Genomic DNA, 1,153,433 nt, shown 5'->3' on the forward strand with positions numbered 1-1,153,433 from the left:
TTGTGTAGAACCTTCTTTAGAATTTGATGGGCAAACAGAAATATGATCACCAACATTAACATCTTGACTAGAAGACCTGTTTGTATTTGAAGAAACACTATTGTCATTTCCTGATTGTATAACATTGTGATTTCCAGATTGCATAACATTGTAATTTCCAGATTGCATAACGTCATCCCACATCCAATTTATAGAGGGCGTGGAAACTGTAAAGTTATCTTGTTTGCTTTGTTTATAAAATGACATCCTGTTATAATGCCAAGTTTTTCCATCACTCAATTCAGCAGATTTAGAGTAAGGTGACACAACTTGTAAAGGTTCTGAATATTTACTGCAACATTTCCTAACTTTATTTGGTAATTTTACTTTGACCCAATCTCCCTTATTTAGCTTAATTTCATTGGTATTGTGAGTTTTATCAAATTGAATTTTGTACGAATCATGCATTCTCCTTAAATTTGATCTTACCAATACAGGAGACCACTTACTATAGCTTTTATTTATGTTCCAAGCCACATTATCCTTACAGAATGGTTCTCTACCTCTCAAAATTCTAAAAGGAATGTATCCAGTACCTGTGGGAGTAATTCTATATACCCACAATGTGCATAACAATTCTTTGCCCCAATCCTTCCCTGCACTAATTGCTGCTTGAATACTGCCCATTATCACTCTGTTGAATCTTTCAACACAACCATTTCCAGCGGCATTATAAATTGGAGTGCACTTTTTAGAAATACCATTCCTTTCCAAGAATTTTATGTATTTTTCCGAAGAAAATTGAGGACCATTATCACTTAAAATTTCCTTAGGAATACCTTCACAAATAAACAAATTCTGTAAGAAATTCACAACATGTTTTGAATCAAAATATTCTGTAACGTCAACCTCAGGCCATTTAGAATATTCATCAATAATCACAAGAATATATTTGACATTTCCTTCCATATCTTCAATGGGACCCAACCAGTCTATACAAAGATTCATCCAAGGGTTTTCCGGAACTAACCTCAAACCTAGAGACGGTATAAGAGTTTTTAAAGATTTATCTGAGTTAGAACAGATAGAGAAGTCTTTGACTAAATTTTCAGCCTCTTTATCTAGTTCAGGCCACCAATATTGCATTTTAATACTTGATTCCAGTTTTGAGATACATAAGTGACCTTCATGGTTGATCTTTAAAATGTTCAGCCTCAAAGAGGTGGGAACAACAATTCTAACACCTCTACAAATGTAACCATTGTCATCAATGGATAATTCATCTTGAATCTCCCACATAGCCTTTAAGTCACCATGTAAGCTATTTTTGCTTGGCAAACCACTCAAAATGAAGTCTTTGCTCTTTGATACATTTGCCAACTCACTTTTGAATCTTAGAAAGTCTTGTTCAAGAACCTCATTCCATGTGAATTCATTCTTAACTTTTAGTAATTGCCTTAAATTATAAGTCTTTGTTGCAAAGTTACTTATAAATTTTGAATAAAACTCAGATAACCCAAGAAATGATCTAACATCGTCTCTGGATGAAGGTGAAGGAGCTTTCTCAATAGCCTCCATCAAAGTCTTCTTTGGGGAGATACCTTTGCTACTTACTTGATGACCAAGATAAGTGACGGAGTTCAATCTGAATTTACATTTTTTCAATTCAGCTGTTAATCTTCTCTCCATTAATTTCTCCAAAACCATTCTCAGCTTTTCATCATGTTCTTTTATATCACGACCCATTATCAGAATATCATCCTGAAAATATGTTATACCACATATCCCTTTAAACAATTTGTGCATCAACCGTTGAAACACAGCAGCAGCCGAAGCCAGACCGAATGGCATTCTTATAAATCTGTAACAACCAAAAGGTGTTATGAACGCCGTCAGTCTTCTGCTGCTTTCGTGTAACTCAACCTGATGATAGGCTGAAGTCAGGTCAATTGTGCTGAACCATTTTACACCCTTAGTTTGTGACAAGAGTTCATCAATTTTAGGGAGTGGAAATTTGTCAATTATTATGTTTTTATTTAGATCTCTCAGATCAATGCATAGGCGCAGACTATTATCTGGTTTGTGCGCTATCACTAAGAGAGCCAACCATTCGGCACTTTCCACTGGTTCCAAAAATACCTTTTTGTTCCAACTTATCTAAATCCTTTATAACATCCTCCCTAATACTCAAAGGAATATTCCTTGCTTTGTGACAAATTGGACGTGCATCTCGTTTAAGTATGATTTTATGTTTGAATCCTTTCAATTTCCCTACCTCACCAGTAAATACTTTAGGGAACTGTTTAGTGATGTCTTCTGTGAACTCCTTGTTCATATCATCAATCAGCATAACTTGATCAACAGCCTTAGGATTCAACATGATGCCCAACTCACCTTGATCTATCCAACCCAATACGGAAGGGCCCTTTTCTGCAACATACAATTTTCCCATGGTGGATCTGTCTTTGAATTTAAATAATTCCTCTACATAACCCACCATGGGAATTTTTTCTCCAGTGTACGTGACTGGATGAATGTCGGATTGTTTCAATTTCTTTGTAATGATATGAGCAAATTCTTTGTCCCATACGACCCTATGTACAATGGTGTAGGGTGATCCAGAATCGGCTACTACTTGTATGTCAACAGATCCTATGTTAATATTACAAACAAGTCTTTTTTTTTCCTATTGCATCAATATTTAATACAACATTACTAGTATCATCACCATCTAGAATGCATAGTATATCATCGTCTAAAGATCAGTCATTATTACCATTATCATCTTCTTTATCCTCTATGCAATTTTCATGTTTTTTCTTACTTTTATTTACTCTCCTTCTACAAACTTTCAAGAAATGACCCATGACACCACAATATGTGCATTTTGACTTGATAGCAGGACATGTTTTTTCAAATGCATTATGGCCACTATAACCACATCTGAAACAGATATTCTTGTTTTCAAAACTTTTCCCTTCTTTAAATGAATTTCTCTTATAGTCACTTTTAAGATATTGGTTGCCAGATTTTCTACTATCAAATCTTTTTTTGTTTTGTACAACTGCGACTACATTGTTATCATCATTCTTCTTTAGGGCAACTTGTGCACATCTTTTGACATTTCGCCCTTTTTATTAATGGCGGTGATTTCAGACAAGGGTGAATCACCACATACCCAAAGCTTTTCCTGGATTGAAGAGTTATTGCAATGCATCACTAATTGGTCCCTGATAAAACCATCATGTAACTCTCCAAATTGGCAATTTATTGAGAGTTTCTTTACGGCGGAAATGTAATCTTCCACGGATTCAGTTTTCTGCTGTTTTCTTTGGAAGAACTCATATCTACTGATTCCCACACACACTGTAGGTTGATAATATCGGTCTAAGTCTGATAGAGTGTCGAGAAATACATTGGAACTGTTATCTGTGCTTACTTTCTTTTCCATTTGTAAATAGATCCCTATACCTTTAGGGCCCAAATTATGTAAAAGCATTTTCTTTTTTCTTGATGGAGTAAATGCCACATCATTTTCTTCTTCAAGTGCTTCAATATAATTTAAAAAATATTCTTTCCAGTCAACCCATTTGATTGTAGGTTCACCTGGACGAAGAAGAAAGGGTACTGGAGCAACTAACCCTGTATTTTTAGTAGCCATAGTGTTGATTTACTTTTTCCCTTAAGTCAATAATAATAAATGTAGAATTCAATTACCGTGTCAAATCCTGGAGCTTTCAAACTCCGATGCACAAATGCGCCCGTTATGTTGCAGTAATTATCGAAGAATGTGGTTCTGTGTTACTCGTGTTCAATAAAAAAGCGTTGCTAGGTTGCACAATAAACAAAATGGCTGTGTCGTAACGTCACGTCTTTGACGTCAGTGACGATGCGTGTGACGATGCTCTTTACCAATGGCAGCGCTCTATTGTTAGCGCTGCTCTTGACATCAGAGCGGAGCGTAAGACAGGCAGCTCAGAACGCAATGCGTGCAGGAAGAAGAACGTTGTCTACCAGTTGAAAGACACGACTGTAAAACTGTAAGTTCAATTCCTTATCTAATTTTGAACTTTACATTTAATGAATGAGAAATAGTTCTTGTATGTTTTTTTTTTTACTCACACAATATCGCCAGAAGATTGCTGATTACACATTTTAAGTTGAATGTTGAATGTTGATTCTTCATTCCACATCGGATTGCTGATTCTTCATTCCACATCGGATTGCTCTCAATAAAGTCCCGGTTTATGTTTTCTCCAAATAAAAATCGGAACGATGATATGATGAGCAGTATACTCTGCTTGTCATCTACTGCTCATTCTTAAAAAGACGGAGAATTCCCCAAAAAATCGTGCAGACAATTCTAACAAGGTTCTTCAGGAGGAGTAGTAAAGTTATCCCATCATGTCGCCATTGTAATAATGTATCTGCACCATCTCAGGATTTCTTCAAGGTAGGTTTAATAGCAAGCAGGTTCACAACACATCCACTTTCAAGTGAAGCTATCAGGCAACTGTCCTATTATCATTCTGGAACATAGTGACATGCATAGAACCGTGGCATTGTATCTAGATACCAAGATGCCACAATTTCCTGTCCATTTAACGCTAAGAAAACAACTACAATAATAGTGGTATAATTTAAATAATGGTTTTAATTAAGGCCTACTTTATTAGATGTGTTTTTTAAGCAACGCAGTAGCAAATGCAGGCCACTGAAAGCTGGCATTTTCTCTGAATTTGCGTTATCGGTGCTTCCTTGCTGTAATACTTTTTTTTTTTTTAAATATGTATACTACAGTTTACAGTTACAGTTATGAGAGCAATGGTGTAATACGAGACCGAAAGACAAACTAAGTAATGGCGTATGGAAGCATTATGTGATGTACAAGCTAACCCATCCTCCACCCACTACTATTTCATGATATTATATAACATTCCTCACATAACATCTCTTGTTTTTATCACAGGCAAGAATTGCTAACAGGCAAATATATTTTATAGGTGCACCCTATATACCTAAGACATTAATGGGCTTCTGAATTGCACTCTACGAACAAACAAGAATGTTATTTTAAAAGTTTAACATTCTACAATATCAGTGGTAACATAAACTCTTTACTACACTGTCCGGGGGCTTGAATAAATGCTTTATCTGTTTTGTTACTAAAAGTACTACTTTCCTTCAAGTACTCCCTGGAAAGTCTCCGCTTTCTTTAACATTTTAAACAGCCGCGGTCCGTGCAAGTAAGAGCAGTGGGGTAGTAGGGCAGGGTGGGTGGGGGGGGATTTCGACAGATGACGACAAGGGACAATTATTTATTTAATTTTCCCTCGTGGTCGTCTGTCAAAACCCCCCTCCCACCCGTCCCTACCACTCCACCGCTCTGACCTACATGGGCCGCTGCTGGTTTTAAAACAAATCTCCTCGGCCCTCATTATGAATAGCCTGGTAAGTTTCACGTAGTTCCGGACACTGTTTGTACTGTTATCAAGTGGAACAGTATGTCCGAGTCCGATACGCTGGCCTTGCGAATCCATGCAGGAATGAGGATAACCTGGGGTAATCAGGTTTAATATAACAGCTTCTATTAGTTATATTGTCGCCTGGATTTTCACCTGAAGATTTTACCTGCTTTGAGCAGCCGGAAATGACATTACTCGTAATCCCGATGGGCAGCAGATGGGAAACATGTTGGTGTGTTTTGTGGCGTAGCTAGAGGGGGTGGGTGGTTGGTCTGGCCCAGAGGGCACTGTTTTTGGGGGCAGTGGAGGTGAGAAAGTTGTGTCTGTCGACTACCACCATCTCCCCACCCCGAGAACAAGTCAACTATCCGCAACCAGACCCCCGCATCCTGGAACAAGTCATCTGTTGCCCGCCACCCACCTCTTACCTGCACCGAGCGGGAAACTTAGGGTCCTCCCTGGGTGGCAGTAGGTCTAGCTACGCCACTATGTAGGGGCCAGTGATCTTCTAGCAAATCTGGGTTTGTGCCAGGTTTGCAAAATGATGATATATCGGATGCAAGTTTAGAGTAATTTAGGCTCAAATGATTACTCCAATCTCTTTATTTTATGTGTGCATAAGGATGCTTCATTGGGAACAAGATGGACAACCCTAACTTCGGCTGAGCCACACATGCTAAATTGCCCTACATAACTTAATAAAATCTCCTTACTAACTCATCATTTGCCCCTAGTAGTCCCTTCCCAACTCCTCGATTTCCACAAAACTATGGCAATCCTCAACGCTATGTCCTAAAATTTTAATTTGTCCTTTTGTTCATCTTTTGAAAATTCATTATCTAGTGTCTGCCGCCTGCATACCCTTGGACCAGCCTACCTCCCTGACTCCTTTTTCCTCCTCATAGGCAGATTTAAACTGCAATTTTCGCCCGGAATAATACATCTTTTGCCAGGCCCAAAGCTTAATTTTTAATACATATAAGTCTGCCCCAAGGTAGGCCCTACACAGCCCAAAGAGAAGGGTGCAGTGTATCTAAAAGTTGGACATATACTCCTACGTTTTACATATCTTGATATTGAAAAACTAAATCTGTTATTCACTACTGCAAGGCCTCTCCCATAGGATAACATTGAGTTACCTTATTACAAAGTCAAAGTCAAAGTCAAAAGGCTTTATTTCGATAAGAAAAATTATCATAAAAGCAGCACAAAAAATCACAATGATACAGTTTTAAAAACAGACATAAACTTGAAACAAAAATTTGACCTATTTAGAAAGAATTGCTTTACAAAAAAAGGACAGTACATTTTACAATAAATATTTAAAAAGGATTAACACAAATGATACTAGCCTATTATTTCATTAAATTTTTACAGATTAGCAAATCAGGTCAAAAGGCAGTACATTGGATTAATACATTGTAAAATGGGATTTAACAGTCAATTTTAGCCTTTTGGCTCGAATGGAACAAGCCCATGATAAAAATTTGGCTAAAGCACAAACATAGGACACACGGCTGTCAGATATAAGTATCCTAATTGCTGCCTCATGACTCCTAGTACCCAACTGTCGACATAAATTTTTAAGCCAGACCCTCCTTGGTGTTGCATACTCGCTGCACTCAAACATAAAATGTGCCAATGACTCTGGTTTGGCGAGGCATGCTGGGCAGAGCTCTGTCATTTCCATACGAGATTTCCATCGTGAGGTGAAAGAATTAAGAGGAAGGGTTCCTATTCTGAATCTGAAGTACAGGGCCCTATCAAAAGGTTTTCCAATGATATCGAGATACAATTCCCGTATAGGTCGATCTTTGAACCTCAGAAAGTCCTCCGTGAGCCTACCCAAGGTGGTGCTAGTGTTCCTCTGAGAAAGGATCCAGTCCCAATAGAGCTTTTTAAGGACTAGCTTCGAGGGTGAAGTTCTATTCGACCATGCTTCGTTTAGGCCCAGTTTTGTTAGCAAGATCTTCATGTCTCTCAACCATTTGATTTTATGCCAACTTGGTGATGACATAATTTCTGCTAGTCCTTGGGCATATCCGCTAAGTTCTTCCACACGCCAAATACGTGCCCATAACAATAATGGACGGAATTTTGCAACATCATCAATTTGGCGGCAGCCTAGGTCCAGCATTAGGGGGAGTGTAGGGGTGCCCTGCGGAAGGGACATAATTGCTCTACAAACTTTATTTTCTGATCTCGGCAAAGCGTCAGTAATGGATGAGCCCCAAAGTTCGGCCCCATAAAGGGCAGAGCTAACACCTTTAGCTGAGTAAATCTCCAGGACTGTAGCTATTGGTCTTATTGTACAGGATCGTTGCTCTTTCAGAAGGGCTCCTGTAATCCTCTTGTGAGTTAGCAACATTTTGTCCAAGTGTGGGTCCATTCCATTTTGTGCGAGAGGCGTATCCCAAGATAGTCGAAAACCTCTACCCTTTCCAGGAGCACGGCATTCAGAGTGGGAGAGCGAACTTGTTGTTTAGGAGGATTCAGCACAAGGTACTTAGTTTTACTTGTGTTTATTACCAGACCTCGTTTGGTGCAAAAGGATTGAAAATTGTCCAAAAGTCTCTGGAGGCCCATCGGGGATTTAGAAATTAAAAGCGTATCATCCGCGAAGAGGAGGGTTGGTATACGTTCGCCTGCCAGGGATGGTTCATCTGAAGGATGTTTCCGAAGGTGCTCAACCACCCCATTGATGTAAAGAGAGAAAAGGGTGGGGGCTAGGACACATCCCTGGCGGACACCTCTCTCAACCGGGATACTACCCGTTTTCTCCCCCCCAGGGCCCCACCTAACTTGGGCAAAACTATTGTGGTGCAGCCTGACAAGTAGGGATAGCAAATAGTGGGGCAACCCCATATCGGCCAGTACACTCCATAAAGATTCCCTAGGTACAAGGTCAAAGGCAGTCTTTAAATCGATAAACGCGAGATAAAGACTGCCCTTGCCTATGACCACGACCTTCCAGTACACCATCATGAGTCTGAAGGCTTGCTCAATTGTCCCAGTGCCCACTCTGAAACCTGCCTGATAGTCAGAAAGAATTTTGTTTTCTTCTACCCAATTTAAAATTCTGACCAGCAGGACCTTGCCGACTACTTTTTGGCTAATATCTAACAAGCTGATCGGCCTGTAGTTTGATGGATCGTCCCTAGAGCCTTTTTTATGGATAGGGACCACCTCAGCCCCTTTCCACGATGAGGGAATAGGGGCACCTTTGCAGATAGCAGCAAGTAGAGAATGAATCAGTTTCCCCCATTTTACGCTGTCAGACTTTAAAAGGTCGCCAGGAATGCCATCCAGGCCAGCCGCTTTTTGTTGAATAATAGTGTTTATTGCATATTCCACTTCCTTGATCGTGAAATCAAAGTCAGTAGGCCGGATATCATAGATTTGAGGGAGAAATGGTAAGACCACCCCTCCCCCATCAGAATCACCATGACGGGTGTAAAGTTTGGAGAAGTGTTTGACCCACGCCTGACTTGGGATATTGCAGGTTATCAGGTCGCTATCTGGCCTATTGCGAGCTCTTATGGTGTCCCAAAACCATTTCGAGTCTTTTTTAGAGCTAGCTTCTTTAAGAGTTGACCAATAAGCATCTTCCCACTCCCTTTTTGCTAGCCCCAATGATCTCTTATGTTCTTGCCTGGCTATCTGTATTAGGGGTTGGAACTTGCCCTTGACAGCCTCAATTAGCCTTGTCTTGGCTTTCCTGCATGATGCAGAGTACCAATCATGTTTCCCTTTAGTTTTATTCTGGGGCATGGTTTTCCCTGCAGTCCCCTTTACCCCAAAAACTTCCCCTATAGCTTTTATGGCTGCTTCATATATAGATGTTACCCTATCTACTGTCATGGGTGGGTCTATAGAACTAATCTCCGCTTGTGAGGCTTTGAGAACCTCTTCAATAGTGGAGAGTTTATCAACATTGCTCGAGATTTTATTCCACTTAAGGCGTCTTCCACAGGAGGAAACAGTGACCCCATGTGGACAGTTAGATGGTACTGATAGCACTCCAGTAGACCAAGGATTCATAATAGATAAAGAAAGTGAGTTGTGGTCACTCTCTATGGTCGGTATAATAACCATATAGATGACCGAACTCCAGAGCCCCCGGTCCAACAGAATATAGTCGATCCTCGAGGTATGACCAACTCTGTTGAACGTTGGGGCACCCATCCGGTCAGAAGATGTGCGGCCATTAGTGGCTCTTAGTCCAAACTCCAGAGTCAATGCATTTAACTGTATTGCACTACGAGTCCAGCGCTTGATAGGAGGGATAGAGAGTGTAGGAATACCCCATCTACTATCTTCTTCTCCTAGGTCAGGGATTCCATCCAGGGGAAGTGGCTCGTATGTGCAGTTAAAATCTCCTGCTATTAGGATATGATCAGGTTCTTTATAGTCCCTAAGTTGGGCCACAAGGTCGGATATTACAGGTGAGTTGCACCCATTTTTGGTGCCTCTAGCATAGACATCGTAGAGATCTAAGGTCAGACCACCACGATGACCAGACAGAGAGATGCCAAGGATATCTGGGTTATCTATCCGCTTAAGAGTTATTCGGCAGTTAAGTGAGATGCTTGCCCAAATGATGAGCCCCCCTGAGGGACGCCCCTTCCCTTGCTTGGGTTTTTCAGCTGGGACAAAAAAAGTGACAAACCCAACCCGGTACATTGGCTCAGTGCTCCAGGTCTCCTGGAATACACAGATCTTATGAGCTTCGACCAGATCGTTCCACTCGGGCAAACCTAATTTCCTAGTGATCCCCGCAAGGTTCCAACTAAGAATTTTTATTTCACCCCTAGTTGGTTCACCTCTAGATTTGATAGGAATTTTGGGGGTGATCGAACATGCACAGTCCCTGTCTGGGGCATGAGGTATTGGTTTGATAGCTGCCACAATTGAAAGGTTGGGACAGGGAAGATGAGAGATGGCTGAGGAAGCCTCCTCCTCACCCCTATTGGTATCAAGGTTTAAGGGGGAAGCTTCCATGGAATTGAGTCAGTCAACCTCATCTAACGCACAAAATCTATTTCGATGGGCAAACTGTGAAACAAAGGGGTCAAAAGGAGGGGACAGTCCCAAGGTTGCTGCCACTGATGAGTGATATGTTGTGAGGGTTGTAGAGGTTGCTGCCACTGATGGGTAATATGTTGTGGGGGTTGTGGAGGTTGTAGAGGTTGTTGCCACTGGTAAGTAATATGTTGCGGAGGTTGTGGAGGTTGCTGCCACTGATAAGTAGTATGTTGTGGAGCGTGTATATACCCTCTATTAATTGGGAAAGTAGACCTGGGGAGATTTTGTCTTGGGGGCATGGGTAAGAAGTAGGACAAGGGAAGTGGATTGATTTGAGTGGCAGGTCCGCTGCTAGGTGTGTTGCATATATAATTCGCTGCCCCTGTGTCCCTGAAGTTAACAGTAATGACATCTCCTGCTATAGTCTTGGTATTCCTGCCCACCCAATCACCTCTACGTACAGAAAGAATTTCACCGCTCATATGGCTGGGTAGGGGTTTGTGCAGCTGGAGCCACTGGGCACATTTGTTTCTTAATTCGACAAAGGTTTCTCTTGCTCCCTCCTTCAGTGGCGGAACACCCGTCAGGACAACCACAAAGGGAGAAACTTCCGGCGGCAGGCTAATTGTCTTGAAGCGAGCCTGCTTTGTCTTAGGTTCTTGAGGCTTGTTTGAGGAAGAAGATAGTGTCGAATTGGTGGCCAACCCGTTGGGACCCTTAGCTTGTTGATTGCCCGCTTTAGTTAGGCCAGCGGATGTTTGTGTAGCTGAAGCGGAACCGACCGCGCTAGGGGTAGGTGAGGGTGCAACAGATTTACTCCCTGTTTGGATCGAATGCTGTATTGCTGATGCCTTACTAACTAATGGAATATTAACCTTGATAGAAGGGTCTTTTGAGGGCTTGGTACAGGGTACATTTTTGGGAGGTACTTCTTTGGGAGGTACTTCTTTTGGTGCCCCATGCGTCTGTATAGACCCATTCCCACTTGCCTTATTGGCCCATTTTGAGTTAATTAGCGACGTCAGTCTATCAAGTTTAGATATTAAGGGCTTGATTTGAGCCGCTATTGTAGCTTCAAGATCCGATTTTAGGTCTATTACCATATTTTCGACCCAACAGGGTATGCCTGATACAGAGTTAGGGGTGGGTGAAACCAGGTTATGATTCCTAACTTTGACTTTGGGTTTTTCCTTAATCTTAGGCACATCCTTAGTAGTAATAGTAGCCCTATTCCCTGGGTCAGACAATACAGGAACCGCTCCTGTATCTGGTGCGTAGGGATGACTGTCTACACTCAACTCTAACTTATCAGATGGTTGGCAGGCTTCTAAGTCTGGAGTGGCCTCAAGATCAACATATGACGGATCGGAATCTGATTGAGTCACTGATAAATCGACAGCGTTCGGGACTGTGAACGTACCAGCAGTAGTTAGGGGTAAAGGTAGGGAACAGTTAGTTGAGAGTTGCTGGGCAGGTGAGCTTGCAGTTGCAAGAGAGCCCAAAGACGAGCGTTTGGCGTTCGTGAGATCCAAGGAAACTCTTTTTTCCAACAGGATGATGCTTTGGTCGATGGTTTCATTGACCCGTGAAATGAAGTGGTCTATTGGCCCAGTCACTTGTGCCACGGCCGTAGCTTTTTTGGTGTTACTTCTGGTTCTGTTGCGCATGGTGGACATCTGCTGTGTGAGGCCAAATACGGCGAAATGGCCCTCACATAAAATATATAATAATTCTTGTGGCCGGCCACTCTAAGCTGAGGAATAAGTTGAGATTCACAAGTCCGCCTACCTTGCGTAAAATGGAAATCAATGCAGGGGTTATGGGCCAGGGCCGTCCTCTGCCGTCCTCGAACGGCCTCAAACGGCCCGCTCTTAGCCCGGTCTTCGCCCCGGGCTGCGTCCCGCGCTGCGGGAGAACAAGTACTGTTTATAGTGGTTGGAAAGGGCGGGGGGGTGGAGCTGCAGGGAGAGCGGACCGGAAGCTGGACGCGGTCTCGCAGGGACACCTGGGTCAGGTAGTCCCTGCACGCTCGCAGCCCTGCAGCGTTGCTGTCCCTGAGATCCGAACAGGGGTTCCCCCACAAGAAGCAGGCAAAGATGGAGCAGGTCCCTCGACGAAGCGGCACCCGCGGAGCGGGTGCGGCAAGATTCAGAAGTGCTGGCTCAAAAGGTGAGCGCAAAACCAGCGGAGCGCTTTTCAGAAAACAAAGTGTCCCAATGGCAAGGGCTGGCCAGGTGCTTTAAGTGATCCTCTGATGGGCGGGGGGTGGAGCTGCAGGGAGAGCGGACCGGAAGCTGGACGCGGTCTCGCAGGGACACCTGGGTCAGGTAGTCCCTGCACGCTCGCAGCCCTGCAGCATTGCTGTCCCTGAGATCCGAACAGGGGTTCCCCCACAAGAAGCAGGCAAAGATGGAGCAGGTCCCTCGACGAAGCGGCACCCGCGGAGCGGGTGCGGCAAGATTCAGAAGTGCTGGCTCAAAAGGTGAGCGCAAAACCAGCGGAGCGCTTTTCAGAAAACAAAGTGTCCCAATGGCAAGGGCTGGCCAGGTGCTGTAAGTGATCCTCTGATGGGCGGGGGGTGGAGCTGCAGGGAGAGCGGACCGGAAGCTGGACGCGGTCTCGCAGGGACACGTGGGTCAGGTAGTCCCTGCACGCTCGCAGCCCTGCAGCGTTGCTGTCCCTGAGATCCGAACAGGGGTTCCCTCACAAGAAGCAGGCAAAGATGGAGCAGGTCCCTCGACGAAGCGGCACCCGCGGAGCGGGTGCGGCAAGATTCAGAAGTGCTGGCTCAAAAGGTGAGCGCAAAACCAGCGGAGCGCTTTTCAGAAAACAAAGTGTCCCAATGGCAAGGGCTGGCCAGGTGCTTTAAGTGATCCTCTGATGGGCGGGGGGTGGAGCTGCAGGGAGAGCGGACCGGAAGCTGGACGCGGTCTCGCAGGGACACCTGGGTCAGGTAGTCCCTGCACGCTCGCAGCCCTGCAGCGTTGCTGTCCCTGAGATCCGAACAGGGGTTCCCCCACAAGAAGCAGGCAAAGATGGAGCAGGTCCCTCGACGAAGCGGCACCCGCGGAGCGGGTGCGGCAAGATTCAGAAGTGCTGGCTCAAAAGGTGAGCGCAAAACCAGCGGAGCGCTTTTCAGAAAACAAAGTGTCCCAATGGCAAGGGCTGGCCAGGTGCTTTAAGTGATCCTCTGATGTGCGGGGGGTGGAGCTGCAGGGAGAGCGGACCGGAAGCTGGACGCGGTCTCGCAGGGACACCTGGGTCAGGTAGTCCCTGCACGCTCGCAGCCCTGCAGCGTTGCTGTCCCTGAGATCCGAACAGGGGTTCCCCCACAAGAAGCAGGCAAAGATGGAGCAGGTCCCTCGACGAAGCGGCACCCGCGGAGCGGGTGCGGCAAGATTCAGAAGTGCTGGCTCAAAAGGTGAGCGCAAAACCAGCGGAGCGCTTTTCAGAAAACAAAGTGTTACCTTATTACATATTAGTGATAATTTTAAATTGGGAGTAGGTGGACAGGTCGAAATTGGGGTTTATGGAATTGGGAAGTAACACTCTCTTTTATGGTACATTTGGATTTTAAGTCACAATTCTTTTAGAAAGTTGGCATTTCTTGTCCCAACCATTTGGTGACTGTAGCCTAAATCCTTGGTCACATGAATTGGTGTCGGTGGCATTTGGTCTGTTTGTATTGCTCCCAGACAGTGAGACAAATGAAAGCTAGTTGTCGGCAGGATGGGCCAATTTACTTATTGAATGGGAGAAGCGGTCACCTAGCACACTTGCACATATCAAAGGCCCTGCCTGAGCACTCTCACAAAGTGTTTTGACACTGGTCTTTTGTGACCTCAGACAAGCTGGGGTCAGGGCATTGAGACAGGAAATTCCAAGCACCCCTGGGGGAATGGGGGCCTCTAGGAGCTTCTCCCACTTTAAAGTGGGAACGATGTATAAATATTGAACCCCTAGCCCCAACTCTTCAGTACATGTCTTGACTCAGAAGGACTGCTCTGCTGTTTTGCATCAAGAAGGACTGCCACTCTGCTGCCCTTCTGTTTTGCCCTGTGGCCTGGCTGCCCTCCTGCCTGAGTGAGAGCGACTGGACCTGCATCTTGAATCTGGGACCACCATAGGGACTTCAAGGGCTATTTAGCTGGCCTCCTGATAAGTAGCCTCAGCGACAGAACACAGGCCTCCTCCATCTTCATCCCAGCACCTGGACTCTGTCAGCTCTGAATCTTGCCATTCCAAGTGGTGCCACCCCAGTCCTGGACCATTGGAAGTGGGCCTGAAGGTGCTCTGCCAGCCCAGCTGGGGTAGTCATCTGAACCAGCATGAAGTGACATGAAGCCCCACAAGGTCTCGCCCCACAGCTGCCAGCTCCATCTAAATCAATGCAAAGGCTTGCCAAGCTACACCGCACAGCTCATTGGAGCTCACGCAGAGCTACGCAAAGCCCCACAACGTCTTGCCACACAGTTTTATTAGAACCGATGCCATATAATGATATTCCTCGCAAAGAAATGCTGCATAGACTGCACACCAGAATTTAAGGTAGTTTGTACAGTAGCCCTAACTGGTTCCCTGTAGCCGGCCCCTGCTAAATCGCAGTCAGCCTGAATTTGTGACTTTGTCCCAATCCAGCGTGACCAGATAACCACAGTTGCCGCTTTGTACATCTATGTGCTACTTTCACTTAAATCTTTATTGTATATCTCCTATTTTACTAATTGCATTTTTGTTGTTTTGGTCTTAATGTATTAATTTTTACTCTAGTTATCTAAATTAATGTGGGATTTTTCTTGTGTGGTATTTCACTTTATTACTGTCTCAAGTGGTGAAAAAGTAATTTACACATTGCCTCTAAGTTAAGCCTCACTGCTCTGTGCCAAGCTACTAGAGGGTTGAGCTCAGGTAATTTGGGTTTGCTTGTTTTCAATCCAAACAGAGATTGCGGTTGCTGCTCGAGTAGGTTTTCACCTCCTCTCCGCCACCACCAGAAAAACATCCCCCTGAGGTGTTATTCCTGTCCCCCTAACTTCACAAACCTCAGTTTCCCATCTTACCAATTTTACCATAAGCATTTCCTAATACAATTTTTGTTACCCAGCATAGAAAGGTAAACCCCGTCATGCTATAAAAATGCAGGACATTCATAAACAATGTTGCTTTGGCCGATGGCCCTGATCTCCCTGGGTCTGCAAAGCCCTGTCATTTCTTGATTTACATCCTCCCTCACCATATTATCTGATGCTCGTTTCTTGACCCCTCTCTATACTCACTGAGGCAGTGAGACCAGCAAAACAAGGTTCCCTTCTACCTGTCATTCGAAATCCCCAATCCTTCTTCATCAGCTTAATATGTTTGAGACCTCTCAACTGGACTAGGTCACTTTCCCTGAGGTGCTCTGATTTCCCACAGGGATTGCCCTATCTCATCCCCCCAGGCCATGCTAATTCACTGTCAACCCTTTATCCTCGAAACCCAGCTGGTTGCCATAGAATTGTTTTCTGGCCTGTTACCCAGCGTTCTTCACAACCGAATGCCCACAAATCCATTGTTCAGTTACTTTACCTGACTTCACCACCACAACTGTGGGATGACAGCAGAACTATTAGGCTTGATCCACACCCTGTCACTCCCTTGCCGTATGTAACCCTACATGCAGTCACTCCTCCGTCTCCCTAACTATTTCAGCCTGCTGCCGCTCATCCCCAACCTGAAGTCCAACTCTTTGTATCTCTTCTGACGCAGTCTTTTTCTCATGATCCCAAAAACTGACTGGCCAATGCTTGTGCCCCATCCTAACACCAAAAACACCGGCCATACCTCCTAGTCTTGAATTCCCAAAAATGTGCTCAGCCTGTTACCCAGGCAAGCGCCTTCTTACTACCTGACATCCCCAGCCATAAATACACTCTTTACCTTTCTGACCCGTATTAGCCATCCGCAGCCAAAGGCCCAGCCCTTGGGCATTCCTCATGAACTCCTCTATCCCCCAAACCCCCAACCCATCTCAATATCACCAGATCTACCTCCCAAAATGACCCCCAAAACATCGATGAGAATTTTGCCCCAAAACATCGCTGTTTCCCAGTGGATGGGAACGTACTCTCAGCCAGGCCATGAGTCCCTTCAGTACCTATACTGTCACAGGTTGCCTCCTCCTCCACATCTGACCTATTTCCTTGGCCCATCTGTACCGTATTCTCTTAGCCAACCCACGCCCGCAAGGATGTACCCCATTGTATCTTCCATGAATGTGATCGCAGCCAACCTTACCCCAATCGTAACCGCTTTCTGGCCTTTCTCTATTTGGCCCAGCAAAAAGTTAATCATAATGTTCTGCTTCTTTTCCTATTCCCTCTAACCATCTCTCTTTCTTATTATACCCCACTACAAAAACTTTTTCCAGCTCTTCTTGTCAATTCAATCAAAGAGTGTTGCACAAGGTGCCTTGCTCTCACAGCCGATCTCCCACCAGTCGTCTGGGACTCTCAGGCCTTTTACTGCAGCTCCTGGGACTAAACCACGGAATCTCGCCCACGGCCTAAAGAGAATATAGCAATTCAGACACAGCAAGACCAGCAATCTCAATAGTCTCAGCACATGCTCATGTTATGCTGTGTGTCTTTCCATACTAACAGTCCACCATTGACCTTCTCGATACTCTCCAAATTCATCAGCACCAGATGCATCAAAAATGATGTCAATTGTCCATGTCATTGGGTCGTCTTGGTGCCACAATATAACCTCATTGTAGGGGTCAAGAAGTTTTTTGACACTCTTCATGTGAGGCATATCCAGTGGTGGGGTTTCGTTGCAAAAGCCACCGGCTGCAAAATACCCCCCACGGGTCACTACCTTACCGACAAAGTTTAAGTGCCCTAATACCTTTTGTATCTTTCTCAATTTACATTTTCATTCCTGTCACCTCTCTTTGCAGGTGTCTCAGTTCAGTCAATTTATCCTCCTGTGTCTGTGACACCATTTCAATGAAGTTGATCTCTTTGCCCAGAAATGTCAATCAGGTGGCCTGCCACTTTGACTTTTCAGCTGCCAAAGAAGTGCCAAATGACTTGTCCACACTGTATCCCCCATAGTTGGAAATCAGAAGGGTGGATTTGCAGAAGAAGGAAATAAGATTTAATGTCTGCCTGTTTTTTCTATCCTCTCACATTTCCCCATCTACTCTATTGCTGTGTCAACTCTGGCATATGACAGAGAGCAGTCTGTTTGGTCAATACAATCCTTCACTGAATCCCCTTTAGGACAAGTGAAGTGATGAATTAAGCACAATTCCCACCATTTCTTCAATGGTACAACTCCCAGTGGTGACACTATGAGGTTATGTATAGGAGGAAGCATATGGTCTTGATGTCCTTGAATTATTACCTCCTCGTCCTATTTGTCCACCACCAGTCCAGAGTCTTCCCAGAAGGAATATAAATTATCTGCCAATCTGCCCTTGGGTGGCCCTTTTTATGGTATTCTGAACCCATGTCTAAACCTAGCCCACAATAACCTGCCATGCACTCCATATGGCTATTTTAACAGCCATGGGCGTATGCCCTCTGACTTAACCTGCTGTAGCTGTTCTTCTTCACCATCCCTCTTGTCCTGCCCCTCCCTCATCCCGCAGGGTGCCTGTGGATTGCAGCATTGCAAGTCTGCAAATGCATAGCATGTATGCCTTTACGTGCATGGGTACCTAGAGTAGGCCCCTTTGGTAAAATTCCAGCATGCTCCAGTTGGGCCTTTTCTGGCTGTACCACCAACTCACTCCCGACCCCTTGGTGGAATGTCCATGAAAAGGTGTATAAGGTAGGGGCAGGCATCGTGATGTGTGGGTTTATGGCAATGGCTTGGTAGGAGTAATATATTGAAACCACAAATGATTATCCATCTGCCCCAAAGATTTTGTGAGCGACACACTCTTTCTGGCTTGAAAGTGCTTGTCATAACAGGGCACATCTAAATCTCCAAAACTAATGCTGGGCATTCTAATGATGTTGTATATTTTCAAAATGCCACATTGCATTCTGGGGTTTATTTACACCCAGTGTTCTCATACATTGCGAATGCCACCATCCACCTATAAGTATTGATCGGTACCATGGGACACTTGAAGTAACGGCTGCTACTGATTCTCATAGATTGAAAATACCACCATCCATCTTGAAAATATTGATCGGTATCCTGGGACACTTGCAGTAAGGGCTGCTAATGATTGGAAGTGCTAGGACCGGTTTGGGGGGGAAGTGAAATTTAAAAAAAATACTTACCAGGGCCGACCAGCCAACACCTCTCTTTCTTCCTCTTCTTCTCATCTCCACTGGCAGAAGGAAGTAGCAGGAGGCTACTGTAGGAGAGTAGGGTCTGCTTCCTATGGTTACCCACACTTTTTGCTGCCAGTGCTTGTTGGAACAGGGTGGTCACTACTTGACCACAAGGGAGATGTCTTCCGTCTTCCAGTCGAAATGGAATGTCGAAGGTTCAGGATTTATGTTTCAGAGTTTCGTCCAGGGTAATCTAAAGTCCTAGGCACTGGGATCCTATTCGTATACTAAGTTTAGGGGCTGGACTACCTTTAAGGTCCCTCCTATGGGTGACCTGGGAAGGGGGTGGTTACACCCCTTTCCCTTTGTCCAGTTTCATGCCAGAGCTGGAGCAGAGTGCCCCAGCAACCGGTTTGAACTGGGAAATGCATGGAGCACCTAGTGTGCCCCAGGCAGTGTCTGGAAAGCATTCACTGAATGCAGCCCTCCATGCCCCAATACACAAACGCCTGTCTGGGGAGGTGCCAGCACCTCCCTGGACAGGAAACCTATTGTCTAGGCCTCCCCTGCCGGAGTTTTGTCCGGCAGCAGGAGGGCAGACTCGTGTCTGTGGCAGCAGCATCCATTTTGTGATGCTGAGGCTCCCTTTAACTTTAACCGGGTTTACCAGTAACTACATGTCTTCTCCCTTTAGAAGGGTAGAATGCTACCCCCTCCGCCATGACTGACTTGGGGTTAGTATTCCAAAGTGTTTGACACCTTACACGACATGTTTTGATAAAGGCAAACCAAAGTTAGCATTAACCGAGAGGATTATAATGCACTTAAGAGTATATGGTATGGCTATATCATAGAACAGCTATAAGGAGATGGTTCCGAAAGCTGCAGAGGGGCTCATCTCATGCTAGGGCACCCTCTCACATAAAACCAAGCACTCTGCCTCCAGGATTGTCAAGGCCTGCCGTAGGAGTGACTTATAGGTGTATATGTGTCTATATAGGTATGTAGATATAAGTATACTATATCTAAGTAAGGGGTGATTACATCACCTTACCCAGGCTGTAAGGACAGACCTGTGGTGTCAGTTTGGAAGGCAAACCAGGGGTGGCACAATATATGCTGCAGCCCCTGGTAGGCCTAGGGTGCACCTAGGCTACACTATACAGTGGCTCATAAGGGTGACCCAGTAACCAATCTGGTTTGTACCTAAAGTACATGGTATCAATTTAGAGAGAGAAGAGCTAAGCTGTGGGCCTGATTAGCAGGGCCACAGCCAGACTAAAGTTGAAAAACCAGAGAATCATAGCAAAAAGTGGGAGGAACCATAGGAAGCAGACCCTACCCTCCTACAACCCCCCCCCTAAACACAGGGACATTAAACTAACCTTGACCAGTTGAGTCTTCATGTTCTAAGTGGAAATATCTGGAGAGTCCATCTGCATTGGCATGGTTACTCCCAGGTCTATGTTCCACTTTAAAGTCCATCCCCTGTGGGGAAATGGACCTCCTGACCAGTTTGGGATTTTTACCCTTCATCTGTTTTAGCCACAAGAGGGGCTTTTGGTCCGTCTGAACTTTGAAGTGAGTACCAAACAAGTATGGCCTCAGCTTCTTCAGGGCCCAAACCACAGCAAAGGCCTCCCTCTCATTAGCTGACCAACGTTTCTCTCTAGGGGTCAGCCTTCTGCTAATAAAAGCTTCTGGCTGGTCTTGACCATCTTTATTCAATTGTGATAGCATAGCCCCTACCCCCAACTCAGAAGCATCTGTTTGAACAATGAATTCTTTGGAGTAGTCTGGACTCTGCAGAATTGGTGCAGTGCACATGGCCTGCTTCAGGTCATCAAATGCCTTTTGACAGCTGACTGTCCACTGAACTTTCTTAGGCATTTTCTTGGAAGTTAAGTCAGTAAGGGGTGTCACAATGGAACCATACCCCTTGATATATTTCCTGTAATACCTAGTCAGGCCCAAGAAAGCTCTGACCTGAGTATGGGTGGTTGGAGCAGTCCAGTCCATTATGGTCTGGATTTTGCTCTGCAATGGTTGAACCTGGCCTCCACCTACAAGGTGGCCCAGGTATACAACCTGACTCTGCCCTATCTAGCACTTGGTATCCTTGATAGTTTTGGGGTTCTTTAAGCCCCAGCACAGAGCACCATTTGCAACGAAGCTCAGAGGCCCACACTCCACAAGTGTCCCGTGGGCCCTGATTTTGCATTTCAGTTAGACGCGTCTTCCTGGTTCCTAGTCTGCTGGCTATTGAGCCCCCCGAAGACTTACTTTTGAATCTAACTCGCTTTCCTGGTTGCTCCAGACTTGCTCCAGCTTCTCTACAGAGGAGAAGCACCCCAGACCTTGCTGGTCTGCAACAAAGCCAATCTCGACATCCTGCGTGGATTGCATTTGCTAAGGCTTGTTGGGTCCAATCTGGATACAGACACCGCAGTCAACTAGATCCTTCATGGGGCAGTTCGAATTCAGCTCCTGGTCATTGTCGACACCTCCTGGACCTCGAGGCTGAAGAGACAAACTTCCCCTTTTCACCTGAAATCACCTGACATTGGCTGGCAGCTTTCCATCGCCATTCTGGTCACTGGCAAGTGACCCAGACTCTGACCCTTCTGCTTTCAGGTTTTTCAGATCTTCGATCCACCCGTGGATCAACCCAGACACTTTTCGCCTGCAGCACTTCTTTGCAGATCTCCATTAAAATCGACGACAAAGCCCGACACCAAAAGACACCTATGCACCCGGCTTTCGTGGGTGGGGTAACACGAGTACTCTGGTAGTCTCGAGGGTATTGGCCCTTCTAGTGTCTAAGTCTAAAAGGGTCTCATCGTAGTCCATCCGGAAGTAACCTTAAATTGTAAATTTGTAACTTGTTCGTTTCCCATGGAAAGTCAATGGTAACCCGCGGCTGTGTTTAGACACTGCACGCGTATCTCGTGGGCCTCCTACTTCCTAACCCTTGGTTGTTCCTAGAAGCCCCAGCGATTCCATAGGCCGTAGGCCTGCTTTCTATCTCAGACGTGGTTCTTATAATACAATTTTAGTATATGGTTTGTGAGGCCCCTAGGGCAAAATGTATACTGTGCAATTTATCGTATGCTAATTAAGTTCCTTGTATTGTACTTTTACCTCTGACCTCATAAAGAGTGCAGAGGGGTTGTGTTTAGAATAAATACATATATTATGATATATACCTTCTGTGGTGTGTACTTTCATTTGGTACTCAAGGGATTATAATTGGTAAAACTACTAGCTTAATTCGCTCTCTGAAGTCTTAACCTGAAGACTGCTCGTCACAGCTACCCCTAGGATAGCTTTCTATAAGGTTGACTTTACAACCACCATCAATAAGGGTCGATTAGACTGGTGCAGGGTACCTACTCTAACTAGTGGACATTATATGCCAGGCTAACTTCTCACATTGGTGGCAGCGTTGGGATAAGAGCTTGCATTGTTTTACCAAATAATCTTGAGAATATATTTTGAAAAATCCCACCAAGCTACCTGTAGGCACATGTGAATCAAGTCTTATAATACATAAGTTCTACTGAACTTAGCAGTTGTAGGTGGTAAGGGCTTAGCACACCCTGACTACAACTTCTAAGAAAGGGTGTAGTAGGAAAAGAAGTGGTGTAGGTAGGTGCACACACCACACCACACTAGTCATGTCTTCAAGGGCAGGAGGTAGAGCCTTTCTGCCAGATGTCAGCCATGTGCAGACAACTAAGTATGACACCTTCACTTTTCAAGATTTGAGAAGCTTGTGTGTTGTCAGAAAATTAAGACAAGGACAGAGTCCAACCACCCAGCGACTAGTACATCTTTTAGTGACAGATGACTTAGAAAAAGCATCAGACCCAGAGGCACATGGTAGCAGGGAGGGGGCCATCCTTCATCAGAGGAAGATCCTAGTGGGGCACCCAACCAGGATGAAGATGATGATGATGCAGATGCAGGCCAGGATGAGGTAATGAACCTGAGCTGGAAAACACAGGACTACATGAGGATGGAGAGGGCCTAAGAAAGCCTCCCTCTATCCCTCAACGTAGGCCTAATGGCAAGCACAGAAGACACAGATCTCTTTCAGATGAATCTGAACATTCTGACTCATCAGTAGGATCCTCTGCCTCAGCTCAAAGGAGAATGACTTCCCCTCAGAGAAGAGAGCACAACGCTAGAATGAAAGAAGTCAAGCTTAGGATCAAGAGGCAAGAAGTTGCCCTGGCCAAAGAGACCCTAGCTCTTGAAAGAGTGAAGAAATTGTATGGGCTAGATCCCACTGGTGGCAGCAACAACCCTAGTGGTAGGGAAAGGTCTCATGACCATAGAAACCAGAACAAAATTGTCCCTCCCTATCAGATTGGGGATGACAACCACAAGTGGATAACTGCTTTGGAGAGGGCCTGCAAAGTGCAGCAGGTACCCTAAAGTCAGTGGGCAGCAATTTTGTGGCTCTCCTTTGCAGACAAAGGCAGAGACAAGCTCCTCAGTGTTAGACAAGAGGATGCTGACAACTACAATGTCCTGAAGAGTGCTCTGATAGATGGGGTTGGCCTAACCACTGAGCAGTACAGGTAGCTGTTCAGAGACACGCAGAAGACACAGACTAAGGACTGGACAGATTTTGTAGATTGTGCTACTAAGGCTCTGGAAGGCTGGTTACTGGTCAGTAAAGTAGGTGACTATACAGGACTGTATAACCTTATAATGAGAGAACAGATTCTTAATAATTGTCAGAACCAGTTATTGCATCAAAACCTGGTTGACTCTGATTTGACCTCTCCCCAAGAATTGGGTAAGAAGGCAGACAAATGGGTCAGAACCAGGGTGGAGCAGAAGGTACAGAACGAAGGTGGTGACCAGAAGAAGCAAGACCAAAAGGGTGGGGAGAAAGCAAAAGACCAGAAGTCTTCTCAAGGTCCCCAAAAAGCTTCTAATGGTGGGGGTTCCCAACAATCCAAAAAGAAAGAAGGTCCAAAGAAACATTGGTGCAAAGTGTGTAAAGGAAATACTCACTGGACCAGTGATTGTGCCAAGAAGGAGACATCTCCAGCCACCATTGCCCCTAAGGCAACTGGTTCCCCTAGTTCAGCTCCAAGTGGTGGTTCTCAACAGAAGGGTGTAGTAGGCCTAACCCTGGGAACTGAGATGGATTCTGGCCTAGTCAGAATACTAACTCAAGCTGTTTTGATCTGTGATGGGGACATAGCCATAACCTCTACTGTGAGTCCCACAACCTTGGGCAAGTACAGACAAACTCCTTTAATCAATGATAAAGTGGCTCAAGCCTATAGGGACACATGTGCTAGTGTCACAATGGTGACACCCAGCTTTGTGAATCATGGACAGATCATACTAGATGAAAATTATCCAGTGACCAATGCTAGCAATGTCACTACCACACACATTATGGCAGTTGTTAATTTCTCCTGGGTAGGGGTAACTGGCCTTAAGAAGGTTGTTGTTAGCTCAGACCTCCCTGTAGAATGTTTGCTTGGTAATGACCTAGAGACTTCAGTCTGGTCTGAAGTGGAGTATAGGACACATGCAGACATGTTAGGCATCTCAGCACATGTTCTTGCTGTGACTAGGTCACAGGTACAAAATTGCAACACTGAACAGGCACTGGATTCTGGAATAATGGACCAGTTGCCTACCAGGAAAAGGAGCAGTAGGGAGCAAGGCCTTGCCTTCCCCCTGCCTCAGGATGAGGATCAGCCTTCTGAGGAAGCTGACTGTGAGCCTGAAGAAGGAACTGTCCTAGAAGAGCTTGAGCCTGATCAGGTTGAGTTTCTTGGGACAGGGCATATCTAAGGCAGGAGCAGTTGCGCTGCCCTTCTCTTGAACCCCTCATACAGCAAGCTGCGTCTGAGGCTGCAAGGAATGCTAGTGGAACCCACAGAGTCCATTGGGATGAAGGGCTCCTGTATTCAGAGGCTAGATACCCCAAGCCTGGAGCTTCCAGGAGGTTGGTCATACATTTGGCACTCTTCCTTTTGACACTAGCCCATGATATTCCCCTTGCAGGACATCTTGGCCAGAACAAGACTTGAGACAGGTTTGTCCCTCACTTTCACTGGCCCCACAATTCAGAAGACACCAAGGAGTTTTGTCACCTGCCAAGCCAGTGGCTAATCAGGGGGCACTACAAAGGCCCACCTTATACCACTACCTGTGATGGTGGTTCCCTTTGAACATGTAGGGATTGACATTGTTAGACCAATGGATCCCCAAACAGCCTCTGGGCACAGGTTTATTCTGGTGGTAGTGGATCATGCCACCAGATACCCAGAAGCTATTCCACTTAGGACCACTACAGCACCTGTTGTGGCAAGAGCCCTCTTGGGAGTTTTCTCAAGGGTGGGTTTCCCTAAGGAGGTTGTATCAGACAGAGGTACAAACTTCATGTCTAGGTACCTGACTGCAATGTGGAAGGAGTGTGGAGTGAGCTATAAGTTCACCACACCCTATCACCCACATTGCAATGGTCTAGTTGAAAGATTCAACAAGACCTTAAAGGGCATGATTAAGGGTCTCCCTGAAAAGCTCAGGCGGAGATGGGACATCCTACTGCCCTGCCTTGTATTTGCTTACAGAGAGGTCCCACAAAAGGGGGTTGTCTACAGCCCTTTTGAACTTTTGTTTGGGCATCCTGTAAGAGGATCCCTTTGTCTGGTGAAGGAAGGATAGGAGTAACCTCTCACACTTCCCAAACAAGACATTGTGGACTGTGCACTTGGTCTCCACTCCCGGATGGCAGAGTACATGAAAAAGGCATCCAATAACCTTGAGGCTAGTCAGGAATTGCAAAAGGCCTGGCATGACCAAAAGGCTGTGCTGACTGTTTAGCAGCCAGGACAGAAAGTATGGGTGTTGGAGCCTGTGGCCCCAGCAGCTCTCCAAGACAAGTGGAGTGGACCCCACACTATTGTTGAACAGAAGGGAGAAGTCACATATCTGGTTTACCTTGGAAGTCCCAGGAGCTCCCACAGGGTGCTTCATGTCAACAGACTGAAACCATATGTTGACAGGGCAGACATGGGCTTGCTCATGGCTACTGATGAAGGACAGGAGGAACAGAGTGACCCTCTCCCAGACCTGCTCTCTCAAAACCCTGACGATGGTCAGTTGATGGTGTAGCCTTGGCAGGCAGCCTCACTGATCAGCAGCTGAGTGACTGTAGACAAGTTCTGCATGGCTACAGACATATGTCTTCACCGACTCCAAGGCAGACTACCTGGTGCATTATTGAAGTGGACACTGTGCACAGTCTGTCTGTTAAAAGTAAGATTTACAGGCAACCTGATCATGTCAGGGACTGTATCAGGACAGAAGTCCAGACCAGAAGATGTTGTATTTGGGAGTCATTGAACCCTCAGAGAGCCCTTGGGCCAGTCCAGTAGTCCTTGTGCCTAAACCTCATACCCAAGATGGTAAGGGAGAGGAGGTTTTGTGTGGACTACAGAGGTCTCAATGCTGCACTAGGACAGATGCCCACCCAATACCCAGGGCAGATGAGCTCATAGACAGGTTGGCATCTGCCAAATTTCTGAGCACATTTGACCTGAAAGCTGGCTACTGGCAGATCCAACTAGCTAATGATGCAAAGCCAAAGACAGCATTTTCAACCCCTGGTGAACATTATCAATTTGTGGTAATACCATTTGGTCTGAAAAATGCACCTGCCACATTTGTCAGGCCTGGATGACTACTGTGCAGCTTATCTAGGTGATAATGCTGTCTTTTGCTCCACCTGGGAGGATCACCTGATCCACCTGAAAAATGTTTTGGAGGCCCTGCAAAAGGTATACTGTGCAACTTATCGTATGCTAATTAAGTTCCTTGTATTGTACTTTTACCTCTGACCTCAAAAAGAGTGCAGAGGGGTTGTGTTTAGAATAAAATACATATATATTTGATATATACCTTGTGTGGTGTGCTTTCATTTGGTACTCAAGGGATTACAATTGGTAAAACAACTAGCTTAATTCGCTCTCTGAAGTCTTAGCCTGAAGACTGCTCATCACAGCTACCCCTAGGATAGCTTTCTATAAGGTTGACTTTACAACCACCATCAATAAGGGTCGATTATACTGGTGCAAGGTACCCACTAGAACTAGTGGACATCATATGCCAGGCTAACTTCTCACAACTACCAGGCTCCCCACATCCAATCACAAAGCTGCAATGCAGTGTTATGATTGGTCTGATCATCATGTTTCGGGTCTCAGACAGGGACTGGGAGGCTTTGCATGTTAATCACCAGACTGGGTAAAGCAAACCTGGTGGGGAAGATGCAAAGTGGGCAGGACTGTTTGGCCGGCCTGAGAGGAACGGGCAAGCAATCATGCACACTTAAGGAGAGCAAACTACTCCTCTTCCTGCTCTGTGCAGCTCGCCCCCACCCTAAAGCCACTGACTTCAATAGGAAAAATAACATGATAATTACAATACATTATTATAATTTTATTTTTCCTTTTAAGCAGTGGGGCGTTCGCTTATTGGAGGAGCCGACACTGGCCAACACTCTCTCTCCACTGCGTTGAACCCCTCGTTGCACTTTGTCTCTAAATGCAAGAGTTTGAAAACAGACACGTATTCGGGCACCCAAATACTTTCTTGGTACTCAGCAACAGGTGTCCTCCAAGTGGATCTATTAGGCCAATGTATGGGATTTTCCTCTGTTGTTCTGCGCTGTTTGTATGCTGTTTTGTAGACCTCTCACTCCCTCCCTGTGTCTCCATGCCTGCAGTGTTCTTGTACCCTGTCGGTTTGCTCTCCTCTGTCATCTTTTCCTCTCCTCCAACCTCTTCTGTACTTAGAACTACCCCTTTTGTGTCAACCCCTCCCCAGTGGCTGGCACTCTGTGATCTCCAACCCCTGTGTTGGTACTGCCGCCACCCTCTGGCAGTGCAGCTGTGCTAGAAATTTGTCACCATTCTCTTTTTATGCTCTAAAACTTACTTGCACCCCTTCCCCACCTGCATTCATATCATCTCCCAAATCTCATCCTCTCACCATCTCACCTTCTTTTCTCCATACATATTGACCCAATCCTTCTCATACTTATGTCCAAACTCCTCATCTCCACATCACAAACTCTCATCTCTCTTTGTGAGCTTTTCACAGTCACTCCTACCATCATAAGACCTGTGCGACTACGTTGTCTGCATAGCTCTCCCTCTCAGACCTAGGCTGCCACAGTCAATGGAATCCTTGTTCTGACATTTCTCAACTGTGGCCTGGTCTTAGGCCGGCAGCAACTGTTCCTCTGCCACCTCACTTCCCTTCGAGGCAACCAGTCCTCCATGCCCCCCCTCACATTCTTCATCACTTGAACTTCGTTTCTAGATGTCCATGCCACTTTACTATGCCACACATCCTTACTTCTCCCTGCTCCTTCGCTTTTACCAGTGCCAATCACCCTCCCCACCACTGATCTGGGAGCAGCCTAATGCTTCACCGCCACACATTGGCACACCCCCGCTAACCCTCCTACCCCTTTAGCTGCTCCCCATATCATGGCCCATTTCATCAGTCTCCTCAACAAAGTCTAATGTAATGCTAGTGGTCCAAATAAGACCGTGGTCCTGTGATCATTGCCATCCTGCCACTGAGCTTGTGTCTGGTTGGTCGCCCAAGGCCGCCAACCCCTTAAGGATCCTGCACCGTGCATCTTGTAGTAGGTGCCTCACTTCACTGCCTCTGGAACCAGACTCCTCATATTTTGGTATGGGCTGCTACCGTTCCATTGCAATGCATCCTGTCCTGCAGCTTCTGACTGCCCCTGGTCGCTCCATCCAATTGCCCAGACGCCTTCTGCACCCCATGTCCCAGTGTATTCCTTTTAGAGGGCCAGAAAGGGAGGTATGCCTCCACCACCACCTTCTTGGAATTTGCCTGCCTCACTGCCCCAGTGCTCCACTGACCATCAGACTGGCCAGCAGCATCTACTTTCCTGGTATTTGTTGTGCCCACCATCAAGTCAGCCCCAGCTTTCCTGGGAAGCCCCCACTCCTATTAGGAGTGCCCGTCGATGTAGTCTTACCTTCTCTACTCCTTGTTGCATCTCCTGAATTGTTTCTGCGACCACCATGCTGGCAGGTCTAGCAGTTAATATGAGATAGAGGGGGCTTCTGCTGGCTCCTTACTTTCATAGCTTTGACTCCATGCAGGCCTGGTTTTCAGCAGCCTCTCTGTTTTCCAAGAAGGAGTCTGCCCGGTCTGCCCAGCCCCATGTTCGGTGGTAGGTCATTTTCCCTCTGCCCTACTTTGCTCGTCCCCCACCTTCGGATGCAGCCACATACCAAAACAAAAGCTGTAACTCGAAATGATGTAGCCCTGCACTTTTTCCCCACCTAGAGGGGAGAGCAGCGGTGGTAAGTGGCCTGCAGCTTACAGGTCTGCCATTTCCTGCTCTATCACTTTCTCTGAAGGTGTCCTACTCACCTGCATCCTGTTATCATGGGGACGAGAGGAAAGTGATTTCCCTGTGATCCAAATGCAGTGGCACCATCCTGCGGATCTTCCTGCTCCTTCCAAATTGCCAAGGCAGGGAGCAAGATGCACGCTCCCACATTTAGAGCTCTCCTTCGACCATGTGTTTGATATTCTGAAATGTACATTAGCAGTAGGTGCTTCATAGGCGGGTGGTTTTCCTTGCAACCATTCTATGATCTAAATTTACATCTATGGGTCATATGGAAAAGTGAGGGTACTCAAATGTCTCATGAGTGTCTGCATTTTGTGTGGACATGTGTCTGTGTGTGGTATTGGACTGGGTGGTGAGCTCTCTTGTTCTTTTCTGTATATACAGTTACTCATATATTTTGCACATTGCTTTCATGAGGAGGCTGATGTGGTGCAGTTGTTGTCCGGCCATGAGGCATGTTGTGAGATCTAAAACTGTGTAATATAAAGTGAGCACTGGAAGTCCTCAGGAAAGACCTACGGGGAGATTTACTAAGATTGTGCTCCGTGTTTGTGTGACAAAAGTGCCGCAAATTGGCGCAAAATCTTTTTTTCATATTTACTTTCCAGTGCTATACTTTTTTAGTGCTGGAAATAATTACTTTGCGCCATGGGGGCAAGCCAAGTTGGAGCATGAGTTTTCCCATGAACCGTCCAAGGGTTCTCACACCAAACTCAATTTACTAAATACAGTAGATTATGTTTAGGGTGAGAAAACTGCACCCTTTTTATGAAGGCACACAGGAGAAATGCTTTAATTTATCCTTCCCTTTCCTACTTTGCATGCGTGCTGCACTGTGTAGCATGCATACAAAATGGTAAAAACGTTGCATTATGTCTGGGCATCATATTTTGTACAGGAAGGGTGCCATTCCTGTACAAAACCTATGCTAGACTACTGCACACACCCTAGAGCTATGGCGCTAATGTTTGGGCTTGGTGCACGGCTGCTGTAATCAGCACCGGCACAAGTGACAGGGGAGGAGATAGCCATGTCGCTGAAGATGTGGAGCTCCCCTGCTCCCTACCAGTCGTGCAATGCAGCGCAGCCTGGCGGGGGCTGCGCAGCATGATTTTTTTGTAAATCTCTCCCTTTGTCTCTGCCACAGTTGTGAGTTGAGAGGTGTTCTTAAATAAGTTGAAGGGCTGTAGCAGTGCAATTTCACCACCTTTACTGAGGTAAAATGTTGCTTGTCAAAGAAGCTTTCAAGGCATATGCCAATTTTAGCTGAAAATATAGCAGCATAGATTGGCATATCTAAAGTAAGCATCAGAATATAACAAAAAAATGCTCACAGTAACATAACACAATTAAACATACCATAGCATATCATAATCAAAACAGAAAGCTACACAACAACTGCACTATAATACAACAAACTAACAAAGCATTAATGCAGACAAAAGGACAACAGCCCAAAAACATCTGAACGCATCACCACTACAAAAAAATTCCACACATTAAATGTACATGGATATTCTTACTTGCAGTATCCTGTTTTTATAATACATTGGTTTATGAGTTTGGAGTAAGCAATGCCTTAACTTACCACCACAACATGAAATAGTGTCAGTCAAAAATGTTTTGTGATCTGGCCCCCTGTGTCGAGCTGCAGGGTTTTATGTAGTGGAGGTGTTTGTTGTAAGTGGAGGAGTATGGATTCATTTGGAGAAGGCATTGTGCAAGCATGCCCGAGTGGTGTTTTATGAAGTGTATAAAGTTATTTGGGAAGAGTGTGGTGTGCTGTAGTATGTGGTAGAGGCGTGGAATCTGAGACTCATCATGATTAGGTGCAGTATGTCTGGTATGATAAGGAACATGATGATGCATGGAGTGCTGAGGAGTGATGTGTTAGGTGTAGTGGGTCAGTGGTCTTGTGCTCCGGCCGGTAAGCCGGATATTAAGTGCACGTCTTCCACAGGCCAGGCATGGCCTGCGGGGTTAAATAAAAGGGGAGGAACCGCATGTGGTTCATCTCCCGATCCATATCACCAGTGTGTGCCTGCATCAGTTATTACCCCCAATAAGGTATATAGATTTATTATTTAGGTCTACCTCATCTGACCCCATAGTACTAATCGTGGGTCACAACACTGCTGACAAGGGGAGCCGAGATCCATGATCCGCGACACTGGCCCTGCGTCTATTCCGCTGCCGGCACTGCTCCAGTTGCTGCGAGTGACGTCGGAAGGCCCGCCGCTGCACCCGCAGTGCCACAGGAGTGGTGTGCGCATCGGCTGCCCGGGTGAGTGCCGCCTCAGTCTTGGCGCTCCTGCCGCCACACAACGCCACACTGCACACCGATGCATCCTCTCCTTGCCCAGGCGAGAGAGGCCCTGCACACGCATATAGGTGCACCACCATTCAGACATCTCTGTCACAGCGTAAGAGGGGCAGCCCAGCAGAGGGCACCTCCCAAGAAGAGTGAATGGGAGTCACACGCTCGTGCCCTGCTCCAAGGAGAGGTGTGTGTGTGCTGGATACCGGGGAAAGGAGGGTCAGTGCAAGCCGCAAGTGCATCTTGGGCAGGTGTTCTGGACGCCCCCCCCCAGAGAGCACTAGACAGCTAATGCAAGGGGAAAAAAAACATAGTGACACAGACAAGAAGAAGGAAAGGTGCAAGTGGAGAGGGAAGAGACGCCACAACAAAGGAATAACAAAGAGGACACACAAGAAAAGAGGAAAAAGATAGACGAAAGAGGAAAAAAACAACAACATAAAAGGGCAGTGACACCTTACAGAAGACAAACGCAGCGGAAGAAATAAAAGGGCAAGGACAACAAGCAGAGACTACCACAATCAAAGATGTTGGTGGTGTAGCTGCCTCACGTAATGTTACCATACATCAGGAACATTGTTGATGAAGATCAGGCCCAACTACAGCACAGAGCCCCAGTGCAGCACGCTCTCACCGGAGTACTACCACCCTTCAGTGAGCATGAAGACGAGGCAACAGCATCCCGAGGTGGAAGATCTGGATAGAACGCCAAAAGGTCTACTTTGTGGCCATGAGGAAGACCAACGGAGCGGTGAAAAGTTTGCTACTCCTCTACTATGCATGAGATGAGATATTCAAGTTGTTCAAACACCTGCCAAACACAGGTATCGCCACGGATTACGACGCTGCAGTAGCAGCCTTAAAGGCTCATTTTGACCCCCAACTCAACCCCAGTTTCGAACGATTCAAGTTGTGGCAAGCACACCAACGAGAAGGGGAGTCGATCAATGCATTCTACACCCGACTGCGGTAGCTGGCCAGTATGTGCATGGCAGATTACCAGCAGAAGGAAATAAGGGCCCAGACTATTCAAGGATGCAAGAACAACCCCTGGGAGGCCTCATCTTTGCGCCAGCACGGATCGCCTTGGAAGACATACTCAAATTGGCGCAGACCCACGACCTGTCCGCTGTGAGGGCAACTGTGAAGGACCAGGCCCTTACGAAGACCCAGAAAAAATCACACTGCGGAGCAACTAGGATTAGTATAATTTGCAAGGAGTGTCCAAGCACATCAAGTGGACGAGATACTGGACCAGTTTCCGGAGCTCTTCCAAGGGCTAAGGCACATCAAGTGTACCCACATCAAACTGCACATCGACAAGACCACCAACCAAGTGTCACTACGACATCGGCAAGCCCCCTTATACCTGAGGTTACTGGTAGAAATGGGACTTGAAAAACTCACAAAACAGGGGGTAATCGAGATGGTCTCGGGGCCGACTCTATGGGTGTCCCTGATGGTGATCGTGGAAAAGCCCAAGCCACCGGGGTCCATACGCCTTTGCACTGACATGCGGCTACCCAGTCGGGCTATTAAGAGAGAACGCCACATCACACCCACCATGGATGACATATTTGCAGATGTCAATGGGTGGAGGTGGTTTTCCAAATTAGACCTCAATGCCTGGTACCACCAACTGCCCTTGGCGAAAGAGAGCCAATACATTACAACTTTCAGTACCCACCTTGGGTTGCGATGTTACAAACGGCTACATTTTGGAATCTCCTCGGCTGCAGAGGTGTTCCAAAGCACCATCCGCTAACTTCTGTCTGGGTTGTCTGGAGTTCTCAATGTCAGAGATGACATTTTGATCCACTCTGCCACTGCCGCTGACCATCACAGACACCTGAAGTACATAACGCCCCACCGGGAAAAGTGTTTGTTCTTCTAATGCTCTCTGGAGTTCTTCGGATACGTCTTCAACCAAAAATGCGTCCAAGTGGATCCGTGGAAGTCGCAGGCCATCCATAATGCCCCAGTCCTACAACACCGACCAAAGTAAGGAGTTTTCTTGGCATGGCCACCTACTGCGGTAGATTCATTCTAGACCTTGCAACCCGAGCTGAGCTGCTGAGGACTCTCACGAAGGCAGAAGGCAAAGAGAAGGTGTTTCAGAGCATCAAGGATGCATTGTTGGGAGAAGACACGCTCGCCTATTTTTATCCGGCAAAGAACACAGTACTACTGGTAGATGCCAGTTAGGTAGGGCTAGGATCACTGCTCGCTCAAAAACAGGAGCCAGGGCAGTGGGCGGCTCTCTCATTTGCCAGCAAATCTCTGACCCCACAAAAGCAAGGTATGCCCAGGTCGAGCAGGCGGCGCTCGCGAATAAATGGGCCTGCAACCATTTCCACCTGTACCTGACGGGCCAGCGGTTCACCGTGGTGACTGATCATCAACCACTGGTTCCTCTCTTCAAAGGGTCGGCTCCTCACCCACCTCTCTGAATCGAACAATGGGCCATACAACTGCCACCCTACCAGATGGAGGTGGTCTACCGACCCGGGGCAAATAATCCAGCTGATTTCCTGTCCTGACACCCGTTCGCGGGAGAAGAGGCTGGCTATATAGAGGAATCAGAACAGTACATCAAGATAATGTCTGTCGCTGCATGCTCTCATGCGATGACACTCTAAGACATTAAGAAAGCTGCTAGCAAGACTCAATATACACCCAGGCTCTCCAAGTGGTCCAAAAAGGGTCCTTGAAGGTGTCCCTTTAGCAGGCCAATGCATGCGCGCCAGTAGACCAGGACGAGCTGACGGAGATATGGAGGGTGAGGAGCGAGCTGAGTGCCACATCAGACGGAGTACTCCTGCAAGGCCAGAGGTTGGTAATACCTCAAACATTAAGACAACAAGCAAACCAACTAGCCTATGGGGGTCACCAAGGCGTTACCAAAATGAAGGCAAGAATGAGGGAAAAGGTCTGGTTCCCAGAACTCGAGGCAATGGTGGAAGACCTAGTGCAGCGTTGCCATGTCTATCAGATGACATGCACACCCGAGTAACCGGCCCTGGTAATCACAGAAGATGCATGCAGTGTCTCTTGATCAAAAGTAAGCATACACTTTGAGAGTTTCCCAGGAGGGAAGAACACGCTTGTCTTGGTAGACGCTCATTCCAAGTACCCCATAGTGGAACCAGTCCCCTCGATGCCATTCGCTCACGTAGCACCCGTCCTGGAGAAAATGTTTGCAACATTTGGGTTTCCTACTGAGATTAAGAGCGACAATGGCCTACTGTTCCAGGGGGCTGAATTTGTTGCATTCCTCAATCAGTGTGGGATTCATCACTGGCGGATCACCCCCCCAATGGCCCAAGGCCAAGGGGAATGTGGAACAGTTCATGAGGACATTCAATAAAGACGTACGCATTGCAAGTATGGAGCAGGCGGACCCCGAAAAATACCTCCATGAATTCCTCAGGGAATACAGGAGTACACCACACTGCACAACACTCCAAACTCCCTGGGCTCTCATGCTCAGAGGGCCTCGAAGAGACCTGATCCCTACGCCCGGAGTGGTATGCCCCCACCTCACAACATCAAAGAAACCCAGGCCAGGCAGCAATAGCAGAACCACTGAGCCGTGCCCCGGTCCCATTGTCCAGGAGCGACAGTCATACTAAAAGATTGTTGACCCGGGGGGAAGTTCCGAGCTGCCAATGAGTCAGGTACCTGGACGGTAGTAACCAGCAACTGCACCATGGTAACTGCCTGGGAAGGGGATGAGGAACTATCCCGAAACATCTCATGGTTCAAAGAGGTTCCCCCAGCGTCCTCCCAATTAGACTCTCAGAACCCACCAAAGCCCGCCAGGGATACCCCGTGCCAAGGGAAGGAAGATGCCAGTACCTCTGAACTCGCTCCATCTAGGTTGGCACTTCTAGATCCCCCACCAACTCCACCTCAGCAAGGGGCACCATCCATCAGAGGTCAGTAACATTGCTACAGTCTCTGACCCAATCCCTGACCCAACCAGCACCTTCAGGACTTCGCCTGTAGAACTCTTAAGGACTGATATCTGGGCATCACTGTCAAGTCAAGTCAAATTTTATTGTTTAAAATTATTAAAAATTATTACAACATGCATTTAAAATCATCGTTAAAAATTAGTAAATAGTGTACTGAATTGTTCACAAGGTAAATGAATAAACTATACCATCAATAAAATCTCAAATAATTCATTTTGTTTGTACACTTCTTACTTGGCTAAGCTTTTCAGTATACACTTTCCTATTCACTGTTTTCATGGGTCCACTTGTTGTAGGAGAGATTGAACTTTCCTCATGTATTTGACCCCCCTGGGCATCACTGGTGTTTGTCGAACTTTATGAACTGAGTTCAAAGATCCAAGTTGGGGTGGGATGTAGAGGGTCAGTGGACCTGTGCTCCGGCCGGCAGGCCAGGTATACAGTGCATGTTAACTACAAGCCAGGCATGGCCTGCAGGGTTAAATAAAAGGGGATTTGTGGTTCATCTCCCGAACCATACCACCAGTGTGTGCCTGCGTCAGTTATTACCCCCAATAAGGTATATAGATTTATAATTTAAACCTACCTCATCTGACCCCACAGTACTAACCGTGGGTCACGACATTAGGGACAGATGACTGACAGATTGATGGATGAGGTTGTGCAAAATGGAAAAGCCTTTTTGGTAGAGTAAAATCAGAGTGTATTTAGAATTCATATATTTGTGGAGGAGAGATGGCAAGGAGTGTTCATTGTTGGTGTTGTATGAAGATGCAGTGACCATACAATTTAGTGCAGGGAGTGTGGAGTGGCGGGCAATACTGTGGTGCATTGTGGTGATCGCCTAGAGCATTATTTTAGATAAAGTCATGGTGAGGTGTGTGCTACATATGTAGTTTGCACAAATACAGTGAGACAAAAGTTTGAACGCTTGGAAAAGTGTAAAGAGAGAGGATGGAAAGGAGCAGAAGAAAAATAATACAGCGAAAAAGTTGTTGATTGTGAGGACAGAGGAGAGGAAAATGAAAAGAGCTGAAGAGCTGAAGAGCTGAAGTGATTTTTAGAACAGAGAGAAGAGAAGAGAAGAGGAGAGAAGAGAAGAGAAGAGAAGAGAAGAGAAGAGAAGAGAGAAGAGAAGAGAAGAGAAGAGAAGAGAAGAGAAGAGAAGAGAAGAGAAGAGAGTGGGGATGAAGAGACAGTAAACAACATGTGGCTATGGTGGTGGTGTTGGTGGGGAACAGTGGATTTCTGTGGTGTGATCGAGTAGGTAGCATTGTTAATAGAAAATGTGCCAGTCAAAGGGGTTTAGTCATTTATACAGTTCATTAGCATGCAGGACCAGCAGAGAGGACAAACAATCTCTTTTCCCAGCAATCTCTTTTTCATAACCTAATCCGGGGCATATGTTTACTTTAATACACTGACGCTGTGAACCAGCTCATGTGGTTAGGATGGATTTAGCAATGTTTGCAAAGAGATACCCAGATATATAGGTAGTAAGGCTTATTATGAATACAGGTCACTGTACTGACGATTGTTTAGGTTTGACTGTTCAATAATGCAATTAATAGTGCACTGTGTAATAAAAAAAATGCATAAAATATAATTAAACTGCTCTTTGCCTCGTTATGCATGCATGACAATATAGTATATTAAATGCATGCATTGCCGCTGTTGCTTAGACAGCCTATTATATTTTCTATTGAAATAATCTAGGCCATGTTTAATCAAATAAAAACCTCTCCACACATACACCTACACACAAATTAACATTTGACTAGTGAAGAACGAGGCAGGAATTTAGAGACATTACAATCATATGGCCTAATTCAGAAAACATTGGCTTTGAAAATTGGAAATACGATCAGCAATAGTTCTAGATTTGGAATAAATGTATGAATTTGATTGGATTTACAGACGATCCCTTTACTATCCAAGCAATTTAGCTACAATTATGGATTTCGTTCATGATTCAAAAGACAGAAATTTGCACATGTAAACGTTCTGCCAAGAGGACAGTTGTGAGTGCACAAATCAAATGAAAATGAGCATGTACACGATTTCGGCCTGAATTACATTTTGGCTGATGGGTTACTGTTAGGAATTGGGGTGGCTGGGTTGTTAGACATGTTCAAGTAGCTATCACACTCCTAGGGTAAGGTACAAACAACCCCCAAATGAACTTGTGTTCACCTTCTGTTAGCTTGGCACAGGGCAGTCAGGCTTAACTTCAGAGGCAGTGTGTAAAGTATTTGTGCAACACTACAGTAAAACAGTGGAAACACCACAAAAAAAGATTCCACACCAAGTTTGAAAATAGAACTTAATTTAATAAATAAAGCAAGACCAAAACGATACAAAAACTACTTAGTAGAAACTGAGATATTGAATTTTAAAGTTTACTCTGAAAAATATTGCCAAAAAGCTGGTTATTTGGTTGCGCTAGAGCAGGACAAAGTCACATATTCAGACTGACCACGATGGAGCACAGGAAGGATACAGGGACGCAGCTAGGCCCATTGAACAGAGCACCTTAAATCCTGGTTGTGGAGCATTGTGTGGATCCGCGTCAAAGATGAATAAGTTCTGAGATGTGGCGATGCTGCGTTGCGAGGTCCTGGTGCGTCAACGTTCGAGGATCCCATCAACAGGGCTTGTGATATGAAGTCTGGTGTCAGCGGGCACCAATGCAATGAGCAGTTGCGGTAATGTGTCAGTTCCAATGAGCCGTGAAGCTGCGATGCAGAGTTTTGCTGTCATTGTCAAGGCTGCTGTCGATAAGAGCATGGGACCAGGGCATGAGTCACGCAGTGGAAGTTTTGTAGGCAATGTGTTGGTCCCAAGAAGCAAATTGTAGTGGTGATGCATGTCTTTTGTGACAGGTACAATTTTACCTGTACTTATACACAGTGGTGCCTTTGAAGTGGGGGAGGCTGCAAAGACATGCCTTTGAAGTGCAAATATGCCCTCTCTTCCTGCCCTGGCTCCAGGCTCCTTACAGTCAATTCAGCTGTCATGTCGAGCCATCACCTTTTGGAAAATAGCAGCCAAAGAACTGGACAAAAAAGACAATAGACCACACGGCAAAGGCATATGACTGACTGGTCACTCCCTTTCTGTACAGGTATCAAATACTGCTCTTTTCATATCGAACCACAATGAACTTCTTACATTGCTATCGTTTTAACTGTTGCAGTGACCAAAGCTTACGAAAGGACATTGGTTTTTCTCGTCTATATTTCATAGATTGTAACCTTAGCTAATTATTATGTAATATGGGTTTTTCTCATGCTTTTACGATTTTTAACGAAATCAAATAAAAGTAATACTTACACATACACTCCTTACAGTAGGATATGCAGCCCTTTGTGTGTGGAGGCAGGACACAGCCTATTCAGGTGTAAGTGTGGCTGTGCCCTGCTCCTTCCTCCCATCCTGCCAGAGATGGCCCATTGAGACATTCACCGGCTCCCATTGTGTGTGGCTGTCTAAGAGGAACACACAAAGCCCAACTGCCAACTACACCCAGTCATGTGATCAGAGACAGGCTACAGTCACCAAATATCTAAAGCAAGAAAATTCCACCTTTCTAAAAGTGGCGTTTTCAGAATTGCAATTTAAAATCCGACTTAAATTTGGATTTTAAATAGTAGTTCCAGAGATACCAGACTTGAAGAGTTTATCTCTTCCCAAGTGGGAATTACTCTCATAAAATGTAATAAGGGAAACCAAATGTTATCCTATGGGAGAGATAGGTCTTGCAGTAGTGAAAAATGAATTTGAGAGTTTTTCACTACCTGGACATATAAAATGAAAACGTACATGTCCAGCCTCTTAACAACATTGTATCCTGCCCTCGTGGTTGTCCCAGGCCTACCTTAGGGATGACATCAGTTTAAAAAGGGAATATTTTGGCCTGTTTTAGATGCATTCTGTAGAGAATAAGATACTTATGTGTTCTTCTTCTTCTTCTTGCATCTAGAAACCAGTTTTTCTATTCCTTTCCTTTTTCTTTTCCTTTTCATCAGAATGGGGTTAGTCATGTATAATGATGTCTTGGAAATCTGGAAGCGCCTGGTGATGATCTAACTGTGGGTTGCAATTAATGGTTGGATACAAATCCCATGTCCTCCCTATGTGCCGCTTTGGTACTCATTATGTAAATTGGCCAGATTTTACCCCTGCCCTGAAGTTACCCAAACAGGGGGCAGGGATATTACTGGTTTCTCCTGGGGTGCGGAAAATTCATGCAATTACAAGTTGGACCCTGGAAATCCACTAAGAAATTATAAATTTCTGCGGCAATTGGTAATTCCTTGTCCAATTCCCCTGGGAAGCCTTAATGTTGGGCCATGCTTTCACCCTAAGATTTCGACTGCTCTTCGCTGCTGACCTCCCTGAGGAAAGGTTAAACAAACTGTGGTCTTTCTGCAGCCCTCATAATCCTGATAGGATTGGTAACTGCTGGTTGGAGTTAAGAGGCACTTCGAAACAAGGTCCAGTTTGTTGGCTGTGTTTAAATGACTAGCGCACTCATGGCCCTTGCCCTCCGCCCTTTTCCCTAATTGTCCCATAAGGGAAAGAATGGACCATAATAGAACGTGTACATTAAGCTCATTTTACTAGTTTACAAGGCTATGCATTTGTTTTAAATACCTTGGGATCCATAAATCAGCTGTGAAATTTCCATTTTTCTCTTCCCTTCTGCCATGGTTACAGCCCCACTTTTCATGTCTGTTGAACGCTTCAAAGTTTATAACATGAATGGGGAGTTTTCTGTACATATCCTCCTACTGCTTCAACTGTTTACATCATGATGAATTTGATGTTGAATATATGGATGAATAGTGTTGTTTATGGATCCTTCATTTGTTCTGTGGCATTTAAGATCCTCATTGTTTTTTATGAACATGGCCGCAGATCTACAGGCATTATAACAGCATAATTTTCTTGTTTCAATGTCTACTCTTACTTATACGGTTTCTACAAATGTAGCAGGACTGTGTATTAGGCCAACACAAACTTCGCAATATAGAGACTCAGTCAACATATAACATCAGTAAGTGTTAGTGTGTTTTCAGCTAGCTCACAGTATCACATCTAACCCCTAAACAGACAAGGATAAGGGATGTTATTGGCAACCTCAAACATGGCACTCCGATTCCTAAGGAATCCGTTGAAATGGATCTAAACCTTTAGTTTGGTTACTTTTGTATGCCCAACGTAAACACAAGAAAGATACGACAAAGCTTTTTGAAACATTCTTTGAAAGATCGTATTCTTGCAAAGAAAGAATGAGCTGCAATTATTAGAAAGATGAGACATGTTACTGTAGTCAGAATCATTAGAATGACAAACAATATGAACAATTAAAATCATGTTAATTGTTACTAATGCATGCTTACTCCTATCTGTATCTAATGCTACGCTAAAGAGAGCATAGAGCCCTTCTGCCAGATCAGTTGGGTTAATCTAACCCCTATACCTTGGTACTAGGTGTCAGAAATCTAGTTGCAGTGTACAGGCTATCTTCCTTTGCAGAATGGAGTTCAGAGTCAGCAGGACTGCATCTCATTCACAGTCCACAGTGGTTCTGTGATAATCTCAGAAGGGAAGTACTTCTCTCCCTGAGCTTTATCACCAAGACTGTTTATGTAACAAAGCACTGTTCTTATCCACCTGTGGCAGAGGTGCAAAGAAGCTTATTTGATTTCATTTAGCTTAAATGAGGTGCCTCCTAACAAGCACAGCAAAAAAGGGAAACAATGGCATTGTATTCTGAATGTACAACCCTGGAACTAACTGTACAGACTACATGGAGTCACTGCCTACAAGAGATGCACATACAGCACATTCACACATTAGCAGTAAAGTATCACCATGAGTAAGAGATGTCAACCTAAAGAGTTGAATCTGCATTGGATGCTACCCGTGAGCCATGCAACACCCTCCCCTTGGTCGGACGGAGACTCCCCAAATAAAAGCTAGCCATTCTAAAAATACTTAAAAAGGCATAACATATATATTATAACATTTTACCAATATAAGCGCAATAGAAAGCTATTAAAACTCAAATAAAAACTGTCAGAAGACTAAAAAAGCAGTAAAATCATTTTAAAAACAGAATGGCGCATTAAATAGGTCTATGAGGCAACACCTTTTACCAAGCAGTGTAAACCACATAGTACCTTTACAGCACAGGCACTACATCAAACGCTTCCTTACCACATGTTCCTTTAGCACAGACGTCGTTTCCACAACTTGCTCTAGGGAACGCAGTGTTGCACTGGTGTTGGGTTTAAAGTCCAACACCTTTCCTACTGATACACTGACTGGAGTTGGAATAGTAAACTGTAGTAACATCCAGCACCCCCTAAGGCAAGTCATTGTAATGACTCATGTGCTAAAGGAATGTTTGGTAGCAACGCAGTCATGGTACTGACTGTGTTGTTAATCCACACACGGTCTAGGCATGCATGACCCTGTCATACAATTGTCTTTGAGACATCTGTGCATCAGGACAGTAGCCTGGAACGGTCCCCCAAGTCCAGAATGTCCTTTTGATCCTGGAGAGAACCTGCATCTGCAGATGACAGATCCACAGTAGCCTGAAGAGCAAATTCAAGCAAAAAAGCTTAACCAGTACCAGTCCCATCAGCAGAAGCAGAGGGCAGAGGTGTTAGAAGTGTAGCCTCAGACGAGGAGCCAGACACCATAGATCAAGGAGTAGAAGCATACATCTAATCTGGCACTGACAACTCATAATACGCATCCTGCAGCAATGGTAACAACATAGGACAACACTGAAGGTACACCCTCAACGGAAACACTATTAATGTTAATGTTATTGCAATTATAGAGCGCAACTGATACCCAAAGGTGTCCTGGCGCTGTGTGAAGTCCTATAGAGGCCTAAAGACTTAGAGACTATCAACGGGAGTGTAAGCAGAGAATAGCCAAGTTTCTAAAGCCTTCCTAAAAGTAAGGAAATTTGTCATGTATCTAAGACTAGCAGCCCATCCCGACATTGTTCGGGGATGAAATCGAATGTCTGCAATGCTTTCAGTTTGCAAGGCAATTTATTTTCAAAACTTACTCTGAATTGCCCCATCACCGGGCTCAGGCCCCGTGTTTTTTAAAAAACTTACACTGAATCGCCCCATCACCGGGCTCAGGCCCCGCATTTTTTTTAAAACGTACTCAGAATCGCCCCATCACCCGGCTAAGGCCCCGCGTTTAAAAAAAAAACTTACTCTGAATCCCCCATCACCCGGCTCAGGCCCGCGTTTTTTCAAAAAATTACTCTGAATTGCCCATCACCCGGCTCAGGCCCCGCGACTCAGGATAGCCTCATCACCCGGCTCAGCCCCCACCGAAGAATGCGTCCACTATGAAGCCGTGTCCTCAATGCAATATGGGAACGTTTGTGTCCGCTGCAGACGCGAAGGTGTTTGTGCGCCCCACCTGACGCTCCGCTCCAGCCGATGGCAATTAGACGCCCCACATTGTGTCAACATGCAACGCCCACAACAATGGTAAATGCAACACCCACTTGTATTGGGACGACGCCCACTCGTATTGGGACGGCTCGGCTCCATCCGACGGAAATTACACGCCCCACATCGCGTCAACGGCCAACGCCTACAACAATGGTAAATGCAACGCCCCTCGTAGTCCCAGCAGGCCGCGCCCATCGCTCTATGCACATGCACATGCCCAAATGGTAAATGCAACTCCCCCTCATTTCGGGACGGCAGTCCCAGCATGCTGCGCCCATCGCTCTATGCACACGCCCATGGCTTTCCAGCAGAACGCCCACGCCCACAACGGACTACTTTTCCCCTAACGTTCTTTCTTTGGCCCACTGTTGCGGTAAATGCCACCCCCCTCTCACTTAGCGCGGGGACACGCCGAGATGGCGTAACTATGCGCTTTATAAAAAAGAAAAATAATGTATATGGTGGCCAGCTGTATAGCCTATGTCCATCTGCTGCAACTGTCCTTGTGTTGTGATTGGTGCTGTGGTCCCTGAGATTACCCACCTCAAAGGTTTGGGCTCTGTTTTTAATATATTAGTATAGATGTAGTGGAAGGCCATTCAAGGCCTTCGCTGCGCAGGCCACAAAACTTCTGCCCCCCCAGCCGGCTTTTCGTACCCTGTGTACCAATATCAGTTTTGCCACTGCTGAGCGTAAAGATCTTTTTGGTACATACCAATGAATATTTGTTTGAGTAACTCGAGGCTAGCACCTTGGATGGTTTTATAGACCAGGGCATTAAACTGAACCCTTTTTCTTATTGGCAACCAATGAAGCCTTATGATCTCAGCCGAGATAGAGGCATATTTTGGTATACCGGTGAGCAGTCTAGCCGCTGCATTCTGTAGGAGTTGCAGTTTATTCATAAGCCCCTCCTGCAGGCTGATGTAGAGACCATTACAATAATCTAGCCTAGACATGTATAGGGCAGTGATAACTGTTTTTATACTGTCTTTGATCAGGTGTGGCACTATTTTTTTGCATGATCTAAGGATGTAAGAGGTAGAAAAAACCACCACATTCACCTGGTCTTTAAAGCTGAGTTTGTTATCTATCCATACCCCAAGCTTTTTTGCCTTCTTATTGGGGGTGGGAAGGGGACCCTGTGTGTCCGACCACCAGGCAGGAGTAAAAAAGCTGGGGTGATTGCCAAAAAACACAAATTCCGTTTTACCGGAATTAAGTTTAAGGCAATTTTGAGCCACCCAAACTCCCACGGCTGACATGCAGTCAAGAAGCCGTGACACTGTTCCCAGCACGGACCATGGCATCAGCAATACCACAATTTGGGTGTTGTCTGCGTAGGAAGTCAGACTAAAGCCATATGATTTAATCAGTAGAGCCAGCGATAAAATATAAGTGTTAAAAAGTGTTGGGCTCAAGAAAGAACCCTGGGGGACTCCACAAGGCAAGGAGAATGGTTTGGAAGAGAATTTCCCAAGTGCGACCGTTTGAATTCTATTAGAGAGAAAGGATTCAAGTAGTTTCCAGGCAGTACCCTGGATTCCAATCTCCCGCAGTCTGTCCATCAGTAAGCACGGTCCTGATCTCTTCTGTGGACTTAATGAGGGCTGACTCAGAGTTGTGCCCTCCTCTGAAGCCATACTGGGAAGGGTCCAGCGCTTGCGATTCTAGCAGGAACATACTAAGTTGTGTTTTTATGAATTTCTTTGCCACTTTCGCAGGGAGAGGGAGCCTAGAGGTCGGTCTAAAGTTATTTGGATATTTGGGATTCAGATTAGATTTCTTGAGCGGAGGCAATATTGAGGCACTATTCCAGACTTTAGGAAAGTATCCTTCAGAAAACATAGTATTTATGACGGAGGTCAGTGCCAGTATAACTGGCTCCAATGCCGGTTTCAGTATAGAAATAGGGCATGGGTCATAGGGGGAGCCTGATTTGGCTGGCATAATGAGATTTAGAGTTTCTATGGGTGTTACTGGGACAAATTTATCAAAATGTGCCTTAGAGCACTGTCCTGACTTACAGACATCAGTCTGGGCAGAGATAGATTTGGTCGTTACATTCGTAAACATGGAAAACATTGACTCAACTTTGACCGGGAAAACTGGGTGTGCCAAGGATGTTACTGTTTTAAACAGTTATTTAGTTGAGTTTTTTGCAAGGTTAATTCGTTTAGCTAAGAACTCTTGTTTACTTTCTTTAAGCAACTGTTTGTAGTGAGCTAAGCTGAGTTTATATTCGTTCTTATCTCTATCACTGTATTCCTTCCTCCAATTTCTTTCTAAGTGCTTGCAGACCAATTTTCGGTCTCTCAGTTCTTGGGAGTACCAAGGGGAGGATGGACGTGCCCTATTGGGGTGGAGGAGCTTTTTGGGAGCAAGCTTAATACCAGCTGCCTCTAACCAATTAGTATATGATAAAGTAGCCTCATCCAGATCTCTAGGGAAGGACGGATATGTCATATTTAATAGCTCCTAAAGTTCTTCGGCTTTTACCTTGTTCCAGGCTCTGCTCACCAGTTGTTTTTTGCTGGTTTCAGAGTATGTTGGTCAGGAGCGGTGAGCTCAAGTAGGACCGCCTTGTGGTCTGACCAAACTACCTGGAGATATCTGAAGTCTGTGACAGTTGTGTAGAAAGGCATATGTCTAGTACACACTCAAAAGAGCACCAGAGGCAGCTAAACACAGTCTGTACACTCTGAAACCACAGGGGCCAGAAAGAAAAAAACATGTTCTTGTTCAATTCCACTAGTAAAGGTAATCCAAAATACTGCACCATATGTTTACAGCACAAAAGGACAAGTGTCAATTTGTCATGTATTCCTATAGGTTCTGAATCGATCCCCCTATTCCTGACCCTATTCTAGTTAAACAAACCAACAAGTTAACTAGCAGTCAGCCCATGAGGCAGAAAACCCCCATGATGCAGATACCGTTATCTGACGCAGTCACACTACGGCACAGGAACGTGTTATCTGATTAGGTCATAACGCTTGCGATCTAATTAGACAAGCGATATTCCTCCAGCCCCTGATAAGGCATACGGAGTTCTCATAACAAATCAAACCTATGACAACCTGGGCAAAACCCTGCGGCCATTGTTTTGATTTCACAGAGAACTTCAGTAAAAGAATGTGCTAACGAGCAAGTCGTATGACATCCTTATTGACGTATCTATGTCCATCCTTACGTCAATCTCGGCACCTTAAAGGTATAAATATTACCGATCTTGCCCTATGCAAACACACGCGTGGTGACGAGACGGAGCAGCCATACTTGCCGAAGCCCAGAGCAGACCCCGCTGGCAGCAGCCCCGCCTTCCTGACGCGCTGAGAGACGCTCTGCTTTCTCCTGCCGAGAATCCAGCACCGGCGTTTCTGGGTAGCCCTCGCAGGCAGCCTGGAATATCGAGACCAGAGAGAGAGATACCATTCCTCATTCATCCTAACTTCCAGGTACAGAACTGAATGACCCCTCACAGAGAATTCTTTAGTTATTCACTTGGCAAAAACAAACTTAACTTAAACTGTAACTTTCTATTCCCGCCCACGTATTAGACTTAGGTCAGGTACACGGGGTAGGCGTATCTAGAAACACCAGTTGAGCACGTTTAGTCAAATGTATATGTGTATGTAATATATTTTATTCATTTTAAAACATCTTATGGCTTAGAAACCATATCAATGTTTTTACAGTATTATTTTATACTATTGCTTTTAATGTATGCACTTTACTTAGCTATAAGTATTGCAATAATATCGATCCATTTCTCTTGTATGAGAAAAGAGACTGATCAATAAATAACACCTTTTTATTGAACACGCCCGTCTCTTCCTTTTCTCTACATTCTGATGAGACTAAGAATGCACGCACTGACTGAGTAAAATAAATTGCCTTTTGTTCACACGACTCTCGAGATTTACTCTTGATTAGGGGAGAGCAAAGTTGTCATGTTCCATGGTTGTCAGAAACTAAATCCCTTCTTGTCTAATCAGGGAAGTTAAGTCCTCCTTGAACATTCGAGAAAGTTTCTAGTGAACTCTGAGCTAAGCTGGCAAACCCAAAACTTTAAGTCTAGTATCGACAGTAGTAGACCTAGTTAACGTCTGGCCTAGGCCTTTACTGCTGTAGGTATTATTCCAATGCGCAGAGCCTATTGGGATGATAGGAACTACACTACATGGCGCCCAACGCGTTTGGAAAGGGCGATAAAACTAACGTAAGACATTTAGAGTAACTCAGTCGTGCTTTCTCACTCAGACCCCTTTTCCCAAATACTCCAAAGACGTCTGGAGTGGGTGAAAGGTTATATCCGCCAGACCTCGCAGGAGGGAACTCCTATGTATGGTTCTTGGTATAGTCAACGTTGAAGGATACACTGTTCCAAAATATTGTGCATCTAATCTTTGTTTCCATAAGAAACCTGATCTGCAAACAAAAGAAATAACCTTCAGGGCAGTAAAATGTCAGACAATGAAGAAGAAAGAGAGGCAGTTAGATTAGCAGCTGAACTCGCAGCGGCTGATGCTGCAGCACTAGATGCGGACGGGGATATAATACTCATCCCGGTCATCAAAAGGAGATCTATAACCCTGAAACTTATAGAAAATGGACTGACACCTAGAGGTGGCACAGTCATATTCGTAATTGAGGCACACGAATATCGGCAGACAGAGGTATACTATTCATGGATACATTTTCCAGCAGCAAATGCTGTAACAAAGTACTTCCACTATTACAAAATAGAGGAACCTCCTAATGAGTACACTCCTTTCGAGGAGGTGGAAGTACCACTCAAATTTCAAGAGCATTTGCTCTTATTTGATGGCGCCCTAAAACATAACAATCACATCACCAGGCTCGGTCCTTTAGGTAGACCAGGAGCAACGTGGCAGGTCCTAGCCGGATACACACCACATCCAGACATCAATGGGATGTCTGTAGCAGAGCTGTTAACACAGCTAAAACAATTAATAAAAATTCATAGACAATTAGTTCAGTATGTGATGCGGACATCAACAATTCAGCCAGCGATTAAACTTCCACAGCTGACCCCTCACCAGGGGAACACAAATAAAATTACACCACAGAACATCCAATCCTGCCTAGGTAAATTACCGGCTAAACGGGAACAAATACCATTCTGGTTGGCACAGAAAATTACCCAAATAGAGGCGGTGTTTCCTGACACCACCCCGCTAGAAAAGCACAGGATTCTAACTATCTGTCTCCCAATGGGAATAACACCACACATAGAGGACTGTGACACTTGGGGTACAGTCTTTGCTTCCATCTACACAAAAACGCACGGTGTTCCATCCATTTCGGTAATACCAGATGTGCTAAAACAAATTCAAGATGAATATGGTCCTGAACCCGCTTTAACTCTTGGTATGAAATTACTAAAAGACTTCAAGCAGGTCTCGGCTATATTATTAGCCAACATAAAGGGAGAAGCAGCAAACGTGGCGATCCGCCAGAGGTTAAAAGAGACAGATATAGCAGACCAACCAGCTGAAATTGCCAGAATCATAGAAAAATCCTATGAGGAACTAGGTAGAGATAGTTTAGGTGGAATACCAGTAAAACCACAACTGACTGAAAGTCCAGAAAAAATATTTTTTAATAATAATTCACCAAAAAAGAACTGGGATGGAAACAAACAATCCAATCCTAAAGAAAAGATATTCCAGTCCAGAGGAAGGTCTCCTAGGCGAAGAGAGAAATCTCCGAACCAAAGACACAGGTCACCCCAGAGTGACCCCTCTGGGAAAAGATATAACCTTAGAAATAGGGATAATATAAAAAAGCCTGATAGATATCAAGACATTGATACACGTCCCTCTCAATCTTTTCAGACTTCCTCGCAGAAATCGGAAAGAAGAGGACGATCAGAACAAAGAGAAGAGCACACCAAGTCCAAAGACAAGGAACCTGCTCAGCTAAAAAAGAAATTACAATTTCCAAAAAAGAAGGTAGCCAGTATCAAGGTAGTTAACAATGCCGAGAATACTGAGGACACAACTGAAAAACGGAGAGTGGGCTCAGACAATGCTAGACAGTGCAGCAGAAGTGAGCATAGCTCGCAAAGTCCTTATGAATCATCTGGAGACAGTGGACACGAATAAATATCTTCAAGTGGAAACTGCGGACACCAGAGTTAGCAAACCTCACAAGATATACGAGATAACATTACGTATAGAGGGAGATAAGACTAGGAAAATAAGGGGACTATTTTGGGATAACCTATCCGAGGGCTATGACATCCTTCTAGCTGAAAAAGACTGGCCACCAGAGTTTGTTAGGGAGTGCCCTCATGGCGAAGAAATAATTATGCCTGCCTTCTCGAATCATATCCCGATTCATAAAAAATACACACTTGCCAGAAAATGGGCAGTGGCTTTAGCGCCTGCCTTATATAAAAATCATGTAGGATGGGATGAGGACTCTCCTCCTCACAAAATCCAGTTAAAATCACAACCAACTGCACAAAGGCAGTACCCAATTAAGCAAGAAGCTAAAAAACAGGTAAATGAAATACTAGATCAGCTAGAATACCAGGGGGTGATTGAAACTTGCACCTCACAAATGAACAACCCTTTGTTTCCGGTCTCCAAACCAGACAATTCATATCGTCTAGTTTTGGATTACCGACACCTTAACACATGTTGCAAAACTTTTGCAGTGCAAAACTCACACAGTGCTGCACTAATGAATAACATAGTGCGCAAAAAATACAAAACAACCTTGGACATCTCTAATGGATTCTTTTGTCAAAACATAGCACCAGAGAGCAGATATTTAACTGCATTCTCAATAAATGGCACTCAAAAACAATTCTGTCGGTTAGCCCAGGGGTACAAGAACAGCCCGGGGGTATTCTCAGCGAGAGTAACAGAATTACTACAACTATATGATGATGAAGCATTATCTTATGTCGATGACATTTACTTAACAGATGATGACTTGGAGACTCACTTGAAGAGAGTGAACACCATAATACTTGGGTTCGCAGCAGAGGGTTACAAATTCAACTTTAAAAAATCCAGAATTGCCCATCTGACAGTCCTATTCTTAGGATATGAGTTATCAAGTGAAGGCAAAAGCCTGGCTGACAATTTCCTAGAGAAATGTGCCGTACTCCAAGCACCTAGAACACTAAAAAACTTACAGTCGATTCTAGGCTTCCTAAATTTCGGAAGAACATACATTGCAAATTACGCAGAAAGGGTCAAACCCCTTTATGATCTGATAAAACCTGATTTTAAAAGATCCAATTGGACTCAAATACACACAGAAATTTTGAGATCCCTACAAACAGACATGCTAATTAAAACAAAATTAGAAACACGTGATAACACACGCAATCTTGTGATTCGAGTCATCCCAGGGAGATGCGGATTCACATACCTGACCTCTAATGAGGGAGAAAAGGTACCAATTGCATTCAAATCACACTTGTACACAGAGGCTGAACAGAAATTCAGCAACAAAGAAAAAATTGTTCATGCAGTTCAAACCGCAATAGCTAGAGAAAAAGATCAAGCGGACGGTAGACATATCACAGTCAGAACAGCGGAATCAGCCTTTGAGGCATTAACAACACCGTGTAATTTACCAACAACAACATTGAATCCGGAATGGATACAATGGGTGAATTCAATTACAACGGACAAAGTACACTACTACTTTGATCCAGAACTAAAGGAATTGGAAAATCTAGAATATGAAAGGACATTCCCTCTGCCAATCGACATTCTGCCTTTACGACATTACGCCTGTGTAATCTATACAGACGGACATGCTCAACCCCCCGTTTGGGGAGAACAGGCATACAACCCCACATGTGAGATTACAAAAGAAGTGTGGCGCGGAGGTAAACTAAAACCTCTATTAACAAAATCACACTCAGTAGAAACTAATTCAGAAAAACAAACTGAAATAATAGCATTGAAAATGGCGCTAGATAATGCGGATCGCGAATTCCCGACACTTATAGTGTCAGATTCATATTACTGCGTCAAATCATATAACAAGGATTTGCAGACATGGATTCAAAACGGTTACAAAGATGACACAGATGCACCAATAAAGCAGAAACTGCTCTGGGAACAAATAGCTCTTTTACAAAAAGAACTACCAAAGACTCACGTGACACACTCACTGAGTCATCAGCGTGATGGCGTTCACGTTGCAGGGAATTCATTGGCTGAGACAGCCACAGCGGCAGCCACTAAATCGGCTCCCGTAGATCGAAAAAAGCGTACATTAAAATACATTGACGGTAAAACAGTGCTGGCAGTGAAAACGTCATCAAAAGGCGACTGCTCAGCATTACCGATCAACTATCCACTCAATTATACATACATAATCGATGCAAACTCCGTCCCTTTTGCTCAAATCCCTGGAGTGGGGGATAGAGTGATTCCAAACATGGACAGGAGAAACTTGTTAATCGCAGACGCACATATGGGCGAGGGTCTCAGACACCTCAAACTAAAAGATTCTCTGGAAGAATTACAATCACGGTACTGGTGGCCAGGCATGAGTCTGCGTCACACCATGTTTGTAAAAAACTGCCCAAACTGCAACAGAGATCGCAGTGGGGAGAGAAACAGTTTAATACCTCGTCGGTTCACTCCAGGAAAAATCAGGAGTAAAAAGGAAGGGTTGCGATTAACTTATACAGGCTAGTTCCACTTATAATGTAGATCACCAGCACTCGGCTGACTTCCGGACTGTTATACAAAGATTTGCGAGTCTAAATGGCATATACGCTAAGAGCATGCTATGTTTGACCATTGTCTCCACTCTAGCCCTCAAGCCTGGGGGGAAACATGGCCAAATGAGCATAGCCCAGCGGGAATCTTCTCACTTCCTTCCTGAGGGTACGGGATGGTGTAAAGAAAAAACCAAGGCATAAAGCAATCTATAACGGAAAGGATATTAGGTACGGGAGCTGGGTGGGTCAAACATCTAATAAGTGTCCAACGTAGTCTCAATAACTTGCCAAGAAATTCTCTGAAGGGATTCAGTCCGTACGAATTATTATTCGGAACTAGGATGATTATCTCTGACCTTGACAGTCAGACTTCAGTGGTGAAAGAAAAAAGCTTTGATATCAAAGACCGTTTGGCTATTTTGCAGGACTTAAACAAAACAAGAAAAGACCTGAGCAACATAAAGTTGAAACAACAGCCAACAACCACTGAAGAACCACCACCTGTCCCAGCAAGACCTGTCTGGATTCCTAAAGTCGGGGATCTAGTCAGGGAGAAGATCGCGGTAAAGAAGGAATTTGGGCCTTCTTACAGAAAAGCAGTTCCTGTCTTGTCTGTCAACGGGACAAGATCAGTTGTACTACCGCCACTTGCTGGTAAAAAGGAGAACCGAGTTGTATCCATCGACCTGGTAAAACCACAACATGTGGCCGATAACAAACAGTAGGCCAAGTGGACTCCCAATAAGTAGCAGAACACCAAGGTTTGCTACCAGTACAGAGGTTCTTACGAAGAGGCTCATCACATTCGAAACGCCTACAGAAGAACAACAAGGACTATGCAGCAATGCAATAGAACTCAGACCTCTGAAATCCCAAATAAAAACATTTAGCAGAGACACACCAATCTATAATGAGGTACCAAGTGAAAATGCAACCAATGAACCAATTGGAACAATTGACAGAACTGCTTCCGGCTACTTCATAAACTTCGATGATTCCTCTGAAGGCTTCACTGAATCAAAGACACAGCCATCATCAAAAACCTTTAAAGATAAAGCTAAAGAACTTTTGAAACAACTGAAAGAAACATATCTGATTTCTCCATGGATTGAATTTTGGGTGGGTTTTGGTGCATTTATCCTCATACTTTGGCTCATCATGGTACTTACTTTGGGACGCTTCATTGAGGGAAAATATGCTAAAATGGACACAGCAAGTCAGAAAATCAACTTGATCCTCAAACCACACACATCTTCACACGTCGAGAAAAGAGAACTTTCTTCAGCCAACTTCACAGCCAATCCGATACCTGGTGGGGTAGCCTGGGACAACACTGACTATGAAATTTATGGTCCGGTCGAGATCCTGAAATATCCACACCAAATTAAGATCTCCTTGAGTGACTTTGTAAAACCAAACTCATTTGCTGATGATTGGGACTTCGAAAGCATTAATAATATGATGTCTGATTTAGTAATGTCTGCTAAATTTACCAAACATGATTATTTGCAGGGTTCTACCAATTATGATAGTATGTACTGTTATAACCACTATGGTAACCATTTTTTACATAGATCTGCACAACCTAGAAATGTTTTAAATTATAATCAATGGGAACATTGTGCAACACCTCCAAAAGGGAGCTCAAGAACCGTTTACGACAAATATTCATATTTTTCAGGTTTTAACACAAGTAATGCTGAAGCATTTTATTTTAAATTGTCAAATAAGACAGGGACCAAGACCATGATAACCAACACAAAATTGTTATATTCAGACTCATTCTTTGAAAAAATGAATACCTTTGGATTTGATTATTGGGACAAAAATGTTGAGTTGAAAAGTGTTTGGGGTACAAAAGAATGGCAAGTACAGGGTATAGAAGCTTTGTTTAGAGCCTGCATGATCCCAGAACAAATGATATTTTTAAATGACACTGTTCAACAGACCACCTGTCTTGGCTTAGCCAAAATCAAAGATTTAATTAAACCGTCTATTCCAAAGCCAACAATGTTTAGCAATAACTCTGATACAGATGTAGAGATAGACGTAAACCATATATTAAACCAAAACAGAACACATCCTGATTGGAAACAGTGGTTGATCTGGCCCACAGATACTAATAACTGTCAAGACAGATTCCTGAACAAAACGCAGGGGTTCAAAATGACCAGGCCAGACCCTAGATATCCCCAAAGACATCACCCAGGGATAATAACCACCTACAGTGTGGGCAAATTATGCCTTCAGTGGCTACAAACTTCCACACTGGCAGAAATTAAGCAACACCTAACTTTACTTACTGATGGTGCTGACTTGCGTGATTTCACTTTGGGACCACGCAAACAGCGTCAAAAGCGTTTCATAGCAGCCTCTGTATATGCAGCATACAATGAGGCCTGGAAGGTTACTCAAATTGAAACAGCAGAGAGAATACGGGAAATTGACCGTATTAATTTGGAAAAATCACTTTCTGTAGTGGACAATGGGTTAATGACTCTGTCCTCCAGAATTTTTTCTTTGGACAGCATTGTGTCTTCAGCAATCGATATATTATCGCAAGACTTACTGTTATTACAACACGATCAGTCACAATTGCGTTCTATTGTACAGCTTGGCTGGACGTTACAAAATCTGCGTTCAGGCTATGTGCCTTGGCGTCTAATCAACACAACGTCATTATTCCAAATCTTTAACCTTACTGATAGACAAATCAGTATGGCACAAAAGGGTGCTGATTATACAATCTTGAGCATTGAAAAACTCGAAAGATTACCAGTGACAATGTCAGAACGACCTGTCAGTGAATGGATAATACATGGGATAATAAATATTCCAATCTCAACCTTCAGGTTTCAATACTGCCAAAAATATATACAGGCTGGCATGTACGAGAAATTGGGAAAGGGGTACCTTAAAACAACATGGAACCTGCCCTATTCACATGCATGTGTCAGTAATAAAGGACAGAAAGTGTTTCTTAGTGGCAACAATTGTGCGATGTCACTAAGTGGCACACTTCTGTGTAACGGAATTAGTTTGCATGGAGCCTGTGAAGGGAATTCATACAACCTTTCATGTCACCAGCAAGGCGCACCTGCAACAGAAATAGAACCATTCTTTCAAAGACTCTATAATGGGAGTTACATTCTTATTGTAGACCGCAGATGTTGTAGTCTTATGCCCGGGACTCCTTATCTAGTAACTACTACTGCGAAGGTCAAGTGCTGTGGACGCTCATTGTTCCCCAGCTCCTTCCCAGACAGGAAGGCAAGGGCATGGCCCGATTTGAAAATTACTTCTATTCGAATAGATACTTTAAGCAGAATGAAAACAGTGCTTCTTCAGACGCCTACCAGGCTCTCGTCATCAAAAGAAACGTATGATCTACAAGTCGCAAGGACGACTGCAGAGATACATACATTATTATCAACTAATTCCCCCGTACATTTCGCGGAAATCCTGAATGAAATCTTAAATATTTCTGATACCAATGGGGTCTCAAAGGTATTTAAGACAGTATTTTCGATGGCATTAACACCATTCAAAGCCATACTGGGTATTTTTCCAGATTTCGTCCATTCGATTTTTGGCGGACTTCCCCTGATCTTGGGACTAATTGCAGGAATCCTATTCTTAGTCCTTATTTTTCGTTATGGCAACCCATGTCACAGACAAAACTCTTGCGACAAGGGAAGAAACAATCCTAGCCATTGGATACCGGGACCGGATATCAAAAATCCTGGGACTCTCCCGGCTTAGAGACCTGAACATGACTTGGTTTCTATCATTTCGACCAATGTGGCAAAGATGTGTTTTACCTGTATTAAGGTGTCTGCTATGCGGAGAAGAATGCGTGTTAGACACCTGTCTGACGCTACAATCGGATGCGCCGATGGATGCAGAAACATTGTTGAGCCCGATCAAGGTTCATGCTTTGTGCTGCCCTCAAAGGCTACCAATCCTGATGACGGCATTCGTGGAAGCTTCACCACTACGATTGATGGGTAGTGAAGTTCAAGATGAAAGCAGCATCGAACAGGTACGACCTTCTGTCAGCAATGCGAATCAGAATGTCAATGGAGACAATCATGCACAAGAATGCATGATTACACCTATTTCCGAGTTAGTGGAACTTTCCCAGGAAGCTGTTGACAGTTTTTTCGAAAGCCTAAATGATATGATGTTCTCACCCGAACGGAAAGAGAGACTTTTGAGCAAGCTCGCACACGGCGTTCCCTGAATTCGGCCTTCAACTTTAAATAATAAAGTCACATGAACTATTTTTCACTCCAGTTCACGGACAGCAACTCTTTCAGAAGCCCCAATTCATTTTTTCGGTTTTTCGGGACACTTATCTTCTGCTTAAAGTAAGAAACTATTCCTAAAGAACTAAGATTTCTATTTTTAGATACTTTATAGACTTTAGCTGCTGGTATGTTCACAAATATTTTATTCTGTGATGGAATGGTCTCGAAACTTTTTTCTGTATTTAAGAAACCATTTCATGTGTAATTCTCATATACCAAATAAGCAATAATGTATACAAATGCGTGATTACTTTAGCATTATTCCATAGCTTGAGTGCATACAATATATATGTCTGCAAATTTTCCGTATATTTGAAGACTTTCAAAATGCATTTATGTATTTTGGGGTGGTAAGGTATACACACTACTCTATAGTATGTTGTACTATGTTATACTATGCCTAGATTAGTAAATATGTCCATAGTTAGCGTGGAGTGGGTGTCATGTATTCCTATAGGTTCTGAATCGATCCCCCTATTCCTGACCCTATTCTAGTTAAACAAACCAACAAGTTAACTAGCAGTCAGCCCATGAGGCAGAAAACCCCCATGATGCAGATACCGTTATCTGACGCAGTCACACTACGGCACAGGAACGTGTTATCTGATTAAGTCATAACGCTTGCGATCTAATTAGACAAGCGATATTCCTCCAGCCCCTGATAAGGCATACGGAGTTCTCATAACAAATCAAACCTATGACAACCTGGGCAAAACCCTGCGGCCATTGTTTTGATTTCACAGAGAACTTCAGTAAAAGAATGTGCTAACGAGCAAGTCGTATGACATCCTTATTGACGTATCTATGTCCATCCTTACGTCAATCTCGGCACCTTAAAGGTATAAATATTACCGATCTTGCCCTATGCAAACACACGCGTGGTGACGAGACGGAGCAGCCATACTTGCCGAAGCCAAGAGCAGAGCAGACCCCGCTGGCAGCAGCCCCGCCTTCCTGACGCGCTGAGAGACGCGCTGCTTTCTCCTGCCGAGAATCCAGCACCGGCGTTTCTGGGTAGCCCTCGCAGGCAGCCTGGAATATCGAGACCAGAGAGAGAGATACCATTCCTCATTCATCCTAACTTCCAGGTACAGAACTGAATGACCCCTCACAGAGAATTCTTTAGTTATTCACTTGGCAAAAACAAACTTAACTTAAACTGTAACTTTCTATTCCCGCCCACGTATTAGACTTAGGTCAGGTACACGGGGTAGGCGTATCTAGAAACACCAGTTGAGTACGTTTAGTCAAATGTATATGTGTATGTAATATATTTTATTCATTTTAAAACATCTTATGGCTTAGAAACCATATCAATGTTTTTACAGTATTATTTTATACTATTGCTTTTAATGTATGCACTTTACTTAGCTATAAGTATTGCAATAATATCGATCCATTTCTCTTGTATGAGAAAAGAGACTGATCAATAAATAACACCTTTTTATTGAACACGCCCGTCTCTTCCTTTTCTCTACATTCTGATGAGACTAAGAATGCACGCACTGACTGAGTAAAATAAATTGCCTTTTGTTCACACGATTCTCGAGATTTACTCTTGATTAGGGGAGAGCAAAGTTGTCATGTTCTATGGTTGTCAGAAACTAAATCCCTTCTTGTCTAATCAGGGAAGTTAAGTCCTCCTTGAACATTCGAGAAAGTTTCTAGTGAACTCTGAGCTAAGCTGGCAAACCCAAAACTTTAAGTCTAGTATCGACAGTAGTAGACCTAGTTAACGTCTGGCCTAGGCCTTTACTGCTGTAGGTATTATTCCAATGCGCAGAGCCTATTGGGATGATAGGAACTACACTACAAATTCCGTTCACCATTTCGCCTTGTTGTGGAACATCCATTGCGCAGCAACAACAATAGGACCAAAACAGCAATCACCAGCACTAATACTAATGGAATGCCTACAAAACACTCAAAAATAGAGAGTGTAGGAAGGACAGAATCACTCAAAGTACAGTCCAAAAGGTAGAAAAAAATCCAGAACCAAGCACTTTAAAAAGGTGTACTACTCCAGCGGTGTTTGAAGCCTTAAAAATGTGGTGCACCAGTTCACCAAAGTGTAGTGGCAAATTAGTGCACAGGTGCAATTGTACTTCTGAGGAATACCAGGAAACCTTGAGATCAATACTTTCTAGTTTACCCAACACCTAGAGAACACTAATCTACTCAACCCACACCAATCAGGGTTCAGAAAGGGCTGCAGCACGGAAACCGCAATACTAAATGTCCTAGATGATCTGCACAGGTCACTCGACTCCAACCAATGTAGCCTTCTCATCCTCTTAGACCTCTCGGCTGCGTTCGACACAGTGGATCATACCCTGCTACTCAATGTCCTCCAGGAGAGAGCGGGCATTGAAAAGACGGTTCTAAAATAGTTCTCCTCCTTTCTCAACAACCGCACACAAAAAATAAAAATCAACAGCTTTGAATCAGACCTCCTCCCCATTATTAGAGGAGTTCCACAAGGGTCAGTACTCTCCCCGCAACTTTTCAACATCTACATGGAACCCCTCACTGCACTTCTAAGGAACTCCAACATCCCCTTCCACCTCTACGCAGACGACACACAACTCTACCTGGAAACCACATCGATCGTTGACATTAACAGACTAAATAGTACACTCACGGAGGTTCAACACTGGCTCTCGACCAATCACCTCAAACTCAACAAAGAAAACACAGAAGCGCTCCTCATCTCGAATAAAGATGAAAACCCCCAAATAACTGAATGGCTCAAAGCCTTAAACACCCTTAATGTTCCTCTTGTGCCGATAGACTCTGTAAAATCCCTCGGGATTACGCTCGACCCCAAACTGGACATGAAAAAACACATCTCAAAAACTGCCAAAAGTGCGTTCCTTAACCTGAAACTTCTCTACAAACTAAAACCCTTCCTCCCCCCGAAAGATCTGAAACAGGCCACTCAGGCACTGGTGCTCTCCAGAATTGACTATGGCATCGCAGCTCTGACTGGTACAGCCAAATCTCACCTGGGACCTCTGACCACTACCCTCAACGCCGCAGCAAGAATGGTCACAGGAACAAAGAAATACGAACACATCTCACCGGCACTCAAAGACCTGAAGTGGCTCCCTATTGACCAAAGAGCTTGCTTTCGCACAGCTTGCCTCACACAAAAAGCCCTGCATACAGGCAAACCTGAATATCTGGCCGCCAAACTCAAAAGTGCCGGTCAGTCTAGGAACCTCAGAAGCTCCTACACGCTCCTTCTCATCCCTCTGAAAACACAGAAACATAAAACCGCAAATAAATTCTTTGCGGGCAATGCTCCTAGGATCTGGAACTCCACCCCCCCCCCATATCAGAATGACCGCCTCCTTCCTGAAATTCAAGAAGCTACTCAAAGCCCCCTTCCTTGAGCGCTCTGGAGCGCAACAAGAACCTCACGTTGGATTGTGAAAGACTTCTATCTCTATGATCCGCGCCTGATCTCCGTACTGGAATGCGCCCATGGTGTCATTGTTCAGACTTTTATTTCCCACCTGGGCTCCTTACTCCTGTTTACCGTCCACACTGTCTATCTGATGCATATCTGTATTTGTCTATGTGGTGCATATTTGTATTTGATGTGAAGCGCTCTGATACCCTTGGGTCCAGCTAGCGCTATACAAAACTTCAATAAATAAATAAATGAAGGTGTTAGTGCCTTGTATTTTAGAAACAATAAGGCTTTCAGTCAGCTTAACTTATCAAAGTTAATGTTAGAAATAGGGACTGTTGGGCGCAAAATAATTTCCCCAGCCATTTGTGTGGGAGAATGTAAGACATTCATACAGCAATAAAGGATACAGGAACTCCCATCAAATAACACGACAAGTTGGCCATGGACACACTGAATGCTCCATGCATTAATATTACTTTACAGGATAATGAATGTTCCAAGGAAACACTGCATTCATTACCACTAGGAAAACCCTCTTGTTCACCACTCACAATCTTATAATCGAAGGAACCATGATTCCTGCAAGAAATTTCCAGCCATCAGTTCATATTTGCATACTTAAACAGTGTTTCAGACAAGACATGAAATGTAATGTAAAGATAGGTAAGGAAATAAAATTATATATTAACCATATACCTGAAGGTGTTTCATCTATAGAAAAGGGCACTTTCTCAAATTGCTCTATATTAAGCTTAGTGTATGTTGCATCTTTCCTTGCTATGACCTGTTAAATACGCAACAAGGTGTAAGGCAAAAACAATTTTATTGAATTCAAATATTTACATGGCACTCTGTTTGATTTTAAAATGTTCAATGTCCTACTCAAATGCAAAAACAATCTTAATTGACTTTGAAAATGGGAAAGTACAGGCATGTCATATTGTATGATATTAAATGCAGATGACAGCATATTATTCAATGAATAAATACGAGTAGTTAATGTGGTCATGGCATTATTGATAGCAGCTAATGTTTTTTCTAAATTGTCTTTATCAAATTTGTAGCACCCTTTGAGCAGCTTCTTGATGTGAAATCTTCCAAATCTCATCATAAGTTGCATATATTAAGCGTTTAGAACGGGGAGATCTGCAACCTAATAAAAAATGTTGCAAATCAATGTTGTCAGAAAGAAGATAAAAAATGTTGCTTAACAGCGGACAAAGTGGATTGGTTTAGCCATTGCTAGCTTAACCTACCTATACTATAGGTAGTTACTACACCCAAGTTTTGTGACAGGACATATCTGGAGGTCTGGTCTGCCAGCACTAAAACTCTTAGAGCAGTCCAAAAAATGTGAATTGCATCCATTAGTGTTAAGAGTCCATACCAGCCACCCATCCGAAACCTCAAGGGAAGAGTTGTATGTTCCATTCTGCACCATTTCATTGAGCTGGTCTTCTGTAATATCAATATACTGTTGCCATTTGTCAAATTGTGCAACAGAGGGAATGCTAGATGTATTTAAGTTCCTATCTTAACATTAACTAGTACAGGACACGCAGTCTGTTGTACCGTAGTGTTTAAAGATATCATTTATTGAGCTATCAAGCAAGCGCTAAATAAAACATTAATGGCCTGGACCTGGCAGTGTGTTTACCCCAAATAGATTTTAAATCAATGTTATTTTTCCAATAATCATAATCCTACATGGTCAATTTAGAAAAAAAGAAATGAAAATAAATTAGTTTAGTTTGTGTCTGCATATTGTTCTGTGCTGGGGAAGGCGTAAGAATATAATAAAACTAAAGGACCAATTCCAATGCGGTTTGGAAATCTTCCAGACAAAATGGGTTTGGGAATGGTTCCGACTGACTCGGATTGGGAGAGTTCGACGACTGAGTACGATGCATCCAGATGGTTCCAGATACGATTCGGTCAGACTCCCATTGACTACAATGGGAGCCTATGTTCAGACTAAATGCAGAGGCTTCCATTGATAAAGGGGTGGCTTGGGCAAATCAGGCACCCTGTGGCGGCCACCCCCTGGTGCCAGCTGCACTGTACATGGCTGGTAAGGGAGGACCCATGGGTACCCCTATGGGCCTGATTGGAAAGGCTCTGAGTGCAGGGGTGCTCGCTACAGGCCCCCAAAGTCTGATTCTGACTGCCAATTTGAGTCAGACGGCATGATTTGGAAAGGCTGTCCGAATCCAGCATCGTAGTTGGTCTTTGAGAAACGCGGTCCATAGAGACGTATAATACTGCTCCGTACAATTCAGTCATTCCAAATGCCATCGGGTTCGGATTGGGATATTCTTAACTGCTAACTCACATCTTACTTAGTCCTTCGGAAACCTTTTCTGAGTCATTTGGAAAGACAAGCTTCTGATCCGATTCGGACGGAGCAAATACTTTTAGGAGGCCTTCCTAACTGCATGGAAATCGGGCCCTATGCCAGATCTGTGGGGACATGACCAGAAAAGAAAAGAAACATTTTCAAATTTGTTAGGGACTCCCAAAAGGTGGTGTTAGGCAATGTTCCCACTGTGTATAGTTAAAAACAGCATGTGGTGTACTTACTCTATGTAAATAATGATGAACATAATAAAGGTAACAAACATTTCACCATAGGTTGAAGAATTTAAATACAAATCCTCATTTTCCAATAATGTATAGGATTCCAATTCAGGTAACATATTTTAAACAGTCGCAACATCCCATTCATCTGAGATGGAACCTGAGGTAATGACATTGTCCATTGAAATATTAAAAACATACAGAATTTGTAAAGTTTCTGTGGGGCCAAAAACACCATATTGGATCTTATACCAAACAGTACCATCATGGACGGAAATGCAGGAATGTTCTCAAGGGGCAAGTCTCAATGGACCTTATTTGAGGAAGAATGGGGCATAGGCACCTTAGCTACCAGTTCTGGAGAAGAATGTTCTGGGAGATAGTGTCCATTCAACAGCAGAAAAAGTATTGTAACAAATCCAATCCAGATAAAAAGAAAAAACAAGGAAGCAAAATCCAAAGGTAATACCACGGTGAAATCAGATTTTTTTTTTTAACAAAAACCATACCGCACGTACACCATGCAATGAAGAATGTGGAGAATATGAAAAAAAGTCATCAATGTTGGCAAAGTAACCAAAGGCATTCTGTGCAAAAACAGGCTCATTATGAGACAAAGGAGAACTAATAGATACCACTAAAGGTGGTTGATAATATACAATTTTATTGCCAAAGGCAGTAGTAGAACTCCGTAAACTGACATCAGAAATGTATCCTGCGTTGACCGTGGAGACAGGCACAAATGTATGTTCAGCATATGGGGACAAGAAATATTATTACTGCTTAACGCATGTAGAGGGATCGCTTGCAGTGTAGAGAGAGCAGATAAGGAAGTAACCCGATATCCTCGTGGCTTACTGTGTAGGACTGGCCACATGATGGGGATATATTAAACTAATGGAAACTTGCCATTTCTGTTTACAACCAGCAAGCAGTGGCAAAATCACAGTTTTAGTAGTTTGAACAGCAAGAACAGGCACCTGGACATGGTAGGATAGGCCAAATTATTTTTTGTCTGTAATATTCTCCCGGACCATATCCTCAACTTCAGGAATCCAGCCAAAAGTTGATGGTTGCTCCTTCACTTCGTCAGTGACAAAACATTTAGGGGAAGATGTACAAGAAAGTAACGCATCTGTAGAGATGCATCATTTTCTGTGCCCCACCCTGAGAAACCCTTGTGCCACCATGGATGCCATGGTGCAAGGATTGACAGATGCATCAGAAATTCTGACGCAATACATCACAATGGCTAGATAGCAATCCTCCAACATTTTTCAATTGGCAAACTAGGCTGCTCTCGACATACCGCTTGGAGATGGCGCTCTACAGAACAAAGGGCATTCGGAAAAAAAGGCAAGGGAGACAGTTATGGGAGCTGATTGCTAATTGGCTAGGATCTTAGGGTTAGTCAATATGATTATCTGTATAAATACGCAACAAGATTTTGTGATTACACTGATTTGTATCATTTAGGACTCTATATGTCTATTTGAACTGGTTGCTTTGGTTTGTTATGCTCATATAGCTTTTTATTTATTGCAGCCGATGTACCTAAACTGTACTTTGTGTCTTCTGTGTGCTGACAAAAAAATCTCAATAAAAAAAAAAAAAATCTGACGCATCTGTTGGTGCAAAAGTCACGCATTGCTGAAGTTGTGTCGTAAGCACGACGCAACTTCAGCAATGCATAGGAAAGCCTATCCTCATTGTGCTGCATCGCTCCTTACACCTGCTCCAAGCAAGCATAAGGATTTTTCATAGTTGCATCCTAGAAGTGGCACACTAAGAAGCTTTTTTGCTGGCATTACAACCTGACGCATCTCCCTAGATGCGTCACATTGTATATGTGCTGCACAAAAAGTGACGCAACGTCAGTGCAAAAATTACGCAGGGACTCCCTTAGAATTCACATTCACATACGAGCACTCATTGCAGAAGTCGTGCAATTCCTGTAAGACAGCGACATTTTCATTGATGTTGAAGTGTGCCTCAACCACCACTTTGCCAGGGCTATCAAGATCTGGAACATACATCTGGACCAAGAACAGGACCTCATATGGGGTCCAACCACCCAACGGTTGTCTAGGCAGATTTTTTAAAGCTCTCTGGACTCCATACAGGTGATGGATCCAACTAGGACCTGAACCTAATAATCTAGCTGTTAAAAACTGCTTTAAGTCACAGTTCTTCCTTTCTACTATCAAATTTCTATCAGGATGATAGGGGAAGGAATAATGCACAACAACGCCCAGGGTTCCGATCGTGTCAAGGTAAGCCTTAGAGGCAAGCGCTGGTCCCTAGTCAGAGTGGGATGCCACTAATGCATGTGTACCAATAAAGACGTGCAAATCTTTAATAACAGTTCAAGCAGCAGCCCATTGCTATGACCAAATCTATAGAAATCAGGAACATGAATCAACGACCAATAAAATAAATGTAGAAACCCCATCCAAACGGAGTGGTCTACAATGATCCAAATAGATGATTTGTTAGAAACTATAATGGGTGTCTGCAGTGGGTGGGCAACATTTGAACTTCTAATCTGTTGGTAAACATAACAACAAAGGACATGTTGTTTAATCTGTTTATAGAAACTATGCCACAAGTAGTATTTCTGTAATAAGGAAACTGTAGCTGCAACACCAGCATGGGCAGATAAAAATTCTTAATGTGTAGCAATTATTATCTCTAACCTGCGGTCCTGGTCAGGTATTACTCGATCACCCACCCCTGGAATGCGGGCAAAAGGAATTTTTGGGGCACTCAACAGATAGGTGTATTTTGCTGGGTAGCTTTTAGGTAGGGGCGTGCCACCAGACAAAACAGTGACTGTAGCCATAATGTCATCATCTATTTTCGTATGAGAATGAGTAATCGCAGCTACTACAGCTGTTTGAACTGCCGCTTTGGCAGCTTCGTCAGCCAATGAATTTCCTACAACATGTATTCCAACACATTGATGGCTCAATGTGCGGATGACATGAGCCTGTAGCACAGCATGTTTAAGAGCTGCCACTTTTCCCGAAGGCAACTAATGTTTGATAGTATTTCCTTTAGAGTGTCAGAATCCGTTCAAGCGCAATAATGTAGATTATCATTATAGGACTGGACTCAGTAATAGGAATCACACACAATAAGAGTCAGGAATTCTGGTTCCGTATTCTGCAGTGATAGAACCAACATTGTCAGTTCAACCAGAAGAGCGGTACAGTCACCTCGAGCTTATGTGCATATTTTTGTACCTGAAATTCACCATCTTTCATGACACCCTTCACTGCAGCACATGCTGCAGAGAACTTATGCTTAATACAAACCACGGTCTGGGCTTAACTACCAGTACATATTATGAAATCATACTGATTGAGAGGCAATATTTCATTTGCCATGTGGTATTCTTATTCATACCAGAGAAATTCCTGTCAAAAACATAATCTACATCAGTAGCTGTCAAGGAAATGGCCCACATGATCCATTGTGGATGTAAGGTTTTGGCATCAGAAATGCTTGCCTTTTTAACAACCTTTAAGGTTGCAATGGGAGATTCAACAGTTATGCATTTTACCTTGAGCCAATTAACTTTCCTTTAGAACAGCTGTTAGAACTGCAGTCAGATTTTTGTATCAAAGAAAAATGCATTTCTGCACTACAATATAAATGCAATTTATATGCTATCAGTACTGCTTCACCTGCATTAAAGGTGACGTCTGTTTAGCCAGTAGAACCCACAATTATGTGGATAACTAAATTAGTGGCAGTAACACAAATGTGTAAATGTTTGAATGCAAGAATGTCCATTTGCAATGTTCTGAGAGCCATAGAATGTTCTGTACTCAAATGTTCGTCTGAAACATCAGGACAAATGAAATTGTACAACGACTTAACCCATTGTGCATAATATGGTATGTATGTAAGTAGAATTGAAAGCCTAAAAAGTGATTTTTTAATATGTTTGGTGGTTGTAGAAGTGCACACTTCCCTAAGAAGTGAGGGGCAAGGCTTCTGCCTTCATTTTGATATCCATAAACAGCGAATCCCAAAATTATGCGATCCATTCGGGTCAAGTGTGTGTTTAAATCATCATCTGTGAGGCAAATGTCATCAATGCATCAGAGTCAATTTCTTGTAACATGGACTTTACTCGGGCAGCAAACAGACCTGGACCATTCTTATACACTTGTGGTAGTCTGCAAAATCTTCCCTGAGTCCCAAAAGTGGTAAACACTGTCAATTCCCTGCTTTCAAGCACTATCATTTAACAGAAAAAGCTATTGGTATCAGAAATGCCCAATGTGGTTTTATATTTTTTACAAACAATGATGTTCAATAAAGCAGTGCTATTGAAATTTTGTACAGCGAAAGTGTGTGTGTGGCTCTTTCAATGTATATAGTCTAAGATTATACAATAGGAATGATCAGGCTAGTCTACAGGAAATAAAGGGTTAGTCCTAGGAGAAATACAATGCCCAATCACGCTTTGATATTCGAATTGTGATAGAATTTCCCTAACAGGGTGTTTAGCTTCATGTTTAATGGGTATTGTGGTTGCACTTTATAGGCTGTACCTTATAGGTATAATGTGCTAAGGAGAGCCCTTATCCCAGTCTGCTTGGTTGCTATACAATGCAGGGGCTTGTGAAATAGCCGATTCTGTGCATACCCTTCTTTAAATTCCTGAACAAGTTCTGCCAGAATATTACTTTAATAGTACGAGGTGTATCACCCTCACTTTGGATGTCCAAGTCATAAAGTGAATCAGGAGGGCTGAGCCTTTGAACTGGACTTTCAACTTAAATATAGTCATTAGTCGGTCTCACCACCATAAACTCTTGCAGAGTCTGCTGAACTATCGTGAGCTCTGCTGAGCTGTCAAGCTGTGTTTTCGTCCATGTCTTGTTCAGAAGAAGCGTCCTGAGTGTTTATGGCATATTGAGCAGAAATTTCAGGACATTTTTTCTTTTTAAAATGTGTTGTTGTTGTGGAAGTTTCTCTTCCTTTTCTACGATGAGATCGGAAGAGCATTGTGAGTCCTTTTTTGGTTTCACATACTCTTCCTGTTTGTGGTTGCCTATTACCACTCTCTGTGACATTGTGCCCGAGGAGTCCTGAAAGGAACAAGAGGACATGTATCAGAATATTGATAATTATCAGGCTGTTTAATTGGATAACGGATACATAAATTATACAATTTTTTAGTGGACTCCTATTGTGGAGATCCACTCCATGTTTACAGGTTATATTTTTTGTTGTTTTTATCCCAGCATTTTTTAGAAGACTCCGGTATCTGCTTGGTGGTATCTGAATCGCACTTTGTTTTAAGTTGTGCCTTTCCAGGACTGGTTCCCAAATTATCATGACCTATAGGAGCATAGGTCTCGGTAATAATTTTAGGTAGCTGGTGTTCCTAATCTGCAGTGGGAATCGACATAAGCAGCTGGCAAATTGCCAATGATGCTGCCTCCCCTTTAATGTTACTTAAACTCGTTGAGGATACTATAGAAAATTGACTATTAATTTGATCTACAAATCGAGGGCAGGGCCTCCCCATGTGCTTTTTTACTTTGCTGTAGCACTTCAGGCAAAACAGCAATTGATGAGATACCATGCAGTACCCCATGCCACACAATATGAAACTGGGGGAACCAGTGTAGTAAGAATTTTAACTTTATCTTGGGGTCCTATATGGGGAAACAGTGCTTCAAGCTGATTTGCTTTTGTGCTATCCCAAATGGAATTTCCTCCTGTTTGGTGGGTGTTTTATTGGAGGCATGGCTAAGTGTGGCTGCTCAGCTTGAATATACCTTTCTGGGGCAGTTGTTATTTTATGAATTAGATTTCATTACAGTCTAACTAGGTGTGTATCTAAACCATACCTGTCCAAATTGCCCTGTCATTACTGAGGCAATTCAGTCTTTCATGTTACAATGTGTGTTGGAGGTTGCCTTGAAAGCAATGTTGATGTTCCTGGTATGTTAATGGTATTTCTGAAAATACATATGGTCTATGTGGAGCTAGAACTGCTACCGCAGTGTATGTATGAAATGTTTGTGTGTAAGCATCAACTGCAGGAGTTCTAACCCAGGAATAGTAAACTTTGCACCTAAAAGTTTTGTGTGCCTCAATCACAAAGGTAACTTCTCTCCTGTTAGTGAAGATCCATGTGCAGTTAAACGTACAGTTATTGTCTGTCTACAGTTCACAGGAATAAACACTGGTTGTGTCATGTTTAGAGAAGGAAATTTAAAGTAAGGTAAAACTACAGTGGGGTGACCCTTTTTAAAGGTTCAAGCTTGAGCATAATACAGACATAAATAGTAAGCATGGGCGTAAAATCCGCTCCGCTCGCGGATTTTTCGGATTTTCGGCAAATCCGCAATCCGCGAACGCTCGCGAATTTGTCGAAAATCCGTGAATCCGCTCGCGGCGGATTTTTTGCTTGGTTGCGGCGCGCGGCGTGGTGCACGGCGTTCACTTTCCGTCATTTTAGCGTTTGCCGAGTTGTTTTTCTTTGCGAGTGACGCGCCATTTTAGATCTTGCTGCGTGTTCCCGCGGGAGTTTGTCGCCCGCGAATACGTACTCGCGGCTTGCCACCTTGCACAGCACACCTCGCGAGAGTTCGCAATTGCGAACATGTAGTTGCGGCGGAAAGGAACAATCTCGCACTTGCGAAATAGAGATTTTGCAATTTCGCACAAGAAAATCACCAGCAAACAGGATAAACCTTCAGAAAATTATGATTTTTATCAGAATCACTCCTCAGGTTGACATTTGCATGGCCTTTTTTTTTGCAAGGAGTCCATTTTGGGGGGGGGGGGAGGAAGGAAGTGCCCCACAGTCTCCAACTTCCTGTTCCTGTCCAGCAGGCTCCTCCCAGTGCTTTGTCCATCTCCTGGTCACTTTCATTTGGATCTGGAGCTGGAAGGATTACTTTTTGTGGGTGCTGCTGGATATTTGGATTTGAGGCCTTTTTGACTGTCTTTGGATCACTTTTGGATTAGAAATCAACTTTCACAAGTAAGTTTGTTTGGGGCATTACAGTTGCTGCAAGTACAATTTTGGAACTTTTTCAGAAAATTAAATAAATTATATTGTGGGTAGCCACAGTATCCAGTAGGACCAGGGTTGGTTATGGGTGCATGATACAACTGTTTTGTTGAATTTAAACACCATTGAGGCCATGGATGGGCTGGGATTGTGCAGATTTTATTGTTTTTTGTCGTTTTTTTGGGCCTGCTGGTGTGGCCCTTTGCCCAGGGGTGGTGAGTGTTGCATGGGCCTAGTCTTTCTGTGGGGTGTCTTCTTGAATTTAAACATAATTGAGGCCATGGATGGGCTGGGATTGTGCTTATTTTATTGTTTTTTGTCGTTTTTGGGGGGCTGCTGGTGTGGCCTTTTGCTTGCCCAGGGGTGGTGGTGGTGCATGGACTGAGTGTGCCTGTGGTGTTGTCTCTTTGATGTAAACATCATGGATGGCATTGGATTGTGGTGATTTCTGGCTGTTTTTCTGTTTTTTGGGGGTGTACTGTTGATGTGGTCTGGCCATGTGGGTGGTGGTGGTGGCCATCTTGAGTGCTGGCTGGTACAGGCAACATGTGCTTGGGGTGTAAGGGGGCCATTTTGAGGAGAGGCAGTGTCTGAGGCCTGCACTTATTTTGCCTACTTTTCATCCCTTATGCCCAGGGGTAGTGAGTGTTGCATGGGCCTAGTGTTTCTGAGGGGTGTCTTCTTGAATTTAAACACCATTGAGGCCATGGATGGGCTGGGATTGTGCAGATTTTATTGTTTTTTGTCGTTTTTTTGGGCCTGCTGGTGTGGCCCTTTGCCCAGGGGTGGTGAGTGTTGCATGGGCCTAGTCTTTCTGTGGGGTGTCTTCTTGAATTTAAACACCATTGAGGCCATGGATGGGCTGGGATTGTGCAGATTTTATTGTTTTTTGTCGTTTTTTTGGGCCTGCTGGTGTGGCCCTTTGCCCAGGGGTGGTGAGTGTTGCATGGGCCTAGTCTTTCTGTGGGGTGTCTTCTTGAATTTAAACACCATTGAGGCCATGGATGGGCTGGGATTGTGCTTATTTTATTGTTTTTTGTCGTTTTTGGGGGGCTGCTGGTGTGGCCTTTTGCTTGCCCAGGGGTGGTGGTGGTGCATGGACTGAGTGTGCCTGTGGTGTTGTCTCACTCTCTTTGATGTAAACATCATGGATGGCATTGGATTGTGGTGATTTCTGGCTGTTTTTCTGTTTTTTGGGGGTGTACTGTTGATGTGGACTGGCCATGTGGGTGGTGGTGGTGGCCATCTTGAGTGCTGGCTGGTACAGGCAACATGTGCTTGGGGTGTAAGGGGGCCATTTTGAGGAGAGGCAGTGTCTGAGGCCTGCACTTATTTTGCCTACTTTTCATCCCTTATGCCCAGGGGTAGTGAGTGTTGCATGGGCCTAGTGTTTCTGAGGGGTGTCTTCTTGAATTTAAACACCATTGAGGCCATGGATGGGCTGGGATTGTGCAGATTTTATTGTTTTTTGTCGTTTTTTTGGGCCTGCTGGTGTGGCCCTTTGCCCAGGGGTGGTGAGTGTTGCATGGGCCTAGTCTTTCTGTGGGGTGTCTTCTTGAATTTAAACACCATTGAGGCCATGGATGGGCTGGGATTGTGCAGATTTTATTGTTTTTTGTCGTTTTTTTGGGCCTGCTGGTGTGGCCCTTTGCCCAGGGGTGGTGAGTGTTGCATGGGCCTAGTCTTTCTGTGGGGTGTCTTCTTGAATTTAAACACCATTGAGGCCATGGATGGGCTGGGATTGTGCAGATTTTATTGTTTTTTGTCGTTTTTTTGGGCCTGCTGGTGTGGCCCTTTGCCCAGGGGTGGTGAGTGTTGCATGGGCCTAGTCTTTCTGTGGGGTGTCTTCTTGAATTTAAACACCATTGAGGCCATGGATGGGCTGGGATTGTGCAGATTTTATTGTTTTTTGTCGTTTTTTTGGGCCTGCTGGTGTGGCCCTTTGCCCAGGGGTGGTGAGTGTTGCATGGGCCTAGTCTTTCTGTGGGGTGTCTTCTTGAATTTAAACACCATTGAGGCCATGGATGGGCTGGGATTGTGCTTATTTTATTGTTTTTTGTCGTTTTTGGGGGGCTGCTGGTGTGGCCTTTTGCTTGCCCAGGGGTGGTGGTGGTGCATGGACTGAGTGTGCCTGTGGTGTTGTCTCACTCTCTTTGATGTAAACATCATGGATGGCATTGGATTGTGGTGATTTCTGGCTGTTTTTCTGTTTTTTGGGGGTGTACTGTTGATGTGGACTGGCCATGTGGGTGGTGGTGGTGGCCATCTTGAGTGCTGGCTGGTACAGGCAACATGTGCTTGGGGTGTAAGGGGGCCATTTTGAGGAGAGGCAGTGTCTGAGGCCTGCACTTATTTTGCCTACTTTTCATCCCTTATGCCCAGGGGTAGTGAGTGTTGCATACTTGCATGTCCCTAGTCTTTCTGTGGGGTGTCTTCAATGTAAACATCATGGATGGCATGGGATTGTGCTCATTTTTCTGTGTTTTGTCGATTTTTTGGGGTGTATAACTGAACTGATGTTCCTCTGTCTTCCATTGCTTTTAGGTGCACAAGAAGACTCAATAGAACCACCAGTGCCAGGAAGAAGTCCTGCAGCGGTGTGTGCAGCATAACGTCACGCGACGTCAGGTCTGGACACAGAACCCTCTGCAACTCGTGCAACTGCTGCCTGCTGACCTGCTCTGAAGAAGATGGCCCCAAAAAAAGTAACCCGTAGCTCCTCTAGCAAGAAAGGTGCCAGTAAGGAGCAGAAGAAGCAAGTTACCAAGGACACTGGTGTGCCGCCCGCCCCTTTATTTGTGAGTAAAAAAAAAAGTATGCCTGCAGCAGCTGCAGCGGGATCTGCTGGGGACCAAGCTGGCAGCAGCACCCCCGCTCCATTGGGCTCAGTGCCACCACCACCACCACGCCAACTTAAGTCCAAGCCCTTGAGTGCTGCAGAGGCAGCCAGTATACTTCTTCAATCACCATCGACCAGTGATGTTGGCTCATCGCAAGAAAGCAGCAGCAATGTCCCTCAATCAACACAGGTTGTTGTAGCTCATCTGACGAGTGTTGAACAACCACAGCGGCAACAACAATCACATGTGCAAGTACAAGCCCAAGTACATGTGGAAGGAGAGGCAGCGCAAGGAGATGCGCATGCAGAGGTGCATGGAGGGTCACAACAAGTGCCCACAATAGTTGTTCCTCCCGAAGTAGGGGCACATCAGGAAATCGACAATCAAGGCGAGGTATCATTTGAGGAAGCCACTCCTCCTGATGATCCTTCATTGTCTTCCACAACCCTAGCAAGGAAGAGATCAAGGGTGGTGTCTACATCCTCTTCAAGCACACCTCCTTCTGATGATACGGATCAAACTTGGGAACCAGCACCACAGCCGTCTGAGAGTGAGGCACACCATGATCCAACAAAGGTACTTAAGCGTAAAAGGAAGCTCGTCCAAAGTCTCAGACTTATGGAGTGTGATGAGGCTCAACAAGAAGTGGCGGATACTGCTGCTGATGAAGACTCTGCCAACGACGACCCAGTCATCATAAAGGTCACTGCAGCCCCAGCGGGCATGCAGCAAACAGACATTTTGACCCTAGCCCGAAGAGCTGCTGCGCGTGATGATGATGATGATGATGTTGTCGATGAGGAGGCAGTGGAAACACCACAATCATTGGAGTTAAGTAGTACACCAACTCGTCCCGCTTCCATATTTCTTTCTGGCAAGAAGAGACCTGCGTCAACCTCGACCTTAATTAGTGGCGGTGAAAGTGGAAAACGTACAAAAGTTGGCCAATCCAGATCCTCCACTTCATCTGGCATTAGCTTCATGACCACCACCACCACCAGTATCGCCGCCTCCTCCAGGTCCCACAGACACTTCAAGTCCCCAGTTTGGGACTTCTTTACTGTTTGTCCCAAAAATCCAAGGTTTGCCATTTGTACCCTTTGTAAGCTTGCAGTTAGTCGTGGTAAGCCAGGTAGCAACTATGGTACCGGCGGCCAGAGTGGTCATCTTGACAGAAAGCACGGTGTCCAATGGTTTGCGCACCTAGCTGCGATCAAGAAAGGCCAAAATCAAGGAAACGTTGATGTTTCATCTGATGTTGACGAGCAGGAAGAAGACGTGTCAAACACTTCCCTTACACCCAGTACCCCTCTCAGCAGCACACCCAATGTGAGGCACACTAAGAGTGTTGGAGCGAGTGAGACACCAACGCACAAAAGTTCACCAGCGAGCAAAATTGGGTCAACGAAGTCATTATCAGCCCGTAAATGCTTGGTCCAGGCCAACATTAGAACAATGCTTACTTCAGACGTGCCATATGAACGCAACCACCCACTGACGCGTCTGTATAACACTAAGCTGGCTAAAATGCTAGCTGTGGACCTTCTACCTTTTTCTTTTGTAGAAGCGGTAGGTTTTCTTGAATTAGTTGCAACGCTCTGCCCTAAATGGAAGGTTCCGAGCCGGTTCTATTTTGCCAGAGTTGCGGTTCCAGCACTACATGAAGATGTGCTGCAGGCGATTGGGGCAGCTTTGCAGAAGAGTGCTGTTCACACAATACATCTGACAACAGACATGTGGACCAGTGGCCCAGGCGATGATTACATGTGCATCACTGCACACTGGGTCTCTTTTTCAGGTGTTATAGCAAAGCTAAACGCAGGTGTTGACCCGGACCAAGTTTTCAAAGCTGCTCGGAAACATGCAACACTAGCCATGTTTGCCTTGGAGAAAAGTCACACAGCAGAAAACCTTTTGGAAGAGTTTGACAAAAAGGTGTTGTCAATGCTATCCCCCCTAAAACGCAAGATTGGTTATGTTTCCACGGATAATGGCGCCAATGTAGTTAAGGCCATGTCACAGGGTCACCATGTTAGAGTGCCGTGTTTGGCGCACTGTATCAACCTGGTAGTTCAAAAATTCTTGAGTGATAAAGAGAGTCCAGCGTTCGAGGTAATGGCCACCTGCCGCAAAATGTGCAACCATTTCAGCCATTCTTTTAAGGCCCGGAAGCATCTGCGGAGACTGCTACTTCAACGTGGAATGCCAGTGAAAGCACTCATCCAGGAGGTGGCAACACGTTGGAACTCAACCTTCTACATGCTTGAGCGTCTGCATGAGCAGTATACGGTACTCGATCACTATTTCTTGACAGAGGCTACATCTCAGAAGGAGGACCTGCGGATGAGTAAGGCGCAATGGGCCATAGTTAAAAGCCTGACAGACATGCTTCGTCCTTTTGAGTTCTTCACGCGTGCAGTCAGCCAGGAGGACTGTAATTTGGGAAAAGCTATCCCATTGTTGTGCATACTGGAGCACCAACTGATGGCGGTTTCTTCTGAGTTTGAAAAAGATGAAAAAAAAAAAACCCATTTCATTTTGTCTGAGAAATTATTACATCGCCTACGTGGTGATGAACGTCTTAAAAACATCAACTCAGATCAGCATTACATTTGTGCTACTATTCTGGATCCACGCTACAAAAAGGCGCTGGCAGACAACGCATTCTTTCCTTTCGCTGATGCAGATGTTCAAAAGTACAAACATTGGTTAGCCTGGTCAGCCAAGAGGTTTGAAAAAGAACGGCAGGTTATTGAAGGAGAAGCCAGTACATCAGCATCAGCATCAGCAGGCCATCCGCAGTCACAAGAATCCACTTCTGCACCTGTGGCTGGGGCAAAAGTGACCTCTCAGCCGTTAAAGACACCGGCAACTGGATCATCTGCACCACACACAATGACAACACTAACAGTGGCTGGGGAGGAGGATTGGCTAAGTTTGATGGGGTATGGTTCTCTAAAAAATGTCACAGGCACAGCAAAAAGTAAGCAAAGTGGAGGAACAGTTGATGACCTTGAGTCGATGGTGCAGGACTATCTGAATGACTCAACAGTGGTCTTTCTTAATGAGGAGCCATTGCAGTATTGGCATGGCAAAAAACAATTGTGGCCACAGCTCTACAACCTGGCTATAAACTATTTGTCTTGCCCACTCGCAAGTGTGTCTTCTGAACGTGTTTTCAGTGCTGCTGGTGGCATTGTAACTGCCAAACGGAGCCGCCTATCGCCCAAAAATGTGGAGCGGCTGACAATGATCAAGATGAATCAGCACCTCATACCACCAGATTACAAAGTGCGAGAAAGCACGCCACATGAAGACGATGAGGACAGCAACGTAGATGAGGGGATTTTTTCTCTGTTCGGTGCCACTGACCTCATCCAGCCTGAATTCGCAGAGTATGATGACGAAATCTTGTTCTTATTCCCTGACACCGAGCCCTGAAAATGAGACAATCAATCAAGAACTTTCTTTTTCGTCCTTATTCACTTTTATTCCTGTGTGCTTTGTGTCTCTCTTTCTTTGTTTTGCACAGTTAATTTAATTCAAACTTTAATCACCTAATCCCAAAAACAAGACCATCATCAGAACTGTCTTCACTTGTTTGCTTATTGATTTGAAGGTGCCGCAGTCTACATTCCTCAGGTTCACAAGTTCTGAAGAACATGCTCCTCTATCCTCCTCCTCCAGACTGCGATTTCCCTCCAAGCAGAGTGCTGGATTACGCACAATGAAGAAAGACTCAGCACTTGTGGGGGTGTTGTACTTCTTTGCGGGTGAGTTGACGGTTTTGGGCCCATTGCTGTGAAGCTCTAATAATGGACAAAAGTGTTTTGGACCAAATATGAGGTGGAAATTTCTTGCCGTTTTTGCTGACTTGCTTGCCTTTGAGGTGCTCTTTGGCGGGGTTCCGGGGGTTTGTGTGTAATTTTTGGTGTCTGTCGAAGCACTGCTGCGACAGTCTAATCTTGATTGCATTTGCTTTTCAGGAAATCCGTGGTGGAAAACAGGAGTTATGATGATTGATGATGACCTAGCTGCACAGCGCGTTACTTTGGACCGAAGGCCGAGAGATATTGTAAGTATGAGATTTAGCTTTTTCGCTGTTTGGGGGTGTTGTCGGGTGTTTTTTTGCGGGTGGGTTGGCGCCGGCGGGTCTTGCCTGGGGCATTCCTGGGAAGGTCTAATACCGGATACAAGTGTTTTGGACAAAATCCATAAGGAACAGCCTTTTTTTTGCCATTTCTTCAGACATCTTGCTCAATGTAGCGTTTTGGGGGGCTTCCTGCTGTTCGTGGGTGGGTTGCGGCCGGGGTCTCTGTCGAAGCACTGCTGCGACAGTCTAATCTTGATTGCATTTGCTTTTCAGGAAATCCGTGGTGGAAAACAGAAGTTATGATGATTGATGATGATGACGACCTAGCTGCACAGCGCCGCGTTTGGACCGAAGGCCGAGAGACATTGTAAGTATGAGATTTAGCTTTTTCGCTGTTTGGTGGTGTTGTGTCGCGTGTTTTTTTGCGGGTGGGTTGGCGCCGGCGGGTCTTGCCTGGGGCATTCCTGGGAAGGTCTAATACCGGATACAAGTGTTTTGGACAAAATCCATAAGGAACAGCCTTTTTTTTGCCATTTCTTCAGACATCTTGCTCAATGTAGCGTTTTGGGGGGCTTCCTGCTGTTCGTGGGTGGGTTGCGGCCGGGGTCTCTGTCGAAGCACTGCTGCGACAGTCTAATCTTGATTGCATTTGCTTTTCAGGAAATCCGTGGTGGAAAACAGGAGTTATGATGATTGATGATGATGATGACGACCTAGCTGCACAGCGCCGCGTTTGGACCGAAGGCCGAGAGACATTGTAAGTATGAGATTTAGCTTTTTCGCTGTTTGGTGGTGTTGTGTCGCGTGTTTTTTTGCGGGTGGGTTGGCGCCGGCGGGTCTTGCCTGGGGCATTCCTGGGAAGGTCTAATACCGGATACAAGTGTTTTGGACAAAATCCATAAGGAACAGCCTTTTTTTTGCCATTTCTTCAGACATCTTGCTCAATGTAGCGTTTTGGGGGGCTTCCTGCTGTTCGTGGGTGGGTTGCGGCCGGGGTCTCTGTCGAAGCACTGCTGCGACAGTCTAATCTTGATTGCATTTGCTTTTCAGGAAATCCGTGGTGGAAAACAGGAGTTATGATGATTGATGATGATGATGACGACCTAGCTGCACAGCGCCGCGTTTGGACCGAAGGCCGAGAGACATTGTAAGTATGAGATTTAGCTTTTTCGCTGTTTGGTGGTGTTGTGTCGGGTGTTTTTTTGCGGGTGGGTTGGCGGGTCTTGCCTGGGGCATTCCTGGGAAGGTCTAATACCGGCTAGAAGTTAGTTGGACAAAATCCATAAGGAAACACCAGTTTTGGCACTTTGTAAGTTAGGGTTCGTTAGGGTTAGCCCTAGCAGCAGGATTGCATGTGTTTAGGGGGGTTCTATTGCAACGCGGTTCTGTTGTTGTAGAGCACTGTTGGAGCGATGCTGGCTATGGATACTTTTGCTTGCAGGCAAGTGGTTTGAATACAATCCACGGTCTGTATTTGGGTCTACTGTTACTTTCAAAGTACGTTTTGTAACCATTTTTCTGCTAGGCATCGTTTTTGGAGATATGATTGGGTTCTTCTACATTTTTGCGACTGGCTTTAGTAAGGGTCTTGGTGGGAGCATTGCTGGGAAGGTCAAATTTTGTTCTAAAACACAGTAGTACAGCCACCTTGAGGGGAAAGATCCGCTATAATATTTTGGCCATACTTATTGATCCTTAAAAAGGTGACTCAGACAGAGCACGCAATTTCAAAAATATTGTACTGTCTATTAGGGAAATCAAAGTGTGACTTTTTGAACCACACAGCGTACATACCTTTTATTTATTTATCAGTGGTATTGTAATAGCACTTCCTGTTTTCCGTTCAATAATTACAGGCCGGGTTTCAGTCAACATCCGCCAGGCAGGCAGTGGACAGGGTGTCTCTTCTGTCAGTGGTCACCACCACATTGATGGACGAAGCGTCAGCTGGAATGGAGGAGTGCCGCCAATAAGAGGAATTGTTTGCTGCATGCAACTTACTTACCAATTTCAACAGGACAACTCCAACAACATACGCAATACAGATACAGTATCCATTGTTGTCTTTTATTCTATGAGTGTGACTGCATGTGCTTACCTTTACTTTGTAACCAAAGATTGTCTGTAAACTCTGTATCTTCAATTATTGTTTGTCCATGCTCTGCTTTTTTTTTCTTCTCTCAACAAAACCTACCCAAAAAGAAACCCCCATTCCCATCCATTTTACAAACCCTAACCCTCTTCCCCCGGGCTGTGTTGTTTTGCTTGATGTCTGACTAAAATGACATCAATAATTCCACACACTTGCTGGGGAGGATAAGGTGATAGCAGCAACAGGCTGGTGAAGGAATACGAGGATATCTTCTAGACTTACTCAGCTTCAGTACTATATCTTCTAGTAGTAGTAGCCAATGTCAAATAAATTCAACGCAAGTACTAGTTATACTTGCAATACTTTACCATTTGTTAGGCTACATTATGGCACTGTTCTAGTGTACTGTCACCTGCTATTTTCTCGATCGTACCGTAACCGTTGTAATGCTACAGTAAGGAGTACAAACAAGGTTTCGTTTTCTTTTTTTCCATAGGCATGCAACTGCCACTGTGTCACACCACTAGTAACACCGCAATGAGGAAATGTCACCCGCCCAGGAATGACAACGTTAATCCCCATTTCACCTGGAGCCAGCCCTGGGCCTAGCCCTAATTTCTAACACAAATTACAGGTAAGATAAGCGTTTGGTGGGAGGTAGTATAATGGAGTATTATTTCGGAGTAGACAAGAGTTTGACGGTTGTACTACTAAAGTCCTACGACTGTTCAGGAAAACAAAGTTACTGTTACACCCCCGCCCCCCACCCACCAGACTGAAAAGCAGTAAAAAACAGGTATGGTCAGATAAAGTAGTTGAAAAATATATTTATTTATCCCTAACAAAATAATCTCCCTCACCCACCCTAACCCCAACGATTGTCTCTGAAACGTCCCAAAACGATCCCAACTCCCAAATCCCACCCCCCAAAAGTCTATAAAAAAAGGGCAAGGGACACTCCACTACTGGAGGGTGCTGGTGCTGGTGCATGATGCGGCATGGGCATCATACTCCTTGCGGAGGATGGCAAGCTCGGAGCGGAGGCCCTTAACCAAGGTCTTATACCTCAGGACCTCCTGCTCCAGGTTGGACATGCGGACTCGTAGGCGGTGTTGGCGTTCCTTGCAGCTCCTGTGGGGGGCAGCTGGTGTTTCGGGTGCTTGGCGGTGGCGGTCGGCTTTCTTAGCCCGGCTCGGTCCCGCTGGTTTAGTCACGGAGGAGGATGCAGTCGAAGATGTTGCCCCGCTCGACTGCGTGTCCTCCTCCTCCTCCAGGGCCACCAGCCGCCGATACTCGGCGACTGTGGCCTCCAGCCTCCGTTGCCGGGCCAATCTAGCCTGCTCCCTCCTTGTTGTTGATTTGGAAGGAGCAACTATATGAAGAAAGAAAGACATAGTCTGTAACCAATGCTCCTTATTAATAACACAAAGTGATTGAGCCGAAAGTTGGGTCACAGAGTACAAGTAGGAAATTGAATGCACAGTACATTACTATTGAGGACAGTATCTATGTAACCCTCCCACTTCTGCATCCTTGCTCTAACAGTAGTGGTAGTTTAATGAACTAATTCTACGACCACTATGGACTTCCATTACAGTCGACTATGACAGTACACCAGTCTTATTCTTCTTCTTCTCTCTTGTTTAGGGAAATGGGTACGTTATCTTATGCAAGCCGGCAGAATGACATGGACACAGCACAGTGAAGTTGCACCCGAGAAAAAAAGTTGCACACCATGATGATGGAGACAGACTTGCGTTACTGTACCGGTCCAGTACATGCAGGTGGTGAAGCTATTACTTTTCTATTACGGGTGGCACTGAGAATACTCTGTTACAAGGGCTACTGCTTAATTAATTTACCTTTCACCCTACAGTGCAAATGAGTACTAGAAAAGGAAACTGAAGAAGCTAACTAATTTGATTATCTATCACTTCACATGGGACGTATTTAATGACAGATGAGATGACTTTAGGTGCTTTGCTTAATATTGAGTGAACACAGTGATACACCCACACATGAATGACGTACTACAAGTAAACTAAAGTTATTAAGAGAGGTACGGAGTGTCCACCGTAATAACCAGATATATGCTGTGAATGCAAACGCAATACAAAGTACTGCTACTATTCATGGTAGTATTGGACACATTTACAATTTCTTTTCCTTGCCTTCCCTGCACTGGGACGGACGTGCGGGTGCGGTGGTACATGCTCTTCAAGGTAACACTTACTTCACCTGGCGACCATCTACTCTCTCTAGATACACATTTGCTATGTAAGAGTCAGAGAATACCATGCTCCAGGCATCCATTCATTCAAAGTATACGCACACATACAGTTTCTGTTTCACCCACCCAGGCTGCTGTCCTTCCACCCATCCTTGCTTCATCATTGACCCAGCCATGCACCATACCATATTCTTTCCTTCCCAGCCACCTCTGGGTCCAAGCAAACACATATCGTTCTTCTTTGCCAGCCATCATACAAGTTCGCGTCCCACTTACTTACACCCTTCTTTCGCTTTTCGTTCATCCCATCCATCACGTTCGTCTAAGAACTTATTGGGATTCTTCTCACCAAAAACTTCACAGCTAAGTCGAAGTACATTTCGAGGAGGCTACTACCTGGTTGATTTGTAATTGTAATACACCCGTGCAGAAAGCACACTATGCAGTCTTCAATCTCAATAAGTAAGGAATATATAGCTTACCTGTTTCCGCCACCACCGTTTGATCCCCCACAGGAACGGCCACCAGCTCTTCTACCGCCGCATCCTCCCCAGAGGCCTCCGAGTCCAAGTCCAACACATCAGCCACCTCCGCGCTGGCCCCGTCACCAGATGTTACACCTACAAAGTACATTTAAGAAAGTTAGAATACACCACTCACTACTATATAATATTTGGTCTAGGAGAAATGTTAAAAAAACAGAATACAATGTAATAATTTGTGACTGTCTACTCCATAGTAAAAATGTCCCATTTTCCAGGGAAGGCTGTTGTCTTGCTGCACTTTTATGCACAACTGATGAATGCTTGCTTTTGATTTTTAACACGCACCACTTTTTCTCCTAACAGACAGAAGCTTGACTCCTGAGTCCTAAGAACACGACCAGGATCAAGTTCAAAGTAGGTGAGAGTTCGGCTCGACCACAAGAAATGTGTCCAATTAATCGTCAGCACTAACCACTTTTCCGTTTACAGTTAAATAGTTTTATGACAAAGTAGATTTCAATAAATGTGTTTACTTTTAATAAAGCTTTTACACTTAAATAGACTCTGTGGTTTTTGTTCCTCTAGACTAGAGTGGATGAGCTAAAGGTTTTGGAATTTTTGCAAGCATGAGTGCCTCTGACACTTCTTGACTGTGCTGTGACTCCGTACTACTCTCTTGTCCTGCGTACGATAATCTAGAGATCATTGGGGATCTATAATCGGTGACTTCGGGAGCTGAATGACTCTGCCACACTATCTAGTCAGTAAGGAGACAGTGCATAGAGGTATTGCTGAATATAATGGGAGTCCAATGGAATTGCCAAATGTCCAATCTTAGTTAGCTACACAGACAGACTAATAAGAATAGTCTAGTAATACCACAGGGAGTCATCATATTCGAGGCAGGATAAGAATTTATATCCAGTCTACAAGAAGATCAAAGACAATTTAGAAAAAATCGAATGAGGAACGCTAGGAAAAAATAGGTACTGTTTAGTAAAATGTAAACTTACTGGGGCCAGCAAAGGAGCCCTCGCCTGCCCGATCCTGGCCTGCATCCTCAGCACCCTCCTCCTGTGCCCTCTTGCCCTTGGGGGGAGCTGATGTACAACATGAAAGAAAGAAAAACCATAAAACATGGATGAGATTTTTCAACCAAATCAAACATTTCAAAAGAACAATAACAACATATTTTGGAAAAATAGCAAATAGATAGACAACTATTCCACGGGATCTATCTCATGTGGTATACTACGTTATTCGTATTGCCTGATTTGCGGAACGTTGACTTAGAAAGTTCCTATGTAACTCAATAAACAGACTACTAAAGAGGTTTGCCTAGGCCTGGCACTGCAGGCAGTAGTGCACAACACGTGACAGACAAAGTCCATCCTGCTTGCAGATCAGTGAATACTCAAACTATCAATCCACCCGCCACCACCGCCACTATTTCTTCTGATAGCCATGTGACTGTCTAAAGGAAGGACACTGGACTTCAGTCTGTTGGGGCTGATTTATAAGTCCCTTGCGGAAGTTGCGGCTGATTTTCCTCCATTGTTGCGTGCCTTTTCTGACGCAGCGGCAGAACAAAAGACTCGCCATGGTGTTGGTGCGGCGTATATATTAAAAAAAAAAACACATATGGGCATATGGGCGATGCATCACGTTGTAAAGCCCTGCGCCATCAGGGGGCGTTCCGGCGCAAGGGAGGGCGTACCTGCGCAGGAACGAATCCTAAAAGTGGCTGAGGGAAATCTACAAGATGTCAATCAGTCATTTTTATGACAATGATGCATGACTCAAACCCTGCGCGCTTGAAGCCGACGTACGGCTTGATGCAGCATTGGGGAGATAGGGTACCCCAGAGCATTGCTGGAGCTGCGCCATCGTTGGCACGCAACTCCAGCAATGCGCTGCCTTTACGGCACAGATGCGTAAGGCTTCTGTGACGTTTTGGGCCAATGGGTGGTGGTGGCATGGCACACAATTACTGCCGCATCCCTGCTACTTTGCAGGGATGCGCCGGTAATTGAAAATATGACCCTTACTGTCTAGCATTACGCAGTTCTTTTCTTTACAGTACACTGATACATAATTTCTCAGGCCAATGAAATGCTTCTGAACACAACATACAAAACAAAGAAGCATAGTAGCAAGCAAGGCTACTGAGAAGGAGAGCAGTGCACCTGAAAATGAAATGCATAGAAGATTTTGAAATATAATTTACCTCAATGTAATCGGCAGCATTATTGCTCTTGGTAAAGAACAAAGATTTGCAAATAACAGAGCAGGATAAAACAGAGTAGTAAATGTACTACTACTACTACTCACCAAGCCCGGGGACCTCTACGCCGAGCGCGTCCAGCAAGTCCCGCTCCCGGTCCATGACATCGGTCCAGCGGTGGGTGGCCTGGTTATATGTGCGCCGGACCCCAGAGATCTTGTACATGGCCCGGCACACCTTCTCCCACCGCTGGCGGCGCTCCCGGATGCCATAGCCGGTCGCGATCTTGCCGCCTCCCAGGATCGTCTTGGGGAGGCGGCGCTGGACATGGAAGATCAGTGCCGCCACTTCCTCCGCGCTAAAGATCTCCCTCGGGACCACTTGCTCCCCCCTTAAACGCCCGCACGGGAGCCGGGCACGGGGTGCGGGACCCTTCCCCTTCTCAGGGTGCTTCCCGGCTCCCTTTACCATGGTCTGGGCAGAAATAAACTTAAATGATAAAGAAGAAATAGAATAGTGAAGAAGAAAATAAAAGAGTTTAAAAAAGTAGTTTAAAAGTAACTAAAAGCTGCAGAAAACACAAAAATATAGAGCTAGAAAAATAGAGGGTTAGATAATAAGTAAAATTAGATCAAAAAAACTTCAAACAAGCAAAGGATGGCAGAGATTGAGAGAGGATAGAGAAAGCATGCCCAGAACCATAGCAATGAATGAGAAACAAGATGGCCGCGCCCGTTCACGACCGCGTGGGTAAGTTCGCGCGAGATTTTCCTTGCGAGTACGCGCGAACTTGTACTCGCGAGCAGCACACTTTGCGAGATAACACATAGCGGGCGGAAACGGAATTACGTCACGCCAACAAGATGGCCGCGCCCGTGTACGACCGATAGGGTAACTTGGCAAACGAATAGCTAGAAGCGCCTCGCGAACACGCGCAAGATCACGCGAACATACACGTCGCAACAAAAACAATTTTGTATTCGCACGTATTCGCGGCTTCCGAAATCGATCTCGCACGGATTCGCGCCCCAAATAACGCGCGAAATTGCAAAAAAAACGATTTTAGCTAAAATGAAAGCAATGAGCAGGTGCAAAAGTTCAAACTTAACATTAGTAACATTCAAGGTAGTGCTTCCTGATGGGCCCCTCCAGAGTTTGCAACAATTCTATGACCCTGCTATGACCCAAACAGCAGGCTCATAGAATAGCACCATAAAGGTCCTGTAAAAAAAAAATTTCACTGCAACAAAAAGCAAATTACAGATAAGGAAGGAAGCAGGTGCCAGCCAGACTGGAACTTTCAAAATTACTGACACATTAATGAAACACAAATTAATTGATGGCAGTTGAAGAAGGGCAGGTGTGCTAGCTTTTTTCAACCACCATAATCTACAGTAATAAATAAACCTAATAGGTGCCTGTGAGGATGTACTAGAGGGTGGCATGGGTGTCCCAGAGGGTGGCAGTGGTGAAACAGAGGGTGCTGTGAACCTGTGATGATAAACCAGACGTAGAAACAACATAGTCGCGGCCGTTGCAAGCCGAAAAGTAAGTTCGCAATTGCGAACTTGTCCCAAAATCGGCGCGAACACGCGCCAACACAAAAAACGGAAAAATCCGCAAGTCCGCTAGAGTTCGCGGATCTTCGCGGATTGCGAATCCGTAAATACGCAAGTTCGCGGATTGCCAATCCGCAAAATCCGCCCATGCTTAATAAATAGGTGTTCCCTATTAAGCTGTGCAGGATGAATCCTTTCCACCACATACGTCTCCATGTACAGGTGAAAAAGGAGCCTTGGGCACATGCTAAAAAACTACTCAGAAGACCCGCTAAATGAGTACCTGACCTAATAATGTTAGTGGTGCCGTGTTATAAGGTTCTTACACATATAGCAGGACTGTGTATTAGACAGACACAAACTTTACAATATAATGACTCAGTCCACATATACCGTCAGTAAGCATTGGTGTGTTTTCGGCTAGCTCACAGTACCACATCCAACCCCTAAAGGACCAGGTTACAGGATGTTGTTGCAGCCTTGAACATGACACTTTGATTCCCAAGAATCAGTGGAAGCAGATCTAACCCTTTTGTTTGGCTACTCTTGCAAGCCCAAGCTAAACACAAGAACAATACAACAGTGCATTTTTAAACATTTGTTAAAATTATCGTATTCTTGCAAAGAAAGCATGAGCTGTGATTATTAGAAATATGAGATGCTACAGTAATCACCTTTATTAGAATGGTAAACAATACAACTAATTCATTTCATTTTCATCTTTATTTTGGCACAACTTGGCCAGGAAAGATTTGCAAAACAACAATACATTCATAAAATACGTATCATAAACCATTTTTGATACAAAGTGGATAAACATGGTTAAAATAAGTACAGTGCTAATAAGGGATAAACATTTGGATTAAGAGTTACAGAACTAATCCCAGGAAGACATTTAGACGGGGAACTAAGAGATTAAAAAAGTCGTATGTATACAAATAAAATAAGCCTATCTATCAGTCTTCCGTTTAACATACAGAATAGGAAACACTTAAGATCAAGTTTAAAAAAATATATATAGGGTTACAGTGTGGATTAGATCATTTGAAGGTTTTCCTTATAATTTTAAGCCTTTCTTCATGCGTAAAAAGTAGATAGAAAGCAGAAATATAATGACACTGAATACTATTGTTCTAGTTGTGTCAGATTTAATAATTGTCAATGCCTCCTTACATGATCTTATGCCCAAAAGAATGCAAAGGGGTTTGACCCACTTTCTTCTAGCCTTCACATAGGCCGTACAGAAGAAAAGGATATGCTGGTCGTCATCTTTAAAATTTCCCTGGCACATAGTGCAAATTTCGCTTGTCATTTGGTCATCTCTGACCCTCCTGGACCAGCATGCCAAGGTTGAGTTAGTCACAAGATTGCCATACCTTAGTTTCATAAATAATGTTTTGGCTAGGGAAGGCTCGACTTCATCGAGGAAGTTCTCAAAACTGGGCTCATCCTTGAAGGTAAAGAAGTTATTTGTTAAAGTTCCACCTCTATTTTCATTGGTCAATGTACTTTTAATGTAGCCCCAGAAAGCGAGCTTCACCAGATTTTTTGAGTTATGCGGTAGAGATTCCGGGTTATCCCAAAACTGGGGCAAGCCTATTTTGGTTAACCAGAATCAAACATGTTTTAACCGTAAGTTGGATTTTAATACGTCAAGACACATTACTTCTTTTAGCCCATTCTTATAGTCTAGCAATTCTGGTGTTAGCCAAAGTCTCACCCAAAACATTAGGGGCCGCAAGCTGGTGTAGTGGTCTGTTCTTTTAACATTTAAGTCCAGCAATAGTGGTACTAAAGGAGTGCCTTTTGGAGCCCTTACAAGACTTCTCAGAACTTTGTTCTCACTAATTGAGAAAGCATTCTTGGTCATGGGCCCCCAAATTTCCACGCCATACAATTCTGTGGACTGAACCTTGAACTTAAATAACTCTAACGCTGGTGACACAGCTTTACTAGTATTTGCACCATGCTTTTTTAGAATCGGTATAGTATTCTGTGTAAATATTAACTTACTCTTCTATATTTGGGGCTTTCCTCCTACAACTTTCTTGGAGTCTGGACCGAGCACTGGTCCCCTACTCTATTAACTTTCAACATCGTTCTCGCCCTTGTTAGCGTACACTTAAGCGACCCACTTAAATGGGCTAATTAATTCTTTTTTAATTTTTCTTTGTATTGGTTAATTTTGCAGCCCACATATAGTTCTCTTTGTCCTATTTAATTTGGTATTACGGCAGCGGCCTCAGTTCACTACGACACCATTAGCCACTACTGCACGTGATAACTGATGACGCGGCGGAGCTCACAGACGAGCCCCCGCATCTTCGCCTTTCTATTGGTCACTGTCCTCAGTGACGCATGCAAGGAAGCCACGCCCCACCCGGAAATGGGAGACTCCTCATTACTGAGACGAACGGTCTGTTCAGTAACACCACGGAGCCCCCGCCAGGACGGCATAGGCACGAAAGTCGCCCGTCTCTTCCTTCACAAGTAAGACTGTTGCTTTGGGGCAGATGACGCCCCACGATCCGTTACGAATCCACTCTGACCCTGCTTTTCCTCCCAATAGATCGTAGCGAGGATTTTGCCAGTCCGGGGTTGCTCATGGAGCCGTAATCTTTAGCGCTCCTAGTAAGATTGGTCTATTTTTGCCACTCTTTTCTCGCATGCCCTATAGACTTTAATCTTGTGCTCATGACTTTCACTCAATAGTGCGTTACGCTGAGATACAGTGCAGTTTTAATCACGCATGGTTCACCACCACGAGCACGGTGACCATGCTTTTACCTCGACGTCGATGTATGACACCCATAGTGCCTAAGACCATGTGGTACGGCCCTTCCCACGAGTGAGGACCTACCACCGGGTGAAGGCAGATACGATATCTTTGAGACTGTGGGTTGATCCCCACATTTATGCGGCTATTCCTTACCCACCAGCACGCATATTTTAGGTTCCAACGGCCTTTTACCCATGGGCCATCACTACACGAGCCCGACCCCATTCTATTGTCACTGGGTCAGCCCGGATAACATGAGGTGCACTCGTCACGGAGTGACATATTATTGTTATGTGTTGTACATGTATGTATGTTACCCACAACCCTTTTTCCCCTATTTTCTTTCACAGGTTTTTTCCCGGAATACAGGAGAATACACCTTTTTAATTGTGAGACTCATTTTGAGACTCCACTTCAACTACCGACGTGGATAGGGTGCGCCTTAGCGTGCGCATACCGTCCCGCTGGTTATACATTGGTCCTGACGAAAACCTGTTAATTGACACATAGGTTGAAACATGTAGACCTGTTTTTTATTCACTATACGACTCCGTTTCATACACCGACAGCCCACCTAACAGGGCAGCAGGTGTCCCACATTTTAATAGTATCCGAGACACTCCAGAATAAACTCTTTTAGTGGGTAAGATCGGATACTTTTTAAACACACTATTACCTGTCTTGCACATATAAAAAGAAAACCAGCTCCACTGTAATCAGGTGTCGCAGCACACCTGGATGGCACTCGGCTATCCAGGTGGGACCCCAATGATGAAGTATGTCACCAACTAGGTTGGTGAGTGAGGGGTCTTCTCAAGGACAAAGGATGTCCTTATCTGGGTTGTGATTTACGCACCTTTCCCTCCCTCTACTGAGGCTGGTACTTACTCATAGGGTCTAACTCCCTTATTGTTGTTGAACTATTGATCTAGGGGACTGGGAGTCCCAACCCTGCCTTCACTGGCTAACACCCTTCCTCTCCTCATTGTTTACGAAGGTAATGGACGGTTGACATTAAGCCAATAGGATACTTTATTTTAAGTGCCCAAAAGGTTTCCTCGGTTTGATTACCCAACTCTGGGACCCCCGTCAAGACAGCTACATAAGGACTGGCTTCTGGTGGTAAGTGGATATTGCCGCCCTTTGGTGTCCTCCCCGTTCGATGCTCATTTAAACTATGCTGAGTGGGCTTAGTGCCCATAATGGTTGGCCTAGGGAGATCTTCGGCTACTGTATGGTTGCCTACTGGATTCATCCTGGGTACATTTGTTGAGTTCAAGCTTGGTCTTTGGGTCAAAACCTGGGGTTTATCTGCAACTGGAACTGGAGCTGGGGCTGTTGGGGCTGTTGGGGAAGTACTCAAAGTTGTTTTAGATGGTAGTTTGTCTATGCTGAGACTTGACAGTGTAATTATGCTTTTTTCTACCTCAAGGAGCTGGTTTTCTATGCGTGACAGTCTGATTTCCAGGGGTGTTAAAAGATTTTTAAGCATTTTTCCCATATTTGTCAACAAGAGGGCTGCCCCCTCATCTGGTATGCCTGTATTAATAATTACTACATCATCTCCAGCTCTGGAGTCTTGGGACCCATTTAATAGATCCGTATTTAAGTCAGTTTGTGAAGCGACCTGCCCAAGCTGGGCTACCTGCAGTACAGGCCCCTGCTTTTCTCCATGCTTACTTAGTAAGTCACTATTGGCCTGTACTTTGGCTACCTTAGCTTTCTTGCCACCAGGGGCAGAGGGAGTACGTCGTTTCCGCTTTGATATAGCGCCCTCCCGCCTTCCACGTAATTGTCTAGAACTAATTTCTGCGTAGCCCTCAACCTCTGTAGTGTCAATGGTGGTGGCATCTAATGCTTCTACTCCAGTCGAACCTGTGGTAACATTTAGAGATTGTGTAGGAGCTTGTAAATGTGTGTTAGACATGCTGTGTACATCTGCTTGTATCTCGATGAGATTAAGTCTACCAGTGTGCTCTGGGGCTCGTGCAGATGTGATATGGCCCATAGATGATCTTTTGGCCATTGCAAGATCCTGGGACACTCTACGTTCCATCAGGCTTATACCTTGATCTATTACTGAGTTTGCCCTGATTATAAAATTATCAAGGGTGCCTGTCAACTGGTTCCCCCCCAATGCGGCCTTACCCCTACTTTCACGGGTAGCCATCTTTTATGGATATACAACGAGTCAAAGATCGGCAAATTTAGAAGAATTGTTTAAATGTTATACATACAGTTTATAGGCCCACGGGGAAGCACAATAAAGAGGGATGGCCCGGTCCGGTCTTATACGGCCTTGAACGGGCTTAAACGGGCCCGCCCTTGGCCCGGCGCACACCCGTGCGCGTCGCGCGTGCGCGTGAGTGGGTGTGGCTAAAATAGGCAGGCGGGGCGGGAAGATGACCCAGGTGCAGTGTTAGGTCCGGTGTTCTGCCCTCAGTTGGTGTTGGGACCTCTCTCCTCGGATGTATGACGTTACAACGCAACATCCATTACAACGCACACCATTACAACGCATGCCATTACAACGAATTCTTTGAAACTACCTTTACAACGCATACTACATTTACAATGCATACCATTACAATGCATTACATTACATTGCATGTTCGGTAAGTGTTGGATAGTGTAGGGGTACAAATTACTATTCTAACTCCAGGGGGTGCAACAGTAGGGTAAGTGTTGGATAGTGTAGGGGTAAAAATTACTATTCTAACTCCAGGGGGTGCAACAGTAGGGTAAGTGTTGGATGGTAAGTTATGCGTTGTATTGGTATGCGTTGTAATGACTGCATTGTAATGACATGCGTTGTAGTGGTGTGCGTTGTAGTGCCATGCGTTGTAATGACTACGTTGTAAATGCATGCGTTGTAATGGATTTTACGTTGTTAAAGTTTCGTTGTAATGGTAGTGCGTTGTAAAAGTTGCGTTGTAAAGGATGTTCCCCCTCTCCTCTCTCCGCGATGTCAGTTCTGGTGAAGAGCCCCACGGTGTCAAGCAGGCAAGGATTATGGCAGCAATTAAGTCTTTACCCTCGAGTGGCTCCCGCGAAGCGGGGGCCGCGAGGCGCTATGTAGTGCAGGGAGGCGGGGCAGGAAGAGGACCCAGGTGCAGCCGGTCTCTCGCCGCAAAGCAACCTGGTCCTCGTAGCCCCGCTGTTAGGTCCGGTGTTCTGGCCTCAGTCGGCGTTGGGACCTCTCTCCTCTCTCCGCGATGTCAGTTCTGGTGAAGAGCCCCACGGAGTCAAGCAGGCAAGGATTATAGCAGCAATTAAGTCTTTAGCCTCGAGCGGCACCCAATTCAATCATGTTAACTGTTACTAATGTTTGCTTTCTCTAATCTAGTACTGCACTAAAGAGAGCATAGTGGGAGTGCCTTTCTGCCAGATCAGTTGGGACAGTCCAAACCCCATACCTTAGTCTTAGGTGTCAGGAAGCCAGTAATAGTATAGGGGTTATCTTCCATAGAATGATGGAGATTGGAGTCAGCAGGCCTGCATCTCAGTCGGAGTGGTTCCATGATATCTTGGCAGGTAAGTGCTCTTCTCCCCAAGCTTTAGCATGCAGGCTGTTTACATAGCAAAGCACTGTTCTCAGACTGTGGCAGAGGTGCATAGCTACTCATTTGGTTTCGTCTAGCTAAAATGAAGTGTCTCCTAATGAGCATAGTATGAAAGGAAAACAATGGTATTGTTTTCTGTAGGTATGACCCTGGAACTAACTGTACAAACTACAGAGTTTCAGTGTCTATCAGAGATGCGCATACAGCACATTCACGTGTTAGCAGAAAAGTATGGAAAAGTCACCACAAGGAAGAGATGTCAACTTAAAGAATTGAATCTTGAATGGATACTACTCGCGGGCCATGCAACACCTTGTTTAGAAAGTACTGGCAGTACTGTTTTATGGTCTAAAATCTTCATGGGTTAGATGCAAAGAGTTTGGTGTCTTGCTGTCAGGGCCATATACATTTTCCACATCCAACAGATGCTAAATTCTCAAATGGATACATTTGCAAGATTCTGTTTCTTGTGATAATTAAAATTCAATTTCTCTTCGATTCTCATTTCAGGTCTTCATAAAATATGTCTTCTTCATGTGCCTTTATCCAAAGAGATTCCATGTAGTCTCAGGTTAGATTTAACTTAGGTTTAAAATAAATCGACGGGAAGACTGTTGAATATCCGTTGAATGTCGAAACAATAAATAGCCCTGTTGAAGTAACAGTATTAACAATGAAAAATATGTTGGCTCCTTAAAAAATTATACTTTTGAAATTGTGGTTTTCTTTACTGATTATCAAAAGACAATATTGCACAATAAGGAAAAGTTTTGAAAATGGTAAGGCCCCTGGTGTATTTTCAAAGGTACAATACACTTTTGAAGCAGGCTGTATTAATATTATAAACAGATGACATATCAATTGGCCGGAATAAACATCAAAAGTGTTCTGCTCAATCATTAGAGTGGTGTACCAGTATGTTCCATTTTAGAAAAAAATCAATATGGGAAACCCACTTGTGTGCTGAAGGAAATACATGGCACCATGATTTACTAACTCTGTGCACTTTGAAACTTTTGTAACACAAACCCAACACAAAGCATTGTGGTGGTATTTACTTCCCAAACCAAACCATGATTTACTTTGGAAAGTTGCAGTATGTAATGCAAAGTCGCAGTACGAGCTTGTCTGAGCTACTTTGAGTCAATGGGGAGTTCCATGGGTAGAGCATTAGCCTTCCCATGCATTCAGTCAATGGTTTTGGCACAAATTCCTTCTATTAACAATTGTACAAAGGGATTTGCATAACCAAGCCAGAATTTTTCCCAAATTGACCTCATATCTATGAAATATCTGGTAAAAGGACAAATGTAAATCTTCAATGGATCTGGAATGTTGTTGTCTCGACTTGTAATTCTATCTGACAACTAGTAGACAATTTCTTAGAATCTGCATAGTTTCATGCTCTAGTTATGGAACTTTTCTCTTGTACTCTATAATTTCTCTCTATAACTGTAGAACTAATTCATAGACATCACTTTGAGAGGCTCATCTTTTCACAAAATTCTTCGCCTCCCATTCATTTGTCTTGTTGAGGACAAGACCCAGCTAGTATATTATATATTCTGCTAACGGATCTTTTACTGTTGATTAAATACTAAATACTTTGGGCCTGATTTAGATCTTGGCGGAGGGGAATACTCCGTCACAAATGTGCTGGATATCCCGTCCGCCTTACTGCGATCCTATTATCCTATGGTGAACGTAATATAGCGTACGGGATATCTGTCACGTTTGTGACAAAATAGTCCATCCACGAGATCTAAATAAGGCCCTCTGTCCTGTAGTGCCTCCACTCCAAGGCTCTCTGAAGGAATATGGATCTACATCAGACTACACTGTATGCACTTCACTGAAAAAAAAAAAAGAAGCAGTAAGTCCAGCACCACAAATGGCCAATTGTTGGTACTGCAACACCCTCCTGTGGAAAATAATGGGGAGAAGAATCAACAAAAACCCCATATATTTAAATAGTTAAAATATAATTAAATATAAATTAGCATCAATAAATATACAGAACAGTATGTATTGTTTATTTAAATATAACATATTTAAATACCCTATTTAAAAAACTAGTGTAACAATATTTGTTAACATGTGGCTAAATAATTGTAATTAATCTTATACATCACGTTTTTTAAGTGTTACTGCAAAATAAAAAACATATTGAATTTTATTTTTAAAATTCTACTTTCGAAAAAATAATTTTACTTTCATTTCATATATTTCCATTGATTAAATATTTATTTCAAAAGTAAGTTAATAGTGCTGTAGAATTCTCTTTTTGTTACGCTTTTAAAATAAATGCATGAAATTAATTTACATTAACATTTAATATAAAAATATTTGACAATTTTTTTTTCAAATTAAATAAAAAAAATGAAATGGTGCTATTCTTTACCTAAGGGAGATTTTACAGTGGGGGTGGAGATCTGCACATGGTAAAGTGTAGAGAAAAATACATAAGTTTATTTAACTCGAAAATAAATATAAAAATACGCCATTCATATGTTATTTTTTGTGTGTTTATCTGGCCTGCAAATCACAGATTATAAATGTGTCATTAGCAAGATCATTGAATTTATTGTTTTAATAATTTACATATTCAGATGAAACGGCAAAAGAATGTGAAAATAATGCATTTGTGAGATTTGTGTATAGAGAATATATATGAATATGTGCAAAGCTCTAAAAGCACGTCACATTTTGATATAGTTTTTCAACTTTTGAAAGTCCATTATTATTCTATTTTAAGGAAGACATCTTGGCAATTCCTATCTTAATGAGCCTTGCAAGGATCCTACTGAGATATGTGAGGGGAAGCAAAATGATGCATGATTAATCGTGTGCTACATCAAGGGCCACGCCAAAACTCCAAAGCTAGGCGCCACACATGATCTATTGAACGAATGGTCAAAACGTGTAAACAGGGTAGGACCCCGCAACCTTAATAAAACTTTGGGGCTTATTTACAAGCCCATTGCACCGCTGGTGCATCACTTTTTCCGATGCACCGGCGGCACAATGGGCTTACCCATATTTACAAGGCCACTTAAAGTCACCCGCATTACTTTTCTTGGCCTTGTAAATATGGGCCCTTTTCACACATTACGTGAAAGGGGCGTTCCATGGGTGTTGCTGTGGGTGTTCCCATGCGACATCCAAGGAACTTGACGCATTCCAAGACTTACAACATGCTGTAAAACTGGTAATGCGTCAGAATCGGGGAGGCATAGGAATGGCGTGAATAAATGCTTTTATTTCCTCTTTCCAAAAACAATAATCCCTGCAGTGCGGGCACCCTTGCAAAATGATGCAAGGGTGCCTGCGCTGGCAGGGCTGGACGGGGAACAGAAACCGGCCCTGGCACACTGCTCGGCGGGCCCCCCTGGGGTGAGGGGGAGTGCAGCCGAGCAGTTTGCGAGGGCCGGTTTCAGCTGATTTTGTTACCAGGGGCCGATATTGCAGACCCCCGGTAATAAAAACGGCCCCTCACCCTAGCAGCCTACCGGGGAAGCGCCCGGTGCCCACTATGGCCAGTCCGGCCCTGTGCACTGGCGCATGGCAGCCAATTGTGCGCCAGTGCAGGGGAAATCACAGGGATGTGTCGTATTGTTGTTAATACGACGCATCCCTTTGCTTTTAAAATGATGCAGCATCATTGTTTTGTGGGTGAGGCTCTTTGAGTCTTAGCTGCAACACATTTCAGAGGAAGCTCTAAATTTTGGTATTCTTGTGTTTTTTACGTTTCGTGAGGCATTAGTATACATCTGGGTCCACAATTTTGCCCAATTCCTCTGTGCACATATCGGATTGAGGATAGCTGGCTAATGCTGTATGTTTTCTGGTGTGGAAACCGAGAGTGTGTGCTATTTGCCGTCACAATTTGCAGGGTCTTACCTGACAAAAAACAACAGGGCTAAACACCCAGGGCCTCATTTATGAAAAGTGACACATCGCTGCGTGAAAACAGCGATGCGTCACTTTTCACTGCGTCCTTCTTGCGACACCAATGATGCATCATATTTACAGTATGACGCATCATGTCGCAAGGAGTTACAGATACGTCAGTATTTCTGACGTATCTGTAAGCGCAATAGTCACGCATTGCTGGGGTGTGTCACAAAAGCAATGCGTCCTTTCACATGGGGAAAGCCCCATGTGAAAGGGCTTGCGTCAGTCTTACGCCTGCTGTGAGGCAGGCGCAAGATTTTGACGCCACAGCGTTCTAAAAGTGACACAGTGAAATCTCATAGATTTCACTGCGTCGCTATTACGAGGCTTTTTGCGAGAGAACGCCCCCTCTACATACATTATACCTGACGCAGGTATAATGTAGCGCAGGGGGTTACAAAGTGACGCATCTGCTTAGATGCGTCACTTTGTAAATAGTGCGCAACATGAGGGATGTTTTACGCCGCCGATGCATCACAAAAAGTGACGCATCGGAAGCGCAAAACTGACGCAAGGCCTCATAAATGAGACCCACAGAAATTAGCAATTGGTGCCTGAGGTCGTATGCAATTTCTACATCGGCCTGGACCAGGAACAACATAGCTCTTATTTGATCTGCGTGTGGACATTGTGTTGTCTTTAATCTTGGAGGAACAAAAATGTTGTTTTACATTACATATATTTTACAAGTAGATCATTTTTAGAAATGTGTAAAAAAAACATAATGAAAATAGCCTTCCTGCTCAGTTTTTAAATAAATAGGTAAGGAAATGTATATAAACTGGCTGTTCTAAAGAAAATTATATTCCAAGAATTGGGTTGGAAACGAAGGAAGAGAAGGCACACACGCAGTGGACTAGTGCTGCAAGGCTGCCATCAGCACGTGAACAAATAAATGGTCAGTTTAATTTCAAGTAATAGACAAGAGAAATCACCAATCACGCCAAGGCCTTTCAGCACAGTTTTAAGACAAAACAACAGCGTTTGGTAAAATACGAGCTCTTAAACCTGTCCACCTATAAAGCCACGCTTAATTGTACTTACGTTTCAGCAGATTCGTTCAGCTAATAAAAAATAGGTGACAGTCAGCAATTGAAGCTAACGCCAGGCCATAGAAACGCCCCATTACGCCAGTAAATCACGGTACACGTAGATTGAAGACTGAACTCGAGGCCAAAAGCACACTGGGTACCTCAGTGATGTGGACCGTAAAGCTCCCAGAATAAATGGATTGCTGGAACTGGGGGAGTATGTGAAGAAGCCAAGGCAATAGTGCCCACACCGCCAGCGCTCGCTCCCTCTGCGCACATTAACACTTATATACCAAGGAAACTCACGAGACATATTTGTGGGAAAGCACTGTTGCAGGTTTATTTCGTACAACAGGTAGCATAAGGTGGGTCATCTTACAGGCGATCCAATGCGGCAGCCCCTCGCTGACCCGCATGCCTAAGGAGCCATCTTGCACGGTGAGTCGATGCTCAGACGGTGCAGTAAATTACCATTTTATTTCGTTACACCCCGCCCTCCCTGTCAGGGCGGAGCGATGAGGCACACCCCCGGTCGGTTCAGGCCCCCCGACCGCCCAAAGGACTAACGGGGCGCCGACGCTGTTTCCTGGAACCCCTTCGGCTCCAGGTTCTTGGCTCAGGCACCCTTACTGTGCCAGGCAGAGGTATTTAGACTGTATCCTTCTGCCGCAGAGGTACCCCTACTGTCCATCTGCTTCCAGATCGCCCTGTACTCCGCCACAGCTCTGGAGGAGGCCCCCGTCGATGACAGAGCCCCCCCACCCACCTAGCTACTTTCTGATGCTGTTTCGTGCACCTCTATCATAGTCCCCCTTGCCACACCACTATGGAGATATCTTAACCGTTCTTAGGACACGCCCTTAGTTACATAAGCCGCACCTCTAATGAGGATTGCGTAGACACGCCCTTAGTTACACAAGCCGCACCTTTATTGGGGATTGCGTAGATACTGTTCTTAGGCCACGCCCTTAGGTAAAACACACCTTTGTACACAGGGTGCTGTTCTGGTTTTAGCCTCACAGTGCTTTATTACATAATGGATACCCGGTTATCGTATGGTAACGCCCCATCTGAACCTGCCCGCACTTAATTGTGCTACAAGGGCAGGTCTCACTCTCACAGGACTAGTTACCTCAACATTGATCTTGCCACCTTGGGACCTGGATAACCCATAATTCACTGACTCGGGGCGCCCTCTTAATAGTGTACCTGGCCCAGGGCCCTCCACCTCTTGTGAATCCTGCAGTTTGATTAGGCTGTTTACCTGCCAATATCTACAAGAGGAGCAGCACATCCTTGCTTAGCCCTGCTTCCCTGTTGCATTCTGCATGTCATTTGCAATATTTTATGGATGCTAATGGAAGACCGGTGATATTGGTCCCCGGAACCAAAGAGATGGGTATGGCAGGTATAACGTTAATGCCTGCAGTGAAAAGCCCTCATGTATCATGCAGAAGACTGATTAGTAATTGTTGTAGCTTGTTACTTGCAGCTCATAAAACTAGAATCCTTCTAACGTCCCACCGTGGACTGTGAAGGATATGGGACTCCTGTACCTTGTGACCCTCGCCGTCCCATGAACACTATGTATACTGCTGTCATTACCCACTTATGCAATGTATTGTACATGTAATGTGTATGTTACTAAAAGCGCTCTACCAGCCTGAAATGGGAGAGTAGTGCTATAGGGAATGAATAGTGCGGACAGAGAAGGACATCTGGCATTCTTACAGTGCCTGTACTTATATGTCGGTTGAACAAAGTCAAGGCATGTCTCTCCTAAGTCCCTGCCGTTTTGCTGCAGTATTATCCTTGTACTTGTGTTTAGTACTCTTTTGTAACACGTAACCGTAATGCGGGCACGGCATGGTAGTCTTTATGACAGAATTTACCGTAAATCGTCCTTCCCGTTTAATGTTGTAAATACGGTATAATTGCTAAAAGGCCTTCAGTGCCATGACATCTCTTCCAGGCTCTATCCTTCCCCTCAGTGAACTTAAGGGTGTTATTACAAAATGTCCTATTAGTACATCTTTCTTACTAACTGCTTAATGAGCAAGCGTATGCTGTCCTTGGCCAAATTAAATTGTGATATTAGTACACCTTTCTTACTATCTGCTTGATGAGCCAGCGTATGCTGTTTTATGTGACCAAGCAAAGCAAAAGCATTATGGACATCACCCTGTGATCAGTATTAATTACTTGCTGCGTGAACATAGTAGCCGCAACAATTATGACAGTGTCTGTCCTGGCTAAACACTGCAAGGTCATTACCAGGAATGGTTATAGCATGGCCTGGCAGATACACCTAACAGGTGGTGGTACTCCTATCCCTTGTAACCCTCGCCAACTCATGTAACCTCTCATGTATACCGCTGCATTACCCACTTACGCAATGTATGCCCATCAATCGTGTGCATGCTACCTCCAAGCGCTCCCATCCTGCTTTGGAAGGGTAGTGGTCCCTGTGAAGTATTTGCCATTTATAGCAGTATTATCCTTGCACCGGTGTGTGGTACTCTTTTGTATTTGCCCACGTCACTTTCCACTTGTAACACTGCATGCTACTTCTCAATGCTGTTTGCCTTTGCTACTTGAACAAGTGCCTATTATGTTTGTTCACAATTGTCGCTTTGCCTCATGAACTTCACGTCTGCCTTTATCAGTTTTTCACCTGTCGTCTACTGTTCCTATTGTGGAGCGCTCTCACGCCTTCGGGTAGAGTCTGCGCTATATAAAAACGCCTAGATAAATAATGAACGCCGGTGACCTCCAGAATTTGAAAGACTGCCCCATTAGGGTGCATGTTCGCCGACCCTGCGCGCAAGTGGCTGTGACTCCTGCTGGAGCCCTTAGTGTTCAGGACCTAAACTAACTATCATCGTTGGCGGGTGTGTTTCCGCTTGCGAGAGGACCTTCGTGTCCCTGCTCCAGAGGTGCAGCTGCAATCCTTGCGATTATGGACAAGCATGTCAGAAGTTCCTGAGAGGGGACTGGAAGGGACCAGGGAGAAACAGTAAAGAGCAAACCAGTTGAGATATCAGATAAAGCAGTCTAAAATTATTCCTCCTACACTTGCAATACGCTTACCACTCTGTCTTCATTTGGTGAGGGAGAGGGATAAAAATGGAGCAAAGCAGCTTTGCAGGACTGGGGCTGAATTAAGAAAAACGTTGACTGGTAAACCCTTCCACTGCCTTTCGGAGGCTAAAAGTACCGCCGCTGCTAAGGCTGGCGTTTGCTGCTAAGGCTGGGGTTCCAGCCTCTGATACTAAACATGGGCCGGTTATGACCTTCTTGACAATGTCTTTCAGAAACAACACCCACCATGCGTAAGCTGTAGCTCGGCTTCATTTAAACGTAAAAGGACACATTCACCTTACCCTCGAAAAGACACTGTACATTAAACAGCATGTCAAACATGTAGATTGTAAACGCAACGGTCTGCTCTACCCTCATAAGTTGCTACAACTACACTGCACTTACACAGTCAATTGTGCAGTCTTCCACTTTGTGGTTTGTGAGGAAAATACTACAGTGGATATTCTTTTGTTGATTATCATGATAAAGCCCTCTTTCTACAATAAAGGTTGACATCTTGCATGGGCTTCTTGAAGGATATGATCTTCAAATCTCTGTTGAATGGAGGCCAGTCATGTATGAACTTAAAATTTTATTCTTTTTCAGTGTGACTGGGTGCTAAGACATGGGCCTTTGACATCAGTCAAGCACATCCTGCTTAAATATAAGTCAATGAAGAACAGGACAACTTGAGGGTCAATATCACTTTTTATGAGTTGAAGGTGTGTGAAAAGGTGATTGGTTGTTCAATGGGCAACATAATGACATGACACTTGAATGTATTCACATTTAAGGGAAACCAAAAGTATGAGACAACGGCTCACTGAGTAATATTGATTAGTAAGGATATTTCAGTGCTCAATAGCTGTTCACAAGTGCAACACATTAGATGTTGCGCTCATCGAGACTCCACTAGTTTGCATCGCCTCATCCTTTCATGAGCAGGATGGGTATTTATTACTGCGCTTTTATCAAAGGCCTTATGCGATTTTTTAAAGGGCTTCCCTACCTATTTAACAACATCCTGCACATTCACTTCATGAGCAGGGTGGAAGTCATACATAAAAATATAGGACAACAGAGCATTCAATTAGATCATAATAAGGATACTGTTCTAATGAAAAATCAAGCAATTGAGTACTGGGGAAGCGTTGTTGCTGCTTTTAATTATATAAACGTGCTAAAGATCAGCTTAAAGTTAGATTATATTGCAATGAATGAAGCTTTGTGAGTCACGGGCAAAGAGTAAATCACAACTCAGTCAAAAAAAAAAAAAACGGGTTTGATGGAACCAAGTTTAGAAATTCAGGTGTTGTTAACCGGATCGACTTCAACTTTATAATATTAAGTGCCTGCTGTCCGTGAATGACCCATCGACACACAATAGTTCCCCTTTCCTATCAATGGCTGGTATGACAATGTGTGTTGTTTGAGAGCATGAAACATCGTTTTAGTGTTGCGCGTGCTAGTAACTACCAAGTAAGTTCAGAAATTTCATGAGCGACTCACTAAACGGCATCAATATCTGGGCGCCTAGTGGCGTATCCAACATACATTCCACACTACAAAAGGCTACGCCTCGTGTTCGCTGTTATATACTAATACTTATATACTACTTCCAGCTGGCTCAAGATAGCTCCCAACACATGACGCAGGTAGGGCACCGGTGTACCCAGCCTACCTGACTGATCGGCACCGATACTAAGGAAAGCTACCTTCCCGAGCAGAAGAGAGACCCAAGCCGAACCCGGCGCGCGAGCATCCCACCGATACGGTCCCACCAACCGATGAAATCCCGGACCCTGAAAATGGAGCCTCGCACCCACCTCTTTCGGACTGCCCGACTATCTCTGATCTATCCGCTGCAGCCGCTCTGACCACTGCGCCCACAAGGGTGGCAAGCTCAGATTGTCCCAGCCCAATGTATAAGCCTCCACCCCACAATGCGCACTGTTCACCTGTACAGGTAAGAACGCAATGACGTAGTAGTACCTTATGATAAGTCTGCCCTAGAGATGACCCAGGAAGCTGCAAGGCTTTGAAGTCATGTTACTCAACCAGACAGTACCCAAATTGCATACAAAACACGTGAACGACCATGACTTGCATTCTCCCCCGCCGCCCCCGAGAACCGAATATACATAAGCGGCCTTGACAATGGGTGACCACATGACTAGGTCTCAGTTCATGCTGGGCTCAGTAAACTCCATTCCCTGCCCGTATCAGTGAATTCTATGCTGCGCGATCGGATCAAACGAACCACTGTATCGCTGCTTGCCGGGACATGGTATACAAGTAGCAGCAAAGCCGAGTTTATAGAATATAATTGGTCATTCCAAAACTTTGGCTAGGACTTTCCACAAATTCTAAATCTAGCCGAGGAAACGAAAGAGCTCATAGACAAATTTGTTGTTTGGCTGGTAGAATTGGTTGTCAAATGCTTAATTGATATTATAGCACATCAGACTGGTGCCCCTATATTTGTCAAAGCGCAGAACCCACTGGGCTCTTGTGCCAGCAGTGCAACCCTTGGAGGCGAAATTACGGGCACATGAGATCCTACATGTTTGCGCACCCGATCTAATTGGGGAGGGGTCCGCAAAATTGTGCAGTAATGCGTCGGAGAAATTTTGAGAAACGCACGCTGAATCAGCCAGTCCGAGCTCGACCTAAGGTACAATCTGGAATCTGGTAGTAACAGGAGGTCTGCCAAAGTATACATAATTCTGTCAGAAAGAAAACCACTAATTCAGAGCTGTAAAATTGATGGGAAAACGTGCTGACAAATCCGCTGGTCTGAGAGCCGGAAGGAACTCTTATGTATAAACTATGCAAAATAAATGTATTCTCGCATTTTCTTGTAAAGCACTTCATATTGTTTCTTGGCAGATTCAGCCAATTCGCTCTATTGTGGCCGCAGAGGGAGCTACGTGAGTAAATAACAACGATACAGGAAAATGTAACCCTCCTCTGTACACAAAGCCAGCTACTGCACTCTAAGTAAAGTTAATAGAGTTACTACCAACACTCTACCCCCGAACACACCTCGGTTCCACTGCGGGACCTAACCCTTGCCAACAGCAGAGGGAGCTACGTGAGTAAATAACAACAATAAAGTGAGAAACGCACACTGAAATCTGCCAGTCCGAGCTCGACCTAACCCTTGCTACGTGAGTAAATAACAACGATACAGGAAAATGTAACCCTCCTCTGTACACAAAGCCAGCTACTGCACTCTAAGTAAAGTTAATAGAGTTACTACCAACACGCTACCCCCGAACACACCTCTGTTCCACTGCGGGCATTATTTAAAATTGGGCGCCATATATAAACTACTCGTGGCCCCGAGGGTGGTGGCGGGGCCTCGTACATGTGGGCGCCATATTCGAAGTTGCTAGTGTCCCCCGTAATGGGGTGCCCTGGCACATCAAGCCAACCCTCAATGGCTTGCCAAATGGGCCCAGTGACCCAGAGCTAACGCGACTATCTTGAAGCACAAAGCAGGACTCGATGTGTACAAAAGCCTGGGCATGATCGATACCAGGAAGTCAGGAAGGCAGCTGCACAAACTTGACAACGCCAACACTTACTTCATGCCCCCCAAGAAACCCCTGTATAGAAAGCCCAAAAACAAACTCATCCCGCCTCGAGGGGAGAAAATCAGCCTCCGGACGGAGTAGATGTCTTAAAGATTAAGACCTAGCGCAACAAGAAAACTCAGTCCGTCGCCTGCCCATACTGTCCATACCCCCCGCGCTCCGGCATAAGATAGCAGTAGCTGAACTACCAGGAGAAGGGGGAGGGGCGTGCCGAGAGCTAGGAAGAGAAAGAGGCCCCGCTCCAACTCCCGTTCCCGACCCGCGCCACCATACACACGCCAGACACTACCAGCATACAAAGCACTACAATCTTAGCGCAACTCGTAGCGCCCTCCGCGCCTACCCCGCTGTTCCAAAACATTATTTCTCCCTTCTGTTTGATTCCCGAGCCCCGCCGGGAGGCAGTGCCCCAAAAGGCAGCTCACAGCCCCCGTGCATGCAGGCTCGGGGACAGAAATAAACAAACATTCACCGGAGACTCAGGATCGACACCCGCCGCAAGACCACGACGAGCAAAACACCGCTAGAGCCGCGCCGGGATCTCAGGATACGAAACCCGCCGCGAGACATCAGCGCAGAGCCTGAGGACCCAGGCGCGGGAAAAGAGGCTGAGCATAGTTGCTGGGCCTGATTTATACTTGAAGGAACGCCCCTTTCCCCAGGCGAGCCCTCCCTATTGGCTGTTGGCGAGGAGGGCGGCTCAAAGGGGATGACGCGCTACGAGCTCTGCTCGCCCGTCGTGTGGGACTAGGGCGCTGTCCCGCCCATGCTCCCCTGAGTGTCGGGCGGCAGCGGCAGAACACACCTAGTTTATACAGTGTTATAAGGAACTCCAAGAAAAAAATTGTGAAGATTGTTGTCTTAAGGTCAAAATTCACTATGATTTGATGGACTCTCTCCTAATTTATGCCCACCTGTAAAAAACGTTATTGACCTGGCTTTCCACAAACTGTGTAATGTTACTCATCCTGACTGAAGCATGCCATATTATGGACATGTGGCACATCATGAACCACCAACAAATAACATTGATTTCCACGGTTATCCTTAAAGTTTACCGTATGTTCTGTTTATTCATTCAGCATGTAATTTCTCTTTTGTGCTCGTACACTTATGTTTGCCGTTTGCTCCGCTCAACGTCGATAGCTGCTAAATAACGTGGTCGGTCTTGAGGCATCTGAATAAAATAAACCGGAAACAGACATTTCACTCCAGTCTTGTCCCTAAACATATAACATTACCAAAAGGCACAAAGAGACATATGGTTGAAAACGAGTGAATACGTCAGGAGCTACGCCATGGAATTAGGGGGCATATTACCAAGAAATAGCGATAATTATCGCTATTGCTTGGTTAGAGACAAAATTTTACCGCTTAGCAGCGTCGATTTTTACCGCAGATAAACCTTGGTATTACCAAGGTTTATCGCAAATGCGATAAAAAACGGCCGCAATGCATGAATATTGCTGAAAAGTCAGCGATATTCATGCATTACCGAGCTAATGCTCTTAGCCATGTTATCCACCTCCCATTGGATAACATGGCTAAGAACTGCTCAGGGCAGGTGTTAGCTTTTGGAGATATTCGCGCTTAGCGCGAATATCTCCAAAAGTTGGTAATAGGAGATAGCGATGTTAGCGACTGTTTCCAGTCGCTAACATCTTGGCACACCCACTTTGCATGTCATTAGTGATAAATATCACTGACATGCAAAGTGGGGCCCAAGATGGTCACTATCTCCTACTAGCTGTCGCTAACTGGTGTTAGCGACAGCTAGGTAATAGGGAGATAATTTTATCTCCGCTTTCTTGGCTTTTAAAGCCAAAAAAGCGGAGATAAACCCTCTTGATAATATGCCCCTTGGTCCCCAGGTCTTGCAGAGTACCTCCAAATTAATCAACTTCAATATGTCACTGAAAAAGCACATCCCACTTATTCGATGTAAGCTGGCTGCATCACCACATCATAACTTGTCTCAGGATAAACTGATCAGCACCACAGATGCACTGGGATAGAAAATAGCCCCGGTCATCAAAATAAAAGTATCTCAGATTAGCGGATTGGATATATAAAAAAGTGTCCCACATTGTGCAAGTTTCGAACTTATAAACACATGCTCAATAGGTGTTTTTAAAGATATGGGAGGCTGCATGCATTTGTTTTTTATTTCAACATGTTTTATTAAAATGTTTACAAGAACACATTCGCAATTCTGTTACAGGGTTTGCATCGATTAATTCACTCGCTTTTAGACTATATAATTCTTTGCATGCCCTACCTGCCGTAACAGTGAAGAAAGGAAACCTGAAAGGTGCATGAAAGCAAGGGGTGAAAGAAGAGATAGAGGGTAGGCACCAGGGCCTGACTGGCTACCAGGCGTTTTGGCATGCTGCCGAGCTGGATGCTGATTTCCTTGATTGGGACCTGCGTGTGCTAAACAAAATTTGTTTTGCTTTGTTTATTTCGAAGCACACGCAGGTCCCCATCAATTAAATTAGCCCCCACCACAGTGACATCAACCCCCAGCTCGGCAGCATGCCAAAACTCCCGGTAGCCAGTCCGGCCCTGGTAGGCACCTAAGATTTACATTGCTTATGTGTTTTCTGAGGACAATGCCCTTATTAACTTCTGGTTATCTTCATTACTCTCAGCCCAACATGTCCATGACCCAATCATCACTAATGAGAATTGCAACCAATCACAGCAAACATAAACAGGAAACACTAACTAACCCCACCCACCTTCTTGCAGGTCTATAAACACATAGCCTTACCAACGCATGTCCTGAAATACCAAGCCCCACAAAGGCCTGATACCTGTGAAGAATGACTAGGTCGAGGAAGAGTAGGACTTGAAGAAATGAAATTACTGAAGTAATGAGGGTATTATCTCCACGTCCCTCGTCCTCAGCCTAGTCATCACTAATGAGGTATACTAAAGCAGACATAAATCAGATGAAGGCCTTTGACATAACCTGCACCTGAAAAATAAATACACAACTGATGTAACATATTTTATGCTCATCCAAGTGATTTAATGCCATATCAGGAAAGTCAAAATAAAGAAATCATGACACAGATGGTTCTGGATCCACAGCCTGTAAAACACTAGAACCAAAATTCTTACAAACAGAATGGCCACAATTCAGTCTGTAATAGTGAATGAACGTGTGTTTAGAAGCCCATGAGCTGGCCCCGTGTATCTCCTGCAAGGGAACACCATCAAGTTCAGCCGAAGAGGCAGACAATCCTCTTTTGGACAGCAGTCAAGCTGCAACAGGAACAGGGATATCAGAAGTCTGATCGGCCAACTTAATGGTCTCCTTTATCTATCAGCTGAGGGTAACTTTAGGTGCCTTCTTCCCATGGCCATGCAAAGTAAAAGACACTGTAGTTCTGAAGACAGCAGACCTGTCAATGTAAATAGATAAAGCATGCTTAAACTCATGCAGTGGGAAGTCTAAAGCACACACTGCATCCATTGAAGCAAAAGCCAAAGCAGTGACACATGCCCTCTGCAAACTGAATTCCAAATTAAGCAGTTTCACAACGGGACCCATTAGAAAGGTTATAAGAGCTAAGTTACTCCCCTCGATTACATACGGCCAACTAGCATTTCCCGTGGCATCAATCAACATCATGGAACGCGCCAATTGCCGGGTATTTAAATAGATCTTCCATATACCTGCCCATGCCCTGAACACCTTGGTACGCCTTGAATTTGGGCTAAACAAGCAGCGCTATGACCATTGGGCATAGTTCGTTCGGTACTACCGAGGGATTTGTGCTGCCCCCCAAACACAATGAAGGCAATCTTGAAGGAAATCTTTGCGAAAAGTAACAACTCGTGGGCCAACGTCCTTCTAACTGCTTGCACTGAATTGCACCTAGACTTGTCCAACTGCCAGGATTTTATTTATCAACCTGGAACCTTAAAAAACATTTTAAAGAAACAAGTTAGATTGCTATCCAAGGAAGAGGACCTGAAGGAACTGGAGTCCTCAGCAGCACCATCGGCTATTAGCCAGTTCCTTCCATGATAAACTGAGCCAGCCATACCTTGCCTCTGCCCTGAATAAGTCAATTTTAAAGCAAATTCTGTCAGTGAGATTGATGGTACTACCGATAAAAGACATCAACAGCCATTGGAAAACATTAGAGGGTGTTACTACTTGCAGATTGTGTCACCAGTATGAGGAATCCATGGCCCACATGGTCTGTATATGTCACCGTTTGAATTATGCACGTCACACCCTTGTTTTTAAAATATGGGATACGCACCTGTTTAGATGCCATGAAACTTCTCTTTAAGCTGGAGATCCCAATGGAACTAGCAAGGATAGCGAAATTTACCCACAAGGTGAACGAACTATTACATAATGACTCAGTCAAAGTCTAGAGACAAACTGTAGTTTTAAACTTGCCGTTCCCTTTTTTCTTCTTTTTTCCTAAATTAGTAACTACCAGAATGTTTTAAAGAAATGATTATGTCTTATATATTACTAACAGTTTCGTTAAATGAAATGATCATGTTTTATTTATGCTCAAAAAATGTCTGGATGGAGTGTTCTCCAACCAGCCTTTTTTCTTTTGTTAACAATTTTTATGAATTGAAACAATAAACAAATACAATACATAGATGGAACTCATGCAATAACTCATCCTCAGCAGGAGGAGCAGTATAGAAAGAAAGGAATATTAATTCCTGAGAGGAATGAAACTCAGACCGTACTTTAGGAAGGAAACCAAGATTCACCATTAACACCATAGCATCATCTAGAAAACAAAGAAAAGCAGGAAAGCAGGGTAAAGAAGAAAGTTCCCTTAAATATCTAGTTGAGGTAATGGCAACCAAGAACGTTACTTTAAAAGTAAGACAACTCAAAACAACACTTTATAAATTGGCTCAAAAAGTGGAAGCTTGAGCTTGAGAGCTCTGAAAATCAAAGCAAGGTCACAGGAAGGAACCAAAGGAGGTGCTGGAGAAATAGACAGGGACAGACTCCAAACCAAATAAGAAACAAGTAGATGAGCATCAGCAGAGACGTTGACAGAGTCTCTAAAAGCTCTAATTGCCGCCCATTGCCCCTTCAAGGTGGAAAGAGAATACTCCTACTGTGAACCATCCAAGAAAAATTGAAGAAACACAGAAGTAGAACATGTAACAGAAGACAGGTCATGGGAAACACACCACTTGACAAAATGTACCCAGTGCTTTGAATAGGACAGTAAGGTGGAAATTGTTCTTGACCCCTGGACCACAGCAACTACATGGGATGGCAAACCTTGCCTCTTCTAATGTTCTCTGCTCAACCTCCTAACCGCTAGGGTTAGCAGAAATGGAAAAAGAAGCTGCTGAGACTCCAAAGGAGACAGCATCTTCTGCATTATCCATCGAGGACAAACTATCAACTTCTTAAAAAGAGGAAACCACAAGCTCCATATCCTAAATGGAATGGCTGCCTCCACTTGTGCCTTCTTCTGTTGAACCTTCCTGAGAAAACCTTGAACTAGTGAAAATGGAGAGAAGGCATACCGAAGCCGTGGCGGCCATGGCAGGGTAAATGCCTCCATTCCCCAGCCACCCTCTTAGCTTACTCTTGACCAGAACAGCGGGAGAAGGGCATCCTCCCTAGATGCAAAGAGGTCCATGGCAGGAAGACTGAACCTCTTGCTGATTAAAAGAAAGGTTCTCCTGGACAGATGACGAGAAGAAAATGAGCGGAAATTGCAGCTGAGCAAATCAGAAATGAGACAAACTTGTGTAGGTGCCATAGCAAGGGACATAAGTGGAGTCTCGCTCTAGGCCCTGTAAACACTGTGGCCACCATATGCCTCTGAACCTCCATCGACTGAGTCAGGCTGGCAGAAGACTGGTCCCGTTAGAGACAGAGAAGGTTATGAAGGTGAAAGATTCCGTCCTGTGCAAGAAAAATCATACCCTGAACTGAGTATAATAGGACTGCGATGAATTGAATTCAGCTGGAAGGAAACAGCTGACACTTTGGAAAATTGAGAATAAATCTGTTGTCATTTAGCACAGATATGGTTAGACACAGATGATGTTCCGGGACCTGGTACAATGGGGCATGCACAAACCAATCATCCAGGTATGACAACAGGGGCACACTTAGAATATGGAAATTAACCACCAAAAGCACAACAAATTTAGTAAATACTCATGGTGAGGAGCAGAGGCCAAAGGGGAGAACATAGTACTGCTAGTGATGACCCTCCACACAAAACCAGAGATACTGCTGTGACCTAGATGCCATGGGGATGATGAGATCCAACATCTTTATCACAGACGTATCCTGTATCAGTGGAACAATGTGCTGCAATGTGTCCATCTTGAATGGGATCTTGCATACATGCTTGTTGAAGGTTTTCAACTTTATTACAATCCAAAACCCCCCAGTCAGTTTTGGCACCTGGAAGATGATGGAGTACACTCCCTTCCCCAGTTGGTCAAGGTACCAAAATAATTGCCTTCGTCAAGAAGAGGAAATTAATGCCTTACAGCCATGTCATCCTCTTGAGTGGATTTTTGGGAGCAGGAGAGGAGATGATCTCTGAACTTTATGGGATCATTGAGAACTCGATCTGGTACCCGTTGACAACAATCCCCAGGACCCATTGGTCTGTTGTTGTGCCTTGCCAAGATGTCTGAAACTGTGTCAATCTGCCACCAACATCCAATAGCACTCCATATCCCTCCTGGAATCCGGCAGTCAGGATCGCGGATTCAAAGTATTAGACAACTGTCTATGCCTCCTCTGGAATCTTGACTGAAATGGTTTCCCCTGAAATTTCTGACACCCTTCGTGATCTACTTGCATCCTGAGGGTTGACGAAAAAACTTGGATGGTAAGAAGGAAGTCTTATTTCGATGTTGATGTGGTTTCTGAAAAGAAAAAGAGTGGTTCCTTTCTTTATATATCTTAAGCATTTTATCCCATAGCTCTTTACTAAGAGACAGGGTCCCACAAATGGCATTTTGAGAGCAGCTGTATGTTGAGCCAAATCAGTATTCCATCCTTTCAAATACATATTACAGGAAGCTGCAACAGAAGCACCACATCACAAGCTTGAAGTTCGCACAGAGTCAAAAGAAATATGTGATAAAAACTCTGCTTGTTTTGCCATAGGCTCCAGAAGGTCGGGGCATTGAACCCCTCTTGCATGGTACAAAATAGCTCCTTAAAATCCAGGGGCGCGGATTGAGCTGCATATGTTCTGTAGATATCAGATCTCAAAGCCAAATGTGACCCAGAATATACCTTTCTCAAAGACATATCAATATTTTTGTCAGCCGCATCCTTCAGGATATTGTCCTTGGACATAGATGAACGGTCCAGCATACTCGCGACCACCGAATCAACGCGAACAGACTCAGGCAACAATTCCTCCATCTTTCCCAGCAGGTATAACTTGGCTATAAAAGGTGGAATAGAAATCCTTTCCGGATCTTTCCATTCACTCAGAATTACGTTCTGAACAAACTGATGAATGGGTAGCGAAGCACAAGAAGGTCACATAAACTGAGGCAAAATTGTGTCTTGGGAAGATGAAGGAACCTCCTCCTGAGGGAATCCCATATTCTCCCTTACTTGGGACAAACGTTCAGGCAACACATCGTTAACAATATATTTTGCTTTATGTTCCAGCTCACCGTACACCAAAACCTCTGAATCTGAAATATCGGAGTGAAGGCTCTTCTGGTCAGCAACAGGATGTGAGCTGGGTTTCTTCTTCCTTAATGAACTCTAAGTTTCACCCCCTGAATTTGCCTTCTAAAGAGAGGGGAAAGGAGAAAAAGACTGACTTGTAGAAGAAGAAGGCAACCATTGCTGGATCACTGACAGAATATCGACAGTCAGAATATCGAGGTACAAAAATAACAACAAAAAAATAACGATTCCCATAGTATCGAAGTCGTATCTACATAATGGTAAGTACAAAAATATTGATAAAAAAATATCGTTGTTAAAAATATTGTTTTTTATGTTTAAAAAGTAATGTAAAATAAAGTAAATAATACATATAATTAAAAAAAATTACTTAAAATTATTAGACAATGTTTGAAATTATAAGTAATACATATAATGTAAAAATAAATTAAACATATATATGTATAAAATATAATATATATATACTTACTTAATATTTATAAATAATTATTTTAATAACGTATACATTGCTAAAAACATATTAAACATTTTAAACCCATATATAAACACACATACCAATAATATAAATTAAAAACAAAAAACATATACAACAAATTAAAATATTACATTTTCTAAAATCTTTTTAAAATAAATTTGACACTACATTAACTAAAACAGTAAATATTGGATAGCGGATGGGATACAATTACTATTTCTACTCCAGAGAGTGCAACAGTAGGGAAAGTATTGTATAGTGGAGATGTACACATTACCATTCCCACTCCAGAGAGTGCAAAAGTAGGGAAAGAGTTGGATAGCGTAGGGTTCAAAATTACTATTCCCACTCCAGAAAATGCAACAGTAGGGAAAGTGTTGGATAGCGGAGGGGTGAACATTACTATTCAACTCCAATGAGTACAACAGTGAGTGCAACAGTAGGGAAAGTGTTGATAGCGTAGGTGTAAAAATTTCTACTCCCACTACAGAGAATACAACAGTAGTAAAAGTGTTGGATAGCGTAGGGGTCATAATTACTATTCCCACTCCAGTGAGTGCATAGGGGTAAAATGAATATTCCCACTCTAGTGAGTGCAACTGTAGGTAACGTGTTGGATAGCGTAGGGGTCAAAATTACTATTCCCACTCCAGTGAGTGCAACAGTAGGGAAAGTGTGGATAGAGAAGGGGTAAAATAACTATTCCCACTCCAGTGAGTGCAACAGTAGAGAAAATGTTAGATAGCGGAGTGTTAAAATTACTATTCCCAATCCAGTGTGTGGAATAGTAGGGAAAGTGTTGGATAGTGTAAGGGTCAATATTACTATGCCCACTCCAGAGAGTGCAACAGTAGGGAAAGTGTTGGATAGCAAAAGGTTAAAAATTACTATTCCCACTCCAGTGAGTGCAACAGGAGGGTAAGTGTTGGATAGCGTGGGGGTCAAAATGACTATTCCCACTCCAGAGAGTGCAACAGTAGGGAAAGTGTTGGATAGCGGAGGGGTAAAAATTTGATTCCCACTCCAGTGAGTGCAACAGTAGGGAAAGTTTTGGATAGCGGTGGGGTAAAAATTACTATTCCCATTCCACTGAGTGCAACAGGAGGGAAAGTATTGTATAGCGGAGATGTACAAATTACCATTCCCACTCCTGAGAGTGCAAGAATAGGGAAAGAGTTGGATAGCGTAGGGGTAAAAATTATTATTCCCACTCTAGAGAGTGCAACAGTAAGGAAAGTGTTGGAAAGCGGAGGGGTAAAAATTACTATTCCCACTCCAGTGAGTGTAACAGTAGGGAAAGTGTTGGATTGCCGAGGGGTAAAAATTAACAATCTTATCAAATTCATTATTAAAATTATTAACATTAAATAACCAATTTATAATTAATTAATAATAAATTACTAATACATTATTTATAAATACTAATAAATAAATATTTATAATAACTTTATTATAATTAAATTACTTCCCACCCTAGTCCCCTATAAACCAACAACCTGCTCTTAAAAAACACATTGAATATAATTATCAAATAATTAATTAGTAAAAAACCAATAACTAATTAATAATTAATTATTAATACATTAATTATATATACTAATACATAAAACTTATTATTGACCTTTTTTATAATTAAATTACTATCCAGGCTATTCCACTATCAACCAACAACAAGCTCTTTAAAAACAACACAATTAACATAAATTTCTATTGATTAATTTAAATAAATGAATTACCATTTTTTAAATTAATTTATACAAAATTAAATATTAATAATATTAAATAAAAATTGATAAATATTTTATATAATTAAATTACTTCCCACCCTATTCCCCTATAAACCCACAACCTGTTCCTAAACAAATAACACATTTAATGTAATTAGCTATTAATTAATTTATAGCAATTAATGACCAATTAATCATTAATAAATAATAAACTATTATAAATAATAATAAATACAAATTAATAATGTCTTTATTATAATTAAATTACTTCCCACCCTATTCCCCTATAAACCCACAACCGGCTACAGAACTAAAGTACACAAAAATTAATTTCCAGAAAAATAATTACAGCTAAAAATGTAACATATACATAAAAAAAATACACTTATACCAAAAAATTACATCACATACTTTTAACAAACATACTAAAATATAAAACACTAATAGAAATATTGCCATTAATAACAACAATATTTTTACAAACGATAATACTGTCTTCTATATAAAAAAAACAATATTTCTTCCCTTACTGTCGATATTCTGTACAACGATATACTTGCTGTCGATATTCTTGTACCTTGATATTTCAAACTCGATATTATTGTAGATCGAAATAAAAAAGTTGATATTCTGTCTGTACACCAACAGTGCCTCCTCCCTGCAGAATCTTCCCCATCATAATCACCACACCGTACTCCTCACTAAGAAAACAGTAAACGCAGCCAATCTCCTTAACCGCTACCGCGCTACCGCGTTTTCCCGGGGTACGCGGGAATTTCAAAAATGGCTTGATCGTGACAAAGACAGCTCATCATCCGCGCACCGCAAGTAACGTTGATGACGAGCTGGCTTTGTCATCAGCATCGAATGGGTTAAATACTCAGATATCAAACACTCCTGAACAAACCCCATCAAACTTGTTTGAAGCTGGCCTGACTCTCCCGATATTAGGACCGGCTAAAATTCCATGCATGTCTTAGAGACATCCTCAGAATGCATGCTTAAGAAATACCAAATATGGAAGCTTAGTGTAAGCACTCCATAACGCCTTGCTTGGCGACAGCAAACAGAACAGGACCTACTGTGCTGGCTCTCAATAAGCCGGCCACCAGCACAGTTGAAGAACCATGTTGCACATATTACTGAAATACTGCTCAGCAGGATTCAAGCACATCCAAAGGTAAAAAAAGGATCTGGGGAGTCGTAACGGCCCTATCCTTTATCTTAAACAGGGCTCCTCAGAAGTAAGTCCTTCCTCTTGGAGGTTATTCTTCAAACACCTTTTTCTTAACAAATTGTCCCACTACAACCCTGCCTTTACAAGAATAATAATATAAGGCCCAGCCATTGAGATGACTTTTCGATTCACATATTTGTACTGACTGAAACAGTTGCCCTCCTGTTGGCCAATATATTTTTGAAAACTGGCCTTAAATATTTGGCAACAGCAGCAAACAGTTAAACATTTTAGAAATGGTAAATGGTAAATAATAGTATAATGATTAAAGTCATTGATACAAATAAGGCAGGGAGCCAAACAGACTTGCCCCCATATTAGGAGGACACACAGATGATTTCTATATAATTGGTGTGATAAATTAACAGACTATTGGAGTATGCAAATAATACAAGGCTTACAGATAGACTAGATAGAACAAGAATCCCAAATTTCTACATTGAGTCTCAAGCTTGCAATGGGTTATAACACTCTTTTAAAGGTTTACAATATCCATTGTTGGTGCTGGACATAAAGGAATAGGTAGAAACATGAATTCACCAGATATCAGGGATGCTCTGCAATGGCAATTTGTAACATTGAAACTCTGTTATAATACAAAAAGCCAACTAAATTGTGGGACTCTGAAAATGCACATCAACACAACCAGTAATCATTGGGGTAATTGTTCACCATGTCCATACGAATGTGCATGTAATCTATTTTAGATTTCTCCTTTGTACTGATTTTATCAATGAGAACATAGAAGAGGGCACATATAAAATTGGCAATACAAAGTGCCTGGTTTACAGTTTGGCGGACATGGTACATGTGCCAAGTTCAGCAAGTTCTCAAACTGCCTGCCCAACTGTAAGTTTTGTGGACCTTCGGCTTTCTGTTGGCGGGTGCCATCATTGCCTCTGTCAACAGAAAGCTTACTCCAACAGCCTGCTAGAGTGCTGGAGGTTGGAGTAAGGGCATCATACTGCCTGCCTTATTTAGGGCGGATGATTTGATGTCCTTTTTTCCATCTGTCATGTTCAGGGAAAACCCGTTAGTGACAAATAAAAAGTTTAAAACAATGATTGCCACACCCAGGGAAAATGTTTCCTGAGTGGAGTTGGGTCATTTGTGGGAGTTTGTTTTTTGAAAACAAAAATGTTGATGGACAGTGGTGAAAATCAATGGTGGGCATCCACCAAATCTTTATACTTTCAGTGGAGGAACCGTCATGATAGTGGTTCCTCCAAACATATAAAGATCACAGCGGACAGGCAGTCATCACCAAATATAGCTGCCTTCTGACCATATGACCTGAGAGGTGAGTAAAATGTCACCGCCACCCTGGTGGGCAGAGTAGAAACTACCAATACTTAAATCAGGCTCGAAGTACTTTATGTGAAAAAATAGACAAAACAAACACCTTTAACCCCTTCGGTGCTGATGACGGCCCCCAGCCGTCATGCATCACAGTGCTGGGGGCCGTCATGAACCCGCCCACTCATTAAAAGCGCCGCACAGGCCCAAGGGGTTAAGTTAAGTTCTGATTGCTTCTCATTTTCATGATGCAGTGGCCAAAGAATATTCATGAGTATTGTTTGTGGCAAATCATTTAGGAATAAGTAGGCCAGCAGTTCCCGACTTTGTATGAAAACTCCTCTTTTGAACCGAAACAGGGTTACCAGTGGGACAGTATTTCTAGGCACATACCGCCCAGCAAAAAACAGGTAGAAATTTGCCTGGAATAAGACTGGAATTAGTGGAAAATATGTCAAAATACATGGTCTAATACAGATTTCAACTTAATTTGCCCTTTGGATATTTTTAAATGACTAACATGTTTGAAGAATGTTATTTTATGCGGATGAGTATTTCATTTTATGTGGATGATTATATAATGTTATTTTTGTAATAAGAATAAATACATGGACGTCCCTGTGTTTTTCTAAATTCATTCAGAGTCTCTCTCGCCGCTGGTGTATATTCAGTCAATTAATTTGCACTAGGACCCCTGTTATTCTCTTGTAACAGTGCTGGTGACAAGTATGCCTTCCCTGGGTCCCTGTAGATGGCTACACTTTCAGACACCTCTCTAATGGGCTGTCTGTCGCTGTTGAGTAGACAGCAGAAAGAGCTGTTGTTTTCCATATCATATACAGATGCAATTTTGTAGTTCAGTCCCAAAGGGAGAAACCAAAGCCCCAGCTTATTTACGGCTTTCAGCACTGAATTGCTTTACACATCCACGGGGGAACATAGATGGAATAAGCCTACATTGCAGTGGATACCCACTGTACCTATTACCTATTCAGTCAAAACTAGTACTTCAACGCTTCACCGATGCATTAGCTTCAGATTAGATGGTATATGTATAGTGCAGTGTTATTGTATCTGTATCATACACATATTATATGGTACATTACTGTCCTATCCTTGTGCTGATGCACTATGCGTTGCCCAGTGCCATTGTAGGCACCCTTGCACTATGGTGCAAGGGTGCCTGCATTGCAGACAAGATTGTTTTTGTGCAGTAGGGGCCACCTTCCTGCATAAAACCATTCATGTGAGGCTTTTTTCTTTTTCTATGTGTGCTGCAGAATGCAGCACAAGTAGAAAGAGGAAACATACGAAAAGAAATAAATATATTTCTCCTCATTATGCCTCCCCTGGGTAGGCGTAGCATTTCGACACATCCCCAGGTCTACCACTTATGGTAAATCTAGAATTGCACCAAAATTCATCAGTGGATGCTTCAGTACACTCATGCGCACCATGGAACACCTTCCTGGGGCAGAGTAATACAAGTGCGTTACTCCAGATTTACCAAGCACTGTAGGGTCACGCAAGGTGACCTTGCGCAGCTTGTTAGTTCCCATCTAGGTTTTGCATCACCCTTTCGTTACATTGTATGGGGCAAGGGCGATTCAAAATTTTGAGAAATATGGCCCTGTATATAATAGTCATAACTGCTGACAACACAACGTTGAGCATGCATGTGGAAGTCAGTATTTACCTTCTAACATCAGCTGACCTCTGTTCAGTCCTTGTTGAATAAAGGTATGCTGACATAGTGTAATACATCAGATTTATTGAAATTCATGCCATACTAATAGGAGATTGTGCAGTGTAGCGCTAATAAACGCTAATATAAAACATAAGTCAGACAGATTTATCTTGTAGAATTTAAATCTTCAAATCATGTTTTTCTCATAGTAAAATTATGGAAATAAAATATATATGAAATAAACATTGCTCAATCTTCTGAAAGAGGTGTCTTTTACAAGCAACCTAATTGAAAACGGTGCCTAATAAAGAATAATTTACTCTTTGCTATTAAGATAACAATATGCAAAAAACAGCTCCTTCCAAATTGCTCATCACCTGATCACCCTCCAAACACTGAACTCCTTTTCATTTGAAAAACAAAAAAACTGAACGCCAGAATGCACATTTGCTTCAAACATGTCAACCAACACAGGCCTCATGAATCACTGGGTAGGTCGCAAACCATGATGTGCAAAATGCACACGGATTTGTTGCAACAAACATTTTGCGTTGAGACTGATACAGTAATCAGTCACATCAAAATACGTACTTTCATAGGGACTCACACAACCTCCTGCCTCGTGACTAATAGTGAGAAAAGGAACGTTTTTTGTCCTTCTACGGATGGGTGCCTTGACAGCGATGGGGAGATGTGAGCAGGCCTCAATCTCCATGCTTGCATTGCTTGGAGTGTTGGTAGTTAACAAATGGTCCTCAACCCCACTTCTAGTCGCAAACGATTGGTACATACAATAGTGATTCTAGAATAGGAGTAGGCCTTCCTTTCTTTCCCCCTCCTGTTTGCAATTCGCAATGTATGGAAAGGGGCCTTTTATTAGTCATAAGGATTTTTTCAACTGACAAAAGGGCTTTTGTATATTGCACAAAGCTGGTCTGCACTTGCAAAGCCCAGAACTTTGCGAGTTGCAGGCTTTGCAACTGTGAACACCTTTCTTAACCCCATCCGCGCTAAGCGTTTTACCGCTGTGCGCTAAAGATTTGTAAATACCGCGTTACATGACGAGCTCAGCTCGTCATGAGCGTACGACAGGCGTACCTCATGACGAGCTGAGCTCGTCATGAGCGTGAAAGGGGTTAATCAGACCCACAAAGTTCTTAACAATTAAATGAGCATCTCTCCCGGAAGAAAGAGACACCAAGCTCACCATATGCAAAGAAAACAGTAATAATATTCAAGTGGCAAACAAGCCCTACACAACTCAACTGGTTCATACCCAGCAGTAAAATAATCACACCAGAAAACTAAAACAGAATGCTAAAGGAAATGTGAAATCCATAAAAAATAAACAAAAGGCCATACCTATCAGACAATCATCCCATCAAGTACAACATGGAATAAAAGAAACGGTCCAGCCACCATGCTCAAAAAAGTGAAAGCATGACACATGCAAAAAGCAATAGCCACTGAGAAGAGTACAAAACAATTTTATTTTTATTTTTAGTTTTTAGTTTTTTTAAATCTTTATTTCGACAAAAAAATTGTCATAAAAGAGCACAACAATAAAACAGTTAAAATAGTACAATGACATGTTGAAAAGCAAGTAGTAAAATACCCATCAATAGCAGTGGCTATTTCCAATACATAGCAGTTGTCCCTCCTACCCTGCTGAGTTATAGTGCCAGCCCTAATAGGATTCTATAGTGTGCCTTCTTTGTCCTAATTTATAAATTAGCCACAAGTGCCCTTCTAATATTCCACATCGCTGCTATGAACTTTGTAACAGCCAAGACCACAGCCGGTGAAAGATCCGTCTTTAAAATTCTGAACGCATGGAGGCAGTGGCTTATCCCCAGGTTTTTACATATTGGGATGATCCACCTCCGTCTCGGCTTTAAGTAAGCAGGACAAAAGAAAACAACATGGACCTCATTTTCTAAATCTGCGGTACACCCTGGGTAGTTCTTCGGTGATAGTGCGCACCAATCAGATGTGAATGATCTGATGGGTAACGAACCATGCCGCCATTGGAGAAAGAGCTTCCTCGAAACAGCAGGGCTAATATCATCCAAAACAAATTTACATAACAACCTCATCTTTCCCACAATATATTCACCTTCAAGATACGTGGATGTAAAGTCAAGAATAGTAAGTCTATACACGTACCTTCACAAGATGTTGTTGTGTGATATTTAAGCCACAATATTTTTATATAGCAAAATGTTTACCTATGATATTCTAACATACAACCATATTCAGTGTTTCCCTACATGACCAACATTTCTAAGCAATCAATTTCAACTCCTTGTCTCCCCAGCCCAATTATTTCTCTAAATTCCCAGACCTGTGCATGACTTGGAGATAGCTAAGCACATAGACCTAAAATAACCCACATTTGACCACTCCGATTCCCAGCGACCACCCCAGCACTTGTTTCTACACGATTATTGCACCAGTGTTCTTTGAAAACTTCCATAGTGGAAAACCACTTTCCTGTTTTTGTCACTGATCTATGAATATAGATGTGGATTTGAATATATGTACATTTCAGTTCGTTGTCAAACCTTCTTTGATGCCAAGGTCTATCTGTGAGCTCATACACAACCTCTGTCTAGTGTCTAAGAACTAATATGGGTCTACTGGCATTTGTATGCATACATATGTTAATCCTCTATCATAATACGATAGCTATTCTGTATAACACATGATTATGCTTTGTATTTTATTGTGATGCACACAATACTCAACTCAATGATATTCTCACTCAAGGACAAGATGAAGAAGGCAGAAGCTTGATAGAAAGCACACCAGGGTAGAGACTATTAATCTGCCTGTGGTCCAGAATACATGGTGGTCTATGGATGAATAGGTTTCTGTTTTTTAATATGGATTAATAGGTATTGTTTCTAACATAGGTGGCCTATGATTGCTTATGTAGGGTGTAAGTATTATATCCTTTCATATTCCACATGAAATATCAGTTCACTCCCTTTCGGATTGCTGTCTATGTGTGTATGTCATCCTCATCATCATCATCATCATCAAGGCCTGCCATCGTAATGAGCCCCTAAGTTTTAACTTATGGACGATCTTCTTGGAGATGCCTAAAAACAGGGAGTACAATACTCCTTTTTAGTTCTAACAATTGTCCTGGCAATTGAGGCTCTGTGGGAGTCAGACAAGAGTGGATGGATACCAAAAGGACAAATAATTATGTGAGGAGGCGACCACGGTATGCAAATACATTGATAAATTGGTGTCCATGGTAGCTCCAATAGTCTTAATCTTTTTGAAGTTTTGTTCGAAGAAAAACCTACTTGGATAGTCTGATATTTATCCTTTATTAATTCATACTTGGCTTTGGAGGGAGTGGAAACTCACTCTTACTTTCGGCTGAATGTCAGCCAATTTGCATTCATCTAGTCTTGGATGGAAATGTATGCAAGCCCGCCTGAGGGTTATTTGAAAGATGAAACTCCATTTACACATCAGCTGCCTAATCCAGGAAGTTATCTTCCAGATAAAGTAGCCATCTGTGGAGAGGCTGACCATATAAGTCATATAATGATGATTGAAATGACATCTTCTCAAACACTATCTTAGAGTGTCTTCTGGACGAGAAAGAAGTAAACAATTTCAAAAACCCAACCATTTCCCTAATGCTAGGCAGAAGAATAGGATGGTCCAGAGCATTAAAGGCTGTGGAGAAATCCAGCAACGTGAGCAAGGTAGGATTGTGTTAATCTAAGACATTTTAAATAGGTGATTGATTGTCTACAAATGCTGTGTCTACCTTGATGAAATTCTGGCTGCTGGGTGCTGAGATTCTTATGCTCCTCTCAATAGGCCCAAATGTAGAAACATCAGCCTTTCCCCTATTATCAGCAGCAGTGTCACCCACAAGATTATTAGAGACTCCTTAATTACACAGATACTAAATTAACTGCTATGAATGTGGTAATCATTGCCAGAAGTCGATCACTTCTGTTATGTGTTAGAGAGACGCAAGTTATCATTGATTTGTATCATATTCAGTGTCTAGTTAATTTATATCTTTTTAGCGTCTCATAACTATCGTGGGCATCTACAAATTTTACATACATGAACTGTTGCCCCAATTTCATTTAATAATAAAATGATTATTTAATGAACAAACATGTTATTATTTTAGTAGGTATGTATAGTTTGCAAATACATTTTATTTTTTACAATATAGGTTCTTAATATGTAGATGTCCTTTGGTAAGTGATTAGGGGCCAGATGTAGGTAAATACTATTTACCGATTCTTAAAAACCGAATTTTACTGATTCGGTACTTAAGAATAGGTAAATAGTATGTTGGTAATTTTTCACTTAATGTTATTGAATCGGTAAAATTCTGTATTTACCGATTTAGTATTTACCGAATTGGTAATTCCCATTCATTCCTATGGGCCTGGAGGCCCATAGGAATGAATGGGAATTACCGAATCGGTAAATACCGATTCGGTAAAATGGGGAACACATTCAAGGGTGGCAGGGTGTCACATTGACACCCTGTTGCACCCCTGAATAGTGCATGGGTGCACATGTGGCACACATAGTATGTCTGCAACATTGCAATGTTAGAAAAGCAAAATATTGCTTTTTCAAAGGTTTTCGTTATTTACCACCAACTTGTAGTTGGTGGTAAATAATGAATCCTTAACTGAGGAATGCACTCACTTGAGTGCCCTCTACATTACGGATTCGGTAATTTACCGAACTGGTATGTTAAGAATTCGGTAATTTACAGATTCCTTAAGTTACCGATTCGGTAAAATACCGAATCCTACAAAAAGGCCACCTACATTCCAAATGCCAAATACAGGTCGGTAACGGCCGAAATTCGGTAATTTCGGCCGTTACCGACCGGTATTGGGCATACTACATCTGGCCCTAGAGGTTGTAAATGTATACGTGCACTTTCACCAATTTTAATAGCACCAAAATGGTATTACTAAATCTGCCCGCCCCAACAAATGCACTTTTTCCAATATTTGCTCAGTTGGAATTAGAGTAATATATATATGCCACCCAAAAATGTGAATTTATTCTACAGTGTTATTTGGATTAGAGTTAGAGTAGGAAATCTGGCCCCCTAAATAGGGAAACATTTGCCAAAGTTTGTTGGATTGGAGTTCAAATAGTAAACATCCCTACTCTCTCCAAATATATGCTTTTTCTTCAGTGTTTCTTGGCCTCTGGCTAGGAAAGTAAAACTGTCAGCTCTCCTCCAAATAATTGCAATTTCCTCCATGTTAGTAGATCTAGATTTAGATTAGTAATTTGACCCTTTACCCTATATATATTTCCTTTCAGGAGTGTTTGTTTGACTGCCGTTATAATAGTAAATATATCCAATCCCCTCAAATATATGCACTTTCTCCAATGTTGGTTGGATTGCAATTAGAAAAATATAGATGCACACCACATAAATGCACTTTCCCAAACAGTGTGCAATAACCTAAAAGTCTGATGGAATAGTTAGGATAGTAAATCTAACTCCCTAAACGGATGTACTTTGCCAAATGTTTTTGGAATGTAACAGGAGTAGCAATGCCTTCCACCGAATGCATACATTTTGAATATTTGTTGAATTTGAGTTGGACAAGTAGATTGGCAATCTTTTAATTAATACCGTTTTTAATCTAAATATTTTACATTGAGCTTACATTGAAGGATTTTCGAATTAGACTTTATGTTAATATATTTTTCATATATTTTTTGCATGTAACATTTAAATGGACATTTGTTATTAGCTCATTTTGATATTTTGTTTCTTTAAAAGAATGTCTATAGTGTGTAATATTTTGATTATCTTTTAAAATTTTCAAACAATGTACATGGTTTATTACATTATGAATGTGTGCATCTATTGTGTTAATAAAAGGGTTACTAATTATACATGTATACATTAATGTTTAGAAATAATTTTTACATGTATTCATATTATATGAAAAACTAATGTGATTAGCATATTAAGATTTTCTTTTCAATATTTCATTATAGAAAATTGAGTTATGTGTACTTTTAGCAATAATATTTTAAAATATTTAAATTATTAACTATATTTTAAAATGTATTTACTTTAAAACATAATTAACATTTATTTTAAACTCACATAATTTTATTTACAAGTAAATATATTTACAAATGCACTTCTGATATTTTGGGCCTCAATATTTTGGGCCTCAATATTTTAGTATTTTACATTATATTTTTAGTTTAAAAGGAAACTTTATTAAAAAATACAACATGCATAGGGGCCGATTCCGATTCGGTAAAATCCCGTACGAATAGCCGTACGGAGCATATTTCCCATACGAATCGTATCCTCGAACATCCCCGTACGTACGATGTAGTACGATACGTACCCAAAGCAGTTCTCCGTCCGAATCGTACCAAAGCCCGTATGACTCAATAATCCGTACGAATTGCATTCAGAAAGCGCAGTACGCAATGTCCGTACGGATCGAAGCATAATTTTCCGATCCAGCAAGTACGATTCGTTCAGTCAACACTCCGTACGACTCTTTTTTTACCAGAGCTCAAAACGTCCGGAAAAGCAGAATTCGACAAAAAATGCATGCAAAATGGACCCCCGGTACGGTTCGTACACCCCATGATCGTAGGGGTACGGTTTGTACACTCCATGATCATAGGGGTACGGTTCATACACCCCATGATCGTAGGGGTATGGTTCGTACACCCCATGATGGTAGGGGTATGGTTCGTACCCCTACGATCATGGGGTGTACGAACCGTACCCCATGATCGTAGGTGTACGAACCGCACCCCTACGATCATGGGGTGTACGAACCGCACCCCTACGATCATGGGGTGTACGAACCATACCCCATGATCGTAGGTGTACGAACCGTACCCCTACGATCATGGGGTGTACGAACCGTACCCTATGTGATTGTGTGGCTCTCCATACAAATTGCTCATATGCGACGTTTACCGTTCAAATTGGGTACTCATTCCCCAGTCCGGATCATACTTGTCGGGTCGTACGGCATGTTTACGATTTGTACGGTTCACTTTCAGGGTCCGTATCGTACGGATTTTCCCTTGCTTTTCGTACAGTTTGCAGCGATTCGGATGTTTTTTTTTACTACGGATCGTACTATGCGATTCGGACGGATTTGTACGATTCGTACAGAAACGGCTACGAATTCGAATCGTCGTACGGATTTGTTTCCCGAATCGGAATCGACCCCATAATATCTATAAATGGAGCAAATGACATAGAATTAAATATATATATGTATGCATATAATATATAATTAAATAGAATACTGATACTGTAATATGTCAGTAATAAATATGTCACAGCAAATAGAAAAGAGAAGGGAAGAAAAGCAGAGGGGAGAGAAGGAAAGGTGTAAGAGCAAGACAGTAAGAGAATGATGTAGTATGTTTGGTCAGAAGAAGAGGAAACACGAAAGAACCTAAAGTAATACATTAGGTATAAAAGGAGAAGAATATTCATTATAATTTCCACTTTTCTATAAATATGTGCAGAATATTTGCAAGTAAAATAGTTGTAAAGAAAATATAATGATATAACAATATTAACAAGTGTAAAATGTTCATAGAGGTTTGGGAATTTCTTAAAAAATTTGCTGGTGAGCTTCGGAAAGCTGGGTTGATGTATTACGAAATTGCTACCAAAAACAGCGTTTATATGGTGCCACACTCACAACCAAAATGCATAAGGACAGGTTAATAAAATAGGTTTCAAATGAGGAATATTAGCATTGTAACACCAGCAGGAAGAGTGAAATTTGAGATTCATTTTGTTCAGGGATTATGGAGTAATCATAAATCTATCATATTTAAAGAGTAAACTTTGAGTTATATTAGCTGTTAGAAAAGATATGCTAAGCTTGAGCCATAACTTATTCCTCAAATCAATGGGCCATGAAATATTTAAATTATATTTCCATTGTGATGTAATAGTTGTTTTAGGTCTAGGACTTTAAGAAGCCTGTAGGATATTACAGATGTAAGACTCTTCAAGAAAATGATAAAGTATATAAAAGAGCGGAGTTTTGCACAGTGATGATATTATTAGGCTGTAATGAGTTGAAAGATCAAAAAATAGTTTAAAAAATTGAAAAACAAAGTCACATGTTATGCCATATTGAGGAATTAAAATAATTGTTCCTTTTCACTTAAGTGAGAAAAAAGTTAAAGCCAGAGTAAACTAGAGGAATTTTTGAAAATTGGAAGAGATAAAAAAGACTGTTATTTGTGTGAAAACAAATTTTTTTTAAGGTATTTTACATTGATGTTTTTGATGTCTATATTTTGACATCAATTCTTTGGCATCACAAAATGTTTGTGCTCAATATTCTAACATACAACCCGTGGAATATATTTCCACTTCCCATTTTCCAGCTACTGAATGATTTGTTTTTTTAAGAAGTAAGTTATGACATTTTTATTTCAATAGGGTACACTCTGCAAAATTCTGTGTGAACGCTCATGTTCCCTTTGTATACCTGGCTAAAAGAAATCAGTGTTCATGATGATAGTCAGCAAGTTGCATTTAAACCTTGCATAAAAATATAGAAAAAGAGATCAATTGCAGCTACATATGAAATTGAAACATAATTTATAAGGCTCCACTTATGCCCCAGACAGAGCTTTACGGTGCTAAAAATGCAAGATGGCCAAGAAATATGAGTGATTCTAAAAAATTAGCTCTCGCAAACAGCCAGGTTTTAAGATTCTTGAACAACAAATCCTTATTGGCTTGAGAGAGGAAGCACACAAGGACAGAATTCCAGAGTTTTGCTCCTACAACTGTTGCAGAACAACGTCCAAGTTGCAAGGAATAGAATCTAGGGGGAAGGATCAGGAAAGCATTAGAAGATATTAGAGATTTTGATATAACCTTCGTTGTAAACAACTTTTGTGGACTGAGGGGACCGTATTTATTAATGGCCCTATGCATAGGAGTTAAAAGTTTAAATTGGATCCTCTTATGAATGGAAAGCTAATGGAGGTCACTTAATGCAGATGACATAGACCACTGTCTAGGAAGATGAGGAAGGAGCCCGGTGGCAGCGTTTTCAGCCTGTTGAACTCTTCTGAGTTGTTTGGTAAGACCCAAATATAATACTTTCTCTCTCTTGCTCTTAAGAAATGCCTGCTCAGGAAAAATAAATGTTGGACCCTAAAAAATGAATGCCGGTAGCCCCCTGTGGCAACGACAGGCTCAAAATAAATACTCTGTCATCCAATCAGTGTCCCATCCTCTCAATGAGATTAGCTCCAGGTAATACTGGCAGCATACACAAGGCAAATGTTTAAGTACTGTTTTTTCATGCTGGTAAAATCAGATTATACAGCAAACAAAAACTAAGGGCATCATTAGGATGGCGGGATGTAGAATGGGACTGCCCGCCATTAGTGAGCGCTCCCGTGGGGGTCATTAGGATACGCTCGCCACATTGTGGGGCGCATCCTGCCCTCATGACATTGCGGCGGGCGGTGCGTTCAGCACTGCCCGCCACATTCCAAAAAAGCATGTTGTGCATAAAACTGCAGGGGGGTACCATAGGTTCCCCCATGTGCACCCACACAAACACCCTGGGGGTCCGCAACGGGCCCCCAGAGACAAAACTGCATGCCTTTCCATGGCGGAGTCTCCGCCATGGAAAGGCATTCCACCGCCATGATGATAATATGGATGGCACGGCCACTATATTCCTGGACTTTTCTGCCCAGTAGGCAATTGGGCAGATTGCCTACCAGCAGAAAACTGACGGACGGTCTTCCCCTCCGCCGGGCTCTCTCCCGCCATCATAATGTGGTGGGGGGGAAAGTCATGCATGCAGTGCATTTTGGCAGGCGGATCGCCACCGCCATACGGGTGGTGGCGATCCGCCCCCTATCATAATGACCCCCTAAGTATTTAAAAACAATATAAGACTCTTAAAAATATCATAGCAATTACTTATTGTGGTTGTGTGATTGGAACATACTGAATTTTTCTTATTTTTTTAAACTATGGCAACACAGAGAACAAGAGTAGCCGGACAGGGGACACTTTCTTTAAAATGGATCCCCATTTACAAAGCCTTGGAAATTCTCCAGTGGCCTTTTCTAGGGGTCAAAAACCCTGAGATACAAAACCTGTAATGTGCTATTATTTGCAGACACATTCTCATTGCTAAGGGCCTGAATATGAGTCTGCGGTCCGCAAACCACCAGACTCGTGTGGGCGTGGTGGTCTTCCGACAGTCCTTTTAAAATTAGGGCGGTTGGACTGCCATTGCCACGCTGCAGCTGCCTGGGAACCGCAAAAACTGGTGGTGTTGCGGAAGTCAGGAGGCAGCAAACTCTGAATCAGGCCCTTAGTGTTCTTGCCATAGAGAAGTGGTAAAACATCTTATCTGGACGGCTTAACATTTCACCAGTCAAAGAAGATTGTGTTGTACTGGAAGTTAATGACAGCATTGAATTGAACAATGAATATTAAAACCATCCAAAGGTCTCTCTGCCATTGATAAATATGTGTACAAGACACAGACAGGGCTAGCTACTCAGTAAATACGTTAATGACAATCATTGCTCAATGTGTAAAAACCTTAGAAAGGTGGTATTTGGACCTGAACATATGATATTAGTTGAAAATTCCATTAATTATGCCAGTCAGGCGATTACAAACAAAATCCTGGTTAACATGACTGGTAAGAGTACTGGACATTTATTTGACAAGAGAGCTGAAAATGTACAGTAGTAAATTTCACATCAGGATCAGAAGCGAGATTGAAACTGAAATATGAGTCTGGAAATGGTCAGTTATCTACTCCAGCAATTCCCCTGCCAGGATGGACTGGAGATGTGATCACCGCTATTTTGCTGTTAAGAAAGTCTTTCTCCACGTGAAAGTGTTTTCCCTTCAGGGCAAAATATATGTTTTTGCACATTTGGCTGCAATTCCTGCTGTGCAGATTTGTACGCTGCATAGAATTACACACAACGGAAATAAGGATCCTTCAAAAAGTCAAATGACAAGTGCAACAGCACATCTGCAGTGACTTTCAGGCATTAGTACTTCTGTTTCATGAATTGTAAAAAAGTTTTAAAGTACGTTCAGGCGGATTTGTAGAAGTTCGCCCATACTCTATTCTTAACGTGTCAACCCTAAGTGTAGGGGACCAATATTTCAATTAGAAGCCCGCTACTGGTGCTGTCGAAAGTTGGCATTGTCAAATATACTAAGGCTGCCCAGCTTTGATACCACTTCAAGAAGCTTTCTCCCCCCACGTTCACATATTTTTTTCCACTCTTTATTTCACTCTTGGAGATTCATTTTCAGGTTCTCTTTTTAAAACTTCTCATATTTAATATCCAGCAGGAGGAGATAAAGGGATTTTTCCTACACTCTGAATGGGGAAACATCCTTTACAACGCACTACCATTACGACGCAACTTTTACAACGCAAGTCATTCCAACGAATTGCGCTGGAGGGCGCTCTAGGATAGGGAATAGTTTAATTACTATCCAACACCTTCCCTACTATCCACGGGGGCTGGAGTTGGAATAGTAAATTAAACTATTCACTATCCAGCACCCCCCAACGCAAGTCGTTGTAACGACTTGCGTTAAAAAACCGGCGTCGTAATGGCATGCGTTGTAAAAGCATGCGTTGTAATGACATACATCCCTCTGAATGTCACAGTTGTGGGGCAGCCCTCTCTAGAACCTTATATATTTCATGCTTTAGCTGCTTGAGTTGCTCAAGTGCAGCAACAGTAAAGTGCCTGGCCATGGCAGCTAGGACTCTGGCCCCCTAGAGTGTGGTGCTCTATTTCTTTTTTATACACATTATTCTACCACTAGCTAAAGCTGAAAGATTAATAAAACAGGTGATATTTTTGGATATGTACAATTCCTTGATGTTGATAGATTACCTACTTTGCCAGCTTTGTGGTGTTGTTTTTATTTGGTGTGCATTTCTCTACTGCTAAAGTGCTCATGTGTAGCCTCTAATTGGAATGCTTCTCATGCCGTGACATTCACAAGCTGGAGAAGAGTGAAACCATTGAGCAGCCTGACTGCATCATCCAAAACTGCTCAAACACCCAAGAGCTGACCCTTGCAGTCTTTAAGTGGAAAGAGTCAGGCCCATACTGATATTATCCTGAGTGGATTTCTGTGCAAAACATTCTTGGACCCCTAAGGCACCCTGATCTGACACCAGACTGGGAAAGGTACCCAGTTGTGATCATCAGGCTGCCTATCAGAAATTCAAAGAAATGCCTAAACTGCCAAGGCACTTTTTCCGTAGTGAGCCGTCCTCTGTAGGACAATATCTGACTTTCCATGCTTCCAACCTGGGAGCTCCTAACCACCTGTTTCTACGACTAAGAAAATGTGATTGAAAGGTCACAGATCAACTCCAAAGCAACTCCTAACTGTCAGGGGACGGAAACTGCTCATTGTCTTTCTCAAAAAGGATATCACCACCATCTAGAACTCTCTTCCTAAAATGTGCTTAAACCAGGTAAGGTAACACATTTTAGGAAAAGCATAGAGGATTCCAGAGAGCTCAGAGCACAGAATAGGTTCTAATGCATACCCCCCTCTGATTAAAAACCTGAAAGCATTGCATCCTCTTAGAACATGTAGGATTCTAGAATTGATGACCAGAAATTCTTACATATTTCTGAACGAAATTCTGGAAATAGAAAGAAACCAAGTGAAAAGGGGCCTGACATGCTTAGTTTTTCTGCTGCCATTATGCCCTCACCCTGGTGTGGGTAGGCCACAGGTTTAAAAGCTGCCTCCTCATTCATAATGTGCCTTACACGTCCTAGGATGAGTCACAATTATTGCTGATTTAGATATTCATTTGTTCTTATGCTGTAGGTATGAACCCCACATCTCTAACCTGATACCTTGATTCAAGCCATTATCCGAGTGAACAAACTCCAGACCACTGCATTTGCAATCTGATCTTGCCCTTAGATGTGTATATGCTGTTCAGACAGCTATGGCTGAGGTTCCCAACACTGATAAATACAATCTATTAGAGATTCTTCCTGAAGTTTCACTGAGGGATCAGAAATACCATCATCAAAAGCAAGGGAATGAAAAGATAGAATTAACAATGATATCAATTGCCTGCTAAGTGCAAAAATATCTCAGAATTTCCCACCACAGACACCAAAATATATGCATATCAGTTTATGTTATCCCCTTGGACTTGAAATCAGACGATTGCATGGGTCATTCAATCATTTGGAGTTCGTAATGGAGATGATTGAACTTTTCCACATTCATTTCTGAGTACTCCAGAGGTTATTCTTGAATCTAGCAGTAAGGAAGTAGTGATCTTGCCAAGGTTATATTTTTGAATCTACTTAGTTTATCAGAACTACACAGAACAAAGGCCTGACACATCAAAAGCCCCTAATGCTAATCTCAAATGTCTTCCTGGACCAGTTAATTCACCAGATATTGGTGGAGTATAATATCCTCATCACGGATACAGCTAACCACAACTTTTATTATCTTGAAAAATTGCTACGGAGCATTAGGAATTCTTTAGACTGGAAATGAAAATGAAGGGGAAAGTACTGCAATAGCTGGCGTTCATGGGGAAGGGCGACATATAGCAGTGTACAAAGTCCATGATAAGGGATGATATATCTCCAAAACAGTATGGTGATAATTCACTGAAAAGTCTGAATCTTGAAATAGATTGCCTCTCCAAAGATTTACATGCTTCAGACCAATGAGGTCGTAGGTCTGTAACAATTTTCTCCGAGAAGTAGTTTTCAGTAAATACCTTACTCCAGATCCTTTGTTAGAATCTAGAAGATAGCTTTCCTGATTACCCTCCTAAAGGGTTAGTTTCTCTACCAATTGAAAATGAAAGGAATAACTAGAAAATCAGACGGTACTGAAAAGTACAATTTTGTAGTCCAGATATACCCATATGTCCAGCTACCATTTGTCAGAAATGTTCTCCATCCAAGTCAAGAGAGAGGCAAAGCTAGCCTACCTTCAATTGTTAGACCTGCATGATCTATGGCATTGTCTGTATCTGTATGACAATACTTGAAGGAAGTGGGCTTTATTGCTGTGGCCATGCCTCCTAACTTGAATACCTGATTTGAAATGAAATAGCCTACACTTGCACTGGCAAGAGACACTTGACTCACAGTGCAATTTCAAATTCTTTCTCACTGCCAATAAATGCACCATACATGTGTCCAGAATGTGAAATGCATGTTTAATATCTTGAAACCCCATATAAACTATATCCTGAAGATTCTTGTTCAGTAACAGAGCTCTCATTACACTATTTTTCTGCATATAGTTCTTGTTGCTTCACCTTGTCCATGTATGCTACCCATTCACTACAGAAATCCCTGCAGTTGACCCCAGCACCAATGATGGTCCAGGGACCACTGCCCACTATAAAAACATTGTTATCAACATTCTCAAAGAGCAAGTAGTGTCCTTGGGATATTTGCACATTTGTGAATGGCTTGATATCTATTTTGAATTGGTGGTGAAATATTAATGTTTTGAAACTGGAATTTGAGAGCAAAATATTAGTGCATACTTAAGGAATCAGTAATTGAAAGGTGCACCCTTAACAAGCCCTTTTCAAATAGAGATTCCTTAATGTTTACTTAACCTATTTAACAATTCAAAAAGCCTTTTCTGAACCGTTAATTGTGGATAGTACATTACAAAAAGTGACCCTCAGGCCTGACCACTAAAGAACATATCAAGGTTCTTGTGGTGGAATTTTGCAAGGACATGACAGCCTGGCACCAGGTTATTAATAGCACCATCAAAGGCCTGGATCACTCCCTACAGGAGACAGAATCGCACATACACCATGTAGAAAATAAAGTTGTCATAACCTCTCACAAGCACAACAAGCGGGACCAAAGGGTGACTCGGATAGAAACTCCGCAGAAGGATATAATCAACACAGTGACCAATGGAACAACATCTGAATCTATGGGGTGTCCAAAGACATCCCCAATAAAGAACTGTAGGAATAAATATAGGTCATCTTTCAGCACCTTTTACAGAACCAAATGACGGATCTGCCTCACCACAACTGCATGCATAGAGTGTTATACAATTGCCAGCTGTAAAAGAATCTAACGCCACATATACTCGCAAGAGTTTACTTCTTCAAAGACAAAAAGGCTCTTGTACGAGGTCGCCAGGCAACAAAAAACTGTTTGTTTCTGAAACACCACACTATCGCTCTTACCGGATGACTCACCGCTCTCACTGGCGAGGTGCAAAGAATTCACAGCGATCACTACTCATCTGTGCAGCGAGAACATCTCTCACAGATGGAGGTTTCCTTTCTAACTACTCTTCATCCACAAAGGCACACAACACTGTCTTGGAGACTGCGTAGGTAAAACATATCCTGGACTATAAAGCGGCACCCCCAGAAAAGACAATTGAGGAGCCTGGCGTACACCTAACACAAATAAAGCCAACAGGGAATGGAGAAGACTATGACCACTGAGGGGCAAAGAGACCAGACTAGCCACCTCTGAGGGGGATTGAGGACAGTCACCATTTTGAGCTATTACATTGAAGGGGGCTAGACCTTATTGAACCCTGGACTGAACCATGCCTGCAGATACAGACATCCCTGTTGCATCCCTTGGCCTGTTGCAAGTCTCTCTGGACCTGAACTCATTCACCACGCCACATTTGCTGGCTTCAGAGACAGGCAAGGGCTCCCAAACTTGACCCTGTAGCTAGCTCCACCCTTTTGTGAGCTGCACCCAAAGTGGCGGCCTACGGACATTTTTGTATGCTTATTTTCAATATTTTGACATAGCTACATTCACAGCCATGTGTTGGTTATTATCTGTTTTCATGTTTTTTTAGTCACTACCCACTGCTACAGCGCAAACAGTGTTACACAAATAACAGCATAAGTAGCATTACAGTACATTGTCACTCCCCACTGAGACCCTTTCTCGGAAAGACATGGGTTTCAGTATTAGAAGGGGGCCGACCCGCGACGCACTGTTATCTACAGGGGAATCATCTGTCCATTCCATGACACAATTCCCCAGTTAAAAGGAGAGCTCACTTACGATGGATTCATGCCAAAGAGGTGGATATAGCCCTCCTCCAAAAGACTCAACTCATCCAAACAGACATTCCCAGACTACGGTCCTACTGGTTCCCCACCCAATATCATGCATTCGGCAATTCTAAAACTAGAGGAGTAGCCATATTGTTGTAACATGGCCTGATTTCAAGCTCGGCTCTAAATAGCAAGACAAGGGGGGCAGCTGGTTGGGTATCCAGGATAAACTGGGTGGCTTCACACTCGCCATTTTCTTTATGTACCCAATGATGAAAAAGAACAGTTCTATACAAACATGATGCAGTTCACACACTCATCCAAAGGAAACATTTATGTGTCACCACTCTTCATGCAAAACAGGACAGATCTCCTACACGAACAGGCCAAACAAGAGCACCACCCTCACTGCTCCAGAGTGTAAAGGACTTGAATCTAAAGGATATCTGGAGAATAGAGCAACCCCAGGACAGGGACTTCACTTTTCACTGCAACTTTTATAGATTATGTAGATGCATTGACTTTTTTTCTGACATCCACAGCCCTCTGACCTAAGATAGTCGCCACATACATAGATCGCAAAGTGCTTTCAGACTACGCAACAGTGTGGTTGAAACTAGCCACAACACTACCATATATCCACCTACATCACCTGTGACTCCCCAATGAATAAATACCATGAATGTAAAACAACCATTCAACACTTGATAAAAAAATTATTAACATGAAAAGTATATACATGTATTAAAAAAGAAATACAATCAATTTACATAATTACTATTCAATAAAATAATAATCAATTAATAAATAATTACTACAAAATTACTAATTAATTAACTTCCCACCCTATACCCCTACAAATCTAGCAGACCACATCTAAAATATAATTCAAAAGAAAATATTTTTCAAATGTACATATTTAATATAAATAGTTAATTAATTGATAAATAATTGTTTTTTAATTAACTTCCCCCCTATACCCCTACAAACCTAGCATCCTGCTACTAAAATATAAGTAAACAAATCAATATTTCATATTTTATATAATTAAACATCAATTAAATCTTTAAATATTAATACATTGTTAATTGTTAATTACGTAACTAACTTCCCACATTAGACTTCTACAAACATAGCAGCCCAAAACTAAAATATCAGTAAAATAAAAAGTAACCATTAAAACACAGAATTAAAAAACAATTACATAGATAATTCTAAATTAATAATGAAATGTTAGTTATCATCCCACCCTATACCTCTACAAACCTATCTGCAAATAATATAGAACAAAAAGAAATCAGTGTTAAATAATTTACATAATAAATATCAATCATATAATTGAATAAAATGTATTAATTAATTCATAATTAATTATTACGTAATTAACTTCCCACCCTATCCTTCCACAAAGCGAACACCCCACTACAACACTGTAAATTAATATTAAGAGTTAAAAAAAAATCTATATAACTTAAAACAACAAGCTATATTTAAAAAAAAATAACATTTACAATAAGCAAAAGTAACATATAACATTAATATAGCAATTAAAACTCATTTAAATAATTAACAACCAATATTTTTAACCATTATGTTAAATGTCGTATACTTGTAAAGCGCACAGCTGCCCCAGCAAAGGGGCGTCCCGGCGCTGTATACCGCTGGGGAACCCGTCCTGGCTTTCCCTGTGGGATGGTCCCTACTGGGAATCCCCAAGGTGGAGCCAGGCATCCCCGGCGTTGATGGGGCCGTTGTGGAGATTAGGCAAGCTAATGCCCAGAGTTGCCGAGTGGGACCCCAAGTTAGAGTAGGCACCGAGGTGAGAATTGTCGAGTCCGCTGACCCTGGTCCACGACCCTGCCGCGTCGGGAATTGAACCCTGGTCCCGGGCCGACTTCTGCTCCCGGGTCTGCCGCCTCTAACCAGTGAGCCACACCACTCCACTCCACTCCACATTATCACATTGAAAATGATATTAAAAAAGAAATATTATCTAAACAATATTACTTACCTCCTTCCTGTCAATGATGTTTGAGCATTGTGATATTTGTGTGTCACAATACTCAATTTCTGACTTCCAATATTTTTAAGTCGATATTTTGCACAATCACTCCAACAAACAGGGTCCATGTTCAATGGACATGCTAGAGACAATAACAGGTTAGCTACCACCCTTATTGAAGTGGCTGAAAGAGTCAAGACACCGATGATTGTTCTCTCACTGGATGCAGAGAAGGCCTTTGATAGGGTCAATTGGAGTTATATATCTAAGCTGCTAGATAAAACTGCATGGGCCCAAGGCTGAAACAAATAATAAAGACTAACTACCAAAACCCAATGGCAAAAACAAAGGTGAATGGTGAGCTCTTATCATCGATAAACATAACAAGGGGCACAAGGTAAGGATGTCCACTTTTACCATTAATATTTGCCTTGTTGATTGAACCCTTTGTTCAGAGAGTGCAGAACAATCCCAGCATTAAAAGCCCCTGAGTGGGTGCCAACGAATTTGGCACTTTATGCAGACGATGGGCTTTGCTTCCTCCCGGCCCGCCAACTCAATCCATATGCACAGCAGGAATTGGCAGGATTTACAGACGTCTTGCTATTCTCTGTTAACTATTCCAAATCCAGTGACTGAAAAGTCCATCCCGTGCAAGAACTGGTATGCATGCGCACAGGTGGGCACATGTTGCGCCCCCCTGTGTGCATCCACATGTGGAGGAGGCACAGGTGTCCCTGTGGCCCACTTTGTTTCCTCTCTGACACGATGTTCCTGGAGTAAGAACCTCCATGACACCATCGGTGGAGAGGAAACTTGTAATATGCTTGGTGGGACCATGGCGGTCCCGCCAAGCATATTGCGGCACCCTGACCGCCGCAACACCGCCAGGTTCCCTGGCAGCGGGCTGTGGCAGTCCGACTGCCCGAAATGTAATAGGGCGGTTGGGATACCACCACAGCCGCGCCCCCACAAGTCTGGCGGTCCCAGGACCACCAGATTTGGAATCGTGCCCCAAGTGTCAAGCAAATATAAAATGGTGGGATGGACGTCACTCATTAGGCAGGCAAACCTAGCTGAAGCTTGCTCTTTTGTACTCTTAGCACTGTCATGCTTTTACCCCTTAGCTCAGGCATAAAAAAGCATGTGGCTGGAACAGATAGTGAAGAGGAATCTAAGGCCCTCATTATGAGTAGCCTAGAAAATGGGCCACCTTACCCCACCCCTGCTGTAACCAATACCAGGGGTACCGGTAACTCCAGAGGTGGGCAAAATTCAGCTCATTCGTTGTTGCACCATGAGGGTCCAATAAAAATTAGACATTGAAGTAAAATTCAAGTCAGATTCCTGCCAGTAATTCCTCATTGCTCCACAGAATTTCCCATGCAGATTTTGGCTGTTTCAAACAACCAACATCTCTGGGTGATGTAAAAAGTTGTAATTCCAGTCGGGTGGGGTAACAGTTGTAACCGTTCCCAGCCCCATAGTAACTTAACAGAACACTCGTAACGAGGGTCTAGGAGGCATCTTTACTTTCTGTCGTTCCCACGTATTGCCCTTTCCCCTAAACTCTCAGTAGCAAAATATACTAATAAGCGAATTTTCTAATGCAACATACAGGGAACTATTTTCTTTCAGGTGTTAAACAGCATATCTGCTTGTTAAGTATGGGAGAGCTTTCTGCCAAGTGCAATTACAGATACCTAGCAAAGATTTATTTGGAGACTTTGCTGGTAGAGATTAATGTACTTATATTGTGCTTGGCTGGTTTCTCCGACATATGAGCTCCTAACCAAGCATTATATACATAATAAAGTGCAGCTATTGCTACAGGCACAGTGAATTTTCTTTTTCTTTTGTAGCCTTTACCCGTGTGTGTTATCTTGTTTGTAGTGACTTTTTATTCTTGCACAACGGAGTTGCATTCTCCGTAATATGAGCATGCAATTTACTTCTTATCCTAATCCTTTGGAAATTTTAAGATTGCCAAAATGCAAGTAGGGTCATATCTGTGAAGATTTCTCACAGTTTTTATTTTTGCTGTAGAAAATCTCGGAATTCCCTGACAATTTTATTTATGGTTTTAAACTGTGGATGGTGACAAGGAGTGAAGTGCTGAATAACTTCCCGACACTAGTAATCACCTTACTACAGAAGTCCTGGTGCACATTGTATTATGGGATTCACTTCTGGCAGTGCCCACCTTATTTAGGGCATTTAACCTTCAAAATCTTATAAGTGATGGATGGAATACTTGAATTAATCTCATCCACTAAAAATTACTCTGTGTGACATCCCAGTCCAACATTTTGTCCATATCTTGCCACTACAAACAGGGGCAGTCATAAGCAAATCAGCTTTATTCCTTCTCTCTTAGCCAGGTGCCTACTCCAAGCAGGCCAAGACGATTCCGTCCTCCAGCCACGGCACCAATAACTTTTTTGTTTTTCCTTGTTGTACATTGGAGCTTCTATTATGTGTAGGCCCTGATTATGAGTGGGTGCTATTTTCCGACCCAAGCACAACACCTGCTTGTGCAGGGGTCTGAATTGCGGGTAGACTGGTATTTAGTTACCCAGAAATCAATCTATGGGCCTCATTTATGAAAAGTGATGCATCGCTGCGTGAAAACAGCGATGCGTCACTTTTCACTGCGCCCTCCTTGCACCACCAATGATGCGTCATATTTACAGTATGACGCATCATTGCGCAAGGAGTTACAGATACGTCAGTATTTCTGACGTATCTGTATGGCGCAAAAGTGGCGCATTGCTGGAGTGTGTCACAAAAGTGGCGCAGCTCCAGCAATGTATCCTTTCACATGGGGCAAGCCCCATGTGAAAGGGCATGCATCAGTCTTACGACTGCTGTGAGGCAGGTGTAAGAAATTGACGCATTTGTGTCCTAGAAGTGAAGCAGTGAAATCACATAGATTTCACTGCGTCACTTCTACGACCCTTTCTTGCGTCAATACGCCCCCTTGCATACATTATAGCTGGCGCAGGTATAATGTGGCGCTGGGGTTTACAATGTGACGCATCTACCTAGATGCGTCACTTTGTAAATATGGCGCAACAAGGCACATTTTTTACGCCACTGGTGCGTCAAAAAAAGTGACGCACCAGCGGCGTAAAAGTGACGCATAGCCTCATAAATGAGGCCCTATCTATTTAATACCTCATCATTTGTTACATTTTGACGGGTTAAGTCTGTCGAAATTTAACAGGTTAAAAGTGTAAAGGATTTATCATGCCCAGTGGTGTAACATAGGCCCCAGCAGCACCCGCGATGCGGGGAGCCCAAGAACTACAGGGGGTCCCCTCAGCATAGTACTCCTGCCTGAGAGCTACGGATTGAATTGGGGGCTCCATGTAACTTGCGAGGGAAGGCCCTCAAATTTCGTTACACCACTGACCATATCATGTGGATTTTGGGTCATTGAGCACCCAAATCCTCATGTTATTCTCCAAAAGCTTAAAAAAGGCACTATTTATAACACTCGACAAATAAGGTACCCACCTGGTCTCATAATGTATTTATTTATTGATGAGATGCGAAAAACAGCACCTTGGTTCCAGCGAACTCGGAGTCAGGACCACAGTGTACGTTATGGAAAACCTTGTAACACTTCTCTTTGTAAAACACTCCAGTGCCCTGTTTTATGAAGGATCACTCATTGAAAACAGGAATTCCATCCCCACTTGACTCACTCTGTACTTGTACAACAGCATGCTGCAGGCGGCCAGCTCTTTCCACAGCACTAAATCAACTAATGGTATCTTGTTGACCTTCCGGGCAGCACCAACTGTATTATCTGGCTGTGTACCCACTGTACTATCAAGAAAGCTGGTAAAAACATGTCTTTAAGGAAGTGAGTACAAATATGCTGGTATAATATCCCTTATGCATCCAGAAGAATAGCTGTACCACACTAAATACAAACTGTGTTCTACAATGACTAAATAACACTATTTTTGATAGGTCTAATTGCCAACCAGGTGTAAAGCATCCATTCAAGGAGCCAATTAGCGCACGTTCATTCTTGTTCTGTACAAAATCCTAAAACAAAACGCCTGCTTTTCTGTTTTCTAACAGAGTGCGCTACCTCACATTCCTATCAATAGTCGTGCAGACTCTCTTTAACTTGATGTGGACATCCATCTCATTTGCCAGTGTCACACGGATGTCCTTCTTCAAACTGACAACAGAGCATCCTTGGGTGCACGTGGAACTGACGCCTGCTGGCTTACTTGTCGTTGACTAACTCTTAAATGTAAATTGACTTTTAAACAACAATATCAGCGGTTTAGAGTCTGGACCTGCCCTTTAAAAAAGAAAAAAAATATGCATGAGACACATCCTGTGATGGTGACAAAAAAAATATAATGGAGTAAATAACCATCCCTTTTTTTGGGTCTGGTAGGGCAAGTTAATATAATTAAAATGTTAATCTCCAAAGGATTTTGGAATGTAATACCATTATTGGTTCAGCTCAAAATACTGAATTCACTTGTGCATCCTTATTTATAACTTCAGTTTGCAATGACTTCTAGAGATGTATGCTTTAACATTGCCTAAATTAGGAAACATGCCCTCTTGCTTTCTAGTTACAGCAACGGACCAGGGAGTAGAAGGCAAATAGATAGATAGATAGATAGATAGATAGATAGATAGATAGATAGATAGATAGATAGATAGATAGATAGATAGATAGATAGATAGATAGATAGATAGATAGATAGATAGATAGATAGATAGATAGATAGATAGATAGATAGATAGATAGATAGATAGATAGATAGATAGGTAGAATACCCACTACTTTGAACCATATGAATGAGTGATTAAGGTGATTCTTCGCTGATTTTTCCAAGAAGGTCCACTGGAATACTTCATTTGGAAAAAATGTGACAAATTAGTGGTGCAAAATGATACGTTTCACTGGTTGTCAAAGTCATTGGTCGAAAGAGCTACACGCCTACCAGATACCTATTAAAGGACACTACTGAAATAAATATTCCAAAATATCAAGGACTTCAGGAAGTGTCTTAGGACGTCTACCCGAGAAATTTGTGAAAACCTGAGGCCGAATTGTAGATTTTACACCTCGAAGTTCAAAAACATTGGTCACAAAACTCATACGTTTTACAGCCAGATCTGAGGAGGGAGATATTCATGAAATAGTCCTACATTTAATTGTGCTCCAAACAAAGCAGGCCCTCCCAGGTATATCAGGGGTTAACTTCTCACCCCCACTCCCAGAAAATGCTTTGAAGTTGTGAGAACACGGATCATTTTCCACTCCGGTATTCCTAAACAATAGCTAGAAACCCATAGTTAACCATAAATTAACATAATCTGGGTATGCAATTTGACATGGCCTCCTGTCATTTTTAGGCCTGGCATAAGTCGAAGACCTCTTGTACAGAGAAAGGCTTTGGGTCAGGCTCATTCAGTCATTTCCTTGCTTGAGTCAGTCCCCTACCGGCAGTGCTTCTCTAACGTGTCCATCTCGTCCACAGCACTACATATGCATTGGTAATAAAGTAGTACTTCTCTCTGCTGTTTTACAGTGACTGTCGGCCAGCTGCATTCCTGCTGAGGCTCATTCTAATCTGCCTGGGTCCACATGCTCGTCCACCTGTAACCGGTGGGGAAATCGCACAGCAGGGGGCTTGTGTTTATTACAAGGCAGTACAGTTTATCAATCATTCGCCCTATTTGTGCGCACTGGAGAAATGAGCAGGGGAGCAGTCACTGCGATTAGCAACCGTCTTTTCTGCTGAGTTGCAGGCAGTGCTTAATTTGAGCAGGTTGTTGCAGGTGGGACCCGCACTCATTGCTGGTGACTGGCCTTTATTTTTCATCAGTAGACGTTGACCCAGAGCAAGAGAGGGACAAACATACAAAGTTGAAAGGAGGAGGAAGAGAAAAATGTAAAACATGGGACAAAGATGGAAAGCTAGATCCTCCCATAGTGAGACAAAGTGGCAAGGAGTGTCTGGTGTGGAATAAATAGGTGTGAGGTAGAATTAAGACTATGCAGCCTTAGCATTTGGCACACCAACATTAAATAGCACAACCAGCGGGCTTCGGAATAAAACTTTGAGGCCCGGTACTTTTACAAACCTTAACCCACTATATCCCCTGCTCAGCATGCAGTGTTTCCTTGCATGACCTATCACTGCAGGCCCTCCGGCTTCTCTTGAACGGTATGCTTCGCCTTTAATACTCTGGGCCATATATACAATAAAATGTCAGAGCACGGAGCTGCGTGAAATTTGGCAGCGCCGCACTCTGACATTTCTAAAATGCAGGGATGCACTGTATTTACAACAATACGGAGCCCCCTTGTGTTTTACATAGCGCTGGCGCTAAAATTAGCTGCCTAGCGCCAACGCAGGCACCTTTGCAGCATAGTGCAAGTGTGCCTGCATTGCAGGTAATGATTATGTGCAGCAATGTGACCCTTCCTGCACATAAACAATCATTCATGGCGATTTGCTCTTTTTATATATGTGCTGCAGAATGCAGCACACTTAAAAAAAAGCAAAAATGAGGCGAAATAAAGGTATTTCTCCTCGTTGTGCCATTCTAACACCTGCTCTTGCATGTCATTAGTTTTTGTCACTGCCACAGATTTACACTTCCTTGTAAATCTGGGGCAGCGTCAAAAAGCAATGGGTGTTGCGATGGAGCACCCACAGCAACACCCATTGCATGCCCCTTACATGGAGATACGTGTGTGAAAGAGTACCATAATTACAAAGCAGAGATAAGTCTCAAAAACTGGCTTAACGCTACTTTGTAGCTATGGAGCAGGGCATTGTGCTGCAGGAATGTCATCAAAAGTGCCATTCTTGCGGCGCAATACCCTTGAAAATATGCCCCTCTGTTTCTACTTTTAATTGCAGCTTCAGGTGACAACAAATTCCAGTTAGAAAGGTGTTCTCTTGCATTCTAGCTTTCGGAAAGCTGTTGAAACGCTTATATTTTGTTCATGTTTGTGGCATCTTTACCCAGAACTCAACCCTCTGTTAAAATTGTGTAGTGCCAACCTTCCCTGGTGGATGTATGTTTACGCTTTTAAGTGCATATTCATGTATTCTCATGTGGGGGTGTTGTCTGAGTTTTGTCGGTACAGTAACCATTCCACCATCAGTTCACCTCTGCTCTGATACAAAGTATCCGCCCTGATATCCACCAACTCAGTTTTCCATTTAGTTCATGCTTACGGCACCTCACACACCTCTACTTTCTAAAAACAGTAATATCACTGACTGTAGAACTTTTGCAACATCAGTGTGGTTGCCTATCCTTTTTGACTCTCAGTATATACCCATCTGTTTACTTTTTTGCAGTTTTACATGGAGCAAAAGTGGATTACTCAACATGACCATCAGTTGCATTACACAAGGTCTTAATACTTTTTGTTGTAGTTGGTTCTTAGGTACTGGGAGATTAAGTGAATTGGACAGAATCACAGGATGTTGAGCCGACGCAGAGACTCGAGCTTGGTTCCCAGTTCCAAAGTTGGCAGCTTTACCCCCAACGCTACCTTCTCTTGCATGGTGCCAACATATTGAGGCTCAGTTTGACACCACTATATATATATGTTTTGTGGTCACAAAAAGAATATCAAGATGAAGCTCTGGGTGAGCTTAACAGCAGAGAATGTTATGAGCGAACCAGCATAACTACACTGAAAGCAATGTACCAAACATACTATAGCAAATTGCAACAATGGTGGAAAAAGGAACTTATCAGTGAAGATGAGTACAAGTTCCTACGTAAAGAAAATCCTACTATTCCGACCATTTATTTCATTCCTAAAATCCACAAAAATGCCAAACATCCTCCAGGCCGACCCATTATCATGGCTAGAAACAGTCTGTTGGAGAATACCTCCATTTATGTTGATTATTTTCTTCAGGGATGTGTTAAGGCACTTCCTTCCTATGTTCTGGATACCACAGACTTTATAAACAAAATCAAGGACATTGTGTGGGGAGAAAACCAGTTACTCATAGCACTTGATGTGACATCGTTGTACACAAGTATACTACACAAGGATGTATCAACGCCATACAATTTTACCTGACAGAAAGACCAGTTGCACACTCTGAGCACAGTACCATGTTGATAAAAAGGATTGAGTTTTGTCTATATAACAATGTATTTATGTTCGACAATCTCCTATACCAGCAGATCCAGGGGGTGGCTGTGGGGGCCAGCTTCTCCCCCAGCTATGCGTGCTTGCACCTTGACTGGTGGGAGGAGCTGGTCCTCAGAACCCACTATGCAGAGACTATGAAGAATAATGTCATGGTCTGGCTGAGATTTATAGATGATCTGTTTATAGTGTGGCGCGGTACCAGAGAACAGGCAGAGGAGTTCATTAGTAACATTAACATCAATTTACTCAACTTAAACTTCACAGCAACCATTAGCGACACGACTGTGAATTTCTTAGATACTCAGGTATTTGTACATAATCACAAACTGGAAACCCGTCTTCACCGCAAGGAAACAGCAGGAAATTCCATCCTGCATGCCACCAGTGCGCATCCGCGCCATTTAATCCGGAGCATCCCCTCTGGGGAGATGCTCAGATTGAAACGCATATCCAGCACTGAGCATGACTTAAAGTTAGCACAGGAACAGAGCATGCAGCGTGTTAAAAAGTATGACACTCCGTTTCTTGTGAATAAAGTGTCTTTTATTGTAGACAGCATCAACGTCCAGCTGGTCAGTTTCCAAGCTAACACGAACTGTCCTGCCTCAGGCTCACATTCTAAATGACATCATATGGTTCCTTAAAGTAAACTAACATCAGATTACAACACATCCTCTTCCCAATAAATCAAAAGAAAAAACAAAAACCAAAAAAGAAAAGACCAATAAAACAAAGAAGGTCGTCAATTAAATACAGTGAAAGCAACTCGCAGAGATCTAAAAATCACAACCTTAAGACATAAGATAATCTCTATATTTCAGGGGCAATTGATGTTGCCTCTTGGAAGGTTGGTTAGAACTAGGACCAGCAGATGTTAAATCAGAACAAGAAGTTCCAGCATCTTGGTCATGAGAAAATGATCCTGCATCATCAACATCACTGTGGGAACAGTTTTGAGAATCAGAAGAGTTAGGACCATTTTTTAAACATTTGACCAATCTTGACATGCTCCAAACACTACCATTGTTAACCCTGACAACATTTTTTTTTATATAGACAATGATAAAGGAACCCATGAAGGTACTCTTGCCCTTAAGTGTGTGTCTGGGATTCTTTATTAAAACTTTGTCTCCAACATTCCACTTCTTCCCTTTCACACACATTTTGGAATCATATCTCGTTTTGTAAAGACTCTGGTATTTTAAGATCCTACTTTTTTTTTATCAGTTGATAAAGCTCCTCCGTCCATTATTGGCATCCAAACAGGATTTAACTTTGAGGTCGCCTTCCTACCCCTCAAGGCTTCAAAAGGAGACGTCAAAGTAACAACATTGGGTGTGGTTCTATGTGCCCACAAGGTATCTCTTAATATCTCTTTAAGAGATATTTTAGTATCCAATGCCTGTTGAAGGCAAGTTTTGACCAATCGGTTCATCCTCTCCGCCAAGCCATTTGCTTGAGGAGAATATAATGCAGTTTTTTGATGGATCACACCACAACTTTTAAGAAAATCATTCATCTCACCAGAGATGAACTGTACCCCATTATCTGTTATCAGAAATGTTGGTAGGCCTTCAAAAGTAAATATTCCCTTTAAAAACTCAATAATAGTTTTGGCATTCACAGAAGAGGTGCACTTTGTTATTACCCATTTAGATGTGTAATCTACCAATAAAATGATAAAGCGTTCACTAGGTGGTAGCAGATCGAACGGCCCCATGATGTCTAAACCCAATTTTGTCCAGACAACCTCAGGTACCTTCACTGGTGACAACGGTGTGTGAGTGGTTGTATAAGATTTATCATTAGATGCACACAAAGTACAGTCTTTGACAACATTCTCAATCATACGGTCCATCATTGGCCACCAGTATCTTTCCCTCACTCTAGCTTTGGTGAGACTCCTTCCAAGGTGACCCTCGTGAGCTGTGTTAATAATTTTGTCTCTAAAGTCAACTGGAGGAATAACCCTCATGCCTCTCAGTAAATTGTCTCCCACAAAGGAAATTTCATCCTTGACAGACCAATACGTTTTCATCTCTTGATCTAGAGATTTATAATCCGGCCAACCTTGACTTATCCAGGTTTTAAGCTTAGATAGAATTCTATCATTAGTCACACCATTTCTCCACTCATCTTGTGTCAAAGCATTTTCAGCAACCCAAAATACATATTCTTCCTTGTCATTATCACAGCTTTCTTCCAGTGGCAATCGCGACAAGCAGTCAGCAGATTTGTTTTTCGACCCAGGTATATATTGTACAACAAAATTGTACTCTTGTAGCTCTTCACTCCAGCGTTTGATTCTAGGTGTTAAATGTTCACTATGCCTGCAAGAAAAAATTTGGACCAGGGGCCTATGGTCGGTTCTTACTAAGAATGGAATACCCCACAAGTAAAATTTAAAGTGTTGTACTGCCCAAAAAACACTGAGTGCTTATCTTTCAATGCAAGAATAGTTTACTTCAGCCTGTTTAAGTGCCCTAGAAGCAAATGCAACTGTGCATGGTTCACCATTTATTACTTGAGAAAGTACAGCGCCCAAACCTTTGAGACTAGCATCAGTGGTTAAAATGTTTTTTTTTTTACATCGAAATGCCCAAGGGTAGGCATCTTTCCAATTTCTTCCTTGATCTTCCCAAAAGCTTCTTGGCAATCTTCTGACCACTCAAAACGTACACCTTTTCTAAGTAATATTCTCATGGGTTCAGTCAGACTAGCAAATCCTTGAACAAATTTCGCGTAAAACTCCGCAAGTCCAAGGAATGACCTCACTTGATCTTTATCTCTAGGTACTGGAGCTTTTTTAACACATTCAGCTATTTCTAGCTTAGGTTGTATACCCTTACCAGAAATTATATGACCAAGGTACGTAACAGTTTCCACACCAATTCGACACTTGTCCTTCTTCACAGTCAATCCTTTTTCCTTCAACCTCATCAAAACCTCGAGCAATGTCTTATTATGTTCAATCTCTCCCTTCCCGTAAATTAGAATGTCGTCTTGAAAAAACATGATATTCCCAATTCCGTTTAAAACCCTCTTCATGACCCTCTGAAAACATGCAGCTGCCGAAGCTAATCCGAAAGGCATTCTCTTAAAACAATACGCACCCAAAGGTGTCACAAACGATGTAAGATGTCTTGATTCTTTGTGCAAAACGATCTGGTGATATGCGGACGATAAGTCCAAAACGCTGAAAACACTCGCATCTCTGAGAGTGCTAAGTGACTCCGAAATATTGGGTAACGGTTGCCTGTCAACCCAAATCCACTGATTTAACCCCCTCAAATCCACACACATCCTAATTTTGGCCCCCCCATCTTAGGGGCCAAAACAATGGGGGCCAACCATTCTGATGCCTCTATCTCTTCAATTACATCCAGCTTCAGTAATCTGTCCAACTCTTGTCTCAAGGGATCTATCATCATGTTTGGAACTTTTCTCACATTTTCTAAACACAAGGTATGGCCTTATTTTTCAAAATAATCTTGTGCTCAAAACCCTTAAGACACCCTAATTCTTCAGAAAAAACTTCTGGAAATTTTTTGAAATATATACACTTCTGATCGTCAACAGTACAGACATTACTATCACCATCAATCAACATAACTTGGTTTCTGGGATCTTCAGCAGAAGGATTAAGTCTGATTCCCAAATCACGTTGATGTCTCCAACCCAACAAGTTATCACCCCTCATAGCTACATAAACCTTCCCAAGTGTTCTTCTGTTTTTAAATTTAATACAAGCTTCTATATAACCAAGAACATTTATCTTAGCTTTGGCATAGCCAACTGGATTTATATCAGATGGAATTAAAGTGGTTTCATTTAATCCTACTACTTCATCCCTTTCTTTGTTGCCTATCATGGTGTAAGGAGACCCTGAGCCAGCTAAGACAACAAATTTGAATTTATCCACCATGATATCACATTCAGGCATAAAGATTTTGTCGGCATCAATCATCCCATCTTCCTCCCTGATGCTAGACACTACAACACATACTGCATCAGAACTTTTTTTTTCTGGAGCCTTGTTGACTTACAGACTCGAGCGTAATGTCCTTTAATACCACATTTCATGCATACAGCATCCTTTGCATAGCACTGTGGATAACTCGAATATTGTGTGAAACTCCCGCATCTCATACACTTAGATTTAAGTGAATCTTTACTCCCTTTATCCTCACTATTTGTTTGAGACTTTACAAGGTTGCGCGTTGCCATATCCTTGTCATTCTTTTTAAATTTGTCATTAGCAACAACCTTACTCACACTCACACGTTGTTCGAAACTGTGCTCATCATTGACAACATGAATTTCACTTTCTAATTCTCTCTTCTCTTCATGACCTCTCTTAATTTCTTTTACCCAAGATGAGGTATTTTCCATTCCTTCAACAATTTTAATAGCCTCATCAAGAGTAGGATTTTTCGATAAAAGTTTTTCCTGCACCCGAGAACTATTAGTGCATCGCACCAATTGATCTCTGACTAATGAATCAGATAACTCTTCAAGCTCACAGGTGCGTGATAATGTTTTAAGAGAAGCTACATAACCTTTGACTCGTTCAGTAGAACCTTGTGTCCTTGTAAAAAATCTGTGTCGTTCCAAAACTATATTTATGCGAGGACCAAAGTATGTTTGTAACATTATCATTGACATTTCATATACATCGCATGGCTCACCCTCACCACTCCCAATCGTAAGTAAATCCATGCTATCATATATGTTACGTCCTTCTACGCCTAAATTATGTAACAGAATAGCCTGTTTTCTGACTGCGGAATTTGTTTTTTTCACCAATAGCTAAAATATAAGAGTCAAAAAGATTCCTCCATCGCTTCCAAGGTAATATTGGATCTCCTTTTTCCGAAAGAAAAGGAGGGGGTTGTGACATTGAAGTAGAAGAGGCCATACCGGAGAAATTGTGCAGATATAACAGTCAGGAATAGTAAAAGGCAAAATTAAAATAAAGTGAAGAGCAGCCCTAAAATGAAGGTTAATGACAAAAAGTGTGATGAAGACCCAAATGATGTTTAAATACTGCTTTTGTGGTAATCCTGGTAAACAGCCTTATATCCTTGTGAATCTGGCAAGCAGTCTTATATCTTGGTAAACAGTCTCCGTTAAACTCAAAGTAAATCCCAAAATTGAAAATAAAAATACCGTAAAATAATGTGATGAATTGTCAAGATCCGAGTTAAGGATCGGAAAGTGGCACGATCTGTATTTGGTAGTCAGCTTGTAGTAATGCAGTGATGACAGGTTCAGTCAGCCGATCGTCGTACCTGGAAATGCACAGCTTTACCTTAGGAGGTTTGTGAACACAAGATGGCGCTCACGTTCAGCGTAGGGTTACGTCGAGTTCAATCCAAACGCAGTGACGTAGGCTCTTTCACCCTTCACATTCTAAGAAGAATCACTGTGACGCACGCAGGGAATGCCTTTGAGCTCTCGAGGGAAAGTCAGGGTTCACGAGGCATGGAACCTTTCTCAGAGTCAAAAATTGCGGGGCAGTTACAGGCACTACGAAGCACGCAAAGTATGGAAAAGGTAATAAATTACCTCCAAATTGTTGTAACGTTGAACGCGACGTCCAGGCTGTAAAGCTGTGATTATAATAGTACAAAGTTCCGGTCTTCTCTTCCTTTTCCGTTCTTTTTTTTTGTTGAAAAAATGACTAAGTCCAATTAAAATTGGAGGGGAATTGATGCTGTTTCACCACTTGTCCCCAATCAAGTTAGGTCGTCCTCGTCGCCATTGTTAAAAAGTATGAGACTCCGTTTCTTGTGAATAACGTGTCTTTTATTGTAGACAGCATCAACGTCCAGCTGGTCAGTTTCCAAGCTAACACGAACTGTCCTGCCTCAGGCTCACATTCTAAATGACATCATATGGTTCCTTAAAGCAAACTAACATCAGATTACAACACAGCGCTTCCTAGAGAGAGGCTATACATCTAAAATTTTGAAGCAAGCAATTAATAAAACCAATTTGCTTGATGGAAACCTCCTCCTAGCAGACAAAATCACCAGTGAGAGCGGTGATGAGGTTGTTTCGGATTTAACAGTATCAACGATACCTGAATTTAGATTAATCATGAACTACAGCAACCAACACAAAGAAATCAACAGGATAATTCAATCGTGTTGGCCGTTGGTTCTCAATGATCCTGTAATAGGACCCCTTCTCCCGCAGAGGGCGTCCATTACTTTTAGTCGTGCACCGTCTATGCGAGACAATCTGGTAGCCACTAACCCAGAAATCATTGAGAAAACCGCATGGTTGAAAACTCACAAGGGATTCATACGTTGCAAAACATGCAAAGCATGCACACATGGAGTGAATACCACCACGTATTTAACCCTGTTTAGTGATCGTTTACATAAGTTGACTAAGCTCCTTACCTGTAAGACAGAATACTGTATATACATGCTATCCTGCCCTTGTGGCTTGCGCTACATAGGTAGCACGAAATTACAGGCACACAAGAGAATCCTCCAACACCTCCGGGCTATAACAAACGCTGACAACACCTATCCGGTAGCAAGACACTTTAAAGATTTCCATAAATCAAACAATAAGGGCCTTAGCTACTTTTTGATTGATGCAATACCAGCTAGCAGAAGAGGAGGTGACCGTGAAAGCAAGTTTAGGAGGTTGGAAACAAGGTACATTTTACAACTTGATACTAAACGACCCGACGGTCTTAACATTACGGAGGACCTCTACACATGCTTGTAAAGGTAGTCCATTACAGTATTCACTGAACCCACTGTCCAACTTATTTTAGAATTTCCATACTGTATCTCTTTCCTCGTTTACCGCTCATTTGTATATATTCCTGTACGGGGCGATTTTAGTAACTGCCTATCTGTATGTAAGATAATCTGGTATAGCTCCAAGTTTTATAGACGTTTTAACCCCCCACGTCCAGATAACTTAGGTCTTCTGTCCGTAGGTTATATCTGGTGTAAGTGATGGTATCAACATCTTTAGTAATTTTATTCTCTAATTAGGTAGGATAATTTCCAGGTTCAATAGAGCAAGTGCAATCGTAATTTGTATATATATTAACTCATATATAAATGGATTCGGACAGAGTATTTATGTATATATATATATATATATATATATATATATATATATAAATATATTTTTATACAGATTTATATGCATTTTAGGATATATGTCTTTATATTTGAACTTTGTATTACATATATTTATTCATTTATTTATTGATTCACTGACTCTTGCATATGAAATGTTACAAATCCTGCCTTGAACCTGAATATTAATTTACGTATTTATTGGAGCTTAGCAGAATATCATGTATTTTACGGTTAGTTGTTGAGCAGCTCTAAATACCCCGATGATAATTTGGAATCATTAGTACGGTTATTTACTTATGCCTTGGTTACACCAAATTTTATTTCATGTGGGGTTTGGTACTATTTCCAGTATTATCAGAATGATTTATTGTATTTTAACACAGATTTTTGCACATAGCACTTTATGGGTTTAGCACAAATTGGAGTAAGTTAGTTTTGTTTTCCACGTGAGAAAAGCATTAGAAATAACTGACTAAGAAGAGTGCATACCGAGTAAGGACACATAAATCTTTACATCAATTCCTTTGTCAAGCACATTTATGTAGTGGACTTATTATACAGAATCTCTTATTTATATTTGTCCAATGTAATAAGTGAGTACAAATCAAGAATGTGTATTCAAGCAAATGTATTCACTACATGTATTTTACATTTATTGTTTACTGTGGTGCTATCACTTCGGTAGTATTTCTTCCAGTTTTATTGTATCGAGATGTCACGTGGTATCATTCACCAATATGTTTGTCACTTTAAATTTGATTCATGGTTCTGTGCAAATTGTCGAGTGAACAAGCGGCTGAGGCTGCGAAACGCGTCTTGACTTTGCCAGTTAAATAAAATACCTTTGAGCACTGAAACTGGGTCCGTGTCCAACTCTGCAGCAGGTGGCGCTGGGAGAGGAGCGAGCGCTTGCTGCATTTGGCAACTTTTCATTTATATATATATATATATATATATATATATATATATATATATATATATATATATATATATATATATATATATATATATATATATATATACCTGTTCATTAATAAAATGGTGGTGCATAGAATATTACTCTCTTAAGGCAATCGATTTCAATTGCAGACAAGTACCTCTCAGTTAAAATTAAAACCAATTAATTTTAACATGCCAGTCTTGAAGGAAAAATATCAGCAGAAGACACTGGTCAGTGGTTCATGGCTGACTGGAAATGTTCTTGACTGGCAAATCCTATGTCAACAACTAACTGCAGGAATGGTAGCACTGTTGCTGTGTAGAGACCCTCACAGGGCGCAGAGAGGCCAGCTCAGTAGTGGGCTGAAAAGTGGGGCGGAGGGGGGTATTCCATATGCTGCTGTAGAGCTGTAAACAGTGCATGTGCCAGCTGCTGGGCTAGATGCTAGGAATACCTGAATGTTCTCCTTTTAAGGGCAGGTTTTGATTCTCTGGATGGCTGTTGTGTACATCCATCAAAGGAACTCTAGTGTGTGGATGGTTTTGGTGTTTGATGTAAATTCTTCTTCATGAAGGGCAGTGGAAATTCCCATTCATGGCCTGCTAAGTGTGGGCTCCTCATACGGGCTAACAATGTATCCTCATTGAGAATGCAAGTTATGTTATGTTAAATTAATTTCTAGAGCGCATGAATACCCAGGTGTGTCTTGGCGATAGCTCATACTGAAACCATAATAACTTAATGTACATAGATTAAAAAAATATACGTATTAATAGCTTTCCTGAAAAGGAGAAGATTGTCCATGCATTTTAGGTGCAGAGGTAATGCATTCCACGCTTTGGAGGCAATGTTCACAAAACTTCGAAAAGGGTCCAAATGTTTAGGAGTGAAGCTCATGCAAGTTAGGGAGAAGCGCTCAATAGATTGGATGTCTGGAGACAAAGCCTGGAACATTGGTTTGAGAGTGGCCTAAACGAAGAGCCATGCCCAAGAGGGACGCTGAGATCTTGAGCTCTTGCACGACTTTGTTCACTTGTGACTCCCATGAGGTGCCTGAGTGGCTACTAGACTTTGGACCCAGGAGGCTCTCAGGAAAGGGGAGAGAGAACTGATGGCGATGGGGGCCTAGAAGGTGTTGATACAGTGAGGCAGAAGCAGAGCATGGTGGGGCTCCAGGGCAGATGGGGTTCAGACAACTTGCTCTCTAAGTGACTTTTCTCCTGCCTCCTTCCATACTACTTCCCTGCTCCACTTGGATTGTCTCTGCTGCTCAATTATTAGCAACTCCACAGGACCATCACCGTGCCACCTTCACTGATCATGGGTGACTATCCTTTGATGATAAGCCTTGGCTGGGACGTCTGGGAGACCGTTATGTAATGTTTCTCCAGGTCATCTTCCACCTTTACTCCTAGGCATTTTCAATTCACTGCTGTTCAGTATTGTTGCCACAGTTATCGCTATGGTCGGATCCCTCTTTTCTTCTAACAGATTTCTTATGTAAAGTGCTGGAAAATTTGGGGAATGCAACAATGGCGCTCGCATAAAAACTGAAGTCGTGAGTGAGAATATTAACGGTGTTTGGAGCCTGCGCAGGAACTCTGCTGGGCTTTTGTGAATGTGTCTTTTACACCAGAGTTTTTGTACAAAGATGAAAAGCCCACGTGCCGCAAAATAATACCCAACGCAGGAACCAAATACACACATCACATACGGTGTGGTCTTGGCTTCAGGCGGCAGAGCGGACAAGGCTGAGGCAACTCACAATTCAGTTTCAAAACACAACTAGTGCTAAAATATTTAGTCTGTACTTCAAGCTTTCTACTACTAAGTAGGCTGTTTTTTAATACTGTTACTTCAAGGTGCTTGAGCACAGTCCTGCCAAGCGTCACGCAACAGGTGTGACGCTCACGCATTTCAGTGCGGTGATCCGCATTACCGCACTGAAATGCTTTGTCACGCATTTTGCCACCTGTGCCAGGGCCCCAGCGGCGCCTGTTGCCGGGCTCTCTGTGCTGTCAATGGACTGACACTGACTCTTGCGGGCCTGTGTCTCGCTGTGGGTGGTGCAGAGCTGTTACTGTTCACACAGTTGCAGTTGCGATGCCTGGCGGGGTAGCGCACTTGGACGATCAACGCGGCTGTCCCGTGACAGATCCGGAGTCAGCCACCAGAGATTGCTGGGGCCCCGTGAAGTGACGAGGCATCTCACACACTGCAGAGGAGGTACGGGGTCACGGCATCTACTGGCTGGGGACAATCGGACCCGTGGGGCACTCCCCCTGGGGCTTCCTTGGGATTTGGGAGCTCCTACAAGTTATAACATAAATTTGCTTCTGCCCTCCCTGATTACTCGCTGAGCCGCCCAACTCATCATAAGACGTGCGGCCCTGCTGAGGCCCAATGAAGCAGTGCTCTGGTTGTTGAGGCTCATTGGGTGCATTCCAGAGAGTGCAGGCTGCGCTGCCCACTAGACGCTGCAGTCTCTCTAATGCCCTGGCTGCCAGCCGCGGCCGCAGGGGGCCACATGAATCTTTTACGGCGGCCGCCTGCGCACCCCGCGGCGACCCTGCTACAAAATACAGGCTGCACCTTGACCACCTCCTGGCAGCTCAGCTGAGCCGGCGATAGTCAGCTCTGGCCACCAGGAGGACTGCGAGCGCGGCCGCGCCGGGGGGGGGGGGGGGGGTAGGGGCCCCCGGCGGCAGCTGAGGAGTCACCGTGTCTGTCGACGCGACTGGAATGGATTGCAGAGAGCAGCTGCCTGGATTAAGACAATCAGGATCGGGCAGAGTGGCAGTGCACATCGTGGCTGGGCAGCAGCATGTCACTCAGCTATAGAGTCAGTGTCAGTCCACGCTGAATGCGCACGCGACGCCGGTCTTACTTATGGTAATAGTTTTTTATTTATTTATTTTATGCGTTACTTTTTATAAAGCGCGCACTTTACCCGAAGGTCAGAGCGCTTCACAATAGGAACAGTAATGATACAACATGAGGAGAAAATTACATGACACACAACAATTACACAAAAGCAAACGTTAAGTTAGATGAGGCAAGGTGACGATTGTGAGCAAACAAAATACAAGAGGTAGCAAACGGTGCAATACTGGAGGAAAAAGTGGCACATGTGTGCAAGTTATAAAAGCGTGCAAAGTACAAGTAGATGTATAATACTGCAATAAATGCAGACACTCAAGCACAAGAATAAACGTTACTTAGGCAATGGTGGCACTCGTGCAAGTATCTAAAGCAAACAAAATGTAGGAGGTAGCAATCAGTATGTTACAAGAGGAAAGTGACGTGTGCATGTTACAAAAGAGTACCGAACACAGGTAGAAGGGTAATACTGCAATAAATGGCAGACACTCAAACCGCAAGAACACACTAGGAAGGCATTTCCATAGTCAAAGGACAATACAATTTTCTATAATGGAAGTTCTTCCATCAGATAATAGAGGGCGTGAATTAACTTTGGAAGTGTCTTTGAAAGATGAGAACTTTGCACATTGATGCACCGCCACAGCACCTCGTGCATCAATGCTTGCAAAACTTTTTGGTACAACAGGTAGTAGCATAACTAAGCAAGATTAAAATAAGTGGCAACTAACTGTGGAAACGAAACCCTTGTGTTTAATCAGGTAGCACTGTTGATTGACTCGGAGATGCTGTATGTATCTAGGTTAGGTAGCAATCAAATCCAGACTATTATGTAGCCATTATGAGCGCTGCAAGGCTGGCTGACACTAGATGGTACAAAAAGTAAAACCTCACTGAAACTGCATGTTACTACAGACTTTGAAACCGGAGATGCTGATGCAGTATAAGACTACAGGAAGATGTCTAAGCAACATCTCATCACTTTCCATTCTTGGCGTTAAGTTCTTTGACAATTTTATTTCCATCGTGAGTTTTGAAACTGCCATCAAAAAACATTGCAGTTGTTAATGTTGCCTGCAACTCGGACTGGCTATACGGCTTTCACTGTGCTGACATCACATTGGCCTGTTGTCAGCAGTCATTACACTCAGCAAGAGCTCAGAGCTGTTAACTCTTTGTAGCCGCTTACCTCCATTGACATGCGTTTATTAAAGAAAAAGGCAGAATGAGAAAGCCTAGGCTGTGAATGTAGGAACAGTAGTTCTCAAAGAAATTGGGTACCGGTAGGCCAGCCAGAAGGTGAAACACTGTCACACAGCACCTACGCAGAGAGGTAAGAACTGAGGAACCCTTCAGCATTATTACAGCCCATTCCCCTTAGTCCTTCTACAAAGCACAGCGTCAGGTATTCACATCTACTTGCCCCGCCTTAGCACCACCGTGACCTTTACTAACATGAGTCATGATGTGAAACAAAATCATTTCACATAATAAAAAGCATCGATCTGCAGGGCTGCTCTGTCTGATCATCCTTCCGGAGTCAGAGAGCCTGCTGCCTTAGTCCTGGTTTAGTTTTACCTAATACAGAGTACTGCTGCTGGAAAACTTAACTTGTGTAATTTCATGGTTATGCATTAGTTTACAGTACAGTCCGTTTACAGGAGGGAGCAATAGGTTTTTTTTTTTGTTTTTTTTGTTTTTAGGTTAGTCTCCATCCATTGCTGGTGCTCTGCAACAGTTTCAAGAAGTTCTTGGAGTTTCTTGTTGCTCAATTGGCTGTAATTTCTGATACTTAGATGTTTCCCTCGTCTTAATTGCATGATTTTTGCTCGCGAGAAAGTGTCACTCATAGTCGTTGAAATGTCACTCATAATTTCACTCAAATTTTTAAAATGTCACACATGGCAATCTGAAACCTTGGCAGCTATGTGAGCAGTGAGCGAGAAAGTCCGCAGACTGTGAAACGTTTGGTAGCTTATATACTGTTCCTTGAAAAAATGTCATATTTTGCATAAGGTTTTATAAAATAAACACAGAGACCGTTATTAATTTAAATCGTGCATCTGCTAAAAGAAAAAGAAGTGCAGATCCAGCATACGTGAGTCTTTGATAACTAGAAAATGGCCCGTGGCATCCTTTGAGGAAGAATGCGAGACAGGAGCTCTGAGCCTAGACAGAGATGCTCCCAGTGGAACAAAAAAGTGGCAGGTTTCTTTGCAGGTGTTAAACAATGCATACGTTTGTTATGAATGGGAGAGCCTCTGATTAAACATGGATCCCTCTGATGGAATACACTGGAGAATATTTCTTTCCAGGTGTTAGGTAACACCTCTGCTTGTAAGTAATGTAGAGTGTTTTGTTAAGTAACATGTCAGACACAAGGTAGATATGTATTTTGAGCTCAGAAAAGGACTTTTAATATGTTCCAAAACTCGTGGGAGATCCAACTTTGAATAATTTTAATTTTTGCTCCCCTAATGGAGGAGGGAGGGATGTTTAGTCACTCCACTGTCTGGTGTTACCTCTTTTAAACAGCGCGCTCCTTGAAGAAATGAAGGAACAGCATAAATACTTACAGTTCATTATATTTTTATTTGAATGTCACATTAGTTGTCCTTCTGAGGCCCACATTACAAGTCAGGCAGAATAGGTGAGATATATACCACATGTGCTAAATACCATTAGACTGGAGTGAGGCATTAAACAAGTGCGGTAAAAAACCTCATATTCGGATGTTTTGAAGCATAAAGCGGAATCACTATTTAACACACCAAATTCTGCATGTTTTGCCTTTTTTACAGGCCTTTTCCTCCTATAAATTGAAATAATTATCACATAACTTGTAATTCCAGTCCCTGTGTAAACACCTGTTTGGACAGGGATCGGAATTTAGCCAGGCACTTGCAATCAGGTTATTAGTGAATGGATCAACAAATGTGGGTGTAAACGGAATTTTAACCCAAAAATTGCATCAGAGACTTACCAATTTACCACATACGTTATTATCTCACATGAGGTTTTCTGACTGCATGTTTCATATGGGGAAATCAGAAGCAATGTCCAAAAATGTGGAAATTGCATGTGATATTCGGTACAGAATCATTTATCCCATTGTAATTTCAGATTTCTTCAAAGATGTCTCATAATGTTAATATATCACACCCAAAAATTACTCTCAGTGTTGGGAATTCTGTATGACGTCTACTACATTGGGAGACCAACTCACAAAGTACTTTATGAGCATGCAAAAGAGTACCCCTATGGTACCACTTGACATACGATTAAATATCTTGATGAATAGGGACCAAAACATCTGAAATAGCAAACAGAATGTGATCATTCAGGGAATATACACAATTATTAAAAATAGAAAGGATTGGACGTCTTTGCACTTTTACTAATAGAGAGTTGGACATTTTAGGCCAATTCACAAAGGGATTTATGAGTACATGGAGTAATACTTCTTTGGCACTATTTTATCTATTCATAAATGCCTTAGTGATTCAAACCCCTGACATCCAGCAAACACAGCAATGAGGGTGCTGTAAGTCAGAGTTAGGAAAAACACTAACCAGCAACTGTTCACCGAGAGATGTTCAGCTGGCAATCTCAATAACAATATGAGCGAAGTCATGGGGCAGTGAGCGAGCTAATTGCATCAACTTAAATCCAATCTATCCAATGAGTAGAAGGTGGTTTAGTGTGGTCTCTTTATGATCAAAAAACTGAGGATTGGTTTTAGAATTACAAAAAAAGGAAAAGAACAATGAGCCACAGGGAAGGTAAGGACAACTGATCGACAACCATGGAGTCGATTGCCACTGAGGTTCTTAGTCCTGTCCTACTCTGGCTCTGCAAACTAGGCTAAGTACACCCCTTTGGCTCTGAGTCTCTGGATAGCGAGGACAGACAATCAAAGGGTTCTCATAGAGACAGTGAGGGAGTTAGAGACAAAGAACATGAAAAGTCAAACAACAGGCACAATAACTTGCTGTCTCTTAGTACTTTAATACCACAGTAAAACAAGATACTACACCTAGCCATAGTCGTTCAAGAGCAGGGTTCTACTAAATACAACCACGTGGCTGTAGTAAATGTCTATGATTCCCATACCAAATAAAAGGTTCTAAATCATTAGATACAAGCCCTACAGTACGTGTTCTAGCACAATTGATACAGTTCCTGTGCCACTACATTGTACTTGCAGCAAAGAAAAGATCGTGGGCAGGAATCAGGCATAGTGTAAGTATACTCATAGGTTGTGTTAGCAATTACTAAGGGGGTGATTACTATAGCAGGCGGATCGCCACCGCCTGCAAAAAGTCACCGCCTGCAACCCATTTCCCCCCTGCCATATTACTATGGCGGGGGGACCACAGCAGACGGAAAGTCCGTCCGCCGGTAGGCAATCCGCCCGATTGCCTACAGGGCGGAAAAGCACAGCAATCACCGCATCCATATTACTATAATGGCGGAGATGTGCCTTTCCATGGCGGAGGCTGCGCCATGGAAAGGCGTACAGTTTTTTATTTGGGGGCCCGTTGGGGGCCTCCAGGGTGTTGGGGTGGTGGGGGGTGCACATGAGGGGTACTAATTTGCATGCACAAGGTGGTAGGCGCCGCGCAGTGCCTGCCACCTTGTGCATGCAAATGCACAACATGCATTTCTGACATTGCAGAGGGTGCTGCTGAAACCACCGCTCGCCGCAATGTCAGGAATGCAGGATCCGCCTGCCAGTATGGCTGGGACATCCTAATGCCAAATGCGGGACCGCCGCATACATAGCGGGCAGTCCCATTTCCTGGGCCTATGGCGGGCGGACAAAGTCCGCCATCCATACTAATGAGCCCCTTAGTTTGGTAACCTGTAGGTAATTTCATTTTGTATCTCGCAAAAGAGTTAACACTGGCAATTGTTCACCATTATATTGAGCAGATGTATCTTTTGAATTCAAGTCAGTCTCTGAGCCTTTCCTTACAGGCCTTGTTCTGTGGGATGCAGTCTGGCATGGAGGGTGGTGGTGTGCCTTTCCCAGTCACACAATCAGCACCCCAGGCAGCAGATGCAGGATTGCCTGCAGCAGCCTCATCTCATCTCTGGGATAAAAGTATAGCAGCCCTCATTGCGGTTGCTCGTATTTGACAATTGTGGCCTCCAGGCTGGTAGCACAGGTCCTTTCTTACAGTGGTGTTTATCATGTATCCCAGAAATTGCAGCACCTGAAGGCAATGGCAGAACAGGCCCCTTTAGTCACATCATCATGATGCCAAACGAAATGTTGTTGTATAGGAGACTGTTTTTTCTTCACATAGTTTACCACGTTACCACACAGGGAGGCTGGGTAACCCCTCACAGCTTAGGTTGGCGCTAGTTAAACTTCCAGTAACACGTTAGCTCTTCTGGGTGCTCACCATAGCTCAGCTTCTCCTCTTGCATAGTCGTTCTTCCTCCAGTGCTAGTCCTATTCCTTCCCTCTCTGAGCAGGTAGGCAGGTGTCCACAGAGAAGGCAGAGGCATAGCTCTATAGCAAATTGTGCGATGTCTCTTCACCTCTGAAAGACTAACTGTCATGCAACAGCAGCCCTAGACCAAAACAGTTCTTGAAGTACATTGTGGAGCTCTCCCTTACTTGGTGAATAAAAACTTGAAACTGGAACAATGTAGGGTGGTTTGGATTCCACATTTATAATGATCTGTCATAAAGGGGATGTTGAGCCACAGTACTGAGTCCAGGAAATGGTTTGGGGTGGCTCCCCGTGAAGATAGTCCCGGGGCCCTGAACCCCCAACTCCAGGCCCCCACGGGCGTTGAAGTCAGGGAATGCAAGCAATTCCCTGGGGCCTGGGACCTCCAACTCCGGGCCCTGGTGTGAGCAGGGAGAAGGGGGGAGTGCAGCCGCACTCCCCCGTGACATGAAGAAGGAGGGGGGAGTGTCACCACACTCCCCCGGAGCCCCGTCCATCCGGCTGCCTTGTCCGTGTCTGCCCGCCAAAGCGCGCAGAGCAGAATGGAGAGCCGGCTCCCGCTGGCAGCACGCAAAGGTGCTGGCCAGTCGGGGAGCCAGCAGGAGCAGCCAGGGCTGGGCTCCCTGAGCGGCTCCCCCACTTACCTGAACATGTGGGGGCCTGAGTGGGACAGGGCCCCCCAGGAGTTAAGCACATGGTATGAGGCTGTCCACAAAGGCAGCGTGGCTCCACCCGGAGCAGCAGGGGAACAGCTGCTTAGCTATGAACGAGCTGAACGGGAAGCACCCTATAATGCCTAGCATGGCAGGAGCAGGATATCATGGAAACCTGTTAGTTTTGAGCACGTGGGGAGCCCAGGAGGACAGGGTCACCACCAGTTGGTGGAAAAAGGTGCAGGGAGAGCTGCAGGAGAAACACAGTCTCTCCCAGCACAAATGAGGAATGTCCCTCCCTAAGTCTCTGGTGACTTAAAGGAAAAAACCCCCAAGGACCATCCACATTTGTTAAAGGTTACCCAATGCTGGAACATTTGTTCTGTAGCTGATGCTTAGGACTGCACTGGAAGGTATGAGGTTAAACATGGATTGTCATTGAGGTGACTCCCCCTTGGGGTGGACAGGTGTAATTGCACTGGGGTTTGCTTTTACATACGGTTGTTTCTTTGTGGGACTTGAAGTCAAATGTAATATGTGAAATGATAAGTAAATTGGAAATTGGTTGCTAGGCATTGCTGCCAGGGTGCCTGATTGTAACTGCATAATTCTGTCATTATAAATGTGATTCATTTTAGGGGCTGTGATTGACTTGCATTATACCTGTTACCAGATATGATAAGTACTGTCATTCTAAGTGATGCTAAGACATGTATTCTTGCTACTGCGTTAGTTGAACACCCCAACTGTCAGCCACTGTTATTTAAGTGGATATACTGTAAGGTCAGTATGAGATGCTCAATCAAAGCTATGTGTCACTATGGCAGGTGCTCCATGATAAATGCTTGTTGAGATAAAGGGGTGGGCCACCACCAGGATGGTGCCAGTGGAAAGAGCCCTCGCTCCAGGTTATGGCCCACCCACTATATTTGGGGCCAAGATGATGTACATACATGTGAGTGGTGTCACTAGACCCCCTCCCTTTGGGAGGGGTGGGGATGTCATGCAATGTCAAGAAATATTTCCAACAGCTCATGTATATTTTTAAATTGGTGCATAGTATTGAGTAGTGTTTGTGAGTGTGTGTAGTAAATGTGCTCTTCCTTTTTTTATAAAGCAAAGTACAGACTGGATAATCAATTATTGAGTGTTATTCCTGCGTACCTGTAAATGGTGATTACTAGCCTACACCACCTCCCTTGAGTAAGCCTTAGACTGCTCTGCAAAGCTACCCTCTGATAGTCAAGTGCTAAAATGGGGTGTTTAGTTCCCAGTGAAGGACAAATTTAGACATATTGTTTGTGCAGGCCTCACAAATAATGCCGTGTTTTCCAACAGAAAGACAAAACAATAGGACATGTCTAGAAACGTCCCTCCCCTTACAACATAAAATGCTGACCCACACCCATAGTCCTATCATTAACAAGATGGCAGTGCTCAGGAAGAACTAATCAGTGATCTCCTGCTTAAATGTCCTCATAGGAGTTCTAAGGTAGCCTTGTCTTTATTGACCCACACTTCATGGTCTGGGGCTCCTCCTTCAACCTTCAGAAATGCAGGCAATATATTTCACTGTCTTTGGAAGCTGAACTTCATTCTCCAGCTTTTGCTAAGTGAACCAGCAATTCAAAATGTATACAACAACATGGAGCCTTTCTATGATACATGTCACACACTTGACACACACAAGGGAAGCCAGAGCAAGAGTCTGGGTGTCACATATATGACGAAATGTACATGTGTGGGCCAAGTAAGGGCGGCACACAATCTGACCCAGGAAAAAGTTATGTTTATTACTACACAAACTGGTATGCTGCACGACCACTTCATGTTAACATCTTAGGGTATGGAAACCAGCCCCTTGTATAATTGAGAGCATGCAGGACCTCAGAGTCAACATGTACAGCACTGGTCTTCAGTGTGCACACTAGATTAGCCTGTTGTCTCGGCCAAAGATAAGTCAGGATACCAGTTTCACATGCCGTTGAGTCACTCATGGCAGGGGTAAGTGCCACTTACCTTCACAATGCAGGGGACATTGAATGTAATGCTTAACAGCATGGTAAACAGAACCAAATTCTAAGACTAGTGTATTTTATTATTCCTCAAGCTTACTATATATACTAGTGTGGCACAGAAATTGTTCTGAATACCTAGTGCATAAACTGTTAGGTCATCCTTCACTTTCCTCAAGGAACATCCAAGCTTTCTTGATTACACAGTGTTCTGAACAGTCTAGTAAACAAGATAATATTAGCAGATTAAGACCTGTGGAATTGGGTGTTTCCTTGTAGCATGCTGGGGTAAGTCTGGAGTTATGTGTATTCTTTTCTAAAGGGTGGTGGACAATGTTCCTTCTAAGTTTTTTTCCCCTGTGTGTGGCAGTGTAAGATCTCTGTGTGCTGCAGACAGGTCTATGTGCACCACGAAACTGATCATGCATGTAAGTGCTACGCTCAGCTATAAAAATCTGTAGCAATAGTACAACGACAATAGTAAAAACAGGTGCAGTTCACAGGTACAGCTGCAATTAATAAGGTCTAGAGACAGTTTTGTAATGTCGATACACTCCATCGTGACATGTATTGTTTACTCTAGTGGTGCTCCACAGGTTTAGAAAAGGATGGAATTCAGAAAGCTGTACATTACAAGACATTGCTGAAGGTAAAGTGGTGTCCTGGCGACAATGACCTGGAAGGGTTAGAGCTAGATGATGCAGCCTTTATGGCCCCAGAAGAGGGGGTGGGGTTGGTGGTATTTGCTACAGGATATGATTAGAAAACATACCCCAAAGCAATCCAAATTGTGAACAAGTCATAAGTGACGGATGTATGACGTTACAACGCACACTTTTACAACGCATACCTTTACAACGCATTTTTTACAACGCAACATCCATTACAACGCATTCCATTACAACGCATGCCATTACAACAACATTTTAAAAACTACATTTACAACGCATTCCATTACAACGCATAATACCTTCACAACGCATACCATTACAACGCATAACATTGCATTGCATGTTTTGGTAAGTATTGGATAGTGTAGGGGTAAAATTACTATTCTAACTCCAGGGGGTGCAACAGTAGGGTAAGTGTTGGATAGTGTAGGGGTAAAATTCCTATTCTAACTCCAGGGGGTGCAACAGTAGGGTAAGTGTTGGATAGTGTAGGGGTAAAATTACTATTCTAACTCCAAGGGGTGCAACAGTAGGGTAAGTGTTGGATGGTAATGTTACGCGTTGTAATGGTATGCGTTGTAATGACTGAGTTGTAATTACATGCGTTGTGCGTTGTAGTGTCATGCGATGTAATGGTTGCGTTGTAATTGCATGCGTTGTAATGGATGTTGCGTTGTAAAAGTTTCATTGTAATGGTAGTGCGTTGTTAAAGTTGCGTTGTAAAGGTTGTTCCCCTAAGTGACTAATACAGTGGTGGTCATCTTACCTGCAAGAGTGTGAGCCACTTCTCCTTGGAGTTCTGAATCATCAGGATGATCATGACCCAGTAGGAGTATGGGGTCTTGGCATGACATCTGTAGATTTTCTTCTGCTTTACTTTCTCCTTCTTGCCTTGCTACCCCCAAGTCTCTTTCCCTTCAGCCCCTGAGCCTCCTCATCCCAGGCTCTCCTTCACGGAATCCAGGACCTCCACAGGTGTTAGGTCTGTGGATCTTAAACTTAACATTATTTACTTAATAAATCTGTCCAGCAACATTATCAGCATCCTCTCACTCTTGGAAAGATGCACTATACCACTCTCCTCAGTGGCATTGCTATCTGCTGATCCAATATGAAGCTGATACCACAGGTTAAAGTGTTTTCCTCATCATACTGGTGAGAACCAAGATGGGCAAAGCATATCTGTGATTTTTAACAACTTTGAGTACTGCTTGACTTTGGCATTCAAAGTCGAGCACAAATAGGTACTGGCCTCGACTGTGACATTGATAACCATTGCTTGGAATTCTTGAATCTTAAAATTTTGTGTCTCTAATTCACAGTCTGCATAAAACACTGCCTCTTCTTGTGAATTGATTTTGGGGTGAAATCCTACAAGATGATGAGTAGGGGCAAACGTTGCTCTGCAAAGCTTAGATAGTCATGAGAAGTGTCATTTTATAACCAACATGAATCTGTTGTATTCACCATCTCATTGGGGTTAATACGAAACAAAATAAATTGTGATTCTAGCACCCAATACAAAAAAAAAGGTTTATTATCTCACTTTTAACAATATCAGCTCCAGTCACATGGTCACCCAGTGAGGAAATTGATATCACAGGGTGGCAGGGAAAACGAGCTGAAAACCACTGTAAACAGTGGATTTTCAGCTCATTTTTTGAGGCTTTTCATTGCTGACGTCCATTAAGCGGAGTGAAAACACCCTAGAACATCGGCACCAACCTCAGCAACCCTTTTATTTTTTTGAGGTGGGGTTGGGGTCAAGGCTGTGGCTAAAGTACCTCTTAGGTATTTCTAAACATAAGGACTCAATACCCCCCTCCCAAGGACCTGCTCCCCTCTTCACAGGGTGAAAATGTTGTTTTAGTTGACAGGACTTACAGTGTAAGAATATTGAACTAATACAGACCTAGTTGTCATGTGTCATTTGCAAAACTCCGAGCCAGCACTCTATATGTTTGTAATTTAATTTTAATTGCTAGGACTTTTTCACCCCTGGTAGGTGGGTGTTTATAATGAGCCACAATGGAGAGTTCCGGAGTTGAGGCTGATAGAAGTGTGAGATTCCCACAATGTCTGTAAATGTGTCCATGGTGTTCAAAATGCTGTGCATCCTTTTGTTGGTCTCTCTGCCTCTGCAGAGTGCACAAAGCAATGGTGCCCTTTTAACTGTGAATATATGCAAAAGCATGTGCATGATATAAAGTGGCTTACCGGATACTGACCTATATGCTGGTAAAGCGGCACCACCTTGGACGCTAGGCCAAGTACAGAGACTTGAGCACGATGGCCCGTCCCCATTCTGTTGTGTCGCCCTTGGGCAATTGTTCTGGCTACCCCCTGCGTGGGCTGAAGTGCGGGATTGTCGCATGTTTATTTCTTCTGGTTTATTTCTACTAAAAGATCAATAACAAAATTTTTGACAAAAAAAGCACCTTAAACAGGGTGAAAGTAATTGAAAAAGCAGGACCAGTAGGCCTTCAACAACCCCCATAACAATTACACTTCTTTGTGCTGTGCCCCTTTTAGAGACTTCCCGCTTTTTCTTCCCACTTAAAGCCATGGTGACAAGTATGCTCTCTCCTTTCGCTGCAAGCATGCTTGACACATGAAATAGACTAAGTAGCGGATGCTCTGTGCCATAGAAGGGGATGGAGAACAAATGAACAATTGTCTGCAGTGCAATGCAGAGCAGGGAGTGACTAGAGGTTGGCGGGCCAACAAATTAACAGGATAGCTGAGACAAGGATCGGCTCTGGCTCTAAGAGCCGCTGTACGAGCCGAGCGCTGAAAATAGTTTTTCATCTAAATCATGCAACAAACATTACATTAGACTATGATAAGTTGTCTGAAAGATTCAAGAAAGTGTATTTCTTTATCACGCAGAAGCATTTCACCGTAGCACATCAGTTTACTTGCAAAGTTTTTCTAAAAAGTGGGAGTTTTTTAACATGAACTGAAAAACCTTCCTACCTGGGCCCTGATGACATGCTATAAGTGAACAAAGAGGCAAGTCAGTTTTATATGCAGAATATGAGGCCTAGATTCTCAATTTAGATGGAGGTAATTTACAAGCTATTATATCAAACACAAGACAACCTTTTTTGTACAGCACACACCCTGAAAACATTTATTTGAAGATGGTCTTATACGCGATCACGAACACAAAAGTTGCTCAGTGAAAAAATGTATTTACCTAGGAACACACAATTTGGTCAAGCAGAAACTGATTCCAGGTTTCCAGTTTCGCACTGTGCACTTCAGCCACTAGATTGGTATCTCTTACTGCCATCAAAGGTTAATGCTTTGGGCTTAATTCATAAAAGTTCTGATTTGATTTTGGTTACAGGCAGAATCCACCTTTTATTTTGCGCAGCTTTACCCAGCGATTTATAACAGATAACATATTAAGTTTTATCAGCGCCACTGCCAACAATACATCCATCCATTCCTGCATCAGGCACCCAGAGGCCGCTGTCACTGCTGAATCCTTGCAGGCCCCCACTCCACAATAATAAGGAAAACAGCATATTAGTAACTGCCTGCTCTGAGCTGTCATTTACTTATGTACTAATCAGCAATTGAGCATGTTATGAATGTAAACAACACATTAAATCCGGACATGTTGGTGTTGCTTATCATTTTTCTCAATGAGGTGCCTAAGTGTGATGCACATGAACACATGTGGGTCCTTTAGTTCACCGTGTCTTAGGAAGTAGGCTGCACCTCATTGATGAGGTCCAACATGGACGGCGCTCATCTTACTTGCTTTGCTTTTATTTTTGTTTCAAGAGGACACAGCTTATCAATTTGAGCTCGTCTACTTCTATTGGAGCAGAGCACATACTGATTTCTATATGGTTAGCCCCTGTCTGTAGTGGCATATTGTGGATATATGGTGGACTGGAATACATCCTGTTAGACCTGTCAGGCTTAGGGTGGTCTTCCCCATTGTTTTTCCGCTTTTGCCTCATTTTTCCCACCTACTTTTTGTTGGCCTTAGGTCTCTGGGCACCTTCCCATTGCTTATCAATGCTAAGGTGCAGGTGCTCACTTCCCCCAACATGGCTGCTACTGACCCCTGCTACTGCAGCGTACCAGCCTGCCAGCCTGCCCGTAGCTAGAGTAAGGAAGCTCCTGGAACCTTTCAGAATGGGGGAGTGCACACCAACTGCCACTGCCAACTGCCAACTGATGGTACCAAAGGAAAGGGAGGGAAACTTTCTAGTCAGTTGTGGCATCACTGACCTGGAGGACCCTACGCAGGAGACTTAGGCGGTAGGGCCTAGTCAGGAACCTATGCCACTGGGGGTGACAGGGTTTAGGCGCTGCCCACCAAGCTGTGTGAGGAACACTGAACTAGCCCACTGATCTGGCCCAGCGGGAGGGGAACCCAGGGACCACCTGAAGTGATCTGCTGAGGAAACTTGACAAGCCTTCAACTCAACCCCCCCCTCTCTTCAAGTAACTTCTAACAAGGGCGTAGGAAATAGCTAGCCCCAAAAAGACCTTCTCACTGCCCACCGGACTGGTGGGGAATCAAGCAGGTATTAGCGCTGTGTCACCCCCTGCGCTCCCTGACTTCACCTGGGTCCCCTCTGCTGTTTTGCCACTGTCGTGTGGCCTGTCCGGGGCTATCTGACCTGCAACTCTGTCTGATTCCCCTATCCAGCGCTTTCCTACGGTCCCCCTGAGAAGCGCTGTGAACTGTTGACTGGCAAGCGCTGTGCCCCCCTGAGAAGCGCTACTGCGTGGAGACCCTCTGTGGGCCCAAAGAGAGCTGCCTGAGGCGCGATCGTGAATTGCCCCCAAAGTGCTACGAGGACCAAGTGCTTTAGCTACTAGACGCTTCTCAGCTGTGCCCCCCACCTCTTTTCGCGCTTTCCACCGAGTGCGCCCGTGAACTTACTGCTTCAGCCCAGGGGCCCTCTGAGCCTCAACAACATTGTCCCGGTGCCTTCCCTGAGACGCCAACGCCGCCTTCTGCATCCCCTCGGGCGGCCCCCGGGAGCCAGGAGAGGGCCGCCGTGAAATCTTGTCAGGCCGCAGTAGGCCTCGCTAGGCCTGAAGCCTGGATCTGGCATCACGTGACGGGGGCGCCCGTGTTGACTCCGCCCCGCCGTTTGCTGATTGAGTCCCTGTGCTGTGCCCCTCGAGCTGCTCTGCTATTGGAGGTTGCTGGGCGCCTGGGCCTCCCATTGGTTCCCGGTCCCTGCAAGCACTGAGGGAGGACCGGGACCGGCTCTGACACCTGCGCGGGGGGCTCGCGAAGAGTACCGGAGCCCCCACCTGTCCCCGACTTCACCGGAGAACGCAGTAGTGAGAGCGTGCCTCCGGGTATCAACACCAGCGTGCTGAACCTCCGCAAGGCCCCGAGAAGGGGCCGAAGAAGTAAGGTAAACCCCCGGGGAGGCTCCAAGACCACCCTCCCCGCGGGAGACTGCAGTTAGGCCCCGTTGGCCCCGATAAGTTCTGTGGACTGGGCAGGAGCCCTGTGTCATTTGAGGAGCCCTCCAGGGGGCTTTTGTGACTATTCCTAGGGACAAGTTAACCCCTTAATAGGGGAAAGGTTATTCTGTGATAGTGACCTGATTGTTATTGGAATTGTTATGCTTAGCTCCTGAGAGTAATGTCCTGCCTATTCTGACCAAAAGAAATGCTCATTTGGCCGGCAGGAAAGGTTATTAGTGCCTGTTGTCCATCTAATGAACTGTTTGAGTTTACCTAAAAGAAACGCTTATTTCTAATTATTGAACTGCTTTATTCCAGCCTTGTGAGATGCACTACATTTGCTGATAACTGGCTTATCTTTGCAGCTAGGAAATGTTTACCCCCGCCCCATTTATTGACATGCCGATTCCTGCAGCGACAAAGTGATTGTTGCTGAGTAATGAAATGTTATTTAAATGTTTTAAAAGGGAAATCCTTGCAGGTGCTGACTAGGAGCAAGGCTGTTACCAGGCCTACCGTTATTTAATATTTAATATTTATTTATTTAAGTATTTATGGCCAAGAAATGGAAAGCATGTGTTTTTAAGGGAAAGCAATGAGTTAATGACTGACCTGATTTTGAACCCAGATAAAACTTATTTATTTGAAACACGCATTCTGGTGTGGACTCAGTCTTTGCATGCACTTATTGTCTCAGTGGATGTGTGTGTTGTATGGTCACTTAACACCTAAGCTTCGGGTGCCTGCCTGCTCGGTCCATGTTACCCCCCGGGGACCTTGCGAACCCAGTTCCTACATATCCTAGAGTAACAGGTTAATTCACACATTTAATTCATACTTTTTATATTTGTTAAGCACTTTTTAAGCACTGACTCACTTTTATGTTTTTCTCTGCGATATACACTCAAGAGTCAGTAATGTAAACGTTATGCAAGACATTTTACCTGCTAATTCAAAATGCTATCACCCTAAGATATTTGTCAAAGAGGACCATAGGTCTCTTTCAGGTTTACAATTCAATAGGAGCTTTATCTTAAGGATGTAGAAGGATAACGTGGTCAAATCAAGTGTAATCAGTTATATGTTATAACTCACAAAAGGAAGACATCATTTTGAGACTGCAGAGGTAAAGGAAAAAGTAAAGTAAGGAGCTTTTTTTCTAAAACATTCATTCACTCTTGTTATCTTAGCACTAAAAGAAAAATACTGAATGTTATTAATTTCATCCCTATACAGGCAGAGTTCCATTGATGTTAAAGAGACATATGGTTAGCAGTGGTGCGCAGCGCTGGAAGAAAAGCATTCTGAAAAATCTGGGGCCACAACAACAGTGGTCTCCAGTTTCAAGAGGATGAACTGGTGAGAAAAAAGTTTCACAACAGGTATGAACCAAGATGTCGAATCTTCTTCCTTCTCAGATTAGGGGCTTGCTCACCCTAGTATAATTCAGAAAGGAGCTGAAAGTATGGCTTTTTAATAACTTGTGGTATGATCCTTTTTTTCTTGAGCAGAGTTAGCGCCAATACACCTCCGTGGAATCGAGCGCTCAATAAATCACAACGTAGCAGAACATAACATCAAAGTGGTGATACGAAACGCAGAAAGTGACAACTTCATTGGAACAGCTTGAGAGAGGGCTCGAGAAATTTCTGCGTAGAGCTGGACTGGGCTAGTTTAATTCTTGAACAGAAACTAACCAGAGGTTGTTGCATTGACCAGTACTCCAAACACCATCTTACATCATTACTCTTACAAACTCCGTATGACCTAGGAAGATATGAAAGAGCTGTCTGCACAGTTGACACGTCTGCATTTCGGAATTGACAATGTTATGAAAGGACTGGGGGTGGTGTCAGCAATAAGGTTTTTCCTGCAGAGAGAGGCAAGATGGATTTTGATTTTAGAGTCATCAAGTCTGCTTGGAATGAATAATGGAACTGACCTGGTCCATTTCTTGTAAACAGATATATTTTTAACATAATCTATTCAGCTTCTTCCTTCAAGAGAACAATTCAATATCTACTTCACTTAAATGCCTTTATTATTTTGCCTTGTATTTGCTGAAATGTATATTATATTGCACAGTAATGGTATATGTCATAACCTAATAAAATAAATACCTGAGAATCATCTGAAGATGAGAAGACAGACAACAGACTGTGTGGAAGTTGCTAGGAACTGAAGAGGGTGGGGCGGTAAAAAGAGAAATGGGGGGCTGGAAGGGATTGACTAATTACTGCTTCCCTTTGTTTGGCAATAATTGGGCATACCATGCAATCGAGAACCAAATAAGGACAACTTCAATCCACTGGCATTTATAGGAAAGTGCACTGAGCAGCCTGTAATACCCCATGGAGGGTATATTTGCATCACTCCCCCCTCCCCTTGGCTCACTTCTAACTCTGCCAACCGAGTAGCATAGTCAGAGTGACCTGTGCCTTAGTGCAAGGAAGGGAATGGGCCCCCAGCTCCTGTATGAATGATAAATATAACAATAATCTGGGTTCAGTAGGCCCCTCAGACATATGGATACCGGTAACTCTGCCCCAACTGCACCAAGAAAGCCACATCCCTGTAGCAACCAGTTCACTTGCCATTGGTGCAGAGCGCGACAAAGTTCACAACTGAGAATGTGTGTATCACCGCCGGAAACAAAATAAGAACCAAATAGATCAGGTGATGTGGTAATATATTTACACTGCCTTTAAACAATGTTCAACTTTTGCCATGCAGAATAATGTACATGCAACCATACTTCTGTGAGGAATATTTAACACCGAAATTAATCATACATATATAAACACTTTTTTAACTGACGTCAAAGAGCAATTTAATATTAATATGTATGTATTTAGTGCCCTAAATATGTAAATGATATACAGAAAGTGTCCTATAATTTTATATTAAAGAATCAGTCATAAACTTCTATGATTCATTTCCCTCGTAGCTTGCAATTTCATTTATGCTTTTTAGGGTGTCTTCCAGAAGTCCAACAAAAAATTTCCACATATGACTTACATCCTGGACATTATTTTATTCTAGCAACCAGTTGTTACTGTTCTAGTTAATGAAAGGCAGGCTGCTGTTGGTTTTAAAATGATTAAACATGCTAAGCCATAAAATCATTTAGTAATGAAAAATGACATATGTAGGTTTTTGGCTTAACAATCTACACATTTGAACTATTTGATGTTAGCATGCACTTTCAAACGGCTCATTTGTGCCCCCAAGGTTGACGCAAATAATATAACATACTAAAAAGAGCTGAGATTTTGATCAATAATGTTTAGCATAATTACTTCAGTCCAAACAAATACCCTTCCTTACTCGTCAGCAATTTTCTCTCGATTCGTTCAATGTTCTTTATCACTCCCTTTCTTCGCCATTGTTTTTTTTGCCACCTGATGTGTCTGAACTCCCAAATGCCCTTGAGATGGTGTGCTTTATCGACATAAGATGAAATATAAATTGGCATGTTGACAGCATCCATTGTCATAGGCAGGTCAACTGTTCACTATGTCCAAAAAAGCCTTGCAAAGCGAATGTGTTTGATCGTTCAACACGGGCCACACAATGTCTCATTGATCTCTGGATTGTGCACCTCCCTTTGGTCTAACTGGAAACAAAACCTGCTTCTATTGCTAGTGCCACAGTCCTCATTCTTTGGGATGGCTGGTCAAAAGCAAGCAACAATCATTGGCAATCCTTGCAGGTAAGAATTATTTTGGAAAGTGCCTCTTTAGTCACAGATCAGTTTAGGCACTCAATAGCTCGAAGGGCATTGCATCCATTACTCATTCACTCATTCTTGCCTCATACATCCATTCATCTTTCCACTGACGCGTTGTTGAAATCACCCACTTAACCATCCACACTAAAAACCACAACTAAACATGCACGTGCTAAATAAATTTAAAGACTCAATGTAGAAAAAAGGATAAATGCACTGCCTAAATGAGACGGGCAAATGCTTGCAATAAAAAAAGTTAAAAGTTAAATATAGCAGTAGCTGGCCAACTAGAATGGATACGGTATCATTGTTCCAAGGTCCACCATGGCTGTCACGTTAAGAAGCAGTGTCAATCATCTTGGAAGGGTATAGCAATCATACACTAAGCACATTCCAAAATGAACTTTCTGAAAACATCACATTGATTGGTTATCTTGTAATGATATTGCGAATTTTATGATATATTATGCAACTTTGTAGAGCGTACTTTCCTGGTGCAGCATATTGCATCAATATTGGCACAATATGCATAGTATGATGCACAAGATGGCTGACATGTAGCTTTTAAGTATGACAGTATCTTGGAACTGTAAAACAATACTTAACAATGTAAATCTCAGGTTTAGAAGAAGTAGTCGTGGGGAATGCTGCATGCTCCAGATGAAGTGAGCACCGAGCGAGTAGTCACATAGCACTGTCTGGGTAGCGGGGGAGTTGGCGGGTGTTTTAAAAAAAGGTAAAAAATGAGAAGGAAGGAAAGGCAAAAGGGCTTATGGATGGAGATAATGGGAAAGTAAACGACGAGCCCACAAACCCTGCCATCAAAATGCACTTATTTCAAGGCGACTGTACATATGTAATCAGGAGAAAGGCTGTTACTCGCAGAGCAACAGACTCTAATGGCCCAAGTGGACTGATTCATTGCCCCATGCTGTGTTCTGTCGTTAACGGAAGAAGAATGTGAATGTCACTCATACAGACTAATGGCGGAAGAGGACTGACCCAAAGTTCTACTATGTATATATGTATATATCTTAATTGTTGAATTTGTTTTTTTTTCCAAGGCCTGTCTTAGAGCTAAAATGTTAACACACACATCTATACACTACACATACAATTACAAATATGAACAAATTGACTAATGGCTAAACAATGTATTACCTCTCCTAGGAGGGACTAGCAAAGATGTTTACAGGGAACATTTTCTACCCTCCATATTTCATAAGAGGGAAAATCAATACTAATAGTAATCTGAGAGATTGTGTGTAACAAAATAACTTTTACCAATGAACCAATGAACCAATAAAGACAGTAGCATTTATTATTTGCTTGCTGCTATAATCAACCCAGACTTCCTCTTCTGTGAGTTTGCATTCCTATTCAGTGGAAGTACAACTATTCTGCCCAATAAAAATCTGGTAGAAAGGAAGATCAACACATGGGTGGAGCCAAAGCCCGGCTAAGTACTTCTTTTTGGAACTTCGTTTCTGGTGATCACATAAGGTCTGACGACAGTTGCACTGTCAAGACAAACCTAAAAATCCATCCCCTTATGAAATATATCAAATTATAATTGATGATTGTATCCACACAAAACTACAGTCACATTTCACTTCCAAATAACATTTTAGCAATGGTTTTGCTACTTTAGGTTATTTTAAGTAAATATCTTTAAATATGCCTTCATGATGAGATGTTGCGTCATTCCTGCAGCAATAACTCTGGTGTATATGTTGCTGTACCATTATAGGTGGCCCAGTGACTCAAGACCTGATATTTCTAGGTCAATGGAGAATGGGCCCAGTTTCACTGGGTGTGAATCCGCACCAGGTGAAACAGCTGCAGGGGCGGCAGACAGGAGCACGGGTCAGCCTCTGTCTGGCTCATGCAGCACTACAGGAGTACGGACAGCACTCTCCCAGCCTAACAAACCCCATCCTTGCCTGCTCTGAATCTTCTACCTCCCTATCCCTAATCCAGACCCACTAATCCTCCTACTGAAATCTTCAACATGCTTTGAGCATGAGGAAAAGGTCAGTGGATTAATCTCCAGAAATAGGGGGAAACAGATTAAAAGGACATTGCAACCATGAATGCATGCAAAAATTGATAAAATAATGAGAATGTGTGTATAATTTTAGGTGTGATGGTGCTTTCACCGGTATTAGTTTTGGCATGTAATGGTGCTCGCACCATTTTGGCAAATATATTGTGTTCAATACATACTCCATAAATATGGAAAGGGATTTCAGGTGAGACTTCTTCTACTGTCAGCACTTTTTCAAACACATCTTAGATCATCCATAGTATGATTTTATTGTAAGATCTTGCTAGTAGCTTAGATGTATCCTTTTGCATTTTGTGGAATGCATGAGGAACTATTTTATATCTGAAGAGCAAACTCTGTCATAATACATGTCATTCTTTAACTCATTCATGGGTTGTATATACAAAGCCTATTTGTTTGGCACTACAGAAGGAATTTATTTACTGTAAGATTAAATAGGAAGATCACTCCTTTTGAACTAAATGGGTTTGTGAGGAAACTAGCACTCTATGCGGATGATTTAATTGTATTATCCTCTAATGTCGACACTAGACTCCCGGAGCTTCTTGTTGAAGCCCAGACTTTCGGAACATTTTCTGACTATGAAATAAACAACGACAAAACTGAGATTATGGCATGGAACATCATTGATCAGGAGAGGATTTTTGCTAGGGAGCTCAGATATCTTGGAGGGTAGGTGGCCAAAATATTGAAATTAAAATATCGATATACAATAATATCGATGTTTTAATTTCGATGGTATAGAATATCGATGTGCAATAATATCGATGGACAGAATATCGATTTTAAGGTATCTGTTATTAATATCAAAATTTTGTTTAGTGTTATGTATTTTATTATGTATTTTATATGTTTGTTAAACATGTTTTTTAATGTATGTTTAGAAATTGGTAATTTTGTTTACATTTCGCGTTTTAGTATCAGAGCAGGTTGTGGGTTTATAGGGGAATAGGGTGGGAAGTAATTTAATTATAATAATTAATTATTATGTTTTTTAAATATTTTTGATTAATAATTAATTGTTCATTAATAATTAATTGGTAAGTAATTATTATTAATTAGTTAATTAAATTAATTAGAGTTAATGTAGTAATATTTTATATTTTTTGTTATTGTTATTTAATAAATAATTGGTAATTAATTATTATTAAGTGATTAAATGATAATTACATTTTTATGTGATGTATTTATGTGTAGTGGATTGTGTGTTTATATGGGAATAAGGTGTAAAATAATTAAATTAAGTTAAAGAGATTGTATTTATTTATTGGTATTTATTATTAATTAATTGTTAATTCATTAATGTATAATATTAATTATAATACTGTATTAATAAATATTGTTTATTCTTTTAAATGTCTTGTTAATTAATTATTAATTGGTCAATAATTATTAATTGGTCATTTATATTTGTCAATTAGTTAATTTATAATTACATCAATTTAATAATATTAATTGTTATTAATTGATTAATTGATATTTAGATTAATTGTGTTTTTTTGTATGTGTAGTGTGTTGTGTGTTAAAGGGGGAGTAGCGTGGGAAGTAATTTTTTGTTATTTTAGTAAATATTATTATAAATATTTGGTATTTAGTAATATATTTTTGTAAATAAAATATTACATCTTTTTTTCTTTACAAAAATATGTAATTGATAAGTATGTTAATATAACGCCTACGCTATTCTGCTCTTTCGCTATTATTGCACCCTCTGGAGTGGGAATAGTAATTTTTACCCCCACGCTATCCAACGCTTTCCCTACTGTTGCACTCTCTGGAGTGGGAATAGTAATTTTTACCCCCATGCTATCCAATGCTTTCCCTACTGTTGCACCCTTTGGAGTGGGAATAGTCATTTTTACCCCTACGCTATCCAACGCTTTCCCTACTGTTGCACCCTCTGGAGTGGGAATAGTAATTTTTACCCCTACGCTTTCCAGCGCTTTTCCCACTGTTGGACTCACTGGAGTGGGAATAGTAATTTTTACCCCTACGCTATCCAACGCTTTCCCTACTGATGCAATATGTGGAGTAAGTATATATATATATATATATATATATATATATATTAATTTATATGTAGAGTTTTTAATTTATTTTAAATGTATATGTATTAGTTATTATTTTTTAAATATATTTTAATGTTTATATCTATAATTTGTTAAATTATATGTATTTTTTAATTATTTTTACATTATTAATACATTTAAAAAAATAATATTTTTTACTTCGATAGTTTTGTACTACGATATTTTTTTTCGCTATTTTTGTACTTACATTTATGTAGATAGAACTTCGATATTTTTGATGTCGAAATTTTTACTTCGATATTTTTGTATGTCTATATTCTGTCTGTCGATATTATGTCATAGATCCATCTCAGAGTTATAATAACCCAGAACCTCAGAGAAATTCCAAAAACTAATCTAGATAGAGTATTGAAGGAGGTCGATGTTCTATTAAAAAGATGGCAGAATATTCCACTCTCCCATTATGGTCGGGTTAACTTGATTAAAATGTGTGTCCTTCCAAAATACACCTATCTTTTTAATAATATCCCAATAGAATTTGCAAAAGCTGACATTCTTAAAATGCAGGGCAAGATATCCTCCTTTATCTGGGCAGATAAAGGGATAAGGCTGTCTTGGACAAAACTCAGGCATAAATTAATGCAAGGGGGCATGGGCTTACCAGACCTTCAGCTCCATTGTTGGGCTTACCAATTAAACAACTCGAGGATGTTGTTGCTTGCCCCAGATGACTCGTTGTATGTTTAGAGTTGTTAGACGGTGTAGTGGAGTTAGGCTTCATGTATAAATTGACTTGCCTATGTTTTAAAAAAAAATCCGTCTGAAGAAGTTGTGTATGGCAGCCAAGCTGTGGTCTGATTGTCGCGACTGCTGAGGACTTTCCTATTAGAGCAATTGGGCACCTGTGTGAGACTCTCCTGAAACACCGTAGTGTCTTTTGGACACTCTAGCCCAGCCACTAAAAGAGGCTGGAGTCTCACACTGGAAGGACGTCATAATGGGTAATAAAAGTCTTCCTTGGGACTTTTGGAGTCATATTACGAGTGGGAACTCTGTCTAGATTCAAGTTTTATCAGCTCTCATCTTGGTGTAAGAGTCAACTCTGGTCCCTTTTGGAAGATAATCCCATGGAAAACGAACTACAAAATCTGGCCTGAGGAAGAAAGAAGTGGCTCAATGGTATAGCCATCTTCTGGCTGCAGTAGATCGAAAGAGGGAAAAGCCGTACCGGGTCTGGGAGAATTACTTGCTGAGTGAAGAGCGGAAAGATTTATGGCAAGTATCTATAGACATTCTTTACCCTCTGATTAAATCTGCTGCACTCAGAAGAAACCACGTTTTCACACTCCAGAGGATATACTGGTCCCCTCTTAAAATATCCAGAATAAAGGGTGGTGGACAAGCTAGTTGTCTGAGATTTGGTTTCCACAATGCAGATGAAGTCCACTCATTTGCCTCCTGCCCCAATACAAGAATTTGGAGAGATGTGGGTAAGACTATCTCTAGGGCCCTGGGTACTGACGTGGAGGTAAGCCCATCTCTTATTTTATTTGGCATTGTATCTATGTCGGGTGGGCTGCAAGACCCGATTGGTTTGCAGCATAAATTGGTGTTTTATTTGATTTTGTTGGCCAGGAGAGAGATTTGTAAATTGTGGCGCTAGATGGTTTCTCCTACCTGGAATGCCTGGTGGAATTCTGTAGAATATTTCAGAGCTTTAGATCAGAGGGTAAGTGTATATAAAGAAAGGCCTGATACTGGGTTGTTTTGGAACTTGTTGGATGATCCATTGTTTGATTAGATCAGATCTGAAGGTATAGGATAAGTTCCAATGATTAAAACCTCTGGGTCAGCTCAGGTTGTGTATAAACAGGCGTTCCCCATAAAGAATACCAGCTGAGATTAGAACGACCAAGTTATATGCACCAGAGGTAGACCAGGTCGAGAGGTTGCTATAGCTATGGAGGTCATATGAGGGAAAAAATAAATAAATTTAAAAAAGCAGGAATTTATTTACTTTTTTCACTGGCGGACTAGGAGACATGAGTCTCAGCAGAATGCAAAGATGTAGAAGGTTAGTCCTTGTTTTAGACAGAAATCTAAGAATGGCACCCAAGCTAGGGGCAGGAAAGATGCAGTTTTACTATACAGCTCACAGATGCCCCCTAAGGATGCCACATTTACCTGAAATCTTAATTTGCATGATAAGGCCAAAATATTTCCTCACAGAAGAATACAATGGAGATGGAAAGCTGTTGTTGTTCAATCTGCCACTAGAGGCTCTCAAGGAAGACTACAGTGGGGATAGTGATGGAAAGCTGTAGTTGCACCATACTACCAACAGAGGTCCTCACAGAAGAGTACAATGGAGAAGGTGATGGAAAGCTGCAGTTGTGCTATACTGCCAATAGAGGTCCTCACAGAAGAATGCAATGAAGATGGTAAGTGAAAGGGGTGTGGCTTCAAGCTAGAAAATTGTTACACTCTTGCTTGTAATGACTTGTACTATTTTTTTCTTAAAGATAAATAAACAGACCAAAGCTGGCTGATAGTGATGAATCAACATTGCAATTCACAAGAAATGTCTTCAGTGTTATGAAAATAGTTGATGGCACCATACTATACATAGGCATTACCACTCACTGTAGAGTACAAGTGTCTAAAAACATTTTACTGATTGGAAATTATTGTTAGGTCCAGTTATACATGTGCAAGGGCACAATGCAGTCACTCACAGCCAAGTTATCCAGTGGCCGAAGTGGACTGGTCTATTGATCTCTATTTTGTGGTGATGGAGTGTTGACTGAGAGTCTCAATGTTTTTTTTTGTATGATTATCTTGGGAAAGATGAGACTGTCAAGCAAGCGAAATCTACCTTTAGGTGAGACCTAAAAATGTAAGGACTGAATACTAAACCTTCATTTAGGAGGAAAGAAATGTAAGCTTGACACATTTTGAAAATAAGTCCAGCTGAGCATCAACCATTTATCTTAGTTCAACTGAAAGAAATTTGAAGGACACAAGGCAAAAACATTACATTGTTTAGTGATGTACAGTTTCAACTAAGTATTCCTTAGGCTATGCTATCTCATGATGCATTTGTCAAAGAAGACATTTTGTTGCTGGCTAGGAGGGTATAAATATTAAAGATAGTGGGGCAGATTTATCAAGACTTTATGCTGGGGGAAAAGTCAAAGTGACACAATTTGGCACAAAGTCCTGGTAAAGTACCTGCTCCTAAAATATGCCCTGAAAGTAATGGACATAGTGCTTGCTCTCCTTTGTTTTATTTTGCATCAAGGGGGAATCCCTTGGGTGATAAATGAAGGCCCCATGCTATGATACTTGGTTTAAAGCAAAGCACTATCTACTAATTTTGGTGCACAGGACTCTGTGCAAAAAATAATGCCTTCTTGGGGCGCACGTTAACAAGGAGAAATATTTTTATTTCACCTAGACTTTCGCAAATTGCATTTGTGCTGCACTGTACATCACAAATCTAAAGTTTGTTTAGGCATACTATGCTGTACTGGAAGGTCACGCTTTCAGAACTAAACCTACGGTAGACACCATGCATGCACCTTTGCATTATGGTGCTAATGTGTTTGCATGGTGTTAGGCAGCCTTCTTGTGTGCAATGCTACGAAAGAGAGCAGTACTGACATATTGTTGTAGACATGGCTCTGCAATACTCTCTCCTCCAATGCAATACAGCACACACCATTGGTTGCTGTGTTGCATATGCTATATTTTAATATATCTGCCCAGGTATCCTTTAAAAAGTGTAAGAGAGCGTTCACGCCTCATTGTTATGAAAGGTGCAAGGATCACTAAAGAGTCCTCTTGTTAGAAATGGGATTTCTGGTTGGCTATGGCATGAGCCTAAGCCAGGCAGAAACCACCACTCTAGTCAGGGCAAGGGAGTTACACGCTGACGGTAACCCCTGTTCATCTCCTTTGTTAGCTTGGCACGAGGAGTCAGGCTTTTCCCGGAGGCAATATGTAAAGTGTTTACGCAACACACACACAGTAGCAACACACTAGGCACACCACAAAAGGAACTCTACACAAGGTTATATAAAAAATAGCCTTTGTATTATCATAAACACATTAGAAACATAATCACACATTTACACTGTGCCTACTGGCACTGGCAATATTCACAGGGGATTATATACAGGACCAGGCCAATCGTGTCACGGTCAGAACCATCAGAATGCAGGTAGTAAATATAAAACACAACCAGTAACTACTGGTACCATAATGACCTCAGCATCTTCACATTCGTATTATTACTGTAGGCATTAAACACATTATGCATAAACATCAGCAGAACTCCACAGAACACGCATCAGGGGCTAACATCACCTTCCCCTAGGGGTTTGCGCCATTCTGGTACATACAGATAGCCAAATGACCTCCAGGCCAACTGGCCTTACACAGGGGCTTAAATGCCCTACATCCAAAATGTCAGGGCTCTAGGTGGGACCTCTCAAATGACCCCCCTGGCTACCTTGGTAGCAAACACAAAGTGAGCAAATGCGCTGGGGCATGGGGTGCAACTCACCCTTTCCTTACTCACAAAGAACTGGCCCCCAAACTGTGCAGCTGCCCGCAACTGCGGTGCAGCTGTGGAGCAAAAAGAACACTGGCCCGGCTGGGCCTCTCACGTCCGACTGGGACTCCAGGGACCAGACTTGTCCCTACGTTGCAGCTGTGGAGATTTAGCAGGGCCAATCACAGTGCCTAGGGAGCAAGCACAGGGGGAGGGCACCGACAATGTGCCCCTACACCCCCACCAGGCTCCCAACTAAGCCCCACTCACCGGGCTCTCTCTTGGGACACCTCCGATCTCCTCTGGTGCTGCTTCTGGCGCCCGCAATGCTTTGTGGAGCCCCCCTTCACCGAGGCTCCTCTGGGCAATGACGTTGTGGCAATGGGAGGGCACAGGCAGTGTGCCTTGGTCGGCCCCGCCTCTCAGGGCCTCTCTTCCGTTCTCCCTGTCTTCTCTCTCCGGCAGATTCACTGCAGGGTCACACAAAGGAGGGGTAGACTCCCGCCTCGATCCAGCCTCAACACTTCTGGCACCCGGAAGGCTTTGTGAAGTCCCCATTCACCTGGGCTCCTATGGACAACACCGTGGGGCTTTCTCTCTGGCACGGGAGCACCACCCACCTTCAGGGAGGAGGTTTGCCTGACTTCCTTTGCCGGCCGTGCTATGATGGACTTCCAGTTTTTGGCCCCGCCTAAGGCCAGGCTTTCAGAACACCTGACTTCTGGTTCTTGGCACTCCTCTCCTTCTCTCTCCAGTGCAGAAGTGTGAGGTAGGCTCCGCCGTTTTAAATGAGAACAAGTGCTGGGTGGGGTCCCACCGTGCTGAAATTAAAAAATGTGGCAGAAATGCGGGGTGGCTCCCACTTCTTGTCTGAGCATGGGGGAATTTTCCCTCTCCACGATGTGCAGCACAGTGCTTCGGAGCACACATGCTCCTCTTCTTCTTGGCAACAAAAGTAAAATGCTCACGAGGTGCTAGGAGCTCCAGCTCCAGCAGCAAAGTCCTTAGGGGCACAACGCTGGGCCCAGGCAGGCCAGCTCACAGGGCCCTCCAGCAGGGAGGCAGTCCCTTGTGGTGGTTCCTCCTGGAGCCCAGCAGCAGCAGCCCCCAGCACAGGGACAAGCACACTTTTCATAGGGTCACAGCCCCTATATTTATATCACAATTTTCTTTGTCTGTTGTACAGAGCTTTGGGGGAACCAGCCAAAACTGGTTCTGGGGTACTGGAGCACTCCGTTTACCAGGCTCCTCTTCCCCTTTGTCAGTGTGGGTCTCGTCATCAGACACACCACATGGGGGGCGGGGCCAGCATTGTACAGGCTAGGCACTGACCTATTCAGGGACCAGGGACTTCTCCTCCCACTACTCCAAATGCAGATGTCCCATTCAACCTAGCGCTGACTCACCCTGCCCCTCCTGGAGCCACACACACACCTCACCAGCCCCTGTCATTCAACAGCCAGACATGCAATCCACATCAGGCCGGCAGACACCTAGCACACAGAAATGCCAACTTCTAAAAGTGGCATTTCTAAAATAGTTATAATAAATCTGCGCACACCATTGGGCAGCATTTATTATTACCATTCCAAATATACCAGACTTGACCATGCTGCGCCTTTCATATCAGGAATTACCACTGAAAAACTTATCAGGGAATCCCCAATGCATTCCTATGGGAGGGCAGCCTCCCATAGGAATGCATGCATTTTGGTAGTGAGAAACCAAAATGGCTGTTTGTCACTACCAGGACATGTCACACACTTAAGGGACATGTCCTATCTTTACCCTACAATGCACCCTGCCAATACGGCTATCTAGGGCCTACCTTAGGGGTGACTGACATGTAGTAAAAGGGGGGTCACAGACATGCACACACTTTAGGTGCCACGTCACAGTGGCAGTAACACTGCGTGCACATGCCCTGCAATGGCAGGGGACTGAGAAAGGTTTGCAAGGCTACTTTAGTGGGTGGGGCAATCAGCTCTACAAGCCCACCAGTAGCATTTAAGTTACCAGCCCTGGGTATATGAGATACCACTTTACAAGGTACTGACAGGTAATTTAAATAGGCCAAACAGGTGCAGACCAATCTTACCATATTTAACACAGAGAGCACACTCACTTTACACTGGACAGAAGTGCTAAAGTGTCCAGAGTCCTAAAACCACCAACACCATGTCAGAAAAAAGGCTGGAGAAAGGCAAAATATTTAGGGAGGACCCTGCAAAAAGGGCCAAGTCCAACACCTCTAAATCTACGAGGAAGACAAAAGGAATGCTTGGTGAAGAAATAATGTATATGGATTAATATCGTAATTTACCAATTGCTTCTTAGCATCTGCTAAATAGATCTAACTAAAAGATGATTAGAAGATAACTTGAGATCCAGTACAAGAAGGAATCCTTTCTTGTAATAATGTTTTTAGTTGCACTCAATCTGACTTCTGGAATACCATACCTCACATATCAGCAGCCCTTTATATTTCACTATATTTGATCAGGTGGTAAGGTCGTTTGTTTTTTTAAGCACCCTTTACACTAAATATGGCTGAAGGGGCATCATTCATTATTTGTAAGAACTCTGACTTGCAAACAGACATTTTCAAATACGTTTGCACAACGGACAAAATAATCACAAAGCTATTTTATATGTATAGGAGTCACTTTTGCGTGCCGAAATCTCACAACAGATGAAAATTTCTCAGCATGTTCACTAACATTTGCATTGCCTTTCGTACACTTCTCAGCATGTCTAAGGCCTTCATGAGAGGCTCTGCTTGAAAAGTGTTGCAACAACCCAGCTCTGAGAAATACCAATACCGGTGCTGTACAGTAATTTTCATGTTTGGTATTACCACAGCTTTTATAAGTTTTCAAATACTGAATGGTATATAAGCAGGGGCATTGAAGTTTGCAAACAAATATCTGCATTGTCTTCCGCATTGTGAGACCTTTGCTAAAATGATGCCTAGCTCGTTACCACTGGTGTAAGATAGGGTGAACAACCTTTACAACGAAACTTTTACAACGCACTACCTTTACAACGCAACTTTTACAACGCAAACTATTACAACACATTGCTCTGGGGGGCGCTCTAGGATAGGGAATAGGTTAATTTACTATCCAATAACCTTCCCTAGTGTCCACGGGGACTGGAGTTGGAATAGTAAATTAAACTATTCACTATCCAGCACCCCAAAGCACTATGCGTTGTAATGGACTGCGTTGTAATACTTACGTTGTAAAGGCATGCGATTTAAATGCATGCGTTGTAATGTCATACATCCGTAAGATAGCCATAGAAAAATCAGAAAGTTCAGGTTTTACAAAGCTACTTCAAATTCCAAATCTGGCAGGGACATCATTGTCCATCCACACTGAAATGACATGTAGTGTTGTAATGAGGGCCTCATTTGTACACTTGAAAGAAGAACTAATAAGTGGCCCAATGAGTAGGTTGAAAGTGCATAGAGCACACCTACATTTCCCCAGTATAGGGAATTTTCCAGTTGGACAAATATTTTCCTGGAGAAGAGGAATAAAATAAGGCATGGTACAGTAAAATTTAACAAGTTCTCAAATCTTACATATAACGATTTTCTGTAAAATAGAGAACATTTTACACATATAGTTTTTTTTAATTAAATTGAATTTAAAAAAGGAATGTACACAAATTACTGAACATGGCTGACATGTAGCTTCCACCGAGCTACAGACAGAAGAAGTTACGTCCCCCCCTCCCCGTCATAACGATTGTGAGGCAGGCGGTGTTTATTTAAACACAATACTTGAGATTTTGCCTTCAACCTGCTGGTGGAGACCCAAGGAATTTTTTTCTACGTTGTCCCAGACCACAACCTTGCTGTGTGTCTATTAGTGCTGAATTCATCCAGATCCTACACTATTCATTCCTCTACGATTAATTTGGGCTGTCAACTATTGCTCTTCTATCCTTTGTCTTGATAAAGACCCGCTCTTGATGCATGTTAAACTGCGCTTGTTCCTAGGGTCAAAACATCGACGTTGTAGTCACGCTAGTCCACGCAGTTGCACAGGCCCCAACACAAAGTCATTCTTGAGTCGTGTATTCATGCATTGAGAACATTGGACAGTATTACATTACTATTGTTGCTTTTACGTGTTGCCTATTTGTATAATATATATATAGCACATTTTCCACGCATTGTCACAAAGTCACTTTTTGCACTTTAATCACTTTATTATCCTACCTTGTATTGTTTTATTGACAGCCATGTTCAATAATTTGTGTACAATACAAATTCCTTTTTCTGACAAAAAAATAATCGTCTTTGTGGTGTGTTAAAACAGTACAGTTTGGTTCTCCAGTGGAGACGTTGAACCTTTCAAAATATCATAGTTACTTCACAAAAAGTCAAATGTTGTGGATACAGTGAATTCACTTTTACAAAGCAATTGACACCTGCCCAACTGAACCATTTCTTTATATATCATACATACCCAGGTTCTGAGGGACACAAGTTCACCCCATTTCTGTAAATGGGATAATTTTCTAAAAGAGGCATTTTCAGAATTGCAATTTAAAATCCGACTTCACCTTAAGTTATGATTTGAAATTGTGATTCTAGCGATACCAAAATTGAAGGGTCATCTGTTCCTATTTGGAAATTCCACTTATTAAATGCAATAAGTTAACTCCAATGTTATCCTATGGGAGAGATATGCTTTGCAGAAGTGAAAAAACAAATTAAGAGTTTTTCACTACCAAGACATGTAAAACTGAAAAGTACATGTCTTACTTTTTATATACATTGCACCCTGCCATCTAGGCTGTACAGTGCCTACTCTAGGAGTTACATATATGTATTAAAAAGTAAGTTTTGAGCCTGGCAAAGGTTTTTTTTTGTCAGGTCGACATGGCATGGTAAAACTGCACACACAGGCTCTGCAATGGCAGGCTTGATACATGTTTAAAGGGCTACATAATGGGGTGGCACAATCAGTGCCGCAGGCACCCTAGTAACATTTAATTTGCAGGCCCTGTACGCATCTAGTGCCACTTTACTAGGGCCCTACAAGTAAATTAAATGTGCCAATTGGGTCTAAGTCAATGTTCCCATGTATTAAGGAGAGTTCACAAGCACTTTAGCGCTGGTTAGCAGTGGTAAAGTGAGCAGAACAAAGTAAGCTAAAACAGTAAGTCTAAAGGCAAAAGGTTAGGGAGAAACCACAGGAAGGATTTTAGGTCTAACAGTACGTTCCCATGTGGTTTGTGTCTCCATGTGAAAATATATGTGCAGAATACTTAAATTGTCAAGTAATGCAGTGCAGCAACTAAAGGTGGGGTGCTGCATTTTGTGAGAGGGACAGAGAAGGGTAGTGCAATATCTACTCAGATACAGCACTCCTGCTCTTTTCCCTAGCATTAGAGCACGATGAGGCTGCTTACCTGCCAGGCATGCACCTTTGCACTATAGTTTTGAGCTGACAATTAAATTTTAAATAAACATTTTCCCTAGTTTGCATCAATTTTGTGATGCAAACTCTTTGCAAAATGTTAGTAAATCTGTCCGCAGAGTCTTCAAAAAATGAATAATCCAAATATTGATTTGAACAAATGATGCATTATACAATATGTTGTTAAGGGGGTAACTATATTGTTTTGTTGGAATTTGAATATTTGTAATATACATTTTCTTTTAGCAATGTAATGCTACTTTTAATGACTGTTCCCTTGATTCACCACTTGTATTGCCTGTGTTTATTTATACAACCATATGAAGCCATATCTATCCCCACTCAATCTGTACCTGCACTTTGTATATCAATATATTATGTAGCTACACTAGCCAAGCTGTAATTTTCTTGGATCCTCTCCTAGTTAAAATGTGCGTGACTCAATACATTTTAGTGAGAATAATGATAATTAGCTATTCGTTTTTTAGCAATAAATATCTTATGTGTTCAACGTTTTAAATTTCCCATTTCAGCATTACTGATATCAAAATAGTTTCTTTATCCAGTACCGTGTTTTGCATGGTGTGAAACGTGTTTGATTAACCACTGTAGCATCTGAGGCTGACAGTTATATCTGAGCAAACTTTAGCAACGTATTCGTCTCTTATTAAACATTAGATAATTGCTTGTGCGATTAGAGGCACTGCCAGGCAAACCTCAGATAATTAATGAGTCATATTTATTGTAAAGTTCTACTACATTCAGTGGAGTTAATGTTTAATCTGTAAGCATTCCAAATCCATGTAAACCATGAACCGAAATGTGAAACACTTGACTACTAGTATGCTTTAATATACTGTAGTTCTTTTGCATACTATTCAGAAAAGGAGTAGAATATCATGCAATAACTGGAAAGTTATGACCAATATACAGCCGCAGCCCGTGCAGGTAAGAGTGGTGGGGGGTTGGGCCGGGTTGGGGGGATTCGACAGATAACCACAAAGGGAAATTAAATAAATAATTAATGTTCCCTCGTCATCATCTGTGAAAATCCCCCCCCTCCCCCCGCTCACTGAGCCCCACCTCTCTTACCTGTATGGGCCACGGCTGCCAATATAACCGGACATGGTGTGCATTTGACAACATGTTCTCGTGTTCCTTTGTACACTTAAACCCAGTTTTACTAATACTTAGCACTGGGTTTTGTCTCACAACTGATACAACCCTGTGCACAGTGCTGTGGTGAGATTTACTTTCAAAGGCAAATTATGATTTGCGCTGGAAAATTTAAGAAAATAATACAAAGTAGCGTTACTTAGCATCAAGGGGGTATACCATAGGTGCTAAAAGGGTGTTCCTATGCAACCACCCATGGGTTTTGAGGCAGATCTCTAAGTACTAACATTGGTGAGAGGGATTTTCACCAACAACAACCATTGTGCCTCCTTGAGGCAGGTGTAACCGTGGACTAACTTTTATAAGTCTTCACATTTTTCCAACTTTGTAAGTGTGCTCTGCTGTACAGCATACACACAAAGTGGGGAAAGTATTCAAGCACAGTAGGCTTCTATTCCAGACCAAAATGCTATGCTTGACAGAACATGCAGGCTTGCAGTGTGGTGCAAGAGTGTATGCACTAATGAATGGCAGCCTATATTGCATGACAATGTGGGAGAGTAAAACAGAGCAAGATATGTTTGCTTTTTCTCTCAACCTTTGACACAATGCAGACATCAACCTTGTTTGCTGCTTTGTGCCTACATTTAGTAAATATGTCCCTAAAGTTCCTGATCCATTTATATAAGCAGGAGATTGCTGAGTGTTTTATGGGAACAAGGATTGTGAAAAACAGAAAGATTTCCACAGCGGATCAGAGCGAAAGCACCTCAAATTTCAAAAGTCCCATAAAATAGTCCAAATTCTTTTGTGCTGTCCAACCTCCAAGACCTGCTGCGGTTCGGTCCCACTGGAATCCCAGATAGATAATTTGAAGAAAAAGTGGAGGCAGCACCAAATCGCAAAGTAAATTGCAGGAGACCAGAATTTTGCAAAATTAGATTTATCTTTTATTTTATTTTTTTCAAAGTGCACAGGACAGCCAACGCGTTTCGCTCCCCAACCATGGGAGCTTCGTCAGAACGAGTTCGAAAACAGACAGTCCGTGATAAGCCGCTGTTACGAGTAACTCGAACAGAGTTCAACGTGGATAGAGGCCCCCGACGGAATCAATCAAAGGATCCACGTTGAACTCTGTTTGAGTTACTCGTAACAGCGGCTTATCACGGACTGTCTGTTTTCGAACTCGTTCTGTGAAATCGCAATGGAATTTAAAATATATCTACGGAAGTCAATTTGACATTACTCGATTCAAGATACCTTACGGCCCCCTAAGTAGCTGCGTTATGCAATCTTGATTAGTATCTGTACCATCATTTGGTACTATTCATCTTCGTTATTCATACCCTACATTGTACTGACATTGGACAAAATAACTATTGAATTTTGCCCTAACGAAGCTCCCATGGTTGGGGAGCGAAACGCGTTGGCTGTCCTGTGCACTTTAAAAAAAGAAAATAAAAGATAAATCTATTTTTGCAAAATTCTGGTCTCCTGCAATTTACTTTGCGATTTGGAACAAGGATTGTGCTATCCCTGCTATTTTCCTTAAAACCAAACTGATTCCCCCGGACATTGCAAGTCTGGTACTTCTTCTATCATACTTGGTCGGCTCTGAGAATGGAACAAACCTCTATTGGTTCCCTCTTGTACCCTCAAGGGAATAGTCTCCCTTTTCCCCTGATTCAATTCTTGGTCAGTGGCAGCTGATGATTTTTGGAGTTCTTAGTTGCACTCAGGGAAGTTGTTCTGATTAATGTAAGCAGAGAGGCTTGAGGAAGATAAGATAATAATGGAATGCTAACAACATTAAATTCAGGAATCATTGATATAACCCGTCATTCACTTTAGCGTATATGAATTGTAAAAGGACTCACAATCATTACCAGTGTACCTGCTTGTATCGTTACCCATAACATCACAAACATTTACTTTAAAGTCAGAATGGTGTTGACAGGTGGAGGTTAAGAGGAACCAAAAGAGCACAACCCTACCCTGACATCTTCCTCCTCGGTCTTTCAGTAGGTTTTAGGACAGAATACACATATTACCCTTACAGAGACAGTCGTAAATAGAGTCTCCAAGAATACTGTACTCCTCTCTGAGGCACAAACCTGACCACAGCCTGAATTGGCGGGCCTGTACAATTGAGAGATGCACTTAACATTATTGGAAGTGTGGCTTCAGCCCAATTTTGTTAATAAAACCAAGAGCTACCCAAAAGCTCACCATTACAGAACTACATGAAATGTTAATGATAATGTTCATCTAGGTTTGGGAGCTGTATTGATAAATGTATGCTCCAAGCTAGGAGTAAGCCAGTGAACCCACAGATGCTCTGCTGTAGCTGACTTGCCCTTTATGGAAGCCCCGCACCCACTGTGCCCCTCCTCATTAGATGGAGTCCTGAGGCTGTAGATTTATAATCATTGGGCACAGATATCTGAGAACATCTACTCATTTACTCACATCCTAACCAGCAATGGACACAGGCTTTGCAGTAGATCAACCATGAAAATAAAGATGAGAAGGTGTTGCCAAATGGAATGAGCACACACCACTTTGAACCATCTTTTATTTGATTTGAATTTCTTCATTGCTCCTATGACTTTGTTGTGCGTGGTGGAACAAGACCCAGTAAGTTATCCAGCTAGCCAGACCCAGGACACTTTGTGGTTCACTTTAAAGCTAATACTTTCCCATACTGCCTTATGGCAACCAAAAGCTCAGTGTACCCCAACATACCCCTGCGTATATGTATGAACTCAGAGATGCTGCCATCTTGCTTTGCAGGAACACTTGATGTCGCTGAATACAAGCATCTAACAGTTGGTGGGAAGCTATAATCCTCCATTTCAATTGCATTCTCCTTATATGTAATACTTCATGAAGATTAGCTATTTGTAGGCCTGGGTATGAAATTCTAATCTACATGCGGAGTTTGCTGACTTTCTGCCACTTTGAGTTCTGAATGGAGTTTTTCCCCAGTTGGTGCTCACCAGCGTTAAGCTGGCGAACGCAAAGGAAGAAACTTTCACCCCAGACCACCCCCTGTGAGATTTCTCAATGCGGGCAGTCGCGGATGGCTTCTACAGGTCGCGTTGAGAATCCTTCAGTTTGCAATGAGGAAGATGCCGCTCAGGTAGAACATCTACTCAAGTGGCAGAAAGAAGCAGTACCCACTTGTGCAACGCACTCTGATTTTCCAGCACAGGACAAACACCCAGTGCTAAAAATCAGCACAAACAACGACACCTAATGCACTCTGCCACTTGTGGACAGTGCAAAGCGCGCAAGAGTTTTTTACGCCCAGGCCTAGCTATCTGGGACTCTTGTAATACTATAACCATACTGCTTGCTATTTTTCTAGGGGGCATATTTACAATGCCCCTGCTGCAGCTTTTCAACTCCCTGTGATGCTCCACAGGCACAGTGTGCCGGCCCATATTTACAAGGCCAGGCAAAGCCACTCTGTGTGACTTTTTATGACCTTGTAAATATGGTGTAAGGCAGTCTACTCTGTGTTGAAGGGGCGTTCCATGGGTGTTGCTATTGGTGTTCCCACATAATAGGCTGCTCTGTGTTGCTTTGCATCAAGAAGGTATGCCATGAGCGCCATGCCATGAGAGTTATATGGGTGTTTCTTTCCAGCTATCCATGTTTTTTCAGACAAAACCATGGGGGTCATTAGTATAGCGGGCGGACTTTGTCTGCCTGCCATACCCCCGGAAACGGGTCTGGCCGCAATGATTGAGGCGGTCCTGCACCTACAATTAGGATGCACTCGCTACACTGGCAGGCGCATCCCACATTTGTAACATTGCGGTGGGCGGTGCTAAAAGCACAGCCCGCCGCAATGCCACAAAAGCAAGTTGTGCCTTTAAATGCACAATGTGACAGGCACTGCGCGGTACCTGCCACATTGTACATTGAAATACAGGGGGTACCATAGGTACCCCCAATGTGCACCCCCAACCCCCAGAATCCCTGGGGGCCCACTACGAGCCCCCAATGTCGAAGACTGCATGCCTTTCCAGAAAGGCATATCTCCGCCTGCATACTAATATGGATGGCAGTGTCTACCAGACACCGCCACCATATTAACAGCTTTTCCGCCAGGTAGGCAATCGGGCGGATTGCCTACCAGCGGAAAACCGGCCGACGGTCTTTCCGTCCGTCGGTCTCCCCCCGCCATAGTAATTTGGTGGGGGGGGAATTGGCATGCGGGCGGGCACAAATGTCGGGCAGATCGCCACCGCGATGCGGATGGTGGCGATCCGCCCGACATACTAATGGGCCCCCATATTTGCTAACATTTGTAGGCAGAGGAGATTTGCACCATAAAAAATGCCCCTTGGGGCTGGCATTAACTTGGAGAAATATTTTTATTACTGCAAACTTACCAATTTTGTATGTGGTCAACCATGAACAGCACAGATACTCCACAGAAGCGGAAAACATGTTACCTAAGCCCAAACACAGTACTTTTACAGAAAGGGTGCCCTTACAGTACAAAACCTGTGCTTGATGTCATGCACACACCCTTGCAGGGTGTGTTTGTTGGTGAATGGCAGCCTTAAGTATGCTAGTGCAGAGAGAAAGAAAAACCATGCCATGTCTTAGTAGATATGGTGATGTTCGTCTCTCAGACAATTTCATGCAAAGCAGTGCAGCAACTTCCATAGCTGTGCTGCGTTCCATGAACAGTTAGTACATCTGACGCATGCTCTCTTCAGTGCTGGCCATTTACAGTCCCTTGTAGCAAGCTCAGTAGTACCTGTAAATTCACGCTCTGGAGATATTATCTTCAAATTTATTTTTGCGTACATACACATCTGATTTATTTTAAAACGTTCCACTGATTTTTTAGGTATCTTTGTTCTTGCTCTTTCTTCATGCTACTTTTTCCTTTTACTGTTCTTTCCAGGCACGGCTGGCTCTGGTAAGAGTGGTGGGCTGAGCAGGGGCGGGGCAGAGGGGGAGTGGACAGGCGACGGGTCACAGAAAATAAAATGAAGAAAAAAACATAAAACCACTTACCTTGCTCTCACTACATCGCTGACTGCAAGGTAAGCGGATTTATTTTTTTCACATGTTACTTTCCCTAATTCATCACCTGTAGACTACCTCCCTCCGCCCCACCCCACCACTCTTACTTGTACCGACCGCGTCTGGTTTTTCGTACTCCTCTCTCTATCAATAGCTCTGTCTTGTTTGCTTCCTCTGCATCCCATTCTCTCTTGTTCTTTCTTTCATTTTTTTTTTTACCCTGTCTAGATTGTTTGCTTTTTTATCTTTTAATTTCTCTCTCCCCTGCCCCACTCCCTTTCTATCATTGGGTGTCTCTGCTATGCTCTCATCTGGTCTCAACTCATATAGTGTAAAAAAAACAACCACATTTAACCTTCTACTCTACTGTAAATAAACACCATTGTGAATACGCAATCCGGAGTGGCTAGTTCTTCTCTTACTAAGATTGAGTAAGAATTATCACTATATATATATTTAGTAAGAATTATCACTATATATATATATGATGGGTGACTGACTTCACTGGTACCTGAGCTGCTGCAGTTCGTTTAATTTGCCAACGTTTGTTGGATGGTCAGGAGCCCGCTGCGGATGCTTGGAGGAAGGACGGCAGTTTTGGGATTAATTAATCGCAATCTTGGGTAGTGTGCACTGTCACGCAGCCCCTGCTAAATGGACTCCTTGACTTCGTGGCTGAGGTGGTACGGAGGACCGGAGGAAGCAGTTTGCAATTCCGACACCAAAGCAGGATAATTCATTTTCCTTTCCTTTGGGCACACACTGTTCCCTACATCACCGCAATGACATTTTTCACCTTGTTTTTTTCCCCCCTTGCACCTTGGTTCCGGGTGTCTATCACGCTGGATTATGGGACTTGGAGTCCTTTCCTACTCATGGGACTCCACACAGGTGCGCATTCAAGCTGCAGAGGGCGGAGCGGACTTGCAATTGCAAGACATAAAGAGAAGGGACTTACCGACAGTGTGTGGCAATACCAATCGGACGCTTTGGGCGCTGAGGAAGGCGGAAGTGCCGCCGAAATGCATTCGCCATTGTCTGAATGAATAAAGGCTTCCAACCGGTTCCTCCAGGGTCTCTGTCTCGTTTCTTCGGAGGGAGTCGGTGTTGCATATATATATATATATATATATATATATATATATATATATATATATATATATATATATATATATATATATATATATATATGCTTAAAGGATCGTTCCCCAAAGGAATAACGAACAGCAGACCCAGCCGTTAGGCCAACTCCTCTCCCTTATTGCACACATGTGTGCAATAAGTTATATAAATATATAAATACATATGCAAATTCAATTAACAAAGTCACAGAGAAATATATTACAATGATATAAATAACATTGTTTTTGATTCCCTAATTAGGCAATGCTAGAACATTACATAAAACCGGCAAGTTCACAAAAACCTTCTCGGTCATACGTTCCTTAACGTGATAGCAATGGGGTACCATGGGTTGATCAATACCTAATGTAAAGTGCATATAAAGATGGTTGGAATCACACCTTGAATTAAAAAATTATTAATGCCGAGCTAATGTCTACCAATCAAAGTTTTAAAAAGTTTTTGTGACACGATATACTGTGCTAGGTGCAAGTATATACACACACACACACACTCACACACACAGTGCCTTTCTTTGAGGAACACTCAAATATTACACATGATATACTTGTTTCTACAAACTGTGGGATATCCAAATTCGTCATTGCACAAAAAAGTAAAAAAGCATTCCTTTACATGCTTCCTACAATCATTTTTATTACCCTCAATCCAATTTGGTTTTTAATGAAATGTCTCACCATTTGGGTTCTAATAAAGAGCAAGCAATTTTATCAGTCAGCAAAATCAGCAACAAAAGATATGTCTACTGCAGTGTTTTCTATCATTTGTTTATTTTGATGTCAGATATTGTTCTGTTTGAATGTGGAAAAAACTGCACAATTGAGATTTAGAAAGTCAATTGATGGTTTTAATGATGATTCAACTATATTTGTTGTTGATGGAAAATGGAAAGGTAGCCATTGCGGGACTATGATAGTGGCTGCTCAATGTCTGACCTCCACTCTGACAGTGGTGCTTTCCCCAAGGCAACATACCTGGGGGAGCAGCAGAGGGCAGAATCACACAGAGCCTAGCAATACCAACAGTATAGTATAAGTTCAGTTTGAATTCCCTCTGGAACACTTCTTTTTTCCTTAATAACTTTGTTGCCCTTTGACGAATCTGCATAAAACTTTCCCCCAAAAAGTGTAGCCACGTTGACTCCTTCATGGAAAGTTTTGAGGTGAGCAGGGGCCAAGAAAGAAAAAGGGTGCCCCATAAGTCAAATTCCCCATTTTAGTTTCCACGGGAAACAGAATTATAAAATAATTGACATTAGATTAGAACTTGACTCAGAAAATAGGTTTAAATATAAAGCAAAATGTTTCTGTCAAAGGAACTGCAGTTACAACCGCTGGACACAAGGTATACAGTGAAGCTCACCTCAGTGGTACCAAGGGTCCAACTCAATATGGCGGTTCCAAAAGGTCAATGTGATCATTGTTGACTCCATGATGACAAGAAACATGCTGACCGTTTAACTCTTTTTTGGCCACTAGAGTTCATTGTCTCCACTGGTGGTGACCTTCTTATTAAATGGATAAGCATACTCAACAATCAAAATTATTTTCAGAGATTTGCTTAGTCTAATTTAAATAACTGCTTTTATACACTGACACCTATTTTCATCAATCTACACCTTGGGCCCTAAACATGCACCTCACATCCGGCATTGGGACAAAACATCTTCAATAATCAGACCCTTTGAGAGTGCCCATCAGGCACTGCAGCACTGGCCCGAATAGGAGCAAGCTTTATGATGAAGCATGACACCCATATGGGTGTGTGAGGGCCCAGGTTCCAAAACTGACCATCCCCTACCTCTGGGTTCTGTGTGTCTGACCTGATACCCTCCTACCCAGGAACTGCATTCCTAAAACAGTCATTTTCAATTCAACTTCACCAGTAAGGAAGATTTATCATTACCATTCCAAAGATATAAAACTTGAAGTAACTACTTCTTTCTGATCAGGAATTACCACTTAAAAGTGTATAAGGGAATTACAAATGCTAACCTATGAAAGGAGTAGGCCTCACAGTACTGAAAAGTTACTTTAGCTGTTTGTCACTACTAGGACATGCAAAACACAAAAGTGCATGTCCTACCTTTTCCTTACACAAGACCCTGCTCTTAGGGCTACCTAGTGCCTACCTTAGGGTGAGTTAGGTGCAATAAAAAGGAAATTTCAGAGTTGGCAAGTGAGTTGAAAAGCCATTTCGAAGTAGCTGTAAACTGCACATACAGGCCATGCAATGGCAAGCCTGACACAGGTTTGAAAAGCTACTTGAATGGGAGGCACAATCAGTGCTGCAGGCCCACACGTAGCATTTAACTTGCAGGCACTTTACAAGGGACTTACATTAAATATGCCAATTAGGTATATATCAATTACACACATGCTTAAGGAAGAAGCACATTCACTTTAGCACTGGTGGGCAGTGGTGACATGCTCGGAGTCCTATGGTCAAAAAGAATCAGGAAAATGTAGATGCCAAAAGCAAACATTTTGAGGGAAAACCACCCTAAGAATTACAGGTCTAACAGTAATGTTTCATTTAAAAAATTTCAAGTAAAAAATGTCTGTGGTTTTCTTATCTGTTTTCAACATCTAACTATAATGCTACTTTAACCTTTATTTTTTCAGTGAATTTCTGGATTTTCTTTTAACACATGTTAAAATCTTACCTTACTTAACCTTGGTGTGACTAGCACTTGTTAATCCTATGCATGAAGACTTTGCTGCAAAAATGGCAAAGGACTTTGTCACTTTTCTAGCTCACCATGGATGACGCTATGCTAATCCTATGCTTAAAAACTCTGCTAGAAAAACAGATATTTGAGGCATGCAGTTTTAGAGTGTAGGTGGTGCTGTCGAGTGTTCCATATGAAGGAGGTGCTCTCCACCTAAAACTTGGACAATCTATGCAGCACGCTAAACCTGAAAGGGTACTGCTATGACTTGTGTGTTCTCCCTTGTGTCTTGGCAAAGCTATGTCCCACTGACAAACTACAATAAAAGTGTCACACAAGTGTCAAGAACTAATTTTATTAATTCCAGGATGACTTCGAGGGTATTTTACAAATCCAAAGCAGTAATACTGCACCTGGAGTGTAAAAGGCTATTGTAAGTGTTCAGCTCTGCGTAGATGGCACCTTCTAATCCTATGCTTACAAACTCTGCTAGAAAAAGACATTTGAGGTGTGCAATTATAGAGTGGCGGTTGTGTTATAACTGTTCCTTATGAAGGAGCAACTCTCCACCTAAAACTTGGGAACCACCCAGATTCCCCTACTTCCTTTTTGCAATACTTTATGTCTCTGACCCTACCTTCAAGAATTTCTCCCCGTGAAGCACTCAGCTAAAAGGACATTGCACGTAATGTCAATTCAAAAGTATAATTGATTTGCCTGGGTTTTTCTTCTATTCTGTCCAACTAATCCATGTGAATGTATTTTTTATAATTCATACTAAATGTGGAATCAATACAGCTTTGTAATGAAATAAAATACCTCAGATATTCAAAATGTTAGCATTAACAGCATTTAAGGTATTTTGGTGACCCAATGGGTGCTTGAAAAACTGCAAAAACTTAGGGACCCATTAGGATGGTGGACAGATCACCCCCGCTGGGCCGGCGGTAGTCACTGCCGGCGCGGCGGGGGTAATCCCCCCGCCATCCTCGCAGAAAAGATCCCCCGCCATATTACAATGGCTGGGGGGTCCGCAGTGGATGGAAAGACTGTTCGCCGCTTTGCAAAAGGGTTCAATATGGTGGTGGTGTCTGTTAGACACCGCCAGCCATATTAGAATGTGGGCTGGAACATGCCTTTCCGTGAAGGCATGCAGAGTCTGCTTGCGGGGGGCGTTGCGGGCCCCCAGGGACTCCGGGGGCATGGGGGTGCACATGGGGGGGGTACCTATGGTACCCCTGCTGTTCCATGCACAACATGGCAGGCACCGCGTGGTGCCTGCCATGATGCGCATGATAGTGAATGACATGCCTTCCTGGCATTGTGGTGGGAGGTGCTGAGTGAACCGCCCGCTGCAATGTCAGGAATGCAGGATACGCCTGCCAGTGTGGCGGGCTCATCCTAATGTCTGCAACGGGACCCCTGCACCAATGGCGGGCGGTCCCATTCAATGAGAGGATGGCGGGCGGACATACATAATGACCCCCTTGGTATTGAATGTTTTGATTAACGGCCTTGTCAAAGTACACTCTTGCAATAACAGCAGTCAGTGAAGTGCCTAGTGAGGTGCAAAAAATCACTATTGTCTGGATAAAGAAATCTCTTAGGTGGATGAATTCAGCAGAAACATCGCTAGACATAGGTGCCCTATAATGTTGAGATGTCATCACCCTTGCAACCAAATCTCTTCTTGGGGAGCAAATGTACTCTTTTTGCTTGTGCTGCACTCTGGCACAGGCCAAGGAGAAGCTTTTGAGAGGTATGTGACACAAGCTTCATGCAAGTCTCTCTCTGGTTCCCTACAGCATGAACACCTCATTTAAAATAAGAGTAATAGTCAATTAAATATTTGGAGGATGCTCCGGCATTTCCCACCACATGGGGGTGGCTTTCATTACCTGATTCACCTTAACTACACCAGAAAAGGAAGCAAATCCTACTCTTGTGATATATAAATATACAATTAATTGCAGTGCAGGACCTTCAAAAGTCCGGGCCCAGGGCAAACAGTCCCAGAAACACACCCTTTGTCCAATGTGACCGCAGTGCACTGGTAAACACTCTCCAGCATGAGACACACCATGCCGAGAAATGTTCTTCCCTTCTAAACCTCCATCCACTAAGGTCTTCTTTAAAGCTCAGTGAATTAATTAATAGTCTGTGCACTTCTTATGAAGCCTGTAATCCAATTTCAACTCATGCTTCTGTAACATTCTTGTCTTAGGAAATCCAATTAAATGCTATCCAGCTTTTTGTAAGGCCTCTTAAGATCGAACAATAGACTCTTCACATGCTTCCAACTTTAGAAGATCAGCTCGTTTGTATGTATATATTCGGTATTTCTATAGCGCAAACCTAGCCAAAAGTCAGCGGAGCTTCGTTCTTTTACCAACAAAGCCCTTCGTAATAAATACTGAACTTCGGCCAGTACCATGCGGTTTGATGATGTAAGAAGACAGAATTACTGAACAATTGTATGTTTTCTCAAAGGATAGTGGTCTGCACCGACTTCTGTACGTAATGCCGAAATTCTTTCTGATATACTTTTCCAAGCTTTTCTTATTGAACGGTTCCAAGAAAGTCCCCAAGGTTGTGGTTTTCCCACAATTCTTGAAATGCGGAATCAGTACTACAACAAAACCTGTAATGAGGGCAATCAGGTGCCATAAAGCACTGTAAAAGTAAAGAAATAATTGAGAAACACAAATTGTCACTTACATTACTTCCGAAAATTACTCAAGTCGACCATACTTTCCCAACTCAGTGTCACTGCCAGGACTATGATCTACACTCATTTTATGCTCCTGTCTGCAGCACTGTTCACCTGACTACATGCTCACTCACACTCCATACTCAGTATAATGATAAATCACTGCTGCATACATTATTTGGGAAATAATGTAATTCAGAGGTGCAACGGAGGCTCTGCCAGCCACTGCGGCATGATGGGGGCCTCAACCCTGTAGACCTCCCCAGCCCGTAACACCCCCCACTCAAATGGAGCTTAAGAAATAGTTGTGGGATATGGGAGACTCAGGAGCCCCTCTTTATATTCTGAAAGGGGGGGTGGGGTCATTTTGTAAACTGTAAATTGCGATTGCATTTATATAGCGCTTCCTACCCCTGATGAGGCGTTGAAGTACTTTTCTGCAAGAAGCATGCTACTCCGGAACCCAAACAAGATTAGTAGCGAATTAATATAGGGAAATATAAAATTAACTTGAGCGGTGGACATATGAGTCTGTTAATTGGATTGAAAATGGTAATGGTGGGATGGAAGTGGGAAGGGTCTAGAAAGGGCTTATTTGGAGATCACAGTGGTAGGAGGAGGCTTGGGATGACTAAAGGAGAGATGGAGTGGGAAGATTCTCTAAAAGTAGATCAGGGAGAAAGATGCGGTATCAAATGATTTTAGGAGGGATACATGAATGATGAGATTAGAAAGGCATGTTTGGGAGATCTGGACAGTAAAAGAGGTTTGAGATGATGCAAGAAGGGGTACAGGATGAAAAAGTCTAGGAAAAGTTATTTTGGGGATCATAGTAGTAGAATGGGGTTTGGAATGTGCCCGAGAATGGGGGTAGAGGATATATTGAGCCTTTTTTAGCCCTACAGAGTCCAGTGAACCAACAACAGAGAAGGTGCAGCCGCACCAAAGCTTACCCTCGTCTCCGGCAGTGTCGGAACTCTCACTCCACAATAATGTTATAAATAATCACAGACACACAAGTAACTAGGAACTGAAGTCAAATAAAGGCTGTCAGTCCCAGTGAAAGTGCACATCCCTCTTTAAAGTCATGGGTCATATATCCCTCTCCAGGTCAGTTTATGGCCTCATAGGCTGCTTTCTTTTTTGAGTCAGTTTGCACTTTCACTTCCATCACAAACAACAAGCCCTGCTTGTTAATATCCAGGCGCTGGTTCATGCCTTTATTGTCATTGTCGATATGATTTAGCAGGAGATGTATGATAACGTGTGCACACTAGTTCACTAGTCACATGACAGTATAAGTGTATTATTGCATTCGTTCACTGTTGCGGCCGATATTGTTAAAGGAGAAGTTACATTATATTATGTGTGCTTTGGTTCACTAGTTTCATGATGTATGTGTGTGCATTGGTTCACTAGTTTCATGATGTGTGTGTATTCATTAGTTCAATAGTTGAATGATATGTATGTATGCACTGATTCAGTGTTTTTACATGATAGTATAAGTGTTTTAATGCACGGCTTCACTCTCATGGCTGCAGAGGCTAATTTGTAAAATAAGACGTGCAGGTGCACACATTTTTTCGTAGGAGACCACTACCCTGGCTCCACCCATATCCTCCATTGGCTCCACCCACTTTTGCCATTGGCTCCAGTGACATGTACCCCATAATGTGGCCGAAATAATGACTGATGGAACAACATATGCTAATAAGGCTAATAAGTCAAAGGTAAGAGAGATTTTTGTGCAGCGCACATCCTGAACTCATTTTTTAAGGTGCTCTGAAAGTGAAAGTGAACAAAAAGGCGATTCATTTGGTGAAATAAAGTATTTGCCTATGATCACTCTGTTGGTCAAGCATGAAAGCCAGGATTGATCACTGAATCTCCACTTTCACATTGTGCAGTTTACCGATTATAATTAGATGTGTATTTTTTCTGACATCAAAGGTTATCACTTTGTCCTTAATTTATGGGGCATAAGATTAGTGCAGGGGTGACAAGCAGAATCCACATTTTATTTTTTACACTTTTACATGGTGGGAACCCTGACGTGGACAGACAGAGGAGCACTTCGCAACAGGTAGATTCAGACTACGTTAAGCTTTTTTCCAGGCACACACAGATTTGACAGAATTCAAAGAGTGCTGCTGAGCCCAGGGATTCGAACCTGCTTCCCTATGTCTCTCCCTTGCCTTAGCCTCCGGTGCAAGCTCCACTGACTTTCATCACCTAACCCAGTTCTATCGCAATCACACACACAACAATAAGAGGCAGACAATGGTCTCCTGATCTGGTCGTCACGCATCTTTTAATGTTTGCAATTAAAATAAATGGCAGGAAATAACCCACTTTAGATTTCATTTGTTGGGTATGCACCGGAGGCACACTGCAGTGTCTGGCAGTGATAATGACTGCACTAGAGTTCCAGCCAGGCACTAACAAAACAAGCGTGCACATGAACAAAAAGCTTTTTTTAATGGTTACACTACATTTTCTGAAGAACAAGCATCTGAAGAACAAGCAGCTGCAGAACGCAAATGAAGGCTACAGATATAATCCTCAATTTACATATAGAGGTGCACAAGTGTGTCACATTTTTCAGGCCCTGAAAATGATAAGCAAGCCATAGCTCCAAACGCACAAACCCTCAGAATGAAGACTCAACGTGGTCAAACCTGCAACTCGACTCTGCGGCCTCCGAGCAGCACACGCAGAGGCTGTCAGATGCATTAATTTTGCCCTAGGCCACTGTTTTGATTTCTCCTTGTGCTAAATTATCATGTACTGCCTCTTGAAGCAGTGCTTAATTTGAGCCAGTTGTTTCTGGTGCTCGGCACCGGCAGTTAATTGTCAACACCGGCTGTTGTGACAGTCTGCCACTAGGTGGCCCTGATCTGGCTAATTTAGAAAGTTGTGTGAAACAAGGAGAGAGCAAGGGAATTGCAGGGGTGCGTCCTTGTGCCCAATTTGATACTAAGCTAAACAATGTGTACAAACCCCCTGAAAAAGAGGGGAGAAGACTTTATACAACCTCACTGTTGTGGCAAGATGTCTACGGGACCCATTAGGGTTTCTGAAAAGACTCCTCACACACCAACCTAGTTGGTGTCATGCTTCATCATTGGGGTCCCAACCGGGTGGCCAAATGCCCCCCGGTTGTATTACGATGCCTGATTATAGCCGAGCAGGTTTTGTGTGTAATGTGATAGGTGTGGATTAAAAAATATCTCTGGGAATCCTTGTCTGATAAGTTTATTATTGACATACCAGGATATTGATTAAAAACAAGAGTGGCAACCAGTGGAGGGATTTGCTCCTAATTGTCAAGTAAAGGTCTACATGTTTCAGCCTACCTAAAACAAAATGGAGGGGCTTTCTTCAGGACCAGGTGGGTGGTTGTGAGTGGCAAAAAAATCACGCCACGTGAATATACTAACCAACACACGCGCTAAGGTGTGTGGTACTGTGCGAAGGTGTCGGTATACTTACGGACACTGAATAAAAACACTAAGGTGTAGTGCTAGGCAGAAGTACGGGGCTCGGGAGGGGTCTCATCTGAAGTCACACTTTTGTTAAGACGCAGACCCGCAATGAACCTGTGGCGGTCTCCGGTAGTCCCGGCTGCAGTGGGGTTGTATAAAGTCTTCTCCCCTCTTTTTCAGTGGGTTCGTCCACATTGTTTAGCTTAATGTAGAAAGACTAAAACAACAGTTAATATCAATTCAATTTACATTAATAATGACTATTACCTGCCGCCCAATCCATTCTTATAGCTCTGGGGGCCTGAAACAGTTTGAATTGTCGCACTTGTGGGTTTGTGATGGTTAGTAGTTGTGTTGTTGCTATCATTGGCAGCATAGCAGGGGCAATGTGTGGTGCAAGCTGCAGTGGCCTCCCGACGAGGGCCCTAGCACTGATATACATATATTTTTTTACAAATTAAGCACTGTCTTGAAGTAATTGGTTCTATAGCCTTTACATAAAATACTCCTTTACACATCCATTATCTGGCTTCTTGCTTAGCCCCTGTCTCAGACCTAACACCATGCACGTACAGCCTCTTGCTTACACACTGTTTAGTCAAGCTATAATTGTGTTCATTATTCTGGCTGTGCTGTATATGAATATTTTTTGTCCACATCCCATGCATTGCTGATCTGCAAACACTGAACTAACGATAATGCTTTACAGCGTTCCTAAAGAGTTGTAATACCGTTTTCAGTGTGGCAATGCACAAAACACGTGTTTATATAAACACGTCATCAAGACCTGCTAGACTTCTGGAAAGTTCTTTTCTGAGCAGTAAAAACTGTCAAAGGTATCTAAAAAAAATCCAAGTAATGCATTACTATGTGAAGATAGCACATTTACATAATCAAAAACTGCCAAATGCCAAAGAAAAACACACACCACTCAGTGCCTTGCGGGCTGAAAGACAAAAGGTAGAAGAATTGCACTCCTTAAACTCGTCTGCGGCAGTTTTCACACAAGTTACTGTATCACTTTCATTGTATTTCTACGACGAATGAGCTGGGGCACTTCCTATGAAGGAATGCCTATAAAGAGTGCATTTAATGACAGGACAAACTGCAGCGCCTTATTGCCTCGCAAATATCCATTAAAGCGCTGTGCACAGCTTTAAATCGTTATCTTACTTCACCTAAAGACAGACCACATGGTCAAGTGAACACGGGTACAGAATAGCACCTTAAAATGAAAACAGCTGAACAGCTCACCTTACATCCTGTAAAGTTCCTATTGTGCAAACAAAAAGTTAACTTCATTTTCAGTTGCTTGAAAATTAACTGTTATAACAATTCTAACTATGACTTTTTGTGACCACGGTTCAAAGTGCAGTACATATAATTTGCAATCATTTGAACACAATAACATCTCGAAATGGTGAAAGGCCACTCACCTACTCCGCTCGTTAGCTCAGCTGTCTATTTGACGAGAAGTAGCTCAACTTTCCCTGCGTGAAAAGCTCAACGTGGGGAAGTTCCCAAATTCCCCCATTTTCTAAGATTCCCGGTGTCGATGAACTCCTGTTCGTTTAATCCGTGTCTGACATAAGGCGTAAAAAAGGCGATTAGTGATGTATCCAGGGACTGGAAAAAGACAACGCAGGGTAGGCGACCAAAAGAGCCAAAGAGGGAAAACAAACAGGGTGAGTGAGTTTCAATATTGTCGCTCATGAGCCAGGCTGGGAAATGAACTGAAATAAAGGGCACGATAATCTGCTGTCTGCTCCTGTTGAAAGAATGAGCGTCTGCGTGTGTCTGACTAAGCTCACTGCTGCCATCTTCCGTACAAACATCAAAGTCTGGCACGATTCTGCATTAATATTCAATCAGCGCTTTGCTGCACGCGAGAACCAGTTTGGTTTGATGATGACATGTTAAAACATTTTGTGCGACGATTGCCTCGATAAAGGCAACGCATTTGTTGCTGAAAGATTCTCTTTCCTATATGCCTTTTGATTTTTTTTTCTGTTTTGGCATCTAGGTATGTACCATTTATTTTCTAAGCTTGGCGTGCCTACAGGAATATTCCGGGAAAAGTCCACAAGAGAAGTTTTAAGCAAGGGAATTCCCCTTCATAACTCTTCATAACTACATAGGTGAGTTTAGGCACTGGAGGAAACCGAGTAGCTTATTTACAAACCCCTTGCCCGCCGGCGCGTCACTTTTATTATGGGAAAAAGTGACGCACCGGCGGCGCAAGGGGCTTGTAAATAAGACCCTAGTTAATCTTCACCTATAGAAAGTCAAAATAATACTATTTCAGGTAGAGCAAATAACAAATATTTTTGAAGAAGCGAAACATTTATTTAACCAGATCCAGAGCAAAAGGTTTTAAATTGAATCAAGCGAGATACATTTACAACTCGACCTTTTGAGCACGGCCCCTTGTTTTCTTCTGTAAAACACAGAATTAAAATAGAGAATCATTAAGCAGTGTTTCCGCAAGCCTGTTAAACTGTGCTGTGGTTTGACGTTCGTGCTGTAACCATACATGGCATTTTACTCTCTGTGCACCTGCCTATACTGTTTTTGCCATGGCATTATTTCGTTTGCACGAGTTATGAAAACAGTGCACAGTTTGTATAGGACCCCAGCAGGAAGGAGTGAAGATTCACAAGAGACGCAGCCAGAAGAATCTGCTTTCTACTGCAGTAAAAAAACGCGAACGCAAACACAAACACTTACACACAGATAGATAGCAGGGGGGCAACTAGAACCAAGCTTCGTGGGTTGGGGGGCGGGGCAAGACTCCCACCAAGGGCCATCTCGAGCGCTGGTGGCGGCCTTGAAGACAGTCTTTTTTGGTGCTCTTCTCTCCATAACCTCCTTCTCCACCATGAATTCCCTCATTACCACTCTCCAACAGTGCACCTCATCTTTCTATAGCCTCTCTCTGACGAACATTTCATTTTTAGGTCAAGTCTGGGCAGCGCATGCAATGCACTGCCAGGCATGCAGTATTAAGAGACTTGAAACTCCGCCCACCTTTTTCATTGGTTGGTGTCATTGTCCACTGTAAATTGTGGCTGTTCATTGGCCAATAGGCTTAGTAGTCCCTCCTTCATACTGCCTTGTCTCATTTTGGAACCTCCCATGAATTAACCCCCTGTTACTGTGCTGTTGCTCGGTAGGCTTTAATTACGGCATCTGAGCACTATTTTCTTAAATAGCGTAGTCCTGCCTGCTGTTGCAGGCAGGACATGCTTTCTCCTAGCACTTTTTTCGATTTTAATAGCACACATTTGCAAAGCAATAGGTCTTGCATTTGCGAGAATTCAAGTTATTAGAATTGTAAATGACAATTCCTTTTATTTATCTGTTTAAAAAACAACACATAAATAAATGGCATTGCCATTTACAATGCTAATAGCTCAAACTCTCAGAAATGCGAGACCGATTGCATTGCAAATGCTTGTTTATAGTGCTAAACATAGATCACTCACATTCAGTTATGTGATCTGCATGGTAAACATTCTTACCAGCATGAGCATTAACCCTACGCTCCACTTTATGATGAGCCAAAACTGTCACTAGATAACATTTCAAACTCTCACCAGTAGGAACATTAATCACCAGAGTTATCTTGACATTTTTATTGTTGCCTGACAACTGCCTGAAGCACAAGTAAGTTCATGTGCCTTTAAACCAAAAATTATTTGGAAACACAGCACACACCCCCACCACAAATGTCAACACCAGGTGTGGCTGCACTGGTCGCACTGCCCTAAAGCCAGTCCCGCTCCCAGCAATGGAGCAGGACAAGCATTTCCAGAAATTTGTCAGAGCTAACTTCTTAGCCATTATATGAGGAAAAGTGTTTATGTAAGTGTTGAGTTGTGATACTTCCCCCAAATTCCATCAAGCAAAGGAAGTTAATAGATGTCTTGCAGATGATTTAATGGCGAATAGACTTCTACCCTGAGAATGTTTTTAAACTTTTGTGATAACATTTGTTAAAACGCCACAGATCCTATAGGGCATTAATGAAATATTCCAGTATTTTCATGGTGCCCCAAGGAAGCCTGGGCTTTCCCAGGAATAGGTCTCATTTTTTTTCAAATGTCTTAAGTCAAAAAAAAATTCCACTATACCAAGGTCATCATATTTTCATGGATGTGCCCCTATGCCAAGGAGTACATTCAATAGGACAGTGCCAGAAATCTATCATGGATACTTCAGCCACAGTCATAGGTACCTCTAAAATTTCACTCTGGTGTAAAAGGGTCAGCATTTTTCCCTTGACGGCCCCAATCAAATCAGTACAGGAAATCCTATGACAAGACTCACCTCAAATATCAGTTCCAGCATTTTGCTATTGATCCACCCATATGCTAAGAATTAAGTGTAACATGACCGGGACTGCCGCCAGGTGTGGTGGTGTGTGTTCTGTGTCCCAGCAACTTTGAATGACTGGGTTAGCGGCCTTCTCAATAAGACAGCTTGAGTACCAACAGCCAATGATGGTGCCTTAAGAGAAGCATATCAGAGTCTGCAGTTCACCATAGGTAACACCTTCCCATCCATATACTATTAGTGTCCTTGTCCGTAAGGGAAGAGTAACCTCCAGTATGCCAGACCAGCAGCACACTTGCACAGAAAACACACATACAAACACATATTCTTTCATACATACATTCTCACTATGGGCCACATGTACGACCATTCAATTTAGTGAGTCGCAAATTGCGTCGAATTTTGACTCGCAAAAGTGAATGTACTCAACAGTGTCTCAGACACTGTTTGCGATTCCCAATGGGGTTGGAAATTGCACGCTCATTAATATTTATGAGTGTTAGACCTGGGGGTCTCTAGTTGGCAGAGGTAGGTACCTTTGTTCAAATAGGGACTCTTGCATCTAGTCAGGGTAAGGGGGCTACACTCCTAAATTACCCCTGCTCACCCCCTTGGTAGGTTGGCACGAGCAGACAGGCTTATCTCAGAGGCAGTGTGTAAAGCATTTGTAAACACATACAGTAATACAGTGAAAACACTAAAAATGAACACCACACCAGTTTAGAAAAATAAGTAATCTTTACTAGACTTATCACAAGACCAAACGACAAAACTCCACAATACTGTAGTAAACATATGACTTAAAAATGGTAGAAATAGCTTAGTTCAATTTAGATGGTAAAAGCGACACTTTACTCTGAAAGTACCTTGGATGCGGAACGCAAAACAAACAAAAGTGTTGCAGGGAAGGTGATGCGTTGGTTCCTTGCTTCGGGGGAGGTGATGAGGCGATTCCTTACTGAAGTGCAGGGGAGGTGATGCGTCGGTTCCTTACCGGAGAGGAGGTGATGCGTCGGTTTCTTACTGTGATCCAGTGCGATGCGACAAGATGGCGCCTTGATGCGACGATCCAGCATGATGCGACAAAATGGTTCTTTGATGCGATGAGACAAAAGGGAGTCTTTGATGCGATGCGACAACGTGGATGGAATGCGTGCACCCCCGACGGCCGTGCGGCAAAATTGATAATCTTCGGAGCCGCGACAGGCCATGCGACATGCTTCTCCAGTGATGCAATGGCGACTTCTGCGGCAGCGGCACGCTTCTCCGGAGATGCAACACATTTCGTCTGCGATGCAACGGCGAACAGCTGCTCGTTGGCACGCTTCTTCGGTGATGCAACGGCACCTGCTGCGGCGGCGACACGCTTCTCCTTGTTACATCGAGCTTCCAGCTTCCAGCAACAAACAGTCTCTAGAGGTCCTAAACAACTGCAGGCACCTCTCTGTAGGTTAGAATTCCCAGCAAGGAAATTCAGTGGGAGCTGTTGGTGAAGTCTTTGTGTCCCTGAGACTTCAGAAAGGAGGCAAGCTCAGTTCAAGCCTTTGGAGATCTTCCTCATGATGACAAAGCAAACAGCAAAGTCCTTTTCTCCTTTCCTTGGCAGCAAATAACCACTGCAGGCCAACCCCCAGAGAGCAAACAGCACAGGGGCAGTAATCCTCCTTCAGCTTCTCCGGGTTCTTCCCCCTTTTTATACACACAAATCCTTTGTCTCTGAAGGCAGAGAGTGTCTGTACCTAGTCCAAACCAGTTCTGGGTGCATTCTGCCAGTGCACAGCTTCTTCCTTTGTCAGTGTGGGCCAGGGTCATCAGATGCACCACAGGAGGTGGAGCCATCATTGTGGAAGGCAGGCACTGCCCTATTCAGGCCCAGGTGCAACTCCTCCCACCACTCCCAATGCAGATTGTTCTTTTCAGCCTAGTGCTGACTCACCCTGCCTCCTGGAGTCACCCCAGCCCCTGTCACTCACAAACCAGACATGGAATACACAATCTAGCAGAGGCAGGCTGGATGGTTAGGCAAGAAAATACCTACTTTCTAAAAGTGGTATTTTCAAACGCAGAATGTTAAAAACAACTTCACTAAAAGATGTATTTTCTTATTCTGAGTTCAGGCATACTAAATTCGAATTTCTACCTAGTTCTCTGAGTCAGTTAGGATTATAAGATTTTATAATCAAACTGCCTATTCTGGAATATGGGAACAGGTAGCCTTGCAGTACTGAAAAACGAAATTTGCTGTAATTCACTATCAGGACATGCCACACACATCAGGGCATGTCCTACCTCTTACATACAATGCACCCTCCCCATTGTGGTACCTTGGGCCTACCTTAGGGGTGACTAACATGTAGAAAAAGGGTAGGTTTAGGGACTGGCAAGTGTGTGCACTTTCCAAGTCGACATGGCAGTCCCAGACTGCACACAGGCTCTGCAGTGGCAGGCCTGAGCCACATTTTAAAAGCTGCTTCTGTGGGTGGCATAATTAGTGCTGCAAGCCCACCAGCAGCATTTGATTTACAGGCCCTGGGCACACATGGTGCACTGTACTAGGGTCTGACAAGTAAATCAAATAGCCAATCATGGAATCACTAATCCATTACATCATTTTACAATAGGGAACACTTGCACTTTGGCACTGATCAGCAGTGGCAACGTGCCCAAAGCATCTAGATCAACAAAAACAGATGAGGCAACAGCAAAAAGTGGAAGGGAGACCCACTCACGCCTATGGGGCTGAGTCTAACAATGAGATAAGCGCAATTTGCGATACCATTTTGAATGGCTGTCACTCTCAGGGATTGTGGCATGCTGGGATCAGCAAACTACCATGTCTGTGACTGCTTTTTTTTTTTAATAAAGAAGTTTTATTTTTAAATGCTGCCTGTTTTCCTTAAAGGAAAACAGGATGCATTTAAAAAAGAAAAATGAAACTTTTCAGTTTCTTTTTTTAAGGACAGGCAATGGTCCTTGGGACCACTGCCTGCTCTTAAAAAATATTACTGCACACACTCACACAGAGGAAGGGCCCCCCTGGGGACCCCTTCTCATTTGCTAGTAGTTTACCACCTCCTTGAAGTAGGTGGTAAACTGCAAGTGTTTTGCGGCCGCAAATGTTGTCGCAAAACAATTGTACATTGCATTAAGACTCACTATTAGGAAGGGACGCACCTTCCTAATAGCGAGAGTCGCAAATCCTATTTTGCGAGTTGGTGACTCGCAAAATTGCATTGGTACATGCCAGGACCCTCTTGTTTTCGCAAACGGGCAGTTCTTCGATTGCGACTGCAAAAAATGGTCGTACATCTGGCCCTAAATCACTTGCACTCTTTTGTGAATTTGTTCTCTGTCACACTCACACACAGACACACCGCCACTCACACATCCATTAGTCAATATATTTTAATGTGTTAGAAATCTTGCCCTGCTGCTTCTTCTATACTCTCCTTGCCTTTTAGTGAAGCTTAATAAGAACATATTCTCTATACGCACTTCAAACATATTAATATATTGCCCTGTCAATGTTTTTTAAGGTACGATGGTTGAATGAGAAGTGCACTTCCTTAAAATAGCTGTACGGGCTAATATTTGGTTTCACATGTGGATCAAGCAGTTACAGTATTGGAAAATAACTAATCCACCTACTAACATGTAATATCACAGTATCCAACTGATCTTATGAAAGGTTTGGTTTCTTCAACAACCATGGATTCTATTCAGAAAACCTTTTTCGGTCTTTGAGACCCAACTTACAATGTAAAAAAAAAAGTAATGACTTGGAATGAAGCAATGTGGTGAATTCTCAGTCCAGCACCACACCCCAAAGCCTCACCCTAGTCTCCCTCCTTGTGCATCCCCCATTCTCAGTCCCTCTCCACTCTTGCACCAGTCCCGTTGTTGTAGATCGATGTAAGTAGACATCTTTCAGGCAGGATTTCATGCAAAAGTTTGTACTTTAGATCAGGTTTTTAAATTTGCCCTCCTTTATTGGAAATATGTCCTGTTGGGCAACCAGAAACTTTAAGTGCCATTTGTTGATCTTCGTGCTGCATGTGATCTGATATCCTGGGAGAGCCTATAGAGAGTACTGGCAGGCATGGGAGTTGGATGTAGGTTAATTGAGCTACTAACTAGGTTGCATGAAACAAACTACACGTAGGTTAGGTGGAGTAATTGAGGTGAGTTGACAGGGCCCATCCCAGTCGCAAGAGGGGTAAGTCAGGGGTTGTTTTAGCTCCTACTTTGTTCACCCTTATATAAATGATGTTGTCTGGGATCTGACAAAGTGTTTATATGACTCCCCGACCCTTAATGGGGCTAAAACACCTATACTTTTGTTTGCAGATGATTGATTATTCATTTCTAGTCTCCGATGGGATTACAGAACTGGCAAAATAAATTCTTGGAGTTCTGTGGCCACAGAGGCTTAAAATGAATGGATGCAAAAATCAAATTCATGAACTTTGGCAAGACTGTTAGCAAGAGCAGTCCGGTTATGGCAGGTAGTGACCAGGTGGAAAGGGTCTTTAGCTTCAAATATTTGGGGCTGACTTTGTCAGACGAATTTAAGTGGGCCCAACAAATAAATACAGGAGCCCTCACGATATCACATACATCAAAGGCCATTCTACGCTTTCAGAAAAATACATATTCACGTTATATCTCCCAGGCCTTGGAAGTCTATCAAGCGAAGGCCCAATGCGCTGCAAAGTATGGCGCTGAAGTTTGGGGTTACACTGACACCTCGAGGCTAGCAGTGATAGAGAACTCACATGTGGGAACTATGGGCCTGATTCACAGAACTAACTTAAGGCAAAATCCTAAACTTACTACCATTTTCGTATTCACAGAAGGCACTTACTCATTTTGGTATTCACAGAAGACACATACTCATTTCGGTATTCACAGAAGTTAGGAGTCCTAACTTTAGGACTCCTAAATGCCTTCTGTGAATACCGAAAGTCTTAAAATTAGGATTTTCCTCAGTTTACGAGTCCTAAAGTGAGGAGTCCTAACTTTACTACTGCTAAATTGAGAAAAATCCTAATTTTAAGACTTTCAGTATTCACAGAAGACATTTAGGAGTCCTAAAGTTAGAAGTCCTAACTTTACTACTACTAAATTTAGAAAAATCCTAATTTTAAGACTTTCGGTATTCACAGAAGGCATTTAGGAGTCCTAAAGTTAGGAGTCCTAACTTTACTACTACTAAACTAAGAAAAATCTAATTTTAAGACTTTTGGTATTCACAGATGGCATTTAGGTGTCCTAAAGTTAGGACTTCTAACTTCTGTGAATACCGAAATGAGTAAGCCGCTTCTACCTCAAGGGATTTCAGGACTGTGCTTGAGGGCGAACTCCGTGCTTGCAGGGCTGCGAGCGCTTGGGGACCGGACTTCGTTTCCCAGAAGTCCCGGTATCCCGCGCCTCCTGTCACCTGGCCGCTCTCCCTGCTAGCCTGGCCCCGCCTTTACCGCCTTTACCTTGAAAAGGAACTCGGAACCTGGGATCAGCGGGACACTTGACCGACTGTGCTGATTGCTGCAGTGGGCTCTTCTAGCCGTTTCTTGCCACCACAACTTGCGGTACCCGCTCCGCGGGTCCCGCTGCGCCGCTTCTACCTCAAGGGATTTCAGGACTGTGCTTGAGGGCGAACTCCGTGCTTGCAGGGCTGCGAGCGCTTGGGGACCGGACTTCGTTTCCCCGAAGTCCCGGTATCCCGCGCCTCCTGTCACCTGGCCGCTCTCCCTGCTAGCCTGGCCTCGCCTTTACCGCCTTTACCTTGAAAAGGAACTCGGAACCTGGGATCAGCGGGACACTTGACCGACTGTGCTGATTGCTGCAGTGGGCTCTTCTAGCCGTTTCTTGCCACCACAACTTGCGGTACCCGCTCCGCGGGTCCCGCTGCACCGCTTCTACCTCAAGGGATTTCAGGACTGTGCTTGAGGGCGAACTCCGTGCTTGCAGGGCTGCGAGCGCTTGGGGACCGGACTTCGTTTCCCAGAAGTCCCGGTATCCCGCGCCTCCTGTCACCTGGCCGCTCTCCCTGCTAGCCTCGCCCCTCCTTTCCTTGTATATCCCACGTATTTAAGTCAAGTGGTAATCCCGCGGCGCGGGAGCGTCCCGGGAGAAGCCCGGGACAAGGGCGGGACCGTCTGTGGCCGTCAGGGGCCGAAGGAGGCTGGGCTGGGCCACCCCCCTAAATAGTTCTGATTTTAGTAGTATTTTTAATATTTATGTTCTATATACGGGCTTATACTTACCTTTTATTATTGTTTACCTTTGGGATTAATTTATGGGAAAGCGTATTGAATTGTTTACTGAGTGTAGTAACCTGGTGCCTTCCTCCCTATTCCCTGGGAGAGCAAAGGGTGGACTTGTTACAGCTATTTCTGTAAAACATAATCTAATACATGTGACCCGAGTGGTGGAATCACCTTGGTATTAATTGCTTATGATCAAAGACTTATTCCCAGTAACCATTCTTCTTATAAATTGGTATTACAATATATTCGATTCTCAAGTAACCGTGGTTATTGAAAATTTACAGGAAGAAATTACTAAGGTTACAAACAGGGTTTTCCCTCTTTTTATTATATGGTTAGGTGATTTTAATTGTGAGCTATGTAAATTCAGTGGATCTAGAGTATGCGGTCTGATGGATCTAACTGACCAACCTATGTCTCATTTTACCCATTCAAAACAGGGGGAGGCTCTAAATAGTATTGTTGTGAATAATGATTTATGTATTTTTGATATGCCTAGTTTTTCTGGTGCACAGAATTTACCCACTTTCCAAGGTACGGGGGGCAGAATGAGTATAATTGATTTTGCCATGTATCTATGGGTTTCTCTCATTTTCTAAAAGATTTTAAAATTGAGGCGAACCCTGCTAGTGACCACAATCCCTTGATTTTGAGCTTTAACTGGGTTTTTAAAAAGACCCAAACTGTGGAACAACCGATAGTATATAGCCAAAATCAGGGTGTGACCATAAGGTGGGAGAAAGTAGATGTGGGGAAACTGGAGATAGATGTTTATAAGGATAATAAGGACAAGATAGAATCTTGTCTGATGCCTATATCTGACCCAGATTGTACCATTAAGAATTTCGAATTATTACTGGGAAATGTTGCTTCACATCTTGTAAAGTTAGGAGGGAGGAAACAAGATAGGGGACCTAAATGGTTTGATGAGGAATGTTCCTCTGCCCACACACGTCTATTAAAGGCTTTACGCCAAGTCCCACGTGATAGGGATTTGGTTAAATCGGCTAGGAAAAGGTATAGAGATGCAGTCAGTAAAAGGAAAAATGATTTACGGACTAAGGCATGGGAAGACCTGGAAAAAGCGGCTGATTTAAGGGATAATAGGGTTTTCTGGGAGGTAATAAACCGGCCTTTTTTGAAAACAGGTGAAGAAAGTACTATCCGAGTGCATATATCTGAAGACTCCTGAGTAGCTCATTATACCAAAATCTTTAATCCAAATGAGATATTGCTGATCGCTACCACGGGAGCAGGCGATTTTAATATGGCATCAGCAAAATCACTTAGTGACTCCTTAACGCTTTCAGAGGTAAAAATAGCCTTAACCAAGGGGGCTGCTTTAAAGGCCCCAGGCCCAGATGCAGTACCCTTGGATCTTTTTAAACATAATTCGGAGGTTTGGACCTCATTACTTTTGAATGTTTTTAAGGCAATAATTCTGGGGCCCATCCCGACTTCTTGGAAAGAAGCAGTGGTGGTACCCATTTTTAAGAAGGGTGACAAGTCTGACCCACGCTGCTACAGGCCAATATCACTAATAGACGCATCATGCAAACTAATGGGTAGGGTGATATTGGCTCGCCTTGAAACATGGGCGGAGACACAGGGGGTTATTGTGGACTCCCAATATGGATTTAGAAGAGGGAAAGGAACCACCGAGCAGTGCCTAAATTTAGCATTAATTATGGGCAAGTACATGGGTGCCAGGAGTAGTTCTATTCACTTGGCATTTATGGACTTGTCCAGTGCTTTTGACACTGTGTGTAGGGACAAGCTATGGCGGATGATGGAGGCTATGGGGTTTGAGGAGCCCTTGGTTACCTTGCTTCGTAGGCTCCACGCCACTACAATGGTGAGAGTTAGATATGGCCCTGGTGGGGAGAAGACTAGACCCATATTGTCCACTGAAGGTGTCCGTCAGGGATGCATTTTAGCTCCCTTTTTATTTCTAGTCTATACTAATGGATTAGAATGTTTTCTTTTAGAAACCTGTGCTGATTTTCCACAGATCAATGGCAAAAGAATCCCAATGTTGTCATATGCAGATGATACTGTTTTAATGACCCTCACCCCCAATAGCATGCAGATTTGCTTAAATGCTTTTCATAATTTTATGGGAAATTTGGATCTTGGGGTCAATTTCACTAAATCATTTGCCATGACTTGCGGTTCAAGAAGTGTTAAAACCCGCAAGTATATAGTGAGGGATTCACTTATAGAAAAAGTTGATAACTTTAATTACTTGGGTAACCTTTTTAACAAAAAATTGAATTGGGAACCCGTGATATTAGTTCGGGTCCAAAAGGTTACACAGGTAATTGAAGCTCTTTTTCGTTTTGCCAGTAAATTAGGACAGCGGCGAATAGCAGAAATAATATCCTTGTATAAAGCTAAGTGTGATTCTGTTATAACTTATGGTGCTGGAGTTTGGGGGTCACAAAATTGTGAAAAGCTCCAGATTATGGAGAATAAATTTATAAAACGTCTCCTATCAGTCCCATTGGGTTCCTCAAACAGTTTTTGCCATGGGGAGGTTGGAATGGAGTTTGTGACCGACACCATACATGTAGTTCCATTATTATTATGGGCTAAAGTTTGGCAATCGGAGGAATTGAAACTGACAAAAGAGATCCTCCAAGATTGCCTTAAACTTGACCACTATAGGGAGATTCCATGGCTTCGATATGTTGGGGATACCCTTTATAAGATTGGGTTAGGAAACATGTTTAAAAACCCTGACGTGATCAAAAAGGATGCTAAGTTAATTATAAAAAATGTTTATGGTTCTAAATTGGGTACCTTAAGGAATAGTGAACATGCTTTATGTGTCAGGGGCAAACTGGTGCGACCCTTTTATCTGTCATGTATTACTAATACACAATGGCGTTTCTATCTAACAAGGTTTCACCTTAACACTCTACACTTCCTTTTTGCTTATCCAAAGCAAGGGGGGTGGTGTGAGAAACTACCTTTCTGCCCCTGTAATAATAAGGTATCGCAAATACTCTGCACCTTATTCTTTTTTGTGCTCTGTATAAGGTCCCAAGAAACACTTTTATTAGACCTTTACTATTATCCTTTGGATCATGTTATTACAAAGAGGGATATGAATATTTATTATCTTTGTCAACCCCAAACATTTGTAATGCTGTACTTAGTTTTATTAGATCCGCACTTGCTATTAGAAATCAATATTGAATGTATTGGAATCCAGAAATATGTAAAAATGTATTGTGGTTTTATATTGTGTTTTTTATATTGATGTATACTTTTATGATTCCTTTGTGGAACCGAAATAAAGTTATTTGACTGACTGAATACCAAAATCAGTAAGTGCCTTCTTTGAATACCAAAATGGTAGCAAGTTTAGGATTTTGTCTTAAGTTAGTTCTGTGAATCGGACCCATAGCTTTTGGCCCCTCAAGCACCCCTTTGGTCCTGCTCTATTTTGACACAGGGTTGAAAAGAGTATGTTACCAGATGCATTTAAAACCATTACTGTTCTGGATTTGTCTGTGCATTACTACGGAATTAGGCAAATACAGAGATTCTGTGAGCGATGTAATGAATTTGGATCGCGCCATAGAGATCCCTTGGTTAAGGTTTATGTGACTGGTGCACAAAATTGGGTTTGATTAGTATGTGGGATTCGCCTGAAGTACTTTGTAGGGCTGATAAGCAGATTTTAAAATCAGCCTATTGGCCCCAAGTGTGGCAAGAGACAAGTAGGGGCTTTCTGGGCAGCCTTACCGAGCAGTTGTTGGCATTTAAACCTACTCCAGTTTTTGAAAACTACATGGACATTATTACGCCACCACTGGCCAAAAGCTTGTTTATCAGATTTATAATAGTTTGCTTGGCCCTTCGATCATCCAGCACATATTGAAATAATAACTCCTCCCCTGATTCATGCCTAGTTTGTATGTGATGTTTGTATGTCCTGAATATCATAGTGCGAGCAGATAATGGGTGCAACCAATCTGTCTGTCCTTGGGGGTACTTAATTTTAGAGAGGCAAAAAAGAATATTAATGACTGATAGATTTTGTCTGGTTGTTTTTTCTGTGAGACGGTTCTTGTTTAACGTCTGCCTTAAGTGGGAGAATATTTTGAAAGTATTGTAAATTCAAGTATCCTCAGTGTATAGGTTGTCTTGAGAATTTTTTTAAAGTATTTATGCATCATGTATATATGTTTTAGATTTTTTTCTTATTGGCTGTTTCTCTCTAAAACCCTTTTTTGAACATTACACTTTTCAGTACTTAACACATGTTATCCATTAGGAACTATGGAGAATTAAAATTAAATTTTTTTGCGGAAATAAATTATAGCGTGATGGATTATTTTGAGAGTTTGAGAGCAACATCTGTAATGAAATCATATTTAGGGTGGCTCTAGGGGCCAAGTTTTATTGATTGCATTTTATTGTTTTATTCATTATATTATATTTATATATGAAGGTTTTGAATTAAGCAAAATTTGTGGTATGCATTATTTGTTCTTTTGTTCCTTTTATGGTTTGCAGCCGAATAAAGTATCCTTTGTGTGTAGTTGAGCTTATATAGCGCACAGCTACCCACAGTGGGTTTCCCGGCGCTTGCTTAGGGAACCCTTCCTGATATTCCCCTGTGAGATAGCAGGGTATCCACAAGGTGAAAGTCAGGCATCCCGCCGCGAGGGGCCGTTGTGGAGATTAAGCAAGCTATTGCCCAGAGTCGCAGAGTGTGAACCCGTGAGTCGAGGAGGCACTGGGGCGAGAATTATCGAGTCCGTGGAATTTTTAGCCCAAGACCCGCCGAGGCGGGGAATTGAACCCTGGTCCAGGACCGATCTCAGCTTCCGGGTCTGCCGCCTCTAACCCCTGAGCCACACTTCTCCACTATGATGATGAAAGTAGTGATGAAAGTAGGCTTCTAGTACTATGGAAAGAACAGGTATTCTGTGGGTGTCTTTGTAGCAATAAGTGTATATTCACGAGAGTCGTGTAATTGTTATATGTGCAGAGTAAGAGGTGAATTGTGTGATTGAGTGCAGCGTAATTGGTGCGAGTGTAAGGTGAAACGTGATGATGTGAGTGTCAGGAAAGCTGCATGAATGCAATGTGAGAGGAGGGCTCATGTGAGTGTCGGGTGAGAGGAGTGTGTGCAGAGTGAGATGAGTGAGTGCAGTGTGGTAAATAAATAAATAATACCCTATTTTTGACTAGACATATATCATAACAGATAGCTCAATAAATAAGAGTCAAGATTCGAGGTAGTAGGAGTTTTGCAGGTTTAATACAGCATAAGGACAGGAACAGGACAACCTGCATAGGAATAGGCTGACAGGGCCCAGCAGCTGCTGGGGCTGGATCTGGGATGAGCGCGCTGGCTTTTAATAACAATACATGAGCATATATACATAACGCAAACACATAGCATTACATTGCAGTAGGCGTAGCAGTGGGTGGAGCAGAAGGCGTGACGCGTAGCAGTCGCGAAAGATAAGGGCGAAAGTAGGTGTAACTGGGCGTATACATAGACATGTGATGCAGACGTAACAGAATATGTCATGAATGGGGCGGAAACCATGGAGGGGGCTACCTGAGGAGCCGGGACCTCTCAATCAATCAATCAATCAATCAATCAGGTCATTTGTATAGCGCACTACTCACCCGTAGGGTCTCAAGGCGCTGGGAGGGGGGGGGTGCCGCTACTGATGGTGCGCGCAAACTAGCAATGACGTATCACTAGGAGAAGCTGGGGGCTATGAACTCTGTGCTAGGAGCAGAGACTAAAGTCTGGAGGGTCGGAGCGACATGTACCTAAACCCTATCTAGTATCTGATGTTTAGGGAACATGTTGATATAAACTAGAAGTTAGGAGGGGAAAGGCTAACTTGATTCTAAGACTGGACCATGCATTATTCTACAGGTAGTGCGTGATGAAGAATATTAAATGACCATTAAATGCAGTATTTCTCTAACGTGGAGACGAGAAGGCTAGACAATGACGGAAACTATTGATGCAATTCAGTAGTTTAGGAATGCAGAGAAGGAGGGCTGAACTGATAACTGGACTCATAACATATTCTTGGCAGACTCAGAGACTGAGCCATGCTGGGCCGGGCACTGCAAGGCAGGAAGTAAGTGAAGGGTCGAGGATACAGGTGGGGGCTGTATCGCTCCTCAGCGAGGCTTCAGGAGACAGGAGCTGAATCTGATGTCCAGGCCCTTTTGAGGCCTAGAAACGGGGACTTTATAATAGAATAACGTGCACACTGAGAAACGTGGCAACGTAGCTTTACATAGGCCTGATATTCGTAGTATTCACGAGGACTGGAAACTGGCATACTAGAGGTGGACACAACTGTAATTGCGTCATTAATCAGACATGGGGAATAACATATGCATATTTATCATGCACACATAACATATGACGGATGACACGTAGGGACACAGAACATGGCAAAATTTACTTTTCCACATTCCCTCCTTGTCACTACGTTTCCATCAGGAAATATCAATATTCATGATACCGTCTATCATTTCATACAGTATCATTTGCTCGTCTTGAATTCTCTTAGAACGGGATTTAGGACGGGACTTGGGACTAGGAGTTATACTAGGAATACAGGATGTAGCACACATGCCGCAAATCGCAGGGCCACATTGTATACAGAGGCAGCAGCTGAATATGATCGCTACTGCAATACCTAGAAAGGACAAGACTTTCCATCCCCATGCGGAAATTATATTCCAGAACCAACCGGACCATGTCCAGGTGCCTGGATTTTGGTGTAACAGATGGGCAATTTTATGGAGTCTGGTTATAGCTGAATAAACAGACGGCGCGTTATTTGGAATGAAAATGCAGCAACTAGATCCGATGACTCTACAGGCCCCGCCCCTATCGGCCAGTATGACGTCAAGGACGAGACGATTTTGCAAAACGACAAATCTCATAGCAGATTGCTCTTCGGTTAAGTTACCTAGAGCAGAGGCAGTCTCATTTATTACAGCTTCAAGGGTTCTTGTTAATCTACGGATTAGTTTACTATTCTGGATAGGTCCTATAAAGAAAAAGAAACCTCTATTGAAATCTGTATACTGTTCTAGAGCAGTTTCAGTATAATCGACAATTGGGGACTCCCTTCTATGTCTAATGTGTACTAGATGTGTATTTCTATGATAATCAGGTGGGGCTAGGAAAACTGGTGGCAGTAGGAAGGCAATGTAACAGGTTCCCTCCCAATCGAGGGGCAGACGAACATATGCGGTCTGACCACAAATAAAATATGAATGACGTGAAGCTTTGAAAATAGATTTCCCACTGTCACTATACTTGACAATAGTAGTACAATCACTATGTCCTACATGTACGGAACCATTATTTCGGACACATAATTCGCCTTTGACTGGTAGTACTGAAATAGCAGGTAAGTCTGGAGTAGTAACAGACTGAACATTCAGGACCATAAAATTCGACGAATAATTACCTAAATTATACACTTCATTTTCTAGATCTAAACCTGTTCGGTGAGGGAGACCTTGCTTGTCTGGGAAACATGTACTGTTAAGAAAAGACATATCTGTTGAGGATGACGTTAACGTGGACCATGCTCCACACGAACCATTATGTGAAAATGGATAAGGAAAAAGTGGCAGAACTCCCTTCGGCATCTGGAAAGGGGGGAGTCGACCACATACCCAACAATTAGTGGCATTGCTGGTCTGGTGTGAGTAATGTAACATGCGGATAAATGAGTTATTACGCATAGCGAGGCGGTAGGACAGTTCATGAGGGGGCAGATCACTAGACGTGTGCTCTACTGTAGCATTAGCAGACTTATTTACATGTGAAACTGGGAAACATAGGTAGAATGCATAACTGGTGCAGGAAATCATAAGGCTGGAAAACAATATGAAACATAGAAAAACGATACATCGGATTGAGTTTTGACTAACTCTCTCACTATGGGGGTCTATTTCATACATGTCAGAAACAGTCTAACCGTTTCACCTAGGGGAGGACTTAGACAATCAAACTGGCTGACTCAATTTACTAGACCGTAGTTTTTGTTTATACTCCTGCTGCGGAGTTTTCTCTAACAGGGGGGGTTTTGAATCAATGTCATTTGCGGGACAGTCCTTGAGAACAATATTTTGGCAATCCTTCAAATCCTGGGAAATGTTCTTTAAGGCGGGTTTTAGTCCATTAAAAAGTTTGATATGAGAAAGGTGCACCCAGCCTTTGCGTCCTTCCAACTTCACGGCTGTACAGGTGGTGAGGAGGACCTGTCGGGGCTCTTTCCAACGAGGCTCCAGCGGACTTGATCTGTCAAAGTTGCGGACCATCACCATGGATCCTGGAACGATTTCATGCGGTGCCACCTCGGTATTGTCTGGAAATGCGGCGGCAACCTGTGAACGACATGAGTTGAGGGCAGACATCAAGGAAGCTAGGTAATCTGTCAGCATATTACTTGAAACATCGGTAATACTTCGGGGTCTAGGAGTACCCCACATATTTGGGGGGCGGCCGAAAACGACCTCATACGGGGACAGACCTGATCTGGAATGTGCGACCATGCGCATATAAAATAAAGCGACTGGTAGGGCTACTAGCCAGTCCACACCTTTTTCTTTACATATTTTGGCGATGCGGATTTTCAGAGTCTGATTATGTCTCTCAACGAGACCGGCTGCTTCAGGATGGCGTACACAATGGAACTTCCACTGGTACCCTAACAAAAGGGAAACGTGCTTCATTAATTCTGAGGAGAATGGCTGGCCGTTATCAGAATATACGACTCTAGGGAGTCCATAACGGGGGAAGAACTCACGAACCAACTGCTTGGCAGTGGTCGCGGCTGTGTAATCTGGGACTGGATATGCTTCTGTCCACCTGGACAAAGCGCATACAACTACAAGGACATACTTGAAACCTCGACATCGCTCCATCTGAATATAATCCATCTGGAGGACTTCAAAAGGGTGGTCAGGGGGCTGGAATCCACCTTGTTCCACCGGGACACTTTTACCTGGATTAAACTGACAACATATCATACAGGTACGGACTTTCTGCTTAGCTGCAGCTCGTAAATGCTTGTTGAACCAAATGTTCTGGATACTGTCTAACATAGCTTTTTCCCCTAAATGTGCTGGACTATGTGCGGTATTAATAATGACTTGAACCATAGAGTCGGGGAGAAACCATGTGGCTCTACCCTTTGTTAACCATCCTTGATCTGTCTGGACCCCTCCTTGTTCGGACCATTTCTTGATTTCTTCGGGAGTAGCATGTAACTGGATATCTATGACATCTTGTGTAGGGTCCTTAACTGTCATGCATGTAGTCGGATCTGGAGTATGTGTCTGATTAACTTGAATGTCTGGAGTCTGTGCTGTAAGCTTGGCTGTGCGATCTGCTAGATCGTTACCCTGGGAAATAATGTCAGTGACCTTCGTATGTGCTTTGCATTTCATGATAGCAATGGATGTCGGTAAATGTATGGCATCTAACAGAGCTTGAATAAGGAGACCATGCTGAATCTTGGTTCCATGAGAAGTCATGAAACCTCTCTCCTGCCAGAGCACTCCGAAGTCGTGTACAACTCCAAATGCGTAGCGTGAATCTGTGTAAACATTAACTTTCAGGTTCTTGGCGTGTATACAGGCTTGTGTCAGAGCAACTAGCTCTGCTGCTTGAGCGGACAGAGTATCAATACGGTGTGTTTCAATAACTTCAGTGTCAGTAGTCACTGCATACGCGGCGACTAGTTCTCCTGTACTTGTTCTCATACATGAACCATCCACATAAAGTGTCAGGTCGGGGTCTGGTAACGGAGTATCTGTCAGATCTTGTCTTGGCTTTGTCATAATGTTAACTACTTCCACACAATCATGTGCGGCAGAATTTGAATTAGCTGATGGTAACAATGTAGCAGGGTTCAGGATGTTGCAGCGTCTGATTTCTATGTGTGGCTGGAACAGTGTCAATTCATAACCTGTTAAACGTGCAATTGTCAAGTGCTGAGTTTGTGTTCGGTTCAGAAGAACTTCCACAGAATGTGGAACTTGTACTGTCAGAGAGTGTCCTAAAACTATGGAATCACTTTGTCTGATAGCTAGTGCTGTGGCTGCAACTGACTTGAGGCACGCAGGCAGAGCCTGGGCTACAGGATCTAGTGTGCTCGAAAAATAAGCACAGGGCTTGTTTTGTCCTGCTTGATCTTGTGTGAGAACAGATAATGCTGTACCTTCACGTTCAGTAACGAAAAGTGTAAAAGGCTTACTGTAGTTCGGTGTAGCTAGAACTGGAGCTTGGCATAAAGCTTTCTTTAACTCATTGAAACTAAGTGTATGTTCAGATGTCCAAGGGAGGACAGTCGATGCGGCTGCCTCCTGTGTCGTTAACTGTATCAGTGGCTTGGCTAGAAATGCATACTGAGGAATCCATTGTCTGCAGTAAGAAGTGAGGCCGATAAAAGCACGTACCTCCTTCTGGGTCTTGGGCTGAGGAAGACTCGCTATTAACTGGATACGGTCAGGTGTCAACTGCCTACCCCTCTTGGACAGTAAGTGTCCTAAGTAGACCACTTGCTGGACACAGAATTGAAGCTTAGAAGGGGACACCTTGTGCCCCATCTCGGCTAGGAAATACAAGACTGTAAGGGATGCTCGCTCGCAGTCACGTTCGGAACGGGCTGTGATCAGTAGATCATCGACATACTGGAGCAGGGCAGTGTCAGTTGGCATGTGAACATTATCAAGTTGTCTCTTAAGTGCTTGACTGTAAATACTAGGACTTTCTGTGAAACCTTGAGGAGCGCGTGTGAACATATAGCTCCTTCCATTTAAACAGAATCCGAAAAGAAACTGGCTGTCTGGATGAATAGGGACACTGAAAAATGCGTTCTTGAGGTCGATTACTGTAAAGAACATGGCTTCGGAATCAATGGCTGTCAATAGGGAAGAGATGTCTGGGACAACTGGGTACTGCGGAATAATACATTTATTAAGCTCTCATAGGTCGATCACTAATCGATATACTGGGGGTGCATTTGGATCTGTACGTTTCATGACTGGAATGATCGGAGAATTGCATACGTTGGAGTCAGTTTCTACAACCACTCCTTGAGTGATGAGCTCGTCAATAATTTTGGATAAGGCTGCTACAGCCTCGGGTGGCAATCTGTACTGTCTGATTCGTGGTAACACTACACCTGGTTTGAGAGTCACACGATAAGGTGTGATTTGCATATAACCTACATCAGTTGGACCTTGCGCCCATAAATGCTGTGGAACATTAGACAGTCTTGGATCAAAATCTCGTAACACATAGTGACCCTTAAAGTCACGCAGGAACAGTCGTATTCCCTCTGGGGAACAGCATATAACTGCACCCAACTCTTTCAGTGTCTTAATGCCTAATAGGTTTTCTGGACATGACTTAGTAAGTAACAGATCAGTAGTGCGGGACAATGGACCTACTTCTAGAGTAACTGGCTTTGAAATCTCATTTACGATAGGTTTTCCTGAAAATCCAAGGGAAACATTTCTTGAGCCTGAGAGCGGAGCCCCTGGAACTTCGGCGTGACTAATTGTGGTCCTACTTGCCCCTGTATCGATCAAAAACTTCCTGTCTTTCCCTAATACTTGACTATGAACATAGGGACCTTCTTGATCTACAGGTATCTCGATGAGAGGCAAGCCTACCTCCCTCTCTAGGCTGTTTCATGAATACTGCTGGTACTCTGGATACTCAGACTGTGCATACTGGTACATCTGCTGTGTGACATGCTGGGTTGCAGCAATAGGCTGCGGTACTGTAACTGTCTGTTGTGCATTCTGTGGCTGAGGAGTCTGTGAAACTTGCTCTTGTCTAGGCGGATGTGGTCTTTCTTTAGTCTTACCAGTAGCTATGTTGTGTTTCAGAACTGCACACTCGTTTATAAAATGACCTGGCTGTTTACAATAATTGCAGTTCCCTTTAACGGGAGCTGCAGGATGACTGGCTGGATTCGGACCCCTCTTCTGACTGTCTTGAGGAACAGATTGTGCAACTAGTACTTTCATTTTCGTGTCTTTCATACGTTTTCTCTCGTGTTCTTGCTCTTCCCTGATTCTATTCTGGTGGTACTGGAGCATCTGGAGCATCTGGGACGGAGTATTAGCTTGCCAGGTACTTTCGACTTTCAAAACTCGATTTTTAACTTGTGGGCTTGAATTCTCGACTAATTTAGTAACAAAAAGGTGAGGGTATGACTCACTACTTGTCTTGAGGCCACTATTGATGCTAAAGCATTTTTCAAACCTAGAATAAAAATCACTAATATCCTCGTCTTGCTTCTGTTTACAGGCTGAGATTGCATCCCAGTCTTCTTTTCTAGTTGTCAATAATCTGGGTAAAACTTGAATCAATAATTCTGGTAATTCTTTACATTTCTCTCCTAGACCGGTACCTGGTACTCGTGCCTTGTCTTCAGCTTCTAGAACTGCCCAATCGATCTTTTTCTCTCCCACCTCCCATTCTTTTTCCTTGAGCTTTTCATACACCCCTGCGGGCAACAGGACCTTTAACATTTTAATGATATCTGGGTAAGTGTATTCTCCCATACGGAGCATGTCTTTTAATTCTCTATGGAACCCTGCTGGATCTTTATCATGACAGGGAATTAATTTCTTCATTTCGAGGAGTTCCATCTTTGTAATCGGGGTGTAAACAAACACTCGTTGCATTTCACCGTCCTCTGTCTTAACTGGATGCACTTCTCGTAACGGGTTCTGTCTTTCCATGTAAAATGGTTTACTTTCTGGGGGTGAGACATGAACAAAATGCGGGTTCAGAAACGTTCTATATTTGTGACGCTGTTCTAGAATGACACTAATTAAATCAGTACCTAAACCTTTCCATTTATACTGGAGTAACTCGTTCAGGACATCGTGTAACGGACCTGGATCGGAATGCTGACCCTCATACAGAGTAATGAGGTGCTGAATCATATACATACCCACCAGTCGTTGCTCGACTGGGGCAATTTCAGAAACATTTGTGCCACTATTTCGTCTGGAAAAGTGGTAGAATCAGTAATCCATCGGACTGCTGATCGGACTATTTCCTGTTCATGCATGGTACTTAACTCACTGTAACCGATTCGTGATTTCAGAATGTAATCGGTAGCTTGGAACACTTGTTCTAGGGAACCTTGATCTGGTGCTAAATGATGGAAAATTGACTTGTGTTCTAGGCGTAAATGGCGATCTGGAAATCTAGATTTTCCTACATACGCTATTCTGGCGGGATTCTCGTCCTCTTCCTCTTCAGGATCAGAGTTACTTTCTTTCTCGCTTACTTGTGCTGCTTTACGTTGTTCGTGTATCTTTATTATTTCTCTACGGATTTTCTTGTACATACTCTCCATGGCACTAATGGTATTGTGCTTACCCTCGGCTATATTATCACTCCACTTTGTCAGGGTTTTCATTTCGGCCGGATCTTTAGACGGGTAATCTTGTTCTCTTATTAGACAGTTAATTAAAAACTTTAATATCATACGCTGGATCTCAGCTTTCCTTTGAGACATGGCATCACTAATACTTTCTGGATCATCCCCTGTACGGATGAAACGATATATTCTGTCTAGATCTTCTTTCATATTGGGTAGGGTGACTAGATACTCGGTCACCCTCCTTACGCGTACTGAATATAAAACCATATTATTCTCGCCTGGGACTGGGTCATAGGCACATTCGCCAAGGGCTTGCCTGATTTCTGCAACAGACTTATTACTCTTGGGAGTACGCTGTGATGCTTGAGCATGTAATTCGAGTGCTGATAAACGCTTGCGTGGCGGCGGGGTTTGAGGAGGACCTCCTCCTGCGGCCCCTAGACTAGAATCATCGACTGATATTCTTCGTGGCGGAGCGGGAAATTGAAATGCTGACTGGACCGGGGGTACCGTAGCAGGTACTGCATGGGGTGCCCCGGTGTCTGGAGGAGCGGGGTGTGCCTGATTTACTGGGACTGGCGGAGCGCGAACAGGATCTGCATATTCAGGGATTGTGTCGTCCAGATAGGACGAAATAAAAATATCAGCTGCGGTCGGTTTGTGACGTAGCTTGGTCGGAACTAATGGTGGCGGGAAATTACTGGATGCCTCCGGGGTCGCTTTTGGCAAACCCTCGGCAAGAAGAGGATACATACCCTTAATAAGGGCATTCCTCTGTCTGTCTCTCTGTTCAGCTTTGACTTGTTCACCTATCTCGATTAGTTCTTTTTCTTGGGCTCGTTCTTGGGATTCTCTACTTAATTCTGACTTTCTGATTTCTTTTTCAGTTCTTTTATGAGCTTCTTTGCGCCATAACTCGATGGCATCTTTCTGTGACTGTCTGGCTTTCTTTTTCCATAATGCTTCTTCTACTCGCATGATGCATTCGGCATCCCATGTACCCGATACGGGCCATCTATACTTTTCTTCTAACTGTTTGGTATACTCTACCCATAAATCTAGATATAATATGGCGCTAATGCCATGTTTCTGATACATAAAGTGACCTGGACTGTCCCTAGGTGGGACGGGAACTGCTGCTTCCAGCAGACCCTTTCTAGTTTTTAACTGACGTAACTTGGAAAATATGGGCATGACTGAACTGTAATCTAGACACAATACAATACACAATGAACACGATACTTAATCCCCATTCATACCACGACATTGAAATACATGAAAAACATTTAAAATAACAGTTCGAACAGAATACTACCTGGAAATACTGAGAACAGAACACATGAATTTTCTCCAGAACAGAAACTGACTAGAACAGAAACTAGATGCACTGCTGAAACAGTACGAAACTTACCGGTCTCATAAAGAGACACGTCAGGACCCGCATCCACCGAAGTGGACACTTCGTTTGTGGGACTGTGTACCACCAACCCACAGACCAGAGTCAATTAAATTGACCCTGTCTAGATACCACCCCAGTAACGGTACTCACCGGGCAGCAAGAACGGAAGGCCTCGGACTGGACTGGACTGCTACGACGACGGACGACGAACTTCAGACTTCGGACTTCAGTTACGGGTGGACCTCCGGATACCTCGGACCTTGGACTCTTGGCTTGGGCTCTGGTCGGGACTCGCCGCGTTTCTCCACCGTCTCGTCTGGATGCTGGACCGCCTCCTCCGTCTCCTCCGTGGGCCTGAGGGATACTTGAGCAGAAATATCTGCCACTGCGCAGGAGAGTTCCGTCACGACTGCAGAGGGTCAGGGGGTCGGCGTGGCTTCACCGACGCGTGGGGAAAGGGCAAGTCCCTATTCGGGCGCCATTATGTGGTAAATAAATAAATAATACCCTATTTTTGACTAGACATATATCATAACAGATAGCTCAATAAATAAGAGTCAAGATTCGAGGTAGTAGGAGTTTTGCAGGTTTAATACAGCATAAGGACAGGAACAGGACAACCTGCATAGGAATAGGCTGACAGGGCCCAGCAGCTGCTGGGGCTGGATCTGGGATGAGCGCGCTGGCTTTTAATAACAATACATGAGCATATATACATAACGCAAACACATAGCATTACATTGCAGTAGGCGTAGGCGTAGCAGTGGGTGGAGCAGAAGGCGTGACGCGTAGCAGTCGCGAAAGATAAGGGCGAAAGTAGGTGTAACTGGGCGTATACATAGACATGTGATGCAGACGTAACAGAATATGTCATGAATGGGGCGGAAACCATGGAGGGGGCTACCTGAGGAGCCGGGACCTCTAACCTGATGGTGCGCGCAAACTAGCAATGACGTATCACTAGGAGAAGCTGGGGGCTATGAACTCTGTGCTAGGAGCAGAGACTAAAGTCTGGAGGGTCGGAGCGACATGTACCTAAACCCTATCTAGTATCTGATGTTTAGGGAACATGTTGATATAAACTAGAAGTTAGGAGGGGAAAGGCTAACTTGATTCTAAGACTGGACCATGCATTATTCTACAGGTAGTGCGTGATGAAGAATATTAAATGACCATTAAATGCAGTATTTCTCTAACGTGGAGACGAGAAGGCTAGACAATGACGGAAACTATTGATGCAATTCAGTAGTTTAGGAATGCAGAGAAGGAGGGCTGAACTGATAACTGGACTCATAACATATTCTTGGCAGACTCAGAGACTGAGCCATGCTGGGCCGGGCACTGCGAGGCAGGAAGTAAGTGAAGGGTCGAGGATACAGGTGGGGGCTGTATCGCTCCTCAGCGAGGCTTCAGGAGACAGGAGCTGAATCTGATGTCCAGGCCCTTTTGAGGCCTAGAAACGGGGACTTTATAATAGAATAACGTGCACACTGAGAAACGTGGCAACGTAGCTTTACATAGGCCTGATATTCGTAGTATTCACGAGGACTGGAAACTGGCATACTAGAGGTGGACACAACTGTAATTGCGTCATTAATCAGACATGGGGAATAACATATGCATATTTATCATGCACACATAACATATGACGGATGACACGTAGGGACACAGAACATGGCAAAATTTACTTTTCCACAGCAGGGTGGTGTGAGCATTTTAAATGCAGGGTGAGTGGGGTGCCTGTGTATGGTGCAGGGTGACCATTATCTCTGTGTGCAGGCAGGATGAACAGAATACCGGTTTGAAGGCAGGCTGAGAGGTTTGTCTCTCTGAGTGCAGGGTGAGAGGAGGATGTTCAGGATGAGTGGTGTGACTCCACAGTGAGTGCTGTGCTTGTTGGTGCGAATGCAGAGGGAGTGCTGTGCCCATGTGAGTGAAGGGTGAGCAGTGCGAGTGACAGGAGTGCCTATGTGAGTGAACAATGAGCAATGTGACACTGTGAGAGTTGGATAAGAGGAATGACTGCAGGGTGAGTGATTTGACCTATGAGTTAGGGTGTGTGTGAAAGTTCAGAGTGGGCAGAATGAATGCATGATGGGTAATTTACTTGTTTGAGTGAGATTGCAGATTGAGCAGTGAGAATGACAGGTGAACGATGTGTCACAGGAGCGCAGGCTGAGTAGTGTGCTTGTGTAAGTGCAACGTGAAAAGCGTTAGTGCATGGTGAGCGGTGTGAGTGCAGTGTGATCACTGTGAGTGTAGGGTGAGCGGTGTGCTTATGTGACTGTAGGGTAAGTGGAGGGAGAATGGCATGAGTTCATGGCAAGGGGCATGAGTGCAGTGTGGTCACTGTGAGTGTAGGGTGAGCAGTGTCCTCATGTAAGTACAGGGTAAGAGGAGGATGAACGGTATGAGTACAGGGTAACAGTGTGAATGTAGTGTGTTTGCTGTGAGTGTGGGAGGAGTTGGGAAGGTGACAAGTGAGTGGAGCGTCATGTGTCTGCATGGTGAGCAAGGTGGTCATTTGTGTGCAGGGTAGGAGAAGGGTGAATGGCGTGAGTGCATAGTGAGCAGTGTAAGTGCAGTGTAATCACTGTGAATGCCTGGTGAGCATAAAAGTGAAGCGTGAGCAGAGAGAAAGAAGAGAGAGTTGTCTGAATGCAGTATGTATTCCGGTGCACTAGGAATAATTCAGCTTTGTATTGACAGCTGGCGTGGCGTTTCAGATACAAGCGTAACTATTGCTATCATGGCATTAATCAGGGATGGAGGGTGGAGGAAATAAATAATTAGCTGACCCTGCAACAAATTTTCAGTCGCCTGATTAGGGTTGCCAGATGTTTGGATTTCTACCAGCACCACCGGTATTTGATGTCCTAGCCAGTACAAAAATAAAAATACCTAACCCCAGTATTTTTAACACTTATCTGTGCGTACGTCAAACAGCAAATATAAATAGAAAACACTTTTATATGTGTTCCAGGGCTGCATTATTGGTCCAGGACTGAGCCTAACCATAACATCCCTCTAACCTTAGTTTTTTTCAGTGCATCTCTAAAAAATATTTAAATTCCATTTCCTAACAATAATGATCCTGTACCTTTTGTTTTTTTAACGGATTTTCTAAGATTTTTTTAAATTTTAGTTCCTAACTATAACGTACCTCTAACCTTTGGTTTTTTAAGGGAATCTCTATGCGGTGGGGTATCCAACCAGCTCTCAGGAATCCTTCTGTGTCGGAGTTACCGGACATACCAGGAGGACTTCTTGGCCCCCAAGAACCCTCAGCATCTAAGAGGACTCCATACCCCAACCAGCAGTTTTTCCAGGAGGCGTGTTTGCAGAGTGGTGGAGAAAGGGGGCATGGTTTCCAAAGAACTCTCAGCAATTCCACTGTGTGGGACTTACTGGAGGTAACAGGAGGGCTTGTTGGCCCCCAAGAACCCTATGTGGCAAAGGAGACTTCATCCCCCAACCAGCAGTGCTTCAGGAGGTGCGTTTTCAGAGTGGTGGAGAAAGGGGGCATGGCCTCCAAGGTCCTCTCAGCAATTCCGCTGTGTGGGACTTACTGGAGGGAACAGGAGGGCTTGTTATCTCCCAAGGACACTCTAGAGCCAGGGGGCTTCACCCCCCCAACCAGTTGTATGCCAGGAGGCATGTTTGCAGAGTGGTGGTGACAGGGAGCAGGGCCTCTGGCAGTTTGCCGGTCTTTTTAAAAAATGATTTATTCAGGGAAGGGGCTGTGTGGCCCCTCCCTTCCTTGGACCAATTTCAGCCCCGGGAACCATATCCCCTGGGGCCAGGACTTTTATTTTTTTATGCTAAAAGGGAGGGGGGCAAGCAGCCCCACCTCCTGGGCCGATTTAGGCCCTGGGGACCGCATACCTCGGGTTCTGCATCTTTTTTAAATATTAAAAAAATATATATAAATATATATATATATATATATATATATATATTCACTGAAAAAACCATAGGTTATAGACCATATATAGTTAGGAATTAGCATTTACAAAACCTTATTTTACTCACACAAAACCATTGAAATTCCATATATAGTTAGTTGCACTAACTATATATCGCGCACCCGCAATCCACTGCTGATGATGTCACATATTACATCATTCATGACATGGTCAGTGACATCACTGATGACATCACTGATGACATCTCAAATGACATCACTGATGACAACATCCAGTGACTGTATGTTTCTGTAAAGTTAAAATATGTCTTACATATTGAAGAATGAGTGGAAGTATAAGTGTCTGGACGAAGGATTTAGTAGGTGCATGACTGAATGTATGAGTGAGTGATTAAATGTGTCTCACTGAGTGCATGGGTTAGTGACTAAACTGTCTTAATTTGTGCATCATTATGTCTGTTGTTCTGTAAACTGCTGCATGTGTTGATCAGTAGCTATATGAGTAACTATATGGGTTATTGATTGATTGTCCAAGTATTTGTATGGGAGACTGAGTGTGTGTGTGGCTGGCTGGGAGGTGTGTGACTCTGTGCAGATCAATGTGTACTTGTATCAATGATTGTATAAGAGAGTAAGTATGTGTTAGTATATGTTTGAAAATGTAAGGTGCTCTATGTTTAACTGTATAGATTAGAAAATGGAAGTGTGATTGATTCTTTACAGGACTGACTAGGTGTGTGAGTAACTCCATGGATGAGTGGCAGAGTGTGAGTGTCTGTATAGGTGTATGAGTGCATATGATAGTGTTGTAAAGATGAGTGATTGTATGTATGAATGATTGTATGGGTGAATGAGTGAATGTGTGTGTAGACATAGGAATCAGTGAGTGTGTATGTAGTAACTAGTATTGGTGTGTCAATGGTTTCAAAAATTATACTCTGTATTTAACACTGGGTGTAACAGAGGTTATATTAAAATGTGAGGAGATGCATTGTATTGTCACATGAATGATATCATCAGTGATGTGGTCATTGATGTCAAATGAGATGTCATCAGTATTGTCATCAGTGATGTCATTTGAGATGTCATCAGTGATGTCACTGACCATGTCATGAATGATGTAATATGTGACATCATCAGCAGTGGATTGCGGGTGCGCGATATATAGTTAGTGCAACTAACTATATATGGAATTTCAATGGTTTTGTGTGAGTAAAATAAGGTTTTGTAAATGCTAATTCCTAACTATATATGGTCTATAACCTATGGTTTTTTCAGTGAATTTTCAAGGTTTTGTAAATGCTAATTCCTAACTATATATGGTCTATAACCTATGGTTTTTTCAGTGAATTTCATTGGTTTTTTAAAAGCTAATATCTATACCTGTAAAATGTATTCTTCTTTAAATCCAAAAATATATTTTATATGTTTATTAATAACTTTTTTTTTTAATATTTTTTTTTTCTTCGTTCCCGCTTCGCGAATCGGGAAGCTTCCCGTTAGCTGACCTTGATGCCGCGAAATAGACCGCGAGCATATAAACGTTTCTTTACCGCAACTGCCGCGTTAGAAAACAACATCATCACGCCTCCCGTCCGCATGACGTTTCGCGTTGTCGTGTGATACGTCATATGACGTGCTACGTTAGCGAACTGGTACGCTTACCGAGTCGCAAAGCACAGGTTTCTGGAAGCAAACCGGGAGGCCCTGCAAAGCGCGTAACGTAAACACAGCAGGTCATGTGACTTGGTAATAACACTTTTCATTGGTTCATTTCACTTTTGGTTTCCTAATGATGTAAGAAGCTTCCCGTTAGCTCAATTTGATGCCGCGACCCGGTCCGCGAACCGGTAAACGTTCCGTTAGCGCAACTGCCACGTTAGAAATCATTATCGTGACGCGTCGCGGAAGCGTGACGTATCACGTTGTCGTGTAATGCGTCTTATGACGTGCCGCGTTAGCGCACCCGGAAGTGCTCCTGGGCGCGGACCGATGCGCGAAACGCAGCTCCCCGGAAGCGATCCACGGCGCGTCGCGTAAGCGCGACGTATCGCGTTACCGCGTAATGCGTCTTATGACGTACCGCGTTAGCGCACCCGGAAGTGCTCCGGGGCGCGGACCAAGGCGCGAAGCGCAGCGACCCGGAAGCTATCCGGGGCGTGTTCCGCAGCGCGTAACATAAGCGTGAGAGGTCATGTGACTTGTTAATAACACTTTTCATTGGTTCATTTCACTTTTGGTTTCATAATGTTGTTAGGCTTGGTCATGTGACCTAAAAATAACACTTTTCATTGGTTTAGAACTATTTTTTTTTCTCAAATGATGAAAACCCCTCCTTCTTTTTACCTCATTCTTACTTTCTATTTCCAGAGAGCAAGACCTATTTTTCACAATGGCTTCTGTAATAGCTGCAGCTGGTGCTTCTCAGCAACCACCACCACCACCACCACCAAAAGGACCACCACCAACACTGGACTTTGGTAGAGAGGAAGATAATGAGGACGAAGAGGAGGAGGAGGAGGAAGAGCAAGTAAGGCAGTTCCTGCCAGAAACACCAAGGCAGAGCCATATTAAAGACCACTACATATGGCAATTCTTTAAAATTCCACCTGGACAAAAGAAGGTCAATGCACCCCAGGTGTCTTGTTTGATTTGCAAAAATATACTTTCTCGTGGCAACCCCAACAAGAAATACAGCTTTGGCAATCATACAATGATTCGCCACATGGAGCGATGGCATCCCAATAATCTTTCCCAAGCACAAGTAAGGGATCTTGCTGCCAACCCCCCAGATGTCATCCCCAGCACCAACAGGGGTCAAAGCTCATTCGCCGGACCAGAAGGCCGAGAAATAATCCCCAATATTCAAGCTCCTTTTGCACACTACAAAATAGTTTGTATATATTGTGGAGGAACTATTGCTTATGGAGAGAAGAGTATTACTTTGATTAACCGAGCTGGAGAAAATCATAAATGCTACAAGATGAGAAAACAATGAATCCTTTTTATTTTTTTTTGCTCCTGTTGAGACATGTTCTAACCCTGCTTTTTTGTTATTTCCCCCTTACAAAACACAAAAAAAACACAAAATAGTTTTCAAAAATCCCAAAAAAAATCAAAAAATTGTTCAGAAAATTCATAAAAAAAATAAAAAAAAAGAAAAAGAATAAAAAAACAGTTCTTTTCAGAACTACCTTCCATTTATAACAAAATTGCCAAAATGTTTATACCCTGTCTTTCTTTTCTCCTCATAGTACGCTCCTCCGACCGCTTCCCGGTACGCGTACCGGGCGCTACCCACGCAAAAAAAACAAAAAATATTTTTGTTTTTTTGCCCCGCGGGGCCCTTTTAAAGCCTCCACATTGACGCCGCCTCACGTACCAACGTATTTTCTCCGCATTTTACACCCTATGCCGCATAACAGGTCATGTGACTTGTTTATAAAACTTTTCATTGGTTCATTTTACTTTTGGTTTCCTAATGATGGAAGGCATGATCATGTGACCTAAAAACAACACTTTTCATAGGATGAAAACTTTTTTTTTTCCCCAAACGATGAAAGCCCCACCTTGTTTCTGGATGTTTCAGACTGAAGCTGGCGTCAGCATGAAAGCACCACCATCTCGTAGCTCAGTCGTGGTCATTCCGCGAGCAATCATGGCAGCCGCTCCCCACCAGAAGCCTGCAGGAGTCGGAGCCCCCAAAACTTTTGATGAATTCTCAAGGCGGAGGGGACGCTTTCGAGAATGGGGTCCAAGACCTAGCAGACAAGCGTCCGATTTCCAAGGTCTCCCAGGGCCATTTCAGTGGACCAGGCCCAAAAAGGAAACAGCCTGCCGCCATTTTGAGAGTCCTGTGACAGCCGCCTATCGCTGCACCGCAAGAGTGGGCGCAACTCAGCTGAATTGCGGCTTTTGACACAGTGGACCAAAAACGGACGGAATGGCAACTGAAACGGTAAAGGGGCGCCCCACTACAACAGATGACACTCCACCTGGACAGGCCCGTTCACCGCCTCCCCCGGGGCGCCCCGCGCCGTTATTCGGAGCAGCATTGTAGGATACCAAAACCAGTGCGGCAACTTACTGGACATCACCTTGGTGCCATCGTTCTGCTGCCTTGGAACTATTCGCGCAACAGTTTGCTACTGATGACCCACCCCCCGCGACGCCCCATGCCGTTATTTGCTGGGTGGCAACTTACTAGACATCACTTTAGTGTCATCTAGATTTCAGCGCGTTCTGCTGCCTTGGAACTATTCGCACAACAGTTTGCTACTGATGACCCACCCCCCGCGACGCCCCACGCCGGAAATCTGGACGTTGTGCTGCGTTGGGACTATTCGCACAGCCGACCGCTACTTCGTTGTTTTTCCCTAAAAATGTTTATATGTTATTACTATTTTTGTTTTCTTGTATATATTTATAAATTATTAAAGTTTTATAATCTTACTACTTTGTCGGAGTGCTATATATTTTTAATGTGACACATAATTGTAAAAACTTTGATGTACAAAGAGTCATCCCTGGAATCTTCCGCTTCACGCTCGGTCCCCTCCCCAATCACAATACAGGATGGTTTTCAGATAATAGCAACGCTTCTGCTGTGACGGATCTCATCGAGTGTGGGCCTTGATCTACTATAACTCCTTTGAAGAGGGGTGATTCTTTACAGCTGTGGCCATAAACTACATCTGCAGGGCTAGCTGATACCCTAGGACCAGCCTGGACAATCGGACACAGAGGAAAAGGAGTATCAGAGGGTGCGGTAGTGAATAGGGCGAAAGGGAGGTGTCGGGCGGGCACAGGGTGTGATTCTCAGGGAAGAGCAGCGCAGATGGGGGAGGTTTATTACCCATGCATAAGACAGAGAGCGGGGGTGACCACTGCCTGGGGGAGATGCTTGCGAGGGTGGGGAGCCATGCTAAGGATCGACAGCGTGCACAGAGTGGGTCTGGTCAAGGCATCTAAAATGGCTGCCGTGCACGACAAAAGTGTGGCATTTGAAAAAAGACAAGATGGCGCAGACAATGTTTTTCAACACTTCCTGATTTCCTTCGAATCGAACGTTAACAGACGTTGGGGCATATTACCAAAGTTAAGCGATATTTATCCCTAACGATGCTTAGCAACGATTTTTTTACCGTCAGAAATTATCGCAGATAAACCTTGCTATTATCAAGGTTTATCGGAAATACGATAAAAAACGACCGCAATGCATTAATATCGCTGAAAACTCAGCGATATTCATGCATTACCGAGCTAATGCTCTTAGCCATGTTATCCACCTCCCATTGGATAACATGGCTAAGAACTGCTCAGGGCAGGTGGTAGCTTTTGGAGATATTCGCGCTTATCTCGAATATTTCCAAAAGTTGATAATAGGAGATAGCGATGTTAGCGACTGTTTCCAGTCGCTAACATCTTGGCATGCCCACTTTGCATGTCATTAGTGATAAATATCACTCACATGCAAAGTGGGGCCCAAGATGGTCGCTATCTTCTACTAGCCGTCGCTAACTGCTGTTAGCAACAGCTAGGTAATACACATATAATTTTATCTTGTTTCTGAACGTTAATTTCTCAAAATGCACTGAAGCACATATATTGAGACCTAGCAAAGGCACATCGGGCTACCAGTCCCTACAATTTTGCCAAGTTTCGTGCAAATCCATTCAGCTGTTCGATCCTACCGAGAGACAAGATGGCGGCCGCTACTGACTGTTTGGAATGTTTACAGACACCGGAGAGCCAATCAGCTTCGCTTCGCAAAGCTCCGTAACGCGAAAAGTACGCGGTGCGCTGTTACAGATATATATCTTTTTTTGAACGTTAATTTCTCAAAATCCACTGGAGCACATATATTGAGATCTAGCAAAGGCACATCGGGCTACCAGTCCCTACAATTTTGCCAAGTTTCGTGCAAATCCATTCAGCTGTTCGATTATTATTATTTTTATTTTTTTTTGCCCCGCGGGGCCCTTTTAAAACCTCCACATCAAACCTAGGGGGTGAGCGACAATGTACTATGCCCCCTTATGGTCATTTGCCCCTTCGCTTTGGCCTCCTCTTGTCTCTCGATCCTACCGAGAGACAAGATGGCGGCCGCTACGGACTGTTTGGAATGTTGACAGACGCCGGAGAACCAATCAGCTTCGCTTCACAAAGCTCCGTTGCGCGAAAAGTACGCGTACTGGAGCGCTGCCCGGTCCGCTGTTACAGATATATATCTTTTTTTAAACGTTAATTTCTCAAAATCCACTGCAGCACATATATTGAGACCTACAAAAGGCACATCGGGCTACCAGTCCCTACAATTTTGCCAAGTTTCGTGCAAATCCATTCAGCCGTTCGGGCTAAAAGTGAGGCCAACCGCCCTATGGAAAACTCAATGTTAAAAACACGTTTTGGGACCCCCCTTTTTTCTCGGCCCCCCCTTGACGACCCCCCCCCAAATTTTCAAGGGATGCCCAGAAACAAAATGTGCCATTTTCCTGAAAATTTCAGCCAATTCCGTCCACAAACGCCAAAGTTATTAGACATAGAATTTTCAAAAAACCCATAGAGAAAAAATCCTAACTATATATACCTACTGGCGACCGCCAGTAGGTAATATATATATATATATATATATATTTTTTTTTTAATTTTTTTTTTTTTCAACCAAACACTCTCCTCCGTAAAAGAAAGAAGTCCGGGCCACTTTAGAGTTGCATAGCGAATTTAATTCAAAAGGCTTTTTCTCAACGCGTTTTGCAGGTGAAACCTGCTTTCTCACGAGAACGAGTGAACTGCATTGCATTCAATATATACATAGTCACCTGGTATTGGCGTCATACCTATGGTAATCAACAACAGACTCGCCAATGATCAAGTGGGCTGAGTTCATTTTGGAGCACTGCTTTTTACGTTTGAAAACAGAGATACTTTTTCAAATACTAAAAACAAAATTACTTTTCAAGTTAGAACACAACATGCAATAGTGTAATTATATATTATATTTGCATTACGTTTCAAATTGCTATATACACGTTAACATGAGACCATTCTTGAGTGGAAGGACACCGGTATGTTCCGTGCCTGCCCTCATTGTTCGTGTTGGGAGAAACAGTAAAGTGCATCAGGTAGCTACAAAAAATGAAGGAGAGCCGTCTAGCGTGCTATGTTATGTTGTACACAGCGAGTTACGTTGTTGCAATGTCACATTATAGAGTAAGCAAGACTTATACTGCCTATGTGGGCTAAATACCAAAGTCTATCATCATTTCATGTTCATGCATCATATATCTATAAACGTTTTACTGATGAATCAAAGTCCAATGAGTCCTGCCCCAGCGGGTACAAAATAGACACATCATATAGTAGGGCACCCCCACTGAAAGCGGCAGGGATCCGAAGCGACTGTGTTTGGCTTGATATATATATATATATATATATATTACCTACTGGCGGTCGCCAGTAGGTAGTTATAGTTAGGATTGTTTTCCATAGGGAAATCGCAACATTCTATTGGGAATAACTTTGGCGCCGGTTGAGGAATCTGCCTGAAATTTTCTTCAAATTTGCCTCGCGGCTCTCCGCTCCTTCCCTGAAAGTTTGGGGGGCATTCGTCAAGCGGGGGCCGAGATAAAAGGGGGGTCCCAAAACGTGTTTTCCCCTGGTTAATTTCCATAGGGCGGTTGGACTCACTTTTAGCACGAACGGCTGAAAGGTTTTCCACCAAACTTGGCAAAGTTGTAGGGACTGGTAGCCCGATGTGCCTTTGCTATGTCTCAAGATATGTGCTCCAGTGGATTTTGAGTAATTTAGGTTCAAAAAAATATATATATCTATAGCCGCGCACCGGGGAGCGCACCGGGAAGCGCTCCGGGCGCGCCACGCGACTTGCGCACAGAAAGCTGATTGGCTCTCGGGTGTCTGTAAACATTCCAAACAGTCCGGAGTGGCCGCCATCTTGTGTCTCGGTAGGATCGAGACACAGGAGGTGGCAAAAACAAAGGGGGAAATAACCAAAAGGGGGCAGGGTAGACCCCCCCTGACCCCTAGGTTTGATGTGGGGGCTATAAAAGGGTCCCGCGGGTGTAAAATTTGTAAAAAAAGAATTTCGATTTTCGCGCGGGGAGCGCCCGGTACGCACACTGGGGAGCGTACCGGGGAGCGTACTTTGGGGAAAAATAGTGAAAATAGTAGTGTAAAAAAATCATTTTGAGTGATTAGAGGTAGGGTAGCTCTGAAAAGAGCTTTTGGGTTCTGTGGCTGTTTTAGGTACCTACAAGTACGTCGCATACACACCCACACGCACACAACCCCACACCACCACAGCCACACACTCCCCACACATACCTCACACACGCACACCTCCACCCACACCCAAACACCCCACCCCCACACCGACACCTTACACATCCACACCCACATCCAAACACCCCACACACCCACACACACACCTCACCCCCCAACACACACACACACACGCACACACAGATACCTCACAGACACACCCCACACATCCCACACACACACCTCCCTCCCCCCCCCACACACACACACACACACCTCACAGACACACCCACACATCCCACACATACACACATCCTACACACATACCCCCCACACCCACACACCTCCCACACACACCTCACACACCCATACCTCCACCTACACTCAAACACCCCACACACCCACACCCACCCACACACCTTACACACCCACACCCCCACCCACACCCACATATCAAATAAGGTGGGCTCGCACACCGCTCACTCATCAGCGGGATCGCCCCAAAGGATCATGGTAATTGTAGTTACCTTTGTTCAGAACATCGTATCTTCTATTGAATTTAAATATCATCATCTTCGCCATCCCTGGACAGGTGTTTCGTGGTATTTGCCACTCGTCAGCAGGGAGCAGGTCAGCTTCTGGGGTAGCCGATGGCTGCCGCATATCACCAGGTATAGTACCAATACACAGGCGCGCAGGTGCAGAGTCCCATGCTCGTCAGCCAAAGAACTGAATATCAAATAAGGTGTGCTCGCACACCGCTCACTCATCAGCGGGATCGCCACAAAGGATCATGGTAATTGTAGTTACCTTTGTTCAGAACATCGTATCTTCTATTGAATTTAAATATCATCATCTTCGCCATCCCTGGACACGTGTTTCGTGGTATTTGCCACTCGTCAGCAGGGAGCAGGTCAGCTTCTGGGGTTGCCGATGGCTGCCCCATATCACCAGGTATAGTACCAATACAGAGGCGCGCAGGTGCAGAGTCCCATGCTCGTCAGCCAAAGAACCAAATATCAAATTAGGTGGGCTCGCACACCGCTCACTCATCAGCGGGATCGCCCCAAAGGATCATGGTAATTTTAGTTACCTTTGTTCAGAACATCGTATCTTCTATTGAATTTAAATATCATCATCTTCACCATCCCTGGACACGTGTTTTGTGGTATTTGCCACTCGTCAGCAGGGAGCAGGTCAGCTTCTGGGGTTGCCGATGGCTGCCGCATATCACCAGGTATAGTACCAATACAGAGGCGCACAGGTGCAGAGTCCCATGCTCGTTAGCCAAAGAACCGAATATCAAATAAGGTGGGCTCGCACACCGCTCACTCATCAGCGGGATCACCCCAAAGGATCATGGTAATTTGTAGTTACCTTTGTTCAGAACATCGTATCTTTTATTGAATTTAAATATCATCATCTTCGCCATCCCTGGACACGTGTTTCGTGGTATTTGCCACTCGTCAGCAGGGAGCAGGACTGCTTCTGGGGTTGCCGATGGCTGCCGCATATCACCAGGTATGGTACCAATACAGAGGCGCGCAGGTGCAGAGTCCCATGCTCGTCAGCCAAAGAACCGAATATCAAATAGGGTGGGCTCGCACACCGCTCACTCATCAGCGGGATCGCCCCAAATGATCATGGTAATTGCAGTTACCTTTGTTCAGAACATCGTATCTTCTATTGAATTTAAATATCATCATCTTCGCCATCCCTGGACACGTGTTTCATGGTATTTGCCACTCATCAGCAGGGAGCAGGTCAGCTACTGGGGTTGCCGATGGCTGCCGCATATCACCAGGTATAGTACCAATACAGAGGCGCGCAGGTGCAGAGTCCCATGCTCGTCAGCCAAAGAACCGAATATCAAATAAGGTGGGCTCGAACACAGGACACTCATCAGCGGGATCGCCCCAAAGGATCATGGTAATTGTAGTTACCTTTGTTCAGAACATCGTATCTTCTATTGAATTTAAATATCATCATCTTCTCCATCCCTGGACACGTGTTTCGTGGTATTTGCCACTCGTCAGCAGGGAGCAGGTCAGCTTCTGGGGTTGCCGATGGCTGCCGCATATCACCAGGTATAGTACCAATACAGAGGTGCGCAGGTGCAGAGTCCCATGCTCGTCAGCCAAAGAACCGAATATAAAATAAGGTGGGCTCGCACACCGCTCACTCATCAGCGGGATCGCCCCAAAGGATCATGGTAATTGTAGTTACCTTTGTTCAGAACATCGTATCTTCTATCGTATCTTCTATTGACATACCCCACACACCTACACACACCTATACACCTCACTACCCCAGACACACATACACACACACCTCACAGACACACCCCACCATCCCCCACACACACCTCCCCCCCACACACATGGGGAAAACTCAGTGAAACAGTAAAATAATAATTTGAAGTGCTTAGAGGTAGGGTAGCTCTGAATAGAGTTGTTGTGTATTGTGGGTGATTTAAGTACCAACATGTAGGTACCAATGCAGAGTCTTAAATTCAATGTACACCTTTTTTTCTGTAGATATTTTGCATGTTGTTACAGAAGTTATTGTGGTATATGGAATCTATACCATAGTCTGTCAGGAAAGCAGAAACAGATCCTTTAAGTACTCCCTGAGAAGACCTAGGGGATCATGGGTAGTCTACCCTGCTCCCTTATGATGTTTTAAAATTGCACAGTATACTGTAAGTTTCACTTTATACTATAATATAAACATAATCATTTTGGTAGTACTTCATGAATTAGATATAAAAATGAATAATGTCTCAAACAATTTTTAATTATTAAATAAAAATTTATTGGTTAGAATTTTCATAGTTCAATAAAACTTCCAGCATTAGATCATCTGGAATCTCCTCAAAAATGCATGTTTCTATATCTTGTAAACATTCAATAAATTGTTGATCCAAAGACTGATCCATAAAATCTTCTTCAACAAAATCTTCATTAAGAATCTCCTCATATGTAATCTCGAAGGAAACATTGATGTTTTCTTGCTCCCCTTCCATTTTTTTGCTGTAAATTGCATAAAAAATAACTATATCAGTAGAGTTAGGGCACTGTTGGGTTTAAGTTCAGACAGGTAGTTCTGATTTTTTAACAGTGAAGTTAACTTTGGGCAGTGTATGGTAACAGGCAGGAAGTAGAAATATAAAAAAGTGCCTGTGAAGAAGTGTAAGTAAATTCATAATTATAGCAGAGAAGCCTAAGTCAATCCATAAATATAACAGAGGAACCTATCTCCATGTATAACTATAGCAGAGGGACAGTAAATAACTATCAAATTAACTTAAAGTGCCCCTTACAAATTATCAACTTACTTTACAGAGAGGTGAAGAAGACAAAATGCGAAAATCCTTTCAAGATGTACCTCAGGTAGTTGTAGTCAAAATGGCCGTGTTTCCCTCTCATTTTTCATTTATATTCATGTACATAACCAATCAAATGTCAGGAAAAAAAAGTAGAAAATGAAAGTAACATTTTAATTGGTTGTAAATTCTAACACTTCAGATGTGTTTTTGTCATGTAATTTACCTCAGGATATTTAGACAATGCTACAGCTGAAATGGCTCAATGGAATTCCACCAAATTTGGGAAAATGGTAGGGATTGGTATGTAGTAGGGCCTATTCTATATTTGGTGAAAGTGTCTCCAGTGGTTTTTATGTAAAATAACTTTAAAAATTTTTTGGGAGCGCTTCTCGGTGCGCGCCCGGTACGAGTACCGGCAGCGCTACTGGAGTCCTCCATCTTGTGTTTCGGTAGATTTGAGACACAAGATGGAGGACAAACAACGTTGGGAATGGGTAAAAGGGGGCACGGTAGACACTTCCTGACCCCCTAGGTTTTCTGAGGGGGGCATAGGAGGCCCATATAGGCCCAAAAAAAACAATTTTTGTAAAAATTTTCGCGGGGGGCAAATATGCGACAGGCAAAGGATGTAGATTATAAAAATATTCTGCAAGATGTAGGAATCGGAAAAGTAAGTGAGCATGGGAAAGAAGCATTACATGCACGATTAATTTCAAATTTGTATCCAAATGAAAACATTCTTCCAGAGAATATTTTTAAGAAAATTACTGAAAAGAAATCTGGGATCTGTTTGATGCCAACTCTGCAAGAATGTTCCATCTTCAACCACAAAATGTTAAAGTTAGAAAATGAAGAGATTGTGAAACTGGAAGCTATAGATAAAATAGAGCATATGGGAGCAACAATTATTTTGAAATCAAAATTGGATTAATTAGAGAAGACTATATCTAAAACTGCTGGTTTTGAAAAGACTGAATGTGTGTTTAAATTGCGTATCATTTTGAGAAGGAATTTAAATGTGGAAAGAGGTCTGGTAAATGGAGCAATGGGTCATGTTGTTGGTTTTGTGAATTACAAAAATAGAGATGGAATCGAAATTTTAAAAATTAAATTTGATGGCATTGATGAAATAGAACAAATTTGTCGTTGTTCAGCTAGATTTTTGCTTGTGAAAGACTTATATGTTCGCCGAAAACAGTTTCCTCTTTGTTTGGCATATGCAGTGACAATTCATAAATCTCAAGGTTTAAGTGTAGATAGTGCTTTGGTGAACATTGGAAGTTCTGTGTTTTAAGAGGGTATGGCATATGTGGCATTATCACGAGTCAGAACTTTATCAGGATTGTACTTGATTGAGTGTGATGAAACAAAGATTTGTGCTGATCTAGATTGTGTTAAAGAATACAATAGGTTAAGAAGAGAGTATGCTCCACATTTGCCTCAATATCCTCTGTTTGAAAAATGTGTGGTAGGCCGAAAAAGAAGAAATGAGAATAATTGCAGTGAGGTACTAGCAAAAGACAAAAAGTAGATGAAACTGTAATTGTAAGCAGAAAGAAAAAGGATTCTGTGGAAGATATTGTTGGATTTCAGTTTGAAAACAGTTCTGGTGTCAACTGCTATGCTAATGTAGTAGTTAATGTTGTTTTTTTTCTTCAAAATTTACAAGAACAGATTGTTGAAAATCGGGATCAAACATTCTGCTGTTTATTGAATTCTGTGTTTGAGAAATGTAGCAGTGATAGAGCAAAAATAGAAAGTGTTTCAGAAATTAGAAATCTTCTAGACATATGTTCTGGTCAAAATCAATTTTCACAGATAATTCAGCAGGATTGTCAGGAATTTTTAATGTATATGTTTGATGTATTGGAAGATGAAGGAGTAGATATAAAAAATCTTTTTAACCTTTCTTATCAATGGCAGCATGACTGTGATAACTGTACTTTATCAATTAGTACTAGAATAGACACTGAAAGATTTATATATTTGAGTTTACCAGACTGCAAATCAGTGCCTTTTAATAATCTCGTTAAAGCAGCTGATCACAATATGGTGTGTACCCAATGTAAGTCTGCAATGCTGTCCACATTATTTCTACGAAGATATGGTCACTATGTCATTTTAATGTTCCAACGATGTAGACCTGATGGAACGAAATTGACAACTTCTATTAAAAATTTTGTGGCTTCTCAATTATCAATTTCAGGAAGAACGTTTGCAACTGTAGCTATTATTTATCATGACGGTCCTTCAACACCATCAGGGCATTACACATGCTATTTAAAAAGTTGTAAAGGTTGGACCCTTTGTAATGACACTCATTTGACTTTAAAACAACGTTTGCCTTTTGACTTAAAAAATTCATATCTAGTGTTTTTACAACCAAAAATTAAGTAAAGGTAATTGGCCTATGAAGACGGGAGCAGTTAATAAAGGTTAGTTTGCTGTTTAAAAATATATTCTGAGTAAAAATAATCAAGATAATATAAAAAATTGAGTTGTCATATAGGTACTGTAAGTGGATCTCATAGTAAGTGATATCAGTATTATAGGAAATGATGAACATGAGTGAGTCAGAGATAGAATTACGAAAATTTAAATATTGTGAAAATGTTGTTTGAGTCTTTCTTTCAGAAAGTCGGAAAAACGGTAATTTTAGAGTTTGTTTTAAGTAATTTGAAAATATACTGATACATCTGACACTATTTGGCCTTAAGGAATGGTGAAGGAATGAGTAAAGAGTCATGACTGAAAAAAGGAGTATTTGAAAATAATGAAAATATTTCAGATGTTCTTGGAGCTTTTCTTCTAGAAAGTTGATGAAATTGATTTTTTAGTGAACAGCAGAGTACTTTCCAACGACAAAAGGACCTTCATGATATACTATTTGGCCTAAAGGAAAAGTAAGTGAATCAATGATTAGTGTACATTTGTCATTTGTCAGTATCTAAGTTTTTTTAAAAAACACAATCTTTTAGATTGTGTTTGTTTTTTTCACGCTGTCATATGATGAGTAATTTGAACTCACTGTTTTAAGTGAAATTCAATATATTCTGAGAACAGCAAAAATAAACTATGTAACATGTTGTACAAGTTATTCTATACTTTGGATTGTGTAAATTAAATTGTATTCCCATTGTCTGACACTCACTTTCCTTTTTCTATCCTCTTTCAGCTCTTTTTACTCACTTATAATGTCTTTCTCTCACTTTTTGTAACCCCCGTTCGTTTACTCCACTTCTTTCACAACCCCTCATTCTCATTTCAACTGTCTGTATCCCCTCTCTCCCTTGCATAACTTTTCAGCTTTCAGTCTCTCTGCTTTACTTCCCTTTTCCGTATTTTCCTCCTTTGCACTTTTAGTAATTCCTCTTTACTCACTCAGCAGTATTGTCGCACTCTATCACTATAAATCACCCACTCTCCCTCGCTTATCTTTGTTTGCTCTTTTCTTTTGACCTCTTCTCTCTATTTTTCATTCACTACCTCTATGTCCTCAGTGCCTCACTCTCCTTGTGTTATGTTCACTTGTGTTTATCTACCTTCTATCATTTCTTTTATAACAACTTCACTGCTCCTCTCTCATCGTTCTTCATCCCATTTCTTTTAGTCTGGTTCCATTACTATCCCTCATTTCCTTTCTTTCAATGTCCTTCTCTTTACTTTCATCACCAAATTATTTTCTCTCAGTACCACTGTTTTAGTCGTCTTCTCCTCTGTTTCCTTTTTTTGCTCCCTTACTCATTTCCTTTGCTTACTCATTGTACTCCACCTCACTCAGTTTTTCTCTTAGTGTGTCTGTCTACTAACTTCCTCACTCCATTTGCCTTCATCCCTTCACTCTGTGACTGTTCTTCACTTACTCTCAGTTATCTTCTATTCCTCATTCTTCTAAATGCATCCTTAATTAGACTCTTTTCCGTCTCTGTCATTATCTTTTTACTTACTACTGTTTCCTGACTTAGTTTTGCTACCTCACATTGTTTTAGTATCTTTCTTACCTACAGTTCATTTCTCTGTTCTTCTCTTCCTCTCTGTCCGTGAATCTATATGCCTTACTCTTACTAATTTGCTCTCCTTCTATTTCTTTTTCTCTCTTTTTGTCCTTCTACCTTATTTTATTTCCCTTTCTATGTCCTTCACTCTTACTTTATTTCTAAATACACTGTTATGCTTTTTAACCTCTTCATTTGTATCTTTTAATTTAAAATACATATTTTACTAATGATAACTTATTTTTTCTTCTCTCTTTCACAGATACAAAGTGTAGTAAAAAAATGTAATTAAAGTTACATGTATTATATGGTAAGTGTGACTAAAAAAATGTAGTTTGTCATCACCCTTTGCTTTAAGCTCACTAATATTTTCTCAACCAACCTTACTCCTGTTTCTTTACTCTGCTTCCCTCACTTATTCTTATTCTCCATGTTTACTCCAATTTCCCTATTTCCCCTCTCATATTCAACTTCTTTCAGTCCCTATTCTTTACTTCACTTACCCTCTGTTCCCTTCCTTTGCTTCTTCACTCATTCTGTTTTTCTTAATTATTTGCCTTACTCCTACACACACACCTCATCCCCCTCCCAACACATACACACACCTCTGACATACACCCCACACACACACCACATACACACACACACACCCCACACACACTCACACACACACACACATTCCATACACACACATACATCCCACACATATACCCCCACACCCACACACCCCTCACACATATCTCACACACCCTCACCTCCACCCACACCGAAACACCCCACACACCCACACCCACAGACACACCTTACACACCCACACCCCAACCTACACCCACTGACTCCCTATAAGTCACACACACTGCATTACTTACCTTTCTTTGCTGTTTCACTCAGACCCATTCAGGCACTGTTTCCTTTACTCTCTCTGTCCTTTCTCTTTGTCACTCCCCATGTCTTATCCTAATTCAATTTTTCACCCTCTTTCACCCCTCTTTTCTTACACTCACTGCTCTTTTCTCACCCTCCCTCACCGTTGTTCATTTATCCCGGTTCCGTCACTACCCTTCATTCCCCATTTTTTACTGTCCTTTCTTTTTCTTTCAACACCCACTCACATTCTCCCACTATTTCTACTTTAGTCTTCTTCCTCTCTCTTCCCTTCTTTCGCTCCCTTATTCATTTGACTTTTCTCACTTTCACCCTATTACACCTTCTCTGTTTTTTACTATGTAATAAACAATCCCTCTGTGTTTCTCCCTCTAGCTCTCTTTCTCTTAACATTACTCTCTTTGTGTTCTTCTCTCATGCTAACTCCTTCATTATTTTTTTTTTCTTTTTTTGGGTGCGCGCCCCGGTGCGCGCCCCGGTGCGCGTACCCTGAGGAAAAAAAATTGACAGAGATTCTTTAAAAATATAGGTTTATTTTTATAAATTAAAGGTAGTTCTAAAAAGAACTGTTTTTTTTCTTCTTTTTGTTGTTTTATATTTTTTTAATGTTTTTTTGAACATTATGTACTTTTTTTGGCTTTTCTGAACAGTTTTATATATTTTTTGTATTTTTTATGGGGAGAAACAAAAAAAAGGAAATTGAAAATTGCTCAACTGGAGCAAAAAACAAAAAACGGAAAAAAATAGGGTTTTTGGGGCAATTGTGGTTGTCACCAGCAAGGACGATGAGCTTTACGCTCTTTTCACCATAGGAGATGAGCTTATCACAATAAATACATGTTACTCTAAAATCTTCAAATCGTTGTTGAATGCAAGGCATCGTCTCCGTTGTTTCTGGTCCCGATGGAGTGGGCTGCTTTCTTTTGGAGGTGGTCCTTGAAGACTGGGGGAGGTTTCTGGCCAGTTCCCTCAACTCTCCAGCAGCATAGTTGTTTGGATGCGTGTGGGTCATATGTCTAATCATGGTATTATTACCAAAAGAATATTTTTTGTTTGGGTTGCCCCTTGAGAGTTCCATGCCACAGATTAGGCAAGTTACCTTGGCCGCATTGACTTTTTTCTTGCCCTCTGGGATTGAAAAAAACTCCCATACAATGTGTGGCCTTGGCTGGTATGGGGTATTGTCTTCAGCCAGCCATCTTCTCCTCTCCTCCTCTTCCTCTTCCTCCTCCTCCTCTTCTTGACCACCAATGTACTGTTGTGGTGGTCCTCTTGGTGGTGGTGGTGGTGGTGGTGGTGGTGCAGATGCTCCAGCTGCTGCTGCTACTGTAGCCATTTTAAAGTACAAAATAATTCTCTTTGTTGTTGAAACAGGTCTTCCTCAGTCAAAGGACAAAGTCAGAATAAGGAAAAAAGGTGGAGTCTTTCATCATTTGGAAAACAGAACTGTTCTTGACCAATGAAAAGTGTTATTTTCAAGTCACATGATCTGGGCTTTAATCATTTGGAAACCAAAACTGATGTGCACCAATGAAAAGTGTTATTTTCAGATCACATGACCCGACGCGCTTACGCTACACGCCCCGGGGCGCGCCCGGGGGCGCGTAGCGTAAGCGCGTCAGGACGTTTCGCGATCGTATGCGCTCGCGTGCTTCCGGGTGCGCTAACGCAGTGCGTCATATGACGCATCACGCTGTTACGCGAAACGTCACGATGTTGATTTCGTTTGCGAGAATAACGCTAACAGGACGCTCCCCGGTACGCCCCCCGGGCGCACCGTAACATTGCGCTTACCCGTGCGTTCACCAGTACGCGCCCAGGGAGCGCCCCAGGGCAACAAATAAAAATAAATAAAAAACATAATTATACAATATAAAATTTGTTATAACATTTTTTACTTTTTATACCTATAGAGATTTGCTATTAAAAAACCATTGAAATTCACTGAAAAAAACATAGGTTTCACACCAGTTGTAGTTAGGAATTAGCATTTAAAAAACCTATTAAATTCACTGAAAAAACCATAGGTTTCACACCAGTTATAGTTAGCTGGAAATGTCATGAGTGATGTCACTGACCATGTCATGAGTGATGTAATATGTGATGTCATCAGCAGTGCATTGCAGGCGCGCAAGTTATAGTGAGACCAACTAACTATAACGTGGGAATTTCAATGGTTTTATGCGAGTAAAATTTCCAGCTACCTATAACTGGTGTGAAACCTATGGTTTTTTCAGTGAATTTATATATAAATATATATATATATATATATATATATATATATATATTAGATGTGATCAAGGGCAGTCCCTGCCCGAAACGCCTCATGCCTACCTGAACTGCTGCAAAATGGATAATAAAAGTTCGCTGTGACACTCTGCAAGCCGTGTGGTGGTCCGTTACTTCTGTGGTTTCAACTGGGAACAGAAATTGATCCATATATATATATATATATATATATATATATATATATATATATATATATATATATATATGTATTATGCTGCAAAGTTCCTAGGGTATGCCCACCACAATGAAGAACGACAGCACATGCGGGTAGAGCCCTTGAGTTGTTTATTTCATGCTCGGACTCTGGACAGGCAGACGTGTTTCGGAGCTAAGCCTTCATCAATGTATGCACAAAAACGCCGTCGCAGCCATGGATTTTTATATGTATTACAAAACATTCAAAGCTTCCGGGCACATGATCTTTGCGCAGCCAAACAAAATACACATGGTTCTGTTGGTAAAAGAAGCTGCCATCTTATAATATATAAGATTATCAAACAATCAATATTGTATAAATAAGGGCTAGCACGGAAACATTATTTAAAATAATAAATGTCACCCGTGGTTTACTATGACAAAAAATCTTATGATTACATCCATATCAAGAAGTGTGGCAGCGAGTGATGCGCCATATTGCAAACACTGCTCCTCACTCCTCCCGCAATCCTCGATATCGATTTCCATTTATTTGCATATACAGCTATAACATTCCCGGATTGTGCAAACCTAAAAGAATAGGAACATTTCTCACCTGTACCACTCCCTATGCCATCTATTGCCTAGTGGGCCCGTGCGGCCTGAAATATATCGGGAGCACTATTCATCCAGTGAAGATAAGAATATTGGAGCACATGAGAGCGATTGCAAATGTGGACGAGGCCTACATGGTGGGAAGGCATTTTAGCAAAGTACACAACTGTAATAGAGATCTTATGTAATTTTGTCTTGACCACGTTCCAGTAAATCCCAAGGGAGGGGACAGGATACAAAGGTTGAGACGCCTTGAATCAAGATACATCATTGACTTACAGAGTAAGACTCTGTTAGGCCTCAACAGTAGTGAAGAATTTGCCATACACTTAGGATGAAACCACTTTCCTAGAGACTGCATTTCCCAGATCTCTCAGTGAGAGTATAATTTTTGATATGTTTGATCCTTGAACAGATATGTGTTGAATTTATGAATTCCTTTGAGTGTTAAGATGTTATGGTAAATAACAGTATATTGTGATGAATTTGTACGAGTCTTTGAACGTAGCAATCTCCATTCATGTGTATTTTTATAAAATAACAATTGTTTCCGGGGTAATGCTGCTTTTATGCCCATACAGGGCAAGATAAATCTTTGCATGTGCAACCAGAATACTGTTATGTTGGTAGCCCATCTATGGGCATTATACATTTCCGTATGTCTCTTGATATCGAATGTTATAAAAGAGAGTACGTTTGCTTATTTTACAAGCTTTACATTTGCCACATGGATAAAATCCATATAGCGTTTTCAACATGGCTGTGCTTGAATCTGCCTCATGATTACTGTGTACAAGATTATCTCTCAGGGACCTGGCTTTCTTAAAAGTTACTAAAGGATTTGGTGTCAAATCACCTCCAATGACATTGTCTGCAGGTAGAATATTCCAATTCTTGTGCATGATTCTTTTAAGTTGATTGGCATTATTAGAGAATGTTGTGATCATCCTAAAGGAACCATTGTCTTTTCTGTTCCCCTTGTTCTCAATCAATAAAGTTTTACGATCAATTTTAGCAACTCTCGACAAAGTCTGAGTCAGAACTTTACCACTATACCCTCTGACTTTGAAAGGTTTTATACTGGATTGAGCTGCCTCTTGAAAATCCACCTCAGTGGTGTTGTTTCTTTTTAGTCTTAACAGTTCCCCATAGGGGATACTGTTAATGAGTTTCTGCGGATGACTACTGGTAGCAAACAATGTAGAGTTCCCTGCAGTGGGATTCCTAAAAAGTTTGGTCTTGAGGAGTCCCTCTGATATGTACACAGTTAAATCCAGATAATTTACCTCTTTAGTGCTGATGTCTCCTGAAAATTTCAAGTTAACATTATTGTAAGCATGGGCGAAATCTGCGAAATCGCGGTCCGTGAAATCAAGCGAAAGCGAATTCGCGATCCGCATAATTCGCGAATTCATGTGAAATTGTGAATTTTGGCTTTTTTGCGTGTTCGCTGGGCTTTTTGCGTGTTCGCGGGGCTTTGTGCGTGTTCGCTAGCACGGCGAAGTTACCCATGCGGTTGTGTATGGGCACAGCACCCTCTGGTTCACCACTGCCACCCTCTGGCTTAGCACTGTCACCCTCTGGTTCACCACTGCCACTCTCTGGTTCACCCCTGCCATCCTCTGGTTCAGCACTGTCACCCTCTGGTTCAGCACCGTCACCCTCTGGTTCAGCACTGTCACCCTCTGGTTCACCCCAGTCACCCTCTGGTTCACCACTGCCACCCTCTGGTTCATCACTGCCACCCTCTGGTTCATCACAGCACCCTCTGGTTCACCACTGACACCCTCTGGTTCACCCATGCCACCCTCAGGTTCAGCACTCACCACTGCCACCCTCTGGTTCATCACAGCACCCTCTGGTTCACCCCTGCTGCCACCCTCTGGTTCAGCACTCACCACTGCCACCCTCTGGTTCATCACAGCACCCTCTGGTTCACCACTGTCACCTCTGGTTCACCACTACCATCCTCTTGTTCACCACTGCCACCCTCTGGTTCATCACTGCCACCCTCTGGTTCATCACTGCCACCCTCTGGTTTGCCACTGCTACCCCTTGTAGAGAAGTGTGGCTCAATGGTTAGAGCGGCAGACCCTGATGCAGTAGTCTGTCCAGGACCAGGGTTCAATCCTCGCCTCGGCGGGTCTCGGGCTCAATTTCCTCGGACCTGATAATTCTCGCCTCGGTGCCTATTCTAATCATGAGTCCCAATCTGCACCTCTGGGCAATAGCTTGCTTAATCTCTACAACGGCCCCAACAACGCTGAGGATGCCTGACTTCACCTTGGGGGTGCCCAGAAGTGGGCTCCTCACAGGGAAAGGCCAGGAAGGGTTCCTCGGCGGTATTCGTACAAGCGCCGAAATGTCTACGGGTAGTCGTGCGCTATATAAGTGCGTAATCATCATCATCATCTCTGGATCATCACTGTTCCCCTCTGGTTCATCACTGCCACCCTCTGGTTCATCACAGCACCCTCTGGTTCACCAGTACCACTCTTTGGATCATCACTGTCCCCCTCTGGTTCATCACTGCCACCCTCTGGTTCATCACAGCACCCTCTGGTTCACCAGTGCCACCCTCTGGTTCATCACTGCCACCCTCTGGTTCACCTCTGCCAACCTCTGGTTCATCACTGCCACCCTCTGGTTCATCACAGCACCCTCAGGTTCAGCACTCACCACTGCCACCCTCTGCTTCATCACAGCACCCTCTGGTTCACCCCTGCTGCCACCCTCTGGTTCAGCACTCACCACTGCCACCCTCTGGTTCATCACAGCACCCTCTGGTTCACCCCTGCCACCCTCTGGTTCAGCACTCACCACTGCCACCCTCTGGTTCATCACAGCACCCTCTGGTTCACCTCTGTCACCCTCTGGTTCAGCACTACTACCCTCTTGTTCACCACTGTAGATTATGGTGGGGAAAGCACACCTTCCCAGCCTCAACTGAGATGAATGAATTTGGGGCTGGTTAATGTGTCACTGAATTTGAGCTTCAAGTCTGGAATCTGCTTCCTTAGCTGTAAGTGCTTCCTGTTGCAGTTTAATTTTTTTTTACAGGAGCATTGTGCCATACTTGTAACTACTCTCTGACCCTGCTTTGAGGGTCAGAGCAGGGTCAGAGAATAGTTGCAAGTAGGCAACTGAACTCTGGAGGGGCCCCTCAGGAAGCACTATAGGGAATGGTTACAAATTAGCTTTAACTTTTGCACCTGCTAAGTGCTTTCAGTTTTCCAAAATTAATTTTTCTGCCATTTCGCTAGATTCGCAGGGCGCGAATTCGTGCAAAATCTAACTTAAAATTCGTGCGAATTTGCGGATTTTTTTTTTTGCGTGTTTGCGCGTTTTTTGCTTATTCGCGGACCGCTTGCAGCGCACCGACCCCGAGGTTGCCCATGCGGTCGTGTATGGGCGCAGCCATCTTGTTTGCGTCAAGTGTTTCCGGGCGCTAGTTGCATGCTCGCGTCGTATGCGGCGCGCGATTACGTGTTCTCGGGCGTTTTCACGTGCTCGCAAGGGAAATATCGCGCAAACTTACCCGCGCGGTCCTCAATGGGCGCGGCCATCTTGTTTTTCATTCATTGCTATAGTTCTGTGCATGCTTTCTAATCTTCCTTTCATCTGTGCAATCCTTTGTTTCTTTGGACTTTTTTTGATCTTTTTTACTCTATATCTATCCCTCTTTTTTTCTAGATCTATATTTTGTGTTTTTTTCAACTTTTCGTTACTTTTAAAGCTACTTAAAAAAAAAAATTACTTTACTTTTTCCCTATTCTTTCCTTTTTTTTCTTTCTGCTGTACAGGACCATGGCAAAGGGAGCCAGGAAGGAGAAGGGGAAGGGTCTCGCACCCCGTACCCGGCTCCCATGCGGGCGATTGCGGGGGGAGAACGTCACAGTCCGGGAGATCTTTAGCGCAGAGGAGGTGGCCGCACTGATTTTTTATGTCCAGCGCCGCCTCCCCAAGACCATCGCGGCAGACAGCAGGATCGCTGGCGGGTATGGGCTCCGGGAGCGTCGGAAGCTGTGGGAGAAGGTGTGCCGGGCCATGTACAAACACTCTCGGGTCCATCGCACCTACAACCAGGCCATGCACCGGTGGTCCGACCTCCTGGACCGTGAACGCGACCTGCTCGACCTGCTAGGCGTCGAGATCCCCGGGCTTGGTGAGTAGTAGTAGCTATTTAATCACTACTCTGTTTTCTCCTGCTCTATGTGTTATCATATTGCAAATTGTTTTTGTTTCCGAAGAGCAATAATGCTGCCGATTACATTGTAGGTAAATTATGTTTCAAAATGTTCTGTGATTGCATTTCAGGTGTACTGCTCTCCTGCTCAGTGGCGGTGCTACTATGCTTATTTGTTTTCGATTTTTTGTGTTCATTTCATTGGCCTGAGTAATTATGTATGAGTGTACTTTACAGAACTGCGTAATGCTAGACACCAAGGAGCAGATTTGCAATTACTGGCGCATCCCTGCAAATTAGCAGGGATGCGCCAGTAATTGTGCGCCACGCCTCCAACACCCATGGTGGGCCGCATTGTAAATGGGGTAAAAACGACACAGAAGCGTCACGCATCTGTGCCCTAAAGTCAGCGCATTGCTGGAGTTGCGTTGCAACCACGACGCAGCTCCAGCAATGCTCTTGGGTGCCCTATCTCCCCAATGCTGCGTCAAGCCGTACGTCTGCTTCAAGCAGCCGCAGGGTTTAGAGTGACGCAGCATTGGCCTAAAAGTGACTTAGTGAAATCTTGTAGATTTCACTCTGCCACTTTTAGGATGCATTCCTGCGCAGGAACGCCCTCCCTTGCGCCAGAACTCCCCCTGATGGCGCAGGGTTTTACATCGTGATGCATCTCCCAGATGCGTCACGTTGTTAATATACCCCGCACCATGGCGCCTCTTTTGCGCTGCCGCTGCGTCACAAAAGTCACGCAACGACGGAGCAAAAGAGACGCAAGGGACTTGTAAATCTGCCCCTAGAGACTCAAGTCCAGTCCTTCCTTTGTACACCTGCCACTAATAAGAGTGGTGGTGAATTGATAGTTTGAGTCTTTTAATGACTGGTTATGTAGTAGGAAACTTACTTTTTAGTGTTCTCACTGGTCTGCAATCATGATGGACTTTGTCTGTCACTTCGCGTGCTGCGGAGTGCTGCCTGCCAGTCCTAGTCGAACCTTTTTGTAGTTGGTTTAGTGAGTTACATAACTTTCCAAGTCGACGGTCCGCGAATCCAGCAATACTATTATCCTAGTAGACCACACCAGATAGGTCAATAAATGTAGTGCAATTGTTGTCTATTTGCTATTTCCCTGAAATAATTTGTAATTTTTCTTTTGAAATGTTTGATTTGGTTGACAACAATCATCCATGTTTGGGTCTTTCTTTCATGTTGTACATCAGCTCCCCCCATGGGCAAGAGGACAGAGGAGGAGGAGGTAGCGGCGCCGGCGTACGAGGACCAGGAAGGTCAGGATCGGTCCGGCGAGGGCTCCTCTGCTGGCCCCAGTAAGTTTTCATGGTAATATTAATAATTATACTTCCCTACCTTTTAGAGTACCTATTTTCTACTAACGTTCCTCATTCGATTTTTCCTACATCGTCTTTGATCTTCTTGTAGACTGTTTCTAAATTCTTATCCTGCCTCTACTATGACTCCTTGTGGTACTACTAGGTTATTATTATTAGTCTGTCTGTGTAGCTAGCTAAGCTTGCACAGTTGGCAAAAGGTGTTAAACAAAACTCCCATTCTATTCATCAATAGCTCTATGCACTGAGTGCAGTCCTCTGGGTTGTCCATAATGTCTTTTGAAGTCTTCTAAATGTTTATGCTTTGACAATTCCCAACAAGAAACTGTCAATGACCACCAAGAAAGAATAAGATACTAGTTTACTTTTTGATTGGATAGGAGGACAATCCATACTACTATTGTTGCAGGGACAATTCTGTACAAACAGAACTATGGACACTAAATAGTGCATTGTTTATCAATTATAATAGGTGCAGTTAGACTTTCCACATACCTCAGTCATAACAGAATTTGAACCCCCATCTCCTTACTGACTAGCTAGTGTGACAGAGTCATTTAGCTCCCTAATTCATCGATAATTGATCCCCAATGATGATTATCCAACCCAGGACATAAGACTACGGAGTCAGAGTCCAGAACTGTCAGAGCCCCGGACTCATGCTTGCAAATTGCAAACCCTTTTGCTCACTCACTCATGACTGAAAACCACAGCGTCTATGTAATTTTTAAAGCTTTATTAAAAGTAAAAACATTTATTAAAATCAAGTTTATCATACAACATAAACGGTGAATTGAAAATGGAAAAGTGCTTAGTGATTTCACACATTCATTGTGGGTGAGCCCTCACCTGGTTGGAACTTCAAATCTTCTTTGTGGTGCTGAATCGTTGCTGACTCCGTCCTAGTGATGATGATCTGATGTTGCTCTTGTTCTTAGAAGGGAAGCTTCTGTATGTTATGAGAAAAACGGTGCATGTTAAAAAGCAAGCATTCATCAGCTGTGCCAAAAACTGTAGCAAGACAAGCAACACCCTTCCCTGAAAAAAAGTGCAATTTTTAGTTTTGACTAGACAGTCACAAATTATTACATGTGTTTGTGTAGTCGTAGTGACATTTTTTCATTCCTAGACAAAATACTAGGGAGTGGTATATATGGCATCTAAGAATCTGAAATGTATTTTCTAGGCGGAACATCGGCACAACCATCCACCGGTGCCGGGGCCAGCGCGGAGGTGGGCACTCTTGGGGCGGAGGCGGTGCAACAGCCAGCGGAAGCTGCTGTGGGGGATGCCACGGTAGTGGCGGACAGTGGTAAGCTATTATATTCCTTACTTATTGAGATAGCAGACTGCAGAGTGTGCTCTCTGCACGGGTGTATATGTTGTACAGTAAAAGTATACTATACTGTTAAGAAGACTTACAAATTTAGAACTAAGTTTTTATTAACCAGGTAGTAGCCTCCTCTAATTTGACTTCAACTCAGCTGTGAAAGTTTTTTCGAGAATCCAAGTCAGATCAGAGATTAACTTAATGGATGGGATGAACGAAAAGGGAAAGAAGGGTGTAAGTAAGTGTGGAAGGACGAGTGAGTTAAAAGTAATGATGACTGGCAAAGAATGATACGTGTTTTTCAATGCTGCCCGAGGTGGCTGGGAATATGATGCATGGCCGGTTGAAGGATGAAGCAAGGATGGGTGGAAGGAGAAAGGAAAGAGGACTGCCTGGGTGGGTGAAACAGAAACTATATGTGTGCGCAATCTATCCTTTGGTAGAAATTCAAATGCAAGTCAAGCACGGATGCATGGCTTGCGGTTTCCAAAATAAAATGAAAATGTTGTTTTCCCGTGAGAAAAAGTAAGGTTTGTCCACTTGAGACATTAAGAAGAATGATTGACATTTACTTTGAATGGATGGATGCCTGGATCATGGTACTATCTGACTCATAGATAGCATATGTGTATGTAGAGAGAGTAGACGGTCACTGGATGAACTAAGTGTTACTTTGAAGACCATGTAACACCGCACCCGCACGTCCGTTCCAGTGTAGGAAAGGCAAGGAAAAGAAGTTGTAATTTTTCCGAATACTACCATGAATAGTAGCAGCACTTTGTATTGCAAGCACAGCATATATCCGGCGATTACGGGGGCCACTCACTACCTCTGTTAATAATTTTAGTACAACTCTGTCATTCATGTGTGGCCTATCAGTGTTCACTCAATAAAATACAAAGCACCTAAAGTCATCCCATATGTAATCAAATACATATCCTGTGAAGGGATAGATAATCATATTATTTATCTTCTTCATTTTCCTTTTCTAGTAGTCATTGGCACTGTAGGGTGAAAGTTAAATTAATTAAGCAGTAGCCCTTGTAACAGAGTATTCTCAGTGCCACCCGTAATAGAAAAGTAAGAGCTTCACCACCTGCATGTACTGGACTGGTACAGTAACGCAAGCCCGTGTCATCATGGCGTGCGTCTGTTTTTCTCGGGTGCAAGTTAACTGCGCTGGCATTATGCCGGCTTCCAGAAGTTTACGTACCAATTTCGCTAAACAAGAGAGAAGAAGAAGAATAAGACTGGTGTACAGTCATAGTCGACTCTAATGTAGTGAGTCCATAGTGCTCATAGAATTGATTCCTGAAACTCCCACTAATGTTAGAGCAAGGCTGAAGAAGTGGGAGGTTAGATAGATACAGGCCACAAATGTTATGTATTGTGCTTGCAAGTTGCTAGTTCTACTGTGACACAACTTTCGGCTGAATTATTTTGTGTTAATCTTAAAGAGCATTGGTTACAGACTATGTTTTTCTTTCTTCATATAGATGCTCCTTCCAAACTGTCACGGAAGGAGCTGGCTAGACGGGCCCGGCAACGGAAACTGGAGGCGACTGTCACCAAATATCGGTGGCTGGTGGCCCAGGAGGAGGAGGAAACGCAGTCTCAGACCACCACAACATCCACAGGGACAGCTGCATCCTCCTCCGCGCTCCCTGGGTCAGCCAGTCAGCGCAGGCCTCCAGCGGTACGGAGCCGTGGTACCTGCAGCCACCCGCCATCGCCAAGCAGCCAAGAAATCAGCTGCCCCCCACAGCAGGTGCAAGGCACGCGTGCCCCGCCTAACACTCAGGGTGTCCTACCTTGAGCAGGAGCAGAAGAAACTGAGAATCCTGCTCAAGAACCTCCGCAAGGAGCATGACCACCTGGCCCAAAAAGTACGCCGCCGGCTGCATTAGAGAAGGAGAGACTGTCCCTTGCCCCTTTTTTAAAGACTTTTGGGGGGTGGGAATTGGGAGTTGGGTTTTTGGGACTTTGGGGACTTTTTATTACACGGACATTCTTTGGGGTTAGGGAGGGGTGGTGGGTCGGGTCTTGCGGATAGTTTATTTTTGTTAGGGATATAAATAATTATTACTTTCTACTTAAACATAGCATACGTGTTTTTACTGCAGTTGAGGCTGGAGGGGGGGGTTAACTGTAAGTTTGTTTTCCTGAAACTTAAGTAGCTTCTTTATTCAAATTGTGTAAGTAATTGGCCAAATGTTTACAAAAGTAAGTGCCTCTCACAGAGTTAGTGAATTCAATTCTCCTAGGACTTTACTAGTACTACCGCCAGTCTCTGGTCTCTCATACTACTCCATTATTCTTCCTCCCCCCAAACGCTTATCTTACCTGTAATTCCTGTTTGAAATTAGAGCTAGGCACAGGGCTGGCTGAATGGCAAATGGCGATTAAGGTTGGCAATCCTTGGCGGTTGAAATGGCATCATTGCGGTGGTACTAGTGGTGGTACACAGTGGCAGTTGCAGCATATGAAAAAAAAGAAATTGAAACCTTGATTGGCCTTAGCGGAGCATTAGAACGGTACGATAGATACTATAGCACGTGACAGTACACTAGAACAGTGCCAAAATGTAGCCTTACAAATGCTAAAGTATTGAAAGTATAACTACTACTTGCGTGGAATTTGACATTGGCTACTACTACAAGAAATAGTACTGAAGGTGAAGGACACAGCAGCGTAATCATTTGCCACGTGTAGGAGGAGGATGTTCTTCATAATCAATCCATTTCATGCCGCCCATGAAAATCTGCTTTGATTTGCCAGTAGTCAAGCTGAGTAAGAATATGGCTCGATTCCTTCACCAGCCTTGAAATGTAATTCATTTTCAGTTGCTATGACCCTATCTTCCCCAGCAAGTGTGTGGAATTATTGCTGTCATTTACTCACACATCAATGAAAACCACACAGCCCAGGGTAAGAGGGTTAGGGTTTGGGAATTGGATGGGAATGGGGTTTTTTGGGAACGTTTTGTTGAGAGAGGAAAAAAAAACACAGCATGGACAAACAGCAAATGAAGATAAACAAATCTTTGGATACGAAGATATCCATAAATATTTTAAGGGAAATAAAGGAAGTGCATGCACTTCTGCAGGCATGAAGTTGATTGCTAAATGGATGGTTAGGTTACTTTAACTAAGTAGTACTTTCTAATGAATGAAAGAATGCGACAGTACAGGGCTGCAGTAATTATGCGTTTTCACTTGCTTATCTCCGCACTCGAAGAAACACTTTGTTCATTAAATTAGTTTGAAAAATAGCAAAGTAAAACTATACAATGGCTGGAGGGATGAATTTAGAAGCAGAGAGCAAAGAAATGCAGAGTCGCACTCATAGAAGTTCACAGCAATAACATTACTTAAAAGATAAGTAGAAATGAATGGATACTGTTGGTGTATGTTGTTGTACTTGTCCTGTTGAATTTGGGAAGTTGCATGCATCAAGCCATTCCTCTTTATTTGCGGTACTCCTCCGTTCCATCTGATGCTCCGTCGATCAATGTTGGTGACCAGAAGACACCCTGTCCACTGCCTGCCTGGTGGATGCTGAATTGAACGTCGCTAATGTGAAGCCTGACTTCATCCTTTGTTCCATTGCACAGGGTGAAAGCCGCCCTGTAAATGTTGATGGAAAAACAGGAAGTGATATTAAAACACCACCGAGAAAATAATATAAGGTACGTACGCTGTGTAGTGCAAAAAGTCACACTTTCAGTTTCAGAATCAACAGTATAATAGTTTCGAAAGGGCGTACTCTGAGTCTACTTTTGAAGGATAAATAAGTATGGGTGAATTTTGCGGATCTTTTCCCTCAAGCTAGGTGTAGTGTAAACTACGATTTTAGAACAAAATTAGACCTTCCCAGCAGGGCTCCCAGACCCTTAAACACAGACGCTAAAATGTAGAATACCCCCAATCAGACCCCAAAAACGTGCGATACTGCTACCTGTCTGAGACCTAGTGGAAAATGGTGACAAAACGTACTTTGAAAGTAAAGTAGGCCCAAATCCCCCCTTTCCCACCATGGATGTTCTTCAAACCACTTGCAACCAAAATTAGACATTTCTCGACAAGTGCTCCAAGAGTAGACCCCAGAACCCAGTTGCCAAAATCTCTAACACCCCCAAACACATGCAATACTGCTAACCCTAACGAGCCCTAAGTTAAAAATAGTGTCAAACGCTTTCTTCAACTAGGCCCCAACTCCCCTTTGCCACCATGGATTTTCTTCAAACCTCTTGCAATCAAAAGTATCCATACCCAGCATTGCTCCAAGACCCCAAAACCCACCCACAAACACCAGGAACCCCCCAAACAGCCCCCCGAAAACGCTAAAGTGAGCAAAATGCCTGAAAATGGAAATACTTTTTCACCTCCGATTTTCTCCAAACCACTTTTATCTGGTATTAGACCTTCACAGCAATGCCCCCAGACCCGTCAACCCAGGCGAAAATAGGTTTAACCCCCCAAACAGCCAAAAAGCAAAAATGAAAAAATGGGCACTTTGACAAATTTCTGCATAGTTCCCAGATCACTCCGTGCGCGCTCTGCAGCTAGGCCCCAACTCCCCTTTGCCACCATGGATTTTCTTCAAACCTCTTGCAATCAAAAGTATCCATACCCAGCATTGCTCCAAGACCCCAAAACCCACCCACAAACACCAGGAACCCCCCCAAGCAGGTCCCCAAAAACACGAAAGTGAGCAAAAACTCTGAAAAGTTAAAAACTTTTTCTCCATGGATTTTATCCAAAACACTTTTATCCGGTATTAGACCTTCCTAGCAGGCCCCCAGACCCGTCAACCTAGGCGAAAACAAGTTTAACCCCCCCAAACAGCCAAAAAGCAAAAATGGAAAAATGGGCACTTTGACAAATTTCTGCATAGTTCCCAGATCACTCCGTGCGCGCTCTGCAGCTAGGCCCCAACTCCCCTTTGCCACCATGGATTTTCTTCAAACCTCTTGCAATCAAAAGTATCCATACCCAGCATTGCTCCAAGACCCCAAAACCTACCCACAAACACCAGGAATCCCCCCAAACAGCCCCCTGAAAACGCTAAAGTGAGCGAAATGCCAGAAAATGGAAATAAATGTCACCTCCGATTTTCTCCAAACCACTTTTATCCGGTATTAGACCTTCACAGCAATGCCCCCAGACCCGTCAACCCAGGCGGAAACAAGTTTAACACCCCCAAACAGCCAAAAAGCAAAACCACAAAAAGTGAGACAGCAAATTTCGGGACTACCTGGAATTCAGTCCAAATGCGCTGTGCAGCTAGGCCCTAACTCCCGTTTTCCACCATGGATTTCCTGAAAAACAAATGCAATCAACATTAGACTGTGCCAGCAGTGCTCCCAGATCCCAAAACCAACCCACAAAAACCTAGAAGACCCCCAAACAGCACCCCAAAGACAGGCAAGTGAGCAAAAACGCAAAATCTTTTTCACCATGGATTTTATCCAAAACACTTTTATCCGATATTAGACCTTCCGAGCTATGCCCCCAGACCCCTGCAGCCACCCGCCAAGAAGCAGAACACCCCCAAACAGGCAAAAAGAAAAATGGGCCTACCTTCAATTCAGTCCACATACGCTCTGCAGCTAGGCCCTAACTCCCCTTTTCCACCATGGATTTCCTGAAAAACAAATGCAATCAACATTAGACTGTGCCAGCAGTGCTCCCAGACCCCAAAACCCACCCACAGAAACCTAGAAGCCCCCAAAACAGCCCCCCAAAACATGCAAGACTGGTATATTCAAAACATGGCATATTGCGCTGTTCACAAAACATTGCTGTTTTCAGCACTTCCACTACTTCGATCCTCTTGAAACACACCTGGACAGTCACTTGTTCCAGCGATTCACAAGAATCTCAGCAAGGCAGAGCAAAATCGAACCACTGCGCTCTTTGAAGAAGAAGAAGAAGAAGAAGAAGGTCTACGACTAGTTTTCACTTAGTTTTCACCCAAACACACGCGCCCGCAAAACACCCAAAAAGGCCAAAATTCTGCCAATTCTGGACCAAAGAACACCAAACCCCCCTAAAACATTGCCAACATCATTATGAACTAGCCAATGTTAGAAATGGGATCCCTGGCCGGCCAGGGCTTGCGCCAAAGTCAGTCAAAGACCACCACTTCCACGTCAGGGCAAGGGAGTTACGCGCCAAGATAACCCCTGCTCACCCCCTTGGTAACGTAGCACGAGCAGTAAGGCTAAACTCGGAGGCAATGTGAGTTAAGTGTTTGCGCATTCACCCCCAGCAACAACACCCAAGGCCCACCAGAAAGGAAACTCCACACAAGGTTATGTATAAAAATAGCCTTTGTATTACACCAAAACACATTAGATATAAACACACACTTTACAATGTGCCAACAGGCACGGGCAGAATTTACAGGGGATATGTACAAGACAGGGCCACCTGGACCACTGTCAGGAAACAGCACTTTTATAACTAGAAATACTGTTAGAAATTAGCACTTAGAACATAGAGTATAAATCACTTTAGCACACAACCAGTAACTACTGGTAACCGGTGAGTACCACCTACGCAACCCTAACCACCTTAGGAGCATATTACGCAGGGAACCAGGACCTCACAGGGAACACCTGTACTAGGAGAAAACAACCAACTAAATATCACCGTACATTTAGGGGTATAGGCCTGGGAACAAAACACATGATGCATAAACATACATTCAGCGGTGTAAGAACAAGGCACATGATGCATCAAGACACATTCAGAGGTGCAGCACAGGAGAACACATGATGCATAAACAACACATTCAGAGGTGTAAGTGCAAGGCACATGATGCATCAAAACACATTCAGAGGTGCAGCACAGGAGAATTCGCAGAAATTACCGTAGCACAGAACTTACATCAAAGTCCAGGTTGCGCCACTGCACCAAAACCTAAACGTAGCAGCTGTCCACTACTTGCTGGGCAGCTGAGGACAGGGACAGAACAGGGCCTAAAGGGTGAGGGAAATGGATAGGGGGAGTCTGGAGGAGGAGTATAAAGGAGCATGATTGAGTTGTGAACTTGTGAACCTCAGGAATGCAACCTGAGGCAACTTCAAATCAATAAGGAATATAAGATGAAGACAGTGCTGCTGATGGACTTGTTGTGATTAGGTGATTAGAGTTTTGTTGTGGTAAAAGTTGCAAAACAAAGAAAGACACACAGGAATAAAAGTGAATAAGGACGAAAAAAAATTTCAGGGCTCGGTGTCAGGGAAGTAGAGCTCGTCCTTAAACTCCATGAATTGAGACAGGAGTAGGTCAGGTAACAGAGAAGAACTTCCGTCACCTAAGTCGGTGTCCTCTTCTTCCTGTGTTCCATTCACGTACTTTGTAATCTGGTGGTATCAAGTGCTGATTCATCTTGATCAGTGTTAACCTCTCCACATTTTTGGCCGAGGGGCGGGTCCTTTTTGAAATTACAATGGCACCAGCAGCACTGAAAAACGTTCAGAAGACACGCTTGCGAGTGGGCAAGACAAATAATTTATAGTCAGGTTGGTGATCTGTGGCCATAGATCCATTTTCCTGTACCAATACAGCAATGGGTTCGTATTAGCAAAGACCTGTGTTGGCTCATCCAGATAAGCCTGCACCATCAACTCAAGGTTCTCCACGGTTGCTCCACTTTGCGTACCATCTGTGGCCTTCTCAGCACTGGAACAAAGAAACCCTTTATGAGTTAGCCAATCCTCTTCCGACAATATTATGGCTGGGCCTGGTGTAGGTGAGGATGATGATACGGTTGCTGCTGGTGTCATTAACGGCTGTGAGGGAAAGTGACTCCCTTCGCCCACAGATTCAGAAGTGGAACTTGACGCTGGATGGCCTGCTGATTCAGTTGGACTTCTGACGGCTCCTTGAATTTTCTGCCACTCTTTTTCGAACCGACTGGCTGACACAGCTAGCCAATGTTTGTACTTTGAAACATCTGCTTCATCAAAAGGAATGAATGCTTTGCTGGCCACTGCCTTTTTGTACCGTGGATCCAGAATAGTGGCACAAATGTAATGTGGTTCAGTATGTATGTTTTGAAGCCTTTCATTGGCAGCTAGGCGGCTTAATAAGTTCTCCGCCAACCGATATGCATCTTGCTTTCCAACATCATCTCTCAACGTTGAAGATCCCGCCTTCAGTTGGTGCTCTAGCATGACCAACAATGGGATAGCTTTGCTCAAAGAACAGTCCTCCCTGCTGACTTCACGCGTGAAGACCTCAAAAGGACGAAGCATGTCTGTCAGGCTCTTAACTAGCTTCCATTCCTCCAACTCTAGCCTCTTGTCATTATGATCAGAACCTAGTTGAAAGACATAGTCATTGATTACCATGCACTGCTCAGACAGACGCTCAAGCATGTAAAAGGTTGAGTTCCAACGTGTTGCCACCTCCTGGATGAGTCCTTTGACTGGCACTTTACGTTCATGTTGAATGCTCCTCAGCTCCTTCCGGGCCTTAAAAGAATGGCTGAAATGTGTGCAGATTCTTCGGCAGGTGGTCAGTAACTTCTTGCCTGTGTTTTCAGTTTTCAAGAAATCTTGCACAACGAGGTTTATACAGTGCGCCAAACACGGCACTCTGAAATATTCAACTTGACGCATGGCCTTAACTATATTACTGCCATTATCCATGGAAACATAACCAACTATGCAATTTCTTGGTTACAGCCATTCAGAGACCTTACTGTTAAACTCCTCCAAAATGTTTTTTGCAGTATGAGTTTTCTCCATGGCAAACATGGCTAATGTTGCATGTTTCCGAGTAGCTTGAAAAACTGTGTCCAGGTCAACAACTGCACTTGACTTGTCTCTAACACCTGCAAAAGACCCTGCAAAAGAGACCCAGTGTGCAGTGATGCACATGTAATGAAGGGCTTCGCAACTGGTCCACATGTCTGTTGTCAAGTGGATAGTGTGAACAGCACTCTTCTGCAAAGCTGACCCAATCACCTCCAGCACATCTTGATGTAGTGCTGGAACCGCAACTCTGGCAAAATAGGACCGGCTAGGAACCTTCCATTTAGGGCAGACTGTTGCCACTAATTCTAGAAACCCCACCCCTTCCACGAAAGAAAAAGGGAGAAGGTCCAGCGCTAGCATTTTAGCCAGCTTTGCGTTATACAGACATACCGTTGGGTGGTGGAGTTCAAATGGTGCCTCCGACCACAACATTTGGCGAATGGTGGGCTGGATCATTTTACGTGATGATGATGATGATGACGTCTTCAAACCAGTTAGGCCCATTGATGTAGTTTTTCGCATAGGTGTCTCTCCCACACTCTTAGTGTGCCTCGTAGATGTTGCAGGGGTAGAGGGTGTGGGCGATAGCACTGCAGTGCTGCTGCCAGCAGAACTGGGCGTACCAGAAAAAATGTCTGTCGCTTCTTCACTTCCCCCCTGAACGATCAGCCTCTCGTCATCATCAGATGCAATATCAAGGGATACATTTGGATTTGTTTTTCTTTTGCCTTTCTCGATCTTCCTCATGTGTGCTTCCCAAATGATAGTGTGGTGTTGCTTGAGATGACCTCTCTGGCCTCCGGTACCATAGTTGGTACCAAGCTTACCCCGACTAACTAATACTTTACAAATCGAACAAACAACCATGTTTTCCGTCCTTTGGCTAACAGTAAAGAAGTCCCAAACTGGGGACTGGTGATGTCTGCTGAAGGTGGAGGTGCTACTTTGACTTTCAATGCTAGATGAAGTGGAGGATGGGCGTGGCTGAACTCGTTTCTGTTGTTTACTTACAGCACCACTACTTGAGGTCGAGCTGGATGGAGGTCCATGCCGGCCCTTCTGACTAAAAAAGGTGGGAGCTGTAGGTCGTGTTGGTGTTGTAGTTAACGGTGGTGGTACCAGTGCCACGTCGCCCATATCCCGCTCAGCAGCCATTCGGGCTAGGGTGAAAATGTGTGTCTGCTGCATGCCTGCTGGGGCTGGAGTGATGACTGTGATAACTGGGTCATCGTCAGACTGTTCATCAACAGCAGAAGACACCACTTCTTGTTCGTCGTCATCACCCATAAGTGGAAGCATTGCGGGAGCCTTCCTTTTAGGCTTAGCTACCTTTGTCGGGCTCATGACGTGACTCACTCTCAGACTGCATGGCTGGGTTCCAATCATGATCAAGGTCATCAGAAGGAAGGGAGCTTGAAGAAGAACTTGTAGTAGTAGTAGTATCCCTCCTTGACCTTTTTCTTGCTGGGGATCTGGAAGACAATGGATAATCATCATCAGAATGAGTGGCTTCCTCGGATGATACCTCCTCTTGAATATCATTTCCTGATGTGCCCCTACTTCTGGAGGAACAAGCGTTGTAGGCAGTTTTGCCGCTCCATGAACCTCTAGTTGCACTTCTCCATGCACCTGTCCATGTGCCTCTCCTTGCGCCTCTACCTGAGCCTCTCCTTGCGGCTCTACTTGCGCCTCTCCTTGCGCCTCTCCTGGCGCCTCTCCTTGCGGCTCTACTTGCGCCCCTCCTTGCCCATGTACTTGCGCTTGTACTAGTTGCACGCGTGGTTGTCTTTGCGGCTGTGGTTGTTGAACACTGGTCAGCTGAGTTACACCCGGCGTTGATTGGATGGTATTTTCTTGTGATGAGCCAACATCACTGGTCGATGGTGATTGAACAACCAAAGTGGCTGCCGCAGCAGCACTCATGGTCTTCGACCTAAGTTTGCGTGGTGGCACTGAGCCCAATGAAGCAGAGGTGCTGCTTCCAGCTTGGTCCCCGGCGGACACCGCTGCTGCAGCAGGCTTATTTTGTTTTTCCCAAAATAGGTGTCGGTGGGTACACCAGTCTCCTTGGTAGGTGGTGCCAACTGCTTCTTCTGCTCCTTCTTACTGGCAGTGGCACTGGAAACTTTTTTCGCTGAGGGGCTACGGCCAACTTTCTTTGGGGCCATCTTCTTGAGATGTCAGAACAGCAGGCCGCAGTTGCACGAGTTGCAGAGTTGTCTTGTCTGTGGCCACACGTGACGTCACATGACGTTGTGCTGCACACACCGCTGCAGGACTTCTTCCTGGCACTGGTGGTTCTCTTGTGCACCTAAAAGCAATGGAAGCCAGAGGAACATCAGTTATACACCCCAAAAAGTCGAAAAACACTCACAAAACACCACAATCCCATTCCATCCATGCCCTCAATGATGTTTAAATTCAAGACATCCCACAGAAAGACTAGGCCCATGCACCACTGAGTATCCCTGGGCATAATGGTTGAAAGCAAGGCAAACTGGGTGCAAACCTGAGCACACTGCCTGGCTTCAAAATGGCCCCTTGACTCCCACCACATGGCCAGGCCCTGCCTGTACCAGCCCTCAAAATGGCCCCCACCCACATGGCCATGCCCCAACAACACCCCAAAAAATCGAAAAACACATATAAATCACCACAAGCCAATGCCATCCATGCCCTCAATGATGTTTACATTCAAGACACCACACAGAAAGACTTGGTCCATGCACCACTGAGTAACCCTTGGCATAATGGATGAAAGCAAGGCAAAATGGGTGCAGGCCTGAGCACACTGCCTGCCTTCAAAATGGCCCCTGACCCCCACCACATGGCCTGGCCCTGCCTGTACCAGCCCTCAAAATGGCCCAGACCCACATGGCCATGCCCCAACAACACCCCAAAAAATCGAAAAACACATTAAAATCACCACAATCCAATGCCATCCATGCCCTCAATGATGTTTACATTCAAGACACCCCACAGAAAGACTTGGTCCATGCACCACTGAGTACCCCTGGGCATAATGAATGAAAGCAAGGCAAAATGGGTGCAGGCCTGAGCACACTGCCTGCCTTCAAAATGGCCCCTTGACCCCCACCACATGGCCAGGCCCTGCCTGTACCAGCCCTCAAAATGGCCCCCACCCACATGGCCATGCCCCAACAACACCCCAAAAAATCGAAAAACACATAAAAATCACCACAATCCAATGCCATCCATGCCCTCAATGATGTTTACATTCAAGACACCCCACAGAAAGACTTGGTCCATACACCACTCACTACCCCTAGGCCTACTGGCTAGTGAGGCTTTACAGGCAACCCAAAATAAATAAAAAAACATAATAGTGAGCTAAAATTCCATGACATAAATGAGAATTAAGTAAAAAAAACAAAATCACAGAAACAGTTGTATTATGCACCCATGACTAACCATGGGCCTACTGAATACTGTGGCTAGCTACCCACCACAATATATATTTTGTTGTGAAAAAAGTTTTAGAACTAGAGTTGACTCAACTGCAATGCCCCAAACAAACAACACCAACTTACTTGTAAAATCTCAAGTCCAAAAGTGATCCAAACTCCAAACTCCAAAAAGTCCTCAAATACAAATATCCAGCAGCAGCCACAAAAAGTAGTCCTTCCAGCTCCACAGCCAAATGAAAAGTGACCAGGACATGGACAAAGCACTGGGAGGAGCCTGGTGGACAGGAACAGGAAGTTGGAGACTCTGGGGCACTTCCTTCCTCCCAGCCCACGCCAAAAAATGGACTCCTGCACCAAAAAGTGCAGCCAAATGTCAATCTGAGGAGTTATTCTGTTCAAAATTATCATTTTCAGAAGGTTTATGCTTCCTGCGGTGGATTTCTTGTGCAGAATTGCAATTTTTGCAATTTCGGGAACACGAGCTGTTCAAACCTCCTGCCGGAAGTCAGCTGTGCGCCGTCGCGGGCCTTTATGACGTACTCGCGTTGTCAAACTCTCGCCGTGCAAGATGGCAAGCCGCGATAAGGTAATTGCGTTAGAAAAACTCTCGCGCGATCACGCAGCAAGATCGAAAATGACGCAGCATACGCAAAAATCGGGAGAAAAACAACTCGGCGGACTCAGAATCACGGTAAGTCAGCGCCGCGCGCGCGATATTGTATTTTTAAAGCGCGACCAAGCAAAATAATTCGTAGGTTGCGAATTTGCGAATTATTGGGTAAATTCGAGCGATTCGCGGATCATGAAATTGTCAAAAATCCGCAAATCCGCCTGCGAAACGGATTTTACGCCCATGCTTACATTATTGCTATTCAGGACCTCAATGTATGAGCTATCCAGATCAACCGAACCATCAAACACAATAAACAAGTCGTCAATATAACGATACCATGCAATAATAGACTTGTTCCAGTTTTGGTTGCACGGCTACCTGCTCCTCCCACCAGCCAGCGAAAAGATTTGCATAGCTGGGGGCGAAGCAGGTGCCCATTGCCGTGCTGGATACTTGTCTAAAGAGATATATCGGGAGCACTATTCATCCAGTGAACATAAGAATATTGAAGCACATGAGAGGGATTGCGAATGTGGACGAGGCCTACCCGGTGGTAAGGCATTTTAGCAAAACACACAACTGTAATAGAGATATTCTTATGTACTTTTGACTTGACTACGTTCCGGTAAATCCCAGGGGAGGGGACAGGATACAAAGGTTGAGACGCCTTGAATCAAGGTACATCATTGACTTACAGAGTAAGACTCCATTAGGCCTCAACAGTAGTGAAGAATTGGCCATACACTTAGGATGAAACCAATTTCCTAGAGACTGCATTTCCCAGATCTCTCAGTGAGAGTATCATTTTTGATCTTTTTGATCCTTGAAAATATATTGTGTTGAATTTATGAATTCCTTTGATTGTTAAGATGTCCAGAGTCCGAGCATGAAATAAACAACTCAAGGACTCTACCCGCATGTGCTGTCGTTCTTCATTGGGTGGGCATACCCTAGGAACTTTGCAGCGGTATAATATGGGCGGGAACACCCCCGTCGGACAAGCACCCGCTTGGGAGTGCAACCAGCTGGTGTTCCAGAGAGCGGCAATATATATATATATATATATATATATATATATATATATATATATATATATATATATATATATATTCACTGAAAAAACCATAGGTTATAGACCATATATAGTTAGGAATTAGCCTTTACAAAACCTTATTTTACTCACACAAAACCAATGAAATTCCATATATAGTTAGTTGTACTAACTATATATCGCGCACCCGCAATCCACTGCTGATCATGTCATGTCATGTCATGTGATGTCATCAGTGATGTCATTTGAGATGTCATCAGTGATGTCATCAGTGATGTCATTTGAGATGTCATCAGTGATGTCATCAGTGATGTCACTGACCATGTCATGAATGATGTAATATGTGACATGATCAGCAGTGGATTGCGGGTGCGCGATATATAGTTAGTACAACTAACTATATATGGAATTTCATTGGTTTTGTGTGAGTAAAATAAGGTTTTGTAAATGCTAATTCCTAACTATATATGGTCTATAACCTATGGTTTTTTCAGTGAATTTTCAAGGTTTTGTAAATGCTAATTCCTAACTATATATGGTCTATAACCTATGGTTTTTTCAGTGAATTTCATTGGTTTTTTAAAAGCTAATATCTATAGCTGTAAAATGTATTCTTCTTTAAATCCAAAAATATATTTTATATGTTTATTAATAATTTTTTTTAAATATTTTTTTTGTTTCGCTCCCGGTCCGCGAACCGGGAAGCTTTCCGTTAGCTCAAATTGATGCCGCGACCCGGTCCGCGAACCGGTAAGAAATCAACATAGTGACGGTATCGCGTTGCCGCGTAATGCGTCTTATGACGTACTGCGTTAGCGCACCCGGAAGTGCCCCGGGGCGCGGACCGAGGCGCGAAACGCAGCTCTCCGGAAGCGATCCGCGGCGCGTCGCGAAAGCGCGATGTATCGCGTTGCCGCGTAATGCGTCTTGTGACGTACCGCGTTAGCGCACCCGGAAGTGTCCCGGGGCGCGGACCGAGGCGCGAAGCTCAGCGACCCGGAAGCTAACCGGGGCGCGTTCCGCAGCGCGTAACATGAGCGTGAGAGGTCATGTGACTTGTTAATAAAACTTTTCATTGGTTCATTTCACTTTTGGTTTCATAATGATGTAAGGCTAGGTCAGGTGACCTAAAAATAACACTTTTCATTGGTTGAGAAGTATTGTTTTTCCCAAATGATGAAAACCCCTCCTTCTTTCCTCACTCTGACTTTCATCATTGTGAGAGGAAGACCTTTATTACTATATCAGAAATGGCTTCAGTAGTTGCTTCAGCTGGTGGACCCCCACCACCACCTCCACCTCCTCATGGGAAGAGAGGACCACCTCCCCAGGCGATGACCAACACTGAGGAGGAAGAGGAAGAAATGGATGAAGAGGAGGGAGAAGAACCACAGTTCTTAGAAGAAGTGCCCCGGGTTTCCCATAAGAAAGCCAGTTTCATCTGGCAGTTTTATTCGATCCCTCGTGGCCAAAAAAAAGTGAATGCGAGGTATGTCACCTGCCTCATCTGTAAAGAAAAATTATCCAGAGGGACGGATAAGAAATATAGTTATGGCAACCATACTCTGCACAGGCACATGACAAGGAAGCATCCACTGAATTATAGCCGGGCGGAAATACGGGATTTGCAGGAAAATCCAAGATCAACTCCTGTGGCCAGATCAAGAATATCCATTTCATTGACACCAGCAGAGGCACGGGAAACTGTGCCAAACATACAAGAAAATTTTGGCCACATGATCCACACTTGTATGCACTGTCGTGCGTTGTTAGCATGTGGCAATATGAGCATAAATGCTATCAACCTGGCGTATGAACACCATAATTGCCCTAACCGCCCCCAGTAATTTTTTTTTTGCTCCTGTTGAGCCCTTTTCAATGCCTGTTTTTTGTTGTTTCCCCCCCCAAAAAAACCAAAAAAAATATAAAATCGTTCAAAAAATACAAAAAAAACTAAAAATGTTCAAAAAAAAAAAAAATATATAAAACAACAAAAATATTTAAAAAAAAGTTCTTTTCAGAACTACCTTCCCTTTCAAAAAAAATTGCTAGAATGTTTAGCACTCTGGCAAGCTCTATTTCTTTTGGTTCGCTTCCCGGTTAGCTTCCCGGTACGCGGACCGGGAGCTAACCAAAAATTTTTTTTTTTTTTAAAAAGAGTAAGTATAAGGAAAGTAAACAGAGAGTGATGTTAAAAGAAAGACAGCTATAGGGAGTAAAGAAGAGATACTGTTTAATAGATCTATTTACCGAAGAAAAGACGGAAGAGGGTATAATTGTGAAAAACAAAATAGATAACGAAGTGAAAGAAAAAAAAAGAGAGTATAACATTAACAAAGAAGAGTTTCTTGGAGAATGTGAGTGAATGTTCAAAATAAGATTAAAACATGAGGAATAACAGAGAGAAAAAATAGAAAACAGAAAACAAAAAATAACAGAAAAAGATTAATTGAAATAGCAAAGAAATGTAAGTAACATAGAGCCATATCATCAACATAGGCAATAAAAGTTTTGCAGCTTTTATTGGCAGAAATGTGTCGCTAAAGCTGCTTTTGCGGCAGAAAACTGCCGCTAAAACCACTTTTGCACCAGTTTTCTGCCAATAAAAAGAGCAATAATTTTATTGGCTGTGTTCATAATATGCCCCTTAGTGTGCTTCAACTACACAGAGAAAGCATTATGAACAAATAGTGATAGAGTGATCAGTCAAAGACACTAAGAGTAATAGAGACGGAGTGAGTGAACAAGAGTGAGGAACTATGAGAAGAGAGGGACTGAGAAAAAGAGTGGAAGGAGTTGAGTAAGTAGGTAATAGAGAAAGGAATGAGGGAAGTAGCAAAGGCAGGAAACTGAGGGTTAAAGAAATGAAGCAGTGGAACTAATAGAAGTTAAATGTGATAGAAATGTAACGAAAAGAGTACAAAACATTTACCTTATAATTGTCGTTAAATTACTCACTTTTTGTTTTTATACTTTCAATCTGTGAAAGAGAGAACAAACATTTGAAAAATATTAAAACATGTATTTAAAAATTACAAAATAGCGTACCGGGTCGCTCCCTGGGAAGCGCACCATCAAAAAAGGTGGGAAAGTAGTTTACAGAAAAGCCACTGGAGACAATTTCACCAAATATAGATTAGCTCATACTACATACCAATCCCTACCATTTTCACAAATTTGATTGGAATTCCATTTAGCCATTTAGCCTGTAGACCTCTCTAAATACCCTGAGGTAAATTACTTCTCAAAACACATCTGAAGTGTTGGAATTGACAACCAATTAAAATGTTACTTTCATTTTCTACTTTTTTTACCTGACATTTGATTGGTTATGTACCTGAATATATATAAAAGAAGAGAATGAAACACAGCCATTTTGACTACTACTTCCTGGTGTACATTTCAATTGGATTTTCACTAATCACTTCAACTTCTTTCTAAAGGTAAGTTGTTATTTTAAAAACTGAACTATATTGTGCACTATAAGTTAATATGGTAAACTTTTTCTGATAGTTATATACTATCCCTCTGTAGTAGTTATAGATTTAGATAGACTTCTCTGTTATAGTTATGGATGGAGTTAGGCTTCTCTTTTATAATTATGAATTTACTTACGTTAAATCACATACACTTTTTATATTCCTACTTCCACTCTGATACTATACACTGCCCAAAGATAAATTCTCTGTTAAAAAATGCCTATCTAAAATTAATCCCAACAGTGCCCTATCTCTACTAATATATATTTTTTTATCCAAATTTCAGGCAACATGGAAGGCGAACAGAAAGTTTCATTTCAAATTGTCCTGCAAGAGAGCAGCCAAGAATTAATTGATCCAAATTATATAGAATTTATGGATGAAACTTGGGACCAAGAACTACTGCAATGTGTGCAAGCAGTGGATGACCTCCTTCAAAATGAGGACATTTTACACCCTCATAGATTACAAGCTATGTTCAATGAAAATGACGACATTTCAGACAGTGAAATGTTAGAAATGTTATTAAATTTTGAAACACAATCACAATAATAAATAATTACTTAAAAAATAAAAAAAAATAAAAAATAATCAACAAAACCAACAATCAATTAACATACAGTATTTGAAAAGTCTATCATTCATTTTTCATTACAGTACGCTGCCCAGAACGCTTCCCGGTTCGCGGACCGGGCGCTACCCACGCAAAAAAAACAAAATTTTTTTTTTGTTTTTTTTGCCCCGCGGGGCCCTTTTAAAACCTCCACATTAAACCTAGGGGGTCAGGGAGGATCTAGTATGCCCCCTTATGGTTATTTCCCCCTTTGTTTTGGCCTCCTCTTGTCTCTCAATCCTACCGAGAGACAAGATGGCGGCCGCTCCTGACTGTTTAGAATGTTGACAGACACCGGAGAGCCAATCAGCTTCGCTACGCGAAGTTCCGGTACGCTTAAGGTCCGCGGACCGGAGCGCTGCCCAGAGCGCGCTTACAGATATATATCTTTTTTTAAACGTTAATTTCTCAAAATCCACTGGAGCACATATATTGAGACCTACAAAAGGCACATCGGGCTACCAGTCCCTACAATTTTGCCAAGTTTCATGCAAATCCATTCAGCCGTTCGGGCTAAAAGTGAGGCCAACCGCCCTATGGAAAACTCAATGTTAAAAACACGTTTTGGGACCTCCCTTTTTTCTCGACCCCCCCTGGACGAACCCCCCCCAAATTTCCAGGGGCTGCTCAGAAACAAAATGTTCCATTTTCCAGAAAATTTCAGCTAATTCCGTCCACAAACGCCAAAGTTATTAGACATAGAATTTTCAAAAATCCCATAGAGAAAAAATCCTAACTATATATACCTACTGGCGACCGCCAGTAGGTAATATATATATATATCTTTCAGCAAAAGAATCTTTACACGTTTCGAAATGCGTAGGTGGAGGAGAAGGATGTCTGAATAAATTAATTATAATCACACCAAGGAGAGTGCAGTGTAAAGATTCTTTTGCTGAAAGATAATTCTGCGAGAGGTGGGCCTGTTTCGCCATGAGCACCAGCTGGAGGGTGCTCCCCCTAAAAGGACCTTGTTTGTTGAACATATATATAAATATATATATATATATATATATATATATATATATATATATATATATATATATATATATATATATATTACCTACTGGCAATAGCCAGTAGGTATATATAGTTAGGATTTTTTTCCTATGGGATTTTTGAAAATTCTATGTCGAATAACTTTGGCGTTTGAGGACAGAATTGGCTGAAATTTTCAGGAAAATGGAACATTTTGTTTCGGAGCAGCCCCTTAAAATTTGGGGGGGTTTCGTCAAGGGGGGGCCGAGAAAAAAGGGGGGTCCCAAAACGTGTTTTTCCCATGCAATTTTCCATAGGGCGGTTGGCCTCACTTTTAGCCTGAACGGCTGAATGGATTTACACCAAACTTGGCAAAATTGTAGGGACTGGTAGCCCGATGTGCCTTTGCTATGTCTCAAGATATAGGCTCCAGTGGTTTTTACGAAAATTAACTTTGAAAAATATATATTGGGCTACATTGGGCTATATATATGTTGGAGCCCAAATGTAGCCCAATGTAGCCCAATGTAGCCCAATGTAGCCCAAAGATGGCCACCAGAGACAAAAAAAACAAATGTAGCCCAAATATCAGCCAGATGTAGCCCAACTATAGCCCAATGACAGAATGTCCCAGAGTGTTCTAAAGAACAACTAGAGTGCTAACAGTCCTACTTATTACAAAGGTATGGCACACCTGAAGCCATCTTGATTGGAATAAAGTGGTAACTCTTAAAACATTTAATTTAAAAAGGAACAAAATGAGGGGGTTCATTTTGCCATAGAAAGTATGATTAGCGAATACATGACGAAATCCCGCATACCATCAGTCCGCAAAAAAAATCCCGCATGTACTATTAGGCCGCAAATTAAAATAACAAAAACTTTTAGAACGAATATGCCTTTAGCATACACTAAACAACTAAACTACCCTAAACCCTAAAACACTACCCCCAGCATGACCCTACACTACACAAACAGTACAACACTACCCTAAACCCTAAAACACTACCCCCAGCATGACCCTACACTACACAAACACTACAACACTACCCTAAACTCTAAAACACTAACCCCAGCATGACCCTACACTACGCAAACACTACAACACTACCCAAAACCCTAAAACACTACACCCCAGCATGACCCTACACTACGCAAACACTACAACACTACCCTAAACCCTAAAACACTACCCCCAGCATGACCCTACACTACACAAACACTACAACACAACCCTAAACCCTAAAACACTACCCCCAGCATGACCCTACACTACGCAAACACTACAACACTACCCTAAACCCTAAAACACTACCCCCAGCATGACCCTACACTACGCAAACACTACAACACTACCCAAAACCCTAAAACACTACACCCCAGCATGACCCTACACTACGCAAACACTACAACACTACCCTAAACCCTAAAACACTACCCCCAGCATGACCCTACACTACGCAAACACTACAACACTACCCTAAACCCTAAAACACTACCCCCAGCATGACCCTACACTACGCAAACACTACAACACTACCCTAAACCCTAAAACACTACCCCCAGCATGACCCTACACTACGCAAACACTACAACACTACCCTAAACCCTAAAACACTACCCCCAGCATGACCCTACACTACGCAAACACTACAACACTACCCAAAACCCTAAAACACTACCCCCAGCATGACCCTACACTACGCAAAAACTACAACACTACCCAAAACCCTAAAACACTACCCCCCAGCATGACCCTACACTACGCAAACACTACAACACTACCCAAAACCCTAAAACACTACCCCCAGCATGACCCTTCACTACGCAAACACTACAACACTACCCAAAACCCTAAAACACTACCCCCAGCATGACCCTACACTACGCAAACACTACAACACTACCCAAAACCCTAAAACACTACACCCCAGCATGACCCTACACTACGCAAACACTACAACACTACCCAAAACCCTAAAACACTACACCCCAGCATGACCCTACACTACGCAAACACTACAACACTACCCAAAACCCTAAAACACTACCCCCAGCATGACCCTACACTACGCAAACACTACAACACTACCCAAAACCCTAAAACACTACCCCCAGCATGATCCTACACTACGCAAACACTACAACACTACCCTAAACCCTAAAATACTTTCCCCCAGCATGACCCTACACTACGCAAACACTACAACACTACTCAAAACCCTAAAACACTACCCCCAGCATGACCCTACACTACGCAAACACTACAACACTATCCTAAACCCTAAAACACTACGCCCAGCATGACCCTACACTACGCAAACACTACAACACTACCCTAAACCCTAAAACACTAGCCCCAGCATGACCCTACACTACGCAAACACTACAACACAACCCAAACCCTAAAACACTACCCCCAGCATGACCCTACACTACGCAAACACTACAACACTACCCTAAACCCTAAAACACTACCCCCAGCATGACCCTACACTACGCAAACACTACAACACAACCCTAAACCCTAAAACACTACCCCCAGCATGACCCTACACTAAACAACCACCACAACTCTACACTACACTAACACAACACTACACTACACAACACTACACTACACTACACAATCACTAACCCATGAAAAAATTAACACAAACCCACTTACCTCTCTCGTCATCGTGGTTTTCACAACGCAAATGCATTTACCATACATGCTTTTAAAACGTAATTCTTTGTAAAGGCATGCGCGATAAATGCACATGTGTTTTGAAAAAATGCGGGATAATGGTATGCGAGGTCAATGACCTTGCGGGATAATGGTATGCGGACTGAAAGTCTGCGGGATAAAAAATGCGGGAAAATGGCTGCAAACCATGATTAGCAGCAGACTTCCCTGGTGAGCACTAGCTTTACTACAGTGATCTAATGAGCAACTAGAGTGCTAACATTCAGAATTTATGGCAAATGTGTGACACATCTGAATGCCTTCTTGATAGAACCAAAGTAAACAAGCATTGAAAATGCAATAGATCTCGCCCTCGTTTAAGTTAAAGCCATTCTGTTTGTAATGAGGTGGCTTTTTAGCTTTGCTTTTATTAGTGTTTTTAAAACTTTCATGTAAATAACATGCATATGTATGCATATATGTATATGTATGCATGCATTTATATTTATATAGATATGCAGATTATATATGTTTATATATGTATATTACCTACTGGCGATAGCCAGTGGGTATATATAGTTAGGATTTTTTCTCTATGGGATTTCTGAAAATTCTATGTCTAATAACTTTGGCGTTTGTGGACGGAATTGGCTGAAATGTTCAGGAAAATGGCACATTTTGTTTCTGAGCAGCCCCTGAAAATATGGGGGGGTTTCGTCAAGGGGGGGCCGAGAAAAAAGGGGGGTCCCAAAACGCGTTTTTCCCATTAATTTTTCCATAGGGCGGTTGGACTCACTTTTAGCTCGAACGGCTGAATAGATTTACATGAAACTTGGCAAAATTGTAGATATGGTTTGCCCGACGTGCCTTTGCTATGTCTCAATATATGTGCTCCAGTGGATTTCGAGAAATTAACGTTTAAAAAAATATATATATCTGTGACAGCGCTCCGGTTAGCGCCCCGGTTCGCGTACTTGACGCGTAACGGAACTTCGCGAAGCGAAGCTGATTGGCTCTCCGGTGTCTGTCAACATTCTAAACAGTCCGGAGCGGCCGCCATCTTGTCTCTCGGTAGGTTCGAGAGACAAGATGTGGTGAAAAACGAAGGGGGAAATGAAGGAAAGGGGGCAAGGTAGACCACTCCTGACCCCCTAGGATTGATGAGGGGGATATTAAAGTCCCCCGCGATTTTTCGCGGTAGAGGCGCTTCCCGGTACGCGAACCGGGCAGCTAACCGGCAGCGTAACGGGAGTCCGCCATCTTGTGTTTTTGGAGCGTCCGGTTCGCGTACCGGGTAGCGTCCCGGTAAGCGTAACAAGGGGAAAACCAAGAGAAACAGTAAAAAAAAAATTAAGGGAATAGATTTACAGCAAACTTGGCAAAATTGTAGGGACTGTTTGTTTGATGTGCCTTTGCAAGGCCTCAAGATATGTGCACGTGTGGATTTTGTCTAATTAAGGTTAAAAAAAAATATATATATCTGTAAGCGTGCTCCGGCACGCTTACGTTACGGGTTTTGTTTGCGCTGCAGAGCCGATACGTCACGGTTATGCGACGCGTCATGAGGCGTCTCACGTGGCTATGTGATACGTCACGTAATAAAGAATATATTTTACAGCTATAGATATTAGCTTTTAAAAAACCAATGAAATTCACTGAAAAAACCATAGGTTATAGACCATATATAGTTAGGAATTTGCATTTACAAAACCTTGAAAATTCACTGAAAAAACCATAGGTTAGAGACCATATATAGTTAGCTGGACATTTTATTGACATAAAACCAATGAAATTCCATATATAGTTAGTTGCACTAACTATATATCGCGCACCCGCAATCCACTGCTGATGATGTCACATATTACATCATTCATGACATGGTCAGTGACATCACTGATGACATCACTGATGACATCTCAAATGACATCACTGATGACATCACTGATGACATCTCAAATGACATCACTGATGACATCATGACACACCAATACCAGTTACTACATACGCACTCACTGATTCCTACGTCTACACACACATTCACTCATTCACCCATACAATCACTCATACATACAGTCACTCATTATTACAACACTATCATATGCACTCATACACCTATGCAGACACTCACACACTGCCACTCATCCATGGAGTTACTCACACACCTAGTCAGTCCTGTAAAGAATCAATCACACTTCCATTTCCTCATCTATACAGTTAAACACAGAACACCATACTTCAGTGACATCACTGATGACATCACTGATGACATCTCAAATGACATCACTGATGACATCTCAAATGACATCACTGATGACATCATGACACACCAATACCAGTTACTACATACACACTCACTGATTCCTACGTCTACACACACATTCACTCATTCACCCATACAATCACTCATACATACAGTCACTCATTATTACAACACTATCATATGCACTCATACACCTAGTCAGTCCTGTGAAGAATCAATCACACTTCGATTTCCTCATCTATACAGTTAAACACAGAACACCATACTTTTCACACATATACTAACACATACTTACTCTCTTATACAATCACTGATACAAGTACACATTGATATGCACAGAGTCACACACCTCCCAGCCAGCCACACACACACTCAGTCTTCCATACATCCACTCATTCTTCAATATGTAAAACATATTTAAACTTTACAAAAACACACAGACACTAGATGATGTCATCAGTGATGTCATTTGAGATGTCATCAGTGATGTCATCAGTGATGTCATTTGAGATGTCATCAGTGATGTCACTGACCATGTCATGAATGATGTAATATGTGACATCATCAGCAGTGGATTGCGGGTGCGCGATATATAGTTAGTGCAACTAACTATATATGGAATTTCATTGGTTTTATGTCAATAAAATGTCCAGCTAACTATATATGGTCTCTAACCTATGGTTTTTTCAGTGAATTTTCAAGGTTTTGTAAATGCAAATTCCTAACTATATATGGTCTATAACCTATGGTTTTTTCAGTGAATTTCATATATATATATATATACTGGAACACAGTCTGACTTTCTATCGTCAGAGAAACGGCAAGCACTCAGGAATTCCGGTATATAGAATATTTTATTTGCAAACCCCCCTCACCCCAGACAGACGCGTTTCGCTGTAAAAAGCTTTGTCAGTGTCAGTTTGTGTTTGTGTTTCAAAGCCATTTTAAAGCCCGCCTGCTCCTAATGCTTACATCAACATCAAAGATGGACAATACATGCAGAAGGGGGCGGCCATCTTAGAGTGTACATCTCCACTTACATTTCTATAACTTTTCAATGGCAAAGAGTATAAAGTGCATAAAGTGCATAATAAAAACTACATAACATTACCACAATGATCTCATATATGTACATACTTAGGTTTTTCATAAAGTGGAATTTGATATTTAACAGTGACCTTTTTCATACTTTCATCAACATGATGTTACATTCCGGGGTGAATCCCCCAAGTCAACTGTTCCAGTTTTCCCACTTTATTTGGATTATTTTTTATCTTTGTCTTTTTGCCCTGTATGGGCTGTATTTTATATTTCTCATATTACTAGCAAGCTGCAGCATAATAATGGACTTCAATACAATGGGACCTATATTATCTCTATTAACGTTTCTTAAAGATGTAATTACAGTTCATAGCACAGACCATGTTACATTATTCTGCGTTTCCCTTTTGCGTTACTTTACAGATGAACCCACATCTCCTCATCATTATTAAGACCCCAAGGTGTTATTGTTTTGAGATCTATAATATATTTTGACTCGAGAATTCGAAGTGCCTTTTCTCTGTTCCCTCCTCTTTCTGCTCTAGAGACTTGATCCATGCAATAGAAGCTGAGAAGGTCCCTGTTGCTCTGATGGTATATGGCAAAGTGGCGAGCGACCGGATAGTTCTTATCCTTATTAGTTATCGCTCGCATGTGTTCTAAAATTCTCAGCTTTGTGGCATTTATGGTGGTGCCAATGTACATTCTAGGCAATAGATCGTGTGGTCAGAGTTGCAATTGAGGAGGTGTTTAATTTTTCGTTAGGTCTGTCTTCACCTGTTCTTCCTGGGAATTCTAGAACGACAATGTAAGAATGATCACTACTTTTAATAACAAATCGGGTGATCTAGTACGCAGCTTTCAAAAGAACTGGCACATCTTGACCACTGACAGTACTTTAAGGAAACATTTGACAGACAGGCCTTCTGCATGTATTGTCCGTCTTTGATGTTGATGTAAGCATTAGGAGCAGGCGGGCTTTAAAATGGCTTTGAAACACAAACACAAACTGACACTGACGAAGCTTTTTACAGCGAAACGCATCTGTCTGGGGTGAGGGGGGTTTGCAAATTAAATATTCTATATACCGGAATACCTGAGTGCTTGCCGTTTCTCTGACGATAGAAAGTCAGACTGTGTTCCAGTATTACGAGCGTTTTCACCAGCGCTGGCTTTAAGCACCCGGGTGAAGGAGGAGCGACGGCGGTGAGGTACCTGTGCTCTGAATATATATATATATATATATATATATATATATATATATATATATATATATATATATATTTCCTCAGCACTCGCAGTATTGGAAAAGTTCACTCCAACTCGCTTTCCGATGCTTTATTCACAGCATACTAGCTACCCTACGCATTTCAAGGCTACAAGCCTCTTGATCACGGGCATCAACAAACACCATTAGCGGTGATACGATCTCATATTTAAACATAATGACATCATTTCCTCTGATCTGCCATTTGGCATTCTGGTAATTGTAGTTTTTGCTTTTATATCAAACATTCCAAAATCATTTTCAAATTCATATTAAACGTCACATATTCTTTTCCTATTATTGTTTTCATCATTATAATTTGCTGTACTTGTTATATTTTCACAATTATACTTATAATTTTAGCAATTTCATTGAATTTATTACATCTCATATATTTACAAGAAATTTACAATTCTGACCCTCCAGTGGGCACTGAAGTGACCATATCTCTCATTACTTTACAGACTGCTGTATTTGTGTAACAAGTACAGCAAATTATAATGATGAAAAGCACACATTGGAAACGAATAAGTGACTTTTAAAATTAATTTGAAAATGATTTTGGAAGGTTTTATATAAAAGCAAAAACTACAATTACCAGAATGCCAAGCGGCATATCAGAGGAAATGATGTCATTATGTTTAAATACGAGATTGTCTTGCCGCTAATGGTGTTTGTTTGATCCCCATGATCAAGAGGCTTGTAGCCTTGAAACGCGTAGGGTAGCTTGTATGCTGTGAATGACGAATCAGAAAGCGAAAGCGATTTTGGAGTGAATTTTTCCAATACTGCGAGTACGAGAGAAATCTTTCCTTGACAAGGAGTGCTGGGAAATTATTATCAGCGAGGCTCTGCCGCATCTCTACCGTACCACCTGAGAGCACCCAGAGGCCGGAACCTGGGGCCACGCTTTGGATATAATTATTATACCAGTTGGGTGAACGCCAACTGAAAAGAAGCAGCTTAGAAACAAAGCGGACTCACGGAACGCTGAAAAATGGAGGGACGCGGAGGGGACGACCGGAGGGCGGTTTTCTCCGCCGAAGAACCACAAAGTAGGTGGGTGAGCAACTGGATGGTATACATTTGCTGTAACTATTACGGAGGTTGGCTGGTGTCAGTCATGTAAGACACTGAATGTTGGGACATTGAACTGGGATATTGTGAAAACCCGGGGAACTTCTCTCAGAATTAAAACCCAGACGTTGTTTGGTTGAGGCAGTATTTGCACTAACAAACAAGTGATTAATAAAGCTATTATTGAACCAGCGGGATGGATAAAAGGGAAGCGAAAAGAACGGAACTCTTAAATTTTGAACATGAAAGCAGTACAGGCTTAAATAAAGGAAATGAAACTGGAGCAAGTAAAAAAACTATAAGGACATAAAAACGAAATTGAGGAGTTGGGAAAAATTATCAAAAAAGGAGATAAATAAGTGGTGGGAGATCACATCAGTAAAGAAATATTTAGAAGTCAAACGAGTGCCACAAGGTTTACATATTAACATTATGCCTAACCATCAAGAGACAAGCAGTGAATTATTGCAAGAATGGGGTGAAAACATATTAAAATCATCAATGGGCTTAATGGAGATTCTTGTAAAACATATTGAAATAGCCCTGGAAAAGATCAAAACCCAATTAACGGAGATGGAAAGTGAATTAACCACAATTCAATTAAATAGTGAACAAACCAAATTCAAAGAAGAACTAGAGGAATACATTGACAGACATGAGGATACAGTGCGTACGAGAAAATTTAATCAATTTCAACGTGATGGGGATGACTACTCGGAAGGGGGCATTGTTACATACGCTCGAAAATACGACAGATTAAAACAACAAGACAAACTAGACCGAGTGGCATATATGACGGATAGCCTATCATCATTGACATTTACTGAGGCCAGTGAGGAGGAGCCTGAAAATGTTGAAAAACGTCCCAGGTTAAATTTTTTGGAAGAAATGAGGTTGGCCCTACAACAAAAAAGACTGGGAGAAACATATGGTAACACAACATGCTGAAGGTCGAGGAAGACGCAGGGGAAGTGGCCGCCCCGCAGAAAAAACAAGAAGAGGCAGGCGCCTCCGGCGAAGACGACCGAATTGGAACAAGAACTAGGAGTATGAAGCAAAAATGGAATTAGACGCCTTTTCAGATATAGCTAATGAAGATTTACGAATAATAAACCTTTCAAAAAGAGAACTCTCAGTTGCAGAAATTGGCCTGTTAAAACGAGATTTAAACTTTTGCCCCACTAACAGTATGAAGCTGGTGTAAGTAAGAGTGGATCTCTATAAATATATAAGAACAATTAAATTGGCTAAAATCTTCTCAGAAAATTCCAAAATGGCTGGATATAAAAACAAATCGATCAACCGGAAATGAATTTGGCAGTAAAATACTCTGAAGACTTTATAGCACTAATGGAGATGTATTGTGATCCAAATTCACAAGATTCTGAAATAGATACGCTTTGTACGCAATTGGGAGCAGGAACATGTGGCCAAAAGGCCAAATCAAAATTCTATCCCCAATTACCACATGGCAAAAGAATTGACTTGTTTCATGAAGCAACGATTAAAGATCTATATCGAATAAAGCACACAAAGTATAAAGACAACCTAACTAAGGAGGAGAGAACAGCATTGCAAATGCTTGAAACGGATGATACCATCGAAATAAAGATGGCGGACAAGGGGGGAAACATAATGTTATATTCTATGTACAATGTTTATAGTGGCAGTATGTTTATATTCACTGGCTTGGTCAATCAGGCCTTTTACCTGTGCAGTCGCTGTGTTTATGAGGTCATTACATCTAGAATGTTATGATTCAATGCTGGAGGGTTAACTGCACTGGAGGACTGAGAGAGCAGGACTAGCAGATGATTAGCTGTGTAGAGATCTATTATCTCAATAAATCAATATACTCAACGTCACCTGCTTCCAGTTATTATTGAGATTACTACAAAAATTTGGCGACTAGGACTCTACACAGCAGAATCCACGCAAATTAATATCAACCTTCAAGATTTTGATCATCATCTGCTTTCAAAATCTATCACAAGGACAGAAGACTTCAAATGCTTCAAACCTTCATCTAGTGGACTTTACGACAATTACCTACTTGTTGACGTATCAGTGACTATTTTACCTTAACTTCAAATTTTCGTGTTTATTTCAATTTTTTTTAAAGTAAAAAACAGGCACAAGCTTATCTGCACGAAGTGACTATCTCAAATAACATTGGCACTAGTGACTATCTCAAATAACATTGGCACGAATAATTTTCGGCAACTCAATTAATTTCTTTATAACGCGGCTGTCAAGATTCTCTTTTCTCAATGCAGTGCTATTCAGCCCAAAATTCTCTATTAGTCACAATTTTTCAGTGCAGAATTTTATTTAAAAGACGCCCGCAAAGACTGTATCATTTATTGTTCATTGAATTTTATTTAAAAATGTCTTGAAAGACTTGTTTGTTTTTGAAAAGTTGCTTACCTGCTGGTATTCTTCACGCGCTCTTTCCCTCGCACTCTTTGCACCGATCCTCTGTGAGAACAATCTGTGGTCATCATCGCGAGATTTGAAGAGCAAAGTATTGCGCATGTGCGTTACACAGGGATTTGTGTTCTGCCAACCAGCGTCGATGTTGCCAACCACGTTTGGGGCTCTACTCTGTGATGCGATGTTTGCCAACCAGCGTTAACGTTTCCAACCACGTTTAACACGTTTTGAAGCTGGCCTTGCGTGGCGTGACATCACAATAGCTCTTTGTTACTGGGAGATTCATTCTTTACATTCCTTCAGTTTTTCAAGGGAACTTTATGACATCACAAGGCTGCTTTATTCATTCACTAAAAGGAAACCATTATATTCTACAAAAATATTGTGAATTACAGTGATTCACACACTTTACTGCGGATTCAATGAAGTGCATTTTACTAGCGGATCGCAGTGATTCGCACACTATTCAATACAACACAGATTTACAAGCGGATCGCAGTGATTCGCACACTATTCAATGGAGTGCATTTTACTAGCGAATCGCAGTAATTCGCACACTATTCAATACAACACAGTTTTATGAAGTCTTATGCTCTTTATTACAGTCATTTTATTTACAAGCGAATTGCAGTTATTCGCACACTTTTCTATATTCAACACTATATACTTTGGTCACCCCATACATTTTTGTTATTGATATTTCAACAAGTAATGAATTACAATTTTTGTTGTTGACATAAATTAATTGTACAATGCTTTCGTTACAATCTATCAATGCTCTTCCTTCTTTCCTTGAGATTCCTGGAGAGCCTCCTGTTAAGTGGGACGTTTGGTTTGATGCCTTTGAAACCTATTTAGGTGCAATTGGTGCTCTAAGATATCGTCCAGAGAGAAAAAAGTGGTTATTATTACACTCCTTAGGATTTGAGGGGAGATCAATTTTCAAGCATTTACCGGATTTACCTGACAATGTAGACATATTAGATGAATATCAATCTACTGTGGCAAAACTTGAAGTACGTTTTGATAAACAACCTAATTTGATTGTATTGAGTCACAAGTTTTTTAAGAGAAAACAGTCTGAGAATGAAGATGTTGATGCATATGTCTCTGTCCTCAGGAAACTTGCTTCTGTGTGTCTTTTTGAGAATTTCACTAATCAGTTGATCCGTGACCAATTTGTAGGCAATTGTAAAGATAAACAGATTAGACAAAAGTTGTTATCTATGGACAATCCACTTCTTGACGAAACCATCATGGTTGCAAAAAGTATCGAAACTTCCCACATATCTCTCAAGGAACTAGAAGATAAACCAATGGAGACTGTCAATTTTGTTGGCCCTGTAAAAAAGTCAAAGAACAAAATTACTAAAAAAGGGAACAACCATTTTTCAAAAGGAAAAATCTGAAAATTCTATTCCAAGCAATTTGTGCTTACGATGTGGACGTTTTTCTCATGGGAAGGGATCTAAATGTCCAGCCATGAACTCAACATGTAATTACTGCAAAAAAGTTGGACATTATGCTGCTGTGTTTTTGAAAAAGAAGTTTCCAAAGAAATCCATTGTTGTGTATTAGAATCTGATGAGTATGATTCCAGATGAAGAAATTGTTTCTGTAGTACAAGATCAATCTGTTCCAAATGAATCTATTATACCACTTACTGGGGATCTTTCATCTTGTATTGATCTTATTGTTGAGATGACAGTGGGAGATAAGAAATGAAAGTTACTAGTCGACTCTGGTGCTAGAATCACCATGATAACGCAGAAACTTTTCTATGAGACATGGGGTGAAAGAGTACTTTTTCCTCCTGATCGATCACCAGTCTCTTACGAGGGGCGTAGAATAGAATTACTTGGGTTTATTGAAGATTTTCTTATTTTCAAAGGAAGGAGAATCAGAGGCAAGATCTATGTAGCTGTCAAGGGACTAAATATTTTAGGCTGGTTCCACCAAGGTATGTTTGGCATGCAACTAAAACCGGGCACAAAAGAACAAGTCATGCTGGTCACGTGTGAAGAAGGAGGGACAAAGTGGATTAGTGAATTTCCAACTGTCTTTGGGAATGGTTTGCGGAAAATCATCGGGTTCTAGCACAAAATTATTGTAAAAAAAGGGGCTACTCCGATCAAACATAAACTAAGAGGTGTCCCATTTAGTGTTAGGGAAGTTCTTAATAGAGAATTTACCTCTTTATGTGAGAAGGGTATCATCGAAACAACTGATTCTTCTCTTTAGTTGTCACCTTTAGTGGTTGCACGTAAACGGGATGGAAAGTTGAGGGTGTTTGTTGACCTCAGATCACTCAACAAGGAGATCTGGGTTGACTCTCACCCCTTACCTAAAATTACAGATTTATTTTCTAACATCAAAGGTGCTAAGGTCTTCTCAAAGTTGGATTTGGCTAGCGCCTATCACCAGATAGAACTTCATCGTGATTCACGCTCTTTGACTGCTTTTGTATCGCCCCTCAGAACCTTCCGTTATAAGAGGATGCCTTTTGGGTTAGCCTCTGCAGCGTCGGTGTTCCAGAGGGTTATGCAGAATATGTTGAGGAGTGTGGAGGGTGTTCTAGTGTTTCAGGATGACATCCTTATATATGCCAAAGACAATGATTCTCACAACAACATTATCAGAAAGGTTCTAGAAATATTCAAGAGAAATGGTGTTGTTTTGAAGAATGAAAAATGCAATGAATATCTAGGTCATCTTTTATCCCCTGATGGAATCAAACCCAGGCAAGGCCTTATTGATGCTATTATGAATGTGCCTATACCCAAAGACAACACTGGTGTTAAGTCACTATTGGGGTTGCTTGAATACTACTCTCGTTTTGTTCATAATTATGGGAAACCCCCGCTACAACGAAAGTATTACAGCGCGCTTCCATCTCAACGCGACTAGGACATCGCGGCAGGCTTCAGAACGCATGCAATTACGACGCATGCTATAACATCGCATGGACCATTACGTCGCTAGCGATTACATAGCATCTACATCTGGAGGCTGTTTGGGGGCTGATTTGGATGGCGCTCTTCTGATTTAACATTATAACATTGTTCCGGCGACATGGGGGTAATTCATGCTGCTGTGTTGGTAATAACATTGCACCGGTGATTGGTAAATAAGACATAAGTGAAAGACGGGCAACATGCATGGCCCGCACAGAGGGAGAGGATGTGGCCAGACAGAGACAACAGGGGAATAAGTGAAAGGCGTGCAAAATGCAGGCCCCGCACAGAGGGAGAGAAGGTGGCAACACGGATAGCGCTGCCGACTTTGGTGCTGGGAACCAAGGATCGAGACTCGCCTGAGCCACATAAAAAAATTGAAACTTACAAGTGCTTCTTTTTTATGTTTCAGATTTATGATAGGATTGTTTTTATGTTTCAGATTTATGATAGGATTGTGCCTCAGAATGCCTGGATGCTCACAATATTCAACCAATTTCAACAATGTTGTCAGGACAGCGTTGCAGAAAAGCAACGCTGTTGTGTGCGCGTTGGGTGTGCATTCAGACACATGGATGCATAATGGATGGGTGGGTGGATGGATGGATGCATGAAGGATGGGTGGGGGGTTAGATGGATGGATGCATGATGGATGGGTGGGTGGGTGGATGGATGGATGCATGATGGGTGGATGGATGCATCATGGATGGGGGTGGATTAATGGGTGGACAGGTGCATGATGGGTGGATGGATGCATGATGGGTGGGTGGGTGTATGGATGGATGCATGATGGATGGGTGGGTGGATGGGTGGATGGATGCATGATGTTTGGGTGGATGGATGCATGGATGGATGCATGATGGGTGGATGGATGGATGGATGGATGGATTCATGATGGATGGGTGGGTGGATGGTGGATACATGATGGATGGGTGGGGAGTTGGATGGATGCATGATGGGTGGATGGATGCATCATGGATGGGTGGGTGGATGAATGGGTGGACGGGTGCATGATGGGTGGATGGATGCATGATGGGTGGGTGGATGGATGGATGGATGCATGATGGATGGGTGGGTGGATGGCTGGAAGGATGCATGATGGGTGGGTGGAAGGATGGATGGATGCATGATGGATGGGTGGGTGGATGGATGGGTGGTTGGGTGGGTGGATGGATGCAGGATGGATGGGTGGGTGGATGAATGGGTGGATGGATGCATGATGGGTGGGTGGATGGATGAATGTGTGGGTGGATGCATGATGGGTGGGTGGATGGATGCATGGATGGATGCATGATGGGTGGGTGGATGGATGGATGGATGCATGATGGATGGGTGGGTGGATGGGTGGATGGATGCATGATGGGTGGGTGGATGGATGGATAGATGGATGGATGCATGATGGGTGGGTGGATGGATGGATGGATGCAGGATGGATGAGTGGGTGGATGAATGGGTGGATGGATGCATGATGGGTGGGTGGATGGATTGATGGATGGATGCATGATGGGTGGGTGGATGGATGGATGGATGCAGGATGGATGGGTGGGTGGATGGATGCATGATGGGTGGGTAAATAGAAATGGGTAAATAAGAAATAAGTGAAAGATGGCCAAAATGCATGGCCCGCGCAGAGGAAGAGGATGTGGCCAGACAGAGACAACAGGGGAATAAGTGAAAGGTGTGCAAAATGCAGGCCCTGCACAGAGGGAGAGGAGGTGGCAACACGGATAGCGCTGCCGACTTTGATGCTGGGAACCAAGGATCGAGACTCGCCTGAGCCACATCAAAAAATGGACACTTACAAGTGCTTCTTTTTTTTGTTTCAGATTTATGATTACCTGCAGTTTATTCAGATTGTACCCCAGAATGCCTGGATGCTCACAATATTCAAACAATTTCAACAATGTTGTCAGGACAGCGTTACAGGAAAGCAGCGCTGTTGTGTGCGTGTTGTGTGTGCATTCAGACACATGGATGCATGATCGGTGGGTGGATGGATGGATGGATGCATGATGGATGGGTGGGTGGATGAATGGGTGGATGGATGCATGATGGGTTGGTGGATGGATGCATGGATGGATGCATGATGGTTGGGTGGATGGATGGATGGATGCATGATGGATGGGTGGGTGGATGGGTGGATGGGTGGATGGATGCATGATGGGTGGGTGGATGGATGGATGGATGCAGGATGGATGGGTGGGTGGATGAATGGGTGGATGGGTGCATGATGGGTGGATGGATGCATGATGGGTGGGTGGATGGATGGATGCATGATGGATGGATGGATGCATGATGGATGGGTGGGGGGTTGGGTGGATGGATGCATGATGGATGGGTGGATGGATGGATGCATGATGGGTGGATGGATGTATCATAGATTGGTGGGTGGATGAAAGGGTGGACGGGTTCATGATGGGTGGATGGATGCATGATGGGTGGGTAGATGAATGGATGGATGCATGATGTATGGGTGGGTGGATGGGTGGGTGGATGAATGGGTGGATGGATGCATGATGGGTGGGTGGATGGATGCATGGATGGATGCATGAATGGTGGGTGGATGGATGGATGGATGCATGATGGGTGGGTGGATGGATGCGTGATGGATGGGTGGGTGGATGGATGGGTGGTTGGGTGGGTGGATGGGTGGGACTGCGCACGCACACCGGGGAAACAAAACGTACTGCGCTCATCACCTAGCAAACGTTCATTTCACTAGCTGTTGCAGTTTGGTCCAAAGTAATAACAACACACGCAAATAAGGGGGAATCCGTAAATTTTTATTCGCATAGCATTGGATTGGTATCACAGAAATAGATACAAAGTTAGAACAACACACGAGAATAAGGGAAAATCCCTCAATTTTTATTCACATTAGATTGGATTGCTATCACATACATAGATACTTTGGATATATGGCATTAATGACTTTATTCAACTTGTATTTACACAGACGAAAAAGACTCCATGATTTTGCATTTTGCATTCTTGTTTGATGTTAAACAGAAACTTCAACAGGAACATTTGCATCTAACATTGGCAGAATTTGTTATTATAGAAATTAGCTGTGATAAGCAGAAACGTACACACATTGTTAGTGAAAGGAATTCAATATATGTGCAACGGAAGCTAGGTAGTCACTAACCACAGACAAGGGGAAAAGTTTTAGTGCTGCCAATAGTCGAGCCGACATTTCCTTTGTGCGCTGTGAAAGCCGTGGGTTTAAAGTACATGCTAACGATTGTGACATGCGCATTTCCTGGTAGCTTTGCTCCTTTCGCAAAATCTCTACAAAATTGTAGAAATTAGGGTGCGGTTTGCCAATACTCGTGTTTAAAGAGTTGTGCCAACCCTCTATGGCATTGTTTGTCTTTGCTCCTCCCTCTAAGCAGGTCGAGTAGCAGTTCCACCAGTCCACAAGAAAACGTGGTTTCCTCCGGTGACCTGACCTGCTTAGATGGCCAATCCATGTGTCTTCGAAATAATTTAAAATTGGTGCCAATTTGTCTTCGTTTGCTATAAAGTACTCAGACTCAGAAATTGATTTATAGTACTGGTCCACAATGTGAGGAGGAACAAAGCAAAGGACAGTTAGTTTTTTAAGCTCAAACTGTAGTTTGCTGTCAGACCCATAATCCTCAATTAGGGATGTTTTTTGGATTTTATGGCAAAACGCCTGAGAAAAGTGGAAAAAACATCCTTGAATTTGGGTATCCAGGTACAATTTAGTTATAGTATTGAGCATTGGTAATTCAAAGTCCATGATGACTTTTCTCTGACTTTTGTTTGGAATTTTTAATTTTAGGACTGACAAAAATTCAGAATATGTTGAGGATTGTTTGTCTGGCAGTAAACTGTACACTAAAGGAACTACTGTGCTGTTAACATAGCCGTGAATAGTGTAAATTTGGGTGAAAGGGGTGGGCGTACTTTTAAAGGTACCATCCATCATCCAAACATCACTATTCTCCAACCTACTTAGATTACGGGGGGTACTAAATATTAAAATACGCTTTAGAGCATTTTCATTGTCATATAATATAAACGGTTAATTCGCAAATGTCAGAGAAAGCTCACGAGAAATTGTTATGTATGAAAATGTTCGTGGTGTAATGCGCTTAGGATTATTAGCCTATTTCTTACGTTGGATTATTCGCCGCAAGTTTGGAATAGCGCGGCAGACTACTAGCAACATGTTCAGGAATGTTTTGGGATACCTCCCTTAAAATAGCAGCACACGGGTCATTGGAGTTGCCTGCAATCACTTTCATTTCATTTATCGATTCTCTCACTTCAATTGCAGTTGCAGAGTAACCCTGGGCGTAGTGGGCGTAGTGGGGCTCCGCGGAGCTACGCAGAGTGGGCGAGAAGCTACGCCCACTCCCGCACTCCGCGTAGCCCCACTACGCACCTCCCTCCCGCTCTCCCCTACATACATTATTTAAGCAACTAGCCTTAATAAAAACAATTTTAAAGCACTTACCGTGTCCGGGGCTCGTCCGGGGCTCCCTCTTGGAATAGCGTCCTTTCCTGGATACCAATGCGCATGCGCGGCCGCCCGCGCATGCGCATTTCTCCCGAAAAATGCGCGTGCGCGGGCGGCCGCGCATGCGCATTGGTATCCAGGAAAGGACGCTATTCCAAGAGGGAGCCCCGGACGAGCCCCGGACACGGTAAGTGCTTCAAAATTGTTTTTATTAAGGCTAGTTGCTTAAATAATGTATGTAGGAGGTCGGGAGGGAGGCGGGTGGCGGCCGACTCGGCTACGCACACGGAGTGGGCGTAGTGTTGCCGGCTACGCTGTCTACGCAAAATGCGTAGGAGGCAACACTACGCCTACTCCGTGGGCGTAGCCGATTCGGACGCCCAGGGTTATTGCAGAGGCAGAGTGGGTATGGTCGGTGCCTCTTAAAACAGAGTCACCCAAAGTAACCGCTCGGCCTCTGCAATGGCTGGAGTAATATTGGACACACCTCCAATGACCCTGTGGCTCCGATTGTCTCTCCTTACAATATATATAACCAGTGTGCTTGAGTAGACGGTTTCCTCTGCTGGAAGTGATGTATTTGGCCATCTTCGGATCCGACATTTCCTGTTAAAGGGAAAAAAAGGGAATCATTTCCAAGACACAAACAGGAACATTAATTGATGTTGAAAGTCGCAAAAGGACAACACGGTGAATTTGCTCTGTAGACAGGACTCATTGCTTTCTGCACTATCTTGTTTGAATTTTCACAATGTATGTTGCTCCTTGGGGCATGTCTTTATTATAAAATGCGTCATAATTGGATACAATTTTAGACCTTCTTACACTGTGAATAGGGAAAAATGCTATTAATAATTGCAAAGCATTCTAACTGTTGCTGTAAGGAAGGGTCACCACTACAAGGCTGTGGAATGAGAATGTATGGCTGAGAACAGGAGACTTGTACCAGTAAATAATACACTGCTGTATGCATACTTGTCCATGCTAATAGAGCCAATTCAGACTCTCTCCCTCTTCAAATTGCCTCTGATTAGAAAGGCGTTTTTACAAAGATATTGAAATTGTACAAATTGCTTGGGGGTCCCCGGCTTCCTATAGTGATTCAGTGGGGGTCCTCAGGAGTCAAAATTTTGGCAACCACTGTTGTAGAGCAATGTGGCTACTGTGCATTATGTTTCAAACTTATAATAAAAAGTGTTACACATTACAGTTCAAATATACAAACAAAGGCCACAATATATGCAAAAGAAAAAGAAGATGACTAATTTATTTGACCAGACAACTTGACTTCTACTTTTTGGGTGCTTGCACTGCTGGCAACTACCCCTTGTTCTCCTGCTTGTTTGTTATAAGTTTTTGGTTATGGGGTGCGGGACTTAGAACACGGGTTAGTGGATGCAATGTATAATATAATTATGTGGCACTACGTGGTATAGGTGTGTCTGGTGCTTTGAGTCTTGTGTAATTATGTGGCGGATAATTATGTAGCACAAAGTGCTATAGGTGTGTGGAATGGTGGTGTAACAAGAGTGAGAGGTGGTGTGCAAATGTGTTTGGAGAAGCAAAAAAAACAGGAATTCTCTACTAACAGGATCTTGAGGGGGCTGAAACCATGCACGTGCGGAAGCTAAGTGTTTAAATACTACCAGAGCAATACTCCTCACATACACTGTAGGCAATCCGCCTGGAAAAGCCTTTGGTTCACTCACAAATTATCAACGTAAGCTATTTTACCTTTTTGAACACTGTGCTCTGGCACTGTGCTCTGGCACTTTGCGCTGACACACACAAATGTTGCTTGCCTTGCAACTCCGTTACCTTTGAGAGTCTGTAACAGAAAATAAAAAGCTCAATGGTTGCAAGGTACCATATAATTATGCACGCTTGCATAATGCGTGCTAAATAGGCTGTCCGACGTGCTGTCTGGCCACTACAGCGTCACTGAATATGGCGCACAGTTATGTTCCAACCTACCCCCAATATGGCGATGAAGGAGCAGATTGTCTGGCCCTAGTGACTGCAAAACTGCAGAATAAACATCATTTAGAGTGTGGGTAAGTGGACTGCTAACAATGTGCCCTGGAAACGAATCTAAAACACTTTTATTAAATTGTACATAAAAGCACAGTTAAAAGTAATTATAACCGTGCAAATACACACTTTCAGTCAGTTCCAGTAGAACATAGCAGCAGCAACAGCAAAGTTCTACAATTCACGATCTATCTAAACGCAAGCAGCGCGTGGCAGCAATATGTAAAATCTTCCTGTTCTCCCATGCTTGTTTGTTATTATTTTTGAGTTATGGGGGAGAGGAACATATCCACCTGTAAATACCTTTGGGATCTTTTTGGGAAGCCACTACTTAGCATCTCGACAAAGCATCGCTAACGCAATGGATTAGGCATGACCTAAAAACGATCATTGGGATAGCAACAAGACCCCAAAACATGTTGGTATACAATACAATTGATTACGCGCATCAGCACCTATAACATTGTGCTACAAAAATAATTGGTTCACTCAAATGTTTTTCATGGTTCGCTCTCTTACCTTTTAGTACACTGGGCACTGGGACTTCGCAATGACACCCAAAAAAGTTGCTTCCCTTGCAAATCCGTTAGCTTTCAGACTCTGTAACAGCAACAACAAAAAAATGTGTTGGTGGTGGTAGTAGTAGTGAGTAGTACTGAGTGCGTAGTAGTGAGCAGTAGCGAGTGAATTCTGGAGAGTAGTAGAGAATGAATAGTGAGTAGGTGTAAGTAGTAGTGAGCAGTAGAGAGCGAGAAGTTGTGAATAGTAGTGAGTAGTGGTGAGTGAGTAGTAGAGAGTAGTAGAGAGGGAGCAATTTGTCAATGTGCGCTCTTTTACCTTTTAGGAGACAGTGCTCTGGCACTTCGCGATGACACCCAGAAATGTTGCTTGCCTTGCAAATCCGCTACCTTTCACACTCTGTAACAGCAAAAAGAAACATGTGTTGGTGGTGGTAGTAGTTCATCCATCCACCCATCCATCCACCCATCATGCATCCATCCATCCATCCACCCATCCATCCACCCAACCATCCACCCATCATGCATCCATCCATCCACCCATCATGCATCTATCCACCCATCCATCCACCCAACCATCCACCCATCATGCAGCCACCCATCCACCCATCCAACTACTGCAATTCTCTCTCCTTGATATATACACAATAAAGTACTTTGTATCATACTTTCCTCTACGGTGATGTTTCCTAGTTTCACCCTCACTCACACCCTCACCCTTACACCACCTCACTCATCCTCTTCAGCCTAGCATAACAAAACATAGCATAGCAAAACAAAGCATAGCATTATAAAACACAACAAAACATAGCATAGCATAAAAAAAGCATAGCAAAACAAAACATAGCATAGCTTACAGCATCACTCACCACCACCACAGCATCACTCAGGGGCACCACACCATCACTATGCGCTGCCACAGCATCACGGAACGCCACAACATCACTCGTTCACCATCACAACATCACTCAGTGCCACCACAGCATCAATCTGTGCACCCATTCAACAACACCTGGTTCAAATGTGTTCTCTCAATGTTCCATGCATTATTGCAAATGTAACAAAAAGATGTTAATATTGCACTTCTGTTCGTGGATTGTAGTCACAATAAAATACACTGAACAATCTTCACAAAAGCTACTTACAAAAGTTTAAACTATTGCCATTATAAATTACAAGAAATGTACTGGGGTAAAAAAAGAATTATTAAGTGTCTTATTTATTCGGGGGCTCACGGTTCTTTCCCACAGTATGAACTCAGCAGCTCCCCAATTTACAATGGTCACTGACAACTTGTAAGCCCCAAATTATAACCATGCCAGAGCCAACCCAAACATTCAATCCTCCCGGTACCCTTTGGAAGTTGTACCTGTGCAGCAAGGTCACCTCTAGTCCCCTGGCGCAGGTACACCTCTCACACATCCCCAGGGCAGTGTTGTGAACTACCCAAGATGTGCCTAAGTCAGTCACAGTAGCACCCACCGAAATTCTTTGTCAACCATGAAATCTCAAGCATGAGGAGCTGAGAGGCACACCCTGAGCTGTATATGTGTGTGTGCGTGTGTGACATGCTTGTATGTGCACATATATGAGTGAGTTACTGCTCCTGCGTTTGCACAATAACACCATCAGAGAGATTGGATTAGTTGAAGTTTATAAAATGTTTTGTTGACTGTCTGCTGCCTACTTCAAATCCAGAAATGAAACCAGAAACCAAGATGACTTGAACATTTCAGGGTGCCTAGGAACTAGTTGGTGCAGTTCATGACAGCCACTAAGATCGTGTTTGCATGCTTTCATTTCGGGCACCTGGGGTGGGTGGAAGCACAATAATGAACTAAGCATCCGGGAAGCAGGCATGCTGGATTAGAAAGTTTGTGTACCCAACTTTTTAGGACCAGTAGCTCCAACTCAACCCAAATATACTGAATTGTTCTTTTGAGAGACATGAGGCTTACATGTTACGGTTGTTTCCTTTGTAAAGGATAATAATTAGCATTGAAAGAGGTATAATGCCCCACCTGCAGTGTGGTTACCTCCAATGGCTAGGTTGAATTAGACGTAATTTTCACACTTGTGAAAAGAGGTAGGGCCTAGTATTGTTTAATATGTTTAGGCTTTACTACCACAAATGTACACAAATAGTGCCCTAAACCATTGAACAATCTTGCATGCTGTGGCCTGTGTAGTGAGCCTGTTCCAATGAACCCACTTAATGCATGATCCCCCCTCCCCCTTTCCCCCACCAAGAATAAATACAGGCCTTTTCGCATTTCGGATGTATGTCATGACCCAGTAGCAGCCTTCTTGCATCTTAGTGCCTAGGAAAGGCGGTGGAGATTGCATCCCCTCCACAGTGCATCTCTCGTAAAATTCTGTGATGGCTCGGAATATAGGTGAGCCAGGTGGGGAGTGAAGTCACCTTTGATACTTTTCATTTCCTTAATGGGGGTGATCCAGTTTACATTACTCAGCGGTAATATTTATTTACAGAGAACATAGGGTCACATTACTTCATAAAGGATGTGTTGTGGCCAGTCCAATACTTTATTTGTTCTTATTTACAAGCATATCGTACGACTATAGAATTGAGAACCAAACGTGACTCCGCTGCCACCAAGTGGACGATACTATAAACGTCCTGTGGCCCGTAACTCCCTTTAGCTGCACAACTCAGACTTGACTGATTTTCATTGTTTAAGGCCAAATGTGGAGGAGGGCATATTTTGGGAGTTTGGCATAGGATACAACTCCAGAACGGACACCACTGTGGCACTTAACTCCCTTTAAACGCTGCTTCTTCCACATTTAAGTTTTGTGCTATAGCATACAACACTCCACACAGACTTTAAATCTTTGGCTTGTTGACCCCATTACAGTATATCGAGCGTACCTCTTACTGCTATGGCCCCAATACCGCGACACAAACTTCACTTATTTCAGTTGTTGATGCCATAATACACAGGGCAAAACCAAAGGTGATGATGGACGGAGCGTTGACAATACAAACACTCACCCCCAGTCAACTGATCTGGGTTTAATCCATCACCGTTCTTTAGCTCACTCCGCCACCCCAGTTCAGACATGGCCATATGCAAATCAGTCTCACCCTGTGCCTCATTGGAACAGTCCAGCCCGAACTGCCAAGCCATGTCTTCCCTGAACTGGAATCAAGCTTCCCAGGACCGGTTTCTGGCATTACAGCCGTCTTCAGCCGGGCTTGCTTGACTCCAGTGGCAAAGTGAGCTAGGGACTCACATCTGAGCATACCCTGCCAACTTAGGGCGAACAAAGAAAAACCAAAGGTGATGATGGATGGAGCGTTGACAATACAAACACTCACCCCCAGTCAACTTATCTGGGTTTAATCCATCACCGTTCTTTAGCTCACTCCGCCACCCCAGTTCAGACATGGCCATATGCAAATCAGTCTGACCCTGTGCCTCATAGGAACAGTCCAGCCCGAACTGCCAAGCCATGTCTTCCCTGGACCGGAATCAAGCTCCCCTGGACCGTCCATCATCACCTTTGGTGGACAAATACCTATGGTTAATATATTGAACGAATCAATAGGCTGATTCCCACAAATGATATACACAATGTAAAATTGTTATAAAATCATTCCAACCTAAAATTTCAATAAATTAACTAAAATCCTCCCATTGTACAGTCATTCTCAACAAAGTTAATTGTGAAATAAATACAAGCTATCTGAGACCTCTATTCATATGTCCTGTTTTTATATATTATGTAAGGTGTTATTTGGCCCAGTTGTTGTTGTTGGATTTGAAGGGTTTTTATACATTTTAATTGGTTAAGTAGGTAATTAATTCTGTAAATAATTTGTCTTTAGGTATTTATTAGATATTTTAACAATACAGATTTTTTATTTGTTAATTGGTCAGTTATATCATTCATTATGTTAATGATTTAACTGTATTTAATGAGATGAATAATGAGTAATAATATTATATTTAATGTTTTTGTATAATAATGTATTGTATTATTTTATGTTAATATAGTGGGAAATATTTAAAGTCCAGTTTCTTATTTTTTTAATTGATTTAATTTTCAATTATAATCTTTAGTTTTAATAATCTATTGAATTAGTAATAAAAAGTAATTGAGCATATTTGGCATGGAAACAATTAAACTCTAAAATCTTTTACCAACTGTTGATTATGCTGGAGTGAGAATAGTAATTTGTAACCCCTCAAAAAGCCAACACTTTCCCTACTGCTTATACTGGAGTGGGAAAAGTAGATCTAACCAAAGCAATACTAGCCGTACCAGGCTTCACGTTTTTCCCTGGGAGACTGAAAGGGTGGGAGGCCAGTTTTGTCCATAGGGGCTGATTTTGTAGCAGTCCAGCAGTTTTAAAAGCACTACCAGGTTCTTTGCCTATCCAGTAGTTTGCAGGCAACAATAAAAGTGTCAAGATAACTCTGGTGGGTGGCTTACCATGCACTGAAGATGGCCACGTCCGTGTGAAGCTCCGGAGGGTGGCGCAGATGTCGGCGGTGAGGCAGCGCTCCCCCCCTGCTGTGTTTCTCGCTTTGTGGCTCATTTTTGATAGGGTATGCACAGCGGTTATAATTCTTACACTTTTTATGATGCATGGGACCTGTGAGACAAGATAAAAGCAAGCTGCTGCTCTCCCTCAGCGGTGGCCGCCATTTTAGCTGTAGGAGGAGTCAGCTTACTCCTCCTGGGAAATGACACAGGCTCCTCCTTTAAAGGCAGTCCATAGCTTTAAAGGCATTTTCTGTCTCTGACTTGCCTCTACACATAAAGGTATTTTTGTCTTTTTTTTCTCTCTCCTGTAAGACGTGTTTCTTCATTTTATTGGCTTTCTACTGATTGTTGGGAACATTTTGTGGAGAATTTTAGTTTATGCTCTGCATCTCCTTTTTACTCTCATGCTTGCTTTGGAACTTCTAACTGCTGCATCAGTTTTAGGAGTATATGTGTGTAGTGACCTGATAATTCTGCCAATCCTCAGGGCATACTTTCCTTATCCCCTCTCTGGACTCAAAAGGATATAACACTTCACAATACTTACCCAAGAAAGGAATAATACTAACGATTATCTATACATATATGGCATTTGCCGGGGGGGGGGGGGCTTGCAAACAGCAACAACAACACAAGAATCAATACCAGTGACGACAACAACAACCTGGGAAAACAACGCCACTCGGTAAAACAACGCAAGAAACCAAGGGCCACAAGGTAACAACGTACCCCAGAGTATGAAAACACAACACAATACCAAGGGCCACAGGGTAACAACAATGCGAAACAAAGCCCACCCTGGTGGAACTGAATAAACACTCCACGCTCCTCCTAACAATGCCTCGGGTGGATTACTTACCAGTTTTGGCTTCCCTGGATGAGAGAGGGGACATCCCCCATTCTATAACTACCTGCAGGAAGGGAAACTTACCACCCTTCCGATGCTACAGCATTTGGAACAGAAGGGCCCTGACCTCCCATCCCAAGGAACACTGACAAAATGATATACTCTGGGGTTTCTTTATTACATAATGATAGAAGGACAAAAGAAAGAGCAAGTGGATGAAGTGGTTTCTGAGGCAGGGGGGCATGGCGGCAATGCCATCCGGCGTATATTTTTCTACAGAAACTGGACAGTGCATATTGCATTATGATTATGACTGGTCTACTAAAGAGCATCCTGAAGCGACGAAATGGAATTACGTATTTATAATCTGGATAGATATATATGCTTTTTACATGGAACGCCCATCAATATTTTAGATACAGATGTACTGTTTGCATGGTAACTATGTATGAATTGGACTATTTTATTCTTTTTAACTGTTGCTTTTATGATTTTATATTGTTGCTAAAATCGAATAAAGCATTCTTTGACATTGACAAAAGAAAGAAATTACTACTATGTCACGATAGGCCTTCCTCACATCAATACCTAAGCAATTGCTAAATGCAATTATAATGTACATATACAGAACTTATATGTAAATCAGTATATAACCTGAAAATAGGAGACGATAGTTAGATGAGAACAGTTAGGAAATAAGAGTTAGTGGAACACCTCACCAAGTTTCTACACATCCCGCTTCCACTTCGCCAGAGGGGAGCCCGTTTCTCCAGCCGAATCAGGTTCTCTGCTCCACTGTCACAGCTGCACATCTGCAACGTGATGGGCTACCAGTGGTTGAGACCCGAACACCCCCTTTAGTACCAGTGGAAACGTTGGTCGAAGCTTCTAGCAAGCCTCGCCCCCTTTTCCCATCAGATTCCGTACCACTCTGCGCCAAATCCACAGCATCAGCTAGCTAGGCATTTGTTATGACTCCGGGGCAGAGCGGGCACATTCCTCTGACAAGAACCGGTTCCTACCAGCATACAAAGTGCGGAAAACAAGTGAGAAGTAAAACATGACTCCTCACCCAGAAAAGCTTAGAAGATGGCGACAGCTTAGAAAATGGAGTCGCTTAAGCATAGGTCACTATTCCCGCAAAGAGCCCGAATTAGTATACAAGATGGCATTAGAGTATGCCAAAGCCAATAGGTAAGCCCTGTTAAGCAAGATACAGTCAGACACAGAAACAATATTAGCGAGTCTTACTTCACAGCTAGTTCTTATTATGCAGGCCTACACAGCATTATATTAGAGCAAAATATACTGAGATGGTAGTGGGCAACGGTCATAATCGAGCCGTTTCCATACAAAATGGCTCAATCACTACATTCCACCCATGACAATTGTCCAATTCCAGCAAATGTATATAAACATTAAACAGATCGCAAATCATTACTAGAATAATAAGAAACATAACTAACAGACCTTGATATAGTACCAGGTCGAAACATATTTAAAAGATTTGGTACACATTGGATGCAGCAACATATAGCAATGAGAACAGAAACTACTAAGAGTGCACCACCCAAAATAGAACGAAGGAAATTAAAGTCAGGCAGCCACCCAAAAAGCCAATTGAACCACCCTTGATCCAAATTTTGATGAACTTCCATGGACAAATTATGCAAGGCATTAATGTGAGACTGAATGGAGCTCGAATGGTCTGACAGATTAAAGCAACACAGACCCTCGAAATCAGAGCACTCGTGATCATTTTTTAACAAAAGACAGTCAATGGCAGCCCTATTTTGTAAAATAGCTCGGCGCTCACCCTGTGCATCTAATACAAATTCTGACAAAGCAGTTGAAGTGTGATTGATACATTTGACCATGAGACATGCCAGATTACTAATGGCACTGGAATTGTAAATTGAGAGCCAAGGAATTCCTACAATTGAAGCAGCAAGGCTAATATATTCTTACTTAGAGAGCAAATGCAGCTCACATTCACAATGTTCATCCAATGGAAGTGCCTCACGTACAGTTCGAGTATGCATAGAGGGAAACAAAGGAAACATGGCTAGACTAACTCTGGCTAAGGCACACGGTCCACCGGAAATGTTCGCAGGAATAAAGGACCAGGACATATTCCCACAAGAAAATAGCCATCCTATTGGTAATAGGACATTTTTGCAATAACTAACTGAACGAACAGTCGTTCTACAGGACATAGAGTTACGAACTGAAAGGCACATATGGGGTTTATGACTATAACACAAAATCTGTACATGTCGGGGAATCGTGGAAACATTGTCTAATTTAGTTTGAATACATTTGCCAATCAATCGTGGATCACACGTGAAATCAAAGCAAACATCGCCGTCTGTAATGTTATAAGTGGTAACGGCAAAAGTCTGCGGTGGATCAAGATCAGGTAACACTGTGCAGGAGGCACAATAGTCATACACTGACAGCCGACTTTTCACAGTGTCGATGTCAACACTGCTATCGATATTTGTAACGTTGAAAGTTTTAATTGAAATAGCCGTAGGAGTTGGAACCGAAACGAGGCATGTGGACAAAATGTCAGGGACGCTTCTCATGTTGGACATGCAGAAATAAGAATGGTTCAGTACTCGACTGGAAAGATACAGTCAGACACAGAAAGAATATATTGAGTCTTACTTTACAACTAGTTCGTATTATGCTGGCCTACACAGCATTGTATCAGAGCAAAATATACTGGAGTGGTAGTGGGCAACGGTCATAATCGAGCCGTTTGCAGACAAAATGGCTCAATCACTACAAAGTGGTAGAGGAATAATTACCTTACACTGGCTGCACTGCTATGCTAATTTTGTGTGATACTAATACATGGGCAGGTCAAAAGCTCTTCACTTTGTATTTCAATTTCCAGTAGGTAAATCACAAAGGTGTTTCCCGGCATCGACTGTTTCTGCCACAATGGAAAACACAAGTTAAGAGTCATAAAAAAGACCCACCCTACCCTACAAAATCTGTACTTAAAGCTTCTCTTGACCTTTTATTGGGAGAAATTAGAGCTCCGTGCCTTTTTATGCAGGACACTAATGCTAAATTGCAAACTCTCAATCAATAAACTTTATTCGATCTAAAAGGCATAGATCGTCAAAGTATACATAAAAAATGTAATATCATACTTCTTAATAAACTAAGAGTTTACGAAAATTCCCAATTAAAATACCACAATTCAAATCACATGCCTCCAAACAAAAGAGGTATAATATATTTAGAACTCTGTTGCCTATAAAAATGACAAACGAAAAGGAGGTGAAGGTTAGACTGGGCGGATACATTATTGCATGGGCAAGTAGTCAGGTCGCTGAACACATACTTTTTCAAGGTAAGTCCAACATGAGAGGGATCAGATTTACACAGAACCTTAAAAGAATAAACCTATGCTGCCGGTTCCTTACCGCCTCCAAATACAAATATTCACCCTTTTTCAGACTCATGGAGGAAGGTTTGTCTTCGGCGGAGCAGCAAATCACGCACTCTTTTGACCCATCTCTTAAAGGGAACTTCTTACAGCTACAGGTTTCTTCTTTACAGAGACAGGCCGAAAACCTTGAAAATCGTGATAAAAGGAATAACCTTTGCATCTATCTCTGTTTTCAAATCTTTTTTTACCTCAGGTCTTGCAGTTACCGAAAAGTCTGCAACTTAACATCCAGAGAGCTCACAGATTGAGTCACCTTCCTTCAACTCCTTAAAAGACCAAGAGGTGTCATTCTTTAATTCTTATAGTATACAGACTTTGGGGTCGATTAGGATCGCGGACGGACTTGAGTCCGTCCGCGACCCCTGAGGAGGAGGGAACGTCCGCATGGGCTGCGGCGTTCCCTCCTATCTGATTAGGATGTGACCGCCAGGGTGGCGGTCACATCCTCTATCTCTAACATTGCGGCGGGTGCAGCTTCAAGCTGCACCCGCCCCAATGTAAAAAATGCATGCACAGCATTTGCGTGCACAAAGCGGCAGGCACCGCGCGGTGCCTGCTGCATTGTGCACGCAAATGCAGGGGGGTACCATAGGTGCCCCCCATGTGCACCCCCCACCACCCCTTCACCCAGGGGGCCCGCAACGGGCCCCCGAAGTGAAGGTCCGTATGCTTTTTCACGGCAGAAAAGCCGCCGTGGAAAAGCATAGAATTGCAGACATCCTAATATGCCTGGCGGTGTCTGATAGACACCACCAGACATGTTAGTGCTTTTCCGCCGCGGTCGCCTTCCGACCGCGGCGGAAAAGCTGCGGACAGATTATCAGACCCACCAGCCATCCTAATTTGGTGGTGGGTCTGTGGAGGCTCCGCTGCTGTTTTCCCGCATCCTCCGGGCCGGCGGTGGCTTCCGCCGGCCCGGAGGATGCGGGAATTCCGCAATCATAATGACCCCCTTAATGCATGTTATATCTGCTACACAGCAACTTAATAGTATCTCCTGGTCAGGAAATGCTTTATATTTTTCTCAGGACTATGCCAAAGATGAGACAGGAAGGAGAAGAGACATTCTGAGTATGAGCCTTGCCCTTCGTTCAATAGGAACCCAGTTTGGTGTTTTCTATCCCTGCTTTTTCAAAGTCACTGATAATAATAAAACAACAACATATAAAGATCCATCTCATTTGAGGAATTGTCTAACGTCATGGACGCTGTACCCTCACCTCTACAAAGTGTCTGCCTTCTGTTGCTGATTTTACTTATTTCTTCTGTAATTTTTAAAATTATACTATGCTATTCTAGTTGATGAGCTTTATTGTTCTAGTATAACAATCTGGTGTATGTTTTTCGATTTAACTTTTTATATTGTTCTCTTTTACCCTACAGATGCTTTTTCTATGTTATCGATGTCTTCATTCCTCATTACTTGTCGCACAGCCCCCTCGCACGTCATGCAACTCTCTCTGGATCGGGTGTGATGCCTTCTTCCTGTGGTCCCTTCCCTACCTTCATCAGCTTGTTGTTAGGTATGTCATTCTTTCTGCTTGTATTTTTACCACGTCTATGCTATATTAATGCCAGATGTATTTTTTTTCCCGCTACAGGTTTCTTTTTCTTCCTTTCTTTTTTCTTTTCTCCTTTCTGTCTTTACTTTTCTCTCTATTTAACATTTTTTACCCTGTCCTATTTCTTGCAGACTATTCCTTCTTGTACAACTTCTGTGGCTTTGCTGTATTCTCTCTGAATTATTGTCTGATTGTTTACTTCATTCGCTTTGTCTTTAATAGTTTTGACAATGATTTCCTGGAATGTCAGGGGTCTGAATTCTCCAATTAAAAGACGTGTTCTCCTCAATTTGTCAAAATGTAATGCTTATTTGGAGGAATCTCAACTCTCGGATATAGAATGTATGAAATTGATGAAGAGATGGGTGGGTGGGTAAAGCTTTCTTTTTGCCTGCTTTGGGAAAAAACAGAGTTGTAATAATGTTTTAAAAGTCTTTGAAAGTTCAATTGATTTCTCAGGAAAAGGATGAGGAGGGGAGATGGCTAATACCTAAAGTGTATTGTGATAAGATTCCAATTGCTCCGTTCAGCATAGATGGACCTAATGCACCTGTCAATTTTGGTCTTTAATTTCTCAGAAGCTTTTGCAATATCCTGATGATAATCTAGTTCTAGCTGTGGATTGTAACTTACCTGCTGATCCTTTTTTAGATAGACACTCCTCATTTCACTACATCCCAAACAAATCACAAAAAGCTTTCACGCAACCTTTTCAGAGATGCAACCTTACTGATGCCTGGCAATTATGCACTCCAAACTTAAGGGAGTACACATTGTTTTCCCCAGTACATCATACACAATCTCAAATTGATTATGTTTTTGTTTCACATCACCTAACTCAATCCTTACTTTCAGCAGATATTGGTTCCATTTTGATCTCTGATCATGCACCGGTATCTGTGCATTTAGACATCATGCCCAAATCTACTCTTCCTAAGAGATGGAGATTCAATAATTCCCTATTATTGGATCCTCTTTCACCTCTTCTTTTATCACTTTTGAGAAATATTTTTTCCTTTCATATTGAATGGGATGCATTTAAAGCCTCAGCTCATGATTTTATAATTAATTTAGTTTGAAAAAAGGTGACTATCTTAATCACAGTCTAAACTAATTCTTAATGAAATTAAACTTTTAGAGCATTCTAACTCTATGTCCCATACTCCATGAGCACTAAATCAGCGATTTAAAGCCAAACTTAATTTTAATAAAGTATTTATTTATTTTTTATTTATTTTATATTCTTATAAAGCGCCAGACTAGACTCCCAAAGGGGTATCTCTGCGCTATTGCTGTACCACGAGATTGTGCTAGTTACGAGAGCATGATTAATAAAAAGTACAGAAACTGAAAAGTAATTTATTTATCGGGATATAGGTACGTCTTTAAATTCTTCCGGAAACACAGATGACTGGAAATTGATCTGAGTTCTGGGGGCAAGGAATTCCAGAGTGTTGGGCCGGCATAGGCTAATGCACGGCCACCTTGTCTGTTTTTTTTTACTCTTGGTGTCTGTAGGAGCTGCTGATGACTGGAGCGCAGAGAACGCCCCGGGATGTAGGGCTGAAAGATCTTAGTCATGTACTTCGGGCCCTCCCCTATCCTGCTCTTATGAATTGTGCATAGAGTCTTAAATTGGACTCGCTTCCTCACTGGAAGCCAGTGGAGTCTCTTCAGCAGGGGGCTAGAAGGAGTCCTAGCTGGAACATTCAGGACAATCCTTGCTGCTGTGTTTTGGATTACTTGCAATTTGCTAAGCTGCTCCTCGTTTGCTCCGAGGAGCAGCCCATTGCAGTAATCCACCCTGCTGATGACCAGAGCCTGCACGAGCGTTTTTCTATGATGGTCTGGTATATAGGGGAAGACTCGTCTCAGTATCCCGATAGCCCGGAAGCAGGTGCCAGCCACCTGATTGACATGTCCCTTGAATCCACTGATAACGCTGCTTCCTATCTTCTCAAATCTAGTGCTAAGTATTATGGAGGCCAAAATAAGTCTGAAAAGTTACTACCTGATTATTTTAAGATGAAAGAAAAAAAATTATTAATTGAATCAATTATTGACTGGAAGAAAGGTGGCGCCTGAGTAGTTAACCGCCCCTCCGTTGCCCGCACCGTGTCTCTTCGTTATTCGGCCATCAACTATGTGCGCTGGAGACTGGCCTCTGATCAGTAAGCTGCTGCTCTTTGCGCTGGGCAGACACCGGGGTTTCCCTCGTGGATTTGGATCTCAGCATATGTGCGGCAACCAGCTGTCTCTGGACTGCCTCCTGACTGCCGCCGCAATTTCTTTTCTTCACTCTGCAGCTCCCGCTGAGCCCAGGCAGGCTACATAAAAAGAGTACACTGCAGAGGTGCAACATGGCAGCTCGTGGCATCAGGGGAACCAAGACGAGAATTTTGCCAACAAATACTGGAGCTACAGGTACAGCCTCAACGGCGCTAGACTCCGTAAACAACATCAAAGGTAAAAGGGACACTGGCGGGGGGAGCAAGAAAGCGACTCTGCGGGTGACTGGGATGACCATGCTTGAAGACTTGGTGACTCTGAGGAAACAAACAGCTTGATAGCTCCAGTTAAAGGTGGGACAACCAACCCTTTTGCCCAAGTTGTGAGGCCCCCTGCTGCACCAGAACAGGGAGAAAGTATTCCTACTGCTGCGGTCATTGAAAAGGGTATGTCAACTCGAGGGCAGTATCTACGTCCTATTTCTTCCTCAGAGCTGGCGGGCGCACACTTCTTTTCCGTAACCGATGGATCGGATTCCTCGGTTGGTGGGAACTCCTCTTCAAGTGATGATACACAGTCAGACTCACACTGCAGCCGCAACACAAATGAGGTAGGCACTTCACAGCGCCGGAAGACCACCTCTAACATCCATCACTCAGGCAAGTCCTGATTACTCAGCCTTTTGGGAAGGGGGTAGGGTGCAGTGGGGTGCAGGGGGACAGGGAGGTTCGGGTGGCAAGAGGGGCAGGCTTAGGGTCCCACACATTGAAGCATGGTTGTAAATGTGCAAAAATTATGCTTTCTTGTTGCTGTAGAGTGCTTGGGGACTGGCTTATTGTGAGCCTCTGGTTTTTGACTAGCGGTCTGTTGTTTCTGGGGGAGCGTTCACCTTTTTTTGTTCTTTCTTTGCTTTTTCCTTCTCTTTTTATCCCTATGCTGCTTCTGGTATCTTTATCCGTCAAAGTGTAATGGAAATCTCAGATATTATATGTCAAATTTAGTGCATTTTAGAATCATCACTCTTAGTGTCTGTGGACTAAACGATTGCTGAAGAGGAAGAAGGTTTCCCAAGGTTTACGATTATTGGGGGAAGATCTTGTCTGCCTCCAAGAAAAAGAAACACACATTGAAGGGACACTGGTTGGCCTTTTAAACACACTGGGATATACTCAGATTGGTGGGACCTCACAGTGCGCTTGTGTTAGAAGGGTAGCTATTCTAGCCCATCATAGCAACCTTTTCCAAATTATTCAAACTAAAGTAGACGCCCATGGGAGATGGGTTTTAACAGAGTGTAGATGTCATTTAAGACTTTTTTCACCTTATGCCTGATATGGTTGCACAGCAGACGACCCCAGGGTAATCAATTGGCTTTCCGGGTAGTTGGCTCACTGGCCTCTCCCCATTATAATATGCTGGGACATGATTATTAACCTACCCTGCAATTGGGTTATGGATAACCAACTTCTTTATACAGGTCAAAAACCTAAAGTCTAAAGGCTTTGAGGAATCTATTCCATGTTCACTGGCTTATTGATGTTTGGTCTCATTGTAGACCAAACCACTTTGAGTATACTTATTATTCTGCCCCTCATCAATCACTGATCCAGGCTGTCAGCATTGAGCTTATCCCACAATTTATGTCAGATCATAACCCCTTACTTTTAGGGGTCAAGCGAACATCTCTCAGTAAAGACATTTTGGCTTGGAGCTTTGAGAGGGTCTTATTATTTAACAAGGAAATTTGCGAGTATATGAAAGGCTGGATTCGGGGTTTCTTGGAAAGAAATAATGGTTCCACTCAAACCGGGGTGGTCTGGGATGCCCTAAAGGTGTTTATACGAGGGAAACTCTCCAGTTCTCATTAAGGAAGAATAAAATGGAAAAAAACAGATACAATAGCTCCAAAAGAAATTAGCAAGTGCTGAAGAAAAACTTATTGGAACAGTTCAGCAAAAGAGGGAAATGGAGCCAGCACACTTGCAGCAGGTTTCAGCAATTAGAACATCAATTGGCAAAATTTAAGCCGAAAAAGCCGCTTACAAGTGGCCGCTGCTCGGGAAAAGGTCTATGAATTTAGCAAGCAAACTGGCCACCAGTTAGCCTTGAGAACTAGACAGCACACCACGAATAATGGTATACATTCAAAGAGACCCAGCTGTTGGCATAATCTCTGAACCAGATAAAATTAGAACTGCTTTGCCCCAGTTTTACCAAGTTTTGGACACTGAGGAAGGTGCCGGCACAGTAGCAACTAGACAAAAAGTTATCGATAACATTTTAGACACAATTTTAATATCAAGTCTGAGTCCCGAGGGCCACACATTTTTAGAAGGTTCCCCTTCTTGGGAGGAGATTGCTACCGCTATAACCAGTTTACCGGATGGCAAGGCTGTGGGCACTGATATTATTCCGGTGGAATTTTTTAAAGTACTTATCGCCAGATGAAAGACGTATTTAAAACCCTGCTGGAACAAATTTTTAATGGGCTCGGCCCCTCCTTCTTCTTGGTTACTGGCAAAAATAATGTTTTTCCCCAAAAAGGATACGCCTCCCCAGGAAATGGGCTCTTATCGTCCAATAACCCCTTAATCAACGGAGACCCTAAAATATATTCTAAATCCTAGCTTCCAGACTATCAGTAGTTATTGAAAGACTAGTCTCAAGATGGCAACTTGGATTCATTCCTAGAAAAAGGACTGCTGACCACATAAGGAGATCTATTACACTGTTTGATGCCACACAGATTACAGGAGACCCGATGGCTCTAATATGTCTTGATGCCGAAAAGGCTTTTGATCAGGTCTCCTGGCTTTTCTTGTGATCCATTATGCAGAGGATGGGGCTATGGCCCAGTTTTATTCAGGCTATTAAAGCCTTATGTATAAATCCCATGGCTAGGGTCATGATAAAGGGGGTGCAGACAGAACAATTTACAATTACACTGGAGACCCATCAAAGCTGCCCCTGTTCCTCGTTGCTTTTTGCAATGTACATTGATCCTTTCATCAAGAAGTTAGAAAATAACCAGGAGATTCCCTCAATACACAGACATGTATTTGACAGCAGAAACATGGCTGATGCCAACGATTTAGTGCTTGTGACACCAGATCTCGCAAAGGCAATTGAGTCAATAGAACGTGAGGCTCAACATTTTGGGGAGGTCTCAGGCTATGCATTAAATAAGGAAATAACTTGTATAATCATAAATGAGAAAATCAAATAGATAGACCACAGAGTGATTACCAAGGGTAGATATCTGGGGGTGAATATTTTGGCCAATACTAATACAATTTTTGAGGAAAATCTATCACCTTTAGCCTCAGAGATGAAGAAGTCATTGCACCTGCTAAATAATCTACATCTCTCTTTAGTGGGCGGTGAAATCTTTTTAAAATGATTTTCTTCCTGAAGATTTTTTATTTGTTTAGAGCTATCCCCCTCGAATTTACAAACTTACTGATAAACAAATTTGATAAACTTTTTTCACAGTTTTTTTGTGCCGATTCCCAGCCTAGAAGGTCTTTAAAGTATTGTTCACTCCCCAGGGAGAGAGGTGGATGGGGGCTCCCAAATCTAAAGCCACATTATTGGGCCACCATCATGCAGATATGTCCCGTATTGCTGCAGGACCACCCCCAAGCACGAACGACGGAGCCTCCCTCCCTGTTCGAGCTTTTAATCGGCCCAGAAGCTTAGGGATGTTTGTGGCGCCAACTCGAATGCAGATATTTTAAGAGAGTAAGGTTCAAGACCCTTATGGGGACCTACAAGGCTTTCACTGCCATCCGTAAATTATTAGGGATTGGGAGACTGAATTATTATACTGCCACAAGAATCAACGAGAAGCTGCTGGATATATTTGGGGGCTACTACTTCCCAACTTGGCTCAAAGCAGGAGTTAATAAACTGGGGGATTTCTACTCCTCTGATGGGGTTTTCAAAGACCTTAAAATAAAATTTGGTATTAGTCAAAAAGATTTTTTTAAATACTTATCAATTAGGTACGTTTACAACGAAAGGCAGAAGGGCTGCGGGGTTTGTCAAATGCAAGCTAATGGAAAAAGTATCTGAGCCAAATGCATTACAAATTGAGACTATCTATGGCATTCTTAATAGCTTAATGCCTGATGACTTGATTAGGATTTCTGGAAAATGGCAGCTGAAATTAGGCATTACGAATAATGTTATCCTGTCAAATCTTTGCTTTGCACAAAGTGATTTGCTTTTGGCTAACTTGCAAGCCCAGTTTTAGAAAACATGTTTTTTTGTATTATTCCTCAAGTAAGATTGCGAAATGGGGGATTGGCAAAGGTACTAAGTGCCCCGGTGTTTTAGAACAGGGTGCAGACTCTGTACATATGTTTGCAACATGCTTGAAGCTCGGTCCCTTGCTGGAAGATATAATGGGCTTTCTTAAGGTAGTTTTATCCAGAGAAGTTCTGTTAACACATTCTACTATTTTATTGGGAGTACAGGATACTATAGAAAGAGATAAGGGAGGGGCCCTGATTTTTACTGCTATGGTTATACATAGGTTATGTATTGCCTCAGCATGGCTGGATCTCAATCCCCCTTCTTTTCAGCAGTGGTTGTCTAATTTACTCCTAATTTATAACTTGGAAAAAGCAATATATACCAAAAAGGGCATTTGTGCCATAAAAAAGAGATTAGTAATCTGGGAACCACTGTCTAAATGGTCTCGCCAGGTGTAATCGCAATGAAGGAGGTGGGGAGAAATCACTGCTGCCAAATCAGGTGCCCTGGCAAACAAACCTTTAAGAATTGTATATGTTTAGAAATTATTATTACATTTGTGCATAATAGTTTGTTTACATGTGTGAGATTCAAAGATTGTAAGGTGCCGCATTTGCACTTCATGCTTTGCACTTCTGCACAGGGCACTTTATACACTGCTAGTTGCATATTGAGCTGGTTATTAACACTCAGAACTTTAGGACTCTGGATGTTTTATGAACTGTTTTTGGAAAACTATTTCTATTATTCTGAATTGCTATGAATTCAGTGGTTTATGTAAGATGGAACAATCTAAATAAAAGGACTTCCTCCAGACTGTTGTTTATCCCTGTTGACATGTGTGGGGTGGGAGGGTCATGTGCGAAGTAGGTGCTTTGTTGATTAATCATGTCTATGCATTGAAAAAAGACAATACGTATTTTTTAAAGAATCATTTATTGATGAGAGTGGCTCTTCTCATCACGAGACCAGGATATTCTAGCTCAATTCCAACAATTTTATGAAAATCTATACACGCCGGATTGTCTACAATCAGATCCTGTAATTTTAAGTTATCTATCCTCTATTTGAAAGCCAGCTTATTCTCAAGTCAACATTTCTTCCCTAGAGATAGATATTACTGAAGCAGAACTTCACCTTGCATTGCTTTCCCTTAAAAAAGGCAAAGCTCCAGGGCCGGATGGTTTTACAGCTGAGTTCTATATACACTTTTCCAAATTGCTTCTTCCTAAACTTTGTCTGTTAATTCATTATTTTATTAATTCTGCTACCTCTTCTGGCTCGTTTCTGGATGCCTTCATCTGTTTAATCTCAAAAGTGGGTAAAGATCCACACTTTTGTAAAACTATCGACCCATCTCTTTAATACATTACTTACATTATAACATTTTCTCTAAAACATTGGCTTTACACTGGAAGTGCTTCTTCCTGATCTCTCAGGCAAGGAATAATCCGGATTTGTTAAGGGCAGATATCTTTCGGACAGTCATCGTTTTTTATTTTTTAATATTTCTAGATCTGTTAGCTTACCCGACACTTTAGCAGCCATTGCATTGGATGACGAAAAAGCTTTTGATCATGTTATTTGGTCTTTTTTATTTCAATCTTCGACATGGTTTGGTTTTGGACCAACATTTATGGCTTTCATTTTTCTCCTTTATACTTCCCTTAAGGCAGCCATTTGTGCTAATGACCTGCCATCTTTTTTTTAAAACATACACAGAGGGGTTCATCAAGGTTTTCCCCCTTTCTCCTTCCTTTTTATTTTAGCATTAATACCATTTTTATCTTGGATCTGCCAGAATGTTAATATTCATGGTTTCATCCATGACTCACAAGAGGTTAAATTGGCTGCTTATAACAGTGACATTTTACTATGTATATCTATACCTCATTCTTCACTTCCTGCTTTCGCATCAGAAGTTGATTCTTACTCATCTGTCTCGGGCTATAAGCTGAATACTGCAAATGTGAAATTTTACCCCTTAATAAATTCCCTTTTAGTCGTGATTATTCTTCTTTCCATTTTATGTGGCAATCTAAACAACTTAAATATCTCTTCCTCTCTCACCTCTTCTATTTCAATTAATATGGAGAATTGCACTCAGACAATCTTTTCTCTAACTAGTAAATGGCATCCTCTTTACTTGTCTTGGTGGGGCCGTTTCGGCACCACTAAGCTGATGCTGGTTCCTATTAATCTTTTTACTCTTTCTAATATTCCCCTACATGTCCCTCTCAAGCATTACAAGAAACAGAGGTGCTCATTAGTATGGCGGGCGGACTTTGTCCGCCCGCCATAGCCCTGGGAAATGGGACCACCCGCAATGCATGCGGCGGTCCCGCAACTACAATTTGGATGCGCCCGCCACACTGGCGGGCGCATCCCACATTTTTGACATTGCGCCGCAATGCCAAAAATGCAAGTTGTGCATTTCAATGCACAACGTGACAGGCACCGCACAGTGCCTGCCACGTTGCACATTGAAATGCAGGGGGGGACCATAGGTACCCCCATGTGCACCCCCCCATCCCTCAGAATCCCTGGAGGCCAGCTATGGGCCCCCAATGTTGAAGACCGCGTGCCTTTCCGTGGCACCATTGCAGCCTTGGAAAGACAAAAGCCCGCAGGCATCTTAATATGGATGGTGGTGTCTACCAGACACTGCCACCATATTAACATCTTTTCCGCCTGGTCGACTCATCGACTGGGCGGAAAACCGGCATATGGTCTTTCCATCCGCTGGGGTCCTCCCATCGTAGTAATATGGCAGGGGGAATTTGCATGCGGGCGGGAAGAAATGTCGGGTGGATCGCCACCGCCATGCGGTCGGTGGCGATTCACCCGACATACTAATGGGCCCCTAAATCTATTTCGTCCTCTGATACTATCATCCACACACATAGCTGTTATTCTACGCACATGTCCAAATGCTTCCCTTATTTATTCCCATGTACTTAAAGCTCCCACTTTGAGATCCAAGTCTAAGACTGAACTTACATGGAAAGAAAATCTTTCCATACCTTTACCTAAACCCACCTGGAAATGAATCTAGACTAAAATCAGTAAGTCCTCTCGTGCATCTAGCAGTACACAAACACTTTTTTTTATTTACAACAGACTTTGCATGACATCTAACACCCTTCATAGGATTAATCAAGATATTCCAGACACCTGTTGGACTTGTTCTGTACCACAAGCTGACTTGAAACACTTTCCATTTACTGTCCCCTAGTCTCTACATTCTAGTTACACGTTTGGAGTCAAATTAATCTTATTATCCAGAGTAATGTCTCTTTCTCTATTTCAAATGTATTTTTGGGTAGTGTATCCAAGGTATGGGTTAATGCTGCTTTTAACATGCAGATACTAGATTTGCCATAGGATTTACACAATTGTCTTTTAATGCATGGTGGTATGCAGTTGGTCACAACCACAGATTGGATACTGCATATCTGCACCCATTATCTTTTGTTTTAAAACAAAAGGGCCTTTGGAAACCGGTTACTCAATTTCTTAATTATTCCGCTATCACAGCTTGTGCCACCCACCTCATCTCCAGGTGGTTCTGCAACCTGCCTGACTTCTCTTTCAAGATTTTAAGACTCATTTATATCAAATATTCCCTTATATTTCCTCTAATATGTATAGTTGAAAATAATCGGACTGTAATTGTTTATGCATTGTATACCTCTTCTTTTGGTTTTCTTATTTTATTTTCCTTTTCTGTATCTCTTGATTAATTGCTTTGTATTATTCTACTGTATGTTATCTTAAGCCGAATAAATATTCTTTTTAAAACTTAAAAGATAAATCTAGTGATTAATGTACTTGCTGGAGAGAGATGGGAGCTTTTTCTAGTGGTAGTTTCAACTCATCTAAGGTTGCGCAGAGGGTTAATATGTCTGCTGCAAAGAATGTGGCCCCATCATATCAAAGAACAATATTCTATGTGCATAGCTCAGGGGGTTACTGTTTTTGTCACAGAGATTCTTTTGTTACTGTGAAGTTCATAAATTACAATTGTAATCTAGCAGTGAGCTATGAACTGCCATCAAAGAGTTAATGGTACAGGTTAGAAAGTTTTTTTCCCAGTTTTTCTTTGCTCTGATGTTGCTAAAAAAGTTTGTTTGCGGTGAAAAAAATTCTCATTATGAATGCCAACCCTAACTATAGTGTTATGTTCTGAATCCTGAGATTGTGCTTCTCCAACCAAACTACTCTTAAAAAATGCCTACCAGCATGGATGTCACATTAAGCCTACACTTTGTAGTCCCCTTTGTCGTATGTAATACTTTCTATACATTGATTTACACAGTATGATTTATAGTCTCTGTATGTTTGTGTGGTGTAAAGTGCTTCGAACACCCTACACATGTATTAGAGGCGCTACAAAAACATGAAATACATGACAGACAGAGGCTATGGAGAGATGGAGGCACTGTTGGTGATACCGTGGAAATCGTGCCCCAACAAAGATTGTTGTGTTCTTGTACAAAGTAAGGTCATCATATACTATAGTTTAAAAGCTAATTCAACTGAATATTCAATGACAAATGTGTTGTAGAATTCACAATTTCTTTCCAAATTTTCTTGAGGGTAGAACCCCAAAGCTTCCCTTTGTAGTGGTCAGGTTTGATTGCTGCACTCACTATGTACTGCACGGGGGCTGGTATGACAACATTTGCCAGGGCTAATTTGGGTTCCCACTCCAGCCCTGGATCTAACCCCTTCAAGTCCAAAACTTTCTCTACTGTTGTTTATGTTGCAGTGGGAATAGTAAGCGGCTGATTATGACTACGGCAGTCCTATGGACTGCCCTAGCCATGGTGGCAGTGCAGGCTCTACACCGGCGGGTCGACCGCCTTATTATGAATTGGCGGTCTGACCACCATAGGACTGTTGCTTTATGAAAAGCGTGTTACCTCAGGGCGAGGGGATGCATGCAGGTGGGCACATAGTGTGAACCCTTGTGTGCATGCACCCCTAGCTCCTGCACGGCATGGACTTAACTGTCCATGCCATGCAGAATCATGCTGTGGCAGTCCCACAGCGCTGCCTTTCTAATATACACATACAAGCCTTTGAAAGTCACCATCATGTGCCAGCATCTGTAGCACCAGCCGACCTGTGTTCCAATTGGAATACAATGGGTGGTCTTCATTTTATCAAACAAAAACCATATACAGGTATAAATTAGCAATAGATAGAGACAGACAACAGATAGATGGATAGATAGATAGATAGATAGATAGATAGATAGATAGATAGATAGATAGATAGATAGATAGATAGATAGATGGATGGATGGATGGATGGGTGGATGGATGGATGGATGGATGGATGGATGGATGGGTGGGTGGGTGGGTGGGTGGGTGGGTGGGTGGATGGATGGATGGGTGGGTGGGTGGGTGGGTGGGTGGGTGGATGGATGGATGGATGGATGGATGGATGGATGGATGGGTGGGTGGGTGGGTGGGTGGGTGGATGGATGGATGGATGGATGGATGGATAGATAGATAGATAGATAGATAGATAGACAGACAGACAGACAGACAGACAGACAGACAGACAGACAGACAGACAGACAGACAGACAGACAGACAGACAGACAGACAGACAGATAGATAGATAGATAGATAGATAGATAGATAGATAGATAGATAGATAGATAGATAGATAGATAGATAGATAGATAGATAGATAGATAGATAGATAGATAGATAGATAGATAGATAGATGAGGGGGGAATTTTCTCGTATGTATGCCAACCGATAATAGCTAGCTGTGTGACCATAACAGCCAATCGTTTGCAGATGAGACAAAGTAGGGCAACAACTGATGCATATGTCTGGTCGTGCACTTCTGTTTTGTACATTGAAACCTTGATAGTACATATGCTTTATGACATGTAAAAGGCAATAAAAATGTGTTTACATAGATAGATAGATAGATAGATAGATAGATAGATAGATAGATAGATAGACAGACAGACGGATAGATATATGTCTAAAAGGACATATATTTGATATAATTGGTCCTTGGAACTGGATTCATCTGATATAAGTCAACACAGGGATTTATAATTTGCCTACAGATCACTTACCCCGAAAATGGGGGACTAACATGTGGAGATCAGCTCTGAAGCACTGAATTCAACATGTTTAGGAGGAATCTTCAAATGGGGCCGCAAGAAATTAGGCCTCTAAATTGCAGTAATCCCGCCCCAGCATAACCTAGTTAATTGTTTATAGGCAAATACACTAAAGCACACAGTTTTATTTAACGTAATTCTTTATTTTTGGATTCTAAATTCCTTGTAAGTTTGCCAAGCATCTCAAATTATCTGATAACATTTATAAACGTATCATTCCTTGGGGCTTGTTTTGTTGTCGGGAGGACTTGTGTCCGCCCTACACCGTTGTGGAAACAGGGCTGACCGCCTAATCACGATGCGACTGCATATGGTGTGGTGGTATACTCCCATTCCTCTATGGGAGTCTGTGTTCAACCCTGCACCCCGTGGCAGGCACCTCAAGGCGCAGGGATCAACATGGGGGGACCTATTGCATCCCCTCAGCCCCCCAAAAAACAGAAGGGGGCTTTGCTAGGGGCCTCCGAACACGCTTTCCAACAAGGTTTCCATGTTGGAAAGGCTGGCATGGAAACCCTGCCGGAAACCATGCATCGTAGTCCAAAAGGCGGGAAAGCCTTCCATTTGGATTATGGGCAGACGGGCTCCTGGAGCCCGTCGGTAGCCAGCCAGAATCACCGACCAATATAAATTCTGACTGGCTGTATTGTATTCAGCCGGTCAGAAGTGAAACCGACGATCTTGGTCTTAAGGCCTCCAACCTAAGGTCGGAAGCCCTACGACAAGATCATAATCGGGCCCCAAATGTTTATGTTTATGATAGACTATACCTACAATGCAAATAAATCTTTCACAACACACTCAATATTTTGTCACACTTCCGCAGGCCAAGGCAATCAAAATTGTAATTTCGTCACACTTTTGTTTCACATTAAAATATTGCAATAGCTTTGCATAGTATCATCTGGACTTCTGTTAATTTTATAGTACTGGTCTAACTATCAGAAGTGATGGGTATAATTGAGCTAGAGCTAGGAATATCACATAGTAACTATAATAACACACCTAAATGTAACATACCCATGTACCAGTAAGCTTGTGAATGGCCTCTATGTGATCGGCAACACACTATGGGGCCGATTAGGATGGCGGACGGACTTGCGTCCGTCCGCCATCCCAGAGGTGGAGTGACCGTCCGCATGGGCTGCGGCGGTCCCTCCGTGCAAATTAGGATGTGACCGCCACCCTGGCGGTCACATCCTGGATATTTAACATTGCGGCGGGTGCTGCTTCAAGCAGCACCCGCCGCAATGTTAAAAGTGCATGTTTTACATTTACATGCACAAAGCGGCAGGCACCGCGCGGTGCCTGCCGCTTTCTGCATTTAAATACTGGGGGGTACCATAGGTACCCCCCATGTGCACCCCCCACCCGCCTACACCCTGGGGGCCCGCAACGGGCCCCCAAAATCAAAAGTACACATGCTTTTCCACGGCGGAAAAACCGCCGCGGAAAAGCATGTTTAAAAATGCATCCTAATTTGGCTGGCGGTGTCTGATAGACACTGCCAGCCAAATGAGAGCTTTTCCGCCGCGGTTGTAATCGGACCGCGGCGGAAAAGCAGCGGACAGAAACCAAGACCCACCAGCCATCGTAATGCGGCGGTGGGTCTTTGGTGACTCCGCAGAGGATTTTCCGCCTCCTCCGGGCCGGAGGTGGCTTCCACCGGCCCGGAGGAGGCGGAAAATCCTCCATCCTAATCGGCCCCCAAGTCTTTAAAACATTAAAAAATATATATATATATATTTTTTTTTTTTTCCTCCAAACAACTCCTCATGAAGAAGCAAAATGGGCACTCCCGGTAAGCAGAATTTCTTTATTTAGGTCCCAGCATGAAATGAAAAAAAGATTTGTAGTGGGCAAAACATTCACCTGAAGGTATCACGGCGCTAGCTCAGCATGCGACCAGTAAGAATGATAGAGACCTCAACGATTGAACAACTACGCGGCCTGTTCTGCTGCATTGCGGCTAATCCCAGCCTTTCTCAAAGTCATGTTGCATTTTTTTACATTTAAAGTTACAGTGCATATAGACAAAGAAGAAACAAAATCCTTTGTTCCTATATCCACATCTCTATGCATACTTCATATTGAGCTGGTGAAGTTACTCATTTCATTTTTATAATTTTCATAAGTAATATTTTTGTGGGTTTTTTTCTCCCATAAATACAATGTTATTAATTAAAGTAAAAATAAAAATTAAAGAAACAAACCGGCTCAACATTATGTCAACCCATAATTCTTGATCCGGTTCAAGAAATCCTTAAAGAGGGAACCTCTTGGGTCAGTGCCCTAATCTAATTAGATATCCAAAGAGGAGTTTGGCCCAAAGGGACAAGAAACAGGCAGGGCCCTATAAATACAAAACACAAATTTTGCCTGAATCTCTACTTTTTTAGAAAGAGCGTTTATAATTTATGCTCATTAGCCAAACACATTTCTTTATGTTTGTACCTCTTATTTACTTAGGCCATTTTCATTATTCTTATTTTTGTTTTTCATTGAACTATTCTTTGTGAAAAGGAAAAATTTTGCAAAATGTACATATATTTCAAAAAACACTTAAGACAAATCTATCTACATTCAAATACAAACTGTACATATTACATCACAATACACACAATAATATACATAACATCATTAAACCAATTGTGGCAATAAAAATATGACTCATACATTGAAAAAAATCAATCTCATATATTTTTGAAAAAATCTCTATATAACCATAAGAGCATGTACTTATTAAACGAATATTTCATCAATATAGGACAAAATCCCTTTTTCTTCTATGCTCTTTCCGATATGCCGACGCCTTCCGAATCTTAGGTTATGGTTGCTTGGATTCTCATCAGGGCTCTCTGATTTTCTGTACAAGATGTAAAAAAGAAATATTTTTAAGTGAAATAAAAGGGAGGTTCTTTTTATTCTGCACACTTTTCAACTAGCTCTCAAATCTGTTCTCTTAATACCTTGTGAGATGATAGTGTTCTTCATCTGTTATATCTCATATATCTCTTTATTTTCTGATGGTGAATTTCTTTGTAGACTGGGGATTTTCTGTCAAAAAAGACACAGTGATTTAGTCTCAGTGATATTACCAGAAGAAGCTTATCTGTATTCAGATAAATTAGTGTGTCATACCTTAAGCATTCCCTTGCTCGTTGTTATCTCAATTATTACTGTGCCAAAGTCATCGAATACCTTTTCCTTCAATACTGGTATTCAAGCATTTCTATTGGCAAGTGGAAAAAGTATGTTTAGTTTCTATTGTTACAAAAGGGGGTGGTGATGGACGGAGCATCTGAACCAAGCAAACACTCACACCCAGTCAACAGATCTGGGTTTAATCCATCACCGTTCTTTAGCCCACTCTGCCATCCCAGTTCAGACATGGCCATATGCAAATCAGTCTGACCCTGTGCCTCATGGGTACAGTCCAGCCCGAACTGCCAAGCCATGCCTTCCCTGGACCGGAAACAAGCTTCCTTGGACCGGTTTCTGGCATTACAGCCGTCTTTAGCCAGGCTTGCTTGAATCCAGTGGCAAAGTGAGCAAGGGACTCACGTCTGAGCATGCCCTGCCAATTTATGGCGAACAAAGCAGTACAAAAGGGGGTGGTGATGGACGGAGCATCTGAACCAATCAAACACTCACACCCTGTCAACAGATCTGGTTTTAATCCATCAACGTTCTTTAGCCCACTCTGCCACCCCAGTTCAGACATGGCCATATGCAAATCAGTCTGACCCTGTGCCTCATGGGAACAGTCCAGCCCGAACTGCCATGCTATGCCTTCCCTGGACCGGAAACAAGCTTCCCAGGACAGGTTTCTGGCATTACAGCCGTCTTCAGCCAGGCTTGCTTGAATCCAGTGGCAAAGTGAGCAAGGGACTCACGTCTGAGCATGCCCTGCCAACTTATGGCGAACAAAGCAGTACAAAAGGGGGTGGTGATGGACGGAGCATCTGAACCAATCAAACACTCACACCCTGTCAACAGATCTGGGTTTAATCCATCAGCGTTCTTTAGCCCACTCTGCCACCCCAGTTCAGACATGGCCATATGCAAATCAGTCTGACCCTGTGCCTCATGGGAACAGTCCAGCCCGAACTGCCAAGCCATGCCTTCCCTGGACTGGAAGCAAGCTTCCTAGGACCGGTTTCTGGCATTTCAGCCGTCTTCAGCCAGGCTTGCTTGAATCCAGTGGCAAAGTGAGCAAGGGACTCACGTCTGAGGCATGGCTTGGCAGTTCTTTCTGCAATTAAACAGAAAGACGGCGTTTAGTGAAGGAAGCCTTGCTACTTTGTTTCCAAAGGGTAAATCAGGCACCTAATTGCAGCGCGTACCTCGATCTTTGTCGGAGTCGGGTCGCGTCGCCCTCACTCGCTTCGCTGGTTAATAATTTACGCTTCCTGCAACAATTGTAAGGTATTTTGAGTTATTCCACTCATGTATTCGCCGTGTTTGGGTTATACGCCTGGTTTAAAAGCTTGTAGCCTCACCTCCTAGTCGCATTCTCTGTTACTCAAGAACTCCTCAATGTCGTGGCAGACATTTTGCAGGGATGAGTTTACTTTCTTTATAGTCTCATGGACCTCTCTTATTGTCCATTAGTTTACACTGCATACTGGGACATGTAGTGTATGTTACTTGGCTTTATATTTCATTAATTCTCACCCTTGCATTCAATCAATATCATTGGACACTCTTTGCTTTGTATTGTTAGGGCATTTAACTGCGTTCAGGTTATATTTGTTGATTAGTTCATGATGATCTCTTTTTAAGTATCGTCTCTTATTAAAAGTAACTCACTTTGCATTGTGGGTCATGTATTTCTAGTGTTTTGGATCATAGACCCTTAAACTTTTAGATGCAATTTTAATGCAAGGGAGATTTTTTTGTGATCATGTTTTCAAAAGTCTCATCATAGTCTTGTAATTTCCGACATATTATTTAATCCAATTAAAGCGCTATTAAATTTAAGTATTAAATATGCCTCTTTCTGGAGCAGTGCTATTTCAATATCTATTGGACGCTTTGCTGTGCTTATAGTGGCCAGGACTGTCCACTTAAAGTCATTCTCTGCATGTTTTCTTTCACAAAAATGTTCGACCATTGGGGCGTTAGAGACGTTCTTTTTTAACCTGGACCTGTGTTGTGTGTTCCCTATGTTAACCTGTTGATTGGTTTTCCCTGTATACAGCTTTGGGCAAGGACAAGTTATGGTGTATACTACATTCTTGGTTTTACAATTTGTAAAACTAGAATGCTTCCACACCACTCCTTCATGATTAAATTATGTGCCTTCGATCGTATTAGTACATGACACACAATTGCTGCATCTATGGTGGCCTTCTACTGGCTTCAGGTTCCATTGGGATATCAAGTTGCTTTTAGGGGCAGGCACAGAAATATCAGCTCCTACTATATGCTGGCCTATGCACTGACTTTTTCTCATTATAAATATTTGTTTAGGGAAAGGACCCTCAAGGTTCTCAAGGAGATGCCAATTTTTTAACACAATTTGTTTGAATTTTTTGGTGTCAGGCTCAAAAGTTGTTACACACACTAATCTAACTAGTGCTTTTTTCTCTTTGACTTGTAGCAACGTTTCTCTTGGTGTAAATTTGGCTCTTTTATAGGAGTGTTTGAAAAGTTTTTTGAGGTACCCCCTTTGAATCATTTCATTGCAAAATTCCATGGCATGCTTTTCAAAATCATTTGACTCTGTGCAATTTCTCCTTATCCTAAGGAGTTGGCCATATGGGAGGTTTTCCTTCAAATTCTTAGGGTGGGAGCTCTTGTGGTGTAGAATTGTATTTGTATCCGTCTCTTTTTTATAGAGAGTTGTTTTTAACTGGTTTCCTACACTTGGAACTTCAACATCAAGGAAGGTAATTTTAGTTTTATTCCATTGAATGGAGAACTTAATATCCTCATGTCTATTGTTAAGCCACTCATGGAACACTACTAACTCCATATGGCTCCCCTGCCACAGGAGCCAGATGTTGTCAATGTAATAAACCCATTGTTTGATGTTATCCTTAAAGGAGTTGTTGCTTTCTAAAAATCTTTACTCATATAGTGCCATATAGAGCACTGCCATTTCCGGTGCATAAGGACATCCCATGGTAGTGCCCTTTACCTGAATGAAGAATTGATCATTGAATTTAAAATAGGTTTTTTTAGAGCTATTTCTGGCAATTTTATGATAAATGAAGTTGGGACCCTGTGTGGCCGTTCTCTGTTATTTAAGTGCAACTTCATTACTTCTAGTGCCTCATCTTGGGGAATCTGTGTGTACAATGATGTCACATCTAATGTTACCATCATTTGTGTATCTTCATCGAAGGGCATACCTTCTACTCTGTTGAGGAAATCAGTTGTGTCTATCAAGTATGAATGTACATCTTTCAAGAAAGGTTTCAAAACCCAATCTACATACTTTGAGATGGGCTCTAATACGGAGTCACAACCCGAGATGATTGGTCTCCCCGGGGGATCCTCTAAGTTTTTGTGAATCTTAGGCAAAAAATATAAAATCGGGGTTAGGGGAAATTTCTTAACCAAAAATTCATGTTCCTTTGTACCCAGAAATCCCTCTTCTATACCTAGTTGTAGAATCTCATGAATTAGATTTTGTATTGACTTTTTTGGATCTTCATTAACCTGCCGATACCATGTTTCCTTATTCACCTGTTTCTTACCTTCCTTAAGAAACATGTCGCGGGGCCAGATAACTACCGACCCACCCTTGTCCACCTGTTTAATAATTACTGAGGTATCTGATTTCAAGCTTTGGATTGCTGTCTGTTGGTTTTTGCTGATGTACCTTTGAACATATTTTTTGTTTTTCTTTAATTTACTTATTGATGACATTAATGTTTGTTCAAATGCGATTATCTGCTTTTGAATACTTTCCATTGGGACACATTTGGATTTGTTCCTCAATCCAGTAACCTCTCTATTTATAGGTGGTTTTTTGATTAGCAAAAAATGTTTTAATCTAATCTTCTTGCAAAATTCGATTGCTTCCACTTTAAGTTTGGTTTAATCCATTTGTTTGCACGGCACAACTTTTAATCCCAAGTTTAAAACAGATTCCTCATTTTTAGAAAGTGCCTTTGTGGATAAATTCACTACAGTTGATAGTCCTAAGATTTGTAAAACCAGTTCCTGGTCCTCGTTTCCCATGGTGGTTTGAACCGTATTTTTTGTTGCTGCCCTTGTCCAAAAAAGACACCTGTTTTTTAGAAATGTTCCCTCTAGATTCTGACCTAGAGGACACTGAAGATGATGTTTCAGAGAAGGTTGAGAATCGATTTTTTGACCTTCCCTTATAGCTAGTAAGAGCTTTACGAGATTCTAATAAGGTGTAATAATCTTCTTTCAGAAAAGGATACACTATCTCTATATTGAGTGTTTTAGAATCTTTATCAAATTAAGCACTCTTGTTGTTGATTGTGGTGTCCTTGTACACCTGAATATCCTTCTCAATTTTATCTAAAATAGCCTTTGCCTCTGTCACTGATTGATTTGCTCTAATGGCTTGTGTAAGTTCTTCTAGTTCTTCCAGTTCTTTCTTACAAATCCTTTGGGCCGTCTCTTTCGTATGTACCATGAGATCACGGCTGCATTTTGTGTTGATATAACTGAATCCCTTCTTATATTCTGCGTCTTCTGTAAATATCACCGGTGTATTCTTCACCTGGAGTCCCCAAGGAATAGTACCTGCTTTTAAGTGTTGAAAAAGAAAATATCCATGGAGCTCTGTTCTAATATGCTTCTTATGGAGACGTAATAATTTCTCCGTTTCATTCTGCTGTTTAGCAGATGAACTAAGTGAGATTGTAGAAAAGGGAGCAGAAGCAATAAAACCTTGAATATGATCCTCTGTGAATGACAAAGTTTCCTTTTCAGACATTCTATGCAGGAAGGACCTTGGCCTTCCTAAAAAAATCTTTTTAATTGAATTTAATGCACTGCAGGTAGGTATTAACCTACAAACTCCCAACTCTCGCGGGTAATCACCCGCTCAACAATCTATATCCAAAGAGGAGTTTGGCCCAAAGGGACAAGAAACAGGCTGAGCTCTATAAATACAAAACACAATTTTGCCTGAATCTCTACTTTTTTAGAAAGGGCGTTTATAATTTATGCTCATTAGCCAAACACATTTCTTTATGTTTGTACCTCTTATTTATTTAGACCATTTTCATTAAACTATTCTTTGTGAAAAGGAAAAAATAGTGAAAAATTTACATATATTTAAAAAAACACTTAAGACAAATCTATTTACATTCAAATACAAACTGTACATATTACATCACAATACACACAATTATATACAAAACACATTAAACCAATTGTGGCCATAAATATGACTCATACATTGAAAACAATCAATCTCATAGATTTAAAAAAAAATCTCTATATAACCATAGAGCATATACTTTTTAAACAAATATTTTATCAATATAGGACAAAATCACTTTTTCATCTATGCTCTTTCTGACATGCCGATGCGTTTCGAATCTTAGGTTATGGTTGCCTAGATTCTCATCAGGACTCTCTGATTTTCTGTACGAGATGTAAAAAAGAAATAGTTTTAAGTGAAATAAAAGAGGGGTTCTTTTTATTCTGCACGCTTTTCAACTAGCTCTAAAATCTCTTCTCGTAATACCTTGTGAGATGATAGTGTACTTCATCTGTTATATCTCATATATCTCTGTATTTTCTGATGGTAAATTTCTTTCTAGACTGGGGATTTTCTGTCAAAAAGACACAGTGATTTAGTCTCAGTGATATTACCAGAAGACACTTTTCTGCATTTAGATAAATTAGTATGTCATACCTTAAGCATTCCCTTGCTCGTTGTTATCTCAATTATTACTGTGGCAAAGTCATCGAATATCTTTTCCTTCAATACTGGTATTCAAGCATTTCTATTGGCAAGTGGAAAAACTATGTTTAGTTTCTATTGTTAAGCACAAGATCACCGTTTTTATCAAATTATCTCGGTTCCAATTAAATTTTAAGGACATTACCTGTATTCTGAAAATACTAAAGATTTCCCTCATTGACCTATACCAGTTTATCAATTGACTTAGTTCATATGCATTACATTAATTATACAAACTTGTGAACATTAAGAAAACAATAGTGACAATACAGTTGATTTAATTATTTATTTAGTATTCATTTTTTTCATTTCATTCTTTTAAGTATCATTTTCGTTTTTTTCAAAAACACTTCATTTTTCAATTATTTCATCTTCATATACATTCAATTGGTTTTGCAATCTTAAGCTACAAATTTCTAAACAATTTACAAAAAAAGATTTTCTATACATACCCCCTGGTAGACAATAAATACACAAATACACACACTGCCACATTCACACACTATCTGTATATAGTTGAGTAACTCTTGGTAGGATAATGCTCCTGCCAGTTTATAAGTCTCAGAAGAACCAAGAGACCCCGCACCTGGTGAGGAGTCCCCTGGTAAGATTGTCTACCATGGGGTATGTATAGAAACTCTTTTTTGTAAATTGTTTAGAAATAACAAAACACTCGCCGTTTACCACCTACTTCAAGTAGGTGGTAAGCCACTCGCAAACAGGATGGGGTTCTCAGGGGATCCCTCTCCTTTGTGACTGGCATTCTGCCTACTGTTAAAAAATTCAACAGTAACGTTCCATTATTTTTTTTTTTTAAATGCATCCCGTTTTCCTTTAAGGAAAACGGACTGCATTTAAAAAAAACTTGCTTTACTTAAAAAGCAGTCACAGACCTGGTCGTCTGCTGACCCCAGCAGGCCACCATCCCTGGGAGTGCTAACCATTCCTAATAGGGTCACAAATAGCACCTGCCTCATAAATATTAATGGGGCAGGCAATTTGCGACCCCAATAGGAATTGCAAACAGTGCCAGTGACACTGTTGAACATTCCTATTTGCGAGTCACAAATTGAGAGTCGCAAAACGACGCAATTTGCGACTCCCAAATTGAAAGGGTCGTACATCTGCCCCCAATATGCATTTTCTATAACTCAGATTTCGGACTCTCTCACTCCTGCGACCTATTTGCCTTCTTCACTGCCCTTCCTGCTAGGCTCCCAGACGTGGTGATCTCTAGCTGTTCCTCTTGAAGGATACAAGGGAGAACGTCAGCTATCACCAAGGAGGAGACTATTCTCTTAAGTCCTGCAATTATTATGTGGTTGTGTTGGAGAGTTGTTGGCTGTTTTATTGTTGCATTAAAAGTTCTCATGCTATGGCAGTGTAATTTATTTGGCTCCATGGGGCCTAAACAACCTCTATGTAGCTGAGGGTTGTTACTCAAGGCACTGTTGTCAGAGTTCACCCCTCTTATGGCTGTCTTTGCCAAGCTTCGCTAATGTTCAAGGTCCACCTGTTCCAATTAATTGAATCTTCTCTGTATGCCAGCAGGACTCTATGCTATCTCCGTCAGTATTCCAGTGATTGAAGCATTATAGAACCAATCTAATGCCCTGGGTCATGTGCACACCTGTTTTCATTTGAACCGTACCCACCTTAGGCCTGCCATTACCACTCACCAGTAAACCTCAACCACAGTGGATCTAGGATTGCTTGATACCAGCCTCCCATGTTGGCGTCTTCATCTACCGGTCTCCTCACTGCAGTCACAGGTATCCCAAGCTGTAGCACCACTGATTCACGGTGGATCTATCAAGTTGAGCTGGGAACCCGGCCGGCTGAGAGCTCCTCTCCTCCACTGCACATGCCTTCAGTTGCTTAAAATGTTGCTCTTCGGCCAGTATCTTTAGACACAGGACTATTTGCTGTTGCAAGGCATGACTTCACACTTTCTCCTTGTTCTCATGGGGATCAGGGGGGTTCTTAAACAAGCCTGGCAGACCCGAGAACACCAGGCAGAGGAGACTCACCACATGCTCACTCAGTCAGTCAGTGAAATTTACTTTATTCGGTTCATGTGCAAACCATAAAAGCATACTAAAAGACAGTTAATGTCAGCAAATATAAAACCATGATATATAAGAAACAATTAATGCTCAGATATATACATATAAAAACAATGGATAAAACAGTTTGTGCTGATTACATCTTAACACAGCAATGAGAGACATACATAGTTTTATAGTGTTAGGTTATTCTCCTTAGAGTTCTTACGGCTGCGGCAAGAAAATTAGCAATGTTAAAAATTTCTCATTCATTTGTCAACATTTGCAGATAGAGTAAGGCTGGCCTAGCTTGCATGAAGCCTTTGTTAGCTAAAATTGGGGAAATAAAACGCTACCTGATGTCAGTAAGGTGCTCACAGAAAAACATAAAGTGCATAGTGTCCTGCCCAGAGAAGTTGTCACAGGTACAAGCCCCAAGATCTTCAACCCTCTTCCAGCCTGACTGATCACTGAGAAGGAAATTAAATTGATTTAGTCTAAATCTAATCAATAAGAATCGGTGATTAAGGTTTGTGACAATACCCAAATATGGTTCTATGGACAGTGTAGTTTTCCGCAACTGATGAGCCCTTACTGTTGCCTTTTCCAGCTCCTTCTCTTCTCTGGCCATGGTAGCTATACGCAGGTATGTTTCCTTGGCCCCTTTTATATCTCCACTCAGTAAATTTTCCGGAGAGTTACATAGTTCTGGTCTACCCAGCTTATCTGACAACTTCTGAACATATTTAAGCCAGGGAATACAATGACCACGATCAAGTGCCACACAGTCTTTCAGGATGTCATGATTTAACACTAAATCAGGGTTTAGCCAGGTCAATATCCATTTCAGCAGTGGTGCCACTGCGATTACATCTTCAACAAAGCCAATTCCACATTCCTGATGGACTATGTAATTGGCTGTTGATTGCGGGACGGATAGAATGTTCTTAAGAAACCTATCTTCAACCATCTGAATGGCCTTTGTGTTTTTGATGCCCCACAAGTCAGCCCCATACATTGCAAGCAATATACACTTAGCTCTATATATTTGAAAATGGGCCTTCATTGGCCTAGCACCTAATTTCCTAGCAAAACCTAGGACAGCTGATGTGGCTCTGCTCAGGACGTTTTTTTTTGCTAAAATTTGGGTTCCCCATGTACCCTGGTCATCAAATAAGACTCCTAGATATGGGAACGTCAAGACCCTGGTAAGCATATTCCCCTCACAATAAAGAGTTGTGACTTTTAAGGTTCTCTGTCCAATGGCCATTACGTGTGATTTGGAGAAGTTTACACTCAAATCCAATGATCTCATAAAAGACGCAAAGGAGTTTAAAAGTAGCTGGAGTCCTACCGCCGTTCTGGCTAAAAGTGCGGCATCGTCCGCATATAGCAGTGCGGGGATCATGCGTTTCCCTGCACAGGGAATATCTTTGCAAGAGGCAATTAGGGTGGAATCTAAATTGTTAATATATAATGTAAAGAGCAGTGGCGGCAGGATGCACCCCTGCCTAACGCCATTGGCAATGGGTATTCCTTCAGTGCAATTACCCTGCTGATCATACCTCACGGTGGCGGATAAATCTCTATGCAAGTCCGCTAGAAAGTGGACGATGTTTCTATCTACTCCTAGGGTCAGGAGAATGGACCACAGTTTTGACCTATTCACTCGGTCAAAGGCCGAGGACAGTTCCATAAAGCCCAGAAAGAGTGCTCCCTTCTTCGCCACTGTATATTTCCCTATTAATATCTGCAGGTTTAGGCATTGATCTATCGTGCCCATCCCTTTTCTAAAGCCATACTGCGCTACGGAAAGTGTTCCCGTCTCCTCCAGCCATCCCGTTAGTTGGCTTAGCACCACCCTTCCTAGTACCTTTACAGAAGAGTCAATAAGTGATATCGGACAATAGCAACTCGGGTCCCCTCTATTACCTTTTTTTGAATATTGGTACTATAACGGATTTTGCCCATGTGGTTGGCTGGCCCAATTGACAGGCATTGACAAAAACATTATTCAGTATCTTTGTCCATGTCTTGATATCTAATTTAAAAAGGTCTGCCGGCACTCCGTCTGGTCCCGGGGCCTTGTTACTCGTCATTTGGGTTATTGCTTCTGATACCTCTGACTCTGTGAAGGACAGGGTGTATTCTTCAATATTGAGATCTAAGTTTACGGGCTTCCCTTCCCCATCATAAACCTGCTTAAAATGACTATGCCAGCCTTCTTCCTGTACACCACAATCAAGCTGACTATTACTGGTATCCTGGAAAAAGGGCCTATTGACCACTGCCCAGAATTTGGCGCTGTTATTAACCACGTCAATAGATAAGAGCTCATTCCAGGCATCCGACCTAATTTATTTTTTCTGGTTCCATAGTTCCATTTTGTATGATTTCCTAAGGGTGGCTATCCTCGCTTTATCGGGGGCGTAGATTTCAATGCTACCATCAGCTTCCGGTGGGCTGTTGAACAATTATAGTCAAACCATTTCTCCCTGGTCCTTTTCTGGCCCTTGCCTAACTTTTTAAGATCTCTATTAATCTGGGTACAAATTTTAGTATAGGCCACCAGGACCTCCTCATCCACTTTGCCATCTGTTAAACAGATAGACATTTCATGACCAACTTTAGCCAGCAAGTTGTCGTGAAACTCATGGGGCACCACCCGGCACCATTTCAATCGTCAAGCTTGGTCAGTGGGTCTAATATCTAACATACCAGCTGTCATGTTAGTTTTTTCTTTTTTCTTTAGATCATCTACCAAGGTCAACGTTTCCGGATTATGATCACTATAAGTGGACCAGGAGACGCTATACTGGCTTACCCTGATTGCCACAGCAGAGCTGACAAAGATGTAGTCAATGATTGATCCAGAGCCCTTGCCTCTAAAAGTAGGGACTTCCCACTTAGCTTGTTTTGGATAAATCAGGTCATTTTCTGCCACCGATTCTTCTAGATAGGAACCCTGTATGGAATGCTCGAAGTGTATGTTCTCTTGGTCAGCTGGTCCTAAGCTGTCACAAACAAAGCAATTTTTATCACAACAGTGAACATTAAAATCACCCAGCACTATAACCGAATAACAGTTTGTATTATTTTTACTATACAGTTCCAAAAATTCATATAGACTGACTAAGTGTTCATTAAAAAAAGCCTTATCAAAGGAATTATAAAAATTGACAATAAGCCAAATACCAGCGAGCTTAGTTGAAATTTGGACAGCCAGACAGTAAGGTGTACCTGTCTCCACCTTAGTGTAGATACTCTCAATTCTTAGCGAGATAAGGGTTAAAAGCCCTCCCTTAGCCCTCCCCATAAGGGAAGCAACTGCTGGTGACCAGAATGCTGCATACCCATCCAAGAGGAAAGTATTTTTAATGTCCCAGGTTTCCTGGAGCCCGATAATATCACACTCAGTGAGACAGACCCTCCACTTTGATCGTTTACCTTGGTGTTTAGCCCGGCGATGTTCCAACTAAGGATCCTGGTCCCTACATGGGTGACCCTAGCTGGGGGACTTGATACAGGGGGCCCCTTGTTTGCTACTGTCCCACTAGACATAGTGAGCTCATCTGTTACTGGATGATCCAGTCAGTCGATCTCCTCGAGGTTGGTAAGTGATTCATATCTATTTTGTGTTGGAATGCTAAATTCATTTGTAACCTGTGCATTAGTCTCTCTCCTGGTCAATCCTGGTACATTCGTAGGGGGAAAGAAAAAGCCTAATGGGAGAACATTATTAGAGTCGTTGTGTATCCTATAGGATCCTGCCTGTCTCAGTATGTGATCCACCAGTAAAGGGGAAGAAAAGTTCACCACAACACAATCCCCATCCAAATTTTCCTGGTTTTCCCCACCCAGGCCACCCTTCTTGCCATCTTAAAGTTCTTAAAGAGATGTTGTCCCAGAACTGTTTTAGTGTTCAAGAAGTGGAGGGCTTTGTTTTTGAGTGACGTCCAGTGCTCTACCGCACCATTGGATATTTTTGGAACATTAGCCAGTATAATGGTGTACGGGCATGCCTCAGGTGGGAGATGGAGAGGTCGTTCATTGATAGAACCGCTAGTCAAGGGATCAAGTCTCCCAACTGGACCCCTGGCCCTTGACATTGCTCCTATTTTATTTGCTGTGACCGGGGCCGTGGTGTTAGTAGTTAAGACAGCTTGAGGCGCTGGTGCTTTACTGGGGCCTGTCCTTGTTGGTATTATATCGTGACTTGGACCGTCATTCGGGATTTGTATAACAGTGTGAGAGGATCGATCTTTAAGTAAAAACTCCTCAAGAGCCCCAAGTCTATGGTCAATCAGAACCAACTTTTCCATAACAGGAGAGATTAAAGCTCTCAGCCTATCCGCCAGTTGGTTGAGTAGCACTGAATTGAGGACCCCCCTGGTATCATCTAGGTCAGAAGTAATGGGATTACTCCCACCTGAAATAACGGGGGCAATCGCTTGGCTTGCTACTGTCTTGTATTGTAAGCCCAACCCAGATGTGGAGTTCCCTTTCTTTGCCTGTTTTGCACTGCATCTAATTCCTTTGGGGTGCTATTCGCCTTCCTTTTCCCTGGGGGATCCCGACTCTTGGAGCCTAGTGTAGCCCTTAGTTGCCTGGTACGGGTGATAGGAGGGGAAGGTGGGGGACTCACTATGGGGGGACATGTTGAATTAGTTAAATTAGTGACCAGTACAGTATTGTTATCCGAAGGGGGTAAGTGAGCCAGCAGGGAACCCTGCGGTGCATTACAGCCTCTGTTTACGGAATTTAAACACGGATTTAAAAGTGAGCAGAGAGGGTCGATTGAGATTTTCTACAAGCTGAATCTCTTTACCCACTGCTATTTCTGCCCGATGGAGATAGACATCAAGTGTCCCCGCTCCCCCTACCCCTGCCCCCCCTTTATGACTGGATTTGCTCATAATGTGAATCAGCTGTCTTCAATTGGAGAGGATTCCCAGTCGTCCCAGTACTGAAACCGGAGCTAGAATGAAAAATTATATGTGCAAAAGTCAATAAGGGCAACAGTTTCACTTAGCTTATCTATAGTCCCGGTCCGTAGTTACAGTTTCAGGGAGCTAGCCCAGCCCGGCCTCGTCCAGCACCGGATGGCCACAGACGGCCCCGTCCTTGTCCCGGGCTTCTCCCGGGCTTGTTCCGCGCGCGGTCCCGCGACGTGGGAGAAGCGCTGGTGGTTTTAGCGCCTTCCGGGCGCGGAAGCTGGCGTAGGCGGGCGAGGCTGCAGGGCACAGCAAAGGGTCCTGGGGGCTCTAGTCCCCCCGCTCGGTGAACCAAGTGCGGCAGCAGGGGGGACCAGCCGACGCGGACCTCAGGAGCAGGCATCTGGCCCCAAAGTAAGTGAGCTAGCAAAGTTTTATCGGAGCTCCACGTGCTCACTCAAAGACCGCTGACAGCCTCCCTACAAGAACATAGTTTAAACATAAGTGCACAACACAACAAATACATTACACATTAAAAACTTTACCCAAAAGAAATAGAGTTGTGCCTTTCCAACTGAATTAGAACAATGTAGTCTGGACTCTATCGGGCACAATGCTACCTCTGTGCAGAAGCCAGGCTGATTCAGACAGCATTGTTTCTCACTCAGTCTTCATCTGTACACATTGTTTTAACACATGTCAAACATAACCTGCTCAAAGTCCCGGATTCCAGCAATACACAGCAGCATGCTTAATTTTATAAGCTTGGCACAGATGATTGCAGTACAAGTTCATTTTTAAACAGAGCATTAGTGTGTGAAACTCCATTAGTTCCACACCTCATCAGAAGTACAAACAAACAAGGGTCAGAGTATGAAAAAACTAGAGGTATTCACTGGTAGAACCCACATTTCTGACAATCAGTATAGTATGTTTTTAAGCTAATTAAAAGCCATGAATGAACAATGTCCTAACACCACGGCCCTCACTTAAACAGGTCTTGGGGAAAAGCAAACCAAAACTGCCTCTTTTAATGCTCATTCACCCATGTGGCACGCTATGTGGCAAGTAGTCATTGTTGTGATATATACTGTAAGTAAGCTACACTTCTTTAAACTGAAGGACACACAGAGGCTAGCCATTTTGTCACTAAAGGTTTAATTGGCTCACCTCTAATAAAGTGGACTTACCAGGAAAGTAGTCAGTGAATCGAGCACGAGATAGGAGGTGTAACAAGGAACACAACTGAACCAACATTAATTTAGAGAATGCTTCCAGTGCAAATTTTGTGCTAGACAGTGCAAACTGACATTTGCAAAGATGTGCAAGTGACTAGTGAAAGTAATAAGATGGTGCACAGCACGTGAACTGTGTAGAGCAAGGCAGCAGTGTTTTGGTTATACAACTCAAATGTATCAGTGGGCAAAGGAAACTTTACTGCATTGTGCGCTGCTAGTGACTCTAATCTTTCAGAAAACCAAAAACACTTGAATTTGGGAATGTTTTAACTGCTAAAAACATTGATATTCAAATGGGTCTTCCTCATGACCAGAAATAATTGCCCCATAGGAAAGGTAAAAAAAGGTAGAGATGATTGCAGTCCCAACCCCAACCAACTACTGGTGGGCACCACTTACCTCATAAAATAGACTCTACTTCTTACCTATATGTTCTTCTATAAAGATACAATGGAGTTTAACAATCTGTGTTGTGTTAGGTTATGTTATGTGTATTTCTATGGAATGCAGCTCACCCATGAAGGATTCCTTGCACCTAAAGAAGGATGGTTGGGCCCTCAATGAGGCCTGATGGAAAGGCCAGGTTTTCAGTGTCATAAAAAATGTAAAGGCTTTGTTTACAGAGACAATGGTCCCTAAAATAACTGAATAAATTTAATACAACATAGACTAAATAGTTCTATATTGGTGTCCAGCCGGACAGTTTAATTGCATTTAATAAAAGATCGTATCAAAATTTCAGTAAAAAGATATAAGTGGGACACCAGCCGGTGCCCGACTCAACAACCTTCAACAAGGAAAACAACATACAACATAAATTGTGTAGGCAAAACAAAAAGGCAGTCTGGTTTGTATAAAATATATACAGACTATACATACACTACACATATGCACACACAATTACTAAATAGAATAGTGACATTTGTGTATTAAGTCGACGACGTTTCGAACTACCATTGATTACGAGTTCATCTTCAGGACAATTAATCCTTTGCCTATTTCCAGATACTAACATGAGTACCCATATTAGTGACACAATTGAACAATAACATACAAAATGAACATACAGTTACGAAAATAGGAAAAAAAGGGGGAGAAGAATAAGAACAGAATGATTAAGGGTTTTTTTAAAAAGTTAAAGAAATTGGCATGTAAGTAATTCACAACTTAGATTTCATTACAGAGGGTCACATTTAAACAGACAGCCTACATTGGCTCAATTATAAGTGAATGATTGCACCAACCCATGCAGCCCATGTGACATGGTTCTCATCTGTATAGAATTAATTTTAACTACATAGGCTCGAGAGCTATCAAGTAAGGAACCTATGCAACCAGCATTTTAAAAGCATAGGGGCTAATTAATTTACCTCTGACGTTTGGTTGTATACAGGAGTTGGTAGACAAAATTTAAGGACTGGCAAGCCCGTCGATTGGGCAGAAAGAGCACCACTTGGCTATGGATGCAGGGGGCTATCTATAAATCAAAGAAACCGAATGTTACAACCCTTGTCACGTTTTTGTAAAAACGAGGGTCAGTGAAATAATTACAGAGGCTTACCGAATTCCCTCTGACGCGTTCCGTCTTTTACTTAGTAGTTTTTTTTTTGCCAGGTAATGCAGTCCTTGATAGAAGCAACATTCTAGGGAGACATTAAATATAAACCAAAATGAACTACCCTCTCCTTATCGTATGGACCAACGCGTACTAGCCCACCAGCAACCAGACGCTTACCGGTAATCTCATAGGAAACCTCCACGATGGGGATCCGATTTCCAAGGGGTCGAGGCCCTATGTTAAAAGTGGATTTCAAATCATGAGTCCTTATCTCGATATAATCTGGGTCAGCAAGTTAATATGTAAGCCGGGCTAACACTCACCCAGGCTAGATCAGACGCGAGTCCTCAATGGGGATCAGTGCTTCCTGCAACTGACGGCGCGCTGATGCAAAAACGCCGCGCATGCTCTTTAATGTTAGTGGTGGAAAGGGGTTTGGTGATAGCGCGTTTGGGGGCCATTTTGAAGTGGTGTCAAGCGGTAGAGGGGACAGTGGAACTGGAGGGATTACGTGTTTCACTAGCGAGTGAAATAAGTGCTTAATATTAAAGCACAATATTTGGCACATTTTAGTGCGTACGGCTTACATTTCTAAAGGCCAATGTATAATACATGAAATTTTAACCATGAATTACAAAAACCAAAGCATTATATCTGATTATTCAACCATGCGAGTTATCCAGGGATTTTTTAGGGGTTTGTTGGTCCAGCAGCCCTGTGAAAAGTGCATAATTCGTAAATACAAATTATTCCCAATATTAATCACGATACACATATCCCAATTTACAAAAGACAATATTCTTCACATATGGCAATGTATGGACCAGACCTTACATTTGGCCATGATTGCTACCAGATACCATTCCATAAACATTTCATCACAGTGTGATTAGGCACTATCCATATATCATGAACAACAAGAGACGATCTTATTCTCAATTGTCAGTAGGTAGCCACTGAATTAGGCCTCAATTCCCATCGGATTATATTCAACCACAGTTTACAGCAACGAGGTCCAGTCCTCCAATTTATTTAGTCCTTCATGTAGACTTCGTGTCTTCAAAATCCAGTGTAGCTCCTCCTTATTCAGAAGTTGCTGAAGATTGGCACCTCGGGGGGGCACCTTGACCAATGTAATGACGGTCCACAGGAAGTCAAATTCTGTGTGTCCCAGTTCTACGAAATGATCAACCAAAGGAGCGTTTGGGGTCTTACATCGAATGCGGCTCCTATGCTGGCACATCCTTAGCTTGACTTTTTGTGTAGTTTGACCGATGTAAATCTTAGGGCAACTGCACATAATAGCGTAAATGACATTATGACTGTTACAAAAAATGTAAAGGCTGACGTAGCGGCTCTGATGTGCAGGTTGAGGTTGTTCCAGGCTTTGGGAGCCAACTATGGGAAAGTGTGCCCGCCGTCTCTGATTCTTTGAATGTGGGGGATGTGGTCAAGTAGGAGGCCAGAGTGGAGTTTTCTGATCAGAGTGTGGAATTTGATGCAACTGTTCTGGTGAGCAGGGTTTAGATTGTGTAGAACTTTGAATGTGGACCCCACTGGCAACCACCAGCTTAAATTTAGCACCAAAGTCATCATCTTACAACGCTCTGGGATAACCTACCCTTTAGGTATTTCTTGAGGATGAGTAGAAACTACTCTAAAAGGAGATCTATTAATCAAAGGCTTTGGGCTCAGCATTATGTGGTTCAGACCTGTGGGGTTTGTATAAATATGAGTATTTGATAAAAGCTGAGAGCAAATTCCTTAGGAACCTGGTCTCCCTTCCACCCAACAGTTAATTATGTCCATTGTTTAGTGATTTGGGGGTCACAGAGGTGATGTATGAAATACATTTACGGACCCTGCTTTTCAGGAGACGATTTTGGACTACCCCTGAGCTCCCTCATTATGTTGTTAGTGGAAAGGATGTTATGAAGGCCAGTAATTTCTGCAAAATCCCTTGGTTTATGAACTAGAAATTACAACTTTACTCTCTAGGGCTGGAGGACTTATGGGATTGCTAGGCCATAACTTCTTTCTCAACAAAGGTTGCACTGAAAACAAATTATTGGGCACATGTGATAGCTGATGAATCACTGAGAGCCGTCAGCACTAGAATGACCAGCAAATACATGGACATCAATTCTGCAAGGGAGTTTGAGCCATTTTGGGATCTGGTGACCATTCCCTTACATAGGAAACAATACATTCAGTTTTGCAAAGGCACTGTACCACTAAGGATGCTCTCTTCTGGATGTGTTGCCAAAGGAGACACTTGTTGTCCCACCTGCAATTTTGCAAAAGATAGTATCTCTTACGTATTGTTTGTCTGTCCAGGCCATGTATCACCTCGCCACACCTGGCTTACATCAGCATGCAGACTACTCCGAGTACGTACCCACCATGAGGCTTTAGCATCCTTAGATCGGACTCTCACTCAGTTTTAGTTATTTCTGTTGCCAAGTTTCTGATTACAATGTGGGTGACTCGAAGTAAAGTTGTACATCGCCATGCCACTTGAATGCACTACAGCGTACTATGATTTTGCACTCTTCGGCCTCTCTCACTAATTATTTGACATAATGGTACTTCCTTCTATAAATAAGAGGCACATTTGTTGTATATGTTTTAGATAATTTCTTAACACAAATATGAATTATTAGATCATTTTTTATATAATGTTTGTATAATTGTACATATTTTAACCTTGGATTTGTTTTTACTGATGATGTAATTAGAATATATTATAAAGTATATGTTTTTCAATGTTCCTCCTTTTATGGTCCTGGTGGCCGAAATAAAGTAATTTGAACTGAACTGAACACTAAACAGGAGATTTTTATTCATTTCGACATTCTTAGCACATAAGTACATAAGTGGGCATATCCATTAAGACTGTAAAAAAATACAATAAATAGCATGATTCTACCAGAAAGAACACCTTTTGGCTCTCAAACGATCTCTGTGTATACCTGTGTGCTGCCCGTAAAGCAGTGGTTTTGAAACTTGTTGATACTGAACCCCCTTCAGAATTTTTCATATTTGTTCTATTAAATTAGCCATCTTTAAATATGTCTAGACTTATTTAAACATTGCGGTTAAGTTCTGTGGCAGTTTTAAAAATGCAATCAAATACATGATTGCCAAACATACTATTCTGGTCAGACAGGCCTACATATGTGTAAAAGTATCCTCAAAGTGATAAGTGGACATGGGTGCTTTGAAGAATATTTGGAGTCTCTTCCCTTTTGCCAGATACTCCCAGCTAGGATATTAATGGCAAAATATGTTAGTAATGGCCCATTACAGAGCGGCTTATTGCCACTCATTTTTTGTGTGCTTAAAACAAAAGACTGTTATCAGTATTATACTACTTTTGCCCAAAACCTGGTGCTACCCCATCACTTGAAGACCCCTAGTTTAAAGACCCCTGCCTTAAAGAGATAACCAAAATTGTACACAGACATTGGGACATTGTACAAGATACTTCTTGCCTACTATAAAACGATGTTTGTGTTCAAGCATAGCCTAAACATGAATGTATGCTGTTACAATGCATACATTTACAATGCATGCCTTTACAACGCAGTTTTTACATTGCAACATCCTTTACAAAGCTTTCTTTTACATAGCATGCCATTACATCGCATTTTCAGGAACTACCTTTACATTGCATTCCATTACATCGCATTATACCTTTACAATGCATACCACTACAATGCATACCATTATATTGCATTTAAGGTAAGTGTTAGGTAGTATAGGGGTAATAATTACTATTCTAACTCCAGTAAGTGCAACAGTAGGGTAAGTGTTAGATAGTGTAGGGGTAAAAATTACTATTCTAACTCCAGTGAGTGCAACAGTAGGCTAAGTGGCGGATAGTGTAAGGGTACTAGGCGCTGTAATGGTATGCATTGTAATGACTTGCGATGTAATGCCTGCGTTGTAGTGACATGCATTGTAATGACATGCGTTGTAGTGACATGCAATGTAATGGCTGCGTTATAATGACATGCGATGTAAAGAATGTTGCGATGTAATGACTGCTATATAAAGGTAGTGCGATTTAATGACTGAATTTTAAATAATTTTTTACTTTTTTATTTAGTCTTTATTGTTTAGTTAATTAAAACCATAACACATTTCCTTTACAATACACAGCCAATATTAAAAATAAGATCACATAAAAAAGAAATAAATTTCATCATAATAAGGTCCTAATGATAATTCTCCTAAAAGCTAAAATTGGAATAAAAAGAAAGAATAGAAAGGGTGGAAGAGTCTTAATAGGTCTAAAAGTGCTAAATTGCTTTCAAGCGTTTATCAAAGGCCAGCAAGAACTTTATCATCTTGCAGTTGATTTGGGGAGCTGTTGAGTCCAAGCCACCAATGACTGCCGTCCTGCAAGTGCGTAGTCTCTTGACCAGAGTGATGTTCTTTAAGAAGAACATTCGCTCCCAGTTCAGCTTCTTGCAGTGGCATTTAATGTGAATTAAATCTTCCTTTATATTACCACAGAGGCGACAAACAATAGATTTAGTGTGTTTCCAGGCAGGCTCATCAGCCAAGGTTGGATATTTGCTGAATCTCAAAGCCATCAGCCATTTTTTGATAAAAACAGAGTAAGTTGTATCTAAGTAGGCTGCCGGGGTAAGTATTTTGTAGCTGTTGATCACAGTTCATGAATGGGAACGATGTGAAAAGATTTCTTTGTCAGTGATCAGCGAATGAAATTTGGCAGCTTTATGTAATGCCTGTTTAAATGAGGTAAATGGCAAATTTGTATCCCAAAGATTTGCAAAGCATGTTAGCTCCAATGCACAAGGCAGGAATTTGTTTGCCTCTGACTTTTTTTGCTTTTCCAACTCCTGCCATAGAATTTATTGAGATTATTATCGATGGCGTTCTTCTTAATTTGGTACCACACCTTGATACATGTGTTGAGTCTTCCCAATGATTCGTTCATTAGACCGAATTCTAGACGCATCTGCGCTGGTGAAGCGGAACTAGGAAGTTGAAAGACCTTTTTGTAGATTATAGAATCCTTACCGTGCATTGCTACACTTGCATAGCTAAGGTGGGAAGTGCTTTGCTAGCAATCACAGTTAGTAGTGGTTTTAAGGATGGACCTTCCAATTTTTTTGACAGAGTACTAAGTGCAAATATTAAGGCTCCTGCTCTTTGTGTCAGATAGTTTTTCTGGTCTTTTAGGGCAAGCTTATCATCGATGTAATATCCCAGGTATTTATAGTTTGATACCCTTTCCAACTGTTTTCCTTCCAACCACATATTGAGATGTGCTGATCGTCAGTTGGTAATTAACATTGTTTTGGTTTTGGATAAGTTAAGGGCAAGCTTGTTTGCAGACAGGACTTCTGAAAGTTCTGTTAGCAATCTGGACAGGCCAACTTTTGTTAAACTCATAAGTACGATGTCGTCGGCATATGCCAGATGTGTGAGTTGTAAGTTGCCTAGTTACGGAGAGTGAGCGTTGCAGTTATTTAATTTGCCTGAAAGATCTGAAATAAATAGGTTGAATAAATGTGGAGCCAGGACGCAACCCTGTTTTAAATCGGTTGTTGTAAATAATTTTCTCGATAGGCGGGATCCGTCCCCTAGTTTTACTTGCGTCCAGGTGTCAGAATAGAATAACAACAGGCCCCTTAATATGCTCTCTGGTATAGCCCATGCTCTTAGCTTTGCCCATAGTAGGTTCCGATCCAAACTGTCAAAGGCGGCTTGCAGGTCTATAAAACACAAGTTCAAATCCTGTTTAGTGCGCTGGCATTTTTCGGCAATCATTGTGATGGATAAAATGTTCGAAGTTGTTCTGATTCCTTCTCTAAACCCAGTTTGGTTAATTGGGATCATTTCTCTTTCTCCTGACCAGTTTACCAGATCTTTTAAAAGTAGCGATGCAAAATATTTGGCTTCAACATCCTGCAATGCTATTAGTCGGTAATTGAGTGGGTTAGATCTGTCTCCACCTTTATATATGGGCGTAATAATGGAGCCTTGCCAGCTTTCAGGAACCCGGTTATAGGTTTGCACATCTGCAAAGAGTTTTTCGAGAGGTAAGTCCCAGTATTCGGGTGCATGTTTGTAGGTGGGTTGCGGGATGCCATTTGGCCCCGGTGCCCCGTTACTTTTGCCCTTTCTCATTATTTTTATTTTCTCCTCTGCAGAGTAAGTGCCGTACGTTGCAGCAGGGATTGAAGTTTTCCATAGGGTAGTTGTTGGTAGCTGACTGCAGCATTCTTCCTCAGTTATTGTTTTATTATGAAATTTCGAAATAAGTTGGTTCCCTGGTGCTTGTAATGGATTTTCTTTCAATTTTAATGAGAGGAAAGTAGCCCATTTGGTTTCCTGAACGTTTGATGTAAGTACATTTCGAGGTCTTGTTAATTGATTTATAATCTTCCAAAATGTATTTGAGTTCGGGAGTTTAGAACTGACGAGCAATTTAGACCAAAAACCATCGTTCGTCCTTTTTTTAAACTCCCAGACCTTCTTTTTATATAAATTTCTTTGTGCAAGAAAAATCTCCAATTGACGCCGATCTTTGTCATTTGACTGCAGCTTCTTTTGAGTTCTGCGTAGATCCCTTCTTAAGTCTTGCAGTTCCTTCGGCAATTTGCTATTTTGATCGATTCTCTTGGCCATGTCTGGTGATTTCATTTTTGTCTTTAATTTCTCCAGAAAGAGGGTCCATGCTTGTATCTTGTTCATTGTGGCATTGCCTAACTCATTCAGCGTGTCCTCTATTATCGAGAACCACTCGCCTTTATTGGAATTAGTCCAATTCATGCGTTTTTGGTTAATTGTACATAGTTGGCCCTTTAGTATATATGATGATTGGAATCTTTCCATGTAGAAGTTGAATTTAATATGTTGCATCGCATGATCACTCATGGGTGTATATTCAATATAAAAAGTAATCAGTAAGGAGATTAATGAAAGACTTACGATGGTGAAGTTCAATGTTGATTGGGCATGCGTGCCGTAGTAAGTTTTTTTCGGTGGTCGATCTTCATCTGCCCTTCCATTCAAGATGCGCATGCCTAGATACTCTAGTTCAGTTACCAATTGTATGCCTAATCAATCCTTCCTAATCCTTGCCCCGCCTTGTGTCTGCTGAGGAACACTCCAGGGAATATTTTCTGCTGTTAATATTTGGTCTTCCTCTGGAGAATATATCAAGTTGGAATTGAAGTCTCCAGTTATTATAATGTTCCATGATGTCTCTGTGCTGCGTAGGCCCATTATTACATTGCATAGCAAAGCATTTTTTATCTTTTATACTCGAAATTTGGGTTGAGTATAATAATTAATCAGGATTGTCGTCCTGTTATTAGATACGTTTTGTCCTGATAATTTGATTAACTGAATGCTTGGATCTGGAGATTTAAGTTGTTCAGAATTAATTTTTAAAGCTGTTGACAAATAGACTGAGAGGCCTCCTATGGCTCGACCATAAATTTTACATTTTTCAGCGGCTACAGTGTAGTGAATGAAGCCAGCCAATGCAATTTCTTTTTGCAACCATGTTTCTTGCAAGGCGATTATATCGCAGTTAGCCTATTCATCTAAGGCTAATCCGTCTTCCAGCAGTCTTTTAGCACCGGCAATATTCCATGATAATACATGAATATCATTGTTTGCTGCATGATTCGTCTTGTCTCTGTTCGGTCAATTAAATGTTAATGACTGCGCTGTAAAGGTTGTTTCAAGCTAAGAATATGCCATAGGGTGGATAGAGCGGCACTTCCCAACACCAGTTCCCCCAACATTGTATTCACAATGTGGGCTTCCACCAAATGTGGGACATTTTAAATGTAGCCAATGTATTGTGTGCAAGCTTTGTTTGGAAACATAAATATTTGAAAATGGTGCCAGTAGATGTACCCTAACAAAGTTCATGATTTATAACTCTTCTAAAATAATGTATGCAATAGTGTTTCCATGCAATTTAATTTATATCGGTCAAACATACCAAAAGCTGAAGGCTTGCATACATAGCAACATCGCAGCAGAATTACATGCACTGGTGGAACCTCAGATTGAATATTGAAAGGATCTTAAACACATAAATGAAAACCTACAACAGCAAGTTATCTAACAACCCTTCGTGGCGGTGATATCTCTTCTATACTGTCAATCTGTGAGTAAAGATGGATCAACAAGGTCAAGTCTGTGAAACATGAACTCAATGTTATTAATGTTGTTTGACAAAATTACATTTGACTGTGGTCTCCCTTGAAACAAAGATGGATGTGCAGTGGAGAAGCGTGGCTCAGTGGTTAGAGGCGGCAGACCCGGAAGCTGAGATCAGCCGTGGACCAGGGTTTGATTCCCCGCCTCGGCGGGTCTCAGGCTCAAAAATTCCACGGACTCGACAATTCTCGCTCCGGTGCCTACTCGACTCACAGGGTCATACTCTGCGACTCTGGGCAATAGCTTGCTTAATCTCCACTATGGCCCCTTGCGGCGGGATGCCTGGCTTTCACCTTGTGAATACCCTGCCGGGGAATACCAGGACGGGTTCCCTAAGCAAGCGCCTTGAGACCCCTGGGTGATTTGTGCGCTATATAAATCGAAATACATTTACATGTGAGTCCCTTGCTCACTGCACCATCAGGATTCAAGCAAGCCGGGCCGAAGACGGCTGTAATGCCAGAAACCGGTCCCCGGAAGCTTGTTTCCTTTCCAGTAAAGAATTGGCTTGGTAGTTTGGTCTGCCCTGTTCCCATGATGCACTGGGCCAGGGTCAGACTAATTTGCATGTAGCCAGGTTCTGAGCTGGGATGGTGCAGTGAGCTAAAAAACGGTGATGGATCAAGCCCTGATCTTTTGACTGGGTAGGAGTGTTCTGCTTAATTCAGATACTCTGTCCATCACCACCCCCTTTATGAATCGTTTTGGCCACCACAAGTGTGGAAGGGTATGCTCAGATGTGAGTCCCTTGCTCACTGCACCATCAGGATTCAAGCAAGCCGGGCCGAAGACGGCTGTAATGCCAGAAACCGGTCCCCGGAAGCTTGTTTCCTTTCCAGTAAAGAATTGGCTTGGTAGTTTGGTCTGCCCTGTTCCCATGATGCACTGGGCCAGGGTCAGACTAATTTGCATGTAGCCAGGTTCTGAGCTGGGATGGTGCAGTGAGCTAAAAAACGGTGATGGATCAAGCCCTGATCTTTTGACTGGGTAGGAGTGTTCTGCTTAATTCAGATACTCTGTCCATCACCACCCCCTTTAAGAATCGTTTTGGCCACCACAAGTGTGGAAGGGTATGCTCACAAGTGAGTCCCTTGCTCACTGCACCATCAGGATTCAAGCAAGCCAGGCCGAAGATGGCTGTAATGCCAGAAACCGGTCCCCGGAAGCTTGTTTCCTTTCCAGTAAAGAATTGGCTTGGTAGTTTGGTCTACCCTGTTCCCATGATGCACTGGGCCAGGGTCAGACTAATTTGTATGTAGCCAGGTTCTGAGCTGGGATGGTGCAGTGAGCTAAAACACGGTGATGGATCAAGCCCTGAACTTTTGACTGGGTAGGAGTGTTCTGCTTAATTCAGATACTCTGTCCATCACCACCCCCTTTATGAATCGTTTTGGCCACCACAAGTGTGGAAGGGTATGCTCAGATGTGAGTCCCTTGCTCACTGCACCATCAGGATTCAAGCAAGCCGGGCCGAAGACGGCTGTAATGCCAGAAACCGGTCCCCGGAAGCTTGTTTCCTTTCCAGTAAAGAATTGGCTTGGCAGTTTGGTCTGCCCTGTTCCCATGATGCACTGGGCCAGGGTCAGACTAATTTGCATGTAGCCAGGTTCTGAGCTGGGATGGTGCAGTGAGCTAAAAACGGTGATGGATCAAGCCCTGATTTTTTGACTGGGTAGGAGTGTTCTGCTTAATTCAGATACTCTGTCCATCACCACCCCCTTTATGAATTGTTTTGGCCACCACAAGTGTAGAAGGGTATGCTCAGATGTGAGTCCCTTGCTCACTGCACCATCAGGATTCAAGCAAGCCAGGCCGAAGACGGCTGTAATGCCAGAAACCGGTCCCCGGAAGCTTGTTTCCTTTCCAGTAAAGAATTGGCTTGGTAGTTTGGTCTGCCCTGTTCCCATGATGCACTGGGCCAGGGTCAGACTAATTTGCATGTAGCCAGGTTCTGAGCTGGGATGGTGCAGTGAGCTAAAAAACGGTGATGGATCAAGCCCTGATCTTTTGACTGGGTAGGAGTGTTCTGCTTAATTCAGATACTCTGTCCATCACCACCCCCTTTATGAATCGTTTTGGCCACCACAAGTGTGGAAGTGTATGCTCAGATGTGAGTCCCTTGCTCACTGCACCATCAGGATTCAAGCAAGCCGGGCCAAAGACGGCTGTAATGCCAGAAACCGGTCCCCGGAAGCTTGTTTCCTTTCCAGTAAAGAATTGGCTTGGTAGTTTGGTCTGCCCTGTTCCCATGATGCACTGGGCCAGGGTCAGACTAATTGGCATGTAGCCAGGTTCTGAGCTGGGATGGTGCAGTGAGCTAAAAACGGTGATGGACCAAGCCCTGATCTTTTGACTGGGTAGGAGTGTTCTGCTTAATTCAGATACTCTGTCCATCACCACCCCCTTTATGAATCGTTTTGGCCACCACAAGTGTGGAAGGGTATGCTCAGATGTGAGTCCCTTGCTCACTGCACCATCAGGATTCAAGCAAGCCGGGCCGAAGACGGCTGTAATGCCAGAAACCGGTCCCCGGAAGCTTGTTTCCTTTCCAGTAAAAAATTGGCTTGGTAGTTTGGTCTGCCCTGTTCCCATGATGCACTGGGCCAGGGTCAGACTAATTTGCATGTAGCCAGGTTCTGAGCTGGGATGGTGCAGTGAGCTAAAAAACGGTGATGGATCAAGCCCTGATCTTTTGACTGGGTAGGAGTGTTCTGCTTAATTCAGATACTCTGTCCATCACCACCCCCTTTATGAATCGTTTTGGCCACCACAAGTGTGGAAGGGTATGCTCAGATGTAAGTCCCTTGCTCACTGCACCATCAGGATTCAAGCAAGCCGGGCCGAAGACGGCTGTAATGCCAGAAACCGGTCCCCGGAAGCTTGTTTCCTTTCCAGTAAAGAATTGGCTTGGTAGTCTGGTCTGCCCTGTTCCCATGATGCACTGGGCCAGGGACAGACTAATTTGCATACAGCCAGGTTCTGAAACTGGGATGGTGCAATGAGCTAAAAAACGGTGTTGGATCTAGCCCTGATCTCTTGAATGGGTGAGAGTACTCTGCTTAATTCAGAGACTCTGTCCATCACCACCCCTTGTTGTAAATAATTTTGTCCACCCTAAGCGTGGAAGGGTATACTCAGATGTGAGTCCCTTGCTCATTGCACCATCAGGATTCAAGCAAGCCGGGCCGAAGACGCCTGAAATGGCAGAAACCGGTCCCCGGAAGCTTGTTTCCTTCCCAGAGTAAGAATTGGCTTTTGTAGTCTGGTCTGCCCTGTTCCCATGATGCACTGGGCCAGGGACAGACTAATTTGCATACAGCCAGGTTCTGAAACTGGGATGGTGCAATGAGCTAAAAAACGGTGTTGGATCTAGCCCTGATCTCTTGACTGGGTGAGAGTACTCTGCTTAATTCAGAGACTCTGTCCATCACCACCCCTTGTTGTAAATAATTTTGTCCACCCTAAGCGTGGAAGGGTATACTCAGATGTGAGTCCCTTGCTCATTGCACCATCAGGATTCAAGCAAGCCGGGCCGAAGACGCCTGAAATGGCAGAAACCGGTCCCCGGAAGCATGTTTCCTTCCCAGTGTAAGAATTGGCTTTTGTAGTCTGGTCTGCCCTGTTCCCATGATGCACTGGGCCAGGGACAGACTAATTTGCATACAGCCAGGTTCTGAAACTGGGATGGTGCAATGAGCTAAAAAACGGTGTTGGATCTAGCCCTGATCTCTTGACTGGGTGAGAGTACTCTGCTTAATTCAGAGACTCTGTCCATCACCACCCCTTGTTGTAAATAATTTTGTCCACCCTAAGCGTGGAAGGGTATACTCAGATGTGAGTCCCTTGCTCATTGCACCATCAGGATTCAAGCAAGCCGGGCCGAAGACGCCTGAAATGGCAGAAACCGGTCCCCGGAAGCTTGTTTCCTTCCCAGTGTAAGAATTGGCTTTTGTAGTCTGGTCTGCCCTGTTCCCATGATGCACTGGGCCAGGGACAGACTAATTTGCATACAGCCAGGTTCTGAAACTGGGATGGTGCAATGAGCTAAAAAACGGTGTTGGATCTAGCCCTGATCTCTTGACTGGGTGAGAGTACTCTGCTTAATTCAGAGACTCTGTCCATCACCACCCCTTGTTGTAAATAATTTTGTTCACCCTAAGCGTGGAAGGGTATACTCAGATGTGAGTCCCTTGCTCATTGCACCATCAGGATTCAAGCAAGCCGGGCCGAAGACGCCTGAAATGGCAGAAACCAGTCCCCGGAAGCTTGTTTCCTTCCCAGTGTAAGAATTGGCTTTTGTAGTCTGGTCTGCCCTGTTCCCATGATGCACTGGGCCAGGGACAGACTAATTTGCATACAGCCAGGTTCTGAAACTGGGATGGTGCAATGAGCTAAAAAACGGTGTTGGATCTAGCCCTGATCTCTTGACTGGGTGAGAGTACTCTGCTTAATTCAGATACTCTGTCCATCACCACCCCCTTTATGAATCGTTTTGGCCACCACAAGTGTGGAAGTGTATGCTCAGATGTGAGTCCCTTGCTCACTGCACCATCAGGATTCAAGCAAGCCGGGCCGAAGACGGCTGTAATGCCAGAAACCGGCCCCCGGAAGCTTGTTTCCTTTCCAGTAAAGAATTGGCTTGGTAGTTTGGTCTGCCCTGTTCCCATGATACACTGGGCCAGGGTCAGACTAATTGGCATGTAGCCAGGTTCTGAGCTGGGATGGTGCAGTGAGCTAAAAACGGTGATGGACCAAGCCCTGATCTTTTGACTGGGTAGGAGTGTTCTGCTTAATTCAGATACTCTGTCCATCACCACCCCCTTTATGAATCGTTTTGGCCACCACAAGTGTGGAAGGGTATGCTCAGATGTGAGTCCCTTGCTCACTGCACCATCAGGATTCAAGCAAGCCGGGCCGAAGACGGATGTAATGCCAGAAACCGGTCCCCGGAAGCTTGTTTCCTTTCCAGTAAAGAATTGGCTTGGTAGTTTGGTCTGCCCTGTTCCCATGATGCACTGGGCCAGGGTCAGACTAATTTGCATGTAGCCAGGTTCTGAGCTGGGATGGTGCAGTGAGCTAAAAAACGGTGATGGATCAAGCCCTGATCTTTTGACTGGGTAGGAGTGTTCTGCTTAATTCAGATACTCTGTCCATCACCACCCCCTTTATGAATCGTTTTGGCCACCACAAGTGTGGAAGGGTATGCTCAGATGTGAGTCCCTTGCTCACTGCACCATCAGGATTCAAGCAAGCCGGGCCGAAGACGGCTGTAATGCCAGAAACCGGTCCCCGGAAGCTTGTTTCCTTTCCAGTAAAGAATTGGCTTGGTAGTTTGGTCTGCCCTGTTCCCATGATGCACTGGGCCAGGGTCAGACTAATTTGCATGTAGCCAGGTTCTGAGCTGGGATGGTGCAGTGAGCTAAAAAACGGTGATGGATCAAGCCCTGATCTTTTGACTGGGTAGGAGTGTTCTGCTTAATTCAGATACTCTGTCCATCACCACCCCCTTTATGAATTGTTTTGGCCACCACAAGTGTGGAAGGGTATGCTCAGATGTGAGTCCCTTGCTCATTGCAACATCAGGATTCAAGCAAGCCGAGCCGAAGACGGCTGTAATGCCAGAAACCGGTCCCCGGAAGCTTGTTTCCTTTCCAGTAAAGAATTGGCTTGGTAGTTTGGTCTGCCCTGTTCCCATTATGCACTGGGCCAGGGTCAGACTAATTTGCATGTAGCCAGGTTCTGAGCTGGGATGGTGCAGTGAGCTAAAAAACGGTGATGGATCAAGCCCTGATCTTTTGACTGGGTAGGAGTGTTCTGCTTTATTCAGATACTCTGTCCATCACCACCCCCTTTATGAATCGTTTTGGCCACCACAAGTGTGGAAGGGTATGCTCAGATGTAAGTCCCTTGCTCACTGCACCATCAGGATTCAAGCAAGCCGGGCCGAAGACGGCTGTAATGCCAGAAACCGGTCCCCGGAAGCTTGTTTCCTTTCCAGTAAAGAATTGGCTTGGTAGTCTGGTCTGCCCTGTTCCCATGATGCACTGGGCCAGGGACAGACTAATTTGCATACAGCCAGGTTCTGAAACTGGGATGGTGCAATGAGCTAAAAAACGGTGTTGGATCTAGCCCTGATCTCTTGACTGGGTGAGAGTACTCTGCTTAATTCAGAGACTCTGTCCATCACCACCCCTTGTTGTAAATAATTTTGTCCACCCTAAGCGTGGAAGGGTATACTCAGATGTGAGTCCCTTGTTCATTGCACCATCAGGATTCAAGCAAGCCGGGCCGAAGACGCCTGAAATGGCAGAAACCGGTCCCCGGAAGCTTGTTTCCTTCCCAGTGTAAGAATTGGCTTTTGTAGTCTGGTCTGCCCTGTTCCCATGATGCACTGGGTCAGGGACAGACTAATTTGCATACAGCCAGGTTCTGAAACTGGGATGGTGCAATGAGCTAAAAAACGGTGTTGGATCTAGCCCTGATCTCTTGACTGGGTGAGAGTACTCTGCTTAATTCAGAGACTCTGTCCATCACCACCCCTTGTTGTAAATAATTTTGTCCACCCTAAGCGTGGAAGGGTATACTCAGATGTGAGTCCCTTGCTCATTGCACCATCAGGATTCAAGCAAGCCGGGCCGAAGACGCCTGAAATGGCAGAAACCGGTCCCCGGAAGCTTGTTTCCTTCCCAGTGTAAGAATTGGCTTTTGTAGTCTGGTCTGCCTTGTTCCCATGATGCACTGGGCCAGGGACAGACTAATTTGCATACAGCCAGGTTCTGAAACTGGGATGGTGCAATGAGCTAAAAAACGGTGTTGGATCTAGCCCTGATCTCTTGACTGGGTGAGAGTACTCTGCTTAATTCAGAGACTCTGTCCATCACCACCCCTTGTTGTAAATAATTTTGTCCACCCTAAGCGTGGAAGGGTATACTCAGATGTGAGTCCCTTGCTCATTGCACAATCAGGATTCAAGCAAGCCGGGCCGAAGACGCCTGAAATGGCAGAAACCGGTCCCCGGAAGCTTGTTTCCTTCCCAGTGTAAGAATTGGCTTTTGTAGTCTGGTCTGCCCTGTTCCCATGATGCACTGGGCCAGGGACAGACTAATTTGCATACAGCCAGGTTCTGAAACTGGGATGGTGCAATGAGCTAAAAAACGGTGTTGGATCTAGCCCTGATCTCTTGACTGGGTGAGAGTACTCTGCTTAATTCAGAGACTCTGTCCATCACCACCCCTTGTTGTAAATAATTTTGTCCACCCTAAGCGTGGAAGGGTATACTCAGATGTGAGTCCCTTGCTCATTGCACCATCAGGATTCAAGCAAGCCGGGCCGAAGACGCCTGAAATGGCAGAAACCGGTCCCCGGAAGCTTGTTTCCTTCCCAGTGTAAGAATTGGCTTTTGTAGTCTGGTCTGCCCTGTTCCCATGATGCACTGGGCCAGGGACAGACTAATTTGCATACAGCCAGGTTCTGAAACTGGGATGGTGCAATGAGCTAAAAAACGGTGTTGGATCTAGCCCTGATCTCTTGACTGGGTGAGAGTACTCTGCTTAATTCAGAGACTCGGTCCATCACCACCCCTTGTTGTAAATAATTTTGTCCACCCTAAGCGTGGAAGGGTATACTCAGATGTGAGTCCCTTGCTCATTGCACCATCAGGATTCAAGCAAGCCGGGCCGAAGACGCCTGAAATGGCAGAAACCGGTCCCCGGAAGCTTGTTTCCTTCCCAGTGTAAGAATTGGCTTTTGTAGTCTGGTCTGCCCTGTTCCCATGATGCACTGGGCCAGGGACAGACTAATTTGCATACAGCCAGGTTCTGAAACTGGGATGGTGCAATGAGCTAAAAAACGGTGTTGGATCTAGCCCTGATCTCTTGACTGGGTGAGTGTACTCTGCTTAATTCAGATACTCTGTCCATCACCACCCCCTTTATGAATCGTTTTGGCCACCACAAGTGTGGAAGTGTATGCTCAGATGTGAGTCCCTTGCTCACTGCACCATCAGGATTCAAGCAAGCCGGGCCGAAGACGGCTGTAATGCCAGAAACCGGCCCCCGGAAGCTTGTTTCCTTTCCAGTAAAGAATTGGCTTAATAGTTTGGTCTGCCCTGTTCCCATGATGCACTGGGCCAGGGTCAGACTAATTGGCATGTAGCCAGGTTCTCAAACTGGGATGGTGCAATGAGCTAAAAAACGGTGTTGGATCTAGCCCTGATCTCTTGACTGGGTGAGTGTACTCTGCTTAATTCAGATACTCTGTCCATCACCACCCCCTTTATGAATCGTTTTGGCCACCACAAGTGTGGAAGTGTATGCTCAGATGTGAGTCCCTTGCTCACTGCACCATCAGGATTCAAGCAAGCCGGGCCGAAGACGGCTGTAATGCCAGAAACCGGCCCCCGGAAGCTTGTTTCCTTTCCAGTAAAGAATTGGCTTGGTAGTTTGGTCTGCCCTGTTCCCATGATGCACTGGGCCAGGGTCAGACTAATTGGCATGTAGCCAGGTTCTGAGCTGGGATGGTGCAGTGAGCTAAAAACGGTGATGGACCAAGCCCTGATCTTTTGACTGGGTAGGAGTGTTCTGCTTAATTCAGATACTCTGTCCATCACCACCCCCTTTATGAATCGTTTTGGCCACCACAAGTGTGGAAGGGTATGCTCAGATGTGAGTCCCTTGCTCACTGCACCATCAGGATTCAAGCAAGCCGGGCCGAAGACGGCTGTAATGCCAGAAACCGGTCCCCGGAAGCTTGTTTCCTTTCCAGTAAAGAATTGGCTTGGTAGTTTGGTCTGCCCTGTTCCCATGATGCACTGGGCCAGGGTCAGACTAATTTGCATGTAGCCAGGTTCTGAGCTGGGATGGTGCAGTGAGCTAAAAAACGGTGATGGATCAAGCCCTGATCTTTTGACTGGGTAGGAATGTTCTGCTTAATTCAGATACTCTGTCCATCACCACCCCCTTTATGAATCGTTTTGGCCACCACAAGTGTGGAAGGGTATGCTCAGATGTGAGTCCCTTGCTCACTGCACCATCAGGATTCAAGCAAGCCGGGCCGAAGACGGCTGTAATGCCAGAAACCGGTCCCCGGAAGCTTGTTTCCTTTCCAGTAAAGAATTGGCTTGGTAGTTTGGTCTGCCCTGTTCCCATGATGCACTGGGCCAGGGTCAGACTAATTTGCATGTAGCCAGGTTCTGAGCTGGGATGGTGCAGTGAGCTAAAAAACGGTGATGGATCAAGCCCTGATCTTTTGACTGGGTAGGAGTGTTCTGCTTAATTCAGATACTCTGTCCATCACCACCCCCTTTATGAATTGTTTTCGCCACCACAAGTGTGGAAGGGTATGCTCAGATGTGAGTCCCTTGCTCACTGCAACATCAGGATTCAAGCAAGCCGAGCCGAAGACGGCTGTAATGCCAGAAACCGGTCCCCGGAAGCTTGTTTCCTTTCCAGTAAAGAATTGGCTTGGTAGTTTGGTCTGCCCTGTTCCCATGATGCACTGGGCCAGGGTCAGACTAATTTGCAATTAGCCAGGTTCTGAGCTGGGATGGTGCAGTGAGCTAAAAAACGTTGATGGATCAAGCCCCGATCTTTTGACTGGGTAGGAGTGTTCTGCTTAATTCAGATACTCTGTCCATCACCACCCCCTTTATGAATCGTTTTGGCCACCACAAGTGTGGAAGGGTATGCTCAGATGTGAGTCCCTTGCTCACTGCACCATCAAGATTCAAGCAAGCCGGGCCGAAGACGGCTGTAATGCCAGAAACCGGTCCCCGGAAGCTTGTTTCCTTTCCAGTAAAGAATTGGCTTGGTAGTTTGGTCTGCCCTGTTCCCATTATGCACTGGGCCAGGGTCAGACTAATTTGCATGTAGCCAGGTTCTGAGCTGGGATGGAGCAGTGAGCTAAAAAACGGTGATGGATCAAGCCCTGATCTTTTGACTGGGTAGGAGTGTTCTGCTTTATTCAGATACTCTGTCCATCACCACCCCCTTTATGAATCGTTTTGGCCACCACAAGTGTGGAAGGGTATGCTCAGATGTAAGTCCCTTGCTCACTGCACCATCAGGATTCAAGCAAGCCGGGCCGAAGACGGCTGTAATGCCAGAAACCGGTCCCCGGAAGCTTGTTTCCTTTCCAGTAAAGAATTGGCTTGGTAGTCTGGTCTGCCCTGTTCCCATGATGCACTGGGCCAGGGACAGACTAATTTGCATACAGCCAGGTTCTGAAACTGGGATGGTGCAATGAGCTAAAAAACGGTGTTGGATCTAGCCCTGATCTCTTGACTGGGTGAGAGTACTCTGCTTAATTCAGAGACTCTGTCCATCACCACCCCTTGTTGTAAATAATTTTGTCCACCCTAAGCGTGGAAGGGTATACTCAGATGTGAGTCCCTTGTTCATTGCACCATCAGGATTCAAGCAAGCCGGGCCGAAGACGCCTGAAATGGCAGAAACCGGTCCCCGGAAGCTTGTTTCCTTCCCAGTGTAAGAATTGGCTTTTGTAGTCTGGTCTGCCCTGTTCCCATGATGCACTGGGCCAGGGACAGACTAATTTGCATACAGCCAGGTTCTGAAACTGGGATGGTGCAATGAGCTAAAAAACGGTGTTGGATCTAGCCCTGATCTCTTGACTGGGTGAGAGTACTCTGCTTAATTCAGAGACTCTGTCCATCACCACCCCTTGTTGTAAATAATTTTGTCCACCCTAAGCGTGGAAGGGTATACTCAGATGTGAGTCCCTTGCTCATTGCACCATCAGGATTCAAGCAAGCCGGGCCGAAGACGCCTGAAATGGCAGAAACCGGTCCCCGGAAGCTTGTTTCCTTCCCAGTGTAAGAATTGGCTTTTGTAGTCTGGTCTGCCTTGTTCCCATGATGCACTGGGCCAGGGACAGACTAATTTGCATACAGCCAGGTTCTGAAACTGGGATGGTGCAATGAGCTAAAAAACGGTGTTGGATCTAGCCCTGATCTCTTGACTGGGTGAGAGTACTCTGCTTAATTCAGAGACTCTGTCCATCACCACCCCTTGTTGTAAATAATTTTGTCCACCCTAAGCGTGGAAGGGTATACTCAGATGTGAGTCCCTTGCTCATTGCACAATCAGGATTCAAGCAAGCCGGGCCGAAGACGCCTGAAATGGCAGAAACCGGTCCCCGGAAGCTTGTTTCCTTCCCAGTGTAAGAATTGGCTTTTGTAGTCTGGTCTGCCCTGTTCCCATGATGCACTGGGCCAGGGACAGACTAATTTGCATACAGCCAGGTTCTGAAACTGGGATGGTGCAATGAGCTAAAAAACGGTGTTGGATCTAGCCCTGATCTCTTGACTGGGTGAGAGTACTCTGCTTAATTCAGAGACTCTGTCCATCACCACCCCTTGTTGTAAATAATTTTGTCCACCCTAAGCGTGGAAGGGTATACTCAGATGTGAGTCCCTTGCTCATTGCACCATCAGGATTCAAGCAAGCCGGGCCGAAGACGCCTGAAATGGCAGAAACCGGTCCCCGGAAGCTTGTTTCCTTCCCAGTGTAAGAATTGGCTTTTGTAGTCTGGTCTGCCCTGTTCCCATGATGCACTGGGCCAGGGACAGACTAATTTGCATACAGCCAGGTTCTGAAACTGGGATGGTGCAATGAGCTAAAAAACGGTGTTGGATCTAGCCCTGATCTCTTGACTGGGTGAGAGTACTCTGCTTAATTCAGAGACTCGGTCCATCACCACCCCTTGTTGTAAATAATTTTGTCCACCCTAAGCGTGGAAGGGTATACTCAGATGTGAGTCCCTTGCTCATTGCACCATCAGGATTCAAGCAAGCCGGGCCGAAGACTCCTGAAATGGCAGAAACCGGTCCCCGGAAGCTTGTTTCCTTCCCAGTGTAAGAATTGGCTTTTGTAGTCTGGTCTGCCCTGTTCCCATGATGCACTGGGCCAGGGACAGACTAATTTGCATACAGCCAGGTTCTGAAACTGGGATGGTGCAATGAGCTGAAAAACGGTGTTGGATCTAGCCCTGATCTCTTGACTGGGTGAGTGTACTCTGCTTAATTCAGATACTCTGTCCATCACCACCCCCTTTATGAATCGTTTTGGCCACCACAAGTGTGGAAGTGTATGCTCAGATGTGAGTCCCTTGCTCACTGCACCATCAGGATTCAAGCAAGCCGGGCCGAAGACGGCTGTAATGCCAGAAACCGGCCCCCGGAAGCTTGTTTCCTTTCCAGTAAAGAATTGGCTTGGTAGTTTGGTCTGCCCTGTTCCCATGATGCACTGGGCCAGGGTCAGACTAATTGGCATGTAGCCAGGTTCTGAAACTGGGATGGTGCAATGAGCTAAAAAACGGTGTTGGATCTAGCCCTGATCTCTTGACTGGGTGAGTGTACTCTGCTTAATTCAGATACTCTGTCCATCACCACCCCCTTTATGAATCGTTTTGGCCACCACAAGTGTGGAAGTGTATGCTCAGATGTGAGTCCCTTGCTCACTGCACCATCAGGATTCAAGCAAGCCGGGCCGAAGACGGCTGTAATGCCAGAAACCGGCCCCCGGAAGCTTGTTTCCTTTCCAGTAAAGAATTGGCTTGGTAGTTTGGTCTGCCCTGTTCCCATGATGCACTGGGCCAGGGTCAGACTAATTGGCATGTAGCCAGGTTCTGAGCTGGGATGGTGCAGTGAGCTAAAAACGGTGATGGACCAAGCCCTGATCTTTTGACTGGGTAGGAGTGTTCTGCTTAATTCAGATACTCTGTCCATCACCACCCCCTTTATGAATCGTTTTGGCCACCACAAGTGTGGAAGGGTATGCTCAGATGTGAGTCCCTTGCTCACTGCACCATCAGGATTCAAGCAAGCCGGGCCGAAGACGGCTGTAATGCCAGAAACCGGTCCCCGGAAGCTTGTTTCCTTTCCAGTAAAGAATTGGCTTGGTAGTTTGGTCTGCCCTGTTCCCATGATGCACTGGGCCAGGGTCAGACTAATTTGCATGTAGCCAGGTTCTGAGCTGGGATGGTGCAGTGAGCTAAAAAACGGTGATGGATCAAGCCCTGATCTTTTGACTGGGTAGGAATGTTCTGCTTAATTCAGATACTCTGTCCATCACCACCCCCTTTATGAATCGTTTTGGCCACCACAAGTGTGGAAGGGTATGCTCAGATGTGAGTTCCTTGCTCACTGCACCATCAGGATTCAAGCAAGCCGGGCCGAAGACGGCTGTAATGCCAGAAACCGGTCCCCGGAAGCTTGTTTCCTTTCCAGTAAAGAATTGGCTTGGTAGTTTGGTCTGCCCTGTTCCCATGATGCACTGGGCCAGGGTCAGACTAATTTGCATGTAGCCAGGTTCTGAGCTGGGATGGTGCAGTGAGCTAAAAAACGGTGATGGATCAAGCCCTGATCTTTTGACTGGGTAGGAGTGTTCTGCTTAATTCAGATACTCTGTCCATCACCACCCCCTTTATGAATTGTTTTCGCCACCACAAGTGTGGAAGGGTATGCTCAGATGTGAGTCCCTTGCTCACTGCAACATCAGGATTCAAGCAAGCCGAGCCGAAGACGGCTGTAATGCCAGAAACCGGTCCCCGGAAGCTTGTTTCCTTTCCAGTAAAGAATTGGCTTGGTAGTTTGGTCTGCCCTGTTCCCATGATGCACTGGGCCAGGGTCAGACTAATTTGCAATTAGCCATGTTCTGAGCTGGGATGGTGCAGTGAGCTAAAAAACGTTGATGGATCAAGCCCCGATCTTTTGACTGGGTAGGAGTGTTCTGCTTAATTCAGATACTCTGTCCATCACCACCCCCTTTATGAATCGTTTTGGCCACCACAAGTGTGGAAGGGTATGCTCAGATGTGAGTCCCTTGCTCACTGCACCATCAAGATTCAAGCAAGCCGGGCCGAAGACGGCTGTAATGCCAGAAACCGGTCCCCGGAAGCTTGTTTCCTTTCCAGTAAAGAATTGGCTTGGTAGTTTGGTCTGCCCTGTTCCCATTATGCACTGGGCCAGGGTCAGACTAATTTGCATGTAGCCAGGTTCTGAGCTGGGATGGTGCAGTGAGCTAAAAAACGGTGATGGATCAAGCCCTGATCTTTTGACTGGGTAGGAGTGTTCTGCTTTATTCAGAGACTCTGTCCATCACCACCCCTTGTTGTAAATAATTTTGTCCACCCTAAGCGTGGAAGGGTATACTCAGATGTGAGTCCCTTGCTCATTGCACCATCAGGATTCAAGCAAGCCGGGCCGAAGACGCCTGAAATGGCAGAAACCGGTCCCCGGAAGCTTGTTTCCTTCCCAGTGTAAGAATTGGCTTTTGTAGTCTGGTCTGCCCTGTTCCCATGATGCACTGGGCCAGGGACAGACTAATTTGCATACAGCCAGGTTCTGAAACTGGGATGGTGCAATGAGCTAAAAAACGGTGTTGGATCTAGCCCTGATCTCTTGACTGGGTGAGAGTACTCTGCTTAATTCAGAGACTCGGTCCATCACCACCCCTTGTTGTAAATAATTTTGTCCACCCTAAGCGTGGAAGGGTATACTCAGATGTGAGTCCCTTGCTCATTGCACCATCAGGATTCAAGCAAGCCGGGCCGAAGACGCCTGAAATGGCAGAAACCGGTCCCCGGAAGCTTGTTTCCTTCCCAGTGTAAGAATTGGCTTTTGTAGTCTGGTCTGCCCTGTTCCCATGATGCACTGGGCCAGGGACAGACTAATTTGCATACAGCCAGGTTCTGAAACTGGGATGGTGCAATGAGCTAAAAAACGGTGTTGGATCTAGCCCTGATCTCTTGACTGGGTGAGTGTACTCTGCTTAATTCAGATACTCTGTCCATCACCACCCCCTTTATGAATCGTTTTGGCCACCACAAGTGTGGAAGTGTATGCTCAGATGTGAGTCCCTTGCTCACTGCACCATCAGGATTCAAGCAAGCCGGGCCGAAGACGGCTGTAATGCCAGAAACCGGCCCCCGGAAGCTTGTTTCCTTTCCAGTAAAGAATTGGCTTGGTAGTTTGGTCTGCCCTGTTCCCATGATGCACTGGGCCAGGGTCAGACTAATTGGCATGTAGCCAGGTTCTGAAACTGGGATGGTGCAATGAGCTAAAAAACGGTGTTGGATCTAGCCCTGATCTCTTGACTGGGTGAGTGTACTCTGCTTAATTCAGATACTCTGTCCATCACCACCCCCTTTATGAATCGTTTTGGCCACCACAAGTGTGGAAGTGTATGCTCAGATGTGAGTCCCTTGCTCACTGCACCATCAGGATTCAAGCAAGCCGGGCCGAAGACGGCTGTAATGCCAGAAACCGGCCCCCGGAAGCTTGTTTCCTTTCCAGTAAAGAATTGGCTTGGTAGTTTGGTCTGCCCTGTTCCCATGATGCACTGGGCCAGGGTCAGACTAATTGGCATGTAGCCAGGTTCTGAGCTGGGATGGTGCAGTGAGCTAAAAACGGTGATGGACCAAGCCCTGATCTTTTGACTGGGTAGGAGTGTTCTGCTTAATTCAGATACTCTGTCCATCACCACCCCCTTTATGAATCGTTTTGGCCACCACAAGTGTGGAAGGGTATGCTCAGATGTGAGTCCCTTGCTCACTGCACCATCAGGATTCAAGCAAGCCGGGCCGAAGACGGCTGTAATGCCAGAAACCGGTCCCCGGAAGCTTGTTTCCTTTCCAGTAAAGAATTGGCTTGGTAGTTTGGTCTGCCCTGTTCCCATGATGCACTGGGCCAGGGTCAGACTAATTTGCATGTAGCCAGGTTCTGAGCTGGGATGGTGCAGTGAGCTAAAAAACGGTGATGGATCAAGCCCTGATCTTTTGACTGGGTAGGAATGTTCTGCTTAATTCAGATACTCTGTCCATCACCACCCCCTTTATGAATCGTTTTGGCCACCACAAGTGTGGAAGGGTATGCTCAGATGTGAGTCCCTTGCTCACTGCACCATCAGGATTCAAGCAAGCCGGGCCGAAGACGGCTGTAATGCCAGAAACCGGTCCCCGGAAGCTTGTTTCCTTTCCAGTAAAGAATTGGCTTGGTAGTTTGGTCTGCCCTGTTCCCATGATGCACTGGGCCAGGGTCAGACTAATTTGCATGTAGCCAGGTTCTGAGCTGGGATGGTGCAGTGAGCTAAAAAACGGTGATGGATCAAGCCCTGATCTTTTGACTGGGTAGGAGTGTTCTGCTTAATTCAGATACTCTGTCCATCACCACCCCCTTTATGAATTGTTTTCGCCACCACAAGTGTGGAAGGGTATGCTCAGATGTGAGTCCCTTGCTCACTGCAACATCAGGATTCAAGCAAGCCGAGCCGAAGACGGCTGTAATGCCAGAAACCGGTCCCCGGAAGCTTGTTTCCTTTCCAGTAAAGAATTGGCTTGGTAGTTTGGTCTGCCCTGTTCCCATGATGCACTGGGCCAGGGTCAGACTAATTTGCAATTAGCCAGGTTCTGAGCTGGGATGGTGCAGTGAGCTAAAAAACTTTGATGGATCAAGCCCCGATCTTTTGACTGGGTAGGAGTGTTCTGCTTAATTCAGATACTCTGTCCATCACCACCCCCTTTATGAATCGTTTTGGCCACCACAAGTGTGGAAGGGTATGCTCAGATGTGAGTCCCTTGCTCACTGCACCATCAAGATTCAAGCAAGCCGGGCCGAAGACGGCTGTAATGCCAGAAACCGGTCCCCGGAAGCTTGTTTCCTTTCCAGTAAAGAATTGGCTTGGTAGTTTGGTCTGCCCTGTTCCCATTATGCACTGGGCCAGGGTCAGACTAATTTGCATGTAGCCAGGTTCTGAGCTGGGATGGTGCAGTGAGCTAAAAAACGGTGATGGATCAAGCCCTGATCTTTTGACTGGGTAGGAGTGTTCTGCTTTATTCAGATACTCTGTCCATCACCACCCCCTTTATGAATCGTTTTGGCCACCACAAGTGTGGAAGGGTATGCTCAGATGTAAGTCCCTTGCTCACTGCACCATCAGGATTCAAGCAAGCCGGGCCGAAGACGGCTGTAATGCCAGAAACCGGTCCCCGGAAGCTTGTTTCCTTTCCAGTAAAGAATTGGCTTGGTAGTCTGGTCTGCCCTGTTCCCATGATGCACTGGGCCAGGGACAGACTAATTTGCATACAGCCAGGTTCTGAAACTGGGATGGTGCAATGAGCTAAAAAACGGTGTTGGATCTAGCCCTGATCTCTTGACTGGGTGAGAGTACTCTGCTTAATTCAGAGACTCTGTCCATCACCACCCCTTGTTGTAAATAATTTTGTCCACCCTAAGCGTGGAAGGGTATACTCAGATGTGAGTCCCTTGTTCATTGCACCATCAGGATTCAAGCAAGCCGGGCCGAAGACGCCTGAAATGGCAGAAACCGGTCCCCGGAAGCTTGTTTCCTTCCCAGTGTAAGAATTGGCTTTTGTAGTCTGGTCTGCCCTGTTCCCATGATGCACTGGGCCAGGGACAGACTAATTTGCATACAGCCAGGTTCTGAAACTGGGATGGTGCAATGAGCTAAAAAACGGTGTTGGATCTAGCCCTGATCTCTTGACTGGGTGAGAGTACTCTGCTTAATTCAAAGACTCTGTCCATCACCACCCCTTGTTGTAAATAATTTTGTCCACCCTAAGCGTGGAAGGGTATACTCAGATGTGAGTCCCTTGCTCATTGCACAATCAGGATTCAAGCAAGCCGGGCCGAAGACGCCTGAAATGGCAGAAACCGGTCCCCGGAAGCTTGTTTCCTTCCCAGTGTAAGAATTGGCTTTTGTAGTCTGGTCTGCCCTGTTCCCATGATGCACTGGGCCAGGGACAGACTAATTTGCATACAGCCAGGTTCTGAAACTGGGATGGTGCAATGAGCTAAAAAACGGTGTTGGATCTAGCCCTGATCTCTTGACTGGGTGAGAGTACTCTGCTTAATTCAGAGACTCTGTCCATCACCACCCCTTGTTGTAAATAATTTTGTCCACCCTAAGCGTGGAAGGGTATACTCAGATGTGAGTCCCTTGCTCATTGCACCATCAGGATTCAAGCAAGCCGGGCCGAAGACGCCTGAAATGGCAGAAACCGGTCCCCGGAAGCTTGTTTCCTTCCCAGTGTAAGAATTGGCTTTTGTAGTCTGGTCTGCCCTGTTCCCATGATGCACTGGGCCAGGGACAGACTAATTTGCATACAGCCAGGTTCTGAAACTGGGATGGTGCAATGAGCTAAAAAACGGTGTTGGATCTAGCCCTGATCTCTTGACTGGGTGAGAGTACTCTGCTTAATTCAGAGACTCTGTCCATCACCACCCCTTGTTGTAAATAATTTTGTCCACCCTAAGCGTGGAAGGGTATACTCAGATGTGAGTCCCTTGCTCATTGCACCATCAGGATTCAAGCAAGCCGGGCCGAAGACGCCTGAAATGGCAGAAACCGGTCCCCGGAAGCTTGTTTCCTTCCCAGTGTAAGAATTGGCTTTTGTAGTCTGGTCTGCCCTGTTCCCATGATGCACTGGGCCAGGGACAGACTAATTTGCATACAGCCAGGTTCTGAAACTGGGATGGTGCAATGAGCTAAAAAACGGTGTTGGATCTAGCCCTGATCTCTTGACTGGGTGAGAGTACTCTGCTTAATTCAGAGACTCTGTCCATCACCACCCCTTGTTGTAAATAATTTTGTCCACCCTAAGCGTGGAAGGGTATACTCAGATGTGAGTCCCTTGCTCATTGCACCATCAGGATTCAAGCAAGCCGGGCCGAAGACGCCTGAAATGGCAGAAACCGGTCCCCGGAAGCTTGTTTCCTTCCCAGTGTAAGAATTGGCTTTTGTAGTCTGGTCTGCCTTGTTCCCATGATGCACTGGGCCAGGGACAGACTAATTTGCATACAGCCAGGTTCTGAAACTGGGATGGTGCAATGAGCTAAAAAACGGTGTTGGATCTAGCCCTGATCTCTTGACTGGGTGAGAGTACTCTGCTTAATTCAGAGACTCGGTCCATCACCACCCCTTGTTGTAAATAATTTTGTCCACCCTAAGCGTGGAAGGGTATACTCAGATGTGAGTCCCTTGCTCATTGCACCATCAGGATTCAAGCAAGCCGGGCCGAAGACGCCTGAAATGGCAGAAACCGGTCCCCGGAAGCTTGTTTCCTTCCCAGTGTAAGAATTGGCTTTTGTAGTCTGGTCTGCCCTGTTCCCATGATGCACTGGGCCAGGGACAGACTAATTTGCATACAGCCAGGTTCTGAAACTGGGATGGTGCAATGAGCTAAAAAACGGTGTTGGATCTAGCCCTGATCTCTTGACTGGGTGAGAGTACTCTGCTTAATTCAGAGACTCGGTCCATCACCACCCCTTGTTGTAAATAATTTTGTCCACCCTAAGCGTGGAAGGGTATACTCAGATGTGAGTCCCTTGCTCATTGCACCATCAGGATTCAAGCAAGCCGGGCCGAAGACGCCTGAAATGGCAGAAACCGGTCCCCGGAAGCTTGTTTCCTTCCCAGTGTAAGAATTGGCTTTTGTAGTCTGGTCTGCCCTGTTCCCATGATGCACTGGGCCAGGGACAGACTAATTTGCATACAGCCAGGTTCTGAAACTGGGATGGTGCAATGAGCTAAAAAACGGTGTTAGATCTAGCCCTGATCTCTTGACTGGGTGAGAGTACTCTGCTTAATTCAGAGACTCTGTCCATCACCACCCCTTGTTGTAAATAATTTTGTCCACCCTAAGCGTGGAAGGGTATACTCAGATGTGAGTCCCTTGCTCATTGCACCATCAGGATTCAAGCAAGCCGGGCCGAAGACGCCTGAAATGGCAGAAACCGGTCCCCGGAAGCTTGTTTCCTTCCCAGTGTAAGATTTGGCTTTTGTAGTCTGGTCTGCCCTGTTCCCATGATGCACTGGGCCAGGGACAGACTAATTTGCATACAGCCAGGTTCTGAAACTGGGATGGTGCAATGAGCTAAAAAACGGTGTTGGATCTAGCCCTGATCTCTTGACTGGGTGAGAGTACTCTGCTTAATTCAGAGACTCTGTTCATCACCACCCCTTGTTGTAAATAATTTTGTCCACCCTAAGCGTGGAAGGGTATACTCAGATGTGAGTCCCTTGCTCATTGCACCATCAGGATTCAAGCAAGCCGGGCCGAAGACGCCTGAAATGGCAGAAACCGGTCCCCGGAAGCTTGTTTCCTTCCCAGTGTAAGAATTGGCTTTTGTAGTCTGGTCTGCCCTGTTCCCATGATGCACTGGGCCAGGGACAGACTAATTTGCATACAGCCAGGTTCTGAAACTGGGATGGTGCAATGAGCTAAAAAACGGTGTTGGATCTAGCCCTGATCTCTTGACTGGGTGAGAGTACTCTGCTTAATTCAGAGACTCTGTCCATCACCACCCCTTGTTGTAAATAATTTTGTCCACCCTAAGCGTGGAAGGGTATACTCAGATGTGAGTCCCTTGCTCATTGCACCATCAGGATTCAAGCAAGCCGGGCCGAAGACGCCTGAAATGGCAGAAACCGGTCCCCGGAAGCTTGTTTCCTTCCCAGTGTAAGAATTGGCTTTTGTAGTCTGGTCTGCCCTGTTCCCATGATGCACTGGGCCAGGGACAGACTAATTTGCATACAGCCAGGTTCTGAAACTGGGATGGTGCAATGAGCTAAAAAACGGTGTTGGATCTAACCCTGATCTCTTGACTGGGTGAGAGTACTCTGCTTAATTCAGAGACTCTGTCCATCACCACCCCTTGTTGTAAATAATTTTGTCCACCCTAAGCGTGGAAGGGTATACTCAGATGTGAGTCCCTTGCTCATTGCACCATCAGGATTCAAGCAAGCCGGGCCGAAGACGCCTGAAATGGCAGAAACCGGTCCCCGGAAGCTTGTTTCCTTCCCAGTGTAAGAATTGGCTTTTGTAGTCTGGTCTGCCCTGTTCCCATGATGCACTGGGCCAGGGACAGACTAATTTGCATACAGCCAGGTTCTGAAACTGGGATGGTGCAATGAGCTAAAAAACGGTGTTGGATCTAGCCCTGATCTCTTGACTGGGTGAGAGTACTCTGCTTAAATCAGAGACTCTGTCCATCACCACCCCTTGTTGTAAATAATTTTGTCCACCCTAAGCGTGGAAGGGTATACTCAGATGTGAGTCCCTTGCTCATTGCACCATCAGGATTCAAGCAAGCCGGGCCGAAGACGCCTGAAATGGCAGAAACCGGTCCCCGGAAGCTTGTTTCCTTCCCAGTGTAAGAATTGGCTTTTGTAGTCTGGTCTGCCCTGTTCCCATGATGCACTGGGCCAGGGACAGACTAATTTGCATACAGCCAGGTTCTGAAACTGGGATGGTGCAATGAGCTAAAAAACGGTGTTGGATCTAGCCCTGATCTCTTGACTGGGTGAGAGTACTCTGCTTAATTCAGAGACTCTGTCCATCACCACCCCTTGTTGTAAATAATTTTGTCCACCCTAAGCGTGGAAGGGTATACTCAGATGTGAGTCCCTTGCTCATTGCACCATCAGGATTCAAGCAAGCCGGGCCGAAGACGCCTGAAATGGCAGAAACCGGTCCCCGGAAGCTTGTTTCCTTCCCAGTGTAAGAATTGGCTTTTGTAGTCTGGTCTGCCCTGTTCCCATGATGCACTGGGCCAGGGACAGACTAATTTGCATACAGCCAGGTTCTGAAACTGGGATGGTGCAATGAGCTAAAAAACGGTGTTGGATCTAGCCCTGATCTCTTGACTGGGTGAGAGTACTCTGCTTAATTCAGAGACTCGGTCCATCACCACCCCTTGTTGTAAATAATTTTGTCCACCCTAAGCGTGGAAGGGTATACTCAGATGTGAGTCCCTTGCTCATTGCACCATCAGGATTCAAGCAAGCCGGGCCGAAGACGCCTGAAATGGCAGAAACCGGTCCCCGGAAGCTTGTTTCCTTCCCAGTGTAAGAATTGGCTTTTGTAGTCTGGTCTGCCCTGTTCCCATGATGCACTGGGCCAGGGACAGACTAATTTGCATACAGCCAGGTTCTGAAACTGGGATGGTGCAATGAGCTAAAAAACGGTGTTGGATCTAGCCCTGATCTCTTGACTGGGTGAGAGTACTCTGCTTAATTCAGAGACTCTGTCCATCACCACCCCTTGTTGTAAATAATTTTGTCCACCCTAAGCGTGGAAGGGTATACTCAGATGTGAGTCCCTTGCTCATTGCACCATCAGGATTCAAGCAAGCCGGGCCGAAGACGCCTGAAATGGCAGAAACCGGTCCCCGGAAGCTTGTTTCCTTCCCAGTGTAAGAATTGGCTTTTGTAGTCTGGTCTGCCTTGTTCCCATGATGCACTGGGCCAGGGACAGACTAATTTGCATACAGCCAGGTTATGAAACTGGGATGGTGCAATGAGCTAAAAAACGGTGTTGGATCTAGCCCTGATCTCTTGACTGGGTGAGAGTACTCTGCTTAATTCAGAGACTCTGTCCATCACCACCCCTTGTTGTAAATAATTTTGTCCACCCTAAGCGTGGAAGGGTATACTCAGATGTGAGTCCCTTGCTCATTGCACAATCAGGATTCAAGCAAGCCGGGCCGAAGACGCCTGAAATGGCAGAAACCGGTCCCCGGAAGCTTGTTTCCTTCCCAGTGTAAGAATTGGCTTTTGTAGTCTGGTCTGCCCTGTTCCCATGATGCACTGGGCCAGGGACAGACTAATTTGCATACAGCCAGGTTCTGAAACTGGGATGGTGCAATGAGCTAAAAAACGGTGTTGGATCTAGCCCTGATCTCTTGACTGGGTGAGAGTACTCTGCTTAATTCAGAGACTCTGTCCATCACCACCCCTTGTTGTAAATAATTTTGTCCACCCTAAGCGTGGAAGGGTATACTCAGATGTGAGTCCCTTGCTCATTGCACCATCAGGATTCAAGCAAGCCGGGCCGAAGACGCCTGAAATGGCAGAAACCGGTCCCCGGAAGCTTGTTTCCTTCCCAGTGTAAGAATTGGCTTTTGTAGTCTGGTCTGCCCTGTTCCCATGATGCACTGGGCCAGGGACAGACTAATTTGCATACAGCCAGGTTCTGAAACTGGGATGGTGCAATGAGCTAAAAAACGGTGTTGGATCTAGCCCTGATCTCTTGACTGGGTGAGAGTACTCTGCTTAATTCAGAGACTCGGTCCATCACCACCCCTTGTTGTAAATATTTTTGTCCACCCTAAGCGTGGAAGGGTATACTCAGATGTGAGTCCCTTGCTCATTGCACAATCAGGATTCAAGCAAGCCGGGCCGAAGACGCCTGAAATGGCAGAAACCGGTCCCCGGAAGCTTGTTTCCTTCCCAGTGTAAGAATTGGCTTTTGTAGTCTGGTCTGCCCTGTTCCCATGATGCACTGGGCCAGGGACAGACTAATTTGCATACAGCCAGGTTCTGAAACTGGGATGGTGCAATGAGCTAAAAAACGGTGTTGGATCTAGCCCTGATCTCTTGACTGGGTGAGAGTACTCTGCTTAATTCAGAGACTCTGTCCATCACCACCCCTTGTTGTAAATAATTTTGTCCACCCTAAGCGTGGAAGGGTATACTCAGATGTGAGTCCCTTGCTCATTGCACCATCAGGATTCAAGCAAGCCGGGCCGAAGACGCCTGAAATGGCAGAAACCGGTCCCCGGAAGCTTGTTTCCTTCCCAGTGTAAGAATTGGCTTTTGTAGTCTGGTCTGCCCTGTTCCCATGATGCACTGGGCCAGGGACAGACTAATTTGCATACAGCCAGGTTCTGAAACTGGGATGGTGCAATGAGCTAAAAAACGGTGTTAGATCTAGCCCTGATCTCTTGACTGGGTGAGAGTACTCTGCTTAATTCAGAGACTCTGTCCATCACCACCCCTTGTTGTAAATAATTTTGTCCACCCTAAGCGTGGAAGGGTATACTCAGATGTGAGTCCCTTGCTCATTGCACCATCAGGATTCAAGCAAGCCGGGCCGAAGACGCCTGAAATGGCAGAAACCGGTCCCCGGAAGCTTGTTTCCTTCCCAGTGTAAGAATTGGCTTTTGTAGTCTGGTCTGCCCTGTTCCCATGATGCACTGGGCCAGGGACAGACTAATTTGCATACAGCCAGGTTCTGAAACTGGGATGGTGCAATGAGCTAAAAAACGGTGTTGGATCTAGCCCTGATCTCTTGACTGGGTGAGAGTACTCTGCTTAATTCAGAGACTCGGTCCATCACCACCCCTTGTTGTAAATATTTTTGTCCACCCTAAGCGTGGAAGGGTATACTCAGATGTGAGTCCCTTGCTCATTGCACCATCAGGATTCAAGCAAGCCGGGCCGAAGACGCCTGAAATGGCAGAAACCGGTCCCCGGAAGCTTGTTTCCTTCCCAGTGTAAGAATTGGCTTTTGTAGTCTGGTCTGCCCTGTTCCCATGATGCACTGGGCCAGGGACAGACTAATTTGCATACAGCCAGGTTCTGAAACTGGGATGGTGCAATGAGCTAAAAAACGGTGTTAGATCTAGCCCTGATCTCTTGACTGGGTGAGAGTACTCTGCTTAATTCAGAGACTCTGTCCATCACCACCCCTTGTTGTAAATAATTTTGTCCACCCTAAGCGTGGAAGGGTATACTCAGATGTGAGTCCCTTGCTCATTGCACCATCAGGATTCAAGCAAGCCGGGCCGAAGACGCCTGAAATGGCAGAAACCGGTCCCCGGAAGCTTGTTTCCTTCCCAGTGTAAGATTTGGCTTTTGTAGTCTGGTCTGCCCTGTTCCCATGATGCACTGGGCCAGGGACAGACTAATTTGCATACAGCCAGGTTCTGAAACTGGGATGGTGCAATGAGCTAAAAAACGGTGTTGGATCTAGCCCTGATCTCTTGACTGGGTGAGAGTACTCTGCTTAATTCAGAGACTCTGTTCATCACCACCCCTTGTTGTAAATAATTTTGTCCACCCTAAGCGTGGAAGGGTATACTCAGATGTGAGTCCCTTGCTCATTGCACCATCAGGATTCAAGCAAGCCGGGCCGAAGACGCCTGAAATGGCAGAAACCGGTCCCCGGAAGCTTGTTTCCTTCCCAGTGTAAGAATTGGCTTTTGTAGTCTGGTCTGCCCTGTTCCCATGATGCACTGGGCCAGGGACAGACTAATTTGCATACAGCCAGGTTCTGAAACTGGGATGGTGCAATGAGCTAAAAAACGGTGTTGGATCTAGCCCTGATCTCTTGACTGGGTGAGAGTACTCTGCTTAATTCAGAGACTCTGTCCATCACCACCCCTTGTTGTAAATAATTTTGTCCACCCTAAGCGTGGAAGGGTATACTCAGATGTGAGTCCCTTGCTCATTGCACCATCAGGATTCAAGCAAGCCGGGCCGAAGACGCCTGAAATGGCAGAAACCGGTCCCCGGAAGCTTGTTTCCTTCCCAGTGTAAGAATTGGCTTTTGTAGTCTGGTCTGCCCTGTTCCCATGATGCACTGGGCCAGGGACAGACTAATTTGCATACAGCCAGGTTCTGAAACTGGGATGGTGCAATGAGCTAAAAAACGGTGTTGGATCTAACCCTGATCTCTTGACTGGGTGAGAGTACTCTGCTTAATTCAGAGACTCTGTCCATCACCACCCCTTGTTGTAAATAATTTTGTCCACCCTAAGCGTGGAAGGGTATACTCAGATGTGAGTCCCTTGCTCATTGCACCATCAGGATTCAAGCAAGCCGGGCCGAAGACGCCTGAAATGGCAGAAACCGGTCCCCGGAAGCTTGTTTCCTTCCCAGTGTAAGAATTGGCTTTTGTAGTCTGGTCTGCCCTGTTCCCATGATGCACTGGGCCAGGGACAGACTAATTTGCATACAGCCAGGTTCTGAAACTGGGATGGTGCAATGAGCTAAAAAACGGTGTTGGATCTAGCCCAGATCTCTTGACTGGGTGAGAGTACTCTGCTTAAATCAGAGACTCTGTCCATCACCACCCCTTGTTGTAAATAATTTTGTCCACCCTAAGCGTGGAAGGGTATACTCAGATGTGAGTCCCTTGCTCATTGCACCATCAGGATTCAAGCAAGCCGGGCCGAAGACGCCTGAAATGGCAGAAACCGGTCCCCGGAAGCTTGTTTCCTTCCCAGTGTAAGAATTGGCTTTTGTAGTCTGGTCTGCCCTGTTCCCATGATGCACTGGGCCAGGGACAGACTAATTTGCATACAGCCAGGTTCTGAAACTGGGATGGTGCAATGAGCTAAAAAACGGTGTTGGATCTAGCCCTGATCTCTTGACTGGGTGAGAGTACTCTGCTTAATTCAGAGACTCTGTCCATCACCACCCCTTGTTGTAAATAATTTTGTCCACCCTAAGCGTGGAAGGGTATACTCAGATGTGAGTCCCTTGCTCATTGCACCATCAGGATTCAAGCAAGCCGGGCCGAAGACGCCTGAAATGGCAGAAACCGGTCCCCGGAAGCTTGTTTCCTTCCCAGTGTAAGAATTGGCTTTTGTAGTCTGGTCTGCCCTGTTCCCATGATGCACTGGGCCAGGGACAGACTAATTTGCATACAGCCAGGTTCTGAAACTGGGATGGTGCAATGAGCTAAAAAACGGTGTTGGATCTAGCCCTGATCTTTTGACTGGGTGAGAGTACTCTGCTTAATTCAGAGACTCTGTCCATCACCACCCCTTGTTGTAAATAATTTTGTCCACCCTAAGCGTGGAAGGGTATACTCAGATGTGAGTCCCTTGCTCATTGCACCATCAGGATTCAAGCAAGCCGGGCCGAAGACGCCTGAAATGGCAGAAACCGGTCCCCGGAAGCTTGTTTCCTTCCCAGTGTAAGAATTGGCTTTTGTAGTCTGGTCTGCCCTGTTCCCATGATGCACTGGGCCAGGGACAGACTAATTTGCATACAGCCAGGTTCTGAAACTGGGATGGTGCAATGAGCTAAAAAACGGTGTTGGATCTAGCCCTGATCTCTTGACTGGGTGAGAGTACTCTGCTTAATTCAGAGACTCTGTCCATCACCACCCCTTGTTGTAAATAATTTTGTCCACCCTAAGCGTGGAAGGGTATACTCAGATGTGAGTCCCTTGCTCATTGCACCATCAGGATTCAAGCAAGCCGGGCCGAAGACGCCTGAAATGGCAGAAACCGGTCCCCGGAAGCTTGTTTCCTTCCCAGTGTAAGAATTGGCTTTTGTAGTCTGGTCTGCCCTGTTCCCATGATGCACTGGGCCAGGGACAGACTAATTTGCATACAGCCAGGTTCTGAAACTGGGATGGTGCAATGAGCTAAAAAACGGTGTTGGATCTAGCCCTGATCTCTTGACTGGGTGAGAGTACTCTGCTTAATTCAGAGACTCTGTCCATCACCACCCCTTGTTGTAAATAGCATTTACAGTGCGGCGCACCATGGTGCAAGGCAGTGAAGATGCGTGACGCATCTCTCGGCGCACGGGCGGCGCATTGCAGGAGTCATGTCGCAAGTGCGACATGACTCCTGCAATGCACAGGGGCCACCTGTTTAATGTATGGTGCATCACCCTTACGCCTGCTTCAAGCAGGCGTAGGGAATTGACGTAGAAAGTGACTGAGTGAAATCTCATAGATTTCACTCAGCCACTTTTAGGAGGCGTTCCTGCGCAGGAACGCCCCCCCGTGCAGGAACGCCTCCTTATGGCGCAGGGGTTTCCAACGTGACGCATCTCCTAGATGCGTCACGTTTTAATAGGGCGCATTGTTTGCACCGCCATTGCGTCACATTACGTCACGCAATTGCGGCGCAAGGAGGCGCAAGAGCCTCATAAATCTGCCCCATAGTATCTAAATTACTTGAGTAAGTGAAGCATAATTATTGATTTTGCAGATAAACACAATATAAACAACTGACAGCCAATGAGAAAACAAGAGGAATCAAAGTGAAGGTGACCTGAGGCAGTGTACAGTATCAAAGTCATAGGCACTCCTATACTGAAAGTGTATTCCCTACACTAGCAGGGTCCACAATAAGTCCATGAGAGTCACATTCATGCCAGATTTGCACGATATCCATATAAAATAAATTTGCATACAGTGAATCTGAACAAACACATCTACAAAGTCAGTCATTTTTTTGGAAACTTGTAACGAATGCATCCTTTGTGGGCGAATATTAGACACTCCGCCATCCATATTAACTAACACACTTGTTTAATTAATCTGTGCTTTAAAAAGTAGGACCTTTTTAAAATAACTACAATCAGCTATGGGTACATAACAGAGGAGCCCTCTCAATTGTAAACATACATGCAGCAGGTGTACTCGTCAGCCAGGCTCAATTCATATAGTTATGTATTTATATTTATTTATTTAGAGTTGTATTTAGCGTGAACATGACCAAAGTGAATATCAGAGCACTTTACAGAAGCTCAGAGAGAGAGAACAGGTAAAGCAGACGATCATAAGTGATAATAACAGTCACACCAACAATATAGGAAGTCATAGTACCAATGCAGGGTAAGAAACTCCTTCTAGTCCAAAATGGGAAACAGAACAAGCCATGGTGACAGGCAACATATCGCAGGTGTATCCTGTGTGCATTATTGGTGCCAGACTTCCTGAGAGCTAGAGCAGACATTTGTCCATCAATGCTACTTTCACTTGTTTTTTGAAAACCACAGATGAAAGGTTAACTCAGACTTCAGAAGGTAGGGGCAATGCCAGAGAAGGTCAGATGTTAGGTTTCCTTCTTCTTAAATATGTGCGGTTTCCATAGTAGAGCCCTATTGCTTCTTGAGGTTCTCGCACCACCAGATAGCTCTAGTTTTTGTGCAATCTACCTCTGGGTGTTGAAATGTAAGACTTTGTGCGTCAAGCATGCAATTTCATACTGAATTCTTGATTCAAAAGGGAGCCAGTTTATAGATTTCAAATCAGTGTCATGTGGTTATTACATTTAGAACCAGTGATGAGTGTTGCAGCTGAGTTAAGGGAGGCCCTAAGGGGAGCCAACTTTGACCTAGGAAGGTCACAAAGTGTTACACTTCCATAGTCCAACCTGGATTTTACTAGGGATTGATCAACTGATTTGAAGTCATTGAGAGGGAGGAAGAGTCTCATTTTTATTAAGATGCTCATTTGGAAGTTACCTCCTCTGGTGGCTGAGCTGATGTGTTCCTACATGTTAAAATTCTTGTTGACATTTATTCCGAATGATTTCATTCAAATTATAATGTGTGGAAAGCAACTGAGGACTACATGAATTCTGTTTTAAGAGTATTTAGCTTGAGTTGGTTGCAGGTCAACCCGTTTTAATTTTTTTGTTGGGTTTAGTTAAGAGACCTAATATCATCAAGGGAGGAGATTTTCAGGTAAAGTTAGGTGTTGTCAGTTTCATGTGATAATTGATGTTTGATGATCTCAGAATTTCAGTTAATGGCTCCATGAGCAGATTAAAGAGAGGGGTGAGGGGGAGGAACACTGTGGAACACCTAATGTGATAGGTGTGGTGTTGGGCAGGGAATTATTAATCTTTATTCTTTAGGATCTATGGTGGAGGAAGGAGGCGATCCAGTCAAGGACCCAACCAGAAATCCACATCCTGCATTCCAGTAAGTCAAGGAGGCTGTCATGTTTGACCGTATTGAATGCTGATGAAAGGTCAAGTAGGATTAGAATGATCAAGCATGTGCAACATGTCATCAAATTTTAGAGTTAGGATAGATTCAGTACTGTGGCCCGGATAGAAGCCAAATTGATATTAGTCTAGGAGTTGGAATTGATCATTGTGATTGCATATCTGGGTATGGACACATTTCTCAAGGAGCTTTGAAAGAGTCAGGATGTTGGAGATAAGGTGGATGTTATTGAGATTAGTGTGATCTGCATTTTTAGAATGGGGGTTATCTGTCCAGACCTGAGGCAGTCTGGTATAGTGCCTTAAAGCAATGAAGCATTTACTATTTAGGTCCAGAGTGGGAGAAGAGAGGTTTTAATCTGACTGAAGAGAATCGAGGAAAGTGGACAGCTGAAGTGGTTAGAAGGTTTTAATGTTGACAGGATTTTTAGTATGTTAATTTCTGATTTGATTGAGCTCCACAAATCATTATTTTTGGGGGTGCGACCTGGACACTAGGGTCCTGAGGGTGGGCTGATTGGCGAGTTACTTGGGAGGAGTTCCAATGCAGGTGTTAAATCACTTTTAATCATTCCCGTCTTTCCCAGGAAGACGGCGTCAAGTACTTGGCAGTTAGGCAGCAGCTTAGTCCCAGATCGAGGGTTGGATTGCCTGTTAGATTGAAATTTGTCAAGTTCAAACAGTTTTTTAGGTCGGTTCCTGGCATTGTCCAGCTCTATCTAAAGAAGTGTGCTTTTGCGCTATGTATGCGTTTGTTGTAAATGCTTCCTGTAGATCTCAGATACTAGAGGAGTTCGAGAGAGGGGGAGAATCTCCATGATCATTCAGCTAATCTAGGATTGCGTCTTTCAGAGTTTAGGCAGCCATTGTACCAAGGCTTGGAGTCTTTTGAGGACTCCCTTTAAGTTGGAGGTGTGCCATAGCATCTAGAGTGTTTGTCTTTGAGTTATTATAGTGATCAGTAAGGACCAGGACAAAGGACATATCTTCAGGAGGGGTTGGATATAGTTGCTGATAGATGACAGTGCAATCAAGTTTATGTTTCAAATGCTTTTTTTCCAGTGACTTTTTTTTAATGTGAACCTTTTTTGAGAACACTGATTCAGTGATGTGGGACGGTATGCAGTGGTGGTCTGTCTGTCCAATCACAGGGAACAATAGATTCAAGTTGAATGGAATTGGCAATGGCGATGATTATATCCAGGATCGCTCCCAGGTTGTGAGTAGGACTGTCACAGATTTAGATCAGGTTGGTTATTAAGGTTTTTAGGCTTGGTCATTTGGGCTGTTCCAGTATAGGTTTAAATCACCAATAAAGACCTGGGCACAGGGTAGACCAGAATTGGTCATGATAACTTCAGTAATTTGTTAAATGAATGGGAGGTTATCTCCTGGGGGATGGTGGAAAGATGCAATTTGCATTGAGGTCAACCAATATGCAGGACATCAATGCCACGTTATTCACATGTGGTGAGAGTGTCATTTTGAGCTTACTTCACAGAGAGATTGTTACAGTAAATACATGTGATGCACCCACCTGGTCTGATTGGCCTATCTAATCTGATGATGTCATGACTGGGAGGTATGAGAATATTGAGAATTGGTGTGGAAGAGTCATTTAGCCATATTTCAGTTGGAACTATGTGGTCGAGATCATGTGTAAGAATAAGGTCACCAATATCTCCTGCATGTCTAGATACCGATCTGCAATTGAGTAGCATACATTTCAGGTGGAGAATGGTGACAGCGAGGGAGCCTGAATTATGGAAATTTGCTTGAGGTGGGAATTGTTAATTGCTCTAGGATTGGGCCTAGGTTCCATGTGGATTGGTCTGAATAGTTTGAATTTGACCCAGCTTCACTGGGGAGTTGTAGTATTTGAAATTGTAAGAGTGGAGGGCGGAGTAAAAATCATTGTCCAATAGAGTTTCTTTCACCCTGGTGGGCCGGGTGCCAGCATTGGAGAAGGGAAGTATTCTCCAGGTCAGATGAGGAGACGTTGAGATTATTGAGATCCCATTGATTGTTGTTGGATTGGGAAAGGGAGTGTCTATTCTTATCTATTGGCTTGGTGGGTTAACACTAATTAGCTCGCTCAGAGATGATGGATATTAGGCATTGTAAGTCAGACTTAAGTGGATGAAGCTCCATGAGATCTCAGTAGGTTTCGAGATAAGTATCGTGTCAGAGCAGGAGGGTGAAATGTGGGTCAAGAGGCCAGCAGAGGGTGCTTCAGCATATGGTGTTATGTAGCAGCTGAAATGGGAAATCCTGGGGAGGGGAAGGTAGGGGTGGATAGGGATAGAGTCATGAGTGAGGGGCGTAGATGTGGGTTCCATACACTGTTTGATAAGGTGTGCTAAAGAGACAGGAGCCATGTTGCTGGTAATGTGTGGGGGTTCTGCATTAGCAACTGTCATAGTCTGGGCCAGAGGGAGTGTTGTATGCATATCAGTAGTGACCACGGGGTAATGTTCAAAGGTCAAGGGCGGAGATGAGGCAAAGGTGTTGGTTACGAGGCAGTGTATTTCTGTGATCAGTGCTCTAGAGGTGTGAAAAGGGCTCAAACTAAAATGACAACTAATGTAGGTTGAATCAAGCTCCAGGGCTAATAGGGAGGGCGTGATTTTGAGTGAACTGATCGGGGTGGATAGGGAGAAGGAGATACTGGTGGAGCAATATAAGTAATGGGGCGGGGAGGGTACAGTAAGAGGTATCTGTAGTCTGACTGCAGGGTTAGGCTGAATTTGGGTCGGGGAGGAAACCTGCTTTGTCACATAGCTTTTGATAAGTGAGAATATCTCATTCATTAGTTCCAGGTTGCAATCTGGAAGTTAGATTAATTTTATAGAACAGTCGCTGTCTATCGACCTAGAAGAGCATTATGCCCCTAGTACAGTGTATAACTATACCATCTTCTACTGTTGGACAGTTAAAGATATGGGGCCCGATGTAGGTAAATTAGATTTACTGATTCATAAATACCGAATTTTACTGATTCGGTAATCATGAATCGGTAAATCTAATGTAGGTAATTATTCTGTAAAAAATACCGACTCAGTAGGATTTGGTATTTACCGATTCTGTTATTACCGAATCGGTATTTTTCATTGATTCCTATGGGCCTTGAAGCCCATAGGAATCAATGGCAAATACTGATTCGGTAATTACCGAATCTGTAAAATTACCGATTTGGCAAGGGGGACAGGGTGTCACTTTGACACCCTGTTACACCCCTGTTTCTGGCTTGTGTGCCATGTGGCACACATACATGCCCTTAGGGCACAGGCACATGGCATGTGCATGTACACTGGAATTCGTTATTTACCATGCAATACTATTACATGGTAAATAACGAATCAGTAATGGCCTGTGGCACTGTTTGAAGTGCCACCTACATCTGTATTTACCGATTTGGTAAATTTACCGATTCGGTATTTTACAGAATCGGTAAATTTACCGAATCGGTAAATATACGATTCTGTAAATTTGAAGGCCCCTACATCTCCATTTGCAAATACCGGTCGGTAACGGCCGAAATCGGCCGTTACCGACCGGTATTTGCCGACCTACATCTGGCCCATGGTCCCTAAGAAGCCCTAATCCTGATGAGGCCCATAATTATTCGGGCTGAAAAGCGTCAACACTCGAAATCAAGACACCATCAAAAATCGAAAGATGAAAGATTGTTAAAATCTCTTATAAGGAGTCCTTAAAGAAGAAAGGTTTAAATACATATATACCCCCCAAGGCTCCTATTTATTCTTTGGTTGATCTTGTATGATAGGAATGCTTCCGATATAATTTTCAAAGCATCTTTTGTTAAAAAATAAGGGCTACTATATATTTAGGTTCAATATATATGTTGAGTTTGTCAATGTATATAGTGTGTATATATATTTTTTGTATTTGGTATTTGTATTGAATTTATTTGTGGTTTGTGTATATATGTAATGGTGATGTATATATATATATGTTGTGGTCTTTTTTGAGATAAGAAAGAAAATACTTTTTGAAAAAATATAAAGACAATAAATAATGTACAAAAATAAAAACAAATAGGTACAATATAGACTCTGTATTGTGTGATACGTTTGGTCACAGAAGAATTCCAAATATACAGATTGATTCTTTTTTCATTAATTTGAGATAGTAAGGGATAATTTATTCATCTCTTGACTTTAATTTATAGTTATTTATCCTTCCCTAGGCATCATTTTTTGTGATACTCAGTATACTTTACCCAGATGCCATAGGGTTACTTGGGTTGCCCCTTGTAATATATGGAGGGAAATAAGGGAGGCTGGAGGACGAATTTCCAGGGTCCGTTCTAAAAAAAGCAGCACTGTGTCAAAGGTTGGTATGAACAGTGTCCTAAGAAGAGGGGATGAGAGATGAGTATAGATAAGAATAGTCTTCCTTCACGGGATACTCTTCTAAAGTCGTAACATGGACATAATTTCCCCTGATAAAGGGTTCACCCGAAATGCATTGGGCTAGATCTATCATTCTTTGGAAGGAATAACATTTGATTTCAAACAATTGTTGGATAAGCAATACTCCAATGATTACCTGTTGTCTAGTCACTGAATAAGATTTGGAGGAACCTCCTTATGTGAGTTCAGCTCTGCTATCAGGGGACAATACCCGGCTGGATAATGCTTTTTTCAATAGATAAGATTGGATATTCCTTAAACGGTACTAATTTGAGCAACTAGGAAGAATTAGTGCACAAATTAATTCCACTCCAAAATGGCCACCACCTTGGAGGCACCTTGGGCTAAGGAACATGTGGATCATGTTCATGCAGTGATATAGGGTGGGTCCAAAAAGAGAGTCCAAATAGGGAAGGGTAGATTAGAGATCTAGACGGTGCTGTATGTAAATACAGGAGGTAGCCACTACATGATGGATGCCACATAGCAGGCAAAGGAAAGGTCAACTTCTTAGATGGGGAGAAGTCCTCTTCCAGTTTTTATACAGACAACGTGGAGAGATATTACTATTTCTCTGCTTAACAGTAATGAGGGAGAGAGTAAGTTAAAGGACAAAGTTAGGGAGCTGTGAGAGGCTTCCCCGGTATATAATGTCAACTAATGTAAGTGGGCACCTTGCATCAGTCCATACAACTCTTATGGTGATTTAAGAGGTCTCAGACAATCTTGGAAAGCTATCCAAGTGGTAGCTGTGGAGATCACTCTTCCGGCTTAGTCTTGAAGGAGTGTAAAGCAGCTTTTTGTTTCCAGAATGCAATCTTATAGTATAGATTAAATTAAAAGGAACCACACAAAGTTTGTATAAAAATATGTATTTATTATATAACACTCTCTATTACGTTACAGTATCCCCTACATGGAGATAGACACAAAACACACAATACACGCAAAAAAGTCACAGTAAATAGCACTAATACACAGTGGGCCCCGGGGGGGCCTGACAATATACTAAGAAAGTGGTATAAGAACCATGACTCGAGTCAGGACAATGTCAAGAGGACATAGAATTGCTGAGGATCCACAGAACCACCAAAGGTAAGTAGATAGGGACTTTGACCCTCTTCCAAAAACTTTATTTAGTAAGTAGATAGGGACACCACGGAGCATGTTTGCAGTGTGTGAACACGACTGCGTGCTCCGTACAAGTCTATGTGTAAGTTGCGGTTGGGATTTTAAAGATTAGGGACCCTTCACAGTGGACCCTGAAGAAGCCCCGTGGAAGACAGAATGTTGGAAAGCCACCCCACCCGTGGATACCATAGTTCCCAAGTTACCTATCCCAGGGAAGCCGGGTGCATAGGGGTAAAGTGGCGTTAGAAACCAATATCAAACCCAATGAAGTACTTCAGGAAATTGCAGCTGCTGAAAGATGAGAAAGTGTCCGGGGGAATCCAAATGGGCATTCTTGACGAGGAGTACCTGAAAGCAGAGGGGACAGTGTCTATGTCACTCGGGAGTGACCAACTGACTTGGAAGACAAATGCCCTCTAATGTTGGGTCCCTCAGTGAGGATGACAGTGACCTTGACTCTGCAGCTGCGAGGACCAGGCGATGCTGAGGACAACCAGAACCCAGATATGAGCTGTCCCACAAAGGATGTCAAATGCTGAGGGGCCAGTGTCTCCGGTGGGACCACTGGCAATCCTTAGCAAATGCAACCCATGCAGGAAGTCAAGAAGGTGCACGGTTAGGACCAGCAAGGTCCTGGAGACTCATCACAAGCAGGGGAGCCAGAGCAGGCTCGGAGCAATCAGGGGAGCCCAAAAGAAACACATGTGACCCTCAAGTGCACCCACAAGCCGGAGGCACTGGAGTCACGAGAGGACCTAAAGCATCTCAACAAAAGATGCTGGTCATGATTCACACGATAAGATGTGGGCAAAATTTCTGGTCACTGGAGGTGCTTGAGATTGGGGCTACTTGGAGCCTGACGATCTTCTTGCAAAGATGTCAACAAGCCTTTGCAACTGCAAAGGGATGCGGCACCCAGTGGTTCTGTTTTTGCAACCCCACAAGGCCTACTGCCCTCAAACTTAGTGAGAGGGTAGAGCAGGCCTCAGGATCTGTGGAAAACCACCACCTGTGTTGCAGAGCCCACAGAGTCCAGAGGAGCTCAGCATCTGCAGACCGGTTGTCTTCGAAGCGGTGCTTGCGAATGCAGGAGAATGATTCCTTCACTCCAAGGGTGCGGACGCGCTAGACCAGTTAGGCGCTAGCTAACGGTGAGGTGATTACTGCTGTGGCGCTTGGAATTTGATTTAAGAAATTTCAAGACGCTAGTTTTTTAACACTTGTGGATATTTTAACTGTTCTCTTTTAACTTACTTCTGCTTGCTCTTCCGTTCTGAGCCCCGTTCCACCACGGCTTGTGCCGCTTGCGTGGAGGGCGTTGACAGACCTGGCACAGCAGGGGCGGGTCCTACACCCATTTAGCCGCCATGCCTGCACTCCCACGCAGCAGACACGCGCAGTGGGCGCGCCCAAGGCAAGCCCGTCTGCGCCCGTCCACGCCAGTCCGACGCCAGATGCCAGACCCCTTGGCTGTCGGACTGATCAGGTGCTTCATTACTCCCGCGAGGACCTGCTAGCTCTCCGCATCCGGGCCCCTTGCGCCAACCATCTCTGGCGCTTAGATACCACATGTACTAGGTGTAATAAATGTGGGTTCAAGACCACAGAAGATGCTCGCTCTTCTTCCGATTCACTCAAGCTCACGAATTTAAACATATATAGCTTGAACTGTAGGTCTCTAGTAAAACATCATGAGGATATACTTGAGCTCCTCTCGGATAGGTCCCCTGACCTGCTTTTCCTCACGGAGACTTGGCTCACCAGTGACTCTACTGCCATTACAGCCTTGGCTCTCCCACCGGGCTACTCTATGTTCACCCAGAACAGACCTAGTGGCAGGGGGGTGGGCTAGCTGTCATAGCTAAATCCTCCTTCCCCTGTACTCTCTCCCCAGTGATAATACCTGAGTGTGAGTGCACTCTATTTAAGATTAAGATATCAGACAACTTTACCCTCACTGGGCTCCTCATCTACCGCCCCCTGGGTCAGCAAGAACCTTTCAGGAAGCTCTGCCCCAGACTGTCTCCACTCTTGCCCTGCAGACACCTAATTTCAGTATATTGGGAGACTCAAATTTGCACTTAGAGCAACTCGACTCCCATGGCATCGCAAACTTTCTTGGGGATTTGGAAGCCTGCCAGCTATTTCAGTTGGTCAGGGGTCCATTGCATCTGGCTGGCCACCTACTTGACCCTGTGTTCTCTAACATTGAGGGAATTAGAGCCCACGCCCCCCTCCCCCTCACCTGGACGGACCACTTTCTCATTCATATATGTATCAATATTGGAGCAAAAAGTCGTCGAAATCCCTCCCCCTCCTCTAGAGGCGCCCATGGCACAAACTGGACGTCCTCAGCCTCGAGTCTAGCCTTAATTCCTCCCGACCTGATTGGCCCAGTAATTTGGAGGAAGCAGACACTGCATTCAGGGGATGGATTAATAACTCCCTTGATCTCCCGATTCCAAAAAAAAAGTCCCGACACAAACGCGAACAGACGCACCCATGGTATACTGAGGCACTAGCAAAAATAAAAAAGCACTGTAAGACCCTCGAACGCGCCTGGAGGCGCTCTTATGACCCCTTAGCAAAAAACAATTACAGGGCAGCCACGAAAGTATATCATAAACTCATACAAAAATCGAAGGCTGCATTTTATACTAATTTAATTAACACCCGTCATAATCCCTCCAAAACCATCTTCTCCCTGGTAAAAGATATGACCAAAACCCCTGAGGGCACCCACAACACTATCGCCTCTAACATGCAATGCGAAGAACTGGCACAGTTTTTCATTAACAAAGTTCAGGAAATCTATACGTCACTGGACACTAGAAGGCCCACCCTGACATCTGGCCAATCACCTTATCTACCTGACTCCCTCCCACTTCTGCAAGCCCTGCCCCCTATCACCCATAAAGATTTTGATTTCCTGACTACTAAGGTGAAGTCTGGGTACCCAGACGATCCTGTTAAACCTGACACCTTTCGACTTCTACGGGATTCCATTTTGATTGAGGGACGGGAACTGATCAATAGATCACTTTTGTCATCCATCATTCCCAAGTCTTGGAAACATGCCAAAGTTATCCCCCTGCTAAAGAAGCCGACCCTGGACTCTTCGTGCCCGGAGAACTTCAGACCCATCTCCCTTCTGCCGTATCTGGCCAAAGTGATGGAAGCCCATGTGAACTCCATCTTGTCCAGCCACCTCGAAACTAATGGGCTCCTGGACGAGTCGCAAAATGGCTTCCGAGCGAAACATAGTACGGAGTCAGCCCTACTGGCAGTGACGGAACAACTGAGGGCCTCACAAGATCTGGGGAACATCTCAGCTCTCATACTGCTCGACTTAAGCGCAGCATTTGACACGGTCTCCCACGAGATTTTGCTCAAACGTCTCGGGGAGATCGGAGTCAGAGACGGGGCACTCGCCTGGTTTGCATCATTTCTATCAGACCGTTCTTTCCAGGTTCACGCTCCTCCCTACTTATCCAGCAGGCTCCCTCTCAACTCCAGGGTCCCGCAGGGCTCGGCCCTCAGCCCCACGCTGTTTAACTTGTAAGTCCACCCCCAGGCCCTTTTGGCTAGGGAACGTAAGATCAAAATGATCTCTTAAGCGGACTACACGCAGCTTATTTACACGTTCCCCAATGACACCTTGCTCGACCAGGCCAAATTTCAGGAAGATGTTATGGCCATCTCAAATTGGATGTCCGACAATTATCTCCAGCTTAATTCTTCCAAAATGGAAGTGCTCCTGATGGGACGCAACGTACTGAAATGGCACCATCAGTGGTGGCCCTCGGCTATGGGTCCCCCCCTAAACCAAAGAGGTAGTGAAGAATCTGGGTGTCCTAATGGACAGCGCACTTTCCTTTGAGTTGCATGCAAAGAAGGTTGCTGGTACCTGTTTCCGCCGCTTATGCTGCATCAAACCTATCTTAGGCTTTTTTGAGCCACCCACCCAGCAAGTTATAGTCCCGTCCCTGGTCTTATCCCACCTAGACTACTGCAACGGAGTACTGCTGGGTACTAACAAGTCAGTCATCAAAAGACTCCAGAGGGCTCAGAAAGCAGCCGCTCGCACTCTCTTTGCCCTACCTAAACACAGCCATACCTCACATCTCCTCAACCGGCTCCACTGGTTGCCGGTGAAACAAAGAATTGAATTCAAGTTTCTCTGTTTAACCCATAAAATTCTTCCCGGCCAGGGCCCTCAAATACTGCAAGGACTTTGCACCCCTTACACTCCCACCCGGGCCTTGCGCTCTGCTGACCACCACCGTGCCTGCACCATTAGGGTTCACAGGAGCAGAGCTGGCGGCCGTTCTTTCAGGTCTCTCGCCCCGGCCCTTTGGAACTCCATCCCCATTGAGGCACGTGCAATTCAAAACCACTGGCTTTTCTGAAAATATATTAAAACCTGGTTGTTCGCCTCCATCTAGACAGCCGATTCTTTGGTTGTCTCACAGTACTTTCTCTGTTGCCACCCGCTGCTACTTTTGGTTGGTTCTCCGCAAGCACTGGGACGCACTGCTGCTGGGGCAGCCATGCTCTATATAAGTAAACTTAACATAACATAACATGACATTACTTTGGTTGCCCTTGATGTTTCACAAGCCTTGGAAGGTTCCTGTATGATGCACAGGCATAGACAATGTAGCATACTAGAAGGGAGACTAATTCAGGCCCAAATGAAGCCCAGCGCAGTCCAGAGTGCCCAGACGGTAGAAGTGCAGTGGTTTCAGTTCTTATCCCACAACGAATCAAGGGACCTACTCCCAGCTAAGCCCTTAAGAATGCTATGGAAAGGGTTGGGAAGATTCAGGGAACCCTCCCAAGGGAGGATCTGGACAGGGGGAAGGTTACTCCCATGTCCATTGTCCAGTTTCACGCCAGATCAGGAGCCAACGGCTCCCAGGACTGGTTGTATCTGGATTATGCACAGGGACACCAAATGTGCTCCATATGCAGACTTTCAAGCACTGGCAAGCGCACCCACCCATTCCTAATACACTAAATCCTGTCTGGGAGGCGGTTACACCTCCCTGTAACAGGATGCCTATTGTTCAGCCTTCCCCTGCTAAAGCTTGGCTCAGCAGCAGGAGGGCAGAAATGAGTCTCAGCAACCATTTTGTGCTGTCCCGGAAAAGAAGGTTGGCATCGGTAACACTGAGAGCCTAAAGTAGGGCTGTCCCGGTACTTGGTATAATACCTCCCACATCGTTTATGGTGTGGGAGTATGATTCCAACATGTTTGATGCCAAACATGATAGAATTTATTGCAGTTGTTTTCGAGATGGTCATTGTGCGGTCATGAAATGCCCCTTTATATAGTATATGGCTGCTTTATTGAAAACCCGGGACAATGGACTCCGTAGGATTGTTAAAACTAAGGTCAATGGACAATCAATATTTGCCCGGCGGTATTGCCTCTTTAACCCACAAAATATTAACCAATGAAGAGGCAGGCGCTGGAAACTGGAAGTCAGGAAACAAGGTTTATTCTCTCCGGAGGAGAACACATCAGTTCAGACAGCCAGTATCGTCACGAGGTGCTCTAACCGCATCTCTGAGGCCTGGCCTCTTATACACAGTTAAATGAATTTTATTGCAGGTAACACAGTCTTGTAATGCTTTGAAGTATGAAAGGACATCCTCTGAATCTCCCCTACAGGCCCGTTCCCACACACATTTACAGTTGAAGTCCCCACCCCGGTCACAACAGGTGATGATTATCGCGCAGCTGGACATTCCGCCGATTCACGGAATGTGGGGGTTTGATCGGATCTCATAGGGTGGGGGCTTTGATCAACTCGGGGGTCCTTTGATGAGGGAAGCTTTCTACTGTACGGGGAGGGGCAATAAACAGTATCGGCAGAGCTAGGTGTCGGCCTGGGAAAGAGGAAGACAAACGGGCACACAGGAAAAAGGGGGGGGGGTTGGTATCAAAGGGCCTGGGACCATGAAAAGGAATGAAGGGAGGTGTCGCGCTGGGAACAGGATGGGGTTCTGAGGCAGAGCTGCGTTGAAGGGGGGTCTATGACCCAAGGCATGCGAGTGTGGGGGTTGTCAGCGTGCGGGCTTTGCGAGGGCGAAGGGCTATGCTGGGGGCCAGTGGCGTGCAGAGGGTGGTTCTGATCGAGGCACCTAAAATGGCGGGTGCACACGACAAAAAGTGTGGCATCCGGGGAAAAAGGCAAGATGGCGCAGATAATGTTTACCAAACCGTACTAATTTTCCACAGTCCTCCCTTTAACATATCCAAGACATCTTGCTGGCCTATTTCCTATCCATGTCTACTGTGGCGGTCATAAGTAAAGAAATGGGAACCCAGGTGAAGAAGCTATAAACATTACATTTAAAATATTTCGTCTTAGGAGGCGGGTCTATCGATAAACTCGTTTGCAGGAAGGTCATAGTAATGCAATATCGGACAAAACGATTCTGTAGTGTGATCATTGAGTACATTTCATAGATACTTGTGGTCATTCGGAATGTGAACTGATAGGTTATTACATATGTAAGTTCTGTTCATTTTTAGTTGGAGCATGATCAATACAATGGTGGTTGGGAGAGAAATGAGACGTAGTAAAAACGATAATCAGAGGCGCCATTGTTCGAAGGGGAGGTCCTATTGTCATGGACCGTTATTAGTGAGTTCTCAGCATTCTTTGTCGTCTTCTGTTGGCACGGTGGAGCGATGAGTCCAGCTCTCTTCTGAGCTCCGCGTTGCAGGGCATGATCTTTTCCTCGCTTTCCTGGTCAAGAAGGTCCTTTTCGCCCTGTGTCCTTTGGAGTCGATTGTCAAAAAGTTCAGGTGGAAGAAGAGTGTGTGGAAGTAGTCCATAGGGTAGGTCGGAGAAAAAAAGGGGGGATGGAGCAGGGCCAAATCGGGAACAGACCAGGGGGACGGAAAATTTCAGGTAGGCGGGCTCATGACCGAATTCAGAGAGCGGGGACTTTTCGGCACACGTTGAACATTGAGCAGGGGCATCAGGTCAGCCCTTTCCTCTCATTTTGTCGGAAACAGTGCCTCGTCCTGCAACTCCTTTCTGTCGCGGTCTCGCCTTGGCCAATGTCGCAGATGTTCCACGATCTGTAGTCAGGCCACGTGCTCCCACATCCGGTCTCTCTTTCCTCCGACAGCGGTACCCTTAAATGAGTTTGAAAAGACAGTCTTTAGAGAATTGGCAGAGGAAGGTAATGACATAAGTCTATTTCTCTCCCAGCTCCACGCAAATGAGAAACATCCGTTACATTGGGGTTCACAACCATCATATAAATAATTGATGATGGGCTCGTTGGATTTCCTATAACTTTCCTTCGTAACTATTTCTTTGGTGCTTGTTGGCGTTACATTCATTGTCGTGGTACGAAATCTGGTGCCTATTCATCGTATTTTGTGTATTACAGTTACGTCAGATCTTCTGACAGAGACCCACCTTCCTAGTACGTGCCTTACAAAGCTATACCGTTCTCCAGGACTTTATATTTTTCAAAAAAAGTGCAACGTGCTATCACCATGGTCTGATGGGTATCTTTCTGAGGGACGAACATAGGCTAAACATTTTTCCATCCTATAAATGCATCCTACCTTTCAGCTAAACATTTTACTTTCAACAGGGTTAATTGCAACGATTTCTTCATTTCGGCCTAATCTTTAACTTCGCAAACATCAGTCTAGTTCCTACATAGCCTCTTACAACCTTATTACTTTATTAAAAAAAAAACGGGGTCTTATGGAAACAACTAGGGACATAGCAAACTGTGGTTAGGGACTATCATCTTGCTTTGTGTCATAAGGGCGTTATTTAGCAGAAGGCCACAGTTCAGTTGGTAAGCGTTCAGTGACATTTCTCGAATTCTAAAACTCCGTAGCTTGCTCGCCAACAGATCATTTCCAGGAACAACGGCTGGCCCGTGTTAGTTGTAAGTCGACTTGTTTCCTACAACAGGGGGTGAGGGACATTTTTAAAACTCTCGTCCGGGGCAGCTGATACAAAACTGAGGGGGTTCTGGGAAGACGGGGATGTTTCGATCACTTTTTACTGTTCGGGGATTGCGACAATTCGGGATGGGGAAGGTCGCATTATCCTGAGGCAATTTTTTTATAGAAGCCACTGACATGTAGTTCCCTTATTACGGGCCAGATTAGGGAACCTTAGTCGTCTTACCTGTCCTTTCCCGTTTGGCCAATTCTAGGTTTCATCAATATTTAGCAGAAAGGAGAGGTAGTGACACGGCATCAGGGTGATTATATTTAAGACAAATTTTGTGCAAATACTTGCGGTATTTGGAGCCAATTGGGGGGTGCACTAGGGGTGGCGGTTTGCCAATTTTGGTGCTAGTCGTTCGGAAGAGTGAGAGTGTGGAGGGGAGAGAGAGAGAGAGAGAGAGAGAGAGAGAGAGGGAGAGATGTGCAACAATAGGCTAAATAGTACACGTGTGACATGGGGGGTGGCCGTGTATTAAGATAGGCTATTCAGCGCATTACACAACATAAGACATTACGGGTCCGTGTTAGAATTTCGAAAACATGCAGTTTGGGACGGACGAGCATTAGGCAGGGTAGAGCGGGCATGCATTGAGTAAAAGACACCATTGTATCGCACTTCTCGCACTCTTGGTCCGCCGACCAGTCAAGTCAGCGCCTCAGTCGCACAAAAACGTGTTCTCATAGTTTCAGACATACGTGACACGTGTCCATTCGCACAGCACGGATTAGGGGTGACCGTGTTTTCAGACATACGTGACACGTGCCCATTCACGCAACACGGATTAGGGGTGACCGTGTTTTATCATATTATACAACTTATTAGCTCTTTCGTTACAAGAGCAGTTTGTGGGTGTGCTTAGGTGCCATCTGGCAACGTTAGTCCGCTTCGTGTATCAGACATGGCGGGGCTTCAGATCTTCACCATACCTCGGTCGTGATCTCCAGTGTAACCTGTAGGGGGAGGAAAAGAGGGGAAGGGAGGGGGACAACATTCGCGCATTTCAAATGCATGGGCACGAAAGTTCTTTACTTACCTCATACTCGTCTTGTCTCCTCGGGATAGAATCCCTGGGGTCTTGGTTTCTGAAGCCAGGGGGGGGGGAAAAGGGGCAGTGTGTCCTTATAGGTCGCGTGTAGGGAAACGTTAAAAATCAGGGGCTCTTAGTGCGGGGTATCTAGTTGGTAGATGTATCTAGCTATCGGGGCCCTTAAATCTTTTCCAATGCTGTGATGGTCTAAGGCATACCAGCTCTTCGGCCAACTCTGTTCCCTAGTACCTTTGAGTGTCGTACCTTCATAACGTTCTATCATTTACACCGCTTCACGTTACCCGTCCTCAGAAGTCGAGGTCCTTCTCCATGCGTTAGTTCCAGAGCCAGTCGCATACTTGGAGGCAGAGTATCGTGTCTTAGATTCGATCCTCCCTCTGGAGCTGAGCAACCATCTTCTAATAACCTTAAAAAGAGAACAAAGCAGGGTGCACAAAAAACTCTCCCGCTGACCCCACATTTAAAAAAAAAAAAAAAAAAAAAGCATGCAATACCCATTTCATAGTTCGGAAAACCTTTATTTGCACAATCGTTCAGCATGTAGATATGACAGTGCAATCGTATTTGGCCGGGCACGGCAATGGCTAAAGTGCGTACAGTAGGGGGGTTATTTTGCAGTATTGGGAATATTAAAAATATTAAAAAGGCTTATTCATTCATTTGCAGGGGACTAAAATGTCTATCGATAGTTGAGGGATCAAGGGGCATTCATTTCATAGTTGGCAGTACAGTTGGACTAGTTGCAATCAAATTTCCTATATGTATACCGTGGGTGTGTGTCGTAAGCGAGGTTATGTATCGGCTACAATAAACATCATAATAAATTGTACATTTGAAAAAAACACTTTTCACTGGACCCTTTTACATGTTCGTCGAGTGAACCCTCCCTCTTTTTCGTCAAGTGTACAAAGGATCATATACATATTTCAGAACATCGAGTCTTTTTAGCTAAAAAAAACACCACGAGGCGTTCGCAAGTTCTCATTGATTCCGGCGCCATTTTGGGCGGGGCCGGGTTAGTCCGGAAGTAGCATCAGAGACAAAATGTTTCCCATAACCGGCGGTTGGACCAGAGTCCTCTTCGGCAGTTCAAACACTCGTGCTAACAGAAGGGGTGGCTATGTCGTGGTTATTTTCGTTAGCGACCAAGGCAGTCGTTCCTCACCGGGAGCCGGCAGGGGCCGAGGGCTCCTGGGACTTTTGTAGAATCTTCAAGGCTGTGGGGATGCTGTCGGAGGTGGGGGCTCGTGCCCCGGTGGACAAGCGTCCGAGTTATATTGCTGGTCAAAGTTACTCTAGCGGCCTAGACCCGCCTTCCAGGGGGCCCAGACGCCATTTTGAGGCCTGCAGCAGCCGCCTTCGTCGAGTCTGCAAGAGTGGAGGAGACCTTTTGGAGTGAAAGAAAAGGAACTCTGTGTCGTAGGAGCAGGACATTCGGCTAGGGTGCAGCTGTGGCGCCCCCACCTGGGGGGGCGAGGGAGACTCGTTCGCGCCGTCTCCCTCTCCCGGTGTACCCCACGCTGCTCTCTTTCATGGGCATGCATGATGGCCACTCCACATCCCGTGTTCCTCAAGTCCCATGTCCAGTGCTGCGGAAGTATAGCCACCTGCGGTGCATGTTCGGTGCTGTGCGAGTATTGGCGCAGCCGTTGCATGTTCGGTGCTGCGCAAGTATTGGCACCGTTGCATGTTCGGTGCTGCGCAAGTATCGGCACCGTTGCATGTTCGGTGCTGCGCAAGTATCGGCGCCGCCCGGCTGGAGGATTTCGGTGCCGGGCCGGGGGCTGGGAAGCCTCCTACCCGTGGAGGTGGGAGAGGCTCGTCCGCGTCGCCTCTCCCTCCCAGCCCAACCTGGACAAATTTCTGCAGAGGTATTTGTGATGGCCGGACTGGGGCTGGAAAGCCTCCTATCCGTGGAGGTGGGAGAGGCTCGTCCGCGTCGCCTCTCCCTCCCAGCCCGACCTGGACTAATTTTCGCGGAGGTATGTACAAGACATCCCCCCCCCAGAGTTGTCGCAGCCATTATTCAAGAAAGAAGTGGCGCCTGGCGTGTTGCTGCTGCCATTACGGAGGAGAAAAGAAAGAAGTGGCGCCTGGCGTGTTGTCGCTGCCATTACGAAGGAGAAAAGGAAAAAATGTCCCGTCCGTCTCTGGGCCGGGCTTCCGGCGGATGTCGGCCGGACGCCCCTTGCTCTGGCCCCATGAACGAGTTCCTTGGCTCATCGGCTGCAGCCGGATCCAGTTGGCCCCAGTCCCCGGCCATTGGTGGCCGGACCGGGGGAGCATGTGGCGGGACTATCTGCAACTATCACGTGCCACCGCGGCCGGACTGGGAGAGAGAGGGAGGAGGGTCGAGGACATAGACATTCCCCCCCTTACAACTCTCCAGTGTGGTCAAGGCGATCCCCTGGCTGGGTCCCGCTGGCCCCTGTCTCTCCTCTGGCTCCACCCTATGTTACGATTTCCTGGCCGACTGTTGGCAGCAGGACCCGCCTTATATGGGTTGCTGCCGGCTGGGCATAGCCGCAACCCTGCCCCACCTTGGAAGTTTCCAGAGTGGGGGGGGGATGTTCTGCTGACTTTCATTTTCTACAGTTTACCGTTCTTGTTTCTAACGTTTCCTGTTGTTCTGAGTTCTTTTTACCTGTTTCTTGTCTTTTTATTCGTTGGCTGCCTTTTTCTGGTGGCTTTGATTGTACGCACTTACGCCTTTGGCAACTGGTCATGAACTAACCTAGTCGGGCTAATGTTCACAGAGTTTTTTTTTTTTTTTTCGAGTCACTTTAGCAAGTACGTTTCCAGGCTGAGACAAACCGTTGGTGTCAATTGGAGAGCAATGGGGCAGCTTTTAGTTATATGCCTATAAGGATGCGGAAAAGGAGGTAGGAGGTTTTCAAATATTGGCAATATCCCTAGTCCTCTCGGCGGAGGATACTCGTGTAACCCTTACCTCGAAATACCCTAAACTTTTCCCTACTTGGCTAAACGTAAGAATGCTTGATCACGTGTGTACATTATTCTTTTTGCTTTATTCGGGGTTTGTCGTGGTTAATTTAGAGCTAGACTGGGTTTCCCGTCTTAGCGTTGTTTGATCTTTGAGGACTCGAACATGTCGCTGAAATTGGCCTGGCGAAATCTGTGCCATCGGGCATAATCGAACGTGGTGGTTCTATCTGGCCTGTCCATGTCGGTCTGATTCATCTTTGTCTCGCGCCTTTTCCCTTTCTGCCGGCCTGTTATTCCTGTCGGCCCTCTGCTCCTACTCTCGTTCAGTAGAGTCGGACATTGGGCTTTCCAGTGCCCGGCATATTTACAAAAAGCACATTGGTTTTGCCCTAAGTCTGGTCGCCCTGTGCGCAGTGTCGGGGGATTACTTTCGGGTCGTTGTGTCCTGGGGTTGTCCTGTCGATATATTCCTTTACCTACTCTGTCCTCGTCTCTTTTCTTTCGTTGCATTGCTTCTTTGCGCCACATACCGAGACTGTCGAGCATAATAGGCGTTGTCTTATTATTACGAAGGGCTATTTCTAACGTTTCTATTTTATCAAGATCGAAGGATCCTATCAGTGGCCACTGTTTCTCTTGATTTTCTTTGGTATACCTGTGCCACAGTTTACTATAGGCTATGGTAACTAATCCATAGTTTATGAACATGTCTTTATTAGGGGTGCCTTCCAGCGGAGCTAGATGATCCACCTCTAATAAACGGTCCGGGCTGAACCAACTATCGACCAGTGGGGAGAAGACAGAGATGACGGCTCGCGAAGAGGACAAAAAGTCAGCACTGCCTATCTTATCACTGCGTGCAAAGACTAGACAGAATATTTCTATTCTACGTTGTTTGCAGGCAGTGAATACCTCATGAACCAATATCAAAACAATAAATAAACGACCAGTGGGAAGAATAAGTAGATCCGCAAAGGTCTGCGTCCTCTACCCTTTCACTATCTGCAAAGGGGAACCTGTTCTTTCCTGTTTGTAGACAGAGAATCTCCAGAAAACAATCCGCGAACAGTAGCTCGGGGTCAAAAAAACAGTTAATCAGTGTGGGAGAGGGAATCTCCCGAAAACAATTCGTGAATAAATAATCAATCAGTGGGGGAGAAAGATAGGCACGCTGGCTGCGTTACTTATCCTTCACTGTTTGCAAAGAGAAAGAGCCTACTGTTTCTCCGTTTGCAGACAGTGAATCTCCAAATAGGTCAACAAAGAGTAATACTAGTATTTTCTGAACAATTAAACAACTATTTCGCAATTCGTCGTGTCTACACGACCTTACCCGGACCGTATGGACAGTTTCTTATCTTCCGAATCCAGCGCCCGATCGTCCTCCTTTCCTCGTATTCCTCGCGGCACTCCTGATGGTTCCCAGTCAGGACCGTAGATCACTCGAGAGAGGTCTGTTCGGAGCCAGTGAAGTTCGGATGATCGGCTGCCAGACGAGGGTCTATTGGGCAAGAGCTCTCCCGATCGTTGCAGTCGTTCACTCTGTCGTCAGGACCTCTCCCACTGGATCCACGAGTCACTGATGGGCCCCACGCTTGGGACGCCAATTGTTAAAACTAAGGTCAATGGACAATCAATATTTGCCCGGCGGTATCGCCTCTTTAACCCACAAAATATTAACCAATGAAGAGGCAGGCGCTGGAGACTGGAAGGCAGGAAACAAGGTTTATTCTCTCCGGAGGAGAACACATCAGTTCAGACAGCCAGTATCGTCACGAGGTGCTCTAACCGCATCTCTGAGGCCTGGCCTCTTATACACAGTTAAATGAATTTTATTGCAGGTAACACAGTCTTGTAATGCTTTGAAGTATGAAAGGACATCCTCTGAATCTCCCCTACAGGCCCGTTCCCACACACATTTACAGTTGAAGTCCCCACCCCGGTCACAACAGGTGATGATTATCGCGCAGCTGGACATTCCGCCGATTCACGGAATGTGGGGGTTTGATCGGATCTCATAGGGTGGGGGCTTTGATCAACTCGGGGGTCCTTTGATGAGGGAAGCTTTCTACTGTACGGGGAGGGGCAATAAACAGTATCGGCAGAGCTAGGTGTCAGCCTGGGAAAGAGGAAGACAAACGGGCACACAGGAAAAAGGGGGGGGGGTTGGTATCAAAGGGCCTGGAACCATGAAAAAGAATGAAGGGAGGTGTCGCGCTGGGAACAGGATGGGGTTCTGAGGCAGAGCTGCGTTGAAGGGGGGTCTATGACCCAAGGCATGCGAGTGTGGGGGTTGTCAGCGTGCGGGCTTTGCGAGGGCGAAGGGCTATGCTGGGGGCCAGTGGCGTGCAGAGGGTGGTTCTGATCGAGGCACCTAAAATGGCAGGTGCACACGACAAAAAGTGTGGCATCCGGGGAAAAAGGCAAGATGGCGCAGATAATGTTTACCAAACCTTACTCATTTTCCACAGGATGCAGGGGTGTTCTGCTCATGCAGGGGCAAACTCTCATTTATAACCAAGCACCCCGCTTTCAGGATTGTAAAGGCTTGCTAAAGGGGTGACTTATAGGTTTTAAGTGCATTGAACCTTAGATATAATACACCTATATCTTTAGTATGTGGTGCCTGCACCAACTTACACAGGCTGCAATGGAAGGTCTGTAGTTCCATTTTTAATGGTCTCTCATGGGTGGCATAATGCATCCTTCAGCCCATGGGAGACTTCTGGGGAACCTATGCCCTGAGTACATGGGTTCTATATACAAGGGACTGACAAGGTTACCCCAGTATCCATTCTGGGATGTACCTAGGTACTGAACACACAGTTTAGGGAGAAAGCAGATAGACTGGGGTCCGATTAGCGGGATCCCAGTCAGACTAGTCAAAAACAGCATCACATCAGCAAAAAGTAGGGGTAACCATAAGAAGCTGATCCTACTTTCCTACAGGAGCAATCTTGGAGAGTGAAAGTTTAGCCAGACTTCAGGAAAAATATAGAGGGAGGAGCTGAAGGCAGAAATAGAGACTGGGTTCTGCAAAATGGAGTCAAAAAGACTAATAATTCCACTTCTAGAACAAATCAGATAGAACAAAGCAGTGTGGCTGTGTGTCCAGAACAAGTCAAGAGACTAAAACACAAGGAGCCTTCAAGGGGCGAGGTTAGCACATGCAAATATGCTGCTCACCATGCCCAGGCCAAAATCAAAGGTTCATAAATGCCCTCTTCATAAAACGGAGGGCTTTCAGGTCCAGGCTGAACAGGGTCAATGAGAGGTCGACAGATCGGATAATTCTTGAAGAATACCACTTACCTAAAACACAAACTGTATTTTGACATTTTACAAGCACCCGACTGACTAACAGTGTAAAATCCAGTACATTTAAAACTGCAGCCATCCTGTAAATTGTGCTTACATAGAAAATGTGTAGAAATACACTATTGATGGCTATTGTCATATTGGGCCTCCCACAGTCATAATTACAAGATTTCTCTTGAATGCTACTGTGTAGTACCCCGGTTAAGAACAAAGAGACAAACACTTCTCAGCAAGGGCGTTTATGATTTATATGTAAAATAAGTGCAGTCAGTTCATGTTGATATTCTGCCAATACAAAAAGTACTGTTTCTATATTTGTACATTGCTACTGCCTTTTAATGCCATTGCCCTAAATCTGTCTAAGAAATAGCTTGTTGACAGATCATTTCTGCAGTGAAGCAATTCCTTGTGAAAAAATAACTTTGGGAAGTACCTTTGGCCTAATACCAATTCAACACAGTACATTATGCAGTTTTACTACATAATTCCTAATGCTATTTGCTATTTCAAAACTTTATTCGGAACATGTAAATCATGTCCATAAAAGTACATACAACAATACAAATAAAAGAAAATACACTTGGTCAATCGCAATCAGCTACAAATACGGTAAGATACATATAACAAGCAAATAACACATTTAAAAATTTTCCAATAAATATGATAGAATAAAAATATTGATAAATATATTTAAAAAATCATGCTTTTCCTATAGCTGATGGCCCTGAGTAAAAAGCTAGCCGTGTAAAAACAGATGTCAGGGTGATGCAAGTTAAAAAGTAATTTCATTGCCGCTTTAACAGTTCTTGCTCCAAATTTAATAAGTAGAGGTTTTAAAAAGAATTTACGACATTCGCTATACAGGTTGCATATAAACAAAAAGTGCTCTGTGCTTTGTTCTGAAAAATTGTCGCACCGACATGGACCAGTAGGGCGCTTCTTAATCTCAGGGAATGCAACCAATAGGTGGACCGTACCCATCCTCATCCTGGTGAGAACAAACCGATGTTGCCCTTTAGTCACCTGGACGAGGTAAGGGTGTAGGCCCACAAATTCATTCAAATGGTTATAACGTATACAAGTAGAAAGTTTAAGATCATCCGTAGCTCGTCTTTCTGCACAATGATTTAAAAAAGTTAATTTCAGACTCTCCTTGGAGAGATCCGAGGCAGAACAGTGATCTAATGTAACGTTAAGCCCAAATACACTAGAGAAAGAATCAATTGTGTACTTAATCCATGGGATTCTAAGAAAATAGTCTAGGCGTAAACAATCCTCAATAATGGCCCTGTTAAATGAGGTTTCGTCTTTCATCCAGACTGAACGCCACAACATCAAAGGTCTCAACAATAATAGATCATTTATATGATGTAGTCCTAGTTCTTTGTGGACCAAACTATTAGCAGTAGAAGTCGGGAGACACAACAACTTTTTCAGAAACATATTCTCTTCAACCTGGAGGGATTCGACCCTGGATACCCCCCATACCCCTGCTCCGTAGAGGGCAGCCGAAAGACACCTGGCTTCAAAAATCTTGAGCATTTCTTTAGGCCTTCTACTACCTAACTTACTTGCGAATGCAAATATTCCATTGGCGCTCCTAATCATTTTGTCGCGCACCACCTTGTGCTCGACATCCCAGCGACCATTTTTGGAAAAATTAACTCCCAGGTAGCAGAAGTTTTCCACAGACTGCACCACTTGGCCGTCAATGAGGTACCTATAGGGTTTTTTAATTTTTACCTTGCTAGCTCCGCACTCCATCACAAATGTTTTGCTTTTATTAATGACCAACTTTCTTTTCTCAATAAAGGCCACAAATTTATCAATCAAAAGCTGTAGACCCCGGGGAGTCCTAGAGAGCAGCACAGCGTCGTCCGCATAGAGTAACACAGGGATGGTACTTGTGTTTACTCTAGGTGCGTCGGCTGGCGCCCTCTGTAAAACCGAGTCTATTTCGTTAATGAACAGAGTGAAGAGCAAGGGTGCCAATACACACCCTTGTCTGATACCTCTCCTGACCTTGAATTTGTCTGTGCATTCGCCCGAGGGCCCATACCGGACACACGAGCTAAGCCTCTCATATAAACGGGCCAGAAAATATATGATTTCCCTCGGTGCTCCCATTTCTAACAAGGTGGTCCATAATATGGCGTGATCCACTAGATCAAAAGCACTGCTCAAATCAGCGAAACAGAGGTAAAGTGAACCCTTTTTCGCACGGGTATATTTCCCAATCAGTAGCTCCAGATTTAAGCATTGTTCAATGCAACCCCTCCCTTTCCTGAACCCATATTGGCAGTCTGTCATTATTTTATTAGACTCAGCCCATTCTTCCAATCGAACGAGGAGTACACGACTCATAATCTTAACCGACGAATCCAACAGCGAGATTGGCCGGTAGTTTTTGGCGTTTCCTCGGTCCCCTTTTTTATGAATTGGAACTATTATGGATTCGGACCAGGTACACGGAATAGTATAGCGAACAGCGGCATTAAAAACTTTGGCTAGTACTGGCCCCCAAGTCTCGGGCGCAAATTTATATACATCAACTGGGACACCGTCGGGTCCCTGGGCCTTACCGCCCTTGCTAGCCCTGATACTACTTAGGACCTCCTGTAAGGTGATATCTAAATTAAGTACTGGCCAAGAGCAACTTTCAGGCAACGTTACCATGTCAGGATTAAAAATGGCAGAAAAATGCTGTACCCATGACTCCTTACCCACGTTTGAGGTTAGCGTGGGAAGTTTATCATCTCTAAGAAAAGGGCTATTTACTGCTGCCCAAAAAAGCGTACAGTTATTCGATACAGCCGCCAGATCAAATCGCTCCCAAGCTTCCTCACGTAATTCAGCTTTCCTTTGCCTAAGAGCTAAATTATAATCAGATCTAAGCTTAACTACAACTGTTTTATCTCTAGGTTTTGTGGATAATGCTTTTTTTAATGTTTTCAGTGCCACAGTGCATACGTTATCAAACCATCCCCTGGCCTTGTAGCTAGAATTTCCAGCAGACCTAGTAAACTTACTGCTAATAAAAACATTGATTTTTGTAAAATGGGAGATACAGGCCATCATATTTGAATTCACATCAGTAATAGAAATAATATCATTTAAACAACAGGAGATAATGCAATTTGAGGTTACTTCAGCCTTATCCCCTGCCCACCTTATTCTGAATCCATTCGGCCTATGTACTTCAATGTTTGTAATAGCACTACTATCTGGAATTATACAAGCTTTCCAAAACCTTGTTTCAATAACAAGACAGTTGTGGTCACTAACCATATGATCTACAACCTTGACATCGGAACTAAAATCAGCTAATTCGGAAGACATGCAAATAAAATCGATCACAGTGTTCGCCCCTCGCCCTACAAAGGTTGGCAAACTAACGCCCTTCCCATCCTGTTCAATCTCTAAAATCTCTAAGTCATAAGCGAATAGGAAAGAGTTCAGAGTTTCACCATATGTATTATGTTTGAAGTGCATAACTGGCTCTCCAACACGATTCAAATTACCACACAACCTTTGATTAGAGAGAGGGCAAACAGAAGTATTAAAATCACCAACATATATGTATTCAAAATCCGTATTGGAGGTTTTCATCAGTTGTTTGATTGCGACATCAAGTTCTACAATAACCGTATATCTACTGGCATCAAAAACGTTATTGTACATATTAATCAACAAAATGTTTTTACCTGCCTCATCCGCTAACCATAGTAATTGAGAATTATTGCCCACTATAATATATTCCTTCACCCTGATACGCATTTTCACAGAAATCAGAGTTAGCAACCCTCCTTTGGCCCTCCCTGAAGTAGTTGCCACTGCTGGTAACTCATAGGCTACAAACCCGTCAAGCCCCTGGAAATTTAAACACCAGGTCTCCTGTAAGCATAAGATATCAAATGTTCTAATTAGTTCTGACCACCCTGGTACATTTAATTTGGAAACCAGTCCTGCTATATTCCAACTGGCAATAAAGCAAGTTGTTGATGATGCCCCCACTAGGGTATTGCGGGATATACCCCCAGGCTTAGGCAGTATACTACCGATTGTAATTGGGGGCTGATGTAAATCTACTCCTGCAACAACTGCGACAGACTCATGTCTGACCTCTTGTCAATCGCAGTTGTTAAGACCAGACAGGGCATCAAATCTATTATGCAATAGCAGACTAGGTACTAAGGGGGATGCCCAGCGATTATGCAGATTCAGATTGTTAATCAGATTGTTATCCCATCCCAATGCAGGCGTTTTCGGTAGGGTTACATTTTGCTGTTCCCCGTGGAAAAATTTTAATGTTAGGGGAACCACCGTACCTCTTCTACGCTGAGGTGGAAAAATATGTGTTAAGACATTGGGAAGTATACTGGGATGAGCAAATGTTATCGCCACGCAATCCCCTTTAAATCTTTTAGGGCGGTTCCCTATCCAGGGAATACGTTTAACTGTTTTGATATCTTGCGCTAATTGCTGTAAACCACCAGGCGCTAACCTCATATTACCAGAGAGCCAGTGAAGGGCCTTACTACTCAGAGAGCTGGCTGACTCGATGGTGCCATCATCCAACTGTGGTACATTAGCTAACACTAATACAACAGGTGAAGCTTCCTCAATAAATTGGAGAGGGTCTGTACCGTGGGCTTGTGCTTGTGGAATATTAACTGACAACGGGCACCCTTCTACTGTTGTAATATTATGATTAACTTTGGGGGCCAACGTATGGGCTAGATCAGTCAACCCGCCAGATATCCCTTCTACGGCATGATCAACACCCTCTATAGTGTTTTTTGCAGATATTAAAGTATTAAGACTACCTATTTCCTCCGTCAGCTTAGTTTGCAGACCTCCAAGCCTTTTAACTTCCGCCTGAAGCTTATCTATTTTTGAGATCAGAGGTTTTACAATTTCGATAAGTTTGCCCTCTACAACCTCAAGCAGTTTAGCAAACAATTCATCCTCTCCTTTATTTCTTACAGTCCCGTCCCCTACTGCCTTTGGGGGAGCTCTCGCGGAACCTGGAGATAATGTTCTTTTCCTTTTCGCTCTTGGTCTTTGACCTCCCTGTTTCCGTTGGTTCTTCACACAGGCACGCACAGGTCGAGGTGTGTGCTCAATTAGAGGTGAATCATCCTCTACAGGACCAGTAACAGTGTCTGGGTCAGAATCAATAATGCTATCAAAGTCTACATTCAAAATAACAGGAGATACTAGCGTGATCAGTGGCTGACTGTCAGACTCAATCATGGGTGAATCATTAGTTGATACCCTTGTGTCCACCATCACAAAAGGACTATCTTCAGCTGACATAGGCAAGGTAGGACTTAATCTGCGCAAATCTGGTGACTGGCTTAGCCCTAATGATTCTCTCCTTTGTTCGTTAATTTTCTTTACAGTTTGCACAACATAATTATCCATGGTATTAGCGGGAACAACAGCAGGTTTCTTTTTGGTTGCCATATATATAACACGGTATACAACTGGGGGACTGTGTCTTACTTGTAAATATGTCTCCGTAGAAACAGGGGTTCTGGCCCTGCCCCTGCCTCTTCCTGCCGATGAGGGCCGTAGAGGGCCCGCCCTTTGCCCGGGCTTAGCCCCGGGCGTCCCGCTCGCGTCCCGCGAAGCGGGTAACTGCGGCGCTTATGAGCGCCTCCTGGCGCCTTCGCGTCGTCAGAAACGCGCGCCGCCGCGTAGGCTGCCGGGAGTTGTGGTCCCGGAGCGGCGGCGCGTGGAGTCAGCTGGTGTTTGACTCTTGGCGGTGGCGGCGTGCTGCAGGGCTTCCTCGCTGCCTCAAATGACTCCTGGCGGTGGCGGCAACCTTTAGGTAAGGCTCTCTTTGTCTCCCCCCGCTCCGCCGGTAGCTGCGGCGCTTATGAGCGCCTCCTGGCGCCTTCGCGTCGTCAGAAACGCGCGCCGCCGCGTAGGCTGCCGGGAGTTGTGGTCCCGGAGCGGCGGCGCGTGGAGTCAGCTGGTGTTTGACTCTTGGCGGTGGCGGCGTGCTGCAGGGCTTCCTCGCTGCCTCAAATGACTCCTGGCGGTGGCGGCAACCTTTAGGTAAGGCTCTCTTTGTCTCCCCCCGCTCCGCCGGTAGCTGCGGCGCTTATGAGCGCCTCCTGGCGCCTTCGCGTCGTCAGAAACGCGCGCCGCCGCGTAGGCTGCCGGGAGTTGTGGTCCCGGAGCGGCGGCGCGTGGAGTCAGCTGGTGTTTGACTCTTGGCGGTGGCGGCGTGCTGCAGGGCTTCCTCGCTGCCTCAAATGACTCCTGGCGGTGGCGGCAACCTTTAGGTAAGGCTCTCTTTGTCTCCCCCCGCTCCGCCGGTAGCTGCGGCGCTTATGAGCGCCTCCTGGCGCCTTCGCGTCGTCAGAATCCAGTACATTTAAAACTGCAGCCATCCTGTAAATTGTGCTTACATAGAAAATGTGTAGAAATACACTATTGATGGCTATTGTCATATTGGGCCTCCCACAGTCATAATTACAAGATTTCTCTTGAATGCTACTGTGTAGTACCCCGGTTAAGAACAAAGAGACAAACACTTCTCAGCAAGGGCGTTTATGATTTATATGTAAAATAAGTGCAGTCAGTTCATGTTGATATTCTGCCAATACAAAAAGTACTGTTTCTATATTTGTACATTGCTACTGCCTTTTAATGCCATTGCCCTAAATCTGTCTAAGAAATAGCTTGTTGACAGATCATTTCTGCAGTGAAGCAATTCCTTGTGAAAAAATAACTTTGGGAAGTACCTTTGGCCTAATACCAATTCAACACAGTACATTATGCAGTTTTACTACATAATTCCTAATGCATTACAGCCTGTCATCTGCCTAGGGCAAACCTCCAAAATGGTGATTTGAAGGAATACTACAATTCAAGTACCATGCAGTGTTTTTCATTAGTCAATATGTTTCAATACTACACGTTTTATTTGACATAACACTTGCCATTTAAATTGTATTCTCCAACTCCTTTTTTAATAAAAAAAAACAACTGTGCCTTGTGGCTTCCATGATCTCACGCCTTTACCTAATGCCACCGTCTCTCTGTTGTCTTTAACACCCTGTGCCTAACTGCACATCACCACAAACACAGTTGAAAAATGGCCCTATGTCAGGAAACCTTCAGGCAAGCTAAGCATTTTCTTGAATAGGATCCTGAAAGTCCCCATGAACCAAACAACATTTGACCCCAAAATCTAACAGCAACTGACCCCTTTACCTAACCACACCTGACCGCCTATTCTTAACCGAATTGGCCTGTCTCCGCCGAACTGCAACTGAATTCCTGTACCTAATAGTACATGATTGCAGGCCTAACAACATCTGACCACTCTACTACTCTGTGCTTATGTGAATAAAATTGTGTGTATGTGTGTGTGTGTGTGTGTGTATAAATGTAACCTGCTTATGTCCTGAACCTCACATTGCTTCACTTGCTGGGCCTCCTCTGTGTGAAAGCAGAGTGAAACTTGCACTACAGATGACTGCATTGCGTCAATTATGTATGTGACAAAACTGCACTGTTCTGTTGCCAGTCCTTATCCAATCTGTCTGCACTGTTGTCTTTGTTGCTTTGTTGGGACTGTTATGTGTCAGAGCTGAGGAAATTGTGCACTGCAAATACACGTGTTCTACCTGCACCTGCTCTGAGTGTGAGGGAATCATGCATTGCTTTCACCATTGCCCATACTGTAAATCTTAATTGTGCAAGAAAGGTGCTACTCTGCTGAGTGTCAGTGAAACTTGCACAGTGGATGCTTGTGATGTACTTGCTCTGTATGTGATGGAAGCTTGCACTGCAGATGATTGCCATTTACATGCTCTGTGTAGGTGAGGCTTCTCATTTTGCTTCCAGTGAAAAACGTTTGCACTGTTGCACTTGCTATGAATTCTGTGTGGTTATCTGAGGAACTATGGGGAGTATGGGCCCGAAACTAGGTAGATACGAGAGCTCAGAGGGATTAGCACCAATAAAGGGAAAGCAATGCCAATGCAGGGGTGAAGGAGAGATGTAAATATACATCCCCCACTGTCTTTTTTAATGGAATAAGATGCCCTAGAAAAGTATGGGGAGTTTTTAAGTTGTTTAATGAGAGTTGGGACACTGAGCTAGTCTGAAACTGGTGAACTGCTATGAGTAAGAACACGTGTCAATATCAGATCATTGATTGTAAATATTTGTTCCACTAGGAGCAAAGAATATATAGAGACAGAGAATACGTTGTCTTGATAAAGTTGGTATGAAATGATGAGAGTCAACAAAACGCGTCGAAGCTGTTGATAGAATCACTACTCAAAGACTGGCACAAACAGGCATAATGTTGATTGGATCAATTTAGAAACGTTGTGTCATTGAGTCTAATTGATTGTGCAACTGTAACTGACAAGGGTTAGGTCATACAATTATCTGTCTCTCTTTTATGCTGCTCATAATTGAATAACTGTTAATTAATTGTTTTTTTGACAATTCATTTCCATGTGTGTTTATTTTAATGGAGCAAGGAATGATTTTAATGTGCATTTTGATTAATTCTCATGTGACAATATATTGTATTGCATTGATTGTGAACAGAAAAGATATTGAGCAGTAGTTCAATGTTGGGAATTTGTAATTAATGTGTATGTGAATATTGGGCAGAAATTCAATGTTGGTAATCTGTAATTAATGTGCATGTTGGGTCAAGGGAATCCTTCCTTTTATTGGTTATCTGAGGAAAGCATGAACTTCAAATGCCTATACTGAACGTAGTATGTCTGCCATGGAAGCTTACATTTCTGTCACCAGTGATAAAAAAAGTCAGGGAACTGTACACCAGCGTAAGGTTGCTGGCCGGTGTGTGAGGAAAATGTGTACTATGTATGTGTGTGCTGTACCTGTTCTATGGGTGAGAGAAACTTGCATTGCATATGTCTGATCCACACCTGTTTAATAGGGCAGCTGCTTTTGCCTCAGTAGTAATTTTCAGTCAGTAGGAAATTGTGAATGTGCCTTAGGAAGGTGAATTTAATTGAAGTAAAGAGGGGGTGCACTTACCGTGGTGGCTAATGGACCATAAGCACACTGAATCAATTACTGTTATATCACAGAGGCAAATGTCATGACACCTGCAATTAATGGTCTGCAGTGCAGATGAGCACATTTTACATCACACCTACTGGGTGGGTTCAAAGCACTGTCCTTTGTTTTGCGTCACTCAGCTCAGAGATAATCACTTTCCAGTTCTTGCAGTGATAACGGGTCAAGAAACCTTGTTATATCAGCCATCCTTGGCGTGGTTTCCCCTTTTTTTTGCCGTCTGACTCCTGTTTTGCTGACTTAATTTTTGCTGGTTTTAGGAACCTGGGCACTTAACCACTGCTTACCAGTCTACAGTTGATGTACTCTCTGCTTTAAACATAGTAACATTGGCTTATCCACTATGGGCATTTTTAATTTATTTAAAGGTCCCGAGTAAAGGGCACTACATGTGCCCAAGGCCTATAAATTAAATGCTATTAGTGGGTGTGAGTGTTTGATTGGTTCAGATGCTCCGTCCATCACCACCCCCTTTTGTACCGCTTTGTTCGGCATAAGTTGGCAGGATATGCTCAGATGTGAGTCCCTTGCTCACTTTGCCACTGGATTCAAGCAAGCCTGGCTGAAGACGGCTATAATGCCAGAGACCGGTCCTAGGAATCTTGATTCCGGTCCAGGGAAGGCATGGCTTGGCAGTTCGGGCTGGACTGTTCCCATGAGGCACAGGGTCAGACTGATTTGCATATGGCCATGTCTGAACTGGGGTGGCAGAGTGGGCTAAAGAACGGTGATGGATAAAACCCAGATCTGTTGACTGGGTGTGAGTGTTTGATTGCTTCAGATGCTCCATCCATCACCACCCCCTTTTGTACCGCTTGGTTCGCCATAAGTTGGCAGGGTATGCTCAGACGTAAGTCCCTTGCTCACTTTGCCTCTGAATTCAAGCAAGCCTGGCTGAAGATGGCTGTAATGCCAGAAACCGGTCCTAGGAAGCATGATTCCGGTCCAGGGAAGGCATGGCTTGGCTGTTCGGGCTGGACTGTTCCCATGAGGCACAGGGTCAGACTGATTTGCTTATGGCCATGTCTGAACTGGGGTGGCAGAGTGGGCTAAAGAACGGTGATGGATAAAACCCATATCTGTTGACTGGGTGTGAGTGTTTGATTGGTTCAGATGCTCTGTCCATCACCACCCCCTTATGTACCGCTTTGTTCGCCATAAGTTGGCAGGGTATGCTCAGACGTGAGTCCCTTGCTCACATTGCCACTGGATTCAAGCAAGCCTGGCTGAAGACGGCTGTAATGCCAGAAACCGGTCCTGGGAAGCTTGATTCCGGTCCAGGGAAGGCATGGCGTGGTAATTCGGGCTGGACTGTTCCCACTTGGCACAGGGTCAGACTGATTTGCATATGGCCATATCTGAACTGGGGTGGCAGAGTGGGCTAAAGAACGGTGATGGATAAAACCCAGATCTGTTGACTGGGTGTGAGTGTTTGATTGGTTCAGATGCTCCGTCCATCAACACCCCCTTTTGTACCACATTAGTGGCTCTGCAGCACTTATTGTGCCACTGACTCATATGCCATGGTTTTTCCGCCTGAAAACCTCCAAGTTTACTTTCTATATTAGTAGTTTGTCTTCACGGGACCTTTGAGATGACAATATTTTGGAAAGGGGATGTAGGCTACCTTGTCTTCTCCCCAGGTGGCTGTAATATTCGGATTCGTTCCACATTGTGCCTGCTTATTTCAATTTAATTTTCTATTGTTCCTTCCTACCCAGTTTGTCAAGGGTTACCATAACACAACTACTTTTTTTGAGGAGGAGTGACTTAAGCTCATCCTATAGACGTAAAATACTGATTCAAGCCATTCAGATTTTGAAGGGGATGCTGAGTGAATCCAATATTTACAGATATGTCTTCTATCCCAGTAATATTAGGTAGAACATCAATTTATTGCCATATCCTAACTGATCTCCAATTCCGGTGACAACCAAAAGATAATTAATACAAGGCTTACCTCCACATGGGTGTGCAATAGGTCATTCACAAATGTACATACATCTTTCCAGAAATCCTAAATATTGGGACAGGATAAAAACATATGAATGTCATCAGCATTCTTTAAGCCACATTTCATACAATATATCTCATTGGATTGCTTGAGTTTCACTAGCCTTTTTGGGGTCCAGTAGGCTCTGTGGAGGGAAAAGAGATGGTTCCGTCTTAAATATAGTTATTTGACCAGCTAATATAATAACTGTAAAGATACTTGCCAGAATTGATTGAGATTTATATTTGATGTTTTTTCACCCCATAGGTAGTTCGGCGTGCTCTGCCCTTTCTCTGAGTTATACATAATTATCTCATTCCAAGTTGCCACCACCTTCTTTTATTGCAGGCTGTTAATCAAGTGTTCTCCCAGTTCTCTCCCAGTTCATTGGTTCCACCTTTCTTCTTCCATCGACTGGGCTCAACTCTGTAATAGGAGAAACTTGAAATTGGACACTGATGTATTGGTTATTTGTTGGAACTGTTCCCAAGAACATAACTGACCCTCTTGGCAAATCAGACCCCACTCAGTGAACCCTGCTTCTCTTAAATTCACCAACAACCTGGCCTTCAAACCCTCCGGGGAACCCGCAAAGTCCCATATTAGCACATACCTGCTATAATATGACAGGTTTGTTATGCGCCAAATCTGTTCCCACAATTGGGCCACCTGCAACACTTTTAATCGTATTTTTTAAAAATACTTCCGACCTACAAAATTCAACATAAATTTGGATCCCCCATTTCCCACTTCCTTTAACATAGTCTCTCAAAGCTGGTCTATCCCCAAGCCTCCCTTGTCAGATAACAAAAATTGTAAGTGTTTCAGCTGGAAAGCCCACGCATATAATACAAAATGTCTGGCAGTGCAGTTCCACCTATGTCATACTTCTTCCGCAATTTCTTTCTTGCGATTCTTGAGCCTTTGGACGCCCATATAAATGAGTCTATCCTGCCATGAAACTTTTGTACCCAGATATTCTTTAAAATGGAGGGGTATCATGTTTAAAAGGAAAGTACATTCCGGGAGTAGTGACATTTTAATCAAATTAGCACTTTCAAATATCATTAATGGAAGGTGGGAACAACTGGTTAAAAGTCTATTTATTTCTGTTGTTACCTTATGAAATTTTAATTCTGCCAATTTTCCTCATGATGTCCCACCCTTATACCCAGGTATTTTATTTGCCCTTTAATCAGCCTATGATTCTCCTCCATATTCAACAACATCACCTCAGTCTTAGAGGAGTTAGCCTCATACCCAGCCACTTTCTCAAATTCTGCGATCAGGAGGTCTAAACTTTCCAGCATTGTTATCAGATCTTGTGTATATACCATTACGTGGTCTGCATATAAAGACATTTTCTTTGACCAAGTACCATAAAATAAAAAGGGGTGATCTGTTGTTCTAGCCTAATCTTTTCAGCAAAAGCTCGATGTACAAATTAATCAAAAACGGGGAGAGGGGACAACCCTGTCTAGTTCCTCTTGTTATCTTGAAACTTGATCTAAGTTTTGCTGAAGTGTCCCTTTAAATAGCCCGTACAGACCTACAAAACGTATTACTCTTGTTATAGTGATTCAGCATAATGTAATGATATTGCCAATTCACCCTGTCAAAACCTTTGGTAGCGTCTAGTGTTTTAATCGCAAGAGGTGTTTTACTTTCCGTTGCCAAGTCAATTGTCCCTATTAACTCATTGCTTAGATGATGCATACATCTCCCTTTCATGAAACCCTTTTGTTCTTCCTCTATCAACCTATCTACTATCATACTCAGTTTACTAGCCAGGATACTAGCATAGACCTTATAGTCGCAAATCAGGAGTAAGATTGGTCTATAGGATTCACAAGAACATGGGACTTTCCCTGGTTTTAGGATCAAAGTAACTAGTGCCCCCTCCCAAGATTTTGGGGATGGGGCTTGTTCATCCCAAATATCTATGAAGAACTATGTCAATATTGGGCATAATAGATAACTTAGTTTTAAATAAAATGTGTTAGGAAGCCCATCAGACCCGGCTGTTTTGCCTTTTTTTCCCTTCTTAATAACTAAAAGTACCTAATTTTGGGTTATTTCCTGATCCAGGGTTTCTTTATGTTTTGTTGAAAGTCTTCATACGCTTTGTCCTTCCAACCACCTGTTAACCTGATCCTCTGAGACACAAAAATCCTCTGTATATAGATTTTCAAAAAAATCCACAAAGGATAATTCCACCTTTCTCTTAAACTATTTCATGTTTTCCTACATTTTATCTCACTGATTTTGTTTCTTGTGAGGTCTACCTTGGTCTGCCATGGTAGGAGTATCCCCACATTCTTGTTATATTCAAAGTGTGCTAGTTTACTAGCTTCCCACCGTGCCTGCACCCTACTCTCCACAATATTAATGAGACTAAGTTTATGATATTGAATTACTTTTTGCCACTTACCCAGAGGTTCTTCTCCAACCATTGGATCTCTACACTTTTTTTTCCAAAGCTACTATCTTGTATTCCACGTCTTCGACCATCTTTTTATATTGTATGGCCATTGTGCAGATATGATGGCCCATCTTCCCCTCTTATACGCTTTCCTGTCTACAATGGAAACTTCTGTTCTCTTTTTCGTTAAGATAATCACCCCTTTTGTGTGACATGTTTGTTCTGAACAATGACAGGATTTGAATTCACTTTCCATATACCTAAATTTTTCCATCTGTGGTGATTAAAATTCTTGAAGGACTGTTAAGTCTATAGGACTTTTATTTAGTTGTTTCCCCAATATGCTCCCCACCATGTACATTCTCTACCTCTCCCAACTCCCCTACCCTTCCCCTGGAGAACCATGTCCCTACTCTTCTTGGCTAACCTAGCCATTTTTGCCATACCAGAGATCAAGGGGAATTCAACTTAAACTAAACCACCATAAATGTTAGGAGATACTAAAGAGAATAATATATACAAAAAAATAAGGAACTGGCAGTTCTGCAAAATAAGTCGAATCTCTAAAGAAAAAGAGAAAACATCAACCCACCCCCTACTTTCTTTCGTGGGACCTTGATTCATCCTAATCTTCTCTACTAACATGTCTGCCTCTTCATTATCTCTCAAATCACACATTTTATTGTTTATCATCACCCAGAGGATAGCTGGGAATTTTAGCTGTGCCGTCCCTCCCAACTTTTTTAATTCATTCAATCCCCAGCTCCCATTTCCTGTTTAACGCAGTTTGTGAAATATCAGATCTGATGTTGAAGGAAAAACCCATCCCAGACAGTATTCCTGCTTTCAAAGCTGTATTCAAAGTCTTGTCCTTGATAGAATATGTATGGAATTCACTAGGATTAATTGTGGCTATGTTCTATTGGCGACCTTCCTGAAGGGGTCTCGATTGACCCTCTGTATGTCCTGCATCAGGACCTCAGCCAAGCCTTCCCAAGCACCACAAGACTTAAGTAGATCAATTTTACTAGTTTGTATATCCTCCTTTTCTCTTCCTTCCAGTACATTCAGCACTCTGATATTATTTTGCATTGCGTTGTCCTCTAAGGATGCCAATTTGTCTTGGGAGTCTTTGAATTTCAACCCTGTCGATATTTTACTGTGCTCTCTCCAAGCTCTGCAACCGAGGGCTCTAATGCATGTGTCCTTTGAGATAAGAATTCAAACTTCTCTGCAAGCACCTCACAGATTCCTCTCAAGAGATTTCATTTTCTGTCTGGGAGTCATTCTCAGCAACATTTTGTGAGGTCAACCCTGATTGAGGTTTTTCCTGCAAGTGATTGAGTTCTTGTCCCACTTCTTCAGGTCCCCTAAGCTCTTTGCTACTCATATCTGCATCCGAGTCTCTTCCCATGGCTGTGCCTTCGATAGCGTCATCTTTGGATACTCATTGGTTTCTGTTCGGGCTGATCGGAATCTGAGTCCCTCCCCCTGGTTTCATGCTGTTGTCTTGAACCAAAGCCCTTGGTGTGTCCCTGAACTCTGTATCTATTTCCGTGATGGGCATTCATTTTGGCTGAAGAGCTGTAGGTATTGTATATTAATAAATGTTATACCTCAAGGTTGGGCCATAGTTCTTCTTTATTAAGACATGGTTTTTGCTGATTTAATCCAGGTGGATTGAAAACTTCATTGCTTGCTTGCTGCACTTTATTGTAGGAATATCTTTTCATTCTGAATTTATAGAGTGATAGGGTTCCTTTTCTATACTATTTTTTTTTTCACTAAGCACTTTATTATATCAGGAAGGTATTGTCATAATGAATATTGTTCAACTTTATATGTACTTTATAAATGATGGATATATATTTTATTATATCAACAAAGGAGCAGCAGTAATGAATATTTTCTAAAATATTTATCTAACTTTGCACTTTTCGGAAACCTTACAAATGAATTTTTAGGTATTCTGCATTTATCAATAGGTTCAAAATGTATTTGTCTGAATGTTATTTTCATTTGTGTTTCCCCATATGGTTATTTGTAATCATGATTGATGAGTTAAATGTTTTTTTTTTCTTAATGAAACTCTGCTCAATAACAAGAAATATTAAAAAAGGGCTTACTGGCTTGCCTCCTGGGAGAAACCAGGGCTTTTTGCAGAGTCCCTCACTTATTGCCCGACTTTTGAATGCCAGATGCTGGTTTTATGACTCTGATTGTGCTCTGGGCTCATCTAAGCATCCTCAGGGTATTTGCTGTATGCAAAAGGTACATGGAAATTAGATATAATTACAATTGGTACTGACAACCTACCTGTCAGTTCCAAGTATATGGCAGGGCATGTAGGTTTAGTGGCCCAGAAGATTTAAGGCACTTAAATGTGCACTGCTGTGTGACTGGCTGTCATTTTAACTCAGCCCGTTTTTTTTAGGTTTCTTATGAATTAAATTACATGCAAATGCGTCATGGAGCCTCATGGGTAGGGTGCCTTGTAACCATAAGCATGGAGATTATAAAATATGTTTTATAACCCCTGGGGATGGAAAAACTGCAAATTTATGTTTCCCAATGTAGTGTATTAGCTTAATAGGCTAACATGGGAAAACTTTACTAAACTTTAATAGAGTCTAATTTTTGACAGTAGTGGGCTAAATGGACATTTCAAAGTGTCAACATAATAGAATGAAGCCTACAACTTCCCAAGGGAGGATTTGGTATAAGTATGACAGAAAATAAGTTATGCAACTTGCTTTTCTATTGTGCCAGTCTTCTGGAAGCCTCTCCTGATTTGCCAGCCTTTGGCAGGCTGAGCCAAACTGCTCTGATGAGGTGTGAAGGGGCCTGTATTGAGACATAGAGGACATCTGGTGGGAGGAGAACTGCAGCTGCAGAGCAAAAGGCAGGAAGAAGCAAAGTAGCCAAATGGGTCATCAAAGAGGGAAAGACACTTAGGACAGGACCCAGACCCACCAGACTTCCTGCACCCCCAGCCAGATGGGAGCCCCAGTAACTGAATTAGCAGGGGGTCTGGAAGTGGAATGTTGGTGAAAATTAGCCACACCTGTAAGTTGGGTTAGCCAAACCATAAGCTACAGGAGAGATTTTCTTAATTTTGGAATTTGACGAACAGTGCTTTCTGGGACATATATATTCCACACTTTGGAGGAAGTTCTAATATATGATAGTGGCACCCAATACAACATTGGTCAGAGGTGCCCTCCAGCTTATCACCACAAAAGCATGGATAAATATGGGAGAGCTGCCCAGCAACACAGATCTCCACCTTGAAACTACAAGAAGAAGATTCCCTCCTGGACCTTTGGACTGTACAAGAGAGGACTTCACCCATAAGGACTGTACCTGCTCCGCACTTTGGTCTTCAGCCTTAAAAGGACTTTGTCTTGCTGTGAAAGTTGAAGGAGTGGCCTCCCTAAAAGCAACAGGTTACAAGAGCTCCACCTGCATCCTCTCTACCAAGAAGAACCCATCTGACAACCTCTAACTGGAATTTTTAGGATTTAGGTAGGTGCATTGTGAGAATTGCAGTTCCAACGTCCCAAGGAGCAACTCAGAGATTCTAGAACCTTGTATTGGTGTTGTGGACACTTTGGAATCCCCAAAAGGTCCTTCTGGAGGCATCTCCTGAAATCTGAGCTCATTTGAAGCATTTTGACCAAAAAGATCCATAGGGTGACCAACCCATTGTCGAGATTGAAGCCAGCAACGGCAGCCTGAAATTCAAGTTTGCCCCGCTGAAGCTCTGCAGATTTTATTGACATCAAGACTTCCAGGAATTGATGAGGCATCCTGCTGAAGCAATCTGCTGTCATCAAATTCAAATCGAGCATGGTGGGAGGATCCACTCAATGTCAAGAAAAAAAGCTCCAACAAAGTCACTAAATCAAATCCAATCAAACACAGCTTTATTCGATTTCTGTTTAGAGAATCATAAAAGCACATAAAATCACATATGTATTGCGCACAGTATTACAGTAAAATACATAAATTGAATAGACATTATTGTGTTATAAGTCGCACACCTTTCTGACATTTGAGGTAAATTATTTGTACCCCCTTTTAATGATTAACTTGTTGGACAATTAAACTGTCACTTTAAAATTGTTTTCCTACATTTCCCACATTTTTCGACTCTTCCAATAAATTCCAGGTTATATATTCATTTTCTAAAAACTGTAATGCTAAAAAGGCGGGGCAACATTGTCTGAAACCAATTTTTTTTTAAAAGAGGTTAAATCAATTTTTTCCTTTGAACATTATAAAATTTACAGAATAAGACCAGGTGGAGTATTGTTTGCTCTGAACAATCATCACAGGGGCCCAGTTGCATATCTCTTGTCCAGTCCTTCATATTTGGCAAACTGGTTATTCTGTGTAGCATCCCAAGTCCGAATCTTGTCAGTAGTAATCTATCGTAAGTACCGCAGATAAAGTAAGATAAGGTTGAATGTTGTGAGTGGTTAGGATCGTTTGGTTATATAGTACTGTGGGCTTCATTATTTCTTGTTAGTCTAAGTGATTCAAGTAGGGTCAAGTCTTTTGATTTTATCATTTTTCTTGTCCAACTACTCATTGTGCTTGGCTCAGTTAAAATATCATTTAAAATGTCCCTATTAAGGTTGGCTTCTACAGATGTCCATATCCTGTGCCATAACAGGATTGGTTCCACTTTTATAAGATCTGTGATCTATGGGACCCCCAATTCAGAATGACAAACATATGAGGAGACACTACCCGGGGCTGCCAAAAATGAATTTTAAAAACAAATTTTCGACAATTTGAACTGATTGAAGATCGGAATATCCCCAGACCCCTGCACCATACATGGCAGTCGAGACACAAATGTCCCTGTATATCTGCATTTGCTCATGTGGAGGCCGCCTGTCCAACAAAGTCACTAAGTTAGAAGGTAAAAACTTGACAGGGCCCTAACGCTGACTGTATCCAACATGTGCTCCATCGCGGACGGGCTGTAACTTTTACTTTGTCCCAGGTTGATGTCACAAGGTGGCGCTTTCAGATTTTAAGCACTAGAAAGTGTTTATTTTTCTAAAAGAGATATTTCTGTTTCCCTACATTGGATGTTTGTCATTTTGGTGTCATTTTAATCATAAAAATATTTCCTATTTTTATAAATTGCTGTTGTATTTTTGTTGTGTGTTGTGTCTTACGTTTTTAATGTATTGATGTTTTTAAATGCTTTACACACCTGTCTTCTAAGTTAAGCCTGCCTGCCCACAGCCAGCTACCAAGGTTAGAGCAAGTGAATAATTTATTGAGACCTTGACTGGACCTTATATTGTGATTGTGGCCTTATTACAGGTGGTAGGTACCTACCTATGCCTGCTAATAAACCACCTTTCAACATTTGGTTTATAAATCCTCTAAATTGCCCAGGAGAATTTTTTCTCTTTGAAATTTGGATTAATTGTCTAAATATTTAAATTCTGATTTTCCGAATTGCTCTTGTGCTCAATGGGTGGCATTGTGACCCAAAACTAAGGATACCATGGAGCTTGATCTGGCCAACCTGATTAATCTCACAGCAGCCGAGCATAGGCTACAGTGTAGGGCCAAGGAACTACCTGCTTCTATTAGGATTAGAAAAGCAGCAATGATTAGGTCCCTTAAGGCCTGAGCAGAGCCAGCTTCAAGGAATGAAGGGAAGGGGGAGGATGACCCCTTCAACAACCTACAGGAGGAGGAGGATAACAACTTGTCCACTGCTTCGAGCATGAGGTCCAGACATTCAGCTAATGGCGGGAGGGGAGCCTCCCCCACAAGGGGTCCATTAGTGTCCATCAGAGAAAGAGAGCTGGAATCTAAGCTAGCTTCCATAGCTGTAGAAGAAAAGAAGTTGGACCTAGCTAGAGAGAAGCAGACAGAGGTGAAAGCAAGAAATACTGGTGGCAATGAACAAAAGAAAGGTGAAGAGATGTCCAGGGTTGCTGGGTTTGTTCCCAGACTTCACAAAGGGATAGTACCCAAGTACCAGGAGGGGATAATATTGATAAATGCCTGACAGCATTTGAAAGGGCCCTTATTATGAGAAGGGACTACTCCAATAATTGAGGTTCACTCCTGTGGGAATTGATCGCAGTAACGGGAAGGGATAGGCTCCAGACCCTAGAGGGAGAAGCAGTAGAATCTTACTGCCAGATGAAGCAGTGCCTGATCGATACATTTGGTCTCACACCAGAGCAGTACAGAATGAAGTTCAGGGACATACAGAATGCCAGCCCCCAATGCTGGGTGGACTTTGTAGACATCTCAGTAAACGCACTAGAGGGCTAGATACGGGGTAACAAGGTAAGTACCTATGAGAGGCTCTATAATATGTTCCCGGAGGAGCAAATTTTGAGTAATTGTACCTCAGACAAGTTACACCAGTATCTAGTTGACTCTAAGTTGTCTGTTCCCAGGAAACTGGGGGAGACAGCTGATAGGTTGATGCGTACAAGAGTACCCAAAAAGTCCCAGTGGGGAGACTCCAAGAAGAGGGGTCGCCCCCATTTTTTTTCTGGTGTTTTGATGGTTTTTTACTTAGTTTGGCTGGGATCCTGGTATTCAGGACCCCAGCCTAGCTGCTTCCTCTCTAAAATGATTCCATGTACTTTAGGGACACTCCAGTTTTGTTTCTGGGGTAACCTTATAAGTCCCTAGTATATGGTACACTATGTACCCAGGGCATAGGTACCCCAGAGACCTACCAGGGGCTTCAGTATGTATTATGCCCCCCTGGGCAGCCTTCCAAAATGACACAACAGGTCTGCTACAGCGGCCTGTGTAAGGTAGTGTATGCACCCCTTACTTGGATATAGGTTCCCTATATCTACCTTATATCACTACACATATAAATCTATCAGTCAACCCTATGGCAGGCCTTATCAATCCTGAAGGCAGGGTGCTGGGTTTTGTGTGAGAGGGTGCCCATGCACGAGCAGGGCCCCTCTGTAGCCTTTGGAATCTATTCTCTGGGGTTGTTCTGTGATGCAGCCAGACCATATACTCTTAAGTGCATTATAACCTCGCAGTAAATGCTCACTTTGGAATGTCTGCAAGGAAACATGTTGTGTTTGGTGTCAAACACTTTGGAATCATACACCCCCGCCAGTCCTGGTGGCGGGGGTATGATTCCACCCTTCTAGAGGGAGATACATGTGCACACCGGTACACCCGGTGCCCGTTTAAAAGAACCCTGACATCACAAAATGGATGCCAGAGACATGAGTCTGGCCTTCTGCTGCTGGACGAAACTCCGTCAGGGGAGGCCTGGATAATAGGTTTCCTGTCACAGGGACTTCTCACCACCTCCCAGACAGGCTTTAGTGTATTGGGGCTGGGTGGGTGCTCTCCAAGAGTGCTTTGAAGTCAGCACTGGGGGCACATTTGGTGTCCCTGTGCACAGCGCAGTTCAAACCGGTTGCAGGGGCTACCAGCTCCTCCTCTGGTGTGAAACTGGACAAAGGAAATGGGTGTAGCCACCCCTCTTTCCAAACCCTTCCATAGGTGCGTCCCTAGAATTTGTCCCACCCCTTCCTTGGGTGTAAGATAGGAACCTCTGGCAACAGGACTTTAGATTACACCTGGACGAAACTTTGATACTGAATCCTGGAACTTCGACAATCCACAAGGCGCTAGATGACTGAAGCATATCCTTTGGAATAAAGGAGTTACTCCCCTGCGTGGCTGGCACCAAAGACGCATCTGACCAGTTTGCATCTCCGAAGCTCACTCTGACTCTGAAGTATATGCAACACAGGAGGTGGGTTTCCAGACTTCCCAGAGGCCGACTCGAGTCCCCTGCAAAGCTGAGACCTATAGCCCTCCTGGGTACCGTGAAACCGGTAGCCCTGGACACCGTGCACATTTGAAACTACATTAGCTTTTCAACATCCCTTGTGGCTGTGCATTAGGTTACTTTTTACAGACACTGAGCACCTTTTCCAATGAAGATTGCTGGCCTACACTCCACGAGTATTCCGTGAGCCGCCCCTTTGTGTTTTCGCTCAAGGTACCGTCACGATCCCTGGTCCGTCAACTGGTGGGTCCCTGAGAAGGCAACTTTGACTTTCCTTGGGCTTCCCTGGTTGCTGCAGACGTGCCCTGAATCTCCACCACTTGGGGAGTCCACTGGACCTTGCTGGTCCACACTGAAGCATCTTTTCTCTTTCTGCATGGGTTGCTGTTGCCAAGGCTCGTTGCAATCAATCCAAGCACCGACGCTGCAGCATTCAACATCCTTTGTGGGACAGCTTGAATTCAGCTCCTGGTCATCGTCAACGCTTCCTGGTCCTCGTGGCTGCATAGTCAAGCTTCACCTCTTCGGAACTGAATCATCCGACATTGGTGGGCATTTGTCTTCCAAGCCCCTGGTCACTGGCAAGTGACCCAGACTCTGTCCCCTCTGCTTTCAGGTTCTTCAGCTCTTCGATCCAGGCTTGGATCACACCAGACACTTTTTTTCTCCACGGCAGCAGCACTTTGCAGCAGATCGCCATTGAAATCAATGACGATTCCCGACACCAATTGTCACCTGTGCACCCGGCTTCCCTGGGTGAGGTAACTAGAGTACTCCGGTGCTCCCATGGGTGTGGGCCATAAAACCCCTTAAGTCTAAAGGGGTTTGCTCTAAGTCCTCTCCTTAGTGTCCTTTATCTTGAAAATTCCAACCACGACTTTCCCCATTGAGGCTAACGGCGTCTCGCGACTGTGTTCTCACACTGCATACATCCCCCGTCGGTCTCCTGTGTCACTACCATGGGTGGTTCCTTGTGGTCCTAGCGATTCTCAAGGCTCTAGACATTGTGTCTAGTCAAGTCGTGGTTCTTATACCACTTTCTTAATATGTGGTTTGGTTCCCCCCTGGGGCCCAGTGTATATTGTGCTATTTACTAAAGTTCTATTGCTTATTAATTGTGTACTTTGCTCTGTAATCTCATAAAGAGAATACTAGAGAGTATTTAGAAATACATGCATATATTTTATATATATACCTTGTATGGTTCTCCTTTCATTTAGACATTCAGGAGGTTATAATCTGGTAAACCAACCTGCTTTACACTCCTTCAAGACTTAGCCTGAAGGCTGCTCTCCATAGCTACTACTAGGATAGCTTTCAATAAAGGTTCTCTTAAACCTATCATCAATAATGGCTGTTTGGACTGGTGCAAGGTGCCCACTATAACTTGTGGACAGCGTATGCCAGGCCAACTTCTCACACCCACCACAGAGGCTCCCTCAGTACCCCAGAACCTTAGAAAGGAGGAGAGCAAACCCCACCCCAACTCTGATAAGCAGAAACAGAGGGACCCAGGGCTAAAAAGAGACTTAGATAGCAGGGTGTGCTTTGACTGTCAGCAGTCAGGTCACTTCAGAGGTGATCCCACCTGTTCCAAGAAGGTGGTTAGCACTGGGCTGTCCAGTGTAAGCATAAAGGAGGACTCCTTAGATGAGGAGGTCCTCATAGCAGTGTGCTGCAAGACAGGTCCAGATGGTAAGCTGGTGATCCTTGAGGGTGGAAGTAGCCAGTTCCACCTCATTCAGGTGAATGAGATCCCTGCCACTGGCATGACAAACACCTGTGCTAGTCACACTGTGGTGAGTGACAGGTTGGTGTCCCTAGATCAGTATGAGCCAGGAGAGACAAAAAGACCAAGGGTAACTACCAAACCTGTCGCCATAGTACACCTGGAGAGGGAGGGTACCCTTAGCTGGTATAAGGTGGTTGTCAGCTCCGACCGCTCTTTAGATAGAATCCTAGACAATGATCTCCCAGAGCTTGGTCTGATCCCAGACGGAGTTGTTGCCCAGGGCACCCCAACCCAAAGATCCTAGTGAGCCAAGGGTCTTCCATCTCAATAAAGGAGAAACTGGTGAGGCTTAATGTGATCACATGGAAGTCCTGAGCAGTCAAGCAGCTGTCAAAGAGCAGGGTACCGCTCCTGTACTGACTGAAGCGAGAGTAAAAGAGGGGTGTCTGCAGAGGACGTGGTAGCCCCCCACTCTTAACAACAGGAGAGGTTCCAAGAATCCACAGTTGCCCCTAAAGCAGCTCAGCCACCTGTCAGTGGAGAGCTAAGGGTGTGTTTCTGGATTCTGACAGCCATCAGTAGCCTTTGCTGGGTGCTGACCTTCATGGCAGCACTGTTCTTGGCTTGGGAAGCATATCCCGTATATCAAGAAGGTGTGCAGTTCCTATTGGAGATCATCATGCATGTTGCCATTAGACAGAATATCTATGGGCCAACATAGCCCTGAATGGCCTGATAATCAACAACACACCAAGATTTTTTTTTGAGGACAAGCAGTTTAAAGAAGAATGGTCCCTGGTGGCCTGGAAATGCACCAGGGACCTGCTTGTTCTGATCATCAAAATGGCCAAACAGCTGGCCGATGAACTCATATTGAAGATCCCCATAGCGGAAGGGGCACTAAAAGCCAACATCGCCAGCACACCCTTCAAAGCTAAACTAGCTGAAATCACCAGAAAAATTAATGACAACAAGGACTACTTAATGAGGCAAAAAGTAGCCAAACTTCAAAAGGGCAAAACAAGGTTCATTAAGAAAAAGATTTACCCATACCTCAAGGATAACTACACCCCCTCAGTAGAAGAAAATTCATCTGACAACAGCTCCAAATCGCGCAGAAGAACCTACTCCTCAAGTAGCAGCTCTAGCACTGACAGCCAAGGATGGCACCAGCAACATCAGTAATCAAGAACATCTATGAATATGATGAACGATATGGACTACCCTCATACCAGCATCCGCCGCCACCTCCCTACCAGGGTCCGCCGATGTGGCAATATCCTAATTTCCAACATGTGCCCCAACCATTGTTTGCCCCCTTCCAACCACAACCTTTTTAGGCTGGGGCAGAGGACGAGGCAGAAAAAGAAGAGGGAACCAGAACCAGCCCAAGCAAGTACAATGGCAAGATCAAGCACAACAAATGCACATGAAGTTGATAAGCCATCTGGAGAAGAAAAACTAATTGTGAACCTCTCTGAAAGACCACTCATGGATGGGAAACCACCCTACTCAAACAAGGTTTGGGTTTTGTCCCAACCCCTAAAATTGACAATTTTCGCACTAATTGCGAACTACAAAATTTGTTCAGAAAAATACGCCTTAAAGCCTACTTTGGTAACCAACCAGAAGCTCTACCGGTTGACACTGGTTTATGCAAACCTTTCACCTTTACCCCAAACTCCAGCATGGGCCCCCCGGAAGTCCTCACCTTTGAGAGTGCTGTCCTGAAAGAAATTGATGAAAAACACACTACGGCAGGTTTCTCTAACACATCGAAACAAGAATCAGAGGCCAATAAGACCTTGGCCAATGACCCTACCATCACAATCAAAGAGGCGGACAAGGGGGGAGCAATTGTGATTTTGTCCACCAATGACTACAGGACAGAATGCCTATGGCAGCTCCAGGATTCCCGCTACTACATCCCTGTAGCAGAGGACCGTACATCGCGCCTCATTATCAGCATCTACTTATTGGTCTCTTCAGCCCTCAATCAGGGCTGGATTACCAATAATGAGGCCAATTTCCTCACCAATTATAGCCCAAGAACGCCCTATTTTTACACTCTGCCCAAAATCCACAAGGGGGTACAACCCCCCTGGGAGACCCATTGTCTCAGGCATAGGGTCTGTCTTGGAGCCCCTCTCTAGGTTCTGTGACCATTTTTTCCAACCATTGGTCCAAACTACACCCACATTTCTGCAAGACACCAAAGACGTCCTCAGACTGATAGAGGCAACCAACCTAGAGGGCACTCAACCAGAAGTCTTACTAACGTTAGATGTTGAGGCCCTCTACACCAACATTCCTCAACAGGCCATGCTTGAGGTAGTAGAGGAAATCCTCCCCCACAACCTATGGACCTCTCCAACACCCATAAGCTTTGTCATGGAATGTGCCCACAGAGCACTAACATAAAATTTCTTCTATTTTGAGGAACGTCTCTTCCATCAGACCCAGGGTACCTCTAAAGGCAGCACCTATGCCCCGAGTCTGGCGTGTCTATACATGTCAGACTTTGAAGGCAAGCACGTGCTCATTGACTCCAATCCATTCTTGGACGATGTTCAACTATGGCGACGCTATATAGAGGTTTTCCTGGTATTTTTGGAAAGGGAATACTGACACCATCCCAGCCTTCTTAACCTGGATAAACAGTCTTAACCTTTATCTCAGATTTAGTGCTAACAGCTCACAACAAGAACTACCTTTCCTTGACCTCTTGATCATGAAAAAAAACGACCAACTGGACACCGTCACTTATAGAAAACTCACTGACAGCCCCTGTCCGTTACCCTACCAGAGATTGCATCCAAAAGCTCTGAGGGAAAATCTCCCATACGGTCAGTTTTTATGTTTACGTAGAAACTGCAGCACCATAGAGGATTTCAAAAGACAAGCCTCTGAACTTAGCATACACGTGGCCAAGAGACAATACCCCATCAGAAAAATAACAAATGCACAGAAAAGAGCCCACAACACCAACAGCGCAGCCTTCCTTGAGACACACCCAAAACCTGACTCTGACTTAATCACATGTGTTACCACCTACACATCAGAATCCAACATGATAAAAATGGTTATCAATAAATACTGGAGAATCCTCTAGGTAGGAGAAAAGCCCCTTACTAAACCCAGGTTTGCCTTCAAATGTACTTCTAACATAAAATACTGTAGTGTAGTTCCTATCTTCCCAATAGGCTCTGCGCATTGGAATAATACCTACAGCAGTAAAGGCCTAGGCCAGACGTTAACTAGGTCTACTACTGTCGATACTAGACTTAAAGTTTTGGGTTTGCCAGCGTAGCTCAGAGTTCGCTAGAAACTTTCTCGAATGTTCAAGGAGGAATTAACTTCCCTGATTAGACAAGAAGGGATTTAGTTTCTGACAACCATGGAACATGACAACTTTGCTCTCCCCTAATCAAGAGTCAATCTCGAGAGTCGTGTGAACAAAAGGCAAATTATTTTACTCAGTCAGTACGTGCATTCTTAGTCTCATCAGAATGTAGAGAAAAGGAAGAGACGGGCGTGTTCAATAAAAGATGTTATTTATTGATCAGTCTCTTTTCTCATTCAAGAGAAATGGATCGATATTATGGCAATACTTATAGTTAAGTAAAGTGCATACATTAAAAGCAATAGTATAAAATAATACTGTAAAAACATTGATATGGTTTCTAAGCCATAAGATGTTTAAAATGAATAAAATATATTTACATACACATATACATTTGACTAAACGTACTCAACTGGTGTTTCTAGATACGCCTACCCCGTGTACCTGACCTAAGTCTAATACGTGGGCGGGAATAGAAAGTTACAGTTTAAGTTAAGTTTGTTTTTGCCAAGTGAATAACTAAAGAATTCTCTGTGAGGGGTTATTCAGTTCTGTACCTGGAATTTAGGATGAATGAGGAATGGTATCTCTCTCTCTGGTCTCGATATTCCAGGCTGCCTGCGAGGGCTACCCAGAAACGCCGGTGCTGGATTCTCGGCAGGAGAAAGCAGCGCGTCTCTCAGCGCGTCAGGAAGGCGGGGCTGCTGCCAGCGGGGTCTGCTCTGCTCTCGGCTTCGGCAAGTATGGCTGCTCCGTCTCGTCACCACGCGTGTGTTTGCATATGGCAAGATCGGTAATATTTATACCTTTAAGGTGCCGAGATTGACGTAAGGATGGACATAGATACGTCAATAAAGATGTCATACGATTTGCTCGTTAGCACATTCTTTTACTAAAGTTCTCGGTGAAATCAGAACAATGGCCGCAGGGTTTTGCCCAGGTTGTCATAGGTTTGATTTGTTATGAGAACTCCGTATGCCTTATCAGGGGCTGGAGGAATATCGCTTGTCTAATTAGATCGCAAGCGTTATGACCTAATCAGATAACACGTTCCTGTGCCGTAGTGTGACTGCGTCAGATAACGGTATCTGCATCATGGGGGTTTTCTGCCTCATGGGCTGACTGCTAGTTAACTTGTTGGTTTGTTTAACTAGAATAGGGTCAGGAATAGGGGGATCGATTCAGAACCTATAGGAATACATGACACCCACTCCACGCTAACTATGGACATATTTACTAATCTAGGCATAGTATAACATAGTACAACATACTATAGAGTAGTGTGTATACCTTACCACCCCAAAATACATAAATGCATTTTGAAATTCTTCAAATATACTGAAAAATTGCAGACATATATATTGTAGGCACTCAAGCTGTAGAAAAATGCCAAAGTAACTGCATTTGTATACATTATTGCTTATTTGGTATATGAGAATTACACATGAAATGGTTTCTGACAGAAAAAAGTTTCGAGACCATTCCATCACAGAATAAAATATCTTTATGAACATGCCAGCGGGCAGCTAATGTCTATAAGCTATCTAAAATTTAGAAACCTTAGTTCTCTAAGAATAGTTCTTACTTTAAGCAGAAGATAGTGTCCCGAAAAATATGCAAAAATATTTGGGGCTGCTGAAAAAACTGCTGTCCGTGAACTGGAGCGAAAATGTTCATGTGACTTTATTTTTAAAGTTGAAGGCCGAATTCAGGGAACGCCGTGTGCGAGCTTGCTCAAAAGTCTCTATTTCTGTTCTGGTGAGAACATCATATCATTTAGGCTTTCGAAAAAACTGTCAACAGCTTCCTGGGAAAGTTCCACTAACTCGGAAATAGGTGTAATCATGCATTCTTGCGCATGATTGTCTCCATTGACATTCTGATTTGCATTACTGACAGAAGGTCGTACCTGTTCGATGCTGCTTTCATCTTGAACTTCACTACCCATCAATTGTAGTGGTGAAGTTTCCACGAATGCCGTCATCAGGATTGGTAGCCTTTGAGGGCAGCACAAAGCATGAACCTTAATCGGGCTCAACAATGTTTCTGCATCCATCGGCGCATCCGATTGTAGCGTCAGACAGGTGTCTAACACGCATTCTTCTCCGCACAGCAGACACCTCAATACAGGTAAAACACATGTTTGCCACATTGGTCGAAATGATAGAAACCAAGTCATGTTCAGGTCTCTAAGCCGGGAGAGTCCCAGGATTTTTGATATCCGGTCCCGGTATCCAATGGCTAGGATTGTTTCTTCCCTTGTCGCAAGAGTTTTGTCTGTGACATGGGTTGCCATAACGAAAAATAAGGACTAAGAATAGGATTCCTGCAATTAGTCCCAGGATCAGGGGAAGTCCGCCAAAAATCGAATGGACGAAATCTGGAAAAATACCCAGTATGGCTTTGAATGGTGTTAATGCCATCGAAAATACTGTCTTAAATACCCCTGAGATCCCATTGGTATCAGAAATATTTAAGATTTCATTCAGGATTTCCGCGAAATGTACGGGGGAATTAGTTGATAATAATGTATGTATCTCTGCAGTCGTCCTTGCGACTTGTAGATCATACGTTTCTTTTGATGACGAGAGCCTGGTAGGCGTCTGAAGAAGGACTGTTTTCATTCTGCTTAAGGTATCTATTCGAATAGAAGTAATTTTCAAATTGGGCCATGCCCTTGCCTCCCTGTCTGGGAAGGAGCTGGGGAACAATGTGCGTCCACAGCACTTGACCTTCGCAGTAGTAGTTACTAGATAAGGAGTCCCGGGCATAAGACTACAACATCTGCGGTCTACAATAAGAATGTAACTCCCATTATAGAGTCTTTGAAAGAATGGTTCTATTTCTGTTGCAGGTGCGCCTTGCTGGTGACATGAAAGGTTGTATGAATTCCCTTCACAGGCTCCATGCAAACTAATTCCGTTACACAGAAGCGTGCCGCTTAGTGACATCGCACAATTGTTGCCACTAAGAAACACTTTCTGGCCTTTATTACTGACACATGCATGTGAATAGGGCAGGTTCCATGTTGTTTTAAGGTACCCCTTTCCCAATTTCTCGTACATGCCAGCCTGTATATATTTTTGGCAGTATTGAAACCTGAAGGTTGAGATTGGAATATTTATGATTCCGTGTATTATCCATTCACTGACAGGTCATTCTGACATTGTCATTGGTAATCTTTCTAGTTTTTCAATGCTCAAGATTGTATAATCAGCACCCTTTTGCGCCATACCGATTTGTCTATCAGTAAGGTTAAAGATTTGGAATAGTGACGTTGTGTTGATTAGACGCCAAGGCACATAGCCTGAACGCAGATTTTATAACGTCCAGCCAAGCTGTACAATAGAACGCAATTGTGACTGACCATGTTGTAATAACAGTAAGTCTTGCGATAATATATCGATTGCTGAAGACACAATGCTGTCCAATGAAAAAATTCTGGAGGACAGAGTCATTAACCCATTGTCCACTACAGAAAGTGATTTTTCCAAATTGATACGGTCAATTTCCCGTATTCTCTCTGCTGTTTCAATTTGAGTAACCTTCCAGGCCTCATTGTATGCTGCATATACAGAGGCTGCTATGAAACGCTTTTGACGCTGTTTGCGTGGTCCCAAAGTGAAATCACGCAAGTCAGCACCATCAGTAAGTAAAGTTAGGTGTTGCTTAATTTCAGGCAGTGTGGAAGTTTGTAGCCATTGAAGGCATAATTTGCCCACACTGTAGGTGGTAATTATCCCTGGGTGATGTCTTTGGGGCTATCTAGGGTCTGGCCTGGTCATTTTGAAACCTTGTGTTTTGTTCAGGAATCTGTCTTGACAGTTATTAGTATCTGTGGGCCAGATCAACCACTGTTTCCAATCAGGATGTGTTCTGTTTTGGTTTAATATTTGGTTTACGTCTATCTCTTCATCTGTATCAGAGTTATTGCTAAACATTGTTGGCTTTGGAATAGACGGTTTATTTAAATCTTTGATTTTGGCTAAGCCAAGACAGGTGGTTTGTTGAACAGTGTCATTTAAAAATATCATTTGTTCTGGGATCATGCAGGCTCTAAACAAAGCTTCTATACCCTGTACCTGCCATTCTTTTGTACCCCAAACACTTTTCAATTCAACATTTTTGTCCCAATAATCAAATCCAAAAGTATTCATTTGTTCAAAAAATGAGTCTGAATATAACAATTTTGTGTTGGTTATCATGGTTTTCATCCCTGTCTTGTTTGACAATTTAAAATAAAATGTTTCAGCATTACTTGTGTTAAAACCTGAAAAGTATGAATATTTGTCATAAACGGTTCTTGAGCTCCCTTTTGGAGGTGTTGCACAATGTTCCCATTGATTATAATTTAAAACATTTCTAGGTTGTGCAGATCTATGTAAAAAGTGGTTACCATAGTGGTTATAGCAATACATACTGTCATAATTTGTAGAACCCTGCAAATAATCATGTTTGGTAAATTTAGCAGACATTACTAAGTCAGACATCATGTTATTAATGCTTTCGAAGTCCCAATCATCAGCAAATGAGTTTGGTTTTGCAAAGTCACTCAATGAGATCTTAATTTGGTGTGGATATTTCAGGATCTCAACCGGACCATACATTTCATAGTCAGTGTTGTCCCAGGCTACCCCACCAGGTATTGGATTGGCTGTGAAGTTGGCTGAAGAAAGTTCTCTTTTCTCGACGTGTGAAGATGTGTGTGGTTTGAGGATCAAGTTGATTTTCTGACTTGCTGTGTCCATTTTAGCATATTCTCCCTCAATGAAGCGTCCCAAAGTAAGTACCATGATGAGCCAAAGTATGAGGATAAATGCACCAAAACCCACCCAAAATTCAATCCATGGAGAAATCAGATATGTTTCTTTCAGTTGTCTCAAAAGTTCCTTAGCTTTGTCTTTAAAGGTTTTTGATGATGGCTGTGTCTTTGATTCACTGAAGCCTTCAGAGGAATCATCGAAGTTTATGAAGTAGCCGGATGCAGTTCTGTCAATTGTTCCAATTGGTTCAGGATTTTTGTTTCTTGCATTGTCACTTGGTACTTCATTATAGATTGGTGTGTCTCTGCTAAATGTTTTTATTTGGGTTTTCAGAGGTCTGAGTTCTATTGCATTGTTGCATAGTCCTTGTTGTTCTTCTGTAGGCGTTTCGAATGTGATTAGCCTCCTCGATAGGACCTCGGTACTGGTAGCAAACCTTGGTGTTCTGCTACTTATTGGGAGTCCACTTGGCCTACTGTTTGTAATCGGCCACATGTTGTGGTTTTACCAGGTCGATGGATACAACTCGGTTCTCCTTTTTACCAGCAAGTGGCGGTAGTACAACTGATCTTGTCCCGTTGACAGACAAGACAGGAACTGCTTTTCTGTAAGAAGGCCCAAATTCCTTCTTTACCGCGATCTTTTCCCTGACTAGATCCCCGACTTTTGGAATCCAGACAGGTCTTGCTGGGACAGGTGGTGGTTCTTCAGTGGTTGTTGGCTGTTGTTTCAACTTAATGTTGCTCAGGTCTTTTCTTGTTTTGTTTAAGTCCTGCAAAATAGCCAAACGGTCTTTGATATCAAAGGTTTTTTCTTTCACCACTGAAGTCTGACTATCAATGTCAGAGATCATCATCCTAGTTCCAAATAATAATTCGTACGCACTGAATCCCTTCAGAGAATTTCTTGGCAAGTTATTGAGACTACGTTGGACACTTATTAGATGTTTGACCCACCCAGCTCCCGAACCTAATACCTTTGCCGTTATAGATTGCTTTATGTCACGGTTTTTTCTTTCAACAATTCCGTTCCCCTCAGGGTGAAATGGACAAGAGTACCGCAATTGCACGCCCATGCTGACCATGGCCTCCTTATAAGCCCGAGAGCTAAAAGCAGGACCATTGTCCGAATGCAGCATGCCAATTGCGTATGTGCCGATAAAGACTCGCAAATCTTTTATAACAGTTCTGGCGTCAGCCGTTCGCTGGGGCCACATCCATATGAATCTCGTGCATGAATCCACTGCGACCAAGATATATTTATAGTTACCATCCCTTTGTAAGGGACCGCAGTGGTCTAGATAAACACAGGCTAATGGTTTATCCGAGATTAGAAGGGGCGTCTGCGCTGGACGTCTCACCGTTGATACTTTCATTTTTTGACATATTTCACATTCTAGAACATAGTTCCTTGTTTGTCTTCTCATTTGTGGCCACCAGTATCTCTGCTTTAATAATGATACTGTGGCTGAGACGCCAGCTTGAATAGAAGCAAGCCCTTTATGTGCCGCTATTATTAGTCCTAACCTATGTTCCATGTTTGGAATTGCCCTATCCCCCACTCCAGGGATTCGAGCAAAAGGAACATTGTTTGCATCAGTTATGTATGAGTATTTTACTGGAAAGCCTTTAGGGAGTGGTTCTATCGAATCCTTTTCTGAAGCGCTGACAGCTTGTAATATTTCGCTGTCTATTTTTGTTTTTGACCGGGTGACGGCAGCTACGGAAGCCGTTTGCACAGCTGCCTTCGCGGCCTCATCAGCCAATGAATTCCCTGCAACGTGAACGCCATCACGTTGATGACTCAGTGTATGTATCACGTGAGTCTTTGGTAGTTCTTTTTGTAAAAGAACTACTTGTTCCCAGAGCATTTTATGCTTGATTGTGCCACCTTTCGCATCCTTGAAACCATTCTGAAGCCAGATCTGCAAGTATTCATTGTAAGATTGAACGCAATAATACGAATCGCACACTATGAGTGTGGGGAATTCTCGATCGGTATTTTCAAGCGCCATCTTGAACGCCAGTAGTTCAGCTCGCTGAGCTGTACAATCTCCTAAAGATTGTGTTTTAGTGATTGCTGGTTTAAATTTTCCTTCATGCCAGCGACCTTTAACGATCGCGCACGCAGCACTGTAAGCTTGCTTACCCCCCACTGCGGGTTGTGCTGATCCGTCTGTATATATTATACAGCCGTAGTGGTCTAGAGGCAGAATTTCGGTTGGCGGAGGACATTCAAATTCATATTGGAGAAATTCTTGTGTTTTTAAGTAAGGATCAAATTCGTACACCACGTCTGTTGCAGCAAGAGAATTAGCCCATTGTATCCATCTCGGATGCAGTGCTTTAGCATTTGGAATGCTTGCCTTTGTTACCGCCTCTAGGGCTGGTATTGGTGTCACGATTATTATTTGTTTACCTTGTGCCAGGGCTCGTTCTTTTGCTATAGCTGTCTGTGTTGCTGTAAGAATTTTTTCCGTTGGGCTAAATTTCATTTCAGCCTTAGTGTACAAGTGTGATTTGAATGCAATCGGTACCTTTTCTCCCTCATTAGAGGTCAGGTATGTGAATCCGCATCTCCCTGGGATGACTCGAATCACAAGATTGCGTGTGTTATCACGTGTTTCTAATTTTGTTTTAATTAGCATGTCTGTTTGTAAGGATCTCAAAATTTCTGTGTGTATTTGAGTCCAATTGGATTTTTTAAAATCTGGTTTAATTAGATCATAAAGGGGTTTGACCCTTTCTGCGTAATTTGCAATGTATGTTCTTCCGAAATTTAGGAAGCCTAGAATTGACTGTAAGTTTTTTAGTGTTCTAGGTGCTTGGAGTACGGCACATTTCTCTAGGAAATTGTCAGCCAGGCTTTTGCCTTCACTTGATAATTCATATCCTAAGAACAGGACTGTCAGATGGGCAATTCTGGACTTTTTAAAGTTGAATTTGTAACCCTCTGCAGCGAACCCAAGTATTATGGTGTTCACTCTTTTCAAGTGAGTATCCAAGTCATCATCTGTTAAGTAAATGTCATCGACATAAGATAATGCTTCATCATCATATAGTTGTAGTAATTCTGTTACTCTCGCTGAGAATACCCCCGGGCTGTTCTTGTACCCCTGGGCTAACCGACAGAATTGCTTTTGAGTGCCATTTACTGAGAATGCAGTTAAATATCTGCTCTCTGGTGCTATGTTTTGACAAAAGAATCCATTGGAGATGTCCAAGGTTGTTTTGTATTTTTTGCGCACTATGTTATTCATTAGTGCAGCACTGTGTGAGTTTTGCACTGCAAAAGTTTTGCAACATGTGTTAAGGTGTCGGTAATCCAAAACTAGACGATATGAATTGTCTGGTTTGGAGACCGGAAACAAAGGATTGTTCATTTGTGAGGTGCAAGTTTCAATCACCCCCTGGTATTCTAGCTGATCTAGTATTTCATTTACCTGTTTTTTAGCTTCTTGCTTAATTGGGTACTGCCTTTGTGCAGTAGGTTGTGATTTTAACTGGATTTTGTGAGGAGGGGAGTCCTCATCCCATCCTACGTGATTTTTATATAAAGCAGGAGCTAGAGCCACTGCCCACTTTCTAACAAGTGTGTATTTTTTATGAATTGGAATTTGATTTGAGAAGGCAGGCATAATTACTTCTTCGCCATGAGGGCACTCCCTGACAAACTCTGGTGGCCAGTCTTTTTCAGCTAGAAGGATATCATAGCCCTTGGAGAGATTATCCCAAAATAGTCCCCTTATTTTCCTAGTCTTATCTCCCTCTATACGTAATGTTATCTCGTATATCTTGTGGGGTTTGCTAACCCTGGTGTCTGCAGTTTCCACTTGAAGATATTCATTCGTGTCCACTGTCTCCAGATGATTCATAAGGACTTTGCGAGCTATGCTCACTTCTGCTGCACTGTCTAGCATTGTCTGAGCCCACTCTCCGTTTTTCAGTTGTGTCCTCAGTATTCTCGGCATTGTTAACTACCTTGATACTGGCTACCTTCTTTTTTGGAAATTGTAATTTCTTTTTTAGTTGAGCAGGTTCCTTGTCTTTGGACTTGGCGTGCTCTTCTCTTTGTTCTGATCGTCCTCTTCTTTCCGATTTCTGCGAGGAATTCTGAAAAGATTGAGAGGGACGTGTATCAATGTCTTGATATCTATCAGGCTTTTTTATATTATCCCTATTTCTAAGGTTATATCTTTTCCCAGAGGGGTCACTCTGGGGTGACCTGTGTCTCTGGTTCGGAGATTTCTCCCTTCGCCTAGGAGACCTTCCTCTGGACTGGAATTTCTTTTCTTTAGGATTGGATTGTTTGTTTCCATCCCAGTTCTTTTTTGGTGAATTATTATTAAAAAATATTTTTTCTGGACTTTCAGTCAGTTGCGGTTTTACTGGTATTCCACCTAAACTATCTCTACCTAGTTCCTCATAGGATTTTTCTATGATTCTGGCAATTTCAGCTGGTTGGTCTGCTATATCTGTCTCCTTTAACCTCTGGCGGATCGCCACGTTTGCTGCTTCACCTTTTATGTTGGCTAGTAATATAGCCGAGACCTGCTTGAAGTCTTTCAGTAATTTCATACCAAGAGTTAAAGCGGGCTCTGGACCGTATTCGTCTTGAATTTGTTTTAGCACATCTGGTATTACCGAAATGGATGGAACACCGTGCGTTTTTGTGTAGATGGAAGCAAAGACTGTACCCCAAGTGTCACAGTCCTCAATGTGTGGTGCGATTCCCATTGGAAGACAGATAGTCAGAATCCTGTGTTTTTCTAATGGGGTGGTGTCAGGAAACACCGCCTCTATTTGGGTAATTTTCTGTGCCAACCAGAATGGTATTTGTTCCCGTTTAGCCGGTACTTTACCTAGGCAGGATTGGATGTTCTGTGGTGTAATTTTATTTGTGTTCCCCTGATGAGGGGTCAGCTGTGGAAGTTTAATCGCTGGCTGAATTGTTGATGTCCGCATCACATACTGAACTAATTGTCTATGAATTTTTATTAATTGTTTTAGCTGTGTTAACAGTTCTGCTGCAGACATCCCATTGATGTCTGGATGTGGTGTGTATCCGGCTAGGACCGGCCACGTTGCTCCTGGTCTACCTAAAGGACCGAGCCTGGTGATGTGATTATTATGTTTTAGGGCGCCATCAAATAAGAGCAAATGCTCTTGGAATTTGAGTGGTACTTCCACCTCCTCGAAAGGAGTGTACTCATTAGGAGGTTCCTCTGTTTTGTAATAGTGGAAGTACTTTGTTACAGCATTTGCTGCTGGAAAATGTATCCATGAATAATATACCTCTGTCTGCCGATATTCGTGTGCCTCAATTACGAATATGACTGTACCACCTCTAGGTGTCAGTCCATTTTCTATAAGTTTTAAGGTTATAGATTTCCTTTTGATGACCGGGATGAGTATTATCTCCGGGTCTGCATTTTGTAGTGCAGTATCAGCTTCTGCTATTTCAGCTGCTAATCTAACTGCCTCTCTTTCATCATCACTCTCTGCCATTTTACCGACAGGAAGCTTATGTCTTTTGTTTGCAGATCAGGTTTCTTATGGAACAAAGGTTAGATGCACAATATTTTGGAACTGTTTATCCTTCAACGTTGACTATACCAAGAACCATACATAGGAGTTCCCTCCTGCGAGGTCTGGCGGATATAACCTTTCACCCACTCCAGACGTCTTTGGAGTATGTGGGAAAAGGGGTCTGAGTGAGAAAGCACGACTGAGTTACTCTAAATGTCTTACGTTAGTTTTATCGCCCTTTCCAAACACGTTGGGCGCCATGTAGTGTAGTTCCTATCTTCCCAATAGGCTCTGCGCATTGGAATAATACCTACAGCAGTAAAGGCCTAGGCCAGACGTTAACTAGGTCTACTACTGTCGATACTAGACTTAAAGTTTTGGGTTTGCCAGCGTAGCTCAGAGTTCGCTAGAAACTTTCTCGAATGTTCAAGGAGGAATTAACTTCCCTGATTAGACAAGAAGGGATTTAGTTTCTGACAACCATAGAACATGACAACTTTGCTCTCCCCTAATCAAGAGTCAATCTCGAGAGTCGTGTGAACAAAAGGCAAATTATTTTACTCAGTCAGTACGTGCATTCTTAGTCTCATCAGAATGTAGAGAAAAGGAAGAGACGGGCGTGTTCAATAAAAGATGTTATTTATTGATCAGTCTCTTTTCTCATACAAGAGAAATGGATCGATATTATGGCAATACTTATAGTTAAGTAAAGTGCATACATTAAAAGCAATAGTATGAAATAATACTGTAAAAACATTGATATGGTTTCTAAGCCATAAGATGTTTAAAATGAATAAAATATATTTACATACACATATACATTTGATTAAACGTACTCAACTGGTGTTTCTAGATACGCCTACCCCGTGTACCTGACCTAAGTCTAATACGTGGGCGGGAATAGAAAGTTACAGTTTAAGTTAAGTTTGTTTTTGCCAAGTGAATAACTAAAGAATTCTCTGTGAGGGGTTATTCAGTTCTGTACCTGGAATTTAGGATGAATGAGGAATGGTATCTCTCTCTCTGGTCTCGATATTCCAGGCTGCCTGCGAGGGCTACCCAGAAACGCCGGTGCTGGATTCTCGGCAGGAGAAAGCAGCGCGTCTCTCAGCGCGTCAGGAAGGCGGGGCTGCTGCCAGCGGGGTCTGCTCTGCTCTCGGCTTCGGCAAGTATGGCTGCTCCGTCTCGTCACCACGCGTGTGTTTGCATATGGCAAGATCGGTAATATTTATACCTTTAAGGTGCCGAGATTGACGTAAGGATGGACATAGATACGTCAATAAAGATGTCATACGATTTGCTCGTTAGCACATTCTTTTACTAAAGTTCTCGGTGAAATCAAAACAATGGCCGCAGGGTTTTGCCCAGGTTGTCATAGGTTTGATTTGTTATGAGAACTCCGTATGCCTTATCAGGGGCTGGAGGAATATCGCTTGTCTAATTAGATCGCAAGCGTTATGACCTAATCAGATAACACGTTCCTGTGCCGTAGTGTGACTGCGTCAGATAACGGTATCTGCATCATGGGGGTTTTCTGCCTCATGGGCTGACTGCTAGTTAACTTGTTGGTTTGTTTAACTAGAATAGGGTCAGGAATAGGGGGATCGATTCAGAACCTATAGGAATACATGACAATACTTACTCGTCAACACCAGACCAAAAAAGACTACAGCAGCGCCACCCAACACATTGTGGAACCTTCCCCCAGTCACATGTTACTACCCCTGCGGACAATGTGTAGTCTGTCCCCTAACCAAAGCCACCAAGACGATCTCACTAACAGCAACATGGACATGGAGGCAAAACAGGCCTACCAACTGCAACACACGCAACTGTATCTATCTTATCACCTTGCCTTGTCACCTACTATATATAGGAATGACTACCCACCCAGCAAAAACAAGGATGACTGAACATAGGAGCAACATCAGCTGTAGAAAGACCAATACAAAGAAGTGTGCACACTATGAAGAGCATAACCACACCCCCAATGACTTACATTGGACTATTCTGGAAGCCTTCCCAAACATTGCAAAGGAAGCTTTATTCAGGAAGGAACAGAACTGGGTTTTCAAACTCTCATCTGACAACCGGCGCCTTAATGACGACATCCCATGGGCTGAACTCAATTGACACAAATGAGGCCCCTTACCATTCTTCCTTCATTGGGCAATCACCCCTCACACTCAGGGATCATGGCATATTCAGTCATATCAGCTGTTACACACCCCACCAACACTGGCAATCTATGATAACCCCCCTTTTCAGCATGCGTACCACGCAACCTTTTTAGAAATTGCTGATCCACTCCTATTAGCACAAGGTCCATCTTGCCTCCCTGAGTAGGTTATGCCATGTTTGTTGACAATGCCTTTCATGCTTGCTTCAAATTATGTTGCCTTTATTTAAACTTCCACCCATACTTTAGCCAACAGGAACGTCACATGCCTGTGACTACCAGTGCTACTCAGACATCTCCGCGCATGGCTTACTCACACAGCCACCACTGATGAAGCTCTTATTAATGCTGCATCCAATTTGCAAAACCCTCCTTGCACTTTCATGCTGCCTCACCAAAATCAATGTTAGATGGTTGCCCCCTTTATTTTATTTATTTTATACTTGACCCCTAGTTTCACCAACTTCTAATAGTGTGAGTGTCCTCCAAACATGACTAATAAAGCTGCATTGAAAATACCACTCCCAAGATGGCTGCCCCGGTTATCGCTCTAGCACCTGCAAGCTGCCGGCGTCTCATCGCGTATTTAAACTCCTAACCCGGAAGTAACCATTACAGGGCCCAGAGCAGGGTAGGATAGAAGAAGTCCGGCTGCCACCCTTTTGTGAGTATACCGACGCTTCCACGCCGCATGGCCACTGATAAGCCTTGTATACCTGCTTGCCTCTTGACCACCTATTCTTCTTACAGCTACAGAGAAACGATGTGCTCTGCCTCCCCGTCAGCTGTAGGCTATCTTACCATGGGTGAGTAACCTAATGCCACCACGGCTGCACTCCAGTTAGTCCACCATCGGCACTTGCCTATTTTGTGTAAATGCGCGCTTCACTTTTTTCTTTTACTTATCCATGTATTGACCTTCCCTTTGGGCACCAATTATCTGTTACTTTTGAATTAGGCACCCATTTACGCATTTACGAGCATTCTCACATCCAGCTCGTCGTGTGCATTATAGTCCTTCCCACCACTATGGCACACGGCTACGTCTTGGCCCGAGGCTGCATTGATGATCTCACTAATAAATTGTGTGCCAGCTTCAAGCTTTCTAGTGCATCTCTAGTACATGTACTCACCTGCACCCTTGTGCCCACAATATCCTCAAAAATTATGCATGGGCACCGCTACGATCTAATTTAGATTATACTTGCATGCGCCGGCTTTACCACATCAAGCCTTTAGTCTACATCATTGTACTTGTGTCTCCTTAGCACCCTAATGAGTTGCTGTCTCGCTTAATGTTCCATTGGTTGTTTGTTTTTCTCCCTTGTTTCTTTTTCTCCCCCTTTCTCACCAGGTCTCCTACACCGGCAGTAGACTACTAGGGTATCTTCCACCTTGCCCGGTCATCAGCCCTAATTAGGAGAACCAGACCTTTGTTAGTGTACCACTCACCTTTAGTTTTCTATGGTCCTGATGAAGTGCCACCTGACCCGCTAGGGGCAGTACAGGCACAAAATATGTCGACCCACTACACCATGAGAGCCCTATAGGTACATTATATTCATCTAGGGCTGCAATACCTTTTAATTAAGCCTGAGCTACCACAGCAATAAAGAAATACAAGAATAGGACAGATCTAGACATATTTTAACCCACCCCCTTGTGCACTACCCAGCCCTTACACTTGCACTCACCCAACGGCTTTTGCAAAAGATCTCTGCAAAAGAGCACCATTTATGGGAGCCAGTTGGGCATTGCAGCGCCGGCCAGACAAGGAGCTTGGCCCGATGATGAAGCATGACATCCTTTGGGGTGTGTGAGGGCCTCACGAAGAAAATACCTCCCTTTCCCCATTAGGAACTCCACACCTTCTACACCGGAGCTTGTGTGCAGGACCTGTTTAAATACAGCTCTTGGTCCCCCCTCTTTTTTCATATAAGCAGATCCCATAGCCAAAAGAAAGTTAAGCCTCCTCAAGCTTCTGGTCATGATGGGGTTGCTCATGTGTTGGATGACCACTGTGGATAAGCTAGATGTTGCCCTAGCACAGTTAGGGATAGAGGAGGAGGGTATATCCATACCCAAACTAAAAAGAGAGTAAGCAAATGAAACAGCTGTGATGAAGTTTCAGTTTAAAATAGGTTCTGTTATTGTGGAGATGGGTCAGCTTCCAAGGGGAAGTGACTTTAGCAGGAGGAACAGGATCAAAACAGATTTGCATATGGCTGGGTCCAAACTGGGGTGGTGTAGTGAGCAAAAGAACAATGGATTAAACCCAGATCTTTCTAACTGGGGGTGAATAAGTGCATTGTTCAGCATTCCGTCTATCATATGTTTCTTTTGCCATTGGGAATGGCCCACACTCACAGGGATGGTGTAACTGCTAAGGCAGCAGACCATCATGTCTGTGACTACTTTTTAAATATATATATATTTTTTTGAATGCACTACGTTTTCCTTAAGGGAAAACAGGATGCATTTTTAAAAAAAATATATAAATGTGACTTTTAATTTTTTTACAGTTGGCAGTGGTCCGTGGGACCACTGCCTGCTCTGAAAAAATGTTGCTGCCATCATGCACAAAAGGGAAGGGGTCCCTTGGAGACTACTTCTCATTTACGAATGGTTTACCACCAATTTGAAATTAGTTGTAATCTGGGAATGTTTTGCAATGCAAAACATTCAGACATACCAGTGTGGCTCACTATTAGGAAGGGACACCCTTTACATGCCCCTTCCAAAGAGCAACTCAAAAACCCTATTTTGCAAGTCAGTAATAGGTTATCAACTCGTGAAATAGGGATGGTACATAGGAAAATGCATTTTACAGGTCAGAAACGGCCCGATGCATCATACATCTGGGCCATGAAAAGATAATTTAGCATTTCTTAATGGACCAAACTTACAATTCTGTCCTTTAAGAAAGGCTAAATCCTTTCGAACATCTAGCCCGACATCCTTTAGATCCTGCTCGGCCTCAGCAACTGGAGTGGGATATCAAAAGTCAGGGCAATCTCTTTTTTTAAGTACTTTCTACCATGTAGTACATTAACCTAATAATTGAAATACATCTAGAAGTCAGCTTCACTTATCAGTATATTCACCTCGCTTCAGACTGTTAACTTTTTAGGAAGTGCCTACTGCACTTGAATGGTAAGTCTGGAGGAAGGCTTTCCTACGATGAGACTAAAGAAGGTACACCGTAATGCCCATGGCACACCTCCCCATTGCAGTGTGAGGAAATGCAGCTGACTTATGCTGCATTGCCTCACACCATAACTACAAGACCATGAAATGCCAGGCAGAGTGGCTTTACGAGGCCTTATAGATATGGAACTGCAATGTGATCCGCCAGAGCATCATTAAAAGAGATGTTCCAGTGGCGCATGAGACTTCTAACTGAGGCCCCATGTTTGAATGGGGTCTTTGCCCTGTGCATATGTCAGATCCCTATACTGTTACACCTACGTCATATTACAGATATGGACAAATCGGCAACAAAGTGTCCAAAGGTGCACTGACATTTGTACTTTTGGGAGGGGGACAAGATGGTCCTAGGGAACCCTCATTTAACATCATCCAATTGGTAGCACTCCTAGAATGCACCTACCCATAATGGAACCCAAACTCGTGCTCACCCTCTTCAATGTGAACTCAGGTCGCAGTGTAGAGTGAAAAATGGACCCTCAACTTCAAATAGGCAGTTTGCCTTTCACAAATGTTGTGCTCAAAGTGAAGACTTGTTCGCACCCGCATGGTGAACAGCACATTTACTTGAGATCATGTTGCCTATCCCTGTCTGTGCTGAGGGTGCACCTCAGTGCAGACAGGTATACTGCACCTGATAAGTAAATTTGGCAGGGCCATCTTTTGGGCTGAGAAATGAGGGCCTGCTTCTGTCTATAAGTGCCTTTCTCTGAACTCAGATGGGTCTGGGAACCAAAGTTAAAAGAAGTGCCAGGTAAGGTATGTACCCTGTAATGTCTCAGGGACTGTCGGTCAGGCAGCATGCTCTCCAGCCCATCATTGCTACAACTTTCAGGTCCCATTTATGAGAGACTTGTGGATTCTCATGACTGACTCACAAATTGGCAATTTGCAGAATGCATATTATTGTCATACAAATGAGGACTTGCATATCACAACATCTCTGTGATAGTATTTCATGCTTCTTCTCAGAAAAGATTGATGCCATCTATAACAAAATAAAGGCACTTGGTCCGGATATAATTAGCTCAGATAACCACACTTTGATACAGACACCACCTATTAATATCTGCTCTTTTAATGATTTTCCCGAAATATCGTTGATAGAGGTTCAGAAACTGTTTTCTGATATCAAAAGTGGAAGCCCAGCAGACCTGCTCCCAGCTAGACTCATGGGTCCGCTGGGGAGTATATTAGGTCCTGAAGTTCAAAGACTGGTGAACCTATCACTTACATCTGGAGTTGTTCCATTATGCTGGAAAAAAGCCCTAGTTAGACCCATTAGGAAGAATACATCTATTCCTTGGTCCAACATGTCTAACCTGAGGCCTATTTCCCTTTTACCATTTCTAGGGAAAATCATCGAAAAGCACACCAACAAGCACCTATCCACCTACCTAGAACAATCTGGTAGCCTCGATCCCTCGCAGTCAGGTTTTAGGCCTAAATTCAGTACTGAAACGGCCTTGCTGTCGATAACAGATGATCTACGGCTGTACCAGGACAGGGGTTACTCTGTTGTCCTGGTGCTGCTGGATTTATCGGCAGCGTTCGATACGATTTCCCACACCACCCTGATCGAACGACTGTCTGTGAGTGGAATCGGCGGTAGGGCACTGGACTGGATCAAAAGCTTTCTCTCCAACCGCACCCAATCTGTCACCATGGGTGAGTTCAAGTCGGAGGAAGTTAGCATTACCAAGGGGGTCTCGCTGGGTTCTTGTTTGAGCCCTACCTTATTTAACACCTATGTGGCTCCCTTGGCAGATGTTACTAGAGCTTTTGGATTCTGCCCGGTGTCCTACGCTGACGATACACAGCTGCTCTTCCCTTTTAAACATCTTACCCCGGAAATTTTACAATCTTTTTCCGATGGGATGAAGGCAGTTGCAAGGTGGATGTCTTCCAACCTTCTTCAATGTAATGTTGGAAAGACGGAGGTGATGCTCTTTGGTGAAGCCAGGATCCAATGGTCCCCTGATTGGTGGCCTCCAGATTTGGGCCCAGCCCCTGAGCCTAAAACAATAGTCAAGAATTTGGGAGTTAGATTGGAGCCAGAGTTGACCATGAAGCAAAACGTCAATACTACTGTGGGATCTTGCTTCAATGTGATTGGTCTCCTCCGTAAAATCTTCCCTTTCCTCCCTGACTCCCATAGAAAAACCTTAGTTCAGGCTTTGGTTATCAGCTGGCTTGATTATTGCAACGGTCTCTTGGCAGGTGCAAGTGAGGAGGTTCTGGATCGTCTACAGGTGGTGCAGAATACAGCAGCCAGGCTGGTGCTAAATGCACCCCCCAGATCCCCCTCTAAACCGTTACTTCATAAACTTCACTGGTTGCCTATACGCCAACGAGTGAAGTTTAAGACCTGCTGTATTATCCATAAAGGCCTCAATCAATTAGGACCAGAGTATTTGGCGAACAAATTTGTTCCTTATGTTCCCACCCGTGCTCTTAGATCCAGCGACCAGTCGTTATTGAGTGTCCCTAAGATAACTAAATCTAGGCTAGGTGGCAGGGCTCTGTCTGTAGTAGGTCCCAATCTGTGGAACTCACTCCCGCTCTCATTGAGGCAATGCAACGACCATCTTCAATTCAGAAAATATTTGAAAACTTTTCTGTTTGGTCTACTCTAACTAGTACTTCTGTAGGCTTATAGGAGCTGTACAGCACTTTTAATTCTTTGTTTCTCTTATCAGTTTCTGTTACCGGTTGTCTACAGCGCGGAGATACTCCCATGGGAGTTTATTCATAGCGCTATATAAACCTGTAAATAAATAAATAAATAAATATCAAACTAATTACAATAAACACATATTTAAGTTAATTTTACATTATGGTTTCTGCTCATCCATTTGATCAATGTGATTCTTGTCCATTTGTAAACATAAGAGGATAGATGGAGTGCTGACACTTCTCAAACACTCACCCCCTGTCAAGAGAGCTGGAATAAATCCATTGTTTTTTTGCCCACCATGCCACCCCAGTTTGGAACCACCCAAAAGAAAATCTTAACCCTGCCTCCCATGGGACCAGTCCAAACCAAACTGCCAGGCCTGGCCCTCTCTGAACCAGAAACAAGCATCCTGGGACTGGTTTCAAAGTGAAAGGAGAAAACCGCTGCACTCCAAGGTATTTGTTGTGTAAACAATGGTAATTCAAATTTAGTGAACTTATAGGTGCGCCGGGTGTTCACCTTCTGGGTCCTGAGGTGCTAAATGAACAATAGTACGAAAAATCTTACTGAAGAGTAAGAATTACCCGGGGCACTCTTGAATACACGCTGGGTGTAGTATGTCCGTAATCGTTTGTTTGAAATAAGGTGTACAAACCACGTGTATTCGGTTAATTTATTCAAAAATGTTTCTTATTCCATCATATTAAATCCATATGGTGAAGAAGTATAAAGACATATCCGTCATTCATAATTCATGATTCATCAATAAACATCCACAGTATGATGTGATCCCCGATGCATTTCGCGCTAAACAAGCGCTTCGTCAGGGGGTCTGTAAATGTTAAACAAAGGAAACACAGTGTAACTACTGGATATCAGGAGCGAGAATGATGTAAAAAAATAGCATGGTGGAAAGGAATGGTCGTAATTATAAACAACGAGGGGAACCAGTCGTGCACAGAACGTGGAAACCAAAAAGTGCGTGGATCTGAGTACAAAAATGTGCAAAATCAAAGGAATCACGGGTTAACACTCAGATGGTTGTGACAGACGGTGCAACGGAAACAACGATGCATAAAAGAACGTGACGCGATAAATAGAAGTGGGACGTGTAAACTAATTAAACGTGGTGAAAATGAATGAAAGTATCCGGTGTGATTAAAAAGGTGTTAAAATAGCGTAGAAGGTAAAGTGGGTTACGATGCAGGAGCGTGGCAGAGATGGCATGCATTTTAGTCTCTATTTTCCGCTGTGCGGTGTTGTTACATGACATATACACGATGTTAAATAGAAGGGATCTTACCCGTGGAAGTTACGTGATAAAACTTCTAGGTTGTAATCATGAAGAGGTGAAAGCCAGGTCCCGAGTGAACGCGAACCCGGAAGACGCCGCGCATGCGTGGTTGATGTGCTTATAAGGTGAAAGCTTAAACATAGAGAGCGGACTGTTGGAGTCAGTGTTGTGTATGTGTAAGTGAAATTACTATCGAGAATAAAGCAAGGGCAAGGGGTGTGTGAAAACGCAGAGGATGAACAAAAAAGTAGGGGTGGATAAATAAAACATGGGTGCTAACAATACTTGGGATGACACGGTGGGCTGGGTAGAAATGAAAAAAAACAGAAAGGAAACTGTAGTAACGTGCTTAAGTGTTACACGGAGAGTAATATACCAAAAATGATTAAAAATCACAGCTGCAAGAGAGGTCATGTAACAATGTCAAATAGAAAATAAGAAGTTCAGTGCATTATACATGACAACTAAATTCAAGTCTTTCATTCAATCCTTTGGGCTGGGCGGCCTGTAAACGGTATATCCCAAAAAGTTCCCGTTGCAACAAAAATTTACTGTTGTCTTTGTGGGGCATTTTCTTCACATTTTCCAAGATTAAGAATCTGATTTGGCTGGGATTGTGTGACTCTTGTATAAAGTGAGCGGCTATGTTAGACTTTAGGTTCTTTGTGCGGATGTTGCTTCTATGTTCATTGAGTCTTATTTTAATTTTACGCTCAGTTTTGCCTACATATGGAAGGCCACATGGGCATTTGATCATGTAGACCACATTACTTGAATCACAAGTTGCATTGACTAGTAAATTAATCGGTGTTCCTTGAGTAGGGTGAGCTAGTGTGGATCCTGGTATTATGCTGTTGCAGTGACTGCAATTGTAGCATGGAATTGTGCCTTTGAAAATGATGTTGGTAGTTGATGTCGGTTGTTTGAGTAGAGTTTGTATCGTCTTGGTTCGTTGGTATGCGAAAATAGGAGGCCTCTCAAAAATGTGATTGAAGTCCATTTCAGCTTGTAATATGGGCCAGTGTTTATGAATCACGTGTTTAATTTAGCGTGAGTGCTTAGAGTATTTAGAGACAAAAACTGGTCTCATAGTTTGAAGTTGGTCTTTCCTTGTTGGTTTCAGTAATTCTTCACGGTTCTTCAATTTAGCTCTATTTTCCGCCATTAGCGTGATGGATTGGGGGTAACCACGTTGGTGGAATCTGTTAATGATTTTGGAACTGTTTTCTTGGTATAGATGTTCTGTGGATGCAATGCGTTTAGCTCTAATTAGTTGTGAGTATGGCAAGTGTCGTTTGAGACTCGGTTGGTGGAAACTTTTATGGTGTAGATAGTTGTTTCGGTCCGTTTCTTTGGTGTAGATTGAAGTAGTGAATTGATTGTCACAAATTTTGATCTGGACATCCAGGAATGAAATTTCAGTTTGGCTGAACGTGTGGGTGAATTGTATCCGTTCATTAACTCTTTTGAGATCAGTTATGGCTGTGAGAAGTTGGTTTTCGTTGCCCTTCCAGACCACAAAAATGTTGTCTATGTATCGGTAGTATGCGCAGAGAAAAGGTTGCCAATGGTAGTTTTTTAGAATGTGTTGTTTTTCAAATGCATACATGAATAGGTTGGCATATGCAGGAGCAGCACAGTTGCCCATGGCTACTCCAGATAGTTGTAGGTAATGTTGTTTGTCAGTGGTTTCAAAGTAACTGTGATGTAGAATGAACTGCATCAGTTCCATTATGAACACCTGGAGCCCCAGGGGTTTGTCTGTTTCCACTAAAGCTTCCTCCAATGCTTCTAGCCCCAGGTTGTGGGGGATAGAGGTGTATAAGGCGTTGACATCGATAGTGCATAGAATAATGGGTTGGTCAGCAGGGATCAAGATTTGTTGTAACTTGTTTAGAAAGTCCGTGGTATCTTGAATGTATGTGGTCATACCCTTAACGCTGGTTTGTAGGTGTTTGTCAATGTATGCACCCGTGGGTGCATGTCTAGAATTTGTGGTACTCACAATTGGTCTGAATGGCGGTTGTCTCAAATTTTTGTGGATTTTTGGTACTAGGTAGATATAAGGTACCTGTGGGTAATCTTTGATTAGAAATCTTCTGTCTCTGTCTGTGATGGTATTGGACGATATTGCTGTGTTGACAATTGTGGTGAGTGTCTCTTTGAATGCAGTGGTAGGATCCGAGTTCATCAGCATATACAACTCAGAATTTTGTAGATGTTCTTGGAGAGCATTGTGATAGTATATGGAATCCAGAATCACGATGGCGCCGCCTTTATCCGCTTTGCATATTGTGATAGTTTGATTGTTGGCAAGTTGACGAATAGCTTGTCTTTCTTGGATAGTTAAATTGCATTGGTCGTTTCTTTTGGTGCTAAACAGCGTTTGCACATCTTGTTGAACCACACGTTCAAATATATCCAAAGCCTTGTGGCTGATGGGTGCCATAAAAGTGCTGGGAGGACGTAAACCCATAAGAGTGTCTTTTATTTCAGTGTTGTCAGGTGTGCATACATTTTCAAAGAAATGTCTCAATCGCAATACTCTCATGAATTTGTAGAATGATATCGAGGTGTCTAATTCATTGGTTTGGTGGGTGAGGACGAAATTCATACCTTTTTGTAAGACTTGTACTTGTGTCTTGGTTAGAGATTTTTGTGAAATGTTTACCACTAGATTCTGTGACTCCTGGTCGATTTCGCCGGTGGGAGCAGGTTTTCCCTGTCGTTTGAATCTCCTCGATCGTCTAGTGGATCCGGGCCTACCTCTAAAAAAGGCTCCGCTGTGGAGGCCGTTGATGGAGTGTTTCTTGAGGTGGCGGTGTTTTTGGAGGTGGTTGGTTGATCAGATGTTCTTTGTTCTGTGGTAGGGGGTTGTTGTCGTGGTCTGCCTCGTGGGGGCATTTTGTGAGTAACGTCTTCTGAGGATGACGTCTCCCCATCTGTTGATCTATTGGGTTGGTTTCAGTTTTGTCTTCTGGCTGCGTATATTTCAGCCCAATTGTACACCTCGCCCAATTTATAGTCGACGGTGTCGCGTTTAAATTTTCTTAATTTCCTTTCATTAATTTCCTTAACATATTTATCTAGTTGAATGTTGATGTCCTCTAGGGTGGTTGTTAGTTCTTCTGAAGTAATTTTTTGGCTCAATTCTTGTTTTAGTTGTTTTACCTCGTTTTCAAGTTCTTCTAGTAGTTTAGATAATTCTTCCACTATTAGGAGAATAAGGTCAAGTGAGCACTTATTTAGTATTCCATACCATTTTTCTGTGAAACGTACGTTGTTTTTGCACAAAGTTGATTTAAGGGGGATTTGCAGGCCCCTAGGGATGCATTGTACACGGTGGTATCTGATAAGTGTTGAGGCATGAAGCCTTTGGTTAATCTCTCTTTTAGCTGTGAAAAGTAATTGGCGAATGTTAGCTTGAACTGAACCAGTACTGGATGCAATATATTCAGGCTCCTGAATCAGTGAGTATATCCGATCGGTATCATTGGTAGGATTGAATGAACAGTCCAGCCCGAACTGCCAAGTCATGTCTTCCTTGGATCGGAATCAAGCATCCTAGGACCGGTTTCTGGCTATCAGCCGTCTTCAGCCAGGATAGCTTGACTCCAGTGGTGTGGAGAGCACGGGACTCACGTCTGAGCATACTCGTCCCACTCGGGGTGACAAATGCAAAACCAACAGTTGATGGACAGAATGCAGAACAATGTCATACATTCACGCCAGTACAGAGACTTGGGCCTAAATCCATCGTTTTTTTGCTCACCACACCACCCCAATCAGACATGGCCATATGCAAATCAGCCTTGACCCTGTAAAACGAATAGAGTCTCATGCCTTCTACATGTTAGAATACCTAAAAGTGGGAGTAATTCCATCTGGCTTGAGAGTCCGGAACGCACCGGCATTATTTATAGAAATCCGTAAGTTCCTGGAGCGGTGGTCACTGATTTCAAACCGCTGCTCCAGGAACTGGATGATGCTGATTATTGAAACTGCGAGGGACTTAATGATAACCTTAAATCAAGAAATTCTATCCCTAGAGGAAAAACTTCAATCCTCAAATGCAGTAGAAGAGGCGAAAGACAAATTAGAGAAAATTCAATCTGAGATGAAGGATTTCGATACATATCTCACAAATAAAAAAACGGAGAAACTAAAAAAAGACGTACAATGGTTCACCAGAGAAAAAATCTATCCATACCTGAACCCCAATTATTATCAAGGTGGCAATCAGGGTAATTATGGTTCAAATTATAACTATGGCCCAACAAGGAATTTCACGAACTTCTCTGACACTGGTTCTTCAGAATCAGACACTGACAACTACCAAGACCCAGGGGCAGGACATTATAACTCCAGACCTTTTAGAGGTAGACAAAACCACCAAAATGCCCACAGTAGGTTTTTTTTATCAAGAGGCCCTTACAGAGGCAAATCAGTACACTGGCAACAAGACAGAGGGGGGATGCAAATGATGAGCCCACAACCTCAACAACAATACGTCAAAACACGGAACCAACAATATTTTTGGTAGATAAGGATGCGAGCAGAGACATTGAAACCTGTAAAGACATACTACCTATTTACAACTTGTCCTCTACCACTTTGACTAATGAGGAAACCACATTGTTGAGTCGTGGTCTTTCCTTTGTTCCATGCACTTCACTCAATAAATTTAAGCTCCATGAAGATCTTTTTTCTTTTTTTAGGAAGGTCAGATTAAGAAAGTTTTTTGAGGGAAGGGAAATGGAATCAGAAAACAAAAATGTATCAAGATGTAAACCTCCATCAGTCTTCACGCCTACTCTAGACATGGTAGGACCTGAAGTTCAAATTTTTGAAAGGAAGGTAATACAAGATATTAAACGCCTATTGACAGGAACGCCTAAACCTTGCTTTAATCTATCAAAGGAAGAAAACATAGCTCTGAAAAAAATTGAAATCAATACAAATCTGGTGATTAAACCCTGCGATAAGGGGGGCGGGATTACAATTTTTGATAAGACTGAGTATGATAAAAAAAATGTTGGATATGTTGGCCATCAAGGAACATTATAGATCAGCCCATCCAAGAGAACTCCAAAGACTGAACACATCCATAAAAGAAATGACTCAGGAAGCCTTACGGAATGGATATATTTGTGATGACGAATTTACTTTCCTCAATAAATCAAGTCCGGTTACACCGGTGATGTATGGTCTTCCGAAGACGCATAAGAGTGAGTGCCAACCACCCATGCGACCCATAATTTTGACTATAGGCTCGAGCACTGAGCCATTATCAAAATATGTGGACGTATTTCTGAGTCCTTTATCCGTGACACAGGAGACATGATTGCTAAAATTGAGGGCATCGCTTTTAATCCAACCACAGATATCCTAGTAACGCTTGACATTGAGGCGTTGTATACCAACATACCTCAGTGTCAAGCGTTACATGCTGTCACCTCCCTGCTACAAAGATACCCTATCAATAGACCAGACGAATTTATAGTTGAATGTCTGGAGATTGTTCTTCTTAACAACTTTTTTGAGTTCAATGGAACCTTGTTCAAGCAAATAAAGGGCACCAGTATGGGGGCTTCTTGCGCTCCCAGTGTAGCGAATACATACATGGGAGAGTGGGAACTAAAAAATATCTATAATGAAGTTGCCCCATTTTTTGAAAATGTTTCTTTGTGGCGAAGATTTATTGCTGATTTTTTTTTTTTTTGGCAAGGTGATGTGACACAATTAGAAGATTTTATCCAATGGCTCAATGCGAGCGCTATAAATCTGAAATTTACCTCTAATCACAGTATTGGTACTAGCAGGACTCTACAAGTGAGTTTATTTAGAAAACCTACGGCGAAAAATACTATTTTACAATTCGGGAGCTTTCACCCCCACTGTCAGAAAGATTCCATCCCCTTTGGGGAATTCCTTAGAATTCGCCGAAACTGTACTAAATTATCGGACTATCAGATACTTGGCGAAGCATTGAGAGAGAGATTACTAAAGAGAGGATACCCACACCGCCTTATACGTCATGCTTTTAAGAGAGCTACATTTTATGATAGGGACGCTTTATTAAGTGGCACCAAACGAGAACCGCATGGCAAGATAACTTGTGTCATTAATCATTCGTCCCTGAATTATAAAATTAAATATATCATCAACAAGAACTGGAGAATCTTAGAGGGAGAAGAGGAAGGAACACACTTTCCGAAACCTATGATAGCATATCGATGTAACAGTAACCTTGGGGACCAGCTGGTCCATACTAGGTATAACCAAAAATTGCGAAATCTCCAGACAACAATTACTGGTCTCCCTATGATTCAGGGCAATCATAGATGTGGATCATGTCACGCGTGTTGTTCTGCAATGATAACTGATTCCATCCATTACAATAATGTAAATGTGTACTTGAAATCTTTGACCAACTGCAGAAGTAGTAACATTATCTACTACATCATATGCCCATGTGGTCTGGCGTATATAGGGGAGACAGGACGAGAGTTCCGGACTAGGGTCAGTGAACACAAATCTGCAGTAAGAACAAAGAAAACAACAGCTCCCTTAGTACAACACTGCTTGGATTTTAATCATACTGAATTAGACCTACAATGGTGTATCCTAGAGAAGGTGCAACCCAAAGTGAGTCAGCCAATTGAAATCACACGCAAGAAATGAGAGAGTTTCTGGATTTTCCATCTGGACAGTGTCCGGAAAGGTCTAAATGAGAACATATCGTGGCATGTTACTAAAAATCCTTAAACATACCGACACATATATATCTGCTAATTTGACGTATTCTTCCTTCAATAATTTGTATTGAGTCTTGCAGTGAATATTGCAAACTGCACTGTAAATATTGAAAAAACATGCATTAATATACTGAGTAAATCACCACTGGGCCTCTCCATTGTGTGCAATTTAAATCTTCCTTTCTAAATGTCGTCACTTGTAGCCATCTAATAATTACATCAGACATTTAATGTGATTTGTAATCACCATATATCATCAAATGTACATCTATTCTGACGTTCCAATATGGCGGTGGTATTCGGTAGAAAATCGGTGGTCCTATGTTTCTTTTTAAACCCATCTTAATATAATGTATGGGTCTTGGTGGCTATGGGATTACTTTGGATGATTCCCTAGGGCACTTTCGAGAACCTTAGGAACATTCATATTAGTAAAAACATACCAGCCTATACTTTAGAACTGATACATTTTATATATATTTGGGCGTGAGTCTTCATAGCCAAAATAGATCTACATTAAAAAAAGTACAAATAATTCTATCAGATAACAAGAGATATCGCTAAAATATAACTGAGTATGGCTTAAAGACACTATAAGATGACGGACACGGTATTACGGCGCTTCCATCACGCCCAGCCTCATATTAACGCGAGTGTCTAAAAACACGTGACCTGATTTTTTCGCACTATAGGAAACATTTAAATCAGACTGACCTGAACCCCCAAGTGACGGAGCATTTCCATACGGACCAGATACAGGTGCGCGAGACGAAATCAATGGTGAGTTGGGGCCGCAGAGTGAGACAGAGAGCTAGCTCTACACGATTGAATTGTGAGTGTGCCTAGCGCCTTCTGTTCACATGGTTTAGTGGTAGCGCTTGGGCTCAATTTACTGACACCAGCGATGGACGTATATATCGTGTGTTTTCCGCTATGTATATTGGAAAGTTTAACGCTGGACCTTTTAGTGGAGATAAGCATGCCCCTAAAATACTGTTCTACTCAGGCTATGCACCGCATACCGGCAGTCGATTGCAACTGCGTGCCGAGATATAGTCCATCATGTATTTCTTTATAGCTATGTACGACAATTGTGTACATTTGATTGGTACTAAAATATAGACATGCGAAAGGGAATTATGGAACATCATTAATTTACAGCATAATATATGTCGTTCCAAACAATGAAATCATACGCTACGAATTATAGGGGTTTTAACAAAAGAGTAACATATTTGTTCTCTACATACTTTTTTAGGCTCCCTGATAAATATCTCGACTGATAAATAGAACAATGGTGGAACTGTAAGTCAATCGAAGAAATTAGAGGAACTAATATAAAGACAAGCATTTTGATGCCTCGAAGGTCAGTTGTATTTATCATCTGGTGATTAGCTCTATCTTTTTGGAGTAATAAAATAGAATAACTGTGGGCACATATATACTTTTAACTTTAGATAAATCTGGAAAGGAACTAACTCAAGACAAAAAAACAAGAAGAAAGAATCCAGTAATAAACAAGTCCGTACTTGGAAAACCTTTTTGCTTGTAAGTAAGAGTATTTCTGGCATAATCTTAGATTGAAAGTAACTTACTAGAAGAGATACCGAATAGTTAATCAGTATATATATTACCCTAGGATTGACAACTGAGCTGAATAACCACCCGACAATTGATCTTGGTTCCTTTCATCATTACAGTTACTATAGGGTAAGATGGTCTCTAGATTGAGAAACTGTGAAACTAGAGATTCTTTGGTGAAGAGTGATTGACTTACTCGCTGGGTCTGATTATCTTTCTTTCTTATTTATTCTTGATTGAAATTATTATCGAAACCCCTTTTTTCTATTTTTCTTAATTAATACTAATATCTCTTGCTTTACTCAACACTAATGTGAAAATCTCTCTTCGAAGTGGGTAGGCTGGTAAACTCAATAAAGGATGGATTGCTCCCTCAGGGTGACATGTTTGTATGCATTTATCCCCACGTAATCAGAAGCATAAGTTGTTGACACTTGATTAGAATAGCCGAGTATCTGTCCTTCTGCTGTATGACATGGATACATTTTGTTGCATTTGTTATTTCAGATACCCTGTGTCCACACATACTTTTCTCTGTTGAGGTCCTGAGGAAGGTGGTACAAGCCCACCGAAACGCGCGTCGACCTGGCGTGGAACCACATAGAAACAACAGTGTTTCCTGAAACCACAGAAGAAAATAGACTGCTTTGGATGATTAGGAATGTGTGCTGAGTATGTGAGCTTGGTTGAATGTGGAAGTGTGTGAGTCACTGGGTATCGTTTGTGTATTTCGTGTAAAAATTTGTATCATTTATAATTGATCAAAATGTCTTTTTATTACTATGAATGTATTTACTAACGATTTTCCAATTAAACATATTTATTTCTATGAAAAAGTTTAAAAAAAAGTCTTGTGATACATAAAAAAATGAATACATTGAAAAGTTAATGGAAGTAAGTCTTTGTCATATCTTGAAGGACTTTCAGTTTCTAAAAATGAGAACTATGTCATAAATTGTAAAGTATTTAGGCCACAAGGGAAGTTTAGCTTGCTGTATCCCCATATCCCAGCACCATATAACACCACAGATACACACTAGATGTTATAAATATTCAAGAAAGGAGAAATTGTTCCCCTGCCTATAGCCTGGGACAAATTAAATAATGCTTCAGCCCCTCTACTAAGCTTCAGGTGTGAACAATTGACCTGTGGCTGTCAGAACAATTAAACACAACAGCAGATAGTTAAAATCATTCCCACCACCCAGTGATTGCCCCCCCCCATTAACATGGATATATTTTTTTTGCCTGGTCCACAAGTCATAATGTGCGATTTCCCATACTTTGTAACCCGGTCCGGCTCACTCGCGAAGGATATAAAATATTTCACCAACATGCATAAAGTCAATTTTTAACTCAGAAATGGAAAATGTGTAATAAGAGCCTTCAGTGATCATTCCATTTTCCAAGACTTCGTACATATGTGAAGACTTGATGATATGGCTGCCCCTGAAGCTGTCCCCACTGACCAAAATCTAATAAAGTAGCATCCAAAGGGAACTTTATCATCAATTCTATAGATGCTAATTGAGCATTACCATCTTTCCCTGCTTGAATTGCATCATGTAAATCCTGAAGTTCTTTTAGCAAAGTTTGTGTTGTGTATTATTAGAAATGGAGGTCTGTAATTTACCCTTCTTCCTGGTCAGGGTAAGGGGGATACATTTTTAAAATATCCCTCGCCCACCACCTTGGTAGCTTGGCAGGAGCAGACAGGCTTATCTCAGAGGCAGTGTGTAAAGCATTTGTGCATGCATATAGTAATACAGTGAAAACACTACAAATGGACACCACACCAGTTTCGAAAAACAAGTAATCTTTATCCAAACCAAACAAGACCAAAACAAAAAAAATCCACAATACAGTACTGAAAATATGACTTTTAAAAGTAGAAAAAGTTCTGTCCATTGCAAACTATAGATGGGACATTTTCAACACAAAATACCTTGGATGAGTCAAAATCAAAAGCAAGAACAGCCGCAGGGAAGGTGATGTGTTGGTTCCTTACGGGCAGGGAAGGTGATGTGTCGGTTCCTTCCGTGCAGGGAAGGTGATGTGTTGGTTCCTTACTCCAAGGGAGGTGATGCGTCCGTTCCTTACTGCAGCGCAGGGGAGGTGATGCGTTGGTTCCTTACTGAAGGGGAGGTGATGCAACGGTTTCTTACTGAAGGGGAGGTGATGCGTTGATTTCCTATTGTGGCCCCAGTGTCCTTGTACACTTGCGGTGTGGTGCGTGAGGATCGGGGATCCATTGGTTCTCGATGTGGCGGCATCAACAACACTGCGTTGGTTTCTTCAGGAATATGACTCATTACAACGCATAGTAATACATGTGCCATTACAACGCGGGAATTACTACGCGTTGTCATTACAACAACATCTTCCTTTACCACGCATGCCATTACAATGCAAAGGCATGCGTGGTAAAGGTATACTCATGGTAAAAGTATAAAAGATAAGTCACACTACCCTGCTCTTCCCTAATTTAGTATCCCTGCACGACACTCCCCAGATCTCCAGTCCTAACACAACTCTGCACGACCCCACAACACTACCCTGAAACCTAAAACACTACCCTACACTATACAAACACCACAACACTACCCTAAACCCTAATGCACTACCCTACACTACACAAACACCACAACACTACCCTAACCCTAATACACTACTGTTAGAATTCCCAGGATCCCTGGTTGGCAGAGGTAGGTACCACAGGCCAAGCAGGGACCGTGAGCCCAAACGTTAGGGAAAAGACAGGTCGCCTCCAGAGATAGACCCTGCTCCATCCCCTTGGTAGCTTGGCATGAGCAGCCAGGCTTATCTTCAAGGCTTAATGTGTAAAGTATTTGCAATTACTCTCACAGCGATCTAATAATGACACTGCAAATAGACTCTACACGAGTTTAATAGAAAACAAGCATATGTTTATAAAATGATATACGATGCGACCACATAATACTAAACCAACATATGCATTGGGGTAATGTTCCCCCTGGCCTATTATTATTGAGCGAAACTGAACAATCCTACGTACTTCAAATGTTGTATTATGCAGTTCAATATGCAACAGTCAGGTACTTCACAACATACGAATAATGCAGATCATAATATGTTTATCTGGTGATTTGTACTGTCACTGTAATGCAATGCATAAAGCAACAACGTGGTAAACAGTTGTGCCTCCGTAATGCAATGCGTACCGTCCCCCTTCAGGTACTCTGGTGAGAAAAAATGATGCAACGTGTAATACGGTTATAAGGCAATTCGTTATGCAAAACTAATGCACTTTGGAATACATATATCCGGCAGTTCGGTATGCAACACTAATGCAATATGTAATACAACAATCCGGCAGATTGTGGTGCAGGATTCAGACAAGGCGTACCACATCTATAAGACGGTTTGTTATGCAAACCCAGTGCAATGCCTAACACACCTAACAGGCAGTTTGTTAGGCAAAATAATACAATGGTCAATACGACAAAACAGGCAGTCCTTTGTGCAGAAATAAAGCAATGTTTTATACAATCATCAGATACTCCGCTAGGCAGAAGTTATGCAATACGTAAGTTATTCCAGCACCTTTCACCGTGCCTCCGGAGTTCTATCCGCCACTCGTGCTGACTTGCAGTTAGTCTCCAGCCACAGTTGCCCCCCACATGGGTAAGATAGAACACAGTAGCTTCAACTTCGCACTCAGGCCCCAGTGCTGCCACTCCGTTGGCACACGGGCCTCAATCCGAGCCGAAGCAGAGGCTCGCACTGCAGGGCAGAGAGAGAGGACAAGAGCGTCTCCCTCCAAGCCCGTGCCCCGGCCTGCCCCAGGAGTCGGCACACGTTACCTGGGGGGCACAAACCCACACTCCTCTCCTCGTTCAGTGACTTGGGCCTCTGATGCAATCTCTGAATTTCTGGGCAATGGGAAGATTCCAGGCTGCACACTACACCCGCACTCAGAGTTACGAAGACTCATGGGAACTCCTGGTGCAAGTTAACCAGACAACTCCTCACGAGTGTCTCAGGCTACGCACGACACATGCACGCAGCGTTGCAGAGACACACTTGATCTTCTTATGCCCACGATCACAAGGCACAAGTTACGCAGGTCTCAGTTATTAGAAAGAAGATGAACTCCCAGTCTCTGAGACACACTTTATCCTCCTGTGCCCCCGATCACAGGGTACCTCTTGCGCAGGTCTCAGGCAGTAGAAGGTACTCGCACACAGCATTGCTTGAGACACACTTTGTCTCCTGGTGCCCCCGATCACAGGGCACCCCCAGTGAGGGTCTCATGCTGCGAACAGCACACGCACTCAGCGTCACTGAGGCACACTTGCTCTTCTGGTGTGCACGATCATGGACCAATCCACATGAAAATCTCAGGCTTCCCCCAAGCACATACACACAGCATAGCTGAGACTTACTTAGCTCCTCTGGACACACGTTCACAGGACGATCCTCACGAAGGACTCAGGCTAGACAGAGCACACGCACACCATGACTCAGAGTCTCGTTTGGAACTCCCATTGCCCAAGATCACGGGGCACAACTTGCGAAGGTCTCAGGCTAGACAGAGCACCCACACCCACGGGGTATCTGAGAGTCTTCTCTGGAAACTTTGTGTTCCTGTGTTTCCAAACAGGGAGCCAGCTCACCTCAGGTCCCTGGGGATAGTTACTTCAGGACACAGCACAGATCAAAGTTCTTCAAGCAGGGGGACACAGCACACAGCAAAGTCCCTACAGCCTTTCCTTGGTTAAAACAGCAAACTGCAGGCCAGCCCCAGATCACACAGCAAGAGCAGTCCTATTCAGCAGTCCATTCAGTCATTTCTTCCTTGGCAAAGGTTCCTCTGACCCTGCTCGCAGGCAGTGGCTCCCCACGCTGCTGCACGGCTCTGCCTGCATTGTTTTTGCCTAATCTTGTATTTTTCCCCTGTGCCTAACTTGCTTTCTTGCCCAGATTCGTTTTTATTCCTCTGTGCCTGTACTTGCTTTCTTGCCCAGACTTGTTTTCATTCCTCTGTGCCTGTACTTGCTTTCTTCCCCAGGCTTGTTTTCATTCCTCTGTGCCTGTACTTGCTTTCTTGCCCAGGCTTGTTTTTATTACTCTGTGCCTGTACTTGCTTTCTTGCCCAAGCTTGTTTTTATTCATCTGTGCCTGTACTTGCTTTCTTGCCCAGACATGTTTTTATTCCTCTGTGCCTGTACTTGCTTTCTTGCCCAGACTTGTTTTTATTCCACTGTGCCTGTACTTGCTTTCTTGCCCAGACGTGTTTTTATTCCTCTGTGCCTGTACTTGCTTTCTTGCCCAGACTTGTTTTTAGGGCTCGCCTGCTGATGCGCTTCAGCGCATAGCTGGCGAAGCTCTATAGGGGCTTATCCAGTGTTTATCCACTGGCGATTCCACTGGCGATTCCTTCAAGTGCATGTGCTTTTTAGGTCATTGCGCTTGCGCAAGCCCTAAAAAGCGCGTGCACAATGCCACCAGCCGCCTGCCTGCCTGCCTCGCATTACCACATCAAAGGCAGCCCTCCGAGCGCATTTCTCACCCCCTAATTATTCACGGCCGGCCGGCAGGCACATCAAAGGCTGCTGCTGCCGTGACTCGCATTTCTCCTCCCTCCTCCCCTATCACTGCCCAGGCCGGCCGTACTTTCTCTTTACAAGGGCGCCCATTCCTGAATCACTTGAAATCTCTCCACATTATTTGCATTTTGTTAATTAAAAAAATTAACTTCAACACAGCGTTGCACATTTTTCTCGACTTCGGAAGGATGAGTCCCAATCTCATTTGTACAAAGTGTTGTAATGGGATTATTGGAGAGTTAGAGAAACGTGCTCACAAGTTACATTTTTATGCAAATCATCTGAGTAAATAAACAATAGCATGGTGCCGTTTGCGTCCTTGACTTGATCTGGTTTTTATTTTTATTTTGCTATTATTCTCACAAAGGCTAAGAAGGTCTGCCTACTTTAGTATTAAGTGCTATACGTCGCATAAGCAACAGCTAACCATTCACTCACCCACGCAACGCCACTCACCCACGCAACGCCACTCACCCACGCAACGCCACTCACCCACGCAACGCCACTCACACACGCAACGCCACTCACACACGCAACGCCACTCACACACGCAACGCCACTCACACACGCAACGCCACACATGCAACGCCACACACACACGCAACGCCACACACACATGCAACGCCACACACACATGCAACGCCACTCACACATGCAACGCCACTCACACATGCAACGCCACTCACACATGCAACGCCACTCACACATGCAACGCCACTCAACCACGCAACGCCACTCACACACGCAACGCCACTCAACCACGCAACGCCACTCACCCACGCAACGCCACTCAGCCACGCAACGCCACTCAGCCACGCAACGCCACTCACACACGCAACGCCACTCACACACGCAACGCCACTCACACACGCAACGCCACACACACACGCAACGCCACACACACACGCAACGCCACACACACACGCAACGCCACTCACACATGCAACGCCACTCACACATGCAACGCCACTCACACATGCAACGCCACTCACACATGCAACGCCACTCACACACGCAACGCCACTCAACCACGCAACGCCACTCACCCACGCAACGCCACTCACCCACGCAACGCCACTCACCCACGCAACGCCACTCACCCACGCAACGCCACTCAGCCACGCAACGCCACACACACACGCAACGCCACACACACACGCAACGCCACACACACACGCAACGCCACACACACACGCAACGCCACACACACATGCAACGCCACTCACACATGCAACGCCACTCACACACGCAACGCCACTCACACACGCAACGCCACTCACACACGCAACGCCACTCACACACGCAACGCCACTCACCCACGCAACGCCACTCACCCACGCAACGCCACTCACCCACGCAACGCCACTCACCCACGCAACGCCACTCACCCACGCAACGCCACACACACACGCAACGCCACACACACACGCAACGCCACACACACACGCAACGCCACACACACACGCAACGCCACACACACACGCAACGCCACACACACACGCAACGCCACACACCCACGCAACGCCACTCACCCACGCAACGCCACTCACCCACGCAACGCCACTCAGCCACGCAACGCCACTCAGCCACGCAACGCCACTCAGCCACGCAACGCCACTCAGCCACGCAACGCCACTCAGCCACGCAACGCCGCTCAGCCACGCAACGCCGCTCATCCACGCAACGCCGCTCACCCACGCAACGCCACTCACCCACGCAACGCCACTCACCCACGCAACGCCACTCACCCACGCAACGCCACTCATCCACGCAACGCCACTCATCCACGCAACGCCACTCATCTATATGCAAAACGAAAAATGTCAAACTCTTCTATTGCGAGACCTATTGCATTTTCAATGCTTGTTATTCCTCTGTGCCTGTACCTGTTTTCTTGCCTAAACTTGTTTTATCTTCCTATGCCCAGTTCTCCCACGGCCCGCCCATTTTTCCCGCCACTGCGTCCCCTTCCCCCTGCAATCCCATTTGCCGCCCTGCTCCCGCCTCCCAGCTGCTCCTCCCTCCCACATCCCCTCATATGGAGGCTGCGCAGCGTGCACGCTGCTGGCACGTCAAAGGTGTGCCTAAGACAGGCCCGTCTGCGCCCGTCCGAGCCTGGACCACATCCAGCGCCAGGACACCTGGACCCCGCGAACACCACGACGCCTGATACCACTCCGATGCCAGAACCCTCCACGTACTCAACGCCGGACGATCACACACCTGCTTCCTGGCAGCTCCAAAGTGCACCCACGGAGCATTCACCTGCCGGAACTGCAGCTTCATAAGCATCCACCCCACCATGCTGCCGACCAGAAAAGAACCCAACCACCTCAGTTGCATCCTTCTCAACACTCGCTCTGCCTGCAAACACGCCGTTGAACTCTGGGACCCACTCGACTCAACCTCCCCAGACGTCGCCTTTCTGACGGAGACCTGGCTGAATACCGCCTCGGCATCCAACATAACCATAGCCGTCCCGGAAGGCTACAAGATCACCCGTAGGGACCGCAACAACAGAGCAGGAGGAGGAATCACCATCGTCCAGAGGAACACTCTCAGAGTCTCGACCAACACCGATGACACCCTCAGCAACGATGAACACCTGCACTTCCAGATCCACACTGACCCCAACACCACCCTCTGAGGAACCCTCATCTAGAGACCCCCAGGACCCCAATCACAGTTCTGTGGTAAATAAATAAATAATACCCTATTTTTGACTAGACATATATCATAACAGATAGCTCAATAAATAAGAGTCAAGATTCGAGGTAGTAGGAGTTTTGCAGGTTTAATACAGCATAAGGACAGGAACAGGACAACCTGCATAGGAATAGGATGACAGGGCCCAGCAGCTGCTGGGGCTGGATCTGGGATGAGCGCGCTGACTTTTAATAACAATACATGAGCATATATACATAACGCAAACACATAGCATTACATTGCAGTAGGCGTAGCAGTGGGTGGAGCAGAAGGCGTGACGCGTAGCAGTCGCGAAAGATAAGGGCGAAAGTAGGTGTAACTGGGCGTATACATAGACATGTGATGCAAACGTAACAGAATATGTCATGAATGGGGCGGAAACCATGGAGGGGGCTACCTAAGGAGCCGGGACCTCTAACCTGATGGTGCGCGCAAACTAGCAATGACGTGTTACTAGGAGAAGCTGGGGGCTTCGAACTCTGTGCTAGGAGCAGAGACTGAAGTCTGGAGAGTCAGGGCGACATGTACCTAAACAGTATCTAGTATCTGATGTTTAGAGAACATGTTGATATAAACTAGAAGTCAGGAGGGGAAAGGCTAACTTGATTCTAAGACTGGACCATGCATTATTCTACATGTAGTGCGTGATGAAGAATATTAAATGACCATTAAATGCAGTATTTCTCTAACGTGGAGACGTGAAGGCTAGACAATGACGGAAACTATTGATGCGATTCAGTAGCTTAGGAATGCAGAGAAGGAGGACTGAACTGATAACTGGAATCATAACATATTCTTGGCAGACTCAGAGACTGAGCCAGGCTGCACCGGGCACTGCGAGGCAGGAAGTAAGTGAAGGGTCGAGGATACAGGTGGGGGCTGTATCGCTCCTCAGCGAGGTTTCAGGAGACAGGAGCTGGATCTGGTGTCCAGGCCCTTTTGAGGCCTAGAAACGGGGACTTTATAATAGAATAACGTGCACACTGAGAAACGTGGCAACGTAGCTTTACATAGGCCTGATATTCGTAGTATTCACGAGGACTGGAAACTGACATACTAGAGGTGGACACAACTATAATTGCGTCATTAATCGGACATGGGGAGTACATATGCATATTTAATCATGCACACATAACATATGATGGATGACACGTAGGGACACAGAACATGGCAAAATTTACTTTTCCACATTCCCTCCTTGTCACTACGTTTCCATCAGGAAACATCAATTTTCATGATACCATCTATCATTTCATACAGTATCATTTGCTCGTCTCGAATTATCCTGGAACGGGATTTAGAACGGGGCTTGGGACTAGGAATACAAGAGGTAGCACAAATGCCGCAAATCGCAGGGCCACATTGTATACAGAGGCAGCAGCTGAATATGATCGCTACTGCAATACCTAGGAAGGACAATATTTTCCATCCCCATGCGGAAATTATATTCCAGAACCAACCGGACCATGTCCAGGTGCCTGGATCTTGGTGTATCAGATGGGCAATTTTATGGAGTCTGGTTATAGCTGAATAAACAGACGGCGCGTTATTTGGAATGAAAATGCAGCAACTAGATCCGATGACTCTACAGGCCCCGCCCCTATCGGCCAGTATGACGTCAAGGACGAGACGATTCTGTAAAACGACAAATCTCATAGCAGATTGCTCTTCGGTTAAGTTACCTAGAGCAGAGGCAGTCTCATTTACTACAGCTTCGAGGGTTCTGGTTAACCTACGGATTAGCTTACTATTCTGGATAGGTCCTATAAAGAAGAAGAAACCTCTGTTGAAATCTGTATACTGTTCTAGAGCAGTTTCAGTATAATCGACAATTGGGGACTCCCTTCTATGTCTAATGTGTACTAGATGTGTGTTTCTATGATAATCAGGTGGGGCTAGGAAAACTGGTGGCAGTAGGAAGGCAATGTAACAGGTTCCCTCCCAATCGAGGGGCAGACGAACATATGCGGTTTGACCACAAATAAAATAAGAATGACGTGAAGCTTTAAAGATAGATTTCCCACTGTCACTATACTTGACAATAGTAGTACAATCACTATGTCCTACATGTACGGAACCATAATTACGGACACATAATTCGCCTTTGACTGGTAGTACTGAAATAGCAGGTAAGTCTGGAGTAGTATCAGACTGAACATTCAGGACCATAAAATTCGACGAATAATTACCTAAATTATACACTTCATTTTCTAGATCTAACCCTGTTCTGTGGAGAAGACCTTGCTTGTCTGGAAAACATGTACTGTTAAGAAAAGACATATCTGTTGAGGATGACGTTAACGTGGACCATGCTCCACACGAACCATTATGTGAGAATGGATAAGGAAAAAGTGGCAGAACTCCCTTCGGTGTCTGGAAAGGGGGGAGTCGACCACACACCCAACAATTAGTGGCATTGCTGGTCTGGTGTGAGTAATGTAACATGCGGATAAATGAGTTATTTCGCATAGCGAGGCGGTAAGAGAGTTCATGAGGAGGCAGATCACTAAACGTGTGCTCTATTGTAGCATTAGCAGACTTATTTACATGAAGAACTGGGAAGTACAAGAAAAATGCATAACTGGTGCAGGAAATCATAAGGCTGAGAAATAATATGAAACATAGAAAAACGATACATCGGATTGAGTTTTGACTAACTCTCTCACTATGGGGGTCTATTTTATACATGTCAGAAACAGTCTAACCGTTTCACCTAGGGGAGGACTTAGACAATCAAACTGACTGACTTATTTTACTAGACCGGAGTTTTAGTTTATACTCCTGTTGTGGAGTTTTCTCTAACAGGGGAGGGGTTGTAGCAATGTCTTTTGCGGGACAGTCCTTGAGAACAATGCTTTGGCAATCCTTCAAATCCTGGGAAATGTTCTTTAAGACGGGTTTCAGTCCATTAAAAAGTTTAATATGAGAAAGGTGCACCCAGCCTTTGCGTCCTTCCAACTTCACGGCTGTACGGGTGGTGAGGAGGACCTGTCGGGGCTCTTTCCAACGAGGCTCCAGCGGACTTGATCTGTCAAAGTTGCGGACCATCACCATGGATCCTGGAACGATTTCGTGCGGTGCCACCTCGGTATTGTCTGGAAATGCGGCGGCAACCTGTGAACGACATGAGTTGAGGGCAGACATCAAGGAAGCTAGGTAATCTGTCAGCATATTACTTGAAACATCGGTAATACTTCGGGGTCTAGGAGTACCCCACATATTTGGGGGGCGGCCGAAAACGACCTCATACGGGGACAGACCTGATCTGGAATGTGCGACCATGCGCATATAAAATAAAGCGACTGGCAGAGCTACTAGCCAGTCCACACCTTTTTCTTTACACACTTTTGCAATACGGATTTTCAGAGTCTGATTATGTCTCTCTACGAGACCGGCTGCTTCAGGATGGCGTACACAATGAAACTTCCACTGGTACCCTAACAACAGGGAAACATGCTTCATGAGTTCAGATGAGAATGGCTGGCCGTTGTCTGAATATACGACTCTAGGGAGTCCATAACGAGGGAAGAACTCACGAACCAACTGCTTGGCAGTGGTCGCGGCTGTGTAATCTGGGACTGGATATGCTTCTGTCCACCTGGACAAAGCGCATACAACTACAAGGACATACTTGAAACCTCGACATCGCTCCATCTGAATATAATCCATCTGGAGGACTTCAAAAGGGTGGTCAGGGGGCTGGAATCCACCTTGTTCCACCGGGACACTTTTACCTGGATTAAACTGACAACATATCATACAGGTACGGACTTTCTGCTTGGCTGCAGCTCGTAAATGCTTGTTGAACCAAATGTTCTGGATACTGTCTAACATAGCTTTTTCTCCTAAATGTGCTGGACTATGTGCGGTATTGATAATGACTTGAACCATAGAGTCGGGGAGAAACCATGTGGCTCTACCCTTCGTTAACCATCCTTGATCTGTCTGGACCCCTCCTTGTTCGGACCATTTCTTGATTTCTTCAGGAGTAGCATGTAACTGGATATCTATGACATCTTGTGTAGGGTCCTTAACTGTCATACATGTAATCGGATCTGGAGTATGTGTCATGTTAACTGGAATGTCTAGAGTCTGTGCTGTAAGCTTGGCTGTGCGATCTGCTAGATCATTACCTTGGGAAATAATGTCAGTAACTTTCGTATGTGCTTTGCATTTCATGATAGCAATAGATGTCGGCAAGTGTATGGCATCTAACAGAGCTTGAATAAGGAGACCATGCTGAATCTTGGTTCCATGAGAAGTCATGAAACCTCTCTCCTGCCAGAGCACTCCGAAGTCGTGTACAACTCCAAATGCGTAACGTGAATCTGTGTAAACATTAACTTTCAAGTTCTTGGCGTGTATGCAGGCTTGTGTCAGAGCAACTAGCTCTGCTGCTTGAGCGGACAGGGTATCAATACGGTGTGTCTCAATAACTTCGGTGTCAGTAGTCACTGCATACGCGGCGACTAGTTCTCCTGTACTAGTTCTTAGGCATGAACCATCCACATAAAGTGTCAGGTCGGGGTCTGGTAACGGAATATCTGTCAGATCTTGTCTTGGCTTTGTCGTAATGTTAACTACTTCCACACAGTCGTGTGTGGCAGAATTTGAATTAACTGATGGTAACAGTGTAGCAGGATTCAGGATGTTGCAGCGTCTGATTTCTATGTGTGGCTGGAACAGTGTCAATTCATAACCTGTTAAACGTGCAATTGTCAAGTGCTGAGTCTGTGTTCGGTTTAAAAGAACTTCCACAGAATGTGGAACTTGTACTGTCAAGGTATGTCCTAAGACTATGGAATCACTTTGTCTGATAGCTAGTGCTGTGGCTGCAACTGACTTGAGGCACGCAGGCAGCGCCTGGGCTACAGGATCTAATGTGCTCGAAAAATAAGCACAAGGCTTGTATTGTCCTGCTTGATCTTGTGTGAGAACAGATAATGCTGTACCTTCGCGTTCAGTAACGAAAAGTGTAAAAGGCTTACTGTAGTTCGGTGTCGCTAGAACTGGAGCTTGGCATAGGGCTTTCTTTAACTCATTGAAACTAAGTGTATGTTCAGATGTCCAAGGGAGAACAGTCGATGCGGCTGCCTCCTGTGTCGTTAACTGTATCAGTGGCTTGGCTAGAAATGCATACTGAGGAATCCATTGTCTGCAGTAAGAAGTAAGGCCGATAAAAGCACGTACCTCCTTCTGGGTCTTGGGCTGAGGAAGACTCGCTATTAACTGGATACGGTCTGGTGTCAACTGCCTACCCCTCTTGGACAGCAAGTGTCCTAAGTAGACCACTTGCTGGACACAGAATTGAAGCTTAGAAGGGGACACCTTGTGCCCCATCTCGGCTAGGAAATACAAGACTGTAAGGGATGCTCGCTCGCAACCACGTTCAGAACGGGCTGTGATCAGTAGATCATCGACATACTGGAGCAGGGCAGTGTCAGTTGGCATGTGAATGTTGTCTAGTTGTCTCTTAAGTGCTTGACTGTAAATACTAGGACTTTCTGTGAAACCTTGAGGAGCTCGTGTAAACATATAGCTCCTTCCATTTAAACAAAATCCGAAAAGGAACTGGCTGTCTGGATGAATAGGAACACTGAAAAATGCGTTCTTGAGGTCTATGACAGTGAAGAACGTGGCTTCGGAATCAATGGCCGTTAATAGGGAAGAGATGTCTGGGACAACTGGGTACTGAGGAATAATACATTTATTAAGCTCTCGTAGGTCAATCACTAATCGATATACTGGGGGTGCATTTGGATCAGTACGTTTCATGACTGGAATGATCGGAGAATTACATACATTGGAGTCAGTTTCTACAACCACTCCTTGAGCCATGAGCTCGTCAATAATTTTGGATAAGGCTGCTACAGCCTCAGGTGGCAATCTGTACTGTCTGATTCGTGGTAACACTACACCTGGCTTGAGAGTCACACGATAGGGTGTGATTTGCATATAACCTACATCAGTTGGACCTTGCGCCCATAAATGCTGCGGAACATTAGACAGTCTTGAATCAAAATCACGTAATACATAGTGACCCTTGAAGTCACGTAGGAACAATCGTATTCCCTCTGGGGAACAGCATATAACTGCACCTAACTCTTTCAGTGTCTTAATGCCTAATAGGTTTTCTGGACATGATTTAGTAAGTAACAGATCAGTAGTGCGGGACAATGGACCTACTTCTAGAGTAACTGGTTTTGAAATCTCATTTACGATAGGTTTTCCTGAAAAATCCAAGGGAAACATTTCTTGAGCCTGAGAGCGGAGCCCCTGGAACTTCGGCGTGACTAATTGTGGTCCTACTTGCCCCTGTATCAATCAAAAACTTTCTGTCTTTCCCTAATACTTGACTGTGAACATAGGGACCTTCTTGATCTACAGGTATCTCGATGAGAGGCAAGCCTACCTCCCTCTCTAGGCTGTTTCATGAATACTGCTGGTACTCTGGATACTCAGACTGTGCATACTGGTACATCTGTGATGTAACATGCTGTGTTGCAGCGATAGGCTGCGGTGCTGTAACTGTCTGTGGTGCATTCTGTGGCTGAGGAATCTGTGAAACTTGTTCTTGTCTAGGCGGACGTGGTCTTTCTTTAGTCTTACCAGTAGCTATGTTGTGTTTCAGAACTGCACACTCATTTATGAAATGACCTGGCTGTTTACAATAATTGCAGTTCCCTTTAACGGGAGCTGCAGGATGACTGGCTTGATTCGGACCCCTCTTCTGACTGTCTTGAGGAACAGATTGTGCAACTAGTACTTTCATTTTCGTGTCTTTCATACGTTTTCTCTCGTGTTCTTGTTCTTCTCTGATTCTATTCTGGTGGTATTGAAGCATTTGCAACATCTGGGACGGGGTATTAGCTTGCCAGGTACTTTCGACTTTCAAAACTCGATTTTTAATTTGTGGGCTAGAATTCTCGACTAATTTAGTAACAAAAAGATGAGGGTATGACTCACTACTTGTCTTGAGGCCACTGTTGATACTAAAACATTTTTCAAATCTAGAATAAAAATCACTAATATCCTCATCTTGCTTCTGTTTACAGGCTGAGATTGCATCCCAGTCTTCTTTTCTAGTTGTCAATAATCTGGGTAAAACTTGTATTAATAATTCTGGTAATTCTTTACATTTATCTCCAAGACCGGTACCTGGTACTCGTGCCTTGTCTTCAGCTTCTAGAACTGCCCAATCGATCTTTTTCTCTCCCACCTCCCATTCTTTTTCCTTGAGCTTTTCATAAACCCCTGCGGGCAGCAGAACCTTTAACATTTTAATTATATCTGGATATGTGTATTCTCCCATACGGAGCATGTCTTTTAATTCTCTATGGAACCCTGCTGGATCTTTGTCATGACAGGGAATTAATTTCTTCATCTCGAGGAGTTCCATCTTTGTAATTGGAGTGTAAACAAACACTTGCTGCATTTCGCCACCCGTTCCTTTAACTGGGTGGACTTCTCGTAACGGATTCTGTCTCTCCATGTAAAAGGGTTTACTTTCTGGGGGTGAGACATGAACAAAATGCGGGTTCAGAAACGTTCTATATTTGTGGCGCTGTTCTAGAATGACACTAATTAAGTCGGTACCTAGACCTTTCCATCTATACTGGAGTAACTCGTTCAGGACATCATGTAACGGGCCTGGATCAGAGTGCTGACCCTCATACAATGTAATGAGGTGCTGAATCATATACATACCCGCCAGTCGTTGCTCGGCTGGGGGCATTTTCAGAAACATTTGTGCCACTATTTCGTCTGGAAAAGTGGTAGAATCAGTAATCCATCGGACTGCTGATCGGGCTAGTTCTTGTTCATGCATAGTACTTAACTCACTGTAACCGATTCGTGATTTCAGAATGTGATCGGTAGCTTGAAACACTTGTTCTAGTGAACCTTGTTCTGGTGCTGGAGAATGAAAAATAGACTTGTGTTCTAGGCGTAAATGGCGATCTGGAAATCTAGGTTTTCCTACATACGCTATTCTGGCAGGATTCTCGTCCTCTACCTCTTCAGTATCAGAGTTACTTTCTTTCTCGCTTACTTGTGCTGCTTTACGCTGTTCGTGTATCTTTATTATTTCTCTACGGATTTTCTTGTACATACTCTCCATAGCACCGACGGTCTTGTGCTTACCCTCGGCTATATTATCACTCCACCTTGTCAGGATTTTCATTTCGGCCGGATCTTTAGACGGGTAATCTTGTTCTCTTATTAGACAATTGATCAGAAACTTTAATATCATGAGCTGGATCTCGGCTTTCCTTTGAGACATGGCCTCGCTAATACTTTCTGGATCATCCCCTGTACGGATGAAACGATATATTCTGTCTAGATCTTCTTTCATATTCGGTAAGGTGACTAGATACTCGGCCACCTTTCTTACGCGGAATGAATATAAAACCATATTATCCTCGCCTGGGACTGGATCATAGCCGCATTCGGCAAGGGATTTTCTTATTTCTGCTACAGTCTGATGTCTAGGCGTACGCTGTGACGCTTGTGCATGTAATTCGGCTAACGTTAAACGCTTGTGTGGCGGCGGGGTTTGAGGAGTACCTCCCCCTGCGGCCCCTAAACTAGAGTCTAGGTCTACTGAGGCTCTTCGTCCTGGTAGAGTGGGAAATGGAAATGCAGGCTGGACTTGTATGGCGGGCTGGACCGGGGGTACCGTAACAGGTACTCCGGTGTCTGGAGGAGCGGGAAGTGCCTGATTTACAGGGACTGGCGGAGCGCGAACAGGATTTGCATATTCTGGGACTGTGTCGTCCAAATAGGACGAAATAAAAATATCAGCTGCGGTCTGTTTGTGACGTAGCTTGGTCGGAACTAATGGTGGCGGAAAATTACTGGATGCCTCTGGGGTCGCTTTTGGCAAGCCCTCGGCAAGGAGAGGATACATACCCCTAATAAGGGCATGCCTCTGTCTGTCTGACTGTTCGGCTTTGACTTGTTCACCAATCTCGATTAGTTCTTTTTCTTGTGCTCGTTCTAAGGATTCTCTACTTAATTCTGACTTTCTGATTTCCTTTTCAGTTCTTTTATGAGATTCTTTACGCCATAACTCGATGGCATCTTTCTGTGACCGTCTGGCTTTCTTTTTCCATAATGCTTCTTCTACTCGCATGATGCATTCGGCATCCCATGTACCCGATACGGGCCATCTATACTTTTCTTCTAACTGTTTGGTATACTCTACCCATAAATCTAGATACAATATGGCGCTTATGCCATGCTTCTGATACATAAAGTGACCTGGACTGTCCCTCGGCGGAACAGGAACTGCTTCTTCTAACAAACCCTTTCTAGTTTTTAGCTGACGTAATCTCGAAAAGAGAGACATTGTAAACTTGAATCGGAACACAATACAATACACGAGAAACAATAACAATTTGGAGAACAATTCAGGCATACCACGACATTGGAAATACATTGAACAACATCATAACATAACAGTTCGGACAGAATATTACCTGGAATACTGAGAACAGAAACACAAGAATTTCTCGAGAACGGAACAGACTAGAGTTACTGGATGCACTGCTGAAACAGTACGGAACATACCGGTCCCATAAAGGGACGCATCAAGACCCGTATCCACCTAGGTGAACACTTCGTTTGTGAGTCTGTGTACCACCAACCCACGGACCAGAGTCAATTTAGATTGACCCTGTCTAGATACTACCCCAGTAATGGTACTCACCGGGCAGCAAGAACGGAAGGCCTCGGATCGGACTGAACTGCTACGGCGACGGACGACGAACTTCGGACTTCAGTTACGGGTGGGCCTCCGGATACCTCGGACCTTGGACTCTTGGCTTGGGCTCTGGTCGGGACTCGCCGCGTTCCTCCACCGTCTCGTTTGGATGCTGGACCGCCTCCTCCGTCTCCTCCGTGGGCCTGAGGGATACTTGAAGCAGAAATATCTGCCGGTGCACAGAAGAGTTCCGTCACGACTGCAGAGGGTCAGGGGGTCGGCGTGGCTTCACCGACGCGTGGGGAAAGGGCAAGTCCCTATTCGGGCGCCATTATGTGGTAAATAAATAAATAATACCCTATTTTTGACTAGACATATATCATAACAGATAGCTCAATAAATAAGAGTCAAGATTCGAGGTAGTAGGAGTTTTGCAGGTTTAATACAGCATAAGGACAGGAACAGGACAACCTGCATAGGAATAGGATGACAGGGCCCAGCAGCTGCTGGGGCTGGATCTGGGATGAGCGCGCTGACTTTTAATAACAATACATGAGCATATATACATAACGCAAACACATAGCATTACATTGCAGTAGGCGTAGCAGTGGGTGGAGCAGAAGGCGTGACGCGTAGCAGTCGCGAAAGATAAGGGCGAAAGTAGGTGTAACTGGGCGTATACATAGACATGTGATGCAAACGTAACAGAATATGTCATGAATGGGGCGGAAACCATGGAGGGGGCTACCTAAGGAGCCGGGACCTCTAACCTGATGGTGCGCGCAAACTAGCAATGACGTGTTACTAGGAGAAGCTGGGGGCTTCGAACTCTGTGCTAGGAGCAGAGACTGAAGTCTGGAGAGTCAGGGCGACATGTACCTAAACAGTATCTAGTATCTGATGTTTAGAGAACATGTTGATATAAACTAGAAGTCAGGAGGGGAAAGGCTAACTTGATTCTAAGACTGGACCATGCATTATTCTACATGTAGTGCGTGATGAAGAATATTAAATGACCATTAAATGCAGTATTTCTCTAACGTGGAGACGTGAAGGCTAGACAATGACGGAAACTATTGATGCGATTCAGTAGCTTAGGAATGCAGAGAAGGAGGACTGAACTGATAACTGGAATCATAACATATTCTTGGCAGACTCAGAGACTGAGCCAGGCTGCACCGGGCACTGCGAGGCAGGAAGTAAGTGAAGGGTCGAGGATACAGGTGGGGGCTGTATCGCTCCTCAGCGAGGTTTCAGGAGACAGGAGCTGGATCTGGTGTCCAGGCCCTTTTGAGGCCTAGAAACGGGGACTTTATAATAGAATAACGTGCACACTGAGAAACGTGGCAACGTAGCTTTACATAGGCCTGATATTCGTAGTATTCACGAGGACTGGAAACTGACATACTAGAGGTGGACACAACTATAATTGCGTCATTAATCGGACATGGGGAGTACATATGCATATTTAATCATGCACACATAACATATGATGGATGACACGTAGGGACACAGAACATGGCAAAATTTACTTTTCCACAGTTCAGCGACTCCATCGCTGACTTTGTCAGCACACAGGCCCTCACCTCCACGGACTACATCCTTCTCGGGGACCTGAATTTCCACCTCGAGAACAACAATGACACCAACTCCACCACCCTTATCAACAACCTAGCCAACCTCGGACTCAGACAACTCGTCACAACACCCACCCACTCCACCAGTCACAGGCTCAAACCCATCTGCTCCCCAAGCCCCCACATCTCCTTTAACCACACCACCGAACTCCGCTAGATCGACCATAGCTGCATCCACTTAACCTTCAAGAAACCGACCACGCGCCACTGCCCCATACAGATGCCTCGCCGCTGCTGGGGTAAAGTCACCGAAGACCAGCTAACCACCACCCTCGCCCAGAGCCCACCCGCTGACCCCAGCGACCCCTGACACCGCCGCCTGCAACCTCAGACAGTGGATCAATGACTGCGCCAACACCCTCAACCCGATCAAGAAACCCTCCAACAGTCACACCAACAAGAAAGCCAGCTGGTTCACTGAAGACCTCCAGGCCTCCAAGCAATCCTACCGAAAGCTGGAGAAGATCTGGCTCCGTGAACGAACACCGCAAGAACGCCACCCGCAGACACCATCACTTCATCAGATCCGCCAAAAGGGCCTTCTTCAAAGAAAGCCTAGACAACAACACGCACAACAGCAAAGAGCTCTTCAACATCGTGAAGGAACTCTCCAACCCCAGTTCCAACACCAACAACGTCCCACCCTCGCAAGACCTGTGCGTCTCGCTGGCCACCTTCTTCCACCGCAAGACCGCAGACCTCCATGACAGCTTCAATGCCACGACCGCCCCTACAACCACTGAGACCTCCACCCCCACGACCACCATCCGTGCCAACCGCCTGCTCTCCTGGACAAACATCAACGACGACACCATCAAGACCATGAACATCATCCACTCTGGATCTCCGCCAGACCCATGTCCACATCACATCTTCAACAAAGCCAGCACAGCCATAGCCCCCCATCTCCGGAAAGTCATCAACACCTCCTTCGAGACAGCAACCTTCCCGGAGAGCTGGAAGCACGCCGAGATTAACGCCTTACTCAAGAAACCCAAGGCGGACCCCAAGCACTTCAAGTGCTTCCGGCCCATCTCCCTGCTCCCGTCAATGAGCAACTGACCCACTACCTTGAGAAGAACAACATCCTTGACCCTTCCCAGTCCGGGTTCCGCAGCAACCACAGCACCGAGACTGCTCTCATCGCCGCCACCGATGACATCAAGTCCCTGCTGGACAAGAGGGAAACAGCGGACCTCATCCTCCTGGACCTGTCAGCTGCCTTTGACTCGGTCTACCACAACATACTACGAACACGCCTCCACAACGCCGGGATCCAAGAGAAGGCCCTGGACTGGACAACCTCCTTCCTCTCCGGCAAAACACAGAGCGCCCACCTTCCCCCTTTGCGCTCCGAAGCCACCGAGATCATCTGCGTCATACCCTAGGGCTCATCCCTCAGCCCAACTCTGTTTAACGTCTACATGGCATTGCTCGCCCACGTCGCCCGTCGGCACAACCTCAACATCATCTCCTACGCCAATGACACCCAGCTGATCCTCTCCCTCACCAAGGACCCAGACACCGCCAAAACCAACCTTCATGAAGGAATGAAGGCCGTCGCTGAATGGATGAGGAAGAGCCGACTGAAGCTGAACTCGGACAAGACAGAGGTCCTTATCCTCGGATCCAGCCCTTCAGCCTGGGACGACTCCTGGTGGCCGACCGCACTGGGAACCGTCCCAACACCCACCGACCACGCACGCAACCTAGGGGTCATCCTCGACTCCACCTTCTCCATGACTTAACAGGTCAACGCTGTCTCCTCCTCCTGCTTCAACACCCTCTGCATGCTCCGCAGGATCTACAAGTGGATCCCCACTGAAACGAGAAGAACGGTCACCCAGGCCCTCATCAGCAGCTGGTTAGATTATGGAAACGGCCTCTACACAGGAGCCTCAGACAAACTCCTGAAATGGCTCTAACGCATCCAGAACGCCTCTGCACGCCTGATCCTCGACATGCCTCGCAGCAGCCACATCACACTCCACCTGAAAATCCCTGCACTGGCTCCCGGTCAACAAGAGGATAACCTTCAAGCTCCTCACCCACGCACACAAGGCACTCCACAACACTACCAACGTACCTCAACAGACGACTCAGCTTCTACACCACCACCTGCCAGCTTCGCTCCGCCGACCTCGACCTCGCCACAGTCCCCCGCTTCCGAAGAAGGACCTCCGGTGGCAGATCGTTCTCCCAGCTCGCCGCCAAGACCTGGAACACCGTCCCCATCCATCTACGGCAGACCCAAGACCTACTGACCTTCAGAAAACTCCTCAAGACCTGGCTTTTCGAGCAGTAGCAGCATTCCCCACCCCAGCACCTTGAGACCCTCACGGGTGAGTAGTGCGCTTTACAAATGATATGATTGATTGATTGATTGATTCCTCTTGATCCACGAAGTAGCTCCAGTCTTGTTCACACTTGATCAAGTCATTCTCCAAAGTTCAGAGGCTTCAGCTCGCATAGTTATACCCCTCAATGGCTTTGAAGTCTTTGTATTTTAGGGGGCACTGACCCCTGCTCAAACCAGTTCTGGGTGCCTCCCTACCAGTGACACATTCTCCCTTTGATTAGTGGGGGTCTGGATTCTCAATCACTCAGCATGAGATGGAACAATTGTTTTATAGCACCAGCAAAGGCCTCTTCACCGCTAGGCCTACTCCTCCTCCTACATAACAGATGCAGGTCTGCCTGTGCTGTCTCTCCTCCTTCCCTGGGTCAAGACTTTCCCCAGATCCTATCACTTTTAAATCCAGCCAGTCAATCCACAACCAGGCAGAGACACACATAAATGTTTAAAGCACAAAAACCCAGCCACTTCTAAAAGAGTGGCTTACAAACACATAATGCAAAAAACATCTTCAGAAAAAGATGTGTTATTGCAGGGTGAGTTCAGGCATACTAAACTTCACATTTCAATCTCAAGCCCTTGGGGAGATAGGCTGGAAAACATATTACACAGCCTCCACATTCTGTTGCAATGGGCAAGATGGCCTTTCAGCAGTGAAAACGAAATGGAGATTATTTCACTGCCAGGACATGACACACACCTTGGTACATGTCCCACCTTTTGCATGCACTGCACCCTGTCCAGGGGTACCCTAGACCTACCATAGGGGTGCCTGATGTGTATGGAAAGGTAAGGGCAGGGTCTGGTAAGTGCATGCACTTACCAGAACAACATGCAGTTTAGGAAACTGCGCGCAGGCCCTGCAATGGCAGGCCTGAGTTCCCTTTCCATGGCTACTTGAGTGGGTGGCACAATAAGTGCTGCAACCCCACCAGTAGCATTTGCATTAATAGCCCTGGCACACATAGTGCACTTCACAAGGGACTTTAGTAGTAAAGCAAACATACCAATAATGGACAACCAATCACCATTACACTTTACACTGGGAACACTTGCACTTTGACACTGTTTAGCAGTGGGAAAGTGTCCAGAGCATCTAAGTTGGCAACACATGTCAGCAAAAAGTTTAGGGAAATTTAGCCATAAAAAGGGCCAAGTCCCACAACTACCCCCAACATGTCCCAACACTTGAACACCACCCTGCACGACCCCCTGACACTACCCTAAACCCTAAAACACTACTCTACACTACACTACCCTGACCCTAAAGCACTATCCCCAGTACCTTAAATCCTAAAACAGTACTCTACACTACACAAACACCACAACACTACCATGAACCCCAATACACTACCCTCAGCACGACCCTCCCCTGACCCCCGGCCAGTCCCTACCCTCAAACATTACCCTGCACGATCCCCCAACACTACCCTAAACCCTAAAACACTACCCTACTCTACACAAATGCCACAACACTACCCAAAACACTAGAACAGTACCCCCAGCACGACCCTCCCCCACCCCCAGTCCGCTCCCTGCACTCAAACACTACCCAGCATGACCCCCAACACAACCCTAAATCCCAAACACTATCCTACACTACACAAAAACGACAACACTACCTTAAACCCTAGAACACTACCCCAAGCACGACCCTCCCCCGACCCCCAGTCCGGTCCCTACACTCAAACACTATCGTGCAAGACCCTGACACTACCCTAAATCCTAAAACACTACCCTACACTACACAAACACCACAACACTACCATAAACCCTAGAACTCGACCCCCAGCAGGACCCATCCCCAGTCTGGTCCCTACACTCAAACACTACCCTGCACAACCCCCCAACACAAACCTAAATCCTAAAACACAACCCTACACTAAACAAACACCACAACACTACCCAAAACTCTAGAGCACTACCCCTAGCATGACTCTCCCCCACCCCCAGTCCAGTCCCTACACTCAAACACTACCCTGCACTACCCTCCGATGCTACCCTAATTCCTAAAACACAACCCTACACTACACAAACATTACAACACTACCCGACTACCCTAAAAAATAACCCCCACCTCTATCCCAGTCCCCCTTACCTCTCTCTCCTTGTGGTTCCTCTCACTTAGTACCTGCGTTTGAGGGGCGGTGCACAGTGCATGTCATTGTGAGGAAACGGAACAGCCTCAGTTTCCTCACAACTGTAATGTAATGTAATGTAATGTAATGTAAGCACACATTTATATAGCGCTACTATCGCTCCAAGGAGCATCTTGGCGCTCAACACCCAACCCAGCTGAAATAGTTTGGTGGACAGAAGGCAATTTCACGCATTACAAGCTTTACACTAATGCTCTACAAGCCGCATCGGAGAGTGAGAAGATCCACGTCTTCAGAGACTTCCTAAATTCGCTCAACTATGTGGATCGTCATTACATCGCATGCGTTGTAAAAGCGCATGCGATGTAAAGGCATGCGTAGGAATGGCTATGCGTTGTTACATTGCATGCGTTGTAACGCATGCCATGTAATAACATATGGGTAAACAACAGCGTAGTAATGACTGTTCACCTGTCTTCTGCAGCGGCCCTATGATGCGATGGAGCTTGCAGCTGCACAGCAGGGCCTGCGTCGGAATCGGTGCAGTGATCTCAGACTTTGTAGATGGGTGCCCTGGATGTGGAGTGCAGCGATTTCTCCTGCCACTGGCAGGCGCAGCATCGATTTCTTCCGTATGCATCAGAAACAGCAGCGGATGCATTGCGTTTCTCTTTGTTGCATGCCTTTTCCAGCTCCCAACAACAGAAACAACCTCCAGAGGTCCAGGACAGCAGCAGGCACCTCTTGGCAGGTCAGAACACATAGCAAGGAAATTCAGGGGAGCTGTGGGTGAAGTCTTTGTGTTTCTGAGACTTCAGAACGAGAGGCAAGCTCAACTTCAAGCCCTTGGAGATCTTCCTCAAGCAGGAGACACTGCACACAGCAAAGTCCTTGTCCTTGGCAGAAACAGCTACTGCAGGCCAAACTCCCAGCACACAGCAAAGGGGCAGTACTTCTCCTTCAGTTTCTCCAGCTCTTCTCCTTGGCAAAGGTTCCTTTTGAATTCCAGAATTAAACTAAAGCTGTGGGGTCAGGTCCCCAAGATTTATAGTCTCTTTCTCTTTGTTCTCTGTGCCAGAGAGGCTTTGTGCTCAGGCCAAACCAGTTCTGTCCAGTCTGGTGCAGCTTCCCGGCAAGAGGTGGAGACAGCTTTGTATAAGGCCGACCAAGCCCATTCAGGTGAAAGGAAATCTCCTCCCCCTACCCTAAATGCAGTCCAGGTCTTTCCAGCCCTGCCCTGACTCAGCCAGGAAAGACAGGGCACACCTTAACCCCCCCCCCCCCCGTGGCTATCTGAGATCATGCAGATCCCCAGCCCCTGTCACTCCAAAGCCAGACTGTCAAATCACTGACCAGTAGAGTCACAGGGAATGGCTAAGCAAGAAAATACCCGCTTTCTAAAAGTGGTATTTTCAAACATACAATATAAAAATCATCTTCACTAAACAATGCATTTTCATATTCTTAGTTCAGGCTTACTAAACTCCATCTTTATAACTTGTCCCAATGGGAACTTATATTTACAAAATGTTATAAATAAACTCCCATTCTATCCTAAGGTAAAGATAGCCTTTCAATAGGGACAAATGAAATACACTGTATTTCACTATCAGGACATGTCACACATCTCATTACATGTCCTACCTTTCACATACACTGCACCTGCCCATGGGGCTACCTTAGGCCTACCTTAGGGGTGTCTAACATGTAAGAAAGAGGAAGGTTAGGGGCTGGCAAGTGGGTGCACTTGCCAGGTCGACATGCCAGTTAATAAACTGTGTACAGACACTGCAATGGCTGGTCTGAGTTACATTTACAGGCTGCTCAAGTGGGTGGAACAATCAGTGCTGCAGGCCCACTAGCAACATTTGATTTACAGGCCGTGGGTACACACAGTGCACTGTACTAGGGAATTACCAATAAATTAAATATGTCAATCATGGAATAACCAATCCATAAACACAATTTACAGGGAGAGCATATACACTTTGGCATTGATCAGCAGTGGTAAAGTGCCCAGAGTCATAAAATCAACAAAAACAGGGTCCGAAACAGGAGGCCAGGCCAGGTATGAAAGATATGTTCTAGGGCTGTGCGAAATTCTTGTCATTTGCTTTTGTGTAGTGCCTCAAAATGTTGGAAAAATTGATCGAAATTACTTAAGCCCATTCAAGACCGGACAAGGACGGGACGGGCCACGCCACCAACACCTGGAGCCTTAGAATAAGGTTAGTGCTCCATCATACATCATTGGGCAGATATATATTTTGTGGAATAACACTAGACTTCCACCTGTTTTAATCAAACATGGCTGCTACGCCTGAAGAGGGGATAGTTCGAAGGAAATCTTCTGGGGGCACATTAATGGGCACCTATGATAACTTTCTGATTAGAGTGTCATCAGCCCTGGCTAAGGACATAGAGCTCACCGAGAAGCTTCTCTCCCTGGACATTGCCTTTGATAAAAGGTCTTCTCTGGGCACCCTGGCAAGGAGCAGATCACCACAGAGTCATCATGCTGATATTGAGGGGACGCTTCCTCCATCGGGAGTGGAGGCGAGAACCCTATCGTCCCAGCCAGTAATTATTCTGGACACATGTGAGGCCTCGATTAATAGCAAGGGTTCCGATGGGGATGTAGATAGAGCCCCAACACCTAATATAAGAACACGGTCAGCATGCCAAGCTAAACAAGGAACGACACGGCAGACTGTGGGTGTACCAGCAAAAAGAAAGCGACCAGAGGCACAAACACATGCAGGGGAAGGAAAGCAAAAAGTGCAAAAAACTCTGCTACCAAAGAGGACTCGTGGTACTTCCACCACCTAGTGCTAAGCAGCCTGGACCATATGGTACAGATGGCCTCAATAATCATCCGGATTTTGTGGGGGTGGAAGTTCACCCGGATTTGGGTCCTCTGTTTTGGAAAAGACTGGAGGGCACTATAAAGAAGATATGCCATCCAATCCATGATCGGTTGGATTCAATAGAAAATAGACTGGTGTGTCTCGAACCTTCACTCTCACAAGCCCAAAAGCAGGCAGGACTGAGGAATAGTATTACTGCTGCGCGCCCGATAACCCCACCTGTGCATAATATAACTGATCTTAGCTCTAGTGGTACGACGATTGAGGGGGACAAAGTAAATCAGCCTAGTAAAGAGGTGCCCCTGCTACCTCTCAGCCTCCAGTGTTGGCAGGAGATGGGAGCATAGCACATGCTAATAGATGTCCCCAGGCTAAGAATGTTCCCGAGGCCTTACCCCCGGTTCAAAATAAAGTAGGAGCTGGGTCATCATTATTAGGGATTAATGGATCGACTCAGGGCAATGGTAGAAGGAGGGAAGTTAGACAACAAAATTTGCCCCCCCTACCTCCGGTATATGATGACGCCCCACTACCCTACATTGATCTCCCTCCCCAATCAGCCCCTCTTGTAGTAGTTTTGGTTGGGGTTCCACCAGTTGCTCAGGGGAAGCAGGAATCTTATCTCGATCTCAAACATAAGTGTATTTTTTGGCTTAATAAGTTTCGCCCACTGCCAACTAATATGCGAGCAGAGATCATGGGTGTTAGAAGAGTCAATTGGATAGGAAGAAGATGTAAGTCTGTGGCAGGGGATTGTATTATTATTAATTTTAGAGGCCACAGATGTGTTAATCACATTTGTGATTGGCCTTGTAATGATCATTCACCTGGGATCCAGGCCCTTCCACTGGCTTACTTCTATGACCCTCCAGTTCCCTTTGAGAGGGATATCTTTCAACAGGGTACCACACCAAACTACTGCCCATTGGGGAATGTAAGGCTGTTCAACAGATTTGAGTCTCTCTCTGGGCTGGCGGATTGCGACTGACATCATGCATATCTAAGTTCCACCTTATGTTAGACAGTAGAGAGGAACAGGGAGGAGGGAGAATTGAACCCGAGGCCAAACTTAGTGCCTACTCAGGGTAACAGCGTAGCGTGGGAGGGCAATGCTGGTTATAATGTTACAGCCACTGTTAATACCGTGGGGGAGGACAATGCTGGCTGTAATGTTATACCCGCTGTTAATACTGTGTTAGACAATGAATCTTGTTCCTTGGAATGCCAGAGCATTGTATATCATAGGTCAAGTGATTATCTTACAGGAGGCGATTTGATTCCAGTTTCTAATGGGCCAGTATGCCATACCTCCCTCATTTCATGGAATGTGGCAGGAGTAGGGACTAAACTCATTTTGCCTGTTTGGCATGAATTTATTGATCATTTTGACATATGCCTGTTTCAGGAGGTGTGGGCAATTGACGCCGTATTTAAAGTGAGATATCTGAATTTTTTTGTCCCAGCTATTAAAAAACGTCAGGGTCGTCCTATGGGGGGTCTGGTCATATCGGTTAGACAGAGTCTCAAGTGTCATATTCAGCTGCTTCCTGTGATGAGTAGTGACATACTAGCTCTTAGACTTAGCTTCCCAAATAACTTAAGAATTGACATTTATAATGTTTATGCAAGGGGGCTCCCAGGCGGCAAGAAATCTGATGTGGTTGCAGAGTTAGATACAATGTTGCAGGCTACTCCCTCCAATATACTGCCATTAATCGCGGGGGATTTTAATACTAGGTTTGAGCCACTCGGCCTGGATGATACTTATTTAACAGAGGAGGAGGACGGCAGGTGGGGAATTCCACAACTGGGCCTTAATCCCATAAAACAAATGGAGAGAGGCCGCGATACAGATGAAGGGTCTCTGTATGGGGAACCAGTTAAGGGCTGCTAACGGGTGCACATTGTCAGACAGAATGGGAAAGGAAACTTTTGACAATGGTGTAAGGACAAGTAATATCGATTATTTGCTTGTCCCGCTTAAGCTGTGGAATACTCTCCTAGACATGGAGGTGGTTGCTCGTGTTGAGAGTGACCACAACCCTCTTTCTGCATTGTTTAATTTGGGACTTCATGAAATGAATGAGGCTACTGGAGGATTAATTCTGCCTGATTTGGTATTGTCAAATGATGAGCGCCACCTTAAGTGGTGCCAGATTGTGGGGCATCAGGAAATTATTTTTGACATTAGAGTGGATTTGGAAGGAGCATTAGCAGCTATGGAGGAGGCCACTTTATCTGGCCCTTCCCATCAACTTTTGATGGAGACCCATAATAGACTGTTTGCTAAACTAAAAAAATACTTTTGTAAACCTAACTTAGGCAGCAGGTCCCAGATTAGAAAAGAAGAAAGCTGGTACAATGGCTCCTGCCGCCAAGCTAGGGGAGAATTAGGTTATGCTCTAAAGACCAAAGACCTAAGGAAAAGTAAGGTGGCCCGCGCAAACTATAGACAAAAGCAATATGTAGCAAAAAAGGAATGGGAATGTAACTGGTGGCAAGATCTCAAAATGGCATGTAAGACTAAAAACCCCAAAGTCTTTTGGAATATTTTTAAATGGGACAGGGGAGGGCATATGGAGATCCCTCAAAATAATGTTGACCAAAATGCATGGGTCGAGTATTTTAGCCCCCAATATGCTACCAGAGTAGCTGATAGTAGCGAGGGGCAGTTTGTCCATGCCTTTTATAAAGAAGCCACTTTCACTTTAGGAGAAGTGGATAGGGCAATGAGGGTCGTGCGACAGGCATGGACTGTGTGCCCGCAGACGTATTCTTGAATAACAGAGTCCGCTGGAGGATATATATCCTGTATGTGGCAAATGCCATAGCACAAGGGATGGAGGTACCCCAATCATGGAAAGGTGCAGAGATAGTGCCAGTGTACAAAACAGGGGATAAGTCGTCAGCAGCTAATTATAGACCGATAAGTCTGATCGACTCGATCCAAAAGATTGTGGGCCGGCTTGTATTGGGCAAAATCCAGTCCTGGATGGATGATGATAACATCTTGAGTCACCTCCAGGCTGGCTTTTGCCCGAAAAAAAGCACCATAGACCAGGTCTTCCGGTTTATTATGTTATACTGGCGTACGGTGATTTTGGAGAAAGGCACCCTGTATGCCGTCTTTGTCGACTTAAGGGCGACTTAAGGGCGGCTTTCGATCTTGTTCCGCTGAAAATTCTGTGGCAAAATCTTGCAGGGTTGGGAATGGCGCCTGAGCTGTTGCGCCTAATCATCCGCCTACATGAGGATACGTTTGCCCGGGTTCGGTGGGGTTGTCAGGGAGAGGTAACGGAAACCTTCCCGGTTGAGCGGGGAGTGAGGCAAGGTTGCGTCATGGCACCGACCTTGTTTTCGCTCTTTGTGAACGGGGTGGCTGAGTTCCTCTCCCTGATCCCGACTGATGCCCCGGCTATGTGTGGTGAGCGGGTCCCGATCCTCATGTTCGCCGACGATACATTGATTATGTCAAAAACGCCAAGTGGGCTCCAGCGCGCTTTAAAGCGCTTTGAAATTTTGTGTCTGAAGAGAGGTTTTGAAATAAACACGGCAAAAACAAAGTTTATGGTCCTTAACGGCCGTACATCATCTGGGCCTGCTAAACCTTTCAGAGGAGTGATGTATATGAATGGCGCCCCGTTGGAGCGGGTTGACGCCTTCACCTATCTGGGAGTCACACTTCAGAGAGATTTGGGGTGGACCAGCCAAGTAGATATTGCAGTATTAAAACATTGCCAGCAGGCTGGCATTCTTCTGAAAAAGTTTAGCGTATCAACAACAAAGCCCATTAGACCACTACTGGAAATCTATGGGATGAAGGTGCTAAACTCGACATTGTATGGTGCCGAGCTATGGGGTTTTCAGAATTCGAGAAATTTGACGCTAGCAGAAAACGAGTTTTTGCGTAAAGCAACTAGCGTCCGCATAAGTACCCCTCTAATACCTCTAATGTGGGATCTTGGAAAAAAAAGCGGTCCAGGACCTTGCCTCCCTACGGCCTTTGCTGTATTGGCGACGACTGTGGACCACAGAGGAACTCCAGCATTATGCACAGGGATTAAGGGAGATTATGACTAAAGATGGCTCCCAAAAAATACACTGGCTGAAGTCTATTCGGTCCCTACTATTTAGGTTGGGATTGAAAGAGCTATGGGACGACCCGATAAATGCTGCATTCCCTTCCAAGAAAATTCTGAAAGAAAGTTATTGGGAGATGGTAAATGCAGAAGCTTGTATAAGGGGTCTTTCCTCACACCTAACAGGCCGTTTTCTAGAGTTTAAGGCCCATCCGAAACTGGAAATATATTGGGATGCCATAGAGAAAAATCAGGATGGTAAACTCTATTTCCAATTTAGAGTAGGCTCCCTTCCATTTAGGTCTTTTACAGCTAAATGGGCAGGGGAAAACGATAAGGATAAATGCCCTAAGTGCGGGGAAGAACAAGAAACAATAAGCCACCTCTTTTTTTGCCCCTTATATTCTGCACCCAGGGCCATGTGGGGCCATGTGGGTTAAGCCTATTTGCAGAGCGATTGGCACACGCAGGCATGCAGAGGCCTTAAGAATTTTATGTACTGATCCCAGCCCCTTGATTGCCATTGCTATGGCTAAATTTCTGAAATGGGCTTGGGTAATCCGTATGCGACTTGTTGCGGCAGGGCTCTGATTATTAATTAATTACTACTGTTGATTATGGGTAAATATGTGGGCCTACTCATTTTATGTAACCTATGTGCAATATCCCCTGTTCTGTTAAAAAATTATGGATTTTGTCTTATGATTTTAGATTTTATGAATTGAAATAATTGATATTCGGCAATAGTCTATAGTAGTTTACTCTATTCTTAGATATTTATTGAATTATTTTATTGGATTTTTATATTGAAAAACTGTGGTTTTGCATGTTTTTATGAATGCTTTTATGACTTAATTGTCGAATAAAGTTAATGAATTGGACACTGTGATGGAAACAGGAAAACAGTGAGTAACCACAAATTTCTACATTTAATTAGAAGGCACTGAGGAAACATCTCATGAAATACCTAACTTAACTCATCTGTCGTGCTAGTACGGACTTTTGCCTCCAGAGTGAGGACTTGCAGATGTCCTTATTGTTTGGAGGTTTAATTATCTCTATTTGGAAAAGTCATAACATGTAGAATGAGCACATTTTAGGAATTCACTTGTAAATAACCATGTGCAGGGTCTAAAGTGTTTGGGATCAGAACACTGCTTGCCACTTTTGGTCATATGAGTTCACTTTTACGTAAAAGCAACATGTCACTTGTCTTAAGCTTCGTGGGACTTTTAGTTAAAAAAATTAACATTAGTTTGTCAAAAGGATTTCTGGGCCAGAAGTATGCCAATGTTTTTCAAACTTCTAAGGGGCCATCTTTTACTGAAGATCTTTCTGAGAGCTGGGACCTTTGAAAATGACACTGTGATGGAAACAGAGAAACCGTGAGTAACCACAAATTTCTACATTTAATTAAAAGGCACTGGGGAAACATCCCTTGAAATACCTCACTTACTCATGTGTTGTGCTAATCCTGACTTTTGCCTCCAGAGTGAGGTCTTGCAGATATCCTACTTGTTAGGAGGTTTAATTATCTCTCTTTGGACAAGTCATAACATGTGGAATGAGCACACTGTAAGAATTCACTTGTAAACAACCATGTGCAGGGTCTATGGTGTTTGGGATCAGAACACTGCTTGCCACTTTTGATGAATCTTGTAATGCTGGTCCATCCCTCTTCTTTCTTGGCAATCAATGTGAATGCCGAACTGTCTATTTCTGGTTGGATCCGGTAATTGGCTCCCCGATCATTGTTTTGGAAATTACTTTAACAGCGCAGCATGATGATTCAGGCATCTGCTGCTGTTCGAGTCCATCTTTCTAGTCATAGGTCCTCTTTCCTGTGCCGGTCCTTAATGCTAATGCGCAGAATGGGTGTTTCTATTCTCATTCCAGATGGTCACATGAGTTCACTTTTACGTAAAAGCAACATGTCACTTGTCCTAAGCTTCTTGGGACTTGTAGTAAAAAAAATGAACATTAGTTTGGCACAAGGATTTTTGGGCCAGAAGTAAGAAGTATTTTTGCATGCGCAAACGGGATTGTGACCCGTTTGCGCATGCAAAAATACCTAAGGGCCATGTACAAATTCGAATTAGTGAGTCGCAATTTATTTGCAACTCGCTAATTAGGATTTGAGACTCGCTATTAGGAAGAGGCGTTTCAAGGGCGTCCCTCCCTAATAGAGAGTCTTAGCCCTATGTATGACTGTTTTGCGACTGCAATTGCGGTCGCAAAACAGGCACAATTTACCACTCACTTCAAGTAGGTGGTCCCCAGGGGCCCTCTTCCCCTTTGGGAATGCATGGTGAAATATTTTTTAAGGGCGGGCAGTGGTCCTGTACCACTGCCCGACCTTAAAAAATGAATTAAAAACGTTTCATTTTTAAAAAAAATTGCATCCCGTTTTCCTATAAGGAAAACAGGGCTGCATTTAAAAAAAATGCTTTATTTAAAAGCAGGCCCAGACATGGAGGTCTACTGAGCCCAGCAGGCCACCAGACCAGGGAGGGCCAGTCATTCTCAATGGGATCGCAAATTGCAAGTGCCTTATGAATATTGATGAGGCATGCAATTTGCGACCCCATTGAGAATCGCAAACAGTGTCTCTGACATTGTTGTACACGTCATTTTGCGAAATGCAAATTTGTGACTCGCAAAATAACATGGTCGTACATCTGGCCCTTTATGTTTAACACAAAGTGTATGTATACTAAAAAGGGGGAAAGTCACTGCCTTGGTCGTAAATCAATGCATATGAGAAAAAGTATCTCTTGGGACCCTGGTATGCAGTATTCTTTGTAGTTAGCCTTGCATGTGTTTTACACTTTAGCATTTACAGACTACTTTCTCTTCAACAATACTCGAATAAGCAGAAGAGATGATGTTAAACAAATATATTACACATTTTGGACATCTCGTTCAAACCATCCTCCATGGTCCCACGGCGTAGGTTGAAGTTATCTTCTAATCGAAATAGTGTTTTTTGAATTTGGGCCTTTCACATGTCTGAGAACAGTGCATTTCATATCCTAGTTTGGATAGCTCATCTCAGCAAAATGATGGATCTTCAATTTATGTTGTATGATGCGTTTCTTGAATTCCTGCTTGGTCTTTCGCACGTTAAATGTGCCACAATGTCTCACAGTTTTTGTTTTGTAATTTGTAACATCCATGTGTCTGATAACGACATTGTTTTTTAGGAACTCCATACCCAAAATGGTGCTAGTACATGTGGAACAGTTTCCGCATCTATGAATCGCCACAAGAACCATTACAAATGATAAGGATAATGAAACAGAGCCAAAAGAACTGTGACTAATCAGCAGGAAAGCACCCTGAATAAACCGTTCAACTAGAATACTAACTAGTGAAGAAATGTTAGTGTTAGAGAAAGAGTACATTTGAAATACAGAAAGATGTAAGAAATCTTTTTAGAAAAATTACGTTAAATAAATTCTTTGCCAACATGGAATCGATGCAAAAAGAAAATTGGTCTGGGTTAAATCCAGCTTCAACCTGGACTCCTTCCAGACAAATAGTAGTCAAGCGGGTAGAGACTTTTGAGAGAGATATTGAAAAAGGTTTAAAGAACCTGCTTAAAAGCAGGGTTACAATAACAACAATCTCCCACAAGACCTTTGTACCGCTTTGAAAACTCTAAAAAATGTACAAGAATCACTATCAAACCGTGGGGTAAAGGCTGGAGTATTGTTGTTATGAACACAGATGACTATAACAATAGAATGATGCCACGTTTAGCTGTCAGAGAGCATTATAGACCATCTAATCGCACTGAATGGACTAATCTACTGTAAAAAATAAAAATTTGCTTATGTTTGGCCAAAGAAGATGTAAATAATTGTCAAGAGGAATATGAATACTTCCATAATGAACACCCAGTTCGTCCAGCTTTATATGGAGTAAAAGTCCACAAGATCATACAGGACCCACCAATGCATTCAAAAGTTTCAAGTATTGACTCCCTAACTAAACCTTTGAGTATGTTGGTCGATTACTACAGCCCCTTGTATCTCAGCAGGAATCATATACAAAAGACACAACAGGTATTATAAGAGAGTTGGAAAGGACTAAATTTGATCCTGAGAATCAGTGGCTTGTGTCCTTGGACATCGAAGCCCTGTACACAAATATTCCCCAGACAGATACAGTTGAGATGATAAAAAACTTGTTACAGGATGAAGAGGGCTACCTTACACCTCGGGTCCAGCTAGTAATTGAATTGACAGAAATCATTCTAAAGAACAGCATCTCTCTCTTCAACTGTGACTTTTTTGCCAAATAAAAGGGACTAGCATGGGGGCTACCTGTGCTCCAAGCCTGGCATGTTTCTATTTAGAAGCCTTTGAACAGAAGCACATCCTCAAGGAAGTAGCGCCCTTTTTTGATAATGTTTTACACTGGTTGTGCTTCATTGATGATTTGTTCTTTGTCTGGCAATGCGATAAAGAAACTCTGGAGATCTTCATACATTGGCTAAGCTGTGGAGACTCCAATCCTAAATTTCCATTCACAATGAGTCAGGCATTCTGTGACTTTTTATATATCAAAATTATAGCAATGGATGGAATTTTAGAAGTCGAACTTTACACAAAACCCACAGATAGAAACACAATCCTCCACTATGAAACACAATCCTCCACAATCCTCCAATATACTGTATGGACAGTTACTCGTGTTGAAGAGAAACTGTTTAAATAGGACTGACTTTGAAATGCACGCAGATACCCTGAAACATAGGAAACTGACGTTACCGCCTGGTAGGAGCTCTGCCTCTGAGCTCCTGGGTTGAGGATCACCAAATTCGGGTTATATCCCCCTGTTAACCCAGCCATCCACCCCTCATTGCTACGCGACACAGAGAAGCAACTAGACTCAACCTACAATTTCAAGGATTGGATGACCTGCTTTGAGGATATCCGTGAAGAGCCCGCTTCGTTCTCCTCGTCACCTTGGATGGGATCGCTCTACTGGAGACCCTACAGAGCCCCTGGGGAAACTGGCCTGGCATCCGGTGACCGATGGTCATATGCTACACAGAGGTTGCACCGATCGGAGCTGTGGGACCGTCTGGCTTCGGGCTGATGCTGGGAGACCCGACGAGGATGTGGCTCCATTAGACCGGGCTTAACTCCGTCTCCGTTGCTGACTCTGACATTGGGGTTGGGGGTTATTTTTCTCGCTGTTGTGCCGTGCAGCCTACGGCCATCCTGGTAGTGGTTCCCGGGCTCGCTCAAAGGGTTTGGGCAAGTGGATTGGACCCTCCCCCACCTATGTCCACTGTTGGAGCTGGTCCGACTTGTTTGCCCTGACTCAGGTCTGCACAGCGCTCCAGCGCAGAGGTGGCCTGGCCTCCGATCGCTAGTTGTGGACCCCGGGCCTCGCTGGCAGATTCCGCGTTTGCCATGTCGATAGCTGGCCCTGGATACCCCCTGTCTGTTTTTTGTGAGCTTGGGGACTGGTCTGACTTGAGCTCCTTTTGCTCTCATCCGCGGTGGGTGTCTGCATTGTGCCTCACCCATTTGCACTTGGTCCGAGGCCATGGAGCCTTGACCTGCGTTTAATCCGAGGCAGAGGGGCTTGCGATATTCTTGGAGCTGTGGTGGAAGGGCCTGCGCTGGCGCTGAGAAGGAGGGGCTGTGACCCCTCGTTGCTGCGAACATTGTTAGAGCTTCAATTTTACTTGAGTTAAAAGCGGTTGGCCGGTGCAGGGCTTTTTTAGATTTATCCCTGTTACCTGCACTTTGGCTGCAGAGGAGCGCAGCTCCCCACTTTGCACCTCTTTGTCCTGGATTGCTCCCCTGAGTGCCGTTGTTCTCCCCACTGCAGTGAGGGTGTGCTCCATACGCCCCGATGATGTTCCTGCCTGTTTTTAAATGAAGTAAGAGCTGGGCCTGGGGTCTCTTGAGGAACAATCTCAGGACATTTCTGACACTGCTTGTTTACTTTGAGGGTTGCCCATTTTGTTTGTGCCTGTCTTCACTGCCGATTTTGGGCACCCATTTTGTCCTCTGGTCACGGAATCCTATATTGGGATGCCCCCCTCCCCGGCCTCCTTGTTCAGATGAACATAGAATAAGAAAGGGGCTGCTCTTGGTGGCCATCTTTGAATGGGCAGACTGTCATTCTCTCATACCCCTGGTTAAGGAACTAAGGTGAGACAGTTGTCTCCACTGCTGTGAATATGCTCCCATGATATGGCTTCCAACTTCTTTTCATCCTTAACCATTTTGGGATGACCACTCCACTCCAGGGTGCATCACAGAGTATTGAAATAGAATAAGGGTTCGCTACACTCCCTACACATGGGGGCCATCTTCGAGTGGTGCCCCCAACTCATCTGGTAACACTCGGCCAGAGATAATCGTAATATTATATGGATGAGATTTTGTACTTCTGTCCATCTTCCCATCGTCACCCTTATACTCTAACAGTAGGATAAAAAAAAACAATGACTCTACCCTGCCATTTTACGTTATTTTATATTTTTATCTTTCCGTCTGTATAGGTTTTGTGATATTTATTACTGCTACTTACTATCTACACCTAAATACATGTATTCTATTCATAACAATATGCCTAACCTTAACTGTTGGACCTCACTGTACATTCCTATTTCTTTCAAATGTCTATGCTGCTTGTGCCTGACCGTGAAAAGTATTGGTACGTATCGTTATTTCTATTTTATTATCCCATTTCTGTTCTCCTCACTCTACCCCTTAACAATTCTCTGATCTCCGTCTTATTTTTTGCTTCTTCCCCCCCTTTCATGCCAGTTGCGTGATCCCCCTAACCAGCTTACCACTTTGACAACCTCTCCTCCCCTTTGTGCTGACGCAAAATAAGGTGGCTAACTCTGATTTTCCCTCCTTACTCCTACTCCTCTCTATCCCAACCCACGGCATTTCACAGACCTTACCCCAGCTTTGGTCCCAATTGCTCAGATTCACTGACTTCTCACTCCCTTCCGCCCTCCCTCCCCCTCCATCTTTCACCCCGCTAATTCTCTTGCCCCCTCATTCGATCATCCTAGGTGTCTTACTATGCCTCCCTCCAATCACACCCTCACTCCACCCGGCACTTTAATCACTAGGTTTGGCTTTAACTCTTGGGCCATCCTTTACCCTCCAAAACTCTCTAAAAATGCCAAGAAGAACCTGAAACATAAACTTTTAATTTGTCACCAAGAAACCTTATTTGTAGATAATTACCTAAGCCTCTCATCCATTGTGAAAACCAACTACATCTTCTACTCTAAACGCCCCTCTAAATAGAAAAGTATCTTCCTCCGCCACCTTCCCATTAAGAAATCAATCAAAATCCCATATGGCCTGAAGCTATCCACCACTCCATCCCCCACATTCGCTGGAGAAATTGACATCTCCATCTTCAAATCAGGAAATATCCTCATTCAAGCCTCAGAAAACCACCTCACCATCTTCGAACACCACTTCAACCACCTATACGATCTACTATCCTCACCTCCTCTTTCTTCCTCAACTTTGCAAACATATGAAGTCCTCACAACAACACTGCTTCTGACTCCAACCCCACCTTCCCTTGAATCCTCTGATATCTCCAAAGACTCCCAATCCCAGTCCTTGCATCCCACCGCTGCTACTACACCCGCTCCCTTGCTTGACACTTACCCATCTTATCTAGCCAATCAAACCCTCTCCCCCCTTTCCTCACTGACCTCCACCCTTTTCACCCCCTCTGACACTCTCTCTCCCATCCCCAATCTCTTCCCTCCTACCCCTCTTTCCTCCTTTCCCCTGCTGTCTGATCCTCTACTCCTTTCCCCTCTACCCTCTCCACCCACTCCAACGCCCTCACACCCAACCCCAACCGTGCCTCTCATTCCTCCTCTCCCCCACTGTTTGATGACCCTACTCCGTCCCCCCAACACACTGAATCCCCTCACTCCTTCTCCCTTACCACGCCACGATGTACTCCTATCCCACCCAATCTTATCGATCCTCAACCTCAAAGATATGAGTGCTCTTCTCTTCCCCAGCCACTCCCCCCTCGTCCTTTCATAGCAACCATCAGACCTCGGGGTTAGGAGCGGCTCACTCAACTAGCCTCCATCAAGTCAGAATCAGGACCACCCCTCTCGTCCCGCCCCCTGGTTTCCCTCCTCTCCCACCACTTATCCCTCTCTCCCTGGACAATTTGGAACAAGCCCCTCCCTCACGACCCCCTTTCTTCCTCATCGTCCTCCTTTTTAACCCAATCGCTTCTTAATATTGAACTCCACTTCTCCATCCTGTCATTGGAACTCTCATCCCTCAGGAAAGACTTGATCACCCACTCTGATACTAAACCTGCCAACCATCCCATTTCAATCGGCGACGCTCTTCCCAACATTTCTCACCCTCCTCAAATAGGCTCCACTCCTCATGACATCCTCTATGATGGACTCCCCCATAACTGCCCTCCCAACACGCCTCTCACGCCTACCCACGCTCCCTCCCTGGACCCAAGGGTCCTTAATAATTCCTACCCCCCCAAACCTTTGACTGGTGAATCTCACATACCTCTTCCTACTTCTTTAGCGACCCCTGGGATAAACCTCATCCCTACCGCCGCTGTCTCGCCCAGGCCCCCTCCACCACCCTCTGTGACTATGGACCCTCCTATTCCTCACTCCACTATCCCTGTGATCCTGGGGATAAGCCGCTCCCCCATCTCCCCTCGCTCGCCTAGGCCTCCCCCGCAACGCACCACCGTCCACTCTGAAACTACCCCTGCTATCAATCCCAAACAACTTAACTGCTTGCTCATCAACTGTCGATCAGCTGCACATCATGCAACTGAAATCACGGAGACCATCCTCAGTGAAGACATTGACTTCGCCTTTCTTACGGAAACCTGGCTCAAGGCTCACTCCTCTTCTATTCTTGACATGCTCTCCCCCCCTGGTTACTCCATCCTCAGAAAAGATAGGCTTGAAAAAATTGGGGGGGCCTAGCCATCATTTATAAAGATGACCTCCCACTCTCACTTGTCGAGTACTCCGATCAAACCACTTTCGAACACCTGGTAGCTGGACTCATAGTACATGGGGGCCCCCCTATTCGGCTACATAATATTTATCATCCTCCTGGTGACCCTATGTCCTTCGTTGACGAACTGTCCGACCTACTTTCCCAAACCTCGATCTCCTACTCCAATAACATTTTCCTCGGAGACTTCAATATTCACTGTAACAATAATAATGACCCCGCGGTTTTAACCCTCAATGACCTACTCGGCGTCACTGACTTGATCCAACTCTGCCATTCTCCTACACACGACAAAGGAGCTACGCTAGATGCCATCATCACTAGCAAAAATGTACCCTCCCTCTCGCACATTGTCCCCATTGATTGGTCGGACCATCATCTCATCCTCTTCACGATCAACAGCTTTACTCCTCCCCCTCCCCCCAAAAACCTTAACCGTAAGACATTAACCAGAAACCTCCACCTTATTCCCCCAGGCAAACTAGAGTCTAAACTTAAAGCTAAACTTCAACTTCCTCCTCCCTCACAAAATACTAACGAGATTACTGATCACTTCAACAAAACAATCATCGAGGTCCTTGACCAATATTGCACCAGCTAAATTAAAACCGCAAAAAAAATCCCATCTAAATCCTGATTTAATGCTGAACTCAACAAGGAAAAACGAATGGCTGAGCGCTCTTGGAGACAACACCCCTCTCCCTCTAACTTCGCCCTCCTCAGATCTGCTAGGAGTAATAAAAAAAAACACATTCTTAGTGAAATGGCCTCCTTCTTCCGCGCTCAACTTGATCGAGGCAAGAACAGACCCAGGGAATTATTCAACATCATCAAAAAACAGTCTGCTTCTGCCACCCCCAAGTTGACCGCTACCACAGAAAATTGCAAAGAAATTGCTAATTTCTTCTCTGAAAAAATTGGCAAGATTGACGCTTCCTTTGCTTTAACTCCCCCCCGCAATGTGTCTCTCCCCTCCTTATCCTCTCACCCTCGCCGACTCTCTCTCCTTCTCTCCCTCTTGATCCGGCTCATCTCCTGCTCACAGTCACCCCCCAGGATCTCTTCACCCCTAGCACACAGCCTAAAAACAAGGCATCCTGGCTTCATTTTAGCCCAGTTACCGAGCTACAAGTACTCAACATCATCTCCAAGCTCAAACCCTCCTCTCATACCCTGGGCCCACTACCCACCAACATCGTTCAAGACTTAAAGCATATCATCACTCCTTATTAGACTACCATTATCAACACCTCCCTGGCTACAGGTAGTGTCCCTATTTCCCTCCAGCTGGGCCAAATCTCGCCCATCCTCAAAAATTCTACAGCTGACCCTAACGACCTTAACAATCTACGCCCCATCTCTAATCTACCTCTTCTTTCCAAAGCCCTCGAAAAATGCGTCCTGCTCCAACTAGACAAACACATTGACTCATTTTGCCTTCTGGATGTATTACAGTCAGGCTTCCGAAAGGGTTGTAGCACTGAAACAGCAATGCTCAACATCATTGATGACATCCATTACTCCCTTGACAAGGGCGAAGCTTCCCTTCTCATCCTTCTTGACCTTTCTGCTGCCTTCGGTACTGTTAACCACTCTGCCCTACTCAATACCTTCAAAGTTCGGTTTGGCCTTAATGGTCCTGTTCTTGACTGGTTTACTTCCTTCTTCCAGCACAGATCCCAACAAATCAAAATCAGCAGTTGCCTCTCTAAACCTATGCCTGTCTCCCTGGGTGTTCCCCAGGGGTCTATTCTCTCTCCTTCTCTATTTAACCTCTTCATAGAGCCCCTCACCCTTATTCTAAAAAAAGCAGGTATCAAGTACCACCTCTATGCTGGCGACACCCAACTTTACTTTAAAATGAAATCCCATTCAGACATTTTACACCTCAACGATCCCCTGACTAAGATCCAACAATGGTTCCATCAAAATCACTTGATACTCAACCCTAAAAAAACTGAAGTCATTCTCTTTGCCCCTAAAAATACCCGGCTCCCCATTCAACATTGGCTCTCAGACCTTAATGCTCTCAACTGCTCCCTTTCCACTTCTAGCTCAGTCAAATCTCTCGGAATTAGCATTGACCAAAACATCAGCCTTTCCCCTCACATAAAAAACGCTGCCAAAGGAGCTCTCTTCTCACTACTACACCTCAAAAAAATCAAACCCTTCATCCCTGTTTATGACTTTAAATCGGTTGTTCAATCTTTAGTACTCTCCAGATTAGACTATGGCAACACTTTGCTCCGAGGTACACCCAAAGTCCACCTAGCCCCAATCAAATCAGTCCTTAACCTCGCGGCTAGGCTTATCTCTGATTCTAAGAGGTGGGAACACATGTCCCCCATCCTCAAAGATATCCAATGGCTTTCCTTTTATGGCAGATCCATCTACAAGAACGCCTGCATTACGCATACAGCCTTGCATCCTCAAACCCCACTGTATCTCTCCCAAAAACTTCACAAAGCTGGCTGCTCCAGAAAATTAAGAAGCACCAATGCCCTCATGCTGGTCCCTCCCTTGGTTATTAAGAAATCTACCCAAGCACGCTCTTTTTCCAGTAATGCACCCACCATTTGGAACTCTCTCCCCAAAGATCTACATTGCAACCCCTCATACTTCAGCTTCAAAAAAGATCTCAAACGACACCTCCTCCTCAAATATTGGGGTCCTTAATCCTGTTACCTCCCTGGTGTTTCATAACCTGTCCCTTATGTTACCATATTCCTCTCTACTTGTTACCTGACCCCTAACCCCGCTTATCTCCCCTCATCTACCACTATCCTCCTTCCTCCTGTTCACTTGTACTCACCTCAGACCCCTTCATGTTATCCTCTCTCCTTCTCCCTCCCTTGCCCCACCGTAACCCCATACCCTCTCCCCTCAATTCTGGCCTAACACGCTTACTCAGGCATCCAATTCCCAGTTGGTACTTAATGTTACTGCCTATATCTTTGATTTTATATTTATTGTTCTCGACTTTTTGCTCTCTTTTTTTTTGCTTTTTCTTTTTGTTCGAACTTATTATTGTAGTATTCGATCTTGTCCTTCTCCTGTAAAGCGCTCTGATACCCTCGGGTCTAGCCAGCGCTATATAAAACTGTTTAAATAAATAAATAAATAAAATACATAAAACAGGCTTATAAGAGAGCAAAATATTTTAATAGAGCTTCCACAGATGCATGATGAACGTTGCAGACTGGATGAAGGTTGCAGACTGGATGAAGGACAACTGTCTCAAATTCAACTAATAAAAAACAGATGCTCTCATCTTTGGGAGAAACACCTCTCCATGCAACGTCTCATGGTGGCCCAAGGTTCCTGGCACACCACCCGTTCCAACAGACCACACATGCAACCTCAGCATATTCCTAAAGAACAGCCTATCCATGAAGAAACAATATAACCCAGTATCATCAGCTTGCTTCCATACCCTTTGCATGCCCAGCAAATCTTCAGGGAGCTCCCAGTAAACACCAGAAGGACCATCACGCAGGCCCTCATCACCAGCAGACTGGACTATAGAAACACAATCTATGTAGGGATCACTGCACACTTCCTGAAGAGACTCCAGACAATACATAACTCAGAGGCAATACTCATACTTGACCTCCCCTGAAGGACCCACATCACACCCCATCTCAAGAAGCTACATTATCTCCCAATTTCAGAAGAAATACCAGTTCAAGATGCTGACTCATTCCTACTAGGCCCTGCACAATGAAGGACTAGCAAATTTCATCAAACTCCTGACATTCCACCAACCAACCAGGCACCACCAATCGGCCTCACTCTCCATCGCAGACACCCCACGGATTCGTGAGTAAAAGGCAGAGGATGCTCCTTTTCACATCTGACAGCCAAGGCTTTTAACAACCTTCCCCTGCACCTCAATACTGCACCATCACTCCAATAATTCAGAAGAGATCTTAAGATCTGTATGTTTTAATATTCAAACTCCCATGTAGCAGCATACAGATCAAGCGCCTCGGTACCCTCACAGGTGATTTGCTGCACTCTCTAAATGTCTAATTGATTGATTGATTGACATCACTTAAAAAAGGTGAAGGGGATTCTGATGATGCAAAGGTTTGGGGAAGGGTTGTTGTAAAAAAAAGAATGGAGAATGGACAGACAAAACTGAAATACTGTGAAAACTTGGGTTAGTAATGGAGCATGAATGAAATGCGTAAAGGCACCAAAAGGTGACAGGGGCGATGTAAAGAAAACTCCAAATAGAGGTGGAAATAGTGGCTAAACAGGCTAATAAACGGTGCATGGAGCAGTACTGCCAAGGATACTGATAACGCTAAGGTAACATTCCTAGGCAACTAGGGACCATATGAAGATCAAGTCCTATACATGGGGAGATGATAACTACATGAGTTCAGTATACCACACAACACAGTTAAAAGTGTATCATTGTATTCATATAAAGCTTAAAAATCTGACATACACATGAATAATAAAACATGGATTGCATGACATATAATACACAAATATGATACCACAATAACTAACTTAAGGTCAAAATTGACAATTCAAGTGGTAAAACCACTGGTGGCTGAGAAGCTGTAGATGTTTATAAGTTCCTCTATGCGCCTTTCGGCGTACAAGACTCCTTCTTCAGGAAGAGCCACAACAAATTCCAATGAGAGATAGAACGTAGTACGAACACTCAGTGTGGATGAACACAAGTGAACGATACTGCATTAACATGCTAAAGTGATATGATAATATGACACTTGATGAAGAACTGGATCAGATAAGAACCAGAGGATCAATCTTAGATCCGGTAGGACACCATGTAGACGCGTCCGTGCATGTCTTTATAGTCACGGGACATTTTATGACCCTTCCATGACCTTGCGCCTGATCGCCAACTTTTTAAAACTCACTATCTCGTACCATAGCCTGTAGAAGGACCTATCTCTATTATTGTGCCATCATTCTTACATCGTTGAATAGCGAGGGGAGCGACTTGGACTCAAGTCCTACCTCAGGTCATTTCCCTTTAAATACGCAATTGGCGGACGTATTCTAAGATTGATCCTCTGGTTCCTATCTGATCCAGTTCTTCATCAAGTGTTATATTATCATATCACTTTAGAATTTTAATGCAGTATTGTTCACTTGTGGAACTTATAAACATCTACCAGGAGCGGCCTTAGGCATGTGCAAGCTTTGCACCTGCACAGGGCCGTCAAACCCCAGGGGCCGCCACGCCAATAAACATCCTTAATATAATAATCCTCTGAGGATGGAAAAATATTTGCGTGGCGACCCCTGGCAGGGATTTGGCAGCCTACCGCTCTGTTCCACCTTCCTGAGCTCTGGGGGGGCTCAGCCCCGCCCGGACCCCCTCTTCCGGGCCCGCTACCTATGCTCCCTGCCCAGGGCCGCCATGAGCCTAGAGCCACCCCTGCATCTACTGCTTCTAAGCCTAAAGTGAGTATTAAATAGAAGCACTTTCTCCATATATTCTTGAATGATTTATTTGATTAATTGCTTAATTAATTAAAACAATTGCAATTTTCACACAACATACACACTTGTTAATCGCTAAACAAATTAAATGCAGGCATTAAAACTGCGCACAGCCAAAATTTTGCGGTAACATGAAAAATATTTTTAAAAGAATGAATACAATTAATAAAATCAGACTCTAAAAGGGGGCAGAATAAATGAGGTACATATGCCCAAACTGCATATTTGTTGGCAGAACATTTCCTGTTATCGAAAATGTAAAAGTAACTGGGAGCTTCCCAGTGCTGCCTAATCATTTTGAGAATTGTCCACGTAGGAAGTCTCGGTAAAGTGGCAAAGAATGTTATTTAGTAGCAGCGATCATACAATACAGTAAGGCTCCCAGTAGTGAAGTGCAATTGTGCGTTAAGCGCCCACCTGTTGCTTTACCTTAAGTGTATTTCTAAGCTACAATGTACAGTGCAATTTGATTGGCTAATAAAGTATCTGAGCCTAAGATGATAAAGTGCAGGCGCCCAAAATGTCCGACATCTTCTGCAGTGGTTGTAGCAGAAAGATAGTTCTTAAAGTGCCTGTTCTAGTACGGCGCTAATGTGCCAGGAATTCACTTGGATACGATGTTCTGAAAGTGTTCTCTGGCTATGCTGTTCACGGCACTTGACTTGCTGTACAATTGCCCCTGCTGGAGGTATTCCTGTTGTTACTTTTGAATCTTAGCTGCTCCTATTACTGGGCTACAGGATTTATGAACAATTAAATTATCTATACGGTGATTAAACCTGTAAAGGACGTGCTGGCATGACTAGTGTTGGCCTGTGACCGCCCTCACAGGCTGATCCTTAACTGCTAAGAACCTGAAAGCTAACTAGCTGTTAAAGTGTCTGTGCCTACTCTGTGCCAGTGAGCCTAGTGTGCTCCTGATACTGGACTTCCTAGACATTCCTTTGGTAGGTGGAATAGCTGTAAAAGTACCAGTACCGGGAAAAGGAGAGATCAACTGGTTTCTCAGAAGACGCCACTTGGCTTTCATGCCAATAATTCTATGGAAGGACCGGAGGCTCAGATTATGCTTCTCAATTTCTTTACTACTCAAACTGCAGCCAATGAAAAAACACTAAACATTGAAAAAACTACACATCCCATGAGGCTTTGAACCACGCTTCCTTCATTAACCAATCACATATGAGTTTAGCATACAAAATAACGAGGCACCATCTTGACTACCTCTTTCTTTGCAATAAGCAGTGCTAAATGTCAGAAAAAACAAGTATTAGTCCTGGTTCTCAATGGAGAATGACAACACAGCAGTTCAGGCTCCCAACGGAAAGCAAATCTCAACAGGTCCCAGGCAAGACGACCATCCGCCAACAGCAAGGATTTCCTTGAATTGAAGCACCGTAGAATTAACTCTGTTTGGAGTCTGTTCCTGAAACAGAAAAAAGTTTGAAAAATATTGTTTTCTCATTGGCTGCTGTTTGAGTAGTAAAGAAATTGGGAAGCATAATCCTCGCCTCCGTATCCTTAATAGAATCTAAAATTCTTGTCATTATAGCTGTAAAATGTTGTATTCTTTGGCAGCTTCATCCCGCTCTTCAGTCAGCTTCCTTTTATCTACCTTTGGGAGGAAGTTTACCATCGCACAGTTCAGTGGAGGGTCAGTAGGGTTAATACTGGCTACCACCACCTCTCTGCATGTTCCTATTCCTCTTTCATTGGATTTCCTGTGTAAGAGGAAAGCGATCTTCCAGGGTAGCATTGCACAGACACAGCAAATGAGTGATGTCTTCGGGACCCTTGACCACATAGCCTACAGTATTCATGCCCTTCATTTCTTTTCCAAGGGGGTAGTGATTCAGTGCAGACAGGACCCCAAGACGGCATTTTAAAGTTCTCCTAAATAGCACTGGGGCTTAGGCTTCATGTAATTATTAAGTATTACCCATCCTTGACTACGCTTGTCTAAGGTGGCTTTGTCCTCCAAAAGAGAAAGGGTTTTGATGCTCAACTTTATTATCCTTTTCAGTTCAGTTCTACGAAGGCCTGGGTTAGTTAGAGCCAGATTTAAATAGGCTCTTGTGGGTGATTGTGCCCTCCCTTGAATTTCCAGCTAAAGAAGATGACCTAGAGAGCCCTCCCTTGCTAGCTTGAAGCTGTGACAGCAGTTGATGAAAGCCACTTGCAGTGCCAAATCTTGCTTCACTTAACCAAACTCCAATCTGATCTGTGTAGGAGATGTGTATGCTGGCAGATGAAAAGATGGACCTGTAGACATTTGTTACTGTGTTGTCCAGAGTGATGCTGTGCTGGTCTTTAATGGCCTCGCTCCCATAGGTCAGCGTTGGGAGAACCTTGGCTTGAGAGACTTGTAATAAAGGAGTTAGCTAAGGCCCCTTGAGTTTCCTATGCACAGCCCCCAGGTCGGCTGCCAAGACCTTCCTTTTAATTTCATCTATTTCGTTGCTGAACCTTCTACTGTATTTAAAAAAAGCTCTCCGATATATGTATAGGCATTGGCAGACTCTATTTTGACTATTCCCAGAACCCAACCATACTTTATTGACTCTTTTGTTTGTATTTTTAGGGTTATGGCTGTTTTCATATTTATTGTTAACCCAATACTCTTGGAGCATGCCATTGTAGCCCCACCCTCATCCTTCTGACTAGCACTAGGTCATCAGCTTAGAGTAAGTTGGAGAGATGGATTCTTCCCAGTTTCGGGGCATGATTGTTAACCTTGTCTAAATTTGGAGGAACTTGAGAAAGAAACAGGTTAAAAAGGGTCTTGTCAGCATTCAGCCCTGCTTTAAACCCTGGGTTGTTGCAATGGCCCTCAACAAATTGGAGCCATCCCCCAGCTTGACCCGAATCCACATGTTATTATGAAGTGATTGTATTGCCCATAACAGCCCAGCTAGGATATTCCTTTCTGTCAGTTTTATTCCGTAATTTCTCCTGTTCTACCCTCTCAAAGGCAGATTCATCGTCTAAGAAACATAGATGCACCAGTTGCTTGTACGTTATTGCAAAGTCATTCAAGAAGGAGAGGCCATGATGTTAGTTGTAGTCCATGTATTCTTAGTAAAAACTGGTTTCATTCAGAGGAATTATGGAGTTATCCTTTGCCCACAACTTGAGTATTTCTAGTAGCATCTCCGCAAAATATTACGCTTCATTATCTATTAGGGTCACCAGGTGTTACTTACCTGTTTTTTTGTATGGCCCCTATAGGCTTGGTTGAGATGATTGATGCGTTCTCAGCTGTGGACACCATCTGTGAAGCATCTAACCTTAGCTTGATCACAGTTGGGTCCCAACAGGCAGACAGTTCCCACATGGCCAACACAGTAGTGTGGCCCAGTTAATCCCTGGGGTGTGACTCCTGTCCCCTTCCCAGGGGAAACTCTGTCCACCAGGACAGCAAGCCACAGTGGCCACAAACAACTGTCAGTGAAGAGACCCAGGCCTTAAGCCTCTCAGGGCGCTCAAACCTCTGTGGCATCAGAGAGTGGGCGATAGTAGCCTCTGGTGCCTGGCACCCTTTGTCCACTTAACCTCCTGTCAGGTCAGGGATGGCAACCTGACACTAACCCATCAGACCCAGGCCTGTATCTGGCGGCTGGACAAGAGACCAGGGCGGGCTTTGCCACACCTGGTTCTCCTCCTCTGGGTTCTGCACCATCTCACCGGTTCACTTCTTCCATAATTGTCAGGGGACCTGTGGCAGCTGTCCTGCACAATTCACCCACCAGTTCAGCGATTCCATCCTGCAACTGGGTTCCCACTCTAGGGTCTGTACCCTTAGACTGGGCAGAGGTCAAGGGCGAGACTGCCCCCTCCCGCCCCCTCACTGGGGCCCAGTACCCTCCCACCTGGAGTGGTGCCCCTAGAAAACAACTCAGTAGGGGTACTGTTAGCAGTCACCCCTTCCTATAGGTCAGGGGGGCACCCTGAACCTGGCCCTCCAACCCAGGGTCTGTACCCTTAGGCTGGACCTGTGCCTGGCAACCCAGGACTTCTGGGGGAGTACACCAACCCCCCCTCCCCAAGGGAAACACACTTCTGGAATTGAGTAAGAGTATGCCTGGTGCAGGTCTCCTGCCTCCAGTCCACCTGACAGAGCATGAAGATCCCCCAGGCCAGAAGTGGCTTCACCAGGGTCAGTCCTGGAGGACTCCAACCTCAGCGCTGGCAACCACTGACCCACTGGTCCTTCCACTGGGGACTGCACCCCCTCATCCCTCTCTCTAGACTCAAGCACCAACCCCCAATGGAGAGGTGCTGCCAGACACCACAGCTGGTGGAATGCTAGTTACAGTAGTCCGCTCTTAGTCTTAGCCCTTGGGTGTTTTCTTGACTTTTCCTGCCTTGGAACTGCTTTCTGCCTACCTGGAACTTTCGCCGACTTTGGGGCTGAATTCTTGGCAAAAACCTTCAGGGCGCGTGACTGTGAGGTCCAGCAGTCTTTGCGGCTTGTCATCTGCCGCAGCTGGGGCCTCTTCCCGCCCCGCCTCCCCACAGTACATAACGACTCGCGGCCCCCGCTCCGTGGGAGCCACTCGTAGTCATAGCCCTTGGGTGTTTTCTTGACTTTGCCTGCCTTGGAACTGCTTTCTGCCTACCTGGAACTTTCGCCGACTTTGGGGCTGAATTCTTGGCAAAAACCTTCGGGGCGCTGGACTGCGAGGTCCAGCAGTCTTTGCGGCTTGTCATCTGCCGCAGCTGGGGCCTCTTCCCGCCCCCGCCTCCCCGTAGTACATAACGACTCGCGGCCCGCGCTCCGCGGGAGCCGCTCGTAGTCGTAGCCCTTGGGTGTTTTCTTGACTTTGCCTGCCTTGGAACTGCTTGCTGCCTACCTGGAACTTTCGCTGACTTTGGGGCTGCTGAATTCTTGGCAAAAACCATCAGGGCGCGGGACTGCAAGGTCCAGCAGTCTTTGCGGCTTGTCATCTGCCGCAGCTGGGGCCTCTTCCCGCCCCCGCTTCCTCCTACTTAGCTACGCCTACACCCGTGACACGCGGGCCCGTCCTACCCCGTCACAGGCCGAAGCAGGATGGGCTGGGCCACCCTATGTACAATTGTGTTTCGGTTCGCATGGTATGACCCCAAGTTGGACATTGGCCCCATTTAATGCTTATGGTTATCTACTTTTGCATATTCAATCTAGATACATAATAACCACTGGCTCCATCAGGAGAGAGGGTAAAAATGTCTCGCAAAGGGAGAATTTCAGCAATTGGGGGGAGTGTTACCGGTACTCTGGATCTGTTCTTAACCAGGGCCAGATCAGCCTTGGAAAAAGAAATTGCCATTACAGAGAGGCGACTGTCATTGGAACCCATGTATAACAAATGTTCCTCTAAGGGCCAAATTGCAGTAACCAATCCACCAATCACCCACACGAGTGAATCACCTAACGCTGGGTCCACAGGGGTAGCCACTATTGATCGCTCCATCGAGGCGTCCCCTAACCTAAATATAACCAGGGAAGACAGCAACACAGACTCGACCCTAGATTCAGTATTAGACGTCATGCTTAATGAGTCGCTAATGCTTTTACCAACAAAACCCAAATGAAACGAAAATTTAGCAGTAACAGCACAAGGGCAGGGCCTCGCAAACAAGAGGAAACGTGGTGGGTCCAGGCAGAAGGGAAGATGTCCAAAAACTGCAAAAATAACCACCACCCCAAAGCCCTTAAAAACGCCACCAAACAACCGCAAGACCCTCCTCCCTTAACTTTTTTTCCGATCAAAACCCTTTCACGGAATGTTTTAACTGTAGAAAAAGCAGACGCTCTTTTACCATCTCCCTCACATAATGAGGGACTTATGGATAAAATCGAACACCTTATGAAATCCTTAATGGCACCTCTCTTGGAAAGGATTAAGCGCATAGGCGAAAAAATAGACAACTTGGAGCAAGTAATGATAAATAGCTCCACTACTCTAAGACAATCAACGGACAGTATATACATAAAGACCATTGATCCACAACCACGCCCCAGAGCCCAAACAAGTGGCCCTAATAACATTATCCAGCCATCACCCGCCCTCGGGCCCCTAGCTGCTCAAATAATGAAGAATACTGAGAACATAGGTAGGCTCCCCCAGAGGGATATATGTCGTTACTACGCATGCTTTTACAACGCATGTCTTTACCACGCAGGTTTTACAACGCAAGTCGTTACAACGACTTGCGTTCGGGGCGCTGGATAGTGAATAGTTTAATTTACTATTCCAACTCCAGTCCCCGTGGATAGTAGGGAAGGTTTTGGATAGTAAATTAAACTATTTCCTATCCTACAGCGCCCCAGCGCAAGTCGTTGTAACGACTTGCGTTGTAAAAGTTGCGTGGTAAAGGTACTGCGTGGTAAAAGTTGCGTTGTAAACGCTGTTCCCCCCCAGAGGGTCCCGAGGGCGGTGGAAGGTAAGGACCCGAAAACAGGGGCGGGTGGCTTGTGTAAGGTTACAGAACTTGTGGACAGGTGAAAAATAACTACTGTGCAGACAAGGATTTCTCCTTGATTGCTAAATCAAAGAGGTCATTTCCACACATAGACTTACCCCCACAATCATCACCATACACTGTAGTTCTAGTCGATGTCCCGGAGCTAGCCCAAGAAAAATCAGAAACCTACCCTGAGCTAAGAAATAAAGCCGCACATTGGCTAAACAAGAACTGGCCACTTCCGTTTAACATGTCTGGGGAAATACTATTTCCGAGAAGGCTCAGTTGGTTGGGCTATAGAAGAAAGGATCTGCCGGGGGACTGTATCGTCATACATTTTAGGGACAGATGGGTGGTTCAACACATATGCAATTGACCTGCTCAGTTCGGCGACAGTGACATCCACACCAGGGACCTGAGTTTTTTCTATCCCCAATCTCCCCCTTCACCAACACCTATGTGCTATAGGGGAGTAGCAAACATGGGATCGATGGAAGGGACTAGAACGAGATATAATATCCCATCTTTAATTATTTCGATAAGCTCTCTGAACTAGAAAGGGTGGATTGACACGGGTCGGAGGGTTTGTCTTCCAACACAATGCCTGACACACTTACTCCTCGTGTATACTTAGATAACCTGGACCAAGGTGGTGCTGTAAACGAAGAACCTCTTCTTACTATTACCCAGACAAGCTTCCACGAGGAAAACATGGGTAAGAATCACAAACCTGTAATTAACAAGGATGTTCCATCCCTGGAAATACTATACTGGAATGTCGCTGGTTTGCGTGCTAAAGTTGTGAATGGCATCTGGCTTGATTTCGTTCACAACTTTAACATTTTATGTTTGCAGGAAACATGGGCGCCATCTAAATTACACCTCGAGGGCTATAAAACGTATTTCTCTCCAGCGTTACCTTTTCCCTCTGGTAGAGCAAAAGGCGGTTTGACTATTTTTGTATCTAACATCCTTCAATTCACAAGCATAGTCCCTTTTAAACTGGAATTAAACTTCCAAATACTTATTTTCCATCAAAATAATACCAATGCCCTTGTAATGGTGAACTTTTACAACAATCTCCGTGTAGACAATTTAATAAAAGTAATAAAGGAAATATACTTTTGTCTCAAAGAAATATCTAGCAAAGTACATAAGGAGTTGGCTATAATCTGGGGTGGGGATTTTAGTCAAACTCTATGTAACCAGAGTGCTAACACAGTCTGTGGTATTGTGGATGAAAATGGCGACCCGGTAACTCATTTTCCTCATACCCTATTCAGGTACTGCCTGAGTTAAACCATGTGTGGCCTAGATCTTGCCCTTGTTAACGATCTGGTGAATCCTCCCATACCTGTAAAACCTACTTACAATGGTAGAGGTAGGCCAAGCACAATTGACTTTATTTTTATCTCCGTGAAAGCGGGACAAGAACTACTTAATTGTAAGACTCATGATATTATTTCCAGTGACCACTTCCCAAACAGTATCACCTTAAAAATCCCCAAGAAATGTGAGCGGTTTGACATTAAGACGGCCTTAAGTCTAAATAATCTAACAATAGATAGACTAAACGGCTACTCTCTAATGTGGGAAAAAGTGGATCCACTGGATATCACAGCAAGACTGGTTTAACATTTAAGACCAGTAATTGATAAATGTCTTGATTCCACAAGTACCAACGAGGGAATTATGGCAAACTTTGCTATACTATTAAAATCAATAAAGGACATTTTATTTGTCAACACGAATACTGGTAAAACTAGAACTAAGGGATGGTCTGACAGTACTTGCACAAAAGCTTATCAGAACTTGAAAGTAGCCTTGCACAAAAAGGATAGAAACATAGAGGAAATTGCAGCTTGTAGGAAGATCTATAAACAGGCTCTAAAAACAGGAAGAATAACATGAAAAAAGATCTTTGGGACCAATTGCACAAATCATCTACCCTGAGGGTTAATTAATTAATTGGTATTTATTTTTAATAAATTGTTAATTAATTTTTAATTGGTAATTAATTAATTCTTAATAGATAATTAATTTGTATTAATTGATTAATTGATGATTATGTGAATTATATTAATTTATTTTCACTAGAGTGGGAATAGTAAAATTTATCCCTATGCTAACCAACGCTTTCCCTACTGTTGCACTCTCTGGAGTAGGAATAGTAATTTTTACCCCTACGCTATCCAACCCTTTCTCTACTGTTGCACTCTCTGGAGTGGGAATAGTAAATTTAACCCCTACACTATCCAACGCTTTCCCTACTGTTGCACTGTCTGGAGTGGGAATAGTAACTTTTACCCCTACGCTATCCAACGCTTTCCCTACTTTGCACTCTCTGGCGTGGGAATAGTAAATTTTACCCCTACGCTATCCAACGCTTTCCCCACTGTTGCACTTTCTGGAGTGGGAATAGTAATTTTTACCCCTACGCTATCCAACGCTTTCCCTACTGTTGCACTCTCTGGAGTAGGAATAGTAATTTTTACCCCTACGCTATCCAACGTTTTCCCTACTGTTGCACTCTATGGAGTGGGAATGGTGATTTTTACCCCTACGCTATCCAACGCTTTCCCTACTGTTGCACTCTCTGGAGTGGGAATAGTAATTTTTACCCCTACGCTATCCAACGCTTTCCCTAATGTTGCACTCTCTGGAGTGGGAATAGTAATTTTAACCCCTGCGCTATCCAACGCTTTCCCTACTGTTGCACTCTCTGGAGTGGGAATAGTAAGTTTTACCCCTACGCTATCCAACGCTTTCCCTACTGTTGCACTCTCTGGAGTAGGAATAGTAATTTTTACCCCTACGCTATCCAACGCTTTCCTTACTGTTGCACTCTCTGGAGTGGGAATAGTAATTTTTACCCCTACGCTATCCAACGCTTTCCCTACTGTTGCACTCTCTGGAGTGGGAATAGTAATTTTTACCCCTACGCTATCCAACGCTTTCCCTACTGTTGTACTCTTTGGAGTGGGAATAGTAATTTTTACCCCTACGCTATCCAACGCTTTCCCTACTGTTGCACTTCCAGGAGTGGGAATAGTAATTATTACAACTCCGCTATCCTACTGTAATAATATTGTGTATTTTTTATTAATATTATGTTAATATATATATATGTTTTAACAGATGTGATTGTATATTTTTTATATAAGTTAAATTAGTTATTTAATAATTTTAAAGTAATTTAACTATTTTTATTCACAACAATTTATTTTTTATTAATTGATCAGGTCAAGGCATATACACAGCTCTCCACAGTCAGGAGATCACTGCCAAATAACAACAAATGGCTCAGCATCTTGTATACCCAATCACTAAACAAATAAAGAAGAAAAGGGCACGAGTCACCCCAAACTCCCCCCGCCTCCCACAGCCACCCAACAACCCTTCTACCCACCCCTTATCCCTCCCTAACCCAGTGCACGTGATCACAGTAAGCCTCCCGTAACAATGTGCATCATGCCAGGCACTGTTGCAGGGTTTCTGTACTCACACAGAACTGTGCACAGAGGAGTGGAACCTCGGCAAATTAGGATGTCCCAAAACTTACCTTAGCAACCAACTCACCCCTTACCGAGCTAGCTACAGTGTCTCATTGGACATATCAAACACCCAATGTTTAGACAAACCAGAACATGAACTTACAGTACCTCAGGGTACGTGGGACTCATGAACACTCTTTCGTTATATTATCATTACAAACCAGAACATGGAGTAAAGAAGACACATGTGCATTTGAAATGTTTATTTACTAATGCCGTCTTCTCAGGCGCAGTATCTTTGATAATACAAGTATACTTATTATCAGTAGCAAAATTATCAGCATAGTTACTAAGACATAAAAAGCGAACGGTGACAGCATGTTAACATGCTGTAATGAATAAGAGTTAACAACACTTATATCTCACCCTCCCTAACACATATATTATATTATTAGCTAAGAAGGTCTCTTTGGGTTGTTTTAGGGCGGGCCCATACCTTAGTGTCCTAGCATGAAGGAATCACATCAGCATACACCAGCTCTCTCTGCATGTGCACCGCATCAAGTGTGTTAACTATTCTCGTGCAAAGCAATATCAATCCCGCCTCAAGCCCAAGTTGGCAAAGGCTGCACTTGTGTTATGACTATGAAGGCGTGGAGATCAGACCTCATAACAATTCCATATCGTGTTGCTCCTGAAACTTCAGCACTCTCCGTGCAGACATGGTTTATTAAACAAAACTGATATCAGAGCAATAACATATTATTCTCACATACACCACGGCAAACCACTAGGTTGAAAGCTAAGTCAACAATTAAGGGTCGTGTGCAGAAGTTGCAAGAAAGGAAAAATGGCGTTTAAATCTCAAATGTACCTATGCTAACTTAACACGATATAAGGATATATAGGAGCTATACAACACCCCCCCATGATCCGAGAACGGACTAAATAAGATAACAGAAGTGCCATCACATGAGAGCAGAATCCATTTATAAACGAGCATGAATAAAAATTCAATTATAAAAACTAATGCTAAAAAAATAGGCCACAAGTATAATGTGGCTCAAGCCAATAGGCAAGCAAAAAATAAAATGTCTTGACCAAAAGTCAATAAAATCAAGGAAATGCTATCAATCAGCATGTCAATTTGAGGCAGTGTCTATGATAAGACTGTATATGAAAAGTAAGCTGCAACAGCCTCCAGGAGGAAGTCACTGTCCTCATCCGAAAACAGTTCAGCCATCCAATTGAAAAGATGAAAGGAACATACGTGATCTTCCAGCACCGCATCCTCTATAACCATCAGAGGACAGCTCGGTGGGTTTTCAAGAAAACTTCGTTCCAAGAAATTTTGCGCTGCCGACAACACATCCCAGGGACCCATTAGTCCATGTGCCACCGCCAAGGCCATAATCCTTTCGTCAGAACAAACCAACTCGTGAGCAATGATAGGACTCATCAGTTGATCAAAATCGACGTCAGAAGATATTGGTCCGCAGAGACACAAATCAATGGCCCAAAGGAAATCACAGGTCAGGCAGTGAAATACAGGCTGTACACAGGTGAAATAGGAGAACCGAAAAGATAATCCAAACGCCGTGCTTAGAGTCGCCAACGGCAGTGTGCCATAATAATCAAGCATGCGGTTGCGAAACCGCGTCAGTAGCAGCTGAGCGTGGTCTTGCACAGGAAGGGCATCCATATTTAAAAAGGCAGAAAACCACCAATGCGCCAGCCGCTAAAGCAAGTAAAAACGGGAACCCTCCAAATAAGGATGAAAAAATAGAATGGAAGAAGGCAGGGATGACTCCAAAAATCTTCTCAAAGGAAGTCACGAGACCACCGCTAACAACTTTAAAAAAATGTGCTAGGCCCGTTGTGGAGGATGCGTTAAAGATAGAACGGACCATGGCTCCGAAATGCAAAGGCAAATCAGTGTTTAAAAGAGCCTGAACCTCCGTACGGGTGTTAGCAATGTGAAGCACGAAAGTTTCACGGGCCGAGCTCAAGGCCACCTCTTTCTGGGACAATAGAGCTCTTATTCTAGCCATGCCGCTGAATTCTGCTCCCAAGGTCGGTATCTGTGGCCAAATGGAAGACTCCCTATGTTCACGTGTGGGAGGATAAAGAACATTTCTGCAGCAAATAACTCGCTCACTAACCGTTACTATGAAAGCTATACCTTTAATTAAACCACAGCAGTTTTCATTATTGAGCATTAAATAACTACCATTCTCTAACAATTTAAACGTGGGGATGATAGCAGGAACTGGCGTGCCCTGTAAAACGCAAGCCATATTCGGTCGGTCCTTGTTACATGAACCGTGTAACTGTATGTGTCTGCACATTAACGAATGATCTGGCGTCTCAGTACACTCATCCCCTGTTAGATAAACCTCTTGTTCATCCTTGAAACATCTGTATGTGTATGGGAGTGACCAGACTTCATGAAGAAAACCGCTACCTAAGGGTTCAAAACGACCTATTGGCACATACTTCATACAATTTGAAAACTTATATAAAGCAAAAGGCAGCGTTATTAAACCGTGGATAAGCCACGTAGCAGCAGTGGCTTCTGCCACAGAAAAAGGTAAAGATTCCAACCTTTCAATATGGAGCATAGAAAAGGAAGCATCACGCATTGAAAGCAAGCGTTGTTTGTCTGTCAAATTAAACGGTGCAAATAAAGAAGAAACATTCATGTATCCCCAGGGAACTTTACCCATTTTCAGAGTCTGAAGTGTCCATGCAAACTGCATGATTGAACGTAATTGATTTTGACCATGGTATAATACAGATACTTCATCATGCACAATATCAACAACAGACGACACAATATTATCTAATGTGTAAATTCTAGAGGAAAGCACGTTAATGCTATTGTCAACAACTGCAAGAACTTTCTCAAGATTTGCCTGATCAATAGCCCTAAGGCGTGAAGCAGCCTCAATCTGTGAGAGTTTCCAAATTTCATTGTAAACACCATATAACCAACGTTTCGACCTGCCACTAGCTGGGCCCTTAATGAAATCATTCAAATCCACGTCTGAATTCAGTTTGGAAAGGTGATACTTAACCGCAGGTAAAGTTGAATGTTTCAGCCAAGCTTGACACAACTTGCCCACAGAGTAAGAGGTGACAGTATGACTCAAATCAAAACGGGGATCAGATCTAACAGTCTTAAAACCGTCAGTAAAATTTAAAAATCTTTTTTGGCAAGAATCAGCACTACGGTGCCAAAGCAGCCAACCCTTGGGATTCATACTGGAAATGTTAAAGGAGGAATTCAGAAGCAGAACCTGTATATCTCTAATGGACAATTTAGTAAAATTACTCCAATTCTCATATTCCTCCAACTCCGGGAAAGACGGGGTGTTTAACCTTTTAGATGTAGCCAATCCAAAGCATGTGGTTTGGGAAATGGTTTCATTCAAAAACCACATATGATTTGGGATGAGACATGCACGGTGCAAAGCCTCAGTGCCTCGTACCTGCCAGGCCCTTGAGCCCCAAACTGATTTAAGGTCTATGGTATCCTTCCATAACTCATACCCCCCAGTAACTAATTGATCTAGGAAGGCCTTCGAATACAACAATTTTGTATTTGTAAGTCGAACCTTGGACAGTGGCTGTTTTTGAAATTTAAAATAAAAGGACTCGGGATTGGACTGATTAAAGTCAGTGAAATAAGTATACTTTTTAAGAAACGTTTCTGAACTCCCTTGTGTAGGTGCTGGGCAATGTTCCCACTGAGTAAAATTAACCGCATCCCTTCGGGAAGATGTCTTGTGTAAGAAGTGATTGCCATAATGTTGGTAACAGAACAATTCACCATAATTAGCAGATTCTAAATATAAATCCTCAGCATCAAAGGCAGCATAGTATTTCAAATCAGAAAACAAACTTTCCACAGCATTAACATCCCAATCATCAGAACGAATGTTTTGTTTCACCACATCCCCCATATTAACTCTCAGTACATTAGGAACATTAACGACTTCCGTTGGACCATGAATCTGAAAACGAACTGCATCCCACGCGATTCCATCCAGAACAGGCCATGCTGTGATGTTAACCAAAGTCAAATCTCTTTTTAATCTGTGTGTAGAATGTGAAGAGGAAAGTGGGGCCAATGTTCCATTTAAATGAGTAATGCAAGTTCTCTCCTCGACATAGTGTCCATTCATAATCCGAAAAAAATAAAACACAAAACCAATTGACATAAAAAGGTAAACTGAAAAAAGGACCAGCCAAATGTATATCCAAGGAGGTATCAAAAAATGTTTTTTAAACAGGCTAGCATATACTGCAATTTTAGAGGGTTTTTTCGAGGCAAGGGAAGCAGAGTCAAATGAAAATCTGGATTCCGTGGCTAAACGAGCTTGCAGGTCAGGCATGGACAAATCAGTGGGGTATGTATAGTCTGTCTCATCAAGGTTAGTTCCTGGTAAACTATTCAATAATGGACTGGAAACAGCAGGTAATTCGATGGCCACCTCAGGTTCATTATTAGAAGCAGTGGGCATAATTGAATTTCTCACAATGGAAGGACAGGAAACAGCCGGTGTCATGCTAAGAAGAATCGGCCACTCTGTGTATCTTGACATTGTCAATAGAAATAAACCTGTTTTCCTTACGACCTGGGAGTGGTGGTAAAATGACTGTTCTTGTGCCCTTCACTCCAAGCACTGGGACTGGAGCTCGATAGGAGGGACCAAACTCTTTCTTGTTGTCGATCTTCTCTCGAACCAGGTCTCCAACTTGGGGTAGCCAGCCAACTACCGGGATCTGCAACGCATCATCCGAAGCGGAGGGCAAATGTTCCTTTGCAAGAGTGTCTCTGGTCTTTTGTAGATTCTGTAAAACATAGCAATGTTCATCTGCGTCAAAGGAAGTGGCGCGAACCACTGAGTCTAGACCGTCAAGGTCAGGGACGAACATCTTGATGCCAAAGAGCATTTCGTATGGGGTCCGCCCACCCAGAGACCTTCTAGGGAGATTATTAAGAGCACGCTGCACGCCATAGAGGTGAGCCAGCCAGTTTCTGCCAGTGCCTATAACTCGGGCTGTCAAAGATTGCTTTAAATCACGGTTCATTCGTTCAACTACACTATTACCCTCAGGTCTGTAGGGTGACGAAAACTTGACTTGGACCCCCATCGAAGTCATGGCATCCTTATACGCCTTAGAGGCGAAAGCCGGACCCTGATCCGAATGGAAGGTACCACAGGCAAAAATCCCTATAAAGATACGCAAATCTCTGATGACAGTCCGGGAATCAGCGCTGCGATGTGGCCATACCCACACAAAGCGTGTGCATGAGTCAACTGCTACTAAGATGTATTTATACGCAGTATCAGATGAAAATGGACCGCAGTGATCTAAATAAACACAGCCTAGTGGTTTATTAGAAATGTACAACTGAGTCTGAGGCGGACGCGTAGCAGTTGAAGGTTTAATCTGCTGGCATATGTCACAAAGAAGGACATAATCACGCGTCTGTTTGTACAGTCCCCGCCACCAGAAACGTTGTTGTAGTTGCGTTACAGTGGCTGAGACGCCCGCATGCGCAGACGCCACACCTTCATGAGCCGCTGTAATCAAGTCTGTTCTGCGATCCGAGTTGGGAATCAGCCGTTCCCCAACATCAGGAATTGTCACAAAAGGAACCTTTTCGGGACTTAAGTGGTATTTATACTTCGAAGGGAATCCCGAAGGATGTTTACTTCCCTTCTCAGAGGCAGCAATCGCTGCCAAGATGTCGCTATCAATCTTGGTTTTAGACCTAGTAACTGCTGCAACTAAGTATGTAGATACTGCTGATTTCGCCGCTTCATCAGCAAGCGAGTTGCCAACAGCGTGTACTCCCACGCGCTGATGACCGAGAGTATGAATCACATAAACGAGTGGCAACATAGCCTTAAGCTCTGCCACTCGAACCCAGATCATTTTATGTTTTATTGTGCTACCCTTGGAATCATGAAAATCATTTTGAATCCAAAAGAACAAGTTTTCATTGTAAGACTGGACACAGTAGTAAGAATCACTTACAATTAGAGTAGTAACACTTGGATCTGCGTACTCCAAAGCTAGTAAGAGAGCACGAAGCTCTGCCAATTGTGCGGTGCAATCGCCCAGGGGCAACGTGTGTACCTCCCTGGAAATGAACTCATCATTCAACATAGCACCGACCACAATGGCGCATGCGGAAACGTAGGCATGTTTAGAGCCATGCGCAACCTGCGCCGACCCATCAGTGTAAATGATGCAATGGAAGTCCTCCAAAGGTCGCATCGCCAGAGGAGCAGGGTGAACGAATTCATACTGCAAGTACTCCTGCGACCGTAAGGAAGCGTCAAAAATAAACATGACATCCGTGGATGACAATGACGCAGCCCACTGAATCCACCGAGGGTGCAAAGCCTTTGAATTTGGTACACTTGCTTTCGTGACTGCCTCCAAATGAGGACAGGGTGTTACCACTAGCATGCGTTTCCCCTGTGACAGAGCTCGTTCCTTTAGAATAGCCATCTGTACAGCAGTTAAAACCTTTTCTATGGTGGGAAACCGCATCTCAGCCGAAGTGTACAAGTGTGACTTGTAAGCAATAGGTACCGTGTCACCTTCATTAAAAGTGAGGTACGTGAAACCCACCGTCCCAGGAATTATTCTTATGACCAGGTTGGTGTGGTTATCACGAGTCAGTAAATATTTAGAAGCGAGCAGATCAGCCTGCAAGGATTGCAAAATGGCTGAATGCTCAGGCAGCCAGCATGATTTAGAGAAAGTCGGTTGTATCAAAGCATACAAAGGCTTGATACGCTGGGCATATTCCGGAATGTAAGTTCTGCCGAAATTCAAAAAGCCCAGTAAGGATTGTAATTTTTTCAGTGTTGTTGGTGCGCGCAATTGTGCGCACTTCTCCAAGAAGTGAGGAGCCAAACCTCTACCTTCATTGTTGAGCTCATAGCCCAAAAACAACACTGTGTGTTCAGCAATGTGCGATTTTGCAAAGTTGAATTTGTAACCCATGTCTGCGAAGTTGCAAACAAGAGAATTTACACGACACAGATGCTCCCAAATATCGTCGTCTGTGAGATATATGTCATCCACATACGAAAAAGCATCAGGGTCGAGTGCCTCCAGAATAGAGACAATTCGAGCGGTAAATACACCAGGACTATTCTTGTAGCCCATTGGAAGACGCCGGAATTGCTTTTGGACTCCAGCGCTTGTAAAACTGGTCCATTGGGAGCTAAAGCTGTCCAATCTGTGGGCATAAAAACCATTGGATATGTCAAGCGTTGTCTTGAAACGCTTACGCACGAGACTATCCACTAGGGCAGAGCCGTGGGTATTCTGTACAGCACAGTTACGGCAATGCGAGTTTAAATGCCGGTAATCCAAAACCAAACGATATGATCCGTCAGGTTTGTTCACAGTAAAAAGGGGATTATTCATCGGTGACACACACGTTTCAATAACTCCTTGATATTCCAATTGTTCAAGGATTTCCGCGACGGAAGATTTTGCTTCACGCCGAATGGGATATTGAGGTTGAGGCTGCGGCTGAGACCGCAACGGAATTTCGTGGCAAGGCGACAATTTATCCCAACCACATTGGTTACGGTACAGAGCCGGCGCGAGAGCCCGAGCCCACTCTTCTGCAAAATGCTGCGCATGCTCTTTCGAGACAGTGTTCGCGAAACTGGGTAGGATCACCTCCTCCCCTCGCGGCGCCGCGAGCACAAAAGGTGGGGGCCAGTCAGCCTCCGAAAGTAAAATATCATATGTAGAAGACAGATTCTCCCAAAATACACCTTTAACGGTACGCTGTATGTCACCTTCAATTAACAGGACAATTTCATATAGTCTTTCAGGGGGAGCAAGTCTCGTATCCGCTGTTTCTATCACAACGTAGACATCAGTCGCTGTCACCCTCAGTAGTGGACGCAGCGCCTCTCTGACTATGGTTATCTCCGCCGCGCTGTCCAGCAACGTCAGAGCCCACGTCAGATTCCGAAGCCGCGTTCTCACTATCTGTGGCATATCGATGCGCTGTTAAGGCTGCGACTTTCTTTTTCGCAAACTGCGGACGCCTAGGCGCAGAATCCTCCTGCTTCACTGCGCTGTCCGTCTGGCGGGACTGACCACGTCCTTGTTGGCCACCACGTCCACGTCCACCCCCTCCTCCTCCACCGGTCTTCGGGGCCGATGTGTCCTGAAAGGAACGAGGAGAGCGTTGATCAGAACCCTGAAAACGATCAGGTGATTTAATCATCGCGCGGTCGCGCAAATCATAAACTTTTTCGGATGGCGCAGGAGCTTGTATTGCAGGAAAAGTACCCTGAGTCTGCATTGTCTGCTTCCCCTGTGTCTGTTTTTTAGGCCAATTTTGTTTCTTGGACTTTGGCTGGGCATCTGTCACTGCAGATTGCCCCTGTGGTTGTTTTTTCTCCTTTACTGGAAAATATTTCAGACCTCTACTTGTGCGGCCAATCGTTTTATAAGCGGCCACCACAATCTTTGCTAACTGGCGGGGTTTGTCGGCATCGGGCAGAGCAGCCAAAGCATTCGACACCTGAAAGTTAACTGCATCTCCTTTAACATTGGAGAGAATGAGATCACTTACAATCTCAAAAGAACCACACAGGCGCATACCCAATTCAACCGCTGCCTCTGGACCATGATCATTCTGAACACGTCTAACGATTTCAGGCAGGGCAGTCATAGACGGGGTGCCGAAGCACCTTGTATAAACTGCCGCAAATGTTTTTCCCCAGCTGTCACAGTCAGCAAGTTCAGGAGTAATATCCTTCGGGAGAGTAATCGTCAACATTCTATGTTTATCAGCAGGAGTAGAATTCGGAAAAACCGCTTCCAGTTGATCAAACTTCTCTGCTAGCCAGAATGGGAAGTCATCGTTGTCAACAGGACGCGCACCAAAAACCGAATTTACCATCACTGGATTGAGACGCATTCCGCCTCGTTCCATGGGAGCGGCCGCACCCCCCTGGGGACCACCAGGAAGATGTCGACCAATGTATTGCACTAAAGCACGAATCACGGAAATGGAAACTACATGTAGCCTGCGAATTTCTGCCAGGGTACAAGCCCCGTGATTCGGGTGCGGGGTAAAGCCACCCAACGCAGGCCAATTAGTACCTGGAATTGAGAGTGGACCTAACCTCGCACGGGACAAAGAGTGGGGGAGGGCGCCATCAAACCAAACTCGATGCTGCCAATGATCAATAGGTATTTCCAATGCCCTGTATGGCGTATATTCAGCCGGGACATCCGAGGCGGTGTAGGAGTGGTACAAACCAGAATTAGCGTCCACAGCCGGAAACGTAACCCAAGAGTAAAACAACTCGTAAGGAAACGCCGGATCTGCACTTACCACGAAAATCACAGCCATCCCATCTACTGGGACCTGGTACGTCTGAAGATGGTTGCGTACCGCTACGCGACTATGCTGCGCAATAGCCACCGCTGCCGCCATCACAGAATTGGAAACAAGAAAACACAAAGAATACTTTGTAGCACAACTGGGTAGTAATTCAAAGAAACCGTTTAAGTAAGAATCAAGCTTGAATAAAGACCTATTTCAAAAAATAGGTAGGTTTCACCAACACCCCGTTCTCCGGAAACGGATGTGAAGGGGTTAAGGCATGAACGATAAACTACTCGAGTGTCATGATATAAGACCACCGAAACCGTTGGGCGCCATGTTGCAGGGTTTCTGTACTCACACAGAACTGTGCACAGAGGAGTGGAACCTCGGCAAATTAGGATGTCCCAAAACTTACCTTAGCAACCAACTCACCCCTTACCGAGCTAGCTACAGTGTCTCATTGGACATATCAAACACCCAATGTTTAGACAAACCAGAACATGAACTTACAGTACCTCAGGGTACGTGGGACTCATGAACACTCTTTCGTTATATTATCATTACAAACCAGAACATGGAGTAAAGAAGACACATGTGCATTTGAAATGTTTATTTACTAATGCCGTCTTCTCAGGCGCAGTATCTTTGATAATACAAGTATACTTATTATCAGTAGCAAAATTATCAGCATAGTTACTAAGACATAAAAAGCGAATGGTGACAGCATGTTAACATGCTGTAATGAATAAGAGTTAACAACACTTATATCTCACCCTCCCTAACACATATATTATATTATTAGCTAAGAAGGTCTCTTTGGGTTGTTTTAGGGCGGGCCCATACCTTAGTGTCCTAGCATGAAGGAATCACATCAGCATACACCAGCTCTCTCTGCATGTGCACCGCATCAAGTGTGTTAACTATTCTCGTGCAAAGCAATATCAATCCCGCCTCAAGCCCAAGTTGGCAAAGGCTGCACTTGTGTTATGACTATGAAGGCGTGGAGATCAGACCTCATAACAATTCCATATCGTGTTGCTCCTGAAACTTCAGCACTCTCCGTGCAGACATGGTTTATTAAACAAAACTGATATCAGAGCAATAACATATTATTCTCACATACACCACGGCAAACCACTAGGTTGAAAGCTAAGTCAACAATTAAGGGTCGTGTGCAGAAGTTGCAAGAAAGGAAAAATGGCGTTTAAATCTCAAATGTACCTATGCTAACTTAACACGATATAAGGATATATAGGAGCTATACAACAGCACCCTAGGCCTGAGGTCCAATGTCCAAGTCCAGACCGTCGTCGGGTTCTGCTGGAGGCTCCAGAGTCAAATCCCTATAGTCGGCCCATCGTTTCCAAATTTTATAGTGTTTGCGGGGGCAACCTCTGGCTTCAAACACTGGACGCTCTAACCCCATAAAATAGTCTAGTCCAGCCTTCCATGCGCACAGTGGGGGGGGCTCGCTCATTTTTCCATGCTCGCGCCAAGTCCCGCTTGGCCACAACCAGACCCAGGAACAAAAGGTGACGTTTATAGATGTTCCATCCCACACCCTCCAGTACATGGAGAAGGCCCAAGCGGTGAGTACGGGGAAGATCCCAGACCACTTCCCAAACAGTATCAACTTAAAATTCCCCAAGAAATGTGAGCGGTTTGACATTAAGACGGCCTTAAGTCTAAATAATCTAACAATAGATAGACTAAACGGCTGCTCTCTAAGGTGGGAAAAAGTGGATCCACTGGATATCACAGCAAGACTGGTTTAAAATTTAAGACCAGTAATTGATAAATGTCTTGATTCCACAAGTACCAACGAGGGAATTATGGCAAACTTTGCTATACTATTAAAATCAATAAAGGACATTTTATTTGTCAACACGAATACTGGTAAAACTAGAACTAAGGGATGGTCTGACAGTACTTGCACAAAAGCTTATCAGAACTTGAAAGTAGCCTTGCACAAAAAGGATAGAAACATAGAGGAAATTGCAGCTTGTAGGAAGATCTATAAACAGGCTCTAAAAAACAGGAAGAATAACATGAAAAAAGATCTTTGGGACCAATTGCACAAATCATCTACCCTGAGGGACCGTGCCTCTTTCTGAAAGGTTGTGAAGTCTCCATTTCTATCAGACACAATGGCTAATCCTAGTACTGACGTTGCGATCGATGAACAACAATGGGTTGACTATTTTGAGCGGATATTCAGCCTCCCTTGTATTGCAACGCAATCGACTTTACCTAGATCTAATTTAAATCCCTTCCCGTTGTCTATTCATATAACACACGAGGAGGTGGAACTTGCCCTGATGGCCAGCAAAAATGGTAAAGCCCCAGGCCCCGACGGGGTACCAATTGATCTTTTTAAATTTAACACGGACCTATGGTCCATAATTTTAACTAGGGTTCTTCAAGCATCTTGTGCCCTGGGACTTGTTGACTCGTGGTCCCAATCAATTCTTGTGCCCATTTTTAAAAAAGGGGACCGTCAATCACCATCGTGTTACCGGCCTATTTCCCTGCTGGATTCGCTGGAGAAAGTGGCGGGCCATGTTATCCTAGAGCGCCTCCAGCAGTGGGCATACGACAACAAAGCCCTATCTGATCTGCAATTTGGGTTCTGTGAGGGCCTGGGAACGACAGAGCAAGCCCTAAACCTATCCCTAATAATAGGCAAATACGTAAATGTGAACCGGGGGGCTCATTATATGGCATACGTCGATCTTTCAGCAGCTTTTGACTGTGTTAACCATAATGAACTGTGGACCATCTTAGCAGATATGGGAATTGAGGAGCCCCTAATAATTTGTTTGTGCAAGCTATATTCAGACGCCACAGCTAGAGTTAGATATGGTCTGGGGGGTGAGTTAACAAAGTCGTTCAGAGTAGACCGTGGGGTAAGGCAGGGCTGTGTCCTGGCCCCGTTTTTATTCAATCTATATACCAATGGCCTGGAAAAAGCCATGGTAAAAGGGTGCCAGGACCTCCCCACCACAAACAATCGGCCAATACCGGTGCTACTCTATGCGGACGCCGCTGTGATCTTAGCCCTTACCCCCATGGAACTGCAGCGCGCCCTAGTGAAATATCATACTTTAATGGCCAACCTTGACCTGAAGATTAACATTAAAAAAACGTTTGTGATGTCTGCCAGTTTGAGGATTTAGAACATTAAGGCCATGTATATTGAAAAACAAAAATTAGAGAGTACAATCACGTACCCATATCTGGGCATTGTGTTTGACCACAAGTGCTCCTGGAAATACGCTATTGAATCCAGGAAACCTATTTTCACGAGGACAACAGCTGCCCTGGCTAACTTTGCCAATAAATTAGGCAGACGTCCCACGGTAGAACTTTTGGAAATCTACAGGGCAAAATGCATAGCGAGTGCAATATACGGGGCCGGTGTGTGGGGTTACGCTAAGGTCGAGGAGGTGCAAAGGGTGGAAAACAGTTTCCTGAGATTCCTATTGGCAGTCCCGCGGGGTACGTCGACCTATGCATGTCATCTGGAAGTGGGTTGTCTTACTTAACAGACCTAATTAAAATCCAACCCCTTCTCTTATGGCATCGCATTTGGTCGTCTAGTGAAACCATTCTCTGCCAAGGGTTTATAGAAGACTGTATTTCCATAGACAAGGCACACAAGATCGGATGGATCGCTTATATTAAGAAATTCTTTAGCGACCTGGGCATGTCACAATACTATCACTCCCCCACCTTAATTGCTGTATTACAGAGAGTAATGGTCAAAATATCGAATCCAAAATATAGACAAACCAAAATATCGAGTCCAAAATATAGAATGGACAAAATATCGAATGGACAGAATATAGACATCAAAAATATCGTTTTGAAGGTAAGTAATGTAATATCGAATTAATAAATATAGACAGTCAAAATATCGAAGTACATAATATAGTTTATTAAAAATATCGAATTTTTCATATATTTTAAGTAATTAATTTTATGGTATTTAATTATTGTGTAATTTAATTCTGTAGCCGGTTGTGGGTTTATAGGGGAATAGGGTGGGAAGTAATTTAATTATAATTAATTAAATATGTTAATTATTTAATTGGTATTTATTTAGAATAAATTGTTAATTAATTTTTAATTGGTAATTAATTAATTCTTAATTGATAATTATTTTTTATTAATTGATTAATTGATAATTATGTATATTAAATTAATTTATTTACTGTAGCGGGTTGTGGGTTCATAGGGGAATAGGATGAGAAGTAATTTAATGATAATTAATTAAATATGTTAATTTATTAATTGGTATTTATTTAGAATAAATTGTTAATTAATTTTTATTGGTAATTATTTAATTCTTAATTGTTAAATATTTTTTTAATAATTGATTAATTGATAATTATTTGAATTAAATTAATTTATTTTCTGTAGCGGGTTGTGGGATTATAGGGGAATAGGGTGGGAAGTAATTTAATTATAATTAATTAAATATGTTAATTAATTAATTGGTATTTATTTTTAATAAATTGTTAATTAATTTTTAATTGGAAATTAATTAATTCTTAATAGATAATTAATTTGTATTAATTGATTAATTGATGATTATGTGAATTATATTAATTTATTTTCACTAGAGTGGGAATAGTAAAATTTACCCCTATGCTAACCAACGCTTTCCCTACTGTTGCACTCTCTGGAGTAGGAATAGTAATTTTTACCCCTACGCTATCCAACGCTTTCTCTACTGTTGCACTCTCTGGAGTGGAAATAGTAAATTTAACCCCTACACTATCCAAACCTTTCCCTACTGTTGCACTGTCTGGAGTGGGAATAGTAATTTTTACCCCTACGCTATCCAACGCTTTCCCTACTTTGCACTCTCTGGAGTGGGAATAGTAAATTTTACCCCTACGCTATCCAACGCTTTCCCTACTGTTGCACTCTCTGGAGTAGGAATAGTAATTTTTACCCCTACGCTATCCAACGTTTTCCCTACTGTTGCACTCTATGGAGTGGGAATGGTGATTTTTACCCCAACGCTATCCAACGCTTTCCCTACTGTTGCACTCTCTGGAGTGGGAATAGTAATTTTTACCCCTACGCTATCCAACGCTTTCCCTACTGTTGTACTCTTTGGAGTGGGAATAGTAATTTTTACCCCTACGCTATCCAACGCTTTCCCTACTGTTTCACTTCCAGGAGTGGGAATAGTAATTTTTACAACTCCGCTATCCTACGGTAATAATATTGTGTATTTTTTATTAATATTATGTTAATATATATATATATATGTTTTAACAGATGTGATTGTATATTTTTTTATATAAGTTAAATTAGTTATTTAATCATTTTAAAGTAATTTAACTCTTTTTATTCACAACAATTTTTTTTTTAATTAATTGATCAGGTCAAGGCATATACACAGCTCTCCACAGTCAGGAGATCACTGCCAAATAACAACAAATGGCTCAGCATCTTGTATACCCAATCAATAAACAAATAAAGAAGAAAAGGGCATGAGTCACCCCAAACTCCCCCCGCCTCCCACAGCCACCCAACAACCCTTCTACCTACCCCTTATCCCTCCCTAACCCAGTGCACGTGATCACAGTAAGCCTCCCGTAACAATGTGCATCATGCCAGGCACCCTAGGCCTGAGGTCCAATGTCCAAGTCCAGACCGTCGTCGGGTTCTGCTGGAGGCTCCAGAGTCAAATCCCTATAGTCGGCCCATCGTTTCCAAATTTTATAGTGTTTGCGGGGGCAACCTCTGGCTTCAAACACTGGATGCTCTAACCCCATAAAATAGTCTAGTCCAGCCTTCCATGCGCACAGTGGGGGGGCTCGCTCATTTTTCCTTGCTCGCGCCAAGTCCCGCTTGGCCACAACCAGACCCAGGAACAAAAGGTGACGTTTATAGATGTTCCATCCCACACCCTCCAGTACATGGAGAAGGCCCAAGCGGTGAGTACGGGGAAGATCCCAGCCCAGCACCTCCGACAAGCAGCTCCATACACCATTCCAGAACCCAGTCAAACCAGCACAGGACCACACAGTATGCAACAGAGTACCCCTCTCGGCTCCACACCGCAGGCACACAGGGGACGCAATCAGGCTTGCCCTCCACAGCCGCTCCTGTGTATAGTAAGCCCTATGTAGGTATTTAATTTGGATCAATCGGAGACGTACTGCGATAGCGGTCCCATGCAGGGACTCCAAGGCCTCCCTCCAATCATCGTCATCAAGGGGCCCGACGTTCGTCTCCCAGTTCTCCTTCAACGGAAGAAGGGAAGAGGAACAGTGGGTGACTAGTGTTTGGTAAATACGGGAAACCTTCTTATCCCCGAGGTCTCCCTTGAAAACTTTCGCTTCCACCGGGCTGAATTCCGGCAGGGACTCCAAACCAACCAGACTAGGCGCGAGCGCGTGACGCAACTGTAGATACTTGAAAAATTGGGCCTGGGGCATATGGAACTCGGCCCTAAGCTCCTGGAATGACTTGAGGGTCACTCCGGTCACAACGTTTCCGAGCGTGGAGATCCCGATGGAATCCCATCCGCTAAACCCCGCCAGGGAGGCCAGTGCTGGAAGTCGCCCGTTGTTCCACAACGGGGTCTCCGCGGCGCAGAGCTTGTTACCAAATCTCGAAAACCACTTGCGTGGCGCGTGATAGCCGTCTCCGCAGCCCGGCCTAGTATAGGATGGTGTGGAGTGTGTGTTGCCCCATTAGCAATCGGTCTAGAGCATATGCTGGGTCCCCTCCGTCCCCATACCACCATTCGTTAAGTACTAACAAGTGGGAGGCCTGGTAATATGACAGTAAGTCCGACGTAGCAAGACCACCCCAATACGTGTAGAGGAAGCAGGTACGCAGCGCCACCCTAGCCGCACCCCCAGCCCACAAGAAACGGCCAAGGACCGAATTGACCTGCCGGAACCAAAGGGGCGCAATTCTGTGCGGATGATTTTGAAGCTGATATAAAAGGCGTGGAAGCGCGACCATTTTAAAGATTGCAGACCTACCATATATGGTAAGAGGCATCCTGGACCATGTTTTAATATCTGTCTGGACCTTGTCCCACACTGGTATCACGTTGCGCTCCCCTGATATCGCCGTGGACTCAGACAGGAACACTCCAAGATACATCATGCCCGCGGCCGCCACCTGCAGGAGCGATGCCCAGGATTCCGTCACCGCCCCGCCACCCAGCACCCATAGGGTGGATTACGCGGCCTAAGACAGAGGCCCGACACCTCGCCAAAGATGCGCATGATCTCCAATACTCGGGGCCCCGATCTATTTAGGTCCGTGAGGAAGAAAAGGACATTGTCCGCATACAGTGCGATCCTGTCCGTAAGTTCCCCATTCCACACGAAGCCCCGTAGCTGCACGTCAATGCGTACCCAAGAGGCAAGGGGCTCCATGGCTAGTGCGAATAAATACGGGGACAGCGGGCACCCCTGACGGGTCCCCCGACCGATTGGAAACCTCTCCGACACCGCTCCGGAGACACGCACGGACGCCGTAATGTCAGTATACAGCAGTTTGATGTACGAGATAAACACCGGACCCAGATTAAGATGTGGCAGGAGCGCAAATAAATAGGTCCAACTCACGGAATCAAAAGCCCTGTCTATATCGGCCAGCAGTACGGCTGCTCGCTCTCCGGAGGCCCCCATCGCGTCCACAGCTGTCTGCGCTCGTCTAATATTGTGTCGTGTCGCCCTATGCGGCATAAAGCCAGCCTGATCCGCGTGGACCAGGTCAGCTATGTGAGGGAGAAGGCGATTCGCCAACGCCTTAGCCAGCAGTTTAGCTTCGATATTAAGCAACAATATAGGGCGATACGAGTCATGTCGGTCTGGGGGCCTACCCGGCTTCTGAAAAACCACCACTTCAGCATGGCGCCAGTCCGCTGGCAGCCGGCCCCGCTCCCGCACAACCTCCAGTGCCGTCCTGTAATGGGACCCCAATTGGAGTTGGAATTTCTTGTAGAATTTGCACGGGAAGCCGCTCGGCACGGGCGCCTTCCCTGTGTTAAGCTGCCCCAGCGCGTCCCCCAACTCCTCCGCCATAAGGGGAAGGTCCAATGCCGCTCTCGTCTCCGCGGAGACTGCCCTCGGGGGCAGGTCGGCAATAAATTTGTCGACTGCGTCAACAGGGCGGCAGTCCTGCGGTGCGTATTGCCCCACATAATATCTGGCGAAACCCGCTGCCAATTCAACTGGGTCTGTCATCGTGACACCATCCCCATCCGTGAGTCCAGGTAGGACAAGAGGCTGCAAGGTATGTTGACATAGCCTATGGAGCATGGTACAGGACTTGTCTCCCCTTGATACACTCTACTCCGCGTGGCTAGCCACGCCTGTCGGGCCTCATCAATCAACACGGACGCATAAGACTGTTGTGCCTGTAGGAGCAACCGCACCGCCACCCCGTCTCCCTCACTCTGACACCGTCTCTCCTGAATTTCCACCTGCGCCGCAGCCGCAACTATGGCCTCCCGACGTCTGCGACGGGCCGCCGCGCACCACGCTATGTCGATCCCTCTTAACGTGGGCTTCATGGCTTCCCAGACTACCGTCGCGTCCATGTTTGCCACAAGGTTTTCTCGCCAATAATGAGCGATCGCACCCCGCATGTGCTGCACATATTCAGCTTGCTGTAGATGCCACGAGGACATCCTCCATCGGAACGGTTGTCTCTTCCTACATAATTCAATCTCCACGGCCACCGGGGAGTGGTCAGACAATCCTCTTGGTAAGATACCCACCTCCCGCACACTACTCAGATACACACTGGGCACAAAAACATAGTCCAGGCGTGAGAAGGAGCCATGTACAGCAGAAACATAGGTGTACTCCCGGGCCCTTGCATGCATGTGTCGCCAAACATCCACCCAGCACAACCCTTCCACCATCGTACTCAGCCGGGTAGGGGCAGCAGCAGTCAGTATCTTCCGCAGCCGCCCACGGTCCATGTGCACATCCATCACATTGTTCCAGTCTTCTCCCAATACTGCCAGGGACTCTGGGATCTCCGCCCACACCGCAAACAACCTCTCAGCCAGGGAGCACAGCAAAGGGGGAGGGGCATATATACTCCCAAGCACAACGGGTTCGGTACCCACCATACCTTTTACAAGGATGTATCGGCCCTGCGGGTCTATCCACTGTCGTTCATGAGCGTAAGCTAACCTGCGATGAACCAAGATGGCGACCCCCCTAGAGCCCCTGGAGAATCCAGCGTGGAAAACTTGTTAGTAACCAAATCTCTGTAGGCTAAGCACCTTCGACCCCATCATGTGAGTCTCCTGAAGCAATAAAACATCTGTGCCTCCCTCTTCCCCCACCTCAAAATCGCCCCCCTCTTGATCTTATCCAGCATCCCTCTGACATTCCAGCTCAGTATGCGCATGGACTCCCTGGGGAGCCCCAAGTTAGATGTATCAGCCATAATCCAACGGGGCCCAACACAGAAGCACCCAGTACCAGGCCCAGGCGCACAGCACAATCAGTAGTAAGGCATTAAAGATCACGTGCACCCCCCATCCACCACCCCCTACCCCGCCTCCACTCCCCCCCCAACAGTCCCCTCAACTCCCTTCCCCCTTCCCCCACCCCCCACCCCTATACCTCAGAGAACTTTGAAGTATCTGTCGCGGCATGGGCAACCTCGGGCCCAAAACAGAGCGCCCAAGGCCAACCATACCAATGGATCCCAACTACCCACTCAACCAAAAGAACCCCCCCCGCCAACTCCCACCTGTTTAGGAGGCAAGGGGCCCCTGCATAAAAGCACCCCGAACCCCACCCCGCCGCCCCACACAGCCATCAGAACATACAGCGAGTGGCGGCCATACGCTCAATGTCCAATGGTCAGCTCAGCAAGGCACAGCTATGCACCTCCTCCCAGTGGGAGCCTGTGGTATCTGCAAACAGTCCCTCTCCTTTGATGCCACTCAATGATCGTTCCCTGATTGGGCAGAGTCAGCAGGTTCACCGTCCTGTTTTCCACTGCGGGAAGAGGAGCGCTTCCGCGACCGAGATCTTCTGTTCCTCTTGCCCCGGACATTCCGGTCGTCTCGCTCCTGCACGGGTCCCTCGACCGACCCGGGTTCAGGCCGGCTGGGCATGCGGCCTGACCCTAACCATCTCATCTGTCCATTCGAAGACCGCCTCCGGAGTATCAAAGAAGTGGGTCCGTGACTGGAACACTACCATCGCCGCGTGTGTCTGAAACTCTTCTTCCAAGGGATGATCCATTACTTACTATCCCATCGGGTGGCCCTGCTATTTCCATTTCTGCTTCTAATTCCATGAGGGTCCCCCTTCCTGGCATAGTAAATATGAATGGAAATAATGCCGACCTGCTAGCACAAATGGAAATCCTAATTAAGACTCTCTTGCTCCCGGTATTAGAGAGAACTAGACTTATGAATTTAAAAATTGACAATCTAGAGACCACCACTAAAGATAATTCTTGTCTATTAAAAAAATTGGCTAGCCACCAGGCTAAGCAGTTGGCCCCTTCTAGTGGTTCTGGTCCTTCTAACCCTGAATCTATAGGCCATATTGATACAATTACCAAGGCTTTCCCACCAGGGGATTCGTTAAAGGTTTGTGACGCTAGACCTGTCCCTAAGGCTAGGACTTCGAAGCCATCTAGTGCACTAAATAAACCCTCCACCCCGGTTACTCAAACTGTCATACCTAAGAAGGCAAGTTCTAAATCTCATGGGCTACCTTTAATATCTACCTCCAAGTCCGAGAGCTCTGCACAGGCCTCCACCTCAGAGGTAGGCAGTTCTAAACAGACTTCCCATCAAAATAATAGTACTCGTGTTGCAGCTGGGTGTTAACAACTTCCTAAAAGAGTTACAAGAAGCAGGCCTCCCCCAGCTGATCTACCATTCGATGCTACACCTTATACTATCGTCCTGACAGGAGTTGCACCCTTAAGGGACAAACAATCGGAATCACATGGTGACTTAATGAATAAAGTAGCCTTTTGGCTTAATAAAAATCGTCCTCTCCCACCTTCCTCTTCTACTAAGATTGTGACAGTCCGTAGAGTTGATTGGGTGGGTTATTGTCCAAAGGACTTGGAAGGCGATTGTATTCTAATAAACTTCCGGGATCCATGGGTGGTTGACTGTATTCGTAGAGAGGCAAGATTCGGAAGAATAGGGGAAGTACAATCCTTAAGCTTGTCCTACTTCTACCCCAAAAGGTATGGTCCGCCTCCACCCAGAAATTTTCCATCACACAGACCGGTGGGGAGAAACGTGGTAGAGAGGTTTCCCAACTCGCCTTTCTACCCGAGCCTCTCTAACAGGTTTGATCCATTGTCTGGGCTGGAATGTGTGGATTGACTGGGGCATGTTCATGGTCCACATAGTACTAGTAGGGATACCATAGGTTGTACCCAACTCTCTATCTCTCCAGGAAATCAGGTCGTGGAGGTGGGTAATAGTAAGGACTATGCAGAATCATACCCTAAACCAACTTCCCTGAGATCCAGTCCCCTTTGGAGGGCTAATGCTGAATTAGAAGAGGATAAGTGTTCCCTAGACGCAGCCCCATCTTGTAATCAGGTGGGGACAGCTAAAATAGTTTCCTGGAATATGGCAGGACTAAGGGGTCGTATGGATAGTGAAGATTGAGCAGATTTCATTGATTCCTATGATATTGTCATTTTACAGGAAAGTTGGGCAGTTACCCCGATTCATAGGGCTGGATACTTTTTTTTTTTAAGCCTGCTCTACAGGGCCCAAAGGGCAGACCCTCAGGAGGGTTAGTGGTATGGATAAGACAGTCCGTGGGGTTTAGTCTATTGGAGATTTCGGTAGACAGTCCGGATCTCTTGTGTATTAAGTGTAGTAGAGGCAACAACAAAAAGGACTTAGTACTCATAAATATATACGCTAGAGGACGCCCTGGAGGTCGTAAACAGCCAGTTATAGATGATTTGGACTCTCTGCTGAGGAGAATAGACAGTGACAGTCCTGTACTGGTCGCTGGTGACTTGAATTGCTGATTTGAGCCTCTGAATAGTGTGGGAGAGGATCTGGGGGCTGATGAAGATGTGGCTTGGGACATCCCGCCCCTAGTAGCACCAAGGGGCGTTAAGGGCACTGAGGCAGCACTTCACTGGCTAGGCTTGTGTCTAGAGTGGGGGCTGCGTGCTGCTAATGGACGCACACCCTCCGATAAATCTGGCCAACCGACCTTTAATAACGGGGTTAGTAAGAGTCGTATTGACTACATACTTATTAAAAATGAGCTTTGGTCCCAGGTTATTGACATGGAGGTTGTGGAACGCCCAGAGAGCGACCATAACCCCCTTTCGTTGAGTCTCAAGCTTTTAGACGTTGGAGATGGGCCTTCTATTACCACATGCTCAACGTCAGATGTTATACTGTGTAATGACAGGAAAAGAGTAAAATGGTCTAGGGTAGTTGCAGACCCCTCCATAATTAAAGGTATAGAAGAAGAAGTGGCAAAGACACTGGTTGCAATGGAAGTTGCATTATCCTCACAGGGGTCAATCTCCCAGATTAGTGATCTTCACGATCAGTGCTTTGCGGAACTAAAAACCCTGTTAACAACCCCATTAATACCAAGGAAGGATAAAGTTCGGACCAAGTGGTATAATAAAAGCTGTAGGGAAGCACACAGTAGACTGATCCTAGCGATTAAATCCAGAGATATCGCAGTTATTAGAATGGCCCGGCTCTCCTACAAAAAAACGCTATGGGCCGTGAAGAAGGAGTGGGAGGACCGTCATTGGTCAGAGCTCCTTTCGGCTTGTTTAACGTCAAACCAAATTAAGTGGGAGATTGTTAAGTGGGGTGTGAACCAGGATTCCAAAATCCCAGTAAATCATGTCTCAGTGGAAGACTGGGTGGCATTTTTTTCATTGCAGTTCAGAGCTCCGGATATGGATCAGGTTTTTGATCAAGAGTTGGATGTAGTCTTGCCTCCTAACCCTGACTGCCCGCTTGTTTTTAATACATCAGACACGAAGTATGCTTTGGGTGCAGTCCACTCAGGTAGAGCGCCTGGGATGGACGCAATACCCTCTGATCTTTTTAAAATGAATCTTGAAATTTGGGTTCCCTACATAACCTTGCTTGTAAATGCAATCGCTGCAGGGGCAAGGATTCCGGACTCCTGGAAAGGGGCGGAGATCCTGCCAGTATTTAAAAAAGGAAATCGCTCAGTCCCGGGGAACTATCGCCCCATAAGCTTGATAGATTCAATCCAAAAAGTAGTTGCCAGGTTGGTACTTGTGAGAATCCAGGGATGGATGGAGCAAGAAAATATTTTGTCCCCTATGCAAGCTGGGTTTAGAGTAGGCACCAGCACCCTAGATCAGGTGTTTAGACTTAACATGTTGTTTTGGAAGGTTGTCAAGCTGGGTGCTGGCACCATCTATGCCGCTTTTGTAGACCTTAAATCGGCTTTCGATTTAGGACCAAGAGAGAAAATGTGGAAATCCCTCAGACTAATGGGTATGCCTCCCGAACTACTTAACTTAGTGGTTAGACTTCATGAAGAAAATTTCGCTAAAGTGAGATGGGGTAAACAAGGTCAGGTGACTGATAGCTTCCCAGTTACACGCGCTGTGCGACAGGGATGCGTGTTAGCACCCACATTATTCCTTCTGTTCATTAATCAGGTTGTAAAATTCTTTTCTGACACCCCGACCGATGCACCATCTTTGGGCGGGTTTAAATACCCGATGTTGATTTTTGCAGATGATACCCTGCTTCTCTCAAAAACTCGTGGGGGATTGCAACTAGCCCTCAACAGGTTTGCTGAGTTTTGCAGGGTTAATGATCTGCAGATCAACACAGATAAAACAAAACTTATGGTTTTTAGTAACAAAAACCCTATTAAAACTTCTATTACTTTGAATGGTACCCTGATTGAACAAGTGGATACAATGATGTACTTGGGTGTGACCCTAGACTACTGCTTTAGCTGGAAACCCCAGATTGAGGCTTTATATCTTAAGTTTGTTCGCCTCTCGGGCTGCTTATTACAGGAGCAAAAAAAGTCCCTGACCAAACGTATTGCCCCGGTGATAAAAAATTTCGAAGCGAAAATTAATACAGCCATATTATATGGCGCTGATGTGTGGGGGTATAAAGATTTGTCCCTCCTCGTTAAGGCACAAAATAAATTCCTGCGTAATTTGGTGGGTCTTCCTCAATCTACACCCACAAAACCACTGCTGTTAGATTTGGGTTGCAAACCCTTCAATGACTTGGCTCGATTCCGGCTGGTGGCCCTATGGCGACGGCTCTGGACCACTCCAGAGCTTAGTATATTTGCCAGGGAACTGGATGAAGTTAGGTCATTGTGGGGGGCTTCCCAAATCCCCTGGTTAAGGGAAGTAAAATCTGTGCTGGATGAGATGGGTCTAACCACCTCTGGTCTAACCCGGGGGATTCCCTTTTTCCCTCTAAGCAGGATTTTAAGGATTTATACTGGGCCACGGCAAAACATCTAGCAGTGGCCCAGTCGGATGCCTCTAACCTAACTGGGCATTTTTTGGTACATAAACTGACCCCTTCTCTAGAATCTTACTGGGATGTGATCACTAAAACCCTCGACCGGAAATTATACCACCAGTTCCGTGTCGGATCACTCCCAGTCAATTCCTTTGCCGGGAAATGGTCTGCGAATACAAATTATACCTGTCCTTGGTGCCCTAATCACCCGGAAAGTTTGGGTAATTTTTTCTTTGCATGCCCAGCCTACCATGTACCGCGGATAAAATGGCTTAAACCCATATGTAATAATCTTGAAATTAAAGGGTTCTTAGAAGCCATGAAAATATTTCGCACTAACACATCTGAGATGGTGGTGGTTGGTGTGGCCAAGTATCTAGGCTGGGCTTGGATTATTCGAACTAGGAATTCCAATGTCTCGTAATGCCCGTTTTTTACTCATTTTATAAAGTCGATTGTTATTATAACTAATAGTCTTTATTAAATTGTCTAATTAACTGTTTAATATCTTTTAAATGAAGAAAACTTTTAGATGATGTTGATGATCGTTACTATGGTTTTATGAAACACTGGTGTGTTTGTTTTTTATGTACCATCTTTTATGAATTGATATTCGAAATAAAGACTTTTTGAACTGAACTGAACTGGAACACTACCCGTAGGCGGGCCAGTTATAGTAGAGAGTATTGGATCTTCAGACCTCGCAATTTCGCCTTGGCTGCTAAAAAGGAGTGTCGTTGTTGTTGCACTATTCTGGTGTAGTCCGGAAAAATCATGATCTTCTGACTTTCAAATAGGAGAGAGTCCTTTGCCCTTGCCTCTCGTAAAATAGTGTCTCTATCATGGAAGTTCAGAATTTTACCTATCACCGGCCGTGGCCACTCCCCCGCAGGTGGCTTCTGCGTCAAGGCCCTATGTGCGCGTTCTATCACAAAGCAGCGCGATAGAACATCCGGAGGGAGCCAGCTCTCCAGCCATTGGGACAAGAAGCGTTCCATATTCCCCTTCTCACATCCTTCGGGAAAGCCCACAAAGCGAAGGTTATTCCTGCGCGCCCGCCCTTCGGCATCCTCCACTCGGAGCGCAAGGCCTTTCTGGATGTTTTCCATTGCCGCCAGTTTCTGCTTTAGGACCCCCAAGTCGTCTTCAACAACTGAGATTCTGGATTCCGCCTCTGTGATTCACGACACAGCATTACACAGGTCCTGGCGCAACAGGGTCACATCTGCCCCAACCGCTCCGATCTTGACGTCCAACATATCTCTGGATTGTGTGATCGCTGCCATGAGCGCTGCATTGTCCGGCCCGAACCCTGACCGCCTCCTGATGCTCCGGGTCCCCCACTGGGCCCGGTAAATTTATCAATGGGCCCCTGCTTGGCCGGCCCGCTGCCCCCTCCGCCCCTGGTCATGTTCGAAGCGCACTGGGAGGCTGTTGTCTGCAAATCGGTGGCCCCACCAAGATCGGCGCAGGGTAAGCCACACAAGGATCTCTCCCGCCCCGGGGTCACAACTCCTTCACACCGTTGTCGTCGTTTGCTGCGGGGTACCCCGGGGACTTATGCCGTTCCACCCTCCCGTCTAAGGTGCGCTGTGTGGCTCCAGCTGGATCCCGTTCATTCGCTGCAGGGCCCCCGGTCCAGCCGCCGCTCCGCAGGAGGGCGTCGTGTCCCCACTCCAGGCCACCCCGACCACAAGGGGCCCCCCTCACTGCACAGTCCAATCGCACTGGGGATCCCCCTGGCGCCGCAGCTGCAGGTCATGGCCCCTCTTCCCTGCTCTTCACACGCTCTGTAGGGGCCCCCGGAGTCACTTACGGTCTGCCAGCACCGCCGCAGGGCCACACAGGGCTCAGGCGACATGCCCGTGGGATCTTCTGGCTGCCCACCGAACTGCTGCAGCGCTATGTCCGGCTCCGTATGTAGGGGCACGTCTCAGGGGCACTGCACCGCTAGTCCGTCCGTGTCGCCGCCAGGCCGCCACCGAACTCCACCGGGTGTCACCAAACTCGAGGTCCCGGCCTCTCTGCTCTCGTGTAGGCCGCAGCCTTCTGTAGGCGGTTCCACAGCACGCTTTGCCACAGGCCCGGTCAGGGAAAGCGCCGATGAGCCGCTCACCGCTCCGCTGCCACCCAGAGGCACCAGGCCAGAAGCACAGGTTGGCGCGGCCGGCCCGCTCAAGGATCTTCCGTCCGGAGGGCGCCAAAATGGAGGCCCCGGCTGCACTCGCCGGGACCAGGCCGCAGGCCGCTACCGTGTCGTTCGCCGCTTCTGAGGGCTCGGGAACGCCGCGCTCCACACCGGATGATACCCCTCGCTGTCCGATACAATTACTCCGGGTGTGGGCGACAAAGCGGGTCCGGGAGCCAGGATAAGTCGTCGGATTGGGTCGGGCCGGTGGGAGCTCTAAAAGGCTGCATCCACCATCTTCGCCCGAGAAGCCACGCCCCCCTAATTTAACTATTTTTAAGTATATTTTATCTATTTTTTTTTTATTTTTTTATTTTACATTAATTTTAAGAAATTCGATATTTTTATAATGTATATATAAACGATATTTTGGGGTCGATGTTTTGGTACTTACCTGTTTGGAGATAGGAATTCGATATTTTGTCTGTCGATATTTTGGAATCTATATTTTGGGTAATCTATATTTTGTCCCTTGATATTTAGACAGTGATCCATTACAGAGAAAACACTTTAAAAAGATTTGTTTGGCTCATCTAGAATCTGTGAGGCTGTCTAGCGAGGTTGCCAAAGTCACAGTGCAACACTCGCTACTAATCCAAACAACTATGACGGTCCAGCCTTATTTAACCTTTAACCTTTCGGGCTACGAAAGATTTCTGTTTACTAGGTTCAGACTAAACATCTTCCATCACCTAGTCACCTTTCCAACAATTAATATTTGGGTAAAGTCCCTACAACCTTGTCCCTGTGATGAAATTTCTCCCCAAACCACGATCCATACAACACTTTTTTGTAAATTCTTTCAGGATCCAAGGAAACGGTGGCTTATACCAATCTGAAAAGTCTTGGGCCTATGTACGTGCCGCCCTGCATTTCTTGCCCTCCAACTTTTAGATGCTGAACCTTTTGCTAAATCGATAGTAAAATTCTTGAAACTAGTTGTCAAGCACAGGCAGAACTTGGAGCAATAGGGGATGCACATTTCCTATCATGAGTTTCTTTTCTAACTGTTAATGTCTGTAATGGTTGTATTAGTATTAATTTCAGTGCACTGAACTTTTTTCAGCATTTTTTAAATCGTTCTTAATCTGTTGTTCTCAACATTACTGTCATTTCTTTGTGCACACACTTAGCACTTTAACTATGCAATGTTGAGGATCTCTTCTTAGGAGTCATACCTCTAGGAAAACTGATTGGCTCTTTCTTTTTTATTACTGATGAAAGTTTAAGAGAACTGCACGGTGTTATAATGAATTTATTATTACTATGACATCTTACCATATTGCTCACACTTTTTAAAATGCATTTCTTGTGTACTTGTAAAAATATTGTGCTTTTATGGCTGTTTGTTAATACAACCGAATAAAGCTATATTTGATGGTTAGTTACAGTAGTCTCCCACAGCTCAACTGACACCTTGGGATCTCCCTCAGGGAATGGCCTTCTGTTACAGACTAGGACCCCCTCCTGGTGTTCCCTCATGGAACCAACCAGGCCTTGAGACTGGGTTTCGGGCATCTCAGGACACAGCCCTCTCCCACTCCTTCTCCTCTGAGACAGGATATGGGATGCTACACCCCTCCCACTACTCTGGGACATATCTGGGCCATCACAACAGGCCGTACCCCACTTGGTTGGGAAAACCTGAACCATCTCCTTCAGGATAACCCCCAGATGCTTTGTCAGACCCTCCAGAATCCACCAAAAGGTCTGTCTCCAGTGTGATCTCCCTGGGGTCAGAGAACTCACACTCCACCAGGTGTTGGCATAGCTCTGGAAAACTGGGACTTAAAATGTGCTCTCCACTAGTTGAATCATACAGCCCCACACAGGTGTTAACCAAGCTACTCATCTGGTGCCTCGCACAAGTACCCCACATCACTCTCCTGAGATTGGCAAGACAGTGTCTGACTGACTCTGTCACTCAACCCACACTCATCTTCCATTCAGGACTTCTATCATGGGAGAACCCCTTTCCCTGCACCTCTCATCTAGAGTTAGTAGAGCATCACTCCCACCACTAGGACTATGATCCCCTGTGCCAGTTCACCAATCCACTTCAGGGACACTGCACACCACTGGAGCTACCTCATAAACCTGAACCCGCTGGTGTATGTCAATCCCCTCCTTCAAGTCAGGAACCACATCTTGGGGTGTGTGTACTTCTTCCTCAGTACTAGATAAGACCTTTTTGCTGCCACAGTCTGAGCTGGACTCCACCTCTAGCCTAGCCAAGCTAACTTCCTGAGCTACACACATTTATTTTTCAGCTAAGGCTTGCTCTATCTCCTCGCACTCCTGGTCTAACTGCCTCAGCCTCTGGTCATGTGCACAAATCTGATTCCTCTCTTCATGGGCCAATCTTTCCCAAAATGTTTCATCCTCAGGGCCACTGCTCTCTTGGTATTCTGGCTGGGGATTCTCTCCCTCAGATTCCTACTCAGAGTCGTCTGCTAGTGTTGCTTTCGAGCGTAGCACCTCATAGCTATGCAGGGCTGCCACAAAATCCTGCCTTGTTGATCTCCTCTTCACAGGTAGCCCCCTCTCCTTGCAAAAGACTTTTAGTTCCCTCATCTTGTAGATGTGCAGGTGCCAAAAGTTTACTTCCATTTTGACACGGCCCAACAGGTGCAACTACTAACCAGAGTCCCAACAACCACATTCCAAAGGGAAACAGGAAAAAATAGTATATGGTTGCGTAATGGTCTGTACTCTACTAATAGTGTACACAAATCACTATATGTAAGACACAAATGCAAGTCTAGATCCTCACCGCTGACCACCAATGTTAGAAATGCCGGTCTCTAGTTGGCAATGGTTTGAACCTTTGTCCAAGTAGGGACACTTCTTCCTTGTCAGGGTAAGGGAATAAACTTCTAAAATAACCCCTGCTCACCCCCTTGGTAGCTTGGCACGAGCAGACAGGCTTATCTCAGAGTCAGTGTGTAAAGTATATGTGCATGCATACAGTAATACAGTGAAAACACTACAAATGGACACTTCACCAGTTTAGAAAAATACATAATCTTTATCTAAACTAAACAAGATCAAAACGACAGAATACCACAATACAGTAATCAAAATGTATTCCTTAAAAGGCAAAAAAAGTTCTGTCCATAGCAAACTATGGACGCAACACTTTCAACACAAAGGACCTTGGATCTGTCACAGTCACAAACAAAAAAAAAACAGCCACAGTGAAGGTGATGCATTGGTTCCCTACGCCCAGTGAAAGTGGTGCCTCAGTTTCTTACTCCAGGGGAGGTGATGCATTAGTTTCTCACTGCAGCCCCATGTTCTTGTAGACTTGGCACCAAAGTGCAATGTGTTGCGCACTGGAGGTGAGGCGTTGCTTTGCGAGGCTTCACGTCGTTCAGAGTTGGTGCTAGGGGCTGCGCGGCACAGCTTTGTGTCGCCCGGCATCGGTTCCGAGAGACTTTGCACAGATTAGCAATACTTTGTGCCAGTTCTTGAAGAGAGCAGCTGCAAAACCCACTTCCGGGGCCTTTTGACTGCAGGAGGCACCTCAGGCAAGGGTAGGACTCACAGATGGCAGAGTCCAGCAGCACCAGCAGATTTGCATGAAGTCTTTTGTGTCCCTGCATCTTCTTAACAGGAGGCAAGCTCTATTTCAAGCCCTTGAAGATCATCATCAAGCAGGGGACACAGCACACAGCAAAGACCTTGTCCTTTCCTAGGCAAAAACAGCCACTGCAGGCCAACCCCAGACAGCAAACAGAAAAGAGGCAGTACTCCTCCTCAGTTTCCCCAGCTCTTCTCCTTGGCAAAGTCTTTTCTATCCCTGAGACTTCCAACAGGAGGCAACCTCTACTTCAAGCCCTCAGAGTAAACTCTAACAGCAGGATGATGAAAGCACCGTCCAGACCGTGCCCTGCCCAAGACAGAAGCAACCACTGCAGGCCAACCCCAACAGCACAGGAGCACCAGAGCAGTACTCCTACTCCAGCCTTCCCGGTTCTTCTTCCTGGCAGGTTCCTTAGTTCAGCAGTGATCTAAAAGCCTGGTGTCTGGGCCACTCTTTTTATACAGCTAATCTCTTTGTTCTCTCCTCGCCCAGGGCTTTGAGCCCATTCCAAACCAGTTCTGGTGGGCACTTTGCAAGTGCACTACAACCTCCATTGTCAGCGTGAGTCCTGGCTCCAGACATACCACATGGGGGTGGAGCCATCATTGTGGAAGGCAGGCACCGCCCTATTCAGGGCAGGTGCTACTCCTCCCACTACTAAATGCCTAGTTCTGACTCATCCAGACTTTCTGGAACCACTGTACATCCCCATCCCCTGTCACTCCAAAGCCAGACAGTCAATACACATCCTAGCAGAGGCACACTGGCTGGCTAAGCAAGAAAATTCCTACTTTCTAAAAGTTTTATTTTCAAACACGAAATGAAAAAAATCACCCTCACTAAAAGATGCATTTTAACATTCTGAGTTCAGGCATATTAAACTTTATTTTCCTACCTTATTCCAAGGGGTGGTTGGCCTATAAGATGTTATAAGCAAACTCCACATTCTATCCTATGGGAACAGATAGCCTTGCAATAGTGAAAAACAAAATTGGCACTATTTCATTATCAGGACATGCCACACACCAGGGCATGTCTTACCTTTCACATACACTGCACCCTGCCCACTGGTGTTCCTTTGACCTACCTTAGGGGTGACTAACAATTAAGAAAAGGGAAGGTTAGGGCCTAGCAGGTTGGTGCACTTGCCAAATCGACATGGCAGTATTAGATTGCACACTGGCACTGCAATGTCAGGCCTGAGTTATATTTACAGGCTGCTTATGCGAGTGGCACAACCAGTGCTGCAGGCCCACTAGCAGCATTTGATTTACAGGCCATAGGCACACACAGGGTAATCTATTAGGGACTGGCTAGTAAATCAAATAAGCCAATTATGGAAACACCATTCCATAACAACAATTTACAAAAGGGGAGCATATGCACTTTAGCACTGATCAGTAGTGGTAAAGTGCCCAGAGTAATAAAACTGACAAAAAAAGGTCAGAAACAAAGGCCACAAAGGAAAAAATCTGGGGATAAACCTGCTGTAAAAGCCAGGTCTAACAATCATAGTAATAGTGCCATCAAATATTGAAAGGACCTTTGAGTCATCCTGTTTTAACTATTAGAGCATTGGAGTGCACTAAAATGTCTGGTCAGCCACAGTAAAACATATTTTTTGTTCCGAATGTGTCACCCATCTTTAGTTATTTGCTTACATGGACGTACTAGGCTTAGCTTGGATCAGCCCAAAAGCCTAACCATTGATCAGATAACTGTCAATTATGTTGAGTGATGGAATTATCCCTGTGCACAGTAGTCTAGGCTAGGATTTGAGTTGGTAGGAAGAATGTGAGAAGGCCCCATGTAGTGGTCGTTATGTTTATTCCTTTGTTGTGAAGGAGTTATAGAGGTGGCAATTGTGTATGTTTATGTTTCTGGAAGCAGTCATTTGCAATTATCTGCAGCTCGCTTCTTTAAAAAAAGGAATTTAAGATAAGTGCGAATGTGTTGTACTAGGAGGCAACTTAATGTTTCGCTTTCCATTTTTTTCTTTTAGAAACCTTTGTCATTTATAACAACAATGGGCCAGATGTAGGAAAATCGTATTTACCGATTCATAAATACCGAATTTTACAGATTCGGTATTTATGAATCGATAAATATGAAGGAGGGAGATTTAGGTAGATTCGGTAATTGAATTACCGAATTTGTAAAAATCGGTATTTACCGAATCGGTAAATACCGATTCGGTATTGCCCATTGATTCCTATGGGCCTTGAAGCCCATAGGAATCAATGGGCAATACCGAATCGGTATTTACCGATTCGGTAAATACCGATTTCAGCAAGGGTGCAGGGGGTGTCACTTTGACACCCTCTAGCACCCCGAATACAGGCATGTGTGCCATGTGGCACACCGACATGCCCTAAGGGCATGTCTGTCTGTCACATGGCATAGGTGTGCATGCACACATGTGCATGCACACCTGGATTCGGTATTTTACCACCCAATTGGATTGGGTGGTAAAATACCGAATCTGTAAGGCCTTTGGGACTCTGAAGAGTCCCACCTACATCTGCAAGTTACCGAATCGGTAAAAATACCGATTCGGTATTTTACAGATTCAGTAAATTTACCGATTCGGTAAATTTACCGAATCGGTAAAATTGGCCCCCTACATGCCAATTCTTAAATACCGGTCGGTAACGGCCGAATTCGGCCGTTACAGACCGGTATTTAGGCTCCTACATCTGGCCCAATGTGTTATAATTGAAATTTAACTATATCCTCTGTTGACTTCTGTAAACACCTACCAGGGGCGTAAAGCAAATGCTCTTCTCATATAACACGAGGGTCGGCTTTGCCTCACAGAACTACTGAATCAATCTGTGGCAATGTGCACTAAGCTCAGGAGCCTATCTCAGAAGCAGTGACATCATATGACACACACAACACTCGCGGTGGCCAATTCCAAAAACATTCTATTTGCAGACCAAAGAATTCAGGAGGCTTCTTATAACAGTCATCTACTCAGTGATAGGAGGCAGTGTCAACGCAGAGAGTGTTAATGTCACTGTACTCACCGTAGTGGTGTGATCACTGTTTGGTTACTTCCCTTACTAGAATATTTGAAGTGAGAAGAGTAACTATCAATGGCAGGCAATATAGGTAAGGAGCAGCGAATAGCCTGGGAGAGGAATGAAACTAAGGACATCCCCCCTCTCAATTTAGGAAACGTTGAAACAGGGAAAGAATGTAACACGGGTGACTACTCCACTATAGGGTTGAAGAAATTAGCAAACTGCCAACAGGCAGACAACACCACAGGTATGTGACTTAAAGGCCGTCCTGCGTGTGTGTGTGTGTGGGGGGGAGGGGGTCAGTGTATTCATGTGAGTCAGGGTGTGCACCTAAATGTGTGTGTGAATCGTTGGACATAAGGAATTAATTTACTGAAAAGGAACAAGTGGTAATTATGGTTGCAACGCGAGAGAACATGACAAGCTGATGATGCGCGGGGAAAAACTGTCGTTTTCTTAAAATTACAAAGTGCTTGTCGAATCCGAATTTGCTAGAGCAGCAAAATTGAAAATTGCACTTCGTTCACATAAATATTTTCAGACGAGGGACTGTTTGTCAGAAAAATGTCTTTATTCATGTATTTTCAGAATAAGATGGTGTGTTTGAGGATCAACAGAGTGTAAAGAATGGAGGCTGTTTTGGGAACAAATTAGACTGTTAAACACTGGCTTCTGGGGACAAAGCAGCATTTATGAAATTGAAAGATTACGATTGAGGACTACGTTATTGGCTTTCCAAACTATGTCAGGATAATATTTCCACAAAAACTATTGCTGTGTGCTTGATTTTATGGCATCATTAACCTGCACTCTGTGGCACTTTCTTCTACCTATCGTAGTTTTTTAATAACTTTTTCATGAGTGCACCTTCAAAAATGTTAGTCAAATCTTTTTTTTTCCAGTCAAATACATCGTGATCATTTTTTTTAAACTGTTCTCGTGAAGTAACCCCAAGTCGCTCCTGTGGGCGGTGGTTATGCTTGCTTGCATGCTTTGCTTGTGCCTCTCAGTGTTAATCGGGCATTTTACAAGTTCACCAGCGGCCAAAGATATAAAGAGTAAATTGGTTTGGAACGGCAGCAGAAAAAAAGTATGCAGATCTAAAGCATTTAGTCTGACCAATCTACTACATGTGAGCAATTAAAAATGCCATTCTGCTAATTATAAATGCTAATTAACACCTAATTTGCACTTTGCTTAATTTCCATTTGAAATAAACAAGATATTATTTACACCCACATGCACATCTTGTCACTAATTACTTAGTGGGTGCATTGAATTTAAACGACTGGGTTTTGTAATGGACATATCATACTTTAGCAACTTAAATTGACATATGCCCTTTCTGATTTCTATGTAATGTATTACAGATCCATTAGTGCATTATATAGCTAAATGTACATATTCTTATAGGATAATGGGTATATTAGGCGCCAATTTTAGACCAGTATTATATGCAAAGCAAAAAAACATGTCCTTGTTTAATGATAAATACATAGGGGCGAACATGATATTATGACACACACACACACACACAGTAAGACACATTTAATCACTCACTCATACAGTCAGTCACACACCTACTAAATCCTTCATCCAGACACTTATACATCCACTCATTCTTCAATATGTAAAACATATTTAAACTTTTCAGAAACAAACAGACACTGGATGATGTAATCAGTGATGTCATCAGTGATGTCATCTGAGATGTCATCAGTGATGTCATCATTGATGTCATTTGAGATGTCATCAATTATGTCATCAGTGATGTCACTGACCATGCCATGAATGATGTAATATGTGACATCATCAGCAGTGGATTGCGGGCGCGCGAGTTATAGTGAGTCCAACTAACTATAACGTGGGAATTTCAATGGTTTTGTATGAGTATAATGTTCAGCTACTATAACTGGTGTGATACCTATGTATTTTCAGTGAATTTCAAAGGTTTTTTTAATGTTAATTCCTAACTATAACAATTGTGAAACCTATGTTTTTTTTTGTGAATTTCAAAGGTTTTTTTAAATGCTAATTCCTAATGATAACGATTGTGAAACCTATGTTTTTTCAGTGAATTTCAAAGGTTTTTTAAAAGCTAATTCCTTGCTATATCGATTTTGTAACCTTCGATTTTTAAAGTGAATTATAACTTTTTTTTAGCAGCTGTTTTTTATAACTATTAATTATTATTTTATTTTTTTTCTAAAAATAATTTTTCAATGTATTTTTCATGTAGGTTTTTTTTTATCATTTTGTCTCGGAGGGCTCAGGGTGCGCGCACTGGTAAGCTCACCCGAGAGCGCTATTCCCGCGGGGGGAAAAAAAAAAGTTTGTATGTAAAGTAAAAAATAATGCAAGACATTTAGTGGCATACTTATAAAAGTAGTATTTTTGATTTTAAATACCCGTATTTTAACTTTAAACGTATTTCCGAAAAGCTAGCAAAACGTCATTTAGGCGCGCCGCATAAGCGCCTCCGGAAGCGCCTACGTTCGTGCTGCGTAAGCGCCCCGGAAGCGCTCCGGTGCGCGCAGCGTAAGCGCGACAAGTCATGTGACCTTAAAATAACACTTTTCATTGGTTCTTTATAGTTTTTTTTACAACTAATGAAAACCCCACCCATTTCCTTCACTACCTCTTTCACTTTAGAGAGAGCAAGACCTGTTCCCTGTTTATCTTCATTACTTTAGAAAGAATGGCTGCAAGACCACCTAGCAGCAGTGAGGACTCTGATGAGTTTATCCAGGAAGACCCTCCTCAGCCAAAGGTGAAGGAGCACTTTATCTGGAAATTTTTTACTATTCCACCAGGAGAGAAAAAGGTTAATGCTCCAAAGGTGGAGTGCAAAATTTGCCAAACTGTTCTTTCACGGGGTGACCCTAGAAGAAAATATAGTTTTGGCAACTCAACAATGATCAGGCATGTTCAAAGGAGGCACCCCCAGAACTATGCCCGGGAGAGTGTCAGGGACCTGGCACGTAATCCCCGAGAGATGGCGCCTCAACTTCCACCGGAGGAGCAACATCATCGGGGAGAGGAAGAGCAGTGGAACTGATACCGAACATACAACCAGTATTTACTGACATCACCATTAAATGTAAGCAGTGTGACGAACTGCTTTGCTACGGAGAGCAGAGTATCATGCTAATTGTACGCAAAAGAGAAGACCATCGCTGCCCTCCCCATCCCTAATTTTTCCCCTTTTTTTGGCTCCTGTTGAGCAGTTGGGCATTCCCTATTTTTGTTTTTGTTCAGAAAAAAAAACATTTTTTAAAAACGTTCGAAAAAAGTAAAAAAAAAAAACCTAAAAAAGAAGAAAAAAACCAGTTCATTTTAGAACTACATCCAATTCTCCAAAAAGAGCTGTATTCTTTACAAATTCAAAAGGAGTGAGTGAAGTGGAGTACAGTGAGAGAGGAAAGGAAAATGAGTGAGGGAGCAAAGAAAGGGATGATAGGGGAAAGGAAGTGAAGTAGGGGGATTGAAAGAAGGTGAGTGTGGGAGGTGAGTGCCGGGAAGGGGAGTGAACAAGAGGAATGAGGATAAGTGAAGAAAATGGAGTAAGAGAATGGGGGTGAGGAAGGGTAAGAGAAGAGCAGTGAGGTTGAGGAAAGAGTGGTGATAGAGAGTGGATAAAGGCAAGTGAGCGTGAGACAAGGGGAGTGAGGGAGTGAGGAGACAGAGGAAGTGAAGGAAAGAGTGAGAGAAGAGGACTGAGTGAGGGAGGAAAGAAAGATAAGTGAAGGAGTGTGGCTGAGTTATAGGGAGTAAGCGTAACAGAAGAGGAGTGAGAGACTAAGAGCACGGAGAGAATGGGGGTAACAGAGAGAGAGTGAGGGAAGGGGAGTGAGTAAGTTAGAGGACAGAGGGATTGAGAGAAGGAGTTACTGAAGTGGAGTAAGGAGAGTAACAGAAGGGAAAAGAGTGAAGGAGCGTAGGAAGGGAAGAGACAGGAAGGAAAGTAAAGGAGAAGGTTTAAAGAAGGTGAGTGTGGGAGTGTGGCTGACTTATAGGGAGTGAGCGTGACAGAAGAGGAGTGAGAGACTAAGGGGACGGAGAGAATGAGGCTAACAGAGAGAGAATGAGGGAAGGGGAGTGTAGAAGTAAGAGGACAGATGGAGTAAGAGAAGGAGTTAGTGAAGTGGAGTAAGGAGAGTAAGGGAAGGGAAAAGAGTGAAGGAGTGAAGGAAGGGAAGAGAGAGGAAGGAAAGTAAAGGAGAAGGTCTGAAAGAAGGTGAGTGTGGGAGTGAGGCTGACTTATAGGGAGTGAGTGTGACAGAAGAGGAGTGAGAGACTAAGAGGACGGAGAGAATGAGGCTAACAGAGAGAGAATGAGGGAAGGGAAGTGTTGAAGTAAGAGAACAAAGGGAGTAAGAGAAAGAGTTAGTGAAGTGGAGTAAGGAGAGTAACGGAAGGAAAAAGAGTGAAAGAGTGAAGGAAGGGAAGAGAGAGGAAGGAAAGTAAAGGAGAGGGTCTGAAAGAAGGTGAGTGTGGGAGTATGGCTCATTTATAGGGAGTGAGTGTGACAGAAGAGGAGTGAGAGACTAAGAGGACGGATAGAATGAGGCTAACAGAGAGAGAGAATGATGGAAGGGAAGTGTAGAAGTAAGAGGACAAAGGGAGTAAGAGAAAGAGGAAGTGGAGTAAGGAGAGTAAGGGAAGGGAAAAGAGTGAAGGAGCGAAGGAAGGGAAGAGACAGGAAGGAAAGTAAAGGAGAAGGTCTGAAAGAAGGTGAGTGTGGGAGTATGGCTGAGTTATAGGGAGTGACCGTGACAGAATAGGAGTGAGAGACTAAGGGGATGGAGAGAATGAAGCTAACAGAGTGAGAATGAGGGAAGGGTAGTGTAGAAGTAAAACGACAAAGGGAGTAAGAGAAGGAGTTAGTGAAGTGGAGTAAGGAGAGTAAGGGAAGGGAAAAGAGTGAAGGAGCGAAGGAAAGGAAGAGAAAGGAAGAGAAATGAAGGACAAGGTTTGAAAGAAGGTGAGTGAGGGAGGGGAGTGAGGAAAAGGGGAGTAAACATGGGGATTGAGAATAAGTGAGGGAAGCGCAGTAAGGGAACGAGGGAGTGGGTGGGTGAGAGAAGAGTAGTGAGGTTAAGGAAAAGAGTGTTGAGAACCTAAATTTTGTACGTCAAACTTACCTTATAAGTAATGTAAACTTACTTACATATTTTCAGTAAATTTAATATCTGTGGAAGAGAAAAAAAAGTAAGTTATAATATTTATAATATATATTTCACAATACAAGAGAGAAAGCAGGAGATTAAAAGTCATAAAAGGGTAGTAAGAGATAAAGTAGGAGTGAAGAACTCAGAAAGGAAAACAAAGGAATAGTGAAGGTCAGAGAGAGTGAAAAATAAATAGAGGGAGAGCAAATTACTAAGAGGATAATGACATGGATACATTCAATGACAGAGAACAAGAGAAGGAGAGAGAAATAAAGTGAAAGTGAGTAAGATACTAAAGGAATGTGCATTAGGAAAACTAAAGAAATAAAGGAGAGTGAGTGACAGGGAAGCAGGAGTGAGTGATGGTGGATTCATGACATTGAGGGATGGAAGGTGAGTGAGGGTGAATGTAGGGTCTTAAGACAGTGAGGGGACAATGGGAATGAGGGTAACAGAGAGGGAGTGAGGGAAGACAAGTGAGAATATGAGAGAATAGAGGGAGTGAGAAAAAGAGTGAGTAAAGGTTAGTTAGGTGAGTGAGGAAAGGGGGATGACCGAGGGAGCAAAGGAAGGAAAGACGGGGAAGAGAAGTGAAGCAAAGAGTCTGGAAAAAGGTGAGGGCTTGAGGAGAGAAAGAGGAAGGGGAGTTAAGGATGATGAATGAGGATAACTGAGGGAACCGGAGTTAGGGAACAAGGATGAGAGACGGTGAGTGAAGAGCAGTGAGGTTGAGGAAAGAGGGAAGATAGAGGGAGTATAAAGGCAAGTGAGCATGAGACAAGGGGAGTGAAGGAGTGAGGACACAGAGGTAGTGAAAGAAAGAGAGACAGAAAGGGACTGAGTGAGAGAACAAAGAAAGGTAAGTGAGGGAGTGTGGGTGAGTTATAGGGAGTAAGCGTGACAGAAGAGGAGTGAGAGAGTGAGGGGATGGAGGTAGTGAAGCTAAGAGAGAGTGACTGAAGGAAGGAGAATGAGGATGTGACAGGATAGAGGTAGTGAGAGAAAGAGTGAGTGAAGTGGAGTAAGGTGAGTGAGGTAAAGGGAATGAGTGACTAAGCGAATGAAGCGAATAGAGGGGAAGAGGACTGAAGCATAGGTACTGAGAGAAGGTGAGTGGGGGATGAAAGTAAAGGGAAAGGGAGAGAAAGATAGGGAATGAGGGGTAGTGAGGGAACCAGAGTAAGAGAATGGGAGTGAAAGAACGGCAGAGAGCATGAGTAAAGAGGGATGAAAGAGGGTGGATAAAAGTGAGTGAGGGTAAGACAAAGGGAGTGAGGAAGTGAGGGGATAGAGGTACTGAAGGAAAGAGTGACAGTAAGGGACTGAGTGAGGGAGCAAAGAAAGATAAGTGAGGGAGTGTGGCTGAGTTAAAGGGAGTGAACGTGACAGAAGAGGAGTGAGAGACTAAGAGGACAGAGAAAATGGGGGTAAGAGAGAGAGAGTGAGGGAAGGGGAGTGAGGAAGTAAGACGACAGAGGGAGTGAGAGAAGGAGTTAGTGAAGTGGACTAAGGAGAGTAACGGAAGGGAAAAGAGTGAAGAAGTGAAGGAAGGGAAGAGAGAGGAAGGGAAGTAAAACAGGAGAGCCAAAAGAAAGTGAGTGTGGGAGTGTGGCTGAGTTATAGTGAATGAGCGTGACAGAAGAGGAGTCAGAAACTAAGAGGATGGAGAGAATGATGCTAACAGAGAGAGAATGAGGGAAGGGGAGTGTAGAAGTAAGAGGACAGAGGGAGTAAGAGAAGGAGTTAGTGAAGTGGAGTAAGGAGAGTAAGGGAAGGGAAAAGAGTGAAGGAGCGAAGGAAGGGAAGAGAAAGAAAGAGAAATGAAGGAGAAGGTCTGTAAGAAGGTGAGTGTGGGAGGGGAGTGAGGAAAAGGGGAGTAAACATGGGGATTGAGAATAAGTGAGGGAAGCGCAGTAAGGGAACGGGGGTGTGGGTGGGTGAGAGAAGAGTAGTGAGGTTAAGGAAAAGAGTGTTAAAAAACTACATTTTGTACGTCAAACTTACCTTATAAGTAATGTAAACTTACTTACATATTTTCAGTAAATTTAATATCTGTGGAAGAGAAAAAAAAGTAAGTTATAATATTTATAATATATATTTTACAATACAAGAGAGAAAGCAGGAGATTAAAAGTAAAAAAAGGGTAGTAAGAGAGAAAGTAGGAGTGAAGGACTCAGAAAGGAAAACAAAGGAATGGTGAAAGTTAGAGACAGTGAAAAAGAAATAGAGGGAGAGCAAATTACTTAGAGAAAAACGTCATGGATACATTCAGTGACAGAGAACAAGAGAAAGAGAGAGAAATGAAGTGAAAGTGAGTAAGATACTAAAGGAATGTGCATTAGAAAAACTAAAGAAAGAAAGGAGAGTAAAGAAAGGGGAGTGAGTGACAGGGAAGCAGGAGTGATTGATGGTGGATTCATGACATTGAGGGATGAAACGTGAGTGAAGGTGAATGTAGGGTCGTAAGACAGTGAGGGGACAATGGGAATGAGGGTAACAGAGAGGGAGTGAGGGAAGACAAGTAAGAATATGAGAGAATAGAGGGAGTGATAAAAAGAGTGAATAAAGGGGAGTTAGGTGAGTGAGGGAAGGGGAATGACTGAGGGAGCAAAGGAAGGAAAGAAGGGGAAGAGAAGTGAAGCAAAGGGACTAGGAAAAGCTGAGTGCTTGAGGAGAGAAAGAGGAAGGGGAGTTAAGGATGATGAATGAGGATAACTGAGGGAACCGGAGTAAGGGAACAAGGGTGAGGGAGGGTGAGTGAAGAGCAGTGAGGTTGAGGAAAGCGGGAAGATAGAGGGAGGATAGAGGCAAGTGAGCATGAGACAAGGGGAGTGAAGGAGTGAGGACATAGAGGTAGTGAAGGAAAGAGTGAGAGAAAAGAACTGAGCGAGAGAGCAAAGAAAGGTAAGTGAGGGAGTGTGGGTGAGTTATAGGGAGTGACCGTCATGGAAGAGGAGTGAGAGAGTGAGGGGACCGAGAGAGTGAGGCTAAGAGAGAGGGAGTGAGGGAAGGGGAGTGAGGATGTGAGAGGACAGAGGGAGTGAAAGAAGGAGTGAGTGAAGTGGAGTAAGGTTAGTGAGACAACGGGAATTATTCAGGGAGCAAAGAAAGGAAAGAAGGGGAGGGGGAGTGAAGTAGAGTGACTGAGAGCAGGAAAGTGGTGGATGGGAGAGAGGAAAAGGGCAGTGAAGAAATGGGGAATGAGGATAAGTGAGAGAAGTGGAATAAGGAAAGGGAGGTGAGGGAGAGTCAAGTCAAGTCAAGTCAGAAGCATTTATAGCACGCACATATCACATCCGAAGGAGTCTCATGGCGCTTGCAGACGACACTGACCAGAGGAATAGCTAAAATCAGGAAAACAGCCAGGTTTTGAGTTTCTTGCGAAACCTGAGATGTTCAGTGGTAATTCGCAAATCCAACCGCATTGAGAGAAGGCCAGTGAGGGTGGGTTAAGAGAAGTGATAGAGGGTGGAAATAGGTGAGTGAGCATAAGACAAGGGGATAATAATATATATTTGATAATACAAAACACAAAATAATTTGTACAACATGTTATATGGTTTATTTTTGCTGTTCTCAGAATATATTTAATTTCACCTAAAAAATTGACTTTAATACTACTCATCATATGACAGCGGGCAAAAAACAACACAATCAAAATGATTGTGTTTAAAAAACCCATACAACGTTTCAATAAATAATGTGAAATTTGGAAAAAACTTATCTTAAGTGTGTTTTGATCCACGTACTTTCCACGAGGCCAAATAGTATATGGAAAGTCCTTTTCTTTGGAAATTACTCACGAGTATTCTTAATCTCCTATTTACCCGAGTTTCTGAAAGAAAAGCTCCAACATCTTTTACATTATGAAACAATAGTTTTATTTCCAACTCCTCCCATACTTTTCATTATTATTTCCTACAATACTCACATCAAACACTACGTGATACACTTATACTACCTCTATGACAACTACATGTTTTTTATTATCTTCATCACTCTCACTCGGAAAGTAATTTTGAACAGCAAACTAAATTTTATTAACTGCTCCAATCTTCATAGGCCAATTACCTTCCCTAAAATTTCGGTTGTAAGAACACTAGGTAAGAATTTTGTAAGTCAGAAGGCAAACGTTGTTTGAAAGTCAATTGAGTATCATTACAATTACTCCAGCCTTTTTGACATTTTAAATAAGCTGTGTAATGTCCTGATGTTGTTGAAGGACCATCATGGTAAATAATTGCTGCAGTTGCAAAGGTTCTTCCTGAAATTGATAATTGAGAAGCCACAATTTTTTTTATTAAAGTTGTCAATTTAGTTCCATCAGGTCTACATCGTTGGAACATTAAAATTACATACTGTCCATATCTTTGTATAAATAATGTTCATAGCATTGCAGATTTACATTGAGTACAGACCATGTTTTGATTTGCTTCTCTAACTAGATTATTAAAAGACACTGATTTGCAGTCTGGTAAAGTCAAATATATAAATCTTTCAGTGTCTACTGTAGTACTACTTGAAAGGGAGCAATTGTCGCAGTCATGTTGCCATTTATAAGAAAGGCCAAAAAGATTTTCTACATCTACACCTTCATCTTGCAATACAACAAGCATATGTATTAGAAATTCCTGACAATCTTGCTGAATAGTCTGTGAAAATTGATTTAGACCAGAACATATGTCAAAAACATTTCGAATTTCAGAAACACTTTGTATTTTTCTTCTATCACTGCTACATTTCTCAAACACAGAATTCAACAAACAACAAAATCTTTGATCTCGATTTTCAGCAATCTGTTATTGTACAGTTTTGAGAAAAAAAAACATTAACCACTACATTAGCATAGCAGTTGACACCAGAACTGTTTTCAAACTGAAATCCAACAACATCTTTAACTGAATCCTTTTCCTTTCTGCTTACAATTACTGGTTCATCTACTTTATTTCTTTTTGCTACAACATCACTACAATTTTTCTCATTTCTTCTTTTTCGGCCTACCACACGCTTTTCAAATAGAGGATATTGAGGTAAATTTGGAGCATACTCTCTTCTTAACCTATTATATTCTTTTACACAATTTAGATCTGCATTAATCTTTGTCTCATCAAAATCAATCAAGTACAATCCAGATAAAATTTTGACTTGAGATAAAGCAACATATGCCATACCCTCCTTGAACACAGAACTTCCAATATTCACCAAAGCACTTTCTACACTTAAACCTTGAGATTTATGAATAGTCATTGCAGATGCCAAAGAAACAGGAAACTGTTTTCTACGGACATATAAATCTTTCACAAGCAGAAATCGGGCAGAACAACGACTGATTTGTTGTACTTCTTCAATACCATCAAATTAAATTTTTATAAATTCAATTCCATCTCTATTTCGGTAATTCACAAAATCAACAACATGACCCATTGCTCCGTTTACTAAACCTCTTTCCACCTGTAAATTACGTCGTAAAATTATACGACAATTTAAAGATGCATACAGAGTCTTTTCCAAACCAGCAGTTTTAGATATTGTCTTCTCTAAAGAATCCAATTTTGATTTCAACTTTTCTGACAAAATAATAGTTGCTCCTTCATGTTCTATTTTATCAATAGCTTCCAGTTTTACAATCTCTTGATTTTCCAACTTTAACATTTTGTTGTTGAAGATTGAACATTCTTGCAGAGTTGGCATCAAGCATATGACAGATTTGTTTTCAGGAATTTTCATAAAAATATTCTCTGGGTGAATATTTTCATTTGGAAACAAATTTGAAATTAATCGTCCATGTAAAGCTTCTTTGCCATGCTCAGTTAGTTTTCCAATTCTTGCACCTTGTAGAATATTTTTATAATCTTCATCCTTTGCCCGTCGCATATTTTGAAGCATTTCTGCATATTTGAAATGTAACCATATGTTAACATTTCCAATGCTTCCTAAGCACTTCCTGGTATCTGCATGCGTAAGCATTTTAAACACTGGTTGTCCTTTCACTGGAGTTAGCTGCTGTAGATCTCCAAAAACAATGATGTGTTTTCCTCCAAAGAACACATCATACTCTGTTTTAAGAATTTCTTGCATTCTTAAATGCACAAAAGCAAGCATTACATTTGATACCATGCTTACTTCAGCAATGATAAGAAGTTTCATTTTCTTTAGGACTCTTCAAACTTCACAACAAGCTTCTCCAGATAGCTTGTGGTATTGTAATTTATTATCGTGCTCTACTGGCAGCATCACTAAGCGATGTAAAGTAATCCCTTTAATGTTGTGTGCTGCCAACCCAGTTGGAGCGGTAAAAACACAAGACAGCGATGACTCCGTTCTTTTCTGCAGATACGTTGCAATTGCTTTAATCAGGAAACTTTTTCCAGTTCCTGCTTCTCCACTCACGTACAGTCGGACAGGTATAAATGATGTACATGAGCACTCTTTTTTCTCATGAGATAAACCATGCTCAATGTGTTCTGTGACTTTGTTATATATTTGTCTCTGCTTAACATTTAGTTCTTTTTCCAAATCTTCTAAGTTAACTACATCCTCCTGAGCTTGTTCCATGGCTCTTTCAACTTCATCCATGGCAGTGGCAGCATCATTTTGTATAATTGGTCCTCCTAGTGGATCCTGACTCAATGAAGCAGAACTCTGACTGTCTTGAGAACTGTCTCTAGCAATCTCTGCTGCAATTGTAGCTTCTTGCTGTATTTCCTCGTTCAACATTTGCAAATAATTTGAAAAAACAGGACATTCTATGGTATCCTTGGTGGCATTGAACGAATCTTCATAAGTAAGAAAATCTCTAAGTAGTTCCTCTTCTGTACGCCAAGGCTTAAAGAGTTGCAAAAGAGCTAAGTAATAAAATTCCCTTTTGTCTGGAGATTCACAACTCAATTTTAGATGATTAATCAAATGGCCTTTTCTTTGTTTCACCATATGGAAATACATATTTTCTTAAAGTCAGTTAGACTTTAGCATATGTACTAGTAGGAAATCTTAAGCAGCATGTCTGTTAGGCCTCTTACTTTACAAATAGGCTGTAAGCTGTGCAATGTGCATGTGTATGATCTATAGGGCCTTGGCAAAAAATAACCCTACCGGATTGGATCTATTCTGTCTCGTTACAGCCCTTGTAGGAACCTACGTTCCTCTAATAGATTCCTTCTATCAGTACCTCGTATCCGGAGAAACAGATGGGGTGGTAAAGTCTTTTCCTGTCTGGCACCTAAGTGGTGGAACGCTCTCCCGGTGGAACTAAGGTCCCTTTCCACCCTTCAGCTATTCAGAAATGCTCTGAAAACCCGTCTCTTTGCGAAGGCATATTTGTAGTGGTGCGTTGCCTTTTTTATGATCTGTTTTGGTAGGCGCCTTGATACCTTCGGGTTTTGGTTGCGCAATATAAATTGCTTTAAATTAAATGAAGATCCAGGGTGTGCCGTTGAAATGAGAAATAAATGTTATGTCTAAAGCCTAACTCACTTTAAGAAAACATGTATTTCCATATTTTTAAACTCATCAACTAAGCAAATTATTCACCCAGATCCATTTAAAATCAAGCTTCACTCACAGTGTGATCTTAGGCACATGACCAGGATGTTACACGTAATGTACCATGTCTGTTTCTGCAAGCTGTATGTGTGTCTCTGCTCATATTATTTCATTGTCTCTACTGGCAAAAAACAGGCCATCTATATATAAGCAAGACATAACATTCATTTCTCATTACATGTAACATCCTGGTCATGTGCCTAAGATCACACTGTGAGTGAAGCTTGATTTTAAATGGATCTGGGTGAATAATTTTCTTAGTTGATGTGTTTAAAAATATGGAAATACATATTTTCTTAAAGTCAGATAGACTTTAGCATATGTACTAGTAGGAAATCTTAGGCAGCATGTCTGTTAGGCCTCTTACTTTACAAATAGGCTGTAAGCTGTGCAATGAAGATCCAGGGTGTGCCGTTGAAATGAGAAATGAATGTTATGTCTAAAGCCTAACTCACTTTAAGAAAACATGTATTTACATATTTTAAACTCATCAACTAAGCAAATTATTCACCCAGATCCATTTAAAATCAAGCTTCACTCACAGTGTGATCTTAGGCACATGACCAGGATGTTACATGTAATCTACCATGTCTGTCTCTGCAAGCAGTATGTGTGTCTCCGCTCATATTATTTCATTGTCTCTACTGGCAAAAAACAGGCCACCTATATATAAGCAAGACATAACATTCATTTGTCATTACATGTAACATCCTGGTCATGTGCCTAAGATCACACTATGAGTGAAGCTTGATTTTTAATGGATCTGCGTTAATAATTTCCTTAGTTGATGTGTTTAAAAATATGGAAATACATGTTTTCTTAAAGTCAGTTAGAATTTAGCATATATACTAGTAGGAAATCGTAGGCAGCATGTCTGTTAGGCCTCTTACTTTACAAATAGGGTGTAAGCTGTGCAATGAAGATCCAGGGTGTGCCGTTGAAATGAGAAATGAATGTTATGTCTAAAGCCTAACTCACTTTAAGAAAACATGTATTTCCATATTTTTAAACGCATCAACTAAGCAAATTATTCACCCAGATCCATTTAAAATCAAGCTTCACTCACAGTGTGATCTTAGGCACATGACAAGGATGTTACATGTAATGTACCATGTCTGTTTCTGCAAGCAGTATGTGTGTCTCTGCTCATATTATTTCATTGTCTCTACTGGCAAAAAACAGGCCACCTATATATAAGCAAGACATAACATTAATTTCTCATTACATGTAACATCCTGGTCATGTGCCTAAGATCACACTGTGAGTGAAGCTTGATTTTAAATGGATCTGGGTGAATAATTTCCTTAGTTGATGTGTTTAAAAATATGGAAATACATATTTTCTTAAAGTCAGTGTCAGGACTAGGGCGGCTTGCGGTCTAGGGCCCGCCCCATCCTGTAGGCACATATGCCCGTTCCTGTGCGATCAACCTTTATGTGGTAAAAGTCATAGAGTAGCCCCTGGAGGATTGTGGTGGCGAAAATGTTTAAAGATGCATGTTCTTTTGTCCTAGTATGTTTGTTCTCTTTACTAACCTTTTTCCCACTCAGGATGCGTGAGATTTGGCATCTCACGCGAGATGAGTGAGATTTGGCATCTCACGCGAGATGCGTGGGAATTGGTATCTCACGCGAGATTTGGCATCTCACGCAAGATGCGTGAGATTTGGCATGGGTGTGCCTACTATGACGTCAGCGGCCGCACCCAGTTCCCCGTGCTCACTTTTCAGCATCTTTTGGTGAAGGAGGAAGAGGATCTTGGGGCTCTGTTTCTCGGTGAGCCCAGCCTTCTTCTTTTGATCGGTGGAGAGTGCTGGGTGCCTGAAGACTGCTACAACGCTCGCTGAGCTGCAGGAGAAGTTTAGAATCTGCTGAGGCTTCTCTTCTTGATCGGCTCCCGGTGAGGCTAGCTTTTGGAAGATTACCTGTCACTAACCCAGATTCAGAAGTAGAGTAGGTCGTACTGTACAGGTAAGATTGCGAATCTTGTTAAAAACATTTCAGTGAATTATTAAGAACATTCGTTTTGATTCTCAAGATCATTACCTTATTCACAAGTGTGAATCTTGTTCAGTAGAAATTCTATGCATGTTTTCTCCAGCTCATTTTCATATTCGCGAGTGTGATTCTTGTTCTATAAGTAGTTCCATGATTGTTTAGGTGATTGAAAACCTAGTCATAGAAAGTCCTAAACCAAATTCTGCCGCTTATGCCTTTGAGCAGTTGATACTGAAGTGAAGTATTATCGCCACAATATAACGGATCTAAGAAAGGTCAACTAAGAGTCTGATTGTCTGAATAAACGCAAGCCACAAAGCTCTCAAGCTAGTTCCTGATAGAATGACAGAATCTGATGTCCTAGTTTACGCCTTTGTGGAAAGGAAAGTGCGTGTATTTTTGTTTGTGAGTAACTTTTCCTTTTCAGATCTCCTTCTCAGCTGTTCCCTTCCTAATTCCCTTTCCCCCCGCTTAATCACTTCAATACTCTGTGTAATCATTACACTCAGAGTTGGAGGTATTGAGAGGTGGGCCCTTTATGTCATCACTCCAGACCCTGAGGAAGAAGCAACCTGACAGAATAGTGAGCCCACGAATAATATTCCTCCCGGTCTGAGAGTTTTGACATAATGGCCACCATGGATGATTTAATGAGGGTTATTGTTCAGATGCAAACAGATTAAACTGAAGCTAGGAATGCCACCGCAATGCTCTCTGATAAAGTAGATAGGATAGAGCAATTAAGTACTCCGCTTCCTCCTGATACTCAGAATTTAGAAACAAAGTCTTCCACAAATATTTCTGTAACTGTTCCACCTCAAATCCCTTTAGCACCACCTGAACGCTTTTCCGGAGACCCCTCCAAAGTGCAAATTCTTTTAACTCAAATCGAGTTGCATTTTACTTGTAGACCAGCTGCCTTTCCTGACCCCCAATCCAGGATAGCCTTCTTAATCTCTTATCTTTCGGGGGATGCTGCCGATTGGGCGGTTCCGTTGGTTCGACAAGACAGTCCTCTGTTGTACAATTGGCGGCGATTTGTTGAAGAGTTTGAAAAAATCTTTGACAGGCGAACAGTGACTCTGTCCGCAGAACGCGAACTATTACAGCTACGACAAGGGAATAGAGACCCTATATCCTATTTGTCACATCTCAATAGGTTAATTGCAGAAACCTTGTGGCCTGAAGAAAAGAGGGCAGCACTCTTTTATCAAGGGTTAAAAGATGATCTGAAAAACGTTCTTGCGCAAATTGATCCTCAACCAACTACTTGTTCTGAGTTAGTCAATCTAACTTTACGTCTGGATCATAGGCTGTCCGAAAGAAGAACTGACAAGAAAAAATATGATAAGTCAAGTTGGAAGTTTGACAGTAAACTCAGAAATCAACTTAGTAATTCAGAAACAACTACAGAACCAATGGAAATCGGGACTCTTAGGCAACCATTGTCAAAAGATGAAAAAGATAATAGACGTAAAAATGGCCAATGTCTTTATTGTGATCGAAAGGGACATTTCGTGAAAGATTGCACAATAAAATCTAAAGGTAAGACTGTGAGTGCTAACAAGTCTGTGGCTGTGACTACAACTGAGCAAACGTCGGGAAAACTATTGTGCCCAAGATGTTTAGAAGGGGGTCTCTTGGGAACCATCGCCTTCCCTTCAATAAATTCCTGTGTATCCAACTACAAAGCTCACTTGCGTTTGGCAGTACAAATTCAGTTGACGTCAAAAATATACCAAATGGAAGTCCTAATAGACTCAGGCGCAACAGGGAATTTCGTAGATTTTGAAACAACTCAACGGTTACAAATTGCTTGTGAGAAAAAGGTGACTCCAGAAATTGTGTAAGCAGTAGATGGCAAAATGTTGTCTGAAGGCCCTGTTACCATGCAAACCTCTAAAATTCATATGTTCTGCATAGATGCAAATAACCAACAGCATAAAGAGGAAGTTCATTTCGATGTAATCCAAGCCCCACAATATGGCTTTATTTTGGGAATGCCTTGGCTTTGCTTGCATAACCCTTTAATAGATTGGCAAAAAAGGGAACTTGTTTCTCTTTCTCAATATTGTCACTCCACATGTTAAAAGACCAAAGAATCTACGATGGGACAAATTGCAACCACGGAAGAGAAAGAAACCGTGCTACCAACTTCCTATGAGGAATTTAAAGAAGTCTTCAGTGAAGCAAAAGCAGCGACCCTCCGTCCTCATCGGTCATACGACTGTCAAATTGATCTTGTGCCTGGTTCATGTGTGCCTAACTGTCGGATATATGCATTATCAGAAAAAGAAAACCAACATTTGAGACAATATCTTGATCAGTACTTGGAAAACAGATTTATACGCCCATCTAAGTCATCTGCGGCCTCTCCATTGTTTTTTATTCCTAAGGCAAATGGGGAATTAAGAACATGTATTGATTATAGAGCATTGAATAAGATCACAATAAAGAACAAGTACACCCTTCCATTGATCCTAGTTCTTTTGGACCAGGTGAAGACCGCTGTGATCTACACCAAATTAGATCTTCGAGGTGCGTATCATTTGGTGCGCATTCGTAATGGTGACGAATGGAAAACGGCGTTTAAAACCAGATATGGCCTGTTTGAGTATTTGGTCATGCCTTTCGGGCTTTGTAATGCTCCAGCTGCGTTCCAGTTTTTTTTAAACGATGTATTACGGGAATATCTAGACCTTTTCGTCATCGTTTATATAGATGACATTTTGATCTATTCCGATTCCATAGCTAGTCATGAAGGTCACGTTAAGAAGGTGTTGGGTACATTACAAACTTTTAACCTTTATTGCAAATTGTCTAAATGCGATTTTCATGTTTTTGAAGTTGAATTTTTGGGAGTTCTTCTTACACCTACTGGCATGAAAATGACTGACTGAAAGATACAAGCAGTTGCAGAATGGCCTAATCCCAAACTCAGTTTGTGATGTACAATGTTTTTTAGGATTTACACATTTTTATCGTCGCTTCATAGACCATTTCTCTGCCGTAGTGGCACCAATCACTTGGTTGCTACGAAAGAAGGTAAAATTTGAGTGGACTCCTGAAGCCAATAACGCATTTCACACATTGAAGCAAGCCTTTACAGCAGCTCCAATTTTGATGCATCAAGATGTTCGTGAACCCTTTATTATCGAAGCCGATGCCTCGGATGTAGCTATTGGTGCCATCCTCTCTCAAAGAAAACAAAACACTGGTCAAATGCATCCTGTGGCGTACATGTCAAGAAAGCTAAATCCAGCTGAGCAGAATTATACCATAGCTGAAAATGAACTGCTTGCCATACATGACACTTTCAAAGAATGGAGGCATTATCTTTTGGGGGCACGATTCACAGTGACTGTTTACACAGACCACAGAAACTTACAATTTATGAGTTCTGCAAGAATATTAACTCCATGTCAATTACGGTGGATGATGTTCTTCGCCGAATATGACTTTATTGTGACCTATCGTCCAGGACAAGATAATAAAAAAGCTGATGCGCTTTCCAGAAAAGATTCCTCATTACACAGATGTGAAGGGATTCCTCAAGCTATATTCAATCCCGACAAAGTAATCTGTGTTTTGACAGCAGATCAGTTTCTTGATGATCTCCATGAAAATTTGCCTCCTTCGTTATGGGCACAATGGTTAAAACAAGATACAACCCAATCCATCAAGGAAGGAATACCATTCCATGGAAAACAAGTGTATCTACCCACTAAGAAATTACAAGAAACAGCGTTCAGTTGGTTACACTCCCTCCCATTGGCAGGACATCCTGGACCAAAGAAGACTATGGAAAAACTTCAAAAATTATTTTGGTGGCCAACAATTAAACAAGATGTTTACAATATGGCTCGAGACTGTGAAACCTGTGCACGGTTTAAAACCGATCATAGCAAACCAAAAGGTTTGTTACAAGTTCTTCCTACGCCCACTGGGATCATATTTCGTTGGATTTTATTGTTGGACTGCCACAAGTAAATCAACATTCAGTTATTTTGGTAGTCATAGACAGTTTAACAAAATATGCTCATTTTATCGCATGCAAACAATTGCCAACTGCAGGACACTTAGCACAGATATTCTTACAAAACATTGTCCGTTTGCATGGGTTACCATCTGTACTGCTGTCTGATCGTGGGTCTCAGTTTTCATCTAAGTTCTGGCAACAATGGTGTCGCAGTTTACAAATTTCATCAAACATGTCAACTAGTTACTATCCGCAAACGGACGGTCACACTGAACGTTTAAATCAAACTTTGAAACAATATCTAAGATGTTATGTCTCTGACACCAAGAGGTCTTGGCTGGATTTGTTATGGATGGCAGAAGTGGCTTACAACACATCACCTCATTCGTCTACTGGGTCCACTCCCTTTGAAGGGTTGTATGGTTACGTGCCTAACACCATTCTTTTAACTCTACCCAATATACAGTGTAATACACCAGCTGTTCAGGACACTGTTCAATTCATGCAGAACGTTCATCAACAGATCCACAAACAACTTTTGCAAAGTAAAGAAAAATATAAAGAACAATTTGATAAGCATCATTGATCTGGTCCCCAGTATGTTCCTGGAGACAAAGTGTGGCTATCCACAAAAAACTTTGTCTTTAAACAAAGAAACATGTTCCATCCAAAGTTCATAGGTCCATATTCAGTGATTCGTCAGGTTAATCCAGTAACATACAAATTACTTTTACCCACGACTTTGCGAATTTACCCTGTATTTCATACCTCTCTTTTAAAACCTGCGGGGCAAACTACGTCTAAAAGACCAGCACCTCTTCTGGTACATGGGAACTGGGAGTATGAAGTACAAAGAATTTTGGATTCCAAACGCAGAGGTGCTAAATTATGGTATCTCATTTCCTGGAAGGGATATGGGCCTGAAAATGATTCTTGGGAACCAGCTGAAAATGTGCATGCTTCTCGTTTGATACAACACTTTCATCTTCAAAATCCTTTGAAGCCGGGCCCTAGACCGCTTCGGGGAGGGGGAAGTACTGTCAGGACTAGGGCGGCTTGCGGTCTAGGGCCGGCCCCATCCTGTAGGCACATACGCCTGTTCCTGTGCGATCAACCTTTATGTGGTAAAAGTCATAGAGTAGCCCCTGGAGGATTGTGGTGGCGAAAATGTTTAAAGATGCATGTTCTTTTGTCCTAGTATGTTTGTTCTCTTTACTAACCTTTTTCCCACTCAGGATGCGTGAGATTTGGCATCTTACGTGAGATGAGTGAGATTTGGCATCTCACGTGAGATGCGTGGGAATTGGCATCTCACACAAGATGCGTGAGATTTGGCATGGGCGTGCCTACGATGACGTCAGCGGACGCGCCCAGTTACCCGTGCTCACTATAACTCACTTTAAGAAAACATGTATTTCCATATTTTTAAACTCATCAACTAAGCAAATTATTCACCCAGATCCATTTAAAATCAAGCTTCACTCACAGTGTGATCTTAGGCACATGACCAGGATGTTACATGTAATGTACCATGTCTGTCTCTGCAAACAGTATGTGTGTCTCTACTCATATTATTTCACTGTCTCTACTGGCAAAAAACAGGCCACCTATATATAAGCAAGATATAACATTCATTTCTCATTACATGTAACATCTTGGTCATATGCCTAAGATCACACTGTGAGTCAGGCTCGATTTTAAATGGATCTGGGTGAATAATTTCCTTAGTTGATGTGTTTAAAAATATGGAAATACATATTTTCTTAAAGTCATTTAGACTTTAGCATATGTACTACTGGGAAATCTTAGGCAGCATGTCTGTTAGGCCTCTTACTTTACAAATAGGCTCTAAGCTGGCAATGAAGATCCAGGGTGTGCCGTTGAAATGAGAAATGAATGTTATGTCTAAAGCCTAACTGTCTTTAAGAATACATGTATTTCCATATTTTAAAACTCATCAACTAAGCAAATTATTCACCCAGATCCATTTAAAATCAAGCTTGACTCACAGTGTGATCTTAGGCACATGAGACACATGTCATGACACACACACAAGGAGAGAAATGACACACAAAAAAAGAGAGATTATGCTCTTGCAAAGTGACATGAGACACAGGCACAGAGTACATTTTAAGCTAAGAGAGGCAAACTGTTAGAAGGCACAGGTGACATTATTGAAAAATGTGAAAATATAATTCCTTATTTCACACAGACACTCAATGTGATCCTTGACCAAAATTTAAAAGCCACCCTTTTTACCCGAAAACATTTTCCTTTTTTTTAAATGTGTTTTTATTAACAGCAAGAGAAATGGAGAAGAAAAATATATAAACAAAGACAAAACAGATCATATCATAACTTAAAAGGGAAGAGTCATCGTGAACATAATAAATATAATATGGCAAAAGAGAAAAATATTACAGAGGACGCCAAAATAACATATTTAGTTATAAATCTGAAAAAGTTTAGAACTAAATAAAATTACCCCAAGTTTTGTTAAATTTACATAAAGATTGAACCCCTCTAAGCCTAGCCAGAGCCGCCTCCATGTTATAAATTTCATTGACCAGGGCCCACCATTCCATTATGTGTGGGGGCTGAGGAGAAATCCAAGCACGAGCAATGGTCAATTTTGCACAGGATAATAAGATAGTTATTAAGGACTGTTGGGGAAGAAGGACATCATGTATATCTAATAGTATTAGAGAAGACGAGAGAGAAGGTGGTCTGGCCAATTTTAGTTTCAGGGCTCGATCAAAGGCAAGCCAAAAATCATTTAGAACGGGGCAGGAAAACAACATGTGCTCTATATTAGCACCTACCAGAGCACATTTAGGGCATTTCGTGCGATCGCTCGTTAAAGTATTTGCCGACCATTTGAGGATCATTTCAGGGGTATAGTATAACATAAAAGTCATTTTAAATTGTTGCAGTCTTAGACTTGATGACTGCACCAAATTGTTCAGATTTTAGAAAGAATGGGCAATCTGGTTGGAATTAATCGGAAGTCTCAATTTCAGGCTCCATTTCTCCGCCAATTTGGAGCAGTCGTCAATTTTATATGAGACAAAGCAGCTGTACCCTTCACTAATCAAAGATTTTGTGTTGGATGAATATAAATGATTCCAAATGTCCGAATCTACAACCTCTAAGATTTTCATCTTCCGGATCAAAAAGTCATACATTTGCATATATTTAAACCTCATTTCCTCGGTCAAGTTATATAAATTTTTAAGTGCGACAAAATCTAGAAAGCCCTGAGCACCGTAGAGATCCGCTAATGTAACAATTCCGAAAACAGGCCATGATTTTGCTTTACCATCATTAAAAATCCCGGGAAAACCGGGGTTTCCCCAGAGTGGTAATTTGGGGTGAAAAAAAGAAGTTTTAAAGAAAGACAAAATATCAAACCATATTTTCGCAATATCCCTTGCCGTCTTAAATCTGACCCTTTTAAAATAATTGGAATTGTTCAGTCTTAACAAAAACATTCTGGCGTCTGATTTTAACAAAATAGTATGATAGAAAAGTTGCATTTCTGGGTTAAGCAGAGAGCGCGGACGACTAATAAAAGTAGCCCAAAAGTATAATTTGAAATCTGGAAAGTTGAGAACTCCTGTAACTAAAGAGCCTTTAAGTAGCTTTAGAGATCTACGTGCTTTCCTATAACCCCAGATGAAACTGCTAAATATTCCATCAAGCTTCTTAAAAAAAGAGTTGTTTAGGGCCAGCGGTATAGATCGAAAAAGATAGAGAAACTTTGGTAGTATTTTCATTTTTATCAGGTTTTTTTTTTTAAATTTGAATTTGAATTTGAATTTGCTAATTCTGCTTATGATGTTTAAGGGTAATTTATGCCATTTTTTAAGTAAGAGAGCTGTTGATTTCACTAAAGCATCGTAGTTTTCTGTGATGATATCACTAATTTTAGCAGAGATTTTGACCCCTAAATAATTGGCAGCTTGACAGATTCCAGAGACAGAGGCCGGTAGTTTATAGTTGGCCACTATTTGAGTTTTATTTATATTAAGCTTATAGCCTGAAACAATGCTAAATCTATCCGCCTCAATGGTTATACCCGCCAGTGCTTCTATGACATTAGTGGAATATATAGCTATGTCGTCCGCATAAGCTGTAATTTTCAATGTATGCAGTCCAGATGTATATGGGATTATTCGTGCCTGAGATTGAAGAGCAGCTAAAAAGGGTTCCATTGAGAGGGCAAACAGTAGGGGTGATAACGGACACCCCTGCCTGGTGCCCCGTGAGATAGAAAATATAGATGAAGACAGGCCAGCATAGCTTATACTGGCGGTAGGTCTATCATAAAAGGCTTTTATCCACCTAACCAGTTGACCCTTGAATCCCAAAAAGGACATTACCGACCAGAGATAGTCCCACCCCACTCAGTCAAAAGCTTTTTCAGCATCTAATAAAATCATGCCGAGTGGGGTGGACTCTATCTCAGCCATGTCAAAAACAGTAATAGCTGTGTTAATATGGGTCGTTGTGTCCCTACCCAGTACAAATCCATGCTGTTGTGGATTGACAATCTTTGGGATAAACGGAGCCAGTCTACTTGCCAAAATCTTGGCGGAAATCTTGGCGTCGGAGTTAATAAGTGAGATGGGTCTATAAGACCCACACTCATCTGCTGGTTTATCTTTCTTTAAGAAAATTTTTTTTTTTTGCTATGTTCCATGATTTAGGAGCCTGCCCAGTAAACCCAATAGATTGAACCACCTGGGAAAAGAGGGGAATTAATTCATCAATGCATATTTTATACAATTCAATTGGGAGAGTATGTTCCCCCGCAGCTTTACCTGATGGCAGAGATAATATGGCTTGCCTAATCTCGAGCGGAGTAATATCTCACGATGGTAGGTCCAATCCTTGGATGTTATATTTATCCTTAATGTTATTGTGTAAATAATCTAAGATATCCACTGAACTAGGTTGATGCTCGCGAGTGTATAGGGTTCTATAAAAATCAACAAAGTGAGCCAGGATCTGCGCCAGCCGATTAAATGTAATATTGTTAGGGCCTCTGGTACTTTTTATTAAGGTCTGAGCTCTGTCATCTGCCACTTTGGAGGCCAAAATGTTCCCAATTTTATCCCCCCCTTCATATTGAGAAATTTTTAATTTGTAGAATTTGGCACTGCTTTTTTAAAAAGAAATTGTTTTTAAATTTGATCTATAAGTTCCAAGTGTCAATTCTAATTCGACCAGATTAGAAGAGCCAGTTTGTAGAGCGTCAGCCAAGAGTAATTCTTGAGCTAAAATATTAGAAATCAGTTTTGCATTAATGTTACGTCGCTCTGAGTTCTGTTTGAAAATATATTGTTGGGTAAACCCCCTAATACTAGCCTTTAGAGCGTCCCAAACAATTATGTAGGAAGCAGAATGAAGATTGATTTCTATAAACTCCATAAGATGTGATTTAAGCTGTGAAATATAATCTGAATCAGAAAATAAATAGCGGGGGCAAGAGAAACTTCTGGGGGCTGTTCGAATTTGGGGATTATTAAATATCAGTAATATTGGATTATGGTCCGAGGAGACCCGTGGGCCGATCTCCATAGTGCTAGATTGTATAATGATATCCGTGGCCCAGGCCATATCGATGCGAGAACAGAGTTTGTGGGGCACCGAATAATACGTATAGCCAGGTATGTTTGGATGGATAGTACGCCATATATCTTTAACATTGTGAATCCGACTAATATCAAGAATAGCAGCACGGACTTTATGCATGGGCTGAGAGGCGCCCTGCCTCGTGGTGTCTAGTTGATGGCTCATGGTACAGTTAAAATCCCCCATAATAATGAGTTCCCCTTCCCACCCCAGAAGCTCTACATTCAGTTGATCAAAAACAGAATCGTCGTCAAGATTTGACCCGTAGATGACACAAAGCAAATATTTACTATTCTCTAAAGATCTTTGTGCGATGGCCCATCTGCCATTTTTATCAGTAGCAGTTTTATGTATTTCAATTCTAAATCGTTTATCCTTGAGGATAGCAACTCCTCTGATTAATGTTTGTTGGGTGGAACAGACTATAGTATCATACCCCAAGTGATTTAATAGCTTCCTATCTTTATAGGCAATGTGAGTCTCTGATAAAAAGACAAGCTGAGGGTCATAAAGTCTAAGTTCTTCAGAAATTAGACGTCTTTTGTTCTTGCTATTAAGGCCCGAAACATTCCAAGCTAGGCATTTTATTTTATACTTCTGGGCACATAAATTAACCCAATTTTACCATCCTGCACAAAACAAGGAAAGATAAGACCCCAACACAACTCCTTCCCTTCATCGTGATCCAATAAACAATAAAAACCACTCGTGCTGTTAGTTTTATCATTTTAATCCCACCCACACCCACCCAGCTTCCGAGAGGCTGCCCCCACCCCCGGCCTCCCTCTCCCTCGCTTCCAAGCGAAGGAAACCCCCCCACGCAACTGCTGTCGCTGAAAAGGCAGCGCTGAGAGAAGCAGCCCAAGAGCCACCTACCCACCCCCCTTTTTCCATCCAAAAATGCGGACAAAGCCCCTAGCCGAACTTGGATAGCACATTCTCGGCTTCTTTCTCATCGGACAAGAGATAGGTATGACCTCCTTTGATAATTTTAAGACGGGCTGGTTCCTGTAAGAACACTTGCGCTCCGATGGATTTAAAAGGATCGATACATTTCTTTAACTTCCATCTCCAGTCCATAGTAGCTTTGCTCAGATCAGAGCGTACGAATAAAGACAGATTCTCAAAAACGACAGGAGAATTAGGGCGTGCTTTCAAGGAGATAGCCCGTCTAAAAGGAAAATTACCAAAACATAGTAAAAAAGGTCTAGGAAATTTACTCTCCCTGTTTCTCTGGACTAAAGGGAGATGATGGGCTCTTTGAACCTGGGAATCCAAATCCCAGTCAGCTAAGTCAGGAAAAGCTTTCTGTAATAACTTGACTATAAACGCCCTAGCGTCTGATCCTTCTGAACCCTCAGGAATACCAAAGAGTCTTAGATTGGATCGCCGTTGGCGATTCTCTAAATCTTCCACCTTAAGTTGTAGGGCAATTATCTGTTCATCATGAAGGGACAAAGAGGATTCCATTCCTACGGATCCCTCTTTAAGAAAACATTTTCCATAGTAAATTGTTTTTGACACAAAACACAGCCCATTTCAATGACCACTACAAAACAAAGCAGAAACCTAACTCATTTCCAAAATACATTTCCAATATGCACCATACAATTTTTAAACATCATTACAAAAAAAATGACACACAATGCAAGAATAAAGAAGCACAATATGCTTCTTAATCTTCCCCTTATTGCATACAGCAGTGTATCTTCATTAAATTAATCATATATCAGATAACACACAGGCACAGAGTAAGGTGAGACACAAGCAAAGAATACCCTTTAAGCTAAGAGAGGCAAACTGTTAGAAGGCACAGGTGACATTATTGAAAAATGTGAAAATGTAATCTCTTATTTCAAACAGACACTCAGTGTGATCCTTGACCAAAAAGCCAGACTTTTTACCAGAAAACATTTTCCATAGTAAATCGTTTTTGACACAAAGCACAGCTCATTTATATGACCACTACAAAAACAAAGCAGAAACCTAACTCATTTTCAAAATACATTTCCAATATGCACCATTCTATTTTTAAACAGCATTACAAAAAAAATGACACAAAATGCAAGAATAAAGAAGCACAATATGCTTCTTAATCTTCCCCATAGTGCATACAGCACTCTATCTTTTTTAAAAGAATCATAACTCACCTTTAAAAATGCTTTGAAAGATGTAGAACAGTGTCAGTCACACACAACAGATTTTCGTACGCAGAATCTCTGAATAATGCTTCTGTCACTGGAGCCTCAGAATAATGGCACAGATTCTTTCTCATTTCAGACCCATATTCTTGTACATAACCAATCAAGATTCTTCCTACACAAATTCAAAACCAAACTGCACATTTTAATTGGTTGCACATTTGAACACTTGGAAACTCACATAATATTCACCCATCCCTCCAGTGCTCATTCACCCTGTTACCATGGTAACTCCCTCCTAACCCAGCACACAGTTGAAAAGTTCATCATACTATGTTGCAAAAGAATCCAGCAGGGGTGTTTGACCTCTCAATGTACTAGCTAATCATGTGCAATGTTTCTTTAAATGACTTTTTCTCAACCATTAAAATGATTTCCTTCAAAAAAAAGCATGCACCCTAATTTTCAGTGGTGAATTTTAAGAAAGCACCAATCATTTCTTGTTTTTCAAGTGCACTGAATCTCAACCACTTATTTTCGTAACTCCTACTTTCAAACTGCCATTTCATTTCCACAACTCATCTGAATACAAGCACATCTACCTTCAAGATGCCAAAAGTCTGGTTTGTGGGTCATAGCTTTGTCTACTGGAGTGAAAAATTTGCAAGTAACAGAGGTATTTACAACTTTGATTTACCAAATGTGGACATTGTATGGATTGGACAGAGAGGATTGAGAAGTCACCAATTGATACCATTGGTAAAATCCTTTATGCATCTACCACACCCTGACCTCATAATTGTGCACTGTGGTGGAAATGACCTGGGCACTTTGACTGGGGTAGGTCTGGAAATGCTTTTAAAGGACATCTTTGGGCAATTGATGTCACTTTTTCCAAAAACTGCCTTGGTATTTTCTAATATATGCCAAAGGCAAAAATGGAACTGGTCCAACCAATGTTGTCCACAGATTGAGAAAGCAAGGAAACATGTGAATACATCTGTTTCTGCTTTCCTCAGAGACTATGGTATGGGTTCCATATACCACAACAACTTGCCTTACAACATGCAAGGCATCTACAGGAGAGATGGTGTACATTTTACAGATGAGGGGAATAGAGTCTTCCTCTTGACTTTGAGACTCTGCATTGGTACCTACTTGTAGGTACAAAAAACACCCACATAACACAACAGCTCTTTTCAGAGCTACCCTACCTCTAAGCACTCTAAATAATTGTTTTACTATCATTTTTACACTGTTTTTCCCCGTGGTGCGCTCAGGGTGCGCGTACCGGGAAGCGCACATGGGAACGCACCCAGCGCTTACCCCGCGAAAATTTAAAAAAAAAAAGTTTTTTTGCCCTTCACGGTCCTTCTAGGCCCCCCTCAAAAAACCTAGAGGGTCAGGGGGTGTCTACCCTGCCTCCTTTTAATCATTTCCCCCTTTTTTTTTCACCTCAGGTGCCTCGATTTTACCGAGACACAAGATGGCGGACTCTCCGGACTATTTATAATGTTGTCAGGCACACGAGAGCCAATCAGCTTTCCGCTCGTGCACTTCCGTGGCGTGCCGGGTGCGCTACCCGGTACGCGTACCGGTGAGCGCTCGGAGCGCGCCTATAGATATATATGTGTTTTTGAATTTGCTTTTCATAAAAACCACTGGAGCAATTTAAAAAAAATATGGAAAAGGCCCTACTACGTACCAGTGCTTATCAGTTTGCAAAGTTTGGTGCAATTCCATTCAGCCGTTCGGGCTGTAGCTGTGTCTAAATGTCCTATGGAAAATTGCATGTAGAAAACACATTTGAAAGTATTGAATTTACAACCAATCAAAATGTTACTTTCGTTTTGAATTTGTGTGTGATGAAGTATGATTGGTTATGTATATATCTTAAATGAGAGGAAAACACGGCCATTTTGTGATACTCCTGTCTGAGGTACTTTTGAGAAGAATTTTGGGTGCTCAATTTCTGAAGTTTGAATTACACAATACTAACTCTTCTCCTACTTCCAGAAAGGTGAGTTGGTAATTTGTAAGGGGAACTATGTTGTACACTTTAAGATAATTTGGAAAATGTTTTCTGTTAGCTAATTACAGTCATTCTGTTAGAATTATGGATTAAGATAGGCTTCATCACATGCAGTGCTTTATATTTCTAGTTCCTGCCTGATACTATACACTACCAATTAATTTTAAAGAACTAAATACTTCATTAAGCTACTTTTATATTATGTATTACTAAAAACGATAAATGAAAGTGATTACTTTTTTCTGCAATTTACAGCAAGAAATTTGAAATTAAAATGAATCAAAATGAGGAGACCAAGGAAATTTCTTTTGAAATTTCAACTGCATTTCTTGAAATTCAAAATGTCACGGATATCAACAGCACCATTTTATCACAAGGAGGAGATGACATAAATAATTTTTTTGATGAATCTCTTGACAAAGAATTTATCAAATGTTTGGATACAATAGAATTCCAACAATCATCATAGCACACTTATAATGAGGAGATTCCTGATCATAAGATTGAAGAGGAAATTCCAAATGAGGACATGCTACAAGTTCTATTAAATTATGGAAATTCTGAACAATAAATTAATATTTACAAATTAAAAATTAGTTGACATATTATTCATTTTTATTTCTAATTTATGAGGTAGTAGCGAAGTGATTATATTAAAGTGAATTTTAGACTCTGCATCGGTACCTACTTGTAGGTACTTAAATCACCCACATAACACAACAGCTCTTTTTAGAGCTACCCTACCTCTAAGCAATCCAAATTCTTATTTTACACTATTTTCTTTCAATATTTTTGCCTGTGGTACGCTCTGGGTGCGCGTACCGGTGAGCGTACCTGGGAGCGCACACAGCGCTTACCCCGCAAAAATTCAGGCCCCCCTCAGAAAACCTAGGGGGTCAAGGGGTGTGTACCCTGCCCCCTTTAATCATTTCCCCCTTTTTATTTTCACCTCTTGTGTCTCGATTCTACCGAGACACAAGATGGCGGACTCTCCGGACTGTTTAGAATGTTGACAGACATTTGACTGCCAATCAACTTTCCGCTCGCGCACACTCCCGTAGCACGCCGGGTGCACTCCCCGGTACGCGTACCGGTGAGCGCTCGGAGCGCGCCTATAGATATGTATGTGTTTTTTAAGTTAATTTTAGAAAAAACCACTGGAGCAATTTTCACCAAATATAGCAAAGGCACATCTGCGTACCAGTCCCTACAATTTTGCAAAGTTTGGCGTAATTCCGTTCAGCGGTTCGGGCTGTAGCCGTGTCAGAACGTCCTATGGAAATTAACATGGGGAAAACACGTTTTGGGACCCCCCTTTTTTCTCAGCCCCCACTTCACAAATCCCCCCGAAACTTTAAGGGAAGGAGCGGAGCGGAGCTGGCCAAAATTTTGGAAAATTACACGCGAATTCCTCAACCGGCGCCAGAGTTACTCCCAATAGAATGTTGCGGATTTCCTATAGTAGCTAGGTCCTAACTGTAACTACCTACTGGCGACCGCCAGTAGGTAATATATATATATATATATATATATATATATATATATATATATATATATATATATATATATATATATATATATGTATATATATATATGAGGTATGTAAAGTTCCAGATGTCCACAAGCGCTGCAGTTGACCGCACAAACGAACAGGAACCAGCGAGACCCAAATCAAGGTGCAAAGTTATTTTATTAAGTTCAAACCCAGCACCAGTCCACCACAAATATATATATATATGTATATATATATATATATATATATATATATATATATATATATATATGTGTATATATATATATATATATATATATATATAGCTGGGTGTTGTATCTCGTGAGGAGGCTTTGGGCGCTGACGAAGGCCACACACGGCCAGAAATGCATCCGCCATACTCTGCTAAATAAAGCCTCCAACTGCTTCCCCTCGGGTCTCTGCCTGCTCGTTTGTTCGAGAAGGAGTTTGTCTGCACATTTTATGCGTCAGCCAGAGATGCATCACAGAGCACCACCGCTTCCCTCTGGGCTTGGACGCTTACTGGCTTGAACTGTTCCAGTTCTTTCTTGTTTACCAAAGGTATTTGGTGGGTCCTGCGCCCGTCAAGGAGCCCGGGAAGAATTTCAGCAGTTGTGGGGTTATTGCGACCCTGCGCTGGGCTGCGTGCATTGTCACTGTAGTCCCTGCGATGTGAATCCCTGGACGCCTTGGCTGAAGCGGTATAGGGGAGCTGAGGAGGCGCTGTTTGGTGGACTGTAAAGCAGCTCATCAAGGAATCATCACATTTTGGTTTTTTGATTGGGAGAACTCACCTGGCTTCCAGCACGCACGCACATGGAGTGAACTTTTGCTTCTTCCCCCCAGCAACACCACCAGGAACCTAACATTTGGAACTCTGGGACTTGTAGTCTCCATCTACTTACCGGATGCTACACAGGTGTGCTGACTTACGAACTGAGGGGTGGTGCGGACCAGTCATCACGGGTTCATAAGGGGCGGGACCTGTTAGCTGGGTGTTGTATCTCGTGAGGAGGCTTTGGGCGCTGACGAAGGCCACACACGGCCAGAAATGCATCCGCCATACTATATATATATATTCACTGAAAAAACCATAGGTTATAGACCATATATAGTTAGGAATTAGCATTTAAAAAACCTTATTTTACTCACACAAAACCATTGAAATTCCATATATAGTTAGTTGTACTAACTATATATCGCGCACCCGCAATCCACTGCTGATCATGTCACATATTACATCATTCATGACATGGTCAGTGACATCACTGATGACATCACTGATGACATCTCAAATGACATCACTGATGACATCACTGATGACATCTCAAATGACATCACTGATGACATCACTGATGACATCTCAAATGACATCACTGATGACATCGCAAATGACATCACTGATGACATCACTGATGACATCTCATTTGACATTACTGATCACATCACTGATGACATCATTCATGTGATAATACGATGAACCTCTTCAGACTCTAATATAACCTTAGATACACTCAGTGTAAACAGACACTCACAGACTGTCACTCATCCATGGAGTTACTCAGACACTTAGTCAGTCATGCAAAGAATCAATCACACCTCCATTTCCTCAACTATACAGTTATACACACCTTACTTATTCAAACATATACTAAAACATATTGACTCACTTATACAATCCTGGATACAAGTTCACAATGATCCATACAGCCACTCACACATTCACTGGCTCTTATGCACAGTTATTTATATATGTCAACTCTCACATGTACTGTATTTTACATATGTACTTACTTTGACATGTAGCACTGAGATATCCATTCACTCACCAATACACTCATGCACACAGTCAACCGCCCATACAGCTGTTTCCACATGCACTTTTGAACCCATACATCTAGTGAATCAACTGCTCACACATCTATGCAGAGAGTCATACACCTCCCAGCCACCCACACACACACTCAGTCTCCCATACAAATGCTTGGGCAACCAATCAATAACCCATATAGTTAATCATATAGCTACTGATCAACACATGCAGCAGTTTACAGAACAACAGACATAATGATGCACAAATTAAGACAGTTTAGTCACTAACCCATGCACTCAGTGAGACACATTTAATCAGTCACTCATACAGTCAGTCATGCCCCTACTAAATCCTTCATCAAGACACTTATACATCCACTCATTCTTCAATATGTAAGACATATTTTAACTTTACAGAATTATACAGTCACTGGATGTAGTCATCAGTGATGTCATCAGTGATGTCATTTGAGATGTCATCAGTGATGTCATCAGTGATGTCATTTGAGATGTCATCAGTGATGTCATCAGTGATGTCACTGACCATGTCATGAATGATGTAATATGTGACATGATCAGCAGTGGATTGCGGGTGCGCGATATATAGTTAGTACAACTAACTATATATGGAATTTCAATGGTTTTGTGTGAGTAAAATAAGGTTTTTTAAATGCTAATTCCTAACTATATATGGTCTATAACCTATGGTTTTTTCAGTGAATTTTCAAGGTTTTGTAAATGCTAATTCCTAACTATATATGGTCTATAACCTATGGTTTTTTCAGTGAATTTCATTGGTTTTTTAAAAGCTAATATCTGTAGCTGTAAAATGTATTCTTCTTTAAATCCAAAAATATATGTTATATGTTTATTAATAACATTTTTTTTTGTAATTTTTTTTTCTTCGCTCCCGGTTCGCGAACCGGGAAGCTTCCCGTTAGCTCAATTTGATGCCGCGACCCGGTCCGCGAACCGGTAAACGTTCCGTTTGCGCAACTGTCGCGTTAGAAATCAACATCATGACGCGTCGCGGAAGCGCGACGTATCGCGTTGTCGCGTAATGCGTCTTATGACGCGCCGCGTTAGCGCACCCGGAAGTGCTCCGGTACGCGAACTGAGACGCGAAGCGCAGCTCCCCGGAAGCGATCAGGGGGGCGTCGCGAAAGCGCGACGTATCGCATTGCCGCGTAATGCGTCTTATGACGCGCCGCGGTAGCGCACCCGGAAGTGCTCCGGAGCGCGAACCGAGGAGCGACCCGGAAGCGATCCGGGGCGCGTTCCGCAGCGCGTAACATAAGCGTAACAGGTCATGTGACTTGTTAATAAAACTTTTCATTGGTTCATTTCACTTTTGGTTTCATAATGATGTAAGGCTAGGTCAGGTGACCTACAAATAACACTTTTCATTGGTTTAGAACTATTGTTTTTCCCAAATGATGAAAACCCCTCCTTCTTTCCTCACTCTGACTTTCATCTTTGTGAGAGGAAGACCTTTTTTGATAGTTCAGCAATGGCTTCATTGGTAGCTTCAGCTGGTGGACCCCCACCACCACCACCACCTCCTCATGGGAAGAGAGGACCACCTCCCCAGTTCATCAGCAACACAGAGGAGGAAGAGGATGAGCAAGAGGAAGAGGAGACAGAAGGACCACAGTTTTTAGAAGAGCAGCCCCGGGTTTCTCATCGGAAAACCAGTTTTATTTGGCAGTTTTTTTCGATCCCTGAAGGGCAGAAGAAAGTAAATGGCAGATATGTCACCTGCCTCATATGCAAGGAGAAGTTATCTAGAGGCACCTTAAAAAAATACAACTTCGGTAACTACACCATGCATCGTCATATGAGCAGGTGGCATCCTTTAAACTACAGCCAGGCAGAGATACGTGACCAGCAGGACAACCCAACAACTCCTGTGGCCAGGTCATCATCACAGATATCTTTGACACCAGCAGAGGCACGGGAAACCGTGCCAAACATTCAGGACAACTTTGTCCATATGAAGTTTACCTGCTTCTATTGTGGTGCATTATTGTCTTGTGGTAATATGAGTATTACCTTAATCAACCGAGCTTATGAAAATCACAATTGCCCTAAACGCCCCAGACAGTAATTTTTTTTTTGCTCCTGTTGAGCCGTTTCCAATGCCTGTTTTTTGTTGTTTCCCCTCCATCAAAAACAAAAAAAAAACATAAAACTGTTCAAAAAATACAAAAAAAACAAAAAATGTTCAGAAAAATAAAAAAAATATATAAAACAACAAAAACATTAAAAAAACAGTTCTTTTCAGAACTACCTCCCCTTTCAAAAAAAATTGCTAGAATGTTTAGCACTCTGGCAAGCTCTATTACTTTTGGTTCGCTTCCCCGTTCGCTTCCCGGTTCGCGAACCGGGAGCGAACCCAAAAAAATTTATATAAAAAAAAGAAGAGTTAGTATAAGGGAAGTAAACAGAGAGTAATGTTAAAAGAAAGACAGCTATAGGGATTAAACCAGAGATACTGTTTAATAGATCTATTTACCGAAGAAAAGATGGAAGAGGGTATAATTGTGAAAAACAAAATAAAAAAGGAAGTGAAAGAAAAAAAAGAGAGTAGAACAATAACAAAGAAGAGTTTCTTGGAGAATGTGAGTGAATGTTAAAAATAAGATTAAAACATGTGGAATAATAGAGAGAAAAAACAGAAAACAGAAAAGAAAAAATAACAGAAAAAGATTAATTGAAACAGCAAAGAAATGTAAATAACATAGAGCCATATCATCAACATAGCCAATAAAAGTTTTGCAGCTTTTATCAGCAGAAATGTGTCGCTAAAGCCGCTTTTGTGGCAGAAAACTGCTGCTAAAACCACTTTTGCAGCAGTTTTCTGCCAATAAAAACAGCAATAATTTTATTGGCTGTGTTCATAATATGCTCCTTAGTGTGCTTCAACTACACAGAGAAAGCATTATGAACAAGTAGTGAAAGAGTGATCAGTCAAAGACACTAAGAGTAATAGAGACGGAGTGAGTGAACAAGAGTGAGGAACTATGAGAAGAGAGGGACTGAGAAAAAGAGTGGAAGGAGTTGAGTAAGTAGGTAATAGAGAAAGGAATGAGGAAAGTAGCAAAGGCAGGAAACTGAGGGTTAAAGAAATGAAGCTGTGGAACTAATAGTAGGTGAATGTGATAGAAATGTAACAAAAAGAGTACAAAACATTTACCTTATAATTGTCGTTAACTTACTCACTTTTTATTTTTATACTTTCAATCTGTGAAAGAGAGAACAAACATTTGAAAAATATTAAAACATGTATTTAAAAATTAGAAAAGACAAGGGAAAAGATTGAAGGACAAACAGTTTTTCAACAACTTTGACACTTACAGAAGCTTCTGCTTCTCCAGGCCCCCTACACAGTCCTAAAGATATAAATTTTAAACTAACAGTATCTTGATGCAGATGAAGTGAGGCCTATCTTAAAACATGGTGCATCTTTTGCACTGCTGTTGTCTCACAAAAGTGTCGCAAAACACTAACATTTTAAATGATTGTTTCAGGATGCCAATAAGATGTGTCCTATCCAGAGGTTTGTTTGAGGTGAGGCCTACTCAGGGTTCCAAATGAAATTTCGAGTTGTTGAAGAGAACAGAGGACATAATACATGTGAAGGCCTACCAATGAAGTAAGTCATGTCCACTTCACTCTTGAACAAAGGCCAGACCTCTTCTGTGTCCGTGGACAGACCTAAAGTTCATCTGCACAATGTCAGTCGTAAACTTAGGAAACACTGGTGATGTGATGTAATTGAAAAATGTGGAGTTTCTTTTCCTCATTTCACAATCACATCACCTGTGTTGCCTTTGGTTAGGTATCTCATAGTGCAGATGGAGTCTAGCATATCAAAGAGTACATAGAAGTTGAGCAGTATATACAACAATTTTGACATTTACAGAAGACTTAGCTTCTTATCTTGTTGGAGATGAAGTCAGGCCTGTCTTGCAACATGGTGCATCTTTTGCATCACTGCTGCATCGGTTTCATGTGGCACGGGGTTTTTACAGCATGACACATCTGCCTAGATGCATCAATTTGTAATTTTGTCACCTCATAGCAAATCTTTTGCACCGCCGCTGCATCACAAAAGTGACGCACAGTGGTGGAAAAGAGGCATACACCTATCATAAATCTGTCCCTAACATTTGAAATGATTGATTCAGGATGACGATAATGTGTGGCCTCTCCAGAGGTTTGTTTAAGGTGAGGCCTACTCAGGATTGCATATCAAATTTATGCTTGTTGAAGAATACAGAGGAGATAATACATGTGAAGGCCTACCAATGAAGTAAGTCATATCCACTTCACTCTTGAACAAGGGCCAGACCTCTTCTGTGTCCGTGGACAGACCTAAACTTCATCTGCACAATGTCATTCGTAAACTTAGGAAACACAGGTCACATCACCTGTGTTGCCTTTGCTTAGGTACTTAGGTATCTCATAGTGCAGATGTAGTCCAGCATATGAAACAGTACCCAGAAGTGCAGCACTGTATGCAACAACTTTGACACTTACAGAAGCCTCACCTTCTCCATGCCTCCTACACAGTTCTACATGTACATCATAAATGCAAACAGTACAGAATTAATTATACATGTTAAATGGTTTATTTTTGCTGTTCTCAGAATGTATCAAATTTCACTAAAAACAGTGACTTGAAGGTATTCATCATATAACAGCGGGGAAAAAAAACACAATCAAAATGATTGTGTTTAAAAAACCCATACAACATAACAAATCAGAATTCCGAACTCCTTAAAGTTAACTTACTTTCCATGACGTCGAAGGATGTCCTATGAACAGCTTACACTCTGTTGTGCTGTTATTACTTTCAGCCCGCCACTTTCTGAAAGAAAACCTCCATCGTTTTGAAAAATATGTTACATACAATAAATGACTTCTCGCTCTCTACCACACGTTTCCACAAGGCCAAATCATGTCAGAGCCATTTATAACTCTTGGAATTCTTGTAAGCCAATCCCGTCATGTTGTATTTCCGCAACTTTCAGAATTAAAATGTTGAAGATCATTTTCACAATCCTGGATTACTAATATCTTACCCTTCTTGCTCACTCATGTTCTACATTTCCTATGACACTGATACTGCTTACTATAAAGCAGACTTACACTACCTCTATGACTACTACAATTATTTAATTCTCTACATCACTTTTAATCGCAAAGCAATATAAAACAGTAGACAGCATTGCAGACTTACATTCCCTCTACTCCATGTTTTGATTGGCTGCTTGAATTAGCTTATAAAAAGAAATAGTTTTTCTGAACTCATTCAAAGTGCACTTATTTTTCCATGACGTCCAGTGTTATGGTAAGAAGTTATGTCTCTGTACTACACTTATCCTCAAGGCCAAATTGTGTAGGAGCCATTAGAACTTCTTGAAATTCCTCAGAGCACATCCCGAGATTCTTTCCCTAAAATGTTGGTTTTAAAAACACCAGGTAAGAATTTTTAAGGTCATACGGCAATTTTTTTTTGAAAATTAAAACAGAATCGTTGCAGAATGACCAGCCATTTCTAGACTTTAAATAAGCTGTGTAATGTCCTGATGTTATTGAAGGACCGTCATGATATATAATTGCTACAGTTACAAAAGTCCTTCCTGATATCGACAACTGTGAAGCCACAAAAATTTTAATTAAAGTTGTCAATTTTGTTCCATCAGACCTACATCGTTGGAACATTAAAATGACATACTGGCCATATGTTCGTATAAATAAGGTTGACATCATTTCAGATTTACATTGGCTACATTCCATGTTGTGATCAGCTGCTTTTACTAGCTTATTAAAGGAGACTGATTTACTGTCTGGCAAAGTTAAATATATAAATCTTTCTGAGTCTACACTAGTAGTACTTGATACCCTACAGTTCTCGAAGTCATGCTGCCATTGATAAGAAAGCCCAAACAGGTGATCTACATCTACACCTTCAGCATGCAATACATCAAGCATATACATTAAAAACTCCTGACAATCTTGCTGAATATTTTGAGAGAATTATGTTTGGCCTGAACATCTGTCTAACAGATTTCGAATTTCAGACACACTTTCTATTTTTGTTCTATCAGTGCTACATTTCTCTAACACAGAATTTAACAAACTGCATAATCTTTGATCAGAATTGACCACAATCTCTTCTTTTACATTTTCTAGAGAAAACAAAACATTAACCACTACATTAGCATAGCAGTTGACACCAGAAGTGTTTTCAAATTGAAAACCAACAACATCTTCAACAGAATCCTTTTTGTTTCTGCTTATAATTTCAGGTTCATCGACTTTTCGTCTTTTTGCTACAACCTCCCCAGTATTGGTCACATTTCTTCGTTTCCGGCCTACCACACGTTTCTCAAACAAAGGATATTGAGGCAAATGTGGCGCATACTCTCTTCTCAACCTATTGTATTCCTTAACACAATCTAGATCCGCACAAATGTTTGTGACATCACACTCAATCAAGTACAATCCCGATAAAGTTCTAACTCTTGACAATGCCACATATGCCATACCCTCCTTGAACACAGAACTGCCAATATTCACCAATGCACTGTCTACACTTAAACCTTGCGATTTATGGATTGTCACCGCATATGCCAAGCAAACAGGAAACTGCTTACGGCGAACATATAAGTCTTTTACAAGCAAAAATCTAGCAGAACAACGACCAATTAGCTGTACTTCCTCAATGCCATCAAATTTAATTTTAAAAAATTCAATTCCATCTCTATTTCTGTATTTCACAAAATCAACAACATTACCCATTGATCCATTTACCAGACCTCTTTCAACATGTAAATTCCTTCTTAAAATTATACGGCAGTTCAAGCACACATTCAGACTCTTTTCAAAACCTGCAGTTTTAGATATAGTCTTCTCTAATGAATCCATTTTTGATTTCAAATTCTCAGACAAAATAATTGTTGATCCCATATGCTCTACTCTGTCAATAGCTTCCAGTTTCACAATCTCTTGCTTTTCTAAATGCAACATTTTGTTGTTGAAGATGGCACATTCTGCAAGAGTTGGCATCAAACATATTCCAGATTTCTTCTCAGTAATTTTCTGAAAAATATTCTCAGGCACAACATCTTGTTCTGGATATAAATTTGACAGTAATCGTGCATGTAAAGCTTCTTTCCCATGCTCGGTCACTTTTCCAATTCTAACATCTTGTAGAATATTCTTGTAAACTTCATCCTTCGCCTGACGCATATTTTCATGCAGTTCAGCATAATTGAAGTTTAACCATATATTGACGTTGCCAATGCTCCCTAGGCACTTCCTGGTATCTTCATGCGTGAGCATTTTGAACACAGGTTGCCCTTTCACTGGTGTCAGCTGCAGAAGATCTCCGAAAACAATGATGTGTTTGCCACCAAATAACACATCATACTCTGTTTTGAGAACTTCTTGCATTCTCAAATGCACAAAGGCAAGCATGACATTGGAAACCATGCTTACTTCGTCAATGATAAGAAGTTTCATTTTCCTCAAGATTCTTGAAACTTCACAACAAGCATCTCCAGATAGCTTGTGATATTGTAATTTGTTGTCATGCTCCACTGGCAGCATCAGTAAACGATGTAAAGTAATCCCTTTAATGTTATGTGCTGCCAGTCCAGTTGGAGCGGTGACAACACAAGACAGCGATGACTCAGTCCTTTCCTGCAAATAACATGAAATTGCTTTAATAAGGAAACTTTTTCCAGTTCCCGCTTCTCCACTCACGTAGAGTCGGACAGGCTTCAACGACGTACATGAGCACTCTTTCTTCTCATGACTTAATCCATGATCAATTTGCATGGTAACTTCGTCATATATTTTCCTCTGCTCAACGTTGAGTTGTCTTTCCAACTCTTCTAAGTTAACCGCATCCTCCTGAGCATGTGCCATGGCTCTTTCCACTTCATTCATAGCAGTGGCAGCTTCATTTTCGATAACAGGTCCTCCTAGTGGATCCTGACTCAATGAAGCAGAACTCTGACTGTCCTGAGAACTGTCTCTGGCAATCTCGGCTGCAATCGTTGCTTCCTGCTCGATTTCCACATTCAACATTTCTACATATTTGGGAAAAGCAGGACATTCTATGGTCTCCTTGGCGGCAGTGAAAGAGTCTTCGTAACAGAGGAAATCTCCAAGCAGTTCCTCTTCTGCACGCCAAGGCTTGAAAAGTTGTAAAAGTGCTAAATAGAAAAACTCCTTTTTTTCAGGAGATTCGCCACTCAATTTTCGATGGTTTACCAAGTGGCATTTTCTTTGCTTGACCAGACATCCCTCACTTCCAATTACAGCATACACTCCTTTCTCAGTATCTTCTTTGATATTCCTCTTGAATATGTAATTTTGAAGAACCTCATACAGACAAACATTCTCGAGGTGACTGCTTCGATTTGGATAATATGTATCCAACATGTTGGTCTTCAAAATGTCGGTACTGTTTGGCTCCTTTTCCGCCAAATACTCAATTTCCCGCACAGGTTTCAGAACTCGATTACGCGTTGCAGCAAGACCAAGACTCGCCCAAACGATACTCCTGGATTTGGCATAGAGACTTGCTGAAGACAACCGGTCAGAACATTCGTAAGCTCCGATTTCTCGATGCGACAACATCTTCAGACTGAAACTGTACAACTTCTTGCTGACGCTCTTTTCATGGGAAATGTCCTCCCACATATCCTTCAATTCTGTCTTCTCTTTTTTGGTGATGTAAGATGTCACATACCGAGCCACAGCCATACAGTTATCAGCCACAAACTGTATATCCATGTTAGCATTCCACATGGACAAAATCACCGGGTTGTAGTCGTTGATGTACTTGGACTCTTTGTTCCTCTTCAAATTGTATGTGTTTTTAGGTGATTTCTTCATCACATTATGTCGCAGCGAAGACATCAAACTGTTTACTCTTCCTTTAGAAATCACCGGTCGTGGAAAGCCGAAACGACATTTGGTGTAGAACTTGTCCTTGTTTCGGAATTTACGACGACAGTACTTTCCACAACGATGGCTTTGGAAACGTAGAACTTTTTCTCTTAGGCTTTTCTTCTCCTTTGCGTTTGGAACAGCACACGTAGAATACTGTTGTATGAAACTCATCACTGAGTCTTCTGGATCTGTTCCAAATTTAGGTGCATCCTTGATCCACAACAGCATATGTATGTGAGGAGAACCTCTTGCTTGGTACTCCTTTCTCCAGAAGAAATCCAACACCTCTCCAAGAGGTGGATTCTTCTTATTCATGATGAAAGACATCATAGCTTCAAATCTATGATTGAAGTACCGGCATACATTGACTGGATCCAAAGAGCACAGTTCTCCGGGTGTCTTGAATTCGATGTTTTCGATGTTTCCATTTGCCTCTCGTAGAAATTCAAGTAAGTCTTCCCAGCCATACTCGGCACAGCTCAGAGTGAGGAACCATGTGGGAGTTCCTAAGTTCCTCAGCATACATTTTAAATCACCATGACGACGGTACCAGTACTCATTAGTACCACGCTGACACGCCATGAGATTAATCAGGTGAGAATCTAAAATACTGTCTTGGACATTGACTTTATCCATAAAGTCACTTGCTGAGATGTTTTGCATGTGTATACCACTTTTCAAGATGTGGTTCACTGCATATGACAGTCCAGACAGATCGCTTTCAAACAGGAGATGAAACAAATAGGGAATACATTGTCGAAACCTAGCATCTCCTGCATACAATCGCAAAGTCCGGTATTCAGAAGCAGGAATTTGATGAGGTCGCTCATCATATCTTCCTCCCTGACCTGTTGGAAAAAGCTGTGGGAAACACCGAGCTTCCAAACTTTCCTCCCAAACACTAATGGGACTCCCTTTGGCTTGTTTCATTTGAAACAACTCAATAGCATTCCCCATGACTTCCTTGGAATGCAAAGGATGAACACTATAATGTTCATATATTTCTTCACTAGTAGAGGGTTCTACTTTCTCAATTTGACCAGCACACAAATCGCTATCCTCTTCCTCACTTACTTCCTCTTCTGCAACATAAACATTCTTATAGTACTTATTATTTTTTTTCAAATACAATGTTGCCTTTTTGACTTTCCTAACATCCACTAAATCTTGCCATATTTTCTTATTCTTTGTCGGAACCCCATTAACTAAGATAACCAGAGGTTCCTCTTCCACTTTTTCTACTCCAATTATGTTAATGTTTTTCTTCAAATCTAGAGGCAAATAAACAACTCTTCCCTTTAATCCTCTCTGTAAATCTGATGGAGGTAATTTCCCTGTCTTTGGCTCCATTCTTACAATAGCCTGAAAGGGATGGATACTTTGAATCAAAATAGATTCATAAGTATTTAAATCCTTCAATTCAGAAGGAATCTCAACCAATTCCAGATTATTATGAACTGCTCTAGCAGGCATCTGGTTTTGATTTAATTTGCTACAACAATAAGTACACACACGTTGATCCAATCCCAAATCAAAAAATTTTCTACCATCAAATATGTTGTGAAATCCTTCCATTCACTATTATTTTCCCTTTCACTTTTTGCATATAAATCCACTAACTTAGTCTGATTCTTATAATAAGTGCGTCGACAACACACACAAGTGAAATTAGGCCTCTCACTCCTGTCAAGCGAAGGAGTTAGACGCACAATAAAGAAAGCCTGAAATGACGGCACTCCTGGCCTTAATGGAATCCCCCAAGCAATCTTTAAACATGATACATCGTTCTGGAGCAATTATCTACTTGGCCTATATCAAGAAGTAGAGCTCTTAAACTATATACCAGCAAATAGGCAAGGTTCGATACTGACCCCAATATTTAACCCCTTCACTGTGGCTGCTATTCTGCCGCAGTGCTAAGGGGGCGGGGCGGCCGCGCGGCGGGCGCATGCTGATGACGGAACCTCTCCGTCACCAGCCGCGGTGCGCTGTGCTCATGACGGAGCGGTTCCGTCACGGCTCCGCCCGCTCAATGGAACGCTCAGCGCAGGCGCGTGTGAGCGCCCTCTCTTGGCCCACGATCTCGTGGCAGCCGCGTGGGCCACACCGCCAGGCTGGAGACCTTATCTATCCTTGGGTTATCACCTTGTGATGGTCTAGGGGTGTAAAGAGGTGGAGGCCCCATTCAGAGAACGGAGACATCGACAGCACACACTACCTCACGACAACTGCAAAAGGGCGCAATCCGTGCACTCAGCCACCAGGAGCACCGCTACTCCTCTAAAGCACCACCCAATGTGAGCTGGGTCACATGCTACTCCCACGGGTGCGTGGCTGATAGTTTGCTTCCCCGGCACAGTGACTGGAGCAGTGATTGACCTATTCCCCCCAGAGGGCAACACCATCGCAACCTGTTGCCTGGTGTGCACCATTGACCCTTCACGGTGCGCACCTCAATATTGCCTGTGTACTCTTGGCCCCCTCGGGTTGGGGTGCGGGTGAGACCAGCCAGAAGTCAAACAAACGCAGGAGCCACATGCCAAAACCGCCAGCACCTACCTGATCTGCTCCTGACTACGAGACCGACCCCTAGGAGATCACCGACAGGCCCAGGTGGGGTATCAGGATGGTCACCAATGCCGGGAGTAAATCTGTACTGTTATCCTTGTCGTGATCAATCACTGTTGACACACCTGGGACAAGGTATTGAGGCGCAATGTCGTCAACTAGAGGCAGCAAACCTGTGCAGCAAAATCGACTGGACACACTCCCGAAAGCATCCGTGCCTGATCCCTCTCCTATGGGCAAGGGTGGAGGAGCACAAGGAGAAGTAGACCCGGAACCCACGCTCAACGACGTCCTAGAAGCGATCGCTGGGGTCAAGACTTCATTAGAACATAAGATGGTCGCCATTACCGTGGAGGTCAATTTGCTCCTGGCGGAGATGAATAAACATAGTGAAAGAGTCAAACAAGTTGATCTCACTACCGCAAGCCTAGTGGAAGATGCCTCCCAACTACAATCAGATGTCAAAGACTTGCAAACGTTCCCGAAATTTGCAGAAACCAAGCTCGGTGATTATGAAGGATGCCTGCGGCACAACAGTGTGCGAATCTTAGGTGTCCTGGAAAAATCAGAGGGGCAGGCCATCGATCTCTTCGTGGAAGATCTTATCCTTAATACCTGTAGCCCAAAGGGATCTGGAAATATTTCATCATCAAGAGAGCCCATAGAGTCCACGGGAGTCGGCCGAAACCAGGGACCCCCCCTCATCCAATCCTGGCCAGGGTCCTCAACTTCCGAGGCTGAGACGTTATACTCCAGCATGCCAGGGCGGGGCCACCCTTGAAATACAAAAACGCGGATATAACCTTCTTTCCAGACTTCACCCAGCTAGTCCAGAGGCAATGACGCTCCTTTCTGGGGATCAAGAAGACGCTGATAGACAAAGGATACAAGTACGCCATGCTGTTCCCAGCCAGGCTTCGAGTGGAGGCAGACGGCAGGGCCTGGTTTTACGAGCACCCAGAATCAGCAGCGGAATGGTTGGAGAGTTGCTGATTGGTAATCCAAATGATGCTTGGGGTAAAACCAGTGGGGGGGATGGGTGTGATCTGGAGGGCGGGGGATCAGGTTTCATGCCGCACCGCAACACAGCCCTAAATATACGCAGACTGCATGGAGTGGTGGGCAGAGCCATAACTATCCTGGAACCAGCAGTACTAGCATCACTAGACGCCACCATGGCATTTGATTTGGTGGAATTGCAGTACCTCTTTGCCGTACTAGACAAATTGAGATTCGGACCCCAATTCGTGAGCTGGGTCCGGCTATTATACTCAAAGCCCATGGTTCAAGTTGTCGAGAACAACCATAAGTCAACTGCATTTCAACTAAGCCGCGGTACGTGCCAGTGGTGTCCTCTATCGCCGCTCCCTTTTGCTTTAGCCCTGGAGCCCCTGGCGGCATGGATCTGCGGAGATCCAGTCATCTGCGGTATGCGCTAGTCACTGGACTGGGAAGACAAGATATCACTACATGCGGACAACATTCTGCTATACCTGACCTCCCCGAGAGCCTCGTTAATATGCCTGCTGGACATCCTTGCAGTGTTTGGCAGATACTCCGTGTTTACAATAAACTGGCCCAAATCCGTGGTTTATGTCTTGCAGGGAGAACCACCCGTTCTCCCAAGGGGCTGCACGATCCAGATAGCATCAGATGGGTTCCGCTATCTCGGCATATTTATTACATTAAGCTCCACACTCCGCTTAACCCACAACCTCCTACCACCAATTCAGTGATTGAAAAGAGATATCAAAAACTGGAAGTCTTTGCCCCTCTCATTGTTGGGTAAAGCTGTTGTTAGACCTGGCATCATTGGCGTGAGTCTCCCTTCCATTTTGACGGATTGCCTCCTCTGTTTTGATATGTTTTTGCTGGTTATATGCTTTGGGCACTGTGCCACTGCTATTCAGTGCCACAGTGCAAGTGCTCCCTATGTTAAATTGATGTAATAATTGGAGATTCCATGATTGGGTTATTTGATTTACCTTTCATCAGCTAGTACAGTGCACCCTGTGTGCCCAGGGCTTGTAAATCAAATGCTGCTGGTGGGCTTTCAGCACTGCTTGTGCCCCCCACAGAAGCAGCTTGTAAAGTGTCCATCAGGCATGCCATTGCAAGGCCTGTGTGCAGTCTAGTACTGCCATGTTGACTTGGCAAGTGCACCCACTTGCCAGTCCCTAAACCTTCCCTTTGCTTCATATTAGACACCCCTGTGGTATGCCCAAGGGCAGGGTGCATTGTCAGCATAAGGTAGGACATGCTCTGGTGTGTGTACCATGTCCTAATAGTGAACTACAGCCATTTTCATTTTTCACTATTGCAAGGCTACCTGTTCTCCATAGGCTAGAATGGGCAGTTAGAATATTACATTCTTATAATCCTAACTGACTCAGGGAACATGGTAGAAATTCGAATTTAATATGACGGAACTCAGAATGACAAAGTACATCTTTTAGTAAAGTTGGTTTTAATATTCTGTGTTTGAAAATACCACTTTTAGGAAGTAGTAATTGTCTTGCCTAACTGTCCAGACCTGCCTCTGCTAGGTTGTGTATTCCTTGTCTGGGTTAGTGAGTGACATGCCTGGGGGATTCCAGGAGACAGGCTGGGGCAGCCCAGTGGTGAATAGAGAGATCTGCATCTAGATGGGAGGGAGGACTTGCACCTGGGACCTGAATAGGGCTGGGCGTTCCCTCTACAATGCTGGCTCCACCTCCTGTGGCTTGTCTGATGTCTCTGCCCTGCACTGTGAAAGGAAAAAGAGAGTCATGTAAACAAAGTGCTCAGGAACTGGTTTGAACTAGGCAGAGGCCTCTCTGCCTTCAGAGAACAAAGGATTATGGGGTATAAATAGTGGGACCCTGATACCAATAAATTAGATCACTTCTGGAACAAGAAACCTTTAGCCAAGGAGATGAACTAAGGAAGCTGCAGGAGTTTTACTACCCCTCTGCCAGTGTGCTGTTTGCTGGGTTGGCCTGCAGTGGTTGCTTCATTGCCAAGGAAAGGAGAAGGAACTTTTAAGGAATTTCATCATTTACAGAATATTCCCCAAGGGCTTGAACTGTGCTTGCCTCCTGCTGAAGTCTCGGGGACAAAAGACTTCACCTCCAGCTCCCCTCTGAATTTCCTTGCTGGGAATTCTCAACTCCAGATATTTGCGTGTCGCTGGGAGCTGGAAGCGCGATGCATCGAGAAGAAGCATGTCGCAGCCGAGATAGTTGCAACGCCGGAGAAGCGAGCCTTCCCTGCATCTCCCTGGAAGCGTGTTTTCATCGAAGCTGCCTGCTGTCGCATCACCAGAGAAGCGTGACGCCATCGAGAGAGTCGCCATCGCATCACCAGAGAAGCGTGTCGCAGGGCCTGTCATGGCTCCAAAGTACAGAGTTGTCGCATGGCTGCCAGGGCGCTTACGCATCGTCATCTCATCACCGCATCAATGGCGCCATCTTCTCGCATCACAACCGGATCATCGCATCGCATCAAGGCGCTATCTTGCGCACCGCAATGGGCCCGCAAGCCGAGAATCTACGCATCACCTCCGCACCGATAAGGATTACGACGCATCCCCTACTCTGCGCAAGCATTGAGGCACGACGCATCATTTCCCCCGGATCACAGAACCGACTCATCTCCTCTTTTGCGAGCCTTTTGTTTACTTTGCGTTACACATCCAGGTACTTTGTTGAGAACTTTGTCGCATCTACCATCAACTTGAACTAAGCAACATTTAACATCTTTAAAGCAATCTTAAGTTTAGTATTGGGGATTTTTGTCGTTTGTGGTCTTGTGTTAAGTCTATATAAAGAATAATTATTTTTATGAAACCTGTGTTGTGTCCATCTGTAGTGTTTTCACTGTGTTACTGTATATATTCACAAATGCTTAACACACTGCCTCTGAGATAAGCCTGTCTGCTCGTGCCAAGCTACCAAGGGGGTGAGCAGGGGTTATTAAGGAGTGTAATCCCCTTATCCTGACTTAGAAGTAAGGGTTCCTATTTGGACAAAGGTGAATACCATTGCCAACTAGAGATCCCCAGATCTAACAGCTGTCCTCTTCAAAATGATGGCCCTGCCCCATTTCCTTTACGCCCTCCAGAACTCAATGGATCCAGTTACCAAATCATATTTTAAAGAGATAGAGAATCTTCAAAGAGATCTCTTATGGGATGGTAAACCCCGGATTGCCTTAGCTAAGCTCACCCTCAACTGGTACGACGGTGGTATCAGTATCTCAGATTTTAAAAAACTATTATTGGGTGACCCATCTAGCTGCTATAAATCTGGGGAAGTACGGTTGTCCGGGCGAACCAGGGTAGGCCATGGAATGGTGGCTCCTCCCAGGAGGGGACTACAGTAGAGCACGCTATTCCAGGCCCCGTTAATACCCCCGCACGGGTCCGACTGCACATCAGTCCACATATGGCATGTGGTAAACAAACACCTGGGATGGGACCGCAGACTCACCCTGGCAACTCCCCTCTGGAATTTCCCAAAAAGCTGGAAAACCTGTGGCAAACTAAGGGTTTGAAAAATGGCACCCTATTAGAATTTTCCAGATTAAAGACCCCTGGGTCAAAGAGGAAATCCTTCCCTTTGTCTCCCTTCAACAGCAATATAGCCTGACAGACACTGAGCATGATAGGTATCTCCAAGTCCGACATGCCCTCCACGCTCACCTCACTAGTAAGTCCCACCTCCCAGATGCCTCCCCCTTGGAGGATAGAATACTTGATGGCCATCTTCCCAAAAAAAACATCTCTCTGATCTTCAAAAAACGAATTAACAATATGGAAGACCCGCTCCAGTCCCTCCAGGAGAAATGGATGAAGGACGGCCCAGAACTGGATGAGGAAGACTGGCGAGAGGCAGTCTCCTCCCTGAGAGAGGTGGCGGTATAGGCCAGGTTACGTTTAGTGCAACCTAAAATTCTACACAGGACCTACATCACTGGGCCGGGTTTGGTCCATATGGGCAGGACAGTATACACTCAAAATATCGAGTTTTTAATATCGAGTTACATTAATATCGAGTTAATAATATAGAATGGACACGATATCGAATGGACAGAATATAGACTACAAAAATATAGAATAGAATAGCATTAATATCGAATCAAAAATATAGAATGGACAAAATATCGAATGGACAGAATATAGACAACAAAAATATAGAATGACAGAATATAGGCAACAAAAATATAGAATGGACAGATTTAGACAACAAAAATATAGAATTTGAGGTAAGTAAGTTAATATTAATTTTTTAAAGTATTTTTTATGTTAGTATATGTGTGAAAAGTGTATATTTATTTCATAATTTATTTTTATTAATTAATTTTATGGTATTTCATTTTTGCGTAGTATAATTCTGTAGCAGGTTGTGGGTTTATAGGGGAATAGGGTTGGAAGGAATTTATATATAATTGATTAAACATGTTAATTTATTTATTGGTAATTATTTTGAATTAATTGGTAATTAATAATTAATTGGTAGTTAATTAAAATATAATTGGTAAATATTTTAATTAATTGATTAATTGATAATTATGTACATTTTATTAATGTATTTTCTGTAGCAGGTTGTGGGTTTATAGGGGAATAGGGTGGGAAGTAATTTAAATATAATTATTTACATTTTTAAATGTATTTATTGGTATTTATTTTGAATTAATGATATTTAAATTTTTAATTGGTAATTAATTAAAATATAATTGGTAATTAATTTTAATTAATTGATTAATTGATAATTATGTACATTTAATGTATTTTCTATAGAGGTTGTGGGTTTATAGGGGAATAGGGTGGGAAGTAATTTAATTATAATTAATTAAAATATTAAATTTATTTATTGGTATTTATTTGCAATTAATTGATATTTAAATTTGTAATTGGTGATTAAAATATAATTGGTAATTAATTTTAATGAATAGTTTAATAGATAATTATGTCAATTTAATTAATTTTATTTCTGTAGCGGGTTGTGGGTTTATAGTAACCCTGGGCGTAGTGGGCGTAGTGGGGCTCCGCGGAGCTACGCGGAGTGGGCGAGAAGCTACGCCCACTCCCGCACTCCGCGTAGCCCCACTACGCACCTCCCTCCCGCTCTCCCCTACATACATTATTTAAGCAACTACCCTGAATAAAACAATTTTAAAGCACTTACCTTGTCCGGGGCTCGTCCGGGGCTCCCTCTTTGCATAGCGTCCTTTCCTGGATACCAATGCGCATGCGCGGGCGGCCGCGCATGCGCATTTATCCCGAGAAATGCGCATGCGCGGGCGACCGTGCATGCGCATTTGTTTCCAGGAAAGGACGCTATTCAAAGAGGGAGCCCCGGACGAGCCCCGGACAAGGTAAGTGCTTTAAAATTGTTTTATTCAGGGTAGTTGCTTAAATAATGTATCTAGGGGAGGGCGGGAGGGAGGCGGGTGGCGGCCGACTCGGCTACGCACACGGAGTGGGCGTAGTGTTGCCGGCTACGCTGTCTACGCAAAATGCGTAGAAGGCAACACTACGCCTACTCCGTGGGCGTAGCCGAATCGGACGCCCAGGGTTAGTTTATAGGGGAATAGGGTGGGAAGTAATTTAACTGTAAAAATTTAAATATTGTTAGCTATTTATTGATTTGATATGATTTGATTTGTGGTTTTGTAAAGCGCGCATATGCCCTTGGGCGTCTTGGCGCTGCAGAAGAAGACATGGTATCCTGAGGACCTGGTGAGAGCTGGTTTATCGAGGGTTGAACAGCCATGTTTTTACTGATTTCCTAAATGACATCATAGAGGTGCTGTTCTTTATAGCGAGGGGAGTCGATTCCAGTCTTTAGCAGCATGCAGTAGAAAGCTTCTGCCCCCCATCTACTTTGTTTGAACCTAGGAACTTGTATCAGTTTTGCCTGGCTAGACCGTAGTTCTCTTGTGGGAACGTATGGCTTGGGGTGAGTTCTGAGTCACAAAGGTCCGGAACCCTGGAGCGCCTTATATGTTAAGCATAGTGATTTAAACCCAATTCGTTTTGCCAGCGGAAGCCAATGTAGAGTGTCAAGATGATGCGATATGTGCTCTGATCTCGGGATATTTAGGATTAGTCATGCTGCTGAGTTCTGCAGGCGTTGTAATTTGGTCAGGTGTTGGGCCTGCATCCCAGCGTATAATGCATTCCCGTAATCGAGTCTTGACAAGGCTAAGGTGGTCACCACAGTTTTACGGGAATCCAAAGGGATGTATGGCACTAATTTCCTGATCATTTTTAGAATAAACCACATCGTGGATACTAATTTGTTGGTTTGGGCATCAAAAGTGAGTCTGTTATCTAACAAGATGCCTAGATTTTTACCTTTGGTCATCGGTGACGGACATCTGCCCAGATCCGCAGGCCACCAGTCTGGTGACCAAATTCCTGCATTTGTTCCCAATAACATAACCTCGCTTTTGTCCCCATTCAATTTTAAGCAATTTTGTTTCATCCACTGGCTGACCTGCTTCATGCAGTTTTTGAATTTGTCTGCGGTGTCCGAGCTATCCACGTGCAGTAATCCACATGCCTTAATGATTCCAGCTAGTGGTGCTACATACAGGTTAAAAAGCGTTGGGCTCAATGATGACCCCTGTGGAACCCCACAGGGTGAGTTGAAGGGTTCAGATTTTATCTCTCCCAGTTCCACTGTGAAGGTTCTATTGTCCAGAAATGATGCCAGCAATTTTGTGCATCTTGATGGACTCCTGCTGATGCTAGTCGGTCCAGTACGTATCGTGGTTCACCGTATCGAAGGCCGCCGAGAGGTCTAATAAGATCAAGGCGGCCTTCCCCCCGGCGTCCAATACGCTCCTGAGCTCTTCCACCGCCATCAGCAAGGCTGTTTCAGTACCGTGTTCCTCACGGAAACCATACTGGGAAGGGTCAAAGATGTCTGCTTCAGCAATGAATTGGGCAAGCTGTTTGTTTAAAAGTTTCTCAATTACCTTGGCACCAAAGGGGATCCTAGCTATTGGCCTGTAGTTTCCAGGTTCTTCTGGGTCCAGGTTTTTTTTTTTTTAACAGGGGTAGGACTGATGTTAGTTTCCAGAGGGCGGGATAGGTGCCTGAATTCACTATGTGGCCCATAAGCTCAACCATTTGGTCACTGAGCAACTCTGGAAAGAGATGAAATATTTTCGGTGGACATGGGTCCGAATATGCCCCTGATTTAGTTGTCATGATTATCTGGTAAACCTGTTCCCTCTCAGGGAGGCAGAATTTGAAAGATGGTCTAGATGTTCTGCTGGGATCCGAATCCTCAGTTTGGTCCCTTTTATCTGAGGTGGGGCTCTGTGGATTGGTCGCATTATAGGATTCATAGGCCCGGGTCACTTTGTATTGGCTTTTTTTTGGTGTAATTTTTATAAAAATTTTTATTGTTAATTAATTAATTGTTAATTGGTAAATAATTTGTATTAATAGGTTATTATTTGTAATAAAAAAATTGTTTGTATCTTTAATTGATTAATTATTATATTATATAAAATTGTTAATTACTTTTAAATAATTTGTATTTGGTATTAATATTTAATTTATTTTTATTCATATAGGAAGTATTTACTTTCCCTACTGTTGCACTCTCTGGAGTGGGAATAGTAACTTTTACCCCTACGCTATCCAACGCTTTTCCTACTGTTGCACTCTTTGGAGTGGGAATAGTAATTTTTACCCCTACGCTATCCAACACTTTCCCTATTGTTGCACTCTTTGGAGTGGGAATAGTAATTTTTACCCCACGCTATCCAACGCTTTCCCTACAGTTGCACTCACTGGAGTGGGAATAGTAATTTTTACCCCTAGGCTATCCAACGCTTTCCCTACTGTTGCACTCTTTGGAGTGGGAATAGTAATTTGTACCCCTACGCTATCCAACACTTTACCTACTGTTGCACTCTTTGGAGAGGGAATAGTAATTTTTACCCCTACGCTATCCAACGCTTTTCCTACTGATGCACTCACTGGAGTGGGAATAGTAATTTTTACCCCTACCCTATCCAACGCTTTCCCTACTGTTGCACTCTTTGGAGTGGGAATAGTAATTTTAACTCTCCCGCAATCCTACGTTTTCCCTACTGTTGCACTCTCTGGAGTGGAAATAGTATTTTTTAATCCTAGCGCTGTCCAACATTTTCTCTACCGTTGCACTCAGTGGAGTGGGAATAGTAATTTTTACTTCTATGCTATCCAACACTTTCCCTACTGTTGCACTCTTTGGAGTGGGAATAGTAATTTTAACTCTACCGCAATCCTACGTTTTCCCTACTGTTGCACTCTCTGGAGTGGAAATAGTATTTTTTAATCCTAGCGCTGTCCAACATTTTCTCTACCGTTGCACTCAGTGGAGTGGGAATAGTAATGTTTACCCCTATGCTATCCAACTCTTTCCCTACTGTTGCACTCACTGAAGTAGGAATAATCATTTTTACCCCTACGCTGTCCAACACTTTCCCTACTGTTGCACTCTCTCGAGTGGGAATAGTAATTTTAACCCTCCCGCTATCCAACGCTTTCCCTACTGTTGCACTTTCTGGAGTGGGAATAGTAATTTTTACCCCTACGCTATCCAATGCTTTCCCTACTGTTGCACTCTTTGGAGTGGGAATAGTAATTTTAACTCGCCCGCTATCCAACGCTTTCCCTACTGTTGCACTCCCTACTGTTGCACTCTGTGGAGTGGGAATAGTAATTTTTACCCCAATGCTTTCCCTACTGTTGCACTCTCTAGAGTGGGAATAGTAATTTTTACCCCTACGCTATCCAACGCTTTCCCTACTGTTGCACTCACTGGAGTGGGAATAGTAATTTTTACCCCTACGCTATCCAACGCTTTCCTTACTGTTGCATTCTCTGGGGTAGGAATAGTAATTTTTACCCCTACGCTATCCAACGCTTTCCCTACTGTAGCACTCTTTGGGGTGGGAATAGTAAATTTTACCCTGCCGCTATCCAACGTTTTCCCTACTGTTGCACTCCCTACTGTTGCACTCTGTGGAGTGGGAATAGTAATTTTTACCCCAATGCTTTCCCTACTGTTGCACTCTCTAGAGTGGGAATAGTAATTTTTATCCCTACGCTATCCAACACTTTCTCTACTGTTGCACTCTCAGGAGTGGGAATAGTAATTTTTTACCCCTACGCTATCCAACGCTTTCTCTACTGTTGCACTCCCTGGAGTGGGAATAGTAATTTTTACCCCTACACTATCCAAGGCTTTCCCTACTGTTGCACTCACTGGAGTGGTAATAGTAGATTTTATCCTTTCCGCTATCCTACGGTAAAAATATTGTACATTTTTATTAATATTATGTTATATATATATATATATATATATATATATATATATATATATATATATATGTTTTAACAAATCAATTTGTATTTTTTTTTACTTACATGAATTATTTATTAATTGTAAGGTTATTTAAGTATTTTAAGTATGTTTAAGTTATTTATATTTATTATTTCATTAATTTTTTATTTATTTAAAGCATTTTAAAAAATTCGATATTTTGACTAACTATATTTTTAACATCGATATTTTTGATTCGATATTTTTGTACTTACCTGTTTGGAAATAGGAGGTCGATATTTTGGTATTCTATATTTTTACCTCGATATTTTTGTAACTCGATATTCTTGACCTCGATATTGTTTCAGTGATCCCTGTATAAGTGAGTGATTAGGTGTCTTATTGAATGTTTGGGTGAGTGGCTGGTTGTGTACAAGTCTGTATCAGTCTGTCAGTTGGTGTCTAAGTGGCTGTATGGTTGTGTGAGTGGGTCCATGAGTAGCTGTTTGGGTGAGTGATCGGTTGTCTGAGTACCTGTATTGGTATCTGAGTGTCTGTGTGGGTGGATGAGGGTGTGTGTGACTGCCTGTTTGGATGAGTGAGTGCATGTGTCAGTGGCTGTTTGGGTTAGTGAGTGCATGTGTGAGGGGCTATATGGGAGAGTAAGTGTGTGCACGGCTGTGTTTGTAATTGAGTGGGTGTGTCAGTGGTATATGGGTGAGTAACTGTGTATGCAAAAGGCAATATAGGTGAGTGATGGGGTATATGAGTGACTGTATGAGTGAGTGAGTGGTTGTGAGAGTTGCGGTGTGGGTGAGCATGTACTTGTGTCATTGACTGTTTAGGTGAGTGAGTACATGTTAGTATCTGTATGAGTAAGTGAGTGTGTGTGTTTAAGTATATGAGTATGTGGCCTTGTGATTGACTCTATGGGTGACCGAGGAGGTATGTGAGTAGCTCTATGCGTGCCTGACTCAGTGTGTGAGTGGCTATATGGCTATAGAGTGGATATGTCAATGGCTGCATTAGTGAGTGAGTGGGTGTATAAGAGGCTGTATAGGTGAGTGAGTGGATGTTTATGTAGTCCTAGGAATCAGTGAGTGGGTGTATAGGTACTGGTATGGATGCATGAATGGGTTTGGAATGTAGTGTGGAAGATGAAGTGGGTGTATGAAATGTTAGTAAGTCCCACACAGCAGGATTGGTGAGAGGTTATCAGAGGCCACGTCCCCTTTCCCCACCACTCTGCATACACGTCTGCTGGTGTACTACTACTAGTTTCTATTGAGGGTCCTTGAGGGCCGACTACACCTCTTGTTACCTCCAGTAAGTTCTACACAGTGGGTTTGCTGAGAGGTTTTTGGTGGCCATGCCCCCTTTCTCCACCACTCTGCAAACGCACCTGGTGGCACACTACTAGTTAGAGGATTTATCCTCTTGACTGTTGAGGGTCATTGGGGGCCAACTGCCACTCCTGTTACATTCAGTAAGGCCCATGCAGCTGGATTGCTGAGAGGTTGACAGAGGCCATGCCCCCTTTCTCAACCCCTCTGCAAACATGCCTCCTGGCACACTACTGGTTGAGGGAAGAAGACCACTAAAGTTTTGTGGCCCTCAGGAGTCATGGGGACTTCATCCCCCAACCAGCAGTGCACCAGGAGGCATGATTGCAGTGTGATGCAGAAAGGGGGCGGACTTCTTCATCTTGCCGGTAGCCATTTCTTGTTTTTCTTTTAAATTAAAAAGTAGGGGGGCAGATTTTGGACCTGGGGACCCCTTGCCCTGGGGTCAGTCATGTATATAATGGGAAGGGGGGCTCCGCGTCCTCCCTCTCCAGGCCGATTATGGCCTGAGGACCACATACCCAGGGTCCGTTTTTTTTTTCATGCATTTTTGTTTTAATAAAGGAAGAGGGGCAGCTTGGCCACACCTTCCCTGGGCAATTTTGGCTCCAGGGACCCAATGCCCTGGGGCCTGCCCTCTTGGAAAAAAAAATATTTATAAACATGGGAAGGAGGCTGAGTCACCCCATGCCTGAGCCAATTTTGGCCCCGGGGACCCACTCCCGGGGGACAGTTATTTTTTATAATGTGTAGGTGGGCTGCGAAGCCCCCTCCCCAGGCCAATTGCGGAACTGGGGACTCCATCCCCTAGGGCCTGGATTTTTCAGTTTATACATTGGTTTTTAATAAAGGAAGGGGGCCATGTGCCCCCCCTTCCCCGGGCCAATTTCGACCCTGGGTACCCCATCCCTCTGAGCATGTCATTTTCTTTCTATACATTTTTGTTTTAATAAAAGAAGAGGGGGGCTGTGGCCCGCCTTGCCTGGGCAAATGTTTGCCCTGGGGAACCCATGCCTCGGGGCATGCCCTTTAAAAAATTGTTATTTATAAACATGTGAAAGGAGCTGCGTGCCCCCCCCTCGATTCAATTTTGGCACCGGGTACCCCATCCCCCAGGCCCAGTTATTTTTTATAATAGGGAAGGGGCTTCATGGCCTCCCTTCCCGGCCTGATTGCGGACCCAGGGACCCCATCCCCTGGGGCCTGGCTTTTTCTTTTTCCTGTTCAAAATATTTTAATAGTATTTTTTGTAGACATGACAAACAAAAAAGGATAAAATGTTGGTATATGTGATAGAATAGTACTACTGATAAATGATTATCTTAACAATATCCATATACCATTGTCATAAAAAAAGCTGTCAAATTATAAAAGTTGGAAAAAAAGGGAACAAACGAGGATACACCTCAAAACAGTAGTTATACATAACTGTTAACTGAAACAATTAGTTATTTAAAAAAATCTTTTTTATTAAACATCATCGACATAACACACCACATCGACACATGAGCAGGAGACAATATATCTTCCAAGTTTCCGACCTGGGTCACCGAGAATCAATTCACAATGAACAATATATGACCAATAGGGGATACAAGAGCCTTGTCTTCATTCAGGGGTGCAAATGTTTCCTCTATATGAGTTCCAAGCCCCCCACACCCTGTTCCATTTCTTGGGACACCCTCTGGCTACATAGACTGATTTTTCCCAGAACATGCACCAGTCTAAATCTTCCGTCCATTTTCCTATTGTGGGCAGTTGGTGGGCCCTCCAGTTTTGTGCTATGTTCCTTTTTTGAGATCATTACTGCCAGAGTTGCCATTGCTAAGTGTAAGAGGTAAGGTCTCTCGGTTCCCAAATGTTTAGGAGGCACCTGTGTGCTTCCGGCTGTAAATCAATTGTGAGTACCTCAGGAAGAGTGTGATGTAAGGTATGACAGTAAGTTTGTATGTGTTTACATTCCCATATAATGTGGATAAAAGTGCCAACCTCCCCACACCCACGTCTGCACTCCCCACTATCTGTCCTGCCCGGATCACTGAAACAATATCGAGGTCAAGAATATCCCCTATAAACCCACAACCCGCTACAGAAAATACATTAATAAAATTTACATAATTATCAATTAATAAATTAATATTAATTAAGAATTATATTTTAATTAATTAACAATTAAAAATGTAAATATCAATTAATTCAAAATAAATACCAATAAATACATTTAAAAATTTTAATAATTATATTTAAATTACTTCCCACCCTATTCCTCTATAAACCCACAACCCGCTACAGAAAATACATTAATAAAATTTACATAATTATCTATTAATCAATTAATTAAAATATTTACCAATTATATTTTAATTAATTACCAATTAATTATTAATTACCGATTAATTCAAAATAATTACAAAGAAATAAATTAACATATTTAATTAATTATAATTAAATTACTTCCCACCCTATTCCCCTATAAACCCACAACCCGCTACAGAATTATATTACGCAAAAATTAAATACCATAAAATTAATTAATTAAAATAAATTATAAAATAAATATACCGTTTTCACACATATGCTAACATAAAAAATACTTTACAAAATTGATATTAACTTACTAACCTCAAATTCGATATTTTTGTTGTCTATATTCTGTCCATTCTATATTTTTGTTGTCTATATTCTGTCCATTCTATCCGCATTAGGATAGAATGGCGGATTGCCCCCGCCAGGCTGGCGGTGGCTACCGCCAGCCTGGCGGGGGCAATCCGCCCGACATCCTTCCCTGAATTACCCCCCGCCATATTACAATGGCGGGGGGGACCGCAGTGGACCAAAACACCGCCCGCCACTTTTCCGCCCCGGTCGCCTTGCGGCCGGGGTGGAAAATGTTTAATATGGTGGCGGTGTCTATTAGACACCGCCAGCCATATTACAATGGGCAGTGTTAGATGCCTTTCCGCGGTGGCGCTGCCACCACGGAAAGGCATGCGGTCTTCATTCTGGGGGCCCCATGCGGGACCCCAGAGTGAAGTACAGGTGGGGGGGTGCACATGGGGGGTACCTGTGGTACCCCCCTTCATTGTCATTTGCAAAGCGGCAGGCACCGCGTGAAATTGCGTTTTCTTTTTTTTTTTATATTTTTATTCGATTTTTCCCCACCCCTTTTATTGTACAGGGCACTGAGAAACATTCATCGAGTTTTAGAATACATATTTACAAAAAGGAAGAAACAATCATATTATCTAAACATACAGAGTCACCACATTAGATATTATTGCTGAGAAAAACAAAGACAATGCATTGCATTTTTAGCATTGTGGCCGGCGGTGCAGAGAGCACCGCCCGCCACAATGCTGAAAATACAGGATGTGCCCGCCACTGTGGCGGGCACATCCTAATGGCACCCCCGGGACCCCCGCCCTTATGGCGGGCCGTCCCGATTTACGATAGGATGACGGGCGGGCAAAGTCCGCCCGTCATCCTAATGTACCCCTATATTTTTGTTGTCTATATTCTGTCATTCTATATTTTTGTTGTCTATATTCTGTCCATTCGATATTGTGTCCATTCTATATTTTTAACTCGATATTAATGTAACACGATATTATAAACTCGATATTTTGAGTGTATACCCTTATACAGTCACTCACTCACCCACTGAGTCACCCATACAGGCACTCATACACCTACAGTTACACCAATACACCTTGGTATATATATTTAACACTCATAAATGTTTCAAAAACCCTCACAGTCACTGGATCATGTCACCAGTGATGTCATTTGAAATGACATCAGTATGCAGGTATTGATAGGACCTAGTTTCCAGTATTTTTTGTTTTGCCAATAACTTTAGAACAGTTTGATGAATCTTCACGAATTTTTCAATATTAGTTGGCCACTCTGTTCCACTGCTGTGTTGAAAGATTTGGGGCCATTCATGATGTGGGGACTGAGAAAAAGGGAAGTCATGAAAATCTTTTCCCAATTTTCAACATTTTGAAAATGACTACAGCCCGACCCACTGGGATGAATTACATCAAGTTTGGCAGAAAGGTAGCTCTTGGTCCAGAAAAGCCCTTTGTGGTATTTAGTGTAAACCTGTTAAGTAGTTTTTGAGATATTAAAGAAACAACAAATTTGTATATCTATGGCCTCTGACCCTCCGCGGGTCCTCGTGGGGAATGCGCAAAGTAACGTACCACCAGCAAGGCCCTGATTGGTTGGCTGCCATTTTATGTATCAAGAGATGGTCCCTGATGGTGAAATATAGAATGAAATTTATATGGAGTCAGGATAGAGGTTCTCTTCCCATGTTTGTGTTACTTTGGTGTCAAAAGTAGGTATGATGGACAAGAAATTGTTGACGATTATTTTTTTGGCCACATGCGAGATTAGCGGCTCCTATGTGTAACTCCAGTACAGATCTGTGGAACCCACTGCAAATTAAAAAATATATATAAATATACTCACAGACCCACTCACAGACCCACACAGATACTTTTATACCCACTCACAAACTGTTATATTCCATATAGGTACCCTATATAGGCACAGGTAACATTGCAACCTTTCACCCATACTCTTCCCTACATTTCATATATAACGGTTCTTAGGGACTGACATTTTACCTAGATACATAACTGCATTCAGAATAAGGGTTATTCCCTAGTTTGAATCTCATACATTATGAATGAGGTTTCTTGGAAGCACAGCAGAACTAACAGCAGGCTTAACATCTCCTGTATAATATCTCTGTATAAAGTTCAGGTCCGGCACAGTATCACAGCAAGTGTTGGACCCCTGGGGAGACCTATGGGTATATATACATCACATATTGCTTAGAAAGACAGAGGAGACCAAGACTTCCAGGCTGACACAATGACCAGAGACTCTGAGGTTCCTGCATGCAGATGCTCCAGCTCTCAGTGGTCTAACATCCCTCGTGGGGTGTCCAACTCGAGACCAGTGTGGGGTCTCATATTCTCTCATTTTCAGGTAATGGGGGTGACTAGATCCTAGAGGGATTATTGGTATAACACCTACACAGATGCTAGGTACATTTAGATACATCTAGTTAGGGAGGTATCATAGAAGTACGCACCTTCTATCATGTGTTTTATATATACCCACTCACAGACCCACATACACAAACTCACTCACAGACACTGATGCACTTAGTCACATATCTAAGTGGGTGCTCTCACAGTCACTCATAGACCCATGCAGGTGCTCTTACACCCACTCACAGATGTACTCAGACACTCTCATCCCTACTCAGTCCTACACAGTCACTCTTACACCCACTCCCAGACCTGCACAGACACTCTCATACACCCACTCACTGAGCAACACATACCCACATACACACTCACACACCAAGTCACAGTCTCACACAGATACTTTCCCAGTCAATTACAGACCCATGCAGGTACTCTCAGGGTTACTCTCAGACCCATGCAGCCACTTACACCTACTCACAGGTCCACACAGACACTCAAATACTTACTCACAGGCACACATAGACTCTGATACACCTACTTACAGACCCACTCATATACCCATAGAACCACTCAAAGACCCACACAGGTGCTCTCATAGGCACTCATAGACCCATGCAGGTGCTCTTGCACCCACTCATAGACCTACTCAAACACTCTCACACCCATTCACAGACCAACAGAGACATCTACTCAGATACTCTCATACCCACTCAGAGACACTACCACAGCCACTCACAGACTTACTCAAACACTCACACTCCCATTCACAGACAGACACTCATATACCCACTCACAAATCCACACACAAGCTCATGCTCCCAGTCACAGTCCTACACCAAATGCTTACACATGTACTCATAAACCCAAACAGGCACTCTCACTGTCACTTACAGACCCATTTGGACACATATATACCCAATCGCAGATGCATAAAAACTTTTACACACCCATACAGACACTCACATACACACTCACAGACCTACTCAGATACTTTCCCACATTCACAGACCCAAACACACACTCAAACACACACTCACAGACCCACACATATACTCATGTACCCAGTTACAGACGCCCTCACAGACCCATGCAGGCACTCACCCAATCACTCAGCCCCACACAGACACTCAGATACCCTCTTACATACCCGCATAGATACTCAAATACATACATACTTACAGATCCTCTCACACATTCATAGACCCACTCACAGACCCACACAAGTGCTCTTGCATTTACTCACAGACTCGTGCATATGCTCACTCACTCACAGACCAACTCAGACATTCTCATTTCTGCTCACTGACCCATAGAGATACTCTCACTGCTACTCACAGACCCACAGAGACACTCACACAGCCACTCACTGCTACTCAAAGACCCACACAGATAGACATCTACTCACAGGCCCACAGAGGCACTCACATACCCACATATAGACCCAATCACACACTCAGAGACCCACACAGGTACTCTCACAGTCATTCACAGACCCATGTAGGTGCTCTTGCACACATTCACAGACCTACTCAGACACTTTCACACCTACTCAGAGACCCACAGAGACACTCCTATACACATTCATAACTACTCAAACACTCACACACCCACTCATAGACACACAAAGACACCAACATACCCACTCACAAACCACTCCACACACTCATGCTCCCTGTCACAGTCCTACACAGACACTCACACAAGTACTAACAGACGTACTCACATACTCACACACCCACTCAGACCCATATACATAGTCACATACCCACTCATAGACCCACAAAGAAACTCATGCACTTAGTTAGTCCCACATAGACACTCAGACACCCTAATACATACTCACAGACCCACTCACAGAGCCATGCAGGCACTCGTACTGCCACTCACAAACCCATGCATGCACTCAGACCCCTACTCACAGGCCCATACAGACACTCACACACCCACTTATTAATCTTCTCACATACTCACAGACTCATTCAAAGACAGATGCTCTTACATATACCCACAGACCTACTCAGGCAATCTTACACCCACTCACAGACCGACTGTGATACTCTCCCAGCCACTCACAGATCCACTCAAACACCCACACACAGGCCCACACAGACACTCATATACTCTCTTATAGACCCTCTCATGTACTCACAGATCCATGCAAGTGCTTTTGCACCCACTCACACTTAAACTCAGACATTATCACATCTATTCACAGACCCACAAAGACACGCATACCCCCACTCACAGACCTACTCAAACTCTCACACCTACTCACAGACCCACAGAGACACTCACACACCCACTCACAAACCCACACATACACTCATGCTCCCAGTCACAATCACACACACACATATTCATACAGCCACAAAGGTGCTCTCATAGCCACTCACAGACCCACTCAAACACACCCACTCGCAGACCCACACAGATGCACACACAGCCACTCACAGCTACACAAACAAACACTCATGTTCCCAGTCACTGCCCTATTTGTAAAAATAGGGGTACCCCTGACACAATTTCCTAAATGAGGGTGTGTAAATCAAATGTGAACAAAATAAATTTAGGAAAGTAAAATATAATTTATGAACCTAAACAGCACACAACATATCATAAAAATACACCCTATCAAATTCAATGTAGAAAATTATATGTTTTTTTATATATGTTTTATATTAGAGGTTTAGCTCATTAATTTTCTGTTCAATTTAAAAAGAACATACTGGGAGGATGATGCCTTCTACAATCAAGAAATGCATAATGTTTACATGTTTATACTTCTATTCTCTATCGTGCATCCTGGCACTGTACTATAAGTCTTTTTCTTCTTACAGTGTAAACAATGAAATTATTGAACATTAATCATAAAAATATACAAGTTCGTATTTCATTTTGTAGAGAGGAAATTCATTTCTGGCATGGATCTTGGAGATTTTAAATCCTACACGTTTTTCGGCTGTACGCCTTCATCAGGAAGCCATGTACTTAGGTTATGAAGACCTCATTAAATGTGCTGAGTACTCTGGCCTCTGAGCAGGTCAGACTTTGTAACTACAGTACTGGTATACTACAATGGATTCTCCACAGGAAATGGACAAAAAGGAAAGGTTTAAGAGATTTGTTGTTGTAACAATTGGGGTTGTCCAAGATCGGTCACTTGTTAGTCCATAGAGTGTGCGCCTAAGAGGTCTGCATATCATTGTTCGCTGACTGATGTGTCAGACCCCGATGTCGAAAGGCGATGATCATCAATGTATTAATGGTGATGGCATTCACCGTGACAACCGCTGATGGGATGAAAAAGGAGGTCACTCAGAAAATCCAGAAATCTTTGTAATGATCCGTATAAGTGGTCTTTTTACAGAGGCCGTCTTGTGAAGTTGATACTTCTGAAAATCCGGGGGTCTATCTGCTCTAATACAGGAGGCTGGTGATAAAATGCCCGTCATACTCAAAGCCATCAGCAATAGATGAAAGTGACTCACAAACCCACAGAGACACTCACACACCCACTCACAAACCCACACATATACTCATGCTCCCAGTCACAATCACACACAGATGCTCACACACATATACATAGACCCACAAAGGTGCTCTTATAGCCACTCACAGACCCACTCAAACATACCCACTCGCAGACCCACACAGATGCACACACAGCAACTCACCGCTACACACACACACACATGTTCCTAGTCACTGCCCTACACAGTCACACACACACTCTTTCATGGACTCTTGCACCCACTCAAAGACCTATTCAGATACTCTCACATCCACTCACAGGTCCACAGAGACACTCACACAGCCACTCACAGACCCACTCTCACACCAACTCATAGACGCACAGAAACACTCAGTCACCCACTTGCAGACCTTCTCACACATTCACAGACCCACTCACAGGCCCAGGCAGGTACGCTCACAGCTACTCAAATACTCACACAGACTCTCAGACACCCACTCACAGACCCACACATCCACTCATGCACTCAGTCACAGACTGTTATAACTGGGGGTCTCTAGTTGGCAGAGGTAGGTACCACTGTCCAAATAGGGACCCTTGCTTCTAGTCAGGGTAAGGAGGAAACCCTCTGAGATAACCCCTGCTCACCCTCTAGGTAGCTTGGCACGAGCAGTCAAGGCTAATCAGAAGGCAATGTGTAAAGTATTTGTACCAACACTCACAGTAATACAGTGAAAACACCACAAACTGACTCCACAACAGTTTAGAAAAATAAAGGTATTTAATCTAAACTACACAAGACCAAAACGACAAAAATCCAACATACACAGTTCAAGAATATGGTTTCAAAATAGTTCTTAATGTTGCGATAAAAATAATCCATTGTTGCGTGAAAAGTTCACAGTTGCATCACGTTTAGCAACAGTACCTTTAGATGCGACAAAGTTCCAAAAGCAGAAGCTGATGCGGTGGAAAACAAGCAATGCGTTGCTCCTGAGACCTTGGGGAGGCGATGCGACAACCCCGCTGCAGCAGCGGGCTTATTGCGACGAATCCGATCTGTACGGGGAGGAAGGCCACTTGTGTGGATTCCGGTGCGTAGGTTCCATAGGAAGTTTGTTCTCGCAAAGGCACGATGCGACGATCTCGTTGGGGCTGCGACGATCTCCGGGGCGACGATGCGCGGTCCAGCGGCGATCTCTCACTCGCAGCTCCTCGATGTGATAGCTCTGCGATGATGTTCGCAGTGACATGATGCGGTCCGCAAGCAAGAGGTGCGGCGATCTCACCCAGCGACGACAGGCCCTGCGACGACGCTCGCAGTGATGGTAGTCTTCCCGCACCAGTCTGGTACGTCCCGCAAACGAAGGATGCGACGGCTCTGGCAGCGGCAACAGGAGCTGCGACGATCTCGGCCTTCGTAGCGGCGAGAATTTCCTCGCACTGTCGGGGATGCGCTCCGCAGCGAGCGATGCAACAACTTTTCTGTAGCAAAATCTTTAAAGCCTAGTTTCCAGCTTCCCAGAACAGGTACGAATTCCAGATTCACCACACATGGGCCACGCACTCCAGGAAGGACATAACTCTCTCAGTAGAGCTCAGGGGAAGCTGGGGGTGAAGTCCTTTTGTTCCTGGGACTTCAAAACAGGGAGCCAGCTCTTCTCAGGCCCTTGGAGATTCCTTCAAGCAAGGGGACACAGCACAAAGCAAAGTCATTCCCCTATCCTTGGCAGCAAAGCAACAGCAGGGCAATCCAGCAGAGCAACAGCTGGATAATCTTCCTTCTTCAGTTTCAGCTTTCTCCTTGGCAGAGGTTCCTTCTTGATTCCGGGATGATCTAATTTTCTGTTGTTAGGGGTCCTGTACTTATACCCCTAAAAGTCTTTGTTCTCTTTGTGCAAGTGGGCCCTGAGCCCGGTCTGAACCAGTTCTGGGTGTTCCTTGAGCACTTTGTTTTCCTGGCTTCTCCTTTCCTTTCAGAGTGAGAGGCAGGGTCGTCAGCTGCCCAGCAGGAGGTGGAGCCAGCATTGTGGAAGGCGGCACAGCCCTATTCAGGTCCAGGTGCCATCTCCTCCCACCACTCAAGTTGCAAATGCAGTCATTCAGCCTAGGGCTGACTCAGCCAGCCTCCTGGGGAATCCCCAGCCTCTGTCACTCTCAAACCAGACAGTCAATACACAAACAGGCCAAGGCACACAGGAAGGTCAGACAATAGAACAGTAACTTTCTTAAAGTGCTGTTCTCAAACACAGAATTAAAAAACAACGGGCATAATATCAAGTAAGAGCGTTACATTATTGCCACTTTTATCGGCAGGAAACTGCAGACAAAGCGGCGATAATGGGCTTGATAATATGCTCTATGAATGCCAATCGAAGCCCATGTTAGATGTGAAGACATCTAACATTGGCTTTGATTGGAATTCGTAGAGCATATTATCAAGCCCATTATCGCCGCTTTATCTGCAGTTTCCTGCCGATAAAGCGGCCACACAGACACTCACACACCCACTCAGAAATCTATGCAGGCACTGACAGACCTACTTATACAACTGCACGGGTTCTTGCAGACCCACTCACAGAACTATGCAGATACTCTCATATCCACTCAGAGACCCATGCATTCACTTACAAATCTAGTTACAGACTCACAGAAGCACTCTTACACCCACTCATAGACCACACAGGCACTCACACACCCACTTACGGTTCTATGTTGGCATTTTCATACTCCAGAGTCCAACAAAGGCAATCAAACACCCACTCACAGACCCTATCAGGCATTCACACACCAACACACAGACCCATACAGGCACTCATACACCTACTCAAAGATCCACGCACATCATCATACACCCACTCACAAACATCTACAAATGCATGCTAAATGTGCTGCTTTGTTCTGAATGTGTGCTTTCGGTTTCGGTTTCGGAGATAAGGACCATCATGGGGGAACTGGCATGAGGACCTGCTCCTGTGTGCCCCTCTATTTTTCTACCTTGTACCCAACGACAGACCCACTAATACACTCATGCATTCACTCTGAGACCCACTCACACACTCACTCACAGACCCGTTCAGAGCACCCACTGACAGACACACTCAAACACTCATACACCCAGAGATCCATTCAGGCACTCATTCAACCACTCACAGACCCACTGAGAGACTCACATAGACCCACTCAGAGACGTATTCACACATTGAATCACACTCTCATATACTCACTCACAGATCCACTCAGAGACTCACACATCCACTTACAGACCAACTGAGACACTCACTCACAGACAGATCCTCTCATGCACCCACTTACAGATCCACTCAGAGACTCTCACAAACCAATTCAAACACTTATACACCCACTCACAGACCCACTCAGACACATAGGTTTTCATTCACAGACCTACTATGAGACTCATACATCCACTCATAGACCCACTCAGAGACTTGCACAACCACTCAGTCTCATAAAAAGTGTTAAAAAAGAAAAAGGGACAGTGTAGGAATACCTTGACACTCTGTCTGTGGTCCTGGTATCCCCATGTAACCACAACACGGCCAAAAAACACTTTTAAAGAAAACAATTGCATTGGTAACACAACAGAGCTGCAAATTCATGGCAAGCTTTAAAAAATATATCCCCAGGTCTGGCCGTCCCAGGGGCGTACAGGCTGTTTCTTTAAAAAAGGAGGGAGGCACACGCCCCCCCCTCCTTGGGCTTAATTATGCCCTGGGGACCACCATCTCCCCGGGGCACATTGGAAGGAGATGTTTCATCTCTTTCCCTGCTCCCAGACGTGCGAACAGGAAAAAAATGGAAACTATTGCTCCTGCACAGAGGGAAGTGCCTTTCAAGCAGCTTCCTCCATGCAGCAGCAAGGCCAGCTCCCACAGGAGGCAGGTAGCTGGCAAAAGAGCAGAAAGAGGCAAGATAAAGGTCAGCAATGAGCAGAAAGAGACAGAATAAAGGTCAGAAATTAGCAGAAAGAGGCAAAATAAAGATCAGCAAAAAGCAGAAAGATGCAAAATAAAGGTGAGAAATTTGTAGAAAGAGGCAGAATGAAGGTCAGAAACAATCAGAAAGAGGCAAAATAGAGGTGAGAAACAAGCAGAAAGAGGCAGGATGAAGGTCAGAAATGAGCAAAAAGAAGCAAAGAAGAGCTCAGAAAAGAGCAGAAAGTGGCAAAATAAAGGTGAGAAATGATCAGAAAGAGCCAGAATAATGGTGAGAAACAAGCAAAAAGAGGCAGAATAAAGGTCCTAAACAAACATGCATGAGGCAAAATAAAGGTAAGAAATAAACAGGAAGAGGCAAAATAAAGGTGAGAAATGAGCAGAAAGAGGGAAAATAGATGTCAGAAATGAGGACACAGGGGCAAAGTAAAGTTGAGAAAGGAGCAGAAAGAGGCAACATAAAAGTCAGCAATGAGAAGAAAAAAGCAAAATACAGGTGAGAAATGAGCAGAAAGAAACAAAGTAAAGGTCAGGAATGAGCAGAAAGAGGCAAAAAAAGGTTAGAAATGAGCAGAAAGAAGTAAAACAAAGGTCAGCAACAAGCAGAAAGAGGCAGAATAGAGGTCAGAAAGGAGAAGCAAGAGGCAGAATAAAGGTCAAGGAGACACAGAAAGAGGCAGAATGGAGGTAAGGAACCAGCAGCAAGAGGCAGAATAAAGCTTAGAAACAAGCAAAAAGAGGCAAAATAAAGGTCAGGAGTGAGCAGAAAGAGGCAACATAGAGAAGAGGAGAGAAAAGGAAGAAAAAGGAGCAGAGGAGTCACAAAACCGAAAGTAGCAAAGGATATTAGACTGCAGGCAAGCTAGACATAAGGGCCATCACAGGGGAAGCTGGCATGAGGACCTGCTCTTGTGTCTGCCACTACTTTTTTATCACATACCACTGACGGTCCTACTCATACACTCACATACCCACTCAAAGACCCACTCTCATACTTATACACCCACTCACAGACCTACTCTGACTCATACACCCACATACAGATGTACTCAGACACGCATGCACCCACTCTCAGATCCATTCAAGCACTCTTTCACCCACTCACAGAACCACTGAGAGACTCACACACACACTCACATACCCACTCAGAGACTCACTCAGAGACCCACCCACACACCCACTCACACACACACTCATTCATTCACTCACAGACCCACATAGAGACTCACACATCTACTAACAGACCCATTGAAAGACTAACGCACCCACTCACAGATCCACTCATGTACCCACTCAAAGACCCACTCAGAGACTCTTGCACACTCTAACAGACCTCCTCAGACACTCATCCACCCACTCATAGACCCACTCAGGCACTCATGTTCCCTTTCACAGACCAACTCAGAGACTCATGCACCTACTCACAGAGTCACGCACCCACTGACTGATCCACTCCAACACTCACTCACAGACCCAGTCAGAGACTCACGTGACTGCTCACAGACCCACTCAGATACTCAGGCACCCACTCACTCACCCACTCATAGACTCATCCATCTACTCACAGACCTTCAAAGATAAGCATGCACCTACTCACAGGCCTAGTCAGAAACTCATGCATTGACTCACAGGCCTACTCAGACACTCATACACCCACTCACAGACCCACTCAGACACTCACACATTCAGTTCCAGACCCACTCAAAGACTCATGCATTCTCTCACATACCCTCACAGAAATGCATGCACTCACTCACAGACCCACTCAGACACTCATGCACTCACTCACAGATCCACTCATGTACCTACTCACAGATCCACTTAGACAATCACATACCCACTTTCAGACATACTTCGACATTCATACACCCACTGACAGATCTAGTTAAACACTCTAACACCCACTTACAAACTTACTGAGACACTCATGCACTCACTCACACACTCACTGTCAAAGGTTAGTGGTTACATTTAGGAAATACATTTTTTTTAAACTTAGAAATAGGTTACAGGGAACATTATGGTTAGGAAACAACATTAAAAGAACTGTAGAAATTAACTGAAAAAACAAAAGTTACCGGGACATTATAGTTACAAAATAGAATTTAAAAAAACCCTTAGAAATTCACAGAAAAAACAAAGGTTACAGGGACGTTCTAGTTAAGCTCAGATTTCCCTTTTACAAAACCCTTGAAATTCAGCAGGTAAAGTTAGCTGAGCTAACTATAACTTACGACCCCACAGTGCACTGCTTATGACCACACATATTATATCTCTCATGACATAATCAGGGACATATAATATCACACAAGGGAGAGAAGGAGGAGCATAATGGGGCTCACGCCTGCCCTTACTAACTCAAACAAACACGAAGATTGGCGTGATACCCTCCGAAATCTTCTGTCTGGTTAGTCAGCAGGCCAGCAGGTTACTGACAGAGACCTGACAAGTTCTCTGTGTGCTGCTATTTGTTCTTTACCTAAATTCAAAGCAATTCCAAGAATTGGACGAGGATGGCTCACTCAAATATTGTGACATGTTTCATCATTTGCCACCTCGTCCTACCCTGGTGAGATATTACTACCAAGGCAGACTCAACCTCAGAATGGGGCTTTTCTGAGGGAATTCTTATATATTTCTATTCTTTCATGACAATAATTTAGGTCCAGTTTATGAATTTAAAAAAACCTTAGGATAAACCACTAAAGTATCCTTTAATTTGGTGGTATCCCTGGTGAGTTAAAAAGTTAAGAAAGGGGTAAATACAGGAGGCATACTAAGGTATAATGGCCTGTATGAGTCACTGTACAATATTCATGTCAACATGATTCTGCCTCTATTCAGCGGTAGGTCTAAACCATTCGTCAGGGCCGTGTCTATGCCCCCTACACTGCAATTAGTAAGTGCTGGGTAAGCTTAGATGTAAAGAGAGGACCTACCTCTCAACTGGTATCATAGTAAGTGATAACCTAGAGCTACTTAGCTAGGTGCTTCCTGGTTTGTTCGGGGTGGTTCTCTCCTGTAATCACACTTTTTTCACGGTCAAGAACCCATTCGCCATCGAACTGCCGTCTGGTGCAGTAATCAGTGACATCACTGATGACATTTCAAATGACATCACAGATGACATCATCCAACTGTTAGTGTTTTCCAAGAATTCATGAATGTTAAAAATATATACCAACCTACTACAAAAGTTAGATTACTATACTAGGTGCACTACTAATGAGTGACACTACTTCGAACATGACTAAAAGAATCTGATCCAAATTAACAACATTTTATAAACCAATTGTCGCAAAGAGGTTAATGAACGACAGAGACTTTGTTTTTCTTAATTTAAACAGAGCAAGTCTCTACAGTGGTATTTCATAAGACATCAGTGCACGTTCTCAGGTATTATGGTCTTCTCATAATGGAAAAACGCCTATTCTGAATTGAACAATTAAATGTAGCATCAAAAGATTTTTTCAAGAGTTTTTAATAAAGTCTGTCCATGGCAGATTCAAATCTGATTTTATTCCTATATTTTGATTACGTTACATATAAATACTTGAATAAAAAATCAGCAAGTGTGCAACATTTTTACTGTAAGTGATAATTTGTCAAGCTGGGTGAATGGCGACAAGTGCATATCAAATGTAATACTGTGTGTATATTTCAAGACACTGCAACTCAGGATTGCAGGCCTCCCTCATTAACATACAAGGTAAATAAATGCACAGATTGCAATTACAATTTTGTATGTGACAGGTATAGTGTAAACTTAGCTATAAAGCAACGGGCTGCAGTACAGATGCTATGTTATGCAGATTTGTAATGCTCAATACCATCCAGGGGGGTATCCAGGTGCTGAACAGGTGTGAGTCTAGCCACACCTGGGCCTAGTGGGACTACGCAAAAATCCAGGTCTTCAAGTTCTTGCTAAATTCAAGAAGTGAGGAGTGGGCTCTTATATGCAGTGACAAGTCATTCTAAATATTGAAGTGATGTAGGAGAAAGCTCAACTGTCGGATCTGGTTTTCCATATGCATGGGATGCAGGGTTTCTTAGCAGTCATTACAGAAGAAGGGGGAGAAGAAATTGTTAAGGGAAGGGGTACAACGTCATGGGCTTCGCTTTGTTGTTATCCGGGGAAGGCTGTTGGGATGAGGCATACAGGGAGGGATGAAGAGTGTTATATGTTAAAATGCAACATCCTACATGACATATATTCTCAAGGTACATAGATGGGAAGTTAAGAATATTAAATCTATACTTACCAATGTATACTCACTGTCACAATGTTGTGGTATTTGATACTGTCGCTACAATGTTTTTGTAGGACAATATTTAAAGCATGATATTCTGGTAGAATATAGAATATCCTTCAGATTTGATCCTTTATCTCAGTGAAGAGCTATTGTTTTCAGATTTTTTTTGTGTTTAAGGCCGAAGTAGAGAAAGAGATTAGGCTGGTGTATTTAGTGTAGTGTGATATTATACATAATAGGAGCATAACAGATGTCCTGACATCTCATCTATTCCCTCCTGCATTTCCACGATGGCAATGATACTGCTGTTTGTTGTGAGAGCTCGAATGGACATTTTCATCTTTTTTGGTGTCTACAGTGAGGTTGATTCTACATTAGGGGCTTTATTTAGTGGATTATGATGCATGTGAGTGATGCTGACTTCCAGGTTGTTGACACCAAGAACTTGGAAAAGATCATAGTGTAGATAGTGGCACTCCACAGAGTACAGTCAACTGATGCCAGGCAATCTTACTTGTAAGTACAGAGGAAGCACTCAGCCCATAAACAGTCCATGAATCACCAAAAAAAGTCAGCAAGATACATTGTGGTGAACCAGCTTTCTACATGGCGCTGTTTACAGTCACTGGTAATGAGTACATATACGTTTCTTGATATCGTTTAACTAGAGATAGGGCTTGGATATGAGAGCCAGGACAGGATCATTGTGAGGCATTCCATCAGGTGATTAGTGGTGTAGCCTTTTGAAATCTCAACAGCATAGGTCTGAATGCCACCAGCATAGTTATAGATTCTGACAATCCCTATGGACCGGCAAGACTTCCTGGCACTCCTTATGCATGTTAATTGTCACTATTTAGATGGTGTAGCCTTGAGGAAAGCTGCAGGAGAAGGGATAGACAGAGATCTAGAGGAATTCACCTTAACCAGCTTTGCTCTTTTTTCCAGGTAAGACTGAACACAGTGATAAAATGTGTTGACAGACTTAATTCAGGACAAATGGGTGCCTATTAGGGCTCCATGCTCAACAATATTCGAGGCAACAGGGAAGTCAATCAGTTTGAGGAGGCAGGGGTTGCTGGTACTATAGATTTGCAGGTTACTGTTCTGTTTTGGCCTTTATGATGAGATGCCTATGAGGGGCGCAAAGGGAATTTATGTTTATGAGATTTTCACACATCACATTGGCACCAGTGTTTCTGATAGTTTATTTATTTCCACTCTTGATATGGTGCACAACTCACTCCCAAAGGAGTATCTTGGCGTTTTGCTTTCCAGGACAAGAGAGCACTTTAGAATAACCACATCTTTAACAGTGCCTTGAAAGTTGCAAAATCGCAACAAGTACAGATGTAGAGAGGCTATTTTTTCCAAAGGAATGGGGCCAAGTAAGAGAAGGATCTGCCATCATATCTAGAGGTGTGTATACGTGGAATCTTAAGAAGGGCTTTCTTAGTGGTCCTGAGCAGTCTTTACACCAATGTTTTTCACCACCTGTGTGGGAGAGGGGTCTGGACACATTTCTGTTGGCCACCAATCGGTTGACCAAAGCTCCTGTGCTTTGCCAAATAATACAATATCAGTTTTCTCGCTATTTAATTTGAGGAAGTTGTTAGGCAGCCATTCAGCAATGCCCCTAATGCAGTTTGCAAACTGATATTTCACTTTTAATGGATCTAGCCCAAAGGAGATGAGAAGTTGGATGTTGTCGGCATAAGATACGGCCTAAAACCCATGATAATCTTGTAATGTGTGCCAGAGGAGCTTATAAATGTTGAACAGTGCTGGACTAAGGCAGGACCATGTGGGGCTCCTGCATTGATTGATATTTTTCTAGATTTAAAAAAGACAAGGCAGATGGTTTGGGTCCGGATGTCAAGGAAATCCATGAGCCAATATAGCATACTGACATATACTCCTGACTCGTAGAGTCTGCTGATTAAGATGGAGTGTGAGATCCTATTGAAGGCCACAGATAGGTCCGGAAATACTACTGTGACTGGGGTACCTGCATCTAGGGATAGTCTGATTGTGTCAGTGACCACCACAAGTGCAATCTGAGCACAATGCAGCGCTCTGAAGCCCGATTGCGAGGGGTCTAAGATCGTATATTCTTTCAGGAAAGTTGCCAGTTGTTGGTTAGCATAACTTTTTAGAATTTTTCCCAGCTGAAGGAGTAGTGAGATCAGTCGGTAATTGGACAGGACCTCAGGGTTGGCAACGGGTTTTTGGGAATAGGGCACATTTGGGCACACTTCCATTTAGTCAGAAATTTGGCTGAAGTTAAGAAAATATTGTAAAAATCCATTACTGATTGTTCAATGGTAAGGTAAGGTAATATTTTATTTGTACACGATTAATTAAAATCTTTACAAAAATATAAAACACGGATAAAAACATTTAAACCACTTTGTAGTTGAGATTAAAAAGATCAGAGTTCGCAAGGGTCAGATCAAGATTGTCCTCGGGTGCTAATGAAGAACTTCAAATAGTATCAAGTCTTTTTCTTATTGAGTCGAAGAAGTTCACGACCTGGCTGTTGAATTTTTTGTCGCTAGAGTTGAAGCATAGTTTGACTGCCTGCCGGCAGGTCTGAACGGCATATGACTTGAAGGATGGAAGCAAAAAGTTGCACCTCAAGTCCCTCAGACTAGGGCATATACAGATCACGTGAACAATGTCCTCTTTGCCGGACTTGCACAGGCGACACTGTTGCGAGGCCGGTGTTCTCTCCCAAGGGGGCAGGTGCGGCAGTATGATGGTTCAATGGAGTTGGCTGTGCAGGAGATTACCCTGGGGGGACAGAGGTCCAAAGGGCAGCCTGATTTGTCTAAAGCCAACATCTTCTGCACCTGCTCTAAAGAGCATGACGCGAAATGACCTTAGCCAGTCAGAGTATTCAAGGGTGACTGACAAAAATTGAGTTCCATTTCCAGTGGTTCCCGGACAATTGAAAAGTTCTTATAGATAACATTTATTTTTTCCTCAAGCAAGTCAACAAGGGAATCACAGAAGCTGGAATAGTACGAGGACAGGCTTGATGTTTTGCAAAGTTATATAAGACTTTGTATAATTCCTTTGTGGAATTTTTAGCTTGGTCGATAGTTGAGGTAATATAGGATTTGCGTGCTACTTTAAGCTGATTTTGGTAGCTATTCAGCAGCAATCTATTGTATTCTTTATCCACTGGGCATTTCGTTAAGGGAAACCTATGTTCGATCGTTTGCCTTTTAACTTTTCCAGGTGCAAATGATCAATATACCAGGGGGCTTGGTGCCTGAAGGAAGTAGAAGGACATTTTTTGAAAGAACTGGTTTGATCAAACTTCTGTCAGTGTGAGAGAGTCGTGGTAGGTGTCCAAAGCAGTGTTGATATCAATTTGTGAGGAGATTGTGATGGGCCTACTGGTCTCAGAAAAGGTGATAGAAGTGACCGTCTTCTAAGAGCATCTAAGTCTGCTTAACTCTTTGCTATGCTTGACAGATGCATTATTACAAGGGACCTGAAATGTAACTACATGGTGATCTGACAATATGATAGGGAGAGGGGCTCACTTGTGACTTCCAAAATGTTAGTAAATATAGTAAAGATAGGATCAAGGGGGTGCCCCACCTTGTGGGTCCTGACACTATTTGCTTGAGCTTGAATGTTTCCATGTCTGCAAAGAGTTGGGTCACTCCTACACCCTCAGTATTTTCTCCATGGAATTTGAAGTCACCCAGGAGTAAAATGTTTTTGGCAGCCAGGGCGTGAGCTGCAATATAGTCAATTGATATCTGTCCAAAGTTTTTTCTCATGCCAGAGGGTTGGTAAACCAATGCTTCCCTCCAACAGTTAGTAGCAGAGATCTGAATTTTAAAAATGTTCATCTAAACTCAATCAGTGAGTAGGATATCTACTACCTGCACTTGGACAGAATCATGGAAGGCGATGGCCACACTTTCTCCAGGTCTCCCCTCTCTATCGAGTTTGACCAGAGAGTAGTGTACTGGTATCGCTAGTGAGATACAAGGGAGTGCTGCTTTATTTAGCCAGGTCTTGACCATAGACCTGACATTGCAGTCTAGTTCACCTATTTCCTGGGAGACATATTTGCCAGTGAAGGAGGAGGTGCTAGTAGCCTGATAGAGAGTCTCTGACTGTGTACTTTTAAATAATTTTTTGGAGACGGGGAGGAGAGCCTGTATCGCCTTCGCCCCAAATATTGGCAGAGTGACAGAGCAGGAGAAACACACGCCTTGCAGGTGATAGGACCCTCTCGATTTGGAAAATGGTGACTACAACACCAAAAAGGACTTTTATTGTTAACGATGTTCACATGTATTTGATGCAATTCTGAAAAAGAGTACTTCAATACGGTGGGGTTTGCCGCGATGCTGAATTATCTGATCTGAAGCAAAAGAAAAATGCAGGGGGTCCTGGCATCTGGCGTCATCCAGGCATGGACCTGAGCAGACGGGCTTGCCTTTGGCGAACCTTTGGTTGCTTTCATTGCCTGTGCAATGGGGGTCCAGGCTTGGTTTTCATGGGGCATATTTCAAGTGTGCCATGGAAATGACTCTTGTTTGTAGGGCATGGTTGAAGGCATGGAGTAGGGTGTTGAAATCAATGTTGACTAGACGTGGGAGTCAGAGCTGTCAAGATATCGTAAAATCCTTCTCTGTAAGTTATTGCAGGACTTTGTCCTCTTCTTTGATGGCTTTATGTGACCTCATGGGGTGAGAGTTGTGTGTTGAGAATTTGACCAGCCAAAATTAGGTTGGGCACGGAGCGGAAAACATGATGACATTTCCCTTTGGTATGGCAGACAGAGTGATAAACTGAGTTTTGACAGCTGCAACCAACCCATTGAAAATTACATCCTTCATGGTCTTGCTTGATGCATCTTCTCAGAGACTGAAGTATTCAAGAATAATGATGTAATGTGGTAGATGTTGCAGTGATGAGGAAGGCAATTCAGCATTCCTGGCTGGATTCATGCTGAATTAAAAGTAGCTGTAGTGAAATGTGCTGATGGCCATTAAAGGCAAATGGCAGAAGAGTGTTATGAGCTGAAAGCTGATTGCTGCTATAATGCATATGGCCTCAATAGTTATTAAATACATGTAATGTGCCCTGGGTTGAATGTGTGTCAGTGGTGTGCAGATTTTTGATGGTGACATGTTTATTACATGATTGAGATGATGCAGGAAGATATGCAGAGGATGTATATGGTGCTGTGATGAAAAGAGCCGAGCTAAGGTGCTAAGTGGAAAAAACTTGAACGATGCAGGTGTTCTAGACATTACACCCCCGCCAAGCCATAGGAGATCCTAAAAATTGATGTCCATGTGCTCATCTGCCCTTTGCTTAAGATTAAGATGCTAGATCAAGGACACCTTGCTATAGCTGAGGTTTCCATTTAGATGGTAAAATGTTATATTCCTGATTGGATTCTGCTTATTTGGGAGACTGTTCCTTTATTGTGGTCAACTTGGGGGAGAGGAGTTGGCCTAATTGCTAGGGCGGTTGACCTTGAATCTGGGTTAGAGTCTCAGCAATGACGCTGAACATCCTGTGATTCTGGGTAAATCACTTAGGGCCACATGCATCAAACAGAATTGCATTCGCAAACGGTGCGAATCGCAAAATTCGGCCGTTTGCGAATGCAATTCTTTGTTTTGGGATGCATTAACCTTTTTTGTTTTTTCGCAATTTAAGAAATCGCAAATTATTTGCGATTTCTTAAATTGCGATTGCATTTAAGAAATCGTAAATTTGCGATTTCTTAAATGCAATGCATCATCTGAAAAAGTTTGCGAATTCGCAAATTAGAAGTGTTAAATTAGCATGAAGTCAACCTTCATGGTAATTTAAGAAAAGTTTCAAAAATGCACAAAAGTGCATTTTTGAAACTTTCATTTTACACACACACATGCCCTTGTGGCATGTATGTGTGAAAAATTGACTTTATGTTACATTTCAGGGGTGCAGGGGGGTCCTTTGGACCCCCCCTGCACCCATGAAATTGCATTCTCATTTTGCGATTCTTTAATTGCGAATCGCAAAATAAGAATGCCTTCCCATTGATTCCTATGGGCCTCTAGGCCCATAGGAATCAATGTAAAGGGATTCCTTATTTGCGATTCGCAAAATTGGGAATCGCAAATAAGGAAAAATAAGAAATCGCAAAAATATTTGCAAATTTTTAATGCATAGGTATTTGCGATTTCTAAATTGCGATTCCTTAATTTTCGCAATTTAGAAATCTCAAATACCAACAATGATGCATGTGGGCCTTAATCTCCCCGTGCTTAACAAAATTAATGTGTCCTCATGTAACGCAACTTGTGCTATGTAAACCGTCTGATACCCAATACCTTCGGGTCAAGTTTGTGCTATATAAAACTCCCTAAAGAAATTAAAAATACTTGAAAAGGAAAATATGTTCCTTGCTTGTGTTTGATTTCAATGCTGCTCTGACCTGGCAAAGAGCAGAAACACATTGAGTTTGAATATCTTGCTTTGGATTTGTGGCTAGGCAAGGTAGTCTTAATATTTAAAACAATATCATATTAATAACATTCTATATCATCTGCACCAACATTGGTGTAATCTATTTGGAGGCAGTGAGCTGAGTGTAGATGCTTGTGCCTCTTTAAAGGATTAAAGACACACTAGACAAAGACCACCTGATTCCTCTCTAGCAAATACAGCAAGTACTCCCGCAGCTGACACCTGCAGAGAACATTACCACACTCTCATGCCAGATTTAATGAATGAAGGGCTTTTAATTCCCTTGGCTAGATTATCAACAATGTGCAAGCCCGGTTTGCTCTTGCAAGTGCCCTCATTATGTGGGAACATTACGAACTGTTGTCATTATGAATTTTATCAAATGAATTCAATCCCTCCACTAAATGTCAGACTTAGTAAATCTACTGGTGACAGGGAAGCAGTGCCAATGGATATCAACCCGTTAAGGTGTCTCAGACCCCCCTCCTTTATGGTGGATGCAGTCTGATACTACTACAAACACTCGTCATACTGAGGTTCATTCAGAGGCGGAGGTGCAAGGCATATCTGCACACTCATAGTATGACTCAGTGCTTAATTTGTAAAAGAATGAGTGCATATGCCCAAAGCTATGCTCAGAAGCCCATTGCTGGTGCCCTTAAATGTTGGGTGCCAAATGCTTAGTTTTGCATCTACCTCATGCCTCTTTATTACAGTACCTTACACATCCTGCCTGTTTATCGCTGTCTTAAAGGCTCCTGCTTTCACCCTTTTGTGGCAGGTTTTCCGCCTTTCTTTTCCTCCTTCTTGGCCCTGCGTTTGTTTTTCACTCTTTTGTAATGTCTAATGAGGAAAAGCAAGTGCAGGTATTCAAAATTGAGTACCAGTGGGTCCCACAGGCTCAAATTCAACACTAATGTGACTCCTGCACATTGTCAATGTCTTGACATGTGCACTACAGGCCTGCTTTTGGAGTGGGCAGGGAGCCCAGTACAGTTGGTGAAGTTTGTGATTCTACAAACAAAAGATCAGTTATGCTCTTGAATGCTGAGCACTCCTAGTACCCTCTTTATTCTCAGCCCACCCCAGTCGACACAGAGCTGACAGCGAAACTTGGTGGAATGCTGAAGGGGAGAGGATAAGAAACTGGTTCAAGTTCTATGATGTAGCACTCATTTTGCGCTAGTCGTTTTTAGGTCTCGCCTACACAGTGTGCTGAATAGGAAAGGGACCTCTTGAAATCGATACAGCTTTGCAGGCAAAAACGTGCATGCGTTGCAATGCATTCAATGCCACGCGTGCACGTTTGGCGATTCCCTTGCGGGAGTGTGCGGCGCCATATGTTAGCAATTATTGTGCTCGCTCCCGCAAGGAAAACGCTGCCTGCTCTTGGCCACACTCCCCCCCACTATGTGCGCGAGGCGGTAACGTAAACCAATAGCACGCCCTGCTGGCTGACCTCGCTGATCAATCACACAATTGCTACTTCAGAAGGGGTGGGCAATTGAGTTTGGCTTATGTGTCTAGACTCGCTGAGTGGTGTCTGATTGCCACGTGACTCGAGCGTGAGCGAGACGTCTAATTTGGGGTTTGGAACTCCTTTCCTCGCACGGGAGTGTTGCTTGAAGGTAGGGAGGGAAAAATCGGAGTGTGAAACTATGGAGAGTGCTGGGCGAGACCAGCAGCCAGCAGCGCAAAAGAGGAACATTCCCTGGTAGGAAACAAAAGCGTCTGTACTCCTGTTTGTTGGACCGTATACGCTAGACCCTGACATTGTATTGCAGGTTGCATATTGCTTTCCACGCTTGCTTTGTATTGGAGACTGGCTTGCATATTCATAGTAGTTTTGGACTTGCTCATATGCTATGACATGTTGATTAATCACACGGCCTACCAATCAATTTGTCCTTATAGTTCCATAGTCCAGTCTCTCTAATAGACATACATTGAATCATATGCACTGGTTTTGGGCAGTTCATTGGCAGTCATTTTATCTATATCAGGTGGGAGAAAAGTTGAGTTGTCCATGACTGAAAATAAATCTGCAATCTTCTGGCTGTATGGAGCTTATTAATAAGGAAGGGCAGTAATTCACTTCAGCCGATGATCCAATGGGTGTTGACATATAGCATAAACTGAACAGTGTAGTAAACAGCCTTAAAAATAACATTTATACAAAATACACATAGCCTTGTAGAAAGCACAGCAATTTTTTTAATTTGCTCACAATGGCGCAATAATAGCCCACGCCATAACACATACCTTGTCCCCCAAATTACCGCTTAATAGTTCGTCATTATGATCATTTTTGTCTATACGAAGGATGCCTCTGTTGTGTATTGTTCATATGTTTCGTTGTTCTAATCCAGGGGTCTCCAAACCGGTCCTGGAGGGCCGGATCCATGCCAGATTTTTAAAAGAACTACATGTATCTCAATGGGGATATCCAAAAAATCTGGCATGGATCCGGCCCTCCAGGACCGGTTTGGAGACCCCTGTTTAATCTGTTGTAAACAAGGCTACTGTGTCTCTGATGTTCTGCGCAGAACGCCATTATGTTGTTATGGGAAAAGGGTATGCAGACATATTTTTGCATTACCTAATACACGTAAAATGGTATAAAGCTTGTTTTTTAATATTTAAATACCTGCAGCTGTTATCTATTATACATATCATAGCCCATCAATGGCACAATAGTAAGCCAACACCATGACCCAAACCTCCTCCCCAAAATGACCGCTTAGCAGCTCTAATAATCAAGCCACATTTTTTTTATCTATACAAAGGATCCCTCTGTTGTGTTTTGTCCCTATGTTTCGTTGTTTTCAATCTGTTGCAAATAAGGCTACTGTTTTCTGATGTTCTGCACAGTGCGCCATAATGTTGTTGTATAATAAATATATGCAAACATTTTATTGCATTACCTAATACACGTAAAACAGTATAAAGTTTAAAAAAGGCTACTGTGTCTCTGATGTTCTGCTTGACGAGTCATAATGTTGCTGTGGGAGGAGGGTATGCAACATTTATATGCATTGCCTAAAACACATAAAACAGTATACAGTTCATTTTTTAAAGTTAAATACCTACAGCTGTTATCGATTACACATATCAATTAGCCCGTCATAGGCGCAATAGTAAGCCAATGCCGTGACTCAAACCTTGTCCCCCAAATTACCACTTAACAGCTGTATTGCGTAAAGTGTAACTATGTGGCGTGTTATTATGTGACACTGATTGATATTATGTGGTTTGTATTTATGTTGTTCTGAGTAGAGTGTAATTATGTGGCATGTCATTATATGGTATTGAGTGCTATTATGTGAGGTGTATGTTGCATTTAGTAGAGTGTAATTAAATGGTTTTTAGTGTTGTTGTGTGGAGTGTATTTATATTGTATTGAGTAGAGTGTAATTATGTAGCATGTTAATACGTTGCACTGAGTGATATTATGTGGATTGTATTGATGCTGTATTGAGTAGAGTCTAATTATGTGAGTATTCTCTACTCTACTCAATAGAGCATCAATACAATCCACATATTATCACTCAGTGCCATGTATTTGGTGGGCGATTTTCGTGTCCTTCCTACCGTTGGAGGCCTTACTAGTTGTATTTCCGGCATTTCAGAAATAATCGGGCTATCGGTTTCTATACCAGTCCTGCAGTGCTCAGAACATGAGCTTAAAAGTTAATTGTGACTTTTTTCTGATCTAAAGAGAAGGCATATAATTGATGTCCTGAAGATGAACCTTTAATATGTCATAGGTTCGAAATGTCATCGACTGTGTCACACTATATGTGTATGAACTGCGCTATTTTTATGCCAACAATAGTGTGTAAACAATATTGTCTTATTGTGATTTGTACTACACAGACTGTTCATATTGCCTGAAACTCTTTGTTTGTCCTTTCTTAGTGTGTTAGTCGGACATCGGCTGGTGTCCTGCTGTCATCTTAGTAATTTTGTGAAATTTCTTACTATTAAAATAAATACTGTCCGGCTGGACAAAGAATATAGTGTCTATTTAGTCTATATTTATCACTTATAAATTCTGTTTGTCTAGGGACCATTTTCCTGTATTAAGATATAATCCCCTAAGGTCCCTAGCATATTGCTTCCTTGGGTTCCCTTGTGTAACCAAAATGATGTATTAACAAGCCACATAATTACACTCTCCTCAAAACAATATAAATACACTCCACACAACACTTAAAACCACATAATTACACTCTACTAAATGCATCATACACCGCACATAATACCACTCAATACCACATAATTACATGCCACATAATTACAGTCTACTCAATACAACATAAATACAAACCACACAATATCAATCAGTGTCACATAATAACATGCCACATAATCACACTCTACTCAATACAATATAAATACACTCCACACAACAACACTCAAAACCACATAATCACACCACATAATTAAACACTACTAAATGCAACATACACTCCACATATTACCACTAAGTACTCCGCATATTACCACTAACTACCATACATAACACTTTTTAAAAAAACTTTTCTACATAAAACACATCAGCCACAATACTCTACAACATAGCCAAAACTTCAAAATACACATAAGGTCCCAAAAGCGAGACCTATTAGCTATGCCAATGCTTGTTTTGTTTTGCAATGGCTGTGATAGATCAACATTATATTGGCAACACAAGGTAATTAAGATATTGTGACAATAGTATTAACAATCAGATGTCTAAATACAGCCTCCTATTTCCCTCCTAACCTAATGTAGGACCTGAACTATAGGTTGAGCTGCTTCTTAAAGTGTCTGTTTGCCTGTTTGTTTTTTATACTTCTTTTTATTGATTTTCAAAGCATAATCATGAACCAACAGTACAAGGTTACAAGCTTGCGGGGCAGACACAGTTACTGTAGCGGTCTTGAGCCATGACTCCCCCCCTCACCCATGCAGTCAGTAGATGTCATCTCCATAGTCCGAGTGAACCTGATCATATCAAAGAGAAAGTGGTTTGTCCACTCTATGAGCACTATGCTAACAAAACTTTCACATGCTTCTTGGCACATCCTCTTCACTTATATATTTAATTTTTGGCATTACAGCTGAAGTTCATACCTTTCAGCCAAGCAGCCAACGGGGGTGGGTTGGTGACAGCCATGGCTGAGAAATGTCTCATTAGGTACCAGATATCCAATACCAGCGAACAGCCTACGGTGCATAGTATCTAGCCATCCATCCATTATCCCAAGAAGTACTACCTTAGGGTGCAGCTCTGCAACCACCTGCAGTATGCATGTAATCTGTGCATGGACTGAGGCCCAGTAGGCTTTATAACCGGACAAGTCTGAAAAACATCGTAGAAGGATACCATGAGGTCCCAACATCATGTGCAAGTATGTGAACTTGCGTGACCATCTTCCAGAGCCTAAATGGGCTATAATATAGATGGTGAATATAGGAAAACGGAATGAGTCAGATATTAGAGGGTTAGGCCACCGTGTCTGATGCCATCTTCGTGCCCTGCCAATCCACGTCATATAGCTCTCTTATATCAGATGTCCAACTTTCTCTGAGCTTTAAAAGAGGTTCTGGGGCATTAAGGATAAGTGATCTGTATAGTTGGGAAATTCCCGAGCAACCCAAAGGACTTATCATCACTTTCATCTCCAGGGGTTAACTTTGAGGACATTCATAAGGAGCTCTTTATACATATCAAGGGTATGTAGCACCTGCAGGTATCTGAAGAACTGAGAGTTATGAAGATGGTATTCGGCTTTGAGATGGTCGAAGGAGACAATGTGGCCCTTGTCCCACAGGTCTCTCAGTGTGGTAACCTCTATCTGGTCCCATCCCTGAAACCCTTCCTGACATATTATCCATTCCGGCCATGTCCCTGCCCACAGAGGAGTCTTCGCTGTCGGTATAACCTGGTATTGGATGTGAGTAAGCACCGCACTCCAGCGCAGAACGGGGATTTTGGACATCTGCGGTAGGGAAGCAGGGGACTTTCACCCATAAAGTAGGTTGTGAACACCCCAGTTCGTGAGCATTTGTAGTTCAAGGCACCAGGAAGAGTTGGAGTGTATTACGAACAGGCAATCATTGATCAGTACCATTTGTGTTGCCTAATAGTAGAAGCAGAGGTCAGGGGTGACTAGGTGCCGTTTGTAAGGGGAGACAGAGCACTTAGTGTGGGAGACTCTGGGGGACTTGGAGGCCCAGTAAAACCTCGTAGCCATTGATTGTAGATTGTAGAATAAAGAGGGAGGGAGAAAGAATAGGTAGTTTTGCATTATGTATAAGAATTTAGGCAAAACTAGCATTTTATATAAAGCAATTCAGCCCGGTAGGTTAAGCGGTAGGGTGGATCAGTTGTCCAGATCTGTGCGTGTGTGCATCAGGATTGGTGCAATGGTGAGGTCCCATGCCATCTAAGGATCATATGAAAAGTAAATATCAAGATACTTGAAAGGCCCAGAGGTGACCCTCAATCTTGTTTCATATTGTGGCGGGAGGGCAGACACATCAGGTCTATGTTTTGTGACTTCACTTATCCGAATCGATCCACAACCTGCCACGTTCCATATAGTTCCAGCATTCTAATAAACTGTGGTAAAGTCATCTGGGAGGACTGCAAGTATAGCAGCATATCATTGGCGTAGATAGCCACTCTATCCGCTTGATGCCGGAGCCAGTAGAGGCCTTGAATTTGGGCCTCCACTGTAATCCAATTTTCCAGGGGTTCAATCACCAATGCAAAGGCTAACAGGGACAAGGGAAATCGCTGACTCATGCTGCAATGGATTAAAGGGCATTGAAAGTGTCCCATTGACTTGGACACTCACTATTGGGCGATCATATAATGCCTCAGTTACAGTGAGAAATTGAAGCCCAAAGTTCATGCATCAAAGTATTTGAAATAGAAAGGGCCAATGGACAGTCTCAAATGCTTTTTCATAATGAGGAGGAGGGCAGCTGGGCCTAATAAGTGGTTAATGTGGGAAAGGGCATTCTGAAGCCAACGTAGACAATGGCATGTGCTCCCACCGGGCCTGAAGCCATGGGGATCCGTTTGGATTAGCGTTTGGACTATGGGAATTGGCCATGTGGCCAAGATTTGGGCCAAGATGTTGGATTCATTATTAAACAAAGAAATATGCCGGTAGGAGGTACAGAGTGTAAGTGGCTGTTAGAAATGGGGTTTCTGGTTGGCTAGGGTATGCACCTAAGCTAGGCAGAACTCACCACTCTAATCAGGGCAAAAAAGTTACACACCAAAGGTAAAGCCTGTGCTCACCCTCTGGTAGATTGGGACAGAGCAGTGGGGATCATCATCAGTTGTACTGTATAAAGCATTTACGCAACACAGAAAAACACAATGAAAACACCACAAAAGAGACTCCACACAGGATTATATAAAACATATATAATATATTATACATAAAACCAGACCAAAATTACATGAAGCATAAATACTGTGTGTTGGAACTGGGGTCACCAGTCCCCTAGGGTAGCATGGCACGAGCGGGTAGGCATCAGAAAGCATTTGTGTTAAGCGACCATGCAGCACACGCAACCACAGAGTCAGAAACCTGGGCACGCAATTATTGACACCACTCCAGTGAGCTTGTATAAAAACTCAAGTCAACTTTATTAAGATAGAGCAGGATCAGGGTATTTAAGAATTCATCATAAACTTAGCTTCATAACTCTCTTTTCAGGTACCTGTGTGTTAACACTTGGCATTACTTCAGTTGAATAAATATTAGATATTCCATAAATAATAAATATTGGATAAATACATTTTCAGTAAAACACAGGCCTGACCTATGCCTTGCTCCTGGTCAGCACCTGCATCAAATACCTTAAGGAGTTATAACAGAAAGCATTTCAATAAATAACAGTAGGTTTCTACTTTTTACTCCCCAACCAAAGCTGAGCGTTTCAGAACAGCAACATGTGAATAAATCACTGTAGGTTTCTAATAAATATAGCACTATGTGGAAGTAAACGTTTCATAAGGAATAAACAACCTCGTGGGTAGGTAAACCATTTCCTTAATCACTCCTAGTAGGAATAAGCATTGAGCATGTTAACAGTTGAAGGAAAACTTCTCATTAGTTATGCATCAACCTTTCAATTAATATGCATTTCACCATATTATGCATCAGCACATTTCATTAGAGGCCAATCATTTCCTTAGCAGTAACCTCTTTATCCTACAGACTAAATTATCATCTAAGCGGGCATCAGCAGACCCCTAACTAGGGTAGAATAACCATCCTACTAGGTACAAACTAACATCTCACCACCCCCCTGACTAAGCAGGCCATTAACACTGAGGCAGGAAGAACCCTCCCCTAAGCGTAGGTAAACATTTCCTTAGTCAGGAATAAACATTTCAGGGAATAGGAGTAACCCTTCCTCTGGAACAAAAATTGAGCTTTCGTTGACATTCAACAACTTCCCTATTTCACTAGATATACTCTTGTTTACAGGTGAGAATCAACATTCCATAGAGCCCACCTTTGCAAGAAATTCATGAGACTCATTTAGGCATGTTTCATGTAGAACTACACCTAACCACCTATAGGCATTCAGGGGGTGTAACATTGAACAGGAGCCACCCTATTTCACTAAAGGTAGAATATTCAATTTCCTGTTGTGAACATTTTCATAAGTGTATTATGCACATTTCCTTTAAATACAAAGCATTTCATTAAGCTATAAATACACTATGCGAAAGACCTACATTTCAATAATCCCAAACAAGCCATGCATAAGGCTACAGTAATTGGCATTTAACAGTACCCCAGACAGGGGTTAATTCTCACCCAATAATGCCCTTACAGTGTTTAGGGGTCCTGGCCCAGGTCAGGGGACTCTCCTGAGCTAACTAGGGCCAACTTGGACCAGTCACCAGTTTCCCCAGGGAGGGGCGAACTCAGGGCCTCCCTGGGAGTTTTCTGTCTCTTCGCCGTTAATCTGGGCCAACGGGGCCCAACAACATTCTTCCCCAGGGGAGGGGCGAACTCGAGGTCTCCTGCGACCTTCCGCTCTCCTCCCCGGGGGTTTACCTGCCTTCTTCGGCCCTTCCCGGGCCCTTGCGTAGGCTTCTGGTGGGTTTGAGGGCTCTCATTCCTCCATGAGCCCCTCCGATATGCCCCGCGCTTCAGTGGGACCGGTCCCGGCTCCTCAGGCCTCGGGACCGGTCAGGAACACCACAAGCAACAGGGGAAGCAGGATGGGCCCGGCCTCTTTCTCAGCAAGTAAGTGCCGGCCGCCAACCACAGCGCGGCCGGCAAAGGGGCTTGACACTTGCAGCCAATAGCTGCGCGGCAATGGGCGGGGGTGCGGCCGATGACGCGGCGCACCTCCGTCACGTGAGGTGAGGTCGCGGCTTCACGGCCTGTAAGGCCCAACGCGACCTGACAGGAATTCCGGCGGCCCTCTCCTGACACCGGGGGCCGCCGTGGAGACTCCTTTTGCCCGGCCTGGGCTGCGGCGGTGATCGCAACACTCAGCAATGCTGCGGCGGCCCTCTCCAGGCACCGGGGGCTGCCGAGGATGACGACAGGCGAAGCCGGAACCCCAGGGCAACGCCGGCGATCTCCTCAAAGAGCGCCACGAAGTCACAGCAGCGCTCCGGCCACACAGCACCTCAGCAGGCGACAGGGGTGACAGCGCTGAACAGCGACAGGGGGCACAGCGCACCACACAGATTCTTCGTCCCCAGCGCGTCACAAGACCCAACAGGTGAGCGCTTCAGGAAACCTTCTAGCGCTTCTCAGGGGGCACAACACGCAGAGGCTTCAGTGCTTGGCAATTACGGCGCTATGAAGGCCACAGCAATTCTTGGCACCCGAGGGATGTAGCGCTCTTCAGGGCTCAGCCATTCTGGTAGTTCACAGCGCTGGGCAGTTTCAGCAATAGCGCTTAGGGCAGTGAGCTAGATACAGCGCTTCACAGCAAGTTCCACAGCAGGCACTCGCCACAGCGCTGAGCAGGCACAAAAGTCTCCAGGACCACAGCGCTTCGCAAGGAGGCTAAACACAGCAGTCCAGACACAGGTCACAGTGCTTTATAGGCACAGGCGGTCTATAGCGCTTACACCAATAAACTATAGCGCTTTCAGGGGCACAGCAGATGACAGCCTTATCGCTGGGGCCAAATTCAGGCAGTTCTGGAGGCTAGCGCTTAAGCAGTAGCTGGTTTTAAATAAAGGCAGTTCACAGGTCAAGCCACACAGCAGTGGCAGGTTAGCGCCGGAACCCCAGGTGGCGTCAGGGGGGCACAGGGAGCGACACAGCGCCAATACCTGGGTAGTTCCTCAAAAGTCCTGTGGTAATTTAGTTTTCTTCTTGGCGTGATGTTTCTTGCGCCCTTAGTTTAGTTGCTTGGTTTCCTGTTACTTGATTTAGTTGCTTGGTTTCTTGTTCCTTGAAGGGGGAATAAATTGGTGGCTGGTGTTCCAAGCTCTTCTCAGCCAATCCCTTCAAGTGGTCCCTGGGGGTTCCCTTCCGCGGGGCTAGGTCAGTGGGGGGGGGGGACAGGATACCTCAACACTTGTAAAGCAGCACACTAGGCCCTGTCATTCCAGCATCATAAGACCCTGCCCTGACCCCCACTGCCTATCCTCCTGCGTAGGTACTTCCCCAGGTCTTCTTCTCAGGAAAGTTCCCTCCCTTTCCTTTTATAGAGCCAGTTGACAGTTGGTAGTGTCAGTTGGTGTCAGTTGGTGTCAGTTGGTGTCACCTCACCTCTCCCAGAAGGTTCCAGAGGCTTCCAGGAGGTTCCACCATTCTACCTGTGGACAGGCTGGCAGGCTAAGATGGATACATTGCCTGAGGGTTCCAGACTGCCCCTGGCTACTAGAATGCGCCCTCTAAACCACGCTGCTGCAGCAGTGTCTGTGGCGGCCATGTTAGGTGTAGAAGGTACCTGCATTTTAACACTAGTTTTAAACTAAACAGGGCATTCTCCACCACCCAAGGCCTATACACTGTTGTTTCCATAGGGGCATCCTAAATTAACAGGGGATAAAAAGCGAAAAATTTCTGGGGAAAGGGCCAAGTCTCACACATCTCCCCCCCAGCCAAAAGCCAGGGTAGACCGATCATTCCCTTGACGGGCTTCCCTGCTTGGGGCGGAAAAAGGTGGACGCAGGCCCAATACCACCATAACATCCTCGCTAATCCAACCACCCCACTGGTGTTCCTAGTGGGATGCGGCCAGGACAGACCTCCAATCCGGATGTCTCTGGCCCTTACTCTCTCCCAGAGTGGGGGGCAGTCGCCCCAGGCCCGTGGTACCTTTTTCCACTCTCCTCCTCAACCTAGGGTCTAAACCCTTAAGTTGAATTGGTGACAGGGGTGAGACTTCCCTCTCCCTGCACCCCCTCCCAGGGTTCCGCACCCTCCCTCGTCGATGACACATCGGGACAGCCTAGTCTCCCAACCTGGTGTCCTCTTAAAGCACACGCCAGGCCCAGTGACCACAGCTGGGGCACCTCGGGACACCCCTGGGAGTCACAACCGGAGGAACTCTGAATACAGAGATTCCTCCCGCCAGGTCAGGCAACCCCTGAACCTGGCCACCCAACCCAGGATCTTAACCCCATGGCTGGACCGGTGCCAGAGGAGAGTCTTTCCTCCCTCTGCACCCCCCTTCCAGGGTTCCGCACCCTCCTCCCCGGATAGGTACCCCTAGAAGTCACAACCGGAGGAACTCTGAATACAGAGATTCCTCCCGCCAGGTCAGGCAACCCCTGAACCTGGCCACCCAACCCAGGATCTTAACCCCATGGCTGGACCGGTGCCAGAGGAGAGTCTTTCCTCCCTCTGCACCCCCTCCCAGGGTTCCGCACACCCTCCCACCTGGAGAGGTACCCCTGGGAGTCACACCGGTAGGGTCCATAGTTACTGGTACCCCACCCTCCAGGTCAGGCAATTCCTGATCCTGAAACCCCAGTCCAGGTCCTTCCCCCTGTGACTGGTCCAAACCCCGAACCTCGGGTACGCTGCCACCATGGAAGCACCTGGTACACATGATCTCAAGGTCTTCAGCTCTGTCTCTGTTAGCTGAAGCCTGTGCACCAGCTTCCTCTCATCCATTGCAAGGCTCTCACTCTCCCTCTCATGCTCTAACCTCTCTGACGACACACACCCCCTTCCAAGGTTCTCTGGTGTGCCCGCCTCCCTGGGTGTGACCTGCCCCTCCTGTCCCCATCCCCTCTCCCCTCTGGGTGGGCTCCTACCCGTGCCCTCAAAGCGGTACGGAGTTCCTTCTTCCCGGTTCTCCGCCCAACAGGCACCCCCATCCCCTGACAACACTCCAGTACGCCAGGTGGGGACTCAGATAATTCAGGAAAAAGGTTCTAGGATGTGGCGACAGAATGAGGTCCAACAGGCCTGATACACTCTACAGGCTAGACAATGGAGGGGTCAATTACTTTGGCTTACACACACAATAATTGTGCAGCCCAATTGCTGTGCACCCTGTCCCAATGGAGGGTGCTGCATGGTCACAAGTCCTGGATCCCACCGCTCGACACCAATATGTTGGAACTGGGGTCACCAGTCCCCTAGGGTAGCATGGCACGAGCGGGTAGGCATCAGAAAGCATTTGTGTTAAGCGACCATGCAGCACACGCAACCACAGAGTCAGAAACCTGGGCACGCAATTATTGACACCACTCCAGTGAGCTTGTATAAAAACTCAAGTCAACTTTATTAAGATAGAGCAGGATCAGGGTATTTAAGAATTCATCATAAACTTAGCTTCATAACTCTCTTTTCAGGTACCTGTGTGTTAACACTTGGCATTACTTCAGTTGAATAAATATTAGATATTCCATAAATAATAAATATTGGATAAATACATTTTCAGTAAAACACAGGCCTGACCTATGCCTTGCTCCTGGTCAGCACCTGCATCAAATACCTTAAGGAGTTATAACAGAAAGCATTTCAATAAATAACAGTAGGTTTCTACTTTTTACTCCCCAACCAAAGCTGAGCGTTTCAGAACAGCAACATGTGAATAAATCACTGTAGGTTTCTAATAAATATAGCACTATGTGGAAGTAAACGTTTCATAAGGAATAAACAACCTCGTGGGTAGGTAAACCATTTCCTTAATCACTCCTAGTAGGAATAAGCATTGAGCATGTTAACAGTTGAAGGAAAACTTCTCATTAGTTATGCATCAACCTTTCAATTAATATGCATTTCACCATATTATGCATCAGCACATTTCATTAGAGGCCAATCATTTCCTTAGCAGTAACCTCTTTATCCTACAGACTAAATTATCATCTAAGCGGGCATCAGCAGACCCCTAACTAGGGTAGAATAACCATCCTACTAGGTACAAACTAACATCTCACCACCCCCCTGACTAAGCAGGCCATTAACACTGAGGCAGGAAGAACCCTCCCCTAAGCGTAGGTAAACATTTCCTTAGTCAGGAATAAACATTTCAGGGAATAGGAGTAACCCTTCCTCTGGAACAAAAATTGAGCTTTCGTTGACATTCAACAACTTCCCTATTTCACTAGATATACTCTTGTTTACAGGTGAGAATCAACATTCCATAGAGCCCACCTTTGCAAGAAATTCATGAGACTCATTTAGGCATGTTTCATGTAGAACTACACCTAACCACCTATAGGCATTCAGGGGGTGTAACATTGAACAGGAGCCACCCTATTTCACTAAAGGTAGAATATTCAATTTCCTGTTGTGAACATTTTCATAAGTGTATTATGCACATTTCCTTTAAATACAAAGCATTTCATTAAGCTATAAATACACTATGCGAAAGACCTACATTTCAATAATCCCAAACAAGCCATGCATAAGGCTACAGTAATTGGCATTTAACAGTACCCCAGACAGGGGTTAATTCTCACCCAATAATGCCCTTACAGTGTTTAGGGGTCCTGGCCCAGGTCAGGGGACTCTCCTGAGCTAACTAGGGCCAACTTGGACCAGTCACCAGTTTCCCCAGGGAGGGGCGAACTCAGGGCCTCCCTGGGAGTTTTCTGTCTCTTCGCCGTTAATCTGGGCCAACGGGGCCCAACAACATTCTTCCCCAGGGGAGGGGCGAACTCGAGGTCTCCTGCGACCTTCCGCTCTCCTCCCCGGGGGTTTACCTGCCTTCTTCGGCCCTTCCCGGGCCCTTGCGTAGGCTTCTGGTGGGTTTGAGGGCTCTCATTCCTCCATGAGCCCCTCCGATATGCCCCGCGCTTCAGTGGGACCGGTCCCGGCTCCTCAGGCCTCGGGACCGGTCAGGAACACCACAAGCAACAGGGGAAGCAGGATGGGCCCGGCCTCTTTCTCAGCAAGTAAGTGCCGGCCGCCAACCACAGCGCGGCCGGCAAAGGGGCTTGACACTTGCAGCCAATAGCTGCGCGGCAATGGGCGGGGGTGCGGCCGATGACGCGGCGCACCTCCGTCACGTGAGGTGAGGTCGCGGCTTCACGGCCTGTAAGGCCCAACGCGACCTGACAGGAATTCCGGCGGCCCTCTCCTGACACCGGGGGCCGCCGTGGAGACTCCTTTTGCCCGGCCTGGGCTGCGGCGGTGATCGCAACACTCAGCAATGCTGCGGCGGCCCTCTCCAGGCACCGGGGGCTGCCGAGGATGACGACAGGCGAAGCCGGAACCCCAGGGCAACGCCGGCGATCTCCTCAAAGAGCGCCACGAAGTCACAGCAGCGCTCCGGCCACACAGCACCTCAGCAGGCGACAGGGGTGACAGCGCTGAACAGCGACAGGGGGCACAGCGCACCACACAGATTCTTCGTCCCCAGCGCGTCACAAGACCCAACAGGTGAGCGCTTCAGGAAACCTTCTAGCGCTTCTCAGGGGGCACAACACGCAGAGGCTTCAGTGCTTGGCAATTACGGCGCTATGAAGGCCACAGCAATTCTTGGCACCCGAGGGATGTAGCGCTCTTCAGGGCTCAGCCATTCTGGTAGTTCACAGCGCTGGGCAGTTTCAGCAATAGCGCTTAGGGCAGTGAGCTAGATACAGCGCTTCACAGCAAGTTCCACAGCAGGCACTCGCCACAGCGCTGAGCAGGCACAAAAGTCTCCAGGACCACAGCGCTTCGCAAGGAGGCTAAACACAGCAGTCCAGACACAGGTCACAGTGCTTTATAGGCACAGGCGGTCTATAGCGCTTACACCAATAAACTATAGCGCTTTCAGGGGCACAGCAGATGACAGCCTTATCGCTGGGGCCAAATTCAGGCAGTTCTGGAGGCTAGCGCTTAAGCAGTAGCTGGTTTTAAATAAAGGCAGTTCACAGGTCAAGCCACACAGCAGTGGCAGGTTAGCGCCGGAACCCCAGGTGGCGTCAGGGGGGCACAGGGAGCGACACAGCGCCAATACCTGGGTAGTTCCTCAAAAGTCCTGTGGTAATTTAGTTTTCTTCTTGGCGTGATGTTTCTTGCGCCCTTAGTTTAGTTGCTTGGTTTCCTGTTACTTGATTTAGTTGCTTGGTTTCTTGTTCCTTGAAGGGGGAATAAATTGGTGGCTGGTGTTCCAAGCTCTTCTCAGCCAATCCCTTCAAGTGGTCCCTGGGGGTTCCCTTCCGCGGGGCTAGGTCAGTGGGGGGGGGGGAACAGGATACCTCAACACTTGTAAAGCAGCACACTAGGCCCTGTCATTCCAGCATCATAAGACCCTGCCCTGACCCCCACTGCCTATCCTCCTGCGTAGGTACTTCCCCAGGTCTTCTTCTCAGGAAAGTTCCCTCCCTTTCCTTTTATAGAGCCAGTTGACAGTTGGTAGTGTCAGTTGGTGTCAGTTGGTGTCAGTTGGTGTCACCTCACCTCTCCCAGAAGGTTCCAGAGGCTTCCAGGAGGTTCCACCATTCTACCTGTGGACAGGCTGGCAGGCTAAGATGGATACATTGCCTGAGGGTTCCAGACTGCCCCTGGCTACTAGAATGCGCCCTCTAAACCACGCTGCTGCAGCAGTGTCTGTGGCGGCCATGTTAGGTGTAGAAGGTACCTGCATTTTAACACTAGTTTTAAACTAAACAGGGCATTCTCCACCACCCAAGGCCTATACACTGTTGTTTCCATAGGGGCATCCTAAATTAACAGGGGATAAAAAGCGAAAAATTTCTGGGGAAAGGGCCAAGTCTCACACTGTGCATCCAATGCAATTACTCAGATAGTATTTGTTATCCTGGACAGTGCAAGGCAAAACGACAAACATCTGGCAATACTTTGTGCATGTAATGCAAATCTGATTGCAAAAAGCGCATGAATTACAATATATCATCATCAAACCATAAATACTTTGCAGGTAATATCGACCATGTAGGAAAGTGCCTCCTTTTGCATTGTTAGCCCCCACTTTATGCCTGATACCTGATGTTATTTTGAACGGTAAGTGCATTGGGTCTCTGCTAACCAGGTTCCCAGTGCCAGATCGTTTCCCCAAAAACTGCACCGCGATTGGCACAACTTCAGTTACCCCTATAAGTCCCTAGTAAATGGTACCCCTGATACCTCGGACATGGTACTAAAGAGGGACCTCTGTGGCTGCAGCACTGATTGAGCCCCCCCCAGTCCACCCTCACAAAGGCTATGCACTCTGCCACTGCAGGCTGTATGTCTTGATGCAGGAAAATCTAAAGAGTCGACATGGCACACAGCCCTGTATTTAATTAAAGAGAGAGATAGTCACTATCACACCTATTGATTGAGTGCTTGTCTAACATTTACTGAAGTAAAGCAAATGTATTCTATCTATAGCGTGCTGCTGGGTGTCATTGGGCTGCCTGTCCCTAAGTTGTCTCAATCAAAGAATGTAGGTGCGAGACTCACTGTCACGACCTGGACTAAGCGCATAGCTGGGGTGAATCTATTTCAAACTTCTTGCAAAAATATTTTAACACAAATTCAACTTCTTACATGCAAAATATTTACACATTACAAATCATCTTGAGTTTATCAATGCTTGCATTATTTCAATGTACCGTTTTATTTTCACGTAGTTTCGCCACGTTTTGTGTCTTTACGAAGGTCAGCCTCCCCTTTATATTGTGCATGATTCACAATTACTTTGGCTTCACATAACTAGGTCACGTTCACTCTCATTTTGAAATCTTATATGAATGTAAACGTCAGGAGTTTTGTTCCCGTACAGCGATTGCTGGCATGCGACACATTAGCATGCTGTCTCAATTTCATCCTTCACATTCGGTAGGGCCATATGCTTGCTTACATCACGAGAAATAAAAACTCACATCTCGTGCCTGTTACACACGCTTAACCTCTATTATCACTATCTCAGTAACAACAGAGCACCTCTATCACTGAATTCCATAACTCTGTAATCTCCCAAACAGGGCAGACACAGGAAACTGTATTTGGACTGTTATGTTCAACACTGGTCGCATGTGGCAACTGGTGTGTCACAATTTTTTTAGTTGGCTTCACACAATGAAACTGTTAGCATTAGAATGATGGCAGTATGATATCATGAAATATTAAATGATATTTTGTCTTTACATTGTTTCACCCACAGTGGCCTCTGAGGAAGGGACTACATGTCCCGAAATGCACCGGGCCAACCACCACTAATCGCTGTCATCAGTATATTCATGTTAATATTATTGATGCAATTATCACAATAAGCTTATGATTCATGAAAAGATTATGTGAAATTAGTCATGAATGAATGACTTTTTCATTGAACAGTATGTGAATACAAAAGAGATGAAAAATCAGATATAAGTATTATCATTGAACATTGATATAATACAAGCATTGATAAACTCAAGATGATTTGTAATGTGTAATTATTTTGCATGTAAGAAGTTGAATTTGTGTTAAAATATTTATGCAAGAAGTTTGAAATAGATTCACTCCAGCTGTGCGCTTGGTCCAGGTCGTGACAGTGAGTCTCGCACCTACATTCTTTGATACATCCCTGTATTCCATGCCTTCCATGCACTGCATAAGGTAAGACACCGCTAGTGCAGGCCTTCAGCCCTAAGGCAGGGTGCACTATATGTGTGGGCCTACATGCATGAGCAGATAGGCCCATACAATATCCAACCTGTTATGTGAGGTTGTAAGTGAACAGTACGCCATAAAGAGTACAAGAGCTGGATACCTATCTAAGGTGTTTGGTACCAAAAGTCCTGTCTTAATAAATCCTCACTGATGCCAGTGATGGATCTTTTAATAAATTCACAATGGAGACTCTTTCAGAGGGTCCCCTGAAAACCTATCTGGTGTGGTTCTTGACTGGTTTTAATCATTCTGCCACCACCAGACATGTTTCTGATCTCATGGGGTGAGAGCCTGTGCTCTTCAGAGGACAGAGACAAGGCCTGCTCTGGGCGGAGGTGTTGCATGCCTCTTACAGGACAGAATGGCCTTCCTGGGCGTGAAGCTTCAAAGTCCATGCCACCTTTTCAATCCAACCCAGGAACCTCCAGAGACTGGGGGAAGCTAAAATCCCCCGTCCCTGCTTCACTTTTAACAGGATGAAAGGTGGGAAAACAAGACGAGACTAGAAGGTGGGCCCACCTTTAGTCTGCAAGAACCCTAAGGTGGGGCAGGCGAGGTGGACCCCACTTTTCACTCTCCACCATCTTCAAGACGGGGAAAATAGTATATCAGTATCAGGGATATGCCCACCTCCTACGTGGGGTAAGCACATAGAGGGTGCAGCCCATTGGCTACTTCCTGACTCCCCTTCAATGCCCCCTAAATGTAGAATTTAGATTGGTCCAGAGACCTTGACATCAGACTCCACAGACCTAAAGAAAAAGTAAGAGTTGCTGTTGATTCAACTGAGCACTGCTCCAGAAGAAACTGGCGCAAAACCCTACCAACTGTGAAAAGACTCGACATCTGTGGTCTGTAGTCCCTACCTGAAACCTGTGCAGCCACCAAGAACCCCGGAGCCCTGCCAGCCTTCACCATTTGCCTGGGTCCTCCCTTTGGACTAGGGTTACTGGTACCCAGCACAATGCCGATAAAGACCACCACGAGGTGAAGACCGTCACGGACCGGGTTGAAGTGATTCACTGCATCAACTGAAAGTTGCTGCAGCCAAGGCTTGTTGGTGACCAGTCCAGTAGCTGACCCCTTCAACGTATTCACCAGCTGAAGGGATCCTCAAAGTACCTGCAACCAATGCTGGAAACAGCCCTGCTTCTATGAGATGGTACCTACTTGCTGGTGGTGTCAACTGCATAAAAGCAGCAACTTGGGCACAACTGCACCAACAGCAACAGACTGCCCTCAATGTGCCTGTGGCTGAACGCTGCAGGTGAAGAACAAATTTTGCATTCTGTGACCTCCAGCACCTCCGATCCAGGTAACCAAAAATTGGCTGCTGTGTCAGAGCCCTGGGACTTCCCAAACTTTGACTCCCCTGGAGCAGAACTTTATCTGAACTCTGGGCAACCATTGTCCCCAAAAACTCAGTGTTGGAGTGTTGCTTCCATCGACTATGACTGTAAATGTTTTGGATGTACTCTGCTATCTAACCCTATGATTTTCTTTTTCTTGACCTCAACCATCTCTGCTTGATGGTAGTTACCGCTGTTGCTTAAAACTTGTAGGCATTTGTGTCTTGAACTGCATTTGGTTACACATTGATATAGAAAACATTTATTAACTGTTGAACAAAGTTCTTGGTTTCTAAATAAATATATAAAGATAACATTTTATTTTTCCTAATTGGTCTAGGATTTATTATTGAGTGTGTGTCTGATTTATTGCCTCTGGGTGTGACAACATATTCTTAGTACTCATAAGCCTAACTGCTTGCCCACACTGCCACTTATTTTCATAAACTGTATAGAGAGCTAGCTTCCTACATTCTGTGGTTCAGCAGTGGGATAGAAGACTTTGCATTTGCTGGAACCACTGTGTCATTATTTGACAACATGAGTAAATCTAAAAATTGTCATTAGCTAGTCAAACTTTTTGATTGGTCTTTTTTTCGAAATTTCTAAAATGAACTGAAAGGTCCTTGGATAAGTCCCTGAAATAAACTGTTTATATACTATATGTACTTTAGTTAAGACAAAGTATTTAGTGTGTAGTTATTTTTTGGAACTACCTAAAAAGGTCCCAACTTGAAAAATGATAGTGCAACTTCCACCATTTTGTGAAGCTCAGCTGCTTTTCCAGAGCAGAGCCGCCTGGGAGGAGCGCAGGATGGCAGTATCTCCTCCACATTACCTGATGGGAGCCCCAACGTGGGGAATGCTGATGGGTTGTAGCATGACACCGGGCCTCTCCTGTACACCCAGCCATATCAAGTGTTATCTGTGGGGGCGCTGGTGGGAGTATCAGAGCCGGAGCCGGGAGCCCTTTTACCGGGGCATAAAAGCAAAGGTGGACTGACATCAGTGCCACTCCCCCAGCCTGATGTGGAGTTCCCTTCTCGATTGCAGCATGAACCGCTTCTCTCTGGTCCCCAGGGCACACACCAGCGTGTGACCTCTGGTCGAGCAGAGCGCTAGCAACACACAACTTAAAAACCTTGCGATGGCTGGACTCATTTGTCCCAAGGCCGATTCTAGGTTGGTTTAATGGAGTCCTCCTAGATCCCAAAAGAACAATGAGGGGCAAGCCAACCAGTCCATGGAGAGAACTGGGGGCACAAGGAGTAGACATGTAGGCAGCAGGCTAGAACATAGGGACAAATGTCAAGTGGCAGTCCCTCCTGCAGCCCAGCAGGCAGCAGTCCAACACAACAAAGCAGGTAATCCAAATTGCGTTTCCCCACGGCAGCACAGCAGTCCTGTGGCAATGTGCAGTTTGTAGAACAAGCAGTGTCTGGCTAAAAGTCCACACAGTCTCTAAAAACATGGGGTCAGAGCCCCTGTACTTATATTCACAATAGTCTTTGATCAAGGGGTGACTTCAAAAGAACCCTTAGAACAGTTCAACATTCTCTTTCAACCTAGCCCTGGCTCCAGACACTCAGTAGGGGGTAAATCATCCCTTTGTGTGCCAGGGCACAAACTATGAAAATGTAAAATTTAACAACCTTCCCTTCTCGCAGCCCAAGAAGACTATCAGTATGCAGATTAATACAGAAGGATCCCCTGTCACACCCAGCCCTTCCTTTGCGGTGACTGTCTGGAAAGTATTCACCTAGCTCAGACGTGTATTGGAGGCAGGCTGCAAAGCACAAAGAGTCATAAGCAATGAGAAATGCCCACTTTCTAAAAATGGCATTTCTTAAACAGTAATTTAAAATCCAACTACAACAGTAGGCAGGATTTATTACCACTATTCTAAACATGCCAAACATGGCAATGCTGATCAAGCATTCCCATTTAAAAGTATATAAGGGAATTTCCAGTGCTAGCCTATGAAAGGTGTTTAATCTATCAATCAATTAGGATTTGCTGAGCGTGTCTGCATAACCAGTGACGCTCTCAATGTGCAGGGAGATTCTGTTGCCTGCTTTCCTACTGGTTGATCATCCAAGTCTTAAAATTATGATTTTTCTCAGGTTAGGAGTAGGAAAGTTAGGACTCCTAACTTTACTACTCCTAAACTGAGAAATATCCTAACTTTACGACTTTAGGTATTCCCAGAAGGCATTTAGGAGTCCTAATGTTAGGAGTCCTAACTTTACTACTACTAAACTGAGAAAAATCCTAACTTTAAGACTTTCGGTATTCACAGAAGGCATTTAGGAGTCCTAAAGTTAGGAGTCCTAACTTCTGTGAATACAGAAATGAGTACGTGCTTTCTGTGAATACCAAAATGAGTAAGTGCCTTCTGTGAATACCAAAATGGTAGTAAGTTTAGGATTTTTTCTTAAGTTAGTTCTGTGAATCAGGCCCACCATGTTTAAGAGAGAGAGCACATGCACTTCAGCACTGTTTAGCAGTGGTAAGTGCCTAGAGTCCCAATGCCAACAAAAGAAAATCCAGAAAAATAGGTGGAGGAAGGCAAAACGTTTGGGGATAACCCTGCAAAAAGGGTCAGGCCCAACACGACCCCCTTCCAGCCCAAAGCCAGAGTAGAAAAATCAATACCTTGATGTGCTTTCCTGCTCAGGGCGATAGAACATGAATCTTGGCCCACTGCGACAGAGCCACGCGCCAGTTCCATGCCTCTCTAATATCAGTTGGATCCCACTGTCTAAATTCTTAGGGCCCACTGAGCTAACCCATGGGGAATCCTTCTCCTCACCTGAGGACCTCATCTGTGAGGCCCCTGACTTTAAGTTGTTCACAGATACATCCCAGTGGGCAGACAGTACCACCATGGCCAACAAAGTGGTGTGGCCCATTCCACCCCTTGAGTCTGACTTCTGTACCCAACCCAATGAAAACTCTCTTGTTGCCCTCACACACGCCGGAGGATGTCATGCTTCATCATCGGGTGGTGCTCCTCATCGGGCCGGCGCTGCAATGCCCTTCGGGTCACTTTCTCGGAGATCTTTTAAGAGAACTGCCGTTTGATGAGAGCGGGTATGTGGAGAGGGTCCTATACTGTAGTGTCAGTGTAGGGTGAAGTGGTAAATAAAAATGGCTAGGGGATACCAAGGGACAGTATTTTTTATTAGTTAAGTGTGGGTACCCCTGTTATGTTAAAAAAACGTAGGTTGTTACACTGTGGGTAATTATGTACCCTGAGTAACGAAGGTGAGGTCAGGTCGACATGTTTCACGCTATCGTGGTCAGGCCTATCCAATGCGCTTCATCAGGACCAGTGTGAGGTAAGTGACTGAACAATTGTGAGTGTAAGTGTAGGGGGTGTTGTAGCCCCCTGTGTGAGACTGGAGGTGTACGCGGTATTGAGCCCCTGAAAAAAGCCCCACAGCAATCAGACAATTAGTCTTAACTCCAGTGAAACCTAAATAGGCATGGAGGAGTTCCCCATGGGTGGTGGCGTTGGTTTCACCGTCATTACCCGGTGGTTCTGTTGCAGCAGCAGTACTCTTTAGCACCCACCCACGCCAACGCCGGCCTGGATCTGCCCGATGATGAAGCATGACATCCTCCGGGGTGTGTGAGGGCAACAAGAGACAATATATGTCTCCCCCCATCTCACCTGTTTTCACTTTAGAGGGTCCTATGTCACACCTAGTTCCTGTCCCCACCTTCTTGGGACTCCTAACCCCTTTTTTTCTCTTCTTCTGGTGTGGGCATGTATAGTATACAGAACACATCCAGATGGAACAGTGACCCCCGTACTTGTTTGTAACTCCTGGTACAGACTACATTCCCCCCGTGCCCCCTTTGGGTACTATACAGGAGTTGGGGCTGTGCATAGGGCACCCTGGGACTTTGCCCATCTCCACCTCTCCTCCTACTCTGAGAAGGGACATGGAACCCTTTACCTACCACACTACACTGGGAATAGTCTGGACTACAGTGAACTGCCCCACCCTTGGTTGAGGGAAACCTGAGCCACTCCCTTCCGGATAACTCCTTAATACCTTTCCAGACCCTCTTGTACTCACCCAGAGGCCTGCCTCATTTGCAAGTACCTTGGGGTCAGGATACTTACACTCCAACAAGTGTTGACGTAGCCCTGGAAAACAACAACAGAATATGTGCTTTCTGACAATCAGATTGTGCAGCCCTTTATAACTACTTACTGGGCTGCCCTTCACTTAACTATCCAGTGCTATGCATAAATCCTCCACAAAATCCTCCTAGAATTGTGAGACAGCTTCCTGCTGGCCCTGAATCGCATCCTATACTCTTCAGGGGTGACTCCATACTTTCTTATCAGGGCTTCCATTATGGGGGTGTACCTCTGCCTGTCCCTCCCTTTTTGAGCCAGTAGGGAATCCTTCCTATCCTCAGGCATTTAACTCCCTGGGCTATTTTCTTAATCCTCATCAAACACCCAGCGCACTATTAGAGTCGTCTCATACTTCTGAAACCACTGATGTATGTCACCCCCCTCCCTGAAGCTAGGCACCAAGGGCCTTATTTACAAGAACTGAAGCATTGCTGCGTTGCATCAGCAATTTGACAAAATGCTTTACGAATCACTATGTCACTTTCAAAAAGCCATGGATGAGCCATATTTACGGTATGGAGCACCATGGTATAAGGTTGAGGCAGCGTAAAAAAAATTGGACATGGGCATGTTGTTGCAGCAGAAACTGACACTTTGGGAGGAAAACTGATGTAAGGCTGGTTAGTGGCACATAAAGCAACGCTAACCACCCCAGGGTCACTTTTCATTGCGTCAAATGTCCCATTTGTTTTTTAAATAGTTCTTTGACAAAAAAAACATTGGCACCCTTCACAGAAAGTAGCCATGGAGCTGGGTGGACAGAGCAGCAACCAGGACAACAAACCCAACAACCCCAGCACCACTCCTGATGTCGAGACAGACTCACAGGGGAAGAGATAATGCAACTTCAGTGAGGAGAAGAATGGAATCTTGATCACTGAGGTGACGGAACACCAACATCAGCTCTTTGTTACCTCAAAATTGCCATTAGGAAAGAAAGAGGCCATTTGGCAGTCCATAGTGGCCAAGATCAACAACGTGGGCCAAGCCAAGAGGCTAACCTGAACACAGCCATGCAGACTGGAGGTGGAATCCCAGCACCACAGCAGGAGATGTTTGCCTTAGAGGAGCAGGTGGCAGCTGTCATCCTAGAGGAGTTGGTTGCTGGAGTTCTGGGACAAGACAGTGCAGCCCATGAGGAAGAACCAGACCTACAGGGTAAGTCGCAACAAGGCGAAATGTTGGAAAAAAATGCAATGTTGCTAGGTGCCAGCGCACCACTGAGCTGTGTGCAGGGCAAATGGCAGGAATATGGGTCATGTACTGTTAATCATCACCTAAGTGTAAGTCACACTCCCCGGTCCTGTGGCACAGCTCAAACCAGGTCCCTCACATTTATTCCTTCCATGTGTGAAGTGCAGCGCAAGTCAGGGTTCACCTTTGTATACTGGCACTTGTAGTGCAATGTATTACATGAGCCATTAGAAGTACAAGTCCCACAATATGAAGTAAAATTCATGGTAACTCATATACAAGAGGGCTGCGCTGCCTGAACGTCACTTTTTATGAAGTGCCAGTTGGCTCCCAATCTTATCTATGAGGGGATGCAAAGTCACCCTGTGTGGCTTTGTATGCCTTAATAGATAAGGAGCAAGGGAAGCCAGGGCAAAGTGCTGCCTTGCCTTATCAGTACATCAGTACATCAAGGAGGTGTTCCATGGCTGTTGTGGTGAGTTTACTCACACAACACCCATGGGTTTTGACACATTCCCTCATTTACAGGGATCTATAAACCTGGGATTGCAACAAAAATGTGGGTTACCCAGTGGAGGCATAAAGAGGAGAAACAACTTTATTTCTCCTTGTGTATATCATCAATACAGCATAAACATGCTCTTTCCAAGTGACTTGCTGCACTGCCTTGCATCCAAAACGTTTAAATGAGGCCTGGAATGGAACAGCACATCAAGCATGGACACATTAACCCTGTCCAATCTGACTTTTACAATGCAGACCACCTTGCACCATGATGCCACTGTGGCTAACTTGGGCCCATGCCCAATAATCTGGTCTGTAAACCAATGGAATTTTCAGAGGAGAAAGTGCACACTGAGAGATCCATCAGGTGTGGGGTGTGCAAAGGATTGACACATACGAACATGACAAGAGTCATGTGTATAGTAAAATGCCTGAAACTACATACCACACAGCAATCCTGTTATGGGGAGAGTTGAGAACACACAGGTGTCAGCTCCCAGTGTAAAGAGCTGCCAAACTCCTGTCAATACCAAAATCAGACTGAGTGTAGGGGTCAATGCAAGTGATGCACACTAGAGGCCAATCTGTGTTGAAATAAAAGATGGTGTGTAGCCTTGGTCGGCCCCTGGTAGTGTATTGCATTGTAGTAGCTGGCTGAGCATGTCCAACTTCCACTGCGTCTGAATGGTGAGACATTGCTTAGCAAGGAGGTAAGAAAAGATATGTGTACTGTAAGATAGCCTGACCAAGACACATGCACTGCTGTGTCTGGCAGTCTCACACTTGTGTCACAGCTGGGAAAGGGTGACAGAGAAGAAGGAATTGTGGAAGCACATCCTACATGTGATATGGGCAAGCAAAGCTCATTCCGGCAATCCCTTATGGGAGCGAGTACATGAGGGGAAGAGATGCGGCCATATTAGATAGCACTGTTTCAAGAGCGGCAAGAATGATTTTCAATTTACCTAAGTATGTCTCGCCAGCCCAGATAAGACTGGAATTTGGCATACAGCACCAAGAAATAGCCCACAAAGGAGCATACGCCAAGAGCTGGTACAGGATCATAGATCCCAAACCAGGATCTTTGAACTCCTACCTATGAAACAAAATACATCAAAAGAGAGTCTGTGCAGCCAAGAGCTATCTGACAGCATCAAAAGAGTGCTTAGGCTTGGATGAACTGTGGGCGATCCTGGGTTCTTATCACTGCTTCAAACAAATTGTAAACAAGACAGTCAAACATCTATCCTTAGTAGAAGACAAGGCAGCACTCACAGAAAGATCCCATGGATGGTTTATTGTGCGAAGATACATTACGCCCTCCCCGCAGCCTTACCTAGGGGTTGGTTTAAATAAGAGGAAGAAAGAAAAATACCACCACTTTAGAATGGGCATTCTACCAGTATTGCTGCATCTTCCTCCCTGGAAACAACTGCCGGGCCAGACAACTTGTCGTTTATGCGACAAAGCCAACAAAAGTGTATTGCACCTTTTGTGTATTTGCAGAGAACTACAAGTCAAAAGACGTCAGCTACTGAAGCCTTCTTTTTTAAGTAAGGGAATAAGAACCTGCAGACAAGCAGTGATGGCATGCCTCGGAGGAGGAGACGTTCAGTTGGCATGCTATTTGGTGCAATTTATGGAAGAGGCAGGAAAGAAACTATGTCGCCCTTGACCAGTATGCTTCATCGCTGCAGCAAAAAGTCCTCTTTAACGGGCGTACCCTCATATGGTAACTATCTGGTAACCTGTTTTTGCACTAAGAGGTTGTAACCCTTTAACATTGTACTGCACTATACGACAACTATGGACAACAATCAGCACAATGTATGGATGTTTTATGAGTTGTCGTTTTTACGTATTTTACTAAAGGACTGATTAATAATTTTTGACATATGTTTCATTGTAGCTATTATTAGGAATGGGAGTTCAGTTTATGCAATGTTATTTTTAATCTGTTTAAATTGCAAATCTTGCTGCGATAATTCTTCTATTATGGATTTGTACAGGCTTTAAATAACCAGACAATAAATTACTTGGTGTGATATGGGCTGGGTGAAGAAGTAGCACGGGGCAAGGGTGAGTCTGAAGTCTAATTATCCCACCATGCCATGTATGTCAAAGCCAGAGGAGAAGAAATAGGGTTCTGTCAAGGTATAGGGTGAACTAGTTTGCCACCACAAAGGGCAGGAGTCAGGGATGGTTGGAGGCTGAGGTCCTAGTTGTGTTGAAATCTTGGGTAGATACATGTCACCAATTACAGTGGTACCGCAATGTGGGCTACGGATCATCCCATAGCCCTAAAAAATAGCCAGCCATGTCAGTCCATTGTTTTTGGTCATATATATTGTTGGTGTTGTCGGTACATGAGAGTCAATTTATCACATCGATACAATCAGTGTGTGGCAGTAAGCTGGGTGCCTGGCCCAAAATCAGGTTAGGCAGAGGAGGTATCTACACATACAAGTGAGGGGGACTGATCCAAAAGATGTCTGAAACTCTGCAGAGTACCTACTATGTCAATGATGAAATGGCCTGAGCGTCAGTGTTAGCAATCTACCTAGTGTGACTGGGCCTATCCCCTCAGAGGTGCTACATAGTGCCCACTGTCCACAAATATGGAGCAGACTGTGTGTTCTATGAAATCACATGAGTGTACATGAATAGAAAACCCATGACAAGTACATGCCCTCACACATCCCTACAGTGTCACAAGGTTGAAAGCTGTGTAGAGGTGTGTAGTATATGTGTGAAAAACTGAAACCTTGGTCACATTAAAGGACATTGGGGACTAGGTGTAATGTGCTCAGTAGTGGTGTCAACAGATTAAAATACTATCGGCAGAGGCATCATGAAAAAGAAAGCTAAGGCAGAGGTGGACTGTACCTCATATCACATGTGCAAGAATGGCAGGGGCAGTGAGCTGTGCAACTGTGTTGTAACATGTGTCATGACACAACAGGTCGGCCCTTTCATGTAGTGGTTGTGTGAACAATGCAAGGATACTGCCACCTAAAAGGGCAAAACACTGCAGATTGGCCCCAAATCTACGAGGAACAGATGCCCCAGGTATCAATGTTGACCTGACCAGAAATGAGTCGGAAGTCTTAAAGTAAACCTGATTGCCCATGTCACCAACAGCAACATATCTCTATTTCATTTAAGAGGATGTACCAACTACTCTCGACCCGTTGCATGTCCTGGATGAGGATCCTGTTGAGGATGAAAGCCTGCCATCCGATGGCCAAGACACTCTCCAGCAAATCTTGTACTCCATCGGACACTAACTCTGGTTGCTAGAAGGGCCGACATAATCACGGGGTCCCCAGAGGACCGGCCAATCACCCAACAAACACCATCAGCTAGCCCACCATCAGCCCTAGAATCTGAGAACCCCCAAGTTGAATTCCAACGTCGTGCGGTAGGAGTCTGGCGGGAGCTGGTAAATGCAGTGCAGGCAGGGATGGAGACCATGGTGGGCACCCTAAATGGAGTCAGTAGGTGCCTTAGTCCCAATAACTACACCTCAGAGTCCATAAGAGGCACCTACTCTCTGTTCCTTGGCTTCGAACTGTGCTTGGTTGACATCTATAGTGTCACGAGGCAGAGACATGAACAACTGCCCTGACGAAGTGGCACCAGTGAGGTTGCTAACCAGCTGGGGGCAATCCACAACATCTTGGAGTCCAAGGAGAGGAAGCAGGGCTCCTACATAGCGACAATGGGTGCATTACACTGGGACGTTTTGGCTGTGCTGGCAAACGAGCAGGCCATTAAGTGCTGTGCTACCTTACTTGTTGGCGCACACAAATGCTGCTGAGGACAGGTGATCCACATGTTCAGCCCCTGATGTGTGTGTGACTCCATCGCCACTGGCAACGACATCATCCCACTTACTGGAGGCACCATATACATCAGAGGACAAAGATGTGGATGTTCCCTCTTTCCAACAAAAAAAGTCCAGTAGCATTTCTCAGTGCCACATGGCCAGTTTCCCAATTTACTTGTGCATGTGGCCATGCCAGTGTGCTTTTCAACTGGTATTGTCTTCCCTTTGCTTTCCTACCTGTTGATCTCACCCATTTGTGGATTGTCTTTGTCGCCTATCTTCCCTAGTGGCAATTTGGTACTCCTTCTCACTGAAATACTCCTCTACTCCGCATGTCCCATGACATGTATACCCCATGGACTCTGTCTGGACAGCCAATGACCAAAGGTTCGCCACTTGCTCATTGGTTCATATGCCAATAAATTCACTAACCAGAATGAGTGTGTTGTGCATCTGTTAATGATTTGACTATGTAGACCATGGTGGAAATTCTGACCCAAAAGACACTACCTCTTATCTAAAATAAAATGTGTATCATGAACCCAGGGGTAAAACTGCACAGGCCATGTGAAATAGTTTTTGTGAACACTATGTGCATCTAAACTGTCAAGTTGTTACCCAAGGTCACTTGCATGAAGTGCTACAATAAGCAATCAGTCAATGGTTTGATTGCATGACGTGTTTCAAGTACGGGTTACCTCCATGCATACTGTTCAGCAGACAACAGTGATGTGACAAAATAAATTGGTGCTAGGGAGAGTGTGTAAGTGTGGCACACAACACATCCAGGTTTAGTCACAATGGTTTAACTCAATCATTCATACAAAACATGTAGCATCACATATACACCCAGTGCAAAATTAGGTTAATACCTGGTTTTTGGCTGTGTGCCCGTTCACAGCAAGAGTGTCCCCTGCAGTGAACTATACCATTTGAAGATCCCTTAAGTGACTCCATTGCAAGCTTAACAGTATCCACTCCTTAGGTGCCTCACCGAGAGACACAAGTATACAAATATTGCTAGGAATACCTACAGCATGTGCTCTTCCCAATCAAAGAATATGTGACAACTGTCACTCAGTCAATGAGCAAGCAGTAGTGAAAGTGCAAAACATATTTAATTTAAAACAGCATTAACACTAATATCTAAAACTAACTAAACTACAGTAAATATTCCTACCGAAACTATGCCTACATCAACTCCTGCTAAATCAACCACACTATCCTTATTAAAACGAATCTAACCTTAACTCACACTACTCTACACATATAACACACCAGTTAGGTTAAACATAACCCCCTCAGCTTCCTTAAAACACATTTGCACATGAGACAAGCAAAAACTACACCTAAACACAAACTCCCTAAACATTAAAGCCTACATATATATATATATATATATATATATATATATATATATATATATATATATATATATATATATAGCTGCACACTTTCTGTATCCGATCCCGGTGTCAGAAAGAAGAGGCCGGCACACTGGTATCCGTTTGTACAATTTTAATCACCAAAACCCCCCTCATCCCTTACATATATATATATATATATATATATATATATATATATATATATTATTCCATTTGTCTCTTTGCAGCGACGTTTTTCCTCGTGCACTCCCGTGTGTTATAAATTATACCACACCAGTTTTTAGTCGATTCTCCAGTTTATTTTTCTTCAAAAACAAGCAACCAGCAACACCTTACGCGTTTCGGTCTCCACCGAGACCTTGCTCACAGGTTCACACAATCGACATTTTTTTGCATTTAAATAACGTGAGAAAGAAAGAGAATTACTCTTCGAATTACATCACTTCCTGTTTACACACAGGGTTTCTGGGACATGTAGTTTTTAAGGAGACATTATTATTTATATACTGTTTTTCACTCCAAATAATTATAAACTCTTTTATCCAATCAATGTGGATGTTAGGCATTTGCCATTAAACTAAACTCAAATTTAGCCCTCCGGTGGGCTATGTTTGTATTGTTATTCCAACAATCACTAACACATTTTTTACCGTGTAGATAATCTCTTGTGCACTTGTATTGCTTCCTATCAGTAGCATTTCGAGATATATGAATTTAGTGAGCTGCATTGTGTTTCATATGCGATAACCTCGTATATAAATTTCGACCTTTGCTATTATATAGATAGCCATTAAATTAAACATTAAACTTACAGTTAAACCTATCAAAATAATGTCAACATGTCCTTCATTTGTGAAAAAATTATAATCATGTGGGTTAAAATCGAATTTGACAAGGTAGGCATCATTAGTTCATTTTGAAACATTTTTAGAGGTGGCAGTGTAGTTCTTCATCCTGATTATGTCCACGAGGGCTCAAGGTTCGAAAAGTTCATGATATGTTTCGATTCTTTTTGTCGCATCACTTTTTCACGATCACCACCCCTTCAGTTCGGTCCAACACTTTCAATTGAATAGAAAGTCAGTTCTTTCCAATTTCCTTTGTGTTCCTTTTCCATATGTTTTGCCATCGCGTTGCTGCGATCTGAATTAATAGTGGCTCGGACATGCTCCAAAATGCGTAGTTTCAGTTCTTTTTTGGTGCTGCCGATATACTTCAAGGAGCACGGACATTCCAAAGCATATATGACGAATTGGGTTTTGCAATTAATCAGTTGATCAATTTTCCAGATTTTTTTATTTGCCATCTCTAATTCTTTGGTTGTTTTGGCAATACAGGAGACTTTACATCCAGAGCATTTGTAAAATCCTCTGGGTTTGCGCCATGCTTCAGGCTTTTTTTGTTCTTGGAAGTGACTATGAATCAATTTGTCTTTTAAATTCTTAGCTCTCCGATATGTTACATTTGGATGATCCCCCACTATTCCAGCAACTATAGGATATATGCCAGTTTTTCCTGAGGATTTTGGTAATTGCTTTGTTGGCCGTGGAATGGGTGGTAATGAATCGAATTTTTTGATCCTCTGTGTTTGATAGTTGTTTTTCTCTGAGTAGATCAGTTCTTTTGATGCTGGATGAGCGTTTCAAAGCTGTTTGAATACTTGCAGGGTTGTATTTACGTTTCTCAAATCTTTTACTTGCCAAATTTTTGTGAATCTGCCAGTCTTCATCATTGGAGCAGATTCTTTTTATTCGAAGAAATTCTCCGTACGGAATGTTGTGTATTAGACTCGGTTGGTGAAAGCTTTGGGCATGTAGGACTGCATTTGTTGCTGTGCATTTCCGATGTAATGTTGTGTGCAGTACATTGTCTTTCACAAAAATTTCAGTGTCCAGAAATACTATTCTTGATTCACTGATAGTGTACGTGAATTTAAGGCCATAATTTGAGTTGTTAAGGATTTCGAAATAATTTTCAAATTCTTGATTTGTTCCGTCCCAGATTAACAGTAAGTCATCTACATATCTTAGCCATGCCACGGTTTTTGATACCGCTCCATCATTTTCTGATCTCCATGCCCATGATTTTTCCCATTGTCCCATTGTGAGGCAGGCATATGATGGACTAAAAGAAAAGCCCATTGCTGTGCCTTTAGATTGACGATATAGCTCTTGTCCAAATAAAAAAATGTTTTGTTCCAGACACATTGAAATCATGTCCATGAGCATGTTGGTATGATCTGTCAATTGTATACTTCTGTCCATTAGGAACGTTTTGCATGCCTCTTAGCCGATTTTGTTTTGAATGTTAGAATATAGCGATACGACGTCCATCGTGATCAATTTATATGATGCTTGCCAAGGAGTATCTTGCAATCGTCTCAACATATCTCCAGTGTCTTTTATGTACGAGGTTAAACCTTTGACATATGGTAACAAAAACACATCTATGTAATTCGCAATGGGTTCCAACAGGGCTCCTTTTGCAGAAATTATTGGTCTCCCTGGTGGTCTAGTGGGATGTTTGTGAATTTTCGGGAGAAAATATATTGTGGCCATTTTTGGGTGTGTAGTTTGAAGATATTTATATTCGTCACTGTCAATTAGATTTTGTTTGAACCACTTCTCAAGTTTTTTGTCTAAATCTTCTTTCATTTTTGGCAAGGGATTAGTTTTAAATTTTTCATAGTATTCCTTGTTCTGTAATTGAGAATAAGCTTCCCGCATATATGCCTCCTTATCAAGAACAATCACATTGCCACCTTTGTCTGCCATTTTAATTTCGATGGTGTCATCTTTCTGAAGTAAATTTAGTGCTTGGCGTTCTTGTTTTGTTAGGTTGTCTTTGTTGTGTGGAGCTTTTAGTTGATAAAGATCCTTTACAACTCATTCTTGGAAAAAATCTATTTTATTTCCAGGTGGAAGTTGTGGGTAGAATTTAGATTGGGGTTTCATTTTGGATATTCCTGCTCCCAATTGTATACAGTATGCCTGTACTTCTCCACCCCCCTGTTGTGGGGTCTGGCTTAGTTCCATTAGATTTACAAAATGTTCGGCATCTTGCATTGGTATTTGGATTGTCGGTTGAGAAATAGTCCTTCTGTAATTACTCGCTAATATATGTATTCACTAAGATACATTTAATAAGTCAGTTAACCAATCAATTTTACACAAAAAAAACATCCATTTAGACATTTATTTACCCATTTATTCTTCCATCAACCTTTAGATATACATATATAAAAACTATTTATTTTTCAGAAAGATACAAATTCACTGGATGTTGTCATCAGTGATGTCATTTGAGATGTCATCAGTGATGTCATGAGTGATGTCACTGACCATGTCATGAGTGATGTAATATGTGACGTCATCAGCAGTGCATTGCACGCGCAAGTTATAGTGAGTCCAACTAACTATAACGTGGGAATTTCAATGGTTTTATGCGAGTAAAATTTCCACCTAACTATAACTGGTGTGAAACCTATGGTTTTTTCAGTGTATATATATATATATATATATATATATATATATATATATATATATATATATATATACCACCATTTACTCCTCTTTTAGAAAAGATTATCCGGGCCACTTCAAGTTGCAAAGCGTGTTTATTTAGGAAGGCTTAGCTCGACGCGTTTCGCAGTTAAAAAACCGCTTTCAAACGAGACCGAGTAAACTGTTTCCAGTGCATTATATAATGATCACATGGTATTCAGCGTCATACCAATGAAAATAAACAACAGACACGCTGAAAATGCTGTGAGCTAGGTTCGCTTGAAACTGTGTAACGTACTTTGCATTTCATTTATGACATCTTTGCTTAAATTTCGGGCAAGAATTGCAATTAAATTAGTTACATTTTCATGTGATATCGGCTGCTCAATACTGTTCATATTGCAGGACTAATAAAGTTTTATCGATAATGACAAAATATGCGAACTTCCTAAACGCATTCAAACTCAACTGAACAGTACCATGTGCATACGTTCAGTAAAAGGAAGTAAAAAGAAAATAAACAGAGCACTCAAAACAATACAGAGCCCATCTTTGATAATTTCAAAATTAAATGTGCCACCCCTGTGGACGAAATGGATGTAATTAAGCCCCATATCAAACCCAAAATTCAGGTCAGAAAATACCGCCCGAGTGGGCAAACAATGTGTTATTAAGTCCAAGGTGTCAGTCTTGTCGGTTAAGCCCCAGTGGGCACATTTAAACCAATCAATAACTCGATCAACAGCCATAAGTATACTCCAACTTGAAATTTCGAGGGGAACAGGCAGCCTTATCGCTTATTGTCCATGAGCATGTAGTGATGTCGTTACACAAATAAATCAGTCACAAATTCCCACCAGCAATAGTCACGAGATTCTGTAGGATAAAATGAGACTTATCAAATATTAGTGACATATAAGGGTGTGATTAAAATATAAAACAAACAGTTTCTCATACAGTTTTAAAAACATTAATGAGTGCAGCAGCAATTAATATTGATTACAGAATCTAGCCTAGATGGACTGCTAAATCTTCATGTAGATTGTGCCCATCTGGTTGAGTGGTTTTGTATTTGATGATGAGTCTGGACTCTAATCTCCTTAGTTCTTGAACTCTATTCCCCCCTCTCTCTCTGATGGGTATTGTTTCCAGAACACAGAATGACAGCAAGTGTGCATTGCTTTTATGATGTGTCGCAAAGTGCCTTGCTATCGGATATTGCTTGTCTCCATTGGTGATAGCACGCATGTGTTCAAGAACCCTCTTTTTGGCTGGGTGTTTCGTGCTCCCAATGTAATAAAGATTGCACGGGCATTTTAGTGCGTAGACCACATGGTCTGTAAGGCAAGTGACGTGTTTTAAGATCTTGAACTTATTGCTTTCTTTAGACAATTTAACCTCCTTCAGGTTACTGCTATTACGGCAGGCTTTACATCTGCCGCAGACGTAAAATCCTTGAATGGGTTTTTTGGTACTTATATTCTTTTGTATAGTGGTAGTGCACAATAGCGCAGGTAAACCAGGCACAATAAACACCAGCAACACGTCGAGCCCAGTGGGATCTCGAACAAGATGGCAGAGACGAGGCAAATGACTGATGACAACACCGTGATTAATCTCTCAATGAGGGAACTGAGTGAAGCCGAAATACAGGTACTGTCTCTCGGATTATCTTTTTGCCCTACTTCTACGTTTGACTACACACAGAGCAGGATTGATCTGTTTTACTACACGCGCAAACTGTGTCTGAAGAAATGGTTCGCCACTAAACCTAACATTGAGACTCGCGAACTATCTCAGGAACCCAGCAACATTGCTGCCAAGGATGCGGAAACACTGCATCTGCTGCATGAGCTTGGAGAAGACCCGAACATTGTGGACAACCCAATCCTCAACTTGATTAATGATGACCTGAGAATTGATCTTAACTGTAAAAGCGGTTTTAGACCAAAATCGATCTTTCTGCCACAAATTGTAAATGATTCGATTGATATTTTCGAGAAGGGGGTGATCAAAGAACTTGATAAAATTGCTAAAAAGTCACGGTACATAAAAGGTAATCTCACTAAGACACAACTTGAGGCAGTCAAATCACTCAGCACCGACAGAAACATAGTCATCAAAAAAGCGGATAAAGGTGGCAATATTGTCGTGCTCCCACGCAATATGTACATTAACGAGGGCCTTGCTCAACTTAGTGACAGAACCAAATACGAAATGTGTGATAGAATCAGCTACAATATCAGCATCACACAATCTGCAGAACGACTAAATGATTGGAAAGAGAGGGGACTGTTGAGCCGTGAAGAATTTAATTTTTTGAATAAAAAACACCCTAAGATACCGGCTCTTTATCTCCTGCCAAAGATACATAAGAGTATGACCGCGCCCCCGGGGAGACCGATTGTCTCCTCTAGGGAGAGCTGCTGGGAGAACACGTCCAGATATGTGGACTTCTTCCTGCAGCCTTTTGTGCAAGAACTGCCTTCTTACCTTAAAGATTCAGGAGACTTTTTGACAAAAATAAGCAATGTCATATGGAACCCTGATTGGCTCCTTGTAACACTTGACGTAAATAGCCTATACACTTGTATCCCCCACCAGCAAGGCATAGAGGCATGTAGGCATTTTCTTCAGGATCGGTCCATTTCTTTCCGGCTACATTCTGAAATGCTTCTTGATATGGCATTCCTCTGCCTCACTAAAAACATTTTCATTTCCAATGGCAATATATATCATCAACTCCTCGGGACTGCGATGGGCACCTGCTTTGCCCCAGCTTTGCAGGTCTTTACCTGGGCTGGTGGGAGGAGCAGGTGGTCTACCAGTCCACGACTTACCAAACCAAGGTAGTCAAATGGCTACGTTACATTGATGATATTTTCATCATATGGAACGGAAGCCATAGTGAAGTTAGTGATTTTGTTAAGGAGCTGAATGAGAATAATTTTAATCTACCATTCACTAGCCATACCAGCAATGATATGATTGACTTTTTGGACTTAAAAGTTAAGACTGATACGAACAGCCTTACAGCAACCTTGTTCAGAAACGATATGGCTGGTAACAGCCTCCTACATGCTCGCAGTTGTCACCCCGCCAATCTCATCAAGTCAATACCTATAGGTGAGTTCCTGCGAGCCAAACGCAACTGTTCCAAAGAGGTAGACTACCAAAAAGAGGTTTTGGTGATGTCAGAACGCTTCAAACAGAGAGGCTATACACAAAAATGTATTAACAATGCCATTAAAACAGTAAATGAAAAAGAAAAAGAAAAAGAAAAAGAAAAAAGAGGTAAACAGGTCACCAATGTACAAGCAAATCAGGAGGCCCCACCTAAAATGACAAGTAGATTCATCACTGACTTTCACGCGCAGTCGAAAGAAGTGAAGAAAGCTATGGGCAAGTTTTGGAATGTGCTCAAATTGGATAAGGATCTGACAGAAGAGATTTCTGACTACCCACAGATCACTTATAGAAGACCGAAATCCCTTAAAGATCAATTGTGCACTACCACTATACAAAAGAATATAAGTACCAAAAAACCCATTCAAGGATTTTACGTCTGCGGCAGATGTAAAGCCTGCCGTAATAGCAGTAACCTGAAGGAGGTTAAATTGTCTAAAGAAAGCAATAAGTTCAAGATCTTAAAACACGTCACTTGCCTTACAGACCATGTGGTCTACGCACTAAAATGCCCGTGCAATCTTTATTACATTGGGAGCACGAAACACCGAGCCAAAAAGAGGGTTCTTGAACACATGCGTGCTATCAGCAATGGAGACAAGCAATATCCAATAGAAAGGCACTTTGCGACACATCATAAAAGCAATGCACACTTGCTGTCATTCTGTGTTCTGGAAACAATACCCATCAGAGAGAGAGGGGGGAATAGAGTTCAAGAACTAAGGAGATTAGAGTCCAGACTCATCATCAAATTCAAAACCACTCAACCAGATGGGCACAATCTACATGAAGATTTAGCAGTCCATCTAGGCTAGATTCTGTAATCAATATTAATTGCTGCTGCACTCATTAATGTTTTTAAAACTGTATGAGAAACTGTTTGTTTCATATTTTAATCACACCCTTAGATGTCACTAATATTTGATACGTCTCATTTTATCCTACAGAATCTCGTGACTATTGCTGGTGGGAATTTGTGACTGATTTATTTGTGTAACGACATCACTACATGCTCATGGACAATAAGCGATAAGGCTGCCTGTTCCCCTAAAATTTCAAGTTGGAGTATACTTATGGCTGTTGATCGAGTTATTGATTGGTTTAAATGTGCCCACTGGGGCTTAACCGACAAGACTGAGACCTTGGACTTAATAACACATTGTTTGCCCACTTGGGCGGTATTTTCTGACCTGAATTTTGGGTTTGATATGGGGCTTAATTACGTCCATTTCGTCCACAGGGGCGGCACATTTAATTTTGAAATTATCACAGATGGGCTCTGTATTGTTTTGAGTGCTCTGTTTATTTTCTTTTTACTTCCTTTTACTGAACGTATGCACATGGTATTGTTCAGTTGAGTTTGAATGCACTTAGGAAGTTCGCATATTTTGTCCTTATCGATAAAACTTTATTAGTCCTGCAATATGAACAGTATTGAGCAGCCGATATCACATGAAAATGTAATTAATTTAATTGCCATTCTTGCCCAAAATTTAAGCAAAGATGTCATAAATGAAATGCAAAGTACGTTACACAGTTTCAAGCGAACCTAGCTCACAGCATTTTCAGCGTGTCTGTTGTTTATTTTCATTGGTATGACGCTGAATACCATGTGATGATTATAAAATGCACTGGAAACAGTTTTCTCGGTCGCGTGAGAAAGCGGTTTTTTAACTGCGAAACGGGTCGAGCTAAGCCTTCCTAAATAAATACGCTTTGCAACTTGAAGTGGCCCGGATAATCTTTTCTAAAAGAGGAGTGAATGGTGGTATTTGTGGGGATTCGCTATTCCGTCCGAGGCCCGCCACTGGAAGCGGCAGGGGTCCTAAGCGAACTTGTTGGCTGGAATATATATATATATATATATATATATATATATATATATTCACTGAAAAAACCACAGGTTATAGACCATATATAGTTAGGAATTAGCATTTAAAAAACCTTATTTTACTCACACAAAACCATTGAAATTCCATATATAGTTAGTTGTGCTAACTATATATCGCGCACCCGCAATCCACTGCTGATCATGTCACATATTACATCATTCATGACATGGTCAGTGACATCACTGATGACATCTCAAATGACATTACTGATGACATCACTGATGACATCTCAAATGACATCACTGATGACATCACTGATGACTACATCCAGTGACTGTATAATTCTGTAAAGTTAAAATATGTCTTACATATTGAAGAATGAGTGGATGTATAAGTGTCTTGATGAAGGATTTAGTAGGGGCATGACTGACTGTATGAGTGACTGATTAAATGTGTCTCACTGAGTGCATGGGTTAGTGACTAAACTGTCTTAATTTGTGCATCATTATGTCTGTTGTTCTGTAAACTGCTGCATGTGTTGATCAGTAGCTATATGATTAACTGTATGGGTTATTGATTGGTTGCCCAAGCATTTGTATGGGAGACTGAGTGTGTGTGTGGGTGGCTGGGAGGTGTATGACTCTCTGCATAGATGTGTGAGCAGTTGATTGACTAGATGTATGGGTTCAAAAGTGCATGTGGAAACAGCTGTATGGGCGGTTGACTGTGTGCATGAGTGTATTGGTTAGTGAATGGATATCTCAGTGCTACATGTCAAAGTAAGTACATATGTAAAACACAGTACATGTGAGAGTTGACATATATAAATAACTGTGCATAAGAGCCAGTGAATGTGTGAGTGGCTGTATGGATCATTGTGAACTTGTATCCAGGATTGTATAAGTGAGTAAATATGTTTTAGTATATGTTTGAATAAGTAAGGTGTGTATAACTGTATAGTTGAGAAAATGGAGGTGTGATTGATTCTTTGCATGACTGACTAAGTGTCTGAGTAACTCCATGGATGAGTGACAGTCTATGAGTGTCTGTTTACACTGAGTGTATCTAAGGTTATATTAGAGTCTGAAGAGGTTCATCGTATTATCACATGAATGATGTCATCAGTGATGTGATCAGTAATGTCAAATGAGATGTCATCAGTGATGTCATCAGTGATGTCATTTGAGATGTTATCAGTGATGTCATCAGTGATGTCATTTGAGATGTCATCAGTGATGTCATCAGTGATGTCATTTGAGATGTCATCAGTGATGTCATCAGTGATGTCACTGACCATGTCATGAATGATGTAATATGTGACATCATCAGCAGTGGATTGCGGGTGCGCGATATATAGTTAGTACAACTAACTATATATGGAATTTCAATGGTTTTGTGTGAGTAAAATAAGGTTTTTTAAATGCTAATTCCTAACTATATATGGTCTATAACCTATGGTTTTTTCAGTGAATTTTCAAGGTTTTGTAAATGCTAATTCCTAACTATATATGGTCGATAACCTATGGTTTTTTCAGTGAATTTCATTGGTTTTTTAAAAGCTAATATCTGTAGCTGTAAAATGTATTCTTCTTTAAATCCAAAAAGATATTTTATATGTTTATTAATAAATTTTTTTTGTAATACTTTTTTTTTGTTCGCTCCCGGTTCGCGAACCGGGAAGCTTCCCGTTAGCTCATCTTGATGCCGCGACCCAGTCCGCAAACCGGTAAACGTTCCGTTAGTGCAACTGCCGCGTTAGAAATCAACATCGTGACGCGTCGCGGAAGCGCGACGTATCACGTTGTCGCGTAATGCGTCTTATGACGCGCCGCGTTAGCGCACCCGGAAGTGCTCCGGTACGCGAACTGAGACGCGAAGCGCAGCTCCCCGGAAGCGATCCGCGGCGCGTCGCGAAAGCGCGACGTATCGCGTTGCCGCGTAATGCGTCTTATGACGCGCCGCGTTAGCGCACCCGGAAGCGCTCCGGAGCGCGTTCCGCAGCGCGTAACTTAAGCGTAAGAGGTCATGTGACTTGTTAATAAAACTTTTCATTGGTTCATTTCACTTTTGGTTTCATAATGATGTAAGGCTAGGTCAGGTGACCTAAAAATAACACTTTTCATTGGTTTAGAACTATTGTTTTTCCCAAATGATGAAAACCCCTCCTTCTTTCCTCACTCTGACTTTCATCTTTGTGAGAGGAAGACCATTTTTGATAGTTGAGCAATGGCTTCAGTAGTTGCTTCAGCTGGTGCACCCCCACCACCACCTCCACCTTCTCATGGGAAGAGAGGACCACCTCCCCAGTTCATCAGCAACACAGAGGAGGAAGAGGATGAACTAGAGGAAGAGGAGACAGAAGGACCACAGTTCTTACAAGAGGTGCCCCGGGTTTCCCGTCGGAAAGCCAGCTTTATTTGGCAGTTTTTTTCACTCCCTCGAGGGCAAAAGAAAGTAAATGCTAGGTATGTCACCTGCCTCATTTGTAAAGACCGGTTATCTAGAGGCACTGATAAAAAGTATAGCTACGGTAACTATACAATGCATCGTCACATGAACAGGTGGCATCCATTGAACTACAGCCAGGCGGAGATACGTGACATGCAAGATAACCCAACAACAACTCCTGTGGCCAGGTCAACATCACTGATATCGTTGACAGGAGCAGAGGCACGGGAAACCGTGGCAAACATTCAGGAGAACTTTGCTCATATCAAACATACCTGTATGTATTGCGGTGCATTGCTGTCATGTGGTAACATGAGCATTAATTTAATCAACCTAGCTTATAACAATCACAATTGCCCTAACCGCCCCAGACAGTAATTTTTTTTTTGCTCCTGTTGAGCCCTTTTCAATGCCTGTTTTTTGTTGTTTCCCCTCCATCAAAAACAAAAAAAAAACATAAAAATGTTAAAAAAATACAAAAAAAAGAAAAAATGTTCAGAAAAATAAAAAAATATATAAAACAACAAAAACATTAAAAAAAAAGTTCTTTTCAGAACTACCTCCCCTTTAAAAAAAAAATTGCTAGAATGTTTAGCACTCTGGCAAGCTCTATTTCTTTTAGTTCGCTTCCCCGTTCGCTTCCCGGTTCGCGAACCGGGAGCGAACCAAAAAATTAAAAAAGAAGAGTAAGTATAAGGGAAGTAAACAGAGAGTAATGTTAAAAGAAAGACAGCTATAGGGAGTAATCCAGAGATACTGTTTAATAGATCTATTTACCGAAGAAAAGATGGAAGAGGGTATAATTGTGAAAAACAAAATAGATAAGGAAGTGAAAGAAAAAAAAGAGAGTAGAACAATAACAAAGAAGAGTTTCTTGGAGAATGTGAGTGAATGTTCAAAATAAGATTAAAACATGTGGAATAACAGAGAGAAAAAACAGAAAACAGAAAAGAAAAAATAACAGAAAAGATTAATTGAAACAGCAAAGAAATGTAAATAACATAGAGCCATATCATCAACATAGGCAATAAAAGTTTTGCAGCTTTTATCGGCAGAAATGTGTCGCTAAAGCCGCTTTTGCGGCGGAAAACTGCAGCTAAAACCACTTTTGCAACAGTTTTCTTCCAATAAAAACAGCAATAATTTTATTGGCTGTGTTGATAATATGCCCCTTAGTGTGCTTGAACTACAGAGAGAAAGCATAATGAACAAGTAGTGAAAGAGTGATCAGTCAAAGACACTAAGAGTAATAGAGACGGAGTGAGTGAACAAGAGTGAGGAACTATGAGAAGAGAGGGACTGAGAAAAGGAGTGGAAGGAGTAGAGTAAGTAGGTAATAGAGAAAGGAATGAGGGAAGTAGCAAAGGCAGGAAACTGAGGGTTAAAGAAATGAAGCTGTCGAACTACTAGTAGGTGAATGTGATAGAAATGTAACGAAAAGAGTACAAAACATTTACCTTATAATTGTCGTTAACTTACTCACTTTTTGTTTTTATACTTTCAATCTGTGAAAGAGAGAACAAACATTTGAAAAATATTAAAACATGTATTTAAAAATTAGAAAAGACAAGGGAAAAGATTGAAGGAGAAACAGAGTTTCTTTTCCTCATTTCACAATCACATCACCTGTGTTGCCTTTGGTTAGGTATCTCATAGTGCAGATGGAGTCTAGCATATCAAAGAGTACATAGAAGTTGAGCAAAATATACAACAATTTTGACATTTACAGAAGACTTAGCTTCTTATCTTGTTGGAGATGAAGTCAGGCCTGTCTTGCAACATGGTGCATCTTTTGCATCACTGCTGCATCGGTTTCATGTGGCACGGGTTTTTTACAGCATGACACATCTGCCTAGATGCATCAATTTGTAATTTTGTCGCCTCATAGCAAATCTTTTGCACCGCCGCTGCATCACAAAAGTGACGCACAGTGGCGCAAAAGAGGCATACACCTATCATAAATCTGTCCCTAACATTTGAAATGATTGATTCAGGATGACGATAAGGTGTGGCCTATCCAGAGGTTTGTTTAAGGTGAGGCCTACTCAGGGTTTTAGATGAAATTTACGCTTGTTGAAGAGTACAGAGGAGATAATACATGTGAAGACCTACCAATGAAGTAAGTCATGTCCACTTCACTCTTGAACAAAGGCCAGACCTCTTCTGTGTCCATGGACAGACCTAAACTTCATCTGCACAATGTCATTCGTAAACTTAGGAAACACAGGTGATGTAATTGAAAAATGTGGTGTTTCTTTTCCTCATTTCACAATCACATCACCTGTGTTGCCTTTGCTTAGGTATCTCATAGTGCACATGTAGTGCAGCATATTAAACAGTACCCAGAAGTGCAGCACTGCATGGAACAACTTTGACACTTACAAAAGCTTCAGCTTCTGCATGCCCCCTACACAGTGCTAATTATATACATTTTAAACTGATGGTATCTTGCTGGAGATGAACTGAAACCTATCTTGCAACATGGTGCATCTTTTACACAAAAGTGACCCACAATGGAGCAAAAGAGGAGCACGGCCACCATAAATCTGACTCTAACATTTTAAATGATTGTTTTAAGATGCCAATAAGGTGTAACCTATCCACAGATTTGTTTCAGGTAAGTCCTACTCAGGGTTGCAGATGGAATTTAGGTTTGTTGAAGAATACAGAGGAGATAATACATGTGGAGGCCTACCAACGAAGTGAGTCATGTCCACTGCACTGTTGAACAAATGTCAGACCTCCTCTGTCTCCAGGAACAGGCCTAAACCTCATCTACACAATGTGATGTGTAATGTTAGGAAACACAGGTAATATAATTGAAAAACGTGCAATTTTTTTTGCTCATTCCACAATCATATCACCTGTGTTTCCTTTGCTTAGGTATCTCATTGTGGAAATGTAGTCTATCATATGAAAGACTACTTAGAATATGAGCACTGTATGCAACAACTTTGACACTTACAGAAGCCTCTCCTTCTCCATGCCTCCTACACAGTTCTAAATGTACATCATAAATGCAAACAGTACAGAATTAATTATACATGTTAAATGGTTTATTTTTGCTGTTCTCAGAATGTATCAAATTTCACTAAAAACAGTGACTTGAAGGTATTCATCATATAACAGCGGGGGAAAAAAAACACAATCAAAATGATTGTGTTTAAAAAACCCATACAACATAACAAATCAGAATTCAGAACTCCTTAAAGTTAACTTACTTTCCATGACGTCGAAGGATGTCCTATGAACAGCTTACACTCTGTTGTGCTGTTATTACTTTCAGACCGCCACTTTCTGAAAGAAAACCTCCATCGTTTTGAAAAACATGTTACATACAATAAATGACTTCTTGCTCTCTACCACACGTTTCCACAAGGCCAAATCATGTCAGAGCCATTTATAACTCTTAGAATTCTTGTAAGCCAATCCCGTCATGTTGTATTTCCGCAACTTTCACAATTAAAATGTTGAAGATCATTTTCACAATCCTGGACTAGTAATATCTTCCCCTTCTTGCTCAGTCATGTTCTACATTTCCTATGACACTGATACTGCTTACTATGAAGCAGACTTACACTATCTCTATGACTACTACAATTATTTAATTCTCTACATCACTTTTAATCACAAAGCAATATAAAACAGTAGACAGCATTGCAGACTTACATTCCCTCTACTCCATGTTTTGATTGGCTGCTTCAATTTGCTTATAAAAAGAAACAGTTTTTCTGAATTCATTCAAAGTGCAGTTATTTCTCCATGACGTCCAGTGTTATGGTAAGAAGTTATGTCTCTGTACTACACTTATCCTCAAGGCCAAATCGTTTAGGAGCCATTAGAACTTCTTGAAATTCCTCAGAGCACATCCCGAGATTCTTTCCCTAAAATTTTGGTTTTAAAAACACCAGGTAAGAGTTTTTAAGGTCATACGGCAATTTTTTTTTGAAAATTAAAACAGAATCATTGCAGAATGACCAGCCATTTCTAGACTTTAAATAAGCTGTGTAATGTCCTGATGTTATTGAAGGACCGTCATGATATATAATTGCTGCAGTTACAAAAGTCCTTCCTGATATTGACAACTGCGAAGCCACAACATTTTTAATTAAAGATGTCAATTTTGTTCCATCAGGCCTACATCGTTGGAACATTAAAATAACATACTGGCTATATGTTCGTATAAATAATGTGGACATCATTTCAGATTTACATTGGCTACACTCCATGTTGTGATCAGCTGCTTTTACTAGTTTATTAAAAGAGACTGATTTACTGTCTGGCAAAGTTAAATATATAAATCTTTCTGAGTCTACACTAGTAGTACTTGATACCCTACAGTTCTCGCAGTCATGCTGCCATTGATAAGAAAGTCCAAACAGGTGATCTACATCTACACCTTCAGCATGCAATACATCAAGCATATACATTAAAAACTCCTGACAATCTTGCTGAATATTTTGAGAGAATTGTGTTTGGCCTGAACATCTGTCTAACAGATTTCGAATTTCAGACACACTTTCTATTTTTGTTCTATCAGTGCTACATTTCTCTAACACAGAATTTAACAAACTGCAAAATCTTTGATCAGAATTGACCACAATCTCTTCTTTTACATTTTCTAGAGAAAACAAAACATTAACCACTACACTAGCATAGCAGTTGACACCAGAACTGTTTTCAAATTGAAAACCAACAACATCTTCAACAGAATCCTTTTTGTTTCTGCTTATAATTTCAGGTTCATCGACTTTTCGTCTTTTTGCTACAACCTCCCCAGTATTGGTCACATTTCTTCGTTTCCGGCCTACCACACGTTTCTCAAACAAAGGATATTGAGGCAAATGTGGCGCATACTCTCTTCTTAACCTATTGTATTCCTTAACACAATCTAGATCCGCACAAATGTTTGTGACATCACACTCAATCAAGTACAATCCCGATAAAGTTCTAACTCGTGACAATGCCACATATGCCATACCCTCCTTGAACACAGAACTGCCAATATTCACCAATGCACTGTCTACACTTAAACCTTGCGATTTATGGATTGTCACCGCATATGCCAAGCAAACAGGAAACTGCTTACGGCGAACATATAAGTCTTTTACAAGCAAAAATCTAGCAGAACAACGACCAATTAGCTGTACTTCCTCAATGCCATCAAATTTAATTTTTAAAAATTCAATTCCATCTCTATTTCTGTATTTTACAAAATCAACAACATTACCCATTGATCGATTTACCAGACCTCTTTCAACATGTAAATTCCTTCTTAAAATTATACGGCAGTTCAAGCACACATTCAGAGTCTTTTCAAAACCTGCAGTTTTAGATATAGTCTTCTCTAATGAATCCAATTTTGTTTTCAAATTCTCAGACAAAATAATTGTTGATCCCATATGCTCTACTCTGTCAATAGCTTCCAGTTTCACAATCTGTTGCTTTTCTAAATGCAACATTTTGTTGTTGAATTTGGCACATTCTGCAAGAGTTGGCATCAAACATATTCCAGATTTCTTCTCAGTAATTTTCGGAAAAATATTCTCAGGCACAACATCTTGTTCTGGATATAAATTTGACAGTAATCGTGCATGTAAAGCTTCTTTCCCATGCTCGGTCACTTTTCCAATTCTAACATCTTGTAGAATAGTCTTGTAAACTTCATCCTTCGCCTGACGCATATTTTCATGCAGTTCAGCATAATTGAAGTTTAACCATATATTGACGTTGCCAATGCTCCCTAGGCACTTCCTGGAATCTTCATGCGTGAGCATTTTGAACACAGGTTGCCCTTTCACTGGTGTAAGCTGCAGAAGATCTCCGAAAACAATGATGTGTTTGCCACCAAATAACACATCATACTCTGTTTTGAGAACTTCTTGCATTCTCAAATGCACAAAGGCAAGCATGACATTGGAAACCATGCTTACTTCGTCAATGATAAGAAGTTTCATTTTCCTCAAGATTCTTGAAACTTCACAACAAGCATCTCCAGATAACTTGTGATATTGTAATTTGTTGTCATGCTCCACTGGCAGCATCAGTAAACAATGTAAAGTAATCCCTTTAATGTTATGTGCTGCCAGTCCAGTTGGAGCAGTGACAACACAAGACAGCGATGACTCTGTCCTTTCCTGCAAATAACATGAAATTGCTTTAATAAGGAAACTTTTTCCAGTTCCTGCTTCTCCACTCACGTACAGTCGGACAGGCTTCAACGACGTACATGAGCACTCTTTCTTGTCATGACTTAATCCATGATCAATTTGCATGGTAACTTCGTCATATATTTTCCTCTGCTCAACGTTGAGTTGTTTTTCCAACTCTTCTAAGTTAACCGCATCCTCCTGAGCATGTGCTATGGCTCTTTCCACTTCATTCATAGCAGTGGCAGCTTCATTTTCGATAACAGGTCCTCCTAGTGGATCCTGACTCAATGAAGCAGAACTCTGACTGTCCTGAGAACTGTCTCTGGCAATCTCGGCTGCAATCGTTGCTTCCTGCTCAATTTCCGCATTCAACATTTCTACATATTTGGGAAAAGCAGGACATTCTATGGTCTCCTTGGCAGCATTGAAAGAGTCTTCGTAACAGAGGAAATCTCCAAGCAGTTCCTCTTCTGCACGCCAAGGCTTGAAAAGTTGCAAAAGTGCTAAATAGAAAAACTCCTTTTTTTCAGGAGATTCGCCACTCAATTTTCGATGGTTTACCAAGTGGCATTTTCTTTGCTTGACCAGACATCCCTCACTTCCTATTACAGCATACACTCCTTTCTCAGTATCTTCTTTGATGTTCCTCTTGAATATGTAATTTTGAAGAACCTCATACAGACAAACATTCTCGAGGTGACTGCTTCGATTTGGATAGTATGTATCCAACATGTTGGTCTTCAAAATGTCGGTACTGTTTGGCTCCTTTTCCGCCAAATACTCAATTTCCCGCACAGGTTTCAGAACTCGATTACGCGTTGCAGCAAGACCAAGACTCGCCCAAACGATACTCCTGGACTTGGCATAGAAACTTGCTGAAGACAACCGGTCAGAACATTCGTAAGCTCCGATTTCTCGATGCGACAACATCTTCAGACTGAAACTGTACAACTTCTTGCTGAGGCTCTTTTCATGGGAAATGTCCTCCCACATATCCTTCAATTCTGTCTTCTCTTTTTTGGTGATGTAAGATGTCACATACCGAGCCACAGCCATACAGTTATCAGCCACAAACTGTATATCCATGTTAGCATTCCACATGGACAAAATCACCGGGTTGTAGTCGTTGATGTACTTAGACTCTTCGTTCCTCTACAAATTGTATGTGTTTTAGGTGATTTCTTCATCACATTATGTCGCAGCGAAGACATCAAACTGTTTACTCTTCCTTTAGAAATCACCGGTCGTGGAAAGCCGAAACGACATTTGGTGTAGAACTTGTCCTTGTTTCGGAATTTACGACGACAGTACTTTCCACATCGATGGCTTTGGAAACGTAGAACTTTTTCTCTTAGGCTTTTCTTCTCCTTTGCGTTTGGAACAGCACACGTAGAATACTGTTGTATGAAACTCATCACTGAGTCTTCTGGATCCGTTCCAAATTTAGGTGCATCCTTGATCCACAGCAGCATATGTATATGAGGAGCACCTCTTGCTTGGTACTCCTTTCTCCAGAAGAAATCCAACACCTCTCCAAGAGGTGGATTCTTCTTATTCATGATGAAAGACATCATAGCTTCAAATCTATGATTGAAGTACCTGCATACATTGACTGGATCCAAAGAGCACAGTTCTCCGGGTGTCTTGAATTCGATGTTTTCGATGTTTCCATTTGCCTCTCGTAGAAATTCAAGTAAGTCTTCCCAGCCATACTCGGCACAGCTCAGAGTGAGGAACCATGTGGGAGTTCCTAAGTTCCTCAGCATACATTTTAAATCACCATGACGACGGTACCAGTACTCATTAGTACCACGCTGACACGCAATGAGATTAATCAGGTGAGAATCCAAAATACTGTCCTGGACATTGACTTTATCCATAAAGTCACTTGCCGAGATGTTTTGCATGTGTATACCACTTTTCAAGATGTGGTTCACTGCATATGACAGTCCAGACAGATCGCTTTCAAACAGGAGATGAAACAAATAGGGAATGCATTGTCGAAACCTAGCATCTCCTGCATACAATCGCAAAGTCCGGTATTCAGAAGCAGGAATTTGATGAGGTCGCTCATCATATCTTCCTGCCTGACCTGTTGGAAAAAGCTGTGGGAAACACCGAGCTTCCAAACTTTCCTCCCAAACACTAATGGGACTCCCTTTGGCTTGTTTCATTTGAAACAACTCAATAGCATTCCCCATGACTTCCTTGGAATGCAAAGGATGAACACTATAATGTTCATATATTTCTTCACTAGTACAGGGTTCTACTTTCTCAATTTGACCAGCACACAAATCGCTATCCTCTTCCTCACTTACTTCATCTTCTGCAACATATACATTCTTATAGTATTTATTATTTTTTTTCAAATACAATGTTGCCTTTTTAACTTTCCTAACATCCACTAAATCTTGCCATATTTTCTTATTCTTTGTCGGAACCCCATTAACTAAGATAACCAGAGGTTCCTCTTCCACTCTTTCTACTCCAATTGTGTTAATGTTTTTCTTCAAATCTAGAGGCAAATAAACAACTCTTCCCTTTAATCCTCTCTGTAAATCTGATGGAGGCAATTTCCCTGTCTTTGGCTCCATTCTTACAATAGCCTGAAAGGGATGGATACTTTGAATCAAAATAGATTCATAAGTATTTAAATCCTTCAATTCAGAAGGAATCTCAACCAATTCCAGATTATTGTGAACTGCTCTAGCAGGCATCTGGTTTTGATTTAATTTGTTACAACAATAAGTACACACACGTTGATCCAATCCCAAATCAAAACAATTTTCTACCATCAAGTATGTTGTGAAATCCTTCCATTCACTATTATTTTCCCTTTCACTTTTTGCATATAAATACACTAACTTAGTCTGATTCTTATAATAAGTGCGTCGACAACACACACAAGTGAAATTTGGCCTCTCACTTGATTTCACCTCAAACGTCGCAATTTCCCTCTGGAAATTATCTGTACTGGAAACCTGTACACTATCTTCCACATTACCCGCTTCTTCTTGGTCAATTTCAACATTCTCCTCTTTACTTCCAAAGTAACAAAACTCAATTTCTTCACATATATTCTTCACATCTATTTCAGAACCATGCAAAAGAGCAGCGCATAATTGTTTAAGCATAATTGCTGGACTCTTAGCATAATACAACATTCTAACTAATTTCCTCACTTTATTATGATGCACTGCTAGCATCCTGAAATGATGAAAAACACTCTGGCATACTCTCCTGGAAAGACAAGCCAGTGAATGACCATGCAAACCTGTCACTTCTCTCACTCTGCAAGTATCTAATTCTTGCAACAACTTCATTTTCTGCTTCAAACTTTTCTTATTAAATGACCGTACAAAATCACAAAGCAGATTGATGGAATCCTGTCGCACACTGCAAATACTACTACACTTCCAGGTGTACACAGGACCCTTAGGACGTCTTCCTAAAACCTCATTACCTAACACCTCTTCTATCTCTGTTGTCACAAGTTTTTCTTTTTCAACTGGACAACCATCTTTCACTTCATAAGCTCGACCACTGGTGTCAACTGCATGCACCAAATCATAATCCTGGAAATAACTCTCCTCATTAAAAAATGCCTCACAGCTTGAACTATGCATCCATTCTCCAGAAAAAACTTCACAAAAATTACTACGATTAACTATTCTCTTCCATCTACTATTTCTTTTGAAATCATAAATTGCCTTGTTTAGCTTCCTAATTCTATTGATTATCAAAATAAATAACTTACGTTTAATTTCAAATGCCTGATCAATAACTTTCTCAACTATTTTTTTTCTCTTATAAAAAACCACTTTCTGTTGACCTTTCTTAATATTTTTTAACAAATTGCCAATTATCCTGTTGTGGAACATTCGTTTACGGATGTCCCTAAACTGTTGTTTCCTTCTACTATCATGCACAGAGTTATCTCTTGCTCTAGCAGTAACATTTTTCATTGGCCTTTCCTTTCCGTTTGAATTGCTTCTCTTTTTCTGGACTGAAACATTTTCTGTAGTAATATTTTTTTTACTACAGATATTTCTTATGACTTGACAAATCTTTTTGTTAGAGGACTGCTGCTTTTTTTCATTGACCTGCTGTCTTTGACGTTTTGCAGCCTTTCTCAGTCTTTCTTTGGTTGGCATGCTGAAATCTTGAAATGATCTGTGGTAAAATATAATAAAAAATGTTATTAACCACTATTACCCAACAGTAAATCAATAACAGTAATCAAAAACTTAAAACACTACTTGACATTTTTACATAGAAGATTTTTTAGTGCTTGGCAAATTTAGAATACAGAAATAGCAGAAAAGAAATGGAATTTATATTCATTTTACCTGTGCTGTTTTATATGTGAATCTGATCTAATTTTATGAGCATATTTTAATATTTTATTGAAGACACTACACATAACCTGTTTTTGAAGGTGTCTTTATTTTTAAATTAAACGGTTTACATTTTTACTTTTTATTTATTATACATTTTTAAAATAAATGTTTTTAGTTCCATAGGGTCAAGCACGTCAGCTTCCCATCCTATGTCATACAATTCTGACAAATCTGCATCCTCATCATGTTCTTCTTCATCCTCAGGATTTAAATCATCCAAGGGATCAACATTCACTGATGTTTCAATTACGAGTTCAATGATGAGGTCGAAATCAACTGATTGCTGATTGTCGCTCATGTTGATGTTGTCTTTATCTTTAAAGAAAGATAACAACAATGAGATGTTGCAGAGTAAGAGACAAATCTCAGAGATTATAATAGTAAAATTGTTTAACAAGAGTAACATTTTGCAGCTATTATTTAGCCATGTCCAGCGATGCTGAGGAGGTGAAGCCTATGTCCAATTTTTCAGTGAACAGGACTCATCTCTTCTTAACCTTGGATAAGCCTCACCGACTCTGTGTCTCCTGCACATACTTAAATGTAAAGGGGCAGATTTATGTTAACTGGCACATCCCCAGGGATGCACCAGTTAACGTGCACCGCTGCTCTGCCACCCATGGTGTGCCGCATTTACAATCAGATAGGACAAAGCTGCGTCAAAACCCTGCGCCTGCTTGAAGCAGGCATAGGTCTTGACGCAGCATTGTGGAGATGGGGCACCCCTGAGCCTTGCTGGAGCTGCATTGCACTTGCGATACAACTCCAGTAATGCGCCACCTTTACGGCACAGATGCGTCACGCATCTGTGCCGTTTTTGCCCCATGGTGCGCCGCATTGTAAATGCAGCACACCATGGGTGGCGGAACAGCGGCGCAGGATGACTGGCACATCCCTGGTGATGCGCCAGTCATCATAAATCTATCCCTAAGCTTCTTATCTTGTTAGAGATGAACCGCCATATGTATCATCAAACTATTTTGCATTTCCTAAATAGCGAATTTTAAGGAATAAATAGCGATTCTTTACCATTCCTAATTTGCGATGAGCAAATTGCTAATTGCAAATTACCCATTCATTTCCATGGGCCAGGAGGCCCATAGGAATGAAGGTGTAATTTGCGATTAGCAATTAGCTCATCGCAAATTAGGAATTTTTCCAAGGGTGCAGGGGTGTTTCAAGAACACCCTGCTGCACCCCTGAAAAAGAAATTTGGGGGCATATGGCGCACATACATGCCCTAAGGGCATGTATGGGCGTCATATGGCACCTTTTGTTTTTTGGAAAAAAAGCTTTTTGAAAAGAATTTGCAAATTACCACCAACTAGAAGTTGGTGGTAATTTGCAAATCCTTAATGGCATTTTTTGCATATTTTTTGTTTGATACATTGCATTTAAGGAATCGCAAAATTTGCAAATCCTTCAGTGCAATCGCAAAATAAGGAATAGCAAATTTTGCTATTCCTTATTTTGCATCAAACTTGTTTGATACATACCATTTGTCTAATTAGCATTCGCAAAGGCCGAAATTCGCAGAATTTCGGCCTTTGCGAATGCTAATTAGCTTGATACATATGGCCCCAAGTGAGGCCTGTCTTGCAACATGGTGCATCTTTTGCATCACTGCTGCATCGGTTTCATGTGGCACGTTTTTTTTACAGCATGACACATCTGCCTAAATGCATCAATTTGTAATTTTGTCGCCTCATAGCAAATCTTTTGCACCGCCGCTGCATCAGAAAAGTGACGCACAGTGGCGCAAAAGAGGCATACACCTATCATAAATCTGTCCCTAGCATTTTAAATGATTAATTCAGGATGACGATAAGGTGTGGCCTATCCAGAGGTTTGTTTAAGGTGAGGCCTACTCAGGGTTGCAGATCAAAGTTACGCTTGTTGAAGAATACAGAGGAGATAATACATGTAAAGGCCTACCAATGAAGTAAGTGATGTCCACCTCATTGCGCCAGTCATCATAAATCTATCCCTAAGCTTCTTATCTTGTTAGAGATGAACCGCCATATGTATCATCAAACTATTTTGCATTTCCTAAATAGCGAATTTTAAGGAATAAATAGCGATTCTTTACCATTCCTAATTTGCGATGAGCAAATTGCTAATTGCAAATTACCCATTCATTTCCATGGGCCAGGAGGCCCATAGGAATGAAGGTGTAATTTGCGATTAGCAATTAGCTCATCGCAAATTAGGAATTTTTCCAAGGGTGCAGGGGTGTTTCAAGAACACCCTGCTGCACCCCTAAAAAGAAATTTGGGGGCATATGGCGCACATAAGTTTTAAAAACATTCCTTTACCTCAAAAACGATTTTCAAGTCATAATTTGAAAACACTGCCCACGGGGAAATGACTTAAAATGTCCTTAAGACACATGAAAGTGTTTTTTTAAAGCCTTTGCAACTTTTTTGGGTCACTTTTAACATGGCTATGTAACTCAAACAGTCAAAATCTAAATTTACCATGCACAGGTGGGAGCATATTTACAAGGAATTTGCTCCACGGGGAAAGGTCTTTTAATTTAATATGGGAAAAATAACATCAGAGACACTGAAATGCCTTATAAAGAAGCATACACCATTATGTCCTTGTCATAAATTTTAAAACCATTCCTTTTCCCCAAAAACGATTTTCAAGTCATAATTTGAAAACACTCCACATGGGGAAATGACTTAAAATGTCCTTAAGACACATGAAAGCGTTTTTTGATTGCCTTTGCAGCATGTTTGGGTCACTTTTAACATGGCTATGTAACGCAAACATTCAAAATCTAAATTTGCCATGCACAGGTGGGAGCATATTTACAAGCAATTTGCTCCACAGGGAAAGGTCTTACATTAAAATGGGAAAAATAACATCAGAGACACTCAATTGCCTTATAAAGAAGCATACACCATTATGTCCTTGTCATAAATTTTAAAACCATTCCTTTTCCTCAAAAACGATTTCAAGTCATAATTTGAAAACACTCTACAGCTCCTATGCACAAAAAAACCCTGTCAGTACTAATACTTCACATTTTCTCCAATTACAATTTCTCAAAAAAACAAAATCTATTTGTAAAACACTTGAGACAAAGCAACATTTGAAAAACACAACTTTCTTCATAATTTTCTCCTTAAAGCACACTATTCTCTATCTAAATTAAAGAAATCTTTTCTCACCTTAGCAAATACTTTATGAGTTTCAAAACAGTCTCAGAAACACACCAATTTGTCTTCAGCAGAGCAAAAGGTATGCACTCCAGAGTCTGCAGCTATCAAAAGCACAGAAATGCTGTAATTCTTCACACATATCTCTCATGTCACCCAATCAAAACTCTTCCCTCACTTTTTTCAAATCAAAACCCTTCCCCCCTCTGCCCTCTCTGCCTTTTTTGCATAGCAACCACCTCTTGGAAGACCTCTGGTGTTTGCAAGTTCACACAACAATGTTTCAATTGAACTCTGAACTCTCAGTGCACCTGCATATCCAGTGCATTCTTTCATTTAATGATTTTTTCTTGACCACTCAAAATACATCTTTCAAAGAACTCATCCATGCACCCTAACTTTCTGTTTTCAGCAATCAAAATCCACCAATCACTGTTATTGCTTCATTAACACAGAAACTCCACAGTTTTTTTCATTTTAAACTCTTATTTTTTCAACTGCCATTTCATTGCCACACTTCATCTGACTGCAGCAGAACTTTCTCTCACCATGTTTTCTGTCTGGATTGTTGGACATAGTTACATCTATTGGGCTCAGAGGTATGCTGAGAACAGAAATTTACCTAACCTCAATTTACAAGATGTGGAAATTAAGTGGTTTGGCCACAAAGGATTAAAATGTCACCAATTGATACCATTTGTGAAAACCTTTATGCATTTTCCAAAACCTGACCTGTTAATTGTGCACTGTGGAGGTAATGATTTGGGCACTTTGACTGGGGTAGGTCTGGAAATGCTTTTAAAGGACACCTTTGAGCAATTGATGGCACTTTTTCCTCAAACTGCCTTGGTATATTCAAATATATGCCAAAGACAGAAATGGAGGTGGTCAAACCAATTTTGTCCACAAATTGAGAAGTCGAGGAAGCATGTAAACAAATCTGTTTCAGCTTACATGAGAGACCATGGAATGGGCTCCATGTACAACAATAACTTGCGTTACTACATGCAAGATATCTACAGAGGAGATGGAGTTCACTTCTCAGATGAGGGCAACAGAATTTTCATTCTGAATTTAAGACTGTGCATTGGTACCTACTTATAAGTACCTAAATGTACCATAAACCCAAAATCTCTTCTCAGAGCTACCCTACATCTGATCACTCACAATTATTATTTTTCTCTAACTTTTTTCACTAATTTTCAACAAAGTACGCTCCCCGGGGCGCTACCCGGTACGCGAACCGGAAGCTAACCTCGCGAAATTTTTTTTAAAAAAAATTCTTTTCGCACATATAAGCCTCCTCAGCCACCCTCAGAAAACCTAGGGGGTCAAGATAAGTCTACCGTGCCCCCTTCTACCCATTCTGAACATTATTTGCCCTCCATCTTGTATCTTAAGTCGACCGAAACACAAAATGGTGGACTCCCGTAACGCTTCAGGTTCGCGTACCGGGGCGCTCGCCAGTTCGCGTACCGGGGCGCTCCCCGGGAAGCGCACCATCAAAAAAGGTGGGAAAGTAATTTACAGAAAAACGACTGGAGACACTCTCACCAAATATAGATTAGCTCATACTACATACCAATCCCTATCATTTTCACAAATTTGATTGAAATTCCATTTAGCCATTTAGCCTGTAGACCTCTCTAAATACCGTGAGGTAAATTACTTCTCAAAACACATCTGAAGTGTTGGAATTGACAACCAATGAAAATGTTACTTTCATTTTCTACTTTTATTACCTGACATTTGATTGGTTATATACCTGAATATATATAAAGGAAGAGAAGGAAACACAGCCATTTTGACTACTACTTCTTGTTGTACATTTCAATTGGATTTTCACTAATCACTTCAACTTCTTTGTAAAGGTAAGTTGTTATTTTTAAAACTGAAGTATATTGTGCACCAAAAGTTAATATGGTAAACTTTTTCTGATAGTTATATACTATCCCTCTGTAGTAGTTATAGATTTAGATAGACTTCTCTGTTATAGTTATGGATGGAGTTAGGTTTCTCTTGTATAATTATGAAATTACTTACGTTAAATCACATACACTTTTTTATATTCCTACTTCCACTCTGATACTATACACTGCCCAAAGATAAATTCACTGATAAAAACTGCCTATCTAAAATTAATCCCAACAGTGCCCTATCTCTACTAATAAATAATTTTTTTATCCAAATTTCAGGCAACATGGAAGGCGAACAGAAAGTTTCATTTCAAATTGTCCTGCAAGAGAGCAGCCAAGAATTAATTGATCCAAATTATATAGAATTTATGGATGAAACTTGGGACCAAGAACTACTGCAATGTGTGCAAGCAGTAGATGACCTCCTTCAAAATGAGGACATTTTACACCCTCAGAGATTACAAACTATGTTCAATGAAAATGACGACATTTCAGACAGTGAAATGTTAGAAATGTTATTAAATTTTGAAACACAATCACAATAATAAATAATTGCTTAAAAAATAAAGAAATTAAAAAATAATCAACAAAACCAACAATCAATTAACATACAGTATTTGAAAAGTCTATCATTCTTTTTTCCTTATAGTACGCTCCCCAGAACGCTTCCCGGTTCGCGAACAAAAAAAGCCCTTTTAAAGCCTCCACATCAAACCTAGGGGGTCAGGGAGGATCTACTATGCCCCCTTATGGTCATTTCCCCCTTTGTTTTGGCCTCCTCTTGTCTCTCGATCCTACCGAGAGACAAGATGGCGGCCGCTCCGGACTGTTTAGAATGTTGACAGACACCGGAGAGCCAATCAGCTTCGCTTCGCGAAGTTCCGTTACGCGTAAAGTACGCGAACCGGAGCGCTGCCCAGAGCGCGCTTACAGATATATATCTTTTTTTGAACGTTAATTTCTCAAAATCCACTGGAGCACATATATTGAGACCTAGCAAAGGCACATCGGGCTAACAGTCCCTACAATTTTGCCAAGTTTCGTGCAAATCCATTCAGCCGTTCGGGCTAAAAGTGAGGCCAACCGCCCTATGGAAATTAACATTGGAAAAACACGTTTTGGGACCCCCCTTTTTTCTCGGCCCCCCCTTGACGAACCCCCCCCCAAATTTTCAGGGGCTGCTCAGAAACAAAATGTTCCATTTTCCTGAAAATTTCAGCCAATTCAGTCCACAAACGCCAAAGTTATTAGACATAGAATTTTCGAAAATCCCATAGGGAAAAAATCCTAACTATATATACCTACTGGCGACCGCCAGTAGGTAATATATAAAGATCTTTTTTTATACACATACTAAACATTAACCCTCCCACCCACTTAACAACCCACCCTCCCATATAAAAACAGAAAAAATGACATAAGCTAAAACCTAGCCTAAATTGTGGTAAAACTATATACACCATATGAAATGTCAACAATAACTTTGGAGGAGCATAACGTTGGAGGGAGGACCTACATCTTCACAGCAATTTTGTCCACTGATTGCTGTAGTGTTCGCATCATCTGCATCAGTGTTGCCACCTGATTTTCCAGCCCTGTAAGCCTCAATATAATGTCCGAATTGTCCTTCAGGGCTTGCCTCTCAATGTCTGTAGGCTGAGCAGGAGTAGGGGTCACTGCCTGTGCTGCCACAGCAGGGGTATGCTATGGAGGGTCCTGCTACTGCACTGGAATCAGCCGCATGGGAGAGCTCAACTTAATGTTTTCTGTTTACCCTGTCCTGTGCTTTCTGGGTCTGTGGTGTTGACATCATGGCCCCTGCTGCTCTTGCCTTTTCATACTGGCTCTCTATACTCTGGAAGGCCTTGGCCATGTGTCCGATGTGGTGGTACCTCTCCAATCTGATGTGGTACTAGCATTCTTGCTCAGGGGTCCTGTTGTATGTTGGAGAGGAAGGAGATAAGTATCAGACCAAGCTAAAATCGTCCAGGTTGTTATCAATTTCTTCCATGAATTACAATAAGCTGCACAAGTGGCATGTCAGCCAAATATAGAACATCCATGAAATAAATTATGATTAAGTGTCACAAGAAGAATGTACTTCTCCTAAAGTTACAAAAGAAAATACTCAGGTCTTGGCCTTGTAGGTACAGGAAATGGCAGTATCTGGCTTAATAAATGCTGAGCCATGTGCCTGAAAAGACACATTTTTCTAAATGATGTTGTATACACATGGAATGGTACACATGGTCTGTCTAGATACTCCCGGGGAATAGGCATACAGCATGCAGGAGGGTAAAATCAATGGGCAATTACCTATGCAAAATTAGTGAGGTGTAACAAGTACACGTATTGTGCCTCAGCAGTGCTTCATTGTTATGACAGATACCCAAGTCCACACACATTGCAGCATTGATTGAGAGTGTGCCAGGTAATTGAGACATGGAGAGAGTGTGTCTAGCTGCCTCCAAATCCACATTCTTGTTGGACACTTCTCCAAGGTGACGCATCGACAAACCTGAAACACTTCAACCTAGACCACGTAATGGAAACCTACCAATGACATGTAGCCCTTCACATATTCAAGAGTGTGTCCATTTCTATACATTGATGAGTGTGTGCATGTATGCTCTAGAACCCATACGTGTGAGTATATTGTGCTGTATCTTGCAGGTAATTGGTGAAAATGGTTCACTGGTGACATTCCATGGACGAGACAGTATGGGTAACAGAAGCAGTAGGTGGACTGTGAAATGGCCTGTATGTTGCCAACGCAGTACATACATGCCTGTGGTACTTGACACAGTGGTCTTATTTCTCACAAAACACTACAAAGTTATAAACACATGTCTATTACACGGCACTGGATATATGGGGCAGGAGTCAGGCATGTAATAGCATTGACATGTGTGGACTGGTGATAAGTCCTGCATCCACTCGTACCTATTCAGTCTGCACTGGTGTAGGATTCCTCACAGCCTTTATGAATCTGCTACACAAAAGGTGCCATATATTCGCCTACATTTGCAATATGCAGCAGACAGGCAGATAGAGGTTTTTCACTCCAATTCCATGTTAACATTGTGTTTCATCACAACTTCCTTTGTTTCACCATGCCATTTTGTCAATATCTCCTCTGGCACCATCTCACATGCCACCGATATGCAGCACTCTGACGGGTGCGCTGGCATCCATGATGCAGGAACAGTTGCCACATATCATGATCAATGTGGGCTAAGGGATGAACCCAAGTAAATAATCAAGAGAGGGGCGAGGAGGAATATTTAACAAGGTCCTGCACCCTAACTCCTCCAGAATCAATGCCTGATACACACAGTGTTGATATTTCCTCAAGGAAGGGATGGGTTTGACCCAATTTTTTGTGGAACCAAAGGTCCAACCATCTGGATCGAGAGGGATCAGCGTGGTCAGATCAAGTGCCCTCACATACCTGGTAGGGTACTATGCTTCATCAATGGGTGCTCCTTGTCAAGCCGGAGCTGCAATTCTTGATGAGCCCGTGGGTTCTTTGGTGGAGATCTTTTGATAAAAAAATGCTGTAAGATGAGTGCAAGTGAGGTGGATGAGGATAGCATGGTAAAAGGAGTAGTATAAAAGAGTCTAAGGGAACAGGGGCATTTTCTTGGGGTAGTGGTCCCTTGACACACTAAAAACAAAAGGAGCTATCTGAGGTAGTAATGTACCTTAATAGCTAATATGTGAAATGGAATGGGGTCAACAAGTTTCATGCCTAAATTGCCAGATGGGTCAATTGGCATTTCATTGGGACCGGAATATTACCTACCCTATATAGTATGGTTGTGGGGCCCACCACTAAGTAAAGGATACCCACTCAACAACGTGGGGATTATTCCAGCCAAACTCCAAGGGAGAAACGCCCCTTAGGTGAGGCAGAGGCTGGCAGAGGAGTGAAGGGCTTGGGAACAACTTCCATAAGGACCACTTTTCCTTTGTCTGCAGCAAAGTTGCTTTCTCTTCCTCCTCCATTGGGTCATGATGTTGTTGGTCCCCATCCCAGGGTCCACTGGTCCACACTCATATGTTATGCAATATTGCACAAACCAGGATTATTTTACACACCATTGGGGGCGAGTAGAATATTCTTCCCCCTGAGATGCCAAGACAGAGGAACCCGGCCTTGAGAAGGCCAAAGCGTTGTTGACAACTATTGTAATTGTTTTAAATGGATGTGATATAATTTATAATATTGTTTGGAGATTTTTTAATGTTGATTTTGAATTTCTCTTGAACACAGATCATTGGTATTTAAGTCACCTAAGAAAAATGGTTTGGATTATGATTAAATTGATGTATTCGTGGCAAAATATTAGCTTTTTTTAATCTTGTCTAATTCATGAATTTATAGATCAAAGGAAAAATTGTGTAATAAAGTTGACCTTTTTAAATAATACAGTTTTCAGGTGTTTAGTAAAAATACATATATGTTATTTGGTTATAAGGATTTGGTTACCCAGTAGATGCCATACAGGTTGTACGACACGAGTGTGTGAATATATGTGGAGAAAAGGGAGGAGTTGTTCTATCAGTGAATTCACATGGTGTTGCCACTCCCATTTCCATGTTAATAGGTACATGTCAAAGTGGAACACCATTATGTACCCATTGAAAGGCATTGTTCCCACTATGTGCAATTGAAAAATGGACCCTCACCATTTCAGTTTGGCACTCTGCAGTTCAGCAAGGAAACTTTCTGCACTGCATGATGTCGCTGAGAAAGTGCATTAGTCACTGTAATTATGCCATACAGCATATTCCAGTTCATTCAAACTATACTTGCACAAAAGTTGCCTAGCAGGTACATATTCACAAATGCACCATGGGAGTTTGTGTATGAGGGTGCTCCTTCCCGCACAGGGTACAGATACAGCAGCTGGATCGTCTATGTAAGTGTGCCACAGAACATAGCACATATAGGACATACAAGTGAATTGGACACCTTCATTTCTTTTTTTGTGTTACACATCATCTGGGCAGGCTACTTGATTTGTGACATTGTACAATTTTCCTGGGGTGGGATGCATAACATGCATAATGAATCATGGTAATGACATGATAACACCCCCACAATGCCCATGGAACACCTCCCTTGCACAAAGCATTTTGGCCAGCAATGTATTGCTCTGTATCTTTGAGTAGCAGACAAAGTGGCTTTGCATGTCTTAACATGTATGACTTGGGGGTTTGCATTACACATTTACCATGATGCATGGTGCATGTATGAGGCCCAACTATCATACTAATGTTCCTATCTGCATTGACAGACACAGGGATGGGTATTGTGGCATCCATCTCTAACTGTTAGTGGGTCTGTTAGGTACTTGAGTTTTGCATACCTACAAGTAGGCCATCCCCATATTGCCCATCCTGGAAGCTGGCATTTATTATGGAGTCCTGGAATATGTATGCATCATGCACACTTCTGGGGTATTTGGCCAGCACATTTTTAAACAACTTGCGATGGTCGACAATGACCTGCACATTGAAGGAGTGGGTGTGTTTCCTGTTGCAGTAGAGATAAGATATTGCAGCAGGGGGCACCATTTGTGCATGTGTGCAGTCCATGGCACCCAGCACATGTAGGAACCCAGTAATGTCATAAAACCTTTGTTTTGTCTCCAGGTGAAGTTGTTGGTTGTTGGGGAGGAACAGGAGGTGGTGGGGTGTCCGATGGATGATGGCATTAAGGATGGAGAGTAGAAATGAGGAGAAAGATGGCTGGGAGATTCTGGCCACTCTGACGGCTGTTGTCTGGAAGGACCTCAATGCCAGCATGTGTAATACCGCTATGAACTTCACCTGTGGAGGGATGTTGGCAGACATGGTAGCTGTTGGCTGGAGCCTTGGTGCAATCTGGTGTAGCAGTTGTAAAATTGACTCCCTCCTCATCCTCCCTCAGTCCAATTAGGGTAGTCTGAAGGCGATAAGCATGCTCCCTTCTCCTGTGTTGCCTTTGTGGTGATGAGGGGGGTAAGGTGGGTGGTTCCGGTGGGGGTAGTGAACATCTCCTTGCAACTGCCAGCTGCAAAATGGGCACCTCCATGGTGAAGTTGGGGTTGCCACACAATTATATCTGGCTTCTCTTTTAGTACCAATGTCAATGCACCATTTCCTACTCGTGGGTTTCACAGGCACAGGATGTTTTATGCTACCTGACTTCTGTGTGACACAGGTCAGAGTTGCGTAACTTTGGTGAAATCTTGTAAATATCCATGCATTTGTTGTATGGTGAAAATTACGATGGAACGCCTGCCTTGCATATTTTAATACTTAAGTGAAGCAGTCAGTTCTTCTGTAGGTTCCTTTTGATGCAAGACTCCTAAAAGTGACACATCCTCCAAGATATGTCACCTTGTAAATATGGAGACATGACAGTCTTGCCAATGTGTCAACAATTTTGACGCATTGTCAGCACACGCTCCTTGTAAATAAGCCCCCAAGTCCGTGGGTATGTGAATGGCATTTTCTACACTGGACTCTTGCTGCCACAACTGGACTCTACCCGCTGTCAACTCTCAAACTGCACTCATGGGCCAGTTTCCTTTCCTGAAGAGCAAGTTTTTCTCTGGCAAAGGTCCTTTTAGCCTGTATCATCCTCTCCTCAGCTAAGGCTCTCTCAGCCTTTGCCCAACTCTCCTCTACTGCTAGCTGGGCCAGTTGCAACCTCAGGGCTCTCTCTGCCCATCTATCCTTGAGCTTCTCAAGGGACAGGGTGTGGGAGGTGACACTGCTCCTGGCAATAGATTCTGTAAGGGACTCTCTATAAATGGGACCTTCTCTCTCTACTGGCGCCCCTGTCTAGTCATTTTCTCCCTCCTCCTCAAACTCCTCAGGGTCACTGCCCCCTTGGGGTGTGGATTAGGAATCCTCCCACTCAGAGTCCTCATTAATCTCGAGGTCCTCCTCAGGGTCTTCCCTAAATCCACCGCCCTCCTTGTCCTCTGTTGCTGCTGCTCAAATGCATGGAGGGCTAACTTGCAGTCCAAGCTATCTGAACTTCCCTTCACAGGTGGCCCCCTCTTCTTGCAGAGCCTCCTCAGCTCCTACATACTCGAAAATGACAGGGAGCTGATGTGCACTTTAATCCTGCCTAGGTCAGAGCAACAACTAAACAAAGTCCCACGGTTTAAGAAAATGAAGTAGAGGTACTTTAAAAATGACTAATATGAGCAAACTGGAGAAAACAAAACAAGTAGGGGCATATTCACAAGGAGCTATCACCAAATAAACTGCACTTTATCGCAGCCAAAGTCGTGATAAATTTACCCCACCATTCACAAGCTGGTGCTAACAGCCCACAGCACCAGTTTTCCTGCGATAGCAGTTGCAAAAAACATCCCCACAGAGGACCCCCGCAACTATCGTTAATGCGATGCAGAGATTTTTTATTTTTACAGAGTAGGCGTTCCTATGACAAAACCCGCGACAACACCACACCTTAACATTCACAACAAACAGACAGGTAAACGATAAGAACACAAAACACGCAGTAAGGCGTGTTAACAGGAGGAAATTTACACCTGCTCTGGCCTGGTGTAAAGTCGGACGGAAGCCATCACCACAGTAGGGAGCCCATCTTCAGAAGGGCAACATATACCATGGAGCAACTGAACATGCATCCCGGACACCCAAGAGGACCACAACACCCACCCGGCACATTCACTCCACCCCCGGACCACCACAGAGGTAGCGCAGACAAAGACAGCGGCCCCTGAGGAAACGCACCTGCCTCACAGGCACAAAATCTGACAATGTCACTGTCCACTGCAGGCTGAAAGGACAACCATTCTATGCATCCCGCCCGTCCTTGCCCAACAGGCCAATGGCACCAACACAGTGGACAACCATCATCCCACCCCACACCAAGCTGCTGGCTGTGCTGTCCCTGTTGGCCCCTGGCACACCCCAACCAACACCCGCCAGAGTCGGCGGAGTCTCACAGCCAGCCGCGTCCAAGTCACCAACACCTGTCCTGGACATCACCATCACCCTGGCACCCAGGGCCCCGTAAGGCCAACACAAGGTGCAGGAACTGCTGGAGACCAAGCAAGGACCATACGCCATAGCCGGATGCACGCACATGTTGGGAGCAATCCAATGCACACATGTCCCACATGTGCCCCCTGGTGACACAGCACACAATCAGCACAACAGGAAGCACACGTCACACATCAATGTGCAGGCAACATCAGAACACCGTGGGACCTACACCAATGTTGCCTCCAAATACACAGCCAGTGTGCATGATCCCTTCACTCTCTGACAGTCCATCAGCAACCAGCCTTCCCAGGATGGGGCCAAGGGAAATGCACAGCCCCTTGGCAAGTTTCCAATTAACACCCCACTCACCCCAACACCACAACCATGCAATACACAACTGTGGCAATGCAAAAGTCACACGTTCACAACCAACAAGCGACAACAACATGCCCACCCACCAGACACTATAGAACAACTTACAATGGTAACCTGGGAAAGCCATGAACATGACCAATCAACGGCATGGCACCTCAGCCGCACAATAGACGAATGTGGGGAGAGGAGGCAACCAGGCATGAGTGAAGGATGCAGTAGAACCATGATTGGGAAAGTACACAATGCCAAGAGTGGCGGCGAAGTGCTGGACAGACCTCAGTATGCAGAACGCACCCATATCCACGGTGACATACACCTCTGGTGTATGGAGTGTAGTGGACGTTGGCGCAACCATGTCACCCCAACCAGTGGGGGTCCTTGCAGACATGTTGCCTGTCACGCCCCCGTAAGCGTGAGCAGAGTGGGATGGCCAGTGTAGGGGTGCGCATAAAAAGCATGTAGCCCTGGGCGTGGTCCTCTTCCGGAAAGCCCAACATCTCTGTCAAGGCAGTACCTCCCACCCCGCCAAGAGGCTGACGCCATCCTCGTTAGCGGAGTTGCCTGAGATCCTGTGCACCTGCCAAATCCCAGCCCGCTGGCCACAAACCCATCAGGCCCGAGCCTACGCAGCCAGGCCACACTGATCTGCATCCGACACTGGCATGTGTCATGGAGGGCCCACCACGTGCCTGTGTAAGCTCCAAGCCCGAGGCCTGTGACCCTGCTAGCCTTTCAGGCCACTGCTGTTACCCCAACGCTGGCTCACATTATTCCTTCTTCGTTGACATATTCACCAGCGTCCTCTGTGGCCCAGTGCGTCCCATTGGTGAAACTGTGTCCTGGCCCCTGAATGGCAGTGACCCCAAATCCAGGACTCCCTTCGATCCGTGAGGCATAGTTCCATATGCGCATCTTTTGACAAGTGGTGACACTAACCCTGTTCAATGCCATCCGGCGACACGTGATGCCACAAATCCTGCTCAACGCCATCCGGTGACACGTGCTGCCACAAACCCTGTTCACCGGCATCCGGCGACACATGCTGCCATAAACCCTGTTCAACGCCAGCTGGCGGCACGCGGATGAGGGAACAGGACTACCCTGCGGACCAGTAGGCCTCACATCCAGCACCTACTTGCGATTCACGAATAGCAGAGTCCACACCTGTGTTCTCACGGAGAGGAGTAAGAGGAAGATGCGGCTCAATCTGGAAGAAAGCAGGGTTACCGTCACGGAGGTGACCGAACACGTGGTGCCAATGAACCTGAACTACGCATGCCGGTGGGGCCACCAACCGATGCCGGCGACACTTGGTGTCTGGCCCGTGCTGACCGCTGCCTCCGGCCTACACTGCGGTCCAGTAGGTCACAGAGTCATGATTCAGGAATGGCGGAGTTCATATCAGTGTACCAGCATCGTCGCAGACTGCACCCCCACTCAACCCCGGTGCCACTAAGTCTGTTCCCCGACATTCATGGACACTCTCTGCTCGAACTGTGGTGGTGGCTGAGCCTATGGACTAGGGGGCAGTTTACATCCTCATGTAGCTGATATGGAATTGGTGGTGGCAACCGGGCTGTTGCATTCCACTCCTCCATTTGCTGCTTACGGATAAAATCAAACCTTTTGGCATCTTGCCCTGGAGGACACCTTCCACTGTCCCCTAAAAAACACTCAGAGACATACAACTCGGACAGTGATGGTGACCCACTCAGGTCGCATGGCCCATCTGACTGCACTGCAAGTCACCGTCCCGTGGCTGAGTGCCTGTGCCACGGCAGTGCATCCGGGGCCACTAACTCAGTGCTGGTCCTGTCCGTGACCCCTCCGGAGACATTGGCTGGCCCCTGAGAAGTAGGCCTTGGGGTCATCAATGCCATTACTCTGTGGCCTTGCGCTGTACGCAGCCTCTGGGCCCAAATGCATCCCACCAGGGCTCCCACAACAAAGCGAGTCCAGACCAGCCTGGACGACGCATCACCGCAGGAGGTACACGCCACCACTGCAAGGACCACCTCCAACTGCCACTGCCAGAGTTGAAGCGGTGGTCCTGACAGACTTCGGAGTTGCTCAGGCCTGTCGTGGATGCCATCATCGGCCTGATACCCTGCTCAGCACTCCAGGTGCCAGTGACTCACTGCACCGCAGGCAATTGTCCGTTGTTGATTGTGTTTTGTGCTGTGGACCGGTTGTGCAGGTATGTCACCTCAAACAGTGTGGGGGCCCTGAGATATTGATGGGGAAGATGATGCAGGCCTAACACACCCCACTGCATCTGCATTAGGAATATATCGAATGGACACTATCCAAGACTTTTTCTTCACATGAGCGCGCTCATCTCCAGTGTCCAAAGCCCAGTGCACTGCAACTCATGGACACTTCTGTTGGCATGTTGGCTGTCCTCTGGACTTTCTCCGTCTCACTCCATATTGCTCAGCAGTTGACTCGGTATAGCATGTGTTTTCTGTTTCTGATGCACTGGTGTCCAATGTTCAAGTGGTTGCCAGCACCAGACATTCCGTGTGGAATGGATTACACTCACCCCACACACTTCCAGCACAGGCGTCACTGTACATGTGGCCCTGCCAATAAAGGGGATGGGCGCATGTGCCCGTAGCCAGTTCAACATGATATCTGCGTGTGTCCCTGTGGTCTTGTTGTATGAATGTGGGCCCTGAGCCCTACGTCATTACATTGTGCTGTGATCATTGGATGCAGACATGTCACCACTGGCAGCGGGTTGGAGCTTCGACATATAGCTTTGTCGTCACCCACTCAATTTGTTTGGGGAGTCGCCAGGGCCGTCATATGCACAGCCAACATCGGTGTGTGACTGCTGTTTGCGCGCCCCTTGGCATGGTTCTGTGCGGTGAATGTGCATCTGCATGTGTCTCTATGGCAGTGTGGGTCTCCTTAGTGGGGTGTGGGTGGGCCCTGAAGGGTGATAGACCCCTACATATGTGTCCTGGCTCGCATTCCATGGGTTTGGCCCCCACCCACACCTGTTGAGCCACCTCCTTTTGGCGTGCTCACACATGGCATTGGGGTGCCATGTGTGGGTGGGTGAAGTGTGAGCCAGCTGTGCTTGTGGGTGCTTCCTGCTGTGTGATCTGTTGCAGGCTGGGTGTTCACCCCTGACTTGCTTGGCTGGCCGGGTCCTGGTGGGGGGTTGTGTGAGATATCCATGGGCTGTTGTAGGGCGTTGGTGTCAATGGTGTGGTGGTCCTCTCCGGCATCACTGATGTGTTGTGTTCTATGCTCTGCTGGAGGTGTTGTGTGCCCCCCTCGATGTGAAGGGGAGGTGCGTGTGGCATTTGTGTTGCCATATATGTTAGCGCATTGTGCTGGTTTGCATGCAGACTGTATGGCAATGTACATTGTGACTGTTTGGGGGGTGCTGGATTCTACTGTGGGACAGTGTACATTTGGACGACATGACGGATGTGAGGTCGTACACATACATTTCCATTTCACTGTTTCCGGCACCGTCAGATGTAGAGGGCATGTTTCTGTGAATGTGCGGAGCCAGTTGTGTCCTCTGTTCTGCAGTGTCTGCTATGTGCATTGTTCCACGTTGTCGTCAATGTGGGTGTGCTGTTCGTGCTATGTATGTGTGCTGCCGTGTGCCTAGGGGATCTGGGACATGATCCTGAGTGTTTGTGGGTGTGCAGTGTGCTACACCTCGTTGCACATGTATGCCATTGGGCCCATCACCACCCGTCCACCCAGCCCCGGTGAGTGGCACTCCCTGTTGATTTTGTGTCAGGTCCTCTCGAGCTGTGTCTGTCCTCCATACTCCTTGCACCGTCTCCACACTGATGACTGTGGCCTGGGTTTACTCCAACTCCTCGAGGGCACTGGACTGCCACCTCCTGTCACTGTGGCTGCCTTCCTGTTGGCAATGGGTTGGTGCCTGGTATAGGTAGTCACGTCATGCCGGCGCCTATTGGCCTCCTGAATCGGCGTCCTCGTCACTCCGACTGCAATCCAGGTGCTCTGCTAGTGGGTGAGTTGCTGGTAGTGTTCTGTCACCTCTGTGATGCTGGTCTTGTTTTTCAGCGGTCTGCACCCCGTCTTCCTCTCCCTCTTCTCCTTGGCCTTCCCCGACCCCGTTGATCCTTGCTGGTAGTCAGTCGGGGCTGTGGGGTTCGAGTTGGCCTCTGCGCTGGGTCAGAGAGCATCCATGTTGCTACTTGCTTCGGCTTGTTTTTGGTGTGTTTTTTCTGTGTTTTTTATGGTGCATTGTCCCACTAAATGCATGAGATTTGCAGGCCTATGGCTGATTTTTGCAATTTTTTCTACTGCGTTTTGACTCATTGCATGTTTTTTAGCATCCGCGTATCGCATTTTTACGGCGTGGCATTGATTTTCACGCACACATTTGCCACGTTATCTGGTGTCTATTGCATGCTACCGCCTTGTTGTGAATTTCACGTTGCCACATGGTTATTTTTCCCACGATGGGCTGCGATGTTGAAAGTTGCTTTACGCTACTCTTGCTGTAGTTATCACACGTTCTTGTGAATACACCCCGTAATGTACTAAGTGCAGAGTTGTAGTGCAACAATGAGTGATTGTGGTATCACAGTAACACAAGTCCTATCCTCACTGCTGATCACCAGTGTTAGAAATGGGAGTTTCTGGTTGTCTAGGGTATGCACTGAAGCCAGGCAGAACTCACCACTCTAGTCACGGCAAGTAAGTTATACACCCTCTGGTAGCTTGGCGCAGTCAGGCTCATCATCAGAGGCAATGTGTAAAGCGTTTGCGCAACACACTCACATATACAAAAATATATATACATAAAAATAAAACCGGACCAAAATGGCATGAGTCATAAATATTGTGCATCCAATGCAATTACTCTGATATTACTCATTATCCTGGACATGCAAGGTAAAAACGCCAATACATCAGACAATACTTAGTGAATGTAATGCAAGTCAGATTACAAAAAAGTATGCAAATTACAATATATCATCATCAAACCATAAATAATTTGCAGGTAATTCTGACTTGTTTAGAGGCAAACACATAAATCTCACATATACCCATAAACATAGGGCGCAGTGCCTCTGCGCTCCTAATAGTAGGGTTACAGTAGATTTGCAAGCCTCACTTAAAGGAGTGTGCTTATGAACAAGGAGGAGGATGCAGGAGCACCTGCACTCCTACTTGACGTGATACAGTAATTCAGGCCAATTCCAAGTAGGGACCGGGGGCCTCCGTCAAGGCTTCACCCCGTAATGCCACCACAGGCAATGATGCCTCCAAAGTACATCCTAACAGGGAACACACACATTGCAGAACTCTGCCAGGTGTGCAGAGTAATCAAAATGTGGGTTGCTGGCGAGCACGCGGTGCAACTGCTACCACTCCGTGAAGCTCAGCTCCTTTTCCAGAAGAGGGGCCCCCACAAAGAAGCATGGGATGGCGGTATCTCATCCACAGTAAGGGAGCTGCTGTCAGGTTGTCACCCAGCCCTGGGCCTCTCCTGTGAACCTGGCCACGTCGAGTGTTCAGAACAGGGGCCTCTGATGGGAGGTTCAGAGCCAAGGGCCAAAAGTCCTCTTCCAGGCAGAAAAGCGGAGGCAGCGCTGATGCCAGCACCATACCCCCAGGCTGGCGTGGAGTTCCCTTCTCAATTGCAGCATGAATCGCTGCCCTCTGGTCAACAGGGCACACACATCAGCCCTTCTATGTTGCAGCATGAAGCGCTGCTTACTCTGTCCTCAGGTAGAGCAGAGTGCTTGGCAGCCCACTATATGAAAAGCTTGGGCTGGCCGGACTCAAAAGTCCCACCGCTGATTTTATGTTGGTTTAATGGAATCCTCTTAGATCCCGAACATCAGGGAGGGGGCAAGCCAAGCAATCCCTGGAGAGCACTGGGGGCAAAAGAGCAGGCAGGCAGCAGGCCAGCACATAGGGCCAGATGCAAAGTGGCAGTCCATCCTGCAGCCCAGCTGTCAGAAATCAGCAGGCCAACACAACAAAGCAGGTCGTTCAAATGGCAGTTGCTCCTGACAGCATAACCGTCATCTGGCAATGTGCAGTTTGTAGAGCCAGCAGCGCCTGGTTGCAAGTCCACGCAGTGTCTATAAATATGAGATCAGAGCCCGAGTACTTATACACACAATTGACTTTGATCAAGGGGTATCTTCAAAGGAACCCTTAGAAGAGCACAACAATCCCTTTCAACCCAATCCTGGCTCCAGATGATCAGTAGGGGGTAATTCAGCCCTTTGTTTGAGGGCAGGACACAACCTGTACAAATGTAAAGTGGGGAACGACCTCCCCCTTTCCCAGCCCAGGAAGATGAATGTTTGGTGGTTGTCCGGAAAGAATGCACCAAATGTAGCTGTCACCTTGCTCTTTATAAAAGTGGAATTTCAAATATAGTAATGTAATATCCAACTACACCAGTAAGCAGGATTTATCACCACTTTTCTAAACACAGCAACATCACTCCTTTTTGATCAAGAATTACCACTAGTATATAAGGGAATTCCCAATGCTAGCCTATGAAAGGAGTAGGCCTCACAACAGTGAAAAATGAAACAGGCTGCTTGTCACTACCAGGACATGCCACATATAAGGTACATCCTGCCTTTTACTTATAAAGCACCCTACCCATAGGACTACCTTAAAATTGTGGTGGCAAACTGTGCATGCAGGCCCTGCGTTGGCAGGTCTGAGACAAGTTTGAAAGGTTACTGCTTTGGGTGGCACAAGCAGTTCTGGAGGCCTACTAGTTGCATTTAATTTATAGGCCCTGGGTATATGGTATGCCACTTTACAAGGGACGTACAAGTAAATCATATATGTCAAACTGGTATTAACCAATCATATCATGTTTAGGAGAGAGAGCACATGCCCTTTAGCACTGAATAGTAGAGTAGTGGTAAAGTGTCCTGAGTCCTAAAGCCAATAGAAAGATGATTAAAAAAAATAGACGGAGCAAGGCAAAATATTTGAGAATAACTCTGCAGAAAGAGCTAGGTCCAACAGTGGGCCACCTGGCTTAAGTAAGATGGTAATAATGGCAGACCGAAGGTCAGGGGGCAGAGTTTTTGAACGGTCTGAATCATCAAAAAGGAGCAGCAGGAGGGGAGCTTGAAGGGAGGAGAATCTCTTCTAACATTCTAACATTCAGCCAGGAAGCCTTTTGGGGCCAGGTGTTTTCCTGGACAGAGTGGCAGAAATGTATGTCTTCACCTCCAGAGGTGTTAATGGTTTGGCATGTGTAGAACATTGAGAGTGTGGCAATGGGTGGATTGAGAGGTCCCCGACTATTGGGTAAATATGTTCTAATAATGGCAGAGGTTTGTGGTTATGGAGTGAGTTATAGTATTCTGTAAACGTGAATGGCCGAGACATTGCAAGCCCCTTTCATTTCTGGGATAACCAGTAAAGCAATTTTCCAGCTTTATTGCTGTATTCATAGAGCCAATACTGAGATAGGAAGGTGGCTGTGTGGGCCGAATCTAGGAGTCTGCACCTTAGTATCTTGCGGAGGTCTTCTACATGCTGCATGTGAGCCGCCACTGGTGTTGCCTTAGCAGGTTTTTCAAATAAGATGGTCAGGAACTCTAGGAGTGTAATGTCCCGTTCCCTATCACGTTCACATCCATGAATGGCTGACACTGCTTTATATCAAATCAACACCTTCAATGACTCCCACAGACACACAGGGGAGACCACTGTGTGATGGTTTAAGTCAAAATATTCTGTAATGGCAGCTCTCAGGGGGTCTACTAGGGTGTCCTCCTTAAGCCACCAGGCGTTTGGTCTCCAGACTCCCTTTGCCAGTGTGCCCGGTCCCCAACTGTATCTCAACCGGGGCATGATCGAGTAAGCCCTGGGAAAGGATATGTGTGTGTTGGACAAGTGATAATGAGTCTGTGAACATAAAGAAATAATCAAGGCGGGAATGAGTCTTATGTGAGGCAGAGCAATGTGTGAATAAAAAGTCCCAGTGATTCGATACATCCACGAAGCCTAGGAAGTCTCCCCACCGATAGAGTGTGAGTGTCCTAGAGGAGGAATTTGCAGAGGGCGAGTCAAGTATTCTGTCCATAATGGCATTGAAGTCTTCAACAAGTATGAGGGTACCCGGTTGTGTCTGTAGTACTATTCTGTAAAGATCTGCCAGCATGGCAGTCATTAACGCTGGAGGCACATGTATACTGCTTGTGGATCACAGCTGTCCTTCTAGCATTCCCCCTAAGATGAAATATCATCTCTGTGCGTCCCATTGACAGGCAGCAATGGCAAAAGGCCAACCTGGACTGGCGAGCAATATAGCTACATTGTCCACCAGTTCCACCTGCGCCGCAGTATCCATGGATGAGGGTTCCAGTTCTTTGGTATGTGCTGTGTCGAGTATGGCAATGAATGGGCATAGTGATCCAGCTTACTTTGCCTTGTGGCAGGTTTGTCCCATGCCATCATGAGAGAGCTGAAAAAGTTGGTCCCACCAGTCCCCCACTGAGGCGGCACAAGCAGTACAAGAGACAATCTACTTCACAGAGGTCTGCCAGAGAACCACCAACTCCCTGCTGGGCCCACCAGACCCTCACTAGGAGGCAGCACAAGCTGCACTAGATGCACGTAGTATCACACTGGCGGCAGGAGGGGCAGTCACAGCAGCCAGCATTAAAAGAGCTGGTTCCCCCTCCGGTGAAGGTATGAAGACCAGGCAGGTCCAGCAGCACCCCAGCAGTGGCCACACAGGCACTGAGAAGCGAGGGAGTGAGGTGCACAGAATTTAGGATTATGACTGCCCTGCTGTAAATGCTCCCTGCGGGCCCAAGTGCCCCAGGGCCAGCGCTGTCCATGGCTGACACCTTCCAAATGCAGGAAGGCCTCCCCCATGTGTGCCAGTTTAGGCCAAGGGGCCACCCCTCTGCTCGACCGAGGCCTTTGTCGCGCTCACCATAGGGTCGGAATGTGTGGGCAGCTGCAGTGGATACACCCCTGGCACAGAGGCCACTCCCATCTCAGCAGGGCCAGCTCCACAATGGCAGTAGGAGGAAAGAGTGGAGTACGCCGACACCCGGCTCAGTCCACACTGTCATGTCGTCTGCCCACGCGGTCTCCCTGGGTCTTACCCTAGGGCACCTTTATCCCAGGCTCAATCCAGGTGACACCAGGAGTTAGTGCCAGTAGTTACTGTCAGCGGATTCCCGATTAATGACAGGATGGAGCAGAATGTTAGGCACCAGTCGGGAGCTCACTTAGAATGCAGCCCTATTTTGCAGCTCCAGCCACACCCCCCATCTGTTTGTTTTTAAGCATGTTTTGTAACACGTCTGGTGCTGGACATGCTATGCTTCTTGCATACTCACTGATTTAAATGTCTCATACAATTAAGCCTTGCAAAATATGTATTCTTTGCTTTGCAGTGTAATTCCGTCTCTCATTTATTACATCTTGCATACTGCATAATCTGCTTTGCACCCCTTGCACACTATTTCTTTCTTTATTTTTAGACGTTTCAATCTCTTTAGCAGGATGTTTTGCACATTATGTGGCCCATGCTTCATGATGCCTTTTACAATATCTCTGACTTTTGATTTTGCTGAGCTTTGCAACATTCTATGCAATTAGTTGCGCAATATGTATTTTTCAATGCCCTATACATATTACCTCGTGCACTAAGGGGTCGATTCCGATTCGGGAAAAAACGCTCCAAATAGCCGTTCGGAGCGTTAATCATACCCTGCATCATCCCCCGTACGTACAACGAAGTACGGTTCGTACCAGGAGCTGGACTCCGTACGAATCGTACAGAGACCGTACGACTCTAATCTCCGTACAATTCTCCCTCGGAACCTGCTGTACGCGACATCTGTACGGTTCGCGGCTGGTTTTTGCGACCCAGCAAATACGATACGTGTCGGGGACGTACCGTACGACCCTTTTTCTACAAGAGCTGAAAACAGCCGTAAAAGCAGAGTTCTTGCCGAAACAGGTACGCAACGCCCCCCCCCGGGTACGGTGCGTACCCCCCATGATCGCAGGGGTACGCACCGTACCCCTGTGATCATGGGGGGTATGCACCATACCCCGCGATCATGGGGTGTACGCACCGTACCCCATGTTCGCTGGGTGTACGGTGCATACACCCCATGATCGCAGGGTAAGGTGCATACCCCCTATTATCGCAGGGGTATGGTGCGTACCCCTGCGATCATGGGGTGTACGCACCGTACCCCATGTTCGCTGGGTGTACGGTGCATACACCCCATGATCGCAGGGTAAGGTGCGTACCCCCCATTATCGCAGGGGTATGGTGCGTACCCCTGCGATCATGGGGGGTATGCTCCGTACGGTGTATATGTGAATGTGTGCTTTTCCGTACGAATCGCACTTACCTGACATGGACCGTACAAATCGCGTCCTGATACCCCGGTCCGGATCGTACTCATCGGGTCATACGGCGTCTGTACGAGTCATACGGAGAGGGCTCCGGATACGAATCGTACGGATGGATTTTCTCCAGGATTGGAATCGACCCCTGAATGTACAAAAAGTTACAACGCACTTTATATCTCTTTCCCTATCTTCTCTGGTTTTCTTGTTTTTCTGCTCTTGTGCTATTTTCCACAAACTCATTTTGTTGTTATTTTCTAGGTTTTTAGACTCCAATTTAACCCCACTTCAAGACACAGGATCAAGGTCTCTAGGTTTAGTTGTAGAAGCAGAATTCCAGCTCTGGATGCCTGGTGCATGCTGTGTGAGAATGTATGAGTGCTGCTGCTCAGTATTTGAAGAGCAGTAGTTGGTTGAATAGTGTATTTTTTTTGTCAAGGCACATGCTTGAGCGTCTGAGTGCTTGCAAAAGATTGATTGCCAATCAACGACTGATAAGATCTTGACAGATCTAAACTTTTTCAGTTGTTGCCAGGCTCTGCCTCAGAAACCTCAGCCCAAACCTGCTGCCCTGGGAGATCTGACATGTCTCCCTGCTAAAGGGGCCAAATGATGACAAAGACTATGAAGACAAATATATTGAGAGTATCAAACTGTGTATAAAGCTATAGGAGACTGCCTCATCCAAAGGTTATATACAACTCCGGGCAGCAATCAAAGTTGTTGTGCTACTTTGCGTGAAAGGAAGAGAGGAGAAACGCTCCATATTTACAAAGATATAGAGCATTTCTGCTCACTCCTAGTGCTGGTGGACTGTGTGCTGCCTAGCGCCAATGCAGGGACCAAAGTGGAAGAGTGCTTGTGTTACAAACAGGATTGTTTTAGTACAGGAAGGGGCACATTCTTGCACAAAAACAATCCTTAGAGGCATTTTCCTTATTCTATATGTGCTGCAGAATGCAGCACACATGGAAAGAGGCAATGACGAGGGGAAATAAAGATATTTCTCCTTGTTATGCCTCACTGGAGCAGGTGTAGAATTTTTATGCACTTCCTGGTTTACTAACTTCAGTAAATCTAGGAATGAGCCAAAATCAATAGGTGGATACATGGGTATGCCCATTTTCTGCTGAATTCGTTTTGTTGACTTTAGGCCTCTGTGCACTTTAACACTGCTGACTAAAGCTAAACTGCTTGCACTCTCTGGTTAAAACATGGTACAATTGGCTTATACTCAATTGGCATATTTAATTTACGTATACGTCCCTAGTAAAGTGGTACCATATGTTCCCAGGGCCTATAACTTAAATGCTACAAGTGGGCCAGCGGCAATGACTGTGCCATCAACTTAAGTAGCCCCTTAAACTTGTCTCGGACCTGCCATTGCAGAGCCTGTGTGTGCAGTTTAAACTGCCATTTCGACCTAGCATATTAAACCTTTCGCCAGGCCCAAGCCTTCCTTTTTAAAAAGAAGGACATGTATTTTTAGGTTTTACATGTCCTAGTAATGAAAAAATCTTACAATTATTTTTGCACTACTGCAAGGCGTAGCTCTCCCATAGGATAACATTGGAGTTGCCTTATTTCATTTTATAAGTCCAATTTCCAAATGGGAAGGATGACTTGTTCATGTTAGCTGTTTCTGGAATACTTATTTAAAATCACAGTTCCTCACCTGTACCTCTAACCTTTCCATAATAGAAGGTGAATTTGGCAAACCTAGAACATGAACATCTAGTCCCCAAGGGAACAGGGAAAACAGATCATCACATTTCAAATCTCACTCATGCATGTCCATAGAAAACAAGGAAGAGACACAAGAGATGATTATAGCCTTATAGCCCGCCGTAGAGGGCTATACCGGCTATTAAAGGCCCTCTCCAGCATTAAAGGCCCCGAGCCGAAGGCGAGGGCCTTTAACAAGGGAGAGGGACTTTAATAGCGGTATAGCCCATCTACAAAGGGCTATAAGGCTATTAGAACATTCTGTCACTAGAGGACAGAATGTTCTAACAAAAAAAACAAAGCCTTTTGGGAGCTTGAGGGGATTGGAATCCCCTCAGGTTCCCTGAAGCCTTTGTTCACAGCCAGAGTTGTGAACAAAGAAACATTGGAATGTTGGAGCTCCAGGCTTATACCAGCCATTATAAGCCTAGAGCACTCCATTGTTTTCCATGGAGCTCCCAACATTCCAATGTTCTAATACAATATATTTATTGAAACTATCGTAGTCTATTTTGAAACAAGTGTGCTGTGGTAAGTAAACAAATCCAACTGAGCAACGTAATCAATATTACCAGCAGGCCTTAAACCATGAACAACCAACCATGACAACTAGTATATTTATCAAGAACTGCCCTCACTAAGTGAGCACAGGGATATATTAGTGATCTCTGGGAACAGCACCAGACCCCATACCTGGTGTGTGTACATAGGTAGCCCGCATCATAAGTATAAATTCAGTTTACACAAGGCTGCTGCCTCCGTTTCAGGACTGGTCTCTCTGCTGGAATTCTCTCTTTGTCCCATGAGGGGGCGAGACACGGAATATATGATAAAAACTACTGTTTTGGAAAACTGCAGCTGTGCTACCGTGTGTGTCTAAAAATGTTAGGAGATGTTGCTGATTGGGCACAAGATAAGAGTACACCATGTTGTTCGACCTTGTACGAAATGTTCTGACTGAATCCCAAGAAGAGTCACTAGATAACAAATAATAGGTGCAGCGTATTTCTTAAATAATATCTTGTCACAAAAACAAATGTATTTTGTGTGACTGTGCAAAGGAAAGGCATCCTAAAACAGCTAATATGTGCAACGAAGGGAGAACCAAAGTGGGTCCAAAAAGGAAATCACCACACCCTCTCCTTGGTCGGGAAAGTAACTTGGCGACAAACTAAATAATAAAAACGCAAAACACTAGCTAAGCAAATTCAATATAGTACTAATAAGCATGTCATACCAAAATAATTATAATCATAATAAAATATATAACATGTACATTTTGAAAATGTTGGCCAAATTAAGGTGAGTTGGAGGCACTCAAGATTTCCTTCACAAGATCAATGTTCAGTGAATCAAGAATAGAATCTGTCTTGAAAGACGATGAGTCTACAATTGTCCCAATTAAAGTTTGGTATTCCTGGTGAAAAAGATCCCATCTCCCCCTGAGTGAATGGCTCCTGCCATGCATCTTGAAGCAGCACAAGTTCATGGAACAACTCCAAAAATGGATCGCTATCGAACTCATCAACAGGTGTATGTACACAGTAACAGGCAATTTGAGAGCTAGGATACCATCCAGGGTCCATTCAAAGGGGCATCACAGGCAATGAAACACAGGCTGTACACAAGTGAACCAGGTAGGTCGTAATGACAATGACCAGTCAGTGTTCAGTAACTGGAGCAAATGGACTCCAAAGATTTGTATTAGGCGCTCAAGGCACAGCTGGAACAGTGGCAGTTCCAGTACCAGTGGGCTTTGAAATGGAACATCCATTGCAGAGTAACAAAAATAGAACCAAAATGGTTCAAACTTGGAATAATAGCAAGGGTATGACCCTGAACACACTTTAATATAGCGAGCATTGACAAAAGTAGATTGCCTATAACCTGGTCACGGTCTATAATAGTCCCAATTTTTAAGAAGGGCCAGAGAGGGGACGCAAGATGTTATAGGCCGATATCATTGTTGGATTCGTCCTTTAAAATACTAGGGAAGGTGATCCTAGCTAAGATCTCAACATGGGCAACTAACAATGACATCTTGTGTGATGCACAGTATGGTTTTAGACCTGGCAGAGGCACTGAGGATCAGTGCCTCAACTTACATCTAATAGTCAGCAAATACACTGTGGCCTCAAAGGGATCAATCTATTTGGCATTTATGGACTTGTCCACAGCTTTTGACCTAGTCAATAGGTCAAAGCTGTGGACCATGCTGCTGGATATGGGGTTAGATCAGGCTTTGGTGTACTTCCTGGCAGAATTGCATAGAGATCTGACAGCGGCCATACGCATGACACAGGAGGGGAAGTGTACGGCTGATTTTAAGTCCGGGAGGGGAGTACGCCAGGGTTGTACTTTGGCCCCAATGTTATTTTCTTTATATATTAATTCTTTGGGTGCAAATCTGACGGCAGCGTCTGTAGATGTCCCGTGCATGGGGGGTACCCCATTGCCAGTCTTATTGTATGCTGACGATACAGTATTACTGGCGAGGACACCTATAGGTTTACAACGTCTTTTAAACTCCTTTGGGAATTTTATGCGAAATTTGGACCTTGTAATTAATGTAGAAAAATCGCATGTGATGTTCGTTGGGAAAGGCAGAAATAAGATCAAGACCCTCTCTTGTAATGACTCAGTAATATCAAAAGTAAAAATCTTCACATACCTTGGTGTAGTGTTTGATGATCTGGGTAGCTGGGTCTCCCAAGTTACCAATAAAAGAGTGGCAGTAAAAAGGTCATCGGCTGCAATCCTAGGCTTCGCGAAAAGATTGGGTGGGAAACCTCCTGAAGCAATTTTGGCGATATATAGAGCCAAAACAATAGCCATAGCCAGGTATGGGGCAGCAATCTGGGGCTATAAAGATTTAACTGTGATACAGAGAGAGGAAAATAAATTTTTGCGATCCCTCCTGGGCCTCCCCCAATCCACATCATCTTTTGTGGTCCATTCAGAGATGGGAATGGGATATATTGCGGACATCCTAAACATGGCGCCGCTTTTATTATGGATTAGAACCTGGCTTAACCCCAAACTTACACTGAATCATAAGATTATTATTGATTGTTTGGGGCGGGACAAAGTGGCTGATATTAAATGGTTGGCCTATATTAAAAAAACTTCAGCACTTTTAGGTCGACCAGAACTATATTTAGACCCGGAAAATTTGAATAAAGAAGATATCAACTGGGTAAAACTGAATTTTATTAAGATCCGAGAAATGGAAAGAGAGTCGATTGAAATCTCTAAACCTACAGCAAGGTCACATTTTATGCTGATTACTTCAATATCAGTGCAACCATATCTGACCATTGTTACACGCCCATATCATCGCTGGTTGCAGACCAAATTTAGATTTAATCAGGCACATTTTCTGCTGGGTATTTATGAGAAATGGTGTGCCCCAATGGATAATGTGCCATGTGAATGTGACAATTTCTCCGATCAGGATTTGATACATTTTGTATTCTTTTGTCCCTTCTTTTCGGAAGGCAGGTCAAAATATATTAAGCCCCTCCTAAGGGAAATGGGTTTTTTACAGTTAAAACCTGCATTGTTGTTTCTTCAATTAATGGAAAATCATCGGGTGATGTTCTGTGTAGCGAATTTCTTGATTGCATCAATCCGCGCTAGACGGAAGAGACTCCAGACGAGTATAGCTGGGGTGAATGTTTGCCCTATACCTGATAGTATGATCTAATTTCCAGGTTCTGCTTCATTTTATATATGTTTTATAATTAAATGTGAAACATTGTTGATAATGGTGTAAATCCTGTGTGTCACACAATTCTTATGTATTGCTAATGAATTTTAAATGTACAGTTATCAACAGCTCTGTATGATGTTTTTATGTATTTGCATAGTATACTTTTATGATTTTTATTTAATCGAATAAAGTGTTTTTGACTTGACTTGAACACACTGGAAAACAATTAATGGATAAATGTCGGTATTACCCCAAAGATCTTCTGGAAGATACTGACTAAGTCAGTCCCTATTATCTAAAAAAAAGTGTGCAAAACCACCTGTATTAAAATATTAAATATTTGGTGCACATGCTCACCAAAATGTAAAGGAAGTTTTTGTTTAACAAGGGTTTTATTTCACTGGACATCCTTGCAACCTCGGGTTCAAAGGTTTTTCGAGCAGATGTTAATGCAACATCTTTTTGAAACAATAATGCTTTGAGTCAGCTAAGCTTGTTATAATTTGCCTTCTAAAGTTGGAATTGAAGGCAACAATGAACTATCAGATGCCGTTTGCATCGATAGAAAAAGCACATTATTGCAGCAGGTCCTTATGTGGGAGACTGATAAAATATATGGGATCCTGGTCTTCATGCTGCAACAGTCTTGGTTGCTTAACATTAAACAGCTTCCATTTGAAAGGATAGTGATGAGGGGAGAATTGAAGAGGCTGGCATTCTTATTGGAAAACAGGCAAAATCTGCTACTGAAGCATTACATATGCTGCGATGTAATTACAGACACGTGAGTAACAAAAAGAAGAGTTGCATTCCTTTCCAGAAAGGACTACATCCATCTCAGCCCTAACATCAGTAAGAGAATGGGAGTGACCATAACTCATGAATACATTTCCCTCCTTGAGCTTCATATCTACCCACTGGGAAATGCTTCATGCAAGCTCTGAAGTGAAATATGAAATTGGCAAAGATATTACGCCATGTATTAACCATACTGCTGAGGGTGTCTCTGCTATTGTGAATGATAGCTGGTCTACCTTCTCTAGGCGTAACATTGTGTAAGTGGTGACTTTCTTGGCCATGAGTAGTTATTTACATGTCAGATTGAAAGGCAAGAATAGCTGCGTAGAATTAGGGTAATGCCATGGCACAAAGCCACTTTTGCGGACCTTAAGTGTACAACTAAACTGCATGATAGATCTAAGCTGACTTTGCCCATGTTATAATGAAAGAACAACCACCACTGGGTCTGGGCTCCCAACGGCACAGCTTGCCACAAGCTATAATGAACAACAGAAATGCATGTGCCGTAATCGACTTGACCTAGATCATTTGTCTTCAAAACATATGAACTAAAACATCATGTTTCGTGTGAATTATCACTTCTTTTATTTATTTTTCAGTTTTATTTGTATCTTACCCTTATTTTGGTATCTTAGTTTGCCAAATTCACATTTTTAAGACCTTATATACACAAAGAAATACATTCATATTTACATAAACAAAAAACAACAACAAATTAGTTTCAATGTACACTTAAGAGATAGAAATCATTCAAGCCACCATTCATTCATCCGACATACCACCACAAACACCAATAGCAATATGTTTTTAAACAAATACCGGAATCCAAATATTCACAGTAAAGCCATCAACAATTAATATTCTCTAAAGGAGATATAATTCCACAATCCTTTGAAAACCTCTTTTATAATTTGGGCTTATTGAAAGGTCTACGCGTTTCAAACTCGTGTTATTTAGGAGTTCTCATCAGGACCGTTGTCTGTGAAGAAAGAAAGGAAACTTTCTTAGGTGAATAATCATAACTGGGGGAAGCTGCCTATTCCAATATTCTAAAACCTCTGTGTCTTACCTCTTGTTTATCAGAGTGAGGAATACCTGGCCAAGACTCCCGACCTGTACAGGTTGTCTACAGAGAGAAATATCATATGTTGATGTATCTATCACACTTGATCTCATTGCTCATTTGCACACCTCACACGTGTTACACACTTACTTGGTTAATGTAGTCCGTGTTAAATTGATGCCACTCGATCCCTACCTCGCTGTGCTCTACAATGGAGGGAGAGGGGAGGTTTTTAGGGACGGATGCGGTTGGAAATAGTTTCTAAACCTATGCAAGAATCGGATGTGTCTTACCTGGCAGGAGGACACGGGTGTCTGTATTAGGGATTCTTGTGCCTCCGCCTGGAAAGCAATTGATGAGAGCGGGTTATGACAAATGGAGGGGATTGCCGACCACGCATGCTCCTTATGTACACAGAACTGTATTTATGAATCGTCAAGATAGTACCTTCGATTTGCGGAGCACGGAGCGTCCAGCTTGTCTCCTTGGAATCACCGCGTTCGCTTCCGGGTCCGCGAAGGATCATGGGAGTTGTGGTGCATGGGTAGCTCTCTATTATGTACATTCGGTGATTTCGTGTGAGTTTTGTTTCAGTGTAGCAAATCGAAATCTGGACCAATGGATTACTTGTGTGAATTAATTTCATTATTTGGCAACGAGGACCACGGGTTTGGACAGGGATTACTTCACCTGGTCGTAGGGAAACAAACAATCGCGGTTTAGTCCACGGGAGGCTGTTGGAATCATGGGAGGTGTAGTTTAATTCACCTATGGTGAATTCGACTACAGGTTCAGCATTTGTTCTTTTTGTTTCGAGATCCCTGCACTTCTGAGGATGTGTAGGTGTTGGACTTTATAGCTTATACATTTCTGAAAGTTCATTCAGTCCATCAAAAGCGGTGTTAAATTTTACTATTAACAAGGCTTCACGTTTTGAAAGTTTTAGTTCTAAGTTTCCTCCTCTGTCGTCATTTTCTACTTTTGACACAACTGTCCATGTGAGGTCAGTGTCTTTGTGATTGCATTCTCACCAATGATTGACCAGAGGGGCTGTAGGAATATTGTTTTTTATCCTGGATTTATGTTGCTGTATGCGTACACGCACTTCTTGGCTTGTTTTCCCGATGTACAATAGATTACAGGGGCATGTAATCCCATATACAACATGCCGCGATTTACAATTTGAGAACATCTCATGTTTCCAACTTTTTCCTTTGTGTGTAAAGAGTATTCTTTCTTTTGTTGAATCACAGCAGGAACATGTCCCACATCTGTGGTGTCCTTGAATGGGTGGTAATCTCAACATTGTGCGAAGGTCTGTGTTATTTACTTTTTTTGGTAGGGCCGCTCTCACTAGTTGGTTCGCAATACTACTGCTTTTTTTGAATGCGAACAGTGGTTCATTTAGAAAGACATTATCCACATTTTTCAAAATGTGCCAATTTTGTTTGACAACCTTTTTCAATGAATTAGAATGGGGGCAAAATGTTGACACCATAACCATCCTTTCAGTTTCTTTTTTGGGGCTTCTTTCAAGCAAAGTTTTGCGCGGTGTCCACCATGCTCTCTTTAATGATTTTGTTAGGAGCTTTTTTGGGTAGCCACGTTGAAGTAGATTCGTTGTTAAATTCTCAGCATGTCTAAGATATTCGTCCTTGTATCGGCAATTGCGTCTAATTCTCAAATATTGTCCGTACGGAAGATTATCTTTGAGGCTCCGAGGGTGGTTGCTTGTAAAGTGGAGCGACTTGTTTCTATCCGTCGGTTTTTTGTAAAGTGTTGTGACTAACCCGCCTTCCGAGGGGTAAACCTCAACATCCAGAAATGGCATTCTTTCTTTTGAGTAATCCAGACTGAATTTGATTGATTGTACTCTGTTATTAATCCAAACATGGAATTTGTTTAGATCTTCCTCTGTGCCTGTCCAAACAAAGAAAATATCGTCAATATACCAATACCAATGATTAATCCACTGCAATAATGGATTATTCTGGTAGACAAATGTTTCCTCATATTTTGCCATAAATAAAATGGCCAGCTCTGGGGCAAATGGGCATCCCATCGCCACCCCGCTTACTTGAAAAAAGAAGTCTCCGTCAAAGTTGAAAAAATTCCTTTTTAAGGCGAACTCTGCAAGTTTCAAGATAAACCCGTTGGTATTTTGTGGGGTCTCACTCTGTCTTCCAGAAATAGCTCCAATACATACATTGCTTCGTCCTGTGGAATTTTTGTATAAAGAGACGTGATGTCCATCGTTACCATCAGATGTTTCTCTTTCTCAAATTCAATCGTAGTCTGTCGTATCTTGTACAAATGATCTAACAGAAGATAAAAAAGGTTTTAGGAAAAAATCAACAAATTTGGAAATCGGTTCCAATAAAGACTCACAACCAGACACTATGGGGCGCCCTGGTGGAGTTTTTTCGTTCTTGTGTACTTTAGGTAAGACTTAGAACAGGGGGATTCTGGGATGTTTGATTTTAAGGTATTCACACTCCTTTTTTCCTAAGAACCCCTGTTCAAAACCTTCATCAATGATTTTGTGTAACTCATTTTTTAGGTCAGATGTCGGATCCTTATTAATTTTCCGATAGCAACTGGCGTCATTGAGCTGTCTTTTTACCTCACTGATGTAAAGTTCCTTGTCCCAAACCACAATTGAGCCGCCTTTATCGGCCTGTTTTATGATGACTGAAGTGTCTTTTTTCAGGTTGTTTAGTGCCTCTACCTCTGCTGTGGACATATTATGTTTGATCCATTTCTTTTTGGATTCACTATTGGTCACTGCAGATAGTATAGTTCTTTCAAATGTTATGACCTCTTTTGGTATTTTGCTAGTGGGAGGACAGAAGATGGATTTATTCCGTAATCCCGTGGTTTCATTTGGTGCAAGATACATGTTTGTAGAGAAGAAGGCCTTTAACCTCACTTTACGGCAAAATTCGATAACTTCTGTCTTTAGTTTGACAAAGTCTGTCTGTTTGGTTGGAACAAATGTGAGTCCTTTTTTCAATACTTGTTCTTCTTCGGTAGTTAGAATTTTTTTAGACAGGTTGAAAATTGGAGAGACTGTCAATTTTTGTAATTCTGTCGTCTCGTCGACATCTCCCATGGCTGGTTGAATCTTGTTTTGCCACGAGGTTTCGTTTGGCCTCTGCCTAAAAAAGGTCCTTGATGTTGTTGGTATCCTTGAGGTTGCTGCTGAAAACCTCCTTGTCTAATATTATTTCTCCGAGGGGTTGAATTGTCACCCTCACTACTACTGCCAGACGATGAGGTATCGGAAAATTTGATGAAGTTATGCGTAGATCTCCCCTGGTAGTCTTGTAAATTTTTCTTTGCCTCTGGTCTAGTGTAAAAATCCGATTGAAGGTAAGGGTATACTTTGTCTAGACTGAAGTTCTTTTTGTCCTTCTCGAATTGAGCTGTTTTTTGGTTTATTGTGTAGTCTTTAAATTCTCCGATCTCCTTTTGGACATTTTCCAATAAGCCTTTGGCGTCAGTGATCAATTGATTTGTCGAGATTGCCTGTTCTAAAGCCTCGATTTCTTCACACTGTAATTTTGAAAGTCTCTGTGCTGTTTCAATTGTTAGCACCATTAAGTCCCGGCTACACTTGGTCTCTATATAACTATATCCCTTTTTGTATAGCGGATCCTCCGTGAAGATCACTGGCACATTTTTAATCTGTAATCCATTTGGGATTGTTCCACCTCTCAGATGTTGGAGCAAAAAATGCCCATGTAAGTCCGTACGTATTTGTTTCTTCTTTAGCCTTGTTAATTTATCGATTTCATTCTGGTTCTGAGCAGAAGTGCTCAAAGAAGCAGAGGTGAATAATGGAGGGGCACCAAGCAAGTTTTTAATATGTTCCTCGCTGTATGCAAAAGTTTCGTTGTCAGACATACTCATACAACCTTCACTCTAATCATACATTAAGGTCACCATACACACTAAGAAGTCATGGACGCAGAACCCTAATTCCTGCTGTCAACAAATTGTGAGAAACAAAACAAAATCCTTACTCAGCTGTTTGACTGGGATGTAGGACCACACAGGCCACCGCCTGGAAATACCAAAGAACAACCACCACTGGGTCTGGGCTCCCAACGGCACAGCTTGCCACAAGCTATAATGAACAACAGAAATGCACGTGCCGTAATCGACTTGACCTAGATTATTTGTCTTCAAAACATATGAACTAAAACATCATGTTTCGTGTGAATTATCACTTCTTTTATTTATTTTTCAGTTTTATTTGTATCTTACCCTTATTTTGGTATCTTAGTTTGCCAAATTCACATTTTTAAGACCTTATATACACAAAGAAATACATTCATATTTCCATAAACAAAAAACAACAACAAATTAGTTTCAATGTACACTTAAGAGATAGAAATCATTCAAGCCACCATTAATTCATCAGACATACCACCACAAACAACAATAGCAATATGTTTTTAAACAAACACCGGAATCCAAATATTCACTGTAAAGCCATCAACAATTAATATTCTCTAAAGGAGATATAATTCCACAATCCTTTGAAAACCTCTTTTATAATTTGGGCTTATTGAAAGGTCTACGCGTTTCAAACTCGTGTTATTTAGGAGTTCTCATCTGGACCGTTGTCTGTGAAGAAAGAAAGGAAACTTTCTTAGGTGAATAATCATAACTGGGGGAAGCTGCCTATTCCAATATTCTAAAACCTCTGTGTCTTACCTCTTGTTTATCAGAGTGAGGAATACCTGGCCAAGACTCCCGACGTGTACAGGTTGTCTACAGAGAGAAATATCATATGTTGATGTATCTATCACACTTGATCTCATTGCTCATGTGCACACCTCACACGTGTTACACACTTACTTGGTTAATGTAGTCCGTGTTAAATTGATGCCACTCGATCCCTACCTCGCTGTGCTCTACAATGGAGGGAGAGGGGAGGTTTTTAGGGACGGATGCGGTTGGAAATAGTTTCTAAACCTATGCAAGAATCGGATGTGTCTTACCTGGCAGGAGGACACGGGTGTCTGTATTAGGGATTCTTGTGCCTCCGCCTGGAAAGCAATTGATGAGAGCGGGTTATGACAAATGGAGGGGATTGCCGACCACGCATGCTCCTTATGTACACAGAACTGTATTTATGAATCGTCAAGATAGTACCTTCGATTTGCGGGGCACGGAGCGTCCAGCTTGTCTCCTTGGAATCACCGCGTTCGCGTTTGCTTCCGGGTCCGCGAAGGATCATGGGAGTTGTGGTGCATGGGTAGCTCTCTATTATGTACATTCGGCGATTTCGTGTGAGTTTTGTTTCAGTGTAGAAAATCGAAATCTGGACCAATGGATTACTTGTGTGAATTAATTTCATTATTTGGCAACGAGGACCACGGGTTTGGACAGGGATTACTTCACCTGGTCGTAGGGAAACAAACGATCGCGGTTTAGTCCACGGGAGGCTGTTGGAATCATGGGAGGTGTAGTTTAATTTGCCTATGGTGAATTCGACTACAGGTTCAGCATTTGTTCTTTTTGTTTCGAGATCACTGAACTTCTGAGGGTAGGTGTTGGACTTTATAGCTTATACATTTCTGAAAGTTCATTCAGTCCATCAAAAGCGGTGTTAAATTTTACTATTAACAAGGCTTCACGTTTTGAAAGTTTTAGTTCTAAGTTTCCTCCTCTGTCGTCATTTTCTACTTTTGACACAACTGTCCATGTGAGGTCAGTGTCTTTGTGATTGCATTCTCGCCAATGATTGACCAGAGGGGCTGTAGGAATATTGTTTTTTATCCTGGATTTATGTTGCTGTATGCGTACACGCACTTCTTGGCTTGTTTTCCCGATGTACAATAGATTACAAGGGCATGTAATCCCATATACAACATGCCGCGATTTACAATTTGAGAACGTCTCATGTTTCCAACTTTTTCCTTTGTGTGTAAAGAGTATTCCTTCTTTTGTTGAATCACAGCAGGAACATGTCCCACATCTGTGGTGTCCTTGAATGGGTGAACAAGGAAACAACCTCTGATCAAACCTATATTATTTTGTCAATGACACTCTATGTACATTGTTTTGAAGAAGGATGCTAAATATCTGACAGAGACATATACATTATTCAAAAAATATTCTTTTTGTTTTGTTTTTCTTATAGTGAGTACATTTCACTTTTAGTGTATACAAAATTCACACTTTCTGTGAATCACATTAAACAACTTTTTAGAAAAAGGATAAAGAACCCCAAAAGCTAAGCGATACAATCATACCACTCATTCCAACATATATACTGTGACATTCATTACCCACTCTAAAATTCTCTGAACATATCATACAAAAGACATTGAACATACAAGGTAAAAGAATCTTGTCTTGGGGGTCCCCTATAAGTTGCTGCTTGAGAAGAATCACATGATTTGTAAATTATTACAGCTGATACATTTTCTACAGATTTTTACTTCCTGATTATTGATTTTAGACAGAACGATTTTCTATGAGGGGATCCTATAAGCGTATGGCCAACGTACGTTTCGGTAATAGATGGTATTTGATTCACCTTCTTCAGGGCCAGAAACAAACTAGACATAAGACATACTATAACATATATACAGTTTTAAAATCAGGGGTTCTTGAATATCTGAAAAGAAAAACACGTTATATACAAATTAATTTCTTTTTATGGAGCATCCTTATGGTATATCTTACTATTTGTTTTATAGAGACATTTTGCATGCTATAGTGCATTGAAAGGGTACCGACCCATTAAAAGGACCCATTCTGTGATGTTGAGCTTTAAAGAGATGCCAGTGTTGTTCAATGACTAAAGCAAATGACGTGAACCATTTTTATAAAGAATATATATATAGTCAAGATGTGAGGTCAAGATGATCAAAGGAGAAAATAGCAAACCTTCACCATGTGTTTTGGGGGAAAGGAAAACAGTGTGCACATGGGATCTGTATCCCATCATACTATAGATAACACAGGCATAGATTTTGAGAACTAATACCTATGTTTCAAGAAGTAGCGGTCGTGTTCCAGGTATTAGTAGTGGTAAATAGCTCTAATCGTTTGCGTATTTCTACAGAAGAGAAAAGGAACTTATAAGGAGCCATGGTACATAACCATCAGAGTAGAGTATATATAAGTCCAAGGGCGTATTACCTGTATTCCTAGGCGAACTGAGAAACAGTAGTTTTCCAGCTCTTTAGTCCGGACGTATTCTAAATTGAGAAAGATTTTCCTATTGGTAGACCTGGGGAACAAATGTAAAAATGAGTGGGAATTGTTGATGGAGTGTCCCTTCCATAATCTGAATTCTACTTTCACAAGGAGTACCTGTTGTATTAGCCGCCTGAGTAAAGATTCAAACAAGATTAAACAGGATTAGGCTGCACATCTCCTCAAAGCGTGCTGCTGAGTCTGTCTCGTTGTGTTACATTTGTAGGCTATAAAAATAATGATAGACCCAGTATATTAGTAACTTAAGTAGAAATGGTATGCAATTCACAAACCGCGTTCAAAGATTGGTAGAGCAAAACCAATTGTCACGGATCACTTGAATATGGGATCTGTGGCCATTGGATGTGACATTAGAACAAAGTCGTATATAAAGAACAAATGATGCCTAGGACATCAATAACGCACTTTTAGTACTAGGTGAGATAGTTAAATTATCCCATCTTATGACAAATATATTATCTTAAACACAATAACTTCTTGTATTTGTTTTTGTAAGGCTTCCCACCTCCTCACAGAGCGCACAGTATATTCTTTTTCGTATTTATTTTTCAGTTTAATTGAAAAATAATTAGATTTAGGCTAACGTAATTTTTTAAAGCCCATTTCGTACGTGTAAACAAATATATATATATATACACATCACTTTTTACATAAATGAATACAGACAAATATACATACATTGATCCATTGGCATTTCTTTTTCAAATGTTGTAGCCCAGTTTCTTTTAACAGGATGCTTGCTACATGTAAAGACTCAGCATTCCTTCTCAAGTAAGATCACCCAGACCTACAAACAAGGGGTATAACAAGTCTATATCTTTTTTTAGACCTATCTTAAGTCCTTTACTCCTTGCAAAAAAATATATATTTTCTTCACAACTTAGAATACTTTGGCTGGAGTCTTCTTGGAACAAAATGTCGAGGCGTTTCAGCCCTCACAGTATGGGCCTCATCAGGACTCGGGCTAATGAGATATTCCGTCTACGGGATCAAGAAATCATATATAACTATATACATCCTATAATAAATATGTACAGAGATCAGGGTTCTATATTAAGTATTTACATATATACATATTTGAATACCCGGGTAGCCTCTAAGTGGTCAGACTAGAAAAAGAATCACACCCTTAGTGCCATTACTCTAAAATGTATGTGCACACAGTGCATTTCAACTTTCAACAGAATTTCCAAGTGCAATGTTGCTGTGAATGAATAAAACACCATGTGTCGTGCTTCAATAGAAAAGCCACAAGTACCACGTCACCTTCATACACCTATAGTCATATGTACACAAAACTATTTACCGTAGTTTCTTGCTTTCAATAATGTATCTGTCTTCTAAAAAGAACTCTCTAGAAAATGCTCTTATTCCATCGTGGAGAACTAGAAAAAACAATACACAACACCTTGTAGATACTGTTTGTGTCGTTTTTAATACCACATTGGCCATAACTCATAGATTCGGCTCACCTATTGTGTACGTGGCAGTCAATGAACATTACTCCGTAGCTGATTCTCTTAAATTTCGTGTGGTACCCTTTCCACAGTTCCCAAGCTCTTGTTCTCGAAGCGCACTAGTAAAACAAGGAGGCGCTGGATAAATAACTGTCATGCCATAGTGAACAAAAACGCTTTCATTTATGGAGCCCGCTGCTAGCAAATGTCACTTACTTGATAACATCAGAAGAAATACAGCTATTCAATGTGCGCTCCGTAATGCATGAGGCAGTCGGGTCATCCTGCCTTAAAATCCTGTCCAGACTCTTCCTCTCTACGATACCTAATGTAACCAAGGGAGCGTGATTACTTACTATCACGCTATAGCGTTAAAAAACGCTTTCTATTACTGAGCCCAAAGACCAATTCCGCTTACTTTATTTTGTAAGCAGAGATCCTGAATTTGCACACCTTCACACGAACGCGAGCCGGTTCCTACTGCCGATCACGTGACACAGAACCACCTCTTTACTACTCGACACTGAAAAAGGACTCCATAGCCTGTTTTCAAGGATTGTCTGACATAATATCGACAGACAGAATATCGACATACAAAAATATCGACACAAAAATATCGGAGTCATATCTTCATAAAGGTAAGTACAAAAAATATCGAAAAATTAATATCGTAGTACAAAAATATCGAAATTAAAAATATCGTTTTTTTAAATGTATAAATAATAATGTAAAAATAATTTTAAAATACATATAATTTTACAAATATTAAATAAAAACATTAAAACATAATTAAAAAATTAAAACTAATACATATACATTTAAAATAAATAAATTAAAAACGTAATAATTTAATGTAATTTTATTTTTTTTAATTTCATTTAATTGATTTAATTTAAATATAAATTTATTTTATTTTTACCCTGTACGCCTGTATCCCAAAAACCCAAAACTGACCCTGAACCCTAAAAATACCCCTTTACCCAAAAACCCAAAACTGACCCTGAACCCTAAAAATACCCTTTTACCCAAAAACCCAAAACTGACCCTGAACCCTAAAAATACCCCTTTACCCAAAAACCCAAAACTGACCCTGAACCCTAAAAATACCCCTTTACCCAAAAACTGAAAACTGACCCTGAACCCAAAAAATACCCCTTTACCCAAGAACTAAAAACTGACCCTGAACCCAAAAAATACCCCTTTACCCAAAAACTGAAAACTGACCCTGAACCCTAAAAATACCCCTTTACCCAAAAACTGAAAACTGACCCTGAACCCTAAAAATACCCCTTTACCCAAAAACTGAAAACTGACCCTGAACCCAAAAAATACCCCTTTACCCAAGAACTAAAAACTGACCCTGAACCCAAAAAATACCCCTTTACCCAAAAACTGAAAACTGACCCTGAACCCTAAAAATACCCCTTTACCCAAAAACTGAAAACTGACCCTGAACCCTAAAAATACCCCTTTACCCAAAAACTGAAAACTGACCCTGAACCCAAAAAATACACCTTTACCCAAAAACTGAAAACTGACCCTGAACCCTAAAAATACCCCTTTACCCAAAAACTGAAAACTGACCCTGAACCCAAAAAATACCCCTTTACCCAAGAACTGAAAACTGACCCTGAACCCTAAAAATACTCCTTTACCCAAAAACTGAAAACTGACCCTGAACTCTAAAAATACCCCTTTACCCAAAAAACTGAAAACTGACCCTGAACACTAAAAATACCCCTTTACCCAAAAACCCAAAACTGACCCTGAACCCTAAAAATACCCTTTTACCCAAAAACCCAAAACTGACCCTGAACCCTAAAAATACCCCTTTACCCAAAAACCCAAAACTGACCCTGAACCCTAAAAATACCCTTTTACCCAAAAACCCAAAACTGACCCTGAACCCTAAAAATACCCCTTTACCCAAAAACCCCAAACTGACCCTGAACCCTAAAAATACCCCTTTACCCAAAAACTGAAAACTGACCCTGAACCCAAAAAATACCCCTTTAACCAAGAACTAAAAACTGACCCTGAACCCAAAAAATACCCCTTTACCCAAAAACTGAAAACTGACCCTGAACCCTAAAAATACCCCTTTACCCAAAAACTGAAAACTGACCCTGAACCCTAAAAATACCCCTTTACCCAAAAACTGAAAACTGACCCTGAACCCAAAAAATACCCCTTTACCCAAAAACTGAAAACTGACCCTGAACCCTAAAAATACCCCTTTACCCAAAAACTGAAAACTGACCCTGAACCCAAAAAATACCCCTTTACCCAAGAACTGAAAACTGACCCTGAACCCTAAAAATACTCCTTTACCCAAAAACTGAAAACTGACCCTGAACTCTAAAAATACCCCTTTACCCAAAAAACTGAAAACTGACCCTGAACACTAAAAATACCCTTTTACCCAAAAACTGAAAACTGACCCTGAACCCTAAAAATACCCCTTAAAAAAACTAAAACATATAAAATTTAAAATATTATTATATACTTACCTATACTTACGTTGTAATGGTATGCGTTTAAAGGTACCTGCGTTGTAAAAACATGCGTTGTAAACACATGCGTTGTAATGGTTTTTGCATTGTAAAAATTTCGTAATGGTAGTGCGTTGTAAAAGTTGCGTTGTAAAGGTTGTTTCCCCGGTGGATAGCGTTGGGGTAAAAATTACTATTCACACTCCAGAGGGTGCAACAGTAGGGAAAGCGTTGGATAGCATGGGGGTAAAAATTAATTCCCACACTACTCCCACTTTAACACACAACACACTACACATATAAAAAAGACAATTAATATAAATTTCAATTAATCAATTAATAACAATTAATATTACTAGGTTAATGTAGTCCGTGTTAAATTGATGCCACTCGATCCCTACCTCGCTGTGCTCTACAATGGAGGGAGAGGGGAGGTTTTTAGGGACGGATGCGGTTGGAAATAGTTTCTAAACCTATGCAAGAATCGGATGTGTCTTACCTGGCAGGAGGACACGGGTGTCTGTATTAGGGATTCTTGTGCCTCCGCCTGGAAAGCAATTGATGAGAGCGGGTTATGACAAATGGAGGGGATTGCCGACCACGCATGCTCCTTATGTACACAGAACTGTATTTATGAATCGTCAAGATAGTACCTTCGATTTGCGGAGCACGGAGCGTCCAGCTTGTCTCCTTGGAATCACCGCGTTCGCTTCCGGGTCCGCGAAGGATCATGGGAGTTGTGGTGCATGGGTAGCTCTCTATTATGTACATTCGGTGATTTCGTGTGAGTTTTGTTTCAGTGTAGCAAATCGAAATCTGGACCAATGGATTACTTGTGTGAATTAATTTCATTATTTGGCAACGAGGACCACGGGTTTGGACAGGGATTACTTCACCTGGTCGTAGGGAAACAAACAATCGCGGTTTAGTCCACGGGAGGCTGTTGGAATCATGGGAGGTGTAGTTTAATTCACCTATGGTGAATTCGACTACAGGTTCAGCATTTGTTCTTTTTGTTTCGAGATCCCTGCACTTCTGAGGATGTGTAGGTGTTGGACTTTATAGCTTATACATTTCTGAAAGTTCATTCAGTCCATCAAAAGCGGTGTTAAATTTTACTATTAACAAGGCTTCACGTTTTGAAAGTTTTAGTTCTAAGTTTCCTCCTCTGTCGTCATTTTCTACTTTTGACACAACTGTCCATGTGAGGTCAGTGTCTTTGTGATTGCATTCTCACCAATGATTGACCAGAGGGGCTGTAGGAATATTGTTTTTTATCCTGGATTTATGTTGCTGTATGCGTACACGCACTTCTTGGCTTGTTTTCCCGATGTACAATAGATTACAGGGGCATGTAATCCCATATACAACATGCCGCGATTTACAATTTGAGAACATCTCATGTTTCCAACTTTTTCCTTTGTGTGTAAAGAGTATTCTTTCTTTTGTTGAATCACAGCAGGAACATGTCCCACATCTGTGGTGTCCTTGAATGGGTGGTAATCTCAACATTGTGCGAAGGTCTGTGTTGTTTACTTTTTTTGGTAGGGCCGCTCTCACTAGTTGGTTCGCAATACTACTGCTTTTTTTGAATGCGAACAGTGGTTCATTTAGAAAGACATTATCCACATTTTTCAAAATGTGCCAATTTTGTTTGACAACCTTTTTCAATGAATTAGAATGGGGGCAAAATGTTGACACCATAACCATCCTTTCAGTTTCTTTTTTGGGGCTTCTTTCAAGCAAAGTTTTGCGCGGTGTCCACCATGCTCTCTTTAATGATTTTTTTAGGAGCTTTTTTGGGTAGCCACATTGAAGTAGATTCGTTGTTAAATTCTCAGCATGTCTAAGATATTCGTCCTTGTATCGGCAATTGCGTCTAATTCTCAAATATTGTCCGTACGGAAGATTATCTTTGAGGCTCCGAGGGTGGTTGCTTGTAAAGTGGAGCGACTTGTTTCTATCCGTCGGTTTTTTGTAAAGTGTTGTGACTAACCCGCCTTCCGAGGGGTAAACCTCAACATCCAGAAATGGCATTCTTTCTTTTGAGTAATCCAGACTGAATTTGATTGATTGTACTCTGTTATTAATCCAAACATGGAATTTGTTTAGATCTTCCTCTGTGCCTGTCCAAACAAAGAAAATATCGTCAATATACCAATACCAATGATTAATCCACTGCAATAATGGATTATTCTGGTAGACAAATGTTTCCTCATATTTTGCCATAAATAAAATGGCCAGCTCTGGGGCAAATGGGCATCCCATCGCCACCCCGCTTACTTGAAAAAAGAAGTCTCCGTCAAAGTTGAAAAAATTCCTTTTTAAGGCGAACTCTGCAAGTTTCAAGATAAACCCGTTGGTATTTTGTGGGGTCTCACTCTGTCTTCCAGAAATAGCTCCAATACATACATTGCTTCGTCCTGTGGAATTTTTGTATAAAGAGACGTGATGTCCATCGTTACCATCAGATGTTTCTCTTTCTCAAATTCAATCGTAGTCTGTCGTATCTTGTACAAATGATCTAACAGAAGATAAAAAAGGTTTTAGGAAAAAATCAACAAATTTGGAAATCGGTTCCAATAAAGACTCACAACCAGACACTATGGGGCGCCCTGGTGGAGTTTTTTCGTTCTTGTGTACTTTAGGTAAGACTTAGAACAGGGGGATTCTGGGATGTTTGATTTTAAGGTATTCACACTCCTTTTTTCCTAAGAACCCCTGTTCAAAACCTTCATCAATGATTTTGTGTAACTCATTTTTTAGGTCAGATGTCGGATCCTTATTAATTTTCCGATAGCAACTGGCGTCATTGAGCTGTCTTTTTACCTCACTGATGTAAAGTTCCTTGTCCCAAACCACAATTGAGCCGCCTTTATCGGCCTGTTTTATGATGACTGAAGTGTCTTTTTTCAGGTTGTTTAGTGCCTCTACCTCTGCTGTGGACATATTATGTTTGATCCATTTCTTTTTGGATTCACTATTGGTCACTGCAGATAGTATAGTTCTTTCAAATGTTATGACCTCTTTTGGTATTTTGCTAGTGGGAGGACAGAAGATGGATTTATTCCGTAATCCCGTGGTTTCATTTGGTGCAAGATACATGTTTGTAGAGAAGAAGGCCTTTAACCTCACTTTACGGCAAAATTCGATAACTTCTGTCTTTAGTTTGACAAAGTCTGTCTGTTTGGTTGGAACAAATGTGAGTCCTTTTTTCAATACTTGTTCTTCTTCGGTAGTTAGAATTTTTTTAGACAGGTTGAAAATTGGAGAGACTGTCAATTTTTGTAATTCTGTCGTCTCGTCGACATCTCCCATGGCTGGTTGAATCTTGTTTTGCCACGAGGTTTCGTTTGGCCTCTGCCTAAAAAAGGTCCTTGATGTTGTTGGTATCCTTGAGGTTGCTGCTGAAAACCTCCTTGTCTAATATTATTTCTCCGAGGGGTTGAATTGTCACCCTCACTACTACTGCCAGACGATGAGGTATCGGAAAATTTGATGAAGTTGTGCGTAGATCTCCCCTGGTAGTCTTGTAAATTTTTCTTTGCCTCTGGTCTAGTGTAAAAATCCGATTGAAGGTAAGGGTATACTTTGTCTAGACTGAAGTTCTTTTTGTCCTTCTCGAATTGAGCTGTTTTTTGGTTTATTGTGTAGTCTTTAAATTCTCCGATCTCCTTTTGGACATTTTCCAATAAGCCTTTGGCGTCAGTGATCAATTGATTTGTCGAGATTGCCTGTTCTAAAGCCTCGATTTCTTCACACTGTAATTTTGAAAGTCTCTGTGCTGTTTCAATTGTTAGCACCATTAAGTCCCGGCTACACTTGGTCTCTATATAACTATATCCCTTTTTGTATAGCGGATCCTCCGTGAAGATCACTGGCACATTTTTAATCTGTAATCCATTTGGGATTGTTCCACCTCTCAGATGTTGGAGCAAAAAATGCCCATGTAAGTCCGTACGTATTTGTTTCTTCTTTAGCCTTGTTAATTTATCGATTTCATTCTGGTTCTGAGCAGAAGTGCTCAAAGAAGCAGAGGTGAATAATGGAGGGGCACCAAGCAAGTTTTTAATATGTTCCTCGCTGTATGCAAAAGTTTCGTTGTCAGACATACTCATACAACCTTCACTCTAATCATACATTAAGGTCACCATACACACTAAGAAGTCATGGACGCAGAACCCTAATTCCTGCTGTCAACAAATTGTGAGAAACAAAACAAAATCCTTACTCAGCTGTTTGACTGGGATGTAGGACCACACAGGCCACCGCCTGGAAATACCAAAGAACAACCACCACTGGGTCTGGGCTCCCAACGGCACAGCTTGCCACAAGCTATAATGAACAACAGAAATGCACGTGCCGTAATCGACTTGACCTAGATTATTTGTCTTCAAAACATATGAACTAAAACATCATGTTTCGTGTGAATTATCACTTCTTTTATTTATTTTTCAGTTTTATTTGTATCTTACCCTTATTTTGGTATCTTAGTTTGCCAAATTCACATTTTTAAGACCTTATATACACAAAGAAATACATTCATATTTCCATAAACAAAAAACAACAACAAATTAGTTTCAATGTACACTTAAGAGATAGAAATCATTCAAGCCACCATTAATTCATCAGACATACCACCACAAACAACAATAGCAATATGTTTTTAAACAAACACCGGAATCCAAATATTCACTGTAAAGCCATCAACAATTAATATTCTCTAAAGGAGAAGCGATACAATCATACCACTCATTCCAACATATATACTGTGACATTCATTACCCACTCTAAAATTCTCTGAACATATCATACAAAAGACATTGAACATACAAGGTAAAATAATCTTGTCTTGGGGGTCCCCTATAAGTTGCTGCTTGAGAAGAATCACATGATTTGTAAATTATTACAGCTGATACATTTTCTACAGATTTTTACTTCCTGATTATTGATTTTAGACAGAACGATTTTCTATGAGGGGATCCTATAAGCGTATGGCCAACGTACGTTTCGGTAATAGATGGTATTTGATTCACCTTCTTCAGGGCCAGAAACAAACTAGACATAAGACATACTATAACATATATACAGTTTTAAAATCAGGGGTTCTTGAATATCTGAAAAGAAAAACACGTTATATACAAATTAATTTCTTTTTATGGAGCATCCTTATGGTATATCTTACTATTTGTTTTATAGAGACATTTTGCATGCTATAGTGCATTGAAAGGGTACCGACCCATTAAAAGGACCCATTCTGTGATGTTGAGCTTTAAAGAGATGCCAGTGTTGTTCAATGACTAAAGCAAATGACGTGAACCATTTTTATAAAGAATATATATATAGTCAAGATGTGAGGTCAAGATGATCAAAGGAGAAAATAGCAAACCTTCACCATGTGTTTTGGGGGAAAGGAAAACAGTGTGCACATGGGATCTGTATCCCATCATACTATAGATAACACAGGCATAGATTTTGAGAACTAATACCTATGTTTCAAGAAGTAGCGGTCGTGTTCCAGGTATTAGTAGTGGTAAATAGCTCTAATCGTTTGCGTATTTCTACAGAAGAGAAAAGGAACTTATAAGGAGCCATGGTACATAACCATCAGAGTAGAGTATATATAAGTCCAAGGGCGTATTACCTGTATTCCTAGGCGAACTGAGAAACAGTAGTTTTCCAGCTCTTTAGTCCGGACGTATTCTAAATTGAGAAAGATTTTCCTATTGGTAGACCTGGGGAACAAATGTAAAAATGAGTGGGAATTGTTGATGGAGTGTCCCTTCCATAATCTGAATTCTACTTTCACAAGGAGTACCTGTTGTATTAGCCGCCTGAGTAAAGATTCAAACAAGATTAAACAGGATTAGGCTGCACATCTCCTCAAAGCGTGCTGCTGAGTCTGTCTCGTTGTGTTACATTTGTAGGCTATAAAAATAATGATAGACCCAGTATATTAGTAACTTAAGTAGAAATGGTATGCAATTCACAAACCGCGTTCAAAGATTGGTAGAGCAAAACCAATTGTCACGGATCACTTGAATGTGGGATCTGTGGCCATTGGATGTGACATTAGAACAAAGTCGTATATAAAGAACAAATGATGCCTAGGACATCAATAACGCACTTTTAGTACTAGGTGAGATAGTTAAATTATCCCATCTTATGACAAATATATTATCTTAAACACAATAACTTCTTGTATTTGTTTTTGTAAGGCTTCCCACCTCCTCACAGAGCGCACAGTATATTCTTTTTCGTATTTATTTTTCAGTTTAATTGAAAAATAATTAGATTTAGGCTAACGTAATTTTTTAAAGCCCATTTCGTACGTGTAAACAAACATATATATATATACACATCACTTTTTACATAAATGAATACAGACAAATATACATACATTGATCCATTGGCATTTCTTTTTCAAATGTTGTAGCCCAGTTTCTTTTAACAGGATGCTTGCTACATGTAAAGACTCAGCATTCCTTCTCAAGTAAGATCACCCAGACCTACAAACAAGGGGTATAACAAGTCTATATCTTTTTTAGACCTATCTTAAGTCCTTTACTCCTTGCAAAAAAATATATATTTTCTTCACAACTTAGAATACTTTGGCTGGAGTCTTCTTGGAACAAAATGTCGAGGCGTTTCAGCCCTCACAGTATGGGCCTCATCAGGACTCGGGCTAATGAGATATTCCGTCTACGGGATCAAGAAATCATATATAACTATATACATCCTATAATAAATATGTACAGAGATCAGGGTTCTATATTAAGTATTTACATATATACATATTTGAATACCCGGGTAGCCTCTAAGTGGTCAGACTAGAAAAAGAATCACACCCTTAGTGCCATTACTCTAAAATGTATGTGCACACAGTGCATTTCAACTTTCAACAGAATTTCCAAGTGCAATGTTGCTGTGAATGAATAAAACACCATGTGTCGTGCTTCAATAGAAAAGCCACAAGTACCACGTCACCTTCATACACCTATAGTCATATGTACACAAAACTATTTACCGTAGTTTCTTGCTTTCAATAATGTATCTGTCTTCTAAAAAGAACTCTCTAGAAAATGCTCTTATTCCATCGTGGAGAACTAGAAAAAACAATACACAACACCTTGTAGATACTGTTTGTGTCGTTTTTAATACCACATTGGCCATAACTCATAGATTCGGCTCACCTATTGTGTACGTGGCAGTCAATGAACATTACTCCGTAGCTGATTCTCTTAAATTTCGTGTGGTACCCTTTCCACAGTTCCCAAGCTCTTGTTCTCGAAGCGCACTAGTAAAACAAGGAGGCGCTGGATAAATAACTGTCATGCCATAGTGAACAAAAACGCTTTCATTTATGGAGCCCGCTGCTAGCAAATGTCACTTACTTGATAACATCAGAAGAAATACAGCTATTCAATGTGCGCTCCGTAATGCATGCGGCAGTCGGGTCATCCTGCCTTAAAATCCTGTCCAGACTCTTCCTCTCTACGATACCTAATGTAACCAAGGGAGCGTGATTACTTACTATCACGCTATAGCGTTAAAAAACGCTTTCTATTACTGAGCCCAAAGACCAATTCCGCTTACTTTATTTTGTAAGCAGAGATCCTGAATTTGCACACCTTCACACGAACGCGAGCCGGTTCCTACTGCCGATCACGTGACACAGAACCACCTCTTTACTACTCGACACTGAAAAAGGACTCCATAGCCTGTTTTCAAGGATTGTCTGACATAATATCGACAGACAGAATATCGACATACAAAAATATCGACACAAAAATATCGGAGTCATATCTTCATAAAGGTAAGTACAAAAAATATCGAAAAATTAATATCGTAGTACAAAAATATCGAAATTAAAAATATCGTTTTTTTAAATGTATAAATAATAATGTAAAAATAATTTTAAAATACATATAATTTTACAAATATTAAATAAAAACATTAAAACATAATAAAAAAATTAAAACTAATACATATACATTTAAAATAAATAAATTAAAAACGTAATAATTTAATGTAATTTTATTTTTTTTAATTTCATTTAATTGATTTAATTTAAATATAAATTTATTTTATTTTTACCCTGTACGCCTGTATCCCAAAAACCCAAAACTGACCCTGAACCCTAAAAATACCCCTTTACCCAAAAACCCAAAACTGACCCTGAACCCTAAAAATACCCTTTTACCCAAAAACCCAAAACTGACCCTGAACCCTAAAAATACCCCTTTACCCAAAAACCCAAAACTGACCCTGAACCCTAAAAATACCCTTTTACCCAAAAACCCCAAACTGACCCTGAACCCTAAAAATACCCCTTTACCCAAAAACCCCAAACTGACCCTGAACCCTAAAAATACCCCTTTACCCAAAAACTGAAAACTGACCCTGAACCCAAAAAATACCCCTTTACCCAAGAACTAAAAACTGACCCTGAACCCAAAAAATACCCCTTTACCCAAAAACTGAAAACTGACCCTGAACCCTAAAAATACCCCTTTACCCAAAAACTGAAAACTGACCCTGAACCCTAAAAATACCCCTTTACCCAAAAACTGAAAACTGACCCTGAACCCAAAAAATACACCTTTACCCAAAAACTGAAAACTGACCCTGAACCCTAAAAATACCCCTTTACCCAAAAACTGAAAACTGACCCTGAACCCAAAAAATACCCCTTTACCCAAGAACTGAAAACTGACCCTGAACCCTAAAAATACTCCTTTACCCAAAAACTGAAAACTGACCCTGAACTCTAAAAATACCCCTTTACCCAAAAAACTGAAAACTGACCCTGAACACTAAAAATACCCCTTTACCCAAAAACCCAAAACTGACCCTGAACCCTAAAAATACCCTTTTACCCAAAAACCCAAAACTGACCCTGAACCCTAAAAATACCCCTTTACCCAAAAACCCAAAACTGACCCTGAACCCTAAAAATACCCTTTTACCCAAAAACCCAAAACTGACCCTGAACCCTAAAAATACCCCTTTACCCAAAAACCCCAAACTGACCCTGAACCCTAAAAATACCCCTTTACCCAAAAACTGAAAACTGACCCTGAACCCAAAAAATACCCCTTTACCCAAGAACTAAAAACTGACCCTGAACCCAAAAAATACCCCTTTACCCAAAAACTGAAAACTGACCCTGAACCCTAAAAATACCCCTTTACCCAAAAACTGAAAACTGACCCTGAACCCTAAAAATACCCCTTTACCCAAAAACTGAAAACTGACCCTGAACCCAAAAAATACCCCTTTACCCAAAAACTGAAAACTGACCCTGAACCCTAAAAATACCCCTTTACCCAAAAACTGAAAACTGACCCTGAACGCAAAAAATACCCCTTTACCCAAGAACTGAAAACTGACCCTGAACCCTAAAAATACTCCTTTACCCAAAAACTGAAAACTGACCCTGAACTCTAAAAATACCCCTTTACCCAAAAAACTGAAAACTGACCCTGAACACTAAAAATACCCTTTTACCCAAAAACTGAAAACTGACCCTGAACCCTAAAAATACCCCTTAAAAAAACTAAAACATATAAAATTTAAAATATTATTATATACTTACCTATACTTACGTTGTAATGGTATGCGTTGTAAAGGTACCTGCGTTGTAAAAACATGCGTTGTAAACACATGCGTTGTAATGGTTTTTGCATTGTAAAAATTTCGTAATGGTAGTGCGTTGTAAAAGTTGCGTTGTAAAGGTTGTTTCCCCGGTGGATAGCGTTGGGGTAAAAATTACTATTCACACTCCAAAGGGTGCAACAGTAGGGAAAGCGTTGGATAGCATGGGGGTAAAAATTAATTCCCACACTACTCCCACTTTAACACACAACACACTACACATATAAAAAAGACAATTAATATAAATTTCAATTAATCAATTAATAACAATTAATATTACTAAATTGATGTAATTATAAATGAACTAAATAACACATATTAATTACTAATTAATTAACAATAAATACCAAAGAAAATTACAATCTCTTTAATTAATTACATTTAATTATATCACACCTTATCCCCCTATAAACACACAACCCACTACACAGAAATAAATCATATCATTTATTCACTTAATAATTATTAATTACCAATTCATTATTATTTAACAATAACAAAAAATTAAATATATTAGCACATTAACTCTAAATAATTTAATTACATAATTAATATTATTTAATTACCAATTAATTATTAATTAACAATAACAACACATTAAATATATTAGCACATTAACTCTAAATAATTTAATTACATAATTAATATTATTTAATTATCAATTAATTATTAATTAACAATAACAATAAAGTAAATATATTAGCACATTAGCTGTAAATAATTTAATTTACTAATTAATATTATAGTTTCCCAATTAATTAATTAACAATAACAAAAAATTATATATATAAAAAAATTACTCTAATTAATGTAATTAACTAATTAATATTAATTAATTACCAATTAATTAAAAATATGTACAAAATTATATCAATTAATTAACTAATTAATATTAATTAATTACCAATTAAGTATTAATTAAAAATATTTACAAACATATATTAATTAATTAATTATTATTAAATTACTTCCCACCCTATTCCCCTATAAACCCACAACCCGCTCTGATACTAAAACGCAAAATGTAAACAAATTTACAAATGTTCAAACATACATTACAAAACATGTTTAACAAACATATAAACAACACATTAAAATACATAACACTAAACAAAATTTCGATATTAGTAAAATTCGATATTAGTAACATACATACCTTAAAAAAATGATATTCTGTCTGTCGATATTTTGGACATCGATATTCTATACTATCGAAATTAAAACATCGATATTATTGTATGTCGATATTTTAATTTCGATATTTTGTCTGTGTACCGTTTTCAAGATAGATATAGAAAACAGAGGCTGATTGGAACTAAAGGGGCTGCAAGTTATAACTCTATATTACGCACACACTCTCCAAATGTGTTTTAAATGTAAATGAAGAATAAATAAAACTACCAAATAAAAATAAATAATAAAAACGATGAAGGGTGCTTGAAACATACTACATTGTTTGAGAAAAAGACATGACAGTTATTTATACAGCGCTTCCTTGTTTTAGTAGTGCGCTTTGAGAACAAGAGCTTGACCACTTCGAGGCTACCCGGGTATTCAAATATGTATATGTGTAAATACTTGATATAGAACCCTGATCTCTGTACATATTTATTATAGGATGAATATAGTTATATATGATTTCTTGATCCCGTAGACGGAATATCTCATTAGCCCGAGTCCTGATGAGGCCCATACTGTGAGGGCTGAAACGCGTCGACATTTTGTTCCAAGAAGACTCCAGCCAAAGTATTCTAAGTTGTGAAGAAAATATATTTTTTTGCAAGGAGTAAAGGACTTAAGATAGGTCTAAAAAAAGATATAGACTTGTTATACCCCTTGTTTGTAGGTCTGGGTGATCTTACTTGAGAAAAAATGCTGAGTCTTTACATGTAGCAAGCATCCTGTTAAAAGAAATTGGGCTACAACATTTGAAAAAGAAATGCCAATGGATCAATTTATGTATATTTGTCTGTATTCATTTATGTAAAAAGTGATGTGTATATATATATATATATATGTTTGTTTTTTTACACGTACGAAATGGGCTTTAAAAAATTATGTTAGCCTAAATCTAATTCTTTTTCAATTACATTGAAAAATAAATAAGAAAAAGAATATATTGGGCGCTCTCTGTGGAGGTGGGAAGCCTTTCAAAAACAAATACAAGAAGTTATTGTGTTTAAGATAATATATTTGTCATAAGATGGGATAATTTAACTATCTCACCTAGTACTAAAAGTGCGTTATTGATGTCCTAGGCATCATTTGTTCTTTATATACGACTTTATTTACCCAGATGCCAAAGGTTTACCAGGTTTTCCCATATTTTTTTTTGAAGAATTAGAACAAAGTCGGCCGCCCCTGAACATAGTGTAGATACACATAGCAGAGGGACAAACGGCCTGCGGAGAACAGGCTTGACTGAGACTCTCCCATGTATTAATCTACCCCCTGGGTCGATACCTTACACAGTAATTCTTTCTGGTGTACCAGGGCTTCAATCTGACAAACTTGAGACCCACAGTGAGCTGAAGAACAAGGTCATCCATTGGCTCAATAGAAATAGATCGCCCCCAGCTTTTATGAATGCCGAGATTCTGCATGTTAGAAGGGTGGGCTGGCTGTGGCACAGAACCAAGGATCTACAGGGCGATTGTATATTCGTGAACTGTAGGGACCCCAGAATGGTAAGGTTCATATGTCATGATTCTGGGAACTGGGGAACTTGTGGAATACAAACTCACAATTTGAGCTTCTTCTACCCCAGCTCTTTCTCTGGCCAGAGTTCCACACAGCAATATAGATGGGAGTCGATACAAAGATGCCCATTCACTGCTTGTAGGCAGGAGTTCCAACTCCCTTTGATGAATCGATTTGAGTCATTACTCGGCCTGGAGGGGGTGGACTGACTGGGATCATGCTGTAGGGGAAACAGCGCCGATGGGTACAAGGGAAATGGTGCTGATGATTGGGTAGAAATAAAAATAAGTAATAGCTCTATGAGGGCATCAGTAGTTGCAGGAAGCAAGGATCTATTTATATCCCCTAGTGATATTATAGATAGCATTGGTGCTCCTTCTGGTCTTGCTAATTTGGAGGGTCTGCACAAGATAAATCCATCTTGTATAAATCGAAGGCTACACATGGGCGAGCTGTCAGACAGGGAAGAAACGTTGGATAATGAAGGGTCCAGGACTTCGGCTCTTGCACCTTCAGTAGGCAGCCGCCCCAGCCCGGCCAGTACTTGTGCTCTGGCCCCCGAATTGGACACGACTTCCACTCTGCCCTGTTCAGCTAACGATCTATATACGATTAAGTTGATCTCTTGGAACATCTCCGGTCTGAAGAGTAAAATACCCATAGTAGAATGGTCAGTCCTGATGGCAAAATATGACATCCTGGTCTTTCAGGAGACGTGGTCAGTAGAACCTATATACTGTCCAGGGTACATAAATTGTTGTAAACTTGCAGTCAGAGGGAAAAAAGGTAGACCCTCAGGAGGTCTAACTATCTGGGTTAGACAGACAACCAACTTCAGACCAACTGAATTGGTAGTTGATAGCCCTGATCTCCTTGTCATAACCCTGCACCAGCCAGACCTAAAAGATATCATTATCGTAAATGTGTATAACAGGGGACAGCCCGGTGGTCGTGGCTCCAAACCCTTTGCTGATTTGGATACTTTTTTTAATTCAGTTGGGCCCGCCAGCAATGTCATAATTGCTGGCGACTTCAGCTGTACGTTTGAGCCCCTACACTGTGATGGAGAAACCCTCCTGACAGAGGAGGATGTACAGAGGAATATCCCCTTGCTAAACCTCCAGCCAGTCAAGAAATGGACGGAATCTGCTCTGCAGTGGACGGGCCTCTGTCTACAGCGTGGATACAGAGCAGCTAACGGTCGGTCCATCTCGGATAAAATGGGCAGGGCAACCTTTGTTAATGGCCCCCACACAAGTAGAATAGACTATATCCTCATTAAAATTGAGTATTGGGGCACATTAGAGGATATGGTGATTTTGGACCGCCCGGAGAGCGACCACAACCCCCTTGCAATGAGTCTTCGATTAAATGGAGGAACAAAGTGTAGCACCCTGACAGAGATAGTTACCGTCGATGCTCTGCTCACAAATGACACACACAGGGTGCGATGGGCAAGGATCGCTATCGACCCCGGGGTACTGGAAGAGATCAGGCTACAGGTATTAAGGGCACTGGGGGTACTGAGCTCACTTCCATCTCAGGAAGATATCAATGGGACAATCATTAAATTACATGAAAATCTTTTTAGTGATCTTAAAGCCCATTTTTCAAAACCCTGCAAGCCCCAAAAACCAACTGCCCGTTCCTTGAATAATTCATGGTACAACAAATCGTGCCCGATATTAGGAGAGCGAGGCAAAACTATTGCAAAGTTCGGATCCGGGCTTAACTAGACTGGGACACTCAACATTGGTCTGGCCTACTAGTAGCCAGTAAGCAGAAAAATTTAACTAAGTTCTGGCATATAGTTAAATGGGGAAATTCTCACCGGTCCCAGGTCCCTATAAACCATGTCCCCATTGAGACCTGGGTGGAGTATCTTGAGTCTCAGTTTTCTGGGCTGGACCGAAATAGTGCTGTGCTCCCCTCCGACCCTGGTCCTATGCCGAATATTAAAGCTATCACATTTGATTGTATGGAAGTCGAGGCAGCTCTGAAAAAGATACCCTGTGGAAAGGCCCCGGGAATGGATTGCATTCCAGCAGACGTCTTTAAATACGACTCAACGGATTGGATTCCGTACATCGTATTTTTGGGAAATGCAATTGCTAAAGGTGCTAGTATCCCAGACTCTTGGCGAGGAGCCAAGATCCTGCCCATTCATAGGAAGGGGGACCGCTCCATCCCGGAGAACTATCGACCGATCAGTCTGATCGATTCCATACAAAAAGTTGTCGCAAGAATGGTACTGGCCAGAATACAGAGCTGGATAGAGCTTGAGGACATATTATCGCACTTGCAGGCTGGGGTTAGATCCTGCATAAGCGCCATAGAGCAGGTCTTCAGGTTCCTACTGATTTACTGGAAAGTAGTCAGTTTGGGTGGTGGTACCATCTATGCCGCCTTTGTTGACCTTAAGTCAACATTTGACCTAGTACCCAGGGGCAAATTGTGGGGGGTTCTAAGCGACATGGGGATGCCACAGGAGCTTCTGAATGTTGTAATTAATTTACACGAGGCGAATTTTGCATAAGTCCGCTGGGGCAAGCAAGGGCAGGTCACCAACAGATTTCCTGTGTCCCGTGGTGTCAGGCAAGGGTGCGTTTTAGCGCCAACCCTGTTTCTGTTATTCATAAACAGGGATGTGCAATATTTCCCAGCCTTCCCGACAGATGCCCCCTCCTTGGGTGGCACAAAGTTTCCGCTACCTATGTTTGCGGATGACACCCTTATACTTTCGCGGACACAGGTGGGACTGCAGGCGGCACTGAATAAATTTGAGGAAATCTGCCTTGATCATGACCTGCAGGTAAATGTAACTAAAACCAAGTTCATGATCCTTACAAAAGGTAGACCTGTGGTGGGTCATGTCACGACGAATAACACCTAACTAGAACAAACTAATGTCATGACCTATCTGGGGATTGTTCTCGAGAGAAAATTGAGTTGGAAACCCCAGATCAATACTTTATCTCTCAAGTTTGCCCAGCTCTCAGGGTGTCTGGTCAAAGAACAGAGTTCATCGCAGATGAAAATGATAGGTCCAGCCTTGAAAATCTATAACTCCAGGATAGGTTCAGCGATCTTGTACGGAGCGGACCTTTGGGGTTTTGCGGACCTGTCCCCCCTGGTCAAAGTCCAGAATAAATTTCTACGGAACTTAACTGGCCTTCCCTGTTCTAGTCCCATGAAGCCGCTATTAATGGATTTGGGCAGCCACTCTATAGATGATATAGCTCGCTTCAAACCAGTGGCCCTCTGGAGGAGGATCTGGAACACCCCCGAACTGGCTCTCTTTGCAAAATCAATTTTGGATGTTAGATCCATAATGCGTTCGGGTAACATCTCTTGGTTCAGACAAGTTAAAATCCTCTTGGAGACCATGGGCTTGAGCAACCTGTGGTCTGATCCTGTTAATGGCCGTTTCCCATCCAAAAAAGCATTTAAAGGCTTGTACTGGTCAGCTGTCCGCCAGAGACAAATCGCCCAAACATCAGCTGCCTCTTTGTCCGGTTTGTTTCTGGAGCATAAACTCGACCCACTTTTTGAAGATTACTGGGACATCATTACTAAGCCCAGCGACAGGAAACTTTATCACCAGCTAAGGGTCGGGTCGCTTCCCATCAGATCTTTCACCAAAAGATGGAAGGGCCAGGAGGCCGAATTCTGTCGTTGGTGCCCTGTCCGTGAGGAAACCGTCGGACACATATTTTTCGAATGTCAGGCGTATGCAGCCCCTCGGGCAAAATGGCTCAAACCCATTTGCCGTAACATGGGTACCAGGGTCGGGTTGGAAGCCCTAAGGATTATTAGGACAGAGACTAGTGAACCCATTGTAATTGCGGTAGCAAAGTTTTTAGGATGGGTGTGGATTATAAGGAATAAAGAGTAAGCATCTTATTGGTTTTATGTAGCTTTGTCAGCTTGTTTTTCCTATGTATTTTATCCCACTTTTATATCTTTTAAATATGTTACCATGTCATGGTAATGAGTGCATATACATCCTTTTCTGATGTTTTTTAGTTAAATTCGTGTTCTTCTCTTCTCCTTCTTTTACTAAAATGTATTTTACTATGTACCGTCTTTTATGATGAAAATAATTTGAAATAAAGACATATGAATCGAATGGAATCGAATCAAATCGAATCCATCAAGAAGGACCAGTCTTGAGTGCATCCAGTGAACTTTTAAGGAGTTGGCCAGGTGCATTGTGGATACCATACTCCCAAAATCCCAAGGACCATCTCAGATCTTCTTGACCGTTGGATTCGGGTTGTGGACTATTTGGAACCCTAAGAGCAACTTCAGGAAGAAGTTCCAGAAGTTTGGATAAGTTTAGATCAGCTTTTGTAAAAAGCTCCTTAAGTTGACTAAGTGCATTGTGGGAGTTGTTCAGTTCAGGAAGACTGTATTTCCATCACTTTAGTTTAAAAAAGTACTGTACAAAACACAGCACATACAATCACAAAGAAACATCATTTATACTCTTTAAACAGATAAAACTGGATGCAGAAGACAGAGAGAACTTCAAATATTGGTTTGTTAATACATTTCAGTAGCAGCCTATTGAGAAAGGCTCCCCTATAAAATCTTAAAATTACATCCCTTAAACGTTATTGTGTACATATTCTGTGCATCTTATCCACATTGCCATTAGGAATTTGGCCATGCAGATTACCACAATCTGGCTTGAACCTACCTGCAATATTCTGAATGCCTCCTTGTGCTTCCTAATTTCCAGCTCGCTGGGAGATTTAGTAAAGATCTCAGAAATGTGTGCTCCACTACAGACAAGCTATAGGTTTTTGTATTACCCCATAGCTCCACAACATACAAAAGTGACCCTAGAGACTTATTTATTTATTTATTTATTTATTTAACTTATAAAGTGTGCTGTCACCTTACAGGCATCCTGGTGCTGGGCAACTCAGAGGACAAAAGAAGTGTATCGGATACAGGGCAGAGACTATATCTTGGGGAACAGCCAAGTTTTCAATCTCCTTCTAAATGGGAGGAGGTCTTTGATTTGTCTCACCTCCCACGGGAGTTCGTTCCACAGTTTGGCCGCTGCCACCCGAAACAATCTACCACCTGACCTGACTTTCTTGAACCTTGGTACCTTCACCAGTCTGGCTGATGAGCAAAGCCTTCTCATCAGGAGATACCACTCAAATATTTTTCGCATGAACACCGGACCAAACCCATGAAGGGCTTTAATAACTAGGCAGAGAGACTTAACATTGTAAATCTCTAGTGCAGGGGTCACCTTTCTAGATAAAGTTTTTTTATGGATTTTTGTTATATTTGCAGTGTGTTGTACCAATTAAATGTGTCCTCTTTCCTCTTCCGGGGACCAACATCGATTTCTTGTAAATGTTATGCCTAGATATTCAAACTCGGCTACTGCCTCTAAGGGAGTATCACCCACACACATCTGTCTCTTGCAGTGGATTGTTGCTTGTGAGGGAAAAATCATACATTTTGTCTTGGAGCTCTTAAGAACAACTGAAAATCTGAGTCCCTGAGGCGATTCAGAGATTAGCAGAGTATTGTCTGCAAAAAAGAGTGCAGGGGCCCTCTGCCCTCTTATTTTGGTGCATTGCACCCATCCTTATTAAGCAACTTAATTATCCCATTAATATTTAGAATGCCAAAACACACCCCTGTCTTACCCCTCAATCTATGTGGATGGGTTCAGCTCAGTCCATGCCCCTTCCTTCCCCTGTTACTTGGGCAACAGTGGGAGTTGTAGTCCCATACCCCAAGAGGCAAACCAGAGTATCTTAACCCTTGGCTGGTATTATGAACCACTATCCTGCATCGAAAAACCCTTCGGGAAGTAAGTGTAAAAGTGCTACATCATGGGTGGCCTGAACTCTGAACTTTGTCCCTGTCCAGTGTGACCTTTTTAGGTCGAGCCTGTGCCAGCACGCATGAGCCGCTCTGCGAGACTTGTGGAGTAGCGAATAGAAGCCCCGCCCACTATCTGCCCATATTTGCTATTGGCTTGTGTCATTGTCAGTCCTAAAGGCTGGTTTCTGATTCGTCAATAGACTTGTTAGTCCCTCCTTAGTACAGCCTCCTCTTCATTTGTCACCTCCCATGGCGACTGGTCCGTTTACTTCCAGTGTTCAATGGTATGTGTTATTTAGTCTGGAGCACTATTTTCTTTAATGAGGTCCTCCTACCGCAGGCATATCATGCTTTGGTGCTCTATTTACCCCCCTCCCATTGTTGTGCCTTTTTACCCCCACACCCTCCCTCCCTTTTTCCATGCCTTCGACCCCCCGCCCTCCCTCCCATTGTCCGTGATGAATACCATTTGCAATGCAATAGGTCTTGCATAAATGCAAGACCTATTCCATTGCAAATGCTTGTTTACTTCAGTCACCCATCCCTCCCGCCCTCCTCTCACCTCTGTGCTTTTAGCTCCCACCCTGTCTGCTTTGTGTTGCTGCTCACTAATGCTCCCCCTCCGCCAATACCCCGCCCATGTTGCTTGATGCACTCTGTTTATTCTCAAACAACAGAACTGAATCGCCAAACATGTCCTAACTTCCTCCATTTTTGGCCTCTCTTCTATATTGCATCTGCATTGATTGAAATTGACTTTCGGATCTCGTTTTATTTCCAGTATTAAAAAAAAAAGTAGAAAGGAGAGTGAGGAAACAGTGATGTGGATTTGTGTACGGGTTTGCATCAATGCCCGCCCCAGTGAAGAAACACACAATGTTCTCCCGCCATGCCTTGGTGACTGGTGGCAGCTCAGTGTGACTCTGGGTCAGGGCGTATTTGTGTTTATTTCTTGTGCACATGTCACACCCTAAATGGGACTGTCATCCGCAAGGGGGTTCAACAGCTCTGCTATATATTTCTGTTTTATGATTATTCTAGCTCTGCCCCCAGCTGTACGAGTACCTGAAATAAAAAATGTATGTGTATATTAGTTGGGTAAGACTGTTATATACTGTACCTCTTGCACAAGTGGTAGTTAATTTTGTTTGGGAAGAGGCACCCGACAGGGGTGTCCACTCTCCCCCCTCCTGTTCTCGCTGGCACTTGAGGCTTTGGCAGCCTGGATCCACTGGGAGCCTTCCATTCAAGGTATTCGATGGTCCCTTGAGATAGAAGACCGGATCTCTTTATTTGCGGATGACATTTTACTCTATTTAACGTCACCCAGAAAGTCCTTAAGCGTCGTCTGTGATGTTTTGGCTTCCTACGGTATAAATTCGAGACTCACTATAAATTGGGGAAAATCATATTTCTATGTTCTGAGTGGCGATATCCCGATCCCCCCACGAAACTGCCCGATTCAAGTTGCTACGGATGGATTTCAGTATTTGGGGATTTTTATCTCATTAGATCCCAAAATTAGGTATGAGAGGAACCTTATTCCCCTGTTGGTTAGATTAAAGAGTGACGTAGATAACTGGAAGAAGCTGCCTCTCTCCCTGTTGGGAAGGGCAACACTCTTTAAGATGATGTCCCTTCCTCGCTTTCTTTACGCCCTTCAGAATACATTAGATATAGTCCATCCAGTTATTTCCGAGTGGTGGAGGGGGTGCATCGTAGATTGTTATGGGAGGGTAGACCACGTATTGCGCTGACTAAATTGACGTTACCATGGTATGATGGTGGTATTGCCCTTCCAGACATTAGGCGATATTATTGGGCTTCTCAATTGGCGGCTATAAACCTGGGTACGTATGGGCCCGGTTCAAACCCAGGATAAGCAATGGATAGATGGCTACTCCCAGGTGGTAATTACAATAGAGCTTTGTATGCCAAGTCGGCAAGGAAAAGTTTGTCCGGACCCACCAGTGTGGCAGTCAGGATATGGCACGATGCCACTAATTCTTTGGTATGGAAAGGCCGTCTCACGTTGGCCACTCCATTATTTGACTCGGAGAGACTGGGCAAACTTTGGAACACGAAAGGTTTCGATAAGTGGAATCTAATAGGGATTGCTAGGATTGGTGATATTTGGGTTAAGGACAGGATTAATACATTTGCTGAACTACAAACCGAGTTTGAGTTGAATGGAGCGGAATATTTCCGCTACGCGCAGGTCCGACATGCGCTGCGATCAGCGGTACTGGTAGAGGAGGGCATACCTGAGGCCTCGCCATTGGAAGATGGAATATTGGACAGGCATTTGCCAGAGAAGACTATTTCCCTCATTTATAGGAAGTTGATCAATCATAGAGCAGACCTCCTATTGGAATTGAGAGATAAATGGATGAGGGACGGCATTGAACTAGATGACGAGGACTGGCAATCAGCTGTGTCCTCCCACGAAGGAGGTTGCCATCCCAGCACGATTGCGACTAGTCCAGTTGAAAATACTACATAGGGTGTATGTCACAGGCCCACGCTTGGTCCGAATGGGGCTGTCTGAGGATGGTTTGTGCAGGCGAGGATGTGGGCAGGTGGGCACGTTCCTCCATATCCTCTGGAAATGTCACTGTATGGTGGATTATTGGAGTTCGATACATGATGTTATGCAAGAGGTATTGGGGATAACAGTGTCACCAGAGGCAAGGAGATGCCTCCTTAATATTTGGGAACCTACTGATCTGAACACAGCACAGACTAGGTGGGCCACTCTAGGGGCTATGATCGCAAAACGAAATATAGCACAGCAGTGGTGATCCGAGAGATCACCCACGCTTGAGAAATGGAAAGAAAGTATGGACTGGTGCATGTTTCGGGAAAAACCCTTTACATGGCCAGGGGCCGACCGCGCAAATGGATGACCGTATGGGGCCAGTGGAACCGATATAGGGGGGAAATTTGAGTACCTCCAGTCGACTCAATGCTGGATGTGCCTGCATCCCCCTGACCCTAGTATGGAAGGTATCACGATTTCCCTCCTTTCTTCTCAGATCCCCCAAAGTACTCTTGTTATGTTGTAATGATGTGTGGGAATGTTTTAATCTCTGTTCTGTGCACTTACTGAAATGCCTTGTGTTAATAAAAAGAATTTAAAAAAAATGAATGTGTAGGTTACGTGTAGAATTAAACTGAACAAGCATGTAAGACTTTTTGAGCCCTTTTGTGGATGCATTTCTGTTTTGTTTAAATTTGAACAAATACTTATGCATTATGTTTGTGTGTTCAGCTTCTTGTGTGAACTTGGAAGGGTACAGAATAATGACACCTCTTGGTGCTTTAAATAAGTAATATGTTGTGCTGTTTCTGAAATACGTCTATTTTTGTGATAGTAAAGAAATCAAACCAGTTGGTTCTCTATGTAGATATTTCAGAATGGAAAATATGTCATTTGTCTAGCTTCCTTCAGCCTGACTCAGAACTGTTACATTTTTTTCACGTTTGTTAAACTGCAAGAATCTTGTTTCATTGAACATTTTATGGATTAATACACTTTTTCCGAGAGTATTTTTTATTGAATGCGTTCCACGTTTCCATTATGGTGTAGATTTTAGTCATTTTTTGTAAATATTTGCCACAATGGTGATCTGTGATTCTTGTTCTGTAAACAACTGGCGATCCAAGGCAAATAATTTCTAGGGGTACGATTTTTTCATTGGCCTTAATAAAGTCACTTCAGCTGTCTGCCTTACCTTCTCTTCTCTGTGGTGCTATTAGCAATACATTCCACTGTTGTGGCACTTAAGCAGCTACTGCATATTGACAGTGGGATAAAACGTAACCATTTTAACAGCCAAAGAGGTTGAACAAGCATTTGTAATGCAACAGGTCTCACAATTGCGAGAGTTTGTGTTATTGGCATTGTACATGACATCGCCTTTTATTTATATGTTTTAAAACCTGGCGATGATCTGTTGTAGTTCAGTACAGGAGAGAAGTCCCGCCCACTCCCCCGCCCATATTTTTCATTGGCTTGTGTCTTTGTCCTTCTGGCTTCTGATGCCTAAATAGGCTTGTTAGTCCCGCCTTAGTACGGCCACGTTGTCATTTGTAACCTCCCATGGCTATTGGCCCCTTTACTTGGTTGTTATGCGGTATGGTACATAGTCTTCAATCTGTAAGCACTACTTTCTTTGAATTTCTCTTGCTATAGGCACACCGTGCTTTCCTTACATATATTTGCACACCATTATTTTTAACTAATAGCGGACCGGCATAATGTTTTCTCACCCACGTACTAGGAGATCGTTTGCCAGCTTGCTTTCCCTGGAAGGAACCATGCAACCCCGCCCCCCACTTCCCAATATGTTTCAGTGATGCATATTTTAATTTTGTGTTTGTGACTAGTTAGCTTTAGTTTTACTCGAGTTCGTCCCATAAATGTCATTACACTGGATATAACCAAGTTAGTTTGTGTGGGTAACCGCTTTGACGAGTATGAATCGCTAGACAATTTTACTTCTGATAAAAAATATATATAAATGTATAGTCGGTTAATTGCCATAGTGCATTTTTTTAATTTTTACTTTGTGTTTTAGTTTTGCAGTCTGTATGCTCTGACTCGGATACTAAATATCTTCACTGGATTTAACTTTAAAATACAGTGCTTTCTTTAATTACTGCAGTATCCAGCATCCAACCTCCTCCATTTCCAGCATGCAGAGCGAAGCCATGCCTGCGAGGAGGTCTTCCCATTCGTTCATTCGTCTGCCGCTTCTCCTGTCGATATCTCTTCTGAAGAGGGGGAAGGATTGTTTACCGAAAGCCACATACAAATTGTGTCAAATCAAAAATCTCACGGGCATAGGTGGGTGGAGGGTCAGTACTTGATCATCAAATGACTATGTCACAGGCCTGCTACAGAATCCAGCAGATGCTTCAGATTTCACCCACAGTCCTCTAGCGCTTCCTGTCAGTCCCCTCGTCCAGAGCGCATGCTCGGTTCATCTCCTGCAGCCTCTTCCTGTCTGCCTCTCTGTGATCCGTGCTGTATTTTTCCCCGTCGCAGAAGCTGCCTCGAGAGTCTTTAATATGCGCAACAAAGGTAAGATGATGCTTTTACTGTTGATTTTCCTTATATTACCAACAACATTGCATTCAGTCTCCCCTACTTTGCAATACACCTACATAGTGTGTCTTTACAAGTTTAAAACTGACCCTATTTACAAATGTGAGTCACTTTTTTTTCCTTATTGGGCCACTTTCATTTTGTGCCGTCACCTGTTTTCTATTTAGTTTTTGTGCAAGTGCGATCCTGTGTATATGCCAAATTTATGATTCATATAAATAATGTTATATACTTAAACATGGCAAACAGTACACTACTGCTCTGATTTGGCCAATGCGACTTGTGGAACAACATGAAAATTCCAATAAATAAACAAATACATTTATAATAATATCTGAGAAATTTTCTTTGGAGAGCTACTTTTTTGAACAACCAGTAGCCAAACATTAAAGTAGTAGATATTTTATGTTAAAAGAGGTAAATGTTCTCTCATTATTCCTGTTCTGTTTATGTAAAAACACACACACGATTATCTACATCCACCAAAAATATTTCATAAAGGTAATAATTGCCAGCATTGAGAGCATAGAAGTGGAAGATGTAGGAAAAAACATAGGGAACGGAATTTTCGCAATAACTTGCAATGAGGACATAGGTGACACTGGGAAAGAAGTAGTCCTGTGCTGCTGTAGGGGGAAGAACATGGCGGCCAGCGTGTAGCCAGACGCGGGAGCACCCTCGGAGCATCGTGGAAATAAGCGACGACCATCTGAATTCATTTGTTTAAAACCTGAGGAGAAACCTAAAGCTGGAATGATTTAGTAATCTTTACAACATAAAGTCAAAACTTACATGCGGTACAGAGTGGCAGAGTCAAGCAGAGTAGCGGCAGCTGGTGTGCAGGGAACGGAGTCAGAACACAGCAAGAAATCCGTGTGCGGCGGCAACAGAGGTGACTACGGAGCGGCCGTGGAGAAGGGCGGCCCTAGAGCTATGTAGGGGAAGAGGCGCAGTGGGCAGGATCTCCTTCAGGCTGAGAGGTGGACGTGGCAGTAGTTGGCTTGGGTGCGCGACTGAGAGAGCCCATTGCCGGGGTATACAGCCGGACGCGAGTGGGGAGGAACTGGCAGAGATCCAAAGCTGCCTGCTTTTGCAGGAGCAGGAGCCAGTGTTACATCTGAATTCATCTAGCGGTAAGGAGCAACATATTCAAATAAAAGTTAACTGGGGTAATAAGACAACTGTACAAGGAGAGCTGCCCCCACGCTATGCTTTAAGGAAGTTAAGGCAAGGTACGGGCGAAGGGCAAAGGGGTGTAACAAGCTCTGCTATAATCTTACACAGCTCTAAAGTGGTGGATGATGATTAATTAGCCAGAAATAAGACAAATAAAGCAAGTGGGGAAAAAACGGCATTGAAGCGAACAGCAGGTCAGAATACAAGGTTGACTTCCTGTTTAAAAGCATATTTTGAAGTTTTGCTCCAAATAATAACATTGGCAGATAGTAGAATGGAAGCAGTTACTACTATAAGGAAGGAGTTGAGAATAGAGCAGGCCAAAACTTCTGCAAAATTAGGTTCAAGAGGATGCTATAGACTGGAATAAAGATGCATCCACAAATAGATATCAAGTGCTTGCTCTGCCAGCCAATGAGGAATGTATGAGTAACCTGCCTCTGGTTGAGAAGACACAGGAGAAGCCATTGCCAATGCCAATGCCAGCAATCTCGAGGCAAAGTCCAGTGCAGCTAGGGAGTGAGGATCCTGCTTTGGGCTTGCCGTTAAGGGCTCTGACGGTGGAGATTAAAACTAGGTTTGAAACCTTGGAAGGGAATCAGAAGAAAATAAGGCAGGCCTGTGATACTCTAGAGAAAGAGATGGATGACCTCTGTAACAGAACAACTATGCTGGAGGGCGAAGTGAAAGAGCTTAGAGAGAAGGAGTTACAAACACGGTTGAGATAACAAAATTAAAATCTGCAGAAAGATTATCTCAACAGAGTTGAAAAATTGGAAAACTTCCAGAGAAGAAATAACATACAAATGTTGAAGATGCCAGAAGGGAGGGAAGGAGATGATATAAAAACCGTTGCAGTGCGACTAATAAAAAAAGAGTTACAGGTTGAAGAATCCATAGAGGAAATAGGGAGAGATATTCAACGTGTACATAGGGTTCCGAACAGGCTAAATACGAACAGGACAGAGCCCAGGAAGATTTTGATTAACTTTCTAACCTTCTCCTTAAAAGAAAAGATATTATCAAAAGCTCTCAGTCTGAAAAAGATAGAGGTTGACGGGGTCAAATATGATTTCAGATCAGATGTTTCAACAACTGACGCAAATAGGCAATGGGAGTTAGGGAAGAGGATAGACCAACTTAAAAGTTTAGGAGCAGTAGTCCAGTTTCGATTCCCAGCCATTTTGAAAGTTATGCTCGATAACAAAATGCATATTTCTCACTCCTGCGAGAAGGTGGATGAATTCATAAATGACCTACAAGTAAGTGGTTTGTAATTTCTACCCTACCCTACCCATCTTGCTTACTTGAAATTAACTGAAAGAGTAGAGATGGATAGGCAAGTGGGATGGGATGCGTAGGGAAAAGGAGAGGGAAGGAAGGAAATAAAGAAAAAAGAAAAACGTGTAAAATAGAGAAATAAAACAATTGAATTCTAACAGTAGTTTATAAAATAAAGATAGGGGGAAAAATGAAATACATAACCATATAAAAAAAAATTATTCACCTAGCTATGTTTTTTACCCCCAGAGTTGCTTGCTTAAGACAGACGTACTCAGATGGTGAATACCTTAGAAGATTGTTCACTCCAAGGGGTAAGCCACAAGGCCTTTGGCCTTGCAGAATTAGGGAGGGTTTTTCCATGGGAGGGGAGGCATACAGGGTGCACAGGGTAAAGAGAGGTGGAGAAACAAATGGAGAAAAAACTCTGAAGTCTCTTTTAATGTCTCAGAAGCAGGTTATTCACTGGGTGAACACTAATGATGGGTGAGAGGAAGGATGGTATTATTAAAATTTTATCTTGGAATTTAAATGGTCTTAGGGTTAGGGGAAGGAGGGCGAAAAGACTCAGTTATCTTAAAGACTGCCCAGCCCAAATTATAATTGCTGAAGAAACACACCTAACAGAAAAGGAAGCAACAGATCTGTTTAGGTCAACAACATGGATTGTCCATATGGCATAAACAGCTCAATCTGCTGTGACAAACGGGGTAGCCTTTTTAATCAAACAAGGGCTACAAGTGAATCTAGCCTCCTTTGTATCAGATAAAGCTGGAAGATGGATAGTAGCTAAAGAAAAAATCTCAGCTCAACCCTATACTGTGGCCAGCTACTACGGTCCAAACTATAATGAAGTGCAACCTTTAGGTAAACTGTTGGCCGAACTTTTAAACTCTTCAGAACCAATTATTCTGGCCAGGGATTTTAATGTAGTGTTACATTCCGCTCTAGACAAGTCTTCAAACAGTAGAGGACAGGTGAATCCTAAAATGTTTGGATTAAAGAAACAAATGATGGAACAACTAGGCCTGCATGATGTATGGCGACAAAAAGCCGGGTCACAAAAAGGATTTACGTACTACAACAAGAAGTATAAACATCAGTCCAGAATAGATTACTTTCTCATAGACTGCAAGTTAAAAGATGTTCTGCAGCAGATTGATCATATAGGAGTCCATCTGTCCGACCATTCAGCAGTGATGCTTAAATTGAAGGTCAGGAAGGTGGGCACTCAATCTAGATGGACTCCTGATCGCATGATATTGCAGGACAAGGGAGTTATTCAGTTACTCAGAAAAGAGACAGAAGATTTTTTTTAGTACAATTGGGGGTCCACTCTCCCTGGAATGATGTGGGATGCCTATAAGGCTATTCTAAGGGGCAGACTTGGGACTTTAGCTGCGGAGAAGAGAAGAAGTTATTACAAGGAGCTGGTGATGCTGTGAGGAAAAGGTTCGCTCTCTACAGGATAAATGAACTAATCCAAGGTCAGGAGAGGCGGCTAGGACAGTGTGGTTTCAGGAAGTGTGACAGGTTAAGTCAAGTTTAGCAATTCTACTGCAAGATAGGGTAAGGAAGAGATGGGAGGCCAGCCAGATGGCTCCTTTTGAGTAAGCGAAGGCTGCAGCAAACTACTGACCTGGAAGGCCAAAAAAGAACAGTAAGAAATAGAATTGAGGAGGTGATTTGTGAACAAACGGGTAACCTGATTGGCAATAGTAACGGGATTGAGCAAACTTTCCATATTTACTTTAGTGAAGTCCATCGTGAGTAGCTCAATCCATCTGAAAATAATTTTAAAATATGGCTAGGTCAGGACACAGGAAACCCACTGACACCAGAAAAATCTGATCATTTAAATAGAGTTATAGATATCTCTGAGGTAGAAAAGATAATTAGCCAGCTCAAGAATGGGAAAGCACCAGGGCCGAAGGCATTCCTCAAGAGGTTTATAAAGTTCTGGCAAGCACTTTATTCCCCATTTTAGTAAAACTTTTAATGATTTTTTTGTTAATGGGTTTGATCTACCAGCCTCTTGGAAGGAAGCTACAATCTCTTTAATTTTGAAGCCCGGTAAATGCACTAAGAAATGTGACTCCTATCGGCTAATTTCCTTATTAAATAGTTATTATAAGCTATACGCAAAGATCTTGGCAGGCAGGTTGTATGGTCTAATGGTTGAGTTGATAAATGGGGATCAGAAAGGGTTTATTTGGGGAAGACTCCTGAAGGATCTGACCTTTAGACTAGTTGGCACAATAGACTTGACGACCTCTTATAGCCTTCCTTTGGCCGTGGTGGCCTTAGATGCCACCAAGGCCTTTGACCGACTGAACTGGGTCTATCTGAAAGCAGTAGCAGCCTCTATGAACCTAGGCACAAATTTCTGTAATGCACTGGTTGGTCTCTATCAAACCCCAGAAGCTAGAGTGTTAATTAACGTCTCTCTAACTTAGCCTGTGAGCATATCCAGAGGGACAAGCAGGTATGTCCTCTCTCACCCTTGCTTTTTAATCTCTACATAGCAAAGAAAATTAGAGAGGACCCCTACATTTTACCATTTAATTTTATAGACTGGGAAAGAAAACTGGGTCTCTTTGCAGATGATATTTTGATATACACCACAAATTTTCAGATAACTTTGCCCCGTCTGATGGCTATAACAAAAGATTTCGGGAAGGTGTTGTGTTACCAGATCAATAGTGATAAGACAGAAATCATGACCTGGGATATCGAAGGGACAACTGGGAAAGATGAAATCAGATACCTGGGAGTCATGAAAGCTCATGATATTAATAAAATAACAAAACTTAATTTTGATAAAGCCCAGAAAGAGATCACAAAACTTCTGAAAACCTGGTCCCATCTCCAGCTATCACTCTTCGGACGTAGTAACTTAGTTAAAAGGATTATCCTTCCTAAGCTCACTTTTTTACTTGACTCCATCCCCCTGTCATTAAAGAAGGAATGGATAAGGAAGCTACAAAGCGAGCTCTGTTTTCTTATTGGGCGAGTAAAGGACCAAGAATAGCTTGGAAAAAGCTAAGAAGGAGGGTTGAGAAAGGGGACTTAGCCCTGCCGGTCTTACTTTTCTAATCTTGGCCTTTTCTTTTAAAAATGGGAAGTGCCTTTTTAATATATCTAGTCAAACCGTGACAGGGGGCTTGTGGTTGACAATTTGAAGTTTGGAACCATGAGGCATTGAGGGCTTTCTTTTCAAATAAGCTGATCCAAAATTGTTCAAAAAGGTCAGGCTAAAGATAATGAGGGGGCTTGCCGAAACATGGAACAAGGTCAGAAAAACCCTAAAAATTCCATACTACAGTTTATTGGCCCCCATCTGGGATGGACCCGGGTCTCCGGAGTGGACAAAAGATGCTTTTGCTAAACCCTTGTTAGTTGGGGGCCTCATACGCTGGGAACAGTTAACAGTAGATGGCAAGCTTATTTCTTGGGAAGAATGTAACCAACAAGCAAATTTCAGCCTATCTAGATTTAAATACCTTCAAATGCGAAGTTGGTTTCAAGATCCAGAAACAAAGATAGGTGATCAGAATGACTTGACTAAAACAAGAGTCAAACCATAAGAAGGAGTTAGCGACTATCTACTGGTTAATGGTTGAAATCGAGGATGGAGATTTTATGCTACCTGCAGATCTATGGGGAAAATACTTGCCGGAACCATCCCTGGAAAATAATTGGCAAGTATCTATGTCTATGCTATTTAAAATAGTTAAGCCTGTAAACCTGAGGAGAAATCATCTCTTTTCTATTCACAGAGCGTATTGATCTCCTCTGAAATTGTCAAAGTTTGGTAGAGGAGGTGATGTCCCTTGTCCAAAGTGTGGTAATATGAGAGAGGATGATGTCCACATGTTTGTTAAATGCCCAGAATTGCAATCTTTCTGGAGTGAAGTGTGCAGGGCATTGTCTGAAATGTTGAAGCTTAATGTTAAAGTAAGCGTTAGGCTTATTATCTTTGGGCTGATGGGGACCAGAAGTTAAAACTACTAAAAATCAGGCAAGGTTTATCTTTTATGCTGTATTATTGGCACAGAGGGAGGTATGTAAGTTGTGGGTGGCTGCTCTCCCCCCTACCCTTGACAACTGGTTGTGTTCCATTAACCATATAGCCACTTTAGATTGGAAAAGCTCTAGAAATGTCAACTTTTGACTCCTGCTTTTTAAATGGTGTGAAGTTTTAAATACCTGGAGTGGTGTAATGGTCCTATGATTAAGCCTTCTCAGCCTCAGCAGGTTTTAGTTTTAGGTTCTTTTTGTCTAGTCTCCCGGTTAGATAGTGAGAGTGTTGAGACAGACAAAAAAAGAAAATAGGTTACACGGAGATCATGCCCGGGGGTCATACAGAACTATGGTCTCCCTTTAGTTTCCCTAGCCTTTGTTTCCTGACCTGTTCAAACAGCACATGAGTTCAGGTTCTGATTGCCAATTAACATGTGCAAGTGGAAGAACTACATAGCTTTTTCTTTCAATTAAAAAAGGCTAAGGAGGACAAAAATATATAAATAAATAACTTGCAATGAAGTGGGGCGTTTTTGAAGAGGGAGAAAATGTACTTTAGTGTGGGAGATTAATGCCCTCCAGAGTTTGAAATAGATGGGACACAAGGGACAAGTTTGCGGGAACACAATGGATGAAACAAAATTCTCCTGGCAACATCCACTGTTCGCAGGGACATTAGAGCATGACACAGCTATTTGTGATGGTCCTGCTTTTGACCTGCTGATCTGCCTTTAGTCAGGGTCGGATTGAGAAGGTGGGCATTCAGCCAGTGCAAGAAGACTAATTATGAGGCCAGATGTGGTTGTTTTTTTTGTCAGGGTTGAAACAGGCTCTCAACCTAGTCCAAACTGTTAGTGGCCAGATTCATTCTGTATAGAATGGCAATTGGCAAGCCCGAGCAGGCACAGCATGTTGTACACCTCCTCCCATGATGTCTTTAGGGGACAACAATGACTCCTCTGCTGCAAGTAAATACTGCTTCTGGCCACCCCGCATTCAAGGTGGTCAGATGAGGCATCCTTTCTATGCAATTGATTTCAAATACAGAAATAAAGGAAAATTAAACCTTTACCTTACCTGTTATTGCAGACTTGCCATCTAATGGAGGTGCATTGCCACCATGTGCCCTGGGTAACGTGCTTGCTGTGCCTTAAGGCTACAGGAGTCTAGACTTTCAATTACTTTAGTCAAACAAGGGATCCAGATAAAGAACTTAGGATTTGTCAAATGGATCAAATATTTGATCATGTACTCCTTTGTAGAAAATAACCCCTTTCAAACACAACAAATGAAACCCATATTTTTTATGGCATGTACTTCAATAGATAAGAAATCATTGTGATATAAGTGCTCTCTGCTATGGTGTGTTGGAAAAGTAGGACTGGCCTATAGAGCAATTTGGAAGTGCAACAAGGACTAGCAATAAAAGTCAGTGTGTGGCCTGTTTTTTTCAATGTTTAGTGTGTGCTGGGCTGGTTTTAAATTTTCTTTCCCCCTGAAATTCCCAAAACATTATTATTTATGTACGTTAAAGTCCATATGTAATGTAACTGATTGTATGGTAAAGCACGCTGACACCTTTGGGTAAAGTTTGCGCTATATAAAAGCACATAAAAAAATCCCTGGGAGGCCCCACCCCTTCGCCCTCCTCCTGCTGTACACTGTATTTTCATTTACTGTTCCTTGCATACATTTCCATCACTCTGTCTGTCTCCTTCATATACTAAGCATTTCCAATGCAATAGGACTCACATTTGTGAAAGATTAAGCTATTAGACTTGTAAATGGCAATACTTTTTATTTATGTTGTAAATACAAAAACATAAATAAAAGGCATTGCCATTTCAATGCCAATAGCTCAAACTCGCGTAAAAGCGAGACCAATTGCATTGCAAATGCTTGTTATAAATTGGTGTTGGAGTTTTATTGTGTGTTGTGTCTTACTTATTTAGTGTTTTTAAATGCTTTACACACCTGTCTCCTAAATTAAGCCTGCCTGCTCATTGCTAGCTGCCAAGGCATGAGCAAGGGAATATTTTATTGTGCCCTTGACTGGATCTTTTATTATGATTGTGGTCTTATTACAAGTGGTAAGCACCTGCTTATCCCTACCAATAAATCACCTTCCAACAAAGGGTCAAAGAGGAAGTCTACATCTACAGCTATTAATGATGTTTCCCGTTGAATCCATCTAGGAAGGAGGGCTTTAGCTTTTGGTATGCAAGCTTTGGTAACAGCCTCTAAGGCTGGAACAGGAGTTGCAACAATAATGTGTTTCCCTTGTGCACGCAACAGTTCTTTAAGTATAACCATCTGCACTGCAGTCAGTATTTATCGAGTAGATGCAAAATGCATTTTCGCACTGGAATATAAATGCAATATATATGCAATGTGCACTGTCTCAAATTTGTTAAATGTGATATAGGTAAAGCCAATAGCACCCGCCATTGCATGAATGACCAGTTTTGTCATATTGACACATGTATGTAAGTGATATGTTGTTAGCAAGTCAGATTGTAATGAGCGAAGAATGTCTGTGTGTTCTGATGTCCAGTGAAAGCTAAAAAAATCGGATGAATTAATTCATACAATGATCTGATACATTGTGCATAATCAGATATTTAGGTTCTGCCAAACTTAAGACATCCTAGCAAGAATTGCAATTTCTGTGGAGTGTTTGGAAGTTGCAGCAGAGCACACTTTTTTAGGAATTGTAGTGCAAGGCTTTTTACTTCATTTGCAAGTTTGTAACTTTAAAAGAAGACACTTCAAAATGCTAGATGAGGTTTTTTGAAGTTGAACTTGTAGCCAGATTAACTAATTTTCCATAATATGTGATACACCCAGGCTAAATATATATGTAACTTATCATCCATCAAGTAGATATCATCTACATAGGACAATGAGTCGGAGTCAATATCATGTAGAATTGACACTATGTGGGCAGAAAACAGTCCAGGGCTGTTCTTGTGTGCCAAAGGGAGTTGAGAAAATCCATGCTGAAAGCCAAGTGCCTAGAATGCAGTACAGCCCCTGCTTTCAGGCACTATATATTATGACAGAAAAAGCATTGGAAATACCTAATGTTGTTTTGTATTTTTTATGGACTATAATATTTATAAGTGCTGTACTGCGTGTATTTTGAATCTCAAATTTGCGTGTATGATTGTTTAAATGTCTGTAATCTAAGACTATGCGGTTTGATTGATCCAATTTAAACCCCTTCGATGCTCATGCCCCTGTGCTCATGACAGAACCATTCCGTCATGAGGCCAGGGGCACAAAATTCCTCTGCTGCAGACATCAGAGGGATTTCTATTACTCCCCTGTGATCTTGGGAGCTGGGGAAGAGCTTTCCCAGCTCTGGAGGCCCCCTCCCTGGTTTCTGTGCAATGATGACCAGCGTGCCCGTCGTGCTGTCGTCATTGTACAGAAACCAAAACTGAAATGAGCCTTTAGTCTCATTTCAATTTCACTTCCTGCATGCTCAGGGGGCTATCTCAGCCCCCTGAGCACGTAGAAAGACGGGAGAGGTATCATTGGAAAGAGGAATATCTCCCCAGTGGATCCCTGCTTGGGGATCGTCCCAGTAGGGAGATCCCCAAGCAGGGATCCACCACTAGGCACCAGGGAGGGGGGAGCTGCCCCTTGGGTAAGGGCCTATGCTCCCCCCATGCAATTACGGCCATAATTCAGTCTTTCTGCCCCCCCGGGGGGCAGATGGGGCAGTGTAGTGTAGCTCCTATCTTCCCAATAGGCTCTGCGCATTGGAATAATACCTACAGCAGTAAAGGCCTAGGCCAGACGTTAACTAGGTCTACTACTGTCGATACTAGACTTAATTTTTGGGTTTGCCAGCTAAGCTCAGAGTTCGCTAGAAACTTTCTCGAATGTTCAAGGAAGGAATCAACTCCCCTGATTAGACAAGAAGGGATTTAGTTTCTGACAACCATAGAACATGACAACTTTGCTCTCCCCTAATCAAGAGTCAATCTCGAGAGTCGTGTGAGCACAAGGCAATTATTTTACTCAGTCAGTACGTGCATTCTTAGTCTCATCAGATTGTAGAGAAAAGGAAGAGACGGGCGTGTTCAATAAAAAGGTGTTATTTATTGATCAGTCTCTTTTCTCGTACAAGAGAAATGGATCGATATTATTGCAATACTTATAGTTAAGTAAAGTGCATACATTAAAAGCAATAGTATAAAATAATACTGTAAAAACATTGATATGGTTTCTGAGCCATATGATGTTTAAAATGATTAAAATATATTTACATACACATATACATTTGACTAAACGTACTCAACTGGTGTTTCTAAATATGCCTACCCCGTGTACCTGACCTAAGTCTAATGCGTGGGCGGGAATAGAAAGTTACAGTTTAAGTTAAGTTTGTTTTTGCCAAGTGAATAACTAAAGAATTCTCTGTGAGGGGTTATTCAGTTCTGTACCTGGAATTTAGGATGAATGAGGAATGGTATCTCTTTCTCTGCTCTCGATATTCCAGGCTGCCTGCGAGGGCTGCCCAGAAGCGCCGGTGCTGGGTCTCTCGGCTTGAGAAAGCAGCGCGTCTCTCAGCGCGTCAGGAAGGCGGGGCTGCTGCCAGCGGGGTCTGCTTCTGCTCTCGGCTTCGGCAAGTATGGCTGCTCCGTCTTGTCACCACGCGTGTGTTTGCATAGGGCAAGGTCGGCAATATTTATACCTTAAAGGTGCCGAGATTGACGTAAGGATGGACATAGATACGTCAATAAAGATGTCATACGACTTGCTCGTTAGCACATTCTTTACTAAAGTTCTCTGTGAAATCAAAACAATGGCCGCACGGATTTTCCAGGTTGTCATAGGTTTGATTTGTTATGAGAACGTCGTATGCCTTATCAGGGGCTGGAGGAATGTCGCTTGTCTAATTAGATCTCAAGCGTTATGACCTAATCAGATAACACGTTCCTGTGCCGGAGTGTGACTGCGTCAGATAACGGTATCTGCATCATGGGGGTTTTCTTGCCTCATGGGCTGACTGTTAGTTAACTTGATAGTTAGTTTAACCAGAATAGGGTCAGGAATGGGGGGACTGATTCAGAACCTATAGAAATACACGACACCCACTCCACGCTAACTATGGTCATATCTACTAATCTATGCATAGTATAACATAGTACAACATACTATAGAGTATAGTGTATACCTTACCACCCCAAAATACATAAATGCATTTCGAAATTTTCAAATATACTGAAAAAATTGCAGTCATATATATTGTATGCACTTAAGCTATGAATTAAATGCAAAAGTAAACACGCATTTTTATGCATTATTGCTTATTGGTATATGAGAAATACACATGAAATGGCTCTTAATATGGCTATACAGAAAGGAAGTCCGAGACCATTTCATCACATAATAAAATATTTGTGAACATACCAGCGGGCAGCTAAAGTCTATAAAGTATCTAAAAATAGAAATTTTAGTTCTCTAGGAATAGTTTCTTACTTTAAGCAGAAGATCAGTGTCCCGGGAAAAAATATGTAGAAAAATATTTTAAGGGGCATGCTGAAAAAATTGCTGTCTGTGAACTGGAGTGAAATTGTTCATGTGACTTTATTTTCAAAGTTGAAGGCCGAATTCAGGGAACGCCGTGTGCGAGTTTACTCAAAAGTCTCTATTTCTGTTCTGGAGAGAACATCATATCATTCAGGCTTTCGAAAAAACTGTCAACAGCTTCATGGGAAAGTTCCACTAAGTCGGAAATAGGTGTAACCATGCATTCATGCGCATGATTGTCTCCATTGACATTCTGATTTGCATCACTGACAGAAGGTCGTACCTGTTCGATGCTGCTTTCATCTTGAACTTCACTACTCTTCAATCGTAGTGGTGAAGATTCCAGGAATGCCGTCATCAGGATTGGCAGCCTTTGAGGGCAGCACAAAGCGTGAACCTTGGTAGGAACCAACAGTGTATCTGCATCCACTGGCGCATCCGATTGTAGCGTCAGACAGGTGTCTAACACGCATTCTTCTCCGCATAGCAGACATCTCAATACAGGTAAAACACACCTTTGCCACATTGGTCGAAATGATAGAAACCAAGTCATGTTCAGGTCTCTAAGCCGGGAGAGTCCCAGGATTTTTGATATCCGGTCCCGGTATCCAATGGCTAGGATCGTATCTTCCATTGTCGCGAGAGTTTGATCTGTGACATGGGTTGCCATAACGAAAAATAAGGACTAGGAATAGGATTCCTGCAATTAGTCCCAGGATCAGGGGAAGTCCGCCAAAAATCGAATGGACGAAATCTGGAAAAATACCCAGTATGGCTTTGAATGGTGTTAATGCCATCGAAAATACTGTCTTAAATACCTTTGAGACCCCAGTGGTATCAGAAATATTTAAGATTTCGCTTAGGATTTCCGCAAAATGTACGGGGGAATTAGTTGATAATAATGTATGTATCTCTGCAGTCGTCCTTGCGACTTGTAGATCATACGTTTCTTTTGATGACGTGAGCCTTGTAGGCGTCTGAAGAAGCACTGTTTTCATTCTGCTTAAAGTGTCTATTCGAATAGAAGTAATTTTCAAACTGGGCCATGCCCTTGCCTCCCTGTCTGGAAAGGAGCTGGGGAATAAAGAACGTCCACAGCACTTGACCTTCGCCGTTGTAGTGACTGGATAAGGAGTCCCGGGCATAAGACTGCAACATCTGCGGTCTACAATAAGAATGTAACTCCCATTATAGAGTCTTTGAAAGAATGGTTCTATTTCAGTTGCAGGTGCGCCTTGCTGGTGACATGAAAGGTTGTATGAATTCCCTTCACAGGCTCCATGCAAACTAATTCCGTTACACAGAAGCGTGCCGCTTAGTGACATAGCACAATTGTTGCCACTAAGAAACACTTTCTGTCCTTTATTACTGACACATGCATGTGAATAGGGCAGGTTCCAAGTTGTTTTAAGGTACCCCTTTCCCAATTTCTCGTACATGCCAGCCTGTATATATTTTTGGCAGTATTGAAACCTGAAGGTTGAGATTGGAATATTTATGATTCCGTGGATTATCCATTCACTGACAGGTCGTTCTGACATTGTCAACGGTAATCTTTCTAGTTTTTCAATGCTCAAGATTGTATAATCAGCACCCTTTTGCGCCATACCGATTTGTCTATCAGTAAGGTTAAAGATTTGGAATAGTGACGTTGTGTTGATTAAACGCCAAGGCACATAGCCTGAACGCAGATTTTGTAACGTCCAGCCAAGCTGTACAATGGAACGCAGTTGTGACTGACCATGTTGTAATAACAGTAAGTCTTGCGATAATATATCGATTGCTGAAGACACAATGCTGTCCAATGAAAAAATTCTGGAGGACAGAGTCATTAACCCATTGTCCACTACAGAAAGTGATTTTTCCAAATTAATACGGTCAATTTCCCGTATTCTTTCTGCTGTCTCAATTTGAGTAACCTTCCAGGCCTCATTGTATGCTGCATATACAGAGGCTGCTATGAAACGCTTTTGACGCTGTTTGCGTGGTCCCAGTATGAAATCACGCAAGTCAGCACCATCAGTAAGTAAAGTTAGGTGTTGCTTAATTTCAGGCAGTGTGGAAGTCTGTAGCCATTGAAGGCATAATTTGCCCACACTGTAGGTTGTTATTATCCCTGGGTGATGTCTTTGGGGATATCTAGGGTCTGGCCTGGTCATTTTAAAACCCTGTGTTTTATTCAGGAATCTATCTTGACAGTTATTTGTATCTGTGGGCCAGATCAACCATTGTTTCCAATCAGGATGTGTTCTGTTTTGGTTTGATATATGGTTTACGTCTATCTCTTCATCTGTATCAGAGTTATTGCTAAACATTGTTGGCTTTGGAATAGACGGATTATTTAAATCTTTGATTTTGGCTAAGCCAAGACAGGTGGTTTGTTGAACAGTGTCATTTAAAAATATCATTTGTTCTGGGATCATGCAGGCTCTAAACAAAGCTTCTAAACCCTGTACTTGCCATTCTTTTGTACCCTAAACACTTTTTAAATCAACATTTTTGTCCCAATAATCAAATCCAAAAGTATTCATTTTTTCAAAGAATGAGTCTGAATATATCAATTTTGTGTTGGTTATCATGGTTTTCATCCCTGTCTTGTTTGACAATTTAAAATAAAATGTTTCAGCATTACTTATGTTAAAACCTGAAAAATATGAATATTTGTCATACACGGTTCTAGAGCTCCCTTTTGGAGGTGTAGCACAATGTTCCCATTGATTATAATTTAAAACATTTCTAGGTTGTGCAGATTTATGCAAAAAATGGTTACCATAATGGTTATAGCAATACATACTATCATAATTTGTAGAACCTTGCAAATAATCATGTTTTGTAAATTTAGCAGACATTACTAAGTCAGACATCATGTTGTTAATACTCTCGAAGTCCCAATCATCAGCAAATGAATTTGGTTTTGCAAAGTCACTCAAAGAGATCTTGATTTGGTGTGGATATTTCAGGATCTCGACCGGACCATAAATTTCATAGTCAGTGTTGTCCCAGGCTACCCCACCAGGTATAGGATTGGCTGTGAAGTTGGCTGAAGAAAGTTCTGAAGAAAGTTCTCTTTTCTCGACGTGTGAAGATGTGTGTGGTTTGAGGACCAAGTTGATGTTCTGACTTGCTGTGTCCATTTTAGCATATTTTCCCTCAATGAAGCGTCCCAAAGTAAATACCATGATGAGCCAAAGTATGAGGATAAATGCACCAAAACCCACCCAAAATTCAATCCATGGAGAAACCAGATATGTTTCTTTCAGATGTTTCAAAAGTTCCATAGCTTTGACTTTAAAGGATTTTGATGATGGCTGTGTCTTTGATTCACTGAAGCCCTCAGAGGAATCATCGAAGTTGATGAAGTAACCGGATGCAGTTCTGTCAATTGTTCCAATTGGTTCAGGATTTTTGTTTTTTGCATTGTCACTCGGCACTTCATTGTAGATTGGTGTGTCTCTGCTAAATGTTTTTATTTGGGTTTTCAGAGGTCTGAGTTCTATTGCATTGTTGCATAGTCCTTGTTGTTCTTCTGTAGGCGTTTCGAATGTGATGAGCCTCTTTGTTAGGACCTCTGTACTGGTAGCAAACCTTGGTGTTCTGCTACTTATTGGGAGTCCACTTGGCCTACTGTTTGTTATCGGCCACATGTTGTGGTTTTACCAGGTCGATGGATACAACTCGGTTCTCCTTTTTTCCAGCAAGTGGCGGTAGTACAACTGATCTTGTCCCGTTGACAGACAAGACAGGAACTGCTTTTCTGTAAGAAGGCCCAAATTCCTTCTTTACCGCGATCTTCTCCCTGACTAGATCCCCGACTTTTGGAATCCAGACAGGTCTTGCTGGGACAGGTGGTGATTCTTCAGTGGTTGTTGGCTGTTGTTTCAACTGTATGTTGCTCAGGTCTTTTCTTGTTTTGTTTAAGTCCTGCAAAATAGCCAAACGGTCTTTGACATCAAAGGTTTTTTCTATTACCACTGAAGTCTGACTATCAAGGTCAGAGATCAACATCCTAGTTCCGAATAATAATTCGTACGGACTGAATCCCTTCAGAGAATTTCTTGGCAAGTTATTTAGACTACGTTGGACACTTATTAGATGTTTGACCCACCCAGCTCCCGAACCTAATATCCTTTCCATTATAGATTGCTTTCTGCCTTGGTTTTTTCTTTACACCATCCCGTACCCTCAGGAAGGAAGTGAGAAGATTCCCGCTGGGCTGTGCTCATTTGGCCATGTTTCCCCCCCAGGCTGGATTGCCTGAGTGAAAACAATGGTCGAACGTAGCATGCTCTTAGCGTATATGCCATTTAGACTCGCAAATCTTGTATAATAGTCCGGACGTCAGCCGAGTGCTGTGGATCTACATTATAAGTGGAAACTAGCCTGTATATGTTAATCGCAAGCCATTCTTTTTACTGGTGATATTATCTGCAGTCAGATTCCACCGTATTATATTTTTTCTCTCCCCACTCCGATTTCTGTTGCAGTTTGGGCAGTTTTTTACAAACATGGTATGATGTAGGCTCATGCCTGGCCACCAGTACCGTGATTGTAAATCTTCCAGAGAATCTTTTAGTTTGAGGTGTCCAAGACCCTCACCCATATGTGCGTCTGCGATTAACAAGTGTCTCCTGTCCATGTTTGGAATCACTCTATCCCCCACTCCAGGGATTCGAGCAAAAGGGACGGAGTTTGCATCGATTATGTATGTATAATTGAGTGGATAGTTGATCGGTAACGCTGAGCAGTCGCCTTTTGATGACGTTTTCACCGCCAGCAATGTTTCACCGTCAATGTATTTTAATGTACGCTTTTTTCGATCTACGGGAGCCGATTTAGTGGCTGCCGCTGCGGCTGTTTCAGCCAATGAATTCCCTACAACGTGAACGCCATCACGTTGATGACTCAGTGAGTGAGTCACGTGAGTCTTTGGTAGTTCTTTTTTCAAAAGAGCTACTTGTTCCCAGAGCAGTCTCTGCTTTATTGGTGCATCTGTGTCATCTTTGTAACCGTTCTGAATCCATGTCTGCAAATCGCTGTTATATGATTTGACGCAGTAATATGAATCTGACACTATAAGTGTCGGGAATTCGCGATCCGCATTATCTAGCGCCATTTTCAATGCGATTATTTCAGTTTGTTTTTCTGAATTAGTTTCTACTGAGTGTGATTTTGTTAATAGAGGTTTTAATTTACCTCCGCGCCACACTTCTTTTGTAATCTCACATGTGGGATTGTATGCATGTTCTCCCCAAACGGAGGGTTGAGCATGTCCGTCTGTATAGATTACACAGGCGTAATGTCGTAGAGGCAGAATGTCGATTGGCAGAGGATACGTCTTTTCATATTTTAGATTTTTTAATTCTTCTAGTTCTGGATCAAAGTAGTAGTATACTTTGTCCGTTGTGATTGAATTCACCCATTGTATCCATTCCGGATTCAATGTTGTTGTTGGTAAATTACACGGTGTTGTTAGTGCCTCAAAGGCTGATTCTGATGTTCTGACTGTGATATGTCTACCGTCAGCTATGTCTTTTTCTCTAGCTATTGCGGTTTGAACTGCACGAATGATTTTTTCTGTATTACTGAATTTCTGTTCAGCTTCTGTGTACATGTGTGATTTGAATGCAATTGGTACCATTTCTCCCTCATTAGAGGTCAGGTATGTGAATCCGCATCTCCCTGGGATGACTCGGATCACAAGGTTGCGTGTGTTATCACGTGTTTCTAATTTTGTTTTAATTAGCATGTCTGTTTGTAAGGATCTCAAAATTTCTGTGTGTGTTTGAGTCCAACTGGATCTTTTAAAGTCTGGTTTAATTAGATCATAAAGGGGTTTGACCCTTTCTGCGTAATTTGCAATGTATGTTCTTCCGAAATTTAGGAAGCCTAGAATTGACTGTAGGTTTTTTAGTGTTTTAGGAGCTTGGATTACGGCACATTTCTCTAGGAAATTGTCTGCCAGGCTTTTACCTTCATTTGATAACTCATATCCTAAGAATAGGACCGTCAGATGGGCAATTCTGGACTTTTTGAAGTTGAATTTGTAACCCTCTGCAGCGAACCCAAGTATTATGGTGTTCACCCTTTTCAAGTGAGTCTCCAAGTCATCATCTGTTAAGTAAATGTCATCGACATAGGATAATGCTTCATCATCATATAGTTGTAGTAATTCTGTTACTCTCGCTGAGAATACCCCCGGGCTGTTCTTGTACCCCTGGGCTAACCGACAGAATTGTTTTTGAGTGCCATTTACTGAGAATGCAGTTAAATATCTGCTCTCTGGTGCTATGTTTTGACAAAAGAATCCATTGGAAATGTCCAAGGTTGTTTTGTATTTTTTGCGCACTATGTTATTCATTAGTGCAGCACTGTGTGAGTTTTGCACTGCAAAGGTTTTGCAACACGTGTTAAGGTGTCGGTAATCCAAAACTAGACGATATGAATTGTCTGGTTTGGAGACCGGAAACAAAGGATTGTTCATTTGTGAGGTGCAAGTTTCAATCACCCCCTGGTATTCTAGCTGATCTAGTATTTCATTTACTTGTTTTTTAGCTTCTTGCTTAATTGGGTACTGCCTTTGTGCAGTAGGTTGTGATTTTAACTGGATTTTGTGAGGAGGAGAATCCTCATCCCATCCTACATGATTTTTATATAAAGCAGGTGCTAAGGCCACTGCCCACTTTCTAGCAAGTGTATATTTTTTATGAATCGGGATTTGATTCGAGAAGGCCGGCATAATTACTTCTTCGCCATGAGGGCATTCCCTGACAAACTCTGGTGGCCAGTCTTTTTCAGCTAGAAGGATATCATAGCCCTTGGAGAGATTATCCCAAAATAGTCCCCTTATTTTCCTAGTCTTATCTCCCTCTATACGTAATGTTATCTCGTATATCTTGTGGGGCTTGCTAACTCTGGTGTCTGCAGTTTCCACTTGAAGGTATTCATTCGTGTCCACTGTCTCCAGATGATTCATAAGGACTTTGCGAGCTATGCTCACCTCTGCTGCGCTGTCTAGCATTGTCTGAGCCCACTCTCCGTTTCTCAGTTGTGTCCTCAGTATTCTCGGCATTGTTAACTACCTTGATACTGGCTACCTTCTTTTTTGGAAATTGTAATTTCTTTTTTAGCTGAGCAGGTTCCTTGTCTTTGGACTTGGCGTGCTCTTCTGATCGTCCTCTTCTTTCAGATTTCTGCGAGAAATTCTGAAAAGATTGAGAGGGACGTGTATCAATGTCTTGATATCTATCAGGTTTTTTAATATTATCCCTATTTCTAAGGTTATATCTATTCCCAGAGGGGTCACTCTGCGGTGACCTCTGTCTTTGGTTTGGAGATTTCTCTCTTCGCCTCGGAGACCTTCCTCTGGACTGGAATTTCTTTTCTTTAGGATTGGATTGTTTATTTCCATCCCAGTTCTTTTTTGGTGAATTATTATTATTAAAAAATATTTTTTCTGGACTTGTAGACAGTTGCGGTTTTACTGGTATTCCACCTAGACTATCTCTGCCTAGTTCTTCATAGGATTTTTCTATGATTCTGGCAATTTCAGCTGGTTGGTCTGCTATATCTGTCTCTTTTAACCTCTGGCGGATCGCCACGTTTGCTGCTTCACCTTTTATGTTGGCTAATAATATAGCCGAGACCTGCTTGAAGTCTTTTAGTAATTTCATACCAAGAGTTAAAGCAGGTTCTGGACCGTATTCATCTTGAATTTGTTTTAGCACATCTGGTATTACCGAAATGGATGGAACACCGTGCGTTTTTGTGTAGATGGAAGCAAAGACTGTACCCCAAGTGTCACAGTCCTCAATGTGTGGTGCGATTCCCATTGGGAGACAGATAGTCAGAATCCTGTGTTTTTCCAGCGGGGTGGTGTCAGGAAACACCGCCTCTATTTGGGTGATTTTCTGTGCCAACCAGAATGGTATTTGTTCCCGTTTAGCTGGAACTTTACCCAGGCAGGATTGGATGTTCTGTGGTGTAATTTTATTTGTGTTCCCCTGGTGAGGGGTCAGCTGTGGAAGTTTAATCGCTGGCTGAATTGTTGAAGTCCGCATTACATACTGAACTAATTGTCTATGAATTTTTAGTAGTTGTTTTAGCTGTATTAATAGCTCTGCTGCAGGCATTCTTTCGATGTCTTAATGTGGTGTGTATCCGGCTAAGACCGGCCACGTTGCTCCTGGTCTTCCTAAAGGACCGAGCCTTGTAATGTGATTGTTATGTATTAGGGCGCCATCAAATAAGAGCAAATGCTCTTGGAATTTGAGTGGTACTTCCACCTCCTCGAAAGGAGTGTACTCATTAGGAGGTTCCTCTACTTTGTAATAGTGGAAGTACTTTGTTACAGCATTAGCTGCTGGAAAATGTATCCATGTATAGTATACCTCTGTCTGCCGATATTCGTGTGCCTCAATTACGAATATGACTGTTCCACCTCTAGGTGTCAGTCCATTTTCTATAAGTTTTAGGGTTATAGATCTCCTTTTAATGACCGGAATGAGTGTTATATTCGGGTCTGCTGCTTGCATGGTAGCATCAGCATCTGCGAGTTCAGTTGCTAATCTAACTGCCTCTCTTTCGTCATCACTCTCTGCCATTTTACAGACAGGATGGTATTATGTCTATTTGCAGATCAGGTTTCTTTATGGAAACAGAGATTAGATGCACAATATTTTGGAACTGTTTATCCTTCAACGTTGACTATACCAAGAACCATACATAGGAGTTCCCTCCTGCGAGGTTTTGGAGGATATAACCTTTCACCCACTCCAGACGTCTTTGGAGTATAATGGGAAAAGGGGTCTGAGTGAGAAAGCACGACTGAGTTACTCTAAATGTCTTACGTTAGTTTTATCGCCCTTTCCAAACGCGTTGGGCGCCATGTAGTGTAGCTCCTATCTTCCCAATAGGCTCTGCGCATTGGAATAATACCTACAGCAGTAAAGGCCTAGGCCAGACGTTAACTAGGTCTACTACTGTCGATACTAGACTTAATTTTTGGGTTTGCCAGCTAAGCTCAGAGTTCGCTAGAAACTTTCTCGAATGTTCAAGGAAGGAATCAACTCCCCTGATTAGACAAGAAGGGATTTAGTTTCTGACAACCATAGAACATGACAACTTTGCTCTCCCCTAATCAAGAGTCAATCTCGAGAGTCGTGTGAGCACAAGGCAATTATTTTACTCAGTCAGTACGTGCATTCTTAGTCTCATCAGATTGTAGAGAAAAGGAAGAGACGGGCGTGTTCAATAAAAAGGTGTTATTTATTGATCAGTCTCTTTTCTCGTACAAGAGAAATGGATCGATATTATTGCAATACTTATAGTTAAGTAAAGTGCATACATTAAAAGCAATAGTATAAAATAATACTGTAAAAACATTGATATGGTTTCTGAGCCATATGATGTTTAAAATGATTAAAATATATTTACATACACATATACATTTGACTAAACGTACTCAACTGGTGTTTCTAAATACGCCTACCCCGTGTACCTGACCTAAGTCTAATGCGTGGGCGGGAATAGAAAGTTACAGTTTAAGTTAAGTTTGTTTTTGCCAAGTGAATAACTAAAGAATTCTCTGTGAGGGGTTATTCAGTTCTGTACCTGGAATTTAGGATGAATGAGGAATGGTATCTCTTTCTCTGCTCTCGATATTCCAGGCTGCCTGCGAGGGCTGCCCAGAAGCGCCGGTGCTGGGTCTCTCGGCTTGAGATAGCAGCGCGTCTCTCAGCGCGTCAGGAAGGCGGGGCTGCTGCCAGCGGGGTCTGCTTCTGCTCTCGGCTTCGGCAAGTATGGCTGCTCCGTCTTGTCACCACGCGTGTGTTTGCATAGGGCAAGGTCGGCAATATTTATACCTTAAAGGTGCCGAGATTGACGTAAGGATGGACATAGATACGTCAATAAAGATGTCATACGACTTGCTCGTTAGCACATTCTTTACTAAAGTTCTCTGTGAAATCAAAACAATGGCCGCACGGATTTTCCAGGTTGTCATAGGTTTGATTTGTTATGAGAACGTCGTATGCCTTATCAGGGGCTGGAGGAATGTCGCTTGTCTAATTAGATCTCAAGCGTTATGACCTAATCAGATAACACGTTCCTGTGCCGGAGTGTGACTGCGTCAGATAACGGTATCTGCATCATGGGGGTTTTCTTGCCTCATGGGCTGACTGTTAGTTAACTTGATAGTTAGTTTAACCAGAATAGGGTCAGGAATGGGGGGACTGATTCAGAACCTATAGAAATACACGACAGCAGTAGCCCCCAATTTGCCACCCAGGGGGCAGAAAGCCTACTAAACGCCAGGGAGGTTTTTTTGGTGCATTTCTTTTAGGGTGGGGGTGCCCGAAACTGGCACGCCAATGACCCCACCCCCTGCCGCCATTACAGCCTTTACAAAGTTCTGGAATCTACGTGAATCAGCACCTTTCCTCATACCTAGGGCTCCCCACGCGAGTGAGGTATCATTGTTATCAGGAGCCAGAAACCTTGATGACTCCCCTTGCAAAACCAGGCTGTTTTGTGATAGGTCATTTTCATGTCTCCTCAATACGTTTTGGGCCCTTACCTGTAGTGGGGACTTGAACCACCCATGGGGGACTCAGGGTTTTCTGAAACATTTATTGACAATTACTGGGTCAGTTCACGGGAGTTAGAGAGCTTGCTTCGCTCTCGTAAATGCTGCTGCCAAAAGGAAAACAGCTTGGGACGCATACGCACGTAAGGAAATGTGCGCGATGCGTCAGCAGCCGTTCGGGTGTGGTACAGGTATAAGTAGCCACACCCGACGCTACAAAGACGCTCTGCCTTCCTCTGACACGGAAGAAAACTCACCCATCCTGCAACATCCGTCGAGGCAACGTCCTGGAACCAAAGAAAATCACGAAGGCTGCATGAAGATCTTTCTGAAGCAGTAAAAGAAGGAAAGAAGAGCTAAGTGAACATTTTCGGACTAAATGCAGGCGCCCATCGCAAGCAAGCAGCAACCAAAGAACATACTTACCTGGCATATTTCAAAGACGATTATTTGAAGTTTGATTCACAACTGTTCTTACTTCCGGAAAGAGAAAGATTAGGATAAACAAGTTTTAGTGATTCAAGAAAGGAACATTTGTATTTAAATCTTTTGTTACTTGTAGGAATGTGTTATTTCTGTTTTGATTTTCTCAGACAAAACATTTAGGTTGTGAAGGAACGACATCAAGAGGCTTAAAAGGAGTAAGTGATACAAAGAATGGAATGACCAAACCTATAGTTTTAAAGTGGTGGCTTCTTGGTTAAGAAAATCAGTAACTTATTCCAATTGTTTACCTCTTCTTGTAAAATACAAACTTCTCTACAATACAGCCGCTTTGATCTCCACAAAGACCATCACCGCCTACTCCATCCAACTTCACAACGACAACACGGACACGACGCCTAACTTCAGAAGTCGCAGGTAGGCTCCTTTTTGAGTTTAGATAAAAGGAGTATACAGTTAAGAATAGGAAGATAGTCTAAAATAGCCAAAAGGGAGTTGGAGTTACAATATTTTTTCCTTATTACCTCGCAGGTCGACAATCAAGGAACAGATTGCGTCCCCGATCCAGCCCTCCTCACTAAATTCTATTTAATAACCTTAGTGTAAAATAATATATCTCTGGGTGTTGATTAGAGTCAAGGGAAGTTGGTCTATAACGTCTCTGCAAAATCATCTAGCAAGCATCCAACAGGTAAGAGTGCTTGTGAACCCGACATTGAGTTTTGCAGGGGATTCTGGGTAGGAAAACATTGGGGGACCCACGGAAGCCATACATCGCTGGACTCCCCTAGGTGTCTAGTTTGCAGAAATGTTTAGGTTTGGTAGTTCCCCTAGATGGCTGCTGAGCCCGGGGACAAAAACCCAGTTGACCTCCCTTGCAAAACCAGGTTGTTTTGTGATGGGTCATTTTGATGTTGCCTCAATAAGTTTTGGGCCCTTGCCTTTCGCGGGTACTTGACCCATCCACGAGAGTGAGGTATCATTTTTATTGGGAGACCTGGGGAACGCTGGGTGTGAGGAAATTTGTGGATCCACGTAGATTCCACAACTTTTACACACGGAAATTTGAGAAAAAAGTTATTTTTCCGGATAAATTTGAGGTTTGCAGGGGATTCTGGGTAGGAAAACATTAGGGGACCCACGCAAGCTATACCTCGCTGGACTCCCTCGGGTGTCTAGTTTTCAGAAACGTTTGGGTTTGGGAGTTTCCCAAGATGGCCGCTGAGCCCGAGGACAAAAACCCAGGTGACCCTCCCTTGCAAAACCAGGTTGTTTTGTGATAGGTCATTTTGAAGTCGCCTCAATAGGTTTTGGGCCCTTGCCTGTCACGGGCACTTGACCCACCCACACAAGTGAGGTACCATATTTATCGGGAGACCTGGGGAAACGCTGGGTGAGAGGAAATTTGTGGATCCACATGAATTCTAGAACTTTTCCACACAGATATTTGAGAAAAAAATGTTTTTGTCAGATAATTTTGAGGTTTGCAGGGGATTTTGGGTTGGAAAACGTTAGGGGACCCACGCAAGCCATACCTCGCTGGACTCCCCCGGGTATCTAGTTTTCAGAAATGTTTGGGTTTGGGAGTTTCCCAAGATGGCCGCCGAGCCCGGGGACAAAAACCCAGGTGTCCCCCTTGCAAAACCAGGTTGTTTTGTGATAGGTCATTTTAATGTCGCCTCAATTGGTTTTGGGCCCTTGCCTGTCACGGGTACTTGACCCACCGACGCGAGTGAGGTATCATTTTTATCGGGAGACCTGGGGAAACTCTGGGTGTGAGGAAACGTGTGGATCCACGTAGATTCCAGAACTTTCCCACACAGAAAGTTGAGAAATAAGTGTTTTTTTTCAGCTACATTTGAGGTTTGCAGTGGATTCTGGGTGGGAAAACGTTAGGGGACCCACCAAGCCATACTTCACTGTACTCCCCCAGATGTCTGGTTTTCAGAAATGTGTGAGTTTGGTAGGATGCCTTAGATGGCCACCGAGCCCGGGGCCAAAAACTCATGGGATCCCCCTTGCAAAATCAGGTTGTTTTGTGATAGGTAATATTGATGTCGCCTCAATAGGTTTTGTGCCCTTGCCTGCCGTGGGTCCTTGACCCACCCACGCAAGTGAGGTATAATTTTTATCGGGAGACCTAGGTGAACGCTGGGTTTGAGGAAATTTGTGGATCCACTTATATTCCAAAACTTTCCCACACAAAAATTTGAGAATTTTTTTTTATTTCAGCTAAATTTGAGGTTTGCCTTGGATTCTGGGTAGGAAAACGTTAGGGGACCCACGCAAGCCATACCTCGCTGGACTCCCTTTGGTTTCTAGTCACGGGTCCTTGACCCACCAACGCAAGTGAGGTACCATTTTTTTTTAAAGACTTTGGGGAACGAGGGGTGAGTGGAAATTTGTGGATCCACACCGATTTCAGAACTTTCCACCACAGAAATGTTAGGAAAATGTGTTTTCTTGGCCTTTTTTAGGTTTGCAAGGGATTCTGAGTAACAGAACCTGGGGAGAGGCAGTCAATTCACCCCATCCTGGATTTCCCTGGGTGTCTAGTTTTCAAAAAAGTATACGTCTTCTAGGTTTCCCTAGGTGACGGCAGAGCTAGGGTTCAGAAACTACAGTTAGTTTCTTTGCCAAAAAAGGGTCATTTTTCACTGTGAAATTGTGGTGTGTCCACATTGCATTTTGTGCCGTTTCCTGTTGCAGCCACTAGGCCTACCCCCACAAGTGAGGTACCATTTTTTTCAGAAGACTTTGGGGAACACGGGGTGGGTGGAAATTTGTGGATCCACGCAGATTCCAGAACTTTCCACCACAGAAATGTGAGTAAAATGTGGGTGTTTTCACAATTTGTTAGGTTTGCAAGGGATTCTGGGTAACAGAACCTGGTGTGTGCCAGCCAATTCACCCCATCCTGGAATCCCTTGGGTGTCTAGTTTTCAAAAATGTATAGGTTTGCTAGGTTTCCCTAGGAGCCGGCAAAGCTAGGGTTCAAAAACTACAGCTAGGTACTAATCCCTGGGTACCTTTAGAATCCCCAGGATGTTGGAAGAAAAGGACGCAACTTTGGCGTGGATACCTTATGTGGTCAAAAAGTTACAGGGGCCTAAGCGCGAACTCCCCCAAATAGCCAAAAAAAGGCTTAGCAAGGGGGGGGGAAGGCCTAGCAGCAAAGGGTTTAAGACAGGAAAAAGGGGATTATTTATTTGAGAGACACAGGATTCAGTTACTCCCTGGCACTCGCGGAGAGTATTTCTCTAACAGTTACTTTGTCATCTCGTTTTATTGGGTATTGTGGTTTCACTGATGGGCTGGATGGTATGTGTATTATTTGATAAGGAGTGCCCTCATCCCAGACGACATGATGACAATATAAAGCTGCGGCCAGTGCAAGAGCCCATTTTACAACATTGGCTTGCTTGAATTTGTCAGGGAAAAGCGCAGAAAAAGATGGAAGTATTGCATCCTCGCCCTGTGGGGGTGTTTGGACAAACTGTGGGAGCCAATCAACCTCCCCTAAGAGAATGCTTGTCAGTATCCTTATCAGAACTATGTTTGCCAAGATGTGGTTTACTTGGTCTGGCTCCCAAATTATTGCATCCTATAGAAGTACACACTCCAGCAATAATTATAGGTAGCTCACATTCCTGGTTGCATGCAGCAACCTGTATGAGCAGCTCGCATATAACCAGAGAAGCTACTTCAACTTTAATGTTAGACAGAATCAAGATTCCCATTAGTTTCATCCCCAAATCCAGATCAGCAGCTTCCCTGTGTTTGTTCTGTATTTGTTTTAAAACCCCTGGCAAGACTGACAGACAAAGTACCATGTGTTATGGTACTTTGCTGAATACTGCAGTAATCACTGGGCCCCAAGTTGTGCAGTCACCTATAATGGGAGTTATCCCATGGGGTAAGTGCATACTCAATATTCTGTGCTGGTCTTGTGAGCCCATAAGGGGAACACAGCTTCAAGTTGATCAATCAATTTGGTGATCCAAATAGGAATGTCTACACAATTTATGGAAATGTTGCCTATAAATGAATTAACAATTACAGAACTTATGGTTGGCACTGCAGGCAACTGAGCTTGCCCTGCCAGACCGGCACTTGCTGGGACAGCCAACAAGGTGCGCAAAACATACTGAGTTAAGCGTCTATATAGTCTGACTTGACCATTGTAAAATTGCTGTAATTCATTAACACTGAGATTTTTTAAATTAGAGAATGGTGTATAACCAGTTAATGATGGCCAGGTATCCCCTTCATTACTTAAGGGCCCCAAGCGTACAGGTGCAAGTACATGTATAAGGCAGCCTCGGAACCAATTATGATGTTCCCTATGTGAAAGTGGAATTTCTAATAGTAAATATGCTCTGTATGGTTGTAGTGGATTAACAATATTCTATTCATGAACAGTTTGTGTATTAGTATCTACAGCTAAAAAACTGACCCAAGAATAAAAGATTTCTAAGCGTTAGCCTGCGTGAGCTTCAACCATGAAGATGAAGAAACCGCTTGCAACGTCATGTCCATTCAAAGTGACATGTGCAAATACTGCAGGTCTGCAATTGTCAGCAATTGGTATAGGCTACGCCTGTGGCATTATAAAGACAGTAATGGAAACAAAATACAAACACACATTTGGGTAATCCTAATAAACGTTCAAGCTTGGACAAAACCACAATAAATATTCGGTACTTCCTAATCTACGGCAAATTATATATCCCCAAACCCACGGATATCTTCGTAGGAGGTGTAACGGTAATAGGGGTAGGCACAAGTACTCAGGAGGCCGCAGAATGAGTACCAGACCATTATTGGTGGCGCCATGTTGCAGGGATTCTGCTTGGAAGCAGAGCTGTGCCTTGGGAGAACAGGACGTCAGAATGTAGGGACTGAGGGGCATATTATCAAGGGCTTTATCTCCGCTTTTTTGGCTTTAAAAGCCAAGAAAGCGGAGATAAAATTATCTCCCTATTACCAAGCTGTCGCTAACACCAGTTAGCGACAGCTAATAGGAGATAGTGACCATCTTGGGCCCCGCTTTGCATGTCAGTGATATTTATCACTAATGACATGCAAAGTGGGCATGCCAAGATGTTATCGACTGGAAACAGTCGCTAACATCGCTATCTCCTATTACCAACTTTTGGAGATATTCGCGCTAAGTGCGAATATCTCCAAAAGCTAACACCTGCCCAGGAGCAGTTCTTAGCCATGTTATCCAATGGGAGGTGGATAACATGGCTAAGAGCATTTGCTCGATAATGCATGAATATCGCTGACTTTTCAGCGATATTCATGCATTGCGGCCATTTTTTATCGCATTTGCGATAAACCTTGCTAATAGCAAGGTTTATCTGCGATAAAAATCGCCGATGTGCGGCGATAATTTTTGTCTCTAAACAAGTTAGAGACAAAAATTATCTCTATTGGTTGGTAATATGCCCCTGAGTCTCTCTACCACATAAGTACCTGTAGGTCAGAATTCAAGTAGCTCACAGTGCCTCACCTGAACTCCTAACCTTACCAAAGTTTTTAGGTGATTTCAGCAAACAAAGAACATGAACCTCTAGTCCCCAAGGTAACCGTGGAAACAGATCATCACCTTTCATTTCTCACTCATGCATGTCCATAGTAAACAAGGGAGAGACACAAAGGACATTTACAACATATTTATTAAAACTATCATATTTTGAAGCAAGTGTGCTGCGATTATTAAACAAATCCAACTGAGTGACATAATTAACATTACCAGCGGGCTGTAAACAATGGCTAACACAACCATGCAACTAGTATATCTATCTAGGCCTACCCTCAAGTAGGGGCTTATTTACAAGCCCCCTCTGCCGGTAGTAAGTCACTTTTTTTGACGCACAGGCTGCACAACCTGCTGCCCCATATTACCAAGGACACTAAAGCCACCCTGTGTGGCTTTTCATGTCCATGTAAATATGGCACCTTTACATGCAACACTTTGTGTGAAAGGGGCGTGCCATGGATGTTGCTGTGGGTGTTCCCAAGCAACACCCATTTCTGTCACATTTCCAGATGCTATGCCTCCCCAGGGGAGACGTAGGGATCAGCATTGAGGAGAAAGGTTTTCATTTCTCCTCGTTTTTTCTCCAATTTTATGCATGCTGCATTCTGCAGGACACACAGAACAAGGAAATCACCACTTGTGATTGTTTATGTGCAGGAAAGTGTCCTTTCCTGCACATAAAAAATCATTTAAAAAATAAGTTTTTCAACTTCTATGTGTGCTGCATTAAACAGCACACATAGAAGTTGAAATACAAAATTTCATATTGTGTATGTGCAGGAAGGGACACCTTCCTGCACATAAACAATAATTCCCCTCAATGCAGGCACCCTTGCTTTATGGTGCCTGCATCGGGGCATGGAAGCAAATTGTGTGAAGGCAGAGCAGAGGGGAGATCAAAGGGATCTGTCATATTGTTGTAGATATGAACTTCCCTTTGCTTCAGAATTAAAGCACCACAGCGCAGCCAAATGGCTTGCGGCATCAAGCTGCGGTCATTCCTTTTAAATGAGGCCCTAAGTAAGTACAGGGATATAATAGTGATCTCTGTGATTAGCACCGGACCCCATACCTGATGCGTGTAGTTAGGTGATTTGCATCATGGGGGTAAACTCAGTTTGGCACGGATGGTGCCTCCATTCCAGGACCTGGCTCTCTGCTGTAATTATCCGCTCTGCCACCCGAGGAGGCAAGACATGGTTTATGTGATCAGAACTACTGTGTTGGAAAACTGCAGCTGTTCTACCATATTATGTCTAAAAACATTAGGAGAAGTTGCTGACTGTGCACAATAAAACAGGACACCATGTTGTTCGACCTTGTGTAAAAAATGTTCAGACTGAATCCCAAGAAGAGTCACTGAATAACAAATAATATGTGCAGTGTACTTCTAAAATAATATCAAGTCACAAAAATAAATGTATTATGTGTGGCTGTGCAAACGAAAGGCAGCTAAAATAGCTAGTACATGCAACTAAGGGAGAAACAAAGTGTTGCCCAAAGGGAAATCACTACAAAATGTGACATTTTCTTGCCTTAGCCATCTGGTGCCTGCTGCCTGTCTTTGGTTACATGACTGGGTGTAATTGACAGTTGGGGTTTGTGTATTCCTCCTCAACATCCACACATAATGGGAGCTTAGGTGTGACTGGATGGACCATCACAAGCTGGATGGGAGGGAGGGAGGAGCTGGGCCCAGCTTCACTTACACTTGAGTAGGTTGTGCCCTATCTCCACACTAAGGTCTTAACAACCCTACCCTGTCACTTCAGCCCACTTGGACTCAGAGCAGGGGAGGTATGGAATTCCATGCACTTCAAAGACACTGTCTAGAAGCTTCTCCCTCCATCCAGAAGCAGGGCACCAGTGTATAAAAGAAGGACCTCAGACACAAACTCTACAGTAAATTTCTGGACCTGTGGATACTCTGCCAGGAAGAAGGACTGCTATGCTGCTGAAACAACTACCACTCTGCTACACTGCTACTCTGAAGGCACTGCTGCCTTGCTGTGCTGATCTGCTGCCTGCTACCCTCTTGCCTGGGAAGGACGAACTGGCCCTCCAATCCCATCTTGAACCTACAACCCCAGAGTGACTCAAAATAACAGTCAGCTGGCCTCCTGAACTGAGCCTCGGGGACATAACATGCTCCCCAACAGTGCATAGACCCAGCCTTCAGTGAGATTCTGACTGCAAGAGGTTCTTCTTAGATTCTGGACCCTTGGTGTAGTTCTCAAGTTCTTACATTCAAGCTTTTGGACTTTTTGCTACCGCCAACAGGCGCGTTCGCACCTGACTGCACTTCTTGCACCCAAAATCAGCGCAAACTGCTACCAGGCCATCTCGTCAGACAGCTGCATTGACGCTCATGGACACCGCCAGCGCAAAGCACCAGCCCACTCGTCCACGACACCAGACTTGCTGTATGTGCCATGCCATCCACCGCCCATGATGCTCTCCTTGCTCCTTGTGGCCCCTCCAACATGGACACAACTTGAGGAGGTAAACCTTAGGCAGGAGCAATCTGGGAATGTATCCGACTTGCCCTCCATCAAAGTCAGCTCGAACCTTTGACTTTGACCTGGTCTAGCACGACCAGGTAGCTGCGGTTGGCACCTTGTGCATTTAGGCACTCTATTGCAGTTTATCCTTTAATTATTCATAACTCAGGTAGGCCTGGGCGTCAAATTCCGTTCCGCTTGCGGAAATTGCGATAATTTGACATTTTCGCGTTCCACGGAGAGTGGCAAAATGTCAAAAGTTCCGCAATCCGCATCATACCGGAAATGTTTTTCTTGCTCGCGCTGTAAAAATACATTCTTGCACGCACGTTTGCCTTACCTAGATCCCAGCGTCTGCCGTCAAGTTTTCCTGATCCGGTCGCGTTCTCCACAAGATGTTGGATTGTTGGTAGCCATTTTCTGCTATCTCGCGAGAGTTGGCGCCCGCGATCACGTCATTCATCTCGCGATCATGCCATTTGTCTCGCGATCATGCACTGCGAGTGTATGAGATCTCGAACACGTCATTCTCCACCGCGAGCGAGAGCATGAGGACGCAGACACCTCATATCGAACGCAACAAGGAGCAAGAGAACCCGAACACGTCATTCTCCACCGCGAGCGAGAGCGTGAGGAAGCGAACACGTTATATCCAACACGACAGGGAGTGAGAGAACGCGATTACATCATTTTGGATGCGCCAGCGGAAGTAATGTGAAGCTCGAGAACTCGAAAATGTAAAATTTTCAATTTGGAGAAGAATATCAGCTCTAGCAGCATGACACCTTCTGCAAATTAGGATTTGGATGAAAAAACTCCTCAGATTGACATTTGGCTGTCCTTTTTGTCCATTTTAAAAAGGTGGGGAGAGGGAGGAAGTGCCACAGAATCTCCAACTTCCTGTTCCTGTCCAGCAGGCTCCTCCCAGTGCTTTGTCCATCTCCTGCTCATTCTGCCGTTGGATTTTGAGCTGTAAAGATCACTCTTTTTTTCTGCTGCATCATTGCAATCGGATTTGAGTTTTTTTTAATTGGATATCTTACAAGTAAGTGTTTTTTGTGTCTGTTTGATTGGGGGCATTGCAGTTGTTGCCACTACAATTTAATTTTGGTAACTATCATTCCTTTTTTTATACATGTTGAGGGTAGTAGTAGTCAGTAGTTGGCCTGAGCTAGTCATGGTCTCATGGGTGAGTGCATGATGAAGCAACTGTTCCTTTGGTGTTTTTTTGAATGTATTTCATTTTCAAGCATCATTTAGGGCCTGGATGGCATTGGATTGAATTGGAAAATGTGTGTTTTTGGGGTGGGCTTTCTGTTGTTGGGCTTGGCCTTTTCGCTGGTGGCCGTTTAGAAGCCTAGGCCTGCAAGCTTGTCTGACCTTGTCTGCCAACAGGCCTGCTTTCATCCAGTAGGCTCAGAGCAGGTAGCTACAGCTTCAATAATCAAGTGTTTCTGAGTTGTCTGTTGAATTTTTAGACATCATGTAGGGCATGGATGGCATTGGATTGAGTTGGGAAATGTGTTTTTTTGGGGTGGGGTTTCTGTTTTTGGGCCTGGCCATGTGGCTGGTGGCCATTTTGAAGCCTGGGCCTGTAAACTTGTCCGGCCTTGTCTGCCAAAAGGCCTGCTTTCATCCAGTAGACTCAGAGCCGGTTGCCACACCTGCATTAAACAAGTGGTTCTGTGTGGTCTGTTGAATTTTTGACATCATTTAGGGCATGGATGGCATTGGATTGAGCTGGGAAGTGTGTTATTTTGGGGTGGGATTTCTGATGTTGGGCCTGGCCATGTGGCTGGTGGCCATTTTGAAGCCTAGGCCTGCAAGCTTGTCTGGCCTTGTCTGCCAACAGGCCTGCTTTCATCCAGTAGGCTCAGAGCAGGTAGCCACAGCTTTATTAATCAAGTGTTTCTGTGTGGTCTGTTGAATTTTTAGACATCATTTAGGGCATGTATGGCATTGGATTGAGTTGGGAAGTGTGTTTTTTTTAGAGTGGGCTTTCTGATGTTTGGCCTGGCCATGTGGCTGGTGGCCATTTTTAAGCCTAGGCCTGCAAGCTTGTCTGGCCTTGTCTGCCAACAGGCCTGCTTTGTTTCATCCAGTAGGCTCAGAGCAGGTAGGCACAGTTTTATTAATCAAGTGTTTCTGTGTGGTCTGTTGAATTTAGACATCATTCAGGGCATGGATGGCATTGGATTGAGTTGGGAATTTTTTTTTGGGGGGTGGTCTTTGTGATGTTGGGCGTCTTAATGACATGCCTTTGTTGTGTGTGTCTGGTGTGTGTTGGTGTGCAATGCATGCACACTGCAGACCTTTTTGGGGCCTGTGAATTTTCGAATTTGCATTTTGTTGCATTAAAAAGGCAGAGTAGTGTGCTTTAGCATGCATTCTTTGCCTGGCTTTTATAGGCCTTTTGTCAGCTCCTGGTGTTTCCCAGGCCCCTTGCTTGTTGTTTGTGATTTGTGAGTGTCCATGTGCCTGGTGGCCGTCTTTTGTGTTGGGAGTTTTTAGTATCCTGCTTTTGCCATATAGGCCTGCATGGGTTTCCTATTGGCTTACTGCTTCCATCTATCCACCCCCTTTGCCAGCAGCAGCTCCATGAATGCTGTGATGCTCACATTATTTAATGGCAAATAGGGTCCACCCCACTTCCATTACATTTTTATTTTGGTGGTTCTTATTCTCTTTCCTATCCTTCCTGAGAGTGTAGTGTGTGTACACAGTGGTATAACATAGCCCTTGTTGACAAAGTCTAAGAAATGTCTAGACTATATCTTTTGTTTGCACTAGTACAGTAGTAAGTAACTGAACCACAACAACAAATGCAACATTTCACTGATGTTCTTCTCTTGGCTTATTTGCTTTTAGCTGCACAAAAACCCAGAGGAGGAGGTGTCATCATCATCATTATCATCATCATCACCCGCTGTACTGCCAGCCAGACAGAAGTCCTGCTGCGCATCACGTCCATGTGTGACCACAACTTGTGCATCTGCGTCCTGCCTGACATCGGAAGAAGATGGCACCAAAGAAAGGAACCAGGTCTGGTACCAAGAAAGTTGCTGGTGAGAAGAAGGAACAGAAAAAGGAAGTGCCATTAACCATGACTGGTGTGCCGGCCACTGTTTTTTTTGGGACCAAAAAAGTTACACCTGCAGCAGCGTTGTCCGGGAACCAAGCTGGGAGCAGCACGTCTACACCAGCGGTCCAACCCCACCAACATAGGCCCAAGCCCTTGAGTGTCGCAGAGGTAGCCAGTCTACTAACGAGCAGCGATGTTAAAATGCCATTATCGCAAAGTAGTACACAATCAACGCAGGCGGAAACGCAGCAGATAAGTGTGCAGCTGCAACAAGAACAGCAGCAGCCGCAACAAGAACAGCAGCAGCAGCCGCAACAAGAACAGCAGCAGCAACCGCAACAAGTACAGCAGCAGCAGCCATAACAAGAACAGCAGCAGCAGCCGCAACTAGAACAGCAGCAGCAGCTGCAAGAACAGCAGCCGCAAGAACAGCCCACAATAGTAGTTGTTGCTCCTGACATAGGGGCATTTCAGGAAATTGAGCTTCCTGCAGACAAAGTGGAGCAAACCACTGTTTTGGAAGATCTATTGTCTTCCAGACCACCAGCAAGGAAAAGGAGGCTAAGTCCATCATCTTCTTCTTCAAGCTCCGCTTCTGATGATCGTGATGCCACTTGGCAGCCACCAGCTCAGTCTGAGAGTGATGCTCGCCACAAGACAATGCTTCTGAAAAGGATGGTTCCAGAAAAACTTACAGTTATGGAGGTAGATGTACAAGAGGGGGATGATGTTGATGAAGAGTCAGATGAGTCAGTCATCATGCACATCACCCCCGCCCCAAAGGGGATGGAGATCAACATTCTCACATCCAGCAGTGCCAGAAAGTTCTCCTCCCCAGTTTGCGACTTCTTTTCTGTTAGCACCAAGGAGGAGAACGTTACTATATGCTCAATTTGTCACACAGGTGTTCGGCGCTGTAAGCTTGGTACAAGCTATGGTACCGGAGGCCAAGCAAGTCAACTCAGAATACACCACATTATTGTGTGGGAGAATGACCTACTTCACTTAAAACAAAGTAAACAAAACTCAACACATTGAAGTTGGGCATGAAGAATCAGAGCACGATATTATTACGGTGGAAGGTGAAGAAGAGGGAGGCATTTCTAGCCCTGTCCCAGTGGTACCGCCCACATCCTCCTCAGTAACATCTGAGTGACACCACAGTAAGAGCCATAATCAGAGTCAGCCTGAGACACCAAGGCAACCGAGTACCGCAATGAGACAAAGTGCGTAGTTGAGGCTAAGTGGGTTAATGAAAACAGCAGCACCACAAAGGAAAGTAATCCAGCCTACCATTGAGAGCATACTTAGGTTGGAGGGGCAGTTCCAACGCAACCACCCAACGGCATGGTTGTACAATGCGAAGCTGGCTAAAATGTTAGCGCTGGACCTTCTCCCTTTTTCATTTGTTGAAGGGGTGGGTTTCCTTGAGTTTGTTTCAGCCATCTGCTCTAAATGGAAGGTTCCCAGCCGGTCATAATTCACAAGAATTGCTGTTCCGACACTACATCATGATGTGCTGGAATTGGTTGGACTAGCTTTGCAGCAGAGTGCTGTTCACAATATCCACCTGACAACAGACATGTGGACCAGTTGCCAAGCCACAGATTACATGTGCATCACTGCACACTGGGTCTCTTTTGTGGAGGTTAGAGATAAGCTGTCTAAACGAGGTGCTGTTGACACAGCTGAGATTTTTAAAGCTACTCGGAAACATGCAATTGTAGCCATGTTCGCCATGGAGAAATCTCATACTGCTGTAAACATTTTGCAAGAGTTTCGTAGCAAAGTTTTTGAATGGCTGCGCCCAAGAGGGCTTAGTATTGGTTTTGTTGGTGGAGAAGTGTGGCTCAATGGTTAGAGCAGCAGACACTGATGCAGAGGTCTGGCCCGGGACCAGGGTTCAATTCCCGCCTCGGTGGGTCTTGGGCTCAATTTCCTCAGACCTGATAATTCTCGCCTTGGTGCCTATTCTAATCATGGGTCCCACTCTGCAACTCTGGGCAATAGCTTGCTTAATCTCCACAACGGCCCCAACAGCGCTGGGATGCCTGGCTTCACCTTGGGGGTGCCCAGGAGTGGACATTTCACAGGGAAAAGCCAGGAAGGGTTTCACAGCGGTATGCGTTACAGCGCCAGGACACCCCAGTTGGGGTATTAGTGCGCTTTACAAGTACAAATTACATTTAAATGTACATTTACATTTGCCACAGGTAATGGCAGTAATGCACTTAAGGCCATGGACCTTGGTTCCTATTTCAGGGTTCCGTGTTTGGCGCACTGCATAAACATTATAGTTCAAGACTTTCTGAAAAAAGAACCCCTAGTCAGAAACTTACTGAGCATCTGCCGAAGAATAGGCACTAATTTCAGCCATTCTTTTAAAGCTCGGAAGCAGCTGAGGATCATTCAATGTGAATATAAGATGCCAGTCAAAGCACTCAACCAGGAGGTGGCAACACGTTGGAACTCAACGTATTACATACTTCATTGTCTGTTTGAGCAGTACAGGCCACTCAATGAATATGTCATGCGAAGACTGGATGCTACTGGGAAAGGCATGACCCCTCAGATGGACCAATGGGGCCTAATTAAATGCCTGACTGAGATGCTTCGTCCTTTTGAGGTCTTCACATATGAAGTCAGAAAGGAGGACTGTACAATGGGCCAAGCTATCCCATTATTGCAAATGCTAGAGCATCAGCTGAATATGGTGTCTGAATCATACCAAGGTGTTGACGACAAAAAGGAAGCCTATGACTTGGTGGAGAGCTTAGCCCGTCGATTAGCTGAAAATACAAGGGTGCAAAATAAGATTTTGTCACAAAAACATTACATTTCTGCCACAATTCTGGATCCACGGGCAACATTGGGACAGAAGACATTCATTCCTTATTCAGAGATGGATGTTGCCCGCTACAAAACTTGGATAGCTGAGGCAGCGAGTACGTTGGAAAATGAACGGCTGCTAATTAAAAGCCCGCAAGATCAACCCACAAGAAGTACTGCAGCATGGCATTCGGCATCAAGTGCAACTTCAGAGGCTGAGGGCAGCGCGTTTGGCTCACAACACTCACCACCACTATCGACAACAGCAACAATAACTGGATCATTAGGCCCAGTAGAATCATTACAAGATTGGTATTTACAGTTAGGCATTAATAAGCACAGTGCTGATGCACAGAGAAAAGAGCCCAAAAGGTTAGCAGCAGCATCCCTGAACATTGAGCGGATGGCCCAGGCCTATCTGGACGACCCAACAGAGGTGTACATTGATCAAAACCCATTGCAGTATTGGTATAGGTAAAGGGCTGAATGGCCACTGCTCAGCAAGCTGGCGATAAGCTATTTGGCTTGCCCTGTCACAAGTGTCTCTTCCGAACATGTTTTTGGTGCTGCTGGTTCCATTGTAACAGTGAGAAGGACCAGTCTCTCGCCAAAAAACGTGGAGAGGTTAACAAAGATCAAAATGAATCAGCATTTCATACCACCGAATTACACAATACATGAATCAAGGGAGGAAGATGAGGACAGCGGATCATGTGACGGAAGTAGTGTGTCACATGATTACCTACTACTGGCTGAACCCCCAGAGTTTGAGGATGAGCTATACTTCCCTGACAATTAGGCTTGCACTTACTGTCTTCCTCCCTTATTTTCCTTTATTTGTGTGTCTGTCGTTCCGGTTACAAATTTTGAATCACAACAAATCCATTACTACGTCTTCTACTCTTCTTATTTCAATATACAATTTTCAGGTGTCTACATTTCACTGTACAATCCTCCGAATCCAGCTCCTCCACTGCATCTTACTGAATCTCCCTAAATACATTGCCCTCATGATGATTGGATGATGGAAAATAGAAGAAAAAACAAAAACGTTCCTAATCCCGCAAAAAGAAGTGGAACATGATGACTACTACAGCTATCCTCCTTTCAGAGCCGCGAGAGACTGCCCATGAACTGAAAATGAGATGGAACAGGTAATGATTGATGCCATGCATTGGACGCAGAGTCTCAGACTGAATGATTTTGTTGTTGTTTGTTGTGCGTGAAGTTATGTCATTGTGCACTAATCATCTTTCTATAGTACAAACTAAACGTAACTCACTGCAATTTTTCCCTTCTTGCAAATATTTTTAATAAGAAATTTGTACTTCTACTGCAGCTTGATACATTGCTTTTGATTGAATACAGGAAGGCGACTCAATCTGCACACTGAGTATGACAACAGCACAGCCATGATGATGATGGCGAAAAAGACTGCCAGTTAACTTAAGATGAGAAGGAACAGGTAATGATTGATGCCATGCATTGGACGCAGAGTCGCAGACTGAGTGATTTTGTTGTTGTTTGTTTTGCATAAAGTTATGTCATTGTGCACTAATCATCTTTCTACAGTACACACTAAATGTAACTCAAGGCAATTTTTCCGTTCTTACAAATATTTTTAATAATTGTACTTCTACTGCAGCCTGATACATTGCTTTTGATTGAATACAGGAAGGGGACTCAATCTGCACACTGAGTATGACAACAGCACCGTCCATGATGATGATGCCGAAAAAGACGGCCCATTATTTAAGATGAGAAGGAACAGGTAATGGAAATGAATGGCATGCATTGGACACCTAACTCTGAGCCTTTGGTGTTTGTGTTTTTGTTGTTTGTTTGTTGTGCATGAAGTGAAGTCAAAGTGTACTAGTAGTCTTACTGTACACACTAGAGAGTGACTCAAGTCAATAATATTTCTACTCTTGTTGTGTAATAACAACATTTTACTTCTACTGCAAGCCGATCTTCACAGTCAGTCAGTACAAGTATCGGAGATGATTGATGGAATAATAACAAGTCAGCAGGACGTTTCATGAGTGGCATAAAAGGTAAACCTGTCAACAACAACCACAGCAGACCCAAATGTCTGTGTAGAAGTGGAGTTGAGTGTAGCGGTGGGATGAATGCGGTGCATTGATTTACTAACTTAAATTGTAAAAAATGCTATGTTTGGATATGTGCTTTGTCCAACTCTTTAAAAAAAAGTACTCAAAACGGAGGATGTGCTAAGCAACGTGCCATCACTGTGGGCCTGCTCTGTAGTGTTGTTGTTGAAGGTCAATGCTGGAAACAGACTAGAGTAGAAATGATGCATACATGCCGCCTCAGAAAGTGTTCTTGTTGCACTACACCACAACTTGTGGATTTCTTTCAACTTTGTTTCTCAATATCCCTTTTGATTTTCCATCTACAATTACAGGCCGGGCCTTGCCCTATACTTGGGAAAACATTACAATGCACACTTACCTTACCAATACATCTACATTTTCCAGGCGGGCAGTGGCGACTGGCGACACCCAAGATTGATGGACGAGAGGATCAAGAGGAATGACCAGATGCAAGTCCAGTCCACATTTTTGACCAGGATAACACAGTAACAGTATCAACTTTCATTATCTTTTAAATAATTTGATTGATTTTTTTGTCTACAATCTTTACAACAGTGTGTTTTTCTTGTTGTTTTTATTATCATTAGGTTTGCTCTCTGTTTATGATTCCTCCCTACCAATATTTAAAAATGTTATTTGCTATTTGTAAAAGTATTAAGCCCGGACTAACTGAACAAGAAGTGTATGTAATCCAGGTTTCCTTATCAATCATCATCATGCATGCTTTTCCTTTTTCACCCTTAACATATTGATAATGGATATGGTAGTCTACAGAGTTCGTTGTTTGGTATTTGTCCATGCATACTGTCTGTTTTTCATTTTCAAACCTTTCCCCAAACCTCCCATTCCCATCCATTTAACAAACCCTAGCCCTCTTCCCCCTGGCTGTGTGACTTATTGAGGTGTGACTATATCAAATGTACACTAATAATTAATCACACGCTTGCTGGGGCTGATGTGGCGAAAGCAATAGTACTTCAATTTCAAGGCAGAGCGATGATCTTCTTCTGCTTGCCCACCCATGATCAGTATATTTTAGAGGTGATTTTTATTTAACAAAGGAACATATACCTCTGCATTAATTGCCGGCATTGATTGGATTTGTTGTCATCCTCATACACAGCACTAACTGTTACGCTGTCGGCCTAGTCAACTGACTCGACACAACTATTTTTTGTAACTCTGTCTAGTAGGCTATCCCCACCACCATTATGTTTTGTTGTAAAATATTTTTGCATACTATATTTGCTCGGTAAGTTCTGTACTTAAAAAATGGGCAGAAGACAGGAACTCCAGTCTATGTGGGGCAGGATTGGAGGACACACATTTGCTCCTCTAGACGAGCGACGTGGCGCTTGAGAGCGCGGCAGTTGCTGCCACAGCGGGGGGGGCACCCGAGATGGCAATGCGGTGGTGGCCGGCTGCCAGACGGTGGCGCCGTACCACTAGAGGGCGGTGGCTGGGGCCCTAGGCACTGGAGGAGGCTTCAAGAGATGCTGTATCCTCCTCCTCCTCTTCCAGGACCACCAGCCACCAATATTCACGCTGGATTGCCTTCAGCTTGCGGCGCCGTGCCTTGGCGGCCAACTCCTTCCTATCAGGTTTGGAACTGGAAGGAGTAGCTGTATATCAAAAAGAAAAAACAAGACAATTGTAAAATAGACTCTTAGAAAAACAGTAAGACAAGTTAATTATACACATAGTGGCATGGTAGCACTATAAAGCACAGTACATAACATTTGTGGTATGTATCTATCCTCCCACTTGCTTGGGCTTTAACATTTGCAGGATTATTTTCAGGCATTCAACCAACCATGCATCAGATTCTTTACTATCAGCCACCTTTGCAATTTGGATGCTTGCATCACACTTATCCTTCTCTCTGTCAGTCATACATATTAAATCTCGCCCGTCCTTCCTTCCACCCGTCTTTCAGTTTTTAATTCAACACCAGGTGATCTGATCTGACTTTTAGTCTTCTCCATAAAACTTCCAATGCGGAGTTGAAGTCACAGATAGATGAGGCCATTGGTTACTCAATACTCCTGCCCCTAATGCCTTTACTAATGCCAATTAAAGGGTATCTTCACTCTTCATATGTTCACAGCAACTCTTACCCACTTAGGGTATCATTAGGATGGCGGGCGGACTTTGTCCGCCCACCATCCTCACGTTAAAAGCGACCGTCCGTCATAAGGGCCGGGGTCTCGTGGGTGCAATTTGGATGCGCCCGCCACAGTGGCAGGCGAATCCCGAATTTTTAACATTGTGGCGAGCGGTGCTGAAAGCATCGCCCACCAAAATGCTAAAAATGCATGTTGTGCTTTTCCAAGTACAATGTGACCGGCCCCGCAAGGAGCCTGCCACGTTGTGCTTTGAAAGGCAGGTGGGTACCATAGGTAACCTTCATGGGGGCCCGCAACGGGCACCCCAAGCATACTCCGCATGCCTTTCCGTGGCGGCAATGTCGCCACAGAAAGGCATTCCAAAATGCAGAATATATGGCTGCCGGTGTGTTTCAGACACCGCCACCATATTGAACCCTTTTCCGCCTGGTTGACATGTCGACTGTGCGGAAAATAGGCAGGCGGTTTCTCTCCGCCACAGATTCCCCAGCCATTGTAATATGGGGGGGTCTTTTCTACAGGGATGGTGGGAGGTTTGTCCCTGCCGGGCCGGCGGTGACTACCGCCGGCACGGCGAGGCAATCCGTCCGCCATCCTAATGGAAACCTAAGTCTCAACAGTACAGTATACATACAGTACACCCTTGCAGTGAGTGTAATGTCAACAATAGTTAAGGATTATGAATCTAACTTACCACCGCCGCCACTGGTGCTGGCACACCCCCTACCGCTCCATCGGTATTGACGGCAACTGCCGCATCTTCTCCCTCTACGTCGCCTTCGCTGGCCCCGACAATGGTGGTCAGTAGTGCGCCTAGAAAACATTACACATTTTTTAGGAGTCATATACACCTCCCCCTATTGGTCAGTAGCAAGATTGAAAAATTAGTTAATAGTATATAACATACATCACTAGTACAAATCAGGTAGTAGTAGAGTAGACACTAGTAGTTATATATGCTCGCTAGGGTCATTCTAGCCTTTGCTTAGTTAGACCAAGCCATGCAACCATTTTACCTTTGTGTCTTTTATTTTTGCACATGTGACGTTACCTTGCAGCTTGTTGTATAAAACACCTTTGACCCCACATGACCTCATACTGCTACTGTCTAAGCATACAAGCGGACAACCAAAACATGAACAAGCCACTTTTTTATGAAGTTCTGGTGTACTCTTAGTCCATATTGCTTATCCAAAAATGCTACACTTTTTGTTACGGCTGAGAAATACTTGCAATATACTAATGCGCACCATTTCATTTTTTGCATTACAGACGGAAGATTCCCTTCTACGAACCAGAGCTTTGCAGAGCTAATGATGGAACAACTACCAGCACTAGGTTCTTTTAACTAACGTGAGGGGCCCTGAAGAATTCACTCAGATCTTCATTTATAAATTTATATAAACTATATTCCTACCTAGGGGATGGTGGTGCTTCCACCACTGTTCAGTTACCATGATTTATTTCCCAACTGTAAGTAAATGTAACAATGTTTATTGTTTTAATGTTATTGATTTTCCTGCTGGTGCTGCATTATAGAACAACGTACAGAGCTTGTCAATTAAAAATAAACATTTTGAACTTACATAGACTTGGTGGTATTTGGTGTGGACTTACACGAGTGAGCGAGCGAAAGGAAGGGTGTGCATGTGCATTGCTTCCACGACTGAGAGGTTGGGTCTGTTATGTTCTGGGTTGTCTACTTGTTGGGTATCTTGGGGGGAGGGTTCGGAGAGCTAATAGTTATGACAAGACACTACTATAACTAGCCGGGCAGGGGATTGTGGTGGGTTCTGAACTTCTGATTGAGGTGTGTGAGGAAGGTCCAACCTCCCATCACCAACATCCTATATTCTTGGGCAAAGGTCTGTATGTGCAAAATCCCTACAACAGTAGTAGTATGTCCTATCATATCAAACTAGTAATAAATCTGGTTGGGCATTTGTTGGTGTGAATTGTCAAAGCCTCAAGATTAACAAAGAATCAAGATAAATAAGATTAGAAGTAGTACAAGAGGACGACCCAAAGGACTGGACTCAATGGTACTGGTGAATCTGAGTTTTATTTACAAACTTTTAAATAAAGAGTGGCACACTGGGCAAGCTTAGCTACTACAGTACAGACAGACTAATAGTAGTAGTAGTGCAGAGAGTCATTACAGCAGAGGCAGGGATAACAAGATTTTCGAAACAGTACAGATCGAAGGATAATTGATGGTAAAAAATAGCATTAGGAAACGGAAACAATAGTTCGGGAAAAATATGGTGCAGTAAAAGTTATGGAATTATTATTAAAAACAAGAAGACTTACTAGGGCCAGCAGAAGACCCCGCGTTGGTGTCCTCATTCTGTTGATGGTGTTCTCCCGCCAACTGCGCCCCTGTCTCCCTGCCCCTGGGTGCTGAACAGAAAAGATATAAGAAAGAGACAAACATTGATGAATGGTGTCAAACAAATAAAATATTTTTAAAGAACGGTCGAAACTTATGTAAACAACAATTGCAATAACTATATTGACCGATCTCATCTGGTCAACAAGTAGTATCGGGGTATTCGACTTCTTACTATTTATCAACACTAATCCACTCTTCTATTCTGATTCCAGAATACTAACTAAGCCTAAGTAAGACGCACCACCTGAACTAGCCCACCTATTCCAGGCGTGCCAATTGTACATTAAAGTATGCATTTCCACTTCTTTTAGTCCTCAACAATGCATATGGTCAAATGGAGGACACATGACTACATTTTTGTATACAACCAATTTTTGGTTGACTGATTGATGCTGATGTTCTGCTAGTGCTGCTAAGCCTATTATCACTCATTGAACAAACTAGAAAAGGTTCTAATAAAGACTGGGGTACTAGCAGCACGTGACGTAACAGAGGGGGCAGTACGCATTCGACTAAAAAATTAAAAACTCATACAAAGTAACTAAACCTAACGATCAATCCGCCCCTATCTCTTAGTGACAGGACAAAGTAAGGACTAGAGTCACTATAGCATTACGTTACTTAATTTCTATAAAATAAACTCTTACATAATCACGCTAAGCGAGCACAAGCGCAAAGTTGCAAACAAGTAAGATTAGTAGCGCAGAAGCGCACCTTTGTCATAACAATCACAGAAGACTTTTAAACGTATTTACCTGTAATGTAAGAAGCAGCATTCTAGCTGGTTGGAAAAAAAAAAGATATTCGCAATATTTAACACAGAGCAGAAGAACAGACACAAAGTAGTAATAATAAAATATTTACTCAACAAGACCCTGGACCTCCACTCCTAGCAGGTCCAGCAGGTCCTGCTCCCGGTCCAGGATGTCGGACCACCGGTGCGTCAGCTGGGCCTGGGTGCGTCGAACCCCAGAGCAGCGGAACACTGCCTGGCGCACCTTCCCCCACCGCTGCAGACGCTCCTGGAGCCCGTACCCGGACCCAGGCCTGCCACCTGCTGCCAGGGTTGAGGGGCGGTGGTGCTGCACAAAGAAAATGAGTGCAGCCAACTCCACCTCCCCAAATAAGGCCTGTGCCTGCACCCCTTGTGGGCGCCGCCTTCCACAGGGAAGGCGGTCACGGTTTCTGGCTGCGGCGAGCCCTACCTTTTGACATGGTTCTGGGGAGAGTGAGATGGGGCGGGAAAGAAGGTAATAAAATTAAAAAAGTAAGGAAAAGAAATGAAAATAATAGGCAATAGAAAAAGAGTGAAAAAGTTCCTAAAAAAACACAAAAAAGTAGACAAAAACCAAACATATAGAAGCAGGAAAATAGTCATACTAATAGTAAGTAAAAAAGATCCAAAAAAGTTTCTAGAAAGTAAGGATTGAAAAGATAAAGGGAGGATTTAAAAGCAGGACCCAGAACCATATCATAGAGTGAAAAACAAAAAGGCAGCGCCCATTGCGACCACGTGCGCAAGTTTGCACAATATTTTCTCCCCGAGCACGCAAAAAGCGGCGCGAACACGTAAAAGCGTTCCCGAACAGGAAATACGTAACGCGAACAAGCGCGAACATGCATTGCGCGACCTGGAACAGGAAGTAAGCAGCGCGAGCGGGCGGGACATGTGAAAACAAGATGGCCGCACCCATGAGCGACCGCATGGGTAAGTTAGCAAGACATTTTTCAAAGCGATCACGCAGAAAATACCGCGAACGGGCGGGAAAAAAACTTCCGCATCTTGGCGATATTTCCGCGTGAACCCGGAGATTTTTAACATTTTCGCGATGGTTTGCAAAAGTGAATTTCGCAAATTCCGCCCACCCCTAAACTCAGGTTCTACTGATTGGATTTTTTTCGTTATTTCTCCTTGTTTTTACTCTTTCATGTGTGACTCATAGCTTAGTTTTTGTACAGGGAGGGACACCTTGTTGACCACAACAAAGACACCCTTGTACTATTGCGCAAGGGTGACTGCTTTAGCTGCTTAAAGTACATCAGTGCAGGGAGAGAGCAGAACTGCACCCCTTCTTTCTAGATATGATGCCGTTCTGCTCTCTCTAGGTAATGAAATGTAGTGCATCAACTTTGCTTACTAACCTCCTTTGCCTCAACCTTTCGTAAATCTGAGTCAAAATGTCTGGTTTCCTGAGAAAAGGTCTCAAGGCAAGACATTAACAACTCAACCCATTGCTCTGTGGGCAAAAAGCATGCACAGTTTTGTACGATGCCAATTGGTGAAAAGTTTGCACATTTTATCTGATGAAGAATGTTGAAATTATGTGATATTATGTTGGTGTATAAAAAAATTGCACAAGCCAAATTAAAACACCTCCTGAAGAAGATGAATCTTAAAGAAAATGCTCTAAATTTTACAGAGAACTTTATTAATTACTAGCGTAACACATCTTAATTGGACACTTTGAGGTTAATTTACATCTTTTTTTCAAAGGTGTCTTTACCCCCCAACATAAGGTCCCCCGACAACCACCTTATCTTCAGAAAACTACTCAAGATTTGGCTCTTCCCCACATAAGCACCATACGCAAACAGAAATTTACAGCATATCCCTCTGTATACAAGCATTTGTTTTCACTATAGATATGTACCTATCTTTGTGTATTACTTTGTATAAACATGTAAAATAATTATGTTGTTGAGAGAAAATAAAATAATAATAAATAAATAAAAATCATCTTTGGTCTACATGTACATACTTCCATTGTGCATCTATGTATCTTCCATGTGCTTGGATCTGTGTGTCTGTTACTTTTCTCCGGAAAAAGCTTATCCAATACACTACCCTATTTCTCTTCTTGTGCCGCTATCAATATCTTTCATCTACATATACTTACCTCCTTTATGTATCTATATACTTTCAATGTAATTATAGATCTATATATTTATCACTTTCTTCTAATTTAGCATTTCCAATGCACTACCCTATTTCTCAGCCTATACTTCACTTAATATATCTTCTAGCCCAACCTTCTGACTCATCTCAAACTTCTTCTACTACTCCTTCCAATGCACTACCCTATCTCTCATCCTATACATCTATCAATATATCCTCTACATCCACTCTCTCATTTATCCCAAACCCCATGACACTACTATGATTGCCAAAATAATCCTCTCTCCTTCTCTACCCCTCCTTGCATCATCTGACACCTCTTTTACTATACCGATCCCCTAAAACAAACCTTTCTAAACTCTTCCCTCTGAGTCTTCCCTTCCAAAACGCCTTTTTACTCATCCAAAAGCCTCCTCCTACTGCTAAGACCTAACCCCCCCAAAAAAAAAATCCTTCCATCTTTTATTCCTCCACTATCCTTTTTAATCGAAATTAACAGACTAACATGTTCACTTCTCAAATGCCATATTAAACTATACTAATATACTACCCAAATAACTGAATATCATCTCCACTACTCAAATTACTTCATATTTTTTACTATACTAATTCTCAACAGTAATCCTTTATGGGTTCCGGAGTGGCATGCTACTTGCCAGTAAAGCGCTTCAACACCCATCAGGGGTAACAAGTGCTATATGAATGCAAATCTTTCTTCCCCTTTTATCCCTCCGCAATCCTTCTCACTCCAAGTAACTGACTAATATCCACCCCTGAAATTACTTCATATTTCACCATATTAATTCACCACTAATCCTTTGTAGGCTTCCTGAATAGCGTGCGTCAACTAGCGCTATATAAATGAAACCTTTGCCCTCCTCTATCCTTCTGCTATCATTCCAAATCCAAATAACTGACTAACCTATCCACCACTTAAAATGTACTTGCATGTTTCACTATACTAATTCAACACTAATCCTCTATGGGTCCCGAAGTAACATGCTACTCGCCGAAAAAGATCTTCAACGCCTCGTCAGGGGTAGTAAGCGCTATATAAATGCAATTACAATACAATTCAATTGTTGCGGAGTATACATTACGCATTCATTCTAAAAGCAAACGGTTGTGTGTTGCACGCGTAAACTTGCGGTCTTATATAGTACAGGAAAAAATCAACCTACGTAATGTGTTTGGTTTTTTTGTCTGATTTACTTGCGCAATACAGTTTCTCCTAAATTCTTGTTAAAGGTTGGTAGAATGGCAAAAAATATAGTTTAAGACTATGTTGAGTCTGCATTTGAAGACATTATATTCCCGAAAGAAATTAGTACTTTGAAAAAAAGAGTCTAATTTAAGTGGCTTTTACAACTACAATAGCCAAGAGAGAAAACGAGCAGTCTATTGCCTAGGTTACCAGTCATGAAACCTTAAGGCTTGGGAAGATAGTCTCTATTTGAGAACATGCCCAAACATCATTATAGACAAATCAGTTCATTGAAACTTTTTGCAGGATGGTCTTGTAGACATGCTTTCTCGTGTGAAAATTGAGATTTCGAGCTATGCCTTTAGTGTGATAGATGAGACCACATATATATTTTCATGTTTCATGTTAATATGTTTTGCTTTATTTTCCCTTTGTTTTCAGTTTTTGATACGTTGTTATTTCTTGTGCAAAATGAAGCTGTATAAATACATTCAGGCTCACCTCACTGTTCCTAAAATATGCTTATATGGAAAGTAAAATAAATGTTAGATGTATTTTTGGTAGTGTAATTGCATTGCCAAAATCTTCACCAGTCACTTTCGGAAATGTTCTATGTAAACATTCATCTGCCTACGATAAAATAATTTATTGTGAACTGGATGAAAACATGTTTTTACAAATAAATGTATTGTTGCAACACGAGTACAGTATGCACGCTGTGAGAAGACACTTACAAGAAGGAAGAGAAAAAACAATTATGAAAAGGGATTGTGAACGTATAGAGAAAGAAACAAAGAGAAGGAGAAATCCTTAACTGCCATTGTGTTCACGCTTCTTAACTAACTTTTTTTTTAAGTAAATGTCATTACAGGCATAATTAATTAATGCAAATGAGGCATCATACATACATTATTACAAACAGAATCTGGTCGTTTAAGACGAAGGTATGGGGTTTCGCGAATGAACTGGCTACATTGATGTTTTAAAAAGTGATGGTGCGACGCTCCCTGCATTACCACTCCTATTAGTTAAGGGCTTTATAGTATCAGAGTTGAATGCTATCCACACTTCTCATTTGGGGCGGGTTCACACACCAAGGGTCTTTTTTCATTTTATATGGTATTTTCCGGGGAAATGAGTGGAGCTTTATGGATGGGAGATATTAACCCACCAGGGTTCTTGATTCGAAGAGTGTAGTTGGCAGGTCGAGGAGCCAAGGCATTTTTATATATGTATTTATTTATTTGAGGCCATTGCCTCTGTTAGAGCGCTTTACGCATTTGCAACAATAAATAACAAAGCACAATCTGTTCACAAAAATAACCTCTAAATAACACTATCAGTTGAAGGACAGACTTCTTCGACTGGTCTAATCTCAAAAATATCATAAAGAAATATATTTTTTCGCTTATTTTATAATATTCTACTCATTGACTGCATTTAGACTGGGTTAACTAGTACATAACATCTTCATCACCGAATCACATTAATTAATTATTAGGTTTTATGTATTTTTTCTTTGCAGTTTTAAATAGCACAAACTTGGCCCAAGGGCATTACATTTGCATGAGGAACAGATTACATTAACAAGACTAGGATCCTTTACTTTTTTAGGGGGGGGCACAGGAAGATTAAGGGCCTGATTTAGGGTTTAGATGATGTAATACTCTGTCACAAATTTGAGGGATATCCCGTCCGCCGTATTGCAAGTGCATTCAGGCTGGCCAGACCCTAGCAGGCATTGGAGTTCGCCCAGGAGGATGGAAGGGTGGAGGCCGGTTTTAGAGCAGTGGGGGCTGGTTTTAGAGCGTTGAGGGCCTGTGTTGTTACCGGGGGCTGGTTTTGCAACAATGCTGAACTATCGGCCCACAGTAACAAAAGCAGCAGTGCTGTGGGCTGGTTTTTTTAAGCAGAGGTGCTTCAGGCTGGGGGCCGGTCTGACACAAAGCAGCCAGGGCCGCTTTGGGTCCCCAGTCGAACCCTGAGTGCATTATATCCTATGGCACTTGTAATACTGCAGATGGTATACCTGTAATGCTAGTGACGGAGGAGCCCCTCCGCCAAATTCTAAATTAGGCCCTTAGTGATGTGCCCAGAATCACAAAGGCAGAAGCCAGGAATCAAAACCAGTTCCACAGTTCCAAAGTCGGCAGCTCTGGTAATTAGACCACACCACCTCCAAACGTTTGTTTGAGTAATGAGGATTTTTACTTCAGGTTGTTGGCACAGCTCCCGGAAATTACTGCCAGAGACATTTCAATAGTTATCACCTTTTTAGTTCTTGAAGTCTTTCCTTTTTCTATGATATTTCATTTGTGTGCTATTTCTCAGAGTTATAGTGGCTGGGTTTCGAGGTGGAGAATGCAGTGTTTATTATGTATCATCTGTCTTGGCAAGCCACTTTAGTGGTTTTAGAAAAGAAGACCTGTGATCAATCTTTTTAGGCTGAGCCTACTTGACAGCATAATACACCACTGCACCACACATCGTAAAGCACAGGAATATAGCATTTGTATTTTTTCTGATATTATTTTAGAGCCAAAGTCAAAGTCAAAAGTTAACTTTATTCGGTTAATTAAAATCATCAAGGTGCAAAAAAACAAAACAAAACCAATCAAAACTACATACGTTAGGAACATAAATGTAAACTCATTCAATTTCCCCCAGTTTATAACAGAGTGACAGACATCAGATTTTTTAACGAAGAACAATTAAAACAATTATTACACTTCATAACATCTTACTATGTTACGGGTCATTATCTACAAGAGGTTAGAAATACACTTCGAAGGGTTGCACGGCACTTCATGCATAAAAAAATAAACACTCCATCCATCTATCTCGGGGCAAATAAGAATACAGCACTCCAACATAAAATAATTAGGCCTGGGAATTAAATAAATAAATGAGATAAAATTTAGCCCGTCTTGTTTTTATCCAGTGTCATAGGAAGAGAACATTAAAAATAGGTAACTAAGTAACATGATTTAAAACAGAGTCCACAGTGTGGTTCAATGATAACCTGTTCCTATCCCTGATTGCTCCCGTTAGAAAACTTGCTAATCCAAAGCACACCATAGGCAACCCTAGCATTTTCAAATATGCCAGTGCCGGCCTGACTTGTTCAAAGTTACAGCCTCTGAGTAAAGGAATAATACATTTCCTACATAATATATTATAATAAGCACAGAACAATATTAAATGGAGGGTGTTCGGGTCTGAGAAGTTATCACATGGGCAAGGATCTAATGTTCCTTCTTTAAAGTACCATTTCGGAAGCGCTAAGAGCCAGGGGACCATGTTATGCCTAAATCTTATTAAAACAAACAGGTGGTAGGGTTTGTTTATATATGATAAATATGGTTGCAGCTGTTTGCCCAGGCTCAGTGTGGCAAAGCTTCTCACTGTAGGTTTTACCAATTCGTTCCCCTCCCTTGATGACATACATCTATCTAAAAACTGCTGCTTAAAGTCGCCTATGGTTGATTTGCCCAATGCTGTGGGGCTCAAAAACAGGTCGGGACACCAAAGGATTTTCATCTAGACCTTTATGTATTGAATCTATGGGATTTCTAACACCTTATCTAAAGAGAGACAATCTTGGATGATCAGTTGGTTGAGATTTGGCGTGGGTTGTGCCCAGATTCTCAGCCAGCACCGTAAAGGGGCAACCGCAATCTGGTCATAAATAAAACCTGCTCCTAGCTCCTCATGTATGTTTAAAACTGGGGTGGAGGCCGGGACCGATATCAGTCGATGCAAAAAAGCATTTTCAGACCCCTGAATTTCTCTGACATCTATATATCCCCAGACGTCGCTCCCATAAGTCGCCATGGGGAGACACTTGGAGTTATAGATCTTCATGAGTGCTGGGAGTGACTTAGATTCAATTATTTTTGCAAAGTCTAGGATAGCCCCCGAAGCTCTAGCTAATACGTTCTTTATGTGTGTGCGCTGCGTGGACCATGACCGCCTATCATCAAAAAGAACCCCAGGTATGGAAATGCAGGGACTTTTACTAGTTCTAGATCCCTGCAATAGAATTTGATCTTCATTGCCCTCCTTGACCCTATGGACATAGCATGTGACATTTTAAAATTAGTAATCCAGTCCAGGGACTCCATAAAATCCATAAAACAACTTAAAAGTGTTTGCAGCCCCCTAGCCGTCCTTGCCACCAACACCGCATCATCGGCATACTGTAGTGAGGGAATCATTTTAGTGCCAGCTCTAGGGATGTCTTTACAGCAAGAAATCAGGGTGTCCCCTAACTTGTTAATATAGAGTCTAAACAGCAAGGGTGCAGGACCCCTCTTTTGACTTCCCAAGAATCGGTTAGACTACCATCTTCATTTAAGCACACTGCCGCTGTTGTATTTTCATGGCTGGCAGCCAAAAAAGATATCAGGTCAGCGTCTAGCCCTAGATTTTGGAGGGTCACCCAAAGTTTTGATCCATTGACAAGGTCAAAAGCCAAGGTTAGGTCCAAAAAGGCCAGATGGAGGTCCCCGTGCTTAGTTACTGTATACATTGGCCCAGCGTACCTTTCCCTTGCCTGAAACCCTATTGAAGGTCAGAAACTATGTTTGCTTGATCAAGCCACTTTTTAAGGCGTGCAAGGACCACTTTCCCCATAATTTTGGCCGCGGAGTCAAGAAGCGAAATGGGCCTATAACAGGCCGGATCGTCTCTAGCTCCCTTCTTAAAGATTGGTATAAGGACCGCCTTGGCTCACAATGGGGGAAAACCGGACAGGGTGGCTGCATTAAAAACATAAGTTAACATTTTAGCCCATAACTTAGGATCTGCTTTATAAAGATCGGTGGGTACTCCATCAGGACCCGGGGTTTTCCCCCCTGATGTTGATATAATCGCCTTAGTAACTTCATCCATTGTAAAAACAAAGGGATGGGAGACACGATCACTGCCTGCTGACCCTACAGGTGTTGCAGTGATCACATTGCTATACACTTTCCCAAAGTGTTGAACCCACCTATCGGCAGGAAGTAAGCAATCATTACTTGAGTTTGGTGATTCATCGAACATCGGACTATTAACAACGGACCAGAGTGAGAGCTATTTGTCAGGACACTGACTAAGTTCCTCCCACGCCAACTCCCTTAGTTGTTTTTTCCGCCTTTCTACAGCAAGTTTATATGCCCTCCTTGCATTCTTAACCCCTAAGACTACCCTTGGTTTTTGCTTGAGTACTGCATGAGTTGGTTATGGGTACTCCTACAGGTTTCATCAAACCATTTTTATGTTTTGGGTGCCTCCGTTTAGGGGATACAGTTAGGTTTCAGGCAACCTGCTTTGTGATTCTATCAAAGGCACCAAGGACTGATAATGGACGGGAGTCCTGATCTGAACAACTCCCAAACTCCTGTGCACAATCAGTAATTAGTTTGTCAATAAAGCTGTCAGGGGTAATCATTTCCCACCTTATTCTGCGCGCTTGATCTATGGGTGCAATTCTAGCATTGGTAAGTTGCTCCATAAGCCTCTCTTTATTAATTGCGCAAATATTAAGGTCCAGTGTCAATGGGTTGTGGTCACTAAAACAATTATTTGTTGCACTTAATATGCCTAGTGACTGCAACAATGATGATGAGATCAAAATATAATCAATTATACTTTGCCGACCTTGGCCAATGTATGTGGGTACAGGAAGTATCTTATCTGACTGCGCAGGGCAGATCAAGTTATGGGTTGATAAAAAACTTTTTATGGAAGGTCCCGGAGGGGGTATATTCAAAATAGGTTAACCCATAGGGACCATACTCCCCTTCCAATCTTAGTAAACAGTTGATAGGGCAAACATGAATATTAAAATCACCCAGGACTAATATATTATAAAGAGTTGTAGAGCTGTCAGCATAATTAACCAAAAAGGCAGTAAGAGCTCTTAAATGCTCTAGCTCATCGCTTCCTGTGAACAAATTATAAAAATTTACCACTAGAAGAGTTGGCAGATTCTTCCCTATCAATTCAACTGACAGAATATTAGGGGAACATGTATCTAACAACTGTGCTTTATATAACAATGTGAGGTTAAACAACAACAATAGCCCTCCCTAGCTCTCCCTTTACAGGATGGTATAGCGCATTTACAAAAGGATATGAACCCATCCAGAAGATAGGTTTCGTTAGCCTCCCATGTTTCCTGTAGTGCTATAATATGGTAAGTCGCAAGGACAAGTTCCCAATTGGCGTCACCTCTTTTGGCCGGAAATATTCCATGATAAAAGTTTCATACTACCGCCGTCAGTTAATGCCCGGGCGGAGCTAGGGTTTGCAATACCAGATAGAGGGAACTGGCAGTTCAAAGGGGGAGGTATAATCGAGATCAGTGAGCTGGCCATTGGGGGCATGTGTTTCGTCCTCTATCAAATCATCCAGATTGTCTAAAACCGCTGATGATATGTTACTAACGGGTAGTCAGTCTTGGGTATCTAATCCAGAGAGTGCCTGGAACCTATTTGAAACAGGGATAGGGGGAGCTATCTCCTTCAATGTTCTCGATAGTGGCTTATAGAAATATCCCAGAGGCAAAGCCCAGAAAGAGGTTGAAAACATGGGACTTGGGCCTGTGCCCTTAAAATCATCTGTACAATCGAGGGATTTTGGAAATTGGCAACCACACAATCCCCCTCGATATTCTTTAGGGTCCGTCCCTTCAATCACCCCTAGTTTGCTTAAGAAAGGCGCTAGGAGAGCAGAGATTAGAGTAACCAAGCTTTTCCAATGATCAGGGTCGCCTCCATGCTCCACCGAGGTGGGGTGATCAGGGTTTGGGATAAAGGGCGCGCCACCATTGGATTTCGAGGAGTGATTCTCGCATGTCCCTAAAGCTTGACGTTTAAGCTTAGCTTTGGCCTCATTCCTCATTGCCACACTGCTCCTTGTGCGTTTTGCCGGTGGCTCCCCGTTCCCTCCCTCACTATTAGCTCCTAACCTAGGCTTAGAGGAACACGCCACGCTTTCCCATTCCCTAACAGTTCTTTTAGATCTGGTGGTGGGATTGCCTTGGGATGCCCGAGACGTGATTGAAGTGTGAACTTGTGATAGGACAAGGGATACAGGCAAGTCTAACTTCTCCTCAATAGCAGTCACCTCCTGATCCCTAGGAAAACTCAACCTTATCCTTAGGGTGAGTTTCGAAGTCCGTAAGTTGGCCGTCTCCATGGCCCCTGATTTGGAGGATAGGCCTTCACTTGGTCTCCCAGCCGAGCTAGCATCTGATGCATCTCCAAACTTGGGCAGACCCTGACTTGCGGTGCACCCAGGGGATGTTTGACCAAAGTTAAAGCCTGCAAAAATTATCTTTTTTACCCTACATATGACCACAAAGAAAGCCTTTTTTTCTGTAAGCTGTATTTTGTGCGTTTAAACGGATTCTGCCTTTGTTAAAAACGCATCCAGCGTTCCCACTACACCCCCCGCCCTCAGTCCAGTAACCTTACGTTTAGAGGTCATAGCCTAAAAGCAAACTTAACCTCAGAGTTAATCAATGTCCAGGGCTCAGGGGGTCATAGCACAGCAGAAAAGGGTGGTGGCCCATCCCAGCCTCCTTCGGCCTCTGACGGGCTCAGACGGGCCCATCCTTGGTCCAGGCTTCGTCCGGGCTGCGTCCAACGTGCGTCCCGCGACGCGGTGGGAGAGGCTGCACTATAAGCGCATTGGTCCCGCCTCCCCCTCATTCGCGGAGGCTGCTGGCTGTTGCGATGCACTCTGGGGGTTGTGGTCCTCCCCAGAGTGTGTGTGGCAAGATTGGAGGCGCTGTAGAGGAAGCTGTGGTTGCCGCGTAGCCCCTGGGACCTTCGTCCCATCAGGGGTTCAAGTAATGACAAATACGGCCTTGGAGGCAGCAGAGAGAGCACAGGGCACAACAGACGTCAAGCAGGCATGTAACAAAATCCCCAAAATATTTTAGAGCATAATGCATCCTTGCATCCAAAATGGACCCCACTAAAACATACTGCTATATGGAAGTTACACATTTTGAGCAAATGTGCATATAGTTTTTGCTGAATTTCTCACAGTTACTTAAATGGGAATTGCACAAAGTTTGCACACCCCTAGAAATAACACACATGCCCAGGATTACCGGTTCCAGTTTCATGTGTGCTCCACAATTCTGGGAAAAAGCTGTTCAGATTTTGCCCTGCCCAGAACAGACAGAAGATGCCATTGGTGGGGGTGGTAGGGCCTGGGAATGGGTGGCATAAGTCCCTAAACCGTGGCACACAGTGCAAGCCGGGTCAAAGTAGGGATAAGACAAGGGAGCATTGTCTGCTCCACTCATGAAGCCATGATGCTGCAGCACTCAGACAGGGGATGAGCTGTTGCTTTACCTACAGCCCTTGCCCCTGTTTCTGACCCTGTTTCATTAGGTGTTCTGAGAAAGTGCCCTCCTTCTTGCATGGTATGCCCCACTTTTTGCTGAATTGCTGAAGTGCTTTGACGGAGTGTGCCCTGGGCTCCTGCCAATCAGAAACCCAGGGCCTGTGTTCCTTCCCTAAAACTGCATTGAAGCCTAAGCCCAAATGGCATCTCTGGCCACATGTGAGCTCCTGGTAAATGGTACCCTAGGTACCCAGGGCACTGTGACCAGAGAAGGCCCCTAAGGGCTGCAGCACTTATTGTGCAACCCTTATAGGCCCTGTGCCCTGACACACACACACTGCCTTGGCAGGTCGCATGTCTTGGTGCAGAAAAAAACATAGAGTCAACATGGCCCACATCCCTGTGTGCCATGCCCACAAAACACTGCCCTGGCATACATCAGTCACCACTCTAGCTGGGTGCCCTATGCCCGTGGTGTGGGTACAAGTTCATGAGCCCTGTACCCCTACAGTACCCAGGTCCATTCCTGGGCACTGTAAGTGCTGTGCTGCCATTAAGAGTATATGGTGCTGGAATGTTGTCATTATGAACTCCACACCACCATAATGGCTACAATGAAGACTGAGAAGTTTGGTATCAAACTTCTCAGCACATTAAACCCACTCTGATGCCAGTGTGGGATTTAATGTAAAATGCATGACAAAGGGCATCTTAGAGATGCCCCCTGAAACTTGACCAACTCCCCGTGACACGATGAGTGGCTGCCACCCCAGACATGTTTCTGGACCCCTGGGTCGAGAGCTTGCCGCTCTCGGGGGCCTGAAACAATGCACATCCTGGGACGAGATGCCAAGCCTTCACAAAGGAGAAGCTTCAAAGGCATACCCCCTTTGTGAGCCTCTCTAGACTACTTGCTGTATTCAGCAACCGGTCCCCACTGGTTCTACCCCCCACTTTAGGTGGGAGATCCGGCGGGAAAAACAAAGTGAGGAAGATAGGTGTGCCCACCTCTGCCAACTTCACCCCTAGGGTGGGGGAGGCGAGGTGAAGCACAACCTCGAGTCACTGCCATCTTGAGGATGGGGGGACCCAGTCAACCAGGGACAGGCTCCTGCCCCCTCCCTCCTGAGAGTGGCAGAATAGGGGGTGTACCCACCCCATGGAAGGGACCCATTGGTCCCTGACCTTTACCTAATAGTAATGCCCCTAAATTTTGTATTTAGTGGCACCCTGAACCTTCCTTCCTCAGATCCAGCAATGACAAGAAAAGAAGAAGGACGAGAAGCCGTGCAGAGCTAACAAGAGGACTTGACCCCAGTCCCTACAGGCCTGTCTCCCCTCAAACCTGCTCCTGCGAAATCCCGGCGTGTCTAGTGACCAGCAACCTCAAAAATCCTGGAGGACCTGCCTGCATTCACATCCCCAGCTGTTTCTCCCATGAACACCGGACGTGTTTGAACTGCAGCTTCTGGTGCCAACCAGGAACTGCGAATCCAGCACACTCTGCACCCGCCGAGCCCGGCCTGTGTTTGAGTGAACAAACACCACAAGGAGGTCCCGCCGGCGATCTTGACCCGAGATCCAATGACCCCTGACCTGCCTCAAGCCTCCAGACGATGTCTGCAGCCTTAATCCAGAGGGCCTCCCCTACAGCGACCAGAGCGGGTAAGAAAATCTGACGTCCAAAGGAACCCCTGCACTTGATGCCCCACAGACTTGTGTGCCCAACCCAGCAGTGCCTAACCATCCGTCTACATCCCAACTTACCCCTCAAAGTGGTGGTCACTCCTGGAAAATCCTCGTCCCTGAGCCTGCAGTGTTTCTTTGTCCCGGAGAAATCCCATTGAAATCAACTGGGCACCGACCTCAAAACAGAACCCTGCACCTGGCTGCCCTAGCACCGCTGAGGGTGCCCCTTTGGTGAAAACTTGGTCCTTAACATACCCTGAGCTTAACCCTAGGAGCTTTTGCGCCCACAACCCTGTGGCCTTCTTGCCAGCTGCCACCAACCGGAGTCCCCCTATCTCCCATTGGATAACACAGGCCTCAACACGCAGCACCCGCCCGCCCGAGTGCCGCTGAGGGTGCAACAACAAGTGCATCACTGACCCTGGGAGACCCCTGAGTCTAACCCCAGAACCCTAACTCAAAAGATCGATTACTTACCTTCAAACCGATAGCTCGTTTTTCCTCTTAGGATAACATTGACACTTTTTTTCCCAAAAAGTTTCTAAGTGTCAACTTTTGAAAACTACAAATATTCCTTAAAAAATCAGCCGATTAACCAAAACACATTTTCTCAACTGTTTTCAGGAAATGTCCCCGTGCTGAATCCAGGATCCAGCACTGAGTAAGAAAAAGTAACAATAACCTAACTTACCTGCTAAGTGATTTTCTTCCTATAGGATAGCATTGGTGATTCTATGTGAAAAAAATTCTAAGTGTCAACTTTTGAAATGCAATATTATTCCTTAAAAATCGTACCCTTTAACCAAAACACATTTACTCATCTGTTTTTAGGAAATGTCCCAGGACTGAATTTAGGATCCAGTCCTGTGTTAGCAAAAGCAGTTCGGGCTGGACTGTTCCCATGAGGCACAGGGTCAAGACTGATTTGCATATGGCCATGTCTGAACTAGGGTGGCTTGGTGAGCAAAATAACAATGGGTTAAACCCAGATCTCTGACTGGGGGTGAATGTTTTGCCATTGTGCAACATTCCGTCCATCATCTTGTGTGTTTATTTGGTATTTCAGCTGGCTCATTAACCCAGACTGTTTAATGCTTTCTTTGCTGAAAATATTTTTTTTTGGTTCATTTCATCCAGTTCCACCTCAATCCATTCTTAATGTACTTGTTGTTAGCGAGTACACAGCCCCATATTTTATTTAACCCTGGGCGTAGTGGGCGTAGTGGGGCAACGTGGAGTGCCACAGAGTTTAAAACAAACTCCGCACACTCCGCGTAGCTCTGCTACATGCCAACCGCCTCTCAGGCGCCTCCCACCTGCCCCCTCACCCGCCCTATTAACAACTATTTTACAAGCTTAAAAGGCAGGTCCTTGCAAATGTGCGCTTCTAACAAGAAAGGTGTGGGCACCCGTGCATGCTCAGTTGTCATCAAGAAGTCAAGATGGAGGAAGAGGGCAGCCCGGGATGCCGCAGCTCAGGTAAGGCATTTTACTACTCTATATCGTGTTTTTAAGCTAGTAAAATAGTTGTTAATAATAGGGCAGGTGGCAGGCACGGGGGCTGGTCAACTCTGCACCGCCACGGAGTGTGCAGAGTTTTGCCTACTCCGCCTACTTCACGGAGCGCAGAGTAGGCAAAACTCTGCACACTCCGTGGGCGGAGCGGAGCTCTGCCCACCCTTAATTTTTTTGTCCAAGGATCCCTAAAACCAATCTTGTTCTCTTATTTATATTTATTCGTATCTCTCCTCCAAATTCCTCTTCTTTCCTCCACCTCAACATCTCACCATTGGCTTCTCTTGCACCTTTTTGTACCCTTTGGAAGTCCTCGACTTCTAGTCCCCCTGGTCCTAAATCCACTGGCGGCTCCTCCAACAAGGAGGAGCAGCGTCCCCCACTGACTTCAATAGAAAAAATTCAATTCAATTGAATTCAGGGACGTTTGTATCGCGCACAAATCACATCCGAGGACTTATCGTTATTATTATTGCTCTCGGGGTGCAGTGGGGCTGGCCAGAGCAGGGAGAGGAGTGATTTGCACTCCTTAAGTGCACTGGAAACAACCCTGCACACTTTGCATCTTCCCCACCAGGCTTGCTTTATACAGCCTGGTGAGGAACATACAAAGCCTCCCTGTACCGGTCTTAGCTCCGTGGTTTGGAACTCAGACCAATGACAATGCTGTATTGCAGCATTGTGATTGGCTATGGGGAGCCCGGGTGCTTTCTGCTCCATCCTGCAGCCGGTGGAGACAGGATATCAAAGAGGCCCCCACATCTTTCCAAAATAGAGCTAGTTCCACACATTCAAAGAACATGTGAATATCATCCGACTTACTGAAAAAACATCTCGGGCATACTGGGGGAGGGGCAGGTGCAAATTTGGCAATTTTGGCCGGGGTGTAATAGAGCCTATTCAATACAAAAAAGTGATTCTTCTTTAGTCTAGCATGCTTTATAAATTTATACAATAACGTAAGGGAGGCTTCAAAAAAGCTTTCTATATCAGGGGCAAGAGGGGAAGAGTTCCAAACCGATGACTGAGGAGGGACCTCATGATCTTCTGCTTCTAATAAGCTTGAGTACCACAAGGATATTTATTTCTTCCATGAGTGCACATCTTGAAATAAGTGATCAAGTTCCCAGTTGCCTACTGTTTCCCGCGCTTCCGCCTCATGCCATGATTTTAATTGGAGGTACTTAAACCTAGAAAAGGAGGGGCCGATCTTATCTAACAGTATCTCCCAGGGGAGAATCTCCTCTGTGTCCACCAGATCCGACCACCTCTCCAGACCAGCTCTCTTTATCGGGATTGCCAAGCTATCACCCAGGCAGGGGGGTCCCCGGGGAGTCCCACATTGGTGCGAAGGGGGAGAAATAACCTATACCTCAGATACATCTTAATGTATACCAAGTCAGCAAGGCCGCTTTTAAAACCTTAAGACGCACACGTTTGAAAAATCTGGGTGCCCCAAATTTGTATAAAAACCCAACTTGCCCATTGCCCCCTTCCGCTAAAGCCAGTTCAACCAAAAGCCTACCCCATGTGGTCTTTTCTGGGATAGCCAACAGCATCCTTATGCCCTTAAATTGCGTGGCCAGCAAGTACCAATTAATATCCGGAAGTTCCAAGCCCCCTTTTAAAAGTTTCCTTAGTTTTTTCCAGGATAACCTAGCACTTTTCTGACCCCAAATAAAACTCCTAATTTTACCCTGGATTTTACTGATGATTTTCTTTGGAAAGGTAAGAGGGACTGAACTAAAAAGAAAAATCAATGTTGGTAATACCGTCATCTTTACCAAGTTGACCCTCCCGTAGATCGTCAAAGGGAGGTTTTTCCACTTGGCAAAGAGGAAATCAATATCTTTTTCTATTTTTTTAAGATTTATCAGGGGGATTTTATTCAGATCCTTAACTATATTAATTCCTAAATACCTAAATTCTCTACTGATAGGGCTTTGACTATAGCCTGTATTCCAACACATGACCTCGGTTTTAGCCGCGTTAGCGAGATATCCTGAAATCAAGCCAAACTCCAACAACAAGGTTTCAAGTCGCGGAATGGCATTATCAGGTTCAGCAGTAAAAATGATAACATCATTCGCATATAGGGTGATTTTACACTGAAATTCTTTTCTTCAATTTAGAAGGCCTTATGGTATTATCTAGCCTAATCGCCTGTGCGAGGGGCTCAATATACATATTGAACAGGAGGGGAGAGAGGGGGCGCCCCTGTCTTGTCCCTCTAGGGATTGCAAAGCTAGGAGTCAAGGAGCCATTTAGCAGAATCTTCGCTGAGGCCCCGGTGTAACAATTCTTTAAAGTTTGGACACAAATTGGGCCCTTACTCATGACCTCCAACACCGCCCAGAGACATTTCCAACACACATGATCGAAAGCCTTGTCGGCATCCAAGGCCACTACTGCCAAGGGATCCCCTCTAGTTTCAGCAAGATCGATGGTGCCAATAAGTAATTGAGATTGTTCCCAAACGACTCTCCCTACCATAAAGCCTTTCTGGTCTGTATTTATCAGGCCTGGTGCCAGTTTTGCCAATCTACCTGCCAAAATACTGATAAAGAAATTGTAATCAGCATTCAGCAGGGAGATTGGATGGTAGGAATCAGCCATCAGGGGATCCTTACCTGGCTTCAATATTAAAACAATCGTGGCCTCTTTCCAAGATCTCGGAATCACCTCTACAGAGCAGTAGACCAGATTAAATAAAGTGAAGAGTATAGGCAAACGTTTGTCCACTAATACTTTATAAATTTCATTAGGGAGAGCATCAAGACACGCTGCCTTCTTATTTTTGGCTCTCTTAATTTGCTCCCTTATCTCCTCCATGGATATAGGGGAATCCAAAAGGGTTCTAGCGGAATCTGTGAGAGCAGGGATAGCCTTATCCCCTAACCACAATCTTATTACCTCTTGTGAAGGATCAATGTTCTCTTTATAGAGAATTGAAAAGAGGTATAAAAGGCAGTTCTGCATTTCTGCAGGCTTACTGGATTTAGTACCAGCGCTAATCAATGACAAGTTCATTAATGGTGTTTCTTGCCCGATCTATCCTTGCCTTCCAGGCTAGTAAGGCACCTGCTCTTTCCCCGTATTCAAAGTACTCCATATTACGAGCTTGCCATTGGGCCCTACATTTCGAATCAAGAAGGGCCCTTAGATCCCGCCTTACCTCTTCTAGTCTCTCCTCTATCTGCACCAGTTGTTCTAGGTTCTCCGGAGCTATCTGGCTCCTTTGTCTTTCCAGATTAGAAATTCTACCTTCCAGACTCTGTAGTTTGAAAACATTGCTCTTGTTCTTTGAGCTTATTAGACTACACAAGATTACTCTCAAGTTTGCTTTATAGGCATCCCACACTACGTCTGTTGAGATAGAGCCTAAATTAACAGAGAAGAATTCCAGGGAGCCCTTTTTAATTGCCTGAATAATACCAACATCGGTCAACATTGACCTATTCAAAGTCCACCTTGATTGTGGGAAGATATTATTCATAGAATATTGAAAAGAAAGGGGGGCATGGCCCGAAAGATGGCTCGGGAGTACAGATATACTAAGAACATTATCTGTGTTCTCTCTATTTATCAAAACATAATCTATCCTTGAAGAGTGATGATTTTTCTTACTATGTAAAGTGAACCCATCTATACTCCCCATCTTAGCTCTCCATAGATCTACTAAATTAATGTTAGATAATACATTTTTCATAACTCTACAAGACCGGGGGGACCCTTGGACCCTTTAACGTGACTCGCATTGGATCTATCCTTTACTAGGATACCCCCTATAATTAAGGGTGGATTTGCCATGATTAAATTATCCTGAAGTTTGACCAAGAAAGATGGGTCGTCTATGTTAGGGACGTAATAAGATGAACAAGTCACCACCTCCCCTTCAAAGTCTAGCAGGGCAATAATCCATCTACCTGTTTGGGCTGTCTGAGCTGATTTTATTGTGCAAGTAATCCCTTTTTTTACCAGAATTGCGACCCCGCGGATATTTAAAAGTCAATCTTTGTCTCCTAGGACATCTCAGACCATTAAGATTCCAGGAGAGAAATTGAATATTCCGGCTCCCCTTCATTTTACCATACCACAACTTGAAAACCTATTACCGAAGCCATGATGGAATACTCTGCTTGAACTAAGAAAGAGAAAGTTGATTTTACTTAGCCTGTGAGATGAGGACACTTCTGTACCTATTTTGCTCCCACCCTGTGCCCCCAACCCGGTGTACCCCCGCCCCCATCCCTACCCCCTCCAACCCACACCCTCCGTGTGCCCTAGTGCCCCAACCCCCTTGAGGAAACCTACCTTCAAATAGGCGAAAGCCTATTTGGACACAACCCCCTCAAGGCTATAAAAATTACATAGAAAAGACTACTGTGTTAGCCGGTGGGATGCTTGATTTTTTTTTTTTTAATTACCTCACCTGCTCTCTCCTACAGCCCTCCTTGCTTCTCATGTTGAATTTTTGCTATAAGGGTATCTACTTTGTTAGTCATCCTAATCATATGCATGTGATTGTTCCACATGACTCGCAATGTGGCGGGGAACCTCATTTGGGCCTTTGCCCCTAAGCTGTTTAATTCTGCCAGTCTTTTACCCAGTTCCCACTGCCTCTCCACCGTTATATGGGAAATATCCGATCTGATGGAGAACGAAAAGGGAGGTAAATCTGAAAAGAGAGAGGGTATAACCCCTTCAGTTAGAGCTGCAGAAAGAATCTGCTCTTTTAATGAATATGATACAAAATTGACCAGAATTTTCCGCGGTTTCTGTCTGCCCGGGTTCCTTCTAAATGGGTCTCTATGCACCCTCTGAATTTCATGTGCTAAGTCCACATCGGGGAGATTCTTAAGAACCGTGCCCTTCAATAATGAGATCAAGAATCCTTTTATATCCTCTCCCTATATTGCTTCTGGAATGTTTAAAAATATCAGGTTGTTTTTTCTTGAATGATTCTCCAATCTTTCAATATCATCCTTAAGCTCCTTATTTTGAATTACTAGTTTCTCCAACTGAAAAGAGGTAGACTCGATAGCACTCTTTATCTTGGGTATTTGCTCTTCAATAACCTCAGTCCTTGTGATGACATCTTCTAGTTTGTTAGCAAGGATTTCACATGAAGAACGAATAACCACCTGGTTTGCCTCGGAGACTGAAAACTTATTTGCCAACTGCGCTTGGTTTGCTTCTGAGACAGTGAATCTACTTGCCATCTCTTCATTCAGGGCTAGGAGAATGTCTGCCAAGGAGTGAGAATTTGGTACCGAGGAGCTCGGAGTTATCAGGCTAGAAGGGAAAATATTCTCACTGCATGGTACACAAGAACCACCAAGATTGCTGGAATCTTCCATCTGCCCCTTGCATGGCTCTTCTAGGGGGACCATCCTCTGATCCGGGCTTTCTTTTCCATAAGCCTTCTGTACACTGAGTATTGAATATCTATTAGAAAGAGTGATGACCGGGTGTACCTCCTCCTCTGAAGTAGTTGTTACAATGACCTTAGCGGGCTCTGTTAAATCGGCATCTGTATTCAGCAAGGCAGCTTTTTCCTGAGTTCCTGAAAGCACTTCTACACCTCAGTAGAAATAGTAGAGACTGAAGAACACGCCGGAATGGAACTGGACATAGCATCAGATAGCCTCTCTACTCCAGATTGAAAAGTAAGCTGCGACGGCGCCTTTGTTGAAGAGAGGGCGATGACCCGATAAAATGTCTTCAGTGATGGAGTGAATTTAGATTTAAATTCAGTGTCGGCCCCTTTCTTGTCTCGTGCTTTTGCCTTGCCTTTTTGCAATTTGGTTTTTACTGGGGTTACTGACAGCCCCGACCCCTCTGCCTGTTTACTCTGTTTAGCTGAGGTTTATATTTCTGCCACTGGGGGGGAAACACACTGCGGTAAAATAGGTTGTATTATCAAGTTATTAGACGCAAAATTTGAAGACCTTGACCTCAGTGAGTATCTGGTCAGTTTGGGGGGAGATATTCCCTGTTGAGGAGCAGCCCCCTTCTCCATACAGTATGAAAAAACCCTTCTTGAGTTCAAGTGTGAAACACTACTATCTAATTTAACTACTGTATTGCTAGAAAGTAGTTTCCCCCATAAAGAGGAGCATTCACACTGATTACCTGCCAAAAGAGTCCTCCCTGATTTCGTACATCGAGCCCCAGCCTTTCCTACCTGCTCTGAGAAAACAGAAACCTTCAACCTATTTGCTCTCCCTCGCTCTCCACATGCAAGAAGGGGAAGAAGCTCACTCTGCCTCCATTCACTGGCCGCGATCCCCCACCTCCATCCAGAGCTCTGTATGTCCGAGCTGAGCACACCAACGCCACCGCCACCGGGGATACATGGGAGGACTAGAGCGCCAACCGCCATAGCCCCTGCCTCGAGGTCCCCACCTGCAAACACCATGCAGAGCCGTGCAGAGCACCACAGCCGTGGTCCAAAAGCAAACAGCAAATTACAACTTCGAGTCAAAACCAAGGTCAGCAAACCCGATTATTCTTTATAGAAATATTTTTCCCAACAATCGCAGGGTGCAGGAGACGCTAGGAAAGGTCATAAATGCCATATTTTCCCACCGCCATTACAAGCCTGAGGGAAGTGTGTCCGCGGCCGTTCAAGCGGCGGACGCCATGTTCCTCCCATGGACGTACTTGTCACAGAAATACTCAATTTGAACTGTTGTCCTTGTGGTGGAAGTATTTGGCCTCACTTATAGAATTTTTATGAACCATTTTAGGCCATTTAAAGTGAGCTGTGGGGTCCCTGACGATACCCCCCTTTGCTCACCTCAAAACAAATAAAGGGGTGGTCCTGATGAAGGTAGATATAAATTAGAAATCCCCCAAAAACGTGTGTTGACCATGTTGCTTTTATCTCAACCTACAACACAATAACGAATATTTTTTTGAAGTATTTTTACTGTTAGTACCAGCAGTGTGTGTAATTATATTTGGGTATGTCATGTATGAGAGTGTGTTAGTGTCTTGGTGTGTATGAGGTGAGAATGTTCATGTGTGGTCGACTATAGGGGGCAGACTTCTTGAAATAATTGATATATATTTCGTAACATATGCACAACTGCCAATTTGATTAATTTGCACTAGAAACATATTTCATATGTCACCAAGCGGCAGAACTTTATGTATGTATCTACGGCATATTGTGGTCTCATAACGTGTTTTTAACCATGTAATTTTGTAGAGTTAAATTAAAAAATATAATGTTGGGAAATACATATAAATATATTTTAATAATCTAATAAAAAGATAAATAACACTATCCATATGACTCAATACATTTAACAATGGTCAGCCCATAGACCTCTAGAAGCCTAGAGGGAAATAATACAGGTCGTGTGGGAATATCATCATCATCATTATCTTTAACTTTATTCGGACGTTAAGACCATCAAAGTGCATAGGCGTACAAAACTATGGTAAATAAAACAAAACTTTACATGATAAAATTGTAAGCCAGAGTAGATGATGTTATTCATACAACAACAAGCATATTAAAACCCAAGCTATTAAGGAATATAAACAAATTAAAAGAACTGGCTTCCAAGGTATTAAAACATACAAGCTAAAAACACATAGAAAATACAAAAAGTGCTGGTGCATAATTTTTGAAAGTGCAGAGTAGCTTAGTTCTCTGTAGATTGTACATAAGTCATAAAATACCTTTGATCATAAGACATCAATTACAAACTTAACACTTTATGAAAAGTAATACTTAATCAGATGATATGCACAGTTCATTTTAGCTTCTGCCTCCTAATGAATCAAAACCTCCCCAGGAATTTGGCCATTGCACATACTATTAGTGGCCTTGTATCTGTCCTGAGGATACATAGGCCCACATGCATCAAGCATTTTTGTAGTCGCAAACGGTGCGATTCCTTAAAATCGGCCGTTTGCGAATGCAAAAGTGCTTGTTGGGATGCATCATGCCATTTTAGAAGTCGCATCTTTTTTACGATTTCTAAAATTGCGTTAGCATTTAAGAAATCGCAATTGTCCGATTTCTTAAATGCTATGCATCATTACAGAAAAATATGCGTTTTTTAAAATTGGAAGTGCAAATTACCACGAAGTTCAACTTCGTGGTAAATTGCGAAATTGATTAAAAATGCACAAAAATGCATTTTTTAAACTGTAAAGTTACACACACACATGTCCTTAGGACATGTGTGTATGTAACTTATGCTGAAAAGTACATTTCATGGGTGAAGGGGGGGGTCATTTTGACCCCCCTCTCCACCCTTGAAATGCATTGATGAATTGCAATTGCACATTGCGAATTCGCAATTCCCATTCATTCCTATGGGCATTTTGGCCCATAGGAATGAATGGGAATTGTGAATTCGCAATTTCAAATTCGCATTTTTTATGCATTTCGGTAAAAATAGCGATTTTTACCGATTTGCAAAAAAAATAAGAAAATATTCATGCATAGGCTTTTGCGAATTCTAAATTGCGAATCGTTATTTTTCGCAATTTAGAACTCGCAAAAGCCGATATTGATGCATGTGGGCCATAGTGCCTCTAGGTGACTACGAGTTCCTAGTTGTCTGCAGACAGGGGCTAGCCATATATATCGTGGATTTTTATATAGAGGGCATGCAAAGAGAATATGCTTAGTTGTCTCCTCTATTTCAAGGCAACATGGGCAATTCATTGTTTTCACTTGGGAGCCCCTATTCCATGATACAGTAAAGGAATTTAAGGGGAGACATCCAAATCTAAATTGAATAAATAGCTCCCTCTCTTGTGGGACAGTGATAAAGTCCATATAGGGCTCGTACACACCAGACATCTTAAACTCCATGAACTCTATTGTAAGTCGACCTCCTTTCACTTGTGTGACTGTTCTCTCTGCCACCCATTTCCAATAATAAGAATTAGCCCACTCTCTACTAGGTAGTAAGCTAAGATTTTTTTCTTCCCAAAGGTTCCCCAAGCCTATTTCAAACAGCAGTGTTTTCACATTACGGAACCAAGCAATATTTTTTAAAGCCATCGAGCTTAAGAATCTCCTCGTTGGCAGTCGCATAATGGACCAGCTCAGGTGCGAAGCCAAAATAGAAGAGGTCGAAGCCTCACTTTATCAATAATTGTAGTTCTGCCCAGATCTAGTCATAAGGGAGTAAGCGGGGTACTCTGGGGAAGTGAGCAAAGTGATCCTAAGAATTTTTTCTCTGCAAGAAGCAGGCCCCCAATATTGTCAAATATCCAGATTTCAGCCCCATAAAAAGCCGAACCAACCACCTCCTGATCAAATATCTGTAGTGGTGCTGCAATCTGTCTAGATTGTGATGACCTATGTTCTAAAATTATAGCCTCAGAAGTCTTCCTCTGCTGTACAATTTGCTTCGAGATATGTTGTTTCCATTCTATTTTTTCAGTGATGGTTATAACAAGATATACAATGGAATCTACCCTTTCCAGCGGAGTCCCCCCCAGTAAAAGTTTCCTTTTAAATGATTTGTGGGGGTTCATTAACAAGAGTTTGGTATTTGAGGTATTTACTTCTAGACCTCTCCTCACACAGAAAGACGTGAAGCGATCTAGTAGGTGTTGAAGGCCACTTGGGGTTTTAGAAACTAACAGCGTATCGTCCGCAAAAAGCAATGTGCTTATTTTTACACTCTCCAATGAAGGGGCATCTGCATGGGCTTCCGCTAAGCAATTCACCTCTCCATTTACAAAAAGTGAAAATAAGGTGGGGGCTAAAACACAGCCCTGCCTCATCCTTCTTACAACCTTTATTGGGTCTGTCAATTGCGTTTGATCTCCCCAGCGTACCTTCACATAATTGCCTTCATGAAGGCGAATAAAAAGTACCAAGATGCCGTGGGGGAGCCCCTGATCATAAAGTACTTGCCAAAGTGAAGCCCTTGGAATAAGATCAAAAGCTGACCTCAGGTCAATAAAAGCAGTATAATGACTACCCTGTTCCAATGTCACAGACTTCCAGGCCAAGAGGGTAAATCGAAAAACCTGATCGATAGTACTGACCTTTTTCCTGAACCCTACTTGGAAGGGAGATAATATATCATTCCTTTCCATCCAATCGGTAATTTTTGTAAGCAGGGCACGAGAAAAGACTTTCTGTGCCCCATCTATCAGACTTATCGGTATGTAGTTTGAGGGCAGTGATCGATCCCCCTTCTTGAAGACCAGGATAACCTCGGCTCCTTGCCAAGAAGTGGGTATAGGAGCCCCAGCAGCTATACCATTAGCAAGTAACCACATATAGTTAGACCGTTTAGGAATATCTGCTAAAAATACATCACCAGGTATTCCATCTGGGCCTGATGCTTTATTTTTAAGAATAGAATGAATACTTTCAGCAATATCTGCTGCTGAAAACAAATTACCATCAGCCTGTAAATTGGTTAAGTCTAAGGAGGTACCTTCAAAGGTGGACCTTCTTAATCCAGAATAAATTCCGGAAAAGTGGTCAAACCAGGCTACTGCAGTGATATTATTAGTGGGTGGACTTGATCTCTCAGCATCTCTCCTTGTTACAAGAAGCCACAATTGCTTTTGATCTTTCAATTTGCAAGCAGCATTGATCTGTTTCTAACGATCCTTCACATGTTCCCTTTTGGCTTCCCTCAGTGCTTTCTGATATGCTCTTCAAGCTATACTTATAATAATATTATATTTAGCTTTAATCTCAGCTGCCAGAAGTGACCTTGCCTCTTTACACTTTTTATTAAACCAGGAATAATGAGAATTAGCAGGTGTCTTCTTTCGATGAGGTTGCTTACATACAAAATGGGAGGCTAACTGAGTGAAAAAGGACGAGTGTATATCTGTAACCATTTTAAGCTCATCTTGTTGGTCGGCTCTAAAATAGAGCCTATCAATATTTTCTTGTAGAATTAAATTTACAGCATGAATCTTATCGATATCCAATGCTACCCGCGCCCATTTTAATCATCTGTTATCATTTGTGGGGAATAAGACCTTGGACGAAAGCATTACCTCAGAGGTAGCACTGATTTTATTCAAGATGGAGGTCATAGAAAGCTCAAGTGGATGATTGTGGTCACTTTCAATTGTTTCTCCAACCACAATATTCTGTATTTCTGGCCATAATCTGATATCTATCAAAACATAATCAATACGACTCATATTGGATGTCCTATTAAAGATATTGGCTCCCATCTTATCCGAGTTTGTGCTGCCATTTGCTGCCCTAAGACTATACCCAAGAGATATGGCCTGGAGCTGCAGGGCAGTTTGAGTCCATTTTTTGATTGGTGGTAAATCAAGGGGAGGGACATGCCAATATGACTCTACCTGGTCGCTGTTGGATACATCTATCGTACATAACGGTTCATATGTACAATTAAAATCACATGCAACTATCAGAGGTATTGATATCTCCCTCTCTTCAAGGATGTTTTCGAATACGTGAAGGGTTGGAGAGGATGTGCCTGCCTTCGTCCCGCGGGCATAAACATTAAAGATATCCACCATCCTACCATTTCTACCCCTGAGACTAGCTGCAAGTATATTAGGATTGTTAATTTGAATCTGTCTTATTGTACATAACAAATCAATCCTGATCCAGATCAGTAGCCCTCCCGCTGGTCTTCCTGGTCTGTCTGTGGTAGTCGATCGGTATAAAGTAACATACCCTGGAATATAAGTCGGTGTAGTGGCCCAAGTTTCTTGTAAGATAAATACATCAAATTGTACAATATGTTCAATCCGATGAGGAAGCATCATCTTAGATTTTATTCCAGCCACATTCCACGTCAGTATATGGAGTGATGTTTTATTTTTGTCTAATTCTTGAGGAGTAGTATGATGGCTCCTCTCTGATGATCTACTCGTCGGTGGAACTTGGGAGATGGTTCGCTGATCATAACGTAATGTTGTTTCTTTTCCCCCACTAGAAAACAGTGACCCAAAAGGCTCAAGGCATCGAAGCGGCATTGTAGCCAAAGATGCAGCTGTTGAGCCTTCTAGCTGTAATATCTCCGGGGCCTGAATAATATTTCTGGGACTAAAGTTTTTACAAGGTGGGGTGTCATGACACCTCAGTCAATCATTCTGAGCTAGTAAAGAATCGGATCCCATCAAAACACTACCTCTTCTATTCATATGTGGGTGTACTAAAGCAGAGGGACTATATTTTATCTGGATGTTAGTGGTAGTTGGAGAACAGGTTCTTGGTTCTAAAGCTATTAATTTGTGGACTAGATTTTCATCACTTAAATGAAGTTCAATGGAATCAGTGGAAGAGGCACACTTTGATATTCGTTTAGCCCAAAGAATATCATCTCTAATAATAGATCTACACTCTCTTGTTTTTCGAATCTAATGGATTGATTTATTAAGTAACAAGTGTTGATCCTCTTGTCTGCCTTCCAATGAAACCTTGGGCACATTAATCAAGAAAATACTCTTAGGTCTTTTGATGGAATCATAATCCTGAGTCTGCCTTAGAGTACTATAATCTCTATTTTCATCATACACCTTGAATTGGGAGGACTTATATTTCTGTGCGCTATAGGGCGGCATATTTGGATAGACATTAGGGGAACTGGATTTCTCTTAGGCTCTTCAGAGGAATTATTATTTTTAATGGGGACATCAACCGTTAGAGGGCAGGGGAGCAAAAGACTAGATTTTACTGTTGTTGGTTCACTTGTTGTCAAGCGGTTCGCCTGATTTGATAGCACTAAAATCATTGTTTTGAGTGAATTGATTTCTTCCCTTAATTCTGCATTGAGCTTACAAGAATGATTCTCTTCCATTGAATGCTGTGCTCGGGAGAATCCCCCCCTTTCCCCAATGACCTCATTCAGGCTATTTGTACCTGTGACACCCTTATTAAGCTGTGGATTATCTCCCAAAATGACTTCCTGACAATCCGCCAATAGTTCTATCTGTTCTCGAAGTGGCGAGATTTGATTAAATAGTGGAATAGTAACACATATGGTTGTGTCCTTCCTACTATTATTGTCATTGTCTAACATAAAAGTAGGGAGGGACCTATCTCCTTATCATTGTGCTCGGTTTCGCACTGCATATCGGTGTTTTGGTCAGGAGGCTTAAGGACCTTAGGGGCAGTGCTTCTTATGGTGCACTTTGCGAATATAGAAGAAATTCGTTTTGTTTTGATGACAGGGCCAGGCTCTATGTCTGCTTCAGTGGCGAGATACTGCTCCCCTGGCTTAGAGGTAAGGACAGGAGTACTGGAGGGAAGAATCAGAATATCTTGACATTCACCCAGTAATTCATCAATACCATCTAAAACACAATTTTGGGCTGCGATCTATGCGCAGATTTGGCTTTCCTAATTTTCTTACACCCCTCATCTGGTGACCTGCCCTCCTTATTGGCACTCGCAGTTAGTTTCCTTTTCCCCATTAGAACAGAAAACCAAGTAAACAGATGTCAAAATGCGTTTTTGATTGGGCAATTTATCTTATTTTTCCTTAGGTAAAAATGCAATTGATCGCCTATGCAATGTCAATGCAAGTATAACTCACAGTTTTTTGGGATATCTAGCGTCCACAGGTCCTAAAGGATTCCACCATGTCCTCGTGATTTTAACAGCCAAGGGGCTTCGCCCGGCACGTGCCCGCGTGCATCCCGCGAAGCGGGTGCCGTAAGTCGTTTAATAGGCACACACGATAATGACAGCAACTCCAGGTGCATGCAGCTGGGTTCATTAGGACTTGGAGTCCCTCCTCAAGATGCTGAGTGGCGGCAAAGCAGCTCCCGCGAAGCTAGTGCCGCGAGTCGTTTAATAGGCGCACACCAAGATGACAGCACCTCCAGGTGCGTGCAGCTGGGTTCTCTGGGATTTAGAGTCCCTCCTCAAGATGCTGAGTGGCGGGGAAGCGGCTCCCACGAAGCTGATGCCGCGAGTCGTTTATTAGGTGCAGACCATGATGACAGCACCTCCAGGTGCCTGCAGCTGGGCTCTCTGAGACTTAGAGTCCCTCCTCAAGATGCTGAGTGGCGGCGGAGCGGCTCCTGCGAAGCGGGTGCCGCGAGTCGTTTAATAGGCGCACACGATGATGACAGCACCTCCAGGAGCGTGCAGCTGGGCTCTCTGGGACTTAGAGTTCCTCCTCAAGATGCTGAGTGGCGGCGAAGCGGCTCCTGCGAAGTGTGTGCCGCGAGTCGTTTAATAGGCGCACACGATGATGACAGCACCTCCAGGTGCGCGCAGCTGGGCTCTCTGGGGCTTGGAGTCCCTCCTCAAGATGCTGAGTGAAGGCGAAGTATCTCTTATTTCTCTTTCTTGATTGTAGCACAGCAATACCTCTCATTATGATTGCATTTTGCAATTAAATATATAGGATACATTCTTATAGAGTGATTTTAGTCCCAAGAAGGCAACAAATAATATGTTATCCTCTCTTTGAAATGTATTATATTTATCCTGCTAGAGTTTTCCCCTTTTTTTCTCTTGTAAGCCAAAGATAGCAGGGGGCTCATATATGAAAAATGGGGCACACTACGTATTGGGGATATTGTGCTTAAACAGTGAAATAAAAGACAAACGCTATTTCTCAGACTAGGCCTTTATAGACTTTTCCCTGAACAGATTTTGATGGGATTAAAATCTTTATTTCCTATCCCTGCTTGGCAAAATGATAAAAACCAATTAGTCACACTATTTCCTACTTGATTTTTACAATAAGATTTTATTGTGAAGTATGTGATTCTTTATAATTTAAATGGAAAAAAATATTTTTTTTAAATTGTACTTAAGCTGCCTGAGTCAGAACCCAGTTCTGCCACTCATCAACCACAAAGGTCCATTGGTACATCTACTGTAATTAGTTCTCGCCATTCCCCCAACAACTACCATCCGTCCTTCACACCGTCCCTAACCATACCAGGACCCCCAGGCCCAGAAGTGTTGAGGAACCAATCTGATACTGGGCAATCCTATGCTCACACACCCCGACACCCTTGACAAACAATGTAGATTCCTCCAAATATGAATCCTCTCCCGCTAATCCACTCTACTCACCTACAATCGAACCAGTCCGCATGGCCCCCCAAGACTTGCCAACAACCCTGATCTATGAATGGTTGCTCTCCCTCTCGGAACATATAGTCCCCAACTTAATTAACCACTCCTCAACGATATCTCTTCCGCATGTCACAGGCCCCCACACATTATCACCTATCCATGACATCACCCATACCCAAATGGACCCCCCAACCGGATTAGATACACGAACCCCATTCGAACCTAATACTGCCATCCCCATCCAACTAGATCTAACATGCGGACTCTCCCCCCTAAGAGAATGCACACCTCAACACATAATTAGCTGTCCTAAATCTGATTGCATCGCACGCTTCAATGAGATATCCTTCGGCCTATCCCACCTCAAGGATGAAATACAGAATCTATCAACCATCATCAAAGAGCTCCTATATTCTCACAGAGCCACTAGTGAACCGAATCAATTACCAAACAAACAGATTTGTCACCCAAATACCCCACCCAGAGTATACTATTCATAACACCATACCTTTCCCAAACGACCCTTCTCGCCCAAGAGACTAATTTCCGAGTTATCTGACAATGACATACGCAACCTCCTCGAATCTTATTCCAGTCCTTCAGACAATAGCAAGCCTCCACCGATTAGTATACAAACCATTCAAATTAATCCTTAGATCTGGGCCTAAATCCATCGTTTTTTTTGCACTCCACACCACCCCAGTTCAGACATGGATTTAGGCCCAGATCTCTGTACTGGGGTGAATGTATGACATTGTTCTGCATTCTGTCCATCAACTGTTGATTTTGCATTTGTCACCCCGAGTGGGATGGGTATGCTCAGACGTGAGTCCCATGCTCTCCACACCACTGGAGTCAAGCTATCCTGGCTGAAGACGGCTGATAGCCAGAAGCCGGTCCTAGGATGCTTGATTCCGGTCCAGGAAAGACATGGTTTGGCAGTTTGGGCTGGACTGTTCCCATAAGGCACAGGGTCAAGACTGATTTGCATATGACCATGTCTGAACTGGGATGGTGTGGAGTGCAAATAAACAATGGATTTAGGCCCAGATCTCTGTACTGGGGTGAATGTATGACATTGTTCTGCATTCTGTCCATCAACTGTTGATTTTGCATTTGTCACCCCGAGTGGGATGGGTATGCTCAGACGTGAGTCCCATGCTCTCCACACCACTGGAGTCAAGCTATCCTGGCTGAAGATGGCTGATAGCCAGAAACCGGTCCTAGGATGCTTGATTCCGGTCCAGGAAAGACATGGTTTGGCAGTTCGGGCTGGACTGTTCCCATGAGGCACAGAGTCAAGGCTGATTTGCATATGACCATGTCTGAACTGGGGTGGTGTGGAGTGCAAAAAAACAATGGATTTAGGCCCAGATCTCTGTACTGGGGTGAATGTATGACATTGTTCTGCATTCTGTCCATCAACTGTTGTTTTTGCATTTGTAGATATTTGCTAAGCACTAGCTCACTACTACTGAAACCACAATCCTTCCACAAAAAGAGAACATACTGCAGAGCCTTCTAAGGTATCGGACCGAAGATTTGGACCTCATTACCACCAGATGTTCACAGAATCCCTTCCTCCTCTACCTTAAAAAAAAGTGAAAATGCTCCTAATGAACACATTTGCATCCTAAGACTTTAATTCTTCTCACGTCACTCTTTTTCAACATATGTTACCTTACCTACAACTGTCTACCAGTTAATTGAATGTATGTATATTACCCTCTACCTTCTATTGTATCTGAACGGTGTTATGTAAAGCGCTTTGATACCCTCTAGGGTAATGTTCGAGCTATATAAAACTTTATAAATAAAATCACATCACCAAACCTGGAATACACATCTTTGGCTCATAGAGTTAAGGGCAGTGCATTTTTAAGGAATGGGCAAAGTGGGCTATTGCCCAGGGCCCTGCTTTGTAACAGCTCCCCTGTAAATTAAGTGGGAAAGCTTAGAGAGAACCATTGCCTACATGTCCGTGCAATAACACTGCCACTCAAAGCGCATTGCAATTTATTGTATTCTGCGCTCTGTATGCTCATGTCAGGAAGTGATTTTTGGGTCTTTCTTTAGCTCTTTTAACACGAACTCCCATAAGGAGGCTTTTTAGTGACTACAAAGGTTGGAGAAAGAGGAAATTTGTCTGGCAGTGGGACATTTTATTCGCCACTCATTGAGAGTTACAGACTAATATGGATACAAGTAATTCCCCCACCGTTTGTCATATACGTCTTCCAAGATATGACACTGTTCTTAACTTTTAATTTGAGATCCTCTGGGATTTCTTATATGTTTTACATATGATATCATTGGTTTGCCTTCTATGGATAGTTCTCCATAAAATTAATTACATTTTGACTGCACCAACCTGTATGCTGTTTTGAACCTTGAGATCCTGTTATATTTATTAACTGTTTTTATAATTCTGTACTTTTATGGCCATGATCGGACGAATACATGTTTGTGACTGACTGGGTGTTAAAGTCAAAATTCCTACCACAGTAACATTGCTCATAAAAATCTTCAATGACAGTCGAACATGCTTGCCAGAAACGTATTGCCTTGTTTACTAAGGGGGTCATTAGGATGGTGGGCGGACTTTGCCCGCCCGCCATCCTTACGGGAATTAGGACCTCCCGCCATAAGGGCGGGGGTCCCGTGGGGGGTATTAGGATGTGTCCGCCACAGTGGAGGGCACATCCTGCATTTTTAAGCATTGTGGCGGGCGGTGCTCTCAGCACCGCCCGCCACAATGCTAAAAATGCATCAATGCATTTGCATCGACAAAGCGGCAGGCACCGCGTGGTGCCTGCCGCTTTGTCTATGCAAATGCAGGGAGGTACCACAGGTACCCCCCGTGTGCACCAACCACCTCTCCTTAACTCTGGGGGCCCGCAGGGGGCCCCCAGAGTGAAGACTGCTTGCCTTTCCATGGCAGCATCGCCGCCGCGGAAAGGCATCCACAGCAGCCCATCATAATATGGCTGGCGGTGTCTATTAGACACCACTACCATATTAAACCTTTTCCGCCCCGGTCACCTTGCGACCGGGGCGGAAAAGCGGCGGATGTTCCTTCCGTCCGCCACGGTCCCCCCGCCATCCTAATATGGCGGGGGGAATATAGGTGTGGATGGCGGGCAGATTGCCCCCTCCAGGCTACCGCCAGCCTGGCGGGGGCAATCCGCCCACCATCCTAATGGGCCCCTAAGTGTTTGCACCACAAGAAAGTTAAGCAATGTGATGCCAAGCAGCACAAACTCTGCAAAGTCATTTACATTGCAATGCAAAAGCTATTTTGTAATGAAAAGGTGCCCTTTTCTCAAATAAAAAAATCCCCCAAAATGCTCGCCTTGCTCCCCGCAGCCCTCTCCAACGTGAATGTGACTCTTGGAACAAAACTTGAGATGGTAAAAATTCAGCTGTACTAATCTGGGACTATATCCGACCCGTGCTGTATCATGATTGGCCTCAACTTTTAACTTTGAACAGTGTGACCAGAAAACCGCAGTTGGAGCTTTATGCTTTTATTTGCTATATTGCAGTTTATTCTTCTAAAATTCAGAACCCCAGTTCTACAAATTAGATTTGTGTTCTTTTGGTCTTGTTTTATTTACTAAATAAAATTCTAGTTTTATAACCTGGCATAGGTTCTTTTTGTGTGGTGTTTTTACTGTTTTACTGCTTGGAGCATTGCACAAACACTTCACACATTACCTCTAATTTAAACCTGACTGCTCTATGCCAAGCTATCAGGGGGTGAGTGTTAGAACTGGGGGTCTCTAGTTGGCAGGGGTAGGTACCACTGTCCAAATAGGGACCCTTGCTTCTAGTCAGGGTAAGGAGGAAACCCTCTGAGATAACCCCTGCCCACCCTCTAGGTAGCTTGGCATGAGCAGTCTAGGCTAACCAGAGGCAATGTGTAAAGTATTTGTACCAACACTCACAGTAACACAGTGAAAACACCACAAACTGACTCCACAACAGTTTAGAAAAATAAAGGTACTTTAATCTAAACTACACAAGACCAAAACGACAAAAATCCAACATACACAGTTCAAGAATATGGTTTCAAAAGAGTTCTTAAGGTTTGCGATAGAATTCTCTAGGTTGCGATAGAATTCTCTACAGATGCGTGAAAAGTTCACAGTTGTGTCACGTTTACTCACAGTACCTTTTAGTTGCAACAAAGTTTCAAAAGCAGAAGCTGGTGCGGTGGAAAACAAGCGATGCGTTGCTCCTGAGACCTTGGTGAGGCGATGCGACAACCCCTCTGCAGCAGCGTGTTGCGACGAATCCGGTCTGTATGGGGAGGAAGGCCACTTGTATGGATTCCGGTGCGTAGGTTCCGTAGGAAGTTTGTTCTCGCAAAAGGCACGATGCGACGATCTCGTAGGGGCTGCGACGTTCTCCGGGGCGACGATGCGCGGTCCTGCGGTGATCCTCTCACTCGCAGCTCCTCGTTGCGATGGCTCTGCGACGATGCTCGCAGCAACGTGATGCGGTCCGCAAGCAACCGGTGCGGCGATCTCATCCAGCGACGACAGGCTCTGCGATGACACTCGCAGCGATGTTCGACTTTCCCGCACCGGTCTGGTGCGTCCCGCAAGCGAAGGATGCGACGGCTCTGGCAGCGGCGTCAGGCGCTGCGACGATCTCGGCCTTCGTAGCGGCGGGAAACTTCTCGCACTGTCGGGGATGCGCTCCGCAAGCGAGTGATGCGACACTTTTCAATGGCAAAAGTCTCTCAAGCTTAGTTTCAAGCTTCCCAGCACAGGTACAACTTCCAGAGGCCCCACAACTGGATCAAGCACTCTAGGAAGGACAGAACTCTCTCAGCAGAGTTCAGGGAAGCTGGGGGTGAAGTCCTTTTGTTCCTGGGACTTCAGAACAGGGAGCCAGCTCTTCTCAGGCCCTTGGAGATTCCTTCAAGACAGGGGAAACAGCACACTAGCAAAGTCCTTCCCCTCTCCTTGGCAGCAAAGCAACAGCAGGTCAGTCCAGCAGAGCAACAGCAGGACAGTCTTCCTTCTTCAGTTTCAGCTTTCTCCTTGGCAGAGGTTTTTCCTTGATTCCATGATGATCCAATTTTCTGTTGTCAGGGGTCCTGTAATTATACCCCTAAAAGTCTTTGTTCTCTTTGGGCATGTGGGCCCTGAGCCCGGTCTGAACCAGTTCTGGGTGTCTCCTGAGTACTTTGTTTTGCTGGCTTCTTCTTTCCTTTCAGAGTGAGGGGCAGGGTCGTCAGCCGCCCAGCAGGAGGTGGAGCCAGCATTGTGGAAGGCAGGCACAGCTCTATTCAGGCCCAGGTGCTAACTCCTCCCACCACTCCAGTTGCAAATGCAGTCATTCAGCCTAGGGCTGACTCAGCCAGCCTCCTGGGGAATCCCCAGCCCCTGTCACTCTCAAACCAGACAAAAAGTGCTGTTCTCCAACACAGGATTTAAAAACAACCTTTCCTAAAAGATGTGTTATTAAATTCTGAGTTCAGGGATACTAGATACGTATGTCCTATCTTGTTCCTATGGGAAGAAATGCTGTTAACCACTGTAGCCAGCATCCCCAATGTTAATCTATGGAGCAAGATAGCCTTACAATAGTGAAAACGAAAATGGCTGCCATTCACTATCAGAGCATGTCACCTGCACTAGTACATGCTTTACCTTTTACATACACTGAACCCTGCCCAGGGGGGTACCTTGGGCCTTCCATAGGGGTGACTGATGCACACAAAAAGGGAAGGGTTAGGCCTGGTCAGTGGGGACACTGACCAGGAGGACATGGCAGCTTCTAAACTGCCCACAGGCACTGCAGTGGCAGGCCTTAAACACTATTTTAGAGCTACTCCCGTGGGTGGCACAATCAGTGCTGCAGGCCCACTACTAGCATTTGTCATCACCAGCCCTGGCACACCCAGTGCACTTTACTAGGGACTTCATGGTGACACAACTATGCCAAACATGTATATCCAATCAGAATAACAATTTACATAGGGAGCACTTACACTCTGGCACTGATCAGCAGTGGCAGAGTGTCCAAAGCATCTAAACCAGCAAAAACGAAATACAGCACAGCATCACAAATACAGGAGGTAGAGGCAAAAAGATAGGGGAAAACCACGCCAAAGATGCCAGGTCTAACAGTGAGCATGGGTTATTTTGGGGTTTTCTTGTGCCTTACCCTGATTAGGATTGTGGTCACTGCTTGACCAGGGCTCACAACACAGTCAACCAGTAACCCAATTTGTAACAAACATTTATTAATGAATATACATAATTCAGTAGAGAACAAACTATTGGAAATCTGTTGTTAGACTTTGAACCAGCTCAACCAGTAACTATGATGCTTTCATTATAATTTAGTTGCTAGCACTGGTCAAAATATTGTTGTCTATTCCATGATTTTACTGAACATTGGAAGAGACAATCCTGCCATACTATAAATACATGCACTAGGGGGTTTGTCTGATAAAAGTGCAAATACAAGTGTAAATCAGTATTCAGGTGTAGAATATAACTTGGACATTCTTTTGTAGGAAAACTTCACAGTTGCAAGGCCGTAAAAAGAAGAGTACAGAACAGTGGGAAAGAGGGAATTTAAAGGTAATGAAAATTACTAATTCTTGAACACAGATTACCATTAAAGAATAAAGGGTGATTGTTATATGATCTTCATTAACCACACCATGGTCATTTATTTAGCTAAACTGAAGAGAGAATACGTCTGCAGTAGCAGAACTAAGACAGCAAGGAGTCAAGATAGCACATATGACTGTTCTGAACCACAGCAGCAATTGTCCACTCCCCTTTCCCATGGTGGACTATTCTAACAAGTAATGAAAACTCTTGGAAGCAGTAGTCAAAAAAGAAATTGAAAGACAGCAGTTTTGTGAATACATCTAGCTCGCACAGGATTATGAATCATAACCAGTGGCGGCTGGCAGGGAACGAGAGCGGAGATGCGGGAGGATTGCAGGGGGGTACAAAATACAACTGAAAAAAAGCTTACCTCCTCACTGCATCTCGAGTCCTCAGTCATCTCTCCTCCTCTGTCCCTTGTCATCTCTCTATGGCTTGAACCAGAAATTGCACAGGATCTCTCCCTTAAGCCAATCACAATGTGCCAAGACCACTCACAATGCTGCATTGCAATGCAGCATTGTTATTGGTCTGAGAGCTGTGGCTCAGTGCTCAGATGGGGAATGGGAGGCTGGACATGTTCCCCACCAGGCTGTGTAATGCAGCCTGGTGGGGAACATACAAAGTGCACATGACTGTTAGGGGGCTCTAGAGTAATGACCACTTTGGAGTGTTGCAACCACTCCTCCTACTGGACGTCACAGGAGACCAGCCCTATCTCGCCCAACCTGGCTGATACTAAAAATAAAATGATACTAAAAGAAATAATTCTGTTATTTTCATTACATTTTTGCTTTTACAGTGCTCCGAGAGCAGTGAGTTAAAGCTCCTCTGCCTTGATGGAGAAGCCGCCACTGATCATATAGTTTGAGACTCATTCACATGACGGGGCCTTAAGTCAAAGTTGATTAAATTAATTACAAATAATCACAGTGGCTCACCAGACTCAATCACAAAGGTAGACACTTTAAAAATATTTTTAAAATTAATAGTGGCATATTCTGCCCTTCCAACATGAGAGCACAATCGTTGTAAAATCAGTTCAATTAAATAATTAAAAATGATAACCAGGGCCCACCAGACCGATCCCCAAGAGCAGAACATTAAAAAAAACATAAAATGAGCACTAACATTTGGCATCCCTCCAGGACCCACAGGTCCCAACAGAGAGCATGAGGTAGGTTTGTAGAAATCAATGACGTTATTTAAAATAATAACCATGGCCTGCATAGACAAGCCCACAAATGGTATAGCCAAAAGTGCAGATAAAATGAAAGCTTGGGAAATGCGCAAAAGTATTGGAGGGATTCAAAACAAAGGTAACATACAATGCTCCAGACAGAAAACTTAAAAAAGTGGCAAAAAAAGGCAATAATGAACTTATCATGCATACGGGCACACCCACACATTCACACACAAGCGCACACACACAGTAGCCCTAGTCACTATAATACTTCCCTGATAAAAATAATAAACAAAAAAGATGGATTTTGCAATAAAAAAGTTCTTTGAACTGTGCTTTCGACAAAATAAAAATACTCTAAAGCAGTCCCAAAGCAAAGTCCTGTGTTATGCGGGGTAGAAGAAAGGCATAGTGTCAGGAATTTTCCAATCACAACTGCAATACAAAATATCTAATATCATGCATAATTATGCTAGCATAATATAGCATTAAAGGTCGATGCCGTGGGCTATAACAATTGTTAAATGGCATGCACAGGAATTATGCCCAAGCTCCTGGCAAAGAAATCTAACTTGTAGAGGGCCTTTACCAAAGGATATAGCCCGAACAAGAAGGGCTATAATGCTAATAAAACATACCACCTGTGTGTGTATAATAATCTAAATCCAAATTAGTTCTAATTTAAAAAGGGAGAAACCGAAATGCAAGCATTTAAATGATGGAGCAGAAAGAAATAGCCGATATTGAATCTGGGTGACTCTGAGTCAGTCTAGATCTGAGTCTTCCAATGTTCTAATAAAATAAAAATGACCGCTGGGTCTAATATGAACTCATATGTTTTCAAGTGATTATAATTACAAAAATTGTCCTGAAAATTAAAGACATTATGATGTCAATACCTAAATTGTGCATAAATTATCATTTAGTTTACTTCAAGTCATATGTATAACTTTTGAAATTTAAGACGAGAGTATAGGGTGGGTAAACTCTTTTCAAAAAGTAGAAAAGGGAGAACATGAGTTTTATTTCAGTAGATCAATGGGTACTCAAGGCATTGCACATCTGTGTGTCAATGTGCATATGTGGACATGCATGTGTTTGTGATTAGTCAGTGAGGCGATTGTTGGAGTTCCAGATGCAAACTGAGAGCTTCTGTTTATTTGTCAATTTGTATTTGTTTAATGATATACTCATATCCACAATTCAAACAATAATAAAATGACATTAAAAACATAATTAAATAATCAATATACATAGTTCCTGCAACAGTCTTGGCTTCTGACTCCTTGAGAGACAAACACTTGCAGGTAAGTGGAGCGACTGTACTCTTTCTATTAATCCGACCTTATCCCAGATCTGACTATTGGCATGCATCACAAAGTGTAATACTTGTTAGTCTGTGATTTCTAGAACACCAAGTGGACTCTGAACCAGTTAGCTGTGCATTGTCTTGTTGCATTACGTAATATAGGTTTTTGTGTGTGAAAGTCTATTAAATTCCCTTCCTTTCCCTTTTTGCAGCATCTGTCTTCCTTTCTTTATCCTCCGCTCTGCACTCCTCTTTCATCTGTGATCCCGCTCTGTCCTGATCTCACTTCCATGTTAGGGTTCTGCTCTCTTTAGTTTGTTCTGCTTTCCTTCTTTGCAGCCTCTGTCTTTCTTCGTTTTCCTGCTCGCTCTCTCTGGCCCTTTGACTCTTCACTCGCATGGCCCTGCTGGCTCCATGAGTCTGCCTATTATGCCAATGGCTGTGTACTCCTTGACTACATTCGAAGTACTTGTTTAGAGCCAAAGGTTGGCATTTTCAGTGTAAAACTGTGCTTCTGTTTAGATCTAAAAGTGACATTGTAAAAACTTGTGATTTGTGTGCAATGATGCCAGCCATTAGCAAAACATTATTGTATGAAAAGGCAGTTTTTCCTTCCTCCCCTTCTCCAAGAGAGTTGAATACACCCTTCCTACAGGTGCACTCATTGGCCTGTTGCTAAGCGACCACCTGGCTGGCCCATCAGGTCAGCCTAAGAGGATGGGAAAGAATCAGCTGACCTCACCTCCAAGCTTTAAAAGCATTTGCCCCATGTCGTCTCAGCCTAGGCATCAAGGCTACGGTCAGAGAGGACATGGGCATTCAGTCTTAGTTCTAGAAATGTTGCCCTCTATTCCCTTTCATAGTTACCTCCATAGCCCAACCACAGCCTCATGCACACTTAATCTCAGCAAAGACACACTAGTCATTCACAACAAACAAATTGAATCCACATTTCAGTTACTCACTAAACACTACAAAACTCCACAAAACGAATCTATATACACTTCTACTCTAACAACCATACAATGGCACCTTAACTTTCACACAAACCACAATGTTGCCCCATACTACCATCAAACCCACACATTACCAATACATCACTAACCCACACTACACATAACCTTAATCCCCTCAAACACACCATCCATTATCATACAAGAAACCTGCTCTACCTTCTACTCGGGACTACTAGAACACATTCCAGCACCATCAGCCCTTTACTCAATCCTCTCTGATATCCTCGTACCAGAAGATACCCTCCTCCTTTTACCAAAAACACATAACCAAACACTCCCTGCACTCCACTCTACCACAAATGCTAGCTCATCCTCCTACCATATCTACTATAAACACTCTTTCTCCCTGTTCATCCCCTCTAACACGCCATACACTCTTCTCCAACACTCAACACCACCCCCTTTCCCCTTCAACATGTTTCCCACCAGTACTTTAGTTTTGAATCCTACACACAAAAACACTACAATCAATATATTTATTCCACAAAAACAAAACATAACACAAATTCTAGCACAACAAAATCTCACTGATACAATTTCTTACCACATTCTGTCACAAAATACAAACACACAGTCACTCTAACACTCATGCCTACACAAATATTATGGATACTGAATCAACTTTACACTCAAATTTCCAATCATTACCAATACCAACCACAAGCTCCTCTAATAGACAACAACACTCATGTACCTGCCTTTCATCAATTGAACAATTTACAGCTTTAAAACATGTTTTTTCCACTAATGACACGATGAGGGTACTACACTCGTGTGCACTGAGGGATATTACAAAAAAGTACCCACAGTACGTAATTAAGATCAGTTCTGCTGGCGCTCCACTTCCAGTGGCTCACTGTCAACGCCACTACAACTCAATTTTACTCCCAGAATGGAAGGAGCGTCTAAGTAAACAATAATATTCAGCATAATCAAGTAATGCAATTTAAAAAGAATCCAAAAGAGGTGAATCAAAAAAGGTCCATATAAGCTTCCTTCAGGTTTTTGGTTCAGTTCTTTTATTTTGGTATGTCTTTCCGTTAGCTTAAGTCAAAGTTGATTAAATTAATTATAAATATTCACAGTGGCTCACTCATGTACCTGCCTTTCATCAATTGAACAATTTACAGCTTTAAAACATGTTTTTTCCACTAATGACACGATGAGGGTACTACACTCGTGTGCACTGAGGGATATTACAAAAAAGTACCCACAGTACGTAATTAAGATCAGTTCTGCTGGCGCTCCACTTCCAGTGGCTCACTGTCAACGCCACTACAACTCAATTTTACTCCCAGAATGGAAGGAGCGTCTAAGTAAACAATAATATTCAGCATAATCAAGTAATGCAATTTAAAAAGAATCCAAAAGAGGTGAATCAAAAAAGGTCCATATAAGCTTCCTTCAGGTTTTGGGTTCAGTTCTTTTATTTTGGTATGTCTTTCCGTTAGCTGAAGATATCCACCTTGAAGTTATTCAAACAATCTGTGCAAACATGTATCATACAACCAATAAATATTCAACAGCCTACGCGTTTCGTCCCATCCGGGACATCATCAGGGCTCTGTTAATAATCCTAGTTGAAGGTGTGTCAGGCACTTTCTCCCTTCCGTCTATAAGTCTTGTTTGCCAATAGGTAATTGTTGAGACCTATTTATAAGAATATTGGTCTTATTAGTCCAGTTTTTCCAATAGCTTCCGCTCACGACAACTTTTTTTTTTTTCCATTTCTTTTCTATATGCGATCAAAAGATCCTTATTGATTGCTGGAAGTATTATGTTATCTAATTCAAGACTTGCCCTCTTCCATATGTCCAATTCCCACCTGCATCTATAACCATGCAACTGCGGCTATCGCCTCAATCTAAAATTCTCTCCTTTTGGCCGAATCCTCCTAAAGTTGAATAGTCCCAGTTATGTCCCACATTCTCCGCCGGCGGGAGTTATCGAACCTGGCTGTCAGGATGTGAGTTGTTTGACATGGATGAAGATGAATAATAAGGCTACTACAGCGGGTAAAGCAAATTAAAAGATTATCACAAAGGTGAGTAAACTTGAGCTTTAAAACATAACCCACAACCTCCACCACCACAAACCCATTCACTTTACACCCTCAATATACATAAATAACATAAACAGCACACCACATTTCATGACTTTGCGCTTCCTTGCCTATTGCACAACAAGACTACACTACAAAAACAACTGCACAACCCACCAACTCAATCTCAACCACCATCTCCACCCAATGCACAAACAAACCCAACAAATTGCCTTCTAAGTCTGTTGGATGAGGGTAACAATATAGACAAACAACAAAGTTGCTATTCTGAAACAGTTTACACAATTACTAATAGTACACCTACTACAAGTTCAAATCCCTTTCTAACAACAAGCACCACACCTACAACCTACTCACAGACACATGAATCATAGTTGGGGAATGACATGACTCCGGTATTGCTTGAGGCTGTTCCTCCAGACTTGTAATAACAAGCATTTGCAATGCAATAGGTCTCGCATTAGGAAAGTTTGAGCTATTGGTATTGTAAATGACAAATTTTGTATTTATGTGTTGGTTTTGAAAATAGCGAAATTAATAGCTTTGTCATTTACAATGGCAATAGTTATACCTTTCGCAAATGTGACACCTATAGCATTTGTAATGCAATATGTGTTGTATTTACGTGACTTAGATAGAGTGAGTGCGATAGATTGATAGATAGATAGATAGATAGATAGATAGATAGATAGATAGATAGATAGATAGATAGATAGATAGATAGAGTGAGGGCGACAGATAGATAGAGGGGTACGTGACAGGAAGCTCAATATATTGCAACAGCTTGGGTGTATTGTGTGGCAGGAGTCCCGCGGCCACGTGCTTCCACCACCCGCAAAGTGATGCTGGTTGCAATGAATCACTGCCCTGGAGTTCCTTACTTCAGCAATGAAAATTGATTTTTCAAACTGCTGTGTTAAAAAGACAGAGGCAGACACTTCTCCTTTGTGCATTTACATCTATTTCACCCCTCACGAGCCGTTCAGTGTGACTGACTGACCGTGAGGCACTGAAGGAATCTTGTTAGAGGATATTTCCGCTTTTCAACAATAATAGGCAGGCTTTGCCGAGATAAATAATGCGCCGACTAATACTGCCTACTACCGCACGCAAGTGTTGTCGGAGCAATGAGTTATTCACATCAAACTTTTTCCAGGAGTAAAAATGCAGGCGGATTGTGCCCGCAAGTTCCACGCACTTTTATCTACATCATGGGTAATTTATGCAGACGTAGGCCAGAAATGTTTACGAATTAACAAAAGAGTATGTCCAGTGCGTCCCAGGCGTACACGCACGTTACGATGCTCACTGCATGAAGGTACGTGCAGACACCGTCACACCAAGAGGCAGTGGAGTCGACAACACACAGCACCACCACTGATCCCTAGAGCCATGGGCACTAGAGTCGAGTCCTGTGGGTAGTATCACACAACACTAACTTTGCGCTCTTGCACTACCACAAAGAACTTGGGCCGGCTGTACAATGAACCACTAAGGAGCACTGACACCTGTGGCACATGTCAGTGACTTCACGGAGCTCAAAACAATGAAAATAACAGGCGGGGGGAAGGAGAAATAGAAGGAAAATAGAGGGGTTAGGGAGAAAATGAGAGGAGGGAAAGAATCAAATGGACAGCAAGACAAAGAAAAGAGAGGCCGCGGGAAGGAGACAAAGAGGGGGGAGAAGTAAATGGGGAGGGAACGATAGAGCGAGAGAACGAGGAAGAAGAGAGATAAGCGACAGAGGAGATTACAAAGAGCAAACAAGTTAAAGGTAAAGTGATTAGTAAGAGAATAGGAGAACAGAAAAAAAGGAGAGGCAAGAGTGAAACAGGAAAAGAATCGGATCCAAACTGTGCACAGTAGCTACTTATCTTTAGCACTGCAACCACATTTTTGAACAAAAGTTCTGCAAACACTTTGTGAATGTGAGTAAAACATGGGTAATACTGCTGAAAACATCTCGTGCATGAAAGTACAACTGTAGGAAGAAGTGCTAGAAGAAGCTAACAGGAGGGGAGATGAAGAAGCAATACTAGGAAGAAATATAGGAAATAAGAGAAAGCGGAGCAGGCACGAGACAAAACAGAAAGAAAAGTAAGCAAGTTAATGGAAAAGAATCAAGCACAAAGATACCAGAAAGAAATCGAGGAATAAAACAACAAAGCAAGAGAGAAAGGTGAAAAGAAACAATTGGAATGAGACACAAAGGCGTTTAATAGATAGATGATAAACTGACTGGAAAATGAGGAGCGACACGGCCAGGAAGGGAAGGCAGAAGCAATAATCAGAGTGTGAAACAGTGGGTAGAGAAATAAGATCATACAGAGGAGAAAACAGGCAACAGAGAGAATAGGATAAATGTAAAATATCAGCGTTCTTAACCACGAGCCGGACAATTGTTGCAAGTGTAGAAAAAAACGCACAGCTTCCGATTCTCACCCTCTTCATAATGGCGCAGTTCCAGCAAATAGCTTTATGCACAGCCCAATATTTAAAAATAATGGAAAGCGCAAGCTGAAAGTGTTAGTGAGGAAGAGGAGGGGCGGGTTGGCGTTGCCCTGAAAGTGATGGCACGCGAGCACACAATGGCGAAAGTGAAAGCAGGCTGGTGAGTGGCAAATGGCAGCTGTGCACTTCGCGCGTGCTTGTGCGCGTGCTAGCAAGCTGGTCGCCGTCCTGGGTAACATTTTAAAAAGCCCTACAAAATTTCTTGCAAGAGCAGCGCATGCGCGCTTACTCCAGCTAGACCTAAAAAAGAGAGGAACACCTTGAAACCAAAGGAAGAGGGTGCTATATGACAATATCAAAAAGGCATTTTCCTTTGCATTACCCTATATTGAGAGTACAAACTACTAATCACATCCACTTGTGTTGGCTTCAACCATACAATCTCTCAGCCACTACACAGGCATCATTGTGTTGTATTGTAATTGCATTTATATAGCACTTACTACCCCATACGAGGCGTCGAAGCGCTTTTTTGGCGAGTAGCATGCTACTCCGGGACCCATAACGGATTAGTGTTGAATTAGTATAGTAAAACATGCAAGTAAATTTTAAGTGGGGGATAAGTTGGTCAGTTATAGGTTAGTCAGTTATTTGGATTCAGATTTGGAAAGATAGCAGAAGCTTGAAGCACATTACTCTGGAAACCCATAAAGGATTAGTGCTGAATTAGTATGGTGAAATATGAAAGTAATTTGAGTGGTGGATATTAGTCAGTTATTTGGAGTGAGATGGGTAGCAGAGGGATAACAGGGAAGAAAGGTTTGCATTCATGTAGCACTTGATACCCCTGATGGGTGTGATGCGCTGTTCTCACGAGTAGGAGGCTACTCTGGAACCCATAAAGGATTAGTGTTGAAAAAATATGTATAGTGAAGTATGAAGTAATTTGAGTGGTGGATATGTTATTCAGTTATTTGGATAGAGAAGGGTAGGTTGCAGGACAGAACAGGGAAAGAGGTTTGTATTTATATAGCGCCAGGTACTCCTTGATGGGGTTACAAATGCAAAAAGAACAATTGATGGACAGAATGCAGAACAATGTCATACATTCACCCCAGTACAGAGATCTGGGCCTAAATCCATCGTTTTTTGCTCACCATGCCATTCCAGTTTGGATCCAGACTTATTCAAATCAGTCTTGACCCTGTGCTCAATGGGAACAGTCCAGCCCAAACTGACTGCCATTCACTATCAGAGCATGTCACCTGCACTAGTACATGCTTTACCTTTTACATACACTGAACCCTGCCCAGGGGGGTACCTTGGGCCTTCCATAGGGGTGACTGATGCACACAAAAAGGGAAGGGTTAGGCCTGGTCAGTGGGGACACTGACCAGGAGGACATGGCAGCTTCTAAACTGCCCACAGGCACTGCAGTGGCAGGCCTTAAACACTATTTTAGAGCTACTCCCGTGGGTGGCACAATCAGTGCTGCAGGCCCACTACTAGCATTTGTCATCACCAGCCCTGGCACACCCAGTGCACTTTACTAGGGACTTCATGGTGACACAACTATGCCAAACATGTATATCCAATCAGAATAACAATTTACATAGGGAGCACTTACACTCTGGCACTGATCAGCAGTGGCAGAGTGTCCAAAGCATCTAAACCAGCAAAAACGAAATACAGCACAGCATCACAAATACAGGAGGTAGAGGCAAAAAGATAGGGGAAAACCACGCCAAAGATGCCAGGTCTAACAGTGAGCATGGGTTATTTTGGGGTTTTCTTGTGCCTTACCCTGATTAGGATTGTGGTCACTGCTTGACCAGGGCTCACAACACAGTCAACCAGTAACCCAATTTGTAACAAACATTTATTAATGAATATACATAATTCAGTAGAGAACAAACTATTGGAAATCTGTTGTTAGACTTTGAACCAGCTCAACCAGTAACTATGATGCTTTCATTATAATTTAGTTGCTAGCACTGGTCAAAATATTGTTGTCTATTCCATGATTTTACTGAACATTGGAAGAGACAATCCTGCCATACTATAAATACATGCACTAGGGGGTTTGTCTGATAAAAGTGCAAATACAAGTGTAAATCAGTATTCAGGTGTAGAATATAACTTGGACATTCTTTTGTAGGAAAACTTCACAGTTGCAAGGCCGTAAAAAGAAGAGTACAGAACAGTGGGAAAGAGGGAATTTAAAGGTAATGAAAATTACTAATTCTTGAACACAGATTACCATTAAAGAATAAAGGGTGATTGTTATATGATCTTCATTAACCACACCATGGTCATTTATTTAGCTAAACTGAAGAGAGAATACGTCTGCAGTAGCAGAACTAAGACAGCAAGGAGTCAAGATAGCACATATGACTGTTCTGAACCACAGCAGCAATTGTCCACTCCCCTTTCCCATGGTGGACTATTCTAACAAGTAATGAAAACTCTTGGAAGCAGTAGTCAAAAAAGAAATTGAAAGACAGCAGTTTTGTGAATACATCTAGCTCGCACAGGATTATGAATCATAACCAGTGGCGGCTGGCAGGGAACGAGAGCGGAGATGCGGGAGGATTGCAGGGGGGTACAAAATACAACTGAAAAAAAGCTTACCTCCTCACTGCATCTCGAGTCCTCAGTCATCTCTCCTCCTCTGTCCCTTGTCATCTCTCTATGGCTTGAACCAGAAATTGCACAGGATCTCTCCCTTAAGCCAATCACAATGTGCCAAGACCACTCACAATGCTGCATTGCAATGCAGCATTGTTATTGGTCTGAGAGCTGTGGCTCAGTGCTCAGATGGGGAATGGGAGGCTGGACATGTTCCCCACCAGGCTGTGTAATGCAGCCTGGTGGGGAACATACAAAGTGCACATGACTGTTAGGGGGCTCTAGAGTAATGACCACTTTGGAGTGTTGCAACCACTCCTCCTACTGGACGTCACAGGAGACCAGCCCTATCTCGCCCAACCTGGCTGATACTAAAAATAAAATGATACTAAAAGAAATAATTCTGTTATTTTCATTACATTTTTGCTTTTACAGTGCTCCGAGAGCAGTGAGTTAAAGCTCCTCTGCCTTGATGGAGAAGCCGCCACTGATCATATAGTTTGAGACTCATTCACATGACGGGGCCTTAAGTCAAAGTTGATTAAATTAATTACAAATAATCACAGTGGCTCACCAGACTCAATCACAAAGGTAGACACTTTAAAAATATTTTTAAAATTAATAGTGGCATATTCTGCCCTTCCAACATGAGAGCACAATCGTTGTAAAATCAGTTCAATTAAATAATTAAAAATGATAACCAGGGCCCACCAGACCGATCCCCAAGAGCAGAACATTAAAAAAAACATAAAATGAGCACTAACATTTGGCATCCCTCCAGGACCCACAGGTCCCAACAGAGAGCATGAGGTAGGTTTGTAGAAATCAATGACGTTATTTAAAATAATAACCATGGCCTGCATAGACAAGCCCACAAATGGTATAGCCAAAAGTGCAGATAAAATGAAAGCTTGGGAAATGCGCAAAAGTATTGGAGGGATTCAAAACAAAGGTAACATACAATGCTCCAGACAGAAAACTTAAAAAAGTGGCAAAAAAAGGCAATAATGAACTTATCATGCATACGGGCACACCCACACATTCACACACAAGCGCACACACACAGTAGCCCTAGTCACTATAATACTTCCCTGATAAAAATAATAAACAAAAAAGATGGATTTTGCAATAAAAAAGTTCTTTGAACTGTGCTTTCGACAAAATAAAAATACTCTAAAGCAGTCCCAAAGCAAAGTCCTGTGTTATGCGGGGTAGAAGAAAGGCATAGTGTCAGGAATTTTCCAATCACAACTGCAATACAAAATATCTAATATCATGCATAATTATGCTAGCATAATATAGCATTAAAGGTCGATGCCGTGGGCTATAACAATTGTTAAATGGCATGCACAGGAATTATGCCCAAGCTCCTGGCAAAGAAATCTAACTTGTAGAGGGCCTTTACCAAAGGATATAGCCCGAACAAGAAGGGCTATAATGCTAATAAAACATACCACCTGTGTGTGTATAATAATCTAAATCCAAATTAGTTCTAATTTAAAAAGGGAGAAACCGAAATGCAAGCATTTAAATGATGGAGCAGAAAGAAATAGCCGATATTGAATCTGGGTGACTCTGAGTCAGTCTAGATCTGAGTCTTCCAATGTTCTAATAAAATAAAAATGACCGCTGGGTCTAATATGAACTCATATGTTTTCAAGTGATTATAATTACAAAAATTGTCCTGAAAATTAAAGACATTATGATGTCAATACCTAAATTGTGCATAAATTATCATTTAGTTTACTTCAAGTCATATGTATAACTTTTGAAATTTAAGACGAGAGTATAGGGTGGGTAAACTCTTTTCAAAAAGTAGAAAAGGGAGAACATGAGTTTTATTTCAGTAGATCAATGGGTACTCAAGGCATTGCACATCTGTGTGTCAATGTGCATATGTGGACATGCATGTGTTTGTGATTAGTCAGTGAGGCGATTGTTGGAGTTCCAGATGCAAACTGAGAGCTTCCGTTTATTTGTCAATTTGTATTTGTTTAATGATATACTCATATCCACAATTCAAACAATAATAAAATGACATTAAAAACATAATTAAATAATCAATATACATAGTTCCTGCAACAGTCTTGGCTTCTGACTCCTTGAGAGACAAACACTTGCAGGTAAGTGGAGCGACTGTACTCTTTCTATTAATCCGACCTTATCCCAGATCTGACTATTGGCATGCATCACAAAGTGTAATACTTGTTAGTCTGTGATTTCTAGAACACCAAGTGGACTCTGAACCAGTTAGCTGTGCATTGTCTTGTTGCATTACGTAATATAGGTTTTTGTGTGTGAAAGTCTATTAAATTCCCTTCCTTTCCCTTTTTGCAGCATCTGTCTTCCTTTCTTTATCCTCCGCTCTGCACTCCTCTTTCATCTGTGATCCCGCTCTGTCCTGATCTCACTTCCATGTTAGGGTTCTGCTCTCTTTAGTTTGTTCTGCTTTCCTTCTTTGCAGCCTCTGTCTTTCTTCGTTTTCCTGCTCGCTCTCTCTGGCCCTTTGACTCTTCACTCGCATGGCCCTGCTGGCTCCATGAGTCTGCCTATTATGCCAATGGCTGTGTACTCCTTGACTACATTCGAAGTACTTGTTTAGAGCCAAAGGTTGGCATTTTCAGTGTAAAACTGTGCTTCTGTTTAGATCTAAAAGTGACATTGTAAAAACTTGTGATTTGTGTGCAATGATGCCAGCCATTAGCAAAACATTATTGTATGAAAAGGCAGTTTTTCCTTCCTCCCCTTCTCCAAGAGAGTTGAATACACCCTTCCTACAGGTGCACTCATTGGCCTGTTGCTAAGCGACCACCTGGCTGGCCCATCAGGTCAGCCTAAGAGGATGGGAAAGAATCAGCTGACCTCACCTCCAAGCTTTAAAAGCATTTGCCCCATGTCGTCTCAGCCTAGGCATCAAGGCTACGGTCAGAGAGGACATGGGCATTCAGTCTTAGTTCTAGAAATGTTGCCCTCTATTCCCTTTCATAGTTACCTCCATAGCCCAACCACAGCCTCATGCACACTTAATCTCAGCAAAGACACACTAGTCATTCACAACAAACAAATTGAATCCACATTTCAGTTACTCACTAAACACTACAAAACTCCACAAAACGAATCTATATACACTTCTACTCTAACAACCATACAATGGCACCTTAACTTTCACACAAACCACAATGTTGCCCCATACTACCATCAAACCCACACATTACCAATACATCACTAACCCACACTACACATAACCTTAATCCCCTCAAACACACCATCCATTATCATACAAGAAACCTGCTCTACCTTCTACTCGGGACTACTAGAACACATTCCAGCACCATCAGCCCTTTACTCAATCCTCTCTGATATCCTCGTACCAGAAGATACCCTCCTCCTTTTACCAAAAACACATAACCAAACACTCCCTGCACTCCACTCTACCACAAATGCTAGCTCATCCTCCTACCATATCTACTATAAACACTCTTTCTCCCTGTTCATCCCCTCTAACACGCCATACACTCTTCTCCAACACTCAACACCACCCCCTTTCCCCTTCAACATGTTTCCCACCAGTACTTTAGTTTTGAATCCTACACACAAAAACACTACAATCAATATATTTATTCCACAAAAACAAAACATAACACAAATTCTAGCACAACAAAATCTCACTGATACAATTTCTTACCACATTCTGTCACAAAATACAAACACACAGTCACTCTAACACTCATGCCTACACAAATATTATGGATACTGAATCAACTTTACACTCAAATTTCCAATCATTACCAATACCAACCACAAGCTCCTCTAATAGACAACAACACTCATGTACCTGCCTTTCATCAATTGAACAATTTACAGCTTTAAAACATGTTTTTTCCACTAATGACACGATGAGGGTACTACACTCGTGTGCACTGAGGGATATTACAAAAAAGTACCCACAGTACGTAATTAAGATCAGTTCTGCTGGCGCTTCACTTCCAGTGGCTCACTGTCAACGCCACTACAACTCAATTTTACTCCCAGAATGGAAGGAGCGTCTAAGTAAACAATAATATTCAGCATAATCAAGTAATGCAATTTAAAAAGAATCCAAAAGAGGTGAATCAAAAAAGGTCCATATATGCTTCCTTCAGGTTTTTGGTTCAGTTCTTTTATTTTGGTATGTCTTTCCGTTAGCTTAAGTCAAAGTTGATTAAATTAATTATAAATATTCACAGTGGCTCACTCATGTACCTGCCTTTCATCAATTGAACAATTTACAGCTTTAAAACATGTTTTTTCCACTAATGACACGATGAGGGTACTACACTCGTGTGCACTGAGGGATATTACAAAAAAGTACCCACAGTACGTAATTAAGATCAGTTCTGCTGGCGCTCCACTTCCAGTGGCTCACTGTCAACGCCACTACAACTCAATTTTACTCCCAGAATGGAAGGAGCGTCTAAGTAAACAATAATATTCAGCATAATCAAGTAATGCAATTTAAAAAGAATCCAAAAGAGGTGAATCAAAAAAGGTCCATATAAGCTTCCTTAAGGTTTTGGGTTCAGTTCTTTTATTTTGGTATGTCTTTCCGTTAGCTGAAGATATCCACCTTGAAGTTATTCAAACAATCTGTGCAAACATGTATCATACAACCAATAAATATTCAACAGCCTACGCGTTTCGTCCCATCCGGGACATCATCAGGGCTCTGTTAATAATCCTAGTTGAAGGTGTGTCAGGCACTTTCTCCCTTCCGTCTATAAGTCTTGTTTGCCAATAGGTAATTGTTGAGACCTATTTATAAGAATATTGGTCTTATTAGTCCAGTTTTTCCAATAGCTTCCGCTCACGACAACTTTTTTTTTTTTTCATTTCTTTTCTATATGCGATCAAAAGATCCTTATTGATTGCTGGAAGTATTATGTTATCTAATTCAAGACTTGCCCTCTTCCATATGTCCAATTCCCACCTGCATCTATAACCATGCAACTGCGGCTATCGCCTCAATCTAAAATTCTCTCCTTTTGGCCGAATCCTCCTAAAGTTGAATAGTCCCAGTTATGTCCCACATTCTCCGCCGGCGGGAGTTATCGAACCTGGCTGTCAGGATGTGAGTTGTTTGACATGGATGAAGATGAATAATAAGGCTACTACAGCGGGTAAAGCAAATTAAAAGATTATCACAAAGGTGAGTAAACTTGAGCTTTAAAACATAACCCACAACCTCCACCACCACAAACCCATTCACTTTACACCCTCAATATACATAAATAACATAAACAGCACACCACATTTCATGACTTTGCGCTTCCTTGCCTATTGCACAACAAGACTACACTACAAAAACAACTGCACAACCCACCAACTCAATCTCAACCACCATCTCCACCCAATGCACAAACAAACCCAACAAATTGCCTTCTAAGTCTGTTGGATGAGGGTAACAATATAGACAAACAACAAAGTTGCTATTCTGAAACAGTTTACACAATTACTAATAGTACACCTACTACAAGTTCAAATCCCTTTCTAACAACAAGCACCACACCTACAACCTACTCACAGACACATGAATCATAGTTGGGGAATGACATGACTCCGGTATTGCTTGAGGCTGTTCCTCCAGACTTGTAATAACAAGCATTTGCAATGCAATAGGTCTCGCATTAGGAAAGTTTGAGCTATTGGTATTGTAAATGACAAATTTTGTATTTATGTGTTGGTTTTGAAAATAGCGAAATTAATAGCTTTGTCATTTACAATGGCAATAGTTATACCTTTCGCAAATGTGACACCTATAGCATTTGTAATGCAATATGTGTTGTATTTACGTGACTTAGATAGAGTGAGTGCGATAGATTGATAGATAGATAGATAGATAGATAGATAGATAGATAGATAGATAGATAGATAGATAGATAGATAGATAGATAGATAGATAGATAGATAGAGTGAGGGCGACAGATAGATAGAGGGGTACGTGACAGGAAGCTCAATATATTGCAACAGCTTGGGTGTATTGTGTGGCAGGAGTCCCGCGGCCACGTGCTTCCACCACCCGCAAAGTGATGCTGGTTGCAATGAATCACTGCCCTGGAGTTCCTTACTTCAGCAATGAAAATTGATTTTTCAAACTGCTGTGTTAAAAAGACAGAGGCAGACACTTCTCCTTTGTGCATTTACATCTATTTCACCCCTCACGAGCCGTTCAGTGTGACTGACTGACCGTGAGGCACTGAAGGAATCTTGTTAGAGGATATTTCCGCTTTTCAACAATAATAGGCAGGCTTTGCCGAGATAAATAATGCGCCGACTAATACTGCCTACTACCGCACGCAAGTGTTGTCGGAGCAATGAGTTATTCACATCAAACTTTTTCCAGGAGTAAAAATGCAGGCGGATTGTGCCCGCAAGTTCCACGCACTTTTATCTACATCATGGGTAATTTATGCAGACGTAGGCCAGAAATGTTTACGAATTAACAAAAGAGTATGTCCAGTGCGTCCCAGGCGTACACGCACGTTACGATGCTCACTGCATGAAGGTACGTGCAGACACCGTCACACCAAGAGGCAGTGGAGTCGACAACACACAGCACCACCACTGATCCCTAGAGCCATGGGCACTAGAGTCGAGTCCTGTGGGTAGTATCACACAACACTAACTTTGCGCTCTTGCACTACCACAAAGAACTTGGGCCGGCTGTACAATGAACCACTAAGGAGCACTGACACCTGTGGCACATGTCAGCGACTTCACGGAGCTCAAAACAATGAAAATAACAGGCGGGGGGAAGGAGAAATAGAAGGAAAATAGAGGGGTTAGGGAGAAAATGAGAGGAGGGAAAGAATCAAATGGACAGCAAGACAAAGAAAAGAGAGGCCGCGGGAAGGAGACAAAGAGGGGGGAGAAGTAAATGGGGAGGGAACGATAGAGCGAGAGAACGAGGAAGAAGAGAGATAAGCGACAGAGGAGATTACAAAGAGCAAACAAGTTAAAGGTAAAGTGATTAGTAAGAGAATAGGAGAACAGAAAAAAAGGAGAGGCAAGAGTGAAACAGGAAAAGAATCGGATCCAAACTGTGCACAGTAGCTACTTATCTTTAGCACTGCAACCACATTTTTGAACAAAAGTTCTGCAAACACTTTGTGAATGTGAGTAAAACATGGGTAATACTGCTGAAAACATCTCGTGCATGAAAGTACAACTGTAGGAAGAAGTGCTAGAAGAAGCTAACAGGAGGGGAGATGAAGAAGCAATACTAGGAAGAAATATAGGAAATAAGAGAAAGCGGAGCAGGCACGAGACAAAACAGAAAGAAAAGTAAGCAAGTTAATGGAAAAGAATCAAGCACAAAGATACCAGAAAGAAATCGAGGAATAAAACAACAAAGCAAGAGAGAAAGGTGAAAAGAAACAATTGGAATGAGACACAAAGGCGTTTAATAGATAGATGATAAACTGACTGGAAAATGAGGAGCGACACGGCCAGGAAGGGAAGGCAGAAGCAATAATCAGAGTGTGAAACAGTGGGTAGAGAAATAAGATCATACAGAGGAGAAAACAGGCAACAGAGAGAATAGGATAAATGTAAAATATCAGCGTTCTTAACCACGAGCCGGACAATTGTTGCAAGTGTAGAAAAAAACGCACAGCTTCCGATTCTCACCCTCTTCATAATGGCGCAGTTCCAGCAAATAGCTTTATGCACAGCCCAATATTTAAAAATAATGGAAAGCGCAAGCTGAAAGTGTTAGTGAGGAAGAGGAGGGGCGGGTTGGCGTTGCCCTGAAAGTGATGGCACGCGAGCACACAATGGCGAAAGTGAAAGCAGGCTGGTGAGTGGCAAATGGCAGCTGTGCACTTCGCGCGTGCTTGTGCGCGTGCTAGCAAGCTGGGAGCCGTCCTGGGTAACATTTTAAAAAGCCCTACAAAATTTCTTGCAAGAGCAGCGCATGCGCGCTTACTCCAGCTAGACCTAAAAAAGAGAGGAACACCTTGAAACCAAAGGAAGAGGGTGCTATATGACAATATCAAAAAGGCATTTTCCTTTGCATTACCCTATATTGAGAGTACAAACTACTAATCACATCCACTTGTGTTGGCTTCAACCATACAATCTCTCAGCCACTACACAGGCATCATTGTGTTGTATTGTAATTGCATTTATATAGCACTTACTACCCCATACGAGGCGTCGAAGCGCTTTTTTGGCGAGTAGCATGCTACTCCGGGACCCATAACGGATTAGTGTTGAATTAGTATAGTAAAACATGCAAGTAAATTTTAAGTGGGGGATAAGTTGGTCAGTTATAGGTTAGTCAGTTATTTGGATTCAGATTTGGAAAGATAGCAGAAGCTTGAAGCACATTACTCTGGAAACCCATAAAGGATTAGTGCTGAATTAGTATGGTGAAATATGAAAGTAATTTGAGTGGTGGATATTAGTCAGTTATTTGGAGTGAGATGGGTAGCAGAGGGATAACAGGGAAGAAAGGTTTGCATTCATGTAGCACTTGATACCCCTGATGGGTGTGATGCGCTGTTCTCACGAGTAGGAGGCTACTCTGGAACCCATAAAGGATTAGTGTTGAAAAAATATGTATAGTGAAGTATGAAGTAATTTGAGTGGTGGATATGTTATTCAGTTATTTGGATAGAGAAGGGTAGGTTGCAGGACAGAACAGGGAAAGAGGTTTGTATTTATATAGCGCCAGGTACTCCTTGATGGGGTTACAAATGCAAAAAGAACAATTGATGGACAGAATGCAGAACAATGTCATACATTCACCCCAGTACAGAGATCTGGGCCTAAATCCATCGTTTTTTGCTCACCATGCCATTCCAGTTTGGATCCAGACTTATTCAAATCAGTCTTGACCCTGTGCTCAATGGGAACAGTCCAGCCCAAACTGCCAGGCCAGGTCCTCCCTGGAATGGAAACAAGCATTCTAGGACCGGTTTGGGGGTTTCAGCCCTCATTAGCCAGGATAGCTTGATTCCATTGGCAAGTAGAGCACAGGACTCACGTCTGAGCAAACCAGTCCCACTCGGGGTGACAAATGCAAAAAGAACAATTGATGGATAGAATGCAGAACAATGTCATACATTCACCCCAGTACAGAGATCTGGGCCTAAATCCATCGTTTTTTTGCTCACCATGCCATTCCAGTTTGGACCCAGCCATATGCAAATCAGTCTTGACCCTGTGCCCAATGGGAACAGTCCAGTCCGAACTGCCAAGCCAGGTCCTCCCTTGACTGGAAGCAAGCATCCTAGGACTTGTTTCAGGCTTTCAGCCCTCATCTGCTAGGATAGCTTGATTTCAGTGACATGGAGAGCACAGGACTCACGTCTGAGCAAACCAGTCCCACTCGGGGTGACAAATGCAAAAAGAACAATTGATGGATAGAATGCAGAACAATGTCATACATTCACCCCAGTACAGAGATCTGGGCCTAAATCCATCGTTTTTTTGCTCACCATGCCATTCCAGTTTGGACCCAGCCCTATGCAAATCAGTCTTGACCCTGTGCCCAATGGGAACAGTCCAGTCCGAACTGCCAAGCCAGGTCCTCCCTGGCCTGGAAGCAAGCATCCTAGGACTTGTTTCAGGCTTTCAGTCCTCATCTGCTAGGATAGCTTGATTCCAGTGACATGGAGAGCACGGGACTCACGTCTGAGCAAACCAGTCCCACTCGGGATAACAAAAGCAAAAAGAACAATTGATGGACAGAATGCAGAACAATGTCATACATTCACCCCAGTACAGACATCTGGGCCTAAATCCATCGTTTTTTTGCTCAATATGCTATTCCAGTTTGGACCCAGCCATATGCAAATCAGTCTTGACCCTGTGCCCAATGGGAACAGTCCAGTCTGGAACTGCCAAGCCAGGTCCTCCCTGGACTGGAAGCAAGCATCCTAGGACTTGTTTCAGGCTTTCAGCCTTCATCTGCTAGGATAGCTTGATTCCAGTGACATGGAGAGCACGGGACTCACGTCTGAGCAAACCAGTCCCACTCGGTGTGACAAATGCAAAAAGAACAATTGATGGACAGAATGCAGAACAATGTCCTACATTCACCCCAGTACAGAGATCTGGGCCTAAATCCATCGTTTTTTGCTCACCATGCCATTCCAGTTTGGACCCAGACTTATGCAAATCAGTCTTGACCCTGTGCTCAATGGGAACAGTCCAGCCCAAACTGCCAGGCCAGGTCCTCCCTAAACTGGAAACAAGCATCTTAGAACCGGTTTGGGGGTTTCAGCCCTCATTAGCCAGGATAGCTTGATTCCATTGGCATGTAGAGCACAGGACTCACGTCTGAGCAAACCAGTCCCACTCGGGGTGACAAATGCAAAAAGAACAATTGATGGACAGAATGCAGAACAATGTCATTCATTCACCCCAGTACAGAGATCTGGGCCTAAATCCATCGTTTTTTTGCTCACCATGCCATTCCAGTTTGGACCCAGCCATATGCAAATCAGTCTTGACCCTGTGCCCAATGGGAACAGTCCAGTCCGAACTGCAAAGCCAGGTCCTCCCTGGACTGGAAGCAAGCATCCTAGGACTTGTTTCAGGCTTTCAGCCTTCATCTGCTAGGATAGCTTGATTCCAGTGACATGGAGAGCACGGGACTCACGTCTGAGCAAACCAGTCCCACTCGGTGTGACAAATGCAAAAAGAACAATTGATGGACAGAATGCAGAACAATGTCATACATTCACCCCAGTACAGAGATCTGGGCCTAAATCCATCGTTTTTTGCTCACCATGCCATTCCAGTTTGGACCCAGACTTATGCAAATCAGTCTTGACCCTGTGCTCAATGGGAACAGTCCAGCCCAAACTGCCAGGCCAGGTCCTCCCTAAACTGGAAACAAGCATCTTAGGACCGGTTTGGGAGTTTCAGCCCTCATTAGCCAGGATAGCTTGATTCCAGTGACATGGAGAGCACAGGACTCACGTCTGAGCAAACCAGTCCCACTCGGGATAACAAAAGCAAAAAGAACAATTGATGGACAGAATGCAGAACAATGTCATACATTCACCCCAGTACAGACATCTGGGCCTAAATCCATCGTTTTTTTGCTCAATATGCCATTCCAGTTTGGACCCAGCCATATGCAAATCAGTCTTGACCCTGTGCCCAATGGGAACAGTCCAGTCCGAACTGCCAAGCCAGGTCCTCCCTGGACTGGAAGCAAGCATCCTAGGACTTGTTTCAGACTTTCAGCCTTCATCTGCTAGGATTGCTTGATTCCAGTGACATGGAGAGCACGGGACTCACGTCTGAGCAAACCAGTCCCACTCGGGATAACAAAAGCAAAAAGAACAATTGATGGACAGAATGCAGAACAATGTCATACATTCACGCCAGTACAGACATCTGGGCCTAAATCCATCGTTTTTTTGCTCAATATGCCATTCCAGTTTGGACCCAGCCATATGCAAATCAGTCTTGACCCTGTGCCCAATGGGAACAGTCCAGTCCGAACTGCCAAGCCAGGTCCTCCCTGGACTGGAAGCAAGCATCCTAGGACTTGTTTCAGGCTTTCAGCCTTCATCTGCTAGGATAGCTTGATTCCAGTGACATGGAGAGCACGGGATTCAAGTCTGAGCAAACCAGTCCCACTCGGTGTGACAAATGCAAAAAGAACAATTGATGGACAGAATTCAGAACAATGTCATACATTCACCCCAGTACAGAGATCTGGGCCTAAATCCATCATTTTTATGCTCACCATGCCATTCCAGTTTAGACCAGCCATATTCAAATCAATCTTGACCCTGTGCCCAATGGGAACAGTCCAGTCTGAACTGCCAGGCCAGGTCCTCCCTGGACTGGAAACAAGCATCCTAGGGCCGGATTCGGGCTTTCAGCCATCATCAGCCAGGATAGCTTGATTCCAGTGGCATGGAGAGCACGAGATTCACGTCTGAACATACCCGTCCCACTCGGGGTAACAAATGCAAAAAGAACAATTGATGGACAGAATGCAGAACAATGTCCTACATTCACCCCAGTACAGAGATCTGGGCCTAAATCCATCGTTTTTTGCTCACCATGCCATTCCAGTTTGGACCCAGACTTATGCAAATCAGTCTTGACCCTGTGCTCAATGGGAACAGTCCAGCCCAAACTGCCAGGCCAGGTCCTCCCTAAACTGGAAACAAGCATCTTAGGACCGGTTTGGGGGTTTCAGCCCTCATTAGCCAGGATAGCTTGATTCCATTGGCATGTAGAGCACAGGACTCACGTCTGAGCAAACCAGTCCCACTCGGGGTGACAAATGCAAAAAGAACAATTGATGGACAGAATGCAGAACAATGTCATTCATTCACCCCAGTACAGAGATCTGGGCCTAAATCCATCGTTTTTTTGCTCACCATGCCATTCCAGTTTGGACCCAGCCATATGCAAATCAGTCTTGACCCTGTGCCCAATGGGAACAGTCCAGTCCGAACTGCAAAGCCAGGTCCTCCCTGGACTGGAAGCAAGCATCCTAGGACTTGTTTCAGGCTTTCAGCCTTCATCTGCTAGGATAGCTTGATTCCAGTGACATGGAGAGCACGGGACTCACGTCTGAGCAAACCAGTCCCACTCGGTGTGACAAATGCAAAAAGAACAATTGATGGACAGAATGCAGAACAATGTCATACATTCACCCCAGTACAGAGATCTGGGCCTAAATCCATCGTTTTTTGCTCACCATGCCATTCCAGTTTGGACCCATACTTATGCAAATCAGTCTTGACCCTGTGCTCAATGGGAACAGTCCAGCCCAAACTGCCAGGCCAGGTCCTCCCTAAACTGGAAACAAGCATCTTAGGACCGGTTTGGGAGTTTCAGCCCTCATTAGCCAGGATAGCTTGATTCCATTGGCATGTAGAGCACAGGACTCACGTCTGAGCAAACCAGTCCCACTCGGGATGACAAATGCAAAAAGAACAATTGATGGACAGAATGCAGAACAATGTCATACATTCACCCCAGTACAGAGATCTGGGCCTAAATCCATCGTTTTTTTGCTCAATATGCCATTCCAGTTTGGACCCAGCCATATGCAAATCAGTCTTGACCCTGTGCCCAATGGGAACAGTCCAGTCCAAACTGCCAAGCCAGGTCCTCCCTGGACTGGAAGCAAGCATCCTAGGACTTGTTTCAGGCTTTCAGCCCTCATCTGCTAGGATAGCTTGATTCCAGTGACATGGACAGCACAGGACTCACGTCTGAGCAAACCAGTCCCACTCGGGATAACAAAAGCAAAAAGAACAATTGATGGACAGAATGCAGAACAATGTCATACATTCACCCCAGTACAGACATCTGGGCCTAAATCCATCGTTTTTTTGCTCAATATGCCATTCCAGTTTGGACCCAGCCATATGCAAATCAGTCTTGACCCTGTGCCCAATGGGAACAGTCCAGTCCGAACTGCCAAGCCAGGTCCTCCCTGGACTGGAAGCAAGCATCCTAGGACTTGTTTCAGACTTTCAGCCTTCATCTGCTAGGATAGCTTGATTCCAGTGACATGGAGAGCACGGGACTCACGTCTGAGCAAACCAGTCCCACTCGGGATAACAAAAGCAAAAAGAACAATTGATGGACAGAATGCAGAACAATGTCATACATTCACGCCAGTACAGACATCTGGGCCTAAATCCATCGTTTTTTTGCTCAATATGCCATTCCAGTTTGGACCCAGCCATATGCAAATCAGTCTTGACCCTGTGCCCAATGGGAACAGTCCAGTCCGAACTGCCAAGCCAGGTCCTCCCTGGACTGGAAGCAAGCATCCTAGGACTTGTTTCAGGCTTTCAGCCTTCATCTGCTAGGATAGCTTGATTCCAGTGACATGGAGAGCACGGGACTCAAGTCTGAGCAAACCAGTCCCACTCGGTGTGACAAATGCAAAAAGAACAATTGATGGACAGAATTCAGAACAATGTCATACATTCACCCCAGTACAGAGATCTGGGCCTAAATCCATCATTTTTATGCTCACCATGCCATTCCAGTTTAGACCAGCCATATGCAAATCAGTCTTGACCCTGTGCCCAATGTGAACAGTCAGCCCGAACTGCCAGGCCAGGTCCTCTCTGGACTGGAAACAAGCATCCTAGGACCGGTTTGGGGCTTTCAGCCCTCATCAGCCAGGATAGCTTGATTCCAGTGGCATGGAGAGCATGGGATTCACGTCCGAGCATACCCATCCCACTCGGGGTAACAAATGCAAAAAGAACAATTGATGGACAGAATGCAGAACAATGTCATACATTCACCCCAGTACAGAGATCTGGGCCTAAATCCATCGTTTTTTTGCTCACCGTGCCATTCCAGTTTGGACCCAGCCATATCCAAATCAGTCTTGAGCCTGTGCCCAATGGGAACAGTCCAGCCCAAACTGCCAGGACAGGTCCTCCCTGGACTGGAAGCAAGCTTCCTGGGACTTGTTTCAGGCTTTCAGTCCTTATCTGCCAGGATAGCTTGATTCCAGTGGCATGGAGAGCACGGGACTCATGTCTGAGCATACCCGTCCCACTTGGGGTGACAAGTGCAAAAAGAACAATTGATGGACAGAATGCAGAACAAAGTCCCACATTCCCCCCAGTACAGAGATCTGGACCTAAATCCATCGTTTTTTTGCTCATCATGCCACTCCAGTTTGGACCCAGCCATATTCAAATCAGTCTTGACCCTGTGCCCAATGGGAACAGTCCAGTCCGAACTGCCAAGCCAGGTCCTCCCTTGACTGGAAGCAAGCATCCTAGGACTTGTTTCAGGCTTTCAGCCTTCATCTGCTAGGATAGCTTGATTCCAGTGACATGGAGAGCACGGGACTCAAGTCTGAGCAAACCAGTCCCACTCGGTGTGACAAATGCAAAAAGAACAATTGATGGACAGAATTCAGAACAATGTCATACATTCACCCCAGTACAGAGATCTGGGCCTAAATCCATCATTTTTATGCTCACCATGCCATTCCAGTTTAGACCAGCCATATGCAAATCAGTCTTGACCCTGTGCCCAATGTGAACAGTCAGCCCGAACTGCCAGGCCAGGTCCTCTCTGGACTGGAAACAAGCATCCTAGGACCGGTTTGGGGCTTTCAGCCCTCATCAGCCAGGATAGCTTGATTCCAGTGGCATGGAGAGCATGGGATTCACGTCCGAGCATACCCATCCCACTCGGGGTAACAAATGCAAAAAGAACAATTGATGGACAGAATGCAGAACAATGTCATACATTCACCCCAGTACAGAGATCTGGGCCTAAATCCATCGTTTTTTTGCTCACCATGCCATTCCAGTTTGGACCCAGCCATATGCAAATCAGTCTTGAGCCTGTGCCCAATGGGAACAGTCCAGCCCAAACTGCCAGGACAGGTCCTCCCTGGACTGGAAGCAAGCTTCCTGGGACTTGTTTCAGGCTTTCAGTCCTTATCTGCCAGGATAGCTTGATTCCAGTGGCATGGAGAGCACGGGACTCATGTCTGAGCATACCCGTCCCACTTGGGGTGACAAGTGCAAAAAGAACAATTGATGGACAGAATGCAGAACAAAGTCCCACATTCACCCCAGTACAGAGATCTGGACCTAAATCCATCGTTTTTTTGCTCATCATGCCACTCCAGTTTGGACCCAGCCATATTCAAATCAGTCTTGACCCTGTGCCCAATGGGAACAGTCCAGTCCGAACTGCCAGGCCAGGTCCTCTCTGGACTGGAAACAAGCATCCTAGGACCGGTTTGGGGCTTTCAGCCCTCATCAGCCAGGATAGCTTGATTCCAGTGGCTTGGAGAGCACGGGACTCATGTCTGAGCATACCCGTCCCACTTGGGGTGACAAGTGCAAAAAGAACAATTGATGGAAAGAATGCAGAACAAAGTCCCACATTCACCCCAGTACAGAGATCTGGGCCTAAATCCATAGTTTTTTTGCTCACCATGCCACTCCAGTTTGGACCCAGCCATATTCAAATCAGTCTTGACCCTGTGCCCAATGGGAACAGTCCAGTCTGAACTGCCAGGCCAGGTCCTCCCTGGACTGGAAACAAGCATCCTAGGGCCGGATTCGGGCTTTCAGCCATCATCAGCCAGGATAGCTTGATTCCAGTGGCATGGAGAGCACGAGATTCACGTCTGAACATACCCGTCCCACTCGGGGTAACAAATGCAAAAAGAACAATTGATGGACAGAATGCAGAACAATGTAATACATTCACCCCAGTACAGAGATCTGGGACTAAATCCATCGTTTTTTGCTCACCATGCCATTCCAGTTTGGACCCAGCCATATGCAAATCAGTCTTGACCCTGTGCCCAATGGGAACAGTCCAGCCCGAACTGCCAGGCCAGGTCCTCTTAGATCGTATAGATTGGTTATTGTTATTCAGGGTTAGAAATTGATTTGGTTGGTTATATTACAAATGAACATTACCAACCATGTATGTGTACTTTTGTGTCTTGTTCTTTAAGTGCTACAACGAACAAAGTATTTTAACATGGTTTTTAAATGTTTTTAAATGTAGGTACAATGTGTATTTCTTTTTGATATAATAATAAATAGATCTATTTTTCATGTTTTATCGTTGTGACCTTGGGCTTACTATTATATCTCCCTGTAGATGATGCATGTGTAGTAGTTGAGAGATTGTATGGTTGAAACCAACACGAATGGATGTGATTAGAAGTTTGGACTCTCAATATAGAGTTGCGGGAGTTGGAGAGGATTCTGACCTGGATGAAGCTTCTCTTCGTGGACCTGATGAGTTTTTTTTTGTAAAACATTTTTATTGGCATTTGTATAAAAGTACATACAACTCATCTATTGTTGCCTGTGATGTTGGCTTACAAGCGAGATCGCACAATGGTTCCATGTTTAAATATCGATAACAAAAATATAGTTAACAAAAATATAGATGTAAAAATATCGATTACAAAAATATCGACTCCCTATACTTAAACAGGTAAGTACAACAATATTGACTCAAAAATATAGATGTAAAAAATATAGATGTAAAAAATATCGACTTTAAAAAATAACAAATTAAATAATTAAATAATATTAATATTATTAATTACAGTATTAAATTAAATTACATTTATATTTTAACTAATTATAACAAATAAACTTAATTTAATGAATATAAACACAATAAATGTGTACATATACATATATTTTCTTAAATACATTTTATTATTATCTTTATATTAGTATAATAATTTTATAAAAATGAAATAAACACATATATAAAACATTTTAAATAAAATAAAATATTCTATATTAAATTAAGACATTAAAGTATTAAAAAATAATAATACATACATTTAATAACAAAATAAAAACATTAGTAGTGAAAACATTTGATAGCGAAGGGGTAAAAATACTATTCCCACTCCAGTGAGTGCAACAGTAGGGAAAGCGTTGCATAGCGTAGGGGTAAAAATTACTATTCCCACTCCAGAGGGTGCAACAGTAGGGAAAGCGTTGGATAGCGTAGGGGTAAAAATTACTATTCCCACTCCAAAGGGTGCAACAGTAGGGAAAGCGTTGGATAGCGTAGGGGTAACAATTACTATTCCCACTCCAGTGAGCGCAACAGTAGGGAAAGCATTGGATAGCGTAGGAGTAAAAATTACTTTTCCCACTCCAGAGAGTGCAACAGTAGGGAAAGCGTTGGATAGCGTAGGGGTAAACATTACTATTCCCACTCCAGACAGTGCAACAGTAGGGAAAGCGCTGGATAGCGTAGGGGTAAAAATTACTATTCCCACTCCAGAGAGTGACACAGTAGGGAAAGCGTTGGATAGCGTTGGGGTAAAAATTACTATTCCCACTCCAGAGAGTGCAACAGTAGGGAAAGCGTTGGATAGCGTAGGGGTAAAAATTACTATTCCCACTCCAGACAGTGCAACAGTAGGAAAAGCGTTGGATAGCGTAGGGGTAAAAATTACTATTCCCACTCCAGAGAGTGCAACAGTAGGGAACGCGTTGGCGAGCGTAGGGGTAACAATACTATTCCCACTCCAGAGAGTGCAACAGTAGGGAAAGCGTTGGATAGCGTAGGGGTGCAAATTACTATTCCCACTCCAGATAGTGCAACAGTAGGGAAAACGTTGGATAGCGTAGGGGTGAAAATTACTATTCCCAATCTAGAGAGTGCAACAGTAGGGAAAGCGTTGGATAGCATAGGGGTAAAAATGACTATTCCCACTCCAGTGAGTACAATAGTAGGGCAAGCGCTGGAACCCAAAACAATAAAAAAAACTATCAACATTTTTATTAAATTTAATTTCCAATATAAACATAATTAATATAGACATTTAAATATATTATTATTAACAAAGATAATAAAAAATAATTAATTACACAATATTTAACACTATAATATCCACCACAAACACCTAAAATTAATAACACAATTACATTTAATATTTACTAATTAATTAATGAAAATTAATGTATTTTTGTTAATTAATTAATTAATTACCAGCTTTCACACCATATACACCTATAAACACCGCAACACACACCTAAAATTAATTACACATTTACAATAATAATTACTAATTAATCAAATTTTTTTTAATAATTAATCAATAAAAAATTTATTACTTACCACCCTTCACACCATTTACACGTATAAACTCCACAACACACACCTAAAATTAAACAATTAACATAATTAATTAATAATTGACTAATTGAAATTAATTAACAACTAATTATTAAACTATTATTAATAAATTAACACATTAATTAATCAATTAATGTTATATAATTAAATTACTTCCCACCCTATTCCCCTATAAACCCACAACCCTCTACGGAACTAATAACACAAAATTAAACATAAAATACATTAATAACTAATACTATTCCAAAACATATAATAAAATGACAAACAATTCTCATTAAAAACACTAAAATACATAACATTATTATTAAATCGATATTTTTGTAAACTATATTTTTGTAAACAATATTTATTACAACTATATTATTGTTATCGATATTACTTACCTGTCAGTCGATATTCTGGTCAAACTATATTTTTGTTGTCAATATTTTTTCCACTCGATATTTCTGCGGAGATATTAATGTCACACAATATTTCTACGTCGATATTCCTACTCTGCACCGCACAATCGTGTCCTCCGTTAACATAAAAGTTTAAAGTTTCAGGGTATTAAATCCCCCACTCAGTCTTTCGATTGGTGCCAGCCCCAATAGGCCTGTGCCTAATTATAGCTAGCATGCATGGTCGCTGGGCCTTGCTGGGGATGTGAGGTGTGTACCCTCCCCCTTGAACGTTATCGTTGGGGTTATGGGATGTCTGCCGTATTCTAACCTTGAACAAACTTGGGGTATATAGAACTGGGGTGCACTGTGTCATATGCAATAATTATGTATGGTTGTTCGCCTGAGTGCTGTACCATTACATGGTATCGTGTGGAAGTCACGCAGATGCGGGGAAAGGGGGGGAGATGGGGTCACTGTTCGCTGCCTATATGATGGCGTGGTGAGGAGTCAGCAGTGGCCAACAGTTGCGACCTGCCGGGTGTCTGGGCCCTTTGTTCGTCCTTCTGTGTAGCCCTATGGGCCGCGGGAGCTCTGGAAGAACCGATCATCTGTGGTCCTGCCACTGTTGTTGTTTCTTGCGTAAAGGAGTAAAGTAACATGGCCCAGGGCATGGAGATTGGATGTTTGCGGATTCCCTGGACTTCTTCCGCTCGAATTATTCCTTCTTCCACCATACCCCATTTTTTGACCGCTCCCACCCATGCCGCCAGGGGAGGACCTTCCGGTGCCTTCCAGTGCATAGTGATGCCCTGTTTGGCCAGGAGGAGCACCAGGGAGGCAAACTGCTGTTCTACTTTCATGTGTTTGTGGCGCTTATGGATTCCTAGGGCGCGAGCCTCCCATGTGTATAGATCCCGAAGTCCTGTGACCTTTCGAAGGGCGGTGTGGATCCTGTGCCAGTAGCTGTGAAGTGATGGACAATCCAATAACATGTGTAGAAATGAGACATTGAACTCCAGGCATCTAGCGCAGGCGAAGGAGCTGCCCCGGAAATACTTCTGTGGCTTTTCGGGAGATCAATAAGCCAGATGCAGGATGTGCAATTGTATGTTTTTGAATCAGTAGTTGCGGGACACTTTCTTGGTATGTTCAAGTGCCCTGGTCCATTCCCTATCATGCACTGGCCTGCGAAAGTCGGTTTCCCATTTCTCTCTGAGGAGCGCAAGTGTGCGTTGCTTAAGGGGTGGACCTGATGAGTTAGTGGTGTCCTGTCATGGCGATCTTGTAGGCGGTGCATGCTTCCAAGATGTTGCTGATCATCCATACTTTCTTGAGTCGTCAGCACGTGTGATTGGATTCTGGGAGGTAATTGGTGAACCATAAGACTTTCTAGGTGCGTTATCTGTCAGAGTTCTAGAGGGGGGCCAGCGTGTTTGTGCAGTCTGTGAGCCATATGTGGAGCTTGTTGGCTGCAGGGTTGGCATCGGTAGTGGTGGGAGGAGGAGTGCGACTGAGGGCAGAGTTGAGGTGCTTTTCGGTGGTCTTGCTCCAGTTTCTGCTTGGGGAGCTTGGTGTAGGTTTGTGTATGGTGGTCTTCAAGAAGGAGAAGTGGAGATAGTGGTGGTCCATAGATGAACAAACACACTAAAGCCAGTCAATAAGGCGTTTTGGAAAAGTATGATAAATTTATGTTACCATAATGCCATACCAGGTGGATTGGTAAATGAGTTTTTAACCATCAAACCAGATTCTGCCTTGGAATCCTATACTGATGCATGTTTACCACCCCAGGCTTGTACATTGTATATAAAATGTAGGATGGCCATTTTGCAAGTTAATACGTTTACTTGCAAGTGGAAATCAAATTTAGACAAATACCTACACTGTGTGCATTCTAATTATGCAATTAAGGATGTAGAACACCTACTTTTTTCTTGCTCTGTGTATGCAAGACCTAGGCAGTCTTGGATCAAGCCAATCTGCAATGCCCTGGGTGTGAGGTATTTCAAAGTGGCCTATCAAATCTTTCAGGTGGATAGCAATCCTCCCTTAGTTTTAATTATTAGCAGTTGTTTGCAGGCATTTTGCCTATTAGGAAAATCTATGGGTCTTTCATTGTAAGTTATGTATCAATTCTTTTTTTCTAACTGCTGTTTTAATTATTTATTAATTTTATGTGGCTTTGTGCATGTCAGTACCTGAATTATCCCAACTGTACTTTGCTTTTATGGATGAAACTGACGAAATATCCATTCTAGGCATTTGTTTCTTTTGTAAGTGATTGTAGCTGAAAATCCAACAATGCACACCTTGAAACTGTGTTTGCTGTATGTAATTAAGCTAACTGTTTAGGCTTGATCATGTTTAATTGGGAGTGGTTTTGCTGTATAATTGTTTTATGGGCTAGTTCAGAAATAAGCATAATAATAGTTCAAAATATATATATATGTATTACTTATCGTCAAAAAAATAATATATATGCTTAACATGCATATAGATTCTTTCGGCAACAACAAGGGCAGGTTTTTTCTTAACAAGAACCAGGGTATGTACAATTTTAGAAAACAACAGTTCTTTTTAGCGATGAATTCAATATAGGAAAATAAGGCTGTATACAAAATTCCTGTTCAGAACGAAATTGGGAAGAAGAAAATAGTAGTCAAGAAAGTATACAAAAATTGTTCATTTTTTTTAAAATATACTTAATGTGCAAAGTGTCCCACATGAAAAGAACGTAATGAAACAAAACAATAATACACAGTGCATACAATTAACAGAAAGAGGTAACATAAACGTAATAACTACAAACAACCATGTAGGTATTCAATTGCCACAGGAATTCTTAGTAAATCCTTTCTCTTATATCAATTCAGGGAGATAGATGTGTTTTTTGTTTGTGTTAATTATATGTCAACAGCGTTTTAACACAGTACAGGATATTGGGTCTCATCAAGACTAACAGTTATAGGGACATATATGATATAAATGGTAAAAACAAGGGAAAAGAGGATAAGTGTGATACTAAACAGTAAAGAACAATACCTTGATGATCCTACAGAAATCATTGGATATGCAACAAACAACCCCCAAGGTGCTCTATTGGTAGAAATTGCTTACTCTGGGTACCCGAACAGGAGAAACTTGAAGAAAGCAGAAATAAAGAGCATTAAAATTAAATCTAAATGAGAAGATTCGAAGGAGGCCATTTTTAAAGCAAATATACGACAAATGTGATATTACCATGAACAATGATGCCCCATTACCTCTGTCACACAAGCAGTTGTGAGAAAAAACTTCAGGAAGCGGTTGAATGAATGCAAATTATATATACTGCATCAGGTTGTGTATGGCGATAGCATCAGAAGGTGCGGGAGACACTTGTCTACTTTGCATGAGGCGCAATCAGCTGCAAGCACCAGCCTCTAATTCCTATAAATGTCCGAGGGATGATGCAGAAGCACTTTTCCCCAAGGACACTGATGAAGACCTACAGTGTCACTGCAAGACCAACAAGTGGGCACCATAGCAGGAGTGTAACTAAAACGCTCCAGTAACTATAGAAACAAGGCACACAGCGGGTTGCGTCATGCTTGCAATCATGAGACATACATCCAATTAGAGAATAAGGAGTGGTGAAAACAAGGGCAAAAGAAAAAAGCACGCAATGTGGTGGTAAGGAAAAGTGTCATAAATTGAGCAATTTTGACAAAAGGTAGACGCTGTAGCAGGAGTGTATTAATGGCTCTCTGGTAACTGTGGAGACAAGGCACGCGCTGGGTTGCACTGTGCTAGCAGTTCCGAGATATATCTGCAATTAAGGAATAAAGAGTGTTGTGAACAGATAAAAAATGTGCACCAAGACTGTGCACTCAATCAAAGTACTGGGGAAGTGGCAGTAAGATGTTGTTATCCAATGTGGTAATGAGGACATAAATAAAGGCCATGTTGGATTGATTCAGGTAAGCTCTTTAGACAAATAGAAGGTTGGCAGACTCAGGCCTTTATCTCTGGTTCAAAGTAAAGGTGAAGTGGCAGTAAGAGTCATTTAAGGTGGGAAAATCTGACAAATAAGAGGTATGGCAGGCTCTTGCCGTCAATTTTCGTGTATGGTACAGTTCTCAAAGTGGCGAAAAGTTTCGTGTATGGTACAGTTCTCAAAGTGGCGAACATTGAAATTGCAGGACACAAGTACATTAACAACATCACATGAAAATCTATCATCGATAATGATAGTTGAGGGTCTTGGAATGCAGGCAGACTATCATCGAGCCCAGCCAACTGTATATATCCACAGGTGATGATAGTGTCACTGCCAAAAGACAAACCGGTGTAGGACACAGTTATATTGATCATAGCATATGGTAGACATAATCACAGTGAACATATTAGTGGATGGTGGTGGAGTGCAGGCAGGCTATCAAAGAGCAAGGGAAAGTGTGTATGTTCACAGACGAGTTAAGTTTCAATGCTATCAGGGGTGCCTCGCCACTGGGAAGTAAGTCAGGTGCTTAGTTCAGCCACATAAGAGCGCCATTCTTCCAAAGTATTCAATCCTTTGTGTAGAGAATGTCACTGATCGAGCCATTGGCAATCAATTTTTTGCAAAATGTGTGTAATGTCACCACCTCTCTCATGAGTGATCGACATATCCATTACTTGCCATGTAAGGTTTTCAGCAGAATGGTTCCATTCCAAGAAATGCAAGACCAGGGGAGTTTTGGTTACTCTGCATCTTATCCTGCTATGAAGGAGCATATTCTTGTTTTCACTGGTTGTAAGGTTTGCCCTATATGCAGGAGTTTACAAGGACATCATATACGATATTTTACATTTTAGAGTTACAGTGAGAAAAAAGCCTTAAGGTCAATCTTTATAGTGCCATGTTCACAGGTTTAGTGTCTTTCGTGTACTTAGAATCTACAGAATTCCCACACCGGTGATGTCCTTTAAATGCCCAGAGACCCCAGACAACCTCCAAGGTTCTGTTGGTGTTAGGGCAAACTCCTCTGGTGGTGGAGAGGACCAGGTGGTCTTTGATATTTTTACCTAGTTTGATTAAGCGGTCACTGCTTTGTATGATGTGCCAGTGATTTGTTACAAGATTCCTGACTCTTTGTGAGGACAGAATGCAGTGACATGCACTCATTTATTGAGGGGTGTTTTCTCTTTGGTTTGGAACAATTCTTCTCTGGGAAAGAACTAAGCCTGTTTGAGAGCTGGTTTAATTATCTTTTTTGGATAGCCCTTGTTGATTAATCTGTCTGGTAGGATGTTGCTTTTTTGAAAAAATCCTCCTTGTGTGTACAGTTTCTCCGGACACAGAGATACTGTCCGAAAGGTAAGCCATCTCGTAGTGCTCTAGGGTGTTAACTATTTCTTACCGTGGACTTCCTAAAGAGTGTGGTGTAGAGTTTGTCATCTTCTAGCCTAATGGTAAGAACTAGGATGGTGATCTCAGCCTTGTGAAATAAGCAGACAAAGGTAAGGTGCCTTTTAATGTTATTCAGGTATTGCAAGAAATTTTGAAACAGAGTTCAGGGCCTGATCAAATTAGGAAGACATCATCAATTAATCTTTTCCAACAGGTTATGTTGGAGCGAAATTGATTAGTATATGTGACTACATCTTTATGCTGAAGGTCATCACCAAAAATATTTGGCAGATTTGGAGTATAAATGGTCCACATAGATGTGCCTGAGCACTGTTGATAGTATTGGTTATTGTACTTGATGCAGTGGTATTGTAGCGCAATTTTAAGAACTGAGATAATAAAGTCAGTAGGGATTCTCCTCGGTTGTTCTCTTGTCTCAAGAAGATTCTCACTTAACTTTATACTTTGGGGCATATTTACGAGGAAGTGCCACAGCGTGGCAACAGCAGCCCTTTGGCTGCGCCACGCTGCGGCACTTCCAAGGCACAGGAATGCAACATATTTGCAAAAATATGTTGCATTCCTGTGCCTCCCCTGCGCTGGTGCACAAACAGCTGCCATGCGCCGGCGCAGGCACCCTTGCACCATGGTGCAAGGATGCCTGCATCAAGATTGTATTTTTGCAGGAAGGGGCACCTTCCTGCACAAAAACTATCACTCCAGGCATGTTCCTCTTTCAATGTGTGCTGTACAATGCAGCATGCATTGAAAGAGGAAAAAACGAGGAGAAACTAAAACATTTCTCCCCGTTGCGCCACACTACGCCTCCCCTGGGGAGCATAGCATTCAGGTGCATTTCTAGATTTACGATTCCTCGTAAATCTGGAAAGAATCGTAAATGTAGAAATGTGTCTGGTTCCAAGGGTGTTGCGTGGGAATACCCAGAGCAACACCCATGGAATGCCCCTTTTACGCAGAGTGCTGTGTGTAAAGGGGCCATATTTACAAGGGCAGGGAAAGCCATGCAGGATGGCTTTTCCTGTCCTTGTAAATATGGAGCAGTAAAATATGCCACCAGTAGGTCAACAAAAGTAACGTACTGGTGATGCAGGGGGCTTGTAAATCTGCCCCTTTCTTCTTGAGGCATGTTGTGTAGAGGGATGTGATGTCTAAATAGTTCTGAGTCACTGTTAAAAGGCATCGATTCTGTCAAGTTCACCATATAGATGCTATCCCTCACATAGAATTCCTGCAATGGTACATAGCCTTGGATGAAGACTTTAATGTTTTCTCCTAGTGGCTTTAAAACAGAGCCACAGCCAGACAGAATCTGCTTTCCTTGGGGATATTTTGTGTGTCTTAGGCAAAGTGTATACGACGGGGATACGTTGATTCTCTGCATTCAAGAATGTGAACTCTTTTTCTGAGAGGAAGCCTAACTCTTTACCCTGTGAAGTTACCTTGAGAATTTCACACTTAATTTTATCCAGGAGGTTAAGGGAGAGTCTCTTACAATGATTAGGACTGGAAATCTGTTTTTGCAGCTCATTGTCATAGTCCATGGGATCTTATAAGACAAATCCTCCTCCTTTGTCATCTGGTTTCACTACTATGGTGGAGTCATTTTTCAGGTCTAATAGAGCCCTCCTTTCTGCCAGAGAGATTTTGTAAGGAATGTATTCCCTTGTTTCCCTCATAATGTCAAGACCTTTTAATACGAGATGCTTGCAGCCACCTCGTGCAGTGTAGACAATGGTCTACCACACCTTCTGATGCTATCGCCACACATTCCCTTAGGCAGTATGTGTGGTTTACATTCCTTTACTTGGATGTAAACCTAAAGAAAATTCAAGTAGTCATATTTGGCAGGACATTTTACAGAGGTGGCGGTTGGTCGTACAACAACCTTCAAATTTGAACGGGAAAAACCTGCAAATACCTGGGTTTCCAAATCGACTCAAGGGGCACTTTACTAAAACATCGTAATCAAATAGCCATGAAAGCCCTGGCTCTCAAAGTCAATCTCTCCAAACTGTCCAAAAATCTGACAGGTCCTTTCTTAGCTTTAATGCTGGAGGTAATGAAGGCCAAGATAGGTCCCACCTTGTCGTATGGCTAAGAGATCTCTTTGGGCAAGCTCAGCATTGCACTTAATCAACATGTGACTAAAATCTACAAGAAGGTGCTACGGCTACCAAAAGCCTTGTCCGCCACCCAGATTCCTCTTGAGCTTGGTCTTGTAAATTACTCTCTGCAAAGAGTGGGGGTCTTTCTTAACCTGTGCCACAAGTTGAGGCAGGCTAGAGCCGGCTCACTTCAGTCCCTGTTATGGGCTGACATAATTCATACAACGCTGGTGGGTCACACAGTCGATTTTTTTATGAACTCCTGCTACAATTATCAGCAAGCAAGTGATCTGTGGTCTCTCAACCCAACTAAAACAGCATTCAAATCAAGCATTAATGAGCAAATCCAACTGTGCTCTAGTTTGTCAGACAGAGAGACTTTAGCCAAACAAAAGTATCCATGGGCAGTAATTAAATCTTATCAGTTGGCCCCTCCTTTGCCTCACCTTTCTTGCACATACTCCCTACACCTAAAACAGAGATTTGTGTCGCTTAGTTGGGAGAGTTGCATTTTTTAAAACACATAACTCCCTGGAGGCATTCTTCAGGAGAGGTTGTGTGCAGGGACTGTGGAAAATCAGATGAATCTCTGGAACACGTTGTATGCCTCTGCCCAGCACTAATACGCTTGCGCAGATCAAAGCTGAGACCTGAGTGGAATAAATTGGGAATCCGGACCTGTAGGCAGGACATCATCGAAGCTCTGAACCCAGAGAAGACGGCTCTAAACATTAGCTTAACGATATTTATCCATCTGGCATATCGTAAGTTCAAACAACCGACTAGTAATAATAAAACCATTGCAAAATTAGGTAACTGCTACAGGTGGTCACAACAATTGGATCACAAAAGAAGTAGCTGCTGCCCGACCTGTTAGCTTGGCAATCTCCATCTCATTTTACTACAGGGAACCAGGCTATAAAGCCAACAGCCTGCCTCTGAACGATCTCTGCTACCGATAGGCACCATTCTACCTGCACCAATGACTGGTTCTGAAGAGTGCCATCTGGATACCCCTGCGGTAGCAACATATAGAACATCCTTGATTTCTTTAGAGCACTTTCTTACCATTTTCCACTGGCCTAACAAACAGACTGGCCAGTTGGTTCTAAGCATCACAGGAATTAAACACTCTGGGGCATATTACCAACAACTAGCGATAATTATCGCTAGGTTGGCTTAGCTGGAATATTTCTATCGCTGCCCTTCACCTGTTTTTATCGCTGAGATACCTTGCTATTAGCAAGGTTTATCTCAGGAGCGGAAAAAAACAGGCGAAATGCGTGAATATCGCTGTCAAAACAGCGATATTCAGGCATTACCGTGATAATGCTCTTAGCCATGTTATCCACCTCTCATTGGATAACATGGCTAAGAACTGGTCAGGGCAGGCGTTAGCTTTTAGAGATATTCGCGCTTAGCGTGAATATTTCCAAAACTACGCCTGTGTAGATCATAGGCGATAGAGATTGCAGCGACTGTTTTAAGTCGCTGACATTTTGGCACGCCCACTTTGCATGTCATTAGCGATAATTAACGCTGACATGCAAAGTGGGCCCCTAAATGCCCGCTATCGCCTACAAGCTGTCGCTAACTGGTGTTAGCGACAGCTTGGTAATAGGGCGATAAAATTATCGCCGCATTAGCGGGAAAAAGTCCCGCTAAAGCGGCGATAATGGCCCTTGGTAATATGCCCCTCTGTTCTTGCTGGACTGTGAACACGTACACACTTTAGAGCAACTCTGCTTCTGCTCCTGTATGGTGGTTACCTCGCTTTTAGAAGGGAATTCTTAGCTAGTGTATATATTAATATATAAATGTCATACTTTTTGCCTGTGATGGGACCAGTGAAGCGTAAAAAGTTAAATTACTGTTTTCTAACAATTGCAATAACTTTACCTATCAAAAACATGTCAACTGTCATTGTTGATCTTCTCAATTACAATTGCATACTTAATAGGATGTTTTTTATAACTCCTTCTTTACGCTAGACGCCGGATATCATGCACTTTACTTTGCTTAATAGCACATGGTTTTAATTACCAGTGGCTTCTCTTTGATTTAATTTCAATCTGCTCTTGCATTGTGACCTCTTCCCTTTCAAAAAGGCAGCAAGATGCAGGTTGTTGTTTCTGTTTTTTTTAAATATAATATTGATATTTAATTATATATGTAAGGTTAGTCCAGAAAACTGCTAGAGGAGAAAGACCCTGTACAGAGTATGATTATTTGCACATGGATTGGCCTTGCTGGTTGACAACTTTCTGCCTTTAACCAATTACGGCTAGTGCAAATAGTAATTTTAATTTCATACAAAAGGCTTAATCATGCAGTCTATGTATAATTTTAAGTGTAACTATTTATTGTTTCTTTTTTGTGTACTATACACTGTTTTAAGATCCTGTAGATCAAATAAAGCTTCTATTACCCCCAGGTCCCTCCGTCCTCGACACCTTCATTGACAAATGAGATTACTCTATCTCCGACAGAAAAAAAGAAAGAAGGAATACTGGACCTACCCCCACCCCCCACCCCTCCCGCCGGGAGTACATAAGGGTACAAGTCCCAGCATTCCCTCCGTTCAATTTTCTGTCATTCTGACAGGAAGAATTGCAGCGCGAGGAGCTTGAAGACGCTCCCGCACTGGACTTACCTTTTTGGATTCGCTTCTTCTGGATCTTTGGCCCTTCCCCCCTGCCGGGCTTGGGGGGAGTGGCGGGGGCTGTTTTGCGCTTGTGATGGCTGCGCATGGGTGTTTGCACCGCGTGGGCTCGGCGCTCGCCCGATGTCCACCCCTCCTGGTCTGCCGGGCTTACTGGGGGGCGTGGCCTCCTGTGCGGTCCCGGATTGGCTGCTGGGTGTTGATGCCTTCCGGTTTCCGCTGACTGACTTCCGTCCTGAGGGCAGTCAGGCGCTCCTGTTCCGGCGGTTTTGTGGCAGATTTAAAAATGCGGGGCAGTGGTGAATAGCGCATAGCGGTTTTGGGTGCTATTTCCTTTTGCTTCCTGTTCTGTCGTGCGGTTGGTCTTCTGTTCCTTTTCAGGGTGGGCAAATGTTCGAAGAAGAGGCGTCATAGGGAGAGGTCTTCTTCCTCTTTGTCCAGTTCCTCTCGCTCTCCTTCTCCTGCCAGGTCCAGACGCCATGTTGGGGGTGATGATGCGCGCTTGAAGCGCTTGATTAGGGAGACCATTTCGGAGATGGGTGCTGGTAGGGCACGCAGCAAGAGGGCGGCGTCGGCTCCTGTTTCCTCTGGGTCCTCCGGTGATGAGTCTGTGGGTGCAGGGGACTCTGACCTATAGGGGAAGTATATTGACAAGGACGCCCTGCCGGAGATTTTGCAGCATGTTAAGGAAAACATGGGTTTCACTGATGTGGCTGCTCCCAGTACGTCTGGGGGTTCTTTACTGCGGCAATTTCAGAGTTCTGCCACAGTGGATGTCCCGGTGCACCCCTTTATCAAGGATGTTCTGAAGCGGGAGTGGGCTGATCCGGATCGTATTCTGGTTCCACGCTTTATGGCCCACCTTTACCCCCTGCAGGATATGGCTACGGAACTCCCGGATTCGATCCCCATTGACTCCTTTGTGGCTAGTTTGGTGGGTCGCACTTCCCTGTCGGAGGACGCTGTGCTGAAGGATCCTGTTGATAAAAAGGCGGACGTTGCTCTCAGGAAGGTGTATTTTGGATCCCATCTGGCCTTGAGGGCCGGCGTTTATGGGACTTATGTGTCGCAGTCTCTTCTGTCTGACATTAAGTCCCTCTATCAGTCGATGGATGATGCCACGGACTGTTCCGCTCTTCTTGGGCACATCAAGCGTCAGGTGGAGCTTCTTTCTGATGTCTCTTTTGACGTTGTGCGGGCTGCTGCACTCTCTGGGGGTGCTTGTGTGGTGGCTTGTCTCTCTCTTGTGCTTAAGGACTGGAAGACGGACTCTGCGCAGAAGGGTGGTGCTTTGCGTTTGCCCTTCCAGGGTTCTATGCTGTTTGGGGGGAGTTGGAAGACAAGTTACATAAACTGTTTAAAGAGAAGAAGCACTCTTCTTCTTTTAAGGCTTCTTTTGCTGCTCCTGCTCCCTTTAAGCCTAAGCCTTTCTTTCATCCTTCCTTTCGTAGGCAGTTTCGGAAGGGCCAGGGGAGGTTTGCTTCTGGTCGGGGTCAGGATCGTAAGGCTAGGTCCCCTCCTCCTGCTAAGCCTCTTTCCTGACTCTTTGGCTGTGGTTCCTGGGTTGGTGGTAGGAGGGCGGCTGCACTTCTTCCTGGATGCCTGGGTTCAGTCCTGTTCCGATGCTTGGGTGTTGGATGTCCTGCGAGAGGGTTATGTAGTAGAGTTCTCTGTTCCCCCTCCGGACTCCGGTGTCCGCCCGACTCCATGGCCTGCTTGCCGGTCCAAGAAGGCTCATCTCTCTTAAGGGGTGGAGGCTCTTCTTCTAAAGGGGGCCATTCTTGAGGTCCCTCCTGCGGAGGTGGGGTCGGGCTTCTATTCTCTGATTTTTCTTATGCAGAAGATTACGGGGGGTTACCGCCTGGTTCTGGATTTGAGGGTTATGAACCGGTGGGTTCTGAGGAATCCCTTTCGCATGGAGACTCTGCAAACGGTGATTCCTTTGGTCCTTCCGGGTCACTTCATGTGTACCCTGGATCTTCAGGATGCTTACTACCATGTTCCGGTGCATCCTCGGTCCCCTCGCTTCCTGCGGTTTTGTGTGCGGGGCGTCACTTCCAGTTCCAGGTGTTGCCCTTCGGTCTGAGGTCTGCCCCGAGTGTCTTTACGAAGGTGGTGGCTCCCTTGGTCGCCTGGCTTCATCTTCAGTGGGTGATGGTGTATCCCTACCTCGATGACTGGTTGATCCATGCTCCATCTCGGGTCCTGTTGTTGGAGGCCAGGGAGGTGGTTTGCTCTGCGTTGTGTCAGCACGGGTTTCTGATCAACTTCCCGAAGTGTCAGTTGTCCCCTTCTCAGGACTTGGTGTTCATTGGGGCCCGGTTTCATACGAACCTCAACCGTGTGTTCCTGCCTGTCCCTCATATCCTGACCCTGGTGTCCCTGGATCGGCTATTTCGGGTAGGGGGTTGTTTTCCTGTGCGCCTCTGGTTGCGTCTTATGGGTCTGATGGCGGCGACAGTCTTTCCGGTGGCTTGGGCTCGGTTCTACCTGCGCCCCCTGTGGGGTTATCTTCTGTCCCTCTGGAATCCGTTGTCCGGGAATTTGGAGTTCCTTCTGCCTGTTTCTCCTGTGGTCCTCCCGACTCTTCTTTGGTGGTCGACCCGGTTACATCTGTCTCAGGGTCTCCCTTTGCAACCTTCCCCTTCTCTAGTCTTGACTACGGATGCGAGCTCCCTGGGGTGGGGAGCGACCTTGGGGTCTCGGTCCCTTCAGGGTCATTGTTCCGTCTTGGAGTATCACCGGTCCTCCAACTGGAGGGAGTTGACGGCTGTTTGTCGGGCTGTGATGGGGTTTCGTGGCCTGCTCCTCGGTCGGAACGTTCTGGTGCGTTCCGACAATATGGTGACTGTGGCGTATCTGAACCATCTAGGAGGGGTCCGTTCAGCCTCTCTGGTGGTTGTGGTTGTTCCCCTGTTCTGTTGGGCGGAGAGTCACCTTCTGTCTCTGATGGCGATTCACATTTGGGGTGTGGACAACTGTGTGGCGGATGCCCTGAGTCGTTGCTTTCCGGGGTCGTTGGAGGTGTCTTTCACCTGGGTTGCGTTTCGGCTTGTGTGCGTGAGGTTTGGGCGTCCCTTTCTGGAACTCTTTGCCTCCCGGCAGAATGCTCAGCTGCCTCGCTTCTGCTCCCGGTTTCGGCAGTAGGGTTGTTGGGGGGTGGATGTCCTGTCCGTTCCTTGGCCATCTCGCCTGCTTTATGCCTTTCCTCCTTTGGCGCTGATTCCTCGGTTTCTGTCCCATCTGTGTCTGGAGTGTCGGGAGGTGGTTGTGGTCTTGCCCTTTTGGCCTTGGAGATCTTGGTTTCCGACTGTTCGTCTGTTGGCGGTCCGGGCTCTCGGTTTCTCCCCCTGTCCCCGTCTCCCCTGCGTTCGTCCCCGTCCCTGTCTCTTCTCCGGTTGCGGCTGTCGTTGTGGAGGTTGAGAGGCAGGGGTGGCGGCGCTGTGGCTTCCCTGAGCATTTAGCTGTGGCTCTTCAGGGTTCCCGTAGGCCTTCTACCCTCCGGTCTTATGATTGTCATTGGGGTAATTTCAGTCGGTGGTGTGCGGCGTTGGGCCTTTCCCCTTTGCATTGTTCCTTGCAGGCTTTGCTTCAGTTTTTGTGGGAGGGTTTCGAGAAGGGTTGGGCTGTGTCCACTTTGCGTGCTCAGTGGGCGGCTGTGAGGGCGTTTCGTTCCCCGTGGGGTACCCTGTCGGATGGTGAGGACTTGGTTTCTCGCCTTCTGCATGGTTTTTCCCTTTCTCGTCCTGTGTCCAGGCCTTCTTTTCCCTTGTGGGATTTGCCTTTGGTCCTTCGGGCTTTGCTTGGTCCTCCTTTTGAGCCTTTGTCGGACGTTGACTTGAAGTTTGTTACCTTGAAGGTTGTGTTTCTAGTGGGCATCACATCTGCTCGGCGCCTTGGTGAGTTGGGGGCCTTGATGGCGCGTGAGCCTTTCTTGTCCTTTTCGGATGGTGGGGTGGTTCTTCGCCTTGATTCTTCCTTTGTTCCTAAAGTCGCTTCTCAATTTCACCGGTCCCAAGAGTTGGTCTTGCCTGCTTTGGGCTCGGGTTTGGATTCCCCGGGTGGTCCCTGTTGGTCCTTGCTGGATGTGTGCCGGGCTTTGCGTGTTTATCTGGAGCACACTTCGGCCTTTCGTGTTTCTGATTCCCTTTTTGACTCCTTTGGGGCTGCTTCCCTTGGGCGTAAGGCTTCCTCTGTCTCGATTGGTCGCTGGCTGAAGCAGGTCATTTCTTTGGCCTACTCTCTTTCTCGTTCCCCTCCTCCGGTGGGTGTTCAGGGTCATTCTACCAGAGGGGTGGCGGCATCTTGGGCTGAGGTCCGGGGAGTTCCTCTCTCGGAGATTTGTAGGGCGGCCACTTGGGCTTCTCTCAATACTTTCATCCGGCATTATCGCCTTCCTAATTTGCTGGGTGAGGAGGGCGGTTTTGCTTTGGGGGTGTTGGGTTGTGTTCGCCCTTGATTTCTGTGTTCTCAATAAATCTCTGGGTTTCTGTGCTGTCCTGATGATTTATTGTGGTTTTTTCTTGTGGATGAATGCCGGGTTGCTGATTTGGTATGTCTCATTTGACAATGAAGGTGTCGAGGACGGAGGGACCTGGGGGTAATGTCCTATTACGTATAGTAATCTTCATTACTCCGGGTCCCGTAGTCCTCGACACCTTCATGGCTTCCCTCCCTCCCTCCCTCCCATTGTGCCGGCCTTCATCTTGGGCTTGGTATTTCAGAGGGAATGCTGGGACTTGTACCCTTATGTACTCCCGGCGGGAGGGGGGGGGGCGTGGGGGTAGGTCCAGCATTCCTTCTTTCTTTTTTTCTGTCGGAGATAGAGTAATCTCATTTGTCAATGAAGGTGTCGAGGACTGCGTGACCCGGAGTAATGAAGATTACCTTACGTAATAGGACATTCCTACCACCCATGCCATAAAGATGTATAGGAGCAGTCTCACCACTGCCAGATTTGCCACAAGAGTTAGAGGAGCAAAACACATCCTGGGAGACATATGTGGAAAAGTAAATTTTGCCATGTTCTGTGTCCCTACGTGTTCTCCATCTTATGTTATGTGTGCATGATTAATATGCATATGTATTCCCCATGTTCGATTAAAGACGCAATTACAGTTGTGTCCATCTCTAGTATGCCAGTTTCCAGTTCTCGTGAATACTACGAATATTAGGCCTATGTAAAGTTACGTTGCCACGTTTCTCAGTGTGCACGTTATTTCATTGAAAAGTCCCCGTTTCTAGGCCTCAAAAGGGCCTGGACACCAGATTCAGCTCCTGTCTCCTGAACCCTCGCTGAGGAGCGATACAGCCCCCACCTGTATCCTCGACCCTTCACTTACTTCCTGCCTCACAGTGCCCGGCTCAGCCTGGCTCTGCCTACGAGTCTGCCAAAAGTATGTTATGATTCTAGTTATCAGTCCAGCCCTCCTTCTCTGCATTCCTAAGCTACTGAATCGCATCAATAGTTTCCGTCATTGTCTAGCCTTTACGTCTCCATGTAAGAGAAATACTGTATTAATGGTCATTTAATATTCCTCAACACGCACTACATGTAGAATAATGCATGCTCCAGTCTTAGAGTCTGTTAGCCTCTCCCCTCCTGACTCTTAGTTTATATCAACATGTCCTCTAAACATCAGATACTAGATAGGGTTTAGGTACATGTCGCCCTGACTCTCCAGACTTCAGTCTCTACTCCTAGCACAGAGTTCATAGCCCCCAGCTTCTCCTAGTAACACGTCATTGTCAGTTTGCGCGCACCATTAGGTTAGAGGTCCCGGCTCCTTAGGTAGCCCCCTCCATGTTTCCGCCCCATTTATGACATATTCTGTTACGTTTACATCACATGTCTATGTACACGCCTCCTGTTACACCTACTTTCACCCTTATCTTTCGCGACTGCTATTGACCACACCCACTGCTCCGCCTACTGTATTCATTGTAATGCAACTGTTTTAATATATATACTTGTGTACTGTTATTAAATGTTACGCCGATCCTGATCCAGCCCCCGGCAGCGCTGCCATCCCATTCCTGTGCAGGTTGTCCTGTTCCTGTCCTTTATGCTGTATTAAACCTGCAAACTCCTACTACCTCGAATCTTGACTCTTATTTATTGAGCTATCTGTTATTACTATGTCCAGTAAAACCTAGATCCGGTATTATTTATTTATATACCACATAATGGCACCCGAACAGGGACTTGCCCTTTCCCCACGCGCCGGTGAAGCCACGCCGGCCCCCTGACCCTCTGCAGCCGTGACGGAACCATACCGTGCACGTGCAGATATTTCTGCTTCAAGTATCCCTCAGGCCCACGGAGGAGACGGAGGTGGCGGTCCAGCATCCAGACGAGGCGGTGGAGGAACGCGGCGAGTCCCGACCAGAGCCCAAGTCGAGAGTCCAAGGTCCGAGGTATCCGGAGGCCCATCCGTAACTGAAGTCCGAAGTTCGTCTGTCCGGCGTCGAAGCAGTCCAGTCCAGTCCGAGGCCTTCCGTTCTTGCTGCCCGGTGAGTACCATTGCTGGGGTAGTATCTAGACAGGGTCAATCTAAATTGACTCTGGTCCGTGGGTTGGTGGTACACAGACCCAAAAACGAAGTGTCCACTTCGGTGGATGCGGGTCCTGACGTGTCTCTTTATGAGACCGGTAAGTTTCGTACTGTTTTAGCAGTACATCTAGTTTCTGTTCTAGTCAGTTCTGTTCTCGAGAAATTCATGTATTCTGTTTTCAGTATTCCAGGTAGTATTCTGTTCGAACTGATATTTTAAATGTTCTTCATGTATTTTAATGTCGTGGTATGAATGTGGAGTAATTATCGTGTTCATTGTGTATTGTATTGTGTCCAGATTACAGTTCAGTCATGCCGTTATTTTCCAAACTACGTCAGTTAAGAACTAGAAAAGGTCTGTTAGAAGAAGCAGTTCCTGTCCCGCCTAGGGACAGTCCAGGTCATTTTATGTATCAGAAGCATGGCATAAGTGCCATATTATATCTAGATTTATGGGTAGAGTATACCAAACAGTTAGAAGAAAAGTATAGATGGCCCGTATCGGGTACATGGAATGCCGAGTGCATCATGCGAGTAGAAGAAGCATTATGGAAAAAGAAAGCCAGACAGTCACAGAAAGATGCCATCGAGTTATGGCGCAAAGAATCTCATAAAAGAACCGAAAAAGAAATCAGAAGGTCAGAATTAAGTAGAGAATCCTTAGAACGAGCCCAAGAAAGGGAACTAATCGAGATAGGTGAACGAGTCAAAACCGAACAGTCCGACAGACAAAGGCATGCCCTCATTAAGGGTATGTATCCTCTTCTTGCCGAGGGCTTGCCAAAAGCGACCCCGGAGGCATCCAGTAATTTTCCGCCACCATTAGTTCCGACCAAGCTACGTCACAAACCGACCGCAGCTGATATTTTTATTTCGTCCTATTTGGACGACACGGTTCCGGAATATGCAAATCCTGTTCCGCCAGTCCCTGTAAATAATGTAAATCCTGCTCCTCCAGACACCGGAGTACCTGCCACGGTACCCCCGGTTCAGCCCACATTACAATTTCCCACTCTGCCAGCACGAAGAGTATCAGTCGACGATTCCAGCATAGGGGCCGCAGGAGGAGGTCCTCCTGGTACCCCGCCACCACACCAACGTAGAACGTTGGCCGAGTTACATGAATGTGCGTTACAACGTACGCCCAAATTTAAGTCCGTTGCAGATATCCGACGAGCTCTTACTGAATGCCGCTATGATCCGGTTGCAGGTGATGATAGTACAGTAATATATTCCATCCGTGTAAGACGGGTGACCGGGTATTTAGACACCCTACCAGATATGAAAGGAGATCTAGACAGAATATATCGTTTCATCCGTACAGGGGATGATCCAGAAAGTATTGGTGAAGCCATGTCTCAAAGGAAAGCTGAGATCCAGCTCATGCTATTAAAGTTTCTGATTAATTGTTTAATAAGGGAACAAGATTATCCGACCAAAGATCCGACCGAAATGAGAATCCTGACAAGGTGGAGTGATAATATAGCCGAGGGTAAGCACAAGACTATCAGTAGTATAGAGAGTATGTACAAGAGAATTCGTAAAGAAATAATAAAGTTACATGAACAACGTAAAGCAGCACAAGTAAGCGAGAAAGAGAATGACTCTTCTACTGAAGAGGTAGAGGACGAGAATCCCGTCAGAATAGCGTATGTAGGAAAATCTAGATTTCCAGACCGACATTCACGTCTAGACTACAAGAAAACTGTTCATCATCCGGCACCAGAACAAGGTTCTCTAGAACAAGTATTTCAAGCTACCGATCACATTTTGAAGTCACGAATCGGTTATAGTGAGTTAAGTACTATGCATGAACAAGAACTAGTCCGATCAGCAGTCCGATGGATTACTGATTCTACCACTTTTCCAGACGAAATAGTGGCACAAATGTTTCTGAAATTGCCCCCAGCCGAGCAGCGACTGGTGGGTATGTATATGATCCAACACCTCATTACTCTGTATGAGGGTCAACATTCTGATCCAGGTCCGTTACATGATGTCCTGAACGAGTTACTCCAATATAGATGGAAAGGTCTAGGTACCGATTTAATTAGTGTTATTCTAGAACAGCGCCACAAATATAGAACGTTTCTGAACCCGCATTTTGTTCATGTCTCACCCCCAGAAAGTAAACCCTTTTACATAGATAGACAGAATCCGTTACGAGAAGTACACCCAGTCAGGACAACAGATGGTGAAATGCAACGAGTGTTTGTTTACACTCCGATTACCAAGATGGAACTCTTAGAGATGAAGAAATTAATTCCCTGTCATGACAAAGATCCAGCAGGGTTCCACCGAGAATTAAAGGACATGCTCCGTATGGGAGAATACACGTATCCAGATATAATTAAAATGCTAAAAGTCCTGTTGCCCGCAGGGGTATATGAAAAACTCAAGGAAAAAGAATGGGAGGTGGGAGAGAAAAAGATCGATTGGGCAGTTCTAGAAGCTGAAGATAAGATACGAGTACCAGGTACCGGTCTTGGAGAGAAATGTAAAGAATTACCTGAATTATTGATACAAGTTTTGCCAAGATTATTAGCCACTAAAAAGGAAGACTGGGATGCAATCTCAGCCTGTAAACAGAAACAAGATGAAGACACTAGTGATTTTTATTCTAGATTTGAAAAATGTTTTATTATAAACAGTGGCCTCAAGACAAGTAGCGAGTCATACCCTCATCTTTTTGTTACTAAATTAGTCGAGAATTCGAGTCCACAAGTTAAGAATCGAGTTCTGAAAGTCGAAAGTACATGGCAAGCTAATACCCCGTCCCAGATGTTACAGATGCTCCAGTACCACCAGAATAGAATCAGAGAAGAGCAAGATCATGAAAGAAAACGTATGAAAGACACGAAAATGAAAGTACTAGTTGCACAATCTGTTCCTCAAGACAGTCAGAAGAGGGGTCCGAATCAAGCCAGTCATCCTACAGCTCCCGTTAAAGGGACATGCAATTATTGTAAACAGCCAGGTCATTTCATAAACGAGTGTGCAGTTCTGAAACACAATATAGCTACTGGTAAGACTAAAGAAAGACCACGTCCGCCTAGACAAGAACAAGTTTCACAGACTTCTCAGTCACAGAATGCACAACAGACAGTTCCAGCACCGCAGCCTATTGCTGCAACACAGCATGTTACACAGCAGATGTACCAGTATGCACAATCCGAGTATCCAGAGTATCAGCCATATTCATGAAACAGCCTAGAGAGGGAGGTAGGCTTGCCTCTCATCGAGATACCTGTAGATCAAGAGGGTCCCTATGTTCATAGTCAAGTACTAGGGAAAGACAGAAAGTTTCTGATTGATACAGGGGCAAGTAGGACCACCATTAGTCACGCCGAAGTTCCAGGGGCTCCGCTCTCAGGCTCTAGAAATGTTTCCCCTGGATTTTCAGGAAAGCCTATTGTAAACGAGATATCTAAGCCAGTTACTCTAGAAGTAGGTCCATTGTCCCGCACTACTGATCTATTACTTACAAAGTCGTGTCCAGAAAATCTGTTAGGCATTAAAACACTGAAAGAATTAGGTGCAGTTATTTGCTGCTCCCCAGAGGGAATACGCCTGTTTTTACGTGACTTCAAGGGTCACTATGTATTACGAGATTTTGATCCGAGATTGTCCAATGTCCCGCAGCATCTATGGGCGCAAGGTCCAACTGATGTTGGTTATATGCAAATCACACCCCATCGTGTGACTCTCAAGCCAGGTGTAGTCCTACTACGAATCAGACAGTACAGACTGCCACCTGAGGCTGTAGCAGCCTTATCCAAAATTATTGACGAGCTCATGGCTCAAGGAGTAGTTGTAGAAACTGACTCCAATGTATGTAATTCTCCGATCATTCCAGTCATGAAACGTACTGATCCAAATGCACCCCCAGTATATCGATTAGTGATTGACCTACGAGAACTTAATAAATGTATTATTCCTCAGTATCCAGTTGTCCCAGATATCTCTTCCCTATTGACAGCCATTGATTCCGAAGCCTCATTTTTTACAGTCATAGACCTCAAGAACGCATTTTTCAGTGTCCCCATTCATCCAGACAGCCAGTTTCTTTTCGGTTTTTGTTTAAATGGAAGGAGCTATATGTTCACACGAGCTCCTCAAGGTTTCACAGAAAGTCCTAGTATTTACAGTCAAGCACTTAAGAGACAACTAGATAACATTCGCATGCCAACTGACACTGCCCTGCTCCAGTATGTCGATGATCTACTGATCACAGCCCGTTCTGAACGTGCTTGCGAGCAAGCATCACTTACAGTCTTATATTTCCTTGCCGAGATGGGGCACAAGGTGTCCCCTTCGAAGCTTAAATTCTGTGTCCAGCAAGTGATCTATTTAGGCCACTTACTGTCCAAGAGGGGTAGGCAGTTGACACCAGACCGTATCCAGTTAATAGCGAGTCTTCCTCAGCCCAAGACCCAGAAGGAGGTACGTGCTTTTATCGGCCTCACTTCTTACTGTAGACACTGGATTCCTCAGTATGCATTCCTAGCTAAGCCACTGATACAGTTAACGACACAGGAGGCAGCCCTATCGACTGTCCTCCCTTGGACATCTGAACATACACTTAGTTTCAATGAGTTAAAGAAAGCTTTATGCCAAGCTCCTGTTCTAGCTACACCGAACTACAGTAAGCCTTTTACACTTTTCGTCACTGAACGGGAAGGTACAGCATTATCTGTTCTCACACAAGATCAAGCAGGACAATACAAGCCCTGTGCTTATTTTTCGAGCACATTAGATCCTGTAGCCCAGGCTCTGCCTGCGTGCCTCAAGTCAGTTGCAGCCACAGCTCTAGCTATCAGACAAAGTGATTCCATAGTATTAGGACATTCCTTGACAGTACAAGTTCCACACTCCGTGGAAGTTCTTTTAAACCGAACACAGACTCAGCACTTGACAATTGCACGTTTAACAGGTTATGAATTGACACTGTTCCAGCCACACATAGAAATCAGACGCTGCAACGTTCTAAATCCTGCTACACTGTTACCATCAGTTAATTCGAATCCTGCCACACACGACTGTGTGGAAGTAGTTAACACTATGACTAAGCCAAGACAAGATCTGACAGATATTCCATTACCAGATCCAGACCTGACACTTTATGTGGATGGTTCATGTATGAGAACAAGTACAGGAGAACTAGTAGCCGCGTATGCAGTGACTACTGACACTGAAGTTATAGAAACACACCGTATTGACACCCTGTCTGCTCAAGCAGCAGAGCTAGTTGCTCTGACACAAGCCTGCATACACGCTAAGAACCTGAAAGTTAATGTTTACACAGATTCACGCTACGCATTTGGAGTTGTACACGACTTCAGAGTGCTCTGGCAGGAGAGAGGGTTCATGACTTCTCATGGAACCAAGATTCAGCATGGTCTCCTTATTCAGGCTCTGTTAGATGCCATACACTTACCGACATCTATTGCTATCATGAAGTGCAAAGCACATACTAAAGTTACTGACATTATTTCTCAAGGTAATGATCTAGCAGATCGCACAGCCAAGCTTACAGCACAGACTCCAGACATGTCAGTTAATCCGATACAGACACATACTCCAGATCCGACTACATGTATGACAGTTAAGGACCCTACTCAAGATGTCATAGATATTCAGTTACATGCTACTCCCGATGAAATCAAGAAATGGTCCGAACAAGGAGGGGTCCAGACAGATCAGGGATGGGTAACGAAGGGTAAAGCCACATGGTTTCTCCCCGACTCTATGGTTCAAGTCATTATCAATACCGCACATAGTCCAGCACATTTAGGAGAAAAAGCTATGTTAGACAGTATCCAGAACATTTGGTTCAACAAGCATTTACGAGCTGCAGCCAAGCAGAAAGTCCGTACCTGTATGATATGTTGCCAGTTTAATCCAGGTAAAAGTGTCCCGGTGGAACAAGGTGGATTCCAGCCCCCTGACCACCCTTTTGAAGTCCTCCAGATGGATTATATTCAGATGGAGCGATGTCGAGGTTTCAAGTATGTCCTTGTAGTTGTATGCGCTTTGTCCAGGTGGACAGAGGCATATCCAGTCCCAGATTACACAGCCGCGACCACTGCCAAGCAGTTGGTTCGTGAATTCTTCCCCCGTTATGGACTCCCTAGAGTCGTATATTCTGATAACGGCCAGCCATTCTCATCCGAGTTGATGAAACATGTTTCCCTTTTGTTAGGGTACCAGTGGAAGTTCCATTGTGTACGCCATCCTGAAGCAGCTGGTCTAGTAGAGAGACATAATCAGACCCTGAAAATCCGTATTGCCAAGATTTGTAAAGAGAAAGGTGTGGACTGGCTAGTAGCTCTGCCAGTCGCTTTATTTTATATGCGCATGGTCGCACACTCCAGATCAGGTCTGTCCCCGTATGAGGTCGTATTCGGCCGCCCCCCTAACATGTGGGGTACACCTAGACCTCGAAGTATTACCGATGTTTCAAGTAATATGCTGACAGATTACCTAGTTTCCTTGATGTCTGCCCTCAACTCTTGTCGTTCACAGGTTGCTGCCGCATTTCCAGACAATACCGAGGTGGCACCGCATGACATCGTTCCCGGATGCATGGTTCTTGTCCGGAATTTTGATCGTTCAAGTCCGCTGGAGCCTCGCTGGAAGGAACCCCGACAGGTCCTCCTGGCCACCCGTACTGCCGTCAAGCTGGAAGGCAGGAAGGGCTGGGTCCACCTGTCACATGTGAAAAGATTTTTTGGATTGAAGCCTGTTTCAAAGAACATTTCCGAGGATCTTAAGGACTGCCAAAGTACTATTCTTAAGGACTGTCCCGCAAAAGACAATGATATTGAACCCTCCCCGTTAGAGAAAACTCCGTAACAGGAGTATAAGCTCAAATTAAGGTCTAGTAAAATAAGTCAGCCAGTTTGATTGTCTAAGTCCTCCCCTAGGTGAAACGGTTAGACCGGTTTCTGACATGTATATAATAGACCCCCATAGTGAGAGAGTTAGTCAAAACTCAATCCGATGTATCGTTTTTCTAAGTTTCATATTGTTTCTCAGCCTTATGACTACCTGCACAGGTTATGCATTTTATTTGTATTTTCCAGTTTCTCATGTAAATAAGTCTGCTAATGCTACAGTAGAGCACACGTTTAGTGATCTGCCTCCACATGAACTCTCTTATCGTCTCGCTATGCGAAATAATTCTTTTATCCGCATGTTACATTATTCACACCAGACCAGCAATGCCACTAATTGTTGGGTGTGTGGTCGACTCCCCCCTTTCCAGACACCGAAGGGAGTTCTGCCACTCTTTCCTTATCCATTTTCACATAATGGTTCGTGTGGAGCATGGTCCACGTTAACGTCATCCTCAACAGATATGTCTTTTCTTAACAGTACATGTTTTCCAGACAAGCAAGGTCTTCCCCACAGAACAGGGTTAGATCTAGAAAATGAAGTTTATAATTTAGGTAATTATTCTTCGAATTTTATGGTCCTGAATGTTCAGTCTGATTCTACTCCAGACTTACCTGCTATGTCAGTATTACCAGTCAAAGGTGAATTATGTGTCCGAAAGAATGGTTCCGTACATGTAGGCCATAGTGATTGTACTACTATCGTCAAGTATAGTGACAGTGGGAAATCTATTTTCAAAGCTTCACGTCATTCTTATTTTGTTTGTGGTCAGACCGCATATGTTAGTCTGCCCCTCGATTGGGAGGGAACCTGTTACATTGCCTTCCTACTGCCACCAGTTTTTCTAGCCCCACCTGACTACCATAGGAATTCCCACCTAGTACATACTAGACACAAGAGAGACCTCCCGATTGTCGATTATACTGAAACTGCTCTAGAGCAATACATAGATATCAATAAAGGTGTCTTCCCTTATTTAGGTACTGTCGTGAATAGTAAACTGATACGTAGATTAACCAGAACCCTTGAAGCAGTAGTGATTGAGACTACTTCTGCTCTAAGTAAGTAAGCAATCCTTTATGAGAATTGTCGTGCTCCAGAATCGTCTCGTCCTTGACGTCATACTGGCCGATAGGGGCGGGGCCTGTAGAGTCATCGGATCTAGTTGCTGCATTTTCATTCCTAATAACGCGCCGTCTGTTTATTCAGCTATAACCAGACTCCATAAAATTGCCCATATGTTACACCAAGATCCAGGCACCTGGACATGGTCCGGTTGGTTCTGGAATATAATTTCCGCCTGGGGATGGAAAGTATTGTCATTTCTGGGTATTGCAGTAGCGATCATATTCAGTTGCTGCCTCTGTTTACAATGTGGCCCTGCGATTTGCGGCATTTGTGCTACCTCTTGTATTCCTAGTCCCAAGTCCCGTTCTAAATCCCGTTCCAAGAAAATTCGAGACGAGCAAATGATACTGTATGAAATGATAGATGGTATCATGAATATTGATGTTTCCTGATGGAAACGTAGTGACAAGGAGGGAATGTGGAAAAGTAAATTTTGCCATGTTCTGTGTCCCTACGTGTTCTCCATCTTATGTTATGTGTGCATGATTAATATGCATATGTATTCCCCATGTTCGATTAAAGACGCAATTACAGTTGTGTCCATCTCTAGTATGCCAGTTTCCAGTTCTCGTGAATACTACGAATATTAGGCCTATGTAAAGTTACGTTGCCACGTTTCTCAGTGTGCACGTTATTTCATTGAAAAGTCCCCGTTTCTAGGCCTCAAAAGGGCCTGGACACCAGATTCAGCTCCTGTCTCCTGAACCCTCGCTGAGGAGCGATACAGCCCCCACCTGTATCCTCGACCCTTCACTTACTTCCTGCCTCACAGTGCCCGGCTCAGCCTGGCTCTGCCTACAAGTCTGCCAAAAGTATGTTATGATTCTAGTTATCAGTCCAGCCCTCCTTCTCTGCATTCCTAAGCTACTGAATCGCATCAATAGTTTCCGTCATTGTCTAGCCTTTACGTCTCCATGTAAGAGAAATACTGTATTAATGGTCATTTAATATTCCTCAACACGCACTACATGTAGAATAATGCATGCTCCAGTCTTAGAGTCTGTTAGCCTCTCCCCTCCTGACTCTTAGTTTATATCAACATGTCCTCTAAACATCAGATACTAGATAGGGTTTAGGTACATGTCGCCCTGACTCTCCAGACTTCAGTCTCTACTCCTAGCACAGAGTTCATAGCCCCCAGCTTCTCCTAGTAACACGTCATTGTCAGTTTGCGCGCACCATTAGGTTAGAGGTCCCGGCTCCTTAGGTAGCCCCCTCCATGTTTCCGCCCCATTTATGACATATTCTGTTACGTTTACATCACATGTCTATGTACACGCCTCCTGTTACACCTACTTTCACCCTTATCTTTCGCGACTGCTATTGACCACACCCACTGCTCCACCTACTGTATTCATTGTAATGCAACTGTTTTAATATATATACTTGTGTACTGTTATTAAATGTTACGCCGATCCTGATCCAGCCCCCGGCAGCGCTGCCATCCCATTCCTGTGCAGGTTGTCCTGTTCCTGTCCTTTATGCTGTATTAAACCTGCAAACTCCTACTACCTCGAATCTTGACTCTTATTTATTGAGCTATCTGTTATTACTATGTCCAGTAAAACCTAGATCCGGTATTATTTATTTATATACCACATAATGGCGCCCGAACAGGGACTTGCCCTTTCCCCACGCGCCGGTGAAGCCACGCCGGCCCCCTGACCCTCTGCAGCCGTGACGGAACCATACCGTGCACGTGCAGATATTTCTGCTTCAAGTATCCCTCAGGCCCACGGAGGAGACGGAGGTGGCGGTCCAGCATCCAGACGAGGCGGTGGAGGAACGCGGCGAGTCCCGACCAGAGCCCAAGTCGAGAGTCCAAGGTCCGAGGTATCCGGAGGCCCACCCGTAACTGAAGTCCGAATTTCGTCTGTCCGGCGTCGAAGCAGTCCAGTCCAGTCCGAGGCCTTCCGTTCTTGCTGCCCGGTGAGTACCATTGCTGGGGTAGTATCTAGACAGGGTCAATCTAAATTGACTCTGGTCCGTGGGTTGGTGGTACACAGACCCAAAAACGAAGTGTCCACTTCGGTGGATGCGGGTCCTGACGTGTCTCTTTATGAGACCGGTAAGTTTCGTACTGTTTTAGCAGTACATCTAGTTTCTGTTCTAGTCAGTTCTGTTCTCGAGAAATTCATGTATTCTGTTTTCAGTATTCCAGGTAGTATTCTGTTCGAACTGATATTTTAAATGTTCTTCATGTATTTTAATGTCGTGGTATGAATGTGGAGTAATTATCGTGTTCATTGTGTATTGTATTGTGTCCAGATTACAGTTCAGTCATGCCGTTATTTTCCAAACTACGTCAGTTAAGAACTAGAAAAGGTCTGTTAGAAGAAGCAGTTCCTGTCCCGCCTAGGGACAGTCCAGGTCATTTTATGTATCAGAAGCATGGCATAAGTGCCATATTATATCTAGATTTATGGGTAGAGTATACCAAACAGTTAGAAGAAAAGTATAGATGGCCCGTATCGGGTACATGGAATGCCGAGTGCATCATGCGAGTAGAAGAAGCATTATGGAAAAAGAAAGCCAGACAGTCACAGAAAGATGCCATCGAGTTATGGCGCAAAGAATCTCATAAAAGAACCGAAAAAGAAATCAGAAGGTCAGAATTAAGTAGAGAATCCTTAGAACGAGCCCAAGAAAGGGAACTAATCGAGATAGGTGAACGAGTCAAAACCGAACAGTCCGACAGACAAAGGCATGCCCTCATTAAGGGTATGTATCCTCTTCTTGCCGAGGGCTTGCCAAAAGCGACCCCGGAGGCATCCAGTAATTTTCCGCCACCATTAGTTCCGACCAAGCTACGTCACAAACCGACCGCAACTGTTTTAATATATATACTTGTGTACTGTTATTAAATGTTACGCCGATCCTGATCCAGCCCCCGGCAGCGCTGCCATCCCATTCCTGTGCAGGTTGTCCTGTTCCTGTCCTTTATGCTGTATTAAACCTGCAAACTCCTACTACCTCGAATCTTGACTCTTATTTATTGAGCTATCTGTTATTACTATGTCCAGTAAAACCTAGATCCGGTATTATTTATTTATATACCACACATACCAACCTGCTTTATGGGGCAGAGGTGCCCAGGAGGCTTCTTCACCACCGTCATAGTGCGTCTCTAGACAGAGACGTTCTTGGCTTTGTATAAATGTAGATACATCAGTTGTTTTTGGTGACTTCAACTACTCCCTGTTGCACTGCAACGTCAACAAAATAAGAAAAGAAAAGCTGCCAATGCACAGTTAGTGGGCATGAATTAAATCATTTCTCACTTAAACGATGACTTTGATACGCTGAATAATACTGTTGCCGAGAAACACAAATTGGTTGCTGAAACTTTTAAACAATTAATGAAGATTGTTACTACTTAATGTGTGGTTTTACAGCAAGGAAATGTAAATAATAGATGCAGGCATCATTAGCTTCGTGTCCATTAGAAAGGTTCACAAGATCTGTTAACCATCTGTCAAGTGCTACTGCCACTTTATCAATGCCCAGTGTACATGCAGGTAGAGGTGGATGACTACAGTGGGGATGCTGCACATGGCATTGTGCAAGTCAACAGTGTTTTGAAGAATATACTAATTTTACACCAGTATCTGTTTGCTTGCTGCTGTTTCCTGGCTGCGGTGGGCCGCGGGGGAGCCCATTTGTGCAAAATCCCGCCACCGCTGCTACTGTGACAGCAGGGGGCAGAAACCACAACCCCCAGCCCCACCCTCCTACCTTCATCAGCCAGGTTCTTCTATTACTGGATCCGGGCCCTCTGATGTATATTGTGGTGGCTAAACTGTCTGAAGCACTTGAAGACATGGGTAAGAGAAAACAAACTATGCTGGAGCCAGGCGTGATGGCGGCCGCAACGGCTCTTGATTCATTTCTGACCAGGGCAGCAAGGGTTCTGTCGAATGAACTTGCCCTGACAGAAAGGAGACTTTCTCTGGAACTGACTAACTTGCCCAGAGCCCAATCTTTCCACATGACTCCCTTCCAACGAAGGCAAAGTGAGACTGTTCCTAACCATCAGCAGTTTTACCAGAGGAACTTGAGGGCAACAGAGGGGAGGGTGTATCTATGCTGGAACCTCTGGTAAAAAAGAGGCAAAGGCAAAAGATCTGTACAGCCTCCTAAGAAACAAACGGCATCAGTCCTCCTGGATCCAGTAACTGCCTAGTTGGATGGTCATGTTGTCTCAGGGCCAATATTCAGCAGTCAGCAGTTACACCATGGGCTCAATATTCAACCTCCAGATGAGCCCGGCCCACAGGAAACCGCTAGATGCCCCAAAAAAAGCAGGGTCGTAAGAGCTGCCCAGGATGGAGGTTTGCACGGTATATTGGTGACTGATTACCAAGAAGCCCGGGATTTCCTAAGGACAGAGTTACATGGCCTAAAATCTCCCAACCTGCCAAGTAGGTTGGGTGGGAGAACCAACATTGTACATTTACGCCCTGAGTCTGCTCCTCTAGTGACCGTTGTGGTAGGTGTGTGCCACCTTTGCTGGGGAATTCTAAGGTAACAATGATTGATTTAATAAACAAGGTGATGCAGCGGCTAGATTATTTATTAATAAATGGTCGTGCCATTGCCCCTCATGTAATCATGGCTAGAAGAATTGGCTGGGTGGGGAAAGCAACAAATAAAGATAGGTTTAGGGACTGCATTATGGTCAATGTGACACATCCTCTACATGCAAGAGCTATAATATGTAATAAGGCAAGACCAGATGTTCACACCGGTATCCAGGCCCTTCCGCTCTCCTTTTTCTACCGAGATGGGGCTACATAATATAGCTCCGGGAGCAGCATACCCAGTTGATGGCAAGGATTTTTGTTGCAAAGTCAAAATGTGTGCCCCAACACAAACATGTCCCATCACCTCACAAATAGATTTTCCCCTTTAAGGGATCTTGACAGTATTGACTGACTAACAACCCCTGATGACTACAAGCCCAGTACAATCTCCCGCTCTTTAGTTCAAACGTCTAGTCAGACCCAGCCTGATAGTGACTATAAAGAGGGAGACCCCTCTGTTTGTACTTTCATGTCTTGGACCATCGCGGGGCTGAGGGCACAAAAGGATGACATGCAGTGGACAGCCATATTAAAAGCTGCCCATATTATTGCATTAAGAGAAACTTGGGACATGTGGGATTCATTTGTGATAGAGGGCTTTGCCTCCTTTTTTAAGGCTGCATCTCCCTTTGCTACAGGACAAGGTAAGGGAAGTTTGCTTATTCTAATATCACAAATTATCATGCTCTATTAAGGCCGCTCAGTCTATCACCTAACCTCCCCAGGAGACTCACCATGGTGATTATACGTTTTTATAATTCCTTTTGTAGAGTAATCAGGAGTTTTTTTTGAAGATATTGCAGTGGCCAGACACACCCATTATGAAATAGTTATAATGGGAGATTTTACTGTACATCGTGCCTTTCAAACTGTTGACTGGACTGGGGGGTACAGGATGACCTGGGCACTGTACTACATTTCGATCATTCACCTCAAGGTACTCTGCTAGAAAGCATTTTTGCTAGGAACATTCTACACTGTCTAGAACACACAGAAGAAGTGGAGACCATACCCTCCTTTTTTGGGTGGGGTTGTAGGACAACCACTGAATAAATTGTCGTGTCTGCCCCATTACTTAATAACACAAAGGAAGTAAGATCTTCATTGACCAGCTACAGTGATCACAACCCAATCATTGCAGATTTCAAAGGTTTAATGATCAGCCGGGTAGAGGAGTCAAAGACCGTAACGAATGTGGAAGTTCAGCTAACTGACCAGGCCTGCAAAATTATGTGGGGAACGATCATTCTGGAGCATTTCTTAACCGAGTAAGATGCAGAGGGTAATGAAGACATCAAGCAATGTCTCAACACCCATACTGAGCCAGAGGAGGTCCTAGAAGTGTTTGACAAATTGGCAAAACGGATTGCAAATACGTTGACTGGTGAAGGAGGTCCAGTTAGTACCAAGGGGCCAAAATGGTTGAACGCAGACTGTTCCAAAGCCCACAAAGCTCTTATGGCGGCACTAAAGAATAAACCTATGGATTCTGTATTGTTGAAAACATGCAGGAAAGAGTAGAACAAGGCTTTAAAGCTAAGGCAAGAGGAAATAAGGAACAGGCATGGGAGGATTTAAACCAGGCAAGTACCCTTGCCAATAGTTCAAAATTTTGAAAGGTTGGAAATATCCCCTTTTTTAAGAACGATCACACAATGAGAACCGGATGTGTTATCCCTGCAGTTAGATGGGTCAGCCACTTTGAGCAGATCTATGTGGAGGTGGTTGTAGATCAAACTGACTCATCCTGGGCACCCTCTACCTTATTGCTTTCTTGAGGTTTTAGAGTGAACAAAGTTCAGAAACCAATTGATAATTCATCCGCGTGAAAAGCCCCAGATCCTTACGGGATACCGATGGACCTTTATAAAACAGACTCCGGTACATGGGCAAACATTTTAACCAAGGTTTTTAATGATGCTACTATGGCGATTTACCTCATTCCTGGTCTACGGCGATCTTGCTTATTTTTAAAATGGGTGCAAGAGATGACCCGGCATGTTACCGACCAATTTCTTTACTAGATTCTACAGCAAAAATAATGGGCAAGGTAATTTTAGATCGTTTAAGTAATTGGCTCGAAGAAAGAAATGTGTTATCAGACTTTCAATTTGGTTTTAGAAAAGGTATGGGAACGGTGGACCAGTGCATGAATTTGTATATGATGATCAGTAAATACACCTTAGCCAAAAAAGGTCATATGTTTATGGCATTTATGGATTTTACATTCGCCTTCGATAGAGTAAATAGATCTAAATTATGGCTTTTAGTGTTAGAAATAGGTATGGAACTAAATTTGGTATCTTTCTTACACTAGTCACATTTTAATTTAACTACCTCTGCAAGTTATAACAAAAATGGCTCCTTAACAAATACATGGAAGGCAAATAGAGGAGTAAGGCCGGGATTTATTCTTGCACCAGACCTATTTAGTCTCTGTATAAATAATTTAGGGACCGTGCTGCATTAGCGCAGGTCGCGCTGCCAGTGCGCTGTGTTTTTAAACTTACCTTTCTTGTATTTTCTTGACTTGTTTGGATTATCCCCTGTTTTTACCATTACTGTGCCTGGGTATTCGCCCTCTTACTTGCACTTTAATTAGTGGAAAGCGCACCGCTGTTTGGCGGGTCCGGGTCCCGGGGTTGGACTCCTGCGGGCGCCATCTTGGCTTGGGTGAGTGGAGAGTTAGGCGGGCGCCATCTTGGAGCGTCCCGACGCTCAAAGCTCTTTATTGCGACGCCTACTTAAGGCGGACTCGCTTGGTCATTACTCCGATTAGGTGCTGCATTAGCGCAGGTCGCGCTGCCAGTGCGCTGTGTTTTTAAACTTACCTTTCTTGTATTTTCTTGACTTGTTTGGATTATCCCCTGTTTTTACCATTACTGTGCCTGGGTATTCGCCCTCTTACTTGCACTTTAATTAGTGGAAAGCGCACCGCTGTTTGGCGGGTCCGGGTCCCGGGGTTGGACTCCTGCGGGCGCCATCTTGGCTTGGGTGAGTGGAGAGTTAGGCGGGCGCCATCTTGGAGCGTCCCGACGGTCGAAGCTCTTTATTGCGACGCCTACTTAAGGCGGACTCGCTTGGTCATTACTCCGATTAGGTGCTGCATTAGCGCAGGTCGCGCTGCCAGTGCGCTGTGTTTTTAAACTTACCTTTCTTGTATTTTCTTGACTTCTTTGGATTATCCCCTGTTTTTACCATTACTGTGCCTGGGTATTCGCCCTCTTGCTTGCACTTTAATTAGTGGAAAGCGCACCGCTGTTTGGCGGGTCCGGGTCCCGGGGTTGGACTCCTGCGGGCGCCATCTTGGCTTGGGTGAGTGGAGAGTTAGGCGGGCGCCATCTTGGAGCGTCCCGACGCTCAAAGCTCTTTATTGCGACGCCTACTTAAGGCGGACTCGCTTGGTCATTACTCCGATTAGGTGCTGCATTAGCGCAGGTCGCGCTGCCAGTGTCGCTGTGTTTTTAAACTTACCTTTCTTGTATTTTCTTGACTTGTTTGGATTATCCCCTGTTTTTACCATTACTGTGCCTGGGTATTCGCCCTCTTACTTGCACTTTAATTAGTGGAAAGCGCACCGCTGTTTGGCGGGTCCGGGTCCCGGGGTTGGACTCCTGCGGGCGCCATCTTGGCTTGGGTGAGTGGAGAGTTAGGCGGGCGCCATCTTGGAGCGTCCCGACGCTCGAAGCTCTTTATTGCGACGCCTACTTAAAGTCGTCCTCTCCCGCGCAGCGGGACCGCGCAGTGGGACGCCGTCGCTTAGCCGGAGTCCTGCCAGAGTCCTGCCCGTCTGCGCTCGTCCGCGTTGAGGAAGCGTGAGCGGGGTCAGGACTCTGGCACTTAGTCTTCTTACCACCATGCAGAGTACTTTGACGCTCAGGTACAATCGCGCCGCTCTTCTTTCTATTAGAGAGAAGCTCGCGGGGTGTGGTCATGATCTTTTGCACCCGCTATCGGGCCCCTATGACTGTTCATGTGGGAGTTTCTCACTTGATACCCCCTCTAGGGTGCGCCTAGTGGAAGGGAATGCCCCAAGTACACGTATTAATATCTCTGAGCGTGCACTTAGCATATGGAGTCTGAACGTGAGATCGTTGGTCAAGCACCATCAGTCCTTACGTGATATGATCGAAAAGGACTCTCCTGACCTCATCTTTTTTACTGAGACTTGGCTTCAGGATGCCGACACGGCAATAATTAATCTAGCATTCCCTCCCAATTACACAGTGTTCACCCTTAACCGCACCTCTAGAGGGGGTGGCATAGCTATGGTGATAAAATCTTGCTTCCCGGCTGAATGGAAAGCTCTTGACTTACCAGCGTGTGAGAGCGCCTCTTTTAAGATAGCTTTCAGTCATCAGTTTACTCTTAGCGGTATGCTTATTTACCGCCCGCCAGGGAATGACACAGTCTTCAAGACCGCCCTTGTTGACGTGGTTAGCTCTTTAGCTTCAAGATGTGCTAATTTTAACATCGTAGGCGACCTCAATATTCATCTTGACCAGAGGTCATCAGCACCTATTAATACCTTCCTAGCGGACCTAGAAGCCATGCAACTGAACCAACTTGTTACCTCCCCCACCCACATAGGAGGTCACATCCTTGACCCCTTTTTTACTACACTGGAGCGAGCTACGGCTTCCGACCCGATGGTGGTAGGTTGGACTGATCATCTGTTGGTTAAAGTTTCATGTCCTATAGTTGACCCTCAATTTAAACCTGTGGACAGACTGATCCTCAAAAGAAATTGGCATAAGCTCAAACTGGAGGAGTTTTTTAAGATCTTGGAGGCGCAGCCCCTGGGCAATTTGCTGAATGTGGAACAAGGATATGAGCAATTCTGTAATTGGGTCTTAGCCGCCCTTGATTCTCTTATACCGATGCGCTGGTCGAAATGCCACGCGAAAGTTCCCAGCCCTTGGTATAATGACACGCTTGCCGAGCTTAAGAGAACGTGCTGGCGAGCTGAGAGGGCGTGGAGGAAATCCTTTGATCCTACCTTGAAATCTTTGTATTTTGCCCAGCTTAAAGTCTACCACAGGACAATTTGTCAAACCCGGGCCGCACACTACGCCTTCGAGTTCCAGAATAGCCCCAATCCATCTAAATTAATTTTTAAGGTTCTTAAAGACCTTATGGGGAAACGGGCCACCTCGGTGGAAATCTGCACGGACTCTCACTGTGAAAGTCTGGCATCCTTTTTCGTGGAGAAAGTGCAGGCAATCTATCGAGGATTTACGTCATCTGTGCCTGATACTGAGCAAACTGGTGTGACGGCTACGGTTTATGAAACCCTGTCCTCCTTGCCAGTAATGTCTGATGAGGCTTTTGATATTCTGAGCCTCAAAATTAAATCCGGCTCTCCATTAGATCCGTTGAAGCCAGAACTATTTAAACTCCTTCCCCCCGATGTCGTGAGCCCATATTAGATCTGATCAATTTATCGCTCACTTCGGGTGTAGTCCCCTCTTCCTGGAAGCAGGCAGTGGTCAGCCCAATTTTAAAGAAGCCTAATCTGGACCCCCTATTACCAGAAAACTATCGTCCCATCTCCCTTCTGCCCTGGCCCGCTAAGGTTACTGAGGCACATGTGAACTCAATTCTGTCCGTCCACCTTTCTCGTAATAACATTCTAGACGAGACTCAGAATGGTTTTCGGGCACAACACAGCACCGAAACCGCACTGCTCTTTATGATCGAGCACTTGCGAACGGTGCTAGATGCTGGCCAAACAGCGGCGCTCCTTTTGTTAGATCTGAGCGCCGCGTTTGACACGGTGTCTCACGACATCCTGATGCGGCGGCTGGAGGAAGTGGGAATTGAGGGGTCCGCTCTCCAATGGTTTCGCTCTTTCCTTTCGGACCGGTTTTTTAAAGTGGCTATTCCACCTGGTCAGTCCTCGTTCCATCCGCTGGGGCTGGGGGTTCCGCAGGGTTCTGCGTTGAGCCCCACCCTGTTCAATCTATATGTGAAAACGCTGGCTGCAGTCGTCAGACAATGTGGCCTTACCATGACATCGTATGCCGACGACACGCAGCTGGCGGTGACACTCAGCGGTGATCCCGAGGTGAACGCTCCCAGATTCCGTGCGGGACTCATAGCCGTGGCAATTTGGATGCGAGCAAACTGTTTGCAGCTAAATGCCCAAAAAACCGAGGTCCTGATTTTAGGAAAGCAGGCGGAGCTCTGGGGAGATCAGTGGTGGCCTCCAGAACTGGGGGTGACTCCCATTCCAGCTGCCGAAGTTAAGAACTTGGGGGTTTGGCTGGATCCTACACTCTCCTTTACCAGCCACACGAAGAAGGTTGCAGCTACCTGTTATGGTATTCTGCGAGGGCTGAGACCGTTCCTCAAATTCTTTGACCCCCCTACTCGGCAACTGGTGGTCCAAGCCTCCATTCTTTCGCGGCTGGACTATGGGAGTGCGCTGCTGCTTGGAGTGAATCAGGCAGAGGCTTCTAGACTGCAAAGGGTGCAGAATGCCGCGGCACGTGCCATCGTTGGCCTCCCTAGACAGTGTTCTGTCTCTGCAGTTTTGACTTCTCTCCACTGGCTGCCGGTCAGACAGAGAATTAAATTTAAGGCTCTCTGCCTGACATTTAAAATCTTGAAGCTTTCTTCTCCTCCAGCTCTCGCTAAGCTTGTCCTCCCCTATGTCCCTACGCGGTCCCTCAGATCGGAATTTCTTCATCTGGCGGTTAATACACCGTTTAGACTTAGTAGGATGGGAGGTCGCTCCTTTAAAGTATTAGCGGCAGGATTGTGGAATTCTCTCCCCGTCCATATTCGAGCCTTGAACAGCCTTACTCCCTTTAGGCTCGCCATAAAAACTTTTCTGTTTCCAACTGCTGAATGATTTCTTCCTTATTTCCTCAGCACCGATTTGTTATGTTGTGGTACCTGATCAGGCGCCGGGACGCCCCTTGGTTGGGGCAGCTGCGCGCCTTATAAAAAATATTAACATAACATAACATAACATGCAAGTAGGGACACCCCAAGAGTAGGTTCCAAGCCCATCCCTGTTCTTTTACATGCAGAGGATGCAGTTTTACTTGCCAGGACATCAATAGCACTGAAATGTCTTGTTAACTCTTTTATCAATTTTATGGTCACTTGAGACCTTTCTGTTAATTTTACTACATCACATATAATGTCGTCGGGAAATTCAAAGCGCGACAAGAACTCACTCATATGTTAGGTCGGGTGTTGTCCAATGTAGCAACCTACCGATACGTGGGCGTGCTATTTGAAGAATCTGGTACTTGGGTGGCACAGCGGACACTTAAGAAGAATATGCTAGCAAGGGCGGCAGAGGCAACATTGGACTTTGCCAACAGATTAGATAGAAAACCGTTATTGACGATCTTGAAGGTTTACAATGAGAAACGTGTCCCTATGAAAACGTATGGCAGTGTGGTTTGGGGTTACAAGGAGATTAACGTCCTACAAGGGGCCGAAAATAAATGCTTACGGTAACTTTTATCTTCTCCCCCTAGTACCCCTGCCTTTATGGTGCATGAAGAACTAAGGCAGGGCTACTTTTCAGATTGTATTGCAGTGGCCCCCTTGATATGGTAGTTAAACACATGGTCTAAACCAAAGTCCAACTTCAACCACATCATTTCAGAGGACTCCGTGCGAAGCTGATTTTTTGCTTGGTCGCACTTGCCAACTAGAATACGATACAATTTCGCGGGAGTAAACACTTGTGAACACGTAGATGCGGCGGGCAGCGACAATCTCGCACAAGAAATCCACCAGCAGGAAGCATAAACCTTGAAAATTATGATTTTTATCAGAATAACTCCTCAGGTTGACATTTGCCTGCACTTTTTCTTTGCAAGGAGTCCATTTTGGGGGGGGGTGGGAAGAAGGAAGTGCCCCACAGTCTCCAACTTCCTGTTCTTGTCCAGCAGGCTCCTCCCAGTGCTTTCTTCATGTGCTAGTCACTTTGATTTGGATCTTGACCTGGAAGGATTACTTTTTGTGGATGCTGCTGGATATTTGGATTTTTGCAAAACTGAAAGCACTCAGCAGGTGCAAAAGTTCAATCTTATCATTAGTAACCATTCCCTGTAGTGCTTCCTGAGGGGCCCCTTCAGAGTTCATTTGCCTACTTGCAACTATTCTATGACCCTGCTCTGACCCTCACAGCAGGCTCAGAGAATAGCTACAAGTATACAACAAAGGTCCTGTTAAAAAAATTACACTGCAACAGAAAGCAATTACAGACAAAACTGAAAGCACTCAGCAGGTGCAAAAGTTCAACTTATCATTAGTAACCATTCCCTGTAGTGCTTCCTGAGGGGCCCCTTCAGAGTTCAGTTGCCTACTTGCAACAATTCTATGACCCTGCTCTGACCCTCACAGCAGGCTCAGAGAATAGCTATAAGTAGGCCACAAAGGTCCTGTGAAAAAAAATTGCACTGCAACAGAAAGCAAATTACAGATAAGGAAGCCGGTGCCAGCCAGACTGGAAGTTTAAATTCAGTGATACATTAATCAACCCCAAATTAATTCATGTCAGTTGAAGCAGGGCAGGTGTGCTTGCTTTTTTTCACCCCCATGATCTACAGTGATAAACCAACCAGAGGGTGGCATGGGTGTACCAGAGGGTGGCAGTGGTGAAACAGAGGGTGCTGTGAACCTGTGATGATGAACCAGACCTAGAAACAACATAGTCGCGAACTGGTACACAACCCTCGCGAACTGGCAGAAACCCCTGCGAACACAAAAAAAAAAAATCGCGAGAGTTCGCGGATTTTGTGGATTGCGAATCCGTAAATACGCAAGTTCGCGGATTGCCAATTCGCAAAATCCGCCCATGCTTAGTTATGTTTCTCAACAGCTGTCTGCCATAGGATGTCCAGAGCTTTTCAATCAGCCCAGACGGCTGCAATTTGATGAAGTGAAAGACATAAAAAATCAGTTTCTAACCAAGAGAAGGATGGAAATGGAAACAAATGAACTTAGCGAACCCACGTGTAGACATTATGTGATTTTAAGCCTCTGGATCTTAGATCAAGCATTTTGGTCTTTAATCAATAATTTACATCATCGTTTCTTTTTATCTAGATTTAGATTTAATTGTGTTTATTGGCTCCTTACAGTACCAAAGGGTTTCTCAAAGGTAGGGGACCTTAAGCCTTTTTTATGTGATAATTTTTCAGAGCATGATTTGGTGCACTTTATATTTTTCTGTGGTTTCTATAATTAATTACGATATAAACATATTTGACCTCTTTTAAAAATGTGCCAATTTGCACAAGTAAGTCAAGCTCTGATCTATTTGCAAATGCTCCCATCCCCACTGGTATGCTATGGGCTTGCTAGCTTTTTGTCAGGAGCAGTACGTAGACGGAAAAACATGGATTGCCCATAGTAATGACTTTGGTTTTATCAGGCTGAACAAGAAATGTTTCACATTTTATGATGAACTCTCAAATTATGTATTGATATTTGGACATGTACAGTAGTTTCTAACTCTATTTCTATGGCTCTCTTCCTGTGTAATTGTACTTTTATGGCCAGTACATGGCCTAATAAAGTTTTATTGACTTGACTTGACTTGACTAACTTTACACCTCAGCTACTGGTGAATGTGGTGGAGGTGAGAATGGAGTGGTTTAAAGCCTCAGAAGTGTCTCTGTATCAGAAATCATGAGAGAGCATCACAGCCTGCAGAAAAGCTCCAAGTAGTGATGTCTCAAGGGCTCATAATGCTGGTACCACAGAAATTGGAAGTACTGTGAAATTTAGTAAGAAGTGGTAACAACATTTTTAACATTTACTTGTTACTTTGTGTACCTTTGTGGAAAATTATTTGTCAACAATGTGTACTTGTTAGAAAAAACATATCTTTCGAGAGAAACAAATTAAATCTCTAACACATATACACTTGAAATAAAGGTAAAATTGATTTATTTTAAAAGCAAAACTGATGTCTTGAGTAGCTGCCAAAATGGGCAAACGGCCAGTGGCAGCGATACTAAAAATGAATCGGGCCAAGTGCATATCTATAGCAAGTTATGGTAGCGATCTATGGGGATATTGCGGCCTCGAGGGTCTTCAGGTGACAGAAAACAATTTTTTAAAACAACTATTGAGCGTCCCAAAGGGGACTGCGAATCTGTCTGTCCATGAGGAAACCGGCATGCCCTATTTAAGTGATACTTTGGCTTTACGTCCGCTTACATTTTGGTTGCAATGCTGGCTCAACAAACACATAAACCTCACTCACACTATACTTAGAGAGGCCCTGAGTCTTGACCACATGATAAATATTCCCTGGTTCAAATATCTAAAAAACAGCTTTTATGAGATGGGACGCTTGGACTTGTTTTTAAATCCTGAAGGTATCAAAAGTCTGGATGACGTGCTTGTAAAGCATTTCTTCACACAAATTAGGAAAATGGAAAGAGAAGAGAAAGAACTGCTGAAACCTAGTGTGAGGACACATTTGATACTCACAACCACTCTAGACATTGAGCCGTATCTATTGTGGCCGCTGCCCGCTTATGAGCGATTTCTATTAACTAGGTTAAGATTTAACCTTCTTCATTTTTTTATTGGCAGTTCCAAGGGGCAGTCACAAAGGGAGTGTGTTGGCTTCCTGTGGCTGCGACTCTAAGTCTCCACAGGACCTACTTTGCTTCATGTTTTTTTGCAAATACTATGAGATATAGGGTAAGCAACCATGAGCGTGAGCACAAGGCATAAAGGCTTTCGCCTACAACGTAAAAGTTGTAGAATAACTAACAAACAATCTGTGAGATCATGTATATCATATACCTATAAACATCTCAGAAACTGACCCCAAAATCTCCTCTAAGAAGAAATGCATAAATACAACTATGTCTAAATATAAAGGAATCGTGTGGTGCCTGCAAAATGTGCAACTATCTATGATTTGATGCATTACAAACCACTTAGATGTTGAGGGAAAGTGTATTCTTCCTATTTCTAAAACGATACTCATTGTGAGATGGTGGCAATATAGGTACATGAGTACCATACATTCATCCACTAACATGGGGAATTTGAGCTAATCTATTCCATTTAAACTTTGTTAATTCTAATTCCTGTTCAGTTGTAGCAAAACAAACATAAGAATTGATTCTCCTTATCATTGCATCCAGAAAAAGTCTGAAAAATCTGAATAAAGCTTTTAAGAAACCCAACCTGCTGCAGCAATTACACCATGCTAACGACCAGGGGCTATTATGTGCAGTGAGCATAATACCTGCAGATGGCTGGGGACAGAATTTCTTCTGAAAGTGTTTCTCTTTAGTGGTGGCCTAATTTCAGCAATGAGATCTAAACAACGGCACTACTTAGCATGTATTTGTCAAATATTTCCTCCTCTGTCTGTTGGAAAAGAGTAACACTGACTGTAATTCTGTGCTCCTGCCTCCTCCTTCGGGAGCGTAACAAAGGCCCCGCATCCCCTACTGGGGGCTCCCAGGATTACCCATAATGGGGGGGCACCTTCAGCCCCTACTGATGTGAGTATGAGGGGACGCTTCAGCATATCTTGTTGGGAGCCCCATACCTTTTGTTACACCACTGTCCTCCTCTGCAAACCAGCCAGTATCCTCATCCTCTTCGCCATCACATCCAATGCAGCTAAGGTGGGAAATGTTGATACATTGTGAGGTTTTTTGTGTACCTGGTTACAATTTGTTTTGAGTTGGTGGTACATTGCACGCGCAAAACAAGCATTCTGCTACTAATCGCAGTTTGTGAATTCTGCATAGGTTACCAAATTGGCAATTTGGGAATGCTTTCTACATTATCTCCAACCTGGTAATAATCAAAAATGCGACTCGCTAGCTGCAGTCGCAAAAATACCGATACAGTAATCGATCGGTTCACTAAAATTGCGGAGCAAATGCATTTCGTACTAACAAAAGGCTTTTTCTGTTCACAAACGGCTCTATTTTGAGATTCGAACCATTTGCAAATGCAAAATCCCTTCTCACAACTGCTCCAAGAGTGTTGAAAAGATTTCTAACCTGATGATGTGTGTTGCTGGTTTGCATCAATTACATTTAATGGCTCCAAAATGTAATTATGAGTGTCCAGTTATTTCTTCTGGTAACTCTCCCCCCAACAGAGTTACCCAAGTCAAGGGTATTGGTTAACCTCGGGGCCAGTGTTATGAGGGGATTACACGTCATGGCTCCCACAGGTTCTGCTTAGAAATGAGGAATTACCCAGGGTATCAAGAATACCTCATTTCACCCCAGTTTTTCACGCGGATATTTCACCCACCGGAATCTCGGGTGAAACAAAACAGATTCACATTATTACTACATATCTCATCATTCTGATTGGCACAGTAATTGCTGTTACCAGCACCAGCGGTATTAAAAGTCCAACGACATAAGGACCATGGTGGGAAGCAAATCACTAAAGCTGCTTATTTTACTGACTTCGGTATTGGAACAATGGCCACAAGCTGCAACCTGTACACTCCTGCGCTTTACATTCAAACGCTCTAATATTCATAGAACTGCAACAATACATGACACACCACCAATAGACATCCAGTAGGAAAATCATATTTAATTCTACTTAGCAGCCTGCAGCAAAAGCAGCTTAAGATTTGTGAAATACTTTTTTACTTTTCAATTAAACTGTAATTCTTTGAGTATGTTCTTAGATATTCACTTTTTTTTTTAATTGCTCGTTTTTTAGGATTCAAACCGGTCAGCAGGGAGAGTGGAACACACTTTCATGAAAGGTACAGGAATGTCAAATGTAATCCTCTTGTTCAGTGATGAAAAATATACTCAATATTTCTTCAGCCAGTGCTCATGTTTAATGCAAAAGTGGCACTTAACGGATAGGGCGGTCGAGTTTAATCTGGGAAACCGGGTTCAGGTCTCTGCAACGACGCTCAACATTCTGTGAATCTGGGCAAATCACTTAATCACCCGTCCCCAAAAATGTATATATCCTTATGTGAGGCAAATGGTACTGATGTGAAGCGCTCTGATACCCGATACCTCTGGTCAAGTTTGCTCTATATAAAACTCCGAGAAAAAAAAAGATCTCATATATTTGGTTGGGAAGCAAATATGTTTCGAACAGTTGTAAGTTCAGGCTGAGGTTCATATGTGCAAGCATGGGACCTAACTACTGTAGGCAGTGGTTGCTCTGTTTATGAAAGTAAGTCCTGTAACCACAAATACATAAAGCAGAAAAAAAATCTATTGTATGTGTCTACCTTATGCACAGAAACTCTAACGCACAAAGTCATTTTCTGGCAGAAAATGGAGAGAGTGTAGTCGCAAGATCTGATGATGCAGTGCTATGAACATTAAACACACTTAAATTCTAAGTGGTATTGGAAAACCGGTGGTCACGAAGAGTTACAGAATAGCGACTAAGGGCATGTGTACATTATCCCCTCTGCCTCTTTTGGCATTTGGCTATTTTTCAGTAGCTTGTTTTTCACTCAAACTGAAGAGCTCTATTTAGCTCAGTCTCGGTGTGTTCTGGGTAATGTGCTTTGCTCTGTCTGTTTACGGGGGCCTTGCCAGCAAGCGAACACGCAGGGCACGGAGTATTACACGACTGAGTTTCTGGTAAACTATGACAAACAGAGTCCAGATGGCAGGCCTAGTCTCTGACCCTATTCTGCATCTGTACATAGCAAGTTATTGCCCATACAAATGCAAGGGATTCGGTAATAGTTCCATTCAACTATTTGCTACTATTGAAAAAGAAGGACATGAGGCTGTAGTGTTAACAGTTTTATTAATGATGTTATCTAACAAGCAGGAACCTACAGATCTCGGGAGTGGTAACACTATCCAGTTGACCCTGTAATCATGAAAGTGTTCCTTGCAGTAGGCCCCGTCAATTTGCGGTATTGAATGTCGACAAAAAGTTTGGGTTAATTAGGTGAAGCAGAACACAGCTGCACGTCTTATCTTGAACCTCTCTCCTCCGCTCAGAGCCGGCTTTAGGGCACAGCGACTGGTGCGGCCGCTCTGGGCGGTGACCACTGGAGGGGACGCTGACCTCAGGGGTCGCTGTGTTTAGCAGTAACTTATGACTGGAGAGATGAAGGGCACTTTTGCCTGGTGGTAGTGGGAGAAACAGAGGAAAAGGTCATAGTGTGTAGGGGCGCCAAAAATGTTGCGCCAGGCGCCACCATTGCTAAAGCCAGCCCTGCCTCCGCTCCCCATCGGACATCACACTGCGCTCTCTCCATTGGCTACGATTAAAAAACATGGGGGCAGATTTACAAGCCCCTTGCTCTAACTTTACGCTGCCATTGCATCACTTCTGTGATGCAGGGGCATCGTAAACAATGTGCCACGATGCAACATATTTACAATATGACACATCTAGGGAGATGCGTCACGTTGTAAAGCCCTTTGCTACATTATACCTGCGTCAGGTGTAATGTATGCAGGGTGGGCACCCCGTCGCAAGGAAGCCTCGTAAAAGTGACCCAGTGAAATCTACAAGATTTTATGAGTGACTTTTATGATGCCACTGCGTCAAAACCTTTTGCCTCCTTGAAGCAGTCGCAAGGAGTGACACAGCATGGTTCAGAATAGGCATTCCTGACCACTGCTGGAGTTGATTGTGCTTACGACACGACTCCAGCAATGTGTTGCATTTCCCATAAAAGATGCGTCACACATCGGTCTGTCCTTGCGCCCCAGTGCGCCGCATTGTAAATGCGGCACATCCATGGTGGCGCAAGGCTATATTTCCGTCACGCAAATGAACTGGCGCATCTCTGCAAATATGCAGAGATGCGCTAGTTCTCGTAAATCTGCCCCGTGCTCTTTTCAAACTTCTCTGTCTAGTCTGCAAGCCTCTGCATGGAAATGAACCCTGTTACCTCAAAAACAGACTACAGCCATATATTCCTATCTGCCAGCTCAGATCCAGCGATCTATTACAATTACGTCCCAAATGTATTTGAACAACCAGATTTAGAGTCGCTCCTTTTCATTCATGGCCCGCATCACTGGAATCAGCTGCCCTTGTTCATCCTCACCTGTTCCAATTTCACTCTCTTTAAAAAGCTTCTGAAAGCATGGCTGTTCAACCTTTAATCCTGCTATTGTACTGGGTTATGTCCTCTGTTGCTATTGCACCTAGAGATCCCTTTGGGGATGATTTGTGAGCCTGATAAATAAAATAAAATTACTACTATTCACATATTACTCAGATCACAATCAAACGCTTGTGTCTTCACCCTGACAGTCTCCATTATGAGTTTGTGCTTAGTCGGTTTGGTCAGAAATGTGATCTACAATCACAATTCAGTCAGTCAAATTACTTTATTTTGTCAAAAATTCCTTCAAAAGATTCACATACAACAATCTAGAGAAAACCATGCATATTAAGAACACATTCATACAAGTAAAAATTCATAAAAATGTAAGATAACAACCATCAAAACATCAGTAGGATTTAGAAGATGAGTAGAAAATATTTGTATATACACAATGTTTAAAACAGCCCAACATCATTATAGTGGTAATTGTACAATAAAAAAGGCTCCTTGGCTGTTGGCCAACAAATTGTGATGTTGTTTCCCCTATATAGTGAATGATGGGATAGACCGTTTAGGTGCTAGTAGCCACTCTGCAAGATGCAGACTGTCCACCCTGCCTCTTTGTTCATATACCCCACATGTGGCCGAGGAACTTAGCAACTGTGCAGAGAAACACAGCTCTGGTGTCTGATTTTAAAATACATAGAGATTCCCGAGAGTTCTGCTAGCCCAGTTGCTGGCAGATGAGCTTAATCCATTTCAGTCTAGGGCATACATAAGCAGGGCAAGCAAACAGCACATGGACTATGGACTCTAAAGGATCCTTGCATCCTGGGCAGTTACTAGGGCACGGCTCTTTAGTGTGCCATTTGGCTTTTACCTCGTTCACTGGGAGAGTGCCAAACCTGAATTGGACATAAAACGTTCTATCTTGAGTTATTTGTATTAGATCAAAATAGGGTTCAAGAAGTCTAGTTTTTTTGTGAAGTAAAAGTGTACCCTTCTCGACCCTGCTGAGATCTGCTTGTGCAACCCCTTCCCAGTGGTGCTTCTTTATTACAGCTTTCCAAAGCAGGGGAGAATCGTGTTTTTCCCATGCTTCTTTTAGCCCTATGCCAAATATAAGCTTCTTTATGTTGCTCAACCACCCCACCTTATTAAAAACGTCTAAGCGGATGACCTCTGCCATGGCTTTGGTATAAGATGATAACTCCGGGGTCCTCCTGACTCTGACCCAGAATAGCAGTGGACAAAGCTTAGCAATATCACTAATGGGACGTCGGCCCATGTCTAGCGTTAGTGGGTAGATTGGGGTGCTTTGGTGCAGCATCACTAGATTCCTTATGAATTTATGCTCTGATCTAGTGAGCTCTAGTATCTTTTTGAAGCCCTACAGTTCAGAACCGTATAGGGCGGAGCTAACAGGTTTGAAATCATAGACCTGTAGAGCAGGGGCAACTGGTCTTGTGCAGGAGGAATGATGTTCTTTCACTAATGCCCTTGTTACATATTTGTGATTTAATGTCAGTTCTGTTATGTAGGGGTTCCAGGATATTCTCTCTGAGAGTTTTAACCCCTAGATAATCGAAAGTACATACTCTCTCCAGGGGTATCCCTTCTAGAGTTGGCTTACCTTTGTATTTCCTGTGTGGGTTGAAAGCCATACATTTTATCTTGGAAGTGTTGATCTCAAGGCCCCGGGCAGTGCAAAATGGTTACATCTATTTAGTGGTGACTGCAGCCTACTAGAGTTTTGGACACCAACAGGGTATCATCTGCAAATAAGAGGGTCACTACCTTCTCCCCACCTAACGTCGGGGCATCTGCCAGCTCTAGTGATAAAAAACATACACCTTCATTCATGTAGAGGGAAAACAGGGTGGGCGCCAGAACGCAGCCTTGGCGGATACCCCTGCTAACTGGAATGCGGTCAGTAAGTTGCCCCTGTATACCCCATCCTATCCGGGTAAAAAAAAATTCATGGAGTTGGATGACTAGGTTCAGGATAGGAGAAGGAGTTCCCATATCCTTCAGCACTTGCCATAGCTTAGGTCTGGGGATTGAAATTTTGAAACTGATCAAAGCTAGATACAAGCAGCCCTAGCCAATAGTTATGACTTTCCAGTAAAGCAATATTAGACGAAAGACCTGGTCAATGCTCCCTGTCTTTTCTCTGAAACCAGCTTGGTATTGTGTTAGAACAGCATTGTCATCTGCCCAAACCAATTTCTTCTGAAGGAGGGCTCTGCTAAAGACTTTTTGCAACACATCTATCAGGCTAATAGACCTATAGTTACAGAGCTGGGCTCTATCCCCTTTTCTGTAGATAGGGACCACCTCCGCCCCTAGCCAAGACCTGGGACAGAGCTGCCACTTGCAATGGCTTTAGAAAGAAGAAATATGTAACTGGCCCAATTCGGAGTGTCAGATAAAAAGAGGTCCCCCGGAACTCCGTCTGGCCCTGAGGCTTTGGACTGAACTATTCATCCAATTGCACCCTCAATCTCCTTCAGAGAGAAGAAGTCTATGTCCGATTGGTGGGGAGGGCAAAGATTGTATACCACAGAAGATGGATCTGCGGCATCAGTATGAAGCTTTTTGAAGTGATCTTGCCAGGCTTGAGCTTCAATATAGTTAGGAGGCGAAGAGCCCCCTGAATCATTTCCCCAAACAAATAAAGACCAGAATAATTTTGAGTCTTTGCTGGCACAAGCTTCCTTCAGTGCCTGCTAGCAGGATCCGTCCCACTCCTTCTTTGCATGATTGATAGCAGCCTTATAGCTACTTCTAGAGGCTCTGATTTGGTTCATGTCTTTGGATTTAAGAGCCAAGGCAAGATTTAGCCGCTGGGTGTTACAATCCTTGTTGGGCCAGTTTGTGGTTTTCTGGCTCTTGGTTTATGCCTTGGTTTGGTAAAATAGGAGCCTATTTGATTGAAGAACCAGGAGTGGACAGAACCTACATTTGCCAACCCTTCCTGACTCTTGGGTAGAGATTGTAATTCAAGAATACACACTGACAGATCCTGCCGTAGGCCCCGAATGTTGTCTTCACAGACAGTGAACTTTTGTCATTTCAATCTACAGGCATCGTTTGTTGGGAGGACCTCCTTTGAAATATTCAGAGGTGGGAGCTCATAAGGGTTGCCACCCTACACTGGCTTCATGCTTAGGCAAAGCGGGTTATGGTCACTATTGGTTGTGTGACCCATAATCATGTCAACAACGCTCCTCCATAGCCTCAAGTCTATTAAGATATAATCAATTTGGGATGGGCTATTTGCTCTATTAAATGTGTTTGCTCCTGATGGATCAGATTTTTTTCTCCCATTCACTGCCCTCAGCCCATGCTCTAGGTTTAGGGCAGTTACTTGAATAGCTAATTGTGACCATCTCTTAACTGACGGCAGGTCTAGGGAAGGGACTCCCTACATCTGGTCTTCTTCACTCATCCCCGTTATGTCGGTTAAGTCTAAAGTTTTGAATAAGATATTAAATATCGCATGCTATCATTAGTCTTGAATGTACTGGGCACTTGTCCAATAGTTACCCCAAATGGGCAATAGTAGCTGATGGTCTGCCCCCCTTTGTTCCTCTCACATATACGTTGTATAGCTCAATAGGTTTGCCTGAAAAGCCCGTAATACGTAGCCAAAGGATATCTGGGCAATCCGAATTCAATAATGTGATCTAACAGTCCAGGGAAATCGTAACCCAGATAATCAAACCCCCTGACCGGCGTCCTTTCCCTTTCGGGACTGCAATAGCAAACGTACCCTGATTTGTGTAGAGGAACCTGGGACCAGGTTTCCTGAAAGGTACACACATCAAAGCCCTCTATGAAATCATTTCAATGGGGAAGGGGCATTTTGCTGCCAAGTCCTGCCACGTTCCAGGATACTATAGTAAGGTGGGGGACAGAACCTGATCTGGGATGCTGAGAGGTGTTGGTAGTAGCTGAAATCAAGTTATTAACAATAGGACAAGATTCCATACCAGAAGGGACCCCCTTCCTACTTTGGTTTGTTATTGTACCTCCTTTGGTTTCACAATTTGAATTGCAACTCCTGCTGTGCTGTTGCATGAGATAAATGTATTTGACACCTGGAACAAATCCCGCCCTAAAACCTGGAAGACCTTGTCCCTAAAAAATGACCTGGAATAATATGTTTACAGGTGAAAATCAGTGTAGTAGCATTGATTTCAGTATGATAATGCCCCACCTGTGAAGGCATCTGCCATTACATTTATATGAATTAAACAAGCCTTGACATTATTAAAAACACAAACGTCGTTTGTTTCTCACCCATTATGGGGCTCGGGCTGTCAGCAAGTAGTGAAATGGGGTGGAGACTAATTTATGAGTGTAAAGTGACTACTGATAAAAAGGACCCAAAATAGTAGCAATATACTCCAGCTCAGACCTGGATTAAATCAAGCAGAACCCATGGCCAACAACTGGGACTGCAACACCCTTACATAGGAAACAATGGAGGAAGGGATGTAAAATAGAACCCCGTAGGAAATAATGTTGATATGAATCAATTAATTTGGATGTATTAAAAATGTATGTACATTTAATTGAACATTAAAACAATTACATATAAAAAAAATATATTATTTAATGATAACATATTTGAATATTTTTTTAATTGGTAATTAACTATACCTTGAATTTATAAAACAAAATACATACATTAACTTGAATTCTATGCATACCTTTTTGTAAATTCTAATAAATAATAAGTAAATATTAACATTTTACATTCAGTTTGATTTTTTAATGTCTTAAAAAATAACATTAAACAAATTTTCTATTTTTTAAGAAATTATATACTTAATTCAAAATAAGTTAGTAAATTAAAAAAGTCTATGCTGGAGTATATTTACTACTATTGTGGGTCCTTTTTTGGCTGCAGGAATTTTAGAAGAGCATTTTGTGAACAACAATTGGCTTGCTGTCTTGTGAGTGGGTTTTTGGGTCTCCCTAAAGCCCTTTCATTTAGTAATAAGTATTAGCAATTTTCCAGCCACTTTCCCCTGTCCCTTTCATATTTACTACTAAGGGCCCGATTCTGATGCGGGTTGGAAAGCATTCCCACCCAGGGCTTAATTCTTTTGCGGTTAGAAAGGCCTCCTAATGGCATTTGCTCCTTCCAAATAGGATCGGGAGCGACCCAGTGCCCAATTATGATGCGGTTAGGAACTTGTGCTCCCACTGAAGTCAATGAGAGTCCAACCAAATCATATCTGGAAGCATCTGGATGCATCGTATATGGTTGGTCGGACTCTCCCGATCCGAGTGGATCGGAAACCATTTCACACCCGATTTGGTCAGGAAGCATTTCTAACCCGCATTAGAATCAGCCCCTAAGGGTCTGATTCTGATGCGGGTTGGAAAGCTTTCCCACCTAGGGCCTGATTCTGATGCGGTTAGGAAGGCCTCCTAATGGCATTCGCTACTTCCAAATCGGACCAGGAACGACCCAGGGCCCAATTATGATGCGGTTAGGAACATATGCTCCCATTGAAGTCAATGGGAGTCCAACCAAATCGTATCATGAAGCATCCGGATGCATTGTACTCCGTCGGTCGGAATGTCCCGATCCGAGTGGGTTGGAAACCAATTCCAACCCGATTCAGTCGGGAAGCATTTCCAACCCGCATCAGAATCAGCCCCTTAGTAGCAAGCTTGCAGGTGACAAGATCTCCCCACATAAAGTATAGGAGAGGTCGAGGTGGAGATTTACACTTGTAGGTTTTTGAACTGCACTTTGTAGTAACTAAGTAGTTCTACTGCAGTAATACTTTACGACCTACAAAATGTAGTTTGTGAATCAGGCCCTTCATTTCAAGTGTCAAAAGACTGAGGTGGATAGCATGTGCTATAAAAATGTAAATAGTCAGTAATACAGTCAGTGAAATCACTCACTACAACAGTACCATCCTTTAAATGCAGATACACTCATATAGCAATGAAAACAAGACAGTTACAACATTATGCCATGAAGCTTCCATTACTAGGGTAATGAATGAGAATAAGGCAACTCTATTGAATTTATCATACTGTCCACTGCCTGTACATTTTTTGCCAGCATATAGTCTAAATCACAAAAAATGAACAAGGAATTATAGATGGGTGGTCTATCAGTACATTTGAATTTTTCCAGCAATGGTTTCTGAGTGGTATTAGGTAAACAAAAAGAATAAAGCTTGAGTTCTACATAAAGTCACTTGGAACACTGAGGTAAAAAACATCTCCGTTAGTGACATATAACCATCTAGAATTCATTTGATAATACTCCCGTAAATCCTCATCCTCTGTTCCAATGAGCAGACAGGTTAGATATGTCATGGGGGGAACCTCTGTCTGTGCTCTGCTTAAAAAACTGAAACTAACCTTTAACTCTGCTACCCACCCCAACCAGCCTCTGATAATTCCACCACCCACATTAACAAAAACATACCTGACATCCCACAACTCTCCCCTGCCCACTGGCAGTGCACCTGTGAATATCTCTCTGGCTCCTTAGGACTTCAAATTGATTTCAAATCTATTATGGACGCTTTCACTTTGTTGGGGAGTATTTTGCCTGAATTATGGAAAGAAATGTAAATGATAGCAAGAATGGCTGGAGTGCTGAATTACATGAGGACAAAGTAGTCAATTGGAACTTATGTGCATATAAAAGCTCTTAGCTTCATCATTCAAGCATGTTGCCTCGAGTATTGGTGTCTCTGTTGCAAAGGCCATGGCAGATATATTATCTCAGCATACTTGTGTAAGTGTTTCGCAGCCTCATCACCCAGACCCGATGTCTATGATTTCATTTCTGAAGGTGGGGTGTCAATTCAGTGAGGCAAGAGGTCCATGAAACCTAAACATTTGGTATGTAAGAGTATCTACGAAGTTGACATGATGATATCAACAATGATGTTGTGTTATATTTTGTGGCCTTTTGTGTTGTGAGTTCTTGGCCGAGCAATACAAGTGGAGTGGCATTTTTATCGAGAAATATCTGGGAATGCTGGATGGTAGGAATATTGTTGATCCCTGCAGACTCCAAAAGTTTATGAGGTAAAAATGTGGGATTTTAGGCAAAGTTTGAGGTTTGCAGAGCAATGTGTGTACTAAAATGTTATTGGATCAATGCAAGCCACTCCAACCCCGGACTACCCTGGGTACTATTTTTCAGCAATATTCTGGTTTACTCCATGGTGGATGCGCAGCCTGGATCTGAATTGTGCAGCCATTCAGCAAGACAAGCAAGAGGACATTTGAATCTAACTCCACTCTTCTGGTTCATATATCAAAATTACACCCAAAAGAATCTAAATGTGTTCTTGCTTGCCATGGGGCTGGGGATGTTTGGCGCCCTAGTTTGGCAGAAAGGATGTTGGGGCTCTTGCGGTGGGGAATAGCCCCTAAAGACAGGGTGGCCCACACACACTGTATATTTTTTCCCTAAAACAAAAAAATATATCCCTGGTGTCTAGTGGTCTTTTTGCTCCCAAGGGCCGAGTTGTGGTAAACTCCCACAATCTGCTCTGGCAGACAGACTGCTGTGCCTGTTCATGGGTGGGGACTCAGTGTGATGACTGAGTGTGTCACACTCACAACCAACCTCATGGGGATAAACTTGACAAATCTGCCCCAAGGGCATTATTAGGACTCTTGTGAGGGGGTGGGAGAGCACAGTCCATGCCCATGGGGGGCAGCTCTGCACAAAAAAACAATATTACCTTTCCCTAATATATAGTGGGCTTGCAGCATCCCCCCCCCCACAAAGAACAGAAATACTGTCATTCCCTGGGGTGGGGGAAGCATAGGCTCTATTCTCTACCCAAGACTGGCTTCACAGCGCTAAAAGCCTTTGCTCGAGTTAGACAGTTTAGCACACACAAGTGGCTTTCTGAAGCTTACCAGATTGTCATTGAGTCTAAGGCTGGTAGATAAGGAGTTCCATAGTTTGGGGGCGAGGTAGATGAACAGCCACCTCTGGCTCTTTTGACTCTTGGTATAGCGGGAAGACCTAATTTGTTTGACACAAGTTCTCTGTTTGCCTGGTGGGGGTTGATAAGTTGGTGGAGGATACATTGGCCTACTAGAGTAATGCAGAGAACCTTGAATGGAATCCTTTTGTATATTGGCAGTCAGTGAAGAGTTGTGAGCGCACGGGCGGGATGATTGAGTCTTAGGAAATCCCACTAATATACAGGTAGCAGCATTTTGGATGGTCTGCAGTTTGTTAGTGGCAGAAAGTGGCCTGCCTAGGTGAAGGGGGTTGCCATAATAAAGGCACAATAGAATAGGGCCCTAAACCACTATTCTGCTCACGTCCATGGAGATATAGACAAAAAAGTGGTTCTGTACTGAGGATACATTTAGTGACTGGTGACTGAGTGTTGGAAATGGTTAAACAAACACAAACCAAATCACACAATAACATAGAACAATACATTCAGGGTATCCACTGTGCAATACAATAGTCTCAGGAGGATGAATTATTTTGTAGGTTCCTTTGGACTCTGTGCAGGTGGATATATATGCAAAACGTCAACGTTCCGACCCCAACAAAAATGCGCTTGTTTGTGAGCATTAAAGGCGAGTCTGCATCAGGACTGTAATATAGGACAGCCTATGGATGTAAATTGACATGTGGTCAGGGGTTGGAATGTGTCACGATTAAAAGCCAGGGGTGGGCGATAAAAAGGGCATATTAATCTCACCTTATTAGAAATACGTGTATTAATCAACCGTTCTTATGGACGGGAGCTTGTCAGCCGACAAACTCTTGCTGCATGAATTGCGCAATATTTCTATAAAGAATAATAAGGTGACACTCAGATACGATTCTAACGAAGGGCTTTATAGCATACAGGATGCGGAGGAAAGGGAGAAGCCTACCTTCTGTCTTTATTTAGAATCCTCAACACTAGCCAGTGTGAAGATTTGGATGGGCGGAGTCGCCCATCTCTAGATTCTCTAGAGAATCGCCCTAATATAGCCCTCAGGCAATTAGGACACAGTATTGCCTCCCACACACTATACGGCACGTACACACTGCCTGTGATGCCGACTTCTTTTGGTCTGAAGTGAAGAGTGGAGACTGTATCGAAGGCTGCGCTTAGATCGAGGAGGATAAGAGCAGCCGACCCACCTTGATCCAGGACTTTTTTAGGATCCTCAGTGACCATCAGTAGTGTTGTTTCCGTAATGCAGCCTCATCGACATTGGGGGCATTTTCCGAAAATATGCAGTAAAATCAACATTCTCTGGTGTCTAGTGGGCTTTCTTCCCCCCGGATGAATTTTGGGTAAACACCACCTATCTGCCCCCTGGGGGGGGGAAGAAAGACTGCTATGTTCTTGGGTGGCGGAGCACAGGCCCACACCCATGAGAGGCTGCTCCCTTTCATAAAACAATACAATCAACATTCCCTGATGTCTAGTAGGTGTTTTGTGCCCGGTGGTGAGATCGAGAATAAATACCAATGTCCACTCCCAGTGCAAACACAAAGTATGCCATGCCAAGGGGTTGGGGGAGCAAAGTCCATGCTCATGGGGGAATGCTCCCCCCAAATAAAACAGAAAAAACAGCATTTATTGGTTGCTAGTGGGCTTACCGCTCCCAAGGAGGGGCAAATTCGACAAATACACCCCTATGCACCTCCCGGGGAGCACAGTAAGACTATCATGCTTGAAGAGGCGGGTGTTCACTGGTTCATGTCTATGAAAGTCGCATCCTCCCAAACTAAATGTGAAAACATAATTCCCGAGTGTCTAGAGTGCTTTCTGCCCCCCTGCCAGCTGGGACCCCCCCCCCCGTCTGTGTACCTGCAGGGTAAAAAAAAAAGTGTTCTGCCCAGGGACCTGGGGGGAGGGGGAGGAGCCGCATAGGCCCATGCCCGGGAACGTCACTGTTTCCATACCCCCGCAATAGTGGAGCCTGGGGTCTACTGGGTTGAGTTGCTGCTTAAACATTGCAGGCCTAGGGGAATGCTTAAGCAGGGACAGGGCTGGACTGGCCATTGCGGGCACCGGGCAATCCCCCGGTGCGCCGCAAGGGTGGGGACCGGTTTTGGCCCCCCGGGGGCCGTTTTTGTTACTGGGCCGTTTATGCAGCATAGCTGCAAAATCGGCCCTTGAACAAAATCGGCCGATAACCGGCCCCAGCAAAGAGCTCGGTCGCACCCCAACCTCCCCCCTGGGGGCTGGCCGAGGACTTTTCCAGGGGCTGGTTTTGGTTCCCAGTCCGGCCCTGAGCAGGGATCCACTAGGGAAATACAGCACTGGAAAGGGGGCATTGGCCCCTTTCCAACACTGCCTCTCCTGTGTCTTTCATACTCAAGGGACAGAGATTACCACTCTGGAACTGAACAAAAGTGAAAGCAGACCGCACTATTAGCATGGTCTGCTTTCTTTTTTGTTTTGCTAGGAGCTCAGTGTGCTGGGCACACTGCTATTACAGCCCAACAAAAAATAATCAAACTTGGACATAAGGGATGCTCTTCTCTTGCATCCTGACTTTGATCTTGAAAAAGAAAATGCTTCTAATTTTTTACGCAGAAGCATTACATTTTCTGTGCAGAGGATTACCCGTTGACCTCTCCAAACTACAGAAGTAAACAGTTACTATCCTTTCCTACATCTGGTTCTCCGTTTGACTCCTGCCTGATCTGCTTTTTTCAGCTTAATATTGAGGCTATCGGCCCACTATTCCATGAAATTTGCAACCAATCTATCTGCCTTTGTTCAGCCCCATTCAGATGGAAACAAGAAATAGTTCTTCATTTGCTGAAAATGTTTGATCGATCCTACAATACTAAGTAATTTCAGACCCATTCCCTTACTGCCTCTCCAATCAGGATTCTATAGGAATAACTTAATTATCAGCTCCCAGCTTTTTTAGAAACAAAATAACACACTGCTGCAGATTTAGGTTTTACACCGTTACACAGTAGGAAATCCACTTTGGTATTAATAATAATAATAATAATAATAATAATAAAGCAGCTTATAGAGCGCCTGGTAACGCCATCCCGACGTGTCCCCGCGCTGTGGAGTGCATTGGCCTACCCATAGAATAAGGAAAGCCCCCGATTTCTGCTTGGCATTACATAGTAAACAGGTGTGTTTTTAGTCGGCTCCTAAATCTGGATTCCGAGTGCTCCAACCTGAGAAAGAGTGGGAGATTGTTCCAGTGTTGAGCCGCCAGGACCCTGAAGGAGCGTCCGCCCATCCTGGCTTTATGAAACCTGGGGACAGCCAGCTGTCCTGACCCCCTCGATCTCAGGGCCCTACCTGGTACATATCTGGAAACCAAATCTCCTAAATAGGAGGGAGCCTTAAGCCAAATGATACGATGGCATATAAGAAGGGATTTAAATAGAATCCGCTTCTTAACAGGGAGCCAATGTAAAGCAGTCAGCGTAGGCTTAGAAGGCGCTCTTCTAGGTAGTCTCAATACTAGCCTTGCTGCTGCTTTTTGTAAGACTTGCAGGCGGCCTAAGATCTTTTCCGACGCTCCCAAGTATAAGACGTTCCCGTAATCTAAACGGGACATAATGAGCGCCTGAATCATTGTCTGCCTAGCCTCTAGAGGGAGCAGGTCCAGTGTTTTGTTTAATGTTGTTAACACACCAAAGCATTTCCCTACCAGCCGCCTTATCTGGCCCTCATAGGAGTGGGTAGAGTCCACCCAGATCCCCGGGTTCTTTGCCTCCTCACACGGGATAGGGGTGGGGCCCAGGCAGGGCGGCCACCAGGCATCCGTCCAGCTCAGCCTGTTGCTCCCCACCACCAGCACCTCGGTTTTGCCTCCATTTAACTTTAGGCAGTTCTTACTCATCCAGGAGGCCAGCTCCTGCATGCTTGCCCTAAAGGTGGCGGCCTCAACCGAGGGAGACTGGGATAGGGATATCAGCAGCTGAGTGTCGTCAGCATAAGATACTAACTCCACTCCAAATGACTGCACCGGGAAACATCACTTACAACGCAACTTTTACCACGCAATGCTTTTACATCGCAGCTTTTACAACGCAAACCATTACAACGCATTGCGCTGGGGGGCGCTCTAGGATAGGGAATACGTTTAATTTACTGTCCAACACCTTCCCTAGTGTCCACGGGGACTGGAGTTGGAATAGTAAATTAAACTATTCACTATCCAGCACCCCAAAGCGCTATGCGTTGTAATGGTATGCGTTGTAAAACTCGCGTTGTAAAAGCATGCGATGTAAAAGCATGCGTTGTAATGTCGTACATCCGCCTGCACCACCTCAGCCAGAGGGGCCATGTACAGGTTGAACAGGTTGGGACTCAGGGCAGAGCCCTGGGGCACCCCCTGTTCTAGCGCGATCTCAATAGATTGAAAGGATCCCCACTGGACCTGGAAGCTCTGTCCTGTCAGGAAGGATTTTAGCCATCCCAGAGCCGTACCCGACACACCTCCCTTGTTCAGACACTGCAGCAAGGTGAAGTGCGCCACAGTGTCGAACGCTGCACTAAGGTCGAGCATAATTAGTGCTATAGTGTGTCCGGCATCCGCTCCTTGCCTGATAGTCTCAGTAGCTCTTAATAGGGCCGTTTAGGTGGAGTAACCTGCCCGAAACCCCGATTGGGAGGGGTGTAGGAGGTTGGCCCTTTCCAGATGAGACATCAGCTGGGAGTTAGCCACCTTCTCTGCAACCTTTGCTACGTAGGGTAGCAGAGAGATTGGTCTGAGATTTTCTAGGACATCATGGCTAATGTTAGATTTTTTCCTGATAGGTAAAACCACTGCTCTCTTCCATGCCGTAGGCAGTGTCTGGGACTCAAAGGAGGTCTCCAAGACATATCTAATGTAAGGCTCCATAACCGCCATACTACCGGCTAGCACTTTAGGGGGGGGCGGGGTCTCTGGGGGACCCTGATTTTATCGAGAGGCGGATGTCACTCAGTGTTTCTGGAGGGGGGACCACAAACTGCTCTAATCTCAAACCCTCATTACTGTCTCCCGACGTCTCCTCAAATGCCACCCCACTCTTAGGACAGCTAGAAAATGAATCATATATCTTTCTGACTTTCTGCGCAAAGTACTCCGCAACTCTACTCACTCAACCGCAGAATCATTGCCAGGCGTATTTGAGCCTGCTACCACGGAAATCTCTTTAAAAATTCTAAGTTCTTTGGCTGAATTCTCCGCCTTTCCTATTCTGTTTTTGTAGTGGGTGGATTTTGCCCCTCTCAGAAGAACTTGATATTTCCTATAGGCTACCTTATATAATTCCTTTTCCTGCCTGCCCATGCTCTTCCTCCAACTCCTTTCTAGTCTCTTGCAGCCAGTCTTCACCGATTGCAAGGCGGGGGTGAACCAAGGTGCGGATTTCCCAGCTCTATTGTCAGACTTTCTCAGCCGCAGAGGCGCCACCTCATTGAGAGCCTTCAAGATACGCTCTTCAAGGTTGTCATTGGCGCTTTCACAATCCAAACCGCCTGGTGGCCCTCCCTCTCTCAACACCTTACTAAAATCTTCCTGCGAGAAGTTCCTCCATTTCCTGCAGGGGTAGGTTTTACTTCCTTCTTTCTGTGGTTCCTCCAACATAATGTCAATGCTAAAAGGTATCAAAAAGTGATCCGACCACGGGACGGGCAGTGGCGAGCTCACCACCACCCCCTCCCAACTGGCAAACACGGGATCTAGCAAATGACCCAAATTATGGGCGGGGACTCAAGATTTAAGTTCCAGCTGCATCGCCTGTAGATCCTGTCTCAATTCTGCAGCTGGTTGCTAGGTGGACAATCACTTCCTGGAGGCTCGTGCTGAAATTACCAAGCCCTCCAGGAGGGCGATATATAAGGATCCCCGTTATTGAGGACCTGGGACCCGTCTTCAGCCCAAATAAGCCTGCCTCACAGTTATTCACCACTAGAGGTTCTAGGTTGCATTCATACCCCATCCTAGCGATGATTGCAATCCCGCCACCCCTGCCCTTAGCTCGGTCAACTCTAGCTATAGAGTATCCCGGGGAAAGGGCCTCTACTATGTCGGAATCAGAATTAGGACCAAGCCATGTCTCAGTTAAAAATAGTACATCTAGTCCTTCATCTGAAAGAAGCTCCCAGATCTGTGTACCATGTTTAACTAATGATCTACAGTTAAGTAGGCCACCCCGCAGCGGTTTACTGGCTGCCTCACATTCCAGCTCTCCATTACCTCTAAAAGGGCAGAAAGGGCAACTTCACAGTTGCAGCGCCTCCATTAAATGTTCGCAGTCTCTTCCTGCCGGTAAGCGGAGCTGCATTAGTTCCTCTCTCCCATATCCAATGCGAACCGGCTTAATTTGACCAGGGGTTGTGGCCCCGGATGGCCGCGGACGGCCGCAGATGGGCACGCCTTTGGCGCGCCTTTGGCGCGTCCGCCGTCCGGCCCACATTAAGTAAGGAGGGGGGCGGGCCAACTAGAGCGCTGACCTGGCTGCAGTGAGTCCGGAAGTGCTGGGCTCCTCCTCACCCTCCGCAACAAACGCCCACAATGGACGCGGCGGACCGGGGCAGGAGTGCAGCAGGTAGGTGACCTCACCGGGCTCTCGAATCAGCCCCTACAGTGTGCATGCCCTCACAAGAAATTGCAGTTTAAAAATAGAAAACACGGTGCGATATTTTGTTTAAAAATGCTAGTAGTCCTAGTTGACTCCGTGCAGTTTAAAAACATCTAAATAGCTGCTGTCCACATGCTCTTACAGCTCTAAACAGAGTAATATCCAGCGTACACAAGCGGAAAGAAGCCTGCCTCTGCCACCGGCAAGCGCGTCTCCACAGGGTGGCCGCGCCCCTCACTGACCTAAATACAGAGCGTTCCAGCGCAACTAGAGCGCTGACCTGGCTGCAGTGAGCCCGGAAGTGCTGGGCTCCTCCTCACCCTCCGCAACAAACTATCTGATCTTAAAATGCTAGTGGTGTTACTTTTCTCTCTGCTTCTTTCAACAGAGTCTCTCATGAACTCTTAATCCATTGCCTTTCGCATGCCAACAGTAGGGGGAATGTACTTTCTTGGATTACCTTTTCTTTTGTAGTAAATTCTTTATTTAGATATAAAAACATATCTTTAAAAGATTCTTCCAGCACATTAATACAATCTTACAGCTTAAAAGAGATTAAAAATGAGGAAAATAAAAGCAGAATAAAATGTGACTTTCTTATCAGTGCTTACTGCAACATATCAGTTAAGAAATAGCACTCCTGGACAATGCAGATGGGGTTAGGTGCACATTATGCTACACGGTAGTCCAATTTTTCTAGAAGCCTATAGGCATATAGAACGAATTTGGCCAATTTTATGTTTAAGTCAGTGTTCTCTAAGGACAGAGCAGCAGTAATGGCGCGTCTGCAAGTCCGAACTCCCAGCCTGTTCCATTCCAGCCTGAGTAGGCGTCTGCGTTGGGAAGTGAAGAAGGGGCATATACAAAGCACATGCAAAAAAGTTTCGCTTACTGACCCACACCCTCTACACATTTGATCAGCCCTTTTTTGCCGCCATACAGGGAGATTTTGTAGGAAGCGCCAGTCTCCCAGTCTTAGGGCAATCAGACATCGCTTTAAATGGTAGGAAAATGTTGTCGAAAGATAATTTGCCGGGTAGAGTCGTTTATAGGAGTTGGCTACTGCCCAAGCATGGCTGCGTTTCGCAAGGAGAGCTTTGTCCATGATCAGAGATTTCAGTTTTATAACTTTTTTAATTGTGTTTTTGAAGGCAGTCTGACTTGGGTTGAGGGCCCAGAGATCCGCAGCAGACGTTTGATGGATATAGTTATTTAGGAGGCGGCCGTATGTTCCTCCTGGATTGCTCATACTAATTTCATTCCAGACCAGGAGTTCCAAGGTGCCAGCTTCTGCCTTCCTTAGTTTGTGGATCAGATTTAGATATGAGCCAACATTGGAGGATTCATAGTTAGTTAAGCCCAGCTCTAGTCTTACCTGTGCTGGCGAGGAGGAACTCGGCAGGTGAAGCAATTTCTTATAGAGTTTAGTTGTCAGTTTGTTTAGGGATTTGTTCATTTTTCCCTTAAAGATCTCTATGCCATACGAAAGTGTGGGCCCGATCTTTGCTCTAAGCACTTCCAGTAAGGGCAGAACCGTGGGGCCTGAAAGTCTCCTCGATAGCTTAGCCAGGGATATCATTAGCGCTGTTGCCTTGGCTGCAATCACAGTGCTCTGTTTGGTGAAATTGCCCCTTGAGTCCAAATGGACCCCTAGGTATTTGTATGATTGGCCGATTGAAATGCTTTCTTTATTTATTGTCCAGCCTCCACCGTTGTAGCATTTTTTGCCAAACGGGACAACCATTGTTTTTTTCATGTTGATTTCTAACTGGTTGTTGGCCGTGTATTGCATTAAAGCGTCCAGAAGTCTCTGTAGCCCCACTCTGGTGAGACTGAAGAGTGCCAAGTCGTCGGCATATAAAAGATTGCATAATGCTGTGCCTCCTACTTTTGGTGGATGACTGATTACTTCCTCTAGAGTACTTGATAGATCCGCAATAAATAGATTGAAGAGAAGGGGAGCCAGCACGCATCCCTGTTTGACACCACGAGAGGTCCAGATTTTCCGGGAGAGATGCGCGCCAGACCCTAACTTCACTCGAACCCATGTATTGGAGTACAGCAGGATAATAGGATTCAAGATGTTGTCTGGGATTCCCCACTGCTTCAGTTTTTGCCACAGCGCTGCCCTGGGCACCCTGTCGAATGCTGCTTTGAAGTCGACAAAGCAGCAGAAGACCAACCTGGAGTTTGTGAGGGCTTTATCAATGATGGTGGAGGTTGCCAGTAAGTTTGTCATTGTTCCTGATTTGGCAACAAACCCAGTCTGATTAAAAGGAATCAGATTTTTATCCTTTGCCCATTGTCTGAGATCCTCCAAAATGAGGCCTGCAAAATGTTTTGCCTCTATGTCCAACAAGGCAATTAATCTGTAGTTGTTCGGGTTGCCTCGTGGTCCGGCTTTGTAGATGGGATGGATAATGGCGCCTCTCCAAGAATCCGGGATGATTTGGTAGGTCAGGGTGTAGTTAAAAAGACTTAACAGTACTTTGGACCAGAAAGGGACGTCTGACTTGAATAGCCTCTGCGGCAGGCGGTTCGGTCCTGGTGCTCCATCTTGTCTCCCTTTAGTCAGTGCTTTGACTACTCTTTCTTCAGACAGTTCAGCGAGTAAGGAAGGCCCCTGCATTTGATCAAGTGGAGGATTTGATGTTATACTCGTACCAGTGTCAGAGATCAATGTTAATCCAGGGCAATCAGGATTATCTTGTGCCTGGAAATGCTCTGTTAGGTACGAGATCCAGTCTGCTTCCTGGATGTTCGCTGATCCAAAGGATGTTGTATTTCGATCGATATTGTTAATAAGAGACCAAAATGTCTTTGAGTTTTGTTGTTTGCTTTCCCATACTAGTTTAACCCAGAATTGAGATTCCTGGTCCTTTCTCTCTTGGGTAACTGCCCTCCTAAGTGCCTTTTGGGCATGACGATATGTGTCGAGGAGGCTGCTGTTCTCTGGAGATTTTAAAAGCAACCTCAGTGCGTTATTTCTCGTTCTTTTTAATGTTTTTATCATGGGGAGTGCTGTTGCTCCTACTGGTGGTATGCGGTTTGGACCCTGCCTAATTGCTGGATAAATTCTGATCAAATGTGTCCATAACTGCGACCATGTTGCTGTTCGGGAGGTCATTTGGTCTAGAGCACACGTGATGAAATCCTTGCTGGTTTTTAGGATGCACTGTCCGTTAGCCTCACTCCATTTCAGGCGTTGTAGGTTATCGGAATATATTCCTTTGTATATAGGAGGTGCCTTTTTATGGAGAACTAAGTTTGTAGCAAAGAAAACGACCAATGGCCTGTGGTCACTCTCAAGTCTTGGCAGGACGGAAAAACTGGCCAGATTGGACAGGAATTCCGAGTTGCAGATAGCGAAATCCAGGTAGGATTTTGTTCTTCCGTTTGACCAGGTCCAATTTGGGGGGGAATCGCTTGCTGATCTTCCATTCACCACCAGATACCCTGCGTTGTAAAGCCTCAACGGGGTGACCTCGCCTAGTGTATTGGAAATTTGCTTGGGGGGTCTAGATTGGGAAACATCCTCAATAATGCTGGTCAAATTGGGTCCTTCTGAGTCTGCTATATTCCCCTGGAAAAGGTTTGTATTAAAATCCCCAGTGATGATGCGGTCCGAGTTGGGGTATTCTATGGCTATATCGTTCATTGTTTCGCAAAATCTGGCCAGGTGGTCTTTTTTTGTGCGAGTGTTGGGATTAATATACACATTTATAATTAGAAGCAATCGCTGTCTGTTCCGTAGTTTGATTTTGTCCCCCAATAGCCAGTCTTCCTTCAAGTTTAGTTGACTCAATTCACCTTTTAGATTGCTGGATACGTATATGGAGAGCCCGCCTTTGGGGTGGCCGAAGCGGCTGTCCCTCAGTGCCTGCTTCCGATATTCAATGAATCCTTCAATGGGGCGACCCTCAAGCTCCCAGGTTTCCTGCAGGGCAACTGCCACATGTTCCCCCAGGAAAGACATAGTGTCTTCATTTAGGATTTTTTGGTGTAGGCCACGGATGTTCCATGAGCACAGTGAGAAAAGTGGCTCACCCTTGGCGCTGGCCACACTGTGCTGTTGTATCCCTGACGGAGGGAGTGGTTTTTAGTGAATTGTATGTTTTTGCTGATGGGCCTGTGGCAGGTGGTCAGTTTCTGTTTTTTGTGGCCAGTGCTACTGGCAGCCATCTCCAGGCGTGGTCTGGTTCATTGTTTCTCGCCGCTGTTTCAGGGCATTTAAGTTCTGTGTCCGGCCCTGAGGCGTTTTTTAGAACAGAAAACGGCCTCCCATGCTCTGTATTTTTGATGAAGGCTGGCTTGTTGGATGTAATTGCTCCTGATAGCAGCGTGATTGGATACCCTGGCGTTGAGTAAGGGTGCACTCTGATCCCCCAATTCCGCAGTGTGGCCTTGTGTTCGAGAAAGGCTCCTGCCCAACCTGCCTGCGTGAAAGTTACGACAGTAACCTCAGAGGGCTGATTTCCTCGTGGGGGAAGAAATTCAATGGATTCGATGTTATTCGTGTCCAGACCCACTAGCCCCGGTATGCTTTCCGCTAATTTCAGCAGATTTGTTCTGTTGAGAATATCGTGCCGCCCCTTTGATTTGTACTCGGGGGCTAATAAAATCCGATAACACGATTGGTTGTCGCTTCGCGGCTCTGGTGCAATTGTGGATTTGGGGATCTGTTTTTTGATTGTTACATCGGATGTGTTTTTATATGGCTTCTGTGGTGGTTGGAGGGGAGTCTGTTTTGATTGTGAAGTATGTCTGATCTGAGCAGCTATGTCATTGCAAATGGTTTTAGTAAGACTCAGTTTTGGCGTTGTTTTTTCATTCCCAGAAAAGGGAAGATCCATTAAAGGCTGAAATTTTCCTGCCGCTGTCACTTGCCCAGTTTGACTTGACCTAACTGGACTCACCCCTGTGCTTGTTGCAGGATCGCTACCCTCTGTTTTCATTGCCGCGTCAGTTGTTGATGTACTTAGACTCTGGGGGCTCCTCGCCGGTTCTTGAATGGGTGAGTCCACAGTTGGTCCGTACGAAGTTGCTGTTAGGTTTGTTGTCGGTGCCACTGTGCTGGGCTCTGAAGAAGGTTTTTTATTTTCAGCTTTCGAGAAGATGGGGAAGAGGTTCTGATGAGCCAGATTGGAATTGGCTCTGAGTTTATTCCTCACTTTTCGTTGACGTTTGCGCTCTCTTTTGCTGCAAGGGGGAATAGGCCTAGGGGAGGCCAGGACTGATGGAGCGGGCGGAGAATCAGAGCTGTTGATTCGTCCGTCCTAGGATTTGACGTACTGGTTTGTAGACCCGGTTGATAATGGAAGAATGCAGTTTTCAACTGTCAGTGTTGGATTTATTAGAGCGCTATGAGGGTGGTCGTTCATAGATGCGAGGCAGTTAGTGGATCCTTTAATATCCGCTTCTTCTTCCTTTGTTTTTGTGTTTTTGTTTCCACAGTCCTTCAGTGGTTTGTCCTGTTCTTGATGTTTAATGGATTGCGATGTGGCTGACACGTTACCCCCCCTCAGCTGCTTTACTTCCCTGATAACTGTGGAAAGGCAATCTGGGAGCAGGGAGAGGGAGTCAATAATTGGAGAGCAGCAGCACGTTGGTTGTACAAAGTTTGCAGATGCTTGCGCTCTTAGAATTAATGAATTCAATTGATCTAGTTTGCCATCAATCCCTGACGTAAAGAGAGCCAAGGTATTTAGTAGGTCCACTTGGACCTCTAATTTGATTGAGTGATAGTTAAGTGCGGTAACAATTTGTTGGAGGGTCTGCAATAGTTGGGGCCAAGCGCTGGTCATAATGTCCTCTTCTGTATTAGGTTTATCATCCGGAGTGAGACTCTGGTTTGGGGAGTTTGAGGTGGTTGTAAAGAAAAGTGGCAAATTCGGCATGGATTGATCATTTGCTGTCATCTGCGCTGATTGGCTTTGACATAGACTTCTTATTTGGCCAAAAGGTGAAGATAACTTATGTAGTGGACTTAAGTCTGTTGGTTCTATTAATGTTTTTGTTATTGATGAAGTTAGCGAATTTGGAGGTTGGCAACTGCCATTAAGTAGCGGTGACCCGGCTTGCCCGTGAATTTGGGCCGTCGTTATTTGTTGTTGTAGAGAGCCCATGAGTGGCATAATCGGGAAATGTGGAAGTTGTAGCAGCAAGGGAGAGGCTTCTGTTGAACACATGATGTCTTCCAGCTGTGTTTGCAGTAGAGGGGCAGTCCCATTGTCGTCTGCCCGAGGGGTGGAAGGCTTCTCCGGCTTGAGAGAATCTGTTTGGGTGTTTTCCCTGTAATGGCTAGTGCAGGTAGACCCAAAAAGATAGACCTCTGATGACTCTTTTGCTGGCATTGTGTTAAATACCCAATTTTTCGGTGGTGCTTTGAGGTCAAACCCTTGGTGGTCAGAGGTTGAAAAGATGGTTGCCACCGAGGCTTGCGGGTATTGCTCCGATTGTTGTATTAGTTCTGTAGTTTTAGATGGGGTCTTTCTAAAATAATCCCGTAGATATAGGCTCTTAAGTTTCTGAGGTTTTGGGGTATGCTTGGCGTGGCCCTGGACCCCAGCTGCGTCTAGTTGCTTGGACTTCCTTCGCTTGGGTGCAGTGTACTTTCTTTCTTTTCCGGATCTCATAGCTCCAGGAAGGTCTTGGCTTGAACTCTTTTTCACCACTGGGTCAGCTGGTGTGCTCTTCAAGTCCCAGGAGCTCTTGCAGGCGGCTGTCCCAGCTGGTCGACACAGGCCGAGCCTCTGCCTCCTGTGAGTGACACTGTGTCACTGTGTGGCAGATTACATTTATGTGTAATTGTATTGTACATGTAGTTTTAAAGATACATTCTGTGCTGGAATAACATTTTTGAAGTAATGGCCTTTGTTTATAAAAGAGAAAAAATGATAATTTGAGCCAGATTTTTTTTTTTTGTTTAAATCCTTGACTGGAGAGGGACGGCAGGCGTGCACCTAGGATCTTACTGGGCTGCCTGTACCACTGCACAATCTGGGGAGTCTGTGCAGCCAGTGCCCGGAGCTCAGCCCGAGGATCACTCAGAGAGGAATGGGTCCAGCGCCTAGAGGCAGGGGGGCAGCGCACCGCTCCTACCCTGCGGAGTACCTTCGATTCGATCCCCGCCCCTCCCCAGCCGAGGCCGCACTCACCGCTCCGGAGGCTGGGGTGAGCTGGGGCGAGCTGGAGGTGTCAGCGGGTGGCCCGCACAGGACTCGGCCCCGGCAGACAGCAGGCCGTGGAGCTCGTAGGCGGCTGACCGGTGGTTCCACAGACCGGGCCTCGGCCCCGGCAGACAGCAGCGGTCCAGCGGATGGAGGGAGGTCGGGTGCCCGGAAGGGTGCCCGGAAGTGGCGCGCGCCAGGCGGTACAGTTCGGATGGCTCGCGGGAGTGCTGGCTCGGCTCCGTAACAATCTCAGACCTTTTCTTTTAAAACAATGTGCAGGTGATTTGTCTCCTCCTCTCTGATCTCAATCAGAACTTTTCCCTATGTAGCACCTTAGGCCCCACTTTATGCCGTTATTTTCAAGGACTGTTGGGCATATTATCAAGGGGGTTTATCTCTGCTTTTTTGGCTTTAAAAGCCAAGAGAGCGGAGATAAAATTATCTCCCTATTACCTAGCTGTCGCTAACACCAGTTAGCGACAGCTAGTAGGAGATAGCCACCATCTTGGGCCCCACTTTGCATGTCAGTGATATTTATCACTAATGACATGCAAAGTTGGCGTGCCAAGATGTTAGCGACTGGAAACAGTCGCTAACATCGCTATCTCCTATTACCAACTTTTGGAGATATTCGTGCTAAGCGCGAATATCTCCAAAAGCTAACACCTGCCCCTGAGCAGTTCTTAGCCATGTTATCCAATGGTAGGTGGATAACATGGCTAAGAGCATTAGCTCGGTAATGCATGAATATCGCTGTCTTTTCAGCGATATTCATGCATTTCAGCCGATTTTTATCGCTTAGGAGATATACCTTGATAAAAGCAAGGTTCCTAAGCGATAAAAATCGCCGCAGCTAGGCGATAAAAATATCGCCGCTAAACCAGCATAGCGATAATTATCGCTAGTTGTTGGTAATATGCCCATGCGTTCTTTCGCCCTCATCCACTCTTTCTGTTTCAACCTCATGTGCTATGTGAATGATACCCACATTTTGGTTTAGGTGAGGTGACAAATCTTCTGAGGCCTATTCTAACGCCTAACAGTGCTTACTTGTAGGGATCTCACTGAAAACTCGATCTGCTTTAACTGCCTTCAGACTCCGGCCTTCCAAGCTGGACTCTCCCTGCTCTCCTGTGTCTGCATTGCATTATCTCAGTTTTCACTTTGATCAGGATCTACTTATTTCTGCTCAGATTTAATAACATTGCACCTATATATTTTTATAGACTTGCCTCCATAAGAAAAATATGCCATTTTAACTTTTGTCTTTAGCCAATTGGTCTTGCAGGCTGTTATTCTTAGCTACCTTGACTACTGTAGTTTGTGTATATAGGCTTAATCATATATCTGCAGGGTTGCATCGAAAAAGATTCGATAAGTCTTTCTTTCAAATTGCTTTCTCAATCACACTCTTTGAGATTGTCTTAAGAATAATCCTCTCTATCTTCAATCTAAGATGTTACACAGTAGTCTTGCTTGCTGTATTTGTTCTTTCTTTGACATGTGGCTAAAAAGCTCTCTAGTTTTGCCACTCTCATATGGGTAGTCAACACCTTTCCATTTTAGTGGCCAGACACAGGAATTCCCCACCTCAGAAGCTTCGCATTCAAATCACAGCCTTCCTTCGTGAAATGCCTTAAAAACCTGGCGTTGTGCAGATCCGCATGATTCCTAGCCTGTTTCTAGTTATTTTCTTTCTACCTTATGGTTTCAGTTCCCATGAATCTAGTGCCCAGATACCCTCCCTGGTAATGGCACATTTGAATAATTCTCAAAATATATTAATATGTAATTATCGCTGGTGAGTGTAAGACTAATAAAAATATATTCGCATCACCTGGTGTGTGGTGGTGATATTTACCACTTACAAAGGCAGTTCTATTACACACATTGAGAAGAATAATCTTTGATGTATAGTGACTATAGAACTTATAGAACATTGTGAGTGATCTAATTTATACAACAACGAAACTGCAAAATTCCCTATGTACGACATTGTTGAAACACACCCACTGGTATACAGTACTCTGGATCAGGTTCTTACCATCATCCAAGAATCAGGCTTCATTTCCTCACAATTCCTTGTTACAAGTGTTAGTAGAAATATACCTTTATTTTTATTATGTTCAGTTAGACTTTGGGTTTGAAGCCATTCATAGAATTTGTTAATGAGTTCTTCAGGACGTTAACCCGTTAAGTGCGTCGGACGGCCCCTGGCTAGCCGACGTCACAGGGGCGGGTGCCAAAACACTCCAATTCAATAAATAACCCGCACTATGGCAGAATTTGTGCCGTGGTCAACGGTTTAAGAACATTCCAACTACTGCATGTCGACAAATGCTTCCAAACACATCAGCAATGGTGGTGCCAGTGGCTAGCCTTTGCCGAATGCTTTTGAAGGAAACTGGGGGGGCATATTTACAATATAAGAAGCAGAACGCGGCGTTATCCTCCTTAGAATAATGATGCACTCCACCACTTCTGAAACGCAAGGCCGCACCATATGTACAACAATATGGTGCAGCCTTGTGTTTCCCCTTGCCCTGCACTAAATGTAGCTCCATAGGGCCAATACAGGCCCCCTTGCACAATGTGCTTGCATAAAGGGGAAGTGTTAGATTTGGGGGTGTCTAGTTGGCACAGGTAGGTACTTGTGACAAATAGGGACCCTCTCCTCTAGTCAGGACATGAGGATTACACTCCTAAAATAACCCCTGCTCACCCTCTAGTATGCGTGGGACGAGCAGTCAAGGCTTATTTCAGAGGCGTTGTAAGTTAAGCAGTTGTGACCACATACAGTAACCCAGTGACAACACTACAAATGGACACCACACAGGTTTTACATAAAAAATAAGTAGACTTTATATAGAGTTACCACAAGACCATAAACAACAAAATTACTTGAACATTGATTACTTTAAGATGGTAGATTTAAGCTTAGTTCAGTTCAGTTCTTAGATGCGACACTCTGCGTCATTGTACCGTAAGTTGCGTTGCGCTTCCACAACAAGCAATGTCGCAGCGATGGGAAATGCGGCAAAGTTCAGATACAAAGAAATAAAGATGTGAAGATCTTCCAGATGCGGCACACTTCTTAGGGATGCAAGAAGTTCTCGGTGCGATGCGTGGACTGCAGCGCCGACACCCTTACGATGCGATGACAACAGCTCCAGCGGCGACGCTCTTTCCCACGATGCGTGAAGCTTCGCTCGATGCGACAACTACAGCGGCGACATCCAAGATGCGATGGCAGCAGCTCCGACGGCGGCGAGCTTCTCGGGGATGCGAGGTGCTCTTAGTTGATGCGGTGCAATGCGACAGTTCCAGCGGCGACACCCTCCTTCGGAGTTGCGACAAGCTCCGACCTCGTTGCGAGACTCTTCTCCTGGTGCGGTGCAGTGTGACAACTACATCGGCGACACCCTCCTTCGGAGTTGCGATGGCAGCAGCAGCGACGGCGACACGCTTCCTCTTCCTTGCGGCACGCTTCTCTCCGATGCGGTGCAGTGCGACAGTTCCAGCAGCGACACCCTCCTTCGGAGTTGCAACGGCAGGCACAGCTACGGCAACATGCTTCTTCTCGTTGAGTCGTGCTTCCAGCTCCTTGCGACACGCAGTTCCTCAGCAGGCCCAAAACAGCAGCAGGCACTTCCACAAGAACTCTGGGGAGCTGGGGGTTGAAGTCTGTTGACCCTGAGATTTCAACAGGAGGCAAGCAGCTCTGTTTCAAACCCTTAGAGATCTTTCACAAGTTGAAAGTAAAGATCACAAAGTTCCTTTCTCCTTCCTTTGGCAGTAAGGCAACCACTGCAGGCCAATCCCCCAAGCAGAACTTCAGCTTGGGAATAGTCTCTCCTCAGTTTCTACAGGTTCCTCTGAAATGAAATGAAATGAAATGAAAATGAAAATGAAAGTGTGTCTTGTAAAGCGCACTGCTACCCACACTGCAGGCCTCGTAGCGCTATAGACCGCTGGGGAACCCGTCCTGGCTTTCCCTGTGAGATAGTTCCTCCTGGGAGTCTCCAAGGTGAAACCAGGCATCCCTGACGTTTGTGAGGGGCCGTTGTGGAGATGAGGCAAGCTTAATGCCCAGAGTTACCGAGTGTGGTCCCTGGATAAAGTAGGCACCGAGGCGAGAATTATCGAGTCCGCTGAACCTGTTCCAAGACCCTGCCATGTCGGGAATCGAACCCTGGTCCCAGCCCGTTCTCTGCTCTCGGGTCTGCCGCCTCTAACCAGTGAGCCACACCACACCACTCCACTCCTCTCCTCCGTAAAGGTTTCTTCTTGTAGTCCAAAGTGACACAAATCCACCCTCCAGGTCCACACCCTCGCAGACGACTCCCTCAACACCGCAGAACACCTTCACTTCCAGATCCACACCGACCCCAACACCACCCTCAGAGGAACACTCGTCTACAGACCCCCCGGACCCTGGGCCCTCTTCAGTGACTCCATCGCCAACCTCGCCAGCTCCCACGCACTCTCCTCCATGGACTACATCCTCCTCGGGTACCTGAACTTCCACCTCGAGAACAACAATGATGCCAACTCCGCCACCCTGATCGACAATCTCACCGACCTCAGCCTCCGACAACTCGTCACCAAACCCATCCACACCGCCGGCCACACGCTCGACCCCGTCTTCCCCACGAGCACCCACATCGCCTTCAACCACACCACCGAACTCCACTGGACCGACCACCGCTGAATCCACTTCCCCTTCAAGAAACCAACCACGCACCAACGCACCCACGTTGCGAGACTCTTCTCCTGGTGCGGTGCAGTGCGACAACTACAGCAACGACATCCTCCTTCGGAGTTGTGACGGCAGCAGCAGTGACGGTGACACGGTTCCTCAGAACAGCCAGGAGATCGTCCTTCAAAACCCGCCTGGATAACAACCTTTTTCATCCTTGACTCCTCCCTCTCCATGTCAAAGCAGGTCAACACCATCTCCTCCTCCTGCTACAACACCATCCGCATGCTTCGCAGGATCTACAAGTGGATCCCGCCCAAAACCAGAAGAACTGTGACCGAAGCCCTCGTCATCAGCAGGCTGGACTACGTCAACGCACTCTATGCAGGAATCCCGGCCAAAGACCTGCAACGACTACAACGCATCCAAAACGCCTCCGCCCGACTGATCCTCAACGTCCCCCGCCACAGCCACATCACCTCCCACCTAAGAGACCTGCACTGGCTCCCCTTCTACAAGGGGATCACTTTCAAGCTTCTCACCCACGCACACAAAGCACTCCACAACACCGGACCAGCCTACCTGAACGATAAACTGAACTTCTACATCCCCACCCGCCAACTCCGCTCTACCAGCCTCGCCCTTGATGCCATCCCGCACATCCAACGTACAACCTCCGGCGTCAGATCCGTCTCCTTCCTCGCAGCCAAGACCTGGAACACCCTCCTCACCCATCTACAGTAGACCCAAGACCTGCTCACCTTCAGAAGGCTCCTTAAGACCTGGCTCTTCGAGCAGTAGCAGCACCCCCCCTCAGCACCTTGAGACCCTCAGAGGTAAGTAGGGCGCTTTATAAGTTCATTGATTGATTGATTGATTGATCTACTTTCTTGAGATCAGGGTCCCATTATTTATACCCCAAAATCCTTTGTTCTCTGAGGGGAGAGGGGCCTTTGCCCAGTCCAAACCAGTTCTGAAGCACTCTGTTTACCAGACTTCTCCTTTCCTTTCACAGTGCAGGGCAGAGACATCAGCCGCTCCCCAGGGGGTGGAGCCAGCATTGTGAAAGGCAGCCACAGCCCTATTCAAGGTTCAGGTGCAACTCCTCCCTCCCATCTAGATGCAGATCTCTCTATTCACCACTGGGTGACTCATCCTGTCTCCTGGAATTCCCCAGCCCTGTCACTCACAAAACAAGACATAGGAATACACAACCTAGCAGAGGCAGGTTTGAATGGTTGGACAAGCAAATACCTACTTTCTAAAAGTGGTATTTGCAAACACAGAATATTAAAATAAACTTTTCTAAAAGATGAATTTTATTATTCTGAGTTCAGGCATACTAAACTCGAATTTCTACCATGTTCTCTGAGACAGTTAGGATTATAAAATGTATTAACTCTACAGCCTATTCTGGCCTATGGAGAACAGGTAGCCTTGCAATAGTGAAAAACGAAAATGGCTTTAATTCACTATTAGGGCATGCCACACACACCAGGGCTTGTCCTACCTTATCCTTCCAATGCACCCAGCCCTTGGGCCTACCATAGGGATGACTGATTATTATTTATTATTAATGACATTTGTTAAGTGCATGGTTGCACTAGGAACAGTGCGTCCCCGCGCTGAAAATCCCACTAATCATCATATCAGCCTAGCTCAGGGAGGAGGAGCGCTAGGGGCGGGAGGGAAACTAAACTAATTAAGCCTTGGGGAAGAGATGGGTTTTCAACCTCTGTCTGAACCTTGCTTCAGACGGTTCCATCCTCCATTCGATGGGCAGGTCATTCCAGTCTTTACTGGCCAGGAGTCTAAAGGACCGTCCTCCCATCCTTGCTCTGTGGATCCGAGGAACCACTAATAGCATGCTGCCCATCGACCTGAGAAGGCGCGAAGGACGATAGATAGGAAGCAAATCCTGGAGATATGAAGGTGCCTTTTTGTGAGCTATGCGATATGATATGAAGAAAAGGGAAGGTTTAGGGACTGGCAAGTGGGTGCACTTGCCCACTCAGCATGACAGTACTAGACTGCACTCAGGCTCTGCAATGGCAGACCTTAGACACATTTTACAAGGCTCCTTCTGTGGGTGGCACAATCGGTGCTGCAAGCCCACTAGCAGCATTTGGATTTACACGCCCTGGGCACACTCAGTGCACTAGACTAGGGTCTGACAAGTAAACCAAATAACCAAACATGGAACCACTGATTAATACATCAATTTACAATAGGGAGCACTTGCACTGTGGCACTGAATAGCAATGGCACGGTGCCCAAAGCATCTAATACCAGTAAAAATACATGAGGCAACAGCAAAAGTGGAAAGCAGACCCACGTCAATGGTGCCAGGTCTAACAGGAAGGATTGTTTATGTGGAAGAAGGTGTCCCTTTCTGCACATAAACAATATTTTAATGGTGTTTTGGAACTTCTATGTGTGCTGCTTAATGCAGCACACATCGAAGTTACAAAACATAATTTTTTTAAATGATTGTTTATGTGCAGGAAGGGACACCTTCCTGTACATAAACAATCAATGGCATTTTGTTTTTTCTATGTGTTCTACACATACAGCACATGTGGAAACAGCAAAAAGCTAGGAGAAATTACACATTTCTCCTCATTGCGCCAGGGTAAGACCAGGTTTTCCCTGGTCTTAATTTTGGTGCTGCCCCATATTCAGGCCACCCTAGCAAATAGGAGGCAGCGTAAAAATAAACGGGTGTTGCAGTGGAACGCCCACTGCAACACCCATTGCTCTCCCATTTCATGCTAAGTATAGCATGAAACTGTGCCTTATTTAAGTGGCTTAACCCTGCCTTGTAAATAAGGTTAAGCCCCTATTGCCACCGTAACATCATGAAAAGTGACTGTGTGGTGACGATAGGGGCTTGTAAATATCCCCCTGAGTGTGCAGGGATGCACATATACTAAGTGGACTGAAAACTGGTCCATAAATGGATGCAATGAAAACTAATCTCCTTCCTTGTGTCATCAGGCAATTCTAGCACTTGATGGTGCAGCTGTAGCAAAGTGATATTTGAAAAATAGGTCCGACTTGGAACCTTCCTTTTTGGTCAAAGGCCTACACAAATTCTAGAGAAAAAAAGAGTAGGTCAAGCAATAGCATTTTGGCTAGTTTCCTATTGTTACAATGGACTTTGTTTATGGGCTCTGTGGAACAGAGACCCCTTACTAAACACAGCCTTGCTAGCCTGTGGTTGTATTTGTTTTTCTGTAATGATCTCATATCAGGTAACCTTGTTAAGGGAGGCTGCTTGGATGATTTGGGGTGACTGTGGCATCCCTCTTTTCCTTGTGCCAAGCAGACATTGCTGGAGGTAATGAGTACACACCTGGAGGACAATGCTGATTCTTGTGTTGACTGCACCTTTATTATAATCAGTACCTCCTGTCTGTTCAGGTTCTTCTCTCTCAGCAACAGTCATCTTTTTAGATGATCTGCCCACAGGATTGGATGTTGTTTTTTCATACTGGCTAATACCTCCCTGGAACCATAATGTCCATATGGCTTCCAATGACGCAATGCTCTGTGGCAAACTGTGCAGTTTGCAATGTGTTCCTCCTACTGTTTAAGTGCAAATAAGTCCCAGTCTGGGGAGGATACATTCATCATAGAACCAAAGCCGGAAATTGTTGTGGATCTAGGCTGTGTTTCCTCTTCCTTGGAGAGATACAGGTTTTTGGGAAGATGGAAGCAGGTGGCAGTGGTGCAGGAACAGGCTGAATAAAAGTGATTTGCATATCCGCAGGGTAACTCTCCCTACATAAACAATAACTCACTGATCTTCCCCTCTGCCAATAACGTTTTCTAGAACCTTTACTTTCCCTTGTCTCCCATGTCGGAAATTTGGGGCTTCTCATTGTCTCATTCACATGAAGAGAGGCTTAGAGAAAATCCGAGTGTCATGATCCTTTGTTGTGACCACAACTGTCATACATATAGGAACAAATCCTTAAGAAATAATGACTGCCCAAACAAGATGCTACTCATTCCTCATGTAAGTGCCAATATCTTCTCCTCTTGTATTGAAACCCTTAACAGAGTTTTGGTGGATAGTGGGCACCATGAACTAAAAGTATGAGGAGAATGATAAGGGTTTTGCAGCCATGATGTTTAAAAATGCCTGAAAATGTTACATCTCATCGTAATTGGGCTGGACATTCACCTGGAAAAGTAGTCTATAAAAGCCCTGCTGATGACCTGACCCATTGCTTGATCTTGAAGCTCCATTCTAGCTCGGTTGTACAGAAAGGCTCTTGAATTCTGAAGATACAGAAGACTCTTAACTGAACAGTTTCCTGATCTAGTTCTGCTCTGATCTTCGTATCTCCAGAGTCCTTGAAAATGTTTCCCCAAAAGTGATCCTGAAAGACAAGAAAAGACTAATGGTTAGTTAATAAAAATCCTGCTAAATTAATAAGAACACACATTGGTCATACCATAAGACATAAGGTGATGTGTCCATTGTAAAAGTTCTCACAATATCCACTTGTGCATCAAGCGCTGCTCCTAACTCAAGGACATCAGTGAAGGGCACACTTATCCCTGTTGAGTTTCCTGGGAAGATTTGGTGTCCTGGGACAATTTTAGACTCACTGGTTTTAGCCATGATTGCAGGCCCCATAGCACTGAAATACATCTGCCGTCGTTCTTGTGGTGGTGGTAGTGTTGTTGATCCAGAGTTGATGCTCAGAAGAAGGGACCACGAATTAGCTGTTTTGCACGACTTGGTCGGAAAATGATGAAAGCTTGATGTTTATTGTGAAAACAAACGTCTTCTCCTCACTAGCCACTTTCATGGCAGGAGCAACTATCTTATATGCCATGTTTTCCCTTCTTGTTGACAGCAGTACGAGCAGTAGCACTTAGCAGAGAGGTCTGTTAAGTCTGGGACTCCGGTGATAGCAAAATAACCTATTTCATTCTGCCCCAGTCTCGTCCACGTGCAGCCAATAAAAAAACAAGAAGGAAAACCATGACGGCCATTTCAGTCAATGCGGTGAAAGTAATCAGCATAAAAATAATATTAATAATTATAATAACACTACTAATAATCACAATATTAATAATATTATTAATCCATTCGCTGCTAGGCCTTTAGCCCCCCTGTGCTAAGCTTTTTATGCCTATTTGGGGCAGTTTGCGTTTATGTCCCTGTAACGTTTTGTCCAAATTAGGTGTCCACATCAATTTTGTGTCCTTTTTTTCCAACATCATGGGTATTTTAATGGTACCCAAGGTTTGTGGATTCCCCTTGAGGGGGCCTAGAAATTTGCCAAAATACAGCAATATTCTTTTTTTAAATGGGGAAAAGGTGCTGCTGAAGAAAGTGTGTTTTTCCCCTGCAATTGGTATCAACAAAGGGTTTGAGTCCCTGAATTAACCTTCTTCACAGCTTTCAGGGACAGGCAGAATGTTGTCAGGAAACAAAAATGTTGTACACAGTTTTGGCATTTTAATGGGACATAGCCTATTTTTGCGCTTTCAACCTCCTTCCAGTTGGTGGTAGAAATGGGGGTGAAAGAAATAATGGATCCTGGAAAGCTACCCTTTTCTGAAAAGAAGACAGAATTCTGAATTCAGCAAGGAGTCATTTGTTATAGAATCTAACAGTTGAAAATAAGAACTATTGAAAATGAGTTGGAAAAAACAACCATTCGTGCCAATATTTTCACCTGTAACTCCTTGAAAGCAGTATACTGTTACATCCGCTGGACCCTTCTGGTTGTGGGACATATAGGACTTGTAGGTTCATGAAGAACCAGAGGAACCCAGAGCCAACAAATGAGCTACATTTAGCAATGGTTTACGATTGTGTCCCAGGTATAAAACAATTAATTTGGTAAAATATAAAGAGTGAAAAATAGGTATCAAGGACACCTATGTATTTCTGAAATGGAAACAAAATATAGTTTAGAAGCAGTAGTTATTTGCACATCTCGAAAATATGGGTACCAATACCAGCATGTGAATTACAGGACATTTTTCAAAGTGACCTTTTTTACACATTGTCTTTCATTTGGAAGGCAGAAACACATAGAAAGTCAATAGGTATTACCAGTTGCTCTAAGAATTCTGTGTTCCTCTAAATCTCCCATTATAATTGGTATCTCACTGTGTTGCAGGGATTCTGCACATACACAGAACAAATGCACAGGATTATGGGACCTTGGAGTAAGGAGCTAAGCCTTCCCACCACCTTGGTGCCCACGAGCCCAGGACCGACTAGCAATAGTGTCTCACTCACTCTCCTACACACTCACGAAGAAGCAAATGATTAGACATCCCAGAACACAACACACCTCGATCTCTCAGGAATAGCGGTAAATAGACACATCTTTTCGCTCACATGCTCATGCTTGTCCACAATAAGAACTGACTGAGACACGAATATAGTTTAAAATGTTTATTTTACCTATCGTGCTCTCTAATTCAGTATGCGGGCCACAACAAGCAGAAAAATGCAGAACACTAATATTGTCAGCATTACGGCTAGGCCATACATCATAAAGGGAGCTGTCATCATATAAAGACAAAGGAGAAAGGACTATAGTGCCTAACCTTCCTCCCCTTGGTAAGAAAAAGTATTATTATATAATGGAAGATCCCTGAGTCAGCATACCCTATACCTTAGACTATAGATGGTATTTCTACATCGTAGGTGAGTGTTGTTCTTCTCCCTGGAATGGCCCCTCTCCAAGTGTGTGCTACCTACCTAAACATGCATCACCATAATATCAAAGTACGAGTCTCCAGCAGCAGCTATTTTGTCTAGGTGCCTGGGCCTGACCAGAAAATAATAACAAGGGGCATTGTTTATCGACCTTGCTCACAATGTTCAAACTCCAGGAGCGGGCAGAGAACAAACACAGCAGACAGTTCTCATCTGAAAGGCCTAAACCGAGTCTTGCAAAAATAAAGCCATATAGTAACGTGCGCAAAAGATGCATCATGGCGGCAGGGCTCATGCTATCTTAGTGATGTCGACAATATCTCTATCGGCCACATGACAACGTGTGAGGGTAGGCCTAGTTTCTGGGGCAGGAAACAGCCCAAAATGCAACATGTAAATATCACATTTTTCTAGTGAAAACTGACCCTTATTCACGATGTGCCTAGCAGTAGATTTTGGACCCTAGCTCAGCTGGCACCTGGGGAAACCTAGCAAACTTGTAAATTTTTTAAAACTAAACACCCATGGTAATCCAGGATGGGGTGACCTGTGTGGCTCTCACTAGGTTCTGTTACCCAGACTCCCTTGCAAACCTCAAACATTGTAAAAAAACATTTCCCTCACATTTCTGTGTTGGAAAGTTCTGGAATGTGCGTGGATCCACAAAATTCCACCTACCCGCATTACCCAAAGTCTCCCAATAACAATGGTACCTCACTTGTGTGGCTAGGCCTACTGCCCGCGAGAGAAAACAGCCCAAAACGCAACGTGGACACACTACATTTTTAAAGTGAAAACTGACCGTTTTTATGCAAAGTGCCTAGCTGTGGATTTCAAACCCTAGCCCAGCCGGCACCTAGGGAAACCTAGCAAACTTATACATTTTTTAAAACTTGACAACCAGAGAAATTCAGGATGGGGTGAGTTGTGTGGATCCCACCCAGAATTTCTTGCAAGCCTCAAACTTTCAACAAAAAAGCCCACACATTTTCCTTACATTTCAAAGATGGAAAGTTCTGGAATCTGTGTGGATCCGCAAACTTCTACCCACCCTACATTCCCCAAAGTCTCTCGATACAAATGGTACCTCACTTGTGTGGGTATGCCTAGTGCCCACGGCCCAAAATGCAACGTAGACACACCACAGTTTTACAGTGAAAACAGACCCCTTTTTGTAAAGTGCCTAGCTGTGGACTTTGAACCCTAGCTCAGCCAGCAACAGGGGAAAACTAGCAAACTTACACATTCATGAAAACTAGACACCCAGGAGAATCCAGAATGGGGTGATTTCTGTGGCTCTCATCAGGTTCTGTTACCCAGTATCCCTTGCAAACCTCAAACTTTGTAAAAAAACATATTTTCCTCACATTTCTGTGATGGAATGTTCTGGAATCTGCATGGATCCACACAGTTTCACACACCTCGCATTCCCCGTAGTCTCCCGATACAAATGGTACCTCGTTTGTGTGGCTAGGCCTAGTGCCTGCAACAGGAAATGGGCCAAAACACAACATGGACACACCACATTTTTACAGTGTAAACTGACCCTTTTTTTGCAAAGTGCCTAGCTGTGGATTTTCAACCCTAGCTCTGCCGGCACCTAGGGAAACATAGCAAGCAGATATATTTTGGAAAACTAGACTTCCAAGACAATCCAGGATGGGGTGACTTGTGTGGCTCTCACCAGGTTCTGTTACCCATAATCCCTTGCAAACTTCCAACTTTGTTAAAAAAGGGATTATGGGTATAGCACAGTGAACTCTAAGCTCTAATTTGTTTTAAAAAATATGCTTTTAGGCAATTCTGCATTGGACACCCACACAACGGAGGTATCATTTTACTTGGGAGACCAAGGGGAGCGCTGGGTGGTAGGACATTTGTGCCAAAATGGTGATCCCACACAGAAATGTGAGGAAAATATGATTTTTTTCAGCTAAATTTGAGGTTTGCAGGGGATTTGTGTAGTAAAACATTGGGGGATTCATGCAGGCCATACCTCTCTGGACTCCCCTGGGTCCAAAAACGTAGGTGCCCCCTTGCAAAACCAGGTTGTTTTGTGATAGGTCATTTTCATGTCTCTTCAATATGTTTTGGGCTCTTGCCTGTCGCGGGAACTTGGCCCACTCACACAAGTGAGGTGCCATTTTTATCGGGAGACCTGGGGGAATGCTGGGTGGTAGGAAATTTGTGACGGACCAGTGGTTTTACACCTTTCTCACACAGAAAATTGAATAAAATGTGATGATATTTTTAGCTAAATTAGAGGTTTGCAGGTGATTCTGGATAGAAAAATGTTGGGAGATCCATGCAAGCCACAGCTCCCTGGGCTCCCCTTGGTGTCCAGTTTTCAGAAATGTGTGGGTTTTGTAGGCTTCCCTAGAGGGTCGCTGAGCCTTGGATTAAAAATGCAGGTGACCCCTTGAAAAACCCGGTTGTTTTGTGATAGATAGGTGGGCACCTGTGTTTTTGGTCCCGGGCTTGCAGCCATCTAGGGAAACCTAAAAAAACAGACATTTCTGAAAACTAGACACCCATGGAAGTCCATGGAGGTGTGGCTTGCGTTGATCCCCCAAAATGTCCTTCCTAGAATGCGAAGCAAACCTCAAATTTAGCTACAAAGTCACATTTTCCTTAAATATTGGTGTGGGAAAGTTGTGGGATCATCGCAGGGCACACATTTCCTACCACTCAGTGTTTCCCTCAGTCTGGTGATTAAAATGATATCTTACTTGTGTGGATGGGCCAAGTGTCTAAGACATAGAAGGGCCAAAAATGGTAGAGATTGAGGGGGGCCAAAGCATGTCAAAAAGAGCAGTTTGTTTATACGTTTTAAGGCTGATACTGCTTTGGGGACCCACACAAGTGAGGTATCATTCGGCAGACCAAGGCGAATGCTGGGTAGCAGGAAATTTGTGCCTGTGCGGTGATCTTACAACTTACCCACACAGAAATGTGAGGAAAATGGCTTTGTAAGTAAATCGGAGGTTTGTGGGGGTATCTGGGTAAGAAAACACTGTGGTGTCCATGCAAGCCACACCGCCAGCCAAGAGTCAGTACACACACAGACCATCCAAGCACAACACCAGCCAAGCTCCATCCACACACACCGCCAGCCAAGTGCCATCCACACACACCACCAGACGAGCGCCATCCATGCACACTGCTAGCCAAGCGCCATTCACGTACACCGCCAGCCAAATGATATCCAGGCACACAGTTAGGCAAGCAATATCCACACACACTGCCAGCCAAGCAGGGCCAGTCTGGGAACAGCAACCAGCCCTGGCAGATTGCTGCTCAAATGGCCCGGGGGGGCGTGCTAGCAGAAAGCACTGCTCCCGCTTTTGTTACTGGGGCCTGATATTGCAGCATGCTTGCAGAACCGGCACCCAGTGACAAAACCGCCCCCATGGCCAGAAAACCACCTGCACCCCTTCTGCCCAACGGGGAAACGACGGTGCCTGCTACGGCCAGTCGACCCATGCAGGCAAGCAAAATCCATGCACACATCCAACCAAGCACCAGTCCTTTTAAAAAAAAATATATTTGTATTCAACATTTTCACAACACTTACATTACCCTCACAGACCCCCCCCCCACACCCGCTAGGCAGACAGAAGAATGGAAATTGAAATGCAATATAAATACACTAGACAAGAACACAAATCCACAGCAGAAGAAAACAATAAGCACACTATGATCAGAGATAATATAACAACACAATAGAAAATACGGAAGTCATACAACCAAAATGCGCAATGTGACCAGAGACAGTATAAGAACACAATAGAAAATATGGATGCCATACAACAATCAAAACAATGGTAATCTTTAAAGCGGGGAAATTACTCTACACCGCCCATCGCCTGTCGCCAAGCTATCAAGGAATTCCAGATTTTTAGGCCTTTCTTTCATCGTTGCCTACCCTTGCCTTTGTATATAGCAATTTCAATATTGGCCACCGCTAGGAATCTAACAAGCCATTGTTGGAACGATGGAGCATTGCGGTCTCGCCATGCAGAGGCAATGGAGAGCCTAAAGACTGCCATTGCAATAAAAACAAGTTCCTGGCCCATATCAGTGACTTCTGGATTTGCGATCCCCAATAGGATGCTTCCATTGGTTAACACAACAGTTTTGTCTAGCAGTGTGGATAAGAACTTCTCTATTTCTTGCTTAACCGTTGCTAGACCCTCGCAGGATGCAAAGATATGGATACAATCAGCGCTATAAAGGTTACATCTCGGGCAACAAGTACTCACACCGGATCCCCATTTTGCTATTCTATCAGGTGAATAATAATCGAAAAAACATGTTTTAAAAAGTTGTGCTTGGAGTTTAGTCGTCATCAAAATTGTTTGCGACATTTCAAAAGCATGGCTAAATTCATTATCTGTGATATCTGTTTTCGTCTGCTATTTCTGGGAAATTTTTTCCATATCGCCTGGGAGCAATGTCATAATGTGTAGATAGATGCATCCGACCTTGTTCCCAGTGCCTGAGATCATTATGTCTAATAAATTACTTTTACCCATACCTCTCCCCCACCCGTCTTTTGGGATAAAAAAATCTCTTAATTGGAGGTATTTAAAGAAATCGCGCCAATCCAGCCCAAATTAGTTTTTTAGCTCCTCAAAGGATAGTATTCCCTCGGTGAAAAAAAGGCAGCCCAGTTGATTAATCCCAGCGTCATACCATTTTCGCATATAATTATCTTCAAATATAGCAGGCAGGTCGGCTTTATCCTTTATAGGCATGTAGAATGAGAGTCTACCAACACCTATCAATTTCCTGACTGCCTTCCATACTTTAAACCCGCTAAATAGTGTTTTAAATCAAAAAATGTTGTAGTAATTATCATGTAGGTGCCTCCACCAATGCCCAAAACTATCCCTACCTAGCAGCAGTTGGAAGGTGGATGGTGTAACGGTCTCTCCTATTTCATTCATATGGTTACTCTCAAGTAATTCCCTGCTATAGAGGAGGACAGTTGCCCAATAGTATGCTTGCAAATTCGGGAGACCCAGCCCACCCCGATCTTTCTAGAGGGTGAGAAGCTTCTGGGCGCGTCGCCGTTGAGAGTATGCCCAGATGAAGCTGGAAAACATCTGGTCAATTGATCTAAGCCAGGTAGTAGAAAATTCTAGACAGATTGCTCTAAGGAGGTATAGAATCTTTGGGAAACAAAACATTTTGATCGCATTTACTCTGCCTATAAGAGAAAGGTGCAGATTATCAAGGCGCTTGAGATCTTTTTGAAATACACTAGTTATTGGCATTAGGTTGATGTTAACAAGATTTTCAAGGTCGGATGTAATTGAGATGCCTAGATAGGTTGCATGTTCCGTCACTCTATTATCACTCATTGAACATTCTTTGCCCTGAACAATCTGGGTTTTTCCTTGATTAAGTGCATATCCTGAAAAGCCTCCAAATTGTTGTTCCCTATCCTCTATTGCCGGCATGGCCGTACATGGATCAGTTGTTACAATAGCGACATCATCGGCATAGGCTAATGTCTTGGTTGGAAAGGATTTTAAAATTACCGGCTTGATTGCTCTATCTTGTTCTAGATGCTTAATAAATGAGTCTATATAAATCGCAAGAGGCGAACACGCGCAGCCTTGTCGAGTCCCGCTTGAGATTCCTAATTCTTCTGTCAGACTGCCATTACCATCACTACGGCCTTGGGCTCTATATATAGTTTTTGAACGGCATGGATGTACCCATCTTGAAACCCTATTTTGGCCATTGCTGCCCACAGGAAGTGCCAAGAGACCCTATCGAACGCTTTTTCCGCGTCGAGCAAGACCGGCGCAATAGGGTCCCCTGCAACCTCCATCTCATCAAACAAGGTAATTACCCGATAGATATGATTAATGGTCGATCTCCCTGGTATAAAGCCATCGGTGAGACGACTTTGTGCATTAACGGGGCAAATCTGTTTGCCAGAATTCTTGCGTACATTTTTGAGTCTGAATTAATCAAGGTAATAGCCAAACTGATCCGGGTTTTTTTTTTGGGGGGGAAATATAATTATTTTTGCCCGGGACCAGGATTTCGGGGGCAAACCCCCTTTAAATATATGTATGATTAAGTCTGCCAGAATTTTTTTACTTTGATCTAAGAACACCACAAAACATTCAGAGGGGATACAATCCAGCCCAGTAGCTTTCCCTTTAGGTAGGTTTTTAATTACCCCTAAAATGTCATCTTCTGGATGCAGTCCTTCTAGGCTATTTGCATCCTCTATATCCAATCTAATAGGTCGGGGATTGTCTAGATAATCCTCAATTTCTAACTGATTAGCCTCTTCTGCTCCCAAGTATAGATTTTGGTAAAACTGCCAAAATGCTTCCCTTATAAGTTTGGGGACCTTTATTCGGGATCCGAGGGGATCCTCAATTTCGCGAATTACATTTGATTTAGCCTGTTGTCTCATCCGAACTGCTAACTGATGCCCAATTTGTTAATTGACATCGTATAGCCTTTCTTTTTGAACGAGAGCTTTTTTAACAGCTTTATCAGAAAAAATATTCCAGACTTCCGCTTTTGCAATCACCACCAGATTCTGTAATTTTACCACCTTATCTCGACTGATTTGGGGGTTACAAGTTGTGCCAACTATTAGGGCTTACTCGGCGTTCCTCATATTATCGACCAACCCCTGCATTACTACCCGATTCTGTTTGTTAGTTTTTAGTGAATACTGCATAGTCTCTCCCCGCACCCCGGCTTTTAGCGTGTCCCAAATCACTTCAATTGGAGCGCTGCCTTCATTATCCTTTAAAAAGTTAGGAATCCACTCCTTCATATGTTTGCAATAATTTTGGTCTGTCAGCAAGCTTTTCTCAAAGGTCCATGCATTAGGTGCATTAACTCCAGAGTCTAGCTCCAATGCACAGATAAGGGGGTTATGATCTGATAAGATCCTAGGGAGTTTCATTATCCGACATTTAGATTTAATGGAGTTGGACACAAAGAAATACTCTAATCTGGCATGAGTGAGATGAGGGTTGGAGAAATATGTGAACCCCGGATCCCCAGGGTTTGATGACTGCCAACCATCCACTAGACCATGAGTCATGCACAGGTGTTTTAATGCCCTGAAAACCTTAGGTTTACGCCCTGTGTAGTGCCACTCATCATTCACAGACCAGTTGTGGGGTAGATTAATATTTAGATCCCCGCAGATCACCATCGGCAATGGCCAGTGTGCCAGTTCATTTGAGATTTCCTCAATAGTAGAGGCCTCATCTAAGTTACTACCATAAATGGCACATATGGTCAGTTTCTGATTTCCATTAAATAGACATTCTGGTATTAGCGGCCAAATTTGTCAGTTTTTGAACGATTAAATATCAGCCCTTTACCTTTTGCTAAAATAGCGACCCGCGCACCCTGTGAAGTGGCACAAATTAACCGGTACCCTAGTGAATTCAGAATATTCTTCTGCGACCCTTCTAAGTGAGTTTCTTGTAGGCAAACGATATTTGTCCCCATATTTTGCAGTGCAACCATCACCGTTTGTCTTTTTTTTACATCGTTCAGACCCCAAATATTCATAGACAGAATTCTCAATAAACCCATCACATTATTTTAGGATATCCCATATACGTATGCAGCCATGCACTTTCTTTTTCCTTCCCCTTATATAAATATCAGCTTACAGCACAAGAGAGTTTTTTTGTGTTTGTTTTCCCCCCTTTTTATGTCCTGTCTGCCTGGACAACCCCGTCCTCCTCCCCCCATCCCCCACCCCCCACCACCTCTGGAGGTTACCTGGCCAAGCCAGGGGTGTGACATCCGACGTGCAGAGCCCCGCGCGCCCACTGGGCCCCCCTCTGTCTTAAGCGTTTCAACATAAAGCCACCAAAACCACCAAAAGAAAACCCCACAATACAAGCTATACCCAGCCTAGCCCCTATTTCACCATCTGTATCTGATCTGTGATTGTTAAAGTACTATTTCTGCCAAGCACCAGTCCATGTACACCACCAGACAAGCGCCACTCCTTGCACACCGTCATCAAGCGTGAGTTCTCCTATACCATTAGGCAAGTCTAGGTCCACACACACCGCTAGCAAAATGCCAAAGGTGCCTGCAGACCATCAACCAAACTCCAGTTTACACACACACAAACTCTCCTTAGTTTCTGGCGGTCTTCTGTCCTGGCTTGGGTGCAGATGAGACTAAAAATATAACTGGAACAGCCAAAATGTGTGCCAAATAAAAGGCAGCAACCCTTGCCTATGGGGTTTCTCACTGGCATGCTCATAAACATATCCCTGGAGCCTAGTGGACTTTCTGCCCCATGCAGGGGCAGATAAGGGGCTATTGCCCCCATCTGCCTTCCGGGGGGGGGGGGAGAAATACTTTTGTGGCGGTGGGGGCATTGTCATGTCTATTTTCAGCAGCCACCACCCCTACCTATAAAAAAAGAATCCCTGGTGCCTGGTGGACTTTCCCCCCTGTGGACCAGATTAGGGACTATTGCCCCCATCTGACTTCCAGGGGAGGCAGAAAGCATTGGCCTGCCTATTCTGGGAAGTCCCTACCCCTACATATAATAAAAAACATAATCCCTGGTGCCTAGTGGGCTATGGCCTCATCTGCCTCCCGGGGGAGGCAGAAAGACTCTGGCAGTTTTTTCAGGGGGTGGGGTAATTGACATGCATATTTTGGTCAGCCCCCACCCCTATATACATAAAAAAATCCCTGCTGCCTAGTGAGCTTTCTGCCTCCTGAGGGGCAATTCAGGGTCTATTGCCCAATCTTCCTCCTGGGGGGCAGAAAGGCTGTGTAAATTTTTTTGGGGGGTGGGGGTATTGGCATGCCCATTTTAGGCAGCCTCCACCCCTATAGACATAAAAAAAAATACTGGTGCCTATTGTGCTTTCTACCCCCGGGGGCATATCGGGGCTATTGCCCCCATCTGCTTCCCAGGGGAGGCAGAAAGACTGTGTCATATTTTTTGGGGGGTGGGGGTGGGGGCATTGGCATGCCCATTTTGGGCAGCCACCACCTCTATGTATAAAAAACCCCAATCCCTGGTGCCTAATGGGCTTTCTGCCCCCTCCCGGGGGTCAGAACAGGGGCTATTACCCCATCTGCCTCCTCGGGGCAGAAAGACTGGAATCTTTTGGGGCGGGGCATTTGCATGCCCATTTTCGGCAGCCCCCATCCCTATATAGATTAAAAAAATCCCTGGTGCCGAGTGTGCTTTCTGCCCCCCTGGGGGAGCAGATCAGGCGCTATTACCCCCATCAACCTCTCAGGAGAGGCAAAAAGGCTGTGGACATTTTTTGCCAGGGTGGTGACTTTGGCATGCCGTTTTTGTGCAGCCTCCACTCCTACATATAATTAAACAACAATCCCCTGGTGCCTAGTGGGCTTTCTGCCCCCCAGGGTAGATAGGTGGCTATTGCCCCCATTTGCCTCCAGGGGGGAAGAAAGACTGTGGGAATCTAGCGTGGGTGGTGACATTGACATGCCCATCTCAGGCAGCCTAGACCCCAAAAAGTGCGGAAGAAATCCCTGGTGGCTAAGGCGCTTTCTGCCCCCGTCAGTGGGGCAGATTGGGGGCTATTGCCCCTATCTGCCCCTAGGGGGAAAGAAAGACTGAATATGCCAGAAATAATTTGAGGGGGTGCAAAGGCCCTTACCCAGGGAGCCACTCCCCCCTCACTGGTGTCCAGTGGTTAGATCCCTGCTTGGGGATCGCCCTCCTGGGGTGATCCCCAAGCAGGAATCCACTAGGTAGGGGTACCATTGGAAAGGGGAGATTCTCTCCTTTCCAATGATACCTCTCTTGTCTTTTCACATGCTCAGGGGGCTGAGATAGTTCCCTGAGTACATAAAAAGTGAAACTGAAATGAGCCCATCAGCTATCAGCTCATTTCACTTTCGGTTTCAGAGAAAGTATGTCAGTGCGACATGCGCGCTGATTGTAATTTTCCTGAAACAAGCCAAACAGCCTCGGGAGCTGGTGAAGCCCTTACCTAGCTCCTGAGGCTTTTTAGGGCTTAAAGAAATCCCTCTTGTGCCCGCACCAGAAGGATTTCTTGTGCCATGTGCGCGGACGGCCGGAAGCCGTCCAACATACATGAGCACTGGTGCGTCAGATAGCTCCCAGCTGTCTGATGCACTGAAGAAGTTAAAACGCCCATAGGGAAACTAATTGTATTGTTAGACACATCGGCTCTCTATCCACAGTGCTGTGCCAAAATGACCCAGAGCAATAACAGAGGAGCGAACAGCGATTCGGAGAGCCCACATTGCCAGGAACGTAGCGGTGTCGAGAAAAACCCCACATTGGCCAGATTATTATCGGATAAGGCCCTGAGTGAGCGACCACTGCCGAGACCAGATGGCGACTGTGACCCTCGCAACCGCATAAATCTGAGCATAGAAGGCAAGAAGAGAACCCCCTAGCCAAGACCTGAGGGTATAGCCCCTAAATCGCTACAGACAACTTAACGCAAGCGGAGCGTAGACACAGGTACTCAGCAGCAGCATTGGGAGCGTGGCACCGGCTGGTAGAGGAGGATGTATGACGTTATAACGCATACTTTTACTCCGCAGACCATTACAACGCGACTTTTACACCGCATACCGTTACAACGCATAGCGCCTTGGGGCGCTGGATAGTGGTAAGTATAATTTACTATTCTAACTCCAGTCCCCGTGGACCCTAGGGAAGGTGTTGGATAGTAAATTATACTTATTCCCTATCCTAGAGCGCCCCCCAGCGCAATGCGTTGTAATGGTATGCGGAGTAAAAGTCGCGTTGTAATGGTAGTGCGGAGTAAAAAATGCGTTGTAACAGGTGTATACCGTAGAGGAAGATGGAGAAGTGCAGAGTCCTGACCGCAATCTGCCGACCCGGTGAGACAGGCCGTGGTGACTGGTATGGGCAGAGAGGTCGAGGCTCAACAGCAGAGGGGTAAGTGGCAGCGAAAGTGGCTGTGTGTGAGTCCCGCGAATTAGGCCACAGAAAAGTGGAATGGCATCAAGGTCGAGGGCGAGGATGCCTGACCCTAATACGGTAGCACAGCACAATAAAACCAGGCAGCATTCAACACAGTGTGAACCCCGGCGATGAGGGAAATACAGTGGCGTCTATCACAAAGAGCGGGCAGTACCTGACAAAGAACCGGATGTTTAAGCTTAACATCAGGCCCACCTGACCTTTAAATGGTGGTGGAGGGAACACAACCGTATTAAGTCCTTAATCTAGAGAGACATGGTGCAATATAGTGTGGAAGAAACCCACTGGAGCAGTGAGAAGCCTGTATCCTTCGGAAGGGAAATTAAGATAACTGAAAAGCCTGGGGAGAAGCAGAGGGGCAGCTCTGCACACAGAGGGACAACAAAAGAAGACCATTATAGTCCGCAAAGAGAGGAGCTACACAGGCCCTGGTGTAATACACAGAGAAGAGCAGGCATCCTCCGCTATAATACAACAGGTCACACAAGTGTTGTTCAAAGGAGAGCATCCGACAATTAACAAGCAGGAAACTTGTGCACAGTGACGTTAGTGATCCTACCAGAAATGCAAACCATGGTGAGGAGGGAGACTGCCTCTATGCCCCCAAAGAAAGCGAGCAGTAGAGTCTCCAGCTATTTTGAACCAATGAATAAAAAAGACACAAACGCACGACCAGTTACAGATGGAGAAATGGTGCTCACCAAGGAAGATTTGCTCACCTCCCTAAGGGACTTTGAAACAGAGCTGCACAAGGAATCAACTAAAAGCAGACCTCTCAGACCGCATGGCATCCTTGCAATGAGATGTAGACTCTATGGGCACCAGGGTCCTCGATGTGGAAACCAAGATGCAGGAACTGTACAAAAGTGCCTCAGAAACAAGGGAAGCGCTTCAAGAGCTCCGCTCACAACTACAGGTAGCACTGTTGAAAGAGGAAGACTTGGAAAACAGATCCTGAAGGGATAACATAAGGATCCGGGACTTGGAAGCGGGAGCGGAGGGCCTAGACCTGGAGGCCTTTGTTAGTGGTCTATTCACAGAAGTGCTGGGGTCGGGGCACAAAAATAAAAATTGAGCGAGCCCAGAGAGTAGGCCCGCCGACACCAGGGGTGAACAGGTGCACAAGGGACGTCCTGGTCAAACTTCCTTCCTTCAAAGTTAAAGAAGCAATCATGCAGGTGGCATGAAAAAAAGACAAGTAACCTTCCAGGACTTCACCTGCTCCCTATACCATGACCTGGCAGAGGTCACTATCCAGCGGCATCATCAATTCAGGCCAGTAACCAAGAAACTAAGAACGGATAACATTCAGTACAGATGGACATACTCTTTTGGCCTTGCGTTTGAACTCAACAGCAAAACACAACACGTCACACACTTAAAGGAAGCAATGGAACTCCTGGGAATGCCGCTGCTAGACCCAGAGACCAATAGCGATCAAGCAACAAGATCTGGTGCAGGCACAAGACAGAAAAATCCATGGCAAACACAACGGAGAGAGCACAACCTGAAGAATTAGCAGGCTCAAGGACAATGGGAACTCCTGACAGGGACACTATAGACACTGGTGTGGTCATGCCAATTTTGAATCTAAGAATGGGATAGTTGGGGGTAAGGAACTATCACAAGAACCCCTCACTACCTGGACGAGGTCCGATGGGAGTTCCAGAACTCCCAGAAAGAGGAGCTTTGTTGGTGGCTCTCTGAGCTTTAATGCTATGGATGTATAGTGACAGAAACAGCGCATAACTGTGGAAGCGGGCACTGGACCAAGCGCCTGTCGCAATGATTGCTAACTATCTAACTCACAAGGAGGGGGTCGTAGGATCCCATTCCATTTGTGGGGAATTTTTCCACAGGTCATGTTCTTGTTTTTGTTTTTCTTTTATAGTACAGGGAAGGCGAGAGAGGTTTACTGTTCATACATTAGAGAGGGGATCGGGGAGGAGATGTCCCGAGGGACCATGGGGGAAGGGGGCCGGGGATGCAAGATCTTGGGTCTCGAAAACAGGCACACATTAAGAGGACGTGGAGCAGGGAGAGCAGAGGCCCCTGGGGCTCCAGGGAGTAAGCAGTAATGGCCTCTTTATTATCATGAAATGTACAAGGATTAAACTCGCCACTTAAGCGGCAGAAAGTTTGGAAATATGTCCCTGACCAACAATTTGATGTGGTGGCATTACAAGAGACGCATCTGCAAAAGAAGGACACTCACAGACTAAAGCAAAGGACTTACCCCTTGATCTACCAATCGGCAGCACACACAAAACAAAAGGGTGTGGCACTACTGTTCCATGCAGCTTTAAATTTCAGCCTGAAGGGGTAATATTCGAAAAGGAGGGGAAAGTAGTCATAATGAAGGGCAAACTAAATGGGAAACTTTGCACATTCGTAGCAGCATTCGCCCCACACACTGGTCAACCCGCCTTTTTAGACACCCTCTTGAACTTAGTTGGGGGTTTTGCTGAAAGCCCGATAATTTTGATGGGAGACTTTAACCTCACATAGCACTCGGAACTAGATAGCTCACATTCACAGCGCGCCCTTACAGGTAGCTTTCCTAGGAATATCAAAAAGATGATACACAACTTGGGTTTGAGAGACGTCTGGAGGATAACACACCCTAATACAAAAGACTGCTCCTTCTACTCCCATGTGCGCCGTACCTATTCTTGTTTAGATTACATTTTTATCAGTCAAGAATTGCTGGGCACTCTGCAAGATGCTGAGATCCACTCCATAACGATTTCTGATCATGTGCCCACCTCGATATGCCTTCATGGGAGCCCTTCTCCCACAGGTTCCAGCGGTGGTTTTTCCCCGCATCTATTACATGCAATATGCTTCTCAGGGACAAGCTTAGAGGGACAATTAATTAGTTCTTTCAATTATATCACCCAGAAGACACTTCATCCGTAAATAACTGGGGCTCCTTAACCCCTTCGACGCTCATGACGAGCTGGGCTCGTCATGCAGTAGCCTCCTGCTACGCTCATGACGAGCCCAGCTCGTCATGTAAAGTGCATCTGCTGCTTTTCCAGCACAGGGGAAAAATCCCCATAGCGTTCAAGGTGTTAAACAGGACTTTGAGGCAAAGGCATGGAAATCAGCTCTAGGTTAAACAAACAAGGAGTTAAAGAGCAAACAGACATAGAGCAGTGAAACAGATACACAAACAAGTACCAACACGAGATACACACCGCAAATTAATGGCTCTAAAAGGGAAACTCACTGCTATATATACTACTAGAGCGGAACTCACACTCCTCCCTCTGTGTCATCTCTTACATGAACATGGTAATAAAATAGTCTCCCATCTAGCAAGACAACTTAGGGTGAAACGAGAGAGGGAATACCCTGCACGACTTTGATGAATCCAAGGCCCAAATCTTCAAGTAATTCTATGAGGGGTTGTACCGAGCATCACCCACAGGTACAGCAACCCAGAACTCTAACCTTGATTCAGTGACTATCCCACAGGTGACTTGGGCCCAAAACGAGGCACTGAGTGCTCCTATAACTGACGAGGAGGTTCAGATAGAAATATCCTCGCTGAAGTCTCATAAGTCCCCTGTTCTGGATGGCCGAACGGCCCATTTATATAAGACCTATGCAGAAGATATCAAACCTCAACTGACCCATCTGTTTAACCATGTAAAAACAGAGGCAGAGGTGACACCCACGATGACAGAGGCTCGGATCACTGTCATACCAAAAGCTGGGAAGAACCCACAACTTTGCTCCTCCTACAGACTGATGGCGCTTCTAAATATCTATGTAAAACTGTATTCAAAGATACTAGCAACAAGGTTAAAAGAGATAATAATGCCAGAACTGATCCATCCGGATCAATCCGGGTTCATCAAAGGCAAGCAGACACATGATAATGTTCATAGGATTCTGCATTTGATAGAAAAAGCAACTAGGTTCCGAATACCGGCAGTCCTGTTGGGCCTGGTTGCAGAAAAGGAATTTGATAGGGTGGATTGGTTCTTCCTTTTTCAGGCCCTGGGGCAATTTGAATTAGGTGAAGCATTTATTACAATGGTAATGGCCAACTATGCTTGCCCCACGTCCAGAGTGGTGCTGAACGGAGTGCGATCAAATATGTTTCCCCTTAGCCGAGGGACAAGGCAGGGACACTCTTTAGCCCTGCTACTCTTTGCTCTTAGCATAAGACCCTAGTGGCCCAGATCAGAGCAACGAACGAGATAAGTGGAATCCAGTTTGTGTTGATATAACACAGGATCTCGTTGTTTGGGGACGATGTTCTGCTCACATTGTCTTCACCTCGTGCCTCATTGACGGGTTTCCAGAAAGAGCTACAGGCCTTCGAGGAGGTGGCAGGTTTCTGTATCAACGCATTGTATTTATTTATTTTTTTTTTTTTGCATTTATACAGCGCGCTGTTACCCGAAGGTGTCCTGGCGCTCGATGAATACTCCTAAAGGATCAGGCCAGAATCGGATTAATGAGTAAACAGCCAGGTTTTAATGCCTCTCCTAAAGGTCATCAGGTCTATCATATTCCTCAGGGCAACGGGCAAGGCATTCCAGGCCTTTGTTGCCCCCAAAACAAAGCTCCTGCCTCCCCACCGTGCCTTCTTTATACGTGGAACTTTGACCAAGCGCTGCCCAGCTGACCTTAAGTGTCTGGAAGGAAGATACCATTGAAAGTACTGCTTCAGGCAAGCCGGCCCCTGGCCTTGCAAAGCCTTAAAGACCAGACATAAATAAGGCTTTGAAAGAGATACGCTTCCGAACTGGCAGCCAATGTAATTTGATAATTTCAGAGGAGATGGAGGCATACTTTGGTATGCCCATCAGCAGTCTAAGTGCCGCATTTTGCAACACCTGCATTTTATTAAGAAGCCCCTGTTGGGCATTCAAAAGCAGGCTGTTGCAGTAGTCTAGGCGTGACAACACTAATGCCATAATAACTGTTTATTTACTGCTCTCAGGCAAGAAAGGGAGAATCTTCCATACCATTTTAAGTGTAAAAAATACTGATGATGCTATGGCATTGACCTGAGGCCTAAAGGTGAGCTGCTCATCGATAAGGACTCCCAATTTCTTCACTTTCGCGACTGGTATAGGCGGGGAGCCCATCTCCTCCGGCTACCAACGAGGACTCCAAAAGTCCTCCTTTGCGCCTTTGTAGTGACAGAGGAATTTGTAATGATTGGGTCTGCTTATGACCGTTGCCCACCACTATCTCAGCACATTGTAGCCTAATATAGTGACCTTTAGACAGCACTGACTATTGGCTTTGTCATGATTTGCAATTCACATCATCACATAACATAGGGATGTGTAGGCTTGAAGTTCTCTCTATGTTTCTGACTTTATCTTGCTTAGTGCCTATTGGCTTTGGCATGATTCTATGTCTTCTTGCATCTTTCGCAAGCATAGAGGCCTATGCTCGAGTGACTCCATGTTCTAAACTGTCGCCATCTCTCCAGCCCCTCTGGGTGAGAGGCAATGCTTACATTCCTACCTGTTTTTCACTTTTCCTTTAACAGAGCGAACCGGTTCTTATCCAAGGAATGTGCATTGCTCTGTGCCGGAGTCACAACAACAGTTCGGCCGGCTGGGGGGGTGTCTTTGGCACAGAGTTGTACAGGAATCTGATGGAAGGCTGGGTGCTTGCTATAAGCTTCTCTGGTAAACCTGCATTCTATATTAGCAAGAGAGTTAGAGGGCAGAGTGCCAGTTGCCAGTTACAAGTTGGAAGAGCCAGTTGCCAGTTGCAAGTTGGAAGGGCCAGTTGCAAGTTGGAAGCAGATGGAAGAGCCAGTTGGAAGCCAGTTTGTTCAGATGGAAAGGCCATGGGTAACATCAGATGCTAGAGATGCTGATCTGTTGGTGATGGTGGTCTGGTGGTAACAGAGAATCCTGATCGAACCAGAGAGATGGGCCCCCTTGAAAGCCAGATGTATAGAAACATGGTGAGGTGTTCTAAGAATGTTCTTATTATAACTGTTTATGTTTAACCATCTTTACTTTTCAGCTTTTATATGTATAAATGTTTTGGTGATCGTGATAATGTTTAGTTATTTCTTTTCTTGTCATCCTATTATCATGTAATAAAGAGACCCCAATGTGCATCAGTTTCACTTGTCTGTTTTCTTCTGAAAGGGAGCGTGGATCATTCTTAGCCAGGTGCTAGGGTGTAGAAGGATGGGTGATGCCCTTCTCCAAAAAGTAACTGAAGACAGGAAGTACTCCACCCTTTTTTATCAGGGAATAACTACAAGTGCAATTTCTATCTCATACATTCAGTAAGGGAAGGTCGGGCCCCTTGTCCAAATAAGGGAAATCGGCTCCCAACAGGCATGTCCAAATTTTAGGTGTAGCTCCCTCTCACAATTGCGTTGTTTTCGTGCCAAGTGCACGTTGTTGTGTCGCAGGATTCTGTTTCTTGCCGTGCAGTGGCGAGTTGTTTTGTTGTTTCTTACCCGTGGTAAGTTGTCACCGAAAGGTGTTGGTTCTTGTTGCATTATTGTACATATCCCCCAAGACTATGGCTCCAGATTGTCAGTACTTTTAGCTGTACGCGTGTGGACATTTGTATTATTCCTTTCTCAGGTTGGTATTTTATGTGTCTATGTGTGGTGTTTTTATGAGTCCTGAGGAGGGCTGTGGTAAGTAGTGGCTTGGTGAGTAGTAGGAGTTCCAAATTGTGCCAGAACCCAATTCACTACACGCATACAAACCCTCCTTACTGAATCTGACACTGTCTGATAAGGAAATGGAATCCCTTCTTTCAGACTTCCCATACCACTGGGCCAAACATAACATTACTTACCTAGGAATCAAAATAACACAGAGGCTGGGAGGACTTTTTAAGGCTAACTACTCTGCACTGCTTCACCAGGTACAGAAAGAATTGAAACGATGGAAACCTCTATACATATCCTGGCTAGGCCAAATTCATGCAGTACCCCCAAAATTATTATATCTTTTTCAAGCCCTCCCTATAAGTTTGGACAGAGACTTTCTTCCCAAGTTATGCACGCTCATCACACAATACATCTGGCTGAATGGAAGAGCTATTGTTCGCTTTAATCCAGCGCCTCAGGAACGCAGGAGGGGTTGCATTTCCAGACTTGGAACTATATTATAAAGCAGCACAGCTATGGGTGATAGCTGAGTGGTCTTTACAAGAGTCAGACAAACAATGGCTGCATACGGATAGATCAATAGTGGAACCTACTTTGTGGGACTTGCTATGGAAGCCGAGGAAGTATCACCCTCGCAATGCTTATCTCAGCACACCCACCAAGAAAACTATGAGGGTGTGGGATTCAGTAGTGGGCAGGGCACACACCGATACACTTCAACCTGGAATTTCTGCTGGCGCTCAACCCAGGCCCATTTGAAGAATGGCAAAGGGGCGGTTTCCTGCGAGTGTCTAACCTATTTCATAACTATGATATTTTAACATTCGAGAGTTGTCGACGCTACTTTAATCTATCTGCTTCCGAATACATACACTACCTCCAACTTAAACATTGGGACTTACAACCTGACATGCGGGAGGAGGCCACCAGGGAACTCATTCTTATATGCACTTCTCCTCTCTACTCTACAGTCTCCACGGCCTAGACATATCACCTTGTGGGAGACCATGTGCTAGAGCGAGCTCTCAGAGCACCAGTGGAAGAAATTGTGGAGGGATATAGTAAAAAATAATTGTTCTATAGGAATTAGGGAAGCACACTATAAGATAATTTACAACTGGTATCTACACCCGGTAAGACTGAAAACATTATTCTCGGAGGTCTAGGATCGGTGTTGGAGAGACAGCGGCCTACTAGTATACTTCAAACACATTTGGCGGGACTGCCCCACTATCAGACCCTTCTGGACAGAAATCCTAGCTCAAATTAAAGAAATTCTAGGCTACCCGATCCCTACCACACCGCAGTTTGTATTATTGCATTATTGGGAATAGGAAATGAAACACTAGAACACCAGACAGAGGGGAACCAAGCCATTATGTCGTTATGTCTCGGAGCAGCCAAACTAGCAATAGCGGCAGCCTGGAAGAAAAAAGAGCCCACAGCCCTGACTCAGTGGCAGGCGCGACTATGGGGAGCACTTGCAAAGGAATGAATGGCAGACATTTTTCGAGATACCTTTACGAATTTTGAGCCCAGCTGGGGCCCGCTGATCTAATACTTATCTCGAGGCATAACAATGGCAACATGCCCTCCCACAGTTACAGCACTTCATCTCTTCCATTTCTAAAGATAGACGGGAGGTCAGGGCAGTTCCCCTAAGACACATAGACAGGTCCTCTTACACGAGTACCATCCCTTCATACACACATATCACAGGCGGGAGCAGCCAGTGGGGGAAATTTTCCCCTCTTTAAGTGCTGAAGGCAGCCACTGACATCTGACATCCCGTCCTTTGCCTAGCCTCCTCCTTCCTCTTTTTCCTCCTCTTTTCTTTTAATTGATTTATTTATTTGCCACCAAGTCTCTGTTGACAGGAGGCAGTTGGGTTAGGGTGGAAGTGGGGGGGGGGGGGTTGGTTGGGGTTTATTAACCCCCCTTTAACTGCCACAAAACTCCTCCTTACTCTTTTGTACAGCCCTCCCTTTTGTAGTAAGTATTCCCCATCTTCTGAACACTCTGTCCCTCCCACATTTACTACTAAATTGTACACTTTAATGTGCGTAGGTCTCTGGACCGCTGCACAAAATAGATAGCAGAGGCGGAGGTCTCGTCATGTAGATTTGAAAATACCATTTTGTAGTATGTGAGCTGTACTCTTGCAGTATTATTAAAAATACTATGAAATGCGGTTTGTGATTAGGTCCCCAACAACCAGACATGTGTCTTGGTGGAGACTACGATCCAGCGGCACTGGTAGCTGAATTGAACTAGAATGAAGGGGGAATGTACACATGTATGCACCATTCCTAGGTGTTATTTTGCGACACACAACAGGTAAGACTTCTGGGAAGTACAGTAGCACTTCCACAACGTGACCAAAACATCTGAAGCAATACTTGAGAATTTCACGTGTCCTCTTTGATGCCTCAGATCTGTGTGCGTAAGTCAGTTTTGGCAGAGTGGGATGAGGTAAGCTCGTCAGAAAATGGGGAAAGTGGGCACATTCATAATACCAGTGAAGAGAAGCATCCCGCTCTGCATGCTGCTATCCTGATGACTTGTCCCTATTTGAGCTGTACTGTCCCTTGTACACAGCTATCGTTTCTGCTTTGCGCAGTTCTTGTACAATTTCTATCATTAGTCGTGCTAATATCTAGGATGGCTGTCAGATTACATTACTGATAACCAGAATCAAATAAACTTACGAGAATTAAATTAATTTCAATAACAAGTTGTTTTACGTATCAATCACTTCATTATCACATGTCAGCAGCTATCCCTTTATACAGGTCTTTGACATCAATTGATATATTTGAGTACCAGTCTAAAAAAGACTTCTAAGATGGTGTATCTAAATTTAGAACATTGTGGCACAGGTAAACATAAGGAACACCATTTAAACACAATGTTATGTTAAGTTATGTTATGTTATAACGACGTGTAAAGCACACGGCTGCCCCAGCAAAGGGGCGTTACGGCGCTGAAGACAGAAAACTGGACCGCTTGTAGTAAAAAAGACAGCTTACAACGGAGGAAAGTGGAATGTTTTAACAGCTTTACAGAAAGGCAGATAGGTATTTATACTGCGGATGGAAGTGGGGAGCGCATTTCAGAGTTTCGAGGCCAGCACACAGAAGGAGCACCCTCCAGCACTGACCCTCCTCACCCTAGGGACAGCCACAAGATTCTGTCCTATAGATCGAAGTTGGCGGGAGGGGTTGTAAAAAGTAGACAGATTGGCCAGAATACATGGAGATGAAAAATTTAGGATTTTGAAAGTAATGCAGAGGGCCTTGAACTCTAAGCGTTTGGCCACAGGCAGCCAATGGAGGCGACGAATAGCATTAGAAGTAATACACCTCCTAGGCAGGTCAAGGAAAGCCCGAGCCGCCGCATTCTGGACCCTTTATAGTCTGACAATTTTGGACTGGTTGGCCCCTAAATAAAGGGAACTGGCATAGTCCAGTTTTGACAGGTTCAAAGCCTGGACAATAACCTGCCAGATTGGGGGATTGAAGAAACCCAACAGTGGTTTGAGCCCCCCCAGTAGCCCAAAACAAGGCCCTGACACCTTCTTGGTTTGAGTTCGAAAGCGAAGGGCGGTATCAATCCAAACCCCCAGGTTTTTTACCACCTGTTATGGGGCAGGTGCTGGCCCCAGAGTGAAAGGCCACCAGTGCTCACTCCACAGCTCTGAGTCTCTCCCCACCAGCAGTACCTCAGATATGCTGCCATTGACTTGGAGACAGTTGGCAGTCATCCACTCAGCGACGGACTCAAGATCGCTCCGAAGCTTACAAGCGTCCTGAGTGTTGTCGTCGGAGAGTGTGACTACCAACTGAGTATCGTCTGCATACGATACTACTATGAGCCCTCTGTTCTTAGCCACCGTCACCAGTGGTTGAACATACAGGTTAAAAAGGGTAGGGCTCAAAGCTGAGCCCTGCGGTACCCCCTCCTTGGTGGCATAAACTCTGGAGACAAAGGGAGCAGCGGCTACCTGGAAGGACCTCTTGGAAAGAAAGGAGGCAAACCAATCCAGGATGGGGCTCACTATGCCTGCCTCCTCCAGACACCTCACAGGATCTGGTGGGAGACCGTATCGAATATGGCACTGAGATCGAGCAGAATAAGTGCCGAGGTATGACCCTGATCCAGGGCCCAGGTCAGATATTCGGTAACAGCAAGTAGAGCAGATTCTGTGCTGTGACAAGGACGGAAACCATTCTGAGAGCGGTCTAGTATGTTATTTTCCTCCAGCTACCCCGCCAAGATGGTGAAAGGGCGAGATTTCGATCGATACCTTATCTCTATTGATCCAAACCTCGATCTGGTCGACTGAACCTTTATTGCCTGTCTGTAAGGAAAGGAAGTGCACCCATTTCCAAGTTAGTTCACCCAAGAAAGGACTCTACTCTCAAAGATCACGGACAACTTCTAGTTTTCAAAAGTTTATTGTAAAGATATAATGAGCTGCAAATACAGGCATCTCAGAATGAGATTCACGAGATACACAGGTCCAATTACATACATGTGCTCTCGGAAAGCCCTCAAACGAGCAACAGAAATCACTAACACAAGTTCTAGAAATAGCAAAGCTATCAGCATAGACGCATATCTCTCCTTCATTTAGGTTGGAGGAAAAAACACACAGGTTAGGCGTCCCTACCCTGTTCTAGATGGTATCCCTACTTAACCAAATCCCAACCTAACAAAGGTGTCAGCAGTGAATGACCCCCAAGGGAAGTCACTCACTCTTAGTCTCTTGGTGAAAACCTATAGTTCTCCAGTCATGACCCCTCTCTGCCTACCCATCCACTCTCTTAGGGGTCCTCAGGTCTCTGCTCTAACTCCACCCAGGGGTGCTGTCCCTAATACAAAACAGTCAACAACATTTGAGACGCCCCTTGTGGAACGCCCCTCACGTGGTGCAACTTCTGGCTTTTTCCATGATGCTTTGTCTTGGGCCTCAGACGTTAGAGTTGACCTTGCTTCTCAGATTCTTCTCCGGCCCGCTGATACCCCTTAAACATTCCAAAACCCTCCTCCATGTCTGGGCCGTCTACTGAACAGACCTCTATTCATTCATTTATAATTGGATCCCCCCTTTCCTGTTGCAGACAGATATCAGTAGCCAAGAACCCAACTCTCATATACTTCTAAAAGAAAAAGGCTTGCAACATTTCTCAGCCCAGACATGTACGTGTAAATCAATGCTAAAACATTTCAGGCCTACAATATTTCTCATTATGATTATAACATTCAACTTCTTCATTTAATTAAAACATGTTAATACTCTTATTCTATTATTAAGTAAACATTTCTATAAATCATGGCCTATTTAATGCAATGGCCAAAAACCTTAAAACAATCTGTGTCGTGAAAAGAACCACCTTCCCTTTCCCTCCAGCTCTGGCCCTGAGGCCTACCACGTTCTGCGTTTAACCGCATACCATCTCATGTTTTAGCAGCTTCACGACATGGATTCAAAATAATCACATCTAATAAAGTCATATAATGTCACACATTTCTGTATTAGTTCCACTTCTACTTAAATCTCTACATTAGCTATACATTTTAGGATATATTTGCAAATACTATTAGCACTCATGGCATTTCTCTTCATGACTTGTGCTTACTACAGGTAAGTGTGATGTACTCATACATTTATCAGTTTGCGCTCTCTCAGTTCCCCCCTTTGATGACCTCTCGGGGTCATCACTAACATTTAAACTGCAGTTATTGCTGGCATTCTCTGCGCTTCCAGAGCTCTCAGGCTCCTGTACTGATTATCTTGTATGGCAGCCAATCTCTGCAGCTGCTCTCTTTGGGCCCTTTCTGCCTTTCTTGCTCTGTACCATTTGAATACCCTCACCAATCCCCACAATATTATCCCACAGATCAATATTATGATGATAGGCTTTAGGATATACCATATAAAGCTTTTTCCTAAGGTGGAAAACCACCCTCCAACTGCACTCATTCCGTGGCCCACCTTTTCCCAGACATTTTCTCTACTCAAGTCTTCGATCTCCTTGTGAATATTAGTTATGTTCTTAATAACTTTCTCAAGGGGTTTTGAAAGGTCTGGAATATAAGTGCAACATTCCTGAACCTTCAAAGCCTTACAGACTCCGCCCTCTTTTGCTAATAGGACATCTAATGCAAGACGATTTTGAAGAACCATAGCCCTTATCGATTGCATCTCTCCTTCTACCAGCATTAAGGACTGAGCAGTGCTGGCAGACAACCTGTCGACAACTGTTGCCAGTCGTCTAATTTTAACATCATTAAGGATTATTCCCAAAAGAGGAAACATAGCTCCAAAGACATCTCCAACCATTTCTGCATCGCCTAAATCTCTCCTTCCCCTCGATGATGTCTGGCCCTCAATGATCAATAAGTCTTGTGCATGATATATTTTGGGGAAGACAATTGCCAAATAACATGATCCATACCAGTTGTCAGGTAGTCTCACGTAAGCATTTCTTCCACATACAAAATACACATTTGGAATCACTTGCATTCCCTTCAGGAAATCCTTAGTGTAGTACTCTAAATTAAAAGCATGTTCACAGTCAACTTCACCCACGTATACATTTTCATAATACGTTTTGGCTCGGTGAAGACATAACTTTCCTCTCTGCGCTTTATCTAAAGCTATTGGACCACTACTACCCTTTCTCTTGTGTGACTTCTCTTCCTCGGTCCAATCTATTTTCCCTTGTCCTGATTTTTTCAAAATCTTTTGTCTCCTGTAACGATCATCCACCTGCCCTATGAACTTTTTCTCGACTTCTGACACCTTACATGTCAGGTTATTTCTACGGGCATGTGAAGTATCTAAGGTAATCCAAGGAATGAAGAACTTGGCCAATCTGTCTTCACTCTTCCAGTAATCCCATTTATTCATCTGCTTATAATTTGGGACTTCTGGCAACACTGAATCATAATTAGAGAAATAGTATTCAAAACTATCTCTCTCATAAAATATACTAAGCAATAAGCTACATGTAATGCCATATGTCAGCGGGAGGTGATGGTATCTAATACCCTCGTCTACAGATGCCGGCAACTGCATGCAGACATAGCAATCCTTAACCTCCATGGCATCCACGTATTCATACAAGAGTTTAGCATAAGCATTTGACCTAAAGTCTCCTTGGGACTCGTCTACATGTAACCTGCGGGCTTCTGCAGCCAATAACGCTTTCTCTTGAGTGTTTTCCCTTTTCTCACCTGCAACAGTGGGTGTAAGTGTTACTGCAGAACTCGCATCAGTTACCTTTACCTCTTCTGCATGTCCCTTTACATAAGAAAGTGTTACCACTAAAGCTATTAATATTATCACTCCTACTATTAGTGTACCTATTATACATTTAGCTCTGCGGTTCGGGGTGCCGGCCTCCATTTCGTCAGACTATATAGTTCTCTCTTTATCTCCGCAAAAAGTTCTTTTCCTCTCGTTCCTTTACAGTCTCTTTTCAATCCTTTTTGTCTTTAGAATCCACACAGCTGGAGGCTGACAACCTTCTTCGCAAAAGTCCTTTAACAGTTCAAAAAGACAACCCTAGCCCTTCTCCATCAACTCAAGGGAAGTTCCCTACAATTCACTGCTTCCTGGGCGCTAGGTAATCTTCTTTTTCTGCTTGCTTTATTTACAAAGTCCTTTAACAATCGACTATCAGATTTGTGGTTGCAGCTTCAATAGCATAGTTCAATATTTCCAAGCGAAGAGTGTGCTCTTCATGTGCTGTTATCGTTGTACCAAAGTCGGGGAATTGCAATTCTGTAAGAAACATGTGTTTTAACTTACTGAGGCGGGGAGGTCTGGGGAGCACGAATGTTAGTGACCCTTCTTGTTCGACACCGGGTACCAACAGCCGTATTTCCACGGTGATAATGGGCTCAGAACTGGACACCACCACCGCTCGGATCCTCCCTGTCTCCGGTTTCACAGACATTTGTCGCCAGATATGTCCACTCAGGTGTGGAGTATCTTCTGTTAGGCACACGCACTCTTCTTGACCTTCTTCGGTCCGGTGCTTCAACGCCCTGAGCACCTTCTTCTGGGTCTGAGTCTTCTGATATCGGAGGAAGGGTTAACTCTGGAGTTGACCTCAGGCTAGAGCTCCTTCTTTGCGGCCAATTAGCTTCTCCACGTGCCCTTCTACTCCTTCTCCTTCTGGTCTGTTCTCGCTCTCTTTCAGACCTGTCAGGGTCAGACTCGTACTCCCAGCTATTTTCTCCTTCTGTAGCGTCGTCTGTTTCACTGTTGTACTGACCGTCCTCAGCTTGGTCAGACTCGTTCCCTGCTTCCGCTGGCACCTCTACAGCTTGGCTAGCCCCCTCTATGGCTTCTTGGTCCCCAGCTGGACGTCCATCCGAGAGAGGAGCTGTTTCCAGAGGTGCTGGAACCCTTTTCGTATGTGACGCGTGGATCCAATTGGGCAGGCCTCCCACCTTTACAGCTGTGCTTGTGATCAGGATGACCTGGTAGGGCCCACGCCAACGAATATCCAAGCAGCTTCTTCTCACATGTTTCTTCACCAGGACCCAGTCCCCAGGATACAGGTCATGGCAAGGGCCCTGGCACGCTGGAACCTCGGCAGCCTGTACCTGAAGAGACACAGAACGCATTGCGTCAGACAGCCCCTTACAATAGTCCAGGATCATATCATCTGTGATATTTAACAGTGCAGTAGCTGGAATAGATGGCAGCCTCATTGCTCTCCCCATTAACACCTCATGTGGTGACAACCCTGTTCTTCTGTCTGGGGTACTACGAAGGCTCATGAGGACTAATGGCAGGGCATCAGGCCAACTCAGGGTCGTTGAGGAACAGACTTTAGCTATTCTGGACTTGATCGTTCCATTGATCTGTTCCACAATTCCTGAGGCTTCTGGTCGGTAACTGCAATGGAGCTTTTGGTCAATATTTAGCGCAACACAAATCATCTTCACAAGCTCGCTGTTAAAATGTGTTCCCCTATCTGATTCCAAAAAGGCCGGCACCCCGAAACGAGGGATAAGTTCTCTAAGCAGTAACTTAGCCACTGTGAGGGTGTCGCACCTACGTGTAGGATATGCCTCAACCCACCTGGAGAACACACAAACAACCACCAGGACATAGCGAAGGCGGTTGCATCTTGGCATTTCAATGAAATCTATCTGCATTCTATTGAATGGACCTCCAGACCTTCCTATGTGACTTAGTGCAACTGGTGTTCTTTTTCCTACGTTCAGCTGCTGGCAGGTCACACAACGCTGACACACTGCTTCTGCTGCTATTCTAAACTTAGGGTTGTACCAAGTCTGTCTAAACACTCTCAGCATAGCATCTCTCCCTAGGTGTACTGGACCATGTATGAGTCTAGCCATTGGACTCACCATCTCATTGGGCAACACTGCTCTGCCGTCTGCTGAGACCCAAAAATGGGTCTCACCCATTACACATCCTGCCTTTTCCCATGTTTCTTTCTCAGAATCAGGAGCATTTTCTTGCATGGTTGACAGTTCATCCCAAGTATCAACAGTTTCCAGAATCATGGCTAATTCAGTTCTTACATTTATTCCACCCACATCCACCTCTGTGAAAGAGTAACCCTGTTCCGCGCAATACCGTGCAACTTCATCAGCATATCTATTGCCTTTCGAAACAAAGTCCTCATTTTTGGTATGTGCGATGCACTTTACAACTGCGATACTTGCTGGACATTGCAATGCTTCTAACAACAGGCGCACAAACTCTCCATTGCGAATGGGAGAGCCTGAAGAAGTCATGAACCCTCTTTGAGACCATAACTGCCCGTAATCATGAACTACCCCAAACCCGTATTGGCTGTCGGTGTAGATGGTGACTCGAATTTGATTGCCTGCTAAGCAAGCACGTGTCAGGGCAATAATCTCGGCTACCTGAGCGGAGTTTACTCCTTCCAGGCACCCTGCTTCCACAACTCCTTCTATTGTACAAACAGCATACGCTGCTCTCAATTGCCCAACTTCGTCTCTTACACATGAGCCATCGACAAAGAAAATTTCATCTGGGTCAGTCAGTGGCTCATCCACAATGTCGGGTCTGGGTTTGGTGCATAGTTCAGTCACATCGAGACAGTCATGGTCTGTATATTCATCATCATCTTCAATATCATTTGGAAGTGGCATCAAGGTAGCAGGGTTCAAAACAGAGCATCTCTTGAGGGTCACGTTCTCTGCAGCAAGAATAACTTGCTCATAGCGCGTGAGCCTGCTATTGGTCAGATGCTGTGTTTTGGTCCTGGTCATCAACAGTTCAACAGAATGTGGCACGCACACCTCTAACGGGTGCCCCATGACAATATTTTCACATCTCTCAATGCTGACACCCGTTGCAGCAACGGATTTGAGACATCCGGGCAACGCTGCGGCTACTGGGTCTAAAGTAGCCGAGAAATAAGCAACTGGTCTACGGGCATTCCCATGGATTTGGACCAACACAGACAACGCACAACCTTCTCTCTCACAACAGTAAAGAAAAAATTGTTTATTGTAATCAGGCATTCCCAATGCCGGAGCACGACACAGGTCCTCTCGCAACTGTAGGAACGCCATCAAACAGTCTTTGTCCCATGGTACCGGATCACTCACCTCCTTGTGCGTCAGTTTTTGCAAGGGCTTTGCTTTCAGTGAAAAGTTCACGATCCACTGTCGGCAATAACCCACCATCCCTAGAAACATCCTGACCTCTCTCTGGGTCTGAGGCGCATTCATTTTCATGATCGCCTCTATCCTGTCTGGTGACACTTTTCGTTTGCCTTTCTCAATTCTGTGTCCCAAGTACTGCACTTCTGTCAGGCAGTACTGCAATTTTCCCGGGGATACCTTATGCCCATTGGCAGCTAGGTGATTTAACAAAGCAATGGAGTCTTCCCTGCAAGCTTCTTCTGTTTCTGACGCCACAAGGAGGTCGTCTATGTACTGGACCAGAACTGACTTCTGGGGCAGCACTAGACTTTCAAGATTTTTCTTCAAAAGCTGGTTAAAGATCGATGGGCTCTCCGTATACCCCTGAGGGATACGACACCATGTTAGGACGCGATCTTCCAGCTTAAATGCGAAAAGAAAATGGCTATCTTCGTCCAGAGGGATCGAAAAGAAAGCCTGGCAAAGATCGATCACAGTGAACCACTCTGCTTGGAATGGAATCTGAAACAGTATCACTGATGGATTCGGTACCACTGGACAACATGAAACGACTATGTTATTAATCTTTCGAAGGTCCTGCACTATCCGAAATTTCCCATTTGGTTTCTGTAGACCCATAATCGGGGAGTTGCATGGACTACCCACGATTTCTTTCAGTATTCCCTGTTTAATCATGGACTCGATCACGGGTTTTATGCCTGCAATCGTTTCTGGAGTCAATTTATATTGGGGTGTTCTTGGGAACTCAGCATGCGGTTTCACTACAATTTTCACTGGGTCCACCCCTTTGACCAAACCAATCTCTTCCCCAGTGAAATCCCATACTTCTGGTGCCACTGTCTCTCTCAAGTCCCAGGGGAGCTCCTCTACTGTTAAAGTAGGGTACAGTTCCACGCATATTCTAGAGTTTGCAACTTTGAAATCTGCATCATCATCATTGGTCAATACCTCCACTCCCTGAGGTGTACAATATATAGTACAATTCAATTTACACAACAGGTCTCTTCCTAGCAGACACACAGGACTTGAATCGCAAACCACAAACTGGTGCTCATCGCTGTACTTTCCTATTTTCACCTGCACCGGTTCTGTCAATTGGCTGGTTATTCTCCTGTTTGCGACCCCTACCACCTGTATGGTCTCTCCAGACATGGGCAGGTCTGGAACTGCAGCTGATCTGATCGTGGATCTAGTGGCTCCTGTGTCCACCAGAAATGTCGTAGGGCACCCTGCTACTTCTGCTTCCACATAGGGTCCCCTCTGATCTACCTCTAAGGCTGCCCCGAGGGTGCAGTCTTCTCTTTCCACTCTCTGTCCGGTTAATGGGTCCACATAATAGCACTCTTCACCTTCCACAAACAGGGGCATTTGTCTATAGGTCTTACCCATACTCCCTACTCGAGGAGGTTGCGGGAACTGGGCTCGGGGAGGAGCCCCCCCCCCTTTGAGCACCTTTCCTTGGTATGGCGTCGCCCCTCTCATAGGTGCGCTCTGGACCTCTTCCTCCTCTATCTCTTGCTCTCCTATCTCTACATTGTAAGGGCACTCGCGTTTCCAATGCCCCAACTCGTTGCACTGGTGGCACCTAGTCGTTTTCTTCAAGGTAGCTATGTCTATTCTAGGTCTAAAGGTGGAACTCTCCTCATTACCCTTGTTCTGACTGTACTGCTTCTTTCCTCCGGTACCTGTCCCTTGCTGCTGTTGCTGTTGTCCCCCCTTCCCTGCTGCCTGCATCTGCACCACCATCAACTTTTCTTTTAGTTTCTTAGCCTTGGAGTCTATCTCATCACAGCAGTACCTGGCATATCTCAGTATTTCATCTAGGGGTTTAGTTTGCCAACAAATCGAGTGTTGCTGAATCATTAAACTAATATCCGGTCTCAGTCCCAGGACGAACTTGGACACAAATTGCCCTATGTCCTTTGGATCCATTACATCCAAGCCGCTATACTGTTTAAACGCCTTCAGCAATCTCTCGTAATATTCATGAACTGTCTCTTTGGGTTCCTGTCTTGTTCGGTCTATTCTGACCCAATCTATGTCTTGCATTGGCACCTTCTCTTTCAGCCAAGTCATCACTCTCTCGTATTTTGCCATCACAATCTCGGACGGCCCATTAGTCTTGGCATCTCTTTCTGGCTCCGTTATGGGCCACTCAGCGCTAACCTTGCATGCTGTCCACAGGTCGCCTGGTACTACAATGTCAAACAGCGTGTTCAGATCTATCCAAAGGACCTTTGAGATTTTTACAAATCTCTCCACTTGCTTGTACCACTCCACTGGGCTCTCTCGTAACTTGGGGAAAGAGGTGGTAAAAGCAGCTAAATCTCCCCTACTCCAAGGGACATGTACATAATTCCCATTTGCAACTTCACGCAAAGGGTAAGCTTCTATTCCCTGCTGTCCTGGTGTCATACCAATCATGCTTCTCCTGCCGGTCCCTTTCTTGGACCACCTCTCTTCCCACTTATCTAGTGCCCTCCATGTCCTTATTCCAGTAATCAGTTCCCTTATGTGTGTTTTCAGCCCAATCGTTCTCCTCTCATCTAGGTCTCGATCTGAGTAATGTAGCCTGTGGTTACCCTGTAATGCCTTGGTTCTTGACAAGTCCACCATATATTTGCCTGCTAGTTCGACTAACTTCTCATGAACTGCTCTCGCTTTTCGAGTAATGTCCTTTGCCATATACAGTATTTCATCCTGTTCATACATTTCCATTCTTTCTAAAGGCAGGGTACCATCTACCATGTCATCCAGATCTGACCTTAAACTGGAGACATCGAGTCTTTTGGCTTTTATCTCAGCTCGCAATATGTCTTTCGAAGGGGGCTCACTGGTCTCCCTACCATCCCAACTTCGAGCTCTGCGTTTGGGCTCGGGAGAGTTAATGGGTGGTCTCCCTCGCTCCCATCTCTCCAGGTCCCATGCTCGGCCATCCGATCTAGGAAGGTGATGGAACACGGGCCTGTTACCCCCACTCTCTCTCTGCCCACTCTCTTCTTCTTCTCTCCTCTCACCGCACATCTCTCTGTTATTTTCCCTCTGGTCGCTACACTCCCTTTGCCTCGTATCGCTCAGTATCCGATACGATCCTTCCTGGTTCCCCATATTCCCTGGGCTGCGCTCATTGCCGTCATCACAGGGACTATGGTGCGACCTCTCACAACTCCCATTCAGTTCTCTGGTGCCGGGCACACAGTGTGGACATTTAAAGCTGTTTCTGTACTCTTGTGCTCTCCTCTCCCCTTCACTGAGTATTGGGCGCGCCACCCCTTCACTCCCGGGGCCCCCGTTTTCCAGGTCTGTTCTACCTCCACTCCGGGCCCAATGGGTGACTCCCCTACTCCCTCTACAGTCCCACTCCGGGCTACTCTCCCCAGCCCCGCAGTGAGTCCGTGCTCTGCTGTCCTGACTTTCCCTTTCTGCTTCTGCAGCATTGATGCACTTTTGAGCCTTCACTGCCTCGTCCCACTGCTTCATGTACTCATTTAGCTCTTGAAAGGATTTTCGTCCCGATCCCCTCAGATCCATTGGCCATCTAGGGCCCCCAGGATCTCCTCCCGGGTCCCCTGCTGTGTGCATCGGTGTACTCCATTCTCTGGGTATCGGCATCTGACTTGGGGAATTAGTGGTATCTTTCCTCCTAGCCTTCTCTGCTCTTTCTCTGTCTTTCCGTACCCGTTCTTCCCCTCTTGCTCTTTCTTGGTCATATATCGATATTATAGGACCTATGGTAACAGGTACTTGTAGTGCATCTGGTAATGGGTAGGATGTGGCACTTTCCGTTTCCGGCGCTCTTTGTACCACAAACCTACCGACCACCTGTTGCACCTGACTAGGCTGGAACAGCTCTTTCTTTGGCTCAGGATCCCACTGTGAACTGGGAAGCGGTCTATGCTCTCCTGCAATGCCCCCCTTTTCTCCCTCAGTATTCTCGACCTCTCCCCCTGCTTTATTATATGGGGGTGGCCTGTCTGTCAATAATCTGTTTATCAGGCTATCCTCTGTTTCGCTCTCATCATCTTCTTCTAGGGGGCTTTTATTTACTGGCGCCTCTAACACTGGGTACAGTTTATTTATTTCCAAATTATGCACTCTCCATCTTTTAGCATCTGCATCCCACCTGGCATCCTGTACTGCCCTTACCGATCGTTTCACCCTTTCTTGTCGTCTGTTCATATTCTTTTCATGCGCTGCCCTAATCCATGCTTCAAGAGCTTCAAACTGGGTTGGTCTAGGCAAGGGTCTAATTGAGGTCATGACTGATTTTAATCGATGTAACACCTCTAATCTGAACGTCCCGTACTTCGGGAACGTCAGTTCCTCGTTTCCTTCAGTAATCTTACTCCACTCTGATATCCAAAGGATCGTATGCAACCCAACATTTACTGCCATGTAACGAGCTGGCGTACCCTCCGGCGGGGCTTCTTCCCCTTCATACGATCCCCGCTTCTCTTTCTTAAACAACGCTTTCAACCATTTAAAACACTTCATAATTATGCGCACAAAATCCAGCCTCGCTACTCTGTTTACTTCCTGATGACAATCCACCAATCCTATCGCGGCTTTGCTAGCTTGGCCTATCACAGCGCGGTCTTTCTCCTGTCGGCCAATCACGTCGCGACCCTGTGTGACGTGTTCGCTAGCTGGCCTATCACAGCGCGGTCTTTCTCCGGTCAGCCAATCACTGCGCGACACCACCTGACGTCTCTTTTCTCCGCTTCGCAGCAGCACCCCTCCTTTCTCAACTCGTCTCCCGGTTATGCATGCGTCCCATTCATACTCTGAAAAATGACTACTTCCGACCAAGCGGTCACTTCTCTCGACTGTACGTCCACAGTCTATCTGTAATTGTCAACACAACTGACGAGATGTCTTATCGTCTCTCTGATAGGTTGCTTACACACACAGTAACTTCCGACCAGCGTCCGTTACTCACGCACTCACTCTTACGTTCCCCCTATCTCGGTCTCTTGGGTGATCAATGGTACCTCATGACCCCCTTCACACTAGTTGACAATTACTCTGGGTGTCCGATACACCCGAACCACTTAAGCTCTCCTTGAACTTAAGATTTCCACCGGTTGCGCGCGCTCACAACCTGCTCCACAGTCACTCTACAGACATTCAACTCCGCCAGACATTACAACATAGATACAATACAAAAACACCGCAATCTAACACGCATAACCCTTTATACTCACTCTCGACCGATACTGCTGCTTTTTCTGTCTCACGTCATCCGGATCTTCTTCTGCGGGCTGTTCTTCCGATCATCGATTTCTAGGGGCCTTGGGGTAAGCTAACCTGGCCTAGGTCACCGTCCTCAAGAAGGCAACCATCCTCTATAGCTACCAACTGAAAGGGCGAGATTTCGATCGATACCTTATCTCTATTGATCCAAACCTCGATCTGGTCGACTGAACCTTTATTGCCTGTCTGTAAGGAAAGGAAGTGCACCCATTTCCAAGTTAGTTCACCCAAGAAAGGACTCTACTCTCAAAGATCACGGACAACTTCTAGTTTTCAAAAGTTTATTGTAAAGATATAATGAGCTGCAAATACAGGCATCTCAGAATGAGATTCACGAGATACACAGGTCCAATTACATACATGTGCTCTCGGAAAGCCCTCAAACGAGCAACAGAAATCACTAACACAAGTTCTAGAAATAGCAAAGCTATCAGCATAGACGCATATCTCTCCTTCATTTAGGTTGGAGGAAAAAACACACAGGTTAGGCGTCCCTACCCTGTTCTAGATGGTATCCCTACTTAACCAAATCCCAACCTAACAAAGGTGTCAGCAGTGAATGACCCCCAAGGGAAGTCACTCACTCTTAGTCTCTTGGTGAAAACCTATAGTTCTCCAGTCATGACCCCTCTCTGCCTACCCATCCACTCTCTTAGGGGTCCTCAGGTCTCTGCTCTAACTCCACCCAGGGGTGCTGTCCCTAATACAAAACAGTCAACAACATTTGAGACGCCCCTTGTGGAACGCCCCTCACGTGGTGCAACTTCTGGCTTTTTCCATGATGCTTTGTCTTGGGCCTCAGACGTTAGAGTTGACCTTGCTTCTCAGATTCTTCTCCGGCCCGCTGATACCCCTTAAACATTCCAAAACCCTCCTCCATGTCTGGGCCGTCTACTGAACAGACCTCTATTCATTCATTTATAATTGGATCCCCCCTTTCCTGTTGCAGACAGATATCAGTAGCCAAGAACCCAACTCTCATATACTTCTAAAAGAAAAAGGCTTGCAACATTTCTCAGCCCAGACATGTACGTGTAAATCAATGCTAAAACATTTCAGGCCTACAATATTTCTCATTATGATTATAACATTCAACTTCTTCATTTAATTAAAACATGTTAATACTCTTATTCTATTATTAAGTAAACATTTCTATAAATCATGGCCTATTTAATGCAATGGCCAAAAACCTTAAAACAATCTGTGTCGTGAAAAGAACCACCTTCCCTTTCCCTCCAGCTCTGGCCCTGAGGCCTACCACGTTCTGCGTTTAACCGCATACCATCTCATGTTTTAGCAGCTTCACGACATGGATTCAAAATAATCACATCTAATAAAGTCATATAATGTCACACATTTCTGTATTAGTTCCACTTCTACTTAAATCTCTACATTAGCTATACATTTTAGGATATATTTGCAAATACTATTAGCACTCATGGCATTTCTCTTCATGACTTGTGCTTACTACAGGTAAGTGTGATGTACTCATACATTTATCAGTTTGCGCTCTCTCAATGGTATTGACGTAGACCTCAGAGATTTTAGAAACCCTGGGCAGGAGGGAGATGGGGTGGAAACTCTCCGGTTTGGCAGCGTCCATGTTAGCTTTTTTTATCAGGGGGACCGCCTTAGCATGTTTCCAAGTGCTCGGGACAACGGCCGTAGAGAGGAGGTAACATTTTCATCAAATAAGCCGGCTTAAGAGGATCAGTCGGGGAACCAGACTTGACTTTGCTGCAAAGCATGGACAGCTTCTCTTGGGAGATGGCAGGGAAAGTGGTGAGAGTGTGTGAAGTAGGTGGACAAGACACAGAGTCAGAACCTGATGAAACCTGAGGGAAGGATTTATAGATCTTCTCCACCTTCTCAACAAAGAAGGAGGCTAGAGCGTCGCATTGCTTGTCAAATGATATCAGAGTGGCAGTCAGGGTTGTCGATGATTTCAGCTCTTTCAGTATCGAAAAGATACTTTTAGATGGATTTGCACTGCTCTTGATTTCCTCCGCATAGTAGGTAGCCTGTTCCAACTGGATAGATCCATGATATTGCTGGATTGCTGTTTGATAGGGCCTCTTCAGGTTAGGGTCATGGTTCCTTCTCCATGCTCTCTCCAGCCTTTTACACTCTTTGCGCATGGAAGTGAGCTTGGCATTGTACCAGGAAAAAGATCTGGTACTATGGCTTTTAGACCATTTTGCTGGGATAAGAGAATTGAGGGCACTAAAAATCCAGTCCGAAAACAATTTATTGGCAGAATCTGGAAAACTGGGCACGGATGAGGAAAGGAGGTCTTGGAATTGCGCAGTATTAAGTTTATGCCAGGGGCGTCTAAGTGTGCGTGTCTGAGACACACCGCTCATGGGCACTACCCCAGAGAGTGTCATCGTTATGTGATAGTGACCGATCAGCACATCGGGGAGGGAGAGTGGACAGTCAGGAGTGCAAGATTAGTAAAGACTGGGTCCAATAGATGGCCACCGTAGTGTGTAGGACCTTGCACCAGTTAGAATAGCTGACATGCCGCAGGATCAGCGAGAAAGTTACCCATGTCAAGATCCTGAGGATTGTCCAGATGAAAATTAAAATCCCCAAAGATACTGAAATTTGCTGCTCTCATGGCTAAAGGTCCTACAGCACCGATAAGAGCAGTGCTGAACTCTTTGGAAGACCCAGGCCGGCGATAGATCAGTAAGCCCAGCAGAGTGTAGTTGGCGTTAAATGAGGTCTGAAAGTGCGCAGCTTCGCACCTAGCAAGGTACTCCCTCACAAAGTTGCATGGGTAGGAAGATTTGAAAATCACTGTAATGCCACCCCCTCTAGACCCTCGGTTGAGTGTCTTGATACTAAAACCTGGGGGAAGCGCCAAACCCGGTTCTGCGACATTATCATCAGACAGCCACGTCTCGGTTAAGAAGAGGACATCCAGGGCTTCATCCTGTTTCAGGTCGTAAACATATGCGTGGTGTTTAACTAGGGAATGACAATTTAGACTAAGAAGTTTTTTTTTGGGGCTAGTGCTAAGTACGGGACTGGGGGGAACAGGGGATGCCCAAGAGTTGAGACCACAGTGTAGACAGCAAAAAGGCGCCTCCAGAGTGGCACATGGAGGATGGCTGCAAGGCCATAGGCCCCTCCAAATGGCTAAGAGATCTGCTACAGAGTAGGTGACCATACCTCTAATTAAACCATCAGCGTGTGAGGTGTCTGTCAACAGCCAGGAGCAGACGGGCGCAGACGGGCTTGCCTTTGGCATGCCCGTTGCGCGTGTAACCGCTGCGTGCTCACCAGGGCATTGATTTAAATGGTGACACAACCCGGAAATGCCTCAAGTACGTGCCCGCCCAGCTGACCCTGAGAACACGCCTTCCGCTCTATCCGCACGCTGCTGTGGCGGAACGGGGCGTAGATCAGGGGAGAGTGGAATAAACCCCCGGCTGCAGTTAGGGTGAAAATGTGAAGCCCCAAAAAGGAAGGGTCGCCCCAGACAGACCCCCAAACCCCTCGTAAGTGCACACAAAGAGGCAGAGTATACGGCAACACAAATAGTAGTTTAAAACAAGTGAAGCAAGTGGTTAAAAGCTGAGACAACAAACCACAGCACTATCCACTGCGCGCTGGCCAGGGCATTGATTTAAATGGTGACACAACCTGAATGTTTTAATAGGAGAAGCAACAAATCAATCAAATTCTCAAATCTGCCAGGGAAATTAGCTAAAAAAACATTAAATCTAACTAAGACATACTCATCACTCATAAATTATGCCCCCTGCAAATTCTCTTGAAGAGGGTCGGATTTCATACTTTTCCCATGGCGGCTTTCAGCTTCCATTCCAGCTCTGGTAATTTGTTACTGTCGATCGAGCATTTTGTGCAAGAAATATAGACAGAATGAACAAGTCCGTGTTGGTCTCCATGGGTCATAAAATGTGGTTTATGGCATTCAATAATTAGCTGTGATCTCTCCGACTTTGATACAACGAATTTACCGAGAATAAAAAAAGCAGATGTATGACAAAAAGCAATTGCTGCTGGAATTTCCTGATACACAAAATAAGTACTTGGGGGCATGTTATCAAGACAGACGATAACATTATCGCCGTTTTAGCTTCAGAAAACTGCCGCTAAAACTGCGATAATGGGCTTGATAATATGCTCTATGGAATTCCAATAGAAGCCCATGTTAGATGTGAAGGACATCTAACCTGAGCTTCAATTGGAATACCATAGAGCATATTATCAAGCCCATTATCACCGTTTTAGCGTCAGTTTTCTGCCGCTAAAACTGCGATAATTTTATTGCCTGTCTTGATAATATGCCCCTCGATTAGTTGGTGATTTGTAGTTTGATCCTGTTTGCAAGCTATTGTCAATGTGCACATACATAAGACGAAAAGGAGCCTTACTTGGATGACAGGCCCGAATTCTGGGCCATATTATCAAGAAAGGGCGATACATTATCGCCGCTTTTATCGGCATGAAACTGCCGCTAAAGCGGCGATAATGGGCTTGATAATATGCCCTTGTGAATTCCCGTAGAAGCCCAGGTTAACACCAGAACCTGGGCTTCTAAGGGAAGTCACAAGGGCATATTATCAAGCCCATTATCGCCGCTTTAGCGGCAGTTTCCTGCCGATAAAAGCGTCGATAATGTATCGCCCTTTCTTGATGATATGGCCCTCCGTTCTTATGTGAGAGGATACTGGTGATATTTCAATTGATGTTAACCAAAACGACTTGTAAAAAAAGAATATTCAGTGACAAATGGGGAACAAATGCGATGTTCACATACAAAGGTGCCAAGTGAGGAGTTACCTAATTAAAATTGCACATGCTGTGAAAGAGGCTGCAGCTCTCCGTAGGCAGAATGTACTTCAAGGGTGTCTAAATGACACAAGAGCAACACCGTTCCTGGAATAAGAATTTGTGCATAATTTATTAATTTTGATATTTACAGTTTTTCAATGCAGAGAAATGAATCACGCCGTCGTGTGCTAGTCTGGTGGCAATTGTACGAGGAAGTTAAAACAAATTGTTGACTATGGGGCTACACATCTTCTCACGAGGTCTCTAAAAACGGACAAGTGTATCAATTTCAGTTTGATAACAGAGTAGGGTTTACTTTCCAAGGTAATATTTTGTTGTTGTTGTTTGGATGATTGAAGGAGGCCAGGAGAGAAGAAATACTTAAAATGTTTACATTCAGATTGATAACCTGGTTTGCCATCTGGTGCGCAGATCTCGCCATAGGGGCTGCAAAAATAGGTGGGATGTGAGTACTTTGTATAGGCCGGATTTGATCCCCTTGTGCTTTCCGCAGGTATTCAGGTACGATACTACTGGTAAGGTCTGTAACAACCAAGGTTGCGGCAGGAACACCTTGCTGCACAAAAACAATCACAAGAGGAAAAATCAAGGAGAAATGAAAACATTTCTCCTCCCTGCGCCTCCCTATGCCTCTGCTGGCGAGGCATAGAATTCTTACGCATCCCCAGGATTATGAAAGGTTGTAAATCTAGGAAGAAGCCATAGGTGTTGCTTGGGAACACCCACAGCAACACCCATGGTATGCCCCTTCCGGGCAAAGTGCTGCATAAAATGGTCCATATTTCTAAGGACACTAAAAGTCATGCAGGGTGGCTTTATGTGTTCTTTAAAATATGGGGCAGCAACATGCTTGTAAATATGCCCCAATGTCTCTTACAGTTAATTTCAAATCACATTGTAAATGCTGAGACAAATACTGAGCTATAGTCTTCCATTACTACTCTAAATGTATGCAGGTAGCAAACATATGCTGCATAAAACACACCTTGGAGAGCTACTCTTCTTACTACCTCCATTAGTATCCCACTTGGCTATCCTTTCTGGCCTATAAGCATACAGATAGTTCTGAATTGGTGCAGATTTAAGTTAAACCAAGGTAACCAAAGTATATATTCTTAAGATTGGGTACACATCCGTTAAATCAGATATCTGCACAGAAAATCCAAACTTATAACTCCATTTATAAGATAAGCTACTAAGATCGTCTTCTATATGTTCTGTCATTATTCGATACATATCACAGATAGTTAGTTTGTGATCTTCCGAGTATTTATGTCAACAGTGCAACATCACTGATCGTAATACTATACCTTATATCTGTAAATGTTTTAAAAAGCTAGCTTGAGTTAGCCCATATCCTTGTTGTAGAATAGCAAAAGTACTGAGGGGCATATTACCAACAAATAGCGATATTTATTGCTACGTAGGGTTAGCGGCAATATTTTTATCGCCACGCATCACCGGTTTTTATCGCTGAGATAACTTGCTATTAGCAAGGTTTATCTCAAAAGCGATAAAAATCAGGCGAAATGCGTGAATATCGCTGAGAATACAGTGATATTCACGCATTAGTGACGAAATGCTCTTGGCCATGTTATCCACCTCCCATTGGATAACATGGCTAAGAACTGATCTGAGCAGGCGTTAGTTTTTAGCGATAGCGGGAGGATTTCCATCGCTACGCCTGCCTTGCAAATAGGCGAAAGCGACGTTAGCGACTGCTTTCAGTCGCTAACAGGTTGGGTACGCCCACTTTGCATGTCATTAGACGATAAACATCGCTGACATGCAAAGCGGGCCCCAAACCGCTCGCTATCGCCTAAAAGCTGTCGCTAACATCAGTTAGCGACAGCTTGCTAATAGGGCGATGATATTATCGCCGCTTAGCGGCCAAAAATGGCCGCTAAAGCGGCGATAATGTCATTTCGCCAGGCTTGGTAATATGCCCCTGAGTTCCTCCTGATTGTATAATTGCCCTACCGATTTGACTCCTCTAAAATATCATTGCCTAGCTACAGTATCCTCGAATATCAGTGGTATAGTGGTATAGTGTTGTGTGAAAATGTCAAGATGGAGTTTGGAAGGCCAAACAGGTATCTCCCCAGATTGATTTGCTTGAATGGTGTTCTTTAAATTTAATTAGGGTCAGGCTACCTACATAGTAGGAGCTTCCATTCTTCACCAGTCTTGATTTGATATGCAAGAGTAAAATGGTCTGAATGACAATCATTACAAAGGCTCCAGAAACTATTGCCTAAAGCAGCCCAAAAATATAGCCTAAATCTGGAAGTCAACATCCCCCTGGGCATGAAGAGAGCTTCAGATATGCAATGTCCTGCCTCACCCTTTTATATCCCCATATAACACTAACCTTAGCACCTTTAAGCTGCCTAAAAAGGTATCAGGTACTCCTACAGGGATGGCCTGAAAAAGATAAAGGAATTTAGGAAGATTATTCATCTTAACAATATTACAATGACCAATAATACATATTGGTTGCCAATTCCATAATCCATCTTGAGAATGTGCTGATGTAACAATTGCTAATAGTTCAAATCAAAAAAGGATTAACACAAGAGTAGATCTTGATTCCCAAATACGTTGCAAACTGAGACAATCTTTGATTTTTTTAACAAATGATATAAAGCTCATAATTATTTGGGTTTTAGACAAATAAAAGCGATACCCCGGGAAAACCCCAAATCTGGCAGCCTCATTAGCAATTAATTTAGTCGCTTTGATTGGTTGTACACTGTCACATCATATTCATACACACTAATCTAAATATCCCGTTCATTAACCATAGCTGGTGCTATATCTGTATTCTGAATAAGATGCCGTAGGTAGGATTTGTGATAAAGTGCAAATAAAAGTGGAGATATTGGGCATCCCTGGCAACTACCATGAGACACCATTAACATTGATGAGATATGCCTGACTAGATCCACTGGGATCCATGTACGCTCCTGATCTGGTGTAAATACGTATTACCAATACCAATAGCCTAGAAAGTGGACCATAAATAGAACAATGGCCCCATATCAAATGCTTTATCAGCACCTATTAGGATCATATCGACCCATTCCCCTGTATGCCTAACTGCATCGAACTATGCTACAGCAGTATTGATGTGACTGGTTATGTGCTTACCTGGAATAAAACCATGTTGTTGCGGAGAAACTAAATCATGGCTGCAAGTGGTGAGCCTTGATGCCAACACTTTTGCATTGACTTTAGCATCCAAATTAATTGAAGATACTGCTAGATATACCCCCATTTTTTGAGCTGACGTATTCTTTTTAAGAAAGATTGTAATATATTGTATGGAACTCAGAGTCACGAGTTTCACCCCCATGATCAATATATAAGATAACAGTAAGTAGCGCCGGTGCCAATATATCGCGGAATGTATTATAGAAATACAGCGGCAGGGTATCCTCTCCTGCAGACTTATCAGAAGGCAGAGACTTGATAAGATTGCCTTACGGGAATTAAAAGGGCTTATCTTCAAGTAAAACATACTTTGGTCCGCTCAACCTAGGCAACCTATCCGATGCTATGTACCCCTCCAATTCTCATAAACGGTAACTGGGTTTCTGTATATAGTTCTTAATGAACACGCAAAAATTGATGAAGACTATCCCACGGTTCATGATGCCTGGCGCCTTCCTTATTCTTAATCTATTTACCCATGTGCCGGGGCCTTGCTTTAGAGATTTTGTAGGCCAAGACCTTCCTGGCTTTCTCGCCATATTTAAATATGGCAATCCCCTCAGCCGTATCCGCAGCTGCAGCCTTATCCCCATGTACTCAGTCTGTCCTACAACTACATTTAATCATTTAAAAATGTATCCTAGATTCATTTTGATCCTCCACTGATATTGCATGTCTTCACTCCCATTATAACAATTCAAAATATAATTGTTGATCTTGCGTCTCATGAGATTTGTTACGCTCAGAGATAAACTGTACGCTTTCAAAGTGTCCCATGCAATATTTGAGATGGCAGAGCCAAGTGGATATCGAGAAATTCCCTCAAATGGGAGTTCATCCTTTTTATGTACTCTGAGCTTAATAGTAATGATCTAGGAAACGTCCATTTTGTAGCTCTTATCGTCAATCAGAGACTTATATTGTTAGCAATAGAGGTTTATGAACAGAAGTAATCTCAGGGCATAGCTTGATTCTTGAATCACTAATTAAATATTATTGGCGAAAAAGCATATCAATCCTAGAGTAATGACCATGGGGATAGAGTAATATGTATATCCTAGCTTATTTGAGTGCAGCATTCTTCATAAATCTACTAAGCCGTGCACCCTGCTTGAATCTCTATTAGCCTGCCAACCTTTGTCCTGCGAAGGTATATCAGTTTTATTAGTTGTATCCTGCTGATTGCTCATAATGCAATTAAAATCACAGAGGATCAATAATTGTCCATCCCAAAAAAGCTTCCTCACAAATTAGCCTATCTATCAGCTCTGGGTCATCTTTACTGGGACCATAAACAAAGGAGATTGTGAAAACCTTCCCAGCAACATTAATATAAGAGATTGCCCACCTGCCGTTCAAATAGATGCAATGCGAATCACTTTACAATTAAAAGAGCAAAGGCTTCATATTGTGACCTCGCAAAATAAGACCTGCTGGGTGGTACTAGCAATAATATTCACTACGCCACTGGAGTCAAGCTATCCTGGCTGATGATGGCTGATAGCCAGAAACCGGTCCTAGGATGCTTGATTCCGGTCCAGGGTAGACATGGCTTGGCTGTTCGGGCTGGACTGCTTTCCATGAGGCACAGGCTCAAGACTGATTGGCATACGGCCATGTCTGAACTGGGGTGGCGTGGTGAGCAAAATAATGATGGATCAAACCCATATCTGTGACTGGGGGTGAATGTTTGCCAATGTGCAACATTCCGTCCATCACCTTGGGTGTTTTGCTGTTTGCCCTATGTGGGAAGGGTATGCCCAGACGTGGGTCCAATGCTCACTACACCACTGGAGTCAAGCTATCCTGGCTGATGATTGCTGATAGCCAGAAACCGGGCCTAGGATGCTTGATTCCGGTCCAGGGAAGACATGGCTTGGCAGTTCGGGCTGGACTGTTCCCATGAGGCACAGGGTCAAGACTGATTTACATATGGTCAAGTATGAACTGGGGTGGCGTGGTGAGCAAAATAACGATGGATTAAACCCAGATCTGTGACTGGGGGTGAATGTTTTTCCAATGTGCAACTTTCCATCCATCACCTTGTGTGTTTTGTTGTTTGCCCTATGTGGGAAGGGTATGCCCAGACGTGAGTCCCATGCTCACTACACCACTGGAGTCAAGCTATCCTGGTTGATGATGGCTGATAGCCAGAAACCGGTCCTAGGATAATTGATTCCGGTCCCGGGAAGACATGGCTTGGCAGTTCGGGCTGGACTGTTTCTAATATGCACAGGGTCAGGACTGATTTGCATATGGCCATGTCTAAACTGGGGTGGCATGGTGAGCAAAATAACGATGAATTAAACCCAGATCTGTGACTGGGCGTGAATGTTTTTCCAATGTGCAACTTTCCATTCATCACCTTGTGTGTTGTGCTGTTCGCCCTATGTGGAAAAGGTATGCCCAGAGGTGGGTCCCATGCTCATTACGCCACTGGAGTCAAGCTATCCTGGTTGATGACGGCTGATAGCCAGAAACCGGTCCTAGGATGCTTGATTCCGGTCCAGGGAAGACATGGCTTGGCAGTTCGGGCTGGACTGTTCCCATGAGGCACAGGGTCAAGACTGATTGGCATATGGTAATGTCTGAACTGGGGTGGCGTGGTGAGCAAAATAACGATGGATTAAACCCAGATCTGTGACTAGGGGTGAATGTTTTGCCAATGTGCAACATTCCTTCCATCATCTTGTGTGTTTTGCAATAATATTGTACTCTAATTGCTGCAATGGACCCCGTCTTTGGATGCTAAATGGGTCTCCACAATGCAGACAATATGAGGCTTATAAACTGGCCCCTCCTGATAACCATCTGTCTTCTCTTTGGCATTTGAGGCCGGCTACATTCCAGCACATTCTTTTAAAGTTATACATGGATGATAAGACTACTGCTCAAACACAAAATTCCTAACCTATTCATAACAACGCTAATATAGATACTGCAGTTCCTTTTCCTGGACACCCACTCAATAATTCTCCACATATAATAAAAATAAATACCACCTAATGACCCCTTCAGTTTTTTTAATGTTTATTTTTGCCTTAAGCACCCCATATCCACAGAAAACTAACAGCAAAAAGCCTGCCCCCACCCCAGGCTCTCTGCCCGCTCATACGTGGCTGTTTGAAAGAAAAAGATAGCCCCATGCAACCCCCTCCCGCCACACTGTATTTTAAGCCAGGCAGGCTTTAGCAAGAAGACCTGCACACCAGTCGCTTTAAGCGGGTCAACCATTTACCTCAGGCTTCATCTCTGATCCATAGTCGAATTTCAAAAGTCAGAGAAAATATTGAAGGATACAGAGTCCTTTTAATCAGGGCAGAGGGGTGAGCCTTTATATAGATAGCCTGTTGAAGAAGAAAGATACACACATAATTCAGGATAGGACATGGCTTATCCCCAAATCATGTAGCTTTAGATCCTGCAAATATTGGAAGTCTATTTGTGCTTTGGATCTGGTATTCCAAATCCCAATCCACCAGATCAGGAAAAGCCTGTTGGAAAAGTCTCATGACATACTGCCGTACATCGACACCCTCTTTGCCCTCTGGAATTCCCATAATGCTAAGGTTGTTCCACCGTTGGTGACTCCCCAAATCCTCCAGCTTTTACTGTGCAGATGAGATCTGGATTTCGTGCTCTTTAACTGCCCCCGTAATATATGCCTTGGCCTCCTCAGCCTCTGTAACTCTTTGCTGGAGATCCTGCTTCTGTAATGACATGGCAGACACTTTGTCAGTCATTTCTGTCCCACTTTGCTGCAAATGAGACTTATCCTCTCTATCCTCAGCATAGTGCCTACAGGTCTTGTTCCTATAAGTCGGAATCAGCTGAAATATTGAGGTAAAAGAGGGCTCACAGGACTCAGAGGCCTTGACTATTTAATCACATTGACTATTCAGGGAAATTTCAGGGGTGCAGGTCTTTTCCGTACTTGTTAAACTACTTGCACCATACTTAGTTATTGAACAAATTGTTAAGCCGGTTGTACGATCCTATACAGGGAATGCTCTATTGAAATTCGAGACACCGGTAGTACCATTGAACTGCAAGAAATTAGTCTATTTGCAGGCATTTTTACTTCAATAAAAACTGCCTCCTTTGCCCAGCCGCAACCATCCACACCTGACCACAAGCAGAGCCTGTCTTCTTTTTTTTAAAGTTCTGATCACAAATTGCTGCAACGTGGCACCCTTTAATTCAATGTTTGATCCTGCGGGGTCTCTAGTTCCCATGGTGTTTGAGGGTTGTGAGCCAGTGGCAGCTTCCATCTGCAAGTTAGGAGAGGCTCCTGTAGCTCCAGTAGGTAGCTATGTAGTCACCTGGGTATCTATACTAAAGAGTCCATGAAGAGATAAAGGATCAATGAAGCAGTCATCAGCAAAGCTGTTGTTGTTTGTTACTAAATTATTACAGGCAGCCCTATCCTCAGAGATGGGTACTACATCGCCCTACATATTACCTCCTGAAGCAGATACAATGTAATCCAGCAAGTTTCTACCCTGCAGCTGTATCTGAGCAATTTCTTAGATAGGATCTGCATGCTCTGAAAGTGGATCAGAAAAGGGGGTGGTGATGAACAGAGTGCCTGAATTAAGCAGACCACTCTTACCCAGTCCAAAGATCAGGGCTTGATCCATCACCGTTTTTTAGCTCACTGCACCATCCCAGCTCAGAACTTGGCTATATGCAAATTAGTCTGTTCCTGTCCCAGTGCATGATGGGAACAGGGCAAACCAAACTACCAAGCCAATTCTTGTACTGGGAAGAAAACAAGCTTCCGGGGACCGGTTTCTGCCATTTCAGGCGTCTTCGGCCCGGCTTGCTTGAATCCTGATGGTGCAATGAGCAAGGGACTCACATCTGAGTATACCCTTCCACGCTTATGGTGGACAAAATGATTCAGAAAAGGGGGTGGTGATGAACAGAGTGCCTGAATTAAGCAGACCACTCTTACCCAGTCCAAAGATCAGGGCTTGATCCATCACCGTTTCTTAGCTCACTGCACCATCCCAGCTCAGAACTTGGCTATATGCAAATTAGTCTGTTCCTGTCCCAGTGCATGATGGGAACAGGGCAAACCAAACTACCAAGCCAATTCTTGTACTGGGAAGAAAACAAGCTTCCGGGGACCGGTTTCTGCCATTTCAGGCGTCTTCGGCCCGGCTTGCTTGAATCCTGATGGTGCAATGAGCAAGGGACTCACATCTGAGTATACCCTTCCACGCTTATGGTGGACAAAATGATTCAGAAAAGGGGGTGGTGATGAACAGAGTGCCTGAATTAAGCAGACCACTCTTACCCAGTCCAAAGATCAGGGCTTGATCCATCACCGAAAATGGAGCCAGGAGCAGCTTAGAAAGTCTACCAAATTCCTTTCCACCAATAGTGTCCCTGACCTGTGCCAAAACTGGTGAAGTTGAAATTGCAGATGTAATCACAGTGTCCTCTGAAGCCGCGGCAATGCTGGCAGGACCCCCGATCCTTGGTGCTGAGTGCCCAGTAAGCAGGAGCAGCATTAGGTGGCCAATTAATGATGAAGATAAGGCGCCCGCAATGTGGGTCCCGGGGGAGGGGGGGAGGTGCTGCTTCCTCTGGTTGTGTCTTGAAAAAGAAGGACTTACACGGCTGCGGCGGACTCATCAAAATTGATTGGGTGGTCCAGGTGGGTACAGTTTTTGCTGACAAAAGCTTATGCACGAGCGAAATCAAACAATTTGGAGGGAACATCTAGCCGGGCATCTGATCATCTATTTGTTACATTCCCAGCAGGTAATTCATTCAGTTCTTCAACAAACGAAAAGGCGAAAACTCGTCATTAGTTAAAAAACGAGAGGAAAGAGCACACTGTGATAAACTCAGCCCGCTGCCACTTCCCTTTTTCCCCAAAAAGTAATTATGTTTAACATTATGCATAAAATCAACAATGAATTTATAGAGTTTCCATTCCATGTTTTTGAATGTCTTTATTTTTGGTTAACAAAAGAGAAAGGAATATGTCAATTTTGCAAAGTGCAACACAACAATCATACACGCATCTGTGCACACAGAGCAACAAACTAGCAGACATCAGTGCTCACAGAGAAACAGACATGCCTAGTCCCAGGTAACAGATGGCGGAATATGATGTGTGAAAAGGAGTGCCTGGTGAGGCAGGGGAGAACAAGTCAGTGTGAACCAAACAACCTTAAATTAAACACCCCAGAGAAGAATTGGTTGATATGGCTCAGGGGAGCACTGAATAACCAGCATCTGTGAAGCAGCAAATGTTATGCCGCAAAGAATCCCTGAGTGTTGTGTTTTATTAGTGGACCACTTTCTGGGTCTCAGGGAAGCAATGGGTAATGTACATTTCAGGGGCAGTATGAGGCAGTGTGAGGTGCAGCATGGGGAATAGGGGGATATGCAATTGGCGCATGAGAGCATTCAATACAGAGAACATTTTAATTTGCAGCATGCCTTATGCAACACTTTTACCTGGGTATTTCTGGCAGCAGAACTACAGGGAAGGAATGTAAATTTCTACTGGCTAAAACAAAAAATAACTAAGGGGCACATGTCTCAATCTTTCACGAGCACAACACAGCAAGCCTCCTTGCTGCGCTGCGTGAAAGAGCAGGAATGCACTGTATTTAACATTATATGACGCATTCCTTTCTTTTCTAGCGCTGGCCGCCTTTTGGCTGCTTAGGGCCAATGCAGGCACCCTTGTGTTATGTTGCAAGGGTGCCTGCATTTGTTGTGATTATGACAGTGTGTGTGTGATGGTTAATAGTTGTTGTGATTTGTTAAACTTTGGTCCTTATCAGCGACCGTATGTTGATGTTGCTGTACTTCTTTTATGTTGGTGGCACTACGTCACACATTCCATTTTGGAATGTGAGTTCGGTATTTATGTGACGTCACCCGGTGTTCCACGCTTTTGCTCTTATCTTTGTCCCTGACTTGACCCTGCTCCCGTATCACCCGTGAGCCTTTCTAATTTAATAAACACATTTAATATATACATTGCCGTCAGTCTCCTCTTTACAACAATGGCAACGAGGACATAGTGGAGGAGAGGCTCACGAACAGGTCGAACATCCGCAAAGTGCAAGGCAAACTCGGTGGAATTGCAGAGGGTAAATACGGAGAATCGGAGCGAAATATAATAAAAGAAAGAAGAACTGAAGTAAGTGAAATACCTTAATGAGCCACCGCCGAGTATTGTAAGTGAGGAGGCGCTCGGCAAACCTGACAGACGCGCGTGAAGCATGACGGGATAGATTTCTGAGTCCTGATTAATGCTGGAAGCTCATTGGCACAACGTCATATGACGTAGAAGCGTGCGGCCATTTTGAGGTGTGAAAGTGACAAAATTCAGTCAGAATAATGCGCGAGAAAGAGCGGCAAATACAAAGGAGCGCACATTGTATGAAATCGATAAAAAAAAATTAAGTTTGCCTCAGAGAGTGAAATAAATAGATAATACAAAAAGTATGAAAGACAAGTTAAGAAATTAACCAAAGGAATATGAGGCAGAGTAAACAGTACCTGAGTGTGTACTATTAACAAGCAACTTACATTAAGCTAACAGGAAAAGTAAAAGAGGAGAAGAAGGTATTGGTGAACAGGGATGGTACCAATAAAACAAGGAATAAAGGAGTAAAAATAATAGAAACAAGGAGAGCGAAGTAACTGAATATAAGTCACAGGAGGAGGCAAAATCAAATATGGCTCAAAGTAATAATATCTGTGTTCCACCACTTTTCCTGGAAGAACCCGGTAAATCCATAATGAAGTGGAAAAGTTGGCTAAGAGCCTTTGAGAACTATATTATATCCATAGATGGCAAGGGATACGATGCGGAAAGGAAAAAAATCACTTATTTTCGCATTATTGGGAAAAGCTGGTCAGGAGGTATTCGATAGCCTATCAGAATATGAAAGTCCACCTGGAGTGTTTATTCCCCTTAATGAATATCAGAAAGCAATAAAAAGGCTCGAAAAACAGTATGATGAGGAAAGCAACATAATGGTTGGTAGGCATAAATTTGCGTTGAGGAAGCAGGAAGAAGGTAAAACAGTAGAAGAGTACATAGCATGTTTAAGAGTCTTAGCAAAGGATTGTGAGTTCAATGAAATGACTGACATCTATATAAGAGATCAAGTGGTGTTTTATTGTCACTCCAAAAAGGTGCAAGAGAGGTTGTTAACATGCAGGAACCCTACACTACAGAATGTAACAGACATAGCAAAAGCCATTGAAAGATCGTTAATCACAACAAAAGTGTTGTCATGCAGTAATAGTAATGCTAACGTATTTTATTTACAGGATGAGAGGAAAAATGAACAAAAAAGTTCTGAGAGAAGTTGGGTAGACAAAAAGGTTGGAAGTAGGAATTTAAGTTGTTTCAGATGTGTGTCGCAAGACCATTTGGCAGATTGTAGGTCATGTCCGGCCATTAGTAAAAAATGCATGAAATGTAAAAGGTTTGGACACTACACAGCGTTATATAAAACAAAAAGACCAACAGAAAATGTAAAGGTAAATACAGTGGGGGATTTTGATGAGGAAATGTGTGACAAAATTGTACTATATGTTGAAATGGTGGATGGAAGGATAAAGGGACCCTTTGGAGATGTAAAAATAGGAAATGTGGAGTTACAATTCACTGCCGACTCTGGGTCACCTATAACAATCATATCGGATACGTTATTTGAAGAAAAATGGCATGATGTAAAGTTACATGACACAGATGTAAACCCGAAAGCGTTTGGGGAACAGGATATAGAAATGGTGGGATATTTTTGTGATACATTAATGTTCAAAGCAAGAGAAATAAACATGAAAATATATTTTGCAGTTAAAGGCAGGATATTAGTTGGATGGAAGGATCTGGCGAAGTTAGGCGTGATTCTTCAACCAGGAGCTAAAGAACCAATTATTCTTAGAGAAGACTTTGTAAATAACATATGTATAGAGGAAAAGAGAGGAAGTGTAGAAGGAGTACTTGAAAAGTACAAGGAGGTCTTTAAGGACGTAATAGGGTGCATAAAAGGTTTCACACACAAAATTAAGTTAAAAGAAGATGCGGAACCCATCAAACACAAAGTGAGAACAATTCCACTGTCAATAAGATCAGAATTGAAAAATAAAGAGGTGCTAGCGAAATTGTGTAAAGAAGGTGTAATTGAGGAAACCGATGCATCTGAGTGGGTGTCCGCGATTGTGGTCTCAAAGAAAAGGAAGACAGGAGAAAATTAAGGCTGTGTGTGGACCTCAGATCTCTGAACAAAAATATTTTAGTGAACTGCCACCCGCTCCCAATGATTCAGGACATTTTGCAATCTGTAACAGGCTCAAAGTATTTCACCCTGATTGACCTAAAAGCTGCATACCATCAGGTGATGCTGTCAGAAGAATCAAAAAAGCTCACAACGTTCGTAACACCATTTGGTGCCTACAGGTACATTAGACTGCCATTTGGCCTGGCATCCTCATCTGGGGTATTCCAGAAACTAATGGACATCCTGTTTGGTGAAATTAAAGGAGTAGAGGCTTTCCAGGATGATATCCTAATTCATACCGAGAATGAACAAGAACACCTACAAGTTCTCAGCAAAGTTTTAAGCATCCTAAAGAAACAAGGAATGACAGTATCAAAAGAAAAGTGTAAATTTATGGAAAGTAAAATAGATTATCTAGGACACGTGCTATCAGCCGAAGGAATAACCCCAAAGGAGGATCTAGTGCAAGCCATCAGAGAGGCACCAGAACCAAAAGACAAAGAGACCCTAAAGTCTTTCCTAGGACTTAGCGAGTACTATTCCAAATTCATAAAGGGATATGCAGATAAGGTGGAACCACTGAGAAAAATACTGAGAAAGAATGTGATCTACAATTGGTCCAGTGAGCAGGACTTGGCGTTTAAGACAATAAAAAAAGAAATTGCTGAAGCACCTGCTTTGAAAGCTTACGACCCCATGCTAATGAATGTCATCACGGTAAACACCAGTGCCAAAGGCATAGGAGCTGTGTTCTGCCAAGAAAAAGGAGGCCAAGAAAACATTATTGCGTTCATATCAAGAAGGCTGAGCGACACAGAAAAACACTACAGTACGATTGAGCGCGAGGCACTTGCGTGTGTTTGGGTCGTTCAAAAACTAAAAAACTACCTGTGGGGAAAAAGGTTTGAGATAGTAGCAGACCACAAGCGATTGGTATATATGATGGACGGAGAAGGACGTGGAAGCGGACGAGCTAGCTCCAGATTGATAAGGCTGCTGTCGAAACTCCTAGAGTACACGTTCAGCATTAGACACATCAAAGGAGGTCTAAACTGCAGAGCGGACTGTTTGTACCGACTGCCAGTGAGCAACCAAGACAACAAATCACAGGATGATGTGGAATGTGTAGTAGCTTGGGTAGAGGCTATGGAAATAAACAGTGGTTCCATAACGGAAATAGAGTGGAAAGAAGCAGTAGAAGAAGACAAGACACTAAGGAAAGTAATGAACTATGTGAAGTCAAAGTGGCCTCCTATCAGGAATCTGCAGAACGAATACAAAAGCTATCAACAGATAAGCGAGGAGCTGACGATAGAGAACGGATTCCTAAAGAGGTGTGACCAATTTATACCACCCGCGGTTTTAAGAGAGAAAATAATAGTTAGCACACAAAGAACACCCCAGAAGCAGTGCTACAAAGAATATCATAAAAAAAACACTACTGGTGGCCAAGAATGCATAACGATGTGAATGAGTTTATCGACAGGTGTGAGTCCTGTCTCAGAGCCGATAAACATTGGAAAATATGCAAGGGAGAGTTACAGATAGTGGAAATACCCAGCAGACCATGGCAAAAGGTTGCTATAGATTTCGCGGGTCCGTTCTATGGTTTGAATGATGACTGCAAATATATAATTGTCCTTACGGACTACTACACAAAATGGGTACATTACAAATTCGTGCACTCAATCACAACTGAACAAGTGATAAGATTCCTCAAGAAAACATTTGCGATTGAAGGACAACCCAAGATTGTTGTCTCCGACAACAGCACTCAGCTGGTGTCTAAACATGACTGTGTTCTTTGAAAGTACAGGCATCAAGCAAGAAAAGACACCACTGTATAGCCCGAAGAGCAATGGCCAAGTGGAAAGAATGAATAAGTTCATAAAAGAAGGGATCCAACTGGCAATTGCATCGAAGCAGAATGTGAAGGAAAGCATCCGGGAAAAGATAAACACTTACAACAGAACACCTAATGAGACAACCAAGTTTACGCCATTCTTCCTGATGAGAGGAAGAGAGTGTAATGACATACTGACGCCTAAATTTAACAACTGGTACAAAAATGACGAAACCACAGAACAAATAAAAGACAGCGAGCTCCAGGTGAGAGAGAATATCACGCGTAAACAAGAAAAAAAACAAAAGATATTCGGATCAGATCAACAAAGCAAGGGTAAAAGAAATAGTACGGCGAGATCGGGTGATAACGAAGAAACCTTTCATGGTGGCAAAAGGAGAGTCAACTTACAGTAGTCCTATGCAAGTACTGAACGCCTCCGGTGGGGCTGTCTACATAGAAGGAAAGGGTTGGCGAAGCAAGGATGATGTATTCAAGTTAAAAAAGGGACAAGAAAAAATCATTATGAATGGAAGAAGAACAGAGGAGGATGATGCCAACGATAGTATTCTAGAATGGGACGAAGTGTCTGATAGGCATCATTCCAGAATTGAGGATGAAAGCTTTAACATGTCTAGTGTAGAAGGTGAAGTAGAAACTAACATACTGGATAAGAGCCATAGTGGGAGAGATATGGACAGTGCCTTTGCAACTGATACAAGACTGGATGGTAAATGTACTCAAACTAGAAGCGGAAGGCAAGTTAGAATGCCTAAGCGTTTTGAGGATTATGTTCATGATTGACTGTATATCATTTAATGTGTGAAGAAGGGAGATGTTGTGATTTGTTAAACTTTGGTCCTTATCAGCGACCGTATGTTGATGTCGCTGTACTTCCTTTATGTTGGTGGCACTATGTCACACATTCCATTTTGGAATGTGAGTTCGATATTTATGTGACGTCACCCGATGTTCCACGCTTTTGCTCTTATCTTTGTCCCTGACTTGACCCTGCTCCCGTATCACCCGTGAGCCTTTCTAATTTAATACACCTTTAATATATACATTGCCGTCAGTCTCCTCTTTACAACAATAGTGATTTTAAAATTAGCTCAGGTACTCTAGGCTCAGGTACGCCTACCACGAATAGAGATTTTAATACTGGAGGTCCTGGTCAACTTTTAAAAACAGTGGTGAATATTTGTGGGAATTTAGTTGATCCCAATTATCCTCAATGTGGGCAACATGTTTCAGCTATCCACCTAAGTGCCTCTAAGGGTCAATGTGGCTTTCGCCAGGATCAGAGATCATATATGCATGCATGCTACGGCATGAGGAATGGAGGTGTGTACTTACAAACCTGAACAGGTATGGAGAGAGTCACTTCTTGTGACCAATCCTGTAAAAATAAGATTATGAGGAAAACATAAGTATTATTACCATGTAGGTAGCCATATAGAGGGGCTGCATGCAGTTCTCCTTACACTGCCGCTACAACACCCATAGAAAAGTTTTTCATTGTGTCAGAGAGTATCTTATAGTTGTTTTTTTGCATTTTCTAGAAGTTAGAAGTATAGGCCCAAATTCCTGATAAATGATGTGCACATATAACATATCGCATATGTGATGTAGACAAGCAAGACACAAGACATATATATAATGGAAAAATGAGGAAAGGCCTCTTGTTTGTAGTGGGAATATGTACATTAATTAAACAGCCGACAACACTTTGCACCTGAGTATGCATATGTTAAATAACACCATGTCTTTATTCCACATTATAAGAATACTTTAGTGGTTCAGGTTCTTAATTAAAAGAAAACATTTGTGACCTTAAAGGATTCCTATCAATAATCAAAAAAATGAAGAGCCCGTACCCTTCAGAAAGTTGTCGAAAATATTTTTTCTTTTGTAAGAAATATTTTTGTACAGATATACAATACAAAAAGTGCTCCTACAATAACACAAACATATGTCAATAACAAAGACAAACTTTAGTGTAAACTCAAATAATAATGGTGGAAAAAAAGGAAAAAATTACACACCGTGATAGGTTTGTAGAATCATCATTTTTTAATTCTTTTTTTTTTTTTCTTTTTGTCCTCATAGCCACCATGAGTCTATATGCCAAAACGGATTAGCCAATGAACAGCTGTCTCAGTTTATCCAAACTGGTAGAGATAAAAACGGACAAGGTGTGGGCCAAACATCCCTCAGCAGTCATAGACCCCACCGAAAGGCAGAGACCAAGTCTAAGTCAGAATGACACCCGGGTAGTTCATTACATCCATGAGAGCATACACCAAAAGGCCCTTTTACTCTGGTTGCCAGACCTAGCAAGGTCCATCCGAGAGGTCTGCAAGAGAGAGGTTTGCCAGTCACTGAAGGAGGGAGGTAAAGGGTCTTTCCATCTTCTGCATATCTCCCTTCTTGCAAGCAGTACTGCGTAGAACACCAAACTCTTAGCTGAGATCTGAAGTCCATCTAGAAGCCCAAATATCACCAAAGGCAAATTTATGGTTATCTTGAATCCCAACGATATTGTAAGAGTGTCCCCAATGGCTGCCCAGAAAGTGCCTAATCGGGGACACTCGAAAAACATATGGGCGTCTGATGCAGCGATAAGCCCACACTTAGCGCATGAAACTGAGTTTCCCGTGGTGAATTTAGACAACCTAAGTGGAAAAGAGTAAGCCCTATGAAGGGTATAAAGATGATTTCTACGCAGCCAAGACGGCTTCACAATATTCCATAGAAGCTCAAAAGAGGCAGCCCACAGTTCTTGTAAATTGTGAACGGTGATTAAAGAACCCCATAACAAGTCAGGTAAGTTAAAGTCCCCATCCGTTTCCTCAAGTATAAGTTTATACCATTGAGAGACCTCTTTATTTACTGGCTCTCTGTTCACTAAATTGGTAATGAGGAGGCTTTAGCCACCAAGAACAAGTTTATTCCCTCTATGGGGTGATGGTTTATGTGCTTGAGTCCAGCTGGCCATTTGCAGGTATTTAAATCGTGAGAAATTGGGGCCGATCTTAGTTCGAAGGTGTTCCCATGAGAGTAGGTCCCCATCAAAAAATAGGTCTCCCCAAACTTCCAAACCTGCATCTCTCAAGGGAGCCGCTAAGGTATCTCCTAGCCAAGCCGGACTTTCAGGCAACCCCCATAATGGTGCTTTATCACAAAAATACCCCTGTCTTACGGATTTTGTTACATCTACCCACATTTTTGCGAGCCCTTGTAAGACCTTCAATTTAATTTTTTTAAAGAACTTCGGATTACCGAATTTAAAAAGAAAACCAGAGTAACCAAGACCTTCACCACCCAACATAGCGGAAAACATTAAGCCCAACCCGTGATCAGTGGGGGTTTTGAACAGCATTCGGGTATGAGAGAGCTGGAAGGCCCATGCGTATAGTTTTAAATCAGGGGCCGCCAAGCCCCACTTGTCCCTTCGCCTCCTGAGTTTCTTCCATGCTATTCTTGGCAGGTGATTATTCCAAATAAAAGATGAAATGTCTGACTGAAATTTAACTAAACAAGATTGGTCAAAATATAAGGGAATAGTGTTAAATAAAAAGGATATTTTCGGTAAAATCGACATTTTAATCAAGTTGATCCTCCCAATTAAAGAAAGAGGGAGGTGAGACCATGATTGCAAAAGCTTACGGCACTCCTTTACTACAGCTAAAAGATTGACTTGGGAGATTTTGTTGATATCTTTTACGATATTCAAGCCCAAATACCGCAATGACGAGCCTGCCTGTACACTGATGACGCTCTCCTCGTCGTTCCAGACCATCATCTCGGTCTTAGCTGTAATACCCAGATATTTGACGGAAAGCGGAGGCTATTCTTAGAATTGCTGGAAGTGCAGAGCTAACCTCCGAGGTGAAAATAAGCACATCATCGGCATACAGGCCAACTTTTTTCTCCCACCCTCCATATGAAAAAGGTTTAATAGTACCCTCATCTCTCAGTTGTTGTACGAAGGGTTCAATGTAAATATCAAAAAGTAAGAGTGAGAGCGGGCAGCCCTGGCGTGCCCCCCTTGAGATGGTAAATGGGTCTGAGAGCTCTCCGTTAACTAATAAACGCGCAGTTGGGCTACAGTACAATAGGCTGACTGTCCGGCGAAAACCCGCCCCCACGCCAAACTTGGCCAAGGCCTCCGACAGGTACATCCAGTTAACCCTGTCGAAGGCCTTGGTTGCATACAACGTGAGAGCAGCCAACATAAGATTCACAGCCGAAGCCATATCTATGGCTCCTATCAGATCGTAAGTTAATTCATGAAGATTTCGGCCTTTCACGAAACCTTTTTGGTCAGGGTGGAGAACCAAGGGTGCAATCGAGGCCAACCTAGTTGCCAGTATAGTGGTGAAGATCTTATAGTCCACATTTAAAATTGAGATTGGCCTATAAGATCCACAAGCATCCCTTGGTTTGCCTGGTTTCAGAATGAGGGTGATTGAAGCATTATCCCAGGATGGAGGGGGGATCTGACCCTCTAATAGGATTTCATTAAATAATGTGGTGAGAAAGGGTACTATTTCGGTCTCCAAAGCTCAATAGATTTCAGCCGGCAACCCATCAGGCCCAGCCGCTTTTCCTTTCTTACTTTTATTAATAGCAGATTTTACCTCTTCCTCAGTAATAATACTGTTAAGGAGTTGAGACTGCTCCGGAGAAAGAGAAGGTACATTAATATCCCTCAGCCAACCCTCAATAGACTCTGGTAAAATCACATTATCCTCTTTATCGATCTCTTGAAAGAAGTCTCTGAAGGCCCTCCTAATATCTTCATCTGACGAAAAGGTGTTGTCTACCGTAATTGCTGCTACGTTATTGCGGACTTGCTCTACTTAGGTCTTCCACGCCAGAAGCTTCCCCGCCCCCTCACTGTATTCAAAGTGGGCTAATTTACTAGCCTCCCATCTCTGTTGGACTCTGAGATTTAATATCGAGCCCAAACTGGCTTTCAGGACCAGCAATTGTTCCCGGAAAAGATTTAAAGCAGCTTCAGATGCTGTTAAGTTAGTATCTATGTCCTGTTGAACCTGGACTATTTTAGCTTCAATAGAGGTAATTTCCTCTCTGTGCTGCTTTCTTCGATAAGAAACTTTCCTCTTTATAAGTCCTCTCAAGAAAGCTTTAAACGAATCCCAGATGATACTCGGAGCCGCTGAGCCTAAGTTAGTTATCATGAAATTATAAGCCTCAAGCTTAAGATCGGAAATGTCCTCTGAAAAAGTAAGAAGAGAGCGGTCAAAAGACCATTGGGTGGAAGATCGTTTAATAGGCCAAAGCAATTCGATTTCTACTGCTGAATGATCCGATAAGTGCTGAGGAAAATAACCGATAGTTTTGACAGAGTCCACCAGCCTCAGAGAAATTAAAATTAAGTCTATCCTGGACTGGTGGTGATATTTATAGTTTCGAAAAGAAACCCCTTGTTGTTGCCCAGACCTTTCTCTCCAAATATCAACAAAACCATATTGCTTCATTGCGCTCAGTAGAAAAGACCTAGTTTTAGACAACACTAGGGAGCGACTGTTAGGACTTTTATCCAAACGGGGATCCAGTACAACATTGAAGTCTCCAGCAAAGACAATAGGTTCAGAAAAAGAGAGCAAATGAGAGAAAATAGACTTCAACATTGTAGGGTCAAACTGGTTTGGACCATAGTAACCTAGGACTGTAATTTGTGACCCGGCTATAACCACCGACGCGATGGCCCATCTGCCACATGGGTCCACCTCCTGTGATAGCAACCTGGCCTTAGCTCTTTTTTTAAAAATAATCGAGACTCCTCTCGTGCTTGTTGTTTGTGTCGTGGATACCGCAAAATCTATCCATTTATTCTTTTTAATAAGGGCCAGCATTTCAGTCTGGGTTAAATGAGTCTCCTGAAGTATCATGACCTGCGCATCCAGGTCACGCAAATATTGCATGATTTTATTAGCTCTGGGCCTGGTACGAAGAGATACATTTTAGGCTACCCATAATAGACTAATAACGCCAAGAATGCAACATGTTCCCCTAAAACTTCAGACAATTTATCATTAATTCCATCTTGTTTGGCACTACCTAGACTGATGAGGACATTTTTATATTTTTGCCACCACCCAACCCCAAACCACACCCAGTGCCCCCCAGCCCACCCTACACCCAGCCCCCGAAAAACCCTTGCTATATCTAAACGGAAGATTCCAGTAGATAGTGCCCCTCCTCAAGCTCCCGCCCGGATATGCCCGTCACCAATCCAAAAGATGGGGGGAAAAAAAGAACACAACCTTCAGAATTTTAGATGCCTATCTAAAAGAAGAATGGTAACAGGTAAGTAAAGGAGTAGCTATAGAATGGAGAATCAAGATAGAAACTCACTAAGTTAATATTAATGAGGATAGAATACAGCCATTACGGTTCGAAATTCCTTTTAGCAACAATATTTTTTCTCTCCACCCAGCTTCATCAAAAGCTCGTCTGCCTGCTGTACAGATCTAATGTGGAACATCTTGTTATTATACATGATTTTTAACGCAGCTGGGAACATAAGTTGGGCTGTTGCTCCTAAAGCCCTAAAGGCCTCTAGACGCCTCCCGAATTCCCATTGTTTTTCTAAGGTGACTCTCAGAGATCAGATCTAATTATGAACGTAAACCCCTTCCCAGCCAGGGATTTCTGTTTCAATGCCTTATTGAGTATCTGTTCCTTCAACACATAAGTGTGAAAGTTCACCAGGATTTTACGCGGCCTAGACCTCTGGGGGTTCTGCCTAAAAGGATCTCTGTGTACTCTCAGTATATCAGTGGCTAGATCTTCAATTGATTGCTCCAATCCTAGAGATTCCTTTAGTAGCGTAGATATAAACAACTTAATATCAGACCCCTCTGACCCTTCTGGCACATTTAGGATGCAAATATTTCCCCGCCTAGCATTGTTTTCCAACATCTCCATCCTTTCACTTAATGCCAGATCCTCCTTAGTGAGTTTCTCTATGTCGACCTTTGCCTGGTCGAGGTGGGTCGAGAGACCTGCTACCGTCTCTTCCAGAACACCTGTTCTCATAGTAAGCCCATCGATCTTCTGGTCTAATGATTCACAGTATTTTCTTATCTCAGCCTGGTTTGCGGAGGATTCAGTAAATCCTTTGCGAATCTCCATTGTAAGAGCAGAAAACATTCCCAGGAGGGAAGCTGATGTTAAGGTGGACTCGCCACCACAGTCCACTGTGTCACCATGTACGGCCAAAATTTCAAGCTGCTCTCTACCTTCCTCCGTGTCACCCTCTTCCGTAGCTGTGGCGTTATCTTCTACCCCTTGTGAGTCCAGTAAGAGGTCATCAGGAGCTACAGAGGTTGACTGAGCTTGTGGGGGACCTAACTCTGCAAAGCGTTGCTCACCTGCCCCCAAACGTGGAAATTCCGCTATTGTTTGTAGACCCACTTTGAGGCATATAGGGAGTTGTGGGTCCTCACCCTCAATCAGGCTAGGGGTAGGGCCAGCAGAGAGAAAAGCAGCAGGAGTTTGAGCATCGTTCTCACCCCTGCCCCCAGAATCAATGGGGAAGATAGTGTAGCTGGGATGATAGAGACCGGGGTAAACAGGGTGTCTGCCATAGTGAAATCCTGGGATAAACGGAGTGTTTGGGGAACTACTTTAAAGAATGAACGAAGCGAAGGAGTGATTTTTGGCATGGTGGTTTGCGCCGCCTTTGGGCCCTTTCCCTTCCCTTTGTTCTTATTCCTTGAGCGTTTAGACTTCACCTTGGTACTTAAAAAGGAAGAGGACTTTTTTCCAGCCAATACCTGAGGGGAATTAACCAGAGAATCAGTAGAGTCACCCTTACCCTCACTCTCAGATAAATCTACTTTCTTTTTGTAACCCCTCTTGCCGGGACTAGAAAGTTTGTGAGACTATGCTTCAGCAGAGCTGCAAACTTCGTCAGAGCCTGATACCACTGTAGCAGATAGTGGAAAAATAGGTTCTGTGTCAACAGCCTTAATGCCTTCGCAGACCTTCGGCCCCTCCACTGTAGCTGACGAGGATGAAAACAGCTGCGAGTGCAAATTTAACTTACTGCTCACTGCCCTGGCAGCGCCACGCGTATTTGCGGCAAAAGACGACCTTCGGCACGGCTGTACCAGGCACCGAAGCTTCTTCCCTCTCCTTAGCTCCAGCGCGGCAGTCCAAAACCGGAGTCGCGGTTGCGACCGGGACTCGTGCAGCAAGTGAGAGGCAGCAGACTTCAAAGCTAAGGCAGGTCTCTGCTCCGAAATCAAAAACGAGCTCTCCTGGCGTCCTCCGAGGAAATCCACCGTAAGGTGTGGACAGAGACAGCGGACTGAACGCTGGGGGACCTCCGGAGGAGAAACTCCGTATTGCATTTCCAGCCGCCCGGACTGCAGCAAAGCAAAGCTGCAAACCGTAAGGGTTTTACCGAATAGGGCACCCGCCTACGGATTGGGCATTAGGCATCAATAGATTATCGTCGGTTCAGCAACATATCCCCCCCCAAAAAAAAACGATCAAAGAGGATTAGTTGGGGGTAATCCTAGCGGGAGCTGACCCCGGAGCACCGCGACCGCTAGCTAGCAGCCGCCATGTTTTCATTTTTTAATTCTTGATATGAATAATTTAAAGTCACAAATGTTTTCTTCTAATTAAGAACCTGTACCACTGTAGCATTTTTATTGTTTATAAGCCCCATGTTTGGGTTACAGGGCTTCCCCTGTTGGCTGTCATCTTTATTCCACATTAGGCATAATTAACAGAAAGGTCATAAATCACCAATTAATATTAAATCAGTTCAGGAAAGTACCTTCATCAAAGAACACACATTGCGTCTCAATTACAAGCTGCATGTGTTGCATCTGCAAGTCAACAAAAGGACTACTTGATGCCCTATCACCAAAACCTAATACGATCACAAATTGGATAATGTAACCATCCAGTGGTGTCAAGGCCTTGATGGACAACCTATCCAAGCAATAGCAAAAAATCAAAAATACAACAAAACTAATACATGAAGTGCTCTGACCTAAAGCACATTCTCTCAGGTTTTTTTTGGGAAGAATTAAAGAAATGTGGCCTGCTAAAGAGAGGAAGTGGTCAGTAGTCAGAAATTAAAATGCCCCTCAATTATTAAATAAAACATTTGAATCTTCACGCTAACATTTACATTCCTCATATTCATGTTTAGCAATGTGAATTATGAGTAGACTTCGTTCTGGTGGTCACGTGCTGCAAGGAGGCCATCTGTCCCAGGATACCAACTGGCATGTTCTATGTCCTGTGTCACAACCAAATGAAAGTTACAGTGCCCTGAACTTTCAAGTTGGTAACTATGAATGCTATTCCAAAGGGGGTCTTGCCCTGTTTTGTTCAACAAACTTCAATTGGCAAATAGAACATTAGAAATAGGGATAAACTGGATTCAGGCTTTAAGAATAGCAATCATTAGCAAGGCAGAGGACCACGGGATGTCAACAGTAATTATCTTAATAAATGTATATATACACCCCAGAAAAGAGTTGAAACAGAAGCACATGAAAACCTTATGCAAAATACTCAATATAGTGCAGAGACAATATAAACAGGCGTTTTAATAATTACAGGAGATTTCAACACAAATCTATGTCAAAATAAGAAGACAGAGAGTCTGCATCAAAATGGGAACACTTATAGAACCGAGTTGGAAAAGCTTGCCTTAAGGCTCCTGAATGGGAATACAAAAGGTGATATACCAGCTTCTATCACCTTTCTAAGCGGGAACAAGTGCTCAACATTAGATCACACGTTAGTAAGTGAATGTGCAATGAAACAGGTACGCCATTTTCAAATTAGCCCCCGCACGGAGAGTGATCACCTTCCTCAAAACGTATTCAAATAAAGTACAAATCAGAGCTGAATCACACAACAAAAGAGCTAATATTGCCTCCAGTCACATTTAACTTAAAGAGCTTGAAATGGTGAGGAAAAGACATAGAAAAACTGATGGAGGAGGTGTATGTACATGCTGGATCATTGGACACAATAATAGATAATCAAGAAAATAGGGATAAGGAACAAACAAAAGAAGGAGAAAGACAAAAAAAATGGGAAAGTCGAAAAAACATGTTATTAGAAAAATTCTCAAATCATGGAAGCACGAACACTCCAAATAGTAAACGCAAAGGGGGAACCAAAAAGCAAACTTGGTACACTAGGAAGCTCTGAAAAGAAAAAATGCAATTACTGAAAGAAACCAAAAGAATTTCAAAACAGTCAAAGCAGGGAATAAGAGGTGAGAAAACTAGATTATGTGCACTAAGAACACTGTAATAAAAAAAAACTGCTGGGAAAAAAACAAAAGATACCAACAGGAACGGTGGAACCTCAAGCAAACAAAAGAACAGCACAAAATTTGGGAACAGATAAACAGTTTGGCTCTAGGAGAGACATGTCACCAAAATGCAGGGAATAATGCAGAAATGTGGGAAAAATATGTCCGTGAAATGTTAGCTGAAAAGGCCAAAAAAAGGAAAACGAAGCTATTCGCGCTTTTCGTAAACCTCAAGTCTGCCTTCGACCGGGTGCTGCGGGAGCACCTATGGAAAAAAATGGCCGCATGGGGCGTACAAAACAGCATTTTGAAGGCAATCAAGGAGCTCTGCACAGGAACCTGGGCTCAGTTCAAAATAGGAGATGGGATGTATGCAACTAACAAAATTAATACCAAAAATGGACTAAAACAGGGGTGCGTATTAGCTCCATGCTTATTTAATATAAACTTGAAAGATCTTGCAGAAGCACTAACGAATATCAACTCAGATCCGCCAAGTTTGGCGCACGAAGAAATAGAATATCTGAAGTATGCAGACAACATAGTCTTAATAAGCCAAACGCCTTTAGGACTACAGCGCAGCATGAAGGCCGTTAAATGTTATATGGACGAGCAAGACTTAGAGCTCAACTTGAAAAAAACAAAAGAAGTACTGCTGGTAGATTCAACAAACAAGAAGCATTCTTGGTTCTTAGAAGGGAAAAAAGTGGAGGAAGTCAAAACATACATATATCTTGGATTTATTGTAGAACACTAAATGAAGGGAAAATAACAGACAGAATCAATGCAAACAGGAGCTCAATCACAGAACTGTGGCTTTAAAATCCTAAAGAAGAAATTGAGCTGCCCCTTATTAGGACATCTGTTAACAGTGATGCGCACCCAGTTGATGCCAACGGTGACATATGGTTGGGAGTCGCTGAGAGGAAGGCATACTAAACAAATCTCAAAAAAAGTATATAAATCGGTGTTCAACATTCCAAAATCAGCATCCCCAGCACAAGTGCGCGTAGAGTTCGGTCTTTTGAACCAAAAATATCAATGCAAAGGTGCATTTCTAAAATGTTGCTGGAGACTTCACGCTTCCGATAAAGGATCCATTGATCATCTCTGCGGGCAGGTAATAGAGGAGCTAAAACAGAATAACACAAAAGACTAGTGGGGCCAACATCTAAACCAGACCATCAAGTATTTAGGAGTACAAGAAACTTGGTGTACAAGCATTGGTAAACAAGCCTTTTATCATGTAATAAAGATTCCAGTCAAACAACTCTTATATTTAATGGACAAGAATGCCTTTTTGCTAAGACGACATGCCTGGACAGTGATTAATTTGTAGAAAAAACTAATGCCCCAGGAGTATCTCACAGCTATTTGTTTGCAGTCAATAAAACACCAGTTCATTAAGTACAGATTTGGAAAATTGGAAACAAAAGATCTAATCCCAATTTGGAAAGACCAGACATCAAACCAAGAATATCGACTATGTAACTACTAGGAAGAAACCCTGGTACATATTTTCTGTGTCTGTCCAAAGTTCTTGAAAGAAAGTAAACATTTGGTGAAATACATTTTCAGAGATCTAAAAATTAGATCTTGCAGGCAAGCAGTAATTTCATGGCTAGGTGGAGCCTCAATACCACTCATTTACCGAGGTGTAACATTCGTAAAAGCAAACATAAAGCAATGGAACAGCGAACATAAGGCACTTGTACTGTAATAAAGAAGTACCATTGGGGAAAAATAGCTGCAGAACTTGTAAGAATAAAGTATTATTGACTAAGTTGTACAATGCACCGTCACTTTAAACCTAGGGGATCATAAAAGGCAAGAGGCAATAACGACCTCAATCAAAGAAAATACATCATAAGAGGAATCAATTTGCACACCAAGTATGGAAATGGGACTATAAAGGAAAACAACTAACTTTCTAGATAAGTGATTTAAAGAACATTCAATTTGAATAATAAGTATTGAAGTAAGACTAATGTGGCGGACTATTATTGAGGAATATATTGGTGGTTTAAAAGATAGCCGCTGCAGCAATAGAAACATAAAAAAGGGGGAGCAAGATGGTGCCTGTGTGATTCCCTGTCTCACAGCCGCCTGCGCCACGGGTACACTCGGCCGTCAGCTATGCGGCCTGACGTGGTGACACTGCCTTGCTGGGATCAGTCAACGCTAGTTTGCTGCTATGGGTGCACTTGTGGATTTTCTCGATCGCGAAGAGCTCTGCGTCTGCGAAAAACTTCAAGAAAGCTGAGAAACCCGACAACTTTGGGACGCGGCGCTGGAAGGAAACATTGTATTGCGCAGAGCCTCCATTCCTAATCTGATGAAGTTCGGATTGAGCTGCGTTTCTCCCTGAGGGGCTGGAGCGGCCCGCTTGCCTGCTTGGTCTTTTTGCTGCCTGGCTGTTTTCTCTGGCAATTGTATTTTTCACTGATCTCCTAACGGGTGAGTTGAGCGTGTCTTCTCGTGGGGTCCAGGGGGACAAAAGGCAAGACACCAGCTAACCCCAATTCCGGCCCTTCAACTGCAACGCTCCACTCTTTAGAGGCAGAAGGAAACCCTAAAAGCAAACGAGAGGCCGTGGGCCAAAAAAAAAACATCAAACAAACCTGCTGGTGGGGGGCCTCAAAAGATGGGGGCTCCTCTCAACCCTCAGTTGCCAAAATATTCTCTGTCCTGGGGGTGGCGACCAGCGCAGGTCCTGCTAATGGGGCAAGACTTTAAAATGATGTTTTGAAAATGATTTAATACAAACAGTCTCGTCCAGCTCGGCCAAACTTCCTGATGTGCAGCTAGAATTGCAACCTACTCCACTTTTACCTGGCCTACTTGGCTTGGAGCCCAGGTTGATAACCCAAAACCAAGGGCCTCAGAAAGACACCTTTAATTTTAACGCAGACATCCCTGCTCTCCCTGCAGAGACTAACCTGTTGACCGGCGCTGACTCTAGCTTGTTTCCAATACCCCAGGATAATGCTATTTGCTCCGATGCCTTGGATGCAAAAGGTACTAGTGCTAGTGCTCAATGGCTACAAAATCCTGGCTCTCCAGACCCCTTGGAGAGCATATCTTCTCAGTCTCAGATGGTTCAAACTCTCCGGTTGAATTAGGCTCTTCTTCATCCAGTGACTGTGACCTCTCTGAATCCAACTTCAGTAATGCCTCTAAAGGGAGAAGCAAGTTTCAAAAACAGTAGCACCAGGGGGCGAAAAGTAGGGGGAAGAAGATAGATAAGAGAGATCAGCTCAAATGGGACTACTCCGAGTCTCACCTCTCTTTTTCCTCCAATGGCGAACCTGCAAAGATGGTCTGTGCCCTACAAGATCGGACTGTAGAACCTTCTTTGGCCGCTATAATGTCTTCAACTAAGTAATTTCAGGAAGAAGCCAGGGTAGACAGCCAGCTGGTTAAATGTGCTGCCAAAAAATTATAGGGGTGTCTTCGGACACTTAACAAAACCTGCTCTGACATTTGTGAAAGAGTGACCATGGTGGAAGGCCGAACTGAAAGTCTTGAATCAGAAGTCGTGACACTCAAGAGCCAATATACTTCTCAGGGGGAGCAAATGACGGACGTCATGTGGAAATTGGAAGGATATGAAAACAGGCAACGCCGAAATAACCTCCACCTTCTTGGTATTCCGGAGGGAGTGGGGGGGGAGATCGTCAGCGCTACATCATAAATCTTCTCAGGGGGGCCTTTCCTGAACTGACCGAGTGGTGTTGGGAACACGAAGTTCAACAAGCTCACCACTTCCCCTTTACACTAAAAAAGCAGTCTGGCAATACTAATGAAGCCACAAGACCTCGAGCCTTCTTGGTTTTCTTCGTGAAATTTTTATTAAGAGAGATAATTTTCAATCAAGCTCGACAGTACTCTAAGAAATGTTTTGAGAGGGTATCTTTCTTCGCCAAACCTGACTTTTGTCATATAACTGTAGAACGAAGATGGCATCTCCGCCAGTTAATTGCCCCATTTCAACAACTGGGAGCACAGGTCTTCCTCATGAACCCTGCTAAGCTGAAGGACATACTGAATGGCGCTTCACAAGCTTGTGCTTCAGAAATTAAGGCTCAAGAGTTTCTCACTGGACTTAAGGCCAGAAACATCCCAAACTAATGCTATTCTTGCTTTAGTATGGTTACGTGTAACCATAACGGTTTTTTTTTCCTTCCCCCTGTTCCCATTTTTGTTTTCTCTTTTTTTTTCTTCGCTAGCTCTTGTCCTCCTTTGGGGGTGGTCTGTTCCAGGCCATAGGGACGAGCAGGCCCCCATTGAGCTCTTTTTGATAAAACTCATGCCGGCCTGATGTCTTAATACATGTTGCATGTCAAACATAGGCTTTTCTAACACGGCAAGGGACGGGTGGCGGGGTGTTACAATAGGTATCCATCATTCAGGGTTTTCCTGATTGCTCATTTTTAGGGGGGGAATTTTGAGGTTAGAGTAGGGTTTGGGAGGTGGGTAGGTGTTCAGGGGGGGAAGGCTGAGTATAAAGTAGTTGCTTTAGCTTTTTGTATGTGCCTAATGCTAAATGTGTATGAGCAGTCATATGTCAAAAGCATATCTAGACTGTCTCTAAGTCTGACATGAGCTATGCATCTGCTCAGTCTGGGCAGCCTCCAGTCTTGATGTGCTTCATTTATGTTGACTTTATGACTCATGGATTTATTAGGGATCCTGTTCGTGCATTGTATGTATTTTGTGTACACTTACCTACAGTGTTTCCTTATGGGGGGTTTATTTTCTTTAAAATCTCGATGAATTCTATAAATTTTAAAATCACTTCTCTGAATATTTGTGGGTTACACGATTCTCGAAAAAGGCAGAAGGTTGCTCAGAGCTTAAGGTTGATGGGGGCCAACATTGTGTGGCTTCAAGAGACACACATAAAAGGCTCTCAGCTGGATCTTTTAAATACTTTAAGATACAATGTTATTGGGGGTACATCGCAAGGGACAGGGGTGTGGCTATTTTAGCACGCTATAATTGTTTACCTCAGTCTACCCAAGTTAAATCTGACCCACAAGGAAGATGGGTGTTTGAAGAATGTCATATGACTCCCACCTTTTCATTCACCCTCTGCTCTATAAAAGGGAGTGTTCTGGATGACCATAGCATTCTAGATTGTGTCTCGGCAGAATTGGCACATTGGCCCCTCCCTTTCATCTTATGCGGGGACTTTAATATTAAGTTACCCTGCAACTGGGGTTCAAATTCTCATAAGTCTTTTGCACGCCTGGACTTTTTTCTGGTTTCCTCCTCTTTAATTCACAATAGTGAAATTGATTTACTTCCCCGCATCCTTTCTAACCATAATCCCTTAATCTTCAATATTTAGGGCCTGATCACCCGCAAGGAAATCTCATCCTGGAGTTTTGAGAGAGCACTTCTGCAAGATGAAGGTTATCAGACTCACATGAAACAGTGGATACAGTCCTTCCTTGATATCAACCTAGGTTCAGCCCCCGTTATGGCAGTTTGGGACACACTAAGAGCTTGTGTTCGGGACAACACCCTACCATTTTCATTGAGGAAAAACAGACAGGAGAGGGCACAGTTGATGGAGCTACACGCAAAATTTGCTAAAAAAGAAGAAAACCTTATTTGGCTGTTTAAGCTAAGGGGGAGGTAGATACGACTCGACTGGCAGTGACGGCTGCCAGGCCGAGATCTGCTCAATTCTGGCCAAGGATGCCGCCTCCGAATGGGCTGCTACATGAGAAAAAGCATATGAGTGTAGCGAAAGCATCGGCCATCAGTTGGTAATGAGAACTAGACAACAGACTAACTCTAATGAAATTAAACGAATTAGGACCTCCTCAGGGGTTCTGACTAGCAATCCAGAAGAAATTTGCACAGCCTTCTGCAAATTCTTTCAGGGCTTATATTCAGAGGAGACTGCAGCAGTTCCACTGATAGGCAATCTGAGTTCAACTATTACTTGGACCCAATTGTGCTGTCATCCCTCAGTAGAGATGAGCGGGAGCAACTTGAGGCTCCTCCCTCTTAGGATGAAATCGCCAAGGCCCTGACCAATACCCGATGGGAAAGCTGCTGGGCCTGACTGTATCCCAGTTGAATTTTATAAGGTTTTCCTTGCGCAAATGAAAGATATTTTTAGTGCTGTAGTGATGCAAATCTTTTATGGCGCCACTCCTCCTCAATCCTGGTCTATAGCCAAGATTATTGTCTTCCCCCAAAAAGACAAATCTCCAACAGAAATGGGCTTGTATCCCCCAATCACCCTTATAAACGGTGATTCAAAGATAAAATCTAAAATTTTTGCCTCACGGCTCTCAGTCAGAATTGAAGGTCTCGTGTCCAGGTGGCAGCATGGGTTTATTCTACCAAAGGCACTACAGAGCATATTCGGAGGGTCATCACTATGCTTGACGCTGCATAGGTTTCAGGGGACCCAATGGCTGTAATTCTTCTAGATGCCAAAAAACATTTGATCGGGTCTCCTAGAATTTTTTCTGGGGCGTCATGCAGAAAATTATTTTTGGGCCTAATGCCATCCAGGCCACCCAAGCACTATACCTTACCCCTATGGCGAGGGTGTCTATTAACGGAACTTTAACAGAACACATAAAAATCTCGCGGGGGACCCGACAAGGTTGTCCCTGCTCCCCATTACTCTTTGCTATGTACATCGATCCACTCATTAAAAAACTTGAGGGAAACCAGGTTATACAAGCAGTGAGTAGATTTGGCCTAGTAACTAAAATCATGGCCTACTCTGACACTTTGGCTTTGGTTACGCCGGATCCTGAGAAAGCTATTCCTGAAATCGAGGCTGAGGCCCACTTATTTGGTTCCGTATCAGGATATAAACTAAATTAAGGGAAAACTCAAATTATAATCAACAAAAATGTCACCTGAAATGATGGAAGAGTAGTGGCCAAAGCTAAATATTTAGGCATTGACATCCTTGCTGATACCGACCTGATAGTCGGACAGAATATGGACCCTCTTGTCTCAGAGACAAGGAAAGCTTTGAGCCATTTAAACAACTTACATCTTTCCATCGTTGGTCGCTGCAATGTACTAAAAAATATTTTTTCCCCAAAATGTTATGCTTGTTTAGAGCCATACCTTTAGAGTTCGATAAAGCAATACTCTTAAGAATTGATAGGCTATTTTGTCAGTTTGTGTGGGCATTCTCTCAACCTAGGAGGGCATACAAATTCTTGTCTCCACCTCGGGAAAGGGGGGGTTGGGCGTTACCCAATTTAAGATTATACTATTGGGCTACTGTGTTACAATCATGTCTTAAACTACTGCAAGACTCCCCCACAACCCAAGGTATTGGTAGATTGATTTTATGTACTCCTATTAAGAATAAACCCAATCTACCAGATTTCTTTGAACTATCGTACCTTCGAACCTGGATTGATAAGGGTGTAAAGAAACTAGGTGAACTTTGTTCACCACAGGAGGTCTTGTCTTTTTAAGAACTTCAATCTATCTTTAATCTAGACAATAGTAACTCTTTTAAGTATCTTGCTATTAAGTCCGAATTGATTGGGAAACTTTGTGGGACTATACCCACATGCATTGGTAATATTTGCAATTTTCTCAATAGCTTAATGCCCGACGATCTGTCTATAGTTTCAACCAAGTGGCAACAAAAACTGAATATTTCTAATAATGCTTTTAGCTTAGCGCTTAAATCCGCCCAAAATGATTTGCTGTCGGAAAGTCTTCAGGCGCAGTTTTACAAAACCTGTTTTTAAAAAATATTTTACTCCCTCTAGGATAGCATAATGGGGGACTGGGAAAGGAACACACTGCCCACGCTGTGCAGAGTTTAGCATTGACTCAATTCACATGTTCGCTGCATGCGTAAAACTGGGACCGTTACTACATAAAATACAATCCTTCCTAGGGCAAGTGCTGCTTCAAAACGCACTGCTAACGCCTTTCACCGCTTTACTTGGCATACAGGGCTCAATAGACAGAAAGAACGGGGGGCCTTAATATTCGTTGCCATGGCCACTTACAGACTGTGCATCGCGTCGGCCTGGCTCGACCCTGACCCATTGTTTGTGCATTGGCTTGCTCGGTTTTATTCAATTCTTTCTCTTGAAGAAGCAATCTATTCTAAAAAGGGTCACCAGGCAAGAAAAAAAGGGTTAGTCATCTGGGAGCCTCTTACTCGTTGGCTAAACCGGTCAAACCCCAAATCAAATGAGGATAGCATTTAAGGATTGTCTTTACCGAAAGTAGGAAACTTTTTTACCTGAATGTTTGTTACTCTTTCTTTTTTGCTGTATTATTGCACTGGTCACTTTATCCGATGCCTCCTTGTTACATTGCTTAATATATACTCTGCTGTGGTGCTTTTCTTCTCAAGGATGTACCGTTGCACTGATCACTTTGTTCATGTTTCATGTTATAACTATCAGTATTTCTCCCTGTTGCCGTGTTCTTAGTCTAATGAAGTTGGATTGTTTTAAACCGATTACCTTGGAGGAAGTCTCTTAAGCACTCAGCCAAATCAGGTGCACCGTCCGATCCCTGTCCACCTACGATTATGGCTCTGCTAGCCTCCAGTTGTGCTCCTGCGATTCTCCAACTTTTTAACTCTTCTATACAATCGGGGGTCATTCTACGAATCTGGAAGGAAGCCTTTGAACGCCCCATCCTAAAAAAACCTACAGCAGACCCACAAGAACTCAGTAAATATCGGCCGATCTCCCTCCTACCGTTACTGGCTAAAACACTGGAGAGTATGATTAATAAACAACTTAGCCAATATTTGGAGTTTAACGAAGTTCTTGATTCCTCCCAATCAGGATTCCGAAAGGTTTTTAGCACAGAAACTGCTATATTAGCAGTCACGGATTCGGTAAGAACACAAATGGATAAAGGGGGTGCGGCAATACTGATATTATTAGATCTCTCTGCAGCATTTGATACTATATCTCACGAAATGCTTGTGGAGAGATTGGTCTTGTGTGGTGTTCAGGGTTCTGCCTTAAAGTGGTTGCAAAATTTTATGTCCAGCCGAACTCAAACAGTCATACTGGGCCAACATTTGTCAGATTAATTTAGCCTTGACAAGGGTGTCCCTCAGGGCTCCTGCCTGAGCCCACCCTATTTAATCTGGACATGGCCCCCTTGGCAGGGATAACTGAACATTTAGGCTTTGAGATCATATCCTACGCGGACAATACTCAGCTCCTATTCTCGATCGGCCCCGATTTAGGAGCTGAGAAAGCTCGTTTTGCCAGAGGAATGCTTGAGATCTCCAGTTGGATGACTCAGAATTGTCTCCAGCTGAATCCCGATAAGACTGAGCTTATGCTCATGGGCAAAGCCTCTGACAGTTGGTCGAACGACTGGTGGCCTGCCCAATTGGGGGCGCCCCCCGTCCCTTCCCAATGTGTAAAAAACATAGGGTTGAAATTTGACCAGTCTTTATCCATGAAAGATCATGTGGCCGCAACGACTAGCTCATGTTTTTACAGTCTGCGACTTCTGCAGAAAATTCTTTCATTCATGCCTACCTTCCATAGTAAAACCTTGGTCCAGGCCATGGTTATCAGTCGCCTGGACTATGGAAATGCTTTGCTAGCAGGAGTAGGAGAGACCTTGTTGAGCAGACTGCAGGTTTTTCAAAATACTGCAGCTAAGATGGTACTGAATCGCACAGAGGGTACTCCTTCGGCCTCTCTATTGCGGGAACTCCATTGGCTAACAGTGAGAAAAAGATCTTTCTTCAAGATCTGCTGCCTCACTTATACAGCGCTTGGAGGTGGAGGCCCTAAATATCGCCAGAAAAGACTTATTAAGTATGTTCCTAACAGACATCTTAGGTCAGGAGAAAAGGGTCTCCTACAAGTACCGCGGATCAGGCACTGCCGATCGGGAGGAAAATCCTTTTCATACCTAGCGCCAAGCTACTGGAATGAGTTACCCAAGCATCTACATAAAATGGAGACTTACAGTATCTTCAGGAAACAGCTGAAAGCCTTTTTGTTCTAAAACTTTTACCTTTTCTCTCCTCCATCCTCAGAGATAGTGCTAGACAAGCGCCAAGATGCCCCCGGGTGAACTTGTGCGCTATAAAAGAGTACTTAACATAACAACATAACAAGTACTGGTGCACTGGTCCCTTTATCACGTGATTTTATCCAGCGTGATTAATTTTTTTCTGCCCAACCGCTCCCTGGAGCATTTTATATCGTACTTGGATATTTTGAACTTTGACATTTCTGCTCTAACATGATTTATAATAATAGGCTTTTGATTATCTGGCACTCTTTGCAACATTTCAGCCACTGGAGGGGAAGGGGGGTTGCTACACATTATATTTTTTATCTCCTATGCTATGTATTCTGTGTTCACTGCACAGCTCGCATTTCTGGAGCCTCGAGGCTAAACATTCTGCTGTGCGGTAATTGGCATAATTTGGCCAGAACTAGAAATTACAAAAGTATTGCAGAGTGTTCAAATTCTGCCTGTTCCACTCTTATAGATAATGAGGGATAGAATATGAGAGGGAAAGGAACGGGAAGGTAAGGAAAAAGCGGTGAGTGTGAAGATGATGGATGAGGACAGGGAGAAAATAGGATACATAAAACAGTGGAGCCTGGAGGAGAACAACAAGACAATTGAAATCAGAATATAAATGGAAGATGAGATAGGAATGGGATGGGGTGGAGGGTATGTAAAGGCGCATTGTGCATTGACAGAGGGGTGACCAAATGTAGAGAAATTGAGAGGACAATGAGTGCGAAGAGTAAAAGAGGAGAGAGAGGATCAAAATAATGAGAGAGGGGAGTTAAGCGTAATTGGGAATTTGAGAATTAAGTCAATGAAAAGAGATTGAATATTGGAGAATGGGAGAAGATGTCAGGAAGGTTGGGGAAATTACATAATGGAAGGGAATAATGGAATGGGGAAAGAGACGGAACATCAAGATAAATGAAGAGATGAGTGGATACAGTGGATAATAGGAGGAAGAGCCCCTCAAATCATAACACGATAACTACGAAAGAGGAAAGAAAGGACACCAATGGCAGGTGATGTGCACCACAAGAGGTGACATCACCATAATCTTGAGATAAGAACAATGGTATGACCCAGCAGGTTACCATAGTAGTCTAAATCTAGATCTTACAAGGTCTCTGCTGCATGGTAAATTAAGTGCCAGGCCAACCACATAGGTGAAGTGGTGGAGACAGGTGATGGCAATACCTAAAGTTTACACAGCTCTCTTCGCACTTCTAGACATATAAAATGGGTCTGAGACTGATTGAGAAACACTCCAAATAAGACACACTCTGATAGCACTTGACTAGACCATCTGTAACAGAGAACTCTGTCCAGGGAAGGCTGCCCAGTTTAACTTAACTTAATACCCTCAGCCTCCACCACCTTTACTCTGCCCTGGATCCTCTGCAGGATTATGGATGGGAGTGCTACAGTGACTACTGTGGGCTCCATTCCAGGGAGAAAGATTCCTGCAACTGGATAATAAATAGTTTGTGCAAGGCAACAGAGGCACTGGTAAAGTTCAATGAAACCTAGTCAGAGACAATAGACAACTGTTAGACCTGTGAACGTTAGGGTGGTTTTCCCAAAACATTTTGCCTTCCTCCTCCATTTTTGCTGACTCTGAACACTTTACTACTGCATTTGCTCCCTCCCTAAAACCCATCCCCAATTGGCATATTTAATTTACTTATAAGTCCCTGGTAAAGTGGTACTGCATGTAGACAGGGACTGTAAATTAAATGTTACCAGTGGGCCTACAGCACTGATTGTGCCATCCACTTAAGTAGCCCTTTATACATGTCCCAGGCCTGCCATTGAAGCTTATGTGTGCAGTTAAAACTGCCACTTCAACCTGGCAAAAAAATCCTTTTGCCAGGCCTAACCCTTTCTTTTAAATATATGTCACCCCTAAAGTAGGCCCTAAACAGCCCGGAGGGTATGGTGCATTGTACTTAAAAACCAGAACATGTGCTTTCAAGTTTTAGATGTCCTGGTAGTGAAAAGCTCTTGAATTAATTGTTCACTACTGCAAGGCCTACTTCTCCCATAGGATAACATTAGAGTTACATTATTACATTTTACGAGTGCAATTTACAAATTAAACAGGTAACAAGTTCATGTTTGGTGTCTCTGGAATCCAAATTTAAAATCCTAACTTATGACAAAGTCACCTTTTAAATTACAATTTAGATAATGCCACTTTTAGAAAGTTGTCATTTTCCTGTTTTAGCCATTTGCTGCTTGCAGCTTGTACCTGGGTTACATGACTGGGTTCAGCCTGTGGTATCCTGACTGCAGTGAGTGCATCCAGCTCCATGGTAATTGGATGATGCTGTGCAGGAGGATTCCAGAATTATGTGGGCAGAAGGGCAGTTGGTGGAGATAGGTCGGAGATATGAGATGTACCTGCTTGTTCTACAATAAAAGGATATACTTTACTCTACTCTGGACTACTCATCTTTACATTTTGGCGACGATCTATGGGATCAACAAGCAGAGAATACGGTGGACCCATGCTACTGTCCTTTATTTTAAAATTTTGGATTTTTTTTTTTTGCTCTGACTCATAATGTTCAGCATTAACTACTCTCCAAGGATTACAACTCATCTACTCATTTCCTGAATCTCAAGAAAAAGAGGAAATATCTACCTTAAAACTACGAACTGTTAGACTCACTTCTACCTCAATCGTGAGTAAAGTGTGTTGACTTGGCTGTACATTGACCACCTTTATTTGAACAATGTGTATCTCTATTGTGTTAACCAGAGCATTGTTGGATTTCTGACTGAAAGAAGTTGTATACTGCTGTAATCACTTCGCACGTGAAATTGTTGAGTCAATTGTGGAAGTGTTGGAATTGTAACTGGAGCCAGGAATACAATATACCTTACAGTGCTGATTGGTGTGAAACATTTGCCAAGTATTCACTGTTTTTTGTGCATTTACAGTGCTCCATTCGCTCAAAAGCAGTACCTGTTTACATTGGACGACTGAATCAACGGCTGTTCAAATCCAATGATGCTCCTCGATCGCATTATTCAAGCAACTGCGCCATTCTACACGAGCTGTTCTCCTGCACGGGCTTGCAGAAACAGTGCGTGCTCTACGCAAGACAAGACTCATCATCTGGATCTTGACACAGTACGTCGGGTCACGTACGTGTCATTGTGCAAGGTCAGTAGGCGACGTAGCGTACCGTCGTTTTGTGTATTCAAGTTATTTTTAATTCTTGTCATTTCTTTATTGAAGACACACGTTATGGACACACACGTTAGGGATATCTTCAAGGAGTAACGGTGCATTACTTATTTGATTTTGGAACAGTTTATGGTCTTTTTATGGAGATACACACAGCATTCTTCACAAGTTGACCTTCGTTTTTACAAGGTGATTTGCACACCTTACAGTGTTCATTGCACGTCGATATCTTCGTTTTTACACGGTGATGCACACACCTTACAGTTTTCATTGCACATCCATGTCTCCAGTTCACGGCGATGTGCACTCCTTAAAATAACAAGTGCACATCGGAATTTTGAATTATCCACTGTGAATGTACACAATTTATTGCAGATATTGCATTATACATTTGTTAGTGATATATGCATCTTATTTTAATTATCACTTATTTATTCAGTGATTGTTAAACAGTGTGTTACTTAACCTAGCCTCCACATTTTTTTTATTATTGATCAAATTGGGTACTAATTTATATTTACCATATTTACAACTTCTGCTTATATTTCACAATGGCTTCTCAAGGAGGTTTAAATACTTGTGTCCCATTTTACCTCCTCCAGGTGAACCTTTAATTAGATGGTCAGACTGGAAAGTCTATTTTTTAAATTATATCGAGGCTTTAGAGGAAGAACATGATGAAGCATTTTCTCAGTCTAGAAAAAAAAAGATGCTTGTTCATGGTCTTGGTCCCGAAGGGAACAGAGTATTCAACCAAAATGGAGAAAAAAGTAAGGCCTGCTGAAAGCGAGAATGTATTCCTCGATGCCTTGGAGGATTTGGATGCTCATTACCATCCTCCAGTGCGTGTAGGAATTAGCAGATACGAATTCTTCAAAGGGAAGCAAGGTAAATCTGAGTCTGTAGAGGATTATGTTTCATCCTTGAAAAAGCTAGCAATTAATTGTGAATTTGGTACTCTTCACGATAGTTTCATTAGGGATCAAATAGTTATGCATTCTAATAATTTGTCTATTCCAGAAAAATTATGGACGTGTGGAGATGCCCCTTTAATGAAATTTTTGCTATTATAAGAAAAGCAGAAAAGTCAAAAAGATGTGCGAAAGTTGCACTTAAAGACAAAGAGGAAGGCTTAACTGTTAGCAAAGTATCTCACAGTCACTTTAAAAAGAATGATAAACCTTTTTCATCTGATAACAAGAAAAATGTTAGTGTTTCCACCAAATCCAAAATTGATAGAACTCCCAATTGTTATAGATGTGGGTACAATGGTCATTACGCCAATGATACTAAATGTACAGCACTCAAATCCAAATGCAATTATTGTGGCAAAGTTTTTACTAAAGCTTTCAGAGTAAAATTAAGTAAGGAGCAAAAGACAGTTGGTTGTGGTGACAATGGTGGAAATGTAACTGGTAATAATTCTGATTCATCTAGTGATGACGGTATTCTTTGTCTTATCGATTATTGTGATACTGAATACACAGTGTCAAATGTCAACTCAAATTCTAAAAAGAAGCCCCCTTGTGATATTAGTATAGGTGGTATTCCTATTCATATTGTACCTGACTCAGGGTCACCGTACAGTATCTTTTTTTTATTTTTTTTATTGACAAATTGATGAGGAGAGCATACCATACAATACAAAAAGCCAAAATTTTACAAAATAAAAAAATCGATATTTTCCATAACAATTTTTTTTCCATATTCCACTTAGTACACAAGTAAAAAGAAAGGTTATTCAAATTAGAAGCAAAGCAGACCAAAAGAAATGTTGCGAGTATTGTTATTAATTGGTGACCCTTTACAGAAGGAAAGTTGATTAAATAAAGTTACCCCAAATGTTTCTACATTTTCTTATTGAACGAACCCCTCTGAGTTTAGCCAGAGCAAACTCCATGGAGTGAATTTCGTTTACTAATAACCACCAGTCTCCGATGATAGTGTACGGGTCACCGTACACTATCATTAAACGTGAGGTATGGAACAAACTTTTTGCTGACACCTTAAACAAAAATGTATTACCACCTGATATTCAACCTGTTACTTTCACTGGTGAGAAAATTTAGATTTTTGTGTTTGTTGAAAAAGTTTTTGAATTTAAGGGTGTGAAATCATTAGGTAAACTTTGTTGCAAAAGTAGGTCCTTCTGTCCTGGGTTGGATAGACCAAGGTGCCCTGGGTATTATTTTAAATCCCAAGAATGATAAGCGGAGGGTGACAAGGAGTTAATGAATAAAATTGTGAATCAATTTCCAAAAGTTTTCTCTGGTGAGGTCGGTAAGCTATGTGGATTTTCACATAAAATTGTACTTAAAGATAATGCCTGTCCTATATGTCACAAAGCCAGGAATACCTCTCTAGGGGCCAGATGTAGGTAGGCTTTTACCGGGTGGTAACGGCCGAATTCGGCCGTTACCACCCGGTAAAAGCAATTTGACATGTAGGTCCCTGTAATTTACAGACTCGGTAAATTTACCGGTAGGTAAATTTACCGAGTATGTAAAATACCGAGTCGGTATCATTACTGATTCCGGACAATTGGTATGTAGGTGGGACTCTTCTGAGTCCCACAAGCAGTACAACATCGGTATTTTACCATCAAATACTACTTGATGGTAAAATACCGTTTCTGGTGTGCATGCACATGTGTGCATGCACACCTATGCCATATGACAGGCAGACCTGCCCTTAGGGCAGGTATGCCTGCCACATGGCACCCGAGCCTCTTTTGGGGGTGCCAGAGGGTGTCAAAGTGACACCCCCTGCACCCTTGTGACAGTCGGTATTTTCCGATGTGGTAAATACCGACCGGTATATGCCCAATCAATCCTATGGGCTTCAAAGCCCATAGGAATGCATGGGCATTGACTGGTCGGTATTTACCACATCGGAAATTACCGACTGTTTCCGATTCGGTAATTGCACATCTGCAATTACCTACATCTCGGTATTTTTATTTTCCGACCTCTTAAATACCGAGTCGGTATGACTCGGTATTTAAGAGGTCGGTAAATAAAAATTACCTACATCTGGCCCTAAGTGTTAAGGATGCGGTTATGAATGAATTGGACATTTTAGAGAAAAAAGGCGTGATTGAGCCTATTGAGAGCGCTGAGTGGTTGGTCCCATTGGTCATCGCGAGGAAATCGGACGGCCGTCTTTGTTTGTGTGTGGACTTGAGGGACCTAAACAAGAACATCTTAATAGATAAGTTTTCTCTACCTAGGATTGATGAACTGTTAGCTCAAACCAATGGCATTAAATGGTTTTCAACTATTGACCTAACATCCGCCTACCACCAGATTCCACTACATGATTCCAGCAAGAAGTTGACAGCCTTTATTCCACCCTTTGGATGATACCAATTTGTCAGAATGCCCTTCGGACTAGCCTCTGCGGCTGCTGTCTTTCAACGTCTCATGCATAAATTGTTCAAAAACGTAGAAGGAGTTACTTACTTCCAAGACAACATTTTAATTATGGGAAAGAACAGAGAGGAACATAATGGAAGACTTTTCAAAGTGTTAGGCAAACTGGCTGATAAAGGTTTGACTGCTGAACTTAAAAAATGTAAATTTGGTTTCAACTCTGTAACTTATCTGGGACATGAGGTGAGTGGAGGTGGTATTTCTCCTAGGAAGAAGTTATTACATGCCATTGAAAACACTCCCATTCCTAAATCAAAAGACAATTTAAGGTCCTTTCTGGGTATGGCTGAATTTTATGAAAAAATGTGTAACACTTTTTGCCAGTAAGACCTTTAACTTGAGACAACTCCTTAAGGTCAAACAAGAATTTCACTGGAATGTTGACTTGCAAAATGATTTTGATAAGATAAGGTTTGAACTTGTGTCTGCTCTTCCTTTACAGGCTTTTGTTATACAGCTCACAGCATCATCACTACCGATGCTAGCGGAAAAGGGTTGGGAGCTGTATTGTCTCAAGTTGGTGGTAATGGTTTGGAAGTTACAATAGGGTTCCCATCTTGTTCTTTAACCTCTCCTGAGGAAAAAGTGTTCTGTAATAGAGAAAGAGATGTTAGCCACTGTCTGGGCCATTGAAAAATTCAGGCAGTTCATTTGGGGTACCAGATTTACCTTGCGCACTGAGCATAAACCCCTACTTAAAGTACTCACATCAGAGGGGATGTTCAAAGCTAATAATTTAAGACTCATTCTAGCTAACCTGGGTGTGGCTTTTAACATCCCCTCTGATGTGAGTACTAAATTTTAACAGACGTACCAGCGTGTGTTGTTTTCATGTTACTACACCCAGCTCCTTCTTTAGGTGTAGAAGCATTGGTTAGAGAATCAATGTAGCTGGAACCGGATACTTTCTCACACCTCATGACTTCATCCCACATCCAATCCATAAAGGATGGTTTAACTTCCTTATTACTTGTAATAGGAATGTTACCCTTACATTTCGCCTCTATGGTGCCAAACCTTGTTGTCACTCAATTTAGCGGATTTGCAATATAATTCCAACACTTGTAAAGGGGAAGAAAACTTACTTTCACCTTTTCTAACCTTGGAACCAAGTTTAATCTTTACCCAATCACCCACTTGTAGTTTAGCTTCCTTAGTATAATCTTTCTTCTCAAACTCATTTATATATGACTCTTAGATTTTCCGCAACCTAGAACGAACTAAAGCAGGAGACCATTACCCACACACTTTTTTCTCATTCCACACAACATTATCTTTTGCAAAAGGTTCTCTTCCTCTACGAATTCTGAAAGGACTATAACTAGTGCATGTAGGAGCAATTCTGTATGCCCAGATAGTGCTATATAATTCTTTCTCCCAATTTTTTCCAGCAGCATTTCCTGCTGGATGGTAAACAGGAGTTTTCTTCCCTATAATGCAATTCCTTCCTAAAAATTGTAGAAAAGAAAATTATCGGAAATAATTTGAGGACCATTGTCACTTAAAATATATTTAGGAATACCTTCATGCAAGAATAATTTTTCCACAAACATTACAACTTCCCTCGAGTCACACTTTTCCGTGATCTCTATCTCTGGCCATTTGGAATAGTTGTCAATAACAACTAGAATATACTTTGCATAACCAAGTTCAAGTTCAAGTTTAAAATTTGTATAGCGCACTACTCACCCAAATGGTCTCAAGGCGCTTGAGGGAGGGGGGGTACTTTACTTATCGAATATCCAAGTTTTTAGTTGTTTTCTGAAGGAGAGGTGGTTCTGTGTAAGGCGGTGGTGGGTCGGGAGAGAATTCCAGGTCTTGGCCGCTAAGTAGGAGAAGGATCTTCCCCCCATGGTGGATCTTTGGATGCGTGGAATTGCGGCGAGGGCTTGATTGGACGATCGTAGTTGGCGGGTGGGGGTTTAAAAGGATAGGCGCGTGTTGAGGTATTCGGGTCCTAGGTCGTAGAGGGCTTTGTGTGCATGGGTGAGGAGACGGAACGTTATTCTCTTGTTGACGGGGAGCCAGTGGAGGTCTTTCAGGTGACCGGAAATGTGAGCTTGGCGGGGGATGTCTAGGATGAGTCTGGCTGATGCGTTTTGGATGCGTTGGAGTTTTTTCTGTAGTTCGGCTGTGGTTCTGGCGTAAAGGGTGTTTCCGTAGTCCAGTCGGCTTGTAACCAGTGCATGGGTGACCGTCTTTCTTGTTTCGGTGGGGATCCATCGGAAGATTTTTTTTGAGCATACGTAGGATGTTGAAGCATGATGATGAGACGGCGTTGACTTGTCTGGTCATCGAGAGGGAGGAGTCCAGGATGAAGCCCAGGTCACGTGCGTTGTCCGTTGGTATGGGTGCGGTTCCCAGGGCCGGTGGCCACCATGAGTCGTCCCAGGCGGAGGGGGATGATCCTAAGATGAGGACTTCCGTTTTGTCCGAGTTCAGTTTTAAACGGCTGTTCTTCATCCACTCGGCTACTTCTCTCATCCCTTCGTGTAGGTTGGTTTTGGCGGTGTTTGGGTCTTTGGTGAGGGAGAGGATCAGCTGGGTGTCGTCTGCGTAGGAGATGATGTTGAGGTTGTGTTGGCGCGCGATGGATGCGAGGGGACTCATGTATACGTTGAAGAGGGTGGAACTGAGTGATGATCCTTGTGGTACGCAGCAGATGACTTCGGTGGCCTCTGATCTAAAAGGGGGGAGGCGGACTCTCTGGGTTCTTCCGGCGAGGAACGAGATGATCCAGTCCAGTGCTTTTCCGTGTATTCCGACGTTGCTGAGGCGTTGTATAAGGATGCTATGACAGACTGTGTCGAAGGCTGCGGAGAGGTCGAGTAGGATGAGGGCAGTTGTTTCTCCGTTGTCCAGTAGAGTTCGAATGTCGTCTGTTGCTGCGATGAGGGCGGTCTCGGTGCTGTGTTTGTCTCGGAAGCCGGACTGTGAAGGGTCGAGGGATTTGTTGGATTCGAGGAAGGCGGCGAGCTGACTGTTGACGGCTTTCTCAATGACTTTGGCAGGGAATGGGAGGAGCGAAATGGGGCGGTAGTTCTTAAGTTCAGTGGGGTCTGCTGTGGGTTTCTTCAGGAGGGCGCTGAGTTCGGCATGTTTCCAGCTTTCCGGGAAGAGAGCGGAGTTGAGGGAGCAGTTGATGATGTTTCGGAGATGGGGTGCGATAATGGAGTCTGCTTTGTTGAAAATGTGGTGGGGACATGGGTCGGTTGGCGATCCTGAGTGGATAGAGTTCATCAGGCGGATGGTGTCTTCAGTGGTGATTGGGTTCCAGGCGCAAAGGTTGTTGGAAGGGGGTTTAAGTTCGGAGGTGGGTGGGGTGGACTGGTCTCCAAAGCTGTTATGTATGTCAGCGATTTTGTTGTGGAAGAACGAGGCTAGAGAGTCGCAGAGGACTTGGGAGGGAGTGATGTCGTTGGTGCCGGCGGTGGGGTTGGTAAACTCTTTGACGATGTTGAATAGTTCCTTGCTGTTGTGGGCGTTGTTGTCGAGTCGATCCTTGAATGCTGATTTCTTGGTGGATCGGATCAACTGGGGGTGTTTGTGGGTGGCGTTCTTGAAGGTGGCCAGGTTGTCGGTGGTAGGGTTTTTTCGCCAGGCTTTCTCGAGGGTGCGACAGATCTTCTTGGATTTCTTAAGGTCATCATTGAACTCGGGGGCTTTTTTGCTACCTTGTTTTATTTGATGGTTTTTCAAGGGTGCTAATTTGTCAGCCTTGTGGGTGATCCATTGTGTGAGGATGGTGGCTGCTTGGTTTGGGTCCGATGATTTGGCAGGAGGGTTATGGTGGAGCGATGTGAAGAGTTGGTCGGAGGTAATTTTGTTCCAGTCTCTGCGGGGAATTGGTTGTGGGTGGTTGTGGGTCGTAGTCTTTTTGTAGTTGAAGTGAACGCAGTTGTGGTCCGTCCAATGGAGAGTTGTGGTGTGATTGAAGGAGATGTGTTTGCTGGAGGTGAAGATTGGGTCGAGCGTGTGCCCGGCATAGTGGGTGGGGGTGTCAACAAGTTGTTTGAGTCCGAGATTGGCGAGGTTGTCCAGAAGGGTGGTGGTGTTGCTGTCGTTGTTCTGTTCCAGGTGGAAGTTGAGGTCCCCTAGGAGAATGTAGTCCTCGGAGGGGAGGGCGTGTGGGCTGATGAAGTCAGTGATGTCTTCGCTGAATTGAGTGCGGGGTCCTGGTGGTCTGTAGATGAGGGTGCCTCTGAGAGTCGTCTTGGGGTCGGTGTGGATCTGGAAGTGAAGGTGTTCGGCGGCTGCGAGGTTATCGTCGGAACTGGTTGTGATGCGGATGGTGTTCTTATGGACGATGGCGATGCCTCCTCCTGTTTGGTTGATGCGGTCCTTTCGGATGATCTTGTAGCCGTCCGGGATGGCTATGGCGATGTCGGGCGTTGATGAGGCGTTCATCCAGGTTTCTGTAAGAAAGGCGACGTCGGGCGTTGTGGTGTCGAGTAGGTTCCAAAGTTCAATGGCGTGTCTGTGGACCGAGCGGGTGTTGAGCAGGATGCACTTCAGGTGGTTAGTGTCGGAGTTCTGTTTGGAGTTTGTGGATTTGGTGTGGGTCCTGATGCAGTCGAACTTGCAGGAGTGGCAGGTGAAGGGTCCATGGGTGTGTCCTGGGGCGGCTTGGTAGCAGTCTGGGAGTCGGCCGGGGTTAAGTGATGAGAGGGTTGCGGCGTCGTACTTTAAGCGGGTGGAGTGGATTTTGCAGGGACCAGGGGGTCTGGCGCTGGGCGCGGTCCAGGCGTGGACGGGCGTAGACGGGCTTACCTTTGGCGCACCTTCGGCGCGCATGGGGCGCGTTCGCTGCGCGTCAGCTGTTCTGACATAAGTGGATAGTGGGGGGGCGGAGCGAGGGAGGGGCAGCTGGGAGGCGGGAGCGGGGTGGAGAGCCTGGCTGGGAGGCACAACAACAAAATGGCAGTAAAACAAAAGCGAAACAGGATGTGGGCAGAGGCACCGGCACAATCGAGTACAGTCTTCCAAATATAGCGCTATTACAGACTTCCAAATAAAGCGCTATTAGATCATACAGGCAACAAAAGATATAAGCGCGATGTGGGCTATGCGATGAAGCGCTACGATAATTATTCAGGCAGTCAATGCAATATCAGACAATGCGAGCAAGCGCTATTTTTAAACAATCAGGCAGTCAATACAATTTAGTCAATGCGAGTACAAGTGGCAAAGGCAGCAATGAGCAGTCAAGCGCTACGATACCACGTGAGCAGGGAGCGAGGGGAGCGACCGCTTCTGAGCGAGTCAGGACGGTCACAGCGCTGGAGAGTGCAGGACAGCCTTAACTTCAGTGGGAGGGAGGGGCAGCTGGGAGGCGGGAGCGGGGTGGAGAGCCTGGCTGGGAGGCACAACAACAAAATGGCAGTAAAACAAAAGCGAAACAGGATGTGGGCAGAGGCACCGTGACTGTTTTCAATAGAACCAAGCCAATCAATGCTTAAATCCTCCCATGGATGTTCAGGAGTCTGTCTTGTACCAAGGGAAGGTTTTCAAACTTGTTGAGTTGTGTCTGACTTGGCACACATGGAACATTGTTGGACAAACCTTTCAATATCTTTGTCCAATACAGGCCACCAAAAGGATAATTTAATTCTGGATTTGAATTTCGTAATACCTAGGTGACATTTTTTATGCGTATGTTTGAAGGTACTATCACTCTTTCGCCTTTACACAAATGGCTGCAATTGTCAATACTTAGCTCATTTTTGATCTCCCAAAATGGTTTCAAGTCTTCCTGTAAGATGGATTTATTGGGACACCCATCAACAACATATGTGGTTACCATGTTTAAAATGTTATCCATCTTGCATTCCTCATCCCATTCCTTTTTTGAAATGGCTTTAACCATGTAATCATTAATATCATGGACGATAGCAACTTCAAAGTCATCACATGTGTCATATGAATTGTCTTGAACGGGTAAGGGAGGTCGGCTGAGATAAACAGCGATCTGATTCTTCTTAAAACGTAGATACTCCACAGTAAATGCTCGAAAAAGGATCCTTACTTCAGAGTAAACTGTATCACTCTTAAATAAAAAGACAAAATACATGAATAGGGCCTAGAAGAAACATACAACACTTGCATACTACTGCTCATGATTGTACAGATGTCAATCTCTCTTAATAATACCTTTACACACACAGAACATTCAGAACTCACATTAGGCAAACAAAAGAAAAAAAAGAAAGTACAATAGTTCTCGTTAATCCAAAGAAACGAATCCCAACCAAACTCCTATTGACATCATAGGATATGTATAAAGCAGTCTAGAATATGAACATAGAGTTTCCCTTTTGTTTACAAGTAGGGTATTGATATTTCTTTTAGGCCTGCGTAAAATTACAAGTGAACCTCAGGATCAAAAAAGGGGGGGAAATGTGCAGGAAAATCAGCAGGAAGTCAAAATTATAATAATCATGTAGCATTCAACATCCAGGGAAGAAGGAAAGTTCAACAGCAAGAGTACGGGCAATAAGAGGGTACAGTGCACTAACCAAAGAGATAATAATCAATTAAGGAACAGGCTTACAAGTCCAGAAAATGAATAAAACAACATCAAAATGTAGGCAGACACCATGTAGAAGCTCCGTATTGCAGAGATGTCTGCGGATTTTTCCAAACAAGAAAATGGGAGTCCAGGGAACGAACACAGGGACTTATCAGAGATCCGCACCACAAAAACTGACACAGAATATCTGATGCAGGAAGTTCAGCAAAGCGGGAAATTAAACAAGCTCAGATGACCCCGTATTCCTCCCCAATCCAGGAAATGGAATCAAAAAACCAAGCGTCAGGATGACGTTCCTAAAATAAGCCTCGCTACCGGCTACCGGGTGTGATGACGTTCTCGCATCACGTGTTCCTCTCTGTAACTCTAATGAGGCCATAGCACTCCTGCTGCAATGGAATAACAAGTCACAAAGGCAATGAGAGATCAACAAAAAACAACTGTGAGTCCCTGATACTAAAAGTATGAAAGTAGAATAAAAGGACCCATGCATTTTCACAATCATTCATACTCCATGCTTGTCACAAACTTAACATGGGGTTGAGTCTGTCCCTTGTTACGGGACGTAACATCTAGAGCCAGGACAGGGAAGGCAGGATGCCTGGGAACTTCAAAGAAAGACCTCTAGAAGCTTCCCTCCCACTTCAAAGGCACAACTGTGTATAAATACTGGACCTCAGACAGCAACTCTTCAGTACACTTTTGGACCTGTGAATATTCTGTCAGGAAAAATTAATACTGTGCTGCTGAAAGTACTACATTTCTGCTGGACTACTGCTCTGACGGAACTGCTGCCCTGCTGTGCTGACCTACTGGCTGCTGCCCTCTTGCCTGGGAAGGAAGAACTGGACCTGCGATTTCATCTTGAACCTGAGGCTCCTAGAGTGATGCAAAGGGCTAGTATGCGAACCTCCTGATCTGACCCTCAGGGACATAAAAGGCGCCCCAACAACCTGCACCAGCTCCGTGACCCAGGTTCAGTGAGTTTTTGACCCACAAGTGGTGTTCCTCAAGTCCTGGACCCTTGGTGTGGCACAGTGAGCTGGAATCCAGGTTTTGGGCTCTTTGAAACTGCGAACAGACCAGTTCGCACTGAGATTTAGCCGCTCGCACCATGATCCAGTGAGAGGCTCTATCAGCCCGACTCTTTTGCACTCCAGCATCGATCACTCGTGGGGACCGCCAATGTGAAGCACCAGCAATGCCCGACAGTGGTTCCACTCAGCTTTTCATGCTGCATCAACAGCCTCCTGCAACGCTCTCTCTGCTCCTCATGGCCCTCTTCAACGTGAATGGGACACTTGACATTGACTTGAGAAGGGACTCCTCAGCGGGTCTAACTTGGTGACTGTATACTACCTGCGTTTCATCACGGTCGGCCTAAAAGTGTAACTTTGACATGGATCAGCGCAAATTGACTTAGTGCTTTTTGGAGCTTTTTTTCACTAAAACCTTCAAAAATTGATAATTCTGGTTGTGCTGATTGGATCTTTGGTCTTGTTTTATTTATTATGCTTTGCTCTGTTTTCCTAACATGGTGTGGGAGCCTTCTGTGGTCTATTGTCACTATGTTACTGTTTGAAGTGTTGCACAAAAACTTTACATACTGCTTCTAAGTTACCCCTGACTGCTGTGTGCCAAGCTATCAGGGGGTCAAGCACAGGTTAATTTGGGGTTTGCTTGTGCCTTACGCTAACAAAGATTGTGGTTGCTGCTTGTCCAGGGCTCACATCCCAGTCAACCAGTAACCCAATTTTTGACATGGACATTTTGACATTAGAGACTGTTCCATTTGATGTGGATCACTGGAAAAATAGCATATTAATAAACTGCTTGCTAGCATTATCTTAATGTGCAAGTTATAGCACAAGCCTTTGCTCTCTCCTTTGCACTTACATTCTCCTTCCAAACACAAAAGTACTTCCCTGCATAATTTGCCCGGCATTAGCAAGCAAAGCAATGGGTGTATTTGTACCTTTTAATTCTCACTGAGCACACACATTTCAAAGTCATTTTTAAATGCAGTGAAAGCTTCGCTCCGTTTTTGGTGAGGGAGACGACCAGCAGCAGGGGCAGGACTACAATCCTCATAGAGCACCAGCCCCGCAAGCGACCCGGCAACCCCTCCCATCTTCACTTGAGGGGCACTTGAACTGCTCGCGCCTCCCGCTTCGTGGCAGACGCTTCGCTCCGTTTTTGGTGAGGGAGATGACCAGCAGAAGGGGCAGGACTTCAACCCCCACAGAGCACCAGAGCTGCAAGCGACCCGGCAGCCCCTCCCATCTTCACCTGAGGGATACTTGAACTGCTCGCGCCTCCCGCTTCGCGGGGCCGCTTTGCTCCGTTTTTGGTGAGGGAGACGACCAGCAGCAGGGGCAGGACTTCAACCCCCACAGAGCACCAGAGCCGCAAGCGACCCGGCAGCCCCTCCCATCTTCACCTGAGAGATACTTGAACTGCTCTAGCCTCCCGCTTCGCGGGAGACGCTTTGCTCCGTTTTTGGTGAGGGAGACGACCAGCAGCAGGGGCAGGACTTCAACCCCCACAGAGCACCAGCGCCGCAAGCGACCCGGCAGCCCCTCCCATCTTCACCTGAAGGATATTTGAACTGCTCGCGCCTCCCGCTTCGCAGGAGACGCTTCGCTCCATTTTTGGTGAGGGAGACGACCAGCAGGAGGGGCAGGACTTCAACCCCCACAGAGCACTAGCGCCGCAAGCGACCCGGCAGCCCCTCCCATCTTCACCTGAGGGATACTTGAACTTTGTACGGCCCTACGATATCCTGTGTTTGCAGGAGACGTGGGCCGTGCAACCTATCCACCTGAGTGGGTATAAAACATTCTTCTCTCCAGCAATCCCCTCAACATCGGGGCGCGCAAAAGGCGAGCTGGTGGTCTATATCTCAAATTTAATTCAGGCGAGTAATATTACTACCCTTAAAAATTAGGAGAATTATCAAATAATTTCACTAGCCACTGATAACTATGCCCTTCTAGTGTTGGTTCACTTTTATAATAATCTTCAGGACTCAAACTTTATAGAGATCTTAAAGGAAATTCGCTATTTCCTTTTAGATTTGAATGACTCCAATCACGGGAAAAACTCCATAATTTTGTGGGGTGGTGACTTCAACTTACCACTCTGTGAAAGAAACGATAACATCACATGCGGAGTGGTAGACGAGCTTGAAAATAATATCACTCACTTTCCCCACTCTCGTAGTGGGGTGTGTATGAATGAGACAATTGCCCTACTCCAGCTTGTCATGGCATAGAAACTCTTGTCTCCCTATGCCTCTCTAAGCCCAATTTTTAAAGGTAGAGGAGCTTCGAGCAGTATTGATTTTATTTTTGTGGCAATAAGGGTCTCCCCCTTTATAACAAACTTTAAAACTCATGATTGCGTGTATAGCGATCATTTTCCAATATCCGTAACATTTTCCGCGCAAATGCTACAAGGGAGACAAAAGACGTTGAGCCTTTACAAGGAGGAAAATTTAACCTTGAGCAGACTGAACGGCTATTGTATAAAGCGGGCACGCATAGAACCAGTAACAACAACTGAGAAGGTTGTCAGAACTTCCATCTCCGCAATTAGTTCATGTCTGGCGGATTGTTCCTCCCCGCAGGAGATATTAAACAACTTTAAGGTAATAAAGAAATTTGTGAACAAAGCCCTAACCATCATACCGAAAGGCAAAAGAAAAAGTAAGATTGGTTGGTTTAACTTTCCATGCACAAAAGCCTATTCCAACCTCAAAAGCACTCTTAGAAAACCTATCAGAGACAAGACAGAGGTTAACCACCTTAGAAAACTATACAACAAGGCCCTACGTCAAAAAAAGTCTGATCTAAAGGAGGAACTATGGCTAGCCCTCCAAGCTAGCTGTCAAACTAATGACAGCGTAGCTTTTTGGGAAGTTATAAACACCCCCTTCCTCTCTGGTCTTAGAGAGTCGAGCAAAATTGAAGTCTCAATCAGTGAGACAGATTGGATTGCTCACTTCTCACGAATCTTTTGTCAACCAGAGGGCAATATCCAAACCCTCCATAACCAAGGGAATAGCAGTGACAGTTCAAGGTCTTTCCCAATCCCAGCGGACCAACGTTTTACCCTGGCCGAAGTCGAGCATGCTCTAAAAGCAAGCAAAGAAGGCAAGGCCCCAGGCCCCGACGGGGTACCCGTTGACTTCTATAAATTTAAGATGGACCTCGGCGCCCCAATAATCCTTAGAGTCCTAGAGGCTACGGGGAAAGTCGGACCTTTGGATTCATGGCCAGAATCCATCTTAATTCCCATTTTTAAAAAGGGCGATCGCAATCGTCCAACTTGCTATCGCCCTATCTCATTACTAGACTCGGTGGGTAAAGTTGCAGGACATATTTTATTAGAACGTCTCCAGCACTGGACGGAAGATAATAACACCATATCTGACCTCCAGTATGGTTTTAGGGAAGGCCTAAGTACCATTGAACAGGTTCTCAACCTAACATTACTTAGGAGCAAATAAGTGGACGCAAAGGGTGGAAGACTGCATATGGCCTATGTAGATCTTACTGCAGCGTTCGACTGTGTAGGCCATACTAAGCTTTGGGACATATTAATTTTAATGGGTATCGGCATTTCGTTGGTTAACTATCTGCGGGACATGTACTCAAATGTTCCCGCAAGAGTAAGGTACGGCTTGGGGGGCCAACTATCCGCCCCATTCAGGGTAGAGCGGGGAGTTAGACAGGGCTGTGTCCTGGCACCTTTTCTTTTTATTCTTTACACTAACGGTCTGGAGTTAGCTATTTTGGAAGGGTGCCAGGACCTACCCCTGGTTCAGAAGCGTCCAATTCCCGCTCTCCTGTATGCGGATGATGCGGTTATTATCGCTCGTACGCCCCGCGAACTCCAACGCTCTCTAACCCGGTACAATGCATTTATGTCGGACCTAGATTTAATAATCAACATTAAAAAAAACTTTTAGCATGACATCAGGTCGGAGCTTAAGAAAAGGAAACGACATACACATAAATAACTCCAGGGTAGAACATACATCCACCTATCCCTACCTAGGAGTCGTAATAGATCAAAAGGGTACCTGGTCCAGAGCTATAGAAGTAAGAAAAATGCTGTTTTTAAAAGCCACAATGGCATTAGTAGCTTTCACTCAGCGACTGGGAAAATGCCCTCCGGAAGAGATGCTGCGCATTTACCAGGCTAAATGCGTTTCAACAGCCATCTACGGAGCAGGGGTGTGGGGGTATGCACAGGTAGAAGCTATTCAAAAGGTGGAAAATAGTTTTTTACAATTTCTACTCGCAATCCCCCAAAGCACGTCCATGTTCAGCTGCCACACAGAATTGGGCGTGCCGTATATTTCAGATGTCATTAGGACACAAACAATTCTTTTGTGGCACCGTCTTTGGACGTCAAATAAGCTATCTTTTACACAATCTGTAGTGTCAGATTGTGTCTCTCTGGAAAAAGTAAATAAGATCAAGTGGCTACAATATGTTAGAAGGTTTTCATCCGATCTTGGGCTCGAGAAATACTATCACTCTACGACAGAAATGGCTATGATACCAAGGAAGATGTTAAAAAGCCACTGCCTGACGCATTTAGCAGGGCTTCGTTTGCTGACTGAAGCACAAAAAACTTTTGTGCAGCATTCCCTGTTAGTACAAACTTCTTTTACAATCGAGCCATATTTAACTTGGAAACTATCCAGTTTTGACAGACTTTTATTGACCAGATTTAGACTTAACATCTTCCATCGTTTTGTCACCTTTCCACCGGTCAACGATTGGTCTCACTCCCTAAGTCACTGTCCCTGCGATGGTTTATTCCCTCAATCCCTTGTACATATTACCCTTTTTTGCAAATTCTACATTGAACCAAGAAAGAGATGGCTAGTACCTATCCTAAAAATCTTGGGCATACGCAAATGTCGACCCGCACTCTTGGTTCTTCAATTTCTGGAATCTGATCTTTTTGCTTTAAACATAGCCAGGTTCCTAAAATTTTGTATCCGATACAGAAATAATTTGTAATTATTTGACTGGTTGAATTCTTTAAATTTTCGTTATATGTTCTTCTCACTGAAAACCTGGTATGTAATTTTAACTCCCTACATGAATCACTTTGCTGATTTTAACAAACAATCAATTACTTTTTCTGTGATATGTACTGTTTTTAGATGCTTATACTTTTATGGTTTTCTTTGTCAAAAACCGAATAAAGTAATCAATGAATGAGCATGAAATAGAATCTCAGCCTGGCATTTGTTTAAGTTGAAGGGGGACTTGCCAAGGCTGGGCACTGGCAGGCTGCACGAAGAGAAGGCAGCACAGACTAGTGTTTAGGATGAGAGAAATGTGCTTTTACACAAAAGGCTTAGACATGTAATCTGAGGACCGCCACATTGTTATAGCATAGCTGCCAAAGGTGAGTCAGAGAACTTTTAGGTAAACCTCGTTTTTGCATTCCCTTATGCAGATTTGAAGAGCACACTCTCACCCGGGAGGGTATCCTGATGCTGAGCAGGTGGGAGTCTAGGCACAGCATGGTTCTAGTTAGACTACTCGAAGAGCAAGATCTTCAGCTTCTTCCAGAACTTAGAAAGTGAGGAGGGTACTCAAGTTTAGAGGTAGGTTGTTCTATGCTTTATGATCAATGTGGGAGAAGGTTCAACTGCTGGATCTGGCACGTAAGAGTCCAGACAAGGGGAGCTGTCTGGAAGGTTTGTGAAAGTAGATGCAATTGTTGAGGTATTCTGGACCAGTGTTACATAGTGCCTTGCAAGTGTGGGTGAGGAGTTGAAATGTGCTCTTTTGTGAATGGGGAGCCAGTGGAGCTCATTCAGATGTGGTGTGATGTGAGAGCTGCATGGATGCTTGAGAGTGATTCTGGCCTCCAAGTTCTGAATTATCTGTAGCCTCCTGCGGTGTCTTTTGTTGATCCCAGCATAAAAGTGTTTCCCCATATTGCAGCTTGCTTGTGACCAGGGTGTGTTTGACGGTTTACCGGTGCTGATTGGGAGCCATTTGAAAATATTCCTCAGGATCATCAGGGCATGAAAGCATGAGGTGGAAACAGCATTGACTTGGCTGGTCATGTTGATTTTGCTATCAATGATGATCCTGAGGTTCACCTTGAGGTTAGGTGGGTGGGTGTCGGTCCTAGCTTGGTTGGACACCAGATGACGTCCCAAGGTGATATGGTCCCCCTGAAGATCACAATTTTGGTCTTGTCGATGTTCTGCTTTAGGCAGTTGGTCACCATCCAGTGGGCAATTTCATTCAGGCATTAAACTTGATCCAGGTACTGGAAGTATTTTTCATGAGGGAGAGAATGAGTTGCGAGTTGTCAGCATAGGAGTTGGTATTAATCTGTTTAGACTTGATGATGCTGGTTAGAAGGATCATGTATGTATTGAACAGGGTGGGGCTCAGGGAGGATCATTGGGAACTCCACAGATGAGGTTGTGGGCATCTGACGTGCACCCTTCCAGTCATGATTTCTTTGTGAATAAGGTAGAAGTGATTTATAGGTCCTTTCCTGTATCCACCACAGGCCGTCTTGATGCACATGGCTCCCTCCCTATGCATGTTCTAGCAACCATTCCCTCTATCTCACAAGATGAGTTTCTCCTCAAAAGTCAAATCAGGCTCCCCCATGGATCCTGTGAAGCTTGCTGAGTTTAGGGACTCCTTACCTGTGCTTCTTTCCCCACTGTGTCAGATGATTAACATCTCGCTCACAGCAACAGTTGTCCCTAAGGTATGGAAGCAGGCGAGGGTAGTTCCTCTACTTAAAAAACCCTTGTTGGATCCAGCCAAATTAGAGAACTTCCGCCCCATATCATTACTGCCTTGGGTAGCCAAAATAGCTGAGGCACACGTTAACAACATCCTTACACGCTTTCTGAAGATTACCAGCCTCTTAGATATGTCTCAGAATGGCTTCCGCCCTGGTCACAGCACGGAAACTGCTCTCCTAGCTGTGAACGAACATCTGAAGACCATTCTGGATGGTGGGCACTCTGCGGCGCTGATTTTACTTGACCTTAGCGCTGCGTTCGAAACGGCCTCCTACCAGATCCTCTTAGATCATTTGGAAGCGGCCGGGGTATTAGGTTCTGCCTTGGAATGGTTTAGATAATTTTTGTCAGATAGAAAGTTCCAGGTGTCCGCTCCTCCCTTTCTCTCCCGCGCCCAGGCCATCGGGCAGGGTGTACCTCAGGGCTCTGCCCTTAGCCCTATACTTTTCAACATTTACGTCCAGCTCCTAGCCACAGTGGCGAGGGTCAATGGTCTCACCATGGTCTCTTATGCTGATGATATGCAGTTGGTGGTGGCCCTCTCCAGCGACCCTACGCAGGGCGCTGCTAAATTTCGAAATGGCCTGGCAGTGGTCGCGGAGTGGATGACCACCAACTGCCTTCAGCTCAATGCCAATTAGTCCGAGGTGTTATGGTGGGGAGAGATCAGGGACTATGGAGCGAGCATTGGTGGCCCAAGACCCTTGGCTGCGTTCCCACTCACAAGTTGTCAGTAAAAAATCTTGGGGTTTGGATGGATGTCACTCTTAGCTTTCAGGAGCATTCCAAGAAGGTGGCGGGTACCTGCTTTGGCCTACTTCGAGGATTGAGACCGTTGTTGTTTTTTTTTATCCATTTACCCGACAGATGAGGCACAGGCTACCATTTTGTCGCAATCGGATTATGCAAACTCGCTCTTGTTAGGAGCTAATAAGGCAGAAACGAGCAGCTTGCAACGCATTCAGAATGCAGCAGCTCGTGTCCTGCTGAGGCTTCCCAGAACTTGTTCTGCAACTGGGGCGATCCGTCGCCTTCATTGGCTACCTTTGATCAAAAGGATTGAATTTAAAACCCTGTGCCTGACTTTTAAAATCTTAAAATTGTCTTCCCCTGAGATTCTGTCCAATCTACTGGTACCTTATGTACCTATGCGCCAACTTCGATCAGCTGGGCAACATCTAGTTATGGTCCCTCAGGTGAAGCGTCTACGTGCTGGCAGACGATCTTTTAGCTGTTTGGCGGCTAAATTGGTAAATTCCTTGCCAAAGCAGATGCGTTGTCTGGATAGCTTGACGTCTTTCCATAAGGCTGCCACGAGGTTTCTCTTTCCCACGGCCTAATCCCGTATATCTTCATTGCACTGATATCAGCGCCGGGACGCCTTTTCGCTGAGGCAGCTGCACGCTATGTAAAAGATTTTAACATAACATAACAAAGAGCAGACCCATCAGAGTGCCTGTCTTGGATTCTGAGTATAGGTGATGATGGGGGGAGTCTGTGTAAAATACAGACGAGAGATGGAGGAGGATGAGGGCCTCTGTGTCTCCTCTGACAGAGACATGCAATGTCATACGAGGGAGCAATGCGGGCAGTTTTGGTGCTGTGATTGGTTCTGAAACCAAACTGAGTGGTGTTGAGCAGTTTGTGGTTGTTGAGGTATTCGGTGAGGTGCCTTTAGACAGGAATTCTGACCAGAATGCGATAGGGCAGTTTATTCCAGTATTCTAACTTTACTATTTTTTTGTGCATTATAGGCATGTAGAGGACAAGCAGTACATTTAATAATCTGGATCCAGAATATGCAGTACAATGTATTTTGTTTAATGAAGTTGTTACTGAAGCTAGTGCATTTATATCCTGTCCTAAGCAAATCATCACATTTACCATTGAGCGTCTACCCTTTACTCACTGTTTCCTTAGCTTGAGCAATGCGATTTGGGAGGTGTGAACTTCAAGTTTCCCATAGAAAAAAAGCAGTGTCCACAGTTTGAAGAGATGAGATGACCAAGGTGTGGGATTGACTCTTCCCATGAGGAGGAGGGACAGTAGTTATATGCATTAGGGGACCTCTGTCTAGAGTGGCATGGTGGGCAAAAGAAAATGGGTTTCAATGGTAGCCCAAACAATTGTCAGTGGTTACATATATGCACGTTTTCAACCTATCACCTTTTGGGTATTTGATTGTCACTAGTAAGTCTGGACAGCTGAGACTGGTGCAGCTTCCAAGGCTAATACTGCTAATGTTTGAGAATTCCAAAAGTAGCACATTTTCATTCATTTGAGGAGTACTTCAGAGGGTTCAGAATTAATACTTTTTAATACATTTTTTATATTGAACTTCCAGATGCAATAAACAAGTTAAAAACACTCAGAGACATCAGGATGGTCAGAAAATACAACACAGACGTAGCAGACCCAAATCAGGACCCCCAGACCTAACTACCCAGCCAAGAATACATTTATTTGGGGGGTGTCATTCCCCAAATACTCCCCCAAGGCTACACACATGGTTACTGTAATACATTGGAATGTTGTTTATGGTGGGAGACCGCCCACTTCAAGAAATATTCAGATCTCTTGTCAGTATGAATCTTCAAAGCTATTCAATTAACCTGTGCTTAACTTCCTGGTAGATGTGGCACAGAACAGCTAGTCTTAAGGTCAAAATGTATAGTACTTATGTAGAACCAAAACAATAATAGGTTATAACACCAATCACTGAAATCCCAAATGAAATTAGAAAAATAGAGTAAAATCGAATGGGACAATAACACCAAATCGACAAAAATCCAATAACCGGAACCAGAGATATGTGGAAATAGTGTCAAAATGCAAAAAGCACCAATGATAGTCTATGCAAGATTTAGACTGCTATCTAGGCATGATTTAGGTTGACCGTGATGGAGCCCTGGTTAAATTTAACAAGTATATTTGTCCTGGTGAATGTCTGGAAGCCAAAAAAATTGAAAGCACTCCTAAGTCTCAACACAGAAAGGGACTACTAAGTCCCAAAGAAGATGAGCATATTGTTATTGCACGTGTCCTGGGACTACCCTGAGGTTGTACCCTGCTGGTCTGAGGTATTTGATACAGTTGCATTAATTACAGACTACAAGTTTCAGTGGTCTCCACTGGTGGCTTTGCTAGGCTGCATCAAAGATGCCCCCCTGAATTCCGTAAGCTGTCCACTATCTTGCTTTTGTTGGCAAAACGCAGCTGCGATCCACTTGGGCAGACACTCGGCACCCCAACTTGACAATTGGTTGCGCAATATTGACTAATGACAAAAACAACTCTAAGCAACTAGAGTTGTTTAGAGAACTAGGGACATTTGGGCCCTGCTGGTTAACTACCTTGGAACACGGCAAGATGTGATATCACACCAGGAACTGAGTATGTCTCTAGATGGAGAACTCTCATCTGTTCTGGACGTATCTGATTAGGGGCGAGGGCCCAACTAATGATGCTTATCTGGGTTTGGTGCACTACACAGATATATGCTACTAAATAAGCCAAGACCTCCAATCAAGCAGTGTACATTGTTCATGTGTAGGGGTGTTCAATGGTAGTTGGTTTCTGGATCACCACTAAAATTATTAGATAAATTATATTAAAGATTGTGAAATATGGGCACCACTGCCTGCACCCCATATCCAAAATAGGCATCCATAAGGGAGAATAATGAGTGACTATGTGACCAACCTATTCCTGTGTTTCATCATAAAAGACCAAGCGCATTAATAATTTGTGCCAGTGCTCAATCGCATCATAACTTAGTCCTGTAAGCAGTGCTGCTGGACAAAAACCCCAATGATGTGAGTACAGGTAATAAAACCAGCAATGTCTGTCGTCCAAGTTTTCTTGATGCAGATGCACTGAACTTTCCGCACTGTTCCAACATGATCCGTTGGAGAATGACAGACATTCTATGTCCACCTAACCACAAAAGTGAGTGTGTGACCATTTGGGGTATCTTTAATGATGTCTGGATTTATACTTATTTCATTGTATGGAGTATAATAGTAATAGCGTTTGAAAAATTGATTGTGCTCACATTACTAGGGCTTTTGTCCACCAGTACTACTTTCTACATTCTTGAATAATTAAAAGTGTATTACTTAAGGTGTCATTACACCAGGACAACTGAGAACCAAGGTAGTTTGATGGTTTATGTTCAGCAACCAATAGGCATCTTCACTGTGCATCGTCTAAGAAGCCTAGATGAATGGAGGAGGTTGCTTCACTTAGAAGTCTCTACAAAGACCAAAGTGAAATGAAGCAACTGGGAGTTCTTAACAAGAGCATTTTAGTTTAAAGACACCTAAGCTTTCTGTCGCTGTTCCACTTTTCAACACATTTTTGCTCTGATTCAAACTCTACTCAGTATGTTGGCTTGCTACATTCATGTGCTTCTTCCAGTGCTGACCCCATTCTGTTCGATCTTCATGAAATAGTGAAGGTTATTTACCATAGCCCTTCAGGCACGGAACGTGGGCCAGGCAGTGTACCAGTTGATCTTTATAAATGTAGCATTATTCTCTGGGCTCCTCTTATCACCAATGTTTTAGACCATACTAGGAGGTACACAAAGCCTGGTCAAGGGGCGTTTCTGTCATAATCCCTAATTTCAAAAAGGGTAACAGGGTTATAACCATGGTGCTACAGGCACATTTCTTTATTAAATTATAGTTAAGGTAATAGTTAGAGTAATTTACAAAATGATTGCTGATTGGGCCATAGATAAAACCATAGTCTGTGAGTCACAGTTTGGCTTCCGCGAGGGACTAGTTACAATGGAGCAATGGCTCAATTTACATCTAATTATCAGCAAGTACACTGTCACAGAGGGCTGCTCATTGTACATGGCATACATGGATCTATCAAGAGCCTTTGACCTTGTTATGGATCCAAATTGTGGCATCATCTAAGAAATATAGGACTGTTAGTATAATATGGTTGATTTTTTAGCCACACTACACTCTGATCTCACAGCCAAGGTCAGATTTCGGCCCAGAGGAGAACACACAGAATCTTTTAAATTAGAATGTGTGTAAGACAAACCAGCATATTGGCCCAATTTTATTTCTTCTATACATTAACATTCTGAAATCTGATTTGATCGAGTCGGGCAGGACATCCTATCAGTGGACTCTAGACCTATCCCAGCCCTTTATATGCTGTTCTTGATGGCCGGTACTCCTAATGGGTTGAAAAAATTAGTGAATGCATTCAAGAGATTCATGGGTGACCTTGATCTTGTGACAAACTTTACCAAATCACAAATAATATCTTGTGGTCCTAATTGCTCCAGATCGTGAGCAATATCCACCAAGGGCAAGATACTGCAGAAAGTGTGTCAGTACCTTTTTTTGACAGTTGTATTTAACAGCTCAAACTCGTGGTCTGCATGTACCATTTAACAGCTCAAACTCGTGGTCTGCATGTACCAGACACCTAACTGCTCACAGTCAGTAGGTACTTTGTTTAATGAGGTTGGCAGTAGACCATAGTTCCCCTATTGGAGATTTTTAGCAAAGTATTCTGATACTCACTTATGGGGTAGGGGGTTTTGAATACACCAATATTAAGAGCTTTCACATTGAGGAGAATCGCTTCTGTTGGTGCATCTTCATCTTCCCACCCAGTGCTTCACACTATTTCTGGCATGAGGAGCTGGGGATCACGTATGTTGAATACATCATTAAGCTGGCTCCTTTGCGCCTATGGATCTCTATATGAAATAACCCTTGTACCTCATTAAATAAAGGGGGCATTATCAATTGTTTGAACTGTGATAAGGGTTTGAAAACACTGACGCTTTCCTATGTTAAATTTTTACTGAGTAAGCTTGACAGACCATGGTTAGACCTAAACCCTGCATCTGTTCAAAAGGCAGATCAATTCTTCACCAGAAAACTTTTAATGGGAAGAAGGTGCGTTTCAGTGAGAAATCAAAACTAAAAACATCTTCGACTAGAAGCTATATCATGCTACACACAACTATAACTATTGATGGAGCAAGGGTGAAAACAAAAATTTTGGTATACCCCTCATAAAGTCTCTTCCCCATAACAGTAATATGTAATAATTGTGTGGTTTTGAAAATAACCAACATAGAATCGAATGCACACACAGAAAATACACGTGGGATACTAATTTGCTTGCGTTGCGAATTATAACATACTAATTAGGTGAAGTTGTTTATTAATCCTGTGCGCAAATGTCATAAACTAACCAAAATCCGTGTGTATATGCTTTTTGTATGTCAAATTGTAGCAGAACTGATGGAGAATGGTAAGTAAATCATGCTTATTTGTGGCTAAAGATGCTAGGTAATAACTAACAGGGTTATCTTAGAATGAGGGGAGGTAAAAGAAGGGCTACACTTCGAAAATTGAAGTTTAATTGTGTTTGTTTTTATAATAGTTCCTATTATGTCCCATGCTGCCTACATGAAAGATGGAGGTTTTTGAGACTCTGAAATTGTGATGATTTACGCATGTGCGACTGTGCTCGAGAGAAGTGCAAGCAGCTTGTGCCTGTACAGCGTGGGTCAAGGTCAGCATGGCCTGGTTGTTCGAGCTAGTGCCAACAATTTGCAGGTCCGCATCGTGAGCATGGGAAACCACCGCGCTGGATATATTTTACTTGGTAGCAGAGCATTGGTTGCTATAGGTTAACTACGATAAGTGATGTATAGAATAAATAGGGCAATGTATATAGATTTTGATGTACAGAATCTATGACTAACACTATATGTTGAGTCTGTATTGCGTTATATGTAGTCCAGAATTGAGGCTTCTGGGAAGTAGGAAGCTGGTCACTCTGCCTAGAGAGAGGAACGTGTGGCATGTAAGTCGCACAGGTGTGACATGTAAGTCACACATCACATAGTCTGTTTCAAAGTGGTGACATTGTCGTATGTTACAAGTTTAGGGACATTTACGTGTAAAAGTGGTGAATATATAGCGAAGGAAACCTATCAAATCTTGGGCTTAAGCACAGGAATCATTGCGTATTCTGTCTTAAAACATATCACTGAGAGAGTAATAGTTTTTTAACCTAAGCTTGAGAGAAGGGTAAGGTAGAGGCATATGCTACTTTATCGGCGAAACTAATATTCTGTGGTAGAGAAGAGGCAAGCACTGTCTACTGGAAATACAGAATACTTCTGCGATTGGAGATGTTTTATGTGGTTATTAACTGATTTTAGTTGTATAAAGGTGTAAATACAGTGTGCCGATAAATTTTGTAAAGGAGAAGTTAGTTATAGCTGCAGAAGCCGGAGCAGGACTGACGTCAAAAGTGGTCCGCTGGGATTGGTCCACGTGACTAGGACAGAGTAAGCGCGGATTGGTGTGTTAGTAAAGGCTGTACAATCATTGGTTGTGAGTGATTGAAACGTATTCTGTTCTGATTGGTGCTTTAGTGTGAACCGCGCTGTGATAGGTTGGTACAGTGAAGCAGTTTGCGGAAGAATGCGCAATTTTTTTTAAAGTCAGGGAATCACCAGAAAAATGTAGTTTTATTACGGAGAGGAAAAAGAAAAACCTGCATGGTTTAAGAAGTTGAAGAATGTGTTGAAAAAGGACAAGGAAATAGTGACGAGAGACTGGAAAATTGCTTCCTCCGTCTAAAACGCCTGCATCGTATATGATGACAAAATACGGCTACCATACATGTATATGGTTAGAAAATTGGGCTAGATATACTAACAGTGATGGTGCATTAGCATTTCCAGAAGAAGGTTCTTTTAGATTTGCTGTACTGCGAAATCTGAGAGAAAAGATGACAAAGCTTGAAGCAAGACCCAGACCGACTCAATTTGAAGCATTAGCTGAGTGGGAAGATGAGATGCATGAATTGGAGCGAGAAAGGTTTGAAGAATTTAGAGGACCTAGAGGTAGATTGCGAGGATTATGAGGAACGACTCATGAGAGTAGAATGCGGAGATGGAGAAACGCTGATATATGTGTTGGAATGTATTCGGTGAGGACAGTTGATGAAATGGTAGGACGGAAATGTACGGAGAAACAAAATAATGTGGAGTCAGAAAGGAAAGGTTATGAGGATTGTGAAACAGAGGATGTAGTGTTGGAAGAGATACTAAATAGAAGACCACCTCCATACCAACCAAGTTCAGTAACTGTGACTCCAAATGCTCCACCAATAGAGGACCGATTTACTGGTACCCCAAGACGATTTTCTAATTTCAGAGATCTTCTGGAAAGGGTGGAAATGAGATATGATTCTAATGCCCATTAATGGAAACCAGACTTACTGGTACACCCAGACAAAATTATGAAAACAGAGGAAGTGTAGCTAGAGTAGAGAGGAGAATTGAAGAACAACCAAGTACTTCTGAATATATACGTTCTACTAATGAATTGACTGAAAAGATACAGGAGCTCACTAAAAATATAGAAGCTGTAACTGTCCCAGTAACAATAGGTCCTGTAATTCAAGTGTTCGAAAACCAGAAAATAAAAGAACCGTCATTAACAATTCCTTTGAATCAACGTTTACAAAAAGTAAGAGAAAAAGTTTATCCAGATTTGTCCGAGGTTAGGTGAACTAGTCATATGACACCGCCTGACTTGACTTTTAACAAAAGTCTCCCATATAAGTTTCCAGTGGGTGCAGAATCAGATTCTGCAACACCCGAGAAAAGTATAGAGAAAATCGATTTGTCACAAACTCCAGTAGGACCGACAGAGCAGGAATTAAGTGATTGCCTTAAAACATTAAAAGTAAGAGACCAAGAACCCAAAGTATTAGATGTGGTTAGGCTGAAAATCGATATGGAAGAATTAATAATTGGAACAATTGGAACAGATAGGTTAAAAGCATATCAAGATGATGAAATAATGTTTATGTGTAAAAGCATTACTTGGAGAGCGAAAAATCTGCATGAAAGATTAGAAGGATTGGCAAGGGAACTCAATGTAGATTTTGCAAAGCATAAATTGTTACAGAAACCATACAGAGTAGATTTTACTGAAAAATATATTGACAACATGAATACTGCTGGAAGATTAACCCAGATAAAAGAGTTAATTGTGTTGCTGAGAAAATGGGGAGATGTGGATAAGTGGAAGGCTAAATGGGCAAAGGGAAGAGAAGAGAGTAATGATAAAATGACGTTAGCGTTCCCAGTTAGAGAAAAAGAGCCTCTAGCAAATGAATTCCCTATGAGAGAAATACCGGTAGGAGGGTATGTACATGTTCCTTGGACTAGACAGGATATATTATCGTTCACAAAAGATTTCCCTAGATTGAGAGAAAAACCAGTGGAATGGTATCGACAAGTGGATCGATTTGTAAAGGTTTCAAAGGTACTATGGGAAGATTTAGACGGATTGTTTCACATAGTGGTACCAGCAGACCTGTGGTTTGAGTGCAAAATTACTGTGGACTGGCAAACAACTGAATATCCACGAGATCCAGTAACAGGTGCTCCTGGACCTGAGGTAATGCAGAAGTATGAGCAAGTAATAGTATTTTTGAAAAATAAAATCCCGCCAAAAAAACCAGATTGGGTAAAGATTGATAGGACGTTGCAAGAACCAAAACGAGAAGGATGTGCATTATCAATTCTAACTCAGAGACATGGAAAACTGAGAAAGCCAATTGCCTATTTCTCAGCTGTTTTGGATCCAGTTGCAAAAGCATTGCCAGGATGCTTAAAAGCAGTAGTTGCTACAAGTGTGAGTTTGGAACAAAGTGAAGGTATAGTGATGGGATTTCCTGTGAGGGTATATGTACCTCATTCAGGGGAGATACTCCTCACTAGGACGAAGACACAATTCCTTACTAATAACAGAATGACAAAATATGAGAAGACAATTCTAGGTGCAGATAATGTGACAATTTCACAATGTGTGAATGTAAACCCATCTACACTGTTACCTGATGTTATGGATGCTGAAGTGAGAAATTAAGTTAATCATAAATGTTTGGATGTTCTTGAATACTGTACCAAACCAAGACCTGACATTAAAGATGAGCCATTGCCTGAATCTGATTATTTTATATTTGTTGATGGTTCATGTCTGAGAACAGATGAGGGTGCTCTAAGTGCTGCATATGCTGTATGTACAGTGGCAGATGTCCTGGAAGCATCTTGTCTGAAAGGAATTCGTTCTGCTCAAATAGCAGAATTGATTACTTTGATTTGAGCATGTGAACTGGGAAAAGTGATAAGAGTCACCATAGTGACTGACAGTCAATATGGTTTTGGGGTTGTCCATGATTATGGTGAACTGTGTTCCCAAAGAGGTTATTTAACGTCTGCAGGATCCCCCCATCAGAAATGCTGAATTTGTGAAAATGCTGATTAATGCAATCCAGTTACCTGATAAAATTGCTGTTGTAAAATGTGCTGCCAACAAGAAAGGAGATGATTATGTCACCAGATGTAATCGTTTCATTGACTCAATTGCAAAATACTGTGCTAAAAATCTTGCATCTATAGATCGGGACAGAAAAGCTGAACATGTTTCAAGTCCTTTAATGCTAACCACAGTAGTTGAGACTTGACCAGTGGCGGTTTGTCCATTGGGGGCTTTGGGGCGTTGCCCCACTAGCCATTGACGACCGTCACTGACTGTGTCACTGTCTGGCACTGCGCATACCCATTACCGACACTGCCGACAGTCATAATAATGCAAATGCATTTGAGGTCGCCGGTCGGGACTTCATCGCGATCGCGGAAGGACTGGTGGGGGGCGGGCCTGCGTCAGTGAGTGGCAGGCTGGCAGATAGCAGCAGCGTCAGCGTGGCAGGGAGGGCAGCAGCAGTGTGTGCGCATTTAGGACAAGTCATTTTTATGACTTGCCCACGCATGCGCACACACGCAGTAGCCCCTTCCCTCCTCCTCCTCCCCTAGCACTCAAACAGGCAGAGACCCGGGGGAGCTGGGTCTCATTATGGGCAGTATTAGCCCTGCTCTTTAGCCAATCCTGGCGCAGTGGCGATGTTAATGCTGCGCCAGGATTGGCTGACTTACCGCGCACGAGGATGGTGGTCTCAGGAGAGTGAGGTGAGCGCGCAGACTTCGTCAGGGCAGACCTCGTGACGTGACTCTTCGTGCCTGTGCAGAGTCATTGCCTCCTTCTTGGTGACAAAGTATGAGAGTGTTTGTCGTCAGACAGTTCTGATGAAAGGCAGCACGTAAGTACTTAAAGTTGTGATTTCAAACTAGTTTTAAGTTAACCCCAACTCTGCAAGTGCCTGAGAACAGGCAGGGTGTGTAACACTTTGCTGCTGCCTTCTGGAAGCTTCCTTTACAGAAGCATGAAGGGCCCCTCCCCCGCTTCGTGAGACGGAATAATAAGGGGTTCATAGCATGTGCTTAAGAGTCTCTGCTGGTTTGGGTACAGCCAGGGGCAGGGCCCTAAAGAGAGCCAGCTTATATCAAGGGAGCATGTGCTGGACTGCCATATGCTGCGCACCCTCCCTGGAGTTCACCGTCTGGTAGGTTTCCAAAAAGCACACCGCTGAGGAGAGGGAACAGCACAGCCCATGCTGCTTCACCAAATATTATGTATTATTTCGGTACGTTCTATCCCAGTGAAAATCCAGTTAAGACTAGAGTCTGTCCAGCGAGCTCCCACGCGTTCCGTGTGCTCGTTACTTCGCCGTGCAGCCGAGAGGAGGCTGATGGGCGGCTGACTGCTGCTCGCATGGCAATGTCATTTCCATTCCTTCCTTAGCATCTAAAAGGGAACATCGTGTTCAGGTGAGGGCGGGGTGGAAGGGGGGAAGTGAGATCAAAGGTAGATCCTTATGTACTTGAACCAGGAGTGGGTCCACTCCGAACCATTACATGTTTGCAAAGCTCCTTGGCCTCGTTGCGTTGAGGGTGGAATGCACTTTGGGCGGTAATTCCGAGTAAAGCCAGGCGATATGTAACTTTTAACTTTCGCACATATAGCTGTCAGTGACACAATTTTATGTGCGACACATCAGCTGCTTCTACATTTCTTGCCTAAAGCACTTTGCACTCTGGGACTTGCAGTCTTCTTTGACGGGGTGAGCCTAGGATGTACCAATAAGCACGGGACTTTTGATTTTGTGCAGTGAAGTTGGAGTTCGTGATGGCTTCGCAGACGATTTAGCAGAGTAAAGGCAGCTTTTCCATAGTGTAACTATTGTAGAAAACTTCTGTGCCATTCAAAACCCCACATATATGTCAGCATTTCTCATTAAGCCCACGTTTTGCAATTGCGCACAGTAGCATGTTATGATTTATTGAGCTTTCAACGCCAGTGTTGCCTCATTTTGAGAATATACCCTTTGCATATGTTTTCGAATTTCACAGCAATGGGTTTATTTTCTTGCTGCTTTGGATTGCCTGCTTGAAACTTGCACTGCGGGGTTCTGCAGTATCCCTGGTCCGCTCTACGTTGCATGAAATGCTCAGATAAAAATACAAATCTTTCCTGGCCTGGAGGGAATATTGCACCATGGAATGACACCCACAGGGCTGCGGACAGCCATTCCTTTCCTATGCCTAATCAGGTAATGGTTTGCATCAAGTCCACCCCCTCAAAAAGTCCTGGTGTTCGCAAAGGCATGACTTGGCAGTGGATCTGTCGTAACATATGCGGCTGACAGCTATACTGTTGTAGATCCTACAGTATACCATGGCTTCTATTTATTTCAGAATAACCCGTGCTCATATCACAGTTTCATTAACTAAGAGCCAAATTCTGAATTGCTATTTGCGTTCAGAAAGTTGCACAACAATTTACGACGCACCACTTGCAAATGTCACCGTCCGCCACTGGACTTGGCAGGAAGTAAGACAAATGCAGGAAGAAGCAAGTGAGGAGAAAGATGTGTGGTTAAAATCAGGATGTAGACAAAGAGAAGAGGATGCAATTTGGGTTTACAAAGATGAAAGACCAGTAATGCCTGATGACATGATTTCAAATATGGCCCGAAAGTACCATGGTCAAGCACATATTGGTAGGGATGCCATGATCCATGTGTTCAGACAGACATGGTAGAATCCTAAGTTCAAGATGATCGCTGAGAGCCTTTGTCAGTGATGTCTTATTTGTGTTAGACACCAAGGGGCCCATTAGGATGGCGGGCGGATTGCCCCCGCCAGGCTGGCGGTAGCCACCGCCGGCCTGGCTGGGGCAATCCGCCCACCATCCTCACCTAAATGACCCCCCGCCATATTAGTATGGCGGAGGGAACCGCGGCGGACAGAAAGACCGTCCGCCGCTTTTCCGCCTCGGTCGCAATGCGACCGGGGCGGAAAAGGTCTAATATGGTGGCGGTGTCTAATAGACACCGCCAGCCATATTAGCATGGGCTTGTTTAGATGCCTTTCCGTGGCGGCATCGAAAGGCATGCGGTCTTCACTTTGGGGGCCCCCTGCGGGCCCCCAGACTGAAGGAGAGGTGTGGGGTGCACACGGGGGGTTACCTGTGGTACCCCCATGCATTTGCATAAACAAAGCGGCAGGCACCGCGCGGTGCCTGCCGCTTTGTTTATGCAAATGCATACATGCATTTTTAATATTGTGGCGGGCGATGCTGGACACCGCCCGCCACAATGCTAAAAATGCAGGACGCGCCCGCCACAGTGACGGGCGCATCCTAATACCCCCATGGGACCTCCGCCCTTATGGCGGGCGGTCCCAATAACCGATAGGATCCGCCCGCCATCCTAATGACCCCCCAAGCCTCTTGCCTAGTGTCCTGGAGACTTTAGTGCTTGCTTTGTAGTAGAACACTTTTGAGCAAGTCCCTAACCGCTATGAAATAGGTGGAGTTTGTAGACAACCCCTCCTTTAAATATCCTTACTTGCAGAGGAAGCGTGCTTGGCTTTCAATTTCCTGAACCGGATTCCACGCCCCCTACACGCACCCTTCCTTCAGCTACCAGCGTTGTTATTCTTAGCGTCTTGAGAGATCTTTCCCCGACATTTCGTTGCTTAGAAGTAATGATCTGATTCCCTTTCTGCAAGTTGGACTCTTTTGCGTTTTGATTCCCTCTGTGCACATTAAACTCCTGTCGGGTGCACGTTTGATTCCAGACGAGCAACCACGTTTTCAACTTTGGGGTGAGTGGTTGCGTCTTTTGCTCCGCCGTTATATCTTGTTGAGTTCGCGGCCGCGCTCAGCTCCATTATTTCAAAAGCAGCCGCATGTGTCATTTGCGGGGCTATTGGTTAGTTTCCTGTCCCTCGTTTTACAGCCTTGGAGGGCTGTTTGGTGTGCACGCACGATGAGCGTATATTTTACCTTTTATGTTCCCGTTTTTTGCAAATAGGCATTTAGTCGTCGCGCCTTGGGCAATAGAGGAACTTTTTCTAATGTAACCCCAGTGAGGCGTTTTTTGGGCAGCCCTTAGTTTTTGGTGTATTCTGCACTCCTTAAAATTTTTTGGTTTGTTTGATGAAGTGCTTTATTGAAAACTCTATTGGGAGTGCTATATATGACGCTCTGTTTGGAGTTTAAAGACAGAGTGGACTCTTGTATTGTGTTGGGTGAACAGGCAGCTTAGATTCCTTTTTACTACTCACCTGCATTCTCAAGACATGAAGAAGACCTGCCCTTGATCTGCTGTGCACTAAGAATTTTTATTTCGGGCATATGGAGATGTCCAGCTGGTAAGGGACAGTGTAAATTTACTGTGAAGCAAGCACTAAAACTATTTAATGGTTATAGGGGGGGAAAGGAAATTTCTCATTGTTTTCTTCATTCCTCTATATGGTTCACCTCATCTGCTCTGTGAATAACCCGAGGGAATTGGCTGGGGGATTCGAAGTGAATATCCCAACTTCTGATCCCCACATCTCCAATAGTCAGTCTGGGGGGTGTGAGTTATCTAAAACATTCTCATCCTAAGACGGGCTTTAGGAGTGTGGAGAAATTCTCATCGTTCCTGTGGAGTGAGTTCAGAGACAAGCCGCAGGTTAGTGGCCTAGGCAACAGATTGTCAACAGTTTAATCCAAGAAGAAAAACAGTTGTGAATTTGGGAACCATAGGGCGAGAGGGAGGTCCATTCACACGAATGCAATTAGATTTCATAGAGCTGCCACCCTGTAATCGACTTCGATATGTACTTGTGATCATTTGCCTATTTTCTCGGTGGGTGGAGGCCTTTCCTACAAGGAGGAATGATGGAGTGACTGTTGCAAAACTATTGTTACGAGAAATCATTTCACGTTACAGTTTCCCAGTAACCATTGAGACAGATTTCACAACGAGCTAATGCAGATGATTTGTGAAGCATTGGACATTCATCAGAAATTGCATTGTGGTTACAGAGAAGAGGCTTCTGGGGTAGTTAAGCAAGTAAATTGAAACATAAAGAACAGAATTGCAAAAATGTGTTTGGCCACTGGACTGAAATGGCCTGATGCTTTGCCACTTGTTCTGATGACCCTAAGGAGCATACCTGATAAAAAGACAGGATTAAGTCCACATGAGATTCTGATGGGAAGAGTGATGAGACAAGCATTTGTGCCAGTTGATAAACTATTGACTATTAATGATGATATCATTCTGGATTACTCCAAAAATGTGTCTGACGTGGTAACTACTGGGTTCCATCAGGTGGAAACTGAGGCAAATGCAAAAGAAAAACATCCAGCTCATGATCTAGTCCCTGGAGATTGGGTTCGGATAAAGGTACACAGGAGAAGAAACTGCTTAGTCCCTCGTTGGCAGAAGCCAAGACAAGTCATTCTGGTCAGCACGACTGCAGTTAAATGTGCTGGAGTAAAGAGATGGTTGCACACAAGTCACAACATCCGTGTGCCTGAACCTGAAAATCCACAGGACGAAGGAGAAAGCACAACTGACTCAGATTCTGAAGGTGAACCAGAGAAAGATCCAGATACTGAAGCTCGACATCTGGAAATATCAGATGCAAGTTCTGCCTCTGAAGGAGAAAGGAAAGTGAAGCTATTGAAAAACCAATTTCTGAAGATCGACCTGAAAGTCGAGATTTGGTAAGAACTGATACCGGTAAGGACACTGAGCAAAGTGAAGATAAAACTGGTAGTCAGAAAAATACTGAAGGAGAGTCTGAAAGCTCTGAAAGCAGGAACCGGAATCTTGAAACTGGTGAAAAAGAAATAACTCACGATGAGGATGATCTTCCAAGTACCAGCTATAGAGAAGTTCCTAGCAGAGTGAAAGAACTGACCGAAGAGAAAAGAAGCTCAAAGAAAGAAACAGACATTATAAAGTTCACCATAAATGTAACTGTTGAGAGATCTGAAATTGAGTCTGATGACAGTGAAGATGAAACTCTGTTGTATGGCGTTTTAGGATCCGAGCGAAATTTCCCGATTTATGCCCTTATATAGGTACAATTCCCATTGCCCTTATATAGGCATAGAAATCATAACCTTATTTAGACAAAGCCTAGGCAGTCCGAATACAGGCATGGCTACTTCCACCCGTTCCAAAAAGCCACAACGATTTCTTGGAAAAATCGGTTTCAGTAGTCAGGGACATCCCCTTGCTTGAATATTGATTTGTCCAAGAACTCATGGAGTTTTCAAAGTGCTACCATTCCCTTGGTGTTCTTTGATGACGTTATTATGCCCGACTTTACGTCAAACTAGGCACCTTCAAGGTATAAATATGCCTTCACTTGCTCTAGCAAAGATACAGTGGTTCAGAGCAGTTCGACTATCTACTTGCCCGACGCAGCTCGCTACAGCAAGTGACGAAGGAAGCCGACCCTCCAGCTGACACACTGATCGAGAAGCTGTCCTTTCTCTCGCTGAGAATCCAGCTCCAGTGTTTCCAATCTCCCCTCGCGAGGTGTTGGGAAATCGAGTCCGGAGACAGAGACACCAGACCTCTTTCATTTTAAAACCAAGGTACGGAGCTGATTAGACCCTAAGAGAAATCTTGCATAGATTCTTGGCAAAGAAAACTAAACCTTTACTACTCCACACTTACTTCTTCCCTCTTACTAGTCTTAGGTTAGGTACATTGGGGTAGGCGTATTTTAGAAGCATTCGAATATTCATACATAATTGATGCCAACTCCATTCCTTTTGCTCGAATCCCTGGAGTGGGGGATAGAGTAATCCCAAACAGGAAACGTAGAGTAGCTTTGATACGTGAAGCACATTTGGGAGATAAATCAAGGGATCTCTAAATCTATATTAGAATGAAAGGAGACATACTGGTGGGCAGGGATGAATGCCCACATTCATGAATTTGCAATTAATTGCCATGACTGCAACAGAGATGGCAGCAAAGAGCGCCGCCAGATACCTGACTACAGTGTAGCCAGCCCGGTACAGACACCTTTGTTAGACAGCATTAGACTATCTACACGCAGATGTCTCTATAGACAAATGCGGTCCCACAACTATTAGGACAGATTTATTTGGAAGTGGCCTCAGCGCTCGGCTGACGCCCGAACTGTTATAAAAGATTTGTGAGTCTTTATTGGCACATACACAGTCGGCACACTACATTCTGACCAGGGTCCTGCGTTTAGCTCCAAAGCTTACAAGGAGACCATGGTCAATCTGGGCGTTGCATTGCTGTATTCTAGTCCATTCCATCCTGAGGGAAATTCTGTAGTGGAGAGAAAAAATGAAGACATAAAGCAATCTATACCAGCTAGGGTATTAGGCTCGGGTGACGGGTGGGTCAAACTTTTATTAAGTGTCCAACATAGTCTAAATAATCTGCCAAGAAATTCTCTGGGTGGAATCACTCCATACAAAATCCTTTTTGGTACTAGAATGCTTGTCCAGGACCTTGACCATCACACTTCAGTGGTAGAACAAAAACCAATTGATTATCAAAGTCCGTTTGGCTGTTTTGCAGGACTTAAATGACGCAAGGAGAAGTCAAAGCAGCACAATACAGAAGCCAACGACCACTGAAGGGGAACCACCCGTCCCAGCAAGGCCTGTCTGGATTCCAAAGATTGGGTATCTAGTCAGTGAAAATATCGTGGATAAGAAGGAATTTGGGCCTTCTTACAGAAAACCAGTACTTGTGCTAGCAATCCACGGATCAAGAACAGTGTTACTGCTACCCCTTGGTGGAAGAAAGGAGAACAGGTTCGTATCTATCGATCTGGTAAAACCACATCATGTGGCCAATAATAAGTAGTAGGCTCAGTGGACTCCAAAGATGTAGCAGACGACCGAATCTTGCTACTATCGAAGAGGTTCAAACTGAGACACTCATCACCTTTGAGGAATCTGCAGTGCGAAAAGAAGGACTAAGCAATAAAGCTATCTTGAGACCCAAATAACAGTTCGTCAAAAAACACCCGTCTACAATGATATAGCATCTGACTATACTAACATGACAAGGGATCCAGTAGCTCCAGTGATTTCAAGTAATCCTGATGCAATACCTACAATTGACAGAACTGCTTCTGGCTATTTCATTAACTTTGATACGTTTTCCGAGGATCCCAGTGAGCCTGAAACGACACCAGCAAATAAAACTTTGAAAGAACAAGTAACATAACTTTTTCAGCAACTTGAAAAGACTTATCTGGTTTCACCATGGGTTGAATTTTGGATTGTGCTAGGCATACTTTTTCTCCTACTTTGGCTAATTGTTATATTAAGTTTGGGAATGCTGATAAATGGAAAGTATAGTAAAATGGACACAGCAAGTAAGAACATCAACTTACTCCTCAAGCCACGCAAATCATTGCATCGTGAACAAAGAGACTTGACATCAGTGAACATCACAGCAGTTCCTATACCTGGTGGTATAGCATGGGACAGAACTGATTATGACATCTTTGGCCCTGCAGAGCTGCTGAAGATTCTACATAAATTCAAGGTTTCCTTGAGTGACTTTGTTTCACCCAGCACATTTTCTGATGATTGGGAGTTTGAGACTGTTAATAATATGATGTCAGACTTAGAGATGTCTGCAAAATTTACAAAACATGAATAATAGAATGTTCACCAGATTATGAACAAATGTACTGTTATAATCACTATGGTCATCATTATTTGCACAAATCTGCAAACCCTAGAAATGCTTATACTTTCAATCAATGGGAACACTGTCCAACGCCACCAAAAGGCAGTTCAAAAACATTCTATGAAACATTTCCATACTTCTCAGGTTTTAATGTCTCAAACCCAGAAACATTTTACTTTAAAAATGTTAATAAGACAGGAATGAAAAGTATGTTGACTAATACTAAGCAAATTTATTCTGCAGCCTTTCATGCCCAGCTGTCCTTAGGTTTTGACTTTTGGAGTGACAACATTGAAACAAAAACTGTCTGGGGCACAAAAGAGTTCCAGGTGCAGGGAATAGAAGCTTTATTTCGAGCCTGCATTATTCCTGAACAAATAATGTTTTTGAACGATATCCTGTCTTGGCCTAGCTAAGATAAAAGATTTGAACAAACCGTCCATACCTACACCTACACCTGATAGTAAAAACACCACACAGGGAGGGGTCGACGTAAAAACAATTTGACTTAAAAACAGAACTGATCCTGATTGGAAGAAACGGTTAATCTGGCCCACAGACACAAACGACTATCAAGATAGATTCCAGAACAAGACACAAGGGTTAACATACACCAAGCCAGATACACGATATGTCCAGAGACAACATCCAGGGATAGTAACAACATACAGTGTAGGGAACCTGTGCCTTGATTGGCTACAAAAATCCACACTAACAGAGGTAAAACAACACTTATCTTTACTTAAAGATGGTGTTGATTTAAGGGACTTCTTACTATTATTAGGTCCTGCGAAACGGCATCATAAACGTTTTATATACGCTGGTATATATGCCATTTATAATAAAGTTTGGAAAGCAACACAAGCAGAGACTGCAGAATGAATGCGAGAAATTGATCTTATTCATTTAGAGAAAGCTCTCTCTGAATTTGACAATGGGTTAATGACTCTGTCATCCAGAATGTATTCTTTGGACAGCATAGTATCCTCTGCCATAGACATAATGGAACAGGACTTGCTCATGCTACAGCATGGGCAGTCGCAATTGCGTTCTATAATGCTATTAGGCTGGACGTTACAAAATCTTCGTTCTGGATATGTGCCATGGCATCTAATCAACACCACGTCATTGTTTTCTGTATTTAACCTTACAGATAAACAAATCACTTTGGCACAAAGAGGAGCAGACTATACGGTGCCGAGCATTGAAAAACTGGAAAGATTACCATTAACTGTTTCGGAAAAACCTGCAACAGAATGGATAATACATGGGACAGTCACTCTGCCTGTCACAATTTTCCATTTTCAATATTGTTTGAAACATATACCAGCTGGCGTGTATGAAAGGTTGGGTAAAGAATACATTAGGTCAACCTGGGAATTACCATATATACACAGATGTTGGAGTGGGGAAAAGAAGTATTTCATAGTGGTACAAACTGTAAAAGTGCACTAACTGGTACACTTTTATGTGAGGGTATTAATTTACATGGAGCCTGTGATGGTTCTTCGACCAACTTATCCTGCCACCTGCAAGGTTCTCCAGCTGCAGTGATAGATCCAATTTTTAGGCAGCATCTAAGGGCAGCTATATAATGTTGCAGGATCACAGCTAATGTGGCATGTTGCCAGGAATAGCCTATCTCGTAATTGTGTCAGCCATGGTCACTTGTTGTATGCAAGTATTGTTTCCTAAAACTAAGAGAGACGGGGAGTCGCCGCTATGGCCTTCACTGAACATCTCTTCTATAAGAATTGATACTTTAAGCAGAATGAAAGCCATTATTTTACAAAAAACTGTGCCACTGACCAAAGAGACGTATGAACTACAAGTAGCAAGGTCCTCTGCAGAGATACATGCCCTTTTATCAACAAACTGCCCTGTACATTTTGTAGAAATGTTATGTCATATCTTAAACATGTCTGATACCAGTGGTATTGTACATGTATTTAAGACAGTTTTTTCGGGACTGTTAGCACCTTTTGAAGCAGTCCTCGGCATATTTCCAAACTTCGTGCACTCTGTGTTCGGCGGCCTGCCTCTCATTTTGGGACTCGTAGCAGGAGTTCTATTTTTGTTCCTTCTGCTCCGATATGGCAAGTCCAGTTACCAGCGACACCCAGATTACCATAGAGAACACTCTCCTGGCAATGAAGTGTCATGAGCGCATGATACAGATTCTGGGCTTGGCTCATTTAAGAGATCTGAATACCACGTGGTTTCTATCATTCCGACCAATCTGTCAAGATTGCATCTTACCTGTTCTACAATGCCTGCTATGTGGAGAAGAATGCGTGTTGGACATCTGTCTAACAATCCCATCAGCACTGCCAACGGATGTTGATACTTTGTTTGGTTCGGAACGGCTCATGCATCGAATATTCATACATAATTTATGACAACTCCATTCCTTTTGCTCGAATCCCTGGAGTGGGGGATAGAGTAATCCCAAACAGGAAACGTAGAGTAGTTTTGATACGTGAAGCACATTTGGGAGATAAACCAAGGGATCCCTAAATCTATATTAGAATTAAAGGAGACATACTGGTGGACAGGGATGAATGCCCACATTCATGAATTTTCAATTAATTGCCATGACTGGAACAGAGATCGCAGCAAAGAGCGCCGCCAGATACCTGACTACAGTGAAGCCAGCCCAGTACAGAGACCTTTGTTAGACAGCATTAGACTATCTACACGCAGATGTCCCTATAGACAAATGCGGTCCCACAACTATTAGGACAGAATTATTTGGAAGTGGCCTCAGCGCTCGGCTGACGCCTGAACTGTTATAAAAGATTTGCGAGTCTTTATCGGCACATACACAGTCGGCACACTACATTCTGACCAGGGTCCTGCGTTTAGCTCCAAAGCTTACAAGGAGACCATGGTCAATCTGGGCGTTGCATTGCTGTATTCTAGTCCATTCCATCCTGAGGGAAATTCTGTAGTGGCGAGAAAAAAACGAGACATAAAGCAATCTATACCAGCTAGGGTATTAGGCTCGGGTGACGGGTGGGTCAAACATTTATTAAGTGTCCAACATAGTCTAAATAATCTGCCAAGAAATTCTCTGGGTGGAATCACTCCATACAAAATCCTTTTTGGTACTAGAATGCTTGCCCAGGACCTTGACCATCACACTTCAATGGTAGAACAAAAGCCTTTTGATTATCAAAGTCCGTTTGGCTGTTTTGCAGAACTTAAATGACGCAAGGAGAAGTCAAAGCAGCACAATACAGAAGCCAACGACCAATGAAGGGGAACCACCCGTCCCAGCAAGGCCTGTCTGGATTCCAAAGATTAGTTATCTAGTCAGTGAAAAGATCGTGGATAAGAAGGAATTTGGGCCTTCTTACAGAAAACTAGTACTTGTGCTAGCAATTCACGGATCAAGAACAGTGTTACTGCTACCCCTTGCTGGAAGAAAGGAGAACAGGTTCGTATCTATCAACCTGGTAAAACCACATCATGTGGCCGATAATAAGTAGTAGGCCCAGTGGACTCCAAAGATGTAGCAGACGACCGAATCTTGCTACTATCGAAGAGGTTCAAACTGAGAGACTCATCACCTTTGAGGAATCTGCAGTGCGAAAAGAAGGACTAAGCAATAAAGCAATGGAACTTGTGCCTCTTGAGACCCAAATAACAGTTCGTCAAAAAACACCCGTCTACAATGATATAGCATCTGACTATACTAACATGACAAGGGATCCAGTAGCTCCAGTGATTTCAAGTAATCCTGATGCAATACCTACAATTGACAGAACTGCTTCTGGCTATTTCATTAACTTTGATACGTTTTCCGAGGATCCCAGTGAGCCTGAAACGACGCCAGCAAATAAAACTTTTAAAGAACAAGTAACATAACTTTTTCAGCAACTTGAAAAGACTTATCTGGTTTCACCATGGGTTGAATTTTGGATTGTGCTAGGCATACTTTTTCTCCTACTTTGGCTAATTGTTATATTAAGTTTGGGAATGCTGATAAATGGAAAGTATAGTAAAATGGACACAGCAAGTAAGAACATCAACTTACTCCTCAAGCCACGCAAATCATTGCATCGTGAACAAAGAGACTTGACATCAGTGAACATCACAGCAGTTCCTATACCTGGTGGTATAGCATGGGACAGAACTGATTATGACATCTTTGGCCCTGCAGAGCTGCTGAAGATTCTACATAAATTCAAGGTTTCCTTGAGTGACTTTGTTTCACCCAGCACATTTTCTGATGATTGGGAGTTTGAGACTGTTAATAATATGATGTCAGACTTAAAGATGTCTGCAAAATTTACAAAACATGAATAATTAGAAGGTTCACCAGATTATGAACAAATGTACTGTTATAATCACTATGGTCATCATTATTTGCACACATCTGCAAACCCTAGAAATGCTTATACTTTCAATCAATGGGAACACTGTCCAATGCCACCAAAAGGCAGTTCAAAAACATTCTATGAAACATTTCCATACTTCTCAGGTTTTAATGTCTCAAACCCAGAAACATTTTACTTTAAAAATGTTAATAAGACAGGAATGAAAATTATGTTGACTAATACTAAGCACATTTATTCTGCAGCCTTTTATGCCCAGCTGTCCTTATTAGGTTTTGACTTTTGGAGTGACAACATTGAAACAAAAACTGTCTGGGGCACAAAAGAGTTCCAGGTGCAGGGAATAAAAGCTTTATTTCGAGCCTGCATTATCCCTGAACAAATAATGTTTTTAAACGATATCCTGTCTTGGCCTGGCTAAGATAAAATATTTGAACAAACCGTCCATACCTACACCTACACCTGATAGTAAAAACACCACACAGGGAGGGGTCGACGTAAAAACAATTTGACTTGAAAACAGAACTGATCCTGATTGGAAGAAACGGTTAATCTGGCCCACAGACACAAACGACTATCAAGATAGATTCCAGAACAAGACACAAGGGTTAACATACACCAAGCCAGATACACGATATGTCCAGAGACAACATCCAGGGATAGTAACAACATACAGTGTAGGGAACCTGTGCCTTGATTGGCTACAAAAATCCACACTAACAGAGATAAAACAACACTTATCTTTACTTAAAGATGGCGTTGATTTAAGGGACTTCTTACTATTACTAGGTCCTGCGAAACGGCATCATAAATGTTTTATATACGCTGGTATATATGCCATTTATAATAAAGTTTGGAAAGCAACACAAGCAGAGACTGCAGAATGAATGCGAGAAATTGATCTTATTAATTTAGAGAAAGCTCTCTCTGAATTTGACAATGGGTTAACAACTCTGTCATCCAGAATGTATTCTTTGGACAGCATAGTTTCCTCTGCCATAGACATAATGAAACAGGACTTGCTCATGCTACAGCATGGGCAGTCGCAATTGCGTTCTATAATGCTATTAGGCTGGACGTTACAAAATCTTCGTTCTGGATATGTGCCATGGTATCTAATCAACACCACGTCATTGATTTCTGTATTTAACCTTTCAGATAAACAAATCCCTTTGGCACAAAGAAGAGCAGACTATACGGTGCCGAGCATTGAAAAACTGGAAAGATTACCATTAACTGTTTCGGAAAAACCTGCAACAGAATGGATAATACGTGGGACAGTCCCTCTGCCTGTCACAATTTTCCATTTTCAATATTGTTTGAAACATATACCAGCTGGCGTGTATGAAAGGTTGGGTAAAGAATACATTAGGTCAACCTGGGAATTACCATATATACACAGATGTTGGTGTGGGGAAAAGAAGTATTTCATAGTGGTACAAACTGTAAAAGTGCACTAACTAGTACACTTTTATGTGAGGGTATTAATTTACAAAGAACCTGTGATGGTTCTTCGACAAACTTATCCTGCCACCTGCAAGGTTCTCCAGCTGCAGTGATGGATCCAATTTTTAGGCAGCTTTATAAGGGGAGCTATATAATGTTGAAGGATCACAGCTGCTGTGGCATGTTGCTAGGAATAGCCTATCTCGTAATTGTGTCAGCCAGGGTCACTTGTTGTATGCAAGTATTGTTTCCTAAAACTAAGAGAGACGGGGAGTCGCCGCTATGGCCTTCACTGAACATCTCTTCTATAAGAATTGATACTTTAAGCAGAATGAAAGCCATTATTTTACAAAAAACGGTGCCACTGACCAAAGAGACGTATGAACTACAAGTAGCAAGGTCCTCTGCAGAGATAAATTCCCTTTTATCAACAAACTGCCCTGTACATTTTGTAGAAATGTTAGGTCATATCTTAAACATTTCTGATACCAGTGGTATTGTACATGTATTTAAGACAGTTTTTTCGGGACTGTTAGCACCTTTTGAAGCAGTCCTCGGCATATTTCCAAACTTCGTGCACTCTGTGTTCGGCGACCTGCCTCTCATTTTGGGACTCGTTTTAGGAGTACTATTTTTGTTCCTTCTGCTCCGATATGGCAAGTCCAGTCACCAGCGACACCCAGATTACCATAGAGAACACTCTCCTGGCAATGAAGTGTCATGAGCGCATGATACAGATTCTGGGCTTGGCTCATTTAAGAGATCTGAATACCACGTGGTTTCTATCATTCCGACCAATCTGTCAAGATTGCATCTTACCTGTTCTACAATGCCTGCTATGTGGAGAAGAATGCGTGTTGGACATCTGTCTAACAATCCCATCAGCACTGCCAACGGATGTTGATACTTTGCTTGGTTCGGTAACGGCTCATGCATTGTGTTGTCCCCAGCAGCTACCAATCCTGATGACGGCATTCATTGAGGTCTCACAGACGCAATCTGCTGACGGTGTGATACGTGGATCGACAGGCACACAGGTACCATCTCCATCTCCTTCAAACATTGCCAATGCGGCTAACGCTGACGGCGATGCTTCACATTTTTGGCAATCGGTTCACTTAACGAAGTGGTCCAACTTCGACCTACTGTGGTAGACAAATTCTTTACCAGGTGGTGAAGAGGGTGTTTTTTTTTTTTTTCACAGAGGGTGTTTATATCTAGGGGAAAAAATGGAGAAAGGAGACGGGAAAAAAAAAATTATACATATATATTTAAAAATATATATATAACAAATAAAAAGGAAAAGTTATTAGAGCACTAACTCCGATTGGAAAGCTATGCGACAAATACCCAACTTTAGTATTAATACTCTCTATAATTATGATGGTTTCCCCTAAAAAGAATATATCTAGGTATGCCGGGCTATATTTCAACTATGTAACAGACCTGGGCAAGGGAACTCCTTAGAGAGACAAATCTGGCACCAACGGCCAGATTAACTAAGGGGGGGTTTTCCAGGGAGGGGTGGGGGGGAAGGGGTAAAATTATAAAATATCTCACCGTTCAATCACCGTTCCAAACTCGCAATTCTTATCAAATATATTCTTATTTTTATTCTGTTCAAGTCGCATTGGGGGATGCAATTTTTTATTGAGTTGGAGTAGGGGTTTGGACATTAGCTGATGGGAATAAAATTCTTGTCCTGGAATGTCAATGGCCTGCGTATTAAGAGTAGAAGGTATAGAATACTGCAATATCTGAGGGACTCTCCAGCGCAGGTCATTGTTATTCAGGAAACACATCTTCTTCAACATGAAGTAAGGGAAATGTTGAGTAAAATCAGATGGGTAGATTGTTTTATTTGCACTAACCACAATGCGAATATTCGTGGTATATTAATTATTTTCAAAAAACAAATAAAAGCTCAGATTCTTGCATATGAGGAGGACTTTAGTGGGAGATGGCTATACGCTAAAGTTAGTTTAGAGAACAGTATATATAATTTGGTTGGTTATTATGGCCCCAATCAGGATGACCCCTCATATTTGAATAAAATTCAGAGTCAGCTACTAACAACTCAAGGTCCAATAATTTGGATGGGAGATTTTAATTTGGTACCTAACCCAAAATTGGATAAATCCCCCAACTCAAGGGCACTAACCTTTAAGAAATCCAGGCAGGTATTGGGGGATGTTATGTCGGTACTCGGATTGGCAGATCCATGGAGGGAGAGAGCTGGCGAGGCACTCGGTGTATCATACCATAATTATAAATATAACCATAAGTCGAGAATAGACTACGCTCTTTTCAGTTACTCATTAAGAGACCCCCTAAAGGACCTAACATATTTGCCCTCACACTTATCGGATCACGCCGCTATATTTTTCTCTCTACAATCGGCTCAGCAATCCTCTCAGACTTTTTGGTCATTTGATCGCACAATTCTCTTAGAAGAAGAAGAAACTGACCTCCTCATTCAAGAAACAAAATTTTTCATGGATACCAATATAAATTCTACTCAGCTAAATATAGTATGGGAGGCCTATAAAGCCTATTTGAGAGGCTATATAACTAACAGGGCATCTTATTGAGGGAAAATATATAGGGCAAAGATCGCCAATATCGAAAGGGATATTGCATCATTGGACCAACGTATTGGTTCCGGAAATGGGACTAACATGGAACAAGAACAGCATAAAGATCTAAAAGAGAAGCTAGAAAATATTCTCCAGGAAAGGGTTGCACTGAGATGGGAAGTAAGTAAGCTCTCCAACTTTGAATATGGTGAGTCCGCAGGAAAGGTCCTCGCCTGGAAAATTAAATCGGAGCAGGCAAAAAAACATATAAAACATATTATTGTAGAGGGCGAGACATTTGAAAGATCGTCTGTCAAAGATATCGGAGAAGCATTTTTGGAGTTTTTCCAGCAAATATATAAGGAAGAGACCTTGGAGGACCCAATTTCAAAATCCAGATGGTTGGAGAAGATTAATATTCCCACTCTTAGCTCTGAACAAAGAGATCGTCTTGATAGGCCTATTTCAGAGGAAGACGAGAGGGAAAGTATCAAAAAGGTGAAGAGGGGTAAGGCAACTGGCCCGGATGGTCTCCCTGTCGAACTATTACGCGTCTTAGCACCTGAAATAGTTTTGGTACTGACCAGGCTTTTTAATGACATCTTAATAAACGGTGTGACCCCTCCTAAATCATGGGGCGAGGCGAATATTGTCCTGATCCCGAAACCCGGGAAAGACCCAGCTAAGTGTGGCTCATATAAAACATATTATTGTAGAGGCGAGACATTTGAAAGATCGTCTGTCAAAGATATCGGAGAAGCATTTTTGGAGTTTTTCCAGCAAATATATAAGGAAGAGACCTTGGAGGACCCAATTTCAAAATCCAGATGGTTGGAGAAGATTACTATTCCCACTCTTAGCTCTGAACAAAGAGATCGTCTTGATAGGTCTATTTTAGAGGAAGACGAGGGAAAGTATCAAAAAGGTGAAGAGGGGTAAGGCAACTGGCCCGGATGGTCTCCCTGGCGAACTATTACGCGTCTTAGCACCTGAAATAGTTTCGGTACTGACCAGGCTTTTTAATGACATCTTAATAAACGGTGTGACCCCTCCTAAATCATGGGGCGAGGCGAATATTGTCCTGATCCCGAAACCCGGGAAAGACCCAGCTAAGTGTGGCTCATATAGGCCAATCTCGCTGCTAAACAGCGATTATAAGCTTTTCTCAGCCGTGTTGGCAAACCGGTTGGGACGTGAGGTTGGCTCAATAATCCATACTGACCAAAAGGGCTTCATAAAGGGTAGACAACTCTCGGACCTTACATATGACTTAATTGGGGCAGTGAATATAGCCTCTACGTTCTCTCTTCCTTTGGCCATTATGACTCTCGACGCTACCAAAGCGTTCGATCGAGTAAATTGGACATACCTAGCTGAAACCATGAAGAAATTTGCATTTGGCCCAAATTTTCGGAGATCAATTGGACTCCTTTATGCAAATCCTAGTGCAAGTATTATGGTTAATGGTGTATGTACCCAGCCCTTTCTGATTACTAGGGGGACAAGACAGGGGTGTCCCCTATCCCCTTTACTTTTTAACATATACATTGAGCCACTTGCACAATTTTTTAGGGACGATTCAAGAATTTCTTCATTTAAATTTGGCGGCTGGGAAAAGAAAGTAGGGCTATACGCTGATGATATTGTAATCTATACCAGTGATCCAGCAAATGCTTTTTCCATAGTGGTCGAAAAAGCCAAGGAATTCGGAAGTATTTCAGGCTACGACATTAATGCCGATAAGACTGAGCTAATGACATGGAACATTGCTAATCCGGGTGTTGGGGTGACGCCCTTAATTGATTCAATACGTTATCTCGGAGTTAAAATAACACAAGATATCGAAGTCTTAGCAAAAGCAAACCTAGACCAGGTCGCCAAAGAGTGCAGGGCCCTTTTGAGATCCTGGGTAGGTCTTAGATTATCAATTTTTGGGAAGGTTAACATCATAAAGATGTCTATCCTTCCGAAACTGACTTTTATCTTTAACACAATTCCTATTGCATTTGACTCTAAGCAACTTCTTAAGTGCCAACAAGAAATAAATTCTTTCATTTGGGGCTACAAAGCCACGAGGTTGGCTTGGAAAAAATTGAGGAGGAGAAGGGAAAAAGGTGGATTGGCCCTCCCAGATTTGCAGTACTATTCTTGGGCATTTCAGCTTTCCCATTCAAGAATGCTCTTAAAGTCACCACATCTTACTTCAAATGGGAAGCTATTTAAAGCTATGCTGGTAGGGGCAAAACTCCCACTAGAAAGGTTTTTATTCAAGTTCGGAGATCGAAAGTTTTTCAAGAAGGTGAGGCTGAAGACTCTACTAACACAACTGAAGTCATGGGTACAAATTAAACGTAGAGTGGGGTTGGCGTACTACTCTAATCACGCTCAAATTTGGGACTCCCCTGGGCTTCCACTGTGCCTGCAAGATTCTCTGGCAACCCCCCTAATTACAGCTGGGCTTACTAGATGGGGTGAATTGTTATATGGAGGTATCTTGATACCGTGGGAAGTCCTTAGGGAGAAAGTAGGGCCGACACTGTCAAGATTTAAATACACACAAATTAGCAGCTGGGCCAGAGAATTAATCAGGAAATACCCTAATATCGGTAGAATTAGTCCTCTAGAACAACAGCTAGTCGAAAAACAGATAGGAGGTAAGGAGGTGGCCCTTTGGTATTGGTCCATACTGGAAGAGATAGATGGGGACCTTCATCTCCCAATGGAGCTATGGGGTAGAGAAATTCCGGCATTGGATGAGGACAGGTGGATAGAATCCTTTACCCTTCTGTATAAATTGGTTAAAGCCGCTTGGCTTAGACGAAACCACCTGTTTACTTTACATCGGGCATATCTCACCCCTTTACGTCTATCCAAATATCAAGAGGGGAAATGCTGTAATAAATGCCAACTGTTAGCAGCTTCTGACATACACATGTTCTGGGACTGCCCCCACATAACTACTTACTGGATGGAGATCAAAGTAACTTTGGATTCAATTATTAAAACCAGCATTTCTTTATCCTTACCATTTGTCATTCTTGGTTTCGACCAGAACATCACAGGGGCAGCACGGTCCTTTTTGTTTTATGCTATCCTGTTGGCAAGACGGCAGATATGCATACATTGGGTGGACACCGCCCCTCCCACTCACTCAGCATGGCTAACCTCATTATATGAAACCTAAAAGGTAGACTTGAAAAGACCATGTAGAGTCCAGAACCTCACATTTTGGAAATTTTTGACAGAGTGGAAGTGAAGTCCTTTTTTTTTTTTTTTTTCCCCCCAAATATCCGATGATTAAGCCCACCTACTCAACAGTTCAGTATTGTGGTCTGCCCAGATTTCGACATTTACATACTGGCTTTACTGGCACGAAGTTGCCTTGAGACATCGTTACAAGATGTATGGTTGTTCCCACCAACTCATAAAAATCTCTGCCTAGGTGTGTAGCGGCTCAATTTCCAGGGTGTTGCTCCCAATGGCAGTGAGCTGGTTGGGTGGTCTTCCCCGCATCTAAGGGACATGTGTCGGGCAGATGAGGATAACAAAAAAAAAATAAAAATCCTGATGACGGCATTCATTGAGGTCTCACAGACGCAATCTGCTGACGGTGTGATACGTGGATCGACAGGCACACAGGTACCATCTCCATCTCCTTCAAACATTGCCAATGCGGCTAACGCTGACGGCGATGCTTCACATTTTTTGGCAATCGGTTCACTTAACGAAGTGGTCCAACTTCGACCTACTGTGGTAGACAAATTCTTTACCAGCTTAGAAGATTTGATGTTTTCTCCAAACAACGAGACTGACTTTTGAAATTAGCACACAGCGTTCTATGGGACTCTGTATTTGACCTTCACTTTTCAAAACAAAACTTTTAACTTTAGAACTCTATTTTTCTACGATTTGACTATAATCCAAATTTGAACTCCTTTTTGTCACAAAGTAATCTGCATAAAGTAGAACTATTCATAGAGAACAAGAATTCTTTGAATACTTCCAGGAGATACTATTTGAACTTGTCCACAACCAAAACAATTTATATATTCTGTCATGGAATGGTCTCGATTTGTTTTCTGTATTTAAGAGCCGTTTCATGAATGTAATTTCGTGATTCATTCGGATAGCATTTCCAATGTCATACTATATGCTTTAAATGAAAACATTGCTTTTAAAACGTGTACAGCACAAAATGCTCATTTTCTTGTACAACCATTTCGAATGCATTTTATGTGTTTTGTGTGGGGTTTTACACATCATGCTTTAGATATGTTTTAAATGCTTGGAATTTAGTAATGTTGAACATAATAAAGTGGAGTGGGTGTTGTATGGCGTTTTAGGATCCAAGTGAAATTTCCCGATTCATGCCCTTATATAGGTACAATTCACACTGCCCTTATATAGGCATAGAAATCATAAGCTTATTTAGACATAGCCCATGCAGTCCAAATACAGGCATGGATACTTCCACCCGTTCCAAAAAGCCACAACGATTTCTTGGAAAAATCGGCTTCAGCAGTCAGGGACATCCCCTTGTTCGAGTATTGATTTGTCCAAAAGCTCATGGAGTTTTCAAAGAACTACCATTCCCTTGGGGTTCTTTGATGACATTATTATGCCCGACTTTACGTCAAACTAGGCACCTTCAAGGTATAAATATGCCTTCACTTGCTCTAGCAAAGAAACTGTGGTTCGGAGAAGCTCGACTATCTACTTGCCCGACACAGCTCGCTACAGCAAGTGCCGAAGGAAGTCGACCCTCCAGCTGACGCACCGATCAAAAAGCTGTCCTTTCTCTTGCTGAGAATCCAGCTCCAGTGTTTCCAAGCTCCCCTCGCGGGGTGTTGGGAAATCGAGTCCTGAGACAGAGATACCAGACCTCCTTCATTCTAAAACCAAGGTACTGAGCTGATCAGACCCTAAGAGAAATCTTGGATAGATTTTTGGCAAAGAAAACTAAACCTATGATACACCACACTTACTTCTTCCCTCATACTAGACTTAGGTTAGGTACATTGGGGTAGACATATTTTAGAAGCAGCAGTTGTGTACTTTTAGCTTTTGGTATTTATGTACGTATTTATCTATGGTTTAGAAACCATACAATGCTTTTACAGTATTATTTTATAATACTCTTCACGCTGTACGCATTATACTTTGCAGCCTGTCTTATGATTGTAGCAGTTCACTTCACTTGCATAAGAAAGAAGACTGTTCAATAACTCCTTTTATTGAAAACGCCCATCTCTCTATTTCTCTGCACATCTGATGAAACGAAGCATGCACGATTGGCTGAGTTAAATATCTATCTATTTTTATTTATTTTATTTTATTTATTGGTTTGTTACGCGCCGGCATCACACCCGAAGGTGTATCTCCGCGCGGTGCTGTGATGTGGACAGAAAGAGGAGCCTCCACCTAAAATAGTACCGTTTTTAGGCGCTTCCTGAAAGCTGGGTGACTGGGGCACTCTCTGAGGGAGAGGGGGAGGCAGTTCCATAGACGTGGACCCATGATGGAGAGGGCACGACCTCCTTGTCTGGTCTTATAATGTCTGGGAACCTGCAACAGCTGTTGGTTGGTAGACCTAAGGGTGCGAGACGGACGATGAAAGACAAATTTGTCCGCCAAGTACTGGGGTCCCAGATTGTAAAGACTTTTGTGTATCACACAGCAGATTTTAAATTCTACCCGTTTCCGGATAGGAAGCCAGTGAAGGGATTTGAGGAGGGGGAGGGAAGGCGTTCTAGGGGGGGAGTTGGTCACCAGCCGTGCTGCGGTGTTCTGCACCACTTGCAGTTTGTTAAGCACTCCCTCACTGGCCGCTAAGAGTAGGCCATTACAGTAGTCCAGGCGGCTCAAAACGAGGGCCTGGACCAAGGTCTTCCGGGTGTCATCGGGCAGAAGGGGGAACACCTTCCGAAGGAGGCTAATGACGTGGAAGCATGAACCCACAGTAGTGCCGGCATGGTGAGAAAGGGTGAGGTCCTGGTCTAGACGAACCCCCAGGTTTTTGACCACCTGTTTAGGAAGCGGGGCTTGTCCCAGGCTTGAAGGCCACCAGTCTGGGGTCCAAAGGATTTTCGCCTCCCCAAATAGCATGACCTCAGACTTTCCCACATTGCACTGTAGGAAATTCTTGGTCATCCAGCTGGCAATTGCAGTCATGCCGTTGGAGAATGATTGTTTTATCTCCGGGGTGAAGGTCTTGAAAGTAAACAGCAGCTGCGTGTCGTCAGCGTAGGAGATAGGCATAAACCCAAAGGACCTAATCATGTTGGCGAGAGAGGAGACGTAAACGTTAAACAACGTAGGGCTCAGGCAGGAGCCCTGCGGGACTCCTCTAATGATGTTGGCCGAGGCGGAAATAAAGGAGCCCATGTTCACCTTCTGGGTCCGCTCAGAGAGGAAGCTGGTAAACCACGCCAGGGCAGATCTTTCAATGCCTATCTCCTTTAATCTGGAGAGGAGAATGTCGTGGGATATGGTGTCGAATGCTGCGGACAAGTCCAACAGCACCAACACCACAGACAAACCTCTGTCCAGTGACAGGCGTATGGCGTCCGTAACATGACTCTGAAGATACGTTTATTCTTGGGGAAACAAAGTTGTCATGTTTATGCGGTTGTCAGAAATTAATCCCTTTTTGTTTATTCGAGAAAGTTTCTAGTGACCTCTGAGCTAGCTGGCACTCACAATTAAGTCTAATATATTCGATAGAGACCTAGTCGACCCAAGTCCTACGTCAAATCTATAGGATATTTTATTCCAATGCGCAGAGTCTATTGGGAATATAGGAACTACACCACAGCTCTTGATATAATTTTGGCAAAAGAAGGAGGAGTCTGTGGAATTTTTAAGGTGCAACACTGTTGTACATACATTCCAGACAAAAGTCAAAACATTGAAAGATATGTTACAAATCTTACAGAGTTGCATAAGGAGATTAAACCACTGGAGGTTGATGGTGTTCTTGAGAAACTTGGTAGAAGTTTCAGCAGTTAGAAATTGGTTTTATGAAATAGGTAGATCCATAATAGGGAAAGTACTAATCCCAGTAACATTAATAATACTATTATTTTTGATTTTAAGAGTAGGTTGTAAATTTAGAAAAAGAAGAAATCTTAAAAAGTCTATTAAGAAGGAATTTGAAGAAAGACAAGAAAGAGAACGGGAAAAGGGTGACATTGAAATGGAAGAGTTCAAAGAGAAACTTTATCAACATAGAAAGAAACTAGAAGAAATCAGAGTATAACTCATACTAATTGAAAGAATTTGAAACATGTCGAGATAACATTTACAAAATTTTGGGTGTTATTTGGTGATAAATCACCAAGGGAGGGAGTTGATGGAGCGAGGGTGAAAACAGTTTTTTTTATATACCCTTTGTGAAGTCTCTTCCCCATAACAGTAATATGTATTAATCGTGTGGTTTTGAAAATAACCAATATAGAATAGAATGCACACACACAAATACACGTGGGATACTAATTTGCTTGTGTTGGAAATTATAACTTACTGATTAAGTGAAGTTGTTACATTAATCCTGTGCGCAAATGTCATAAACTGACCAAAACCTGTGTGTATATGCTTTTTGTATGTCAAATTGTGGCAGAAATTATGGAGAATGGTAAGTAAATCATGCTTCTTTGTGGCTAAATTCGCTAGGTAATAACTAACTGGGTTACCTTAGAATGGGGGGAGGTAAACAGAAGGGCTATACTTCGAAAATTAACGTTTAATTGTGTTTGTTTTTATAATAGTTCCCATTATGGCCCATGCTGCCTACATGAAAGATGGAGGTTTTTGAGACTCTGAGAATGTGATGATTTACGCATGCGCGACTGTGCTCGAGAGAAGTGCAAGCAGCTTTTGCCTGTACAGCGTGGGTCAAGGTCAGCGTGGCCAGGATGTTCGAGCTAGTGCTAACAATTTGTATTTCCGCATCGTGAGCCTGGGAAACCAGTCCGAAATAACAATTTAACACCTTCAGCGCGGCGCAAATTCTCGCGCTGTGCTGAAGGTTCTAATGAGCCAACCGGCTCATGACGGAACGGTTCCGTCATGAGCACAGGCCAACCGACGCTCATGACGGAACCGTTCCGTCATGAGCATCGAAGGGGTTAAAGGACACAAGTCAAAAAACTGTCAAAGAACAATTAAGACTTTATTTTGTGATTATACCGATGACTTGGCGGAAATATGGACTATGAGGAGATGAGGTTATGCTTATCCACCCCTTGATTCGACCAATGAGAATGAATGAGGACCCTAACAGTTTCAAATCTTAGATAGATAAGTTAGGGTGAAAAGGTATAAAAGAGGACATTTGGAAGTAAGAAAAAAGCTTGCTTTTGATTTTATTTCGCACCACTACATGCTGTCGGATTGCCGAACTTTTGATATGGTGCAAAGACTTTGACATTTTTCTGCACTTTAACTTTTGAATGGGTGCGGAGTCTTGATGGGAGGTGAAATGAAGAAAGAATAGAGAGGTGGTTCTTGGGAATTACGCTGTCCTTGTTCTGATGTCCGTGTCCTGAAATCTTGGTAATATGTCTTCAACTTATTTTTGTGAACTGTTATGCTAATAAATATAAATGTTTGAATTTAACTTCTCTTTCTCTCTAGGTTATTAAATGTTTTAAATGATTATTAAAATAGAGCGAATAAAGTAAGGTCATGCTAGGAGATTTAATCTCAAAATAAAAATTTTATAAATGGAGCATTAAGCTGGTCTAGTTAACTTTTACTAGCAGATCCATTGACATTGAAATCATTCTGATCAGAATTCATGCTCCCATTGTAAAGAATAGGAGTGGGACCCAACTATGTTCAGTTGCATCCTAATTACAGAGTTGGGACAGCTGACAGGAGGTCGGACGGAGTCCGTCTGACATCGAAATCGGGCCCTTAGTAGCAAACTTACATGTGTGAATATCTTCCCATACTAAAGGTGGAAGCAGAGATTTGAACTTGTGGGTTTGTAAATATCATTTTGCAGTACTATTGTAGTACCACTAAATGCACTACAAACCACAGCATGTGAATAGGGACCACCATGTTTTACATCTGTTTATTGAAAACATGTGAAATTGCTCTAACATTGTTTTACGGCATATCTTCTAGTCCTCTTATATATGAAACACAAGAGTATCTGAAAACACGAACTTACTATTGAGCGGATAATTATTTTTGCATCATAAATATCTCCCATTTCTCTAAACCTGGTCCTAGTTCAACATCTCCCTGAATCATAATATCAGGGGAAGTTAGGGTGGATGGGGGAGTAAGAGCTAAAAATTATTTCAACAGAAGTGAGCACAACAAACTCTTTTCACTTGATATAATTTTGTCACTATAATACGTTCATGTGTACATCCGTAATGTAGATCTTCTTGCCCACTAGTGAAAAACAGGATGAGGCTAGACTCCTCATGCATCACAAATATGATTTGCCACATATACTTGAATGAAATAATGACCCCCCCAACATTTACTACATATTACAGATTCTTTTTGATAAAATACATTTCTGTGCTGAATTCTTGTCCCCATCATTGACCCAAACCTTAGTGAAAATTTATGTGAAGCTTCGATACCCACTGAGAGAAACGTGGGGCATATTACCAAGGCAGGCGAAATGAAATTATCGCCGCTTTTGCGGCTGTTTTCGGCCGCAAAGCAGCGATAATGTCATTGCCCTATTAGCAAGCAGTCGCTAACATCAGTTAGCGACAGCTTTTAGGTGATAGCGAGCGGTTTGGGGCCCACTTTGCATTTCAGCGATATTTATCGCTAATGACATGCAAAGTGGGCATACCCAGCCTGTTAGCGACTCAAAGCAGTTGCTAACATCGCTATTGCCTATTATCAATGCAGGCGTAGCGATTAAAATATTCGCGCTAAGCGAAATATCGCCAAATCCTAACGTCTGCTCAGACCACTTCTTAGCCTGTATATCCAATGGGAGGTGGATGTTCAGGTTAAGTCCCTATTAGCGATAATGCCTGAATATCGCTGAATTTCCAGCGATAATCACGCATTTTTCAGCTATCGCCGGATATTTTATCGCTTTGTAGATAAACGTTGCTAATAGCACGTTATCTCTGCGATAAAATCCGGCTATGCGCTGCGATAAAAAAAATTTCGCTAAGCCTATTTAGTGATAAATATCGCTAGTTGTTGATAATATGCCCCCGTATTCCTAATTTAGCTGCAGCGCTCTTCTTTGCTGTAGGGTCATCTGGGTTAGGACCATAAGACATGCACCTTGGAACCATTCATTGTTATATATTGTTTTCCAACCAGACTGCCAGAACTGTTTCCATCCCATTATTAATATTCTTTAGAGAGCCACTGGTTGATACCCTTTTGCTCAATTGACAGTTGCCCGAGTAGCTGCATCACCATCGCAAATCACTTTGCTCATAAAGTGTTGCACCTCTGTTTTCTGCAAATAAATTGGGCTGTGACATAGTGTAAAGATATTCTTATTTCCTCTGCTATCCATCAGTGGCAAAGAAATGCAGCACTGCTAGAAATTTCAGGAGAATGTGGGGTGATAGTTCTAATGCCAATGATGGGCTCAAGTGCATCCCCAGTTGAATTCAGGCAATGCAGAATGGTGTCTGTATACAGCTGCTTTGTTGTGATAATGTAGGTTTGAAACATGCTGAGGATGTTCAGGCACGGGGGGGCGTGGCTTGGCGCCGTGGAAGATGGCGGCGACTCCGTGAGGCTCCGACGAGGCACCGGGAGACCTTCTCCTCCTAACACGTAGTTCCTGTGCTGTGTCCCTGCATTGCTGTCGGACTATCTTTGGTATGCGGCGGTGCTCCTGAAAACTCATTTCCGACGTCGGAAAAGCAAGTAATCTCCGTTTCCCTCGCAAGGGCGCTCCGGCATTCACAGGCGCCATTTCGCGAGTCCCGTCACGGAGCAGCTCATGACGGTGACGTGAGTGGTTCGCCTGCCCAGCATCAGGGCGTCTCCTGTAGTATTCGTGGAAATGCCTCTCAAGCCCTTATGAGGTACAAGCTTGCTGTTTTACTTCACTGACACTTCCTACCGGCAGTTTTATATGCATCTCCTCACAGCGCGACCGCCATTTTGTGCGCTCTGCATCTTTTTTTCCTTGCACAGCGGTATGTTTTCTCTGCCTCAAATGCACCTCCAGGCTTAATTTCTACATGACACATGCATACCTGGATGCCTGCTACAACGATATTTCTGCCTTAATTGAAGCTCTTTGCAAGCAGGGGTGGTAGATAACTTGCTATCCCCACTAGCTAGTGTCTTTGTTCGACACTTACTTCCACTGTGCAATTTCTCTACCTAAGACTTGCATCTATGCTGCAGATATTCCTTACATGCCTGCTTCTATTCTTAGCAATGCCAGGATGATACACTTCTACATGTATATTTTATAAGTTGGACACTTTCTTCCTTCCTGCTGTTCTTCATATACAATTTAATGCTTCATGTTTCTCAGTGAGGGTTTTACTTTTTCAATACGATGCACTTAACTATGTGTTTTCATCCTTCAATGGTGCATGATCCTTGTCTGCAGTTTTTTCTTCAATGATCCACCTCATTGCTGCTTCCATCGCATGTCTCTATCAATTTTCCCTCTTTCATTTCCTCAGGCTTCATTCCTCATAATTGGAGTGGTTTTTCTGGTGTTTTTACACAGTTGTGTCCAGTGTTTCTGAGAACTACACCAAGTGTTTGCCATTCTCCGTCTGGACTCCCCTACATGGGCAAACAACAACAAATGTCTGGCTTCTCACCGAAGACACCTGCAAAAGTGGCTTTTGTTAAGAACTCTAAAGTTTTTTCGGCTTTGTCCCAACTGGAAGACTCCCTTCCGCCCTCGGACTCGGAGACACTCATGGAAGCGCCTTCTCCTCCTTCTTCAGGAAAAGTCACTGCCAAGCGGCTAAAAAAGCACCCTCCGTCTCCACCTAAGTCATCGTCACCTGTATCCATGGAACTCTTATTGGAAGAAATCCGTTCTTTCCGTCCTTTCCTTGAGGAAATTGGGACCCTACGCCCTTTCATGGAGGAAACTAACACCAAACTCCAAGTTCTGACAGAAAATTGGTCTCAAATTGAAACAAGAGTCTCTACGGTAGAACACTCTGTCGCATCTATTCAAGAATCTCACACTAAAGTTGCGTACTTGTCCTCACAAGTAGGAGCCCTTCAGAAGCAGGTGGAGGAGTTGGAAAATAGAGGCAGACGTAATAATCTTCGCATTTACGGCTTGGCGGAAAATCTTGAAGGGTCTGACCCACTTGCCTTTTTCAAGTCTTTCCTTCCCAAATTACTACACATGCCACAGGATACCTCTCTCAACATTCAACGGGCGCATCGTCTAGGCCGTCTGCCTACATCCCTCTCCATGTCACAAAAGCCAAGAGGGGTTATTCTTTATTTCCTGGAATACACGGACCTCCTGAAAGTTCTAGCAGCTGCCAAGGCCATTCCCAAACTGTCTTGGCTTGATTCTCCAGTGTTCTTCGCCCAGGACTATGCTAAAGCAACTGCTAATCGTAGAAAAGCCTTCCTCAGCATGAGAGAGTCCCTCCGTGTCATGGGTGCCCGATATGGCCTGTATCATCCATGTCTGTTTAAGGTCACCTACAATAATAAGACCACCACGTATGAGGATCCTGTGAGATTGCAGAGCTTCATTAATGCGCATCGTACCTCTACCATGGATACCTCTGGTCCTTCGTCTTCCTCTCCTGGTTGACTTTTCGTATCACACACTTGCTTTCACATTACAGCTCTCTTAATGTTATGTTGTTATTTGCCTCATGTTTTTGGCTGATTACCTGGTTATGCTGGCATCATTTTTGCTCTCCTCCTATGTTCAGTTAATGTATCTTCCCCTTTTGGAACTTTCTGATTGCTTGTCTCTCCTATTCGTTTTTCATACAGTAATGCTTTTATTTTATTTCATTCCCCTCTCTTCATTTTTTACTATTGCTCTTTGTATTTTTGTCTCAGTTTTACCCCGTCTTTATTTCCACAGGAACTCCCCATCGTACGATGTCGTCTCCCTGGTTCCTTGCCCGGAAGCCCTCGGCTGTGTTGCCTCTCCCACCTGGCTCCTCCCCCCCCACCCTCGTCTCGTACCTCCCCTTCGTAGGTATGTCAATTTCATGTTTTCTATACCTTCCTTGTTTTTTATTCCTCCTTACTTCCCCTTTCTTTCACAATGACTTCATGTTTTGCTTTACGATGATGATTTTTTTCTCCTCACGTTATATTGCATCTCTCCTTCCTTTTTATCCTATCTACTTCTTACCCCTATCTCCACTCTTTTGTACTCCTCTTCTGCTTCTTACTCATTACTCATCACTCTTTGATCTCTCTCCTCTTTGTCATCTTCATTTCAACGTATATTTTTCCCATCTTCCACGGTTTCCTGTCTTCTTTTTCCGTCTCTTTTTCCTCGTTCTTTCATTTTCTTCTACCTTCCTTTCTTCTATTTCTCATTACTTCTTTGAATCGTTGATCAAGAAATTTATGGCTTTCATGTATATACTATGTCTCTGAATTTGGTTTCATGGAATGTTAAGGGTATTAACTCCCCAATTAAGCGTCAGCGCATTCTATCTCACTTAGCTAAATTGAATGTTGACATTGCGTTTCTTCAAGAAACTCACCTTTCAGACCTAGAATCTGATAAACTTAAGAGAGGTTGGGTGGGTGACGTCTTTTTCTCACAGGGTGATGGGAAACGTAATGGTGTTGCCATTTTATGTCGTAGGTCACTTCCTCTAACGGTTATCTCCCAAGAATCAGATACCAATGGCAGATGGACTCATGTCAGACTATCACTTAGAGGTGTTCCAATCTCCCTCCTTAATGTCTATGGTCCCACGGTCGGTGAACCCCTTTTTTGGGCAGATCTTTCTCCCCGCATCACCCAGTTCATGGACGATAACTTCATCCTTGCGGGTGATTGCAATCACCCTTATGATCCTTTTCTGGACAGGAAGTCCGATGCCAATTATATTCCTACGAAAGCGCACAAATTGTTCACCCAAGCTATCTTACAACATAAGCTTGTGGATTCCTGGCGTCTATGCAACCCAACCTTACAAGAATTCACTTATTATTCCCCTCACCATCGATCCCAATCACGGCTTGATTACATTTTTGTTTCCCACGCACTCACTCAAACCCTCCAGGCAGCAGAAATTGGCCCGATTTTACTTTCTGACCATGCCCCTGTACTGGTCAGTCTCGAAGTTTTACCCAAAACTGATGGTCCTAAACGATGGCGTTTCAACAATGCCCTTCTTCTGGATCCCAACTTCTCTGCTTCTTTTTCTGCCTTTTTTGATGAGTTTTTCCTCTTCAATGATACCCCACCCATTTCGAAACATACCCTCTGGGATACCTTTAAAGCAGCTGCTCGTGATTTTATTATTACTTATGTTGCTAAAAAACGTAAATCTGCACGCCAATTTACCAAAACCCTTCTTCATGACATTAAAAGATTGGAACACGCCTACTTCACTTCTCATTCCTCCGATAGTCTGACATCTCTGGTTGCTGCCAAAATTAAATTTAATGAACGATCCACTGAAGATGCTTCTCTGTACTTGCTTAAATCTAGTGCCAAATTTTATGGGGGTAGGAACAAGGCCGGGAAGATACTTGCTAATTACTTAAAGATCAAACAAAATAAAGTCAACATTGAATCAATTTATGATGATAATGCCCATTTACACCATAAGGATGCTGACATTCTTGCTACTTTCTCCCATTTTTATGAGTCTTTATACACTTCAGATACACCCTCTTCTCCTCAGTCTCTTACTCACTTTTTTTCCACTATTCAAGCCCCCCCTTCCTTCCCTCTTGACCTAACCTCCTTAGAATCTGATGCCTCACAAACGGAATTATTTGCTGCTCTTCATCGTTTGAAACTGAACAAAGCCCCTGGCCCTGACGGGTTCACTGTTGAGTTCTATCTTCACTTTTCGAAGCTTCTTATTCCAAAACTTCACTCCCTTATATCCTCCTTTACTGACATGGGCACTTCCTCTGGCACTTTTTCAGACGCCCATATTTGTCTAATTCCCAAACCCGGAAAAGATGTCCAATATTGTAAAAATTACAGACCTATTTCACTAGTTAATATAGATTACAAAATTTTCGCTAAATTGTTGGCAATGAGATTAGATCACTTGCTCCCTGACCTGCTTGGAGATGAACAATCAGGCTTTGTTAAAGGTCGTTACATTACAGATAATACACGGCTCCTATTCAACATCTTAACGAAATCTTCTCAACTCCAATTTCCCCTTGCAGCCATAGCATTGGATGCTGAAAAGGCATTCGACAGGGTCGAATGGCCGTACCTTTTTCACACCCTCACTTGGTTTGGATTTGGTCCTAAATTTATCTCCCTAGTCTCATTGTTATACTCTCATCCCCGGGCTGCAGTTTTCGCTAACGGCCAAATCTCTCCTTATTTTACTCTTGGTAGAGGTGTTCGTCAAGGTTGTCCCCTTTCTCCCTTTCTTTTTAACCTGGCCCTCGAACCTTTTTTATCCAAACTTCGTCAAAACCCTAATATTACCGGTTTCAATACTACAGAGCTCTCCATAAAATTAGCAGCTTACGCGGATGACATTTTGTTATTCATTTCAAATCCTACTGTTTCCATCCCTGCTTTTTTAACAGAAGTGCAACATTATTCCTCAGTCTCTGGTTATAAACTTAATAATGACAAATGCGAAATATTACCTTTGACAAAGTTTACTTTTAAACGTGATTTCACTGCCTCAAACTTCACCTGGAGTCCTTCCCATATTAAATACCTAGGTCTACATATTACCCCCTCCATTCGTGACACTGTTTCCCTTTGTTTGACCAAGTGTATCCAGAAAATATCTGATCTCACGGCTAGATGGCATCCCCTTTATTTGTCCTGGTGGGGTCGCCTTGATACCATCAAGATGATGATCACCCCTATTGTTCTTTATACCTTATCCAATATTCCCGTTCCCATTCCAGCCAAACTCATCAAAAAAATACATTCAGTTTTATCTTCCTTTCTTTGGCATAAAAACAAACCCAGAATGTCTTTAGCAAGACTTAGCCGTCCCACCTCCGAAGGTGGGGTTAACTTTCCAAATTTCTCTGCTTATCATAAGGCCTTTCTGCTACGTCAATCCTCCTTCTGGTTGCAAGACCCTGATTCTCCATGTCCTTTATGGACAAAGGTTGAGCGCCTCTTTCTTTCACCTTTCTCTTTTGCTGAATGTATCTCCTTTTCCCGCAAGCCTGCCTCGCTCCTTACCCCTATTCATAAGTTCACCCTCAAACTCCTCCTTTCTTCTCACCCTCCGGCTCCTAATTGTATTGCTGCCTTCCTCTCCTCAACTATCTGGAATAATAAATACCTTCTGATCCGAGGTAAACCCATCCTATGGAAGTCTTGGAGATCCAAAGGACTGCTTTGGGTTTCCCAATTGTTTTCACACTCCACTTTTCTACCCTTTTCCACTCTCCGTCTCACTTTTCACCTACCTCTCTCATGTCTTCCCCAGTATCTTCTCCTTAAGGCATCAGTTATGGACGTGTATGTTACACTTCCTGCCTCTCCTCCTCCTGCACCTACTCCAGACCCTGTCGCACACCTTCATTCCACTCTACTCACCCTTCCAAAGGCTTCTGTTCTTTATAAACAGCTTCATGTACACAATATTCCCAGACTTAAAAGCAAAGTTGAGGAGCAGTGGGAGACTGATTTTTCCCTCTCCTGGTCGACTCCCCTTTGGGATAGGATCTGGTTAAAGATTCGTAAATCATCCAGGGCTGCTTCCTTAGTACAATCCCTATTCTTCATTTATAACCGTTTATTACACACTCCTTCCACCCTTCACAAGCGTTTTCCTACCACACCCGATACTTGTTGGTCATGTGCCTCCCCACACGCTACCCTGTTTCACATGTTGTTCCTTTGCAAGAATGTTCATGCCTTCTGGTTACAAGTTTGGGCTCAAATTAATGTCATTTTTTCCACTAATATTCCCTTTTCGAATGCTCATGTTTTTCTAGGTAGCCTATCCCCCTGTTGGGATCGTAGTGACCTTAATGTTCGAATTGTTGATTTATTATTAGCGGTTGCTTTTCAACAGATAACGATCAATTGGAAGTCTACACCCAGTATTACTTTTAAAGCTTGGTGGTACAATGTCTGTCATAACCACAGACTTGATACTGCTTTTGTCTTTCCTCCACAGCTGGCAACTAAGCGTGCTGACTTATGGCTTCCTATTACATTGTTTTTAGATAAATGTGCTCTGCGTTCTTTTCGCCCTCGACCTGCGCAGCAGGAGGTCCCTAAGCCTCCTTGATGCCCTTCGCATTCCTTTCTATTTAACCATTCTATGTTACTGCATTGCCGTATTTGCATTCTATTACATTATTTATTTGCTTTACCCTTCATTTTTATGTATTCCTACTTATGATTCACTTATATACTTTGTTATTGTAATGAGTATGTTGAATTGAATTGCTCTTCTTTTTATTGCTTCATCAATGTATGATTTCATTTCCCCTCCTCCCTACTCCCTCCTTATTATTTCTCCATCATTGCTCCCTTATTAGTAATGTTTCAGATTTGTATTCTTACCATGTTCTTCTTTAATAAACTTGATTTTGAACTTAAAAAAAAAAAAGGATGTTCAGGCACCTCCTAATGATCCTGCGCCTTCTCCTACATCTAGGATGTCGAAATTTTCTTTGCTGCTGGCCAGCATCCGCATGTTCCAGATGCAGTAAAACTAACTTCATAAGAATTTGTATCTATTGTAATGGTGTAACCAGAATTAATGGTTGATGTTTGGAATGGGTTCGACCCATTTAGTATACCAATATTTCTCGTTTTTTGATTACCCAGTTTTTGGACCTTTACTATGACTGAGTTTTGCTACCTAAATCATGCTCACAGTAAATGCATGGGTATTTGACTGAGCTTGTTTACTATTAGTGTCTGAATTTTAAGTTAAGGCAGCTGTGTCACAGCTATGGTAATGGGCACTGGGCTGGTTACACGTGAACTTGTGTGCATATAAGTCTACCGTTGTGCGCAGCCTGGTACATACGGGTAGCATGCCTGCGATTTTGAACAATCAAAATGACCCCATTTGACAGGTCAGAACCTCTCTTTTAAATATTAATTATTCACTTGTAAGCAGCCCCTATTGCACATAGGGTTGGATGCATGCCATTGAAAAGTAGGACATGTAAATATTTAATGTTCCACATGTCTTTACAGTGAAAAAACTCCAAAATGCTATTTTCACTGTAGCAAGACTGGCTGCTTCCTTAGGGAAACACTTGGCATTTAATAAAAGCTAATTTCGGTTTAGTAGCAGCTATTAAAAATATTTAATAAACTCTTTTTAATAGTTATTCAAAATCTAATATCTAATTCAATGGTGAAGTTGCATTTGTCTAACTATTAAACCAAAGGATTAAAAAAATAAATAGTTTTTTCCTGTGGAAATCCTCTTGCAGACTTACTGTATTCAACTGTCATCGGGCATCAGGATGGCTCCCCTGCAATGAGCTGTGAATTGCTCCCAGGACAGGGACAAATGGCCCTGGGCGTTGTGAAGTGTTGTCCTTCCCTTGACAGAATGGCCTAGGATCTGCGTCCAGTAACCTGATTAACTACGGGCCTTCCCTGTCACATGCAGATTAGCTAACACCTCGGCCTGCCCCCTCTTTTGTCCCTGTAGTCAGGCTAGCTCCAATTCCAGTGTGACGGGGGCTGCTCCAGTGGTTAAGAGTTACCACAACGGAGGGCCTGTCCATTTCCATTGCCACACCTGTGGGTGGACACAGGAGCTTTGCACAGCACAGTGGAAGAAAGGTTCTGCTGTGTTGGATTTAGGTGAAGAAGGGCACTGAGGAATTCTTTGCATTAGGGCAACAGGAAATGATGAAAATGTGGTTAGAGTTATCCATATCAACTTTTACATTATTGGTTAGGAAGGGATTAGGAGTCTCCAACACTTACAAGATTGTGGCAGACATACATGTGGCATTCACGGTACCCTCAGTGAAGAATACCCTGAAACTGAAAGGTTACAACAGCGGAGAAGTCGACCGCTGGAAAAAGAATCCACCTGATGCCCTGCAAAGATGAACTAAGGACTTTGTCTCCAACTGACCCCATGATTAGATTGGTCTTTCCAGGGCTAGTGGTGCTGGCCCACGTATGGCCTCTGATGACTAGGCGAGGAAAGATCTGGAATCCACTGCCAGCCCTTGAAGTGATCTGCAATGTAGCCAGGAGGTTAAGGGGCTTGAGAGTGTGAGCAGGAGGGTAATCAGTTGGCTGTTTGTGGATGGGCTGCACAAAATTTCCCCATTAGCAAGAGCACCAAGAACCAGGGGAGGAAAAGACTGGTGTGGGGAACCAGTGAAACCAGCTCCTAGCAAAGTGTGCCCCTTTATAGACTGACAGTTTTGTTGATAAATTTGTTGGTGGTAGAGCTCGCCACCAGGAACAAAGCAAGTTAAAGATTGAAAGAATTGGCTACATTGAGTTGGAGCTATGGACCTGGCAAGATTTGCCCTTTAAAAAGAGAAATGGCACCACATAGTCCTCAGCCACTATTTCTATAATTACCTCCTGGAAGAGTTAAGGCAAAGGGATCAGCAGAATGCCCATTTGTTATTAGTATTACTTCTTATTTGAAGGGTATGTCTTTAAGGACACTGGGATCAACTCCTCACCGGGGACCACCATAAAAGAAATGTCGAGGCCCGGCCCTACCTTAACTGGGATCCGGGACTTAATGTCGGACCTCGAGGTGAGGAGGAGAGAGAGGGGAGCACTGCCAAACCCCCACCCCCAGTGGCACTGTGCCATGTCTGCTCCTCTTGCACTCGTCCTGAAGGAGCAAGTTGTGCATCACAACATACACACCCTGCCCGCTAAGAAGGAAGTGTCAGCTGGGCGGGGAGATGGCCAAGGCAGTCTGGAAGTAGCCTTCTTCTACTGCTCCCAACGTGGTGCAGCACCCGAGTGTTCGGTAAACATGGACACCAAGGATTTTACAACAAATACAAGAACCACAAAAGAAAACATGTGCAAAGCAGCACGGCAGGCGAGATGCTGTTTACATAAGCATTCTCCCGGTGAAGGAGAGCCCCATAGTGCTCTGTATGAGATTAGTTTTGCATTTTTTAATTCTCAGTGATGAGCAGGGGCACTATCAGCATTGTTAAAATATGTTTTGGGTGCTGCAGGAGGTGCAGCAGCCACCCAAATAATATTTTATAAAATGTTCCTAAGTGTCTGGGGATCTTGAAATTAGACTACACCACTTTAATGCACTGCTGAAGCTTTTGCTTCTTGGCTCAGGAATGGAGCTCCTAGTGGTGGGGTGTATGGCTGCATTCATCTGGCCTGATGAATGTATAAAAATACTCTAACACATGTTCGTGGTTGTGTTTGCAAAGCTTTTTTTTACAAATGGTATAATGATAGTATTTTGATGATCACTGTAATGCTTATAATGTATTTATTGAAATATGGTTATTCCTCCCATTGGTTTTTTTGATGACTATTGATATGTGGTTACTATAAGTAATTTGCTGACCACTTTACAAAGCCAGTAGGCCAGCCTTCTCAATATTGATGTGGTGGCCTCTTGACAAAGCCATTAGGCCTGCCTGATCTAAAATGACACCTCCTTATATTGTCATGTTGCATCTGGTATAGGTAGGGGGTGCTGTGATCATGAAGTTCATGGCCCACTTGGGGTGATATGTGATTTGAGGGTATCACCAAAGGTACGTCAATATACCTGATGTATATAGTTGTAATATACTACATAGTATTTAGCAGTGTGTGTAATAAATGAACTTTAACTTTTTCAAAATAAAAGCATCAGCTGGACACTTATTTATTAAGTGTTGTTTTTGTGTGCCATTAAATTGGGATTCCTAGCCAACACCAAATAGCCCCAGTAGGCATTGGACTGCTGTGCTGCGATACCCGGAGAGAGTCAAGTGCTGCAATGGGGGGTGTGGCTCCCAGTAAGGAGACCATTTTGGGCCTATTTCTTGTGTAGGCCTCACTCACATCCTGCACAAATAAAATAACCTGGGGCCATATTATCAAGGAAGCTGCAGTAGTATGTTCACACATCTAACCTGGGCTTCGATTGAAATTCGAATCGCATATTATCAAGGCCATTATCGCCGCTCTATCGGCAGTTTCCTGCCGGTAAAGCGGCGATAAACTACCGCAGCTTCTTTGATAATATGGCCCCAGATTCCTTAAAGTTGATAGATGTCTAATGAAGGCACTGGCTGTCAGTGAGGGAGAATCTGCGTGTACTGTATTTATAATCGTTGTGGAAAACTGAAGTCTCCAGTTCGTTTAGGTGTTTCATCTTCTGCTACTTTAGGCAATACGCGTAGAAGAGTTACTTTAGTTACTTTCATTTAACATTTCACGTTTTGGCATGAAAATCATTGGTCTTGACTACGTTGGTATTAGGAAATATAATGACATTAGAACTGTGATATGGTGTGTACTCATTTGATGTCCTCTGAAATTGTTACCACCTTTCTATGGAGGTCATCGTGGTATTTCGCCGTGTGACACCCTGGTATTTGTGTTGACAAAAAAAAGTAGTTTGATTATGCGTTGTTACCTCATGGGGTATTTTTGAATTCAATAAAATCATATGTTAAAATGCTGGGTATTTGAGCCTGATATTTAGGATGTAATTTAACTGTGTATGGAAAATCTTGTACTGATGCTGCCGGTGTTATCGCATGGAAGCATTCGGTAATTCCGCCCAACTCGCAATAGGAGTTATAATGCATTGCAAAAAGGGTAGTAGTCCGTGCTAAAAGCATCAAAGTCAGTCAACTGGATGTTGTGAAGGACATCATGAAATACATGATACATTCTTAAAAGAAATTAAAGTCTATAACATGCTTTTATCCCAGAATTACCTTTTCTAGTACTTGGGGAAACGGGGGCATTTTTAAGAAAGAATTGTAAGCAAAAATAATTTCATCCTCCAGTACCCTAGTCTTTCATAGAAAATGTTCATTTGAACCACCTGGCTTGCAAACAGGAAGAGCGCTTTGTCTTACATTTTGTTTCGTTTTATATTTTTCGTTTTAAGTGTTTTTTCTATTTTATGGAAGGTTTGCAGTTTTAAATTAATAACAGCTGGCACACTATGTGTTTGTTCAATAATGCTTCTTTGCCCAGCATTTTCCGTTGGTGAAAGATAGCTTCAAGTTCGACATGTGATTTGTTTTTTTTCAAACTCAAAGAATGAGAAAATGAACGCTAACCCAGGGCCTTTCTTGTGATCTTTGCAAATGTCACACAAACAATAAAATTAACATATGTTTTGTTCATAAAATGAATCATGAAAGTTCATCTGAAATTCAATTTTGATGAGTTGCTTTTCACAGGAAAATAGCGACCTAACGAGAAGGCGTACCCCTTTTCAGTAGAAAGCGACAGTGACATCATCAATTTACATAATAATGGTGAATAATAAAATAAGCAGGCACTTCCCTTAAGGAACCGTGCAGTACAAGGAAAGGCTGACTGACGTTTTTTTAAATGAAATCAGCCACCCCATTCTTCTGCCATCTTAAAACCTACCTTCATAGGTCGCCCTATTCGAAACCTTTTACTTGTTATAAGGAAACCTATGCTGTAAACAGTGGAGTAACCCGGGTGTCATGGTCCTTAATGCAAGGACAATGGGCCCTTGGGCCGGTACTATGGCCTTCAGAAGCTCTCCCTGGTGAGGGGAACTGGGGCTGCGAGCTGCAGAGAATTTTACTTATGTGATATTGAATTGTGTATTGAATTGTGTTCTTAAGTATAGCGCATCTGGAGCATTTTTAAATAATTTTAACAATCGCCTTACTTTACCTTTGGGGATGTCAGTACAAGGGGAATTTAATCGCTAGGCACTCTGACACCTCTATCACCCTTCATTCATTTTTCTTCTTCAGCCCAGCCGCTTCTCAGCCGATATCCGGCGGCGGTGGGCGCCATCTTGAGTGTGGCAGGTGGGGACAGCGCTCAAGTCGGGCCGTCCTTCCCGCCCTCCTAGTGTATTTAACCAAGCCCATTCGCAGCGCTCGGTGCCTTCAGAAGCTCTCCCTGGTGAGGGGAACTGGGGCTGCGAGCTGCAGAGAATTTTACTTATGTGATATTGAATTGTGTATTGAATTGTGTTCTTAAGTATAGCGCATCTGGAGCATTTTTAAATAATTTTAACAATCGCCTTACTTTACCTTTGGGGATGTCAGTACAAGGGGAATTTAATCGCTAGGCACTCTGACACCTCTATCACCCTTCATTCATTTTTCTTCTTCAGCCCAGCCGCTTCTCAGCCGATATCCGGCGGCGGTGGGCGCCATCTTGAGTGTGGCAGGTGGGGACAGCGCTCAAGTCGGGCCGTCCTTTCCGCCCTCCTAGTGTACTTAACCAAGCCCATTCGCAGCGCTCGGTGCCTTCAGAAGCTCTCCCTGGTGAGGGGAACTGGGGCTGCGAGCTGCAGAGAATTTTACTTATGTGATATTGAATTGTGTATTGAATTGTGTTCTTAAGTATAGCGCATCTGGAGCATTTTTAAATAATTTTAACAATCGCCTTACTTTACCTTTGGGGATGTCAGTACAAGGGGAATTTAATCGCTAGGCACTCTGACACCTCTATCACCCTTCATTCATTTTTCTTCTTCAGCCCAGCCGCTTCTCAGCCGATATCCGGCGGCGGTGGGCGCCATCTTGAGTGTGGCAGGTGGGGACAGCACTCAAGTCGGGCCGTCCTTCCCGCCCTCTTACCTTCCTATAAAATGTGCAAGGCGGTCAGACGGCGCAGCGGGCTGGCGCAGCGGGAGCGCCGGATGCGCGCCGAAGCCGCGCCTAAGCCAAGCCCGTCTGCGCCCGTCCGCGCAAGACCGCGCCGAGAGCCGGTCATGCTGCCCAAGTCCACCCAATAACCAGGTACAATTCAAATGAGCTACTCACTATACGACAGTCAATGGCTAGCCATCGTTGTAAGGACTATTCTCCCATCTATCACCTATGGGGGCCATTCTCGTGTCGCCTCTGTAGATGGTCATCCTTGACACTCACTGGCAATCTACCACGATTACCCCCCCCCACTACCACATAAACCAACTACCTTCCACTGTGGACTTATTAACGCAAGATCTTTAGCGTGTCATGGACAAGACATCCATGACCTCGTACTATTCCATGATCTTGAGGCCCTGTTTATCACCGAATCCTGGCTCAATGACTCATCCAACCCAGATCTGGCAATTGCCCTTCCCCCTGATTTCACCATCTACAGACGGGATAGACCAGCTGGCAGGGGAGGCGGGTTAGCTATCATTATTAGAAAATCCATTAGGTGCCACACATTTGACCTGGCCGCTCTCAAGGACTGTGAGAGCATAGGCTTTGTAATCCACATTAACCCATCTACCTCCTTTTCCGGTGGTCTGGTCTATCGCCCCCCTGGTAACGCTACGCCTTTCCTAGACTCCTTGGACGAAACTCTTGGATCCCTTTTGTCCCACTATCCCAACTTTACCCTCCTCGGTGACTTCAATCTTCATTTGGAATCCCGCGTAGACCCCCACACTTTAACCTTTCTACAATCCCTTGATATCTTTGGTCTTTCTCAATTAGTTGTTCCCCCCACACACCGGGCCGGCCACACACTAGATGGCATTTGCTCAAACTTAATCACTCTAGATATATCCCCCCCTATCCCACAAATTTGGACTGATCATTGTTTTATACCCTTCTCCATCAAGGCAAAACCCATATCACAACTGTGCACCAAGAACGCCCCTCCAACCTACTCGACCAACTGGAAGAAAGTAGCTGAGTCCATTAAACTACACCCTCAGCTCCCTACCCCCCCACCCATTATTGTTGGAGATGTATCACAAGATTCCAAAAACTTTCACATCTGGATCAATCAACTGGTTCTGGCCAACTCCAATTCAACTCACCAAAAACCTATCTCTCATAAAAGAAAGCCCAATGCCCCCTGGTATACCCAGGCCCTTACCGACAGCCACCATAAGTGCAGGGTTCTTGAAAGAGAGTGGAGGAAAACTTACGACCCTTCTTCCAGAACCCTATACACTCGACTGAGGAAACAATACCTGTCCCATATAAAAAAAGCAAAAAAGGAGTTCTTTACTGCAGCAATAAAAGTAGCCAATCAGAAACAACAGACGATTTTTAATATTGTCAAATCCTTCACCCATCCCAAGGCCCTCGCAGTGGAAATCCCCCCATCCCAAATCCTTTGTGACCAAATTGCTGATTTCTTCGTTGAGAAAATTAATAACATTCGCAAGGATTTTCCCTCCCCTTCTATCCCCCTGCAAGCTGCCACTACTAATTTGCCCCTGCTTGGTAATTTTCCAACAGTGACCTTGCTCCAAACCCAGAAGGCCATTATGTCTTGTCGATCAGGAGCCCCCACGGACTCCTGCCCCCCTGCCATTTTCCACCTCTTTATTGAGGCTGTCAACCCTCTCATTAACTCCATTGTCAACCAATCCCTCAGCTCAGGCACCGTCCCCGCAGAATGGAAGAAGGCCATCGTGAAGCCGCTAATGAAAAAACAAAACAAATCCCCGACAGACCTCTCCAACATGCGCCCAATCTCTTTACTCCCGGCACTAGGCAAAATTACTGAGCAAATAGTACAAGAGGAGTTAAAAACCTTTGTGGAAAATAACCACATCCTCCATCCACAGCAATCTGGCTTCCGCCCCGGCCACTCCACTGAAACTGCTCTAATCGAGCTATCCGACACCATTAAGTTCTTGCAGGATGAGGGGAAACACGCTGTACTCATCCTGCTCGACTTAACCGCCGCATTTGATACCATCTCCCATGACATCCTCATTCACAGAATGCACGAGATTGGTGTGACAGGTACTGCACTGAAGTGGATAACGTCATTCCTTTCCCATAGATCCCAAACAGTCTCACTTGGCCCCTTTCTCTCCGGCGAAAGAACCATTATATCAGGGGTGCCCCAGGGGTCCATTCTCAGTCCCCTTTTTTTAAATATCTACATGGCCCCACTGCTTGCCCTGATTGAATCCCATGGCATCCTAGTAACATCCTATGCTGACGACACCCAACTTGTCGTCACCTTGGATAAAAAAACACCCGACGCCGCTCTTAGATTCCAGAACTGCCTCTCCCAAGTATTTGCTTGGCTCAACAACAACCATCTTAAGTGCAACAGCGCCAAAACTGAAATTATACCCTTAGGTAAAGACACCCGCTTCTCTCCAAAAGATTGGTGGCCTCAACACTCAGAAGCACCCCCCAGCGCAGTCTCCTCGGCCCGCAATCTGGGCGTCCAATTCGACTCTTCCCTCAGTTTTGACGATCATGCGCGCATCACTGCAGGGTGCTGTTTTAACCTTATTAGACAACTAAAGAAATTCTTCAACTTTCTCCCTATCTCTGCCAGGAAATCAGTTGCCGTTGCCCTGATTCTATCCAGGCTAGACTATTGCAATGGTCTACTGGCAGGCATAAAGAAGTCTACCCTCAAGAAGCTACAGAGCATACAGCACGCAGCGGCCAGGCTCGTCCTTAAACTCCCTAGAAGGTCCTCTGCCTCCGCAGCCCTCAACACTCTCCATTGGCTGCCCCTCCCTAAAAGAATCCTTTTTAAACTTCTTGTCACTGTTTTTAAAGCTACCAAGAACACAGGCCCCTCCTATCTCATTAAGCGCTTCCCACATTACATTCCATTGCGCCACCTTAGGTCATCAGGAGCCAACCTGGTCACCATACCCAGGTTTAAGCTCAAAACGAAGGGTGGAAAAACGTTTTTACTCCTGGCAGCAAAGGCATGGAATGGCCTCCCCTTCAACCTCAGGCACGCCCTCTCAGAAAGCCTTTTCAGGAAACTCCTGAAAACATGGATATTCTCTCAGCCCGACTCTCTGGTCCTCGCAGCCATCTGATTCCTGTTCACGCCAAACTGGTTTCTTCTGTCTGCCCAGCGCCAAGATGCTCCTTCCGGAGCGATAGACGTGCTTTACAAAAACTAATAAATATCAAATATCAAATATGATACAGATATAACTAGGGTGACTGTGTGGCCATCACACCCCTGCAACAACTCAGTGTCACTGCACTTGCTGCACTAATTACTGTTGCTTGCGGGTCTCCAAGCTCGTCATTTTATCTTCCTTTCCTTTTCTCCTCCCTATATTTTTTCTCATCTCCTGGTTTCCTTACACGCTCTCCACCCTAACTTCTAAGTCTCTAACTCACCATCTTCTGTATCTCACATTGTTAGACCTGGCATGCTTGGCGTGGTTTCCCCGGACTGTTTGCCTTCTGTCCTCCTGTTTTTCAAAGTTTTGCTGACTTCGTTTTTGCTGGCTTTCCTGACTGTTCCCATGGGGCACAGTGTCAAGACTGATTTGCATATTGCTGGGTTCAAACTGTAATGGCATGGTGAGCAAAACAGCTATGGATTTAGGTCCAGATCTATGTACTGGGGTGAATGCATGACATTGTTCTGCATTCTGTTCATCAATTGTTGTTTTTGCATTTGTCACCCCGAGTTGGACAGGTATGCCCAGACATGGGTCTTGTTCTCTCCATTCCACTGGAGCCAAGCTATCCTGGCTGAAGAGGGGTGAAACCCTGAAACTGGTCCTAGGATGCTTGTTTCCAGTCCAGAGAGGCACTGGCCTGGCAGTTCGGGCTAGATTGTTCCCATTGCTTTTCACAAAAAGGGGGGATGGAACTATTACAGCACCCCAACTAGGCCTCAGCAATAGATTTAAAAAAGAAAATGTTAGGGTGTGTGAATTCAAGAAATGTTTTGAAAAAACACTTTGCCAACTAAAGTGATTTTGGTGTCTGGAATAAAGAGACCAAAATCACTTTAGTTGGCAAAGTGTTTTTTCAAAACATTTCTTGAATTCACACACCCTAAATTTTTCTTGTTTAAAACTAGGACTGCTCCCAATGGGCACAGGGTCAAGAGTGATTTGCATATTACTGAGTTCAAACTTGAATGGTATGGTGAGCAAAAAAACGATGGATTTAGGCCCAGATCTATGTACTGGGGTGAATGTATGACATTGTTCTGCATTCTGTCCATCAAGCGTTGTCTTGGCTTTAGGAATCTGGGCACTTTACCACTTCTAACCAGTGCTAAAGTGCATGCACTCTTTACTTAAAACACTGGCTTATCAACAAATGGCGTACTTGACTAACATATAAGTCCCTCGTAAAGTGCACTACATTTGACCAGGGCCTGTAATTTAAATGCTACTAGTCGGCCTGCAGTACTGATTGTGCCACTGACTTAAGTAACCCTTTGAAAATTTCTCAGGTCTGCCACTGTTGAGCCTGTGTGTGCAATGTTAATACTGCTGTGTCGACCTGGCAAGTTAACCTACTTAGCACACAAGGAGGTTGCATTTCCTCATAGGGAGGGGATAAGGCTATCAGACGGACCTGGCGGGTATACAGAGGGATCCAGGTGGTTCAGAGTGATCAAATCTGAATGCCCTCACACACCCAAATGATGTCATGCTTCATCATTGGGCTGCTCCTTGTCGGGCCAGCACTGCAATGCCTAACGCACCCCTCTGTGTGGGCTCGTTAGCAGGGATCTTTTGATCTGAGCCATATTGATGAATACAAGTTAGGGGGTGTATACGTGTAGGCTGGTATGCAGGTGATTAAAATAGCCCAAGGGGTACAAGGTAGACTTTTATTAGTCAAGCGTCCCCTTTGACAAATTAAAAAAAAGGGCATTGTCACTGGTGATGATGTACAAAGCCAGCTTCAACAAGGGTGATGTGTGGTCAACATGTTTCATGCCTTAATGCCTTGAGTGTCAATGGCATTTCATTAGGACCAGATACCTACCCAACAACTGATTGGAAACCAGAACAGTGCAGTGAGGGTGTCCAATGATAAACATTTCTACTGCAACTGTTGCAGTGCAGGACAATCGAGATCTGACCTGTTTAGAAGAAAAGCAGGAAGACAGCCTTAAGCGAGAGACGCCATGGATTCAGGTGGCAGGCATTCAACTCACGATGTGCAAGGTGACATCTAAATATACTTGTGAGGCAAGATGCTGCCCGTGGTACAGAAGACGCCAATGGTAGCTGGTAGCCCTCCAATACACGTATGTGGTTTAAAACACATATCACACACACACACACCTAAATCTGTTCATCAGTAATTGAAAACACGTGAAGGGTAATAATATAAAAACATCAGAAGTGGTGCTGGACAACCATGCCACTAGTTCCGCCAATATACTATAACCCAGAGTATTTTACTGAATATTTATGCTTAGTACTGGGTAGTGATAATGGTAAATTGTTGAATTACCATATAGTAGAGGTAAGAATTTCCGTTAGGTAGGGCAGAGGACCATGCCTAGCTATGGAGAAAATTGATAAAAAAAAGAAGTGACTGAAATTAAGTAGGGCTAAATTGTGAGGCAAAGTTATATAGAGCACTGCGGTCTAGATGGCAAATTATATGCAAAGTACTCATGTGGACCACGCGATTACTGACCCGGAACCTACCCTCCTCTGCTGACCTGTAAGTACCAACTGAGAATGGACAGAGTATTTATGTGGGAATGCAGTTAGATAATTAGTTGTGGGTGCATGGGTCAATTCGTAGCAGATGCAGGAGTTTCTGATGTACTGAGCAGCCGGGAGCGTGAACATTCGTGCGTGTGCAAGAAGGTATCGGGAATTTCCCTGACGCGCTATTCTGCTACATTTGTGAAATGGTGCAATCAAGACAGAATAACTTATGGCCAACATAACATCCAATGTCCTTGTTGTCACAACAACACCTCGTGTATTCATAGAGGACATTGGTTTCAGGCAAGAATGGTTCCAAATCACATGGAAGTGCACACGCGACCGGTTGATCCTGATAATCAACACGGCAAAACCGCTCTCAGAGGCCCTTATTATCAGGATCACTACCTCAGAGAACAATCTGAAGGCAGGCATAAGCATCACAACATTCAAATAATGGCTAGCCAAAATCAGCTCAGAAATAGGCAAGCATAAGGACAACCTCATGCAAAAAAAATGAACAGACTGCAGAAAGATATAAGAAAATTTGAAAAAGAGTAGATATACCCTTACACTAGATAAGACTATCAAGCCCCAAGTAGGGATACCTCATCTGACGATGGTTTTCTCACTCATCGGAGAAAACTAAATTAATTCAGCAGCTCATCCTATGCAGACAGCTGAGATAGCCACAACAGCAATTGAGCTACACTGCCTCCACCTATATAGTGATACACTATAGGGCCCAATCCAGGGTATCAACCAATGTGTAACACCCACTTTCACATGGCTCCACAACCACCACCACCCCTTTTTAGACATAGGTTGGGGAAGAGCAGAGGAAAAAAGTGAGAATCACACATACAGGTACAGTGGGAGCAGCCACAGCCAGAAACAAGGATACAGACTTGGAGCAAAACCAACCAATGAAAGTAGTGGTCAATGTTTCCATTAGAACAACCATACCCATTGATAACACCTTCCTCCAGAAAGGCCTAGGCTTCTTGGTCATGCCACATGAGGACAGATTTTAACTAGCCAATGAACTACACAGCTTCTGAGATGTCAGACTTTGCGTGTTCTTTCTGGATAAACTTGCACCTGAGACCAGGGACTCTGGAGTCTGGTGTACGTGCTCCCTTAAGGTTCACCCCACAACTGGGATGATGCCTAGCAAAGTTCTTACATTTGAGCTAGCTGTCCTAAAGGAAGTAGCAGAACTGGACTCCCCCACACCCTTATTCAATATGTCTTCCCAAGAACAGAAGGCAGTAAGGATACTTTCCATGTACCCCACTATCACAATCAAACCTGCGAACTAAGACAGCAACATTGTCATTCTCAGTACTACAGACTACAACCAGGAATGCCTTAGCCAACTGGCTGATAAGAGGTGCTACCTAAAGATCCGACTGTAAGACATGGATTAACGCCATTGTCACTTTTTCTAATTCTAAATTCTGCCGAAGATTCAAAAAGGGGTCAATCACCCCTGCCTCCAGCAGACCGATAGTTTCTGGCATCATCTCCCAACTGGAACCCCTTAGCAAATTCTGCAACTACTTTTTACAACCTCTATGAAGAATATATCCTCTTTTCTTAAGGGCACAAGAGATGTCCTCAACCTCATTGAGGAAGCTAACAAATTGGAGGAGATCAGCCTTCTGATGATCCTTGACGCGGAGGGCCTGTACACCAACATCCCGCAAGATACCACCATTGCGGTTTGTCAAGACATGCCTCCTTGGAGAGACATGAACATCTAATACTCTAGTGACCTTCATCACTGAATGTGCTACGATCGCACTAAAAGAAAACTTTCTTTAATTCCAAGATCAACTATTCCATCAAATACAAGGCACTTCAATGGGGAGCACCTTTGCTCCCAGACTGGCCTGCCTGTATATGGCTGATTTTGAATGACAATTTCTCTCTACAGATGCAAACCATTATAACACCAATATTAAACTGTGGAGATGCTACATAGATTATATCATCATCTTCTAGAATGGTGGTATGGGTAGTGGTGAGGATTTCTTCACTTGGCTAAACTCTCTCAATCCTTACCTGAGGTTTACTAAAACTATCTCTACAAATGAGCCACCCTACTTGGACCTTAAAATCGCAATAAACAACTTTTCAACGACAACCTAAAGAAAACGACAGACTGTAAAAGTAAGCATGGGCGAAATGTGCGAATTCGCGATCGGGGAATTTGCGGATTCGCAAATTCCCGATCCGCAAAATTTGCGAATTTGTGGATTTTTTTATTTTTGCATGTTCGCGGGGCGCTTTGCGTGTTCGTGGTTTTTTTTTAGTGCGAGACCTTGATGCGCCCTCTGGTTCATCACTGCCACCGTCCGATTCATTACAGCACCCTCTGGTTCACCACTGCCACCCTCGTTTTTTGTGCCCTTCTGCCCTCTGCCTCACTCGTTTTTGTGCCCTTCTGCCCTCTGCCCCACTTGTTTCTGCCATCTGCCCCACTCATTTTTGTGGCCTTCTGCCCTCTGTCCAGCCTCGACGAATGTATTTTATTTTACAATGGCGCCGGCAAGCTGCCAGCGCCATTCTAAAATAGTTACTAAATTAGCTTCAACAGGAAGCACTAATAGATGAAATAAAGCAGGTGCTCGAGTGTTGAAGGTCAAATTCAGTTACACAATCATTAATCACCCCAAGTTTGGGGTGATTAATGATTGTGTAACTGAATTTGACCTTGTGTAACTGAATTTGACCTTTAACACTCGAGCACCTGCTTTATTTCATCTATTAGTGCTTCCTGTTGAAGCTGAGTTTGTAACTATTTTAGAATGGCGCTGGCAGCTTGCCGGCGCCATTCGAAAATAGTTACAAACTCAGCTTGAACTTTTGCCCCCGGACAATCCGTTCTGCTCGCGGATTTGCGAATTTTCGGCAAATTCGCGGGAATTCGCGGATTGCCAAATTACCGAAAATCCGCAAAATCCTCGAGCTGAACGGATTTTGCGCCCATGCTTATGCAACAGCCTGTTGCTCTACAACACCCACGTTCCCGTGGCGCTTTGTGATAAACTTCCTTACTGACGTTTTCTCCGCCTTTGTCACAACTGCAGCAATACCAGTGATTATGAGCAGCAGGCCTCAACACTGAGCAATATCCTAAGAACCTGCAACTACCCATCCCAAATCGTTAACCAGGCCGGCAAGAGGGCTAAAAATAACAGTGAAGCTCTCTTGGAACGGAGGATCAAACAAATTGATGACATTATCACATGCGTCACCACGTTTACACCCAGCTCCAACCGTATATAGAAAATCATACAAAAACATTGGCCTATAATAAATTCTGGGTCTCTGAATATCTTCCCACCAGGCTTTGCATTTAAACACACTCAGAATCTAAAAGACCTTCTAGTACATACCAGATCCCTGGCCACACGAAAATCTGAGCAATGCATATTGTGGAACCACCCCCCTGTCACAGGACACTGTCTTTGTGGTTCATGTGGGATCTGTCACTTCACAGAGATATCCAAAGGAATAGCACTCGTTACATCACATGGAAATACCACGCATGCCTGTACAACACGGGTATTACTATGCAAAGTCAATTACAATGAGTACCATTACAACGCAAAATTTTACCATGACTATACCTTTACCACGCATGCCATTTCAATGCCAAGGCATCCGTGGTAAAGGTATACTCATACTAAACATTTGCAAGGTGAGTGACTCCAACCTACCCTACCCTAATCCCTAATGTAGTTCCACTGCACGACCCTCCCCCGACCCCCAGTCCTCTCCCTACAATAACACTTCACTATCCTGCACAACCCCGACACTACACTAATTCCCCGACCCTCCACCGAACCCAGTCCTCTCCCACCAATAACACTACACTACCCTGCACAACCCCCCGACACAACACTAATTCCTAAAACACTACCCTACACTACACAAACACCACAACACTACCCTAAACCCTAAAACTCTACCCCAGCACAACCCTCTCCTGTCCCCAGTCCTGTCCCTACACTCTAACACTACCCTGCGCAACATCCCTACACTACCCTAAACCCTAAAACACTACCCTACACTACACAAACACCACAATTCTACCCTAAAACAGTACCCTACACTACACAACCACCACAACACTACCCTAAAACCTAAAACAGTACCTTTGCATGACCCCCAGTCTGTCCCCTACACTCTAACACTTCCCAGCACAACCCCCTTGACACTACCCTAAACGCAGAAACACTTCCCTACACTACACAAACACCACAACACTACCCTAAACCCTAAAACACTACCCCCAGCATGACCCTCCCCCTTCCCCAGTCCGGTCCCTACACTCTAACTCTACCCTGCACGACCCCCCAGCACTACCCTAAATCCTAAAACACAACCCTACACTACACAAACATTACTACACTACTTCAACACTACCCTAAACCCTTAAAAAGTAACCCCCACCCCAAGTACAATCCCCCTTACCACTCTCGCCTTGTGGTTCCTGTCTCCGGGTTCCAGCGTCGACAGAGGGGCGGTGCACGTCATTCTGAGAAAACGAAACAGTCCAGTTTTCTCACAACGATGTGGATAACCATTACATTGCATGTGTTTTAAAATCGCACGCGTTATAATGGTTTGCGTTGTAATTGTAGTCATTGTTACATCGCATGCGTTCTTAAGCATGCGATGTAACAACTTGCGTGGTAACAGCCTCGTTGTAATGGCTGTTTAGCATCCAAAGACATAAAAATGGATGACATCCATTCTTGGATACAAAGGGGCCAAAGAAGCTGCAACACCAACAATTGTGGATACCTTTTTCATTGCCCCTGTATGCTCAGTCATGTAGGCATGACCACTAGACCTGTCAAAACCAGAATTACTGAACACCGCAGTAAAATCCGATGCAAACGCAGCACCACGGAGATGAGCTCCCATTTTTTGGAAGCCTACCACACACCTTACAACCTCAAATGGACATCTTGGAGGCAAGTACCCAGTTGGACAAACAAACTTTATTCCACAAAGAACAATGTGGGTATTCCGCCTTTCCACCCACACCAAGAAGTTAAATTATGACATACCCTGGAATGTACTAACCAATCCTGCCACATGAGCTTGCCACCATACTCCTAGTTATGGCAGATGCTACTTTCCCTCTTCTGTCCTGATTTAATCCCCACATGGGACGTAATGACATTGAGCAGCTTATTCACTGACATTTGTACTATCTGTGGATACACATTGTTCTGAACTCTCCCACTCCATAGTCACTTTGCTAATTATTTTCTTTATTCAAGAAACTGGCTGTAACTCGATCTTTGATTATTTGCTCACAATGGCCCACCATTATTATTCTCGCAATAGGTCGCCAAACATTGCAGCCATCTCACTAATGCAACAGAGTAGCGCGTTTCATAATTTTCCTAATGCCTGTTCATGCGCACTGTCTCCCTCCTCTACAGTGCCAAACATTTAGCTTTAATTTTTTTCATTTAAAATACTTAACTCCTTAACTTTGACATTTCCCATACAATGGCCTACACCTGCATTATTCTCTCAATATGACTGCTAAACATGGCAGCCATTTTACTATTGCATCTGAGCAGGGCGCTCTGTGAATTCCCGATGACTGCTCATGCACGCACACGTATTTACCCTCCCGACTGCTCAGTACTTCCAGCTGCACCTCATCAGAAACTCCTGCACCTGCTATGAATTGAGCCATGCACCTGCAGCCAATTATGTAGCCGGATTTCTGCATAAATGCTCCTCCCAGCCTCAGTCGTTATCTACAGGTTGGCGGAGGAGGGTAGGTCCCGGGTAAATAACTGCATGGTTCACGTGAGTACTTTGTATGTCATTTGCCGTCTAGACAGCAGTGCTCTATGACTTTGCCTCACATTTTAGCCTTAGTTACTGCCAGTAACTTCTTTTAAACAGTTTTCCCACAGCTAGGCACAGTCCTCTGCCTTACCTGAGGGCCAGTAATACCTCTACTATAGGGTAAGTCAACAATTTTCCAGAAGAGAGGTTAGTACAATCAACCGCTCTCACTGCTTCACAGTTTTTCGTATAGCTTGCAAGCCAATACTAGAAGCGAACTTGATGTCACAGAAATTTCCGGTTGCTTCGGAATCAACCATTACCGAAATACCATTTTGAATCGAAGTTCTGTATTTCAGGGTCACTGATAAGAATAAATGAGGAGTTGAAGACTGAAGTGTATTTGCCAATAAATTGGATTCTGGAATTGTGTTTGTTTTAGCCTCCACCAGTCCAACCCCTCCTACTGGTGGTTCCGCAAGTTTTCCTTCGGTGAGGTCTTTGGTTTTTCGGACACACTTTTACAAAATGGCCACTAACCCCGCAGTACATGCAAAGGTTATTGACTCTCCGCTTATCCTTTTCTTCTTTTGAAAGGGGTCCACTTACGGCTCCAATTTGCATTGGTTATACTATTTGGGAGTTTTCTGTAGACCTAGTTCCTTCTGATCTAGCTCGATCAAATCGAGGCACACTGGAACGAAATTCTCTTCTTTTTTCACCCTTACAATCAGATTGCCCATAATCCAGTTCTAAGACCAAATCAATGAGGGCAGAAACCTCAGTGGGTCGGTTAGGAATTTGGGACAGAGCATCTTTCAATTCATCCCTTAAGCCTCTGTAAAATAGAGCTGCCCTCTTATTCTCTGGCCAGTCCGTCTCCACAATTAGTTTATTAAATTGAGCCAGGTAAGCAACCAACTCCTTATTTCCTTGTCTTAACTCCAACAACCCGTTGTCCGTAGCTTGAGACACTCTTCTTCGATCAAAGATTCGTAAGAATTCTTTTTTAAATTCGTCAAAATCATATAAGATAGAGGAATCTTTAGAGAACAGAGGCAAGGACCAAGCGGCTGCGTTACCACTTAAATATGAATGAACAAAGGCTACTCGGGACTGTCCATCAGAAAAATGGCAGGCCGACACATGAAGTATAGTGAGCACTGCGTGAGGAAAATCTGTGCCTTTTGGGGGTCACCACTAAATTGTTCTGGAGTAGCTAGCGGAATAACAGGGGACATAAAGTGAATGACTTGTGTAGTGCTCTTAGAGTGAGGTAAAGTAGTAACATTTCTAGCTTGGGTGCCTTGAGAAAGTGTTGAAAAGCTGGTACCTGCAAAATACCTATCCATTCTACTAGCAAAGTCAAAGGTTTCTCTCCTTGAAGCCAATAAATCCTACCTTAACTCCATGTTCTCCTCCCGTACCGCTAATAAGTCCTTTTGTATGACTTCTAGAACCCCTCCTAAACTCTTTAAGTCAATTCCTTTGGCCATTCTGTTCTGGCGAGTAACATTTTCGTGGGCACTTCACTCTGTCAGAATATCTTACTTGAAGTTTCCAGAAAAACTCTCAGGAACAGAATGACAAACTTTTCCCAATTCCTCACTGAGCCTTCCTCCACGCACCAACTGAGAACTCTAGTAGCATGAAAGAACTCCCAGGGGAAAGGGGATGGGAGAGAGAAGAGACTGCTGTTCTTCAAACTGGTGTCTTCAAAGCTAACTGCAACTAGTTCTTTCAACTGCTTCTTACACTGCAATAAATGTAAACACAAGTTTAATACCACTTTCTCTAACTAAATATCTCTAAACATGCACTCTCTCTCTCTCTTCTCGAGAATTCGCTACCTACCCTTTACGTGACCAAGCTATTGCATCTCTTCTTTTTGGATATAGTAGTCTACTGTCAAGTCTATTAGTTCAGTCTTGATGTAGCACTATACCCTGCAATTAACATTGACAATTACAGTGAGTTTGTTAAAGAGTTCTATTCCAATGTTGAATATTTCTTTTTTCTTAAATGTCTAGACCTTAACAGAAGTTGACCTTTGTGTTTTCTTGTCCTCGTCCTTTCTCACTACTGGAAAAAGTTTGCGCAGTTCTATACTGGAAAGGTAAGTATAGTTCTTAAGTTCTGTGTTCATTCACCATTTATATGTCTCAATTGGAATTTTCAAATAAGCATCTTTCTTTTTTTTTGACAGGAGGAAAATTACATTGACTGATAAGGGTGGTAAGTATTTGTCCCGACTTTCTAGTTTTTTTCACTATTTAAAATTTTCTAGTATCGTTATTTAATTATCTTAGTTTAAACTTTATTGTTCTATTTATTTCCCTCTAGGTACTTGCGTAACTGAATAAGCAGGAAGCTCGACGAGGAGAAAATTCTACGGAAGTCTGCAACGGTCTTCAGGATGAGTTTACTCAGGAATTCTCTCCAGGATCCGACGCATAGTTAAGCTAAACTACCGCCGGTAAGATTTATGGTTATGACGCCTTTCTAAACTCATCACTGACACAAACACAGTAGAAATTTTTCCGACTCTCCTGACGGTCTTGGTGAAGTGTGCGAGACTCAGAGCCTGCGCGAGCCTCAGCTGTGCTCCTGAGTCTCGCACAAATCACCAGAAAGGAAGCAGCGCAAGCCTAGCACTGCGCCTCCATCTTTAGAAGGTGCCTTCTAACCAAGGCAGACCACCTCCAGTGTTTGTTGAATGGTGGCGAGAGAGTGGCTCCGATAACTTGTTTCCTGGTGTATGTCTTTTCCTGCTCCTCCTGCATCAATACACTACTTCCATAGGCAAACATTCCCTGACATAGAAGTGTGCTCTGCCTAGTTTCTTTGCCATAATGCGCATGACAGGAAAGCACAAGACATTAGAAAACCATTGGCCATATTATCAAGATCGGCAAAAATGGGCTTGATAATATGCCCTTGTGAATTCCCATAGAAGCCCAGGTTCACACCAGAACCTGGGTGTTAGATTTCGGGGTCTCTAGTTGGCACAGGTAGGTACTTGTGACAAATAGGGACCTTCTCCTCTAGTCAGGACAAGGGGATTATACTCCTAAAATAAGCCCTGCGCACCCACTAGGCTGCGTGGCGCGAGCAGTCAAGGCTTATTCCAGAGGCGTTCTAAGTTAAGCAGTTGTGACCACATACAGTAACCCAGTGACAACATTACAAATGGACACCACACAGGTTTTATATAAAAAATAAGTAGACTTTATATAGAGTTACCACAAGACCATAAATGACAAAAATACACACTATGATTACTTTAAGATGGTAGATTACAGCTTAGTTCAGTTCAGTTCTTAGTTTCGACACTCTGCGTCAATGTACCTTAAGTTGCGTTGTGCTTCCACGACAAGTAATGTCGAAGCGATGGGAAATACGGCGAAGTTCAGATACAAAGAAATAAAGACATGAAGATCTTCCAGATGCGGCACGCTTCTCCGGGATGCGAATAGTCCTCGGTTCAATGCGTGGACTGCAGCGGTGAAACCGTTACGATGCGACGGCAACAGCTCCAGGGGCGACGCTCTTCTCCACGATGCGTGAAGCTTCCGCTCAATGCGGCAACTTCAGCGGCGACATCCAAGATGCAACGGCAGCAGCCCCGATGGCCGCGCGCTTCTCGGGGATTGGAGGTGCTCTTGGTCGATGCAGTGCAATGCGACAGTTCCATCCGAACACACGAAGCACTATTCAAAAGAAGGTCAACAAGAAGCAACACATCTAGTGATTAATATTTCAGATACCGTTTTAAATCCATATGAAATGAAATTGTTGGAAAAAGGAACATCATTTATTCCCACAGCACAAACTAATTTACTGGAAATGGAAGTCAGCACCTTCAAATTCACCCGCAAATTGAGACTACGTCACTTCTTTGATAATGTTTTACCTCCAGCTACAGAACAAAAAACTGATCAATTAATGGGCCCACGTCCACATAGCACATATCAGGCACCTTGCAGTCATAAATGCATTGACCTATTTGAGAACCTAGTAAAGCAAGACCTGACAAAAATCAACTACAAAAAGAAAATTAAGAGAAATTTAACTCAGAAAGATCAAGATACCCTCAAAAGACTCGCTGACAATAAAAATATCAAATGTATAAAGGCAGACAAAGGCGGAGCCCCGGTCGTTTTGAACACAGAAATGTACAATACAAAAATAACAGAACACATTTCAGATGCTAAAATTTACATGAAGCTAGATGGCAATCCTATAAATCAATTCAAAGCTATCCTCACTGATATAGTAACTAAAGCTAATCAAACAGGAGCTATTGATGACAGAACTAAAAAACTTCTTACTTCAACAATATCCCAGAAGCCCATCTATTCATATGACGCCTAAAATACATAAGAGTATTGAAAATCCACTGTTTAGACCTATAGTGTCTACAAGAGGTTCCCTACACGAACCTGTAGGGAAATTTCTAGATAAACATTTACAACCTCTGGTTAACAAAATGAGGAGTTACATCAAAGATACCACTGATTTTCTTGTTAAATTATCCAAAATCACTATTCAAGCTGATGAACATTTGATCCTATGTACAGCGGAAGTGAACTCACTGTATACTTCAATTCCCCACGCAGGAGGCATTGAAGCCATCGAAAAAGTGATCTTAAATAGCGACATTGAACCCTCCATGCAGCAATTTCTTATGGAACTTATGATTTTCACTTTGTATCATAGTTATTTTGAACATGACAATAGCTGGTATCTGCAGCTGTCCGGCACGTCCATGGGGAATTGTGTGGCACCCATGTATGCTAATACCTACATGAAAGAATTCGAAGACACTCATATTTATGGAGACACGAATTGGACCAACAACAATAAATTGTATGTCAGATACATTGATGATTTATTCATTATCTGGAAAGATACTAAAGAAAATTTGCAACAATCTTTAACAACTTTAAACACTATGGATGATAGAATTCAACTCACATGGCAAATAAGTGAAGAATCGATCACATTCCTGGATGTACAAATCACTAGGGCAACCACTGGGTTTGAAACTGATTTATATCGCAAACAAACTGACCGCAATAACACTCTCCACTATTCGAGTTTTCATCAGGTATCATTGAAAAGACATTTACCGTGTTCCCAAATGTTGCGTGCTAAACGTATCACATCCAATATGAATATTGCCAAACACCGCATCAAGGAAATGGGTTCAAGATTCCGTGAAAGAGGTTACCCTAACATCATAATTGAAGAGGCTGAAACTAGAGTGGCATCAATTTCTAGAGAAGAGGCATTGAAACGAACCACTAAACCTAAAGACACCAGGTTGGTGCTCGTATCTAAGTTTTCTACACTCAGCACTACATACAAAAAAAACATACTGAAACATTGGCCTATCTTGAGTATGGAGCCCGATTTCAACAATTTGTTCAAAGATCCTCCTATCGTTGCCTATACCCGAAATCCCAACATCGGAGAGATACTAACAAAAGAATCAGTTGAACCATTTGAAGCAAGAGGGACACGTCCCTGCATGCACTGCAATAACTGCAATAATGTTATCAAAGGAAACACAATCACACATCCCATGAAAGGTCATGTTATTAAGTTAAAAGTTAATGCAACTTGTGATTCATCGAACTTAATATATCTGATAAAATGCCCATGTGGCAAAATCTACATCGGCAAAACTGAAAGGAAAATTAAAGTTCGCATTAATGAACATAAATCGAACATAAGAACCAGGAACGCCCAATCCAACATTGCGGTACATTTTATGGAAGAGAAACACAACATCGCCCAACTTAAATACATGGTTCTAGAAAGCATCAAGAAACATGAAGGCAGAGACAATAACCAACGTTTGTTGCAACGTGAAATGACATGGATTTACCAATTACAGTCTATAAAGCCCCATGGGCTTAATGATAGAATTGAATTTAGCTGTTACCTTTAAATGCAATCAACCATGAATTTCATGGCTCACTGATGCTATATTTCTTTGTTGTATGTGGTCCGTTTTTTTACACATCACCAATAGTTGTCACTTTATTGTTCACTTTCAAGCACTTTGAACACTGATTTAGTCCGTCTCAATATGGCTACCGTTTGTATTGTAGTCCGTTGTTTACCTTTACCTTTACGTAAAGCCCCGAACGCTTCACTTCCTCATTTAAGCTCTCGCGATAAATAAGCATGATATAGCGGGCATCAGAATCCACACAAGACCAGACACGGAAGCTTAAGACCGAAGACGCGTTTCACATTTAACATGAAGTAAGTCGGCAATGTGCTGCAACGTTTTTCCATAATGAGTCGTAGCCCCACCAGTGGGACCGTTAGAGGTTTTACTTAATCTTTTCTCTTTTGTCTTTCTTTACCCACAGCCTACTATTCTTTTTTGTACCTCCAGCGTACTATTCTTAAGCAATCTGGACGCTTACTCATGTGAGTGATACTCATCGTTTCACTGGTCGAAGTTTGTATGCATGTTTCACTCACCTACTCACTTATTCACTGTTCACATGCGATTTAATTTGCTAATTAATATACCATTACATTTCGATTGGTTGTACATTGTTTTTATCTTGTGATGTGTTTAATAACTCATGTGAAAATAGCTTATAGCTATATCCTTTTGTTTTCAGAGCTCCTTGAGAAAGGGCTCATAAGCCCGAAATGCATTGGAGCATTTAGAAGCATATGTATATACGATGATGAACATATTTGGAATCCAATGTAGAAATGATCAAATTGATATAATTTGAAAACATCGAATTTATTGACAATAGATTGCAAAAAGACATTTTGTCATAAGGAGTCTTTTTTTAAAGAACCAATGGTGTGCCCTACCCAGGGATGCATTCATATGATATGTTTTCACTTATCTAAAGTCATCAATTGACGAGCAAGGACGGACTCGCCTTCTGCAGGAGCACCCTAACGAATATATATTTGTGTTGAAAATCTCACTTATTATTTTCTAGCTGTTCAACCTCCCCAGTTTCTTTTTGACAGTTCCAGCGGCGACACCCTCCTGCTTCAGAGTTGCGACAACCTCATTGAGATATTCTTCTCCTGATGCGGTGCAGTGCGACAACTACAGCGGCGACACTCTCCTTCTTCGGAGTTGCGATGGCAGCAGCAGCGACGGTGACACCCTTTCTCTTCCTTGCGGCACGCTTCTCTCTGATGCGGTGCAGTGTGACAGTTCCAGGGGCGACACCCTCCTTCGGAGTTGCGACGGCAGGCACAGCGACGGAGACACGTTTCTTCTCGTTGAGTCGCGCTTCCAGCTCCTTGCGACACGCAGTTCCTCAGAAGGCCCAAAACAGCAGCAGGCACTTCCACAAGAACTCTGGGGAGCTGGGGGATGAAGTCTGTTGTGCCTGAGACTTCAGCAGGAGGCACGCCCTGTTCCAAGCCCTTGGAGATCCTTCACAAGTTGAAAAGCAAAGTACACAAAGTTCCTTTGTCCTTCCTTAGGCAGTAAGGCAACCACTGCAGGCCAATCCCTCAAGCAGCACTTCAGCTTGGGAATAGTCTCTCCTCAGTTTCTTCAGGTTCCTCTCCTCAGTAAAGGTTTCTTCTTGTAGTCCAAAGTGATCTAATTTCATGGGATCAGGGTCCCAATATTTATACCCCAAAAGCCTTTGTTCTCTGAGGGTAGAGGGGCCTTTGCCCAGTCCAAACCAGTTCTGAAGCACTCTGTTTATCAGACTTCTCCTTTCCTTTCACAGTGCAGGGCAGAATCATCAGACACCCCACAGGAGGTGGAGCCAGCATTGTGGAAGGCAAGTACAGTCCTGGAGCACTTTGTTTACAGGACTCCTTCTCTTCTTTCAGTGTGCAGGGCAGAGACATCAGCCGCTTCCCAGGAGGTGGAGCCAGCATTGTGGCATGCAGGCACAGCCCTTTTCAAGGTTCAGGTGCAACTCCTTCCTCCCATGTAGATGTTTATCTCTCTATTCACCACTGGGTGACCCAGCCTGTCTCCTGTAATTCCTCAGCCCTGTCACTCTCAAAACCAGACATAGGAATACACAACCTAGCAGAGGCAGGGCTGAATGGTTAGACAAGCAAATACCTACTTTCTAAAAATGATATTTGCAAAGACAGAATATTAAAATAAAGTTTACTAAAAGATGTATTTCATTATTCTGAGTGCAGGTATACTAAACTCGAATTTCTACCATGCGAATAGTCCTCGGTTCAATGCGTGGACTGCAGCGGCGAAACCGTTACGATGCGACGGCAACAGCTCCAGGGGCGACGCTCTTCTCCACGATGCGTGAAGCTTCCGCTCAATGCGGCAACTTCAGCGGCGACATCCAAGATGCAACGGCAGCAGCTCCAATGGCAGCGCGCTTCTCGGGGGTGGGAGGTGCTCTTGGTCGATTCAGTGCAATGTGACAGTTCCATCCGAACACACGAAGCACTATTCAAAAGAAGGTCAACAAGAAGCAAAACATCTAGTGATTAATATTTCAGATACCGTTTTAAATCCATATGAAATGAAATTGTTGGAAAAAGGAACATCATTTATTCCCACAGCACAAACTAATTTACTGGAAATGGAAGTCAGCACCTTCAAATTCACCCGCAAATTGAGACTACGTCACTTCTTTGATAATGTTTTACCTCCAGCTACACAACAAAAAACTGATCAATTAATGGGCCCACGTCCACATAGCACATATCAGGCACCTTGCAGTCATAAATGCATTGACCTATTTGAGAACCTAGTAAAGCAAGACCTGACGAAAATCAACTACAAAAAGAAAATTAAGAGAAATTTAACTCAGAAAGATCAAGATACCCTCAAAAGACTCGCTGACAATAAAAATATCAAATGTATAAAGGCAGAAAAAGGCGGAGCCCTGGTCGTTTTGAACACAGAAATGTACAATACAAAAATAACAGAACACATTTCAGATGCTAAAATTTACATGAAGCTAGATGGCAATCCTATAAATCAATTCAAAGCTATCCTCACTGATATAGTAACTAAAGCTAATCAAACAGGAGCTATTGATGACAGAACTAAAAAACTTCTTACTTCACCAATATCCCAGAAGCCCATCTATTCATATGACGCCTAAAATACATAAGAGTATTGAAAATCCACTGTTTAGACCTATAGTGTCTACAAGAGGTTCCCTACACGAACCTGTAGGGAAATTTCTAGATAAACATTTACAACCTCTGGTTAACAAAATGAGGAGTTACATCAAAGATACCACTGATTTTCTTGTTAAATTATCCAAAACCACTATTCAACCTGATGAACATTTGATCCTATGTACAGCGGAAGTGAGCTCACTGTATACTTCAATTCCCCACGCAGGAGGCATTGAAGCCATCAAAAAAGTGATCTTAAATAGCGACATTGAACCCTCCATGCAGCAATTTCTTATGGAACTTATGATTTTCACTTTGTATCATAGTTATTTTGAACATGACAATAGCTGGTATCTGCAGCTGTCCGGCACATCCATGGGGAATTGTGCGGCACCCATGTATGCTAATACCTACATGAAAGAATTCGAAGACACTCATATTTATGGAGACACGAATTGGACCAACAACATTAAATTGTATGTCAGATACATTGATGATTTATTCATTATCTGGAAAGATACTAAAGAAAATTTGCAACAATCTTTAACAACTCTAAACACTATGGATGATAGAATTCAACTCACATGGCAAATAAGTGAAGAATCGATCACATTCCTGGATGTACAAATCACTAGGGCAACCACTGGGTTTGAAACTGATTTATATCGCAAACAAACTGACCGCAATAACACTCTCCACTATTCGAGTTTTCATCAGGGATCATTGAAAAGACATTTACCGTGTTCCCAAATGTTGCGTGCTAAACGTATCACATCCAATATGAATATTGCCAAACACCGCATCAAGGAAATGGGTTCAAGATTCCATGAAAGAGGTTACCCTAACATCATAATTGAAGAGGCTGAAACTAGAGTGGCATCAATTTCTAGAGAAGAGGCATTGAAACGAACCACTAAACCTAAAGACACCAGGTTGGTGCTCGTATCTAAGTTTTCTACACTCAGCACTACATACAAAAAAAACATACTGAAACATTGGCCTATCTTGAGTATGGAGCCCGATTTCAACAATTTGTTCAAAGATCCTCCTATCGTTGCCTATACCCGAAATCCCAACATCGGAGAGATACTAACAAAAGAATCAGTTGAACCATTTGAAGCAAGAGGGACACGTCCCTGCATGCACTGCAATAACTGCAATAATGTTATCAAAGGAAACACAATCACACATCCCATGAAAGGTCATGTTATTAAGTTAAAAGTTAATGCAACTTGTGATTCATCGAACTTAATATATCTGATAAAATGCCCATGTGGCAAAATCTACATCGGCAAAACTGAAAGGAAAATTAAAGTTCGCATTAATGAACATAAATCGAACATAAGAACCAGGAACGCCAAATCCAACATTGCGGTACATTTTATGGAAGAGAAACACAACATCGCCCAACTTAAATACATGGTTCTAGAAAGCATCCAGAAACATGAAGGCAGAGACAATAACCAACGTTTGTTGCAACGTGAAATGACATGGATTTACCAATTACAGTCTATGAAGCCCCATGGGCTTAATGATAGAATTGAATTTAGCTGTTACCTTTAAATGCAATCAACCATGAATTTCATGGCTCACTGATGCTATATTTCTTTGTTGTTTGTGGTCCGTTTTTTTACACATCACCAATAGTTGTCACTTTATTGTTCACTTTCAAGCACTTTGAACACTGATTTAGTCCGTCTCAATATGGCTACCGTTTGTATTGTAGTCCGTTGTTTACCTTTACCTTTACGTAAAACCCCGAACGCTTCACTTCCTCATTTAAGCTCTCGCGATAAATAAGCATGATATCGCGGCCATCAGAATCCACACACGACCAGACGCGGAAGCTTAAGACCGAAGACGCGTTTCACATTTAACATGTAGTAAGTCGGCAATGTGCTGCAACGTTTTTCCATAATGAGTCGTAGCCCCACCAGTGGGACCGTTAGAGGTTTTACTTAATCTTTTCTCTTTTGTCTTTTTTTACCCATAGCCTACTATTCTTTTTTGTACCTCCAGCGTACTATTCTTAAGCAATCTGGACGCTTACTCATGTGAGTGATACTCATCGTTTCACTGGTGGAAGTTTGTATGCATGTTTCACTCACCTACTCACTTATTCACTGTTCACATGCGATTTAATTTGCTAATTAATATACCATTACATTTCGATTGGTTGTACATTGGTTTTATCTTGTGATGTGTTTAATAACTCATGTGAAAATAGCTGATAGCTATATCCTTTTGTTTTCAGAGCTCCTTGAGAAAGGGTTCATAAGCCCGAAATGCATTGGAGCATTTAGAAGCATATGTATATACGATGATGAACATATTTGGAATCTATGAAGAAATGATCAAATTGATATAATTTGAAAACATCGAATTTATTGACAATAGATTGCAAAAGGACATTTTGTCATAAGGAGTCTTTTTTAAAAGAACCAATGGTGTGCCCTACCCAGGGATGCATTCATATGATATGTTTTCACTTATCTAAAGTCATCAATTGACGAGCAAGGACGGACTCGCCTTCTGCAGGAGCACCCTAACGAATATATATTTGTGTTGAAAATCTCACTTATTATTTTCTAGCTGTGCAACCTCCCCAGTTTCTTTTTGACATTTCCAGCGGCGACACCCTCCTGCTTCAGAGTTGCGACAACCTCATTGAGAGATTCTTCTCCTGATGCGGTGCAGTGCGACAACTACAGCGGCGACACTCTCCTTCTTCGGAGTTGCGATGGCAGCAGCAGCGACGGTGACACCCTTTCTCTTCCTTGCGGCACGCTTCTCTCTGATGCGGTGCAGTGTGACAGTTCCAGGGGCGACACCCTCCTTCGGAGTTGCAACGGCAGGCACAGCCACGGAGACACGCTTCTTCTCGTTGAGTCGCGCTTCCAGCTCCTTGCGACACGCAGTTCTTCAGAAGGCCCAAAACAGCAGCAGGCACTTCCACAAGAACTCTGGGGAGCTGGGGGGTGAAGTCTGTTGTGCCTGAGACTTTAGCAGGAGGCACGCCCTGTTCCAAGCCCTTGGAAATCCTTCACAAGTTGAAAAGCAAAGTACACAAAGTTCTTTTCTCCTTCCTTAGGCAGTAAGGCAACCACTGCAGGCCAATCCCCCAAGCAGCACTTCAGCTTGGGAATAGTCTCTCCTCAGTTTCTTCAGGTTCCTCTCCTCAGTAAAGGTTTCTTCTTGTAGTCCAAAGTGATCTAATTTCATGGGATCAGGGTCCCAATATTTATACCCCAAAAGCCTTTGTTCTCTGAGGGGAGAGGGGCCTTTGCCCAGTCCAAACCAGTTCTGAAGCACTCTGTTTATCAGACTTCTCCTTTCCTTTCACAGTGCAGGGCAGAATCATCAGACACCCCAAAGGAGGTGGAGCCAGCATTGTGGAAGGCAAGTACAGTCCAGGAGCACTTTGTTTACAGGACTCCTTCTCTTCTTTCAGTGTGCAGGGCAGAGACATCAGCCGCTTCCCAGGAGGTGGAGCCAGCATTGTGGCATGCAGGCACAGCCCTATTCAAGGTTCAGGTGCAACTCCTTCCTCCCATCTAGATGTATATCTCTCTATTCACCACTGGGTGACCCAGCCTGTCTCCTGTAATTCCCCAGCCCTGTCACTCTCAAAACCAGACATAGGAATACACAGCCTAGCAGAGGCAGGGTTGAATGGTTAGACAAGCAAATACCTACTTTCTAAAAGTGATATTTGCAAAGACAGAATATTAAAATAAACTTTACTAAAAGATGTATTTCATTATTCTGAGTTCAGGTATACTAAACTCGAATTTCTACCATGTTCTCTGAGACAGTTAGGATTATAAAATGTAATAACTCTAACTGCCCATCCTGTCCTATGGAGAACAGGTATCCTTGCAATAGTGAAATACGAAAATAGATGTAATTCACTATGAGGACATGCCACACATACCAAGGCTTGGCCTACCTTATACTTACAACTCACCCTGCCCTTGGGCCTACCATTGGGGTGACTGATATGAAGAAAAAGGAAGGTTTAGGGACTGGTAGTGGGTGCACTTGCCCAGTTAGCATGACAGTACCAGACTGCACGCAGGCCCTGCAATGGCAGACCTTAGACACATTTTACAAGGCTGCTTCTGTGGGTGGCACAACCAGTGCTTCAGGCCCACCAGCAGCATTTGGATGTACACGCCCTGGGCACACTCAGTGCACTAGACTAGGGTCTGACATGCAAACCAAATAGCCAAACATGGAACCACTGATTAGTACATCAATTTACAATAGGGAGCACTTGCACGGTGGCACTGGATAGCAGTGGCACAGTGCCCAAAGCATACACCACCAGCAAAAATACATGAGGCAACAGCTTAAATGGAAGAGAGACCCACGCCAATGGTGCCAAGTCTAACACTGGGCTTCTATGGGAATTCACAAGGGCATACTATCAAGCCCCTTATTGCCACTTTAGCAGCAGGAAACTGCTGCTAAAGCGGCGATAATGTTATCGCCGTTCTTGATAATATGGCCTCATGTTTTTAGGAAATCTAGAATGCATTCTTTGAATACCTTGACTACTCGGCCATGGAAGTCTCACCTGTCATGAAGCCAAAAGATATAGAGGAAGTTGCAGGACACTTTTACTGGAACAGACTAGAAATCATGCATTCAAACATGCAACACAGTGTGAGTCAGACAATTACAGATGTGAGGAAGTGAGACCCACCCATAGGTCGGTCTCTACTGAAGTCAGTCAATGATGCACCCAACTAATGTATTGATTGATATCAACCATAGTACAGTTTATCACTGTGGGATGGATCTCTACCCCACATAACCTACAAACTGTTTTTGAGCAATGAAGGAGTTGAAAAGCACTTGCCAAATGTGTAGCCCACCAGATAAAAGTTGTATGCTCGCAATATACAAAATTTAGAGTTCTAGGGCCTTTGTGTGCTGTTAATTGCTTGTTATTTTGTGGGCCTCTCTATACGGAACCAAATCAACCTATACCATTAATTCCACATCAGAAACAATTGTTTTACTGGCTGAGGGGATGGAATCCTACTCAAGCAGCACCACAGTTATTGTCAAGATGAACATACAAGTAAACAATAAATTACCCTGTGCTTAACCCTCTGGTAGCTTAGCATAAAATCGTCCAGGGTTTACCAGGCAATTTGTAAAGTGTTTATGCAGCACTTCAAACAGTAATAAAGTGAAACACAACACAAGAAAAATCCCACACCAGTTTTAGAAAAATAATTTAATCAATAAACAACAAAAATCAAATCAGTAGAACTGGAGATATGTAATTTTAAAAATGTAAGTTTAAATAGTGCCATAAAGCACAAAGCACCTCTCTTGGCAATCTGGTCTTGCAAAACTAGGTGAAAGTCACAAGTTCCTGTCAACTGCAATGAAGGTGAACCAGATTCAGGGTCCAGGTTAGTCCAATGGAAAGAGTTACCTTCACAGTCCACAGTCCAGTGCAAAGAGTTCCTTTTTAGGTGGAAAAGGGTGCGCGGAGCAGGTAGAGCATCACAAATGGCCATCAAAGCAGCGGAAGGAGCTAGTCGGGCAACGTGTGTGGTTGTCAGTTTAGCGCAAATATCCTGTTGGCTGTTGAGGGGTGGCAAGATATTGGCATGTATGGGCCAGTTCGTGTTTGCAAGGTGCCATAAAACATCAATGGAGCTCAACAAAGGCCACACCAAGGGTCCTGGCCCAGAGGTGTACCACTTGTGCGTCAGGAACTCAGTCCAACTGAGGCTAGAAGGGCTAAGGCAGGTCCAGTTTCAGGTCCAGGCAGCAAATTCGCTGGGTAGTTGAAGAGAGCATCTGGAGCATGTCAGTGCCCCGTAGCTCAGTGCAGGCCATCTGTCTGACCCTTGAAGCCACTTCAACGGGGATGAAGGGCGCAGGTCCAGTCTTCTTCTCAGCAAGCACGGCAGCAGGCAGCAGAGCAACATAATAGTAGGGCAGCAGAGTGGCAGTCCTTCTGGCGGCAAAACAGCACAGCAGTCCATTTGTAGTATCCACAGGTCCAGGACTGTACTGAAGAGGTGGGGTCTGAGGTCCAATATTTTTACCTGGTGCCACTTTAAAGTAGGAGAAGCTTCTAGAGAATGCCACCTCCCAGAGGTACTCGGAATTTCCTGCCTTCCTGCCCTGAACCCAGATTGTCTGGAGTCACAATAGACTAGCTTCATACCCCTTTGTAAGAGGGCTCTGGCAGAGCGTTTGTGATGTGCAGCTTGGTAGGTGACAGTTTTTCCCCTAGTCAGCTCAGAGTGGCCCACCCTGCCAACACCTAGCTTCCCTTTGACTCACTGTCTGGGGAAAATACACAAAGACCAACTGCCAAGTATACCTAGTCATGTGACCCAGGATGGAAGCAGCAGACACGAAATATCCCAGTACCAATAAAGACAAGATCAGAAAAAGGAGGGGTGAACGCAAAATGTTTTGGGGGAAGATCATTCAGAAGGAGACAGGTCTAACATGTGAGGACGTCTTTACTTGTTCTTCAAGACACCCTTTCGGTTGACTTTGAAGCCTCATCGAAGCACTAGGCCTCTGATAACTTTCCCTACGTCCTATATTGCATCTCAACCGCTCAGCACTATTGCACTTTCTGGAAATGGAAGGCAACAACTTCCCGCAATGAATGAAATGCTATGCCCAGAGACCTCGAAATGCTCTCTTTTGTGAAATGCCTGAAAACACTTGGAGGACTAGCAACTAAGAGGTCGGGCATAGTTCTGTTACAGTAAGTACTTATCCTGAAGTGACTCTACCAACATGAAAAGGGACAAGCTAAGGAAAATCCTCTTATCTTTCAGTAAGGTGGACTCCAATATTCTTATCTCAACCACCACTACATTAAACAATATTTGGTTATACGTACACACAAACCTCACCAGTCTGACTTGTTTACCAAGCTATACAGCCTGTTTAAGGATTTTTGAATTTACAGGGCTGTTGAAGGTGGGAATAGGAATTTCCTTCCCTTTGGACTAAATGTTATATCTCTCATTGGGACATAAAATGGAAATCACAAATCCAGGGGCATACGCTCCGCCCTTATGCATGATTATACTGTGATGGGCACTTCACATCTCATTTATCCCACAGAAAAAGACTATACAATTTTGTCTTGCGCTCAGGACACACGGTCCAGAATTGACTACATCTTCATTCACCCTCTTTTGAAAAAGATTCATGGCTGTGACATCTTGAAGAAAAGTATCTCACATCATGTGCCTGCCTGAAGGGTCCTGGGGTTTGGAATACAAACTCCCCCAAAGAGGAGGTGGTGAATAAATAGACCAAATGAAGAAGCAGTTTGCTTTCCGGAAGTCTTATGAGCTGCAAGCAAAGCATGTATAATGGGCCTAATGATAACGGAGAACACCATAGTTCTCAAGGGCACTGAGCGGAAGGAGAGGGATGTGAAGTTCAGGATGAAATAATTTATTTCACAATACAACACCTTCCCGTCAGATTCGGCATTGATAATCAAAACACAATACCAGCACCATCTTTACCTGAATGGAAGAAAATGCCTTCCAACTCATTAAATGGGCAGAGTATGAAGGGGGGAGATTGTTCGCTGTGCAGTTGAGACATTGGGAAGCTATGCCATTAATATTGGCCATACTTTCTTCAGGCAACTTGTTGTCATTCATAATCTGATTATGACAAATTAATTCACCCTGCTTTTCTTAAACCTCAACACCTCTGAGGAGGATATGATGACTGAGAGAACACACTTTCTATGGGGTATGGTACACTGTATAAATCCTACAAAGCAGTACTACAAGTGAACAAAAGGCTATTCTCCTCGATGGCAGAATTGAGCTGCACAGTTCAGCAGACTGCACCAAGTTGCACCCCTGCCACCAATATCAATCAACCAATATTGCTTTTTTCGGGGTACTTCCCAAAAAACATAAATAAATACAATATATCATCACTAAAGTAAAAGTTATCATAAAACAGATACAAAATATATACAAAAGTCCATAAAATGCTTTCATATATACAGATAATTCACTAAACTCACTACATCAAGATAACATTTTGCTTTGCAGATGCCAAATTGCATGTAAAATATGAGTTGAGCTGCGCTTAAAACAATTGAACTTCTCTTATCATTATAAACGGTATATTAGTATGATCCACTTTTTCCGTTGGACCCGTAGGCTGTATAGAAGAAAAAGTACTACTGTTCTTCAGTTTCTCTCTGTGCAGAACATGCTGGAAAACAATCTGGTATCAAGGAAGAACTGATAGGAGACCAGTTCTTCGTAAAACGTCTTAGCTGTAGATTTTCATACCTACATTTTGTATACAGGTGTTTGGCGAGTTGCAGAGTGATATCTTCTAAAAAAGGCTCAAAGTTTTCAACATTTTTAATATACAGAAAATGATCAATTGTACTTCCCACTCTCCCAGATCAATACCAAGACTCCCTTTCATAAGGTCAAAAACGTGCTTTTAAAAGATTGCTTGCAACCCTGGTAATTGTCCATGGTTCGGCCCCATCTTGTGTAGACCCAGTGTCATCAACCAGCATTTTCCTTATTTATACCAGAGCCTCTCACAGTAATGATCTGGGGCTATAAGTTCTTCTAAACACAATCCTTAGGAAGCAAGGGGCATATTACCAAGGCAGGCAAAATTAAATTATCGCCGCTTTTGCGTCCGTTTTCGGCCGCAAAGCGGCGATAATTTCATCGCCCTATTAGCAAGCTGTCGCTAACATCAGTTAGCGACCACTTTTAGGTGATGGTGAGCGGTTTGGGGCCCGCTTTGCATGTCAGCGATATTTATCGCTAATGACACGCAAAGTGGGCTACCTAACCTGTTAGCGACTGAAAGCAGTCGCTAACATCGCTATCGCCTATTATCAATGCAGGCGTAGTGATTAAAATATTCGCGCTAAGCACCAATATCGCCAAATCCTTACGTCTGCTCAGACCACTTCTTAGCCTGTATATCCAATGGCAGGTGGATATTCAGGTTAAGTACCTATTAGCGATAATGCCTGAATATCGCTGAATTTCCAGCGATATTCACGCATTTCGCCACTATCGCCGGATATTTTATTGCTTTGGAGATAAACGTTGGTAATAGCACGTTATCTCTGCGATAAAATCCGGCGATGCGCGGCGATAAAAAGCTTATTTAGCGATAAATATCGCTAGTTGTTGATAATATGCCCTCCAATTCCTCAGTGTACCAAATTCTACACCAGTTCAAATGCTGGTGAAATTAGTCTAGTTCTTTTTAATTTAAAATGTTTCTGGACAGCGAACACAGAGTGCTGAAGAGCTAACTGACTCTTGGAGAATTACAAGGTCCGAGACATAGAATTTGAAATGTTGCCCCCCCAGATAGGCAAAGTGTGGGAATCTTTCTATCACTAACTCACCCACAGTCAGTGAGCACTGCTGCAAGGTATGTGGACTTAAGATCATATATTTAGTTTTCTGTGGGGTCAGCTCAAACCCACGAGGATCGCAAAAGCACACACAATGCTCACAAATTGATCAAAAAAGGATTGAAGACCCATTAATGTTTTCAATATGAGCAAAGTGTCTTCGACAAATAAGACAGCAGGGTATCTGCCTCTGGCTATTTTGGGAGACTCATTATTAAAGGCATGGAGATAATTATTCACTCCATTAATATAAAGCTGAGGCACAAGCTTGTCTGACACCATTGTCAGTTGGAATGCCTTCAGTTAGATCCCCATTCTTCCCCACCTAACTTGGGTTTAAGAATTATCGTGAAGTCTGATAAGATTGTCCTGACGTAGGAGGCACATTTTCTTTAAAACTGCTCATAATTTTGGTCTGGGGATCGTACCAAAAGCTGCCCACAGACAAACAAAGGCAGCATAGAGGTGCTCCCTTTCTATCTTAACTGTTTTTCAGTAGATGAGAATAAAACGGAAAATCTGATCTATTGTACTCACCTTTTTATTTATCCCTGTTTGTAAGAGAGTATGAATAGAATTCTTCTGTATCCAATCAGGAAGCCTACTAAGAAACTGCCTGCAAAAGATTGGTTGCAGGTTATCAGTTAAGGTAACGAGATAGCAATTAACAGGATCCTTTTTATTCCCTTTATCATGAATGGGGGCAATTATTGCACATCACCAGCGATCCATATAATTAGCACCTGCCACTATTGCATTTGATACCTCATTTATATATGAACTCCATAGCTTAAGTTGAGAGCAAAAAATATCCCCCGGAATTTTATCCGGGCCAGGTGCTTTACCATGTTTCACGGAACCTATTGCTATCAAGGTATCTTCTAATGTAAACTCCAGCCCCTCTCCAGAAGTAACTACTTCAAGTACATTTTCCACTTAATCAATAGCTTGTTTTACAGAATTTAAATCTTCAAAATGTTTCATCCATAGCTGAGGCGATGATATGGCAATCTGAGGCAGCCTGGGTATGCCGAATTCCCTTGATAACAATAAGCCAGAAAGCTCTGCTATCCTTGAATTTTAGAGCTTTTATAAGGTTCAGCAAATTATTTTCTTCCCAATTTCCTCTACTTTGGGCCAGCAGGTCCCTAAAACTGGTCCTTGCCTCTTTAATGTCCTCACTGTTATCATTATTGATTACTATCAGAAGGACGCTCCTTGCCTTTCTACTGTTGCTGGAGAACCAAGAAGTTGTTTTTCAACCAACTCTACTTGCTTTATATTCCTGAAATAAAGCAAACAGTTTGCTATGAACTGGGATGACCTTCACCCAATGCAACTGTTCGTGGGCGATAATAAAGACAGTCCACTCAGGGACACCCAGACAACCCTGCCTCCACAATATCTATAACCTGGGAAGAACCATGATCAGCGCTGCACTCATTTCAATCTACACATTCCTCAAGACAGCACTTCCCAGATGGCTGGAAAAATGCCAAAGTCACCGCCCTCCTCAAAAAACCCTTAACCACCCACAAAGTACTTATCAACTATCGACCCATTTAACTACTCCCTTTCATAGCCAAAGTCATTGTGAAGACCATCATCAGACAACTCTCTGACCACCTAGAATGCCACAATTCCTGGCCAACTAGTAATCAGAACCCTGAAACAACCACAGCACTGAAACAGCCCTTATTTCTACCACAGATGGCGTATGCACCATCCTTGACCATGACCAGACCACCGCCCTCATCCTCCTTGACCTCTTCATCGCTTTCTACACCATCTCCCACCCAACACTCAGTGCCAGACTACACATCGTGGGAATGCAAGGGTCAGCACTCAAATGGGTAGCATCCTTCCTCTCTGGAAGAACACAATGAGTCAGGGTGATGCTGTTCACATCAGAACCCAAGGACATCATCTGTGGAGTTCCACAGGGTTCTTCACTCAGCCGCACACTTTTCCACTAGTCCTCTGACTAACATCATCAGATCCCACGGAATCAACATGCTCTCCTATGCTGACGACACCCACCTGGTTTTTTCCCTCTCTGGCGACACCATCACCACCATGACAAACTTCAAATTATGCATGACCAGCATGGCCAATTGCATGAAAGAAAACTGCCTCAAGCTCAACACTGATAAAACTGAAGCACTCATCTTTTGGAATAATAGCTCACCTTGGGACTCCACCTAGTGGCCCGCTGAGCTCAGACCCATACTCCCTCCAAAAGATTACTCTAAGAACCTAGGCCTTATCCTGTACACCAACCTCCCCATGAAGTCCCAGGTCAATGCTGTCCCCTCCTCATGCTTCCACATCCTCTGCATGATATGTAAAATCTTCAACTGCTTCCCATGGGCCACCAGAAGTACTATCAGACAGCCCCTAATCACAAACAGATTGGACAACTGCAACAAAGCCTATGCCGGCATCCCAGCCCAGCTCCTTCACAGACTTTAAACCATCCAAAACACTGCTGCCAGACTCGTCCTTGATCTCCCCCACCAAACCCACATCACACCACTCCGCAGAGAGCTCCACTAGCTTCCCATCCAAAAGTGCTGCCAGTTTAAACTTCTCACACAAGCATTACTTTTACTACAAAATCACTGGCTTCACTTCCAACAACCTATCAGACAACTTCGCTCAGCACCACTCTCACTCTCACACACAACCAGCATACACAGAAGCAGAAACAGAGGTCGATTATTCTCCTACTAAGCCTCCAAATCATGGAACACCCTCACCCTAAACATCAGGGCCTGCTCCTCACTGCTTGAATTCAGCAAAAAACTGTAGACTGGACTTTTCAGTTAGTCTTCATGTGGGAAGATCAAGACTGCCCATACTCTGGCCCAGCCTCACCACATACCTACTCTCACCTTCTCAGAATCTAGATACCCTCCCAGGTGACAAGCAGCACTCTACTAATCCAGTTTACATTACATTACATGGGCATCTACTTGAAATGTTTCCATCGCGTCTGCAACCTCCTTGTGAAGAGATACTAAGATATCCTGATGTGATAACTAAGTACTCCAATGAAATGCACCTCCTATTACTTGTCACAACTAGACTGGTATCTACTATATGGGTAGCAAGGTCCTTGTTAGGATTAAATCAACCTTTCAATGTCATATGGAGAACATTGTGATTGCCATCTGTTCATTCTATATTTTGCATGTCTTCCGAGGTTACCCACAAGCTAGTAGAAATTATAATATAATCTTGTCTACTCCTGCATACTATTCTGTTAAAAACGATTGCTCTTGTTCTATCAGAGCATGTCCTCCTAATACATGATCTCAGAGGATGTGATAGTGTCAGCGCTAACAACTGCAATGCCATACCGGGCTAATTCTTTATTGGGGAAAAGTCCAGGTAAGGTATACTCCACTTTTCATACTCAACATCTGTTGTGGAGAATATGGCATCTAGTGGTTCATATTTGATGTTAAAATCCCCAGCTAAAATAACAGCACAATTATCAATTTCTGCTTCTACAGAGTATTCCAATTTTTTATAATGGCTCCGACTTGTAATGTTTCTGGATGGGATGATATTAAATATTAAAAAGTAACTTTTCTCGCCCCCAGTAGTAAATAGTGAGAGTCATAAAAATTGAAAATTGTTTAATTGTACTTGCCAAAGAAATATTCACCCAAATTGTTAGTTGTTCGAGTGGCAACAGTTAACAGAAGTCTTGGACAATCAACCGTGGTAGATCCCAGCAAGCATTCAGCCCATAAAGTAAAATTGTCATCTAGGACAGACATCCCAGTAGAAGATGGAGATGGTATGAAAGTTAGGACCATACTGTTGGTGTCGGGTATCTTTGGTGGTCTAAAATCACATGCCAGTCTATCTGTGATACATCATTATCACAAGCATTGCCAGAGTTTCCCTGTTGTGGAATCACTATGGATTTTTCATCTTTTTTGTGCCACTGTTACTGAGGATTGTACAGCAATTCGATAATATTGCTGGAATTAGGCATCAATCGAGCATCCAAGGACACCAGTACATCCGCATAAACACGTTTCTTAAAAAACAATTGTATATATTCATAGCAACCTGTGTTGGTTGAATAACGCTTGGCCATTACAATATCAGAACGAATCAGGGAACAGCACTGGCGAGTATGTCTGATCCTGGTGATAGCTTTATTTATCAATGGTGCTACAGAAAAAGTGATAAATTGTGTCACTTTTGACAGAATTTACACAATTTATTGAAGTCCCAGGTTATACGCATTTCTGCTAGGGTAAAGGAAGACAAACTTGCGGTTGTGGTTAAAGTCCTGTGCCCCTTTCTTGCTCCTGAAGACTGAAAAAGGTGTATGAGTACCATCCACAAAGCCTTAGTTGTCATCGCTCAGACCCTACCCAGACTGACATCCTGCACATGCAAGGGTCGGAAGTGAAGCACATTTTAGGTTTTCCTCTCTGGTACATTCTTGCAGTTTCATAAATTTCCCTAGATTTTTGTTGCCCATTGATCTAACGAACTGTGGGCAATCTGTGGGAAATCTTGATCAATTAAATCATGACCACGTATATACCATATTTATTATATCTCTTCATTTTACAAATACCAAAAACATGACTAAACTTGCCATGGAAAAGGACAGGTTAAACCAATCCCTGACACAGCAATTAATTATTGACGATAGTTGCTCCAAGTAAATAAAGACTTATTCTCACCATATATCTTCCCAGTTGCAAAAATATTTGCCCCATTCAGATACAGAATCAAGAAATGGGTTGTTGAAATCAATATTATTTTCAAGACAGTAGTTATGAAATGTATGCAGATTAGATTTATAAGGGTAATAAATATGCCTGATTTAATGCCTTTTAACAATTCTAGGAATGCTTGATTTAGTAAAGTGCCATCACCCCAAACGATGTTGTGTTCCACACTACTATGCCACTTAAAGCCATCTTGTATCTCACCAGACACGTCATACTGAAGGAGGAGTGAGTTGTGGCCACTCAAAGTGTCAGCAATTTGCAAGTGGACCACGCTATGTCCATTCTATACGGAATGTATAGGAAAGGATCTGGTAACTGATACAGACAGGAAATCATTTCTTACAGTATGTCGTTTTTAAGAAATATCAATGGTTTTATGACTTTAGAGAGTTTACATCTTTAAGCAGTAATGCTCAAAGGTTATGACTGGTTGCCTGTCAGGAGGACCAATAATCTGTTCATTCAGTGCATTTAGGGCCTCATTTATGAGGTTTGGTGCAGGACAGCACCGCAAGGAAACTTGCAGCGCCGCCCTGCATCAAAAGAAATGGACAGGAATGCGCATCCTGCCCTTCTTACTGGACCTGTGTGGGAGGGGCAGCGGAGACCAAGCATCGCGATGCAGTGCAGGATATAAACCACCGGCATCTCCCGCACGCGTGCCCGGGCTCAGCCTGGGCCAAGACCGGCCCGTCTTTGCCCGTCATCAGTTGGAAGAGGCCGGGCTGGTCCACGGCTCTTGGTTGTTGGTTAAAATACGCGCTTACGAAGGTACTCTGTTCCCAACTCCACTCATACAAAGCGCATGGGCATTGCCTTGTATCTGTATTTGGCACCCTGAAATCAGCAAACTATTTCTATTTGACTATTTGATTATTGACCTGGGAGAATCTGAGAAATAAGTCATTATCCTGGCTCGGCGCCAGGACTGGTTTACCAGATACACTTTTCTTAGAGTTCAAAATGGTAAGAAGGGTGAGCTGGATAGGGAGGGGGCGTAAGGACATGGCTGGCGGCTGTGTTATATTAAACTTTAAAACTCCGCAACTTATCCTGTGAGTTTTGAGTAGTGTGGGAAATCACTCAATTTTAGCACAATACATTAATATTGTACCATTAGGATATTTTTACAAACCTAGTTAATTTAACTATATCCAACCAAGAAGGGAGGTCCCACTTGTAACTTACAACTCAATGTACAGTGGTTCTACCTATAATCCTTTTGAGTTACTCCATAACCTGGAAGAAGTAGACTGACTGAATGTATCTGCTACTAGTATAGCTAAACCTAAGGACATGATCACTTTGCCTGAGAATGCCATTGACATATTAGCCCCAGATACATGTACCCAGGCTAATATATTGGGGACTTATAGGGATGATGATTTTATAGTGGGAGCAGGATCAATCGTTAGATATGATAATGTAGTGAAATATGAAATACTTCTCACACATTTAGTGTCTACTATTTGCGACATGGATGCTCCGACCCTTTATAATAAGAGAACCATTATCCCTTTATCTATTATAATGGCTGCCCCAATATTATCTCCTATATCAGAAACTAATTATTTAACATCTAGTACAGGTGAAAGCAGAGACACAAATGTAGGTAACATTGAGAATGGTAGGTGTAACTTCATGTTTTGGAATGTCACCAGCTTAAAATCTAAGGTGACAAATAGAGTATGGAATGACTTCATCCGGAAATTTGATCTCATTAGCCTCCAGGAAACATGTCCGGTGGAGCCTATCCATATAAATCGTTATAAAACCCTACACACACCAGCTGTAGCATCAACGCATGGAAGAGCTAAGGGGAAACATTGTACCTATGTTTCGAACCTAGTAAAATTTGGGAGAATCAATATATTCGCCGAGGATTGCTTTTATCAGATCATCTGTTTACCTGTGGATTAATCTTGTACAGCAATTATAGTGAATTATTATAATAACGTTCCTTATGATTTAATTGCGGGGATTGTGAAATTCATACGTTGTCATCTACAAAATTTACCGGAGTCTGGAAATAAGGATTTGTTCATAGTTTGGGGGGGGGGGATTTTAATGCTGTATCATGTTAACAAGCAGCAACTGGGAATTGTGGTATTATTTACGACAATGACATGATTTTTTCCCATTTCCTGCATTCAAGGTAAGGTGACCTCTTAAATGAAATTGTGTTTCACTTTGATCTAGGATTTGCCAACACTCTATGTACCCCCCTGCTCTCTTTGGCCCTACCTTTAATGGCCGTGGAATCTTCTCTACTATAGATTTCATTCTAGAATTTAATAGGCACTGTTCAAGAGTTATCAATTTTTGTATTCATAAGATCTCCTTAAGCGATCATTTTCCGCAGAGTTTGGCCATTCTCCTATTCAGCCAAGAGATAGACAGGGTCAATAGTCCCACATCTAGACAAAATGGATATGTACTGCGCTGGGACAGTATAGAACCAAATGAGTTCATGAGAAAGGTTATATTAAACTGTAATGATAAGATCATGGCCTGTTTGGATGAGAAGACTACATATAGGGAAGTTATTAATTGTTTTAATGTTATCACAGACTATATTAAGAGGGCTCTTACTCCTAAAGTTAATAATAAGAAAAAGAATTCAGGGAAAGAAGGATGGTTTGACTCCAAATGCACAAAGGCATATAGGATGCTCAAGCACGCCCTGCATTCATAAGAGAAAAATAAGGATAAGATTAGAGAGGCCCAGAAAAAGTACAAGCATGCCTTAAAAGATAGAAGAAATGCGATAAAAGCAGAAGCCTGGCTAGCTTTGCACAAAGCCTCTGTTATCAGAGACTCCAGCGCATTCTGGAAGGCAGTGAACCCTCCCTTCCTGATAGACTGAGACTCAGCCACTATTGAGGTAACCATTATCGAGCAAGAGTGGATGCAGCATTTCTCTTCCCTGTATAATGATCCACTTTTAGGGTTGCAAGCTAACATAGATTATGAGAATGAGCATGAGCTTTTGTCAAAGGGTCAAGGAGAATATCCCTCTTTTGAATTTAGGGGTAGATTATGAGGTGGAGGGACCATCCGCAGGGCCAGGGGCATTCCCTCCATTGGAATTAGGATGTGACCGCCACCCTGGCGGTCACATCCCGTATATTTAACATTGCGGCGGGTGCTGATTAAAGCAGCACCCGCCGCAAAGTCAAAAATGCATGCTGTGCATTTGCATGCACAAAGCGGCAGGCACCGCGCGGTGCCTGCCACATTGTGCATGCAACTGGCCCCCAATGCAAGGACCGTATGCCTTTTCGTGGCGGCATTGCCCCCAGCACATCCTAATATGGCTGGCGGTGTCTGATAGACACCGCCACCATATTAGGGCTTTTCCGCCGCAGTCGCAAGGCGACCGTGGCGGAAAAGTGGCGGACGGTCTTCCCATCCGCCACGGTCCCACCCGCCATTGTAATATGGCGGGGGGAAAATAGGTGGCGGACGGGCAAGGATGGCGGACGGATAGCCATCGCCTGCATGGCGGTGGCGATCCGTCCGCCATCCTAATTGACCCCTTAGTGAGGTAAATTTGGCCATTATCACAAGTTTGGGCAGAAAGGCCGCTGGGCCGGACTGCGTTCCTGTTGACCTCTTTAAATGTAATATTGCTTTATGGGGTCCTTTGCTAACATGAGTTCTTAATGCTTGCAGCTCTGCTGGTTTTTTATCTACATGGTACAAGTCTATTTTGGTACCAATTTTTAAAAAAAGGAGATAGGGCCAACCCGGCCTATTACCGGCCAATATCTTTGCTGGATTCAACCATGAAATTGTAGGCAGAGTATTATTAAATAGACTACAGGACTGGGCAGAGGACCGGTCAATAATAAGCGACCTACAGTATGGCTTCTGCAAGAGGTTAGGTACAATTGAGCAGGGCCTTAATCTCAACATTTTAATGAATAAATATATTATGGCAAAAAAGGGAACTCTATACTTGCCATTCGTCGACTTAACAGCGGCGTTTGATTGTGTGATACATAATAAATTGTGGATGATTTTAGAGGAGATGGGGTTTTAATTTCTTTCCTAAGGCAGCTTTATTCAGGGGCAAAGGCGAGGGTCCGATTCGGGGTGGGGGGAATGCAGAAGACACTTTAGAGTTAGGAGAGGTGTGAGACAAGGCTGTGTCCTTGCACCTTTCCTCTTCACATTGTGTATAAATAGTCTTGACAAAGTTTTAGTTTGGGAATGTAAGGACCTACCAGTAGCTGGTAAACAACCCATTCCCGCACTCTTATACGCAGATGATGCGATCCTTATGGCCCGCACGCCATTGGGACTTCAAAAGGTCATTACCAGTTTCACAAATTTTATGTTGGATCGGGGCCTTACTATTAACTCATTAAAAACGTTTATAATGAATTGTGGTACAGGGTGCACTAAGTATAGAACAATATTTATTGATAACAAACGGATCGAAAGTACAAAGACCTTTTCCTACCTTGGAATTTTATTTGACCGTATAGGGTCATGGGTACAGGCAGTCAAAACTAGGAGACAATTGTATAAAAGGACTTTATCTGCCCTATCAAATTTAGGCAGGAAATTAGGCAGACGCCTCACGGTTGAACTGTTAAATATTTATGAAGCAAAATGCGTAACTGTTGCCTCCTATGGAGCTGGCATTTGGGGGTACGCTGATGTGGGCCCTATTCAGGAAGCCGAAAATATGTTTTTACGATTCCTGTTGATGGTCCCAAATAGTACTTCATATGCCACACAGAACTCGGGTTGCAATATCTAGAAGATATTATAAAAATTCAACCTGTTCTGTTGCGGCATACGATATGGACCACAGAGGAGACGCAGTTTAATCGCTGGATTTTAACAGATTACATGGGCCAGGACGAGGTGAAGCAAGTTAGGTGACTGTCATACGTTAAATCCTTTTTATATAATTTAGGTCACCAAGAATTTTATGATGATCCTAGCACAATGAGTACGATATCAAGGAAAGACCTTAAAAATCCTTGTATAAATGTATTGAGTAAAAAGAGAATATGTGTGGAAATGAACAAAATAACGGTGCAAGCACATAATCTCACACTGACAATATTTAAAATGCAGCCATACTTATGTTTGATAACATGCGATTATGATAGATTTTTATTAATGCGTTTCCGCCTGGGTATTCTGCATAGATCATTAAGCTTTCCAGAGACAAACGACTGGTCAAGAAAGCTCGGTAAATTCCTGTGCTATGATAAATCGGCACAATCAACTATACATGTGGTATTTTTTTGTAAATTTTACTCTGAACAGAGAAAATTATGAATTGTTCCTGTTTTAAAAGTATATGGTATGAAGCAATGTCGCCCTGCGTTTGTGGTTCTTCCATTTCATAAAACTTTATTTCGGCACACAAGGCCATAAAAGCATCATAAAAAATGCCCAATTTGATAGGATAAAATTCAAAATAAGCTTTATTCGATATTTACATTGAATATCATAAAAGCGTTCATAATATTGATTAAAAAGAAAATCATTTACAATTATAACACATAATTATCATAAAGAAGCAAGATGTAAGGTTTAAAATGTGACTTTTCCATAAAAATTAATTTTAAGAAGGACACAATATTTTTAAAAACAGGCTGATGTACAATAGGATCATTATGCAATTGCTGAGTCAAATTGTGCCTACCAACGAATTTCTAAATGTAAGTAATAATTTTAAAAAATATTCCATTTTGCGTATGACATCCTTGTCCTCTAACTCTTGCAAGCGTTCCATCGCATCTCTGCAAGACCTTAGTCCCCATCTTTTCAGCAAGGGTCTCAATAAAGATTTCCTAGGGGTGGTATAATAAGTACAAAATAATATGGAGTGAATGTTTGATTGGGCAGAAGTATGATCACAGGGGCATAGGCTCAGATTTCGCGACCAATCGTTGCATATCGGAAAAGTTATTAAGCGAAAAAAAGAGCCCAGCCTGAATCTTGTAAGCAACATCCTTGTGAAACAGGAATAGTCAGTGGAAAGATATTGTTGTAACCCCTTATTCACGGTGATCCTTTGATAGGCCTGGATTGATTTATTTGATTTCTGAGTCGCCCACCTTTTGGCTTCTAGGTAGTCCAATAGGGTCTTTCTCAGTTCTTTCCTTGAGATGTTCTCCAGTGTCGTTGGATCGGTATAATACTCAGGCCGATCTATATCTTGGAACATCTTTTTAACATATGATAACCATTTCATATGTTTTGCCCCCTCCAAATTAAGAATATCCATTATTATATCTTGATTTAGAGCAGTCTCAGTGGTGGTCCAGATTTTATGCCATAGAAGTGGTGGCTCAACTTTAATTAGATCGATGATAAATGATAAGCCTAGCTCTATGTGGATCATATAGACTGATGTTGCTTATGATGTCGCTAACAGGTATCTTAGGAAATTGTTTTCTGCCACTTGGATTGATGAGATGTCGTTTTCAATACCCCAGAGGCCGGCCCCATAGATCACTGTAGAAACACACTTGGCTTTATATATCCTAATAAGTTGTTTTACTGGCCTCCCTCCTATTTTACTTGCAAAGTCACGTATACCTCCAATTGCTCTAACAAAGAAAAGTTTCCTAGCTTTGACAGCGGGCTGCCATAGTACCTTCCTATTTATACTTATACCAAGGTACGTGAAATTGTCAACTGTCTCCAGTTTCTGATCCTTGATAAATATAGGACAAGGAATTTTCTTTCTACCCTTACTGCAGGCCATAGAAAAGGTCTTCCCAATGTTGACTTTCAAGCCTCTTTCCTGCATGTAGTTAGTAAATGCAGCCACCGCTCTTTGTAACCCCAATCTTGTTTGTGAGATGATAGCCGCATCATCGGCATATAACAGGATTGGGATGGCTTGGCCTCCCACTTTAGGGTAATCACATTCAATTGTTTTTAAATGCTCACCAATGGCATTTATATAGAGGGAAAACAGCAGGGGGGCTAAAATGCACCCCTGCCTAACCCCTCTATTGATGGTAAACCTTGGTGAACATTCTCCCTTCAAGCCAAACTGCACCCTGGCTCCAGCATCTTTATACAGTTTCATAATGAAATCAAGAATAGATGGGTCCATCCCTAGACGGTCAAGGGTTTCCCATAGTTGGTCGTGGACCACACAGTCAAAAGCAGAGCTTAAGTCTATATATGTTATGTAGAGACTTCCTCTCTTAATCACAACATATTTTGACATGATAAGATGTAAATTCAAGCTCTGCTCGACTGTGCCCCTTCCCGTTCGAAAACCATATTGGAAACTTGAGAGTATGTTCTCCTCTTCTGTCCACTTTTGCAAACGTTTCAGGATGATTCGCCACGCGATCTTCATTGTAGAATCGAGCAAGGAGATAGGCCGATAACATGATGGCAGGTGCCTGTCTCCTTTTTTATATATGGGTATCACTATTGCTTCAGCCCAGGTTGGAATTTGGCCAGAAACATTTGCTGAATTCAAGACAGCGGTTAGTATTGGTGCCCACATATATATCTCAGCCTTGAAAACGTCTGCAGGGATGGCATCCGGGCCAGGTGCCTTCCCGGTCGGACTCTCCCTTATTGCCTCCATCACCTCTTCATATGAAAACACAATGTTAGTAATACTTTTGCTCCTGAGGGGAGATGTTAAATGTGGAGGCAGGATGGAATCCGAGGGGGTGCTATTTACAAGACTAGGTTTACTGTATAAATCTTGAAAATGGGCAGCCCAGGTATCACCATCAATTGCGAGATCCAGGTGTCTCTTAGGTGTTTTTGTCCATGGGAGTGGGGTATTTAAGAATTTCCGAAAGCTGAATAGTCCCTATTTTCACTTGTTAACAAAAGAGTCTGCCAAGCTTCTTCCTTCAGGGTGTTTTTCCTGTTTTTAACAGCAAGATGATATCGGAGTCTAGCTTGACGTATCACCATAACTTGTTTAGGTATGGTATGAAGAGCTTTCTTCAGTGATTTTAGGGCTCTTGTACACTCGTTATTGAACCACCCTTTTGGGGTAGTGGGGCCTTGCTTGAACTGTCTGGTAAGAAGCGTTTTAAGACTATCTTGAATTTTTAAAAATGCTTCCAGGATAGATTGAGGGTGTTCATTTATAGACAAGCAAATGTGTATCTCCTCCCATCTCTGTTTAAGTAAATTTTTAAGAAGATTGGCTGGCTTAATTTTGTCCCATTTAAGGGTATACCCATTTAGTGTACCTAGTCTAATAGGTTGTTCATATTTGGGTCCGGGATATTCATGGCTAGTGCTGGCAAGGGGTAACACAATGGCTAAAGCCAGAGGATAGTGATCGCCAAAAAGGTGGTCCAAAGTATCCCAACAAGAAATGAAGGAGGCATGCATCTTTGAAAAAAGGATAAAATCAATGATAGAATTTACTGCTCTGCCATGAAATGTCGGTTTAAATGGTTTCAAGGGAAGTGATAAGACATTTGCAAAATCTAAATTAAACGATGCCATAAAATTATTTAGTAATTCCCCTGTGTTGGTATGTACAAAGTGATCAGGCATATTGCCCTCTAATTCCTTATCATGTGGGGGCGAAAAATCACACACCCCCCTGGCGATAGTTTGACATATATGACAATTAAAATCACCCATGAATGCCGTCACACACTCACCTCCACGCATTTCTTTCATTGAAACTATAGAATGAGACAGGTCGTCTAATGTTTTCTCCAGTCGATCTAGGGGGATGTTATTATACAAATTTATAATTAAAAGACTCAAAGCTGAACCCATATCCATAACTATAATTTGGTAGGAATCCCTTAGTACACATTTCCGGATCCTATGTCCCACGGCTACACTTACATATATACATAGTCCCCCCCGGTGTCTGCCCTGATTGCTCTCTATTGCTGCTGAGTGAAAAGTTTGGAAGCCCAATAGGTGTATCGGGGTAAGCACCCATGTTTCCTGGAAGCACAGGACAGAGTAGGAATTAACTATCTCCAGCCATGCTGGTTGAATAATTTTTGAAGATATACCTGCCAAATTCCAGCTAAGAATATGTAATTTGGAGGATAGATCTTGCATTTCCATACTGGTAGGTAAAGTTTTTACGTTATTTAGCTGACCAGGAGGGGGGAAACCATGTACTGGGTGCTGCGTCTTTGTCCCATTTACCAGGTCTTTTGGTATCTTGCTATTTTTCGGTAAGCTCTTCATAGATGGTACATTTGAGAGTATTCCTCCCCCTCCTCCCTTTGGTCCTTCTCTAAAGAGAGTCAGTCTATATCTTCCAGGCCATAGAGCGGTTCATAATAGTTATTACAGGGAAAATTCCAGGTGGGAGTTGTTGGCGGGAAACAGTTACCATGACCCGCTTGGTCATATCTAGGAGTTAAATAGGTTTTATTTCTCCACAGGCTGCCATTATGCAAATGTGGATTTTGGGTAGGAACAATTTCACCCCTATTTCCCTGTCCTGGAAAATGAAAATTTCGCGGTGGTCTTTGGTTGTATTGGATGGTAGAATTCTCATAGTACTGTGTAGAGCGATATAGTTTTGGGGGCATTAAGGCTTCTGGATAGAAATATAGCAAGGTTTTGGGTAAAATCGGACCTTTGTTGGTAGCAGTAAACCAATCCATTATGTGGTTGGTGACTCTAGGATCTTTAAAAGTAATTATAATTACATCTCCCTCAATATCTTTGGGGCGTAAGCCCACCCAGCTAGTTCTCCTCACCATGATGATATCACCATTTAGGTGTGGTGGCAATGGCCTGTTATTTTTTAGCAAATATATGACCTTATATTTGAGGCTTACAGGGTCTTCATATCTTGCTTCAGATGGTAAAGGAGGAACCCCCGTTAAAATAATAACATTGTGGGATGCTGCTGGAGGTAGATCCACGTGTCTCTCACCCAATGGTCTCTTATGTTTCTGCACAAAAGTTTTCGTATCCCACATGGATTTGGTATTCCCCATTCTTGCCGAGTCCATAAGAGATTTAATTTGAGCTGAGTGTGCTCGAGAGTCTATGGGCAGTTTGGATGAACCCAGAGGAACTTTATTAATTCGGCGCAAAGCAGCTTTAGAAGTTGGTATGGTAGGGGTATTTGATGTTTTTACTGTTATATCAGAGTTGGCCATTTTTACCTCTTTGGTGACTTTCTCTCTCTCTTTAAGAGTCGGTGAGGGGTTTACCAAACCATTACTAATTAAAGTGTTTGTTGTGGGGCATCCTAAAAGAGTATCCAATTGAGTTCCTATTTTCCTTACTCTCTCCACTATTGGAATGAGTAATGCTTTCATAAGGTGCTCCATCGCATCTACGAAGTCTTTTATAGTTGGAGGGACCTGGGCGGTCATTGTATTTCTAAGGACATTTGGTGCCCCTTCAGCTATTTTATGTAGTTCTTTCATTAATAAGTCCTTTTGGGGCATTAGTTTGTGGATAATTGTGTCTGCCTGGCCCAAACTTTTTTCCTTCTCTTTTTCGGTGGAGATCTATTAACGACCTTTTTCCTTTTCACCGAGTTAGGGCCTCTCAGCAATTTAGGGGCTTTGGATTTAAAGGTGAATAAGTCACATTGTCTTCGATGTCCCACTTCTGAGGATTTAGATACCTCCATAATACATGAACTTTCATGAATGTTAGGAGGTCTAGGAGTATCAAGATCGATAAGGTCAGTAGTTACATTACTGCTAAGAAGGGGTTGCTCCAGTTGCTGACTAGTGAAATTATCATCTTTGGGAGACGAGCTGGACTGGAAAATTAAAGGAACATTGTCCGTATTGAATAAATCATCATCGGAATTTTCCCGAATTGGGAAGACCAGCTGGACGTCAGGGATTGCTTTGATACCAGGTTCCAGAGCTGTGTTTTTAAGTTGCTCAATTGATAGACGTCGAGCTGCACGGCGCTCTGCCAGGGCCAGCTCTCTGTCAACCTCCGCCTTGGCTTTTACAAAATATTTATCCAGTGGGCCCAAAATAGAAATACCCACCCTAGATGGTGTAACGTCATCAGTGGGCGTAGACATACCTGGCATATAATCCTGATGTTACGATATGAATGAGGACCATAGACTAATTAATGAACGACAGAGGAGTGGCCAAGCCAAGCCTTGTCAGACCTTAGAGGGCCGTAGAGGGCCCGCCCTTTGCCCGGGCTGCGACCCGCGCGCGTCCCGCGGTGCGCGTTCATGTCCTTCCTTAAATTCCTGTTGGGGGAGAGGGGGCGTGGCACTGGGAGGGGGCGCGGCTCACACGGGAAGAGGACCCAGCTGGTGGTGGTGGATGCTGGTCCTCGCAGTCCCGGGGCCGCGCCTCTCGCCTCCTCTGCGGCCACACCGTTGACCTCCTCCCGCTGGAAGACACAGGCTGCAGAAATAACTGTTTGCTACTCCAGTAGCGCCGCTGACACACCACAGGGCAAAAGAAACCTCACGGCGAGCGGCCCCCGCGTAGCGGGGGCCGCGAGAGGTAATGAGCGTTTTCGATGGGGGCGTGGCACTGGAAGGGGGCGCGGCTCACACGGGAAGAGGACCCAGCTGGTGGTGGTGGATGCTGGTCCTCGCAGTCCCGGGGCCGCGCCTCTCGCCTCCTCTGCGGCCACACCGTTGACCTCCTCCCGCTGGAAGACACAGGCTGCAGAAATAACTGTTTGCTACTCCAGTAGCGTCGCTGACACACCACAGGGCAAAAGAAACCTCACGGCGAGCGGCTCCCGCGTAGCGGGGGCCGCGAGAGGTAATGAGCGTTTTCGATGGGGGCGTGGCACTGGGAGGGGGCGCGGCTCACACGGGAAGAGGACCCAGCTGGTGGTGGTGGATGCTGGTCCTCGCAGTCCCGGGGCCGCGCCTCTCGCCTCCTCTGCGGCCACACCGTTGACCTCCTCCCGCTGGAAGACACAGGCTGAAGAAATAACTGTTTGCTACTCCAGTAGCGTCGCTGACACACCACAGGGCAAAAGAAACCTCACGGCGAGCGGCACCTCAAAATCATAAAATTGACACAGATTAAAATTTAACATAAAAAGAGCAGTATTACAGTTCTAACATAACCATTTCGGCATTTGACCAAATTAGGTCCGGGAGCTACATTGTTGGAGACAGACATACAGTGTCATTCTGTTGTGCCATCCTTGTTAAGATGGCCTTGCGGGTGCACCACATGGTAAATAGGAACTGTGAGATGGAGAAAACAATATGCATTTCTGTGCTATATTTCAACAGCCTATACACTTCGCTACAGTGCCTGGACCCCAGGTTCCTACAGAGTTGGAATAACCAGCGTGACCTAGCCCTCCTATAGCCCTTACAAAAAAATAAAACATGGAGTTCTGTTTCAGCAGAGATGTTACATGCTGGACATCCCCCGCTAATAGCTCCCCCCCCCCATTTTCTAGTGAAAGAGCGTAGCGGGAGGACTCGAAGTCTAAATTGTGTGTAAAGCTTTTTGGCGAGAAGTGGCTGGATGTCGCACAACACCGGTTCTATGCTGTTCATATTTTTTACTGCCAGTAAATCCGCTGTCAGGCGTCCCACGGCTGAGCCACATTCAACCTCATTGAGCTTATGCTGCCTATAGCTCTCTACCAGGGTCTTTTTAGAGGTCATTTGGGAGGTTTCTTTAGCTGACCTCCATAAATTCCCCCTACCCAAACCCTCACATGTGCTCTTAATGTGGACCAGCCATGGTATCTTCCCTGAACCTCGGACACCCATCACTTCAATCAATTTGTCCCAATACGCAGCCAATTCTGGAGTGCTTCAGAGGCGGCGCCAATAGAGTAGGGGTCTAAGAGTAGCCTCATCGCGATGGGTCTAACCCCGAGGCCCATAAGATGTCTAATGAAAGAATTCTCTGTACGAACTAGCGAGCCCCAAGTGCAGTGGTCCCATAGTTCTGCTCCATAAAGAGAAGAACTCCTGGCCTGGACTTTATAAATTTCCACCACTAGGCTGACCAGTTTTCAGTGCAACTCCTATATAATTTTAAAGTGCCCCCGTTGTTTGGGTTAGTTTCAGCCCTGCTTTGTCAATTTGGGCACCCCAATTCATTTTTTATGTTAGTGTCATGCCCAAGTACTCAAAGATGGTTAACCTTTCCAGGGGTTTACCATCCAAGCACGGATTGGGGCAGGTGGAGTTACCTACATTAAAGGTCATATACTTTGTTTTTTGCAGGTTAATCTCCAGTCCCCGATGCTTGCAGAAGGCACTGAAGTTGTCATCGGTCCTCTGAATTCCCATAGGGGATTTAGCGAGCAAAAGCGTATCATCTACAAACATCAGGGCTGGGATTTTACGCTGCACCAACCTAGGGGCGTCAACGTCCTTCCCTGCAATCAATGAGTCTATTAGGCCATTAATGAAAAGGGAGAAAAATGTGGGTGCGAGAATGCATCCCTGATGAACACCTCTCTCTACAGTGTGAGCTGCCGTTTTTGCCATATCTAATTCTAGCAAAATTACCCTAATGTAGGCATTTTAGCTGCTTGCACAGATACTCTGGTACTCCCATACCAGTTAAAATTACTCATAGTTTCTCCCTTGGTACCAGGTCAAAAGCAGATTTTAGGTCTACAAAAATAAGATAAGGCTGCCACCCTCGATGTAGACGGATTTCCAATAGATCGCCTGTAGCCTAAATTTTTGGTCAATCGTTGATGTTCTAGCTCTGAACCCGGCTTGTAGGGGGGTAAGAATATTGTGTTCCTCCATCCAAGCTTGGAGACGCCCCAAATAAACTGGTGCAAATATTTTCTGGCCAACATCTATGAGGCTAATTGGGCAATAATTTGCAGGCAAAAGCGGGGAACTTTTTTTGTAGATATGGATTATTTCTGTCCCTGCCCAAGTGGTGGGCATTGTCATACCTTGTGATATGGCATTGAACAAAGTGGTCAGGTAGGGGGCCCAAATGAGGTCGCCATGGATCTTGTCCAATCCTGCTGTTTTAGCAGGTGTTATTTTGCCTAAGGCATCTGTGAGTTCTCTCACCGAGATTGGGGGGGCATCGTCAAAAGTTAGGCCCGGGGACAGTGGCTACTCTGCCACACTCGCTTCCCCTTTCATGGTCTTTTTGTATAGGGTTTCAAAATGGGCCTTCATACTCCTTCATCTATGTTGGGTTCAATGGCCAGTCTACCAGTCTGTGAACCGGTGTTTATGATGTTCCAGAAAGACCTAAGATCGTGTGAAGTGAGTGCGTTCCTAGCATGCTCCCATTTTTGGGCTTCCCAAGATGTTTTAGCTTTGGCTAAGGCGCCCTTGTATGATGCTCTTGCTTCTTTCATCAAATCCCTATCATTGGACTTAATGGCAGGGATCAGGTCAGATTTGGGAGCTGAGCAACTAGCATTAAACCATTAGTGCTTAGGTTTTGGGCATCCTAGGTTTGTTAGTTTGATAAAAGAAGGCCGCCAGAGAGGCAACCACATTTTGATGATTTTTAAAAATCCTTGGGAGGGGATTGCAAGTTCCTTTGTTCTCTACTGCTTAGATTGTACGTGAGAGGTAAGGGATTGCTTGGTGGTAAAGTGTAGCCAGTTTGTCTTGGGATTGGGAGAATTCACCCCAGCGGACTCTCCTTCCTCCGTTGGTCTGGATAAGATTTTGGGCTCGTACTGACAACTGATCTGACACCCTTTTGCCACATGGCAGTGCTATTTCTAAGATGAGGGCATTGTGGTCGCTATCGTGGCGGGTACTCATTTTAAAATCTATCACCATGTGCCAAGACTTAAAGTCTGCAAAAACAACAGTTGATGGACAGAATGCAGAACAATGTCATACATTCACCCCAGTACAGAGATCTGGGCCTAAATCCATCATTTTTTAGCTCACCATGCCATTCCAGTTTGAACCCAGCCATTTGCAAATCAGTCTTGACCCTGTGCCCCATGGGAACAGTCGAGCCCGAACTACCAAGCCAGGTCCTCCCTGGACTGGAAACAAGCATCCGATGACCGGTTTTAGGCTTTCAGCCCTCATCAGCCAGGAGAGTTTGATTCCAGTGGCATGGAGAGCACGGGACTCACGTCTGAGCATACCCGTCCCACTCGGGTGACAAATGCAAAAACAACAGTTGATGGAGAGAATGCAGAACAATGTCATACATTCACCCCAGTTCAGAGATCTGGGCCTAAATCCATCGTTTTTTTGCTCACCAGGCCATTCCAGTTTGAACCCAGCCATATGCAAATCAGTCTTGACCTTGTGCCCCATGGGAACAGTCGAGCCCGAACTACCAAGCCAGGTCCTCCCTGGACTGGAAACAAGCATCCGATGACCGGTTTTAGGCTTTCAGCCCTCATCAGCCAGGAGAGTTTGATTCCAGTGGCATGGAGAGCACGGGACTCACGTCTGAGCATACCCGTCCCACTCGGGTGACAAATGCAAAAACAACAGTTGATGGAGAGAATGCAGAACAATGTCATACATTCACCCCAGTTCAGAGATCTGGGCCTAAATCCATCGTTTTTTTGCTCACCAGGCCATTCCAGTTTGAACCCAGCCATATGCAAATCAGTCTTGACCTTGTGCCCCATGGGAACAGTCCAGCCCGAACTGACAAGCCAGGTCCTTCCTGGAGTGGAAACAAGCATCCTAGGACCGGTTTTAGGCTTTCAGCCCTCATCAGCCAGGAGAGTTTGATTCCAGTGGCATGGAGAGCACGGGACTCACGTCTGAGCATATGCGAATGATTACCCCACAGTTTGAAGGGATGGTTGGAAGAAGTGTGTTTAGTTGGTCGAGGGTGAAGGATTCTTTACCACGGGGTGTTGGTCATGAATATATGTTTATTAAGCTAATACTTGACCTTGTCTGAAAAGTTAAGAGGACACAAAGAATATCTGGTGAGGATCTCTCTGTTTGTTTTGCCTCACAACCCAGATGAACTCCAACCCAAGTGGACAGCCCCCCTGCGGTCTACCTCTCCCTGCATGGTTCGCAGGGATACTAAAAACCACATAACCCAATCTAATTGTTTCGTCCCTTGTCATGTTTCTGTGAACATGCAGATCTCGTGATGTTCAATAAAGAGTCCCCAGTCCGGGCTTTCCAATTTGGAAGCAAGTCCCGCTATGTTCCAAGAAATTCATTTTACACTTCGGGGTTGTGCTAGATTTACCTGTGAGGGGAGTTTGATGCCGTTGCTCACTAAAGAGCGCTCCTTTAAACCAGCAAAACTTGAGCTGGGTTTCCAAGTATGGGTGCTTTTGGTTGCTAGTGGAGAGGCTACTTCCCAGAGTGGTGATTTAGCTATTAACGTGTCCATATACGGTGTGTGATTATTCCGTGTAACGGTGGTGTCTGTTATCAATTTACCCTCAGGTGAACTAAGTTTTCCCAGTTCGTTGACCTGAGCCATGGCCACAGGCTGGGTCGGGGCGTCTCTCCATTGATCGATCTCCCTTAGCTGGACAGTGCGCACTCTACAATGTGTTAGATCTTTGATTTGAGGCTCTGCCTTCGGGAGTCAATCCACTGCCTCAAGAGAACTGAACCTATTGGTTACTGGGATATTAAAATACAGTGGAGACGATTGTGCCTGCACAAATGGGGCGAATTGGTAGTTCTGTTGCCTTTCCCTCCATATGTGAATGTATTCTCTCAGTTTTTGCGGGATCTGGCCTGGGGGTAGAAATAAGCTAAGGGTAGTGAGCCAATTGACCCCTCAATCCTATAGTTATGTCCATCTAAGAGGGAATCTGCAAGCGCCATATTTCTAAAGTTTATCACAACACAGTAACCAGATATATCTTTTGGCCTCCATCCTACCCATCCCACCCTGCGAATCATGAGAATTTCATCTATGCCTCTATAGGGGAACTGTTTGTGGTTAACTAGCCAGTGTAGGCATTTATTCCTAAAATCAGAATAGCACTCCCTGGATCCTTTTTTTAATTCTGGGACTCCTGCTAGGATGACTACATAGGGAGATGAGGCCGGGGGGAGATTGATCTATGGGAGGGCAGTCCCCACCTCGTGGGTTGCCTCCCGTCCCACGCTCTTTTGCTCGGCCCTCTCTCCAGTAGGATTACTACTTACAGGGGGCCTTGCTACTCCTGGGTTGCTGGCTTTACCCCACTGTGCCCCCTGACCGTGGGTACTACTTCCTTTCCCCAACACTTTGGGGCTTCTAGGATGCTTTCCCTCCTCCTGAGAGAGTTGTGGTACCTTATAATTTCTTGGCCTTTAAGGGCTCAGGGCTGGGACTTGTGGGAACCACTGGTGAACAACCTTTACAACTAAACTTTTACAACGCACTACCATTACAAAGCGGTCATTACAACGCAAACCATTAAAACGCATTGCGCTGGGGGGCGCTCTAGGATAGGGAATATATTTAATTTCTATCCAACACCTTCCCTACTATCCACGGGGACTGGAGTTGGAATAGTAAATTAAATACATCACTATCCAGCGCCTAAAAGCACTATGCGTTGTAAAGGTTTGTGATGTAAAAACCGCGTTGTAAAGGGAGGCGTTGTAATAGCCTGCGTTGTAACGTCATACATCCGGGAACCACTATATTGGCTAATTCATTTTCCCTCAAAATCACCTCAGTCCTGTCCACCCAGTGTTCTACCAATTTGGCGAGGCTTACAACCAGATCCCACAAGTTTTGTTTAGTTCGTCTCTCACAATCCTAACTTGGACCTGCATGTCCACCATCACATCCATAACCCAGGCTGGCTGTTCTAGGCCTCCTTTGGGTGCTGATCTTTGATCGTCTGCCCCTGCAGCACTCGGTGTCTCAGGGGTTGGGGCTTTACGTTTGGGCCCCCTATATGCAGTGGTTGTGGGCTTCCCGTTTTTGGGACGGGCACCCCCTGGGTGTAATTCTTCCCTCCTGCTCGCTACATGGGTTCTTGGGACACTGTTTGTGTGTTCCTGGTCGCTGGACAGGGGTGATCTTGTTATGTCAAGCGGCCTTTGGGGTGAGGCTAGGTCTGGTATAATGGGCAATCATCTTTCTGTTAGTTCGATCTCAGTTGCCACTGCACTCATCGCTCTCTGTAACATCTGATCTATTGACGTTTGCTGGACAGAGGCGCCCGGTTGTACTGTTGCACCATTAGGTTTCCCCACCCCTACTCTTCTCCCCATTTTACAAAATGATACCCACTAATATTCTGTGCCAGCAGCCCAGAGTCACTGACCTTAATGGACGATTTTTTTGTAGGGTCCGTTCTCCAAGGAGTAATCTGTCTTTCCTTGTGGAGCTTAGAGGGGTGGCCCAGCCCAGTCTCTTCCAGCAACTGACAGGCAAGGACAGGCCTGCCCTTGGCCCGGGCTTTAAACAGGCGTGTCCCGCGCCGCGGGGAGCAAGGCAGCGCTTTAAGCCGGTAGTGGCGCTTCCCCCTCGTGAGCGGCGGCGGGAAAGAGAGACCAGTGCAACCTGGGACTTGTGGTCCCAGCAGGGTGAGGTGCGCAGAAACAAGGATGCGGGCGGCAGAAATGCCCCAGATGTCGGCCCAGACACAGGAATGAAGATAACAGCGTTTTAAAAGTATATGGTATGGTTGCCCAGGGTTTGTAGTTCTACAACAGCTAGAAACTGAATTTGTAATAGCTTCTGTAACTGTCTTTTAAAAAAATATTTTTAATTGTAGGAAATCAATCAAAATGTGAACAAATGAGAAATGAAATTAATGATTATGTTCTCGGTCTATTGTTTTTTTGTAAATATTATGAATATTTTTAACCCCTTCCATGCTGGGCCGATTCTGCCGCTGTGCGGTAAACAAAAGAACAGGGCGGGGCCGTGACGAACCCCAGCCGTAATCAGCACACGAGCACCATGGAGCGTGATGGCTGGGGTTCGTCATCAGCATGGAAGGGGTTAATGATCTTACAATGTTTTTATGTGCTTTTATGGGTCTTGTTGTAACCAAATAAAGTGTTTCTGAATTGAATGCATATCTCCATTGAGACTGTCCAATGCATAAATATTTAGATGAATAGGAAATTAATTAACATCCAAACATGCCTTGATGGTATTAAACTTGAAAGGGGCTCATTCCATGTTATCTTCAGGAAGGTGATAATTCAAAACATAAACAAGCTGATCTTGCCGCTGAATTTGCATAAGCAGTTCATACATGCTAGAGAACTTGCACCAATTGCAATACAGTTTCAGATTGATGGGCCCATAATTTGAGATGTCTGAAAGAAGTTATCGCTAAAAAAGCACAAGAAAATATCAACAGAAAATAGACAGTCAGTCAATCAATCAATCATACGTTTGTAAAGCGCAACTCCTCACCCGAAATGGTCTCAAGGCACTGGGGGCGGGAGGAACACAGCTCCAGGATTTTACCGTGCTTTATCGAAAAGCCAGGTCTTGAGGCCCTTCAGGAACTTGGCGAGTGAAGTTGTCTGTCAGAGGTGGAGAGGAAGGGTGTTCCATGCCTTGGCCACGAGAAAGGAGAAGTAGCATCCTCCTGTTCTGATCTTCTTGATGCGAGGAAATATTGCAAGAGAGAGCTGGGCTGATTGGAGGGATCTTTGGGGTGTGTGGAACGAGAAGCGATGGTTCATGAAGGCTGGTCCGGTGTTGTGGAGGGCTTTGTGTGTGTGGGTGAGGAGCTTGAAGGTGATTCTCTTCTCAACGGGGAGCCAGTATAGTGTCCGTAGGTGTTGGCTGATGTGGCAGTGGTGCAGTAGGTTGAGGACTAGTCTGGTCACGGCATTCTGGACATTCTGGAGTTTGCAGGTGAGATTCTTGTTGGTCCCGGCGTAGAGTGCATTGCCGTAGTCCAGTCTGCAGCTAATGAGAGCGTGGGTAATTGTTTTCTGTGCACGAGGGGAATCCAGTTGAGGGTCTTTCAGAGGAGGCAGAGGGAGTAATAGTAGGAAGAGGTGACAGCGTTGCTCTGGTGGTCCATTGTGAGTTCGGAGTCCAGGATGATTCCGAGGTTGTGTGGGTGGTCCATGGGGAAAGAGGGCTCCTGAGGGCCCACCAGGTGTTGTTCCAGGCATCGGGTGTGGGCCCAGGAGGAGTACTTCAGTTTTGTCCATGTTGAGTTGTAGGCAGTTGTTCTTCATCCACCTGGCGACTGCTTTCATTCCTTTTTGAAAGTTGTGTTTGGCTTTGTTGGATAGGGAAAGGATGAGTTGGGTGTCCTCGGTGTGCAATGCGATGTTGAGGCCATGTGATCTGGTGATGGGTGCGAGCGGGGCCATGTGGATGTTGAACAAGGTGGGGCTGATGGAGGATCCTTGTGTGACTCTGCAGGTGGTCGCTGTGGGTTCCGTGAGGAAAGGAGGACGTCTGACCCATTGCGTTCTGCTGGAGAGGAATGAGCAGATCCAGTCGAGGGCCTTATTCCAGATTCCTGCGTCGTAGAGTCTGCAGGCTAGGGTGCAGTGTGAGACTGTGTCGAAGGCTGCAGATAGGTCCAGGAGGATGAGGGCCACAGTCTCTCCTCTGTTGAGGAGGGAGCAGATGTTGTCTGTCATGGCAAGAATGGCGGTTTCGGTGCCGTGATTCTTCCTGAAGCCAGATTGGGAGGAGTTGAGTATGTTGTTTTCTTCTATGAAGGAGGCGAGTTGGCTGTTGATGGCCTTTTTCATGACTTTCCCCGGATACAGGAGTAAGGAGATCGGTCTGTAGTTCTTGAGGTCGGTGGCGTCCGCCAAGTGTTTTTTCAGGAGAGGGTTGATCTCAGCGTGTTTCCAGCCAGTGGAGAAGGAGGCAGTCTTGCAGGAGCGATTGATGATTTGTCAAAGCTTGGGGCGATGATGTCTGCGGCTCTGTGGTAGATGTGGTGGGGGTAGTGGTCCATGGGGGCCCTGAAGTAGATTGACTTCATAGTCCTCACTGTGTCTTAGATGCTGAGGGGGGTTCAGCTGTCAAGTGTTGGCTGCGTGTTGTAGGGAATGGCAGTGTGGGATCCGTGTGAAGGTAGTTGTCATCGAAGTTGTTGTAGATGGACTGGATTTTGTGATGGAAGAAGGCACTCAGTCTGTCGCAGAGATCCTGGGAGGGTGGGATGTCAGTAGTCTCACTGTTGGGTTGGGCGAACTCTTTGATGATGCCGAAGAGTTCCTTGCTGTTGTGTGCACGGGTGGCGATTCGGTAAAGGAGTGCTTTCTACCTTGAGTATCTGATGAGTTTGTGGTGGGCAGTGGTGGCTGCTTTTAAGTTGTTGAAGTTTGCTGTGATTTTGAAGTTCCTCCATATCTTTTCTAGGTGCCTGCAGACTTGTCTAGATTCTCGGAGGTCTTTGGAGAACCAGCTGGTTTTTTTGGCATGAGGGTTTGCCATTTTCTTGAGGGAGTGATGGTGTTGGCACAGTCAGTGATCCAGTTGTGTAGGGTATGGAATGCTGTGTTTGGGTCGTTGTTCGTAGCAGTGGGAGCAGAGCTGCTGAGGGAGGCGGTGAGCTGGTTGTTGGAGATCTTGTTCTAATTCCAGCACTGAAGCTGGTGAGGATGTTGGCAGAAGATGTTGGTTTTGAAGGTGAAGTGGATGCAATGATGGTCAATCCATGGGAGTTCGGAGGTGTGGCTGAAGGTGATGAAGTTTCCTGCTGCAAAGATCGGGTCAAGGTGTGTCCTGCTGAGTGCGTTGGTTATGGTACGACCTTTTTGAGTCCTATGTTGTGGTGATTGTCCAGGAGGGAGGTGATGTTGGGGTCTTGGACGTTGTCAAGGTGAAATTTGAGGTCTCCCAGCAGGGTGTAGTCGGTGGAGGTGATGGCTTGCGGGGGATGATATTGATGAAGGAGTCAGAGAAAGGTGCGCGGGGTCCAGGGTGTCTGCAGATGAGGGCACCTCAGAGAGTAGTGGACGGGTTGGTCGGTATCTTGAAGTAGAGGAGTTCCATCAGGTCCGTGGGCCTGTCGGTGAAGGTGCTCAGATGAAGGTTGGATTTGTGGGCGATGGCGATGCCTCCTCCGGGGCAGATGGGGAGAAACTTCTCGGTGATCTTGTAGCCTGCGGGGATGGCAATCGCGATTTCAGGTACCAAGGTGGCATTCGTCCAGGTTTCGGTGATGAAAGCAATATCGGGAGTGGTGCTGTCGAGGAGGTCCCAGATTTCTGTGGTGTGTCTGTGGAGGGAGCGAACGTTGAGGAGGATGCAATGCAGGGTTTGGGGTGCAATAGAGTTATTACTGGAGGGAGGAGAAAAGTCTTGGGTCTCGGCAAAGGGAAAGGAGTGTTGGCAGTTTTGGCAGGAGAAGAGTCCATGGGTGTGGATAGGTGAAGAGAGCTTGCAGTTGATGTGCTTGCTGATGTTGAGTGCATGAAGAGCCTAGGAGCTGTAGTGCGGGTGAGGCGGAGGACTAGGGTTCCTGACGCTGGTCGCAGTCGCGTCGCTGATGGGCACAGACAGGCTTGCCTTTGGCGTGCAGGCAGTGTGGCCGCACAGTGGCCGCCATTAGGTAGGGGTTGGGGGAGAGCTGGTCAGCTGGGAAGCGGGAGTAGGAACACACTGGTGGGGGCAGCAGCAGCAGGGGAAAAAGCACAAAAACACTGGAAAAATAAAAGGAGGGAAAAGGCAAATACTAAATTAAAAAAGGAAAGCGGCATAGAGGCCCAAAATCAAGGGCAGAAACCAAGAAGCAGGCTGATGTTGAGGATCTGAGCGAGGTACAGGGCCCTCGAACAGTGAACAGAGGAGTGTGCCGGGGGGAGCAACTCACGGTGGAGCTGCGCACTGGGAGAACAATATCCTGAGGAGAAGGTCAGGGGTCTTGCTCACCTGGGCGCGCAGCTGTCACCATCAAGTAGAGGTCAGGGGAGGACGGGTCAGCTGGGAGGGTGGAGAGGGAGCTGGAACACACGGAAAAGACCTTAGGGGCAGCAGCGGCGGGAAAAAAAGCACAAAAAAGGAAAGGCAAATTAAACAACTGAAAGAGGAATAGAGGGCCTATATAAACGGCAGAAAAACACGGGGCAGAAGCGGAAGTCAAGGAGCAGGCTGATGTTGAGGACCTGAGCAAGGCACGGGGACCTCGAACAGTGGAGGGTACCGGGGGTAGGCATTCATGGTGGAACTGCACGCCGGGAGTGCAATATCCTGAATAAAAGGTTAGGGTCTTGCTCACCTTGGTGTGCAGCAGCTTCCATTAAGTAGGGGTCAAGGGGAGGGTGGGTCAGGTGGGTGGTGGGAGCAGGAACCCATCGGAGGGCCGCAGGGCAGCAGCAGTGGGGGAAAGAGTGCAAAAAAAGGGGAAGAAGAAAAAGAACTAAAAGGCAAATTAAAAACTAAAAAAGGAAAGAGGCATAAAGGGCCAAACTCAAGGGCAGAAAAGCAGGCCAGAAGCAGAAGCAAAGGAGAAGGCTGATATCGAGGACCTGAGCGAACCACAGGGGCCTCTAACAGGGAACAGTGCAGGGCACTTGTTACAAGGCCAAATACCCACCCAAAACATAATACCTCAAAAATTGTTTTACTGTACTAATTATGATGTTTTTCTTGAAGGAAAATCAGAAAATAAATATCTTGGGAGATGAAGGCCACTCTTTCTCTGGTATTTTACTTATTTCATGTTTGGAGTTTTCTGTGCCCATAGATACCAAATGGTAGTAGCCAGCAGCTATCCCTGCTTGGTCCTTTAGTAGTCCTGGTGGTTTTCTTTTTTCAAAATTATTTATATTAATAAACATGAATTTGAAAATATAGAAACCTCTGATCAAAAGCCCATACTCCCCAAAACTATCCCAAAATTCGAAAAACAAAGAAAATGGGGGCACATACATTTTTAATATTAACACAAGTTGTATGAGTAGCTACAGTGACCCAAAATCAACCAGTGATTCGAGGCCGGACCGGCAGAAAAAGAGGTGTGACTTCCAGTAGCGACTCCAGGAGGGAGTGCTGCAGGGCGGTGGGGCGGGGTGGGGGCTCAGTAAACTCTGGATTAAGGCCGAACAGAGTTCAGTAACTAAATAGAATAATAAAACGAATTGCATTGCGCGCTGAATCGCCAGTTTGGTGTTGCAGCATGCGCAATGTAATTTGTTTTATTTATTATTTAGTTACTGAATTCCGTTTGGCCTTAATCTGGAGTTTACTACCCCCAACCATCCCACCGCCCTGCAGCACTCCCTCCAGGAGCAGCTACTGGCAACTTCATGTCAGCCAGCACAACATGTGTATCCTAATGTATATCAAGACACCCAATCATAAGCTGACGGACACATCTCAGAAGCAAACATAAATCAATTGTGACGCGCCCAAAGAAAAAAGCAAGACATAGAGAAATTCTCAAAGTGAAGGTGTGCTGAGTAGCTTTCTTCTGTATATTACCCAAAAAGGCTCTGGCTGCATCAGCCTCTGAGGAAAAAAGGTGTCTCTTTTACCTAGTCCACCTTCATAATGGAGAAATAGCTGACTTTAATCACCATTTTCTGAAGCATAGCCCGTCCAAGTGGCATCTTGATCCGATGCTGCTGTTCTAGCAGGGGCACGCATGCCAGTCCTCATGTTTGCGGACGACACGCTGATAGTTTCTCGAACCCCGAGTGGGCTTCAGAAGGCAGTTAGTGCTTTCGGCGAGTTCTGTCAAACACGTGGACTTGAGATAAACACCTCCAAAACCAAGTTCATGTGTTTGAAAAAGCGGAACACATTTAAGGGTTCAATTAACTTTAACGGTACTCCCCTAGAACAGGTTGAGGCCTTTACGTATCTAGGAATATCCCTTCAGTGTAATATGAGTTGGAAAAACCAAATTGATATGGCTGTTTTAAAATTCCACCAGCTGGCGGGTATAGTGGCCCTTAAACATAAAGCCTCATTGACTAAGCCAATCACCCCTGCGCTAGAAATTTACAACATGAAGGTGATAAGTGCCTTTTTATACGGCTCGGAACTTTGGGGATTCTCCAATTTGAAACAACTAAAACTGGCGGAAAACAAGTTTCTTCGCCGTCTTGTTGGGGTTCCCCAAAGTACCCCTACCGTTCCACTGGCATACGACCTTGGCAGGAAGAACATTGAGGATTTGGCACGGCTGCGACCCTTACTATACTGGAGACACATTATGACTACCCCCGAATTAGTGCATTACGCCACGGCCCTGAAGGATATTACCAGGGCAGATCGCTTCCACTCGATCCTGTGGTTAAAGGAATTAAGAGGTTTGCTAATTAAGCTGGAACTAGACCACCTATGGAACACTCCCATTGCCGAAAGCATTCCATCAAAGGCAACACAGAATTTTTTTTATTGGGAAATGGTATGGTCGACCGCTTATAGTATAGGCTCCAACACTAATTTAACAGGACGTTTCCTGGACATCAAACCTTTACCATCTTGTGAGCCTTACTGGGACAATATTGAAAGGCCGTTTGATAGAAAATTGTATTTTCAATTTCGAACTGGGACCCTTCCTTTAAAGGCATTTACCCGCAAATGGTCAGCAATTCAGGACGACAAATGCCTCCACTGTAAAGACTTGATTGAGAATATTGCTCACTTATTGTTTGTTTGTCCCCTTTATGTTAGTCCACGACGTAAGTGGATAAAACCTGTGTGTTTAAATGTAGGCACACGTAGGTACATAGAGGCGTTAAGAGTGCTGGAATCAGATTGTACACCCAGCATGGCGATTGCCGTTGCAAAATTTCTAGGTTGGGCATGGACTATACGCACCCGCACTTTACAACACTTAGATACTGCCCAATGAATTAACTGACACCGCTTATTGTAGATCTACTTTTAAAAATTCTTGTTTTATTGAACTATTTTTAATCATCGTGTATAAATTGTCTTCTTATTTGGAAAACGACAGCATTATGGTTTAATGAGTTTTTAAAAAAAATAATGTATTTAACATTGTAGTATTTATTGTGTAGAGTAGGATGTATAACTGCTTTTATGACATGCTGTCGAATAAAGCTTTGAAATTTGATTTGGCATCTTGATCCTTTCCTCTGTTCTTGCTACCACACCTTGCTGTGCCACTGTAAAAGGACCGCACTTCTCACATAAGAAGGACCAATTTGAATCCCCCATATGCCAGAGAGAAGCTATGTCAAAATATTGAACCCATGCATTTCCTTACAAGACAGGAGGAATTGCGGTCTCCTCCATTCACATCGATATTTCACTGTCCAGATTATACCTCAGGCAGGACTGTGCCATCAGGTAAGAGAGTGGGCTCTAGATTTCCAGAGATGCACAATCATCTCAAAGTTCTGCTGGTTCCACCCTGTGCCTAGTATTGTTCTTACAATCCATAATATCAAAGGTCATAAAGTTAGTGGGAGACATAGAGAAAATGGGTCTCTTTTACTTCACCTTACCTGTTAGCATCTATAGGAGTAAATGATGGTCATATTGCAGGAAAAACTGTCAAACCTATAATGCCATCATTGGTCAAAGGATGCATGATGTTGCTACCACTCCGTGTGGTATTGCAAGGCATCAATGTCTGTGCCTGTGCAATGTGACAACAAGACCAAATGGGAAAATAGTATCTACGTTCATGGATGTTCGGATCTCCATAAGGGTAAGTTTCTGTTTTTAATATACAAAGAACAAGTACTTGACAACATGCCTCAATGTTCGTTTAGGAAAATCTAAGTCTTGTTCCTTTGACGTCTTTCAACCTTGACTATCACCAAATGCCAAGCCACTTGGCAACCTCACCTCAAGGAACACATTACCAATAAAAAAACACGAAGACGACCTGGTACCAACTATCTCTTCTAAAGAAAGTGAAACCATTTCTTCCAGTAAGTGACTTCAGAACTGCTGGTATAGACTTGTACACATCTGGATGGTCCCAATGCCCTACTTCTTGGCATCCCACATTCCACACTGGCATATCTCTCATCTAAAGCCTGAAAAAATATAATTGCATCACCACCATCATGATGGGACTCCATTGGTTCCTCTTTCCGGTCTCCACCATCTTCAAAAACAGCTGATCATTTACAAAGTCCTCATGACCAGCAGCCCCGCTTATCTTGAAGACAAGCTCATCCTGTCTTGGGTTTGTCCACTCACCAGCAGCCAGGACACCATTGGACTGCAGAATAGGAAGTATCAGTCAATCATAATAACTTTATTTCCCCAACACAATGTAGGCATAAAAAGTATACTATATAAAAAAAAGACAATTCACTGCATTAAAGCACAGATAAAAAAGATTATTACAATAAAATACAAATACAAATTCACTATTTTTACACAATAGTAAGGCCATTTAATATGTGGAAAATAGTTTTAAGTAATTATAGATCTCCTTTTTAGTGCCATTAGTAAGAAAGACGCTGGAGAGAAACAAATAAAAGGATCAGGTAGTAGCTAGAGATAGTAAAGAGCTACACAACACTGTTTAAAATTCATTTTACGCATGATAGGGATAATAAAATGTTTCCTTTCATTATAATAAAATTTACAGAAAAACAAAAAATATATATCATCCTGTATGGATCGATTATCACAGGTACAAAGTGGGAGTTCAGAGACAAACATAAACATTATGGGGAGAACCCAGCATTAACGGAATATAATTTAATCAGAACCTCACCAGGAGGTACCTATGTTGCAGGTTGGTAACGAAGGTTAGATATGTTATATTTGAGTTTGTTAATTCTAAACTAGGACAGGCCAAGTAAGATTTAACTGTTGGCAGATTAATATATTTAGTCTCCTTTCTTATCTGCCGATTAGAACGCAGTCGGGCTTTTAGGTCAATTTTGGACATAGAAGTACAATTTGAAGGTCCCAAAAAGAGGTAATGTAGCCCAGCCGCCTTCAATGTTGTTTCAACATAATTTAGCCAAGCAATGTTACCTACTCCATCTAGTTTCAGGACATCTTTAATAATGTCTCTTGTCAAAGCAAGGGACTTCTTTCGCCATATTGAGTGCCACATTAGGATAGGGGCCATTGCAATTATATCAGTTATATAGGGGGCACTCAATTCCATCTGACACTTATAGTTGGCACATGACTTTTGTAATGAAAGAACCTTTTTTAGTAAATTATCTTCAATAATCTGCAGTTTTCTACAGTGTTTCATGACCCAGACAGCTACCCCATACGTGGCGGCAGACACAGTCTTGGCTTGATACACTGTTTTTATGAAGTCTATTGGTTTAAACCAGTTTTTTTTACAAACGTATTCAAAGCCCCAATGTTTTTTTCCATCTGAGTTCCTCTATTAGCAATCATATTTTGCCATTTTGATTGAGAGTCAAACATAATCCCTAAATACTTAAAAGAATCGACAACCCCCATTTTTCCCCCTTCAGTAGTAATTTGTGGATAGTTTTGATGCTTTGAACTTGCTACTAAAATAAATGACTTTGAATAATTTGCTTTCATGCTTAAATTGCACATAAATTGTGTATAGTCCTGGACTAGTTGATGCAGTGCATTATAGTACGAGCTAAAAGTACGTCGTAGTCCGCGTATAATAAATTTGGCACTTGTACTGAATTATTATAAGGGACATCTGGTGTAGGGCTCTACAGTGCAGATTCTACACCATTGGTATAGAGTGTGAATAGGAAGAGGGCGAGAATGCACCCCTGTCTCACACCTCTTGCAATTTTAAAAGACCTTGTGCCCTCACCATTCCTCCCATAGCGGACACAGGCTGAAGCATCTGTGTACAGGTCACGAATAATAATAATGCTCTTCAGGTCAATGCCCATTTCCTCCATGATCTGCCACCGCCTAGGCTGTGCCACGCAGTCGAAGTCCGCAGACAGATCCATGAAAGCTAAATGGAGATTACCTTTTTTTGCAGCTCTGTATTTTGCCATAATTAGACTCAGGTTCAGACACTGATCTACCGTCCCCTTACCTTTTCTAAAACCAAATTGGCATGGGATAATAATATTCTTCTCCAGTGCCCAGTCCTCTAATCTATTTAAAATCAATCTGCCCATTAACCTTGCAGTACAGTCTATTAAGGAGCTAGGTCTATAGTGGTTCGGACTCGACCTATCCCCTTTTTTGTATATGGGAATAATTACAGTTGTTTTCCACGATGGCGGTGCATTCGATTGGGCAATTTTGTTAAACATATTTGTTAGAAGTGGAGCCCATAGAGCTTGATTATCTAAGTCAGCAGGATTTTTCCATCTATTCACTCATGAAATGGAACAGCAACTGCAGCATCCATCAGGACTGCCAAACGTTGCTCCAGTTTAGGAAAAAGTTGAAGACGCACCTCTTTAAAAAACACGATGTCACAATGCAGTAAACAGATACCTCTCCTATCACTTGTTGACTTTATGCTTGTCTCTGATCCTGCACAGTGCTCTGCTGCCCTTGGCTCTGTTTGCACTATAGAAATACCATGTACATACATTTGATTGTATTTCTTAGTATGTTGGAAGCGGTGTCTTCAGTTCTATTGATTTTTGGAATTTAAGTAAAGGTACAGCATTAGTAAATTGTTATCAAAGCACTTTGTAAAGAACAAGGGCCATATAATTAAAAAGAAAAAAGACATCATACGCAGATAGTGGAGAAATATAATTTAATTCACCTTTACTTTTGAATATGCTGATTTCTTTTCAACAATACATCAATAAAATAGTTTTCTGTTCAATATAGAAACAAATTGAATTACAGGAAATGCCTTATACAGAGCTAAGTATACAGTAGCAAAATAAAATGGATCAAAGCCAATTTGTACTTAATGTTCAAGTTTCCCACCTATTGCGAGTAGAAGTAACAATCGAAAAGCTTTTAAAAGAAGTGAGAGAACAAAGCATCACTGTTTTTCAAGTGTCATTCAAAGTGCACAACAGATTAACCGGCAGCTTAGGTACTCAGCAAAATATTACAAATGTTTGAATATCTAGACTTGCTAAACTACAACAAAGCATAAAAGCATCAAGGGTGTTTAAAACAGGCGGTTATCAGAACCAACCAAAAGAATTGCCATAATGGATAAACAAGCAGATCCAGTGGTTCACTTTCTGAAACAAAAGAGTGAATCTTTGATTAACGTGAAGATATTTGATTCACTGCCCGGAAGCTCCTTTCACAACAGGAACACATCGGGACTGATTCCCAACTATTCTCATGGACTTACGGAGACGTTTTAAGGCAAGGGTAAACTGGGTAATTGCCCAGGGTCTCCACCATCCAAGGGCTGCCTTGGAAAGTGAACTTAATTTCTAGCTTACTTATGGATATTTCTGTATGTCGGCATGCATGGCATATTTTATGGGGAACTAGCATAGGGCACAACTGCAAGTCTTCTGTCTGAGCTGAGCTGCCCTACGTCAATGAGAAAGGGCAGGAATGAACCGCATTATTTATGAAATACAGTGCATTACTTCTGCGTTGGCACACAATTTGCTGCGTAGACCCACTGCCGGCACCCTAGCACCATGGTGCAAGGGTGTCTGCATTGTATGCAGGATTGTTTTTGTGCAGGAAGGCGTTTTCCCCTTTTGATGTGTGCTGCAGAATGCAACATGTATGGAAGAGGAGAAACAAAAATATTTCTCCTCGTTACGCTTGCTCTGGGGAGATGTAAGATTTTGGGGCTGCCCCAGGTTTACATGATTAAGTAAATCTGTGTCAGTGTCAAAATCCATGGATTTTGAGTGCGAAAACCCACAGCAACGCCCATGGAATGCCTACCTGGTGCAGATTAAGGCAAAGCAGCGACTTGCCCTGCTTTGTCCTACTCCATATCCATGAGGCAATTCAAACCCACTCAAAGTAGCTTTGCTTGCCTAATAGATATGGCTGAGAGGATTGTGCCACAGGAGCATCACATAAAGTAGTGGTCTAGGGGCACAACCTCTTAAATGTGGAGTTTTATTTTGTTTGGTAACATAGGGATTGCATTTGCAGAAAATGGGCACATTCAAAGATGGTCTAAACAGGGGAACCCAAAACTCTTTATATGGCACTGCTTACTGTGTGTTTAGGTGCGTAAAGGGGAAACTGAGGGTGAAAATTCAAGTTCTGAGATTGTTATCCCAGTGCTTAATTAATTTGGGGAGGTGGTAAGGGAGTGGGAGAAGGTTTTTCTTAGGAACCAGTCACTGGAAATGCCTACTGCCAGGAATGCTGAATACCATGGCTGACTATTATTTTGTTTTCCACCTCAGGCCACTTTCCTTCAGCACCTAATACTTCCTATCGTCTTACCTTATTCTTGAAATGCTATTTCAATTCCCTTCTTTCTCCCATTATCTTTATTTTTCTTTCTCTTTTCTCCTTTTTGTAACTTTCTATGTCTCTTTTAGTCAAATTCCAATAAGGAAAAATATAAGTCCCAGTTCCCAAAATGAGTATCAATATACACTGGCAGAAATTAAGCACTGCCTAAGTCGCTGAATTAGGATGCCTGAAGATTGTACTGGTGATGAGACAGAATAACACACTGTAAATATCGACTTGCACAAATATTGAGTCAAAAATATTGTGACAGGGAAATATCGTCAGCAAGAATATCATTGTCAAGAATATCGATTTTATGGTAAGTAATACAGATTTTTTTAAATATTGAGGTTATTAATATTTATTACAATAATACAGTTGTTTATAACATTGATTTGTAACTATTGTTATGTATTTTGGTATATATTTTAAATGTAAAATATGTCATTTTTTAAAAATTATTGTTTATGTTTTTAATGTATTTATAACATATGTAATAGTTAATAATGTTAGTTAAATATTTTTGTTATTTTTAATACCGTAGCAGGTTGTGGATTTATAGGGGGACAGGGTGGGAAGTAAATTTAATTATAATAAATAATGATTAATCTTTTATTAATATTAATTATGTAATAAGTAATTAAGTTAATAGTGTAATTTGTTTTAATTTACATTTCGTATGGGAGTTGTGGGGCTTATAGGAACATATTTAATTTTAATTAGTTAATAATTAATTGGTGATTAATATTAAATATTTAATTGATAATTCATTAAGTTAATAGTGTAAATAATATTTTTAATTTATATTTTATATGTGGGGTTTTTGGCTTACAGGGGAACAGGTTGGAAAGTAATTTAATTGTAATGAATTATTCATTAATTGTTAATATTCATTATTTAATTGATCATTAATTATGTTAATTGTGTAAGTAAATATGTTTCATTTTAGTTGTGGGTTATGGGTAAGCATGGGCGTAAAATCCGTTCCGCTCGCGGAATTTGCGGATTTTCGGCTAATTCGCAATCCGCGAACTCTCGCGAATTTGCCGAAAATTCGTAAATTCGCACGCAGCGGATTTTTTTGCTTGGTGATACAATATTGCGGCGCGCGGCGTTCACTTACCGTCATTCAGCGTTTGCAGAGTTGTTTTTCTCCATATTTTGCGTGTGCTGTGCCATTTTGGATCTTGCTGCAGGATCCCGTGGGAGTTTGGCGACCACGATTACGTCATCGCGGCTTGCCACCTTGCACAGCAGGCATCGCGAGAGTTCGCAATTGCGAACACGTAGATACGGCAGGAAGCAACAATCTCGCACTCGCGAAATTGCAAAATTTGCAATTCTGCACAAGAAATCTACCAGCAAGCAGCATAAACCTTCTGAAAATGATGATTTTTATCAGAATAACTCCTCAGGTTGACATTTGCCTGCACTTTTTTTTGCAAGTAGTCCATTTTGGGGGGGGGTGGGAGGAAGGAAGCGCCCCACAGTCTCCAACTTCCTGTTCCTGTCCAGCAGGCTCCTCCTAGTGCTTTGTTCATGTGCTGGTCACTTTCATTTGGATCTTGACCTGGAAGGATTACTTTTCTTGGATGCTGCTGGATATTTGGATTTGAGGCCTTTTTGACTTTCTTTGGATCACTTTTGGATTAGAAATCAAATTTCACAAGTAAGTTTGTTTGGGGCATTACAGTTGCTGCAACTACAATTTTGGAACTTTTTCAGAACATTAAATAAAATATATTGTGGGTAGCCACAGTATCCAGTAGGACCAGGGTTAGTTATGGGTGCATGATACAACTGTTTTGTTGAATTTAAACATCATTAAGGGCATGGATGGCATGGGATTGTGCTGATTTTTGTGGTTTTTTCGATTTTTTTGGCTGCTGTTGGGGCCTTTTGCCCAGGGGTACCCAGTGGTGCATGGACTGAGTCTTTCTGTGGGGTCTCTTTCATGTAAACATCATGGAGGGCATGGATGGCATTGGATTGTGGTGATTTTGTGTGTTTTTCGATTTTTTGGCTGTTGTTGGGGCCTTTTGCCCAGGGGTACTCAGTGGTGCATGGACTGAGTCTTTCTGTGGGGTCTCTTTAATGTGAACATCATTGAGGGCATGGATGGCATGGGATTGTGCTGATTTTTGTGTTTTTTTCGTTTTTTTTGGCTGCTGTTGGGGCCTTTTGCCCAGGGGTACCCAGTGGTGCATGGACTGAGTCTTTCTGTGGGGTCTCTTTCATGTAAACATCATGGAGGGCATGGATGGCATTGGATTGGGTTGATTTTTGTGTGTTTTTTTATTTTTGGGGGTGTTGATGGGGCCTGTCCCTGTGGGTGGGGGCCATTTTGAGTGCTGGTACAGGCAGGGCCCCCGGCCTGGCCATGTGCTTGGGGTGCAAGTGGCCATTTTGAAGGCAGGCAGTGTTCTCAGGCCTGCACCCATTTTGCCTAGCTTTCATCCATTATGCCCAGGTGTAGAAAAAGGGTCAGGCAGATCAGGTCGATTACCCCTTTTCAAGGTTTGCCCGGCGTTAGCCGCCTCTCACCCAACTCACGGTTACCAAATAAAGAGGCAGGCGCTGGAGACTGGAAGGCAGGGAACAGGAGTTTATTCCGAGGGAGCAGAACACGTCAAATCAGACAACAGGGTATCTTCTCGAGGTGCTCTAGACGCATCCTTGAGGCCTGGCCTCCTATACACGGGTTTATTGCTTTATTACATGAAACACATTCTTGTCAATACTTTGATGTACGGAAAGACATCCTCGGAATCCTCACTTTGGGCCTGTTCTCACACACATTTACAGTAGAAGTCCCCACCCTGGTCACAGTAGGTGATGGCTATCGCACACCAGGACATTCCGTCGATTCCCGGAATGTGTGTCTGATCGGATCTCATGGGGTGGAGGGGGGCTTTGATCAGTCAGAGATCCTTTGAATCGGGGCAGCTGCTTACTGTAAGGGGACCAATAAACGGTATCCGCAGGGCCAGGTGGCGCCCTGGGAACGGGCAGGACGGTTGGGCACAGAGGAAAAAAGGGGGTTCATCAAAGGATGGGGAGGTGTTGGCCGCGAGCGGAATGCATTTCCGAGGCAGAGTCGGCTTGAAGGGGAGTTTTATAGTTCAGGTATGGGAGAGCGGGGGCTATCAGCGCGCGAGGGATGCTTGTGAGGTCAGAGGGAGAGACGCGCTAGCTAGCGGCGCTGGGCAGGGAAACAATGGTTTTTCAAAAATGGCTGCCACTTACGGGCACGAAGGTGCCTCAAAAGGGACAAGATGGTGTGGCCAATGTTTCATGATTTTTACTTGACACTCAACAGTAGCTATGGTGAACAGAAATGAACGCCGCTTATGTATACCGACTTTAGTCATTTTCCACAGTCCCCAGTTTTTATCATGAGTTAGTTAATTTCTGTTCATGTCTGAGGTAAGGATGTACAAGCTGACATTTAGTTATACTAATAAGGGAAGTATGTGGCTGGGCTGTCTATTGAGGTCTTTGGTAACCCATATGCATTACGGGCAGATGGAAATAATCCTACTATCAATGCTGACAGAATCGTACATAACCACATGTAGTCAACGCGATAGGCGAGGAGGCAGTGCATACAAAATTACATTAGCTGTGTCATACGCTAGACCTTGGAAACGGGGACATTATTTAGACGATGTAGGAAATTCGTTCGAATACAAACATGATGTCATACAAAAAAATGTTCTGGCAGAATAAGGGTTATTATCACTTGAGGTCTGGACTCCATGGGGATCAAAACTAGACAGTATGTTCATGTGCATAACTGGTGTTCTACAATCATCATGATACAGAGTTAACGCTATCTTAGTTATCCATGTACAGTTGAAAGTGACCGATGTAAGGTTTTGGAAGCTCAATTGGGTGATAATCAGTACAAGTGGTTGGGAGAGAAATTCAAATTAATACAAGTGTCAGTCAAAGGGTGGCAATGTTCAAAAAGGGTTTGTCCTTCCAGTGTCTTATTACAGCGAGCCATCACTGGTAGGCTCTCATCGTTCTTCTTCTTACATTGGCACTGTTGAGCACCGGCGGTGGAGCTATGCGTCCAGCTCTAATTCAGATTTCGCGTTGCAGGGTGCGGCCACTTTTTGCTCTTGGACCACAGTCCTGGTTGTCCTGTTCCCTAACTAATCTATCATAGGTACCTTAGGCGGGGTACCCGCATTCCGTTCTTCTTTAGTGACAAACCCTACTCTTTCTTTGTGCTGTGCTTCTTCTTCAAGTCAAGTTCAAAGAAAAAACTCCGTAATGGAAAAAAGGAGCGATGGGGGCGTGCTTTGGAAGACCGAGGGAAGAGAGGGTGGAGTGGGATCAGATCTGAAACGGACCAAGGAGGGCAGAAATTTCAAGCGAGTGGGCCCATCAATCGGGCACAATGGACCGGGACTTTCGGCATGAGCTCATCAACATGCAGGGGCTTCTGGACAGCCCTCCTTTCCTTCACTTTCCACGTTGAGAATGGTGCCTCGTCCCGTAACTCTTTGCTCTGTGGCTCCACCTTGGTTGCGGTCATAGATATTTCCCGATCTGTAGCCTGGCTGTGCGTCACATCCGGCCTCTCTCCTCCGACGACTGCACGTTATCTTTAAATGAGTACAAAAAAACAAGTTTTAGAGAAATGACAGGGGAAGACGTTTACACACGTTAATTTCTCTCCCAACCCCAAGTAGTTGGGGAAACGTTTATCGGTCATGATAGGGTGGAGGCTTTTTTTTATCCTTACCACGGGGTATGCTGTTAATTCATAAATTATTGCTGTGGTGTAGGTTTGCGAGCAATTCTACGAATTTCCATAATCATGTCTGTTAGATGTTGATTCCTGTTACATTCGAAATCGCGGCAAGGAGTCTGGAGTCTATCAATTACATGGTCTATTAAATTCAAACCGGCTCCTCCGGTAGAGACTCGTCTTTCTAAAACAAATCCTGTTGAGCTATATTTTTCTTCAGGGTCTGCTAATTTTATGAGAAAGCGTGAGGGGCTACTATCATGGGCTTATAGGTACCTTTTTCCAGGGAAGGACATACGTTAAGCATTTTTCTTTTCTGAAAGCAACGGCTAACTTTGATCAGTTTTAGACGATTTGTTTTTAAAAAACAAGGTCATCGGCTACAATCTTTAGGATTTTCTGGGATGGCTGGTACAGAACTGGGACCATTCTGGAAAAACGGGGACGTTTCGGACATTCTACTTTTGTGCAATGGGCGGTGGTAAACTGAATGAGGAAGGTGGTGTTACTAAAGCACTAAAACAAAAAGCCACCGACATATAGTTACCTTTTTAAGGGTCAGATTAGGGGACGTCAGTCGTCTTACCTGTCCTTTCTTTCTCAGCCAATTAAGTTTCATCATTTTACAGAAAGGAGAGGCAGTAATATGGCAAAATATGATCGTTTTGTTTCTGTCAATTTGTTCAGACACTGTCGTGTCTAAAGCCAATTATACCTGTACCGGCGAGGTACAGTGTCGCCATTTATTCAAAAGGGAGCAAGGGAGCCCTCAGAGGGAGAGAGCGTTGTGCGCACCAAATAGGCTATTAGTACACGTACAACATAAAGAGAGAGAGAAAAGTGTGTATGATAATAGGTTATTTAGTGCACACACATATAGGACACTACGGGTTGGTTTCACGTATAAAACACAGGCTGAGAGAAAACATAAATTCACAGTTTACGTACACACAAATACCGGATAGGGTGCGACAGTACATACATCAAGTACGAAAACCTAAGACAAAACACAGAGCTATTTTGGGCAAAAGGACTTTTTCATGCGTGTTGCGCATTCTCAGTATTTCATTTAATTCATTTGGGGGTCGTGCTCTTTATTCTCCTTCCTTCCTAATAGTGGACAATTTTTGTTGGTAACCTCGTTTTTTGAAAATACTTACTCCCTCTTAGTTGGTCGGACACTAGTCCAGTCGTGCTTATACTCACGGTGGGGCCTTCCAACATCTAGCAAATGATGATCCAAGCTGAGGTAACGGAGGGGGTGTCAGTCGGACGTGTAATGATACAATCCTGATTTTCCTACGAGGATGGAAGAAGAAGGGGTAAATCTAAAACATAACAATATCCCTAATTTCTGGGCTGAGGGGGGTTTGGGATGAACCCCAATCCGGGGTACTCTTGACTTCTCTTATTTAGTCAGCACGTAAATTGACTCACTGGTGCGCATTATTTTGGGTGTACATTTGGGATATCGGTTCGGGTCCGAGGTACTACGATAACCCTTCAAGTTTCTGGTGTAGGCCACTCTCCCATTCACTAGCTCCAGAGAGGGAGAGAGTCGTTCCTAGGTAAGGTAAGTGCTATATTATTTTCCGTCCTTCACATGTAGGTACCATGTTCGGGCTTATTTTTCTTATTCCATTAACCGTTCGATCAACACCTCCGTCATACAAAAAGCATTCTTTTATCGACCCAGACGTGCGCCACACATACGCATTCATACCGTACAAATCAGGGCCCATGCGCACATCCATACCATACAATTTTCATGCTCCCAGAGATAGCTCCTGCATATAATGTACCATCTCACAGAACTGGCCTATTTTCTTCGCGTGGAGCATGGTGTGTTTTAGGTCCTCTCCATACTTCAGCTGGATTTCCGATGTAACCTGCAGAAAAAGAAAAGAGGGGGAGGGGGTAGTGTTCAAAGCACATCAGCGCGCATAAACATAGAAATGTTTTTACCTACCACGTACCTGACTTATCTCTGTGGGATGCAGTCCCTTTTATCTCGGCATAGAAACCCAGAGGAACCGATAGTGCGGAAAAGATAACCAATGACAGGCTGTTCATCACATAGGTCGTCCGAGGGCGGTAGTACAGACCGGGTGTAGGGAGGGGTCAAAAAGCCAGGGGAATTCGGTATAAGGTGAGGGGGGGTGACGGATTCACATTTTCATTTTGAGGAAAAGAAATGACCTACGGTGGTATAGGGTCGTTCCTATTCGCAGAGCGTGGTATTTAAGAAAACCTTAACAATCAAAGTGACTGTTATGATGCTAGTTCCATATATTTTTAAAAACCTTTATTGTGGAAATGTCAGCATTCAAATAAGGGCCTCCAACCATATAGATCGGTTACGGAACAGACGGGAAACGCAAGAGGCAAGGAGAGATTACACTGTAGTATAGAGGCAAGTGAGTCATTTAATTGAAAAGAACCAAACGTGACAAACGGTTGCAGTATCAGTGTAGGTTGATTTTATAATTGAAAGTATAACAGGATCAGTTACAATAAAATCGTTCATACGCGCACCATGGGCGAGTGTCATGAGTAACATTACTTCGAAGCTATAATAATACAATAATCAAATAGTGAATAAAAACCAATATCAGTAGGGTTGTCCGCTTGCCCAGTCAGTACCCTTCTCCGCCCGCCACGTGCTCAAGGACCGCCTACATATCCCATAACATCAAGGCTACGTAACTAAAACGTCATAAGGAGTTGCAAGTCCCGCTTATACTGGCGCCATTTTGGGGGCGAGGCCGGGTGGGTCCAGAGTATAGTCCAAATGCCTCCAACAACTAGCGGCCGGACCAGAATCCCTTTCGGCAGTTTCAAAAAAGTTCGTTAGCGCCAACAGAAAGAACAGGCTGCATGAACCGTGACTCAAAAGGGGAAGGAAGGCAAAAATCTCCCCTACCGGGTCACGCTGAGGTCCCACCGGAGCTGATCGAGTGTCTCTTGGTAATTCAGACAAAAGTTGGTGTCATCATGAGAGCACCATCCTCTCGTGGCAACGTCGTGGCCACTCCGGGGAGCGGGACAGCAGGCGTATCCCTCCACCGATGCGCTGAATCAGCCTCTCTCTCGGCATCAGATGGGAATAAGGCGGTGGTCACCCGGGGCAGTGGCATATCCATGGGGGATAGTCGGGCAACAGTGGCGGTTGCCCTTACCGGAAGCCCGGGGGAGTCGAGGGCCAACGACTCTCGTAGAATCTTTAAAGCTTGGACAATGTCTTCAAGAGTGTGGCTCATGCCCGAGCAGGCAAGCATTCGAGTTCCAGAGTAGTCCAGAGTCGTTCTAGTGGACCAGGCCCAAATCCAGGGATCCGGCCGCCATTTTGAGCGTTCCGCAGCAGCAGCCGCTCTTCACCCCGGCCACCGTAGCGGGTCCCCCGGCCATCCAACCGAGTGGAACGCCAATGGCAGTCCTGGTGCAGCCGTCCGGCAGGTGAAACGCTAATGGTTGTCCTGCTGCAGCTGGCCGGCGAGTGAAACGCTAAGGGTCGCCCTGCTGCAGCTGAGGAACCCCCACCTGGGGGGGTGGGGGAGGCCCGTTCACGTCGCCTCCCCTCAGGGCACCCCATGCCGTCTCTTGGCGCAGCATTATAGGATGGCCGGACCAGGCAACGGAAGAGGGTGCGGGGGGGTGCGGAGAGCCATCAGCAAGGCAACCCCCCCGCACACAACTTGTTGGGCACCACCTCTGGACGTCCTGGGGACAGGCCTTGGCGCGTGGTGTCGCCTCCGGGCTATTCGTACAACGGTCCTACCGACGCTACCTCACCGGCTGAGGGCTTTTGTAGACTTTCTAAAGCCCAAATCCTACTAAAAAGTAGCCCAAAATAGCCCAAAGTAGCCCAACATTGCTACAGCGTCAAGCAGGCGGCAAATGCATTTGAATTTGTTGTTGCAGCCGTTGCCATGTAAATAGTTGTTTAATAAATAGTTGTATAATAAAACGTTTTAACATGTTACTTTGCTGGAGTGTTGTATTTATTTATACGAATTGCGTAGGGTTTGTCGTTATTTGGGCGGGGTGGGCGGCGGAGCCGAGCTGTCTTGCAGCCATCATGGCGTCGAGTTCGGCTCTTCTCACTAGTTTCATATTTCTCATGAGGGGTTGTTCCTAATGTTTCTATTTTAGCAAGGTCAAAAAGAGATCCCATCAGTGGCCTACTGATTTTGCTCAATTCCTTTTGTTTTTCCTAACGATTTTTATGTTTTTGTTTGCTAGCATGATACAGCGGCTAATCCGCATTGTTATATTTATGTCCTTTTTTATTAGGGGTGTCCTCCGGTGGAGCCGGATGATCTACCTCCAATAAACGGTCCGGGCTGAACCAACTACCAACAAACGGGGCAAAGATAGGCATGACGGGTTACAAAGGGGACAAAAGTCTGCACTACCTATCCTTCACTATCCGCAAAGACTAAACTGAGTATTGCGACTCTGTGCTTATTTGTGGATAGAGAATAACCCAAAGAGAACCAATTCCGAACGATCAATGTTCGGTCAAACAATCAATCAAATGAGGGATAAAAATAGGCACGACGGATTACACTGGGGGCAAAAGCCTGCGTTACCTAACCTTCACTATTCACAAGGACTAAACAGAGTATTGCGACTCTGTGCTTATTTGTAAATAGAGAATGATCCAAAGAGAACCAATTCCAAAACAGTAAATGCTTGGATAACAATCAATCAAATGGAGAGGGAAATAGGCACGACGGATTACAACGGGGGCAAAAGCCTGCGTTACCTACCCTTCACTATCTGCAAAGACTAAACAGAGTATGGCGACTCTGTGCTTGTTTGCAAATAGAGAATCTCTCAGAAACAATCAAATGAGTAATACTAGTATTTTCAAACAATCAAACAATCAATTCGCAATTCGTCGTGTTACACGACCTTACCCAGACCTCATGGACAGTTTCCTGAATCCAGCGCCCAATCGTCCTCTATCTTCTGTCGTGGCACTCCTGGTGGTTCCCAGTCAGGACCGTAGATCACTCGAGAGAGGTCTGCTCGGAACCAGTGAAGTTCGGATGATCGGCTGCCAGACGAGGGTCTATCGGGCAGGTGCACTTCCCGATCGTTGCAGTCGTTCACTCTGTCGTTGGGACCTCTCCCACTGGATCCACGTGTCACTGATAGTCCCCAAGTTGGGCGCCAATTGTAGAAAAAGGGTCAGGCAGATCAGGTCGATTACCCCTTTTCAAGGTTTGCCCGGCGTTAGCCGCCTCTCACCCAACTCACGGTTACCAAATAAAGAGGCAGGCGCTGGAGACTGGAAGGCAGGGAACAGGAGTTTATTCCGACGGAGCAGAACACATCAAATCAGACTACAGGGTATCTTCTCGAGGTGCTCTAGACGCATCCTTGAGGCCTGGCCTCTTATACACGGGTTTATTGCTTTATTACATGAAACACATTCTTGTCAATACTTTGATGTACGGAAAGACATCCTCGGAATCCTCACTTTGGGCCTGTTCTCACACACATTTACAGTAGAAGTCCCCACCCCGGTCACAGTAGGTGATGGCTATCGCACACCAGGACATTCCGTCGATTCCCGGAATGTGTGTCTGATCGGATCTCATGGGGTGGAGGGGGGCTTTGATCAGTCAGAGATCCTTTGAATAGGGCAGCTGCTTATATTTATTTATTTATTTGGACATTTTTAAAGCGCCTGGTGACGCCAGAAGGCGTGTCCCCGCGCTATGGTAAGTGAGCAGTTGCCATCCCCCCCTCCCCGAGGAGCTACCTGCTAAAAAGGTAAGTTTTTAATTTTTTCCTAAACAGGGCCTCTGATGGCTCAAGACGGAGGTCTGGGGGCAAGACATTCCAGCACTTGGGAGCCAGGTATCTGAAAGATCTCCCCCCCATCCGTGCCTTCCTAACTCTGGGCACCACAAGTAGTCCCGTCTGAGAGGACCGTAAATTGCGGGTAGGCTCATAGTGAGACACCAGACTCTGAAGTGGCACAGGGGCTTTGCCGCTCAGAATGCGATGGCACGTTGCGAGGGCCTTAAACTCAACTCTCTTCTCCATCGGAAGCCAATGGAGAGCTTGGAGAGCGGGTTTAGAGGGAGACCTTCTCGGGAGTCTTAGCACGAGCCGTGCTGCGGCATTTTGGAGCACCTGGAGGCGCCCCATGACCTTGCCTGAAGCCCCCAGATAAAGCAGGTTACCATAGTCTAGGCGCGAGGTGACCAGGGCATGCACCAGCGTCCTACGAGCCGAGATGGGAAGCAGATCTAAAACCTTCCTCAGAGTTCTCAAGACACCGAAACACACCCCCGTCACCCGGCCAACCTGCGGGCCAAAGGCAAGGTCCTTATCAAGCCACATGCCAAGATTCTTGGCCTCCAGGCTGGGAGTGGGGGCCTCACCTAGGCAGGATGGCCACCACGCAGGCGACCACGCAGAAGGCCCGCCCCCCACCACGATCACCTCGGTCTTGCTGCCGTTCAGTTTTAAACAGTGTGCGGACAACCAGGCTGCAAGATCTTGCATGCAGTTCCTGAAGATGTCCGCCGCAAGGCCGGGGGAACGAGATAGGGAGACGACCAACTGCGTGTCGTCGGCGTAGGACACCAGGTGGATACCGTGGCCCTCCGTGATGGCTGCTAACGGGGAGACGTAGATATTGAATAAAGTCGGGCTCAGGGACGAACCCTGTGGTACGCCCTGGCCCAACTCGATCTCCCTCGAATAGCATTCTCCCATCCTGACTTGGAAGCACCTATCAGACAGGAAGGACTTAATCCAACCAAGCGCAGCACCTGTGACCCCTCCTTCACTCAGACACTGTAGCAAGATGGTATGTGCTACAGTGTTGAATGCTGCACTTAAGTCGAGTAGGATCAGAGCCATAGTCTGGCCCTCATCCACACCCTGTCGGAGTGCCTCCACCGCCGCCAGAAGTGCAGATTCCGTTGAGTGACGGGGACGGAAGCCAAATTGTGAGTCGTGGAGTAGCGATGCCTCCTCCACGAACTGCATCAGTTGCGTATTAGCAATTTTCTCCGCTATTTTGGCCATGTAAGGCAGAAGGGAAATGGGGCGGAGATTGTCGAATTTCTCGAAATTCACATTGGCCTTTTTTTGCAGGGGGAGTACAACTGCCCGCTTCCAAGCCTTGGGGACACTCTGGGACAAGAAAGAGGAATCAAGTAGATTACGAACATAAGGTTCAAGCACCTGCAAGCTGCCCTTAAGCCGACTAGGGGTCGTCGGGTCTCTTGGAGAACCAGATTTAATTGACCCGCAGATGCGGATTAGCTCTTCTGTGGGCGGGGTGAGGAAGGAGGTAAGCTGTCGTACTCCCGTCTTTTTGACACCCTTCCCCCATATGGGAGCGCTTGTTGCCTGCCGAGGAAAGGAATTGTAGAGGTGAGTGACCTTGTTAGTGAAAAACTCTGCAACACGGTCACAGCCCTCCACCGTGCAGAGTTTCGAGGGGCATACAGCGGCCTTGCCTATGGTGATAGACTTATAGATTGAAAAGAGTTCTTTGGTGGACTGCTCAGCTCCTTCAATCCTAGTGCAGAAGTACGCCGATTTGCCCTTCCGTAGTAATTTATGGTAACTACGCCTACGGTTAGTATACTCTGCTTTAGCGGAGGCGGAATATGCTACTCTCCATTGCCTTTCAGCCCTTTTGCACACTGCTTTTGCCACCCGCATATCGGCATTAAACCAGAGAGCAGATCTCTTTGCTCGGCCCCCCAATTTGGCCGCACCAAGTGGAGCAACCAGATCCAAGGCCTCTGTAATGCGTTGGTCTAGGTTGGAGTTAATGTCTGCCACACCTATTCCGCCAGGATGGCCTTTGGCCGTTAGAGCCAAATTGAATGCGGGTTGGGAGAATGCTGCCCATCTCCGCCTAGGGTGTTTATCAGCTGGAGGGTCAATCGAAGCAGGTTCTTGGTTCCCTATGGTAAAGGGGACAAGATGGTGGTCTGTCCATGGGATGGGGACCGGTGTGCATGCTTCCACTTGACTCCAATTCGCAAAGATTGGGTCAAGAAGATGACCCAGGTTGTGGGTAGGATGCTGCACCTTCTGCTCAAATTGTAAATTAGCCATTGTGAGACAGAGATCGATAGCTGTCTTATCTGATAGAGTATCCAGATGTAGGTTCAAATCACCTAAGACTAGATACCTATCAGTGCTCAGAGCGGCTTCAGTAACAGCTTCCACTAGTTTCTCAATGAAAGCTGTGGGGGAGCCCGGTGGGCGGTAGATCAGGAAGCCTTTTAAGGTGGACTTACCATTCAGTGAAATGGAAAAGGCACCCGCTTACTGTAAGGGGGGCAATAAACGGTATCTGCAGGGCCAGGTGGCGCCCTGGGAACGGGCAGGACGGTTGGGCACAGAGGAAAAAAGGGGGTTCATCAAAGGATGGGGAGGTGTTGGCCGCTATCGGAATGCATTTCCGAGGCAGAGTCGCGCTGAAGGGGAGTTTTATAGTTCAGGTATGGGATAGCGGGGGCTATCAGCGCGCGGGGGATGCTTGTGAGGTCAGAGGGAGAGACGCGCTAGCTAGCGGCGCTGGGCAGGGAAATCATGGTTTTTCAAAAATGGCTGCCACTTACGCGTACGAAGGTGCCTCAAAAGGGACAAGATGGTGTGGCCAATGTTTCATGATTTTTACTTGACGCTCAACAGTAGCTATGGTGAACAGAAATGAACGCCGCTTATGTATACCGACTTTAGTCATTTTCCACACAGGGGTAGTGAGTGGTGCATGGACCAAGTCTTTCTGTGGGGTGGCTTGAATTTAAACATCATTGAGAGCATGGATGGCATGGGATTGTGCTGATTTTTTTTGGCTGCTGTTGTTGCCTTTTGCCCAGGGGTACCCAGTGGTGCATGGACTGAGTCTTTCCGTGGGGTCCCTTTCATGTAAACATCATGGAGGGCATGGATGGCATTGGATTGTGTTGATTTTTTTGTGTTTTTCGATTTTTGGGGGTGTTGATGGGGCCTGTCCATGTGGGTGGGGGCCATTTTGAGTGCTGGTACAGGCAGGGCCCCCGGCCTGGCCATGTGCTTGGGGTGCAAGTGGCCATTTTGAAGGCAGGCAGTGTTCTCAGGCCTGCACCCATTTTGCCTAGCTTTCATCCATTATGCACAGGGGTAGTGAGTGGTGCATGGACCAAGTCTTTCTGTGGGGTGTCTTGAATTTAAACATCATTGAGGGCATGGATGGCATGGGATTGTGCTGATTTTTGTGTTTTTTTTTATTTTTTTGGGCTGCTGTTGGGGCCTTTTGCCAAGGGGGAACCCAGTGGTGCATGGACTGATTCTTTCTGTGGGGTCGCTTTCATGTAAACATCATGGAGGGCATGGATGGCATTGGATTGTGTTGATTTTTGTGTGTTTTTCGATTTTTGGGGGTGTTGATGGGGCCTGTCCATTTGGGTGGGGGCCATTTTGAGGCCTGGTCCAGGCAGGGCCTGGCCATGTGGGTGGGGGTCTAGGGGCAATTTTGAAGCCAGGCAGTGTGCTTTGTTGTGTCATAGGCCTGCACCCAGTCTGCCATGCTTTCATACATTATGCCTAGGGGTACTCTGTCAGTGGTGCATTTTATTGGTCTTTCCATTTGGGGGGTAGGTATAATAAAAATGCTTACTTGCAAACTATTAATTGAAGCGCTATATATGCAACATTTATTTAACTGATGTTCCTCTGGCTTCGTTTGCTTTTAGGTGCAGAAAGACGAATCATCAGCCTCATCGTTCCTCATCAGTGCCAGGAAGAAGTCCTGCTGCGGTGTGTGCAGCACAACGTCACGTGTGGCCACAGACAACTCTGCAACTTGTGCAACTGCGGCCAGCTGTTCTGAAATCTGAAGAAGATGGCCCCAAAAAAAGTTGCCCGTAGCTCCTCCAACAAGAAAGTTGCCAGTAAGGAGCAGAAGAAGCAACTGGCGCCACTTACCAAGGAGACTGGTGTGACGACCGCCACATTTTTTGGGATAAAAAAAGTACACCTGCAGCAGCAGCGGGGTCTGCTGGGGACCAAGTTGGGAGCAGCACCTCCGCTCCATTGGGCTCAGTGCCACCACCACCACGCCAACTTAGGTCCAAGCCCTTGAGTGCTGCAGAGGCAGCCAGTATAGTTGTTCAATCACCATCGACCAGTGATGTTGGCTCATCGCAAGAAAGTAGCAGCATTCCTCAATCAACACAGGTTGTTGTAACTCATCTGACGAGTGTTCAACAACCACAGCCGCAACAACAACCACATGTGCAAGTACAAGCCCAAGTACATGTGGAAGGAGAGGCGGTGCAAGGAGAGGAGCAAGCAGAGGTGCATGGAGCGGCACAAGTGCCCACGATAGTTGTTCCTTCCGAAGTAGGGGCACATCAGGAAATCGACATTCAAGCCGAGGTATCACATGAGGAAGCCACTCTTCCTGATCATTCATTGTCTTCCAGATCCCCAGCAAGGAAAAGATCAAGGATGGTGTCTACTTCTTCTTCAAGCCCCCTTCCTTCTGATGATATGGATGAAACTCCGGAACCACCAGTGCTGCCTGAGAGTGAGGCACACCATGATCTGACAAAAGTAGCTAAGCGTAAAAGGAAGGTCCCCGAAAGTCACAGAGTCATGGAGTGTGATGATGACGCTGAACAAGAAGGGGGGTATACTGCTCCTGCTGATGAAGACTCTCACGACGACGACGCAGTCATCATAGGCGTCACTCCAGCCTCAGCAGGCATGCAGCACACAGACATTTTCACCCTAGCCCGAAATACTACTGAGCGTGATGATGATGATGGCGACGTGGGGATGGGACCACCACGAATGCAGTTAACTAGTACACCAACACCACCACCTACAGCTTCCATATTTTCCCGCCAGAAGGGACCTCCATCCACCTCGACCTCCATGTCCTCAATTAGTGGTGCTGTAAGTGCACAACGTACTAAATTTCGGCAACACACATCCTCCAGTTCATCTGGCATTAGCAGCATTCCCAGTATCGCCTCCTCCGCTCCCCACAGACATTTGAAGTCCGCGGTTTGGGACTTCTTTAGTGTTAGCCCAACAAGGGAAAACATAGCCATTTGTACGATTTGTAAGGTTCGAGTTAGTCGTGGTAAGCTTGGTACCAACTATAGTACCGGAGGCCAGAGAGGTCATCTTGAGAGACAGCACACTGTCAAATGGCCCCAGAGCCGTCAACCCAGGCGAAAACAAGTAGAAGACCCCAAACAGCCAAAAAGCAAAACTACAAAAATGGGGACTTAGTTATTGTCCAGGCAAATTTCCATTCATCACTCCACGCGCATTCTTCTCTATATTTATGAGTATTGTTTTGGCATCCCTGTCTTTATCTGTGCTCTCCCTGGGTGTTTGTGCTGCATTACCAGATGTACTCGGTAAATTCCCAAAGAGCTCAGCAGCCGCGAGCTCACGTTTTCTTTCTATTTCCGCTGACATGGCTAGTTGTGACTTATATATTTCAAAATATACGCAGCGGCAGCCACCGCTGCAGTTACACCTTTAACGCTGCTTCTCCCCTCCTGCTGATTTCGTCGAAGTAACTCACCAGCACTCCGCCGCGTTTACACGGGTCCAACGACCCGGATGTACACGTCCTGTGTCCGATTTTGTTTGTCTGCTGACGATAGCAGGGGGAAAACCCAAAACCTCCACCACGGAAAACCTTGCAGCAACGGTTGTGGGCGGCTTCCAACTTGCGAGGAGGAGGTCCTGGTGACAGAGGCAACCGACCCCTGTGTAAGAATTCCAAGGAAAAACTCCGACCTCTTCCAGTAACAGCTGGCGAAGAAGGAGACTCAGACCTCTGCAGCGTTTTTTCAGGCGGAAATTTTATTTGTCACAACCTGCGAAGACGAGTTTCGGGCTGTCAAGCCCTTGATCACATCCAGCGTTTTAACTGCGCCATCTTTTTTCTTTTATACATGCTACGAATGAGCACTCCCCCTTTGGCATTCATTATAGTCACATGGTCATGGTCACTGAAAACAGACTATGTTCGTAGTATATAATACTCTGAAATACGCCCTACAGATTACATGTTTGCTAATTATCAGTTAAAATGTCAGTGCATTTTCAACATAAAAGCAAAACATCAAAATTCAATGTATAAATACAACTAAATTTAACCAATACATAGGTATTTGGAAATTATGACAATACAATGGATAAATTCATAAACAGACCGTTCTCTGCTTAATTGTGCCCATTGAGGTTATATTTATATGACATGTACCATATAAAGTACAATATAATAAAGTGGATAAATCCAGAATGCCAAATGCCAATAAAGTGCCTAAGTGCTCTACATTTTTAAAGTGCCAATACTGAATTAAAGTGCATAGTAAATTTGTGCAAATAACAATGCTAACCCCTTCCTAAAAAGAGGAGCAATAAAGTGCAGTAATAAATACGTTAAGACCATAGTTAATATGATTATATCTTATAGCAAACATACATACCAATTAATTAATAATAAAATTCCCTGAATCAGAGAATTACAATCATTAAAAAAGATGATAAAAATTGGATAAAAAGTATATATTTATATACACACATTTATACATATGTACATATATATATATATTTGTTATATTATAGACTTTTTTCATTATAATATAATTTAAAAATATCAGTTCAATTATATATGTTAATATATATTGATATTTGTATGCGTGTTTAACTTTTTGAAAGTAAGTTTGGTTGTTATATTTGTTCAAATATAAATTACATATATTTTATTTTTATTAAATTAACGTTATTCAATATATTTTATTAATATTATAATTAGTTTATATTTAGAAATCAATACTTAAATACAACTATATTGTTGTAAACGATTTGTTTTTCGATATTTTTTTACTTACCTTTTTAACTAGGTAGTCGATATTTTTGTAGTCAATATTTTTATTT

Source organism: Lissotriton helveticus, chromosome 8, assembly GCF_964261635.1.
Source record: "Lissotriton helveticus chromosome 8, aLisHel1.1, whole genome shotgun sequence".
Classification (NCBI taxonomy): domain Eukaryota; kingdom Metazoa; phylum Chordata; class Amphibia; order Caudata; family Salamandridae; genus Lissotriton; species Lissotriton helveticus.